At 42.9% G+C, this 1,153,433-nt stretch overlaps 3 protein-coding genes, 2 long non-coding RNA genes and 1 pseudogene across 24 annotated transcripts in view; 1 reads left to right on the top strand and 5 right to left on the bottom strand.

Annotated features, from left to right (window-relative positions):
• Positions 1 to 166,627, top strand: part of CALN1 (calneuron 1) — a 631,046-nt gene extending 464,419 nt beyond the window's left edge. For all 11 annotated transcript variants that reach the window (XM_074328468.1, XM_074328467.1, XM_074328464.1 and 8 more), the window contains 2 exons: positions 146,258 to 146,414; positions 159,158 to 166,627. In XM_074328468.1, the coding sequence (XP_074184569.1) occupies positions 146,258 to 146,414; positions 159,158 to 159,285 (285 nt within the window). In that variant the 3' untranslated portion in view covers positions 159,286 to 166,627. The remainder of the gene's footprint in view (positions 1 to 146,257; positions 146,415 to 159,157) is intronic.
• On the bottom strand, positions 52,714 to 75,540 carry LOC109436895 (uncharacterized). The gene is made up of 7 exons (XR_012494942.1): positions 75,383 to 75,540; positions 67,108 to 67,342; positions 64,932 to 65,034; positions 60,952 to 61,018; positions 59,704 to 59,876; positions 56,616 to 56,696; positions 52,714 to 55,404 (listed from the first exon to the last, which is right to left on the bottom strand). It is a non-coding gene; the product is annotated as an uncharacterized LOC109436895 (long non-coding RNA).
• Positions 166,628 to 232,067: 65,440 nt separating the features above from the next.
• On the bottom strand, positions 232,068 to 746,614 carry GALNT17 (polypeptide N-acetylgalactosaminyltransferase 17). The gene is made up of 11 exons (XM_019715773.2): positions 746,376 to 746,614; positions 540,842 to 541,025; positions 502,478 to 502,644; positions 475,937 to 476,111; positions 472,942 to 473,139; positions 335,424 to 335,541; positions 267,353 to 267,538; positions 264,874 to 265,011; positions 257,212 to 257,307; positions 234,274 to 234,441; positions 232,068 to 233,698 (listed from the first exon to the last, which is right to left on the bottom strand). Exons 1-11 carry the CDS (start codon positions 746,611 to 746,613, stop codon positions 233,570 to 233,572), a joined length of 1,797 nt encoding a protein of 598 aa, XP_019571332.2. The 5' UTR covers position 746,614; the 3' UTR covers positions 232,068 to 233,569.
• A 123,022-nt stretch (positions 746,615 to 869,636) lies between these two features.
• Positions 869,637 to 878,734, bottom strand: LOC141570660 (uncharacterized). 2 transcript variants are annotated; one of them, XR_012494940.1, is made up of 6 exons: positions 878,603 to 878,734; positions 878,386 to 878,496; positions 872,749 to 873,008; positions 871,659 to 871,886; positions 871,029 to 871,236; positions 869,637 to 870,291 (listed from the first exon to the last, which is right to left on the bottom strand). It is a non-coding gene; the product is annotated as an uncharacterized LOC141570660 (long non-coding RNA). The 2 variants fall into 2 exon arrangements; XR_012494941.1 differs by having other exon boundaries at positions 871,659 to 871,883.
• A 102,748-nt stretch (positions 878,735 to 981,482) lies between these two features.
• On the bottom strand, positions 981,483 to 981,909 carry LOC109449741 (large ribosomal subunit protein eL34; annotated as a pseudogene).
• Positions 981,910 to 984,315: 2,406 nt separating this feature from the next.
• The window catches only part of AUTS2 (activator of transcription and developmental regulator AUTS2), a 1,106,350-nt gene continuing 937,232 nt past the window's right edge, over positions 984,316 to 1,153,433 (bottom strand). For 2 of the 9 annotated variants that reach the window (XM_074328450.1, XM_074328453.1), the window contains 14 exons: positions 1,066,250 to 1,066,301; positions 1,012,056 to 1,012,527; positions 1,010,465 to 1,010,718; positions 1,009,155 to 1,009,396; positions 1,007,479 to 1,007,523; positions 1,004,457 to 1,004,552; positions 1,001,888 to 1,001,959; positions 1,000,663 to 1,000,692; positions 998,878 to 998,949; positions 995,586 to 995,727; positions 992,181 to 992,258; positions 991,151 to 991,234; positions 989,770 to 989,992; positions 984,316 to 987,479 (listed from right to left, as the gene is read on the bottom strand). In XM_074328450.1, the coding sequence (XP_074184551.1) occupies positions 986,231 to 987,479; positions 989,770 to 989,992; positions 991,151 to 991,234; positions 992,181 to 992,258; positions 995,586 to 995,727; positions 998,878 to 998,949; positions 1,000,663 to 1,000,692; positions 1,001,888 to 1,001,959; positions 1,004,457 to 1,004,552; positions 1,007,479 to 1,007,523; positions 1,009,155 to 1,009,396; positions 1,010,465 to 1,010,718; positions 1,012,056 to 1,012,527; positions 1,066,250 to 1,066,301 (3,111 nt within the window). In that variant the 3' untranslated portion in view covers positions 984,316 to 986,230. The remainder of the gene's footprint in view (positions 987,480 to 989,769; positions 989,993 to 991,150; positions 991,235 to 992,180; positions 992,259 to 995,585; positions 995,728 to 998,877; positions 998,950 to 1,000,662; positions 1,000,693 to 1,001,887; positions 1,001,960 to 1,004,456; positions 1,004,553 to 1,007,478; positions 1,007,524 to 1,009,154; positions 1,009,397 to 1,010,464; positions 1,010,719 to 1,012,055; positions 1,012,528 to 1,066,249; positions 1,066,302 to 1,153,433) is intronic. The other 7 variants (XM_074328451.1, XM_074328452.1, XM_074328456.1 and 4 more) reach the window with 7 other exon arrangements.

Genomic DNA, 1,153,433 nt, shown 5'->3' with positions numbered 1-1,153,433 from the left:
TGTCTTTGTCCTGGAGAGATGCCATCTTTATCATGCTGGACCATGATCACACTTTTAAAGGGGGACGTTCTATCTGCAAAGGCTGTTCTCTCTGCAAACATCCTTTGTAGGAGAAGATAGTCCTGAGCAAAAGCAGGCAGGGCCTGTCCATAAGACATGCAGAAACGTGAGGCCAAGGGAGCATTGTCTCCCACTAAGCAGCTGTGCAATAAAGTCTTTCCTGCAGCTCCATGCCATCCAGTAGTGGCGGTGCAGTAATGGCGGTGCAGTCTCAAAAATGGAGGGGAGATCTTCAGTGTTACCCGTGGCTCTAGGAGCACAAGGCAGATGTGGGGAGAGTCTGGTCTCTTTACGGCAGTAGGACGATAGCCAGTAGGAACAGGCTTGTCAGGAACGGGTCCCTTAGGACCTTATGACCTCTGCTGCTCAGTCTTGATCCACAGCTTGTGTGGCCTCCACCTTCAGTACTGGGGCCACTGCTGCTCTTCTGCCAGCTTCATAAAGTTCCTGATTTTTTGCGGCACTGGCTCCACATTCAAGATCCTGCACGAACATATCTGGCTGCACGGGCCTTAGGCACAGAAGCTGATGTTTCGAGGACTTATTCTGAGAAGTAGGCTCAGATTCCCACCAAGATGCTCAAGGTGGGGAAGTTTCCAGACATAAGAAAGGATTCAGATGCTGAGCCTGTACTTTGCTTTAGCACATATGTTTCTACACTCAGACCCAGGGAAAAGCCCCAAGACCAAACGGCTATTTCTATAGGTAGAGGGCAGGGAAAGACTGAAGAAAGAGGCTGGTCACTCCAGACTGGTCATTAATAGAGTTTATTAAGGGAAACTTACGTATGAGGCATGTGTTGGGCAGCTAAAAGACAATATGATCCCCACACCACTTGGCAGGTGCGGGGAGGGGACAGTCACTGGTATTACCGTGTTTCCACGAAAATAAGACCTAGCCGGACCATCAGCTCTAATGCGTCTTTTGGAGCAAAAATTAATATAAGACCCAGTACTGTATTGTATTATATTATATTATATTATATTAATTATATTATATTACCCGGTCTTATATTATAGTAAAATAAGACCGGGTCTTATATTAAGTTTTGCTCCAAAAACATTAGAGCTGATGGTCCGGCTAAGTCTTATTTTCGGGGAAACAGGGTAGTGCGTGAATGCTACCAGTCACTACCACGGGAAGTGACTTTATGTGTTCGACCAGGTCAGGACGAGAACCTGTTTTAAGAACAAGCACACAGCAGGTGTCAAGGGAGGGGTGCTGATTTATGTCAGAATGCACATAAGTTATGATCAGATGATCTGTAAGGGGTGTTTGTGGGAAGCAGCCTCTGTCCTGGCCTGGGTCCAACTTGTGGGACAGGCAGTGGTCACATCAAGAACAGCCTGTCCTCCACAACAGCTCTTTGGGAGCAACCATATGTGTTAGTCTGCTTTGCTTTGATTCAGAAGCTGGTTGACATGCGGACAGATGATTTTGTTTTTATTTGCTTTGCTTTCCGTATGCACCACAGCACATACAGGTAAGCTCCTGAAGGTATCCATCACTCATGGGACAGACCTCTCAGGTTGAGTGCCATATACCAGCCCCTCTGACTATAAAGTCTTGTGGGAGGAAGCAGGTAACCTGTACCTGTACACAAGTCCTCACCAAGCACACGTCTTCAAATACTAGAATCACCAAAGGCAAGACCTGGTTTACCTCCCATCTCTGGGACACATCAGCCTTGTTCTTTATCCTCATATGTTTCAATCCACTTTACCCTATGAAACTCTTCTGTTCTTGACTGAAATCATTTTCTAAACAGTCAGTGGTTGACCTGGGCCCAAACACCCGCCCTCCAAAAACATGTTTATCTTGAGAATCCTCTAAATCAGTTGTCCATGATTGGAAATTGTCTCTCATGGAGCCCTAAGTCTGGCATAATTAGAATGTACTTGAGATCTCAAATGGAAACATCTTAAAATATAGCTGATAATACTGTGTTTCATGGTGGAACTGATATCATGAAGGAAGGATGAAGGAGCAACAGGGTGTAAAAGTGCATAGAAGAGGAACCAAGGGGCACAGAGCCTTTAAGAGCACAAGCATTTCCCACGAAGCACATGGTAGATGCTGGGTGTGACTCATGTCAGGAAAATTAACAGAAGGTGATGGATGGGAGACGGAATACAAATATTGATTCTGACATTCGACTTAAACTTCACTTTTTTCATATTTTTATTGAGATTTAACTGATATATAACATTATATTAGTTTCAGGGGTACAGTATAATGATTCATCCGATATTTGTATGTATTGCAAAATAATAACCCATAAATCTAGTTAACATCCATCACCACACATAGTTATAATTTTTGTTCATGTGATCAGAACTTTTTTTTTTTATTTTTTAATTAAATTTATTGGGGTGACAATTGTTAGTAAAATTACATAGATTTCAGGTGTACAATTCTGTATTACATCATCTATAAATCCCATTGTGTGTTCATCACCCAGAGTCAGTTCTCCTTCCATCACCATATATTCCATCCCCCTTACCCTCATTTTCCACTCCTCCATCCCCCTTAGCCTCTGGCAGCAACCAATCTGTTCTCTGTATCTATGAGATTCAGGTGTTTGTCTTGTTCTTTTGTTGTTTTTGGTTTATATACCACATATCAGTGAAATCACATGGTTCTCTGCTTTTTCTGTCTGACTTGTTTCGCTCAGCATTACTCTCTCAAGATCCATCCATGTTGTCACAAATGTTCCTATATCATCTTTTGTGGCTGAATAATATTCCATTATATATACGTATACCTCATTTGCTTTATCCATTCATCCACTGATGGACACAGGTTGTTTCCATGTCTTGGCTACTATGAATAAAGCTGCAGTGAACAGAGGAACCTCCACACTGCCTTCCATAACGGCTGCACCAGTCTGCATTCCCACCAACAGTGTATGAGGGTTCCTTTTTCTCCACAGCCTCTCCAACATTTGTTATTATTTGTCTTGTTGATGATAGCCATTCTGACTGGGGTGAGGTGATATCTCATTGTGGTTTTGATTTGCATTTCTCTGATGATTAGTGATGTTGAGCATTTTTTCATATGTCTATTTGCCATTTGTATGTCCTCTTTGGAGAAATGTCTCTTCAAGTCCTCTGCCCATTTTTCAATTGGGTTGTTTGTTTTTTTGTTGTTGAGTTGCATGAGTTCCTTGTATATTCTGGATACTAGCCCCTTATCGGAGGCACTGTTTGCAAAAATCTTCTCCCATTCAGTTGGTGGCCTCTTTATTTTGTCAATGGTTTCTTTTGCTGTGCAGAAGCTTTTAAGTTTCATATAGTCCCATTCGTTTATTTTAGCTTTTACTTCCATTGCCTTTGGAGTCAAGTTCATAAAATGCTCTTTGAACCCAAGGTCCATAAGTTTAGTACCTATGTTTTCTTCTATGCAGTTTATTGTGTCAGGTCTTATGCTTAAGTCTTTGATCCATTTTGAATTAACTTTGGTACATGGTGACAAATAGCAGTCCAGTTTCATTCTTTTGCACGTGGCTATCCAATTCTCCCAGCACCATTTATTGAAGAGGCTGTCTTTGCTCCATTGTATGCTGTCCATATTTATGTGGTTTTATTTCTGGGTTCTCAATTCTATTCCATTGGTCTATGTGTCTGTTTTTCTGCCAATACCATGCTGTTTTGATTATTGTAGCCCTGTAGTACAAGCCAAAGTCAGGAAGTGTGATACCTCCATTATTGTTCTTTTTCCTTAAGATTGCTTTGGCTATTCGGGGTCTTTTGTGGTTCCAAACAAATCTGATGATTTTTCGTTCTATTTCTTTAAAATATGCCATTGGGATTTTGATGGGGATTGCATTGAATCTGTATATTGCTTTGGGTAATATGGCCATTTTAACTATGTTGATTCTTCCAATCCATGAGCACGGAATGTCTTTCCATTTCTTTGTGTCTTCTTCAATTTCTTTCAAAAATGTCTTATAGTTTTCAGCATATAGGTCTTTCACATCCTTGGTTAAGTTTATTCCTAGGTATTTTATTCTTTTTGCTGCAATTGCAAAAGGAATTGTTTTTTGTATTTCTTTTTCTGAGATTTCATTGTTAGTATATAGGAAGGCAATGGACTTTTGTGCGTTGATTTTGTAGCCAGCAACTTTACTGTATTCGTTGATTGTTTCTAATAGCTTTTTGGTGGAGTCTTTAGGGTTTTCTATATATAGCATCATGTCATCTGCAAAGAGTGATAATTTAACTTCTTCATTCCCAATTTGGATGCCTTTTATTTCTTTCTCTTGCCTGATTGCTCTGGCAAGGACTTCTAACACTATGTTGAAAAGCAGAGGTGATAGGGGACATCCCTGTCGTGTTCCTGAACGTAGAGCAAAGGGCTTCAGTTTTTCTCCATTAATTATGAGATTAGCAGAGGGCTTGTCATATATGGCCTTTATTATGTTAAGGTATTTTCCTTCTATACCCATTTTATTAAGTGTTTTAATCATAAATGGATGTTGTATCTTGTCAAATGCTTTTTCTGCATCAATTGATATAATCATATGATTTTTGTCCTTTATTTTGTTTATGTGATGGGCACAACAGGCGAGCTAGCACATGGCTCTAATTTCCTTCTAAATGCATACCTCTGCGGTAGCGCCTCTCTCTGGGTCTGCCCAGAGAAGCACATCTGCGTGTGTACAGCATTCTTCTTTCTGATGAGAGGAAATGGAGCAAGCGGCTAATTGGATTAGGCGGAAGGGCCGGCTGATATGAAACCCTGCTCTGGGTGCACGGCTGGAGGACAGGGCCTTCCTTCCCCAGACAGAAGGCTGATGAGTACAAAGAGCAAAACATCTCAGGAGCCTTTGTCCGAGCCCCACAACTGCTGCCCAAATAGAGCCTGTGCTGGCTTCCAACCTGCTTGTTAATCTGAGCAGAGCTGCCCCAGTCCAGGCAGGGGATGCAGAGCCAGGAGCAGAGCCAGGACCGGGCTGTTACCAGCTGCGTCCAGTCCAGCTGACAGCGGGGCTGGGAGAGAACATCTGCTCCCACGCTTTCTGAGAGTCACAGCTGTCTCTGCTGATGGCTTGTGCCTTAAAACTTGCCAGTGTGTGCCTACTTACTTATTCTTGGCAACTCATCCAGGTCACAGAGTATCACAGTTGTCACTGTTGTCCCCCAAATGCCACCCTAGAACCTTCAGGCACAGAATGATAATAAGTTAGTAAAGAAGAAAACACCCCAGTAGATGAGTGGAGCAAGTGCCCAAACCAGGAGAGCCTGGCCACTCCTTCCTTCGCAGGCGAGCAGCGAATGATAGTCACGTTGTGTACTGCACATTTGCTGCCGCTGTATCAGTGCAGACTACGCATGGAAGGTCAGCTTGCACAAAGCAGTTAGAGACATCTCATTACTTAGGCATTTTCCAGAAATGGCGTTTTATCGCAGTATTTCCCCACGTTTTTGGTATATCTAAGGTAATTGGAATTAACTGCTACTTTAAAAAAGTGCTTTTAAACGGAAGCTCTGAGACCCGTTGGTAATTAGCCTCCTTTCACACCCTCAATTAAACTGCCAAAGTCCTTACCAGTTTTCTCTTTTCCCAGTTACTTAAATACAGCTCTGTAATTCTGTTTACTCTATTTGCTTGCCCAGGCAGCTCTTTTTCAATGATAATGGAGAGGAAAACCTCGGTCCTACTCACATCAAATTATCATAAATTCTAAATTTGCCAAGTCCAGATTCTTAATGAGGGTTTACAGTTTATAAATGCCTCTTTGGTTTTAAAAGCCTACATCTTGAGCAAGGAGAAGACACATTTCTGCTCTAACCACGCCAGTGAGTCTGCTATATATTGGTAGACCCATGCTTTCTCTAGTGTAAACATCAGAAATAGGGAACACTTGTCGCAAAATTCAATTTTCAGGAAATGCATCTATTAAGGAGTGCAGGATTATTTTTTTTTCAAAAACGTATTCAGTACCTACTTCTGCTGGGCACTAAGAGACCACCAACTGGAATATATCAGCATCTGCCCTCAAAGAACCCACCATTTTGTTTGGGGACTGTGTGTTGGGTTCCAAGGTCACGCATTGCTGTGACTCCCTGGGCACCTCCTAGGGTTTAGTGCTGGCAGCCCTATGGATCTCACGAGGGGGCATCACATGACTGTTCTGAGCTGCAAAATCTGGGGAACAAATGAGAGCACAAGAGATCATTCCGCGGAAACCAGCTCCTTCTAATTGCAGCTGAGACAGCTGATACTTGATTGCTTTATGGGACTCAAATTAGGGGAGTTAAAATGTCTATCAATCACTGCCAAGCACACGTGCGAGTGAAACGAAGTCAAAATCTGAATAGTAATCAACGGAGAGTATCTCATTAAAATACATTAAATTCCCTAGGTTGGAAATGGATTGCTCCCTCCCTGTACCCCTCTTAAATCTCACCTGACAGCTTTGTCTGACATCATTTATCACTTGTGACAAAATACTGAAAGAGTGGACATACCTTTGGTCAAATGATCACACATTGACTCTATTTTTTCTGCACTTGTGGTGGTGACTGAGATCTCTCTTAGCAGACAAAAATAGAAGAAAAGGCAACAGAAAATGTTCTCATTTCAGCTATAATCTAAAACAATACCAAAAAATATATGACTTCTACATATTGATTCTCCACATCCCATAACTTGAATTCTTTTGGGCAAAACAACTTTGAAGACAGATGCACATTAAGTATCTTTTCCCCAACCGTACACCAACAGGCAAACATCCACCACTGACACATCCTGTGGGAAGTTCGGCACCAGCTGAATATTATTGTTAAGCTTTGGAGCTGTGTACATCAGAAGTCTGAAGGTTTCAGAGGGATATGAAAATTACAATATATCAGGATCCAGATGTCTGGAGGCCACTGTGTCCATTTGTTGGATTTGTTTGTGGGTATTAAACCTGTATTCACCCATTTTTAGTTGCACTGAACTTGGACAGATAGTTTCAGAACATGCGTTTCTTCAGTTTATTATCCATGGGGATAATAACATGACTGCTTCGTGCAGTTGTCAGGATCAAATCAATAATGTACATAAAATACCTAGTTTGGTACTTAGCACATAGTAGGTGCTCAATACGTATTTGTTTGTTGTTTTGAGTTCTTCCTACTTTCCCTCTAAAATACTAATACTGCGGTGGAACTTTCTAACTTCATGTCTGTGAAATTCCTGACATAAAATATATTTGCTATAGAGGATTTTCTTTCGGGTTTGGGGAGGCTGTTAATATCTGGTGAGGTAGCTAGATGCATTCTGATGTCATAGATTATCTTTTCTTTTTGGCCACTCCCCTCCCCCAGCTTTATTAAGATATAATTTGCATATAACATTGTGTAGGTTTAAGGTGTACAAAGTTATGACACATATATATTTCAAGATGATCACAACAATGAAATTAGTTAACACTGCTGTCACCTCATACAGCTACCATTTTTTATTATTGTTTTATGATAACATTTAAGATCTATTCTCTTAGTAACTTTCAAGTATTGTTAACTTTAGACACCAGGCTGTTGATTAGATCCCAGAACTTAGTCCTCTTACATTGGAAGTTTGTGCCTTTGGACCACCTTCACCCATTCCCCTGCCCCCAGTCTCTTGCAATCCTCTGTTCCTATGAGTTCAGTTCATAAAGTGAGATCGTAAAGTGAGGTAATACACCTAGCATAATGCCCTCAAATGGCAGCATTCCCTCGCCTTCGTTGTGTTTGTGTATATATAATTATTAATATTCGATCATATCAATATCATTAATGTTATTGAGCCATTAAAAAGTTTGTTTACATAAGAAGTTTATGTTTTCTTTATCCATTTATCTATTTATGGACACTTAAATTGTTTCCATGTCTTGGCTATTGGGAATATTGCTACATTGAACATGGGGATGCAGATATTTCTTCGAGATAGTGATTTCATTCCTTTCAAATACATACTTGAAAGTGGGATTGCTATTTTTAATGGTAGTTCAATTTTTAATTATTTGAGGTTAAATTAAAGAATTTGAGGTTAAATGAAAGAATTTGAAGAATTCTTTAATTCTTTTAATTCTTTAATTATTTTTAATTTTGGGGGGAACTTCCATACTGTTTACCATAATGATTAAACCTATTTACATTTCCACCATCAGTACCCAAGGCTTCCCTTTTCTCCACATCCTCCCTGACACTTCTTTTGTCTTTTTGATAATGGTTTTTCTAACAGGCGTGAGGTGATATCTCATTATGGTTTTGATTTGCATTTTCCAGATGATTACTGATGCTGAGCACATTTTCATATACCCCTTGGCCATTTGTATGTGTCTTCTTTGGGAAAATGTCTCTGTGGGTCTTTTGTTTCTGGTCTTTCTCTACAGTACTTTCCAGTAAACACACTCATTACCCGCCATGGACCAGTCTTCTTTTGTAGCTCTGTGCCATAATTCCCATTAATGACGCAGTATTGCTTTTACTCTTTCATTTGCTCAGTTCCTAGTTTGGGCATCAGACCAAAATGCCTTCAGGGTGTTTCTCACCAGTTCCTCAGGTCTTTTGGAATGCTGGTGAACCCACATAGCCTTGGAACCCAGGCATTCAAGCCAGCCTGAAATTGGTTCTCAATTTGGCAAAACCATCACCCTCAGGTCCCTAATACTGATGGAAATGAGTTTTAAATAGTAGGTCAGGCTGCATACATGGCAAAGACGGAGCTTGTAAAATGGGAAATGCTGGGATGGTGCTGGCTTGAGCTCTTCTGTGAATAAGGAGCCCTTCACTTCTCTGCTTTTTATAGAAAATGTCAGGAGCTTTATTACCTAAGTGTTAAAGCACAAGGACAAAAAGGGAAATCACTTAAACATCCATTCAGAGGGCTGTATTTCCTGCCTAGTCCCAGAGAGCAAAAAAGGTCAGCTGGCTGTGCATGAAAAGGGTGTATTTTGCGAATACAAGTCCCTAAAGCTCTATTTACAATTTTGTTTCATTTTTTAAGAGCCTGATCTTAGAATAGTTGTTAGAATGTCTGCTTACTACAGACTTTTTACTTATTCTAACATATTGGGATTATGCTACAACTTAATATCATAAAAACAATTGATAAGTAAGGAAGTAGTGGTGTTTGCTTAGTCAAAATAAGTTCGTTTCATATTGGAAGGGTACTGTTTTCTCATAGGATTAAATAACTGTTGAATTTTGGTGTTAGAAGGAAGCACCCATTTATCTAAATGAATCTTTCTATGTGATCTCAGCCAAGTGATTAGCCAACCTATGTTTGGTTATATCCACTGCCCGAAATTCTTTCCTCAAACAATACATTTCATCTGTGCTGTGCTCCATTAGAAATATATGTTTTATATTAAGCCTCCATTGGTCCTGGTATAGCCTGTACTCATTGGCCCCACTCCTAATCCAATAGGACAAATCAGAATTAATTCACCTCTCTGCTACCTGACAACCTGTAAAATATTTGAAGGCAGCTTTCAAATTTGCCCTGTCTTTTCTCTTCACCAAGATAAATTTCCTTAGTTTTCTGTTTCCTACATACCATCTTGTTCACTTTTTCCCAATAATGCTATGTTTGATTCTCATTCCTCATAAAGGGAAGCATCCAGAAATGAATAAAACACATTAGGGATTACGTGATAGTATCTTTTAATGAATTAGGACTTTATGGCATGCACTTTTAATAATGTGTGTCAGGAGAAGACACTTCTGTGATTTATTTTAGATTCCAGGATGTATTTATTTATTTGGTTACATACACTGTGCATTTATGAAAAATACTTTGTCTCTGAAAAGTACATAAACAAAATAAAGGTAAAACAATTTGTTAGGAAGAAATCAGGTCAAAAGACAAATGAAAGGAGGAGAAATAAGATGATATCAAGGGTAAGATTAATACGCAAAATAGATGTTGGACACTCAGCTATCAGCTTTCACAGCCCAGAAATGAATAAAACATCAAAGAGCTAACACTAATCAGTTATATGATTCACAGTCTCCAAAAGATAAAAACAACCCAGTACTCAAGAGCACTGCACCAATTTCTGGTACTGAAACATTTATTCTGTGACTCCATGTGAAAAGGACACTGGATGGCATATTTTGGCGTATAATTTCTAAAATGTCTCTTTGTACACTTCTACAAATTTTGAAAAACTTGCACATGCATGTAACCACCATCTCAATAACTATGTAAAATATTCTCATCAACCCCAAAAGTTCCCCATGCCCCTTTGGAGTCAGCTCTTCCAGTCACAGCTCCTGTTAACTACTGACCTCAACTCACTTCCTACAACATCACCTTTTCTATCCTGTCACATAAATAGAATAATACAGTGTGTAACCTTTCATCTTGCTTCTCTTATTCAGCAGAATGCTTTTGCGAGTCATTCACGTTGTTGTGTATCGCGGTCCATTCCTCCGGTGTCCCGCTACAGCTGCACCCCATTCGTTTATCTCTTCACCAGTTAGTGGCCATTTGAGTCATTTCCAGTGTGCAGTGTGTCTTAGTCCATTTGGGTTGCTATGATAAAATGTCATAGACCACATGGCTTATAAACAACAGGGATTCTTGTTCACATTTCTGGAGGCTGGGAAGCAGAGGATCAAGTCACCAGCAGATCTGGTGTCTGTTGAGGCTGCTTCCTGCTTTGTACATGGCTGTCTTCTCACTGGATCTTCTCACTGCAGCAGACCTCTCTGAGGTCTCTTCTATAAGGGCACTAATTCCATTCACCAGGGATCCTAATTACCCACTGAAGACCCGACCCCTAATACCATCACCTTGGAGGTTAGGATTTCAATATACGATTTGGGGGGACAAAAACATTCAATTTGTTGCACAGTGATTACCGGGGATGACAATTAAGTTTGTGAACTCATCCTAGAAAAAGTGCTACATACCTCGTTGCTGAATATCACTATGGTCACCTTCAAAGTACTCCCCTTGGGAAGCTATGCACCGATGCCAGTGCTTAGTCCACTCTTCAGATCAAATTTGGAACTCCTTTTCTGGAATGGCCTTCAGAGCTGTCATCATATTACCTTTGGTGTCCTGAATGTCATCAGAATGTCTTCCTTTCAATATTGCCTTTATCTTCTGGTAAAGAAAGAAGTCATTGGGTGAGAAGATCAGAGAGTAGGGAGGGTGTTCCAATACATTTGTTTACTGGCTAAAAACTCCCTCACAGACAGTGCCGTGTGAACTGGTGCATTGTTGTGATGCAAGAACCATGAATTGTTGGCGAAAAGTTCAGGTCATTTTCGTCTAACTTTTTCACGCAAACTTTTCAGCACTTCCAAATAGTAAACTTTGTTAACTTTCTGTTCAGTTGGTACAAATTCATGATCAATAATCCCTCTGATATCAAAAAAGGTTAACAACATTGTTTTGACTCTTGATTTGGACTGACGGAAGTTTTTTGGTTGGGAGAATTGGCTGACTTCCATTGTGCACTTTGACACTTTGTTTCAGGGTCGTATTGGTACACCCATGTTTCCTCACCAGTGATAACACAGCCTAAAACATCGTCTTGCCTCTCCAACAGGTCTTGGCAAACTTCAACTCTCCTTTGCTTTTGTTCATCAGTGAGCTCCTTTGGGACCGTTTTTGCACACACCTTTCTCATGCCAAGATTTTCAGTGAAGATTTTCCTAATTGTTTCTCTTGGTCTGCTATGCTTCTCACAGTCAGTTGATGATTTTGACACATAATTCGGCAAATTTTTACAATGTTTTTGTCAGTTTGTCTCGTTACTGGCTACCCTGACCTCAGTTTGGCTCATTACTGGCTACCCTGACCCCTGACTTCTCTCCCCTCAGAAAAACGTTTAATCCATTTGTACACTGCTGTTTTCTTCATGGCATTATATCCCCCATAAACTTGGACTAACTTGTCTCAGATTTCATGTCCACTCTTGCCACATTTAACAAGAAATTTAATGTTTGTTCATTGCTCCAATTCAAGCTCAAACATCTCTCAATGGCACACAAAAACACACAACAATAATGAACATCACTCAACAAGAAACTGCCACACGTCAACATGAACACAGCTATGAAACACTGACATACCAAGGTTATGAAACCTTACTGAGCTGTTTGCACAGTGCTGCCAATGTAAGCACATGGTGGCAAGTTCGCAAAATTGTCAGACCTCATATGAATATAATTGCTATAAACATTCATATACAAGTCTTTATTTAGATATATGTTTTCATTTCTCTTGAATAAATACCTAGATGTGGAAAAGCTGGATCATATAGTAAGTTAATCCTTAATGTTATATTAAAAAAACAAACCAAAAAAAAAAAAAAAAAAAAAAACGCCAAACTTTTTCTAAAGTGGCTGTATCATTTTTCGTTCCCACTAGCAATGTGTGAGAATTCCAGTGCTTTATGTCCATGTCATCACTTGATATTCTCAGCTTCCTTTTTCTTTTAAAATTTAGACACTCTAATAGGCATATAGGACTAGTGATATGTCATTGTGACTTTCATTTGCTTTCTTTTTATTTGCTTAATCTTCTTTGGTGATATGTATGTTCATGTCTTCTTCCCATTTTTTACTGTATCGACTATTTTCTTATTATTGAGTTTGAGAGTTCTTTATATATTCTGATGGAAGTTTTTTTTAACAGGTATTTGTTTTGCAAATATTTTATGCCAGATTATGGCTCTTGTTACATTGTCTTAAATGTGTCTTTGAAAAAAAAAAAAAGCGGTATTCAAATTTTGTGAAGTGCAATTTGCCACTTTTTTCTTTTATGATTAATGTTTTATGTGTCTTATCTAACAAATCTTTGTTTAACTCGGGGCTTCCTGTGTTTTTTTCTATATGTTTTATCATTTTAGTTTTGGGTTGTGTCAGTTTTGAACAATTTGTCCATTACATTATTGGAATAAACATGTAAATAAGCTTCAAATATATCTTTTCTAAACAGTTTTTAAAGGAAGCCAATGACATTGTGTAAAAGAATGTTCCAGAAGCAGCTTCTATTGGGGAAGCTGATCCAAGGACACAATCTCTCTGTTGCTCTGACATAATTTAATTATAGATTATAAAGTATCTAGACAAAGCTTCTTGACTTGGGGGTTTTAAACTTATATAGTTGTATGTAAAATTAATCTAGTTGAATTGTTCTGAAGAAAGGAACTATAATTTTCATCAGATTTCAAAGCAGACAGTGACCACCACTTGCCCCCCAAATGTTAAGAGCCATTGACTTGCGCAGCCTACGGCCCGTGAGCCAAGCCTAGTCTGCCACCTGTTTTGTGAAAAAAGTGTACTGCAACATGGCCATACTGATTTGTGTTATCTATGACCACTTTCTCACAACAGTGAAGTTGAGTTATCAGGACAGACACTATTGGGCCCATAAAACCTAAAATATTTATTATCTGTCTTTTCCAGGGGAACAGATGAATTGCATATCCTTTAGGTTAACTGGAAAAATAAGAATGGAATTGTCTCAACTAGGTTTCTATTAAGTTTTATGTGTATTGAATTCAAGTTTACACTTTCAGATATACCTGGAGAGCAGATGTATGTTGTTGATGGTTCTATGCAGAACTTCATCTTTTAAGAGTAGAAAGCTCCAAGAAGCTCACAGTCTTGACTGGAAAGCTACCTTCCTTTTCCCCAGAAATAAGACCAAGGAAGATTACAGGGAAGCTTGTAAATATCATTATTTTTGCGAAATTATTTAGAAATCAGTCAATGGAGTGGTCCTGGTGCTCCATTTGATGTTACAGAACATGGCTGCAATAATATTAAATTGGGAAATATTTTAAATGGTCATTACCATATACTCAGCATTGAACTTTGAGCAATGTGTCTTTTGGTTGTAGATATAATGGTTGAAAAATGGGCCTTTGGGAAATGAACGAGGTGACTCACTACATGGGAAGTTAGCTATAAGCCATTTAAACACATTTAATGTTTCTTACTATTGCTTTTTAATAGCATGTCTGAAGCCCTTCTTTCTAGAATGGATTTTGTATTTGTTAAAGCTACTCTTGGCTCGTGATGGTAAAATCATGTTGTCTGCCACTGGGAGGAAGTTTTCAGTTTTCCTTTACAGGAAGTTGGAGGAAAGGGCACACACAAAGAATTGAGCTTTTTTGAAAGTAGCATCTAAGCAATTAAAGGGACGCATGAAAAAAAAATGAGCCAGAAGATATTTTTCTTCTTCCCTAAATTCTCAAAAACTGTTTCTACCAATTCAGATTCTAACGGTGTTTTTAAGGTGCTGATTCTGAGTTCAACCCAATCTCTAAAATCATCTTATTCCTTACAGATTTTTTTCATGGGGTAATAGAATATTGTATTGGTCAATATTGGAAGAGCCATATCTAAAGACCACCTCCTTAAGAATATTGTTTGAGAAGCCCAGACTTGTGATCTATATAGAGGAGACCAGGCATACACTTTTAATTAAATATTCAATGTTAAATATATTTATACTTTGGAAGGGAATAAAGAGTGTCCTTTCTGAAAATGATATTATGGTTGCAGGGTAAAACTAGACAGGGCCATACTCACTTCCATGGAACTCAGGGAAACACTTTGTTTTTGTGCCTCTTGACCACCTTCACCCATTTTGTCTCCCATCCCCCACCTCTGGAAACCACCACTTTGTTCTCTATATACGAGTTTTGGGTTCTTTTAGATTCCACATATAAGTGATATCATACACTGTTTGTCTTTTCTCTCTGACGGAAACACTTTCAAGTTGGCGAGGACTGGACCCTAAGCTCGGTGTGTTTAGGCTCCACATTTTTCATATTCATCCTTGTAGCCTCAGTTCCTAGCTCAATGCCTGTTAGGAATGAGTGAGTGAGTGAATGAATGAAGGAATGAATGAATGGATGAATGAATGAATGAATAGCTGTATGATTAAATATTTCCTGGACCCAGTAAAAAGGTTGCTTGGGCAATCTGTAAGTACTTAATTACATTAAGTATGCATATGCCCAGAAATCCCATGCTGGGTGTTTTTCCTGGAGACATTCTCACACAAGACTGTAAAATGGCATGTAGGCAGATGTTGATCATGGTGTGTTTGTGGTGCTGAGATGGAGGTAGCCTAGGTGTCCATCCCTAGGGGAGTGAGTATATATGAATGATAGAATACTTTGCAATAATCCGGATGTACTGGTATAATATAACAATGTGGATAAATCTCAGAAATGGAGTCTTTAGTCAGTAAAGTAAGAAGCACAATGATAGCTGATGCATTTATGTAGGTTAAAGCACATGGACATTTAAAACAACATCTATTTGGAGGCAGTCTATCAGAGGAGCACAAAAGATGGTGGATTCTGGAGCCAGACTTCATGGGTCCAAATCCCAGTTCTACTACTTACTGCTTATTTTAGGCAAATTACTGAATTTCTTTGTGCCTCAGTTTTCTTATTTGTAAAATGATGATACCTCATTTTGCTGTTATCCAGATTAGATAAGTTAATGTATGTGAAGTATTTTGAACATACATTTATCTCCATAAAATTGAATAATGATGAATCAAACAAATCATAATGAAATGCCACTATCTGCATGGTTACGATGAAAAAGGGTGGTAACACCAAATGTTGACAAGGGCACGGAGCAGCCAGGACTCTCACTTCCTACAGTGGAGTGGGGTAGACATTTTTTGGAAAGTTCTTTGGCACTGTCTCCTTATGCTGTGCTTATCCATACTCGAGAACACCTCTCATTGAGTAGCCTACAGAGGAGAGCAGAAGACCCGTGCATGAGTCCCAGTATTCAGAGCAGCGTTATCCCAGCTCTAAACTGGAGACAACCCAGATATCCATCAAAAGGAGTGAGGAAATAAAGCATGGTGTACTCAGTCCATGGAATATTAGGTTGCATTGAAAAAAGACAAATACTGCAGGAGGTGCAGGGTACAGTAATACAAACATCATCAATACACTCTCACAGACTTACCAGGCAGACACCAAATGTCTCATATTAGATTCAAAGAAAATTTTTCTCAGTCTTAAGTGAGAAAACTACTGTTTTTTCACCTTGTTCAAAAAAAATCAACAACAGAAACAATGCAGAGTATAATCTAGCTTGTTGCTGTTTAACTTACCTCCGGGAAATTGCATTCATGTCTGAAAACTGAAGTTACTTAATCAGAGGCTTCTGGTTTGTAATCTGAGGAAGGTTTGCTGTGATCAGTGCAGGATGGACAGTAGGCCCAGGGCCGTGTAGAGGGGCAGAGACATCTTGGGGTTTAGGTTTTTGGAAGGTAAAATATTTCATTGCTGAATTTCCTACTGCAAGACTGTCTTAGTTTTATTTTTCAAAACTGTTTTACTTTTCATGCTTTTAGATCAGATTTTTTCATCTTTTCACCTTTCCAGAATCAATAATGATAAATTTATTGTAGTCAAGAAAAATATTAGGTTTAACTTTGAATCAAAGAGCCACAGTCCCACCCACCTCATATCAACCTTACCAAAAAGAGTAAATCAAAATTATTTCACAGAAAATGAAAGGATTGTCAATCAAAGTTGAGAGTGGCTGCTAGATTGCTCAAGTGTCCAGACCACAATTTGCACTGAGATAAAAAGATAATTAATTTAAACACTCTCTCAGTATCTCATTTAGCTTTCCACATTCTCCACCAATTCATAAAGTTCCCACGAAGGGAGATGAAGAGACCGACGATCAAAAAATAAAATATAAATGCCCTAGCTCACTGTGTCTGCAATGCTAAGTTCAATCCAGACTTTGAATTGGAATAACACAGAATCATAAAATTTTCAGACACCAATTCTGCAATCTTCGCCTTGGTTTCAGCTCTTCCCCCTCAGCATACACAAGGGCTCCAGTCACCCCATCCATCACAAAAAGGGTTCTGTGCTGCTATTAAAATTCCAGAGAAGCTCGGTCTGCACTTCCTAGGTTGGGGGCTTTCAGTGAAACTGCCTGCCCTGAGATTACCTGGGACCACCGGGTGCCGACTACACAGTTGCCTTTCAATCTTGAGCCCCCAAGCCTTCCTGAAAGAGATTGTATTTCTGACCCTCTTCCCCAGGGGCAGTTATGTGCACACATGGCCTTGAGTACATCACAGAGGATCAGGCCAGCATCTGTCTCCTAGCCTGGGTTGCGCTCCTGGATTTCAGAGCATCATGGCCCATTGAGCCTGGGCCCCTGAACCCCCTCTGTATTCTGCCCGATACTTATTAGTTTGGAATGTAAGGAAACCACTGTGCACATTCCATTTCCCACACAGAACAGTGGGGAAAGCGCTCATGTCGGGGTCCAACAGATCTGGGTCTGAAGCCAGCTGTGCCGTTTACTATATAATCTCTAAAGTCACTGATGCCCAATCCTCACACATAAAGTAGGATCATGTCTACCTCTTTGAGCATTGTGAGGTTAAGGAAAAGAACATGTAAAGTGTTCATTGGTCTCTTCCTCTCCACTGTATCATTCCCATTAGGATACAAACATACAAAGACAACTCTCATTCTAGAAAACAAGAAACAAAATCCTGTTCACTCCCCTGCCTCCTCCAGCTTATAACTCGTTTCCCTTCCTCTCTAACCTTCCAAAGAGTAGTCTATACTCACTCACTGCCACTGATTCTCTCCTCGCACTGACGCTGGAATTCACTCTGATTGGCCAGGTTTCCATTCCTATAGCTCCGTGAACAGCTCTAGTCCAGGTCACTGATGACCAGCATGTTGCTGAATGCAACAGTCAATTCTCAATCCATTATCTTCTTGGCCGCTCAGCAGCCCTGGCACAGGCGGCCACACCGCTCTCCTGGAAACACTCCCTTCACTTGGCTTCTGGGACAGAACCTGCTTCTGTTCTGCCAGCTGCTCCCTCATCTCCTTTGCTGAGTCCTCCTCACCCCTTCGGCTAAGCCCCAGAAGCCCTGACTCTTCTTGTCCCAGGCTCATGTCATTGTAGACCTCACCCAGGATCATGGATTTAAATACTTCTGTATGATGAAGGCTCCCAAATTTACATCCACACATTTCCCCTGAACTCCAGACCCCAGTGACACCCTCACTGCTGCTTTTGTCTCTCCCACACGCACCCAACTCATCAGCATGTCCTATTGAAAAAAATACAGACTCTAGCCATTTCTTCCTGCCTCCTCCTGGTCCAAGCCACCATCGGCTCTTGCTTGGGCTATTGCAATAGCCTCCTTGTTGATCTTCATAATAGCCCCCATTCACCAAAACAGCCAGAGTTATCATGTCACAATATGAGGCAGGTCATTTTGCTCCTGTTTTCAGCCTATTTAAAAACCAAAACCTTCCATGGTGTGCCACCTTTCCTTCTGCTCTCACAGTCATTCTGCTACAGCCATACTGGCTTCCTTGCTTCTCCTGAAACACATCAAGAGGGCACCTGCCTCAGGGCCTTTGCACTGCTATTCCCTTTAGTTGGAAAACCCTTCCCCCAAACACCAAAAAGCTCATTCCCTTGATCCTTAGAGAGATCTTTGTTGACTACACTGTATGAAGTAGTAGTTCCTTCCCTCCTTCCCCTCTCCTGGCCCTTCTTATACCCCTTGTAGTGCCTTAGTTTTATTCATAGCACTTTTCACATTCTTTCATAAAATATAGTTGCTTTCTTTTAATTTATTATCTGTCTCCCCTCACTAAAAAATAAACTCATTCAGAAAGTTATGAAATCCACATCTCAGCTTCCTGTCAAACCAAATGGAGTAAAAAGTCCTTTTTCTATAGCCACCCACAAGAACATTGTGTGTAGACAGGATAATAAATATATAAATGCACTGAAAATAATTAGAATTGCTACCCAAATGTAAGGCATTAATTCCGTCATCATCATCATCATCATCATCATCATCATCATCATCATCACTAAAGAAAATTCTAGGGTGTTCTTGCTTCTACTCTCTTTGGGTACCTGCCTATGGAAGGGCTTTTCCTTCTTACAACTGGAGAAGAAACCCAAATCTTTCCTTACATACAATAAACAGGATCGCTGAAGCTGCTGAGTAGTTGTTTAGGCCAGGAAATGGGATGAGTGCCCATGAGCAAGCCACAGTGTGTTTCAGAACCTTAGTTTCCAAAATATGCAAAAATTGTGTGTGTGTGTGTGTGTGTGTGTGTGTGTGTGTGTGTGTAAATACTTCCTCTGCCATGGCTCTCAGAGTTGATAAGATTAAAAAACATGCAAATACTTGGTCTACACAAAAGTTCTATCAAAGGGACTAGATGCAGAGTGCTAAGGGCAACACCTTCGAGTTGCCTAACCTATAACCTTGGGCAAATTACTTTACTCATCTGTGCCTCTGTTTCTTCAAGTGTAAAGCAAGGTGCTGATACAACCCATCTCTTGGGGTTGTAGTGTGGTTATCTGCAAATCACTTAGAATATTATTTGGATGTACTAATAGTTACCTATCTTTATTATTCAGATTTATATATTTAGGTTGCAGCAAGAAAAGAATGTTAGAAAATACAGAAAGACATAATTAAAAAGTCTGTAAAATACGTGTAATTGGGGTACGCAAAGGAGAGTTGAGAGTGAATTGGGCAGAAGCAATATCTGAAGCTCTACTAACTGAAAATTTTCCAAAATTGATGAAAAATAGCAAGTCACACTTATAAGTTACTTCCCTTCGAGTTGCAGTTTCCACATTGTAAATTTGAGAGTAATTACAACTTTCCTATCAAATAGACTATCTTAGACTGAAAGATACTAGGCAGAGTTGAGCATCAGAATACTGTATTGAAAATAGGTAGATTAAATTATTAAGTGCACATTGGATGCTGAGATCCTAGGAGGAGACTGGAAGATTCTCTGGAGAATATGTCCAGTGCAAGAAGAAACATGTACAGATATTGACCTCAAATATTCCATAAATAAATGTCCCAGCCAGATCACCATGGTGCACAATAGTGAACATACCCCACCTAAGTGGTTGAAGTTTCCCATCACTATTAGTTTTTCATTCTTCAATATGGACAGACAACCAAGGATTGCCATTCCCCTGAGGATATCTTCTAACCTGAAATATTAGAAAAATTAACTTGGACAAAATAGTTTGTGCAAGGGAAGGAGAAGTTAAAAAACAGCTATGAATATCCTTAGAGAGACAAGAAAACATATTGCACCATGAAACAAGAACACAATGCTATTTTTAAACAAAAATTCACTATTCAACTGGAAATTTTTGAAATATGAAAGTAGGAAGAAAAATCAGCAGGAGAAATGGATGTAAAATTGGGGAAATCTCCCCTCAAAATAGACCCCAAAAATCAAAGATATAGAAATAAGACAAAAATATATGTGTTTTTTTTTAAATTGGAGAACCAGCCCAAGAGGTACCTTATCTTACTAATGGATTTTTGGGGGGCGGGGGGGTTGGGGGAGAGGAGCAGAGGGGAAAAACCCAGCAGTGAAAAACTCCAAGAAAATTTCCCAGAACTAAAGAACACAAGTTTTTTTTATTGAAAATGTTTACTGAATGCCTGGCATAAAGGGTGAACAACGTGGATGGATCTTGATATTATTATGCTAAGCAAAATAAGTCAGACAGAAAAATTTAAGAACCATATGACTTCACTCATATGTGGGATATAAAACTGAAAGCAACAAAGGAACAAGACAAAGAAATAAAAACTCATAGACACAGACAACCGTTTAGTGGTTACCAGAGAGTAAGGGGTGTGGGGAGGGGGGAGGTATAAGAGGAGAACAGGATCAAGTATATGCTGATGGAAGAACTGACTCTGGGTGGTGAACACAAAATGCAATATATAGATGATATATTATAGTAATGTACGGTTGATCATTATGTTGTTTTGTACACCTGAAACTAATTAAAAAAGTGAAAAAAATGTACACTTGAAACCTATATAATTTTACTAACCAATGTCACCCCAATAAATTTAATGAATTAAAAAAAAAAAAAAACACCAAGTCACATCATTGTAAAATTTTAGAATAGTGGCAACAAAATAAAGATCTCACAAAAAACAAAAAGTCAAACATAAAGGGTCAGAAATCAGAATGGCTTGAATATTGATAGAAGGCAGTGAAGTAATGCTTTCAAATTCTGAAATTTACTCCCAACTGAGACTATTAAACCCAACCAAATTATCAATAAAACATGAAGGTAGCATAAAGTCATTTCAGACATATTGTCTCAGCCAGATTTTGCTGCATAATGAACAATCACAAGCTCACAAAGGCATATACAATATATATTGTTATTCTTGCTCATGTTTATAGATTAACAGAGATGACTCTCCTTCAGGCTCTGAGTCTACAGGTCACCTGGTGAGGCTCTGATCCATGTGTAAATACTGAATATCAATCTAAGTAAAATTGTAATATAACTATATTTGGAGAATGGGGGGATGGAAAGGAAGAATATATGTGATGGAACAGGAGAGGAAAGATATCTAAAGCCTTACTCTGGAGACAGAGTAGCATAATAGAAAAAAAAAAAATTTAAATAACAACTGCCCTAAAAATAATAGCAGTCACTCTCCAGTCCCATCCTACCTTTGATTCTCTACTGATAATTAATTAATTGCAGTTGTTCCAATAAGCCAGGTTCTCTTACCTCTGGGCTTGGGTTGTGTGTTTTTCTCCACTGCTAACTCCAGCCCCATCTTGCCTAGCTAGCTCCTTCCTCTCTTTCAAGTCTGTCCCTAGATTTCAATTTCTCTGGGGGGGGGTCCCTTCTATGTACCCCTCTAGAAACTTATACCCACCCACTTCAGAGCACTTGCTACATGATATGAAACTTGCTCCTACACTTGTCAGTTTCTATCATAAGCCTGCAAGCCTAGCTAAGCACTGGACACCTGGTACCCAGCACAATGCCTAGTACTTAAATGGCATGCAATATGTAGTTATTTCTTAGGAAATTTTATTTACAATTGTTCAAAACCACTTTTGCAAACATCTTGGAAGAATTATTTGCAGATAAAATTACATAACAGATGTGAAAATGCCTGAGAAAGGTAAATACACTGTAAAAAGTATAATATATATTAAAAATGGAATACATGTTTCAGAAAAGCTTTGACAGTATATAACAGAAAAAGAAACAATGACATCTTTCCCTCGCCAATGATACAGACATTTTATGGCCTAGAGTGATCATTTAACTCCTTTAAAATAATACACCTATTCTCTTAACACAAATATGTGTTGATAGTAAATACTTAAACAGGACAGGGCACAAGACAATGTGAAGGACACAAAGGTGAACAACAAAGTGGAGGAGATAAGCCATGGGCACCAATAAGTCAAGGTAGAAAGTATGGAGGACTGAGACACAAAAGAAATGAGATGCATTTATGGAAGTACTGCTTACCACTAGAGGTTTCAAAGAAAACTTTATAGAGATGATGTGAGGGATGAGTAGAAGCTGCACAGGTTCTGATGGACTTCATTTTTTGAATATTTTTATTAAAATATAGCTAACATACAATATTATATTAGTTTCAGGTGTACACCATACTTAGTCAACATTTATATACTTAAAGAAGTGATCACCACGATATGTCCAGCAACCATCTGACACCGTACCACAATATTATTGACTATGTACCCTATGCTGTACATTACATCCCCATGACATATTTGTTTTATACCTGAAAATTTGAACCTCTTATTTCCTTTCATCTTCCCCCCACCTTTTGGGAATTCTTCAATTACAATTGACATTCAATATTATTTTATATTAATTTCAGGTGTACAGCAGTGGTTAGATATTTATATAATTTAAGAAGTGATCCCCCTGACTAGGCTAGTAACCACTTAGTACTATACATAGTTATTACCATATTATTAACTATATTCCCTATGCTTTACATCCCCATGACTATTCTGTAACTACCAATTTATACTTAACCCCTTACTGTTTTTCACCCTGTCCCCAACCCCCCTCCTCTATTACCCTTATAAATCTAGTATCCATCTGACACCATACATAGTTATTGCAATATTATTGATGATCTTCCTTATGCTATAATCCCCCTGATTATTGTGTAAGAACTAATTTGTATCTCTTAATCCCTCCCCCTTTTTCATGCACCTCCCAGCACCCCTCCCATCTGACAACCATGAAAATGTTCTCAGTATGAATTTGTTTCTGTTTTGTTTGTTTATTAATTTTGTTCTTTAGATTCCACATATAAGCAAAATTACATTGTGTCTGTCTTTCTCTGTCTGACATACTCCACTCAGCACAAAACCCTCCACGTCCATCCATGTCATTGCAAATGGCAAAACTTATTCCCATCCATGGCCGAGCAATATTCCATTGTATATATGTAACAGTTCCTCTTTATCTATTAATCCATTGATGGACACTCATGCTGCCTCCACATCTCGTCCATTGTAAACAATGATTCCATGAACATATGGATGTACCCACCCCCTCAAAGTAGCGTTTTGGGTTTGTTCAGATAAATACCCATAAGTGGGATTACTGGGTCCTTTTTATAGCCTTTGTTTTAAAGTCTGTTTCATCTGGTATAATTATTGCTACTCCAGCTTTTTGTTTGTTTGTTTAATCATTTCCATTTTCATGAAATAACTTTTTCCATCTCTTTACTTTCAGTCTGTATGTCTTTCAGTCTGGAGTGAACCTCGTGTAGGCATCATATCTAAAGGTCTTGTTTTCTTATCCATTCAGCCACCCTATCTTTTGATTTAATCCATTTACATTTAAAGTAATTGTTGATAGATATGTAGTTATTGCCATTTTGTTATTCATATTTTTCATCTTTTTATTTTTTCCATCTTAAAGCTTTCCCTCTAACATTCCTTGTAATATTGGTTTGGTGGTGATGAACTTCTTTAGCTTTTTCTTGTCTGGGAACCTCTTGATTTGTCCTTGGATTCTAAATGATAGCTTTGTTGGGTAGAGTAATCTTGGTTGTAGGTCCTTGATTTGTATCACTTTGAATATATTGTGCCAATCCCTTCTAGCCTGCAAAGTTCTGCTGAGAAATCAGCTGATAGTCTTAGGGGAGCTCTGTTGTAGGTAACTGCTTTTCTCTTGCTACTTTTAAGATTCTCTCTTTGTCTTTAATCTTTGGTATTTGAGTTATGACATGTCTTGTTGTGGGCCTCTTTGGGTTTATTGTGTTTGGGACTCTGCACCGCTTGGACTTGTATGTCTATTTCCTTCACCAGGTTAGGGAAACTTTTTGTCATTTCTTCAAATAAGTTTTCAATTTTTTGCTCTCTTTCTTCTCCTTGTAGTACCCGTATGACACAATTATTGGTATGCTTATAGTTTTCCCAGAGGCCCCTTAAACTATCCTTTTTTTTTTTCAATTTTTTTTTCTTTTGCTGTTCTGATTGGGTGTTTTCTGTTACGTTATCTTCCAAATCACTGACTCTAACTCTGCTTCATTTAATCTCCTATTAATTGCTTCTAATGTAGTCTTTATTTAAGTTATTATATTCTTCATTTCTGCCTGATTCTTTTTATGTTTTCTATCTCCATTTCTATGTTTCCTATCTCTTTGTTGAGGTTCTCCCTGAAATCATTGAGCATCCATATAACCTGTGTTTTGAACTTTGCATCTGGTAGATTGCTTGTCTCCATTTTGTTTACTTATTTTTCTGGAGTTTTGTCCTGTTCTTTCGTTTGGGACATGTTTGTTTGTCTCCCCATTTTGGCTGCCTCCCTGTATTTGTTTCTGTGTATTATGTAGAGCTGCTATGACTTCCTACTTTACTTTAGTGGCCTTATGTAGTAGTTGACCTGTTGGGCCCAGTGGCAGTCTTCCTGGTTACCAGAGCCAGATGCTCCGGTAATGTGTTCCTTGTGTGGGTTGTGTGTGTCCTCCTGTTGTAGTTAAGCTTGGTTGCTGTCTGTATATCAGTGAGAGGGATTGACGACCCACAGGCTGATTGGTTATGAGGAGTGGCTGAGACTACAGTGGAGGAGCTGTTTTGGGGCTGACCCAACAGAGCAGGATGTGTTTTAGCAGGAATCTGGTACCTGCCCAGTCTGCCCCTTGGGTGTGTCATCCTTGGAGGCTGCTGAGTGATGCTGAGTCCAAAGCTGGCCACTAGGCATGGCAGCCACCAGGCATCCTGGGAGGTGCCCTGCTGCAGGCCAAGTTTAGCTGCAGCCTATGCCCTGACACAAAGAATTCACAGATGGCCACCACTCATGCTGGGCTTGGAGGTGCCTTGGAGGCCAAGCTGCAACCTGAGGCCACCTGCCACTACTGCCATACTTGGGGCTGCTCAGCAAGAGTTACAGGACATGCTGAAGCCATACACTGTTTGTTTGGGTTTTTGAACCTTTGAGAGATTTTAGAAAAGTCTGCAACATGAGTCAAAACAGGACATTTGTGTGAAAAAGCCACTGTAAGTGGCTTGGGTGTGCCCAAAATTTGGGTGGGGCAAAGTATCACGGAATCACCAGGGTGGGGCAAACAGTGTTAGCCAGGTTGATGGAAACTCAGATATGGTGGCCACCTGCTTCTGCATGTTGGGAGAAGGGAGGGCACCACAAATGAACAATGGGTTCTGCCAGCACTTCTGTCTAGGAGAAAGCTGCCCCTTCAGCCCTTGCCATGAACCCAGACAACTCAGTACCTCCCCATGTATCCTTGGTGTCTTTTGAGTTGCTGCCCCAGCACAGAAGCTCAAAGGGAGTGAGTCCATCAGAGAGAAAGTCCATGTGTGGGCCCTTTAAGAGAAATGCCTGGGACTGTAGCTGCCCTCAGTCTCACTCAGCCACAATCTCCACTGGTTTTCACAGCCAGAAGTTGTGGGGACTTCTCTCCCTGGCACTGGATCCCTGGGCTGGGGAGCCTAGTGTGGGGCTGGAACCCCTTACTCCTCCAGGGGAACTCTGCAGGCAAGACTCCTTCCTGATTTTTAAAGGTTAGATGGGGGTGTGGAACCAGCTCGTTTTGCATCTCTGTCCCTCCTACCAGTCTCAAGGTGGCTTCTTCTATATGTCCTTAGTTGTAGGACTTTGGTTCAGCTAGGCTTCAGGTGATTCTCAATGATGGTTGTTCTTTAGTTTAGTTGTAATTTTGATGTGGTCATGAGAGGAGGTGACCACAGTGTTTACCTACCCTGCCATCTTGACCAGAAATCCCTGATGGACTTCAAATGTGAAGGTGAAAAAGGATTCTTGGAACACACAGTGCTGAGCTGAGAAAACGTGGTGGGACCTTGGTTTTAGAAAGAATAATCTAGCAGGTTGTGCATGGTGGACTGGTCTGGAGCCTGGAGCATTGGTAAGGATGCTCCTTTCATAGTGCAGGTAAGGGCTGAGAGGGTCTCGTGTAGATGGAGGCAGGGGATGAAAGGCACAGATGTCTAGAGGACTGTGGTTACATGTGGGAAGCCACCGGGAGGATGATGAGGCATTAGGGATGGAGTCAAGAATGTGGGGGTACTGAGCAGGAGGATTTCATGGCTCAGGAAGGTGCTATCAAGTTGCTTCTGACTTCTTCAATTTAGCAGTTGCAGTCCAATTCAACAGATCAGTGACTTGACTGAGACACAAGGAAGAAGCTCTGAGAATGGCTAGGCTGTTCATTTTTCATGCTTCAGCAAGCAGTCATTTCCTTTCTCGAAGCCCCACATAGCTGACTCTGTTCTGGGGTGGTCCTTTCCTGCTTCTCCCTCTGCAATCAGCAGCTGCATCTGTTAGTTTGGGCAAGTGATTGATGGGTTGAGTTTTCCTCTCAGGGGAGGGAGGAGAAGAAGGCTGCAGAAGTTTGACAAACTAGAGCACAGAAAAAGCCCAAGAAGGAAGAAGATTCATAATTGTTTAGGTCACTTGACTGCATTTCAAAGTCAAATGTTTTGATTTCAAATGCTGGCTCAAGGTGAACAAGCCAGTGAGCCAAAGCTGCTGGCTTATCTGGTAATTATATTGAGATGAGAAACTTGCAAGTCCAAAGGGTATATTTAGATGTGCTATGACAAACCAAACTGCTCACTGAATTTTCTCCGAAGTTGAAAAGCCTTGTTTTTGTTATTTGCTTCTTCACTGGAAGTGTTTTCCTGAAACTACCTAATGCTAGAGCTGTTTGATTAAATCCAGCATGCCATGCGAAAAAGGTGTGTTGTGCCACAGGGGCAGCCACAGTAGCCATCTTTAACAGGGTGATTAAACCCAGAGTTATTAAGAGCCCACTCTGTGTCAAGTGGGTTTTAGGCAACAGCTGTGAATGAGACAGAGGGAGAGACAAATAGTAAACAAACAAGGAAGTGTCATTTGCTGATAATTGCTATAGTGAAAATAAAACAAGGTGATAGGATAGAGACTGTGGTCAAATTGGTAATGGGTAGTTAGGGTGGGCTTCTTGGAAGGGAGAAATGGCTGGGAAAGGAATGAGAGGGTGGAGCCGGGTTGATGAAGGGAATGCCATTCTGTGCAGAAGGAACAGCATGTATGAAGTCCTAAGGTGGGAACAACTGGCCATGTTCCCAGAGCAGTATGAAAGACAGAGGCTAGAGCACAATGAGGGAGGCAGATGGGCAGGGGCAGGTCGGTGGGAGTGTACAGGCCACTGCACAAAGCTTGGATTTTATTCTTCCAAACTGGTGGTGAGAAGCTGCTGTGAATTTAAAGAGAGGTTTGTTTTCATTAGAGTCATGGTTTCAAAGGCTGACTTGATGGCTGTATGAATTGGGGTGTGAGAGGCAAGACAATGAGCTGTTTTTAGCAAGAAATAGTTTGTGATATCAAAAAGCACAGTAGTGGGAGTGAGAATCCTGAATCCTATTTTCAACCCTTCTACCTATCCATGTGTGACCTTGGACTAGACCCTTTGCCTTAGTTTCCTCATCTGTTAAATGATGGAGTTGGAGTGGGTCACATCCAGTGTCCCCTTCCACTCGCCCTGGCCTGCGCTGCAGGATAAAACTCGTGGGCAATTATTCATGGGCACTCCCTCTCCAGACAGTCAGGGAACAGCTTCCTTTTTCTGAATGTCCATCATATTTATGTCCTTCCCCCTATGCAGAACAGAGTTCATGCAGGAGAATAGCCCTTTCTCTGCAGACATTCACCCTTTCTCTAGGCCCATTACTGAGTTGTCATGGTGCCTACCATCTCCCTAAAGGGGGTGCTTACTCAGTGTGCCCTTCCTGTCGTGCTCCACTCCCACGTCATTTGTGAGTGTGGCGGACTTATTATCACCTGAACAAATCTTAGTTCCATCCCTCAGTGAATGTACCAATGCTCACTGCATCTGCCCTCTTCCTTACTTCCCAGGAAAGGAGAAAAGAAAAGCACATCTACCACTTCTCTGAAAAGTGACTGCTTTATGAAGTTTCTCCTGTCTGTATTGCATACAAGGGCATATGACTCCTCTGGCTTTCCTCTCATTAGTTCAGGTGCCTTGCTTTGGGACTAGATATCTCAAATTCATCCACACATCTACTCCTTTCCTTCTTCTTTCTAAATCAGTCCTAAATAGAGAGGGAGGCAAGAATCCTATGGGCAGCCTAGAAGTTTCCTTGGAAGAGGGATTACTTTAGTCCAAACTCAAGGATAGGTAGATCCACAGGTACTGAGGAGATAGAGAGGGCACAAGACCCATATGGCTACAGCAGTGGGTTCCGGAAACTGCCAAGAATTATTGGGGGAAAAACTAGCTTTGTCTAAGTAGTGGTCCTTAGAGCAAGTAACATTTTAACAGCAAGAGATTGGGAATACCAAAAGTCACCAAAAGGGGTGAATTTGAATAGGTATACTCAGCGATTTTTTTTTTTTTTAAATCATATTGTGTTAAGGGAATAGTATTATAAGGCAGCCCAATTTATGTGGAGGTTTTTAGGGGAAAAAATGGTTTCAGTACAATTTTTTTTTTCATTTTTGACTCCAATAATATCTTCAGGAATTCCAAAACAGACTATGCCATAGGGAAAATTTTGAGAGTCTTAAGCTTAAATTCCTATCTAATTCTTATTTTATGTATTGAAACTTAAACAAGTTGCTTAATCTTTGTGATTTTCAGTCAATGTCTATAAAACTGGTTCAGTTCATGGTGTGGTGACATTAACTGAGATACATTAGTACCCCCTTATGCATAGTTTCACTTTTCACAGTTTTAGTTACCCGGGCTCAACCAGAATCCAAACATATTAAGTGGAAAATACCAGAAATAAAAAATCTGTAAGTTTTAAATTGCCTGCTCTTCTGAGTAGTGTGATGGTGTTTCTTCCATCCTGCTCCATCCCACCTGGGACGTGACGCATCCCTGTGTCCCATGTCTCCACGCTGTAGATGTGCCCCACCCGTTAGTTACTGAGTAGCCATCTCAGTTATCACACCGCTGTCATGGCATCACAGTGCTTGTGTTCAAGTAATCCGTATTTTATTTAAAAATGTCTTATTCACATAACTTTTAAGACGTATATTATTATAATTATTCTATTTTGTTATTAGTTATTGGTATTAATCTCTTACTGTGCCTAATTTTATAAATTAAACTTTATCTTAGGCATGTATGTAAGGAAAACATAGTATATATAGGGTTCGGTAGTATCTATGGTTTTAGGCATCCCCTGAGGGTCTTGGAACGTGTTCACTGCGGATAAGGGGGGCAGCTGTAATGCACATGAGTCCCAGCAAAGGGCTAGCACATAAGATACCAGTGGGTGGCAGCCATCATTTGTAATAGCAGGTGCTCCTCTCAGGTTTCCTATTTCTCAAAACTAGAAGTTTCCTTGCCTTCACACACTGCACTGAATTCAAAATCAGGAGGACTGGGTCTAGCCTATGTCAGAAATAGCCCGTATGCCTTAAAACCTATTTTCCATCTCAGGAAAAAAATGCCTTTCAATGTTTGCCTCATTAAGACAGTTGGGGAAAAAAATGGTGCTTGGATAACAAGTTCTTGGAGCCCTCTGGATGGAAGATAACAAATTCAGGCTACATTTACCATCATTGCTATTTTTATATAAATTAAATTTTGTTACTCAGTGTCTTTGGAAACAGACAAAAATAGAAATGTATGAAGATACCCTGATGTCCCTCATTTGGAGGGACTTTTTCCTTTTTATCTTATTCAGCTAATTAAAAGAAACTGAGCCCAGAGTCGACCACTTCCTCAGGGCTTACTATTTCCAGAGTTGCTTTTGGAAGCCAGACTGCCTAACTGATCTCCAAGGGTGGCATCCAGGCTTCTGCCATGGACCGTTCCCAAAGGGGCCTTTACCTGTGCTTGCTATCAGCACAAGTCCCTGGAGTGGATACACCCTTTAGAAGCAGCCCAGGGCTTCGCCTGCTACCTTCTCTGAACTCCTGGAGTGCTTCCTTCTATGCTACTTGTTTATGGCTCACTGTGTTCTGTCTTGTCTCAGTACTTAACTGTGTCATTTGTGTATCCTGTATACTTCACTAGATTTCAGCGTGGCACCTCTAAGGGAAGCCATTAATGTGTTTTCTCCCCCTGTTCCAAGGGTGCTGGGAGGCAGGTACCAAATTTGTATTCAGTTTCTTCATAAACACCGTTCCAGAGATCAGAAGGAGGATAGCAAGTGTTTGTAAGCATAACAGATTCTTGACTTGGGACTTATTAACTAACTGACTAATTCATAATTATTAATTAACTAATAAACAACTTAGTTGTTTTAAAGAGTAACTTACTCAGACACTGTAGACAAATTATTATGTGAATGTACTCAGTAAGCTTGTTTAACACCAGAGATATATCCCATAAATTAGATTTTGGTTTAGATGGCTGAGTCCCTCTCAGAAGACGGTGGTAACAGTTTACTACTCAGGAATGACTCGTACATACCCCAGAGCTTTCCTCTGTTTTGAGTGTAAGTTTTTCAGGTTTGGGGATATCTCAGGCTCAGAAAGTAGAGTTAATTTATTCTTATCAGTTCAGGGCTCACCATTACCACCAGCCCATGAAAGACCCCTCCCATTGATTTATTTTACTATTTTTCATCTCCATCCTCACTCCCCCCTTTTCATCCTAACTATATAGACCCACTCCGGAAGTTTGAATCAATGTCTTTGAAAATAATACAGATGATCCCCAACTTACAATGGTTCAACTTACAATTTTTCGACTTTATGATAGTGGGAAAGCAATGTGCATTCAGTAGAAATTGTACTTTGAATTTTGATCTGTTCCCAGGCTAGTGATGTGCTGTAAAATACTGTCCTGTGATCAAACCGCAGCTCCCAGTCAGCCATGTGATCCGGAGGGTAATCGATGCTTTATAGTGTAATGTGTTGCCAGTGCTTTTTGGATATTTTGTTTTCATATCCCATCATGTCTACAAAACACCAATCTGCATCTCCTGCTTCTGGTGAAAAGAGGAAAGCAATTACTTTTGAGATGAAACTCAAGATAATTGCCCAACTGTAGGCGAATATAAGTGTTCAAGCACATTCAAGGTAAGCTAGGCTAAGCTATGGTGTTTGGTAGGTTAGGTATATTAATGCATTTTCAACTTACGATATTTTTAACTTATGGTGGGTTTATCTGATGTAACCCCACTCTCACTTGAGAAGCTTTGGTAATTGTTGCTAACTAATTGAATTTACGGCCCTGTTCTAAGCACTTTTACATACATTATCTATTTTAATCCTCCCAACCACACTATGACATATGTTCTTATTTCTATTTAACATATGAGGAAACTAAGGTGCAGATACGTTAAGGAACTATCCTAAGATCACCCATTTAGTACAGGGCAGAGTGAGGACTCAGCCCAGGCAACCTACATGCAGAGCCTGCATTCCAGGCACTCTGCAGGTCTGTCTGTATTACAAATTTATGTTTTAAAAATGTATTTGAATACTATCATGCTGCTACAGGTCTCTGTCTATATTTTACTTTTTTTCATTATTCTACATTATGTTTTTAAGATCCTAAACCACTGGTAAATGTACCTCTAGTTCACTGGTTGCCACACAGCATCCCATTATATACGTCTGCCCCAGTTAACTCTTTTATTTCCTTGGAAATGTCCCCAAATCTCGAATCCCCAAACATTATTGACATAAACATCCTCATACATGTACTCTTATAGACCTGTGTGAGCTTCCGTAGAATATATTTTTTAAAACAGGATTGCTGGTTTATAAATTGCATACTGCCTGTCAGATGGATTTCTGGAATGGTGATTCCAACTCTCCCACCAGCAGTGTAAAAGGACCCATCTTCCACATATTCTCATCAACATTTACTTGACTTTCTAATTTTTACCAATTTGATGATCATAAAATAGTATAACATTATTGTTTTCATTTACATTTCTCAAACCACTTAGTAAATTGAAAACCTCTTCATAAACTTGTGATTTGGTTTACTGTTCTGTGAATTGCTTACTTATAATTTTTGCCCATTTTTTTTTATATTGGGTCTCCTATTTTGTTGTGCTCTGGGTTCTAGCTGTATGTTAGTTTTAGAGGTTGTGAGCATTGCCTCATTCTTTCACCCATCAGTTAGTCAACTTTGTGGTATCCTGTGTTGAAGAAATTCCCAATATTGATATAATTATATTCACTGATTTTTTTTTTTTTTGGCTTTTATTATTTGAACTTTGGATTCCGGTTTTAAAAATAATTCCTTTATACATATACTTTTAGATATAATGGAGTAATTTTTGTAATACTAAACTTTTATCACAAAGAACTGTGAAACCTGGATAAAGAACCAAAAAAATCAGATGTTTGAAGGCATTGGAAAGTAACCAAGGCAACTAACACCTGAGGGTCCACAAACTCAGAAAGAAGTGTAGTGCACTGAAATAAGCCTGGTATATGCCACAGCATTTTACTTCTAGTGAATTTACTACAATGAGTGAAAGATTAAATAGAAAGCAATGGCTTTGAGCTTGTGGTAGTCCCAGTGAGATGAAGACACAAAATTAAAGTTGAAGCCTACCAAGTCAGCCTGAACTTGAAGGGCCACTATCCCAGGAAAAAAAGGACTGCATGAAATTTTACCTCAAGGTATCTGCCAACTCCTAAGCTATAAATACATAAGTTTAATGTATCTTTGTTTCTAAGTGCTAAGATGATGAAAAGTTAATCATAGATTAAAATCAAAGACTTTGCCAGTCTCACAGTGCTGGAGGGACAAAAATAAGGGATCAGGACCTATAAAGAAAGAGAGGCCCTGGTGACCATCCGAGGTTTCCAGATGAGACCCTTAAAGATATATGCTGTAAAAGTAAAGGAATACTGGAGATTAGCATGAAACTCACTGTTGACTGGATTAAGACATTAGTCCATGCTGTATCTATGTGACAGAATAAAATTAAGTCCTCTGTGAATCAAAAATAACTAGACATGGCAAGAAATGGGATCGTATGACTAAAATTGATAGAAAATGTAGACAATAACAACAGTCCCAAAGTTAACTGAATCTAAGTTATGAGACACGGCTTGAAAATAACATGATTAATATGCCCAAGGAAATAGATGAAAAGATAGAAAAACTTACCAGAGTAAGACATACCAGAGGCCCAGAAGATTTTAAAGAAAGATTCAAATTAAAATTATGGAAATGAAAAACACAGTTACCGAAATTGATAATTCAATAGGTTTAATGGCAAATTGGGCACATCAGAGAATAGAATAAATGAATTGGAAGAAAAATGATAGAAAATATAGAAAGACATAATTTGAAAGTCTATAAATAAATAATTGGAGTATCCAAAGGAAAGTTGAGAGAGAATTGGTCAGAAGCAATATCTGAAGATCTGCTAACTGAATATTTTCCAACATTGATGAAAAATATCAACCCACTTGTGTATTTATAGCTTAGACCTTAACTAATGCCTTGAGACAAAATTTCATGCAGTACTTTTTTCTTTTTGGAAACTGTACGAAACTTAAACAGGATAAATACAAAGGCTGTCATACCTAAGTACATGATAGTAAAACTGATGAAAACTAAAGACAGAGAAAACACTTAGATTACATCATTAAAATGGAGGCGAGAGGTGAGCCTCTTGAAATCTCCCCTGGAATTTACAACAAATCCGACAACTATAATTCCACAAAGGACTCCCTGTGTAGCAGACAGGCAAGAATAAGAGATGCAGAACTGAAATAATCTAAAGGTGGGCAAAGTGGGTGAGCAGGGGAGGAGGGAAGGGGGCAGTACAGAGACGCAGGCTGTGCAGGCATAGGACACAGACCGGAGCTAGGAATTCCAAGCTTCCCACATTCAAGAGCTACTACAGCCACAGAAGGATGAATTCAGACTGCTAGTGCTCCCCTTATGGTCCACAGTCCCGCCTGAGGGATTAACATATAACATGGCTGAACCCAACGCTCACAGCAGAGACCTTGGAGCAGAGTTTAAGGGAAGAAGCGTGAAAATGGTGGTTTAAGCCTTCACTGCTGAGCAGAGTACAAAAGACATAGGCACAGAGCCAGGTGACCCCTCCCCATACTCCCAGAGCTCTCCCTGCCCCCACCTGCCCAGTGCTAGAAGTGGAAAGGTAGCATTGTCATATCAAAAGAACAGAATATTTGCAGTTCTGAGAACTGCAGCCTGCAGCCACGGACTCAGGGCCCAACTAGTTCCAGCGAAGGGGAGAGAGCCTTAGATGCAGAACTGGCTATGCTGGTGGTTGCTGCCATTGCTCTGGGCCACCTCTCACAACTCACCCCACCCCGTCCCCACCTATCTGGGCGGATCCCTACAGGAGTAAACAGAACTGCTGAAACACACAGGCTCAGAAGCTGGTGCAGGAAGAGCTTTGGAACTTCAGAAGCTCTCCACATCCCCCCACGGAGGTGGTGCCCTGTGACCCAGGCAAACTGTTCACAGAGGAGAAGACCACTTTCCAGCGAATTCCCTCATTGTGTGAGAAGCCAGAATAGTGCAGAGAAAATATAACACTAGAGTGTGAGAGAGAATAAAAGGCTGCAGTCAGAGAGAAAATAGAACATTCTACCAACACCTACTGGGAAACAAAAGACCTCTTCCTATCAACCTGTTGCAGAACCCACTCCTGTAAATATCTAGGAAGAGAAATAATAAATCAGTAATTGCCACGAATAACCAAGGTAACAAGACAGCTCAGAAAGAAAATGAAAAGTTTCCAGAAAATGAGGTTAAAAACGTGGAAATATGTGACTTAAATGACAGAGAATTCAAGATTGCAGTTCTTAAAAAAACTCAATGAGATACAAGAAAACAGACAGGCAGTTTAATGAACTCAGAAACACAATCAAATAACAAAATGAACATTTTACCAAGGAGGTTAAAAATTTTTTAAAGAACCAAATAGAATTTCTGGAGATTAAGAACTCAATAAAACAAATGAAGAAAGAAATAGCCACCTTAGGTAACAGAACTCACCACATAGAGGAAAGAATCGGTGAAATCAAAGATAGAAATCTGGAAATGACACAGATAGAAGAAGAGAGAGACTTGAGAGTTAAAAAAATCAAAGAATTCTACAAGAACTTTCTGACTCCATCAGAAAGAGCAATATAAGAATAATGGGCATACCAGAAGGAGAAGAAAGAGAGAAGGGAGCAGAGAATATATTCAAACAAATTGTTGATAAGAACTTCCCAAACTTGTGGACAGAACTGGATCCTCAAATCCAAGAAGCAAATAGAACACCTAATTACCTCAATCTTAACAGGCCTTCTCCAAGGAACATTGTATTGAAGCTGTCAAAAATTAACAACAAAGAAAGACTCCTCAAGGCAGCCAGGGAAAAGAAGACGGTAACCTACAAAGGAAAGCCCATTAGATTATCATGAGTTTTTTCAGCAGATACTCTACAAGCCAGGAGGGAGTGGACTCAAATATTCAAACTATTGAAAAAGAGAAATTATGATCCAAGAATAATATATGCAGCAAAGATATCCTTTAGATATGAAGGAGGAATAAAGACCTTTCCAGACATACAGAAGCTGAGGGAATTTTCTAACACATGACCTACACTGCAAGAAACACAGAAGGAGGCTATTCGACCAGAAACAAAAAACAAAAGAATACATAACCATGAGTAATATTACAAACGGACAGACAGAAGCATGAAATGGCAACCCCTACACCAAATAGAACACTATATACTCAAACATAATGTACAAAGTAAAGACGGGAAAAAAAACACTTATAAAAAGAGGAAAAATACAACTTGCTAATGCAGTGCAGAAATCAACTCACAACATAAATACCAAAAATTTGTGACAAAAGCACAAAAAGGGAGAGAGTAAAGGTCTGAAGTGGCACAGGAGAATGCAGAAAGTAGGTATACTGATGAAAATGGAATACTCTGAATATGAGACTTTCTTTTACATAAACTTAATGGAAACCACTCCCTAAAAAATCCAGAACTGAAATATATAATATAAAAAAAAGAAAAAATACAGGGAAAAATAATAGAATACCACCACACTGAAAAAATAGACAGCAATAGAAAAGCAAAGAAACCATAGAGACACCATCCTACTGGAAAACCAGAGATAGAATGATAGGAAATTCTCATATATCAATAATCACCCTAAGTGTAAATGGACTGAATTCACCAATAAAAAGGCACAGAGTAGCAGATTGGATAAAAAAAACTAAACCCAACCTTATGTTGCCTCCAAAAGACACATCTCAGCTACAAGGATAACTATAGACTCAAAGTGAATGGGTGGAAAATGACACTGCAAGCAATTGGTATTCAGAGAAAAGCAGGTGTAGTCATCCTGATGTCAGATGAAAGAGACTTCAGGATAAAAAGGGTAACAAGAGACAAAGATGGACATTTCATAATAATAAAGGGGACTGATTATACAACAAGAAGATACAACAGTCATCAATATTTATGCCCCCAATCAGGAAGCACTGAAATATACTAAGCAATTACTAACAGAACTAAAGGGAGAAATTGACCAAAACACAATTATAATAGGGGACCTAAATACATCATTGACAGATATGGATAGATCATCCAAACAGAAAACAAATAATGAAACACAGCCTTAAATGACACCTTAGATGAAATGGACATAATTGACATTTATAGAGCACTTCATCATAGAACATCAGACTATACATTCTTTTCTAGTGTACATGGAACATTCATAAGGATATACCATATATTGGGACATAAAACTAGCCTCAGCAAATTTAAGAAGGTTGAAATCATCCCAAGCATATTCTCTGATCACAAGGCTTTGAAATTGGATCTCAACTGCAAAAACAAAGCAGGAAAAACCACAAATATGTGGAGATTAAACAACATACTTTTAAAGAACGACTGGGTCAAAGAAGAAATAAGAGGAGACATCAAAAGATACATAGAAACAAATGACAATGAAAATACATCCTACCAAAATTTTTGGGATGTTGCGAAAGAGTTTTAAGAGGGAAATTTATATCATTACAGGCCTATCTCAAGAAAGAAGAAAAATCCCAGATAATTAACCTCACGTTACACTTTAAAGAACTAGAAAAAAATTAACAAATGCAACCCAACGTTTGGAAGGAAATAATAAAAATCAGAGCAGAAATGAATGAAATAGAGAACAGAAGGACAATAGAAAAAATTAATGCAACAAAGAGCTGGTTCTTTGAGAAGATTAATAAAATTTACAAACTCTTAGCTAGACTCACTAAGATAAAAAGAGAAATGACACAGATAAACAAAACTGAAATGACAGAGGGTTAGTACCACAGATGCCACAGAAAGGCAAAGGATCATCCAAGAATACTCTGAAGGACTATGTGCCACCAAATTCAACAACCTAGAAGAAATGGACAAGTTCTTAGAAACATATAGCCTTCCAAGGCTGAACCATGAAGAACTGGAAAATCTAAACAGACCGATCACCAGTAACGAAATTGAATCAGTCATCCAAAACCTTCCCCAAACCAAAAGTCCTGGACCAGATGGCTTCACTAGTGAATTCTACCAAACCTTCAAAGAGGGTCTAATACCAGTCCTGCCCAAACTCTTCCAAAAAATTGAAGAAGAGACAGTACTCCCTAACTCATTTTATGAGGCCAACATTACATAGATGCCAAAACCTGGTAAGGATAACACAAAAAAAGAAAATTACAGACCAATATCTCTGATGAATTTAGATGCAAAAATCATAAACAAAATTCTAGCAAATCGAATGCAACAATGCATTAGAAAGATTATTCATCACGACCAAGTGGGGTTAATACCAGGGGCACAAGGATGGTTCAACATATGCAAATCGATCAATGTGATACATCACATAAACAAAATAAAGGACAAAAATCATATGATTATATCAATAGATGCAGAAAAAACATTTGACAAGATACAACATCCATTTATGATTAAAACACTTAATAAAATGGGTATAGAAGGAAAATACCTCAACATAATAAAGGCCATATATGACAAACCCTCAGCTACTATCATAATTAATGGTGAAAAACTGAAGCCCTTTGCTCTATGTTCAGGAACATGGCAGGGCTGTCCCCTATCACCTCTGCTTTTCAACATCGTGTTGGAAGTCCTCGCCAGAGCAATTAGGTAAGAGAAAGAAATAAAACACATGCATATTAGGAATGAAGAAATTAAATTGTAACTTTTTGGAGACGACATGATTCTATATATAGAAAACCCTAAAGACTCTTCCAACAAGTTATTAGAAACAATAAAGAAATACAGTAAAGTTGCCAGCTACAAAATCAACATACAGAAGTTCATTGCATTCCTCTAAACTTACAATGAAATCTCAGAAAAAGAAATACAAAAAACAATTCCTTTTGCAATTGCAGCAAAAAGAATAAAATACCTAGGAATAAACTTAACCAAAGATGTTATATATGCTGAAACTATAAGACATTTTTGAAAGAAATTGAAGAAGACACAAAGAAATGGAAAGACATTCCGTGCTCATGGATTGGAAGAATGAACATAGTTAAAATAGCCATATTACCCAAAGCAATATACAGATTTAATGCAATCCCCATCAAAATCCCAATGGCATTTTTTTAAAGAAATAGAACAAAAAATCATCAGATTTGTTTGGAACCACAAAAGACCCCGAATAGCCAAATCAATCTTAAGAAAAAAGAACAATACTGGAGGTAGCACACTCCCTGACTTTAGCTTGTACTACAGGGCTACAATAATCAAAACAGCATGGTGTTGGCAGAAAAACAGACACATACACCAATGGAATAGAATTGAGAACCCAAGATTCACCCATGTTTTCACAAATGTTAAACATGGATGGATCTTGAGAGTATGATGCTAAGCGAAATAAGGCAGACAGAAAAAGCAGGGAACCATATGATTTCACTGATATGTGGTATATAAACCAAAAAACAACAAAAGAACAAGACAAACAAATGAGAAACAAAAACTCATAGACACAGACAATAGTTTAGTGGTTACCAGTGTGCAAAGGGGGAGGGGGGTGGGCGATGAGGGTAAGGGGGATGAAATATATGGTGATGGAAGGAGAACTGACTCTGGGTGGTGAACACACAATGGGATTTATAGATGATGTAATACAGAATTGTATACCTGAAATCTATGTAATTTTGCTAACAATTGTCACCCCAATAAATTCAATTAAAAAAAAATTCGAGAACCATATGGTTTCACTGACATGTGGTATATAAAACTGAAAACAACAAAAGAACAAGACAAAGAAATGAAGAAACAAAAACTCGTAGACAAAGACAATACCGTGTTTCCCCGAAAATAAAACCTAGCCAGACTATCAGCTCTAATTTGACTTTTGGAGCAAAAATTAATATAAGACCTGGTATTATGTTATATTATGTTGTGTTATGTTATATTATATTACTTATATTATAATATGTTAGATTAATTACATTACATTACATTAATGACCCGGTCTTATGTTAAAATAAGAGCGGGTCTTATGTTCATTTTTGCTTCAAAAAACTCATTAGAGCTGATGGTCTGGCTAGGTCTTATTTTCGGGGAAACATGGTAGTTTAGTGGTCACCAGAGGGTAAGGGGGAGAGGGTGGTAGATGAGGGTAAACGGGATCAAATATATGGTGATAGAAGGAGGACTGACTCTGGGTGGTGAACACACAATGTGATACATAGATCACGTTTTACAAAATTTTACACTTGAAATCTATGTAACTTTGCTAACAATTGTCACCCCCAGTAAACTTTAATTTAAAAAAAATTGCAGAGAGATTTGGAAACAATTTACAGAATCTAATAATTAAGATTGAGTGCAGTAAACTTACTGTGGTAATCATTTCACAATATATGTATGTGAAGTCATTATGCTGTACACCTTAAACATACAGGGCTGTATGTCAATTATATCTCAATGAAACTGAAATTAAAAAAAGAAAAAAGTCTTAAAAGTACAGAGGAGTCACATTATCTTCAGAGGAGTCACAATAACATACAGCTAACTTCTTAAAAGAAATGATAAAAGTCCAAGTCTAAAGACAATGAATGGAATCATTAAATTGCTAAAAGACAGGAAAAAAATCATTGTAAAAATCCACACCCATAAAAAGTATCCTTCAGAAGTGAAGGTGAAATAAAGGCACACAAAAACTGAGAGTTTTATTTTTTTTTTATTTTTTTTTTTGCCAGCAGACCTGAACTAAAAAGAAATACTAAAGAGAATTCTTTAGGCAGGAGAAAAATGATCCCAGACGGAAATATAATAATTCAGAAAGAAATGAGCAGAACTAGAAAGGATAAAAATGTGGTGGATATGTGGGTAAATCTAATGAATATTGAATTTTTTAAACAATTGGTAAAATAATATATTGTTGGGTCTCAATATGCATAACTGAAAACATGGTAACAATTGTACAAAAAGTCAAGGAAGTAGATTGGTTTAAAGTGTTGTGAGATCCTTGCGTTTTTCTCAGATGTGCTGAGTGTATAAATTCAAGATCATCTTTTATAACTCAAGTATGCAATTAACAAGATATATTTAGGCCCAAATATATCAGTAATTACATTAGCTTTAAGTGGAGTAAATATTCTAATTAAAGATATACCCAGCATACATGAGCCAAAAGAAAAGTGGTGTGGTTATGTCACTATCAAAAACTTTAAGACAAGAAGCATCACTAGAGATCAAAGGACCAATTCAATAGGAGGATTGTTGAAAAATTCTAAATTTATGTGCACCTAATAACAGTTTCAAATTTCATAACTAAAAGGAGAAATAAACAAAACCACAGTTATATTTCTAAACTTTAATACATTTTTCAGTAACTGGTAGAACAAGCAGGAAATTAATCAATGAGGATATAGGAGTTTTGAGAATCATGAATAACAAATATGATTTAGCTAATGTATAAAAATATCCCTCCAACTATAGATTATACATTGTTTTCTAGTGTATATGGGACATTTACCAATATAGACCATATATATGGTGGAATTCAAAGCAAGTCTCAACAAATTTCAAAAGTAGAATAATAAAGCATGTTGTATGATCACAATGGAATTAATCTAGAGAACAATAACTAGAAGAGAAATTAAAAATCCCCAATACACCCCTAAAAAAGTCATAGGTTAAAAGAAACCACAACAGAATTAAAAATATTTGGAACTGAATGAAAATTAAAATGTGGAAGATCAAAATATGTGGAATCCATGTATTTAAAGACATTTGTATTTTTTTCTGTGGACTGTGAATTTATATCTTTCTATTAGTTATTGGTATTATGAATGTACGCGAGCTCTTAATATGACAGGTAAATTAGTGCTTTTTATGCAATTTAAGTTGCAAATTTTTTTCCTGGTTGGCTTTTGAGTTTTTAAGCATATGGCAAAAGTTTCTATTAAAAATGTTTATGTAATCAGATTTATAAATCTTTCTTTCACAGCTTCTGGATTTTGTATCATAGTTAGAAAATCCATTCCCACTCCATGTTTTTGTAGTACTTTTATATTTCTTTACATTTAAATATGCATCCATTTGGAATTTGTGCTAGTATAGGGTGTGAGATGTGGATTCAATAATTTTTCTCTAGATGACAACCCTTTTATCTCGTTACCATTCTTCTATTGATGGACCTAAAAGTGGTTCCCAGGATTTTACTATTACAAGTTCTTTGAAACAATTAACCTTATACTTTTGTCATTTATATATGTACTAGCATAAGTGAGAGAAACATTTGTAGAGGTAGATTTGCTGCATCAGAAGAAGTGTACATCCAGTGATGTACCTAATAAGTATGATGTCAATACAATCCTTGCTCCTGGGAAATCTCCAGGAGGGATTCAGGAAGGAAGCCAGCAGCCTATTGTGGATTTCGACCTTATCAGCCGCCAGAACCCCACCCTGAGATCTCAGTGTATTGTTTTCTAGATGTGACATCTGGGACTGTGGAGCCAGGAGACAGGGCATGAACCCAAGCCCCGCTCCACCACTTCCAAGCAGGAGGACTTGAGCATATTACCTGCTTTCCTGCCTCAGTTTCCTTACCTATAAAATAGAGGGAATTTTCATAACATTTGTCTCTACCATCTATAAACACTAAGTATTAATACCGTAGTCACTTCCGTCACCTTCACATTTGGCACCACATCTGGAGCATGGTAAGCGCAGAATAAATACTATCGATTACTAATATTATTAATTCCTGACCTGACTTGCCCTTGTCTATCATTTGTGTAGCAAGAAGCTTAGCATTTACTTGTATACCTGCCTTTACTTTGTCCTCTTATTCTTTCCTTAGAACTTGGCTGAAAAAAATCTTTGTTTTTTTCCTCTTGTACCATTTTGTTTCCTTTCAACATTTCATTTTAGATTCAGTTGTTCGTTTATTAATCCTGACATCATTGATTAAGTGCAAATATTTGGCTATCTCTTGCACCTACAAGCTTTGGACCACCCTGCTGCAACCCTATCCTGTCTCTCTCAGTTCTCCAAGGATATATGTGCCAGCGCCATCCTGATGCTGCTCCTCTTGTATCCCTCACATTCTCATATGTCCACCTGCCCTTGGGACACACACATTTTGGCTATCGTGCCCCCTAAGGGGAAACTCTTGGAAGATGACAAATGACTGTGCCCTGATTCCTGCCCTTCCTATCACTGACCTCACTTATTTCATTTGTCCATTTATTTACCAAATATTATCGAACATTTTCTGTGTTCCAGGCATTGTTCAGTGCTCACTGAGGATAGAGCACTGAACAAGTGAAAAATATCCCAGTCCTCACTGTGCCACATCTGTCTCCCTCTCGTCTGGGCAGCGTCGGGACAACTACTTATCTGTATCTGGAAATCACTGATATAGAATGAACGTCCAGCATTCCTGATGGAGGGTAACTCAGAAGCTTGGCCCCTGTGGCACCAGGAAGGAATGAATGCAATCCCCATACCTAGGATACTATATATATATATATGTATATGTATATATGTATATATATGTGTATATGTATATATATATATATATAACGGAATATTATTCAGTCATGAGAAAGAAGGTAATCCTGCCATTTGTGAAAACATGGGTGGACCTTGAAAGCATTATGTTAAGTGAGATAAATCAGACAGAGAAAGATAAATATTGTGTGATCTCACTTATATGTGGAATCTTTAAAAAAAAATGAACTTGTAAAAATAGAGAACAGAATGGTGGTTACCAGGGGCTGAGGAATTGGGGAGATGTTGTTTAAGGGTACAAACTTGCAGCTAGTAGATAACTTTAAGTTCTGGAGGGATGCAGGCTGCTGGTGTGGATTATGACACTGCTGCTGTGATTCTGGAGCTGGGTGCTGTGGAGGTAGCTTCCAGAGTCATCCAATGGTTTTTGGAATTGGCAGTTTCCGTGTCATGCCAGAGCAGGGGTTTCTCCGGAGGCCCAGGTCTGTAGCAGATATGAGGAGTGCTTCTTGGAAGCTGGGCCTTTCCGATAATCTTGTGAGCTCTTGACATCCCCTAATAAAACTTGTTAAACTATATAAAGTAGAATCTTTTGTCAACAACCTGTAGATACATATTAGAATCTAGGGATGCACAGAAAATTCTTATAAGGTACTCCCTCTGAGAATTCCTACTTTTCATAATTCCATATAGTGCATGTATCATGTTGTAAAGAAATGGTCGGCTTTCTTATGTGTTTTTTCCATTAGATCGCAAGCGTTTTTGGGCAGGCATTTTATCTTATTCCATCAACTCTGAATCAGTGGTTCCTGGACAGTCAGTAAAAGCTCAGTGAAATGTGTTAAATGAATGCACAGTTTGGCTATATAGGCATTTCTAAGATTTTATGTTCTAGAATCAATTCCTCTCTATAAATATTAACTTATTTCCCACTTAGAATGTAAGCTCCTTTGTGTTGAAAGACTTTTTAAAGTAAAATATTCTAAGACTCAGTGCAAGACTCACAGCAGTGTCGATAGTTATTGGCCTTGGAGGAGTCATGGGCTGTTAACTCCAGGGCCAGGCAGGTATCATAGTGGAAGAGATGGGGTGGGTACAGAACAGCCGAGGTAGCAGGGATGGAGGGAACTATAAAGCCATGCCCATCCAAAGGCAGCAGCTGCGCTCAATTCCATCAGGGGTTGCCATGCAGGCATGCAGGCCTGCTATATTCAGAACAGCTCATCTAAGTTTTTATATGGAATCACCCCATTTTAAAAAGTTGTCAACCAATTCCAAAAAATTTAACTTGTGTTTGCAGACAAAATAGGGCTGCAGGCTGGATTTGGCGCATGGGCCAATAGTTTGCAACCTCTGTCTTAAATACTTCTCATGACATGCCAAAAGAACTTGAATTATCAAAGAAAGATCATACTCAGTGAGAATTGCTCTTTCTTGTATCTGAAAACATTGTGTTGCCTGGACTAGATTGACACCCTGAGGAAGGTAGCTAGTTCTCGTGGGATACATGAAGCCAAGGTCACAGTAGAGTTGTCGCCTCTGGGTCTGGGCTGAACGCAAAGGCTTGTGAGGCCCAAGACAGGAGTGGTGGGGCTTTGCTGGAGAACAAATAGACAAGGCTGCTAGCATTTCTATATGTCTGTCAAGGAACTGTTTCAGCTCTTCCTAGACTAGAGAGGGTTTGGAATAGAGAAAGGAGAGCAGGATGCCTCCAACAGAAAAGACTTACATGAGTGAAAGGATGACAAGGAAGTCTCCTCAGGCTGGTAAGGAGTGGAGAGGCCCCACTGCCAGGGGCAAGCCTGTCTGGGGCATGAATCAGCGGCTGTGAGGAGTGAATGAAGACACCCCTCCCGTCATGCACAAGGGCACACATTTCCTCTCTGGCTCCTGTAGCTGTGAGTGAAATGAAGATACTCCCCTGCCCAGTAGTAATGGAGGTTTGGGGACTCAGCCACAAAATGCAGTCTGTCTGTGAAATGTGCGTTCTGCTGCAGTTTCTGCCCTTCACTGAACTTGCTCCCATGACCTCACTTTGACAATGCAGGACATGGGGGCTATTGATTTGTCAGTGGAGTTGAGACTCCCAGGTGTGCTGGATGAAGTTGTGCAAAGGATTGGGATGCTCTTTAAATAATACCCTGGAAGTTCTTCCCTGCATGACTAGAAAGCATGTCAGGCCTCTAATAGCATAGCATGCTGAGTTAGAAAAAGGCTTCCAGCAACCACAGGTTTAATCTAACAATGAATGGTTTCCCAGGGCCTCTTAGGCATGGCTGCGTACATCTGGCTGCTTAAAAATAGATATGCACAGAGCTTTGCTCTGCTCTGTTAGCACTGAACACTAAGCTGGGCCACGGACGCTACTTGAGCCTTCCTCTGGGGTCTTTGGGAAGTTCTTTTGGGAGGTCAGCATGGACCCTGGGCTCCAGAACACGAGGACTCTTTGTGTTAGGTGTGGGGCTATGCCAAAAGCTCAAAGTGGACATTTGTGCTCTGTTTACTGAGCTGTCCTTGTTCCCGAGGTATTGTGCCCTTGTCATATACCTTTCTGAGAGCAGTTCCCAATTTTGTTCTCCAATTCTAAACTCCAGGAGGCAACTCTTTAACTATTTGAAGGCTGAATCCATGTCTTCTTCCTACCTTCTCTTCAAGGAGAAAAAAAAAAAGAAAAAATCCAGGTCCCATAAACCACTACTCAAGTGAAATAGCAGCCATGCTTCCACCAATCTGGTGACCCTTTTTCAGAATTACACTTATTTTATCCATGTCTATATTTATTTACCAGATTTATGTAGCACACAGAGAGGTGACCTAGGGGAGACAGGGAAGATTTAACATTTTAGGCAGCATCTGAGTTGGGGCTTGTAGAGTGAGAAAGAATTCAGCAAAGAATCGGTAATGTTCCCGAGAGATAAAATTGGAATGGATATATATCACTAAACACCACATAAAATAAAAAGTTGTGAGACACATAAAAATGCAAGATAAAACATCCCACTGTCAAGAGTCAAAGTGATCAACAGAACCAGACTTAGAGGTGACCAAGATATTTGAACTATCAGGCAGGGAATTTAAAATAAGTGTGATTAATATGTTAAAGGCTGTAGTCAAAAAGAAGGTAGTCAAAAAGGTAAGCTAAAAGAAGGGCAACATGCATGAACAGATGGAGGATCTCAGCAGAGAAATGGAAGCTGCAAGAAAGAATCTAATGAAAATGCTAGGAATAAGTTATAACAGAGATAAAGAATGCCTTTGATGGGCTTCTCAGTAGACTTAACACATCCAAAGAAAGAATTTGTGAACGTGAAGATAGATCAGTAGAAATTACCCAAAATGAAACACAAAGGAAAAAAAAAGTAAAAAATGTTAAAAAAACACACAACAACAACAGAACATCCAAGCACTATAGGCCACTATCAAACAGTCTAAAATGTGTGCAATTGGAATGGCAGGAGGATTAGAAAGGGAGATAGGGACAGAAGAACTATTTGAAGAGATAATAGCCAAACATTTTCTAAAAATAATATAAGATATCAAACCCCAGATCCAGGAAGCTCAGAGAACCCTGTATAGTATGGATCTAATCAGGAGATAGAAAATATATGGTAGGTAAACAGGGTGAAGTTTAATATAAAAAATTATTAATTGCATACATTTAATTATAGTTGACATACAATATTATTCTACTTCAGCTTCAGGTGTACAGCACATTGGTCATGCATCTGGGATGTGCATGCATCCTTTCAACATGGAAGCCAAATCCCCACCTGCCTGCATGAAGCTGCCAGCCTGGACTCCCTCGACAAGTTCTTACGGTTTGCATACAGCCGCATCCATTTGGATGGTCACACAAGAACAGTCATTCCTCCTGCAAGTCCTTCCCAATGCATAGTCAGCATAAGGAATATAGTCAATAGCATTGTAACAGCTATACAAAGTGTCAGAAGGACAGTGGCTTGGGGGAGGGAGGTTATCACTTTGTGAGGGGTGTCAATGTCTAACTATCATGTTGCTTTGTACACCTGAAACTAATAAAAAATATTAATTATGTTAAAAGAGTAACTATAAGATATAAGGAAACTCTATATGGTACTCTAGGACAAGAAATACATACCCAAAGAAGTTCAAATGTAGAAGGGGTTTAGACTTCTTTGGAGAAAGTGTGGTCCAGCCACTGGGTAGCACAGAAGTTCATTGGTTTGGCCAGGACAGAGGTGGTCTGGAGTACTGAGAAACAGTAGGTGACCTTCGAGAGTAGGTTGGGGAACAGGCACACAGTGGGAGCCTGGGTGCCAGCAGGGGCAAAAGGCCTTCAGAGCCCATGGGGCATGCCCGGAAAATGGGAGGACTTGCAGGAGGAATGACTGTTCACTGTGTGACCATCCAAGAGAGATGCGGCTGTATGCAAACTGTGAGAACTTGCTGAGGGAGTACAGGGTGTGGCAGCTTCATGCAGGCAGGTGGGGATTTGGTTTCCATGTTGAAAGAATGTACAAATGTTATTGCCAGGCTGAGGCCGCCAGGTCACAGAGGGACCTTTCTCTGAGCAGGTTTCTACCGGATGTCCTCACAACTGGATCCTGATCCTGCGTGGTCCACACCAGGAATTGTGAGAAGCCTCTTCTTCCCCCAGTGTCTCTTCAGCGCCCTCTATTGAGAAAGCTTTACATTGCCTCACTTTAAAGGAGAAATGCTCAAAGAAATTCCATTACTTATCACAGAACATAGAGTGGACAGTGCATTCAGAGCTGACAGGCAATAAATGGATAACTGACCCAAACCCCAAGTAGGATAAATACCTAAATATCACACACACACACACACACACACACACACACACACACACCCTTAGGTACATCATTTAAAAGATAAAAATTACGACAGACTTCTTGTCAGAAACAATGCAGATCAGAAAATAATGAAGTGACATGTTTAAGATGCCCACAGGAAATAAAAATGTTCATCCAGAATTCTATGCCCAATGAAAATACTTTTTTTAAAAATTAAAGGCAAAATAATGACTTTTCCAGACAAAAGGGGCCTTGAGAATTCATTACCAGCAGACCTGTACTATGTCAGAAATGGCAAAGGACATTTTTAAAGTAGAACAACAAGATTGGGAGAATACTATTTTCAGGTTGTGAAGCATTGTATTATTTGAAGGTAAATACATCATTGTCAAGCTGCTGAAAATTCAAGGTAAGGAGAAATCATGAAGGCAGACAGAAAAAAAATAAACATTATAAAGAGAAAACAAAATAAGGTAGATTATTTAAAAGCAAGGAATTAGAAACATAAACTTTAAATATTGTTTTATCTGAGATATGCAAGAATATGGGGTAGGAAAGATCCCATAGGTAAATTCAAGAGTATTTGTCGTATCTTGTTCTTAAAATGGATAAATGGTTCATAGGTGTTGGCTTTATCATGAGTTACAGCTTTGCAAGAAATATGCATATTCTTTATTTTTATTAAAATATAGCTAACATATGTAGTTTCAGGTGTACACCATGGTTACTCAATATTTATATACCTAAAGAAGTGATCACCATGATAAGTCCAGCAACTGTCTGACACTGTACAACACTATCACAGTATTATTGACTATATTCCCTATGCTGCACATTACATCCCAAATGACTTACTTATTTTATACCTAGAAATTTGGACCTCTTATCCCTCTTCACCTTCCCCCTCCTTTAAAAACTTTTTTTCAATTAGAGTTGACATTCAATATTATTTCATATTAATTTCAGGTGTACAGCATAGTGGTTAGACATTTATATAATTTAAGAAGTGATCCCCCTGACTAGTCTAGTACCCACCTGGCACTATGTGTAGTTATTACCATATTATTGACTATATTCTCTATGCTTTATTTTACATCCCCATGACTATTTTGTAACTACCAATTTGTACTTCTTAATCCCTTAATCCTTTTCACCCTGCTCCCAAAGCCCTCTCCCATCTATCCCTGATCAATCTTGTACCCATCTGACACCATATTAAATATTATATTGAAAACTTGAGATGATTTAATGTTATACCTCCCATCTAGAAAATGTGTTCTGTATCTGGAAAAGCAGGTTTTGAGTTGGTGGGTGAGTTGGCCTCCCTGCTGCAGGAAGTTCTGAAATCCCCATCTGAGAAGGAGTGTTCCTACTGATCAGCCTATCGGGGCAGTGCTGACATGGTGACTTAAACATCAAGTGGCCAGTGAAGTGAGTGGTTGTCTTTGTGATGCTCTGAAAAATTATGTGCATCTCTGTCTAGCTCTCTCCAGGAGGGATATAAATGTCCTTATGTGCACTTTCTAATTTTTCATAGAATCTGATAATTGTATGAGGATATTATCCCTGAGCCAGGTCATTTTTAAAATCATCTTGGCACCGAGAGAAAGCAATGAGTTAGCTCTTATTTAAATTAGGTAATCACACTGTCTGCCCCTCAGAATCAAGGAAAGGAGGAAAGTGTGGACTGCAGCTGGAATTAGTTTAATGAGGGATTTGGAATAATAGAATGAGTCTTCCTCTTGAATGACACACCATTGAGGGTAATTGGATGAGCTGCACACATTCGCTTCCTGTTTTAATCACAAGTGCACGGGGGTGCCACCATTACCCAAATAAAATGCTTTTTTCTTCGAGCTCGCTTGAGTTCAAAGTCATTGATCATGTTGGTGTTTTCACAGGCACTGAGAGAACCAAGTACCCACAGAACACAGAATTAATTGTTCTGAGGTTGGCTGTGGGCTTTTATTGTCAGAGAGAGCAGATGCACATAGAGAGCCCCCTCTCTGCATTGTGCAGTGTGAAGTCCAAGGAGAGACAACCCACTACTTTACCCACAGAGTACAGCAGTCAGACTGGGCCAAAAATCAAGAAAGGGTTCCCAACAATTACCCATTGCTTCGGCTTGGAAATCAAGTGGCAAAATTATTTGGATGTGCTGGCAAATGTGTGTGTGTGTGTGTGTGTGTGTGTGTGTGTGTGTGTGTGTTTGTGTGTGTGTGTGTTCTCCTACTTTAAACGAAGGCAATATCTGAAATTGTCACTAATTATTTGTCACCTTAGGCAAGCCCTGTGTGTCTCATTTAACTCATTGAATTCATTAATGCATTCATTCATTCATCCAGTCAGGAGGTACTATATGCTCAATATATACAGGCACAGTACTCTGTTGAGTTACACAAATGTGAACCAGAAATTATACTCAAATACTTCACAGCCAGCAGATGAGACAGCAAGGTAACTAATTAAAACACAACCCCTTTGACTCTCTATTATAACATCTCTTTTATTCCCTCAGGGTACTTTCTCAATTTATAATACTTGACCTGTTTGCTCTCTGAGGTCCCATCAGACTCTAGGCTCCATGAGGGCAGGGCCACTCTGTTTGGTTGACAAGTGCATCTCCAGTTCCCAGCCACAGCAGCCACTCAGTAAGCATGCATTAAATGTCACCTAATGGAAGCATGCACAGATGGATGCTACAGGAGCCCAGTGGGTATTATCTAACTCAACCTGGGGGGGTCAAAGATGAATTTACAAAGGAATGGTGACTGGGTGGGACTTTCCAGGGGCCCAAAGTGAAGGATACTTTTCCAAGCTAAGAACTCAGAGTGTGTTCTGAGGTTGCCTGTGGGCTGAGGTTGTTCTGAGGCGACATCAGAAAAAGAGCAACTTCCTCACCTGCTTTTAAAAACCTGCAGATTAGGATTCCTTCCAGCTCTCACATGTCATAATCTTCATCCCAATGTGGTAGATATTTCTATTTTCAAGACTGCATTTTATATGGCTTATTTTTTAATCACTACATTGTGTTACTCTGAACATTATAATACCTCATTTAAAAAAATCAGTTAGATCCTGAGAGTGTGTGTATTAAGGTTGTTTCTTCTTCTTTGTATTCCCATTTTTATAATTGCAATATTGTGGGGAATCCTTTTCTGCTGAGGTATGAGTATCAGTAAACAAGAATCTTTTGAGAGCCACTCAAAGAAACTGTGCTAGAATGCTGAGGGACGAACAAAGCTAAGGTTCTTACAGCTAATCCAGATGACATATTAGATTCATAGCTGTTCGCTAATGATAATGAGAGGAAATTCTTTAAGCACATATTATGTGTCAGGGGGAGGTGCTCAATAAAACTCCCCTGTAGAGAAAGCATATTATATACCCACGTTACACATGAGGAAACTGTCCATCAAAGACTTAAGTAACTTGTCCAAGGTCAAACAGTGAGGAACTGATGGAGACAAGATTCACAGCCAGCTGTGCTTGTCCCTGAAACCCGTGTCTTCATGCACAGGCCAGTACAGCTGTGCCTAATGAGTGGGCAGAGGTGTAGACTAGTGTTTCCAAAACTGTCAGTCCTCCAGGAAACACATGATAGTGTCATTTTCTTTGGATAAATAAATTCCGGACACTTTAAACAGCTAGTTTTAGTGCAAGACATAGCAGAATCTTTACTATGCTTATGAACACTGTAGCTTTCCAAGGTGGAGAAGAGCATGTATTTTCTTTGCAAGCTTTTTTGACCACAGAACACTTTTTAAAGCTTTTTGGTCCTCATGGTGATCTGCTTGATGCCTCTCAAACCCGAGTTCAGGAACGCAAGTTGAAAAATATTGACCTGGATAATAAATACCACTTCACACACCTCAGGGATTCCTTTTAGTTTTAGTTCTAGGCCTTCCTGAAACACTTGGAAGTTTACACCATGTTCTCATAACATCCTTGGTTTTTCTATATATTTTTTTCCCTCTGTCTCAAATGTCCTGTTTACCCATTGCACCATCTTGGAAAACCATCTGCCTTCATCCCTTTTCTGCCAACCTTCCCCTGACTCCCCCAGGCCAACTTGGTCACTGGCTGTTCTGCACTCCCAGTGTCTCTTCTCACTTAGAATTGTAATAGGCCCTTTACTTTCTTCCAACCCACTGGATAGTAACTGCATTGAGAGCAGGAATTGGCTTTTTATATAGAGATCCCTACCACCTAATACAATGACTGGCACATAGGAAGCAGTCAACCCATGCTTAATGAATGAATGAATGAATGAGTGAATGAATGAATGAATGAATGAGTGGATGAATGAGTCACCTAGCCTCACTGCTTTGGGAATGGGTGGGTTAAATTAGTTTAAATAGCTGATTGGAGTTAGCTGGTGGAGAGCCCCTTTAGGGCTTTGAAGTTTTGTATTCGGTAGGCAGTGAAGTCCTTAAAAGATTTTTGAGTGGGAAATTTAAATAGTTTTATTTATTTATTTGTTTGTTTGTTTTGAGGAGAAAAGCATTCTTCATTCTAGATGCCAGCAGCTATGGAAGATGGCAGACTCATGTCTAAAAAAACCACCTTCCCAGAACCCTAAATAATTTATGTAATAATGGTACTTATAGAAGATGAATTGGGGCGGTGAATCTGAAGACAAGAGGCCTGGTAAGCATTTCAGTATGCAGGCATTAGGTGGTGACTGCAAAGATTGCCCTCACTGCTTATTTATAGGATCGGCTTTAGACGGCTGATGAGGTGAGAGTTTGAAATAACCTTCATTTGAAAAGCAGATATCATAATAGAGCAGTGTAAGGGACACCAAGATGAAAACTACACACTCCTTGCTCTCCAAAGTCTCATAAGGAAGGTCAACCCAAGATGCATACAAATAATAAACTATGGAAAACTATAAGTGTGCTATATAGTGGGACAAACAAAGGAAGGTGGGAGGACTAGAGAAACCATGGAAATTGCAACAGAGGAGGTCTAGGAATATATCAGAAAGAAGGGAGGACTTGAGCATGGCCTTAGAGATGGATGGGATTCAAAGGGGCTGGTGACTGGACTTGGTGGACACCGAGAAGGGCCCCTCTCTGCTGAGACTCAGCTGGTGTCCTTGGTATAGGCTGGTTCAGGTTGGCCCTCACCCTCTGGGGACATGCGTTTTCTGCCTGGGAAGGTGAGGGGGTTCTTTGTCTCTAACATCTTCTTCAAGAATTTCAGGCCTATGGTCGACTACCCCCCACCAGGTTTTCCCATTCTGGTGCTTATGTGTGAAAACAAAAGAGCAAAAACCTCCACGTGCCTCAGTTCTCCTGGTGAGAAAGTTGTCCACATATACCACCTCCTTATGGTCAGACCCAACGAGGGTAGAGTTACTGTTCCAATTTTACAGATGAAGAAACTTAAAGCTCTGAGATGTAAATGTATTTGTTCAGTGTCAGTCTTGTATAGGCCAAGATTGAGGAGTCCGGATTCACACAGATACATCTTTTCAAAGGGAACAGTTTTGTCAGTAATCAGCCTGACAACTCTTTGAGAGTCTTGAGCTAGACAAAGATGGCAAAAGATGTTTTTTTCCTCACGTCCCCATGAAAATAATCAACTCAGGCAGCACACATGGGTATGTCTGGTGTTTTAATATTGGTGACAGTGGTGGTAAGAGCATATATGAGGTCTGACAATTAAGTTCGCGAACTTGTTGCAATGATGTTGCTAACCTTTTCTGATATCAGAGGGATTATTCATTGTGAATTTGTGCCAACTGGACACACAGTTAACCAAGTTTACTATTTAGAAGTGCTGAAAAGGCTGCATGGAAAAGTTAGACAAAAACGACCTGAACTTTTCGCCAACAATTCGTGGCTCTTGCATCACAACAATGCACCAGCTCACACGGCACTGTCTGTGAGGGAGTATTTAGCCAGTCAACAAATAACTGTATTGGAACACCCTCCCTACTCACCTGATCTGGCCCCCAATGACTTCTTCAGTTCCCTAACTCTCCATCCCAGTCCCAACTATACCATCGATCACGAGACAAGTCAGTGCTTCTGCTGCTCTGGGCTCAAGGTTTCCAAATCTCAGGGAAGCACCTTCTGAGCAAGCTCAGTGCTCCCGTTTGGGCTGTGACTTCCATTATCTTTAGAGTGAAATGTCTTGGGTTTTGCCTTTTCCACTGTGTATAGGGTGGGACATGGGACCTTTTGTCCCTGGCTGCCTGGTGAAGTCCGGTATGAACCCCAGCTGTCCCCAGACAATGGGGTGGCACCACTTCAGGAGGCTACCCAGGGAAAGAAACTCAGGTTTGTTCAGCACCCACACTGCTCTCCCCCAAGCCGTTCTTTCCTCCCTGGTGTGGTCTGGTTCCAACCTCTCCCTTGATACTCAAAACGTTCCCATTTGCTTCAACCCTGTCCTCTGCTGACTGTAGTTGACTCACTGTCTCCTCTGGAGAAGGGATCTACATTTTACCCCCCAGGATTCTCTTCAGTCTTGGACTGACGGTGCTTGACTCACCACCACATACATTGGTGCCTCTCGTACAGACTCAAGATTGTCTTCCTTATGCTGCTATCCTAGGCAACCTTAATAAGCATAACTCTTTGGACTCCTGAAACTCGTCCTATCTTGGCTCAGGTGTCATATCCATGTCAAGAAAATAACTCTTCCTTAGCCGTGATTTCTATGTAAATTCACTATGGTGGCAATCTTGAGATCTGCTAGGCTGTGGGTGGGTGGAGGGCCAGGCTGAGGAAAAGAAACACTATTGCACTATTGCTTTAATTTATCCCCACAACTGGTGGGACTTGGGTTGTCTTTTTGGTTTCTATAGGTGTATTGCTACATATGTGCGGTGATAATGGTGTCCCCTGTTTCTGGAGGTTGGGAGGATATTTCTGGAAAAGTCTATGTCCCTGGTGATCCCATGCAGTCTCCTAAAGGTAGTATTTTGGCCCCAGAGCCCTGTTCCACCTCTTGGTCAAATTGTTGTTTTTTCATCAACCACCCCCGCCCCCCCCTTTTTTTTTTTTTTTGTAGCTGTTAAGACATCTGCCAGGCTGTGTCCTTATTCCCAGATATTTGCTTTCGGAGACTTATGTGATTATTTTTAGGAGAAGAAGTGAAAAAGGAGATAGACTGTCAAAAATCTAATTGGTTCACCTGTCTTCAAAAGGATGTGACATTGAGATGGCTTCATTTATGTTCTCATGTCTAAGGAAGTACTAGTGTTGCTTGGAGTTAATCCTTGCTCCATCTCTTGTTATGCCGAGGAGCTTGAACCTGTAAGAAAGTGAGATTTAGGCCTAAAATAGAGAATTAAGATTACAAAGAGGAGACAATGTAGGCCTTCTTGAAAGTTGTCCACCAGAGACCCTTGTCCCTTCATGATTTGCCTTAAACAACCACACAGATGTTACCATGTACCCATGTCCTATTACCGCTAAACTATATGTATATACTAGTACTAGTATATATCCGTAGTACCTGTTGGAGGCATTTTGTAAACTTGATTTTTGGAAAAACAGTGTGGCCAATTAAAGAATTCCAACTCTGCCCCTTACTAGCTTGTTATCTCGGGCCAGACACTTCGCATCAACACATCAGTTCTCTCTCCTGTAAACCAGAGACAGATGATTCCTGAGTCCTGTCCTCACAGGCCTGTGATGAAAATCTAATGGACAGTGCGTACTGAAGCCTTTTGCAGCTCGGAAAGTACTGAGAGATGGGGTGGCTCTGCCGTGATAAAGAGAAGCCAGCCCCCGAATTCTATAACTGGCACCTATGCAATAAACACTGTTTCTCTCCTGAGTTAAAATATTGGCCCCAGGGAGTTGCTGAACCTTGATCTTTTAAATAACTCCCCACTAGGGGAGCTTTCAGAAGCCAGGTCTCAGAATCCTGAGTCACTTAACCTCCAAGGCACTGAGACCTCCCGTATGGCACAGTTAAGTGACTCCCTGCTGGAAGTCGGAGCTGATAGAAGTCAGCCTCCACGGCCACCTGGAAAGCCCTCCGTTGCTCTCGTCACCTCAGGCGTTCACCTGTCCTTCCCGGTGGGAAGCTGTCAGCAGCAACCACAAGAGATGGCTTGCCCTGGTGGACTGCACATCTGGTCTCAGCATCAGACTTTAATGGGAAATACTCTTTAGTTCATCATCTGTGAATGTATGTGCTGGATGCTGCTCCCACCTCCACTGTGTAGGTGCTGGCTCGTCCCCAGCTCAGCACCCCACACCTTCGCTCCAGGACTTCTGGTTCAGTTCCAGCATTGGCTTAGCTGACGACACTGTGAGAATCTCATGTGCATTGTTTTTACAAGGTGATGTCCTGGAACCGAGCCTTGAAAAACGTAACTCAGAGATGCCAGGTCCAGAGCTAAGGCCATAACGAATCACTGGACAACGCATTTCAGGATTCAGAGGGTCCGCCCCACCCCCAAAGCCACAGTGTCCTGACTTGGCTGTGTGACTTCTCGGATTGCCGGGACATACCTTCCGTTCTGCCAAATTCGTGGGTTCATTCTCTCCCGCCAAGGTCACCAGGAACTCAGTTCATGTGCTTTGTGAGTCTAGCTGAGAACCAAAACAGAGAAAAGCAGACCGTTTAAACATTCCCTGCCTTGCGTTAAAGACATCACATTTCAGAGGGCAAACACAAACATGCACTTATTTTGCATGGGTGGTTTCTCTGTTTTTAAATTGCTGCAAGTATAACCGTTGCAACCATATAAGAAGGCAAACTGTATTTGGAACACGCGAGAACCAGAGCACTAAAGCAAGCATGCCCTCAGATTGCCCAGCACTTTGTTTTCACAGAGCACAGTATCTGCTATCTTCAACTGAGGTCAGGAGTTCAGAAAAGCATTTGCTGGGCACATTCCATAAGTACTTTGTGCCCAGTAGAAAGCCTCAGATTTCACACAGAGGGCCCTGGCTTGTAAGGACCTTCTGGAATCTCTGGGCAACCAGACATCTCTTCTGCTCAGCTGCTCAAGTCTTTTTTTCTCACCTCATCCAGAAGAGTAACACGCACTGCAATCCACTTTAAAATGTGGGCCTACTTGTTTAGTCCTCGGGTGTAGAGGCCAAGATCCCAGATCTGTCTACTCAGGTAGAGATGAAAAAAAACCCACAGCCAGACGGTGCCCTCTGACCACAGCCTGTAGGACCAGTGGCCTCCCAGGTCCCCCGCCATGGTCTGCAGGACTCGGTGAAGCCCTTTGTGCATGTGAAAGGCAAAATGTCACCAGTAGAGCCTGGTCTTCATCCTGACTTCTCCAGTGCAGGATATCTTGAAAAAAAAATTTTTTTTTAAATAAATGTAAGCGCTAGAGAGAGTCTGCTTTGGCTAAATGTAGGAAGAATAATGTGTATAGAGAGGTCGTTCTGATACAGTGTCATTCATATCTCAGCACATCATCACCCTTTTATTCTGGACAGAATTTCAATCAGAGGTGAACGTTATTCATGGGGAAAGTCATCTACTTTTTCATCTGTGCACCCACCTGCTGAGAAATACTTAGGATTTTCTCTCTGCCCAACTCCTGGGCTTCTTCTAACCAGAGACAGAGAGCTGGGGGTTTTGTAGTCACTACTTTTATTGATATTACTATATCACGATGTTCTGGACATGTCAGGTTCTTCTGCCTCTTGGGTACTAAGCTGATATATAAATGAAGGACCCCTAATAATCTCAAAAAACTAAAGGCCGTAGTGCCCAATAAACAGAAATCAGATGAGTAATGGCCTGATAACTTGCACTGAATGCCACCCCTGGTGCTGAGGCAAAGTCCCAGGGTCCATGGCGTGTCTTCAGATAGATGCCAGGACCTCTGCACATTTCAAATGTGAAATCTCAGCAATCTGTGATTTCCTAAGCTAATGTGATTCCAAATGAATCTGTAGAGTTGACAGGTTATTTATCAAAGGGGCCTGGTTTTGGTTTCAATCAGAGACCAAAATACAGGGTTTGTGCTTGTTTCAGCAAACCCCAAATGACACAGTCACGGTCCACTGAAGCCAGAAAGGACTTTGAAGATCAGCTCGTCCCAGACCCTTATTTTACAGATCATTTTTGGGGTTCGTTCAAGTTCACACAGCAAGACGAGTGACAGAGCTGAGACTGGAATCCAATTTCCCTGCCTTCAAGCCCTTTCCCATCTCCCTCCCCCCTGCCCCCTACCCCTACCCCGTGCAAGTGCACACCCAACAGTGTATCTCATAGTACCTGCAGATCATATCAGCTGGACATTTTGTTTTCAGCTTCTATTTTCTGTTTGTGAAAATTTTGGGTGCAAGTAACACACACCAACTCTTACTAAGCATAAAAGAAACATACTGGGAGAGTATTGGTAGCTCTCAAAATTCATAGGAAAGCAAAGAAGCAGGCTGAGAAAAATGGGGCAGAAAGCAAGAAGCAAGGGTAGCTTCAGGGTGACTGGACTGTGGAAAATAACTGACAGTATTAGCAGGGGAGACTGCTGGAATGACTGAGCCCCTTTTTTTTCTGTTCTTGCATAACATCATTCAAGAGCGAAGGTCCTTGGGAGACCTTAATCTCCAGACCCAGCTACATCACTGATGTTGCATGGTAAACACATGTCTTTTGGGATTGTCCAGGTGAAGCATTTAGTGCACTGGACTTCCTGGAGAGAGCATCCAGTTGGCCCAGTGTGGCTCACCTGCTCATTAGGTGTGGACGCTGAACAGCCAGAACCAACTAATGTTCTCCATGTAGACACAGCTACTATTCAACAATATTCTCTGATTGGCTTGAACTCCAGCCCACAGGAGGAATAATTCTATGCCCTGGAAGTTAGATGTAGCCATAGGGCTTGATTTAGTTGATGAAACTTGAGCAGCAGTGATGTTTGTCACTTCTGAGATGGAAGCATTTAAGAGCTGGTGTGTGACTCTGCACAATTTTCCCCTACCATGGCAAGCCCTCAGGCCTTTACAGCAGCATCATAAAGTAACGGAAACTCTAACTGGGTATCTAAGGGTGACCCAGGTCATCAACAGAGTCCTGTGGTTGTTATAGCAGCATGACCTAACTCTCTAACTAATGCACATGTTCACACAGTGCCCTTCAGAGTGTTTAGAGAAAGGGGGCCCAGCAATGGCCAATGTCCCAACATGGCACTTGGGGAGGAATCTGGCTTGCAACTTGAAGCACCAGAAGTATGGTGAAAAGATGGGTAGTCTGTCATTTTATCCCAATCCTGTTGAGAAGCATCTGCCTAATTTCATCCCATCAATCTGAGATGCACAGATTTAGCGGATTAGTATTGGATAAGAAGCCTATGTGCCTGGGATGTCAGACACACAATGCCTCTAGTAGCAGCCAGCTTGTTTATCAGTCAGTGAGTATTTGGGTAAAGGAGGAAATCAATGGTGGGTTTGTACAAGGAACACATATCTATCCCCACATACATGATTTTATCTCAAGGCAGTTATGTCTGATAAATAAAGCTTGTTTGGAAGTGCTGGATTTCCTAAAGAAGAATCATACATACACACACACACACACACACACAGACACACACGTGTGTGTCTGTGTGTGTGTGATCCCCTGATTTACCCCTGAATCCAAATCACCAGCTGATTCATCGGTAAGGGGTGGACACGCGTGGCTCCGTATCGTCCAGCTCCAACCTCTGGGCTTACGTAGTTCAGACTCCTTGCAGAGTTCAGAATGAGCAGGATATTTCTGTGTGTATCTCTTTCCAACTTCTTCAGAACGTGCTAAAGATACTAAGTCAGACACAGAAGACAGGGTTTTGAATCAAAAGCAACTATTTTGCATTGTTATATTTATTTTTCAGTGCCTTTCATAGTGTCCTTTTAACATGTCTGCTTTTCCCCTAAATCTGAGGACTTTTCATCTTCCATTCCTGGCCAGACCTCCCAGGTCACCTTCCGGTTTGGTCTTTTCCAGGCGCCTCAGAAACCTTTCCGTGGTAACTTTTTATTTCTGTCCTGTCTCCATTTGGCATTGAAAGTAGCTATTCCTAATCAGACTCTATGCTCCGTGATTGGGTCTAAATTGGAAGAAAAATAATTCCCAAATAAAACAGCATGATTTTTGAAATAAATTATGTGGTGTAAGTATAGGAGAAAAGCTTTGCAACTCCTGAAACTCAGATTTGTTAGAGACCCGGGCCCAAAATGGGATAACTCTGGGTGGAGGCTGCGGGCAACGTGGGTCAGTAGGGGAGAGCGAGAAAACAGGATTTGAGCTGAGTTAAATGCAGATGTGAAGTGAGAAGCCAAGAAAAATCATGTGTCTACAGTGTAACAGAACCAAGTAAAAATGGTTAGGACAATAATTGGAAGCCTAAACCTACAGTCCACAAAAGTCTGGGATAGAAAATATTTCTAATTCAAAACAGCGATTTTTCACATTGTCTGCATGTGCACACAAGCACTTTTTGGTAGTCTGTTATCTCTGGTGACAGAATATCTTCAGATCTAACACTTCTGAATACAACATGAGAGCTGGACAAGTCATCTCATAGACCGGTAGAAGATTAGCAGTGTGCGCTCTGCACGTTATGTACCTGAGCTCGAACACGGTGTTGAATAGTTTTCACCTCCTGGGACGTTTACATGTGAGAACTCTCTTGTTTACAGAGAATCCTAACCTTTGTGCTGGCGCGTGAGTGCTTAACATAGGTGAACTAGTATCGTTATTAAGAAGTCATTTAGTTCTCAGCAAGACCTGGCAAAGTCGCTCTTAGACACGTGGAAACCGAGGCCCCAAAGTAGCACAGTAAAGGAACCGAAATTAGAGTCGTCGTCATTTTCCGTCTCCAAACCAGGTTCTTACCCACCACGATATTCTGATGATGTTGACGGCCCACTTGGGGTTCTCCTAGTGTAGGCGTGGACGGTCACTGCAAAGGAGAAAAAGATGCTGCGGTTAGAATTCCTTCCCAATGTGTCATTTGGTTTGGCCACACAGAATGCGTAATGACGGCTTCACTAGGACAGAAGCGCCACATTCTCATGAATGCGGTGAAACACATCAAGACCTTATTAATTTTTTAAATCTCATTTCTGTTTAAAAATAAATTAATTTAGCAATTTGTGCAGTGCCTCCCTGGACCATGGTCTATGTGGTGAACAATCGCTTAACTGTTCAGTTATCCGCGGCAGGAAAGGCCCGAGGAAGCACGCGCACAAGCCCCACGCACAGCCGGCTCCCCGGCACAGCCGGCTCCCCGGCAGGCGGCGGCAGGGCCTGGCACGGGGTGCGAGCGCAAGGAGGCCCCTTGGTCCCCTGCGCCAGGCCTGCACTCTCCCGCCCACCCAGCAAGCACCGAGGCAGGACGTGGAGCAGAGCTGCAGGCTGCAAACGCACACAGCCCTTTCTCTCCGCAGAAGGAACTCTATGCCCCCGTTTGCCCCCGAGGGACCTAATGGTCACCTCCTTGCCCTCTGTGTTACTCTGTAAATTGGGACCGCACCCTAACCCTCTCTATGCTGTGTTTCCTTCATCACCCTCACGAAAACTTGCATTATTTTGTCTGTTGGCCTGCTTTATGTTTGGGGGACATTTTAAATCTTAATTTTCCAGCCTCCCCCGGACACCCTCAGCCCCTCAGTGCTGGACTAACTAGTCAGTCTTGTTGCTGACGGATTCCCAGCGCTCAGCTGCCTGGTCTGTCGCTCCTGCGCCGTATTACTTGCCGAGTCAGAGAATGAGCTCAGCTTTAACGTGTCATCATTATACGCTGTCTTCCTGGCTCGGGACCCAGGTTGTGTTTGGTTGCTGGGTTTTTTGTTTGTTTATTTTATTTTACTATTGTAAGAACACTTCACATGAGATCTACCGTCTCAAAATATTGTAACTATACATTACATTACTGTGGGCTGTAGGTATAATGTTGTACAGCAGGTCTCCAGAACTCACTCATTTGCTTAACGGAAACTTTGTGCCCGTTGATCTTAACCTGACCTTTACCTGGGTCTGCTGTCCTGGGCTTTGGAACCCCAGTGACCTCTTGTGTTCCTCCCTGGGTTCTCAATCCCAGTCCCCACACATTCCATGTCTGGTTCCGGCTCTGAGTCCCCACTTACAGCCTGCTGGCTCCTGGCCCCGGAAATACGTCTATATCTGAACCTTACTTTCAAAGCTTGGAAAATGTGAAGTTATGCTTACCTGCTGCCAAACTCCATAGCATAAAATATTTACGTTAGTTGATGGACAGAACATGCCAGAGAAGCTTTACCAAGAAGAGCACTGCCCCCAGATGCCGTTGAGGGTGTCCATTTCACAGCATTAAACATTAGATTTTTTTTAAAGTGTTGCCAATTTTATATTTTTTAAGTTTCTCATTTAAATCTGTCAGTTTTTAAGATAAATATAACTATTTGCATTTTCTTTTCTGTGACCTTGTTTTATTTATTGATATATAAAAGTAACTTATTATTATAAGTTTTACTTATTGATCTATATCCATAAAACTCCAATACTCGGCATGTTAAATGTTTGTCATAGTCATGGAAAACATTTTGCAAGCTTTTCTTTGTGTTTTAATTTTGTTTCTCATGTTTTTGAGAAAGTTTAAACATTTTTAAGTTGACAAGTCTAGAAATTTTTATGTTGTTATTTACTCCATTGCTGTTATGACTAAAGTTTTTCCTCGTCTAGTGATTAGTTTAAACGTTACCTATCCTTCAAATTTTCAGTCTCTAGTTTGATTTAGTAACATTAAATTCTTCAATCCTTTGTAGAATTTACCTTCATTTACACAATGAGGATTTCAGTCGACTTTTTCACCAGAGAATCAAATATCCTAATGTGCTTTATGTAATGTCTAGACAGCTTCTGTGCCATTGGTACTTATGTTGATTATTTTGCTGTTGTCACATCATGTCAATTATTCTGAACTATATTATATCCTTTAAAATCTGGAGATCCATTCCTCCCACATTATTCTTCCCTGTTTATTTTTCATATGAACTTTAGAATGATTTTTTCTAATTCCAAAATAAATATCATTGGGGTGTTTCTTAAATTACTTTAAGGGCTGACACCTTCAAGATACAGGTCCTTGCCATTCAGGAACGTGGAATGGCTCTCTAAATATTTACTTTGCCTTTACAAATTCCAATAGAGATTTTCACTATTTTCCATAGAAGTCCCATACGTTTCTTGTTAGCATTATTTCTTGACATTTTATAAAAGGCGTGTGTGCAGGGGCAGGGAGGGGGGTATCTGAGAGGGAGAGAGAGGTAACGTGTGTGTGTGTGTTGTGAGTGAAGTTTTTTCTTTATATTTTAGTGTTGGCTGTAGAGAAGCCATTGGGTTCTGCTGAATTTTATTAATCCTACTGAATCTGAGTCTCTTAGATTTTATAGATATAGTATTATATAGAGTTCAATAATTACAATTTGGTCTCCTAATTTCTGATGGTCATACCCCTTATTTCTGTAATAAATTTCTAGGCAGTCCCATTCTCATTCTCACTGTGACTATTTTATTCTTGTCTTCTTGCTTCTATTGTTGCTAAGACTACTCTCTGAGTATTATTTCTTTGAGGGTACTCTGTCAGCTGTCAGTCTATTGCTTCTTTGAGGATAATCTCATTTTTTTCTCTGGCTGCTTTTGGGGAATTTGTTTCATCTTTGAATTTTGCAGTTTTATTATAATGTGTCTCATTGTGGATTTCTTTTTATGTATCTTCGTTGGGTTTTGCTAGGCTCCTTCAAATCCTGGATTCCATATCTCAGTCTAAATCTTCATGTAGCGCCTCTTCCCCATTCTCTCTCCCCTCTCCTTCTGGAACTCTGGAATTAACCTTATGTCAGATATTTTCACTGTATCCTTTATATCTCTTATACTCTCCTACCTCTACCTATTTCATTCTGGAGTATTTCTTCTGACCTATATTTCAGTTCATGTATCTTTTCATCAGCTGTCTTGAGTCTGCTGTTATTATAATTTTTAGTTCTATTATTTTTTTTTTAATTTGCAATGTCTGTAATTTTTGATAGTTTCTAATTCATTGCCCGAATTGTCAAGCTTGCTTTATTATATTTCACCATGAACATTGTGAGCCTCATTGTTTTATAGACTGTAACTTCATTATTTTATAGACTGTAACCTCAATATTGAAGCCTCTGCAGGTCTATTTAGGTTCTCTGTTGTCTCTACTGGTTCAGACTCATGGTGTGTTTTCTCTTCATATGCCACACTGTTTTTGATTGTTTACTGGACATTGGATTTGAACAGAATTTTGTACAGAAATATTTGAGGCCTAGAATGATATTATCTTCCTCAGCCCCTCTCCTCATTTCCCAAAGGAGGTCTCCTTGCATCCTGTTGATACTGAGCAAATGCTCAAATTTCTTCCTTCTGTTTCCTTAGGAACTTAGTTTCAAAGATATTTGCTTACTCTGAGTGTTCACATTTATGTTCTCTTTACCTTGGGTTACAGTAACATTCTCTAGGTTCAATATAGGATTTTTGTTTTCTATTTTTTTCATCCTTGAGCAGGAAAACATATAGGCAGAGCTCGTGTTTACCAACACAGCCCAAGTGGCAAATCCTTGGTTCTGCTTCCTGGACCTTTGGGCGCTTGGTAGAATCACCCTGATATATCCTTGTCTGGAGGGTGCGTTTACTTCCAGGACTGCTTGCAAATTTCCAGGGTTTTGTTTTGCTTTGTTTTCAATAAATATTCACCCACTAATGTTCTGCTGAACGGCGATGCGTTCTTCTCATAGACTGATTTCCTGGTTCCCTGAAAAATAAAAAAAGTTTAAGTACAGAAAAAAAATCTCTGCACATTCCATTCTCACCTTTGGCTCACATGTAGTGCTCCACAGGTGAGGACCCTCCTCCCAGAAAACTTTGCAGTCTTCCTCTACCTGGGCGCAGAGAGTTACCTGGCAGTTGCAGGCTCTGTGTGGACAGAGAAGAGAAAGAAGTTAAGGTGGAAGTGAATGTGGGGGAGGGGCCAACAGACCCTCCCAAAACAAACAAACAAACAATCCCCAAAAAATAATAACCCTAAGGTGTTGGGCCAGCTTTGCTGTTGGTTTACTCTGTGGCTCTCATGGCCTGAGGGAGATGCTGAGGGTTTTCCAAAGCGTTTCCTCCTTCCTCTCATCCTATAGAGGGGGAAGCTACACAAAGCCTCCTATTATGCTTGATAATCCAGTATTACAGTCTTTCTATTATGAATTCCTTCAAGATTCTGGTCTAATTTCAGTGTATATTGTTTTTGTTCTTTCACAAGTATTTTAGTAAGAATTTGGGAACTGTTGCATCAGGACTTGTAAGCTGATTCCATTTTAACTGACTCAGCTATTTTTGGGAAATGTAATCTCTTCTTAAACATTAGGAAGTGCTGAGCCTGCAAGAGAGAAACAAATTCTCTGGAGACACACGGAAATAATAGGGAGCTGATAATTTGTGACAAACCAGCCCTCAATTGTCGAGTTTAATAGCCACAGATTTTCAAGTATTCATACTGTCTATGAGGCTCAGTGTCCTGCAAAGAAATGTACAGGACATTCCCAATCTAGTCACATCCTTTCTAACATCTGGGTGATGACTCCAAATGAATATGCAGTTAAAATAATTGTAAGCATATAATTGAAATGGAAACATAGTGTTTGTGTCATTTTAATAATAATCGGTGCCCTTTGTAAAATTCAATTGATTTGTGAGACACAGCAGGCATTATATAAGCATCCTACTCCTATTTTCGATAGCTTACTGGGATCATTATTTTCAGGAAATAAGCATATTAAGATATTTTTATGGCCAGTGTAGTTCCAAGCTTATTAATCATTTAAATCTATAGCATCTCTCCAAGCAGTTTAGAGCCTAAGTTAATGATGTTGTGGAGCTACTTATGTATTGCTTTGTACTTGACTAAAATAATTGTCTCATGGTTTTCTGAATGGAATGAATCCCAGCCTCAGTGGGTACATTTCTGGAAAGCATACTTCTTCTTCTCAAGTCTCTTCTTTTAAAGGTAATTTGGTTCCCTTCATGTTATTTTGTTATTCTACCACAGCTCTTAGAGAGTTCTGGTGACCATGTAGCATAAGTGTAGTATTTATATCAGAATCCAATCCCCATGAGAGAAAATCGTATTTTTATCAGGAAGAAAGGAAAATCAACCTAGCCAAAGGTGATGCACGGAAGCATTCCTATCAAAACCAAAACCAAAACCAAAACAAATCATTAGTCAAATGAAAAATCAGGATCATCATAATTTCTTGAAATTCTTCTAAAAGTTCTGTGTAATTCAATGAAATAAAAACAAGAGGAACAATTAAAATGAGATAAGATTGTAAAGTGAACCACTAGAAATAACACTACAATTGAAAATTCAGCAAGGTAGTCAAATACAACATAAATATTACAAAGTCAGTTTTTCTTCTATACCAAAGATCCAGTCAGAACATGGGAAAAGAGTTCATTCCTAATAACAACAAAAATATGAAACACACAGAAATAACCTGAATCAGAAATATACAGAATTGATGTAACTTAAACTAAACTACTGAGAACTAAAATAAACATTGATTAATGTTTATTAATTTACTATATTTATTAAGCAAAATAAATATAGTAAAGATACAGATTTTTTCCAAGTTAATGCACAAGTTAATGCAATCTGCCTCAAAATTTCAATGTAATTTTTAATGCAATAACAGATGTATTCTAATTCCACCTAGAAGAATAAAAACTTGTGAATATGAAGAAGAAATTAAGTTGAGTAATTAAGATTTATTTGTATTTGTCATTAAAGCTGAACTTTTAAAGACAAAAAGATTTGTTTAACAGCATATTAAAACATAAAACTATAGTATTTGAATCAGTGAAATCAGCAGAACAATAGGTTAGTCCAGAAATAAACCCCTATGTAAATAAATGCACAGGATATGACTAAGGAGATGCTGTGTCATTAAGGGGAACCCCACAATTATGACTTGGGAATATGGTGAAGATATCAGATACCAGAACCCAGTTTTAGTAGCTACGGGATTTTGAATCCTGGAGAGCTTGACAGAATATGAGACCCATTCTTCCAAGCTTGATAAATCTTGGGATATTTTATCAACTTCATAATGTTTATCTGGGCAACACCCTGGGAGATGGACAACGCCTGATCGTCTCCAAGATGACCTTTGGTCCAACATTATTTCCTCAGCCTCTCCTCAAGTCTGCCATTCCACTCCCAGAGTCTCAAATCCTGAAATGAGAAGAATGAAAGAAACTCAGAGGGGACCCTAGGTGCATAGAAAGACATCAGATAGAAATATGCTAAGTGATACTAGTAGTTATGTCTGGATGAAATATTGTGGGTGCTTATTTTGCTTAATAATTTTCTCTATTTCATATAATAAGCATGTGTCACTATCATAATAGAAGGTCTTTAACAACTTTAACGAGTATTGATAGAATAAAGGAGAAACAACATGGCGAGAGACAGGGTGCCAGCTGCCCAGGAATTGAGGGAAACAGGACAAGAAAGCTGAGCTCCACCTTATGTCTGGTTGGGGACCCAGGGCGTGAACTGGACCCCAGCGTCATTAGCAGGCACGGCCCCAATGCACAGTGACCTCCCAGGCACCTTCTAGTGGATGTGCCCATCTTGGCATCTTTTCCTAAAAGTTCTGTTCTTATTTTCACTCCCCTCATTTACGGTAAAGAGAGGAGAATTCAACTCAGATACTCTCTAAATCAGGCACTGTTGTAGCTTGCCCAAAGTGTAGACCCTAACGTGAGCCACTTCTTTCTAAAGCAATCAGACATCCCTGTTCTCAGTGTCTCCTGAGTCCCAGGCTCTGGGTTGTGATTCTTGCCTTGGTCCCCTGCCTGTACCTTTCTCACCCTTTCCATTGCAACTGCTGCTCCAGGCTATTACTGCTGCTTCCCTCCTTCTCAGCAGAGGCCTCCTTCCGACAGGCTTCAGAGGGGTCCAGGCCCTGGATCCCAGCCCCTCTCCTCCTTTCTCCTCTGGGATTGCATCCATGGCTCATCCTTTCTCTGCCACTTCTCTTCAACTTCTCACCTATGGGCGCCTGACTCCTGACCTATAAACTTGCTAATCACTGACTGACCTTAAAAACAATTGACTCTCTTCTCTTTCTACCCATTGCCATAGGGTTTCTGTCCCTTCACTTGACCAGCGCCGCCTTCACTGTCCTCCAAAGGGGTCAACTCAAACTCTCTTCCTGTACGTTTGGCTCCAAGTCATACTCACTGCCTTCTTTTTTGAAACTCCTTTCTCCTTTTTGAAAAATAACAATTTTATCTGGATGTAATTCACATGCCATACATTTTACCCACTTAAAGTCTACAATTCATTGGTTTTTAGGATATTTATAGAGCTGTACAACCATTATCCCAATCATTTTTAGAACATTTTCATCACCCCAAAAATGAACCTGTACCCATTAGCAGTCACTCCTTTTTTTGTTTTATAACACACTTTTCTTCCTAAATTGTCTGACTGTTCTTTCTCAGTCTTCTCATCTTCTTCCAGTATCTTAAGTATGTCTATTGCCCAGACCCGCTCCTCAGCCTTTTTCTCATATCTCTCCCAAATTCAAGCCCGTGCTTTGAACCTGGCACTTCTATGACCGTCAGCTCTACGTCAACCCCAGACTTCAGTCCGATGCTTCAGTCTTCTGCTTGCACTTTCCAAATACACATATTCACACAGTTGTCCTACAGACAGGTCAAATTCTGTAGGTCCCAGATTGAACCTATCTTGCCTTTCCAGCCCACTCACCTTTCCTGCCATCAGATATGCCCTGACACAATGCATCCTGTACACACACCATCAGTAGCATTATTCTCTCTGTCACTCAAGGTAAGATTGTCATCCTGTACTCCTCCTTCTCCATTATCTTGCATCTCCAGCCTGTCACCGAGCTCTGATGACTCTAAATTTCTATGCATGTCTGATCTGCATCCTCCCTCTCTACCTGACTGCTACTGTCTTGAGTTCTTGCGTTTTTTTACCTCTTGTTTTGATTCTCGCAAAGTCTGATCTCCCTTCCTCCAAGAACTTCCTAAACTGCAGACACAGTCATGGCCTTGCTGGCCAAAGGGCCGCCAGTGGTGTATGGCCAGTGCACATTGCCTAAGGGACCAAGCCCAAACCTTTGAGTAGAGTTTGGACGTCCTGCAGAAACAGACCTTCCTCCGCCTTGGCAACCTCACACAGCTGTCCTCCTATATACCCACCTCACCACAAAGCCCCTGGCCTTCCCATCCACACCATCCTTCTTACGCCTCACATATTGGAGACTGTTTGGAATTTCCTCAGTTAAGAATTTTCCTTTAGCAGCATCTCTCTCTTCTTCTAAGATCCAAGTTGAGGTAGATGTTCTCTCCTCAGTTCCCACAGTACCTTGTACCTAATCGTATTTTGGCATTGCCATATTTTCGTTGTCCTGTTACATGTTTCTCTGCCTTTGTAGTATGTAAATTATTCAAGAACGAGTACCCCTTCACAGTGCTCTCAGATCCTGAGTACCTAATACCACACCCATGGAACAGAAGGCACGCAATAACTGCTGATTCATTGCATGAATGAATGAGTAAATGAATCAGCAAATGAACATTTATCTTAATTCCTTTCAACACAGGACGTGACTTGTTAAGGAAAAGCAGGAGTGGTTGACACGTTGGACACTGAACGGAAAGGCGGGCTCAGCCGAATCCCATCAGGGGCGCCTCAGGCCAGCATGTTCCACTTTGGCTGCCATGACTTTGAGTTGTCATGTGGACCCAGCTGGATTTAATAATGAAGTTCCACAGGGGACATTTGCCTCCGGGTGAGGGCTTTGTAGGTCACCAGAGATGATGAATCACTCCCTTCAAAGCAGAGAAAACTTGCTACTTTCTTATAGATGTGTGTTAAAATTGTGTTGTGTTGTTTGTTAGGACTGGGAACCCACCCTGAACTTCTGAGCTAGCTATTTCTTGGACCTTCAGATTGACTTCACATTTTAAAATTGTGGCTATGTTTGCTGGAATAGATCACATCAACACATTCTACTGGCAGCCAGGATGGTTCTGAGCCTGTTACTATGGAAATGTTACTTCTGTGGTTCCTTCCTGATTTTGAGGCTGTACAGCAACTTTTGCAATGCTCCTGTGAATTTCTCCCCAAGGAGGGGAATGCATGAAAATAGAATCTTAGGGATGGAGAGCCAGGGATTTGTAATAGTCAGAAACATTTGGCAATGCCTTTGCTCCAGGTCAGCACATCTCACTCTTGTTATTTGTTTTGTTTATAGTTTATGTGCTAAGCTCAGCACTTCCCTGAGTTTACTCGCTCTGCCCCAACAGAACTCACTTTATAAGAGAAAGACAGTATTATTTTTTAAAAGTTACTGTCTCCAGCATTCACTACCACCACCAAGGGACCAACTTGGCCCAAGTTGGGAGTATGGGGACTTCATGGCCCCAGTGCCCACCTCCCCCACCTTCCCCACCCCCAGGGTCTGTGGCCTTTGTTGTTTTCCATTCCATTGATTTTTGTGGCGTTCTGTGGTGGTGGGGGGGGGACACTTTGGCCATGTCCAGTGCCTTGATGGAGGGAAGGAAAGTAGGGAGCTCACACAGCCTGAGGTTCCAGGTCATCTCAACACTGCTTGTACAAGTTGTTTAGGATACATTACCTCTTGCCCACTGTACTCCTAAGAATAAATAGGAGGAAGGGAAACAGAGAAATTTACAATTTAGGGACTTAAAATGCTCTTGGGTTCTGAGACTTTCTAAAAGTAGCTTCTCATTCTTGTTGCCATCTCACATTGTTAAACAAACAGGGGTTCATTCCTTTATTCATACAGTGTCAAATACTTTTGAGTACCTATTTTGTGCCACACACTTTTCAAATACTTGGGATATGACAGTAAACGAACAAAATGTGTGTGTGTGTGTGTGTGTGTGTGTGTGTGTGTGTGAAAGAGAGAGAGAGAGAGAGAGAGAGAGAGAGAGAGAGAGAGAGAGAGACTAACCACTTTCTCATAGAATTTAGTGTGGTGGAGAAAAAAGTAAATGATCAAATAAATATAGAACAGGTAAATGATAAGGGTCATACAAAAATGGAGTAGGGTGAGGGAATAAAGTGGAGGGAGTATTATTCTAAATTGGATGGAAAGGGAAGACCTCTGAAAAATTAGCAGCAATCTAGAACACGTTTACTATATCCAGGATTGGCAAGCTGGCCAAAGTGTTGAAATAGGGATCCGGAGAATAAGTTGGAGCTGACCAGGTGTGGCGGGCTGAATAATGGCCCCTCGAAGACATTCATGTCTCTCCTGGAGCCTGCAACTCTGTGTCACTGCATGGTAAAGCGGCTCTGCAGATAGCATTGAGTTAAGGCCTTGAGATGGGGTGTTACCCTGGATTATCCAGGTGGGTTTGTGTAATCACAGAGTCTTTATAAGAGCAAGGCAGGAGGGCCAGGTAGATATAAAGAAGATACAAGGAAGCAGAGGTTAAAGAAGGAGAGATGCTATGCTGCTGGCTTTGACGATGGAAGAAGAGGGAGAATGAAGGAGGAATGCAGGCAACCTAGAGAAACTGGAAAAGTTCAAGGAAACAGATTCTGCCCTGGAGTCTGCAGAAGGAACGCAGCCCTACCGACACCTTGATTTTAGACTTCTAACCCCCAACATTATGGGAGATAAATTTGTAGTGTTTAAGCCACTGCATTTGTGAGTAATTTTCTATAACAGCAGTAGGACACTAATACAGAAGTCAAATTATGTAGCACATAGTAGAGTCTTGTATCCTTGTTGAACTTTAATGAATATGAATCAAAACCATGGGAATGTTCTGAACAAAGTAGACCAATGACCCAATTTGTGTATTTGCATAGTCACTTTGGCTCCTGGGTGGGAGACAGACTCAGAGAGGAAGAAGTTGAAATATGGAGACCAGTTAGGAAGAAAAGTGATGATGGGTAATGTGGAGGCAGTGAAAAGTTGTCAGATACGGGATGTTTTAAAAGGTAGATCTAGCAGGACTTGCTGATGAATAAGCCTGAAGGAATGTGAGCAAGAGAACTAGTAAGCATAACTCCCAGCAGATAACTTGGGCAGCTGGAGGAGCGGAATTGCCAATGCTGAAACACAAAGGCTGGGAGATAAAGAGTGGGGTGGGTTAACTGTTGGTCATTTAATTTTAAAAAGGAAAAAATTTTTGCTTGTTTTAGAGAATGTGAAAGTTTAAGAATTATGTTTTGGACTAAATCTGGGATGGTCATTATATGCCCAAATGAGAAGTTTAATAATCAGTTTTACATACAAGTGTAAAATTCAGGTGTGAAGTAATAGAAAATATACAGTTTGGTCTCTGCCCCTGGTTCCTGGCACAGAGCTTCTAAAACCCTTTTAAGTTCCTAAGTGACAAGAGCAATAGGAACATCTTTTGTTCTAATACTTGGTCTTTGACCCCAGTTCCTAACACAGAGCTCCTAAAGCCCTATGATTTCCTAGATGATAGGAGTGTCTTTTGTTCTAATGAGGTGACTCTGTGTGGGCTCCTGGGTGGGGCTGGTCACCAGAATGACCAGGCCATGATTAGAAGCTTGGAACTTTCACTCCACCCTCAACCTCTGGGAAAAGAAGAGAGGCTGGAAATTGAGTTAATGATCAGTCATGAGCATCAATTTGTTAATGATCAATGAAGCCTCCATAAAAATCTCAGCAGTACAGGGTTTAGAGAGCTTCTGTGTGGATGAACATATCTATATGCCAGGAGGGTGGCACACCCTACCTTCAAGAGGACAGAAGCACCTGCACTCATGACCCTTCCAGACCTTACCCTGTGTATATAGCTGTTCACCTGTATCCTTACCACATACTTTATTATATAATAAAATAATATACATAATTAAGTATTTCCTCAAGTTCTGTGAACTGTTCTTGCAAATAATTGTATCCAAGGAAGGGAATCATGGGAACCTCCAATTTGTACCCAAGTCAGACATAAGTTGTGGGTAACCTAGGGACCTACTACTTTGTGTCTAAAGTGAGGGGCAGTCTCGTGGGACTGAGCCCTTAACCTGTGGGGTCTGCACTAACTACAGTTCCAGTCAGAATTGAATTGTAGGACTTCCAGCTGGTGTCACAGACAATTGCTTGGTGTGGGGAAAACTTCACACATATCTGGTGTCAGAAGTATTGTGAGTGTGGTAGTCGTGCGAGAATAAAAGAGATACACAGGAGGAGTTGGGGAGAGGTTGGACCAGAGAACTAAATCAAGAGTCATTCAGAGGTCCAGATGGGAAGGGAAAGAGATGAGGAGAAGTGCAATGAGTCATTCCCGAATGCAGAGGCTGGCCTGACCCACGCAGCCACAGGAGGGCAGAGCAACGTGCACTGGGCAGCAGTGATGAAGTAATTACATTTCTCTACAGCCAGAATCCATGCTGGTAGAGGAAATAGAATCAAGCCTAGGAGAATGAGACTAACTGTGGAATTAGCACTGTGTCCCAGCCTCATCTTAGGTTAGCTCAATTTAAGGATCAAACTAATCAATATTGAGCCATTGTGAAAACCTCTAACCTCTGCTTTTTGTGGCTTTCACTTACATGCTCAGAGCTTAGACATAGCCAAACTAGGTTGTCTTCCCGAGTGGCTATGGACTCACTTCACAATCACAGTGAATCTGGCTCTAAGTTTCCCTAACCAGAGTGAAGAAATTCCACCTGTCATGTTTTCAGAGCCCCTCCTTATCCCTGGAGGCATGTGAGAATCCAGTGGCACCTGGAGCTCTGGGAGGTTGTCCCTGCTGTGGGGTGACACTCAGAAGCTTGCTCTCTGCTATCTCTTGGGCCTGCCTGCTCCTCAGAGTATCCTCTCCATTCGGCCCTCACTCCCTAAGCCAGAGAAAAGCCTGGCCAGCCCCACAGCTATCCTTACTTGCCTCATCTGGGGAAGAAGATACAAGCAGGGCCAGGTCTCTCCAACTTTCAGAAACCCCACGCGTCCTCTGAAAGGGCAGCCACAGGAGACTATTTATGCCCCCACTGCCAGCAGGAGTTTCTGTCCCTTCCCCTAACCAGGCCGTGGCTTCTCCCACAAAGCCTTCAGAGGGGAGGTGGGCAGGGTTACCTCGTGGATGCTTAGACCATTCCATTTTCGGTGCTAAAACTCTACAGCTATTAATGGCCCCCAAGATATGGTGTCCCTACTCAGAGCACAGAGACAGTGTTCTAACAAGAGGAAGGAAGTACGTCTCAATTTTTTTCGATTACCATTCATTTCAATATTTTACAATTTTATGTAACTCTTAAATTGAACAAACACACTCTTGAAATAAAGCAAGTCAGCTTTGTCTCCCAATGTCCCTTAATTTTATTCTTCCCCTGGCGTCAGGGGAGAATATAGGAAGATTTCTCTGGCCACTCGTAGACAGTGAAAACAGTCTGTGCTACAGTCACTTTAAGCTACATAACACAGTCTCCATTTAGTTATTAAAGTGTCTGACTAAAACTGCAAGTTTGATTTAACGTTACCGTTTCTATTGGCCCCCGGGCCTGACCCAGGTTGTAGGGGGAAGCCAGCAATTAGGGAAGGTGTTGGCATGTCTGTCTTTTCCCACCTGGTTCTCCTGCTCTTTCTCCAGCACTATCGCTGTGATTTCTGAGCCACCAGGGGCTGCGGCTGGGGCGCAGGGAAGGAGTGGAGGCCATTGCTGTTGACTGGCGCTGCTGCAGTGTTGTGCTCAGGTCCCCAGACCTGGCAGCTGGCTAAAGCCCCCTCTTTCTCATGTGGGCCTTTTCTTGTCGTTCGGGACACCCCCGCCCTCCATTCTTCAGGAACTCTCCCCCTGCCAAGTCAAATCTACCTCTATTCCAGCTGGTCACTTCCCTATTCTTCACGCACGAGGGACTCGGTGAAACCTCTACTTGTAGCTTCTCTACACTGAGGTCCCTTGTTCCCTTTAGGTGGCTGTCTAGGAAAAACTCTGTATCTCCTTCACTCTCACACTCACACTTCTGACACCAGGTGTGTGGGTTTTCCACACCACACAGTGATGAAGAGGATAGCATCAGATCCCACAGATTAAGGGTTCAGTCCCACACGACTGTCACACACACACCCTCCCCCACATCCTACTTCTGATGCCAATCACAAGCCTCAGGTTGTCTGTCACCTGCTTTTCTGACTGAGCAGCTTTAAATTGGGTTCCCATGTCCCCCTCCTCAGGGTTGATAATTTGCTAGAGTGGCTCATAAGACCTAGGGAAACAGTTTACTTACTGTTGCCGGTTTGTTACACAAGATATTAAAGAATGCAGGTGAAAAGCCAGATGACAAGATACATAAGGAGAGGTCCAGAAGGTCCTGGGTGCAGGAGCTTTTGCCCCCATGAGGTGGGGTTGTGTCACCCTCCTGGCAGGCAGATGTGTTCACCAACCTGGAAGCTCTCTGAACTCTGTACTTTTGGGGTTTTTATGAAGGCTTCATTATGTAGGCATAGTCAGTCATTAACTCAATTTCCAATCCCTCTCCCCTTCCTGGAGGATGGAGCGTGAAGCTGAAATTTCCAAGTTTCCAGTCATGGTGTGGTCTTTTGTTAAAAATGTGCATTATTAACATTTACTTCATCAATTTCTTTTTTGAGCTTTATTGAGGTATATTTGTCAAATAAAATTATATTTAAAATGTACAAGGTGATGATTTGATATACATACACATTGTGAAAAGATTCCCATCATATGTTAGTTAGCATATCCATCGCCTCACATATTCACCTTTGTGTGTGTGTGTGTGTGTGTGTGTGAGAGAGAGAGAGAAAGAGAGAGAGAGAGAGAGAGAGAGACGGAGACAGAGACAGAGAGAGACAGAGACAGAGAGAGAGAAAGACAGAGACAGAGAGACAGAGACAGAGAGACAGAGAGAGAGAACCCTTGAGCTCCATCTAATCTCTCAGCACATTTCAAGAACACAGTACAGTGCTATCAACTATCATCACCATGTTACACCTTAGATCCGTAGACCTCATTTATCTTATAACTGTAAGTTTGTGTCTTTTTACCAACCCGTCCCTATCCCACCTCCCCAGCCCCTGGCAACCACCATTCTACTCTCTTTCTGAGTTAAACATTTTTAGTTTTGTTTTTAGATTCTACATGTGACACAATGCAGTACTTGTCTTTCTCTGTTTGACTTACTTCACTTATCATAATGCCCTCCAGATTCATCTATGTTGTCACAAATAACAGGATTTCCTTTTCTAAGGCTAAATAATATTCTACTGTGTATATTTTCTTTATCCATTCATCTGTCAGCAGACATTTAGGTTGTTTCCATGTCTTGGCTATTGTGAATAAGGCTACAGTGAACATGAGAATGCAGGTATTATTTCCAGATAGTGATTTTGTTTCTTTTGGCTATATACCCAGAAGTAGGATTTCAAGATTATATGTTAGTTTGATTTTTAATATTTTAAGGCATCTCTATCCTGCCTTCCACAGCAGCTGCACCAGTTTACATTCCCACCGAGAGTGCATAAGAGTTCCCTTTTCTCCGCATCCTCACCAACGCATATTATCTGCTATCTTTGATAATAGACGTTCTAACAGGTGTGAGGTGATATCTCATTGTGGTTTGGATGGCTTGATTTTTCTAGCCCCCATTCTGAAGCTATCCAGGAGCCCACGAAGAGTCGCCTCATTAGAGTATAAGATGCTCCTGTCACTCAGGAAATTCCAAGGGATTTAAGAGCTCTGTGTAAAAAGCAGGAACCAGGGTCAAAGACAAAACATTAGAACAATGAATGTTTCTATTTGTCTTATCATTTAGGAGCTTGGTGCCAGGAACTGGGGACAGAGAGCAATATAAGTATTTCCTATTATTTGACAGTGGCGCTCTAGACAGTCCATACTAGCCCTGTCTCGTCTGGACCATGAGAAACTCATCCTTTGCCTACAGCAACCATACATCCAGTTTGCCCAGGATCATGCTGTTCGTGCCTGTTTTTTTAGCATAATACTGTCATGCTCAAAGTGTCCATTTTGGATGGACATTCTACCTATTTTCTACAACTTCTGGGAGTGGAGAGTCCCTGACAAGCCATCTTTCCTTCTTTCTACCATCCTCTACCACTTAGCAAGCCACAGTTCACCCTGTCAGAGTTGCTGGAATCCACTAGAGACCCTTCTCAAGGCTTGAGAGGAGGGGCGGGTGCTCCCCACTCTCCTTTTCCGTGGGAGGACTTGCAGCCTGCTGGTGGTGCTGGTGGTGCTCTCTGAACATCGTCTCCCCAGTGGTGCCAGCCCCGGTGGTGCCAGCCCTGGTGATGTGGGTGAGTGTTAGGAGCCCAATGACAAGTGTCCCTCACCTCCGTTTTGGTCAGTTCTTCATGGTGCAGACCCACTAGAATGTGAGCTACCTGAGAGGGAGGGCTTTATTTTGTTTGCTTGTCTAGGTCAGAGCCTCATACATAGTAGCTGTTTAATATTTACTGGTAGGAGTGTTAGGCATCTCACTTTGGAATGTAATTTCTATTGTCTTTGGACTCAGCTCAAAGTCCATTTTCACACTTCGTTAATCATGGGCATGTGTAGTTTTACACAAATGCATCAATGTGATAATAACATATACATACATATATATACATACACACACACACACACACATATATATATATATATATATATATATATATATATATATATATATATATATGTACATATATATTTAGTGCTACTTTTATCTTTTCCTTTTGGCTGAACTTCTCTACTCTTCCTCCCCTCTCCCACCTTCATTTCCTTCAACCCATATTAACCATGTATGTACAAATTACATGTATCTACACGCACATACACACCATCATATTTTCTTTGAGACCATGTTATACAGACTTTTATGCATCATACTTTACTCAGTCACACCTCATGGATATTCTTTATTTATTAAATACTCACATATATTAGGCTCGTTTCTGGCTTCTCTAATCTAGTCCACTGATTTATTTGTGTGTGTTTTGTTCTTTTTTCCTGACAATATAATGTTGATTTGTTACGGTAATGGTCCTCAAAGAATATTCCCTGGACCAGCAGCATCAGCATCCCTGGGGATTTGTTAGGAAGGCAAATTCCTGGGCCCCACTCAGATCTGCCACATCAGAAACTCTGAGTGGGGCCCAGCAATCTGTTTTCACAAGCCCTCCAGCAGATTCTGAGGCAGGCTAATGTTTGAGGACGCGTTAGCATGGCTTTCTCAGATGTGCTTATACATATGTGGCATTATTTCATAAAGCAAATTCCCTCTAATTAGTCATTAATGTCAGATTATCCTGGTTCCTCTTGAGCATTTGTTCTTTCAAATGAGCATCAAAACAACTTCATCCAATTAAAAAAAAAAAAAGCTTGTGGTTCCAGTGAAAAATTACAATAAATTAAATAGAAATTTTGAGAAAATTGGCGTTTTTGTGACATTAAGTGTTTATATTTGAGAACTAAAATGTCTTTTAATTTGTCATAAATTAGATTTCATAGGTTTATTTTCATGAAGATCCCCTACTTTCTTGCCAAATTTATTCACAAACAATTATAGTTTGAGATCACTATATTGGGTTAAATACTTTTCCCATTTCCATTTCTACATTCTCATTTCTAGAATAGAGAGAAAACTGCAACTAAACATTTATCTTACATGTAGTCACTTCATTAAATTCTCTTGTTAGTTCCAGTAGTGTGTGACCTTCAGCAATAACATTTTCAACAAAAAGATCATTGTTTTTCTGTTTTGCCTGCGTGTATATACTCTTTTTGATTTCTGCTACATTTACTAGAATCTGCAAAGCACTGCTGGGGGGTGAAAAACAGTAAAAGCAAACATAACTGTCAAGTTCCTGATTTAATTTGAAATGGTTTTACTGTTTCAACATTTAGAATAGTGTTTACTATTGGGCTTTGGTGACCACTAATATATTTGAATGGTTTCTTGCTAGTCCTATTTTAATTAGCGTTTATATTAGCTATGAATTTTTATCAAATGTATTTCAGCATATATTGATATGTTCCTATTTTTTTTCCCTTTAATGTGTTATTCTCATTCTTTTGAGTGTCCTTCTGTAGCAAGAACAGAACACACATCACTATCAATTTTCCTGTCTTATTAGTTTTTGTTGTTGTTGTTGTTGTTAAACCAAGGATTCTAACTGCTTACTTGGATAAGTTATCTGAAGCTAAGAGGCTGAGAGAACACAACGAGAGTCTGACAAACTAAATCATAAATGCAGGCACACCTAGCTCTTCGATCTGTTTCTGCTTTGACCAGTTCAACTACGCAAAACTACAAATAAAAAGCATATTTGAGACTGTAATCGGGTACTGGGTCAGAGTGCGACTTTCCACGTCAGACAGAGCTGGGTTCTGATACTTGCAAACTGGGCAACTCTGGGTAATAAAAATGACTGGCATTTATAGAATTTTTACTGTGTTTTTCTAACATTTTACATGGATTCATTTTGGTTACTTGCTTCCCCTCTCTAAATCACATTCTTCCCCTTTACTATACAGAGAACACTGTATCTGCTTCACAGGGTTGTTGTAATATGAATTGCAAGGAATCCAAAAAGTTAGTTCTATACTCTCAGCTAGGGGTTTTTTTCATGAAAATACTTTTCTTTTTCCTTTTCAACTGCCAAAAATTAACCTACCATGAAGCAGAGGGAGTCACTTGTGTGGTTTCTTGGCCCAACACCCAAACCTCTCATTTGATGACTAGGTTCCAAGGAAGTGAGGTGGACGTGGCCTTTTGTCTCCTGGCTTTCAACGTGTGCTGGTGGCCAGGCACACCTTCCCTACTGACCATGGTCAGTGGGCACTGCCTTTTTCTCACCAGGAAATAACAAAAGTGCCAGCAGACCACATTCTACCTAGGGATTCTCCTGGGGACAGAGACTTAGCGGCCTCTGGAATGGGAGCCTGCTTAGTGTGGGGTGAGAACCTCCCCCGGGCTCCCTTAGCCCTACCCCCCCTCCCCGCTTTCTCACCTTCAAAGGCGAGGCAGGCAGCTCCTTGATAACTCATTCTCCAGGTCCATTCCCTGTGTGCCCCATGGCTGTCGCTCACTCAGCGACTGAGCAGAGGGCTTGGGACATTCTATTCCATCTCTCTTCCCAGGATCAGGTCCCAGTGACTGGCTTCCTGTCATGCTCTCCCACCACAGGCTTATAATTGAGGACTGTCCCCTTGACCTAGACCCTCAGTAACAGGTTTACTCGTGCTCTAGTTTGGCCGTCCCTCAGCTTCTGGCTGCCTTTCCCCAGACTACCGGATGCTTTACCGCCCTGCACCCGGGCCTTGGGCAGACTTCATCTCCTGCCTGGGAATCCAGGCTTCCCTGTAAGCTGAGCTCTGAGATCTGGCGGTGGACCTTACCATGGCCCTGGATTTGGGGTGGTTTATCCCAGTCTTGATGGAATTCCAGACTCCTGCATTACTCCTTGCATTTGCGTATTTGTGAACACAGATGGTGCTGCCAGCCCTTAGAGACCTCATATTACGAATCCACCCCCAAACACGTACAGCCCTTCTGACTATGTGCTCCACGTTGCTCCCTTGGGCTCCTGTGTCCACACACACTTGGACGTCCCACTGAACCCCAGTCTCCTCTAGAGCTGCCTTTTGTCACTCAAAATCTCAGCAATCCCAGGGAAAACCAAAAGCTTTTCCAGGATCTCTTCTTGGTAGGAATGTCCTAGGGAATGAGAACTGTTCTCTGTCCTCTGGACTTAGCTTCTGCAGGGCCTGGTGACTGTACACAGCACCAAAACTCAAGGCAGACCCAGTGCACACACCTACCGAGGCCCTCGGTTACAAAGTCATTGCATGCTCAAGAACCAGGCTGGAGAATGTGGGCATGCCAGCAGGCACACACACTGCGTTTGCTGCAAATGACCTTGTTCAGCTCAAAGAATAGTCACCTTTCAGATTCCTGTTATTAGTCTTGATGGCAGTGATATCCTCTCAAGTCTTCAACTTGACGAATGGGTCTCTCTCTTCCCCAGGAGGCAGTGAAAGAATCTACAAATATGTTTTGACCTATAATCTGTCATTGAAACACATTTTTATTGATTACATCTCTACTTGCAGTACAGTCAGATTAGTTGAATGTATTTATACATCAGTGCTTAAAATCCTCATCTGGTCTGCAACAGAGCGGTTGTTATAAGTTTAGCATCATTCTTTCCCTACAGAACAAAATCAAGGTAGTTTATATTTCTATTCAAAAAGTAAACTTAGCACAGTGGGTCTCACACTCTACTATGCATCAAAACTATAGATTTCTGGGCCCTGAAGTCCCCAAGATTCTGATCCAACAGGTTTAGGGGGAGCCCACCACGGGTGATTTTTTTTTAAGATGGTTGTGAACCACGCTTTTGAGAAGAGCTGGTTTATATGAAAGAACTTTGGACTCAGAGGAAAACACTTGGGTTTTAATTGTAGCTCAGTGTCTTTAGGTTTCAATTCTTTGATTTTCACTTTCCAATCTATAAAAGGGGAATAGCAGTACGGCCCTTTTTCTTATTCTAGACCTTGTTTTCATGAAAGTTGTTTTATGTATAGTCAACTAACATCTTTGAACAGACTATGAATGCATCCACAGCAAAGGTCATCACAAATCTTATGCATTTAACTCTGTGGGGGAATAGAAGTACCCTTGAGTATTTTCCAGTTATTTCTGCTGAAAAATAAATAAGGCACATACTAGAGACACCAGCAAGAAAAAAATGATAAACAGTCAGTAGGTAGACAGACTGTAAAAACCTAGCAGTCTGGTTCAGTTAATGAAGGGCTGACATTAACAGTCTCTGAGAACTCAATTTATTGCAACATAACAATTTATGTACAGAACAGTGACATTGAAATTGCAAGGAAACAATATATTCTGGTAGTAAATTAAGAAAAGGACATATTATAGAGAGCTGAGAACAATTTCTAAGAATGTTTAAAATACAACTAACTTTGGAACTTGAAATGATAATCTTGAGGTAAAGGTTGTTCATTCAGCAAATATTGAGCACCTCTTATGTATCAGGGCCAGAAGAAGTCTGCCTTCATGGAACTTACTTTCTAGTGGACAAGATGAGTAAATTATGGATATTATTGTCTTGAAGTCATATTTAGAGGCAACCAACTTTTGAACAAACTTGTGGGAAGATAAGTAAATTACAATCAAATATAAGTAAGTTATAGACTTACTCTGTCCAATACAGTAGCCACAAGACACATGTGGCTCTAAACTTAAATTTAAATTAATTAAGACTAAACACCATTCGAAGGTCAGTTCTTCAGCTGTATTAGCCACTTCCAAGTGCTCAGTGACTACGTGTAGCCAGTGGCCGTCCTGTTGGGACAGCGTAGTATCGACATTTCTGTCATCGCAGTTCTATTGGACAGCGCTAATCTAGACTATGGCAGGAGATGAAATATGCAATGGTGGAAAGTAAAGCAGGACAGATGACAGGCCATGCCGGGAACAGGGAATTATCACTTAACTAGATCTGAGAATGTCTGTAAAAAGGTGATAGTTGAGGAAAGACATAAAAGAGAGGAGAGGAAATCATAAGAAATCAGAGGGAAGAGCATTCCAGGAGAGGGAACAGAAAGTGCAAAGGCCCCGAGGAGGAGACGAGCCTGGGGTGGTCCCTGTGGAGCGGAGGAGGTGGAGGGGAGGACGTCAGAGAGGTGGGGTGGGGAGTACCACCTTACCTGCCCCGGGAAGGATATCCCATCTTGTTTGAAGAGAGATAGAGAGCCACTCTGTTGTTGTGGCATATAGACTGAAAGAGGACAAGAGCTGAAGCAGGGACATTAGGAGATGGAACAGTGGTCCGAATAAGAGATGGTGGTGACTTGGACCAGCATGGTAGCAACAAGGTGGGAAGAAATGCTTAGATTCTGGAATGCTCAGATACTTTGAAAGTAGAGACAGGAGGATTTCCTGGATATAAGGCATTAGGGGGAAGAGTCAGGGCTGAGCCAGCAGGAGTTAAGGATTTGGGCCTGAGTTAGTGGCAGGACACACTTGCCATTCGCTGAGATATGCAAGACTTTGAAACAAATAGATTTGGTGAGAGCAATCTGAAGGCCAATGTTAAAACTGGAATGGCTAGTAGACCCCAAAGTGGAGAAGTGGATGGGATACATGGGTCTGGAGTTTAGACGAGAGGTCCAGCCCAAAGATATAGCTCTGATAATCACATGTACCTTGGCCATGAGATTGGATGAGATCACCTTGCGACTAAGGGTAGATTGAGAAGAGCTCCAAGCATTTGAACATTATGAGGTCTGAATGATAGGAGGTTGACCCAGGAGTGTGGTGTCCTGGAAGATGAAAGAGGAAAGGATTTCAAGGTGTTAGAAATCTTGACAAGTCAGGTAACCAGACCTCCTTTCTGATTTGCTGGACACGGTTCTGGAGTCCACCTGTTATCCTGTTACAATTATGAACGGTATCCTTTCTCATTCTCAATATTCACATTACAACAAATTATAAGCTATTGCAATATCTTATATTACCCCCACTGATAGGTCAGGTGATAAATGGACCATTGCATTGGGCAACATGGAGCTCACTAGTGACTTTGGACCGAGTATTGGGGAGGCATGGTGGGATGGGTTCATGAGAGAACAGGGGAAGAGACTTTGGAGATAGCATCGTCAGCTCTTAGGAGAAGTCCTGCTGGGATGAGAAATAGGGTGGTAGCTTGAAGTGAAATGGGGTCAAGACATGTCAACACAGGTTTTGTTCTTATGATATAAGAAAAATAATGGCACATTCATCATGTGGGAAAGATTCAGTGTAGAAGAACATTGATGAACCAGGACAGAGAAAGCTCTCGGAGTAATGAGTGGGGCTGAGCTATGATGCACAAGTAAGGGGGTGGGAGGGGAACTCGCAGGGGCACAGAAGGCAGGGCCAGGTGTACTGGCTCAGGCTCAGGGCAGTGGGGCAGGTGGGATCTGCGGAAGTTCTCTTTTGCCTTCTTTAATGCTTTCTAAAGCAAAAAGCTCGTCGTAAGTTGAGAGGAAGGATCGGGGGAGTGGGTATAGGGGAGGGGAGTGAGGGCAGAGGGAAAGTGTGGATCTGTTGTCTATGGGAGTAGGAGAGCATGGACAGGTGGCTGGGCTGAAGCACAGGTGCTCCCGAGAATGGGGCTGTGATGCTGGGTGAGTCCAGGCACCATGGAGGGCATTTTTCTCCAGCCACATTCAGCTGTGCAGGTGCAGGCCTGAGTCAGTGGGGAGCTGGATATGCCATTTTCCTCTAAGAAAGTACTGCAGGCTACAGATAGGGGGAAAATCAGGCTGCATGATAATTCACACTAATTGAAATAAGAGGTCAGTGAGTGCTAGCAAATACACAGTATTTTTTAAAGCTCTTTTATTCTCTAAGTTTTTATTCTGTAATTGATGTTCAGCTGGATCTCGCTAACACAAATAAATAAAGCTGTATTTAATTAGCTACAATATTTACATTTCGACACTTAATGAGCTAGCTGCTATTAAAACAGTTTGTTCTCTTAAGTAGATTGAGAATCTCCCTGCAATTTTGCTCACCTTTTTTGCTGAATCACTCCTTCAACAGATGTGAGTTCTCAGCCAGTCAAGGACCCAGAAATTCCTGGAATGGAGATTTCCTGGAAGGAGAAACCACAGATGTAGGAAACATGTGCACTGCCTAGAGGAAACATGTAGTTGGGCTACAGGATGTAATAAGAAGTAAGAATAGAATGCCACCTGGTACTAAAATAATAAGCAATTCTTTCTTCACCAGTTGTGCAAGGTCCAACCCAATTGTCCACTGATTAATTAGAATAAGCAACGTACAAACTTATGTGATTTAACCACATTTGATGCTTTGTCATTGCCTTTTTCACTTGCCAATTTATCAGCATCATCCTTGATCCATTCTCCTTCTTGGTTCATTCCTATTTATCTCAGTTGATTGGTTGTATGAGGTTAAAATGGGATTTCCTAATTATAAGAGTAACAAAGACTCAATATAAAATTTATGGAAAATATGGAAAATTAGGAAGGAGGGAAAAAACACAATTCTACTATTTTAAGACAAGAATAACATTTTGTCTTTTGTAAAAAGCTAAAACCTTTTTTTCTTAAAAATTAATCTTTAATTATGAATCATTTCAAACATACAGAGAAGTATAAAAAAATAACTAACAAACAACCCAGGTTAGTAGATATTACCTTTTTACACTTGCTTTAGTGGATTCTTTCTTTTTTTTTTAAGAAACAAAATACTGTAGTTTCAGGTAAAGCCTATGCCCTTTCCTCGCCCCTCCTTCTCTCCCCAGAGGTAACTACTGCCTTTCACAATTGACTAATCAACGGCCATCAGGTTTTGGTGTCCTGGTTTTGGCAACGTGAAGAAACTTCAGGGGTCTGGTTAGCAAAGCTGAGGCCTGGCCCATGCACATGTTCACTGTACCCCCACCCCCAAGGCACTTACAGCAGTCGTCCACCTCACTCATTTACCTTTCTATGACATCTTCCAACTATATTCAGGATTCCATTTTCTCCTTCAAATAAGTTATAATAACCCAAAGTGTGGGATGCAAAATGGACTACCTCATACAAATATTCAAATAGATGGAATAGGTTCCAATAATGAAATTCCCAGGTAAATATGGTGGTAAAGTAGTCCAATTTGCTCTCTCTTGACTTCAAATTCACATTAAAAACAAAACAAAACAAAACAAAAAAACCTGAGTGCCTGTTACGTTTTCTTTGAAAAAATGCCAAAGGACAAATACCACAGTATTAGAACCTAGGGCCAGAGGTTGACCATACACAACATTTAAGGAGTATTTTTCCCAGGTCTCAAAATAGTCTGGAACTCTCTGCTATACAGCTCTCCAGGAATGGTAATGCGTAGGTCCTGGGAACATTTATTTCTCCCACTCTAGGAAAGAGGAAGAAACACCCTGCCCCTCCCTGCCATTGAGGGGCTGACTTCCTCTGAGGTTGCTAAAAGTGGAAGTAGATACCTTACCCACCTGCCTTGAAAAAGGAAATCATCAAATCTGAGAGGAAAGCATTCAGAATGACAGTTTGGTCAGCTAAGCTGGCCTCTCCTTGTCTCCTTTCCCACCAACGCTGCATGCCTCCCTACAAATACAGGGACAGAGGGGACCAGATGCTGATTTTTGCCATCATGTAATTTACTGATCTCAGCAACCCAGCCTAATGATGTCAGGGAACTTTCTCACGGGGACTACGAAAGCAGTTTTTGCAGTAACAATGTCAAATATATGATTTTCAGCAAAGTTACAAAGGCAAATCTGTGGACAATGGGTAGTTTTTTCAACAAATGGTAAGAGAATAATTAGATATCCATATGCAAAAAAACAAAACAAAACAAAAACCCCAAAACAAAAAAACAATCAACTTGGATCTATATATTGTACCATATGAAAAAATAACTCAAGATCATACCTAAATGTAAAATCTAAAACTCCTAGAAGAAAACATAAAATAAAATTGTTGTGATCTTGGGTTAGGCAATGGTTTCTTAGGTATGACATTAAAAGCATGATCCAAAAAAAGAAGAAAAACAACAACCTGATGAGTTGGATTTCATTAAAATTAATAACTTTTGCTCTGCCAAAGACACTGTTAAGAGAATGAAAAAACAAGCTACTGATGTGGAGAAAATGTTTGTGTATCAGATATTTGGCAAGATCTTGTATACAAAATACATAAAGAACTCTCAAAATTCAACAGTAAGAAAACAAACAATTAAATTTAAAAATGGGCAAAAGATTTGAACAGACATTTCACCAAAGAGAGCGAGAGAGCAAGAGAGAGACAAAGATATAGATGGTAAATAAACACATGAAAAGATGTTCAACATTATTAGAAATGCAAACTAAAACCACAGTGAAATGCTACTACACACTTATTAGAATAGCTATAATCAAAAAGAAAGATAATAACGAGTGTGGGCAAAATGTGGAGCAGAGGGGTCTCTCACTGCAGGTGGGAATGTAAGATGATATGACCACGATGAAAGATGATTTGGCAGTTTCTTAGAATGTGGAACGTATACCTGTCATATGATCCAGCCATTCTGCACCTAGGTATTTTCCCAAGACAAATGAAAGCGTATGTCCATACACAGAGATGTACAAGAATGCTTGTTGCAGCTTTATTTGTAATGGCCCCAAACTGGAAACTACCTAAGTGTCCATCACCAGGTGAATGGATAAACAGATGGTGGCATATCCATACAATGGAATCCTACACAGCAACAGAAAAAAGAATCATTGATAATGAAACAACATGGATGAATCTCAAAATAATTATACTCAGTAAAAGAAGCCAGATATAAAAACCTAAACATCACATATAATTCTATTTATATACGAGGTCGGACAATTAAGTTTGCTATCTTGTTGCAACGAAGTCGCTAACCCTTTTTTGATATCAGAGGGATTATTCATTATGGATTTGTACCAACTGGACAAACAGTTAACCGAGTTTACTTGGAAATGCTGAAAAGGCTGCATGAAAAAGTTAGACAACCTGAACTTCTCACCAACAATTCATGACTCTTGCATCACGAGAATACACCAGCTCACACGGCACTGTCTGTGAGGGAGTTTTTAGCCAGTAAACAAACAACGCTATTGGACCACCCTCCCTACTCCCCTGATCTGGCCCCCAATGACTTCTTTACCCAAAGATAAAGGAAATATTGAAAGGAAGACATTTTGATGACATTCAGGACATCAAGGGTAATATGACGACAGCTCTGATGGCCATTCCAGAAAAAGAGTTCCAAAATTGCTTTGAAGGGAGGACGAAGTGCTGGTATCAGTGCATAGCTTCCCCAGGGGAGTACTTCAAAGGTGACAGTAGTGATATTCAGCAACGAGGTGTGTAGCACTTTTTCTAGGGTTAGTTCAAGAACTTAATTGTCAGACCTCGTACAACTCTAGAAAATGCAAACTAATTTATATTCATAGACAGCAAATCAGGGACTGCCTGGCGATGAAGAAGAGATACAGTTGGATTACAAAGGGACACAAGAAGACTTTGGGGGTAATTGATATGTTCACTATATTGAATATGTATGGTTTCATGAGTATATACATATGTTAACACTTAGCAAATAGTGCAATTTAAATACGTGCTGCTTAGCATATGTCAGTTAAAGCTGTTTTAAAAAATGGACTCCTTCCATCACCATATATTTGATCCCCCTTACCCTCATCTCCCACCCCTCACCCCCCTTACCCTCTAGTAACCACTAAACTATTGTCTGTGTCTATGAGTTTCTGTTTCTCATTTGTTTGTCTTGTTCTTTTGTTGCTTTTGGTTTATATACAACTCAAATACAAAAAAGAAGGGGAAAAGAAGGGAGGGAGAAAAAAGGAAGGAAGGAAGGAAGGAAGGAAGGAAGGAAGGAAGGAAGGAAGGAAGGAAGGAAGGAAGGAAGGAAGGAAGGAAGGAAAGGAGGGAGGAAGGGAGGGAAGAAGGGCGGGAGGGAGGAAGGGAGGGAGAGAGGAAGGGAGGACAAAAATAGCCATGACCGTTGGGCATAACGGGTAGAGGAAGATTTGGGGCTGGTTGTGGCAGAGCAGAAAGAAGATGTGGGTGACTTTTAAGACAAAGCCTCTATGGGACTTGGTGAAAAGGACAAAGGTTAAGGGTGGCCCTAGGAACTGTCACTGTGCCAGTCTCATGTGTGAAAGACACAATGTGACAGGCCAAAAGGGACAACAAGATGATGGCAGAACTGGAAGCCATCACAGAACTGGGGTTTCTTTCCCCAAAGTGAGACCCTCTGAGAAGTGAACTCTGACAGTCACATCTTTTCCCAGCCAAACCCTGACCCTGGCATAATCAGGCCCCGTCCTGATTTCAGGTAAGCAGTAGCTAGCTCTATGGGTGGGGCTGTAATCCCTGCAAAAGAAAAAGGAGATTGCACCACCAGTCCTCCCACACACCACCACTGGCAAAGCAAGAGGAAGTGGGCTCAATGAAGAAAACATACAAGTGGTGTGGAATCTCCAGGAAACAAAATTCCAGGTTTTCTCAACCAATTTAAGGATGTGTTTCTGTGCATATGTGTATATATTCCTTAGATGCTCTCATATTAAAACAATTCTATAGTTGCTAGGTTTTTAAAAAATATCTCATTGTTATTTTTACTATTATTAGTTTGAATGTTTTTTTGCATACTGCCTAAAAACTCTGGGCATATCTTCTTTAATACATTTGTTTGTTTGTTTTTTACCATTTATTTTTAGAATCAGCTTATTTTTTTTGATTAGTTTCAGGTGTACAAGACAAAGCAATACTTAGACGTTTATCATTTATATCCCTCACACTGTGTGACGTCCCCTCCCCCATCCACTATCCCTCTGACATCGCACACAGCCATTACATTTCCACTGTCTCTATTCCTAATGCTGTACTCCGCTTCCTGTAACCATATACATACATATATATATATATAATATATATATATATATATATATATATATATATACACATACATATATATATATATATATATACATATATACATATGGAAAGGTTTTCCCTATTAATATACATATATATATAATTATAGTTGGCATTCATTATTGTTCAGTTTCAGGTGTACAGTGCAGTGATCAGGCATCTACATCATCCCTGAGGTGGTCTCCCAAATGGGACAAGTGTCCATCGGATACCCTACAAAATCTTTACAACATTATTGATTACGTTCCCCAAATTAATTTTCAAAACCCCGTGGCCATCTTGTGGTTACCGACTGTTTTCTAATCCCCTCACCTTCTCCCTTCTCCCCACCCCCCCACCCATCTAGCAACCCTCAGTTTTTCCTCTATGTCTCCAAAACTGTTTCTGATTAGTTCATTCACTTATTCTTTTCTTTAGATTCTGCATATAAGTGAGATCATATGGTATTTGTCTCTCTCTGTCTGACTTATTTCACTTAACATAATGTTGTCTAGATCCATCCATGTTGTTGCAAATGGTAAGATTTCTTTCTTCTTTATGGCTGCGTAATACTCCATTGTATAAATGTAGCAGTTTCTTAACAATGAGATACCACCTCACCCCAGTCAAAATGGCTATCATCAATAAATCAATAAACAACAAGTTGAATCAGCTTATATTTTAATGGGCACATCTATTCTCAGGTCATAAGCACACTGACTGAAATATTATTAATTTTTATCTTCTTTTAATATTAATATTAATAGGGAAAACCTTTCCATCTCCCTCTTCTTAATCATTCTGATTCTAGGATGAGGATACACTTTGAAAGCATAAATATTTTTAATCTTATTTTTTCCAATTATTTTATTGTAGTAAAATATACATAACATAAAATTTACCATCTTAACAATTTTTAAATGTATGGTTGGTTCATTGGTATTCCATTCATAATGTGCTACCATCACCACCATCCATTTTCATAATTTTTTCATATTGTAAAACTGAAAACTCTATACTCATTAAATAATAACTACCCACTTCCCCTCCCTCCAACCCTTGGCAACCACCACTCTACTTTCTGCCTCTATGATTTTAACTATACTAGGTACCTTATATAAGTGGAATTATCCATGTTGTAGCATGTGTCAAAATAGTCTTCCTTTTTAAGGCTGAATTATATTCCATTGTATGGATAGATCACATTTTATTTATCCGTTCATCTGTCAATGGACATATGGGCTGCTGCATTTTGGCTATTGTGAATAATGCTGCTATGAACAGGGGGTATACGAATATCCCTTCAAAGACCTACTTTCAGTTTTTTTTAGTATATACCCAGAAGTGGAATTGCTGGATTAGATGGTCATTCTATTTTTAATATTTTGAGGAACCGCCATACTGTTTTCCACAGTGGCTGCACCATTTTACACTGCCACCAATAGTATGCAAGCATTCCAATTTCTTCATATGTCTGTCAATACTTAACTGTTTTATGGTATTTTGTTTTACAGTAGCCATCCCAACAGGTGTGACATGGTATCTCATCATAGTTTTGATTAGCATTTCCCTAATGATTAGTGATGTTGAGCATCTTTTCATGTGCTTATTGACCATTTTGTATATATTCTTTGGACAAATGTCCAGTCAAATCCTGTGCTTACTTTTTGAATCAAGTTGTTTGTTTTTATTGTTGTTGAGTTTTAGTTCTCTATACATTCTAGATACTAATAACTTATCAGATATATGATTTAAAAATATTTCTCCCATTCTGTGGGCTGCCTTTTTACTCTGTGAATAATGTATTTTGATATATAGAATTTAAAATTTTCATGAAGTCCACTTTGTCAGTTTTCCTTCTGTTTCCTGGGACTTTGATGTCATGTCCATGAAATCATTGCCAAATCTAATATCATAAAGCTTTTGTCCTATGTTGGCTTCTAAAAGTTTTATTGTTAGACAGACATTACATTTAGGTCTTTGATCCATTTTGAGTTAATTTATTTTTGTATATGTATTGTGTTAGGTAAGGTTCCAATTTTATTCTTTTGTATGTGGATGTACAGTTTCCCAGCACAATTTGTTGAAAAGACTGTCCTTTTCCCAATGAATAATCTTGGAATCCTTGTCAAAAATCATTTGACCACATATGCAACAGTTTGTTTCTAGACTCCATCCTCCATTGCTTTGGTCTATATGTGTCGTAGGCCAGCACCACACTGTTTTGATTATGGTAGCTTTGTAGTAAGCTTTGAAATCAGGAAAAGTGAATCCTCTAGTTTTGTTGTTTTTCAAGTTTGTTTCATTTATTTGGGTCTCCTGGAGATTCCATATGAATGTTAGGATGGGTTTTTCTAATTCTAGAAAAAAGTCATTGGGATATTGTTAGGGATTGCATTGAATTTGTAGATCACTTTGGGTATTATTGACATTTTAACAATATTCAATCTTCCAATCCAAGAATATGCGCTGGGTTTCCATTTATTTACATTTTCTTTAATTTTTTCAGCAATATTTTGTACTTATCATTGTATAAGTCTTCTACTTGGTTAAGTTAATTTCTAAGTCATCTTGTTCATTTTGATGCTATTATAAATGGAATTGTTTTTATGATTTTCTTTTTAGATTGTTCATTGTTTATATGAAGCAATACAAATGATTTTTTTGTGATGACTTTGTATCCTGCTACTTTGCTGAATTCATATTTTTTTATTTTTTATTATTAGTTTCAGGTATACAAAACAGCATAATGATTAGACATATATGCACCTCACAAAGTGATAACCACAACAAGTCTACTACCCATCTGACATTGTAAACAGCTATTGCAATACTATTGACTATATTCCTTATGCTGTACTTTACATCACATGACCATATATATATATATATATATATATATATATATATATATATATATATATATATATATAACAGTTGACATTCAATATTATTATGTATTAGTTTCAGGTGTATAGCATAGTGGTTAGACATTTATATAATTTATGAAGTGATCTCCCAGACTAGTCTAGCACCCATCTGACACCGTACATAGTTTTTACAACATTATTGATTATATTTCCCGTGTTGTACTTTACTACCTCGTGACTATTTTGTGACCACCAATTTGTACTTCCTAATCCCTTCAACTTTCTCACACATCCTTCCAACCTCCCTCCCATCTAGCAACCATCAGTTTGTTCTCTGTATCTATGAGTCTATTTCTGTTTGTTTGTTCATTTTGTTCTTTGGATTCCACATATAAGTGAGATCATATGGTATTTGTCTTTCTACATCTGACTTATTTCACTTAACGTAGTAACCTCTAGGTCCATCCATATTGTTGCAAACGGTAAGATTTCATTCTTTTTATGGCAGAGTAATACTCCATTGTATAAATGTACCATAATTTCTTTATTCAGTTGCCTATTGAGGTGCATTTTGGTTGTTTCCATGTCTTGGCTATTGTGAATAGTGGTGCAGTACACGTAGGGGTGCATGTATTTTTTCAGATTAATGTTTTGAATTTCTTTGGATAAATACCTAGGAGTGGAATTGCTGGGTCATATGGTAATTCTATTTTTAATTTTTTGAGGAACCTCCATACTGTTTTCCATAGTATCTGTACCAATTTGCAATGTCACCAACCGTGCACAAGCGTTCCCTTTTTGCCACGTGCTCTCCAGCGCTTGTTGTTTGTTGATTTATTGATGATAGCCATCCTGACAGGAGCAGGTTGTATCTCATTGTGGTTTCTATTTGCATTTCTCTGATGATTAGTGATGTTGAGCATCTTTTCATATGTCTGTTGGCCATGTGTATGTCCTCTTTGGAGAAATATCTATTCAGGTTCTCTGCCCATTTTTCAATTGAATTGTTTGTGTTTTTATTGTTGAGTTGTATGAGGTTTTTTAAATAAATTTTGGATATTAACCCCTTATCAGGTGTATAATTGGCAAATATCTTCTCCCAATCAGTAGGATGTCTTTTTGTTTTGTTGATGGTTTCCTTTGCTGTGAGAAAACTTTTAGTTTGATGTAGTCCCATTTGTTTATTTTGTTTCTTCTGTCTGAGGAGATATATCAGTAAAAATATTACTAAGGGTAATGTCTGAGAGTTTACTTTCAATATTGTCTTCCTGGAGTTTTATGATTTCAGGTCTTACATTTAAGTCTTTAATACATTTTGAGTTTATTATTGTATATGGCATAAGAAGGTGATCCAGTTTCTTCCTTTATTTTATTTTTTGCATATATCTGTCCAGTTTTCCCAGCACTATTTATCAAATAGACTGTCTTTACCACAATGTACCATATTTTGCGGTGTATAATGCACACCCACATTTTTGGCCCAAACTTTCAGGGAAAAAATCTTTTGTTTAAATATTTTAATTCAAATTTTTATTTATTCACACTTAGTGCTTGTTTTTCTGTATTATAAAGAAATTTTAGTGTTTATTTTTGGTACAAGAAATTTCATGTAACAAACAATTACAAAATAAAGACAGATACAAGATACAAGAAATTTTATGTACTGGTAACAAATTTACGATATTTTACGTATCATAGAAGGCCAAGAACTCTTCATTGTTGCAAGTTCATCATAAGTTCAACAAAACTAATTATCATATTCCAGAGTATTATTTTGCATATGGATATCGTTGATTTCTAGAGTTACACTTTTAACCCATAAGCATAAATAAAAGAATTAAGAACACTTATATAGATGTGGAGTTAGCACCACCCATGTATAATGTGCATCCTTATTTTTCCCTCACAAATTTGGTCAAAAATGTGTTCACCACACATGGCAAAATACGGTATATTTTTGCTTCCTTTGACATAGATTAAAAGACCATATAGGTGTGGGTTTATTTCTGGGCTCTTCTGTTCTGTTCCATTGATCTCTGTGTCTGTTTTTATGCAAATATCATACTGTTTTGATTACTAGAGACTTGTAGTATAATTTGGTATCAGGTAACATGATACCTCTAGCTTTGTTCTTCTTTCTCAGGATTGCAATGGCTATTCAGGGTCTTTAATGGTTCCATATAACAGTTCCTTAAGATTTAAAGTTAGATTGTTGGTTTGTGGTCTCTCTCCTTTTTAAAGTAAATATTTATAGCTACAAACTCCCCCCATTAGCACTGTTTTTGCTTGTGTATAAGTTTTGGTATATTGTGTTTTCATTTTCATTAGTCTCTAAGGACTTTCTAATTTCCCTTGTAATTTCATCTTTGATCCATTGGATGTTAAAGCGTATGTTGTTTAATGTATTTTAAAAAGTGCATTTTCCAGTTTTTTTTATGTTATTGTTTTCTAATTTCATCCCATTATAGTTGGAGAAGATACTTTGTATGGTATCTATCTTTCACAATCTATTTAGACTGAATTTATATCCTAATATGTATCCTGGAAAATGTCCCCTGTACACTTGAGAAGAATGTGTATTCCGTATCATTAGTTAAAACGTTCTGTATATGTCTGTTAGATTTAGTTGATTTAGTATGTTCTTCAGGTCCACCGTTTCCTTACTTATCTTTTCTCTGGTTGTTCTATCCATTATTTTGAGTAGGGTATTAAAGTCTCCAACTATTATTGTGGAACTGTCTATTTCTCCCTTCAACTCCAACAGTTTGTGCTTTATATATTTTGATTGTCTATTAATAGGTGTGTAAGTGTTAATAATTGTATTTTCTTGATGTATTGAAACTTTTATTAATTTATAATGTCCTTCTCTGTCTCTTGTAACCTTTTTTGATTTAAAATCTTTTGTCTGATATTAATATAGCCACCCCTACTCATTTTTGGTTACTATTTCCAGGGAATATCCTTTTTTCATTCTTTCATTCTTTCATTTTTAATGTATTTGTGTCTTTGTATCTACAATGAGTCTCTTTTACCCGGCTTACAATTGGATCATGTGTTTTTATTCATTCTGCCAATTTCTGTCTATTGATTGGACAGTTTAAGCCATTTACATTTAAAATTATTACTGATAATGAGGGACTTACTTCTGTCATTTTGCTATTTGTTTTCTATATGCCTTATCGCTTTTTTTTTGTCTCCCATTTTCTGCAGTACAGTCTTCTAATATGTTTAGTTGATTTTGGTAGTGAAATATTTGAATTCATTTTCCATTTATTTATTGTACATTCTATAGCTGTTTTCTTTGTAGTAACCATGGGGATTACACTTGCCATACTAAAGTTATAACACACTAAAAAAAATGAATTTATACCAGTTTAACTTCAATAACATACAAAAACTCTGCTCCTTTACAGCTATGTCCCCCATCCCTTTCAGGTGTTGATGTCACAAAATTCCATCTTTATACATTGTGTGCCCCAAAACATAAAATAATATATCTTTAAATTTCATTAATATCTCAAATTATGTAGAAAGCAAAATCCATATCTTACAAACCATACTTATAATGCTAGATTTTAGGCTAATAATTATTTTTTCTTATTTTCTTTCTTAAATCAAGTAGAAAACAAAAAGCAGAGTATAATCCATTGTTACAATAACACCAGCTTTTATAATTGCCCATGTATTTACATTTATTGCAATCTTTATTTCTCCATATAGCTTTGAGTTAGTGTCTTGGGTCCTTTCATTTCATCTTGTAAAACTGCCTTGAGCATTTCTTGGATGGCAGGTCTAGTGGTAACACACTCGCTCGGCTTTTCTGTATCTGGAAATCTCCTAATTTCTCCCTCACTTTTGAAAGACATTTTTGCCAGCTATAGGATTCGTGGTTGACAATTTTTTCTTTGTTAACACTTTGAATGTATTGGCCCACTGCCTGCTGGTCTCCAATGTTTCTTTTTTTTTTTTTTTAATTGGGAAATATTGGGGAACAGTGTGTTTTTTCAGTGACCTCCTATGTTTCTGATGAGAAATCTGCTGATAATCTTATTGAGGATCTCTTGAATGTGATCATTCACTTTTATCTTGCTGTCTTTTATCTCTCCCTGTCTTTCATTTTCAAAGTTTGATTATAAATTTGTAATTACAATATTGCCATGGGATATGAAAGACGGTCTTGGGAATACAATCAGTAATGTTGTAAAGATTTTGTAGGGTGTCAGATGGGCACATGTCTTGTTAGGGAGACCATTTCATGGATGATGTAGATGCCTGACCACTACACTGTACACCTGAAGCTGAAGCTGAATAATAGTATGTCAACTATAATTATGTGTGTGTGTGTGTGTATGTATGTATGCATATATATATATACATATATATTATATATATATATGTGTGTATATATATATATATATATATATATATATATATATATATATATTCATGGGATATGGAGTACAGCATAGGGAATAGAGTCAATGGAATTGTAATAGATATATATGATGTCAGAGGGGCAACAGATTGGGGGAGGGGAGTTATCAATTTGTGAGGGGTGAAATGTCTATTATTACATTGTTTTGTATACCTGAAACTAATGAGAAAAAAAATGTTTGATTATAATGTGTATTGGTTTGGGTCTTTTTGAGTTAATCTTATTTGAATTCACTGAGCTTCTTAGATGTTTATTTTGATGTATTTGTGAAATTTGGGGAAATTTTAGCCACTATTTCTTCAAATACTCTTTCTGCCCCTCTCTCTTCTTCTTATGATATTCCCACAATGCATATGTGGTCAGCTTGATGTAGTCCCACAGGTCTCATAGGATCCGTTAATTTTTTTCAATTTTTTTTTTTTTAATTTCTGTTCCTCAGACTCAATAATTTCTTATAGTCCTATCTTCAAGTTCACAGATTCTTTGTTCTGCCTGCTTAAATCTGCTTTTGAATCCATCTAGTAAATTTTTCATTTCAGGTATTATACTTTTGAGCTTCAGATTTTGTTTTGTTTTGTTTCTTTTTAGGTTTTCTATCTCTTAAGTAATATTTTCATTTTGTTCGTCATCATTTTCTTGACTTTCTCCACATCTTCCTTTGGTTCTTTGAGCATCTTTAAAATGGTTGTTTTAAAGATTTTGTCTAGTATGTCTGCCATCAGGTCTTTTCCAGGGACATTTTCTGTTGATTTATTTTTTTTCCTTTGAGTGCTCCATACTTTCCTGTTTCTTTGCATGCCTTGTGATGGTTATTGTTGAAAACTAGACATTTGAATCTAATAATGTGGTAATTCTGGAAATCAGTTTCTCCTGTTTCCCAGGGTTTGCTGATTCTTGTTACTGTTTTTATTGTTTTTGTTGTTAGTGTTGTAGGCTGTCTCTGTGCCATGGGTCAGACTGAGATGTAAACTTAAGGTTTTCTCAGATCTTTTCTGAACCTGTGCCTTTCCCTGGGCATGCATGCTCATTTTCTGATTTTCCTTGTATATGCAGTTGTTTTTGAATGTCCTAAACTTTAATGTCTGGCTCCTCAAAGAGAAAAAGGGTGAAAGAAGAGTGGTGGCCTTGTAAGTCCCCTAGAAGTTAGTTCAGCTGAAGGAGGAGGGGCGTGCAACAATGACTGCCTACCTCTTTGCATGTCTGTCATCATAAGCAGCAATAAGTAGTTAAAGTACAGATCCCCAGTATTTGGAGGACATGGTCCTTTTTTCCCACCCTTGCTCCAGCAAGCTATGTACAAGCTTTTCCAGGAATACATGTACAGCTGCCTGCCATTGGGCTGTTTTGGAGGATGGGTAACTGCTACTGTGCTAAGAGCTGAAATTAATTGCAATTTACCATCTGAGTCTTCCCCTAGAAGTTGCAAGCCTTCAACAGGCTCCGGAGTCCCAATATAGTTACATCAGACAGTGCAGTCGTCTAGGTATGGAGATAAGATTCCTGGTGATTTCTACTTTACCATCTTTCCAGAACTTTCCAAAATAAATATTTTGAAAGCATAAGTAATGCAAAAAATTGGCAATATATTTGAAAACAAGAAATTCAAACTTTTCTACATAATGATACCATACAAGATGCATAGTAAAAAGGGGGAACTGTTTAGCATATATTTATAAAAACAAAAATGTATTAGTTTTAATATGTAAATAATTCTCATAAATCAATAAGAGCTGAGTCAGAAAAGAGTTCAGCTATCTGTAAACCTGTAAGCCTGCCTTTGGCATGGCTATGCTTGCTTGCACAGTCCTGTTATAGCTGTTTGCAAATACAGTGGATCTTTGATGGTTAAAAAAGCATGCGCGCGCACACACACACACACACACAAACACAAAGGAGGCAAGCAAGAAAGAAAAGACGCATTAGGCAAAGTGGTCCCCAACTTTCCCATAACCCACCATCAAAGATTCAAATCCACATGCAGTCTAATTATAATGGGCTAAAGTGACTTTTATGCTTGTAAAGATATTTTGATGTATTTTGTAGTTTTTATGTTATTGTAAATGGAATCTTTTTTCCTCATATTTTCTGATAGATTCCTTCTATTCTGATGTGTAAGAAAGCTATTGATTTTGTATGTTTATTTTTATTTTAGATCATACTCTATTAGTTCAAGTAGTGTTACTATAAGTGCCCTTAGATTTTCTAGTAGACAGATTATCTACAAACGATGTAGTTTTTCTCTTTTCTTCAAATAACAAGTCTTTTTTTCTATTTTATACTTACACTATACTATTTTGAACAACTCCAGAGTAATGGTAAATTATTTTGACGTTGAAAGGCAACCTGTATTATCCTTGATTTAACTGGACCATCCAGTAGGATGTTGCCTAGTGGTTTCAGTTAGATATTGTCACTCATGTTAAGGACTCTAATGTTTCTATTACTATCTTGCTAAAAGGTGTACAAATCAGAACTGAATATTGTATTTTTTCAAATCTCTTTCCAGCATTTATCAATTTCCACATTTTTAAAACAATAGCATGTTTATGTTAATGAACATAAAATAAATAGCAAAAAGGGGAAAATATCTGTAATGTGTTATTACATGTTTTATATATAATACATATATAATATCTGTATTGCACAATACATCTATAATATTTAATATACAATTAAAATTTTTCTAATATTAAATAATTTTTTTATTCTTCAGAAAACTGCTATTAACATACTTTAAGTTTTATTTGCTATTCTTTCCAAAATTGATAATTTTGGTTTGGACTATTTTTCATTTAAATATTTAAAATGACCACTTTATCATGTCATTAAATATTAGTCTACAAAAGTAAATTTAAGTAAACTGTCTAATGTATCTATCATACATAAATAAAAGTGCACAAATACTAATGTACAGCTCAATGAATTTTCATAAACTGGTACAACTGACCAAACAGCATCTAGAAATGAAATATTACCTACACTCCAGAAGAACTCTAAGTGCTCCACCCAATCACTCACCTCCTCCAAGGTTTACCATGTGACAAAACTATGTTTTAATGGCTGTATGGGGGAGTGTGGGGAAAGAGTAATAGCACATAAAGCCAGAGAGGCAGGGAGGAGCCAGGTAAGGTACAGGTTTGGGAACCACAGTGTATTCATTTTCTATTGCTGCATAACAGATTGCCACAAACTTAGTGGCTTAAAACAATACAAGCTTATTGTCTCCCTGTCCCCGTTGGTCAGAATACTGGGCATGGCTCAGCTGGATCTTCTGCTCATGGCTTCTCAAGGGGTCACTTGCACTGTGGTGCTCATTTGGAGTCCAGGCTTGTTCCAGTTTGCTGTCAGAATTCAGTTCCTGTGGCTCCAGGACTTAAGTCCCTGTTTTGTTCCTGGCTGTGGGCCGGGACCTGCTCTCAGCCGCTAGTGGCTACCCACAGGTCCTTGTAATGTGGACCCCACAGCCATTTCACAGCATTTCACCAGCTTTTTCCCAGGCCAGCAGAAGTGTGTCTTGCTGACTTCATCTTTTGAAGGATCCTCTGATTGGCTCAGGCCCTTCCAGTGTAATTTCTATTTTGATTAACTCAAAGTCAACTGATTAGTAAGCTAATCATGGAAGTAATACACCACACTAAAGGGGGGGCAGGAATTATAGAAGGGTGCGGGTCATTGCAGGTTATCTTAGAATTCTACCTACCACATATAGAAAAAGACTATTTTTTTCTGTTTACAATGAGAAACTATTTGAAGGATTATAATCATGGGGTGGGAGATCCAATTTGAACATTAAATAAAACTACCATCAGTAGAGGATCTATAAAGAACAGAACTACCCAGGTGGTATATGGAGAATGGAATAGGATGTTGGCTTCAGTATTCAGGAGGAGGATGGCATCATTTTCTGAGATCAAGAAAAGCATGGAAATGGAAATGAAGAGTTCAACTTGGGACATGCTAAACTTTAGATTTCTGTTCTGTTTAGACATCCAACAGAGAGTTTGCAGTTAGATATATATATGTGGAGTTCAAGGGAGAGATCAGAGCTGGAAACATAGATTGGGAAATTGTCCGCTGAGATAGAATGTCAACTCCAGAGATTTTATGAGAACACTAAGTAGGGATCTAGAAGGCCAGCAGATTGCTGCAGATGCCATGATTTCTTAAATTGTAATTCTTAGACAAATCATCAATCACACAGACCTCTGCCTCGAGGCATCCCAGAAGTGACTCCATTGTTTTGCAGTCTATTTTCTAGGGCATCAATGTAGATTTATTCTTTTTTTCTCTCTTTATAGATGCTCTGTTAAGGTGAGTTCTATCCAAATTGAGTTCTTGTCATCGAATGGAGCTTGCTCTTCTCTGTCAATTTGATTGAACTAGCGGCCACCCTACCTCCTACATGAATCTCTGCTCTTTAGTAGGTTCTCATCTTGGGCAGCCCTGATGTGCTCATTGTGGCCACATTCTTTGATAGACTGAACCTCAAGTGGAATCATAAGTAGCCACAGTGCCTTATTTAGAAGAAACTCAGAGCAAAATCTGGGAATTCGGATTCTGGTTAAGATAATGTATCCAAAGATGTGACCATGTCAAGATTGTTTGAATCTTCTTGGCAATTATAGATCTAGATCTGGAATAGATTTGTCTGTTTATTTTAGCTCAAGATGCGTGGCCTTAACAGTATATAATAAAGCCTCCAGCATGTGTTAATCTGATTCCAGCCCAACCCTCGGTTGTTCAAGGGGAAATAAGCTTTGCATCTGGAGCTGCCCACAGCCCTTACCTTTGCTGATTAGGATAGGCCAACTGCTCCTCAGAGTGAAGCTCAGGATCTCTGCCCAGTCCAAAAAGTTTAGGTAAAGGTCAGATGGCTACATCTTAGAGAAAGTTAATGTTACCTTTTGAGGAAATAGACACATCATACATGTCAGCAGCTTCAACGTGAAGCTCCCCCATTCCCTGCTTGTGCCTGTTAGGATCTCTTGATAGGCAAGGATTTCCACCTATGAAACCATCAGCCCTGAAAGCCTCTAAGGAAACAACTGTTGGTGCCATGAGAGACCTGAAAAGGTCCATATTGAGTTAACATGAAGACCCAAGGCTCTGAATCCAATCAACATTTTTGGACATTACTCATGAATACAGATTTTTTTTTATTTTTATTTTTTAATTTATTGGGATGACAATTGTTAGTAAAATTACATAGATTTCAGGTGTACAATTCTGTAATACATCATCTGTAAATCCCATTGTGTGTTCACCACCCAGAGTCAGTTCTCCTTCCATCACCATATATTTGATCCTCCTTACCCTCATCTCCCACCCCCCACCCCCCTTACCCTCTGGTAACCACTAAACTACTGTCTGTGTCTATGAGTTTCTGTTTCTCATTTGTTTATCTTGTTCTTTTGTTGCTTTTGGTTTATATACCACATATCAGTGAAATCACATGGTTCTCTGCTTTTTCTGTCTGACTTATTTCGCTCAGCATTACACTCTCAAGATCCATCCATGTTGTCACAAATGTTCCTATATCATCTTTTCTTACTGCCAAATAATATTCCATTCTGTATATAGACCACAACTTCTTTATCCATTCATCTATAGAAGGACTAGGCGGCTAGTCTCAGTGCCTAAGGCTTCCAGTCTCTGCTCGGCAGTGAGGGCTTAAACCACCGTTTTCAGCCTTCTTCCCTCAGTCTTTTCTCCGAGGTCTCTGCCGTGAGTGTTGGGTTCAGCCGTGTTATATGCTTCCCCTTCAGCCCTGTGAGCCATACACGTAGCCCTAGCAGTCCGAGTTCTTCCCTCTCCCGCAGCTGCGGTAGTTCCGGGAAGCAGTGAGCTCGGAGCACTGAGCTAGGTCTGCGTCCTGTGCCCGCGCGGCTCTGTCTCCGCACTTCTCCCTTTCCTCCTCCCCTGCTCGCATGATTCACCCACCTGTAGGTGATTTCGGTAGTGGGCCTCTTCGTCTTGCCTGTCTGCTGTGTAGGGAGTCCTTTGTGGAGTTATTGTTGTTCGATTCCTTGTAAATTCCAGGGGAACTTTACAGAGGCCCACCTCACACAGCCATTTTTCGAACTGATTTGATAACCTACAGAACCCTTCTGAGTGGGTGTGGGGACAGAGCCCCAGAGAGTAGTTTACAGGCTCTTGGCCTCACGTGAAGGGGTGCTGGCTCGGGTGGTGAATGGCCGTCGGCTGTGGCTGATTGGCCGTCGGCTGTGGCCGGTTAGCCAATTGGCTGCTGGTATAACTGCTGCGACTACAGAGGACTGCCGAGGATAGCCGAGGACTGCCGAAGAGCCGAGCAGAGCCGAAGAGAGCGGAAGAGGAGAGCCGAGAGAGAGGAACAGAGGAGAGAGTGGAGGAGAGTCCTCGGTCGGTCGGTTGGCGGAAAGGCGGACGGCAGGTCACGCGTCCGGTGGGCCCAGCCTCCAGTGAGACCATAGTGGTATGACTCCCCTACCTATGGCTCCGTGGGTGTTCCTTTTCGGCCTCACCATATCCTGCATTCTTGTGTGGGGAGCGGGAGCAGAGACCCCGCAGGCCGCCCCACCTGAAAGATGGCGCAGCGAGAAGGCCTCCGCGCACAACAGTGGGGCCCAAATCTGACTTTCATCCCACACTGTTAAATAATAGCTGAAGGGATTCAAAATGAGATTTTATGAGGACAAGAAAATTAAGTGAAGAGATCTGATTTCAAATCGTGGCTGAGCCATCACGGGCACCTTGAAGTCTGGGAATGTGTGCTTCTTTGCATACCTAGTCTGCTGCCAACGCAAGTGGAAACACAGCGGAAGTTTATTGACTGATTTATACTTGCATAAGCAACACACACACACACACACACACACACACACACACACCAGTTTGCTACATACATGCAACACAGTGTCCCGGGTCCAGTGTTAACCATGTATCTCCCCGCACTAGAATTAGAACATTGTAGCTGTGAGTAGGGAGTGTCCCTTCTGTCTGACTGCTCTGTCCTTGTTTTGTCTCCGTGTAGCTGACCCAAATGGTCCTCTGTGAAGATCCACACAGGACCACGTGTTAATCTAACAATGTGGGCCACATTGGACTAGATGTTTTCCTCTGTCACTCTTAGTAATTAAGCTCAGGCATTAAGCACCCTTGATAGAGGCCTCCCGGGAAGCTTCCTTTGTGCTCTGAGGACTTCCTCACTGCCTGTTCTCTGTCTTTCGCTTCTACCTGCCTGTCCTGAAAGTGGTAGGTGGCCTTAAAGGGCAGCATGTTGACCTGGTGATTAATGCCGTTCCATCTCTTGTGGGTTAGGTCATAACTACAGGTCTGGTCAGCAGGGGCTCAATTAAGGTGACCCACCAAGGATGGGTTTTCCATCCTATCATCATCCAAATGCACTAGTGGTGCAGTGCCAAGTGGCCAGGAAGGGCAATATTTGATTTGGTTTCTGGTTTGATATCCTTCACTGATGTGGAATCTTTCAAGTTTGGAATGAGAGGAAGAAACAAATTAGATAAATCTAGAGTACACCTGGATACAGGAGTCAACACTTAGTCCTAAAGTCACATACCAAGTGTCACGACATAAATTGGGAGTCAGAGTTTGAAGCAGAAATCAAAGTTTATAGGAACCACTATCTGGAACAACTCACAACCTTCTTTTCAAAGACAGCAGTGAGTGGTAGGGACACAGCCACACAGAGTGGGCTGAGACGGACTGGTTTCATGAGGTAAATAGACAAAGGGAAAATGTTTGCAAGGAGAGGAGCCCTGCCACTCTGAGCTCAGGGAAGCTTGTTTGGTGTAAACCTTCTATAACATTTTTATCATTGTCTGATTTCTGGTGCCCAGGACCCTGCAACTCTTCAGTCTGCATCCTTGATACTAGAAATAGAGAATAAGCAGTATTCCCATGCACAAAGGGTGCTATTTGGAGTCTCTGAACCATGAGGAGCTTAGCGATTCCTTACCATTCCCTTGCCTTTTCTAACTGTCGTTTTGTATTTTCACCAAACATCTTGGTTAAAGATGCCTTGGTCCTTCGGCCCTTCTCCAGGGGAAGGAGTGAATTAAACAATTTACTTTTCATTAGACGCAATGAAGGAGCGCAGAGCCCTTGCTTGGGGTGATCAGCTGCTGGTATCTGCACAGCCTCGGCCATAGGCCTGATGAAGTGTGGGCAACACAGCCGCTGTGAGAGAGGACAGGAGAAGGAACGGAGCCACTGAGGAAACCAGTTGGCTGGAGACAAGATTGAAAGAGTGGATGGGAACAAACCTCCCTGATCATTTTCAAGAAGATCAGTCCTTTAAAATGTCCCAGGCAGCGTCTCTCAGCCAGAATGGGGGAGAGCACTCCCAGCCAGCACTGTCAGCCCCTTCATTTAACTTTCTCTGATTCACAGACTGAATTCCCATTTCGCTACTTTCTTCTGGATTCATTATCCTGAATTCTAACTGAGCAATATGTCACTTGCTCTGATAGTCCAGAGGCATAAAGGCACATAATCAACATTTCTTCAAAATTCTAATATTTCATGGCCATATCAGACAGATTCCACAGTACACACACCAAAAAACTTTTGAGCAATTGCCCATTTGTGACATTAACTCACTTCCTTTGTGCTAATTGCAAAGAACTGTACTAGATATTTTTGGCATAAATCTTTTATAAATTACTGATTTTTAAATAACAGAGCTGCTCCATTTGAAATAACATTATTTCTACACTTAAGTCTTGACAAGCTTACAGTTTATATCACACACACACGTACCATGATCTTGTCCAAAAAAAGAACATTTTTATAATTTTTTATTTAGACTTTAATGTATTTCTTGGGAAGACAAATATTAAAATACAGAAAGGTGAAAGCTGAAACAAAGTAAATAGTCTGGTCTATTTTGTCCAGACTTTTTCTTTTTACTTCCACATACAGGTATGTTCATATAAATGACTACATTTTAAAAAATTCTGTACTGCTTCTGACTCTAAAATATACCATCAATGTGAAAAGAGCCTTCAGAGGGGAAAACAAAAACAAAATAAAACCAATCAATAAGCACTGCACTGAGTGCACATGTAGTTAGGATGCTGGAGATCAGCCACAGAACTCAACGCTGGCTAACTTAAGCTGATGTAAGTGAAAGAGATTCATTATAAGGTTCTGGGGAACTCATAGCGTTGTTAGGAAGACTGGTGGGCCAGGCTTGGGGAAGGTACAGGCAATAGGTGAGACTGTGCAGCTAGCGCCAGAGTCTACATCCCATACGGAAGTGCTCCTGTGAGGCACCTGCTGACCCGCCGGTAGTCAGAGTGCCACCAGGTACCACAACATGACTGCCCAAAGTCAGGTGGAACCTCCAGATGAACTTCTCTGCAGCCCTCACCTCAGATCAAAACCCTGGGGTGGTACAGCTGACTGGCTGAGCCTGAGTCACCTGCCAAAATCCCGGTTGCATGGGAGGCTGGTGACATTCATTTCTTTGGGGCTTTTCAGATAAAGTAGGTGGTAACTTCCCACAGCTCTTAAGAGGGAGGATTTTCCAAACAGGAAGGAAGTTTAGGAGCTATATTAGACAGGGTTCTCCAGGGAAACAGAACCAATAGGAGGCATATATCTTAATATATGTGCTATTTATTTTATAATATTATATATAATATATATTACATATATTATATATAATAATATAATAAATCACCTCTTGTGTGTGCGTGTGTGTGTACACAGACACAGAGGGTGCTGAAAAAATGTATACACATTTAAGAAAGGTAAAAAAACTATTAAAATTGTAATACTATGTTAGCTATATTTTAATAAAAGTCTTTTTTAAAAATACACAAAACAACACCCCCAAAAAATTGTAATACTGAATATATACTGACAACAAAAAATGAATACAAGTCACATTTGACTTCTGCAATTACAAGAGGTGCTCAAAGTGTTGTCCAGAGTATCCAGAGTTTGCCCTCTACAGTATCCTGACTCTCCTGCCAGTTCAGAGACACCTTTGTTTGTTTGTTTCTGTGCATCAGGTACAGAGTTGAATTAATTATATTCTTCAGTGCATGACACAACATCATCTTAGATCCATACAAAGCCCTCTCTTATTTATTTATTTATTCCCTATTCTCCTTATTCCCACTTCTGTTCCACCTCCATCCCATTTTATTGTGCATCTGTTGGGACAAAGATAGTATTTTTGTTTTGAGTGTATGTACTTTTTTTAGTATATGTGCTGCCGAAGCGAGCACTGAGTGTATGTACTTTTAATGAACATAATGGTATTGTGTTTTGTCATTCATTTATCAAATATTTATTGAGCACCCACTATATGCCAGGCACTACTCTAAGCACGGGAACACAGCACTAGACAAAACTGACAAAATATATTTTATTCTGTTCCTTTAACCTATGCTTTTAAGAATTAGCCGTGCTGTTGTGTGTGCATCCACCTCACTGCCACTACCTGCCTGCCAAAACTGGTGCTCTCTGGAGCTAGCAGCCCACTATGACCACTTAATATGGACACTTCCAGAATCTTCTGTGCACAATCCTGGGGGGAAAATCCTATTTATTGAGTGTTTCTTTTTCCCATTTCCATAAATACCATATTCATTTAGCATTCTTGCTTTTTATTTCACTCGACAATTTGTCAGTATATTGAGAAACCATATTTTTCAAACTGTGGCATAGATTCCATAGTAAGGATGTAAGGTATTTTATTAGTTATTTTTCTGTTGATGGATACTGGATTGCAGTATTTTCTCCTTTCACAACAATCCTGTAGGGAATGAGACTTTTCTTGGGTCCATGTGCACACATGTGAGGGCTTCTCTAGGGGAGATACAGGGAAATGGAACTGCTAAGTCGGAGGCCATGTACTTGTTCAGCTTTAATGGATATTGTCAAATCACCGTTAAAAGTTGGTCTACCAAAAAGGAAGACTTTTTCTCACCACATTCTCTCCTATTCTTACTGTCATACTTGAAACTGACTTCACTTCTGTAATGACTAAGTTTATGCATCAACTTGCCTGGGCCAAAGGAGTGTCCAGATATTTGATCTAACATTGTTCTGTGTCGATGAGGAGGTTTGGGGATGAGATTAACTTTTGTATCCATAGACTGAGTAAAGAAAATTGCTCTCCCTAATGTGGGCGGGCCTAATTCAATCAGTTCAAGGTATGAATAGAGCACAAAGGCTAAGTAAGAGGGAATTCCTCCTGCCTGAGTGTCTGCTAACTGGGACTATTTTTTTTTCCCCTGTCTTTGGATATGAACTGAAACATTGGCTGTTCCTGGGTTTTGAGGCTGCTAGCCTTCTGACTGTAACTACGCCATAAATTCTTCTGGTTCTCAGGCTTTTCAGACTTAGTCTGGAACCACTGGATTTCCTGGATCTCCAGTTTGCCAAACCACCTTACAGGTCTTGCGTTCTGTGAGCCTGCATAATATCCTACTGGGTATGTCTCTCTGGAGAACCCTCATTGATACAACTTCCCAAGGATCAGTGTTTAGTGGCCTTCCTGCTCAGGAGACAACTGAAAGCCCTCTCCTCTTCCTAGGGCTCAGTGTTGTTTGCTTGATAACCATGGACAGGGCCTTGTTCTGTCCAGGACTCAGCTTAGGATCTCCCAAGGGTCACCTAATGTCTTTAAAATAAGAAAACCAGAATTGCAAAAAGTATACCATTTGTGGGGGTTTCAACTTCCCTACCCTTGAGATAAATACAGAGGGTGCCAAAAATATATATACTATATACACTTTTAAGAACGGAAAAAAATGTATTAAAATTGTAATACTCAATATATACCAATAACAAAAGATGAATACAAGTCACATGTATACATTTTTTTTGGCACCCCCGGTATATACCCAGTGAGAAATGTATCTCACCTCACAGGTGGTGCTTTGTGGATATATCTTAAATGTCCCAGTCAGTGCTGGAGAGCCAACCCTCCTCGTGTGTAGTGTTTTTAGTCAAAGTGATCAGAAGCAGGTGGCATGCAGGAAGAGACAGGAGAATGCCAATCTCAACCCAGCAGGAAATACCGGGGCAGCACCCGAAGTCATGTGGCACCGGATTCTGGGTGTTGGGCCTCACCTCCTGAGTCTCTGGGGGGAGCCTGAGAATGTCCATTTCTAACAAGTTCCCCAGCAATGCTGTTGAACCTATCAGTAGGGTTCAGGGTTGGGGGAAAGGGCTAGACCCAGAAAATCATAAAACAGAAAGTTGAGGGCCTCGCGAGAGGGTCAGTCAACAGAGGGCAAGATCAAGGAAGGACGAGGACTTGGGCATGAACAAAGGTGCCAAGAGCTTGTTTATATTGGACACCAGCCACTAAAAGTGGAGATGGGATGGCTTATTTAAACACACGGGGCCCGAACACCTAAACAAAAACACAAGTATGAAGGAAACACCACCCAGGCCTCCTGCTCAGCAACTTCTTTCTGGCAAGTAGAGTGGTGCCAAATTGGAAAGAGCAATGGATTGTGTCAATATAGATGTCTGCTGTAAAATGCTGAATTGACAGTGATTTTTGGGACTTGTTTTATCGGGAGACAGGAGCTATATGAAGCTGAACTAATAAGACATGTTATAGAGCTCAGATAAGGGAGTATGTTGTCTCCTGTTTATAACGTGTAGTGTTTCCAGCAAGTCATAGATCCTTAGGTTAAGGCAGAATTTACTGTACAATGCAATTTTTCCCCTGCTTCAGACATATTTAGGGGCAACGAGGCCATCTCACAATCATTCCTTGATTTACCCAGGATTCCTTCCTTGTCTCTCTCCTTCTGCCTTTCCCTGTGTCACTCCAGCCCATTTAATATTAGTCCCTTTCCATAATCTTAAATACTTTAATTAGCTATTTTGATATATTCTTTTTTTTAATTAAAGTTTATTGGGGTGACAATTGTTAGTAAAGTTACATAGATTTCAGGTGTACCATTCTGTATTACATCATCTATAAATCACATTGTGTGTTCATCACCCAGAGTCAGTTCTCCTTCCATCACCATATATTTGATCCCCTTTACCCTCATCTCCCACCCCCCACCCCCGCCCCCCTTACCCTCTGGCAACCACTAAACTATGTCTGTGTCTATGAGTTTTTGTTTCTCATTTGTTTGTCTTGTTCTTTTGTTGTTTTTGGTTCATATACCACATATCAGTGAAATCATTTCACTGATATATTCTTTAAGAACTCTGGAGTCTGATTCATAAAAGTGATAAAAAGAAGATATTTTGGTAATTTGTTCCAATTTAAATGACTAAATTATTTCCCCACTTATTATTTATCTGCTTTTGGATATTCTAAGGCTTGATATCAAATTTACATTTGAGAAGCTATCTATCCATAAGCTAGCTTTTTCTAGGGTGAGTGGAGCACAAACTTAGAATATGAGCTGTGTCCTGCAGCAACACATGACTAAATCTGAATAAACTGAGCCTTGCTTGAAACCATTTCCAGGGGAAGAGCAAGTCTGGGCTGGGGGGATGGCAGTGATATCTGACAGGAACAGAAGCAGATCCCATTGTAAAAGGAATCCATCCCGAGTGTGAGGTTTCAAAAATACTGCTTTTGCATCCCAGGAAAATCAGTCTTCTTTTTGTAGCCCATCCAAAGAAAGAAAAGACAGATCACATGTGCTCCTTGTGCAAACGTGACATAACTCTCCCACCTTGAGGGTCTGTTCTACAAACGCCAGAACGCCAGGGCAGCCCATCAAATACAAAGCTGCTGAGATCAATTCCTGAGTAACTTGCATTTTAACATCTTATCTGCTGTCCTTATCCCACTTCCTCTCCCTTAAATACCAGTCCAGAAAATAAAGCACGCTGTGTTAAACCACTCAGGCCATCTGTTGTGCAGCTTCCGTCACTGCATGAGAAGGAAGGGGAGACAGGGGGACAAAAGGAACATTATGGAGGGCCTGCTGATGGCGGCACTGTGCCAGACATTTAACATACCTTATGTCCCGCAGCCCATGAGGTGAGGGCGATGAACCAGTTACATCTTAGCCCATTTTACAAACAAGGCAACCGGGGCTTAGCTTCACCATGAGGAACTTAGCTTAGCTCTCTTTTGTAAATACAAATAATTTAGTACTTATGCAGCAGATCCTAAAATAACGCTGTTTTGTTATAACATTGAGATGCTGTAGGAGCTTAACTCTTGTTTATATCAATTAGCCTGTGGTAACATTAGTTTGGTTATACGCCATTTTGCTTAAAGTCACAGAACCTATTGACGATGTTAAGTGAGGACTCACTGTATCACTTACTACATGTTGGTGTCAGGCACTCTTTACCGTCACAACAATATTATAGCATTATCGTTATTATCCCCATTTTACAGCTGAGAGCACTGAGGAACAGGGAGCTTAAAATTACTTGTCCTAAGTCATAGGGTGAGTGAGAGTAGAGCTAAGACTTGAATCCAGGAATTCTGGCTCAAGAGTCTGCATTCTTAACCACTTAACAATACCATAGTGTTTCTAGTTACAAAACTGTGCTGATAACTGGAATGAATGTTCACCAAATAGTAAGTGATGGAGCCAGAAGTTTATCTCATTTATTTCTTACTACTGCATCAAATAATTAAGAGCTGGAAAAGTGAAAATTCAGGAAGGCCTGATCACTCGAGAAGTGGGCATTATTTGACAGGTACCATGGTTTGGCACTCCCCATGGCCAGACCTGTCATCAGATTTTACTTAATGGTAATTATCACCCTCCCCAATTGTTTATGAATCTTATAGGAGACAGTGAATAAGGACTCTTTGGATTCAGAGATGCCAGATTCCCTAGTAACCCCAATGGTGAACATAATTCTTAGCCTACCCAGAAGAACCTTACCACAATCAGTTTGAGATTTTCTTTCCTGTCCCCTCAAGTGTTTCTGGAACTAGACCTGTCATCAGCACTCATTGATGACACCAATAAGAAGCAGAGATGTGGATTGGTAGTGTTATGTTTCACTCCCAGACCATGGCTGTGATACCAGGAAGCCCACCTGATCCTGCTCAAGTAACTGGCAACCAGGGCTGCACTCATCCAATTCTATTTTTTGTCCTTTTTTGGAAGGAAGACAAATGGTGTATGAGATAGCAACGTTTGACTGCCTGTGAAGGAGACTAACTACAATGACATAAACACATAGGGTCTGTTTTTCTGACCTAAGGAGATAATCAGAGGGGGCAGTTTTTGCTGTTCGTACAGCAGTTCAAGATGGTCAGGGATGAGGTCTCTGCAGTTTGCTTGCTCTTTCCTTCATTGTCTCAAGATGGCTGCTGCAGCTCCCGCCATCACAGCTAGGCAGGAAGAAAGAGGAAGGGGGGAGGGAAACGATGCCTCATGACTGAGGAACCTCCTGTTGAAGAGCTTCCCCCAAACTCTAGCCACTACTTTTGCATATGTCTGTAAGGGAGGCTGGGCACCTTGCTTCCCCAGCGACGTCGTAGGACAGAGAGCATAAATATTGGTTAGGCAGCAAGCAATCTCTGCTGCAAACTCCTGTTGACCCCGGCCTAGTATGTCAGTGGCCCCAGAATCTCAGTACTCTAGGTCTCTGCTGCCCATGAGCAAGGCTCTGGGCCCGATGGGCTACTTTAACATCCTTGCTGGCTTGGACAAACATTCTAGGACTTACAGAGCCCAGTGCAGTTCAAACTGTGAAAGGCCTAAATGAACCAATCTGTATTTCTAAAACTTATTTTTAAATGGAGAAAGGACTAAATTAATTTTTTTTTTACTCTTACTCATGATTGGTGGATTGGTGTGATTGGCTGCCATTTTCTGTATTTGTGAGTCAGGGTGGTGATCCAGTGCATCTACGACCTGCCCCACCTTGTAAGAGATCTTCAAGAACCATAGAAAAGAAATATTTAAAGAGGGGAAGGTAAGGTGACTGTCTCCTTGTTAAACAAGGGGAAGAGAGAATAAGATGTGGAAATCATGATGGATCTGATTATATAAATAATGTTCTTACCCACATCTCTTGCTTTGAGGTTGTCCAGTGCCCATCCCCACATCTCTGTCTTTATTATTCAATGCCCAGCAAAGAACAAATTTAAGAGCCTCTCACCACCCTAGAATTCTGGGTATCTAGGATTTTCCTTTGCTGATTTTCTAAGAAACATTGTAAAGCAGATAAAATCTAAATAGATTGTAGTTAGGATAAAATGCAGTACTGTATTACATTCTAATGCAGTTGTGTTAGAATGAAAATGTAATTCCAAAAAGGTATAACTTCCAAGTTAGGCAATGCTGGGGGTGCAGGGAAGAACCTGTAGGCTTTGGGGGATAATTACTTACAGAATAGTCATAATTATGGGTTCGAGGCCAAGAAAGCTCCAAGAGGCCCCATTGTTTATTTTTGCCTTGCTAAGTGCATCAGCATGTTAGGAAAGCACTCTGCAACAAGCACAGCTTGTAGGCATCCTGAAGGCTGCAAGTGGACACAGAGAAGCTAATGCAGCAGTGCATTTCCCTGGCTGGATTCCAGGCTGCACTGAGGTTTTCTTAATTTATAATTGACTGTAAACTTGGATGTCTTGCTCTTGTGCCACTATCTGTGCTGCCAGCATCCTGGAAGAAAACAGCTAAGCCACAGGGAACAAATACCAAGTGCTCTGACTCACCTCTGCATTTTCTGAAGTAAGTGTTTAGTCCCCCAAGGATGGATTCTGAATCTGTGGGAACCCACACAGATTGGCAGCTGTCGACATCAGAGGAAACATTTGGAAGGGACACCCAGCAAACCAGAGCTGGCTCCTAGGACAGTGCAGAGCCCCCACTCGTGTACTCTCTAGGAGGGATATGAGTGGGAGGGGGCACAAGCACCCCCAGCAAGGCAGCATGGCATTTCTTTCTTGACTCATCCGAGTTCCTGTGCTCAAGCTGTGATTCTCCAAATGTCACACTCGATGAATCCAGTCCTTGCGAGCAGACACGTGACTTGATAACATCCAACCTACCCCACTCTCGCTAAATGAGGCATGAGCCATGCATCTCTCCCTCCTGTCACAGCCAGAACTAGGGGACCTTTGACCAGGATGTGCCCCTCTTTTTGGAATTGGCCCTCGGGGATCCCATTCATTCTTTGTTGGCATGAACTATATGATAGTTCAGGGCCCTTCACTCCATGTGCACAGAAAAGTGGAAAAAGTTGAGGGTCTTGGAGTCTTCCCAGTGGGGGGAGTGGGTCTTATGTTCTTCTTTCAGTGGTCTTATCCTTTATTTCCTCTCCTACTATTCTATCTGCCCCTCTCCCCCTTGTATCTTTCCAAAATAGCCCCTATTTGTTGTAACCCAGTTTAGATGGATTTCTGTTGTTTGGAAAATTTCTACACTAAAATATTGAAGATCCTTCAACTATTATTTTGTGACAGATACTTCCCTGATTTCTTATTTTAAAAGGGAATTATTGCAGATGGGGAGAATACACAATAAATACATCACACACACACACACACACACACACACACACCCTAGCAAAATATACAAAAGACATAGCTAAACGTGATTTCCCCCCAAATGCTGCTATATACGTAATGGTTAAAGTGTGCTAGTGAAGGCTATGATTTATTGTTTTCCATGTGCCAGGCACAACAATAAACATTTTACAAATGATAGTTCATTTCATGCTCACAACAACCCTATTAGCATTATTATTTCCATTTTACAGATGAAGACACATGCTCAGCTCTGACAGGTTCAGGAAGCGCCCAAGAAGACTCAGTGATCAAATCACAGGTCTCACTTGAAAGTCTGCATTCTTTACTAGTACAGTTTTCTCTACACGCCTGGCTCTGAGGATACTAATAGCTGTGTGTTTCTGTTAAACTGCTGTTTTTTCAAGTAGCCAAAATACTAATTTGAACTGGCTTCAAGAGTAAGGACATATCTCACAAAACAGAAGTCCAGAGGTGGGAGAGTTTCAGGGTTTCTTGAGTCTGTGGCTTTGGCCCTCTTCCTCCTTCTGAGTGTTCACATCTGTGCAGATTATATTCTTCAAATATGGCCAGGGCACCACAGGTTCTGTGGTCCCACCTTGCAATCCTCCCATAGAAAGCTGGGTCCATGTGCCCATCCCTTGAACTTGTTTTAACCAACAGACCGCAGCAGAAGCGGTGGCGTGTGCTATCTGATGCTAGGTCAGAAAAAGCCATGCAGCACCTGCCTCGTGTGCTGAAACACTGGCACATGGAGCCCTGACTTGTCGTGTAAGAAGTCCGACACTTGAGGCCACCATGTTGTGGGGAAGCAGCCACAGGAGGAGCCCACGGGGGGCTGTCCTTGGTAATCCTAGTCAGAGTCCCCCTAACCCTGGCGCCAGGCTTGTGAGCGAACAAGCCGCCAGAGGACTCAACCCCAGCTGTCCAGTCGCCCCCAGCTTACGAGGTTTTCCAAGTGAGGCCTCAGACATTATGGAGCAGAGACACACTGTGATAAACAAAACAATGTCACTTTCATGTAACAAGATGATTGTGGCTGGCGCCTGCCCGGTGACTCAGGCGGTTAGAGCTCCATGCTCCTAACTCCGAAGGCTGCCGGTTCGATTCCCACATGGGCCAGTGGGCTCTCAACCACAAGGTTGCCAGTTCAATTCCTCGAGTCCCACAAGGGATGGTGGGCTCTGCCCCCTGCAACTAAGACTGAACAAGGCACCTTGAGCTGAGCTGCCTCCCGGATGGCTCAGTTGGTTGGAGTGTATCCTCTCAACCACAAGGTTGCCAGTTCGATTCCTCAAGTCCCGCAAGGGATGGTGGGCAGCGTCCCCTGCAACTAAGATGGAACAGGGCACCTTGAGCTGAGCTGCCGCTGAGCTCCCAGATGGCTCAGTTGGTTGGTGCGCGTCCTCTCAACCACAAGGTTGCCGGTTCGACTCCCGGAAGGGATGGTGGGCTGTGCCCCCTGCAACTAGAAAACGGCAACTGGACCTGGAGTTGAGCTGCGCCCTCCACAACTAAGACTGGAAGGACAACAACTTGACTTGGGAAAAGTCCTGGAAGTACACACTGTTCCCCAATAAAGTCCTGTCCCCCCCCAATAAAATCTTTAAAAAAAAAAAAAAGATGATTGTGGCTGTTCCAGACATCACATATAGACATGACAATACCCAGAGCTTAAAGAGGGGCCATTTCTTTCTGTGGCTCTCACTTTCTCTCACTCTCAAGGACAAAATGCTTCTCAAGGACCCTCAACAGAAATCATAACATGTCTCTCTGGTGAAAAGTGGGTCACGTGCCCACCTGGCATGTGGAGGATAACCTCAGTGACTGCTAAAGTATGACCTGAGAAAAGGTTTCCCTGTTTAATTATTGGCAAAAACTTGTCTAAAAATGTTAAACTGATCTCTTTAACTACAACACCAATCAGAAACATTTTTACTAATTATGTTTTTCATCTCCATTTGGGGAAATCATATGTCATATTTCTCATTCATATTTACCATGAAAGTGGTTTTGTTTGTTTGTTTGTTTTGGGCTTTGTTTTGATTTTCTTGAAGAGCACTTCATTTCCTGGAATTATTTTCTACAAAAGAAAATTTGGAAAAGACAGTACAATTATATACAGCCTCTAAAGGAATTTCCATTAAAATCAGAAACATGATAAATATGTATTACCACAATTATCATTTAATATTCATCTAGCAACCAGTGCAATTAAATAAAACCTTTGCCCCATTTAAATAAAGAATTTTCTTCCTTCTTATTCCTCCTATTTCTACTTTTTTTTTTTTAACTTATAAACTTTCTGTTAGTGTAGATGTGGGGTTTTTTTGTTTGTTTGTTTGTTTTAAGATTTTTACTGGGGAAGGGGAACAGGACTTTATTGGGGAACAGTGTGTACTTCCAGGACTGTTTTCCAAGTCGTTTTCCTTTCAATCTTAGTTGTGGAGGGTGCCGTTCAGCTTCAAGTTGTTGTCCTTTCAGTCTAAGTTGTGGAGGGTGCAGCTCAGCTCCAGGTCCAGTTGCTGTTTTCTAGTTGCAGGGGGCACAGCCCACCATCCCTTGCGGGCGTCGAACCGGCAACCTTGTGGTTGAGAGGATGTGCTCCAACCAACTGAGCCATCCGGGAGCTCAGCGGCAGCTCAGCTCAAGCTGCCATGTTCAATCTTAGTTGCAGGGGGTGGAGCCCACCATCCCTTGCGGGACTCGAGGAGTTGAACCGCCAACCTTGTGGTTGAGAGCCCACTGGCCCATGTGGAAATTGAACCGGCAGCCTTAGGAGTTAGGAGCATGGAGCTCTAACCACCTGAGCCACCGGGCTGGCCCTATTTCTACTTTTTGATCTTTGTTTTTGCTGTATGGGATATAGATCCAATTTATTATGGTGAAATTATTGGGTTTTCATCACGTGTCGTCCCTTTTAAGAAGTAGCCACCTATGTTGCATTTTGTTCTATAGTCATGTTTTCAACATGTATGTCAAATTAAATTCTAGGTTTGGAAGGTTTCCGTTCTCAGAAACAGTTCCTTTATGCCTTGTGTTCTCCATTCATCTGTCAGTGGACTGATGCGCATTTTAAATAACTTATTTAGGAAGAGTGGTGGGTTTTATGCTTTCTGGGCTTGCATAGCTGATTTATGTTCTGTTGCCTTTGTAAATGAATCATAATCCTGCCAGGTGCCAAATTCTTAAGGAAAAGCCCTATCCTCTAAGAACTCAGGGATGTCTCTCCACTGTCTCCTGGAGTTTGGAGTTGCACAGGACATGTCTAAGAAGACCTGGTTCTCTTACCTTGGTTAACCTTGTTATGCCAAAGTGTTTGGAGAATTTTTTCTTTATTCTTGCATTTCAAACACGTCATCAAGTTATGTCCAAATGTTGCATCTTTCAAATTATGTTAACAGTAAGCCCTAAAGATCTGGAGAAATGAATTTTCAGGAAGGTTTTATACCTATATATATTTTGATTATTGCTTCTGCTCTACTGCTTCTTGGTCTTCTTCAGAAATAATGATTTTCCACATCTCTCTATTCTACGCTCTTCATAGTTGTCGTCTCTTCTCATATGCTGCTCATCCCTGAACCCTTCCCTCTGCATGACAAAGCTAACGGTATTTATTGTGCCATCCGGATCACTGAGTCCTTCCTCCACTATTATTTTTTTCGTTACTGCTCCTGTTGTCATTTATACTGTGGCATGATTAGATTTTTAAAACATTACTTCTTATATATTAGCCAGTTTTCTTCTCATCAACAAATATATGTGCGTATGAAAACCATAGGGAACACAAAGCAATTGCTATGTAAATTTTACTTTTATTTCCTATGAATATGTTTCAAAATTATCTTTTCTTCAGTGCTTGGTTCTCCTGCAATTTTTATGACTCAAGTACTTTTCACAGGTTGCAAACTTTGTGTTTTCATTTCCTCCCGTACACCCATCCTTTGCATAAGGAAAGATAATGAAATAGAATTTGCCATAAACTAGTACAAGTCTCAGTGATCTGGCAACTTTTCTCAAGTGTGGAGAGAGCCAGAAATGTGGGCAGTTCCATTAGGGGAAGTTCATCTCTGTGGGGCTGCTTTCTCATAAAGGTAAGCCTGGGGTCAGCTTTTCTTTTGTTTTCCGTTGGATCTGACCTCTACTCCAGAGCCACATCCAGCTGTGTGGCCTTTTTCTTCATGCTGCTTCCTGTTCCATAATGTGGTTACTCTTGTCCTTGGAAATTCCAAGCATATCACCCAAGGTTGTGCAACGATGTTGCACAACAGAGCACCCAAAGCTCCATGACCTATAACAAGAAGCACTTATACTGATGTTCATGGATCTGGAAGTCAACTGAGGCTCATCTGATCTGCACTGAGGCTCATCTGGGAAGCTCTGTTTCTAGTGCAAGCTGAGTTTGGGTCTGCCCCACCTGTGTTCATTCTGGGCCTAAGCAGCAGAAACTCTGGGGAAGTTTTTTTTGTTTTCATTGCGATGTCTTTGGTACAAAAGGGCATGCCCAACCACCTCTGCTCAAGCCACATCCATTAACATTTCATTGCCCAAAGCAAGGCACAGGGACAAGTCCAATACCACTGTGGCAAGAATGTACTCTAGTCACCATACAAGTAGAGGGAGCAAATATTTGCTTTGCAATAATTCAAATTATAACACCCAGGTCTTCTCCAAAGTGGTGATCCATAATGGCAAAAGAGCTTCAAATGCAATGTCCTTGGTCTCTCCCGTCACTGCCCTGATGCCCTCATGTTGCCAAATCCGGCAGGGTGGGTGTGTTTCTTCCAGAATCCTTCACCTTGACTCCCTAACTTCCTCAATGGGATTGCAACCTGCCTTTTTAAGTGCTCATATGGAGCTGGTGATTTTATGGCGTCAGTTATCTTGTTTCTACAAAAGGTTTGTTTTGTTTTAGCTAATAAAATTTCACAGGAAACAAATACAATTTTTAAAAGATGAGGCTGGCGGTATGGAAGGCAGTGTGGAGGTTCCTCAAAAAATTATGCATAGAATTACCATGTGACCCAGCAGTCCCTCTCCTGGGTATCTACCCAAAAAATCTGAGAACATTTATAGATAAAGACACGTGTGCTCCAATGTTCATTGCAGCTTTGTTTACGGTGGCCAAGACATGGAAACAACCAAAATGTCCTTCGATAGATGAATGGATAAAGAAGTTGTGGTATATATACACAATGGAATACTATTCGGTGGTAAGAAAAGATGATATAGGAACATTTGTGACAACATGGATGGATCTTGAGAGTATGATGCTAAGTGAAATAAGTCAGACAGAAAAAGCAGAGAACCATGTGATTTCACTGATATGCGATATATAAACCAAAAACAACAAAAGAACAAGACAAACAAATGAGAAACAAAAACTCATAGACACAGACAATAGTTTAGTGGTTACCAGAGGGTAATGGTGGTGGGGGGTGGGAGATGAGGGTAAGGGGGATCAAATATATAGTGATGGAAGGAGAACTGACTCTGGATGGTGAACACACATTGGGATTTATAGATGATGTAATACAAAATTGTACACCTGAAATCTATGTAATTTTACTAACAATTGTCACCCCAGTAAATTAAAAAAAAAAAAGATGAGGCTGGGATGTACAATTGAAATAAAAAAATGCAGCATTTCATAGTTTTACTGTGTGCTCAATTTGTGATCTGAGAGGCAATGCCACCTGCCATACATGTGATCTGTTTATTAAAAGGGAGAGGCTACAGCTTAACTACAGTCTGAGTTTGTTGTCTGGTTCCTAAACTGGAAAATTCTACCACTTACTCATATACCATGTTTGTGATCTGGTTACTAAAACAGAGAGTTGTAATTCCTGATCACGTGCCTTCTTTGTAATTTGGTGAGACAAAAAAAGGAAGCGTGACTTACCCAAGTTCCATATTAGTGATCTGGTTACTAAACAGATGACCATTCAGCTCAACCACATGTTGTTTGTGTGATCTGTTACTGAAACAGAAGGCCAGGGGCTTAACCAAGTACCATGTTTGCCATCTAGTTACTAAAACAGCATGCTATACCACATTCCCACACACCATATTTGGGTTCCAGTTACTAAAACAAAGGACATATGGCTTAACACAGTCTACATCTGTGATCTGGTTCATGAACATAGGGCCAGGGGCCTAACCTTGGACTCCTATCTAGTTTCCTGGGGGAAGAAGGCAGTCCCTGAACTGTGTGGGGTTTCCTCTGGGAACCAAAATTGGGTCAAGAATAGTCTAACTAATTTGGGGTTCTAAAAAAATAATAACCACCTTAATTTCACTTCTCAGAACAAAGTATTTTAGTTTTCTTAATTTTTAACAATTGATGCTAATAACCCGCTAGCACAGAAGGGACACACAGCCCTACATTGCCATTCTTTCCTATCACTTTTATATATTTATTTCTTTTCTACTCACCATTCAGCCAAGGCCTGTTTGATTTTGGTCTTCTGATTCTTTATCCCCTATTTGGTCACCTTTTCTTTCTTTTTTTCATCCATTCTACATCCCATATTTTCCATTCTTTAAGTCTCATAATTGTGACTTAACCACGGCAGTTTGTTGAGTATTTCCATGTGCCATGGGTTTCTCTTAGTGCATGGGGATTTTCCTCAATACATTGGTTGTTTTGCCCATTTCTCAAGAATATATGCATTCATTCTTTTATTGAACAATAGCGATCTAGGGCTAACGTTTGCTAGGTTTTGTGGAGATAAAACTGCCTACAAGACACATCTCTGTCCTCAAGGGTCTTATGGTCTAATGGACAAAACAGAAATGTCAGCAGGCAATTTTTATACACTGTTGCAGATGCTGTGATAAAGTCAGGTATGTGTTACGTGGATCACATGGGGAGGGAGGCACAGTCAACCTCAGGGAACTCAGGAGGCCTGCTAAAGAGGCATCAGAGAAGGTGAGGCCTGAAGGAGGAATTTGGAACAAAATGCGGGTCAGAGAATGGAGTTGCAGACAGAGGGAACAGGCAGAAGCCCAGAGATGAAAGAAATCCCAATGCATACGGCAGCCTCTGAGGAGTTCAGGGTGGCCAGTCAGCATGTGGAGGACTCAGATATGGGGAGGAATGAGGTAGGACAGATGACAAGGCCAGATGATGGAAGCGCCTGAAAAGCTGTGTGGGAGAATCGGGACTCTACGATGAAAACACTAGGAAGTCATTAAAGGGCTTCCACCAGGTCACATCGGCTTCTGGGACCTTGTTTCAGAACAAGGACTCGTATCTAGATAGGTCACAGTCCTTGCAGGCGGTATCAGTGAGATCCTAACCTCATTCATTTGTCCAGCCCAAGCAGACCCCCATTTCCTTATCTAAGTTCCAGTTTGTTGCTGTTTCATTCTTTTCCCTCCGTTCCCTACAGAGATGGCTTTTGTCTCTGTCTGAAGAGAGTCACTAAGAATTACTCATCTAGGGTCATGGGTGTGGTAAAAGGAACACTCCAGAGTGAGACAAGTAATGCAATGACACCTCATCCTCTTGCTTTGCTGAATGCCAGATGGAAGCTGTCATGAGAATCCTGAAAGCCCAAATGACATTCTTTAAATGAGAGAAGAGAAGATGTGCTCTAGCCACAAGAACTTTAAATCTCAGAAAGAATTATGTGTCAGCCAACTTCAGTCTCCAGCGTGGAACAGAGATGGTTACTATGAGCCCAAATACAGAGATGAAATTGGGTATCGCATCACTAATAGGCCTATCAAACTAAAGTCTCCTGTTGGTATAACCTTGCATTTTGTGTTAAAAAGAGTTAACATTTCTTATTTTATTTGATATGCACAAAGTCTTTATGAGGTCAATAAGGCAGGTATTCTTCTTTCCATTATTGTTATTATTATCTCATTACTACTATCCTTCTTATTTTTATTATTACTATTATCTATTAAACGGATGAGGAAACAGAGTATGGGCTATTGAGTGACCTGCCTAAGGACTGTCAGCTAGTTAGTGCAGAACTGTCCTAGATGACAAGCCTACTTAATCTCTTCACACAGCACAGTTTCATCAACCACCTGCTCAAATTCTCCGATCCACCTTCTGCATTTATTTGCATGAGGATGCAGACAACTCAGGTGCCTACCCTCATTTTCTGGAACTGCTGCAGTTGCCAATGAAGGTGTGATGAGAGAGCCCTGGACATGGAATCAGGGTGTTGGCTGAGTCTTACCTCTGTGAGAAATAACGAATGACTTGGGTTTCACTTGTCATGTGTGCATCACAACAAAACAAAGTGCCAGGGAAGCAAAATGTATGGAGTACAAGGAACTGTGCATTTTAGAATGAAAAGAGCTTTATCGACAGAACAGCCCTATGATATAAACAACATGATCTCTGTTTTTCATAGGGGAAAAGCGAGGAACAGGAAAATTTGGTAATTTTCACTGGGTCACACAGCTACTATGTGACAGTGTCTGAACAGAAACCAAGGTCGTGGACTTTCCTCAGTTTATTGCTACTAAGAACATAGGCATACACACGCACATGCACACACACACACACACACACACACACACACACACACACACACACACCCCTTGGCTTCGCCATTATGCTCTCGCCATCAGTCAGATCTGCCAGACACGCTTGCCTTAACATGTTATCTCACATTAACACGAACCACTTGAAGCTGTCAGCACATCTTTTTAGAATGGGCAAAGGGGGCTTTTATATGTTGTTGATTCTCAACAGTTGCTGTGAGGACGTGAGGACTTTTCCTGTGCCCTCCTGCTTAGTTCCTATTCCCACATCCTCACACACAGCAGACTGCAAACAGATCCCAGGGGCAGAACAGAGCGGGTTGGGACCCTCTGTCCATGTCTCGTGGGGACCTTCCCCTTAGGAGTGTTCACACTTTACCCTCAGCCCCAAACTGGGCAGCCCAGTGACGGTGCTACCCTTGCCCCATGAACCACAGTATGCCCTGTGCCCAGACTCGCCAAGATGAGATGAGTTCTTCCCAGAGTTGGTGAACTCTTGGCAAAAATGCCTTTACTTTATAAACACAAGCTAATAGATGCTTATTGCTCTCATAAAAAGTTACCACAGATTTTGTGGCTTAAAATAACACAAGAAGAATTCTCCTAGAATTCTGGAGGTCAAAATTCCAAAACCCACTTCCAGGGGCTAAAATCAAGGTGTCAGCAGGGCTGCATTCTTTCTGGAGGCTCTGAGGGGAGAATCTGTCTCCCCGCCTTTTCTGGGGTCTGAGAACTGACTATATTCTGTGGCTTGTGGCCCTTCCTGCATCTTTAGGTGCATCGCTCTGGTCTCTGTTTCCTTCGATCACTATGCCTCTCCTTAGCCAGATCTCCCTCTTGTAAAGCTTTGTGCTTACATTTCGGGCCCACCCAGATAACCCAGGATAATCTCCCCCATCTCAAGGTCCTTAATTTAGTCACATCTGCAAAGTCCCTTTTACCATGCAAGAGAGTTACAAATTCCCAGGATTAGGACATTGGGGCCATTGTTCAACTCACCACAACACCCACTCCCAGCAGGGCAGAAGTAACTTTCTCTGGAGTTCTCACATGTTCACATGCCAGTGGGACAGAGCAAGCTAGCGGAAAGGCTGAGCATGAGTGAATTCTTATTTCAGTCGCAGCTCCGATCATGATGACCGCTGAAGCTGGGAGCAGAGAGCCACTCATGGGCCTCTCCTTGGCCTGTGCTCAGAAACCTTACCTTCAGTTTTGCCCTCGGCAATGCACTCGATGCAGTGATCCTCTCCATTTTAAAAGGAGAAACACTGTCCTGATTCTTAGTGGGACATAGTCTTTGTAGAACAATGTGCCTTCTTCCGGTCCAGCTCAGCCCTCGCTCACTGCTCTCTGCCAGAACACTGAGCAGGTGCCTGCCTCGTGGCCTTGGCACTCACCACTGCCTGTGCTGGAATGCCGTCCCCCCAAATATCTACCCTCACCTCCTTTATGTCTGCTCACATGGCCCCTCCTCTGTGAGACCTTGCCTGACGTGCTCATTTAAACTGCACCTCTCCCCCAAGAACACCCCAGCCTCCTTCCTGCTTCATTTGCTCCCCACATTCCTCACCTTCTGACATTCTGTTTCACTGGTTTCTTTGTGTACTTGGTTTCCCCAAACTATACTGTAAGCTTCACGAGGACAGAGAATTCTCTGTATCTTGTTCTCTGAGGTATTCCCAGTGCCTAGAACAGTGCCTAGCACTTAGTAGGTTCTCACTACATGTTTGTTCAGTAAGTGAGAGGAAAGCACATGGAGAAACAAATATCCCAGCCACAGTCAGACTCTGGGCTTGCCTGTGGCTCTCTCCCTGTCACAGCACAGTATGGCCAGTATGTTTAAGCTGTAGCATCGGGGAGAGCAAGGTGCATGCCCTGAATCCACGTTCAGGGTAAAGTACAGAGCACCTGGACCCTGCAGAGATGGAGAAGACATGCACTTGGAGGCTTCGTGCTAAATCTGAAATCATGTGACTCACTCCTTTGCCCCTTGTCTTCAGCTACATCATTCGACCTCTGAGCTCTAACACCTTCATCTGTAAAATGGACATAATGTAGACTCCACCTCCTCATTGCAGTAACCCCTGTAAGGCTTAAATGAGAGCACACGTGGCACTGAGGAAACTCCCCACGTCCAGCCTCCTCTCCTGCTGCTACCAGACAGTCTAGCTGGAAACTAGGCCTTTGGCATCCAAACAGTCCAGTCCTGCTGGGGGTCCCTTTTCAGATCTGCAGCCAGGACCCACGCATGGGCACAGCTCCCAGGCAAGCTGTCTGCATTTACAGGCCTTCATCTAGAGGCACTGCCAGATGGAAATGTACCACCCTCTCTCCCTACTGTAGTGAGACACGTCGCCCACTGAATCTGGGTTCTGTGACCAGACAAAAGCCACTTACAGTCAGAGCGACCCTGGACTCTGGCCACACGGTGTCAGTATGTGTGTCGGGGTATAGCTCCTTCGATGGGGTTAGCCGTCACATGTGGAGACGCCTGTGGAAATGAGCCGAAGTGGGGATGACAGATGTCTCCCTCACTTCATGGCCTGCTGGGCAGGCAGTGGGCGGACGTGGCTTGTCAGTGGCCTTTGAGGAGGAGCAGAGGGAGCAGCTAGCCAGGAGGTCTGGGCAGCTGCAGGAGCAGGGACGGGGCAGGGGCGGGGCACCCGCCCAGGGTCTTTCTCCAGGGTGGGTGGGAGGGCCTCCTTGCTTTCCTTCAGAACTGTGAGTCCTCCAGGGACAAAGCTCTTCAATGGCAGCCACAGATCCTGAGCCACATGCCCGCGCGCACATCTTGCAGTTCGTGGGAATTTTCTTCCAGGTGGTGGCAGTGAGCAGGTGCTCAATCTTGATTTTGGTGAGACTGTGTTTCATCTTTTTCTGAGCCAACACTGCGTTACAGAGGGAATGTGCGGAGGCCGAGCCACATTTAGGACCCAGTCCTCACACTAACCTGAACTGATGCCTCGCAGGGTTAAAGAACACCGTATGCTCATTCTCTCTGTCTGCATGTCCCCACACCAAGTGGGGGGGGACACATAAGTCCAGATGGAGCCGTCACAGTCTGGCACCTCTGCTGTTTTTCAGTATTGCTACTCACCTCCCATCCCTCTGTCCTTCCCGCTCATCCTGCCCAAAGCTCCAAGGTGTCTGCCTCTCTGGTCATGGCTGGGAGGCTCTCACAGTGCCTTGCATTCCAGCCTCACTGTTTAGTCCTCATGTGGGGAAAGTCTTGGAGCCAGGTAGGACTATGGACGTCTGTCTGGTTACACTGGTGTTGCCTATACTTCACATCTGGACACCACTGGCAAGCTGGCAGCACGGTAGCCACTTTGGGCATCTGCGTATTAGAGGGAAGAGGCTGCGTTACCCCTGGTGTGGGGCCAAGCCTGAAACGGAAGGCGGAGGCAGGACATTCTGTAGACCCAATGCCCTGTGTGATCGTACCACATGGGTGCTGGGGACACTTAGAAAACATGTGTTTTTATGCCTCATTGAGCTAAATGGATGAGAGCGCCCAGCTATGTGGGTGAGACTCTGGCTGCTCAAGGTCCTGATCACATGCCCAGACTCCAGAGACTGCTTCCGTGGTGAACTGTAACCAGTTCCACTCCTGGTGACGAGCTCTGACCCACTGATCTTCCCAGCCGTGCTCTGGTGGTAGGATGATGCCTTTTATAGGTGGACAGAGAAAAGAATAGAGGTGGGCAGTGTTCCCAAGCTTATCTTTCTCTCCCGAGAAAGAACTGTGTCATCAAATTAATCCCACACCTTCTCTGAACGTTGAATTGAGTTTGGAGTAACCTAAAATCTGGTCATGGAAGTTGTGGCCCCCAGCAGTGCAGGTCTCTGAATGAAACCGCCCTGAGATCAGAGGCCAAGGCCTCACAGCGCGAACGCCCAGCAGAGCAGAGAGCCCCATCCTACCCGCGGCCACATTTCATCTTACTGAAAATTCCGATAGAGGCTGGAGACTGAGGCACCCTGAGGTTCCTCTTGCAGCAAGAAAACACATTCAGTTACTCTGGTCTTCCAACTTGAAATGGTAGAGAATCTAAATGTGGCAAGTTCCGTTGCTCACAGGGCTCTTTTTCTTCTCATGGATTTGGGGCTGGCGCTGAGTCGGGGTGGAAGACACATAGGAAAGATTGTGCTTTGGGACAAATGGAAGGTTCACATTTATTCATTCAGCAAACATCCATCCCTCACTTAGCTAGGCCAGGCCCAGTGGTGCGCAGGCGGTAAACACTGCCAGATGCAGTGCATGTCCTCAGAGGCTCATCATCTACTGGGAGAGGCCAACAGACAGACAGAAATAACTCCTGGTGGCAGAGTAGCAAGAGTATTTTGGAAAGTTCAAGGCACTGATGTTGCCTCCAGAAAGGGCCCTGGACTGGTGGACAGCGGTGGACTGAGAGTGGCCATCTTTCAGTCAACACGGCATGCTCCTCCCTGGGAATCCGACCAGGACAGACCCCACAAACACAAGGGAAGTCCTCTGACTTATGTCCCTGTTTGCATCTAATCCCCAGACCCCGTGGCTGCCCAGAAGAGAAAGGCAGAGGAGACCCTGAGAGTATGATCTGCTTTGCCTGTCAGAGCCGCCGTGCTGCCTGTCCTCTATGTCCCATCAACTCCTCTGCTTATGCTCCTATTTGGAGACTGTAATTCCCAGCATACAACTAGGACAGAGCTGAAAAGGAAGGCCTGGGACATTTTGTCACCATGGTGGACAGCCACATGGGGGTGCAGCGTGTGCTGGGAGGAGGGTCTCCTTTCCGTACTAGACCTTCATGTGCTTTGGCAAACCTGAGTAAGCAGCAGAATCCCGTAAGAGCCTGTTACATACAGGCTGCTGGGACCCATTCCCAAGTCTCTGACTCAGTAAGTCCAGGGTGGAGTTGGCGAAATTGCATTTCTGACCAGTTTCCAGGAGCTGCTGCTCCAGGGAACAGACTTTAGAACCACTGTGCTAGACTAATCAAGGATCAACAGCCATCTTTCCACCTTCAGAGAATGGTGCTTCCTGATTGTCTGCAGTCACAAAGCGGCCAGCAGGGAATGGCGGCAGGGATGCAAACTGAGCTCAGGGGTGTGCACAGCCCCTGATGCTCCACAGAAATCCCCAACCAACTGTGCAAGGAGAGGCCAAGAACGTCCCACTCACTCTCTCCTTCACAAGTCCTGCATTTGAGCTGCCCACTTCTCATTCACATATACATAAACAGAAACCACAGCAACTGTAACAGTGGATTAATTACACCTCAGCCTAACCCGTAGAGAAGGGATGCAGAAGAGAGGCAGAACTCTGAATAGTGAATCAGGTGTGAACTGTAGAAGATGCCTTTTTGATGTTCTTTAATGTTTTAATCTTTAAAAACAATGCAAGAGATTTGGATTTTATTTTTATTTTTATTCTTTTTACAGCAACAACCATAACAGTCTGAGGTACAAAGGGAATGGACTAAAAGCATAAGGGATTGGAAGGAACCAAAATGAAAATGCAGAATGAACATCTTTACTAGAGAAAGTATCAGCAGAATTAACAGTACAAAAAAAAATTAGGGATATGAAATTCAAAATTCAAAGATGACAAATATGGAAAGAAAGAAAAAAATCTAACAAAATTATTTGTGTTCCAGAGGAAGGAACATATTAGAACAGGAGAAAGACAATAATCAAAGTGGTTTTCAGGAAACAGTAATGAAGCAGAAAATAATATTGCTGCAAGTATGAAAAGCTCCCTCACAAAAAACTCCAGCCAAGATTAACGCAAAAACATATAGCTTACCATAGCATGGGAAACATGTTTTAAATTTCATGTATAAAGAATTATTTGTACTAGCGTCCAAGAATAAAAAAGAAATGATCTTCAAAGTAAAAACTGAGACCACCATTCCAATCTCTTAGCTCCTCCCTCACATTAAACAACAGAAGGAACTGGACACGGTTCAACTGAGCTTTGAGGGGAAATTTTGCGGTATTCTAGAATTTTATACCAAACTAAGTGTCTGTCATGGGAGAAAGGGAAACGTACTATCAGATTATAAAAACTCAGGAACTGTAATATTCACAAATGCTTCATCATCAAACTATTTCTAAAGTTCTTTAGCAGACATTTGGATGACATTCAGGTACTTAGGGTTGGGATGGTCAAAGAAAAAAATGGAAGCAAGCACTGAAATCAATTAAATATACGGAAGTAGCTCTTATAAATTTTGTTACAAAACTAAGTGCAGAAGCCAAGTACCAGTCTAGAAAAAGATGCAAATAGTAGTAAATGTGTCATAATAAATCTCAAATTAAACTTACAAAGACTGCAATGTGTCAGGTAAGACGCAGGAAAGTAAGGTATACAAGATCGGACAATTAAGTTCGTGAACTCACCTTAGAAAAAGTGCTACATGCCTCGTTGCTGAATTTCACTATGGTAACCTTTGAAATATTCCCCTTGGGAAGTTTTGCACCGATGCCAGCACCTAGTCCACCCTTCAAAGCAATTTTGGAACTCTATTTTCGGAATGGCCATCAGAGCTGTCATCATATGACCCTTGATGTCCTGAAGGTCATCAAAATGTCTTTCTTTCAATATTTCCTTTATCTTCAGGTAAAGAAAGAAGTCATTGGGGGCCAGATCATGTGAGTAGGGAGGGTGTTCCAACACAGTTATTTGTTTACTGGCTAAAAACTCCTTCGCAGACAGTGCTGTGGGAGCTGGTGCATTGTGATGCAAGAGCCATGAATTATTGGCGAAAGTTCAAGTCGTTTAACTTTTTCATGCTGCCTTTTCAGCACTTCCAAATAGGAATCCTGGTTAACTGTTTGTCCAATTGGTACAAATTCATAATGAATTATTCCTCTGATATCAAAAAAGGTTAGCAACACTGCTGAAACAAGTTCATGAACTTAATTGTCAGACCTCATATACATTTTCTTGTCACATGCATGCAAAACTGAGAAAGTGCAATTTAAATTCTCGAATTAGATAATGATAATATAAGAAGTTATGGTTTAAAAGTGCATTTGATAAATGGAAGTATATCCACCAATATAATCAAAACTAGGACAACTTTAGGGTTTTTTTAAATTAAATTTATTGAGGTAACATTGGTTAGGAAAATTACATACATTTCAAGTATACGATTCTATAATACATCATCTATACATCACATTGTATGCTCGCCACTCAGAGTCAGTTCTCCTTCTATCACCGTATATGACCCCCTTTGCCATCTCCTACCATCCCTCCTCCACTCTACCCTCTGGTAACAACTAAACTGTTGTCTGTGTCTATGAGTTTTTGTTTCTTTATTTGTTTGTCTTGTTCCTTTGTTGCTTTCAGTTTTATATCCCACATGTGAATGAAATCATATGGGTCTCCACTTTTTCTGACTTATTTCACTTAGCATAATAATCTCAAGATTCATCCATGTTATCGAAAATGGCAGTATTTCATTTTTTTATGGCATAGTATTCCATTGTGTATATGTACCACATCTTCTTTATCCATTCATCTACTGAAGGACACTTTGGTTGTTTCCATGTCTTGGCCACCATAAATAAAGCTGCAATGAACATTGGAGCACATATATATTTATGGATAAATGTTTTCAGATTTTTTGAGTATATATCCAGGAGGGGGATTGCTGGGTCATATGGTAATTCTATTCGTAATTTTTTAAGGAACCTCCACACTGCCTTCCATAACGGCTGCACCAATCTACATTCCCACCGACAGTATATGAGGGTTCCTTTTTCTCCACAGCCTCCCCAACACTTGTTACTATTTGTCTTGTTGATGATAGCCATTCTAACTGGGGTGAGGTGATATCTCATTGTGGTTTTTGTTTGCATTTCTCTGATGGTTAGTGATGCTGAGCATTTTTTAATATGTCTATTTGCCATTTGTATGTCCTCTTTGGAGAAATGTCTCTTCAGGTCCTCTGCCCATTTTGTAATCGGATTGTTTTTTTTGTTGTTGTTGTTGTTGAGTTTATGAGTTCCTTATGTATTTTGGATATTAGCCCCTTGTCAGAGGCATTGTTTGCAAATATCTTCTCCCATTTGTTTGCTTGCTTCTTTGTTTTGTTGATGGCTTCTTTGGCTGTTTAGAAAATTTTTATTTAATGTAGTCCCATTCATTTATTTTAGATTTACTTCCCTTACCTTTGAGGTCAAAATCATAAAATCCTCTTTGAATCCAAGGTCCATACACGTAGTATCTATGTTTTCTTCTGTGCAGTTTATTGTTTCAGGTCTTATATTTAGGTCTTTGATCCATTTTTTTTCTTTGATCCATTTTGAGTTAATTTTGGTACATGCTGACAGATAGCAGGCTAGTTTCATTCTTTTGCACGTAGCTTTCCGATTCTCCCAGCACCATATATTGAAGAGGATTTCTTTTCTCCATTGTGTATTTTAGGCTCCTTTGTCAAAAATTATCTGTTCATATTTATCTGAGTTTATTTCTGAGTTGTCAATTCTATTGCATTGCTCTCTGTGTCTGTTTTTCTGCCAATACCATGCTGTTTTTATTATTGTTGCCCTGTAGTACAAGCCGAAGTCAAGGATAGTGATACCTCCAACCTTATTCTTTTTTCTTAAGATTGCTTTGGCTATTTGGGGTCTTTTGTGACTTCACAGAAATCTGATGATTTTTTTGTTCTATTTCTTTAAAAAATGCCATTGGGATTTTGATGGGGATTGCATTAAGTCTGTATATTGCTTTGGGTAATATGGCTATTTTAACTATGTTGATTCTTCCAATCCATGAACAAGGAATGTCTTTCAATTTCTATGTGTCTTCTTCAATTTCTTTAAAAATATCTTATAATTTTCAGTGTTTATAAAGTCTGACAATTAGGTTCGCGAACTCATCCTAAAAAAAGTGCTACATACCTCGTTCCTGAATATCACTGTGGTCACCTTTGAAGGACTCCCCTTGGGAAGCTTTGCACCTATGCCAGCATCTAGTCCACCCTTCAAAGCCATTTTGCAACTCTTTTTCTGGAGTGGCCATCAGAGCTGTCATCATATTACCCTTGATGTCCTGAATGTCATCAAAATCTCTGCCTTTCAATATTTCCTTTATCTTCGGGTAAAGAAAGAAGTCATTGGGGGCCAGATCAGGTGAGTAGGGAGGGTGTTTCAATACAGTTATTTGTTTACTGGCTAAAAACTCCCTCACAAACAGTGCTGTGTGAGCTGGTCCAATGTTGTGATGCAAGAGCCATGAATTGGCGAAAGTTCAGGTTGTTTTCATCTAACTTTTTCACGCAGCCTTTTCAGCACTTCCAAATAGTAAACTTAGTTAACTGTTTGTTCAGTTGGTATAAATTCATAATGAATAATCCCTCTGATATCAAAAAAGGTTAGCAACAACATCGTTTTGACTCTTGATATGGACTGACGTCACTTTCTTGGCCGTGGAGAATTGATTGACTTCCATTGTGCCCTTTGACGCTTTGTTTCAGGGTCGTGTTGGTACAATCATGTTTCATCACCAGTGATAATTGTGCTCTCCAAAAGGGCCTGGCAAACTTCATCTCTCCTTTGCTTTTATTCATCGATGAGCTCCTTCAGGACCAGTTTTGCACACATCTTTCTCATGCCAAGAGTTTCAGTTAAGATTTTCCTGTTTGTCTATCAATGTTTACTTGGTCTGCTATGCTTCTCACATTCAGCCGACAATTTTGATGCATACTGTGATGAATTTTTGCAATGTTTTCATCAGTTCGGCTCGTTACTGGCCACGCTGAAGGCTCTTCATCAGTCACTCATTCTCTACTCTCAGAAAAACGTTTAACCCATTTGTACACTGCCATTTTCTTATGGTATTATCCCCATAAACTTGGACTAACATGTCCTGATTTCACATCCATTCTTGCCAAGTGTAACAAGAAATTTAATGTTTGTTCATTGTTCTAATTCAAGCTGACATTCTTGCGATGGTTCACAAAACACGCAACCATAACAATGAACGCCACTCAGCAAGACATTGCCACATGTTGCCATGAACACAGCTGTGAGACACTGATATACCAAGGTAATGAAACCTTACTGAACTGTTTTTACAGTGCTGCCAATGTAAGCGCACGGTGGCAAGTTTGTGAATGTAATTGTCAGACCTCATAGATCCTTCACATCATTTGTTAAGTTTATTCCTAGGTATTTTATTTTTTTTGCTGCAATTGCAAAATGAATTTTTTTCATTCATTTTTCTGAAATTTCATTGTTAGTATATAGTAGTGCAATTGATTTTTGTACATTGGTTTTGTAGGTGGCAAGTTTACTGTAATCATTTATTGTTTCTAATAGCTTTTTGGTGAGGTCTTTAGGGTTTTCTATATAAAGAATCATGTCATCTGCAAAAAGTAACAATTTAACTTCTTCATTCCCAATTCAAATGCCGTTTATTTCTTTCTCTTGCTGATAGCTCTGGCTGAGACTTCCAATAATATGTTGACTAACAATGGTGATGGGGGGCAACCCTGTTTTGTTCCTGAATGCAGAACAAAAGGCTCAGTTTTTCACCATTAATTATGATATTAGCTGAGGGTTTGTCATAAATGGCCTTTATTATATTATGTATTTTCCTTCTATACCCATTATATTATGTGTTTTAATCATAAATGGATGTTGTATCTTGTCAAATGCTTTTTCTGCATCTATTGATATAATCATATGATTTTTACCTTTTATTTTGTTTATGTGATGTATCACATTGATCGATTTGCATTAAACCATCCTTGTGCCCCAGGGATGAACCCCACTTGATCGTGATGTATAATCTTTTTAATGCATTGTTGTATTTGATTTGCTAGAATGTTGTTTAGGATATTTCATCTGTATTCATCAACGATATTGGTCTATAATTGTGTGTGTGTGTGTGTGTGTGTGTGTGTGTGTGTATGTGTGTGTGTGTTATCCTTAGCAGGTTTTGGTATCAGGGTAGTATTGGCCTCATAAAATGAATCAGGAAGTATTGTGTCTTCTTCAATTTTGGAAGAGTTTGAGGAGGGCAGGTGTTAGATTCTCTTTGAATTTTTGGTAGAATTCACTACTGAAGCCACCTGGTCCTGGACTTTTGCTTTTGGGAAGGTTTTGGATGGCTGATTGAATTTCCTTACTAGTGATTGGTCTGTTTAAATTTTCCAGTTGTTCATGATTCAGCCTAGGGAAACTATATGTTCTAAGAACTTCCTATGTTTTTTCCTAGGTTAGTGCATTTTGTAGCATAGTATTCTTGTATGATGCTTTGTATTTCTATAGCATCCACGGCAACTTCTCCTCTTTCACTTGTAATTTTGTTTATTTGTGTCTTTTCTCTTTTTATCTTAGTGAGTATAATCAAGGGTTTGCCAATTTTATTAACCTTTTCAAAGAAGCAGCTCTTTGTTGCATTAATTTTTCCTATTGTCTTTTTGTTCTCCATTTCATTTAGTTCTGCTCTGATTTTTATTATTTTGTTCCTTCTGCTGACTTTGGGTTGCATTTGTTCTTCTTTTTCTAGTTCTTTAAGGTGTAATGTGAGGTTATTTATCTGGGATTTTTCTTCTTTGTTGAGATAGGCCTGTAATGATGTAAATTTCCTTCTTATTACTGCTTTCACTGTATCCTAATAATTTTGATAGGATATATTTTCATTCTTATTTGTATCTATGTATCTTTTGATTGCTCCTCTTATTTCTTCTTTGACCCAGTCGTTCTTTAAAAGTGTGTTGTTTAATCTCCATGTATTTGTGTTTTTTCCTGCTTTCTTTACGCAGTTGATATCCAATTTCAAAGTCTTATGATCAGAGAATATGCTAGGTATAATTTCAATCTGCTTAAATTTGCTGAGGCTTGTTTTATGTCCCTACATATGGTTTATCCTTGAGAATGTTCCATGTACCCTAAAAAAAAAAAAAAAAGGTATAGTCTGGCGTTTTAGGATGAAGTGCTCTATAAATGTCAGTTATGTCCATTGGTCTAATGTGTCATTTATGGGTGGCTGATATTTCTTTAGATAATCTATCCATAGCTGTCAATGATGTATTTTGGTCCCCTAGTGTAATTGTGTTTTGGTCAATTTCTCCCTTTAGTTCTGTTAGTAGTTGCTTTGTATATTTTGGTGCTTCCTGATTGGGAGTATATATATTGATAAGTGTTATGTCTCCATGTTGTATTGTTCCCTTTATCATTATGAAATGTACATTTTTGTATCTTGTTACTTTTTTACCCTGTTACCTTTTTTAGTCGGTTTCATCTGATATAAGTATGGCTACACCCACTTTTCTCTGGATACCATTTGCTTGGAGTATCAATTTTCACTCTTTCACTTTGAGTCCATATTTGTCCTTATAGCTGAGATGTGTCTCTTGGAGGCAGCATATGGTTGGGTTTTGTTTTTTGACCCAAACTGCTACTCTGGTATTGGGTTTTCTGGTATCTCAGTGTTGTCATTGTTCCTTTGCCTTTTTGTTGCTGTCTGTTATATCAGTGTGGTGGTATTCTATGATTTTCCCCTCTGTTTCTTCTTTTTTTATGCTATGTACCTCAGTTCTGGATTCTTTTTTATTTTATTTTTTTGAGTGGTTACCATTAAGTTTACGTAAAATAAAGTTTCAAATATACAGTAGTCCTTTTTCTTTATCATGCTTCTTATCTCCATCTCCTTTTGCAGATTCAGGCCTTTACTCGCTCTCCTTTTGTTTTTGTTATCACAAGTTATCCCTACTTATGCTGTGAGTTTATTTCTGACTTGCAGTAGCAAGTTGTTTTTTTTCCTTCTCTTTTTCCTTTTTTAAAATGTTTTTATCATCTTTACCCTTTATGTTATGTTTAAGTGTGAAGTGTCCTATTTTGTGTAGGGGTTGCTATTTCCTGCTTCTGTCTGTCTGTTAGTAATGTTGCTCATGGTTTTGTATTCTTTTGGTTTTTTGTTTTGAGTCAAATAGCCCCCTTCAGTATTTCCTGTAATGCAGGTCGTGTGTTAGAAAATTCCCTCAGCTTCTGTTTGCCTTGAAAGGTCTTTATTCCTCCTTTATATCTAAAGGATATGTTTGCTGGATATATTATTCTTGGCTCTTAATTTCTCTCTTTCAGTAATTTGAATATGTGATTCCACTCCCTCCTGGGTTGTAGAGTTTCTGCTGGAAAGTCTGATGATAATCTAACGGGCTTTCCTTTATAGGTTACTGCTTATTTTTCTCGGCTGCCTTGAGAATTTTTTCTTTCTCATTAATTTTTGACAGCTTCAATACAATGTGCCTTGGAGAAGACCTGTTGGGATTGAGGTAATTAGGTGTTCTGTTTGCTTCTTGGATTCGAGGATCCAGTTCTTTCCACAAGTTTGGGAAGTTCTCATAGACAATTTGTTTGAATATACTCTCTGTTCCCTTCTCCCTCTCTTCTCCTTGTGGTATGCCCATTATTCTTATATTGCTCTTTCTAATGGAGTCAGAAAGTTATTGTAGAGTTCTTTCATTTCTTTTAACTCTCCAGACTCTCTCTTCTTCCATCTGTGTCATTTACAGATTTCTATCTTCAATATCACTAATTCTTTCCTCCATCTGATTAATTCTATTACCTAAGCTGGCTATTTCATTCTTAATTTCTTTTATTGAGTTCTTCATCTCCAGAATTTCCATTTCATTCTTTTTTAAAGTTTTCATCTTTTTGGTAAAATATTCATTTTGTTCTTTGATTGTGTTTCTGAGTTCATTAAACTGCCTGTCTGTGTTTTCTTGCATATCATCAAGCTTATTGTTAAAACAGTAATCTTGAATTCTCTGTCATGTAAGTCACATATTTTCATGTCTTTAAGTTCATTTTCTGGAGAGTTTTCATTTTCTTTCTGAGCTGACTTGCTACCTTGGTTATTCATGGCAATTAATGAATTGTTATTTCTCCTCCTCGGCATCTACAGGAGTGGGTTCTGCAGCAGGATGATATGAAGAGGTCTTCTTTTGATTTCCAGTAGGTGATTTTGGAATGCTTTATTTTCTCTCCCACTGCAGCCTTTTATTTTCTCTCATGCTGTAGCATTTTATTTTCTCTTATACTGTTCTGGCTTCTCACACTATGGAAGGTGGGCTTCTTCTCTGTAAGCAGGGTTTCAGGGCACCGCCTCAGTGAGAATATGTGGAGGGCAATAAGGATCTGAGCTTCTGAAATCCCAGTGCTGCCCCTGCATCCCAATGCTGAGCCTGTGTGTCTCAGTGGCTTTGGTTGCCCCTGCAGGGATCCACCCAGAAAGATGGGGGTAGGGTGGGCTCTGAGAGGTGGCTGGTGCATTTGTGGCTCTGAGCTATGGCAACTGCCCACCCACAGCTGTTTTGCTCCTACAGCTCTCTCCTTGTTACCAGAATTAGTCACCTACTGTGCGTCTGTGGCTGGGGGACCTTTGCTCCAGTTGTCAGGACTGTAGATATTCTGTTCTTTAATCTGACACTGCTACCATTTCTTCTGTAGCCCACTTCTAACACTGGGAAGGTTGTAATAGGGCCAGCTTTTGGGAAGGGTGGAGTTGGTCAGGCTTTGTGTCTTTGTTTTCTGTTTTCTGCCTGGCAATGAGGGCTTAAACCACAGTTCTCAGCCAAGATCTTTGCCCTGAATGCTGGGTTCATCCATATTATATACTGATCCCTCAGGCAGGACTGTGGGTAGTGTGTCTGCAGCCTGGATTCTTCCCTCTCTCGATACGGCAGTGAGCTCTGAACTGCATCCTGTAGCCTGAGGCCCACGTCTCTGCACTTCCTCCTTCCCTTCTCTCCTGCTCACCCAAGTTTTCCACCTTCAGGTGATTCCATGCACAAGTCTCTCAGGCATGCTTGTGTGTTCCTTTAGTTATCCTTTATTGAATTATAGCTGTTCAATTTGTTGTAACATCCCGGGAAGATTTCAAGAAGTACTCCTCACGCTGCAATTTCTGTGATGTAATTACCTGGGTTTTTTTTGTTTTGTTTTTCTTTTTTGTTTTTTTTTGTTTTTTTAGCATAAGGAAGGCTGAAGACTAGAAAGCAGAAGATGAAATAACAGAAGTACACCCCGTGATGTTTATAACAATATATGAAAATGTAATTAGACTCTATTATTAGAAGGCATAGAATCCCATTACATTTTTTTAAATCTAATTCTATTTTCTTTATAAGACATGCACAGTCTCTTTATAAGACACATAGCTTTTTAAAGAGATGTGTTTACTATAGTATAGAAAGCTTAAGAACCAAAGGGGGGGCAAACATTTAGTAGAAAATCCACATAGAAAGAAAATAAGCATAGCCATATTGTAATGAGCATAAGCATGATATAAAGAATAGCTGTTTTTCAAAGAGAAGTCACATATTTTTTAATGACTGATTGTGTACATTGATAAAAAGCACACTATGGTTCTGCACCCAGTTCCAATGTGTGGGTTTTCCCCCTACACCATCAAGCAATTCTCTAACACCAGTTGGTTGGCCTACCGTCAACTCAATTCTGACACTATCTACTTAGAGATAGCATCAGATTCCAGATGCATTCAGTCCCACAAGGCTGCCCTTCACTTGATGTGCCAATTGTAGGTCAAGACTGTTACCTGTACTTCTGAATGACTGGCCATGCAGATATACCTCATTTTGTTGGGCTTTGCAGATATTGCATTTTTTACAAATTGAAGCTTTTTGGCAACCCTGCATTGAGCAAGTCTATTGGCACCATTTTTCCCAATCGCAATTGCCCACTTTGTGTCTTTGTGTCAAGTTTTGTTAATTCTAAGAGTATTTCAAACTTTTTCATTATTAATATTATATTTGTTATGGGCATCGTGAACCATGCTCATATGCTGGCAAACTTAATTGATAAATATTGTGTGTGTTCTGACTGCTGCACCACCTGCCCCCCCATCTCTCTCCCTCTCCTAAAACATCCCTATTCCCCAAGACAGAAAAATACTTAAACTAGTCCAGTTAATAACCCTACAGTGGTCTCTAAATTTTCAAGTGAAAGGAAGAGTTATACATCTCTCACTTTAAATGAAAAGCTAGAAACGATTAAGCTTAGTGAAGAAGTCTGAGACAGGCTGAAAGCTAGGCTTCTTGTGCCAAACAGTTAGCTAAGCAGTGAATTCAAAGGAAAAGTTCTTGAAGAAAATGAAAAGTGCTATTCCAGTGAACACATAAATGATAAGAGAAACAGCCTTATTGCTGATATGCAGAAAGTTTTAGTGGTCTGGATAGATCAAACCAGCCACAACGTTCCCTTAAGCCAAAGCCTAATCTAGGGCAAGACCCTAAATCTCTTCAAATTTATTGAGGGCTAAGTGAGGTGAGGAAGCTACAGAAGAAAAGCTTGAAGCTGGCAGAGGTTGGTTCATAAGGTTTAAGGCTCACCTGATGGTTAGCATTTTCTAGCAATAAAGTGTTTTTAATTAAGGTAAGTACCTTTTTTTAGATATAATGTTATTGCACACTTAATAGACTACAGTGTAAATATAACTTTTATATATACTTGGAAACAAAAAAAAATTGTGGGACTTGCTTTCTTGCAACATTTGCTTTATTGTGGTGATCTAGAACCAAACCCACGATATATCTGAGGTGTGCCTATAAATCAGAGGTTCCCATGAGCCCCCTTGGGTGTGATTAATTTGCTAGAGCAGCTCATAGAACTCAGGAAACCAGTTCACTCGCTAGATTACCAGTTATGACAAAGGATAATAAAACAACTAGATGAAGAGATACATGGGAGAGATCCTGAACAAAGGAGCTTCTGTCCTTGTGGAGTTTGGGGCCCGGCATGGTGGCACATGGAAGTGTTCCAGTTCATGCTATAACCTAGAAGCTCTCTGAATCCCTCCTTTTTCGTTTTTATGGAGACTTCCTTACATAGGCATGGCTGATTAAATCATTAGCCATTGGTGACTGAACTCAATCTCCAGCCCCTGTTACCTCCCAGAAAGTCAGGGGATAGGATTGAAACTTTCAACCTTCTGTTTATGACTGGTTCCCTGGCAACAAGCATCCCCATCTTTAGGGGCTTTCCACTAGTCACCTCACTAACACAAAGTGTGGTTGAAAGAGGCTTGTTATGAATAAGAAGACACCCATTTATGGCTCTGAAGCAATTTCAGGAACTGAGGACAAAAGACCAAATATTATAAAAGGTGTTCCCATGGCTCTTACCACTCAGGAAATTCCAAGGGCTTTGGGAGCTGTGAGCCAGGAACCAGGGACCATGGACAGAAAGCCAAAATATATATTTATTATAAGCACAGTATCACTCACAGCCTGTCAGTTCTCTAATGGAGGCTGTTCACCTGTTTATCTTGAAGTCTTCCCAATGCCTTTCCTGGGCTTTTTCACACTTCCTGGATGCTGCCATCCTTTCTAATGACTTTTATTATCATCTGTATAAAAATAACTTCCAAATCTGTATCATTAGCCTTATCTATACATCCTACTTCCTTCTGGGCTATTCTATCGGGCCATCCCTCCAGAACCTCCAATGCACACTTCCAAAATGTAATTTGTCATCTTTCTCTGTAAGCCTGTTTGTCCTCTGCTACCATTCAGCTGAACATAAAGCCCAGGTGTCATCCTAATTGACTCATTCTCCTTTACACTGCATACAATGAATCACCAAGTCTTATCAGCCTCTCTTGTCCCTCCGTGGTTCTGGAATTCTCTCTGTCCTCATAGCCCATCGAGGTTTCTAAACCTGTTATTTCTATAGCCTATCTGGTTATCCTGCCTCTTGTACCAGCAAAAAATAATTTTTCTCAAGCTCAAACTTGATGAGGTAATTTCCCTGATGAAAATCTGTAGTGGTACTTCATTTTACCCAAAAGATAAAACCAAGCTTTATTCCTCAAAAATCAAACATAGAATTAGTATATGAGTCAGCAAGTGCACTTCTGGTTATATACCCCAAAAAACCTAAAGCAGGGACATGAGCAGGTATTTTTACCCCTGTGTTCATAGCAGCATTAGTCACAACAGCCACAGAGTGGAAGCAATACAAGTGTCTGTGCATGGACAAATAAACAAAACGTAGCCTAGACAAACAGTGGAATATTGTTCAGTCTTAAAAAGGAATGCAATTCTATAGCATGCTAACATATGCTACACCATGGATGAACCTTGAAGACATTATGCTAAGTGAATTAGCCAATCACAAAAGGACATATACTGTATGATTCCACTTATATAACGTACCTAGAACAGTCAAATTCATGTTTGATTTTCTATAGAAAGTAGAATGGTGGTTGCCTGGAGTTTGGGGGGTGGGAGGGCGGCAAGGGGGATGAGGAAATAGTGTTTAATGGTACAAAGTTTCAGTTGGGAAAAATGGAAAAAGTTCTCAAGATGAATGGTGGTGATAGTTGCACAACAATGTAGATGTACTTAATGCCACTGAACTGTTACACTTAAAATGGATAAAATGGTAAATTTATGTTATGCATATTTGCCATAATAAAAGCGTAAAAGCAAACATCAAAAATCAACAAGTGCCTCATCATGGCATACGGGCCTTTATTGGTTAGCCACCTACCCACAGCTCTCGCCCCACACCTACCACCTTCCTACTGTTAATTCCTCAGAACTCCACAGACGGCCCTTCAGTGCATGTGGGCACTTTCGCACCCATAGGTCTCTGTTTGGTGTCCCCTCCCGCTGACATGCCCTTTTCCCCTCCCTTCCCCTTGTTCTCCTCCCTTCCCATCCGCTCACCTGGAAAACTCTTTTCCTTTGGGTCTTAGGTTGCATGCCCGTGTTCCAGGAAGTCTTCTAGGACCAGCTCTCCCTTCTCAGGTGTTTCCAGGCATCCTGTGCTTCATTTGTCACAGAGTGTATCACAGTGAATTAAAATTGCTCATTTGCTTATCTTTTGAGAGCAATGTCTGTGTCTCTGTGTCTTGCTCACCCTTTATCTCCATCTCAGTGTTTGCCATGGAGTCATCAATAACCACTTTTTGAATTAGGAAATCAATCTTTTGGTACTAAAAAATAGCAATTTAAATTTATTATTAAAATTATATTCATTTCAAAATGTTTAAATATTTAAAAAATATCAGAACTTTAATTTTTAAAATATTTTTTAAATATTAGGACTCACTTAAAAACATTAGGTCTATAAGAGCAATTTATGGAGATACAATTCTCTTCATAGACTTTAATATGTTACTCATGGTCTTTGAAAAATCAACTAGTCCTGGGGTGGCCGGTTACTTCAGTTGGTTAGAGCGCGGTGCCAATAATACCAAGGTTGCTGGTTTGATCCCCACATGGGCCACTGTGAGCTGCACCCTCCTTAAAAACAAAACAAAACAAAACAAACAAGTAGTCCAAAAAATAATCATAAGGTTATACAAGAAGTAGATTACAATTATGAGGCTACATAATAAAGATAAATAAAGATATAAGGATAAATATATTTGTGTAATTCATCCTACAGAGATTCCACCAGAGATTCCACCAGAGATTCCAAAAACTCCTTAGGTTCCTAAAAATAAGAGATGTGCAGGCCATATTCTTTAAACAGGATCCACAGAATAAAACAAAACAAAAAATAAAGCCTAGAGGAAAAAAAAACAACAAATAGGATTATAAATATGGAATGAGATATAAGTATTGAAATTTAAAATTATGGCACTATTGTGCACAGTTATATGCTAGTAATAATGAAAATGTTTTGACTGGTTCTTCTGAAAAAATAACAAAATTCCAAAATTGACTCAAGAAAAATTAAAAAGTTAAATGGACTGATAATTATGGAAGAAATACTTGTTAGCATTGTGGGGGCAGAGCCCCAGAAAGCAGTTTCCAGGCTCTCGGCCTCACATAGACAGGTGCTGGCTCAGGTAGTAAATGGCCATCAACTGTGATTGCATGGCCAGCAGCTGTGGCTAGTTGGCCGTCAGCTGTAACCAGTGAGCCATTGGCCACAATATAACTGCTGCGGCTACGAAGGAGAGAGGAGAAAAGAGAAAGAACGGGGGCTAGCAAGAAGATGGCGGCTGGGCTGGCAAGCGCGGATGGCGGTTTGCGGACAGTGTGGATCCAGCCTCCAGTGAGAGTATAGTGCCGCCAGAGAGAATATAGTGGTATGACTCCCCTACCTATGGCTCCGTGGGTGTTCCTTTTTGGCCTCACCATATCCTGTGTTCTTGTATGGGGAGCGGGACCAGAGACCCCGCTGGATGCCCTGCACGACAAATGGCGCAGCGAGCAGGGTCCCCCGCACGACAGCATTATGTCCAAATTATTTTATAGTGATTTATTTTAAACTTGTAAAAGACAGATCTATGCTGAAAATATAGAAAACATGGAATTCTTCTCAACTAATTTTAATTCACTATTAAAACATGATATATTAAAACATGACCCACATAGCCAAATAAAAGGAAAACTATAGATTTCTGGAACCTGCATTTGTCCTGTCCTTCTCACAGTCCCTGGCCAATTCTTTTCATCTTATTTCTGAATTTCAGCAAACTCTCAGCTGGTCAGTTTTTCCAAGCACTCCAGTCCTTCATTTGGTCCTCTGGGAAATGGTTACTCATTTTCTCAGTCTCTGACTTTGTCACTCTTCTCTGACCTTGGCAGGAGGGTCCCAATTTTTTCATCTGAGGTCCCTCACCCTCCCCGTGCATTTTGTCAGCCTTCTCACACAGGCTGACAACCACATGTCCCCCTGTCAAATCTAAGGCTCAATCCTGATGTATCTCAAAATTTACTTTTATAGTCAATAAACTGGGATGCAGAAAACAAATCCACTTTACACACTACCTTTCAGTTGCTCTTAGTCATAGAAATGGCTTTGAACTTGAGTCATTTAAATTTCCAGCAGGTTTCAGTAGCCCATCTTAATTGGTTAGAATAAGGGGCATACTTAAAGCAAAGTAGAAATTGTTTCACAAAGAAAGCAGGGGAAGAAAAATGTCTAAATTTCTTTTATCATAATCCAGACTAACTTAAAACGTTGATTTCTATATTCATTCTTGGCTCAGTTATACTGCGGAAATCCCAAAGTCTTAGTGGCTAAAAACAAAGGTTTGTTTCTCACTCAAGTTACATGCTCTTCATGGGTTAGTTCTATATTGTATTAATTCTAGGACCCAGAAGGAAGAAGCAGCCCCTATTTGGTGTCTATGCTTTTGTGGCAGAAAGAAAAGAGAAATGGCAGAATACGCAACGGCTTTTGAGACTTTCGCCGCTTTCTTGTATCACTTTCACTCTCATTTAATTGGCCAAAGCCTGATGTCAGTGGGCAAGGAGATTCGCTCAGAGGGAGGGGAAACAAATAATTGGAAATAATATAACCTGTTACAGCCCACATTCTTGCTCATAAGTATTTATTTCATTCCCTTCAGCCATAAAACATACTCATCTCCTCCCCACGGGAGACACCGTAAAAGTCCCATCCAACTACAGCATAAGCCTCACGATCTAGAATCTCATGAGCTAGATCGATTCCGCTGCAGCTCCTCTGGATCTGGAGACATATGAACTAAAAAGAAAAATTAACCGCCCCTCTCACACATGCACATGCACTCGAGCACACACACACACACACACTCACATATAGCGGTAGAACAGGGTTAGGCTGACCACAAAATCATTCCTATCCAGCAAGAAGAAAAGTGGGAACTCAGAGCAATTCTGAAATCCTGTTGGACAGACCTTGGGATGAGGACTATCCCTTGATTAGACCCTAGTTCTGCGTCCTGGAAATTGCTCTTGGTTTCATGCGTGATTTCAGGTATAATTCCCAGCTTCACCATCTAGGGGATCCAGCCTTTTCCACTCCTTATAACTCATCTAATGAGAGCACTGGAAACTACATCCTTGCTTGGGTCTGTGTAGCTTATCTTCATAATGGCTTTTGACCGTAGAAGATTGGGAGCCCAAATATCATTTTACGTTTTGAAGAGTGATAGAGTCTTTGAATCCCAGGCTGTTGACTTTTGGCCAGTACAGCTTTCTCAAAAACTTAGTCACATTTTTATCTATTCGATTCCAAGTTGTATATGCTAACAGCCATATTCACAATTATTTTTGAGACATATCTCTCTTTAAACTTAATAACTAGCTTCGTGGGAGAGTCACCTAACACATTCAGAGGTTTTAACAAGGGATATTTTGATTTGTTTTAATAGGTCTGTATCCTTATTTAAAGCATTTCTCAATTTTATCTCTTACTAGTTGGAGGTGAGAAACATCTGCTCTTTCCTGTAAGTCCAGGAATGTCTGAGTTGCCTCTGTTCCTGGCTTGCAAACCAATCAGTTCCTTTCTGAGCTCATTTCTTTCTTACAGCACCCTGTCAGATGCAACCAGCTGCAACCAGAGTGTGCTATTTCCCCAATTTTTTCCCAAGTCACAAAGTCACTCAATATATTCTGTCCTACAAAGTTATCACAGGCCACGATTTTACCAAATTTGTGCTACTGCATACTAAGGGTTGTTATCTTTCCAAGTTCCAATAACAGTTTTCTTATTTCCCACTGCCTGCCACTGGAAGCCATACATCATATTTTAGAATGTTTGTAATGGTGGCCTCTCATTTCTATGTACTAATGTTTGTATTGTTGAAGTAAAGCAAGTTACGCTATGGTGGTGAAGAAGCCCACAGTCTCTATGGCTAATGACGACAAAGGGCATTTCTTACTCACATTATTTTTCTTTTATCAAATATCTGCAAGTATTTTTCACTTTATCCTCATTCTGGGACCCAGACAGACAGTACAGCCCCTCTGTATGGCATGTTATTCTCATGGCAGAGGGAAAAGAACAAATGATAGAACCACACAATGGCTCTTAAAGCTTTTAATTGGAGGTGGCATATGTGACTTCTACTCACATTTCACTGGCTAAGAAAGTGACACAGCAAAACCTGATAAAAAGAGTGGGAGAGTATAACACTGCCACTAAGCGGGGAAGTACCTAACTGGGGTTGCTACCCTTCCCCTTCAGCTGCTCTTCCTCATAAACATGGCTTTGAACTTGCATTGATCTTGTTCGAACAAGATACATACTTAAATCAAGATGGGAATTGCTGTCTTCTTGGGAGATTATAAAAATTTTAGAGACATATGCATTGTCTGAAGTGTGCCACAGCTCCAAAGTACACGAGGTGTGGAGGGGTGACAGCAGATGGCTGGATGAGTAGGAAACCAAACTAGCAGGTGGCATTTTTTTCTCCAGAAGTCTCAGTTGAGGGGGATATGTTGCACTTACTGTATTCCCAATAAGTTCTTGCAAGTTCACAAGAATGCTTGGAGCCGAACATGATGGAAAATTGCTCCTCTGGTGTCCTGAAACGCTGGGACGAGTTTCCGTAGAGGAGCTTTAGGGCTCGCTGGTCAGGTCCCAAGCAGAGTTCTTGCCCCCATGTGCCCAATGGGCTCTCACTCCTCTTTCCCTCCACAGTTCGACATGCAGAGGATCACTCTGGAGGAGCTGAAGCACATCCTCTATCACGCCTTCCGGGACCACTTGACGATGAAGGACATTGAGAATATCATCATCAACGAGGAGGAAAGCCTGAACGATACCTCAGGGAACTGCCAGACAGAGTTTGAAGGAGGTAGGTGCCTATGTTTCTGCTTTCTTCTTGGTCTGGGACAGGCCAAAGCTTCCATATCCCCTGCATGAAAAATGTGTTTACAGTCTCCTGGGCACAGAAGCCAAGAATCCTGGACTGAGGTTAAATGATCCTTTTCGCAAAGATGCAGTTGTTTTTTCTGTGGGGTTTTTTTTTTTTCCCCAAAGTCTATATTTTTGCAAAACCTTTGTTGAGCATGTCCTTCCTCCAGTGACTCTCTAAGGTCTGTCAGTAGATGTGTGGCTTTTACTTAGTGGGGTCTGCACATGTGGTGGAAAGAGCCTGTTTAGACTGTCAGTAAACCTGGCTCAAGTCCAGTGGCTAATTGTGTGACTTGGGCAAGAGATATATCTTCTGTGAGTGTGTTCCCTCATCTATAAACATCAAGACAATTACACCGATTCACCGAGTCTGAAGGCCTGGGTCACCTCTGTGTTATGCTCCCTGAATGCCCAAAAGAGCCCTATTAATGAGAAGACTCTTGTGAACTTGAACCACATAATTACAGAAGAAATAAGGTCGTCTTGGGGCTGGAAAGCAGACCCATGAGAGGCCATTTCTCTTGGGCTTGTGAAAGAAATCTTAAGGAAAAAAATAAACAAAAAGCCAAACAGCCTACTGTATCCCCCAATCAGTAGAGAGTACCAGGGAAGCGAAATAATTGAATCTGAATCCCTCTTTCCATTTGAAAATCAGATCAGCTTTAATAGCTCTGATGTATAGAACTTTTAAAATTATATTAAAGCAGCACAGCACACTACCAAGCAATTTTTAACTTGTTCAATGCTGAGGTTTCTTAAAGAGGTCAAACTATTTTTTTCTATCCATTTTTTCTAAACATAGTCAAAAGTCAATATATACAGATGGTAAGCTATATATATTGTTGGTATATACAAGTCAACATATACAGATGGTAGCTGTCACATAGACACTGGAATGGCATTTGGGTCCCTTGTCTTGGAATTGCCACATTGGAGCTGGCCGTGCCTGGTGGGAGGCTGCTTGGGGCTGAACAAGTCCAGGCGGCCACAGTGGTTCACTCAGCCCTGGGCTCCCATCAGCTCTGTCTGGGCTGCCCTGCTACATCAATGTGCAGGGTCAAAGGCCAGGACAAGAGGAAACAGGAAATGGCTTACACTCCAAGGTGACAAACTAAATAACTCAAGCCAGAGAAATAGGGAGTGGTGGGGACAGGGGTAAGCTTGAGAGCAATGCCCCTCCAGTAAAGGCATTCAAATAGTATTCACAAAGGTGCTGTGTGCAGCAAACAGAACCCAGCTGTGGTCCAGAAGCTGCCTTGATCTCCCTCCTTGTGACTTAGGCCATAGCATCAATGACCGCACTTGGAGTTGGAGCCGCACAGAACACATGGGGCAGAGCCAACCCATTTCCAACCAGACAGGCAGGGGTATTGGAAGGGCAGATAGGGGTGAGGAGGGCAGCGGTTGGACTAAAACTCGGGGAAAGAGCAGGCCTGGACTCCTGTTCCATCTCATTCCTAGCTGACCGATAAACAGTGAAAGCATTCGGGGCACCAGCCCCCCACTGTCAGCAACCATTCTTGAGTTAGAAGGAAAGTACTTCCAGGCATCTCATTTTCCACAAGAGCCTTTGTTTGTGGATCAGTGTTTTGTTCAGAGAAATGTCACAAGTCTTAGTAATTTGAGAAAGGTCAGACTACACTGGAAAGTAATCTGAACTTTAAGCAATATCTTTATTACTCAAAAGCTCATATATTAATGAAATAAATCTCTGACAAACGGGTTTCCAAATAGAAGTCTCACAGGGTCTGCTTTAATGATTCATACATATAACACTGAGAACAGCTATCATTTCTGTCATTTGGGGGGTTCATGATGAGTACCAGGCGCTGTGCTAAGTGCTTTCAAATTCATGATCTTATTTAACAAAAGAAACATTATTGGCACATTGCTTTTTGGAATAACCTTTGCGACCTTGATTACATAATCCCCTTTGCATATTTTTATGTCAGAGAGTTTATTTATTTATTTTTATTTTATTTTATCAGCACTGTTTGGCCCCAACCACAAGCTCATTGGTTCTTGTTTAGGTTTAAGATTTTTCTAGTCTCATATAGGGCCCAAGTCACAGGTGCCTACATTTAAGTCCACAGACCTCTCCATGTTCAGGGAAGAGCCTCCCCAGCTGTATTTTGGGCAAAGGTGTCTAGGAAGAGAGAATGAACAGGGCCTGAGCTCACGCCTGGTGCCCTGGTACTGAGAGTCCTATGGCTGACCTTGGCCTCCTCCCTTCCACCCTTCTGCCACACCTACTGTCCACAAACAGGGCCCTGGAAGCATTTTGAACCTCTCCCTGCGCCTTCCACAGTCTGATCACACAGTTGCATGGCTCATGGCTCCTAAATCTACTCACCCTCCTCTCAGCCTTTGGGCCCTCCCTGCCCCCCAAGTTGGCACTCCATGCTGTCTTCTCTTGCCCTGTCCAGCCACTTCAGCCATGCCCTCACTGAAATCTCCAATTCCTCACCCACCTATCAGCTTCCACCATGCCAATTCTTGGTAAATCCAGCAGGTAACTCTGAAGGCAGGTGGTTTCCTGTGTTTCTTTCAAGCAATGGGAGGCTTTTCTCGTCAAATCCAATCTTCTTCCCAACCCACACTGACTAATGAAAAGGAAGGAAGTGGGTGGGGCATGTCTCCCAGAGCCCACAGCCCCACTCAGGCCACCTTCACGCTTGCTGCTCCCCACCCAGGAAGCCCATTCCTCCTGCTGTTTTGGAGCTTGGCTGTCGCAAGTGTGTACATGCTGATTAGTTCTTCTAGAGAGCTGGTGACCCAGAGGCATTAGAAATCCTGCCCTGTTAGGTTTCAGTGGAAGACATCGATGACCAACAAAAACCTAAAGGTGCAGGAGGTCTTTGTCTTCAAAAGGGAAAAGGGTGCGTCTGTCTCTGTGCAAGGAAGGAGAAGATGGTCCATGAAACTGACGTTTTGTGGCAAAGTTGGAATGTAAATAAGCCCAGATCAGATGGCTTTGAGGTCAGCAAAGTCGAGATGGAGCTTCTGGAGTTTGGAAAGTGTTTGATAATACTGCTGTGGGCGACCTGTGTGACACGAGTCAGTTAGAAATTAACAGGAGGATTTCCAAATGTCATCAGCATCATTTTATGTCACTGATTATACTTTTCACTTTTATAAATCTTGGCTCTAACACTTTTACAGAGGTCTTCCGATTCTGTCCATTAAGTCAGGAAATGTCAATTATTTCTTTCACATGAATGGAAGAATAAAGAACACAGATAGGCCAGGAGTCCATGGTGTGTGGAGCCCTTAATGAAGAAGTTTTGGGGGTTTTGTCCTCCTTTTAGTTTTCACTGCGGCTCGATTTTGTCTTCTTTATTTGTTTGATTTTTAGGTCAACACAAACGACAAATGCACACAAACACAGCCCCTTGCACATTCCAATCTGCCCTATCTTTATGTTAGGTAGGGCTCTGTGATCATAAGCAAGCAGCATTTTTTCTACTTTCTTCTAAGGAATGGACAAGAGGAGATAGGATGAAATTCCAAGGTACACATGAGGAAAGGTGTCCTCACTCCTTCAGGAAACCCTAAATTGGGAGCTCAAATCATGCATGGAACACATTCTCCTGGAGCCCCGAAAGAAGTCATCTGTACAAACCCTTATGAAGGCAGGGAAGAGACTAGAAGAATGTAACTCAAGGGTTCTGAAATGACCCTTTCCTGCATTCACACCTGGTTTCCAGGAGGGAAGTCATTCAGACTGAATCAGGCACTGAACAGGTGATGCTCCCTGTGCTGGGTGCTTTGGGCATGAGGTCATTTAACCCAACTGAATCAGGGGCTCTCTGACATTGCCCACAATTAGAGGGCTATACATCCCCAGTCCAATCAGAAGATTTGGCTGGAAGTAGGACTTTCAGGCAATCCCAATCTCTCAGATCTTTTTGAATTCCCTTATTAAGATAACTTATGCTCCATGTACTTAGGTGTGAGTTGTCAATACTTGTGTTCTAATTATTTGGAAAAATAAGTAGGTCCACATCTGCCCAAATGGGTTAGATACAAGATTATGTGACTACCCATGATCCCATTCATCATCCATGCTACATAAGAGAGTTTTGAGGTGTTTTGCTTCAGTTCAACCACTTGTAATCACCAGATATTTTGTTTTTGGTGAACATAAGCTCGGTGACACTGGGAGACAAGTTCGTATTTCATTATTTGGTTCTAGTCGCTGACATATGTGGAATTGAGAGGTCTTGTGGTTGAATCATCTATTTGCCTGCCACTGGATCCTTATTAAAGGTTCTTGTGACAACTTAAAACTACAGAGGGTGCCCAAAAAATATATACACATTTTAGGAAAGGAAAAAACTGTATTAAAATTATAATACTGAATATATAGTGATAACCAAAGATGAATACAAGTCACGTTTGACTTCTATAATTACAAGAGGTGCTCAAAGTGGTTACCACCAGCATAATTTTAACACAGTTTTTTTCTTTCTTAAAATATGGATACATGTTTGGGGCACCCTCTGTATGCATTAAGTTTGGTGGTGCTTGCCTCTAGTGAGTACTGCATAATCCCTATTGATGTAGTCCAGCAGGAAAGGGGTGGAAGAAAACTGCTCAGCATGCCTGCCATGTGCTGCTCATTTGTTAACATGTCCCATCGACCTATCAGCACAGCCTGAGAGATAAGTTCTGTGGCCCCTGGGGTACAGATGAGGAAACTGAGGCTCAGCAAGGTGGAGTGATTTGTCTAAAGTCAAATAGCAAGCCACGATTTGAACCCAGGTCTACCTAACAAAGTCCTGCTCTGGCCTCTCATTTGCCTGGGTCATTTCCTTGGGTGTAGACACTACAAAATGCAATGCAGTTTCAAAACGGAGCTTCATCTTCCTTACTCATTTTCCATTTCATCGCCAATGCAATCGTATTATATTTGGAAGTTGTGTGGAAGGCAGTAAGATTTCTGTGTGAGCCCTTTCGGAACACATACCCCGTGTGATCCCTAAATGGAATACCAGCTGTCAGATTTTTCTAGACATTCTGACAACATGCACAGGAGAGGGAAGTAAAGATCATCAGCTAGGAAATAAGGAGTTTCTGTGAAAGACATAGCCGGGCTGCTCTGCACCATTCAGCACTTCAGTACGAGGGATAAGAGGAAGGAGGGCAAAGGAGGTCATGCAGGCCAGGTAGCCCCAGAGGATCCCTGTACAGATATGTGGCTCTGATCCCTGCCCTGTGTAGACTAGCTGTGTGACAGTAAGTAACTTATTTTAAAACTCTCTGAGCCTTATTTTCTTTATCTGTCCAATGCAAAGGTTGGACAACAATGGTCATATCAAAATTTTCTAGGCTCAGTGGAAGGTCAGAAAGACTCTGTGGCCAAATCCAAGGTCTCCAGCTCAGCCATCACTTTGAAGTCACAGTGTTTCTGTCTGGATGTCAAATGGACACCTGGATGGGGAGACCTGGCTCACCATGTGCTCATGCACCTTGGGCATTTCATGCCCATCCAAATGAAAAGGGCACAACACGTCATCTACACCATCTGCTGCCAGCTCCCCTGGTGCTGGGACTTTCCGGAAATAAAACCTGTTTTCCTTGGGCTGATGAAGGAGGTTAAGGTGTAGCTGAGGTCCATGGCAGGCAGTGAGACAGAAGACAGTTTTCAAAGAAATTTGAGACTTCAGACCAAAAAGAATTTTTCTTCTGTTTGGGGAAACTTCACAGCAAAACTGTAGGCAAGTTCCTTGGAGCCACGAGTGAGGAATGATGAGATTCTGAGACACAAGATAGAAGAGACCTGGACAGCTGTTTTTGACAATTCCGTATGATGGCTAAGAACTGCACCTCTGCACCCTGGACAGGGCTGGCTTAAACTCCTGCCTCACCACATAATGGGTCACTTGAGTTAGGCAATTAAATAAATATTAAAAGCCTAATATTGTTCATCTGCAAAATGGAAATCATATAATGACCTATGGTTGTTATGAGGATTAAATTATGTAACACATGAGAATATTTGGTAGCAAGCTTAAAGCATTAGCAAGCACTCAAAACAACAGACAAAACAACAACAACAACAAAACAACAACTAGCCACTCTCTAGCCCCAGTTCTCTTCCTGTTGTTGTTTTTCACCTGGAGGCATTGTGGAGTACACACTGCTGGAACGGCACATCTTTGAAGGACGGGGCAGGGACCAAATTTACAGGGTTTGAACCATCCTCTGGACATATACTTTCCTAAAGTCAAGTCCTTGCCAGCATTGGAGTTACCAAGAGTGCTGGTCAACACTCTTTGGATTTCATGTTACAGAAACTCAACCCAGACTATCTTAAGTGAAAAAGCACTGGCTCACATAATAGAAGTCAAGGGGAGGAGATTTGGATGATCTGGACCCAAAGAGCTCAAGAAATAGTGTCTCCCCAGCCCACCTTGCTCTCTCGCTCTTACTCTCTTTCTCTCGTTCTTTCCTTTCTGTTGGCTTCATTCTTGGGAAGGCTCTCTGCCTGAGGTGATAGCATTCTCTCTCTCAGAGCTCATTTTTATCCCAAGAAGGGGCTCTGATTAAACCTGCTTGGCCTGTGTGCCTACACTGGACCAAGCCAAGAGCCTGAGATCCTCCACCTGACCAGTTTTGTTTGTTACACTGGGAAAGGTAAATCCCTGGATTAGGAGTTCTGCTAGAGGGAGAAGTACAGATTCACAAACCAAAAAATGAATTTTGTTACAAGAAGGGGAAGAACTTCTGGAAAGGCCACAACAACAGCTGGCCACTACACCTAGGGTCCATAGTAGGACCCTCAAAGCAGACAGAGCTGTCTGATTTCTACGGTGGACAAGGGATCAGCTCCCACCCCCTTGCAGAGGTGGCCCCTCTTCCTGTTAACAAAAGCATCATAAAACACACCAGCCTCATTCCTGTCCCCATACAAGCTGCATTGTCCACCCCCACCTTCAAGTCTTACTTGGGTGCCTTGGTTTTTGTGATATCACTGATCTCTTTCAAAAGCTCTTAACTAGCTCTACTTTCAGCCTTGGAAAAATCCGGTTTCATGGAATCAGAAAGTGTTAGACCTGGAAGCATCACAGAGCATTAATTGCTCTCAGACCTGGTATCTCTGGCCCATCATGAGAATCACCTGAGCCGTTTTTTTTGTTTGTTTGTTTGTTTTTAATTATTATTGTTTTAACCTTCCTGAGCCCCAAACCTCCTGCCAGAAATATCACTTACGTAGGTCTATGTTGGTGCAATTAATCAGAATTGTTATGATTCTGGTTTGCCTCACTTGGGAGCCAGCACCTTTGAAGATATGCAGCCCCATTTCCAAACATCAAGACTAAAGCCAGGGGGGTTCAGAACCCACTATATCCAGGGTCACCCAGCTGGTCAGTGGCAAGATCCATGTAGACGCCTGTCTCCTGGAGAAAATTTAAGAGCCCTTTCTGTCATTTGCTGAGGGGAGCAGCGTGACTTTGTGCTAAAATAACAAGGGAAGAAACAGTCTGTTCTGGAGCTCACAGCCCCAGGTCCTTCCATGAAAGCCAGGAGTCTGTCAGGGTTTCAGGCTTGCTAACAATCCTTCAGGAAAACAGTAAACCCCACTTCTATGTCTCCTGTGTCAACTTCTCCCAACTCACATTTCATCCCCATGTATTTCCTGGGCTCTGTCTGCGTCAAATATCATGCTAGAAAGAGAGCTCAGGACCTACAAGGAAGAAGAAATAGAAAAGATTGCCAGCAGCAGTGCCATTTTCAGTGTTCAGTAAGATCCGAAAAGGAACAGTTTCCTCAAAAATTAAAAAGAGAGTTACCAAATGACCCAGCAATTTGACTCTCAAGAGAACTGAAAACATGTCCACACAAAAGTTTGCACATGCATGTTCAAAGTAACATTATTCATAATAGCCCCCAAAATAGAAACAACCCAAATGTCCATCAACTGGTGGATGGATAAACAAATGTGGTACATACATTCAGTGGAATATTATTCAGCCATGAAAAGGAATGAAGTACCGACACATGCTCCAGCATGAATAAACATGAAAAGATTATGCTGAGTGAAAGAAGCCAGACACAAAAGGCTACATGTTGCATGATTCCATTATATGCAATGCCCAGAATAAGCAAATCCATACACACAGGCAGAAAGTAGATTAGTGATTGCTGGTGGCTAGGGATAGGAGGGAAAGAGGAGTGACTTCTAATGTGTATGGGGTTTCTTTTAGGGTGATGAGAATGTTCTGGAATTAGATAGTGGTGATGTGTGCACAATACTGCGAACGTACTAAATAAATGCCACTGAATTCTACACTCTAAAGCGTGAATTTTATGGTATGTGAATTCTATCGCAATTCAAAATAAACATTAAGAGCTAAATCATTTTAAAAATTAAAAGATCAGGTCCTTTGAGAGCAGGATGTTCAGAAGATGCCTCACGAGAAAGTGAAGTTTGGCTTAGGCCCAGAAGCAATGAGATGGAAGGCCAGGGACACCCCTCGCAGAGGGAACGGTGTGAGCAGTGCCACCGAGTCTTGTGTAAAGAAGAGCCAGGAGACCTGCTAGGCTGAGACAGAAGTTGCTGGGGGAGGGGAGGTGCAGTGGTGGGGAAAGGACAGAAGGCGATCTGTGGTCCTACCCACTGAGCTTAGGAGCTGGAGGGAACAAACGTCCTTCTCCCAGCAAGGGATGCCTTTGCAGGAAGTTGCAGGGAGTGGTGATTCATTCTAAGCACTGCTTTAGGAAGGTGAGTCTAGCTGCAGTTCCAGATGAATTAATGAGGGAAGGGACCAAAGCAAAGGTTTGGGGTCATCTGCTGTATCCTTAGCCCTGTCTGGAGGTTGCAGGGAACAGGAAAAAAAAAAAAAGGAAAAAAAGATCTTTCTCCTGCCCTCCAGAGATACAAGAAGGAAACCTTGCATTTCTCTAGCATTTCACAGTTGGACATAACTTTTGCTTTTTTTAATGAGCTCATTGATCTTTGAAAGACTTCTTGAGATTAGCACAATTATTATTAGCTCCTTTTACAGAGAAAGAAACTGAGGCTCAGAGTTCAGTCACTTTCCTGACTGAAGGGCTGCTCCTAAGTGGCAGTTAGTTGAAGCAACCAGATCTCAACTCACGGTTGTCCTAGGCTGACCTACAGTTTTGTTGGGGAAACAAAGTGTAGACACCGAGAATAAATGAACCCACAAAAATACAGTGTAACGCAAATAAATGTGTGATAGCTATAAACAGGCCTTAAAGTATTATCAACAAACACAGTAATTAGTGCCGGGTTATATTCTGCCAATCATACCAAGTGTTCAAAGTGCATTTTCTTTGGGTCTTCTTCTTGTTGAACTTTGCACTGCCAAGCAAAAGATCAAGAAGAGAGAGTTTGTGCAGTTTTGAATCTGGATATTAAATCAGACCTGGGCTCCAATCCCACCTCCCCCATTTGCCAAATGAGCTTGAACTTCACTTTTTGGAGCTTCAGATCCCTCTCCCATCACACACCCAGCTCACGAAGGACTGCTGCTCTGCAATTCTGATGATACATGAAGCATGCAGCGAGTACCACCCACTGGGACAGGCGTCCAATAAGGAAAGGGGAGTTTTTAAAAGGTTTACAAAGGGGAATTCGCATTCACTGGCAAAGACAGTATTACAGTACTTTCATATGCCCTTACTTCACAACAAGGTAGGTCTTATTACCCCCATTTTATAGATGAGGGAATTGAGGCCCAGGGAAATTAGCTTGCCCAAAGCCACACAGCTAGGATATGAGATAATCATGATCACATTTGGATGTGACTCTGAAGTCCGTACTTTTTCACTCTGCCATACAACTTACAGTGACGTCAGAACTGGACATCAAGGCACAGAGTCTGAATTACAGACAAATAATGATCTGTTTCAGAGCCACCAAGGAATGAGCTGGAAACTCCACTCCGCTTACAGGACTGTGGTCTGGGTTCAGATGTGCACAGACTCACACAAACTCTGAGGTCTCCAGGCCTCTTCTCCTTCCTCATCTCTCCCTGCCTACTACTTAAGGAGTTTTAAATCAAAGGTGCAGCCTCTGTCCTGGGGGATAAGCCTGTTGCCCGTGACCTTGTTTTCTGGGTGTCCTTCACAAAGAAGGACTTCAGCAAACACTTTCTTCGCCGCCGAATCACACAACTGTCCTTTTCCTTAAGCCTTTGCCAGCCCTCAGGATGGAAAGCTAGATGACTGCCTTCAGAAGTATATTTATGCTGAGGAGCTGCTCAGAATAAATGAGCCAGTCCTCAGAAAGTGTTAGATTCACTACTTCCACAACCATGTCTCATTTCTGCTTCAGTCCTTTCCTTCTCAAATGCCACCTCCTTTTTCCTTCCTGAGGGCTGGCATCTTTTTACATTTGCCCATCCTGGGGGGTGCATCTCTGTGCAAAAGAATTTTCTTCCTCCAACTAAGAACCTGTAAGATTCTAAGACCCAGACATGAGCGTCAAATAAATAACTGAACCAGAAATACTTTTAATCCCCCAAGGGAAGCAGAAGTCCAGTGGATCCAGAAGAATTAAAAATAACAAGACTAGACCTAAGAGATGGTGAAGACATGACCAACAGGTATAGGTGAGGGAGCTGAGAGCTGTGCCTGCACTGGGTCTCTGTGAAGGATGGCCTGCTGGAGAACTGCACTGGTTGAGGTACTTTTTAGAGGCCCCTGACAAGCCCCCGACCCCTTCTCTCAGGGAAAGCTCCATTGCCTTTGGACACATTGCCAGACCTACTGCTTCCCTGTTATTGCCAGGAATCTAGAGGAGCCACAGGATGGCAAGGGGAAGAGGTACTCAATAATGAATGCTGTTTACGTTCTTCAGAGGCGAGTCTAGCAGAAGGACCCTTTTTTTTCAATTAAAGTTTATTGGGGTGACAATGGTTAGTAAAGTTACATAGATTTCAGGTGTACAATTCTGTATTACATCATCTATAGATCACATTATGTTCACCACCCAGAGTGAGTTCTCCTTCCATCACCATGTATTTGATCCCCTTTACCCTCATGTACCACCCCCCTTCCCCCACTACCCTCTGGTAACCACTAAACTATTGTCTGTGTCTATGAGTTTTTGTTTAGAAGGACCCCTTTTTTAAATGGAAGGTAACCTGAAAGGGTTCTTCTGTCCTATCACTGGGTTTCTTAACATTTGAGTGTAAAGAACCATCTTCCCAATACCCCCCACCCCAACGTCCCTAAAACATACACACGTGCGTGCACACACACACACACACACACACACACCTCCTGTCCCCAACAATTCAAATTCAGATCCTTTGTCTGCACCCAGACATGCTGAATCAAAAACTCTGGGTGTGGGACCCAGTGATTCCCTAATACCTGGAGAGCTTACAGAAACACAAATTATTGCTTCCACCCCCAGAGATTTTGATTCAGTAATTTGCAATGGGGCCTGAGAATTCTCATTTATGTCAAACTCCCAGGTGGTGCTGCCACTACTGGTGTAGTGAGAAGCTCTGGTGCAGGTAACCTCCCAGCTGCCTCCAGGGCACTGATGTCATCTATAAACTAAGTGGTAAACTGTGTGCAAAGATCACTGCAGGACCAGGACCAGGAGGGGAGGCATCGTAGACAAAAAGGGGAAGGGAAGGAAATCTGGCATGGGGAGCACAGCCTGGGCAAGAGACTTGTTCTTTCTCAGCACACTTTATCAAAACTTCTTTCCTGTTATTTCCATTTCCCTGTTTCTGGTCCATATTAGTAACCCACTAATTAATGCCTTGTGATTGACTCACAAGTGGTGTCAAATGGGCCTTACAAAAATGGGGGTACAAAAGGATTAAGAGAACGCAACCCCAGGACCCAAGGTTAGACCCCTCGGGACGCAGGATCAGGGGAGACCTTGCCTCTGGAAAGCCTGAGAGGGTTTTGTGCCTCTCTGCTTCGCACTGGTCTTGTCCACACACACCTCATGTGGTTCCCCCGTTCTCAGACTTCAGCACGCACCAGGATCACCTAATTAAACACAGATCCCTGGTCCACCCCCAGTCTCGGATTCAGTAGGTCAGGGTTGGGGTCCTGCCTGAGAACCTGCATTTTTAATGAACTCCTGTGGTGTGGATGCTGCTGGCTCAGGGACCCCATTCTATAACCGCTAGTGGGCACATCTGAACTAATACTGGGGGTCACTTAGAGTCATCTGGACCAGCAGCCACCCAAGAACAAGTCTGAGAAAGGTAAGTTGCTTCCAGCTCAGCGCAAATACACAGAGACTCACCTGACCTCCCTCTGTCTGGATCCGCTGCCGCAGACGTGGGAGCCAGGTGTCCCACAGAAACGGACATGGCAGTGCCTGGATGGCGCCTTCTGTGAAACTGCCTCTGAATGCTCCATACTTCTTCACTCAGAAAGTCACTGTGCTTCTATTATATTGGTAACACCATTATAAATCTATTAGGTTATACCTTACTCTGAACATCACGTTTGTCGTGGTCTTTGTCAGAAGTGTCAGCGTTTCATACCACGTGCCAGAAGACGCGATGTTCAGTCTCCTCTGAGAACTGTTCCCAAAACTTGTCGACTCGACTTGAGCAGCGCATCCTAGGGACTGGACACTGGGCTTGTTGAGGAAGGGGTGCAGCCTGTCTCACGGTGTCGTTTCTCTCTCCCCTCCTCTCCCTCCATGCCTCCCTCCCTCTGCTCCTCCACCCCTAGTGCATTCCCAGAAACAGAACAGACAGACCTGCGTCCGGAAGAGCCTCATCTGCGCCTTCGCCATGGCCTTCATCATAAGCGTCATGCTGATCGCGGCCAACCAGATCCTGCGGAGCGGCATGGAGTAGCATCGCACCCGCCGCCACCACCGCTGCGTTCCCAGCTCACTGCGCATGCGCATGCCCTGCGGGCAGACTGTTCCTCCTCCAAAAGCAGATGCGGATGATGCAGACGTGGCACAGTTCACCGAAGAGCCCCAGGTTGCAGTGCAACCGGTGTTGCAAATCCACTTCATCTCCGTGGCAGGGACACAAAAGGGCTGTCTTCAACGCTTTAACGGTTTCATTTCCTAATGCAATAACTAGCCCTGTAGAGACTCTGAGGAGAAACTGCGTCTTCATCTCCGAGTCCCGGTGGCCCAGAGAGCAAGAGAGAGGCCTGAACACGCAGTCACCTCCTCGCGCCATTCTTTCAACCCAGGGGCCAACTAGAGACCCCCGAGGGCAACCCTCAGTCCCAAGGGGCTGACTTGCGGGTTGTTGCAGAAGAGGGGGCTCTCCATCTGGGCCTGGCTTCCTTCCTCTACCCAGTGGAACCCCCCCAAGGCGTGAGGGGAAAGCCATCGGATGGGGTGCAGCACCTGGCGGCCTGCAGCTGCCCCCCTTCGCTTCCGTTCTTACTGCCTTTTCTACAGGACTCTTGTTGGCAGAGTTGGGGAGCTCTCGGTTTCCTCCTGCACTTGGCTTTCTGTTCTTAGAGCCCATCGCGCACCAGCATCTTGGAATCTGCAGAGAGCCTTCCTCCCAGCTTTGCTGCCTGTGCTGCCATTAGAGAAAAAGTAGACTCATGGGCATCTCTATACCATAGACACGTAGACAGACATATATTTGGCTGCTTCATTGCGACATCAGTCTCCCCTAATCGCTTACTCCTGATGTAAGCTTGTCCTCTGATATGCGTCCCTGCCTCTTTTGGGTGGGAGAGGTAGTTTGGGAGATGGGGAACGAGACTGGTGGGGAGATGTTGCAGCCCACACCCCTGTCATCCGCAGTCACGGAGCCCAAACACATCTCCATGCCAAAAGTTAAGGTCCTCTGCATCTTACCTTTTCCTCATCTTACAGTTTGCTTTGTAAGTTAGTATTCCACAGATCAAAAGAGAAATACAGTCCAGAGTGGAAAGATGGAAAGATCAAACAACTGTGTTTTACATAACACCTTCTGGCATTCAAATCCTGCAACTGACTCATGTCCATGAGAAAAAAAACAAAAAGATATTAATAAGCTTAGCCAATACGACAGGTAATTTATGTCTGTCTGCAGAATACTTCTGTTGGGGAAGGGAACTAAATCCAGCAGTCTGTTTTTAACACCATTTCAAGTATGTAATTTCCTGACTTTTCCTAGATGTCACATTAGCCACCACAGTTAATTCAAGCTTGCATAGTCTGATTAGCCAGTAATCTTTAGATCTAATATTTCCCTTTGTACTTTTCCAAGCTCAGGTCTTTATTTCTGTAATGGAATTGTCTTGATCCTCTTTCCTTCCATTGCATCCGAAAGCTACATGCTTTCCCCCTCTCCTGTTCCCTCTTTGTTCCAGTATTGAGGCGCCAGGATCTTTCCTTTCTCACTGCAGCTGGGTGGGATTTTTTGATGTGGTGTGTGTTTCTGAACCCCTCGAGCCTCCCCTTCCTCTCAGCTTTTTTCCCTGCTGCCTTCTCAGACTTGGAGCTTCCAAAGTCTCAGTTTAGGGTCTTCTTCCAATTCACCTCTGTAAGCACTTCAGGCAATAGCCTGGGGGCAACTACAGGAATTTCCCCACTGTGAGAGACAGTGCAAATATTCATGATGAGCACAAGAAAAACCAGGGTTTGAGCCATAGTAAGAGGAGGAAGCAGGTGTATGATTCTGAGAGCCCAGGGGTTTGAGAGGCCCTCTGTGAAAATGCCTGGGGTCCCGCATGTCCCCGCCACGGAAGGCAGCAGCTTGTCTGCCCTCTGCCTGCCCTGCCCTTCCACAGCATATCCTGCACCTCTGCCTCTCCTCTCTCCTCTTGCCTGAGATGCCACGACCCTCAGGATGGGAATCCTGAACAAGAACATGTCCAAACATACTAATACTAATAGGGCAACTTCATCATTATCTCCTGCCCAAAGCAGCTGGCCCTCCCTCTTTCAACTGCACTTGGTGGGGAGACCCCCTGAACCACTAGACCATGTCCTACTTGGGGGGGGGTACAGGATCCTAAGGAGATTGGAGAGAGACCCCCAGGAATGATTCTTAAAGGACTCTGCCTCATGCGAGGGGATTGCAATGCTGTAGGTGAGGCTGGACTTGAGGGCTAAAAATGAGGACTTTTTTTCAAAGGCTGCTTTTCTGCAAGTCCTTCTGCCTCCCCCTAGAGAACAGGGACCCTGAAGGATATGAGGGTTAGCCTTCATTGGAAGAGAAGTTAGCCACCATGCAGAGCTGCACGTGCAAAGGAATCTGGAGAGGCACCCTACATCGTCCTCAGCACCTTCTCCCTAAAGAGGCCTCCTCTCTCTCGCAGTGGCCCAGTGACCAGGAAGCCAAGTCATCCTACCCAGGAGAAAATCCAGGAGCATGCATCCCCTGTGTGGGTTGCTAGGGACAGAGGGCACCAAGGAAGCCACAGAACTCTCTTTGATGGGCTAGAAGTTCACCTCCTCCATGGTCACCTCGCACTTGGCTCCATGGTCTGCAGCAAGGTGGAGACAACCCAGAGCAGTGGCATTCTTGACACTTTGGGAGGTAAGAGCGTCTCCTGGTGACTTACTCCCTGGCTGCTTTGCCTGGGCGTCAGTCAAAGGAGTTGGGCTTCTTTGTCAGGCTGCTCAATGCTGTCTTCCCACAGCTCCACCCCAGGCCTGTCCCCTCCAGGGCCCCACGCCCATCAGCACCTTCACCACACGTTATGATGCACATGGATAAAGACCCCAGAAGTCCGGTCCCCTGTGAGCAAGGTATGCCATGTGGCCCCAGGAAGAGGTGACTTCTGCAGGAATGGGAACAGAGGACCAAACTCTCCCTCTGTGCTCCCAGCTAATAGACATGGGGGTCTATTATGAGGCAGCTGAGTGATTGGCAAACTGAGCTTGGCTCATTCTTATCACAAGAATGGGTGCCACCCAGACCACACTGTGATGATCAAGGAGGCATTTTGCTTGTGAGACAAGGGGTACAGACCCTGATGCCCTTGGACCCCAAAGAAGCTGTCACTCATCACTCCAGAAGCAGACAGAGCCCCCTAACAGACCCAGCATGGGAACTAGGAGCAGTGGTTTCCAGAATGTGCGTGGGTCCCATGTGACCAATCTGTTAAAAAAAAAAAAGGATGTTGTCATGGCAACCTTTGCATTCCACCCAGAGTTTGCCAAGGCACACAAAAATAGGGAACATTTTCTTAAAGAACACTTGAGTTCTGCCTGATTGCAACTTGACTCCCTGCATCCATATCCTGCTGGTGGGGAAATTACCCTCAAAAAATCTCGTGGTTTCTCTGCCTTTTCTTTTTTATGTTTCAACCTGCCCTTCCATTTATTCAGGAGAACGGGAGTTACCTATGAGCCAGGTGGCATCCTCCGCCATCCTCCTCCTCCCCTCCATCCCCACCTCCCAAGGCCCAGGGCAAGGACCCCTTGATCTGGGTGAAAAGTCAGAAATGTCATCTGGAAAGCAAAGTATATTTTAAGCCTCAATCTTTAAAAGCATCTGTTTGCCTGTTAAGAAGCTCTCCCACAAGCCAGAAATGTGAACTGAAGTGAACTGAGGTCCACATGTGGTCTTAAGCAATCCCAGTGGTTTCAGAAGTTTGTAGGTGTTTTATTTGCAGAAAACAAGATGTATAGTGTGAGTCTTCTTTCTTGATATCTGCTCCTGTCTCAGACTGTCCATGATAAATGGTCTGCTCTCTGATAGTTAGCCAAAAGAACTAGTGAAAGATGCAAGCTCATTTTGATAATGCCCCTCCCAACCACCCATCCACAGAATCATAAAGTGATATAACTAAGAGCTGGGACAGAGAAATTTATCTTCTGTTCCACATGCCTTCTCTAGGCTTAAGTCCAGACTCAGGTCACGAATCAAGGAGCTTTTGCTCTGCACCAGTATCTCCAGCCTCCCTGGGAACATGTGAAGGCCTGACTAGGAGAACAGGGGGTGACTGCCCAGCACAGCCCCTTGGGTGGCTGGCCTGGCCGTGGCTGGCTGTGAGCCGGAAAGCTCTGTTCTGCTGAGCCCTTGCTCTCCAGACTATGGAAGCTGCAGAGCCTCACTCTTCCCAGCTGCAGGTCTCAAACCACAGGTCCTTTTACTGCACTGACTATTTCTCCAAAAGCCCATAGTCATCGTGTCACTCACCCTGTTCCACTGAGACATAGAGAAGGTGTGGAACCCCACAGAAAAGGAGGCGCCCCTTTTCTCTAATGCCCTGCTGATGCAGTGGACTGGGTATGAGCTCCTAGGCTCTGGCACATATTGGTTGAATTACCAGGAAGACTGCAGAGTTGCTTTCCCTGGAGAACATCTGTCTGAAATGACCTCAGGTCAGCTTTCTCGTGGCCTCTTCAGTGACCCCACAGAGCTAAATGTCCATAACCCAAAGGCCTTGCCATAGCCATTTCCCTCACCACCTCATGGTTCAACTCCCCCAGAAGAGAAAAAGAAATCCGTCAGAAATAGAAAAGAAACATTATTCAGCAGCTAGGGTTTTCAGTGCGGATTATTTCAAGCAACGGCGAAATGGAGAAGGATTTGGGCTGCCTCTTACAGACCCTGTCTCCATGACAATGTAAATGGCAGAACTGTTCAGCTTCACTTCATACTTCCTTTGACTAAGTCACTCAGGGGACTGTCCTTAGTTAAGTGGCCTTGCCAGAGACACTTGGTTTGGAGGAATAAGGTCAAGTACACAAGCCAGCCAAACATTTCTCTTAGTATCCTATCTCATTGCTAATGCACATGGCCATTTTAACAGCTATGGTTTCTATTTAATATTGATTTGGGGCCCTTTTCACATGGTCTCAAGGTACATGACAACAATGCTCAAAACGTCTTAAAAGCAAAATTAATTTGACTCAGTTGGCTTGAAGTATAGCCACAAAGAATCAGTTTCCGCCAGTCCCACAAAGACAGACCTCTGTAACCAGAGAAGACTTGCAGCCTCCTGCTCCTCCCACTTTGGGTGGCTGTGGAACACAGTGCCCTCCCCCCTCCTTGCTGCAGAGCCCGCATCCACCTCCTTTCCTTGAGCATGATGGCTTGGCATTCAAACTGATGTTTCTGACATTGTTAGAAGTTATCGTCCAAGTGAAAGGATACAGAGGCTGGAATTTTCCAGTGGAGTAGATTCCAGGGAACGCAAAATTCAAGTGTGATGTTGCCCCGTCCCTGGACCTGAGAGGAAAACAAGTGTTTAAAGGGCTGCAGAGGCTGGTCTCAAGACATTTCCCTGTGTATCTGGCCCACTTTGGGAACATACAGGGAGCCGAGGGCCACGGGCTGCTGCCCATCAACGCGATCCCAATGATATGCACTGCACACTTCAAGAGAAGGCTGGTAGCTCACCTTTCCTTGGGGGATGTTGACATTTGCCCTCTCCCGAGGCTCTCTGTCTGGGCTCAGACCTGGTGAACTGAAGCCAGGAGAGCAGAGCTTAGAACCAGAAGCATGGGCAGCACTGCCAACTGGGAAGGGCACAGGAGGCAGGACCCCAGGTGCCCCTGCCACCCACCAACCAGGTAATTTTGAGTGACTTCCCTTCTTGGCCTCAGGTTTCTCATCTCTGAAGAGGAAAGGTAAACCAGATGACCCAGAAAAGCCCTCTCATTGTGACTCTGTTTGTCAGAAACAAATACAAATAAATGCCTGCATTGAGAGGGTCTGTATATCCCCCACGAATTGCATCAGGAACTGACAGTTTCATTTTTAACACAAGTCCCAAAAGGCAGTTGTAATAAAGTATCTCTTTTGGTGTCCATTGTCTATAGGTGAACCAATGCAAATTAGTTTATGTCAAATATGTTGTGTCTTACGGGCAATAGGTTTTATTTACTTCCTAAGGTCATGCTGGTTCGAGGGAGCATCAAGGATGTGTCTTGGCTTAGCCAGAGTGGAAATTAAGGGGATTTGATCACCTTACCACAGGTCACATGAATCGGAATACATACAGAAGTGGGGTGAGACAAAGCCAGTCTGAAAAAGATGCTTTTTTCTTCATCTGAGAAAGCCTAACGAAGCTACTGAATAAAGAGCACAACTTCTAGTCATTTCTTTCTTTCCTTTTTTTCTGGCTACTGGAACAGCAGTTCTAGTACATGTGATTGTGGTTTGTAATTATTTGTAACACTGCTGAAGGAAGAGAGTCACAATCTCTGGTGATTGTCAGGAATTAGACTGACAGTCTGGGGAGACCAGCTGCCTGCAATTGTCCCTTAGACAGCTGAAGAGTGATGCTAAGCACAGGTGCCTGCTGTAGATGTGGTCCAAACATGACGAGGGGTAGAGGGCAGGAGGAGAAGGGCCGCAGGAGCCACAGAAGCCTTCAGCCCCCTGCCCCTTAACAACATGATATCCTAGCTTTCTGTCCTTTTTTCTTTTGTTTTGATTGTAAGCCCTGCTGTTCTTACCTGGAAAGACCTAGATTGGTCAGGAAAGGGCCCTTTCAGATCCTGGTAGAAATTTATAGAAATCAATGTATCTCAGCTCGCCCCAAGGAAAATCGAGAGTATTCTTTCTTTCTGACCTGGAAATCAGGTTTCAGGGGTCCTTGAATGGCTTCTTAGTGCAGTTTGATGTTCTTCCCCAATTCTGAATCCAGGAAGAAGCTATTTCTCAAGGACTAACCAAAGACAATGCACTTGGAGGGAAATCAGACATGAAAATCTGGTCAGGGAATAGGTTGGCAAATTGTCATCTATTGGGGGTGGTCACTGTGATCCTGAGGGTCATTAGACCTGAGATGTGATATTTTTCTCAAAGCCAGTAGTAAATGGCTGAATGCAAATCAGAGTGCAGCTGAGGACTGTTGTAACCAAGAAGACTGGAGCTTGGCAGCTCTCCTATCCAGAATGGGCCACGAAGACTGAAATCCTGGGTCACAATCTTCCCGTTTTACCTCATTCTCATTCCACTTTTTTTTCATTCAGTATTGGTTAATCATTTCCGCTCTTAAGTGATGAGAGAGTCAGCAGACTAGTCAAAAGAAAATCTCTATATAAAATGTAAATATAAATTAACGTGGCATGCAACTTACTGATCAAATGAAGCATATATTATTAATGTTATCTTAGTGTATAAAGGAAAACTGACTGCCATATTTACCAAATGTTTTCTCTAACCAAACCTGTCTGTAAATATATAATCTGTATTAAAAAAAAGAGTCTAATTTAGCATTATTTATGCAATAGAAAAAATAAAAGGTTTTTTTTTGTTGTTGTTTTTTTTTTGATGAGAGATTCAGTTCATTATCTGTGGTGTGATTTACAAATGAGTCATGAATTTCATTCCTGTAACCCTGAAGGGCCACCAGTTCTGTTGGGATGACGGGCCAGTATTGTCCCCTCCCAAGAAGCAGCCAAGGAGAACGCAATTAGGGATCTGCTCCTGGGATAGGAAATGATTGACATAAGGAGAAATAAGCTAACTATGGAGCATATGGTGAAACATACAAAGTATATCTGGCCAGGGAACAGACAATATAATTAAGAAAACTGCAGACACTCAAGCTAATGGCATCTTCCTTTTGGGATTCCATTTGCCAAATTCTTTGCAACATTAGCATTTGAGCCTTGCATAGCTCTTGCTTAAGCTTTTGGAATTTGTAATGTTATTTGAGCTTCTTGGACATAGAAAAAGACACCCATTCCCTTATATCAATAAGGAAACAAAGGAGACCAAAAAGTTATGTGACTTGGATAAGGGCAGTAGCTTAGATCCTCGAATTTGGACCCGAAATCTCCACGCACCACGAAGGTATCTCTTATTTTCTTTACTTTTCAGTACTGCATTTTTCTAAATGTCTTTTACCTAAGCCAAAAATCTGAGTTTCCAGGAGAGTGGGCTCTCCCAGGTTCTCCCAGGGCCCCCAATTTTAAGTATTGCAATTTATACACTTTCTCAGGGGAAATTTATGAAGTAAAATCACTAAGCACTTGTTACTGCTTAAAAATTCTAAAAACAGAGTATTCTAGGCATAAAGCACATGTTTTTCTCTCTGTTAAAGGGGGCCTCTGGCAAATTCCAGTGAGATAATAACTTGGATTTTATCCGCTCTGATCTGGGTTTTAAGATTGTTTTTTAATTATTATAAGGGAGCATGAAGTCATGAATATTCATTCTCCTGGTGTACTTACCCTAGCAGGAAGTGTCTTGCAGAACAAAAGGCTCTTCAGGGCACTGACAACAGAACTCAAGTCTCTGACACCTGACTAGAGAGATAACAATTTAGAAGCTTGGAAACTATCCAACATTGGCCCAAACTAGATAATACCCAAGGTAAAACAAAGCTTGCTCTTAACATGTGAACATGTCTTTTAATTCTAGTGGGCTTTTCCATACTTTAGCCAATAAGTGAATTTCAAAGGCTTTTCTCCCAGATAAATGTTTGTCTGTGGTCCGGCCATGTGCACAATCAGAAAGCTGTGCTTGTCACTTCTGTCAGTTCCAAAAGTCTACTTGTATTATAGCACATATCTTGGCCTTGAGTGGCACAAGCATGGTGCCTGGGCTGACGTGAGCACCCGAGGCCATGTTTCCAGGCCTAACACTCGCTGATTTCATTTCACCTCAGCACACCTGGGCTTTAATTGCTGGGCAATAGGCCAGGAGAGGAATCCACTGTGCTCCAGCCTAATGGGGTGAGAGAACCCAGGTCCTGCGACATCACACTGGCACCATGCTCTAGCCCCCAAGTGTAGGCCAGAGTGCGGCCAGAAGGCTTTTCTGGCTTGGGAGGTCTTCAGCAATCATTGCTGCTGCTGTGCTCAGATTGGGCAAGGATCCTGCTCTCGCTGCTGATCTCCTAAGATGAGGAAGGAGGAAAGATGCTGGTGCCCCCTTGCAAGGATGACATGCTGGCCCAGATGCTTTGGGGCTCATCACCCCACTCTGGCTCTCATGACCTTTGTGTCCCACTGTCTCCCAGTCTTTCCCCTCTGCTCTCAGGATAGTTTGAAGTTAGCTGAACTTCAGTGACCTCCAGGGCAGTGAAACTCCCTGCTGCCCCTGGGAATTGCCTGGGGAGCTTTAAGAAATGCTAAATCCTGGCTGGCCCTGACCCAGGTGCTCTGATTCCATTGTTCTGGGATGCAACCTGGGCAGCAGGGCGCTTTGCTCTCCAGCTGATCCCAATCAGGGCTGAGTACTAGAGCAGTGAGTTTCTACTCTTTGATTTGGATGATTTCCGGAGAAGCAGGCAAATGGTTCTCAAAGTGTATCACCTCAACTAGAACCTGGGACTTGTTAGAAATGTGAATTCTCACACCCGGGAAGTCAGGGGTTCTAGAGGTGGAATACGGCAATAAGCCCCCCATTGTGAAAATCTCTGTCTTAGTAACCCTGTTCTTCAGAGTCACGGACATCACAATTAATACATAATTACAATATTATCAATCACCTGGTGCTTTATAAATGGAAGGATACCTGGGCCTCACCTCAGACCTGTGGAATCAGAACCCCAGGGGAAAGGATTGCTGGTGGGGTGATTTGAGGAAGCCTTGGGGGATATTCAGAAGGGAGGTCTGAATTAATTCAGCTCAGCAGCCTGAGCTGACAAGGCTGGAATCAGGAACCATTTCCCGGGGTGACTCCTCAGCAATGCTGCTAGCTCCTAGATCTCAGGGCGTATTTCCTGGAAGTGGTTTCCATGTTGTCACCTGCAGTTATCGCTCATAACCCCTAAGCACAGCAGCAGAAACCTCTGCTCTCCCTCCTGGGAAGGAGGCGCTGGCTTGTAAACTGAAGGCTCTCAATGGTCTTCCCTTATGCCTTTCAATGTCAAAGCCATGGCTGCCAGGCTGTCTCTAGGAAGCCAAGGGGTGGGAGTGGATTATGCAGAATGCATAACATTGCTCGACTTTTCCCTAAGATTAATCTGAATGAGAACAGAGTAAAACTGATCACATATAAGGAGTGGATTGCATTGTGTGTGGGTTGTAACTCAATAAGCTGTTATAAAAGGTGAGCATGAACATAACCTTGAAAGAGAAAAAGAAGCAAGAGGTGCAAGTTAGGAATGGCTCTGGGCCTCTTATATGTATGTGAGCCTCCAGTCGTGATCTGGGCATCTGCAGAGTCCATCTTCTGTCAGTCACCTCAGGCAGAAGTCCTCCTGACCAGGCATGGGCATGCCCCCGCCCTAGGGGCCTCTCTGCAGGGGCCTCCTTCACCCCCGGCTCTCCCCAGGCTTTAGGAACAAAGAGGACCTAGTCTGATCTGTGTGAATTTGAGCCTCTGTGTTCCAGGAACCAGATGGACTGGTCAGTGTCACTCCAGTGCCAGCCCCCAGCCGTCCATATAGCCGTCCTCCAGCCCCCTAGTCTGTATAGAAGAGAACTTGGACGGTGGGGAGACACTAGAAGTATCTGCAGTGCCATCATGTAAGGGAGGAAATGGGTTGTGCTGTGAGGTCCAGGGCAGGTTGTGCAGAGACCCCCAGGTTACCTGTGATCCTGGATGGACAAATGGCCTCAGCCATGGGACTAAAATAAGCTTCTTAGCCACAGGACAGCTGGTTTTGCTGATCACATAGTAGGTGCTCAATAAATATTTGCTAAACAGATAAACAAACCAGATTAACTCGCATTGCTCAGACATCCAGTCTTTCGGGGAGCGCAGGGTTCCTGTGCCCTCCCTTCTCTCTGCACATTCCCCCTCCTGCATCTTCACGCCCCTGCTTCCCATGCCCTTGTCAAGTCAGGTATACACTGTGTTTACATCTGTATTTGTTTTGTTTTAGTTCCTCCAGCCTGTCAGGAATTCTTTATCCTCTGTGAAGAGCCAGGGTCAGTCCTCTCAGCTTCTCCTCGAGGATGATACCAGCTGGATATGGTACCACACAGCTGAGCTGTCCTCTGGCTGGAAGAGAAGCCCATTGCCCTCCCTGAGAGCCACAGCATCAGTGCCCTTGGCTTGGTCCAAGCAGGGATTTCAAGGGCTTCACAGACTCAACGTATTAGCATGTGGTTCTGCCAACTGCTTCACCCAGCCTCCTCCTTTCACCTCGGCAGGTCTCCATCAGCACCTGCTGACGGCCACTCCCACCACGGAGCACCAGCCCTCAGTAGGTGGCCAATGCCTTAGAGACTCATTCAAGTCACTAGCAAGTGTCTACCAGGTACTGATAGGATTCAGATAGAGATACAAACAAGACACCAGCAGTTTTTAGTCTAGTAGAAAGAACAGACACATAAGCCTGCAATTATAACCCAGGGTCAGAAACCCTATGGAAGGATTCACTACAGAAGATTATAGCAATTTAAAGAAAGGAATATCACTTGTTTAAAAAAAATATGCAGATATTTTTTTTATCTATAATTGTGAAATATTTCAAACACACAAAAAATAATATGCCATAGTATACCTATGATCCACATTTAGCAAATGTGACTGTTTTGACTGAGATATCTCTCCCTGTCTTTCTTGCTCTCTGCCTCTCTCAAAATAAAACCTTGGAGATGTAGCTAATGTTCCAGCCCAATTCTATCATTCTCCCTTCCCTTCTTCTTCTGATGTGACCACCTTCCTGAAATTGACCATTTCCATCCAGATTTTTGTAGGGGGCTTATTGGAGGGATACAACAAAGAAGATAGGCCGGCAGAGGGGGACAGTGCATCCCAGGCAGGAGGGTCAGCATGTGCAAAGGCCCAGAGGCATAGCACATTCCGCTGAGAGACTGGTTCTGAGACTTTATATTAGTCCAAGGGAGACATGAGAGTGGCCTAAACTCAGGAAGTGAGAGTGGGCGTGGGCGTCAAGAAAAGAGGGCAGGACCTGATGATTGATTCTGCATGTAGCTGGATGGGGAGACAAGGAAAGGTAAGTATCTAGGTTTCTGGTGTGACAAGGGGTAGGGGAGACATTGAATTGAATTGAAGTCACCATTAATCTGAGTACCTTTACGGTATCCAAGTAATGTCAGCTGCAGACAGAGAGGTCTGAGCTGTACAGCTTTTGCTGAAGAAAAAAAAAAAAAAAAACAAAAAAAACAAGTGGAAGGCCGGTCTGGTCTGTCTGCCCCTCTGCGAACTAGAGGAAAAAGCACCCAACTAGAGGTTTGTTTTACACTCTTCCCATCCGTTTTCCCTCCTCTCCCCTCTTGTGGCGAGAGAGACAACTGCAGCCTGTCTTGGGTAGTTGCCACTGTTCAAACGTTGGGCTTAACCTGCACCAACTGTTCTAGTAAATTGTTCACTTTTCTTCCAGTTCTTTGATATCATATAGAACCAGCATCAACCTGGCTCTTGAGGACTGGGAAAATTATGGAGTTTCATACCAGTGGTAGGTTGGAAGGTGGAAATAAAATCAAAGCCATGTCTGAGAGGGTAAATAGGCTGGTGTCATGGAGACAGAACATGGTGCCTCAGTTGCCTGCATTGCAAGAAATCCTGCTGATGACTTTGCCATCGTTTCCTTTGTAGCCATCGACTTCCCCCAAAATTTAAGGAGAGACTCTGTAGGGATTTTCTAGGGCCTATACCGGCAGAGGTTGTGGCTGTGGTCTTAGAACACCATCCTAAAAATCTTTCTCTGCTCAGCTCATATGAACGACCCAGGACCGACTTGTTAAAGCCCTTTTACAAAGCGTACACCTAAGTAGTTCGTCAATCACATTCTCAGCCATGACGCTACCACCCCTCCTCAAGCATTGCTAATCTTGACCTTAGCTCAATTATTTAATAGATTCATTGCCAAACTTGGGTTTTCATAAATGATTTCCAGGAAATGTGAAGGTTGAAATCAAGTTGAACTCATGTGGTTTTGCTCTTAACTTGAGTTTCCTCTGTGACTTCTGGAAGATCCTGCAGCTCGGACTTCAGCAACCTCTACTGGTTGGTTGTTTTGACTGTAGGAAGCTCCAAAGTAATCTATCCTATTAAACCCAAAGAGAATCTGGGCAAGCAAGAGTTTCAGTATCAGCCCACACAAAAGAATAGTTTATCTTGCCTGAGAAGTATAAAATCAAATATCCATATCATTGGAGTAGATTTTCTTTGCTTGGCTTTCAGAATAAAATATGCTTTGAACTCCTTTCCCAGAGGTTAAAAAAAGAAAGTTAAATTTCTTTGGTTGAGTCATTTTGGCAAGACCACTGCCCCTATCTTCTCTCTGTAAGTTTGAAAACTTCAGAATTTTTGTGAGAGTGTCTGAGTGCTGAGCCATTTCCCAAGGGTCCTCACTGCAATTGCGTATTACCACGTCACTACATTAAAGGCCCTGAGAATAAGTTTACACCCACTTGTCAGGATAAAAACCTTTAGTGTAAGAACTGATGTGATATATGAGACCTTCACAATACAACTTGATTATTGGAATGACTTCTGGCTTTATATGGATGCGTCTTAGTTTCCAAATATATTTTAGCTCAACTACAAGAGATTTATATACCCATAGAGATTAGTATCTAGCCTTTCTTCACAAGCATCCTGTCTGCCATTCCACAAAGGAAAGAGAGACAGCTATTCATGGGGATCCATCTCCTGCTTTCTTATCATGGTAATTTTCTCCATGCTTTTCCTTACTTCATTGCTCATCTGTGGTGTAAACACCATTCAAAACGTCATAAGCATTGTTAAAAGAAAATGCTTCATTTTCTCTCTTCCAAGTTTCCATTAAAATAATCATGAAGATGTAAGAATAGAGGGAAAAACACAAAACTGGAAACCAAAGATAAGAGTTTAGAGGGAAGTTTCTAATAACCACAGAACCAATGAGACTGAATGCAGAAATTCAATGGATCATCAATTCATGTTCTACCTTCTGAGCTATAACTGCCAAACCACAAGTGCTAAGGAGTCTACAGCCAGCTTAAAGTAAAACAGACTATGATTCACCTCTCTCATATAATAAGGGTTCCCTTTTCTCCATTATCCCACCCAGCTGTGACGTCAGGGAACCAGAAACACTTCATCCTAGGCATAGTCACTATTTTCTCTTTGAACTCTTCTAGGGAAAACAGGCTAGAGCCTAACAGATGATTTCTTATCAGAGACCACAAAGACCAAAGCTAACAGGGTGGTAGGATGATGTATTTACAGTGCTGAAAGAAAAAAAAAAAACTATTAACCACAAATTTTATATCTAGAAAGGATATATGTACTTTTGTTAGTAACACCTTTTTCTATCTGATTTAAAAGACAACTGCATAGAGCAATATACAATAAATACACAATGTACTCGTATAAAGGTATAATTTGTAAAATAGATAAATAAATAACACCATGGGGAGATGGAAATGTATAGGAGCAAAATTTTTGCATACTATTGAAAATAAGTTTGTATTAATCTGACCTAGTTTATTATAAATTAAGATGTTAATTGCAATTACATCTTAGTGGCTTCTTAGGGAAGCCACTAAGAAAGTAACAAAAAATATAGTAAAACAAATGACAAGGGAATTAAAATGGTACACTGGAAAATCACTATCTAACACAAAAGAAGGCAGGCAATAATGAAGGACTGAGGAACAAAAAAGACATATAGGAAATAAGTAGTAAAATGGTGTAAGTTTTTCCTAATTAGTAATTACATTAAATGTAAATAGATTAAACTCTGTAATTAAAAGACAGACATTGGCAGAATGGATTAAAAAACAAACAAACAAAAAAACCATGATCCAACTATGTGCTGTTGACAAGAGACTTACAAATATGTTGAAAGTAAAAGGATGTAAAATCTTATTCCATGTAAGTCATTACAGAAGATGGTGGAGAAAGGAAATTCAGGAATCTGTCCCTCCACCTAAATAACTGTTGAGCTGGAAGAAACTGTCTGAAATAATTAGTCTGGAACTCTGGAGTCAAATAGAACACTTGCAGTGTCCAGGGGAAAGCTTGATGAAGAAGCTAGTAAATTTCAATAAAGTACAGTAAGTTATCACCTTTTGCATAGGCATAGTGGCTACCATCCCCCATGCACACAGCAGGGAGCTGTGGGAACAGCAGCCAGCATTCCTGATGTGGCTTGCTGAAGCCAACATGGCCAATATGAACCTTGTTCTCTAAATATCAAGGTTGTGTGTTTTAAATTACGATAGTTGCTTTTGATTGCTGAGGGGCCACACACACTGGCTGAAGTGGTTTCCATGGAATTTAAAGAGACAGTAATTGTGAGGATTTCCCCCCCCTTTTGGAGCCAGATATTTAAGGAAAATTTTGTCAGGTCACTTACAGGCCATAGAGATAACAAACAGAAATTTCAGTGACCACACACAACAAGGAATACCCAGTTTGCAAAAATGGTTTGGAAAAGTCACAAATGGACATCCATAGCCTTCAACAAACAAGATTTGGCAATCTCTGAGAAGTGGGAGAATTCTATCTCCAAAGTTTCAACAACATAATACTGTAAATGTTCAGTTCTTTACAAGATATTATAAAACATACAAAGAAACAGGAAAGTTTGGACCATTCAAAAGGAAAAAAATAATTTGGCAGAAACAATCCCTAAGGAATCCCAAATATTGAAAGATATTAAATCAAGTGACTTATATATGTTTAATGAGCTAAAAAAAAAAAGACAAAACAACTACGGAAAATCAGGAAAACAGTGTATGAACAAACAAGAATATAAGAGAAAGTATAAAAAGAACGAAAAAATTTCTGGAGCTGAAAAATATAATTACTGAATTGAAAAACTTACTAGAAATATTCAATAGCAGAGTTGAACTGGCAGATGAAAGAATCAGCAACCTTGAAGATATGAACATTAAAATTATACAATCAGAGAAACAAAAAAGGAAAAATAGAATGAAGAAAAATAAACAGAGCCTGAGGGACCGATGGGACTCCATCTAACATAACTACATATGCACTGTAAGAGTCCCAGGAGGAGAAAATAGAGAGATAAAGTAGCAGAAAAGATATTTGAAGAAATAATGATCTAAAAGTTCCCAAATCTGAGGAAAAACATAAATATACACATTCAAGAAGCTCAATGAACTCTAAGTAGAGTAAACAAAGAGATCCATATCAAGACATATTATATTCAAGTTGTCAAAACCCAAAGACAATGACAGAATTTTAAAAGCAGCAAGAGAGAAATAACTCATCACATACAAAGAATCCTCAAAACATTAACAGCTAATTTCTCCTCAGAAACCATGGAGGCCAGAAGTCAGTCAGATGACATATTTAAAGTCCAGGAAGAAAAAAGTTATCAACTAAATATTCCATATCCAGCAAAACTATCTGTGAAGAACAGATAAATTAAGGCATTTCCACAAAATCAAAAGCTAAAGAATTTTATTACAAGTGGACCTGCCATATAAAAAATACAAAAGGGAGTCCTTCAGACTAAATTGAAAGGACACTAGAGAATAACTTGAAGCCATAAAAAAAAAAGAACACTGGTAATAGTAACTACATATGGAAATATAAAAACCAGTATTATTATACTTTTGGTATGGTTTGTAATTTCTATTTTTCCTATATGATTTAATAAGCAATAAACAATAGTAATAAAGTAATAATTATAAATTTATATTAATTGATATGCAATGTATAAAGATATAATCTGTGACAATAAAAATATAAAGGGAGAGGGAAAAAATTTATAAGAATGGTGTTGGTGTACTATTGAAACTAACAGTATTATTCAGGCTAAGATGTTATAAATGTAAGATATTAATTATAATCCCTGAAGTAACCACCAAGAAAAAAGCTAAAAAGACACAGAAAATAAAAGAAGGGAATCAAAATTGACACAACAAAAAGTCAACTGAATAACAAAAACGCAGTAATGGAAAAATTGAAGAGCAAAAAGCATGTTATATGAGGTCTGACAATTAAGTTCACGAACTTGTTTCAGCAATGTTGCTAACCTTTTTTTATATAACAGGGATTATTCATTATGAATTTGTACCAACTGGACAAACAGTTAACCAAGTTTACTATTTTGGAAGTGCTGAAAAGGCTGCATGAAAAAGTTAAATAACATGTACGTTTTGCCAACAATTCATGGCTCTTGCATCACGACAATGCACCAGTTCGCACGGCGCTCTCTGTGAGGGAGTTTTTAGCCAGTAAACAAATAACTGTATTGGAACACCTTCCCTGCTCACCTGATCTGGCTCCCAATGACTTCTTTCTTTACTCAAAAATAAAGGAAATATTGAAAGGCAGACATTTTGATGACATTCAGGACATCAAAGATAATATGAGAGCTATGATGGCCATTCCAGAAAAAGAGTTCCAAAATTGCTTTGAAGGGTGGACTAGGTGCTGGCATCAGTGCATAGCTTCTCAAGGGGAGTACTTCGTAGGTGACCATAGTGATATTCAGCAATGAGGTATGCAGCACTTTTTCTAGGATAAGTTCCCAAACTTATTGTCTGAATTGTACATAAAAGAAATAGATAAATGGCAGAAGTAAATCCTTCTTGATCAGCAATCACATTAAATTTAAATTAATTAAACCTTCCTATTAAAGTGAAGAAATTGGTAGATTGGATAATAAAACAGGATCCACTATATGATATCTACAAAAGACTGACTGTAGATATGAAGACATAATGAGGTTAAAAGCAAAAGAATGGAAAAAGATATTCTACGAAAATGGTTACCAAGAGAGAACTGGAGGGCTATACTAATACCAAAAAAATTAGAGTTTCAATTTAGAAAGATTACAAGAGACAAAGAAGGTAATTATATATTCATAAAATGTTTGAGCCAGTAAGAAAATATAGTAAGTATATACACAGACCTAACAACAAAAACCCAAAATATATTATTTTTAAAAAAGGAGAAATAATTGAAGGGAGAACTAGATAGTTGTATAATAATAGTTGGAGATTTCAATACTCCGATTTCAATAATTTATAGAACAATCAGACAGAATATCAAATAAATAGAGAATTTGAACACTATAAATCGAGTAGACTGAACAGACATATATAAAACACTACACCCAACAACAGTAGAATATACAAACCTTCCTATGTGAAGACAGAAGTTTATACAGGTTAAACCATATGTTAGGACACAAAACAAGTCTTTATAAATTTTTAAAATTGAAGTTATACAAAGTATCTCTTTCAATCACAATGGAATGAAGTGAAATAACAGCAGGAAAACTCAAATATTCACAACTATGTGGAAATTAAACATCACACTCCTAAACAACCTATTTCAAGGAAGAAATCATAAGGGAAACTAGAAAGTGTTTTGACATACATGAAAGTAAAGACACAACAAACCAAAACTTAAGAGATGCTTCAAAAGGCAAATACGTAGTTGTAAATGCATACTTTAGAAAAGATGATAGATTTCAAATCAATAACTTAACTGCACATTTTATAGCACTAAGAAAAGAAGAGTTAACTAAACCCAAAGCTAGAAGAAGGAAGGAAATAATTAAGATTAGAGCACAAATGACACGGAGATAGAAAATGATAGGGAAATACAATGAACCCAAAATTTGATTCTCTGAAACTATCTATAAAATTGACAAGCCTTTAGCTAGATTGACAAAGAAAAAGAGAGAGGTTTCAAATTACTAAAATAAAAAATTAAAGTGGGGCCATCACTGCCAATTTTACATAAATAGGAAGGATTATAAGAAAAAACTGTGAAAAATTGCAGACACCAATTTAGAAAAGCTAGAAGAAATGGAAAAATTCTTAGAAATGCACAATTTATAACAACTCATAAAGGAATAGAAAATCTGCATGAACTTATAACTAGGGAGGAGATTAATAAGTAATCAAAAATATCTCAAGAAATTCAGCTTCACTGCTAAATTTTAACATGCAATTAACATGCATACTTCTCAAAACCTTCTGAAAAACTGAAGCGAGAACACTTCCTCTCTCATTCTATGAGGCTATCATTACCCAGACACCAAAATTAGACAAAAACACCACAAGAAAAGAAAACTATGGACTAATAATATCTATTATGAATATTGATGTAAAAATCCTCAGCAAGATACTAACAAACTGAACTCAGAGGCACATTAAAAAGATTATACACCATGGTCAAGTATAATTTATTCTTGAAGTGCAAGGATGGTTCAACATATGAAAATCAATCAATGTAATACACCACATTAAAGGGATGAAGGAGAAAACATGACCATCTCAATTAATGCAGAAAAAGTATTTGACAAAATTCAAAACTATTTCATGATAAAAAATAAGCGAAGAATAGAAGGGTACTTCCTCAATATGGGAGAGGCCACATCTAACCATTGCTAACATTGTACTCAATAGTGAAAGATTGAAGTTTTTCCCCTAAAATCAGGAACCGGACAAGGATGCTGACTTTCGTCACTTCTATTCCACATAGTACTGTTAACTTTAGACAGAGGAATTATTTTTGTTCTTTCTAAATTATTTCTGTTCACAGAAGGCATGGTCTTATGTGTAAAAACCCTAATGATTGCACACACACACACACACACACATACACACACACACACACTCACACAGTCACACATGCACACATACACATACTGTTAAAGTTAATAAATGAATTCAGCATAATTTAATGATACAAAATCAACATGCAAATATCATTTGCATTTCTATATGCTAGCAATTAACAATTCAAATAGGAAGTAAAGAAAACAATTCCATTTACAATAGTATCAAAAAGAATAAAATACTTAGGAATAAATGTAACAAAGGCAGTATAAGACTTGTACACTGAAAACTACAAAAAAATTATGAAAGATATTAAATAAGGCATAAATAAATGGAAAGACATCCATAACCATGGATTGGAAGACTTAATATCCAAAGTTATATATAGATTCAGTACAATACCTAATCAAAATCGCAGAGGTGCTTTAAAAAATTTGTTTTTGCATAAATATAAAAATCGCATCCTTAAATTCATGTGGAATCTCAGGGGGCCCAAATAGCCAAAATAATTTAAAAACTACAAAGCTACAGTAATCACAACAGTATAGTACTGACATAAAGACAGAAACCAACTGAATACAACATATGTCAACTGATTTTTGACAAGGATGCTAACATGGGTACAAAACAGTCTTTTGAACAAATGGTGCATGGAATACTAAATGTACGTGCAACAGATTGGACCCTTGCTATATATCATATACAAATATTAACAAAAGGATAAAGACCTAAAATTAAGAACTAAAACTCTTATATAAAAATAGGAGAAAATATTCATGCCATTGGATTTGGCAATAATTTCTTAGATATGACACCAACCACATAGACAAATAATGGACTTTATCAAAATTATAAACATTAATCCTTCAAAGGACACTGTCAAGATAAGAAAAAACATAACCCACACAATGGACAAAGGATTTGCATATCATATATCTGATAAGAGATTAATATTACAATATATAAAAACTCCTGCAGTTAAAGACCAAATGTCAAACAACATGATTAAAAACTGGGCAAAGATGTAAATGGAAATATCCCCAAAGAAGATATGCAAAAGGCCAATGAGCACATGAAAATATGCTCAACGTCATTAGTTATTAGGAAAACGCAATTAAAACAACAATGAGATGATACTTCATACCCATTATGATGGCCATTACCAATGAAACAGCAAATAACAAATGTTGGTGAGCATGTGAACTAAATGGAACCGTCATGCATTGCAGGTGTGAATGTAAAATGGTACAGCTACTGTGGAAAACAGTTTGGCATTTCTTCAAAAAGTAAAACATAGAAATACCATATGATCCACCAATCTCACTCCTAGTTTCCTAGTTTATACTCCAAAGAATTGAAAGCAAGGACCCTAACAGATATTAGTTCACTGATGTCCACAGCACCATCATTCACAGTAGCCAAGAAGTGGATAATTACTCAAGAGCCCATCAACACATGAATATATGAACAAAATGTGATATATGCATACAATGGAATATTATTCAACCATAAAAGTGAATGAATTCTGATACATGCTATAACATGGATGAGCGTTGAGGACATTATGCTCAGGAAAAGAAGTCAGACACAAAAAAGTAAAATTGTATAACACTTATGTGAGGTACAAAGAATAAGAAAATTCACAGAGATGGAAAGTAGAATAGAGGTTACCAGGGACTTGAGGAAGGGAGAGGAATGGGAGTAATTGTTTAATGGGTATAGAGTTTCTGTTTGGACTAATACAAAAAAACTACTGATCAAATATATGGTGATGGAAGGAGAACTGACTTTGGGTGGTGAACACACAATGGCATTTATAGATGATGTAATACAGAATGGTACACCTGAAATCTATGTAATTTTACTAACAATTGTCACCCCAATAAATTTAAAAAATAAATTAAAAAGAAAACTACTGGACATTGATAGTTATGATAGTTATACAACATTGTGAACGTATTTAATGCCACTGAATTGTACACTTAAAAATGGTAAAATGGTAAATTTTATGATATGGATATTCTACCATAGTAAAAAAATATTCCATGCAAACACTAAGCAAAAGAGTTGTAGTGGCCATACTAGTATATATATTTGTTAACATTTGTGTGCATATATATATATATACACATATATATATGAAGGTATTAAGAAAATAACTGTTACTACAAACACAGAAGGATATTGGTATAATGAAAACAGGGTCAATCCATCAATAGGATATAACAGTTATAAATATATAAACACCTAACTGCAGAGCTCCAATATACATGAAGAAGGAAAAACTGACAAAATTGAAGAAAGAATAGATAATTTAACAATGATAATTAGAGACTTCAATACCAAACTTTCAATAATGGGACAAAAATACTTGATAGAAGACCACAAGGAAATAGAAAATGTGAAAAGACTGTAAATCAAGTAGACCTATCTATGGAACATCTGTGGAAAACTCCACGCATCTGGAGTGATCTGTAATACTGTAATATACATTCTTATCAAATGTCCATGAAACATTCTACAAGAAAATCATTTGTTAGCTTAGAAAACAAGCCTAAATACAGGAAATCCTCACATATCAATAATCACCCTAAATGTAAAAGGACTGAACTCACCAATGAAAAGGCACAAAGTAGCAGATTGGATCAAAAAACTAAACCCAACCATATGCTGTCTCCAAGAGACACATCTCAGCTACAAGGACAAGCATAGACTCAAAGTGAAAAGGTGGAAATTGACACTGCAAGCAAATGGTACCCAGAGAAAATCAGGTGTAGCCATAATGATATCAGATGAAACAGACTTCAGAGTGAAAAAGATAACAAGAGACAAAGATGGACATTTCATAATGGTAAAGGGACTATACAACAAGAAGACATAACAGTCATCAATATTTATGCCTCCAATCAGGGAGCACCGAAACATACCAAACAACTACTAACAGAACTAAAGGGAAAAATTGACCAAAAAAACAATTATACTAGGGGAATTAAATACATCATTGACAGCTATGGATAGACCATCCAAACAGAAAATAAATAATGAAATAGCAGCCCTAAATGACATATTAGATGAAATGGACATAATTGACATTTATGGAGCACTTCATCCTGAAACATCAGACTATACATTCTTTTCTAGTGTACAAGGAACGTTCTCAAGGATAGACCATACATTGGGACATAAAATCGGCCTCAGCAAATTTAAGAAGATTGAAATCATACCAAGCATATTCTCTGATCACAAGGCTTTGAAATTGGATATCCACTGCAAAAAGAAAGCAGGAAGAAACACCAATACATGGAGATTAAACAACATACTTTTATAGAACGACCAGGTCAAAGAAGAAATTAGAGGAGAGATCAAAAGATACATACAAACAAATGAGAATGAAAATACAGCCTACCAAAATTTTTTGGACGCAGCGAAAGCAGTTTTTAGAGGGAAAATTGTATCATTACAGGCCTATCTCAAGAAACAAGAAAAATCTCAAATAAGTACCCTCACGTTACACCGTAAAGAACTAGAAAAAGAAGAACAAATGAAACCCAAGCTCAGCAGAAGAAAGGAAATAACAAAAATCAGAGCAGAACTAAATGAAATAGAGAACAAAAAGACAATACAAAAAATTAATGTGACAAAGAGCTGGTTCTTTGAAAAGATTAACAAAATTGACAAACCCTTGGCTAGACTCACTAAGATAAAAAGAGAGAAGACACTAATTAACAAAATCAGAAATGAAAAAGGGGAACTTATCATGGACACCACAGAAATACAAAGGATCATCCAAGAATGCTATGAAGGACTGTATGCCACCAAATTCAATAACCTAGAAGAAATGGACAAGTTCTTAGCAACATATAGCCTTCCAAGGCTGAACCATGAAGAACTGGAAAATCTAAACAGACCGATCACCAGTAACGAATTGAATCAGTCGTCCAAAACCATCCCAAAAGCAAAAGTCCGGGACCAGATGGCTTCACTACTAAATTCCACCAAACCTTCAAAGAGGATCTAATACAAATCCTGCTCACACTCTTCCAAAAAATTGAAGAAGAGACAGTACTCCCTAACTCATTTTATGAGGCCAACATTACCCTGATACCAAAACCTGGCAAGGACAACACAAAAAAAGAAAACTATAGACCAATATCTCTGATGACTACAGATGCAAAAATCCTAAACAAAATTCTAGCAAATCAAATGCAACAATGCACTAAAAAGATTATTCATCACGACCAAGTGGAGTTCATCCCAGGGGAACAAGGATGGTTCAACATACGGAAATCCATCAATGTGATACATCACATAAACAAAATAAAGGACAAAAATTATATGATTATATCAATTGATGCAGAGAAAGCATTTGACAAGATACAACATCCATTTATGATTAAAACACTTAATAAAATAGGTATAGAAGGAAAATACCTTAACATAATAAAGGCCATAGATGACAAACCCTCAGCTAATCTCATAACTAATGGTGAAAAACTGAAGCCCTTTGCTCTATGTTCAGGAACACGACAGGGCTGTCCCCTATCACCTCTGCTTTCAACATAGTGTTGGAAGTCCTCGCCAGAGCAATCAGGCTAGAGAAAGAAATAAAAGGCATTCAAATTGGGAATGAAGAAGTTAAATTGTCACTCTTTGCAGATGACATGATGCAACATATAGAAAACCCTAAATACTCCACCAAAAAGCTATTAGAAACAATCAACGAATACAGTAAAGTTGCCGGCTACAAAATCAACGCACAAAAGTCTATTGCCTTCCTATATACTAACAATGAAATCTCAGAAAAAGAAATACAAAAAACAATTCCTTTTGCAATTGCAGCAAAAAGAATAAAATGCCTAGGAATAAACTTAACCAAGGATGTGAAAGACCTATATGCTGAAAACTATAAGACATTTTTGAAAGAAATCGAAGAAGACACAAAGAAATGGAAAGACATTCCGTGCTCATGGATTGGAAGAATCAACATAGTTAAAATGGCCATATTACCCAAAGCAATATACAGATTCAATGCAATCCCCATCAAAATCCCAATGGCATATTTTAAAGAAATAGAAGAAGAAATCATCAGATTTGTTTGGAACCACAAAAGACCCCGAATAGCCAAAGCAATCTTAAGAAAAAAGAACAATAATGGAGGTATCACACTTCCTGACTTTGGCTTGTACTACAGGGCTACAATAATCAAAACAGCATGGTACTGGCAGAAAAACAGACACATAGACCAATGGAATAGAATTGAGAACCCAGAAAAAAAACCACATATTTATGGACAGATAATTTTTGACCAAATAGCTAAAAACATACAATGGAGCAAAGACAGCCTCTTCAATAAATGGTGCTGGGAGAATTGGATAGCCACGTGCAAAAGAATGAAACTGGACTGCTATCTGTCACCATGTACCAAAGTTAATTCAAAATGGAGCAAAGACTTAAGCATAAGACCTGACACAATAAACTGCATAGAAGAAAACATAGGTACTAAATTTATGGACCTTGGGTTCAAAGAACATTTTATGAATTTGACTCCAAAGGCAATGGAAGTAAAAGCTAAAATAAATGAATGGGACTATATGAAACTTAAAAGCTTCTGCACAGCCAAAGAAACCATTGACAAAATAAAGAGGCCACCAACTGAATGGGAGAAGATTTTTGCAAACATTGCCTCCGATAAGGGGTTAATATCCAAAATATACAAGGAACTCATGCAAATCAACAACAAAAAAACAAACAAACAAATTGAAAAATGGGCAGAGGACCTGAAAAGACATTTCTCCAAAGAAGACATACAAATGGCAAATAGACATATGAAGAAATGCTCAACATCACTAATCATCAGAGAAATGCAAATCAAAACCACAATGAGATATCACCTCACCCCAGTCAGAATGACTATCATCAACAAGACAAATAGTAACAAGTGTTGGAGAGGCTGTGGAGAAAAAGGAACCTTCATACACTGTTGGTGGGAATGCAGACTGGGGCAGCTGCTATGGAAGGCAGTGTGGAGGTTACTCAAAAAATTACAAATAGAATTACCGTATGACCCAGCAATCCCACTCCTAGGTATCTACCCAAAAAATCTGAAAACATTTATCCATAAAGACACGTGTGCTCCAATGTTCATTGCTGCTTTGTTTACGATGGCCATGACATGGAAACAACCAAAATGTCCTTCAATAGATGAATGGATAAAGAAGTTGTGGTATATATACATAATGGAATACTATTCGGCGGTAAGAAAATATGATATAGGAACATTTGTCACAACATGGATGGATCTTGAGAGTATAATGCTAAGTGAAATAAGTGAGACAGAAAAAGCAGAGAACCATATGATTTCACTGATATGTGGTATATAAACCATAAACAACAAAAGAACAAGAGAAACAAATGAGAAACAAAAACTCATAGAGACAGAAAATAGTTTAGTGGTTACCAGAGGGTAAGGGGGATGGGGGGTGGGAGATGAGGGTAAGGGGGATCGAATATATGGTGATGGAAGGAGAACTGACTCTGGGTGGTGAACACACAATGGGATTTATAGAAGATGTAATCCAGAATTGTACACCTGAAATCTATGTAATTTTACTAACAATTTTCACCCCAGTAAATTTTTAAAAAATCTCAAATTAGTTATCTACTCCTTCAGTTTAAGAAACTAGAAAAAGAAGAGAAAACTCAACTAGACCAGAGAAAAGCAGGAAATAATAAAAATGAAGCTTGTATATACAGACAAGAGAAAAACAGTAAAGAAAATCAACAAAACCAAAGGTTAGTTCTCTGAAAAGATCAACAAAATAGACAACCATTTAGTTATAGTTCTATTTTTAGCTGGAAAAAAATAGAGAAGGTTCGGGTTACTAAATCAGAAATGAAAAGGGAAACATTGCTACCTACCTCACAGAAACAAAAGGAATTATAAGAAAATACTTTGAACAACTGCATGATAATAATTTAGATAACTTAGATGAAATGGACAAATTCCTAAAATATTTAAACTACCAAAATTGAGTCAAGTAGAAATAAAAATCTTTTCTGAATTTGATATTTTACATTTTAATGTATTTTTGATAAGTAAAGAGATTACATCCATAATTAAAAACCTTCCAACAAAGAAAAGCCAAAGACCAAATGATTTCAATGGTGAATTCCACCAAACATTTAAAGAAGAATTAACACAATCCTGAGTTTTCTTTTTGTTTATTTTTTGAAAAATAGATAAGGAAAAAACATGTCACAACTCATTTTAGAGGACGTTATCCTGGTCTTATAAGACATCACAAGAAAAAAATTACACATCAATATTTCTTTTGAATAGAGACATACATGTACTAGTACATCATATCCAGTAACATAAAAAAATTATACACCAAGTGAAAAACTGATAATGACCAAATAAAATTTATCTTAGGAATTCAATATTGGTTTACGATCCAAAAAATCAATTAATGTAAAACTCCATGTAAGTATAATAAAAGACAAAAGCCTCATGATCATCTCAATAGACTCAGGAAAAAGCATTTGATAGAATCCAAACCCTTTCATGATGAAGAAACAAACACTCAAAAAATTAGAATAGATGGGAATTTTCTCAACTTTGCTAAAGGGCATCTATAGAAAACCCGCAGCTAATAATGTACTTACTGATGGAAACCAGAAAGCTTTTCATCTTAGATTAGGAAGAAGACAAGGATGTTCATTCTTGTCACTTGTATTTAACACTGCATTGGTGGTTTTAGCCAAGGAAATTAGGCAAGGGCAGAAAAAGGGAACTCAGATTACAAAGAAAGTAAACCTGGCTTTATTTTCAGATGACATAATCTTATATGTAGAAAGCCCTACATAATCCACACAAAAATATTAGAACTAATACCTTTAGCAAAATTACAAGATACAATATTAAGAAACACAAATTAATTGTATATATACACTAGCAATTCCACATACGAAATTAAGAAAACAATTCTTTTTACAATAAGAGCAAAAGAAGAAAATATTTTGAAATAAATTTAACCAAAGAAGTGCAAGATTTGTACTCTGAAAATTAGGAAACATTGTTAAAAGAAATAAAAGTGATCTAAATAAATGCAAAAACATACTATGTTCATGTACTGGAAGATTTAATATTATTAAGATGGCATTGCTCCTCAAATACAGGTTTAATAAAATCCCTAATAAAATTCCACTGACTTTTCTTCGGCAGAAATTGACAAATTTATCCTAAAATTCAAATGGAAATCAAAGGGACCCGGAACAGCCAAAAAATGTCTTGAAAAATAAAGTTAGAAGACTCATACGTCCCAATTTCTAAACTTATCACAAAGTCACAGTAATCAAAATGGTGTGGTACTTGCCTAAGGATAGATTACATATTGATGGAATAGAGTTGAGATCCCATAAATAAATCCATACTTTTATGTTCAAATAACTTTTGAACAGGGTGTCAGTCATTCCATGGGGGAAAAAACAACAACAGTTATTCCAATAAGTGGTATTGACACAACTGGGTACCCACATACAAAAGGATGAAGTTAGTCTCCTCCTTCATATCATATACGAAAATTAACTTCAAATGGACCAAAGATCTAAGTATAAGGGCTAAAGTGGTAAAATTCTCACAAGGAAAAAAAGGTTTAAATCTTCATGGCCTTAGATTAGGTAACATTGTCTTATATGAATTCTGATATTTAAGTTCATGAACTTGTTGCAACAATGTTGCTAACCTTACTTTTTTATATCAGAGGGATTATTCATTATGAATTTGTACCAACTGGACAAACAGTTAACCAAGTTTACTATTTGGAAGTGCTGAAAAGGCTGCGTGAAAAAGTTAGACGACCTGAACTTTTTGCCAACAATTCATGGCTCTTGCACCAGTTCACACGGCGCTCTCTGTGAGGGAGTTTTTAGCCCATAAGCAAATAACGTTATTGGAACACCCTCTCTACTCACCTGATCTGGCCCCCAATGACTTCTTTCTTTACCCAGAGATAAAAGAAATATTGAAAGGAAGACGTTCTGATGACATTCAGAACACCGAGGGTAATATGACGACAGCTCTGATAGCCATTCCAGTAAAAGAGTTCCAAAATTGCTTTGAAGGGTGGACTAGGCACTAGCACCAGGGCATAGCTTCCCAAGGGGGATGCTTCGAAGGTGACCATAGTGATATTCAGCAATGAGGTATGTAGCACTTTTTCTAGGATCAGTTCGCAAACAATTGTCCAACCTCATACATAGCACAAAAAGCACAGGTATCCAGAGGAAAAAACATATAAACTAGGCTACAAAGTAAAAACTTTTGTGCATCGAAGAATACTATCAAGAAAGTGAAAAGCAACCCATAGAATGGGAGAAAATACTTACGAATTATATATTGATAATGATTTAATATATATAGAACTACTAATATTGTAATAGTTCTTTCATGAAAAAGAGATAAATAACCCAAATAAAAATAGTCTGAGGAGTTAAATAAATAACTTCCCAAAGAAGATATATAATCATTAGTCATTAGGGAAATGCATATCAAAACCACAATGAGATATCATTTCATATACACTAGAAAGGTTACAATAAAAAAAGAAAGAAAAATAACAAGTGTTGGTGAGAATATGGAAAAAACGGAACTCTTATACATTCTGGTGTGAATGTAAAATGATACAGCTGCTGTGGAAAACATTTTGGCAGTTTCTCAAAACACTAAACTTAGGGTAAACATATGACCCAGAAATTCTACTTCTAGATATATATCCAAGAGAATTGAAAACATGTTCAAACAAAAATTTGCACAAGAATGTTAGAGCAGCGTTATGCATAATTTCCAAAAAATGGAAATGACAAAAATGCCCATCAACTGATCAATGAATAAACAGAATGTTGTATACGAATATCTATACAATAAAATGCCATCTAGTCATAAAAAAGGAATGAGGTATTGATACAAGCTACAACATGGATGGACCTTGAGAACAATATTCTAAGTAAACCACTAAGTGACAAAAGTTCACATATTGCATGATTCTATTTTTATGAAATGCCCAAAATGTGCAAATTCATAGAGACAGAAAGCATACTAGTGATTGCCCGGGGTTGGCAGGATGAGGAAATTGGGAGTAACTGCTAATAGGTACAGGGTTTATTTTGAGGTGATTAAAATATTCTGGATTTAGGTAGAGGTGATGGTTGCACTGCATTGTGAATATACTGAATTATACACAAAACCTATTGAACTATATACTTTAAAATAGTAAATTTTATGTGAATTTTATCTCAATTTTAAAAATTGCAAAAAATAGACAATAACACAAATGATAGAGAAAATCAATAAAATTCAAAGTTGGTTCTTAGAAAAGATCAACCAAAATTGACAAATCTTTAACTAGATTAAGAAAAAAAGGAGCAAACTCAAAGTCTTAAAATCAGGAATGAAAGAGGAGAGATCACTATTGACTTTACCATGACTTGAAAAATACTGAAGCGGTTCGGGAATACCAAGCCCAGTTCTTCTTGTACTAAGCTGTCAAAGTGAAACTTGAGGGAAAGGAGTGTGAACTGTGAGAGTGGCTGAATTTGATCAACTACTTCACAGTGTACCAACATAAAGGCCGCTGAAATGGAGAAATCAGGGCTAAAAAGATCTGCATAAGAATGTGACCAAGTTTTTACTAGTATGTACTGAGAAAATAAGAACAATTTCACGTAGAGTTATGGCACTTATCAAAGTTGCTTGTCAAATATGAGCTGCTTGTCAGATATTTCCATCTCACCTGGCACATGAACAACCATCACTGAGAATCACCCGAAGTCTAGCTGAACCAAAGGCCTACAACTAAGAACATGCAAAATAAGCCATCTCGAGACTGGAAAAAGGAGCAGAAACATGGAACAGGCTAGTCCCACCCCAACATGACCATTAAAAATTGGGAGAGATATCTCAACTGCAGAGGTATCCCCTGAGGAAGAGAGAAATCCCTGCCCCACAGTGGGCTCCCCAGCGCAGGGTTCCCAGGCTAGGGAGAGATGGCCCCATAAGTTCTGGCCATGAAAACCAGTAGAAATTGTGACTGAGTGAGATGGGGGGCAGCTGGAATCCCAGGTGATCCTGTTAAAGGACCCAGGCATGGACTTACTCACTGATGGACTCTTTGCTCTGGCCTCCAGTGCTGGGGCAACAGTTTGAAAGGTACCAGGGACATATGGGAGGAATTGAGTTGTCTGGCATTAGGATGAGAATATAGAGGGGAGCTTTCTCCCAGACAGAAATGTTGGCAGACTCCATTGTTTCTTTATTGAGCACTCCCCTCTTCCAGTGTGCAGATGCAGGAGGCTGCCATATTTGCGTCTCCATCAACCTGGCTAACACTGTCCACCCCACTCTGGTGATTCACTGCGACTCTGCCCCACCCAACTTGCAGGCATACCCAGTTGCTTCCAGTGGCTTTCCCATACAAATGGCCTACCTTGGCTCATGCTGCAGACTTTCCTATAATCTCTCAAAGATTTACAAAACCCAACAAGCAGCATCTGGCTTCGGCATGACCCACACTTCTTGCTGAGCAGCCCCAAGACCAGCACTAGTGGCAGTTGGCCATGGTTTGCAACTTGGTCTCTCCAGCACTTCTAAGCCCAGGGCAGGTGGCAGCCATCTGTGGTGGCCCATGCCAGGTAACCTTGGGCAGGGCACAGCCTGCAGCTCAACTTGACCTGCAGCTGAAATTGGCCTGCAGCAGGGCCCCTCCCAGGAGTCCCAGTGTTGGCACGCTAGAAGACCAGCTACAGACTGAGCTAGAGCATCACCTGGCCACCTCCAAGGGCAACACACTCAAAGGGCAGACTGGGCAGGCATCAGAGCCCTACTAAAGTGAATCCTGCTCTGTAGGGTCAACTCCTGCATAACAGCTCCTCCACTGTAGTCATGGCCAGTCCTCACAACAAAACAGCCTGAGAGTCAATCCCTCTCATTGACCTGCAAACAGCAACCAAAAGTCAACTATAACAGGACTTCACAAACAAACCAAACAAGGGACACACCTGGAGCACCCAGCTCAGATAACCAGAGAGACTGCTCCACTGGGCCCCACAGCACATTCACTATATAAGGCCACTCTACTAAGCTCAGGAGACATAGCAGCCCTACCTAATACATAGAAGCAAACACAGGGAAGCAGCCAAAATGGGGAGACAAAGAAACATGTCCCAAACAAATCTCCAGAAAAATAATTAAACAAAATGGAGACAAGCAATCTACCAGATACAGAGTTCAAAACACTGGTTATAAGGATGCTCAATTGTCTCATCCCACGAGAGTTGTGGGGAGCGAGGAGGGTGGCGCAGAGTTAACAAAAGACAGTAGTCAATAATAGATTACAAACAGGGCCAAGGGACTCCAGTCTTAAGGACTGGACGCCCTGAATCGGGCCTATGCATTAGTTTTTATTAGTTAGGTGGGGAAGTAAAAGAGATAAAGCTTGTCAATCTCAAGATCTGTGAATCCCACACATCATAATAGGAAACTGATTCAAGCCAATCACCCTTGCCTATGGGCAGCAGAACTGTAAGTCTCAGGATAAGTACTTCCCCAAGGGACAAAACCTTTATGCATATGAATAGATGGAGAGCACATCATTGAATCACTTCCCTTGCAGGTTTTGGGAAGGAATGCAGCCACAGAGGCTGAGGCTTTCCTTAGCCAGGGGAAGGTGGGGGGCTGTGCCCACCTCTATGAACCCCGTGGGTTCTCCTATTGGTCCCCACTCTACTGCATCTTGCTTGAGTTGTCCCCCCCCCCAACCGCAGTGGGGAAACTTACTTGTCATTGGCTGACCAGCCATCTTTCTGGGAAAACAGGGAGACACAGGTGCAAACGCAAAGTGTAGCAAAGTCCCTGAAAGGATCATTCTCACAGACTCTCCTTTCTTTGGGGGCAGGTACAAGGAGACAGACAGGTAGGCTGCTGCGTGGCCACACTCAATGATCTCAGGGAGAACTTCAACAAGTTCTCAAGGTGACCGTAGTTCTTCAAAGGTGACTATAGTGATATTCAGCAATGAGGTATGTAGCACTTTTTCTAGGATGAGTTCAAGGAGGTAGGAAACATAAAAATGGAGATAGAAAACATAAAAAGAACCAGTCAGAAATAAAAAATACAATAACTGAAATTAAGAATACATTAGAGGGAATCAACAGTAGATTAGATGAAGCAGAGAATCGAATCAGAGATTTAGAAGATAAGTTAGTAGAAAACATCAAATCAAAACAGCAAAAATAAAAAAAGAATTAAAAAAATGCAGATAGTTTAAGGAGCCTCTGAACAACATCTAGTGTACCAACATTCACATCATAGGTGTAACAGAAGGAGAAGAGAGAGAGCAAGGAATTGAAACCTATTTGAAGAAATAATCATGGAAAATTTCCATAATCTGACAAAGGAAATAGACATACAAGCCCATGAAGCACAGAGAGTGCCAAACAGGATAAACCCAAAGAGGCCCACACCAAGTCACATCATTATTAAAATGCCAAAACTTAAAGACAAGGAAAGAATCTTAAAAGCAGCGAGAGAAAAGCAGTTATTTACCTACAACGGCACTTCCATATAACTGTCAGATGATTTCTCAACAGAAACTTTGCTGGTCAGAAGAAATTGGCGGGGAATTTTCAAAAGCAAAGACCTATGACCAAGATTACTCTACTCAGCAAAGCTATCATTTAGAATTGAAGGACAGCTAAGGAGCTTCCCAGACAAGAGAAAACTAAAGGAGTTCATCACCACCACCAGTATTACAAGGAATGTTAGAGGGACTTGTTTAAGATGAAAAAAAAAGATTAAAAATGTGAATAATAAAATTGCAATAACTACATATCTGTCAACAATTACTTTTAAATGTGAATGGATTAAATGCTCCCATCAAAAACAGAGGGTGGCTGAATGAATAAGAAAACAAGATCCTTACATATGAGGTCTGACAATTAAGTTTGCGAACTTATTGCAACGATGTTGCTAACCTTTTATATATATATATACATCAGAGGGATTATTCATTATGAATTTGTACCAACTGGACAAACAGATAACCAAGTTTACTATTTGGAAATGCTGGAAAATCTGCATGAAAAAGTGGGACGACCTTAACTTTTCGCCAACAATTCATGGCTCTTGCACCACTACAATGCACCAGTTCACACGGCACTGTCTGTGAGGGAGTTTTCAGCCACTAAACAAATAACTGTATTGGAACACCCTCCCTACTCCCCTGATCTGGCCCCCAGTGACTTCTTTCTTTACCCAAAGATAAAGGAAATGTTGAAAGGAAGACATTTTGATGACATTTAGGATGATGACAGCTCTGATGGCCATTCCATAAAAAGAGTTCCAAAATTGCTTTGAAGGGAGGACTATGTGCTGATGTTTGTTCACAGCTTCCCAAGGGGAGTACTTCAAAGGTGACCGTAGTGATATTCAGCAATGAGGTATACAGCACTTTTTCTAGGATGAGTTTGCGAACCTAATTGTCAGACCGTTCCTTCATATACTGTCTATAAGAGACTCAGTTCAGATAGAAAGACACGCAGGCTGAAAGTAAAAGGATGAAAAAAGTTATTTCATAAAAGTGAAAATGAAAAAAAAAAAGCTGCGGTAGCAATACTTATATAAGACAAAATAGACTTTAAGGCAAAGGCTATAGCAAGAGACATGGAAGAACCCAGTAATCCCACTGCTGGGGATTTATCTGGAGAAGCCCAGAATGCTACTTTGAGGGGACATGTGCATCCAAATGTTCACTGCAGCATTGTTTACAATGGCCAATATGTGGAGGAAGCCTGAGTGTCTGTCAGAGGAATAGGTCAAAAGCAGGTGTTGCATATACATAATGGAATATTGCTTGGCCAGGGAAGGGAATGGGTTCTTGCCATCTGTGGCGGCATGGATGGACCTAGAGGGTATTGTGCTAAGTGGAGTATGTCAGACAGAGAAAGTCAGGTACAATGTGACTTTGCTTACATATGGAATCTAAAAAACAAAATAAACAAACAAACAGAATGGAAAGAAACTCATAGGTACAGAGAACATTTTGATGGTTGCCAGATGGGAGGGGGTTTGGGGATGTGGGTGAAAAAGGGGAAGGGATTAAGAAGCCCATAGTTTTATCTGTGGAAGGTTAAATAGTAAAATTTCAGTAAGAAAATATAGGAAAATATCTTCAGGATCTTGGAGTAAGTAACAATTCCTTACGTTGGACACAAAAAAGTACTATCCATAAGAAGAAAACTTGATTAATTGGAATCGGTCAAAATTTAAATGTCTGCTCAGCAAAGGCACAATTAAGATAGTAAAGGCATGTGAGATCCTGGGAGCATATATGTGCAACACATATATCTGTAAATATATTACCAGAATTGTTTTAGTAACCGATAAGGAAAAGACAAAAAAATCAATGGCTAAAAACCCTTAACAGACACTATGCAAATGAAGAAAATGAGAAAGCACTCAGCATCATTTCTGGTGGGGGTGTAAATTGGCACAATCTCTTCAGAAAACTACTCGGCTCTATCTGTTAAACATACACCTACTCTGATTCAGCAATTCAATTCTTAGATATATAGCTAAGACAAATAAGTGTATACATCCAGTGAAGGACTACAAGATTGTTCACAGATGATTTATTCATAATAGTCAAACACTGGAAATAACTCAAATGTCTATTGATAGGAGAATTAATAAATAAATAGTGATATACTCATATAATGGGAAATTATGCCACTGGAAGAAAAAAACCAATACTATGTACATCACTCTCACAGATACAATGATAAATAAAAGAAGTTACATATAAACGAGCACATGTATATTATTCCCTTGTTTTGAAGTTCAAGAACGAGTAGTCAGAATAATTGTTATCTTGAAGGGGGAGGCAGGTATTGAGAGGGCACAAAGAAGTCTTCTAGGGTGTTGAGAACATTCTACATTTTGATTTGGTTGGCGGTTTAATGGGTATAAATGTATGTAAAAATTCAAAAGCTATACACTAAAAATTTGTACACTTTCTTGCTGCCTTAAATTTATGCACGCCATTTAACAAAACCATTTCACTTCTTGTTAACAAGGATATTAATCAGTGTTATTTTCTAATATACACAAATTTGAAGCAGTTTGTATGTCTGAATAGTGAGTTTATTACACAAATTATGAAGTATCCATACAATGGATTACAACACAGCTCCTAAAGATGTTGTAGAATACTTAATGCACAAAAATGTTCATAACATCCCATGTTCAAAGAACGTACAATATGTTTTTATTTTCATAAAATGGTATATCTATGCTTTAGCCTGCATAGACAGGGACCTTGATGACTAATCATGAAAAGTGAATAGTGATGACCTATCACAACTGCCATTTCAATAAGGCAGACTGAGCACCCCCATCTCCCTCCCCTCCTTCGTTCACAATCCCAATCAAAGGCCATCAGAGCTGGAGGAAAGCCGTCAAGGACCCTTTGGTTTTGATAAGTGTCCAGAGGACTGAAGGGGACTACATTGGCTGGCAAAGGGGCTCGGGGGGTGCCCCGCACAAGCAGGCTGGGGGTAAGACTGCAGGGCAAGAGAATGTATTTTGCTGGGTGAACATGGAGGCCCCTGAGCTCCACATAGAGTTTCCATCCACAGAGAAGAGCAGGGCATGCTGGGCCAATATTCAGGGAATTTAAAGGACTGCTTGTAGAATGACTTTATCAGTTGGCCCCATAGAATTAAGATAGTATGGGAGTTAATTTTGACCATAAAATTTACAAACAAACATTAAATAATACTATCCAGTGTTAATGGCAGTGTGAAAAACTAGATGATTGATATCTTCATATACTGTGGGGGGTGGGGGTCAACTGGAGAAGCCCTTATTGAAGGTAGCTCATCAGTACTAATGTTTTCAATATTTGTATTCTGCAACCAGCAATTGTACTTTTGGCTTTCAGGTGTCTGTTCTCACTCAGTGGAGCATAAAGATTGTACATGATGGCATTGTTTAAGGTTGTACATGATGGCATTGTTTCGAAAAGCAATTTTTTTTTCAAATTCAAGTATCCATTAATAGGAAAATTGTTAAATAAATGATATTATGTCCTTTCTGTAGCAGTCTTCTCAACCTTTAGAAAGAATTATCTGTGTACAGATGTAAAAAAGATTTCTAATAAATTTTATTAAGTGAAAAAACCAAGTTGTAGAACAATAAATCCTGTATCAACCAACTGACTGAAAAAGTCTCAATTCCATGATTTTATTTGTGTATATCACTTACATCTATCATGCCCAAAAACTCGTATACCAAATTGGCAACAGGAATTCCACCTGGGGAGAAAGTTTGGGAAAATGAAGGATTTAAACATTTTTTTTTAAATTAAAGTTTATTGGGGTGACAATTGTTAGTAAAGTTACATAGATTTCAGGTGTACAATTCTGGATTACATCTTCTATAAATCCCATTGTGTGTTCACCACCCAGAGTCAGTTCTCCTTCCATCACCATATATTTGATCCCCCTTACCCTCATCTCCCACCCCTCACCCCCCTTACGCTCTGGTAACCACTAAACTATTGTTTGTGTCTATGAGTTTTTGTTTCTCATTTGTTTGTCTTGTTCTTTTGTTGCTTTTCATTTATATACCACATATCAGTGAAATCATATGGTTCTCTGCTTTTTCTGTCTGACTTGTTTTGCTCAGCATTACTCTCTCAAGATCCATCCATGTTGTCACAAATGTTCCTATATCATCTTTTCTTACCGCTGAATAGTATTCCATTGTGTATATATACCACAACTTCTTTATCCATTCATCTATCGAAGGACATTTTGGTTGTTTCCATGTCTTGGCCACTGTAAACAAAGCTGCAATGAACATTGGAGCACACGTGTCTTTATGGATAAATGTTTTCAGATTTTTTGGGTAGATACCTAGGAGTGGGATTGCTGAGTCATACGGTAATTCTATTTGTAATTTTTTGAGTAACCTCCACACTGCCTTCCATAACGGCTGCACCAGTCTGCATTCCCACCAACAGTGTATGAGGGTTCCTTTTTCTCCACAGCCTCTCCAACATTTGTTACTATTTGTCTTGTTGATGATAGCCATTCTAACTGGGGTGAGGTGATATCTCATTGTGGTTTTTATTTGATTTCTCTGATGATTAGTGACGTTGAGCATTTTTTCATATGTCTATTTGCCATTTGTATGTCTTCTTTGGAGAAATGTCTTTTCAGGTCCTCTGCCCATTTTTCAATTGGGTTGTTTGTTTTTTTGTTGTTGAGTTGCATGAGTTCCTTGTATATTTTGGATATTAGCCCCTTATCGGAGGCACTGTTTGCAAAAATATTCTCCCATTCACTTGGTTGCCTCTTTATTTTGTCAATAGTTTCTTTTGCTGAGCAGAAGCTTTTAAGTTTGACATAGTCCCATTCATTTATTTTAGCTTTTACTTCCCTTGCCTTGGGAGTCAAATTCATAAAATGCTCTTTGAACCCAAGGTCCATAAGTTTAGTACCTATGTTTTCTTCTATGCAGTTTATTGTTTCAGGTCTTATGTTTAAGTCTTTGATCCATTCTGAATTAATTTTGGTACATGGTGACAGATAGCAGTCCAGTTTCATTCTTTTGCACGTGGCTTTCCAATTCTCCCAGCACCATTTATTGAAGAAGCTGTCTTTTCTCCACTGTATGTTTTTTGCTTCTTTGTCAAACATTATCTGTCCATATTTATGGGGGTTTATTCCTGGGTTATCAGTTCTATTCCATTGGTCTATGTGTCTGTTTTTCTGCCAATACCATGCTGTTTTGATTATTGTTGCCCTGTAGTACAAGCTAAAGTCAGGGAGTGTGATATCTCCAGCGTTGTTCTTTCTTCTTAAGATTGCTTTGGCTATTCGGGGTTTTTTGTGGTTCCAAACAAATCTGATGATTTTTTTGTTCTATTTCTTTAAAAAATGCCATTGGGATTTTGATGGGGATTGCATTGAATCTGTATATTGCTTTGGGTAATATGGCCATTTTAACTATGTTGATTCTTCCAATCCATGAACATGGAATGTTTTTCCATTTCTTTGTGTTTTCTTCAATTTGTTTAAAAATGTCTTGTAGTTTTCAGAATATAGGTGTTTCACGTCCTTGGTTAAGTTTATTCCTAGGTATTTATTATTTTTGCTGCAATTGCAAAAGGAATTGCTTTTTTTATTTCTTTTTCTGAGATTTCATTGTTAGTATATAGGAATGCAATGGACTTTTGTACGTTGATTTTGTAGCCGGCTACATTACTCTTTTCGTTGATTGTTTCCAATAGCTTTTTGGTGGAGTCTTTAGGGTTTTCTATATGTTGCATCATGTCATCTGCAAAGAGTGACAATTTAACTTCTTCATTCCCAATTTGAATGCCTTTTATTTCTTTTTCTAGCCTGATTGCTCTGGCGAGGACTTCCAACACTATGTTGAAAGCAGAGGTGATAGGGGACAGCCCTGTAGTGTTCCTGAACATAGAGCAAAGGGCTTCAGTTTTTCACCATTAGTTATGAGATTAGCTGAGGGTTTGTCATCTATGGCCTTTATTATGTTAAGGTATTTTCCTTCTATACCTATTTTATTAAGTGTTTTAATCATAAATGGATGTTGTATCTTGTCAAATGCTTTCTCTGCATCAATTGATATAATCATATGATTTTTGTCCTTTATTTTGTTTATGTGATGTATCACATTGATGGATTTCCATATGTTGAACCATCCTTGTTCCCCTGGGATGAACCCCACTTGGTCGTGATGAATAATCTTTTTAATGCATTGTTGCATTTGATTTGCTAGAATTTTGTTTAGGATTTTTGCATATTGGTCTGTAGTTTTCTTTTTTTGTGTTGTCCTTGCCAGGTTTTGGTATCAGGGTAATGTTGGCCTCATAAAATGAGTTAGGGAGTACTGTCTCTTCTTCAATTTTTTGGAAGAGTGTGAGCAGGATTGGTATTACTCTCTGAAGGTTTGGTAGAATTCACTAGTGAAGCCATCTGGTCCCGGACTTTTGCTTTTGGGAAGGTTTTGGATGACTGATTCAATTCGTTACTGGTGATCGGTCTGTTTAGATTTTCCAGTTCTTCATGGTTCAGTCTTGGAAGGCTATATGTTTCTAAGAGTTTGTCCATTTCTTCTAGGTTATTGAATTTGGTGGCATATAGTCCTTCATAGCATTCTTGGATGATCCTTTGTATTTCTGTGGTGTCCGTGATAACTTCCCCTTTTTCATTTCTGATTTTATTTATTAGTGTCTTCTCTCTTTTTATCTTAGTGAGCCTAGCCAAGGGTTTGTCAATTTTGTTAATTTTTTCGAAGAACCAGCTCTTTGTTACATTAATTCTTTTCTATTGCCTTTTTGTTCTCTATTTCATTTAGTTCTGCTCTGATTTTTGTTATTTCCTTTCTTCTGCTGACCTTGGGTTTCATTTGTTTTTTTTCTAGTTCTTTAAGGTGTAACGTGATTTTTCTTGTTTCTTGAGATAGGCCTGTAATGATATACATTTCACTCTTAAAACTGCTTTTGCTGCATCCCCAAAATTTTGGTAGGATGTATTTTCATTGTCATTTGTTTCTGTGTATTTTTTGACCTCTCCTCTAATTTCTTCTTTGACCCAGTCGTTCTTTAAAAGCATGTTGTTTAATCTCCATGTATTTGTGTTTTTTCGTGCTTTCTTTTTGCAGTTGATATCCAATTTGAAAGTCTTGTGATCAGAGAATATGCTTGGTATGATTTCAATCTTCTTAAATTTGCTGAGGATAGTTTTATGTCCCTGGAAAGCGGGCTTCTCCTCTGCTAACAGTTCACCTGGGTCATAGGGCACCGCGTCCTTTTAGGTGAATTCAGTAGTGAGCTTCTTAGTTTTGCCTGTCTGCTGTGCAGGGAGTCCTTTGTGGAGTTATAGCTGTTTAATTTGTTGTAAATTCCAGGGGAGATTTCCAGAGGCTGACCTCATGCCGCCATTTTGATAATGTCTTAGACTTTTAACACTATACATTTCTGTATTTCAGTTATCTTTAATTAAAAAATATTCACGTTTAAAATTTTATAGTACTTCATGATTACGTTTATATATTGCTGGGATGTTTTAATTAAATTAATCAAGGGAAGAAAATTTTGCTGTGCTGAAGAGTCTAACCAGCAAAAGACTTATCTTTTTTGAATTTCAAGGATAAAAGCCAAAATCTTGCATATCTTTAAATAAATAAAAAAACAGGTGACTTCCGGAAAAATGGCGGAGTGAGGTGAGCCTCTGTAAAGCTCCCCTGGAATTTACAAAGAATCGAACAACAAAAACTCCACAAAGGACTCCCTGCACAGCAGACAGGCAAGACGAAGAGGCCCACTACCGACTGAAATCACCTACAGGTGGGAGATTCGCGCGAGTGGAGGGAGGAGGAAAGGGAGAAGCGCGCAGAGACGGAACCGCGCGGGCGCGGGACGCAGACCTCGCTCAGTGCTCCGAGCTCGCTGCTTCCCGGAACTACCGCAGCTGCGGGAGAGGGAAGAACTCGGACTGCTAGGGCTCCGCCAGGCCTCCACAGGGCTGAGGGGGCAGCATATAACACGGCTGAACCCAACGCTCACGGCAGAGACCTCGGAGAAAAGACTGAGGGAAAAAGGCTGAAAACGGTGGTTTAAGCCCGCACTGCCGAGCAGAGAACGGAGCCTTAGGCACTGAGACTGGCCGCCCCCTCCCCACCCTCCCAGAGCTCGCCCCGCCCCCACCTGCCCGGTGCTAGAAGCGAAACAGTAGCAGTGTCAGATCAAAACAACAGAAAATTTGCTATTTTGAGAACTGTGTACCGCAGACACAAATTCACAGCCCAACTAGTTCCGGCAAAGGGGAGAAAGCTGTGGAAGCAGGATCGGCTGTGGTGGTGGTCGCCGCCATTGCTCTGGGCCACCTCTCACAGCTCACCCCGCCCCTGGCCCCACCTATCTGGGCGGATCCCTGCAGGAGTAAACAGAACTGCTGAAACATACGGGCTCTGAATCAGGAGCTGGAAGAGCTTTGGAACATCAAAAGCTCTCCGCATACCCCCCGGGACACTGCGCCCTGTGACCTAGACGAACTATAAATAGAGGAGAAGCCCGTCTCCCAGGGAATCCCCCCATTATATGAGAAGTTGGAATAGTGCAGAGAAAACAGCACTACCGTGTGGGAGAAGAAAAATAAGTTGCAGTTGGAGAAATAATAAAACATTCTACCAACAAGTACTGGCAAACAAAAGAAAGACCGCTTTCTATCAACCTGTTGCAGAAGTCACTCCTGTAGATGTCTAGGAAGAGAAATAGTAAACCAGTAATCGCCATGAATAACCAAGGCAACAAGATAGCTCAGAAAGAAAGTGAAAAATCTCCAGAGAAGGCACTTAAAGATACAGAAATATGTGACTTAAATGACAGAGAATTCAAGATTGCAGTTCTGAAAAAACTCAACGAGATACAAGAAAACACAGATAGGCAGTTAAATGAACTCAGAAACTCAATCAAAGAACAGCATGAGCATTTTACGAAAGAGATTGAAATCTTAAAAAAGAACCAAATAGAATTTCTGGAGATTAAGAACTCAATAGAAGAAATTAAGAATGAAATAACCAGCTTAGGTAGTAGAGTTGACCAGATGGAGGAAAGAATCAGTGACATCGAAGATAGAAACCTGGAAATGACACAGATAGAAGAAGAAAGAGACTTGAGACTTAAAAGAAATGAAAGAACTCTACAAGAACTTTCTGACTCCATCAGAAAGAGCAATATAAGAATAATGGGCATACCAGAAGGAGAAGAAAGAGAGAAGGGAACAGAGAATATATTCAAACAAATTGTCGATGAGAACTTCCCAAATTTGTGGACAGAACTGGACCCTCGAATCCAAGAAGCAAATAGAACACCTAGTTACCTCAATCCCAACAGGCCTTCTCCAAGGCACATTGTATTGAAGCTGTCTAAAATCAACGACAAAGAAAGAATCCTCAAGGCAGCCAGGGAAAAGAAGATGGTAACATACAAAGGAAAGCCCATTAGATTATCATCAGATTTTTCAGCAGAAACTCTACAAGCCAGGAGGGAGTGGAACCAAATATTCAAACTATTGAAAGAGAGAAATCATGAGCCAAGAATAATATATCCAGCAAAGATATCCTTTAGATATGAAGGAGGAATAAAGACCTTTCCAGACATACAGAAGCTGAGGGAATTTTCTAATACACGACCTGCACTACAAGAAATACTAAAGGAGGCTATTCGACCACCATCAACAGGGACAATTTGTGGCAACCAAAACTCAAAAAGGGGAGAGTAAAGGCCTGAACCGAATATGGGAATGGAGAAAGTAAGCGTGCTGAAGAAAATGGAATACTCTAAATATCAAACTTTCTTTTACATAAACTTAAGGGTAACCACTCAAAATAAATCCAGAATTGAAATATATACTGAAATAAAAGAAGAAACAGAGGTAAACATCATAGAATACCACCACACAGAAATAATAGACAACAACAAAAAGGCAAAGAAACAATGGAGACACAGCCTTACCAGAAAACTAAAGATAGAATGACAGGAAATCCTCACATATCAATAATCACCCTAAATGTAAATGGACTGAACTCACCAATATAAAGGCACAGAGTAGCAGATTGGATCAAAAAACTAAACCCAACCATATGCTGTCTCCAAGAGACACATCTCAGCTACAAGGACAAGCATAGACTCAAAGTGAAAGGGTGGAAAGTCACACTCCAAGCAAATGGTACCCAGAGAAAATCAGGTGTAGCCATAATGATAACAGATGAAACAGACTTCAAGGTGAAAAAGATAACAAAAGACAAAGATGGACATTTCATAATGGTGAAGGGGACTGTACAACAAGAAGACATAACAGTCATCAATATTTATGCCCCCAATCAGGTAGCACAGAAATATACCAAGCAACTACTAACAGAACTAAAGGGAGAAATTGACCAAAACACAATTATACTAGGGGACTTAAATACATCATTGACAGCTATGGATAGATCATCCAAACAGAAAATAAATAACGAAATAGTAGCCCTAAATGACACATTAGATGAAATGGACATAATTGACATTTATAGAGCACTTCATCCTAAAACATCAGACTATACATTCTTTTCTAGTGTACACGGAACATTCTCAAGGATAGACCATATATTGGGACATAAAATCAGTCTCAACAAATTTAAGAAGATTGAAATCATACCATGCATATTCTCTGATCACAAGGCTTTGAAATTGGATATCAACTGTAAAAAGAAAGCGGGGAAAAACACAAATACATGGAGATTAAACAACATACTTTTAAAGAACGACTGGGTCAAAGAAGAAGTTAGAGAGAGATCAAAAGATACATAGAAACAAATGACAATGAAAATACATCCTACCAAAATTTTTGGGATGCAGCGAAAGCAGTTTTAAGAGGGAAATTTATCTCATTACAGGCCTATCTCAAGAAACAAGAAAACTCCCAAATAAATAACCTCATGTTACACCTTAAAGAACTAGAAAAAGAAGAACAAGTAAAACCCAAGGTCAGCAGAAGAAAGGAAATAATAAAAATTAGAGCAGAACTAAATGAAATAGAGAACAAAAAGACAATAGAAAAAATTAATGTGACAAAGAGCTGGTTCTTTGAAAAGATTAACAAAATTGACAAACCCTTGGCTAGACTTACTAAGATAAAAAGAGAAGACACTGATTAACAAAATCAGAAACGTAAAAGGGGAAGTTATCACGGACACCACAGAAATACAAAGGATCATCCAAGAATACTATGAAGGACTATATGCCACCAAATTCAACAACCTAGAAGAAATGGACAAGTTCTTAGAAACATATAGCCTTCAAGGCTGAACCATGAAGAACTGGAAAATCTAAACAGACCGATCACCAGTAACTAAATTGAATCAGTCATCCAAAACCTTCCCAAAAGCAAAAGTCCGGGACCAGATGGCTTCACTAGTGAATTCTACCAAACCTTCAAAGAGGATCTAATACCAATTCTGCACAAACTCTTCCAAAAATTGAAGAAGAGACAGTACTCCCTAACTCATTTTATGAGGCCAACATTACCCTGATACCAAAACCTGGTAAGGACAGCACAAAAAAGAAAACTACAGACCAATATCTCTAATGAATACCGATGCAAAAATCCTAAATAAAATTCTAGCAAATCGAATACAACAATGCATTAAAAAGATTATTCATCACGACCAAGTGGGGTTCATCCCGGGGCACAAGGATGGTTCAACATCAAATCCATCAACGTGATACATCACATAAACAAAATAAAGGACAAAAATCATATGATTATATCAATTGATGCAGAAAAAGCATTTGACAAGATACAACATCCATTTATGATTAAAACACTTAATAAAATGGGTATAGAAGGAAAATACCTTAACATAATAAAGGCCATATATGACAAGCCCTCTGCTAATCTCATAATTAATGGAGAAAAACTGAAGCCCTTTGCTCTACGTTCAGGAACACGACAGGGATGTCCCCTATCACCTCTGCTTTTCAACATAGTGTTGGAAGTCCTTGCCAGAGCAATCAGGCAAGAGAAAGAAATAAAAGGCATCCAAATTGGGAATGAAGAAGTTAAATTATCACTCTTTGCAGATGACATGATGCTATATATAGAAAACCCTAAAGACTCCACCAAAAAGCTATTAGAAACAATCAACGAACACAGTAAAGTTGCCGGCTACAAAATCAACGCACAAAAGTCCATTGCCTTCCTATATACTAACAATGAAATCTCAGAAAAAGAAATACGAAAAACAATTCCTTTTGCAATTGCAGCAAAAAGAATAAAATACCTAGGAATAAACTTAACCAAGGATGTGAAAGACCTATATGCTGAAAACTATAAGACATTTTTGAAAGAAATTGAAGAAGACACAAAGAAATGGAAAGACATTCCGTGCTCATGGATTGGAAGAATCAACATAGTTAAAATGGCCATATTACCCAAAGCAATATACAGATTCAATGCAATCCCCATCAAAATCCCAATGGCATATTTTAAAGAAATAGAAGAAAAAATCATCAGATTTGTTTGGAACCACAAAAGACCCCGAATAGCCAAAGCAATCTTAAGAAAAAGGAACAATAATGGAGGTATCACACTTCCTGACTTTGGCTTGTACTACAGGGCTACAGTAATCAAAACAGCATGGTATTGGCAGAAAAACAGACACATAGACCAATGGAATAGAATTGAGAACCCAGAAATAAAACCACATAAATATGGACAGATAATTTTTGACAAAGAAGCTAAAAACATACAATGGAGCAAAGACAGCCTCTTCAATAAATGGTGCTGGGAGAATTGGATAGCCACGTGCAAAAAAATGAAACTGGACTGCTATTTGTCACCATGTACCAAAGTTAATTCAAAATGGATCAAAGACTTAAGCATAAGACCTGACACAATAAACTGCATAGAAGAAAACATAGGTACTAAACTTATGGACCTTGGGTTCAAAGAGCATTTTATGAACTTGACTCCAAAGGCAATGGAAGTAAAAGCTAAAATAAACGAATGGGACTATATGAAACTTAAAAGCTTCTGCACAGCAAAAGAAACCATTGACAAAATAAAGAGGCCACCAACTGAATGGGAGAAGATTTTTGCAAACAGTGCCTCCGATAAGGGCTAGTATCCAGAATATACAAGGAACTCATGCAACTCAACAACAAAAAACAAACAACCCAATTGAAAAATGGGCAGAGGACTTGAAGAGACATTTCTCCAAAGAGGACATACAAATGGCAAATAGACATATGAAAAAATGCTCAACATCACTAATCATCAGAGAAATGCAAATCAAAACCACAATGAGATATCACCTCACCCCAGTCAGAATGGCTATCATCAACAAGACAAATAGTAACAAATGTTGGAGAGGCTGTGGAGAAAAAGGAACCCTCATACACTGTTGGTGGGAATGCAGACTGGTGCAGCCGTTATGGAAGGCAGTGTGGAGGTTCCTCAAAAATTACGAATAGAATTACCATATGACCCAGCAATCCCTCTCCTGGGTATCTACCCAAAAATCTGAAAACATTTAGAGATAAAGACACGTGTGGACATTGTTCATTGCAGCTTTGTTTACGGTGGCCAAGACATGGAAACAACCAAAATGTCCTTCGATAGATGAATGGATAAAGAAGTTGTGGTAATATACACAATGGAATACTATTCGGCAGTGAGAAAAGATGATATAGGAACATTTGTGACAACATGGATGGATCTTGAGAGAGTAATGCTGAGCGAAACAAGTCAGACAGAAAAAGCAGAGAACCATGTGATTTCACTGATATGTGGTATATAAACCAAAAACAACAAAAGAACAAGACAAACAAATGAGAAACAGAAACTCATAGACACAGACAATAGTTTAGTGGTTGCCAGAGGGTAAGGGGGGTGGGGGGGGGGAGGTGAGGGTAAGGGGGATCGAATATATGGTGATGGAAGAACTGACTCTGGGTGATGAACACACAATGGGATTTATAGATGATTTAATACAGAATTGTACACCTGAAATCTATGTAATTTTACTAACAATTGTCACCCCAATAAATTTAATTAAAAAAAACAAACAGGTGATTTACCTCACATATACATGTGTATGTATGTATATATATAAATATATACACACACATATATATACATAAATATTGCACTGTTCTAAGAACCTCTAGATATGAAGAAATTATTACTGTTGTCTATATAAGTGCTATCTGATAGAGCTCTCTATAATGATGGAAACATTCTGTATCTGTGCTGTCCAATCCAGAGGCCACTAGTCACACATGGCTATCAAGCACTCAAAACCTGGCAAGTGCGACTGAAGAACTGTATCGTTTAATTTATGGAATTTTAATTATCATAATTGAAATTTAAACAGTCACATGTAGCTGGTGGCTACTGTACTGGGCAGTGAGTTCCTAGCATTTAAAGGGGAAAGCAATGAAAACACACTGTACCAGAAAGAACATATACATATATACTCGTATACATAAAAACTTTATTCAAGATGTATATCAGCAACCTGAGAGATACCCCAAACTTAACAGCTCAGAAATGGAGACAGTGGGGCCTAAAAGGATTGGTGGTGAAGCCACCAATTATTTAGATAATGCTAAATAGCTGTGGTAAATATTATAGAAAGTGTTAGTACCAACCCCCGAATAGAAAGAGATGTATCTAGAAAAGTGAGACAATAGAAAAAATAACATTAATGGTGATTACTATGAGCACTTTGGTTAAGTATTTTTATTATCTTGTTTAATCCTAAGATTAAACAATATGAGACAGATTTTATTATTAATCCTAATAGGTCAGTAAAACACTGGGGTCTTAGAGAGTTTAACTACCATTCTCAAGGTTACACATCAAGAAAGTAGGAGATCCTTGATTTAAATCTAATTCTATCTGACTCCCATGTTAATTAATGAAGACCAAGAAAAAAATGAAAAAGGGCAGGGTTAGGAAGAGATACTTTTGTTCCTCATCTTACATGGAAGGGAAAAGGCCTAGAGATTTTTCCTAAATTGGAACTGTGGAGGTGAAAGTTTAAAAAAGTGTCTTTTAAAATGTAATACTAGTTTTACTAGTTTAGAAAAGACATAACATCTAAAAATACTACAAATGTAATAGTTACCAAAACTCTGTAATTATTATTTTGAAATAGACATGCCAATATGAATCCATGATTTTTCACTTTAACATATTAATTACCTTTTTCCACAGAAAAGACATAGAAGCAAAAAGACACTTTTATAGCAATGAGGACATCTGGTGACCAGAGCTTGCTTTATAAATAAATGCTACTGGGGCTGGCCCGGTGGCTCAGGCAGTTAGAGCTCCATGCTCCTAACTCCGAAGACTGCCGGTTCGATTCCCACATGGGCCAGTGGGCTCTCAACCACAAGGTTGCCGGTTCAACTCCTCGAGTCCCGCAAGGGATGGTGGGCTCCACCCCCTGCAATTAAGGTAGAACACAGCACCTTGAGCTGAGCTGCCGCTGAGCTCCCAGATGGCTCAGTTGGTTGGAGCGCATCCTCTCAACCACAAGGCTGCCGGTTTGACTCCCGCAAGGGATGGTGGGCTGCGTCCCCTGCAACTAGCAACGGCAACTGGACCTGGAGCTGAGCTGTGCCCTCCACAACTAAGACTGAGAGAACAACAACTTGAAGCTGAACAGCACCCTCCACAACTGAGATTGAAAGGACAACAACTTGACTTGGAAAAAAGGCCTGGAAGTACACACTGTTCCCCAATAAAGTCCTGTTCCCCTTCCCCAATAAAATCTTTAAAATAAATAAATAAATAAATAAATAAATAAATAAATAAATAAATGCTACTAAAAGGAATGGGGTAGATTCTAGAGCTGGGGCTAGGAAAGTAGAAAGTGAATATGGGACGCACTGTTGTGCCAGTAATTAAGCAAGTTTCAGTGAACAGTGGGGACATACCAGAGTCAGCATGAAGGGGATGACAATGCCAAATCTGGAATTACTGAACATCAAAAAGAGAAGAATGACTGTAACTGTTTTTAACACAATGTATAAAATATCATGAATTCGGGGGGAGGGGGGAGAGAGAGAGAGAGGGAGAGAGAAATGAAAGGAGAAAGTAAGCATGGGAAAATATTAATAACTGTTGAATTTAGATCAAGGGTATATGTGTGTTTGTTTTACTATTTCTTTCAACTTTTTATATGTCTAAGCACTTTAAACTTACGGAAAAAGGAAAACAATAAATAAAATGTATCTAACCAAAAGCAGAAAATAAAGATACAAAAAAATAAATCTTAAAGCCAAATGAAAAATGAGGTACCTCCTAAAGAGAGGAAAACCTTTTTGTCAAATCAACCAAAAAGTAAATGAGAATGCATTTGTAGACATATTGGGATAACTAGCACTGGTCATTCTATATGAAATTACAACAAAACCAAACCAAAGGGCAGATTAAATGAAACACTGGCTCCAAGACCCTGATTTGGAGAAATGGAGCTGGGCATTGGGAGATGCCAGGCTGGCTGGGTATTAGGGCAGAGAACCAAGGGAGGGCGCTGTACAGAGGACTCTGAGGACCTGCAGGGTGTGTTCTCGTCCAGTATTCAGTCGAGCACTGATCGCACATGTGTTAGGACACTACCAGAGGTGAGGAGAGAAAAATTTCTCAAATAATACCTGTTCCCAACGTCCAGGGTAGGAACCTCATAATTCACCAGTTATGAGCATCAATTAGAGTACCGTATTTGTTTTCCAGGGCTGCTGTGACAAGTTAGCACAAACTGGGTGGCTTAAAGCAACAGAAATGCATTCTTTCACAACTCTAGAAGCTACAAGTCCTAAATGGCAGGGTCATGCTCCCTCTGAAGACCCTAGGGAAGAAGCCCTTCTTACCTCCGTGTAGCTTCCTGGTGTTACTCGACTCTCAGCTGCACCGCGCCAGTCCCTGCCTCTGTCCACATGGCCACCATTCCTACATCTGTCTTTGTTTTCTCTTCTTAGAAGGACACAGTCATTGGATTAGTGCACATCCTAATCCAGTATGACCCCCTCTTAACTATTACAATTATTACATCTGCAAAGTCCCTAATAATATTATACCCTAATAATAATTACATCTGCAAAGATCCTATTTCCAAATGAGGTCACATTCTGAGGTTCGGGGTTATGACTTTTGGGAGACAGTATCCAACCCAATAAAAATATTAAGAAGGGTCTTGCCTCAGTAGTGGGGAAAAGTTACTCCTAGACTAAAATGCTGATTTGGTCCCACCTATCAAAGTTTAAAAGCAAGACCAAAAAGTTCAAATTCTCTTTAGGTAACTCAAATGCATCCCAGTACAAAGTTTAAGAATTTTGTTAGTAATATAAAAAATATTCAACTATGAAGGTAAAATTCACAATATCTGGCCTCCAATATAATACTATATTTGAATAATGATAAAACTTTCCCAAATTTGATGAAAACTATAAACCATAAATCCCAGAATCTCAATGAATCCCAAACACAAGAAACATTGAATAACATTACACTAAGTTGCTTAAATCTAGTGAAAAAGAGAAAAGAAATTCAACATCCAGGAAAAAAGACATTATACAGAAAGAACCAAAATAAAAATAAATGCAGGTATTAAGAAACGGTCTAGAAGAGCTTGGAGAAATATCCTTTAGAAGCTGAAAGAAATGTCTGCCCTGCTGGACTTTTTTACCCAGTGAAAACACCTTTCAAAGATAAAGGCAAAATAAAGAGTTATCAGACATACAAAAGATGAAGGAATTTTCAGCAGGCTTGAACTACAAGGAATGTTAAAGTAGTCCTTAAAGCAGAGAGAAGTAATGACCAGAAGGAAAAAAAAATGAGTGAAAAAGGAAACAGAAAAACAATATAGGAAATCCATGAAACCAAAAGCTGGTTCTTGAAGAAGATTAATAAAATTGACAAAATCTCTAGTCAGACTGAGAAGGAAAAAAAGTGAGAAGGCACAATTAGCAATATCGGGAATTAATTAGGTGATATCACTATAGATTTTGTAAGTATTAAACGGTTGCATTTTTAGTTAAAAATTTTCCCATAATGAAAACTCCAGCCCCAAATGGCTTTAGTAGTAAATTTTACCAAATATTTAAGGAAGTATTAATACCAAATCTACACAAACTCTTCCAGAAAATTTAAAAGGATAGCATAATTCCCAACTTATCCTATGAGGCCAAAATTATCCTAATACGAAAACCAGAAAAGAACATTACAAGTCACATCACAGATCAAAATCCCTTATTAACTTTTATACAAAAAATTTAAATAAGAACTTTAGGGAATCAAATCCAATAACATAAAAAAAATAAAATAAAACATCGTAAGCAACAGAGGTTTATCCCAGGAATGAAAGGTTGTTCTATCATTTGAAAATCAATCAATGTAATTCACCTTAATAACAAACTAAAAAAGAAAAACATATAATGATCTCAATAGATGCAGGAAAAACATGTGACAAAAGTCAACATCCATTCCTCTTGAAGACTTTTAGCAAAGCAAAAATAGAAGGGAACGTTGCCAACCTGATAAAGGGCAGCTACAAAAAGCCTACAGTTAGCATCAGATGTAATGGTGACAGACAGATGTTTTGTGCCAAGATCAGGAACAAGACAAAGATGTGCATTCTCACCACTTCTATTCAGTTTGTATTGCAGGCTTTAGCCAGTGCAATATGCAAATGAATGCATCCAGAATAGAAAGGAAAAGGAAAATGATCTTTATTTGCAGAAGACATGATTCTGTGTATGGAAAACCTGATAAAATCTTCAAGAAAGCAACTAGACTTTAGCAAGAGTGGAGGAGGAGCGCACTGCTGGCAGCAGTTTTTCTGGTTCAGGGCTGACTATGTACCCAGAGCACCTTTCCTCCACATCGTACAGCTCAGCGCTCCTGCCAGTCTCAGCTCCCTTGGCCTCACCCTGTGTCTGTGCCTCCCCTGCAGGTTCCCCAGAGCTCTACTGCCAGGGCTCCCACAGTGCCTCCCCTGCCAGGACGTGAAAGGTGTGACTGGAGACCCCCAAACCAATGCTAACCTTTCTGCCGCACTGCAAACTGCATGAGGGAAGGAGCTTTGTTGAGTGCACTGCTATATTCCCATTGCCTACAACAGTGTCTTGAGAATAAATGATGCTCAAATAAACATGGAATAAATTTCAACAACTTCAGCTCCTGGTTTTCGAGTCAAAAGGCCATTTCACCCACCCTCTCTGGACCCACGATGTGCCTCAGAAGTCACAGAATGTCAGCAGTGAAAGGGATACCTTTTAGACCCTCTTTTGACAAGTAAAAAACCTGAGGCTCAAAGGGAAGTGCCAGGCTCAAGGTCTTGTACTAAGTAGTTAATGGGAGAGCTGGACAGGAACCAGGTCCCCCAAGTCCTGGCCCTGCCTCTTCCCTCACAGTTTCTCCTGTCAGCATTTTAATGGCCACAGAATCTCAGTTCTCAGAATGGGTCCAAGCTCAGCAATGAGGCTGCTGATTAGTATGCTGGGAATGTGGCCCAGAGAATGTCAATTTTAGGGCTTGTCCCCTCCTTGAGACTCACCACTCAGAGTTTCTAAGCCTCGGCAGCAGGATTCCGGTTGGCAGCTCAGGCTGTGGACCTAGAGAGGAAGACAGACATTGCCCTGGAGAAGAAAGGTTCTCAAGAAAACATGGAAGCTGGGAGAAAGGCTGAGAGGAAAGCCATTCCAGATGGGGACAGCTGCTACTAAGTAGTCAACACAGCTGCCATCAGACTGGAGGGGAGAACCAGGCAGAAAGCAGTGGGGGGGGGATGAGCGTAGAGGCAGGGGAGAGAAAGGAGCCCCTCTGCTTGTCACAGCCATTATCCACCCAGAGCCAGCAAAGGGGCTCAACAGGCTCACAAGCCTTCAAGGGGGCTGCCCCCAAAGACCACTCCACGTCCATGACCATGCCTATTATCCCAGCATTAGAGATAAGTTGAGTGGAGACTCAGTTTCCAGGACTCTCCAATGAGAATGCAAATATTTCTTAGCAGGAATTAGATGCCAGAGGTTCCGAGCCCTGGCTGTACATTCAAATCATCTGGGGAGCTTTGAAAAAACATGGATGCATACCTGTACTGCAGACCAATTACATCAGAAGTGTATGGGGTGGGGGGAGGGGGGAGTGAGGAGGGGTGCCCAGACCATAATATTTTAGCTTCCTAGGCAGTTTTAATCTGAACCAGGGAAGACTGAGAACCTAGACTATGTGACTACTTTAAATGTCAGCAGAGAGGGACTTTAGAACTTACCGAAACCCTTTTTGGCAGATGGAGAAACTGACACCCAGGGAATTTGTGGCAGAGACCAGGCTGGAAGGGTGCCTGGGTCCCTAGGCTCCCTCCTGTGTAAAAGCTGCCTCAGAAGCCCTGAGAACATGGTGTGGAGGAAAGGGTGGGGAGAAGCACTGGGTGCCTGAGAGGGGCATCATGAGGCTTCTGGGCTGGGGCAGGGCATCAAAACGCCAGGGGTTGGCACCACGGAGAGCTGTCAACTTCACCATTTTGTCCACATGGTCCCCCACATGGCCTGGGGTCTGGTGAGGGTTGGCTTTTTGACACAAGGCTTCCTCCCTCTTTCCCTTGCTTCCTTCTTTCTTCCCTCCTTTTTCTCCTATGTGGCCTTTATTTATTTCTCCAGCGACCTAGAAAATTCTACCCTAAAAGTAGGACTTTACAGATGGGTCCCAGAAGGCAGAAAGGCGGGGTGACCTGCACATGGTTACGCACGCAGCAGGCCTTTCTTAGGGCTGGCATAGCTGCAGGGGGCCCTGCCTCAGGCAGGGTTCTCCACCACAGTTCTTTCTTTGCTCCCCTGGCTGGGAGTTAAGGAACTCACTGGGCAGATGGGTGACACTTGCTTTCCCTGTCAGCTGGACGATGGAGGGCAGACGCGGGTTGGCAGAGGCCCTCTGTCTGTTGGCACAGACTTCTGCCCACAACAACAGCCTGGGCACATCAGAACCCAGGGTGAACGCACTTCTCTGAGCTACCCTGCGGGTCACGGGTCTTCAATTCTCCCAGGTGTCATCTGTAAAGGTGCAAATTCATGGGTGGGCAGAGAATCAGGCAGATGGTTGTTGGACTGACCCAGCAGGGATCCTCTGGGACCAACCAGAGCCCTTAAGAAATACCCAGTGTGGCATGGAGGGCGGCCCGTGCCGGGGGTGGGCCCGTGCCGGGGGCAACCACCCCGCCTGCTGTGGCCACATAAGGGGCTGAGGCGGGTTGGCCAAAGTGGCCCAGAGCGCGAGGGCTGACCGAAGGCCAGGGGCGATGCGGGCCCCTCTGCAGGGTGCAGGGCAATCTCAGCTGCCTGCATGGTGGGTTGCACGGGGTCAGCAGGCTCTGAGCTACCTGTCGCAGCGGCCGCTGTGCGCCCTCTAGCGACACGAAGCGCTCCCTGCCGCCTCCAGGCCCCAGCCCCCGCCCGACTCAGGAGCAGCCCCCCACCTGGGGTCCGCGGCCCTCCTCCCCAGCGGGTGTGGCTTGGGCTGGCGTCCAGGATCAGCGTCTTCACCCCACCCCCACCCCGAGTCGTAGCCCGTCTTTGTGCTGATGTTGTCCCTTAGGCCCTGCTCTGTGAAAGGTTTTGTCTTTATTAAATGATACTTAACATTTTTTCTTTTTTAAAAAAATCGGAATTTCGGGTAGAGTGAGCTCAGCTGAGGCAGCAGGTAAGACAACAGGGAGGTGCTCTAACAATGTTGCAGCCAAAAGCACCAGTAGCACTACCCAAAAGAAGGAGAAAAATTAGAACAGCTTCCTTGAACCTTCTTAAAACCCCTGCACCAGTCACACAGGTAAGCAAAATAGAGCAATTTAAACCTCCCAACCCCCGACTCCGGAGAACCTTGAAAAGCTGAGCTCCTTCCAGCCCTTCCCCCACACAACTCTCTCTTAACTTCCACCAAAGCATTAGTGAAGCCCTTACTAGGATCCTCCTCAGACATGGAACAAGTGATGGAAGCTGTAGTTGTGTGATGCCAGGTGCTGTCCCTGGGAGGCTGGCTGGGAGAGACAGAAGCTCCATTAGCATCTCTGGGTCTCAGTCCGGAAGACAAGGGCCTGGATCTGGCCGCAGGATGGCACCATCACTAAGACACAGCTCCAGAGGCGACAGCAAGGCTGAGACACAGCATGATGCAGGAAGGTGGCCGGTGTGGGTGCCTTCAGGTAAGCGATGTCCTCTGCCCTGTCCATTAAGAGGCTCCCTGCTTTTGTTGGCTCCATTAGCACATCTCCTCCCTTCACTGCCAGGGCCGTGCCCTCCCTCGCAGAAGCACTACAAGGGCATCTTGGCAAACAGTGCAGGAGACTTTATGACCCTTGCTAACCTGTGGGTCTGGCAATCCCACTGCCCCTCGAGACCACTCTAGTTTATAAAGCTCACCCTTCCATCCAGCATGACTGGCAGCTGCCTTGGTTGGGCTCTCCATGTGCGTGATTTTCCTGAGTTTAGAAACTAGAACCTTCTATTCTCCTCATTTTTACTTAGATGCTGAAGCTGTTAATGCCTGCGAGATTCCCTAGTTTGCAGACCAAAGTCTCATCAACCATATAAACAGTCCTCTCTCCCCAGGCTGCGGGTTGCGGCGCTCAGCACCCTGACCCTGCTAACCACCACCCAGGGGCATCTAACAGCCAGGCCACCTCTCATTGCTGGGTTCTTCCACCAGCAAGGCCCCCCCTGCTACCCCTGGGCCCTGGGGACACAGCACTGCTCGTCTCACTCAGTCCCGTCCTCACATAGTTTCTCTGTCCTGAGCTGTACCCCTCTGGGACCCAAGCGTACTGATCTGGCAGTAGGACACCCTACTCCTTTTCTCATCTTTTGTGACATTGGCACACTTCAATCTCAGTGTCCCTGTGTATTGGGTGTTGACAGTAATTCTTGCCTGGCTTGCTTCTCCATAAAGAGTTAACTCAGCAGGCTCTGGTGGCCCCAAACCCTGCACATTCCAAAGGTGTTCAGGCCCCAGACCATTTCCCAGGAGATAACCTCTGAGCCATGGGAATATCCTGCTTGATAAGAGTGTCATTGCATGTCTGGGGCCTCAGACATGTAATGTCTGGGTCAACACTGGGTAGTTTAGGCTATAACAATGTGATTTGTGGTGAATGCTGCTTTTGTTTACCTGGGTCTATCATTTTGACCTCTGAGGGTGGGGGTGGGGGTGGGGGCCTGGGTCCCGAATGTCAAATTACTTTGTTTTCTGTGTCAATAAAGCTGTAGGCTCTGTTGACAGAGAAAAGAATTGCTAGAATCTAATATGCCCCCTTTACAGAATAAGAGCAGAGCTGAGTGGTCTGTCTCAGTTAGACTTTCACAGGGCTGTCAGTGCAGGGAGGTCCTGTACCACAGTTTAGGGAGCAGGACGCTTTTCCCCTATTATTGTGCAGTTATGTGGGAGAGATTGGGAGAGGGGAGGGAAGACTAAAGAAGCCAAAGAAGAGAGGGCTTTAGAATTTAGTGGGAAAACAGACTACATGCAGGGTGCCCTGTATCAACGTGTGGTGGCCAGAGTACTGTAGAAATAGTGCCCAGCCCAGTGAGGCAGAGTAGGCTTCTGTGGCCTGGGTGAGTCCAGAAGCTTCTGCAGGCACCACCGTACGTAGTGACTTAGAATCAGTGAAAGGGACAGAAGAAGCCTGGGGACAGGATCAGATGGCCACAAAGTATGCCCAGAAGGTGGCTCTGGTTATCAGAGCTGGATCCCAACATGACTCAGTTAATCACTGAGACCATTCATGGGACACGGGATAAGATACCTCCCTAGTGAGGTCAGCAGTAACCCCCAAGGAGTGCACACAGACCAGAGACACCTACCCCTTCATCCCTGCAAATATTCAAACCTGACTGTTTGAAATAATGAGACACATCAAACCAGAAGCTTTTCCACAGCAGAAGAAGCTATCACCAAAATGAAAAGGTAATTTATGGAATGGGAGAAAATATTTGCAAATCATATAAAGGGTCAATATCCAAACATGTAAAGAACTCATACAACTCAATAGCCAAAAACCAAACAAAAAAAGATTTAAAAATGGGCAAAGGAATTGAACAGACTTTTTTCCAAAGAAGACATAAAAATGGCCAACAGGTATATTAAAAAGTGCTCAATATCATTAATCATCAGAGAAATGCAAATCAAAACCACTATGAGATAACGCCTCACACCTGTTAGAATGGCTGTTATCAGAAAATAAGAGATAGTAAGCGTTGGCGAGGATGTGGAGAAAAAGGAAACTTGTGCACTGTGGGTGGGAATGTAAACTGGTATAGTCACTATGGAAAACACTATGGAGATGCCTCAAAAAATTAAAAATTAAAAGCAACCATATGATACAGCAAGTCCACTTTAGGAAATATATCCAAAGGAAACAAAATCACTCTCTCGAAAATGTATCTGCACCCCCATGTTCACTGCAGTGTTATTCACTATAGCCAAGACCTGGAAACAACCTAAATGTCCATCAATGGATGAATCAATAAAAATGTGGTACATATATGCAATGGGATATTACCCAGCCATAACAAGGAAGGAAATCCTGCCATTTGCAACAACATGAATGGATCGTTAGAGCAATATGCTAAATGAAATAAGTGAAACAGAAAGACAAATACTGTTTGATCTCAATTATATGTGGAATCTAAAAAAACTAAATTTAGAGATACAGAGAATAGTTTGGCGGTTTCTGAAGGTGGGGGTTGGGGAGTGGGAAAATGGGTGAAGAGGGTCAAACCTTACAAATTTCCAGTCATAAGTTGAGTCCTGGGGATGTAATTGTAACTACAGTTAACGATACTGTATTGTATATTTGAAAATTGATAAGAGAGTACATCTTAAAAGTTCTTGCCATAAGAAAAAAATTGGAAATATGTAAAGTGATGGATGTTAACTAGACTTACTGTGGTGATCATTTCACAATATATGGCGATATCAAATCATTATGTTGCATACCTTGAACTAATACAATGCTATATGTCAATTATAGATCAATAAAACTGGATAAAAAAAGATTAGAGAGAGGAAGTTTGAACCTTGAATTACCTATTTACTTAAAAAAAGTTGCTCTGAATAGAAGAAACTATGTCATTGTGAACTGCCACGTTTATTGTCACCCCTCATATTGGGCACTGGAGCTCCAGAGCAAAAGGAGGTTGAATGGAGGAAATAATGTGAATCTCTGCACTTCTGAGACCCTCAACTTCAAGTCTACTCTATTTTAATAAAATTGGAGCTCATTCACGGACCTGTGAAGACAAGTACAAACTATGGAAAGCCTTTAAGGCATAACACCGTGCTTTAAAAAGAAGAATTGAGGCATATATGGAGAAATAGAGAAACAGTTTACCTGACTCAAAGTTCCTCTCAGCCAAAGCCATCCACACAAAAACACACACATACATTTCACTCCTAAAACATGAAATGAATAAAACTCAGGTTGCATGTGCACCTGAGTAAGACTTGTCCCAGCCAACGCTGCCTCAGCTCTCAGTGCCCGGTATTGCATTTCTCTCTGCTTTGTTTGTAAAGGGGGTCCAGACAGGGACATTCTTCTCTAACTTCTCAGTGATCACACACAATGCCACAAATTGACCCCTGAAGTGAAAGAAATGCTCTAGAATATTTGAAGAAGTTCGAGATGTCTCTTCATACAACTGTCAACTTTCTAATCTTCAGAATTATTACTTATGATTGACACATGAGACTAGGAGCCATGAAACCTAAAGCTGAAGAACGTGGGTGAATATTTTTTACAAGAGATGGTGGGTGACACAAGAAAGAGGGAACCATATCTCCTGTGTTTAGTGAGGATCCATTGGAGTAGCTGGTGTGGGAATGGGCTCACGGGTGGGTGGCCTGACATTTGACTACCCTCATTCCACCCAGAATTTCATGAATAACAGAGAAGGTCCTCACTGAGTCTTTTTTTTTTTTTTTTACATCTGATATCAGCATATATTCACTTGTGAGACTGTTCAAGCACAGCTTTGAGGTTTAGCAAACATTTCAGTCTTCACAAAATCCCTGCAAAGTAGGTCAAAGCAGTATGATTTTTCTTTGTTGTGCAAGAAAAATGGCTCTAGAGAAGCTAAGTGAGTGTCTCGTTACATAATAGAGACAAAAGTCCGGGGTGGAGCTTTGGTCTCCTGATTGCCTTCCCAGTGTTGCGAGCTGTCTGTAATAGGTGGCTTGCTTATTGTGGAAAACACAATGACAAGTTTTCCAATGAGAAGTTTCTAAAAATAAGTGCTCTATGAAAAGGAAGGCCAGGAGCCTACAGTCAGAAACCTGTTTGAAGTTGAGGGTTTCGTGAAGGTGGGCCAGGTAATTTTCTGCCCCTGGAGCAAGAGGTTCCTCTCCCAATCTGAGGATCCTCTCAGTTGTGATGCTCTGTCTCTTGCTCACTAGGTGGCACTGCTGCAGTGTTTGCTCCTGAAAGCTTTTGGAAGGAAGCTCTCAGACCCAGGCAGGGCCCAGAAGGCAAAAAGAGTTGTCAAACCTCTCTACTCAGTGGTGTACTCCCTGAGGTTCTCTTTGTGGTGTGTGTGAGGCCTTGAATTCCATACTCAATCTTAGAGCTCTTCTCTGTCCTAGCAGAAATCTTATGCCAGGCAGGGTTTTTCTGGTCATGCCCACCTGTGAGCTGTGGGCCAGTTATTACTGGCCTCTGGCGGGCACACTGATGGGAATTTACTCGTCCTAGATTTCTAGTGACCTTGGGACTCTGGTTGTAGCCACATGAGTTGATCCTTGCTCTGTGCCCCAAACCTTGATCTGTTGTGTCCGAAGTATATGAGCACAGATGTGGACATTGTTTGCATAGCTGGATAACCCAGCCATTCCCTGTATTTTCTGGCAGGTGAGCTATACCTTAGCCTTATGGGAGAATTATGCCAAGCCATTAACTGAAGTGCTAGAAGCCAACTGCTTTTATCCTTTGTAAAATCCTGAACTCATGGAGGGGTCTTCACTAGCACATCCTGCAGGGTGAACTTAGGGAAGTATCTGTGAAGGCATGGAGAAGGAGAGAGATTCTTTTCCCCAGACTTGGAAATGGCTCAAGTATTGAGAACCCTCTTCCTCACCCGTAGATATACCCACATTGTCCTCAGCTGATGAGCACATATATGGAAGCTTTAGAAAGACCTCACCAAAGAGCTCACTACCCTTCACAAAGTGTCTACAGAGGGCCATCAGGGTCTGAGTTCGGGATCCAATGCTGGGGCCGGCTAGATGTGAAACTCCCCCTCAAATAGCCAAGGACTCTGGACCAGCTATGCCCCCAGACCACAATTCCTTTCCCAAAAGACAAGACTTCCAGACGGGGAGGTAGCCATTTGTCTTAGCTTGGTTTCCCTCAAAAACAGATGCTGAGACAAAGATTCAAGTACAGGTTGTTTATTTGGGGCATGTAAGAAACCATTAGCGACGTGATAAAGGTACAGGAAGGCAACAGATAAAGCCAACTATCACTGTGAGTGACTGGGGCTTAATCCCAGGAGGGAGATTCAGAGCAATGGCATGGATGGCCTCCCAAAATTCTAATGGCTCAGATTTTCCCCACCTGAGCAGGAAGGAAGCTCGATATTTATACACGATTCCAGTCAGGCATTGTTTGGTGGCTGTCAGAGGCCCCCAGGCAAAGAGATGCCAGTATTGCATTTGGAAGTCAGCCCAAGCTCTCTGAAGTGTAGGACCTGAGGGATACAGGTAGGCCACCAATAGCATCTGTTACCCTCATAATCTTTCTCTGCCAGCAGGAAGGCCTGCTTGGAAAGGCTATATCAGGCTCCAGGTGTCCAACAGAAGGACCACAGCATTTCTGCTCTGAAAGTATACAGAGACTGTGGGGCAAATGTTCAATCTGAGGCCAAACCAGAGAAACGTGTTAAAAAAGGTCATCAAAGTAAGTGACATAAGCAAGAATCTTTGGCCCAGTGTGTGGCAACATGGAATTTAGAACCAGGAAAACTGGGAGCAAAGAGCAGCAGGGGATAGTCAGTTGCCAGAAGAAATTGCAGACTGTGAGAGTCTTGCAGAGGGTTCCAGAGGGCAGGCTGAGAGGCAGCTTCCCAGACACCCTTCTGGCCTGGCCGGGGTGCTGGTCGTGGTGATCCCGGACATTGCAGGGCATCTGGGCTGGCTGTGGGGCTTGGGGCGGACAGATTGAATGAGATACAGCCAAAGTGTGGTGATGGCACATGAGACATTTTGGGCATCATTCTTTTTCTATAGCATCACTGTTACTGTTATTATTAGTGACTGGGGAAACTTCCATTGAATCACTACGTGCCTTTGACTCACTTGGGAAGTCGACTCCAAGAACCTTGTCTGGCATCAGCTGTGCCTTGACAAGGCAAGATCTGGGCAAGAACTCTAACTCTGCAGCCTCTTAACCTCAGGTCCACGCACTCCTAAAGCCTCCGTCTGTGGGATGCAAGGTGTCTGTGAACTTGTGTGGGAAAAAAATTATGCTTAGTTTCACCTCTAAATGAAGTTTAGCATTTGCTACAATTATCAAAGTAGACAACAAACGACATGAAAAGTACGCGTACTTTTATCACCAACAGAAATCACAGAGAGTTTCATGTCAAATTATAATTGTGGCAGAAATTTTGTAATATTACCTATACTCATACAACTTTGAAATTATGGAGATTAAATTAATCACTTATAGCTTATTTAATGCATTAATAAAAAGGTATTTGTATGTATTTCTATATCGTAAATTTGTGTATTTCTATATAACTGGGTTTCTTTGTAAGCCTATGTACTTTATTTTACACATTTCAAAAACGTTTTTCTAAGAAGGGGCTCATAGGCTTCTACAGATTGCCAAAGTTTCCATGGCATGCAAAAGGTTAAAAGCGTTTGAATGCCAGGAGGTATGAGGTCCACCCAGGTTGGTACCACGTGTCAGACAAGAGGCCGGTAGGTACCAGGTAGCCTGGGTTTCCTCTGACCCTTCCACCTCCCCACCCCTGAGGAATCAAAGCAGTGTCACAACAACTGAGTCCTGTTTGAACTCATTTCAGAGGAAAGGAGCAGCGGAAATCAATGTCAGGCGCCGGCAGGGGGTGCAGCGGCCTGTCTCTGAGCGGCCTTCGGGAGGCCTGACATCCCGAGAACCCGGAGCACATTTTTCTGCTCATCCAACCACTATCATCCCATCCCACCCCACCGCACACCGTGCCACCGTCCTTGGCAACCATGGCAACCACGCCACACACCAGGGACAAACCGAGCTGTGGGCAGAATCGGAGGGCACACAATTCTCTGTCCTTTCAAACTCTACAGTTTCAGACTTCTGTACAAGTACGGGGACGCCCATGTCAGTGAGGAATGTAATTCAAATTTCCACCAGGGGGCGCTAGGCATGCAGGTGCCAGGAATGTCCACTTATTTCTCCTTCCCTAAAAAAGATTTGCCTTCAAAAACTCATAGACACAGACAATAGTTTAGTGGTTACCAGAGGGTAAGGGGGTGGGGGGTGGGAGATGAGGGTAAGGGGGATCAAATATATGGTGATGGAAGGAGAACTGACTCTGGGTGGGGAACACACAATGGGATTTATAGAGGATGTAATACAGAATTGTACACCTGAAATCTATGTAACTTTACTAACAATTGTCACCCCAATAAACTTTACTTAAACAAAAAAATTTGCCTTCAAAGACAGACATGAGGTGACCAGCCCGTTCCCTTCTGCCTGTTTTTCTTTTTGCCTCTTCCCACTCTATGCTTATCTCTCTCCTTCTCTTCTGTCTCTTTTTGTCACTTTTTCTGTCTCTTTGCATTTCTCTCTGAATGTCTTTCTTTTATCTCCCTCTATTTCTAATTCTCCCTGTAGTTCCATGCTTCTTTCTCTCTTTTTAATCTTTATATGTGTCTATCCCTGTCCCTTTCTGCCTCTCTCTCTCTTCTTCCCTCTCCCTTCCCTTCTCTCTCTCCCATTCACACACACACACACACACACACACACACACACACTCCCACCCTCACAATTCCCTCCTAAGGTTGCAGGCAGCTCTTGGGGGATGGACCGTGGCTCTTGCAGGCTCTCACCCAACTGATTGCTCACCCCGGCAGCCTCACCACTGACTGGATGCACCTGCAGCCTGGACAGTGGTGTAGTAAGACAAGCACAGGTGCTCGCACCACACAGGCCATCTCCATCCACCACTGATAACCCGAGCAACCCTGGACAAGCTACATAACCTCCCCAGGCCTCAGTTTTCTTGTTTAAAGGGGCCTCATCAAATCAGATAAAATATTGCGTTTAACCAGTGTTCTTATAAAGCCTAATGTGCATGGTAGGCAGCTTTTGAATGGCTCCCTGTCACTGCTGCCTCTTGATATCCTTTCTGCATCTTCTCCCTGAGTGTGGCTGGACCTAGGGACTTACTTCTAGCAAATGGAATGTGGGGAAAGTGATGGGATTTCATTTCTGAGGTTAGGTTGCACAGAACTGGAATTTCCGTCTTGCTAGCTCTTGCAAGCTCTGGTGTTCTCGCCTGCTTGCTCTGATGTAGCTGCCATGTCGTGAGCTGCCCTATAAAGAAGTCCACACAGCAAAGAACTGAGGCCTGTGTGGCCAACAGCCAGGAACTGAGCCCCCAGTCCAACTGAATCATCCAAACAGCTATGAATTCGCAAGGAGATCGTCCCTCGGTAGATCGTCCAGCCGTAGCCAGCATTTTAGATGTAGCCTGTGGGAGGGCCTGTGAGAGGACCCAGCTAAGCTGCCTTCAGAATCTGTCCCACAGAAACTGCGAGCTCATAAGCGTTGTGGTTTTATGTCACTGAGATTTGCAATCATTTCTCATGCAGCAATAGATAACTAACACAACGTGTGAATGATCTTGTATGAGCTAGGGTCGGCTTAGTGCAGTAACAAAGAAATAGACCCAACCACAGAATGGCTAGACAAAACAATCCTGGTTAGACATTCAGGTTAATGAGAGGGTCTCTTTCATGCTATCATTCAGGGACTGAGAATCCTTCCACCTCATGGCTCCACTGTCCCCTGAGATGCCACTGCCATTGGTATCCAGCCCAGAAGGGGAGAAGGAGCGTGGTGGAAGCAATCCCACTTCTGAAAAAGCCCAGCCCCAAGACACATTGTGGGGACAGAGCCCCAGAGAGTAGTTTACAGGCTCTCGGCCTCACGTGGAAAGGTGCTGGCTCGGCTGCGGCTCATTGGCTGTCGGCTGTGGCCGGTTAGCCGATTGGCTGCCGGTATAACTGCTGCGGCTACGGAGGAGAGCCGATGATTGCCGAGGAGCCGAGCAGAGCTGAGGAGAGCGGAGGAGAGGAGAGGAACAGAGTCGAGACAGTGGAGGAGAGTTGTCGGTCAGTCGGTTGGCGGAAAGGCAGACGGCAGGTCGGCGTCCGGTGAACCCAGCCTCCAGTGAGACCATAGTGGTATGACTCCCCTACCTATGGCTCCGTGGGTGTTCCTTTTTGGCCTCACCACATCCTGTGTTCTTGTGTGGGGAGCGGGAGCAGAGACCCCGCAGGCCGCCCCGCCTGAAAGATGGCGCGGCGAGCAGGGTCTCCCGCACGCCACACATCATCATGTCCCTCACACCCTCTTGAGGAAAACTTAGTCACACAGTCCCCCCTATTTTCAAAAGAGACTATATCTAGTCATGGTGGCTGGAACCTTAGAAAGAATGGATACCGGTGGTACAGGCCTAGCCTAATACTCAGTATATACTGGTCAATGAGAGCCTGGCCTGGGCTCTTCAGGTTACCTTTCCAGACACTGATCAGTCAGGGACTTATCTCTGTGAAGTTCCTGCCTTTCTCATCTCATCACTAGTCCATGCACCCTAACGTGCGCTAACCAAGGCTGGGGAGTCTCTTTTCCCATGTGGCCTGCTTCTGTTCAGGTCATAGATTCTGCGGAGTCTTCGGCCCGCTTGTAGGAGTGGCCTTTGTTTTCTGCAGTGCTTGATTTATTCCTAACTCACCTGTAAAATTATGAGCTTCAGAAGGTTCCCACACCACACTACATCTTCACTTTCATGGTTGAGTCATTGCTCCAGACATTTCACACCTCAATGTTACCTGAATCAGCAGAAATTTTGTTTCTGAATCAGTAAAGATGAGATTCAAAGGCATGTCTGAAGAAACCCAAATAAAACCCAAAATAAACGAAAGGTTTTCTTCACTTGACTTTTCTCTCATGTGAAGAAACCCTTAAGTAGGTGACACAGGGTTAGTATGGTAGCTTCACCGGGAGACTAAAATTCCTTTATTTTCTGCTGTACTGTTTTCAAAGTCACCCTGTAATTGCAAGACTGTTGCTGCAGCTCCAGTCATCATGTCCACACTCTAGGCAGCAGGAAAAGGAGAGGCGGGCCAAAGGGTGTAGCTCTAAGCTATATCTCTTTAAAGAACTTTCCCAGAGGCTCACCCAGTCACTTCCACTTACCTCTCATCAACTACCTCTCTCTGCAGAGGAGTCTGGGAAATAGTTTCCTAGCTGGGCATCTGGAAATCTGAAGTTTCCTTACCGAAGAAGAAGGGGATGTTGGGTAGGCAGGCAGCAGTCTCTCCCTAGGGAGCAGAAAGATGGATTCTCACAGATCCAAATCCCAATTGGCTTTCTCATAGTAGCCGCTAATGGTATTGACTAAACTGTCTGTACTGTTGTAATTTTATGGCTCCAGCTGAAGAGTGCCCCCAGGCCATGGTTCCTCTGTTACAGCCAGGACTGGCTGAGTGCAAAAGAGTGTCCGTGCCACCTCCTGGGTATGTGGATAACCCCTTCCCAGACCCTGGCATCCAGAACTGCCCAGGGCTGCCTGAGTTGACTGGACAAAACACTGTCTGCTGAGTATGTATGTATTTATGTATTTTTTTAGTAGTAGTAGTAGTAGTAGTAGACTTATTTTAGAACAGTTTTAGATTTACAAAAAAAAAATGAACAGGTAGAAAAAGAGTTCTCGTAATACAGGCCCTCACAGATATCCTCCTATTATTAACATCTTGTATTAGTATAGTACCTTTGTTATAATTAATCAATCAATATTGATACATCATTATTAACTACAGTACATAATTTATTCAGATTTCCTTACTTCTTTTACCCAATGTCCTTTTTTTTCTGTGCCAGGATCCCACCCAGAATACTATGTTACATTTAGTGCTTCTATTCCCTTACGCTCCTCTTGACTGTGACATTTTCTCAGCTTTGGTATGTTTTCGACGACCTTGACAGTTTTGAGGAGTACTGGTCAGGTATTTTGTAGGATGCCCCTCTATTGGAATTTGTGTGATGTTTTTCTAATGATGGGGTTATGATTTTTTTGTAGGGAGACCACAGAGGTAAAGTGCCATTTTCATTACATCTTATCAGTGGTACATACTATCAACACGATGTATGGTTGTTGATGTTGACCTTTATCACCTGGCTAACATACTGTTTGTCAGGTTTCTCCACTGCAAAGTTATTCTTCTCTCCTTTCCATACTCTATTCTTTGGAAGGAATTCCCATTTAAGGAGTGGGGAGTTATGCTCCCCTCTTTCGAGTGAAGTATTTACATAGTTTATTTGCAATTCTCCTGTACATGATTGCTTCTTCCCAAGGAGACATTTTAAAACTACAAGAGTCTAAGATAGTTCCTTCTTCTCCTCTCATTGCTAGACCTAAAATAAGCCTGTTGCAGTTTTTGAAACAAAAACTTTGGATGTACATTTTCATTTTTCCTATGACTAAATATTAAGCCTTTTTTTTTTTTTTTTAAAGATGTCTTTTATTTTCCTCTCTGTAAGTCATCCAGTTAAATAAACTATGAACTGTCAAGTCTGGTCTTCCTCTTCAAAGGTGACATATAACGAGTAAAACTTTCATCTCCCAGCTGGCACGTGCATCTCCATGAAAAGAAGCTCTTCCAACATCCACTTCTATCACCCCAGCACGCTGCTCATGTGCCTACCAGCAGGACTGGAGGCTGGGACAGGAGCCATGGGAAGCCATCAGACAGGAGCCAGCGAAGTCATATAGGCACAGGATGAGCAGTGACGTTGGAGGCCACCTACTCTGCTTGAACCTCTCCAGGAACAGAACTCGGTTCCTCCTGAGACCTCCATCCCAGCTTCGGGAGGATGGCTCTGTTAGAAAGCAGATTCTTATCCCCAGCTCAAAGCCATAGCCCGGCTTCCATCCCCTGGTCCCCGTTCTTACTCTCTGTGTCATAAGGAACGAATCCAAACCATGGCTGTCCTCCCACCCCCATCCCTTCCCCATGGCCCCCTGAGTCTTTAATGCAGTGACCATCTCCTTCAAGTGCAACACACTTGGTTTCTTCCCTGACAAGACGCCCGGCTTATTACCATCCAGCTGAGCTCATTTATGTGGACTCCAAGGCTGCATGACAATCACTTCCTCCTGTATTTTCCTCTCCAAGATCCCATGGGCTTCTTTTGGAGACTGCTGACCCATACTGAGGTGAATTAATAAAGCCCATTGCATTTTATATTCCTCTAGCATACATTAGTACTAAGAAATGGGTATAAATAGCACAGTGGTGTTATGCACATGGGGGTGCATCTCTGAAGCACTTAGAAACCGTGAGTTAAATAGCTTTGTGTTAAAACTCTTCATCTTCTAAGGCTTATTTGTTTGAGCAAAGGTACAGGCAACTTTAACTCAAGTATCAGGAATTCTGAATTATGGAGGTCATGACTTGTAATGATGTAGAGAAATTCAGAGACATGAACTTGGGCACCAGAAACTTGATCTGGTGACTTGGGTCAGGAAGGTGAAGTTTCATTTTCCTGTGTGTGTTTTCAAAGGCAGAAAAATGTGGGGAAAATGTAAAATCTGAGCAGTGTGTACACTGTTTTTTGTTATCTGCATGGCGGGATTATAAACACCACACCTTAGGAAATGTTTCTGCGGAAACCTCACTATCTCAAGTTCATGCTGATGCCCAAAGCTTGCAATTGCCTCCTGAGATGTGCTGACGGAAGCCCCATTTTTCCTGCCTTTCCAAGCTGGATTCCATTCTAGATGAGAGCTCAGACTCCCCAAACACAGAGATTTGTAATGTTAGCTGCCGATGTTCTGATAAAGTTCACCAAGAATCCCCACACTTCACTCTAATCAAGGTTTTCCAAAATCCGGCCCAACGAGCTTTTGCTTCACATTGAAAACTGAAGGAAAAAAACAAAGCCTGTACTTTTCATTTAGGAGGTTTCATTCCTTTCCACATATTGTAACAAGCAAGCTTGGGAGTGACTCAAAGCTGAGCAATCAGAAGAAAAGAAAGAGTTGAAAACAATCCCCGTTGGGCGGGAATAACTGTTTTCTCACAGGGATGAGAACTATTGCCAGCCTGTTGGAGCCACACCCTGACTGAACTCTGGAACATGCTCCGAGGAGGCAGACACAGTGACTCACACTGTGCTGGTGCTTCACGGGAACCTGTGGTTCTCTGACTCCTACAGCTGGGAGGTGCCTATAAGATTTTCAAATGTTGTGTCTTCATTTTGACAATTATCTAAAAATACATATAGCATATTCTGGATTATCTGGATGACAAGGTTGGCATTGACATGGGTTTGTGGCTGTGTGACAATAGCATTGGCACTGAATGGTCCTACAGTGACTGTCACAGGTGAAAGAGAAGAACAGTGTGGTGTTTGCCCCTCTGGAAAGCCGGTGGAATATAGATTTCCAGAGAGCAGGGTTTCTATTTGCTTTGCTTACTCTCGTTAGCCAGGCCCCAAGCAGGTAGTACGTGCTCAGTAAATAAGTGCTGAATGAATGAATGGTAAACAAATACTTTTAAAATGCCTGGAGCACAGAGAAGTGGTGGGAGAATCATGTTATCACCAGGCACAAAAGAACTTCTGCTAAAGTTGCTGCCATTACCATATCGGGATAAGCAGCAATGTCGTTTCAGGAAGCAAAGGCTGCCACAGGTTGAATGAATGTTGTTAACTTAAGTTTTATTGACTTTGTAGATTTGTTTGTATTGACTAGTAAATTTATTTTTACTTTGTAGTTGTAACAGGCCTATGAGCAGAAGCCATTTTATATTTATACATATTTGAGAAACACTATAATAAAAAATAAATTAGGTCAGCCCTGAGGGTCTCTGACGAATGTTTTTTTGTTTGTTTTTTCCTTATAAGGATTCCATCTATTACTTTTCTTAAGAAACAGTCAATAAACACTTTCCACAGTATATACCCAATCCTGTAGCAAATTGGGACATGGCCTCCCTCACCATTTCTCCAGGAAGCTGAACTGAACTTTGTCCATTGATAAAGTCGCTGCCTATGGGATGTAAGTTGCTTCTCTCTGTTATAACCAGCACTGACTTTAGGTGAACTGTAGATTTTAATGGGCAGTGGATCTTGTTCTCAGAGCTCCAGAGGGCTGGGCAGGGGGAAGAGGTTACTGAGATGCAGACTTTGCTTGGCTCGCTGTGAGACAGTTTTCTGCCCTAGAACAATCTGTCTCTAGACTTGATCAAGCAGATACGAGGTGATTGGGCATCCAGTGGGAGAGTGAATGAGATGACGTATTGATCCGGGAGCAATATGAACCCCCTGGCCATTTGCTAAGGATGAGATTCCTGGCTAGGCCTGGCAGTCTCCTGTGTCCTGCAACCATCAGCAGCAACAAGGACCCCTGCCGGCTTTCTTAGCTTCTCAACTTGGCTCTTTGTGCTTGGGCAGTGCAGGGATCCCACACCAACAGGGAATAGATGAAGTCAAGCTGGGACCTACGCTGCAAGATCCAGTCATCAGCTGTAGCCTCTTTGGGGAAAGAACAGGGAATCTGCAAATAGGCCAAGACCGCCGTTTATGCCAATAGGCCTAGACCCCATTTCATGAGTGCCCAGGCTCCAGGAGTGGGGAGGCCCAATACGTTGTGTCGATTTTCTTCCCTTAAATATAAGTGTTAAAGGCTAAACACCATGATATTCATAGTGCATTTGCTCAATGTATGTTAGCTCCTTCTCCTTCTCTGCCTTCCAAAAAGTCTTAAAAAGCAAACCAAATATTAAGACATTTGTGCCCAAATATACTTGTTGAACTGCAATGTGCCTCCAGAGTTTGGGACCCACCGCTGATCCCCATACTCAGGTCTAGGAAGCCCGCCTGCTGGGTGGGAAAGCAGAGTGGCCAAGAGACTGGGATTTGTGATTAAGGAAAGAGGAAGGGGCAGCTGCTTAGGAGCTGATGATCTGCCAGCCCAACTGTTGCTGCGGAGCTCAAATCAAAACAAGAGGCTGGAATGCTGGCAGTGAACGGGGATCAGAACCTGAGTCAACCACCTGGCAGTTGCCAGATGCCACAGGCCACCTGTTCCCTGAGTAGGCTCTAGGCCCCTTCCAGGCCCGTCCCCGGCCTGGCCAGCTGTCGCTCAGCCTTTCTCAGAGCAGCACTCAAGCAAAGTGGGAGGAGGAGGAACAGCATGCAAGTCGGGGACAACTCCTGCACCGACAGCCTGGGAGAGTCTCCAGCTCTGCCAGCCTGAATTCTGCCCCTTGCGAAACAGGGATACTTTTCAAGAATAGGGGGGAAAATATCAGATGAAAAGAAATGCCTTCAGAAATCCAAGTAAAAAGTCTTGGAGTGGCTGAAGATGGTGGCTTCAGGCCCAAATTGTGCTTTCCCATCTTTTCTATTTCTTCTCTAGCCACCAGAGTAAGTACAAAGAACACACTGGAGAAATAACTTTTACAGATTCAGAGACAGAGGCTTTGGTGGCTTGGACATGTATCAGGAATACCATCTGTGATATTTTTTTTTTTTTTTTGCCATAGAAATTGAGGGGGGAAATAGAGGAAAGAGAAAGAAATAGGCCCTGGATGGGAATGGGGAGCACTGGGGTGAGGGCCTGAGTGTGCACAGGGAACCGCAGCAGCAAAGGTTGTCAGGACTCAGCTGTGTCTGCCGCGTCCACGTGCCCGTGTGAGTGAGGGGAGCAGACCGATGTGTCTCCTCTCAAACACGATGGAGCTGACTCCCGACATCCGGGAAGGAGTGGGAGAACTCCCTGAGGCCCAGGCTTGGCGCTTGCTGCCCACAGTCCCGTGCAGATGTGGGTCCCTGAACCATCCAAACTCTCCAAAGGACGGGGGACGCCAGGCTCCCCCAGGCCTCTTTCTCTTCTCTCATGTCCTCTGTGGCTTCGTTAATTCCTCTTCTCTCCCTTGGTCCCTGGCCTGCCACCCTACTGTGCTACGGTCCGTGGGACTCTGTGGGGCAAAGAGATTGCTGCCTGGGGAGGCTGGCCTCATGCTCTGGCCAGTCTCCCCAGGCAGCCTTTGGGAGGAAGCCCAGGTGAACTGTGACAGCCACTGCCCATAGGAAGGGACAGCCCAGGCCCCCTGGACGCTGAACCAAGGGCCGGAGCCAAGACTTGGAGCACACGTACTGGTACCTGGAGGCCGGAAGCCTCCCACGGCTCTGACCCAGCTCCCCCACCACTCCCCCAAACGAGGAAACCATCCAAATACCCTGTCCTGTTGCTGGGTGACACTGAGTAAGAGGAGGGCTTCTCTTGGGAGTTCTAGGACATTTGCTGGTGCCATAGTTTAGAGGTGCAGCCTTGGAAACAAGGGAACCCAAACTGCCATGAGCATATTGACTGCTTCAGGTGTGGGCTCCATTCTGTCAGCGTGGATGTGGGTTTGGACATTGTGGGAGAACAGAGCAAGTCTTTTGGCTTCTTTGGTCTGAGATGGTTTTGGCCCATTTCCTGTAGGAGGAAGGATCCCACAGGGACCCACTGAGAACCTCCCAGGAATTGGGGCTCAAGACTAATGGTCAATGAGGATATTGCTTTCTTTGAACTTCGGCTTTAAGACTCAGCCAGGAGAGCGACATGTTCAGTCAGGACGGGGCTCCTCCCCAAGCACCACCTTGTGATAGCATCTCAACGTCTCCCTGGACCCCACTTGACAGCCTGCAGACCTTTAGCTCTTTTCACTTCACAGTTACTCTGAGACTCCAATATTTAAATGTGATGAACTCATTGTCAAACAGCAGCATTTTCCATCAGCGTGCTTGTAGACACTGATTCTCCTAGAACCCAAAAGAAAAAGGGCAACTCATAAGAGCATTTGTGTGACACCGAACAAGATGGGCCTTCTTGGCCTCATCAAAGGAAAGAGGCCTGGGGCCATCATAGCCCAAGGGACTCTCCCCCCATTTGTTTTCCATATGCACTTCCATGACAGAGGCCTGGCGTCTTTTTGGATTTTACTTTTCCATGAACAAAAGGGGCAGATACTTCCATCACTGGCTTCAAGGTCTCCAGAGGTGGGAGTCATTGCCTGGCAGCAGGAGGGGATGAATGGGGATCGCTCAGCCAGATCACCCCCACCCTCCTCTTCCTTACAGGTATCGTCACCAGCCAACCCTCCTCATCTGGGGTCAGCAGGGGGTTAGTAATCCAGTGCCAAATGTCAAGTTCTGTTCTGCTTTGGGGCGTGGCAGGGGAATGGTGGGGGGAGGCAAGTACAAGGGCAAGCTGGCTTTGTCTCAGCTCCAAGCTATGAGGGCTTTGGCTATTAATAAGACCAAACCCTCAAACCAAAAGAGCCTTCTGGCACACCCCAGGAACTCCCCCAGCCCTGGGCTCAGGAGAAATCAAGAAACAAACAAGGCTGTTTTGGGAAGTGCTCACATGTATTTATTTCACAAGGTGGGAGATGGGGCAGGGGTGGTCTTCAACAAGATGCCACCCAACGAGACTCTGTGAACCCCAAACTAGGCAACTACAGGGTTTGGTTCTGGGCAGGGCTTGGCCTGTGGGGATAGCATGAGGGGGAAAGATGGGCACTGGCAGAAGGGACAGCTTTCCATTTTGGGGACCACACGGGATAAGGCGGAGCCATGTCCTCCTGGCCAGTGAAGCCTGGCCACTGCACCCCCTTCCCCACCCAGAGGCTTCTTGGCAGCCTCGTCCTGAACCAGGTGAGCAGCGAAGCAGCAAGCCCAAAGCCACACTACTACATCTGCTCTGCCACACACCCAGACACACATGCCACATGGTGTCACACATGCACCACACACGTGCAGCTGCACACACCCTGTTACACGCACCACATGGGCACACACACTCACGCATGCACACAAGTCCATATATTAACTCTGATTTATAAGTGCACCCTAACCAGAGGGCAATCGAAAAAAATTATTACTCTTCAGAGAGGAATCGACTGTCTTCTCCCGTCAGCCAGCAAGTATGGGCTGGAATGGGATGAGCAGAGAGCATCCTCAAGGGTCCTGGTCCCCTCTGCTGTGCTGGCTCCAGTCCCTACGCTCCAGGTGGAGGCCCCTTGCTGCCTACCCTGCAGCAGCCTCTGAGAGGCAGGGTGTCCTATGCCCCAGGCAGGGAGAGCTGCAGCGCCTGGCTTAGCCTGGGGCCCTTCACAGCTCCGACCATCCTGTGTACTCAGCCTGCTCCTGCCTCAACTCCCTGGAGACAGAGGCAGAACAGCTGGCCAGGAACACAACAGCCCAGTGCCCAGGCGACCATGGAAGTGTCAGCTCCTTCCAGGCCATCTCAGGGAGGGTCCAAAAAGTCCAGAGCTGTAGCCCCCACAGTCACCTGATGGAAAGGTTTGGGATGGAGGCTGCCTTGAGCTGTGAATGGACATTTGGGCAGAAGCAACCTCAGGGGAAACTGAGTCCCAGGGCCTCACTGCCTCCTCTGAGGGGGAGCTAAGATGTGGTTGAGCACCCCCCACACACATACACACACTTTGTTGAGGGCTGGGGTGGAACTCAGAAGCTGCGGCTGCTGCTGCAAGAGATGAGAAAGGAGAGGCCCCGCCTGTCCCTGTCCTGACAGCGGTGGGACGACCACAAGCAGATGTGGATGTTTTACTCCTCGGTACCAGGTCCACATCCGGGCTGCAGAAGACACAGCTCCTGGGTTCCCAGAGAAGGGTTGGGGGTGCTTTTCCAGGATGCATGAGCCTTGTGGCAGCTGAGTGCCTGAGGTGGACAAAGTCTCCACCCGGGGCCCCCACACTGCCCTGGAGCAGCCTCAGGGGCCCACCAGCACCTACTGGCTCCCGGCTGTCCCCCCACCAGTGTGGCTGGTCCAGAGGACAGGCAGACCCTGTCCCAGGGGCCAGGCTCTGGGGTCCCCAGCTCCTTCCCACTACTTGATGGAGTTCTTAATCGTCCACCTCTGCCCCGTGCAGCTGCGGAGGATGAGGTCAATGCCCGCCAGGCCACGGTTCTCCACTTCCAGGCAGCGGCCAGTGCCCTTATTCATGATGGCTCCATTCTGGGAGGAGATGCGGCAGAGTGGGGGGGGGGGGGAGAGACAGAGGGGAGAGAGAGGGAGAAGCTTAACTATCATAGTGCCCGGTACATGGCCTCCTGGGGAGAAATCCCACCAAAATTCTTTGCACAGGGGGAGGGAAGGGTCACTGGGGCCTCCTCTGGAAACTCTAAAGTCAGAAAATAAATAAGCTTTGCCAAATTTGAATGGCTGAACTAGGTGATGAACAATGGTGGGGGATGGTGTCAGAATGGGGAATTTCCAGGGATATTCGAGGTCTGACTTTCTAAATCGTACTGCCTGTAGGTACTAGCAGATTTCAAGGAAATCACCCCCATACACCGCTCCCAAGATTTATCAGGACCAACCTAGCTTTGTGCTTGCTGTAGGGATCGAAGGCGGTCTCCCACAGAAATCACCCCACCAACTCCCCCAACATTCTTTGGGTCCACGCACCGGGCCCAGGGCTAGGAGACCTCTGGTGTACTTTGTCAGGTACTCTGGGGAAGCCAGATTGCCCTGTGGCCGGCAGCACCCTCACCTCCTCTGGGTGCTGGCCTTATCGATGGAGCACTCACCTGGATGAAGTTCCAGCGCTTGTATAGGCTGCTCTTGACCTTGTCACAGTCAAGGAGCTGGGGCAACCGACTCTTGGAGTTGTCCACCAGGCAGCGGGTGTCGGGGAGGAGCGTAGTGGTCCCCAGGGCTCCCAAGTGCAGGAAGCCTTCCTTGGTGTATCGGGCGAGCTGGGGAAAGCAGAGCGGCAGGTAGGGGTGAGACCATGAAAGGAAACAGGGCTCAGGTTTGTCGGTCTCACCCATGCCTCCATCAGTGCTGCAGTCCTGGCTACCATCTCAGACGTGTCACACCTCCATCCCCACCCCCACCCGCACCCCAATCCCCAAGTCATAGGTGAGCCCTGCCCAGGAAGCTCTCTGGCTTGCTAAGCCTGGATACCAATTCCCTGGGGCCACTTTGAGTTTTCCCAAGCATGTCTTTGTCAGTGTGTCAGGAGTCTGGCCTTCTGTCCAGCGTGGGTGAGAAGGGATAAGTGACAGAGCAGGGCAGCTGACTTCTAAAGCTCCACTCTGCTTCCAGCTGGCTGGGCCACCTTGAACAATTCATTTAATGTCTCTGAGTCTCCATTTCCTCCTCATTTGCAAATTGGGATTAATTAACGCTACCCTGCTGCAAGGGGCCCAAAAAGGCAGTGCACAAAAGAAGAAACAGATATTAAAAAGCATTCAGTCTCATAGGTATTAAAATAAATAAACTAAAACAGCAACGAGATACCACATTTTTAAAAAGAACTTATTCTTTTGTCAAAGTTAGCATAACATGCGCTGGACAGAGGGTAAATTATACAACCTTGCAAAAAGGGGATTTCAAAACATACACTTTGTGCTTTTAAAATGTACCTGTCCTTTGATTCAATAAATTCATGTTTAGAAATCTATCCCAGTGAAATAATCAGAACTGTCAACAAGTTTATGTCTAGAGTATTTATTGCAACATTGTTTTATAATGACAGAAAAGCAGACACATCCTAAATGTGCAGCACAGTCCCGGTACTTGCTTTCTGCTCCATGTACTGCAAGGAGCCCTCAGAGGTGGTGGTAGATTCCAACAATGGCACATCCTTCGTTCTCCTTCTATACACCGGGGGCAATGTGACTTTGCAGCAATCTCCATCAAGTGGAGTGTAGTTCCCCATCCCTTGCATGCTGGTGCCTTGCTTTGGCCAGCAGAGCTCAGCAGCAGCGAGGATGTGCCTGTCCTGAATTAGAGCCTGCATCCTTCCGCCTCTTGTAACCCCACTGCCCCATGGCAGGCAGCTCAGGGCGGACTGCTGGAGGATGAGAGACGCCTGTCTCCAGCAACAGCCAGTCAACCACCAGACAAGTGGATGAGGTCATCCGAGGTCAGCCAACCTCCGAGCTGATAAGAGATTCCTGAATGAATCCAGCCCAAACCAGCCAAGCCTTGTCCAGATCAGAGAACCATCCGCAGGTCTATACACTCATGAGCAATAATACATGCATATCGTTTTATGCCACTACGTTTGGGGGTAGTTGTGCAGCGATAGCTAACTGATACAGACGTGGTGTTGCCTGCCAACCCTTCCCCCAGCAGGGCCCCTACTACTTCATTGTTCCCCTCTCCTGCCTGTCTGTGTTGTTTGAACTTTGCATTCCAACTTTTGAATAAATGCATACACCTATCACTCATGCTCCTTTAAAGGCAGGGCTGTGTCTAATTTATTTCATTCCTTCTAGGAGAGAACCCACAGGCCAAGTGCTCAAAGCACGTTTGTGGATGAACACATTGCAAATGCAGTAAACTTCAGCATTGAAAAAAATGCAGTGTGACATCGTGATGGCCCTGGAGGGGACTGTGCTGAGTGGGGTGTGTCAGACTGAGAGAGACATATACCATACGATCTCACTTATATGTGGAATCTAAAGAACAGAACAAACAAACAAAACAGACCCAGAGACACAGAGAACAAACCGATGGTTACTAGATGGGAGGGGGCTGCGGGGATGGGTGAGGAAGGCGAAGGGATTAGGAAGCACAAACTGGCAGTTACAAAATAGTCACGGGGAAGTAAAGTACAACATGGGAAATATAGTCAATAATGTTGTAAAAACTTTGTATGGTGTCAGAGGGGTACTAGACTTATTGGGGGGATCACTTCATAAATTATATAGATGTCTAACCACTGCACTATACACCTGAAACTAATATAAAATAATATTGAATGTCAACTGCAATTGAAAAAAAAATAGTCATAGGGATGTAAAGTACAGTATAGGGAAAATAGCCAGTAATGTTCTAACAATCATGTACAGTGTCAGGTGGGTAGTAGACTTGTTGGAGGTATCAGGTGTGTAAATGTATGATCACTGTGTTGCTCTGTACACCGAAAACTAATTTTAAAAGACGCGTTGAAGAAGCCAAAAGTTAGTTCTTTGAATAATGAAATATAGAACAGTATTTTTTTCTATGACAAAATTAAAAAATGATTGTGAGGGGGGATAAGTATGGACATATTCAGATTGTATGATATCATTAACATATATCTTAAATTTATAAAACAATGCTATATATTGTCAAAATAAAAATAAAAAATGCAGGCAATCTACTTATTTAAACTCTACAAGCACGTTTTGCAGAATCCTCTGTGTGCAGCTGCAGACAGGCTTCTGGGAAGTAAGGAAGGGGCTGACTTTCCCCCCGAGAAGGCTCCGCGTGAGCTAGTGAGGGCAGTGAGACAGGCACGCACACCCTTCTTGCTCGTTCTTACAGTTCTGAGAGGTGGCTGGGGTAGGAGTGATGATCGCTAATACACAACCGGTTCCTCATAAATTAACAAAACAAAATTACCAGCTGGCATGTACTGAAGACACTATGCATAATTTCTAAGCATTGTACAGAGAACAAAGAGTGGCATTTCCATAACAAGCCCGTGAGATAGGTTCTACTATTCTCCCCATTTTACAGATGGGGAAACGGAAGTGTGAAGCTATGTGGTCACCTGGCTGGGTCCTGGCCTCTCTCCTTGGGTCGCTAGAGACCGGGTGGTTGGAGGCCCTGGCCCAGCAGGTGTGCAGCCAAGGGACCTCCTCCCAGGTGACCCCGGCCTCCTTCTGGGGGCCTGGGCATTTCCTTTGACTACTTACAAAGGAGTAAGAAGGCAGCTCTGCCTAGGGACACAAGTGCCTCTTCTCCAGGGGTGAAGATTCTCCACAGGGGCTCTCGCCTCCTGGTGGAAGCTACTCAGAAGCCCTCTGCTCTATCCCCAATGGGGAGCCCGCCTGGTCCCCGCTGAAACAAAAGACAGGAGTTTATTAAGTGCTCTTGAGAGAGATGCAGTTAACATGCACTTTAACCCCAAAGTACTTTCAAATCAGAGTAACTGTTAGAGGCAAAATAGTAAGAAAATCAGTAAACCCTCCCTTACCCCTCCCTAAACAATGTGTCCGAATGTATCTGAATTCACCAAATGCGAGTGATGAATGACAGCAAGCTGCCGTTATGTTCAGGGGAAAGATATACACAGCTGCTTATTGAAATTATGAATCAATCTATTATCCAGCAGGCAAATGAGCAGCGCTAAGCACATTAATTAACTGAACAGATCTGTGACCCAGATGTTTCAAGAGTGAAGCTAAATGCCACTGAGAGTGAGAGTCTCTCCGTCTGACGTCTGTGAGGGCATGAAAACACTGAGACCCAGGCTGCTAGGACCTGCAAAGGCCACACACCAGCCCCAAGCCACGCAGGCATCAGGGCGGGCAGGGCAGGTGAGGACAGCCTGCAGGATTTCTGCTCCTGGGAAGGTCATTTCTCACACCACAAATATGAGGCCGCGTGTACAGGTGCACTGGCCTGGCCAAGGGGCCAGCGTCAGGGGAAAGATGCTATGGTCTGAAAGGAACCTGAAAGTTAAGTCAGGCCACCAGGTCTCACACTTGCTTCTCCCCAATGAGGCAGCAGAGCCATGAGCACTGGGACCTGCCATCACCCATGTGCCCCTGGATTGGGAGTCTGCCTAGCCCACCACCCAATGCTTCCTACCCCCATGCTCCCTCCTTAAGGACCTCTGCTCTCTGACTTCTGCATGTCAACAGGCTTCCCTGCCTTCAGGGTTTTGCTCTAGTGGTTTCCCAGCCTGGAAATGCCATTTATTGGTGTTTCTCTAGAACTTTCTGGCTTCACCATTGCTGGACCTCAGTGCAATTCTCTCCAATCCATAATGTCTTCTCTAACTCTTCCCTGTTATCTCCTGTCAAGTGTTCGGCGCAACAGAGATCCATATGCCGTCATGTCTCCCTTCAGGGCGTGGGAGTGTCCCGCCTCCTCTTGACCACTGTTTCCATTCACCAGGCGATGGATGTTGGGTTCTTTCCACTTTGGGCTATTATGAAGCATGACGCTATGAACACTCATGTATAAGTTTTTGTGTGAAGGTATGTTTTCAAATCTCTTAGGTATAAATCTAGAAGCAGAATTGCTAATTGTTGGGTCGTATGGTAAGTCTATGTTTAACTTTTTGAGAAATTGTCGAACTGTTTTCAAAGCAGCTGCACCATTTTCCATTCCCACCAACAGCGAACCAGGTTCCAATTTCTCTACATCCTGGCCAACTCTTGGTATTGTTGTTAAAAAAAAAAATTAAATTCAAGCCATCCTAGTGGGTGTGAAGTGGCATCTCACTGGGGTCTTGATTTGCATTTCCCTAATAACTAATGATGGTGAACATTATCAGCTTATCTTCTTTGGAGAAATGTCTACTCAGATCCTTTGCCCAGTTTTGAATTGGGTTATCTTTTTATTGTTGAGTCGTAAGAGTTCTTCATATTTTTGGATGTTAGACCGATTTCACATATATGATTTATTAATATTTTCTCCCTTTCTGTGGGTTTTTCCCCCCACTTTCTTGATAGGGTTCTTTGAAGCTGAAAAGTTTTTAATTTTGATAAAGTCCAATTTATCTATTTTTTTCTTTGGTTACTTGTGCTTTTTGATCTAAGAAATCATTGCCAGCTTCTCCCTGGTTTTGACAACAGAGATGGCACAGTAGGTAAACGCTGTGTTTACCTTCTCTCACAACCACATCAAAATTACAACTAATCTGCAAAACAACCATTATTGAGAATTGACTAAAATCAACCTGAACTGAAGCCTTTCAACTAAGGACGCTCAAAAGAAGCACCCCCCAGACTGGTAGGAAAGCCAGAGACACGGACCAGGCTGGTCCCACACCCACGTGTGACCATTAAAGATTATGAGGGCTATTTCAGCTGTGGGGGTCTCCCCATCCCCTAAATGAGCAAGAGATCCCAGCCAATCCCCAGCCAAGGATTCCAGTGCTGGGGAGAGAAGCCCCCATGATTTCTGATTGTGAAAAACAGTAGAGATGGTGACTCAGTGAGACAGTGTGGCTGCACTCACAGGCTCTCCTCTTAAAGGGACCACACACGGACTTACCCACCAGTGCAATCACTCGCTCTGAAGTCCAGCACTGGGGCAGCAGGGGAAAGCCAGCAGGTGGGGAACTGAGTTACCGGGCTTGGGATGAGGGCTAGAGAGGCGGTTTTCTCCTGGATGGGGGAGCTGGCGGAGGCCATTGTTTCTTTGTTGAGCCCTCCCCTTTCCCAGTGTGCAGACGCAGGCGGCCACCATATCTGGTCTCTGCTGTTCATTTGCTACGCCTGGCTATTTGAGACCCTGCTCCGCCCAACTTTCAGGCACACCTAGGCTGCTTTCAGTGGCTTTTATGTGTGCAGACCACCTGCCTTGGCTCAAGCTGCAGACTTTCCTAGGGTCTCTCAAAGGTTTGCAGAACCCAGAGAAGCAACATCTGGCTGAGCAGCCCTAAGCCAGCACTAGCAGCAGCCGGCCTTAGTTCACGGCTTAGACTCTCAAGGAGTTTCCAAGCATAGCATGGGCAGCAGCCATCTGTGGATTTCTTTCTGTCTTCTTCTGGGTGGCCCCAGGTAGGGCATGGGCTGTGGCTGAAGTAGACCTACAGAGGATTCCCTCGAAGGTGGTCCTGGGGCTGGAGCCCCCAGTGGCCAGCTTCAAAACAAGCTGGAGCATTACCCAGCTGCCTACAAGTACAACACACCCAAGGAGCAGATTGGGCAGACACCAGAGTCCTGCTGAGGCAGATCCTGCTCCATAAGATCAGCCCCTGCACAACAACTCTTCCCCTGTAGTCAAGGCCAGTCCTCACAACCAGTGAGCTTAGGGGTCAGTCCCTCCTATTGATGTGCAATTATCAACCAAGGCTCAACTACAAGAGGAGGGCACACACAACCCACACATGGGACACACCTGGAGCATCCGGCTCAGGTGACTGGAAAGACTGTGCCACTGAACCCCACAGGACACCTACTACACAAGGCCACTCTACTAAGACCAGGAGACATAGCAGCCCTACCTAATACATAGAAACAAACACAGGGAGGCAGCCAAAATGAGGAGACAAAGAAACATGTCCCAAATGAAAGCACAGAACAAAGCTCCAGAAAAAGAACTAAGTGAAATGGAAATAAGCAGTCTATCAGACGCAGAGTTCCAAACACTGGTTATTAGGATGCTCAATGATCTCAGGGAGAACTTCAACAGAGAGATAAGAAGCATGAAAATGGAGACGAAAACCATAAAAAAGAACCAGTCAGAAATAAAAGATACAATAATGAAAGCAAAGAATATATTACAGGGTATCAACAGTAGATTAAATGAAGCAAAGGATCCAACCAGCGATGTAGAAGATAAGGTAGCAGAAAACGTCCAACCAGAACAGCAAAAAGAAAAAAGAATCCAAAAAATTGAGGAGAGTTTAAGGGGTCTCTGGGACAATATCAAGTGTACCAACATTTGCATTATAGGGGTACCAGAAGGAGAAGAGAGAGGGCAGTGAATTGAAAACCTTGTCAAAGAAATAATGACAGAAAACTTCCGTAACCTGGTGAAGGAAATAGACATACAAGTCCAGGAAGCACAGAGAGTCCCAAACAAGATAAACCCAAAGAGCCCACACCAAGACACATCATAATTAAAATGCCAAATGTTAAATACAAAGAGACAATCTTCAAAGCAGCAAGAGAAAAGCAGTTAGTTACCTAAAAGGAAGCCCCTATAAAACTGTCAGCTGATTTCTCAACAAAAACTTTGCAGGCAAGAAGGGAGTGGCAGGAAATATTCCAAGTGATGAAAAGCAATGACATACAACCAAGATTGCTCTACCCAGCAAGGCTGTCATTTAGATTTGAAGGACAGATAAGGAGCTTCCCAGACAAGAAAAAGCTGAAGGAGTTCATCATCACCAAATCAGCACTACAAGGAATCTTAGGGGGACTTCTGTAAGATGGGAGGGGGATTAAGGACAGGTGAAAGGGGATAAGATTAAGAACAAATTGGGTGTTATACAGTAGTCACGAGGATGTAGATTATAGCATAAGGAATATAGCCAACAATATTGTAATAACTAGGTGTGGTGCCAGATCTATCAGAGGGTGATAGATAGGAATGGGGTTGGGGCAGGGTGAAAAAGGTGAAGGCATTAAGAAATATAAATGGATAGTGAATACAGTGTGGGGAATATAATCAACAATGTTGTAAAGGTCATGTAAGGTGCCAGACGGGCACTGGATTTATCAGGGGGATCACGTCATAGACTGTGTAGAGGGCTGACCAGTGTGCTGTACACCTGAAGAGCTGAAGTAGAACAATACTGAATGTCAACTATAACTAAATATATAGGTATATATAAATATATAGGTATAAATATATAGGATGTGGAGTACAACATAGGGAAGATGGTCAATGGTATTGTAGCAGCTACGTAAGATGTCAGAGGGGTAGTAGCTTGGGGGGTGGGCTATCACTGTAGGAGGGGTTTAAACATCTAACTATTACGTTGCTTTGTACATCTTAAACTAATAAAATAAAGAAAAAGAAAAAAAAAGAAACTGTTGCCAAATCCAAAGTAAACCCATAGATTTACTTCTATTGCTAGTGCAAGCAGTGTCATTTTCTGCGAACCACAAGCCACCATCCTGGTACCTCATGGTCACTCTGAACTGTGGGCTCTGAAGTCTTCTTGGTTCCTGCTTCTGCAGGGCCAGGGCCAGTGCCAACTGCCCACATTCACTGCAGACCCATCCAGAGCTTACTGTGCCTGGGCCTTGCCCAGCTCTCTCATCTTTTCATTCACCTCATGTGACTGTCAGTCAATGTGACTCTCTGTCACCTCGTGTGACTCCTTACCACCACGTCAGGGTCTTGATTTTAAAAAAATATGTCCTTTGCCCTCAGTCCCCAGCCTGGTGTCCCAGGCCTTCACTGCCCTCAGAGTATCTTGCCTCCCTCTTTGTTGAGAAGTTATCTCTCCTATACCCCAAAACCCGACTTCCTTCCCATTTCCTCACTTCTTTTCAGTCTCTGCCCTCTCCTCACTCTGCAAGTACCTTAAGTCATTATTTCTCCCTTTTTATTTCTGCCTAGTCACAAACACAACCGGATCTTTATGCCCAGAAAATCTTCTTTAGACTCAGCTCTAATTACCTCCTAGTTTAGTCCTTGGACTTCTTCTCTTTGATGTTTTAGCTTGGCAACGTGGCTTCCACCACCACAATTCACTGCAATCACTCTCCTGAAGATCAACAAGGTTACTCCGTCAACCATCAACTTCAATTGCTTTTTCTTCATCTGCATTGGGCACAGACTGTGGGTCAGATGCTGTGCTGGGCACAGGTGACAGCATCTCTTCTCTCAACACCCACCGTCCTGCAGAGCTTGCCATTCTCAGGGCTCTCAGTAGCATCTGTGCTAACTTTGCTAATTGTGCCAAATCTATCTCCAAACCAAACTTCCTACCCAGTTCTAGATTAGTATGTCTAACTCCCCACTTGACGTGCCACTTGGGTATCTAATGAGCATTTCAAATTTACATGACCCAAAGCAAATTCCTCCTCCTCTGTGTAACCCACCCTCCTCCTGATGCTCATCCAGCATCTCTTCCTTCCTCGTAGTGACATCCCCATCCTCCTTGTTGCTTAGGCCAAACACTTTGGTTTTCTCTTTATTTGTCTCTTCCTCTGACCGACCATATTCAGTCCATTAGCAAAGCATGTCCCGATTTCACCTCCACTGCTACCTCCTTGTTCCAAGCCACCGTCATCTTTGGACTAGATTACTACAATGGCCTCCTAATTGGTCTCCCAGCTCCCATCCTTGCCTCCCTTGGTCTTTTTCCAATATAGCATTCAGAGTGATTGCTTTTAAAATATGATGTTAAAATTATATTACCATAAGTTGGAGTCAGGCCATGACATTCCTTCACTCAACAGCCTCCAAAGTCTTCCTACCTCACTCAAAATAAACGTCCAAACGCCTTACTATGGACTACACAATCTAAGACCAACACAATCTAATCATAGCTCCTGAGCCCAACTCCCACCACTCTGCCCCTTGCTCATGTTGCTCCAGCCACACTTGTCGCCGTGTTGTTCGCTAACAGGCCACAGCTGCTGCTCAGAGCCTCTGAACTTGCTGCTCCTTCTCTCTTGAATGCTCTTCCCCAATATAAGAATGGCTCACTCCCTCATCTCTTTCAAGGTTCTGCCCAAATGTCATCTTCTTGGAAATTTTTTCTCTTGCCTATCTTATTTAAAATGTCACCTCCACCACTTGCTCCTCCCTCCCTTGCCGTATTTCTCTCCAAGCACATATTATCTTCTAATAGACTATATGTGTTCCTTATTTACAGACTTTGTTGTCTGGCTCCCTCACTAGCATGTGTGAGGTACGAAGGCTGAAGCTTTGTCTTTTTTATCTCTAGCCTTGTCCCTAGCTCTTAGAAGAGTGCCTGGCCCATAGTAAGTGCTCAATAAAGTCCTGTTGACATCATGAATGAATGACACAGTACATGCCTTCAAGGAGCTCACACCTTACTCAAGTAAGCAGGCAAATAAAGAGGTGAGGATGACAACGTGTGAAATAATGCTATGAAATATACTAAATGTCGTCTTAGAGCCAGAAGAGGAAAGGCCCCAGTCCAGAAGAGGGAGGGCAGAGAAGGCTGCCTGAGGAGGGTGCATTTAAGCCAACCAAACAAGCAGGAGAGGGCAGACCAGACCAGACAAAGGCAGTAGCGCATCCAAAGGACTACAGACCAGAGGAGATGATGGTGTAATGGCTGTGATGGGGCAGAAGTAGGGAGGGCGGGGACACTACAGATGAGCCTGCACCATACAGACGCACCACACTCAGGAATCGGGGTGTTATACGAGGAGCCATCTGAGCAGTGAGATGGCCACACTGGCTGCTGAGTGGAGAATGAACTGCATGGGGCGTGACGGAAGTCCCGGGCTGATGGAAAACTGAACTCAAGTGGTGACACTGAAGGAAGAGAGAACATGACAGATTTGCGAAGTGCATCCAAATTAAGAATGACTCTGTCTTCCTGGTGAGTTGAATCTTTCATCATCATGACATGATACCATTCATCTTTAATAATGCATTTTGTGTGGAAGGCTACTTTGTTTGATATTAATGTACTTACTCCAGCTTTCTGCTCTTTAGAATTTGCTGGCCATTCCCTTTTCCATCCTTTTGCTTTCAACATTTCCCTCTCCTTGTGTTTTAAATGTATCTCTTGAAAACAGATTACTCCTGGGATTTAAAAAAATTGAGGTGATAGTCTCTGTTTCTTAATCAGAAAGATTAGTCCATTTGTTTTTATTGTGATTAATGATACATTTGACTTATTTCTACTATCTTTCTTATACTTTGTGTCCAACCTTCCCTGTTTTTCTCTTCTATTTGCCTTTGTTTGGACTGGCTACATTTTTATTTATTTGTTGGAATATTATCATATTTCATTGTTCCCCTCCACATATTAGGAAATTATATTCCATTTCTGTTATTCTATTGTTCACTCTTGGAATTTAACCATTAACAACTTAGCAAAATCTAATGTTATTCAATATCTTAACATCTACTTCCACTCAATAAAATTCATGAACATTAGGATACAAAATTTCGTCACCTCTGTTCAATGTTTTGGTTATATTTCCCCACCCCAAAAAGACATTGTTATTTTAGGTAAGAAATACTTGTTTAGATTTACCTATATGTTTATAAATTTCTTTGATTGGAATTCATTCTTGCTTCAAGACATTCTTCTGGGGTCATTTTCTTTCTTCTTGAAGTACATTACTTAGAAGTTCCTTTGGTGATTGTCAGATTTTGTTTATGGGAAAATGCCTTGGGGTGATTTGTTACGCAGCAAAAGCTAATGCATACAGTTGCTGTTGTTTACCTAGAAAGGTTTTTAAATGATATCTGTTGTAGATGATCTGGAACCTAGTTATAAGTAGTGGGGAGACTTCAAAGCATCTAACCTGCTCTATTGTTAGAAGCTAGCTCATCATCTTCTCTCTGTATGTTCACCTATAAAATTATGGCCAACCCACTCTCTGTGGAATTTGTCACCTCAGTACGATGCTCACGGTTGCCAAGGTAACCCTGCCCATAGGAGGAGAAGCATGTGCTCACATATCATGGGAGGGGCTCCCTCTTCTGAGCTGATGCCTGCCTGAAACTTGTTGACACTCACTTTTCCAGTTGTGGTCACCAGACAGCTGGCTCCCCGTGGTACACCATAGCCCTGATCTCTCCCTAGGGTCTAGGTTTGTCAACTTGAATCACATTTTCCTTTTCCTCTCCCTCTCCCTCATCCACAAAGTTACAGTCTTACAGTTCCTGCCTGTATATGTCTCTGAGATGTTTTCTCCTAGTATCCCAGGACAGACTCTTCTTAGACCTGAATTGCTGCAGTAGCTTTGTAACTGGTCCTCCTCCCTCTAGGACTTCCTAGCTGCCATCTGTCCTACCCAATCCTTCAGGTTCAGAGCATGTCATCCCCTGCCTCAGCATTCAGTTGCTCCCTCTGCCCACTGATTTAAGGGTGAACTCTTCACCACGACATTCCACTACAGGGCTCCAGCTGACCCCTTCAGGCTTAAATCTTAGCTTCTTGGCTTAGTCTGACAGATGACTTGAGATTTCTCAAAAAGAGCCCTACATGGAGGATGTCCCCAATGTACCCCTACCATCTTCCACTGGCTCCCACAGCCCCCACACAGTTGTGGTGCCTCTCAACTTACATAATCGTGTATTTTATGGATGTGTATTTCCTTGCTACAGGTTGTTGTTGTTGTTGTTTTAGGACAGCACTATCCTATGCATTTCTGTACAGCATGAGGAATGAGAAAAGTATCTGGCAAAAAGCAAATGTTCTATAAATGTCTTTTGAATTGAATGGGATTATTCTAGCTTTGGCTGCTGGGCCCAAGAGGAGAAATGAATGTCATTACCCACAACACTAAAGCATTAGGAGAAAAACCTCTGAGTTCAAATAGAGTTAATTCTCACTTAGGAGAAAAAAAGAAATTTCTGTTTGAGATGATCTAAGAAGCACACACAGCTATTAACCCACATTTGACAGCCTTGAGGGAAAATTAAAACATCCAGGGTATAGCCAGATAAACAAAAACCAGCCAGATTATTGTGGAATGACTCTGGAACATAGCAAAATCCATTGTATTGTCAATAAAAGCATGGCTTGCAATTGCTTTCATGTTAAGGGTCTTTCTCATCACTTTAAAATCAGGCCTAGTCAGTAGAAAACCATGGCTAAATGAAAAATGGAGTTTACCCACCTTCTACACATGACACAAAGATATGGGTTCCATTGATTCAAACCTGCTTTAGGGTGAATTTGTTTGTGGCTTGGCAGAAGCCACAAGAATGGTTTCTGGTGACTACATGTGTACATGAATATTCTTAGAAACAAATAGCCTTTCTCCATCACTGTCAGGGCATGCCAAATCCCATACTGAATACGAAACAAATGTCTCCAAATTGTATCCAGAGAGGACAAGAGGTGGCTGCCTTGGAGCTGGGGTTGGAGAAAAGGGGCAGGAGGAATCTCTGGGCCTGGGGTGAGGGGGATGGAAATGTTCTGTATCTTCATTGGGGAGGCAATGCTACAGATGTGTACAGCTGTCAAAACTTGTCAGATTTATATGAGTACTTTAAGTAAATACAGTTCATTGTATTTACTTTATACTTCAATAAAGTTAATTAAAGTATATATCTGGATACTTTGAAGGCATTTTAGAGAACCAGATATTTATTTATTTATTTATTTATTTATTTATTTATTTATTTATTTATTTTGCAGAGAGCCAGTTTCTGGAGGTGGGATGGCCCCAGAGGCCTCCCTCCTCAGTCTTCCTTCTTCCGTCACTGGTGACTCATCATGCTGGATTACAGAGTTATGTTTTCAGAAAATGCAATTGCTACTTAGAATGAATGGGGACCCTGCAGAGACAGGTGCAGGAGCCAGTGGGTGGATCAGGGCAGTGCCAATGGAGGGGGTGGCAGGGCCCGGCCCACATAGTTTACCGAGAGAGCTGGGGCCCCTTGGAGAAGGGTCCCCTAGGTGTGTGGTCAGAAGAGCAAGTGGGAGAGGGAAGGTGAGCAGTAGAGCTGCCTCCGACCTCCCAGGGGCCTGAAGCAAATTCCTAAGCATGCCTTCCAAGCCCACCCTGACTGTTAAAGGAACAGTAACACAGACTATTTTTCAATGTGTGAAATAGGAAGGTAAGATTGTATCCTCTGCTCCCTTTTTAGCTCGATCTTAGTTAAATCTGTCTCACATTCTCATTTTTATAATTGATAAAGCATCCCTGGCTTTGTGCCGTGTCACCAAAGGGGCAGAATATTACATGGGTGAGGACTTGGACTCTGAAGCTTGCTGAAGAAATCCAAGCTCTGCCACTTAATGGTTTTATGGTCCTGGGCCAGTTACTTTAGCCCTGCGGGGCTTTGTTTCCTCATCTTCAAAATGGGGACAATTTTAGGATTTGGTAAACCTACCAAGTAGGGTAGTTACGAAATTCAATAAATGAGTGAGAAGAGGATGTGGTACATAGCAAGCCCTGTATGTGTGTTACGCTTATTTCCCTGACTTTGCCCGTAGAGGACAGAGCCTTGCTTCTGCTTCACCGAAGACTTCAGTTCTTCCCTACAGACTCCCGTGTGGCCCCACAGGGCCCGCATGTCCTGGCTCTGGCTCCTTCCTGGCACTCAGCTACCCCAGGCTGCCTGTCCTCTCCCAGAGCCTTTGTCTCTAAGGTCAGGGGTGCTGCCCCAAGTACTGGGCAGCTGCGTGCCCCCAGGCAGCCTTTCAGCTACCCAAGGCTCTCCTGGGCTGGGTCAGCGGTTTCTTGTGTCAGACACCTGGCCCAGGAAAGTCTGCATCCTGCCCCCTGCTCTTGCCCTGCCCTCTTCTTTCCCTCTCCGACTGAACTTCCCTGGTTTGATCCAGACCTTGTGTGCCTGGCCTGGAACAGGCCCGATTCCTGGAAGGCTAAGGTTTTGCACTGGACTGTTGGTACTCACCTCTGTATCCATAAAGCTACCCTGGGTCCCATGGATGCCCCAGGCCCTTAGCTCACAGCTTCTCATCTCTGATGTGTGCCCCTCCTCCACACCTTTGCAGTGAGGATAAGAGCTGCGCCCATGTTCTGCTTCTGGCATGTTCCCTGATGTGTCCCAGGCAAACCATTAACTTGGTCAGCCTCGCCCACATGGGGATTCAGAGCCTTAGATGCGGGCCTGAGTGTGACATTCACATGTGACAGTGGATGTGAAGATGCACTGAAATGGAGCCAGCCCCCGAGATTCAGGTCCAGGTTTGAATATCACCGAATGGCCATTACACTCCAGGCCTCGTTCTGGGTCTGTTAATTTGCATAATGGTGTTTAACCCTAAAAATGTGGGGACACTTTCCATTTTATACTTTCAACTGAAAAGACGATATATTTTCTCTCAATTCTAGAAGCCAAAACTCCCCTTGGCACAGTGCCTTCTCCTTCCTCAGTCTGTGGACCTCTCCACCTAGACTGGCTCCTCTCACGTGGCCACATTCACCTGCCACCTGAGCCCAGGAGCTTATCCTGGAGCTCGTGCCAGGCTGCGGCCACCCTGGGCTAACCTCACGGCCGCAGCACGGGCCTGGCCAAAGCATCCGGGCTTCTCCTGCCAAGAGCTCATACACCCTTTGTGACTCTTCATTCACCATTAACACATGTACATGGCCCACCAGGTGCCCCAGCCTCCTTAGTCGGAGAGAATGCCTGGGATGTGGGGCCTTCATCTCTGTAAGCTATGCTGGCTGAGCTAGAAATTGTAGTTCTCAGAGGCCTAATTCTAGGCTGGCAGGTCAGTCAGTTTCTGTTTCTGTTGAGATAAATTCATAAATTTCTCTCAGAAAAAAGGCCTAAATTTCTGCTCCCACATCCCCTTACTTGACCCAGGGGAAACTTAGTTTTGCTCAAATTCAGGTGACAGAGCATTAATCTTCAGTGTTCTCTGGATTTTCCACTAATGTTTTAGAAATGTAATTAGTTCCTTTCTGTTTAGACTTTCACTCCCCTTCACTTTGCCTTAAATGTGCTCTCCAGTTCCAGCCCCGGCAGCCATCCCACCTGTCTTCTTGCCTTCTCTCAAAGTCAAGCTTCTGGAGAGCTCTCCCCATCGCCTCCCTTTCTCCCTGCACCTGCTCCATGCTCCTTGGAGAGTCCTCTCACCCACAGGTGCGTTGTTACTACACCTCCATGCAGCGCGGTCTAGCTTACTCTGGGCAGCAGCATTTGACACTACCGTTCCTGGGTGTGACACTCACCCTTCTAGTGTCAACAGCTGCTCCCTCACACCCACCCCAGAGCCCCATTTGTCCTCAGCACCGGACTGGAATATTCGGCTGCCTGGAAGACATCACTATTAGGGTTTCCAAGGCGCCCCCCCCCAAAAAAAAAAAAAAAAAAGATCACATTGCCCCAAACAGAATTCATCGTCCTCTCCTGAAACCTTGGCCTGTTCATGGCCAAACCAACTATTTACGTGGCAGACACTGAGGCTGATCTGACGAAACCCACGTCCTATGCACAAGTCCTTCCTGCAAGGCTTCTTGGATTCACCTTCAAGACCTGGCTGGTTGACACCTCCGTCTCCATGGGGGAGCCACAGACTCAGCCTCTGCAGGAATTTCAGACATGAACCTATCTTGTGGGAGCAGGATCAGGCAGACAAGATGACTGATAGGGGCTCCTTGAAAGAAGGGCCCATCACCTACAATACTCAACCCCTGGAGCTACAGGAGGAAGCCACACAACCAACGTCAGTGTATAAGCCAGCCTCAGTGGGCCCCACGGGGGTGAAAATCTAGCAAGTTGTCTGATCCGTGGCACTTTGTACAACCCCTTGCTGCCGAGTCAGGCAGGTGGTGTGATGAGGACAATCTTGGGTATTCTGCTGCCCACATCTGGTCTTCCTAGCCTCCGACAGTGTGAACCACTCTCCCGAGCCGGGGTCCTGCACCAGTGGCCTGAAACCCATTAGTCCTGAACTCTCCTGGGTTGGCCCTTGAATGGCCATATTCTCAGACCCTCTCCATTCCAAACAAGCAACGTATTTCAAAATAATAATTCAACAGACACTGCTGCTCCAGAGAAAAAGTAACACTCTGAACTAAAAGGCCACCTACTGTTTGCACTGACTCTGAAATGCTTAGGCCCTAAGTACCTTCACCAACAGCCTTCACCTTCCCCCTCATCCTTCAGAAGCAACAGTGCTGTTTCTTAACCTAAGAAACCAAGATAGTTCTTCAGAACAACAACAATAAAAAAATACAAAGACTGAACACAAGCCTCAGAAATGATAATAGTTGTTTTAGGGTGATAGGATTATGGATGATTTCAATTTGTGTTTTTCAAACTCACTGTAAGGCGGTTGAGCCTTTAGTAAAAAAGAAAAAGATTACAGTGACTTTCTCTGAATTTAACAGCTCTGGGCAAGGCAGGAAAGTTCAGTTGATAATGTGGCCACCACTGCATTTTTCAGTCTGAGTTCCTTATTCCACACCTCACATTAACCCAAAACCTGCCTGGATTACTTTTTGTGTCTGGAGAAAAAGCAACTAAATTTCTAAGGAGAAATAAAACTCTAAATTAAGAATCTATACTGGAAAACAATGAATGATTCTGATTTTCTGGAACAAATCGCTCATCAGCTCATTCTAGCAAGAAAGAGAACAGTACAGTAATTCTTCCTCAGCCGGGGGCCCTCCTTGAGCTAGATCAACTACACATGTATTCACTTCTGTATGTAACTTAGAAAGACAATTACTCCAGATCCCTGTATGTGGATGTCGAGACCCATTTCAGAGATAATCAGAAAGAGGGAACTGGAAATTGGAAACAGAAAAGGGAAGGAAAACAGATAGCAGAGAAAGAGGCCTCAGAAAACACAGACAGTAACCTGCCCTCATGGAGGTCTGCGAAGAGGGCAGCCCCGGGGATGTGCATGTGGGCTGCAGGCAAGCCCAGGAGGCAGGAACTGACAACCCCAAATAATAAAATCAGAAACGTTTTAAATATTTTTCGAGAATATGAGTCAGAGGAACAAAAAAAATCTTGATACTCCCGCTATCTGCAACAAGGCAAAACGAATTTATGCGTGTCATACTGGAATGTGAGGGGAGGGTTTTTAAAATATGGCATAAGAACAGGAAATGGAATTGAGCATACGGAACCTGCGGGGTGCACATGCACTTCAGATGTGTAAACAGCACTGGTGTTGTCTCCAGCTTTCCCTGTGTCTCTGTGGATGCGGTGGGTTTTTACTAACATAAAAATCTCTGCCCTCACGCCTCCCACCGTTTGCTCACAAGGCCCAAGGTTTCCTGCTTGACCTCATGGTGCTTTCCAGGAATCGGAGGGGATTACTGGGGTTGCTTCGTACCAGATGTGGGAAGGCCTTTCCCAGAATCATATGCCTGTTTGGGGGTGGGGCCAACGCCATCCTTCTGTGGGTAGTTAACTCCCAAGTGCTCCCGATGGCTCCATTCCCTGAGCCCCAACTCTTACAGGACTTTGTTTGGAAGCCAAGAGGCTGCTGGATGTCATTAACTTCTGTGTTTTCCAGGCGCCTCCCACATGTCCACAGCTCGTTGGAGCCCTGTCACTCCAGTGGCGCACGAGTGCCTCATTGGCACAATGCATCATCGTGACAAGATGTTGGATGATGGATCACTTCAGAGATAAAGCCATCAGAGAGGAAGTCCAAGATCAGATTAAATTTAATTATGGGATGAAAGAATTCTCATCTGTCATTCCGATGATGAATTAACTGAGAGAAGGAATGTGAGCTTCTCAGAAAACAGGGGAAAGGAAGAATAAAACGTATTGACAGAAGGACAAACAGAGGGGAGACCTGTAGTACCCTTCCCAGAGACCAGTGAATCAGAAAGGTCCTCAGCACAGAGCCTGATACACCTCGATTCCTCTCCATGGCACACACCTTGTCTTAAGAATGCCCCACTACAGAGAGCAGCTGTCCAGGAAGTACCCAAGACTGCTTCATTGGAACTCTTGGCTGGTCATGCCCTGTGCATGCCATGGCATGCTACGCTGGGGAGCAGCACCCCCTCAGCTCCACGAGGAGCCCACATCAGAATCAAAGGGACGTTTCGTGTTTGCACACACACACGTGCAGCCATTTAGGGGATTCCCACCCACACTCCCAGTGAAACTGGTCCTCAAACTTGGTATGTGTAAAGCACTGGGGACTGAGGGAGGGGTTAATGACAAAGGGACTCGGGAGGGTGGGGGTGGCAGAACTGCTCTATACCTGATGGTGGTGGGGTGACTTGACCACATGTGTTTGCCAAACTTGCAAAACTATACATTATAAAGAGTGAATTGACTTTTAAAAAAAACATCAATTATATAAAAACTGAAATAGCATTATAAATTTTTTTAAAAATTACGCTGGGACACGAGGCATAAATTGGGCCTGTCCTGGGCAAACATCCCATGGGACCTCCCATCACAACTACATACCTAACACCTAGCTCTGCCCATAATCGATGCTCCATGATCATGTTCCTTGAAAAAAAGAGCACTTGGAGATGAGTGTTGACGTGTAGATTGTAGAATCCCAGGCCACACTTTCAGTAGTTCTGGGGTGGGAACCAGGGAGCGCATTTGCAAGGAGCTCCCGGTAGCCAGCAGTCCTGTGGACCAGACCCGACCCATGCTGGGTGGGGAGCCCTGGGGCTCTCAGTGCTCTGTGCATATTGGCTGTCCTGGACCACTTGCCACGCCAATTGCTATTGTCCCCCAAAACGTGGCGTATGCCCCCCAACCTCGCACCACTGCTCTGACATTCCACTTGCCTAGCACTGGCGCCACGCGCTCACGTCTTTCTGCCATGGCCTGCTGCTGTGGGCTAGAGGACATGTGGGATTTGAGTGTATGAGACATGCTTCCAGACGGCACTGCAGAGTAGCCAAGATCAGCAGTCACAAGACTTTAGTTTTTAAAGTGGGACGGCACTACCTGAGTCCCAATCTTCTTGTAAGTAAAGGGAGCAGTTACTACTTACCTGATTGGATTAAAGGTGTTGCCAAAACCAGAAATGGGTTTCTCATCAGCAGCATTTTGGTTCCCTGCCTCTGGCCCAAACGAACGCCCAGAGCTGTTTCCAGGCAGGGAAGAACACTTAGCCCTGGGGCACTGTGCAGCCTGCCACAGCTCAGCTGCAGACTTAAGGCAGCCTAAGAACCACTGGAGGAGTTAGGGGTGAGGAAGATGCTATGCGCCCCTAAGCCCCTGGGGGCGGCACTGCCCACTCTTTTCTTTCTTCCTGACCTTTGCTGTCAAAGGAAACCTGAAGCAAAGGCTGAGGAGGGTTGATGGGGTGGGCTGAAAAAGAAGGCAGGAAGGGGCTGTCAGCGGAGCCATGCCCACGGCTGGTAGCCCTGTGGGGCAACCTTGGCTGCTCCAGCTTGGGGACCCGCCCGATGTAGGCCCAGGATGGCAATGCGCTGGACTGGGGTAGGGAGTGGTAGCTCCTTAGACAAGACCCTGCTCTTAGTGGGGTTAAGATGACACCAAAGGCTGCTGCTGCGTCCTTGGCCATTTTTAAATAAAACAGGCTCAAAATAGAAACGGATGTTTGTCTAATCCAAATTAGTAGCCGACAAAACCAAGGCTGGTCATGAGCTTGCTGACAAACACTTGCTAGCAAGCAGGCTCTCTGAGTGGCTGGGAACCATTTCCAACTTGTTGACAAATACATGTTGCAAGACAGGAAATTACCCTCCTTGGTGCCTATTTTATCTCTGTTTAATTGCTGTTTGATAATAAATTACAACAGAGTCCATTAATTAGGCTAACAATGTCCACGGAACACCAACTCCTTCTTGGAGTGGCCCTGCTCCAGGAGCCGATTCAGTCTCTGTTAACCCCCAGCACTTTAGGAATCAGTTGAAAAGATGCCAAGGCATGTTACTGGCGTGTAACGACCCCTAGCACAGAGGGAGCAATTTAGGGAAGGGAAGAAACCTTGATGAGTGAGGGGAGGGGCCACCAGCCAGCTGGAAAACAGTACCAAGAGTGCGCTCTATTTCTGAACATGTGGTAGGACAAAAACAACATTAAACTTACTTTAAAAATCAGCTGATGCAAGACAACTATTGCTGACTTACAGGTATGCATCTCAGACTTGAGGGGAGAAACAAGCACCCTCATTTGGTCTGCCACTTGGACAAAGAAGCCGGGAGTTAAGTGGTCCTCTAAAGGCTGGTCATGTACAGCAATATAGCTCAGCAGTGGACATCCCCCAAGGCTCAGTGTCCAGGCTCCTGCTGCCCTCCTGGCCCAGTACCACTGCTTCCCCATCTCCCTCTCCCAGCCAGCTTGCCCGAGAGAGTAGCTGTGGTCAATCGTTGGCTTGTCATTGGGCCTATTCCAAGATGCAGCCTCTCAAACAGCTGACTTGACTGTCCCTTGCAGACCACAGCTCCCTGTACCCATTTCTCTGGTCACCACGTCTTCCAGGGTACTTCACTCCTCAGTCCCCAGGACGGGAAAACTGCAGTCAATGGGGACCAGAGGCCAGATGTCTCCACAGCATCTGCACTTCTCCGAGGCTTTCTGTGCACAGTCTAAACATACCAACCCCCAGGTGAACCCTTCAATGGCTCCCCGTTGCCCTCAAGGTCAAGTCCCAGCATCACCGGCATCATCTAGGAAACTGTGAGAAGTACACAGTCGCAGGCCATACCCCGACCTCCTGACTCAGAAACTCTGGGTGGGGCCCAGGAGCTGGTGCTTTACAAGCCTCCCCGGTGGTCCTGCTGCACACTGAAGTGCCTGCCTTAGGGCATGGCCACCTGCCTCCACCTGGCTTTGGTCTTACCTGTCAGCACTTCCTTCCCTCTTGCATTCTAAGCCCTGCCAAAGAGAGCCACCTCTGTCTCCCAGCACCCAGCACCCTGGGCTTCTTGCCTTTCTACACTTACTATGCTGTAGGTTTCTTGCCTTGTTACTTGTCTCTCCCCCTCAAGTGTAAACCACTTGAGAGCAAGGATGATATCTTATCAAATGCCGTATACAATTGTGGCTAACATCAGTAGTAGGTGAGCAAGACATATTTGTTGAGAAAATGAGTAAATGAATGGAGGAAGACACTCACTGGCTCTTTAGTCCATGTTGCCTTTGATGCTAATGCCCATTGTCCAATTGGAGAGATTTCCGCCTAAGCTTCCCAGTCATTCTCCTGCTTCCGACGGACACTTTTAGCCAATTGTGAATGGTGGTAGGGCTCAGTGAAATATCTTGAATTAAATGGACTAGCTTTAATTTAAACTGCTTTGGTTGTTCTAGTGGGCCTGGCTCTAGTCTGCTTTGCTAGCAGGAACTTGTCCCTCCATGCCTCAGTTTCCTCATGCTACCTGCTACCTCCCAGAGTGGCTACACGGATCAAAGGATTCAGGATTTGACCTGTCTGGCCTTCGGAGGACCCATCACATTGTAGGGAGGCTGAGGGTCTAGATTACAAGCAGCACTTGCAGTAATAGAAGGAACACAACTCTTTTCTTTCTAGGTACTGGCTTAACGGGAAAGCGAAGTGCTCTAAGCAGAGAAAACCAGGGAGTTTTTATGAACGCATGTGTACGTGTGCACGTGTGTCCATAGGGCATGAGAGAGACAATGGGAGCTTACAGGGTCTTTCGTCCAGTGTCTTCCTTTCACAGGACAGTCTGTGAGTCTGGCTTTGAACAAACCATCTAGTGCTCCTTTGAAATTGAATGATAAATGTTTTCCCAATTTTTAGCTTGCCTTTTATTACCATTGGTTGACATAAAAATGTTTTAAATTTTTATGAATGTCAAGTGGAATGACATTTTTGTGTATGCTTAGTCCCAATCTTAGAGAGTTTCTGCGAAGCTCTTTGTGCGCACACACATACATACCATTGGCTAGCACAAAAACATCAAAACAAATTCATTTCCCAGGCTCTGCTTTCACTTTGTTGGCTGACCGTTTTGTCCTTTCTGAGTTGTCTTGTGTGTTCTCCTGAGAGACCAGAGAACACCTGTGCTCTCTGAAATGCACTGCAAGCACCTTCCTCCTTCCCAGGGGGCACAGGGCTCTTGTACGGCACGTACAGACCAGGTCACACTCACCACCAAACTGACGCTGGCCCTGCAGCCTGGGCATGTCAGTCAGGTTCTCATGAGGGAATCTGCTAACTCTTTCTCTGAAGTTGTACACAGGGGTATTTGGTTATAATTACAACACATGCACAGGTGGCATATACTTGCCTATTAGCAAATGCCTCTCAAGTTTATTCACATTTTCCTTTCAGTTTGACACATGCCAACTGCTCCTCTTAATATCTGTGCTGATACAAGCACTTGTGAATCTTTTCCCTAACTCATACAGAAACAATCAGAAAGCCCCCACATTCTCAGAACTGGTAACAACTACCAGAACAGAGGACAACAGAAGTGACCAGAAGTCCCACAGATGCCCTGTGGGCCAGTGACTTTACTCTTTTTTGGACAGAGATGGGCTCCTACCTGGGGTCCCCAGCCATGGCATGGGTACAAGATTGCTGTGTGGTTCTCCATCGGCCCCTGGTCCAAGCAGACATCTTTTGCCTTGTTGTTGCGAAGCTGCAGGAATAGGCAAAACATCACCCATCAGAGTTCACTGGTGGAGTGGCTGCTACCTACCCACCGTCCCATCATGCCTTGGTCCCACCTCTCACTGGGAAGGCTACACGATGCTCCACATAACTACCAGGGCCTGAGTCTGTGAGGTGATCACTTTAGTAGGAAAGACAAAGTCCGTCAATGGATGCCATGGGCATCAGTACTCTGCCTGTGACCCCCACCTACGCAGCTCCCCCATTCCCAGCACAAAAAGGATCTCAGGAAACTTTTGGACATTGGAACACTGGTCACCCATTGGTTATCCAGGATGGCCTTCAGTACCAACATTGGTTTTAATAACCCTGGGAATCATAGGTCAGCCTTCGGGTCATTACCAGCATAGAGCCACGAAAAAACGATAATAAAAAAAGCAAACAAAAGCCTTGTCATCATGCAAAGTTCTAGCAACATTTATTTATATATTCAAAATATATTTACTGAATGCCTACGCTATGCCAGGCACCATCCTGGGTGTTTGGAACACACCAGTGGAGGAACAGACAAAAGTCCCCAGGACAAAACCCCTGTTTCTTTGGGAGCTTGTAAGAACTCACCTATTTGAACCTCCAGGTGCACTGTGATTCTGTATTGGCGTCCACCCCGCCCACCACCCTGCAATCTCTACCAGTGGAAAAATGGTAATGTTGGTCTGCCCCATATATACACAGTCCCCTCCAGATTATATTCCACATGGAAACCAAACTAACCAGGAATAAATAAAGAACAGAGGCAGGAGGCACCCTGCTTTTGTGCGCCAAAATTGTGTCTAGGTTCAGACAACCAAGCAGATTGTTAATGACTTATTTTTTTTTAAATTATAAAAATAACACCATCTCATTGAAGTATTGTGGAAAATACAGAAGAAAGTGATAACTGTTAACAGTTCTTTCACACAATCATTAATTTGGGGGCAATTTAGTTTTGTTCAATTTTTGCTGTGATAAGCAACTTTATGCATAAAGCTTTGTTCACATTTCCGATTTTCTTGACTAGAATCCTAGAATTAGGAATACTGTATCAAAGGGTACAGACACCTTGATGTCCTTAAAACGTGCTGCCCAGTTGCTTACTGGACATTTTGAAGTAGTTTATATTCCCATCCACAAGATACATAAATGCTTACCAGTCCTGAGTTTCACCACCTAAAAATACTGTGTTGGTCCAAGTGTACAAACTTCCAGTTCTAAGATGAATACATTTGGAGTATCTATTGTACAGCACGGTGATTACAGCTACTAATATTGTATTATATACTTGTACATTGCTAAGTGAGTACATCTTAAATGTCCTCACCACAAAAAAGAAATGGCAATTACGTGAGGGGATGGAGGTGTGAGCTAACACTACTACAGTGGTAATCGTGCTGCAATTCATAAGTGCATCATGTCAACACCTCACAGGCCTTAAACTTACACAACATGATATGCCAATTATATCTCAATGGCGCTGGAGAGAAAAAAGAAAAAGAACAATAGATGGGGGCGGAAATTAAATGGTGGAACCTTCTTTAAAACCCAAAGTACTTAAAGTTTGTTGAGGGGTGCAGAGAGAAGTGATGAGTCTATGTGGCATAACGTTCCCAAGGACTCCCCAAAGCCAGCTATCGCTAAGGAATTGCAAAGCTAACATAGGAGTCCAACACCATAGCTATAGTTCTTTTATGAATGAGTTACGGGAACGCTTGCTGCCAATGCTTTCAATGATGCAAAGGATAAATTAGATGGAAAAACCTGGACAACTTCTGAGTCAAATTTCAGAGTTAGATTTTGAAAGCAATGAAATTTAAGAACTACCTTTACCAATGTATTTTGCTCATATTTTCTTTTTTATGTATACACAAGAGCAATATGATGATAATGTGTCTGATGAAGTCTAACAAAACTTTTAATACAAATTATAGGTAATAAAAAAAGAATTTAAAATATTGTTTGGGGAGGTAAAGAAAGATCTTTATTTTATAAATTTATAATTAATAGTAAATTGGAATGTTTTATGTTTCGTAATCATTTCCCTTTTAGAGAATTATCAATTTATTTCCCCACTGGGATCTCAAGTGCTTTATTAGAGATTTGCAAGAGTGCTTCACATATTAAGAAGATTAATTATTTTATGGCATATTCCATGTCACGATTTCAGAAAGCTAGGCTTCTAAATTTTGTTTCTAAGGTTTAGGCAATCCAATCTATCATTTGGTATTCAAAAAACATTTATGGAGGGCCTGATAAGAGCCTGGGACTGCGCTAAGTTTAACAAGGACCTTGCCCTGAAGCTGTCTGGAGGGAGAGACACAGGATGAGCCAGTGCAATGACTGAGTCATGCCAGGGTGACAAGGACACATCCTTACCCCTCTGAAAGGCTCAGAGCCTAAGGGGCGCTAACTCCTGAGCTGTGTGTTCAGAAGGATAAGTGGGGGGATGCCGGCAATGATCCCCTTGCCCTGGCGGTGCTTACGTGGATTTGTGCACGTGTGTGCATTATGCACATGGCATGTGTGTTGTATTTCATATAAATAATACCTAAAGAAAAAAAAAAGATGAGCAAAAGTGAACTAGGGGCCACGGGAGGTTCAGGCCATAAGGGTAGCTTGAGCCGACCACAGAATTTTGAGCAAAAGAGTTGGTGGCCGCATGTTTTTGTGCACAGTGAAGTGCATTTGCATGTGGGAAGGCAGTATCTCACTCGTGTAAGGGTCAGGACATAAAGCATACACATATCTTTTTTTAAAGACTATTTTAAGGCTTTCCAGCTAATAAACATGAATACAATTTTAAAAAAGAAGCAAAAGTGACTCATTATCTAAGTGGACTGGACACTGACACTGGATGTAGGGTGAGGCAGATACACTGGGGCTGACACCTGCTCAGAGGTGTCTGTCTGCTCCCTTTGTCACTGAGCTCTGGTCTGATGCTGGGACAAGAACTGGTAGGGGTCAGCGTTAAAACACAGCTGTCTGAATATGGTAAATTTTGTCACCGAACTGAATGTGACTAGAAAGTGATTCTTAAAGAAGGTATAAAATGCAAATAAAGTGTAATAATGTTTGGGTCTAAAATCCTAGATAATATCAACAAAGACTGAAAAGTTGATAAAGAGTTCAGGAGAAAGTGTGTTAAAGTTCTTACATACTGCTTGACCTTTCATTCTGGAGGCTCAAAGGTTTGTTTTATTTTGTTTTGTTTTTTTAAATCAGAGGTTACCATAATGTTATCAAGAGCAAGACATATACAATTCAAATGACTAAGAAACTTTTAAAAGCCAAAAAACAAGCTAGGTAAAAAAATTAGGGAAGAGCAAGGAGCATAAAACCCAGAAATATTTATTGGCCTGGGGAAAGATTCTCAAACAGAATTGCACATGAAAAACGAAGGGTGCAAAGTGCATATATGTATGAATTCACTCTGCTTTCTTCTTTTTCCACTGCGTGGGGGCCTGGTTGTGGTGAAAAGAACCAGCAGGAGTGAGTGTTAAAAATAGAGTTGTCTAAATAATGGTAGGTTTTGTTATCAAACTGAATTTTATTAGTTTCATTTCTTTCATTTAATGCTATAGTCCATATCTGAAGTATACATTTTAGTAGCTGGTGAGTTCAGCAAACAGAGGAGTAATAGAAAATGCCTAAAATGTTAACAACGATCATATCTGGGAATTAGGAATTGGAGTTAGTTTTGTCTTCATCTTTATATTTTTCCACAGAATGTATACATTAAATTTATTACTTAAAAGAGATAGGGAATTTTGCAAAATCAAGACTTCCCCTCTCCAAAAATCGGACATGTTACCTCCAAGGCCACATCACTATTCAGCTCCAGAGACATTATTTACACTGTACTTCACGTGCATGGCCAGCTCTGGGGTTGTGCAGTGCACAACCTGTGGAACTGTGCCCTGGCCATCTAGCATTTTCCCATTTTTATTCTTTCTTTGTTAATACTATTTTTCTTCTAATTATAATATCACATAAACATTAGCAATAATTGGGAAACATGAAAAGTGCCTACACAATAACTGCCTGTCCCACTATACTCAGAGGTAACTAAAACTATCATCTCCATTTCCCAATACTATTCTCTCCCTTGTTCCCAATTTAAAATAGTAGCTAATCCAATTCATAACTCTGACTTTTTCCTTTTAAGAATTATATTATCAATATTTTCTCATGCCATTAAACTTTTGTGCATACCTTTTGAAATGGCTGCAAAATATTTCAAACCATTAATATACGGAGGGTGCCAAAAAATGTACATATTTTAAGAGATGTTATCTATGTATTACTTTTCGAAGTTGAATTGAATTAAGGTAGCAATGTGTAGTATGAGGTTCACGCAAAAGATTTCGTTAATCAAATAAATGCTAGCATCATTCATTGTATTACAATTTTAATAGTCTTTTCCTTTCTTAAAATGTGCATACATTTTTTTGGCTCTCTCTCTCTCTCTCTCTCTCTCTATATATATATATATATATATATACACACACACACACACACACATACATATACATATATGTATACATACATAGTGTATATATAGTGTATATGTAGTATATAGTATACATATATATAGTATATCTAATTAACCTTCAAATTAGATTCAAAATTTTTGATCCAAAACAAAAAAACACTGAGATGAATAATTTTATTCTCAAATCTTTGTTCTCATTTCAGATTATTTGCTTAGGATAAGAGTGGAATGACTATCAGTAAGCCTTTTAACACATGTGGTTCAAATTGCCTTTAAAAAATTATTTCAATTTGTGCTGTCACCAGAGGATATGTGGGTTTTCATATTACCAAGACCTTGCTGGAAAAATACCAACATATATTCCAAAAATGAATATTTGTTCATTTGGTAGTAGGAAAAAGCCTACCTCAATGTTTTTTTAAATTAGTTTCAATTTCTTTGATTATGAAATAAACTTAAAATGTTCATGTGTTTTTCAATTATTTTTATTTTTCTCTTGTACTTTATTTTTTCTTTTGATATTTTAAAAATTTTTCTTATTTAGGTTAAATTTTTTACTTAAATCAATTTGCAGAGCTCATTACATATTAATGGCATTATTGATGAATCTACAATATTTTTGGCATACATATTTTCAGTTTGGCATATTATTTCTCTATTCAGTTGATGTATAGTTTACTGTAATATTTATGAGCTCAGATCCATTATCCTTTTCCTTTGTATTTTCTTCCTTTGCTTTCATTCTTAGAAAGCCCTTTCATATCTATTTCTGTATGGTTGTATTATGGTTTCTTTTATTTCATTTAATGCTATGGTTCATCTGAAATACATTTTGGGATATGGTCAGCAGTAAGAATCTAAATTGTTTTCTTTTTAGATTCAGTTTACCCAATTGTTTCATGAATAATCCATTCATTGCCCATAATTTTTCAATGCCTTATTCATATTTGATCTTATTTTGTTAACCAAAAAGCAAAACAAAACAAAACAAAACCAACCAAACAAAAGAACCCAAACCATGCTTTTATTTTGAAGAAGAAAAGACAAGGCATTTGGACCTATTAATAGGTACTGCTGTGTGCCAGGTACTGTTCTAAGAACTCTACATATCGCAGCTCATTTCCTCTTCCCAACAACCCTATGCAGTAAGCATTTTTCTTCCCTCATTTTGCAGATGAGGGAATGAGAGTCGAGAGGAACCATTCTGGGCGGCTGCAGTCTTCCTCTGTTCTAACCACTATGCAGACTGCCCTGTAAGAAGCAAGCTTTCCATTCCAGATTCCAGCTCCGGAGAGGCATGTCGCCAAGACCCTGATGGTTTAACCTGGAGCTGATTTACTTTTTTCAAAGGCATGTAGTCAGTGGTACTGTAAAAGCTATATATGATGTCAGTAGATTAGGGGCGGGGGTTATCACTTTGTGAGGGGTGTAAATATCTAACTATTACATTGTTTTGTACACCTGAAACAAATAATAAGAACAAGGCATCAGGCATAAAGTAGGAAAATTCAGTTACAGAAAAGTAAACGCTCTAAGTCAAAGAGAGCCTTCCTAGCTTCAGCCTGGCTATCACAGGGAGCTGCAGGCAGCCCTGGGCAGAAACCCAAATGCCGAGCTAATGGGGTGTCTCTGCCAGGTCCAGAGCACCCGCCCAGCTCCCTGAGCCCTGGCCTGATTCTGCCACCGACTCCTCATCCAAACATACACTGCAAGGAAGGAACAAGGCGTCTGGGCAAGCACCTTCTCTGCAGGGGTGCTTATATAATAATTTTAAAAGGGAGACAACATAAATGTTTATGTATTCAAGCAAAGCAAAGTATACACAAAAGGTAGCATCATATGTGGCCACTGATAATGTTGCAGAAAAATGTTTAATGACACAGAAAAATATTCTTTGCATATTATTGAGTAACATTTAAAATTATTATGCATGTGGGCAGCATAATTTCAGTAATTATATAGATATATATGGTTTCAATAATATATAGATAGATAGCTAGAGATAGATATATAGATATATACAGCCTATATATCTAGATATATATATATATATATATATATATATTTTAGTAAATATATATATATAGCTTTAGTAAAAAGATACATATAGACACAGTAAGGAAGATCATACATCAAAATGTACATATTATCTATGGAATCAGAATGCCTATGCCCAATCTTGGTTTCATGATTTACAGGCTGTGAGACTTTAGGTAATTTATTTAATTTCTCTAAGTCCCAGCTTTCTTACCAGAAAGCACTTAGAATAGTGTGTGGCGACAATAGTTTAGTGGTTGCCAGAGGGTAAGGGGGGTGGGGGGTGGGGGGTGGGAGATGAGGGTAAGGGGGATCGAATATGTGATGGAAGGAGAACTGACTCTGGGTGATGAACACACAATGGGATTTATAGATGATGTAATACAGAATTGTACACCTGAAATCTATGTAATTTTACTAACAATTGTCACCCCAATAAATTTAATAAAATTAAATTAAAAAAAAAAGAATAGTGTGTGGCATATCAAAAGCACTCAGTAAGTGTCTATTGCTATTACTACTATTTGCAAATTTTCCTAAAATGCATATTTATGGCATTTGTAATAAGAGAAAAGTCAATCTGTTTTAATGTTTAGAAAAGTGACATTATCTCATCCTAGAAAATCCAAGACGAGCATCTAGACCCTTTTTCTGGTGGTAAATGGCTCCAGCACACAGCACTGAGCAATGACCCAGTCCCCACCTTTCTTTATACCCAATTTCCTATTCAATGTCCCACTTAAAGGTCCCAGGGGACCTCAAAATCAAAAAGTCCCAAACAGAACTCATCATCTGCTCCACGCCCTAGGCAAAAGGATGGTCTATGTCTCATTGTAACATTACATCTGTCCCCTCTACCAGTTGGTGAGGGCCTTGCTGTCAGGGAGTGCACCATCAAAAACCACTTATTGAATGAATAAATGAATGGAGGAATGAACAAATTACTCTGTTCCTTATTTTCCCCCATTAAAGCAATCTACAACCCATTGCACAGCCATCCAAGTTGATAGCATGCGTGGTCTTAATTACCTCCCCATATGCAACGGTGTTATTGTATCTTCTCATTTCTGGGTAAACATGATCCAGGTACCACTGGAAATTCTTACACTTTAAACTTTTCCTTAAGGCTCTTCTTTCAGAGACATCACCTATGTCAATTCCTGGATTCTGGAAATAGAGAGAAACAAAGGGCATTAGTGGCTGGGGAGCTCTGGCCAAAGAGAAGGATAGGTGGTGTCACCCTCAGGAAAACCATCAGAGAGAAACCTTAATTTCTCTGCATGTTTGCTCTGAAGGTCTGATTAAGGGGACCTATTTGATCATGTAGCCCAAATCTAGACACTGCTGTCCCCTGTGTACAACACACAGCCCCCAATGTCAGCTGCCCTTATCAATGCCACGCAAAAGGAATCGGGGACACACTGAGACGACAACCTACGTTCCCAGCTCCGTCTCTCCCACACTTCTTCAGTGACTATCCGAGCCCATTATTAGAGGAATTATTTGACTAAGACAAGAAAATAGATGCCTATAAACCACCTCCTGTCTTTCTTTTCTTACACGTGTGTAATTTCCCCCTTTGTTGGCTCTTTGTGAAGTTCATTTATGCAGAAGTGAAAATAACTTTCCTTTGAAAAGCTTGTAATGATGTTCTAATGAATAATTCACTCTACTTTTACAGAAATGAACCTGTAATGGGCTGCTGTGTGCTGACGGGGGAAATAAAGTTGCTGAAAAATGACTCCACAGACTCAGCCGTGAGATGGCCGTGAACTGACAGAGGCAGGACGCTCTCTCCACAAAGGCCAGCAGTCAGGCAGCATCTTGGGGCCGAGGAGAAGAGTTCAAATTATTTCATTAAGATTTCTTCTTTGGCAGCCAAACAATGATTTCAAAGGAAAATCTCTCTAAATGTCAAACATTAAAATTCAAAGGGAAACCTGGGCAGCAATATTGAACTCTTTGTTTTAATATACTCAGTGTGATTAATGAGAACGGTCATTTGTGAAAGCGTGGAAGGGTGCCCTGGCATTAGGGACCAAGGTTGTTTGTAATGATGGAGAAAGTGCTGGGGTGGAGTCGACAGCCTTGGGTTCTTATGATTCTGAGCAAGTCACATCATCATTGTAGGTCACAACTCCTCTGTTTGTCACAACTGGCAAAACAGGAAAAATAACCTCTATCCCACTGATGTCGCAGGGTAGAGGTGAACCAAGATGTGGGTTCATATCCCTGCCCGGCCATGTGCTAGGTGTCATACTGAAGCAAGTCGCTCTTCAACCCAGAGCTTCGGTTTACCCATCTATAAGGTGGGCATCACAGGACATTCCTTTCAAGCTAGACTGAGTACTTAATATTTGCTATGCTCTGTTCTAAGCCTCACTGCTAGCTTCGCAGGAGCCCTATGAGCTAAATGTTAACAATCTGTGCTGTACAGATGAGGAAACTAAGGCAGATGGTTCCTGAGTCATGAGGTGGTTATGAGGGCTAAATGAGATATTGCACATAAGGAACTTATCTGGTGCCTGGGACATAGTAAGGGCTCCACAAATGTTGCCTATCTTTATATCACAACATGTAAAATCACTTGGAGTATAAGAGCTATAAAGTGCTACATGGCCATAGGGGGTTTTCAGTGTTTTAGGACATTATTTCCATAATTGTAACAGCAATGAGATAAATGCTCCACTTTTATCGTCTTTATCCGCAGACCTGCACATAATTTAGCTGCATTTCTGCTATTCTGGGCTCCAGCCATCTGAAACACAGGGCCTGCCTTGCACAGTGGGAACAATTCTAGACGACTCTCTCAGCATGGCTCAGATACCTTCAGGTGCTCTGGCTGAGGAGGTCAATCCAACTGTGGCAGACAAGCAGTGCCCACCGACACCTCCACGTCCCGTGCCACACACTGCTCTGAGCATGTCACCTGGACTTAGATTTAGTAATTTAGATTGAGTTCTCCCAAACACCCGAGGAAGGAGGACCCGCTGTTACCCCCATTTTATAGCTGAGGATCGTAAGGTACAGAGACAATAGAAATGGATTTATTCAAGATCTCACAACTAGTAAGTGGCAGAGCTGGGATTCAAAAGGTTGTAGTAACACGGGAATTTTCCTACGCAGAATGTAGAGGAGAGTTGAATAGCCATGAAAACAAGGGACTCAGCCTACAGTGAGGGCACATGTCGTGGGGCAGCTGCAGCTCCGTGGGAAGGCACACAGCCAGAGCAGAAGACAGGGTCTGGGGCCAGAAGCTCGACAAGAATCTTCTGGACATAATGTGTGTTCAGGAGCGGGGCATTCAGATTAGTATAAGACTGCGATTAACACGGTGAGACCTTTCCGTTCTGAAACCTGGAGATCTGTGGACTCCTCAAAATGCACTCATAAGTTTGCAAGCTTGAGCATATTTCTGGGGAGGAAACCTCAGCTTATTAAAGGGAGCAGTGATCTGTCAAACACAAGCATCATTGGTGCAGGTGATGGGGCGAGCTGCGGGGCCTACCTCCAGGGGCAGGTTCCACGCTATGTACACGTGAGACTTGTAGTCGTCCATCCAGACCTCAGCCACCCGCAGAGCATTCCTCTTGGTGTAGAAGCCGATGTTGCTGTTGTACGGCTTCTTCTTCCGCTCGATGTGGGCCACCCGTGAGCAAGGCAGGACCTCCATGCTGCCCCCGCAGAGCCACACCTGGAGGCGCAAGGATTTCATCATCAGCCGGACAGAGAAATTCCCAGAGGCCACTGCCCCTCCCCGAGGCCCAAAGGCAACGGCTCAGGAGACCGCGTGAGTGAGAAATGCGTGTTAATATGTAAAGCCGGTGAGATTCCAGGGTTAGTTTGTTACTGCAGCATAGCCCAAGCTAACCTAAAACAGGTAGAAAAGAAGGTTTTTGAAATTTTTATAGATACAATAGTTTAGGACATTAAAATCCAGCTTGGTTCACCACCCAGAGTCAGTTCTCCTTCCATCACCATATATTTGATCGCCCTTACCTTCGTCTCCCACCCCCCACCCCCCTTACCCTCTGCAGACAATGCCTCTTAGCCATGGTTCAACTCCACCCACTTCCCTTCCCATCCAGGATGACCGCTAGACCCCCTCCTCCTCCTCCATCATTCCAAGCTGCCACCACCTGGACCACAGCAGCCACCTCCCCACAGCTCCATCTATCCAACCTCCACTCAGCAGCAGTGCAGTGATCTGGTCATGCCATGTCCCTGAACGCTTCGCTGGCTCCCACTGCTCTGAGAATAAAGTCCAAAACCTTACTGTGGCCTTCAAGGACTGGCATCGCCTCACCCCACCAGTGTCATGGCTGCAGCTTCCCCACGATCCTGCGCCCTAGTCTCCCTTGCTCCATACTCTTCCCAGCCTCAGAGCCTTTCTGTCCCCCTGCTTGGGACCCTCCTCCTTTCTCCGCCTAGTTAACTCCTATTTCAGCCTTTTAACTCAATCATTGCTTCCTCAGGGAAGCCCCCGTGAAGTCAGAGCCCCTGTATGCTCTCGTGGAGCGCCTACCACAGTTGTGATTTTGTGAGCATATTACTTTGTCTCTTCTTTACCAGGCTGTTAACGCGATGAGGACAGGACTCACGCCCTCCTGTGTCCCCACAGCCCAGCACTGTGCCTGGACACAAGGAAGCACGCGATAAATTCTTGTTCAGTGGATGAGCATGTGAGGGCATCAATTAGTGGTGAGGAGGGCTGGAGGACATATGCATGGGAAGTGTCTGGAGAGCGGGCATAAGAGGGAGGGAAGAAGGAACAAAATTAAGAAGAAATGGAATAGTCTAGGAGATACAACGTGATCAGCAGAGAAAGGAAAAATCAGATCGACCAAGGGCATTTACTACAGGACTCAACACCAGGAAGAGTCTCTCCACCTTCTCCCGCAAACCCAGAACCACCCCTATCCCCCCCCCACCCAGTTCTGAGAACCCTGCTGTTCCTTGGCACGCCGACTGGTGATGTGAACCCACCCTGCAGTTGTCACCACTGACCGGCCAGCCCACCCTGGACCCAGCTGGGAGGTATTCTCTAGGGTGAGCTGAGAGCTACTGAAGGAGGAGTAAACCGTTTGACTGTCTAGTGAGGAAAGGCCACAGGCTCCACTTCTCCCAGAACTTGGGCACACACATTCTCCCCCGAGCCCCAGTTTTCTCATCTGTAAATTGGGGAGGTTATCTCTGAGTCTCTTTTCATCTCTGGCACTCAGAGTCTGCGGTTCTCTATACCACAGACCACAGCCCCAGGCTGCAGGACCAGGGGGCATAACTAGCAGTAACACCAGCTTCCTAAGGCTGCCCACTCAAGTGGTAACTTCCTTGAGGAATAATCTTGGGCCACCAGGAATCCCCCAACGAGTGCATTACGCATGTGATATAGACCACTCCCTGATTTACCTCTTAGTCAAACTTCTAGGGTGCCTTGGGAGAAAACATAATTTTCTCTATATTTCATCATGTAGATTTGGAATATAAGAGAAAAAATGCTTACCCCTTAAAAAAGGTGGGGGGAGGGAAGTCAAAGAGCCCAGAATTAAATAAACACTCTGATGGCTTCCAGTGGTTTGTGACCTGCAGACACTGGTTCTGGATTATAAAGTGTTCTGGGGCCACACCCACTCCTGCACCCTACAGCATCCCCTTAAGAGAGGCGGACGCACCTGACTTTCAGCTCCAGGTCTCTTACTCGCATGGGCTCCTTTCAGGGCCAACCTACGCATGTGACCCCGCAGAACCTGGAGCCCTGGAGTGGCACCTCTGCTGCCCTTCCCTTAGGGAGGTAGAGTCTCTCAGGTGTCTCCTTCCCACAGACAGGAACTCTTCCTGGTACCAGACTGAAGTCAACTTTAGAAGTTATTCAAACCAATTTACATTGTTAAAAACAACATTAGAGGAACACTTAACACAGAAATTACGTAAATAACCTCATTCAGTAATCCAAACACAGGCAAATTTTAATCTTTTGTCTGCTGGTAAAACCTTTCCAAAACAACAGGATTTCTGGCTAAGAGCGCATTTCATGTGTTACTCCCATCCCACCAATCCTTTCAGGGACTACCCAGTAACCTGCTTCCCAAGGCCTGGATTCATGCTCAGGGCTCCCAGAGGGGCCACCGTTTTTCAGCTCTCCCCTCTGACATCCTGGAACTGTTGAACTGGTTTTTCCCAGTTTAAATGCACATTCTATCCCACAAAATTGGACAGACACATAATGGCTTTCCTCCGAAAGTCCTTCACGAAAATTCAATTTCAATCTTCTGCTTTATTTATTACTGCTTCTCAGAAATAGGATTCACAAATATGGACCTCGAGACATATCTTAATTTAACTATCAGAGTGACGAGAAGCTCTAAATACCTGGATTCTATTGCCAGTCAATGCAAGTCATTTCTCTTAATACAAGATGAGGAATTAAAATGAAGCTTGTAAATGACATGTGATTCAGAAGAGGAAAAAAATGCATGCTTAAAGCAGCTCGATTTATCGAGCATGGAAGAGGTGTTGGGAGAGCTTTTTCCTTTTCTTTTGATTTTTTGTTGCTGTTGCTTATGCACTTAAAAGTGTAATATTGGGTAAAAAAATAATATGGGGTCTATGCTCACCAGTTTACGATTTGCCCCAGCTTTACTCCCCAGCCTGATAGCATGTTATTGTCAGAGAGGGCCTGGGTTTCTATGTCAGAAAAATAGCCCAAAGTAGCCTCAGTCAGGCACTTTTAGAAGGCTGGGCCCGGTTCTCCGCTCTCCTCTGCCTGCCTCTCTTTCCTTGCATCCCTTTCCCTACCGCTTAGGACTGGCCCTGTCAGCTGTCTGCTCTTGTTTCTGCCCTACCTCTGCCCTGTTCCCAAACTCCTTCCTCTGCACAGTCCCTCCTTGTACGAGAGCAGCTCCAACGCTTCTCCTCCCTCTTTGCATTCCCAGTTCCCTGTCCTGCTTGAAGTCTTCAACTTGTAAATAATGCACCTTCTTGAGTCATTCGATTCAGTGCCATATACATGTTTGCTAAGACCAGAGCACAGAGCTAAATGCTGCCAGGGATGTAAAGATAATTTAGGCAGGGATCCTACTCAGTCTTTGCTCTTTCCTTGGAGCTTAAAAGTAGAATTCCAGGAAAGTGCTGCAGATCGCCTTAGAGCCTCGGTGCGACATCAGCCAGGAGGGAGCAGGTGACACACTGCCTTCACTTCCCCTATCTGTGCATCCATGTGCTGCTGTCATTCAGTCTGCATTTAGCCCAGGATTAAAGAGGAGGTGGTGGGTTGCAATTGTAGATAAACTATGCTTAACCACAGGAGGAAAACGAATTCTATTTCACTATGTCTATAACAGCAGAGGGCCAGAGCTGTGTGATCACGTGCAGTGATCTGGAAGGAGACTGGAATATCTGCAGGCTTTGGAGCGTATCCCAGCTCTGTGGTTCAGAGGCCCTCAAGGCTGTGATCGCTCTCTCGAGTGCCTGAGCTCCCGCACTGAAACCAACTTGGTCCATGCTAAATAAAAGGCCTTGCCGCTTGCCACCTCCACTGATCTGCAGAAGGGTACAGTGGCTGCAGAGTGGCTGGCAGTTTGGGGCTAGGACTAGGGGGAGGTCAGGACTGACCCGCCCATCACAGAGCCATCAGATGGAAAGTCTGTCCAAGGCCACTACCTAACATGGACCTCCCCTTCATTATCATGCAGCCAGGAGGGCCTCCTGACACCTGCCGTAGAGAAAACCTGGTTGACTACTCATCTGACCCTTCTCTCTTCCTCAGGGAAGGCCGAGGGAGGCCCACTCCTCACTGGGGATAGAGGTGTGAGGTTTGTCAGTCAACCTCACAAAGCTTGGATCCAGAGGGTGCACAGCAAGGATCAGTGCAGATGTCCTGATGAGGGCAGAACTTGAGAAGCCCCACACAGCAAGCTGTCAAGTCCAGGCGCCCAAGACCAGGATCTGAGGCCAAGGCAGAGCCAACGGCAATGGCAGAGCTGGGAAATGGAGAGAGAGACGTCGTGGTGAAAGCTGGTGCAGGGAGGGCAGGGCCACCTCTGCAGATGGGAGGAAGTGGGCATGGAGGACCCGAGAGGCAGCACCCAGAACTGAGCAGTGTTCTGCTGGGCCCACTGGCTCGGCGTTTCCCACAAGCTATTTCCACGGCAGCTGTAGAGCATGACCTCGTGAAAGGTCTATGAGAGGTCTGAAGCACTGGGCTCACCTCCAGCTCTGCTACACGGCAGCCTGGCCGCTCTCACCTCTGAGCACTGGTTTCCTCAGCCACGAAGTGCAGCCAATCACTTACGGCACCTGATCCGAGAGTTGTTTTGAGGTGGGAACTGGGGCCTGTATGTAAACCTCTAGCATGATGGTGGCTCATAGTAAATGCTGAACAAAACCCATGTTAGCTACTATTTGCTGACCCTGAGTGCAGCTAGGAAGTGAACTGTGTGCTGAGCAGTAACGGCACCAGGGCCTGTGTGTGGTGCCCACAGCAGGGCTCAGCTGGAGATGACGACCTGATGACTGTAGGGAGAGTGAGGCTGCTGACACTGGTGCAGGGCTGCAGGGGGTACCTTGAGTACCTTTGTGCATTTTATGGCTTTTCCTGTGGCACAGAACTGCAATTTGATGTGGGCTCTCTGGTGAGCTGGGCCGTGCCTGCCTAGCTGGGCAGACCCTCAGCCCTCTTATAGCTACTGGGGGTCAGGACTGAGGATTTCCAAGGGTGCAATTGCTGTAAAGTGGTATCGGGCATTCAGGGAGGCTCAGAGAGTAAGGACAACCACTTAGGAGAAACTCAGAGGGACCCTGAGCACCACTGGAAGTCCACGGTGACATGAGGGTGGTTCTCCTGAGACTGTGACCACAGACACTTCCTAGGAGGTGCAGACAAGGCAGCGCTGGGGCGAGATGCTCACAGAAAGGGACTCGTGGGTCTCCAGGGCCTGGCAGGAAGCCAGCCTGCTCCTGTTTGGATACCCTACATTGTAGTCCACGTGGGTAGTCGACCTGCTAGGGTGCAGGTGGAAAGGGATCAACAGGGGCCATAGAGGTTGTCACTGATGCTCTTCCCCCCCAGTTCCTGTAGGAGCAGGAGGAGTTGAGCAGAGTGCTAGGCCTCCAGCCTGTGGTGCATCCCATTGCCATCTGTAAATAGCAGACTTGGATGTCTCTGTGGCGATGGCATCACCAAACACACTAGTCTTTGTGGTAGAGGACCCTGAAGAAGCCTTGTCCAGCTGTAGAGAGGTTTCAGCTCCTCCCTCTGCTTTTCCTGTAGCTGAGATGAGGGGCATGATCAACTTCCTTCCTGTGCACTGTACACACAGGGAGCCACATGGATAAGTGAACACACACTCAGTTTCCAGGCTCAGCAAAGGAAAGAGTGAGAAAAATAACTGTCAGTGACACTTAAGAAGGTGAGTCCACTTCCACTTCACTCGGAAGATGTAAAGACACTGAGTCCCTTGTAAGCAGCCAATTAATTAAAGAGGAGGTTCAAGACAGAGGCTGAGGACACGTTGGGAGCATCCAGTCTTGCCTCCCTGAGCGGGGTCACTCACTGCTTCCTTCAAGGCTGCAGCCACCTCAGAATCTTCCTAATGAATCCATACCAGCCTTTTCTTTTTGCACAAACTGCTAAGAATGTCAATTAATTTTTAAAGTGTGGAACTAGTAACTGGGCTAGACATCATGGATGTTGGGAGAATGTGGGGTTTCTGAAACTGATGATAAGCTCTAAGCCAGCAAAGAGACAGAGATGCTGTTCCGTGTTGGAGGATGCAGCATCAGGGCCCAGGGATGCAGGACAAAACGGATGACCCGACAGTTACCGGCGGGGGGGCTTTTGGGTGGGAGAGCTGCCCATAGGAGAGTCTGAAGACCAGAACTTCTGAGCCTTCAGTTGACATGGTGCTTTGGGGGATGCTGGGTAATTTAAAGCACAGGAAAGATAAACACAGGTCCTGGTTCACTTGGGTCTAGGCACCAAATAGAACTCAGAACGATTAGGCAACCCTCCTAAGTGAATGTGGGCCTGCAGCTGGGGGCTTGCAGCTTGATGAGTTACAACACCAGTAGGTTTCCCAATCTCTTCCATTTTTTTAATGTAAATATCAGGGCTTTGATCAGGAAAGGATCCTAACAACTGGAAGGATGCTCATATGCTGAGAAGATGACAAATCTCAGTCCTTGTCCCTGAATTCCAACCTCTATTTCAGGCCTCAGAAGGACTAGTGAATCATGCAAAGCTCTACGTGGGCCCATGATCATCTGTTCACAAGCCTAACCCGAACATGACACCGCCCATGGGAAAGAGCAGGGGCAGCTGTACCAGAGTCTGTGCCAGTGCTTGAGCCTCTCTGAGGCACGTAGGCAGCCACACCCCAGCCCCCTCAGCCAGGTGTGCTGTAAGGCTACTTCTCACCAGGGCAAATGCACCCAAGGCCTGAGGTGCTTGAGAAGCTCCTGTGCCTTCTCTACCTTCTCTTCCACTGCCCAGGGACATTGGAAGTCACCTGTAAAGATGGAAGAGCCACACATGGCAGGAGCTGAGGTGCCTAATGACCACAAGGAAGGCTACCTGCCAACCGTGAACATCCACAATGGGTTTTTACGAAAATTCCAGTTAAGCCACTGAGATTTAGAGGTTTGCTTGTTCTAGTGGTGAGAGTGACTTGTCCCATATATTCTCTGTCCCCTGTCTTGACTTGCAAATGTGTAGAATATTAAAATGCATACAAGAATTCCATGCTTCAAATGGATTAGACGTCCTGAAACAAGTGGCCTTTCTGAGATTCTTTCCAATTTTGTGATCTTATTTTTGTTTAGCTCCCAGAAAACACTTCATTCTGCAGCCTCCATGGAGGCTGGATATTGCACCTGGATATTGAAAATGTCACTGATCTGCCCAATCTCTATTCTCTGCCCTGCTTGGGGCCAATTTCGTTTTGGAAATTGCTGGAATGGTAGCCAGCAGAGGAGCTGATAAACGGAAATGATCTTTTAAATTTTTAAACAGTTCTTTCAGGCATTGCTTTGTTCTTGCTCTCTTAACACGGTGCTCGGCATCTCTTGCAGGCCTGAGGTCTATTTGAACAATGCTAAAATGTCATCTCTTACCTGCTGACTTCTGCTACTGCAAGCAGCTGGCAGCCTGCCTCCCACAGAGCCCAAGCGCTGGAATGTGTGTGCACACTATCCATTCACAGAAAACCCAGTCAAAAGGAGGCAGCTTTGACCAAAATATATGTACTTGTATCTGCTCTCTGGCTCAGAGAAAACATAGGAAGGACAGTGTATTATCTTGAACACACACCCTTTTTTGCCTTTTGCAAAGGTAGTGTGAGGTTGGGTTTTGCTAGTTCTTAGATAGAATGCCATTGAATAGCATTGATCCTGAAATCTTAAAGAACCATCAGCTTAGGGTTTCTTTACAGACCACCCCAGGCCTTTGTCCAGGAGAATTTGAAGAACAATCCATCCTGGGATTGAATTTTATCATGTCTGGCAATCTCAACAGATGCCACGTGTTGTTGTAGTTTCTTGCCACCCCTGGGTCCTAGAGAAGTGCTAAGGGGACAAAAAGAAGTCACATCTGTTATGGGCCAAATTGTGCCATTCCCAAGTTCATTTGCTGAAGTCGTCAACCCCAGTACTTCCCCTTAGAGAGGGAATTAAGGTTAACTGAGGTCATTAGGGTGGGCTGTAATCCAGAGTGAAGGGGGTCTTTATCAGAAGAGAAGACGAGGATGAAGATACATAGAGGGAAGACCCTGTGAGCACAGAGAGAAGACGGCCACCCACAAGGCAAAGAGAGGTGTCAGAGAAAACTGACTCTGCCAACACCTTGATCTCACACTTACAGGCTCCAGAACTGTGAGAAAATAAATTTCTGTTGTTTAAACCACCCAGGCTATGGTGCTTTGTTATGGCAGACTAAGAGGACTGATACAATATCTTTCCTACATTTTCCCTGGGCACTGCCCTAGGGGAACCCAGCTAGGACTGACCAATAGAAGGTTCTAGAGAATCCAGAATATGGCCTGTAAAGGAAAACCTTCCTCCAATAAATTTGAGGCAGTCAGTTGCCCATGAAACTGCAGCACCTTCTGTTATAATCTCGGAGGTCCACTTTAGGAAAACATTTTACATCTCCTCTCAGAAACAGAAGAGAGTTAAAGTGCTTCCATATGGAGAAAAAATAACTTCTGGTCTGCAGACAGGAGGGGGCTTCTTTGGCAAAACGAGACACTTTGCTCCATGCAAAGAGTGGGGGCAGCCAGGAGTGATGCTATACTCTCAGGATCAGGGAATGGGCATCAGCAGACAGCACCCTACTCCTGGGGATATGTCACCCTCCTCATGGGGCAGGGGACAGCTGATGCTGGAACCACTGGGCACAGCGTGTCTGCACTGTGACTTGCAGGAGAAAGCCCCGAGCACCTCTGAGAGCCGGGTCTTCCTGTCATCCTGTAACCACCACTTCCTTTCTCAGCCTCGGGTTTGCTGCAGGCTCACAAACAATATTATTTTATCATCGTCAGCACCAAAGGCAGCTGAGACCCACTGTGTGTCAGTCACTTTGCAAAGTGCATTATGTTATTTTATTTCATTCTCACGACAGGCCAGTGAGGTAGCTGCTCCCCGAGTTATAGATGAGAAGCTGAGGTTCAGGGGATACTGACCACCCCCAGGCACACACGTTAAGTGAGGCCCCAAAAGCCAACTTGGCTCCATTTAACCCCCGCTGTTTCCCACCGCATACACTTCCAGAAGTCTCTCTATGATGGAGCCTCTCAGCAGTGCCACCGACCCCCCAGTTCTGAGGTCCTGGTTATTGGGATACAGCTGGGATAAGCCAGAGGTTTTCTCCGGCCTGGGGAGGTTTTGAAAAACATACACAATTGCTAATACTAGTACCAGTTTGAGATGAGTGAACATCAACATGAATTTCACATTCCTGACCAAGTTTACAGACCCCTTGATTCCATCACAGACTCCTGGGAGATGTGTGGACCCCAGGCTAACAGCACTTGTCTGGGGGCTATGCTAGCTATAAAATCTAAAAAACTTAGAATATGGATTTCAAGAGGTTTTCTTCATGTCTCCACAAACAGGTTTTCCAAGAGGTAAAATCAAGCCAAAGAGGTGCTTGATTTTCATTGGCAATGTGAAGTTTGCATGGGTATTTTGATCTTTTCTCCCAGGCAAAGGGACTACATTAAATGATTGATTTAAAAATTAGGCATCACTAGTGGAATAGTAACCATGAGAAATCACATTCATGCAAATTTCACAGGGGAAAATGTTGCATGATTTATCTTTTTGTCAGCATTCTGGCATTCTAAAATGAGATATATTTTCCCCCCATCTTGCTTTGTTTTGCACTTATCTTAATTTTCTAAATAACATGGTTTCCAAATTGTGAGAAATGATTATCCTTATTCAGAGCAAATCGTGCCAAAGATATATTCCTGCAAAAGGCTGAGTTCTTCCTGCAATCAGCCACCTCCTCCTTGGCCGTGTCAGACTGCATTCCCCTTTGAGGGGATCCCCCGACGGTTCAGCAGGAGAAGGCAGGAATGGAAGCTCCCATGCAGCTAGGAGCCATGCTTCACGGACACCAGGAGGTTTGCTGTGCTTAGCTGTTCAGTAGCTCCTGGGGTAGGATTCTGTGCATGCTTCCCCAGCGCTTACTAGCTTAGAGCACTTCTTGCCGCTTCTGGTTGGTCAGCGTTTGCTCGGCTGCTCACAATGATGCAACTCATCGCAGAGGTAATGGAGTTTAGCATCTCCTGCTGGAGGGAACTGAGCCGTCCCCAAGGCCTTCCTGGTGGTGGAGGAGAGACATCCGCCAGAAGGGGATGATGGACACTGGTGGGCAGCCCACATCTCCCGGGAGGAGAACGTAGAAACTCTCCCAGGTGTGCACATTGGCGATGAGACTGCAGCTCACATAGATACGGCTTCGTCCTCAGCAGGGTCTTATCAAAGTACGCAGTGCCATTCAGATCTCCTCAAATCTTTTCTCTGTTGACTCCTTTTAAAGCAATGTTCACCCCTCACACAGCATCATGAGCCTCAGTACCCTGCATCCAGACTTCCAGGCCTCACCGATACACAGAGGGCAGGACAAAAACCAGAATATCAAAAGTTCCGTTTCAATATTTCCCTCTGTTCGTCTGGCCCGAGCCTCCGGGCTCAGATTTCGCTTCCCCGCCATCCCTATTAGATTCCACTGCATGCTCTCCTGTCCATTCTAACCTCAGCAACTGTTCACACAGTGCCCATACCAGGACGCCCTCTCCCGTGCTCTCTGCTCACCAAAATCCCACTCACCTTTGAAGGCCTAGGGGCCCTACTTAGAAGCACTTTCCTAACCCTCCACGGAAGGGACAGTCCCCTTTCCTCCTCTATTACCACATTCTGTATTTGTGCCACTATTTCACAGATGGAGCAGATGGCCTAAAACGTCGGCTGTGCATGGGGACAGTGTGTCATTCTAATTTGTGAGCTGCATGTTGAGCCAGTGCTGAGAAATGCTCTGGCCACATTCAGAATGACCCACTCTGACCTTAGGCTCCTTTTCTTTTCTGCCGGTTCTCATTCACTTACTCCTACTAAACTTGTTCAGAGGGAGGGCCTCAGGCCTCAGTGCCTGTAATAATAAAATAATAATAACAAAGTAATGAGAGCTAACACTTAACTGTGTTTTAAGCACTTTACATTTACTAACTCATTACAAACTCAATCACATAATGAGGTAATCACATAATCACATTATGAGGAATGTGCTATTATGCTCCCCATTTCAGAAACAAAGAAACTGAGGTAGAGAGAGTTTGAGAAAATTGCCCAAGGACACCAGTGTCCTAACCATGTTTTCTTGGGTTCTGTATCTATTTGGCAGCCATTAATCATGGGACCAAACTAACGGCCAAGTGGTTTAAACCCCCTGCAATCCAGAGTGTGTGCTCTGGATCCACCTCCTTACCTCACTCTCTCACACCACGCCAGTATTCCCTGCCCTATGTCACCCAGGGCCACATACCAGACAAGTGCGACAGTCCCCATGACCAGGCATGCTGGAATTCTTCAAGCCAATCAACCCTAAGCTGTCTACCTGCCCTGCCTTGCCTTCCCTGCAGAGGCCCTAGTAATGGCTCGGGCCTAGGCTTTCCCTTCGCTCCGGCCTCCTGACCAAACCTAGTACTTGCCCCTGGGGTCTTGTGTGGCGGGCACACCTCTCGTTTCTAGGGGAGCTGTGAGCAACATTAAGCTCTTCTTTCAATGACACTGACCTTTGTGTGTCGTCACTCAGCCACTATAAATTAAGAGCCAGGCACAAACCACCCAGGTGGGTAGTGGCTGGGCTGGGATTTGAACCCCGGCAGTCTGTATATATTGCCCCTGCTGCTTTGCTATGCCTAGCTCTTCCTTCCTCCTCAACTTACAGCCATTCTCCATCACTTTCAATACTCTCTTGTACTCCTCTCTTTGCACCACTGCCCTTCTATTGGACCCTCTTGGCAAAACCGCAACCTTGGATTGGACCAACAGTCTGCGTTTTTGAGGACCAATACCCGAACTACTAAGTACTACAGGAGAAAAATCTTATAAGCACTAGCTGTCACCACAGATGCATGTATTCAAACTTCAAGAGGGCCTTTCAGCACCTTCCAAGTCTCCCTGGAAAGCCCCCTCTTTGGTCCTGACTGCAGCTGTTTCAGTCTTCCTGTTCTTCTCAAACCTCCAGCTGCCCTCACCTTTAGCTGATGACATAGCCTACATGTACCCAAGCAAACAGAAGCCACAGGTGGGAAGCCACTCAGGCCTCCATCACCAAACTAGCCTGCTTCCAACCTTGCCCCCTCCCACCTTCCTCCAGTTATAGGGGAGATGCTGTCTACATAGGGTGAGGGATGGCGCCTTGCTGCTAAGCCCAAGGGCACTTTTAAACCCTTCCAAGACTGCAGTTCTCTGCCCCATTGACCCATTCCACTCATTAATTTATTGAGCACCTACTATGCATCAGGCACCAGCGGTGGGGAAAAACAACGAAAGATCCCTGCCCTCTGGAGCTATATTTTCACAAGGGCAGGTAGATATTAAATAATACGTAATAATAATAAGTAATAGTAATAGTAATAATAAGTGAATTGTGTCACACATTGGAAGGTGGTAAGTCTATGGAGAGGAGAAGCGGTGTGGAGGGCTCTGCAGGGCAGGGGTGTGGGCAGTGGGGAGGAGAGGCTGTGTAGCATGAGACGAAGTCAGTCCCTGGAAGGTCTGTAGGGGACAGAACTGCTTTTAGCTTTACTTCAAGTGAACTGGGCAGCCATTGGAGGCTTTGGAGCACAGGAGTGCCATGATCCGACTTAAGTACCACGAGCATCAGTCTGACTGCTATGTTGAGATGGACTGTGGGCCGACGGGCGGCACGCAGAGAAGATGCGGGGAGACCCGTGAGGAGGCTCTCACAGCGTTCAGCGCAGGAGGTGAAGGTGAATTAGGCAAGAAGGGAGCAGGGAGGTTGGACCTTGGAACTCTGCCCTTCCTTGGCTCTCCCTTGGTTCTTTCTGCCATGTTGGCTGCTCTTCCTCAGTCTCCTTGGAGGGTGCTCCCCTGGACTTCATGGGTTGGGGCTCCACAGGGCTCCTCTGACAAGCTCTTTCTGGCCAGTTGCCATCTGCATGTTGGTGACACCGACTCTCCAGCTCACATTTCTCTGTTGAGCATCAGACCTGCAAATCCAACAGTCTACTCATCCATCTTTTGGATGGGACGCAGCCTTCAGACACAGCCCAAAGTCACCACACATCTGTTCTCCCCATCTTGGTGGATGTTACCCAGGGACTCATCCAGGTGTCCAGAGAAGAAACCTGGGACAATTCACTGTCCTTTAATATCACAGCCAACTTGTCACCAGATCTGGTGATCTTCCCTCTGGAACAGCTTCGGAAAGCATATCTGCTGCTTCCATCCCTGCTGCAACTTCGCCAGTCCACTGTCTTCCCAGGAGGACTGTGGCAGCCTCCCAATGTACCTCCGCTGGAGTGAGCTTTCAATAGTACAAATCAGCCTGGGCACTGCCCATCTCCCACCTGCAGGGGCTCCACATCGCCCGGTAGGAGAAGGTCTAAATTCTACCCGTGGGTCCATGCTGACCTGCTCCCTTCCCCCACTGATTTCTCATGCTCCGGCCACAGTGAGAATCCCCCTGAACCATCCTCTGTGGCCCACGAGCCCTGCCACTTGCAATTCCATCTGAACGCAACACCCTTCACCCACCCCCCATCTCTCCCAATCATTTCAATGTCACATTCTCTAGAAGCTGCCCTCACCCTAGATGAGCAGGGAGCCCCACAGATGGGTCCTTTACTTCTTCAGCCAGAGTATCTCCATTCTGCCTGTTGTTTACTTGTTTGTGGCCCCATCATGTTATCAGGTCACTGAGAACTGCCCCCTGCCCCTCGTCTTCCTCCCCAGAATCCCAGCTAACGGTGATGTCCCAGACATCGTAGGCTTTTGCTGAATAACAAAATATAAAGAGGTGGGGTCGGGCTGCTCAGGTAGTCTGGTCTACATATAAACATGGCTCCCTGAGTCGAGCTTGTGATCTGGGAAGCCTACACTGACAAGTGACACTGGGAGCTCCTTTATCACTGTGACCCTGACAATCATCTGGAAAGGGATAAGTACATCTGCAATATGCAAGGCCAAGGACTAGACACTTTATGGGTTATTTCATTTAATTTTCACAATTAGTTTTCTATCAAATCAGTTTTCCAATTTTCATTTTATAAATGAAACACCAAAGCTATGAGAAAAGGAACTTTTGCTGAGTGACAAACAAGTGGCAGAATGTGAATTGCCACTTTGGAGTTACGTGCCATTATTACCCTCCATGACACAGTTCCTCAAACATAGGGAAAATAACCCTGTTTTTCCAATAATTATCTCTTATCCTCCTACCCACCCCCCAAATTTCTCAAACCCTTTCTTGAATACATTTTATTTCTGGCTTGTACAGTTTTAAGTATAAGGGTCTACAGACTGCAGTGTAAGGAAATACACTCTCTGATTTGCCTTCCAGCTCCTCTGCACCTTCGGGTGGGGCTTCTCATCCAGGAGGGTGGATCCTTGGTGACTGGTCCTGGCAAGGCCTCACAGGGCTGGTGATACCTGCCCCTCCAGCCCTGGCCTCCTGAGGGGCTTCTAACTGGGCACAGGGGTCTCCATCAGTGGCTCCCATAATGGTTCTCCTCTGGGTCTGCCCAGCATCCTTCAGCCCTTCTCACAGGAAGTGGTCCAAATGAGGCACCGAAAAGAGACAGGTTTGCCAGCAGACTACAACCACAGAGCTGGTGGGATCTAGCACTGGGGTGGGGTCTAGACTGGGGTGGGGACTAGGACTGGGGTGAGGTCTGGACTGGGGTGGGATCTAGACTGGGGCGGGATCTAGATGGGTAGGGTCTAGACTGGGGTGAGGTCTAGACTGGGGTGAGGTCTGGACTGGGTTGATGGGACTCGCACTCTCAGATATGGGCGTGATGGGGGAAGGGAGCTTCTAAGTGAGATGCCCCACTGTGACGCTGGTGCCCCTGCAAGCAGGGGCTGGGCCCTACCCACAAGTGTCCCTGTCTTTGTCTCTGCCTTGCCAAGGACTGCCACCCTCCAATTCTTGATGTAACTGAGCACAGGGCTTCAAGTGGAAAGTAAAAATGGGCCTTTTCCCTGGGTCCCTTCCTGCGAATGCTACTTATGCCCTGGATTTACCATCAGTTGGCATGTTTCTAATATGACTTACTTCCTCTGCGGTATTTCTAGGGGAGCGATTAATGAGCAACCAGACTTCAAGAACAAATTCAACCAAACAAATGCTAAGAGAAATCTCTCAGGGCCTTCAGGGGGCAATGAGGCATGTTATATGAAGATGAGCAGAGAGAACCGCCAATCCCCCTTAATAAATAAATAATGAAGTGGCACATACCGACAGCTGTCTTCATTTCCTCCCTGGTGGGTGAACGCACTTTACTCCTGCTGATTCAGATGGATTCTGGGGGAGCCTCCCCAATGCCTCTGCTGACTGAAGGACTATCCTGGCCCTCAGGACAAACTGTCTGGCCTCAGTCGGCCCTTTGTAAAGTGTCAGGGTAGGCAGGCCATTATTTTAAGACCCCTTCCTATGATTTTATGATGCAAATCTCCCACATTGCTCCCCAAAGCTTCACACTGGGGAGCCTCCCCAATCCAGAGCAGGGTTAGGCCTGGGGTGAAGCTAAACATCTCTGGCTCCTTAATAAAAAGGGTCTCCATCTGCTGTGGCTCCTGAGCCTCTGCCCAGGGTGTTGAGGGTTAGGTTACTTCAGGTCCTCAAAGAAAGACTGGTTGCTGGCTAATTTTCCTCTTCCTCAAATTTTGCCATCAGCTTCAAGCACCAACCCTTGCCCATTTAAGTTGAAGCCACCTGGTGACTTCTCACCTGGATTATTACCACCTTAACTGCCTAACTGGGCCCTTGTTTCCACTCTTGTCCCACTACAGTAGAATCCCCACATAGCAATGAGGAATCCTTTTAGAACATAAGTCACACATGTCACGCCCCTGCTCAAAACCCTCCTGGGGCCCCACCTTACTCGAGTACACACCAACATCCAAACGGCGGTTGATGGTCTGTCCTCCCCTATCCTGCCAACTCTTCTCACTCTCACCATTGCTCATGCCATGCCAGCCACGCTGACCTCCTGCTGTTCCTTAACTGGGCCAAACTTGTTATAGCCTCAGGGCCTTTACACTTGCTGTCCCTTCTGCACGGAATACTCTTCTCCTAGAAATCCACATGACTTGTTCTTTTACTTCACTCAGGTCTGCTACTTAAATACTGCCTTATCCCCCAAATCTTCCCTGTCTACACTACTCAAAGCAGCCTCTTCCTCAAGCCCCCTGCATCCATGTTATGTACTTATCTGCTAATTATCTGCTCCACGAGGGATGGAATATGTCTGCTTTGTTCACTGCTAATCCCTAGTGCCAGAACAGGGCCTGGTGTACAGTCAGTGCTTAGGGAATGCCTGTTGAGTGGATAAATGAAATGAAGAGTCTGCACCTGAATTGACAGTCTCAGCATCGACACGGACTATTCTTGGGTATGAACCCAGCAGCGTATCCTATGTCAGATATGCTTCGTTTCTTCACATCCAAAATGGCACCTCTCCCATGAGTCCTCGCTCTCAAACTCCATGATTCTGGATTGCATCAGGATATCCAAACATATCGTCCTTGCTATTTTCTACTCTTGCTGAGCTGAATCCCTGGCTGGCCCTTTTAGTGTTGCCCCAGTATTTTTAGAAGGACACTTCTTGTGTGTTTGTAAGGGCCAATTATCCCAGCTGCCTCTCTGGGTACATTTCCATTTGCTGGTTCATTTCTACATTCTGCATAAACACTGATGAAATTGCCCACTAAACATGTGCCAATCCTGACAAAACTCAATGACATTGGTCCTGAGTGGCCTTGGCCACCATAGCTCATCCGGTGGAAGCGCATAAAAGTGGATCAAAGGGATTAAAGTGCAGAGTTGTTCTGGCAGGAAGCAGTCGGGAGAGGGGGGACCAGATGGCACGGGGGGGGGGGGTGTCAGCGTGTTAGGGGAATGCCAGCCCCTCGTCCTCACAGGACGTCTCAGGTTTACTCTCTTCTCCTCCAGCATGGGACCTCTGCCAAGGGAAGGGTCTGGCTTTGCTGCCGGCACCCTGGAACGCAGGATGTCCTCTGGGTACCAGCACATAGTCAGGATTCATAAACATGGGACGGCTGAATGAATGAGGACAGGAGGAGGGTTAGAGGGTCAGCTCAACTGTCTACACCCTGCTCCGAGTCTGCAGACTTTGGATGGATTGTTGCGAAACAATCCCCTCAGACTGCTCATACAACGTCGTGAGTTTGTTCAGTATTTGGGAAGGGGGGTCCATCAGTGCCACCAGAATTTCAAAGTGGCCACTGACCCCAAAACATTAAGGTTAGAAAGGTGTGAATGTACCCACAGGACTGGGGACCCCGTTCCTGCTGGAGCAGTGTGCACTGCCTTCCTGCCTCTGGTCCTCGCCTTCTTCTAGATTGCTTCCTTGTCACCGCCACCTTCACAGGTGCCACACGTTCCCCACGTGGTACCTCTGCCCCGTTGTGCCTTCTGTGAAAACGCTCTCCTCTCCCCCACCAGTCAAGTCTCGCCATGTTTCCAGACCCCTCAGGGCTGCCCTGCTCCAGGCCTGTCGCAAGCACCTCTGCTCTATCACACCCCAGAATCCCCAGATCAGGGCCACCTACAGTGTGGCCCACAGGCTGCTGCCTGTCCTCCAGTGGTCTGCCAAAAAGGATTCTCATGGAAATTGTCAGTAAGCTTTAAAACAATTTGACTGAACAATTTTATGTCAGTTGAATCTAATCATAAAAAGTTGGGGCTTAGATTTGGTTCTTTTTCCCCATTTTATTTTTCTAGTAATTCATTTTTATTTTATTTTATACCAGTATCAGCCAATGATGGATTGGAAATAAGAACCATATCTGGTATTTTACTATAAACCAGTATTTCTCTAGCTTTTTTTCATTATTGCCCCCCCGTGGAGCAATTTTAGATACCCCCCCATAGCCACCCGCTCGTCTCCCACCATGAATTTTAATACCACAGATATTCTGTATATCTCTGAGTGCTGTATGTCTGTGGTTTACAGATAAAAAGAGTGATACTCTTTTGCATCCACCTCCAAGAACCAATTTTCACCCCGATGGGGAACATGTGGATAAGAACACATGCCTTACACATGTAGATGGTTCGAGAAGCACTGTTGCAGTCCTAGGTGAGGGGGGTGCTGCCTCTAGGAGGAGCCTAGGAACCTATGGGGTGTTCTTGTCAGCTAGTAGTTGTGCCAGAGCCTGGAGGTATAAATGTTATTGTAAATCACCTCTCTTTTATTTCCCTGGTACACTACAGTGATGGAATTACACTGATATTTTTTATGAATGTCAGTAGGTTCCTTTATCTATGATCTTCCTGTTGGGTCTCGTGACTCTTCAACAGACGAGAAGGAGTATGTCGTGCTACCAGCTGCTCGTCCCCAGTGTTCTTGCTCCCCTGGTCATTTGCCTTGTGATCACTCACTGCTCGCCATCTGGACATCTCAGGGCACCCCGGGGAGCCCTGTGAACCACCTGGAGAAGCTGTTGTGGCATGTGAGTAACCAGGAAACACTGGTCTGGGAAGTGGTCCTCCCTGCTACACCTGCGGTACACTCAGCTTTGTAACCAGCTGGAAGCCATGTCCACTCGGCGGCAAAGCCCACGTGTCTGTTTAAGTCAGAGGCTTCCAATGCCACTGTTTTTACTCTCACCTCACTCTATACTTCCTGCAGGAGACCTATGACAACCAGAGAACTAGCATTCCAAAGGACACACTTTGGAAAAATCTGAGCCTGAGGTTCAGTTCCTGTTCCTTTGCCCCAGGACCACATGTCAGTGGAAGTCAGTTAATCAGTGAGAAACCGAACCTCTTCCTTGTCCAGACTGATGCAGAAAGGCTGGAGGTTCCTGGGGTGCCGGCACCTGTGCATTCAGACCTCATCACCCAGTTTTGAAATCCTGCCCATCATGGATCCTGGAGCAAGTCTGAGGAACATCATGGTTCTTGAAGCTACCATGCTCTGGACTGAGGTCATTCTCTCTCCCCAAGTCTTATCACGGACTTGGCAGACACTGGAAATTCAAATTCATTTTCTAATTTCTCTTGGACCAAAGGTGGATTCATTCTACTTGAAGATGCTGAGTTTCTCATCATCTCTCCACTTGGCAGATAAGCCAAAGTGCTGGAGCATCATGGCTGCATTTAGTGCCCAGGTTCCCTGAGCACTCGCCAGAGCTGCCCAGATGATGTATTTCTTCAGAAAGAGTGATCATTCATTCTCTCCCAGAGGAACTGTTTCAAAAACAACGAAGTCAGTCTGAGTTCAAAACAACAGTCTGTTAATTGTTGGACATGGGCTTAGAGAACATAATGGATGGTGCATTCGTGTGCTAGGGCTGCCATGACATAGCACCACATACTGGATGGCTGGAATGACAGAGACTTATTGTCTCACAGTTCTGGAGGCTGGGAAGTCCAAGACCAACATGTGTCAGCAAGTTGGATTTCTTGCCACTGTCCTTACTTGCAAACAGCTGTCTTCTCCCTGTGTCCTCACAGGGTCTTCCCTCTATGTATCTGTGTCCTAATCTCCTCTTATAAGGACACCAATTGTACTGCATTAGGGTCTACTCTAATGAGCTCACTTTAACTTACTTATCTCTTTAAAGACCCTGACTTCAAATACAGTCACATTCTGAGGTACCGAGGGCTTTAACATATAAATTTGGGGGAACATAATTTAGCCTCTAACAGAAGGAAGGCAGTGGGCCTCTCAAGTTTAAATCGCAGAGAAACACATTTGTGGAAGCTTTGGCAACTGTTGAACTCGTTCATTTTATTAACTGGGAAAACGAGGCCCATGAAGCAGAAGTGACTGCCCACAATAACGCAGCTCATGGGCCCTGGGCGCAAACCTAGGGTTCCCAGGACCGTCAATACAGTAACCTTTCTAGGCACCCGTCAGACCATTTCCTCCCCGCACTGCTACTCCTGCCCCTACCCAGACAAAAAGCCAAAACCCCAAAACCCCAAAAAATTATAAGCAATTTAAAAAGAGAGAAGAAAAAATAAGTCTGTAAGGGCAAGGTAAATACTTTGACAAAGATTCTTGGCTTGACCAATCTTTAGTCAGGTTTCTGAACCTTCTCCTATGCCCTTGCTTGTATGACGCAGTTTTTGCAGGAACCCTGCTAAGTCAGTTTACCAAGAACTCGCTCATCAGTTTCCTCATCTTGCACCACAACTCCCCGGGTGCTGTCTAACAACTCTGGCCTGTCTTCAGTAAGAGTCCTGTCATTTTCCATCCACTGACTCCTGCCCTGCTGCTTGGCTACAAATCCCCACGTTCCCATGTGGGATTCAGAACTGATCTCTTTTCCCCTCTGCAAAATCCCGTTGCAGTGGTCCCACATTTGTGGCATGGGCCTCAATAAAGTCTGCCTCAGTGTCACTGAGTATGTTTTTCTTTAACAACTTGAAGTCTGGGTTGTAAAGGCTGGAGATCAGGGAAGCAACATTGAGTCAGTTACGTTATTTAGCTGCAGTTTTCAAAGTCTCGTCCACAAAAAACCTGGGGGTCCCTGAGACATGTCAGGGGTCTACAAGTTCAAAACTATTTTCTAGTTATACTAAGATGCCATTTACCATTTTCACTTTCATTCTCTTGAGTGTGAGAGTTTTCCAGCGGCCACACCACACGGGATGATGTCATTGCTCTGACGGCTGATGGAATGCATGAAACAGGTACGAAAATCCAATTGTTGTCTGTTAAACCAGACATCAAGAGCTTTGCAACAAGGCAGGACAATGCCACTTTCCTTCTAATTTTTTGGGTGTGTTTTGGAAAATAGTTATTTTATTTTTCATAAAAATGTGTTACATCACCTTGGAATGGATTTATTATTATTTTGGGGTGATTAAATAAATACTTTTAAAACTTCTTTTTTAATTTCTAAGACAGTAAAAATCAGTAGAGAGGACACATATAAACAAAAGCTCTTTGGGAGTCTGCCATAATTTTTAAGATTGTGGATGGGAGCTAAAACCCAAAAGTTTGAGCACAAGTGCTCCAGAGCAATGAATGAAGCTCACTGATGAAACCAGCAGGCATTTGTCTTCATTCTCCTGTATGTCATTTCCTTCTACTTTGTTTCTGTTAAGAACTGACTCAGTTTCCCCCCAGGCCTTTACAGAAATGGATGACCTAGAATCCCGAGAGAGCCAGCTCCAAGCGTTGCTGCTCCCTACACTGCCCTGCCCTCCCTACCTTCCCAGTGCTCACTTTATCAGTCTCTGATGGGCCCTGCACCCTGTGGCTGGTGACAAATGTAGGAAACCAGTACCTCACTGCTGATGTACAGTTAATAAGCACAGAGAGGGACATTGGCTGACATCACAAAGCCATAATGAAATGCCCCCGGTGGCCATGTCCTATTTCCATCTGTAATAGGTCCTCTTCTGCTGGCTTCCTGGATGTCTCCAGGGATGTTCTGAGCTCTCCTTCTGATGAGGGTTTGAGAATGTGTTGATTTACTATACATTCATCTTTTGGGTCTTTCAGCAAGCTAAGTTTTTATCCTTCCTTTGCCATTGCCTGGTGATGAATGAAGGGAGGAGGGAGACAACAGAAATAAGGTTGAAAGGTAAGAGGCTGCACACAGAGTACTTGTTTCCCAAGAACCGCCAAGCTAGGAGGTCCTACTGTTGACAGCAGTGACAAGCTAACACCCACCAACCGAGAGAGGCTAAGTAACTTGCCCACGGCACACGGCACAGGAAGAGTTTGCATTCTGGAAGCCTGATGCCAGTGGTAGTCTGTGCTCTTTAGTGCTGTGCTGTACAGAGAACACGATACAATATCCTTTCTCAGGGAGCCGAGCAGCTCACAGTCTGAAAGGAAAAACAAGGTCCAGATCTAGGATGTTGGGAAGGGGCAGATGAATGTGTCAAATACAACACTCATTCAGAGGACAGACCTTGGCCTCAAGGAAGACAGGAGGAGATGCTGAGGAGGGGGAATGAGCAGTGAGTAAAGTCTGGGCATAAAAACCCTCGCTTATCGTCCTGTGAGCCCCTCTAAGTTTTGCGATGTCTTATAAGAGGTATTCCAAAGGTTACGGAAGAGCCTCCTGCCAATTCCCTGCTGCTCCAGTGTCTTAGCACTCAGCTGGGAGAACCTACATTGATGGAGGATTGTCTGAAGAGTCTGCAGTCGTCCCAGGCCTTCCACCTCCTCCTGTCTCAAATCAGACCTAAAGGGCAGTCTCCCAGCCTATGAACAGGAACAAGGAAGCCCAAACCACATGAAGTCCTGCGAGATGCCACATTCAGATCCTGAAATGACATGGAGAGAAATTTCAAACTGTAGTGGGGCAAGGCAGGAGTCAAGGCAAGTAGATGCATTCCAGAACAAAGCCAATGGAAGCTAAGAGAGACAAAGGTGTGTGTTACAGCAGGCCCACAGAGGGCTTGGAGAGGAAGGCCATTCATCCTAGAAGCAACAGGACTTCTTCTGAAGACTTAGTGTTCCACCTGTTCTCAGTTGTAATCACCTCCATGTCCAGTCTTTGAAAGGATGCTCTTATCACTTGGGAAAGTATGCTCTCAACTTTCATTCCAACATATAGTGAGATCATCATTTTATACTCAGAAAGCCCCAGGAGAAGAATGCCTAGAAGAGTGATGAATATAAAGGATCGATTTCATATGTCAGCCTTCTACCTACCCAAGTAACGCCACCATGTTCTACCTTGTATGGGCTCCATGCATGTACATTCTGTGTTGGGTCCTGTTCCTCTGCACGGTATGTTATGAAGTGTCAGAAAATCCCTGTAGCAAAGGAACAGGGCAGACTGCAACTCGGGGTCTCCTGGTTCTTCATTTCTATGGAGTGAAAAACATTTCTAGGCATCGACCCAGGAAGGACATTCCTTTTTTCTTGTTGACAGATGAAAAAATAAGCCCTAGAGACATGATCAAAAAAGATATTTTGCTAAAGAGAGAGGATAACTGTCCTTTCTTAGGGACATAGTATGTGGCCAGTCTGGAAGAGTGGCCAAGGGGACACTTTAACACACAGTGAAGCTCTATTTCCACCATAGGATGCTATGATCTTATCAAGGTTTTCAAAAATGGAAGACAGGAAAAATAAATATTTTTATCCATTATCCATCCATCCATCCATCCTACACTTTTCTTAAAGGCCAACAACATGTCAGGCACCATCTAGGTTAGTCAGAGGATACATTGATGATAAAATAGGCAGAGACTCTCTTCTTAGGGAGTTTGCAATCTAACAGATAAGGGAGATGATTTGAGAGTTACAAGTATTCCTAATACACCGAGAAGAAAGGCAGTGTTCTGGGGGTCACCAGAGCACAGATGTAAGGCAAGGGAGAAAAAAAAAGAAAGCCACGCATTAAAGTGTGTTCACAGTGGAGCTGTTCACACTGAATTAAAACCTGGCTTAAACTCTCTACCTAAGGATCCAATTAAAATGTGGAAATGATATATCGCTCATATCTACATTTGAATATATGACGTAAGCCTATAACTAACTGAGGTTTTAAAAATGCAACCCAGTGAAATGTAGGAACCAAATCCTGTCTCTTGGGCTATTCACTAAATCCCCCATTAGCAGTCAGACAAAGGCCATTGTCCCCAAAGCAGTCATTTTGGTGTTCAGTATGATCTGAATTTGCAAGCCTGTGTGAATTGAGAACCAGAATAAAGCTGATATCTATCCAAAGAGGAAAAACGCTTGTTGATGACAGAAAAGAATGACAACCAGAATAAGTGAGAGGTCAGCAGAAACCTGACATTGAGAAGGATTTATGCTTCCGACAATTATTCCTTTTTTGTCAAAAAGATTTGGTGCCTTTTTCTATCAATTCTCTCTACCTTATTTCAAAATTACTCTCTGGGTGAGAATACTGCTGAAAAACTTTCAGGAATTATGAAAAATGAGCAACGTACTGATGAGAGAAGAAGGCATAAAGGTTCACCATTTTCTATATGTAACACCAAAAGAAGTGAAGGGACTATGCCACTTCACACTTCCACTAATTTTAGGGTTAAACGGGGGAGGAATGACACTCCACTCCCTCCTTATGAATCTCAGTCACAATTATGAATGACAAAGAACACAACCAGGGCCTCACCTTAGGCTTCATGTGGGATTCCCTGGGCAGAAATGGCTCTAGAGCTGGCATTGTTCTTGGATGGCAGATGCAACCATCATAACCCACTCTCCAGAGAGGAATGCTTGAGGCCAAGCATACATGCTTTGAGTGTCTGACTCATGGGTGCATTCTCCATTTAGAGTGGAAAGTCTATTGGACAGGGCATCAGCAGTTCTTCCTGGCCTTGGCCACTGAGCGTGGACACACTGTGACTCTGTAGTCTACAGGCCATCTCTGAAGAGGCTCTCCAAGGCTCTGAGTCTGAGAATTGAGCATTCAGCACACAGCACAGAAAGCACCCCTACATCCATGCCCCATCATGGTGGCTGAGAAACTGTGATGGATAAAGGATGCGACTTAGGTGACCAATGCATGATCTCCTACACATGGGGGTGAGCTCATATTCCTTTTTTTAATTTTTTTTATTAAATTTATTGGGGTGACAATTGTTAGTAAAATTACATAGATTTCAGGTGTACAATTCTGTATTACACCATCTATAAATCCCATTGTGTGTTCACCACCCAGAGTCAGTTCTCCTTCCATCACCATATATTTGATCTCCCTTACCCACATCTCCCACCCCCCACCCCCCTTACCCTCTGGTAATCACTAAACTATGTCTGTGTCTATGAGTTTTTGTTTCTCATTTGTTTGTCTTGTTCTTTTGTTGTTTTTGGTTTATATACCATATATCAGTGAAATCATATGGTTCTCTGCTTTTTCTGTCTGACTTATTTCGCTTAGCATTATACTCTCAAGATCCATCCATGTTGTGACAAATGCTACCAATATCATCTTTTCTTATTGCCGAATAGTATTCCATTGTGTATATATACCACAACTTCTTTAACCATTCATCTATCGAAGGACATTTTGGTTGTTTCCATGTCTTGGCCACTGTAAACAAAGCTGCAATGAACATTGGAGCACATGTGTCTTTATGGATAAATGTTTTCAGATTTTTTGGGTAGATACCCAGGAGATGGATTGCTGGGTCGTATGGTAATTCTATTCGTAATTTTTTGAGGAAACTCCACACTGCCTTCCATAACGGCTGCACCAGTCTGCATTCCCACCAACAGTGTATGAGGGTTCCTTTTTCTCCACAGCCTCTCCAAAACTTGCTACTATTTGTCTTGTTGATGATAGCCATTCTGACTGGGGTGAGGTGATATCTCATTGTGGTTTTGATTTGCATTTCTCTGACGATTAGTGATGTTGAGCATTTTTTCATATGTCTATTTGCCATTTGTATGTCCTCTTTGGAGAAATGTCTCTTCAGGTCCTCTGCCCATTTTTCAATTGGGTTGTCTGTTTTTTTGTTGTTGAGTTGCATGGGTGCCTTGTATATTTTGGATTAGCCCCTTATCAGAGGCACTGTTTGCAAAAATCTTCTCCCATTCAGTTGGTTGCCTCTATATTTTGTCGATGGTTTCTTTTGCTGTGCAGAAGCTTTTAAGTTTCATATAGTCCCATTCGTTTATTTTAGCTTTTACTTCCATTGCCTTTGGAGTCAAATTCATAAAATGCTCTTTGAACCCAAGGTCCATAAGTTTAGTACCTATGTTTTCTTCTATGCAGTTTATTGTGTCAGGTCTTATGCTTAAGTCTTTGATCCATTTTGAATTAATTTTGGTACATGGTGACAGATAGCAGTCCAGTTTCATTCTTTTGCACATGGCTATCCAATTCTCCCAGCACCATTTATTGAAGAGGCTGTCTTTCCTCCATTGTATGTTTTTAGCTTCTTTGGCAAAAATTATCTGTCCATATTTATGTGGTTTTATTTCTGGGTTCTCAATTCTATTCCATTGGTCTATGTGTCTGTTTTTCTGCAAATACTATGCTGTTTTGATTATTGTAGCCCTGTAGTATAAGCTAAAGTCAGGGAGTGCGATACCTCCAGTAGTGTTCTTTTTTCTTAAGACTGTTTTGGCTATTCGGGGTCTTCAGTGGTTCCAAACAAATCTGACGATTTTTTTGTTCTATTTCTTTAAAAAATGCCATTGGGATTTTGATGGGGATTGCATTAAATCTGTATATTGCTTTGGTTAATATGGCCATTTTAACTATGTTGATTCTTCCAATCATGAACATGGAATGTTTTCCCATTTCTTTGTGTCTTCTTCAATTTCTTTCAGAAATGTCTTACAGTTTTCAGCATATAGGTCTTTCACATCCTTGGTTAAGTTTATTCCCAGGTATTTTATTCTTTTTGCTGCAATTGCAAAAGGAATTGTTTTTTGTATTTCTTTTTCTGAGATTTCATTGTTAGTATATAGTAATGTAATGGACTTTGTTCGTCGATTTTGTAGCCAGCAACTTTACTGTATTCATTGATTATTTCTAATAGCTTTTTGGTGGGGTCTTTAGGGTTTTCAATATATAGCATCATGTCATCTGCAAACAGTGATAATTTAACTTCTTCATTCCCAATTTGGATGCCTTTTATTTCTTTCTCTTGCCTGATTGCTCTGGCAAGGACTTCCAACACTATGTTGAAAAGCAGAGGTGATAGGGGACAGCCCTGTCGTGTTCCTGAACGTAGAGCAAAGGGCTTCAGTTTTTCACCATTAATTATGAGATTAGCTGAGGGTTTCTCATATATGGCCTTTATTATGTTAAGGTATTTTCCTTCTATACCTATTTTATTAAGTGTTTTAATCATAAATGGATGTTGTATCTTGTCAAATGCTTTTTCTGCATCAATTGATATAATCGTATGATTTTTGTCCTTTATTTTGTTTATGTGATGTATCACATTGATGGATTTGCGGATGTTGAACCATCCTTGTGCCCCGGGATGAACCCCACTTGGTCGTGATGAATAATCTTTTAATGCATTGTTGTATTCGATTTGCTAGAATTTTGTTTAGGATTTTTGCATCTATATTCATCAGAGATATTGGTCTGTAGTTTTCTTTTTTAGTGTTGTCCTTACCAGGTTTTGGTATCAGGGTAATGTTGGCCTCATAAAATGAGTTAGGGAGTACTGTCTCTTCTTCAATTTTTTGGAAGAGTTTGAGCAGGATTGGTATTAGATCCTCTTTGAAGGTTTGGTAGAATTCACTAATGAAGCCATCTGGTCCCGGACTTTTGCTTTTGGGAAGATTTTGGATGACTGATTCACTTTCATTACCGGTGATCGGTCTGTTTAGATTTTCCAGTTCTTCATGGTTGAGCCTAGGAAGGCTATATGTTTCTAAACTTGTTCATTTCTTCTACGTTATTGAATTTGGTGGCATATAGTCCTTCATAGTGTTCTTGGATGATCCTTTGTATTTCTGTGGTGTCTGTCATAACTTCCCCTTTTTCATTTCTGATTTTGTTAATTAGTGTCTTCTCTTTTTATCTTAGTGAGTCTAGCCAAGGGTTTGTCTATTTCGTTAATCTTTTCAAAGAACCAGCTCTTTGTCACATTAATTTTTTCTATTGTCTTTTTGTTCTCTATTTCATTTAGTTCTGCTCTAATTTTTTATTTCCTTTCTTCTGCTGACCTTGGGTTTTACTTGTTCTTCTTTTTCTAGTTCTTTAAGGTGTAACATGAGGTTATTTATTTGGGATTTTTCTTGTTTCTTGAGATAGGCCTGTAATGAGATAAATTTACCTCTTAAAACTGCTTTCGCTGCATCCCCAAAATTTTGGTAGGATGTATTTTCATTGTCATTTGTTTCTATGTATCTTTTGATCTCTCCTCTAATTTCTTCTTTGACCCAGTCCTTCTTTAAAAGTATGTTGTTTAGTCTCCATGTATTTGTGTTTTTTCCCGCTTTCTTTTTGCAGTTGATATCCAATTTCAAAGCCTTGTGATCAGAGAATATGCATGGTATGATTTCAATCTTCTTAAATTTGTTGAGACTGATTTTATGTCCCAATATATGGTCTATCCTTGAGAATGTTCCATGTACACTAGAAAAGAATGTATAGTCTGATGTTTTAGGATGAAGTGCTCTATAAATGTCAATTATGTCCATTTCATCTAATGTGTCATTTAGGGCTACTATTTCGTTATTTATTTTCTGTTTGGATGATCTATCCATAGCTGTCAATGATGTATTTAAGTCCCCTAGTATAATTGTGTTTTGGTCAATTTCTCCCTTTAGTTCTGTTAGTAGTTGCTTGGTATATTTGGGGCTCCCTGATTGGGGGCATAAATATTGATGACTGTTATGTCTTCTTGTTGTATAGTCCCTTTCACCATTATGAAATGTCCATCTTTGGCTCTTGTTATCTTTTTCACCTTGAAGTCTGTTTCATCTGATATCATTATGGCTACACCTGATTTTCTCTGGGTACCATTTGCTTGGAGTGTCAATTTCCACCCTTTCACTTTGAGTCTATGCTTGTCCTTGTAGCTGAGATGTGTCTCTTGGAGACAGCATATGGTTGGGTTTAGTTTTTTGATCCAATCTGCTACTCTGTGCCTTTTTATTGGTGAGTTCAGTCCATTTACATTTAGGGTGATTATTGATATGTGAGGATTTCCTGTCATTCTATCTTTAGTTTTCTGGTAAGGCTGTGTCTCCATTGTTTCTTTGCCTTTTTATTGTTGTCTATTATTTCTGTGTGGTGGTATTCTATGATGTTTCCCTCTGTTTCTTCTTTTATTATAGTATATATTTCAGTTCTGGATTTTTTTGGAGTGGCTACCTTAGTTTATGGAAAAGAAAGTTTGATATTTAGAGTATTCCATTTTCTTCAGCACACTTACTTTTATATTCCTTTATTCCGGTTCAGACATTTACTCTCTCCCTTTTTATGTTTAGGTTGCCACAAATTGTCCCTGTTGATGGTGGTCGAATAGCCTCCTTTAATATTTCTTGTAGTGCAGGTCATGTATTAGAAAATTCCCTCAGCTTCTGTATGTCTGGAAAGGTCTTTATTCCTCCTTCATATCTAAAGGATATCTTTGCTGGATGTATTATTCTTGGCTCAGAATTTCTCTCTTTCAATAGTTTGAATATTTGGTTCCCCTCCCTCCTGGCTTGTAGAGTTTCTGCTGAAAAATCTGATGATAATCTAATTGGCTTTCCTTTGTAGGTTACCGTCTTCTTTTCCCTGGCTGCCTTGAGGATTCTTTCTTTGTCGTTGATTTTAGACAGCTGCAATACAATGTGCCTTGGAAGGCCAGTTGGGATTGAGGTAATTAGGTGTTCTATTTGCTTTTTGGATTCGAGGATCCAGTTCTTTTCACAAGTTTGGGAAGATCTCATCAACAATTTGTTTGAATATATTCTCTGTTCTCTTTTCTCTTGCTTCTCCTTCTGGTATGCCCATTATTCTTATATTACTCTTTCTGATGGAGTCAGAAAGTTCTTGTAGAGTTCTTTCATTTCTTTTAAGTCTCAAGTCTCTTTCTTCTTCCATCTGAGTCATTTCCATGTTTCTATCTTCTATGTCACTGATTTTTTCCTCCATCTGATCAAGTCTACCACCTAAACTGGCTATTTCATTATTAATTTCTTCTATTGAATTCTTAATCTCCAGAAATTATAGTTGTTGTTTTTTTTTAAATTTCAATCTCTTTGGTTAAATGTTCATGTTGTTCTTTGATTGTGTTTCTGAGTTCATTAAACTGCCTTTCTGGGTTTTCTTGCATCTCATTGAGTTTTTTCAGAACTGCAATCTTGAATTCTCTGTCATTTAAGTCACATATTTCCATATCTTTAAGTACCTTTTCTGGAGACTTTTCTCCTTCTTTCTGACCTGTCTTGTTGCCTTGGTTATTCATGGCCATTGCTGATTTACTGTTTCTCTTCCTAGGCATCTACAGGAATGGCTTCTGCAACAGGTTGATAGGAAGAGGTCTTTCTTTTGTTTTCCAGTACTTGTTGGTAGAATGTTTTATTTTCTCTCCGACTGCAGCTTTTTTTGCCTCTCTCACATGGTAATGCTATGTTTTCTTTGCACTATTCCATCTTCTCCCACAATGGGGATATTACCTCGGAGATGGGCTTCTCCTCTGTTTATAGTTCGCCTGGGTCACAGGGCGCAGTGTCCTGGTGGGTATGCGGAGAGCTTTTGATGTTCCAAAGCTCTTCTAGCTCCAGATTCAGAGCCTGTGTGTTTCAGCCGTTCTGTTTACTCCTGCAGGGATCCGCCCAGATATGTGGGGCCAAGGGCGGGGTGAGTTGTGAGAGGTGGCCCAGAGCAATGGCGGCGACCACCACCACAGCCGGTCCTGCTTCCACGGCTCCATCCCCTTTGCTGGAACTAGTTGGGCTGCGAATCTGTGTCTGTGGTCTTCAGTCTACAGAAGAGCAAATATTCTGTTCTTTTGATCTGACACTGCTATTGTTCTGTTTCTAGCACTGGGCAGGTGGGGGCGGGGTGAGCTCTGGGAGGATAGGGAGGGGGAGGCTGGTCTCAGTGCCTAGTCTCCGTTCTCTGCTCGGCAGTGCGGGCTTAAACCACCGTTTTCAGCCTTCTTCCCTCAGTCTTTTCTCCGAGGTCTCTGCCGTGAGCGTTGGGTTCAGCCGTGTTATATGCTGCCCCCTCAGCCCTGTGGGCCATAAGCGGAGCCCCAGCAGTCCGAGGTCTTCCCTGTCCTGCAGCTGCGGTAGTTCCGGGAAGCAGCGAGCTCGGCGCACTGAGCTGGGTCTGCGTCCTGCGCCCGTGCGGCTCCATCTCCGCTCACTTCTCCCTTCTCTCCTCCCCCCGCTCGCATGATTCACCCACCTGTGGGTGACTTTGGTAGTGGACCTCTTCGTCTTGCCTGTCTGCTGTGCAGGGAGTCCTTTGTGGAGTTTTTGTTGTTCGATTCTTTGTAAATTCCAGGGGAGCTTTACAGAGGCTCACCTCACGCCGCCATTTTTCCTCCCTCAACCCCCTCCTACCAGTCTTGATGTTGCTTCTTTATTTCCTTAGCTATAAATAACTTCTCTTCAGCTCGACTTCAGATGGGTCTCAGGTTGATTGTTCTATAATTTAATTGTAATTTTAATGTGGTCACAGGAGGAAGCAAGCACAGCATTTATCTACTCCACCATCTTGGATGTCTGGTGAACTGCCATATTTTAAAGGGCCATGTCCTCTTCTTTTCTACAGGAAATCTAGGGTTTTTTTTACTTCCTGACCTTTAACCACCTATCACAAAAGTTCAAAAATAAGACATCTTCTTTAAATGAATAAAGAAGGATGATTAAGCTAAACTGCCTTTTGGCTGGTTCCTGAACTAAAAATCGGATTCCCTCAGGAGAAGAAGAATGATGGAGTGGTAGTGGAGGTCAGGGAAAGGAAAAGGTTTACACAAAATCTCTAGTGATTGTAGGGAAAGCAGTTCCAGAAAAGTCATCTAGGGGAGATAGATGGAAGAACACTGAAGCGGAAGGACAGTGCGTGGAGACCACCTTTTACTACCAGGAGCCTGGACGAGAAGAGGGGGAGAGAAAACTGCAGCTAGAAGAGGAGGAAACCAGCCTGTTTATATGATGAAAAGAAAGGTGCCAATGAAAGGGGAGGTTTGAGGAAACAGGGAGGACAAGAGAAACAATCAAGTTCCTGAGGAGGTGGGAGGGAAAGGAATCTTGGATTTCATTGACTTCAAGCTTAGCTTGAGGTACCACTGTAAACTGCCCACCTCAGGCTCTAGGAACAGGCCCAGATTCTAATAAGAACCCCATTCTTGTCTGGTTGAGGCATAAGCTGGAGACCGCCTACCAGGCACCTGTGTGCAGACTTTAACAAGTTACATGGCTCCTCCATATGTACCGTCTCAGGGCCTCTCATCCCATCCACCTGTGAGGTCAGCTGGACGGCACTTGGCTTCATTTGACAGAGGTATGGTCTTGCCATCAAAGCACCACATTCAGAACTTCTAGGTTTCTGACCCCAAGCTCCTGATGCTTCGTGCTTCACCTGCCCTTGTCAGAGGTGGGAGAGATGAGGGCGACACCTCCACCACCTGGAATCATGGGAGAAAACCTCATTGCTTTCATCATGCCAAGCTGAGTGGAAGCCATGCCTCTTCTAATGGCCTCATTCATTCAGAGTCCTTTGGGGAGAAAAGAAGCTGATGTGGAATAAGAGGATAACAAAGCAGAAAACATTTTGGTTCTGAAGAGTAAACAGAAAAGGGAGCCTGGCTGCTTCAATCTACTTCACAGGCTGAGAAGCTACACCTGAGGCTGACAACCTAGGTGACGTGGGAGGCTGGCCAGTGAATGGGAAAGTAATAGAGTGACAGACCTTCGGCCAGGAGACAGAATAGGCTAGCAGGTTAGAAGCCAGTCTGGTTAAGGTACTGATTGAACAATTCCATCTAAAACTAAAGATGACAAATAGCCTGTCCCATTCCACGAAGCACTGCCAATGCGATGAGCCTCATGCTCCCTCGTGATGCTCCAGCCACACCACCCCCCACTTCCCTGGTGCTGGCACCCTGTCTGCCAGGGCAGTGCTCCTCTCCGCCAGAAACTGCCATGCTCGTGCTGGAAGATTCCCACCAGTCACACTGGTCTTGAAACAGACTGTTTTGGCAGGAAACCATTTTCCATTTCCTCTTTAAGGGAAACAAATGTGAGGGTGGAAATGACCCCAGGAGTGATCTCTTGGCCCTCTCCAGAAGACATATTTGGGTTTGTCCAGTCTAATATGATCACAAGAAATTGGAGACTAAGGGCACTTTTTGTTTTGAAATACTAACCTTTTTGGTGATGAGGTTGAACAGTTTTATCATAAAACCATGGACTAATAGGTCTAAAATAAAGCTAGCTAGTTGCAACTCCCAATAAATACCCAGTGAGGATGAACAACTTGCTCCAGGTCTTAAAGTAAGTAAGCCATCCCTGAAAGAAACCAGGGTTCTTGACTCTCGGCTTTATGATTTTTCTGAAATTATGTGTCCTGGAGCCAAACAAGATAGAGAGGGTTACTAAAAACACCCAGACACAACCATCTGACCAGTGGAGGAGACTGAAGGCAATGATCTGGAATGCTTTTTCAATCTCCATGTTCTGATTGATCCTCTCAGAAAACCGACTGCTCATGGAAAGACAGATGCTGATTCGATTCACACACCTGCAGAAGGACACTGCTTCCCAGGGCTGGTTAATGTTAACCCCTTAGCATTTTCACCTTTGATTCCCTTAGTGTGATTGCTCCTGTTTGACAAACATCAATTCCTATTTGTCCTCTTAAATGGGCTGCTTAATGCTGGGGGAAGAAAGACCAACAGACAACCCTCATTGTCATCCATGAATAACTCCAAAGTCATTCTTCTTTGAACTTAGACATTTTTATCACATACAAATATCCTCACTGGCAGCATCTAGTCCTTTATGGAGTAACTGCCCCTCAGAAAAGATCATGTTTTTCTGAACATACAGTATTTTTGGATGCAGCCTTGAACTGCTGGGAATGCAACTGCTTTTTAACTGGAACCAACAACCAGAGCTGGCTTGGATTCAGAGCTGAGCCTTCCCACCTCAGAAATGTCTGCTGGAGCCTGGAGATCAGGGAATGGGTGGCCTAGTGATCCACCTTCAGGTTCTCCTCCCAGGGAAGCTCTGTTTGGACCTAGGGACTATGCTGGCTCAGAAAACAGAATTTCTTTTCTCTGGCCAGAAAAAAATGACTTGTCACTCATGGGGACCGCAACTGAGTGGCTCATGGGGGAAGTGTTCAATTGCCCAGTTGGTGTCTGTGAATATGTGAATAAACTAGAAGTTCAGAGGAAAGGAAACAGAAGAATCACCAAGAAAGTTTTTGTTGTCTTCCATCAATATGCCAGGCCAAAATGTCCTTTCCTTTCCAAAGGGAAAGAATTGTAGGAACAGTTTCTCTTGTCTTCTGTTACTGAAGGAAATAATCAGCATTCTGGAAACCCATCACTTCTGGTTCTCATTCTATCAAGCAATTATTTAGAATTTATAGCTTATTAATATAACAGTACATCTCATTGACACGGTATGCTAAGCAGCTTACGTTTAATCAGAATATCAAGCACAATGGCTTGTTAAACACAATCTCTTCTCCATGCATTACTTTGATTTAACTAATTTTAACCGAGCACATGAAGGAAGTGAGCTGAAGGCCAGTCGTCCACATTGAAATGCCGGTAGAGTAGTTATGCACAATATAAAGGGACTAATAGGAAGTGTCTAACGGGCTATTTCCATATGCAAGAACTCAGATGGGGTATGTGTTGTGCCAGATAAAGCTGCTGTGCAATTTGGGATGAAAACCAACATAGGGAAAAATCCCAACAATTCAGTGAAATTCTCTCTTCTCCCATTCACATGAACTCAAGTCCTTTACTCTTAGTCTAAGATTTCAAACAGTAGATACAGGCTTCTACATGGGGAGAGGGAGGATTCCATCTGAACTCACAGACATTGTTAATTCTAGCTGAGTAAGGTTTCCAGGAACAAAGGAACCTACATTTGTCTGCATAATACCCTCTGCTTCCACCGCCGATGCCTTACAGATGGGAGACAGTGTCAACTCACACCCAAACTGGGGCTGGGCGGTGGGTGTGTGGCCCATCCAAATGCAGCTCCCATGCTAATGTGGCCCCTCCACTGTCCCCACACTCACACTCTCTGCTTTGGGTCATGTACCTCCAGCTAGCAATTCGAGGCCATGAGCTCCGTCGTTGTTCCAAGGGTTTCCCTTCTGCAGAGCCAGCAACATTTTAGGGCATCCTGGGTTACTTCATCCTATGATCTTCCTCTTTCTCTGAATTTCTTTAGCACTTTCACACACTGGTTAATATACAGTTTCCCCCTTTTCCCAAGAGTTTAATGTATTAACACCAACAAGCAAGTACAAGTGTGTCTACAACTGCCCTAGTCCCTGAGAAAATTCTCTGTCATCTAGCAAACATCTGTCCGTGTATCTGTGCTGAGAGCATTGTGCTGGGGCACAATGAGGACAGAGAGGGCCAAGGGAGCTTGTGAAGGCAGTAGGACACGTGAAGGAAGCTTATACGCTGCTGGGAAGAAAGACAAGTCAACCATCCAATCGTGCCACACCAACTACGAGCAAGGGGGTGGGCGTGTTGGGCTGGAAGGAACTATGACTTGTAACTCCAGGTCTGCTGGATTTGAGCTGGACTTAAAATCGGAGACACTGGACTGGGGTACTTTGCGGAAGGCGCCTGGAAGGCCCACACACAGGGCAGATTTCAGTCTGACAGCAGTAGGGACACAGCAGGTGTCTCTCATGAGGGGAACAGCAGGCTGCTGTCTGATTTAGAAAGAGGGGACTGCTGAGCATCCCATGGGAGTGGGAATAACAGTGTAACTGAGGGCAGACAATGGGCACACACAAGCCGAGGATGCTCAGAGGGAACTACCGGATGAATCGGATGTGGAGTGAAATAAAGAGGTGGGGACACAGGTTCAGATGCTGTGTGGCCACACACGAAGGGAAATTTTGACTGAGATTGAATATTCCCGATTCCTCCACCACTTCGTGTAATTATAACGATTGCAGTGAAAGCTGTTAATTTACCTTTGAGCATCATTGTGGCGACATTCCTTGGGTTCTGATGGTTCTGTTTTCACTTGCATTAGCTTTTAGTAGCTTGTTAGGACTTTCTTGGTGCTCTTTGTCCAACAGTGCTGTAGTTAGAAGCATTTTAAATGTCCAAAACTTCTTTCCCCCAGGGGTCTTTTTATTTAAACCTATATTACTAATTTTTGCTTCTATTACATTGTGATCAGAGAATAAGATCTTTAAATATTTGCTTTTTAAGCTCTATGAAACTTTTGCAGACTAGGACATAGTCAATTGTTGTGCCTGACCCATGGACATTTGAAAAGAAGTTACTCTCTCCTTCTGGAAGGCATTCAAGTTCTAAAAATATCTACTTTTATTAATTATGTGTGTTCATTAATTCATCATGTAACTGATGAATCAATGTTTGTTAAACATGATTAAGTCAAATTAACTGTACCTTTCATATCCACTATATAATTTTTCTATTTCTTTTCCTCAGTTTGCCACATATTAAAAATGGTGGACTAGCAATTTCTACTTTCTCATGGCAATTCTGATTCACCTGATGTTTTGTGCCTGGATCCTCCTTCACCTTCACGGTGATTGGTCCTTTTCCCTCTTCTTCAAGTTCTCACCACTCACAAAGGAACATCTGTGACCCCAGTTGTCCTATTTCAGGCCCACTGGCACCTGACTGCCCTTCAAAGGCTCACTCATTCTGAATCCATGATCTCCACAGCCAAACCCAGCCAAACGACTCAGAATAGGTGAACCAGTGCAGAGGAAGTGGAATAAGGCCCATCCTTGAGTGTCAGCATCAGGCTGCAATGAAGGCTCTGGGGGACAAGAGTTAGACAGGTGAACATCCTCTGCTGGCTTTGCTCAGGAGAATAAAGGATGTCCAAGTGACCATGTGGCTGAGTCAAGAAATGACATGGTGTTGGGTATGGATCTCTGGGCAGGGACTGGAGGAGGCCAGGCCGAGCTCAGGTCCTCTTCTGTGGTCACTACAGAAGAGCTAAAAATGATAGGATGGTGCTTGGAAACTTCATTATCTTGATACTGCTTATATTTGGGTAGCTATTTATCTTTAACTTTGGCTTTTACTAAGCTCACTGTGACAGTGATATTTGCTGTTTACTGAGATTCTTTTACTGAGATTGAAATTCCCGATTCAACCTCACCATGGCCTCCCTGTGGTTAGATGAAGCCCTGTGACTCCAACGAGTGGTGCATCGCACCTCAGCAAAAGCATTTAAGAACAAAACTGGCACACGAATCTCCAGTTTCTCTCTTCCCTGCTGTGACCTGCAAGCCAGTTCCAGATGGTGTAACTGTAAGATGACTATGTTTATGCACACACATGCACATTTGGGGGGGGGGGGGATGAAGAGGCACTTGTCATAATTAGGCCAGGACTTTCCTAGAGCAACAGAACTACATGCACCCTGTGTTATGTAAGTTGAAAGCAGGTCGGTTCCCTGAACTACCACTTGGAAAGGAACCTACCCTGAAGAGTCACCCAGCTCTCGCTGAACTTTACATAAGTGAGCCATAACTTCTGTGTATTAAGCAACTGAATGTTCAGGGGATAGTTATTACCACAGTGTCGCTTGTCCTATCCTGATGACAAAGTTCTTTAGACAATGTCAATGTCTCTCAACATGTGGACCATCAGCAAGGAAGGAAGAGGGCTGGGCTCACATGTGCTTTGCTCTGTTGAGAAATCACCAAAGAAAGAGTGAAAATCCAGGGACAAGAGCTTCTTCCTGTCCTCTTTTTGTCTGGAGACTTTTTTCTCTTTTACACTGGGAACTTCTGTTATTCATAGATTATATGTCTATGTCTCATTACCATGTCAGTTATCTTTTCTCACATTCTTTTGGAAATATTTCTTGTTTATCTGTTTATCTTCTTCAGTGTTAATTTAATTTTTAAGTGCAACAGCAGTAAAACATAGTACAAGTTTTCTTAGTGTTTTACTTTCACTGTCTTATTATGTGCCACCCAGTTTATGATTAATAAACATAAAACCCTCCTCTATCTTGCTGGAAGTCTGTAACAATGTTTCCTAACTTTTCCCTGGGTTTCAAGTAAGATATAATTTAGGCACACCTTTGAGCTCTTATGACTTTGTTCTTTTGTGTTACAAAATGTATCCATAGGTTTTAGATACTTTTTCTGTTTGTTCTTATACTTTGCTAAGCTCAATGCATGGATGATAAAATTCTTGTTTTTCAGGCAGTATAAGAAGCATTTTTAATGAGCGTCTCACCCTATCACCATTGTGGATGATATTATGTAGTATTTTAACAAGACACTCAGTTGAGAAGCCTCTGTGGGAATGGGCCACTTATTTCTGACCACCAGAAATTTCTGTTGCTTTGCTGCCACCCATACTGCCCACCTTTCTCTGACTCACCATACATGCCATTAACACTGCTTGTGCCTTCTTGACTGTACCAGTTTGTCTCACCCTGTTCTACAGATCTGTGATTTAAGATTGTGAGCAAGAGAAATCAAAATGGGATTTGTGTGTGTGTGTGTGTGTGTGTGTGTGTGCGTACACGTGAGCATGTATGAGTGTGAATGGGAGTTAACCACAATGACTAAAGTTGATAGAAGTAAATTTAGCAAAATCAAATATTTCCTAAGAGATATTCCCCAACCATATACACACTGGAATTGCTGTGGGTGGTGAGGGTGGGTTTCAGGCTGAAAGAGAGACAAGACACTATAATCAGACCACAGGATACCACAAGGAAGAACTTTAGATCCTCTATGAAAACAGATGTACTATTACTGCCATGAGATAAAAATCAGATGCTACAAAAGATCAATAAGGTTAGAACATCCCTAAGGCGGAAGGAGTTAGGAGGAAGGACAATTTCACATACACAAAATAATGCTGCCAAGAGCTGTGCAGTCTCCTTTACACTCTTTATGTTACATGCTGGCCCTCGAGAGCTGGCCATCGAGCCCTCGGGCCACAAACGATGACAGGTTTGGAACGGCTGAGTGATGTGTGAAAGAGTGTGCACTATTAGTTGCAGTCCATTAACATTTAAATTTGGTATGCTTCCTCCAATATGATTTATACTAACTGGCCCCCCTTGATCTTGGAAATTTTCCCATAGGCTAAATGAATCCTCTTTCCTCTGTGCTTGCCCGCCCCTCCCCTGGAACACCATTAGTCCTGCTGGTCTCTAAGGGACAGTCAGAGGTGACTCTGGGCCCCCAGCCCTGGACCCTCTTCTGTCATTCCAGCTTATCCTGTCACGTCTGCATGATTGTGCTCATTGTGCTTTATTACGTTAGCCAATCACGTGATTTCTTTTTCTTTCTTGGGAGCAGGACCTATGACTCCTTCACATTTATATTCCCCAGACTCAGGGCTCTGTTTGAAACACATTAGGCTCTCTGCTGCTGTGTAAATATGGAATAGATGAATGAAAACACAGAATGTTGGCACAAAGGCGAGTCTTCCTTACGTTTAAATACATTGTGATGAAGAATTGGGCAAGCATGACGGTGAAGACTGGCGACAGCCTTCTCAGTATCCCTGATCAGGTCTCCTCAGCGTAGCTTCAGTGACTAGTTCTGAAGGGGATTCCCAAGAACATTTCTTTGTCTGTGGGAAAACAAGTGGGTTTATTTACTCTGTATCCACAGTGTGATGTAATCTTAGGCTTTAAGCAATACTGCTAGAATAAGAGATAGGACATGTTCCTGTCCCCCACCCTGCTGTTTGCCATATATAACGATTCAGATTCCTTTCTGGGCAACAGAAGAGAAGAATCTGGACAATAGGAAACATGAAGCAAGAGATTAGAGGAGTCAGGGAGGAACTCGGTACGTTTATCCTACAGAAGAGAGGATTGGGCGGCTGAGTGGGTGGGGGAGTAGGATGGGATAGGGCCCATTCACCCCACTCACTGGGGTGAATTATCTGAAGAAAGTTTGTGCAAGAAGAGGAATTGAACTTGCACCACAGAGCTTCGGTGGGTAGAACCAGTACCCTTGCATGAGGGCCATGGGGAGATACTATGTGAATGTTACAGAGCAATACATTATAAGGTAATATTGCATGGTGCTTCATTACGCCTCTGAGGCAGATGACCTGTGTTCAGATCCTGGCTCCTCCCTTAGCTAGCTCTGTGATTCAGCTTCCCTGTCTGTGCAACGGTGACAATAAAAACAGCTCGCTTGGCAGTTCTCAGAATTAAATGAGGTGACCAGCACTTAGCACAGTACCTGTGCTAAGGCATTCCAAATGCGTGCCTCTAGAAACACTACCTATTTCCAGTGTTGGAGGGGTGTCAGGTGGTGACAGCCTTGTCACCAGAAGGGTTCAAGCACAGGCTGGCTGACAGCTGACATATGAACTTGTAGGTCCCTCCTGACAGAGCTCTACAGTGAATCTGGGAGCCTGAAAACGGCTGGTGGGCATCTTCCCTGCAGCATGGCTGCAGGCACTCTGGACCCCTCAACTGCAGCAGAGAGAGAGAGAGAGGAGTGGCAGCTAATCTGTGTGCAAGAAGCACCTTGGAGAGAGCAACACGCAGAGTGAGTTATCATAATTCCATTCCTAGTTTGAAATGCTCCAATTACTCTACTTTAGAACAACTTTTTCAAAGTTGAAACATCAAAGCTGCAACTTTTACCATCGCCCCAGGCCACCACCGGAGAGCAAACGAGGTGGACCTGTTTTGGAGCGCATGCTGGGGGCTGGGAGCTGTCTCTCAAGCTATGGGCCCTTTGGATTGAAATTTAAAGCACTTCCTCAGCACAGATTGAGGATAAAAATAGACAAAATTTTGAGTCTGAGAAGAGAGCAATATTTGCCAAAAAATGTCATGAAATAGTGTTATTTCTCTTTGTAGATATATGGCTTGGGTAGAAAATATGCATTTTTTTTTTTTTTTTTTTTTTAAATCAGGGATGGTCACAAAATTCTTTTCCTAAAAGATCATGAGCTTAGAACAAGAAAGAAATCAGTTGAGACAGGCCCCAGAGGGAAGTCAGGTGGCATACTGATTTACTTAAGAAGTGTGAGAGGATATGGCCAAGGCCAGCTTTGCATGGGTCCCTCGAAAAGAATCAATTTGCAGCTGCCCAGCCCAGCCTGCTCTTCTCAATCTACAGCCATTGTGGAGGGAAGAGACTGCAGAGACACTGGCAGAAGGTTATATTAAGGATCCCACTGAACGCGGAGGCTGATTCATTCCATGCTTGTGGGATTTGGGGCTTCCTACCTCCCTCTAGTCTAACCTCTCAATTTTCCATTTTTTCTAATCACTCCTTATTATCTTGCCTTCTGTTGGTTCCTGTTATCTCACAAGTTCCCTGCTCTCTAATGATACATGATCTCAAGTTACCTTACGAGGTGCAAACCCCTCTAATCAGCAATTTAGGTCACACCCCTCCATGCCCAGGTGGCCCTGAGCCAGTGCAGTAGAGGGCACAGCTTCTGGGCAATGACTGCTCACTGTGGCCCCGCTGATTTCCTAACCCGTGTGCCTCCGTTTCCCACCTGCAGAGTGGGAGATAAACAAGAGCATCTGCATCCCGGCCTGACTGTGGCCCTGAAACCACCTGACCCATGGGCAGTGGGCCGTGTTAGCCGGCCTCGTTAGCCAGCATCGTGAGCGGTCCCTGGCACCCAAACCTGCCCACTGTTGGAAGCCGTCTGCTTCCCCATTTCAACTTCCAGTTCTTCTTCTATAGCCTCCCAGAAAAACTGGTTCTCTCTTGATCTAAATCAGTGTTCTCAACCTCGTTTTTTATTATTATCCTTCTGAGAAGACTTTTTAGACAATTATTTTCTAATTCAATTTTCCACCATGAAATTTTAATACAATGGATATGCTATATATCTATTTATGTACTGTGGCCCTTTGGAGGGCTACCAACCATTGTAATACCTAAGATTTCACCCTTCTAAGAACCAGGTTTTAGCACTGTGGGGACATTTTGCCCCGTTGAGAAGGCGTGGTCTAAATCAGTTGTGCTTCACTGAGGGTAACTTGGTTCCATTCCCCTCCCCCCAGGGACATTTGGGGATCTCTGAAGATATTTTTGCTGTCACAAATTGGTGGTGGTGGTGGGTACTACTTGCATCTAGTGGGTAGAGGCCAGAGATGCTGCTAAATACACTAAAAGGCACAGAATACCCCTTTCCCACACAACTAGGATTTACGCCGCCCAAAATGCCAAGACTGACCGGGGAGAAATTCTGCTTGAATGGATGACCCTAGAAGCTTTCTGGGGGTCTCAACTCAGGCAGAAGAAGTCTCTTAGGCTTAAACTTCCGCTGGCCTCAGGCTGGCCTTCAGCGCTATTCTCTCAGGAGAAGGGCCGCTCTTAACACTGCACAGCGTGATGCAATGACCGGACAAGACTTCATTTCATTCAGGGCTCCTTGAGGCCTTAGCTAAGACCACACTTCCACAGCCAATAAGGCTCACAGGCCCCAAATTCTGGTCTCCCCTACCATGCCCTCATGCCCCAGAGACTCACAGAGTATGACTGTCAGAAGGTGGCATTGGCCTTTTAAATAAACGAGAGCAAAAGCCATACAAGTATTTTGTCAGGGCCTTCCCAACACAATCGGACCAGCCTGTCTCCTCTCAAACCTGCCTCCCCCACAAGTCTTTTGTGGGATCATGCGGTTCTCCCTTCACTCACCTCTCACGTATGTTGCGCTAAGGCCCCAGTGCGTGCTGTGGCCTGTGAGGCCCTGCCAGGTCTGGTCCCTCCCTGCCTTTCCAACCTCTTCACTTTCAGGCGGCACCTTCATCATTCTGCTCAGTCATACAGGCCTTCCCCAGGCCCTGGAATCCAGCAAAGCCATTTGTCCCTGGAGCTCAAGGTATTTCCTCTCAAGAACATTCTTGGCTGTTCTCTGCTGTCCCCTCCCCCGTTTAGGTCATGCTTCAGTATCGTTCCTTAGGAAGGTCCTCCCTGAGGAGTGTCCTCAGCCCGCCACCCAGCCCTCTGCTCTTTGTCATGGTGCTCAGTGCTTCTCCTTCCTATCACTCATCCCAAACGCGTTACTGTCTGTGTGGGTGCTTAGTTACTTAATGTCTGACCCACCAAACAGACTGTCAATTCTAGGATGTCGGAGACCTCACCACCCCAAGCCTCACAGAGTACCAGCACACAGCGACACTTAATAAGTATTTGTCAACTGACTGAACTCTAGGCATTTCCATAGGATACCTGTCACCTCTAACTCCATGTAAAAAATATTTCTAGAAAGTTGGTTGAGACATCTCACTCATATAGATGTTGCTCCTAGGTCTTTCTGTCTTAAATCTACCAAATTCAAAAGAGAATTAAAAGGCTCCCAATGAACCCCAAAGTCACACTGGAAACAAAAAACTACCCCTAACCGCTGACTAGAGAAATGATAAACACCACTGCTGTGGGTTCATTCTCCTGTGTGAGCCCGATGCCCCCATTACAGGAGTGTTAGCCGTGTCCCTGCTGACCCCAGAAGCCAGTTGTTGACCATGCTGGGGTGAGGATGCACTGCTGCTTCTGAGGGAGGCAGCCAGGGTCATCAGAGACGGTTGTCTTGTAGAGTGTGGGTTGTTCCTGCTTCCTGAACCAGAAGACGACGTGTCCCCTCAGGTAAGAGATGAAGCCATGGTGCTGCTGCAGAAGAGTGTAGGGAGCGTGAGAAAAGATGAACACACAGGACAGGATGGGGAGAAGCACAGAGAGTGCTTGGGGGTGGAAGACCCACAGGCCCCACCCTGCCAGGCCAGGCAGTCATGTGATGCTGGCCACAGGGGAACCTTGAAATGGAGCCAATCCCATGACCTCCACTAGGAACCGCTTTCAGTCTCCAGGGTTCCCAACACCTGGCTTCCATGAGCCATACAGCACTAATCACACCTGACCTTGCACTCTAGTCAGCTGCACAGCTGTCATCAGTCCTCCATTGCTGTAACTCTCCTAGGCCAACAACACTTCCCGGCTGCCGACACAAGGCCTGACACAACCCTTAGCTCACTTTCTTGCATGCAGAACCCAGAAAATGTTTATTGAGCTGAATTTAATTCCTTCTCTGGGGGTAAACAGACCATGGCTGTGAAAACCTCATATGGCAGCAGAGATATTCCATAAAGAAGATGGCAGAGTCGAAAGGGGAATGGAGGAAGGACAGACTGGCCCAGTTACTTGCTCTTGACAGAGGTTGTCTAATCCACCCAGCTGGGGGATGGTGTGTTCTCCAATATGCAGATTGTATTTTCCACAAATTGTGGCACCTATCACTCCCCTTCCATACGTACTGTGACTCTGACACTGTGTCCATCAAGAAGCAGGGTCTATGCCCCTTCTCTTGAACCCAGGGCTCCCCTTGAAATGTGACTATAGTAGTTCCCCCTTATTCAGTTTCACTGTCTGCAGCTTCAGCTACCACGTGCTCTTCAGAGCACACCCCTATCCCACAGAGCAAGCCTCAAACCTGCCCCAGTGCTCTCAGACTGAGGGGCACCATCCCAACTTGTCCCAGAACCCTGGCATGCCTCTGGGCTCATTTTCCCCTGATAACTTTCAAAAAAAGAGCTCCAAATTTCCCATACCCACTCTAAGTCCAAAGAACTGGCTGATTTTCTGGGTAAGCAAAAAAGCTGAACTTGGTGTGAGTGTCAATGGGATAAAAACATAAAAAAGACAATGATAACTTTCCATTGTAATCTACACATTCCTTTGAACTTTTCTGCATCAATAGAATGGACTTTTCTAATTTCCTGCATGGGTTGTTCTTGTAGGAGCAATGGGGTTTGAATATGTCTCAAAAAGGTTAAGAAGAATATAAAATGCAAGTTTCAAACTTACGTGAGGCTTTCATTTTGTCCATTTCAGTCACATAGAGGAAACACACAGTTGTATTTCTAAGCTTGAGTACTTAAAATTTATGAAGTTGTCAAATACACAATATATATCCCTTTTATATTTTCAAAAGTGGAGGCAATTAATTACAAATCAGTCAAACGGGTGCCATTTCATGCTCTGTGAGGCCGGCAGTGACTGCATATGGCTGTCGACTGGAAGAAGGACTCACGAGTGGCGTTTTGCATGTGTATGGACAGTGGCTTCAAAGTTGAGGCCGACATCTGGCAAATCCATCCGCCATATTTCCTATCTCCACTTAGATTTCTTTTCCCAAAACAAACTGGTTTAAATAAGAGCTTCCACAGCGATAAAGGCCATTAGCATAAACAAAGAGTTTGCTTACTGAGCTAGGTTGGTACGTAATACTTACGAAATGACCTTCAAGAACAAATGGCCCAATTACACACAGTCCCCAACACAAACTTTCCAAATTTAGGATATGCCAGAGATACTAGAGGTACTTTTGTGCTTGAATGCGGAGTCCTCAGTGGGGACCGCAGTTTAGTGATGGGTTGCCCTATTCTGAGGGCCTGTAGATGCAGCCAGCCCAGCCATGCATCAGGCTGCATGGGTGGGGGAGCCAGCCCAGGGCACCAGACTCTACCTGTCCCAGGTACTCCCCAAGGATTCCTCTCCTCATTGCTAGCCCGGTCCACCATTTTCCCCGCTGGCCTTCCTGGCTCTCCAATTTTCTGGCTATGTTTTCCCGCCCTGATTCCTGCTCATACCCTCTACCTCCTTGTTTCAGTGACTGTTCAGGCTCTTTTCCCACTGCCCACGTCCCTTGCCCTGGACGCATCTATATCTCTGGGCCCAAACAGCCTTGGTCCCCTAGGACCTCAGACAGCTGACAAAGGGACATCTCCCACCTTGGCATCTTAGCAAAGGAATGGAGGATAAAACACTGACATTCCCCAGACGAGTTTTTCTCTGATGGGCCAAAGGATGGGTGCCAAGAGTGATAACCTGGACGTGCCCAACAGGCTATCAATAGGACAGCCAATATCCAAGAAGCCCCCAGACATTTCACTACTTCTCTGATGAAGCCCTGAATATTTTGCAGGGGCAGTTCCTGAAGGCTGAGCCCATCGCGGTGCCCATGGTATGTCTGCAGACATCCACCCAACTATGGGATCCAGGACTGAACAGAGCAGCTCAGAACATGCAGGCTGTGCTTTCTGGCACGGTCAACAGGCCTCCACAGCACAGGGGGAAGCAGTGACACCCGAAATAGAACAGAAACAGGATGATCCCCCCTACCTTCCTGTGGAAATAGTAACAAACACACCAGGCCAGGATGCTACTGCCCAGTTCCTGGCCCCAGAAACAGCTATTATGAATCACCCATATCACTAAAGTCCTAACTGGAGAAGATGGTGTATATTCAGGCTCATATTTTACAGAGAATCAAATTATTGCTTTGTTCCCAGGGAGATGAATGAGAGTGACAGACTTTTTGGAGTTGTAAAAATAGATGGATGCTTTCTATAAAATCACTCACAGATGCCTACAGTAATTCACAATAGATCTGGGAGCAAGCAAGTGAAATTCCAGATAGAATACTACACTGTTTTCCAGTGGTAGAGCAAATAGTTTGGCTATTATGATAATACATTTCCGCACAGCAAATATATCTCCCCTTAATAGAAATACATTAGACAACATTTATAAAAATATCAACATTGCAGTTCTGTTTCTTGAACTATAAGTTAGACACCAATCTAACACAATTTATGGATGAGGAAATCCAATTTCATGCTGTTTCAAACACATTTTTGTTTATTACACCACTATAGTTCTCTCTATATGAGATAGTGTATTACATGAACTCGATGTATGGGCATGGTATCTCTCTGTGTCTGCATAGGAATTATCAGCATTGTACCTATTACAAATGGAATTATTTTAGGATATGTATTATACACAAGCAACATCCTGAGCACTGACGATATGATGACATCACTGCATGATCTGTTGCCCAAGCTGTCCCGAGGGTGAGGGATGAGATGCTCTGGATGAATAAATACTCCAAGAAATGGGGAGTAAAGCTGCAGAGCATTTTACAGTCAGACAGATTTGGGCTGAGTTCTGACTCTTCTAGGTATTAGTGGCAAGATCTTGGACAAATTCCTTGGCCTCTGTCAGTCCCCATTTCATCATCTGTGAAATGGGATCCATAATGACTAATTCTTGTGAGGAGTGAATAATGTAATGTTTGTAATGCCTAGCACAGTGTCTGTTACAATGTTACAGCCATTTTCTTTTTTTTTCTTTAAGTGCTTCTCTCTCCTATTTAAATGTAATGACATTTGTGGGAACCATCCACAAACTTAGTCCTTACTTTCTTGCCTTCGTAAGCACCAAACACAGACTAACTGAATACAGACTAAGTGTGGGGCAAAGTACTACCCAGTGAGGGACACACAGAAGGCCTGCGGCTCTTCACTTGGCCGTTTCTCTTCTTCCCTCCCTGGCATCCATTCTGTTCTCTCCCGCCACTCAGTGCAGGTTTTTCGTGACACACTCTTCCCATTTTTAGAGTTCTGAAACTCCTGTCTTTACCCCGGTATGGATTATTTCTCCTCTCTGGCTTAGCTTAGGTATACAAGGATTTAATTAGCTTTGACAATCAATATGACACTTTTTTTCTGGGGGGGAGGGGTGTTTTCCTTATGGCTGGCAATTCTTGGGTTTTTGTCTAATGCTCTAGAGATAATAGTAATGATAGAGCCCCCAGCTACTCACATACAGGAGCTCAGGCAACAGTGAAGGTGGGCTAGGACAGATTTACACACAAAACATATCCATGGGAAGCAACAGTCCAGACTCGCAGCGTCCCTGGAAGAATGGGTTGCTGGATACCACAGAACCAAAAACCTAAAAGGGCTCTGGGCAGAAATCGGTCTGAAAACACTGCTTGGTACCCACTGCTATGACTATATGGCCCAGCCGAGCCAAAGTTTCACAGAGATGGTTATAGCACTTTTATTCATAACAGTCAAAACTTGGAAGCAACCAAGATGTCCTGCAGTAGGTGATGGATAAGTAAACTGTGGTACCTCCAGACAATGGACCATTCAGTGATAAAAGGAAATGAGCTATTAAGTCATCACAACACATGGAGGAAACTTAAACGCATATTACTAAGTGAAAGAAGCCAATCTGAAGAGGCTGCATATTGTACGATTCCAACTCTATGACATTCTGGAAAAGGTAAACTATAGAGACAGTAAAAGATCAGCGGTTGTCAGGGATTGGGGGTGGGTGATGAAGAGGCAGAGCACAGAGGAATTTTATGGGTAGCAAAATTTATGATATTCTGTATGATACTATCATGATGGATACATGTCGTTTCACATTTGTCCAAACTCATGTAATGTACACCAACAGTGAACCATAATGTAGAGACTATACATTACTAGGGACCTTGGCTAATTATGATGTGTCAATGTAGGTTCATCTGTTATAAGAAATGTTCCACTCTGATCAGGGATGTTGATAATTGGGCAGGCCGTGCATGTTTGGGGGCAGAGGGTAGATGGGAAATCTCTGTAATTTTCTCTCAATTTTGTTGTGAACCTAAAACTGCTCTAAAAATTGTCTTAAAAAAAGCCAAAACTTTAAGTTAAAGAAGTTTAGTCAACTGACTTGTAGCTTCAGTAAAATAGAAAAAAAAAGTGAACTTCATTGATCATTGCCATATAATTCTATCATCCTATATCAAGGAGGTAGCTTAACACGCACAGAAAAATTATTTCAAATACCTTTAAAACCTAGAGTGTTGACTACACATCTCTAGTGAAATACATCCTAAGGACAAAACAAACCACAAAGAAATACTAAATTTCATTCAGTCAACTTATTACTTGGTATTCCTATTTGGAAGTTATTATTTACATACTGTAGGATAAAGCAAATAAGAAATTACATCAATAAGAAACAGACTTATTCTTATGTCAATATGAATAGTGAAAGATAAGTATAAAATCAAAGAAGTGAAAATCCTGCAATTGCAAATAATGTGAATTAGAAATATTGGCTTGAAGTAATGATTTACAGTTCTCCTTCTAAAAAGAAAATTAGTATTGTACAGCTTTGTTCTTTGAAAAGCCTTAGACTCAATGACAAGCCAGTAGCAATGAGATCCCTGACTAACAAGACTTTGGTTTCTAAATACCATTTCCTACCAGAAGGAATGAGACCCCCTTAGAGAAATGCCTGATTCCAGGTCTGGGATTAAAAATATATAAGATGAGACTGGAACATCATGTGCTGGAAGGCAAGGCAGCTCTGCAAAGTTGCTGTTCAGGTCTTTTGCCATTTTACTCTTGATTTTTAGAATTTGCTCTATATAATATGAACAGGATTCTTCTGTCAGACATAGGCACTGTGAATATTTTTCCCAGTGTGTGACTTGCCTACACATTTATTCGATGGTATCTTTTGACGAGCTGAAATTTTAAATTTTGATTAAGTCCAATTTGTCACTTAAAAAAAAAGTTAGTATCTAGCTCAAAAGCATATTGCTTACTTCAAGATATTCTTCAGTCAGTCTTCCGGCGCCTGGGACCGCCCACTCGGCTGGCGGCCACTCAGAGCACTGGGTCTACTGGGAAATTCTCCAGCCTGCGAGACAGAAATGTTCTTGTTCCCGGCACAATACCGAAACTCCTCTGTAATGGTGTGTTCCCCCAAACTGAGAAACTTCAGTATGGTGTTTGAGTGAGGGCTCTGGAGTCCTGCAGACATCGGTTCGACTCTCAGTAGCTCGGTGACCACAGACTAATTAGAAAGTCTGGACTATTCCATCAAAATGGCAGCGTGAGGTGAGCCTCTGTAAAGCTCCCCTGGAATTTACAACTAATCAAACAACAATAACTCCACAAAGGACTCCCTGTGCAGCAGACAGGCCAGAGTAAGAGACGTGCAATTGAAATCATCTAAAGGTGGGCAAATTGGGTGAATGGGGGAGGAGGAAAGGGGGAAATGCGGAGACTTCGGCTCTGAGCTCTGAGCTCCCTGCATTCAGATGCTACTGCAGCTGCGGGAGAGGGAAGAATTCACAGTGCTAGGGCTCCAATTATGGCCCACAGTCCTGCCTGAGGGGGCAGCATATAACATGGTTGAACCCAACCTTCACGGCAGAGACCCTGGAGCAAAGACTGAGGGAAGAAGGGTGACATGGCAGTTTAAGCCCTCACTGCCAAGCAGAGGATGGAAGGCATAGGCACAGAGCCTAGCCGACCCCTCCCCACCCACCCACCCAGAGTTCACACCTCCCCCGCCCTCTCAGTGCTAGAAGCAGAACACTAGCAGTGTCAGATCAAAAGAACAGAATATTTGCAGTTCTGAGAACTGCAGCCCGCAGCCACAGACTCAGGGCCCAACTAGTTCCAGTGAAGGGAAGAGAGCCTTGGGTGCAGGATTGGCTGTGGTGGTGGTTGTCACCATTGCTCTGGGCCACCTCTCACAACCCATTCTGGCCCTACCTCCCCCCCCCATCTGGGCAGAATCCCGTAGGAGTAACCAGAGTGGTTGAAACACATAGGCCCTGAATCTGGTGTAGGAAGAGCTTTGGAACTTCAGAAGTGCTCCACAACGCCCAACGAAGGCAGTGCACTGAGACCCAGGCAACCTACTCAGAGGAGAAGCGCACCTTCCAGAAAATTCCCCCATTGTGTGAGAAGCCGGAACAGTGCAGAGAAAATATAACACTATAGTGTGAGAGAGAATAAGAGGCTGCAGTCAAAGAAAGTAAAACATTCTACCAACACCTGCTGGAAAACAAAAGAAAGACCTTTTCTATCAACCTGTTGAAGAAGCCACTCCTTTCAGTGTCTAGAAAGAGAAATAATAATTCACTAATTGCCATGAATAACCAAGGTAACAAGACAGCTCAGAAAGAAGGAGAAAAGTGTCCAGAAAATGAACTTAAAGACATGGAAATATCTGACTTAAGTGACAGAGAATTCAAGATTGCAGTTCCTAAAAAACTCAGTGAGATGCAAGAAAACACAGACAGGCAGTTTAATGAACTCAGAAACACAATCAAATAACAAAACTAACATTTGACCAAAGAGATTGAAATTTTAAAAAAGAACCAAATAGAATTTCTGGAGATTAAGAACTGAATAAAAGAAGAATGAAATACCCAGCTAAGGTAATGGAGTTGATCGGATGGAGGAAAGAATCAATGACATCGAAGAGAGAGATCTGGAAATGACACAGATAGAAGAAGAGAGAGTCTCGAGAGTTAAAAGAAATGAAAGAACTCTACAAGAACTTTCTGACTCCATCAGAAAGAGTAATATAAGAATAATGGGCATACCAGACGGAGAAGAAAGAGAGAAGGGAACAGAGAATATATTCAAACAAATTGTTAATGAGAACTTCCCAAACTTGTGGAAAGAACTGGATCCTCAAATCTAAGAAGCAAATAGAACATCTAATTATCGCAACGGGGCTTCTGCAAGGCACATTGTATTGAAGCTGTCAAAAATTAATGACAGAGGAAGAGTCCTCGAGGCAGCCACAGAAAAGAAGATGGTAGCCTGCAAAGGAAAGCGCAGTAGATTATCATCAGATTTTTCAGCAGAAACTCTAAAAGCCAGCAGGGAGTGGAATCAAAAATTCAAACTATTGAAAGAGAGAAAATTTGAGCCAAGAATACGATATTAAGGAGGAATAAACACGTTCCCAGACATACAGAAACTGAGCGAATTTTCTAACACATGACATGCACTACAATAAATATTGAAGGAGGCTATTCGACCTGAAACAAAAAAGCAAAAGAATAGAAAACCATGAGTAGTATTATGAACAGACAGAAGCAGGAAATGGCAACCCCTACACCAAATAGGACACTATATTCTTAAACATAATACACAAGGTAAAGAAGGAAAAAAAAAACCCAAACACTTAAAAGACACCTTGATACTGCAACGCAGAAATCAACTCCCAGCAAAAAAGGGGGATAATTTCTGACAACAAAAACATAAAAGGGGAGAGAGTAAAGGTCTGAACCGGCACAAGGGAATGGAGAAAGTAAGCACAGTGAAGAAAATAGAATATTCTAAATATGAAACTTTCTTTTACATGAACTTAATGGTAACCACTCAAAAAACATCCAGAACTGAAATGTATAACATAAAAAAAAAAGAAAAAGAAATAGAAAGAAAAAAATCATAGAATACCACCACACTGAAATAACAGACAGCAACAAAAAGGCAAAGAAACAATGGAGACACAGCCTTACTAGAAAACTAAAGCTAGAATGACAGGAAATCCTCACATATCAATAATCACCCTAAATGTAAATGGACTGAACTCACCAATAAAAAGGCACAGAGTAGCAGATTGGATCAAAAAACTAAACCCAACCATATGCTGCCTCCAAGAGACACATCTCAGCTACAAGGACAAGCATAGACTCAAAGTGAAAGGGTGGAAATTGACACTCCAAGCAAATGGTACCCAGAGAAAATCAGGTGTAGCCATAATGATATCAGATGAAACAGACTTCAGGGTGAAAAAGATAACAAGAGACAAAGATGGACATTTCATAATGATAAAGGGGACTATACAACAAGAAGACATAACAGTCATCAATATTTATGCCCCAATCAGGGAGCACCGAAATATACCAAGCAACTACTAACAGAACTAAAGGGAGAAATTGACCAAAACACAATTATACTAGGGGACTTAAATACATCATTGACAGCTATGGATAGATCATCCAAACAGAAAATAAGTAACGAAATAGCAGCCCTAAATGACACATTAGATGAAATACACAAAACTGATATTTATAGAGCACTCCATCCTAGAACGTCAGACTATACATTCTTTTCTAGTGTACATGGAACATTCTCATGGATATACCATATATTGGGACATAAAAGCAGCCTCAGCAAATTTAAGAAGATTGAAATCATCCCAAGTATATTCTCTGATCACAAAGCTGTGAAATTGGATATCAACTACAAAAAGAAAGCAGGAAAAAACACAAATATGTGGAGATTAAACAACATACTTTTAAAGAATGACGGGGTCAAAGAAGAAATAAGAGGAGAGATAAAAAAAACACACAGAAACAAATGACAATGAAAACACAATCATACCAAAATTTTTGGGATGCAGTAAAAGCAATTTTAAGAGGGAAATTCATATCAGTACAGGCCTATCTCAAGAAAGAAGAAAAACTCCAAATAAACAAACTCATGGTTACACCTTAAAGAACTAGAAAAAGAAGAACAAATGAAACCCAAAGTCAGCAGAAGGAAGGAAATAATAAAAATTAGAGCAGAACTAAATGAAATAGAGAACAAAAAGACAATAGAAAAAATTAATGCAACAAAGAGCTCGTTGACAAATCCTTCGCTGACTCACTAGGTAAAAAGAGAACAGACACAAATAAAACCGGAATGAAAGAGGGGATGTTATCACGGATGCCACAGAAATACAAAGGATCGTCCAAGAATACTATGAAGGACTATATGCCACCAAATTCAATAACCTAGAAGAAATGGACATTTGTTAGAAACATATAACCTTCCTAAACTGAATCACAAAGAATTGGAAACATCTAAATAGACAGATCACCAGTAAGGAAATTGAATCAGTCATCAGAAACCCAAAGCAAAAGTCCGGGACCAGATGGCTTCACTAGTGAATTCTACCAAACCTTCAAAGAGGATCTAATACCTGTCCTACTCAAACTCTTCCAAAAAATTGAAGAAGAGACAATACTCCCTAACTCATTTTATGAGGCCAACATTACCCTGATACCAAAACCTGGTAAGGATAACACACACACAAAAGAAAATCACAGGCCAATATCTCTGATGAATACAGATGCAAAAATCCTAAACAAAATTCTAGGAAATCGAATGCAACAATACATTATAAAGATTATACATCAGGAACAAGTGTGGTTCATCCCAGGGGCACAAGAATAGTTCAACATCTGCAAATCCATCAATGTGATACAGCACATAAACAAAATAAAGTACAAAAATCATATGATCATATCAATAGATGCAGAAAAAGCATTTGATAAGATACAACACCCATTTATGATTAAAACACTTAATAAAATGTGTATAGAAGGAAAATACCTCAACATAATAAGGCCCATATGACAAACCCTCAGCTACTATCATAATTGATGGTGAAAAGCTGAAGCCCTTTGCTCTATGTTCAGGAATGCGACAGGGCTGCTTTTCAACATAGTATCGGAAGTCCCAGCCAAAGCAATCAGGCAAGCAAAGGAAATAAAAGCCATGCAAATTGGGAACAACGAAGTTAAATTGTCACTTTTTGCAGATGACATGATGCTATGTATTGAAAACCCTAAAGACTCCACCAAAAAGCTATTAGAAACAATAAACAAATACAGTAAAGTTGCCTTGCTGGCTACAAAATCAACGTACAAAAGTCCATTGCATTTCTCTATACTAACAACAAAATCTCAGAAAAATAAATTTAAAAAACCACAATTCCTTATGCAATTTCAACAAAAACAAAAAAATAAAATACCTAGGAATAAACTTAACCAAGGATGTTGAAGACTTATATTCTGAAAACTATGACATTTTTGAAAGAAATTGAAGACACAAAGAAATGGAAAGACATTCCGTGTTCATGGATTGAAAGAATCAATATAGTTAATGTGACAATATTACCCAAAGCAATACACAGATTTAATGCAATCACCATCAAATCCCAATGGCATTTTTTAAAGAAATAGAACATAAAATCATCAGATTTGTATGGAATCACAATAGACCCCAAATAGCCAAAGCAATCCTAAGGAAAAAGAACAATGCCGGAGGTATCACACTATCCTGACTTCAGCTTCTAATACCAGGCAACAATAATCAAAACAGCATGGTATTTGCAGAAAAACAGACACACAGACCAATGAAACAGAGTTGAGAATCAAGAAATAAACCCGTATAAATATGGACAGACAATTTTTGACAAAAAAACAAAAAACATACAATGGAGAAAAGACAGCCTCTTCAATAAATTGTGCTGGGAGAATTGGAAAGCCACGTGCAAAAGAATGAAACCAGACTGCTATCTGTCACTGTGTACAAAAATTAACTCAAAATGGATCAAACACCTAAACATAAGACCTGAAACAATAAACAGCATAGAAGAAAACATAGGCACTAAACTTATGGACCTTGAGCTCAGAGAACATTTTATGAATTTGACCCTAAAGGCAAGGGAAGTAAAAGCTAAAATAAATGAATGGGACTATATCAAACTAAAAAGCTTCTGCACAGCAAAAGAAACCATCGAAAAAATAAGTGGCAATCAACTGAATGGAAGAAGATTTTTGCAAACAGTGCCTCCGATAAGAGGCTAATATCCAAAATATATGGAACTCATACAACTCAACAACAACAACAAAACAAACAATCCAATTAAAAAATGGGCAGAGGACCTGAAGAGACATTTCTCCAAGGAAGACATACAAATGGCCAACAGACATAATGAAAAAACGTTCAACATCACTAATCATCAGATAAATGCAAATAAAAACAATGAGATACCACCTCACCCCAGTCAGAATGGATATCATCAACAAGGCAAATAGTAACAAGTGTTGAGGAGGCTGTGGAGAAAAAGGAACCCTCATACACTGTTGGTGGGACTGCAGACTTGTGCAGCCGTTATGCAAGGCAGTGTGGAGGGTCCTCAAAAAATTAAGAATAGAATTACCATATGACCCAGCAATCCCTTTCCTGGGTATTTACCCATAAAATCTGAAAACATTTATCCATAAAGATTTATGTGCTCCAATGTCCATTGCAGCGTTATTTACGGTGGCCAAGACATGGAAACAACCAAAGTGTCCATTGATAGATGATTGGATAAAGAAGTTGTGGTATATGTACACAATGGAATACTACTCTGCCATAAGGAAAGATGAAATAGTACCATTTGCAACAACATGGATGGATCTTGAGATTATTATGCTGAGCGAAATAAGTCAGAAAGAAAAAGTAGGGAACTATAGATTTCACTGATATGTGGCATATAAAACTGAAAACAACTAAAGAACAAGAGAAGCAAATAAAGAAACAAAAACCCATAGACACAGACAATAGTTTAGTGCTTAGCAGAGTGTAAGGGGGGAGGGGAGTGGTAGACGAGTGTAGGGACAGAGTCCCAGAGAGCAGTTTCCAGGCTCTTGACCTCACGCTCACGTGGGAAGGTCCTGGCTCGGGTAGTAGATGGCCATCAGCTGCAACTAGTTGGCCATCAGCCATTAGCCATTGGCCACTGATATAATTGCCGTCGCTAAGTTAGCAATCATGGATTCCAGTTAGCAAGAGGTTGGTTGGTTGGTTGGCTGGTTGGTAGAGAAGCAGACAGCTGATTGCGGCTAGCAAGAGGGGTTGGTTGTCAGAAAAGCGGATGACAGATTGCGGATCGTGTGGCTCCTGCTTCCTGTATCTCCAACCCAGCCGCCAGTGAGACTATAGTGTTATGACTCCCCTACCTATGGCTCTGTTGGTGTTCCTTTTTGGCCTCACCATATCCTGCGTTCTTGTGCGGGGAGTGGGAGCAGAGACCCTGCATGACACATGGTGCAGCGAGCAGGGTATGGTGCCGGCCAGAATTTTCAAAGGGATAATGGAGCAATTTATGTGTATGAAAACTCAGTCTCAGGAAGCCCATGAGGAGCGGCTCCGGGAGCAGGAAATGCAATCTGCCTGGGAGAAACACGACCCCTTGGTGAATTGGTGGTCCTCTCAAGCATCTGGATGGCACACCGCCCTGTTGGCCATAGCAGGCGTTGCCTGCTTTTTGGTGGTCTACTGCTGCTGTAGACTCCAAGGGTTGTGGACATCTTATTCCGAGGCCTCTACCCAATCGGACGCCTGGCACAGCGTGCAGGATTCTGGCCAGGTAGGAATGGCATCTGACTCTGGGCAGAAGGACATGTGACCCCCACACAGTTTGTGTTGCCCAATAGCCACTATTCTCAGGAGTTGAACCCCCATGGAGGGGTGGGAAGATGTGGATGGTTCTCCGACCAGCTTAGGCTGGAGAAAGCGAAGGTCACTGTGGCCCTGTGGGCTGGGAAGTGCTTGCTGAGGCAGCCCAGATGTGGGATTTGTAGTCCCAGGAGGAAATGCTTGCTGAGTCCTCGGTGGAAGATGCAGGTAAGGTCAGGGTCGTCCCTCAACCCTAGGTTGGGGAGGACTTGGAGCCCTTGCCCTGCAGAGACGGCATACGATGTGAGGCCAATGCATAGCCCTGGCGAATGACTGTGGACTATGGGGAATTGCCTTCCATCCCTGATTTGATGGACCACTTGACTGTTTGCTTGGGAACGTGCCACCATGTGATGGAACTGGCAGATGTTTACTTTCTGTGTCTCACCCAGCCGCCAAGAAGACTGGGGTGCAGGAAGACCCCTTATTGGGGTACTGGTGGATGTTTACTTCCTGTGTCTCGACCTTTGAGAATATGTAAGCACCTTGGCTGTGAGCCACTACTGAGACCAGCATGGTACCCTGAGAAACCCTGGCTGTGCTTAGGAAGTCTGGCTATGCCCAGAAAGACTGATTGTACCCTGAAAACCCTGGCTGTGCCCAGAAAGCCTGACTTCAGGTAGGTGGTTCTTCAGCTGTGGCTCTAGTGGGGGCCTCATCATCTCCTTTTGGGAGGTGCCACAGAAGAAACATGGGAGCACAGGAGCACTAGATGCGCAGCTAAGGAGCCTCATGTACTTGCATGAAATTGGAGTCTGGAGTGGAGATGTGCAAGTTGCAAACATCTTAAAAAATTAAGATCTTTTCCCAAAAATATTTCATCAAAAAACACGAAGAGTCTTCAATTAAAAAAACCCAAAACACTATTTTCCTAACTCTTCAATTCTTGAGGTGTAGCACATGAGGCAAGTACCTGCTGTGAGCCACTGGCTTAAATCATAAAAGGGATCACCACATCCTGCTTCCTTTAAGTCAGCCCAAAACCTAAGCACTGTGGTCCAGCAGACAGATTGGAATGGTGAACACCCCACACCTGTCCTGGAACCCCTCTACCAAGCTCTACCCTTGGCTGGGACCCTGTAATACTACTACGTTCCCTTGACCTCTCACTGCTAGGTCACAGAGCACTGCTCCTCCTCAAACCAAAAGTTTCTGAAATGGAACTTCTCGAGTCCCCACCTAAGACGTTCTTCTCTGCCAGTGTCCTCTAAGTGAATACAAGTGCTTGGAAACCTGGAGGTATCCTTCACATTCCCACTCATTCATTCCTCACATTCAATAACCCTAGCTCCTGCTGGACTTACCTCCTAAATGGCCTCATATCCATCCCCTGATCTCCATGTCTACTGTTTCTAACTCCAACTTCTCTGGGTACTTACGTGCACTCTTCTCTCATTGCCACAAATTCACTCTCCACGTCACTTCTTCTTAGTCTCCTTTCCAGCCTCTCTTTCCATGCCTTAAGTATTGCTTTCTTTTTTTCCCCCCTGGACTTCTGTCTTATCCCCTCTTCTCCTTTCTATAGGTAAACTCTTCCTTCTTGTGTCTTCAAATATGATATAGGTACCGCAGATGGCCAGTCTATCTCAGGCCAAGTCCTCTCTTCTTAGCTCAATCACCACACAGCCAACTGCCTGCTAGATGAATACGAGTGTTTAAGAAACTTCAGACTCGCCATACCTTAAACAGAAAACATCATCTCTCTGCCTTCTCCCAAACCTCCTCCAGTGGTGTTACTTATCTCAGAGAATGATAGCACCAGCATCTTTCAGTTGTTCAAGCTAGTAGGTATCTTGAGAGTCAGCCTTGACTCCACTTCCCTTCATCCCCTCCACACACTGAGTCCTCAGGTCCTGTTGCCTCTACTTTCTGAATTGGTCCATTTTTCTCCCACTGCCCCAACCCTAGTCCAAGCTCTCTCACTGTTCATCTTCTGACTCTATTCAGCTTCATAATTCATTCTCCACAAAGCAGTCATATTAATGTTTGAATTAAAAAAACCCCACAAAAAACTCTGATGGCTTCACTCCCCTTAAATCTCTTCAAAGGAGCTGGTGAAGGACATATGGAAGTGTGTGTGTGTGTGTGTGTGTGTGTGTGTGTGTGTGGTAGTTACATATACATATATAGTTATATCTGTCTATAGATATATAGAGATATACACAATGCATATGTATCTGTATCTTTTTCTCCTGAAATGTTCACATTGGTCCTTATGAAAAAACCAAATTCTTTTTCAAAAGTCCTCCATAATCTAGGCTCTCCACCCACATTGCTGCCATTACATCTAACGCATTTCTCTCTTCCTTTCTCTGCTCCAGCCATATGGAACCCTGCAGTTCTCTGACACGTTTTCCTCTTAGAATTCTAAACTTTTTCACATGCTTTACTCTTTGACTAAAATAGTCTTTCTCTTTTCTGAACCACATTACTGAGGTATGATCAACATACAAAAAGCTGTACATAGTCAGCATACACAACTTGATGAGTTTGAACATAAGTATACACCTGTGAAATCACTACCACAATCTACACTATAAATTATATTACTATTATCATATTACTACTATTTTGTGATAAGAACACTTAAATCATATAATCATCTCAATAGATGCAGAAAAAGCATTTGACAGAATTCAACATCCATTCATAGTAAAATCTCTTAACAAATTAGGAATGGAAGGAACATACCTCAGCATAATAAAGCCTATATATGATAAGTGCACAACTAATGTACTTGGTGGTGAGAGGTTGAACGCTTTTCCTCAAAGATCAGGAATAGGACAAGAATGCCCACCCTCACCACTCCTGTTCAATAGAGCACTGAAAGTCCTAGATAGAGCAACCAGGCAAGAAAAATAAATAAACAGCCTCAGAATTGGAAAGGAAGAAGTAAAATTGTCTCTATTTGCAGATGACATGATTTTATACATGGAAAATCCTAGAGACTCCCACTAAGAAACTGTTAGATCTAATCATGAATTCAGTAGAATTGCAGGATATAAAATTAGCACACAAAAATCAGTAGCATTTTTTTTTATACAGTACAACAAATTATCTGAAAAAGAAATAAAGAAAACGAACTAATTTACAACAGCATCACAAACAATAAAATAATTGGGAGTAAACTTAACCAAAGAGGTGAAAGGTCTCTACTCTGGAAACTATAAGACATTGATGAAAAAAATTGAAGAAGGCACAAATAAATGGAAAAGTATTGTGTGTTCATGGATTGAAAGAATTAATATTGTTAAAATGTCCAAACTACCAAAAGCCATCTATAGATGCAATGCAATCCCTATAGAGATTCCAGTGGCATTTTTACAGAAGTAGGAAAAACAATCCTAAAATTTATGTGGTACCAAAAGACCCCAAATAGTCAAAGCAATCCTGAAAAAGAAGAACAAAATGGGAGGCATCACACTTCCTGATTTCAAGCTATACTATGAAGCTATAGTAATAAAACAGTATGGTACCAGCACACAAACAGACAAACAGATCTATGGAACTGAATTGAGAGCCCAGAAATAAAAAGCATATATGGTCAACTAATAGATGACAAGGGAGCCAAGAATGATCAATGTAGATAAGACCATTTCTTCGACAAATAGTGCTGGGACAACTGGATATTCACAAGTAAAACAATAAAACTGGACCCTTTTCTTACACCACTCACAAATAAACTCAAAATGGATTAAAGGCCTAAATGTAAGACAGGAAATGATGAACTCCAAGAAGAAAACATAGGAAAAAAATCTCCTTGACATGGATCTTGGCAATTATTTTTTTTGGATATGACACCTAAAGCACAAGCAATAAAATAAAAATTAAAAGCTTCTGAACAGCAAAACAAACAACCAACCTAGTGAAAAGATAATCTAAGGAATGGGAAAAATATTTGCAAATCATAATCTGATAAGGGATTAATATGAAAATATATAAAGAACTCATACAACTCAATAGCAAAAAAGCAAATAATCCAATTTTTAAAAAGGGCAAAAGATCTGAGTAAATATTTTTCCAAAGAAGATATATGAAAAGTCAACAGGTACATGAAAAGATACTCCACATCAGTAGTTATTAGGAAAATGCAAATCGAAACCACAATGGACTATCACCTCATGCCTTTAAGAATGGCTATCATCACAAGGGCAAAAAATAAGTCTGCAAAGATGTGGAGAAAAGGGAACCCTTGTGCACTGTAAGTAGGAATGTAAACTGGTGCAGCCACTACAGAGAACAGCACGGAGGTGCTTCAAAAAATTAAGACTAGAACTGTGATATGATCCAGCAATTCCACATCTGGGAATATATCCAAAGGGAATGAAAACACCCACTTGGAAAGATATATGCACCCCCTTGTTCATAGCACTGTTATTTTTTATTTTTTATTTTTTATTAAATTTATTGGGGTGACAATTGTTAGTAAAATTACATAGATTTCAGGTGTACAATTCTGTATTACATCATCTATAAATCCCATTGTGTGTTCATCACCCAGAGTCAGTTCTCCTTCCATCACCATATATTCGATCCCCCTTACCCTCATCTCCCACCCCCCACCCCCCGCCCCCCTTACCCTCTGGCAACCACTAAACTATTGTCTGTGTCTATGAGTTTCTGTTTCTCATTTGTTTGTCTTGTTCTTTTGTTGTTTTTGGTTTATATACCACATATCAGTGAAATCACATAGTTCTCTGTCTTTTCTGTCTGACTTGTTTTGCTCAGCATTACTCTCTCAAGATCCATCCATGTTGTCACAAATGTTCCTATATCATCTTTTCTTACTGCCGAATAGTATTCCATTGTGTATATATACCACAACTTCTTTATCCATTCATCTATCGAAGGACATTTTGGTTGTTTCCATGTCTTGGCCACCGTAAACAAAGCTGCAATGAACATTGGAGCACACGTGTCTTTATCTCTAAATGTTTTCAGATTTTTTGGGTAGATACCCAGAAGAGGGATTGCTGGGTCATATGGCAATTCTATTCGTAATTCTTTGAGAAACCTCCACACTGCCTTCCATAACGGCTGTACCAGTCTGCATTCCCACCAACAGCATAGCACTGTTATTTACAACAGCCAAGGCGTGACAACAACATAAGTGCCCATCGATGGATGAATGGGTAAAGATGTGGTACATATATGCAATGGAATATGACTCAGCCATAAAAAAATGAGGAAATCCTGCCATTTGCAACAATACGAATGAGACTTCAGGATATTATGCTGATGGAATCTAAAAAAAATAAAATTAAAAAAACCCTCAAAAACCAAAACAACAAAAACCCCAAACTCAGAAAAAGATCAGATTTGTTGTTACCGGAGGCAGGGCGTGGGGGAGGGGAAACTGGAGAAAGGTGGTCTAAAGGTACAAACTTCCAATTACAAGATAAATATTTACTAGGGGTGTAATGTACAGTGTGATGACTATAGCTACTGCTGTATATGTATGAAAGTTAAGAGAGTAAATCCTAAGCGTTCTCACACAGGAAAACATTTTCTTTTTCTTCTTCTGCTTTCTCTTTTTATTGTGTCTATGTGAGATAATAGATGCTAAATAAACTTACTATAGTAATCATTTCACAATATATGTAAGTCAAACCGTTATGCTGTACACTTTAAACTTATACAGTAATATGTCAATTATATCTTAAATAAATATTTTTTTAAAAACACTTAGCAAAAAATCTACCCTCTTAGCAAATTTTTAAGTATACAATAAGTAGTAACCACAGGTGCTATGCTGTACAGTAGATCTCTAGGACTCACTCATCTTGCATAACTGAAACTGCCTGGAATATTCTTACTCCCACACCCTACTCCCACACTCTCTTTGCCTATCTAAATTCAACTCATTTTACAAGTCTTAAACATTTCCTTAGGGAGGTTTTTTCTAACTCTCTAGACCAGGTTATTTTCTCTTGCTATGTTTCCCATAGCACCCCCATCCTCTTTTCATACTCATCTCATTGGTAATTATTAGTTAAATGAATGGTTTTTTTAACTGAACATAAATTTCATGGCAGCGGAGAACATGTCTATCTACGGTGGCGTCCCCACTGAAAGTGCCGCTGGAGTAGACAAGGCACTCAACACGTCTCCATTATCTTCAAAGCATTCAGTTGAGCCATTGGCCACTGCAATATGTGCATCCAGATTAAAGAGCAGTCTGAAATCCCCAAGGCCTACTCTATCCCCAGATAAGACCAGGAATTTTCTCTGGATTTTATCACACATATATGCTAACCCTGCACTATGAAGGCATTTGCATAGCCAGACATGGCCAATGCCAGCAGGGAAGAGAGAACCAAGGATTTGTACAATCTAGAGGTTAGGAAAACTAAACAGAACTGATGGTCTTGTCCCCTCTAGGAGTAACCGTTATCTAAATCACAACAGCCAACAAATGTAGCAGCCTTGAGCCCAGGAGTTCCAAATGGAAGAGAAACATCACAAGAGGCTTCTGGACATGGGAATATTGGTGTCACGGGTCTCAGAGAGAGTAGGCGGGTGTATCCTGCTTAAGATGGACCTGAGTAATGTGTCCCAAACCCATGGGTAGAGGAGTGGCTGGGGTGGAGACCAGAGCACCAGTCAACTGCTTTTGTCAGAGCTCCCGTGTTTCTGCTGGAGCTAAGACATCGTCTTCTGCTGCCCTCACATATCAGCCCTTCCGGTTCTTGGACTTTCAGACTCAGACTGGGACTTCATATACCCCCGATTCTCAGGCCTTCAGACTCGGACTGAGTTATACCACCAGCTTTCCAGAGACAAGAGACAAGGTGGGGAGCAAAACTGTAAACATGAGACGGGATGAAGGGACTAGTGTGAGTGGCAGATTCCATGTTCGTTTGGAATCTGGAATGTTGACCACCTATGCAGCCCATACTTTCCGAATGACCCTTGTGAATGAGGCAATCCTTCAAATCTACTGCTGAAGTTATCCCTGCTGGCTCAGCGACTATGAGGGCCTGCGCCTGTGGGCGACCCTGAAGGTCTCCAGAGACTTGGGCTTGTGGGCTAGGCAAGATGGCAAGGATGACAATCTTGGGTCCCCTTGGGTCAGAATGGCTTCCCAGCTCTTCCGAAAAATGACTGGCCTGGAGGCATCATGGACTATGCAACCAGCAGTTGAGATACACAGGTCAAAACCTGCTTTTTAAGAACAGGATTGTTAACCTATACAAATTAAAATACACATGTCCTTTGCCCATAATTCATGAGTCTGAATGCTTCACCTACCACTGTTGTGGAGTTTCTGGCAAAAGCTGCACCTAGCGGGAAGCCTTGGGGCTGGGAGGGGCCAGTTAAGGTGATCACATCTGTGCATCCCCACACCCTTGTTTACTTACCTCTATCATGGGTCCTTGGTCTCACAAATCTTTTTTAGCAATGTGTGCACACAGGAATTCTGCCGTTTATTCAGTCCTTGAGGTTCCTGATCGAGCTAAGGCATTTTCTGATAGTTTGAAGGTCTGACAGTGTCTGTTTATTGTCTTCCTTTAGGACTGGCTGCCTGATAGGGTTGAGCAGTCTTGTGTGTCACTGTTTTATACAAGGATCCAGACTAAGATAGCACCTTTTCTTCCCAAAGAAGACTGATGTACAGGAGAAATCTGAAGCCATCTGATTTTACTCCACTTAAAAGTGATCTATCCACTCTTCTCCCCTTAGGGGATTTTTTTTTCCTTATCATTTAGACATGTTACAATAAATGCCTAGTTAATAGTTTCTGATTAATGTTATGATGAAAGCTTTCAATTTCTAATCTCATTTATTTTCTCAGTCCTGGAAACCTGTTTTCCTTTCACAGGATCGGTATTGATTGCTTTGGCCCCAGGCAAGCTGCCTTTCATCCTAAGGGTCCCAGAGTCAACTCTGAACCACAGTAAGACTTTCTGTTCTTCCTATTCTTGACACATCTTTACTTCTGAGGAATTAAAAGCTAATGAACATTTTCAAAGAATAGTTAGAAAGACTGTAGATGGACCTATTTCTCAGTGAAAAAAAATCACAAAGAAAAGATGGTATTCTCTAGTTGAAACGTTCCCACTTAATGAAAGCATAAGATTTTTGTCATTTGTTATAGGTTAATTTCTATAAATGTATGTGTGCACACCATATGAAAATTATATATGTGTGTATATTAAATAAAGCTCTGATTTTTTTTCAAGCAGTGGGGATGGCTTTCTTAATAATGTATTTATTATTCACCTAATTTGTGCTCTCAGCAGTATAAAATAGCACAAAATGAGAGAAGAAGCAATATAGTTTGTAAAACAAGCACCTGACATAGATTATTCCATGTGAAAAGGAGCCCTGCCCAGGGACCTAGCAGTCACCTGGTCCAGACACCTGCACATGCTGTTAAGGAGGAAGTGGGTGGTGGTATCTAAGGGGGCTGTGCTGTATGGGCCGGGAGTGAAGACAAAGGACTCGCTGTGGGCCCGCAGTGGCCATGAGGGGCACCTGGATGAGGCCTTGAAAAATGTAGACTCTAAACTGAGCTCCTTTCTGAGAATATTATGCATTTTCCAGGAAGCTGGCTAGGTCAAGGTATGGACGTGTGGCTCTCAAACTTGGCCATGTAACAGAATCACCTGGAAGGCTTGTTAAAACACAGGTTGCTGGACTCCACCCAAGTGTGTGATTCGGGAGGTCTCGGGTGGGGCCCAAGAATCTGCATTGGTAATAAGTTCCTAGGTGAGGTCTATGCTGCTGGTCAGGGACCACACCTTGAGAACCATAGAATATCGTAGGGATGGTGGCTCTCCAGACCCTGAACCCAGCCTTTGGTCTTTATGGCACCAACAGCACTCAACTCCTGCTTTAAGGATCAGCAGCAAACCAAGACTTCTATGGAGTTTGCAGGAGGGCATGCTCTGTGGGAAGTCAGAGGCATAAACCCTCCCCTCTCTCCAGCGTGAGTGAACAATAAGAGGCAGGCAACTGCACACGAGGGCGGTACCCACACCCGATCCATCCGATGCTTTCATAGTGATGCAGAGAGCAGCCAGTGGAAGAGTGGCTGAAGTGCCATGGAGATGACAGGGCAGGGAGCGGGCTCTATGGGCTGTTCATAAGGAACGTGTAGCTTTGGTGCACTGGGCTGTGCTTCGACGTGGAAACAGATGGACCTTCAGTTCCTTCAGGGATGGGGCAGCCATGCAGGACTGTCATCACCATCACCACCGAGGCTGACCTTTGCCAGGTCCAGGTCACTGCAAAGTAAATGCCTCACGAGTGTGGGGAGACCATCATCTTAGCAAGCCTTAGCAGTGACTTCCCCGTCACATCCTCTGTCTCCCCAGAACACAGCCTAAAGTGGCACTCAAACCTGGGAGTCCCACCTGTCCCCATAACCCTCTGCCTATGCCCCTACCTCCTTAGGGACAGTGCTCCACCCATCATCCTATGCTCCCCTCCGTGGGTGATGAGGTCGTATCGTTCACTGGCTTCCTTCTCTCAGCACACAGACACATTCAAATCTCTCTCATCTTAAAAATAAAATAAAAAAAATAAAAAACTCCACTCCACTCAGGGCTTCACTCAGCTCCTTCCTTTCACAGATCAGTACCTGGAACGAGTAGGTATCACCTGCCATTCAGCCATCTACTCATCCCGTCAGGCTCGTCTCCACCACTGCACGGCTCCTACTCATGCTAAATTCCCAATAGGCATTCATTCAGTCATTAATCTACCAGGTACCTTTTGAGCCACGTGCCAAGCATGGTCCTACATACTTGGGATGCAAAGACATGTGCGCCACAGAGCTTATAGTCTAGTGATGGGGAGGTAGAGAAAAATAAGACACATGATAAATAAAGTCTATGGCAGCTAGAAGTTGATGGGAGCTGAGGAAAAGAGCAGCAGCAGAACAGGACAAGGAGGGATGAGAAGATGGGGGCAGAGTGGACATTTAGGTTACAGGTCAAGTTCGACATGCTGGGTCCAGAAGTTTTCTTCAATTAATTCAAAACAGATGAAAGACAAGTATATTAGCTATGATAACATACTTATGGAGTTTTGAATTGCTGGGCTTCATGAAGAAATCCTATGCAAATTCCACTGAGGATGAAACCCAGCCTGAACTTGAAAACACAAAAAGAGTCTGTGATCTCCAAAGGGGAGTGATTTTAGGATCCAGAGTGGTCCCCATCATCCCCTTCGCTCATGTAGGTTGGCTGTTCATTATACCACGAGAGCACAAAGCCTGTCATTCCATAAAGGAGGCTCAAATGTAGATGAGTGGCCAATGAAGCATCTCAAAGGTACTGAGCAATTAGGGATAAACCAGGGAAATCACAAACAGGGCAGGCTTTGATTGGAAGTAGGAATTCTGCACTAGATAGCTGCCTAGTAGAACAAAATCAAGAAAACAACAGAAGAAGGTGGAAGAAATTCAATAAACATTAATCCTTACAATTGTGTCCTGAGTCATTTCCAGCAAGGTTACTTTCTAGGGGCCTTTCAAAGGTTCAGGATGGGGCAACAGACACAGAGACCCCAGCAGGGCATCTCCCAGCACTAACTCTTTGCAATGTGGAGGAGGACTTAACACCAGGCAGGAGAAGGAAGCCCATTGGTACGTGGTTATCAGGTCCTAAAGCAGTCCCTTCACCCATCCGTGGGGTTCATTTATCCGAACTCTAAAACGAAGAATTTGGAATGCATCAATGTGTCCAAATTTAATTTTTTTTTTTTACAGCGGAATTCTTTTTTCAAACAAAATCTTAAGCAAAACCCAGTATATAAAATATCTAACAGTGGACCTGATCTGGGCTGAGGGTCTAGCAAGAGGCGCATTCTGCCTCCTCCTCAGTCACCTCCCCCATCATTCTTCTTAGAAGCATTTCCGAGAAAAGGGAGGGTCCCACAGAAGGTGGTACTTCCCTCCTCTGGCACCATATAATTCTATAATGTACGTGACCATCAAAGTTCATAGAATGGAAATACTATTAGGTTTATGCAAAAATAATTTCAGTTTAAAAGGTTAAAAATAATTGCAAAAGCCACAATTACTTTTGCACCAACCCAATAATTTAAGGCGATTAATTAAAAAAAATAAATTTAAAGAGACAATTGAACTGGAAGAGCATGGGAAACAAATTCTCTTACTCATGCCCAGAGTGGGTCACCTAGGCATAGAATAAATCGTTCAACCCTTTAAGAGGAGAAAGCCCAGGATTCCCTGCCTAAGGAGGGGTGACAACCTTGCTGGAACATCTTCAGGAACAGGGGTGAGGTAAATGAATCTGTCGTTCACCAGCTAAAGAAGCTTTAAATACACATTAAGGCAGCTCTGCTCACAAACGTGAACAAACCAAGAAGATAGGATGCCAGGTCACAAACCTTGATTCCAAGTTCGATATTTTCTCCTCCATACACATCCATCCCAGGGTCCAGAAGGCCAATTTCACCAAAGAACTTCCTGTTGACCACGAAGGAGCAGCCAATCATGGCTGGCGTCCTGTGGAAGAGAGAGAGAAGCTAAATTTATGTGATACACACACACACACACACACACACACACGAGACACATACAGACACGCAGAGAGAGAGAGAGACAGAGAGACACATACAGACACACACACACACACACACACACACACATGCACTTTTTTCAGCCATAAGAAAAAAGGAAATCTCACCATTTACAAAAGCATGGATGGGCTTTGAGGGCATTATACTAAGTTAGATAAGCCAGAAAAAGACAAATATTGTATGATATCACTTCTATGTAGAATCCAAAAAAGCCAACCTCATCAAAACAGAGAGTAGAATGGTGGTTACCAGAGACTAGGGTTGGGGGAATTGAGGAGATGTTGTTAAAAGGTAGAAACTTGCACTTAGAAAATGAGTAAGTTATGGAGATGTATGAACAGTGTAGTGATTATAGTCAACAGCACTACATCATATCCTTCAAAGTTGCTAAGGGACTAGATCTTAAACATTCTCACCACAAAAAGAAATGATAATTATGTGATGTGTTAGAAGCGTTAGCTAACACTACACTGGTCATCGTATTGCAATGTATAAATGAACCAATCAACATGTTGTACACCTTAAACTTACACAATTTTATATGTCAATTATGTCTAATTTTTTAAAAAGAAGGAGCTGAAGTCATTATGGCATCAGTACCAGAAGCCCTTCACAGGCACCATCGTAACACGTGCTACGTTCCACTCTGGCTAATGGAGTACCTTCCCTGGAGGCCTCATTCCTGCACCCTCATTCTCCACAAAGCTGTTTCAGCTTCAGACAAATGACAGGCCCCAAACCCGCTAGGGATAAGCTGGCTCCTCTGTAGCTTGGACAGGAACAATCTCACATATCACATGAAGCCTGCAAACAAGAGCACTGGTTCTCACGGCACATCTGGTGACAACCGTCCGTGGGCGGTCTCCGAGAAGCTCAGAGATGATGAACAAGACATATGTGCTCCCTGTCCCAGGAAGAAGAGCTTTACAAGTTGGGGGTGTGCAGGGAAATGAGACGGGAAGGTCAACGGGAAGAAGCCCAATCTCCACATCCTGGTAGGAGAAAGTGGAGCAGCAGAAGGCAGAAGACTCAAAGGACATCCCTGGTGCCCAAAGGGGTCAATAATAAGCCCAGAGAGACTACCTCTGTCCACACAGAGGGGGCGCTGAGCAAGAGAGATGCAAAGTATCTACAGGGCGGCTTGGCCATACAGTCTGAAAATAAAGATTAATATTTTATTTCTGCATATATTAATACCCTTGATTATTTTTTCTAGAGTAGGCTAAAGGCACAAGTAGAACTCAGTGAAAACCAGAGACAAAAACCATCTGAGGCAACACATCACGGATGCATGGGTAGGAATTGGGGAAATGCAGCATTAGTCTACCATGTTCATTGCAATTTTGCATGAAACACGGAACCATGCATTGCTAATGAGGACAACACACTGACACATTTTACATTGCATGGTATTATATTATATTACATCCTATATTGTCATGTAATATCAACAAATCCTTTATGATGTCTTTCTGCCTCTGTTTCCAAACTCTATAGGTACCCTTGTATAATAAACTGATTCAGGATATATTTTCTCAGCACCTACCGTATCTAAGGCATTTTACTGGTGCTGTAGGGGTAAAGAAACATACAATATACTTCCTGCATTCAAGCAACCAAGAGTCATCATCATTATTACTATATTATTGTTATTATTACAGCAGTCATGTATTGAGTAATTACTATGTCTCCAGCACAGTGCAAACTGCTCTTCATACATTGTCTCATTTAAAAACCTCCACAGCCCTGTGAAGGAGATAGGACCATCTCCATTTAAAAGCCGAGGCCCACGGAGACTTAGTGACCTGCCCCTGAGTCCCAGAGTAGAGTTCAGAACCCATTCATCTTCCAAGCCCTTGATTACAGCCCTTCTGAATCATGTCGCTCTCCAGCAGAGGCTTCATGGAAGAACTGGTGAACCTCACTCCACCAAAGGCCAGACATGCATTAGGATGCTTCCTGAACAAAAGAGACATCTCATACCGGGGGCCCAGTGAAACTCCCCTGCCCCCCCCCCACGTGAAAGTACCGTGTTTTGCCGTGTATAATGTGCACCCACGTCTTTGGCTCAAAGTTTCAAGGGAAAAAGCTTTCATTTTAATTTTTTAATTCAAATTTTTATTTGTTTACATTTAGGTACTTGTTTTTTTTATTCTAAAGAAATTGTAGCATTTATTTTTTAACATTATGGTATAAGAAATTCCACATAACAAATAATTACAAAACATAAGAACTGATCAAAGTATAGGAAATTTTATGTATTGGTAACAAATTTACGATATTTACACATCATAGAAGGCCAAGAACTCCGGCGTTGCTAGTTCATTGAAAGTTCAACAAAACCGATGATCGTATTCCAGGGTGTTATTTTGCATACGGATATAGTTATTGATTTCTAGAGTTACACTTTTAACTCATAAGCACAAATAAAAGAATTAAAAACATTTATATAGATACCGAATTAGTACTACCCATGTATAATGTGCATCCTTATTTTTTCCTCACAAATTTGGGCAAAAAGGTGCACATTACACATGGCAAAATATGGTATTAGGTGGAATTCTTTTGAGCTGGAATGTAGACCTCAGTCTCAGCTCCTCATCTGCTCCTTCTGACTTTGAGCTTAATGTCCAGATTTCTAACTCTATGGAATACCTCTAGGTACCCATGAGATAGGGCAGTACTGAGGCACACTGGAAAAAGCAGTGTTCAGAGGTGAAAGGACCTAGTTTGAATGCTGGAACTGCCATTGAAAACTGTACTTGGTTATGTTAACGGAGCGCTCTGGATACCAGTTAAGACTCTCCAGAGTGTTGCTGTGAAAAGATGTGAGATGTGCTCAGTGCATAGGGCAGGAGTTCAGTAAATAATGTTCCTTTGCCCTCCTACTGAGGCCCATCCATTTTCCCCCAGAAACCTCACCCAATCACACATGGGATGCTGCCCTCTACTGGTGCAGCTGTGCCACTCCAGCTACAAGGCCGGAGGAGGGGTTGCGGGGTAGGTGAGGGTGGAGGGCAGAAACCACTTCAGTGTCTGTCAATTGTTTCCTTCAGACCTTGGCCCCTCTGAGAGAAGCAGACCTGAAGCCTGGAAAAGCACTATGTAAGCCCATGCCCTGGCCTCAGTTAACAATCAAATTACGTTTTTCCTGAAACTTGGAATGGTGCTGGGAGCTAGAACTAGATGGTCTCATCCACGTGTAGAGCACCGGCTGCTATGTGATGTGGTGCAGCTCTAATGGCCCTGGGCACATGGATGATGGCACATTGGCAAGAGGCAGATGCACAGTGGAGGTGTGAGCCAGGGGGTGGGGCTGCCTGGTGATTTCAGCTTCCTGTCTGCTGACAGGTCTGGCTCAATTCTCTGCCCCAGATCATGTGAGAGCCCCCTGTATCTTTGGGGTCTGTCCTCCTTGACTTAAACCATGTTAGATAAGCTTCTGTTCTTTGCAACCCAAACCGTGATGATGACACATGCTGTCCCCTCTTACTTATGACCCAGAGGGAGGAGGGAGTTTTCATCACATGCCCAGAAGTGACAAACTGCAGGGAAGATTCATTCGGGGAGAGTTAAAAACTAGGGTCCACCCTAGTGATGGAGAAATGTGACATGCGTGCGAGAGATGGGAGATGAAGCCTCGGAGTGCAGGAGTCTCCAGAGAAGGGGCACAGCAGCAGCCTGGCATTAACTCAGCTTTCCAGAATGCAATTGCTGAGCACATCAAGGAATTCCGGTCAGAACAATCTCCTGCAAAAGCCTGTGCTTGGTGGTTAAAATTGTCTGCTGTTAACAAGCATAGCTAGTTAAAATGCTGCCTCAAGATGTTATACTTTCTAACTCCTGAAGGCAACCAAGGCAGTTAAAATCACAGGGCAGTCAACAAACACTATTAAAGAGGTGGCTTTGGACACTGCCTCACGGGTAAAAGGAATGATTCTCTGAGATCAGCTCAGGGCACACCTGGGCCGACATGTGCCAGCGTCACCCGGATGACTCCTTAGAAAATGCAGATTCTTGGGGGTGGCCCCGAACCATGGAACCAGATTTACAGAGATGGGACTCAGGAATTTGTGTTTGTACCAGCAGAGCCAACCTATGGAGACGTCTCCCTCTCAAACTGCCAGGTCCCCCAGAGCAGACAGGTTACCCCTCCAATTGCTCATTGTATTCTCAGGAGCTGGTGCCTTGCCTGGCACAGTGCAGGCACTCATTGGATCCCGTTGAATCGATGAATGAGTGTAGCAGATGTAGATGAATGCCCAGGTGGGGAAGGGCTCCATGATGGCTCAGGGACAAACTGGCTGAACTGAAATGAACCAGAACACAAGGACAGCAGGGGAGTGTGCTGTAGCTAGGGCTGGAAGGGAGGGAACAGGAAGGGGGAGAGAAGAAAGAGGGAAGAGAAGGAGGAAGAGAGGAGAGAGGTGGAGGACAGAGGGGAGGGATAGGAAGGGAAGGAGGAGAAAGTGCTGGAGAGAGGAAGAGGAGGAGAGGCAGGAGGGAGTGATCCAAAGCACGTAACTTTCACTGTCCAGCAGGGTAGACAGACTTGTCCTTCCAGGGTGCCCTCTGAGAAACACCTTCCCCCGTAAAGCAGTCAGTCTGATATTTTAATATAACTGGCTTTATATGGATGATGTTTTTGGTTGTGGTGGTAAGGAGAGAATTCACAGTACCAGTCACCTTGAGTCCCCTGTCGGCTGGTCACAGCTCTGTTCAGTATATCTGACCAGGTTCCATATCAGAAGCCCTGAGACAGGACTGAGAGGACGCTAGTGTCTCCTCATTAAAACCAGGCCATAGCAGCTGCCCAGGCTGGCACAGGACCCACAGGAGGCCATGGCAAAGCTGACCTCTGTGTGCATCTGGGCCGGCCATCAGAACCCAAAATGAAGGACAGGAGGCTATTCCTAAGGCGATGGAAATGTGGAATGAACTCATGACCATTATAGCTGTATTGCTGGCCTGTAAAACGGTTCTCTAAAGGCCCTGGTCAGAAATCTCCACAGTGTCATGAAGAGTGCATTGGCGCTGCTCCCAGTCTCTGCTATAGCAAGGCAGCACCCGACGGGACCATGAGGAAAGAGAGGCCGGAAGCAACCTGGAGATCAGCCCTCTGGAGGTGGCCGCCCCACTAAGCCAAGATCCCGGCCCTGAGAACAGCAGGGCTCGGAGGCCTGCCCCACAGTGCTAGGCTCCTGGCAGGCGGTTAATGTATATGGTAAGTGTGGAGACTAAATAATTAAGAGAGACATGTCCTCAGCCATGGCTAGGCCAGCCAACAGTGCGGGTGAGTTCAGTGGGACGAATGCTTTGAATTTTGGAACTATCTGACTAGACCGACGATGAGTAGCTGTCCTCTTGAACGGGAAGAAACAGGTCTCCAACAGAAATCCACCCCCTGGCCCTACCTGGGACCCACGACACTGGTTAGCCAGACTCATCCTTAGTAAGCCAAGAGCCAATTGAGCCCACCTTCCCCTCCAAAGACTCCCTCACCACCTTCCCAGCCATGCGAGGCGCAGTTAATGGCACTTCTGGGCTGAGGAGATTCTGGAACATGAGCCTATAGCCTCATTTCTCAAACACAACTGCGATTACCACCATTAGTGTAAACATTTCCATTCAAAACCATTCAAAAATGATAATCATATTAAGGGATCTGCCAAAGTCTAATAGCTCCATTACATAGGAGAAGAACCGAAATTAAAAATAATCACTCTTATTGTTGATGTTACAGAGTATATGCAATACACACAACACTTCCAGCTGAGAGAGATGAGAAAGGAGATGGATGCACGAGGAAAGGGTGCAGTACTAGGAAATTTCACCAAGATATGCAAAGCTTTCTCTGTGTCAATGCTTCCTCTTCTCACAGGTGACAAAGGCCCATTCTGTGTTCTAGGTATTTCCCCTCTTCAAAACCCTTCACTGGCTCCCTATTTTCTCCTAAATTAAGCTTCCTCTTTGGCATTCCTGCCCTTCTCAATACCTTTCCAGCCAATGCCCCTTAGACTCTGTGGCTTAGCTACACTGGGCTATGCATTCATTGTTCAGGAAACATGTCCCAATTTGTGCCTATACCTTCCTCACTCTCAACTGATGACTTTGCTTCCTACTTCTCTAAGAAAGTAGCAAACTAAATAGAATATCCTACCTCCCACATCTACCCACTTACCATTATCTGTCACCCACTTTCCTTCCTTTTGCTATAATTGACTGTCCATGCTCTTAGCTGAGGCCAAACTGTCCTTTCTTGGTACTCAAGAACCTCATCTCAGCAATCTCCCATGTCCTAAATACACCTGTATTAGATATCTTTTCTTGTTTTCTGTATTCTTGATGCTTTGGTATCTGGGGACTTGCTGACTGGGGAGAGAGTGCCCCTCCCAAGGTAGCCCAGGAGACAGCAAAGGAGAGCAAACTAAGCCAGAGACCATGCTCTCAGCCACCTCCCCACCTGGCTCTCACACTCCAGGGGGTGATCTCCCTGCACGGTGCTGCATGGTGATCATCCCGGGGCCAGGAATCAGACACCTGGAGATACCCCTATACCCCAGAGCCTGCCCAAAGTATTCCAAACACAGTAAAGACCCATATCCATGCTTTCCTCTCCTTCCACCTCCTGACTGACCCAGGTGCTTCTCCATATGGCCCTGTGTGCATGGCAGTTTCTTCCTCTTGGGAAATGTGAATAACAAACTATCTTTTTAATGACAATCACCTCCTAATCTGTTGTCCTTACCATACCTGAGTAAAATAACCATTTTATCATATATTTTAGAACAACACTGCATATCATCAGCTTCCGTCCTGGGCTGGATCATTCCTAGCTGCTTACACAGCCTATAAATCCCCCTCTTGACCCTTTTCCTTTACAGCTATACTCTCATTTTTTGCTTCCCCTTGTTGAAAAACCCCTTTAAAGAGTTGTTTAAACCCGGTGCCTCTAAGTCCTCTCTCCAGTTCTCTCCTAAACCCATTCACCTAGGCTTTCCCCTCACCATTCCACAGCAGACATTTGTCAAGGTCAGAGATCACTCATCCTTCTAAATCCAACGCTCAATTCTCAGTCCTCATCGTGTGCACCTCCTAGCTGCATTTGACAGAGTGGATCACTCCCTTTCGTTGGAAGCAGGGTCTCCACTGGGCGTTCAGGCCCCACACATGCTTGTCTTCCCAAATGGCTCCTTTCAATCTTCTTGGCTGGCTCTCCTTTTCCCCAGGACATTCAAGGCAGTAGGACTCCAGGCAGAGCCTCAGATCTCCTCCCTTCTCCAGCTACACTCACTCCTTGGTGAGCTCACGGATTTCAGTAACATTCATATTCCAATAGATTCCCAATTTACACTCCAGTTTGAATCCTTCCTCTAGACTCCAGCCTGGTATATCCAACTGTCTACTCAACATTTCCATTATGTCTAAGAGATCCCTCAGACGTGGCTAAGTGGAATTTTTAACCTTCCTTCCACTCAAACCCATTCCACCCACAGTCTTTCCTATCTTAGGTAATGTCAACTCCAAATGCTGAGGTAAAAACTTTGGTGTCTGTCTTGGTGCCAAACGGTCAGAAAATATACCCACCTTTAAAATATATCTGGGATGATGATCTCTCAACACCTTCACCACCACCATCACAATACTCTCTGGATTACCACAACAGCCTCCTAACTGGCTTCTGCTTCCTCCCTTGTTCACCTTCAGTCAACTCTAAAGAGAGCATCTAGAATAATCTATTTAAACATAAATCAGATCAGAATGTACCTCTGCTGGAAACCCTCCAATGACTCTCATTTCCTTCAGAGTAAAAGCTAGGACCTCACAGTGGTCTACAAGGCTCCATCTAGACAATTTCCATTCCTGGGAATTCTCTGACCTCCTCTCCATGCCCTTTCTGCTCTAACCACTTTTCTAGGTATATACCCAAAATAACTAAAAACAGGTGTTCCGATACCACCTTGTACACACATGTGCATAGTACCATTATTCACAGTAGCCAAAAGGTTTAAACAACCCAAAAGTCCATCAGTTGATGAATGAATAAAATGTGGTACATGCATACAATCCATCCACTAAAAAGTATAAAGCTCTGATAGACGCTGCAACATGGATGGACATGGAGGAGGGGGTAGTAGACAGTGACCACTTCATGGATATGGGGTTTCCATTTGGGGTGATGAAAATGTTCTGGAAGTCGGTAGATAGTTGTGATGGCTCTACAACTCTGTGAATGTAATTCAAGCCACTGAGTTGTAGGCTTTCAATGGTTAAAATGGTAAATTTTATGTGTATTTTACCACAATAAAATACATTGAGCTGGTGACAACAATCCTCATGCATGCTTCGATTTTCATGTTACATTATAAATGTGAAGACAAAATCCAGTTGCCCTTAGAACAGAGGGCAGGAAGACAGAGGGGTGGCTCTATCTCCATTCTTACCTTCCATGCATGGAGACAGATTTTTCTAGCACTCTGGAGATAAAGTCCCACAGTATTTCAAGCTTTAGTCCAAATGTTTTCAATCTGGGATGAATGGCACAAGCACCATGGTTGTCACTCTACAATGGGTGAGAACACGTGGCCCCAGCTCTCAGGGAAAGTACACTAACCGAAAGGTCCTACCACCTGCTGGGCAGTCATCCAACCATCTGTGACTCCGTTTCTTTATTAGTAAACTGGGCATGAGACTGCCCTGATGACCTAACAGGATTATGGTGAGAGTCTGACGAGATAATAAAAACAGATGTGCTCTGTGCCTGACAAAGTGCTCAACACACGTGAGTTGTTATCAAGGACTTTAAAGAAAAGTGAGAGATGAAGGATGGTGGGTGGGGGTGAGAGGTGGACATGGAGGGAGAAGCTGGTGAAGATCCTGGCAAATGATGTCGCTCCAGGAAACAGTTTAGGTCTAAAGTGAGTCAAGCAGAGATGGAATTCTAGGAGGAAAGAGAAGTGAGAAAGTCTGGTCCAACATGGCAGAGGTGTGAATTCTGAGGTGAGTGACAGAGGCAGGTGTGAAAAAACACCCTAGAGAACAGAGAAGCGCCCATGCCACCTGCAGTGACAAGGTGGGGGATGTCGGCCCCACAGATGGCCCAGCGCGGCCTGAGGTCATCTTCTCTCAGCTCCAAGACTGGGTGCAGCATTCGTGCCTCTGCATGAGGAGTCCAAGAGGACGTGTGAGAATTGCTACCTCCCCATTGCTCCTAGCACCTGTTTAACTCTAAACACCTTCTCCTCATCTGTAGGGAACGGTTCTGAGTCGGGGGTCGAGTGTGCTCATCTGTGCATTTGTTTGGTCAACAAGCCTTGTGAAACAATGGAGGATGCTTGAGGATATAAAAACATGTTATCCCATTATAGTGAGCAAGCAAAAACCGTTTTTTGTTGTTCCTTGTAAAAATGATTTCTGACTGAAGCCATGGTACTCCCTGTTATATATTGGTGAGCAGGGCTGTGGAAGTCAGAAGAGTAGGATTCATTGGTGAGGAGGAAAAAAGGAGCTAGAAAATGGAGGCCCTGCAGATTGTGGCCTGTGAACTAGGCAATGTGCTGTCCTCAGGACGCAGGATGAAGCCTCCATTGGGAAGGGTCTTCCCTTTGCCCCTGTTCAGTGCCTGCTTATACCAGGGTGCATGCATGTCACTCTGTGCCTAGCTGTCGTGGTCATCAGGCAGGGTGTCAGGGCTGGGGTGTCTGCCCTTTGCTTTGCCCTGCCCACCTTCCATCTCCTGCTGTGCTTGCAGGTCCCAGTCACCCCCTGGCCTCTGTCTCTGGTGGTCACATCTCCACATTCATGTCAGGCTGATGGTTCATTAGCTAGGGGCTCACAGCTTACCCTGTTTTTTCTTTTCATAATTCCAGCTGGTCCCTCATTGGGACTTGCTACCTTTCTGTGACCTCAAACTCAAACCTCTGCCATTTTCATTGGTTTCAGTTCTGCTTCAGCTAATGTCATGGCCTCTTTGCTGAACATCTTCCAATGCCAAGGCCCCATCTGTGGGAAAAGCATACAAACCTGAATGCCATCCCTGTTGTCTCATATGAGTCTCTGCAAACACTATTCTCAGGGTATAACCAGCACTAGGTATCCTGGTGGCATTGCCAACCCCCACAGTAGGTAGCTTGGTTAGTCAAAATGCTCTTATTTCAGTGCTTGGTTCCAATACTGTGTACCATGAATTCTTTTGCACCATCTCCTGATCAGCAGAACAAGTGCATGACGGGGATGTGGCCCTTTCTCAGCCTCTGACACACACACTGATGCTGAAGTGACCGAAAGACAGGGCAGGGGAGGGAGCTGGGTGGGACCACATCACCCAGGCCAAGAACTCCCTGAAATGAGCGAGTGGATGCATCAGTGATGCATTAGGACAAGTCATAATTGTTTCTTAGCCACAAGCAGCTCTTCTTGGCAGATATAATTATTCCCATCCTCCAGGTGAGCAAACTGAGTCTATGGGTCAAATGATCTGGCCAAAGGCACACACATGCAAGTAAATGTGGAGCTGGGAATAGCCAGTGATGTCTGAGCCCACACCCTCCTATGTATCCTGCAGCCTCCAAACGAAATCATCGAGAATTGGCAGCAGTTAAGAGCTGTCACACTGGGTAGAATAAGTGGTCCCGCTTTGAAGATTTCTGGGAACTTGCAGCTGCTAAACACGAAAACTACAATTTTGGGGAAGGACTTGGCTGACTTGCATAGAATTCTCACCTGGCACAGAGCAGTAATTTAATACTCAGAATTCCATTTGCCTCTGCTATACATATAAGCACCAAAAGGGTAAGTCCCACTGCCTTTTTAAAAGTCTAACGCCGTCTCCAGCACACAAATAGCTCACAAGAAAATAGGACCCAGAAGCCCGTGCTTCGCCTGTTAATGGAGGTAGCACTTTCCCTTTTGTTGCTGAAAAGATAATTCACGCTGAAACAACAACTTCCTCCAGATTGGGAAGTGAACCGTCTGGGTATTAAGAGCCTTTCCTCGCAGAGGATAAAGGAAATGCTCATCTCTCTGGAGTGTGATTTTTCACAGATGCAGAAAATGCCAGCAGGGATTGAAGTTGCCAGCCCCAAACACACTGTCTTGGCTGACTGACTTCGTCTGGGCTTGTTTTATTAAAACAAAGACCATGTAGAAACACTCTAGTAAGATGTTTCCTACAAGTAATTTTCTCAGCATAACACTTTGCTCTTTGTTAATCACATTTTCTTTACGCTTTGAGAAACTGATGTGCAAATAATCCTTTGATGATGATTTTTGTAAAAGCACAAAGTTTCTGAAGAAGTGGTAACACACATTAAACCATTATCACACATTGACACACACATGTGTGGGTGTGTCTGGTGAGCTATTGTATGAGATGAAACATAGGTCAGGTGAATGGGAAAGTGAAAAAGAGGAAAAGTCTAGGACAGAGGTCAGCCAACTACACTGCCTGTTTTTATTCAGCCAGACAACTAAGAATGTTTTCTTTTTATAGATGAATGTTTATAATTGACTTAAAGATGAGATCTCTAGTTTTGAACCTCAGTGTAGCTTCCCCTCCCCCAACAAAAATTTAATTTTCCTCATTAGCAGACCTGAACTCCAAAAACTGTATGCATCATTATTATATTTCGGATTTTATCAGTAAAACATTTGTGGAAATTTGTTTTTGCCCTTGTTTATAAGTATCTACATAAAAGCTTTGATTTTGCCTTGTAGATCATAAAGCTTAATTTATTTATTATTTGGCTCTTTACAGAAAAATTTGCTGAACTCTGTTGGAGCACATGAGCCCTGGAGGGGAGTGAAGGCTCTACGTGGTGGTCCTGGGCAACTAGCAGGAAGGTAACTTTGAAAACGATAGACAAGGGACTGAGGGGGAGAGAAAGACTAAAAAAATGGATGAGCACCATTCTCACCTGTAAAAGGAAGACGATAATCTATCTTCAGCTTCCAGGGCTGAGGTAAGAACAAATTTGATAAAGGCTTTGGGCCATACACTTGAAAACGGTGTAAGGCTAGCTAAACACACCCTGTTCTATGAATACAAGCAGAGTACTGGAATTTGTGCATCATGGATCGTTTTTCTGAGGTTTTAGAACACCCTACCTACATGCAGGCACTACAGCATACAATAAAATTAAAAATAAGTAAATGAGAACAAGCAGACGAAGGGGAAATGAGCAGGATAAGATGAGCCCAGGGTGAGCTCAGTGTACAGAGCGTTCACTTAATAAAGACGGGCCACAAGTTTCACTCTGTGTTCTCTGCAGACAGGATCCCTGGAGTGATCTTAAGTGTCTAAAAGATTTTTAAAGACAAGTATAGTTACTTGTCCATGAAGCCCATAGAAAAATATCTCTACTGAGTAATTTGGTGAACAGTCTCCTCGCAACACCACTGCAGTAATACAACACGTTTCACAAATATGTCTCTTAAAACACCTCTCAGCATTGACACATGGCGTTTCCCCAAGTATAAGATGAAAACAATTGTTTCCAAGGTCAAAATGAGGTCAATGTAAGAACATAGCTTTCTGATGGCCTTGCTTATTTAAGCGCTAGATTAGTAGTACAGTAGATATAAGAAAGTAGTCAAATAAAATAATAATACATTTTGAAATATATGAGAGGGCTTTTCTATTCTGGATTTGTTGTTTCATCCAGAGACAATTGTAGCTATAAGGCAGGTTAAGACTGTCAGAGCTGGGATGAAGAGAAGCAAAGATGTTAATTTTCGGTTGTGACTTAAAAACTGACACTTGAAGCTAATTTCTGAAAGTCTCAAAGCCAGGATTTCAAGTGTTCGAGCCATGCCCTTGAGAAAAGTGTTTTCTAAATTCCAAGTCTCCCTTGAAATATCCGGACAGCAGTCAAGCAAAGTCAGAGGATGGAGGTTGTGACACGGCCAGTCATGGGTCTTGGTGCCGGCCCACGCTAGGACCACCTGGGGAGCTCTTAAAAATTACCTTGCTGGGGCTCACTCCCAAACACTCCAACTCAATTTGTGTACATTCACAGTTGATTCAAAAGTGCAACCAGGGTTGAGAACCACTGACAGATTGAGTGTTTCCAATCCCACAAAGAGGTTAATTCTTCCTAGGCTGGGGGAAAAGTCTGGAGAGTGGAGGAGGGGCAACAGACATGCAGGAAGGCTTCTTCTGTGGGGTTATTAGCCTCGTGCTGCTGCTCAGGGTGGAATTCAGGGTGTGGGGAAAGAAATGCTGCAGAGACTTGAGGCTAAGCAGGCAACAGAGATGATGCCGTGCTTGCCGCCTATACTCTGTGGGAGGGAGAGTGTCTTGTGCCCAGGCACTGGGGCAGAAATGGCGGGGTGGTGTTTAGGCAGAGAGACCTACAATTGCACTCCCAGTACCCAAAGCCAGCTCCTAGACTGCAGGAAATCCTGGTGTTCCTGCATTCCCCAGGGAGGAGGTGGCACAAGCTGAACAGTCTGGATGGACCCAAGGATGGGAGGGCACAGAGTGAGTGACTGCTGCGCCCAGATACCAGAACCAAGAACATTAGCTGGAAATACAGAGGGGATAAAACTCTGAAGATAGGAGGTGTGAGACAGTTATCAGGAAAAGGAGTTACCAGAGGACAGCCTGCAGCCCAGATACCTCTCCCCACTGCCACAGGACAGGGCCAGCTTCTTCTTGCTCCAGGTGCCATTCAAGAGAGGAGGCAGGAGAGGGAAACCTTTCAAGGGGGAAGAGTGGCTCTTAGAAAGAATAACCTGTAACCTGTTTAGTCCCAATTTCACTGAGCAATTGACTCCAAAGAGCTGGAGTTTTAAATTGGAAGAAACTGAGTTACCTTGAAATGACAAGATTAGTTTTCTTTTCCATCAGCACTGAAATATGGGCTAGAGACCAAACTGAATTCAAACATAGAAAAAAAAAAGTCGATCAAAATGGCAGCGTGAGGTGAGCCTCTGTAAAGCTCCCCTGGAATTTACAAAGAATCGAACAACAAAAACTCCACAAAGGACTCCCTGCACAGCAGACAGGCAAGACGAAGAGGCCCACTACCGACTGAAATCACCTACAGGTGGGAGATTCGCGCGAGTGGGGGGAGGAGGGAAGGGACAAGTGCAGAGACGGAGGGGCGCGGGCGCAGGACACAGACCTCGCTCAGTGCGCGGAGCTCGCTGCTTCCCGGAACTACTGCAGCTGCGGGAGATCAGACTGCTAGGGCTCCGCCAGGGCTCCACAGGGCTGAGGGGACAGCATATAACACGGCTGAACCCAACGCTCACGGCAGAGACCTCGGAGAAAAGACTGAGGGAAGAAGGCTGAAAACGGTGGTTTAAGCCCGCACTGCCGAGCAGAGAACGGAGCCTTAGGCACTGAGACTAGCCGCCCCCTCCCTACACTCCCAGAGCTCGCCCCGCCCCCACCTGCCTGGTGATAGAAGCAGAACAGTAGCAGTGTCAGATCAAAAGAACAGAATATTTGCTGTTCTGAGAACTGTGGACCGCAGACACAGATTTGCAGCCCAACTAGTTCCGGCAAACGGGAGGAGGCTGTAGAAGCAGGACCGGCTGTGGTGTTCGTTGCCGCCATTGCTCTGGGCCACCTGTCACAACTCACCCCACCCCTGGTGCCACCTATCTGGGCGGATCCCTGCAGGAGTAAACAGAGCTGCTAAAACATACGGGCTCTGAATCTGGTGCAGGAAGAGCTTTGGAACTTCAAAAGCTCTCTGCATACTCACATGGACACTGCGCCCTGTGACCTAGGTGAACTATTAACAGAGGAGAAGCCTGTCTCCCAGGGAATCCCCGCATTGTGGGAGAAGCTGGAATAATTCAGAGAAAACACAGCACTACCGTGTGAGAGAGAGAGAAAAAAAAAAAGGCTGCAGTCTGAGAAAAAATAAAACACTCTACCAACAAGTACTGGAAAACAAAAGAAAGACCTCTTATTATCAACCTATTGCAGCAGCCACTCCTGTAGATGTCTAGGAAGAGAAATAATAAGTCAGTAATTGCCAAGAATAACCAAGGAAACAAGACAGCTCAGAAAGTAAGTGAAAAATCTCCGGATAAGGAACTTAAAGATATGGATATATGTGACTTAAATGACAGAGAATTCAAGATCGCAGTTTGGAAAAAAACACCTCAAAGAGATGCAAGAAAACACAGAAAGGAAGTTTAATGAACTCAGAAACACAATCCAAGAACAACATGAGCATTTTATGAAAGAGATTGCAATTTTAAAAAAGAACCAAATAGAACTTCTGGAGATTAAGAAATCAATAGAAGAAATTAAGAATGAAATAACCAGCTTAGGTAGTAGAGTTGACCAGATGGAGGAAAGAATCAGTGACATCGAAGATAGAAACCTGGAAATGACACAGATGGAAGAAGAAAGAGACTTGAGACTTAAAAGAAATGAAAGAACTCTACAAGAACTTTCTGACTCCATCAGAAAGAGCAATATAAGAATAATGGGCATACCAGAAGGAGAAGAAAGAGAGAAGGGAACAGAGAATATATTCAAACAAATTGTCGATGAGAACTTCCCAAATTTGTGGACAGAACTGGACCCTCGAATCCAAGAAGCAAATAGAACACCTAGTTACCTCAATCCCAACAGGCCTTCTCCAAGGCACATTGTATTGAAGCTGTCTAAAATCAACGACAAAGAAAGAATCCTCAAGGCAGCCAGGGAAAAGAAGACGGTAACTTACAAAGGAAAGCCCATTAGATTATCATCAGATTTTTCAGCAGAAACTCTACAAGCCAGGAGGGAGTGAAACCAAATATTCAAACTATTGAAAGAGAGAAAGTATGAGCCAACAATAATATATCCAGCAAAGATATCCTTTAGATGTGAAGGACGAATAAAGACCTTTCCGGACATACAGAAGCTGAGGGAATTTTCTAATACATGTCCTGCACTACAAGAAATACTAAAGGAGGCTATTCGACCACCATCAATAGGGACAATTTGTGGCAACCAAAACATAAAAAGGGGGAGAGCAAAGACATGAAAGAGAATATGAAAATGGAGAAAGTAAGCGTGCTGAAGAAAATGGAATACTCTAAATATCAAACTTTCTTTTACATAAACTTAAGGGTAACCACTCAAAAAAAAATCCAGAACTGAAATATATACTGTAATAAAAGAAGAAAGAGAGGGAAAAATCATGGAATACCACCACACAGAAATAGTAGACAACAAGAAAAAGGCAAAGAAACAATGGAGACACAGCCTTACCAGAAAACGATAGATAGAATGAGAGGAAATCCTCATATATCAATAATCACCCTCAATGTAAATGGACTGAATTCACCAATAAAAAGGCACAGAGTAGCAGATTGGATCAAAAAACTAAACCCAACCATATGCTGTCTCCAAGAGACACACCTCAGTACATAGGACAAGCATAGACTCAAAGTGAAAGGGTGGAAATTGACACTCCAAGCAAATGGTGCCCAGAGAAAATCAGGTGTAGCCATAATGATATCAGATTTCAAGGTGAAACAGATAACAAGAGACAAAGATGGACATTTCATAATGGTAAAGGGAACTATACAACAAGAAGACATAACAGTCGTCAATATTTACATCCCCAATCAGGGAGCACCGAAGTATAGCAAGCAACTACTAACAGAACTAAAGGGAGAAATTGACCAAAATACAATTATACTAGGGACTTAAATACATCATTGACAGCTATGGATAGATCATCCAAACAGAAAATAAATGACGAAATAGCAGCCCTAAATGACACATTAGATGAAATGGACATAATTGATAGAGCACTTCATCCTAAAACATCAGACTATAAACTATTTTCTAGTGTACTTGGAACATTCTCAAGGATAGACCATGTATTGGGACATAAAATCAGACTCAGCAAATTTAAGAAGATTGAAATCATACCAAACATATTCTCTGATCACAAGGCTTTGAAATTGGATATCAACTGCAAAAAGAAAGCAGGGAAAAACACAAATACATGGACATTAAACAACATACTGGGTCAAAGAAGAAATTAGAGGAGAGATCAAAAGATACATAGAAACAAATGACAATGAAAATACATCCTACCAAATTTTTGGCATGCAGCGAAAGGAGTTTTAAGAGGGAAATTTATATCATTACAAGCCTATCTCAAGAAAAAAGAAAACTCCCAAATAAATAACCTCATATTACACCTTAAAGAACTAGAAAAAGAAGAACAAGTGAAACCCAAGGTCAGCAGAAGAAAGGAAATAAAAAAATTAGAGCAGAACTAAATGAAATAGAGAACAAAAAGACAATAGAAAAAATTAATGTGACAAAGAGCTGGTTCTTTGAAAAGATTAACAAAATTGACAAACCCTTGGCTAGACTCACTAAGATAAAAAGAGAGAATACACTAATTAACAAAATCAGAAACGAAAAAGGGGAAGTTATCACGGACACCGCAGAAATACAAAGGATCATCCAAGAATACTATGAAGGAGTATATGCCACCAAATTCAACAACCTAGAAGAAATGGACAACTGCTTAGAAACATATAGCCTTCCAAGGCTGAACCATGAAGAACTGGAAAATCTAAACAGACCGATCACCAGTAACAAAATTGAATCAGTCATACAAAACCTTCCCAAAAGCAAAAGTCCAGGACCAGATGGTTTCACTAGTGAATTCTACCAAACCATCAAAGAGGATCTAATACCAATCCTGCTCAAACTCTTCCAAAAAATTGAAGAAGAGACAGTACTCCCTAACTTATTTTATGAGGCCAACATTACCCTGATACCAAAACCTGGTAAGGACAGCACAAAAAAAGAAAACTACAGACCAATATCTCTGATGAATACCGATGCAAAAATCCTAAATAAAATTCTAGCAAATCGAATACAACAATGCATTAAAAAGATTATTCATCACGACCAAGTGGGGTTCATCCCGGGGCACAAGGATGGTTCAACATACGCAAATCCATCAATGTGATACATCACATAAACAAAATAAAGGACAAAAATCATATGATTATATCAATTGATGCAGAAAAAGCATTTGACAAGATACAACATCCATTTATGATTAAAACACTTAATAAAATGGGTATAGAAGGAAAATACCTTAACACAATAAAGGCCATATATGACAAGCCCTCTGCTAATCTCATAATTAATGGAGAAAAACTGAAGCCCTTTGCTCTACGTTCAGGAACACGACAGGGATGTCCCCTATCACCTCTGCTTTTCAACATAGTGTTGGAAGTCCTTGCCAGAGCAATCAGGCAAGAGAAAGAAATAAAAGGCATCCAAATTGGGAATGAAGAAGTTAAATTATCACTCTTTGCAGATGACATGATGCTATATATAGAAAACCCTAAAGACTCCACCAAAAAGCTATTAGAAACAATCAACGAATACAGTAAAGTTGCTGGCTACAAAATCAACGCACAAAAGTCCATTGCCTTCCTATATACTAACAATGAAATCTCAGAAAAAGAAATAAAAAAAAACAATTCCTTTTGCAATTGCAGCAAAAAGAATAAAATACCTAGGAATAAACTTAACCAAGGATGTGAAAGACCTATATGCTGAAAACTATAAGACATTTTTGAAAGAAATTGAAGAAGACACAAAGAAATGGAAAGACATTCCGTGCTCATGGATTGGAAGAATCAACATAGTTAAAATGGCCATATTACCCAAAGCAATATACAGATTCAATGCAATCCCCATCAAAATCCCAATGGCATATTTTAAAGAAATAGAACAATAAATCATCAGATTTGTTTGGAACCACAAAAGACCCCGAATAGCCAAAGCAATCTTAAGAAAAAAGAACAATAATGGAGGTATCACACTTCCTGACTTTGGCTTGTACTACAGGGCTACAATAATCAAAACAGCATGGTATTGGCAGAAAAACAGACACATAGACCAATGGAATAGAATTGAGAACCCAGAAATAAAACCACATAAATATGGACAGATAATTTTTGACAAAGAAGCTAAAAACATACAATGGAGCAAAGACAGCCTCTTCAATAAATGGTGCTGGGAGAATTGGATAGCCATGTGCAAAAGAATGAAACTGGACTGCTATTTGTCACCATGTACCAAAGTTAATTCAAAATGGATCAAAGACTTAAGCATAAGACCTGACACAATAAACTGCATAGAAGAAAACATAGGTACTAAACTTATGGACCTTGGGTCAAAGAGCATTTTATGAACTTGACTCCAAAGGCAATGGAAGTAAAAGCTAAAATAAACGAATGGGACTATATGAAACTTAAAAGCTTCTGCACAGCAAAAGAAACCATTGACAAAATAAAGAGGCCACCAACTGAATGGGAGAAGATTTTTGCAAACAGTGCCTCCGATAAGGGGCTAGTATCCAGAATATACAAGGAACTCATGCAACTCAACAACAAAAAACAAACAACCCAATTGAAAAATGGGCAGAGGACTTGAAGAGACATTTCTCCAAAGAGGACATACAAATGGCAAATAGACATATGAAAAATGCTCAACATCACTAATCATCAGAGAAATGCAAATCAAAACCACAATGAGATATCACCTCACCCCAGTCAGAATGGCTATCATCAACAAGACAAATAGTAACAAATGTTGGAGAGGCTGTGGAGAAAAAGGAACCCTCATACACTGTTGGTGGGAATGCAGACTGGTGCAGCCGTTATGGAAGGCAGTGTGGAGGTTCCTCAGCGAATTACAAATAGAATTGCCATATGACCCAGCAATCCCTCTCCTGGGTATCTACCCAAAAAATCTGAAAACATTTAGAGATAAAGACACGTGTGCTCCAATGTTCATTGCAGCTTTGTTTACGGTGGCCAAGACATGGAAACAACCAAAATGTCCTTCGATAGATGAATGGATAAAGAAGTTGTGGTATATATATACACAATGGAATACTATTCGGCAGTAAGGAAAGATGATATAGGAACATTTGTGACAACATGGAAGGATCTTGAGAGAGTAATGCTGAGCGAAACAAGTCAGACAGAAAAAGCAGAGAACCATGTGATTTCACTGATATGTGGTATATAAACCAAAAACAACAAAAGAACAAGACAAACAAATGAGAAACAGAAACTCATAGACACAGACAATAGTTTATTGGTTGCCAGAGGGTAAGGGGGGTGGGGGTGGGGGGTGGGAGATGAGGGTAAGGGGGATCAAATATATGGTGATGGAAGGAGAACTGACTCTGGGTGATGAACATACAATGGGATTTATAGATGATGTAATACAGAATTGTACACCTGAAATCTATGTAGTTTTACTAACAATTGTCACCCAATAAATTTAATAAAATAAAATAAAAATACTAATCTGATGAGAGTCACAGTCCCATGCTCTGAGCCCTGTGTAATCAGGGCACTGTGGTGGGTGGGGGCTGAGGTATTGAAGGGGAGCCCAGTGTACCCTGTTACTCAAGCCTCAGCTCTAATGACATCTGTGTCAGGGTGTCCCCAACACCGCTCAGTTTTCATCATTCACCAGGAAGACTCACAGGACTCAGCATAGAGTCATACTCCTGGCTCCAACTTATTACAGCAAAAGGATACAAAGGAAAACCCAAAGGGAAGGTGCACGGAACAAAGTTGGACAAACCAGGCACAGCTTTCAAGATACTCTCCCAGTGGAGTCACACAGCACATACTTAATTCCCTCAGCAGTGAGCTGTGACAACATGTGTGACATATTGTCTACCAGAAAGGCTCATCAAAGACTTAGTACCCAGAGTTTTTATTGGGAAGGCGATCATGGAGCCACTCTCTACTCGGCGTGCAGCAAAATTCCTCTCTCAGAAGGAAAGCAGGCACTTAGCATAAGTCATATTTTTTGTCTGAATAGTTTAGGTGCAATAAGCCACTCTTATCAGATAACAAGTTCCTAGATGCCAGCCAGGGCCTATAAGCAGGCCTTTTTTAAGAAGAAGCACTTAGGCCTGTTATGTTAACTCTTTTCTGCACACAAGCCAATATGGACAACGTAGCACCCCAACAGACAACCCTTTTCTCTCCATTTGTGCCAGATCGCACACTTGCAAAGCTTGCCTATTTTATTAGACCCTTGTGAAAATCTTGTATAAGAGACTGACAGGGATCAGTCCCCTCACATATCGGCTGCCAAAGGCTGAGGAGATGCTTGGTTCTAAGTCACTGAGAAAACGTTTGGGAAAGCTGGACCCAAAGGTCAGCCAGTCTCCTCCCTCCGGACCAAGAAAGGAAGGCTAGGCATGGCCTAGATAACCTACGTGAACAAAAGCATAAGAGAAGGTTGCTGTCCTTGCTGTCACTTGGCTGTAGAGTGAGACAGGAATGGGTCTCCACCACTCAGGGAAACAAAAGGAGAACAGAGCGCCAGTCTCCATGAACTTTTACCTCTTCTACACGGCTCTCAATGAAATCAATTCACACAACATTAGTGCTAGAAGTGTTCTTGAAAAAGTCACCGTGTATAACTAATGTCTTTATTTGAAAAACATGGGAAACAATTAGCCCCTATTGAATATGGCTCATAACCTATTGTTTAGAAAAGACTGGAGAATGTGTAATGAAAGCCTTATGTATGGTAGCTTTTACTGTGCTTCCTTTATTGTTAGAAGACTGCCTTTATTATTAATGGAAGCACCAACTGTCCCCCGTCTCCTGCTGCAGGCTGAAGCCAGGGATCCAGTTCTAAGTTTAATACAGAATTTAAGAAAAAAAAAAAAAAAAAGACAAAAAAATAAAATCCTCAGTTTTTCTACTATGTAAAGGCAGGCAAATTTACCCAGATGTGGACAAGTGGACCCATTAGAGGGTTTCTGGGAGGAGGATAACGCCTGCACATGAAGTAAGGACGTGCCCTGTCTAGCAGTGCCATGTATGAATCTTTCTGGATCTGAGTTTCCTCACTTCTGAAGTGGGGAGACCAAGAACAGCTACCATTGACAGACTGCTTCCTCCAAGGTGGTACAAGGCCCTGAACTCCACATATATTTGTGATCCCATTTGATTCTCACTCACAGCAGTACTTTTAGACGAGTAATAGCACCTGCTTTTGAGAGTCAGGAACACGGGAACACCAAAGTTCAGAGAAGTTGGGTGCTTTCCTCTAACACAGCAAAAAAGAAAATGCCAACCTGATCTCCCTGACTTTCAGGGAGATGATTACATCATCTGCCTGCATTCAGAAAATCTGCTCCATACGTAAGTCACAAGGAAACACAGAGAAATCTACCTGTCTCCCCTTGGGCTCTGGGTATGAAAAAAAGTGTCCCCTGAGAATTCATAATGACTTGCCCATAACAGAGTTTGAGATTTTAATCCCATTAGCTGCATGGTCAGGAAACAACAGGCTTACAAATTTACATGAAACGTAGTCCTGGCTGGCAACACCTAGGAGTGACTGGCAAAGGCAAATGAAAAACCACACTGGAGAGACCCAATTTAACCTAAATCTAGACCACACAGAGCTCCGACCCAGAAGCTCCACTGAAGGTGAGCTCATAATCTAAAATTACAACACATGAGAAAACAATCCACCATCAGTGAGAGTCAACAAATACAATAGGATTAGAACCCTCAAGAGCTTGAGATAATAAACTATCAGATAGATACTATAAAATAAAAATGTTCAAAATGTTCAAAAACAAAAAATAGAGGTAAAAAACATAAGAATAAGGCCCTATGGGAAAAATAAGTGGATGTGAAAAATAACCAGAGAAAACTTCTAGAAATGAAAAATACAGTCTTTGAAATTTAAACATAGCAGGCAGGTCAAACAGCAGATTATACATAGCTGAAGAAAGAAATAGAGTGAACAAAGAGATATATTGATGAAATTACCCTTCATACATATAAAGAGAAAGCAAATATTAAAAAAGAGATTAAGAGATATGAAAGACGGATCCTGCCAGGTGAACACTAGCCAGCAAGCTACTGCAGCCTGAGCAATTTCTGTTGGTTGGCTACAACAGTGGAAATTACTACATGTTCTACATTCAAATACAGCTTTATAATTTATAAATCAAGCTTTTGAAGTTAATTCATATAATTCACTGAAACAAGCTGCTCAAGTGTCTTGCTCCTGAGAAACCCTTCTACAACAAACCGGCTTGATTTCTACATTCTTATAGCTCAAATTTATAAGTTATTGGGATTCAACATATCTGCCAGGTGGGATCTTCAATCTGACAAGGCTCTGGATTCATTAACCTTGACAGAAGGAGTCTGGGTAAATCTGCTTGCAAAATCTCTGCTGTATATTTTAATTCTCAAAAGGGCAAGAAAAATAGAATACAGATCTATGTACCCTGCTTCAGTGATATCCTTGACAATTTCAATAAACTTCTCAAGATTATCATAAACTTTTATTAAAGAAGTGGCTTCTCCCAGAGTGCTGGAGCATCAACAGCACAGGGAAGGTATGCTGCTGCCTCTGGACTCAAAGCGAGCTTTGTTCCTTGCCTCTCTTAGGCATTTATTGCTTTCCATCTTATATTACAGTTATTCACCTACATGGTCTAATTCTCCTGGTCTAAAGATATGCTCATGTTTAGTCATCAGCAGCATTTAACACAATGTCTCTCACTTAGTAAGCGTTATATAAATATTTGGTGGATAGCAAAGGAATGAATGTGCCTGATGAGGATACTCTTTCTTCAGTAACTCTTTGCTTAAAGAAGTCTGGTCTGAAAAGGACCTCCATGTATATTCATGAGAGAGCAGCAGGAATCCAGAAAGAAATGATGTACAAGTCAGTAAGCAGTCATATTTATAATTGAGTAGTCCTTTCCATTCTTGTTCCAGATTTGCAACATGATTACGTTGGGTTGTCAAGAAGAATTCTTAGGAAGATGCTCAAGGTTCAGCTGCTATCTCCTCACGTTATCAGGGGTTGGAAAACAGTAGAATAGTGACCACATTACAGAGGTAGAACGGGGTTTGTGAATGGGAGCTGGGTGGGGACAGGAGACCAAAGAATTAATTCTCTCTCCATACCTCCTGGTAGCAAGTGGTCACTGTTCCTTTAGTTCAACTCTGTGATGTGACTTAAAGCATCCAAGGCAGACAAGTGAGGAGTAGGGATTCAAAGCAGGAGAAGTGGGTTAATGCAGCTGTTGACAGTAACTAGCCTTGTGTTAAGAAAGAAAAGGGTCCACTGGTGAATGCTGCCTTCATGGGCAGCTCAAACACCTGTTCTGGTTTGTGAATTATAATACTGTCACACTCATATGATTGAACAGAATACTTCTACCTTCTTGGAAACTGGCCCAGAAATGTATGTGTGCAATGAAATATAAATATACATTTAAGACTATTAACTGTTGTATTTGTTGGAATAGAAAAACATAGAAATAACCTAGGGTGCATTGATAGATCTTGATTAAAACGCTCCACAGGGTGGATAAACTTCTGCCTGTCATGTGTACTGCAATAAGTCCAGCACCCAGAACACTGCATGGCACACAGTAGGTGCTCAATGAATACTGGTTTATGAGATGAACGGGATGGTGTCCAACTGTTAAAAACACTGAGGTAGAATTGAATTCCAGATATGTGCTCTTGATGTATGAAGTGAGAAAAAGTAAGTTGAATATGAAGGATGTACTCAAAATTTTGCATGTCGTAGGTGCCATCAAAATATTTATTGGAAAAAAGTTCATTGAATTTATGTAGAATTGAAATCTTGTATGTTTATGAGCATATGTAACACACACACACACACACACACACATATTGGTAAATGTATAAAGAAAAGGATCTGGAAGGCTATTCAAAGGAAGGTAGTATGATAAGTAACTCTTGGCTTATATGATCCTAAATGGGTTGACGTTTTATAATTAACATATTTCTATTTTTATAACTCATATGACATTTAAAAATCTCAGCCTTCAAGAACCTCCCCCCCACCCCGCAAAGGGCCCAGCACAGTAGCTTCCATAAAGTGCAATCTGTAACCACTGTCAGTCCTGAGGCCTCCTCCCACCCCTCCAACAGAATGTGAGGTGAGGGATGGAGAAACAAGCTCTGGGCCTCAGCTCCTGATTTCAGTCCCTGAGCTCATAGAAAGAGCAGGGAAGAGACTGTAGTAACCTTCATAAAATGAGGGTTAATTTAACAGTGGAGAAGCTGCTCCTGCCGCCACATAACCAAAAAGGGGAGGTTGATAAGGGCTATTGATCATTTTATTTCATCACTTCAAGGGACTAGAAAGATCTTTCACAGGCACTGAACTTGCTCTCAAGTTTAAAGGCCTTTAAATCAATTTCATTAGGTTAATTGATCTCTTTGGTGCAGTTTTGTTCTGCAATCTGCCATGTTCTATCAGGTTGACTGGAAAGCTCAAAATGGACTTGGCCCTTCATCCCTGCAGGAAATCGGAAGCAGAGAGGATGAAGTTGCCCTCCACATGCCACTGGCATATGGGCTAAAGGAATAAGAATTACTCCGCCCTCACGCAGGTGCACAGCGCTTGAAATAGCATTGGTAAGCGCTGATTTCCAGGGTTACCAGCGGGCTCATACAAATGTGATCGGGGCAGAAGACACATTGAGAATTTTCTCTCTCCTTTTATATAGCTTTAATCATTTTAAGTGTACTAACTACAAATTATCACTGTTTATTCATTTAAAAGTTGAGACCTGACTTTGTAATTTTATATATATATATATATATATATATATATATATATATATATATGTATGTATGTGTGTATATATATATGGGTGTACATATATATACACACACATACATATATATATATACACTTTGTAATAGTATATATGTAATAGTATATATGTAATAGTATATATGTAATAGTACATATATATAATAGTATATGTGTATGTAACAGTATATATGTAATAGTATGTGTGTGTGTGTGTGTGTGTGTGTGTGTGTGTGTGTGGTCTGACAATTAAGTTTGCGAACTTGTTGCAACAATGTTGCTAACCTTTTTTCATGTCAGAGGGATTATTCATTATGAATTTGTAGCAACTGGACAAACAGTTAACCAAGTTTACTATTTGGAAGTGCTGAAAAGGCTGCATGAATAAGTTAAACGATCTAAACTTTTCACCAATAATTCATGGCTTTTGCATCACGACAATGCACCAGCTCACATAGCACTGTCTGTGAGGGAGTTTTTAGCCAGGAAACAACGGTACTGGAACACCCTCCCTACTCACCTGATCTGGCCCCCAAAAACTTATTTCTTTACCTGAAGATAAAGGAAATATTGAAAGGAAGACATTTTGATGACTTTCAGGACATCAAGGGTAATACAACGACAGCTCTGATGGCCATCTTAGAAAAAGAGTTCCAAAATTGCTTTGAAGGGTGGACTAGGCACTGGCATCGGTGCATAGCTTCCCAAGGGGAGTACTTCAAAGGTGACCATAGTGATATTCAGCAATGAGATAGGTAGCACTTTTTCTAGGATGAGTTCATGAACTTAATTGTCCGACTTTGTATATAGTTTTCTGGGTGGCTCACATCAGAAATTTATCCTCTAGGTCGGAAGTCCAAAACCAAGGCATAGCAAGGCTGCACTCCTTCCAAAGTCTCCAGGGAAGAATGTACCCTTGCCTCTTTCAGCCTCTGGTGGCCTGAGGAGCTTCGTCACCTGTGACTGCAGAACTCCAATCCTGGCCTTTCCTCTGAGGCTAGGACTTCTGTGTCTTCTCTGTGTCTGTGACTTCTCTTCTGTATCTTATAAGGACATTTGCCATTGGACTCGGGCTCATCTTGTTAATCCAGGATGGTCTCACCTTAAAACTCTCAACCCAATCACATCTACAAGGAACCCTCACCACACACTTTTCCATACAAGGTCACAATCATAGGTTCTGGGGGTCATGATGTGGACATATCTCTTGGGGGGGTCTTCATTCAATCTGCCACCCTTATACCAGGCACAGAGGATACAAAGATACATAAGCCATGGATTTCCGGTGAAGAGTGAGGAGTAGGTAAACGTTGTGCTCACCTCCTTTCATGACCACATCAAAATTACAATTAAATTACAGAACAACCATCATTGAGAATCACTGATATCTAGCTGAACCAAAGTCCTACCTCTAAAGACATAGAAGAAGCCACCTCGATACTGGTAGGAGGGGCAGAGACACGGAAGGGGCTGGTCCCACACCCACATGTGACTGTTAAAAATCAGGGGCGATATCTCAGCTACAGAGGTACCCCCTGCGGAGCGCAGGGTCCCAGCCCCACACCAACCTCTCCAGTGCCAGGGAGAGAAGTCCCCACAATTTTGGCTGTGAAAACCAGCAATGACTGTGGCTGAATGAGACGGAGGGCAGCTGCAGTCCCAAGAGCTTCTCTTAAAGGAGCCACACAGGGATTTACTCTCTGACTGACTCACTCACTCTGAGCTCCAGTGCTCAGACAGCAGCTCTAAAGATGCCAGGGACATAGTGGGAGGAACTGAGTTGTCTGGCGTCAGAGCGAAGGCTGGAAGGGCAGCTTTCTCCCAGACAGAAGTGCTGGGAAAATCTATTGTTCCTTTGTTGAGCCCTCCCCACTCCTGGTATGCAGACACAGGCAGGTGCCCTATCTGAGTCTCCATCAACCTGGCTATGACTATTAGTCCATCTCCCTGCCCCACCAGTCATTACTTGAGAACCTGCCCCACCCAACTTTTGGGCATAGCCAAGCTGCTTATATCCAAATGAGCTGTCTTGGCTCATGGTGCAGACTTTCCTAAAATTTGTCAAAGGTTCACAAACCCCAAACAAGCAGCATCTGGTTTCAGCATGTCCTGTACCTCTTGCCAAGCAGCCCCAAACCAGGCACTAGCAGTAGCCTTGGGTCAAGGCTTGGCATCTCAAGGCACCTCCAAGCACATCACAGGTGGCAGCTATCTGTGAATTGCTTTATGGCCCATTCCAGGTAGCCCAAGGCAGGTCACAGGCTGCAGCAGAACTTGGTCTGAGGTGGGGCAGACACACCCAGTGGCAGCTTCAGACACAGCCAGAACATCATCTGGCCACCTCCAAGGATGACACACCCAAAGGGCAGACTGGGCAGGCACCAGAGCCCTGTTAAAGCAAATCCTGCTCCACAGGGTCAGCCCTGCACCATAGCTCCTCCACTGTAGTCACAGAAAGTCCTCACAATCAATCCCTCCCACTGATGTACAAACAACATCAAGTCTGAACTACAACAAGAAGGCATACACAACCGACACAAGGTACACACCTGGAGCTCCTGGCTCAGATGACCAGGGAGACTGTCCCACTGGGCCCCACAGGACACCTACTACATAAGACCACTTTACTAAGACCAGGAGACATAGCAGCTCTATCCAATATATAGAAACAACCACATGGAGGCAGCCAAAATGGGGAGACAAAGAAATATGTCCCAAATGAAAAAACAGAACGAAGCTCCAGAAAAAGAACTAAACAAAATGGAGATAAGCAATCTACCAGATTCAGAGTTCAAAACACTGGTTATAAGGATGTTCAGTGATCTCAGAGAGAACTTTAACAAAGGGATAGGAAACATAAAAATGGAGATAAAAAACATAAATAAGAATCAGACAGAAATAAAGACTACAATAACTGAAATGAATAATATAGTAGAGGGAATGAACACTAGATTTGATGAAGCAGAGGATCGAATTAGTGATTTAGAACATGAGGTAGCAGAAAATACCCAATCTGAAGAGCAAAAAGAAAAAAAGAATCCAAAAAATTCAGGATAGTTTCAGGGGCCTCTGGGACAACATCAAATGTACCAACATTTGCATCATAGGGGTACCAGAAGGAGAGGAAAGAGCAAGGAACTGAAAACCTCTTTGAAGAAATAATGATGGAAAACTTCCTTAAACTGGAAGGAAATAGACATACTAGCCCTGGAAGCACAGAGAGTCCCAAATAATATGAACCCAAAGAGACCCCACCAAGCTATGTCACAATTAAAATGCCAAAGGTTAGAGACAAAGAGAGAATCTTAAAGGCAGTAAGAGAAAAGCAGTGAGTTACCTACAAGGGAGCTCCCATAAGATTGTCAGCTGATTTTACAACAGAAACTTTGCAGACCAGAAGGGATTAGCATGAAATATTCCAAGTGATGAAAAGCAAGGACCTACAACTAAGATTACTCTACCCAGCAAAGCTATCATTTAGAATTGAAGGACAGATAAGGAGCTTCCCAGACACGAAAAAGCTGAAGGAGTTCATCACCACTAAGCCAGTAATTACAAGGAACATTAGAGGGACTTCTTTAAGATGGAATAAAAAAAGATAAAAAACATGAATAAAATGGCAATAACTACGTATCTATCAACAACTGTTTTCAATGTAAACGGATTAAATGGTTCAATCAAAAGATAGGGTGGCTGAATGAATAAGAAAGCAGGACCCTTACATATGCTGCCTACAAGAGACTCATTTCAGAAAGAAAGGCACACAGACTGAAAGTAAAGGGATAGAAAAAGTTATTTCACGAAAGTGGAAACAAAACAAAACAAAAAGCTGTGATAGCAATACTTATACCAGACAAAATAGACTTTAAAACAAAGGCTATAACAAGAGACAATGAAGGACCCAGTAATCCCACTGCTGGGTGTTTATCTGAAGGAACCCAAAATGCTACTTCAAGGGGACATGTGCATCCATATGCTAATTGCAGCATTGTTTAAAATAGCCAAGATGTGGAGGCAGCCTCGGTGTCTATTGGTGGATGAATGGGTAAAGAGGAGGTGGTACATATATACAATGGAATATTGCTTGGCCATGGAAGGGAATAGGTTTTTACCATCTGCAGTGGCATGGATGGACCTGGAAGGTATTGTGCTGAGTGCCATATGTAAGACAGATGCAATGCGATTTCACTTATATGTGGAATCTAAAGAACAAAATAAACAAGCAAAACAGACTCATAGAGAACATTTTGATGATTCCTCAGTGGGAGGGGCATTGGGGGTTGAATGAAAAATAGCAAGGGATTAAGAAGTACAGATTGGTAATTACAAAATAGTCATGGGGATGTAAAGTAAAGCATAGAGAATATAGTCAATAATGTTGCAACAACTATTTATAGTGCTAGGTGAGTACTAGACTAGTCGGGCGGATCACTTCTTAAATTATATAAATGACTAACCACTATGCTGTACACGTGAAATTAATGTAAAAAATATTGAATGTTCTCCCACTAACCTGTTAATAAGTTCATTTTCTCCTGCATTCTCAAAAAAAATAAAAAAATAGATACAGAAGCCACAATTCTCCCCATGGAAGAGTCATAGTTTGTTACATGTAATCAAATAACTATGATACAACGCAATACAAAATCTACAAGGTGGATGGAATCAACACTCCTGAAGACTGATTTAGGAGAAAGCATAAAGAGGTGGGGTGAACCTTAAAGAAAGAATAGGCCACCACCAGGCAGACAGAGATGCAGTGCGCTGAGAGGCATCCAGGCAGCAGAGAGATCAGACGCAATGTGGGTTTGAATGTGCTTGGTGTGTTCAGGGCGTATATGCAACGTAACCCAAGGGGTCATTCGGTGGGTACCTTAGGGAAGAGGAACCAGGAGATGGGATTGGTCATCTGGAGTCAGGATCTGCTCTTCCAAGCCCACATATGCCAACCACTTGCCATCACTCAACTCTTAAAGGACAAATTTATAGTCACCTTAAACTTATCTGTATGAGTAACTCCCTGTTACAGAAGAAGCTCTTCAAGGCTGAAGGTCCCTTTCTTTGCTGACACCTGAGCAATGAACAGTGTCCAGGGCACAGCTATGTCTAAGACTTGGGTCTCTGTGTCAGACTGCTCCAGCTGGAGAAAGGGTGAGGCCCAGATATAGGAGGCCCCCAAAGGCAGAGTGTAGGGTGTAATAAGAAATCTGTATGAACACGTCTGTGGGAAAAGTTTAGAGAGAGAGCAGTGACTAGAGTTGATAAGCAATCTATTTCGATGTTTGGTTTTTAATCTTTCATAGTTAAATGCCCAAACAGACTGTTAAAACAGTCAGTTGAGTCATAAAGTGAATTGTTAGGCTAAATTCATTGATTTTTATTACTAAACAAGTTCCAATAATGGCCTGAGCTGGGTTGTTATATAGACATAGCTTCAGTGCTACAGTACACAGAGTCAAAAATTCCAACTGTTGGAAATTAAATGCATTTATTTTTACAAATTAAATTTCCTTGAGGAAATCAGCCTCAGGTGCAGAAATATTTAATGATTACCAACTAATATTTCAATTGCTAAGGCACCCGGTTGGGTTTTCACACGTGGCCCAGAGTGACATCCATCTTCCTGATAAGCAGATAAAATGAAATCATGACCACAGAACCAAGGATTTCACGCCCACCACTTTTCCTACACAGATGCTTGATGGAAACTCTAGACACAAAGACAGTGTGGTCATTATTAAGCCATATGTTAGAAGAAAGCATCACAAAGTGGGATGAGCTACTATTTGTACAACCGTCTGTTGATAGCAGAACTTAATGGTCCTGAAATCAAATTTTGATGTACTTTTACTTCATAGGTAAAAATACATAGAAATCAAAGGAAGTGTACTAGATTTGAATCAACTTCCCTTCTTTTTCTATACAGATCTAATCTGGTGTCCTCATCAGGGACTATGTTACTTAGGTAACATTTCAGAACAAACAGAGAGCATAATAAGAATAGCATGAGCCAACCCCAAGCCCACAGATAGTGGTTAGACAACGGGAGGGACACCTCAGTGGCAGAGGTCCCCTTGAAAGAGGTAGGGGGCCCAGCACCACACCAGGTTTCCCAGGCCAGGGCTCTTGTGCCAGGAAGAGGAGTTTCTACAACATCTGACAGTGAAAATTATTGAGGACTCTGTCTGCCTGTCCTGGAGAGACAGGAGGCAGCTGGAAACCCAGATGTCCTCTTAAAGGGCCTGCATGAAAATTTGCTCACTTGCAAATACTCACCTAGTCTCTGGTGAGGGGCAGTAACTCAAGAGGCACCAGAGACATATGGGGAAACAGTGAGCAGTATGGCTTTGGGGCACGGGCTAAAGATATAGGAGCCATTGTCCCTGTGTGGAGCCTGACTCACGTGGAGCCTACAGGACAGTGCCATCTTTTCTATGTTGAACCCTCCCCCAAAGGGACAAATCTGAGACCTCATTGGTCTGGTGAAATCTGAGCATGCTCACCACCTTTGGGGCACACCACCTGGGTGCCCACCCCGCTCGGCCCAGGCACTCTCAGCTGCTGAGTGGCTGGCCCTGCCCCCACAAGCTTCAGAGAACTTTTATAGCAGCCGACAGGCAGCAATGGCCTAGGAACTGTTGGTGGTGGGTAGTGACAGTCCCAGTGCTACAGCTTCTCTTGAGCAGCTCTCGGGGATCTGCAGGTCTGAAGCAAGCAGTGGCTGGCCGCGGTACTTTCAGGATATTTTTGTGAAGTGGTGACAGGCCCAACACTGGTGCAATAACTGAAACTGCATTAACTTCGTAAAAACCGCTCTCCACACCCTGTAGCTCCCTGAAACCCCACCCCACCCACCTACAGCTGCATTGCCAGAGGCACTCTCAGTGCCTGGGTGGCCAGTCCTGATTTATAGGCCATGAAAGACTTTTACAGCAGTAGATGGCCCAAAGCTGCCTGGGGGGTTTTGGTTGAGGGTCAGTGACCCCAAACCTGTGCTATAGCCTCTCGTAGGCAGCTCTCGGGGATTTGTGAGTCTGAGGTGAGCAGGGGTTGGCTGTGGTGTTCTCAAGGCTCTTTGCGAAGTGGTCACAGGCCAGGCACTGGCACAAGACCTGAATCTGCATTAACTTTGTAAAAACCACCAGCCACGTCTTGTGACTCCCTGAGACCCTGCCCAGCTCAGCTAGGGCTGCGTCACCAAGGCCACTCTAAATTCCAGGTCAACCAACCTGGCCCATGCACATAAGAAGGCTCTTTTAATGGCTGAACCTTACGGGCAGCTGGCAGGTGGCAATAGGTCTAGGGGGTCTGGGGCCTTTTGTTAAGCTGCCCCAGGCCCACTAAAGGTGGCAGCTAGCCTCAGTTCACAGAGCGGCCACCCCCACATGCCTCCAGGTCCAGCATAGGCAGCAGCCAACTACATATAGCTTTCTGACTTTTACCAGGTAACCATGGCTGGTCTCAGGCATGTCTGAAATTGCCCTGCACAGGAGACCCTCCTAAGAAACACCAGAAACAATACACCCAGAGGTCAACTTCAGACCAAACCAGAGCATTACCTAGTTAGCCCATAAGTGGCACACCTAAAGGGTGGTCTCAACAGGTACAAGATCCCACTGGGGCAAATCTCCCTCTAAGGGGTCAGCTCATACATTATGGGTGTAGCCAATCCTCACAGCCAGCGAGCCTGAGAGGCAATCCCACCCAATGACGCGCCCAAAGCAAACAAGGCTTAACACAACAGAATAACACACACAGCACACTCAAGGGACACTCCTGGAACACACACACAGGAGACTGTCCATTAGACACATAAGACACATATTACATAAGCCCACCCAGCAAGGACTGGGAGATACAGAAGATCTATCTAATACATAGAAGCAAACACAGAGAGGCAGCTAAAATGAGAAAACAAAGAAACATGTCCCAAATAAAACATCAAGAGAAACCACCAGAATTACAACTAAATGAAATGGAGGCAACCAACCTACCACACTCAGAGTTTAAAACACTGGTTATTAGAATGCTTAAGGAACTTAGTGAGAATTTCAACAAGGAGAGCAATCATAAAGAAGGACACAGAAACCATTAAAAAAGTCAGAAACAGAGAGACTCCCATCATTCCTAGGGCAATTGCTTTTGCTTATCACCAGTATATCACTCTCCTGATTCCTTTATATCTCTTCCTTTCTTTTTGATTTTCAAAGTTTTTCTTTTTCGTCTTCAATTTTTAAAGACATTATACTTGTTTTTTCTTTCTTTTGTTTGTCCCTTACAGATTTGTCTTAATTTCTGATATTAGTTGTTTATTCTTCTTCTTGAGTTCAGTGACCCTATTTCTGAGTTTTGCTAATTCTTATTCATGTTTTCCTTTCATGTCTTGTACCTTCTTAAGGTCTTTTAGCTCATTTTAAAACAGTCAGTGACAGTTTCTCTTTGTTTTGTGGGCACATCTTCATAGCTTGTTCCCATAGTCTGTGAAGAATTTTGTCTGTTCCTGATTCTCATTTTTGTCTCGTAAAACCTTTGATTGAGATTTAAGCTTCACACTTTTTTGTTGCTCCAAATATGTGCACTTTCTCTTATTGTTATCTTTATTATTTTACAAGAGAGAGAAATAAACAATTTGGTTTATGGTGATTTGAGGCTTTTAGTTTTTTTATGTGAAATTCTTTTTTCTCATCTTTTAGACGAGGCGATGCTTTCAGGAAAGCTTTTCTAATTTCACAGTGCTCCCTCTTCTGTGCTTCTGGGATTTCCTGGCTGTGGTTCCCTTTTGCATTTTTATGTAGATCGTCTTGAGTTTTCCTCTCTCTTGTCCTGTCTTGGTCAATTCTGATTCAGTTCTTAGACGTTTCTGCTTGGCGAGGGACCCATCCAAAAGGACTCTGGAGAGTTTATTTTGAGAGTTCTGAGGGGCCTGGGCTGCTGCAGTTCTTCAGTTTTGCTTAACCCGGGCCCTAGTCCTTACCCAGTTTGTGGAGAGCAAACGCCTTCTCTGTTTCAGTTGCTGTTCTCAAGTTGATCCATTATTCTTTGCAGAGAACATCTGTTGGCTCTTTGAGATGACTTCTGTTCTTAGTTCCAAAACATACCACCTTCATTGTTTGTCTTCTTCCCACACAAACAGTGGTGCAATGCCTGTCTTGTGGCTATTGGTGTCTTTTGCAGTTCATGGAGATACCTTGAAACCTAGTTTTGTTGTAAATGTTGTCCATGTGTTTTCGGTTTCACTATGTAGTTGCCATCTGTTTTTAAGAAGGAATTCAAGAAGACTGAAAAATCTTGCAAGTGTCTGATGACATTAGAAGAGTGTAGGATCTTTTAAAAGCATTGCAGTACATGCATGGCTTAGGTTTATTAAGTAGCCTTATAGGAACTAGATAGGAGCCATATTTGGCCAAATTTGTCCCATTCATTGATGGTTTTCTTTTCTTTTTCTTTTTTGTTGTTGTTTTTTTTTGCTATCACTTGCATCAGTAGCAAATAGTGGATTTTAATAGGGAAAAAATATCACTAACACTTTCTTGTTCTTGTATAGAACTTCTAAAACATAACTTTTTTAAAAAATTTGAGGTTAAAAGGTGCTTAAGCTCTATGAGAAAATTAAAGCTGTTTATACAAAATCATAATCAGTCTAGATGAGATGTTGGTTAGACACAGAAAGGAGGTTACAAAATATGAATTACTCAAGAAAAGAAGGAAAAGATATTTTAACCCACTAAAAGCAGTTTTTCATGTTTAAACATCTAATGCAGATGGGGACACACTACACACTCCAGCCTTGTGTGGCTGCCCTTCTTCTGAAGTGCCAATGTTTTTTGTGGTCCCCCCCTCCCATATTTAGCTAGGTTAATAAACACCTGTAAAAAAAAGTCAGAAATGAAGAATACAATAACTGAAATGAAGAATACACTAGAATGGATCAACGGAAGATCAGATGAAGCAGGGGATCAAACCACTGATTTAGACAACAAGGTAGCAGAAAACACCCAATTAGAACAATAAAAAGTAATAAGAATAGAAAAAAATGAAGATAGTTTAAGGGACCTTTGGGAAAACAGTGGGCATAACAACATTCACTTCATAGGAGTACCAGACGGAGATGAGAGGGAGCAAGCAATCAAGAGCCTATTTGAAGAAATAATGACTGAAAACTTCCTGAAGTTAGTGAATGAAATGAACATACAAGTCCAGGAAGCACAGAGAGTCCCAAACTAGAAGAACCCAAATAGGCCCACACCAAGACACATCATAATTAAAATGGCAAAGGTTAAAGACAAAGGGAGAATCCTAAAAGCAGCAAGAGAAAGACAACTACTTCCTTACAAGGAAGCTCCTTTAAGACTATCAGTGGATTTCTCAACAGAAACTTTGTAGGCCCTAAGGGAATCACAGGAAATATTCAAAGTAATAAAAAACAAGAGCCTACAACCAAGACTACTCTACCCAGCAAGGCTATCATTTAAATTTGAAGGAGAGATAAAGAGCTTCCCCAACAAGAAAAAGCTAAAGATCCATCCATGTTGTCACAAATGTTCCTATATCATCTTTTCTTACTGCTGAATAGTATTCCATTGTGTATATATACCACAACTTCTTTATCCATTCATCTATCGAAGGACATTTTGGTTTTTCCATGTCTTGGCCACTGTAAACAAAGCTGCAATGAACATTGGAGCACACGTGTCTTTATCTCTAAATGTTTTCAGATTTTTTGGGTAGATACCCAGGAGAGGGATTGCTGGGTCATATGGCAATTCCTGAAATCTATGTAATTTTACTAACAATTGTCACCCCAATAAATTTAATAAAATAAATTTTAAAAGAAAAAAAAAAAGAAAAAGCTAAAGAAATTCATTAACACCAAGCCAGTATTACAAAAAAATGTTAAATGCACTTTTTTAAGCAGAACAAAGGAGAAAACAAGCAAACAAAGATAAAAAAAAATAATAATAATAAAATGGCAATAACTGTGTACCTGTCAATAATCACTATAAATGTAAATAGATTAAATGCGCCAATCAAGACATAGGGTAGCTGAATGGATAAGAAAATAAGGCCCATGCATGTGTTGCCTACAAGAGACCCAACTCAAAACGAAAGACATACACATACTGAAAGTAAAGGGATAAAAAAAGATATTTCATTATATGGAACCATAAAAGACCCCAGATAGCTTTGGCAATCTTGAGAAATAAAAACCACAATGAGATACCACGTCACCCCAGTCAAAATGGCTATCATTAATAAATCAAACAAGTGCTGGCGAGGATGTGGAGAAAAGGGAACTCTTGTGCACTGTTGGTGGGAATGCAGATTGGTGCAGCCACTATGGAAAACAATATGGAGGCATCTCAAAAATCTGAAAATAGAACTACCTTATGACCCAGCAATTCCACTCCTAGGTATCTATCCAGAGAAATCCAAAAAACTAATTCAAAAAAATGTATGCACCCCTGTGTTTATTGCAGCAGTATACACAATAGCCAAGACATGGAAACAACCAAAATGCCCATCGGTAGATTACAGGATTAAGAAACTAGTACATTTATACAATGGAGTATTACGCAGCCATAAAGAAGAAGGAAATATTACCATTTGTAACAATATGGATGGACCTAGAGAACATTGTGTTAAGTGAAATAAGTCAGACAGAGGAAGACAAATACCATATGATCTCACTTATATGTGGAATCTGAAGAAAAGAACAAATGGGAGACGTCATCAAAAACAGTGTGAGGTGAGCCTCTGGAGGTCTCCCCTGGAATTTATAAAATTAAACAGCTATAACTCCCCAAAGGACTGCCTGCACAACAGACAGGCAAGACGAAGTGTCTCTCTACCGAATTCACCTAAAGGTGGGCAAATTGCATGAGCAGGGGAGGAGGGAAGGGAGAAGAGCGGAGATGGAGCCCTGCAGGCTCAGGACACAGACCTAACTGCAGGCGCAGGACACAGACCTAGCTCAGTGCTCCGAGCTTGCTGCTTCCCGGAACTACCGCAGCTGCAGGACAGGGAAGAACTCAGACTGCTAGGGCTCCGCCTATGGCCCACAGGGCTGAGGGGGCAGCATATAACATGGCTGAACCCAACGCTCACGGCAGAGACCTCGGAAAAAAGACTGAGGGAAGGGGGCTGAAAACGGTGGTTTAAACCCTCACTGCCAAGCAGAGAACAGAAGCTGTGGGCACGGAGCTTGGCCGCCCCCTCCCCAACCTCCCGCAGCTTGCCCCGCCCCCACCTGACCGGTGCTAGAAACAGAACAGTAGCAGTGTCAAATAAAAGAACACAATATTTGCAGCTCTGAGAACTGTGGTCCGCAGACACAGATTCAAAGCTCAACTAGTTCTGGCAAAAGGGGAGGGAGCTGTGGAAGCAGGACTGGCTGTGGTGGTGGTCACCGCCATTGCTCTGGGTCACCTCTGAAAACTCACCCCGCCCCTGTCCCCGCCTATCTGGGCGGGTCCCTGCAGGAGTAAACAGAACTGCTGAAATATACAGGCTCTGAAACTGGTGCAGGAAGAGGTTTGGAACTTCACTACATCTCCGCATCCCCACAGGGACGTGGTGTCCTATGACCCAGGCGAACTGTTAACAGAGGAGAAATCCTCCTTCCAGGGAATCCACCCATTGTGTGAGAAGCTGGAATAATGCAGAGAAAACATAGCACTACAGTGTGAGAGAGAAAAAAGAACTGCAGTCGGAGAGAAAATAAAACACTACCAACACATACTGGAAAACAAAAGAAAGACCTCTTCATATCAACCTGTTGCAGAACCCACTCCTGCAGATGTCTAGGAAGAGAAATAATAAATCATTAATTGCCATGAATAACCAAAGTAACAAGACAGCTCAGAAAGACAGTGAAAACTATCCAGAAAATGAAGTTAAAGATATAGAAATATGTGACTTAAATGACAGAGAATTCAAGATTGTAGTTCGGAAAAAAAACAAACAAAACAACTCAACGAGGTGCAAGAAAACACAGAAAGGCAGTTTAATGAACTCACAATCACAATCAAAGAACAACATGAACATTTTACCAAAGAAATTGAAATTCTAAAAAAGAACCAAATAGAACTTCTGGACATTCAGAACTCAATAGAAGAAATTAAGAATGAAATAGCCAGCTTAGGTAGTAGAGTTGACCAGATGGAGGAAAGAATCAGTGACATTGAAGACAGAAACCTGGAAATGACACGGATGGAAGAAGAACGAGATTTGAGACTTAAAAGAAATGAAAGAATTCTACAAGAACTTTTTGACTCCATCAGAAAGAGCAACATAAAAATAATGGGCATACCAGAAGAGAAGAAAGAGAGAAGGGAACAGCGAGTATATTCAAACAAATTGTGGATGAGAACTTCCCAAACTTGTGGAAAGAACTGGATCCTTGAATCCAAGAAGCAAATAGAACACCTAATTACCTCAACCCCAACAGGCTTCTCCAAGGCACATTGTATTGAAGCTGTCTAAAATCAATGACAAAGAAAGAATCCTCAAGGCAGCCAGGGCAAAGAGGACGGTAACCTACAAAGGAAAGCCCATTAGATTATCATCAGATTTTTCAGCAGAAACTCTACAAGCCAGAGGGAGTGGAACCAAATATTCAAACTATTGAAAGAGAGAAAGTATGAGCCAAGAATAATATACCAAGCAAAAATATCCTTTAGATATGAAGGAGGAACAAAGACCTTTCCAGACATACAGAAGCTGAGGGAATTTTCTAATACACGACCTGCATTACAAGAAATACTAAAGGAGGTTTTTTGACCACCATCAACGGGACAATTTGTGGCAACCAAAACATAAAAAGGTGGAGAGTAAAGGCCTGAACGAGAATATGAAAATGGAGAAAGTAAGCGTGCTAGAGAAAATGGAATACTCTAAATATCAAACTCTCTTTTACATAAAGGTAATGGTAACCACTCAACCAAAATCCAAAACATACTGTAATAAAAGAAGAAACAGAGGGAAACATAATAAAATACCACCACGCAGAAATAATAAACACAACAAAAAGGAAAAGAAACAATAGAGACACGGATTTACCAGAAAACAAAAGATAGAATGACAGGAAATCCTCACATATCAATAATCACCCTAAATGTAAATGGACTGAACTCACCAATAAAAAGGCACAGAGTAGCAGATTGGATCAAAAAACTAAACCCAACCATATGCTGTCTCCAAGAGACACATCTCAGCTACAAGGACAAGCATAGACTCAAAGTGAAAGGGTGGAAATTGACACTCCAAGCAAATGGTATCCAGACAAAATCAGGTGTAGCCATAATGATATCAGATGAGACAGACTTCAAGGTGAAAAAGATAACAAGAGACAAAGATGGACATTTCATAATGGTGAAGGGGACTATACAACAGGAAGACATAACAGTCATCAATATTTATGCCTCCAATCAGGGAGCAACAAAATATACCAAGCAACTACTAACAGAACTAAAGGGAGATATTGAACAAAGCACAATTATACTAAGAGACCTAAATACATCATTGACAGCTATGGATAGATCATCCAAACAGAAAATAAATAACGAAATAGCAGCCCTAAATGACACATTAGATGAAATGGACATAATTGACATTTATAGAGCACTTCATCCTAAAACATCAGACTATACATTTTTTTCTAGTGTACAAGGAACAATGTCGACGATAGACCATATATTGGGACACAAAACTAACCTCGGCAAATTTAAGAAGATGGAAATCATACCAAACATATTCTCTGATCACAAGGTTTTGAAATTGGATATCAAATGCAAAAAGAAAGCAGGAAAAAACACAAATATATGGAGGTTAAACAACATATTTTAAAGAACGACGGGTCAAAGAAGAAATTACAGGAAAGATCAAAGGATACATAGAAACAAATGAGAATGAAAATACATCCTACCAAATTTTTGGGATGCAGCAAAAGCAGTTTTAAGAGGGAAATTTATGTCATTACAAACCTATCTCAAGAAACAAGAAAAAACCCAAATAAATAACCTCATGTTACACTTTAAGAACTAGAAAAAGAAGAACAAATGAAACCCAAGGTCAGCAGAAGAAAGGAAATAATAAAACATCAGAGCAGAACTAAATGTAATAGAGAACAAAAAAACAATAGAAAAAATTAATGTGACAAAGAGCTGGTTCTTTGAAAAGATTAACAAAATTGACAAACCCTTGGCTAGACTCACTAAGATAAAAAGAGAGAAGACACTAATTAACAAAATCAGAAATGAAAAAGGGGACGTTGTCAAGGATACCACAGAAATACACAGGATCATCCAGGAATACAATGAAGGACTATATGCCACCAAATTCAATAACCTAGGAGAAATGGACAAGTTTTTAGGAACATATAGCCTTCCTAGGCTGAACCATGCAGTACTGAAAAATCTAAACAGACCGATCACCAGTAAGGAAATTGAATCAGTCATCCAAAACCTTCCCAAAGCAAAAGTCAGGGACCAGATGGCTTCACTAGTGAATTCTACCAAACCTTCAAAGAGGATCTAATGCCAATCCTGCTCAAAGTCTTCCAAAAAATTGAAGAAGAGACAGTACTCCCTAACTCATTCTATGAGGCCAACATTACCCTGATACCAAAACCTGGCAAGGACAACACAAAAAAAGAGAACTACAGACCAATATCTCTGATGAATACACATGCAAAAATTCTAATCAAAATTCTAGCAAATCAAATGCAATAATGCATTAAAAAGATTATTCATCATGACCATGTGGGGTTCATCCAAGGGACACAAGGATGGTTCAACGTATGCAAATCCATCAATGTGCTACATCACATAAACAAAGTAAAGGACAAAAATCATATGATTATATCAACTGATGCAGAAAAAGCATTTGACAAGATACCACATCCATTTATGATTAAAACACTTAATAAAATAGGTATAGAAGGAAAATACCTTAACATAATAAAGGCCATATATGACAAGCCCTCAGCTAATCTCATAATTAATGGTGAAAAACTGAAGCCCTTAGCTCTATGTTCAGTCCTTGCCAGAGCAATCAGGCAAGAGAAAGAAATAAAAGGCATCCAAATTGGGAATGAAGAAGTTCAATTATCACTCTTTGCAGATCACATGATGCTATATATAGAAAACCCTAAAGACTCCACCAAAAAGCTATTAGAAACAATCAACGAATACAGTAAAGTTGCTGGCTACAAAATCAATGTACAAAAGTCCATTGCTTTCCTATATACTAACAATGAAATCTCAGAAAAAGAAATACAAAAAACAATTCCTTTTGCAATTGCAGCAAAAAGAATAAAATACCTAGGAATAAGCTTAACCAAGGATGTGAAAGACCTATATGCTGAAAACTACAAGACATTTTAGAAAGAAATTGAAGAAGACACAAAGAAATGGAAAGACATTCCGTGCTCATGGATTGGAAGAATCAACATACTTAAAATGGCCACATGACCCAAAGCAATATACAGATTTAATGTGATCCCCATCAAAATCCCAATGGCATTTTAAAAAGAAATAGAACAAAAAAATCATCAGATTTGTTTGGAACCACAAAAGATTCCGAATAGCCAAAGCAATCTTAAGAAAAAAGAACAATGCTGGAGGTATCACAGTCCCTGACTTTAACTTGTACTACTGGGCAACAATAATCAAAACAGCATGGTATTGGCAGAAAAACAGACGAATAGAATAGATTTGAGAACTCAGAAATAAAACCCCATAAAAATGGATAGAAAATTTTTGACAAAGAAGCAAAAAACATAAAATGGAGACAAGACTGCCTCTTCAATAAATGGTGCTGGGAGAATTGGAAAGCCACGTGCAAAACAATGAAACTGACTGCTATCTGTCACCATGTACCAAAATTAATTCAAAATGGATCAAAGACTTAAGCATAAGTAAGACCTGACACAATAAACTACATAGAAGAAAACATAGGTACTAAACTTATGGACCTTGGGTTCAAAGAACATTTTATGAATTTGACTCCAAAGGCAAGGGAAGTAAAAGCTAAAATAAATGAATGGGACTATATCAAACTTAAAAGTTCTGCACAGCAAAAGAAACCATCGAGAAAATAAAGAGGCAACCAACTGAATGGGAGAAGATTTTTGCAAACAGTGCCTCCGATAAGGGGCTAATATCCAAAATATACAAGGAACTCATGAAACTCAACCACAAAGAACAAGCAACCCAATTGTAAAATGGGCATACGACCTTAAGAGACATTTCTCCAAAGAGGACATACAAATGGCAAATAGACATATGAAAAAATGCTCAACTTCACTAATCATCAGAGAAATGCAAATAAAAACCACAATGAGATATCACCTTACCCCAGTTAGAATGGCTATCATCAACAAGACAAATAGTAACAAGTGCTGGAGAAGCTGTGAAGAAAATGGAACCCTCATACACTGTTGGTGGGAATGCAGACTGGTGCAGCCGTTATGGAAGGCGGTGTGGAGGTTCCTCAAACATTTAAAAGTAGAATTACCATATGACCCAGCAATCCCACTCCTGGGTATTTAGCCAAAAAATCTCAAAGGAATTATCGATAAAGACACGTGTGCTCCAATTTCATTGCAGCTTTATTTACGGTGGCCAAGAATGGAAACAACCAAAATGTCCTTCGACAGATGAATGGATAAAGAAGTTGTGGAATATATACACAATGGAATACTATTCAGTGGTAAGAAAAGATGAAATAGGACCATTTGTGAGAACATGGATGGATCTTGAGAATATAATGCTAAGCAAAGAAAGTCAGAAAGGAAAAGCAGAGACCATATGATTTCTGATATGTGGTATATAAACCAAAAACAACAAAAGAATAAGACAAACAAAGAAGAAACAAAAACTCATAGACACATACAATAGTTTAGTGGTTACCAGAGGGTAAGGGGGGAAGAGGGTGGGAGATGAGGATAAAGGGGATCAAATGTATGGTGCTGGAAGGAGAATTGCCTCTGGGTGGTGAACACACAATGGGATTTATAGACGATCTAATACAGAATTGTACACCTGAAGTCTATGTAACTTTACTGACAATTGTCACCCCAATAAACTTTAATTTAAAAAAAAAAGAATAAATGTATGAACTAATCAGAAACATTCTCAGAGACATAGAGGAAAAACTGAGGGTTGCTAGGTGGGAGGGGAGTGGGGACAAGGGGGAAAGTGAAGGTCTTAGAAACCACAGTCAGTAATCACAAGATTGCCACGGGGAAACGAAAGTCAATTTGGGGAATGTAATCAATAATGTTGTAAAGATTTTGTAGGGTATCCGATGGATACTTGTCTCATTAGGGAGACCACCTCAGGGATGATGTGGGTGCCTGATCACTGCACTGTACACCTGAAGCTGAAGTTGTACAATAATGAATGTCAACTGCAATTTTATGTATATATATATATATATATATATATATATATATATATATATATGTATAAATATTTATATATATATATATATATATATATATATAGTTATAAGAAGCGGAGTATAGCATTAGGAATAGAGACAGTGGAAATGTAATGGCTCTGTGCAATGTCAGAGGGATAGTGGTTGGGGGGAAGCGGGTTGTCACTGTGAGGGATATAAATTATAAATGTCTAACTATTACATTGTTTTGTGCACCTGAAACTAATAAAAATGGGAAAATAAAAGGAGAAAAACATAAATTTTTAATAAAAAGAAAAAGATATTTCACACAAATGGAAATGAAAAAATAATCTGGGGTAGCAAGATTATATTGGACAAAAGATACTTTAAAACAAAGACTATAATAAGAGACAAAGAAGGACATTACATAATAATAAAGGGATCATTCCAATAAGAGGACATCACTCTAGTAAACATTTATGTACCCAGTATAGGAGCACCTAAATATATAAAGCAAATATTGACCGATATAAAGGCAGTGATCAACAGTAACACAATCATAGTACGGAACTTTAACACCTCACTGACAACAATGGACAAATCTTCCATACAGAAAATCAACGTGGAAATAGTGGATTTAATGACACAGTAAACCAGATGTATTCATTTGATATTTTTATACAAAAAATATTCACCCCAAAGCAACAAAATGTATACATTCTTCTCAAGTGTACATGGAACATTTTCCAGGATAAACCACATGTTAGGCCACAAAACAAGTCTCAATAACTTTTAGAAGATTAAAGTCATATCAAGCTTCTTCTCTGACCACAATGGTATAAAACTATTAATCAATTGCAAGAAAAAAACTGAAAAACACACAAATACATGAAGGCTAAATAACATGCTACTGAATAATGAATGGCTTTACAATGAGATCAAGGAAAAAAATCAAAAGAAACCTGGAGACAAATGAAAACGAAAACACAACGACCCCAAATCTATGGGACACTATGAAAGCAGTCCTAAGAGGGAAATTCAGAACAATACAAGCCTACCTAAAGAAACAAGAAAAGTCTCAAATAAGCAGTCTAACTTTACACCTAAGGGAACTAGAAAACTAATATCAAACAAAGCCCAAAATAAGTACAAGAAGGGAAATAATAAAGGTCAGAGGGGAAATAAATGAAATAGAGACTTCAAAAAAACAAACAAAAAAAACAAAACGCAAAACATCAATGAAACCAAAAACTGGTTTTTGGAAATAATAAAGAAAATTGATAAACTTTTAACCAGACTCATCAAGAAAGAAAGATAGAGGACCGAAATAAATAAATTCAGAAATGAAATAGAAGTGACAACCAAAACCACAGGAATACAAAAAAATTTAAGGAAATACTACGAGCAACTATATGCCAACAAATTGGACAATCTGAAAGAAATGGATAAATTCCTAGAAGCATACAATCTTCCAAGGCTGAATAAAAAAGAAACAGAAAATCTGAGCTGACTAATTGCTATTAATGAAATTGAATCAGTAATCAATGAGTTCCCAACAAAGAAAAGCCCTGGACCAGTTGGCTTCACAGTTGAATTTCACCAAACATTCAAAAAAAAATTTACACCTATTCTCTTCAAACTATTCTAAAAAATCCAAGAGGAGGGAAGCCTCCCAAGGTCATTTTACAAGGCCAGCATTACACTGATTCCAAAACCACACAAAGACATTACAAAAAAAAAAAAAGATTATACACCATGATCAAGTGGGATTCATTCGTGATATTCAAGGTTGGTTCAATGTCCACAAAGTAATTAACATGATAAACGACATAAGCAAAATGAAAATAAAAATCATATGGTCATATCAATATAGGTAAAAAAAGAATTTCACAAAATCCAACATCAATTTATGATAAAAGCTCTCAGTAAAGTGGAAATAACAGGGAACATATCTCACCGTAATAAAGGCCATATATGACAAACCCACAGCTAATATCACACTCAGTGGGAAAGCCAAAAGAATTCCCCTTAAGATCAGGAACAAGACAAGGACGCCTACTTTCACCAGTTTTATTCAACACAGCACTGAAAGTCCTAGCCACAGCAATCAGACAAGAAAAAGAAATAAAAGGCATCCAAATGGGAAAGGAAGAAGTAAAATTGTGATTATTTGCAGATGACATGATACTATATAGAGAGGGCCCAAAAATTTCCACCAAAAAAACTATTAGAACTGATAAATGAATTTAGTAAAGTAGCAGGATACAAAATTAATCTCAAGAAATTGGTATTTTTATTCGCATTTTTATACACCAATAAAGAACTATCAGAAAAAGAAATTAAGAAAACAATCCCATCAAAAAAAGAAAACACTTATGAATAAATTTAACCAAGGAAGTAAAAGACCAACACTCAGAAAATTATAAGATATTAAAGTGAGATTAAAGAAGATACAAATAAATGGAAACATATGCTATGCTCATGGATAGAAAGAATTAATATAGAAAAAATGTCCATACTCCCCAAAGAAATCTACAGATTCAATGTAATCCCTATCAAAATAGCAATGGCATTTTTCACAGAACTAGAACAGTTAATCCTAAAATTAATATAGAACTCTCAATGACCCCAAATAGCCATGGGAATCCCGAGAAAGAAGGACAAAGCTGGAGTATCATGCTACTTGATAGCAAACTATACAACAAGGCCGTAGTAATCAAAACAGCATAGTTTGGCATAAAAACAGAGACAGATAAATGGAACAGAATAGAGCCCAAAAATAAATCCGTGCTGATATGGTCATTTAACCTATGATAAAGGAAGCAAGAATTTACACTGGGATAAAGACAGTCTATTCAGTAAATGGTGCTGAGAAAAGTGGACAGATACATGCAAAAAAACAAAAACAAAACACACACAAAAAATAAAAAACTGCACCACTTTCTTATGCCATATACAAGAATAAACTCAAAACATATTAAAGACTTAAATGTAAGACCCCAAACCATAAAACTCCTAGAAGAAAATGTAGCAAGTAAACTCTCACATATTACCTTTAGTAATAGTTTTACTGATATATCTCCTCAGGCCAGGGAAACAAAAGAAAAAATAAACAAATGGGACCTATCAAATTAAAAAGTTTTTTCACATCAAAGGAACCATCAACAAAATTAATGCATCCTACTGAATGGGAGAAGATATTTTCCAGTGATACATCTGATAAGGAATTAATATTCAAAATTTATTAAAAAATTCATACAACACCAAAACCCCCCAAACAATCCAATTAAAAAATGGGCAGAGTACCCAAATAGATATTTCTCCAAAGAGGACATACACATGGCCAATAGACATGAAAAGATGCTCTACATCACTGATCATCTGAGAAATGCAAATAAAAACCACACTGAGATACTACCTCACTCCTGTCAGTACGGCCATCATCAATAAATCAACAAACAACAAGTATTGGCGAGGATGTGGAGAAAAGGGAACTCTTGTGCCCTGTCAGTGGGATTGCAAATTGGTGCAGCCACTATGGAAAATTGTTTGGAGGTTCCTCAAAAACTTAAAAATAGAGCTACCTTATGACTCAGCAATTCCACTCCTGGGTATTTACCCAAAGAAATCCTAAACACTAATTCAAAAAAATACATGCACCCCTATGTTTACTGCAGTGCTATTCACAACAGCCAAGATATGGAAACAACCAAAATGTCCATCAATAGATGATTGGATAAAGAAATTGTAGTACATTTATACAGTGGAGTATTACTCTGCCATAAAAAAGAATGAAATTCCACTACTTGCAACAACATGGATGGACCTAGAGAATATTATGCTATGTGAAATAAGACTAAGAAGGACAAATCCCTATGATCTCACTTATATGTGGAATCTAACGAACAGCATAAACAAACAAACAAGTTAGAAGCAGATTTATAGACACAGAGAACAAACTGATGGTTACAGTCAATAATGTTGTAAAAGTGTAAGACGTCGGGTGGGTGCTGGACTTGATGGGGAATCACTTGATAAGTTGTATGGATGCCTGGCCACTGCACTGTACACCTGAAACTGATATAAAATAGTATTGAATGTCAACTATGATTTTATGTATTATACATATGGTCATGGGAAGTAAAGTACAGCATAGGGAATATAATACAATGGTATTGTAATAGCTGTCTACAGTGTTACCGTATATAATGTGCTCCTATATATAATGTGCACCCACGTTTTTGGCCCAAACTTTCAGGGGAAAACTTTTGTTTTAATTTTTTAATTCAAATTTTTATTTGCTTACATTTAGGTACTTATTTTTTGTATTATAAAGAAATTTTAGCATTTATTTTTTAACATATTATGGTACAAGAAATTTTACGTAACAAATAATTACAAAACATAAGAACAGATACAAGGCACAAAAAATTTATGTACCGATAACACATTCACGATACCTATGCATCACAGAAGGCCAAGAACTCTTCGTTGTTGCAAGTTCATCGAAAGCTCAACAAAATAGATGATCGTATTCCAGGGTATTACTTTGCATACGGATATTATTATTGATTTCTAGAGTTACACTTTTGACTCATAAGCATAAAGAAAAGAATTAAAAACATTTACATAGATATGGAATTAGTACTACCCATGTATAATGTGCATCCTTATTTTTCCCTCACAAATTTGGGCAAAAAAAGTGTATTATACATGGCAAAATATGATAAATGGGTAGTAGACTTGGTGGGGTTATCATTTTATGAGGGGTGTATATGTCTAATCATTATGTTGTTTTTAACACCTGAAATTTTTTTAAAAAAGAAAAAGAATGACTGATAGAGGGGAAAAAAAGGTATGTATATGGTCTTCAAGCATAGGAGAAGATACTTAATATATTAGTAATCACAGAAATGGAAATTAAAAGCACTATGTGATACCACTACAAACCCATTAGAATGGCTAAAATTAAGTGTTGCTAAGAATGTGGAATTACTGGAACTCTCATACACAACTAATGAGAACGTAAAATGGTAGAAAAAATTTGGGAAACATTTTGATAACTTCTTAAAATGTTGAAGATACACTTGTCATCTGACTTGTCATTTTGGAATTACCCAAGAGAAACGAAATCTCATGTCCACAGACATCTTTTATATGACTGTTCATGGCAACTTCAGTCAGAGTGGCCCAAAACTGCAAAACAACCGAAGTGTCTATCAACAGAAGGAGGTATAAACAAATTTTTGTGTGTCTGTGTATTAGAATACTACTTTGCATTTCAAAGGAATAAACTACTGATACATGAAAAATAGAGATGAATTTGAAAACCATTATGCTAAGTGAAAGAAGCCAGACATAAAGTGTACACTTTATGACTCCATTTCTGTGAAGTTCTGGAAAGGCATGTCTAACAGTGACAGTAAAAGTATTTCTGGGGCCAGTGCTAGGCAAGTATTGACAGGGAAGGAGCACAAGGTAACCATCTATACTTGATATCATGATTGTGCTGTTCATTACAGGTTTATTATACACTTATCAAAATTTGTTAAACTGTAGATTTTAAATGGGTGCATATGATATAGTTAAATAAGACCTTAATAAATTTAGTTTTTAAAAGGGAAAAAAAGAATAGCTTGAGCCAGACTCAGATATCCGTCAGCGTCTGGCTAGCACCGTCTCACGCCACCTTCTTATCACGTGGCAAGATGGATGAAAACACAAAAGAAAATAACAATTTCTAATCATTCTAAAGCTTGGATTCAGGTAACATACTGATAACACCTGGCAGAAATATCTACTAACCACACATCAGTGGGGCTGGATAGAGAAATACAACTGTGGCTTCCCTCTTGAAACAGCATTCTTGCCCTCTTGAAGGATGATAAGAAAGCTGTATGGACCTTCCCAACCACCTTCCCACTGGCCCAAAGGCTCAGTAATGGAGAGAAACAGAAAGCTGGGCAGCTTGGTTTCTACTACTCTGGGGGACATGATACTAGGTTGCACCATTCTCCTTTAGAAGCCTGAAACTCCCAGAAAACAAGAGGCTGGAAATATGCTGGAAGGAATGTGATGCATGGTGTCATAGAAGTACAGTTCTCATAAGTGAGCAGGGAAGGGAGAAGGTAGCACTGAGATTCAGTATGCAAAACGTATGTAAAGTAACCCAAAACAAACCTGCAAAAGCAAACCTACACAGCCTTAGAGACTCCCAGGGAGATCTCTAGGAGATGCCTGAATGAAGCTAGCAGATGTACACCTGTGATGTGTGCACATCATTCTGCCCCTGGCTGGAAGGACAGAAAAGGCTCTGACCCACAACTCAAGCCTAAGATAATCAACCACCTTGGCCAGCATCTCTCTAGAGCAGGGGTGTCAAAACTGCGGCCCACGGGCCAACTGCGGTCTGCAATCTCATTGTTAATTGGCCCGCAGCAAATTCCAAAAATATATTTAGTTTACTTAAATAAACCAGGTGAGGCAATACGTACTTCACCTCGAGTGAGTGGCCCGGCTGTTTGTGTATTTTACCGTATATGGCCCTTGGTGAAAACCGCTGAAAAAAGTTTGGACACCCCTGTTCTAGAGGATGCGCATCTGTGAAAAAAACACTTCAATGGAAGGGAAAGAGAATAACTTTCTGAGCTCTCAGAGAAACAGTACGGCTCTGATAGTATTTGCTACAGGAAGAGACATTTATTTCAAAAAAGTTTAACGTCATCAATGGCAAGATGCAAAAATACATAGTCTCTCGATCTTCCCTAACCTGTTTTCCAAGACATTCTACTTCATATTTATGTTATGGATTCTGGCAGGGAAGATGGTGCACTTTTGTTCCCCTACAGTTTAATAAATTCACAAGCTAGTCACTCATATTCCTAAACCAGGTTGGTTCCTGCCTTAATTCCTTAGCTTCATGTCCACATGAGGACGTTTAAGCTGTGATGAAGATAAGTTTCCTTGGATAATTCAAATTTTTATTGAGAAATCTATTTCTAAATGTCTTGGTCAAGTGATGGGTAAAAGGAACTTGAGCATCTACTACTCTTCCCCCTCACATGGGTCGTGGGTGAAGGTGGAGAGCACACTCTGCGCTGCCAGCTCTAGAGATGGAGAGCTTGGCACAGCCAGGCCACAAGAAGGAGACCCAGAGGCCCGACTAAGGTAATGGGGCTTGTCCTGTGAGAAGCACAGAACCTGGAAATAGGTGTAGCAAGAGGCAGTTCCCTTCCATGTATGTTTTATTCCTTTCTAACCCCCCATCTGGAGGAGTAAGCTTTGGAAGGCTGTGGACCGGGGTGGACCTGAGGAAAAGACGAGAAGCAGGCTCCTCGGGGCTGCCTCTTGAGCTTCAAGCTCTGCACGAGAGAGCCCCTGAGGCTCATCAGAGAGGAGGCCAGCTGGCAAATAGGGATGAAGTCCCTGTCAAACACATTGTCAGTCCCCTTGTCCTCTTGTGCATGTAACATGGCTGACGTGAATGTGGAAATGGACAATTTGTCAAAATGTATTCCTTTAGATCCAAGCCATCTCAGGAGACATTGTCTGACCTGTGTTACTCAGCTCAGAAAGTGCTGATATGATTAGTGCATGTAGATATACGTCAGTTTAAGAGAAGTGCTAACCAAAACAATCTGTGCAGGTGATTTGTCTATTCTGTCTCAGAGCCAACCCTACTCTTTAAAGCCCTGCACTGTGATATTGGGGCAGGGAGTCCCCAAATGACATTTTCCAATCTCCTTTGCCTGATTAGATTCTAATTAGATTAGGTTATACAGATTATGTGCCATAAAATTAGATTCTACCAATGGAAAGCACTGGCAGAGGGCTTGAAGTCAGGGGGAGGAAACAGGATTCATTCCTTGTCTTCAGTTTGGCTCTACAGCTCTTACGAAGCAAAGGGAGAAAAGAGCTCCAAACTCCAGTGCACCTGAGTTCCTGGTATAACCTGCATTAGGTCCCCAGGTGAACTGAGCTCTTGCTACTCAACCCTCTCTCAAATACCTAGCTTGGCTTCTATGTTCTTGACTGGACCCAGGCTGACCCACTACATTTAAGAAATATCCTAGAATTTTGTGAGGCTTAAGTTAATTATTATATACATTTAGATTAAGGTCTGGAATATAGTAAAGTTGAAAGCCCAAAGCCAAGTCACATACAAGTATTGGCTATACTGTTACTCCAGAGACTGCTGCTGAATTATCATCTAGCTCTGCACTATCCAGTATCGTAGCCGCTAGCCACAGGTGCTTACTGACTGTGCTGATGGGACATCAGGGACCCAGGGCTCGCCACCTTCTCAGCAGAACTGTAATTATAAGACAATTGACTAAGTAAGCAGGAAAAATGATGAGTAGCCAAACGTTACCTGGGTCACAAACTAATTATATGTTCCTGTTCACCTTTCTAATCACAAAGCTCATTTCTTAGTAAATGCTTCCACTTTGACTGTAACAATTAACCTTGATTTTTAAACAACAACAAAAAAACACACAGATTTTCCATTGAAAAACCCAGAAGTCAAACTTAAACACTTCCTAACAATGAATTCATGATTGTGTAATTAGCTTTGTAAATATTAAGGTAAATATACCTAACAGTCACTGATTATTCATTGCCTAACTGTGCCCTACACATGTGCCCAACCTTCCCCTCTTACAGAAGAAATATACACAGAACGCATAATCTGCTACTGAGGGTGTTAGTCAATGTACTAACCAATCCCATTATGCAAAGACCCAAATAGCAAATGCTTTTTTTTTTTTTTTTTTTTTTTTTTTTTGGTGTACAGAACTGTTAGAGAACATTATGTTAAGTGAAGTAAGTCAGACAGAGAAAGACAAATACCATATGATCTCACTTATATGCGGAATCTAAAGAAAAGAATAAGTGAATGAACTAATCAGAAACAGTTTTGGAGACATAGAGGAAAAACAGAGGGTTGCTAGATGGGAGGGGGGTGGGGATAAGGGGAAGGTGAGGGGTCTAGCAAATGCTTTTTGATGCGCAGAGCTGGGAAAGTTGTCTCTGATGATGTATTTTGCATATCTCACTGCCACCACACAGGAGCTAGGTGTCCCATGGTTGGTTCTTTCTCTGCTCCGACTGCTGGCTAGGCCATTTCAATCACTGAAGCTTTATATTTCCATTTTATATGTAACCTTGCATTTTATTTTACAGTCAGTCTTTTTCTTTTACACTTAATCTTATGTCACATGGTTTAAGTCTTATATATATGTGCTTTCACTCTAAGTCTCCTCGGCAAATAGGTGATTTAAAATTCATCTATCTATCCACCCATCAGTCAAACTATTCTTCCTTGCTGTGGGTGACAGCTACAATTCAATAACTAATTTCACTAGGATTTCTAACTCCCCCTGGAATATACTGGAATTATAGTGGAAGACAGATTATGTTAATTGAACACAATTCATGTTCTGCCTGCTCTGACCATGCTCTCCTACGTACTTCCCACCTCCTGATTGGGCCAATGGCATGTGAGTGGAGGTGTGCAGGCCATATTCAAACCAGATCTTCAGGTTCCCTGCTGCCATTTGGCTCTCATTGCTCCTGCCCCTTCCGTAAGAACGGCATGTCCCATGTAGGTGCTACTCTTTGGCCTGGGTCTCTGAATGAAAAGGCATGGAACAGACACCCAGTCAATCCACAACTTGGAGAAGAGTTGCAGGGTTGCCTCCAACCTGCAGATGACATGTGACATAAACACCAATGACCTTTGTTGATGAGGTCACCAAGATTTGGGGTCACGGGCTGTGCCACATAACAGAGCATAAGCACTCTTGTTCATTGTACTGTTGCTGATACAAAGGGGCAGAGTAGAGCACTGGCCACATCTGACGGAGCACGCCCAGCTGGGGTCAGCTCACAGCGCGCCAGGTCACAGTCACGTGTGTTACGCTGGCTAAAACCTTCCAGCAAAGAAAACAGAAGGATGCGAAACAGAAAGAATCCGCAGACGGTGAGGTGGTACCTAAAGCTACAACAATGAAATTCAAGGGCACTGAACAAGCCTGTGCCCTGGCTGCAAGAGCAGGGAGAGCTCCTGTCCTGTCCGGGGTCATTTCCAGGCCCTCTGCCTACGTTATATACCCCCGGCAGAGTCCCTTTGGACTTGGCCTCTGGCCTCCCCAAAACTAAAGGGAATTTAGTAAAAAACCTTGGTTCAACAGTCATATTTCAAAAGCGAAGAAAATATTAATATGAATAAATACAGAAAGGGGGTTGGTATGTGTGCGCGCGCATGTGTGTGCATGTGTGTGTGCGTGTGTGTGTGTGTGTGTAAGGAGAAAATAAAGATCTCTCCTTATGAAACACCAAGTTCCTTGTCTCATTTTTACTGTAGACATTTAGGATTTTGTTACATTTTAAGATTTACTACAGATGGCAAATATTTATTAACAAACCAACTATAAAATGAGCACAGCAAGAAAAGACAGTCAAAAGTTTACACAAGCCTTGAAGTCGAGAACAAAGTGAGCCTCAGTATCAGCCTATGGAGGAAAGGATAAAATCAAACCAGAATGGAGGGAAAATGGATCTCTATGTAGTTGCAGCTTTGAAATCTCAGCCTCAGAGCTCCTTTCAATTACATACCAGGACACCTCATGCCATTCTCAGAGGACTGACCTCACATAATCAGGGGCAAACAGTAGTTCTTCACATTCAAACGTTGCCACTACATGACAGTTTTGTTCTACTTTTTGTTGTCCATGGATTTGTATTGCCTAATGACCTGTATAACGGTTTTTCTGTATGATTTTTATATATCATACTGATCTATCTTTAGACCTTCCTTTGCTTTAATATTTTACGGAAGGGATGTTGTCACACACGCATTATTAACTTCACTCAGTGAGAATATAATGGCCATCTCCAGCAACAATCATAATATTTGCAACAACAATGAATGGGATACCTTTTCTGTGCAATACGCTGTGCCAGATACAGTCTGAACCCAAAAATAAATAGCATCAGTTTCCATCTTCCAATTCTAATGAAAGTATCTAATAGGGCTCAGAGGCTGATTGAAGTTAGAGGGATATGAAATTTAATAACTAATAAGGCAAATAAAATGATCATTGCTATAAGTGGGGTGCAGATGAAGGGGCTGTTGTGAGATTATATTGAGTTTGGAGATGAAAGTGGGCTGCAGGAAGGAGGTAGCACTGAGAGGGCTGTGGCTGCTTCTGGGCATTGGCAGATGAGAAGGGCATGTTAACCAGGGGAACCATGTCAGTAAAGTCACTTGAAGTAGGAAGGAGTCTGCAAATGTTAAGAGCCTGGTGTGGTTCCAGTTTGCAAAGGAATATTATCTTGCATTTCAATGTGAGAAGTCTTGCCTGGTCCCCTGAGGGGCAGGGGGGAGAGAAAGGAGGGGGGAGGAAAGAAGAAGAAAAGGGAAAAGCCTAGGTTCTAGGTCCTTTTTCTATTCCTGGCACTGCGTGTGAGCAGCAGTCACATCAACTCTTTTCTGAGGAAAATGTCTAACATCCCACGAAGAGAAGAATCAAAACAAAGAAGCAAAAGTGGGAACATTTTGGACTAAGAACACTAGTAGTTGCCCCTTAAAACACCTAAGCAGGTAAGTCTAATAATTATTATAGATGTGGTCACAGAAGTAAATGTAACTGTCAACTATTCTTCAAAGAGAATATAGCTGACATAAAGATTAATAAACTGATAATCAAGTCGGCCTAAAACCTTAGATTTTATTACTAGAGAGCAGGAGAGAGGGGGGAAGAAGGAAAACTTTTAATGAGTTAAACGTCTTGTCTTATTTGGAGGAGTCAAGCAGTGGAGATTTCTTCTTGATGTTGATCACTTAAAAATATAGGCTTTAAGTATTTTTGAAAAGAAAAATAAAAGTGATAAAACTAAAGACAGCAACAAAAAAGTGTATTTTCCAAATCACCAGAGAAGATAAAAAGAGAGAACACATACATCATAGAAAAAGATAGAAAACAAAGGCCAAGAAAGTATGCAAACAGAAGGTATAAACCAGAATATAAGTAAGGGCACTGGTGTTAATTCTGACAATAATCATATGGGGTTCAGACTCCTATACTAAACTCAGACTCTGGACGGAGTTTAAAAACAAAATCCATCCATGTACTGCTCCCAAGCACAGTGCTTAAAACAAAGTGACACAGAAAGGTGTAAGGGATGGGCCAAGACTTGGGCAAAAGCAAACAGAAAGCAAACAAGGGGCCAGTGTTGATTACAGAAAGATGAGAGGCCATGCTTGCTACCCCAATGTGTACCAGAGACTCATGCTGATAGGACTCTCTCACTACCGTTCACAAGGTTAAAATAGACAATGGAACACAATGACTTCACTTCTTTGAACATCTTTCTCCAAAGGCAATTACCAAATGTTTCAGGAAACGTGTCTGGTACACCGTGGCCATCTGCTCAGCCAGCTGGACACTGAGGTTGCGTGTGGACATTGGGTACAGTTCTGTCAGAGCTCTACTACTGAGACAGCCTAGACCAGTGGTCTTTAGGCCTACGTGGCATCAGAGTCACGCTGGGACCACACCTAGAGTTCCTTAGTCAGTAGGTCTGGGGGCCTGGTAATCTGCATTTCTAACATGTTCCCAGGGAATGCTGGTCCAGGGAGCAAACTTTGAGAGCCCCTGGCTTAGATGATTTATTGCTCTACTAATCCAAACATCACTCAATGAATCAAAAAGTGATCCCAGGTGAAACTGAGTTCTACCAGGTAGGGGGCCCTCACTTTGTGACCACCTCACTGGCCTGAAGAGCAGGGCTCATGGGTGTGGTCAGTCCCCATGGGTGTAGCAGAGGCCCCAAGAATCACCTACATCACCTCAGAAAGGGCCACTCATGCTCATGAGGGTGTGAGGAGTGTTTGTAGCCAAGAGTTGATGTTGTGTCAGAATCATATCAACCATGTGGGCTTCTGGCATGTTCTGCTTTCTTCTCTGAGAAAAGACAAAGCCTGGATCAAGAGGTCCCATGGTGCTCTGCAAAGAACATTGGACCGAATGTCAGGGCCCCAGGTTTTATTCTCAGCACATCATTAATAAGCTGAATGATCTTGGGCAAATCATTTAATGTCCCTGTACTTTGGTTTCTTAAATGAGAGATTTAGACCAGAGATTTCCAGGGGCCCTTGCAGTCTGATGTTCTATGATTCCTTCTAGAATCAAAGCTTTAGGGGGAAAAAGTCTCTATGATTATGGAAATACTAACTCAACAGTCATACTTTTAATGCATACCATCTGTTACTGTTCAAATGTGTCATACGTACCACAATGTCATCAGCTGGTAATCTACATCCCTTCCTAGCAGCATGACGGATAATAGTCAACCTGCCACCGAATGTATCAGGAAGAAACCATTTTCCAAGCAAGCAGTGTGGTGAAGCAGAGCCTGGGCATGAGAAGAACAAGAACAGAGTGGAGCTGCCTTAGTTGGCAGCAGGCCCAGAGCTGGGTTCAGCCACAGTGATCTGAGTAAACTGCCATTCTCATCTGCTGGGGGCAGAAAGGCTGCCACGTTGGCACTAGGGCTCCAAGGACTTCCATGGAGAAGGTGTGGATAACAGCAGTTAATATAACGATGGTTTCCCAGTTAGGCCCTGGAAATCTGATCTAGACCCCAGAAAAAGATGAGCAGTAGCTGGTGGCGATTCTCTGGGCAGATGAGCAGGGGTGGGGAGGAAGACAGCCTTTATCTTTGGCAGACCTGGCTCCCTGACCACCAGTAGACAGGTGTGCTAAGCCTGACCTTCACCTGACTCACTAGTGCACAAACCATAAACACACAAATGCACATCAGCCCTAGAACCTGCCTTCGGACAGAGCTGGCATGTGTCTGAGGACCTACAGTCACAGCTCTGTGTGTGACATTCTGGAATCCCAGCACCACCATGCATACACATACACACACACACACACACACACACACACCCCTAGAATCTTCAGTGGCTCCCCATGGTCCTCAGGAATCTCCCACAGGCATTTTCTGCTCTCCCCCTCGCCTACCTGGAGATCAGCTTTGCAATTCAGAAAGTGCCAAAAAATCACACTACCCCTTAGCAGATTTTACTGTAGGTACTGTAGTAAAACAGAGGGGGATGAGAGAGTTCTGATCAAGATGGCGCAGTAGGTAAATGCTGTGTTTATCTTCTCTCACAAGCACTTCAAAATTACAACTAAACTACAATACAACCATCACTGAGAATCACCTAAAAGCTTGCTGAACTGAAGCCCTACAACTAAGGACGTGCAGAAGAAGCCACCTCAAGACTAATAGGAGGGGCAGAGATGTGGAACGGGCTAGTCCCATACCCACATGTGACCATTAAAAATCGGGAGGGATATCTCAGCTTTGGAGGTCACCCAGGAGGAGCGAGAGGTCCCAGCACCTCCCCAGCCCAGGTTCCAGTGCTGGGGAGAGAGGTCCCCATAATTTCTGGTTGTGAAAACCAGTGGAGATTGTGACTGAGTGAGACGGAAGGCTGCTAGAATCCCAAGCACTCCTCTTAAAGGGACTGCACAAAGACTTACCGATAGAATCACTGGCTCTGGGCTCCAGCACTGGGGCAGCAGTTGGAGAGGCCAACAGGGTCATATGGTGGGGAATCAAGCCATCTGGCTTCAGGACAGGAGCTGGAGGGGCAGTTTTCTCCTGGATGGGGGAGCTGGCAGTGGCCATTGTTTCTTTGTTGAGCCCTCCCCCTTCCCGGCATGCAGACTCAGGTGAATGCCATATCTGAGTCTCTATCAAGCTAGCTAACACCACTCGTTCTCCACACCCTCATGATTTGAGATCTCACCCTGCCCAACTTTCAGGCACACCCAAACCATTTCCAGTGGCTTTTTTTGTACAAACCACCTGCCTTGGCTCAAGCTGCATTTTCCCAGGGTCTCTAAAAGGTTCATGGAACCCGGAGAAGCAGCATCTGGCTTGAGCATGTCCCATACCTCTGGTCGAGCAGCCCTAAGTACAGCACTAGAGTCAGCCAGCCTTGGTTCACAGCTTGGCCTCTCAAAGTGCTTCCAAGCACTGCATGGGTGGTGACCATCTGAGGATTGCTTTGTGGCTCCTGCTAGGTGGCCTTGGGTAGGGCATGGGCTGCAGCTGAACTTGACCTGCATCGGGTCCCCTCCCAGGTGGCCAACTTCAAAAAAAGCTAGAGCATCACTTAGCTGCCTCCAAGTATGACACACCCAAGGGGCGGGTTGGGCAGGCACCAGGGCCCTGTGGAGGCAGAGCCTGCTCTGTAGGCTCAGCCCCTGTACCACTACTTTTCTACTGTTGTCAAGGCCAATCCTCACAACCAGTGACCCCAAGGGTCAGTCCGTCCCATTGATGTGCAATTGCAACCAAGTCTCAACTATAAGAGGAGGCCACACACGACCTACACAAGGGACACACCTGGAGTGCGTTGCTCAAGTGACCAGAAAGACTGTGCCACTGAGCTCCACAGCACACCTACTATATAAGACCCCCTACTAAGACCAGGAGACATTAGCAGCTAGACCTAATACACAGAAACAAACACAGGGAGACAGCCAAAATGGGGAGACAAAGAAACAGTCCCAAATAAGAGAACAGAACAAAGCTCCAAGAAAAGAACTAAACATAATGGAGACAAGTAACCAACCAGATGCAGAGTTCCAAACACTGGTTACAAGATGTTCAATGATCTCAGGGAGAACTTCAACAAAGAGATGGGAAGCATAAAAATGGAGATGGTAACCATGAAAAAGAGCCAGTCATAAATAGACTACAATAACTGAAATGAAGAATACATCAGAGGTAATCAACAGTAGATTAGATGAAACAGAGGATCATATCAGTGATTTAAAAGATAAGGTAGCAAAAAATACCCAATCAGAACAGCAAAAAGAAAAAAGAATCCAAAAAAAAGGAGAGTTTAAGGGACCTATGGGACAGCCTCAAGCATACTGACATTCACATCATAGAGGTACCAGAAGGAGAAGGAAGAGAGCAAGAAATTGGGAACCTATTTGAAGAAATAATGACAGAAAACTTCCCTAACCTGGTGAAGGAAATGGACATACCAGCCCCGGAAGCAACCTGATGCTAGTACTTTCACTTGGAAAACAGAAATATGCGTAACTGATTCTCACCCCAACTCTGAAGAGCCCTTGTGATTTCCTGAAGGGAAGAAACACTGCCTCCCTCCTCTCAGTGCCTCCAGGACATCTGGCAGCAGAATGTGTGCTACTAAGTGAATGAATGTGAGAAAAAAATGAATGAATTGGCCAACATTCACTGATTAAACCACTTACCTAATCCAAGCAAGAGACAGGGAAAAATAGGCATGAAACCACTTACTGGAACCCAGAGAATCTTCCAATTTCCTTCCAGGCAAAGGTTTTAACCTTGTCTGGCAGTGGGCTTTGAGAAACATGTGTTGTTCAGAATATCTGTCTTTTCTGCCTCTGCCCAAGGAGCAGTGTGAGAGTGTATCCACATCATGTTTGGAGAAAGCCACAGGTTTGGGGAGCCAAACAGCTATTCTGAAGCTTCCTGGTGACTCACTGAGTGAGGAGGCATTCTGGAAATAACAATCTCAAACCATATTGATTTCAGTAACACATGCTGGACTTGTCTCTTGGGTGATTAATGCTATCCTGTTAAATCTCACACTTTGTCCAGGACTTACAGAAACACTATATTCAAGGCACAGCAGGTTACAATGCCTTTAAATCATGGCACTCAACCAAAGTTCCTTGGGAAAGCAAGTTCTGGGTTAGAACTTGGATACCAAAAGAAAGGACCAGGAAAAATGATGATGTGAAGATGAAATAATTGTCTTCTTCAGAAATCAAGAAAAATGGGAAATGTGCAGAATCAGCAGTAAATAAAGAAGAAGATACATGAGGCAGCAATTACTGATGAGCATCTTCCCACATCTTTTTTATTTTTATAAACTAGACCAGATGGTGCCATGGCTCTACTTAAAACCCTTGAAAGGCTTCTCCTTGGGCTAAGAATGAAACGCTACATGCTTGCCTTGGCACAGAAGGCTCACACATTTGGCCCTGGTCAACTTTTCTGCTCCCCTTCACGGACTCCAGCCTCCCTGCCATCATCTAATTCCAAGAAGGGGCCTTTCATGAGCTCCTCCCTCGGAGGTGAGACCTCCTGGTCCCAAGCCTTTCTTCACAGTTGGTCCTTCTTGTGCTTCACACCCGCAGTTGGCCCTATGTCACTCTCCCATCACGCTGTTCAATTTCTTACATGGCATTTATCACAGGCTCAGGGTTTCTGTTTATATTTACTTGGGGGCTTGCTGCTCCCATGTCTCTTCCTGCTGTAGTTTGTAGGCACCATGAGCAGAGGGGCCTTCTCTGTGCTGTTCACCACTGACTTCTCTGAACCTAGAACAGCCCTTGGCACACCGTTGCAGTCAGTGATATTTTTTATTAGATGATTGATTTTCATGATCTTATATTTATCTTGACATTTTATGCCAGAGAGACACTGCAAAGCTTTGTCATCTCCAAAAGCGCTGCACATGAAAATCAGTAAGTTGGGCAAATAAGCAGGGGACAGCCCTCTCCTCCCAAGGTCTTTGACATTGCTGCATTACTGTCAGCAGCCTCTAGGGTGGCTTCGGGTCCTGAGGCATAGTGACACCAGAGAGAATATAAGTGGTGGTCATAGCAACATTCACCCTGGTGGCCGAGGAAAGCCACACAGGACGCCGTGTGCTCTGAGCTTGGAGACTTGACCAAGCCTGAGGCTGGGAGGCTGTGTTTGTCTAGTGAGGACAAGTGCAACCCCAGGGACCAAAGCAGTTCTCCTGGGCAGGAGTCTGGGGACGAAACAAGGGTTGTGCTACAGGTGAGGGCAACAGGCAAAAGGGGAGCAAATGGCTCACCCATCACAGGAGCCAGGATGATTGGGGCCCTCTGTCAAGCCTGTGGGCTGATGTCAAGTAACTCTTGCATGTTCCCATCTTCCTCAAGGAACCCTACATACCTGAGGGTGCATGCTGCACCCCTCTGCTCTCTGATGGAGGCCCTGGATCTGGAGCAAGCCCCACAGGGACAAGCCAGATGAAGAGGAGGAGCCGTTTCTCCACACCTGAGGTGGCCTGTCCAGAATGAAGGCTCTGCAGTCAGTCCCAAAGCCCTGTGCACATGGTCAGGGATGCTTCATTGCACATCTAAAACCACGAGACTGAGGCCGAGTCCTTCTCTGCTACTAGTCACTGTAGATTCTGAGCAATTACCAAATTCCTCAGGTATCAGAAGAAGAAAGGCAATAATAGCTCTCTCCTCCCCAAGGGGAAAACAATGGAGAAAAACAAAAGATGAGCCAATTTAAAGAGGGCCTGCCTCCATGAATGAGGAGAGAGCACCACCAAGGGCCTTGCTGCAACCTCAGGGAGTGTTCCTAAGAGGCCCAACCCCCAAAGGCCCAACCGCCTGTGCTGCGGAAGTCCTTTCTAGACCATGAACCATACAAGTGGAAAAATAAAGACAGAGAGAAAGATGGGTAATAGAGCTTGTTCTACCATGGATAAGCTTCAGTAGGTGAGTAGTGACATCTACACGGGACTGTCCCTCCCATGCCCAATCTGGCTGCATTCTGCTGGCAGGGGTCTCCTGGCAGCTGCACAGTCCAGTGCATTCAGGGCGAGGGAAAATGTGTGCTCCTGGGGGATGTCAACCCCAGCCTCTCTCTGGCTTCTAGGGCAACTGTCTCTCTTTATATCCTTTGCAAATGAACCCTGGGGTGGCCAGGCTCTAGTGGGAGGAATCTCACTGTCCCACTGAAACTGACCAAAGCAAGACAGCAATTTTAGTGACTGCAAACCAAGGAACTTGGATTTAGCTCTGTGGAGAAAGAAAAGTCACTGGAGGCAGAGCAAGGCTGAGCAAGGGAATGACAGAATTAGAGCGTGTTTCAGAAAGATTAAGCAGACCTCGAGGAGGGAGGTTGGACAGGTGTGAGACAGCCAGGAGATGTCACCAAGAGAGAAGGACCAGGTGTGAATCTAATGAGGGTGTGGCTGGAGGACAGAGGGAGGATAAGACTTACAATGGCAGATCCCATCGGACCTGGTACCTCATCTCTCAAGGAAGCCATCCCTGACAACAAGGCTCCAGGCCTCAAAAAGGGAGGGACGCTGTTGTCACTCAAAAGGCTAATGGCTACCTACTCAGGTCAGGCAAGACCAGGACACCTTCCCTGATCACGCCTCAGCTGAGTGAGTAAGGGACTATTCATTCCCTCGCGCTCCCATAAAGCCTTTTAGGGGAAACGGCACCTGCCCCATTGTACGGCTCTTACGTTTGACTCATTCATTTTCCCAACCAGACCTTAAGCTCCTTAGGGCTCGGTGCCATTTATCTTAGGCGTCACTGCATCCACAGCCCTGGAATATAGAAAGATTTCAGACCGTATCAATTTCTTCTACCAGAATTTTCCTACATGGTTTTCCTCCTTAGTAAAAAATAAAACCCAAGGGGAGAGCGCCCATGAGTTGCTCACAGTTGAAGCTGAGTAATGGGTACACAGAAGTGTGTTATGCTACTCTACATTTGTGTATGCTTGAAATTTTCCATAATAAAGAGCTAAGGTTAAAAATAAACTAAAATTGCCAAGGGAAGAATAAAAGGTTTGGAATTCAGGGTTCCTTGCCTTTACGGAACGGCTCAATCTGTAAAAAGGCAACTCAACCTTTAGTTACAACAATCAGCCTTGAAAAACAACACAAACAGCCTAATCAACCCAGGAATGTAGAGAAGACTGTTTGTGAAACTTAATTGCCATTTTAATGTGCTTTAATTGCATAGAAATGCTATTTAATGTAGTGTTTCAGTTTCCATTTGCCATTTTGGGAGATCGCAGCGCTCAAAAAGCAGCCAGGTTGCAGCAGAAGGACTCTTGGCCCATTTGACGACAATGAAGTATTTCCCTGAGCAGGCGACATGGGCCTCGGCCTGCTTTTCCCCATGCCCCTCCATCACACCTTGTCCCCGAAACAGGGGGCCCCGTCCATGCGTGGCTGTCAGAGGGAAAGAGAACAGCGCCCTGGGCACAGTCACCACCAGGAGAAATGGAACACCACCAAAATGGGCCCCTTCCCAGGTGGGGGGGCTGAGAGCCTCAAACACATTCCGAGCCCCAAATGTCTCTCCCATCAGCGTGTGAAGGGCTCAGAACAGGTGGGGAAGGCGCTAAAAAGCAAAGCTGCCCTCTGAACCTCTGTGCTGATGCTCCAAGCAGGTATTTTCTCCCAGGGCACTGTCCGGAGATGCTGGAGAGCGGGCAGGCCTTTTGTCAGGCCCAGGCAGCTGGCTGAGCTCATGCAGGAAGGCGGGGCTGTCAAGCTAGAAAACCCACCACCCCACACTACGTCTCGCTGTTACATATCATAACACAGCGGGGCAAAGAAGGCAACCTCAGCGATACCGGGAAGATGGATCCCAGATCAGCTGTACATTGACACAGAGCCAGTGATGAGGGGACAAACTCTCATGCAGATAAAATATTGCCTTAAATTTTAAAAAATGTCAATGCAACATACAGATGTATTATGGAATTGTACACTTGAAAGTTCCATAATGTTATTAACCAAGGTCACCTCAATAAATTTAAATTTGAAAAAAGTCAGTTATACCTCAATAAAAAATAAATTAAGAAAAAACAGAAAAGAATTATTTCCATTCAAGCAGAGGCAACATGGATCCTGGGAGTACAGTGGCATGTGGCAGCTACTACCAGAAATATCTAACAGAAGCAGGACTCTGGGATGTCAGACAAGAGAAGGGAACCCTGTCTAATCCATGCAACTGCATCAGAGAAGTCTGGTGGGTGGCAGGCAGGACGGCCACACATGTTGTACAGGTTGTACACTGCCCAAATCTAGATTTATAGATGAATTGTGATGATTTTCCAGCAGATGGCAGTAAAGTGTCTTGTGCCTTTTTCCTAATTTGCACAAAGTGATGTTTGGACCAGCAAGGACCCTGGTGTCAGGGCCCATGCCATGGACTGAAGTTGACTGGCTGGATGAGGGCCACCTGGGGTTGGAGGAGGCTAACAGAATCCAATGCTACACCCCTGGGCAAATGGACCAGGTCTCAGTAGGATGTCAGATCAGGTTGCTTCCCTGCTTACCACTCTTTGAGATTTCCCATTGTTTTTTAATAAAAACCCGACTCCTTACGAAGGTCGCCCAGAGCCGCCTTGCAGGACCTGCTGCCCTCACCCTCCTGCCCCACTTCCTCACACCCTTTACCCCTCACTCCCACTACCACACCCTGAGCCCTGCACCCCATCTGACCCTTGTAAACTCCTGCTGACTCCTGCTTCCCCCACTTTTCAAGTGGGTGCGTGTCCCCAGAACTCTGCTCAGCGGCTCAGTCTCCTCCTTAAGGTCTCAGCTGAGAGAGGCATGCCCTGTCCATCCTCTCTCAGACCACATGACCCTCCCGCCTGCAGATGGGATGGACATGATGAGGAGAGACTTTTCACAACAGCCGACCTGGATCTTGGAAGAAAAGATGTGATTTAACGGCGGGAAGTGGAGGATGAGCACAGGCCCAGGCAGAGCAGGCAGACGCATGGTCTGCAGACGCGGTCAGAACCACACCCGACAAGGCTTCCAGCTTCCGGGCTGGTTTGCCCGGGTGTCTGTGTTCTCTGTGTGGACGTGGGTTTGGCCTGTGAGCAGGCTGGACGTGCCAGGGCTCAGCACCAGGAGTGGCCCAACGGATAGAGGACAGGATTTGGTGGACAAGCCCCCCCGCCCCCCATGCCAGGCCAATCTATTCGGTTGGTGCAAAAGCAATTGCAATTATTTTTAACTTTTTAAACTGCAATTACTTTTGCACCAGCCTAATATATATATAGAAAGTAGACTCGTAGTTGTCTAGCGCTGAGGGTGGAGGGGCTGGGGTGATAGCTAAGAAGTACAGGGTTTCTCTGGGGGATGATGAAAATTTTCTAAAAATGATTGTGGTGATGGATGCACAACTCTGTGAACACACCAAAAGCCATTGAGTTGTATACTCTAAGTGGGAGAATTATATGGCATATGAATTACATTGCAGTGAAGCTCTTAAAAACAAATGAAAACAATCAAAAAAGCACCCCAAGGCCTCTGCTCTCCTGGGAAAATGCAGACTGTGCTCCACACAGGTTCTCAGAGGGCCCCGCAGGCGGAGCTCGGCCACCCACAGCAGTGACTCGGTCATGAAAGCCCCCCCGCTTGCTCCCCTTCGTAGTGCTTTCTGGAGCCATCCCCCAATAAACTGCTCGCCCCGAATCCTAGGCTCAAGGACTTTGGCAGCATCTCAGGCTGAGACACAGGCTCTGGTTTGAATCCTAGCTCTGCTACCAATTTATTAGCTTTGGGCAAGTTTAAGTCTCAGGGAAGCCAAGTGTTTCCTTAGCTACAAAATGGAGATAATTATACCCATTTTGTAAACATTCTTGTAAGAATTAAATAGGATAGCAAATATAAACACCCAGAACAGTGCTGAGCATGAGCACTAACAGAGATGGGAGTTAGTGGGGGGGTTAGGCAAGTGGCTAGAAGGTAACTCAGGTCAGAGGCTGTGCACACACACATGCACACGCACACACACACACACACACTCACACACGGACACACACACACACATGCATACACATGCACACATACGTACACACACATGCACAGACACACGCACACACACGCACACACACACGCACACACATGCACACATGCACACACATGTGCACACGCACATGCATACACATGCACACACACCCACACGCACGCACCCACACACATGCATACACATGCACACAATACATGCATACACATGCACACACATGCATGTATACACATGCACACAGATGCACACACATGCACACACATGCGCGCACACACATGCATACACATGCACACACTCACACACACATGCACACACGTGCACACACGTGCACACACATGCACACACACACAGACACACGCACACACACATGCATACACACACACACACGAAGGTGTTCAGGGTCTTTTCCCAGAAACCTCTGCATTCTAGAATTAGGCAAAAGACAGGGCAGAGAACTACAAAGCAGCCACCCTGTCACATGGCAGCTCCAGGGTGTGAAGCTGGTCACGGGGAGGGACCATGGTCCTCTAGAGGGAAGTGAAGGGGGAGCCTGTAAAACTTCCAGCAGGTTCCTAATCTGCAAAACCAGGGCTACAGGTAAGGCTGATGACCTGGAGGACACAGCTGGTCAGGACCTGTGCAGGGTGGGCCAGGAACAGTCACCTAAACCAGCAAGAGCACCAGGGTCTCCTGACCCACCAGGAAAGCGCTTGCCTGGGTTCACCTCTCTGGTTTTGAATGACTGCTCTAGCTTCTAAGAATCCAGAAAAGTGGGCAACACTATCACTGTGTAGGTGCTGACAGCCAGGTTTCTGTCTTAGAAACCCAACTGGAAATTGTAGTGTCAGGAGCAAACACAGAACCAGCGGCTTTTGCAGGATAGAATCCTGATGCTGAGCCCTCCTGGCATTTCCAGGTTGCTAAAGCCCAGCCCAGGTTTAGCTGGCGTAACATAATTGCAAAAAATGCCTTTTTAAAATATGCTGATGGATGTCACACCCCTGCAGTTTTCACTGAGGTTTCATTTCTTTCTTTCCTTGCCTGAAAACAAGGTCCCCAGCTCTGCAAATCACCCCAGGGAAAGAAGCAAAGCAGAGGAAAGGTGAAGACACCGCATAACGAGTGGGGGGTTGCAGGCCCACCCGGGCAGCCCAGCCCATCTCATTAGGACAAGGAAGCTGGGTACGATTAGAATGAGGCGGCTTAATTTCTTTGGGGTGGACTAGTGCAGCTTAAAATAGTTAATATTTTGTTTTATCTTCATTGACTTGTCTAATAATGCAGAAAATATCCTCCTTGGGCACTGAACAAAGGAGATTATCCTGTCACACAAGCTTAACAAAGCCTGTGAGCTGAATGCTGATCCCAGGTGTGTGCAACTTGAAATCCCCCTGCTTAAAACAATTAGGCTTATCACAGAGGGAGACACATCATTTTCCTCCCTCCTTACCCCTTCAAACATTTCCCAGCCACACAGACCTGCCCCTCAGACCTGCCCCACAGCTCCTTTCCTCCTGTGCAGAAATGTGCAGTGTTCTAGATCACTCTTTTATCTGACAGGTAATAAACAGGTAATCAGAAGATGCAAATTACTGCTGTGGGAAAGGGACACAACTCAAAGATTAGGCAACACGCTATGCTAGCTCAAAGCCAGTCCACAGACACAACCAGTTTCATTTTCTCAGTGTGTCAAGGCTGGACCACAGAAACTTCATACTGCAGAGTCAAGAGGGACAGTGAGTGAGCACTTACTTCCAGGGAGCAGTTCCAGCAAAACCCTCTCAAAACGATGCTGGACCCATGACAAGGTGTTTTCCCAGAAATCACCTGGGGTGCACGCATAAACACTAAGTGTTTTCATTATTTTGGCTGAATTTCATTTTCATTGTGTAAAAAAATCATTACCAAAGACGTTCCAGATCAAAACTGTGTCCAGGCAGGGGAGGGCAGGCTATCGTGAGAGGGGGTGGAGACCGAACCCCAGCCCTTCTGGTGTAGGAGTATGGACCTGGCCTTTTAAGCCTTCCTTCTCTGCCCAGCTGCTGTCCTCCTCTTTAACTTTGATTCTTGGTTTTGCTTTAGCCAAGAGGCAGAAAGAGAGAAACTAGAGCCATGGAGTTCGTGGCCCCCACATCTCAGGTACATATCGTGCTTATTAAGGAGCTGAGAGTAATGCCAGGTGGTACAACCAGAGCTATAAATGCTCAGTGCCACAAAAGCATAAGTCATCACTCTCTGTCTTTGTATTTTTCCCAAGTTCTCTGAGGGTAGGCACCTATAGAGAGCCTTCTAGGGACTTGCATTCAAGGGAGAAATATGATAGAAAATCATCACACAATTACAAGCAGCTGGACAGTCAGGTGGAGAGGCCCGTGCTAAGAGCACATAATGGAGGAATCTGATCTGCCAGGAACACCCTGGAGGTTCTCTAAAAGAAGGAATTAACTGGCAGAGAGGGAAGAGAAGACATCCCAGCAGCAGGACGAGCACATGCAAAGGTCCTGGGCCAGGGGTGATGTGCTAGGAAGAAGAGGAGGAGGGCTGGTGTGGTGAGAGCAAACAAAGGGGTGAGACTGTTGTAGCTGGGGCTGGGGTGGTAGATAACACCAGGGCATCCATCCCTATGGGCCAATAAAGTATTAGACTCTTAATCCTAAGAGCCAAGGGAAGCCACTGCATTATTTAGTGTATGAGCATTCAAGCATATGAGGTGTGATCCAATTTGCATTGTGACAAAAACCCTGGGATTGCATTCTGGGATAGAAAGGAGAGAATGTCAGGGGGGAGTGAGGTAAACCGGTCCAAAGGCTACAGCAGAGGAGCTAGTGAGAGATGCAGCAGCTCAGTCTAGGGTGGCTGCGGCAACGGGCAGAGAAGCAGACAGACTGGAGAGACGTTCAATGGGCTATGGAGAGTAAGGGACGAGGCTGTGTCAAGAATACTGCTTCTGGCTGGGTAACGGGCTGGCAGCAGGACCGCTCACTTCCCTTTGGACCAAGGTACCTCGCAACCTCCTGGGTTTCCTTTTTGCTCTCAGGCAACTCCTCTACATGTCAGTGTCCCCAGGTCCCTGTGCGGTGACTGCTTTTCTCTCTGTGTAACTCCCCATGTTTCCTTGATGACCTCTTCAGCTCCCTGGGGTAAAATAAGAACACTGAGGTCCCAGAGCTCTAAGGCCAGCCCTGACATATCCAGCCACCTACTTAGCATGTCCACATCAACAGCCAATTTCAGATTGAACACAGACAAAATAAAACTCATAAGTCACCCCCCAGTATATGTCTCCCCAGTCTCTGCCATTTCAGGAAATGGCACTACCATCCTCCATCCCATTGCTCGAGCCAAGGGTCTGGGGATCACCCTCAATCCTTGTCTTGTCCTCATTCCTCACATGTAATGCTCACAAATTCTGTTGACTAAAGCTCCAAAACGTCCCAAATCTACCCAATTCTCCCATCACCATCATCCCTACTCTAGTCCAACCAAGGCCATGTCCTGTCCCTTCTGCAGTAGTGTCTGCCCTGTCTCCCTGCCTCTACGTGTGTCCTCCATAGGCCATCCTCCACCAGAAGCTGGAGGGAGCTTTGTAAACCAGTTCCTGTCACTTCCCTGTCACACCATACTTTCCATCTCAGACCATCACTCCCTTCACTCTCCAGACCATGCAATTCTCCAGGGAATTCGTTAAGCTCCCTGCAAATTCCAAGATTTTGTTTCCACCTCAAGGTCTTTCTATCACTGTTCTCTCTGCCTTGAATGCTCTTGTCACCTAATCTCTACATGATGCCTCAGTTTTATTTTTACAAAAGCTTTACTGAAATATAATTTATATACCTTAAAATTCTCTTACTTGAAGTACACAATTCACAGAGTTGAGCAATTATCATCACAATCGAGTTTAGAACATTCTCATCACTCCAAAAGGAAATCCCACACCAATTAGTTGTCACTCCCCATTTTCCCCCAATCCCCAGCCCAAGGAAAATCACAATCTACTTTCTCTGTATATATATTTGCCTCTTCTGGACATTTCCTATAAATGGAATCATGCAATATGTGGTCTTTCATGACTGACTTCTTTCACTGAGCATAATGTTTTCAAGGTTCCTCTATCTTGTATCAGTACTTCATTCCTTTTCATTGCAAGGTGGCTCTTCTTGTCACTCACCTCTCAGCTTCACGTCCCCTCTTCATGACCACCCAGACTTTCTTTAGCACATTACCTTTATGAAATTTGCTGTCTGGTATTTGTCACTATCTTTTAGTTTCTTTCTTTCTTTACATATTTATGTATTTGACTGTCTGCCTCACATCTCTAGACTAAGAGCTCTATAAAGGCAGGAACTTCATCTGTCTTACTCAAATACTAGGGAGAAATAGTGCCCCCACAACGAAAAGCTTTCATAAACCCCAAGGCAGAGCAGGCACGGGGAGAGGCAGATCATGAGTAGTTTTGGAATCTTGGCCGTGTTGACTTTGAGCTGCCTTTGGTGTTCCCAAGAGGGAATTACCAGTAGGAAACTGGATAGATGGCTCAGTGATGTGAATTAGGACTCATGTGCACAGACGTGGTCATTGAAATGAGACAGTGGAAGAAATTGCCTCAGGAGGGAGCATAGAGTAAGAAGAAAAGAAAATCTGGGCTTGAGTCTTGAAGAATTTCAATATTTAATAGTTAGGGACAAAAAAAAAAATATATAAGAAAAGGAGGAAGCAGCCTGAGAAGTAGAAAGAAAACTAAAAGAGTCCAGAAGAGCATTATACAATTTACACCAAGAGAATTCAACATTTCAAGGTAGAGAGGTCAACTGTGTATAAGGCTTATTGCCCAGAAACAGGAGGTCTGAACAATATCTGTTAGACTTAGCAACATGTGAGCCTAGAAGAGTCATTGCAAGCACCTGACAGTGCTAAAAGTGGTCCGGAACAGGTTTGGGAGTGACCTGGTAAGCTAATGCTGTGTAACACACCACCCCAAAACTCAGCGACTTTCAAACAATACTTTTGCTCACAAATTTAGTTCACAAATCTATAATTTTGGCGAGGCTCAGTGGGGATGGTTTGTTTCTGCTCTGCTCAGTGTGAGCTCAGGCAATTCAAAGGCTGGGGACCTGAAATCATCCCAAGTCGTCCTCATGGTTCTGTCCAGTGGTTGATGTTGGGAAGACTGAAACAGCTGGGCTGGGACAGTGGGGGCTTCTCGGGCATCTCTCGCTGTGTCCATGTGGTCTTTCCAGTCTGGGTGCTCTGAAGATGCCAGACTTCTTACATGCCAGCTCAAGGCTCCCAAGATGTGTGTTCACACGCACACACACACACACACACACACACACACACACACACACGGGGAGGGGGTGCCATGTTGCCTGTGATGATCCAACCTCAAGTGTCAGCAGCAATACTCTGCCACATCCGACTGGCTGAGACAGTTAGGAGGTCCTCCCAGGAACTCCCATCACAGCGGGAGAGTGCCACATCATGATGTAAGAAAAGCATGAAGGACGGGATTTATCCTGGTGTGGCTGTTTTTGGAAAGGACAATCTGCCCAGGAAGGAATGGGAAGTGAGGAACTAATGAGCAAAAGTTGAGAGGATTGAGGTGTCCACAAATATGAGACTGAGTTGTTGTGTTGTTTTTTAATGTGAGAGTTCAGGCATGTTTAAAGGCCTGTCGGACAGACCCTTTTGAGAAGGGAAGGTAGAATAAACAGGAGACTGAAGGGCTCATGAATTAACAATGCAAAGTGCCTACAAAGGCAGGGACTGAACCCCGAGTGTAAGTGAAGGAGCCGGCTTAGGAGACAGGGCTCCTCCAGTGTAAAGGGAGGGAGGGACGAAAGGGTGGTCAGATTTCCAGGAATTTGTTATTGCAGTTCTGAGGATGAGGATGGATCCTGCTTCCTCTGAGCACAGATGATGTATTCACTTGTGGGGAGTACATGGGAGAAGGGGGGTCAGAGATTTGGGAGGTTGGCTGAAGTGGAACACTGACCATGGAATGTTGGAATTGCCTCCACACTGCGGCAGGGGGCAGGGCCACCTGTGGCTGGTGATTGGGAGTCTACCTGCCCTGTGGGAAAGGCCCTTAACAACACTTAGGGTGTGACTTCAGGTAGGGGAGACCCATTCAGGAATGAGACTTTGCCGTAGGTATATAACAGAAAGATGGAGGAACAAGAGCATTTAGTGTGATTGACACAGTGAGCCCTGGAATCCAGACTAGATAAGGAGGAAGTGATGAAAGAAGAGCACCCTGAAAGAAAGAAGAGGGCGGTGCTGCAAGTTCTGAGGCCATCAAAGGACACTTAGAGTGGAGAGCAAGCCAAGATGTGGCAGGGGACGAATGTCTGAATGACTGCGTTATAAGTTTTGACAAGCTCTGGAGGTATGGCTGTGAGAATGGGTGGCTGAGGTCAAATGCAGGAGATCAACAGAGAGCAGGAAGCTGAGAATCAGGCCAGCATGCATGAAGGGGCATCTCTTAGATGCTGAAGTCACAATGATGGCAGCATGGAGAGGGGAGGAAGATGCCATCTGGGTCTGCCTCAGCAGAGTACAAAATCATTGTGCAGTAAACACTTACTGCTCACAATAACAGTGGCTTTCCGAACCAATCAGAGAATCTTTATTGAGTGCCTATTGTTTTCACAGCACTTTACGAAACTCTATGAGGAGACGTAAGCATGCACATGTTTTAATAGACATTCAAGACTGTGATGAGAGATGGTACAGAGCAGCGCAGTGACTTGTCAATAACTCCTCCAGGAAATTGACAGGAGGAAGCAATCGACTGGGAAGGACGAGGCAGGGTTGTCTTTACAGAGGGAAATACGGATTTGAAATGGCTCTGGAGGAGCAGGTAAACGCTGGAGAGGTGAAGAGAAATTTGGAGCACATTTCAGGCAGATGGAGGCCAGAGCAAATGCTCTTGTTCATGATTTGTCTGGGCTTAAGGATGTTTTTCCTTAGAATCTTTAAAGCACTCAGAAAACGATGATGCCATTAATGCAAAATGCTGTCACATGCAGTACCTTCTCTTACTGGGGGTCTGAGCCTTCGGTCTTGGACCAGGCTGGAGTTACAGGTCTTCTCTCCCACTTACAACACTGTGTATAAATCGACATCATCTTAGATCAAAATGTTACTGGTTCATGCAAAGTACCAGTAAATGATAAGCCCACACCATACCCTGCCCAAACTGGGGCCCCACTGCAGGTGATGGTACAGTATTTAGAGGCAAGAAAAGGGAAGATCTGAGGGGAAAAAATACCATCTCGTTAAATGGTAGTTAACTTGGATGTGAGATTTGAAGATGAAAAAATAACAGCACACTGTCTTTTTGCCTTCAGATCCTCCTAAGAATACACTTCTGCCAAAAGAGTTGCTATGGAGATTTACACAGTATTCCAACGGCCTGCAGGTCATCCTTACAGGTAGAGTTGGCATAGTATAGATTTCAAAGAAAATATCAACAGATGCTCTTTAGCATCAAATGTCACCATGTCCTCAAAGAGAGCTTAACTCAGGGGTTTTTGCATTTTCACAGAAGCACAGAATCTCAGGGTTAGGAAGGACCTTAAATGTCATCTATTTCAACCCTATTCATTTCTTTGACACAGTTATCTGGCTCTTGCTGGAACATCAATCTCCAAGGTTTTCTGAGGCAGCCCAGTAGTTCATTCGTCGGTGCTTCAGAGCTGTACTGATGGGGTCCTCTACTCTCAGCCAACACATATCCCCAGGCTCTGCTTTCGGCCATCTTGACTCTGGGCAAAGTGCATCCCCTCCATGTACATGCCATTCTCTCTTGTACCCCGAAGCCCATAACTCTGACATTTGTTAAAATTAATTACAAAATGGAGACTGGACTTGAAAATTACCTGAACACACAAAACCACTTAAACCACATAAGCAAAACTAAATCTAGCTTATTTCATGAGCATAAGCGAAACTGAACTTAAGTTATTTCTTGTAAATACTTTCAATAATCTTATAAAAAAACACTGACATTTGTAAAAGTGGTATATGATAATACCTTTTCACCACTCCTCTGACAGCTGGAAACCCCCCTGTAATAGCCAGTCATTGTAAAGGGTAGACAGCTTCCTCATTTTCACCTTGTAAGCCATCTTGTAACCGCTGCCTCTGGGCTTCATATCCGTTTTGGATTCGAAAACTCCCAACTTACAAAGTATTCTTAGATGCAAAATAAACTCTTATTAAATATTGTTCTATTGATCTGGCGGTTTTAATTTTGCTATTCCAGATTTTTGATGCACTTGAGTCCTGCCTCACAGATGCAAATTCCATTCACTGACCTCAATGCTGAGGCTAGACAGTCGCCTCCCTCCACCTCCCTTTTCTTTGTTATGTAACCCTTTCTGTCCTTTATATTACCAAAGTAATACAAATTCGTCGTAGAAAACGTGATGACTACAGGTAAGAATGTTTAGAAATGGCAGTCAGCCATCTTCCCACCTGCTGGGATCACCTGTGCAGCCACAGTGGGCTGTCTCATCAGAGCTCTTTACTCACAGATTGAACTGCACTCACAGGTGGACGTGTGCACACGCATTCTTTTCAAAGACAATTGTGCTGCACTGTCTGCCTTGCAAACTGCCTTTGTTGAAGAATAATGGTGTTTTGTGGATGTGATTCTTCCCCAAAGTCCCAGCCATTTGTAGGAAATCGCTGCAAAGAGCACCTGGGTCCCCAAAGCTGGCTCTTCCTGCTGGAGCCCCCAGATGGTGCTCCTGTCACTCCTGGCCTTGCCAGTCACCGCAGCAGTGAGAGTCGTGGGTGGCAGCAGGGACCTCACTAACCCTGGCAGCCTGGACGTGGCATTTTGAGTGTGCGCTCCAGGAACAGGGCACACTTCCCAAATGGCACAGTGGGTGCACATGGAACAGAGTGTTACGGGCCGAACTGTGTCCCCCTCCAAAGAACTCATGCGTTTAAGTCCTTATCCCTGTACCTCAGCACGACTATATTGGAGATGGGTCTTTAAAGAGATAATTAAGTTACCATGAGGTCGTTAGAGTGAGCTCTAACCATTATGACTGGTGTCCTCCTTATAAGAAGAGGAGATTTGGACACAGACAGGCACAGAGCGCAAACCACACAGAGAAGACGTCCATCTGCAAACCAAGAAAAGAGGCCTCAGAAGGAACCAACCCTGCTGACGCCTGGATCTCAAACTTCCAGCCTACAGAACTGGGAGACAACAAACGTCCGTGGTCAACTGATACGGAAGCACTAACATGCAGAGGAAGGCCAGCTCACTGCGGACAGAACAGCAAATGATGTGTTTGTCCCGTCCCTGCTGCCAGTTCGATGATGGGAATCCAAATTCCCCTCCTTGGGCAAATTTCTGAACTTTCAGGTCATTTTCAGTTACTGAAACTTAGACCAGTCCTGCCAAGAATGCGGCTCTCACTCTGCTTCGGCCCTCTCACCGACCCAGGACAGCTAGCAGGGTCTGGACCAGGAAACAGGGCACTGTCAGGCTGAAGTACCTCTCTCTCCGCACCCTCCATGTTCTAACTCGCCTGAGGTTGGACCTGGGGGGGGGGGGCAGGAAGGCTGGATAGGGCAGTGTTGGGAGAGGGGCAGAGATTGTCTGTGGCACTGGAGGAGGTCAGTGCTGGTAGGGGCCCGGCCTCATTTCTGGCCCCTCGATTCAAGCTGTGGCTCATGGCCTCACCAATGTGGTAGCCCCGAAACAGGCCACGTACTGTGCATTGCTCTGGGGAAATGCCCCCCCCCCCAATGCTAAGGACCTCTGCACCCTCAGAGAGAGGAAGTCCTGCCTCCTATTGCCCCATCAGTGCTCCATGCCTGCAGACACTCTGGGTAACGCTCACCACTGCTTGCCCTGCCGCTACCTGGGTATACTGTGAGCCCTACCCCTGCCACCCCAGAGCCCCTCACCCTCAAGCTCTGGGAGCTGCTGGTTTTGCATGTTCAAAGAACATGGGGACTGGGAAAAGAGTTTCCACTTTGTTTCCCATAAGGTCCCTTTAGCCCTGGTAGCACTTGCAGGTCACTGGGCTTGCCATGTTGATCATTCTCTAGACCAAAAGTAGACATTCCTGCAACCCTCTCCTTACTATTCTGCAACCTTCCATACACTTGGAGAGGAGGGGACGGTCTCATAATCTGCAGCAAAGGCATCATGATTATTTGCAGTTCAAGCAGAGAAATTGCCAGCCTCATACACAACCGTCAAACATCCTCCAGTTACAGGGCTGTGCCAAAAGACAGCGCTCCCTTTCCAGCCCGGTCAGTACTCAGTGGCTAGTAGACCAGGCACTGGGGTCAGACCTTGGTGTGACATTTAAATCCAGCTCTCCACTGCTCACCCTGGCAAGCTACTTAACCTCTTTCTGCCTCATCTGAAAAATGAAGATGATAATAACACTTCTTTCACTGGCTTGTTCTGAGTAATAATAATTACTAAGCCACATAAAGCGGTTAGCACGGTGCCTGGCATATGACAAGTACCCAATAGAGACAGCTGTCATCGCTGTCATTTTTATCATTATCATCACACAGGATATGGACTACAGACTTTCCTTGGCTTCTCTCCTGTTTTGTCCAAAAGCTGATGGATTTCATTCTTTTCTGTGAGTAAACAACTTCATACAGATATCAATGTCATCGATAGTGAGGGTGTGTGTGTGTGTGTGTGTGTGTGTGTGTGAGAGAGAGAGAGAGAGAGAGAGAGAGAGAGAGAACACCTGATAGATCTGAATGGAAATATTTGCATTTTTCAGAAAGAAAAGGTAAAGGCTGGGGGGTGATGTGAAGAAAGGAGATGGGAAGGGAGGAAAGGAGCCAGTCGAAGCTAGTTTCCTTCTTACCAGGTGAACACAATTCTTCAACATGAAGGTAAACTGAGGTTCTGTCAAGAACATCCAGACAATAGCAGGTGCGACGACATATGTGACCTGACAGTCCTGATGGGTAGCAGGGACCACTGCTGCACCCACTGCCTGGGTGGAGAAGCCCACAAGAGCCCTGAAAGGCCCTGGCTCGATCTGGCATTAGGCTGAGCTCCAAGACAAGACTTTGCTGCACTGACGTCTGCACCCATAACACCAAGCCCAGATGCCTGGACCTGCTGGAATTCAAGCATGAGCAGTAAGTAGTAGGAGTCAAAACTATTTGCTCTGGAAACTGACCATTTCCACAAAAATTGTTATTTGTTCTTATATATGCAAATTATTTGGCTACCAGTGGAAATCAGGGGCTGAGCGGGACCCATCCATACATAGCATATGAACTAAGGAATGCTAAAGGGGGACCCCTGGCCCCCAAATCTTCCCAGTTACTGCTCTGGCCCATCGTAATCCCCCAGATCTCTCCATTCAGGTCATTACTTCAAGATAAAACTCTTATTAGAATGCAGTTTGGAAGGAAAAGGGAAGAATGATGGTGTGGCATCAGGTACTTTACTGTCAATCTGAATGCTCACACTGGTTCTATGAAATTGTACTCTCTCCATTTTACAGATTTACAAACTGAGAGAATTTAAGTAACTTGCCCAACAAGTACCTCGCCAGCTTACTTTTTGAACCCAGGTCCCCCGCCACCAAACCTCTCTCTTCTCCTCTGTCAGGGAAGAGCCACCCATCAGATATGATCTATGCCTTAGTTAAGGTACAGTGGATTCGGGTGCTGGCTCCTGGCAGGCCCTGCAAGTGAGAGATGACAGAACTGACGGTTTCTGAGGGTTGGAAAGCTTTAGTATGGGTATTTCAGGAAGGTGGGCACAAGTGAGGGGTTTCTGGCAGCTCTGTGGGTGGCAAAGAGGACCCAAAAGAGGCCGAGTTATCCCTGAAACATGGACACAGTATCTGGCTCATGCTGACAGACGAACGATCTCAGCGTAGGTCAGGGCTTCTCAAAATACGGATGCCAGACCAACATGGCATCCTCATCACCAGGTTAATTGTTAGCAGTGCCAACCCTCAGGCTGCCCTGGACCTAACGGATGAGAAAAGCTGCGTGGGTGGGGTCAGCAGCCTGCCCGTGAACAGGTCCTCCGCACGCTGCTCCAGGGCCTTCTTCAGACAAGATGGTGCTGGGCTGCTCCAGCCGACCTGCCGGGGCTGAGACAGAACTCTGCCTCTCTCCGCAGGCATAGAGTGTGGATTAATTTACTGGGGTATGGGGATGCCTTAAATCTTCCCGGGGACGAGGCAGGGAACAAACATATAAATAATGCTGCATGCTTCTCAGCCATGGTGGCCCTCACTACAAATCATAAGCTGTGAAATGCAACTGGTGGAGAGAAGCTGACTTGACAGCTTCTTACATTCCCTGCCTAAGGAAAAATAGAAACCACCTGTACCACCACCCTTCCCCCAAGTTCACAGCCTCCACCACCACCCCCTCACCCCCAGCCACTCAGCAGTACCGCAAGGCTCAGCAGACAGAGCCCAAGGTACCAGAAGGCCACAGTTTTGAAGGGACTAACTCCCCTTGCCCATGGAACCCAGTCTGGTCACTAGAGATGCTGCTCCGCTCTGCCTGCACCCTCACGCGCTCTACAAACACTTCCAGGGGCCTCGCTGCCATTCCATCACTCTGGCCTTCTAGTTATTCTATCTTACTGTCATTCTATCTAGTGAAAGCTTATTCTGGCCAGATACATGCCAGCACCTTCTATACTTTAGCTCCGTCAATTCCTACAACAACCCGATGTGACAGCTGCTACTATCCTCCTTTTACAGATGGAGAACCAGGCTCGGAGCACTTGAGTCACTTCTCACAGTGAATATCTAACTCCAAAGTCTGTTGACTAGAGCCGATTGTCTGCTTTGTCTGAATCTCCTGGTCTTATTTCAGGTCTCTGGGCCTAATTCTGTCCTTGCCTGTAGGAGCTGGGTGTGAATAAGGCATTTGAGGGCTGTATTTAGGTGTCTGTGTCAAGCTGACCTATGTTTTGGTCTTGTTCTATGTCAGGGTGCTCAGAACATGGCCTCAGACCAGCAGCATTAGCATCACCTTTGAACTTGTTGAAAATGCAAATCCTTGGGCCCCACCCACCCTGACCTGGGTAATGAGAAAGTCTAGGGGAGGGGCTAAGAACTGTGTCTCAGCAAACCCCCGTGTGAACCTCATGTCACTCCAGGTTGTATTCCTATGAGTAAGAGCGTCTGGCTCTGTTCCCTGCGCTGACCTGCCTTTCTCCTGAAAGTGTCTTTACATTCCCCACAGCAAAGACTGCCAACTCCTCTGCATTCCATCAGATGGGATGCTGGTCTCCTCTCTGCTATAGGACTTCATTAGCTTGCCTGTCCGGACCCCCTATGTTCTCCCCTATGTAGGTGCCTTTGCACTCCCCTTATCCCACTGCCCCTTGTTCTGACTGCCAAAGGCTTACTTCTTGCCTTGACTCTATTCTTTTTTTTTTTTTTTTTTTTTTTTTTAAATTAAATTTATTGGGGTGACAATTGTTAGTAAAATTACATAGATTTCAGGTGTACAATTCTGTATTACATCATCTATAAATCCCATTGTGTGCTCACAACCCAGAGTCAGTTCTCCTTCCATCACCGCATATTTGATTCCCTTTACCCTCACCTCCCCCCCCACCCCCCTTACCCTCTGGCAACCACTAAACTATTGTCCGTGTCTATGAGTTTCTGTTTCTCATTTGTTTGTCTTGTTCTTTTGTTGTTTTTAGTTTATATACCACATATCAGTGAAATCACATGGTTCTCTGCTTTTTCTGTCTGACTTGTTTCGCTCAGCATTACTCTCTCAAGATCCATCCATGTTGTCACAAATGTTCCTATATCATCTTTTCTCACTGCCGAATAGTATTCCATTGTGTATATGTACCACAACTTCTTTATCCATTCATCTATCGAAGGACATTTTGGTTGTTTCCATGTCTTGGCCACCGTAAACTAAGCTGCAACGAACATTGGAGCACTCGTGTCTTTATGTATAAATGTTTTCAGATTTTTTGGGTAGATACCCAGGAGAGGGATTGCTGGGTCATACAGCAATTCTATTCGTAATTCTTTGAGGAACCTCCACACTGCCTTCCATAACGGCTGCACCAGTCTGCATTCCCACCAACAGTGTATGAGGGTTCCTTTTTCTCCACAACCTCTCCAACATTTGTTACTATTTGTCTTGTTGATGATAGCCATTCTGACTGGGGTGAGGTGATATCTCATTGTGGTTTTTATTTGCATTTCTCTGATGATTAGTGATGTTGAGCATTTTTTCATATGTTTATTTGCCATTTGTATGTCCTCTTTGGAGAAATGTCTCTTCAAGTCCTCTGCCCATTTTTCAATTGGGTTGTTTGTTTTTTTGTTGTTGAGTTGCATGAGTTCCTTGTATATTCTGGATACTAGCCCCTTATCGGAGGCACTGTTAGCAAAAATCTTCTCCCATTCAGTTGGTGGCCTCTTTATTTTGTCAATGGTTTCTTTTGCTGTGCAGAAGCTTTTAAGTTTCATATAGTCCCATTCGTTTATTTTAGCTTTTACTTCCATTGCCTTTGGAGTCAAGTTCATAAAATGCTCTTTGAACCCAAGGTCCATAAGTTTAGTACCTATGTTTTCTTCTATGCAGTTTATTGTGTCAGGTCTTATGCTTAAGTCTTTGATCCATTTTGAATTGACTTTGGTACATGGTGACAAATAGCAGTCCAGTTTCATTCTTTTGCACGTGGCTATCCAATTCTCCCAGCACCATTTATTGAACCTTGACTCTATTCTTGCTTGACCCCCAATGAGTCCCTGCACCCTTGGCAGGCTTTCAGTACTGTCACCAAACTTCTGACTCACCTGCTGTAGTTTCCAGGTTCTAGTTCCTCCAGATCTACTTTATTCTATATCAATTAAGCACGACCCAGAAAGTATATGAACAAAGTCATTTGCTCATGCTGCAGCAAGCTTAGTAAGAGACAAGGAAATGCTTAATCCTCCATCTTGATGGAGACACCAGTCATATGTGAGGTCCCTAGGAAGCAGCCTCTGAAATGGAGCTTCAGGTGCAGGAAATAGGGGAAGCAGGATTGTGCAGAGAAGTTGAACTGTGATACAATTACAACAAAGACCTCAGAGGACTCCTTGGGGAGCTCTGAAGCAGACCTGCCCTACAGAGATGTCCTGAGTCAGACAAGGGAGCTGGACCTTTGTGCCCCACATTGAATAGTCAGTGGGTGAGGGCTGAACTTGGGGAAGGGCTTAACCTTGGGCAAGGCAGCACCTTCCAGTCACCACTATGCCTGGGGAGAAGCTCAGCTGTGAGTTGTTAGAAGGCAACACTCCCACTAACTGGAGGAAGGAATACATTGGTCTGAAGGAGGAATCTAGGTGACACATCACAGCACCCACACATCACTGGCATGCAATGACAGGCTTCTGCTGTTGTGAGAAACAATGGGCTATGGTCCACACTGATATGTCTCAAAAGGTTAGAAAATCATGAAAATATGCCACTACAAGTAGGGTCAAGACCAGGGAGAAAATATATTAAATGTACCTTAAGTGCATCAGATCTATTGAAAATTGGTAGCTAGAACCTTATTTGTTCTAATATTTTAAAATTGGGGTTGGTGAAACATGATTTTGCTCCAACCAGGAAAGATGACAATTATATTATGACTTCCCAAGGAGAAGGTACTGTGCCTTGTTGTATCTGGAGCCAGCAGTTGAGTAGCAACTGGTGTGAGCTACAAAATGGCTACTGCTTCACTTCCACCTTCCATATCCCCATACAAATCTCTTTTTTGGTCCACCCTACAGGAAAACAAGCAGGGAAGTGAATACTTGGAAGTGTAGTTCAACCAGGCCAAGTTGACACATCACCAAGCCAGCACACCCAGCTTTTAAATAAGCTGAGTCTGTTGGAAGGACTCATCAGGAGAGCTTTCATAAGGAATTCACATCTACCTCCTGAGCAAGTGCACTGGTTTGGTACAAAGCTGAGGGACCATACTCAAAGGAGAGAGGTGACTGCAAGCTCAGGATGTGGGTGTATGTCTTATGATCTTCACAGGCAAAAGGCAAAGATTTCTGCTCTTGAGCTCTGTGCAAACTGGGTTGCAGAGAAAGTGCTCATTCAGGAAAACCTCTATCAGGTTTTGAAAGCACAAGGCCTTAGGACTGATGTTTCTGTTACTACCTTCACTCTTAGGAGACTCAGAGCAATACTGGCAGTCATGGCACAATTCTTGTTCTTGAGTTTTAATGTAAGTGTGTGTATTTATTAAGAATACTTGTGGGAATAGGGTCAGTATATAGTATTAAAAGTCAAACACGCAGGTACAGGTACTGGTCAAGATGGCACAGTAGGAAATGCTGGGTTTGCCTCCTCTTGTGACCACATTAAAATTGCAGCTAAATTATAGAACAATCAACCTGGAGAAACATTCAAGGACTAGCTGAAGGAGGGGGAGAGACGCAAAAGGGGCTAACCCCACATCCACATGTAGCAGTCAAGGATCAGAATATCTATTGCAGAGATCCCCAGTAAATGGTGATGTGTCCCAGTCCCATATAGGGCTCCTCAGCCCAGAGTACAAGTACCAGGAAGAGGAGCTCCCACAGCATCTGGCTGTGAAAATCAGCAGAGATTCTGTCTGACTGGGTGAGACAGAAGGTGGCTGGAAACCCAGTGTCTTCTTAAAGGGTCCACGCACAGACTCTCTTGCTTCCAGCCACTTACCCTTGGCTTCCACAGACACACTGAAGCTCAAGAAGTACCAGAGACATACTGGAAGAAACTGAGTTGTGTGGCTACAGTGGGGAGGGCTGGAGGAAAAGCTGCCATTGTACCTGCATTGAGCCCTCTTTATGGGTAGCTGGCGGACAGATGCCATCTTGCCTTTGTTGAGCCCTCCCTGGTGACTTCCTGGGATTCTGACCTACCCAAATCCCGTACCACTTGAGGCTCTTTCAGTGGCTGAGCATTATGGACAGCAGGTAGCTGGCAGCAGGCCTTGGGGTGCCCTGGGCCTTTGCTGAGCTACCAAGGCCCGAAAGTGGTGATAGCCAGCCTCAGTTCTCAGGATGGCCACCCCCACTCAATTCCAGGTCCAGCACAAGCAGCACCCAACCATGAATTACTTTGCAGCTACTACCAAGTAGCCCTGGAACAATCACAGAAAGGAGCTGACTTTGGCCTGCACAGGAGCCCCTCCCAACAGTTCCCAGAACCAGCACACCAGGTGGCCAGCTTCAAACCACAACAGAACACCACCAATAAGCCCCACAAGCAGCACACCCAAAGGGTGGTCTCAGAAGGTACCAGAGCCCACTGGGTGAATCCCATATCATGGGGACAGACCCCACACAGCAGCTCATTGAAACCAATCCTCACAGCAAGTAAGCCTGAGGGCCAATCTCACCTACTGACATGCCAACATCAATCAAGGCTCAACTACAACGGGACAGAACACACAACCTGCAAAAGGCATACTTCTGGAGTATCCTGCTTAGGTCACCAGAAAGAATGTGCGAGTGGGCCCCATAGGACACCCACTACATAAGGCCACACTGCCAACACTGGGAAACATAGCAGATCTACCTAATATCTAGAGACAACATGGAGAGGCAACCAAAATGAGGAAACAAACAAACAACACAAAAACCTTGTCCCAGATGAAAGAACAAGAAAAAGAAAACTCCAGAAAAAGAACTAAAAAAATAAAATAATAATAATAATGGAGGCAAGAACTCTCCTAGTGACAGAGATCAAAACACTCATTATAAGGATTCTCAAGGAACTTAGTGAGAAGTTAAACAAAAAGGTGACAACATTAAAAAAGAATAGAAACTATAAAAAACAACCATTCAGAAGTGAAGAACACACTATAAGGAATCACAAGCAGACTAGATGAAAAAGAGGATCAAATCAGTGACTTGGAAAATAAGGTAGCAGAAGACACCCAATTGGAAGAGTGAAAAGAAAACAAAATTAATGAAGATAATTTAAGGGACCTCTTGGACAATTTCCAGTGGAACAACATTCAGATCATAGAGGTACCAGAAGAAGAAGAGAGAGACGAAGGTATTGAGAACCTATTTGAAGAAATAATGACTGAAAACTTCCCTAAACAGGTGAAGGAAATAGACATACATGCCCTGAAAGCACAGAGTCCCAAACAAGATGAACCCAAAGAGGCCCACACCAACACACATCATAATTAAAAAATCAAAGCTTAAAGACAAAGACAGATACTTAAAAGCAGCAAGTGAAAAACAGTTAGTTACCAACAAAGGCGCTCCCATAAGACTGTCAGCTGATTTCTCAACAGAAACTTTGCAGGCCAGAAGAGATTGGCAAGTAATATTCAAAGTAACAAAAAGTAAAGAACTGCAACCAAGACTACTCTACCCAGCAAGGCTATCATTTATTATAGAACTGAAGGACAGATAAAGAGCTTCCCAGACAAGAAAAAGCTAAAGGAATCATTATCACCAAGCCAGTATTACAAGAAATGTTAAAGGGACTTCTTTATGAAGAAGAAGGGGGAAAACAAAAAAAGAAGATCAGAAAAATGAATAATAAAATGGCAATAACTATGTACTTAGCAATAATCACTTTAAATGTAAATGGATTAAATGTGCCAATCAAAAGAGAGGGTGACTGACGGATAAGAAGACTCTTATATATGTTGCCAAAAAGAGGCCCACTTCAGATTGAAAGACACACATAAACTGAAAATATAGGGATAGGAAAAGGTATTTCATACAAATGGAAATGTAAAAAATGCTGGCGTAGGGGCATCCAGATGGCTCAGTTGGGTAGAGCACGAGCTCTGAACAACAGGGTTGCTTGTTCGATTCCCACATGGGCCAGTGAGCTGCGCCCTCCACAACTAGATTGAAGACAACGAACTGCCACTGAGCTTCCGGAAGGGCAGCCGGATGGCTCAGTTGGTTAGAGTGCGAGCTGTCAACAACAAGTTGCCAGTTGAATTCCCACATGGGATGGTGGGCTGCGCCCCCTTTGACTAAAGATTGAAAACAGCAACTGGACTTGGACATGTGCCCTCCACAAATAGATTGAAGGAGAACAACTTGGAGTTGATGAGCCCTGGAGAAACACACTATTCCCCAATAAAATTAATAAAAAAAAAGAAAAAGCTGGGGTATCAATATTTACATCAGACAAAAAAGACTTTAAAACAGGCTATAAAAAGAGATAAAGAAAAACATTCCATAGTGATAAAGGGATCAATCCAACAAGAGACTATAACCCTTGTAAACATTTATGCACCAACATAAGAGCCTCTAGATACATAAAACAAATATTAACCAACATAAAGGGGGAGTCTAACAGTAATACAGTCACCATAGGGGACTTTAACACCCCACTGACATCAAGGGATAGATCTTCCAGACAGAAAATCAACAAGGGAATAGTGGCCTTAAATAACATACTAGACCAGATAGATTTAATTGACATTTTTAGAGCATTTCACCCCAAAGCAGCAGAGTATACATTCTTCTTAAGTGCATATGGAAGATTTTTCAAGACAGATCATATGTTAGGCCAAAAAATATTTCTCAATAAGTTTAAGAAGATTGAATCATATCAAGCATCTTCTCCAACCACAATGGTATGAAACTAGAAATCAATTACAAGAGAAAAACCTGAAAAACACAAAAACACATTCAGGCTAAAGAACATGCTACTAAACAATGAATGAGTTAACAATGAGATCAAAGAAGAAATCAAAAGATAACTTGAAACAAATGAAAATGAAAAGACAATGAACCCAAATCTATGGGACACAGCAAAAACAGTCCTGAGAGGGAAATTCATGGCAATGCAGGCTTACCTCAAAAAACAAGGAAAATCTCAAATAAAAAATATAACTCTAGGAAGAGTTCCAGAAAAATGGCGGAGTGAGGTGAGCCTCTGTAAAGCTCCCCTGGAATTTACAAAGAATCGAACAACAAAAACTCCACAAAGGACTCCCTGCACAGCAGACAGGCAAGACGAAGAGGCCCACTACCGACTGAAATCACCTACAGGTGGGAGATTCGCGTGAGTGGGGGGAGGAGGAAACGGAGAAGTGTGCAGATGGAGCCGCGAGGGCACAGGACGCAGACCTAGCTCAGTGCGCCGAGCTCGCTGCTTCCCGGAACTACCGCAGCTGCGGGTGAGGGAAGAACTCGGACTGCTAGGGCTCCGCTTGTGGCCCACAGGGCTGAGGGGGCAGCATATAACACGGCTGAACCCAACGCTCACGGCAGAGACCTCGGAGAAAAGACTGAGGGAAAAAGGCTGAAAACAGTGGTTTAAGCCCGCACTGCTGAGCAGAGAACGGAGCCTTAGGCACTGAGACTAGCCGCCCCCTTCCTCCCCTCCCAGAGCTCGCCCCGCCCCCACCTGCCGGTGCTAGAAGTGAAAGAGTAGCAGTGTCAGATCAAAACAACAGAAAATTTGCTATATTTGAGAACTGTGGCCCACAGACACAAATTCACAGCCCAACTAGTTCCGGCAAAGGGGAGAGCTGTGGAAGCAGGACCGGCTGTGGTGGTGGTCGCTGCCATTGCTCTGGGCCACCTCTCACAGCTCACCCCTCTCCTGGCCCCACCTATCTGGATGGATCCCTGCAGGAGTAAACAGAACTGCTGAAATATACGGGCTCTGAATCAGGAGCTGGAAGAGCTTTGGAACATCAAAAGCTCTCCGCATACCCTCCGGGACACTGCGACCTGTGACCTAGACGAACTATTAACAGAGGAGAAGCCCATCTCCCAGGGAATCCCCCCAGTGTGTGAGAAGCTGGAATAGTGCAGAGAAAACATAGCACTACCTTGTGAGAGAGGAAAAAAAAAGCCTGCAGTCGGAGAAAAAGTAAAACATTCTACCAACAAGTACTGGAAAACAAAAGAAAGACCTCTTCCTATCAACCTGTTGCAGAAGTCACTCCTGTAGATGTCTAGGAAGAGAAATAGTAAACCAGTAATCGCCATGAATAACCAAGGCAACAAGATAGCTCAGAAAGAAAGTGAAAAATCTCCAGAAAAGGCACTTAAAGATACAGAAATATGTGACTTAAATGACAGAGAATTCAAGATTGCAGTTCTGAAAAAACTCAATGAGATACAAGAAAACACAGATAGGCAGTTAAATGAACTCAGAAACTCAATCAAAGAACAGCATGAGCATTTTACGAAAGAGATTGAAATTTTAAAAAAGAACCAAATAGAATTTCTGGAGATTAAGAACTCAATAGAAGAAATTAAGAATGAAATAACCAGCTTAGGTAGTAGAGTTGACCAGATGGAGGAAAGAATCAGTGACATCGAAGATAGAAACCTGGAAATGACACAGATAGAAGAAGAAAGAGACTTGAGACTTAAAAGAAATGAAAGAACTCTACAAGAACTTTCTGACTCCATCAGAAAGAGCAATATAAGAATAATGGGCATACCAGAAGGAGAAGAAAGAGAGAAGGAACAGAGAATATATTCAAACAAATTGTCGATGAGAACTTCCCAAATTTGTGGACAGAACTGGACCCTCGAATCCAAGAAGCAAATAGAACACCTAGTTACCTCAATCCCAACAGGCCTTCTCCAAGGCACATTGTATTGAAGCTGTCTAAAATCAACGACAAAGAAAGAATCCTCAAGGCAGCCAGGGAAAAGAACATGGTAACTTACAAAGGAAAGCCCATTAGATTATCATCAGATTTTTCAGCAGAAACTCTACAAGCCAGGAGGGAGTGGAACCAAATATTCAAACTATTGAAAGAGAGAAATCATGAGCCAAGAATAATATATCCAGCAAAGATATCCTTTAGATATGAAGGAGGAATAAAGACCTTTCCAGACATACAGAAGCTGAGGGAATTTTCTAATACACGACCTGCACTACAAGAAATACTAAAGGAGGCTATTCGACCACCATCAACAGGGACAATTTGTGGCAACCAAAACTCAAAAAGGGGAGAGTAAAGGCCTGAACGGAATATGGGAATGGAGAAAGTAAGCGTGCTGAAGAAAATGGAATACTCTAAATATCAAACTTTCTTTTACATAAACTTAAGGGTAACCACTCAAAAAAATCCAGAACTGAAATATATACTGAAATAAAAGAAGAAACAGAGGGAAACATCATAGAATACCACCACACAGAAATAATAGACAACAACAAAAAGGCAAAGAAAGAATGGAGACACAGCCTTACCAGAAAACTAAAGATAGAATGACAGGAAATCCTCACATATCAATAATCACCCTAAATGTAAATGGACTGAACTCACCAATAAAAAGGCACAGAGTAGCAGATTGGATCAAAAAACTAAACCCAACCCTATGCTGTCTCCAAGAGACACATCTCAGCTACAAGGACAAGCATAGACTCAAAGTGAAAGGGTGGAAATTGACACTCCAAGCAAATGGTGCCCAGAGAAAATCAGGTGTAGCCATAATGATATCAGATGAAACAGACTTCAAGGTGAAAAAGATAACAAGAGAGAAAGATGGACATTTCATAATGGTGAAGGGGACTGTACAACAAGAAGACATAACAGTCATCAATATTTATGCCCCCAATCAGTAAGCACCGAAATACACCAAGCAACTACTAACAGAACTAAAGGGAGAAATTGACCAAAACACAATTATACTAGGGGACTTAAATACATCATTGACAGCTATGGATAGATCATCCAAACAGAAAATAAATAACGAAATAGAAGCCCTAAATGACACATTAGATGAAATGGACATAATTGACATTTATAGAACACTTCATCCTAAAACATCAGACTATACATTCTTTTCTAGTGTACATGGAACATTCTCAAGGATAGACCATATATTGGGACATAAAATCAGTCTCAACAAATTTAAAAAGATTGAAATCATACCATGCATATTCTCTGATCACAAGGCTTTGAAATTGGATATCAACTGTAAAAAGAAAGCGGGAAAAACACAAATACATGGAGATTAAACAACATACTTTTAAAGAAGGACTGGGTCAAAGAAGAAATTAGAGGAGAGATCAAAAGATACATAGAAACAAATGACAATGAAAATACATCCTACCAAAATTTTTGGGATGCAGCGAAAGCAGTTTTAAGAGGAAATTTATCTCATTACAGGCCTATCTCAAGAAACAAGAAAACTCCCAAATAAATAACCTCATGTTACACCTTAAAGAACTAGAAAAAGAAGAACAAGTAAAACCCAAGGTCAGCAGAAGAAAGGAAATAACAAAAATTAGAGCAGAACTAAATGAAATAGAGAACAAAAAGACAATAGAAAAAATTAATGTGACAAAGAGCTGGTTCTTTGAAAAGATTAACAAAATTGACAAACCCTTGGCTAGACTTACTAAGATAAAAAGAGAAGACACTGATTAACAAAATCAGAAACGTAAAAGGGGAAGTTATCACGGACACCACAGAAATACAAAGGATCATCCAAGAATACTATGAAGGACTATATGCCACCAAATTCAACAACCTAGAAGAAATGGACAAGTTCTTAGAAACATATAGCCTACCAAGGCTGAACCATGAAGAACTGGAAAATCTAAACAGACCGATCACCAGTAACGAAATTGAATCAGTCATCCAAAACCTTCCCAAAAGCAAAAGTCCGGGACCAGATGGCTTCACTAGTGAATTCTACCAAACCTTCAAAGAGGATCTAATACCAATTCTGCACAAACTCTTCCAAAAATTGAAGAAGAGACAGTACTCCCTAACTCATTTTATGAGGCCAACATTACCCTGATACCAAAACCTGGTAAGGACAGCACAAAAAAGAAAACTACAGACCAATATCTCTGATGAATACCGATGCAAAAATCCTAAATAAAATTCTAGCAAATCGAATACAACAATGCATTAAAAGATTATTCATCACGACCAAGTGGGGTTCATCCCGGGGCACAAGGATGGTTCAACATCAAATCCATCAATGTGATACATCACATAAACAAAATAAAGGACAAAAATCATATGATTATATCAATTGATGCAGAAAAAGCATTTGACAAGATACAACATCCATTTATGATTAAAACACTTAATAAAATGGGTATAGAAGGAAAATACCTTAACATAATAAAGGCCATATATGACAAGCCCTCTGCTAATCTCATAATTAATGGAAAAAAACTGAAGCCCTTTGCTCTACGTTCAGGAACACGACAGGGATGTCCCCTATCACCTCTGCTTTTCAACATAGTGTTGGAAGTCCTTGCCAGAGCAATCAGGCAAGAGAAAGAAATAAAAGGCATCCAAATTGGGAATGAAGAAGTTAAATTATCACTCTTTGCAGATGACATGATGCTATATATAGAAAACCCTAAAGACTCCACCAAAAAGCTATTAGAAACAATCAACGAATACAGTAAAGTTGCTGGCTACAAAATCAACGCACAAAAGTCCATTGCCTTCCTATATACTAACAATGAAATCTCAGAAAAAGAAACACAAAAAACAATTCCTTTTGCAATTGCAGCAAAAAGAATAAAATACCTAGGAATAAACTTAACCAAGGATGTGAAAGACCTATATGCTGAAAACTATGACAGTTTTGAAAGAAATTGAAGAAGACACAAAGAAATAGAGAGACATTCCGTGCTCATGGATTGCAAGAATCAACATAGTTAAAATGGCCATATTACCCAAAGCAATATACAGATTCAACGCATCCCCATCAAAATCCCAATGGCATATTTTAAAGAAATAGAACAAAAAATCATCAGATTTGTTTCGAACCACAGAAGACCCTGAATAGCCAAAGCAATCTTAAGAAAAAAGAACAATAATGGAGGTATCACACTCCCTGACTTTGGCTTGTACTACAGGGCTACAATAATCAAATCAGCATGGTATTGGCAGAAAAACAGACACATAGACCAATGGAATAGAATTGAGAGCCCAGAAATAAAACCACATAAATATGGACAGATAATTTTTGACAAAGAAGCTAAAAACATACAATGGAGCAAAGACAGCCTCTTCAATAAATGGTGCTGGGAGAATTGGATAGCCATGTGCAAAAGAATGAAACTGGACTGCTATTTGTCACCATGTACCAAAGTTAATTCAAAATGGATCAAAGACTTAAGCATAAGACCTGACACAATAAACTGCATAGAAGAAAACATAGGTACTAAACTTATGGACCTTGGGTTCAAAGAGCATTTTATGAACTTGACTCCAAAGGCAATGGAAGTAAAAGCTAAAATAAACGAATGGGACTATATGAAACTTAAAAGCTTCTGCACAGCAAAAGAAACCATTGACAAAATAAAGAGGCCACCAACTGAATGGGAGAAGATTTTTGCAAACAGTGCCTCCGATAAGGGGCTAGTATCCAGAATATACAAGGAACTCATGCAACTCAACAACAAAAAACAAACAACCCAATTGAAAAATGGGCAGAGGACTTGAAGAGACATTTCTCCAAAGAGGACATACAAATGGCAAATAGACATATGAAAAAATGCTCAACATCACTAATCATCAGAGAAATGCAAATCAAAACCACAATGAGATATCACCTCACCCCAGTCAGAATGGCTATCATCAACAAGACAAATAGTAACAAATGTTGGAGAGGCTGTGGAGAAAAAGGAACCCTCATACACTGTTGGTGGGAATGCAGACTGGTGCAGCCGTTATGGAAGGCAGTGTGGAGGTTCCTCAAAAAATTACGAATAGAATTGCCATATGACCCAGCAATCCCACTCCTGGGTATCTACCCAAAAAATCTGAAAACATTTAGAGATAAAGACACGTGTGCTCCAATGTTCATTGCAGCTTTGTTTACAGTGGCCAAGACATGGAAACAACCAAAATGTCCTTCGATAGATGAATGGATAAAGAAGTTGTGGTATATATACACAATGGAATACTATTCGGCCGTAAGAAAAGATGATATAGGAACATTTGTGACAACATGGATGGATCTTGAGAGTGTAATGCTGAGCGAAATAAGTCAGACAGAAAAAGCAGAGAACCATGTGATTTCACTGATATGTGGTACATAAACCAAAAGCAACAAAAGAACAAGACAAACAAATGAGAAACAGAAACTCATAGACACAGACAATGGTTTGGTGGTTGCCAGAGGGTAAGGGGGGTGGGGGGTGGGGGGTGGGAGATGAGGTTAAGGGGGATCAAATATATTGTGATGGAAGGAGAACTGACTCTGGGTGGTGAACACACAGTGGGATTTATAGATGATGTAATACAGAATTGTACACCTGAAATCTATGTAATTTTACTAACAATTGTCACCCCAATAAATTTAAAAAATAAATTAAAAAAGAAAGAAATAAAAGTCATCCAAATTGGAAAGTAAAAAGTAAAACTGTTATTTTTGCAGACATGATACTATATATATATATATATATATATATATATATATATATATATATATATAATCAAAAGATTCCATCAGAAACTATTAGAACTAATAAATGAATTCAATAGACTAGTAGGATACAAAATTAACATTCATAAATCAGTTACATTGGTATACACCAGTAACAAATTATCAGAACGAGAAATTGAGAAAACACCATTTACAATTGCATCAAAAAATGTCTAGGAATAAATTTAACCAAAGAGATAAAAGACTTGCACTCAGAAAATTATAATACACTGAAAAAATAAATTGAAGATACGCATAAATGGATGCATATACCACGGTCATGGATAGGAAGAATTAATATCATTACAATGCCCATAGTATGCAAAGCAATCTGTAGATTCAATGCAATCCCTATCAAAATATGAATGGCATTTTTTCACAGATCTAGAACAAATAATCTTAAAATTTATATGGAACCACAAAAGAGCCTGAATAGCCACAGCAATCTTGAGAAAGAAGAACAAAATTGGAGGAATCACGCTACCTGATATCAAACTATACTACAAGGCTATAGGAATCAGACAGCATGATGTAGGCATAAAAACAGACACATAGATCAATGGAACAGAACAAAAAGCCCAGAAATAAACTGATATCTATATGGTCAATTAAACTATGACAAAGGAGGCAAGAATATACAATTTGGTAAAGACAGTCTCTTCAATAGATGTTGTTGGGAAAATTGGACAGATTGTTGCAAAAATAAAATGAAACCAGATCACCTTCTAACACCATATACAAGAATAAACTCCAAATGAGTTTAAAAGACTTAAATGTTAAGACTCAAAGCTATAAAACTCTTAGAAGAAAACACAGGCAGTAAACTCTCTGATATTGCTCTTAGTTATATTTTTTCTGACTTTGACAAGGGAAACAAAAGAAAAAGTAAACAAATGGCTTGACATCAAACTAAAAAGTTGTTGGTTGTTTTTTTCCCCCACAGTAAAGGAAACCATTAACAAAACAAAAAGACAACCTAGTGAATTGGAAAAAATATTCACAAATGATACATCTGATAAGGGGTTAATATCCAAACTTTATAAAGAACTTATGCAACTTAGCACCAATAAAACTAACAATCCAATATAAAAAGAGGCAGAGGACCTAAATAGACATTTCTTCAAAGAGGACATACAGATGGCCAACAGGCATATGAAAAGATCCTCAATGTCACTAATCATCAGAAAAATGCAAATTAAAACCACAATGAGCTACCACCTCACACCTGTCAGAATGGCTATCATCAATAAATCAACAAACAACAAGCGTTGGCCAGAACGTGGAGAAAAGGGAATCCTCATGCACTGTTTATGGGATTGTAAATTGGTGCAGTTGCTATGGAAAACAGTATGGAGGTTCCTTGAAAAATGAAAAATAGAACTACCTTATGACCCAGCAATTCTACTCCTGGGTATTTATCTTAAGAAATCCAAAATACTAATTCAAAAAGATATATGGACCCCCATGTTCACTGCAGCATTATTTCTAACAGTCAAGATATGGAGGCAACCTGGGTGTCCATCAATGATGAATGGATAAATAAGAAGTGGTACATTTATACAATGGAATATTACTCTGCCATAAAAAGATGAAATCTTTCCATTTGTGACAACATGGATGGACCTGGAAGGTATTATAAGTGAAATAAGTCAGAGGAAGACAAATGCCATATGATCTCACTTACATGTGGAACCTAAAGAACAATATTAATGAACAAACAAAACAGAAACAGACTCATAGTTGCAGGGAACAAGCTGATGATAGCCAGTTGGGTTGGGAATTGGGGTGGGTGGGTAGGATGAAAAAAGTGAAGGGCTTAAGATGTGGAAATTGTAGTTACGAAAAAGTCATGGGGATGTAAAATAAAGCATTGGGAATATAGTCAATAATGTGGTAATGAGAAGTATGGTGTCAGGTGGGCACTAGACTAGTCAGCGGGATCACTTGTTAAATTATATAAATGTCCAATTGTTATGCTGTACTGCTGAAATTAATATAAAATAATATTGAATAGCAACTGTACTTGAAGTATTTTTAAAAGGTGGGGAAAAGATGAAGGAGAATAAGGTTCAAGATTCCAGGTATAAAACAAGTCCTGGGGATGTAACGTCCGGCACAGGGAATACAGTCAGTAATACTGTGATAGCATGGTGCGGTGTCAGATGGTGACTGGACCTCTCATGGTGATCACCTCTTTAATTGTATAAATGTTGAATAACTATGGTGTACCCCTGAAACTAATATAATATTGTATGTCAGCTATATTTTAATAAAAATTTTAAACAAATGAACGAAAAACAAGAAAGCACAAGGCCTGCTCAGGGCAGGCACTGGCCCCCTTCTACAATGATGACAGACAATGTCCTCGACATCAGAAACCAGTGGCTTCACTGGTGGGTAACATGTATCACCAAAGCACCTTGGGTGAGTGCCACCAACTGTGCCTGTGGCAGGCACCATGCCATCCATGGCGTTGACATTTTGGGCATCAAAGCAACAGGAGACATCACATGAAAGCAGAAGAGGAAAGGCAGGGCATCCTGTTGGACCCAAGAGGACTGACAGCGGAGGTCCTGCCCAAGGCAGGCACTGTCAGGACCATAGAGGAATCCTCAGAGGAGTTCCCAAGAGCCCCAGACCTGTGACTGCTACTGGGGACTGAATTTTAATCATTGGCCCAACCGATGTTATGATGGCTTAGAAAACATGAGTGAGGGTTATTAAAGGATGGAAGCACACCAGGTGTCAAAAACATCTCAAAGGAGAGGAGTTTCCTTCAAAGGAGAAAATATATAGCTCCATCAGCATCAAGGGAGATGTGACACGTCTCACAAAAGCAGCTCTTGTGTAGTGTTTCCATTTGAACACTTTCTAGAAATATTGGCTGGAGTGGCCACAAAATGGGCCCCGTGGCCTGAGAACGTCAGAGCAATCCTTGATTCAGACAGCATTAGCAGCTCTTTGAGCCTCGCACATTCAAAAACAATTTAGTTATTCACCTGAGCATAAGCATCCATCTCTGCAAACATAATCCTGGATTTTACAATCTCTGGATGTTTAAAGAACTTTCTATTTGCAAATAAATGAGTTCCAGCAAGAGAAAGTCATCCTTTAAGACTGAATCAGGGAGACTTCTTTCTCCCTGACCAGCTAAAAAGAAAAGGTCTGTGCTGTTCATCACTCACAAATTCTCTTGCCTGAATCAATTAACTACCTGAGTGTCATTTGAAACCAGGCTGAGCCGTAATCAAGACAGCCGTCTCAGCCCACGATGGCCTTTCCTCTGTGGCATATTCCAAGAATCTGTAAAGACAGAGCCCACCTGAAGCCTACATGCTGAGCAGCACAGTGAAAATCTGGGTGGAAAAAAAATTCATTTTTTTGTTTTTACTTCACTTGAAACATTTTTTGAAATTCAAGTATAGAGCGTCAGTCATACATATGGTTAGCATGGGCTGAACAAGGCCTATCATGAAGCCACTGTTCTTGTAATCAACTAAAAGATAACTTCTGGTCTATATATAACAAGACACTGCTGTTAGTGAGTTCTTCCAGAACCTGCCTAATTAGGGTGAGAAGCACAGAGGAGGTGGGAACAGTGACGGTTTGTCTGATGGTTACAATGAGTATTTCACAAAAACACAGAAATGCGAAGTGATTTGGTTCCTGAGATAGTTGTACAGTACCATTTTCTCCTGCATCAGGCAGAGTTCTGCATGGCAGTGTACAGACCCTAGCTAGTTTAGCAGAACAGAAATGTTTAAAGGAGGCCCTCACCCAGCTGCCATGTGGCTGTGCCTTTCAGAGTTTCCTCCTCCCTGTCATCAGAATGCATTTGCCGTGGTACCTCCTTCTTCTCACTGCCTCCCCAAGCTTCCCACAGGTAAGTCTGATTGGAGAAGCTGGTTCTCACAGCTGGCCTTAGCTGCAAGGGAGGTGGACAAGTGAATTTCTCTTTGACCTTAGAAAGACAGGACTCATGGTGGAAATGCCCCCAACGTAGTGCTTGGCAGCCACCAAGCAGGATGACAGCAGGACACCCAGCGTGTCCTTACTTTTCCTAGCCCTCACCACTCTATGTTTAGAAGAGACAAAAAAGTAAGCTGTGGTTTATTTAAAACTCCAACTTCCAGAATATGGACTGGAATTGGATAACTTCAGCTGTAAATCCTCCACCCTCTAAATGTCCAGGCTTAGTGCAGGGTAGGCACAGTAAGTGCCTCAGTAAATAGTCTCAATAAATGAAATCTCTTTCATTGTATCCAGTTTTATGTGTTCATTATGGTCATAAAGTAAACCAGCTCATGTCTGAAAATCTTTCAGACATGGGTTTGCAAGCCCACAGGTTTTTCTAACAGGGTCTGAGTGGATACTTGAGAGTCAACTAAGGGACAGGGGAAGCCAGGACACTGTGGTCCCACTTGGGACTGTCAGTGACGTGTCTAACAACTATCAGAGTCCTATTTTTCATCCACAAAATGGAAGGATTTAAGCACATCAGTTATTTTCAAACTTCTTTTGAGACCAATACTAACCAGCTGAAATGGTCAGTCCCACACCAACACAAGAGCAGAGGAAAGAGGGGCTGGCAATCTGGAGAACCCCACCCCTCCTCTCTGGTCCCACTGTCGCTCCCAGGGCCTCCTCATCCCACTCTGTGGGAGCTGAAGGATGTCATTTGAAAACCACTCAACTTCATGACCTCTATGTTCCCTTCCAAGACTCTGATTCTACGAGTGTAGAACACTGACCCTAGATGCAAACCTCTCAGCCTCAGCACTGTTGACATTGGGGGGCTGCATAATTCTTCATCGTGGCTGTTCTGTGCATTGTGGGGTGTTTAGGAGCAGCCCTGTCCTCTGCCAACTAGATGTCAGCAGTAACCCTAGTTTTGATGACCACAAATGTCACTATATATTGCCAAATGTCTCCTGGGGGACAAAATCCTCCCCCACCCCTTGAGAATCATAGTCCTAGATTAATTCAAAGTTCTATTAAATATCACAGTCTGTTTCTTCAACATTTTCATCAATCTTTGGCTTTTTCTCATTCATATGAAAAAAATACAATCTTCCTTCAGCTAGCAAGAAGGCAGTTAATTCTGCTATTCAAGGGATTTGCAAGCCAGGGTTATTATATCCTATTGGCACTCTCCATGATTTTTGTTCATTGACAGTCATACATCTTGCCATTTACGTGTCCTTTTTGCTTTCTGTATCTCCCCAGCAACTTAGGACATGAAGCAGGGAGGCCTGGAGGATACAAAGCCCATCACTGCCCCCTTACACTGTTACGCTCCTGCACCTAAGAGCTGAAACGGTCTTCTCCAACCACAGCAACCTTGCTTTCACTCACTTCCGTTCCGCTCTTCGGTTGGGATGTGGATCCCAGCTGGTCAGGTGAATCATTGGTTCCTAATCAACACAGCCCACCAGGGAAAAGACCAGGCAGCAGCACACAGGAAAGTGACAGTAACTGTGACGATGAAGACGATATAGTCGTATCACAGATAACACTTGCAGTGTAATTAATGCTTACTATGAATTGGGTGCTTTACATGTTTCCCAAGCACTTTAGACTCTCTCTTTATATATAGATGAGAGAGACAGAGAGAGAGAGAGAGAGAGAGAGAGAGAGAGAGAGAGAGAGAGAGAGACAGAGAGAGAGAGAGAGAGACAGAGAGACAGAGAGAGAGAGAGAGAGAGAGAGAGAGAGAGAGAGAGAGAGAGAAAACATTTTTTGGCAGAGGGTGCCAAAAGAATGTGTACCCATTTTAAGAAAGGAAAACTGTATAAAATTATAATACTCAACATATACCGATAACAAAAGATGAATACAAGTCACATTTGACTTCTGCGATTACAAGAGGTGCTCAAAGTGGTTCCCATCAGCATCCAGACACTTCTGATTATGGCAAACTACTGCTTGAGCAACATTGACCAAAGTGTCCACTTCTATACGTTTCTTTGGCACCCTTATTATATATACGCACATGTCCCATGACCATCAGGAAGACTTGTCCAAACATGGAAATGGGTTAAGAGGTTCCTTGGGTCCTTTCAATACAGTTTTGGGTCTGGTCCAGCAGAGCCTCCAGGGAGCACGTGCCTTTCACTGACTTCCTGTTGAGGAGGCTATTTTAGAACTCTGTAGCCAACTCCCATGGCTGCTGTAACAAATCACCACATACTCGGTGGCTCAGAAAAACAGAAATGTATTCTCTCTCAGTTTTGGAGGCCAGAAGTCTGAAATCATTCCACTGGGCTGACCTCATGGCATCTGCAGGGCTGTGCTGTCTCCATGCTGCAGGGGAGTATCTGCTCCTGGCCTCTGCCAGTACCTGGTGGCTGCCAGCATTCCTTGGTTTGTGATCACATGACTCCAACCTCCACCTCTGTGCTCTTGTGTGCGCGCATGTCAATTCTCCCACTGTCTCCTCTTATAAGGATACATGTGATTCCATTTAGGGCCCCCCAAGATAATCTTTTCATCTCAAAATCTTTAATATAATTGCATTGGCAAATTCAATTCTTTGCCATATGAGGTAACTGTCAGGTTCCAGGGATTAGAATGTGGATAACCTGGGGGGGAGGGGTGTCATTATTCAGCCTCCCACTGTAGGGGTATTGGCTGCATTGTGGAAAACTGAGAATAGTGGAAATGCTACCTGTAATAAATGTTTTTGTGGCACAGAATATAAATCTGTAAATCAAACTTTCATTTGAACTACACTTAACATCTTATTGATTCTTCTATGATTTAATAACTTGAGTAAAATGTTGGGTTTTCACTTTATATTCTCATGCAAGACATGATTTTACCCTTTCGAAAATTATGCTTTAGTGATAGTAACTCATCAATCCTCACAACAGTTTCATGAGCTAGGTGCTGTGACTTATCCGCATTTTAAAGATTATAAAACTGAGTCCCAGAGAGGTTAAGAAACTTGTCCAAGGTCACACAGCTAGGAAGGATGGTTGGGCTGGAGAGCCCACTTTACTGCACTGTCATAACATGATGGTGGAACTAAGTGACCTATGATGTCCTATTCAGCTGGCTTTGCCATGGGTCCATAAATGCTGTCATTTGCTTTGAAGGTTCAGTAAACACATTCCACAACAATCCCATGGAAAACAAAGCACAGATCCGGTGCTCGAGGGTAAACATGATCATGTGCCTCATTCAGGAGAGCTGGGTTGTTTTTCTCCTACTGCAGAGCACAATCAGAAAACGCAAATATTAGGACTGAGCCAACACACATATGCAAGCTGAAGAATAAATATCAGTGATGGGAAAGCACTGTTGTTTATAACCCCCAACTGCAAAGGATGGAGCACTAGAGGGTCCTTGTCTGCTGAAAGGGAAGATGAATTGGAGAACATTAGATCGGAAAAGCGGAGCCAACTTGTGTAGTGTAAGAAAAGAAGTATAGAGAGATACCAGGGAGGAGGGGAGAGGAACTGGGAGCCAATGAGGGGATTGAAGGGCAGGGTCAGGTGTTAAACAGCGATCTGGTTATCTCACTGTGGCGTGTGACATGCCTGCCCCACTGCTCTTGCATTAATCGCTTGTACAATCTATTTGACATAAAACACCCTTTGTGGAGCCAAATTTGTTTCTGAAGGTACAGTGCTGAGCCCTACTGCGAGAAGGATGAAGGGGTGAGAACACAGGCTGCCCACAGGCCCCCACCACGTCGGGCTCACACATAATTATATTTTAAAACTACATGTATGCCTTTCAAAATGTCCAACGAATTAACTGTGGTTTGGGGAATCAGATTTGGCAGGATTTCAGTACATTACCACATCTCCAATTTCATGAATTTGCATGAAAAAAAGTTAAACAAAAAAATGGAAGCAGGGAGAACTAATGATCCCGTTTATAAAAAATGATACCAACCCAAATATTATTCAATATGCAAGACACATACCCTCATTGTCCAAAATACAAGAACCAAATAGATGACTTAGTGTGGGATTCCCCATTATTTGTTTTCAAAATGCTAGGTCCCCCTGGGTGTCTTTCAGTCAACCAGGTTTTCCAGACTGTTCGTTTTCTGATCCAGTTTAAATATCTGCCTAGGTTCTGGTTTTCACATCAACTCCCTCCTTCTGCTTGGATCTTTTCATTTCTAAAAGCCAGCAGTTTCAAAAGAGTTTTTCCTTCCTGAATCTGGGTCTGAACAACCAGAGACCACAAATACACCAAAAGGATAAGACCAGGAAGGACTTTCAGTTCCAAGTGCTCCTTTCAGCTTGGCTTCTGCTGGTGTTTCTCCTGCAACCACATGAGGGACCAAAAACCAACCAACCAACTTACATGTCCCCCCCCCCCCCAATTTAACACTGTATTCATAACTTACCTCTTATTTTTGGAACTATATCATTGCTATTCATTTCCTAATTAGACCACAATCTATAAGGGTACCACATGGCTTGAGTCCAACATTTTCCCCCAAGGGACAACACCTCTAATTGCATGATAAAGTCTCGCTGGTCCTTTGATCCCCAGCCTGTCTTCAGAGGCCACAGGCAAACACTGGCTGGTATTACTGGCAATCGCCCTAGGGGATAGGTACCACTGTTATTTTCTCCAGGCTTTATTGAGATTTGAGTGACATACAGCACTGTGTAAGTTTAAGGTGTACAATGATGATTTGATATGCACATTGTAAAATGATTACCAAAGCAGCGTAGTAGCCTCCTCCATCACCTCACATAATTATCACTTTGTTTTTATAGTGAGAACATTTAAGATCTACTCACTTCACAACTTTCAAGTATATAACACAGTATTGTTAACTACAGTCATCGTGCTGGTACCACTGTTTATTTATAGAGGAGGAATCTGAGGCTTAGAAAGTTTAAATAACTTGGCCAAAGTGACATAACGCAGCCAACACTCGAACCCAGGCCTCTAGGACTGGTTTCTTTTACATGGTTCCCCCAGGGACACTGACGTCCTGGCAATTCCTGGAAACTAATTCCTCCTCCTTCAGTGACCTCAGAACCTTCAGTGACCATTTCCTGAGCCCAGAACATTCTCCCTTCTCTCCCTATCCTTTGCCTCCTGGACTCCTACTATCTGTCATCTTTACTCCAATGTCCCCATTTTGGGGACACCATCCCCAAGCACCTTCTCACATCACCATGTTCTTTACTGGCAAAGCACTCATCTCAGTTTGTAATTGTGAGGTCACTTGTATGATGACATGATAAATGTCCCTGTCCCCACCTACCTCCAGGCTTCTTAAGAGGCAGGAATTATGACCCTGAGCCCAGTAAACAATAACAGTTCATTAAATTTTTATTGAACAAATGGAAGAATGAATGACTTACAGGTGACAAGTTATATGACTGGAAGAATGAAAGCAGCCCAAATGGAGAACTCAGAGCTCACTGTGCAGGGACAGACACTGCAAGCTCCCAGGTCAAGATGGAAGGAGCATAGGCCAGTGAGAGTTCTGGGGAGACCACCTAATATATCAGGAACCCCCCAGAACACACCCACACTCTCCCTATGTGCCAAGCCATGTAGCAAGACGCAAGGCCTGGCTGGTGGAGATGCTTTCACCCAGGATCCCCCGGGCAGTTCTGCCCATCTGTGATCCATATAGATACTGGCAAGTACACTTTGGCTCTGAAACTCCTCGGTCCCCATCACAGCTGTCACCCACAGCTGACTGTCCCAGTGTTTGCACCTCGGGTTTCCACATCGACTTTGAGCTCTTTGGCTTTCCGTGTCTCCTGCTGTCTAGAATGCAACTCTGAGCATGAGCCTCAGGCCCCCCAAGCCCCAAACCTTCCTCCCATCACTAAACTGGTAGCTCACCAGGCCCAGATGAGTCAGATGAGTAGGATTCAAACGCAGAAATTACTTTAAAGGCCATTTTTTCCAGCACACATCTCTTACGTAAAACGAGGTGTTTCTGTACTTTAGATGAAAAAATTAGTGTTTCTTATCTTTGTGTTTCTCTATTGATGACCACTATCTTCCAGGCATGACTGTGTCCACCATTGCCCCAAATTAACCCAATTGTTTTGAAAGAGTAATATAGACAACCAGTATTTACTCCACCTTCTGTGGATCTTATGTAAATAGAAGCCTATTTAGGAAACGCAGGGCCCTCCTGATCTATAACATAGGATAGCTGAAATGCAAATGTCTCGAAGACATCTTGCCTAATCCCAACCCAGCCCCTTTCCAACCAGACAGCTGTCCCTGGGGTGGAAAAGGACAGCTTTCCAACTTCTTTATAGATTCCAGAGTCATGATTGCTCTCTGCACAAGAGCTCTTTTGAGATATAACTTGAAAGAAGGACTAGACTTGAGGAAAAGAGGAAGTAAGTGAGTAGAAGGCAAAGGAGGAGCTATTGCTTTTACTAAGCAGGCTTGATGAGGTAAAGAAGCTGTTTTGGAACATTTTCTTTGCCACCAACGTTGGGTGCTAGTGGCTTAGACACAGGAAGAGGAGATGGAGCTGGGTGGGGAAGCTCTGTCCCGTTCCTATGCGGTCTATTGCGCAGTCATCTTGGGGAGAGTGAGGGCTATCAAACCTCGCATATGAAGAAGTAGATTTGGCAAACTCTCTCCACAGAAAGCAAGCTAAGTAGGTTAAATTAAGTTGTCAAGGAGTGTTCCAACCCCTGTCCTGTTCATTCACACAAGGAGGCAGGAAAGTATGAAAAGTTCATTTTGCCAGCAAATCTTTGTGGTCTGAAGGTTATGCTGGAGGCGGAAAACAGAGGATCAGGAAAACACCTTCTTTCTGTTTCCAGATGTCTCTGAAAAAAGGCCCCCTCCCCACCCTTGTTTAGAGGTTAGGTCTGTCAGGGGCATGGAGGGGAAGGGCAGTAGGAGGAGGTCACTCGACAAAGACTCTCTCCCTTGACCAAACTTTAGTTAGGCTGCTCTGAGCCCTCTTCTCCCCTAGGCCTTGGCCTTGAGCTTCTGTGTCCATCCTTGCCAAATCCAGTTGTAGCAAGGATCCTGCAAACTCAGGATAAAAAGAACCCCCCACCCTTCATATCTGATCAACTTCCTCATCCCTCACTCTTGATACCTAAGCCCTTGGTCTGCCTCCAGCAGGAGTCCTATTAGGTCAGTTTTGCAAGAACCTCTCCACCCTCAATGTCTTCTCTTAGTACTTTTCCACCCATTGGCCCCGTCACCCTGCTTCTTAGCTATAAATCCCCACTGTCCTTGTATTCAGAGTTGAGTTCGATCTCTCTCCCCTATTACAAGAGAGTCAACCCCTATTGCAATAGTCTTGAATAAAGCCTTCTTACCATTTTAACAAGTGCCATACATTTGTTTAACACAAATGGAGGGGATGAAATGGTTGGGAGTGGGATGAGCATCTTGAAACTGAAGAGTTCTCACTATAGTAGCTCCCCGTTATCTCTGGTTTTGCTTTCTGCAGTTTCAGGTACCCACGGTCAACCATGATCTAAAAATATTAAGTGAAAAATTCTAAAAATAAATAACTCATAAGTTTTCAATTGCACACTCTTCTGAGTAGCAGAATGAAATCCTGTGCTGCTCTGCTCCATCCTGCCTAGGATGTGAATCACCCCATGGTATCCATGCTGTATGCGCTCTCTACCTATTAGTCACTTAGTAGCCGTCTAGGTTACCAGATCGACTGTGGTGGTATCGCAGAGCTTGTGTTCAAGTCACCCTTTTGGGAGCCTAAAGCTACATCACAATGGCTACGTCATCCACCTCCCTTCATTTCATCACGTAGGCATTGTATCATCTCACATCGTCACAACAAGAAGGCTGAGTAGAGTACAATAAGATATTTTCAGAGAGACCACATTCACAAGATTTTTATGACAGTATATTATTATAGTTATTCCACTTCATTATTAGTTATTGTTGTTAACCTCTTACTTGCCTAGTTTATAAATTCAAGTTTATCATACATATGCATAGTACATATAGTGTTCGGTATTGTCTGCGGTTTGAGGCATCCTTTAGGGGTCTTGGAACATATCCCCCGAGAATGAGGGGCCATCGACTATATAGGGGAGAACTTTGCCCTGGTTCCCACAGTGTCCCACAGGGCAGGGCTGCACAAATGCCTTAGAAGGCTGAGCAGCAGCGAGAACCCCCTGGATCCACACGAGGGGTGCATCTATAACCCAGGGCAGCTGCCATCCCCACAGTCTCTGAACACAAGGATCTGCTCTGTTTTCCCAGGACTTCTGCATCCTTGATCAAGTCGGTGGGAACAGGGAAGCCATATCATGACATTCTCAGACATCTAGCTAATTAAGCCAGTTTTCAATTGATCCAAAAACTAAAGATATGCACTTTTCTTGTACCAGGGAGTCATACAACAAGTTCATAGCAGTTACATAAGAAATAACTCAGACCTGTTGGGACCATTGTGGGAGGCAGTGCTAAAATGAGAGAATCCCCTGGGAATGATAATCCAAGACAGGACAGAGAAAGGCAGAGAACCAAGGGGGGTCAATAGGAGGCCCTGCCTGGCAGGCCAGCTCCAAGGAGGGAGGCAGGGGCATCAGGCAATCATGTGGGAAGTGCTTATTCCTCCAAGGATATATTAATGGAGGTCCCATTCCTGCATTCTTATGTTAATTTAAATGCTGTATGTTTATGCCCCACTGAGCATAAAGGATATTGAATTAATACACACATGAAAGGAAACCACAGCTCTCAGCAATCATTCTCCAAATACTCTTCATAAGCGTTTGGATGAAGGACTGCTTTACTCTGCTTCTAAAAAATCTTTCTGTTATCGCCTCCCTATTTTGAATACTTACTATAGAAGCCATTAAATACTAGGTTTAGAAATGAGAAAAGAGTGTAGTAGGTCAACAATTTATTTCAACACATCCTGCTTAAGAAAAATGAAAGGCCCATTCCTACATTTTCTCTCCATTGTTTTCTAAGTGTTTGTCCAACATCTATAAGATAATATTTTCCAATGTTCACAGTGAGGTTTGGATTTGGCCTTCCCTTGACAAGTCTACAGTGACATCCATTAAGACATAAAAAACAAAGTGGTGATATTCTTTTTCTTAAATAATTTATTTTTCAGTTACAGTTGACACACAGTGTTGTATTAGTTTCAGGTGTACAACATAGTGATTAGACACTTATATGCCTTATGAAGTGACCAGCCCGATAAATCTAGTACCCATCTGACACCATACATAGTTATTATGGTATGATTGACTATATTCCCCATGCTGTACTTTAGTTCCCTGTGACTATTTTGTAAATAAAAATTTGTACTTCTTAATCCCTTCCCCCTTTTCACCCACCTCTCAAGCCCCCTCCCATCTGGCAACCATCAAAATGTTCTCTGCATCTATGAGTTTGTTTCTGTTGTGTTTGTTTGTTTGGTTATTCAGATTTCATATATAAGTGAAATCATATGGCACTTGTCTTTCTCTGGCTGACTTATTTCACTTAGCATAACACCATCTATGTTCATCCATGTTGTTGCAGATAGCAAGATTTCACTTTTTATTGCTGAATAATATTCCATTGTATATATGCACCACCTATTCTTTATCCATTCATCCATTGATGGACACCAATGTTGCCTCCATATCTTCGCTATTATAGGTAATGCTGCAATGAACATATGGATGACATGTCCCTTCAAAGTAGTGCTTTGGGTTCCTTCAGATAAATATCCAGAAGTGGGATAACTGGGTCCTTCTTTGTCTCTTGCTATAGCCTTGGTTTTAAAGTCTATTTTGTCATATAAGTATTGCTACCCCAGCTTTTTTTTTTTTTTTCGTTTCCATTTGAATGAAATATCTTTTTCCATCCCTTTACTTTCAGTCTCTGTATGTCTTTCGATCTGAAGCCAGTCTCTTGCAGGCAGCATATGTATGGGTCTTGATCCATTCAGTCACCATATGTCTTTTGATTGAAGCATTTAATCCATTTACATTTAAACTAACTGTTGATAGATATGTAGTTATTGCTACTTTATTATTCATATTTTTGACTTTTTTATTCTTCATAAAGAAGTCCATCTAACATTTCTTGTAATACTGGTTTTGTGTTGATGAACTCCTTTAGTTTTCTTCTTGTCTGGAAAGCTCTTTATCAGCCCTTTGATTCTAAACGATAGCTTTGCTGGGTAATCTTGATGGTAGGTCCATAATTTTCATCATTTTGAATATTTCGTGCCAATCCCTTCCCTGTTGAGAAATCAGTTGACAATCTTATGGGAGCTCTCTTATAGGTAACCAACTGCTTTTCTCTTGTTACTTTTAAGATTCTTTGTCTTTAACCTTTGGCATTTTAATTATGATGTGTCTTGGTGTGGGCCTCTTTGGGTTCATCTTGTTTGTGGCTCTCTGCCCTTCCTGGGCTTGTATGTCTATTTCCTTCCCCAGGTTAAGGAAGTTTTCTCTCATTATTTCTTCAAATAGATTTTCATTTCCTTGCTTTCCTCCTCCTTCTGGTACCCCTGTGATGTGAATATTGTTATGCTGATGTTGTCCCAGAGGCCTCTTAAACCATCCTCACTTTTTTGAATTCTTTTTTCATTTTGCTGTTCCAATTTGATGTTTTCTGCTACCTTATCTTCTAAATCACCTATTTGATCCTCTGCTTCATCTAATCTACTGTTGATTCCTTCTAATGTAGTGTTCATTTCATTTATTGTATTCTTCATTTCTGACTAGTTCTTTTTTTATATTTTCTATCTCCACTTTTATGTTTTCTATATCATTGTTGAAGTTCTCACTGAGATCACTGAGCATTCTTATAACCAATGTTTTGAACTCTGCGCCTGGTAGATTGCTTTTCTCCATTTTGTTTAGTTCTTTTTCTGGAGCTTTGTTCTGTTTTTTTATTTGTTTCTTTGTATTCCCATTTTGGCTGCCTCCCTGTGCTTGTTTCCATGTATTGAGTAGAGATGCTATGTCTTCCGGTCTTAGTAGAGTGGCCTTATGTAGTAGGTGTCCTTTGGGGCCCAGTAGCACAGACTCCCTGTCACCTGAACAGGGATCTCCAGGTGTGTCCTTTGCGTAGGTTGTGTTTGCCCTTCTGTTGTGGTGGAGCCTTGGTTGCTGTTTGCAGATCAGTGGGACAGACTGACCCATGGGCTGACTGGTTGTGAGGACTGGCTGTGACTACAGTGGGGGAGCTGTAGTGCAGGGGCTGATGCTACAGAGCAGGATTTGCTTTAGCAGGGCTCTGGTGCCTGCACAGTTTGTCCTTTGGGTGTGTCGTCCTTGGAGGTGGCGAGGTGGTGCTCTGGCCTGGGTCTTAAGGGAGCTACAAAACATGTCAGCCCCAGGGCCTCCTGGCAGGGACCCCACCACAGGCTAAACTCAGCAGCAGTCCATTCCTTGCCCAGGGCCACCAGGCATGAGCCACAAAGCAGTCCGAAGATGGTAGTCACCGTGGTGGCCTTGGAGGTAGTTCGGGAGTCCAAGCCACAAACTGAGGCTGGCTGCCACTCTTGCTGGGCTTGGGGAAGCTAAGCAAGAAGTACAAGGCATACCAAGGCCAGATGGTCCTTATTTTGGGCTTTGTGATCCTTTTGAGAGATTTTAGGAAAGTCTGCAGCATGAGCTAAGAGGGGTGGTTTGTATGGAAAAGCCACTGGAAGTGTCTTGGGTGGGCTCACAAATTGGGTGGGGCGGGGTCTCAGGGAATCACCAGGGCAGGGTGAGTAGTGTTAGCCAGGTTGATGGATATGGTGGCCACTTGCATCTGCATGCTGAGAACGGGTAAGGCTCAACAAAGAAACAATGCCTTCTTCTAGCACTCCTGTCTGGAAGAAAACTGCCCTTCTAGCCCTCGCCCCACAGCCAGACAATTCAGTTCCTCTCAGTGTGTCCCTGGAACCCTTCAAGCTGCTGCCCCAGAGCTGGAGCTCAGAGTGAATGAGTAAGTCCATGTGCAGGCTCTTTAAGAGGAACACCTGAGACTCCAGCAGCCCTTCATCTCACTCAGCCACTATCTCTGCTTGTTTCTACAGCCAGAAGTTGTTGGGACTTCCCTCTGTGGCACTAGAACCCTGGGCTGGGAAGTCTGTTGTGGGGCTAAGAACCTTTGCTCCTCTTTGGGGGACCTCCACAGCTGAGATAGTTATCCAGATTTTTAACCCCCACACGTGGCTGTGGGAGCAGCCCTTTCCATGTCTCCACCCCTCTTATCAGTCCTGAGGTGGCTTCTTCTGTATACCCTCAGTAGCAGGATTTCTGTTCAGCTAGCCTTCAGGTGATTGTCAATGATGGTTTTTTTGTAGTTTAGTTGTAATTTTGATGTGGTCATAAGAGGAGGCAAACACAGTGCTTACCTACTGTGCAATCTGAGGGTGTGATATTGTGACTAATATATTCTTAAATGGGTTTCAGTCATAAGCATAATAAAGTTTTCAGGAATGTAAAGTTTAATATCTCTCTAATTTCCCCTGTAAACCAAAATTAATTTTAGATTGTAATAAGGAATCTGGAAAAGGCATTTATTTGAGCAAATAAGAGCTGCAGCCTGGAAGAACAGATTCAGGTAGCAACTTAAATTGTGCTTCACTGAGACAAAGGGGAGGCTATCTTTTATAGCAAGAGTTCTTGCCCAGGTTCTTAAATAGGTCTATTTTATGTAAATGAGGTGTCCCAATTCATACAGTTCTGATTGGTCAGTATAAATGCAAACAAGGATACAGTTTCTATAGTTCTGTTTGGACGTGGAAGCTCTCAGCCATTGGTAGAAAGACGAAACGAGCTAAGTGGAAGACTTAGATGGTGTAAACAAGCAGGCACAGGGAAAGAAGCTGAGAGTCCAGTGTGGGCTTCTACCCAGTGTAGAGAGTACATGAGAAGTCCCTGTCAGCAAATGGCTGCTATGTTCTTATTATTCATAAACTTTGGGCCCTCAGTTGACCCTGGGGTGTCCATCTTAGCAGATAAATTCTTTGTTGGAGTTCACGTCAAATGAATCTTTCTTCTCAGGATCCACACTCCCTCTCTATTTTTTATTTCAGTCCTAAACATGATTCTTTGGTGTGAGATCCACTTTGTCCCCTTGTCCTTCAACAAGATCTGGCCACATATAACCATCACAGTTGGACAGTTGCCACCCAAACTCTGCTTGTAGTTGTTGTTAGAATGGTGGTGATTTAGTTTTATAGGAGATCCTAATATGCCCAAAATATTACTGTAGAAGATCAGACCATGCCACCCAAAAAAACAACTCTTTGGCATAAAAATTATTTTCACCTGTTTATTTTGAGAAAGCGCAAATACAGGAAAAGCTCTAACAGAATAGAAGTTCCCCTTTTGTAAGAAAAATTAACATTTATAAAGGAAATTCTTCATTTGTAAGGGTGTCTCCTCCTCTCTACTAGGAAGAGAAGGATAGCTCTACATCACAAGACACTCTTATGTAAGGAGAAGACATAGACTGAAATCTGCATAACTCACCTTACCCTTGTTTAGGGTACTGTTCCTGGCCGCCCTTTCCATAACTCGTCTCTTCCACACTTTTCTTCTTTTGTTTTAGCTGAAGATGGTATTTGAGCCCCATTTCTAAGCCACCTGTTTGAGTTTATTCATATCTGAGTTTCTCCCAGATATATAGCTAACCCTTGAACAGGAGGCTTTGAACTACGTGGGTCCACTTGTCCCAGGTAGTTCAAAACCTCTTGTTCAAGGGTCAACTGTATTTTCAATCCACAGTTGGGAATCCAAGTATGTGGAGAGCTGACTCAAGTTACATGTGGATTTTTTACTTGGAAGGTTGTGGGCACCCCTGACCCCTGCATAGTTCAAGGGTCAGTTTTATATGAGATATATATGTTAATAAATTTCTATTTGTTTCTCTTCTTAATTTGTCTTTTGTTATGGGATCCCAGTAGAGAACCTAGAAGAGTAAAAGGAGAAATTTTTCTTCCCCTATAATTTCTTTTTATTTTTATCTGCTATATGTGATAAAAAATTCTACTTAATGTCATGACAGAACCAGCTCAAACTGATCCTGTCCTTCTTCTAACAAGATACTTTTCACAGACAACAGCCCAAAACTGCAGGTCATGCAACCGAAGCATGTGCAGAGGAGAGAACTTTGCCCTCCAGTGCACCCAGAACCAGTCTTGTCCACTCCCAGCTAAAGGACCTGGACATGACTGGAACTTTAGAAGCAAAGTGTCCATCGCCCAGGAAGATAGGTGCCGAAGCCCTTTACTATGTCGTACCATAAATGGCCGAGCTCCAAAGCTCTCCAATCAAGGTTTCCACATATCAGCCTGCTCCCCTAATCCCTTAAAACTTGCCCCAAACTCTCTGGATCAGGGGACCAGTTTGACCCTTGCATCCTGTCTCCTTGCATGTCAACTTAGCAGTAAAAGCTTTTTCTTTTCTCTAAAGCTGGTGCCGCAGTACTGGCTCCTATGCACGTCGGGCACCAAGTCCTTGCTTGGTAACAGCAGGAAATGAAATCGCGTGGTGGTCTACTATTCCTCCCAGTCTCATGGTCCAACACCCCTGTCTGCTTTACAGAAATCTTAGTTTTACTTGTGCATCTGGTACTGCTCCGTGCAGCTCTTAATTCAGTGGGGAAGCTCTACTTTCTTTGTTCCTGGGGCAACGAAAGATCAGCCAGATGATAGTCGACTGATGCAGAGAATAGAGTCCCACTGTACCCATGATGGCAAAGGACAAGCCAGCATCAACGCCTGGCAGCACATCTGGGACGACCCCTACCACTGAGCTTTGCTACAGCATTCCACGGTGGCACAAGGGTGGGAGAGGACAGAGGCCCCATGAGGAACACAGTGTGGCTTCACAGAGTGGAGGGGAGAAAGTGGCTGTGTGCCCTGCCTTCTGTTGACGCCCGCTGCTCTAGATAAAATGTCATTAGTTCCTTCTTACAAAGAGGCTTATTTAGAAATGTAAATGCAATAGCACAATGTCCTTGTCCTCCCCTCCCTGCCCTCACAGTTCATTTTCAGAAGAGTAGGAAAGAACTAACAGTCCACTGGCTCGCATGATATGCTGTGCACGCAGGTCAATGACGTTGTTCGTATCAGCTCCCTGAACCTTCTCAGGAGAGCCGAGACGTAGCAATCTGTCCTGAGGCTTACCATGGTATCTGGGGCCCCCTGAAATGGGCCTGGACAATAGCTGGCAAGTGCTGAGACTGAGGTTTGAGCCAGAATACTTGGTTTTTGAAGCCTAACTTGTTCTCTTATGCCAAGAGGACTATCCCTTAAAGAGAAGCCATCTCCTGCTCAGTGTGGTGTTGGCCCAGTGGGGTGTGAGGTTCCGGATGGAAGGCTGGGGAGCATGAATTGCCAGCATTAGAGATGGCTGTCTTCTCTGAGAGCCGGGCTAGCATTCATCCCTCAGGATCAGGTACAGTGCCTTGTTCATAGTGATGGCCAAGAAACATTTGCTGAATGAATAAGCAAGACGATGAATAGAAACTCTTATCGAAATGCCAAACAAACAAACAAATAAAACCCTGAAATGTATTAATACTTATGAGACATATTATTACATGAACTTTTTAAGTTATAGTGCACGTGAGTGTATAGATTAGCAAGTCAGTCACAGAGCAGGGCTCATACAGATGAAACTCCTACAAGAGGATGTAGACATTCCAGTTAGGAGTTGGAATGACATAACCCAAATGAGCCATCAGTGTGTCTGCTGACACTGACAAAAGGAACCTGATGAAGACACTCACCCCCAACTGAAGATTTGTGGAGAAGGGGAGAAGTGCTGCTGAAAGAGATGAAGCAGTCAGGAAGCAGAGAATGGGAAGCACCCAGATCTGTGCTCACTGTACCGCCCTTCCGTACCTGCCCCTGTCATGGTCTCTTACATATAAAGGATAGGTATCAAAGAATGTCAGCAGTGAGTACTTGGAATCAAGTTTGCTGTTTATGGCAGACATGAACAAAAAATATCTGGAATTAATTATGAATGACGTTCAAAATGAAATCGGGAAGCACTCCCTGCACCCCTGCTCTGACCCAGGCATCCATACTCAACTTGAATTCATGCAAAAGAAAAAGTTTATTTACTATGTTTCGGGCGGAGGACTAGAGTGATAATAACGCACAAAGTAAGCATGACTCTTACCCTCCTGGGTCTTGAACTCACTGCAACACCAATGAGAACAGAGAAAATCATGGATAGACAAGTAAGAAAACTACGAGTGATAGATGTAGGGCCAGGATCAAGGCAGAATTGGCAATTACTTTAGGCAGATGCAGCAAAATTGAGAAAAGCTATCCAGGATTTAGCAGAGTGAATATTCTGACTACACTTCATGAAACAGAACTTGCCAGAAAAAAATAAAATTGCAAGATGCTTTATTGTTGCCCTGGAGCCCCTGGGCCTGTACCCACCAGAAATTGCCCTTTCCATCAGACACTGCGCCCGAAGAGGGCAGACTACCACTTCTGCTCAGCTCAGCTCACACCACTCCTCGGGGACAAACCCAGGAGGCAAACACCAGTGATTTTGAAATGCATACCAACTTTCTACCCAATGGATAATGCAATTTATTTTTCCCCATAACCATCATAACAGTTGATCACATATTAATCCCTCTAAATTTTAATACTTAAAAAGAAAATCACCGCAATACAGTTAAAGCAAGAAATTAAGAATAAAGGTTTACATTTTTAAAACCTAACTTGGATTATAAAAAATACTTCTAAGTAACTCTTAGATCAAAGAAGAAATAAAAGCTGGAATTATACACTATTTAGAAACAGTGACAACTCAAACACTACATATAAAAATTTATGAGCTGTGGCAAGATCAGCACTCGGAGGAAAACACATAACATTAAATGCCTTTGCTATTAAGCAAGACAACAGGAAAATAAATGAACTGAGATTTCAGCTCAAAAGGGTACAAAGCAAGACACCAAGGGTAAAAGAGGAAGAGACAAAGCAGATTGTAGAATTCATATACAGGGAAAGGGGGAATTGATAACTCAGGAGTTGGTTCTTAGAAAAGGCCAAAATTCAATCTAATTTTAAAAGGAGAGAAAAAAAACCACACACATAAATGCCATTAGAACTGAGAAAAGCACTTTGACCACAAACATACAAAAGCTTTTAAATGCTTTAATGATAAGTGAATGGTAAAAATGTCAGCCCAGGAAGCTTTCTGAAGTAGAGTGGAGAACTGGTGTACACTACTAAAAATCCTGGAAAAGTCATCAAGAATTACTATCCAAAAAGGCACTAGACCCACTTTGTACTACAAATAAATTCCAGCAGTTTCTTTGAGGAATAGGAAAACAGCCTGTGATCTGAAGTAGCCCAGAACATAAAAGAAAATTAAAAATTCATAATTTTGTCCTAACATCTATAATGCTCATTATAAAAGCAGTAAAACCAGCACACACACCTTGAAAACATTATGCTAAGTGAAAGAAGTCAGCCATGAAATACCACTTATTCCATTTACATGAAATGTCCAGAATAGGCAAATTTACAGAGACAGAAAGTAGATTAGTGATCGCTAGGACAGTGGGGCCAGGAGGAAATGAGTAAGAGGTTTCTTTGAAGGGCAATGAGCATGTACTAAAGTTGTGGTGATGGCCACCCAGCCCTGTAAATATACAGTACTAAAAATCATTCAATTGTACACACATTAAAAGAGTAAAATGCATGACATTAGTTATATCTCATTAAGGCTGTTATTTTTCAAAAAGACAGCACATAAACACAAAAATGAGAACACTACATACAAGTTTCACTAATCAATTGAGGGTTGGAATTTTTAACTAACATACTGGCAATTAACACATCAGGACCAAGTAGAATTTATTCCAGGAATACAAATGTGGCCCTATTTTAGACAATATTTTAATATGATTCAAAACAAAAAATTATAATCACCTTAATAAATGCCAAAAAGGCATGCAAAAACATTCAATATGTGTTCCCAAGAAAAAATCCTAGTAAATTAGAAAGAAACTTTCCCTAACCTCATGTTTATTTAAAACAAACCAATATTAGTCATAACAGTGAAAAACACTCAAGGTAGTGCATTAAGTGAGGAAGGAGACAAAGATTTGCTCTCACCATTAATATTCAGTATCGCTCTGCAGATTTCAATTGAGGCAATAAAAAAGTATAGAATGAAAGGGAAAAAGAGGCAAAATTATGTTTATTTTTCATAATATGATGCTCTATCTTGAAAAATAAAAAAAATCAACAAAAATGATTAGAACTTAAAAAGATTTCAGAAATGTGGCCAGTTGTTATTTATAATGAAACTTTTTATTGGAGTAGAGATACAGAAATTCACACAAATCTCAAGTGTTCAGCTCTGTTAGTTTTCACAAATAGAACACATTATTTAACCATCATCCAAGTCAGGAAACAGAAGATGACCAGTCTTCCAAAATCCTTCTATATACTCATTACCCCGTAATGACTGGTCCAAAGATAACCGGTATCCTAAGTTCCAACACTGTAGATTAGTTGTGCTTGATTTTGAAACTTATATTAAACTAATAAAATACATATATTCTTTGGGATCTGGATTCTTTGATTTAACCTTATATTTGAGAGAAGTACATGCCTTTTGTTTTGAAAAAATATCATTAATATCCTCAGATATATAGAGATTATACTGTATTTATGAAACAAGAACTGGGTGCTGTGACAAAAGATCAGTTAGAGAACCAATAAGAATTCTGGAAAATTAAAACAGAAAAGCAGAAATAGAAAGTTTAGGAAATAAAGTTAATGAAATTTCCCAGAAAGGATAGCAAAACAGAGAACAACAACAACAACAAAAAAAGTGAAGAATAAGAGAGTATAGATAAGAAAACTAAAGAAGCAATCCAGAAGATTCAACATCCAAATAAATGGAGTTCCAAAAATGGAGAGAACACACACACACACACACACACACACACAAATATCAACAATGAACATGAGTTTCCATTGGAAAGTTCTACTGCGCGTCCAGCACAATGGATAAAAGTAAATCCCAAAGCACATCATGAAATTTCAGTATACCTGTGATAAAAGGATTTCTAAAGAGATAAAGAGAAGTAATCTTCAAAGAACTGGAGGCAGAATGTCTCCAGAGTTCTCAATATCCATGAAGGAAGCTAGAAGACAATAAAACACTGCCTTCAAAATCTGAGGGAAAAATCTTTCCAAGTGAGAAGTGGGAACCCCGATATTTTCAGATATACAAGGACTGAAAATTTACTTGAGGATATGCACAACTAAAATGAGGGAGTAAGCCAAGGGGAAAAACAGACATTGGGTCAGGACACAGGGGATCCAACACAGAAGAGAGGTGAAGGGAACCCCAGAATCTGTTATACTGGGCAGCCAGTTTCATTTCATCGAAAGGGTATGCTGGAGACTTTTCTTTAAAAAGATGAACTGGACGGAATACCTAATGTGGCTGAGAGGATTGAGAGGGAATTCAGACAAGAGGCAGAGGGTCTGGGGTTGAATTAGTGAAAAGTACATAGAAAACAAAGTAAGCAAACAAAGCAAAAGACAATAATTAAGAACAGAAAAAACAACAATCTGTGCAGGAAAGAGGAATTAACCAAAGTATACCGTGTAGATGAACTGTAAGTAATTATAATAAGGGTACATACTTAAGAAATGATGTAAAGAAAATTATAACTGTAATGGAGGATGGGGGGAGGAATGAGAAGTAGGTGTGGGTGAGTGATAAAGTGTTATTACCTTATTTTCCATAGCCAAAAGCTATGAAATCATGCCTAAATCTGAAAAACAAGCAGCAGGAGTGTATGTTATTTAGAGATAAAGAGATAAATAAAAGGGTCATTTATAGGAGTGAAGCGTGGCACCTCTAGAGAGTGTGTAGGGCATTGTACAATATATATTTGACTTTTTAAACACATACATATATAATTTTTTATAAAACTACAAAATAATTTAAAATGTGAGACACTAATGAATCAGATCCTAATGAAATATTGATAGTGGTTGCCACTGGTGGTGTGATTATGAGTGCTTATCGAATACTTTTTTATGCTTTTTAATTTTTACAATAAATATTAAGTTTACAATGAATACATAAAATTTTACAAGAAATGCATAATAAAAAAGCATTTTTACAACGTGATTTTACAATTCTCCAGTGTCCCTGTCACTGCCCTTGTTGTCTGCTGTGCTGGCAGATGACACTAGATTAGAAGCAGGAAGGAAAACCATTCTTATTTTCCTTCTCCTGAATGCCTATAGACAAATTATGGAGCTCTGCTTTCATGGCTGCAGCCTCTGCTCTTCCCTCCTCACATTCCTCAGGATTTGAAGTCTCTGCAATTTCAAGTTTCTTCAAGCAAATATTTCAGTTTTTAAGAGATGACTACAAGATTTAAAGGATTTTTTTTCTTCTTCTTTGCACAGTTACTTTTAAGAGACTCCTGTAGGATTTGGTGGAGGAGAATATGTAAATCCTAGTCACATAAAATCTATAAGCGATCTGACCACCATCCTTTACTATTTACAGGCATGAGAGTATATTCAAGGGGATACATGGAGAAGGGTTGGAAAGGTGAAGGCGGCCATTTGGACTCAAGGAATGTCATGTACTAGCCACAGGGACACAGCGGTGGACTGAAGAAGGTCCACCCTTCAGGCAAGGTTATCACACCTGAGGGTTCCAGCAACGTAACAGGAGAGCTCAGTGGCCTGGGCATGGAGCTGGGGCAGGGGCTGCAGCAGAGCAACCAAGAAGCGGTACTCAGAGGGGTGAGTCCAGGGCAGGCAGGCACAGCAACAATTCCCAGGAGCCTAGGAATCTGAGTGGACATCTGGTATCCCCTGAGAGAGGGACTGGCCAAAGTAAGAAAGACCCCTGGCTGCCAGGAAGCCAGAATTCTGTGAACAGGGCACACTGGCAGGATGGAGCGTTTAAAGGTGGGAAGCAGCCCCAGGAGCCTCAGGATCAGAACAAAGGCCTGTGGGAGCCATGCTGGCGGGGGGTGGGGTGGGGGGAGATCGGGCCAGGGGTGCCTGGGCGGTTCAAGGTTCAAGAGGTGAACACTTAGTGGGGGCTGGACTGCCCCTTGGCCACCACGTCACACGCCTCGGCCCAGGACCCAGAGTGGGACTGAGTTCGCACTGGAGAAGGTAGGGCAGGGCTCTGTGAGGAGCTGGGGGCAAAGCAAGCCTGGGGATTGAGGGCAGGGCTGACGAAGGACAGAGGTCGTCACCACTGCCCCCACTTGTTCTCTAAAACCTGGGTGAAGCAGAGCCTGGGAGCAGCTATTCCTCAGCAATCCTCTGCGCTCTGCCCCAGAGAAGGCAAGTCCTGTGCAGTGAGGTGACTGAAAATTGCTCATGTGCTTTCCTCTTTGGGGCGACAGGAACTTTGCTCTGAGTTGTCAGTGGGCGATTGTGAGCTATCTCAGTTCCTTCACCTCCACCGTTGGGAGGGGATGCTAAGCTCAGAGGAAGCAGGCTACGGGGCTCTTACAACTGGAGAGAAAACCCTCTTGCTCCACTAAAGCTGAGCACTGGTGCTGGTGCTGATGAGAAGTAAAAAGTGCTCCACATGAAAGCCCAGTTTTCCCACCTCAGGTCCCATGTGAAGGAGCAATGGAGAGGGAGGTGGTGAGAGGAGATTAGGCCCAGAGAGAGGGAGAAATGTGTTCCATAGTGAGGTTGGCACATGGGGGGAGGTCTCTATTTTCCACGGGACCGTGGAAGACCCTCCCTCACAGGCGGCCTCATCTCCATCTGGGGCCCAACTCACCACAGTGAACGTGATGGCACACTGGAGCCATGTGACAGGAGGCTCCGTTCCCCATGGGGGGAAGGGGAAGAGCAGCTGAAGGTCTACCCAAGGGCCAGATGAGTCTGCAGCTGAGGCTGGGAGGGATGAGAAGAAAGACGACCTAAGCTCAGGTGTCTACAGCCAGCACAAGCCATGACAGCCAAGGCACATGGGCTGTGATCAAGCTGAAAAGTCAGCTCACAAGCCAGGCAGCTGTAGATGTCTGCCAGTAACACCAGCAGGGCAAGGGACACGGCCCAAGGGAAGGAGAGACACACCGAAAACCTGAGGCTTCCACTCGGCCAGGAAGGGGCACATGCCTGCCTCCCAGTCCCCACACCCCCAGAAGCAACCAGAGAATAGACATCTCCTAAAGAGGCTGAGCATTTCCAAAGGGACAGAATATTGTCAATAACCCAAACCCAGCCACAGTCCCTAGATCTTTGAATTGGCTGAGCCTGGCATATAGTAAGGGCTCAATAAATATGTGCTGCTGAGTGAATGAATGATTGAGTGTTCTGCAGTTTTCTGTCCAAGATATTTGATTTAAAACTAAAGAAATTTCATAACAACTTAATGGCAGATGTGATATTTTATCATTCATCTCCCTGTCAGAGCATTTAATTGAGGCTAGGGTGCCAGATGCAGGGTGAAAAGATTCACATTCACGGCTTTCTTTGGCCTCACTGCCTTTTTGCTTCCACTAATTCACAATACCGTGTTTCTTGAAATAAGACTTAGCCGGACCATCAGCTCTAATGCGTCTTTTGGAGCAAAAATTAATATAACACCCGGTCTTATAGAATAGAACAGAATAGAATAGAATGCCGGGTCTTAATTTTTACTCCAAAAGATGCATTAGAGCTGATGGTTCAGCTAGGTCTTATTTTCGGGGAAACAGGGTAGCATAGATCGGTCACTGTTGGGAGTGGCGTGGGTGATGGGGTGGTATAGACAGAAGTAACAGTAACTTCTGAATTAAGAGTTATTGTTAGTTTGCTTTTCAGTATATACAAGCAAACTTGCTACAAATCTTTGCTGAGTGATGGCAAAAAGACACATACATACATACATACATACATACATACATACACACACACCTACATACATACATACATACATACACACACACCTACATACATACATTCATACATTCACAAACTAGACTAAGTTGCATTAGAATTGGAGATGAAGTTGAATGCTGAAAGTCAACTGTAATTGAAAGTTAAAAAGCGGGGGAAGGTATAGGGGAGTAAGAGGTCCAAAGATCCAGGTATAAAACAAATAAGCCATGGGGATGGAATGTACAGCATAGGGAATATAGTCAACAATATTGCGATAGCGTGGCACCATGTCAGATGGTTGCTGGACTTAATGCTTATCACTTCAGGTATATAAGTGTCGGATAACTATGGTGTACACCTGAGACTAATATAATATTGTATGTCAGCTATATTTTATCAATAATAAAAATCTTTGAAAGAAAGGAAGAGAAGAGAAGAGAAGAGAAGAGAAGAGAAGAGAAAGGAGGGAGGGAGGAGGGAGGGAGGGAGGAGGGAGGGAGGGAGGGAGGGAGGAGGGAGGGAGGGGAGCAAAGCAAAGCCGCGACTTTCCCCGGGGTCGTTTTCAGAGCCCTTCCTCCCACTGACACTTTGGGTTTGGCTGCAGCCCGGGAATGACTCATCCCCAGCGGGTTCTAGCTACAAAACCACCTGCAGCCACCACGGGCACCAAAGTCAGAAATTCAGTGTTAATAAAAGACACACAAGGAGCATTTTTCTCCTTTTCCTTTAAGTTAAACTCCTTAGGAGCCTGGGGGTCCATTGAACTTCACATACAGAAGTTAAGACTCCACAGCACTGACGTGGGCACCCTCCCAGGTCTCTGAAGAGCCTCCGTACAGCGGGCGAGCTTTCCAGGGCTCACATACCGCTGTTCTCAAAAGGCTTTGAAGAGACCTCTCTCCATCAAGCACTGCTGGTAGTGAGGTTGCTCATGGCAGTAAAGCCAGCTTGTCACAGCCTCTGCACTGCTCTGAGGAGGTGCTGCTACCAAAATGGGTTAAGGACACGGCAGCCTGGGCTTCTCAGAAGAAATGAAGCCCATTGCTTCTGACTTCTTGGGTGCCTGGTTGCAGAAGCTATTTTTAGAGCCACATTGGCTGCAAAAAGACTGAAGGCTGTGACCTAAAACTCTGGATAGGAATTGCAAAGTGTTGGCCCACATTTCCCTACTTTGGGAGAGTTTGGATAAAACTCTGCAGCCTTAAAAACTGTGCTGGGTCAACTGAATAAAAAGGCAGTTGTGCAGTAATGTAAGAGCCGTTGGTCATTTATGCTAGGCTGCCGGCAGCTCATTGTTTGGCAGAGAAGCGTACTGCAGACTCTGCTATCGGTGCTTATAATTAACTTTGCAAGCTCTGAACGGAATTCGATTTGCTTTCTGTCCAATCTGAGAGAAATGAAATACTCACAAGTTCCTGTATTTCCATAAAAGAGAGAAGGAAATGGATAGGGGCTGGGCTCCAAATGGAGCCTCAACCACTGAATGCTGTGCAACCCGGATGGAACTCCGGCAAGTATGACTGGGAAGCTGGGTAGGCGGGAAAGGCTGCGTGGCTTGAGAACAAGCTTTAACCTTAACGTTGCCATTTCAGCCACACAACCCCTGGAAACGACTGAGGGGTAACAATGCCTGAGGACTGGATGGGCCAGGAGACAAAGGAAGAGCTCTGAACTGCGCGGCAGAGAAAACTCTGGAGCAGTGGGGAAGGAATGAGGAAAGAGCACTTTGTGCTCTGAACTCAATCCCACTTTTCCACAGCTACTTTTTGGGCTTTGAGAGTGATGTGGAAAAGAGAAACGGGATGAAAGGGCAGGAGAAAGTAGGAATATGAAAGGGGCCAGAAGATGGTGCATTTCGGAATGAACTAGGAAAGGGGGCTTAAAGCTACCAAAGCAATGGCTGGGGCCTCCCCCTGCCCACCCCACCTACAATTGTATCCATCTAGCTCTGACCAAAGAGGAATCTGAGCTACCCTCATCCAGCCAGATCAATGTACTAACATTAATGGTATAGCTCCTCCCCTATTTATGTCCAGCAATAACTTAGAACTGGGCATTTAACTCAGAGGTGAAGTGTCTTCTAATGTTTTAAATCTTAAATTTGAAATGAAACTTATTCGTGTTTTGGCAGTCCACCTCATCGAACCTCTTTATAAGTGAGGAGGAAAGCCTTTCTCACATGATTCAGATTCACCTATGTGCTGCTGTGAGCTGTCACAATGCATGTTGGTTGATGGAAGCAGGTCCCTGCTTGTCATCACTAAGAATGGTTACCCAGCAAGCCTTGCTCTATCTCCAGGGCACTGCCTGGGGACTTGGCTTCCAAAGGAAAGGTATCTAGCAGTGACATCAGTATGCCATACAAAAGGAAACCCTGATCTACCCAGGCTGGTATTGGTACACAGGTGATGTCAAGAAGTACCGTATTTCACCCCAAAGCAGAGTGTTCACCATTGTGTAAGCACACTTCAGTTTGATTATGAACAGCCTCCCCAAAGGGACTTACTTGGGGAACATGGACCCTTATTTCCCTGTGCAAATTCCCCGGCATTAAATACGCCTCTCCTTTGCTAGCAGCCAGGGTTCTGCTCCATCCGTAGGGTACTAAGTCAGGGGTAACACAACGATCAAATTGTCATAATCATGTATGAACGAGCCAGTTGAGAAGAGAAAAGCTGTCGGATTCCCACAGTGAGGGGCAAGACGTGCCATGGCAGGTCCCAAAGAGCAATTACAACACCAACAACAATCATAATAGCTAGAGCATCCTAAGCCTTATGCGTGCATTAGCTCGTTTAGCCTTCACAACAATGCTGTAAAATAGAGTAACAGCCCCATTCACAGATGAAGAATCTGAGGCACAGAGATTAAGTGACTTGCCCAAGGGCTCATAGAAAGGGTCTGCACCACATCAATCATTTTACAGACAAGTAAGCTGAGGCTCAAAGAACACAAGTCTTGGCATCCCAAGTGTGTTCTTTCTGTCCCATCATGGGGCCATACTTGAGGCCATTTGCAAACCACATGCTCCCAGCCGTAGAGGCAGGTATTCTTTGAGCAGCATGAGAAGGCAGCAGCTAGCAATGAAAGGCGATGCAGAGCTGACGACTAAAGAGTGATGTCCTGTTTCCACGGGAGCCGTGCCTGCTGCTTTCTGAGGAAGTCACAAAGTTGAGGACAATGCTCCTTCCAGGTCCTGACAACTGTGATTGTTACGAGGTGTTCTTTCCAGATAATTGGCCAAAGAGCAAAAGTTTTGAAGAAGTGGGTATGTCTCCCATTAGACAAACTTATAGAAGGGTAAACTCCCATTCTTTGCTTCTCCCGAAGTGAATACTGAGTCCTCATTTGGGGTCTCAAAAATATGTAAACACGAATAAGTCTGAAAGGACCAAAACACAAGGAGAGTATCCTCCATTCTGCTTCAACACTGGTTTAAGGTGAACAAATGCGACACCTGCAGAGACAACCCCTATTCCTGATCCTACTTTATAATGATGCTTCTTCCGGAATGAGAGGAAATCATGCAGTGACCACTGTTGACAGAACCAACACCATCTATCAACTGGGTTTCTCCAGGATTTTCCCCTGAGGAAAGCAAGTAGATTTGGAGGAGGTTTTTTATTTTTAACTGTAAATTGCCCTGTGTCATGCTTCTGCAGTAGCATGCTATTAACCGAAACATTTGATTATCCACAATACCTCATGCTATCACTTCAGAGAGTTTATAATTAGTGCTTTTCATTTGAGGGACCAAAAGCTTTGTTATGGAAGTTTTCTGTTACTAGAACAATATACCTTTAAATGCTAGGTAGGTTTTATGGATAAGAAAACTAAAAGCTCATTTACACAGAAGGCGAGTGACCTGTGTAATGACACAGACCCTGTTGGTGGCAAAATTAAACAGGCCATTCCTCCGTTACTGCAAGGCAGGAAAAGGAGGTGGAGAAGGTCTAGGTTTTCCACGATGATTTTTCTCCTCCTGAATTGACAGCTTCACCTGGCACCTGAGCTAGACTCCTTTTCTGACTCCCCTTCCCTATATCCAAAGGGAAGTACCAACCACTGTTGTCTTCAACCTGTCCTTACCCACAACACACTGCGATTAGCCAGCATGACATACACAACCCAGGTTTGTCAGCAGCACCAGTTGTGCTGGTCCAGCTCTGTGCGACGCTCAGCTCCTGCCCAGCTGCTGCCCAGTGGCTCCTTGGTTTCTGAATCCCTGCTTGTGACTCTACCGTGACAAATTCTGCTGCTCCATGACTAGACCCCAGTTAAACTGCCAGGTGTACTCTGTCCTGCCCTGCCACTTCCCACAAAAGGTAGGAAGGGGAAGGGGAGAACCACACAAGACTCTGAGCCAAAAATTAACCCCAAATGTCTTCATCTTGTCGCAAGATTGGTCATCTGTCATCTGCTGATAGCCATCAGCTTCTAAGATAGAATTCACATTCCATTCAATTCATCTATTTAAAGTACACAATTCAATAGATTTTAGTATGTTCAATTCAGAGAGTTGTGCAATCATCATCAAAATCAATTTTAGAACAGTTTTCATCACACTCCTAAAAAACCCGTAGTCTAGCAGTCACTCTGCTCCCCATGCCTCCCCCTAGCCCTAATGAACCACTACTCTACTTTCTGTCTCTCCCAATTAGCTTTTCATTCACTTGTCTACTTCATTGGACAAGTAGATCGAGCGTGGGCTCCTCTTTTTGGCTTTTACAGCTCTCCATAAAGTGACTTCTTGTTTCAATTGATGCAGTCTTCCCTCTTTCCTGGACTTTCCCCCCTCTACTTTTAATGCACGCTCCCTACCTTTAGTCTCCTCACCAGATCCCAAACACCCCATCCTCATTGTACAGTAAAGGGTTAACTCAGTGGACTTGGGTTCCCCAAACCCTGAACATTCCCGAGAAAGAACTGGCTCTTGCTAGGCTTCTAGGAGATACCTGCTAAGCCCTTGGAATATTCTGTCTAATAAGACGGTTGTTGAGGCCCTGAGCCATGCTGTGTTAGTTCAGCCTCTGGAGTGGTGGTGGTGCTGGAGACTGAGCAGCCAAGGTCAGTCATATGGGTGTTCCATGCTTACATGACTGACCCCCAGTAAAATCCCTGGATACCGAGGCTCAGGAGAGCATCCCTGGTGGCAACACTTCATACATGTTGTTAGATAGCACTGCTGGGAGAAGGAAGCATGGCCCAGGAAGTCCACGGGAGAGGACAAGTAGGAGCTCATGCCGGGCTTCTCCTGGACTCTTTCCTAGGCATCTTTTTCCTTTGCTCATCGTTCTCCCTATCCCTTCACTGTAATACATTATAACCTTGAGCATAACAGGTTTCCTGAGTTGTCTGAGTCCTTCTAGTGAATCATCAAACCCAAGGGTGGTCTTAGGGACCCCATACACACTCATTTTCACTCATATACCTCTAATTGTATTGTCTCCCGTACACTGTCAGTGCAAATCCCCTTCAGTTTGCAAGGCCCAGCAAGTCCCACCTTTTTTAGGACAGACAGCACAGTGGGTAAGGTGTAGACTCTGGACCAACTGGACCAGAATCACAGCTCAGCTCTTACTAGGTGTGTGATTTTGGGTAAAGTGTTTACCCTTAGGCCTCAGTGGCCCTGCCTGTGAAATCGGGATAACAATACATATTTCATAGGGCTAGCATGAGGTATAAATAGATTCGTATTGTGTAAGGCACAAGAACAATGTCTGGCACATAGAAAAGGCCATTGTTAGTTATGGTTTTCATGAGCTTTTCTATCCACTCCACTCACAAGGCTCCCTCTTCCACGAATCCACTCTGACCCATGCTGACGTGCAATCACGTGCACTTGGTCCTGTGTCTCCAGCCAGCCCACGAAGTCCTCCAGGAGGATCATGTAATCTACCAATACTATCCCCTAGAAGTTCCTACTGATACATTTGCTCATGTATAAGGAAGCTACCTCTACTACAAAGTCTAAGAAAATCGGATTCTTCACTTAAACATTTCATCTTTGTCAGCTAGTCATATTTGTCTATGGAGAAAAAAATAACCTTCTCCTTTTATATACATGTATGCACAGAATTTGAGATCCCAGCAACTATACATATCTAGGCTAGCCTTTTCAACTAAAATTGCCTAACTAACTATAATGGCTCCTCTATTCTAATTTATCATCAAATTATACATTGAATTAGGCTTGCTAATTGTTAATCACCAGTCTGAATTAGTTATTAATGAGTAATGTCACTAATTACAGGGCCACCTAACACAGAGCAGGCAGGCACCACTGGCACCTCACAGAAGATGCCTGACTCAGCTTTCAGCCAGTGCCTGGAAAGCAGTGTGTTGTTAAGTGTCCCATCTCTGATGACACCACAGACCCTTACCTCCCCTGGTAAAAGTCAAAGGATTTTACAGCTGGAAAGGACCATAAAGATGAGTGATTCCCAAGCTATGAGCTGTGGGTCTCTGAAGGCTCCTGATCTAAATCAGGTTCCCATGAATTCATGGTGAATGCAACCAAAGTGACTTCAGGTCCTTCATTCTTACCTTTGCTACTGTTTTTCACACATACATACATAATGTTGGGAATAATAAAATTTCAGTTTGACAACTGAATTCATAGTAATGTTTGTCAAGAAATGCTCATGGGAAATTTATTGAATTTATGTTTCTCAGACCTCATAACAGCATCAACTAGTTTTTGTGTTCTTGGCTATCTCACCCAGTCCCTTCCCTGTGGGCAATTATTCCAGACCTCTATCACTTTTCCGTAGCCCCCTATCCAAGGCCTAACTCTTACTCTTAGCAGTGATTTTCTCCTAATTCACAAGGAAAATGTGAATCATAAAGCATGAGCTCTCTCGTAAACCACTCCTCCCTCTTCTGGACCCTTTTTTCTGATCAGCCCCTCCTTCTATGGCTTCACACTTTCCCTCTCTCCATGCTTTGTGCCTTCAGCTATATGTGCTGTGTTAAAGCAGGACTTTTCATGTTCTCATCTGGGCTGAGGATGTTCAGACAATAGGTACTATATTCAAAGATATCATGCAAAGAGTTCACAGCAGATAACCAAACAACAGTTAGCTGACTAATGAGGATGAGTGAGTGAAGTCTGGAATGGCAATGTGTCAGGAGTTTCCCTGGAGAGAGCTCTACCCTGAATCCCCTCCCCAAGGGGAGAAGCTGCGGGTACTACCATCTGATGCAAAGCCCTGTGTTCAGTGCTCCTGGCAGTGGAGAGACATCCTCTTTGGTGCCAAGTCATCTCAGCAAATGAAAAGTGGCCTGTAGAGCAGACGGAGCCCTGTGTGGGAAGTCACCTCTTTCTGCCCATGCAGGACAAAGGGGTGTGAATTTTGCAAACCAGATGTGAAACCCAGAAGGAATGCTGACCTGTGGCCACTTTAAAAGTAATCACTATGAACTCTCACTCATAAAGAAGGAATGAAGTACTGACATGTGCTACATGTATGAACATGGAGAAACCTCATAAACTTTATGCAAAGTAAAAGAAGCAAGGCACAAAAAACTACATATTGTATGATTCCACTTACATGAATTGTCCAGAAGAGGCAAATCCATAGACAGAAAGCAGACTGGTAGCTGCCAGGGGTTGCAGGGAGGGAGGAGTAGGGAATGACTACTTAATGGATAAGGGGTCTCTGGGGTGATGGAAAATTCTGGAACTAGATATTGGTGATAGTTGTACAACACTGTGAATATACTTAATGCCACTGAATTCTACACTTTCAAATGGTTAAAATGGTAAAATTTATGTTATGTGTATTTTACTATAATTAAAAAATATCATAAAACAAAACAAAAAGGGGGATGGCCAAGATGGTGGCTTACAAGATATGGAAAAAAATCTAAGTATCTGTCAATGGACGAGTGGAAAACAAAATGTGATACATATACAAAATGGAATACTATTCAGCCTTTAAAAAGAAGAAAATCCTGCCTTTTGTGATAACATAGATAAGACCTGGGGCACATTATGCTGAGTGAAATGAGACAGACACAGAAAGATAAGTACTGCATGATCTCACATATGTGTGGAAATAAAAAAGTTCAACTCATAGAAATAGAGACCAGAATGGTGGTTGCCAGGGACCTGTGGGGGAAGGGGCGATGCTGGTCAAAGGGTACAGACTGCAAGTTGTAAAGTGAGCACGTTCTGGAGACCTAAAATACAGCATGGTGACTATAGCTAGTAATAATATACTTTATACCTGAAATTTGCTAAAATAGTAGATCTTAAGTGTTCTCACCACTTAAAAAAAAAGAGGTAACTATGTGAGGTAATGGATATGCTAATTAGGATTGTGGTAATCATTTCACAGTGTATATGTATACTAAAATATCATGCTGTACACCTTACATATATACAACATTTATTTGTCAATCACACTTCCATAAAGCTGGGGCAAAATAAATGTTTTAAATACAAGTATAAATTAATTACCAAAAAAAGGCAGTGGCTTGTCAGAGTATGCGGTCCTAGCAGCAAAAGGGTGCACATGCACAGGCAGAGGTAGAGGGAGGCCTGGGAGAGGCCACTGAGGGAGGGACCCTGATGGCATGAGAAGGCAGCATGGGGGTTTCAGTTCCCCAAGCCCACACTGAGCCATCAGAAGGACCTTCCATGTACCCAGGAAAGAACCAGGTTTGCCCACCTGTTGCCCTAGAGAGCACGAAACCATCATAGGACAGTGTCAATCAAACAAGAACCCTCCTACCCTCCTTTTCCCCCCACCCCCTGCTTGATCCCGGGTGGGGTCAGATACTGTACCTTCTGAGGGAAAGATGAGTGAGGGAGAGAAGTAGTAAGGGCTCTAGCCCCTCTTCCACTGAAAGGGTCAGCAGGCCACAGGTGAGGGAGAGGAGGACAATGTCCATAACAGATTGAGGCTGGCTTGTGACTTAAAGTGACTCTAGGACTTTCAAGAGTAATAAGAAATACCATGGGATCTCTGGAGTTTTCAAGGAACAAAAGAAAGACGCATTGCACTAAACAAGTTAAATGCAACAGGAGGAAACCAAAGCAACTGGGTTTTATAAACATAAACCATGAGTTGCATTTGTTCATTGTGCTAGAGGTACTTACTCAGTGTCTTCCATTCTAAAAACATGTCACTCAGTCTTGTACACTTCTCCACAGTTTCTGCCCCCTCCCTCTCCAAGTCTTCCCCAAATATCTCAGAAGTATAATCACTTCCCTCACTTCTTCATGTCCCATTCATGTCTCTAACCACTGCCATCTATCTAGCTGCAGGCTCACTCATACCTTGTTAAAATGGTTTCACTAAGGTTATGATGAGCTAATCCCTTAAACCACAGAGGGCTTTTGGTCTTCCTGTTATTGAATCTTTATGACACCACTGCTCTTGTCAGTCTCCTTCATGAAGGCTCCCTTCATCCCACAAATATTGGGGTTTTCTTTCTCCTTCTCCAATGTACCTCTGGGAAATCTTGCCCTCTTTCTAATGGTTCACTAGCCTTGACCTCTCTTCAGAGTTTCAGATGTCGTTCATCTATTCATTCATTCAATAAATATTTTCAGCATGCCTACCAAGTGCTAGGTACTCAATAGGCACTGGGGATACACCTGAAATAGCAATAGTCATGGCTTCCTAAAGCATATAGACTAGTGGGCAATAAAAATGGTAAAGAAAGGCTCTCTAACTATAAGTGTCAAGTAGACATACCTAGCAGTTGTTCTGAATGTAAGTCCTATGGAACACTAGGAGGCTGATTTCAAGATACCCATAAACATCCATGTTCAGGAGTGATATGATCTCTGGCTTTCAAAAGATATTCACAGAGGTCCTAGACTCAAAAACAGTTTAAACTCAACTGGTCTGATAATAGGTTGTTGATATGACAATGGAGATGATGCCACTTTGGAGAAAAATCAGGGCTTAAGATATACATTTGAAAACATTCTCTGCAGAGAGGTGAGAGCTGGGTCAATGCTCCTCAAATTCTTTTACTGAAGAATCTCAGAGGCAGGCTGAGGGTTGTAACACACAGTGGAGGCAGGAGGGGGATCTCGCATGGCTTAACTCAAGCTCCAGGAAGTCCAGCCAAGTTTCTTCTATGTCTTTGAGTCACACATTCCCCAAATCCCTCAGCCACCCAATAATGCCACATAGCACAGGGACCTATAGCTCCCAGTGTGAGAAACATGGAGAAAGGCTGCCCTGGAAATGCCAGAGGTCCCCAAGGAAGCATGTGTATAGCACAGACAAAATTTTGGGAGCCCAGGTTGTCAAATCCAGTCTAGAAACATGTTGTTTAGCTCTCATAGTTTTCAAGAAGAGGGATTTACTGCCAACATTTAGAATTCAAGAGATTTTATGAAATTATCTGGATTTGTCTTTTCTTAAAAGTCTGAGAACCTGACAATGCTGCTCCTGTGTCCCCAGCACCATCATGGGACTGGCAGCAGCTACCTCCTTGGGAGCATGTGTTATTCAGTCCACATCCTCAACCCTTACACTTGGCCCTGCCCTCTTTAATGGCACCTGTCCATTCTCTACACCTGAAACTCTGGTGTAGACAAAGAAGAGCACAAAACAAACAGAAAACCTTGGGAAATAGCTGTTTACCAGGCAGAACATACATAGGAAGAAAGAGGGAAAGAAGTAAAACACAAAGGATGTAAATTCCTTTAATGCAAAACCTGCTATGTTATGTTGCCTACCAAGAAGACTCTGTATCTAAAGATTAGTCCAATCTAATTCCATTTGGATTGTGAAAAGGTCTTGTCATCCCATCCTTTACCAGAATAAAACATTTGCTATTAAAATGTTGAGATCAAAGAGGAGTGGATAAACCACAATGTCTTAACTTTTAAGAATCATGTTGTGGAAAATATCGCATGTTCTGGTCAAGATGGTGGAGTAGGTAAAGGGTGTGCTCAGCTTCTCTCACAACCACATCAAAATTTCAAGTAAGTTATAAAATAACCATCATTGAGAATCGCCTGAAATCTTGCTGAACTGAAGCCCTAAGGACATGCAGAAGAAGCCACCTTGAGACTGGTAGGAGGGACAAAGGCATGGAATGGGCTGGTCCCATACCTGCATGTGACCATTAAAAACTGGGAGGGATTTTTTAGCTGTAGACATCCCCCTCAAGAAGCAAGGGATCCCAGTGCCACACCAGGCTCCCCAACACAGAGTTCCAGTGCCAAGGAGAGAAGTCCCCATACTTTCTGGTTGTGAAAACTAGTGGAGATTATGGCTGAGTGAGACAAAGAACAGCTGGAGTCCCAGGCGCTCGTCTTAAAGGGACCATGCACAGACTTACTCATTGATGGAATCACAGGCTCTGAGCTCCAGCACTGGGGCAGCAGCTAGAGAGGCACCAAAGACATATGGGGGGGGGAGGTGGGGAACTGAGTTGTCTGGCTTCAAGATGAGGGCTAGAGGGGTGGCTTTCTCCCAGATGGAGGAGCTGGTGAAGCCATTGTTTTTGTTGAGGCCTCCCCAATCACGGCACACAGACACAGGCAGGCGCCAACTGTGAGTCTCCATCAAGCTAGCTGACACCATTTGTTTGCCATGCCTGATGATTCTGAGACCCCATCCCATCTAACTTTTGGGCACACCCAATCCGCTTCCAGTGGCATTTTCATACAAACTGCCTGCCTTGGTTCATGCTGCAGACTCTCCTAGGGTCTCTTGGTGGTTCGCAGAACCCAGGCAAGAAGCGTCTGGCTTCAGTGTGTCCCATACCTCTGGCTGAGCAGCCCCAAGACTGGCACTAGAAGCAGCTAGCCTTGGTTGGCAGCTTGGCTTCTCAAGGCACTTCCAATCATGTCATGGGTGGTAGTCATCTGTGGATTGCTTTGTGGCTCATGCCAGGTAGCTCTGGGATGGTCGGACCCTCCAAGGAAGCTCCGGGTCAGGAATACCCAGTGACCAGCTGCAGACCCAGCTGGAGCATCACCTGGCCACCTCCAAGGATGACACACCCAAAGGGAAAACTGGGCAGGCACCAGAGCCTTACTAAAGCCAATCCTGGGTCAGCCCCTGCACAACAGCTCCTCCACTGTAGTCACAGCCAGTCTTCACAACCAGTCAGCTCAAAGGTCAATACCTCCATTGATGTACAAAAAGCAACCAAGGCTCAACTACAAGAGGAGGGCACACACAATCCACAAAAGGGACACATCTGGAGTGCATGGCTCAGGTGACCATGGTGACTGTGCTACTGGGCTCCATAGCACACCTACCACTCTACCAAGACAGGGAGACATAGCAGCCCTACATAATACAAAAACAAACAAGCAAACAAACAAACAAAAACACAGAAAAGCAGTCAAAATGGGGAGACAAAGAAATATGTCTCAAATAAAAGACAGAACAAAGCTCCAGAAAAAGAACTAAACAAAATGGATACAAGCAATCTACCAGGTGCAGAGTTCAAAACACTGATTTTAGGGATGTTCAATGATCTCAGGGAGAACTTTAATAAAGAGATAGGAAACATAAAAGTGGGGACAGAAAACATAAAAAAGAACCAATCAGATAAACAATATACAATAACTGAAATGGAGAATACATATAGAGGATCAACAGTAGATTAGATGAAACAGAGGATCAAATCAGTGATTTAGAACATCAGGTAGCATAAAACACCCAATCAGAACAGCAAAAAGAAAAAAGAATCCAAAAAAGTGGGGATAATTTAAGGGACCTTTAGGACAACATCAAATGTAACAATATTTGCTTCATAGGGGTACCAGAAAGAGAAGAGAGACAACAAAAAATTGCAAACCTATTTGAAGAAATAATGATGAGAAACTTCCCTAACTTGGCAAAGGAAATACACATACAAGCCCAGAAAGCTCAGAGTCCCAAAAAAGATAAACCCAAAGAAGCCCACACCAAGACACATCATAATTAAAATGCCAAAGGTTAAAGACAAAGAGAAAATCTTAAAAGCAGCAAGAGAAAAGCAGTTAGTTACATACAAGGGAGTTCCCATAAGCTCCCATTGGCTTCCAAATCAGCTAATTTCTCAACAGAAACTTTGCAGGCCAGAAGGGACTGGCAGGAAATATTCAAAGTAACAAAAAGCAAAGACCTATAACCAAGATTATTCTACCCAGCAAAGCTATCATTTAGAATTGAAGGACAGATAAAGAGCTTCCCAGACAAGAAAATGCTAAAGGAGTTCATCACCACCAAACCAGTATTACAAGGAAAATTAGAGGGACTTGTTTCAGATGCAAATATGCAGACATATAATAAAATGGCAATAACTACATACCTATCAACAGTTACTTTCAATTTAAATGGATTAAATGCTCCAATCAAAAGACATAGTGTGGCTGAAAGGATAAGAAAATAAGACCTATACATATGCTGCCTACAAGAGACTCACTTCAGATTGAAAGACGCACAGTGACTGAAAGCAAAGGGATGGAAAAAGATATTTCATGAAAATGGAAATAAACAAAAAGCTGGGATAGCAACACTTATATTAGACATTATTTGTAAAACAAAGGCTATATATAAGAAGAGACAAAGAAGGACCCAGTAATCCCAATTCAGGGATTTATCCAAAGAAGCCCAAAATGCTATTCGAGGGTATGCGCTCATTCATATTTTCACTGCAGCATTATTTACAATTGCCATGATGTGGAGGCAGCCTGGGTGTCCCTGGATGGATGAATGGATAAAGAGGAGGTGGTACATATGCACAGTAGAATATTACTCAGCTACAAAAAGAATGAAATCTTGCCATCTGCAACAACATGGATGGTCTAGAGGGTATTGTGCTGAGTGTTGTAAGTCAGACAGTGAAAGGCAAATGGTATATGATTTTACTTATAAGTGGAATCTAAAGAACAAAATAAACAAACAAATGAAACAGAAACAAACTCATAGATACAGAGAACATTTTGATGGTTGCCAGATGGGAGGGAGTTGAGGGTGGGTGAAAAAAGTAAGGGATTAAGAAATACATATTTGTTGTTACATAGTAGTCATGGAGAGGTAGGGTATCGCATAAGGAATATAGTCAATAATATAATAATTATGTATAGTGTCAGATAGGTACTAGATTTATCGGGGTGATAGATGGGAGGGCATTGGGGACAAGGTGCAAAAGGTGAAGCAATTTAGAAATACAAATTGGTAGTTACAAAATAGTCATGGGGATGTAAAGTAAAGCATAGGAAATATAATAAAAAATATGGTAATAACTATGTATAGTGCCAGGTGAGTACTAGTCAGGGGGATCACTTCGTTAATTATATTAATGTCTAACCACTATCCTGTGCATCTGAAATTAATATAAACTAATATTGAATGTTAATTCTAATTGAAAAATTAAAAGAGGGGGAAGATAAAGGGGAATATGAGGTTCAAATTTCCGGATATAAAACAAATAAGTCTTGAGGTATAATATACAGCATAGGGAATATATTCAATAATATCATGATAGCGTGGTACAATGTCAGATGGTTGCTGGACTTATCATGATGATCACTTCTTTAACATAGGGAATATAATCAATAATATGGTAATAATTATGTAAACTGCCAGGTGGGTACTGTTGAATAACTACGGAGTACTCCTGAAACTAATATAATATTGTATATTAGCAATGTTTTAATAAAAATCTTTTTAAAAAAGAATCATATTGTATCTGCTTAATAACATCAGAAGAGCCATAAAAATTCCTTCTTACAATTAAATATCTCCATCAAACTATTAACAAATTAAGCATGTTATAAGGTATGATACATTAAAAAGAGATCATTAGTATGTGATTCTATTTTGTACATCAGAAATGCATGTAAATTAATAACTCACGATCACGATTACTTCCTTGAGTCTTTTAAAAATGCATATTAATCATTTGTTAATGTTGCCATAACTCATAAAATACAAGCTAAATTTTTGCTTTACTGCCTTACAGATATAGGGGTAGCCATGTTTTCTGGGCATCCCAAAGCACTGCACTGTATCCACTTATTCCCCCTGTTGTTAACACCACTGTCACACCCTCATTCCCTTATTTAATATCACGACTGGAGGTCAGCCTTCCTGTATGTCAGGGACGAAGCATCATTTGGCCAAAAATATGAAGCTCACTGTTTGTCAGTCCATCATTTGAACTTCAAAGTCTTAGGGCCAATGGGGTCTTTAAGCACTCCCCATTAAATTTTTTAATGATGATAAAATACATAAAACATAAAATTTAGTATTTTAACCATTTTTGTGTACAGTTCAGTAGTGTTAATTAAGTGCACTCATGTTATTGTGTAACCAATTTCCGAACTCTTTTCATCTTACAAAACTGACACTCTATACCCTTTAAAAAACAGCTCTCATTCCGCCCTCTCCCCAGCTCCTGGCAACCACCATTTTACTTTCTGTCTCTATGAATTTGGCTATTCTGTGTACCTCATATGAGTGAAATTGTATAGAATTTGTCTTCTGGTGACTGGCTTATTTCACTTAGCATACTGTTACCAAGGTTTATCCATATTGTAGCATGTGTCAGAATTCCCTTCCTTTTTAAAGGCTGAATAATATTCCATTGTATGTATATAGCGCATTATGTGTATCCATTTATCTGCTGATGGACTTGGGTGACTTCCACCTTTGACTATTGTGAATAGTACTGCTATAAACACAGGTATACAAATATCTCTTTGAAACCCTGCTTTTCAAGTCTTTTGGGTGTATACCCAGAAGTACAATTTCTAGGTCTAGGTAGTTCTATTTTTAATTTTTTGAGGAACTGTCATACTGTTTTCCACAGTGGCTGTACCTTTATACATTCCCACCAATAGTGCACAATTGTTCCAGTTTCCACATCCTTGCCAACACTTGTTATTTTCTCTTTTTGTTTTTTGTTTCTAGTAGCCATGCTAATGGGTATGAAATGGTATCTCACTCATTAAATATTAAATATCCTGAAGGTTATGCTTTGGTTCTCAGATAACACCTTAGTGATGAGTCTATGTTACTACTTGCGGAAAGCCAAGAGCATGGCCCTGTAGCTTGCACAAAGATGCCAAAGTCTACTTTGGGATGGGAACTGAGCCGTGAGGCATCTCTGGCTAGGGAACTTATGGCCCCCCCCAAATCACCTTCCTTGTTGCACAGGTTTGCCCATAGGCAGCTCTCCTCTAATGGAATTCTTCAGCTTTCAATTTGAGCAGGAACATAAGAGCACATGGGGTAAAGGGGTCTATACATCTCACAATCTTACTCTTATTTATTAAAACTTTGTAAACTGAGAAAGAACTTCATGGCTACCTGTAAAATGTTCTTACTCCTAGTCTACTAGGCCTTCTCACTATCCCCCTTTACACCAACAAGTACTGTCCTAGAACTAGGGCAAAGTAAAAATGACTCTCCCACCTCTTCTCACTTAAGACAGAACCATGAAGATCTTAAGAGTTAGTTTGGCCCTCAACTAAAACTCACAGAAAATATTTAACTATAATTCGAGTATCGTCTTAGTTAAAAATCAGAGCATTTGTGGTGAGCTGAACAATGCCCTACCCCCGCAAAAAAAGTCACCTATGAATCCTGTCATCACAAGGGCCCTTATATAAGGCAGGTGAGAATGAAGAAGGCCATATAACGAAGGCAACAGGGAGAAAGGGGCGTGATGCAGCCATGAGCTAAGGAAAAGCAGGAAAGGCAGGAAATGAATTCTCCCCTGGAGCCTCCAGAAGGACGCAGCTCCACAGACATCTGGAGTGTAGCTCTGTAAGCCTCATTTTGGATTTCCTACCTTTAGAATGTAGGTGAATAAATGTATGTGCTTTCTGCCACAAAGTTTGTGGCAATTCATTACAACAGCCACGGGAAGCAGACATGGCATCAAAATCAACGTATTTCAACACCCTTTCTATATGAGCTTCCCAGCAGGTATGCCATGATGGACTACCTCCTTGTCTCCAGGGGAAGCTAGGAGGACCCAGGGCAAGTCTTACAGAGCTGCCCAAGGCCCTCAGTTACCCAGGTTCCAGACAAGTATTTTCCTTTTCTATGTGTTCCTGTATCATGAGAAAGAGTGGGAAGCAGCATGATAATAAAGGTTGCAAGTATGAAGGAACCCCAGGAATTAATATGTTTCAAACCTCGTACTTAAAAGCTCTTGAACACAGTTCATCAGGTATGAAGAAAAATCAAAAGACGTGAGCCTTCCTATCAATTCCAATCTTTCAGTGTTGCTGTTTGATAAGCTGCCCTCGAACAGTTTGGCTAAAGGAGCAAAATGCAGTCTCCTCCCTCAGCAAGAAGACTGTGAGGGTAGGCACCCCAGATTCCTAAAGCAGCCATTTACACACAGCTGCTCCAGGAGTCTCTCCTAGCCTCCCTCGCTCGGCTCCCCTATTCTCAGGGATCTGGGGACTCATGGCCACCAGAGCTTGATTGCCACAGACCTTATGGGGAGAGAAGGGTCTCCGGCGTCCCACCAGTCCTTAGGGGGGCTGATGTACATGCACCACAGCTCCCAGCTGTACCCGTGGGCTGAGTTCTCGTACCGCTGCACCTCAAAAGTGTCCTGTTTGATGTTGTCAATAGACGGGAGGATCACTCGCTTCCGGTTCTCCTGGATTCGGGATAGAACGGGCTCAGCCCTGAAATACAGAGAAGTAGAAATAAAATCTCTCTCCAGAGGGAGCCCACCACTCAATAGGCACACCCCCCAAGACCACAGGGAATGACCAGAAGCAACACAGTTGAAGCTTGGACTTGGGGCAGACTGGAACTCAGATGGGAACTGAGGCTCCTGAGTGGCCTTTCCCCAGTGGGTCATGCAATGTTCAGTGAGTGCTGTGCACTGCAGCTCAGGCCCTCAACCATGTGGCATCACCACAGTCCAAGTAGGATCACTACAGACCATGTGGATCACCACAGACCATGTGGGATCACCATAGACCACGTGGGATCACCACAGTCCAGGTGAGATCAGCATAGACCATGTGGGATCACTGCAGACCATGTGGGATCACCATAGACCACGTGGGATCACCATGGACCACGTGGGATCACCATAGACCATGTGGGATCACCACAGACCATGCAAGATCACCACAGACCACATGGGGTTCACCACAGACCATGTGGGATCATTACAGACCATGTGGGATCATTACAGACCATGTGGGATCATTACAGACCATGTGGGATCACCACAGACCACATGAAATCACCACGTACTGATGCCTGCAGGAGAGGCCTGGAGCAAGAATTCAGAACAACAGAGCCTCTGCCCCAGAAAGTGCTGGGCCTGTCTTTCATACCGACAGTGAAGGCTAAAGCAAGGCAGTCCTGACTACACGATTTGCATTACACTACAGTTTTATACAGTATTTTCAGTTTCCCCTCAGGGCACTGGCAGATGCCTCTTGTATTTTCCCTCTCCCAAAGTAGGTCACTTCTGCCCTTAATAGCTGGGTTTTAATAAGCATTTCACTGGCTTCTTTGTGTGTGACTATTTCAGTTGTTTTAATTGATTATTTAATTGATTTCTTCAAAGCGATCTAATTGAATTGGTTAGCAATGGCAGGCGGGACGAATTAAATGCAAACACAGGCAGAATCCTGCCTCCTGGCTAGCCTGCCTCTCAGGGCTGCAGGAGACGACAGGCAGGGAGCTGGCTCTGGACTTCTGAGGTGTAGCTGTGCTGGCTTCGGGAAAAGCAGGTGTTCAGACACCCTGCCACTGTGTGTCTCAGCGGCAGGTGTAGGAAGGGCTCATTCCTCATATCCTGGAAGGAGAAGGTAGCTCTCACAAGCCAGGCCATTAATCTCCTGCTTAGCATAGAGCACAGGCTTTGGAAAAGTCAAGTGAAAACCTTATTCCTCTGCATTATTTGGGAGAATAATGAGAACCCTCGGCCTACATCCCATCTCTTTTCATTTGTAGCTACTGGATTACCTGTGGGCTCATCTCATCTTTCTATTTAAAACGAGCAAGAAAATATGTGCTGGGCCATTTACCACCTTCAACACTTTTGCACAAGTCATCTAGGCTGAAGCCAAATGGGATGGACATTCTGCGGCTTCTAGACATGCTGTAGCACTCCACCCCCTCCAAGTCTTCACTCACTCTGCTGTCCTCCAGGAATGCCTTTTTGCTGCTGGCAGGAAGTCTGACCGGCTATGGAGTCTTATTAGATCTCATGCCACCTCTTTCAAGAAGCCTTCCTTAATTTCCCCCCGTAGGAATGCTCTCTCCATCCTCTCGACTCTTAGACCATCTTCTCCACCTCATTCAAGTCACACTGACTACATGCTGCCTTAGCTAATCCTTGATCACAGATTTTTCCTAATGAGCTAATAATACCTGGTATTTATTGATCACTTAGTTTGAGCTAGGCACCATTCTAAACATGTCACATATGCTGGATAATGTAAATTTCAAAACAATCCTATGAGATAGATACTATAGTCACCATTTTACAAATGAGGAAACTCAGTTCCAGGGAGGTTAAGTCACTTGCCTCAGGATACCTAGTCAGCTCATGGCAGAACCAGGTTTCTACTCAGATGGTCTGGCTTCAGTCCCAAATCGAAAGTCCCACTGCCTCCTTGAATGGGCCATGCTTCCTCCAGGCTGGTCTGATGCCACACACACAGAAGCTTTCAGCTGAGCCTGTCTCTGTGTGGTGAAAGTTACTGGGCGTAGGGACAGAATACCTTGTTCAAATAGTGCTTTTGAAGTGAGGAATTTGGTCCTCCAGTCTGTGAATAATGTACAACTGATGCTAGTAAGTTGCTTCCCTCCCAGGGGACACCCCACCTATTGCCATGTGGCCTACAGAGTCTCCCTGCAAAGGGGTATACTCTCTCTCTCAGCCCAAATCAGCATTTAGCTTGGACATGTGACTTACTTTGGCTAACAGGATGTGAGCAGAAGTGGTCATGTCACATCAGAGCAGAAACCTTCATAGCCATTGCAAGGTTCTGCTGTTGTTCATTTCTCTGAGCCACGAAAATGGTATATCCTCGACAGGAATGTTCCCTGGTCTCAGAATGCTGAGTACATACAGGGCAGAGTCACAGACAATCCGCAGCTGACCTGTCACGTGGACAATACAGAAATCTGTGTTGTCATCAGTCACGGAGGTTGGAGATTACTCCTGTAGTATACCTTAGTGAAAGTGGAGACACAGCATCTGTCCTGTAGTGAGGAACCACGAGGGACATATGACGATGACAGTGATGGACTGAGCAGACAGCAGACAGATTTCTCCCTGCCTCTCAGTTTTATCCTGGGCTACAGTCTTACCTTCTGCTTCAACCCCTCCCCCCTTCTCCATTCTTCCAGTGCCCCAGAGGAAAGAGCCAGAGTGCCCCACTTCTCAGATTCTGGCCCCCACTGACCACACTGCAGGTCCTGAGTGCCCTTAGTATTCGGCTTGGCACCTACCAGCCAGCGGTGAATTCCACATGGGCATCAAAGAAGCCGGTGACCTGGCCGGTGGCCACCTTCCATCCCTCGATGCGCGCTCTGATGAGGCCCTCTCTTTTTTGATTGCGTACCACCTTCACCAGCCCCGGGTAGCGTTTGTGGACGTACTCCTCCAAGGGGGCCTTCAGCTCCTCTACAAATGACAAAATGCAAGAAGGTCTGTAAACATGTCATTTAAAATGTGTGTCCAACCCATTGTGATGCAGACAGATCTTTAGGAAAGTCAGAGTTTGCAGAAAAGTGCATGTGTTAGTAGTTTTAACAGAAAGGACAACTCAGTTGGTGTGAGTCAGAAGACGTCTGACATTCCAGCCCAGGACAGCAACGTCCTTCCTGTGTTGAAGATACACAGCTCTTAGGCCTGACCACTGCAGGCTGGCGGAGGTCCTCTGAGGTTTCTTGTGGCCTGCCCTCCCTCCCTGGCCAGCATTCCCATTCCTCCATCTGTCTCCTGGTCCTGTTTATCAACTGCTACATGGGTGTTTCCACCCGCACATACACCAGTCCTTACAGTATTCGTCCTGGGTGGTCCAGACGTATAGTCATGCACCAGATGCAACGTTAACAGGGTTGGTGCTTTGGTCTTAGGATGTAAAGGAAATCTTAGCCCAGTAGTGGGCATGCTATCATGGTGGCAGAAGTAATGTTAGCAGAGATCACACACTTCTACAAGTGGGGGGTATAAAGGGCTTTATTTATATGATCTAATTTAATCCTTACAGTGACCCTAGGAGGTTGCCATATTAGTTCAATTAATTAGCTAGATGAATTCCACCTTGCAAATTAAGAAACAGTGTCCTCTCCCAAGGTCATATACCTAGTAATGGAAGAGCTGAGACACAGGCCAAATGTATCTAATTCCACATTTATACCTTTATGGACATAAGAATCACCAGATATAGGAGGCCAGGAGGGCTGATAGAGGGGGATTCTTAGATGTTCCCTAGGACAGGCTCATGCTGCTGGCCACTCAGGGGGCCCAGGAGCAGCCTGGGTGTCAGATGCAAGTGGTTCACAAACAATACTTCAGGAAACAATGCTGCCTCTGCATGTGCTCTAGAGAAACCCAAAAGGCACACAGTGAGCAGACCTCTCACTTCCTAGTTGTACAGGGTGGTATTTGTCAAAGCAAAGCCATATATCAGCAGCATAGGCAGAGACTGACCTCGCTGGGTCACGGCTGTTGTCCCTGGGAACGATGCAGCCCTATGACCCAGGAAGAGATATGGAGGATGGATGTTTTGATGGATGGAGGTGAGGGAGTCCCCAAAGGTACAGAGATATGAAATAGTTCCTGTCAGCCAAAGGTGTGGATCTTGGGGGAACTGGAGTGTTATGGGCTTCACTGTGCACCCCCAAACCCATGTGTTGGAGCCCTAACCCCTAATACCTCTGAATGTAACCATATTCGGAAATAGGGCCTTTAAAGAGGTGATTAAGTTCATGAGGTGCTTAAGGATGGGCCCTGATCCAATCTGACTGGTGTCCTCATAAGAAGAGACTTTGGACAGACACAGCCACCAAGAGCATGCACACGGAGGAGAGACCACATGAAGACACCTTGAGAAGGCAGCTGTCTGCAAACCACGGAAAGAGGCTTTAGGAGAAACATGGCTGACATCTTGATCTTGGTTGGACTTCAGCCTCCAGAAATGTGAGAAAATAAATTTCTGTTGAGCCAGCCAGTCTGTGGTATTTGTTAAGGCAATCTTAGCAAACTAATACAGGGCAGTATTCGTTTGGAAAGGAGAAACAAAATGAAACCTGGATGGGATGGGGCAGAAACCTCTAATGAGGCATAGCATGTGGTTAGGAGTTCAGACTGGGGTCAGACTGCCTTAGGTTTAGAACCGAGGCTTACCATTTATTGCCTGGGTGACCCTGGGCAATTCAACCAATCAATCTGTGCCTCAATTTCCTCCTTTACAGAAGGGGGATGATAATAGTATGGACCTCGTAGGGTTGTGGTGAGCATTAAACAAGTTAACATACATAGATGCCTAGAATTATCCCTGGCATTATGTAAACGCTCAACATTGAGTAGCCAGTAGTAGTAATTATTTTCCCTCTTTCCCTACATGTCAGTTTAAGGCACGGGACAGAGATTTCCAAGCAGCCCAGGGGGCCGGAGGAAGTTGTGCCCAAGATGGAAAACCAGGCCTATATGCTAGACTATGGTTCTCAAACTGGAGAGCACGTCAGCATTTTGGGTGTGTTGGAACAGATTGCCAGCCTCTCCCTCACATTTCATTTTCAGAAGGTCTAGTGTGGGGGCCTAGCATTTGTGTTCCTAACAAGACCTTGTTTGTAACAAGTTCTGTTATGGGGAACCACATTTTGAGAACTGCTGAGCTGGAAATACATAGGACAGTCTTAGCACATGCTTAGCACAGAGCACACCCTCAACCAGTGACTTGTGTTGGTGTTTCTGCTGGTATGGCGACCATCTTTGCCATCATCTAGGGGTTGGTGATGGGCTGGTAGAGAAGCCAGGCTGTGGGGACCCTCTGCTTCTTCACTCAGCATGAATTCGAAGGATAACCAAGTAAATGGGACTGGGATGGCCCAAAGAAGGTTCAGCTTCTACAAACCATGTACTACATGTTTGTTGGGCATGTGTTAATTAAATTTCTTGGAACAAGAAATCTAGGAAGAAGGTTAGGCAGACCATGCCTGCTTGGTTTTTCATTTATTCCCAATGAGTGCTGGGCGAGTGGGCAGGGGACGAAGGGACAAGCAATGGGAGGCAAAGGACCATGCATGGGCACAGCATCCATAGAATGGTGCAGTAGAATCCTGTCCACTTACTGGGGATGGACGAGGCTGGCGGGATTTGGGAAGCTTCGTACGTTCAGAGAGAGCATTCTGCCACCAGGAGACCCTAAGGCACTGTTAGTCCTTAGCTGCCAGGCAGCCTGGGACCCCATTTTGGCTTTGCCCAGTACCTGGATGTCAGCTCCTGGCCATGCTAACAAGTGGTTTCCTCATTTGTTCAGTGATTGTGACTGATACTTCAGGGTAGAGAGATGGACAAGCATTTACAAGTTTGGCAAAAGATAATGTGGTTCATTACCACTGCCCTTCTCAAGGCTACTGAGATGCGGACATTAAAGGGCTTGAAATGTAAAAGGGATAAAGGATAATTCCTAAGCTTTAGTAGTAGCCTATGGCTGTTAAGAATACATGAGATGCTACATATAATGATATGCATTCAATAAATGTTATTTCTAATAATAATTGGTCTATTAATATTATTGATACGCATCATTTTTGTAGCTTCCCATGAACAACAGCTTGTCTTTTTAGCTAGTCAATATCATTTTAAAGTCTGGGGTTCACTGTACAGGGGTGACACCAGCTTCACTCTTACAAGGTTTAGGGACACAACGTTCAAAACACAGCAGAACGGATGGCCTGTGGGCTTCCATGGAAACACGGAGAGAGATGCCACCGTGCAACAAGCAATGCTCAAGAACAAGGAATACTGAACAGGCCTCTCTTCCCAGCACTTGCATGTAACTCAGCACCTAGGAAGCTACAGACCTGGGCCCCTGCCTGGATTTAAAATCAAGTGAGACACGAGCACTCCTTCAAGATGCTTACAATGCAGTTAAGGAGATGAGACATGTTCACAAAACTGCAATATTCAGTATTATAAGGAAAATGGAGCTAATGGCCAAAGAGGGAAAGTGCTATGAGGGAGTCACAGAGGGAACAATTAGTTTGGCTGAGTGCGTTCATGGAGAAGGTAGTGTTTGAGTTAAACAGAGGCTTGAACATGTGCTCTCACTATTCCAGAACACATAACATACATAAGCATTGAATTGGATCTACTTAGGTTACAGAATCACCAGTATCTGGGTAACTGGGAAGATGCTATTAATTAGGAGAGAGAAATGAAAGAACAAGTTGATGAGTTCAGCTGGGGACAGGGGAGTGCTTGTCATTCAGGCTGACATTCAGGGGTACATTGCCGAATCAAGGTGAAAAAAAAAGCAGAGTGTGGGGACGCAGTGGTGAGACATGATGGCGTATTGAGAGGAATACAGTTCCAGGAGAGAGAGTGAAGAAGATTAGAACCGCACTTTGGGAAACATGTACATTTAGGAGGCAGGGGGACAAGCTGAAGGATAAGACTAGCTAGAAATAGTGTCTTAAGGGCAGAATCATATCAAGGGTAGAGTTCACAAAAGAAGGATACTTGCATTTGTTTCACAGGTATTTACAGAATGCCAGCATGGCTGAAAGTGACACAGTTCTTATCCTCAATTGTTACTCCATGCCCAACATCAAGAAAATCAAATGCATTGGAGAAAATGAGTTGAGAACGAGCCATTGATCTAGGCTGATAGTAGGTTCTTGATGGGACCAGTGAAAAACAGGAATCCCCTTCTGGATGCATCTGAGCTCTATGGGGACAGGTTAGCATGGAAAGAAGAGAATGGGTAGGACAGCTCCAGAGAGACTTCCAGAAAGGCTGGTCCTGGTGGAACAGGACTGTGACAGCCTGAGGGCGTTGGTGTGTTGAGATTTGGAAATCGCCTTAAAGTGAGAGAGCCCACATGTTAACCAAGTACAAACAAGGTCTCAGGACCTTGGGACCATGGAAGAAAACAAATCCCCAACCTGACAGTGGTAAGAAATGTCACACCATCACAATGTGCCCCCAATCTTTTGTCATCTTTAGCAGAAGAAACCATTCTAGGACATTAGAGTAACAGTAAGAAAAATAGTTTACGTAAGATTTTTCTCCCTGAAAAACTCAGAGAAAAAAACCAAAAACTGCTTTCTGCAAAAATAAATGTTTACCTTCCAGCTTTATAAAATCCAACACTAAATTGGTCTAGAGCCATTTAGAAATCCTTGTTTCTTAGATTTTAGTAAACAGCATTTGGAGAAGTCAACAGGGAAGAAGAAAACACTGCCTGTGATCAGAAGGGACAGGGAGGGAGACATGTCTGCTCCTTAACAATAAAAGAAATATCTGTCATCCAGACTTAAGGAGTACACATTGACAACAAGAAAGTTATAATGAGAACTAAAGCAGAAAACATTATAATGGAATTATATTTATATTCCATGCTTTCAGTGATGTTAGAGAATAAGCCATCAACCCAGTCCCTGTCTCTAAGCCCTGCTCAGAAGCACATGTTGACCTAGCAGACTCATCGCCACTTGCCCCTCCCCCAAACCAGGACACGAACCTCGGTGCCACACAGATGTGAGCTTGGAAATGGCCACGCCACCTAGGTTTGGGCCATGTCCGTACCTCTCAACCCTCACAGTTATCAAGTCTTGATGATGAGACGAACTGAATGTTCTAATTCTCCCTCAAGGTATGGCAACTCAGGAGAACCAGTCGCAGTTTAAATGAGTGCTTCCCAAACTTTAACCTGTACCAGAATCACCAGGAGGTCAGGGGTGTGGCCCAAGAACTTGTTCTGACGAAAGCATTCTGAGTAGCTTGGCTTAGAGTTAGCCCCCAGCCCATCCCCATCTGCACTGAGTCAGTGCGTGTGCAGAAGGAGACTCATCCATCCTGAGCAGACGTTCCGAATCCAGTGTCGCCACTGCCCATCTCCGCTTTCCCCACTACACAGCCCTCCTTGTCCTGCCTTGTCTGCAAGATTGAGCCCCTTGGAGATGACCCCAGTCTGTAGAACGAGGGTTTGACTTGCCATTTCCAAAACTGGGTCCTGATTGCTGGCCACCTGTGCATGGAGCAACCTCACAATTAGGTCAGTCCCTCAAGAAAACCCCACGTGTTCATAGCGTCTGCTCTCACCCCATTATTGCTCTTACTACTACCAGTGCTTCAGTTCTACCAGAACTACTTTTGCCGTCATCAGTGCCAAAGTCACCCCCACACCCCTTCTCCCTGCCAACAGTTGCTGAGGTTGGGGCATGCTGCTAGCTAGGAATGCACAGATTGTGATAGCTGGGACAAGAAAATAGCACGTATAGCATGTTTCAAGCAAAAACAAAACAAGAAACACCTGTCTCAAAGCTCGTGTCCCTCAGAGTGTGATCCCTCCCTGGGAATCCCTTGAGAGCTTGTGAAAATGCAGGTTCCCAAGCCCACCCTAAGAGTTTCTAATTTAGTGGGCATTAGTGGGGTTGGCCAGCACTCCAGATGATTCTCACACAACTCCAAAACTTCTTAAAATCACTGGCTGATGTTTTTTATTGCTTTTTACTGCGGTAAAATATACTTAACCTAAAATTTACCATTTTGATCAGTATACAATTCAGGGACATTGCTACATTCACATGTGGTGCCACCATAACCACTGTCTAGTGCCAGAAGTTTTTCATTACCCCGAAGGTAAACCCTGCACCCAGTAAGCTGTCAGTTTCCATTTCCTGCCTCCCCCAGCCCCTGGTAACCAGTAATCTGCTTTCTGTCTCTATGAAGAATCACAAATATGTGGCTTTCATGTCTGTAAGCCCTAGTCAACTGTGAAGGTGGAAGGGAGAGGTGAAGTGAGTTTTTTGGTGTGAATTTAAACCCCTAGGCCTTGGTGAAGATCCAATTCCATATTCTGTTGCCAGTTAGCTTTTCTGAACCCCATTTTGGTTATGTGGTTGACTGGAAGCTCATTCCGAAAGCTCCTCCAAATTCAGTGAAGGCAGTTCTGACTTCTCTGAGGGGCGGATCCAGACCTTGGATCTATGTTCACCTCGTCCCTCAGCTCCCTGGTTCCCTGAGGGGAATTTCCAGATTGAGGACCTTAAGATAGCTCAGGGAACAGCGTGTTGTTCAACACAGAGTTTTAGCACAGACATTAGTCATGAGACTCTAGTTCTGCAGTGTCCTTTTTAATGAGATATGTAACATATTCAATATTGTGTACATGTGAGAATCAGTTATGATGTCATATAAAGAACACAAAAAATAGACTTAAAACACCTTGATGTTCAGGTATCCCCAAGATACCTTTATGCTTAAAATAACCAGCAAACCAAATGTATGAAAGTAGCCATACAAAGGCCAATAATACATTTTTTAAAATTATGTTTTACTCAGACAGAAAAAGACAAGCACTGTATGATATCTCCTAGGTGTGGGATCTAAAAATGTTAAACCTATAAAACACAAGAGTGAAATGGTGGTTGCCAGGGGGTGGGGTGTGGTGGGGTGGGGAATAAGATTGATGGTGTTTAAGGGAACAAACTTATAGCGAGTAGTAAATAAGCCATAAAGATGTAATGCACAGTATAATGAATACAGACAATAATATCGTACTATAGAGATGATGTCTGACTTACACTGGTTCAACTTACGATTTTTCAACTTTCGATGGTGCAAAAATGATATGCAGTCAGTCGAGACCGTATTTTGAATTTTGAATTTTGATCTTTTCCTGGGCTTGTGATACGCCATACGATACTCTCCCGTGATGCTGGGCAGCGGCCGTGAGCCCCTGCTCCCAGCCTGCCCTGCGGACAGCAGGGTACACAGCCGGGACCCTAGTGTGCTGGGTTGCCAGAGTTCTTTTGGATATTGTGTTCTGAGCACGTTTAGGGTGGGCTAGGCTGCGCTCTGATGTTCAGTAGGTTGGGTGTATTGAATGCAGTTTTGACTTAGGATATTTTCAACTTAAAATAGATTTATCAGGACGTCAATCCATTGTAAGTAGAGGAACCTCTGTAACTATGTAATGTGATAAATATCACTGCATCAGCAATCATATTACAATACATAAATGTGTCAAAGTAACACCCTGAATACCTTCCACAATGTTACTTGTCAGATTGACTCAATTAAGAAATTTAAATTCAAAAAAATTATCTTTTAAAATTAAAAAACGGAAGGTGGAGAAACCTGATTGGATATCCTCGTCATGCAACATCTCAGTTTCTCATCTGTCAAATGAACATAGAAAGTTTCAGAAATGAATCCAAGTTTTGTGGGACCTGAAGTTTATACAATTTTGAGGATCCTCTTTAAGAAAAAGAAAAATCTCTCTTCTGTAAATTTTTCAAAAACAAATGCACATGTGCACACACTGTCGGCCCCTCCCCCCCCACTCCCTGCGGGCCTCTAGGGGCCCCAAAGCACAAGCTTCCTTATTAGCTTCAGGCCGGTGTACCCTGGTGAGGCTGACTTTCCAGATGCAAAGTTGTTGTTTTTTTGTTGTTGTTTTTTGCTAACAATCACTACTTTTCAAACATTTTAAACACTATGCCTATCTGTATCTATAATGAAATATTTATATCCCAAAATTGCTAACCAAGCTGACTAAAAATGTCAGCTAATCATGAAATGCTTTGAAACACTATCCAGATTAGTTCCCCTTTCATATTTAACCAGAAAATAATCTACCTTGCAAACTCATAACATCCCACAATTTTTGTTTTAACATTTACTGAGTCCTAATTAAGTGACACTTACTGTTGTAACTACTTTACCTATATCAACTTTTTTTACCCTCATAACGGCTTTGTGAGATAAGGGGTAGTATCAGTCCCATTTTATGGATGAGGAAACTGAGGCACAGAGACGGGAAGTGCCTTGCTAAAAACTACATAGCTAGTAAGTAACATGCCCGCACTCCTAGATATTCTACTGGATTCTAGTGGATACGATTCCCATGGAATCGGAAGCTGTTCATCTGCTCGCGTGTAACTGTGCCTCGCACATTGGGAGTCCAAGCCAGACCTACCTTTCTCCTGGAACTGGCTCTCTCTGTAACTCTGAGGCAGCCACACTTTTGCTCTGGGCTTGGCACATGCATCTACCTTTCTAGGCAGCTGTCCTCTGACAGGGGTTGGCCCTTTCCAGAGAAGAAGCCCAGTGCTGATGGAGGGGCTCAAAAGGGATGGGCATCCCTTTTGAACAGGCTGGGCTTCCAACTTCTCCAGTGTCACCAAAGTCTGAAGGGACAGCAGGTACACAGCACAGTTCCACTTCTACTGCACGGGCCTGTCAGCTCTGAATTCTGGCCTTCAAGAACATAAATGGACAGGAAGTAAACATGTGAAAATGCAGGCTGAAATAACATGGAAGGCAGCTACAGTACAAATTTCATTCTCGAGCATCTCTCAGCGATGTGGATTAAATAGTGCATTTTCAAACTATGGGAACAAAAAAGGCAAGAACAAGAAACTTCAGGAAAAACGGGGAGATTAAAAAGGGATGTTTTTGCCACGTATGAAAGCATTTTAAAGGCAAGATCAAAGCAAGGACAAAAGGAAGCAAAAGACGAAAAGAAGCAAGAAAAGAGATGTGAGGCACAATACCAAAGTGTTAAACTAAATATATCACAGAGTCATGCATTCATAAGAGACGCTTTGGAAAGAAAAGCCATCTCTGCTTTCAATTCCTTTGTTAAATTCCTGTCTCCCACTGCTTCCATTTAAATTTCACCTTTAAAAAAATAGATATAAGTAGCCCAAACCAACAGGAAACCATCATAATGCCTACCCGTGATGCCTCCAACTTGTTGCCCCAAATTACAGGAGCATTCTCTTATCTTGCCCCATCAAAAGGCAGTTGAAAGTCTGGTATTTGCAGCTCATTCTAATAATAACGTGTGAATTTAAGCGATAAAATTTGCCTACAGGCTGCAGTGTGTTTTTCTTTCATCATGTTTCTTATTTACTGCGATATTGATTCTGAAAGCTGTGAAGCTGGCCAACCTCTTGAAATAGCAAAAGTCACAGTCATTAAGTGGCAGGGGGGGGAGAGCAAAACAGCACACAGACCATGAAGTCCAGGGGAGAAAAGGGTCACATCTTGATGCTTGGTTACTTCCGGTTTTCTTTAAACACAGTTGGCAGACAGAAATGGAATAACTAGAGCAAGGCATCTGCTCAGCCCACCCTTCTCAAGCATTGGGGGCCTCTGTATTCAGAACCAGGAATTCTCCAAGGTCAAAGGCAGCAGGGAGCCTATGCAGAAGGAAAACGCTAATGCATGCTCACTAAAAATGATGCATGTTAAATTGTTCTATAAATAGCAGCTTTTATTAGGGCCCAAAAGGCCTGCAGAACCTAACATGTGTCTTCCAACCCAGAAGACTATCAAGATAGGTAACAGCCAGTCACATTGGCAGCAACCAGTCAGAACCCATGTGGGCGGGAGTCCCCCAGGGAACGTGCTGGCTGAATAGCTGCTCTGCTACTATCAACCCATCATCACCCCCAGCATTCCCACACATCACATTCATTAGGACTAAATACCTGCAAAAATACGACTGATTTTAGGTGCACAGAAAGTGCACAGGGCAGGAACTGTTTGGTCTAGAAAAAGATGGAAGTGGAATGGTCTCACGGAAGAAGGGTGCCACGGGGACAGGTACATTGTATGCTCTTACAGTGAGCTGGGCGTACCTGGGGAGGCAGGGACACACCTGGTCAGGAGCATTCACCTTGAGCTGCTGTTGACATCAGGGGAAATAGCTAATACGGATAATAATGGTCCCTACCCATTAGGGCTGTTGGGTATTTAAGTAAGGGAACGCATGCTAAGTGCTTAGCTCAAGGTCTGGCACATAGCAAGTACTCAATAATGGTTAAAATTATTATTCATTTTTATTATGTGTATAGTTTTGCACAGGTGAAGGGAGAGTAGACATGTCTTGGGAAGCAAAGAGATGAATCTGGTAAGGGTGCGGGGAAGGGAGTCAGTGCTCAACTGGAAGGGAGGAGGATGCACCGTAGGAAGGGAGGCTTGTGGGGGGACGGGCGGGGGGAGCGTGGAAGGCCTGGTTCCAGGACTGGGGCTACTGAGCTGGAGCCTCAATTCTGGGAAATTCTGGCTATGCTACCACGGGTAAGGTACTTGCCTCTCCGAACTTCATCTTTTTTTATAAAAATGGATATCAATGGTCCTCTCCCAGTGTCAGAGGGTGTGCTCAAGACACAAGAAGACATGTGATCAGTTAGCTAAGGTGAGGGGATGGCTTGTCATGTCATCTTTGCATTTGTGTCGAGCCCTCAGGTGTTCCTGGATGTCCTGCAGGGGTAATTAGTCACCAGGCGCCACTGAGTCCAGACAGCTCACTGTGCCCCATGTAGGTAAGAAAAGAAGGAAAGGAGCGGCCAGGCAAGACTCCTGACTCTGAAGGCAGCCATCAGAGGGTTTGCTCTTGGCTGTGTCCCGGTCTCTGGGGCAGGCCCTCCCAGACCCATACCACAGCCTAAGGCCAAAGTGCCTCTGGCCAGAGAGCCACCCAGAGCTCACAGCTAGTGATCTAGAGACACTCATGTCAATGTCACCTCACTTTTTCAATAAAATCAGATCAAAACTGGGAGGCTGCTCTTCTGGGAACAAAGGTGAAAACGGCCACACCTGGTCTTCCTAACAACTACTTCCACCAACCCCCAGACTTCCTGGCTCCACAGCTCCATCTCACATGATCAGCCTGGCTGACCCCCATCCCTCCTGCTCAGAGGAGGCTGGCTGATCACTTACCACTATCAGAGAACAGCAGAGACCTGCCTGTTCCCACTGTCCCTCCCCAGCCCTGTGGCCCAGGGCCGGCCCTCCATCTCTGACTGGGACTCGCTGACCTCTAAGCCTCCCATCAAGCCCTACATATTGATCCCATCTGCACACTTCCTCGATATGCCCCAAGCATCCCTGCCTCGAGATCCGGATTCCTGTACTTTCCTCCACTGTCATTTCCTTTCATTTCCACATGTCAAAATTCTGTCTCTTTTGGTCTAACTCAAGGGTCACCTCCTTTTGATCATTTATTCCATTATTTCATCCTTCACAAAGGCCTCATTTGTTTCCCCACCTTGTAGGAATACCACATACAAATCTCACGGGTGTTATCACATTAGCAGTCCACGGAGTGCTTTGCACACAGCCCCTCCCTTTCTGGAGCTTTGCCCCACGGTTACTAGGGCGTGGTGGTTCTCTGCATGACCCTGCCTTCTTGGCCACAGTTGACCGATCTGACGAAGGGCATGGGACCTAGATTAGAGTACTATTTCCCGTCCCTGGGATTACCCTAGAGAGATGGTCTGGTCCTCTCCAATAGCTGAAGCTGCAATTAAGCATCAACTTTGGGTCATTTCCACAGCGATATTTCACTCCAGATGGCCTGGAGAACTGGAGGTGGCTGGTCTGCACCAGCTGACAGTGGAAGGAAGGGCTGAGACACTGGAAACCCCGGACAGAGGACCCTGGACATGTTTGAGCACCTGGGTCTGACTTTCCCTTGGCATTCTTATATTGTTGAGTTCCAATCTAATGGGCAGCCAAAGTCTGATCACGGGGCAAAACTTTCAACACACTTTTTGGATCACTGCTGGAATACAACACATTCCTCTTAGCACCATGGTCTCCAATGACAAAATGAAAACTTTTCCTCCACTGGAGGCTCGGCTGGAAGATTAAAAATTAATGAGATTTATTTATTTTTTTTAGAGGGGATGCCACATAAGCATTTACCATAAGCATTGAGCATTTACCATAACTCAAGCAATTGTATTCTTGGGCATTTATCTCAGAGAAATGAAAATTTATTTTCACACAAACATCTGTGCACAAATGTTCTTAGCAACTTCATTTGTAAAAACCCCAAACTGAAACCCCCAAATGTTTCAATAAGCAAAGGGTTAGACAAACTGGTAAACCCACACCATGGAACATTAAGCAGAAATAAGGAGAATGGACCCTGTACACAGCAGCCTGGATGGGTCTTAAGGTACTTATGCTGAGTGTAAGAAGCCAATGACAAAGGTTATGTACCGTATGTTACAATTTATAAAACATTCTTGAAATAACAAAAGTATAGAGATAGCGAACAGATTAGGACTGTCAGAGGTCAGGGATGAGGGTAGGGCTGGGTGTGGTTATGAAAGAACAGCAGGGGAGCTCTGTGGTGGTGGGACAGTTCTGTACTCAGTTGTGGTGGTGGTGACTGGGACCTACAGATCTGATAAAATTGTACAGCACAACCTACCTACACATACACCTCACACACCATACACACATTCATCAGAACTACCCACCTACACACACACCCGTTCATCAGAACTACCCATCTACACACACACATTCATCAGAACTACCCACCTACACACACACACATTCATCAGAACTACCCACCTACACACACACATGCATCAGAACTACCCATCTACACACACACATTCATCAGAACTACCCACCTACACACACACATGCATCAGAACTACCCACCTACACACACACATTCATCAGAACTACCCACCTACACACACACATGCATCAGAACTATCCACCTACACACACACATGCATCAGAACTATCCACCTACACACACACACGTTCATCAGAACTACCCACCTACACACACACATTCATCAGAACTACCCATCTACACACACACGTTCATCAGAACTACCCACCTACACACACACATTCATCAGAACTACCCACCTACACACACACATGCATCAGAACTACCCATCTACACACACACATTCATCAGAACTACCCACCTACACACACACATGCATCAGAACTACCCACCTACACACACACGTTCATCAGAACTACCCACCTACACACACACATGCATCAGAACTACCCACCTACACACACACGTTCATCAGAACTACCCACCTATACACACACATGCATCAGAACTACCCACCTACACACACACATGCATCAGAACTACCCACCTACACACACACATTCATCAGAACTACCCACCTACACACACACCCGTTCATCAGAACTACCCATTTACACACACACATTCATCAGAACTACCCACCTATACACACACGTTCATCAGAACTATCCACCTACACACACACACGTTCATCAGAACTACCCATCTACACACACACATTCATCAGAACTACCCACCTATACACACACGTTCATCAGAACTATCCACCTACACACACACACGTTCATCAGAACTATCCACCTACACACACACACGTTCATCAGAACTACCCACCTACACACACACGTTCATCAGAACTATCCACCTACACACACACATGCATCAGAACTACCCATCTACACACACATGCATCAGAACTATCCACCTACACACACACACGTTCATCAGAACTACCCACCTACACACACACATGCATCAGAACTACCCATCTACACACACACATTCATCAGAACTACCCACCTACACACACACATGCATCAGAACTACCCACCTACACACACACATTCATCAGAACTACCCACCTACACACACACATGCATCAGAACTACCCACCTACACACACACATGCATCAGAACTACCCACCTACACACACACGTTCATCAGAACTACCCACCTACACACACACATGCATCAGAACTACCCACCTACACACACACGTTCATCAGAACTACCCACCTACACACACACATGCATCAGAACTACCCACCTACACACACACGTTCATCAGAACTACCCACTTATACACACACATGCATCAGAACTACCCACCTACACACACCTACACACACACGTTCATCAGAACTACCCACCTACACATACACATGCATCAGAACTACCCACCTACACACACACATGTGCATCAGAACTACCCACCTACACACACACGTTCATCAGAACTACCCACCTATACACACACATGCATCAGAACTACCCACCTACACACACACGTTCATCAGAACTACCCACCTACACACACACGTTCATCAGAACTACCCACCTACACACACACGTTCATCAGAACTACCCACCTACACACACACATGCATCAGAACTACCCACCTACACACACACGTTCATCAGAACTACCCACTTATACACACACATGCATCAGAACTACCCACCTACACACACCTCACACACACACGTTCATCAGAACTACCCACCTACACAAACACATGCATCAGAACTACCCACCTACACACACACATGCATCAGAACTACCCATCTACACACACACATTCATCAGAACTACCCACCTACACACACACATGCATCAGAACTACCCACCTACACGCACATGTTCATCAGAACTACCCACCTACACACACACGTTCATCAGAACTACCCACCTACACACACATTCATCAGAACTACCCACCTACACACACACGTTCATCAGAACTACCCACCTACACACACACATTCATCAGAACCACCCACCTACACACACGCATTCATCAGAACTACCCACCTACACACACCTACACACACACGTTCATCAGAACTACCCACCTACACATACACATGCATCAGAACTACCCACCTACACACACACATGTGCATCAGAACTACCCACCTACACACACACGTTCATCAGAACTACCCACCTATACACACACATGCATCAGAACTACCCACCTACACACACACGTTCATCAGAACTACCCACCTACACACACACACACACACTTTCATGTTAAACTAGTGAGGTGGGAGTCAGTTCCATAGATTGACCAAAATCAGTTTCCTGGTTGTGATAATGTACTAGAGTTTTACAAGATGTAACTGTTGGAGAAGACTGAGTGAAGAGTACATGAGACGTCTTGTACATTGTGCAACTTCTTATGAATTTACAATTAATCAAACCTTGTTAAAATCAAAATAACAAGACTTTTTTGATTGTTAGTTTTTTAAAGGCAGTTAGCCTTTAACTATGAAGCTTTAGCTGGGGATATCACATTATCTCTGTGTAAAGACATACACTCTCCTACTTACCCTCTCCTTTTCTATGGCCTAAAAATGCACAAGAAGAAATGTAAAAGCAAAACCCAGTCGTGATTACAGACCCACAGAGCAAATGCTGCCACATTACAGTGATCTGGTTGGGGACAAAAACAAGTATTATTTCTGATTAGGAAGGCTCTTTACAAGCAGGGGAAGGCAGGTGGTGTTCAAATAAGGAAGCCTGGCCCTGCATGGAAATGTGCGATAACGTGGTGTCTCTTGGCTACTCCACTTGGAGCCTTAACAACACAGGAAAATGTTATCTTCCAGAAACATATGACTTTTCCTATCTCTTCAATTATAGACCAAGAAGAAAAGCAAACAATGCCAGTGTGCTTCCTCCACAACCCCTTTTGGAAGTCCAGAGGGTATATCCTTCCACTGAAAAAGTTTCCTAACTTGAGATATCCTGCTTACAACCTTCGAGCACACCAACCAAGAGAGCAGCTTCATTGGCTGAGCTGGCTCCACAGGGAAACGCTAGTGACCAGGTATCCAGCTGTCCAGGTCATGAAGAGCCTTGCGGGATCATTATTGGAGACAGGCATTTTTTGAGTTCTAAACCAAAATAACTATAGAGTAGAAGCCAAAATATGTACAATAATGCCAAATGTATGACTCCCAGGATGGAGTTAGAGAAAGTAGAAAAAAAAAATATCTTTGCACTTGTGCAGTTGAACTTAACCTGTTCAGCAATCACTATACACAGCAGAGTGCAGGCCCTGGGGACACAGCAGAGAGGGAGCTATGGTTCTTGCCCTCAGAGATCTTACAGTTTAGAGATGGGCAAGTATGCCAATGTAAGACAGCATGCCAACTGCTGTGCCACACTACACACTGGTGCCCGGGAGCAGAGGCAAAGGGCCCCCAACCTGGTCGCAGCTGAAAAATTGGGAAAGGCTTCCCACAGGGGTGAGGCAGAAGCAGAGAGCTGGGCTAGTGAATCAGATGATACCCTGAGCACATTGAACAGCTACGCCCTCCAGTGTACTGCCAGGATTTGAACTACAGGCGTTTCCAAGAATTCTCTCTCCACCTCATGATTTACACCCTGCAGAAAAGCCACTGTGATTACCAATTTGCTCAAGATCAGGAAAGGTTAGTCCTTGGCCCAGACCACACAGGATTTGATTCCACATTTTCCTCCATATGCTATTGCTTAAGGACAACGATGGTACTGAGGTATGTTTTTAAAACAGTAGTTAAAAATGTTGATAAGACTTATCTTAAAATGTATTCAGGATTATAATAGTAGAAATGAAGCAGCCTATACTAGTTTAAGAGAAACTTGGAGGACGAAGTAGCTCCTTAGGTGAAGGCGCACCAAACTTCCACAGGAATTGGATAACATCTCCAAGAAAGTTAACTGGATCCCTGGCCCAAACCCACCACTCCTACCACATTCCGTTCTTAACGAATGACACCAAAACCCACCCTGTCACCGGAACCAGGACCCTGGGCATCTCCTTTGACTCCACCCTCCTCTTCACCCTCTTCCATAACCAAGCAGTCCTCATGTGATTCAGCCTCAGTGTTTACAAATCTAAAACACTATATGAAAACCAGAAATTTCAAATCAGTGGTTAAAGGATCGATTATTAGATACATTGAGATAACCAGACTTTGAGACAAGAATCTCTATGGTAAAACTCTCATACCATAATGTAAAAATATTTAATCTATTTGGAATTTATTTTGAAAAGAAGTATTTGTCTATGAGAAAACATACTTGAGTATTTGTGCCATCTAGGGATAATGAATTACTTTGTCAGGACATCTCAAAAGAAAAAAACTGATTTGATTATATAAAAATGTAAAATTTGTCAAAAAATAATGCAAATTAAAGTGAAAAGGACAAGTTGAGAGAAATACCTGTAAAAAGGATTTCAATATGTACAAAGCTTTTTTTAATCAATAAGATTAAAGATTAATACTTCAATAGAAAAAAGGAATAAGTGGTCCATCAATAGGCAAATCCCTACAAAGAGAAACAGTCAAACACATGAAAAAGTGTTCATTATCACTAATAGTAAAAAATGCAACAAAGGAACAAGACAAACAAATGAAGAAGCAAAAACTCATAGACACAGACAATAGTTTAGTGGTTACCAGAGGGTAAGGGGGAGGGGTGGGAGATGAGGGTAAGAGGGATCAAATATATGGTGATGGAAGGAGAACTGACACTGGGTGGTGAACACACAATGGGATTTATAGAGGATGTAATACAGAATTGTACACCTGAAATCTATGTAATTTTACTAACAATTGTCATCCCAATAAACTTTAATTTAAAAAAATGCAGATTTAAAAATGATACATCATTTTTCAGTCATCAGAACATGAAAGATGACAACGATTAAGAAGATTCAGTGTTGGTGAGGATACAGAGGAAAAGATACATTCACACATTTTTCACGGGACAGTATCTGGCGAGCAATTTATCAATCCATATTAAAAGTTCTTAAAAATGAATATGCAACTTTCAGGATGAGATGATGAATTTAACTCATGAATCTGACATCGTCCTCTAGTCAAAACACACTGAAAACTACAGTAAAGGGATTTTCAAAAAAATAAAATAAACCCATAACTGCCCAGGTCAGGGAAAACACAAGAGGTAACGACCGCAACACTGGGGAAGCTGGAAAGCAGACTCACAGGGTAAGCACAGCGACAGGTGTGTCAGACGTCTCTGCTGTCAAAACCAGTAAGCCCAACCCAAACTCTCAGTGTGTGTGTGTGTGTGTGTGTGTGTAAAATACATAATATGAAGTTTTCCATTTTAATTATTTTTAAGTGTACAGTTCAGTGGTATTAACTACACCCACATTGTTGTACAACCATCTCCAAAACTTTTTCATCTTCCCAAACTGAACCTCTGTGCCCATTAAACAATAACTCTCCATTTCCCCTGGCCAAGGCCCTGGGACTACCTAATCACTTTTTAAAAGGTAATCATGAGCAGTCAACATGATCCTGGACACCCAAGGAAAGTGTGCAGCATGGGAGACATAAAGTAAATAATATAAAGAAAAAAGCAACTTGTGGAAACAGAATATGAAAGGAGAAAAACTAAAAAACAAAATTAAACATTATTAATATCCTCCAAGGGATAAGAAAATATATTGCTTCCATTAAATAAAAATAATATGCTATAAAAAGGAACTTTCAGAGAATAAAAATGAGCAATTAGAAGTAAAACCATGATAGCAGATATAAAAATCATACTAAATAGAAGGGAAGGAAGATAAAATTAAAGAAAGCAAAACAAAGCAGAACAAAATGGTAAGATAGCCGAGAAAAGAAAAGCAGGGGTGGAATAATGGGAGGTGCTAAAAGAGAGAAAAGAGAAATAATGCAGTGGAATTATCAGTTAAATATTCCAAGAAGTTTCCCCAAAACTGATAGACATCAGATTCCAGACTGAAGCTACTAAATGTCCAGCCCAGTGGTTGAAAATTGATCTACCCCAGGGCTCATCATGGTGAATTGCAAAACTTTGGGGACAACGTGACGATTCCACAGGCTTCCAGAAAGGAAAAAAAGTAATAGATCAGGAATTTGAATGCCTTTGGTTCTTTTTAAAACACACTGAAAGACAGAAGATAATGGAGCAAAACCATCAAAATTCTGACAGAAGGTTATACCTAACCCAACCAGGCATCATTCACATAGAAGATTAGAATAAAGCTTTCTTCAGACATGGATGATCTCAAAAGATTTGTATCTTCCTCCAGTCTTTCTTAAGAGGCTCCTAGTTGTGCATTTTACCAAAATAAGCAGGTAAACCAAGAAAGAGAAAGGCATGGAGTCCAGCATGCAAGGGTGCTCGGAGACGCTCAGGAGCGTGCTACAGGGGCGTCCAAGGTGGCATGATGTATGGGCACGGTGGCAACATGCCCGTCGCAGAGCAGGGTGCCCGAGGCACACACACTGAAAGTTTCAGGTACTAGCTCTCTGGAAACTTACTGCCCTTTAAGCTGAGGATAGATTCTCTGAAAGAGACAAGAACTTTTAATATGAATTGATAATTTGTTCTCCAGATACGAGGTACCGACCACCAAAAGTGTATGAGTGTGTCTTTTTCTCTGTATCCTCACCAACACTGAATCTTATTAATTGTTGTCATCTTTGCTGTTCTGATGACTCAAATGTCTGAATGAGGAGAGATTGTCCCTTTCTTCCCTATAATTGGATGTTCTCAACACAGGCTGATGAAGTTTGAGCTCTCTCTACATGCCTGCTGCCTGGAGCAGCAGAGAGCTTTCATTGCATCCCTCAGATGTGGTCTGCTCTGACTTCCTCCATGGGTAGGCAGTCTGCCTTGATGAGGTCAGAGGCAGAAATCACAGAGCAGCCATTCCATAGTCCAGATTTATGCCTTATGCCCAGGACCTCGCTCACACAGTAGCCCTGCCAGATGTCCCTGTGTGAATGAGCCCTATGCTTCCCTAAGCTGTCTCATGACCTAGCCACATCTTTTCCAGAGAGGCTGTTGTAAACTCTTACGAAAGCACATGGGTCAATGCTCTCGTTCCTGACATGGCAGAATAGCAAGCATTTATCAATAAGTACAGTTTAAATATTAGGTGGGTGCAAAAGTAATTGTGGTTTTAAAGGTTAAAAATAATTGCAAAAACCACAGTTACTTTTGTACCAAGCTAATAATAGAAGGGCCAGGGAAACTAAGCTTCCCCACCCCAGCAAAATAAAAAATAAAAAAATTGGAAAGTAAGAAACAAAATTATCACTATTTGAAGATGAAATGACATTATATATAGGAAGCTCTAAAGAACATACAAACACATACTCACACACACATGCACAAAACTATTAGAGCTAATAAACAAATTTAGAAAAATAGAAGGATACAAGATCAATATACAAAAATCAGCTACATTTGTATACACTAGCAATGAAAAGTCCAAAAATGAAATTAAAATAATTCCATTTAAAATAGCATCAAAAACCTAAAAATTTAATAATGAATTTAACCAAAGAAGAGCAAGATTTGTATATTGAAAACTATAAAACATTGTTGACAGAGGTTAAACAAGACCTATATAAATATAAAGACACCCTATATTTAGGAATTGGAATTAGTGTTAATATTGTTAAGTTGACAATATTCCTCAAATTGACCTTTAGACTTAATGCAATCCCTCACAAAATTCCAACTGCCTTTTTGCAGAAGTGAACAAGCTGGTCCTAAAATTCACAGGTCAATATACAGAACCCAGATAGAAGAAACAACTTGGAAAAGAGGAACAAGGTTGGAAGACTCACACTTCCTGATTTTAAAACTGACTACAAAGGACCAGTTATCAAGTCTGTCTGGTACTGGCATGAAGATAGAAACATTGATCAGTTAAACAGGATTTACAGTCCAGAAATAAGCCCTCACATTTCAGTCAGTTGATATTTAACAAAGGTGCCAGGACCAATCAATGGGGAAAGAACAAGCTTTTCAACAAATAGTAATGAGACAACTGAATACCTTCATGGGAAAAAAATGAATTTGGAACCCTAACTCAAACCACATACAAACATTAAGTCACAATCAATAAAAACCTACATGTAGGAGCTAAAACTATAAAACTCTTAGAAGAAAACAGGTGTAAATCTTTGTGCCCTTGGATTAGGCAACAGTTTCTTAGATATGATACCAAAAACTCAAGCATCCAAGGGAAAAATAGATGAACTGAACTTCACTATAATTAAAAATGTTTTAACATCAAAGGATATTATCAGGAAAGTAAAAAGACAACCCACAGAATGGGAGAAAATAGTTGCAGATGCATTTACAACAACAACAACAACAAAAAATACTTACAGAATATATTTGATAAGAATGCATACCCAGAATATATAATGAACAATTACAACTCAAAAATTAGAGACAAATAACCCATTTTCAAAATGGGCAACAGATTTAAATAGACATTTCTCCAAATAAGATAGACTAATGGCAAATAAACACATGAAAAGATGCTCAAATGATTAGTCATTAGGGAAATGCAAATAAAACCCGGGTTTTAATTTAAAGGCCGGGTATAATTTAAAGAAGATGGAAAATAACAAATTTTGGTCAGAAATGTGAAGAAATTGGAACCTTCACACTTTGCTAGTAGAAATGTAAAAAGGTGCAGGTGCTGTGAAAAACAGTCTGGTTGTGGAAAACAGTCTGATGGTTTCTCAAAGTATTAGCCATAGCATTATCATATGGCCCAGTAATTTCACTCCTAGATATATATCCAAGAAAACTGAGAACATGTCCACATAAAAACTTATACATGGATGTTCATAGCAGTATTATTCCTAATAGTCAAAAAGTGGGAAAAACCCAAATGTCCATCAACTGATGAACGAATAAAGAAGATGTGGTGTATCCCTATAATGAAATATTATTTGGCAATAAAAAGGAATAAAGTATTGATACATGCTACAGCCTGGATGAACCTAGAAAACCTTATGTTAAGTGAAAGAAGCCAGACATAAAAAGACATATATTGAAGATTTCATTTATATCAAATGTCCAGAATAGGCAAATTCATAGAGAGAGAAGGAGCTTCGTGGTTGCCCAAGGAACTGGGAGAGACTGCTAACGGGGTCAGGATTTCTTTGGGGAGCAATGGAAATATTCTGGAATTAGACAGTGGCAATAGTTGCAAAACATTATGAATATACTGAAAGGCACTGAACTGTACATTTTAGAATGGTGTGTTCTATGTTATGTGAATTATATCTCAGTTAAAATAAAGGAAAATAAACAAAAGATGATGTGGTGTATCAAGAATTACCATTGATATAATTCTGTGCACCTTTAGCCCCTCAAACAAATTTCAAGGCAAAATATGCTGAGGTTTGGGATATGGCCAGGAAGGGTCACACTCAAGAGTAACTAACAGGAGGCATGTGGGAAAGGCAGGAGGAAAAGCGTGGAAAGACTTCCGGTCTTTGATGAGGAGATAACTGAGAAGAAGGTGAAGCTCTTCACTGGAAATAAGGATAAGAAACAGGTTTCCAAGGCTAGGAGGGAAATGGTAAGTTAGTCCTTGGACCAACTGAGGTGATGGTTTTCGAGGGGCCCTGGATAGCCATCTAGGAGACAGAGAACACAGGTTTGGAGCTCGGGCAGAGGCTGAGCTGCTCTGGGCCGTGAGTACAGATCTGGGGATGTTCAGAACGTGCACAGTAAAGAACTACCCAGTGTCCTGATGGCAAGAATCATGAGTGATCCCAGGGAAAGCAGGGAGCTAAGGAGGAGGACTAGTAGAGGAGAATCCCGAGAGTGCTGCCGGGCCACAGGAAGAGAAGAATGCCAGGAAGAAGCCACCGACAGTGTCCAAGCAACATGCCGGGTTGGAGCCGGGAGGTGCCAGCTGGACTGGGTGAGCAGTGATCACTGGCAAAATCATCTGAGTGATTTCAGTTTAATGTACAAAAGTACAAAGAATTGCACTGTACTTGGGCTTAACTTACGCCAATATCCATATTCAAGCTCAATGAAACAAATTACTTAAAAAAAAATAATAACCAGGGAAAAGCCCTGACTTGCCTATGCACACAGATCCAGTTGTCTGGCTTTACTCACACCTTCCCTCAGCCACTCTTCTTCTTTTTTTTCCCTGAAAGAGTATTTTTATCTTGAATGGATGTGATAACACATGGAAGCAGGGGGCTATGTTCCCACCTGAGCTAATCTTGACCAGCCTGAGAATGGACCATTCTACCCTCATTAAAGCTTTTTTAATTAAAAGGGAAATATGCTTCACAGTTTAGGTGGAAAACGAGAACACTAACTTGTTTTTACTATAGGATCTTAACTATGTAAAACATGCATTAAAAACAGGGTGAGAACATGGGCAAATGAGCAGTTGCTTCTGGCTAGTCTCTGAAGTATTTGTTTTTTCCAACCATATGTGTTTTTGACACATTTGAATTTTCCTACAAAGAGCATGCCTTACTTTTAAGATCAGAAAAAATGGTAATGCTGAAAAAAATGTTATAATCAAACTCGAAACAGAAGGTAAGCAGGGATAAAAATATTAATGCTAAACAAAGTAAATGGAAGGCAAAAAAAAAAAAGGTATGTTTTGAAGATAAAGGGAGCATTACATAATGGTAACAACCACCACTAATAATGAAGCCACGCAGATACAAATCTATGTTGCCAAAGAAACTGACAACAAGCTACAGAAATCAAACATTATTAGGAACACAGGAAAGAATAGTCACTGTAGAAGGAGATGTTAAAACGCCGTTATCAAAAAGATGTAATAAGATAAACTCGTAGTCAGATAGACAAAATTGATGCCAGGCAGGAATTCAATTCCATGATTACAGTGTAGGGTTTTTTCAAGTGTATATAGGATATTTACAAAGCTCAATAAGACTAGTCACAAGGGAAAAAATTCTCAACAAAGAAAAAATGTTAAATTTCTCTTCCCATTAAAGAAAGGCACTTCTGGCCTGGAGAAAATATAGAGGCTAGAGCAGGAGAAAGAAATGAGAGAAATGCCATCAATATGGTCCACTCCAGGTACCCTAGGTATTTGGGGGGACAGGGAAGGATGAATGGGAATTAACTTTATGGTCAGACTAGACCAAATACCTCTTCCTGCTTTTTCTCACCCACTCAGCATCTCCATTTAAACCATAAGTGTGAGCCACTGAAATGGTACCTATCTCAGTGGGTCTCACAGTGTGGTGCCAGCAGAATCAGCAATACCCAGGAGTTTGTGAGAAATGCAAATTCTCAGCACCCCCTCCACCTTCAGAAGCTGAATCTCATCCAAGGTGGGGCTCCAGGAGGTTCCTACCTGAAAGTATCTGGTGTTAAAGGTGTATCAACACCCAGGCTCCCTGAGCCCTGAGCAGGTTGACTGAGGGGAGGGTTTTACAAGGCTCCCAGAGTCCTTTTGGGATGAAGCTCCCATCGTCCACAGTACCAATCTGCCTAATACACCTTTGGGGGTGCCTTCCCTTCCCAGTGCTACCTCCCCACTCTCCTCTCCACTTCCCAAATACAAAAATGCTCTCAAATCTTTGTGTCAGGGTCTGCGTCGGGGGGGAAGGCATACCAGACATCTACCAGAGAACCTGCGGCTCGTGTTCTGGCCAGGCCTGGCTTAGGCTTGCATTCCTTCCTCTCTGGCTGGGCTCTACAGAGATGCCCTTGGGAGAGGCAGCCCCACTGGGGGAGCCCTCACCTCAGCTCAGTCCAGCGCTCATCGTTTGCGCTCTCCTCTGGGGCTGACAGCTCTTCTCTGCAGCACCTCCAGCCACTCTGCCGCCAGCCCCTTGCCCTTCCAGCTTCATCGCTCCCTCCCTCCTGGGTGACACTCACCAAGGCTCAGCTAACAGCCAGGCCCTTTGGAATAGATTCCTGCCTAGAAGCGGAGGTGCAGATATGCAAGCCATGGCGCTATCACTGCTAGAGCACCCACAGCTTGCTGAGGCAGCACAGAGAGGGCCTCACAACCATGTCAGCAAGGACTTCGCCAAGAAGGTGACACTTGTGGAACCTGGGGAACTGGTGGGACTCAGCCAGCAAATGGGGGAAGGGGTGAGCAGTAGGGTCTGGGGGCACCGCTGAAGCAAAAGGTCTGCAGTGGGTGCAGAAAGGCTGCAGAGAGGCCGCTGAGCTGCCAGAGAGAGAGACTTTGCCAGATGACTTAGAGACTTCAAGGCACTGGAAGAACATCCTCGCAAGAAGACTCCCAATGTCAGTTTTAGAAGAATCTGTAGATAATGAAGTGGCCAGAGGGAACAGAGAAAAATAGGGATGTGAAAAATTCAGCAAATGACCCATCTGTCCTCATAATCTGGAGGCCCGGGAGAGGGCAGTGGCCTGAGTGGCACATCTCCGAGTCCAGGCACCCTCAGGCTCTTCACTTGCAACTGTACTGCTGACTCAGAAGGGCCAGGGGGACTTCAGCTGTTGGGCCAATGAAATGTGATAGGCTCATCGTGCAGCTGCTGAAGACAAAGGGGTTCAAACAGGGCCTGTGGCTTGTCCTGCCTCTTGCTCGCCCTCTTCTGACCAGGAGGCACACCGGTAATCCTTCTCTATTCAGCATGCAATAGCAAGGGCTTCAGCCTGCCCCTTAATCCTCAGTTGCTCAGAAGGTAAGCCTTAAGCATGCGCCCGCCCAGCTGGCTTGCTTTTCTGTCATCAGCTTGTGAGGGTTTGTCCCTGCAGTAACACAGTGAGTTCTGTAGGCTCTGAGCTGCCACAAAGGCATAATAGCCTAACCAACCCACCCAACCACCTCGACACCAGGCGTTTGTCTCCAAGGACCTCAAAGGATTTTTGCCATCACCATCCAATATTTGCTTGTTTCATTTATTTATTGTTTTACGTAAGCCACCATTCCTAACAGAGCTAAACTCCAAAAGGCCTGCAAACACTGCTCATTTCCACCTACAGTCATTGCAGCCGCAGTGGCCCAGTGGGGAATCCCAGGATAAGATGAGCAGTTCCCGTCACAGGACAGAATGTCACCTTTCTTTTGCCTCTCAGAAAAAGACAACAGAGATGGGGTTGGGAGTGGGGGGTGCAGAGGAATTAAGCCCTTCAATGTCATCTTCTTTAGGGAGTAGGAAGAGGGAAAGAAAATTAGTCTAGAACCATAACCAGTTACTTATTCTTAAGTGCCCTAGAGGACTCGAGGATGAATGAGCCAGCGTTTGCCTAGCCATCTTCCTCTTAAACAGCTCCCACTGCCCGGGAACAGGAGATAAAGACACGTGGGCTCACTTGGAATGAAAAGGGGCATCCCCCCCACCCCGTGATGTCATACTTGTGCATCTGCCTCTCCAGGAAGCTGGCGCAGGCGCCCCGCCCCATACCTTCATCACTGTTGTCGTCCACCAGGATGATTTCCTTCAGCAGCTGTGTCGGCGTGTGGTTGACAGCACTGTGGACCGACCGCAGGATCACCGACAGGGCCTCGTTCACAAAGATGAAGATGATGGATATCTGGGGCAGCTCCTTGTTGTACTTGAGCTCCTTACACCTGGGAGGAGAGCAGAGGAGAGTGGAGTCAGAGGAAGGCGAAAAGCACGGGACTGCTTCTGACACAACAAGGATTTCAGCCCAAGCCTCGTACATGTTTTCCCAAGGCACAAGTCATCAGTTCTCTCTCGGCCGCTCCTGGTTAAGACCTGAGAATAAAACCAAGGAGAAGAGCATTAAGGGATCCAGCCCCACCTCTCCCAAACTTAGCACCCTGTGCAAATGCGAAACGTCAGTCTTAGGCACACATCCACTGTATCACAGGCTGCTGTACCCACACTTAACCCCTCATCCCACATCAGTGCCCACCTGCCTGACTGCCCACTGTGTGCACCTGCATTTCTCTGTCTGGAGCCCCGCTAAGCAGCTACCCGGCCCCCATCAGCTCTCATCCAGAGACCGCTGGAGGGTGATGCATAAATACCCAGGCTCCCTGGGCCCCTTGGCAGGTTGATTCTGAGGGGTGGGTTTTACAAGGCTCCCAGGGACCCCTTGGGATGAAGCTCCCATCGTCCACAGTAGCAATCTGCATGACATCCCCTTTGGGGGAGCCTTCCCTTCCCAGTGCTACCTCCCCACACCCCTCTCCACCTCCCAAAAAAACTAATGCTCTCAAATCTCTCAGGGTCTATTCCTGAGGGAATGTGTACTGAGACATCTACCAGACCCTGTTCTCATGGAGCTTACATTCTAGAAGACATAAAACACACATGTAAATAATCATAATCAAGGAAGCGTGTCCTCTGCCTGCATACGAGTGTGCGGCCTGGCACACCCCAACTCTTCCTGCCAGGGTTCTGAGACTCTCCCTGGGGCAGGTGATGGCACCACCTGCCTAAGACCCAGCAACTCTCCCACCCCCAAAGCAAGGGGAGAACGCTTTTCATTCAGGCTGGACTCAGGGGCACAGAACAGGGGCCTCCCTGGAGTCCCCAGTGACGTAAGAGATGACGAATACCTAGGGTACAAACTCTGCATGGCCCAGTCACGGGAGCACCCACATTCTGTGGGGGAGCCCGGGAGTCTGGTTTCATGCTTAGTCTGAGCCCCAGCGGAAATACTACATGGAAACAGAGGAACGGCATCCGGAGCTCGTGCATTTCAGTGCCTTCCCCTTTGCCTTGCATGATTCTGCACAACATTGAGCATAATGGGGGAGAGAGCAGAATACGGACGGCGGGATGGAGGAACGGAGTGAGCAAAGCAGCACCGGAGAGGGAGCAAGAAATATGGCTGCTTTTTGTGCTGAACAGCTTGGCCTGTGTCAGGCCATATTAATCACGTAGGCAATTTTCGGAAGAAAATAAAGTTTTGTTACAATATACATTTGTGTCTCCTGGAAGAGATCGTCCAGGGACCCATTGATCATGCAGCCTCGTTTTTACCACATCGCTGTAACTTCACTTCTGGGGCTGCCTGGGAGATTAGAATGGTTACTGGCAGGCTCCTGGGCAGTCAGCGGGGATCATCTCATTTACTGTGTGATGATCCGAGAGAGGAGGGCACCCTAGAAGGTCCCTCAGAGCCCCTTCGACTGGGGACTGGCACCCATCATTGCCTGGCATGCTGGCAGCTGCTCCTTCTCAGCTCATTACTCACCAGCCCGTGCACGTGAGCACACAACCGTCTACACCCACCCACTCTGAGCATTCATTCCTGGGGCTGCTTTCTTTGGTCCTTTGTTTTTAACAGCTTCTGCTCCTTCAAATTAAGAAGCAAAAAGGCCAGACTGCACTGTACCAGCACAGTCTGCTCCACCCACAGGCAATGGGGTCATGCTGCCATCGAGACTGAGTTGTGAGTCTAGCCTCTTGGCCAGAGCAGGCAATACCCCCTGGTGAAACAGGAAATGTGGGAGCCTCAGGGGAGCAGAGGGTGGATCCTGCCCCTTCCTGGGCCAGGGAGGCCATTCAGTAAATCATGGGGATTTCAGAAGTGAGAAGTGCTCTGCTACACACTGCACATGTTCCTCTGGGCATACTGCTCATGTGTCTTCACCTCTACAACTGTCAGAATGATCCTCACCATCCCTAGCTCTGGGTGCCTGGCTAAGATACTCACTCATAAGGATCAAGTGACACCGCCTTAGAGAGCCCCATGAAAATGCAATGTAACAACTCATGGAGAGAAGCAGTCTGCCTAGCTGGCCCCTCTGTCCTCCCTTCTGGCTTCTTCGTTCTCTTTTGTATATTCCCCATCACCATCGGCCAGGCTTCCAGAGTTTCCACTCAACCCAGACCCTTCCTGCAGGAGCACCCGGGACTCTCCTCCCTCACAGGGCCCAGGTATCTAAGTTTGCCTGCTTACAACCATTCACCTCTGCTGTGCCCGAGGGCCTTTGGGTTCCACAATAGGCAGACACTATGAATGCAGGCATTATTATGAAAATTAGCATTATTTTTGTAGGTCTTTCAACTCCAGGGCAGTAGGCTCTGCCTTAAAATCTCTAACCTGGCTTGTTGCCTGATGTGTGGAAAATGAGCAGAATATGTTTGTGAGATGGACAACTGAAGTTTTAAGCACTTTCTGTACGGAGGAGGCACTGACAGATATTACATTACTGGATGGTCAACGAGAGAGAGGCTCGCAGACCACAGAAATGAGAGAGACTGCAGAGAGGAAGAGAACAGACAGGGTCCTGCCCCAAGGCATGGCTGCTGAAACAATTGTCTCAATGGCTCTCAGGAGACTCTGTCCAAACCTCACATATCTGGGTAGCCCACACCCTGTAGACTGGGGCTGACTTGAAAGAAGCCCCTCCCCTCACTCCTGAGTCCCTGCAGAGCTGAGGGAGTGGAAGGTGCCCAGTGCCCAGAGCCCCCGGGGTGGGCATGGCACTCCCTGGGTAGCCCCAGTGATGGCCAAGCAGACTGGGCAGGCAGACCTGGGAAAGGGAGCCGTCAGCTTGGCTTCAAGCCCCGTCTCTATATAATGGAACATACAGGATCAGACACGTTTCCTGCCTCCCTGATGCTTTCCAGGCTGCAAAATCCAGGTAAGAGTAACCTGAGAGGTTGTGAGGATAGAAGGATAGATGCCTTTCAATAGATTGAAAGGCACTCAGGGCGTGAGGAGAGAATGGCACACCACAGAAACGGCAAAATACCTCAAAATCTATAGCTGTGTGTGTGTGTGTGTGTGTGTGTGTGTGTGTGCGTGTGCGCGCGCGCGCGTTGTGTGCTCCCTCTAGCAACACAGACTCAGATCTGAGTCCCAGAAATCACAAATTTCCTTTCAATAACTAGTCAGTAAGCAACAAACAATCCTTCGTCTGAAAGAAGACGGTTGGCAGGAAAGCAACCTTCAGGTCTGGATCAATGGCAGTGAGTGAGTGCTCCAGGCCGGAAGGGGCTACAAAGAATTTCAAGACCAGGTGCCTCACCTCAAAGGGCTCACAGGGGAACAGATTTTTGTGAAGCTGTTCTCATAGAGAAAAGAAACAAAGTGAGGTCTTTTAGATGCCTTACATCTGTCCACCCAACTGTCTGTTGAGCTGTCCACGTATATGCCTGAGATGCTTCCACGTATATGCCTCAGTAACTCCCCTTGGGTGACCTGTTTCCCCTTCCTCATCCCCCTCACCTCAGAGCCTTGACATTGACTTAACACCGAAAGTGCCCATGCTCTTACTTCACTGATGGCGAGCAAGAAGAGGAGAGCCAGGAGACCTGGCTGCCACTGAGAACCCACCACAGGCAATCGCATTTGATGTGAAAGAAGGTGAAGGGCAGAGGCCTCCAGCAGGAAAGAAATCAAAGCCCAAAGAGTTGGCCACACCCTCTCCTAAGCAGACCCCTGCTCGCGACCACCTTTTAAGGAAACATCTTATATGACCCCGAAGTGGTCCAGATGAGAGGTATCAAGACACACTGTGACCCAGTCCCAGTCTGCCAACCTGGAAACAGAAAGATGACACCAACATCCCCACTGTTGTAAAAGAATGTAGATGCAGTGTGGTTCAGGAGACCCAGGAGGTTACAGATGATGACGGTGATAATAACTAACACATTCCTAGCAGCCTACATGCCGAAACTGCTGGAAGCTTCCATACACCATACTGTCTCATTTAATCTGCACTGCAGCCTTATCAGAGGTAGGCAGTGTTATCATCCCCATTTCACAGATGAGGACATTGGGACACAGAGAGGTGAAGTCACTTGCCCTAAGTCACACAGCAAGTCTGCAGCAAGGTTGCCTGGATGTGCACTTCATCATCTGCTGTTTCGACTCTCCCAGGTGCCCCTGCCAGACCAAGGCAGGGTGTGGTAGCTGCAGCAGACAACCCCCTACACAGCTTCTAACCCAGCCCCTCCTAGGTGGGAGACCTTGGCTAGTTATTCAGTCTATCTGAGCCTCTGCTTCCTTATCTCTGATCTAAAAGCTCCGACTAGGAGATGGCCCTCCATGACTTGCTGCACCACGTTTGTGGCCTGCTGGGGGCAGAATGCAGATCAGGACAGTTCCTTCCAAGTGGGATATGGGTGAGCAAAAGCCAGCCCTCCACCCCCAGGATTAATAAGGTAGAATGTGGGCAAAGGTTATAGTGGTCGGCTGTGAATCTGAGCAGGGTGCCACCTTGGGTGTAGACCCCAGGGAGCTATCAAAAGCCTTTTAACTAAAGGACCCCCCCCCCCCCAGAGAGAATCCACGCCTGCCCTGGGCCATACAGAAGTGTCACATAGATCCTGCTGCTAATGAAGCTTTTTGGTCCTCGCACCAAAGCCTGACTGTCTGGCCTCCATCCCCCAGGGCAGGGTCAGAAAGCCCCAGGACCTGTGGGTGCACCTGTGTGTGTGCCCTGGATGGCTAGGTGGAGCCAGTTCAGGGCAGGTGCCCACAGGCCCGCACTCAGGCTCCAGTTCTGTGCCTGCTCCCATTCCTGGCCATTAGTCCCTCAGGTCCCATCTAAAGTGATGGTTCTCCTTCCAGGACCTACCTGGTTTCTCTGTGTCACTTGGCTCACGTGACCCATCACTGTGGGGCCAATCTGCAGGGTGTTCCTACCTGCTCACCTCAGTTCTGGCTCCCAGGTGCAGTGACAGCCCTAACCTTCAGTCTCTGCCCAAAGGTCTGCCCCACCCTAGTGAAGGGACCAGTTACTGAGCAGCACCTGAGCTCTAACCTGCTCTCAGTAACGGAGAGTCCTGGGTTTTGACAGCTGAGACACATCCAACACTCTAACAAGGCAGTTAGTGACTCAGTGCAGTAAATGCTAGGTGCCCAATGGCTCTACTTCCACCAGCCCTGATGGATGAGCTGAGTGGACGAGGAGGGAAGGTGAGATGAGCTATGAGCTGGATTTGAAAGATGGATCAACGGATCAAACTTGCCAAGAAGACAGGGAGGGGCGGACAGGTAGAGCTCTTCTGAGCACACGGAGGCACCAGGGTCCCCTTATTTTCTCTTCCAGAGCCTTCCAGAATAAATCTGTCTAAGTTTGTTTAGAGATGGAGTAGTAAAGAACCAGGTCTTGGAGACACAGACTCACATCAAGCTCTGCAAATTCCTATGAGGCTGATTTTCATTTTCAAAGTGCTTCAAAAACAGGCATAAGGTCACAAAGACCCATTAATCAAGATTCTACAGCTGACTAGTCTGTGTTCTCAGTGCCAGGTCTCTACACCTAGCTTGCGAGGCTCCAGGAGGCAACATGGACTGAAATGAGAGGGAGGAAAGTGCAGAGAGCCAAACGGAATAGGTAGTTTGAGTCAGAAAACACAACCTTGCCATCCCAAGAGCAGCCACACTCTAATGAGAAAACTCTTGAGAACTGACAGACTTAGGACACACGTTCACATCCAGTCCTCCCACTGTTGTGGGCGGAAGCAGGAGGTGAGCACACCTTTTCTGAGTACCTTGCATCATCACCAAATCTACACATCAGGTCCACTTCAAAATGGAGAGCCCAGGGATTTGAGCATCTACCTTATACATTCTGAATGTGCTTATGTATGAAAGCAAGGCTGGAATACACCCCTGTGCCACCCCCCTTTGCACTTCCATAACTGGCACACCTGTTCCCCAACCTCAGGCCACACTCTACCTTGCCTGGACACAACCTCGCTGGCCAGCATCAGGTACGCTGGAAGCCCACATTCTCAAGCTGAGAGGTGAAAGGGCTCCATCCCCAAGAAAGTGTTAGTGTGGCCTAGCCGCTTGGTAATACGGTTCATTTTTCCAACAGTGATATGCAGTCGCCAGGGAGAAGTCTCAGGAAGGAAAGACAAAGGTCTGCATTCCATGTGGTCATGAGAACCGAACCACAAGCTTCACCATAGCCGTGGCTGTTGTATGCCAGTCCAAGCTCCCCAAACCAGGGGTCGGACCCAGCAAGTGTAGAAATGGGGCTCCTCCTTGGAAGCCCTACTGAAAAAGCACTGACACTCCTGAGCCTGGAAATGGCCACGGACACATGCCGTGCATGCTGACAGACACACAACATCAGAATGCCCCACATGCCTTCTATGGCTTACCACTGCCCACAACCTCACTTTGTCTCCAACAAGGGGACGCACCCCTCCCACTTCTCTCTCGCTCACTGTGGACATGGGGCTGGATTATAAGGTCAAGTCACCATGTAAATTGAACTGCCTGTGATGGCTAATTGTATGTGATAACGTGGCTAAGCCACAGTACCCAGATATTTGGTCAAACATTATTTGAGATGTTTCTGTGAAGGTGTTTTTTAGAAGAGATTAACATTCAGATCCCAGGCTTGGAGTAAAGTGGATTACCCTCCACAGTGCAGGTGGACCTCAGCCAATCAGTTGAGGCGTTTAAGAGAAAAAAGACTGAAGCACCTGAGAAAGAAGGAATTCTGTTAGCAGATGGCTTTTGGACTCTGCAACCTCAGCTCCTGCCTGGGTCTCCAGCCCGCCTGCAAGCCCTGCAGATTTCGGACAAGCCAGCTTCCTTAATTGTGTAAGCCAAAGTCCTTAAAATAAATCTCTCTTTTTCTCCCTCTTTAGATAGACAGATGATAGATAGATAGACAGACAGACAGACAGACAGACAGACAGACATTTTACTGGTTCTGTTTCTCTAGAGAACACTCTCTGATATATGACCCTGTAGTCCAGAATAAAAGATTCTACCAGATTGAGCTGTCACACCTCATCAGAACCCTGGCATTCCAGTCCCTCGGTCCCAGCACAGCCTTGGACACCACCTCGGCACAGCCAGGAAGCCTCTGACCCACACGACAGATGACCAGAAGGACTACCTTGTTGGGGTTACTGCAGTGGAATTATCTCAAAACTTCCATGACTTTTCCTGGACCTCACCATTGCCCAGAGCTGCTACATCTCAACCATCTTCACCTTCAGCAACTACAACCTCCTTTCGCTTCAGTTCCCCCATCTCATCCTCCCCTAACACCTGCTCTCAGACCTCCACAGGACCTCCGGGTCCTGGGACACTCTGATTTCTCCAGGACATTAGCCCTTCCCTGGCGTCACATTCCTCCACGCTCAGCTAAAATGCACGCACTGCCTTCAACCTTGCCCTGCTGTTACCCTCCTCGTTCCCTTGGCCTCTTTCCCACCAGCCCCGAAGGACCCCAGCTTGGGATGAGTTGTCCATCTGACTCTCCTGCCCTTCACACAGGCTGCTGAAACTGCTGGGAAAAGTCCCCACAGCTGCAGTGGTGACAAGACAGAGCTGGGGTCTCCAATCCCCATGGCGCCCTTAGAGCTGCCCAGCAGCCTTCTTTGCAAGACAGGTCAGGGCCCTCAATCCTCACGCCCACCACCATGTGCCCCACTTAACTTGGGCCAAGCTTCCTGTCACAGCAACTGGGCTTCTACGCCACAGAGGAAACCGAGGCTACGGCAGGAATCTGTGAGCGGCCACATGCCTGCGGCACCAGCCGAGCATCGCCCAGCAGCCCGTCAGAAACGCACATTCACAGGCCCAGCCTCCCCACTGGATCGGAACCGAGTCAAGCTCTGCAGGTGATTTCTACTGCATGGGGGAGCAGGAGCGTGACAAGCGCGTCCTAGACCCTCCCCCCCCCCCCCCCCGCTTCCCCCGCAAACTTACTGACCTCTGAGCTGAGCCTTGAAGGAAGCAGAGTCAGAAGGTCAGAGCTCACCCCACCTCCGTGCTGTGGACTCCCCAGCCTCCTCCTACCTCAGGGCCTTGCTTCACCCACCATTCTCTCTCCTCTATCTTTAATTCCTTTGAGGGCACCCCACCCTTTGTCTTCAGGAGTCAAATTAAAATCATGACCCAGTCAACATGTCCAAGAAATCACCAGACTCTGGAGATTTTGCCACCTTTAGGGTCCTTTATGACACTCATGTCCCCCCACCCATTTCTACTGCCTTAGCTGCACTCCTCATCAATTCCCTCCAGCATGACACCAAAAGCCACCTCACTGGTCCCTGGCCTCCAGTCTGGCCCTCTGCAGTCAAACCCCATCCTGTCCACCCCACTGCTTCCAGAATGTTCTTTCTGAAAGGCAAATATGGTCATATCACTCCTCTTCTCACACTGTCCCTCTGCCTTTCCATAGCTTCTGGAATGAGGCTCGGACTCCTCTGTGCAGCACCCACGCTGAGCCTGCTTATCTGCCCAGCTTCCCCCCCATGCCCCGCATTCCTCCAGCTACTGCACACTGTTCGCATTTCCCAGACGTGGGAATGCTGGCTCTCAGCTCACACACACTTGTCTCTCTGCCTAAGCGCCGCTCCTGTGCCCAGCATCCTCTCCTCCCCCGGCCCCAGCTTCGCGCACCCTGCCAGGCCCCCAGCAGGATGACTGCGTTCTCTCCCCCTGCACACCGTCACACTCGTGCTCTTCACTCTTCTTCCCATTGCAGGGTAGCTAGTGGGTCTTTATTTTTCTTTACCCAGCACAATACCTGGCAGATAAATGGTGACTGAATGAATAAATGAAAACCCTCCTGCTTTCTCTATTTATTCCCTCTGTTCTTCTTGCACTCAAAGGCATCCCTGATCTCCCCCCCAATTAGAACTTTGGTGATGGCACCTCAACACTGAAAAGATACCATCCTGGACACAACTGCCTGCTGTCTCCCTGGATTTACTAATCAGGCCTCAAATTCTGAAAGCTTGGGTCACATGCATTAACTAGCCCTATACTCTCTTTTTCCTTCTCTCCTCATCAAGCCTTTCCTATAGTCCTAGGAAAAAGTGGTATCATCTGTAGCAACAGCATACCTTGCAAAATCAGGTGTGGGGCTGAATAACTGAGATGTACGAGGCCTCTCTTGTAGACCTCCCATTATGAGGGAAAACACACACTTTGCTGAGTGGCTTCACTTTCTCCGGTTGCAGGAACAGCACACCTCATCAGATCAGTGTCCGCTCAGAGAAGTCTCCGGGACAACCGCCTGCTCCAGCATTTGAGGCCCTGTGTGTCCCGCCTACCAGTGGCACTGGGCCTATTTTCACGAATCACGATCCAGCTGGCTCCACGCATGGCATGAGTTCTTGCACTGGGCTCCACGGAGCCCCATGAAAACCCTCATAAAGTCAATGCCGCATGTTGTGGGTGTAGGAGTATTTGTTTGTTTCTGGGGCGAGAATTCATACATTTCCTCAGCTTCCCACAGGAGCCTGGAGGAGAGGATGAAGCCAGGCTGCACAGACCCAGCATCGCTGTCAGTGTGCGGTCCCCTGCCTGGTCGCACACCAGTGCCCAGGCCCTGTTTCAGGCAGCTTAGGCTCCACACAGCTCTACGCTCCCCTTGCCAGCCTGGTTCCCATAAACATTTACTTTGGAATATTCCCCAAGCCATTTTTGTGTTAGCACTGATCACCTACTGGCTCCATGGCCTCCTGGGAAGTCACATTCTCTGAGTTGTGAAACATTGCTTTTCCAAGAACAAGGCAAGGCAATTGTCATTAGCCAGAAAATCCATGAGACTCAGCTCCACTTGGCTAGGTGGCAGCTATGCCAGTTCAAGCTGTAGTAGGAGGTGGTGATATGGGCAAACCCCTCTCTTGACTCTATCTTCAGAAGGTGTTTTTTTTAAGTGAAAGAGGTTGACTCATTTGTGACAACATGGATGGATCTTGAGAGAGTAATGCTGAGCGAAACAAGTCAGACAGAAAAAGCAGAGAACCATGTGATTTCACTGATATGTGGTATATAAACCAAAAACAACAAAAGAACAAGACAAACAAATGAGAAACAGAAACTCATAGACACAGACAATAGTTTAGTGGTTGCCAGAGGGTAACGGGGGTGGTGGGTGGGGGGTGGGAGATGAGGGTAAGGGGGATCGAATATATGGTGATGGAAGGAGAACTGACTCTGGGTGGTGAACACACAATGGGATTTATAGATGATGTAATACAGTATTGTACACCTGAAATCTATGTAATTTTACTAACAATTGTCACCCCAATAAATTTAATTTAAAAAAAAAGAAAGAGGTTGACTGACCTTCTCTAACCCTCAGTTCTCACCACAGTTCTGTGCACACTGCTTTCTCCAAACGGGTAGGGAGGAAACACACATATATGGGGCTGGGGCTGGGGCTGGGGCAGCGGCAGTCTCAGAGTCTCCATTCAGTAGACGAACCTGGCCAGGTATGATGTAGCTTATCTTACTGCATTTAGCTGAACAGAAAAAGAAAAGAAAAACCCTAAAGTTTTATTAAGCCATGGCTCAGGAACACAATTTCTAAAAACAATTAAGAGTAAATTAATGCAGATAGTTTCAGGCCAGAGCTAAGAAAACCTCAGTGCATTTAAGACACAGGAAATGCTGCTTTAGTTATTCATGCACAGTGTTTATCCTATAACCTTTCAAAGGTGAGTAGAATGAGAGGAGACAGCCCCAACTGCTGCAGGAGGGACGAAAATACATTAGAAAATTGTGCCAATTGGAAAGAATAAATAGCTGTATTCCAAGGCCCAGCAGATCCAAAATTTGGTCGATAGGATTCTTCATAGAAATTGAAGGCTGCAAAACACCCTGCTCTCAGCCAAATTGTCGCCCGCCTCCAGTCCTCACCCTGCACAGAGCTGCACTTTGGTTCTAAAGGTTGTTATCGTGTAACTTCAGCACAGCAATGAGAAACATAATACTGAACTAGCTATTTTTCCTTTTAGCGTTCCAGCCACATTGGCCAGCCAAGCTCATCTTCTACTGACACTGGCCCTGAAAACACTTGTGTTTATTCCCACATCTGGGCCACCACTCTGACTTTGGTGTTAGTTCTATTGCATTTACTATTGTTCCCTCCACATGTGAAGTTTTCCCCGAGGTCAGGTCCTCCCCACTCTGAAGCAAATCCCACACACCAGCCCCCCAGGCCCAGTTTGGTAGTAACCTGGCCCTACCTCTCTCGTTCAAACCCAAAATGCCTCCCCCTCCCTGAACTGCTGGTGAGGTTCAGCAGCTCCTTCTTGTCCTGTGTGGCAAAATGCACTCAAGTCCCAGTCCTGCCCCTCTACATGTGCACATCCTCTGCCACGTGACTTTGGAGTTTTTGTTACCATAGAGATGAAGTCTAGTTCCCCATGCCCTGGATCCAGGCTCAGCCAAGTGCTTTGACCAGATGAACAAGGTAAAGTGCTTGTGCCAGCTCTACGCATGAGCCTCAAGAGGGCGGAAGGGGAGTGGTGAAGAGGTGACCCGGGGGGACGCACATGCATGTGTGAACCCAGTCCCTGCAGCAGCTCACTATGCCAAGAACTTGGCAGTGCATACATCAGCTCATTATTTTTCATAATGAGCAATAACATAGGTATCCCCATTTTGCAGTTGAGAAAACTGAGGCTCAGAGTCACTTGCTCAAAGGCAAGTGAGTGGTAGGCGGAGCTGGACTTTACATTCACATCTACCGGACTCCAAGGTGCTTTGTCTTAGCCTCTGAAAAAAGGAAATGATTTCTCGAGAAGGACCTGAGTGGAGAGCCTTTTAATGGCTTCTGTTTAGTCCTCTGTATTTCACTGTTGTCTTCAGAGTTCTACACCAAACAAGTACTACTTACATAACTTAAAAATACCATAAGTGTTACTTTTAAAAATATTTCTATGGAAATAATTTTAGCATTCGATACATGATTTCAATATTGACCTGAAAGAATAAACAGGAAAGAATAGCAAAACTGTTGCAGGGGAAGGGTTTCAAAAACCCCAGAGACATATGTGATGAGAAAATCCAATATAAGCTAATATCATTTAATCAGGAACAAACTGAATCACAAGTGAAACAGAACGAAGACACCAGAAACAGACCTTGTCTTGGAGAATTTATGCCGAGAAGGCGTCACAAACCAAACAGTAAGGAAAGTCATTTAATAAATGGTGATGGGACTATACTGTCTCCCTATCGAGTCAAATAGCAAGAGTCCCCCTGCAAACACACTGTGAAGTAAATTTTAGACAGATGCGACAGTTAAATTCAGAATGCCAAATATAAAGTAAAATAAAAATGTAAGCAAAAATACATAATATTCTGGATATTGAAGAATCTTCAATAGTTTGGTAATAATTGCAAACCTCTGATCACAAAAACAATAAAATTTGAAAACAGCAAAATGCAAAAAAAAAATGTACAGCAATTACAAAAGAGTTAAAGATAATGAAAGCTCAAAGAACACAATTAGATAAATAAACAAAAACATGAACACACAATTCAGAGAACAAAAGAAACCAATAAACATGAAAATAGGTAGACCCTCACCAGTAATAAAAGGATTTCAAATTAAAACAGTAATGAAATGTCATTTTGCCTCTAGGTGAAATTACAAATAACTTTCTCTTGCTTCTTTATACATTTTCTGTTCTTATTTTTTATAGTGAGCAAATATAACAGAAAAACACACCAGTTCAGATTAATACACATACATGGACGAGAGAACCATATTGCAAAATTAAAGGGAACTGCAATGCTTGACCCGCTCTTGGATTTTCACTTGGGCATGACATCAGTTGGCATGAATAAGAGACACACCAAATCATTCCACAATGTGCCTCTGTTGCCACAATCAGAAATAGAATTCTGAGTCAAAACCGAAATCACAACTATTCTGCCTTTTCAAATACAGATGTGGGGGATGGATGACATGGCCCGACCTCATGAAAACAAAGATACCTATCCCAGTTTATTAAGGTTATGGAAACTGCTGCTTACAATGATAAAAAATATTGAACAGAACATGAACCCAAGCCTGGGCATTTTATAAAGAAACTGAACCATTACACTAAGCTTGCCAGGCATCCAGTCTTATTTATTAATACCCATTTATAAAACAAACCAACTTTTGTGACCAATTCCTAACTCTAGGACACACTTCCACTCTGGAAGAGAATGAAATGAATGAAAAAGAAACTTTGATCCTCTTTAAATTCCATTTCCATTGTTTTTCAATGTCATGTATAATTCTCCCTGCCACTCACTTGTACCATCCCTCAGACAGAGACAATAACCCATAGTTTTCATCCTTTTCAACTTTCCTCCCAGTAATGCCTTCTTTTCTAAAATCCACGGGTAAGATCTTATGCTAACTTATAGGCCTCCACATTGACTCACCTCCTCAAAGAGTGGGCTGGTGAGCAAGGCACAGAACTGGCAGTGGATACATGAGACAGAGTGGTAATAATAAATCTCTCCTTGGGGTCATTAGCTCCAACACTTACCATTGTCATAACTAGCCTGTAGGTTCCATGAGGGACCACATCTCTTTGGCTGATATATCTCCAGTACATAAGTGTGCTCAATAAGTATTTGTAATCACATTAATAAATAAAATAGAGAAAATAAATTCTAGTCATATGTGGCATAAAGGGGTTGTATGGAGAATACAGTTCTGGAATTCCAAGGATTTAATGCAGAGCATACAGTCACAGGAAGACTGAATCCCCTCACAGGGTACCTGGTATACCTGTTTTGAAGATGCCACATCTCAGGTCCCTGGAGAAGCAGCTCACCTTGCTGAAGATGGTGACTTTACTGAATTCCAAATATGTTTTGTCCTAGTAGCAAGAGACAGGAGAGAGAAAACGCCTAGAAAAACGAGCAGTACGATTATGCCTTGATGCTTACGCATATAATGGATGGAAGGCAGACCTATCCCTTGACTTAAACATGGATGTCATATATATCCAAAAAACCTGTTCTTCTATTTTCAGCACACCAAAGGACAGGTGTATATAGATCACCTGGAAACATGAGCTGAACTGTGACATTTGCACACATTGTATATCAATTATGGACCAGCAAAGTGTTGAAGATAAAGAAATCTTTAAAATCCTCACAATTACCCTGGAAATGCTCACAGCACATAAGAAAAAAATAGCTAAATCATAATGATGATTTCAGAATGAGAAATGTCACAAGGGAGAGTGGTTCAGGATGCTGTGGGAGCCTATTTCTGCCGGCAAGGAGGCAGATGGAGCCCACCCCGCAAAGGTTTTGCAGAGGAGATCAAATTTCATGTGGACCATGAAGCATGAGTATAAAATTTCCAGGTGAGGGCCTGTGAAGGGAAAGAAGAGAAGAAGGGAAAAACACTTTACGCAAAAATGAGTGAAGAACGTGTTGACAAACAGGAGAGGAAATGTGTACTGCACCTCCAAGAAACAGAACTTGGTGTTTCAGGCGTAACCGGGGTGAGGAAAAGAAAACAGCAGGTAACTCTGAAGGCAGTTTGTGAAATTCAGACTCCATCCTCCAGCAGTGGGAAGCCACGATGCCAAAGACTACTGATCAGAGAAGGGACATGACAGCACACGGTACGCGTCTAAATCAAAGAACAGCATCCTGCATGTTGGGCCAAGATGCGACCAGAGGCAAAGTTCCAGACTGTCAAAGAGGTAGTGGCTGTGAGCGTTCTCTGTCCGAGGAGCTCATTAATGTCAGCCTGCAGGTCACAGCCCTAGCTCCTCACCATGTCTGTTCATCTGCTCCTCACAGGGTTCCAGGGACTCTGCCCAGAATGGCCCTGGTCAGTTGGACACGATGGAGACTTCCTCCATGCTGCTCGCAATTGGCCATGATACTGCAATTCCTCTCCCAGGTCCCAAAGCCCTGGTCATTCCACTAGTTCTCAGAGTGGACCTCAGAAGAGAGACCATAATGAAAAGTACTTCCGTGATCACATAAACTTACAGCTCACTGCATTACTGGCAGAAAATAATGTTTTTCAGTTCAAGCCATCAGAACTATGGACAAGGGATGTTATCTTATAGGCAAGTTCCAAATGGAACGGGGCTCCTGAGATAAAACTTAGGAGGCGTGGTGGACTTATCAATGGGTGGTGAGACCAGTCAAAGAAGCAGCCACTTGCCAGATCTGATCTGTCAATTTCCCAGGGGCCTCAGGCATTAGGGGGCCTCACCCTAACCTGGCCCCACCTCTTAAAGGCAAACCCACATAACTTGGGGGTGCCCATCCAGAAATCACCAACGAACACGTCAAACATCAGGGCTCCTCTACCCACACCAAAGGCCAGGGGCTCATGCATTGCAGTGGTGGTCCAACATGAAATGTCCCTCCACCCCTCGCCCAGGGGATTGGAGTTCAGGGTTTTCACCAACACTCTTCTAGACCCCACACCCTTCATCAACATATCCTTATGCTAATACCCAGCTAGAATTGAATATTCATTTTAGAAAGATACTCTGAAGGCAACCAGGAAGAAGTTTTGAAAAGAGGAGGCAAGGGAAACAGGAAGATCAATAAGAAGATAATGAGTGATTTTACAGGCGATACAAAGGGACCCCAGGGTCAGAAGACTGCTTTCTAACTGGCAAAGGGTATGACTTAGGACAATTAAATAATCATGAATGTACGCACCTAACAACGTAATTTGAAAATATGCAAAGCAAAAGGTATTGAAAATCCCAGAAGTAAAAGACAAATTCACAATCACAGTGAGAGATATTAACACATCTCTCTCAGAAATCAAAAGAAACAAAAATATCAAATAAATATATAAAAAGATGATCAATGTCTATGATAACCAACGAAATGCAGCCAAGAGCTATAAGGAAATATGGTTTTTATCCTTCAGGTTGGCAAAACAAATTGGAGATAGATCTTGCACAGGGCTGTCACATGTGAGGAAAGACACTCTCACATACTGTTGGTTGAATAAATAGGCCAAGTCCTTTGGAGAACAAGTCAACAGCCTCCTTCAAAATTAAAAAAGAGCACGGCCTGCATGTCCACACAGTGTCCACATATAAGACAGTGTCCCATAGATGCACACGAAGCAGCCGACGTGCCACGGCTGAGGAGAGCGACGTTTGGGGCTGGGGCCTACAGAGGGGGTCTTTGGCTTTCTATATACAGCTACATAATCCATAAATAATACATTCAACTGTTATTTGTGCATTTTCTTTAAATTAAAAAAAAAAGACTTTAAAAATGTATTAGATATGGCTGTTAGAAAATCACAGGAGACAGCTGTAAATTTCAGTAGTGTTTCCTATGCTGTGGAAGGAATGGTAGATGCAATGAATTAAGACCATTTCTCCTAGACACCTGATAGCAGTGGGAAAGGAAGGAGGGGGAAGTAGTTTTAAAAAGAGGAATCCTTACTTGGCATTGAGCCCCAGGAAATGGGTCCCTCTGGTCCTGGTCCTGTAGTCGTTGAAGACCCTTATTCCCTGTTCGGACACAGGCCTGACTGCAGGCAGGAAGCACGTTAAGGTGTAGCAGTCAAACTAAGGGCTTTTCCGAATGAGTGTCCTGATACATCGCTTTCCTTCTAAGACATCTTCCTCACTGACGCTGTGTCTGTGTGTGTGTGTGTGTGTGTGTGTGTGCGCGCGTGCACGTGCGTGTGTGTGCGCGCATGCACACGTATGCGTGTGTGTTTAAAAATTGCTTTAATGAATAACTGCAAATGGATGCTAATGAAAAATAGGTAGCAAAATGTCTGTAATACTCTACAAAATGGTCTCCTTCTTATAGGAGACCCAAAGGAATATTTATAGGAATGTCGTGATTTGGCAAAATCATGTTGTATCAGGAATTCCACCCCACCCAAGCACTTCACAGAAGAGGGGCGAGGTGAGGGCTGGGAGGGAATATCAATGGGGAACACTGAGTCCTGGGAGGACTGGGCTGGGGTCAGAGGCTTCATCCAAGACACGCAGAGAAGGCAAAGGAAAAACTGCAGGAGCCCCAAGGTTCCAAATGCCAGGAATCGAGGAAGGCACACCATAAATTTGTGTTTCAGGCATTGGAATTAGTATATTAAACCAAGAGTTTGCATCCAGTTTTCACAATATTGAGCTCAGTCTTTGGGCCAGCCAGTATATAAGAGTGGGGTGGACAGCCTGGTTAAAATGTTCAGGTATGAGACTGACCCCAACCCTAGGTGAGGTGCCCCTCAGCCACTTCCTCTGTCCTGATGAATGTGGAGTCTTCACAAAGCAGGAGCCTGGTTCCAAAGATTCATCTTCCTTACCTGTCTACTGCTCCTGGTATAGGATCTGGTGGTAGCAAACTTTGTCTTCATGTACTGTCTCTGAATCCAGGTGGATGTGGTAGGGAGAGCAGAAAATTGCAGAAGGTGCAAAATACTGGCAAAGGATGGGGCTTGTTAGTGGTGGAATATCAGATGGCTTCTAGAGACATAAACAGCCCCAAGTAGCCATCTTACTTGTCAGGAAGAGAAATTTGTACACACGTCAAGACAAGTGTTGGAAGGCATCTCTGGCTGGGATTTCTCCTGCTGGCTTCCAGTAATGTTTAGTAGACACTTCATACTGAGCACCCTGGAACTTCAGAGGGGCCTTTCAGATCCCTCTGGACAGCCTGTGGACACTTCTGGTCCTGACCAGCACTGGGGAGGCAGAGGGCTGGTTGGCGTGCAGAGCAGTATGTAGGGTGCAAACTACTTGTGTGTGTTGTAGGTGGACGAAGGCACTGAATTGTTACTCATCAGTCTGGAAGAAATCAGTGACTTTGCCTCAGGATCAGTCTGTGCATGGTAGTTCAACATCCTCGGGGACCCCTCTACCACAGCTCCTTAACGTGGTTGAAAGTTACTGTACATACAGCTCTTTCTGCTGGTTTTAATGACGTTGGCTGTAGCAAAGGTCTCTGGCCTGGGTAAGACTTGGGCAGGACAGCCTCTCTGCCCTGGGGTATCTGCTCAGTAGGTTTGGCCATCAGGAACACAGGAGATGTACAAGTCAAGCCATTTGAAGAACACCACGCACCTCACCTGGCTAGTGGGGAGGCGGCCGGAAGGTCTCAGAGCTTGCTCCAGGTGGTAAGAATAAAGGTTCATGAGAAGCCAGTCAGTGTCCTGGTCCAAGACCGGGCTTCTCAGACTGGACTGTGCATGTGGACCACCAGAGAGGTTTGTTAAACTGCAGGCCCTGATTCAGTAGATTTGGAGTAAGGCCCAAGATCTGGCATTTGTAACAAGCTCCCAGCTGATGAGAAGGCCAGGGGTACATGGCTCACACTTGGAGTCCCAAAGACTTAGGCCTGACTTTGAAGCCCGGGTCTGCCACTTACACGCTGTGGGCAAGTTACTTAAGTGTTCTGGGTAGGGAGTGAGGAGCGGGAAGGACCTGGGAGAGGGAACAAAGGGAGGCTGGTTTGAAGTCAGAGAATCAACCAAGAGGAAAATCGCAAGCTGGGGAGATGAGAGTGGGAACAGGAAGGTCAGGATCAGAGGGAATGGAAGAGGTAAAGCTGTCTAAAATGAAACGTGTCTAAAATGGCTGCCAGCATTGGCAACTGGTTGCTATAGAGTGACCAGGTCATAATGAATGTTTGGAAAAGATGTCTCTGCTCTGAGAGCAAGGACTTTGCCTCACAATCTCCACTGTATTTTCTAGCACCTGGTGCAATCCAGGGCACATCATCCACATTCTAAAAAATTTAGTTCTTGAGTAAATTAACACATCAGAAATGGAAGGAGACTTGAAGAGCATCTTGTTCAAGGCCCTGTGTTCACAGCTGAGGAAAGAGTGCCCAAAGCAGCTGAGATCTACCCGACATCACACAACCAGGGTACAGTCTTGGAGTCAGGACCTGAGTTTCCCTTTCCACAGCTAAAAATTGACCATGCTTCCTTCACAACCCATTGAGAAAGCTGTTATTGGGGAACGGTTGGGTGGAGTGTTTCCTGTCAAAATATACATAAACTGATTTGTTTTCTTGAGACATTTTAGCCAGAAGAAATGCCACTAAATCAGCATCTTGGCCATAAAAGAAAGCAATAGCAAGCCTTCATCTGAATCATAAAGCCACGGTGATTAGGCCTATGCACAAGCTTCAAGGAGGTGAAATGGGATCAATGAATTTCTTTGTTAATCTTAATATTTGCAGGAAGCAAATGAACCAAGCACTCTGCAAATCACTGACTTTAATCTTCAGAATTACTTATACTACCATTTAGGAGAGTTTTGTTTTCTGCAGAGATTTGCACACAGCAGGAGGCAAACATTCTAATTGCTGTTAAGTACATTTGGTGTAATATGTTGGGGGAAACGTAGTCGTTGAATCAGTTCAGCATGAACACACATGCTCAGGGGCAGAATGCAAGTTTGCACACAGACACACTCACCAGAAGTGTTTTATTCACAGAGAAAATCTCACATAGGAAAAGAGGCTGTCTCTTCCAGACACTAACAGCACCTGGCTCCAGCCATAGTTTAATTTCATAAGCAAATGTCCCAAGTGTGTTCAACCTTTTATGTTCCTTTCTGCCCACTCTCTCTTTGGATTCATCTGCAGTCAAGGTGCAATGCTATTTATAACATACATTGTGCTGCAGTCACCAGGATTTGCAACATAAAGCAGAAAGCATTCAATCTATGCAACAGGAGTAAAGCCCAATGGGAACTCAGTGTCAGCTATTTTATTCTGCCAAGTATCACAGTCACACATGGCCACTTCGCCTACTAGATTAAAAACTCTTTGCAGTCAGGCAGCATGTCTAGTTCATTTTCACAATCCTCAAGCTCTTAGATATGTGTCTACCACATAATACTTATTATGCAATCACTATTTGTTGAACTGAATTGAAGATTCTTCCCAAGATTTAGAATGAAAAGGAACAGAGAAGTACATGAAAAGGGAAAGGGACCTTCAAGACCATCATAGGTCATGGGAAATTACGTTAGTGGGTTTCAGGTGCTAAAACCTACCTGGAGAGGCATGCTGATAAAGTTTGCTGACTCCAAAATCACAAGTGAAATGCAAGATTCAAACATTTTTTAAAATAATAATCCAATCCTGGGTTGATTTCCATTTATATTGCTGAAACCTTTAAGGTCTTCCAGCCAAGTGTGAAATAATTCATTTAGCTCTTGGTGAAAAGAAGAACTTTTAAAACTTGACAAGCTGTAGCTAAGTAAATAATTTACCCATAATGAAGAGAAAGGCAAAGTGTGGTTACCTGACTATTCTGATTAACGGGAAGCCACTAGCTAAACCATACACAGGGCCAAATTCCAAAGAACTGAATATTAAGCTGCACCATCTGAAATTGCCATTTCTGGACATTTATCAGCAATTTCATATGGCTCAAACAAATACAATAAAAACACACACAACACTAAAGTAAATCTACTGAACATAATTTGATATCATAGCTGTTTTATAAGGATGTTTCGTAAACTTGTTCGTTTAAAAATGTGTTCATCTAGATATTAAAACTACCAATTCAGATATGATGTGACCTCCACCATCACGACTCATATGTAAAAGGAACAAATGTGTCTTCCAGTTCAGATGAGTCATTGGGTTCTGAAGCAGGAACCCAAAAGGAAGAACTAGGTTTTGATGGAGAAATCATTTTCCAAATTCCCAGGAACATGGCCGTGGAGCATCAGTTATCACTCTAAATATAGCAGACAGACAAGGCATGGGAAATTGGCCTGCTCTGTATATGACAAGTGCTGAGACTCTTTGTTTCTACTAAATCTCAGATATCAGATTGCCATTTGTTCCTCTCTCCTATTAGGAGGGCATAAAATACACATATGAATTTTTAAAACTTTCTGATGGCTATATTTCACATCAAGAAATAGTGATCCTGATAGAAAGTACTGGTGACTAGTAACTTCTTGCTGAATGAATGTTTAAATAAATGACACAATGGGGTCCATAAATATTACATGAGTTATGCGAAATCTCTAAATTTCCTGGTTTGCAGTTCTGTAGCCAACAGTAGTTCTTTCTATATCTGATTTTACAGTCTATACCATCTATATCAATGATTCTCAAACATTAAGGAGCAAAAGAATCATCCAAGTTGTCACTTGAACTACACATTCCTGGGCTCCACTGCCAGAGGTTTTAAGCCAGTCTATCTAAGGGGGAGCCTAAGAATCTGCAGTACAAGAGCCTGAAAGACTTTTGATGTAGTTGCTCCACTGATGTAGGTAAATATTCCCATCAGTATAAACCTCGAATCTAGTATCTCCTATCTTAAAAACAGCATGAAAATTTGGGGCTCCATAAATCCAAATCTCTCAGCACATTCTCCAAAATAATAATAAACAATGACTGAAAGAACAAATAAAATTATATTAATAAGATAGGAAACCCCCAAAAGCTTCAAATTATCTTTAAATAGAAAAAAAATTTAAAAGCAGGGGTTATGATCCTAATACCATAAAAAGTAGAATTCAAGCCAAAAAGCATTAAATGCAACAAGTTAAATGTAACCAAGAAGGTCATTTTTTTAACACTAAAAGTCATAGTTCACAGTGAAGATATAACAGTTTTCATATCTATGCACCAAATAATATAGTAACCGTCTTTATGAACCAATACAGCAGATGCAAGATGACATAGATAGAACCAGCAATAATAGGTAGTATTAATACCCTACTCTTTCTTTGTACTAGCAAATCAAAGAGACAATGAATAAAAATATAGAAAACATAAATAACATAATTAATAAGAAAGAACTTATGTCTATGTATCAAATTTTACTCTTAGAAAATAGACAATGTACCTTCTTCTCAAGCTCAGGAGAGGAGTTGTGTAAAAAAATAATCACAAAAGAAACATCAGTACCTGTCAGAAAATAGAAATATTACACACAACATGCTCTGATCACAATGCAATCAAATTAAAATTAGTATATTTTTAAAAAGTCATCCACCTGGAAATTTTTTAAAAATTACTAAACAAATCTTGAGTCCAGGGTAAATACAAACCAAAATTAAATAATTTCTTAAAAGTAATGTTAATGAAAACACAAAAAGAATCAAGTGGAAAACTTTCAAGCAATAAGACGAATATTCAAAGCCTTAAAAACTTTTAGCAATAAAACATACTTGTGTTTCATTACCAGCTCAGAAAGCTAGACAAAGAAAACAAAGTAAACCAAAAGGAAATACAAGGAAGGCAATGACAAATATAAAAGCAGAAATCAATGAGTTAGCAAATGGAAAAATATACGCTCTAATAATAAATCAAAATTCCAGTTTTTAAAAAGGACTGAACAAAATAAGGCAAAAACTTTTAGCTAATTTAATCAAGAAAAAAAGGAGGAAACAAAAATATATAAAATAAGAAATTAAAGGTGAAAATAACCACTGAAGCAAGATTTTTAAGAGAGAGAGAGAGGTAAATTTGCAGATGTCTCTGCAAATAAATTTGAAAGCCTAGCTGAAACGGACAATTTCCTAGGGAAAAGCAGTTTACCAAGCTTGACCTCATTAGAGACAGAAACCTTTAGCAGACCTATTTCCACAAGAGAAATAGAGAAAACCATCAAAGAACTACCGCATAATAAATCATCAGGCCAGATGGTTTCACGGGTGAATTCTACCAAACTTTCAAAGGCCAGATATTAATAATGCTCCATAAATTGTTCCAGAGCAAAGGAAAGAAAGCTTCCTATTCATTTTATAATGTATTGATAACCTAAGCCTCTTACAAAAAGAAAGACAGAATGAATATAAATATTGATGCAAAAGTCTACACAAACTATTACTGAATATCACATTAAGAAAATAACACACTATGACCTAGTGGAATTTACCCTAGGAATGCAAATTTGGTTCAATATTAGGAAATCCAGTAATGTAATACACAATCTTAATAGATACGGAGAGAAAAAAATCGATGATTATCTGCATAAATATTGAAAATACTGAAAAGCCTTCAACAAATTCAACTCATCCTAATAAAGAACTCAAGAAAATAGGAATTGATGGATGCTTTCTTAATATGGTAAACAACTACACCATAGGCATAAAGCCAGCTTCTTACTTAACGGGGAAACACTAGTGGCATTTCTATTACTATCAGGAACAAGGCAAGGGTGCCCACTCACTCTACTAATTCAACGTTGTACTGAAGGGATCAGGAAATATAATTAACTACCAGGCAGATACCACCTTTAACCAAGTAATCAACATTAACACTACCAGTAATGAGACAAATAGATGACATGTGCGTCCTCGAAAGAAGCACTGAAATGAACACATCACTTTTATAGTATTTTTGCACACTAGCATAACCTGAAACTAATTCTTGAGGAAATAGATAAATCCAAATTGAGAGACATTTTTCAAAATAACTGGACTGCAGTTTTCAAAACTGTCAAGGTTACGAAAGAAATACTAAAGGACTATTTCAAAACAAAGAATCATAACAATAAATGTAATATATGATCTAGTACTTTCTTTTTCTATTATGCAATTATTGAGAAAATTGGTGAAATCTGAAAAAGACTTCTGGAAACACTTTCTGAAAAAGGTCTGCAAACAGGTAATATTATCATATTGTACTGTTGTTATGCAAGAAAATGTCCTTGGTCTTAGTATACACATAGTAAAGTATGAGGTGTGATTAAAAGATACGGTGAATATTTAAATTAAAAAAATTTATTACAGTAAAAGACACATTGCCATTAATCCCCCTCAAAATATCCCCTTTGCTTCAAACACAGTTATCCCATCGTGCTTGCCACTTTCTGAAGCAGTTCTGGAAGTCCTTTTCCATGAGTGTCTTCACTTCATCCTCCATCATGACAATGCTCTGTATCACACATTGCTTCTGGTACAGCAATTTCAGCCCAATAAAAACATTACGGTGTGTCCTCATCCACCTTATTTACCGGATCTGGCACTGTGCAACTTCTAGCTCTTCCCCAAAGTCAAAATGACCGTGAAAGGTAAACATTTTCAATCAATTCAGGACATCGAGGCAGCCAGGACAGTGCAACTAAAGACACGAAAGAGGACTTCCAGAACTGCTTCAGAAAGTGGCAAGAACGATGGGATAAGTGTGTTCAAAGTGAGGGGGAGTATTTTGAGGGGGATTAATGGCAATGTGTCTTCTACTGTAACAATTTTTTAAATTTAAACATTCACTATAGTTTTTGATCACACCTCAGATTTAGAGGGAAGGGGGCATGATGTCTGCAACTTACTATCAAATGGTTCAGGAAAAAATACATGTATATGGAGAGATTTAAATATTGTTAAATGTTAACATTGGAGGAATCTGGGTAAAGGGCATGTAGAATTTTTTGTACTGTTCTTGCAACTTTTCTGTAAGTCTGAAGTTATGTCAAAATGAAAATTTAAAAATTAATAATGATAATAAAAATTCCTTTGATTCACGAAGCTCTAAGCTACAACCCCATGACTTTTCCCTTTCACAACAAAATTTGTCAAGAGTTGTCAGTTTGCTCTCTCCGTTTCCTGCCTCCCACTCGTTCCTTAACCAACCCCAATCAGAGTTGTATGCCCTTGTCAAAATCATCAATGAACTTTCTGTTGCCAAATCCACTGCACACTTCCTCTGGCTACTCAGTACTAATTCATGGCTAGTGACCACTCCTTCTCTCTGGAAACACTCTCCCCTTCTGGACTCCATGTCACTACATCCTCCTGGATTTCTTCCTTAGTCATTAGCTATTCCTTCTCCGTGCCTTTCACTGATACTCTCCTTTTTCTGTGCTCTAAATGTGGGAGAGGTATAGCACTCATTCCTGGGTCCCACTCATCTCCAGCTCTCCGACCTCAGCTTCGCTGGCCTCCTCTATGCTGACACCTGCAAAGGTGTCATCTCTAACCCCACCTGTCCCCTAGCTCCATATTCACACATCATTCAGTTGCCCATTTAATATCGCCGATTCTCTGACTAAAAGTCAAAGTAAACTTTATATGTCCAAAGTAGAATTCTTAAATATCTCCCCAAATCTGCTTGTTTCTCAGTCTTTCCCCACCCCATTGTAAATGGCACTACCATCCACCCATATATTTCCATCTAAAACCCAGCAGTCTTCCTTAATTACTTCCAACATAGATCTCCGTCATCTTTGCTCTATCGCACTATGCTCCTACCTATTTGGGCTCCTACCTCAACTGTCGTCCAAACTGGACTCTTGATTCACTCTTGCTCTGTACCACTCAACCTCCAACAGCATTTAGAATGATCTTTTAAAAACATAAACCAGAGACTCCCCTATATGAAGTCTCCAGTGGCTTCTATTACTGTATGTATTAGTTTCCTAGAGCTAATGACAAAGCACCACAAACTGGGTGGCTTGAAACAGCAGGAATTTATTCTCTCACAGCTCTGTGATTGCTGGCAGTCCGTGACGTCCCTTGGCTTGACATGCCTCACTACACTCTGTCTCTGCCTTCAGAGCTTTCGTGTCTGTCTCTCTGTGTCCCTGTCTCTCCTCTTCTATATAAGGACACCAGTCATACTGGATTCAGGCCCCTCCCTAACAAAACATGACCTCCTAATTTCATCTGCAAAGACCCTATTTTCCTATAAGTTCATCATCTGAGATTCCAGATGGACTTGAAGTTTTGTGGGTACACTATTCAACCCAATATACTCCTTTTGTTCCCACTGGAATAAATCCCAAATTCTTTATCATTGCCCACAGTCCTGCATGATCTGGTTCTTACATGCCTTTCCATCCCCCTCAAACCATTTGCCAGTATCTCCTATCAGTTCCTAAATAAAGCCAACCCTATTGCAAACTTAGGGCTTTTGTAAGGACTGTTCCCGCTGTCAGGAAAGTGTTTCTGCCAGGTGCTGGAGTTGCTAGTCCATCCAGCCTCAGTGGACTTTCTCTAAAGTACACACTCATTTCTAGTTATCCTGTATAACAGCATCCCGTGTATTTACTTACAGAAAGCACCACAATCTGTAATTATTTTGTATTTACTTAGTCCCAGTTTATTTTGTCTCCCATTGTAATCTCAGTGTCTAGCATAGTACCCAGTACATGGGAGCTGATCTATGAGTATTTACTGAGTGAATCAGTAAATTCAAGTGACTACAGAGAATTTACCATACACATATGTTATAACTCCCATAGTACATAGTACCTGCCCATGTATCTACATGGCCCTGAAACTGTTTGTGGAAATCAATTGACAAATAAATTCCATCAATTTTCTGTAAGTCATCATTGATATCTACACAAGAATTCTCCTGATCAGACTTTGTAAGACAAAAGCAATGACTCTAATTCTGCCACCAGGTTTCCAAAGATTTATTAAGAATTTTTTTCTAGCATAGCATAGTCCAAGACTCATCAAACTTCTGATGACCAGATATTCCTTAAGCAGATCCATGTATAAAGTGGGATTTTATTTACAATGATGAAGATAAGCTGTAGCTTATTTAACTGTTTCCAGGTCACATGATGAATAGGACTGTGCTACTAAAAAAATCATTTGTGTCCACAAAACATTTGAAAGTTAAGGAGAGCTCAATATTATTATCAAGGGTCAAGTGTACAGCAAGGTACTGCCCATGGAGGCATATCACATTACTTCCTCATGACAACATGTACAATTAATGGAATCTTCATGGAATAATAATTTATAGTACATCTACTTGAAGCAATTTTGCAATTCTTTATTCAATTAAACTATTTACATTATTCATAATGAAAAGAAATGGAACAGCATTGGTTCCATCACATCTTCCTTTGCTTTCATTTGGTTGTCACATATGACTATTTTTATGCAAATGAGGTTATGATGACATTAAACATTTTCTACTGATTTTCCAAGAACAAATATGTTCTCTCCATATGCTACAATCTTCTTTTTCCTGCATCTATCCTTAAAGCTCTGTTGGCTGATCAGAATGTCTTCTAAATTAACTGCAAGGACATTCCATCTGTAATACTGATGGGCCTGTCTCCCTCTGCAGTGCACATGTAGCATTCCCATTAATACCTGAATTTAGCCCATTTTGCCCATTCCACCAGAAGCCTTATTTATATCCCCAGCTCTTACAGCACTGTAAATCTCACCTTGTTACAAAGCTTTGTGCCACTTCCCTGCTTTCCTTGCAGAGCAAAACCCACAAAGAATTCCACACATAAAAAGGCGTTGTGATTGCAGACATTTGCGTCTATTGATTATATTCAGGGCTGAGGAACAAATGTTTTCAGGAAAGTTTTTCATATAACTACCCACTGGACAAATCAGTGGAATTAGGCTCATGTAGGTTAGCTTGGGCTTTCTTGTAGGGGTGTGTGTGTGTGTGTGTGTGTGTGTGTGTGTGTGTGTGTGTGAAAGAGAGACAGAGAGAGAGAGTTGTTTTTTTTGTTGTTGTTGTTTTTAACTTAGTGCACTACCAGAGGGAGGGGCATTGGGACTAGGCAGGCAGAATAATCCTGCCCAGAAACATATAGATTGTAAATTCCAAGTCTAGAGTCTCCAATAACAGGCATTATGGAAATTTCTGATCATTACATGAGGTGGGCTATCCTCCTACATTTCTCAAGTGCCTACAGTCCCTACATAAAGCATCAAAGGGCTCCAGAAGCAAGAATAACCATTTCTGTAAATCCCAACATTGGTTTGATTTAAGGTTATCACTCAAGAATCCCATTTCCCATAAATACACACTTGGGGAACATGAATTTGGGAAACGTGAATTTGGAACTCAATGACTCTGGAGGTTGTAAACAGACAACAGAACAGATCCATTTGCATAGACAACACAAGGTTTACGTTGGTTTCTATCCACTGATTTCAAGTTCCTCATGCAGGAAATTGAAATTTGTCCAGAGAGCTCGCTAGAACAGGAATGAAGGGGAATCTTTTCTGTGGCCTCACTTTAATGCATTTAGATGAGAATCCTCTCAGGTCCCAATAAAAGATGAAATAAATTTTGCCAATTCACAAACTTTTAGGCCCAGGCTGCCACTGCCTCTAGCAGAAGTGGGAATCTTTCCTTAAAAATCAGTGAAGCCTTTGACCCCCATCACGTTTATGATGTCTCCTGGGCTGCAAATAATATCTTGGCTTCATATTTATCTTTCTTGTCTACATCTCTGTGTTTGAAACAACCCAGAGAGTTGTCAAGCATTTCATGTGGTATAATGAAATTCAGACAGGAAAGTAATTCAAACTGAGGTTGATTTCTATTAATTTTCATTTGTTAAATAAATGGATGCAACTGGAGAATATGGGATGGGAAGGAACAAGTGAGGAGGGAAGGAAGTGACACAAGGTAAACCAAAAACAAAGGACAAGAACTTCCCCAAGTGTGGGCACCCCTGCCCTGCCCTGTCCTGACTCACATTTTCTCTTCCACCTGCCTCCATCCATGGAGAATATCAGAAGATGGCGGGGCCTCAGGATGCTCAAATTTTTAAAATAAGAATCACTCAGGGAGCTTGGAAAAATGTAGATCTATTTACAGCCTCTGTTCTTATCTACTAACTCTGTAGCAGGCCCAGAGATGACATTTTTTAACCAGCAGCCATGGTAACTCACATGCAAGGACCATACCTCCCAAACCATGATAGGATCACTGGTTCTCAATCTTGAGAAACACTGGGGTCACCTGGGGAGTTTATTAAAAATAATTTAATACTGATGCCTGGGCCCCACTCCCAGAGATTCTGGTTTGCTTACTCTGGGGTAGAGTCTACCCAATCTTAAGATTGGCACCCCAATCTTAACAGCTCCCCAGGAGATTTCAACACGCAGTTGAGGCTGAGAACCACTGGTGTGGGGAGATGAGTTGCATTTAAGCAAGTCGGGATGTGGGCTCCGTAAGAGCTTCTACCCTTCACTTTTGCAACTTCTGGCCCTTTTACACAGAGAACATTCCAGGCCCCTATTTAAATAATCATATTTATTCCAAGATTCACATCTCTTCCTAACAGGCAGGAAATGATGATTAAAAACTGAGCTATGCGCCTTTTTACTGTAACTGTTGGGGATATGAAGACAGGAGCATCTGACTGAAGCAAGAAAGGGTTTTGTTTGTGCTGTCCTGACCCCGGAATGGCCTGCAGATGAGGCAGCACTTCTTCAGCCTCTCCCTGCTGCCCCGCCCCTGGTCAGCTCGGAGGCAGTCAAGCTCTACACTGGGGCAGCTTCACAGAAAGCCTCAGAAATCACAATTTCACTGAGAACACAGGCATTCTGGAGACAAAGCCACAGGTGAATAACACCTGATCTTTCAAAACTCTCCTTACCCTTTCAGAGGTTCTCAACATAGGAATTAATGCATAGGAAGTGGCCATGACTTCAGACCAGGAAGTGCTGGGCGCAGCAACCTACATTTTCAGCAAGCTCCAAAGACCTCAATCTGAGAAATACTCCAAATGTGCTTTTTAATATTCAGCTCTTTTCAGGGAAAAATTATTTTAATGTGTGTGGGGGAAATCATTTCCATTTGTGAAAAAGTTAGAACACAGATTAGACTAAGCTTTTGGTCTGACCATTACTGATGATGGCAGAGACGCATCAGGAAGCAGTGGGTCCCATCCCACCAGCTTTCAGCCTCCTATGCCCTCTGGACACCTGAACTGACCTCCCTTAACAGGGAAGCTGTGGTGAATCCCAAAGCTGAGCCTTCTAACCCCGCCAGGAAGAGCCTGAGGAAATGGACGTGCCCTTCTCAGGCACTCACCACAGCCTAGCATCTATCTCAGGCCAGGTCCCCTGGATTTCTGTGCCAACTTGAGGACAAGAAATGCTAATTACTAGATCTGAGTTTTCTACATAAGAAACATACAGTTGTACCCCATTTTTCAGGTAGATCCTTTCCTGAAGATTCTGTCATTACATGCAATGTGTTTTAAGATAAGAGGTATGTATAGTAAAGGATCTTTAAAAATAACTGAATTTAATGTTTATTGACCAGATATCTTTAGTATATGAGGAGAGCTGAGGCAAATGCCTAGTAGATTAGTCTATGCAATGCCCATGTAACAATCGATTTACTGCCCACAACAATTCCATAAAGTAGATATCATTACATCACCATTTTACATATGGGGAAACTGAGGCACAGAAAGGTTAAATAACTTGCCCAAGGTCACACAGCCAGTAAGAATCAAAGCTGGGATTAGAACAGACAGATTTCGAAGTCCATGCCCTTGACGTTTATGAAAAACTCTCATTAAAGGTTTTAAGTAATCCAGACATGCTCTTCAGACCTAGGGAACCCACAAATGTAGGATCAACATTCACCCATAAATACTTCAGGAATTATCACCCTTACATATTAAAAGTGAATGCACCCCCACTTGCTTGTTTCACGTCACTCTGCCACCCCACAGCTGGGTGAGGACCAGCTCTGAAAAAAGATGTCCCTCCTGGTTGTGTCTCGAGGTTAAATGAACTCTATGGTAAGACATCTCCTAAACCTAATAATATTTTTAATTTATTTTTCCTGAGTTTTAAAAAAAAAAAAAAACACATCTCTTATGAAGGTTTCAACTATATTACACTACATATTAGGACACCATAATGGGCAACAGTTAATCGAATTCAAGATACTACCCCTGTGGTAGTGGAATTTTGCTAAGAGTTGAAAGGGGCAAAACGGACCAAGAGAAGAAAATTAAGGAAGTATACGAGGCCTGACAGTGAAGCTTGTGAACTCATCCTAGAAAAAGTGCTACATACCTCATTGCTGAATATCACTAAGGTCACCTTTGAAGTCCTCCCCTTGGGAAGCTATGCACCGACGCCAGCTCCTAGTCCACCCTTCAAAGCAATTTTGGAACTCTTTCTGGAATGGCCATCAGAGCTGTCATATTATTTTTGATGTCCTGAATGTCATCAAAATATCTTCCTTTTAATATTTCCTTTATCTTCGGATAAAGAAGAAGTCACTGGGGGGCCAGATCAGGTGAGTAGGGAGGGTGTTCCTATACAGTTATTTGTTTACTGGCTGAAAATTCCCTCACAGACAGTGCTCTGTGAGCCGGTGCATTGTCGTGATGTAAAAGCCATGAATTGTTGGCGAAAAGTTCAGGTCGTCTAACTTTTTCATGCAGCCTTTTCAACACTTTCAAATAGGAAACTTGGTTAACTGTTTGTCCAATTGGTACAAATTCATAATGAATAATCCCTCTGATATCAGAAAAGGTTAGCAATATCATTGCAACAAGTTCACAAACTAGTTGTCTGACTTCGTACATGGATGCATGCACACACACATAAACATAATTCCTAAGAGAAACTGTCCTGTCTCTAAGACTCAGAATTTATTTTCCTTCTGGTGATAGCAGTGTGAAGTAGAAGGTTCCATTCCACTGACGTGGAGGGATACACAGGGCAGTGCCTAAAGAGGTAACATGGGGGGGACAGGGCACAGGCTTGAGGAAACACACACAGCTGGGTCTGAATCTGGGCTCCAGCACTTGCAAGCTTTGTGACCTCAGACAGCTTGCTCAGTCTTTCCAACCCTCCTTTCCTCATTTATAAAACAGAGTTGGTAACAGCTACTTCAGAGAGCGGTTAAATTTAAACGAGATCAATAAAACATGCAGCACAGTGACAAAAACATAAAAGGCAGTCTTTAAAAGGGAATTATTATCATGGTTAGTGATTCAGAGATACTCCTAAGCATGAACCTATTTATTATTTCAACCAACAAGTATTTATTGGATAGCTATCCTCTGTGCCCACTTCTGTGAAGAGAAAGTTTAACATAGGATTCTTGACCTTCTTTAAGGTGCTTTGATGCTATTTGAAATCCATCCTGTGAGCTACTGGATATTTAACATCTGAGGAATGACTCGGAAAAAAAAAAAAAAAAAAAAAGGCCGAGTCACAGCTTCAATAATCAGATGTTTCCTTTTCACAGGGGGCAGGGGGGCATGGGTTGAGTAGGGTCTTGACTGATGAGTAGATTCGTTCCACTAAATTACACCACCATAACTCATGTACACACACAGCTCACATACAACAGACTCAATCTAAAATGCCCACTGCACCTGCATGATTCCCAAATCTCCATGGGCAGCCCAGGCATCATTCCTGACCTCCAGACCCAAACCTGTCTGCTGCACACAGCATGAAGATGGTCCACAGACATCTCACGCTGTGTGTGTACAAAGCAGACACTGTTGGAATACAACATGTTAGAATTGGTGGTGATAAAAGAAAGGGAAGACTTTTCGAGTGAAGCAAAATGAATTCCAAAGAAACTTGACATCTGGATTTATAAGCAGAAGGCCAAAGGAGAAGTTGAAGATAACAGTAGGAGAAACTGCCCATAAATTACCTACACAGTCTGCGGGGAGGAGGCAAGCCACAAAATGCATTCAGGGACCTCAGCAGTGGCTTGAACAAACATGACAGATTTCTGTGCTGCTAGGTGGCCCCGCCCCCATATTATGAGATAATTGGGTAAGCAGATAATTAATATGCCAGGATACAATATAGAATGACATATCTTGGCAAGGGAAAGGAATAGAGGTTTATAAAGCCTTGACTGGCTCCTGGTGTCACCAAATGTTACCTCTTTGCTCACACGCACATAGCGAAATAATGAGTAAAGCTGGACAGATTCATCTCATGAAGCAACCTCAAGAAACTCATAGCTATGGGGAACCCTGGATAAGCAGAACCGTATCTTCCCCACAAAACACGAACCTCGGCATGAGTCTCTCCACTGGTTAATGAAGTCACTTCCACTCTGCCTCCCAAGCTAGAAACTTCTGACTGCACCCACTTAATCTATATCCAATTACTTGCCTCATCTGGCTGATTCTCAGAACATTTTTCTTGAATGTAGTCACTCCACTCCATCTCTTCTTAGTCCTTGGTGTGTTACAGAGAAATAACTGCCCTGAAAGCCATGCGATAATACAAAACACTCACTGTATATTAGAAGTCTTTCTTTCCTCTCCCTTGGGCAGTGCCTGGCACACAACAATGTCAGACGGATAGAGAAGAGACTTAGATTTAGCCATCCTGCACCAGCTTCCATTTCCTCTCATATAAGCTCCACATTTCTCCCACAATTAGTTATTATTGTTAAAAAGGGGGATTATAACAATAATATCATCTTGCTTCACGTCTGCCACTGGCATCCACTGAAACCAAGTCCCCAACTAACACAGGCTGGCACATGAGGCGCTTTGCATGGCTCCCCTTCTCTCCTCCCTTCTTCTACAATTCACCCCAGAAATTCTATGCTACAAACAAAAGATTTTGTGCTGCACCCCTCAGCCCAAAAATCTAAGAACTTTTCCAGTCCTGCCCATGCTGTTCTCTCTCTCAAACGCCCTGAGTTCTCTTTAGAGGAAAAATCCCTGCTCACCATTAAGACCGAGGTCACCTCTGTGCTGCCCTCTGACTCTCCCAAGACAGCCCATCCCCTTCTATTAGTTTCTAAGGCTCTCCAAGAGGCAAATCCAAAGGACAGCAAATAGTCGCCTGCTGCCCCCACTCTCTGCTTGCCTAGGAAGCCGAGGGGTGCCTTGCTCCCCCCATGCTGCTAGCACAGAACGTGGTAGATTGGAGACTTCAGTCAAAAGTCATTTTTAATAATTTTTTAAAAGAAAGGAAAAGAAGAGAAGAGAACAGAACAGAACAGAAGAGAACAGAAGAGAGAGGAATAGAAGAGAACAGAAGAGAAGAGAAATATAGACCAAAGGAATAGCTTGGAGCCTCGAAAATAAGACCACATATATAAAAAGCATAAAATGTATTACATTTAGCACCTCCAAATAAGAGAAAGAAAAGTTATTTACAAAAATTTTTTTGAAAAGCTGCTTTGAAAAACAAATGGGCAAACATTTTAAACAAAAAATACATACCTTGTACCATATTCCAAAATAAACTCTAGATGGGAAGGTAAAATCTGAGTCATGGAAAAGCAACACAAATCAGAATAGAAGTATTCTGGGGTATAATACGTTTCTTGGGGAGGGGGGAAGGTGAAAGAGGGAGGGAGAATGGAGGGGGGAGGGAGGGAGATAAATAAATAAATAAATAATGAGCAGAGGACCTGAATAGACGTTTTTCCAAAGAAGACATACAGAAGGCCAACAGGCACATGAAAAGATGCTCAGCATCACTAATCATCAGGGAAATGCAAATCAAAGCCACAATGAGATATCACCTCACACTTGTTAAAATGGCTATCATCAAAAAGATAAGAAATAATAAGTGTTGGCAAGGATATGGAGAAAAGGGAAGCCTCATGCATTATTGGGGGAAATGTAAATTGGCGCAGCCACTATGGAAGTCAGTGTGGAGGTGCTTCAAAAATTTTAAAAAAAGAACTACCTTATGACCCAACAATTCTACTTCTGGGTATTTATCCAAAGAAATTCAAACTTTGGAAAAGACATATGCACCCCCATCTTCATTGCAGTATTATTCACAATAGCCAAGCTGGAAACTTAAGTGTCCATTGATAGATGAATAGACAAAGAAAATGTGGTGTGTGTGTGTGTGTGTGTGTGTGTGTGTGTGTGTGTGTGTGTAGACATATACCGTACATATACAGACATATACACAATGGGATACTATTCAGCCATGAAAAAGAATGAAAATTTACAACAACATGGATGGGCCTTGAATCAAGTTTATAGATACAGAGAAACAGATTGGTGGTTGCCAGAAGCGTGAGGTGGGGGTTGAGAGAATGGGTAAAGAGAGTCAAAAGATACAAATTTCAGGTTATAAAATAAATAATTCATGGGGATATAATGTACACCATGGTTATTACAATTAATAATACCATATTGCATATTTGAAAGTGGCTAAGTAGATCTTAAAGTTCTCATTACAAGGAAAAAAATTCTGTATTATATGTGGTGACAGATGTTAACTAGACTTACTGTGGTGACCATTTCACAATGCAGACAAATGTCAAATCATTATATCATACACCTAAAAATAATATAATGTTGTATGTCAATTATACCTCTATAAAAATAATAATTTAAAATATCTTTTTAATGCAATCAAAAACACTAAGTAATCAAACAATTCTATCCCTTGGCCCCCTGTAGATACATACCTCCTACAGCCCTGCATCCTCTGTTTTAATGTAGCATGGTTGCTCTCTTGGCCTGCTACACAGTTGTCACCTACCTTGGAATGTTACCCTGGAACAGCCCTTCATCATCTTTCTGGGATCTGCTTTTAGTTTTCTCTTGCTGGAATCCCGTTTCCTTATTCCTACTATCATTATCTTTCTTACTTTACACCCTTGTTTTACTGAAGCATATGCTTGAGTAGCTTCCTGAGAACAGATGTAGGGAAGGTAAAATTTTTGACACCCTACATAAATGTAATATATTTACTTTGTGCTTGATCTTGACACAAACTATCCTATGGCTGACTGTAGAATACTAAGTTGAAAATATTTTTTTCAACTTATTTCCTACTTTTTAATGTTGCTACTGAAAAACTCAATGCTAACTGTATATGAGTCACACTTTCCCTCTGAAAGCTTTTTAAAGTTTGTAGTCTCTTTTCTCTGCAAATATGTTTTCTATTATTGTTGTTGCTAAAGACTTTCAGATTATAATAGAGACTCTCCTGAGATGTCTCGGGATTCTGGCTCTCCTTTCTTATTATAGAGTAAGAAAGCTACGTATAGATGGATGGAGCTTTACAACAGGCATAACTTACTAATAGTTAATGAGCAGAACCCAACCATTTCAGCAGCGTGCCCCCAACTAGCAGATCTATTGGACTTTTCTTAGGCTGGTTTCTTCGGAGTGGTTTCTTCAAACACTTGATTATGGGGGTATAAAAGCCTTGAAGGGTAATGAGACTGAGGGTGTTCCCATTTAGTGTGCAGCCCTATCCTCTATCCCAGGCCCAGAATTCGCCTTCTCCAGAGAGTGAACCTCCCATATTCCACTAGGCACGGAAGGGCAAACTCTGGTTGTGCAGAGTTGGAGAATGAATCTGGGGATACAACAGCGTTCTTCTAGTCAAATCTACCTCTCAGCCATCAGAAGTACCTGGAACCTCCAATTCCTCAGTCTCTGGGATTCTGAGATGTAATTAGGTGCATTCTTCTGCTCTTGGCACCACTTCCCACCATATTCAGGAGGTTGGGTCTCAGCTTCATCCAGTTTGCTGCCAGTCACAATTCACCCATTCTCTTTCCACCTTCCAGAACTTTGTAGGTGTCGCTTCCCTTCTGTCATCGCCTACTTAGTTGTCCCTTATAGGTTGCCATCCTCTCTAGTCCTTTGTTATCATCTTAGTAAAATTTCAGGAGGGATCAGAAATAAGTAGTATACTCAAGCCGCCATGCTACACTACAGAGCAAGCACTATTGAGCAATGCATTCGTCCCTGAGCACATCATGTTTTTATTTGTACCTCAACTCTGCTCTCGCTATTCCCCTGCTTGGTCTGCCCTTATCCTTCTCCCCTCCTCAATTTTCCAGCCTTTAAGATTAAGCTCAGGCATCATCTCAAGCAGAAAACTTTCCCAGTTCCTTCCTGCACATGCTGTGTGTATCTCTGACCTGACACACACCCCGTATAGACCACACTGTGCTGAATGGATCTGCCTGCACAGCCCTCTCCCTCCCTAGACAAGGAGTAAGTAGGTAAGGTTGTGCTTTTAATGTGGGGAAAACATCTGGCACGTAATAGGTATTCACTAATATTTGGTCAACTGACCCATTTCCAGTAAGTTCCATGTTGGAAGCATTTTCATTCTAGGAGTAAAAAAATAAAAAAAAATAAAAATTGGCTCTGTTTATTTGCCAATGTCCAAATAAGAAGGGCTAATCAGAGAGTACCAGGAAATGAAAACAGCCAGATGTTTTTGAGAGCAAAAGTCCAGGAATACAAAATAGCTTCCAACAGAGGTGATGGATGTTTTCCTACTGATTCAAAAATGAATATATACTTATTAAGCAGGGAGATTTAACAGTCTCCTCGGCTGATCCTGCAATTTTAAATCCATTTAAGATAATTTTCTTTATCTGAAATCTACTTTTCTCAGTAACCAGGACACTTAACTGATTTGTACAAAATCCATTTGAAAAAGAAATAATCTGCTCTAAACAAGGGCATACTCAAAATGGAAAAAGAGAGACACTACAAATGAAACAGAAAATGAAAAATCTGTTTGAAAGGCCAAGGCAGACTCCTGAAAATAGGTTTTCCTCCAGCATCTTGATTCTATGACCAAACTCCTTTCTCTGTTTCGCAAGGAAAAAACAAATAATTCTTAAATCTGAGCGCACAGGACAAATACCTTTCATAAGACAACTAAGATGCAAACAAACTTTTTCACAGGTAAGAATCTTAGATAAAACGTGTAAGTAGAAACAATCATGGGATATACTTTTTCACCTATCAGCTTGACAAAGTATTTTTTAGCACCTGGTTTTGGACGGGCCAAGTAAAATTCCAATAGGCATAGAGACTGCTATAAACTTTTTTGGGAAAAATATCACAATATGTGTCTAGAGCTTCAAAAAATATTCTTACAACATGATCTAAGGATTATACTTTTAGAAGTGTGGATTAAGAAAATAAATATCACATCAATACACATAAAGACTTGAATGGGAATATATTCATCAAAGCGTTATCTAAAATAATGAAAAATTAAAAATAACCAAATTCCCAAGAGTGGAAATAATGACCATAACTAATGACATCAGAAAATGCTCATGAAATACTGTTAAATGAAGAAAGAGATAAAACAATGTATCATATGCTCATAATTGGTAGAGAAAATAGACTCGAAGACAATATACAAGATTTTACCAGCTGCTATCTCTAGGTAAGGAGATCATGGTGATTTCTGGTTTTTATTTAAAAATTTTTGTAGTGTGGACCTTTCTATATCGTTCTGGATTACGTCCATAAAAATTTAAATTTTAATTTAGCGAATATTTCATAATCAACACTACTCACTTTATTGGTGGTGGAGGAGACTGAGATAAAAGCTCCCTTGCTAGTTACAAATCACATGAGAAAATGTCACAGACTCAAGTCTGCACCCATCCACATGACCAGGCAAGCCCTTCTGAATGGCTGAATCACAACTTACCTGGTGGGACGGTAGTCCGGAATGGAACGATCCAGTGAGATTTTTTCACTGAGGTAGGAATTGTAGCCATACTTCTCATGGGGTCCCTTGGCTTTTTCTTCTTCAGCTGGGGAAAGGGTAGCAGGAAGGCCCCCTTTGCCCCGCCCACCATAACCTTCAATGAGCCCAAGGGATTTGGATAAGCCTAGAAAAAGGAAGAGAAAAAGAAATTATTTGCAAACCCCCATACCAGGATATGTCATGTAAGCTCAGATGCAGCTTCAATGGAAATTTTAACACTCCTATAACAGGAAAAGTCATGTCCTTGATTTCTCAATCTTGGGAATATGCCCTGAACACATTTACATTGAGAGGAAGGGCAAGGCAACTATGAGTTGTGGGGTTAGGTCCTGTTGCCAATAAGGAGACTCTCCTTTTGGGACCTGGGGGTCAGCGGGGTCTATAAACTGGGAAAAATGGGGACCAAGAAGGACACGGGACATGGGGGAGAACTGCGACTGTTACCCGTGCCTGTTTTCCTCTCTCCATGGGGAAATTACAACAAAGTTAGATATGCCAGGAGCTACCCAGTATGACAGGAAACTGCCAAATTGCAGGTGTTTATATTTCATCTAAACAGAGAACGATATACAGATTGATTTTGTCATGAGCTTAAAGTGTGTAACAGCCTGACACAGTTCTCCACCTAATGGTTTTATTTAAATTTCATCTAAATGGCAAAGGAACTACAAAATGTTTGAGAATAAATCACAGAGAAAAATCCCATCAGGGTGATAACTGTGCCAAGTAGAGTAGGAGGCCTCTGTAATAAGCCTCACTGAGCAACTGCAGGTTCCCAGGATGGTGGCAGCTTTATAACTATTGTTCCATTATACAATACACAGCTTGATGGGCAATTTTTAAATCCTAGAGTTATGGGAGGTTTTATTACTCAGCTAGAAAACTTTTGTTGTTAAGAGCTCTCCTTTCACCATTTCAAATGCTCAAGCTACTCAGTATACAGTTGGGGAAACACACACACACACACACACACACACACACAGGACTTTATCCACAAAAGTCTCCGTGCTGCCAGTGAAATCTCACTGGCAGGAAGAACATGGACCAGAGCTGTAAACAGCTCCCTCGGCTTCCAGAGTGGGCAGCCCACAGAGCCTGGAAGGATGTCCATCCCCAGGAAGGCATCCTCTGGCAACTCAAATGCCCCCAGGTCTGCTCCAATCACGGGATGGTTCTCCATCACATAATGGCAAGATTTGTATTCATTCCCTTTCCTGCTTCTCTGAAAACAGAAATTTATTTTCTGTGATATCAAGATCAGAAAGCAAAGTTTGAGCAAGCAGCTCAGAGGTGGGCTCAGGTGAACATCATTTTTCTACCTGACATCATTTCCACTGTCCACCATGTTTTCCAGGAATCCTGACATCTTTTCTGCCTGCCACCATCCCAACAGAGGCAACATAAACAGAGAATTAGGTTACTCCTGCCCTTGCTACCTCCTTCATGGTCTTTAATCCCTCATTCCACATCAATGTGCAACAAACATTCCAACAATATCAGCTTCACCATGCTCAAAAACCTACAAGAACTCTTAAGTACAATCACCCGTGCTGGGTTTTAAAAAGACCTGTGAAAGAGCATTACTAAGGGAGTATAAAATGGTGCAGCTACTTTGGAAAACAATTTGGCATTTCTTCAAAATGCTAAACATAGTTACCACATGACCCAGCAAGTCCATTCATAGGTATATACCCAAGAGAAAAAGATATTCCTGCACAAAAACTCATATACAAATGTTCATCAGAGCAGAATTCATATTAGCTACATGTCCATTAACTGATGAATAAACAAAATGTGCTATACCCATACAATGGGTTAATATTTGGCAATAAAAAGAATGAAGTGGTAATATACACTATAACATGGATGAACCTTAAAAACATTACATGCCAAGTAAACAAAGCTAGCCAGCAAAGACCACATATTGTATGATTCTATTCACATGAAACGTACAGAATATGCAAATCTATAGCAACACAAAGTAGATTAGTGTCTGCTTATAGCTGAGAGGTTTGGGAGGAAACGGGGAGTGACTGCAAACATGTATGGGGTGTCTTTTTGGGAGATGGAAATGTTCTGGAGTTAGATTGTGGTGCTGTTTGCCCAACTTTGTAAATATACTTAAAATCACTAAATCGTACACTTTAAGTGGATGAGTGATCTGGTATGTGAAAAATATCTCAAAAAGGCTATTTTAAAAACCCACTTGTGATAGACAATTCTGGTTCCAGCAAGATGGAAGGCTAAAATAACATGAAAACTTTCCAGTAAAGCATCTAGAAATGCTGAATACAAAACTTTTAACATATTTTAAATACACAGCTGAGCTTGCAAGAAAAAAAGGGAAACTCCCAGAGGTAAGTTAAAATCAGAGTTGAGACTGTATCTGCTGCAATGGGGTGAAGGGTGGATTGCTCATTAACTAAAGGCTGGAGTATTGGGGCTCAAATATGCACAGAATATGAGACCTTTTATGCCTTAAATGTTTCATAATTTTTAATTATGAAGGCACAAGTTTCCCCTGTCTACCCAAAACCCATTATTGGAACCTATTTGGGTATATAATCGAATTAAGATAACAGGTATCCTTATAAGAAGAGATAAATTTGTTCGCAGACAGAGACAGAAACACAGAAGGAAGAAGGTCAGTTGATGACACCGTTAGATATTGGAGGGTGTACCTACAAGCCAAGGAATGCCAAGGACTGCCAGCAAATCCCAGAGGCTAAGAGGCAATGAAGGATTCTTCCTGAGGGCCTTCATGGGGAGCATGGCCCTGCCAGCACCTTGATTTTGGATTGCTAGCCCCCAGAACTGTGAGACAACACATTTCTGTTGTTTTAAACCACCAAGATTGTGATTGTGGAAAATTGTTACTGAAACTAATACAATGAATAAAAAAATAAATCCAGAGTGGAAATGGGTAGAAAAAATATATGCCAGGCAAATACTAATCAACAGAAAGCTGGCATGGCTCTATTAATATCAGATAAAACAGAATTCAGGGCAAACAGCCTTATGGGATATATAAAGTCATTACATAAGCTTAAAGTAAGAATAAACCAGGAAACAATAAGGAATTATAAACTACCACGCACTTAGCAATACAGCTTCAAATTACATACAGCAAAAACTGACCACATTACAAGGAAAAATCAACAAATGAACAATCATAGTGGGAAATATTAATACATTTATCAGTAGTATTAATACAACAGATCAGAAGGACAAAAATTTAGAAAAAATATAGAAGAACTGCACAACAAAATTAACAAACTTGATCTAATGGACCCTGCTCCTGACTTTCTAATAAGTACATGTTCTCTACACAGGCAAATGGAATATTTAAACAACTGACAGACTACAAACAAGTCTCAACCTATCTTACAAATAATCTCTGAATATAAAGCAATTAAAAAAAGAAACCAATAATTAAAATGCCACAAGGAACCCACATATTTTGTCAATTTAAAAAGACTTCTAAAACAATCATGGGTCAAATAATCAATCATAGTGCCACTAGAAGATATATAAAACTGATATACTACTTAGGATAGTGCTAAAACAACACTTGGAAGGCACTATATTAATGCATATATTGGTGGGGGGTGGGGAAAGACTGACAATTAATGAGGTAAGCATCTAACCCAAGGAGTTAGAAAAAGAAGAGAGGAAACCCCAAAAAAGCAATACAAAACAAAAGAACAAAAATTAATGACATGCACACATACAAAGGAAAATAAGCAAAGACAGACGGAGTAAGAGGGAGGGAGAGAAGAAGGTGGTGGAGAAGTAACCTCAGCAAGACTGGAGACAGAGAGAGAGAGAGAGAGAGAGAGAGGAGGCATATGTCCCTTTCAGGGTGGATTTATGTAGTCATCACAGTAGACACAGTACCTAGCACCCCCAATATTTTGGGAGGCCCAGCAAAATGTTTAAATTTATTTTAAAATCATAACAATGCAGTCACAAAATATGTTTAATATTTTTTTATAGAGGAGGAAACCCACGAAGGCCAAAGTGCCTGGGGCATGCAAAACTCATTATGCAGCCCTGGTTACCCTTGAGTTTAGAATTTTATCTATAAATGACACAGTGCCTAAACAAGTAACAAAATGTGAGATAGGATTTATAAATTTTACCTATAAGGTGGATGGCACAAGGACAGACCCCAGGCTCTAACAGTGATGACATCTAATCTCCTGACAACCTCATGAGAAGGGTATTATAATCATCTCTATGTGACAAATGAGGACACTGAGTCTGAGAATGTTTGTTAAGGTTACATGGCTGGCAAGGAAAGATAGACCTGGGTGCTAGATACAGTTAGAGATATAAAGGAGGATAAAACCTGGGCTCTGTGAGACAAGGAGATCAGCTCAAGGGCTCTTGCAGCATTCCAGACAAAGGATGGCAGGGGCCCCATTTTAAGGCAGTGGTGGCAAGATCAGAGAAATATTTAAGAGATACCATCACAAGGCAGGAGACAGACAATTATTACGGTAAGAGAGAGGGAAGCAGTGAGTGAGCCTGGAGTTTCCAGTTTGACGACTGGGTAGTCATACATACCACTCACAAGGATTTGACATACAGAAGAAAGTTTGAGAAAATGAGTTCTATTCTCTACATGTAGTATACAGGGCATTCATGAACATTAGGATAGGATCAGAGGTCCAGTTGGGGGTTAAAACACATGAGAATGGAAGTGCAGCCAGCAAAGGAGTCCAGAGATAGGAACCTGGCAGCCATCAGCATGGCAGGGGTGGGGGGGTGTAGCCATGACAGAGGGCAGGGGCTGGGGGGGGCAGGGGGATGTTGAGTAGCAAGAAGGAGAAAGATAGACAACGCTCAGAAAGTGTTCTCTGACCCTACTCCTCTTGTATACTTCATTATGTCGAGAGCAGGAATCACATACTTCAAAGCTTATTTCTTCTCTGTGTGCATCATCTCTCATCAAAGCTACATTTGAAGCTCAAGACTTCAAGGAACGGAGACTTACAGGATTACAGAAACATCTCAGTGTGAACCAGTGGTTAAGCTTCCTGCTTGTCTTCATGAATCCATTTGACCACCCTCTCTCCACCCACTGATGATTATTGTTTAGGCTTTCCCTTCCCTTCCCTTCCCTTCCCTTCCCTTCCCTTCCCTTCCCTTCCCTTCCCTTTTCTTTCCCTTCCCTTTCCCTCCGCTCCCCTCCCCTTCCCTCCCCTCCCCTGCCCTCCTGTCCCCTCCCATGCCCTCCCCTTTCTTTCTTTTCTTTTCTTTTTCTCAATGCTTTTATACACATTTGTCTATTCAACTGGCAGGGTAGACATGACCATGACCAGTTTAGAGATGAAGAAATGGAGGCTCAGAGGATTAATTATTCAACCATCCAAAAATAATGGAGATGGAATAAGACATTCCTCCCAACCCTCAACACACACATAAATGCACTTTTCAGGAAATTCTATAGGAAAGAACTCAGCATTGAAAACATGATGGAGAATGGTAAATAAATGGTAGTAAGCTCACAAAACAAGAATACTGTACAGCAAGGAAAATGAATGACTTGCAGATAAATCTCATAGACTCAATGTAAAGTGAAAAGCAAGTATCAGAAGTACATATAATTCCATTTATACAAATTCCATTTATAGAAAAGTTTCACAACCTAATCAAAATATAGTTTAGAGATACAAACTTATGTAGTGAAACTATAAACAGTCACAAAAGAGAGAGTGGATCACGGCTAGGGAAGGACACACAAAGGACCTCAAAGTTCCTGGTAATGCTCCATTTTAAAGCTGGGAGGTGGACATGACTACTATTCATGATATAATTTTTGCCTGATATATATGTGATATATATGATGTGTGAACTATTGAGTAATTTAAAAAGATAATAAAGAGGACACTGACAATGGGTTTTTCTCCTTGTTTTGTGTACTTCTGTTCATTCACCCTGGGTTTCCCTTTTCCTTCCCCAGTACTTGTGGCCTTTTCTCACAAGCCACAAACTCAGCCTTCTATGGTTTTCCTGCTACCGTGGAACGCAAGAGTCAAGAAGGGAAACTACCAGAATGGGGCAGAATGAGGTTCCCCATAAAGGAGCAAGGGGCCCCAGCCCCCCACACTAGGCTCCCCAGCCCAGAGTACTGGTGCCAGGAAGAGGAGCTCCCACAACACCTAGCTGTGAAAAACAGTAGGGATTCTGACCTTTTGGGTGGGACGGAAGGCTGCGGGAAACCCAGACATTCTCTTTAAGGGCCCACACAGGCACTCATCCTGGGCTCTGGTGGAGGGACAGTGACTCAGGGGGTGTCAGAAACATATGGAGAGAGATTGAGTTGTGTAACATCTAGGAGAGGACTGGAGGGACAGTCCCCATTTTCCCTGTGTGGGGCCCCCTTCCTGAGCTGCAGCAGGTGGGCACCATCATTCCTTGAGCCCGTCCCCTATGCTTACAGCTAAGTCTGAAACTGATTGGCCTAGTGAGCTCTGCTGCTCCACCCTGCTGACTCAGTTGGGACCCTGCCGCACCTAACTTGCATACCACAGGAGGCTTTATTAGCAGCTGAACTTTACAGGAGCTGGCAGGTAGCAGCAGGCCTTGGAGTGTCCTGGCTTTTTGCTGAGCTGCCCCAGACCGTATTGGTGGCAGCCAACCTCGGTTCGCAGTGTGGCCTCTCCCACCCACCTTCAGGTACAGCACAGGAAGCGACCAACCATGGATCACTTGGTAGTTCCTACCAGGTAGTCCCCAGCTGGTCACAGGCAGTGGCTGACCTGGGCCTGCACCAGAGCCCCTCCCAAGAAGCCCCAGAACCAACATACTTGCAGGTTGGCCTCAAGACCACAGCAGAGCACCACCCAATTAGCCCCAAAAGCAACACACACAAAGGGCAGTCTCAACAGGCACCAGAGCCTGCTGAGGCAAATCCTACACCATGGGGTAAGCCCCTCGCACAGTATCACCTAAGGTGTGCATATGGCTAAACCCCACAGCCAGTCAGCCTGATGGTCAATCCCACGCACTGACATGCCAACAGCAATCAAGGCTCAACTATAACAGGAGGGGTCACACAACCTACACTTCTGGAACACCTGACTCAGGTGACCAGGAAGACTGTGCCACTAGACCCTAGAGAACCCCTACTACATCAGGCCACCAGGCAAGACTGGGAGACCTAGTAGCCCTACAAAATACATAGAAACAAACATAGAAAGGCGGTCAAAATGAGGAAACAAAGAAATATATCCAAAAGTTAAAGAACAGGAGAAAATTCCAGAAAAAGAACTAAATAAAATGGAGGCAAGCAACCTACCAGATACAGAGTTCAAAACAATAGTTATAAGGATGCTCAAGGAACTTAGTGATAACTTCAACAAAGAGATAGCAAGCATAAAAAAGGACACAGAAACCATAAGAAAGAATCAATTAGATGTGAAGAATACAATAACTGAAATGAAGAATGCTCTAGAAGGAATCACCAGCAGACTAGATGAAGCAAAGGATGGAATCAACAATCAGGAAGACCAGGTAACAGAAAACATCCAATCAGAACATCAAAAAGAGAAAAGAGAAAAGAATCCAAAAAATATGAGGAGAGCTTAAGAAACCTCTGGGACAACATCAAGTGTAACAACATTTGCATCATAGTATACAGAAGGAGAAGAGAGAAAGCAAGAGACTGAGAATCTATTTGAAGAAATAATGACTGAAAACTTTCCTAACCTGGGGAAGGAAATAAGACATACAAGCCCAGGAAGTATAGAGACTCACACACACACATAAAAAGAACCCAAACACTCCCACACTAAGACACATTATAATTAAAATGGTAAAGGTTAAAGACAAAGAGAATCCTAAAAGGAACAAGAGAAAAGCAGTTGGTTACCTACAAGGGAGCTCCCATAAGACTATCAGCTAATTTCTCAACAGAGACCTTGCAGGCCAGAAAGGATAGGGAGGAAATATTGAAAGTGATGATAAGCAAGGATCTACAACCAAGATTACTTTACAAAGCAAAGCTATCATTTAGAATTGAAGATAAAGAGCATCCCAGACAAGAAAAAGCTAAACCAGTTCATCACCACCAAACAAGTATTACAAGGAATATTAGAGGGACTTCTTTAAGTTGGAATAAGAAAAGATCAAAAATATGAATAAAATGGCAATAACTATATATCTATCAATAATTGTTTTCAATGAAACTGGATTAAAAGGTTCAATCAAAAACACAGGGTGGCTGAATGGATAAGAAAACAAACAAACAAACAAAAAACCCTTATACATCATGCCAACAAAAGACTCACTTCAGACTGAAAGACATACACAGGCTGAAAGTAAAGGATGGAAAAAGAGAATGGAAATAAAAATTTTAAAAAGCTGGGTAGCAATATGATAGCAATACATATAACAGACAAAATAGACTTTAAAACAAAGGCTATAACAAGAGACAAAGAAAAACCCAATAATCCCACTTCTGGATATTTATTCAAAGAAACCCAAAATGCTACTTTGGTGGGATGTGTACATCCATATATTAATTACGTCATTATTTACAATGGTCAAAATGTGGATGTAACCTAGGTGTCTGTCGATGGACAAATGGATAAAGAGAAAGTGGTGCATACGAGGTCTGACAATTAAGTTCGTGAACTTCTTGCTAACCTTTTTTAATATCAGAGGGATTATTCATTATAAATTTGTACCAACTGGACAAACAGTTAACCAAGTTTACCATTTGGAAGTACTGAAAAGGCTGCATGAAAAAATAAGACAAAAAAGACCCGAACTTTTCGCCTACAATTCATGGCTCTTGCATCACGAATGCACCATCAGCTCACATGGCGCTGTCTGTGAGGGAGTTTTTAGCCAGTAAACAAATAACTGTATTGGAACACCCTCCCTATTCACATGATCTGGCCCCCAATGACTTCTTTCTTTACCTGAAGATAAAGGAAATATTGAAAGAAAGACATTTTGATGACATTCAGGACATCAAGAGTAATACAACCAAAGCTCTGATGGCCATTCCAGAAAAGAGTTCCAAAATTTCTTTGAAGGGTGGACTAGGCACTGGTGTCAGTGCATAGCTTCCCAAGGGGAGGACTTTGAAGGTGACCAGAGTGATATTCAGCAATGAGGTATGTAGCACTTTTTCTAGGATGAGTTCATAAATTTAACTGTCCAACCTCATATATAATGGATGTTGTTCAGCCATGGAAGGGAATGGTTTTTTGCCATCTGCAGTGGCATGGATGGACATGAAGGGTATTGTGCTGAATGGAGTGTGTCAGACAGAGAAAGACAAATGCAATGTGATTTCACTTGTATGTGGATTCTAAGAACAAAATTAACAAACAGAACAGAAACCAACTCATAGATACAGAGAACATTTTGATGGCTGTCATATGGGAGGGGGTGTTGAGGGGGTAGAATGAAAATGGGCAGGGATTAAGAAGTGCAAATTGGTTGTGACAAAGTGGTCATGGTATGTAGGGTACAGCATAAGGATTTAGTCAATAATATTTTAGTAACTATGTATGGTGTGAGATGGGTACTAGATTTATCGGGGTGATAGATGAGAGGGGTATAGGGATCGGGTGAAAAAGGTGAAGGAATTAAGAAGTACAAATTGGTAGTTACAAAACAGTCATGGGATGTAAAGTAAAGCATAGAGAATATAGCCAATAATATGGTAATAACTATGTGTAGTGCCAGGTGGGTACTAGACTAGTCGGGGATCACTTCTTAAATTATTTAAATGTTTCCCCACTATGCAGTACACCAGAAATTAATGTGAAATAATATTGAATGTCAACTATAATTGAAAGTTTTTTAAAAGGAGGGAAAAGGTGAAGAGGAATAGGAGGTTCAAATTTCCAGATATAAAACCAATTAGTCATGGGGACAGCCAGGGAATATAGTCAGTAATATTGTGATAGCATAGTACGGTGGCAGATGTTTGCTAGACTCATCGTGCTGATTACTTTTTTAGGTATATAAATGTTGAATAACTATGGTGTACACCTGAAACTAACATATAATTGCATGCTAACTATATTTTTAATAAAAATCTTTAAAAGCCTAGGAATGCATGCTAACCCTACCAGGGACACACCGGGAATGATGGCTCCCAGTGAGATCTTCTTCCCCTTCCTGTGGCATTATTTCTTCCATCGTCAAAGGTTCCCACTTAGCAGCCTCAAAAAGACCATTCCTCACAGTGCAACATGACAACTATAAATTTTATGTTTTGTGGTTCATGTGCTCTCATTTTACCCCCAAATTCATCTCCCAGAAAGTTTCAACAAAGCAGAAAAAACTTTCACTGGCATTTTATTGTGCTTACTTAGCAGATCCTAGAAACTGTTGGCAAATAAGAGTTCAAGTTCACCAGCAAAGCTCAAGTTGGTCTTCACTTAGCTGGGAAAAGCTGCCAATGGAGCAGGTTGGGATGACTCCATGAACCAGGGAGACTTCTTTTCTGAAAGTGCCCTTTGCTCCTCAGCCAGAAGTAATTGCAGCTGCTGCAAATTGATATGAACTTGTAGGCATGGAAGTTACAATTGGCAAAGGGAAGAAGCAGCAGCAAAAACAGAAAAGAGAATGGGATGGCTACTTGGCACCAGGGCCTGGGACGACTCATGATTCCTTTCTTCTCCATCTGGCACTGCCTCCTGAGTTATTTTAGCTGAAAACTGCATAGCCAAGTGGTGTCCTTAGACAAGAAGTGAGGATAAAGGGACGAAGACCAAACTGAGGTCAGTCATCCCATAGCCCCTATACTGAATGGACTTCATGCTTCTATCCAGACCCACTCTCCCCCCTTTTTCCCTGCTGCATGCTCCAGGAGACAGACGTGTATAGAAAGCATCAAGGGTTCCCTTGCTTTGGGTTGGGTGCAACAAACAGGAGGCACTTTGAGGAGACTGACAGAAAGAGAGAGGTTGGGATATTTCTCCCACAGCTCCCTCCCGACTGGGCAGTGGTTTGGTAGAGGCTGCATTCTTCTGTTCCCCAGCTGCAATCAGGCAGCCCTCTCTGCAGATTAGCCTAGGGTCACAACTCAACTGGGTTCTGTCAACCGCTCCCTCCTCTGGCCCCTTCAGCCCTTGGTATAGCAACCTCTCCCTCCTCTGTTGCCAGCCCTGCAGTCATTCACCATCCTTTGTCATTGCTGATTTCCCTTAACTCTGCCCAAACCTTTGTAAATGTTTTGCTAAATTTCTTCAATCACCCCTTCTGAGTGTGCCATCTGTTTCCTGCTGGGATCCTGACACGTACAGCATCTTACCTACCCCTGTAGGAAGATGTCTAGGTACTCTCCTTAAGGGCAGGGATATGGTAAGTCCAGTGCCTGACACATAGAAAGGTCTTAAAAACTGTTGCGTATATGGATGAATAGAGATAAGATCTGGAGATTGAACTTGGGGCCTTTTATTATACAGTGATGTTGAGAATGAAAATTAAACATCCATAGGAAAAACATCTATTAGGAGAAGAGGGGTTAAGACTACATATTGTAGTATATTTATAGTCATAAAGTAGAACAGAGTCTGCACTGATGAAACTCACAGAGAAATCAATCCTGGAAAAGGCCATTTGGTTCGGCAGTGAACATGGCCTTGGTGACCCTGGAGATGGTCATGTCAGTGAAGTAAGTGCTTCCACGAGGGTAAAAACAGCAGAATGCCTGCACTGGGGCAGATACATGATCATGGTCATGTGTTAATACTTTTGTATCTCAGCCATAACCAACTAGAATGTAGAATGTTAAAAAACAACAACAAGAACAAAAAAAACTATTTGTAAAAGCAACAAACATTGTAGTATACCTAGAAATAACTTTAACCAACAGGACAAAATTATGAAAGTTTACTAAATGAAATAAAATCAGACATACATAAATTGGCAGAGGGAGACATGATTTTGAATTAGAAGATGAAGATATGAAGATACAATTTTCTTTTTTAGTGTACAGTAAGTCCTCACTTAACTTCATCAGTAGGTTCTGCAACTTTACGTGAAACAACATATAACAAAACCAGTTTTCCACAAGCTAAATCATATAACCAAGAGTTAAGTTCCTACAGCATCCCATCAATGTTGTAATGAAATGACCGTGAACGAAATGGTGTTATTCGAGGGCCTGCTGTGTAGGTCCAATGTAATTCCAATGGAGATGTGTATTTCTGGAACATAACAAAAGGTTCTAAAATTAACCCAGAAGAACACAGAAGAAATAAAATTTAAGACATTTTTGTAAAAGAAGAAAAATGAGGGGTTGCCCTATCTAATATGAAGTTAGGATATAAAGCAATAATAATTAAAGACGCATGGTGCCTGAGAAATATTATATCTATCCTGGCAGGTAACGCTCTACATTATTTTACTCAAATAGTCAAACAATTTCCCAAACACTAAATAATAAAAGAACTTCTATGTTTTAATAATTAGTTTTTTCAATTACAATTGACATTCAATATTATTTTATATTAGTTTCAGGTGTACAGCATAGTGATTACACATTTATATAATTTAAGAAGTGATCCCTCGATTATTCAAGTACCCACCTGGCACTATACATAGTTCTTGCAACATTATTGCCGATGTTCTCTATGCTGCACTTTACATCCCCATGACTGTTATGTAACTGCCAATTTGTACTTCTTAATCCCTTGAACTTTTTCACCCAGCTCCCCAAATCCCCTCCCATCTGGCAACCAACAGTTTATTCTCTGTATCTATGAGTCTGTAATGTTTTGTTTGTTCATTTGTTTTGTTTTCTAGTTTCCAAATATAAATAAGCCCATGTAGTATTTATCTGTCTTGGTCTGACTTACTTCACTTAGCATAATAACCTAAAACTCCATCTATGCTTTTGCACACCAAAGATTTCATTCTTTGTAATGGCCAAGTAATATTCCACTGTATATATGCACCACAACTTTTTTTTTTCCTTTTTTTAATGTATTGGGGAGACAATTTTTTTTTATGTTTATTTTTTTTTAATTTATTGGGGTGACAATTGTTAGTAAAATTACATAGATTTCAGGTGTACAATTCTGTATCACATCATCTATAAATCCCATTGTGCGTTCATCACCCAGACAGAGTCAGTTCTCCTTCCATGACCATATATTTGATACCCCTTACACTCATCTCCCACCCGCCAACCCCCTCACCCTCTGGTAACCACTAAACTATCGTCTGTGTCTGAGTTTTTGTTTCTCATTTATTTGTCTTGTTCTTTTGTTGTTTTGGGTTTATATACCACATATCAGTGAAATCATATGGTTCTCTGCTTTTTCTGTCTGACTTATTTCGCTTAGCATTATACTCTCAAGATCCATCCATGTTGTCACAAATATTCCTATATCATCTTTTCTTACCACCGAATAGTATTCCATTGTGTACATATACCACAACTTCTTTATCCATTCGTCTATCGAAGGACATTTTGGTTGTTTCCATGTCTTGGCCACCATAAAGAAAGCTGCAATGAACATTGGAACACACGTGTCTTTATGTATAAATGTTTTCAGATTTTTTGGGTAGATAACCAGGAGAGGGATTGCTGGGCCATGTAGTAATTCTATCTGTTATTTTTTGAGAAACCTCCACACTGCCTTCCATAACGGCTGCACCAATCTGCATTCCCACCAACAGTGTATGAGGGTTCCTTTTTCTCCACAGCCTCTCTAACACTTGTTACTATTTCTCTTGTTGATGATAGCCATTCTGACTGGGGTGAGGTGATAGCTCATTGTGGTTTTTATTTGCATTTCTCTGATGAGTAGTGATGTTGAGCATTTCTTCATATGTCTATTTGCCATTTGTATGTCCTCTTTGGAGAAATGTCTCTTCAGGTCCTCTGCCCATTTTTCAATTGGGTTGTTTGTTCCTTGTATATTTTGGATATTAGCCCCTTATCGGAGGCACTGTTTGCAAAAAACTTCTCCCATTCACTTGGTTGCCTCTTTGTTTTGTCGAAGATTTCTTTTGCTGTGCAGACCTTTTAAGTTTCATATAGTCCCATTTGTTTATTATAGCTTTTACTTCCATTGCCTTTGGAGTCAAATTCATAAAATGCTCTTTGAACCCAAGGTCCGTAAGTTTAGTACCTATGTTTTCTTCTATGCAGTTTATTGTGTCAGGTCTTATGCTTAAGTCTTTGATCCATTTTGAATTAATTTTGGTACATGGTAACAAATAGCAGTCCAGTTTCATTCTTTTGCACGTGGCTTTCCAATTCTCCCAGCACCATTTATTGAAGAGGCTGTCTTTTCTCCATTGTATGTTTTTTGTTTTTTTGTCAAAAATTATCTGTCCATATTCATGTGGTTTTATTTCTGGGTTCTCAATTCTATTTCATTGGTCTATGTGTCTATTTTTCTGCCAATACTATGCTGTTTTGATTATTGTAGCCCTGTAGTACAAGCTAAAGTCAGGGAGTGTGATACAAGTATTATTCTTTTTTCTTAAGATGACTTTGACTATTCGTGGTCTTTTGTGTTTCCAAACAAATCTGATGATTTTTTGTTCTATTTCTTTAAAAAATGTCATTGGAATTTTGATGGGGATTGCATTAAATCTGTATATTGCTTTGGGTAATATGGCCATTTTAACTATGTTGATTCTTCCAATTCATGAGCATGGAATGTCTTTCCATTTCTTTGTGTCTTCTTCAATTTCTTTAAAAATGTCTTATAGTTTTCAGCATATAGGTCTTTCACAACCTTGATTAAGTTTATTCCTAGGTATTTTATTCTTTTTGCTGCAATTGCAAAAGAAATTGTTTTTTGTATTTCTTTTTCTGAGATTTCATTGTTAGTATATAGGAATGCAATGGACATTTGTACGTTGATTTTGCAGCCAGCAACTTTACTGTATTCGTTGATTGTTTCTAATAGCTTTTTGGTAGAGTCTTTAGGGGTTTCTATACATAGCATCATGTCATCTGTAAAGAGTGACAATTTAAATACTTAATTCCCATTTGGATGCCTTTTATTTCTTTCTCTTGCCTGATTGCTCTGGCAAGGACTTGTGCCCCGGGGATGGACCCCACTTGGTCGTGATGAATAATCTTTTTAACGCAGTGTTGCATTCGATTTGCTAGAATTTTGTTCAGGATTTTTGCATCTGTATTCATCAGAGATATTGGTCTGTGATTTTCTTTTTTTGTGTTGTCCTTACCAGGTTTTGGTACCAGGGTAATGCTGGCCTCATAAAATGAGTTGAGGAGTACTCTCTCTTCTTCAATTTTTTGGAAGAGTTTGAGCAGGATTGGTATTAAATCCTCTTTGAAGATTTGGTAGAATTCACTAGTGAAGCCATCTGGTCCCGGACTTTTGCTTTTGGGAAGGTTTTGGATGACTGATTCAATTTCGTTACTGGTGATTGGTCTGTTTGATTTTCCAGTTCTTCATGGTTCAGCCTTGGAAGGCTACATGTTTCTAAAAACTTGTCCATTTCTTCTAGGTTATTGAATTTGATGGCAGATAGTCCTTCATAGTATTCTTGGATGATCCTTTGTATTTCTATGGTGTCAGTGACAACTTTCCTTTTTTCATTTCTGATTTTGTTAATTAGTGTCTTCTCTCTTTTTATCTAAGTCAGTCTAGGCACGGGTTTGTCAATTTTGTTAATTTTTTCAAAGAACCAACTCTTTGTCACATTAATTTTTTCTATTGTCTTTTTCTTTTTGTTCTCTATTTCATTTAGTTCTGCTATGATTTTTGTTATTTCCTTTCTTCTGCTGACCTTGGGTTTCATTTGTTCTTCCTTTTCTACTTCTTAAGGTGTAACATGAGGTTATTTATTTGGGATTTTTCTTCTTTCTTGATATAGGCCTGTAATGATATAAATTTCCCTCTTAAAACTGCTTTCGCTGCATCCCAAAAATTTTGGTAGGATGTATTTTCATTGTCATTTGTTTCTATGTATCTTTTGATCTCTCCTCTAATTTGTTCTTTGACCCGGTCGTTCTTAAAAGTATGTTGTTTAATCTCCATGTATTTGTGTTATTTCCTGCTTTCTCTTTGCATTTGATATCCAATTTCAAAGCCTTGTGATTAGAGAATATGCTTGGTATGATTTCAATCTTCTTAAATTTGCTGAGGCTGAATTTATGTCCCAATATATGGTCTATCCTTGAGAATGTTCCATGTACACTATAAAAAAATGTATATCTGATGTTTTAGGATGAAGTGCTCTATATATGTCAATAATGTCCATTTCATCTAATGTGCCATATAGGGCTGCTATTTCGTTATTTATTTTCTGTTTGGATGATCTATCCATAGCTGTCAATGATGTATTTAAGTCCCCTAGTATAATTGTCTTTTGGTCAATTTCTCCCTTTAGTTCTGTTAGTAGTTGCTTGGTATATTTCAGTGCTCCCTGATTGGGGGCATAAGTATTGATGACTGTTTAGTCCCCTTTACCATTGTGAAATGTCCATCTTTGTCTCTTGTTACCTTTTTCACCCTGAAGTCTGTTTCATCTGATATCATTATGGCTACACCTGATTTTCTCTGGGTACCATTTGCTTGGAGTGTCAATTTCCACCCTTTCACTTTGAGTCTATGCTTGTCCTTGTAGCTGAGATGTGTCTCTTGGAGGCAGCATATGGTTGGGTTCAGTTTTTTGATCCAATCTGCTACTCTGTGCCTTTTATTGGTGAGTTCAGTCCATTTACATTTAGGGTGATTATTGACATGTGAGGATTTCCTGTCATTCTATTTTTAGTTTTCTGGTAAGACTGTATCTCCATTGTTTCTTTGCCTTTTTGTTGTTGTCTATTATTTCTGTGTGGTGGTATTCTATGATGTTTCCCTCTGTTTCTTCTTTTATTACAGTATGTATTTCAGTTCTGGATTGTTATTGAGTGGTTACCCTTAAGTTTATGTAAAAGAAAGTTTGCTATTTAGAGTATTCCATTTTCTTCAGCACGCTTACTTTCTCCATTCCCATATTATGGTTCAGGCCTTTACTCTCCCCCTTTTTATGTTGTGGTTGCCACAAATTGTCCCTGTTAATGGTGGTTGAATAGCACCTTTAGTATTTCTTGTAGTGCAGGTCGTGTAATAGAAAATTCCCTCAGCTTCTGTGTGTCTGGAAAGGTCTTTATTCCTCCTTCATATCTAAAGGATATCTTTGCTGGATATATTATTCTTGGCTATTAATTTCTCTCTTTTGATTGTTTGAATATTTGTTTCCACTCCCTCCTGGCTAGTAGAGTTTCTGCTGAAAAATCTGATCATAATCTAATGGGCTTTCCTTTGTAGGTTACCGTCTTTTTTTCCCTGGCTGCCTTGAGGATTCTTTCTTTGTCATTGATTTTAGACAGCTTCAATACAATGTGCCTTGGAGAAGGCCTGTTGGGATTGAGGTAATTAGGTGTTCTATTTGCTTCTTGGAGTCGAGGATCCAGTTCTGTCCACAAGTTTGGGAAGTTCTCATCGACAATTTGTTTGAATATATTCTCTGTTCCCTTCTCTCTTTCTTCTCCTTCTGGTATGCCCTTTATTCTTATATTGCTCTTTCTGATGGAGTCAGAAAGTTCTTGTAGAGTTCTTTCATTTTTTTTTTCCTTATTCATTTAGCCATCGTATCTTTTTTTTATTATTATTAAATTTATTGGGATGACAATTGTTAGTAAAATTACATAGATTTCAGGTGTACAATTCTGTATTACATCATCTATAAATCCCATTGTTTGTTCACCACCCAGAGTCAGTTCTCCTTCCATCACCATATATTTGATCCCCCTTACCCTCATCTCCCACCCCCCACCCCCCTTACTAAACTATTGTCTGTGTCTATGAGTTTCTGTTTCTCATTTGTTTGTCTTGTTCTTTTGTTGTTTTTGGTTTATATACCACATATCAGTGAAATCACATGGTTCTCTGCTTTTTCTGTCTGACTTATTTCGCTCAGCATTACTCTCTCAAGATCCATCCATGTTGTCACAAATGTTCCTATATCATCTTTTCTTACTGCCGAATAGTATTCCATTGTGTATATATACCACAACTTCTTTATCCATTCATCTATCGAAGGACATTTTGGTTGTTTCCATGTCTTGGCCACTGTAAACAAAGCTGCAATGAACATTGGAGCACACGTGTCTTTATCTCTAAATGTTTTCAGATTTTTTGGGTAGATACCCAGGAGAGGGATTGCTGGGTCATATGGCAATTCTATTCGTAATTTTTTGAGGAACCTCCACACTGCCTTCCATACGGCTGCACCAGTCTGCATTCCCACCAACAGTGTATGAGGGTTCCTTTTTCTCCACAGCCTCTCCAACATTTGTTACTATTTGTCTTGTTGATGATCGCCATTCTGACTGGGGTGAGGTGATATCTCATTGTGGTTTAGATTTGCATTTCTCTGATGATTAGTGATGTTGAGCATTTTTTCATATGTCTATTTGCCATTTGTATGTCCTCTTTGGAGAAATGTCTCTTCAGGTCCTCTGCCCATTTTTCAATTGGGTTGTTTGTTTTTTTGTTGTTGAGTTGCATGAGTTCCTTGTATATTCTGGATACTAGCCCCTTATCGAAGGCACTGTTACCTTTCATTTGTTTTAAGCCTCAAGTCTCTTTCTTCTTTCATCCGTGTCATTTCCAGGTTTCTATCTTCGATGTCACTGATTCTTTCCTCCATCTGGTCAACTCTACTACCTAAGCTGGTTATTTCATTCTTAATTTCTTCTACTGAGTTCTTAATCTCCAGAAATTCTATTTTGTCTTTTTTAAAATTTCAATCTCTTTTGTAACATGCTCGTGTTGTTCTTTGATTGTGTTTCTGAGTTCACTAAACTGCCTTTCTGTGTTTTCTTGCATCTCATTGAATTTTTCAGAACTGCAATCTTGAATTCTCTGTCATTTAAGTCACATATTTCCATATCTTTAAGTTCCTTTTCTGGAGACTTTTCACTTGTTTTCTGAGCTGTCTTGTTGCCTTGGTTATTCATGGCAATTCTGATGTATTATGTCTCTTCCTAGACATCTACAGGAGTGGCTTCTGCAACAGGTTGATAGGAAGAGGTCTTTCTTTTGTTTTCCAGTACTTTTTGGTAGAATATTTTATTTTCTCTCTGACTGCTGCTTTTTTTTCTCTCTCACACTGTAGTGCTATGTTTTCTCTGCACTATTCTAACTTCTCACACAATGGAGGGGTTCCCTGTGAGACAGGCTTCTCCTCTGATGACAGTTCGCCCGGGTTACAGGACAGTGTCCATGTGGGTATGCGGCGAGCTTTTGAAGTTCCAAAGCTCTTCCTGCACCAGATTCAGAGCCCGTATGTTTCAGCAGTTCTGTTTACTCCTGCAGGGATCCACCCAGATAGGTGGGGTCATGGGCGGGGTAACTTGTGAGAGGTGGCCCGAAGCAATGGCAGCAACCACCACCACAACCGGTCCTGCTTCCACAGCTCCCTCCCCTTTTCCGGAACTAGTGGGGCTGCAAATCTGTGTCTGCGGACCACAGTTCTCAGAACTGCAAATGTTCTGTTCTTTGACCTGATACCGCTACTGGTCTGCTTCTAGCACTAGGCAGGTGGGAGCGGGACAAGCTCTGGGAGGTTAGGGAAGGGGCAGCTAGTCTCAGTGCCTAAGGCTTCCATTCTCTGCTCGGCAGTGAGGGCTTAAACCACCGTTTTCAGCCTTCTTCCATCAGTCTTTTCTCCGAGGTCTCTGCCATGAGCATTGGTTCAGCTGTGTTATATGCTGTCCCCTCAGCCCTGTGGGCCATAAACGGAGCCCTAGCAGTCCGAGTTTTTCCCTCTCCCACAGCTGTGGTAGTTCCGGGAAGCAGCGAGCTCGGAGCACTGAGCTAGGTCTGCATCCTTTGCCTGCGTGGCTCCGTCTTCGCACTTCTCCCTTTCTTCCTCCCCCGCTCACTCGATTCGCCCACCTTTAGGTGAATTAAGTAGTGGGCCTCTTCGTCTTGCCTGTCTGCTGTGCAGGGAGTCCTTTTGCTGAGTTATAGTTGTTCGATTAGTTGTAAATTCCAGGGGAGATTTACAGAGGCTCACCTCATGCCACCATGTTGATGATGTCTCCCACATCTTCTTCATAAAAGCATCTATTGACAGGCACTTGGTTTGCTTCCATATCTTGGCTATTGTCAAAATAGTGCTATAATAAACACAGGGGTGCATATATCTTTATCAATTAGTGTTTGGATTTCTTCAGATAAATACCCAGAAGTGAAATTGCTCGGTCATAAGGCGGTAAAGAACCTCCATCATTGAAATTTTAGAAATTACCTTCTAGTGCATATGAGTCAACACCTAATCTCTGCAGGACATCTCATATGGATCATGAAACAGCTTCATCTGTGTCACATGGAGCCTGGGAATCCAGAGACGTGAATGCACGATACCCACTCAGCAAGAGTAAATCACTCTGCCCATATCTGACCGTGGTTGGACCCAAGCTATAAAGACTCCATTAGTGGTGGCCAAAATAAAGAGCCATGGTTCTCAATCAACACCGAACTCCTTCCCACCTCCCTTCATAAAACTAAGGACATAATTTCTCCAAGGTCACAATTTAAACTTATAAGTTTACAGATAGCTGGCATTATTCTTTCAGAAATAGGGATGGTACTCACAACAGATGTACAAACTCCAGAAAACAGACTGCAATGAAATGTAATCTGTTTCCTTGTCATCTCAGGAAGTTTATCATCTCAGCAGCAACAGTCCAGAGGAGACACACATACATGCATGCACACACACACACATACACACACATGCACATGCACACACGCATGCACGCATATACAGAGCAGTCTGGCATGTCACACGGCCTGTTTTCAGTTGGACAAGCATGGGTTAGGTGGAATGTGCAGAGAGGTCAGACTTCTCCTGATGGTTAGAGTCCCAGGGAGATCCCATGATGCTAAAGCATTTGAAAGTTGATAAAAGTTATAGACAATCAGGACGTCACAGCCATACACTTAATAGTGAGCAATAATTCCGGGTTCATTCCTGGCCAACTTCTGTGTCTGCCTGGGAGAGTGAGGAGCCTGGCTGAGGAAGCTAGCTTGATAATAGAGATGAATCGGACATCTGAGAAAGGTGTGAAGAGGAGTCATGTAGGGACTTACCCTACCAGCTAGTAAAACATACATAAAAGCTCTAACAATAAAGATCAGGAGATAATGGAACAGGAAACAACAGCAGATCAATGGAACAGAAAAGCTAGTCCAGAAATATTGCTGAAAGAAGAAGAGGATAGCACCATTTTGGATACAAATGTTGGTGATAATTAAACTGACAAATGTTCGCTAGATACAAAGCACTATACTAAGCAGTTTAATTACATATATACTATTTATGTTAAACATATATGCTAACTGTATATATATGTACTAAATACATATATTTAAATTCACTTAATTCATATATATATATATATATATATATATATATATATATATATATACTCATATTTAAAGTCACTACTCAAATGACTCTCGGCACTCGTTTGACATATCTCGACTCTGTTCCTCCCCTCCTCTTCATGATTTCTGCCACCACCTGAATTCAAGCTCCAGGCATCTCCCCCTTAAGTTACTGCAGTCAACTCCTAACACCCCCTTCAGAGAGAGCTTTCCACATGAAAACCTGATCAATGCTTGCTTAAATTTTATTCATGCACTCCTGCTTCCTATGGAGAAAAATTTAAAACCTTCACGCAGTATAGGAAGCTGCTCGTTGGCTGACTTCTTGCCCAGGTGATCCCCTGCCTCTCCCTCTGTGGCGTCCTCTGCTTTGGCGATCCCACTCTCTTCTCATGTTCTAAAGCCGCTGCTGCTGGTCATCCTTGCTCTTCACCACAACCTGCAAACCCTTTCTGAACATTACCCTACCCAGAAAGTCAGGTACTGCTCTTGGTGTAAACCTCACTTCACATCGCTCATGTCATATTACATGTGTCCTGGACTGTTCACTCACAAGAGTGCAGGCTTCTGCGAACAGCAAGACATCTCTGTGTCTTATCCATGCTCTGGCACACGGTGAGCACCTCATACATGTTGTACCGTGAATGAATGGGTGAATGAACAAAGTGAGTGAAAAAATGAATGAACCAGTGAATGAGTGCATTACAAGCTGTGCTGGCCCAATATGTTATTACATTGTTCTAGTGTTGACACAGAAATCTCTTGAAGACATCAAAAACTGGTAAGCATTGCTTCATGAACTCATGTCAAATCATTATTGATGCCTCAGTTCATATATTAGTACGATGATCTTGACATTCGTTGACATCTGCATTATGATGCTTGTGACGTTTTCTGTCCTGTATCCTCAGTGTTTCCAGACATAAATCCAAAGTTTATGTTAGTCTTAGTATCTTGAATGAAGTCATAAGAGTACAGCTTGGTGAAAGAGAACTGAGCAAATTGTCTCCTAAGTCTAAGACCAATAGGGCACCTGGGGTCCAACTTAGAACCCTGAGTTGGAAGGAAGGAGAGGTTAACTGGCTGTACCCCTCCAATCTGATGCAGGAATTCCAGAGATAAGGCCACCCAGCTGGCAGCATTCCTCCAGAGCAAAGAACGCACCAACTTGCAGGGCAGGGCATTCTTGATTTACAGCTCAAATAGATGGAACTTCAAAAATATGTATTTGATTTCTTTTACACAGTGGTCTTACTTCTCTCTTCTATATCTATCATGCATATAATTACACTTGTATGTAATTTTCAAATATTGCAAGACATTATCATGACTTATCCTCATGTCTTCTTTTTTCCAGGCTAAACTTATCCACTGTTTCAACCACTTTTATATGATCATGTTTTCAAATTTTCCAGGACTTCTTAGTCTGTGCAGAATACCATAACAAAATCCCATAGACTGAGTGGTTTCAACAACAGACATTGACTTCTCACCATTCTGGAGGCTGGGAAGCCCAAGAGCAAGGTGCTGGCAGGGGTGGTTCCTGGTGAGGGCCCCTCCTGGCTTGCAGATGGCTGCCTTCCTGCTCCGTCCTCGTGTGGTGGAGAGACAATAAGCCCTTGCATCTCTTCATCTTCTTGTAAGGGCACTAATCGCAGCCTGGGTCCCACCCTCATGACCTAATCACCTCCCAACGGCCCCTCTTCCTATCACTATCACATTGAGGGGTGGGGCTGAAACATACCAATGTGGGGGCGACAAAAACATTCAGTCCATGGCGCATGGTCATTCGTTTGCTGAATTCTGTCCTAGAAGATAAACGATGATTAATAAGTCTCACGATGTATGCTCCCCCCTGGAGCCCAGAATACTGGAAGCACATTTTTGCCCATTAACCAAACTGTTCATGCAGCATTTGCAGTTCCAAGAGATATGAATCATTGTTATGTGCTTGAAGTGCCTTTGGAACAAACTGTCCATAAATTTTCAAGCTGCAGTTTTATTCAAAATGACATGTCTTACATGTATTATGAACTTTATACTTCCTAGAATCTTTCTACAACGATTATTTAATTTGTTCCTCAGAATAGCCCCAGCCACATTCAGCAGATGAGAAAAGGGAGGCCCAACAGGATGAGGAATATTCTGAAGATGGTGACAAATGGATTGGAACCTGTGTTGGTATTCCAGGTGGCCACGCATACCTACACAAACGCATGCTCAGATTTCAAGTGATGAAGAGTATCACAAAGGCTACGCTCAGTGCCAAATTAACACTGGCACAGACACCCTTTTGTGTGGGGGTGACAGACACATAGCCCCGGCCTGGCCCCCGCTCTGGCTGATGCATATGCCTGAGTGTGTCGATGAGCAGAATATTTCTAACAAAACAAGGAAGAGTTGGGCAATCATTAGGATTGCTGAAGCAGATGGATGAAAGCAGATGGAGCAGACGCTGACTGCACAGGTTAATTGTGTCACTTAGCCCCACATCACTTATAAAACTACCGGGGGAGAAAGCTGACCTGGAGCCAGGTAGGAAATATGCTGAATTAAAGGAAGCCCCTTGTCATGACCTAAGAAATGTGCTGGCATCAAATGTGTGCCAGACACTGCAGACCAGGCCATGAGCCACGTTCACTTAGCACCAGCCAGGCCCACCAGTGTTCAGAGGAAATTCCCGCCCCTCCCTTCTCGTGCCCTGAATCCTCCTTCTAGGGTTTTATGCCTAAGAGGAGGGAGAGGGGGCAATGAAGTTCAGCAACAGTAACCTTCACCAAATTCTGCAAAAAGCGTATCATTTTTAAATATTATATGTGTAGATTTTGAGTGACAACAACCGTGTCATGTCATAGAAGGTAAATTATGAAATCAAAAGAGAGATAAGAATGAATACGAAAAAAACAAAAGTGAACCATCATAGGAAAATGTTACGATCTTTTTAACCCCCCCAAAAGCATCAGTATAACCTTCCTTCAACACACACACCCACCACCAACACTACCATCCCTAATTAATTATTAGAACCTGGAGACAGTAAAATACCGGTTCTCAAAAAGCTGTTCAGAAGCAACACAAGTTTAAAAAACAAACATCCACTTCCTCACAAAAAGTCCCTGTTGACAACATTCCATTATTTATGAGTCAATTTCTTCCTTGAAGCTCTTTCTCCGAAGTGGTACATTGGATTTTTGTTCGGTTAAGATATACTTTCTGCTCACCACATCCCTCGAAAGAGCACACATCCCCCACATTGACGTTGGGCCTGACCACTTTGCTGGGTACTGTGTTCTCCCCCACACTTAACTTTGGGCTCGGCTACAAGACTTGCTTTGGGCCACAGGGGACTAGTGGCTGTGACATGAGCAGAGGCTGGAAATGAGCTTGCCCTGTTGGTCTCAGCCTCTTCATCCTGCCATCATCATGACCACTGCTTTGGGTGGCCTCCTGGGCCAAGGAGGATGAGAGACACAGAGAGCAGCTGGATGCATTCTGTAGCTTGGAACCAAGCCCAGCTAAACGCAGCCCAGGTCAGCTTATCTGAGGACACATGAGAGAAAGGAAGCTTCAAAAATAGCTGAGTTTTACATTTTTGACCTGAGCAACATGAAGTGTTGGCCATTGGTGCCATTTGTTAGGATGGAGAAGTGGGGGAGAGAAAGATTTTGGACATGAGGGGGTATGACACAGAATCAAGAGTTTGGTGGGGACATAGTAAATCGGAGGTGCCTGTGAAACACCCTGATGGAGACGTCAAGCACATGATATGGTATGAGGTCAGGTTTGGAGAAACAAACTGGAATTCACCAGTGTCAAAGGTGAATCTGAAGATGTGAAGGAGTCACCTAGGCAACAGAGAAACAGGAAGCCTGAGCCCTGATCCCTGGGCACTGCAACAAGTAGGGTCCAGAAAGAGAAGAGCCAAGAAAAGAAAACTGAGAGGAATGTAGACAGAAAACCTGGAAACGGTGGAGTCTCAGAGCTGCTCCATGGATTCGGTAAGGTGGAGGCATTAGGGAATTTTGCAGGACCAATCTCAGGGAACCAAAGTCCAGAGCAGGTTCAAGAGAAGAGGTGAAGAAATGAAGGTAGCAGGTACAGGTAATGCTTCCAAGGAGTCTGCTATAAAAGAGCAAGAAAGTGGAGCTGCTTTTATGCTAGGGATCATTATAGAAAAACAGTCACCCTAACAGAACAACAACAAAAGAGCATTAATAAAGCTCAACATGTGCGGATGTGGTTGTGTAGATCCCAGGGCCTGCTCCGCCCGGTCGGCCAACGTCCTCTGACAAATGCCTCCCACCAAGCTTGCACGTGTATAATGGGGACATGGACCGAAGAGTGCCTGAAATCCCCTATAACTCTCAGATTCCCTGTTCCTCTCTGCAGCTCCAATGTGAAAGCATGTGACAGAACGAGGACACAGGCAAGAAAGCACATCCATCAGTAAACGAAGAACGAGGAATACCATGACTGCTCTGAAACCAGGAGATTTCCAAAAGCATTCATTATCATGGTTTCATGGTTTTGTGGGACCTGTGCAGTGGGAAATTGGGAGGTCTCAACACCTGACTCACACCTCAGAGCACTGGGCACCCCAGCAAACCACAAGAAGGGAAGTTAGAGCAAAGGTCTTCCTTATCCAGGCAGGCCCAGAGAGCAAGACAGTAGCTCAGGGTTTATCCACTAGATGGACAAGTGGTAAAATCAGCTTCTTGAAGAGTTGGTAAAGTCAACAGATACAAAATAGCCACCCCCACCTCACATAAATATGAAATGACCAAACAGGCAAGAACCCAGACTCTCAGGATCACCCAGGGCCACCTGTCCACACTGTGGTCAGGGTGGCATCCAGCCTCAGAACAAATGCCTCCAGAGGTACAGACTCACCCCTAAGCCCCAAACAGCCCATTCCGTGAGGCCCATTTGACAGGTTCTCTAAAAAGTCAGCATCAGCCTCGTCATTGTGTCTTCTGCACACTGGCCTTAATTCTGCCATGAACACAGAAAAGGCTGACTTCCTCGGAGCTGCAAAGCCGTCCTGTCGGCACAACCCCCAGGAACAGCTTTCTCCATCCTCACCCCACTCACACTTTCCTCACCACTCCACGGAACGTGGTGCGTCCCTCGTTATGGTTCCCAGATGAGAAAACAAAGAGCAGGCGCAGGAGAAGGAAGTGTTCCCTGGAGAAACACACAACCCTGCCTCTCACCATGGTTATCAGACCCGCCCAGCTCTACCTGGTGGCTGCAAGGTATGCAGGTGAACAAGCGGAACAGTCTGGATAGTTCCCTAAAGAGAGACGCAAGTGGGTATAACAGACCACAAGGAAACGCACACACGTCGAGGCCCCAGTTACTCTCCACCTCCTAGAAAATGTCTTTATGGCCCGAGTTTGTGGAAATCACGTATGAAAAACACCCTGAATTTATTGTTCTTGGCTCGAGAACATTTGGAAGCCTTTGGGGGTCAATGACCTACAGAGCATGTGTATCCTAAGAGGCCCCAACACTGAAATGCCAGTTCTCATTTCCAAAGGGCTGGAGTAGATGTACATGGCAAGAGTGTCTTCTTGCTCTTTCTCTGGTTGCAGGGCCGCCCTCCCCAGCCGTGCTGTTAACCTGGCCAGCGCCACAACATTCAGGAGGTGTGAACAAGCACACCTGCCTTTCCTCCCTCTGGAGGTCAGCAGGAGGTGCCCAGGTCACATGGCATTCACCTAACATGGCCTGGAGAAGCTCTTTAACTTGGGATGTATTTATTTATATCCCTCTTTGTGCAAAAACAACAACAATGACAATCAAAGCAAAAATCAGGAATTGAGAGAACAATTAATGATTGAAAAGTGACAAAATGAAACCAGGGATTAATATTACCTCAGCTCCTGATCTGCGGCAGGGCTGGGTGGGTGCAGGCAGAGATGGGCAAAGTGTACAGTTGTCTTAGGAACTGTCCAGCTATTCCCACCTGATGGGTCTCCAGTGACCACAGTCAGGGACCCGGCCCAGCCTGTTCTGTCTTCTTTCTGCTTCTGACCTGCAGTGTCCCCCTTGGCCCCAGGTGGCCAGCCTGTGAGGCTTCCCTTGGCTTCTGCTCTGGTTCCAGCTGCAAACACAGCAGAAAGGCTGGTTACCTTGCAAAATTTCCTCTGCTGCACTGGACACAGTCTCCTGCCTAGTGCTGGTTGGGTACATTACTTGATACTGGGCTGGTCTTCTCCATGCTCTGCTGTGTCCAGACCTCTCCACCTGCCCTCCAGGGTGCGCTCATCCTCTGCTCACTGGACCTTGGGTTAGGACGTCAGTGTTCCAGTCCTAGCTGAGGCCACACAGTTGGCCAGATAACAAAACCCTCAGTGATATTTCTCTCTCTCTCCCTCTCTCTCTCAAACTCTTGGACCCTCAGTTTCGTATGCTGTAAACGAGGAATGTTGACTATAACCTCATACAATAGAACATATACCAAGAGGGGAGCACAGTGCTTGGCAAACAGCAGGGGCTCAAATAGTAAGGGTGCTCTTACACACTGCTGGTAGGGGTGTAAAATGGTGCAGCCATTTCAGAAAACACTTTAGCAGTTCCTCAAAAGGTTAAACATAGTGTTGCCATAGGAGCCAGCAATACCACTCCTAGATATACACCATAGAGAAATGAAAACATATGTCCATGTTCAAACTTGTGCACAAATGTTCATAGCATCATTATTCATAACAGCCAAAAAGTGGAAATAACCCACATGTCCATCAGCTGTTCAATAAATAAACATAATGTCATCCATCCATAAAACAGAACATGACTCAATCATAGAAAGGAATGAAGTACTGACACACACTACAACGTGGATAAACCTTGATGTTATGCTAAGTTAGAAAAGCCAGACCAAAACACAAATATATAAATGAAATGTCCAGAATAGGCAACTGTAAAGAGACAAAACAAAAAACAAAAAACCAGATTAGTGTTTCCAGGGCAGGTGGAATGGGCAGTGACTGCTAATGGTTATGAAGTTCCTTTTTGGGGTGATGAAAATATTCTACAATTAGATGGTAGTGGTTTGTATACTCTAAAAGGGTGAATTTTATGGTATATGAATAAAAAAATAGAAAACTTAAAATAAGTAAAGTAGACTATGAAGCAAACAAACAACAGTAAGGGCTCTTTACCCCTCACTCTCAACTTTGTTTCCACTTCAAAATCACATGACCATCAAGCTCAGAGCAGCCGCTTAGTAACGCAGTGAGCTAAGACTAAAATACAAAAGGCCTTTACCTCTTTCTCTGTTGGGTCATGTATCTAGCTCTAACTCTATATATACCCATTATCCATCCACCCATCCGTCTGTCCATCCATCCGTCTATACATTCATCCATCATAGTTCTATTTCCTTTCCTCTCCACAGTTCATCCTACCTAATTCAGTTACTATTGCAAAACGAATTAGAAGCAGGTTTATGTCATAGTCACACACACACACACACACACACACACACACAATTTTCTGTTCTTCAGGAATAACTAACCACTATAACTTTTCCATTCCATTGTCTGCAGAGTAATAAACTACAGACCAAAAATATATTTCAGTAGTGTTTTATTTTACAAAGGTAGGAAAACTCACTGTCCCTCTAAGACTGAAGGTCTGCCTTTCCTCTGCCCATAATGGCTAACAGTGAGCTGAAATGAAATAATCTTTTTCCAAATGCATTAGGTGAAGGTTTTTGGGTTTTTTTAAGTAGACAACCTAGTGAGCAACTCCTGAATTTTCCTGACATCTCACATGACATTATGTCCTCTTTAATCCCTTCCCAAGGCTAACAACTGCGGCAACTCAGCCCTTCACATTTAATTTCCGTTTGAAACCAGGTTTCTGTGGGGGCTAGGCATCCACCACAATAACGTGTTTCCCCGAAAATAAGACCTAACCAGAAATTAATATAAGACCCAGTATTATATTATATTATACCGGGTCTTATATTATAGTAAAATAAGACCGGGTCTTATATTAACTTTTTGCTCCAAAAGACGCCTTAGAGCTGATGATCTGGGTAGGTCTTATTTTCGGGGAAACATGGTAGTTACTCTGGAAGAATTCTAGTGAGCAGCAACTGCCTCAGACCCAACATGTAATCATTGTTATGCAAACTGCCTTCATAGAGGGAAATTCAAGTCAATATACATTTTCTCCCCAGACTAGCTTGCTCTGTCCTCTAATGAGCTTTGCTGAGCTACGGCTCACCACTTTTTAAGGTCAAAAAGTCTCCTTTACAGAATATTCATCTGATACATTGACAATTCATTCTTGACAATTATTCTTTCCTAAAGAGAACCAAGCAAGCAGCCGTCTTTGTTGCACTGGACAGACAGTTGGCCACACTGCAGGAGAACCTTTGTTCCCCAATTGCTCTCCTATTTCATTTACTCTTTCAAATGTCAACGCACTGGAAAACTGTCATTGCAAACACTCAAGCACCTGGAAGGAGGAAGCATTCTGATGATGTGGCCTTGCCCGCCTGTAATCTGTAGTCTGGACAGGGAGCTGAGATGCACCCACACAGCTTAAGCAATAACAATAACGACTCCTGAAAATAACCTTTACAATGATTCAGAGAAGTGACAGGTCAGTATGGGCTTAAAATAACAGACTCATATTCATAATCCAAGTATGATAAGAAATGATGCTGCTAGTTCAACAAGTGGAAAGTCTGTAGCTCTCTTTCAGATGGACTCTGAGTTGAGATTCGATGGATCTCTCTTTGGGGAAGCCCTCACCCACCAAGCCCACCAACATGAACTCCCCCAGTGAGCACAGCTGGGAAGGGGGCTGCTACAATGGTCACAAATAAAGCAGACGCAATTCCTGGCCTCCTGCCCCCTCTAGCCGAAAGGGGAAGATGGACAGAATGCAACTATACAAGTAATTAATTTCAGTTAGATAAGTGAGGTATATAGCATGCTAAGAGCACATGTGACATGTCTTGTTACATGTTTTTACATGTCAAAGTCCCAACTTCCAGTACCTCAGAATGTAAACATATTTAAAGATAAGGTCTCTAAAGAGGTGATTAAATTCAAATGACGCTGTTAGGGCGGGCGCTGATCCAATCTGACTGGTGTCCTATGAGGAAGAGACATTAAAAATGAGCACACAGAAAGACAATGTGAAGAAGACGGCTTCCTACAAGCCGAGGAGAGAGGCCTCAGGAGGAACCAACCCTGCCAACACCTTGATCCTGAACTTCCAGCCTCTGTGAGAAAATAAACTTCTCTTCTTAAAGCCATCCAGTCTGTGGTGTTTTGTTATGGCAACTTAGCAAACTAGTACACAATCACAGACAATTCTGCAAAATGTTCTAGGGCTTTTTAGCAGTGGTGACATGGAAGCAGGGGTTAACAGCAAGGTTTGGATCCAGGTCAATAGGTAATGCTGAAAGGAACTGGGAGAAGCAGACAGAGGGAATGCTGGTGTGGGAAGGTGCGCTATACGCTAGACAAATGCTCCCTGCCATCTCAGTCATCCCAAGGTCCTTCTTAGCTTTTGCATCTTATGCTCTCCCACACAGGGACGGTGAACAACTGCAGGGTACGTCCATCCACATCCTTGAAAATGAACACTCCTGTTCCTTCTCTAGCTTATCTCAAGAATGACAATGAGTTAAGGGAAGGCGCTCCCAGCTGTGTCCTCGTAGCTCTACACTGACAAGCTGTGCTGCCCTGATTAATTTCTCTACTGCCCTGGATTTGAGTGTCCTCATTTATAAAATGCAGACGTTGTCCTAGACCACAAGCTTTCAATCCGTGCTCTGGAGAAGAGAAACACGAGCTGTGATCCCTCTCAGCGTTTTTGAATTTTTTATGTTATTCATACTTTAGTCTAAAAAAAAATTCTTCCTCCTTCAGCCTTTTTTTAATAAGCTTAAATATTTGTTTTTAAAAACTCTCTATTTTATTCTTTCAAAATGTATTCTTTTACCAACCTATTTTTAACACTTGTCTTAAATATTATTCCATTTGTTTTGAATTATTTTATTTTAATTGCTGTAAATTTTAGCTTTTTATTTCCTTTATCAAAACTCAATTATTTTGTCTTCATGTTCTGTTTATTTCCAAAAAACATTTTCCCATTTTTGCTCTTTTCACTTTCTTGCCTTTAGAACTATTTTAACCTCCACCCTCCTTGTAGGATACTACCTTTTGTAGTCTTCCTTTCCTATTGTGTGATTGAGCACCTGTTTCATGGCCAACATGGTGGGGGTGGGGGGTGCAAGATGGGGAGGCGGCTACACTCGCTACACTCACCCCGGTGACACTTTCTCCCAAATACCCCTGTACTGCCCAGTGACACTCCCTCACCCTCAGGCTCCCCCAGCTCTCCTAAGGCAGCTGTAAAGAAGCACACCACCTCAGGTGGTTCTGAAGACCTTCCAGGTGACACTCTCCAGGACAACCATATACAGATGGCATATCTGAGCTACCAGAGGGAGGAGGCAAGAAACACACCAGCCTTCCAATCCTTCTATGAGGAACTAATTGCTTTAAAATCGATACTGTTAGATAATGCCCCAAATCCATCACAACACAGAAGTCGTGAATGGAGGCCACTCACAGAGAAGAAACCAGGTGACTACTGGCTTTGCTTTCATCCAGCCTGCCAGCCTCTGGAATACTTATTTCCAAATTGCCCCCTTCCTTTCCTACCTTCTTGGCTGAATTCTGGGAAGACATCTTTGGCAGGGAGCAGAGAGTAGATGGGTGGGGGAGAAATTCTCTGAGCTCAAGGAAGTCCCAGAGTGGCTGACCAGAGTGGGGCTTACCTCAACTAGTTTCTTGTTGTGCCCTGTTGGGTGGCTTATTAATATGTCAGGGCAGCTGGTACCTTCCAAGAATGTGGAAGCCTGGGGCCAGAGATGGAGGCTATTTTGCTCTAACTGTGCTCTGGTGAAATGCCTTTGGTTTAGGGGAGAGGCTAAAGTTGGGCTTCTACAATTCTTAGGTTATCTCCCAACTCCCAAAAGACACATATATATTTCCATAGGGTTTACATCCTTGAGGGGTGATTACATCAATTTTCAGAGCCCAGGTCATAATTGCAATACCTGTAATTAGTGGTTTTCAGTTCTGTCCATTGATTTGCCACATAGGAACCAATTAAAGGGAGTTTCTTCCCCACTCAGGACCTTATTTATTGCTACACAACATTTCTGACAGTGCCTCCCACCAGCTTTAATAACAGCAACCGTGGCTGACTCTCCACTGAGAGGCTTGACCCTCAGATTATCTCCAACCATAAGAAGAATCCTCATCTGAATGAAATACCAGTGAGCCTTACCCAGCAAGACTTAGCCAAAAGGCCTGAACCATATCCGTCTTTGCCAAACCTAGAATATGCTATTCCTCCATGATCTACACTGCATACCTCTGGGAACCAAGCATCTGTATTGGGTCTATCAAGTCCCCTGAGAGGACGTGGTCATTTATCTCCATCCTTGCAGAGGGACAAAACACAGGGTTAACTGGACATATAGCAAACCCTCACTACAGATATTGTCACTTTCAAGCTCCCTACTGCTCAGGTTATAGATAAGGTCAGTGGAAAGAAAACAATATCCATAGAGGCTTGCTAAAATGAAATATAGAGCAGCCGTTCCTCTCAAGACTCAAAAGTTATTTGGGGAATAAATCTAATCAACAGTGAGCTGCATGATGGTTTTGCCTCCTATAGAACATGCTTTACTAGACAGTTGTGTTCAAGGCCTACAGTGGCCGACACTCTTAGCTGTCATCCCAAGACCCCTTTCTCTTCTCCCACCTTCGTGCTGACTAACAGAATGTGGATCATGTGGCATTTTGCCCAGCCCCAGGATGACCATGCAGGCCCAGGCCAGTCATGCCTATTTGCCCAGCACTTCTCTAACCCTCTTGCTGCTATCGGTGCTATGACCTTGTTCTAGCCAACATAAGAAGAAGTCTTCTAAAGAGATTCTGGAAAAACTGTTCCTTCCTGATAGAAAGGAAAGCCCTTTTCTAGCTACCCTGCTTGGGATGCTGGTGTCAGGACACAATGCTTGGATGAACCATGAGGAAAAGAGTACAACAGATCAGAAAGAGAACCACATTCCTGTCACTGTAGAGTTATGAATGAGCCTGGGACTTCAAAAATTCTTGTTAAGTAAGTAGTAAATGTCTTCCTGGTTTCAGACACTGCTAGGTGTTCTGTTATTTGCAAACAAATGCAATCTGGCACATAAAATGTGAAGTTACATTGACCTCATATGCCATTGAAGACAGTAATATGACTCTGAGTGTCATTTATGACAACTTAAGGGAAATCTGTTTAACAGTTCAGCATTTTCTCTTTAATGTGCTGCTTCTGACTCGCTTTATCCTGGAGACACCATGAACCACATGAATGATACTTCTTTCTCGCTATTGGCTGGTAGAAAGCACAGGTGCAAATTTGGTCTCTATTTCTAGCAAATATATTGACATTTACAGCATACATTATTTATATTCAAATGACACCCAGCTTCATCCTCACTCTTCCTTTACCCTTTATCATGAATTTCTTAACATAATTATTATTATCATTATAATAGAACATTCTAATTTCATAAGGATAAATCTGTGGTATATAAATTTTATTTTGCCTCACATCCTTTTGGAAATTATAAGTAAATAAATATGAATAAAAGATACGTTGGGTGGACTTATGGGGCAAGTGATACATGAAGGCCTATACACGTTATGGGAACCCAGGTGAAGGTATGGCTTTCTCTCCTTGATGGGAGCATGGGCAGCTTCTCTAAGGAGGCAACATTTGCATTTCATTCTGAAGGACAAGTGGGTGTATGCCAGGCCAAAAAGAAGTAGAAGAAGCATATTCCCAAGAGAAAGAAAAGCAGCTACCTCAGTTCACAGATGGGAGAGCTAAATTTAAGGCAGAATGAGATGGGAAAGAGGTGAGATAGGAAGGGTGGCAAGGCTGGAAAGACATACAGGAATCAGATTGCAAAGACTCATGTATTTTGGTCTCTGGATCCCAGCAAACCATAAAATGTACTGAGTAGGAGAAAGAAAAGAAGTGACCAGGTCTGTGTTGGACGGTATAAAGATGATTCTGACTAAAGTCGGGAAAATAACACTGAAGGGGGAAAAGATCATTAGCAGGCAACATCAGCTGTTCAGCTGAGACTGAAAAGGATGTGAGCTTAGAGAAGCAATGGGTAGAATCATAGAGATCAGGATTCTCCAGGAGCAGAGCCGAGAGGGTTTGCCACTGCTGTAGGGCAAGACCCATCACATGCAGTCATTCATGTGACAGTTTGTTAACCTGCAGAATGTCTGACACTGCAAGGTTCTGGGGATACAGAGGGACTCTCGATCTTCTCTGAGACACACACAAGTTTCAAAGGGTTCTTACAAGGACCATATGCTAAATATGTAAGTTTTAAGTCAAACTGGGGTGAGAGGAAGAATTTGATACAGGATTTCAGCAAAACAATATTCTCCCCCGTTCACTCCCTCCACCCCAGAGACACATGCAGATCTTGTGACACCAGATCCAGTGCCTCTTTAGAAAACAGGTCTACAAGGTTGAACAATTAAGTTCACGAATTTGTTGCAACAATGTTGCTGACCTTTTCTGATATCAGAGGGATTATTCATTATGAATTTGTACCAACTGGACAAACAGTTAACAAACTTTACTATTTTGAAGTGCTGAAAAGGCTGCGTGAAAAAGTTAGACGACCTGAACTTCTCACCAACAATTCATGCCTCTGGCATCACGACAATGCACCAGCTCATACAGCACTGTCTGTGAGGAAGTTTTTAGACAGTAAGTAAATAACTGTACAGGAACACCCTCCCTACTCACCTGATCTGGCCCCCAATGACTTCTTTCTTATCCAAAGATAAAGGAAATATTAAAAGGAAGACATTTGGATGACATTCAGGACATTAAGGGTAATATGATGGCCATTCCAGAAAAAGAGTTCCAAAATTGCTTTGAAGGGTGGACTAGGCACTGGCGTCAGTGCATAGCTTCCCAAGGGGAGTACTTCAAAGGTGACCATAGTGATATTCAGCAATGAGGGATGTAGCACTTTTTCTGGGATGAGTTCGTGAACCTAATTGTCAGACCTCGTATAAAATGCAATGAAGAGGAATGAGAATGGAAATGGAGCAGTCTGAGTGTCAGGATGTCCCTCGGAAACACAGGTGAAGTCACACACTGCCTGAGTCCACAGCCTATGAGCCAGACTGTCCACCTCCAAGCCGCAATTCAAACCTTCTTTCTTCCTCTGCATATATCTTCAAAGGCTTGACAAATGTGAGTTACCACGACAAGAATAGCACCATTCCTAAAAAGAAGGTCTTCATATACTTTGTTTCTCTGTCCATATTTGCCATCTTATCACTGCACCTTCACCCATGGGACAAACTCTCCTGACCCAGGGCCTTTAAAGTTCCCTAGAATGGACATTACGGCAAAAACACATCACCCAGGTCAGGGTCAGTGTGCACGTCACCCCTACTAATCTGCTGGGCAAATTTTCTCCCAAAGGTCTCAGTTTGGCCTTTTTTCTGATAACCACAAACTGTGATGTAACTTTCCCAATTAAGTAACCTTTACAATCTCAGAGCCAGAGAGACACACACACACACTACAAGGAAAAAAAATGCTTTAAACATCATTCGATTCCAAAAATACTGCTCTAATTCAAACCCACCAACCATTTGGAGGTTAGACTTAGTTTATTCTACCAAGCAGCTTTAGAGAGTGCTTTAAGAACTTTTCTGATTTTCTGGTCAAGATGGTGAAGTAAGTAAAAACTGTGCTTGCCTCCTCTCATGACCACATCAAAATTGCAACTAAACTACAGAACACCATCTTTGAAAATCACCTGAAGTGTACCTAAACACAAGTCCTACAACTGAGGACATACAGAAGAAGCTACCTAGAGACTGGTGGGAGGGGCAGAGACGCAGAATGGCTGGTCCCACACCCACATGTGGCAGTTAAAAATCAAGAAGGATACCTTGGCTGCAGAGGTCCCCCTTGAGGAGCAAGGGGCCCCAGCCCAACACCAGGCTCCCCAGCCCAGAGTTCCAATACCAGGAAGAAAAGTACAACTTCTGGCTGTAAAAACCAGTGGAGATTGTGACTGAGTGAGACAGATGGTGACTGCACTCCCAAGTATTCCTCTGAAAGGGCGTACACACAGACTTACTCACTGACAGACTCACTTGCTCTGAGCTCCATGATACAGCAGGGGCTTGATAGGCACCAGGGACCTACAGAGAGCAGCCAAGGAGTCTGGCTTCAGGGCAAGGGCTGGAGGGGCAGTGTCATGCATAGTGTCATGCAGGGTCTCAGCTCCTGCTCCCCACACCAGAACACAGGATATGGTCAGGCCAAAAAGGAACACCCACAGAGCCATAGATGGGGGAGTCATACCACTATATTCTCGCTGGCGGCTGGGCTAGAGACACAGGAAGCAGGAGCCACACTATCCGCAACGTGCAGTCTGCTTCTCTGACAACCAACCTCACTTGCTAGCTGCAACCCACTGTGCTAACTGCAATCCACGCTTGCTAGCTCAGCCACCATCCGCTGCTAGCGTAGCCACGGCAGTTATATTAGTGGGTAATGGCTCACTGGTTACAGCTGATAGCCACAGCTGATGACCATTCAATCACAGTTGATGGCCACTTACTACCCGAGCGAGCACCTTTCCACATGAGGCCGCGAGCCTGGAAATTGCACTCCTGGCTCTGTCCCCACAGGCAGTTTTCTTCCAGACAGAAGTGCTGGCAGAAGCCATTGTTTGTTTGCTGAACCATCCCCCTAACAGTGTGCAGACGTGCAGGCAACCACCATATATGAGTCTCCATCACCCTAGCTGACACCATTAATCTCCATGGTGATTTCTTGAGACCCCACTCTACCCAACTTGTGGGCCTAACCAAGCCGCTTCCAGTGGCTTTTCCAGACAAACAGCCTGTCTTGCCTCATGCTTTGGACTATTTTAAACCATCTCAAAGGTTCACAAACCCCAAACTCAGCATGCCCCATACTTCTTGCTAATAAGCCCCAAGCCTGGCACTAGTGGCAGCCAGCCTAAGTTTGCAGCTTAACCTCTCCCAAGCACCTCCAAGCTCTGCACAGGTGGTGGTGGTCTGTTGGTTGCTCAGTAGCTCACTCCAGGTGGCCCTGGGTGGGAAACAGGCTGCAGCTGAACTTGGCCAGCAGCAGGACCGCTGAAGAAGGCCGCAGACTGGCACGCCAGATGGCCAGCTTCTGACTGAGCTGAAACATCACCCAGCTCCTCAGGTAACAGACCCAAAGGGTAGAATGAACAGGCACAATAGCCCTGCTAAAGTGAATCCTGCTCCATAGGGTCACCCCTGCACAACAGTTCCTCCACTGTAATCAAGGCTAGTCCTTATAACCAGTCAGCCTAAGGGTCAATCCCTCCCAATAACATGCCAACAGCAACTGATGCTCAACTACAACAGGAGGACACACACAACCTACACAAGGAACACACCTGGAGTACCTGGCTCGGGTGACCAGGTGAATGGCGCCACTGGGCCTCACAGGACACTTACTACATAAGGCCACTCTACTAAGACAGGGAGATATAGCAGCCCTACCTAATACACAGAAACAAACACAGAGTGGCACCCAAAATGGGAAGACAAAGAAAATGTCCCAAATAAAAGAACTGAACAAAGATCCAGAAAAAGAACTAAACAAAATGGAGACAAGCAATTTATCAGATGCAGAGTTCTAAACCCTGGTTATATGGATGCTCAATGATCTCCATAAAAAGGGAGATAGAAAACATAAGAAAGAACCAGTCAGAAATAAAAAATACAACAACTGACATGAAGAATCCATTAGTGGGAATCAACAGCAGATTAGATGAAGCAGAGAATCAAATCATTGATTTAGAACATAAGGTAGCAAAAAATAGACAATCCAAACAGCAAAAAGAGAAATGAATCCAAAATAATGAGGAGAGTTTAAGGGGCCTGTGGGACAATATCAAGTGTACCAACATTTGCAGCTTTGGGGTCCTAGAAGGAGGAGAGAGAGAAAGAGGAATTGGAAACCTATTTGAAGAAATAATAATGGAAATTTCCTTCACTTGGCAAAGGAAATAAACATACATACCCAGGAAGGGCAGAGTCCCAAAAAAGATGAACCTAAACAGGCCCACACCAAGAACCACCATAATTAAAATGCCAAAGCTTAAAGACAAAGACAGAATCTTAAAAGCAGCAAAAGGAAAGCAGTTAGTGATCTACAAAGGAGCTCCCAAAAAACTGTCAGCTGATTTATCAAAAGAAACTTTGCAGGCAAGAAGGGATTGGCAAGAAATATTCAAAGTGATGAAAATCTAGGACCTACAACCAAGATTACTCTACCCAGCAAAGCTATCATTTAGAATCGAAGAACAGATAAAGAGCTTCTCAGACAACAAAAAGCTAAAGCAGTTCATCACCACCAAACCAGTAGTATAAGAAATATTAAAGGGACTTCTATAACAAGAAGAAGAAGGAAAAAAAATAAAAAATATGAATAATAAAATGGCAACAACTAAATATCTATCAACAATTACTTTAAATGTAAATGGATTAAATGTTCCAGTCAAAAGACCTAAGGTGGCTGAATGGAAAAGAAAACAAGACCCTTACATATGTTGCCTGAAAGAGACTTGCTTCAGATCAAAAGACACACACAGAGTGAAATAAAGTGCTAGAAAAAGACATTTCATGAAAATGGAAACAAAAAAATCTCAAGTAACAATACTTATACCAGACAAAATAGACTTTAAAACAAGACAAAGAAAGACCCAGTAACCCAGTAGTCCCACTTCTGAGTATTTATCTGAAGAAACTGAAACAGTACTTTGAAGGGACATGTACATCTATATGTTCAATGCAACATCATTTACAATAGCCAAGGTATAAAGGTAACCAGGTGTCCATCAATGGATGAAAGGATGAATGAATAAAGGAGTAGTACTTACCATGTTTCCCCGAAAATAAGACCTACTCAGCCTACCAGCTCTAATACATCTTTTGGAGCAAAAATTAATATAAGATGCAGTATTATATTATTATATTATATTATATTATATTATATTATATTATATTATATTATATTATACCGGGTATTATATTACATTATATTATAATATAAAGACTCGGTCTTATATTATATTAAAATAAGATTGGGTCTTATATTAATTTTTGCTCCAAAAGACACTGGAGCTTATGGTCTGGCTAGCTCTATTTTTGGGGAAAACACAGTATCTACAATGAAATATTACTCAGCCATAAAAAAGAATGAAATCTTGCCATCTGAAACAACATGGATGGACCTAGAGGATATTGTGCTGAGTGGAGTAAGTCAGACAAAGAAAGACAAATGCCATATGATTTCATTTATATGTGGATCTAAAGAACAAAATAATTGAACAAACAAAACACAAACAAATGCATAGATACAGAGAACATTTTGAGGGTTTTCAGATAGATCAAATTTGGGGGAAATGGGTGAAAACAGAAAGGGATTAAGAAGTACCAGTTGGTTGTTACACAATAGTCAGGGGGATGTAGGGTATAGCATAAGGAATATAGTCAATAATATTGTAATAACTATATACAGTGTCAGACGGGTACTAGATGTATCAGGATGATCGCCTCATAATTTATATAAATATATAATCACTATGTAGTACACCTGAAACTAATATAATATTATATATCAACTTCAATTGAAAAATATTGGGGAGACATCATCAAAATGGCGGCGTGAGGTAAGCCTCTGTAAATCTCCCCTGGAATTTACAACTAATCAAACAACTATAACTCAGCAAAAGGACTCCCTGCACAGCAGACAGGCAAGACGAAGAGGCCAACTACTGAACTCACCTAAAGGTGTGCAAATAGAGTGAGTGGGGGATGAGGGAAGGCAGAAGTGTGGAGGCGGAGCCACGTGGGAGCAGGACGCAGACCTGGCTTGGAGCTCCGAGCTCGCTGCTTCCCGGAACTACCGCAGCTGCGGGAGAGGGAAGAACTCGGACTGCTAGGGCTCTGCTTATGGCCCACAGGGCTGAGGGGACAGCATATAACACGGCTGAAACCAACGCTCACGGCAGAGACCTCGGAGCAAGGACTGAGGGAAGAAGACTGAACATGGAGGTTTAAGCCCCCACTGCTGAGCAGAGAATGGAAGCCTTAGGCATGGAGACTAGCCGCCCCCTCCCTCCCCTTCCAGAGCTTGTCCCGCTCCCACCTGTATAGTACTAGAAGTGGAACAGTAGTGGTATCAGATCAAAGAACAGAATATTTGCAGTTCTGAGAACTGTGGTCCGCAGACACAGATTTGCAGCCCAACTAGTTCCAGAAAAGGGGAGGGAACTGTGGAAGCAGGACTGGCTCTGGCGGTGGTTGCCTACATTGCTCTGGGCCACCTCTCACAACTCACCCCACCCCTGTCTCCACCTATCTGGGTGGATCCCTGCAGGAGTAAACAGAACGGCTGAAACACATGGGTTCTGAATCTGGTGAAGGAAGAGCTTTGGATCTTTAAAAGCTCTCCGCATACCCACATAGACACTGTGCCCTGTGACCCAGGTGACCTGTCAACAGAGGAGAAGCCCATCTCCCAGGGAATCCCCTGAATGTGTGAGAAGCTAGAATAGTGCAGAGAAAACCTAACACTACAGTGTGAGAGAGAAAAAAGGCTTCAGTAGGAGAGAAAATAAAACATTCTACAAACAAGTACTGGAAAACAAAAGAAAGACCTCTTCCTATCAACCTGTTGTGGAACGCACTCCTACAGACATCTAGGAAGAGAAATAGTAAATCAGTAATTGCCATGAATAACCAAGGCAACAAGACAGCTCAGAAAGAAAGTGAAAAGTCTCCAGAAAAGGCACTTAAAGATATGGAAATATGTGACTTAAATGACAGAGAATTCAAGACTGCAGTTCTGAAAAAACTCAACGAGATGCAAGAAAACAGAATGGCAGTTTAATGAACTCAGAAACACAATCAAAGAACAACATGAGCATGTTACGAAAGAGACTGAAATTTTTTAAAAGACCAAATAGAATTTCTGGAGATTAAGAACTCAATAGAAGAAATTAAGAACGAAATAGCCAGCTGAGGTAGTAGAGTTGACCAGATGGAGGAAAGAATCAGTGACATCGAAGATAGAAACCTGGAAATGACACAGATGATAGAAGAAAGAGACTTGAGACTTCAAAGAAATGAAAGAAATCTACGAGAACTTTCTGACTCCATCAGAAAGAGCAAGATAAGAATAATGGGCATACCAGAAGGAGAAGAAAGAGAGAAGGGAACAGAGAATATATTCAAACAAATTGTCGATGACAACTTCCAAAACTTGTGGACAGAACTGGATCCTCGAATCCAAGAAGCAAATAGAACACCTAACTACCTCAATCCCAACAGGCCTTCTCCAAGGCACATTGTATTGAAGCTGTCTAAAATCAACGACAAAGAAAGAATCCTCAAGGCAGCCAGGGAAAAGAAGACGGTAACTTACAAAGGAAAGCTCATTAGATTATCATCAGATTTTTCAGCAGAAACTCTACTAGCCAGGAGGTAGTGGAACCAAATATTCAAACTATTGAACGAGAGAAATTATGAGCCAAGAATAATTATCCAGCAAAGATATCCTTTAGATATGAAGGAGGAATAAAGACATTTCCAGACATACAGAAGCTGAGGGAATTTTCTAATACATGACCTGCACGACAAGAAATAATAAAGGAGGCTATTCGATCACCATTAACACGGACAATTTGTGGCAACCAAAACATAAAAAGGGGGAGAGCAAAGGCCTGAACCGCAATATGGGAATGGAGAAAGTAAGCGTGCTGAGGAAAATGGAATACTCTAAATATCAAACTTTCTTTTACATAAACTTAAGGGTAACCACTCAAAAAAAAATCCAGAACTGAAATATATACTGAAATAAAAGAAGAAACAGAGGGAAACATCATAGAATACCACCACACAGAAATAATAGACAACAACAAAAAGGCAAAGAAACAATGGAGACACAGCCTTACCAGAAAACTAAAGATAGAATGACAAGAAATCCTCACATATCAATAATCACCCTAAATATAAATGGACTCAACTCACCAATAAAAAGGCAGAGAGTAGCAGATTGGATCAAAAAACTAAACCCAACCATATGCCGTCTCAAAGAGACATATCTCAGCTACAAGGACAAGCATAGACTCAAAGTGAAAGGTTGGAAATTGACACACCAAACAAATGGTACCCAGAGAAAATCAGGTGTAGCCATAATGATATCAGATGAAACAGACTTCAGTGTGAAAAAGGTAACAAGGGACAAAGATGGACGTTTCATTATGGTAAAGGGACTATACAACAAGAAGACATAACAGTCATCAATATTTATGCCCCCAATCAGGGAGCACCGAAATATACCAAGCAACTACTAACAGAACTAAAGGGAGAAATTGACCAAAACACAATTATACTAGGGGACTTAAATACATCATTGACAGCTATGGATAGATCATCCAAACAGAAAATAAATAACGAAATAGCAGCCCTAAATGACACATTAGATGAAATGGACATAATTGACATTTATAGAGCACTTCATCCTAAAACATCAGACTATACATTCTTTTCTAGTGTACATGGAACATTCTCAAGGATAGACCATATATTGGGACATAAAATCAGCCTCAGCAAATTTAAGAAGATTGAAATCATACCAAGCATATTCCCTGATCAAAAGACTTTGAAATTGGATATAAACTGCAAAAAGAAAGCAGGAAAAAACACAAATACATGGAGATTAAACAACATAAGTTTAAAGAATGACCTGGTCAAAGAAGAAATTATAGGAGAGATCAAAAGATACATAGAAACAAATGACAATGAAAATACATCCTACCAAAATTTTGGGGATACAGTGAAAGGAGTTTTAAGAGGGAAATTTAAATCATTACAGGCCTATCTCCAAAAACAAGAAATATCCCAAATAAATAACCTTGTGTTACACCTTAAAGAACTAGAAAAAGAAGAACAAATGAAACCCAAGGTCAGCAGAAGAAAGGAAATAACAAAAATCAGAACAGAACTAAATGAAATAGAGAACAAAAAGACAATAGAAAAAATTAATGTGGCAAAGAGCTGGTTCTTTGAAAACATTGACAAAATTGACAAACCCTTGGCTAGACTCACTAAGATAAAAAGAGAGAAGACGCTAATTAACAAAATCAGAAATGAAAAAGGGGAAGTTATCACGGACACCACAGAAATACAAAGGATCATCCAAGAATACTATGAAGGACTATGTGCCACCAAATTCAATAACCTAGGAGAAATGGACAAGTTCTTAGAAACATATAGCCTTCCTAGGCTGAACCATCGGAAAATCTAAACAACCGATCACCCGTAATGAAATTGAATCAGTCATCCAAACCTTCCCAAAAGCAAAAGTCCAGGACCAGATGGCTTCACTAGTGAATTCTACCAAACCTTCAAAGAGGATCTAATACCAATTCTGCACAAAATCTTCCAAAAAATTGAAGAAGAGACAATACTCCCTAACTCATTTTATGAGGCCAACATTACCCTGATACCAAAACCTGTAAGGACAACACAAAACAAGAAAACTACAGACCAATATCTCTGATGAATACAGATGCAAAAATCCCAAACAAAATTATCGCAAATCAAATACAACAAAGCATTAAAAAGATTATTCATCACGACCAAGTGGGGTTCATCCCGTGGCACAAGGATGGTTCAACATCCTCAAATCCATCAATGTGATACATCACATAAACAAAATAAAGGACAAAAATCATATGATTATATCAATTGATGCAGAAAAAGCATTTGACAAGATACAACATCCATTTATGATCAAAACACTTAATAAAATAGGTATAGAAGGAAAATACCTTAACATAATAAAGGCCATATATGACAAGCCCTCAGCTAATCTCATAATTAATGGTGAAAAACTGAAGCCCTTTGCTCTACGTTCAGGAACACGACAGGGCTGTCCCCTATCACCTCTGCTTTTCAACATAGTGTTGGAAGTCCTCACCAGAGCAATCAGGCAAGAGAAACAAATAAAAGGCATCCAAATTGGGAATGAAGAAGTTAAATTGTCACTGTTTGCAGATGACATGATGCTATATACAGAAAACCCTAAAGACTCTACCAAAAAGCTATTAGAAACAATCAACGAATACAGTAAAGTTGCCGGCTACAAAATCAACGTTCAAAAGTCCATTGCATTTCTATATAGTAACAATGAAATCTCAGAAAAAGAAATACAAAAAAAATTCCTTTTGCAATTGCAGCAAAAAGAATAAAATACCTAGGAATAAACTTAAGCAAGGATGTGAAAGACCTATATGCTGAAAACTATTTGACATTTTTAAAAGAAATTGAAGAAGACACAAAGAAATGGAAAGACATTCTATGCTCATGGATTGGAAGAATCAACATAGTTAAAATGGCCATGTTACCCAAAGCAATATACAGATTTAATGAAATCCCCATCAAAATCCCAATGGCATTTTTTAAAGAAATAGAATTTATAGATGATGTAATACAGAATTGTACACCTGAAATCTATGTAATTTTACTAACAATTGTCACCCCAATAAATTTAATAAAATAAAATTTAAAAAAAAGAAAGAAAGAAATAGAACAAAAAATCATCAGATATGTTTGGAACTACAAAAGACACCGAATAGCCAAAGCAATCTTAAGAAAAAAGAACAACACTGGAGGTGTCACACTCCCTGACTTTAGCTTGTACTACAGGGCTACAATAATCAAAACAGGATGGTATTGGCAGAAAACCAGACACACAGACCAATGGAATACAATTGAGAATGTAGAAATAAACCCACATATATATGGACAGACAATTTTTGACAAAGAAGCAAAAAACATACAATGGAGAAAAGACAGCCTCTTCAATAAATGGTGCTGGGAGAATTGGAAAGCCACATGAAAAAGAATGAAACTGGACTGCTATCTGTCACCATGTACCAAAATTAATTCAAAATGGATCAAAGACTTAAGCATAAGACTTGACACAATAAACTGCATAGAAGCAAACGTAGGTACTAAACTTATGGACCTTGGGTTCAAAGAGCATTTTATGAATGTGACTCCAAAGGCAAGGGAAGTAAAAGCTAAAATAAACGAATGGGACTACATGAAACTTAAAAGGTTCTGCACAGAAAAAGAAACCATCGACAAAATAAAGAGGCTTGTTCTTTTGTTTTTGGTTTATATACCACATATCAGTGAAATCACATGGTTCTCTGCTTTTTCTGTCTGACTTATTTTGCTCAACAAATGAGAAACAAAAACTCATAGACACAGACAATAGTTTAGTGGTTACCAGAGGGTAAGGGGGATGGGGGGTGGGAGATGAGGGTAAGGGGGATCAAATATATGGGGATGGAAGGAGAACTGACTCTGGGTGGTGAACACAGAATGGGATTTATAGATGATGTAATACAGAATTGTACACCTGAAATCTATGTAATTTTACTAACAATTGTCACCCCAATAAATTTAAAAAGAAAGAAAGAAAGAAACAAAGAAACAAAGAAAGAAACAAAGAAAGAAGCAACCAACTGAATGGGAGAAGATTTTTGCAAACAGTTTCTACGATAAGGTGCTAATATCCAAAATATACAAGGAACTCATGAAACTCAACAACAAAAAAACAAACAACCCCATTGAAAAATGGGCATACGACCTGAAGAGACATTTCTCCAAAGAGTACATACAAATGGCAAATAGACCTATGAAAAAATGCTCAACATCACTACTCATCAGAGAAATGCAAATAAAAACCACAATGAGATATCACCTCACCCCAATCAGAATGGCTATCATCAACAAGACAAATAGTAACAAGTGTTGGAGAGGCTGTGGAGAAAAAGGAACCCTCATACACTGTTGGTGGGAATACAGACTGGTGCAGCCACTATGGAAGGCAGTGTGGAGGTTCTTCAAAAAATTACGAATAGAATTACCATATGACCCAGCAATCCCTCTCCTGGGTATCTACCCAAAAAATCTGAAAACATTTATACGTAAAGAGACGTGTGCTCCAATGTTCATTGCAGCTTTTTTTTACGGTGGCCAAGACATGGAAATAACCAAAATGTCCTTCGATAGATGAATGGATAAAGAAGTTGTGGTATATATACAAAATGGAATACTATTTGGTGGTAAGAAAAGATGAAATAGGACCCTTTGTGACAACATGGATGGATCTTGAGATTATAATGCTAAGCAAAATAAGTCAGACAGAAAAAGCAGTGAATCATATGATTTCACTGATATGTGGTATATAAACGAAAAACAACAAAAGAAGAAGACAAACTAATGAGAAACAAAAACTCATAGACACAGACAATAGTTTAGTGGTTACCAGCGGGTAAGCAGGGTGGGGGGTGGGAGATGAGGGTAAGGGGGATCAAATATATGGTGATGGAAGGAGAACTGACTCTGGGTGATGAACACACACTGGGATTTATAGATGATGTAATACAGAATTGTACACCTGAAATCTATGTAATTTTACTAACAATTGTTACCTCAATAAATAAACAATAAAAAAAGAAAAATATTTAAAAAGAAGTATCCCCTCCTCTAGGAAGTCTTCCTTGATTACATGCAGTCTGTGCTCTCTTAACACCTGTCTCTATCACGACACTTGTCACGTGGTATTTTAATTTTCTGTTTCAATGACTCTCTCATCCAACACTTCGTGAGATTCCTCTCAATTGGCAGAAACTGGGTCTTATTGTCTGTGGTCTGTGTACTAGCACCTGAAAATGTAAAAATGCACAGGCAGCAGTCATTCAAACTGGGGGTGAACCACAAGATACCACCTTACCTCAGGATAGGTATGTCAAAATAAACAAAAAACCAGTAAATAGCAAGTGTTGGTGTGAACATGGAATCATCAGAAAGCTGAGTACCGTTCATGGGAATGTGAAATGGTGCAGTCGCGAATGTAAAACAGTATGGCAAAAAATTTAAAAAATTAATTTTAAATTATTTTTAATTAATGTAATGTATTTAATTAATTTAAAAATTAAACAGTACAATTAAAAATAGAACTACCATATGATCCAGCAATCCCATTTCTAGGTAGATGTACAAAAGAATTGAAAGCGGGGCTTGAAGAAATATTTATGTTCAAATAGCAGCATATTCATAACAGCATTATTTACAACAGCCAAAGTTGGAAACAACCCAAGTGTTCATCAGCACATGAACGGATAAACAAAATAGGGTCTAGCCATACAATAGAATATTACTGAGCCTTAAAAGGAAGGAAATTCTGACACAAGATACAATGTGTATGAACCTTGAGAACATTATGTTAAGTGGAATAAGCCAATCAAAAAAATATAATTCCTTTTATATGAGGTACCTACAGCAGCCAAATTCATAGACAGAAAGTAGAATGGGGTTGCCAGGGGCCGGGAGAAGGGAAGCATGAGGAGTCCTTGCTTAATGGCGTCGGTTTCAGTTTGGGAAACTGAAAGTGCTCTGGAGATGGGTTGCACAACAATGTGAATGTACTTAATGCTACTGAACTGTACACTTAGAAATGGTTAAGAAGGTAAATTTTAAGTTATTTATATTTTACCACAATTAATAATTTTTTAAAGTATAAATCAAATACTCATCCAGTGCCTTTTCAGGGAATCTGCAATTTAAAGGGGGGGAAAAAGTGGCAGAATGAATCATGTTACATCAGGGGATGTCTTCTGTGGCCAGTCAGTCGAGTTAATAACTATGATCTCCCCTGAAATCCAAAATGTTCCTTGAAATACGGGAACTCTCCAGCTCCATGATTGAAACCCATAATGCCCTATAACCAGCCTGATGTATCCTTTACCACTGACCCGTGCAGAGCTGCAAGGATATCTGAGAGCTGATTTCAGGACATCTACCAAAAAAACAGGCACTGTGAGGAGAAAGAGGGACAGATTTCCTCTTTAAACATAAAGGAATGTCAAAGATACAGTCTCTGCAAAAAAGATAGGACCAGATTTTAAGAATAACTGCTAACAATTTCACTCCTGTGAATTTTCAGAACAATCTGTCATCCCAAGAGAAAAGCGAATTTATTCTCGCCAGTGGGTCAGCCCAAAAGAGAAAAAATAAATCTCGGTGCTTTAACCTAGAGCAGAATTTGATCTCCAACTTAAGGGGAGTCACCCCAGGAAGAAAGGATTAGGGTAAAGATTTGCTAATACATAAAGTTTTATAGTAGCATTTACTAATTTACTAGTCCTGGAAGCAGGAGTGTGAAACAAACCAAAATAAACCCTTCCCAAGGAACTAGCAAAATCAAAATACGCTCAAAAACTTTTTGCTCCAAATCAGATTATATTTGGTAGAAGAAAAATAATGGAGTTAGGGATTAAGGTATTTAATTTTATAAATTCATACACTTGTATCTATACCTACCTCTATCTCAACGCTGTTCTTTCTGTTTCCCCATTGTATTAGTGGGCTCAGGCTGCCACAACAAAATACTACAGACTTGGGGAGGGGGCACACTTAAGTAACAGAAATTTATTTCCTCACAGTTCTGGAGACAGGAAGTTAAGATAAAGGTGTGGGAGTGTTGGTTCTTTCTGAGGCCTCTCTCCTTGGCCTGTAGATGGCCAACTTATAAAGGCAACAGTGGTAGGAATAGAACCAACCCTAACCACCTCATTTTAACTTACCTCTTTAAAGACCCTGTCTCCCAACACACGTGTTGAGGGGTTAGGACTTCAACATATGGATTTTATGAGGACAACTTCAGCTCATAACACCCACAGAGGGAAAATACTGGATTTCTAAGGAAAATACTGAACTTTGAGGTAAAACCAGCAATGGGTGCTCATTTTAGCAGATCATTTTCCAACAAAAACACTGGGATAAGAAACACAAGCCAAAGCCCTCAAAATTGCCGGCATTCCCTTGGCACAGGCAGGCAAATGCAGGTCATGTGCATCTTGAGACCCCTGCAAACTGAGTGCTCTCCAGTTGATCACACCTGGATAGGGCCCAAACATGATGCTCTTGGGCATTTCCTAATAAAACAGTCATGCAACACTGCTTAATCAAAACCCTCTCCATTTTCAGTGGTTTACCCATTGATTGAATGTAACCAAACACTTACAGACACCTATTCAGAGTCATTAGGTAACTTTCCCAAGGTCATTCAAGCAGCAAAGGGAGAGAACCAATGCTCAAACCCCTGCTGTCAACTCCCTCCATGTCTTCAGCTTGCACTTAGAGTTAGACTTGTATATGCAGTTATGGACTCCTCCAAAATGGAGTCAGTATTTTTTTATCACTAGTCTTTCCTCCTCTGTGCTTTGTCTTTCCCCATTGGGAAAAATACTAGATTTCTGGGTGAAGACAGCAGATTTAGCACACACATGTCATCCTGTTCTCTCCTGAACCACCCCAACTGATAGCTCAGAAAATGGAGCTATTTCTCAAGGTCTAAGCCCTCATGGATGGGGCGCACAGAAGAGGAGACAATAATAACAGGATTTTGGAAGCTGGCAAGCTTATGGGTGAGTGGTAACAAAACAGACCCAAGTGTCAAAGCTGCATCTTATACCAACAGTGAGGAAAAGTAAGCACCAGCCTGGTTCCCTCCAGAGTTGTCAAAGTTCGTAGGAAATGAAGGCACCAAGTGCCAGTGCAGGTGCCACCTGACTTGCCGTGCCAGAGAGAACTTGTGCAGTGGCCAGCCTCCAGCTGTGAGCACCTCTGGGATCTGCCTTGCCTTAGTTGCTGTGGCCATCCTTTCCTGAGCAGTCCACCAATGACCGAGCACAGGATTAATCATTTGGGCTCAGTGAGGAACAGACAACCAAGACAACCAGAGTCAACCAAGAGTCTGACTGTCAGATTTACATCACAGTCAGGCTCTCCCTGCCCACCCCCATCCCTGCTTTGTGGCCCCTCTCCCTCCTTTCCATAGTTGTCAGGTCTGCTTTGCCACCCTCCCCTCCCTTCTCTTCTTCTCCTTCTTCCCCAGCTCCTCCTTCTCGCTCTCTTTCATTTCACCTTTCTCTTTCTCATTTCATCTTAAGTCCTGAATTATCACAAGATTTTATCACCTCCCATCTGAAACAATTCTTTTCTGTTAGCATCCCAGGACGTCAGCCTGTCCTGGTTTCCCTCCCATCTCACCAGTAGCTTCTTCTCCATCTCCTTTGGTGATTCCATCTCATTTTCTGGCTTCAAAAGATGGCCCAGGCTCAGTCCTCAGCCCTCTTATCTTCTCTTCACAGAATATCCTCATTCCCCAAGTCCATAAAGCCAGTCCTATGGCTTTAAATGTCCTCTGGTCACTGATGCTCTATGCATGCCAAACTTCTACCCTCAACTCTAAACTCACAAATACAACTGTTAAGCATCATCTCATCCTGGGTGTCTAACAAGCAGCCCAAACTCAACATGTCCAGCTCCCAAGGCCCCTCCCAGACTTGCCCCTCTCATCACAGGGCAGCTCCACTCTTGCAGTTGCCCTCCTTGTTATCTGCTCCTTTGGGAGGTGATAACTCTTATTATGGCCTCAGGAAATTATGTCAAATTTTCCTTTGAAATACATGCAAAATTGACCACTTCCTGCCACCACGTCACTACCGTCTCCCCCAAAAGCCTTCTGTTCATCGTCTCTGCTTCCCACCCCCTGCTCCCTTTCCCAATATTTTCCACACAGAATTCAGAGTGATGTTTTTAAAATATTAATCAGCTCATGAAACACATTTGTTCACATCCCTTACCACTCACTCACAGAAAGGCCAAAGTGCTTATCATGGCCCAGTGCAGCCTGGAAGTGCAACAAAGGCCTGCACAGCCCTCAGCCCTCTCCCTGAACTCGTCCACCATACCTCCCTCACATACCCTCCCCTTAAGCTACAATAGCCACCCTGTGGTTCTCCGTTGGTGTCAAGAAGGCTCCTGCCTCAGTGCCTTTGCATGTGCTGTTCCCACTAATTAAAGTCCTCTTTCCCCAGATGTCTGTATGGCTTCCTTCCTTACTACTCTGAGATCTTTGCTCAAATGTCACTCTAGATAAGACAGCACCTCTCACCACTCTCCATTGCCTACCCTGCTTTATTTTCTTTCTAGCCTCTAGCACCACCTCACACAGTATGCAGACATCTGTTTGTCAGTCTTCCCAGATAATAAGCTGCAAGAGACTGGGAACTTTGTGTTCTTAGAGCCTTAGGCATGCCTGACACTTTGCAAGTGCTCAAAAATTATTCACTGAGTAAAACAGCAAATGATTTAGTGAATGAATGAATACTGCTTGAGTACTGCTGATTCTCTGAAGAAGGAAAGCTTGTGCAGGGGTTCAGAACAGACCCTGTGGATGGGTCCTATGAGAAATGTTTACCTCTCCCTTAAAGAATTTAAATTAGGGGCCTTGCCCATAATAAGAGTTATCATCAGAATAACATTTTATGACCTGTATATAAGGCAGGGAAAATTTCTTATTACTGAATATCTGCTCTTCTTATCATCTTGTAATGACCTACCTCCCCTTTGAAGCCCCAATGGTACCTACCTCATCCTTACCTCAGAATGCCATATAGACCTCATTTTAACTTTTTGTCCTTGAACGTCTCATGCACGTGGGGTTCCCATGCGTACATATATAATTAAATTTGGTTATTTTCACTTGTTAATCTGTCTCATGTAGATTTAATTATTAGACCAGTCAGAAGAACCTCCAAGGGTGGAAGAAAGTTTCTTCCTCCCCAACACTTGCAAAAATCAAGTATGTGGCTACCCAAAGAGCAGAAACTAGGTGTGTTCTTGTTCAAACGAGCAACGCATGCTTCAGAGATGAGCCAGAGAAATTAGAGTGAAAAGCTCTGCATACATTCTTGAGGGACAAGCTCATTTTGTACTTTAATAGGCACAAATACGCACATGTGCTCCCTGGGACACGTGTGGAGAAATGGAAGCCAACTCTTGCTTGCAGTCTCCAGATAACTTTAATGTGGTTGTTTTCTTTAATACTTTAATACTTGCCTCACAGCTGTGCCTGAGGAGTTTAGCTATTATTTGGATCCTGGAGGAAAAACTGCACCAAGTTTTGTTGTCAGACTTCTAGAAAGAGAAATTCAGAGGGCTAATGTCAAATGTTTGAGGTCAAGTCCTGCAAGGAATGGGGCTCTTCATCCAATTGAAGGGCTTCCTCTCTAGAGGGAAGTCCAACCTAATCCGAGTCATGAAAAAACAGAGAGTAATTCCCTGATACCAGAGAATGCATGAATCATTTCCAAGCACCAGGGAAATGTGCTAACTATCCATAATTACTGCATGAACAAGAAAGAGTAGAATCAGACATCTTTCCAGCACACATCAGAAAAAAAGACTGGATTTGTATTTGACCATGAACTTTTCCCCTTCAAGCACCCCCATGTTTATTAAAGCAGCCATTATTAACAGGTTCCGAGACTCAAAATAGGCTGGCTAATTTCACCACGGTATAATTTATGAAGAAAATGAAAAGAAAGCAATTAAGTGGTATAAATAAGACTGGCATGCCTATTCTAAAATGCCATCATATTTTTAAGGGTCTTAGAATACTAATTACAGGCATGAAAGTTACTGCTCCTGATAACAAAATAGTGTCCCATGTTGAATGAGACAAGTGCCACAGAGTCTCAATGTAGACAATTTTTTTTTTTACAGCAGAATCATGCTATGTTTCTGAAAATAATAAATGCAGTAAAACTAAGAAAATTCAGTAAAATAGTATTTCTGGGGTTTCATCACCTCAGACTGGCTTTCTCTCTCCACTGCAATAACATTCCATGTGGTTATAGTATCTGAGCTGAGAAGCAAATGATAAGAAGACTTATGCGCTAAGAACAACCAAGAGACAGGGTGTGTGTGCACACACGGCCTAGCACATGTGTGCTTGTATCTTTGAAGCCCAGAAATTACTGTACAGTATTCCAAGGTAACCATTTCAAGTTAGACAACGCTTATCTCAAAATGTAAATTTTGAGGAACTACCTCATTATTTGTGAACAGACTTTTTACTAACTTACACTATATTTTCAAAGTCACTGCCCACAGCAGCATTCTTCACCTTCCTCCCCTGGGTAAAAAAAATAGAAGTTACTACTACTAAACCGTTAATTCAAATGACAGTTCATTTATTTTTCACTTATGCGTCCTCCTTAATTTATCTTCAATTTACGGTATTTGATTTTTCATTGTTTTAGCTTACTGTAATAAGAACACTTAACATGAAATCTAGCCTCTTAACAAAGGTTTAAATGTACAGTATTGCATTGTTAACCATAGGTACAATGTTTTACAGGAGATCTTTAAAACTTAATGCATCTTGCTTAACTAAGACTTTATGCCCATGGAAGGACAGACAAAAGAACCGCAAGACTAACAGAAAACAATTCATGAACTGGCAATGGTAAATCCTTCCCTATCAATAATTTCTTTAAATGTAAATGTATTAAACATTATTGGTTGAAAATAAGTTTCTTTTAAAATGAAATAAATGGTCGATGATAAGTTGTGTAAAAGGACCGAGTCCAGGCTCCGAGGCCCTCAGAGCAGCTAACGTCTCCTCAGCCCAGGCAGAGGGCAGAAGGAGGGCCCAGAAGTTCAGCGCCAGCATCATGCCCACCTCGGGAACGGGCTGTGTACACCAGGACACATAAACACAGCATCCACACTTGGAAGAGATGCAGCTACGGGGAGCGCGTGTGAATCTCCGGGAATCCCTTTTTTCTTCTTCCCCTTTTAAAAGTACTTGTGTGCAATTTTTAATTTTGCCTAGCAGCATGTTGAAAACAACGTGTGTACGTGTATGTGAGTGTTTGTGTGTAGAAAACAAATGACTTGCCTTCCAAGCTAGGAAGAACAGCTGTTTGTCACTTATTAGGATCAGAAAAACCCCTTCCATTTGTTATCCTGTCCAAGTCCATGAACGTCCAACAGTCAGTGAGTCAGAAAAGCCCAGCCACAGTGGCTCTGCAGAGAGCGTCACACAGGAGAAGACTGGCAGGCCTCTCCATTTGCTGACAAGTGCTTCTTTTTTATTTCACTTTTTTTATTTTTTAACTATTTTTTTTAATTAAAGTGTATTGGGGTGACAATTGTTAGTAAAGTTACATAGATTTCAGGTGTACAATTCTGTATTACATCATCTATAAATCCCATTGTGTGTTCACCACCCAGAGTCAGTTCTCCTTCCATCACCATATATTTGATCCCCTTTACCCTCATCTCCCACCCCTCCCCCTTACCTTCTGGTAAACACTAAACTATTGTCCATGGCACGAGCTTCTCACTTGGTGTCACCTTCATGTATAAACTCAACGAGCCTCCTTGTAGAAAGAAAAACCTCAAGGCCAGAGCCCACATCCTCCTCCTCTCTTTAATGAGAGCACAGATTCCTTCTCCCTAAATTATTAAAGGAGCCCCAACTCCAAAGGGTGTTATCAAAGCAATTTAAATCATCTCCCTTAAAAGTCTGATGGAACATGCAGTCATTTCTCCTCCATCAGTGCCACGCAGGACACAAGGGCAGGCTGTGTGATGCTGCGATTAAGGGGCTGGATCATTCCGCCCGACAGCTGAAAGCGCAGGCACATGAAGGTCGCATCGCTCCATGTGACCCTTGGCCTTCCCTTCCCCACACATTGTCTCTGCATGAAACCCCCTTCAATTCTGCCGCTGTGCAGGCACCAGCCTAGCATGCACCACGGGGCAGTTCGCACGCCAGTGAGGGCAGAAGTATACTCGGTGTCTGGCACCCAGCAGACACCCAGCTAGAATCCACAGAATGAAAACTAAGGTTGTACTGCTGTGGCTGCAGAGGGAAATCAGTGCCACAAATCCTAAATCTGCATAAGCCTCAGCTTCCTCACCTGTTAGATGGGGTAGATAACCACCACCTCACAGGTCTGCTGCGAGGAACTCCTGAGGTGGCATATATCACACACCTAACATGTCATGGGTGATTTCCCTCGTTCTCTGTACACAGGGACTTCTGTCAGAATAATCTAGCCCAGGACAGACTGAAACAACGTCCAGGAGAAAAGATAATACTGTTCCAAGAACTCCGGGCTCGGTGGGCCCCCAGTTCCCCACAGGTCCTTCACCAGTCATTGCTCTCCAAGGCACAGGTCTGCACACCTGTAAAATGAGGGCAGGGCTCAGGGATTTAAGGTGCCATGAGCAGACTCCACCTTTCTCTGCCAGCGCGCAACGGCAGGCTCCACCCTTCACAGTCACAACTCTGCTAATCAGCCACAAGGGCGGGGACTCTGCACCCCCAGATCACAGGTGTGAAAACCCTCAGTGCTCACTCACAGAGATGGGGCAGAGCCACAATCACACCATCAGCACTATTTCCCTGCCAAGTTTCCTCAGGAAGCTACTCTTTTTGAAAATCACATTCCATATTTTGGGGTTAAAGTGGCATCAGTCTGGCAACCTCTGAAACAAAACAGGTCTCCGCCCACACAAAATCAATTTCTATTAATATTCCATAGAAAGCACAGGCCCATGTACATAGTTCTGATGGACATACACACACACACACACACACACACACACACACAGACATCACTGGAAATTAAACTGGTGTACAAATCTGATAGAGTTAGATTGAAAAATACAAACAGTGACCTGAAAATGCCTTTACCTTTGGAAATAGAAAAACCGAGCCATTCGGAGCGAAGACAGGAAATCTGGCTGTGGCTGTTGTCTAAGGTCAGTTCAGACAGAAACCCAGGATCTGAACCAGAAAGACAAAGGGCAGCCTGTGCATACCATGTTTTACTGAAAATAAGACCTAGCTGGACAATCAGCTCCTAATGCATCTTTTGGAGCAAAAATTAATATGATCCGGTATTATACTATACTATATTATATCCAGTCATATTATATTATATTATAATATGTTATATTATATATTATATTATATTATATTATATTATATTATATTATATTATATTATATTATACCTGCTCTTATAGTAAAATAAGACCAGGTCTTATATTAATTTTTGCTCCAAAAGATGCATTAGAGCTGATGCTCTGGCTAGGTCTTATTTTCAGGGAAACATGGTAGGGCCGAGCCTCGTTGGTACCAAGACTCATCAGTGTCTCCTGAGCCTTCATCTTCCACTTCACTACCTCTTTTCCTTAATCACACTCATTTTATTTTGGTTAACATTTCTTTGTTCCTCCAGTAATTTTTGTTTAACATTGTATTGATTTTTTAAATTTAGGTGAAATTCATATAACATAAAATTAACCATTACAAAGTGTGCAATTCAATAGCACTTCGTTCATTCACAATATTGTGCAACCATCACCTGTATCTAGTCCCAAAGCATTTCCATCGCCCCATAAAGGAGCTCCACATGCATTAAACATCACATTGCATTCTTCCCTCCCTCAGCCATTAGCAAGCACTGACCTACTTTCTGGACATTTCATATAAATGGATTCACACAATATCCGACCTTTTCTCTGCCTTCTTCCACTGAGCATAATGTTTTTGAGGTTCATCCACGTTATAGTATGTATCAGAACTTCATTCCTTGTTATGGCTGAATAATATTCCATTAGATGGATTGGCCACATTTTGTTTATCCATTCATCCATTGATAGCATTTGGGTGGTTTCTGCCTTTTGGCTACTGTAACAGTGCTGCTATGAACATTTGGGTACAAGTAATTGTTTGAACACCTTTTTTCAGTTCTCTTGGGTGTATACTTAGGATTGGAATTGCTGGGTCATAGAGTAATTCTATGAGGTCAGACAATTAAGTTCACGAACTCATCCTAGAAAAGGTGCTACATACCTCATTGCTGAATATCACTATGGTCACCTTCAAAGTACTCCCCTTGGGAAGCTAAGCACCGACGCCAGCGCTTAGTCCACATTTCAAAGCAATTTTGGAACTCTTTTTCTGGAATGGCCATCAGAGCTGTCGTCGTATTACCCTTGATGTCCTGAATGTCATCCAAATGTCTTCCTTTCAATGTTTCCTTTATTTTCAGGTAAGAAAGAAGTCATTGGGGGCCAGATCGGGTAAGTAGGGAGGGTGTTCCAATACAGTTATGTGTTTACTGACTAAAAACTCCCTCACAGACAGTGCCGTGTGAGCTGGTGCATTGTCATGATGCAAGAGCCATGAATTGTTGGGGAAAAGTTCAGGTCATCTAACTTTTTCATGCAGGCTTTTAGCCCTTCCAAGTAGTAAAGTTGGTTAACTGTTTGTCCAGTTGGTACAAATTCATAATGAATAATCCCTCTGATATCATAAAAGGTTAGCAACATCATTGTAACAAGTTCGTGAACTTAATTGTCCGACCGCATAAGTTTTGAACTTTTTTAAGGAATCACCAAATTCATTTCTACATACTGCATTGTTTTATATTCCCATCAGCAAGTAAAAAGTTTCCAATTTTTCTTCACATCCTCACCAAAACTTGTTACTTTCTGCTTATTTTGACTATAGCTTAGTGATTGTAAAGTGGTATCTCACCACTCCCCGCCTCCCCCCCTTTTTTTTGCATAAAGAGCGAACATGTGGTTCACTGACATATAACTTACATACAATAAAATACACAGATCCAAAGTTCAATGTGTTTTGACAACTGTAACGACCTGATGTGTAACCACCACCTAAGACTAGATCTAGAACACTTTCAGCTCAAGAGCAAGTGCTGGCATGTCCCCTTCCAGTCCTTCGTCCCCTCCCACCCCAGACATTCTCAGCACATTGTCACTTCATCACCAGAGGTTACTGCTGCTGACCTAGAACTTCCTGTAAACGGAATCCTACTTTAGGTACTTCTTCTGTCCAACATGCTGTTTTTCACATCCACCCACTATGCACCAGGAAGTTCAGTCCTCTGTGCGGCTGAGCAGTAATTCACAGTATGAGTGGGCCAGTTTGCATATCCATCCACCTGTGGATTGACATTTGGGTGGTTTTCTGTTCAGGGCTATTATGAGTAAGGCCACTGTGAACATTTTGATTCAAACCCCTCTTGTTTCAGAAGATCAGTTTTGGGACTGTGACTCCCAGGAAAAAGCAGCTGAGAGCAGAGGGAACAAGAAGATTTAAAATTCTAGTAGGTAAGGGGGGCGGGGGGTGGAGGTGGGAGATGAGGGTAAGGGGGATCGAATATATGGTGATGGAAGGAGAACTGACTCTGGGTGATGAACACACAATGGGATTTATAGATGATGTAATACAGAATTGTACACCTGAAATCTATGTAATTTTACTAACAATTGTCACCCCAATAAATTTAATAAAATAAAATTAAAAAAAAAAACATTAAAAAAAAATTCTAGTAGTAGTTAAAATCGTGAGAGGGGTCACCCAAAGATATTAAAAAGTTTAATAAAGCCATAATAGTTAAAATTATGTTACTTTAATAAAACAATTAACAAACAAACCAAGTAAACAAAACTGAGTCCATTAGTAGGAACAAAGGATACATAAGAATTGGATACATGCTAAAGAAGTGTTATAAATTAAGGACTCCAGTATTTATCAAATGGCATTGAGGAAATTGGCTCTTTGGGAGTTAATTCTGGATGGATAAACCAGTTTATTAAAGTTAACATGTTAATAATCATAAGTATATTTCTATCAATTACCATTTATTGGGTATTTAAGCTGTGTGCCAGGCATTGTCCCAAAGGATTTTCTTTCATTATCTCATTTAATCTGGACAACCCCTTCTATGAAGGAGGCACTATTACTTCTCCGTCATCTATTCCAGCCAACTCACTTAAAAACGAGCCAGCCTCGGCCCAGAGAAAATGAGTGACTTGGCCAGCCAGACAGAGAGCCAGGTGAGCACTGTGTCCAGCATTGTGTCCATCTAACCATACTGTTTCCACTTGTCGCCTTTGTTAAACGAACGCAGCTCTCTAGAGCTTGCCAAACAAGAGGAACCCACAGCAGAGAGAAGGAAGAACACAAGCAAATGGAACCTCAGGGAGGGTTTTCGGAGAGAGAAACTGAGGATCCAAATCAGGATGTGACCAGCCAACACTAGTACTTTTGTCAAAACTGTAGAGGGAGCTTTTACTAGACACCACCCAGGCCTTGGCTCACTGCCCCTTTCTGCAGACAGCCCCCTCTGAGCTCAACTCCCATGCTGCCCTGGGTCTGACTCACCAGGCTCTGAAAGCAGAGGAGGCTCCATTCCCCCTCCCCACCATTCACACAGCCTCCACTCAGAGCCTCCCTGCAGTACCTTCCCCAGGGCATTTCTACAGTGTCAGTCAAAGAAAGAAGGCTTCACAGTCCGGGGTAGGTTCAAAAAATGAGCACATTCCTGGATATGCCAGCTGGACAGAAACCTTTCTGAAGACTCTCAACATACAGCAATAGACGAACACCCACTAGGGGAGGACACACACAGATAAGCACACTCTCAATGTCATGGTTTAGCAAAAGTTTTTTTTTTTTTTTTTATTAAATTTATTGGGGTGATATACCAAAAGCAAAAGTTTTAAAATGGAATATTCGACTGTAAATAGGTTTGGGTTTCTTTTGGGAGTGATGACAATATTCTGAAATTAGATGGTGGTGATAGTTGTACAACATTGTGAATATACTAAAATCCACTGAATTGTACACTTTAAAATGGTGAAAATGATGAATTTTTTTTCTTTTTTTTTTAATTTATTTTTTAAATTTATTGGGGTGACAATTGTTAGTAAAATTACATAGATTTCAGGTGTACAATTCTGTATTACATCATCTATAAATCCCATTGTGTGTTATGTGAATTTTATCACAATAAAACATAAAATTTTGAAAAAGAGAACTAAGAAGTAAACACTTAAATTTAAACATTGAACTACATATAAATGTATCTTCATAATTACATGTAAATTAAATAAATAAATGTATGTAAAGGCAAAAATAAAATGCAGAATATTCTAATTCAATAATTTCCTTATTAAAAGTGTCCAATAATGATTCTGATAATTAAGCCTAAACAAGATTGCAAAGAAAAAGATTTATGGTCCAGTGATGGAAACACAGGATGGAGACGTCTAAAAACATGCTCCAGGTCTTCTCTCACGTGTTTGATCAGGACTCCTAACCTCTCATCACTGGACCTCAATTTCCCCATATGTAAAGTGGGCACATTGAACTATGTAGTTTACAGTCTTTTTCAACTATATGAACCAAATCATGCTTTAGCATTATTTTAAATACATCATTTAAAGAAAAATTTAATGAACTGCTAGTCTCATCAAATGAAGTATATCCAGACCCAAAATGTTCCCAGGCTCAGTCAACTCCCCTCTACATAGGACCTGCTCCAGCAATGCACGCTCCCCTAATTCAGTTCTGAAACTGTGGGAACCTCTTAATGCCCAAGTGAGTATGTGCCTCAAAGTAGGGGATGAGGCAGCAGAACTGCAGTCTAAGAACCCGTCCAAAATTCAGGGCCACCGCACTGCTACCAGGCTGTGAGCATGCGGCATAACCATCCTGGGGTGACCTGGGGTGCTGCAACACCTGTCAATTTGAGATCTGATTCTGAAATGAGAGGACCACCAAAACAATTTCCACAATGATCCAACCAGCTCAGGGCTTACAGTCAGGAAAAGGAATGCTGACAGGATGCCAGAACCATGCCAGGAAGTCAAAGATATCAGGAGTCAAAGAAATGCGAGTAAAAGCTCCGTTACTCCTATTTGGATGTGAGAGAAGAGGCAAGAGCCCTCCTCTTCATCAAGTGGAGGAAGGTGTAGAAAGAGAGCCGTAAAGACCCCCTCTAGGAGATCATTTCTCTTTGACCAATGAGGAAACTGAGGCTCGGTGAAGGCTGAAGACAAGGCTGCAGGGCCAGCCGGTGCTGGAGCTAGCATGGTCACAGGCCACGGATGGGCGCCCAGTGGCCCCCGATCACACGTAGGTGCCTCTTGCTGCAAATGCTCCCCTGAGAGGCCGATGGAGGAAACCCTGGCAAGCTGAGAGCTGGTTTTCTTGTTTGCAAACAGGAATAATACTGGCCCTGTTCGGCTCACAGCGCTGGAGCGGATATAAAATAAAGCACTGTGAATGCCTGCAAACTGTAAACCACTACACAGATGTAAGGAAATGTAATTATCATTTAGGCAAGCATTCTTAATATCTATTTTAAGAAAAAAAATTATTTTATTTTAAAGGTATATTAGAGAAGAGAAAACACCAGGTTGTGCTATCCCAACTCCTTCACCAGGGGACTTAGCTAATACTCACATTCATAATCAACAAGTGCAAAGCAAGAGCTACCACGAAGCTACTGCAGCGTAAGCTCCAGGGCCCCACGTGCACAGCCCCTTCTAAGGCCTGGAAAGGGCCCTAGCAATATGTGCACACGGTCAGATGTTTTTGTAAAACTTGCTAAAGCAAGATACTTCTATTACAATTAGCTAAGATATCTCTTGCCACCCCAGTTTTTCCACTCAAGTGTTTCGTCTGTCACAGTCCCTGCATATGGTGGGAGCAGGGGAGTGTCGGAGGGACAGTTATGTGGAATTTGGCTTTAGGGAATTCAGGCTGGGAATACATTTTGTTTCGCTTTAGTGGGATATGTTTATGATGGCTTCCAGTCTCCCATATATTGCTGAGCTGCCCTGGAGTAGGAACAGCTTCCAAGAATACTCATAATGTCATCAGTTCAAAGTATATTTAACACACGTAACCAAAGGAAAATGTGAAATGTCTTCTAATCTTATAGCTCAAATAGCAAATGGATAGAGGTTGCCCCAAATTTGACAATTTAAAAATTTACATGACATTTCCAAAATTGAGTTGTGAAGCTAAAATTAATTTTCTAAAGTATCAACTCTTTGAACAAAAATATCAGTCTATCAGTCAACCATACTAGGACAGTAAATGAATTACATTTGTATTCTCTTAACAGAAAAGGATATTCCAAGTTGCTGTCATATGAAGTCACATAATAAGCGGTCACAAAATGTAAGAGAAAGGATTGTGAAGGTGTGTCAGTTAACTAATAAAAAAGTGATTTCCCTGGATTTTGTGATGTTTGTGATATTTCTCAGCTTTTTTAACTTTACAATTTTTTCCTTATTCTCAATAAATATTTACTTTTGTGCCTAATTCTGTATTACTAATTTTATATTCTTTTTCTTAAAGAATAAGGCAACATTATATAAGCTTCAAACCCCAGTAAATCCTGTATCTCAAACCCCCTGAGTGCTCTCACGTTTTTCACTTCTCATGTTTACTCATTAAGGAAAAAAAAAACAAACTCAGAATTTCCTTTCATAAAAACAAATGCATTGATTTTAAAGCATCTCCACCAAGGGTCAAAAGGAAATGGATTTGAACAACAGTGTGTAGAAGAGTTATACAGAAGACAAAGAGCCTTCTAACCACCAAATCTCATAGAACCCAGCCTAGAACTCTTAAGAAAATATTTTGTCCGGAATAGATGGAAAAAATCTTAGCTGAGTGCACAGTGATGGCTGAGTCCCAGAGAGGAGTGCCTGGCTTTTTAAGTTCAATGAAGAGACTAATGTTTAAACTGATTTATATGTACATACCTATATATGAGAAGAATCTGAGTATGGCTTATAGTACAATAAAATCAATATAATTAGTCCAAGACAAAAATTGGGCCACAGATTAGAAGGGGAAGGAAGGAAGAGAAATGTTCCAGGGAATCACCTGGCTAAGGGACAGCACAGCTGCCGCCCCACCTCCACTCTCGGAGGACTCTTCCAGCCAATGCCACTACCCTCCCGTGTGTCCTGGCCGCTCTCCGAGCCCCTCCTGCCATCAATCCTTTCTTGAACCTTTACCCCCACATTGTCCAGTGCTGCTCCCTCCTGGCCAGTCTGCCACCTCTTTCCTCCTGGCAAACCCTTCTAGTGGCCTCTAAGACACCACCCCACCCTCTTCCCAGTGAATCCATACCGTATTTGCTTTCCCTCAACCTGAGGCTCCCCAACGATGCAGACCCCCGACCCCCGAGGAAGACTCATCACCCAAGCCCTACAGATCTATATGGGGTATTCTCCCCAACCCCCAACCTATTTGCACAACTTTCCTCCCTCCTCTGCTCTTATGGCAGGCTTTCCTTTGGCTTATAAATATGCTCCAGGCTCTCTAGTCTGGCTCTTCTTTCCTTCCTTCTTTCCTTCCTTCCTTCCTTCCTTCCTTCCTTCCTTCCTTCCTTCCTTCCACCCACCCATCCATCCATCAAATATGGAATTACCGTACACCACATGCCTGGCACAATGCTAAACGCTGGGCCTATAACAGGGAGCCTAGAAAAACACACCCTTTCCTTTCCTTTCTCCCTAGTACTCTGTGTTCCCATTGCTGATTACCTAACTCAATCACCGTTTCTCCCACCAGGCTCAAAGGTCCCCATGTGGCTGTGTCTCAAACCCTAAATATCTGCTAAACTGAAAGTGAGACGAACTCCGTAGGCCTCACTCCATGTCGGAAGCGGCAAGCTTGCCAGGATGAACAGGCTTTTGCCTGAGCCTTAGCTCATGAAAGACAGCACCCTATTGAACGAGTGTGGGATTTCATATAATGGCCTTAACCACGTGATGCTTCTTGGGTTTGCCCCATGAAAGCAAGATTCACGGAGGACGCGGGAACCTAAGGAAGGTGGTGTTCTCATTTATCACTGAGAACCTTGAGGAAGGAACAGTTAACACCTCAGGGGACAGCCTGTGACCTGGACCCTAGTAGGGATGAGAAAGAATCAGGTTCATTCCAGAACAGAATTGACTCCAGCAGGCAGCTCACCTGGTCCCAGGAGGCTAACCTGAAATCTACGGGTTGCTTTTAAAAATTCCAAATGAATTTTCAAAACATCAAGTAGGAAATCATAAATTGCTCCCACGCAGGGAGATGGTTCGGTCAAAATGGATTTTTCTGATATCAGAAAATATATATAATTTTCTCCCAAATTCAAAACTGCTGACACAATTTCCAGCATACAGGGGAACACTGGCCCGCTGGCACTGCAGTTGACTTCAGAAAAGGCTCAATTCAGTGATATGATCACAAAGGAAAAGGTGAGAGACGGCAGATGATCACAACTACAAGAGACAATGCATTTTTATGCAATGCTCAGGAGAGCTCCACCAGAAGCTGCCTGATGGGCCCTGTCATTCCCTGGGCCACCACAGCACAGGGAGCCAAATCCCATCAAAGCCCCAGCTCCCAGTCTGTAATTCCTTTCTCAAGCCCCTGCACCTGCATGTGGCCATTTGCAGATTCCAGGAAATGAACTATTTTCCTGTCTGCACTGGAGCTGGAGTCAAGTGAGCCAACTCCTTCGAGCTAATGGGCTTTCTTTTTTCTCTCCTCACTCAGCCAGGCAGCCCAAGCTGGAAACCTGGGGTGGCTGTCTCACTTCCAAAAGACCAGGCCAACCCCAAACCCTAGGCCCCTGACCCTTATAGGGGTTCAGAGACAGCCATGTCTGTCCTCAAACCAGACCAGAGACTTTCCTAAGACTCCTCTGATGGAACTTTCCCAGAAGAGCCTCTTTCTCCAGCTGCCATCTCATCTTAGCTACCAATGCCCTGTCTACGACCTAGAAAGGCGGGTAGAGTCTTGAAGACATCACTTGAATCCCATGGATTTGGCCTTACCTGAAGCCAGGCTCTATCCTGGACTTCCCAGTTATAGGAGCTAATAGATGCCTGCCTCCTCCGCTTCATGCTTAAGATAGGATAAATTGGTTTTCCGTCATTTAAAACCAAGTGGCTCTTGAAAAGTAGGTAAGTATAAATCAGTGTCCTAATCCTGATCTTTGTCACTAGCACCCTCACCTGCTGCCATCCTCTCTCTGTGGAAGTGGAAGGAGAGGCAGGCTAACACAGTGACTTCACCCTGTCGTGCCACCAGTAAGCCACGTGACCATGTGGGACATTACCTAACACCTCAGCTTCCAATGCAGTAAAAAGGGGATAATCCCATCGACCTCACAGGGTAACCATACAAACAGGAGAACTCAGAGAAACAAGAAAAGTGCTCTGTGTGCCCTTCTGGGCTCTGAACCCTGTTCCCTCCCACAGCCTCAGGGACCCCCTTCCTCCATGACTTCTCTCACATTCAAAGGCAAAAATTCCCAATGGGGTAGGAAATGCCCCTCTCTATACCTGTACAGAGCATGCTTAAACAACATAATCTAGAGACCAATTAAAAGCAGGCTCCAAGATATTATTTGCCAAACACAAATTCAAAGTAAGAACTCCAGGTTAATACCGCAGCAGATAGAGAAACAAAAATCATTACATGGGCCAGACAACTAATTTTCATAAAAGGCAAAATCCCTAATGAAGACGACAGTCAACAAAGTTTACATGCTAAATAACATGGAGAACCTTAACAAGGTCAAGCATCACCCCTCCGTGGAATATTCTACTCCTGCTCCCAGATCCAGTTTGCCCCACCTTCCTCCACTCCCTCAGCCTGGGCACACCTGCAGGGCAGCCTCCATGCTCTAGCCTATACAGGGCATCAGAGAAGACACAGCTCTGATGTCTGACAGACAGGCTTATAGTGGTTCAATAGTGTACCCCCCAATTTCATGTCCACCACAAGCTTAGAACCTGATCTTGTTTGGAAATAAGGTCTTTACACGTATAATTAAATTAAGATAAGGTCATACTGGATTAGGATAGGACCTGAATCTGATGACTGGTGGTCTTCTAAGAAGAGGACACACAGAGGAAAGAAGGCCATGTAATGATGGGAGCAGAGATTGGAGTGACGCAGCTACAACCCAAAAAAACACTAAGGCTTGCCAGCAGCCACCAGCAGCCAGAAACAGCAAGGAAGGATTCGTCCCCAGTGCTGTCAGGGAGAGCACGGCCCTAGAGACACCTGGGACAGCTTGCAGGCTGCTCCACTGCAGAAATCTGAGAGAATAAATGGTCATTGTTGTAAGCCACCCAGCTAGTGGAAATTTGTTGCAAATGTCCTGGAAAATTAATACAAAGATGCAAGTGACCTGGGACAAGTCACTTAAACTCTCTGAGCTTCAGTCTCCTTATCTGTGACAAGGATACTAATAATAGGACTGATTCATAGAGTTGTTATGAGAATTCAATAAATGCACAGTGTGATGGTTAACGCCATGTGTCAACTTGCCTGGGGGCAGGGGTGCCCAGATTAAACATGGTGTCTGGGTGTGTCTGAAGGTGTTTCAGGATGGCCCTCCCCAGTGCCTGTGGGCATCACCCAATCCATTGAAAAGCAGAAGAGAAAAGGCAGAGAAAAGAGAAATCTCTCCCTTTTTCCCCTGTTTCAATGTTTGAGCTGGGATATCTCATCTCATCTTCTCCTGCTCACAGACTGGAATTTACACCATTGGCTCCTGTGGTCCCCAGGCCTTCAGACTGCGACTGAACTGCACCACCGGCTTTCCTGAGTCTGCAGCCAGTTCCTATCATACTCTCTCTCTCTCTCTCTCTCTCTCTCACTCTCTCTCTCTCCATATATATTGTAAATATCTCCTTTATATATTGTAAATATATATATACAATAAGTAATAATACAATTCTATTAAGTAATAATAATGCAATTATATATACACAATAAGTAATATTTTCTATTATAATGTATTTTCATAAATTATTATAAATTCATATAATAATTATTGTGGTATACAACAATATTATATATTACATATTTTATAATTATTGTATGTTGTATATCATATTATTATATATACAATAAGTAATATATATTATATATAATATATATTATAATTATATATAACATATAAGATAGTTATTATATATTATATATTATTACTTATTGCATATATAAAATAATTGCATTTTATTAGTATATATAGTACTACATATACTATTATTATTGTCACTTGTATCCCTCATCCATCCCTCCTATGGGCACACCTCAAAAGTGAAAATGAGCTGCCTAGCTTGACTTTCTCTTAAGTATCATCGGAGAGAAGTTAGAAAAAAAATGCCCAATTATCTTAGGCTCAAAACACAACCTCTGCTCTCAAATTAATTTTTCAAACTAAAAAGAAACAATAGATTTCAAGTTTCTTTCCCCTTTGTGTAACTGAAATATTTTCTTTCAGGGGTGACCACACAGGGCACAAAAAAAAAAAAAAAAAGCAGTATGAAAATAAATCAAATTGAAAACAACAGATGGGGACTGGGATGAGAAAGAATACAATTGTCGTTATTCCTGAAAGGAAAAAACTCTCTCTCCTCATCAGGACAGCTGTGTATTTTATTTCTTTCTTTCCAGCTTTACTGAAGTAAAACTGATATACATAGAACTGCACATATTGAATGTATACAATATGGCGAATTTGGACATACACCTACATCCATGAAACCATCACCACAACCCAGGTAATAAACATATCCATCACCTCCACAGTTTCCCCGTGCCACTTTGCTTTCGGGGATTTTCTTTGGGGGGAGGTAAAGTACAGTTAATGTGAGATCTACTTTTTACCAAATTTTTAAATGCACAATACAGTATTGTTAACTATAGGCAGTATGTTGTACAGTAAACCTCTAGAACTTATTTATTTGCATAATTGAAACTTCATACCCATTGAACAGCATCCCCTCGCCCCCCATCCCTTGACAACCACCTTTCTACTCTCTGTTTCTATTAGTTTGACTATTTTAAATACCTCACATAAATGAAATTATGTAGTATTTGTCCTTCTGTGACTGGCTTATTTCATTTAATATGATGTCCTCTAGGTTCTTCCATGCCATCGCATATGGCAGGATTTTCTTCCTTTTTAAGGCTACATAATATTCCATTGTGTGTATATGCCATATTCTCTTTATCTGTTCATCTGTTGATGGACATTTAGGTTGTTTTCATATCCTGGCTGTTGTAAATAATGCTGCAGTGAACATGGCAGTGCAAATATCTCTTTGATATCTTGATTTCTATTCTTTTGGATATATACCCAAAATGGGCTTGCTGGATCATATCATACATCTAATAATTTTTTGAAAACCTGTTTTGAAGAATACTGTTTTCCACATGACTACACCATTTTACATTCCCAGCAACAGTGTACAAGGCTTATAATTTCTCTATATCCTCACCAACAGTTATCTTTTGTTTGTTTTTTTGGATAATAGCCATCCTAACAGGTGTGAGGTGATATCTTATTTGATTTGCATTTCTCTGATGATTAATGAAATTGAGCATTTTTCACATACCTGTTAGCCATTTGTATGTGTTCTTTGGAGAAATGACCATTAAAGTCTTTGTTGGTATTTTTAATTGGGTTAATTACTTTTTTTGTTTTTTGTTTTTTGGGAAAGCTGTCTTCTTTCCTTCCTTCCTTCCTTTCTTCCTTCCTTCCTTCCTTCCTTCCTTCCTTCCTTCCTTCCTTCCTTCCTTCTTTCTTTGTTTCTTTTTTTCTTTCTTTCTTTCCAGCTTTATACTTTACTGGAGAATAATTGATATGCATAAAACTACAGATATTGATTGTTTTGTTATTGAGTTGTAGGAGTTCCTGATACATGTTGGATATTAAACCCTTATCAAATATATTGCTTGCCAATATTTTCTCCCATTTCATGGGTTGCTTTTTCATTCTTCTAATTGGTTTCCTTTGCTGTACATAAGCTTTTTAGTTTGATGTAGTGCCATTTGTCTATTTTTGCTTTTGTTGCTTGTGCTTTTGTTGTCGTATCTAAGAAATCATTGTCATGATCAATGTCAAGAAGGTTTTCCCTTAGAAATTTACAAGTTTCAGGCCTTACATTTAAGTCTTTAATCCATTTTGAGTTGCGACAGCACCATCGGTATAAGATAGGATCCCATTTCATTCTTTTGCTTGTGGATATCCAGTTTTCCCACCACCATCTGTTGTAGGGACTGTCCTTTCCCAATTGTATATTCTTAGCCCCCTTGTGGAGGATCAGTTGACTACGTGTGATGGTTTATTTCTGGGCTCTCTAGTCTATTCCATTGGCCTATGTGTCTGTCTTTATGCCAGTACCATACTGTTTTAATTACTATAGCTTTGTAATATATTTTGAATTCAAAAAATGTGGTACCTTTAGTTTTGTTTAGCCTCCCACATTCTAATGGCTTTTTTCAGTGCTTCCAGATCACCAAAGAAATTTTAGGCAAACTATGATGCAAACCCAGTCTCTTCACATCTGTGAAGTGTCCAGATCTGCACATCCCCTGGCTCTTACAGAACTCACTCAGCCTCCCATCCATCCATTCCACAGACATTTACAAATTGTGAGGTGGCCACTGTTCTAAGGAGCTGGAGAGATGGTGTCAAACACAATAGGTAATGTCCCCGCCTTCATGGTGTTTATGTGCTGCTGGGCAAGAGCGATAAGAGGCATGGAAACATTTTAATAACGAACGATAAATGTAAGGCATAGAGTAGTAAGTACTGTGAAGAAAACGAAGCTGTAAGAGGATGGTGGGGTGGTGACAGGAGCTGGTGAGTGTGGGTGACAGGAAGAGTAGTCCATCTTGCTTTTAATTCCATCTCTATGCATGGAGCCCAAGTTTTCCTAGGGCTCCATGAGTTGGGACAAAGCACTTGGCACCAGCTTAGGGAAGGGAGCTTTGTAAATTGGGCACCAACAGAGTGAGGCAACACACACATGAGAAAGAGAGTTCCATCACTTGATCCTGCAAAAGCAACCCTGCTTCCTTCCTGCTGCTGGTCCCACCCTGACACAAAGTCACCACAGTAGAGCTGGCAGCATTATCTGTGCCCTTTCTCTGAAGAGTGCCCTCGATGGCACTACAGCTGACAGAGCCCATACGCGTGCCAGGTACTGGGCTAAGTGTTCACGCACAGACCACAGTGATTCTCAAACAGCGCTGTGGCTCAGTGGGTCTACATCCCAGCAACATCAGGGCTCAGTAAACACAGGTCCACTGCGGAGGCTGGGGTCTGGGGTGGGGTCCAGGGAGCTGCATTTCCAGCAAGTTGGCAGATGATGGTGCTGTCGCAAATCCGGGGACTGCCACTCGGAGGGCCCCCCTGTAAGGGAAGGGTTATTGCACCTACTTGACAAAGGGGGAACCTAGAGACAAAACCATTGCCAGGGTGGCAGGAGGCAAACATACACCTTTCGTGCTGCTTCTGCCTTCATTTTACGGGGCCTCCCAGAACTGAACTCACTCAGTCATTTGTTTGGGGACATGACTCCTGAGGCATGCCGTCACAACCTGTGTGGGCCCCCTTCTGGGGACCAGCAACCTAAGGGCAGGACTGTGGTGATCTGCTCGGCTTTGGACCCCCAAGGCCTAGGCTGCTCCCCAGCACACCACTGCCTCAGCAACCATATTGTTGGTGGAATAACTAACTTTGCTTCAAGGAATTCTTGCCTCCACTTTGAAATGCAAATCAGAAGAAAACTGAGCTTTCATGTCCACCCAGTACCTGGAGCCTGCACTAACGCAAGAGGGCATGGGGTGAGGCGCTTGCCTCTAAGAGAATCTCTGAAATCCAGTCAAACTAAAATCAGCCAGGTGGCAGTGTCTCGTGTAATTTAACCTATTACTGTGTGTGCCAAATGTGAAGTGCATTACTCCTGACAAGGGTCTTACAAGGGGATCTGTGGGAAAATCAAACATGTGGAAGTGGATCACAGACAGAAGTAGAACATTCCTTGAAAGGAATGGTGTGCTGGAGTCAGCTGTGCCAAAGCAGCTGTTAATTCCTCAGAAACTTTGCACATACCAGTTGTCAAACACTGGTAGCTTGAAATCAGCCATGGCAGGAATATTTGCACCAAGGGCCCCACCCCATCACCACATATCTGTCCCCTGTCCCCCGTCTGAGAGCTTGTTTACCAGCACAGCACTGCTTGACATGAAGATGGGGGTTCATAAGTGTGCTACTGGCTGTGCTTGGGAGCCAGGCACTTCCGTGGGCACTTGTCTCTAAGTGAAACTAAAATGGAGGTCAACTGAGAACTATGATTCATTCTCTCTCTCTCTCTCTCTCTCTCTCTCTCTCTCTCTCTCTCTCTCACACACACACACACACACACACACACACACACACACACACACTATCCCATCAGAAATTTCACTATTATATTTGACCATCAGTAACAATCAAACTTTTCATAGCTGATCAAAAGAATGCTTAGTTAGCCAAAGGCACTTTATTCCACTCTCTTTTGCTACTTCCAAAAAGAAACATTCATTGCCTCCAAAATACAAATAAGAATCAAGCTCCTAAGAATTCTTGCTCCATACAAACTTTGCCCACAATATTCTTCTGTCTACAGGACAGAAACCATAGACCACAAACAGGAATATCTCATTGTCCACCTTCATTCAACTCTTTGCTGAATTTACTAACAGGAAAGAGGGATAGCATGAATAATTCAAATCCCCAGACAGCCGAAAAACTACATTTTAGCCAAACTTTCAACTATAGCCATAACCAAGGAGAAAATAATCCAGCTTACATTTCATTATCTTCCATTTCTCCTGCCTGTCTGAAGCAAGTGAGAAGGCACTGAGCAGTAAAACAAATGGCCCAGGAGGGAAAAGGAATAATCCACAAACGATATAAACAGCTCCTTTTATGAGCAAAGCAAGGTCTCCAGTAATGTTACAAAGGACTGGTACCTGGGAAGTGAGGTGAGTGATTACAAGAGGTTGCCTAGCCCTAAAGAGAATTTTGTATTAAAAACCCGAACAGAACATGCAGCTTCTACTCCAAGCAGGTTTTTGTGGCATTTTCATGGAATTATATGTATATAAAATGGTTAAAAATAACAAAGCAGATGAAAAATAGTCTCGTCAACCTTCACCACTAGTAATGGTAATGCTTTACGTCAGTCATGGGTTTCAGCCAGCAGCAGACTCAATAGCAATAAAAAATGATCATGCCCACCCTTTCTTCTCTGATTGCACATCTCCATTTTCAAGGCTCTGCTTCACTCTCCGGTAGGGTGAGCAAGCAGCTGTGATTATCTCCACTTCACAAAAGGGAACAGGGAGATACAGGCTTCAGATGATTCACTGGGTGCCATGGCTGTGATGAGGGGCAGAAAGGGAATCGGTCCCAGGTTTCTGAGAGCATGTTCTTCCAACCATGCCACATCAGCCCTCGTCAGCCCTGTTACCATGCCTGCCTCACTGATGGGCACAGTCTCCCACCAAAGCATCACTTTGGAGGCACAAAGTGTACCCATAACCAGGGAATCCTGCAGTCAACTTCCTGAAGTAGAGGTTGAAGGCTTGCAGGAGAGACTCACGGGGGCGATAATTGAGACGGGTTTCCGAAAGTACATTCTTGCCCTTCCATTCATAAAAATCTACATGACATCTGCACACCTAATAAAATGTCCAGGAAGGTACCTGATAATACCAAGTGAGCAGGGAGCAGATCATGGGCTGCCTAAGGACGGGGTTGGGGAGTGACTATAAAAGGGCACTTTTGGGGTGACAGCTGTTCTGTGCCTCAACTCTGGGGATAAATACATGGCCGTGCACATGTTAGAACTCAGGAAACCGCATACCTACAAAGGTGAATTTCAATGTATGTAAATCAGACTTCGATAAATCTCACTTAAAGGAAAACCGTGGATGAGGGTTAGAGGTTTTGAAATTCATTCCCATAAGATCAGATTCTTTAAAAAGCCTGTTTCCTAGACACAAAGTGTCTGGAGTGACCTGAGATGGATGAACAGGACCTGGGTCTATGGTGCTGGCAGGCAGGACACCCGTTTGGGAGGCCCAGTGCCTCCGTGTGTACCAGCACCTTCGTGTGAGTGTGCCGTGCCCAACGAGTCCAGGTGGGGGGCATTTTCACATTATAGGACCCGGGACAGGTACCTGGGGTCAGGGTGTCCGGTTTGTGCTGTAACTGGGTTTTTTCAAGGAAAAGTGTAGCACCCTGAGGCAGAAAATATTGAAGGGAAATGAATTGGCAGCAGATGATTATTCTCAGCTCTTCACACATTCAAATGAGTGAGTCTTTAAAAGCTTTTGTCAGCTTGCTTTAGAAATGAAATTTGATATTATTCAGACTATCCAATATGAAACAATTATATAAGTGTAAATGGAAAATTCATTTAAAGGGTCATGATGAGATGAAGCCCCTGGAAAACGCCTTCCTGGTCTTCTTCTTCTTTTTTTTTTTTTTATCTGACTAAATAAGGTCAGATAAAATGAGGACAAAACTAAGTCAGCATGCAGAATTTAAATTATTTGAATTACTTTCCTTTTCTTTGTCCTGCAGCTGAACTTCAGAATATGGTAGGGGAGCTGAGCAGCCTAAACTGAAGCTAAGCTGTTCTGTATCAAATGGCAATTATTCTTCAACTATTTTTTTTTTTGTCTGTCCGCTCAACAAACATCCACCACCTCAAACAAATTTGCTAACAGAGGCAGAAGAGCGTGGGGATTCAGAGCATGGCTTACAAATTGAACTGCTGAAGCTGAGTGAGTGTATACCAAGTCCATTATATTATTCTTTCTACTTTATATGTGTGGAAAATTCTAGAATAAGAAACTGAGAGACAGAAATGATTGGAGGTGGTACATGAGAGAAAACCGATCAAAGAGACAGGAAGCCTGGGTGTAGATCCCTGCCCCTTCACACTTGCCGTGTGCCTGCAGGTGAGTTTTTTAACCTCTCTGTGCTTCAGCTTCCTTGTTTTAAACGGGGCTAATAACTGTACCTACTCACAAGGTTGTTGTGAGGATTAAATGAGTTTAAAGTATGTTTATTAAATACGCGGGACAGTAAGGAGACATATTTATAAGCACTGAGTATATGTGGGGTAGACATGCTATAGAGTGAGAGACATGATATATACACATTATATAGAGATTATATAGAGAGACATAATATATGTATAAATGCACGCCCATGTGTGTGCGCGCGCGCGCACACACACACACACACATTTCCCAAAGCCTTTAAATCAGTACAAATCAGTTCACAGAATATGTGAGATCTCTGATCCTAAGTTTATACTTGGCCTTGTGTCAGATTTTATAACAAATTTATTGAGTGGGCTGAGCCCCACAGGGTAACAGGAAGTGGCTTCATTTCTCCATCGTCACAACCCCAACGACGTGCTGCCCATCTCCCTTCCATGCCCAATGGCAACCTCAGGCAGATCCCTCAGCCTTGAAACAAAATACATCATGAACTTACAAATTGGTTTTAGGATTTAAAAGGCACAGTGCCCCCAGTGTGCCCATCTCAGTGCACACCTGATTCCCAGCTGCATCCCGCCCCTCAGGTTAGGCCCGAGGCCGGTCCTCCAGGCTTCTTTCTCCCTACCCCATCTCCTGACTCCTTCAAGGTCCAGGAGGAGGGAGAGTAGACTAGACAGAGCATGAGAAGCAAACGCCTGCCTTTTAAAGATTTTGCTGTACCTCTTGTGATCAAAGGTGAGCTTTCCTGCAGGGCACATCTGAGGGGGCCTCCCTGGGAGGCCCCGCACACTCAGGGCTACCTGATTCTGCAATGAGCCTCTAGCTCTCTCCAGGGCCTCCTCCTGTGACTCTTACTGCACCTGACATTGGCATTCCAAGTGCACAGACCCCCTTCCGCCTACCCTTTCCCCACCCCCATCTCCATGGGTCCACAGGAGACTCACACAGGCTTGTCAAGTGGGGGTAAGAGGAGACTGCTGGCCTCCTGCCTTCAGAATCCCCTCATGTCCACGTAGGTTCCTCCAGTCCAGAGAACCCATGTTAATTTCTTCCACATTCCAGAGGCTTGTAAGTACGTTCTCACCAAACTCTGCTCCTGAAATGAGGATGGGCCTGTGAGAGCGAGGTCAGCAAGCGCCCAGCCAAGGAGACAGATGCCAGGCTCCTCTTCTGGAAGGTACTCCAATCTCTATGTGTGGTCTGCTTATATCTCCCCATTTAACCTGGGGGAGTCACTCCCGTTGGGAGGAAAAAGGAAACACCCCACCTCTCCTGTAACCCTCTCCTCTATGAATTCATCCTATCCTGACAGAGAAGTGTCATGGAGGGTGCTGGACCAATCACACTATCTTTCAGTAGGTCCTCCCCTGAAAAATGGAAAATCCTCCCCTGCTGCTTTCAGCTTTGGAACATAAGCCAGAATTCGCAAACAAAAGGAAACATCCCATTCCTTGTTTTTATATAAAGGAAGCTATTAGTCTCCATGACTTTAAGGAATAAGCAGGATAAAGGCTAAGAAAGGGCCAGGACACAGAGCTTCAAAATCCACCAGCAAATGAAGAGAAGACATATTTACTGAGATGGATACGAGAAACATTATCAAGGGAGAGCACATTTCTGGAAATACAGGCAAGTAGCCTTGAAAATTGCTTTACGATAGTTCCAGCTGAATTTTCCCTTCTTAATAAATTATTCCCAAGTCATTTAAGCTATTAGATTTATTTACCCCCATTTTAAAGACTACATGACATCCTGAAAGATACATGACTTCCTGAAGGAGAGGAATCTGAAAAATTCATAACCAGGGAGATCAAGGTTAACAACTGAGCCCCCATCGTCATTCCAGGAAGGTGCGGAGAATGAGAAAGGTGTCCTAGCAACAGCAGATCTCACAGCTCCTGGCTTCAGCCACTGCCTATGTGTGCACAAATCTCCACACACAAATAGAGGAACCCAGCAGACAAGAACCAGAGCCTGCGACGGCTGACACCTTGCAGGTGCCTGGGAGACTTGCAGCCTAAGAAATGAGACAGGCAAGTTAAAGACTGCACCGGGATGTGCATTGTCTGCTAACAGGAAGTGCAGTGCTTTGCCAACACCAGGATGGCAGTAAGCAAGCCAGGGAAGAGTCCATTGAGCTCTGAAGTGAGCCAGGCACCAGGAGACACAGGACCTGTACCTTTCTCTTGATTAATGACACCATTAAAAACGACACCACTTTAAACCTGAGTCATTCTCAATGCTCCCTATTCCTTCTTCCTCCACTACTGACTTCTCACATTGTTTCCTCTCGATTCAAGCCCCTATCTCCTCTCCACACCCAATGACCCCATTTTGGTCCAGGCCCTCGCAGCCCTCACATGGCCTCTGGGAGCAGCAGAGCTGGTCTTCCACACTGGATTTCTCTCACCTTGTTAAGTTGACTTAAAAGTCCTCATGTGCCCTGGGGTCAGCTGAATAATGCCCTCCCCGCAAATGTTTCCACATCCTAATCCCCAGAACCTACAAATATTACTTTATATGGCAAAAGGGGCATGCAGGTATAAAGTAAGGATCTTGAGATGGGGAGACTACCCTGGATATTCTGGTGAGCCCCATAAAATCACAAGGCTCCTTGTAAGAGGGACAAGGAGGACCAAAGTCAGAGAAGGCTGTGTGACCTCAGAAGCAGAGATTGGAGTGATGCAGCTGTAGACAAGGCATGCCAAGAGCCTCTAGAAGCTGGTGGTGACACAGGACAGAGTTGAGTCTCTCTTGGAGCCTCCAGAGGGAATAGTCTGCCAACACCTTGATTTCGGCCCTGTAAGACTCATTTTAGACTTCTGACCTGGATTATTGTGAGAGAATAAATGCATGTTATTTTAAGCCACTAAGTTTGTAGTAATTTGTTACAGTAGCCATAGGAAACTAACACATGGCCTCTTTCTTTAAAAGGTAAACATCAAACTGTCAGCAGACAGAGGTGGCACCAACTTCTCTCCCACCTCAGCTCCCACCACGCCTGTACCCACAGACCTCATGCTGCTGCCATCTTTAACTGCTTAACTCTTCCCCAAAAGGGACAGATGTTCCCAGCCCCTGGTCCATTGCACACACTGCTCCCTCAGACAAGAGCACCCTGTGCCCTCCTCTCTGCCAGGACAACCTCTGCTCATCAGTCACAGCCCAAGGCTCCACCACGTCTGTTGAGCCTTCTTTCTCCTCCCTAAGCTAAGTTAGCCATTCTTCACTCTATTGTCACATGGTACTCCACATAAAGACGTTCTTCAGAACTTACTACATTTTTACAATAATCTCATTAATGTGACTGGCTGCCCTCATCATCTCTGTGACCCCAGGGAGGTCCCTGCCTACGTAAGAAGAGAGTGGAACCCTAGCAACCCTGGGAGAATGACTATAAGATGAGGTAAATACAAGACCTTATCGTCAAATGTGGCTATATCCTGAGATACTCAAGGTTAGACTTCAACACATGAATTTCGGGGAACACAACTCAGTCCATAACAGTCCCCAGGAATTAAAATCACGCTACGTGAACACCCACAATATGCTTGCCAGTGAAAAGTGGCATGTATGTAACAGACCATTAATCCTCACATTGCTCTTCACCACCGTCACCATCAGGTGTAAAAGGCAGGGCTGCCCAGCTATGAGCTGGGCCTTCAGGGGTGCCCAAAATGTTGATCCCCTCGGTGCTCATGGCTCCTGGAACAAGGGCCTGGGCTCACCACTGCCGCTCCTACAGCTGTCACACTTTCCCTCTGGTGTGCTGTACAACTGTCATCACTTTCCTTTTCCACATGGCCATCTCTGTGTGAGACAATAGTGAATAGTGACACTACCTATGACTACTGAGAGGAATGAACAAAGTACAAGCGCAAACACCTAGCAGGGAGACCACAGCCACCCAGGAGAACGCCCACCAGCATTCACTTTGGCTGTTGACATCACTGTCATCATCATCATCGTCGTCATCGTCATCACCACCATCATCACTGCCCCCACTGTCTTGATTACAGCTCACAGCACCAGAGTGAGCTCTTGCCGTCACATCTCAGGATCACGTGCACAACCAAACTTCTAGGGGCTCCATATGGAGGCTCTGAGAAGTCCACCTACTCAAGGTGCACAGGCGGCAGGCGGGGAACTGCTAGCTGCTGTCCCCAATGCCTTTGAGGTGCAAAACAGAGCAGGGTCCTGCCAGGAGCTCCGGGATGTCTTACATCATGATTCTCAGACTCGGCCGCACGTTGGAAACACCCCGGGAGCTTTACACACCTCTGGTGCCGGCCCCAGCCAGGCTTTCTGATCTAACCAGTCTCTGTGCAGCCTGGCCACTGGGAGTTTTCAAACCTCCCCAAGTGATTCCAAAGTGCAGATAAGGCACAAAATTCTGCTCCAAAGTCAGCCGTTCACTCCGGAAGGGGGTGTTTTCTGTGCCAGTCAATAATATGCTGTCTCTATATGTAAAAATCTAACAAACCCCGGGTTTAATTCTCCTGGACTCAAACCACTTAAAGAGATGAAAATGAAAATACAAACAGCACCCCAAGGAATAAAAATCCTGGGGAACAATAAACAGTGGCATAAAACGGGAGGAATAGAGCATTTCTAGGAAATTGGGTCCCCAGAAAAGCAAATACCTTTGCTAAAAATATTCTCCCTGATTTATCTTGACAAATGGATCCCACACACTGAAATAATAAAGTCAAACAGTGGGTGTCAGTCAGCCACCCCTGCTGGGAGCCAGGGGAGAATGGCAGAGTTACAGAAGTGTTGAGAGATTTATAGAAGCCCCAAACTGGAAGAGACGTTTCAGATCATTTGGGGAGATCTCCTACTCCGAGGGGGAAGCTCCTTGACAACAGCCCTGCTGTTTTGCCTTTTATCCAGGGAGCTTCACTCTTTCTTGACAGCCCGTTGCAATTTTAGGGAGCACCAGTGCTTAGGGGGAGAGCTGCTTCAATGCAACTTCCATCTATAGCCCTGAGGTTACATGGAACCAGATATCCTTCTTCTACATGAAATCCCTGCAAAGATCTAATGACAGTGATTCACCCCCTCCCAGGCCTCTCTGGTGTATTCTTTGCTCCCCTAATATTTTTTCAGGGGACAAGAAAAAGAACAAGAGGTCTGTGTCCTCTGCCTGCCCTTTAATTTGTTAATGTCCCTTCTCACATTTGACACTGTCTGCTAAGCATATTCTGTGTTTCAGATCTGACCCACAAGACAGGGTCTGTTTTCATCTGGAGGCTGCCGTTTCAGTCCTCTTGGGCTGCTGTAACAATATCAAACTGGGCAGTTCAAACAGCAAACCTTTACGTCTCACAGTTGTGGAGGCTGGGAATTCCAAGATCAAGTCACCGACAGATGTGGTGGCTGGTGAGGGCCCACTTCCTGTTTACAGATGACCATTTTTTGCTGTGTCCTCCCATGGTGGAAGGAACTATGGCGTTCTCGGGGACTCTTTCATGAAAAAAGGGCACTGATACCATTCATGAGGGCTCTACCCTCATGAACTAATCACCTCCCAAAGGTCCCATCTCCAGATGCCATCACATTGGGGATTCACTTTCAGCATCTGAATTTGGGGAGACACAAACATTCAGCCTACGGCAGCCATCTAGGGCCATGGTAAACGCACAAGCTCCAGAGGCTGACTACCTCCCACCCGGCCATCCTACAAACTCTATACTTGTGGGCAAGTGGCCTGACCTCCGGTATGCTTCAACAATACTTTATTAGGCCCTAGTGTACAGGACTTACAAATAAATTTAAAGCCATCCCCCAGCCTTCAAGTAGCATATACCTGAAAAGACATTAACGCGTGAAACAGGAAAATGCAACCCCTCATTCATACCTGAAACCACCTGCTTCTGTGTCTTCTCACACCCTAGCTCCTTCCCTGCTCAGAGACCTGAGGCTTTGATCCCTGCCCTTGACACTTCTGGGTATGGAATCTCCTAGATATTCAGATTTAGTCACTGCTCCAGAAGGTGGAAGCTCCTGCTCCAACCTGAGCCATGAATTCATCCTGGGTCCCTATCCTGGCCCTTCCCTCCCAGTGGGCACTGTGTGCCTTGCTCAGGGTCTAAGGTGAATGAGACATCATGTAGTACAACCAGGAAGGGCTCCAGCCTCAGCCTCCATATACACATACCCTAAATATCAGTCTCAAGAATCACACCATGCCCCACCCCACGGCCTTTCAAGCCCTCATCCATATGTGTCCTATCTGCTTTTCTCCAGGCTCCTGTGGCATATTCCTGAGCCCTCTCTATAGCACTTACCATGTTTACCATTTTTCTGTGCATGCAACTATCAGCAGCCTGAGAACTCCTTCGGGACAGGTCCACACCTCACTCATCCCTGCATCCTTAGAGTGCAGCATGGGGCTTGGAATACAAAAGGTGCCGTATACGTATTTGTTGACTAGAATAGAACCGACTTGTAAGCTAGCATTATCAAGCCTCCATTAAAGAAACTGTACTTGAGCTAAGCCTTATCAGGCTACTGGGAAACCATGGAACAGTTCCTGAAGCATGAAGGGATCACACTTGGCCATGAACCGGCATTGTACTTTGGGGATGCTAAGCACAGTGAATGGCTTCAGAGCTGGTGAAAAGCAAATGCTTCTTGTTGACATGGATGATGGGGAGTCAGCCTCTGGCCCTTAGAGATCTGGCCCCATGCTCTGTATCCAGGAAGAAGCACCGGGGATAGCAGCTTCTCCCTAAGGACAGACTTTCGGGCTCTGAGCGCGTAAGCTCAAGGATAGCCCTGAGTCTGGAGAAGTTCCCCCGATGAATCCCATCTCAGTTCCTGGGTATCAGCAATGCTGGGACACCAGGGATGGGGCGGAATGAAGCGACCACTTGGGTTTATGTATAAAGGCCCAACATGGAGGCCCAACAGAGCTGGGCCACAGGGTACACGGGTCTTCCAGGAATCAGACAGCCTGTCTTTGCCCAGGACACCGTGGGAGCGAGTGATTCATGGAACCCAGGCAGCACTACCAACCCAATTCCTCCTTTTGTCAAACTCCAAGTGTCCCTAAAACTCACGGTGGGACTCATACAGGATAAGCTGAGGTCTCTGACGTTCCCCTCTTGGTCCTACCCTACGGCAGACCCCTCTCTCCCACCCCCACCATGGACTAGAAGCAACTGGGTGTTTTCCAGGCACCTAGAAGAGAGCACTGACCAAATGCAGTAATCTTCCTGAAGCTGCTGTTAATGCCACACTAAACCCATAAATATCAGTGGGAAAGTATAGTGTAGAAGCCTTGCACAAACTTATCAAATCTATAGCTTTTACATGGTAAGTTATACTGAAATGTCATTTCTATTTTCACTCTGCTTCTTCCCCCTTTGATAAATGGGCAGTGGAAATATTGGCTATGCTGGGAAGATACACTCGCCCTTGGAGAAGAAGAATTCATTAGCTAATCCACCTACTTGGAGAATTCATTTTCAAGGCTGAACTTTGGGGAGGTTTTACAATGGATACCCTGACAATGGGAAGCATGAATCTGTTCCAGATGGTTAATTGCTCTTTATCATTCCTTTTAATAATAGTTAAGAATAATAAGACAACTGGAGTGAAAAATGAGAATGCAGACAGAATTAAACTGAAGTATCCTGAACCCATTTCCCCAAAAAGAACACGTAGAAGTTGTGCAGAGAGCCTTAACATACCAGGTTTTAGAACTGGAGGAGGTTAGGAACCTGAGCTCAGAAGAGGAATTAAGTTCTGTGTTACCGGAGAGCATCCCGGAGCAGTGGTCGAGCAGGGGCAGCTCAAGATCCAGCAGAGACGCTGCAGAGGGATCCCCGCGGGGCCGGGGCTGGGAAGCACCTCTCGGCAAACTCAAGCCACCCCTGCTCAAAAGGCTTCACTAGCTCCAGTCAGAAGTTTTCAGCCCTCCACACAGGGCCTGGGAGGAGGGCCCGGCAAACAGGAGGGTTTTGTCTCCCATCCTGCTTGCTTGTCACGTTCATCCACAATACTGAGCTACTGAGATACACTGAAACACAGCCGGTTTCCCGGCCAGCCGCCTCGCCTTTAACCACTTCTCTCTACCGGAAGGTCTTCCCCAGGCTAATTCACCTGCGCAAGTCCTGGTCACACTCCAAGTTTCACTTGAAGAGCTCATTTCCCTATGAGGCCCTCCTCACTCAGTCTGCAGAGAAAGTACTCTCTCTCCCCTGAGCCCTCATCGCTGACCATGCAGACGCGCGCTGGACATATGTATTTGCATGTCTGTCCAGTAAACGGGAAACACCTTCAGAGCAGGCAGAGACTCACAGACTTTTCCTCTTGGCATCCCCAGCCTTAGCTCCATTCTTAGCACATGATTGATTAATAAGTATTTTGTTGACTGGGTATGTGAAACACACAGGAATCCATTGACAAACTGTTCTAAGTTGAACATTCTGTGATTCTAGATTCATCCCACTAGCTAACATTCCCTCTCACAACTGATGCTGCAGTGAATAAAGCCTTCTCTTGACAGAAAGCTACTGATATGTGTGTTCTCTTGGGGAAGCTCTGGTTTCAGACCAGACCCAGAATCGTCTCCTTGCGTGGGCAACCGGATGTGACTCTGTGAAAGCATCCCTGGCCTGGTCTCATTTCCTGTCCCAATTTGCTGGGCGACTTGGAGCCACGGAGAGCCAGAACAATCCACAGGGGTATGGGAGAGCATTCAGGCCACAGGCCCGTGTCCACATTCTGGGGCCCCACTGGGTTTCAGAATCAGAATTTTGGGGTTTTAAAAGTAGTCTATTACCTTTGTATGTATGACCTAATGGTCTCCGGTGAGCCTGGGCCACCACCCCACATGAACACATGACTATTCCTACAGTGTACATAGTAAACATATTTACCCTGAATGGGATAAACACACACATAAATAGCCTTCTTTTCAGTTAGGGTTAGGTTTTACTACCTTTAAATTTTCTTTTTTTATTAAAGATTTTATTTTTTTCCAGAGCAGTTTTAGGTTCACAGCAAAACTGAGAGAAAAGTACAGATTCCCCACAACCCGCACTATCATCATCCCCACATTCATTACAATCTGTGAACAAAAGGGCAGCTAAGTAGCAAACCTGACAAGCTCAGGGGCCACACGGCAGGTCCAACAAGCCAGTGATAGAGAGTCACCACACAGGATGGTCTGGCCACAGATGCCTAACCGGGCAGGTAATAGCAGGTAGTCAGTCCCAGGCCTCCAGCTTCCTTAGCCAAGGTTAGTCTTTACCTTACGTGAGCTCTGTCCATGTTCTTATGCATCTAGGATAACATATCTTTGAAATATCAGAATAATTTCCTTCTCCAGACCTCTGAGGCAGACAGAACCAGAATGCTATGAATCCAAACCTCCCTGCTGTTATCTTCTTACCCACAGACCATTTCTATTTGGTTTAAAGGTTGTTAACTATCCCATACCTGCCAATGTAAAGGAAGTATGTGTCTCTTCATTTTACTTTTTATCCAATCCTAGAGATTTCCCCACTTTACTTTCTCCCACCTCCTTAATCTACCACCAATGGATTTCATGTAACCCTCCCTACATTTTTCTCCTTTGATTCTAATGTATAAAAAGAACTACAAAACTGCCAGTCTCCACAACACTTTCTGAAACTCTTGGGATCGTGTTCTCAGGCCTGGCCCAAAGGTTTGGCTCAAATAAACTCTAAAAAAAAATTTCTTTAGGTTCGGGCATTCTTTCTTTAACAAATCAATGAACCTACATTGAGACATCATTATCAACCAAAGTCCGTAGTTTATGTTACGGTTCAGTCTTAGTGTTGTACGTTCTGTGGGTTTGGACACCTTCTTTATTAGAGTTTGAGAATGGCAGATAAAACAGTCCAAGCCTCTACTACAACTTCTATTATAGTAATACGTACTGATCTGAAAACAAGAAAAGGATATTGGGTCCAACCACAAGCAATACATGCACTGGCAGTGGCATCTCTCTGGGGGGATGTCCCCTGTGGTAAGAAAACGTGGTGTCCCAGCCAATCCAGTACCTCCACAGCCCAGAGGCAGCACCGGGAGACACTCTGCTGGGGTTTGCTCCCACCCACCCTGAACACGCAGTTTACATGTGCCTGCGCAGTGACTGTGGAGACCTTAGGCCACTGGGTTAACAAAACTAGCCCCTAATAATGGGTCAGAGACTTAGATTTTTGCAAAACACATGTGCACTGAGGATGACGGTAGTAAGGCAAACAAGCTAACTTTGATAACACGGCAGAGCTGACACTTTTTCCTCCTCATGAGAGCTTGTTTTCAAACATTGTACAAGGTAAAAACAGTGATGATCTGATACAGATGTAATAAGGAAAAAAGGAATTTACAAAAAGAGCACTGTGGGTGCAGATCCACTGTCACAGTGACCCACATCTAAAAAATCCATTGTGCCTTGAGCTATTACCCAAGCACAGCAGGAGACCATCACACTTAAGGGGGCATTTAAAAACAAAATTAAAGATGAGCCTCTGCAATGTTTTCAGTCACATTTAACACCTAGGCACAATCCAAGCACCTTCCAAACTGTCTGCAAATTAAATGAGAAACATTTTCATTGTCTTTTAGGGTTTCTTACACAATAGCAAAAGATAAGAAGCCACCCTGGAGAGATGCTTGTGCTTTGGATGGCAGGAAAAATTAGCTGAACTACCGTGTTTCCCCGAAAATAAGACCTAGCTGGACCATCAGCTCTAATGCATCTTTTGGAGCAAAAATTAATATAAGACCCAGTCTAACTTTAATACAATATAAGATCGGACCTATAATATAATATAATATAAGATCGGACCTATAATATAATATAATATAATATAATATAATATAATACAATACCGGGTCTTATATTAATTTTTGCTCCAAAAGACACATTAGAGCTGATGGTCCAGCTAGGTCTTATTTTTGGGGGAACATGACTATCACACGCTAAACAATCTGGCCACACATTAGATGTACCTGTCAGCAAATCCCTTTGAAAAACGCACTGAAAACACTGGTAACAATTTGACGGGAGAACCTGAGAGACGCACGAGTGTGGAGCTCTGCTGTGCTTGGGGTGAGGGTCTCTCAACATGCCTCAGCTCGTGGGATTAGCCAGATTCCATCTCCATCATGACACACACACAGTGCTAGTTCTTGTGAGCCAATTAACAAGAGCTGCGGAGTACATTCATATTATGAATTAAATGAGAACCTTGTTCCAGTGTGGCTCCTGATGGAACGGCTGCTTTGCCTGAATAAAAGCCGAGTTTGGGGGTGAGACTGCAGAGACAGCAGCACAAGGAAATTCATTCACTCCATCGACCTGGTGAATGACTGGAGCAGAGGGCACCGAAGGCTCCAGGATATCATCGTAAAAACACAAGATACTTAAAATGGACTCGTCTTTACCCACATACTTTAATAAGATGGGCAGCAACCTAAATCTTCTGGGGTTTGCTGGTTATCTTGTGTCACAAACTTTAGAAAAGTTGTAAGTGTAAAAATAAACTACAGTAGTCCCCCCTGAAACTGCAGACAGTACTGAACCCGGTATATACTGTGGTTCTTCCTATACACACATACATATGATAAAGTTTAACTTATAAATCAGGCACAGTAAGAGGTTCACAACAATAACAATAAGATAGAATAACTATAGCAGTATACTGTAATAAAAGTTCTGTGAACAGCTTTGGGGCGATTATTAAGTAAAGTAAGGGTGACTTGAACACAAGCACTGAGGTATAGCAACAGTTGATCTGAGAACCGGGACGGCTAAGTGACTACCAGGCAGGGAACACATACAGTGTGGAGACGCTGGACAAAGGGATGGGTCACATCCCAGGTGAGACAGAGCAGGAGATTTCATCACACTACTCAGAATTTAAAATTTATGATTTACATATTTCTGGAATTTTCCATTTAATATTTTCAGGCGGTTGACCATGGGTAACTAAAACTGCAGAAAGCAAAACTGTGGATAAGTATGACCTCAGAGTACTGTACGCATTATTTTCTGTTTATATTCAAAATTTGATGAACTATTCTTGAATGACCGGTGACAATCAAGAGCATATGGCATCCAGCAGTTATTTTCAGGAAAAGTAAACATAATTTATTCCCTCAAGGTAAAGACGACATTTTAATGATGAATGAAAAAGTAATACTTTCCAAAAAGAAAACAACAGCAAAAAAAACAAACTTGCACTACTGGAAAGGTATGTTGAAAATGGATGTTTGGAAACATTTCCATGATAAATTATTTGTGGCTTAAAATGCTATAATTTGATTTATAAAAACTCCTATCTGCTTACTTCAGAAACTTGGAAATGGATTTTTCTAGTCTTTTAAATGTCTTCCAAATAATGAATTTCAATGGGTTTCAAAGCCATTTGTTAAAAATATTAAAACAGAGTACCTTTCAGTTAGTTTACAAAAACATCATGAGAAATGGAAACTTACTAGTTGAATTTCAAGAAAAACCTTTGTATAATACATGGATGGGGTTGAAAAATGAATATTACAACTTAGTAAGCACCATCTATGAACTCCTTCCACTTTAGTCTACATATCTTTTTGAAGTGCCTTTTCAGCTACTGAAACCAAGAATAAGTGAATTAAAACTAGACATTTGAATTACTGTGTCACAAAAAGCTAAATCAAGATCTTGAAAATAATAACACATATCCACTAACACTACTGTCATTGGAAATATGACCAGTAATAATATTTTAAGGAGAATGAAAAGGTTTCCGGGGCCATTAAATAAAGTATTATAAAAACTATTTATAAACATTGTTCATTTCATCATATCATCCATATGACCCACCAGCATTATGATCCACACATACCATTTATAAATAAACAAATACACAGGAATTAGAAATGTGTGCTCAAAAATTTTCACCAACAGGGTATATAATCAAAACGACAGTGAAAGACATAATCTGCTCAATGGGGAGATGACCCACCTAACTCACCAGTTAATGAGAGAAACGAACAGGAAAGTGCTTTTCAAAAAGGACCAAGTGCCAAAGAGAGGCCAAGCATTATAAATAAAGGGAGAGGTCTCCACTAGAGTGAGCTGTTGGAACTGTTGGTATTTTTTACCTCACTGGTCAAAAATGTGGCTACCTTGGCTTCCTCCAGGCTGAAGGTGTCCAAGGCTCATTATAATAGAGCTTTGTTGAGCAAAGGCAATAATAGCCTAAACATCATTGCATGAGGTATGTTTAACCCATGTAAGAAAATCTGTAAGAGATGCTGCTATTTAAAGATGGAACTTAAGAACTCATTAAAAAAGGACACATAGCTGGAAATACCATCTGTAAGTTTTACTCACCATACACGTGAACCACAAGATACTGGTTCTACTTTTGTTATTTTTTTCTTACTACTTTATTATACAAACATTGTAATGATGATGGTGATTAGCAGCTACTGTCTACTGAATTCCTACTACACGCCAGGCCCAAACGTGGCATACTTTACCTCAATGTCTCACAACATGTTTAGAAAGTGCCAGGGAAGCAGAGGGGAAGGGGAACGAATGGCGAGGAAGCTAAAGGTGTCACCTTTGTAGTCACAACATGTGGGTGTGAGAGCCGAGCTCTGCTCCGATTGGCCTACGTATGAAGAGCCATCCAGCTCTCTTGCCTGTCTGTAAGCACCTACTCCATGGAGGGTCAGGAAGACTAAATCAGCCATCTAATGGACAGACAGGATAAGAACAGAGATGGGGGCGGTGGGGAATGAGCTGCTACAACTATGAAGTAATGTCATACCCATTTTATAGATAAAACTGAAGGATTTCAATGACAAAACTAGGATTTGACTTTCGGCAACATTATAACAAGAATGAAGATATCTAAAAAAAAGAAAGAACAGTCGCTCCTGTTTTCATCACAGAAACCCATCAAACATTCTGCATGTCCCTTACCAGATCCTAGTCATATGAATATACTTTTATTTTATATATAAATCATAGTACAGATGACACCTTGCGTCATGCTTATTCTCACTTACTTATATCATAATGGATTATTTCAGGTAGATATATGCTTCTGCTTGGTACGCATAATTATATTCTTAAGGAATGGATGACACGCCATAGTGCGAATACCATAATTTAAATGGCCGCTCCATTCCCGTTGGTTGTTTAGGATGCTTCCTAATTCGCTGTATCACAAGCAATGAGGCAGTGAGCATTCTCGTGCGTGTGGCACATTTCCTCCTCTCAGACTGATTACCTTAGGATAAATCCCCAGAAGAGAGATTACTAGTTCAGAAGATATGAAATACTTTTGTCGTTCATGATATGTACTTCCAAATGTCTTTCCAAAAGTGTGACTCTAAGTTTACAAGGCCACCAGCCACTGTGAGCCTATGGGTCTAGGTAAAATCTCAACCATTTTGGGTAGCAAGTATTTCTTTGCAAAAAATTCTACTCTCCGCAGACTTCACAATTCATGCTGCCCTTCTCCTACTGGTTTCCCTTGTTTTTATTGAGTGATCTCTGCACTTGTTTTTCAAATTTTCCATCTCTAGAAAGCTAATTTAAAATACTAATTTACACACAGACATTCCTTTAGTTGTCTCTAGCCTTTGCCCATCAGAGAACCAGAAAATCTAAAGACCCAACTTGTCCAATCCCCAGTGTCCACAGAACTGTTCACCTTCAGAGACTCAGAACTAGAAATGGCACTTGTGTGCCTTGAGAGCCCCACACCTTCATGGCAAAATCGTATTTCTCCAGCTGTACCCGCCTGGTGCTCTGCATCCTGCTGCCTGCCTCTTCCTCCCCAAACAGCCCAAGAACACTGCATTTGCCCGGAGCACCACAATTAACGGAGATTACTTCAGACCTGCACCCTCCTTTATATCCTGGGGGGCAAGCAGTACAAGATAAAAATGACACAACAGTCTGTCTCACAAAATCAAGACTGTTTTGAAAACAGCCTGTCTATTCAGCACACATTCTTAGCATTGCCCCATAGAATCATCCCACTTACTTACTATACAGTGTGTGTTCAGTTAGAAACACCCACAGATGTCAGTCACATTATTTGTAGGCTGTGACAAAGTCTCCACAAAGTAGGTGGATAGAAGACAAGGGTGACTGGTGCCCAAGAATTAGAATGTAATTACTGAATGGTCTACTGTCTAGGAGTCAACAAACAACACAAATACCATGGGCATTTGGGAGTGCCTCGAGTGGGGCTGTGTGACAGGTTAATTGCTTTTCCTTAGAAATACCCACTTCTCAGTGGGGGTCCTTCCCAAAAGATAGATGGTTTCTTTGGTTGATTTCTAATCTGAGTTTTGACAACAGCAGGGATCCCAGTCTCAGTCTTCATCCTGAGATTTCATTCCCGCAAAGCTCTCATGTAATCTTTTATTCCTCACCACAAGCCTAAGAGGTTGGCACTTCTATTATCCCCATTTTACAGATGAGAACAAAGAGGCTGAATAAGTTGCTCAAGGTTACACACATAATAAAGGACAGAGTTAAGGTTCAAACTTAGGTCTGTGTGACTGACTTCAAAACTTCAGCTCCTGACCACAACCTCTTTGTCTCTCTTAGAAGAATGAATGAGCCACAAAACCAAATGCTATGGTGTCAGTCGGAACTCTGAAGGCCAGGAGAGACTGATAGTGCCTTGGTGCTTAATCAATAATGACACCGACAAGCTTTCTCCTGGATGATGGCAGCCCTGTGGTGAGGCTGAGTACGTGGGAGCAGAATACTGAACTAGAGCAGGTCAGGGGGTAGCTGCACACCAGGAGAAATGTACATAGAGCAGGGCTGGGCGTGGAGGAATAGGGCATGGGCTCCAAAGCAGAGCAGGGACCAGGGGAGAGGAGACTCAAGGAGGAGACTGAAGACCAAAGGTAGGTGGCCAGGAAAACACACAGGACTGTCCTAATGAGATGGAGACAGCATCTTCTGGAGCCAGATGCACAGAGGGAGTGGCTTGTCCCTGTGCCACACCTGGAAGAAACCTGGCTGAGCCTGTCACATCTCCCTGTACCTCCTCCAGCTTCAGGGGAAACTGCTCCAACAAGCCAGTGACTCCTTTCTCTACCTGCGGAGCACCCAAGGTTGGCCCCCTTAACTGTTCTCTCAGTCTCACTGCAACTCCCAAGCACCCCTGTCTTTCCAGAGCACCACCCAATCCTACCCCACCCTAGACCAAGGCTGAAGTGCCCCTGCTCTGGGCCACCACGGCTGATTGGGGAAGCTCTAGCTCCTGCACTGGGCACCGTGGCCGTTCGGGTCCCCTCTCCACGCCCATTAGACCCCTGGGCTCACTTGCCTCATTAATCCTACCAAGCTTATCTCCCTCAGCTTGTGGACCTGTACCTAATATCAGAGGGTGTTCAATACGTCTTCTCTCCCTCACTCCCTCTGGTCTCTAAGGATGAAATGTCTGTGCATCTGTCCATAATCACACAGCCCAATCTCCCTCTTACCACCCTCCCGCTGCTCACGGACTCTGCTCTACCAGCCAGCATCCCCCGCCCTGCAGCTTCCTCACCTCCCTCGGGCTTCTTTCTCTCTTTGTAGCCGCCAGACCTGCACACTTCCCTCCCTTCCCAGAGAAAGGCACAGCACACACTGCCGTACCCTGTGCCTCCACTTGTCTTCCCTCACTGCTCATTCAGCTTCTTAAAATAGCCATCCACATCCACTCCCTTCTCCCATTTTCCCACCTCACGTCTCAGCCCCGACCCCATACGTCAGTATGGCTTGCACCCCTACTCCTGCCCAGCACACGCATAACCTCTGAATTGTCAAATCCAACAGCAACATTTCAGTCCTTCCATTAATGGACATTTTTCATCTTTATATGAATTCAGACACTGTCTCCCTGAAAACCTGCCCCTAAGTGTATTGTTCTACGAGTGCTCAGAGAGGAAAACAAGGTAAGATCCACGGGCGGAAGCCAAAGGTAGCAGATTTCTGCTTGCTAGAAAGAAGACCTTGGGTGTCACATCAACAGGCTGGGAGCTAGACTGGCCAAAATGACTGCAGAAACTGATGTCAGTGAAGGGTACACAAGATAGATGATCTAGAAGATTCTTTCCAACTCTAAGCTCCTAATGGCTTAATGGTTGGAGGGCACGGACTGAAGAACGCAGGCAGTATTCATCTGCATTGGTTGTCTTTATCTGGGGGACGGGGGAACAACTTGTGCAACTACATAATTCATGAACATGGGGTCCCTTCTACAGCAGCCCAGTGACAGGTGCCCTGGAAGATCTAAAGGGGTAGGAGTTAGGGTACAATTTCCACTGTGAGTGACAGAGGCCTGAGATGACACTGGCTGAAACAAGGCAGGTGAGGGTCTTGCAACGTCCTCGGGGACCCTGTTTCTTCCCCACCCTGCCTAGCTTGTCACTGTCTCTGTGATCCAAATTAGCTCAGAGCTACATCTGCGTACAGCCAGTGGTAAGGGGTCAGGGGAAGAGGGGCACGTACCCCTCCCTTCAAGGACAACTGTGGGAACAGCACATGGCACTCCTGCTCATCTCCCCTTAGTTCATATCCCTGCGACCACACGGCGAGGGCAGCTGCTAAGGCATCGCTTTCCTGGGCAGGCACAATGCCTGTGACCAGAGACGGTGGGGGCTCAGAAGTGGGGGCACAGGGCAGCTGACACTCCTTATCGCCAGGGCGAAGGACACAAAGGAAGCCTGGCGCCTGCTCCCAAGAAGCTTCCTTAGCCAAACCACTCCTCCCACCACAGCACTTCCCCGACCAGCCGGACCAAGGAGGAGAGAAAGCACCAGTAGGCACAGTCACCACTAGTCTCCTCGGGAATGTTCACTTCTGGAGTATGCTAAGTACACCGGCAAACAAGCACTTGCAAGGAATGTATGGACGAGCTCTGAGCCCAGGAAGCAGAACCCCGGATCCTCCAGATGCTGCTGGAAAGCATGTGTGATATGTGAGAATGTCTTATCTAGATATCACGGACAATTCCTCTGAGCTCAGCAGAGGCTGGGGCAGCACATGCATCTCTGTCCACTTCCGGTTCTTCCCCAGGCACTGCTAAGGATCCCAGAGGGGAGTGGGCTTTTAATGCTCCGTCCTCGGAGGGAAAAGGTGGGAAATGTCACTTCTGTGTGACTGTGAGGCATTCTTTCATTTCAGTATGACCAAGGTCCCTTAAAACCCCCAAATTTAAGGAATCTGAGTTCTAACTCCCAGCAACTCCAATGCAATATAGGACAAAGACAAAAGCTTATTTTTCATAAACTACAAACAATCACTTCCTCTGACTCCAAAGTCACTTCCACTTTGTTCTTGAAGAGCAATAATGTAAAAATCATTTTTCCAGCCGCAGTCCGTATTTCCTAAATGGATGGCTTAAGTTTCAAAGTGTGAGCTGGTAAAGTTATTTTTAAATCTGTTTTCAGAGCTCAATCACATGGTCCAGCTCATCAGTACCCCTAACCTGGGGCTTGAGGTGAAAAAGAATCTTGGGCTGAGCTGATTCACACAGGCAGTCCCTGCTGCTTTTGAATAAAAGGTCCTGGGGTTAGGATATCACTGGGCCATCTTGGTAAAGGCTACTATGCAGGGGCCCTTGGGTTGGGAAGGCGAAGGACTGTTGCCTCAGTTATCTATCCTTGCATAACAAATTACCGTATTTTGCCATGTATAATGTGCATCCATGTTTCTGGCCCAAGCTTTCAGGGAAAACAATCTTTCATTTTAATTTTTTAATTCAAATTTGTATTTGTTTATATTTGGGTACTTGATTCTTTTATTATAAAGGAATTTTAGCATTTATTTTTTAACATATTATGATACAAGAGATTTTATGTAACAAATAATTACAAAACACAAGCACAGATAGAAGGTACAAGAAATGCTATGTACTGGTAATAAATTTATGATATTTATGCATCATAGAAGGTGGGAATGCAGACTGGTGCAGCTGCTATGGAAGGCAGTGTGGAGGTTCCTCAAAAAATTACGAATAGAATTACCATTATGACCCAGCAATCCCTCTCCTCGGTATCTACCCAGAAAATCTGAAAACATTTATACATAAAGACACGTGTACTCGAATGTTCATTGCAGCTTTATTTACGGTGGCCAAGACATGGAGGCCAAGAACTCTTCGTCATTGCAAGTTGGTCATAAGCTCAACAAAACCGATGATCTATTCCAGGGTGTTATTTTGCATACAGATATCGCTATTGATTTCTAGAGTTACATTTTTAACTCATAAGCATAAATAAAAGAATGAAAAACATTTATATAGATATGGAATTAGTACTACCCATGTATAATGCACATCCTTATTTTTCCCTCACAAATTTGAGCAAAAAAAGTGTGCATTATACACAGCAAACTACTGTACTCCAAAATGTGGCTTAAAACAACATTCATTACCTCAGTTTCTCTGGGCCTGAAATCTGGATATGGCTTAGCCTGGGGACTCTGGCTCAAGGTTTCTCTAGGGTGCAAATTGTTAGCCAGGTCTGCTGTCCCATCTGGAGGCTCAGTTCAGGCATGACTGAAAGTCCCTTCCAGGCCCATGCACATCTGTTGGCAGGGCTCCACCCCTTGCCACATGGGCATCTCTAGGCCTGCCTCCTGCATGATGTGGCAGCTGAGTTCTCCCAGGTCCAAGAGAGACAGCCTGCCCCGAGGGAAGTCACATGTCACTTCTACTGCATTGTGTTCATTACCAGGACTGCCTTGTGATGACAGGGGCAGGGCTTTCACTGCAGGTAAAGACAGGTGTCATTTCATTGTTTCACTGGGGACAAGCTCAAACACAGGATCCAAGAGATGCACAGGGCGGGGAACCTGCACCCCCCAGGCCTCTGATATTTAACCCACTGGTTCAATAAATACTGAATGCAGCTGCAGAAGCCACCTCTCCCCACTCCTCACATTCCCTGTCCTCGCCCCAGAACCAGAGTGACTAATCTGATTGGAATAGTGGAGACAGAGTCATTGCTCTTGGCTGAAGCCTCCTGGGCTTCCTCTGCCACAGAGGGTATGGTTGACCTGCCCTCTGCCATTGGAATGAATGTGGGAACTGTCCAGCTTGGGCTGCTGGGAGGGAAGTTTAATGTTGAAGTCAAGTAGTAAAAAACCCACTATGGCCACAATCAAAGCCAAATCCTTCAGGCCAGCTTCCATCACTAATAAAGAGGATGTTTCTTTACTCCATTGGCCTGACTCCTCTGCTTATTTCTCATATGATTTCAAATGCAGGAGAGGCAGGAAGGTGTGCTGACAATTGCCCTCCCCAACCATCCCCGTCGCACACTGAGACCCAGTCATCTAGTCCACACTTTTATTTACAGGTGAATAATCCAAGACACTATGAGACAGGGACAGAGTATAAATAAATACCCCCACTAAAGCCCCCAAACTCCTATCTAGCCACCAACTATTTATTAAGCGCCTACTATGTGCTTGGCTCTGTGGTAGGGCCTAAAATAAGAAATCTTCACATTCTGTTCCAGGAAAATGACTGGATCCCTCTAAGCCTCAATTCTCTCGTCTTGAAAAGGGGAAAAAAGTGAAATGATGCACACAGAGTTGGTGGAGAGTATACAGTAAACATCAACAGTGTCACTGCTCTGCCCACCACACAGTTCTAAGGGGAAGTCTATTTGGGTTATAAACCAAAGAAGGATTCAATTTGCCTATGATTTGATGAATTTGAGCACTGCTATTCCATTCCATGACTTACTGCCCTACCTCCCACTTTCCAGCCCCCAAAGAAAGTGCCAGCATGTCTGTGTGTTATCGGGAGACTGAGATTCCTGAGGAGTTCTGACAAGCAGCACGGGAGATTTTGCAAGGGTGTTAACAACCCAAGCTGAAGAGCTGCATCCACTCCCTCAAGGACACTCGGCAAGCATGTAGCAAAGATAAAAATAGAGCAGAGTATGGATCATTTCCTTCCCTAGGCTGGCCTTCTTTCCTCTTCTCTTTCTAACGATTTAGATGATTTTTTTCCCCCAGCACAACCATCAGCTATTATAGCAGGTGTAGTTTTTGTAAACACCCCACAGAAGTGCTGTGAGCCAGGTCAAGGGCAGGTGCACCCGCTGAGGGCTGGCCTGGATTCCATGTTTCTCGTTACTGTCTCCCCAATGCAGACTGGAGGTTTCATCTGGGGATACAGGTGCACTCAGCAACAGAGAGAACACTGGCCCAGCCCTCCCAGGAGATGGCAGGAGCTTTGGGCAAAACAATGCAATTCCCCATCCTGGGAAAAAGAAAACAAGCAGGCCTCAGACAGGTGAGGGTGCAGCTACCCAGGATGTGTGGTCTGCAGAGCCCTGAAAAAGCACCCTGACAAGGAGACCAGGCCCATCCAGCACTGAGGTTGTGAGAAGTACGGCCCGATTGCTAAATCCCATGGGCGCTGGCCCTGAAAAGGCATAGCCACTGCCTCAGAGAGGGCATGGTCTGCTTTCTGGTACACGAAGCCCCAGTTTTCCTAATTCAACCCTTGGATCTCAGCTTTACACCACTGAAAATAAAAACCCACAAAGGAAGCTAGCAGTGAAGCCTTATCCACCATTTAAACCTCGGAGTGGATGAGTTTGTCAGCTCCTTTCCTGAGAGAGGCTCTTTCAAGTCTAAAGGGCTGAGGAGCCAAGGGCATTGGAAACTGGGTGGCAGAGAGGGTCACCCAAAGTGGGAGGAGGGGCTGGGAGCAGAAAAAGCCCCCCATAATGCTCCACCATGCTGCCCCCCTGGGGACACAGCCATAGGCTGGACACAGCCGAAGTCCGATATTATTTGGTGCAACCTCCACTTTCCATTGCTGGGAGCCTGAAAGGGGTGATGGGACACCAATAAAAGCCTGACTTCTCAGTTAAAATAGAGAAAACTCTCTGATGATTCTTTATCTTTGTGTTCTGTGTTTTCTGGCTGCATCGGAACTAATTCTGCACAACAGTGGTTCTGTCAAAGCCCTTCTCGTCTCCTCTCCCTCCCCCCTGAAGTACTGGACAAAGATTTCTCATTTCATACATCATTTATTCCAGTGGTAATGCCATCCAAGTCACTTCAGGTCCTTAGCAAACAAAAAGAGCAAAATTCAATTCTGTTGCAGCACTAAGAGTAGAGACATGGTTAATGGCAGCTTTCGTGTAATCACCGAACCATGGACGGAGGGCCCTATTCCCAACCGAGGGCAAAACCCAAGGTGAGCAGACTGAACGTTTGATCCCTAACGGTGAAATCAAACCTCCAGTGTGCTCTCAACAGGTAGGAGACCCATAGTCACTGTACAGGAGAGGAGAAGCCAGGTACAAAAGGGCCAGGGACAAACCCCCTGGTCCCCAAAGTCAGGAAGCAGCAGCCACAATATCGAAATTTGTTTCAACAACGGGAGTAAAGCAATCTGGGGAGATACTGGTTTATCGCTGTAAAAAGCACCGTGAGAATGTGGTTAATTACTAGTACAGATGAAACCAAGACCTGTTCTAGAACATCTGACCCGTGCATGGGAGGTAGTTTAGTTTCTCTCCCTTCACCCCACCCTGCCCTTCCCATTCAAAATTAAATCTAATGTCAGTATATGCGAGCTCAGAAATCGGTTGTGCAAAGTCACTTTAAAGAAACAGGAAGGCTGTCAGACTACACAACCGGGTTGACTATGTTAAAACATCTAAAGGAAAAAGTATGTGCTCCAAAGGACCACAGGTCAACATGGAACGAGGGATGGGGAGCCCCTCCGTGAGGCTCTAAAGATGTAGCTGCCATCACACAGGGCTTGGCTGCCGGGCTCACACAGTAACTTCTGGCTATTCTTTGGCTTTCCAAATGACCAACAGAGAGCTCTTGTGCTGGTCATGCCAACGCAAACCTTCTAGGCCTTTAGCGGTTACAGCTCTCCATGAAATTTAATTCATAGGCATTCTAGGGTCCACTTCTGTTGAGCATGACTTTCAGTTAATGAGTCTCTCACACAGGCATGATCTCTGGAGCCTCAGAAAACAAGATGAGATGCTGACACAGCGTGGGCTAAGGAGCGCCCCGTCGAGCTCTGTCCCCTCCTTCCTACACCTCATCCCAATTATCTGAAAATAGGATCTAAGCCTACGAGGTGGGGGTGGCCCTGTCCGTCACTGCCATCTGCGAAGCGCACAGCCCCAGGCCTGTGGACATCTAGAAAATTTACAGACTCCACACTTAGAAAGGAAGATGTTAGAAAGGTGCGTGGAGGCGTGTGGGTGGTGGAGAGGCCGTCAGGTCCACAGCAGGGCACCTGAGCATTTAAAACTCGTCTTTCCTCCTGGTTTGTAGAGCAACTTTCAGCTCTCCGCACCTCAGTTTTCCCTTCTGTGACAGAGGGAGTATAACCTACTTCACAGGGTTGTTGAGGATTAAATGAGGATGTGTGTGAATTTGGAGTTCACTGTGGGCACTCACACTGCTCTCAGTTACCTATAAAACCCCCTCATCCCCACTCCTTCTACCCCCTACCTTGTCTCCATGCCCCTCCTCACCTCTACTGCCCTGGCTACAATACAAGTAACCCCGAGGTAGTCACTGGTGCAGGGTGTGCTCTGAAACGCTGTGTCACCCCTCCCCCACTGACCTTGACTGCCAAGGCCCTGAGAGGAACTTTCACCTTTGTGCAAATGAGATGGGGTGATTAGAGAAAGGGGGACAAGAAGTCTAGGGCAGAAGGAATGAAGGCCTCACCTCAGGGGGTTAGCTCCTGAAAGGAGAATCTGGTTTCCACTCACTTGACCTTGCCACTTTGGTCCCAAACTCTTAGTACTCATGGACACCCACCGAGTCTCCCAGTGCTCACTGGTTTCTGTGGCAATCCCAGAATTCTCCATGAATGGTGACTTGGAGCATAACTCAGGGAATGCTGGGAATGCTAAAGATCCTCATATGCCCCAAGGGATATCAGCCAATCAGACCCTACTTCCCCATTGTTATGGACCAGATGTTTGTGCCTCCAAATTCACATGGTGAAGGCCTAAGCCTCAATTTGATGGAGGTGGGAATGTAGGTGGAGGTGGACGTTGGGCCTTTCTCCTTCCCACTCTATTTCTCCCCATTTTTTCCTCTTTGTCTTCTCTCTCCCTGCCTCTCTCCACCATGTGAGGACTCTGCAAGAAGACCGCCATCTACGAGCCAGGAAGAGGACTCTCATTAGACCCCGACATGGTGCTACCCTGATCTTGGGCTTCCCAGGCTCTAATTCTTCCCAGATTCTCAAATCTGAGTGTGTACCTGAGTCCCCTGAAGGACCTGTGAAGACACAGACCACCAGCTGCCACCCCAGAATTTCTGATCCAGTGAGTATGGGTGAGGCCTAAGAGTTTACATTTCTAGAAAGTTCCCAGGTGATGCTGATGATGCTTGTCCAGGGACCATACTTTGAAACCCACTGTATGTGACACACCCGTGTGGGGATCCGCAAACCAGAAGTCCTTAGCACTCAAAGGGCACCCCTGGGTGGATGTGAACACCCTCCTGCCTCCTTGGCAGGGTCTACTGCTCCTAATGCTCTCTTCCTGCCAGTGCCGAAATACCAGAGCTCTCTAAGTAGTGCTGTGCCAGGGCTGTTGGCTGCCAACCTGGCTTCATTCCCAGCACCGCATACTCTCCGTCTCAGCCTCCTTTGAAGCTAAGGTGGTCATGTGATCAAGCTCTGACAAAAGGGACAAAGGGAAAGTCTGTTGGGGGTAAGCGGGGAGCTGAGAAAGCTGATGCTCCCTGACGCTGGTGCCAACTTCCCTCCCTCTTTCTTGAATGTAGGCAGCATGCCTGGAGCTGTGGCAGCTTCTTTGTAGCCATGAGGGAAGCCCAGACATTCAGCTTCTGACCCCTTGCAGTAGCAGCCTGCTCCCAAATTCTTGATCATGAGTAAAACAAACCCATATTTAATTTGCTATTAGTTTTTGTGCCTTGAGGCTGAAAACATTCTTAACTGATACACTACTAATCCACTTTAATTTTAACCAACTATCTCATATTTGGACATTCAGCATCTGTTTCATGGGGGTGGGGAAATGCACAGAGCAGATGCAGCAGCAATACAAGAAACACCCTCAGCCTTCTCTTCTCCAGCCCAAATTCACTCCGTCCCATGGCCCTTTACTCACTGGCTCTCTGCCCCATGGCTCCTCCTCCAGCAGCCCCGGCCTCTGACTCAAGCTCAGCACCATGTTTCCTCCATGCTGAGCGGTGTATGAGAACTGTTCTCAGGCCACCCCAAGACAAGAGGCCCACCTGGCCTGGCCAGGTTGGTCCAGCTCATCAAACAAGCAGGTTGCTCTCCTGGTGTCATCCCATTACTTTCCTTCTACTCGGTGGGTGACTCAGGCAGGAATCCACCCTGCCCTGGGCACAGCATGTCACAGACATGGAGCTGAACGAATGAAGCAGGTGAATTCCATGACTTCTCGCTGTCCCCACATGTAGCTAGAGCCTGACCACTGCACTGACCTGACGGTTGCTGGATTCAGCTAGGAACCTCTCAAAGAGTCAAGCCATCCTGCACCTCTGTTTGCCAGGGTATCAGGAGCTGTTGGGGACAGCTAGGAGGTTCCCCTTCACAGCAAGTACAGGAATGACTCACAAGTGTCCCTAAGTTTGCCTCACATATCTGGATCCCCCTGGTTGACCTTATATTTCAGACCTACTGGCTACCAGATAGGGAAGCTCAGAAATAGCACGGCCTGTGGCCAAACCATGTGGCCAGCAGCTGCTTGAATGTGCTATGGCTGCTGAAAGAGCCAGAAAATACAACAAGAGATGATGCTGCGAGTGAAATTGAGCCCCTTGTGCCCTTATCCCAAGGCCACTGATGTCAGGCTGGCCTGTCAGTCAGGGCCGGAGAAGACTCCCAAGTGAATTCTGGGTAAGTAAACAGCTTTCTGGCTGTAACTGTGGCTTAAGCCAAAGAGACATAGAGGCAGGTAGTCCTGTCTGAACTCTGGGTTGGATTCTCTGCAAGTATCTCGGACATCTGCCTGGGACAGTAAAATAACTATGTCACCTCTGAGAATCATGTCCTCACACAGAAGCACCCAGAGCAGAAAAGGAGAAAGAGCAAAAGGACGTTTTCCGATGTGCTCTCTTTTGTTGGAGAAACAAGCAAGTCCCAGATGCCCACTGTTGACATGCTGCTCACCTCATGGACCAGACGAGGCCACATTCCAGCCAGTCAGGCACAGGGGAATGGACTGCAATAAAGCTGCTGGCCCACTGGGATCAAATCTGGGCCTTGGCAGGGAGAAAGGGCTGTTGTAGACTGAAAAATGCCCCCAAAGACAGCAGGTTCTAATCCCTAGAACCTGTAATTGTTACATTTGGGAAAGAGGCCTCTGCAGATGTGATCAAGTTAAGGATCTGGACATGGAAAAATTATCCTGGATTATTCAGGTGGGCCCCGAAAGTCATCACAAGTGTCCTTATGAGAAGAGGTAGAGGCCCATTCAACTGACACATACAGGAGAGAAGAAGGCAAAATGAAGACAGAGCAGAGAAATCGGAAGAAATCAGCCTTGAAGAAAGGAGTGATGTGGCCACAAGCCAAGGAATGCAGGCAGCCACCAGACGCTGGAAGAAGCAAGAAACAGATCCTCCCCTAGAACATCAAGAGACACAAAAACCCTACTGACACCTTGATTTCAGTCCAGTAGTCCTGAGTCTGGACATCTGGCCTCCAGAACTGCTAGGGAATAACTTTCTCTTGTTTTAGCCACTAAGTTTGTAGTAATATGTTACAGCATCCACAAGAAACTAAAACAAAGGGGAATGGCTTCCAGACAGGAAACCAGCTGTGTCAACCCTGGGTTCCTTCCCTGAGGTTCTGATCTCTCCTTCCCACTTCAACCCCTAACATACATGGGTGCATGCACACGCGCACACACACATGCACACGTATATCAAGCAAGGCCCTCCTGATTCTCTACCCTGATATATCCTGAAGACAGGTCCCTGGAGCAAATACTAAGCTGGGGCCCTTTGGGACCCCTGTTTCCTCCTCTGTTGGGCTGAACAACCCAGAATGTTTCCTACTTATAACAATGAGAGGGAGCCTGGGAGTAAGGTGTACAACAAGCTCCCAGCTTGGAAGCAAAAGAAGGACTGTAGCATACAGCACAAGGAGCAAGGCATGCTGAGGCCAGAGGAGTCGTGCCCTGCTCTTGCTCAAACCCTGCACTGGAAGGAGGACACAGACTCACTCAGCCAAGCACAGGGTATAACCACTGGTGTGCTTTTCAGGAAATCCCTCATAAAATATTCATAAATGCAGCTGACCCTCATTAGAATGTGTTTCATTAAATTGAAACATCAATCCCAGAAATATATGTTTGCTTAACAAGCAGAAATGATTTGGGAACCTCATGCTGCACACCATCAAATCAAATCAAATGGTGGGAGCAGACGAAATGAAGCTATCAAGCATGGGGGTAGGAGGGACAGCAGAGGTCTCCTGCCAAAGGAACATAATCATGGCTTGTAACAAAGCCCAAAGCTTCCAAATCGTGTGTCAATGCAAAGCAGTAGAATGGGACAAGGAGCTTAATCACACAGGTGCTCGATGGAGGCAGACAGGTCACCCCCGAAGGGACCAGGGTCTCCCCAGAGATCTCCCAGGAGCCTACCATTCAACCTCCAGGGTCTCCCTTCTGAAGTCTTGAAGGAAAGATTCTGAGGAGGAGCTCAAGGGATGGAGAGGGCATGGTGATCCCCCAGCTTCGTCCCATTAAGATGTGTAGTCTGAGAGGAAGGTTACCAAAACGGCAGAGTAAGGTGAGCCTCTGTAAATCTCCCGTGGAATTTAAAACAAATCGAGCAACAATAAATCCACAAAGGACTTCCTGCACAGCAGACAGGCAAGACGAAGAGGCCCACTACTGAATTCACCTAAAGGTGGGCGAATCGCGCGAGCGGGGGAGGAGGGAAGGGAAAAGTGCATAGACGGAGCCCCGCGGACGCAGGACACAGACCTGGCTCAGTGCTCCAAGATCGCTGCATCACAGAGCTACCACAGCTGCGGGAGAGGAAAGAACTCGAACTGCTAGGGCTCCGCTTATGGCCCACAGGGCTGAGGGGACAGCATATAACACGGCTGAACCCAACGCTCACGGCAGAGACCTTGGAGCAAAGACTGAGGGAAGAAGGCTGAACACGGAGGTTTAAGCCCTCACTGCCACAGAGAATAGAAGCCTTAGGCACTGAGACCAGCCACCCTCTCCCTACCCTCCGAGAGCTCGCCCCGCCTCCACCTGCCCAGTGCTAGAAGCAGAACAGTAGCAGTGTCAGATCAACAGAACAGAATATTTGCTGTGCTGAGAACTATGGTCCTCAGACACAGATTCGCAGCCCAACTAGTTCAGGCAAAAGGAAGGGAGCTGTGGAAGCAGGACTGGCTGTGGTGGTGGGCGCCTCCATTGCTCTGGGCCACCTCTCACAACTCACCCCGGCCCTCTCTCCACCTATCTGGGTGGATCTCTGAAGGAGAAAACAGAACTGCTGAAACACACGGGCTCTGAATATGGTGCAGGAAGAGCTTTGGAACTTCAAAAGCTCTCCGCATACCCACACGGACACTGCGCACAATGACCCAGGCGAACTGTTAACAGACGAGAAGCCCGTCTCCCAGGGACTCCCCCCATTGTGTGAGAAGCTGGAATAATGCAGAGAAAACATAGCACTACAGTGTGAGAGTGAAAAAAAGGCTGCAGTTGGAGAGAAAATAAAATATTCTACCAACAAGTACTGGAAAGCAAAAGAAAGACCTCTTCCTATCAACCTGTTGCAGAAGCCACTCCTATAGATGTGTAGGAAGAGAAATAATAAATCAGTAATTGCCATGAATAATCAAGGCAACAAGACAGCTCAGAAAGATAGTGAAGACTCTCCAGAAAAGGAACTTAAAGATATGGAAATATGTGACTTAAATGGCAAAGAATTCAAGATTGCCGTTCTGAAAAAACTCAACAAGATGCAAGAAAACATAGAAAGGCAGTTTAATGAACTCCGAAATACAATCAAAGAACAACATGAACATTTTACCAAAAAGATTGAAATTTAAAAAAGAACCAAATAGAATTTCTGCAGATTAAAAACTCAATAGAAGAAATTAAGAATGAAATAGCCAGCTTAGGTAGTAGAGTTGACCAGATGGAAGAAAGAATCAGTGACTTTGAAGATAGAAACCTGGAAATTACACAGATGGAAGAAGAAACAGACTTGAGACTTAAAAGAAATGAAAGAACGCTACAAGAACTTTCTGACTCCATCAGAAAGAGCAATATAAGAATAATGGGCATACCAGAAGGAGAAGAAAGAGAGAAGGAAACAGAGAATATATTCAAACAAATTGTCGATGAGAACGTCCCAAACTTGTGGAAAGAGCTGGATCCTCAAATTCCAGAAGCAAATATAACACCTAGTTACCTCAATCCCAACAGGCCTTCTCCAAGGCACATTATATTGAAGCTGTATAAAATCAACGACAAAGAAAGAATCCTCAAGGCAGCCAGGGAAAAGAAGACGGTAACTTACAAAGGAAAGCCCATGAGATTATCATCAGATTTTTCAGCAGAAACTGAACAAGCCAGGAGGGAGTGGAACCAAATATTCAAACTACTGAAAGAGAGAAATTATGAGCCAAGAATAATATATCCAGCAAAGATACCCTGTAGATATGATCGAGGAATAAAGACCTTTCCAGACATAAGGAAGCTGAGGGAATTTTCTAATACATGACCTGCATTACAAGAAATACTAAAGGAGGCTATTCGAATACCATCAACAGGGACAATATGTGGTAACCAAAACATTAAAAGGGAGAGAGTAAAGGCCTGAACCAGAATATGGGGATGGAGAAAGTAAGCGTGCTGAAGAAAATGGAATACTCTAAATATCAAACTTTCTTTTACATAAACTTAAGGGTAACCACTAAAAAAAAAAAAATCTAGAACTGAAATATATACTGTAATAAAAGAAAAAACAGGGGGAAACATCACAGAATACCACCACACAGAAATAACAGACAACAACAAAAAGGCAAAGAAACAATGGAGACACAGCCTTACCAGAAAACTAAATATGGAATGACAGGAAATCTTCACATATCAATAATCACCCTAAATGTAAATGGACTGAACTCACCAATAAAAAGGCACAGAGTAGCAGATTGGATCAAAAAATTAAACCCTACCATAAGCTGTCTCCAAGAGACACATCTCAGCTACAAGGACAAGCATAGACTCAAAGTGAAAGGGTGGAAATTGACACTTCAAGCCAATGGTATCCAGAGAAAATTAGGTGTAGCCAAACTGATATCAGTTGAAACAGACTTCAGGGTGAAAAAGATAACAAGAGACAAAGATGGACATTTCATAATGGTAAAGGGGACTATACAACAAGAAGACATAACAGTCATCAATATTTATGCCCCCAATCAGGGAGCACCGAAATACACCAAGCAACTACTAACAGAACTAAAGGGAGAAATTGACCAAAACACAATTATACTAGGGGACTTAAATACATCATTGACAGCTATGGATAGATCTTGCAAACAGAAAATAAATAACGAAATAGCAGCCCTAAATGACACATTAGATGAAATGGACATAATTGACATTTATAGAGCACTTCATCCTAAAACATCAGACTATACATTCTTTTCTAGTGTACATGGAACATTCTCAAGGATAGACCATATATTGGGACATAAAATCAGCCTCAGCAAATTTAAGAAGATTGAAATCATACCAAGCATATTCTCTGATCACAAGGCTTTGAAATTGGATATCAACTGCAAAGAGAAAGCAGGAAAAAACACAAATACATGGAGATTAAACAACATACTTTTAAAGAACGACGGGTCAAAGAGGAAATTAAAGGAGAGATAAAAAGATACATAGAAACAAATGACAATGAAAATACATCCTACCAAAATTTTGGGGATGCAGCGAAAGCAGTGTTAAGAGGGAAATTTATCTCATTACAGGCCTATCTCAAGAAACAAGAAAACTCCCAAATAAATAACCTCATGTTACACCTTAAAGAACTAGAAAAAGAAGAAAAAAATGAAACCCAAGGTCAGCAGAAGAAAGGAAATAACAAAGTCAGAGCAGAACTAAATGAAATAGAGAACAAAAAGACAATAGAAAAAATTAATGTGACAAAGAGCTGGTTCTTTGAAAAGATTAACAAAATTGACAAACCCTTGGCTAGACTCACTAAGATAAAAAGAGAGAAGACACTAATTAACAAAATCAGAAATGAAAAAAGGGGAAGCTATCACGGACACCACAGAAATACAAAGGATCATCCAAGAATACTATGAAGGACTATATGCCACCAAATTCAATAACCTAGAAGAAATGGACAAGTTCTTAGAAACATATAGCCTTCCAAGGCTGAACCATGAAGAACTGGAAAATCTAAACAGACTGATCACCAGTCACGAAATTGAATCAGCCATCTAAAACCTTTCCAAGAGCAAAAGTCCGGGACCAGAGGGCTTCACTAGTGAATTCTACCAAACCTTCTAAGAGGATCTAATATCAATCCTGCTCAAACTCTTCCAAAATATTGAAGAAGAGACAGTACTCCCTAACTCATTTTATGAGGCAAACATTACCAGGATAGCAAAACCTGGTAAGGACACACAAAAAAAGAAAACTACAGACCAATATCTCTGATGAATACAGATGCAAAAATCCTAAACAAAATTCTAGCAAATCGAATACAACAATGCATTAAAAAGATTATTCATCACAACCAAGTGGGGTTCATCCCGGGGCACAAGGATGGTTCAACATACGCAAATCCATCAATGTGATACATCACATAAACAAAATAAAGGACACAAATCATATGATTATATCAATTGATACAGAAAAAGCGTTTGACAAGATACAACATCCATTTATGATTAAAACACTTAATAAAATAGGTATAGAAGGAAAATACCTTAACATAATAAAGGCCATGTATGACAAGCCCTCAGCTAATCTCATAATTAATGGTGAAAAACTGAAGCCCTTTGCTCTACGTTCAGGAACACGACAGGGATGTCCCCTATCACCTCTGCTTTTCAACATAGTGTTGGAAGTCCTTGCCAGAGCAATCAGGCAAGAGAAAGAAATAAAAGGCATCCAAATTGGGAATCAAGAAGTTAAATTGTCACTCTTTGAAGTTGACATTATGCTATATATAGGAGACCCTAAAGACTCCACCAAAAAGCTATTAGAAACAATCAACAAATACAGTAAAGTTGCTGGCTATAAAATCAATGTACAGAAGTCCATTGCATTCCTATATACTAACAATGAAATCTCAGAAAAAAAATTTAAAAAAAGATTCCTTTTGTAATCACAGCAAAAAGAATAAAATACCTAGGAATAAACTTAACCAAGGATGTGAAAGACCTATATGCTGAAAACTATAAGACATTTTTGAAAGAAATTGAAGAAGACACAAAGAAATGGAAAGACATTCCGTGCTCATGGATTGGAAGAATCAACATAGTTAAAATGGCCATTATTACCTAAAGCAATATACAGATTTAATGCAATCCCCATCAAAATCCCAATGGCATTTTTTAAAGAAATAGAACAAAAAATCATCAGATTTGTTTGGAACCAAAAAGACCCCGAATAGCCAAAGCAATCTTAAGAAAAAAGAACAATGCTGGAGGTATCACACTCCCTGACTTTGGCTTGTACTACAGGGCTACAATAATCATAACAGCATGGTATTGGCAGAAAAACAGACACGTAAACCAATGGAATAAAATTGAGAACCAGAAATAACCCCCCATAAATATGGACAGATAATTTTTGACAAAGAAGCAAAAAAGATACAATGGAGAAAAGACAGCCTCTTCAATAAATGGTGCTGGGAGTACTGGAAAGCCACGTGCAAAAGAATGAAACTGGACTGCTGTCTGTCACCATGTACCAAAATTAATTCAAAATGGATCAAAGACTTAAGCATAAGACCTGACACAATAAACTGCATAGAAGAAAACATAGGTACTAAACTTATGGACCTTGGGTTCAAAGAGCCTTTTATGAGTTTGAGTCCAAAGGCAAGGGAAGTAAAAGCTGAAATAAACAAATGGGACTACATGAAACTTACAAGCTTCTGCACAGCAAAAGAAACCATCGACAAAATAAAGAGGCAACCAACTGAATGGGAGACGATTCTTGCAAACAGTGCCTCCGATAAAGGGCTAATATCCAAAATATACAAGGAACTCATGCAACTCAACAACAAAAAAACAAACAACCCAATTGAAAATGGGCAGAGGACCTGAAGAGACATTTCTCCAAAGAGGACATACAAATGGCAAATAGACATATGAAAAAATGCTCAACATCACTAATCATCAGAGAAATGCAAATAAAAACCACAATGAGATATCACCTCACCCCAGTCAGAATGGCTATCATCAACAAGACAAATAGTAACAAGTGTTGGAGAGGCTGTGGAGAAAAAGGAACCCTCATACACTGTTGGTGGGAATGCAGACTGGTGCAGCCGTTATGGAAGGCAGTGTGGAGGTTCCTCAAAAAATTACGAATAGAATTACCATATGACCCAGCAATCCCTCTCCTGGGTATCTACCCAAAAAATCTGAAAACATTTATACATAAAGACACATGTGCTCCAATGTTCATTGCAGCTTTGTTTACAGTGGCCAAGACATGGAAACAACCAAAATGTCCTTCGATAGATGAATGGATAAAGAAGTTGTGGTATATATACACAATGGAATACTATTCAGTGGTAAGTAAAGATGATATAAGACCATTTGTGACAACATGGATGGATCTTGAGAGAGTAATGCTGAGCGAAATAAGTCAGACAGAAAAAGCAGAGAACCATATGATTTCACTGATATGTGGTATATAAACCAAAAACAACAAAAGAACAAGACAAACAAATGAGAAACAGAAACTCATAGACACAGACAATAGTTTAGTGGTTACCAGAGGGTAAGGGGTGTGGGGGGTGGGAGATGAGGATAAGGGGGATCAAATATATGGTGATGGAAGGAGAACTGACTCTGGGTGGTGAACACACAATGGGATTTATAGATGATGTAATACAGAATTGTACACCTGAAATCTATGTAATTTTACTAACAATTGTCACCACAATAAATTAAAAAAAAAAAAAAAGAAAGACAAGAAGATGTGTGGCCCCTCAGGAAGCAGCACAGAATGTGGCCAACTGCCAACCTAAGGCACGTAAGGGGCAGAGCCAACATCCCAGATCCTTCGCCAGACCTGACCTGGAAGGACTCACAGCCTTTCCAATGACGTTTGCCTTGAGTTTCTATAGCTCTTTCTGTTATATTATCTAATTTCTTACTACACTGCTGTGAAGCAGAGAAGCCATTATCCTGCCCCAACGTAACAGAGGAGTGACTCAACCTAGGCCACAAGTTTAGCAAATGAAAGCTCCCAAATTAGAATACAGGTCCGTTATTTTCATACTCACCTTTGCTGTGCTGCTCTCCAAGGGAAGTCCTGCCTCCTCACCTGGCTGTCTGAGCCAACGGCCAAGAAGGACATGGTGGGTGGTCAGAAAAATATCCAAATCATAGACACTTAAGACCTTAACAGTTCATGAAATGACCAATGATTTAAGAAGCACATCGTACACTTCGCTCACTGTTCAGAAATGTAAGTTCCCTAAGGGCACGAGTATCATATAGCTAATTTTTTTTAATTAGTTTTAATATATTACTCACAAGCAGTGTAAATTTGATAAGAAAAATAAAAAATAAATCAAAATGATCAAAATGAAAAAAAGAATGCTCACCAACCTGGAAATAGAAAATAAGATGTGCCTGATTCAAAATATTTGCAGATTAATTGCGATTATTGTCTCTATTGCATAGCCTGTTCACACATTTAAGGTGTTAAACACAATTTTTGTGAGAATGAGAATTAGGAATGAAGGTGCCACAAAACAAAATGATACAAACTGGCTTCAGGGGAGTATTTTGGTTTATGATGAATTTTGGTTCATGGATGCCCAACGGTGAGGTGAAGTTTCCTCCAGCAGCAACTCAAAGTCCCAAGGTACTGGTTCTGGCCTCCTCTCCCTTGCCGGGCTGGCTTCACCCTCAGGCTGTGCACAGAGACAGCTCCCTAGAGCAGCTCCCAACTCTCAACTCTTGGTGGCAACATGGCTGCTGCTGCTCCGGACCTGACATTTGAGAACACACCTTCATCCAAGGAAAGGGAGAACATTTTTTCTGATTGCTTCTGTGGCATAAAGGGAAAGCTTCTCCTTCCTAAGTCCCTAGAAAAGGTTTTCTTATGATTTGCTGGCTTTGACCAGACATAAGGTGCCAAATGGTTTAAACCAGGGAGGGTCCTGGTTGGAGTTAGGTGTTGTGTCAGTCGCAAGCACCAGGCTAAGGTGGGGAGGAAATTCTGGTTACTGTTTCTGGAAATACAGGGCCTAGATGTACCCCTTTAACCAGATGTCCACGTTAGAGATTATTTAGTTAGGCAACGGTAAATATAAATTAAAATAACAATACAAGTAACATCATAAGAAACAAAATATTTACTATCAAAACAGTTTTGGAAAAGGGCTATATTGAATATATGTTTCTTCTCTGCTTCCTTCTAAAACCTTATCAAAATGGAGTAAACAAATTTTAAACTCTGAACTATACAAGATGAGCCTGGAGTATCTTGTGGTGCCAGAAAATAAGAAACTTCTTTGAAAAACAAGAAGTTGGAGGCACTTCCAAAGTATATGAGAACCAACCTGACAACCTGAAAGAGAATGGGCAATGCTAGAACAATCTGAGCAACAAGAGAACTAAACATAGTATTGGATATAGACCAGAGAATAAAAATAAATATTCATAAATCCACCCTGATATAAATTAATAATTGAATAAAAAGTAAATGGGGGAGAAGGGACAACTTTTCCTGACAGAAGAATTCCAATTAAGAAGTATGGAACGAATGAGAGAAGTAGAAAATCTTCACTAGACACCACAGAAGTCATTGCTTCAGGCAATGTCCACCAATGGATGCCAAATATCGTGGCAAAAGTTCAAGAAGTAGGATATTTGCATAGCCTCCAAGTATCCCAATATGCATTCGTCACAAAGAAGAAACCTTTGCCGTCCACGGGAACCTTCCGGGGAGAAACCTGGCAGACACCACCTAAGCGAGAGATCATATGAACACCACCAGCCACGAGGACGTCCATGGCCCTGACACGATGCAGTGAACAGCACATCATCTGTGTCCTTCCCCCAAATCCAAAACCTCAATCTAATCATAAGAAAATGCCAGACAAGCCAATGAAGAGACATTCTACAAAACACCTGACCAGTGTTCTTCAAAAGTACTGAGGTCATGAAACACAAGAAAATTCTGAGGAACTCTGATAACTAAGACACTATCAGAGCCTGACAACTAAATACAGTGTAGGATCCTGGACTGGGTCCTGGGACTGGAAAACCTGGTGAAATCTGAATCAAGGCTGCAGTTTATTTACCATGTTTAGTTATTCTATTTAGTTTAGTATTCGGTTTGGCATTGTACAGTGTTAATTTCCTAGCTTTGATAGTCATGCCACTGTTATGTAAGACGTCACCATTAGGGAGCTCACTGTACTATTTTTGAAACTCTTCTGTACATCTAAAATTACTTCAGAATACAAAGTTAAAAGCGAAGCTCATACCACAGGCAGCAGCAAAGAGAGATGGGAAGAGACCAGGCTCTAGACCACATTCTCCCACTGTGCAAGCATACGAAGCCCCTGACCACTGGACTATCCACTGGCTTGAATTAATAAATTGCCTTACTATCACAGGGCGTAAAAATATCTATGGACTTGGAAGGACAAGAATAGGAGAGGAAACTACAGATAGGCAGCACGAACTGACATTTGGAAGAAGAAATGAGGGAGAAGGAGCCAACAGGGTGGAATACCAACTGACTGCAGGTGGAGATACCAATTCATGCTCAGGACCCCAGAAAAGAGGCTCCAGAAGGGGGGGGAAGGTGGAGGACTGACAGAGAACCATGGTGGTAATTCTGGGGAAGGGGCAGCTATGCCCCTAGCCCTCCATCGCCTACCCCATGCTAATTCTACCCGGACAGCTCACTGCATCACCCCCCAGAGGCTCCAGTGCCCGGGCCCCGGCACAGAGGAGGATGGGGGATCAAAGGGAACAGAGGGAGGTCACATGAAAGTCTAGACACACGCCGAGCCTCCAAATGAGCTCCCAGAACGCACACAGCCAGGCCTACAACCCACAGATGACTAGAAGTTTCTTCTCTGGGAAAACTGGATGTCGTCAGAGGAAAGAGCTACAAATACGGACATGTGAGCTTCACTCGGTGTACTAGTTGTCTCGGGCTGTCATAACTAAGCACCACAGCCTGGGCAGCTCAAACAACAGAAATTTATTTCCTCACAGTTCTAGAGGCTAGCAGTCTGAAATCAAGGTGTTGGCAAAATTGGTTTATTCCTCGGCTTGCAGATGGCCATCCTCACAGCGTCTTCCCACTGTGCATGTCTGTGTCCTAATCTCTTCTTCTAAGGTCACCAGTCATACTGGATCAGGGACCATCCTAATGACCTCGTTTACCTTAATCGGCTCTTTAAAGGCCCTGTCTCCAAATACAGTCACATTCTGAGATACTGAGAGCTAGGACTTCAACATATAACTTTGGGGGAGGGGCACAATTCAGCCTGTAACACCCAGGAAATAGCTGTCCACCTGCCTAGGCACCCACCAATGAGGACCCTGGGTGTCCCACCCCAAAATTCACAGAAAGCTCCCAAATGCCTCAGAGCTTTCCTCTTTTTTTTTTTTTTAATTTTATTTTATTAAATTTATTGGGGTGACAATTGTTAGTAAAATTACATAGATTTCAGGTGTACAATTCTGTGTTACATCATCTATAAATCCCATTGTGTGTTCATCACCCAGAGTCAGTTCTCCTTCCATCACCATATATTCTTTTTTTTTTTTTTTTTTAATTAAATTTATTGGGGTGACAATTGTTAGTAAAATTACATAGATTTCAGGTGTACAATTCTGTATTACATCATCTATAAATCCCATTGTGTGTTCACCACCCAGAGTCAGTTCTCCTTCCATCACCATATATTCGATCCCCCTTACCCTCATCTCCCACCCCCCACCCCCCGCCCCCGTTTCCTCTTAAATGAAAGAACAAAGCATCACCAGGCCTTGAAAAAAATTAACAACATGAGGTCAGATGCCAAAATCAACAAATAGATAATAATAAACTTAGAAGAGAGGGGTGTGGACCTCATGCAAAGGATGGCGAAACCCCCTATAACCCTGGGAGAGTCGAGGGAAAGGAACTACACTCACAAGACAGAGATAGGGTATTCAGAAGAGGAGCAATTAGAGAGTAAGAAAACACTTTAGAAATTAAATATGATAACAGAAGTTTTAAGAGAAGAGTTGGGAGACCAAATCTCCCATAAATTAGGTAAAAAGACAATAAGGCAGAAAATATGAGGAAATAAAAATCAGGGGTTTAATCAAGGAGATCTAGCACATGACGCAGAAGCACTCCAGAAAAAGAGGGCAGAAAAAACACAGGAGACAAAGACTCAGTAAAGGAACACATACCAGAACCAAAGATTCCCCAGGGAGCAAATCAAAGTGAGAAAGATGGAGGTGTATGGAAACCGGGCGCTGAGCACAGGAGGTGAAGGGAATCCCCAGGGGGAGGGGTGCACAGCAGGCACCCCAGGGAGCTGGGAGGACTGTCTCCAAGAAAATAACCAAAACACAACAGAAAATGGAGCTAATGTACTCAACCATGCGGAAAAGAGCAGCATCCAGAGATGCTTACAATTTTGTTGGCATGTACAGGATAGTAGCCAAAAAGCACAAATATAAACATCCAAGTGAGGAAAAGTAAAAAAAGTGAGGCGTTATTAACTCCAGGAGGTGTACAAGATTGAAAATGTAACCATAGTTCCCCAGGTTACCAGGGAACAATACACACACAGTCACAATAAAGTAAATGCTAAACATTGACTCAGTCAACAGCTATAACAAGCAGGTACCAGGAGGCAGGAGGCAAAAAGACAGGTTACCAGGCAAAGTGACAACAGCTGTGGAGCAGGCACTCTGCAAGCAAAAGGCACCAAGGATGTAACTCAGCAACTGTGGCAGCCCTTATGGGTGGCCTCTTCTCCCTCTGGACACAGTCTTGAAGGATGGGCCGGAGTCAGCTGAGAACAACCCACACAAAGTACCAAGAGAGAACATCTGGCATGAATTAGCTACTCAATAAATAGTAGTTGTCACTACTGGTGTTTTTATCAAATTATTAACGATCCATGAAGAACATGGAGTGTGCCACGCAGAACGTGTGTCTATTATCTACACCATGGTTAGACCACCGTAGACACTTCATGGAATGATAGCTATTCTTAATATTGTTACAGATGGTCTTTTACATCATCCCTAGCCCTTGTACACTCAGTTATTTGTGGCTCATCATTTCAGTTATCTATTGCAGCGTAAGAAACCACTTTCACACCTCGCACTTAAAACCACCACCATTGTATTATTTCTCATGATCGTATGGGTTGAATGGGCTGAGTTGATCGGTTCTCCTGCTGGTTTTATGGCTACAGTAAGATGGTGGATGATGCTGGAGTATCCCAGAAGGCTGGGCTCGGCGGGACCCTGGCACAGCTGGCTTTTCTCCCCATCGCTTTTTCCATTTAGTCTCAGGACCTCTCCCTTGCACAGTAGCTGGGCATGCAAGGGCACACAGGCCTTCTGAAGGCAAACGCCCAAAGTTAGCACGGCCACACGCCCCTACACTGTACTGCCTACAGTAAGTCACTGGCCAGCGTGGGCTCAGCACGGGTAGGCACCATGCACAGACAGCACACTAGGCAGCGTTACTCATCGAGGATCACAGCAGCCCCTGCAGGACAGTGGCAAGCCTCAGAGACCACATATTTGACGTACCTCACAGGGAGCCTGCCCTGCATGTTCTAAGTACTCAACAAACAGTAGCCAAACAAAAGAGGGAAACATTCCAGTTGGAAAACCAAATGTACAGAGGTACAGATGCATGACACACCATGGAAAGATCGAAAGTACAAAATATTGGTAGCTGAATACAGAGTCTAAGAAAAGAGCCAGACGCAGGAAAGGGATGTCTGCTGTCCTGTAACCTGCTTTCCCATATCACACATCACTTCTGGTACAGCCAATTCCATCAAATAAAAACATTACGGTGTGTCCTCCTCCATCTTATTCACTGGATCTGGCACTGTGAGACTTCTGGCTCTTCCCCAAAGTCAAAATGACCATGAAAGGTAAATGTTTTGAGTTGATTAAGGACATGGAGGCAGCCATGACAGCACAACTAAAGACACTCATGAAAGAGGACATCCAGAACTGCTTCAGAAAGTGGCCAGAATAATGGGATAAGTGTGTTCCAAGTGAGGGTGAGTGTTTTGAGGGGGATTAATGGCAGTGTGTCTATTACTGTAGTAATTTTTTTTTTAATTTAAACATTCACTGTATTTTTTTATCCTTTTTTTTTCTTTTTACTCTTTTTTTTATTATTAAATTTATTGAGGTGACAATTGTTAGTAAAATTACATAGATTTCAGGTGTACAATTCTGTATTACATCATCTATAAATCCCATTGTGTGTTCATCACCCAGAGTCAGTTCTCCTTCCATCACCATATATTCGATCCCCCTTACACTCATCTCCCACCCCCCACCCTCCACCCCCCTTACCCTCTGGCAACCACCAAACCATTGTCTGTGTCTATGAGTTTCTGTTTCTCATTTGTTTGTCTTATTCTTTTGTTGCTTTTGGTTTATATACCACAAATCAGTGAAATCACATGGTTCTCTGCTTTTTCTGTCTGACTTATTTCGCTCAGCATTACACTCTCAAGAATATATGGTGATGGAAGGAGAACTGACTCTGGGTGATGAACACACAATGGGATTTATAGATGATGTAATACAGAATTGTACACCTGAAATCTATGTATTTTTACTAACAATTGTCACCCCAATAAATTTAATTTTAAAAAAAAGCTATTAGAAACAATCAACGAATACAGTAAAGTTGCTGGCTACAAAATCAATGCACAAAAGTCCATTGCCTTCCTATATACTAACAATGAAATCTCAGAAAAAGAAATACAAAAAACAATTCCTTTTGCAATTGCAGCAAAAAGAATAAAATACCTAGGAATAAACTTAACCAAGGATGTGAAAGACCTATATGCTGAAAACTATGACATTTTTGAAAGAAATTGAAGAAGACACAAAGAAATGGAAAGACATTCCGTGCTCATGGATTGGAAGAATCAACATAGTTAAAATGGCCATATTACCCAAAGCAATATACAGATTCAATGCAATCCCCATCAAAATCCCAATGGCATATTTTAAAGAAATAGAACAAAAAATCATCAGATTTGTTTGGAACCACAAAACACCCCGAATAGCCAAAGCCATCTTAAGAAAAAAGAACAATAATGGAGGTATCACACTTCCTGACTTTGGCTTGTACTACAGGGCTACAATAATCAAAACAGCATGGTATTGGCAGAAAAACAGACACATAGAACAATGGAATAGAATTGAGAACCCAGAAATAAACCCCCATAAATATGGACAGATAATTTTTGACAAAGAAGCAAAAAACATACAATGGAGCAAAGACAGCCTCTTCAATAAATGGTGCTGGGAGAATTGGATAGCCACGTGCAAAAGAATGAAACTGGACTGCTGTTTGTCACCATGTACCAAAGTTAATTCAAAATGGATCAAAGACTTAAGCATAAGACCTGACACAATAAACTGCATAGAAGAAAACATAGGTACTAAACTTATGGACCTTGGATTCAAAGAGCATTTTATGAATTTGACTCCAAAGGCAAGGGAAGTAACAGCTAAAATAAACGAATGGGACTACATGAAACTTAAAAGCTTCTGCACAGCAAAAGAAACCATTGACAAAATAAAGAGGCCACCAACTGAATGGGAGATTTTTGCAAACAGTGCCTCCGATAAGGGGCTAGTATCCAGAATATACAAGGAACTCATGCAACTCAACAACAAAAAAACAAACAACCCAATTGAAAAATGGGCAGAGGACTTGAAGAGACATTTCTCCAAAGAGGACATACAAATGGCAAATAGACATATGAAAAAATGCTCAACATCACTAATCATCAGAGAAATGCAAATCAAAACCACAATGAGATATCACCTCACCCCAGTCAGAATGGCGATCATCAACAAGACAAATAGTAACACTGTATTTTTTTAATTTAAACATTCAGTGTATTTTTTTTTTCACACCTCATAGACGCTGGTAAATCTATACTAGGCCATGCAACATCAAAGGTAACGGAGTCAGAGCTATTGTACCAATGCGGACAGATCTCCAAGACAGACTCTCAGGTTCAAATAAAATAAATAAGTTGCAGAAAAATACACAGTATATGTACCCATTTATTATTTTTTTAAAAACCAAGCATTCACTTTCATTTCTGTGTGCCAATATTTGTGGATAAATGCATAGAAAAACTTTAGGATAGGAACACACTAAATCATCAACAATTTAGCACAGGGTAGGGAAAAGTTTATAGAGGGAATTTTGCTTTTCCCTAATGCCGTACTACTGAATTTTTCAATAACAATGTATGTAGACACTTAGGTACTTTTATTAAAATAAAGAAAAAGGCATAACTAAAAACACTAAAAGGTGAAAATACTAGAATGATGTAAGGTATTTCAAATATAACAATCTCACCCCTAGATTAGCAACAACCTAATTGGTTTGATAAAAAGGAAGGAAATTCTCCTTTTGAGATCAATCAAATGCAACAATATGCTGATTACAGGAAGCTCATGGAAAAGACACACCTAAGATTAAAACACAAAATTAGGTTAACCAAATGCAAGTGCAGCATTATACCCACAAATGAGAATTTAAGACAAAAATACTAAGTAAAAACAAAAACTAAAACTAAAACATACATACACACAAGAAAATTATGTAACAATAAAGAATAAAATAAATGAAGAAAACATTATAGATGCATCCCCAAATAATACAGAAGTAACATAAAAAATTTTTTCACAGAAATAGTACCAAATCATAATACCCAATATCATAATATGATAATGAAGTAAAAAATTAAGACACTTAATTTAGATAATTTAAATAAAGCAATTGAGAAAGTAGAACTGTAAGTATATAACAGGAGAACAGAACATATATTTTTCTCAAATGTACATGAGATCTTCACAAAACCTGGGTCCAATTCTATGGTCTTACCTACAACCATGAATCAATTGCAGCATCAGTAATAGGAGATAACCAGACCTCATAAGCATAAGCCCCTTATGGAATGCAGTAAGAACATACAGTACCCCCTAGATGTATTCTTGTCCTCCTCCAGCCACAAAAATAAAAATTGGAAGGTGTTTGAGACTCTAAATCACAGGTTCTCAAAAGTGTGATCTGGGACTTCTGGGGGGACTCTCAAGATCACTTCACAAAGTCCACAAGATCAAAACTATTTTCTTAATAATACAAATACATTACTTATCTTTTTCACTCTCATTCTCTCTCCCAAGTATACAGCAGTTTTTCAGAAGCCATGTGACACATGATGACATAATCTATGGCCAATAGAAGGTGAGATTGTATCTACTTGTGTTTTTTAATTTTCACAGTTTTAATTTTTAATATACTAAATATCAGTAGATCTAACCAACATAAATAAAAGCATTTGAGTCCTCAATAATTTATAACATTGTAAAGGGGTTCGGAGCCCAAAACGTTTGAGCACCCCCTGCCCTTGATTTAACAATATATTATAGGAAATACTGGGTCTAGAAGAGCAAGTGAAATGACACCATGAGTAAGCATGAACCACAGCCAGAGCTTAATTTATAGGTGAAATGACATAATATTTAGGATTTGATTTAAACTACTCCAGGACAAACAAGGAGTGGGAATGAAATGAGGTTGAAAAAATGATCATTACCGTGTTTCCCCGAAAATAAGACCTAGCTGGACCATCAGCTCTAATGCGTCTTTTGGAGCAAAAATTAATTTAAGACCTGGCATTATATTACATTATATTATATTATATTATATTATATTATATTATATTATATTACATTATATAAGACCTGGTCTTATATTATAGTAAAATACGATGGGGTCTTATATTAATTTTTGCTCCAAAAGATGCATTAGAGCTGATTGTCCAGCTAAGTCTTATTTTAGGGGGAACACAGTAGTAAAGATATATGGGTATCTCCATGGGATACATGGGATACAATCATCTCTACTTTCATGTAGAATTTTTAATTTTATTGTCATAATACAGTTAAGATAGAAATAAATATAATAAACTCAATCATTTAGAGGAATAGCTATATCAGGAAAAATATAAAATATAATAATAGACATTTTTAAAAATAATGATAATAAAAACACTTTCTAAAAATTAATGATGATGAAAGTCTCTGCCATTAAAAATACCAATAAAAGAGAAAAACAAATAAAACAGAAAAATAAATTTTAACATTTAAAAAATAAAAAACCCAAGATTGATGAAAATGTCTTATGTGGCAGAAGCTCAATGCCCTAATTGCTGGCCAGGCAGGCGGCCAGGAACTATACTTTGTGAACCAAAATGTAACAACTACCAGAATAAAAAACGCATCAGGAAGCTGTCGGCATCTCTTCATGAAAAGATGAAAGGTAGCATTAAGATTAAACTGGGATTTTTTGGATCAAGATGGCGGAGTAGGGAAATACTGGACTTGCATCATCTCATGACCACATCAAAATGACAACTAAACTAGAGAACAACAACACTGAGAATCGCCTGAAGTCTAGCTGAACAGAAGTCCTGCAATTAAGGACATACAAAAGAAGCCATGTCAAGACAGGTAGAAAGGCAGAGACATGGTCTCACACTCATGTGTGGCAGTTAAAAACTGGGAGGGATACCTTGGCTGCAGAAGCCCCCCAAAAGGAGAGAGGAGACCCAGCCCCACACCAGGATCCCCAGCCCAGGGTTCCAGTGCTGGAAAGAGAAGTCCCCACAACTTCTGGCTGTAAAAACAAGTGGAGATTGTGACTGAATGCAATGAAGGGCTGCTGGAGTCCCCAGAATTGCTCTTAAAGCCACGCATGGACTTACTCACTGTTGTACTCACTTGCTCTGAGCTCCAGTGCTGGGGCAATAACTTAAAAGGCACCAGGGATATACGAGGAGGAACTGAGTGGTTTGGCTTCTGGATGAGTGCTGGAGGGCACCTTTGCCCCAGACAGAAGTTTTGGCATACAATATTGCTCCTTTCTTGAGCCCTCCCCCTACCCAGCATGCAAACATAGGCGACCACCATACTTGAGTCTTCATCAACCTGGCTAACACCATTTCTCCCTCCCTGGTGATTCCCTGAGACCTCACTCCACCCAAGTTGGAGGCCCAGCCAAGCTGCTTTCAGTGGAATTTCCATAAAAACAGCATATTTTGGCCCATGCTGTAGACTTTCCTAAAATCTCTCAAAGGTTCACACACCCCAAACAAGCAGCATGTGAACTCAGTGTACCTCATAACTCTTACTAAGCAGCCCCAAGCCCGGCGCTTGTGGCAGCCAGCCTCGGTGTGCAGCTTAGCCTCTCCCAGGCACCTCCAAGCCCAGTCCAAGAGGCAACCATCTGTAGATTGCTTTGTGACTCATTCTAGGTGGCCCAGGGCAGGGCACAGGCTACAGCTGAAATTGGCCTGCAGCAAGGACCTTTGCAGGAGGCCCTGGAGCTGGCACACTGGTGGCTGGCTTTGGACAAAGCCAGAGCATCACCTGGCTCCCTCAGTAGATGATACACCTGAAGGGCAGACTGGGAAGGCACCAGAGCCCTGCTAAAGCAAATCTTGCTCTGCGGGGTCAGGCCCTGCACCACAGCTCCTCCACTGTAGTCAAGGCTAGTCCTTACAATGAATCCGCCTGAGGGTCAATCCCTTCCAATGCTGTGCAAATAGTAACCAAGGCTCAACTACCAGAGGAGGGCACACACAAGGGACACACTGGAGTGCATGGCTCAGGTGACCAGGGAAACTGCACTACTGGGCTCCACAGGACACCTACTACATAAGGCAGTTCTACGAAGACCAGGAGACACAGCAGCCCTACCTAATACATAGAAACTAACAAAGGAAGGCAGCCAAATGGGAGGCAAAGAAACATTTCCCAAATAAAAGAACAAAACAAAGCTCCAGAAAAAAAAAAAAACTAAACAAAATAGAGACAAGTAATCTAACAGATGCAGTTATATAACTGGTTATATAACCAGTAATATAACACTGGTTATAAGGATGCTCAATGATCTCAGGGAGAACTTCAACAAAGAGATAGGAAACATAAAAATGGACTTAGAAAACATAAAAAAGAACCAGTCAGAAATAAAGAACAGAATAACTGAAATGAAGAATACTTTGGAGGGAATCAACAGTAGATTAGTTGAAGAGGATCAAATCAGCAATTTAGAAGTGAAGGTAGCAAAAACAATCAGAACAACAAAAAGAAAAAAAAATCCAAAAAAATGATAGTTTTAGGGACCCCTGGGACAACATCAAGCATACCAACATTCACATCATAGGGGTACCAGAAGAAGGAGCAAGAGAGCAAGGAATTGAAAACTTATTTGAAGAAATAATTATGAAAAACTTCCCTAACCTGGTGAAGGAAATAGATAGACAAGCCCACAAAGTGCAGAGAGTCCCAAACAAGATGAACCCAAACAGGCCAACACCAAAACACATCATATCTAAAATGCCAAAACTTAAAAACAAAGAGAGAATCTTTAAAGCAGCAAGAGAAATACCTACATGGGAGCTCCCATAAGATTGCCAGCTGATTTCTCAACAGAAACTTTGCAGGCTAAAGGAATTGGCCCAAAATATTCAAAGTGATTAAAAGTAAGGACCTACAACCAAGATTACTCTACCCAGCAAGGCTGTCTATCATTTATAATAGAATCAAAGGACAGATAAAGAGTTTCTCAGACAATAAAAAACTAAAGGAGTTCATCACCAGTAAACAGGTATTACAAGAAATGATAAAAGGATTTCTTTAAGGAGGAGGAGGAGGAGGAGGAGGAGGAGGAGGAGGAGGAGGAGGAAAAGAAAGAGGAGGAGGAAGAAGAGAAAAGACAAAAAATATGAATAAAATTTGGCAATAACTACATATTTTTCAACAATTACTTTAAATGTAAATGGATTAAATGCTCCAATCAAAAAGATATAGGGTGGCTGAAAGGATAAAAAAACAAAACCCTTACATATGCTGCCTACAACAGACTCAATTCAGATTGAAAGACACACACAGACTGAAAGTAAAGGGATGGAAAAAGATATTTCATGAAAATGGAAATGAGAAATAAAAGCTGGGGTTGCAATACTTATACCAGACAAAATAGAGTTTAAAGCAAAGACTATAACAAGAGACAAAGAAGACCCAGTAATCCCACTTTTGGGTATCTATCCGAAGAAACCCAAAACACTACTTCAAGGGGATGTGTGCATCCATATGTTAATTGCAGCGTTTGTTTACAATGACCAAGATATGAAAGCAACCTGGGTGTCCATCAATGGATGAGTGGATAAAGAAGAGTTAGTACATATATACAATGGAATATTACTCAGCCATAAAAAGGAATGAAATCCTGTTATCTGCAACAACATGGACGGACTTATCGAGTATTATGCCGAATAGAGTAAGTCAGATGAAGAAAGACAAATGCCATATGTCTTTAGATTTCACTTATAAGTAAGTGAAACTTATAAGTGAAATCTAAAGAACAAAATAAACAAACAAACGAAATAAAAACAAACTCATAGATACAGAGAACATTCTGATGATTGCCATATGGGAGGGAGTTTGGGGGTGGGTGAAAAAGGGGAAAGCATTAAGAAGTATGAATTGGTAGTTACAAAGTACCCATGGGGATGTAGGGTATAGCATAAGGAATATAGTCAATAATATAGTAATAACCTATGTATGGTAGATGGGTACTAGATTAATCAGGGTGATCACTTCATAAGGTATATAAATGTCTAATCACCACAGTGTACACCTAAAACTAATATAATATTGTATGTCAACTGTAATTGAAAAAAAATGTTTTAATTATTAAAAAAAGAAATAATGTAGAACAAATTGCACCAATGTATTGTTATTTTACAATTAGGTTAGAGAAGCAGTAACTTTTACAACCATTGTATTCATGTGTGTTTTGTCTAATAGCTAATGCACTTAAAGTGGTATAAAATGCTAAATTTGTAGTTTAAATTATTTAAGGAAATTCAAGTTTGTAATTAATGTTTAAATGTTAAAGAAACAGTAGTTTTTAAGTGTTCATGTATTAGCTATAGAAGTTTAATAAACTGACCATTAAACAAACAAACAAAAAGATTAAACTGGGGTTTGAAAGAAGACTACAATAAAATGACAACACAATTAAGAACATCCCAGAAATGCAGTCCAAAGCAGAAATGGTTCTGCAACACATCACGTCCCATCAATGAAGCAATATCCTGAAGAATGGAAGAGAGCTAAAGGAATCTATGGGAGAAACAAAGCACACGCCAACGGGAACCTAACCTTCAGATTGCAAGGGCGCCTGTAAAAGCTGGACCAGACAGTAGAAGGAAAAAGTGCCCTGGAAGGAAAAAGTTGTCCTAGATTGCTTAAAAACTTAGTTTGGGGAGGCAAGGAGCTCATGACGTTCCTTCCAGAAAACACAGCACAGAGGAAGACACCTGGTTCTCTCCTAGGAAATGGCTTCTTAATGCTCTGAAAATGGAAAGAGGGTCACACTCAAAGGGGGAAGCAAAACAAACAAAAATTTTATCTGGATCCTCATATCAGACATTAGCAATAGGCATTAACCCTCCAGGATATAAGCAGAGACTTCCAGGTATTTCTTACCCTGCAGAGCTGTCACTTCAGAGCTCCTGGGACAGAAGGACGTAAATGTGTCCAGTGCCTGAAGGGATCATTTACTGTTCACACCCCTTACTGATAAATTTCACTTTTGAAATCACTTCAAAGCAGCAACTGAGTTTAAATGCCAACTCCAAAAGTTCAATACAGGACACTAACGGGAAGGGGAGCTGTACCATGAGGAATAGAATCACAGATCAATGAGAACCATATAAAGTGTGAAAGCGAAAACAAAGCTATTAAGAAGGGAAGAAGAACTGCCTGAGCTTCTCAGTTTCCCTGGGAGGGAAAGGCTGGGGGTGCGGAGAGGGCAGGGAAGCCCAACTGCTCTTCTTCCAGCAAGAAGATGCAACATTGATGACATTGTGCTAAGTGAATAAGCCAGACATAGACATTTAAATAAGTACATGGTCTCACTTACATGTGCAATCTAAAAAAGTCAAATTCACAGAAGCAGAGAGCAGAGGGGTGGTCTCCAGGGGTGGGGTGCTGGGGCAAATGGACAGATACTGGTTAAAGGGTACAAAGTTAGTTATGTGGGATGAGTAAGTCTAGAAATCTAATGTACAACATGATGGCTAGAGTTGATAATACTGTATTGGATACTGGAAATTTGCCAAAAGAGTAGATTTCAGGTGCTCTCATCACACTCACAAAAAAATGGTAACTATGTAAGGAGATGATACATTAAATTAGCTTGACTGTAGTAATCCTTTCACTATGTATATGTACATCAAATCATCATGTCGTATATCTTAAACATATACAGTTTTATTATAATATTTTTTAAAACCAAAAATTGCTGCTTTCAGTTAAGTGGTTAAAAATTTAAACGTATATACATAGAAATAGTGCATGTTGACCAATGTGGTTTAGTAATGTGACAGTGGAAAGAGGCTAGTTATGATAAGAATAAAACAAGTAAAAAGGGGAAAAGAAGGAATCATGCCATTGAGGAATGGCCAGGATTCTGTACTCGTAATTGGAAAGAGATGTCAAAAGAACTATAAAAATGAAAATAGAATATAGGATGACAGAAGATGATCCAAATGTTACTCTAAAAATAAAAGAACTTAATTATTATCTCATGGTGAGGATAAAAGAAGTTCGTGACTGGATTAGTAAGCAAAATCTATTACACATGAACAAAATGTGAATATTGTATACAGATTTTTTTAATTAAAAAGAATGCCAAGATTACTGAACGTGTGAGTTAAAATTCACTTCACAAATTACATATGGTCAGTATAAAATGTTAAAGGCATACTAAGAACTAAAATCCAAAGAATGTTGAACACTTCTCAGATAATAAATGTCAATGAAATATGTAAATAAAAACTGATTGCCAATGTAAAGAACTTGACAGAATCTCTTGTAATGATTTGCCATAGAACCATGCTGTCAGAATTCAGTAATCTATAGATTACAAAACAAAGACATGGGTCTGAACAGTATCATTAATAAGAGTGAATTAATGAAGAATTAGAACAAATAAAATGAAAACGGAATTTTTTTAAAAAAAGGAATAGAATAATAATTGATAATATAATATACTATATGCCTTATGCACAGAGAATTATTATAGAAGTAAAATTCTATGATCACAACATAATAAACATGAGTTAAGAAAAGTCAAGTGAATAAGTTTGCAGAGTAATAAATAAAAATAATATCTGTTTCTTTCTAAACAAATCTAAGAAGACAGAAAATCCTGAGGTAAATTTAAATAAGAAATAGAGAAAACACAAGTGCAAAACATTAGAAAAGAGAAATAACAATGCACAAGGTGGAGAAAAGTCTTTTGAGAATGCTATGCACAGTGATATACAACTAAATTTTTTAATCTATAGGTAATTTATGATTTTCTATTAAAGTTTAAAATATCAAGCCAATGAGAAATATAAAATTTAATCAAGTCAGTAATTGGGGGGAAAACAAGCAATTATAAAAAGAAGAAAACATATACACATATGGACACATACACTCACAAAACTCTTCCAAATCTGAAAAATCTACAATAAGTTTTAATAAATATAAGTGTTTTGCTAAGCACTGCAAAGTAATTCTAAACATAGGAAAAGTGTGTGTGATATACTTCATCTTGAAAGACATTATTCTGCAATCATAAAAATTTAATCAGGATTTTACACAAAAGGAAATTCTTCTGCAATTTCATTTTTGAATGTAGGAAAAATATATAGAACATGATACTAGTTCATTAAATATAATATTTTCCCCCAAAAGCAAGTTCACAACTATAGATTCGGGGAGAAAATATTTAGCAGCAGCATGAGTTTCAAACGCAGTCATGGAGGTTTTTTACTTGACTTTAAATCCAAAACAGTAACAACAGCTCCCATTTATTGATCACGTATTATTGTGCCAGCCACTTAGCCTGTCCCAGCTCATATAATCCTATTAACAAGGTAAACACTTTTTTTACTCCCATTTACAAATGAAGAAACTGAAGCCCAGAAAGGATAAAGAACTTGGAGGTCACTGAGCTTCCATGTAGTGGAACCAGATTCACACTCAATCTCTGCTCTCTCCTGTACTATCATTAAGAGTGAGGAGCTAACTCATCCTGGGCTTAGGAATATGTTGTATCTGGGGAATTTACTTATTGGTTGAATTATAACGACATTCTATTACAATTATAAAATTGTTTAGTCTTCCCCACGACTCTTCCCCACGACTCTTTTAAACTCCTCAAGAACAGGGATTTTACAGTTAAAACTAAACTCAGGCAGAGATCAGCTCAAAATGTCATTCCACCATTACATGAGTGCTATGCCCCCTTGCACGAGTGACTTAATTTCAGTAAGCCTGTCTCCCCACTGTAAATAAATAAATAAATACGTAATTAGAAGTTTCTGTGATCATTATATGAGCTAATATATGAAAGGCTTGCAGCACATTCCTAGCATATACAATGTGTTAAGTAAATCATAACTAACCAGACAACCCCAACAAGGAGTCAGTAAATTGTGGCCCAAATCCAGCCCACAGTCTGTTTTAGTATGGCCTACAAGCGAAAAATGGTTTTGTATTTAAATGGTTGGAAAAAATATCCAAAGAAGAATAACATTTTATGGTACATGGAAATTATATGAAAATCAAATTTCACTGTCCAAAAATAAAGTTTTATTGGCACGCAGCCACGCTCTTTTTTTATGCCGTAACTACGGTTGCTTTCACACTACAGTGGCAGAGTTGGATAGTGGTGACAGAGACCATATGGTCTGCAGAGCTGAAAATACTTACTCTCCAGCCTTCTACAGAAGAAGTGTGCCAACCATTGATTTAATCAATTATTGGACAAAAGTAGCAAGTCAAGTAATTATAAATCAATGCTTTGTTTCCTGTAGTATAATGTTATAAATGGAAATTGCCTTCCTGGAAGCCCATATCATACCTTAAAAGTACTGAAACTGCTTACATGAGAAAAGAAATACAAATACATTATATGTGTTGCATCACAACCCCCTTGAGAGCTTCCCTGCTGTAATCTGAAACTGGCCCCATCAGGAGGGCAGGGAGAAGATGAAGAAAGAGGCAGGCCACTCCAGATTGGTAGGTGGCGGCTTTAATAAGCAGAGGAAGTTACATAGGAGGCTCATCTTGGGGGACTGTATGGCCAGTAGATTTTCCACACCCGTCTACCAGAACCTTAGAAGTTTGCGTAGAGGCCTTAACTGGGTTCAGTCATATCCACAGGACCCCTTAACTGGGCTAGGTCATGTACACCATACAGATGGTCTCAACAACACCTTACTATCTCAAGGCTGGGTTCTTGAGCAGCTTCTAGCCTGGGGAAGGCAAGCAGAACGCACCTTCCCAGGACAGGGGTGGGGGAGGAATCTCCAATTGCCCAGGTCCGGTTCACAGGTCAACTGGCAGTCACATCCCCCAACAATACAATTTTACAAGCATTATTACATTAACAAAAACACAATATGAAAGCTATGTCATATGTTTCTTGGGGAGATTAGTCTGTGTGGGAGAGTCTGGCTAAGGCCTTTTGGGTACAGTAATCTACGGAGGCGAGGCTCTTCTCTCCCTGACGGATCTCCCTGAGGGAGCAGGTATCTGTTGCTGTTCTGTCACCATCCAAAATTATGGCCGTGTGTCCATCTCATGACCTGAAAGTACACTCAAGGTGGCATGCTGTTTCTTGCCTCAGGAAGCCCTTTCTTGGAGTGTCCACCTGAGGTCACATGCACCCTAAGCTACCCCACCCCCACACAAACCAGGTCCCATCATCCCTACTATCCACTTAGCCTGATGAATGCCTTTTAGGACTTAGTGCATATTAGTGGAACAATGAAATAGGATATCTATCTCCCATATCACTGGAGAAGATGCAAATAAATGATTCTGACTCTATATAACAGAAGATGTGGGGCCAGGAAAGCAGAGGGTGGTAGCACAATAACAGATGATGTCAAAAATGAAAGCAAAAACTAATGTACGACAAAAAAAAGGGCATGGTTTAAACTTACAAGTTAAAAACGCCATTGAAATTGGATTAAAATCTAAATATATGCTGCTTATTAAAGATACAATACAACCGATCAATGGCACAATTCAGAAAAGGGCTCTCTTTTATGAGAGGAAAGAAAGGCATCAAAAGTTAGGCAGGTAGATTCCAGAGAAACTGTTCTTACTGATCAGTCTTGAGGAAGGAAGGGGAACCTTGTGCAGGGAGAGCAAAACCAAGAGAGAAAGTGGGAGAGCTCAGAGATGGCCTGCATGCTTTGTCCAGAACAATAAGAACTCTGCCTGTGCAGAGGTTTTCATCAGAGCTGCACTGGGAACCCACCACCTTGGTGACTCTGAAAACAGAGCCTCTCTCTACTCCTCACAGAAATGGAATCATCATGAAAAAAAATCCTGCAAGTAAAATAGAACTAATTAGAATCAGGGCTACATATACTCTGCTTAGTGCCATTCTGGGAATCTCTGGGGAGGAATTTGGGGAATGAGTTTATACGTCAAAGAGTCATATTATAAAGGGAAAGAATCTGATTTAGTTACAAAAAGATTAACCTGGGCCTCAGCACTCAAAAGAGCTTCTAGTGCCACTGCTTCTCCTGCTGCCTCCAGCCAAATCAGGACAGACAGTAAATCTTGCAATGCTATTGTCCTCATGGGGTCACCTGGTCTGTTCATCACTCCTGCACGTGGGAAGGAACTATGGACTGGGAGGGTGGGAAACTAGGTCCCGTCTGGTGTCCTGCCACGTGCTGCCCAGTAGCCTCCATCTCCAGCTGTGGTCCTTCTCACGACTGTTCAATTGTCCGCTTGCCCGCCTCTGAGTGGGCAGGGATGTCTGTGGCTGTTTAAGCCCTCTCTGCACGTGGCCAGGTCTTCCCTCGATGGGTGCTCAAAAAAGCTCTGTTAAGTGGATGGGTAAATTGGACAGGAGATACCACTCATGCAAGAAATACCATAGAAATCAACAAATGGAGAAATGTTCAACGTCAAAGAAATACAAATTGAAATTATATGGTCACCTTGTATTCATGTAATATATATGAGTATATTGCTAACTTCATGTGTACAAGTTGCTACTGCTTGATACACATACATACACATGCACACACATGCATACACTGTTTTTCCGTGAAAATAAGACCTAGCCGTACCATCAGCTCTAATGCGTCTTTTGGAGCAAAAACTAATATAATACCCGGTCTTATATTATATGAAAATAAGACTGGGTCTTATGTTATATTGTACTATATAAGACCCGGTCTTATATCATATGAAAATAAGACCAGGTCTTATGTTATATTGTACTGTATAAGACCCAGTCTTATATTATATTAAAATAATACTGGATCTTATATTAATTTTTGCTCCAAAAGACGCATTAGAGCTGATGGCCCTGCTAAGCCTTATTTTCGGGGAAACATGGTACATATATGAAAAAGCAAAGCTGTGGTAAAATTCACCAAGCATTTGTTGACATTATACAATTTATGTAAATTCTCAAGTTGGGAAAGCAACTTGACAATTTGTATGAACACCCATTTGTCTATGTGCTTTGGTCTACTGACTTCACTGCAGTGTCATATCCTAAAACATAATTTTCAACAAGGAAAGGCCATATGCACTGCAAAGTTTACTGTTGCATTATAATAGCAAAATGATAGAAACAGTCTAATTATTTAACAAAAGGAACTGGTTAGGTAAATTATTAAACACCAACTCAATGGAATAGCATTTCACAGACTCATGTAAAATAATAATTATTCAAAACATAATAATACGGAGAAAACTTTGTGATGTAAAATTAAATGGATAAATTTAAAATATGACACTGAAGTTTAGTTATAATTAAAACTATGTAAAACTTCATATATATGTAAACAGAATTATGTGTGTGCTTCAAGAAAATATTACAACGGGCTATGAGTGAATTTTTCACTTTGTTTTCTTTACTATAATAATATTGGCTGTGTGAAGATATTTTATTATGATGATATAATTGAGATTACAGCATTGTATTAGTTTTAGGTATACAACATCATGATTTTATAAATACATATAGTGAATAGATTATCACAATCAGTTATGTGTGATGAATTTCTAAAAAATATACAATTAAAAGTTCTCAAATTGTATCTCACTGCAACTAGAGAAGGGAGAGCTGTTCTTTATATGTCCTTTTGCTCTATAAAACTTTTCATTACTTATTTATACTATTGTATGTACAATGCAATTAAAAACAGCAAAAAAGGAAAATTATTACTATTTGGGGAAAAGAGATGAATAAAGAGGATTTTCTCCATTGAACATTAGAATATGTTCAAAAAAAAATATCACAAACAGTAGCAATAGCTTAAAGCCAAGCCAAGATCATTGAGGCAGAAGAGGCACCCAAGCAGTAGATCCAAATTTTTAAAGAATTAAATAAGTGGGAAAGTAAAATAAAAGGTAATAATCATACATCATGACAGAAACCAAATAACAAAATGAAGAAAAATTAGCTTAGATCCATACCCAATCTAAATGTAGTGGGGGGGAAAATTTGTTATATTTATAACAAATCAAACCTAAGAAAAACTAGAATAAAACAAAATAACATTTTTCTCCCAAGTAAAGGGTTTTTTAAGTTATTGTAATAGGAGAGATTTCAAAGGAAAGATAACCATTCATTCAATAAATATCTGAGTTCTTAACAGGCAGCTGTTATTATTTCATGTAATTTTATAAATCTTGCCAACTTTTATGAAGCTGAGAAAACTCAAAGAGAAAATAATAGCATTGGAAAACTCATAAATAGTACACACACACACACACACACACACACACACACACACACTACGAGGTCTGACAATTAAGTTCGAGAACTTGTTGCAACAATGTTGCTAACCTTTTCTGATATCAGAGGGATTATTCATTATGAATCTGTATGAGCTGGACAAACAGTTAACCAGGTTTACTTAGAAGTGCTGAAAAGGCTGCATGAAAAAGTCAGACAACCTGAACTTTTCGCCAAGAATTCATGGCTCTTGCATCACAACAATGCACCAGCTCACACGGCACTGTCTGTGAGGGAGTTTTTAGCCAGTAAACAAATAACTGTATTGGAACACCCTCCCTACTCACCTGATCTGGCTCCCAATGACTTCTTTCTTTATCCAAAGATAAAGGAAATATGAAAAAGAAGACATTTTGATGACATTCAGGACATCAAGTGTAACACGACGACAGCTCTAATGGCCATTCCAGAAAGAGTTCCAAAATTGCTTTGAAGGGTGGACTAGGCGCTGGCATTGGCGCACAGCTTCCCCAGAAGAGTACTTCGAAGGTTACCATAGTGATATTCAGCAATGAGGTATGTAGCACTTTTCCTAGGATGAGTTTGCGAACTTAATTGCCAGACCTCCTGTATATATAGAAACCTCATTCAAAGGGAAAACATTCCACCAGTCTCCAGAACAAACACAAACATGGGTGTGAATAGAACTCCTCTAGTAAGTCAATAACTAAAAGTGGGTTTAATGTGTTAGTAATTAAAGAAATTCAAATCAAAACAGTGGGCGTACTCTTTAAAATTTATTAAATTGGAAAAACAAAAAAGTATTAAGCCCAATTTGAACAGGGAGATAAGCAAATTGGCTCAATTCTTTGGGAACAAAGTCTGACTAGTTGTATCAAGAATAATTAAAAATACAACAATAACAAGCACAATACCCAATCATATAAATGTATGTAAATAATTCAAAAGAAGAAAAAAGAATTTGTATGTGTGGTTATTGTTTCCTGTATGTAGATGCTAGAAACAGAAGCATTTAGTTATTTTTTAAAAATAGAAATGACCTAATATCCAGCAATGGAAAATGGAGAAGCCATAAAGGTATATTAAACCACGGATTATTATGGAGTTATTACCACCATGGAGGAGCAAGAAAGAACATTTTGCCAAATAGTAAAAAGAGAGAAAAACCGAAAAAATTGAATAGCTGTAAGACTAAAACTATGTAGAAAGCACCATGTATTTAAATAAAGATGGGACAAGAATAAGGAGAGATGAAAATAATTCAGATAGTTTAATAAAAGTTTATAAAGCAAATTTTTAAACACTTTGGCTAGATGAAAGGACACACAGAGCCAACATACCATTTTACATCCTTCGCAACCAGCCTCTAGGAATCATTCAAGCAGTTTATACCTGCAGACATGCAGTTACCTGAATCACCTCACCTAGTACTCAAGGCCAAATGGTCAAAGGGCTCCCAGCAAAGTGCTCTAGAATTACTGACAGGGGTGCTCACTAATGGTTGCTAGTGCCCAGTGTGAGCAGAGTCAGCCGGGCACTCCATCACTGCAGAAACAGCTTCCACAACCATCCTGCACAGAACCCCGGGCCAGGCTTACAGAAACACACATGGGTCTTTGTGATAGTCCAATAACAAGGCAGAGGTTTCTAAAAGCTAGCATCCTTATTCAGAGGAAACCTGTCTGCCATTATCATCAAGAGGCTTTGAAAAGTTTCTTGGGGATAAAAGGCTTTTCACCAAAAAGCGCTGGGTTAACAACATTTGTGCCTTTATTTCAAGAAATCAGCAGCTCTCTCAAAACATTTTCTGAAGAAATATATATTCACAGGGAAGTGGCAGTATTAATCCAATGGATTCAACTATTAATTCACTAGGAAAAAAGAAATGCTCATTTTGCTTTAAGGAAGACAAGATAGCGGAGTTTCTATTACAGTACCATAAACCTCTTGGGAGCAGGGACATGGTCTTAATTTTCTTTATAACTTTATATTTTTTTTTATAATGTGCCTATCAATACATTATGTTGGGTGGGTGGGTGGGAGGATGGATGGATGATTATGAATCCTGATCCATAAGGATCTACCCAAACCGTTCACACATATCAAAAGGTAACACAAGTTACAGTGGTAGGAATAGTGGTATTCTGAACATAAGCCAAACAAGAGAGCATTACACAAATCCTTTGTTAGGACTGGTACAGTCAGCCCATGAAAAAATAAATGAACCATTTGTGAGATCTTTCAAAGAAAAAATTCAAGGTTTCTTGCCTTGTAAATTAAACTTAAACTCCTTGGTCATTTAATCAGGTTAAAAGCAGTACAGTAAAGTACTTGAATGAATCACTCTTGACAAAGAAAAGAGATGTCCCTCAGCTAGAGCTAACTTTGCTGCAATGGAAGTTGCAGTGGAGCAGAGGTTTCCAAAGAATGGCCAAGGCCCAAGCATCAACAGTGACTGGGAGCTGTTTAGGAAGACAGACTCTCAGGCCCCACGCAGACCTAGAAACCAGAAACTCTGGAGGGATGAAGGGAGGGCCAGGAACCTGCGTTTAAAGAAGGCTTCTAGGTAATGCTGAAGTCAGCTCAAGTGTGAGAACCCACGCAGGCATCACATAAATAAAGAGAACCCAACACTCAGTTTTGACCCAGCCTTCCTTTTTTCAGAGAGGAGAGGGTAGCAAAATAAAGTGGTTTACAAATCTTAAGTAAGCACCTATCTTCCAGAGCTACATAAACTAGAGTATGCTTAACCATGAGGCTCTTCTTTCTGACTTCTGTACTGGTATTAGTCACTTACTGCTAGTCCAGACACCCCAGAGAAAATTCTGGAAAGCCAAAGTCTTTCGGCTCCCTCTCAATTTCCCTCATACAGGGCCAAGTTTAATAGGTATACCCAAGGTCAACAGACAGCAAGTAACATAACACAACGGACTAAGGAAATGATAACAGGAAACTGAAGAGCTCTCCTTTCTTGCAGTAATGCCCATCTACTCATCACACCCATTTTGGTTAGTTATTGTTATTGGATGGGAGAACAGAAAAGAATTAATATTTGTTGAGGACTACTATGTGCATATTCCTCACTTACCCCAGATCATACCCATTTGAAGTTGGTATTTTCACCTCTGTTTTACAGATAAGGAACGAGGTCCCACGACAGTCTCAAGGCCACCCACTATTAGGTAACATAACCAGGTTCTACCTCAGATGTCCCCAGGTCAGTGACGAGCTAGGAGGACTCACAGGACTGGGCACATAGTCATGCTCATGGCGATCATTTATTACCATGAAAGGAGACTGCGCAAAATCAGCAGAGGGAAAGGCACATGACACGAGGTTTGGAGGAAACGAGGCTCATACTCCCAGAGTCCTCTCCCAGTAGAGTCACACAGGATGCACTTGGTTTCCCCAGGAAGGAGTCAGGACAACACATGTGAAATATCCTCTACCAGGGAAGCTTATTAGAGACTCAGTGCTCAAGGCTTTTATGGCAGGCTGGGGACTGAGCTACCGCATACCAAAACTGGTGTTCAGCATACACCATATCATTGGCATAAACAGGTTAGGCATAGTGAGCCCGTTTTATCAGTTAGAAAATGGTGGGAATGCTCCGGAAATCCAAGTTCTCAGGTGCCAGCCAAGGGCCAACCTTGCCAGCAGACCTCTGTAAGGACAACAATCTCAGGCCTGCAAGGCTGTCTTTTCTGCACGCCAAGCTGGCCAAGTACAAAGCCTCTTCTCTTTCCACTGCTATAGACAGACAGAAACTTCTTTCAAACACCTACCTAAAAATCCAATGAGCTCTGTGGCAATTTTTAAATTTACATACACCTAGAATCAATGATTCCATTCCCCAGTGTCTGTATTTCCTGTCCGATCAAGTCTTTGGTCAGCAAAATTTGTCCAACTATCTCAACTGTACCACAAGTTTTTAATGTATGGAAGTAACTGACAACAGAGAGGCTAATGCCATTAAAAGATTGTTATTATGTACATTTTCCAAGGGAAAGGGGCATGCCATGCCATACAGGGCCACCCGGGGACATACCAGGAGTTGGTCAGGAGGCAGAAGGAGCGAAGGGAAAGCCTAGGCCTGAGCCATTACTAGGACCTCTGTAGGGAAGGCAAGGCAGGGCAGGTAGACAGCCTAGGGTTGACTGGCTTGAAGAATTCCAGCATGCCTGGGCATGGGGACTGTTGCACTTGTCTGGTACCTGGCCCTTAATGACACAGGGCAGGGAATACTGGAGTGGTGTGAGAGAGTGAGGTAAGGAGGTGGTCAGAGCACACACTCTGGATTGCAGGGGGTTTAAACCACTTTGGCTGTTAGTTTGGGCCCATGATGAATGGCTGCCAAATAGATAGAGAATCTAAGAAAACAGAGCACCAACCCATTGTGTGTCCCCTGCCCTAGATCTGGCCCACCCTGCCAACCAACCCACCCCTCCCCCTACAGCTGCCTAATACATGCACAGTGCTCAGCACAGTGTCAGGACAAAACCAAGTGTTAGGAAACATTGGCTTATCCACACTACTATTTTGTGGCTACTCATGAAAAAATGATTGCAAGCACAGGCCCCACAGTTAGACGACCTAGGCTCAGCTCTGTCACCTTTGGAGCATCATTTAAAGGTTTTAGGAAGCATTCATCTGTAAAATGAGGTTAATCATGGTCCCCACTGCACAGAGCTGATATGAAGATACAATATGGTAATATTAGTACATCAAGTGCTAAGCAGGTGGCAGGCAGGGACTATGTGCAAAATGCATATCAGCTACTCTTACCTCCACACTTACCCCCTCAGCCCCAGGCCAGAGATGGACCAACACATTTCTACATCAGCTCACATCCCAGGGACCAGCAGATGGTGCAACAGTCAAAAACGATAGCAGTGGCATTATAGTGTCTCTAACCACAGGGACAGACAGCTCTCACCCAGCTCTTGATCCATTTAATTTCTTAAGGACCTTCCTCCAATAGGACCATACAAATCTGAGACAGTACTGGCTGCTGAAGGGTGCTAGTGTTTTGTTCATAACTCTACCAAGGTATCACTCTTCAATTCAAGGGAGTAACTATTAGGTTTGAGCAAAAGTAATTGCAATTTTTGCAATTGTTTTTAATCTTTTAAACTGCAATTACTTTTGCACCAACCTAATAAAATGGAGGAAACTAAAGTTGCTTAAGGTAAGGAGTAAAGCTTAGAGCTGGAAAGAATAAAGAAGATAATATCCAAGAATTAATTTTACCGATGAGTAAACAGAAACACAGAGGAATTCAATGACTTAGCCAGGACACATGGAGAATAAGAACTCCTCCTCAGTATCCAGGCTGTCACCGCCCCCCACCTCAGGTCCCCACTTGTAAGCACCATGACAGTGGCAGGCTCTGTTTCATCACAGGATGAATCTCTATATCGACTTCACTTCCCCAAAACCTACGTGTCCCTTCTCTCTCCTCCAACTCCAATATTGTACCTTCCTGAGAATAATATTATTTGACCCTCTGGATCCAAAAACTTTTTTTAAAGATTCTATATCCCTTTTTCAAAGGTGGGGGGAAAAATTCACTGAAGTATCTTATGACAAACCAAGAAATTTGTAATTTCAAATACCTATTCAAACTAGGACCACAGTCCAAGCTAAGTGACATTGGGCAAGTTATTATATGCCTGTGACCCTCAGGTTCCTTATTTTTTAAAATGGGCATCACATCTGATTTAAAAAAACAAAAAACAAAAACAAAAAAAACTACTTCACAGTTATTTTTATTAGTGAATAAAAGAGTGGACACAAGAATGTTATGTATCTCAAACACCATTTTGATACAAGAAGCCAGTTTGTTTTCTGCCAATACACACCAAAAGAAAGTAAAACACTACTCCTTTTTTAACTGCACGTGCACCAACAACACATTATTTTATAGTTCTTGCTATTTCTGTAGCTAATTTCTCAGCTTGTATTCTTTCTTTTTCTAAAACGAGCAAAACTAAATCAATGAAATAAGAATACTGCTTTTTTCTGACATGAATTAAACTCCCTGTCCAAACACAACCAGAACAGCCAGCAGCATATGGGTCTGTTTTCTCAATCTTCCTCCTTATCCCCAGGGGAAAATCAACCATATGGCAAGAAGGGATCGGCTGGGTGTTGCAATAATGGAGGCCAGCCTGGTCGTAAGCTCTGAAGGAGAAAGACCATGGCACACGTAAAGCCAGAAATGATGTCGTTGTTGACATCCTTCCCCCAGCTCTGCTCAACTGAGCCAAGAAAGTGGTGTGTTTATACCAAAAAAGGTAAAGGGGGTATCGGTGTAAAATCTGATTAATGTGAACAAGTAGATGATGATTAAAGACCAAAGTACATTCTGTCAAAGAGTCTGGGTATACACATGCTCTGTGTAAAGAGAGGCTATTTAAAGCCTGGGAGGCGGATAGCAATGTGAGGTGTGGCCTCTCCAGCCACCTCAGAGACAAAGACAAGCCTGGGACTGAACCACACCAATCAAGAAGTATTCAGAGGAGTGGCTAGTTAGCTCAGTTGGTTAGAGCATGGTGTTCGGAGCACCAAGGTTGCCGGTTTGATCCCCACGTGGGCCACTGTGAGCTGTGACCTCCTTAAAAAAAAAAAAATAATTACTCTTAAAAAAAAAAAAAGTATTCAGAGCACAGTGAGATACCATTCCACACCCACTAACACGGCTAAGAGGAAGAAGACTGATGACACCAAATGCTGGTGAGGATGAAGAGCAACCAGAAACCTGCTGCGTTGTTGACATAAGTCTAAACTGGTACAGTGACTTAATAAAATTGTCTAGTAGTGTCTTTAAGAGTTCAATAAACACCTACCCTATGACAGTAATTCCACTCCTTGGTATTTATGCAGTACAAATGAAAATTTAGGCATACAAGTCTTACACAAAAACATTTGTAGTAGTAGCTTTATTCAGAATATCCAAAAACTGGAAACAGCCTGGGTGTCCATCAATACGAGGATGAATGAATAATCTATGATACATTCATGCATGGACTACTACTCAACAGGAAGGACCAAAACTCCTGATAATCAAAATAACATAGATCATGGGTCAGCAAATTATACCTGCAGACTAGTCACCTGTTATTGTAAATAAAGTCTTATTGAAACAGAGCCACACCCAGTCATTTCCGTATTGTCAGAGACCTTGTGACTGGTAAGCCTAAAATATTTACTACATGCTTCTTTAAAAAAAAGTTTTCAGAGATCCAAGATGGCAAAGTAGATAAACACTGTGCCTGAGTCCTTCCATGAACACATTAAAATTACAACTAAATTATAGAACAATTTGATGGAGAACCATCTAAAGTCTAGCCAAACAGAAGTCATATAACTAAAAAGCTAAAGAAGAAGCCACGTCAAGACTGGTCGGAGGGGCAGAAACTCGAAATGTGCCCCAAACCTCCCTGCAGCAGTTGAGAATCAGAAAGGATATCTCAGCCGTGGAGTTCCACCCTGTCGTGCGGGAGACCCTGCTCGCTGCGCCATTTGTCGTGCGCGGAGGCCTGCTCGCCGCGCCATTTTTCAGGCGGGGCGGCCTGCGGGGTCTCTGCTCCCGCTCCCCACACAAGAACGCAGGATATGGTGAGGCCGAAAAGGAACACCCACGGAGCCATAGGTAGGGCAGTCATACCACTATGGTCTCACTGGAGGCTGGGCCCACCGGACGTGTGACCTGCCGTCCACCTTTCCACCAACCGACCGACCGACTCTCCTCCACTCTCCTCGGCAATCCTCATCAGTCCTCGGCTCTCCTCCGTAGCCTCAGCAGTTATACTGGCAGCCAATCAGCCACAGCCGAGCCAGCACCTCTCCACGTGAGGCCGAGAGCCTGTAAACTACCTTCTGGGGCTCTGTCCCCACGAGTGGTATAACTGCTGTGGCTATGGAGGAGAGCCGAGGACTGACGAGGATTGCCGAGGAGCCGAGCAGAGCCGAGGAAAGTGGAAGAGGAGAGCCAAGGAGAGCGGAAGAGAGGAGAGGAACAGAGTCGAGAGAGTGGAGGCGAGTCATCGGTCAGTCGGTTGGCGGAAAGGCGGACAGCGATAGTGCGTCAAGTGGGCCCAGCCTCCAGTGAGACCGTGGTGGTATGACTCCCCTACCTATGGCTCTGTGGGTTTTCCTTTTCGGCCTCACCATATCCTGTGTTCTTGTGTGGGGAGCGGGAGCAGAGACCCCGCAGGCCGCCCGCCTGAAAAATGGCGCAGCGAGCAGGGTCTCCCGCACGACACACCCCCCTCAAAGAAGTGAGGGACCCCACACCAGGCTCCCAATCCAGAGTACTGGTGAGGGGAAGAGGAGCCCCTACTGTCTGTGAAAAACGGTGGGATTCTGACCATTCGGGTGGGGAGGAAGGCTGAGGGAAATGCAGGCATCCTATCAAACGGACCACGCACAGACTCACTCACTCACAAGCACTCACCTTGGGTTCCAGCAGAGAGACAATGACTTGGGGGACCTTGGAGACATATGGTAGGGGACAGACTGAAGTGTGTGACTTCAGGGGGAAAACTGGAGGACAGTTGGCATTTTCACAGGGAAGGGTCCTACTTCCATGCAGCCGGCAGGCAGGCACCATTTTTCCTATATTGAGCCTGCCCCACACAGGCCAAATCTGAATATGATTGGTCTTGTGAGCTCCAATGCTCCACCCTGCTGACTCAGCTGGGATGCCACCCCACCCAACTCTCACTCCGCCTGAGGCACTTTCTCCCTAGAGCAGCCAGCCCCTCCGATTATTGCACTCTTTCTTTTCTGTGTGTGTGTGCGTGTGTGTGTTTGTTTGTTTTTTTAATTTATTGGGGTGACAATTGTTAGTAAAATTACATAGATTTCAGGTGTACAATTCTGTATTACATCATCTTTAAATCCCATTGAGTGTTCACCACCCAGAGTCAGTTCTCCTTCCATCACCATATATTTGATCCCCATCACCCTCATCTCCAACCCCCATCCCCCTTACCCTCTGGTAACCACTAAACTATTGTCTCTGTCTATGAGTTTTTGTTTCTCATTCGTTTGTCTTGTTCTTTTGTTGTTTTAGGTTTATATACCACATATCAGTGAAATCATATGGTTCTCTGCTCTTTCTGTCTGACTTATTTCGCTTAGCATTATACTCTCAAGATCCATCCATGTTGTCACAAATGTTCTTATATCATCTTTTCTTACCGCCGAATAGTATTCCATTGTGTATATATACCACAACTTCTTCATCCATTCATCTATTGAAGGACATTTTGCTTGTTTCCATGTCTTGCCCACCGTAAACAAAGCTGCAATGAACATTGGAGCACACGTGTCTTTATCTCTAAATGTTTTCAGATTTTTTGGGTAGATACCCAGGAGAGGGATTGCTGGGTCATATGGTAATTCTATTCGTAATTTTTTGAGGAACCTCCACACTGCCTTCCATAACGGCTGCACCAGTCTGCATTCCCACCAACAGTGTATGAGGGTTCCTTTTCTCCACAGCCTCTCCAACACTTGTTACTATTTGTCTTGTTGATGATAGGCATTCTGACTGGGGTGAGGTGATATCTCATTGTGGTTTTGATTTGCATTTCTCTGAGGATTAGTGATGTTGAGCATTTTTTCATGTGTCTATTTGCCATTTGTATATCCTCTTTGGAGAAATGTCTCTCCAGGTCCTCTGCCCATTTTTCAATTGGGTTGTTTGTTTTTTTGTTGTTGAGTTGCATGAGTTCCTTGTATATTTTGGATATGAGCGCCTTATCGAAGGCACTGTTTGCAAAAATCTTCTCCCATTCAGTTGGTTGCCTCTTTATTTTGTCGATGGTTTCTTTTGCTGTGCAGAAGCTTTTAAGTTTCATATAGTCCCATTCGTTTATTTTAGCTTTTACTTCCATTGCCTTTGGAGTCAAATTCATAAAATGCTCTTTGAACCCAAGGTCCATAAGTTTAGTACCTATGTTTTCTTCTATGCAGTTTATTGTGTCAGGTCTTATGCTTAAGTCTTTGATCCATTTTGAATTAATTTTGGTACATGGTGACAAATAGCAGTCCAGTTTCATTCTTTTGCACGTGGTTATCCAATTCTCCCAGCACCATTTATTGAAGAGGCTGTCTTTCCTCCATTGTATGTTTTAGCTTCTTTGTCAAAAATTATCTGTCCATATTTATGTGGTTTTATTTCTGGGTTCTCAGTTCTATTCCATTGGTCTATGTGTCTGTTTTTCTGCCAATACCATGCTGTTCTGATTATTGTAGCCCTGTAGTACAAGCCAAAGTCAGGAAGTGTGATACCTCCATTATTGTTCTTTTTTCTTAAGATTGCTTTGGCTATTCAGGGTCTTTTGTGGTTCCAAACAAATCTGATGATTTTTTTGTTCTATTTCTTTTAAAAATGCCATTGGGATTTTGATGGGGATTGCATTAAATCTGTATATTGCTTTGGGTAATATGGCCATTTTAACTATGTTGATTCTTCCAATCCATGGGCATGGAATGTCTTTCCATTTCTTTGTGTCTTCTTCAATTTCTTTCAAAAATCTCTTATAGTTTTCAGCATATAGGTTGTTCACGTCCTTGGTTAAGTTTATTCCTAGGTATTTTATTATTTTTGCTGCAATTGCAAAAGGAATTATTTTTTGTATTTCTTTTTCTGAGATTTCATTGTTAGTATATAGGAAAGCAATGGACTTTTGTACGTTGCTTTTGTAGCCAGCAACTTTACTGTATTCGTTGATTGTTTCTAATAGCTTTTTGGTGGAGTCTTTAGGGTTTTCTATATATAGCATCATGTCATCTGCATGAGTGATAATTTAACTTCTTCATTCCCAAATTGGATGCCTTTTATTTCTTTCTCTTGCCTGATTGCTCTGGCAAGGACTTCCAACACTATGTTGAAAAGCAGAGGTGATAGGGGACAGCCCTGTCGTGTTCCTGAACGTAGAGCAAAGGGCTTCAGTTTTTCTCCATTAATTATGAGATTAGCAGAGGGCTTGTCATATATGGCCTTTATTATGTTAAGGTATTTTCCTTCTATACCTATTTTATTAAGTGTTTTAATCATAAATGGATGTTGTATCTTGTCAAATGCTTTTTCTGCATCAATTGATATAATCATATGATTTTTGTCTTTTATTTAGTTTATGTGATGTATCACATTGATAGATTTGTGGATATTGAACCATCCTTGTGCCCCGGGAATGAACCCCACTTGGTCGTCATGAATAATCTTTTCAATGCATTGTTGAATTTGATTTGCTAGAATTTTATTTAGGATTTTTGCATCTGTATTCATCAGAGATATTGGTCTGTAGTTTTCTGTTTTTGTGCTGTCCTTACCAGGTTTTGGTATCAGGGTAATGTTGGCCTCACAGAATGAGTTAGGGGAGTACTGTCTCTCTTCAAATTTTTTGGAGAGTTGAGAGCAGGATTGGTTTTAGATCCTCTTTGAAGGTTTGGTAGAATTCACTAGTGAAGCCATCTGGTCCCGGACTTTTGCTTTTGGGAAGGTTTTGGATGACTGATTCAATTTCTTACTGGTGATCGGTCTGTTTAGATTTTCCAGTTCTTCATGGTTCAGCCTTGAAGGCTATATGTGTTTCTAAGAACTTCCATTTCTCTTCTAGGTTATTGAATGGGGGCATATATAGTCCTTCATAGTATTTGGATGATCCTTTTTATTTTTCTGTGGTCCGTGATAACTTCCCTTTTTTTCGTTCTGATTTTGTTAATTAGTGTCTTCTCTCTTTTATCTAGTGTGTCTAGCCAAAAGTTTGTTCATTTTTTGTTATCTTTTTCAAAGAACAGCTCTTTTTCACATTTTTTTTTTCTATTGTCTTTTTTTCTCTATTTCATTTAGTTCTGCTCTTTTTTTTTTTTTTTCTTTCTCTCTGCTGACTTTGGGTTTCTTTTTTCTTCTTTTTCTAGTTCTTTAAGGTGTAACATGAGGTTATTTTTTTTTTTTTTTTCTTGTTTCTTGAGATAGGCCTGTAAATTTAAATTTTCCTCTTTAAAACTGCTTTCGCCCAAATCCCAAAATTTTGGTATTTTTTTTTTTCATTGTTTTTTGATCTCTCCTCTAATTTCTTCTTTGACTCAGTCGTTCTTTAAAAGTATGTTGTTTTAATGGGATTTATAGATGATGTAACACAGAATTGTACACCTGAAATCTATGTAATTTTACTAACAATTGTCACCCCAATAAATTTAATTAAAATAAAATAAAATAAAATAAAATAAATATAAAAAAGTATGTTGTTTAATCTCCGTGTATTTGTGTTTTTTCCTACTTTCTTTTTGCAGTTGATATCCAATTTCACAGCCTTGTGATCAGAGAATATGCTTGGTATGATTTCAATCTTCTTAAATTTGCTGAGGCTGATTTTATTTCCCAATATATGGTCTATCCTTGAGAATGTTCCATGTACACTAGAAAAGAATGTATAGTCTGATGTTTTAGTATGAAGTGCTCTATATATGTCAATTATGTCCATTTCATGTAATGTGTCATTTAGGGCTGCTATTTCGTTATTTATTTTCTGTTTGGATGATCTATCCATAGCTGTCAATGATGTATTTAAGTCTCCTAGTATAATTGTGTTTTGGTCAATTTCTCCCTTTAGTTCTGTTAGTAGTTGCTTGGTATATTTCGGTGCTCCCTGATTGGGGGCATAAATATTGATGACTGTTATGTCTTCTTGTTGTATAGTCCCCTTCACCATTATGAAATGTCCATCTTTGTCTCTTGTTATCTTTTTCACCTTGAAGTCTGTTTCATCTGATATCATTATGGCTACACCTGATTTTCTCTGGGTACCATTTGCTTGGAGTGTCAATTTCCACCCTTTCACTTTGAGTCTATGCTTGTCCTTGTAGCTGAGATGTGTCTCTTGGAGACAGCATATGGTTGGGTTTAGTTTTTTGATCCAATCTGCTACTCTGTGCCTTTTTATTGGTGAGTTCAGTCCATTTACATTTAGGGTGATTATTGATATGTGAGGATTTCCTGTCATTCTATCTTTAGTTTTCTGGTAAGGCTGTGTCTCCATTGTTTCTTTGCCTATTTGTTGTTGTCTATTATTTCTGTGTGGTGGTATTCTATGATGTTTCCCTCTGTTTCTTCTTTTATTTCAGTGTATATTTCAGTTCTGGATTTTTTTTGAGTGGTTACCCTTAAGTTTATGTAAAAGAAAGTTTGATATTTAGAGTATTCCATTTTCTTCAGCACTCTTACTTTCTCTATTCCCATATTGCGGTTCAGGCCTTTACTCTCCGCCTTCTTATGTTTTGGTTGCCACAAATTGTCTCTGTTGACGGTGGTCGAATAGCCTCCTTTAGTATTTCTTCTAGTGCAGGTCGTGTATTAGAGAATTCCCTCAGCTTCTGTATGTCTGGAAAGGTCTTTATTCCTCCTTCATATCTAAAGGATATCTTTGCTGAATATATTATTCTTGGTTCATAATTTCTCTCTTTCAATAGTTTGAATATTTGGTTCCACTCCCTCCTGGCTTGTAGAGTTTCTCCTGAAAAATCTGATGATACTCTAATGGGCTTTCCTTTGTAGGTCACCGTCTTCTTTTCCCTGGCTGCCTTGAGGATTCTTTCTTTGTCGTTGATTTAGATAGCTTCAATACAATGTGCCTTGGAGAAGGCCTGTTGGTGTTGAGGTAATTAGGTGTTCTATTTGCTTCTTGGATTCGGGGGTCCAGTTCTGTCCACAAGTTTGGGAAGTTCTCATCGACAATTTGTTTGAATATATTCTCTGTTCCCTTCTCTCTTTCTTCTCCTTCTGGTATGCCCATTATTCTTATATTGCTCTTTCTGATGGAGTCAGAGAGTTCTTGTAGAGTTCTTTCATTTCTTTGAGTCTCAAGTCTCTTTCTTCTTCCATCTGTGTCATTTCCAGGTTTCTATCTTCAATGTCACTGATTCTTTCCTCCATCTGGTCAACTCTACTACCTAAGCTGGTTATTTTGTTCTTAATTTCTTCTATTGAGTTCTTAATCTCCAGGAACTCTATTTGGTTCTTTTTTAAAATTTCAATCTCTATCGTAAAATTCTCATGCTGTTCTTTGATTGTGTTTCTGAGTTCATTTAACTGCCTATCTGTGTTTTCTTGCATCTCGTTGAGTTTTTTCAGAACTGTAATCTTGAATTCTCTGTCATTTATGTCTCATATTTTTGTATCTTTAAGTGCCTTTTCTGGAGACTTTTCACTTTCTTTCTGAGCTATCTTGTTTCCTTGGTTATTCATGGCAGTTACTGATTTACTATTTCTCTTCCTAGACATCTACAGGAGTGGCTTCTGCAACAGGTTGCTAGGAAGAGGTCTTTCTTTTGTTTTCCAGTACTTGTTGGTAGAATGTTTTATTTTCTCTGCGACTGCAGCTGTTTTTTCTCTCTCACACTGTAGTGCTATGTTTTCTCTGCACTATTCCAGCTTATCACACAATGGGGGGAGTCCCTGGGAGACGGGCTTCTCCTCTGTTAATAGTTCATCTAGGTCACAGGGCGCAGTGTCCCGGTGGGTATGTGGAGAGCTTTTGATATTTCAAAGCTCTTCCAGCTCCTGATTCAGAGCCCATATGTTTCAGCAGTTCTGTTTACTCCTGCAGGGATCCGCCCAGATAGGTGGGGCCAGGGGCGGGGTGAGCTGTGAGAGGTGGCCCAGAGCAATGGCGGCGACCACCACCACAGCTGGTCCTGCTTCCACAGCTCTCTCCCCTTTTCCAGAACTAGTTGGGCTGCGAATTTCTGTCTGTGGTCCACAGTTCTCAGAACTGCGAATATTCTGTTATTTTGATCTGACACTGCTACTGTTCTGCTTCTAGCACCGGGCAGGTGGGGTCGGGGTGAGCTCTGGGAGGGTAGGGAGGGGGCGGCTAGTCTCAGTGCCTAAGGCTTCCGTTCTCTGCTCAGCAGTGAGGGCTCAAACCACCGTTTTTCAGCCTTCTTCCCTCAGTCTTTTCTCCGAGGTTTCTGCTGTGAGCATAGGGTTCAGCCGTGTTATATGCTGTCCCCTCAGCCCTGTGGGCCACAAGCGGAGCCCTAGCAGTCCGAGTTCTTCCCTCTCCCGCAGCTGCGGTAGTTCCAGGAAGCAGCGAGCTCGGAGCACTGAGCTAGGTCTGCGTCCTGTGCCCGCTCCATCCCCGCACTTCTCCCTTCCCTCCTCGTGGCTCGCGCGATTCGCCCACCTATAGGTGACTTCGGTAGTGGCCCTCTTCATCTTTCCTGTCTGCTGTGCAGGGAGTCCTTTGTGGAGTTATTGTTGTTTGATTCGTTGTAAATTCCAGGGTAGCTTTACAGAGGCTCACCTCACACCGCCATTTTTCCCCAATTGGCAGAATTGCACTCTTTCTTAGAAAACTCACTATCAGAGTCCAGAGGCCTCAGGCAGGCAGTGAATGGCCTCAGTGTGCTCTGAGACTTTTGCTGAGTTGCTCCAGGCTCAGCACTGGCACCAAACCAGAGTCTATATTAACCTGGTGACCACAACTCTTCCCACTCTAGTGACTCCCTGAGACCCTGCCTCACCCAATTTATGTATCGCATGAGGCTTTATCAGTGGCTGAACCTTAAGGGAGCTGGCAGGTGGCAGGAGGCAACTGGCTGTCTAATGTAATATTGTATGTTAGCTATATTTTTAATAAAAATCTTTTTAAAATAAAATAAATAAAAAGGCTAAACAAATAATAATTTTAAAAAAAAAGTTTGCAGACCCCTGACAAAGATAAATGCAATGCTGGGTGAAGAAGAAAAACAGACACAAAAGAATATATACTATATGATTTCATTTCTGTGAAGTTCTAGAACAGGCAAAACTAATCTACAGTGAAAAAGATCAGAATAGTGCTTATTTCTGGTGGACGTGGAGGGCTGACTGAGAAGGGGTGCAATAGAATTTTCTGGGGTGATGGACTGTTCTGTGTATGGGTGGGGTGTGAATTACACAAGTGTATGTGGTTTGTCCAAACTGATCACACTGTACAGTTAAGATCTGTGCATTTCACTCTATATGTAAATGACACTTCAATTTAGAAATACCAAAAAAAAAAATTTCCAAGAAACAGGCAGAATCTTAGCTCTAAACTGGGCCTACTATTTTTTCTCTTTGGACGGTCTACATTCTTAGCTTCACATTTGAAATTCAAGTTCAAGCTCATCTTGTGCAGCTGCTTTTTCTTAATGACCAGCTGTTCCTCATGACCAAGCCTCGGGCCTCTGGGGATTGCTCAGAAGACTTGGTTTTTAACCTTATTTCATCTGCAGGCATACCTCAGATATATCATGGGTTTGGTTCCGGACCACTGCAATAAAGCAAGTATTGCAATAAAGGAATAGTAATCTTTTTGTCGGTGGAGGGTCTTACTTTCAGTTTGTAAAAAACACAACATCTGTGAAGTGCAATAAAGTAGAGTGCAATAAAACGAGGTGTGCCTGCACAGTCTTTGTTCAAGAAGTTCTATGGGACAGGCCCAACAAGGAAACAGCTCAAAACAAAGACACTGTGGTTGAGGCAGAGGTGAGGCTAGGCCAACTATTCCCCAACACCCCACAAATACATTGCTTGCCGGGTCTCCTCAGAGCACGCCACAGCACCAATGACACACATCCCTGCTGTTTTTCTGTACTAACCACTGTACACATAGACTGCTCAGCTCTCATGCACAGCATCTATCTCTGATGGCCCCTCCTCTCCAGGGACGGAGACTGCACAGTGTCATGGATCCTCCGGGGCCCACACGTCAGACAGACTACCCCACAGCCTCTGTTGCCAGGAAGGTCTGCGTGAAGGACCATGAGAAAAGCTGTCACCCAAGGAGATCCAAAACCTTGTGTGCAGACTTCTCTTTCCTGTCTCAAAACCTCATTTTTTTTTCTTCAAGAGCTGTGGGCCATGAATCAAAACACACACACTTCATAAACTAAGGTGTATTTTGCTCTTAAACTAGATTGCCCCTCAGAAAAACCTACCTTCTCACTCTCCCTGAGCCCATTTCTGGTGAGATGCACTTGTGTCCAGGGGCCAGGATTGTGTCCAAAGCTTTGCTGCAGACATTTTAACATATAAAGGGATGTGGCCTGCAACAGGCAGCAGTGCCCCAGCCGTTTCCCCCGACGAACCAGGACAACTGCAACCTACTTGCAGGTCAGTACCTCCTGACTTTTATGTACAAACTATACTCTCAAAACAATAAAGAATTTTACAATGGAAAATGGATGGGTAAAAAGTTATATTAGGAATCAATTCATTTTTATGGCTTCCTTAAAAACAAAACTACTGAGCAAAACTAACAAGAATGATCGAAATAAACAAAGCAGACAAACGTGAACATAACTCAGGAGAGATTCTTACCTGTCCCTGGCAAGTCTCTCCGTGTCTATATCCTAGACCTTATTGTTGAATTAATAATTTAAATGTTATCTGCTAAGACTTGGAGATGTCCTCCCTTTATTGCACTGTCTTCTGACATTGCGGCTGAGTCCATCTGTCAAGAGGTTTAAGCTTTGCTTTTAGATACAAAATCCAGAGAAAATGGGAAAGGGAATCGGTAGCAGAGGTGGGGGCCACTGTCTGCTTGTGTCTTTACCTTTAGGGAGAAAAAAGAAAATAAGAGAAATACAGGCTCTCTCTGAGGAAAGGAGTTGTAGGTTGCAGCAAGACCGGCCTTTGAGTTGGGGAAACTATTTATTTTCCCATTACAGCATCAGTCTTCACTCCATGACCAGGTAGCTGAGTTTGTTTGCACAGGCTCAAATCCCACTCCCATTTTGGTACTGGCTAGGGAACCCACAGCTATGAATCCCTTCATTGGGGTGCTGAGTTAGGGGTTTTAATGTTATTAGGCTGATCGCCCCTCCTTTCCATCATGCTCCCAAGACTGATGAGCGCCTAAGAAGCAATGGCAAATGTGAAGTGAAATCTGGTTGATGCATGAGGCTCATGATCAAGCTCCAGGGCCCCTCCCGTGTGCTAAGCCCAAACCCAACATGAGCTCTTACACTCCCCGCATAAAATATAAAGTCATGGAGTGCCCACAGGAGAAGAGCAAACATGGCAAGACAGTTGGGCCACCCCAGGAGGCAGGGCCCAGTTCAGCTTAGGGCAGCAGCAAAGCTGCTGTGCGAGAAAGCAAAGCAGCCACACTCTCAGGCACAGGTTTTCACAATCCATGACCCAGCCCCTCATAAATCTGGACCCATCGGGTCCTAGAGTCCAACCCAAGTAGGTTAAGTGTTCCTTCTTCCTCTGGGGGATGGAGAGAGATGCAATTTTAGATTCTGGTTTTAAATAACAAAAGGGAGTTAGCCAAAAAATATAAATCTAAGGACTTAGACCAAAAGAGAAGCAGAAAATTATCTTTGTTCAAAAACCAGCTTTACACAGATTACCATTTTTAGAGAACCTAAATAGGTACTTAACATAAAATTATAACCACCACTATCTAATATATTTCTGTGGTTCGAAGGGCACACAGGAATCTGGAATTATCCTAGAGATCTTTACTCTGAAAGTAATAATCCTAAGAGCTAACTTACCATGTTTCCCCAAAAGTAAGACCTAGCCAGACAACCAGCTCTAATGCGTCTTTTGGAGCAAAAATTAATATAAGACTGGTCTTATTTTACAATAAGAGCAGGTCTTTAATGTAATGTAATATAATATAATATAATATAATATAATATAATATAATATAATATAATAATATAATATAATACCCGGTCTTATTTTACTATAAGACTGGGTCAGTGGGGACAGAACCAGGAGAGCAGTTTCCAGGCTCTCAGCCTCACATGGAAAGGTGCTGGCTCAGGTAGTGAATGGCCATCACCTGTGATTGGATGGTCATCAGCTGTGGCTAGTTGGCCGTCAGCTGTAACCAGTGAGTCACTGACCACTAATATAACTGCTGTGGCTATGCTAGCAGCAAATGGGGGCTAGCAAGAAGATGGTGGCCGAGTTAGCAAGCGCAGATTGCAGTTAGCAGGGTGGATTGCAGCTAGCAAGTGGGGTTGGTTGGTTGACAGAGAAGCGGACAACAGATTGCAGGTCATATGGATCCTGTTTCCAGTGTCTCCAACCCAGCTGCCAGTGAGACTATAGTGGTATGACTCCCCTTTCTATGGCTCCATGGGTATTCCTTTTTGGCCTCACCATATCCTGCGTTCTTATGCGGGGAGCGGGACCAGAAACCCCGCATGACACTCTGCATGGCAGGGTCTTATATTAATTTTTGCTCCAAAAGATGCATCAGAGCTAATTGTCCAGCCACGTCTTATTTTTGGAGAAACAGGGTAAGCGTTCCTGAGTGTTCACTCCAGGTAGAGCCTGTGCCTCATAACTTGCATCTCTACACTGCACAATGACTGACTGCAATTATTACTCCCATTTGAAGATACAGAAACTGAATTACAGAAGAGTAGGTAATGCCCCAGGTCCCACAGTTTGTGTGGCAGACTGATTCCACATTCAGAACTTTTATGCTCTGCCTTAAACTCCCTCCATTGTTTCCCATGCAATTTTTAGTACTGCTGTAAGAGTTAATTGTCAATTCCAATTAACACCAACTGACAGCATTTGCAGGTATGACTACACGTAGACTAATGTAACATGGGTCTGTAATACTACCCACCACACAGGAAAGCCAAGAAGGAGGTAAATGCATGGCCCTTTTAACATAACCAGCTGTTTGTTTTCCATCTTGAGAGAGGGAAGGGAATTCTGACAACTGGGCCAGGGAGTTGGCAATTTTAGTTAGAGATGGCAGTGTCTAACCCAACCGAGCCTATCCTAAGATAGTAAGTCTCTTAGATGGCTGAACAAAACTGAAGAGGATTTTCCTGAGGTAAAGTGTGTGTCATTAAGACACACAGCAGATGGGCTGCATCTGATTATAAGCTTTCTACGTAAGTCTAAGGGCCAGAGCTGGGGAAGATTGCAATTAGGCCACAGCACCCAAGCGAGGAAATATCAAGTCACCCAAAGGACATGGTTATCACATACGGCGTGTAATAGTTTGCCAGGAAGCCTAACAAAGTACCACAGACTGGGGTGCTTAAACAATAGAAATTTATTTTTCCAGTTTGGGAGGCTGGAAGTCTGAGATCAAGGTGTCAGCAGGGTTGGTTTCGCCTTGGCTTGCAGACGGCTGCCTTCTCATATGTCATCACAAGGGCTTCCCTGTGTGTCCAGATTTCCTTCCAATAAGGACACCAGTCGTACTAGAGTAGGGCCCACCCTAAAGACCTCATGTTAACTTAATTACCTCTCTAATGACCTTATCTCCAAATATACTTACATTCTGAGATACTAGGGGTTAGGACTTTAACACACGACTCTGGGGGGGGGACACAATTCAGCCCATAACACACTGTGTGGCAGTTCTTAGTGAGGGTGTAGTTGCTGCTACCGCATTGTATGCTGGTTTTTACAGACAAGCGGCAGACACTGGACTCTGGCCTGGGGGGTGGGGTGGCAAGACATCCTCAAAGGGTCAGACGTCAGGGTCTTGGCAAGTAACTCCCAGAATAAACTCTCACCTGGGGAAACCACTAAAGAGAAAAGTCCCTGGGAGGAATTCAGTAGTCCCCAGAGGGGCCCTGATCTCAAAACCCTGCACTGAGGGCCTTTGTAAAGCACATGCCATCTGGGTGAATAGGTAGTAATTGGGGGGAACAGCAGCGTGTGACAGCACACCAGTGGTGTTGATCAGGGTTACTCTCCTGTCTTCAAGAGCTAGTCTTGGATGAAGGGTGTGAGGACAGCCAAGCCGTCAGCCACATGGGGCCAGAGGGATGAAATGGTTAAATGCCCAACTAGAGAGTGAACATGCTCCCAAGTGTTCAGGCTCAGTTCCCGGAGAAAAGACAAAGGCAGCCAGGTCCCTGTCACCTTCTCAGGCACAGTGTCTGCCAGGAACTGACACTAAATTAAAAAGTTGAACCTCCTCACTCTTCACATCACAAAATTCCACCAGGTCCACAATTCTTCAACAGCCCACGCAGTTCACTGGCACGAAGTAGCTTGTTCTAAGAAACAATTATCCTCTGCAACCAAAGACCCAGCTTGCAAAGTCTGAAAACATGAAGTGGTTCATTTACAGAAACAATTCTTTTCTTTGCAAACCAAACAGAAACCCAAGCAGACCCCGAAATATTGGCAAGAGGTGCAGGATGTGCTACCCAATGCTACATGAGGTCATGATTAGCAAACTAGCTAATGAACATAACATAATCCCAGGAGGACCTCCCAATGTGTGTGCTGCTGGAGCCAGCCAGCTCTGCCCTCCCAGGACACAGGGTCTGCAGTAACACGTGGAAAGCCTCCCCATTTGCTCACAACGAATTTGTGGCAGAACATGCAGTGCTCTCAAAAGGTTACCCGAGAGGCTCCAGAAACCAGGTTCTAGGCTTAAGTGAAATAATAAAGTAAATTTCTAACAAATGTTAAATTGTGATTTGTGATCCCAAAGATACCTCTCTGATAGTCAAATCCAATAGACAAGACTGGAGAAAAACATTCCTATACAGTCAGCCTTGAAGCATAAATGGCAGACAGCGGAATTCACAAAGGTATCTGGACTACGAACAGTTGATTTTCAAAGTGTAGCCCTGTGCTAGCAGCATCAGTTTGACTTGTTAGAAATCTAATTTGGGGGCCAACTCCAGACCTACTGACTCAGAAACTCAGGTGGGACCCAGAAACTGTCCTCACAGTGATCCCGATGCACACACAAGTTAGGGGGCTATTAATTTAGTGGTCTGTAAGCAAGCTTCATCCCCTCAGTCTTCTACCCATCGCCATTTAGTATTTCAACTAACATTCATTGATCGCTATGTGTCAGGTACAGTGAAAGGCACAGGTGTCCAGAATTTAATAAAGAGGCTACCCTTGACCCTCATTCTCTTTTCTCCCTTACATCCCATCACCTATGTCCTCGCAGTTCTTCCTTTGCAAAGACTCCAATATCTGTTTTCCTTTCCATTTCTACAACCATGCTCATCATATGACCCTGCCTCATTGCACCAGCATCCCAAACTGCGCTCCTTGCCCCTGTTCTTCCCGGAGCCCTTCCTTTATCATGCACACCACTGGCCCTCTTTGTCCCAGAACTCCTCTGCTCAAACACTGCAGTGTTCCCCACTATTCCCCACATCTGGTCCAGATATCTCCACTTGACTTTCAGGGTCTCCAAATTGTCTGCCCCAAACCTACCAATCCCTGCTCTGAGCAGTTTTCCCTCCCCAATCAAAATAAAAGTGAACTCCTAAAGGCAGGACCGTGATTTATGCGTTTCGCTAGGTATGTACTGATGTAAGAAAACAAGAGGCATGTCATACAAAGGGCAAGACACTTAACACACCCACCTCAATTTTTCATCCACAGAAAGGTGACATTAAGAACCACTATGCATTCACAAGATGTCTTAGTTTGAGAACAAATTACCACAGACTGGGTGGCTTAAGCAACAGGTTTATTGCTCATACTTCTAGAGGCTGTTAAGTCCAAGATCAAGGTGCCTATAGATCTGGTGTCTTGTGAGGACCCTATTCCTGGCTTGCAAAGGATTATCTTCTTGCATCCCCATGGTAGAGAGCAGAAAGCACATGAGCTCTCCTGTGTCTTCTTTAAAAAAAAAAAAAAAAGTTTTAATTGTTTTATTTTTTTAAATATTGGTACACCTAAAACTTTGTAAATGTTACAATTTAATGCAAGGCAAAATTACATGAATTTCAAACAATAGTTAAGATTAATATATACCCATCAAAACGAACTTTAGGTCTGACGTCATCAAAATGGCGGCGTGAGGTGAGCCTCTGGAAATCACCCCTGAAATTTACAACAAATCGAACAACCATAACTCCACAAAGGCCTCCCTCCACAGAAGAGAGGCAAGACAAAGAGGACCACTAATGAATTCACCTAAAGATGGGCAAATTGTGCAAGCAGGGGAGGACGGAAGGGAGAAGTGCAGAGACGGAGCCGCGCAGGTGCAGGACGCAGACCCAGCTCAGTGCTCCGAGCTCGCTGCATCCAAGAACTACCGCAGCTGCGGGAGAGGGAAGAACTCGGACTGCTAGGGCTCCGCTTATGGCCCACAGGGCTGAGGGGACAGCATATAACACGGCTGAACCCAACGCTCACGGCAGAGACCTCGGAGAAAAGACTGAGGGAAGAAGGGTGAAAACGGTGGTTTAAGCCCTCACTGCCAAGCAGAGAATGGAAGCCGTAGACACTGAGACTAGCTGCCCTCTCCCAACCTTCCCAGAGCTCGCCCCGCCCAATCAGCCCAGTGCTAGAAGCGGAACAGTAGCAGAGTCAGATCAAAAGAAGAGAATATTTACAGCTCTGAGAACTGTGGTCCTCAAACACAGATTCGCAGCTCAACTAGTTCCGGCAAAGGGGAGGGAGCTGTGGAAGCAGGACCGGCTGTGGTGGTGGTCACCGCCATTGCTCTGGGCCATCTCTCACAACTCACCCAACCCCTGTCCCACCTATCTGGGCAGATCCCTGCAGGAGTAAACACACGGGCTCTGAATCTGGTGCAGGAAGAGCTTTGGAACTTCAAAAGCTCTCTGCATCCACACACGGATGCGGCGCCCTGTGAACTAGGCGAACCTTTAACAGAGGAGAAGCCTGCGTTCCAGGGAATCCACCCACTGTGTGAGAAGCTGGAATAGTGCAGAGAAAACATAACACTACAGTGTGAGAGAGAAAAAAAGGATGCAATTGGAGAGAAAAATAAAACACTCTACCAACACATACTGGAAAACAAAAGAAAGACCTCTTCCTATCAACCAGTTGCAGAACCCCTCCTGTAGATGTCTAGGAAGAGAAATAATAAATCAGTAATTGCCATGAAACCAAGGCAACAAGACAGCTCGGAAAGAAAATGAAAAGCCTCCAGAAAATGAACTTAAAGATATGGAAATGTGTGACTTAAGTGACAGAGAATTCAAGATTACAGTTCTGAAAAAACTCAATGAGATGCAAGAAAACACAGAAAGGCAGTTTAATGAACTCACAATCACAATCAAAGAACAACATGAACATTTTACCAAAAAGATTGAAATTTTAAAAAAGAACCAAATGGAATTTCTGGAGATTAAAACTCAATAGAAGAAATTAAGAATGAAATAACCAGCTTAGGTAGTAGAGTTGACAAGATGGAGGAAAGAATGAGTGATACAGAAGATAGAAACCTGCAAATGACACGGATGGAAGAAGAAAGAGACTTGAGACTTCAAAGAAATGAAAGAACTCTGCAAGAACCTTCTGACTCCATCAGAAAGAGCAATATAAGAATAATGGGCATACCAGAAGGGGAAGAAAGGGAGAACGGAACAGAGAGTATATTCAAACAAATAGTCGATGAAAACTTCCCAAACTTGTCAAAAGAGCTGGATCCTCGAATCCAAAAAGCAAATAGAACACCTAATTACCTCAACACCAACAGGCCTTCTCCAAGGCACATTGTATTGAAGCTGTCTAAAATCAACGACAAAGAAAGAATCCTCAAGGCAGCCATGGAAAAAAAGACGGTAACTTACAAAGGAAAGCCCATTAGATTATCATCACATTTCTCAGCAGAAACTCTACAATCCAGGAGGGAGTGGAACCAACTATTCAAACTATTGAAAGAGAGAAATTATGACCCAAGAATAATATACCCAGCAAAGATATCCTTTAGATATGAAGGAGGAATAAAGACCTTTCCAGACATACAGAAGCTGAGGGAATTTTCTAATACACGACCTCCAATACAAGCAATACTAAAGAAGGCTATTCGACCACCATCAACAGGGACAATTTGTGGCAACCAAAACTCAAAAAGGGGGAGAGTAAAGGCCTGAACTGGAATATGGGAATGGAGAAAGTAAGCGTGCTGAAGAAAATGGAATACTCTAAATATCAAACTTTCTTTTGCATAAAATTAACGGTAACAGCTCAAAAAAAATCCAGAACTGAAATATATATTGTAATTAAAGAAGAAACAGTGGGAAAAAATCATAGCATATCACCACACAGAAGTAATAGACAATAACAAAAAGGCAAAGAAACAATGAAGACACAGTCTTACAAGAAAACTAAAGACAAAATGATAGGAAATCCTCACATATCAATATTCACCCTAAATGTAAACGCACTGAACTCACCAATAAAAAGACACAGAGTACCAGATTGGATCAAAAAACTAAAACCAACCACATGCTGTCTCCAAGAGACATATCTCAGCTACAAGGACAAGCATAGACTCAAAGTGAAAGGGTGAAAATTGACACTCCAAGCAAACGGTATCCAGAGAAAATCAGGAGTAGCCATAATGATATCAGATGAAACAAACTTCAGGGTGGAAAAAGTAACAAGGGACAAAGATGGAAATTTCATAATGGTAAAGGGGACTATACAACAAGAAGACATAACAGTCATCAATATTTATGCCCCCAATCAGGAAGCACCGAAATATACCAAGCAACTACTAACAGAACTAAAGGGAGAAATTGACCAAACAACAATTATACTATGGGACCTAAACACATCATTGACAGCTATGGATAAATCATCCAAACAGAAAATAAATAACGAAATAGCAGCCCTAAATGACACATTAGATGAAATGGACATAATTTGACATTTATAGAGCACTTCATCCTAAAACATCAGACTATACATTTTTTTCCTAGTGTACATGGAACATTCTCAAGGATAGACCACATATTGGGACATAAAACTAACCTCAGCAAATTTAAGAAGACTGAAATCATACCAAGAATATTCTCTGATCACAGGGCTTTGTAATTTGATATCAACTGCAAAAAGAAAGCAGGAAAAAATACAAATACATGGAGATTAAACAACATACTCTTAAAGAACGACTGGGTCAAAGAGGAAATTAGAGGAGAGATCAAAAGATACATAGAAACAAATGACAATGAAAATACATCCTACCAAAATTTTGGGGATGCAGCGAAAGCAGTTTTAAGAGGGAAATTTATATCATGACAGGCCTATCTCAAAAAACAAGAAAAATCCCAAATAAATAACCTCACATTACACCTTAAAGAACTAGAAAGAGAAGAACAAATGAAACCCAAGGTCAGCAGAAGAAAGAAATTAAAAAATCAGAGCAGAACTAAATGAAATAGAGAACAAAAAGACAATAGGAAAAATTAATGTGACAAAGAGCTGGTTCTTTGAAAAGATTAACAAAATTGACAAACCCTTGGCTAGACTCACTAAGATAAAAAGAGAGAACACACTAATAAAGAAAATCAGAAATGAAAAAGGGGAAGTTATCACGGATGCCACAGAAATACAAAGCATCATCCAAGAATACTATGAAGGACTATATGCCACCAAATTCAATAACCTAGAAGAAATGGACAAGTTCTTAGAAACATATAGCCTTCCTAGGCTGAACCATGAAGAACTGGAAAATCTAAACAGACCGATCACCAGTAACGAAATTGAATCAGTCATCCAAAACCTCCCAAAAGCAAAAGTCCAGGACTAGATGACTTCACTAGTGAATTCTACCAAACATTCAAAAAGGATCAAATACAAATGTTGTTCAAACTCTTCCAAAAAATTGAAGAAGAGACAGTACTCCCTAACTCATTCCATGAGGCCAACATTACCCTGATACCAAAACCTGGTAAGGATAACACACACACACACAAAAGAAAATCACAGGCCAGTATCTCTGATGAATACAGATGCAAAAATCCTAAACAAAATTCTAGCAAATCCAATGTAACAATGCTACAATGCATTAAAAAGATTATTCATCACGACCAAGTGGGGTTCATCCCAGGGGCACAAGGATGGTTTAATATACGCAAATCCATCTATTTGATACATCACATAAACAAAATAAAAGACAAGAATTGTATGATTATATCAATTGATGCAGAAAAAGTTTTGACAAGATACAACCTCCATTTATGATTAAAACACTTAAGAAAATAGGTATAGAAGGAAAATACCTTAACATAATAAAGGCCATATATGACAAACCCTCAGCTAATCTCATAATGAATGGTGAAAAACTGAAGCCCTTTGCTCTACGTGCAAAATTACATCTTTAAATCCTAGATCCAGGATCCCACACCACAGCTCCAGACACAAGAGGGGGAGAGCAGAGAGGAGAAAAATGCCAACCTCTCCTGTCTCTTCTTATGTGGGCACTAATCCCATTCATGACAGCTCCATCTTCGTGACCTAATCACTTCCTAAAGTCCCCCCGCTTCCTAATTCTATCACACTAGAAATTAGGATTTCAATATATGAATTGGTGGGGGGAAGGAAAAACATTCAGTCCATAACACAGGGGTATTGTTAAGATCAAAATGAGGTACTACATTTGAAAGCAATCAGTAAAATATTATACAGGTAACCCCCATATAACACGGTTGTTAGGTTCCAAAATTGTCGTGTTATGTGAATCCGTGTTATACGAAACAAAGAACTAATACAAAAAAGGGGATTAGGTTCCAAAAACTTTTTAAAAAAATACTATTATAGTTTTATAATAAGAGAAATATCTTTATTAAAGCAATTTTCACCAAAGTATAACATATTAATATGTATTAAATAATGTTTTCTTCGTCATCACTACTAAGCACCATTAACCAAGGGCATTTTCTTTTTGACAAGATATCTTCATCCTTTGAACTTAATACTCCATGAACAAAATGGATTTAAAATTCTAATAAATTTTAAAATTCTGCAGTCAAATCTGATACGACATCCATGCTTGAATGAAAAATTTCAAATGAGATTATCTTTTGCTCTTAAAAGCTCTTATTAAGCTCCGTGTTGTTTGGGGATTTCTCTAATTCTCAAACTGTGTTAGAGTGAAGCCATTTTCTAGGATGCTGTGTTATACAAGGGTTTTCACCAATTCTCAAACCATGTTATAGAAGTGCCGTGTTATATGGGGGTTACCTGTATAAGGCATGAAAAAGCCTTATTTCCCACCACTCATTTTCATACGAAATCTTAATAAAGCTCACTGTTATCTTGATTGTAGTGATGGTTTCAAGGATGTAAACATATGAAAACTTATACAATTGTATACTTCAAATATGTACAGTTTATTTTATATCAATTATATCTCAATAAATCTGTAAAAAAAAGTGTCTCTTTGTTGACCCTGGCTTCCAATATTGCCAGGATAGCTTGTATAGACTAACCCTCCTGCAGGTAACAGTTATCAAGTCTGGACAAAATGTATTTTTTAATGTATTTAAAGGTACTGGAGAGGGACCAAAAGCAGCAGAAACTGGACAGGAGTCTACCCTTGAATGACAATGGCAGAAGGTGAGATTTGTGATTTGCAACAGACATTTGCCTGAGGGCACTCCCCAGTTTGCATGCATCTAAGGATGGAAGAAAGCCACAACCTTAACTGACTTGAAGTATCAGAGGAAAACTTGGTGGCTAGAAGAACAACCAGAAAATTAGACGTAAAATCTTGGGAGAGAGGCAACTGCAGATGGGATAAAGTCCACTCAGATCCATGGCTGACTACTAAACTACACATGATGTGAGAGACCACAGTGGGTATGATGGAAAAGCAACAGCTAGAAGCTGAAAGAAATAAGTAGACATGTAAGCTGCTGCCTAGCACAAGGGACTGATTGTAGACTTTGAATCCAGCCAAGTTAACTATCAGAAAAAATCCTGTTGAAATAAACATAATAGGATCCAGAGTCTCTATAATGTATATTTAATAATGCCCAGTAATTGATCAAAAATCACTAGACATGCAAAAAAAGAAGAAAATATAACCCATCCTCATCGCTTCTCGGCCTTTTGGCTAAGATCAAGTGTGAAAATATAACCCATCTTCAAGAACAAAAAATGTTTTCAATCAACCAAAAGATGACCCAGGTGTTTAAATTAGCAGACAAGGACTTTAAAGCAGCAAGTCTGTGTGTGTACATATTATACATAAATATGTGTATATACATACACACACACACACATATTCAAAAGTTTTAAATGAAAATATATACACAATGAATGAACATATAGGTTATAACCACCCAGAAATTAGATACTAAGAAAAAAGAATCAAATAGGAATTCTAGAAATTAAAAGTACAATAACTGGAATGAGATTAATAGCAGATTAGAGATAGCAGAAGAGTCTGTGAATTATAAGCTTAATCAATAGAAACTATTCAATCTGAAGAACAGCAAAGAAAATAAGATTGAATTAAAATGAACAGAGCCTCAGAGACCTTTGTGACAATATCAATCAGTTCAACTTATATCTGGAGTCCAAGAAGAAGAGGAAACAGAGACTACGACAGAAGAATCTTGAAGAAATAGTCCTAAAACTTCCAAATTTTGTGAAACACAGACTTATAAACTTAAGAAACGCAACAAAATCCAAGCACAGCAGATATAAAGAAAACTACATCTAGGCAAATTGCTGAAATATTAAGTTAAAATCTTGAAAACATCCAGTTAAAACTGACACATTACATACATAAGAAAAATAATACAAGTGACGATGGCCTTCTCATCAGAAACCATGGAGGCCAGAAGACAGTGGAACAGTATCTACAAGCAGCAAAACTCTCCTTCAAACGAAAATAAGATAAAGACATTTTCATATAAACAAAATTATGGAATTTATCATAAGCAGATCTGCAGTACCAGAAGTCCTGAAGAAAGTTCCCCTGAAGGTAAGTGATTCTAGATGGTAATTCAAATCTACACGAAGGAGTGACTATCACTGGAAAGGAAATGTATGTAGTGGTCTCTGAATTAAAAACAGAGGGATACTGGAAAAACTACACATTTCAGAATACTACCGAAACCTTTAGGCAAGCAACTTTATCTTCCTGGTTTATTTTTCTTAATTTGAATAGAAATTTTACTGTATAAAATTTTAATATTGATTTAAAAGTCCTATAATTCTTTCCAAAGCATTTCAAGTTTTGTCTTAAATCAAAATGTTCCCAATCTGCTGATTCTATTCACATAGTCCACAGTCTAGATTCAATTTAATGGCTTTACTCAACTTTTCCTGATAAAAGCAAAAGTCTGCTCACTGTCAGGATGAAATAATTAAATAATGTTAATAAGACTTTTAAAACAAAGGTAGATAACCTCATACAAACTATACGCATACTCATCTAAGCGGATTGATGGCAGAGTCATTTAGAATGAAACACACCTCTGCCATGCTCCCTGCTTTTGTTCATACTGGTAATCTAACTAGAATGCTTTTGCCATCATATCCACCATCTCTGTATATCCAACTCTGTCTGACTTTCAAAGCACAGCTCAAATATCCTCTTCTCAAAGAAACATCCCCTCTTCTCCCAGGACAGGAGGGCTCCCTCCCTATATGGAACTCTTTCAGCATTTCAGTGCTTTCTAACTTGAATTATACTCATTTGTGTCTCATCTGCAGGGAATAAGATTTTCAGTCAGGGTTTGCAGAATAAACTCAGTATCAGAACCAACCAGGCAAGATGATACTAAATCAGAGTCCAGACGCAGGAAGTCGAGAGTGAGGAGTGGGGTAGGGTATTCCTAGGCTTTCTGGAAGCAGTGATATATATTAGTCAGGGACATCTGGGCGCTGGCTCTGCCTCTGCCCAGAGGCAGAGGAGGGGATATAACATTGCTGGTGCTGAGTTTAATGCAGGAATCAAGAGAACCCAGTGTTATATAAATGTCCCATAAAGTGTAAGGACAGTGGTTTGGCTTCTCCTCTCAGACAGAACCCTGTGTGCTTCAAAAGAGACACGGGCAACAGTGCACCCAATGGGAAAACCAGAGGCCACAAAAAGCCCAGTTAGCACCTTTTACACCTGCTTTGCTCAGAGCTGTCTCCTTGGAGCTTAACACCAGGCTTTCTATCCCCTTCGAGAGAGAGTGCTCCTTCGGGCAATGTTGGCATTTACACATGAACTCTAGGTCCCAGCATACCACCCATGCTCAATAAATGCCTTCTGGATGAATTCCATAAATGCTGGGTCCTGACTGGCTGCTGTTACCCCATGAAGGGAAGCAGATGCAAAGGGCCACAGCATTCCTGAGGCTTGGGAACACTTAAAGAGCTGGCTGCCTCCACTCGGGTTCAGAGTACACAGCAGCCTTCTAGGAGACCCAGAGAAGCCAGAAAAACAAACTCAGCTCAGAGATAGCAGAAAGCTACCAAGAAATGCAGTTTCCCGTTGCTGGAATAATGCTACATCTGTGCGTATGCAGTTTAGGAAGCTGTTCTGATGCAAGATTTCCTAACAAATCAATGGGACCCAAAGCCAAACACCCTCCTTGTCACAGCCTATCCCTCCACACACATGGCCCTCTCGGGGGATGGCCTCCCTCACCCCAGAGGTCCACGTGTCATCTCAGACTTTTTGCTCTTCCTTTTTCTCCACACTCCCCACACCCAACTATCAAATCCTGTCACTTTAGCCCCTGTACAGAGTGTACAGGCCAATTTTCCAAAATTGGCCAACAGCTATATTTCCAGATCCACATGCTCTTCTGGAACCTTGTCACCCCCCATCAAGAGGTGGAGACTATTTTCTCTCCTCTTAAACTTGTGACTGCCTCATGAATGGAATGTGGCAAAAGTGATGGGACATGAGTTCAGAGGTGACATTACAAAAGTCAACATCATTCCATCCGGTGTTCTCATTGTCTTTCACCTACTCTCTCCCTCTCTCCTCCGCCCTGTCTCTCTCTGCACTCACCCTCATAACCCAGATGCCATGTGGTGAAGAATGCCAGGCCACATGGAAAGGCCACACGTAGGTGTTCCAAATGAGATCCTAGCCAACAGCTAGTGTCAACCACCCAGGTATGAACAAGCGGGGGTTCAGATGAGTACCCGTCCTTGCCTTCGAGTCCTTACAGGTGACACTGAGTGGACCAGAAAAAAGGCAGCTTTGCCCAAACTGCAGATTTGTAAGCAAAATAAATATTGTCATTATTTTAAGCCATTAAGTTTTGTGACAATCTTAATTGTCATAAGCCATAATCACTGAAATAACCTCATAAATATCTCTGAGCCCTCACTCTCCAACCCAGGTGCCAAACTTTAGTTCAGGCCACTATCACCTCTCACTTCAACAATTTTAACAGACTTTCAATGAGTCTTGCCCAACTCCATTCCCTTCCTTCCCTAGTTCATCCCCCATGCTCCTTCCAGAGGGGCGCTCTAAAACACAAATCACTCCCCTGCTTAAACTCTGATAGATGATGATGGATGGATGGATACATATAGGTAAGACACAGAAAGATGGATGAAGCAAATATGGAAAAACATTAATCGTAGAATCTAGAGGTTGAGTTTATGAATATCATACCATTCTTTCTACTTTTAAATGTTTGAAATTTTTCACTTAAAAGATTTTCAAAAAATGAAAACGAACCTTCAGTTGCTCCCCATAGATAGAAATCCAAGCATGCAAGCCTCTTCTTCAGTGGCGTCTGCTGATGCCCTGTCCCACGTGTGGGCCCTCCCCACAGGCTCAGCCCTCCAGGTATACCTCACCACCCGCAGGTCTCCGAGGGGGCCGAGGTCCATACCTGTGCCCATGCTCTGGCATGGCGTCTGCTTACATGAACTCCACCCAGTTTCTTCTGTGCCCACCTGTAAAGGTGTCAACACTCAGCTCAGGTATCCCCTCCACTGGAAGTCCTCCTGACCCTGGAGAGTCCACCAGGATTCCCCAGCATCTGCAGCACACCCCCAGAGTGGCTAGGATTTACTTACCATCACCTTGCTCTTGCATGAGTAGAAGCTCCTCAAGGGCAGGGCTGGGCCTACCCATCTGCCCAGTGCACGCCCAGCACTGTGCTGGGACACGGCAAGCACTGACAAGTCTCTAAAGCTGCCTCAGAGAAAAGACAGCAAACAGACAGAAGTGGGTTCAAGTACAGTGGATTCAGTCCTCTTCCTCTCTGACCCTTACCCGACCCCACTGATCACAGGTATGCAGTCTACAACTAATATCTACTGCGTGTCTATTTTGTGCCAAGCACTGCTCTAGTTATTGAGAATACATGTGAATAAAACAGGAAAAAGCCACTGAACTCATGTGGCTTACTTCTGATAAAAAAAACATTAGAAAGATAAAATATTAATCACAGCATTAGACTAAATACTTTCTCTCCCCCCATGAAGCAAGAGAGCCATCACTTTATCAAAATATGGACAGCCCAACAGCTGGAGCCTGCAGTCACAGCATCACCCCCGGAGTGCACGATCTTATTTCCCACTGACATGGCCAGGGATTCCAGGGTCCACATCCAGAATCATTGTCAAGCCCAGAGGGCTCCCAGGGGCCCCACGCGTGCTGCCACATCTGAGGTGAGCAGAAACAACAAAATCATTGCTTGGCACGCTCCCAGGTTGTCTGGAATGAGCATGACAGTGCCCAGCAGCCACACAATGCTTTGTGTTGTGACAGAAGGAACGACTTCTAGCCTCTTAAAACAGAACGATCACAATCATGACACCAGGAAACACCTATTGCTTTGCAGTTCCACAAAACCCAAATCTTATGCTGGCATCTGCTCTTTTCCTGGCCCCACTGCCTGGCTTTCCTTTACCTGCTGTCAATTCCCCTCTAATCCCTCTTCTCCTCACCTTTAGGACAGAATAACATCCTCATTTCAAACCAAACAGGAAGTACCAGGACATTTCAAAGCTACCCTAACTGCTTATTTCTCAGTAATCAGGTTACTCTGTTTATTAAAAAAAAAAAAAAAAAAAAAAAAAAAAAATGAAGTTTGAGTAGAATTTCAAGGCTAAGGGCCCTTTATTTATTCAGTAAACATTTATTAAGCTACTATTGTGTACAAAGCATTATGCAGTTTGAGCTATGGTGACATATGCTTTCATTCTAGAGGGCTTGGTCCTTATGGAGACCTCAGAACCAAAGAGCAGTCCAAGATGGCATCAATCCATTGCTTTGGGGGATAAGCAAGCATCTTAGAGGAGACTAGCAACAGTAAAGGATTATTTCAGGATCTCCAAATCCATTCCTAAACCTGGCTAACTTCCTCAATCATCTGATGAATACATACACCGTTGGCTCTCTTCTTCATTTCTTTGCCGTTCCTAAATTCTTCCTATTTTCTTCTGTCCTGTGTGGTTTTCTCCCACCTAGTCCTCAGTTCCCTTCCATAAAACCACTCTCACATTAGTGCACCCAGGTAACCTTAGCAGCTGAAAAGAGTCAAACAAGAAGATCAGGTTGGTGGGCAGGGGAGAGGAAGAAGTTTGTATCCTTCCCAGAAAGTAAATCTAAACCAAATGGAAAATCAAAAATGGTCAAGGAAAATACTCTAGAAACAGTCATTCAAGTTGTACTTGCTTTAAAACTCCCATAACCCCACATTCTTCACAATATTGCCTGTCTCTTTACAAATGTGATCACACAACATACTTAAAGAAAAGCCATTACCAAGCCCAGCAACAATTCTAGGAATGATTGGCAACATATGCAGCCCCACTTCCACATTCAACCTCATCGCGTGGATTTCCAATACAGTTCTGAGCAATTCCCAGTTGTCTTGGGTAACATCCCAGAATCTTTTTAAAATAAAGCAAAAGTAAATAGCACAAAAACTTCAGAATCAAAAAATCCTTTGGCACAGCACAGCAAATTCCATTACAGTGGGATGCAAGTTTCCAAATTGTTCAAATAGATTAAAAACGGAGTCTGCATTCATTTTACATCTTACAGCCTGTGATAGCTACAACCAAAAATCACAGAGAATTAGGCAAAGTCTACTGCAATGATAATAAGTTCACCTCCCCAATCAGTAACTGACAAGTAATTGGAAATCAAAAATGTCTAATGATATATTTCTAGTGAAGCATAAATTCTCTTTCCAGAATAATTATTCACAGAGATACCCCTGCTACAATGTTTTCTTTCTACTGCGATCCCTCCCTCAAACTCACTAGATACCTTAAGGGTAGAAAATTCCCACAGAAGCTTCCTATTAGTCATATATTTGGAAAATTCTACCTCTGTCCCATTTAGCAATAAAAGAAAAAAAAACTAAACAGCACAGATTAAATAGCTATAAAGTATAATGCCATCTGTTTGACAAATTTTCATTAAAAAGCGAAGTTCAGGATCATATGCTACCAGACCTGTATCAACTAGAGAGAAATTTTTCAAAGACCATGAATTATTTTGGAAGCCATTTAACTCCCAGTTAGCCATCATATTACCAATATTAAAAAACCAAGCACCCCATCGTTATTATATGAATGCATACAAGCATACACTTAAAATTCAAAACAAGCTAAATTTTAAATAAAGCTTCAATTTTAAACAGAACATACCCTGCTTTGATCTACTTCTTTGATGGATGAGGGGTAGAACAGTATCCTATATATTCTTATGGAAATGGAACAAGTCATTCACATTCATTCATTCATTCATTCATTCATTATATAAACAGACATTTACTATCAGGTCAAGAAGTAAATAAGATTCAGCCATAATCTTCAAAGAAACTATAGTCAAATGGGAAAAAGAAACAACAAAAATGACAGAAGTTAAGAAAAGGTGCTATAAATTCAAGGCAGAGGAAGGGGACTCTGGATAGACAGAACTTGCCCTCACACACAAAAGATCAGATGGCCTGGCTACAGCAAGATCCCACTAAAAAATTCACCAAGTGATACAAGAAACCATTATGTAAAACCCAAGTAAGTGACTTCTACTTTCAACCAAAATGGAGTAACAGGGACCAAATGTACTCCTCCGATGAAAATAACAGACAAAATACACGAAAGAACAGTTTTCAAAACACTACATATCCGACAATAAAGCACAGTAATTTGTTCCTTGAGAGACAAGGGACAAATGAGGTGAGCCATTACCTTGAGACAGTTTCCAGACTGAAGAGAAGGAAAAGGGAACCCAGGCACAGGCAAGCGGTCTCCCTGAGTTGAGGCGATAGAGATGAGGGTCCAGGGAGACCAAGATAGCTAGAATTCACAGGGCAGAGCACTGGAGAGGAAAGAGCTGCACAGACAGAGAATCACAGAGATCTACAGAGGGGCAGACTTCAGCATCAGCTGCACACAACTCATCCACATGAAGGAAAGAGCCCAGTCTGGGGAAATAATGACCCAGAAGGATCAGAGGTAACAGTGCCTGGGACTCACACAGGGCCAGCAAAAGTGCCAGTTGCTACCAGCCAGTAAAGACATAGATTCAGTAATTCTACATAAAATTTTAACAAATCAAATTTAATAATAAATTTAAAAGATGGCTAAGTGGGGTTTACCCCACTTACAGAAACCTACTGCTTCTGAAATTCACATGGAAACGCACACAGAAATGTAAGGGACCTAGAACAGCCAAAATAACTTTAAAAAATAAATACAGAGTTGGATGACTCACACTACAAGGTTCCAAGACTTATTATAAAACTACAGCAACCAAGGCAGGTGGTGCTGTAAAAACAGATAAGCACAGCAATGGAACAGAATGGGGAGTTCAGAAATAGACCCACACATACATGGGCACATGATTTTTAAAATATTTTTTATTCTTCAATTACAGTTGACATACAATATTATATTAGCTTCAGGTGTACAACATAGTGATTAAATATTTATATAACTCATGAGTGATCACCTTGATAAATCAAGTACACAACGGACACCACACATAGTTATTACGTTATTGACTATATTCCTTATACTTTACATCCCCATGACTATTTTGTAACTACCAATTTGCACTTACTAATTCCTTCCCCTTTTTCACCTATCCCCCCACCTACCCCTCCCACCTTGCTATCATCGAAATGATCTCTGAATCTGTGAATTTGTTTCTGTTTTGTTTGTTCACTTATTTTGTTCTTTAGATTCCTTATATAAGTGGAATCATATGGCATCTGTCTTTCTCTGCCTTACTCCACTCAGCACAATATCCTCTAGGACCATCCATGTTGTTGCAGATGGCAAGAATTCATTCTTTTGTATGGCTGAGTAATATCCTTAACCCCTTCACCTTTTTCATCCAGCTGCCCAAACCCCCTCCCATCTGGCAACCATCAGTTCTTTCTCTGTATCTATGAGTCTATTTCTATTCCTTTATTTTTATCTTTATATTTTACATATAAGTGAGATCATATATTTATCTTTTTCATTCTGACTTATTTCACTTAGCATAACACTCTCTTAAATGGTAAGAGTTCATTCTTTTTTATGGCCAAGTAATATTCCATTGTATATATGTACCGTTTCTTCTTTATCCAATTGTCTATCAATGGACACTTCAGTAGCTTCCATGTGTCCATTCCAGTGCTGCATTGGACATAGGGATGTAGATATCTTTTCAAATTAGTATTTTGGATTTCTTTGGATAAATACCCAGGAGTGGAATTGCTGGGTCATAGGTAGTAATAGGGTTTCCAAATTCCCGACATTTTGGAACGTTCAGGAATCGAGAACGGGAAATCATATTTCCTGAGAATTCTCAAGAATTGCTGAAATAATCTTTTTAACTCAGTTTTTGTTGATCATCTGTAATAATGGCTGTAACAGTAAAACTTAATAAACAGAAAAAAGGTGGGACGACTGGGGTTCGTGGCCCTGGACGCAGTCTTTCAGAGGTTTCGAGACTCTCCTATATGTAAAAGATCAATGCAAAACTTGAGTAAATAAAATTTCCTAAATGGAGGTTGACCAGAATTTCATGACTAGTGCATCTCTTGCCCTGAGCACTAAACAGGGGTCACTGCAGTATCATTTTGGCTAGGTTTCTGTTACATTTCAGGTTTTCTCAAAATATAAACAATGTAATTAATACAAACTTTATTTAACCAAACCTTATAGTATACAGTGAGTTTTTACATATATCACACAATGCATTAACATTCCCAATCTCACTTATTTTATTTATTAAATTAAACATTAATAGAAAACAAAAGCAAATATTATTCATTTGAAAATTTTAAAAATACTTCAAATAGTTTTTATTTGTCATTTTTAAAACGAAACTTTAAGAAACATAGAACATTAATTGCCCAATCAATCGTAATTTTTGCTTTGTAACAAATACACTTTTGTGGAAAAATTTCTTTCCTTTTCTGTAGATATTGGTCAAATTGTTATGAGTGTGTCTAAAAGCATCTTCAAGTTGGGAGTGAGAGAATACGTTGCTTCATATAAGCTCATTTCCTTCCTTAGAGAAGCAAATATTTTGTCTGCATGCATAGGGCTGGGCTTTGATGTCAAAATTGATATTGCTTTAGTCAATTCACACTTCAGATCAGATTTTGACTTAATGTCAGAACTCTCTGTAAGGACATCCTTTATTTCTTCTCTTGGAACTTCTTTTGCTGTTCCGTTAAAAGTCTTTCCATTAATGACTTCGCCAGTCATGCAATTTCATTCTTACTTGACAAGGCAAAAAATTCATCCTCTTCCATCTCACAGACAACTAATGTTGCTCAAGTGCTTTGTGAGAGACAAAAGATCTCTATTTCTACGTTTAACCAATTAAAATTTTATTTCCTTTAAAGCCTTAAGAAAAAACTAAGAAAGACCAATATTGTGCAGCAAATATTTATAGCTAAAAAGTGACATAAAACATTATGAGATTGGAAATTATTGTAATATTGGAATAAAATGTTAGCAGTGCGAGTTGTTTCTAAATAGACTGACTTACCCACAGCAACTGAGAAAGCCAAGAACACTCACATACATCACAATTGTTCAGCTGCAAACAAACTGATCGAATGTGGTTGGTTGTATCGGCCATCACTTTGTGGAAAAGATTCATCGTGGAGAACAGAAAACAGTTTGTATTTACACAGAGAAATATTTATTTTCACAATCCAGGATTTGACTACAATGTCATATTAAGGTAAAGTACCTTAGATTTCCTTAGTTAGTTCACTTGAAGATGACTTTGTAGTCAAATCCTGGGTTGTGAAAATAAACATTTCTCTGTGTAAATACAAACTATTTTCTGTTCTCCATGATCAAATGTGCTCCATTTACAAGAGTAAAATTAGCTGGTAATGTTATATCTGATTCTGGTGTGGCCCAGGCATGTCTGGTGGCATGTAACATTGTAACACAATGTAACTTTAGATAGCGATAAATAGGAAAAATGTCTAAGAGATGCATTGTTAGTAGTACGTTTATTTCCCATTGTGGGTATTACTGGGTTCAAGGAGCCGATTTTCCCGATTTCCCAACCAACGTTTCTTGGGATTCAGGAACGGGAAAGCAAAAAAATTCCTGAGAATGGGCGGGAAGGAATTCCTGCTCGGAAACCCTAGGTAGTACTATTTCTAATTTTTTAAAGAACCTCCAAACCATTTTCCATAGTGGCTGCACCAAATTGCAATCCCACCAACAGTGTATGAGGTTTCCCTTTTCTCTACATTTCACCAACACTTGCTTGTTGATTTATTGATGACAGACATCTTGACAGGTGTGAGGCGAAACCTCACTGTGGTTTTAATTTGCATTTCTCTGATGATTAGTGACATTGAACATCTTTTCATGTGTCTATTGTCCATGTGTATGTCCATGTGTATGTCCTCAAGTCTATTCAGGTCCTCTGCCCATTTTTTAATTGGATTTTTTATTTCTTTGTTGTTGAGTTGTATGAGTTCTTTTTAAATATCGCATACATATGTATCCTTCGCAAATATCTTCTCCCATTCCGTAGACTGTCTTTTTGGTTATTTTTTTTTTTTTTTGATGGTTTCCTTTGCTCTGCAAAAACTTTTTAGATTGATGTAGTCCAATGTATTTTTTCCTTTGTTTTTCTTGCCCGAAGAAATAGATCACTAAGATCAATGTCAGGGAGTTCATTGCCAATGTTTTCTTCTAGGAGTCTTATGATTTCAGGTCTTACATTTAAGTCTTAAAAAAAACAAACAAAGAAAAAAAAATGTCTTTAGTCCATTTTGAGCTTATTTTGCAATTGCTGTAAGAAGGTGGTCTAATTTCAATTTTTTGCATATATATCTGTCCAGTTTTCCCAACACCATTTATTAAGCAGACTGTACCCCATTGTACATTCTGGCCTCCTTTGTCATAGATTAAATGACCATATACACATGGTTTTCCTTTTGGGCTCTCTGTTCTGTTCCATTGACCTATATGTCTGTTTTTATGCCAGTACCATACTCTTTTGAGTAATGTAGTCTTGTAGTATAGTTTGATATCAGGTAGCATGATACCGCCAATTTTGTTCTTCTTTCTCTCAAGATTGCTGTGGCTATACAGGGTCTTTCGTGGTTCCATATAATTTTTAAGATTATTTGTTCTAACTCTCTGAAAAATGGCATTAGTATTTTGATAGGGATTGCACTGAATCTATAGATTGTTTTGGGTAGTATGGACATTTTAATGATGTTAATTCTTCTTATCCATGAGCACTGTACAGGCTTCTGTATTTGTATCTTCTCCAATGTCTTTCTTCAGTGCCTTGTAGTTTTCTTAGTACAGGTCTTTTACATCCTTGGTTAAATTTATTCCTAGGTATTTGTTTTTTTATGCAATTTGATGCAAATGGGATTGTTTTCTTAATTTATCTGACAGTTTTTTACTGGTGTATAAAAATGCAACCAATTTCTCAATATCGATTTTGTACCCTGCTACTTTACTGAATTCATTTATCAGTTCTAATAGTTTTTTGGTGGAATTTTTCAGGTTCTCTATATATTTATATTGTATCATGTCATCTGCAAATAATGACAGTTTTACTTTTTCCTTTCCAATTTAGATGTCTTTTTTTTTTTTTTTTTTTTCTGATTGCTGTGGCTAGGACTTCCAATACTATGTTGAATAAAAGTGGTGAAAGTGGGCATCCTTTTATTGTTCCTGATCTTAAGAAGAACACTTTCAGTTTTTCACCACTGAGCATGTTAGCTGTGGCTCTGCCATATATGGCCTTTATTATGTGGAGGTATGCTCCCTCTATTTCCACTTTGCTGAGAGTTTTTAATCATAAATGGATACTAGATTTTGTCAAACACTTTTTCTGCATCTATTAATATGATCATAAGATTTTTATCTTTCATTTTATTCAAGTGGTGTGTCACATTAAGTGATTTGTGAATACTGAACCATCTTTGCATCCCAAGAATAAATCCCACTTGATCATAGTGTATCAATTTTTTAATGTATTGGTCAATTTGGTTTGCTAATAGTTTGTTGAGGGTTTTTACACTTATTTTCAACAGGGATATCAGCCTATACTTTCCTATTTTTGTAATATCTTTATTTGGTTTTGGAATCAGGGTAATGGTGACCTTGTAAAAGGAGCTTGGGAGCTTTTCCTCCTCTTGAATTTTCTGGAATAGTTTGAAAAGTATATGTGTTAATTCCTTTTTGAATGTTAGGTAAAATTCACCTGTGAAGTCTTTTGTTCCAGGACTTTTGTTCATTCGGAGTTTTTTTATTACTAATTAGATTTCATTAGTAGTAATCAGTCAGTTCAGACTTTCTGTTTCTTCTTGATTCAGTCTTGGAAGACTGTATGTTTCTATGAATGTATCCATTTCTTTTCATATTAATTGTTCATAATATTTTATCATAATGCTTTGTATTTCTTTGGTGTCAGTTGTCACTTCTCCTCTTTCATTTCTGATTTTATTTATTTGTGTCCTCTCCCTTTTTTTCTTGATGAGCCTAGTTAAAGGTTTATAAATTTTGTTTATCTTTTCAAAGAACCAGCTGTTGGTTTCACTGATCTTTTGTTTTTGTTTTTTGTTTTTTTTTTAGACTCTATTTCATTTATTTCTAATCTGATCTTTATTATTCCTTTTCTTCTTGGGCTTTGTTTGCTGTTCTGTTTCCAGTTCCTTTAAGTGTAAGGTTAGGTTGTTTATCTGAGATTTTTCTTGTTTCTTGAGATAGGCCTGTATTGCTATGAATTTCCCTCTTAGAACTGCTTTCACTGTGTCCCATAGATTTTGGGTCATGTGTTTACATTTTCATTTGTCTCAAGGTATCTTTTGATTGCTTCCTTAATTTCACTGTTGATCCATTCATTATTTGGTAGCATGTTTATTAGCTTCCACGTATTTCTGTGTTTTCCAGCTTTTTTCTTGCAACTGATTTCTAGTTTCATACCATTGTGGTCAGAAAAGATGACTGATATGATTTCAGTCTTCTTAAATGTATTAAGACTTGTTCTGAGGCCTAATGTGGTCCATTTTGGAAAATGTTCCATGTGCACTTGAAAAAAATGTATATTCTGCTGCTTTGGAATGAAATGCTCTAAAAGTATCAATTAAATCCATCTGGTGTAGTGTGTTATTTAATGCCACTGTTTCCTTGTTCATTTCTGTCTGGAAGATCTGTCCATTTGTGTCAATGATGTGTTAAAGTCCCCTACTATGATTGTATTATTGTCAATCCCTCCCTTTATATCAGTCAAAATTTGCTTTATATATTTAGGTGCTTTATATATATTGGGTACATAAATGTTTACAAGGGGTGTATCCTCTTGTTGGATTGATCCTTTTATCATTGTGGGATATCCCTCTTTGTTATAGCCTATGTTTTAAAGTCCGTTTTGTCTGATATAAATGCTGCTACCCCAGCTTTTTTTTCATTTCCATTCACATGAAATACCTTTTTCCACCCCTTTCCCTTTACTTTCAGTCTGTGTGTGTCTTTCGATCTGAAGTGGGTCTCTTGTACACAGCATATGTATGAATCTTTTTTTCTTACCCATTCAGCTACCCTAGGTCTTTTGATTGGAGCATTTAATTCACTTACTTTTGAAGTGATTTTTGATAGATACACAGTTATTGACATTTGCTATTTTATTATTCATCTTTCTGTTCTTTCCCCCCTTCTTCTTCTTAAAGAAGCCCAGCCCTTTTAACATTTTTATACACTTTTTTATTAAATTTATTGGGGTGATGTTGGTTAGTAAAATTATATAGGTTTCAAGTGTACAATTCTATAATATAATCATCTATACATTGCATTATGTTCTCAAATCTCCTTCTATCACCATGTATTGGACTCCCTTTACCCTCTTCTTCCTCTCCCCACCGCTTTACCTTCTGGTAAACACTAAACTGTTGCTTGTGTCTCTTTAACATTTCTTGTAATACTGGTTTAGTGGTGATGAACTCCTTTAGCTTTTTCTTGTTTGAGAAGCTCTTTATCTCTCCTTCAATTTTAAGTGGTAACCTTAAAATAAATAAATAAATAAATAAACAAACAAATAAATAAATAATAGCCTTGCTGGGTAGAGTGGTCTTTGTTGTAGGTCCTTATTTTTTTATCACTTTGAACACTGTGTGCCAATCCCTTCTACCCTGCAAAATTTCTAAGGAATCAGTTGACAATCTTATGGGAGTTCCCTTGTAGATAACTAGTTAGCTTTCTCTTGCTACTTTTAGAATTCTCTCCTTGTCTTTAACCTCTGCCATTTTAATTGTAATGGGTTTTGGTGTGGGCTTCTTTGAGTTCATCTTGTTTGAGACTCTCTGTGTTCCCTGGGTTTGTATGTCTGTTTCCTTCACCAGGTTAGGAAAGTTACCCATCATTATTTCTTCAAATAGGTTCTCAATCCCTTGCTTTCTCTCTTCTGCTTCTGGTGCCCCTATGATGTGCATGTTGTTACCCTTGATGCTGCCCCTTAAACTATCCACAGTGTTTTTAAATTCTTTTCTATTTTTGTTAACCTGAATGGGTGTTTTCTGCTACCTTGTCTTCCAAGTCACTGATTCAATCCTCTGCTTCATCTAGTCTGCTGGTGATTCCTTCCAGTTCATTCTTCATTTCAGTTATTGCATGTTTCACTTCTGACTGGTTCTTGTCTTATGGTTTCTATGTACGTTCTTATGCTTGCTATCTCTCTTGTTGAAGTTCTCACTAAGTTCCTTGAGCGTCTTTATAATCAGCGTTTTGAACTCTGCATCTGGTATATTACTGGTCTCCATTTTGTTTAGTTGTTTTTCTGGAGCTTTGTTGTGTTCTTTCATTTTGGACATGTTTCTTTGTCTCCCCATTTTGGCTGCTTCCTTGTTGTTGTTTCTATGTCTTAGGTTGAGCTGCTATGTCTCCCAGTCTTAGTAGAATGGCCTTATATAATAGGTGTCCTGTGGGGCCCAGTGGTGCAGTCTCCCTGGTCACTTGAGCTGGGTATTACAGGTGTGTCCCTTGTGAAGATTGTATGTCCCGTTATAGTTGAGCTTTGGTTGCTGTTTGCACATCAATGGAAGTGATTTACCCTCAGGCTGACTGGTTGTGAGTACTGGACATGGCTACAATGGAGCAGGTGACGCTACAAAACAGGATGCACTTTAGCAGGGCTCTGGTGCCTACCCAGTCTGTCCTTTGAGTGTGTCATTTGTGGATGTAGTTGGGTGGTGCTCTAGTGTGTTTTGAAGCTGGCCACACCAGGTGTTTGCTTCTGGAGCTTCTGTTGAAGGGCTGTGTTGCAGGCAAGGTCACCTACTACCTGTGCCCTGCCCAGGGCCACTTGGTATGAGCTACAAAGTGATCTGCAGATGGTTGCCACTAGTGCTTGATTTGGGGCTACTTAACAAGACTGTACCTCCGAGGCCAAATGCTGCTTGTATGGAGTTTGTAAACTACAAGAAGTGGCTTGGGTGGGCCTGCAAGTTGGGTGAAGAGAGGGGAGTCTCAGGGAATCACCAAAGTTGGGGGAATGCTGTTAGACAGGTTGATGGAGAGTCAGATAGGGTGCTCCCCCGTGTCTGCACGCTGGGATGGGGGGAAGGCTCAACAAAGGAACAATGCCTTCTGCCAGCACCTCTGTCTGGGAGAAAGCTGCCCCTCCAGCCCTAACCCTAAGCCAGACAATTCAGTTCCTCCCTGTATGTTCCTGGCGCCTTTTGTGCTCCTGCCCCAGGGACCTCAGTTCGAATGAATCCATCACTGAGTAAATCCGTGAATGGGTCCTTTAAGAGGACATCTGGGTTTCCAGCAGCCCTGTGTCTCACTCAGTCACAATCTCTGCTGATTTTCACAGCCAGAATTTGTGGGTATTTTTCTTCCTGGCATTGGACCCCAGGGCTGGGAAGCCTGTTGTGGGGCTGGGACCCCTCACCCCTTAGTGGGGACCTCCACAGCTGAAATAGCCCTTCCTATTTTTAACTACCACATGTAGGTGTGGGACCAGCTCATTTTGCATCTCTGCTTCTCTTACCAGTCTTAACATGGCTTCTTCTGTATGTCCTTAGTTGTAGGTCTTCTGTTCTGCTAGATTTCAGGTGATTCTCAATGATGGTTGTTCTGAAGTTTAGTTGTAATTTTGATGTGGTCATGAGAGCATGCAAGCACAGCATTTACCTATTCCACCATCTTGACTGGGAGCCCCTATGGACAAGTGATTTTTAAATAATGTAAAAAGCAATTATTGGAGAAAGAATAGTATTTTCAACCAACGATAATGGAACAATTAGACAGCCATAACAAATTTTCTTTAAACATACTTTGATCCATAACTTGCATCATATACAAAAATTAACTCAAAACGGATAATATACCTACATGTAAAACCTAAAACTATGAAACAAAATTAAATGTGGAAGAGACAACCTTTGTGACAATCGATTAGGCAAAGATTTTTTTAGATATGCTACCAAAAGATGATACATAGAACAAAATGATAAACTGGACTTTGTCAAAATTTAAAACTTCTCTTCAAAAGACACTATTACCACAATGAAAACACAAACTGCAGACTGGAAGAAAATATTTGTGGAGCACATGTCTGATAACGTACTTATATCCAGCATATATAAAGAAATCTCAAAAACTCAGTAATAAAAATATGTAGATACATAAATAAAATATGGGCAAAGGTTTGAACAGAAACTTCAAAAAGAAGATATACAGATGCCAAACAAGCACACACAAAAATGATCAATAGTCACAAGGCTTTGAAACTGGATATCAGCTGCAAAAAGGAAGCAGGAAAAAACACAAATACATGGAGATTAAACAACATACTTTTAAAGAATGACCGGGTCAAAGAAGAAATTAGAGGAGAGCTCAAAAGATACATAGAAACAAATGACAATGAAAATACATCCTACCAAAATTTTTGGGATGCAGTGAAAGCAGTTTTAAGAGGGAAATTTATATCATTACAGACCTATATCAAGAAACAAGAAAAATCCCAAATAAATAACCTCATATTACACCTCAAAGAACTAGAAAAAGAACAAATGAAACCGAAGGTCAGCAGAAGAAAGGAAATAATAAAAATCAAAGCAGAACTAAATGAAATAGAGAACAAAAAGACAATAGAAAAAAATTAATCTGACAAGAGCTGGTTCTTTGAAAAGATTAACAATATTGACAAACCCTTGGCTAGATTCACTAAGATCAAAATAAAGACGACACTAATAAAGAAAATCAGAAACGAAAAGGGGAAGTTATCACGGACGCCACAGAAATACAAAGCATCATCCAAGAATACTATGAAGGACTATATGCCACCAAATTCAAAAACCTAGAAGAAATGGACAAGTTCTTAGAAACATATAGCCTTCCAAAGCTGAACCATGAAGAACTGGAAAATCTAAACAGACCAATCTACAGTAACGAAATTGAATCAGTCATCCAAAACCATCCCAAAAGCAAAAGTCCGAGACCAGATGGCTTCACTAATGAATTCTACCAAACCTTCAAAGAGGATCTAATACCAATCTTGCTCAAACTCTTCCAAAAAACTGAAGAAGAGACAGTACTCCCTAAATCATTTTATGAGGCCAACATTACCCTGGTACCAAAACCTGGCAAGGACAACACAAAAATAAAACTACAGACAAATATCTCTGATGAACACAAATGCAAAAATCCTAAACAAAATTCTACCAAATTGAATGCAACAATGCATTAAAAAGATTATTCATCACGACCAAGTGGGGTTCATCCCAGGGACACAAGGATGGTTCAACATATGCAAATCCATCAACGTGATACATCACATAAACAAAATAAAGGACAAAAATCATATGATTATATCAATTGATGCAGAAAAAGCATTTGACAAGATACAACATCCATTTATGATTAAAACACTTGATAAAATGGGTATAGAAGGAAAATACCTTAACATAATAAAGGCCACATATGACAAACCCTCAGCTTATCTCATAATTAACGGTGAAAAACTGAACTCCTTTGCTCTACATTCAGGAATACAACAGGGCTGTCCCATATCACCTCTGCTTTTCAACATAGTGTTGGAAGGCCTCGTCAGAGCAATCAGGCAAGAGAAAGAAATAAAAGGCATCCAAATTGTGAATGAAGAAGTTAAATTGTCACTCTTTGCAGATGACATGATGCTATATATAGAAAACCCTAAGGACGCCACCAAAAAGCTATTAGAAACAATCAATGAATACAGTAAAGTTGCTGGCTATAAAATCAATGTACAGAAGTCCATTGCATTCCTATATACTAACAATGAAATCTCAGAAAAAGAAATAAAAAAAATTCCTTTTGCAATCGCAGCAAAAAGAATAAAATACCTAGGAATAAACTTAACCAAGGATGTGAGAGACCTGTGTGATGAAAACTATAAAGACATTTATAAAAGAAATTGAAGACACAAAGAAATGGAAAGATATTCCGTGCTCATGGATTGGAACAATTAACATAGTTAAAATGGCCATATTACCCAAAGTAATATACAGATTTAATGCAACCCCCAACAAAATCCCAATGGCATTTTTTAAAGAAATAGAACAAAAAATCATCAGATTTGTTTGGAACCACAAAAGATCCCGAATAGCCAAAGCAATCTTAAGAAAAAAGAACAATGCTGGAGGTATCACACTCCCTGACTTTAGCTTGTACTACAGGGCTACAATAATCAAAACAGCATGGGACTGGCAGAAAAACAGACACATAGACCAATGGAATAGAATTGAGAACCCAGAAATAAAACCACATAAATATGGACAGATAATTTTTGACAAAGAAGCAAGAAACATACAATGGAGAAAAGACAGCCTCTTCAATAAATGGTGCTGTGAGAATTGGATAACCACGTGCAAAAGAATGAAACTGGACTGCTATCTGTCACCATGTACCAAAATTAATTCAAAATGGATCAAAGACTTAAGCATAAGACCTGACACAATAAACTGCATAGAAGAAAACATAGGTACTAAACTTATGGACCTTGGGTTCAAAGAGCATTTTATGAATTTGACTCCAAAGGCAATGGAAGTAAAAGCTAAAATAAACGAATGGGACTATATGAAACTTAAAAGCTTCTGCACAGCAAAAGAAACCATCGACAAAATAAAGAGGCAACCAAGTGAATGGGAGAAGATTTTTGCAAACAGTGCCTCCAATAAGGGGCTAATATCCAAAATATACAAGGAACTCATACAACTCAACAACAAAAAAACAAACAACCCAACTGAAAAATGGGCAGAGGACCTGAAGAGACATTTCTCCAAAGAGGACATACAAATGGCAAATAGACATATGAAGAAATGCTCAACATCACTAATCATCAGAGAAATGCAAATAAAAACCACAATGAGGTATCACCTCACCCCTGTTAGAATGGCTATCATCAACAAGACAAATAGTAACAAGCGTTGGAGAGGCTGTGGAGAAAAAGGAACCCTCATACACTGTTGGTGGGAATGCAGACTGGTGCAGCCGTTATGGAAGGCAGTGTGGAGGTTCCTCAAAAAATAACAAATAGAATTACTGTATGACCCAGAAATCCCTCTACTGGGCATCTACCCGAAATATCTGAAAACATTTATCCATAAAGACACGTGTGCTCCAACGTTCATTGCAGCTTTGTTTATGGTGGCCAAGACATGGAAACAACCAAAATGTCCTTCGATAGATGAATGGATAAAGAAGTTGTGGTATATATACACAATGGAATACTATTCGGCAGTAAGAAAAGATGACATAGGAACATTTGTGACAACATGGATGGATCTTTTTTTTTTTTTAATTTTTTTTTTAATTAAATTTATTGGATCTTGAGAGTGTAATACTGAGCGAAATAAGTCAGACAGAAAGAGCAGAGAACCATATGATTTCACTGATATGTGGTATATAAACCAAAAACAACAAAAGAACAAGACAAACAAATGAGAAACAAAAACTCATGGACACAGACAATAGTTTAGTGGTTACCAGAGTGTAAGGGGTGTGGGGGGTGGGAGATGAGGATAAGGGGGATCAAATATATGGTGATGGAAGGAGAACTGACTCTGGGTGGTGAACACACAATGGAATTTATAGATGAAGTAATACAGAATTGTACACTTGAAATGTATGTAACTTTACTAACAAATTTCACCCCAATAAACTTTAATTTTAAAAAAGGTCAATATTAATAGTCATTAGGGAAATGGAAATTAGAACTACAGATAACACTACACACATTGAAATGGTTAAAATTTAAACATGCAAACAAGGATCTGGAGAAACGGGAACTTTCATACACTGTGGGAATGCAAACGAAAAACAGTTTGACTATTCTTAAAATGTTTAAATGTACACCAATTATGTGATCTCGCCATTTAGTGTCCAGTATTTACCTAAGAGAAATAAAAGCCCATAAGACTTGTACACGAATGTTCATAGCAGATGTATCTGGAATAGCCAAAATTTGGAAACATCCCAAATGTCCATCAACAGGAAATAGATACACAAACTCTAGTCTACCCATATAATGGAATATACTCAGCAATAAAAAGGAATGAATTATTGATATAAGCTACAACATGGATGAGTCTCAAAAAAATTATGCCAAGAGAAGTCAACCAAAAAAAACACACACATTGTATCATCCCTTTCATGTAAAACTCAGGAAAGATGCAAAGTGATCTGTAGTGACAGAAGGCAGATCAGTTGCCCAGGGAAAGACGGATGGGACGGGCAGGAGGGCAGTACTACAAAGGTGCACAAGGAAACTTCTGGTGTGATGAATGTGTTTATTTTCTTCACTATGGAGACGGTTTCACCGGTGCATGCATACGTCAAAACTTATTAAATTGCACCCTTTAAACATGTGCAGTTTATTATATGTTAATTATACCTCAAAGAGCTATTAAAAACTTGTAAAAAGTCCAAGAAAGTATAAACAAATGGAGATTTATGAACAAATCTAATGGGCATTATTTCCATTTTACTCATGGAAATTCAGAGTCACTTGCCAGGAAAACAGAGAACTTTATTTCAGCTCTATCATGCCACCCATATTGAGCACCGACATTCACTTGCAAAAGAAGGAGACCGATGTGCTTACTGCGCTTTCACTATTAACTACGTCTGTGCAGTGGTGCAAAGGACACTCTTCAGAAGGAAGGAACTTCACAGGGGTCCTCCCTGAGTATTTAATCATTGTGTGGGACATGACCCCATTGACAGAGGGCCCACAGCAGGAGGTAAGGAGTTTCAGGTGGGGAAGAAGAGCGGCTTTCACCAAAGTCCTTGCACACGTAGCCAGAAGGTTGCATGTCACTTCCGTGAAGTGCTCACTCCCCATGTCCAGCCCATCCAGTCTAAGGATCTAGCTTGGCCCGAACTCCAAAATTCCTGGTTCATTGTACACCTAAAGAAATCGGACAGGCTTACTTTTAACATTTACGTCAAGTCAAGCAAATTTTACTTGCAATACCAAGGGAAACAGTTTTAAGGGTCCAAATAAAAGTGTGTATTTCAAATAAACTAATCCCCAGCACCAGAACTCGAACCCAGATCTTCAGACTCCAAGCTCTATCTCCCTCCTAGTGCCTCTGTGCTACTCCAGCACAGTGCCAGCCCAGCCCGTTTCAATCCCAGAGAAACAAAACAAACACACACAAAAGAAACCTGTCTTTCTGTTAGGTTTCCCTGTTATTTTGAGATTGAGTCCATCAGTGTAAAGTGAATTATTTTTCAAGCTTTTCTTATTTTAAATATTCATCTTCTTGAAGTAGGTCACTCTTTTATGAGCCTCAGCTTCTCTTTGAACTGATTCCCTGTTTCTCCATATCTCCCCAATAGAACGAGTAATGCATTCAAGGTGTGAAATCCAATTCCAGTTAATTTCATTGATTCCTTTCACAGCCTCCTTATTTCTTATGCTAATTCATGTTTATTTCAAAAAGGGAAAATGAAACAACCTTTTTGGAGAGAATGCCCTCAAAATCTGTAAAGAGCTACCACATTTTTATTCAATTATAAATGAGATATACAATATTTAAATCACTCACTGGAAGTTAAAACAGGTTTTAATCCACTTCAGAACACAGGAAACATCTTTACATAAGTTAACCTCTTCTTTGGAAGCAACTGAATGACTGAGATGATGATAAAATAAGTACTGTGTCACACCCACACACTCACACTCACCTAGGTTACCTAACGTTTAACATGTGTTTTCACTATCATCCCTGTCCCCTCATTGAGTTTCATACTGGAGACAGAATGCACATGGCAAGTCCCACTTAAGTGTACCTCTCCAATACTTCCCTTCTCTGCAAAAATTTCTCTTATTTTGGAAAGGGAACAAGTATATGCATTTTTACCCTGCATAATTTATCACCACACCACACCTGGGAATACACAGCCAGACACTGAGAGAACTGTCCTGCAAGGTCAGATCAGAATGGCCTGGGACCTATCTGGCTTTTTCCTGCATCTTGAAAACATTCTGTCTCAGTCCCAAATAAAATGCTACTAGAGTGGCCAGTTTTCTCCCTACTAATGGATTAATCCTGTAGTAATGGATTCTATGAGCAAAGATGAGTTTCTAGAGTGTCATAAGCAAATCAATCCTCGACTTGCTTCCAAAATCATGACTGCCCAAAGCCAACCCATAGAAGGTAATCACAGCAACCCTTTTCCATGAGCATCAACTCTTTAGGCCTATCACTGAAAGAGGTAATTTACTACCTGGCCTATATCTAACAGGTCTTCAGATTTGGTGTTTCTAAAAGAAGTCATTTCCTCCTAAATCATTAACAATTCAATATTTAAGGGACAGCAATTCTTTCTTCAACATAAACAAACAAACAAACAAATACATAAATACCTTCATCATCTCTCAAAAGAATCTGAATTAGAAGAAATAATTCCTAGACTAACTCTTTCCAGAAAATGAACTAAGATTCCATGTTCCAGAACCTTGTTTGGCTGATGAATGAGGTGGGAGAGGGACATTAAAAACTGGTGAGTTTCATTTTCTAACTCTGTTTCCTTCTTCTCTGTATCCAATCAGTCACGAAGAACATTTTAGTGACAATGCCTTTCTTCTCTTCTCTAACAATCTCCTTGGCAAAGCCTCTTTCCTCCCTTCTCTTCCCACATTTAGATCAAGCCCAAATCCAGAACTGCAGCCAACTGTCTACTCAACATCTCCATTTGGACATTTAATAAGCATCTCAAACTCAATGTGTGTTTTGAGTTTGATGTTTTCTCCCCACCTTAGTGAATGACAACTCCATTCTCCTAACTGGTTAGATAAAAACATGAGTCATCCTTAAATGCTGCTCTCTTTCTCTCCTGCCTCATGCCTATTTCATCCACAGATCGTCACAGTGCTATCTTCAAAATAGGTTCAGAATATGACCACTTCTCCCCACCTGCACTATTCCAAACAGATCAAAGCCACCATTTCCATCTCGCCTTGTCTGCATCACCGCAATAGCCTCCTAACTGCTTCCACCTACTTTCACCCACGTGCCCCATAAGACCATTTCCACACAGCATGGCACTATTTTGAAAGCATCTGAATTGGAGCATGTCACTACTTGGAGCTCAAAACCCTCTAAAGTCTCCCCGCATCACTCAGAGCACAATCCTTAGAATCACTACCAGCACTGTCTTCTCCAGAAGCCTCTACCAACTGGTCTCCTCTGTTCCTTCACAACAATCTGTGTACACCTCCATCAGCACTGATAATGTCACGTCTGACTCACCTGTGTCCTCCATTGGGCTGAGTATCTTGAGGGCTCTTTCCCTTAAAGCACACAACACACAGTGAGTGCTCAATAAGTGTCCATGAAATGGACAGACGCAAGGCCAACTTCACTGGTAACGTCATGCAGTCACACAGAGCCCAGAGCTTAGAAGGGCCCTGCACTTGGTTTAATGCTCCACTGCCACCATATTGAAATTGTTAATAATTGTTGAACATGGTGCCCTGCATTTTCATTATTTTATCAGACCCCACAAATTACATAGCTGGTCCTGGATGAATGGACAGATGGACTCAATTTATGAAATATCAGAACATAATGTCATAGCTTTCAGGGGTAAGATTTTGACAAAGAAATTGTATAATTAGCCAAAGAATATATGTGTAAAGGCAAAGGAAAAATACAAAACAAGATCTCTGAAAATCTATCATCTATGTACCTTTCCTCCAGGGATATCACTGGTCTCAGAAAGACAAACAAAATTAAGATTCCAGTATGTGGCCCAGTGACCAAAAAGAGGTATAGCACCTTTAAAAAGGAAAAGAAAAAAAAAAAGAGGAAGAAGAGAAATGATAGGGACTAAGAAGATCACAAAATTAACACAATATTGCAATGATTCAAGCATAGATATAACCCTAGAGCACAACAGACACCTCAGAAACATTATCGGGGTTTCTTTGCATATAACAATTGAGAGCATGATAAGGGAGGATCATGAATAAGTGGTAAAACAGCATTACTCAATGAATGGAGCTGAAGTAACTAAAATAAACGGAAAAGATCAAGATAGAACCTCAACTCCCAAGTATAATCCCTAAGTATAATTCTCATGTATATTTTTAGTTATATGCTAAAAATTCAACTTAATTTTTAAATAAAGCTAGAAAAAAATATATGTGAATATTTTTTCAAATACTGAATGAGAGAAAACTGTACAAGATTAAATGCTCTATGAAACTGCAAGACCTATATATGCCATCCAAAACAGTTATCAATATTAAAAGGTAAGCAATGAGTTTGGAAAGCATATTTGTAATAAACATTGAAGACAGAGATAATTTCTTCACTACATAAAAAATGCATGCAAATGAACAACTGAATAAATCAACAGAAAAATTCTGTTTTTAATAGGTAAATTAGAACTTTAGATTTTACAAAAATGCAAGCACAAATAAATAATATTTGGAAAAACATTCAATCTTACTACCAATCAAGAAAATGCAAGCTAAAACAGAATATGTGATTGTTTATCAAATTAGCAAGGTTTTGCAAATTGTGATATCCTTTCATTGTGAAAGAGGATTGGGCAACACAAAGGCCTTCATGCATGATTGGTGAAATTATAAACTGATACAAACCTAGTGGAATCCAGTTTGGCAAAGTATATTAAAAGTCTTTAAAAAGCCCATACCTTTGGACCCAATAATTCCGCATGAGACTACTTCTATCTAATACTTATATAAAGTTTTACATATAAAGATGTCATCACACCATTATTTGTAATAAATATTTTTTTTAAATAAGATTTTGTTTTTCAATTGGGGAATATTGGGGAACAGTGTGTTTCTCCAGGGCCCATCAGCTCCAAGTCATTGTCCTCTAGTCTAGTTGTGGAGGGTGCAGCTCACTGGCCCATGTGGGAATTGAACCAGCAATGCTGTTGTTCAGAGCTCGCCTCTAACCAACTGAGCCATCTGGCCACCCTGTAATAAATACAGTGGTATCTCGGTTTTCGAACATCTCCATTAACCAACATTTCAGTTTACGAATGCCGTAAATTTTATGGATCTATGGTATCACTAGATAGTAAAATTCATGCTTTATTTGCAGTTTTAGGGATTGATTTTAAAGGTCTGGAACAGATTAATCCATTTTGCATTACTTTCTATGGGGAAACCATGCCTCGGTTTTTGAAGGTTTCAGAGCTCGAACGATCTTCTGAAACGGATTACGTTCGAAAACCGAGGTACCATTGTATTTGAAAGCAATCTACGTCTCTGCCTACAGTGAAGTGAGAAAATGACTAAAAACCATTGCATAAAAAATCACATACAACAACTAAAATAATGTTTCTACGATGTTTAGTAATATGGGGAAATATTTACATCAAAATGTTAAGAGAAAGCACTGGATGTGAATGTTTATGTAGGACTATGATCTTAAAGATGTAAAAATGTGTACAGCAAACTGATGTTATTTTAATGCTGTAGAATTATAACCATTTTGTTTTCTAATTTCCATTTTTCCTAGTTTCTCCAATGTAACACAATGAACATGCTAATTTAACACAATAGCTACTCTCCTAACTGATGCACCAGACTGACTGACTCTGTCACCTCTGTCAACCAGGATGAGGGCTCGGCTGGGAGGCAGGCACCCCTCCTATCTGGTCTGCCTCTTTCTGTTCTCACCAGTTGAGCTGTATACCTGCCAACAGTTGCTTATTTTTTCCCCAAACCTCTTCATGCCAGCTGTGTTTGTTACTATAATTACGTAATTCTATTAAATTACATAAATTGATGACATTATGAGTGAGAAAAGAAAAAGGATTACTGTTTCAGTGAAAACCAAGTTGAATGCTTTAGAAGAACGCCACAAAAAGATAGAAAAAGGAAGGTCTGCAACCTGATGTGGGCAAAACTACCATATAACATTTGTAAAAAATCATAAACTATAGAAGATTTCTACAGACTGCATCACAAAGTTGCCTTCTTAATGTCTAGGATATCATGCAGCACAGACTGAAAAAGAGAACTTGGAAGCAGAAACCATTTCGGAGTTGATCCCCAGTCGCCTAAGACGGGCCACACCCAGAAGAGGCAGCTGCGGAAACAGTATGGAGGACATGGGAGTGACCAGCAGTCAGCCAGGGAGAGCTACTGGGTGTGAAAAGAAAGACTGAGGTACCAGCTTGTCAACCCAGATCAATACAATAAAGGGATTTAGGAAACACCGGAGGAGAAGCAGTTTTTACACAAAAAGGTAGAAATTGTACTCACAGCAAACAGAATGAAATACATTCAACCCAGATCCAGGTTATCAAACAAAAGACACCCCAGATGGTGCGAGAGGAAGGTGTGAAGCAGGCAGAACAGAAGGCACCATAAGCCCCAAAGGGGGTGCCAACAGCCTCGGCCACAAAAACAAGAGCCACAGCACGGCTCCAGATCAAGAGAGTGGATCTCACGCTAACTCTTCCTACCACAATAAGAAGAAAGAGATTATCAGTTCTGAAGGTACATTTTTTAAATCTTGAAATTAAAAGGCAAATGCTGGTGATAAAGTTAATCAAGTGTAGGAAAGAAAGGGGAGAGGAGGGGTCTACAAGAAGCCAGGAGTGTATCAGACATCCCACGTGAATAAACTCATCTAATCCTCCCAATACCCTTATGAAATCAATAATATTTTTACAGATGAAGACACTGAAACTAAGGGTGATATCTACCCTCCAAGAAGTAGTTCAGAGGTATGAAGGCTTGAAAGCTTTTGCCATGAGGAAAGGACTTGGAAAGTACTTCAAAGCACAGGTGTCAACCATCTCAGCGGCTCCCAGCTGCTCATCACAATCACCTACTAAGCTTTTGAAAAATAAGGATTTCCAAGTCAAGTCCCACGCTGTATCTGCCAAAAAGAACCTCCAGATTGAAGGATCTGGAAACCGGACCATTTTTCCGAAGTTCCCAGGGCAACATGAAGCTCAGAGAGGCATGGGAACCACTGGCCTACTGCATCCCTAGTCTTTAGTAAGTGTGAAAACTGCAGGCTCTGTGTGTGTGTCCAAGGTAACACTGGAATAAAAAATGTTCTCACTCTGGAAAAAGTGAGATGTTGATTTGTGTCCTCTGTTATAAGACCATAATTCAGACAAGCCCCCTATTTGCCACTTTACTTAACTAGAATAAAAGAAGTCTGCGGAATTTATTTAAGCTTGTGGAGACTAAGGTGCTCTGCAGGTCTTCAGTGTGTATTCTTCATAGAAGCACCAAATTCTCCAGTTTCCACAAAAAGAAGAAAAGCATTGTAGAAACAGGCTATGTCAAATGTGTTCTTGTCTCTGCTAAAAGACCTGAAACAGACTGATGTTGGAAACTCTGGCTCAAGTATCCATGAGACTGACATGATGTTCTATACAGCTAAGTGATGCCCACGTGGGAGCGACCCATTGCCAGCTGGCCACTGTCCCTCCTCCTGCCCAAACACAGCAGCAATACACAGCAGTCCAGGCCAAGGCAGAAACTTGCCTAACAGATGCCTTAAATTCTTGGCCGACTTAACCCCCTCTGCAGTAGTGAGTCTGTTATACACAGTCTATCAGTGGCATATAAGACCAAGACTTAGAAAAAGTATTCATTACCCACTTTTATATCCATAAAGAGTCTTTAGCACAGTGCTGGGTACTTTAAGCAAGTGCAAAATAAACGTTAGCTATTGTCGTGCGGGGTCTCACACAGGGTCTCTAGTCCCGCTTCCTGCACAAGAACACAGGACATGGTGAGGCCAAAAAGGAACACCCACGGAGCCATAAGTAGGGGAGTCATACCACCATAGTCTCACTGGAGGCTGGATTCACACGATGTGTGACCTGCTGTCCGCTTTTCTGCCAACCGAGCAACTCCCCTCAACTGACCAACCAGCACAGCTGCGGCAGCTATATCAGGGGCCAATTGGAAAACCAGCCACAACTGATGGCCATCTACTACCTGAGCCAGCACCTTTCCATGTGAGGCCGAGAGCCTGGAAACTGCTCTCTGGGGCTCTGTCCCCACACTCCACCCCTAAAGGGTCTCGCCTCTCAATCTACGCGACAAGTGTCTTCTGCGAGGGTTCCTGTGCCACATTAGTCTACAGGCAACTGACCACACAACACACAAAAACTTGATGGATAAGCCAGGGCCTTGAACCTTTTCCTCATTCACGGCCCAGCCACGTGACTTCAGGTGGCGGAGAAGAGAGGGAGCTACTTGCTCTAAATCTGAAAGAGAATCAGATTTTAATAAAATATCATCGACATAATGAAACAAGGCCACAGAGGATGGGTGATCCCACTGTGCCAAACCCTGGGCCACAAGCCCGTGGCATAGTGGGGCTGTGAGGTATCCTTGTGGAAGGACTTGAAAAGTCCACTGCCGTCCATCCCAAGTAAAAGCAAACTGCTCTTGACACTCGGGTGCAACGTCATTGGAGAAAAAAGCATTGGCCAAGTCCACTACATAGTGATATGTCCCCAGGCGGACAGTCAGACGATCCATTAAATCGTGAATTGAAGGCACTGCAGCATGCAAGGGTGGCGTCACCTTATTTAACTCCCTATAGTCCACAGTCATTCGCCAGGTCCCATCTGGCTTCTTCACAGGCCATACTGGGGAGTTAAAGGGACTGTGCGTTGGCCTCACAATATGTGCCTTCTCCAATTCCAATATTGTATGACCAGTCTCCTCCTGTCCCCCTGGCAGGCGGTACTGTTGCACTGTAACCATGTGCCAGGGCTGTGGCAACACTTGAGGAGGGTGGTGAGCATGCCCGCGTGTCACCGCTTTCACCACCCGGATCCGGAGACGGAACTCTCCTACCGACATCTGTAAGCTGAGGCCATATAGCACGTCCACCCCTAGAATATACTCCAAAACGGGGGAGACATAAACCTTGTAGGTACGAGGGGGAAGCCTTCCTATACCCAGCGGTAAGGAAACAGCTTTCACAGTCACAGTTTTTCCCCCATAGCCATCAATGCAGATTGCTGGTCCAGGAAACAGTTCTGGGTTCCCATAAACAAGACTGCAGTCTGCACCAGTGTCAACTAGGGCCAAAACCCTCTGCACATTAGAAGGGGACCAATATATGGACAGTTCCACGTGGGGCCTCCGGTCCCTGCTCATCCCCTCTGACCGGGTACCTTGGCCCCACCCCTAATCAAGCTGAAAGGAGTCGGCCTCAAGCGGCTGCATGAAGTCCTGGAGGGACACGGGTCGCACTTTCCCAGACTTCTCCTTTAGGCTTCCCCAGAATTGCTGTTCCGGACGCAACTGTTTCCAAAGTTCCAACAAGGGTGCCTTGGGTTGTCTATCTATCTTCTCCTGATCGACCCCTGCTGCGACGAGATCACGTCACATCTGTGCGCATGTTACCCTCTGAGGCCCGCCACCTCACCCCTTTACCTTTGATTTGGGCTTCCAGCTCTCAACTGCGTGGACCTCCTGTCTTAACTTCCTTCGCCTGCTGCTTTCAACATCGCCTAGGGTGGCCATGGCAGTTGTAACTTCATGGATCTGTTGCCCCACATAGGGTGTAAGAATGGCAACCAAGGATCCAAAAGCACTCTCAGGTGCAGTATCCAAAACCAAATCTCTCTTACTGGCTGTAAAAAGCTCATCATCCGGCCCCCGCATACTAAGGTTGAAAATAGCATATCTCATACCCAATTCATGGATGATTTGCGTAAGTTCCGTATATGACTGCCATGGACTCAGTGTCTGGCAGCTCGCCAGCCTGTCCCCATACTGTGCGTACTGCAGCAGTGAACCACTCCATTAGAGAGTGGTTGCCCTGGTCTTGGGCCAACCTATGGCAGTTCTGTAACCTTTGTCAGAGGGACGGATGCACTGTCACAAAGGCTAGCTTTTCCATCTCGCCTGGGGAGCAGAGAATGCTGTCTGCTCCCTCATCCCATAAACGTAGTAGCCAAGCCGAGACTGGCTCTCCAGGGCGCTGTCTGTACTGCCTCCCTAGCTCCTGCAACTCAGTGGGAGTGTAAGGGGTGTAGGTTGTGAACTCAGTCACAGCTGGGTTGCCAGTAGCAACGCCCCTGGGACCCAAAGGTTGCTCACGTTTTGCTCTTTGCTTCAAGATTGGCTGGGCTTGGGGGTTGGGAGCTACATTGTCTCCACTCGCTTCCTCCACCTTTGCCTCAGAGTCTCCACTGTGGGGCCCCTCTTCTAACAGGTGGACCCCAGCTTCCAGCACCTCCAACCGGGACACCTGGTCCAGCACCTGGGCCATTTCATTAAGCGCATTTTCCATGTTGAGGCTCAAGGCCGTGAGGAACATCCAGCCCACATGGCCGGCTGTAGCTTTCTCCTCCTCCGGCAACCGCTCAGCCAGAGCCTGCAGGGCCCTCTCCACACTGGCTGGAGAGCCGTCCATGTCCTCCCACCCCTCCTTGGGGGTCCAACTCCTGAGAACAGTGGCCACCGGAGACCACACACTGTGTGGGGGCCACACATCCTCCTGCCCAGAGTCAGACTCCATTCCTACCTTGTCAGGATCTTGCTCACCGTGCCAGGTGTCTGAGTGGGTGGAGGTCTCCGTGGAAGATGTCCACAACCCTGGTAGCCTAAGGCCGTAGCAGATCACCAAAATGAAGGTGACGCCATCCATGGCCAAGAGGGTGGTGTGTCAGCTGGAGGCTTGAGTCTCCCAGGCCGACCACGCCTCCCGTTCCCAGTGTCGCTCCTCATGGGCCTCCCGAAGCTGGGCTCTCACACGCACAAACCGTTTCACCATGCTTCGGTAGGTTTTGGCCGGCACCGTACCCTGCTTACGAAACTGAGCTTTTATGCGTGTAAACTGCTCCATTACCTTTCGGAGAGCTTCAGCTGACACCATACCCTGCTCGCTGCGCCATGTGTCGTGCGGGGTGGCCTGCGGGGTCTCAGCTCCCGCTTCTCACATAAGAACGCAGGATGTGGTGAGGCCAAAAAGGAACATCCATGGAGCCATAGGTAGGGGAGTCATACCACTATGGTCTCACTGGAGGCTGGATTCACATGACGTGCGACCTGCTGTCCGCTTTTCTGCCTGCCAACTGACCAACTCACCTTGACTCACCAACCAGCGCAGCCGCGGCAGTCATATCAGTGGCCAATTGGCTAACTGGTTATAGCTGACAGCCAACTAGCCACAGCCAACGGCCATCTACTACCCAAGCCAGCAGCTTTCCACATGAGGCCGAGAGCCTGGAAACTCCTCTCTGGGGCTCTGTCCCCACAGGCTTAAAAGAACAACTACATTTCTTTCGCTCCTGAATCTGCAATGTGGGCAGGGCTTGGGGTGGGGACAGACAGCTCATCTCTGCTCCACCTGGCACCTGGGAGAGGCCAAAGGCAGCAGTAGGGTGGGGTAGATTGAAGCTTGCTTGCTCACATGTCTGGCTCCTGCACTGGGAAGACAAAACACAGCTGGGAGCTGGTAGGACTGAGACTGCTTGGACACATCTATCTAAATACCTACCTAGACAGCTGGCTCTAGTGCTTACACGCACACTTCTCACTCTCCCTCTCTCCACATGGTCTCTCCACTAGGGTGGCCTCAGGGCAGCCCGACTTCCGACATGGTAGCTCAAGACTCCAAAGATGCATGTCCCCAGAGAGAGCATCGGGCAGAAATTCCATCGCCCTCTATAATCCAGCCTTAGAAGTCAGGCAACATCATTCCCATTGAATTCTATCCACCAGAAGAAAGTCACTAAGACCAGCCCGTAATAATCAATGGGAGGGGAATTAAACTCCATTTTTTGCCGGAAATAGTGTCAAAGAATTTGCAAATATGTTTTAAAACCACCACATCTAGGAAAATCATTTCTCATTCCTTTAGCTTGAACTTTTTATTGCTGCCAAAAGATGCAAATCTGACCAATGCTGGCCAGTCATTGTTTACATGAAAAGTCACTCTTTGAATCATTGACTCTACCTATCTGATGCATAAAATTACAAAACTTGAATACACTTTAGATCGTGTCTAGATTTCACTGGGGGAAAATAGAGTCCGGGTGGGAATAAATGTCTTGTTCCAAGGAGTAGTAATAGTTCTGTCCACCAATGCTACATTAATAAAACCATTCATCAACATTCTACTTACAGGACTGTTCAAAGTGTTCTACAAATATCACCTTGGACAGTCTTTATCATACTTACAGGAGCAGATGCCGTTTTCCAGATGGGCTGCCAAAATTCAAACTTTGGCTTGGCTTTTGTTAAGTAGCCAAAGGAAGTTTGAGATTTCATCTCTCTAACTTGAAAGCCCAAGCTCAGTCCATTGAATGGCACCCCCTGGAGGTCTACTGGTTAGGAAGGTCTCGCTGGGGTGGGTCAAAGTTGTACCTCTGGCTCTTGTCTGAAACTCAGTGCTATCAACTTCCTCTACTGAGGATTAGGTTTCAATAGAACCATCCCTGAGAGGTACCCACGAACGTACACACTAATGAAAATGTGCACTGTTAACACTAAGTCCTTTCTTGTGAAGAAGAGGAAGGATAGACCTGGATCCCCAGGGGCGTGGGGTTTTTGAGCGTGAAGAGGGAGCTGGAACACCCACCAAGCAGTGATGCTGGGGCACTACAAGCCCTTCACTGGCTGCAGTGGTGCCAAGCCAAGATCTGAGTGAGGAGGAAGAGGAAGGAGAAATGAGACCAGCGCAAGCCTCCCCAAGTCTCTTTGTGTACAGGCTACTGAAGAGCAGTAACAGGAAAGAGTTTAATTCAAACCACCCATTAGTAGCTACTGCTTAGCTTTTGTTTTTCCCCAAACTGCTTTGTGCAAGTAAACACAGCCCAAGGCTTCTTATTCTCTTCCTGAGTGTTCACCTTCAGCTATTAAAGGAAAAGGAAAAGCTCTTGAAAAGATATTTCATGAGATTTGTAATTTCAGCCCCTTTTTTTTAGATCTTGTGGATCAGTTCAATTGCAGGAGGATGGGAAGGCAGGAAAAGAGACTGAAGTGGATTTTAGAACAACTTGGCAAATTAGCAAAGTTTTTAACATCATTAAAGAGCTCTTAGATATTCTCCCCCAAACTACATTTTCATCTTGTGAATGTATTTCAGTAATTGCTTTAAAGGAAATTGTAGAACTTTGGCACAAACATAAATGTTTGCATGATTTAAAATGCAGTAGCAGCAAAGATCATGATTTTATTTTATTGCTAATTCTTAAACTACCCTTTTCGGTTTGTCTCATCTTGAAAAATGCCAGTTCCTATCAGCGAAGCTGTAGTAAAGACGATGCATATATTATTTACTTGTTTATAATTGCAAACAACTGAGCTATATTTCAATACTTAACCCTCAGCTCCAACTTAGAGCATAAGTAGGGGATGATTACAATCATTCCATCATTCTGTAATTAGAAAAATGGGACACTGCAACACAAGACTATTTTCTTAAAGGCAACAGCAGATCAGATAGAGAAGCTGGTCTAGAACCAGGTAGATTTCAATCTAACTACTTTACCCCACCTCACTTATTGTTTAGCTGAATCAGTATCTGCTGATCACATTAATCGAGGACAGAAACCTACAGTAGATAGACTGGCCTGTCACTAAGAAAGACAAGTGTTCCAGCTCTGCCTAATTTAATTAGTCAGGATAATTGACACTAGCTGCTGTAACGGATAAGCTGCAAAATCTCAGTGGCTTAACATAATGGTCCAATGCCAGAAACATTAAGACAGAGCTGGCGAGGGCTGTACTCTGCTCCATTGCTCCATGTAGTCATTCAGGGACTAAGGATCCTTCCATTTCGTATGCCACCAAGAGGTAGACTCACGGCCACCACAAAAGATAAAGAAAGAATGCATGGAGGACCCCACAGGAGGTTATATGGGCCAGGCTTGACAGTAGCAAATATCATTTCCATTCATCTTCCATTGCCCAGAAGTCAGTTATATGGCCCCACCTAACTGTGGAGGAGGCTAAAGATTAGCTCTGTACCCAAGAGGAAAAGAAAATTCCATGGTGAACATAGCATTGTCTCTGCCACCCCAACTAGAACAAGGGTATTTCTACAACACCTGGTGTCAGCCTCCCTGATGCAGACCCTGATCTGCTATATACAATATCATAACAAAGCCTTGCCCCCTGACTTCTAGGAACTCCTAACTAAAGTTCTGCACTGCACACTCAACCCCAGGTCCATGGCATAGATCAGGATGGTGAACAGGAATGAGAAGAAGCCACTGGACCCAAAGGGCTTACCTTCCAGACATAAAGGAACCACACTGGCCATTTGCATCAGGTATAAGCTGGCACACAAGTTCTGAAGTCCCTCACACACACTTCTAGGACCTGGGCCCTCAGCTGGATGGCATGGATCCCATGAAGGGTTCGTATCTATTAAAAAAATGACCATCACAAGATTATACTGGATCTTACCCAATGAAAGCCACCATGATGCCAATAAAATGGATATACGATTGTAGGGAGGGCACAGGGCAGAGGCCAAGAACAAAGCTTGCCTGAGGCCTGCTCAGAGTTGCCCAAGGAAGACAAAATTAACAGTGTGTGCTTGTCAGCACTCCTGTTGTGCTTATTTCCTTGCAAATAAAAGCAAAGCCTTTTAATTAACTTAATATCAATTTCACTTTTCTCACATTTTGTTCTAATTATGGGATGGATTTAAAGCTCACACAGCATAATTTAGAGCCCTAGAATTAACAATTTTACAACTTTACACACTAGTAACTGCTAACCCTGAGGGCAGTGATGTTCCCTGCCACCATCCTGTCACTGCTTTCCAATGCTTGCCCCTCTCCAATCCCTGGACTGGCCACCAGGGCTTGTCAGGATTGAGTCCCTCACCCAGGAGTCAGGGAGTACCAACTTCACAAAGGAAGACCCGGAAAGGCAGCTGGTGGGTGTCTTTCTGGGTCAGTCTCAGTCTATGGACAGTGATGATATCAGTTAGAAATGCCTGGGAGCTCTCACCTGAGCCCCAACTATTTGCTGCAGCCCCTACAGACATTTCCCGAACCAGAGCCAATGCTGTGGCTGGAGGGGCCCTTGGGGTTCTTATTATGATTGCATGAAGCACCTTTGAAAAAACAAGGATATTACTCACAAGTCCTAAAGGGTACACTGCATGCCCCAGGCCACACAGCACGGTCACAGGTAGTGAGACAGAGAGTGGACCTAGGGCTCTGTCTTTACTGGGGTCAACAGTGGGGTGCCTAGGGTTTCACAGGTTTACTCTTTATCTGTGAATTTAAAACAAATACTGGGAATTGTAGTGCAAAAGAGGAAAAGGAAAAGCAGGGTCACTCATGTGGTCACTCAGGGCTTTCTCAAAGAAGAACTTCATGGGCGGTGGCCTGGCAATGTTTATTCAAAATGGACATCTATGAAATGGACACCTTGGCAGTCAGAAGCTTAATGTCAGGCACTCACATTACAAAGAAAAACAACAGTGTCTCTGGACAACTTATTTATTTGTCTGAGTTTCTGCTCCCTCATATGTAAAATGGGTATAACAGAATAAGTAGGTTTGATGTAAAACTCAGTAATGTGAAACACTTGATATGTATTAGATGCTCAGCACAAATATTACGCATGGTAAACTGTGGTAAACACGTATATGTAAGATAACATAATATATTTCATCAAATCTAAGATGCCTTCAACTGTAAGTTGCACCATTTTTATGTACTCATTAGGAAAACATGCTACCAACTAAACTGTGATACACCATTGATCATAAAATGAATCTCAATTTCAGAGATATAAAAATGTGCATCCAGCGTTGACAAAATATGGTTTTGTATATATGGTCGTTTCAATCTATGATATATCTTCAAGTCAAATCCAAGTTAACCAGAATACCCTATGACTTGGGCATTCTAGTTTATTCAATTTCTAGTTAACAGAGTCTTACTTCATGTTAATATTCATTAAAAATGTACTGTGGGTGTAGAGAGGAGGGCAGACACTATGGGTTCCTAATGCAAATACCATTCCTTCTCTCCTCTTTTGCCTCCATCATACTTACTTTCTCTAGAAAGCAACTATTTTCTTGAAGGTTGGTCATTTTCTGGACCACATATGGGAGCCTTCCCAGAGACACTTCTGGAAAAGATTTTCTTTTGTGATTAAATAATAGGAGTAAATGTGGCCAGTGATACAGTACTTCCTACCCTGTACAAAGATGCAATGACTGGAGCTACAGCAGCCATCTTGTAAGCATGAAGCACAGATCAAGAGAAATGACATTATAATATCATAATGACGTCACAATTCTGAACCAAGGCCAGTACCATTACTTACTGGCTTGTTAGGTGAGAACAAGTTACTTGCTGATGAATGGATTCCTAAATGACCTACAAAGGGATTTTTTAAATGAATGCAATCTATTCTGTTGCAAACTACATTTAAGCAATTCATTATAATGCAAGGCACAGATAAACAAAGCAGACCCAGACAAAGTACCTCGAAAACGCTGAAGAAGAAACAACTAATTCTGAGAAAGTGGCCAGGGAAGGTTTCAGGGAATAAAAGGTTTCTGAATTGGTCCTTGGAGAATGCAGGAGATTTTAATAACATGGGCGGAAGGGTGTTATTCATAATCTGATAGTCAGAGGACCGTAAAGTCACAGAGCTCTCATTTATACATGCATAAACTTTGGTTCCCAGAAACAGAGGAGAACTGGAACCCTGGTGTCCTGACTGTTAGTTCAGTGCTCTTTCCACTAGGGAGGGAGAACACCTAACAAGTTATGTATTACCATAAGACACCCCTCAGTGAACACTAATCACACAATGAGCCATTGTGACTGAGGCTGGGATGGAAGGAGGCCCTCGTGGAACCCTGCTCCCTATTAACTGTCAGCACACTCGTGTGCTGGTGTCTGGATGCGGCCGCCTGTAATTATGGCAGTGGTTTATTACTCATGCATGGCAAGGCTGAGGCTCTGCGATTAGCAATGACAGAGACATTATTAAAAGGGAAAACTTCTCTATCAGTGGCTAAGCCAATTGTCATCCACATGTCAGGACAGTCTAAAGACCTGTGAGAAGCAACACTAAAGGCAGAGAAAGGTCTTTCAGCCAAGTGAGTCCTGCATTTTGTTAAGTACTACAGGAATCAGGCAAGGAGGGAGGGAGGAAAGGGGAAGGAGGGCAGGAGGGAGAGAGAGAGACAGAGAGGGAGGGAGACAGGGAGGGAGGGAAGGTGAGGGAGGGAAGGAGGGAGGGAGGGAGAAGGGGAGAGAGGGAGGGAGGGCAGGGGAGGGAGGGAGACCCCCTGCTGGGTAGGGAGCTGTTCATCTCCCTCTTTGCAGCTCATCCCCTCTGGTCAATAGCCACCCCATGGGAAGTTAGCTCCCCTGAACTTCTGGGTTCCACCTTCGGGCCCATCAGCAGCTGCTCAGGAAGCAGGCCCTGCCCTGCAACATGGCATTCCAGCAGAATCCAGAAGGGGCAGGGAGACCCAGATGCCTGGCAGTGGCCCCACAAGGCAGACCCATGTGGCCACTGCAGCAACCACAGCTGGGACAAAGCTTGGTCTGGAGCAAACAACTCCTCTGCCCTCACCACTGCGGCCTCCCTCAGAAATCCCTCCAGCTCACCCACCTCCTCTTGGGCTCAGGAAGTCATGGGGAACAGAAAGTGAGACCCATCATCAGGGGCTGGATAAGCTTGGGCCCAGCTTAACCTGCAGAGCCAGGGTCAGGGCGCCAACCCTGCCTGGAGGGAACTTTCCTTGGGAATAAGCTGATTAAGGCATCACTGGGTGGATGGGGGAAAAGACACAGAGGTGAGTACCCTGGGAGTGCTGGCAGGGATTCCTGCCAGCTCACCATGGGCAGGGCTGTCTCGGCTGAACACAGAGGGACAGACCCACCAGGAGCTAGAGAAAGGGTGTGGCTGGGCGGCCGATGCCCCCACGAAGTTGGGGGTGTGGCAAGCTGGCGGGAAGCATTCAGGTCAGAGCTTCTGAGGGCTGATTCAGATTTTCCAAAGGAGCAATTCCAGATGCTAACTCTTAGCTCGAGACGTGGCCAAGTAGGGGGCTCTGAAGGTGCACTAGATCACTGATGGTCGGAGGCTGGCTGAACCCTGAACCAGAGGCAAGGCTGGGCCAGTGATGTCAGCACTTTATACCTAGGCCTGAGTTCTAACCCACTTTCCCACCTACCAGTGCATACACTGAACCCCAATATCAGATCCCCAGGTGGTCTCACTACCTGTCTTCTGTGATCCATGAGTCAAATTGCTGAGTGCTGTTCAACACTCACTGGCTAAGCACCTACTGTGTACCAGTTCAAGCCTCACCATTTCCATATGCATTCTAGTATTCTTCTGGGAACTTCTGGTAAAACTACAAACCTATCGTTCCAGCTAGACCACAATGTCCATTTGGGCATGATACTGCAATCCCGGCATCGAGTCCCGCCTGGCTGTGGGGACGTGGTCACTCCAGATGTGAATGACGGATGTGTGTATGACGGGACTAGACACGTACAAACTGCCATTTCTTCTCCTGAGCCTCACAAGTGATCACCCAAAGGCACCATCTTACAAGGAGGCGGAGGAGGGGGAGGAAGAAAGGAGAAGGAAGAAGGAAACAGAGTCCAGCCTCAAACACGCATGAACAGAGAAGGACCCCGAGTTAATTCAGAGTCTAAGCAAGTCACAATGAGAAGGGCCTCCTCTTACCCCTCGAGATTCCCGTCACTGATAACAACCACCACACTCTGCCACGACGCAGCGCTGGCTGCTCACGCATCCATTCCAGAAAGATTTGCTAAGCACCTACTGTGAGCCATGCAGTTCTCAGCATCAGTGATACGATGGGGAGCAGGCAAGCAAGGTCCCTTCCTTCAAGGAGTTGGCCTTCTCCCAGAGGTCACACATCAGGCCCCATGGCTCTTGCTGGATATTTGAATCCCAATTCATCCTGACAGAACAACCCTGCTTTACAGTTGAGAGGTGAAGTGATTTGCCTAAGGTCACACAGCTAATAAGTGACAGAGTACACACCAAAGCCAGGCTGTCTGACACCCAGTGAACAACCATCCTGCTAATATTACATCCTTACAGACTAGGAGGACATTTAATTTTAGGTTCTCTCTCCATCTGACGTGGGCCTCTCTGTGCCTGCATTCCTTCTTCCCCTTGTCAGCTCTAATTCCTGTCCACAAAGGAAACTCCTGATTTGGCAACACCAAAGGTCAGGGGGTTGGATTTCCTTCTCGAGAATGACACAGGCAGCCTCTCCTGGATACCACTGGGCTGGGCAGACAGCAGCTCCCCCACTGGCAGGGTGTCTGTCCCACACACCAGCCAACACAGATGGGCCTGCATCTAAGGGCTGCCCAAAAACTGCACCTCCTCTCTCCAGGAGGGGCCAGCTGCCCCCGGAGCTATCAGCCCATTGGAGGGGAAGGAAGTGAGCCCGCCTCCATCTCCCAGGCCCTGGCTTCACTCACCAGGCCTTGCCCACCCCGGCCCCTGGCTGTGCAGAGTCCTGCAGAGCACATGGTGGCGCTCATGGCCCTGGCGTCCCGCGGACACTCACTGCAGCCATGGGTCTTCACGCCAACATCTGCCCTCTGCTTTTCGCCCTTACCTCCTTCCCATAGGAAATGTTGGCGCCATCCAGCTCTGTAGGTTATACGAGCACATCAATATCCCGGAGGCAGGAAAGATGCAACGGGTGCAGGCCAGCTCTGGCACCCAGGAAGACACGCCTCCAAACGCCATCCCTCTCTTTCCGACCCCACCTTGGAGGACTATAGAGCAAATCTCTGCCTCTGTTCCTATCTGCTGGCTTTGCCTATGTGTCAGACTGGGTGGACCGCACTTAAGTTATTTGGGGATGTTTTGGTTTTCTGGAACTCACATTCCAGCCTCATCTGCCTGTGTGGCTTGGGGGCAGGACTAGGACAGGTAATTTTGACTTCTCTCCATTCCCACAAAGATTTTCAATTTCTTCAAGCAACCCTGCTTCTATTCAATATCCTTCTGAAATCTAAATTTGGAACCTAACCTGAATCAACTGCATTTCTACTTATGACAGAGATGCCCTGGGCTTACAGAACAGTGACATGCATCCTTCCGATTCATTGCACAGGGGCTCTGATGAGGGCCATGGTCACCAGCCAGAGCTCAGGGCTTGCATGGGACAGGTGAAACACCACACCCCTCCCCAGTCTTCACCCTGACTCATCAAGAGGGTGCTGGACTGGGGAAAAGTACCCTGCTATTCAGGAATCTTCGCTCTGCCCTTCACTGGCCATGTCATGTAGGCTAAATCACAGTATCTGTTTCTCACCTTCCTCAGCTCTAAAAATGAGAGAAACAAATAACTTCCTCAGGTGGTGACAGAAAGCCAAAAGTCATGCACAGAATTACATGTGAATTCTAACAAGAAACCTGTCTGTCCCTAAGCCCGTTTTCCTAATGCTGGTACAAAACCACCATGTCTCCATTTAAAAATATATTTTCTTCTGTATGATTCTTTTTCAGATTTACCAAATTTTCTACAATAAATATAAATTAACTTCATTCTACGAAAAAGGAATATAAAACCATATTTCTGTCATAAAATTACATATTCAAAGAAAACATACCAAAACATGCCAGTCCCTAACCTGACTGACTGCTTCACTTCCAAGCTCCTCAGAAGGATCTAGTGTCCTTCAGTCTGGAAGGTAAAGAACCAGCACAGCCACAAGAGGGTAGAGGCAAGACAGCTTCCTCACACTCAGTCCCCCCAGCTATGTCTTTCCAGCCCCTTCCCCCACCATATCCACCCAATCCAACATAGGCTTTACAGTGTGGAGGTTATTTCCTCTGTGGCTATCAATCCCTTCCTAAAACTAGCTCCCATCCAATTAATCAACCAATAAACCTTAGGTGCCCACATTACGTGCAAGGTGCTATGGCAGATGCTGACAGACAGAGGTGGTATTAAAAAGTCCAAAATAGGATCAAGCCCCTAAAAAGCCTACAGTCCAATTCTGGACTCAAAAGATAAACCCATGGAGGCACTAGAATATAAGCCATGGGTACAAAACATCACTGGACAACAAAGCCTCACACAACTCCAAGCAGAAAGAGCTCTGAGCCTGTGGCCTGGCACAACTTGCCCATCTCCAGGCAGTAACCTTGAGCCAAGCTTTAAAGGAAGGGTGACTGCAGAAAGGCACAAGAAGATCAAACCTGAATACCTAGTACTTCTCAAAAACGGGGGTTCAAATATGGAGTCTACGATCTAAAGGTAAATGTGAGGTATTTCAGCACATCCATCAGTCCAGCTCAAGGAGGCAGAGGACACTGGGCACAGAGACACTGAGAAACCAGAGGCAGGACACTGTGTTAAAGAATACCACCACAAAGCTCAAGGTCAGCAGTGGGGCCTCATGGAAAGAATGGAAGACCACATACAAGAGAGAGTGGAGGGAATACACTAACTCATCTCTGCGTGCTCTCCTTCACACCAGAATCTTCATTGCCTCTTTAAAATGTCCTCTTCAGCCTGGATTACGAAAAACAAAAAATAACAACTACAACCTGTAACTGTTTTCAAGAGGCAGCATACAGGACCTTGGCACTGAGAGTCTTGGCACAGAGGCCAGTTTGGAGGCAGTCTGGGTCACTCAGGGCCCCTAACACAGGGGTCCCTCTGAGGACACCCAAGGAAACCTGTCTCATGAATAAGAGAGCACTAGAATGGCTGTGCTCACAGCCAGGGAGGTAGAACCTTCCAGGGTCCCTGTTGATGGAATTTCATAAGAGTCCAGAGGAAAGGTTGGTGAAATGTGAGCAACCTTTAAAATGCCAGCAACAACTTTGCAACTAAGGGGTTGGACCCGTGGCCTTCTTCTTACTGTATGCCCAGTGTCCAGCTCTCCCAGGCCGTCCACAATCCTGAGGAATAAAGAGTGCCAAGGTCAAGGTTTCCTTCTCCTCCTCCAGTAGCAGGGGATGGAGACAGGCTGCAGAGCAACTCCAGGTCCCATCTCCCAGGTACCAGGAGATCTCTCCGCCCTCTGCTGCCCTCCTGCTGCAGCAGGTGGCCCCTGCAGGCCTAGCACATCAACAGGTGGGACACATATTATAGAAAACAAGCACAGGCGAAGGTGGGAATGCTGGGGGGTGGGGTAGAGAAGGGTGGGTCCTCTCCATTTCACCACTTGTCCCTGTTCTCTTCCTCAGGTTTCATGTCACTACAAATTACACTCTGTGGCCAGGAAAATAGCATCTACCTAGTTGCAGCTTGAATTCCTGGCTTGCCCAGGATGAGCTCTCAACCCAGCCTTCCTGCCAGTTTCTCCTCAGAGGCTACAAGAAAACTCAGCCTTCCATGTGCCCTACCCAATCAGTGTCAAGGGCCACACACTCCCACTCCCCCAGGGAATCCCTTGCACAGCAGAAGCCTACACAGGGAAAGAAGACAGCCCCCCAGCCCAGCTGAAGCAAGCTCTGGGCTTCTCAGAAGTCCCCACCCCGCCCCTACAGGCTGGCATTGGCAGGCAAACGTCTTTTTCTCTGCTCTGCTTGGTGTAGGCAATAGAAGGCAGTAAACCATGGGAAAGGCCACAAGCTTGTCAGAGATGCCAAGTGTACGCCCTCACCCTACCCCAGATGTACTGAATCAGAAACTCTGGGACTGGGGCCCTCCCTGTGACTCTGATGCACACCAAAGATTGAGACAGGCTGGGTCAGCAAAGAGCCTCAATTCTGGAACCAGACTGTCCAAGTTCAATTCCCAGCTCTACCACCCCTGGCTGAGTGACTGTAAGCAAACTACTATTGGAGGGTAGAGGGGCAGGAGTAATAGCATCTATCTCCTAGGACTGCTGTAAAGACTAAGTGAATCCCTGCATGTCTGTAGCACTTAGTAAATATCATTCATAATTTTATCATTCCTATTTGGAGCATTTGGGGGTATGTGACTATGTTATATTTAGCTTCCTAATTGAAACCAATATGAAAACAACTTGTGTCCCTGAGTGCAGCCTGACGGAGAGAAAACCCAGGCTGTCCTGCACTCTCTTTTGGGTTCTATGGGTACATCTGTCGTGCGGGGCGGCCTGCGGGGTCTCTGCTCCCGCTCCCTGCACAAGAACACAGGACATGGTGAGGCCAAAAAGGAACACCCACGGAGCCATAGGTAGGGGAGTCATAGCACGATGGTCTCACTGGAGGCTGGGTTCACACAACATGCGACCTGCTGTCCGCTTTGCTGCCAACCGACCGACTCTCCTCCACTCTCCTTGACTCTCTTCCTCTCTCCTCCACTCCCCAACGTAGCCGCGGCAGTTATATTAGTGGCCATTGGCTCAATGGTTACAGCTGACGGCCAACCAGCCACAGCTGACGGCCATCCACTACCCGAGCGAGCACCTTTCCACGTGAGGCCGAGAGCCTGGAAACTGCTCTCTGGAGCTCTGTCCCCACAACATCTATGGCAGGTATCTGTCAATAAGACCCATCCATAGGCTTCGAAATCCCACAGAAACAAATTCTGGGTTTTGTTTCTTTCTATGCCTTGGTTTTTTTGACACTCAGAAGAGCTCCCTCCCAACCCTCACAGCAGCCTGCTCCGACAGCCAGGCCATGCTACCTGCGAGATGGCAGGTTCCTGCTGCAGATACAAGTCCAAGGCATCCCCAGGACACTTGCTGAATGACATGGAGAAGGCCAAGGGATCCTTTCAGAGGGTGCTCGGATATCTGACCACATCCTACCCAGAAGGACCCGGAAGGACCCAGAAGGGATCATTGGAGAGCAGAAAGAGAACAGTTGGGTGTCATCATTCTCCCTGCCACCAGCCTGGTCTCGCTCTGTAATGCAGGGAAAACAGCTGAGTGGGGTCCTCCTAACGTACAACCTTCCTGTCATCAAGCTTAATACTCCTTATAATTAGAAGGAGACGGTAGATAGAGGTTGTCAAGAACATGGGCTCTGTGGTCAACCAGAACATGTGGTTCTGATTCCAGACTCTACCACTTAGGAGAAGCAGGATACCAAGCAACCTAGTTAACTTCTCTAAGCCTCTTTTTCTCGTGTCTGATATGGGCATGGAATGGACCCACCTGGACTGGTGTGAACATTCAATGACCTAATTCACTTATAACATCTCTGCCCAGTGTCTGGCACACAGGAAGAATTCCAGCAATTATTAGTATCTTTATCTTTATGATTACCTGTAATTCTGGAACTACCATGAGAACCATGAGTTGGAAGCTCAGGAAGGGAAGTGGCAGCCTTGGATCTGCCTTGGATACCGGCCGTAGAGACCCTGGAGAGCTGCCTGCACTCCAATAAGGAATTCTCAATCTGACCTTGGGGATAGCAAGTGTCCACTGACCTATCAGTCCCTGGACCAGCTGGGACCATGGTACATTAAGTCTCCCTCTTCTCCTGAAGCACTGAGGAGAACATTTTAGATGGGACAGATTCTGACAACTGTCAGTACAGTAAGTCCTCACTTAACCTCATGATAAGTTCTGTGACTTTAGGAAGACTAGTATAAGGAAACTAGTTTTACCACAGGCTAATTGACATTAGCAAGAGTTAAGTTCCTGCAGAATCTCATCAACGTTACAAGGAAATTAAGTTGAACGAACAGAAGTTATAAAGACCTGCTGTAATTGGATGGCACACATCTCTTTACAACACGGTAAAAACCTGCTTCCCCAACCCATCTGAGAACTTTAGCATCGCCCTCAGGCAGCTCTCTGGGGGAAACCGGGCATGTTTTTAATAGCAGCCTCCATCTAGGCTGCGGGAAGGAAGGAGTCCTCGTTATTAGCTGTGCAGCCCGCCTCTCCAACTTATTCCCGAAGCGCATTAGCTTCAGACCTGAGGCCTTCACCCTGCAGACATTTAAGCCCACTGATGTCCCTCCCTGTCGGACCGCAACAAACGCTACGCTGTAAGAGCTATTTCCTCCCTCTAAGAAGGCCTGCGCCTCCAGTCCCATTTGGCCACGCGACTCGTTTCTGAACTTGCGATGGAGTCGCCAGGTATGATTCCTGCACTCGGGGACCAGGAGTCAGCTGTACTGACATGTTTCCACAATAAAAGCAAACTTACAGCTGGGCACAGAAAAGAGTCAGGCAATTCTTTCCAGCAGCCCCCGGAGGGAGGGAAAGAGGGAGCGCGCAGGAACCAGGAGGTGCTGGCTCCCCAGCACCGCGCAGGGCCCCGGGGTTTACCGAGCCCGGTCGGCACCCGCGCGCGTCCTTACCATTCAGTTGCCGGTAGACGATGTCCTCCAGCAGCGAGAGGCGCTTCAGGACCGCATCCTGTATGGGGCTGGCGCTGTGCGCGCTGAGGTTGGCCGCCTCGGCGCGCGGTCGAATCTCGTGGAAGGCGTCTCCGCTGCGCACCGCGATGGGCCGGCACTTGGCCAGAAAGAGCACAAAGCCGGCCACCGCGATCAAGTTCAACACCAGCAACACTTTGACTCTTCTCAGTGAAGCCATCAAACACGCCCGGCCGGCCCTCGTCCCGGACCCGCGCCTCCTCCGGCTCTGGCGAGGCGCGGGGCAGCCCGGGGCAGTGCGAGCCTCACACTCCGAACGGCCGGCAAGGATTCCAGCCGCTCCCGACCCCACAGCGCAGATGTTCCGGCAGCAGAGACGCTTGGGAGAGCAAGATGCTCAGGAGGAGAGCAAAAGCATTCACATGGAAGCCCTGGATCTGTAGAAGTGCTCCCCAAGATGCCTGCTCAGTCCACAGTGCGCAGCCCCTGCCAGGCGCCTCGGCTTCTCCACGAAGGGCCGAGGGCCTCTCCTTCGCACCAGCAAGTGGTTCGCCGCTGGCCCTCGGGCCGCCAGGAGCGGGGCTACGGGAGCAGTGGACCTCGGCGCCTGAAGGGCCGGCAAGAGGGGCTGCCCTGGTGCCGGGACGAGAGCGGCGCGCAGGTGTCGGGTTCAGGGTTCGTTGCCTGCCCGCGGTGGAGCGTGCCGCGCCTCGGGCAGCACAGCCACCACCCTAGTCCACAAGCGGCCGTCGCGGCGCGGGATCCGCGGTCTTTAGCCGAGGACCCGCTCCCTGGGGCGAGCGTCTTTGTTCCGCTCACCGACCCGCTCCATCACGCGGGGCAGAGGGAAAGCCCGCGCCCGGTGCCCGCATCCTCTCAGCTCCGCAGTCTTGCTTAAGTCTCAATTACTCTCAAAGTGGGGGCAACACTAGGGGACGGACGACGGGGCAGAGCGCGACGTCCTCTCCGCCCTTCTTACCGGGGGACACCCCACCCCGCGCCAAACTCACCAGCGCGCACAGCGTCGTGGGCTCCGGGACACGTTCCAAGTCCCAACACCACGCAGTGAGCCTTCGGGGCCTGCGGGTGACACTGGCCTCCCTCCCTGCTAGAGCGTCGGGAGGCTGGCCGGAAGGAGGAATCGGACCTCAGAAGTCACAGCAGTTCTCTACGCTCCTCCGAAAACGTCGCGGGGAGCGCGGCGGGCGGGACGCGCGCAGCGCACCCCCCCACTCACAAGAACTGGGAACGCCGCTCGTCCCGCGCCCCAAGGAGCCAAACGCCGAGTCTCCTAATTGGCGGACGCAGTGAGACCGCCGCTGCGGCACCAAGAACCCATACAGCCCCGGCGCTGGAGAGCCCTGAAGGGACGCGAAGGTGGCGGCGGGGCGCGGCCCGAGGGGACCGGCTGCAGCGCCAGCTCCGCCGCCGCCGCCCCTGACCACCCCCTCCCCGTAAGCCTGTCGGCCGCCGCCACCCGCAGGCTGCCCAGCGCACAGCTCCCCGGCTCGCCGGCTCGTGCGCGCGCACCCGGAAAGGTGGGGGCGCCGAGAGAGCAGGCACCGCGCGGGATGAGGGCAGTCAAGTCATGTTGGCTGCTACGGGCGTTGGAGGGACGCTTTGGTTCTCAGCACTCCCGAAGCGGGTGGGTTTGTTCCATCCTCGTAGGCGATGAAGACATCCCTTTCTGTGAGCTCGCAGCTCCGCTTTGCGTGGCCGGGAATGGCTAGAGGGAAAATCTGGCCTGGAGACTCGGATTCTGTTACTATGGGAGCCAGGCCGGGCGTTAGTGAGTTCCCTCCGTGTGAGAATTCTAACCGTCCAAGTCACAGTTTCTGTGTTCACCCACACCTCTATACGCCTTTTATTATAAGAAGCATACTTTGGCTCCTGGATTTCCATGATCTCTTCCTCTTCTCAAAACCAGGAGCTGAAAATGCTGGAATTGAAAGCCCCTCCTTGATCCATTTAATTCCTTGGGCCTAAAAAAGAAACCAGGCTGCCAACTGATGAAGACCGTGCAGTACAGCCCAATGAATCTGGTGACTGCCACCACTTTGTTTCGATCTCATTAAAGTTTCTGTTTGGTTTTGTTGCTTATTTATTATTTTAAACATTAATTTTTAACATAGGAAAGTGTATGAAAATATAACAATCTTTTTATTTCATCCCTTGGAACCCTGGAACTGGGTTCAATATCACCTTTAGGTTTTTGTATAATGTACAAGGAACTCAATACAAACTAGTTAAATGAAAAAGCCATATCGGAAGCACAAGGGACAGTTTATAACCACAGATGTTGGGGCATAAAAGGCGTTGACTGAGAAAAATCTGAGTTATTGAGCAGTTATGATATGACAGGCACTGGGCCAGGTGTGGTCCCCACATGACCTCACTGAATACCCAGTCAAGTTAAGTGTTGTTACAACCATGCTACACATGGAAGCTAGTAGGGGATTCTGCAAAAGTAAGAACCTTCAGTTGGCCACAGGACTGAGGCTGGGAGGCTGAGGCACTGAGCTAGGGGTCCCCAGTAGTAAGTGGCTCTAAACACTGGAGGGTCAGACTTCCAAGATGTGCCTATTTGGGAGTAGGAGATGGGAAGCAAAGGAGACTAAATGGCCTCAGAGTAATAAAGTTTCCAGGCAAGACTGCACTTCAGAATTTTTTCATCCTCTAAAGCCAGAGAGGTCCCCTGCCCAAATTAACTTGCGATCTTACCACGCATCTTACAGGCTTCTCCCTTCACCTTCTGCATGCATCCTGCCCAGCTTCTATGTTCACATCTGAAACTCTAGACTCATGGTCACACCCTGAACCCTGTCACCACACAGAAGTGCTCCACTCCTGCAGTCTTGCATTAACATCCCTCCTAACCTTTTACCTCTCCCACTCTCAGTGCCAAACAAACATTCTCTAGGCACCAGCAACCCCCTACCCCATTCCCACATATCTAAGCCCTCTTTAGTTCCTTCTCTACCTTTCCTGGTTACTTGAGTTCCAGGTACTCATTTATTTCAAACACATTCCCAGTGCAGCCCCAATTCATACAGGCTCATATGCATGTTCTCCACTGCCCCAACCCAGCAATCCCCATCTCTGAATCAGTCTCACCATCTTCTTTCTTGAACCCATGCACTCAGACAAGAGAGTGTACCTAGGGAAAACCATCTCACCCAAAAGCTAGGGGACATTACCAATTGGTGGTGTCCAGCTGGAACTGGATCGTTAATTCTACTCAGCAACTCTGTTCAATGTCCCTAACCAGCTCCTCTCTCCAGAGGTGCCCAGAGTAGACTTTAGAAGTCCAAAAACACCCCTCAATCAGATACAAAAAATTTTTGTGTTGTCATATGGACATTTTTCTGGAGAAAAGACCTGTAACTTCCATCAGATTCCCAATGTGGTCAGTGACAGCACAAATTTAAAAACTTGCCCGGCATGTGCTAGATATGCAAAAATATAATCAGTTAAATATTTATGCCATCTGCTTATGACATCAGTGGTGACGAGGCACACAAGCTTAGTGGAGCTCGCCAGTCGTTTGCGTACCTTGACAGAAGATAGAAAACTCTGGACTAAGGCCAACATGCTTGTATAGATGAAAGGTGAACTGATATGAAGGAACTGAATTGAATAGGTTCTGCCTGCCGTGTGAATTCTCAAGCCCCACAGGAACACACTTCAACTACACACACAAAGATTACAGGATCTGTGTACAAAGCCATCGACTGCCCTGTACCCAGAGGATCTGAGAGGGATGGGTGAACCCCCTCAATTAATGACTGCCATCTGTCTACACACCGTTTGCCCCAACCCAGCTAGTAAAACCAACAAAACTACCCTTCAGTGGCTGTGTGGCCTGCTCACCAGAGGAAAGGGGTCCTATTCCACCTCCATTATCAGGGAGCAAATAAGTTCTTGACTATAAGAAATTTATCCTGGATGGCTCCCCAAATCTTTCCTGATTATAAAACTCAGCTAAACTACAAACATTTTTTTAAAGAGGTGTATTGGTATCTTTGTTTAGCAAACTGAAAGGAAGGAAATTGATGAATTCTGCCCATAGGTCCCCAAGAATTTTGATTCCAAATACATTTTTCACTAATCACCATGGTTCATAGGACATGTGTCTCTGACTTGACCCTTGCCTTTGCTTGCCTGTTAAAAATACCTTGCGTATGGGGACAGAGTCCCAGAGGGCAGTCTCTAGGCTCTCAACCTCACGTGGAAAGGTGCTGGCTACTGGTTGGCCATCGGCTATAAATAGTTAGCCAATTAGCCACTGATATAAGTGCCTTGGCTGCGTTGGTTGGTTGGTGGGTTGGTTGGCGGCTACTGTTCCAGGTGTCTCGCCCAGCCACCAGCAAGACTGGGGTGCAGAAAGACCCTTGTTGGGGTACTGGCAGATGTTTTGCTCCCTGTGTCTCCAACCCAGCTGCCAGCGAGGCTATAGTGGTATAAATCCACTGTCTTTGGCTCCATCGATGTTCCTTTTTGGCCTCCCCATATCCTGCATTCCTACGCTGTGACACATGGCACAGCGAGTAGGGTATGGTGCCGGGCAAAGCTCTCCCAAGGAAGGTGGAGCAGTTTGTGCATGTGAAAGCTCAGCTTCCGGAGGCCCGTGAGGAGCTGCGAGCATCCAGCTGGCACACCACCCTGTTGGCCATGACAGCAGTCACCTGCTCTTTGGTAGTCTGTTGCTGCCGTAGGACCTGAGGGTTACAGACATCTTACACACAGAGGCCTCCACCCAATCGGACGCCTGGCATGGCAAGCAGGATTCTGGCCAGGTAGGAATGGCATCTGACTCTGGGCAGGAGGACAGGTGGCCCCCACACAGTGTGTGGTGCCCAGTAGCCACTGTTCTCAGGAGTTGGACCCCCAAAGAGGGGTGGGAGGACATGGATGGCTCTCTGGCCAGCATGGAGAGGGCCCTGCAGGTTCTAGCTGAGCGATTGCCGGAGGAGGCGGAGGGTACACCTGGCCATGTGGACTGGATGTTCCTCACAGTGTTGCATCATAACTCAGAGGAAGCGCTTGCTGGAATAGCCCAGGTGCGGGACCAGGTGTCCCAGTTGGAAGCGCTGGAAGCTCGGGTCCGCCTGTTAGAAGAGGGGCCCCACAGTGGAGACTCTGAGGCAGAGGCGGAGGAAGCCAGTGGAGACAATGTAGCTCCCAACCCCCAAGCCCGGCCAATCTTGAAACAAAGGGTAAAACGTGAGCAACCTTTGGGCCCCAGGGGCATTGCTGCCGGCAACCCAGCTGTGACTGAGTTCACTACCTACACCCCATACACTCCCACTGAGTTGCAGGAGCTGGGGAGGCGGTACAGACAGCGCCCTGGAGAGCCAGTCTCAGCTTGGCTATTACGTTTATGGGATGAGGGAGCAGACAGCATTCTCTGCTCCCCAGGCGAGATGGAAAAGCTAGCCTTTGTGACAGTGCATCCGTCCCTGTGACAAAGGTTACAGAACTGCCATAGTTGGCCTGAGACCAGGGCAACCACACTCTAATGGAGTGGCTCACGGCTGCGGTATGCACAGTATGGGGACAGGCTGGCGAGCTGCCAGACACTGTGAGTCAATGGCAGTCATATACGGAACTTACTTAAATCATCCATGAACTGGGTATGAGACATGCTATTTTCAACCTTAATATGGGGGGGGGGGGGGGCGGATGACGAGCTTTTTACAGCCAGCATGAGAGATCTGGTTTTGGATACTGCACCTGAGAGTACTTTTGGAAACTTGGTTGCCATTCTTACACCCTATGTAGGGCGACGGATCCATGAAGTTACAACTGCCATGGCCACCCACGGGGATGTTGAAAGCCAGTGGCAAGGGAAATTAAAACAGGAGGTCCGAGAAGTTAAGACCTGGAAGCCCAAACCAAAGGTAAAGGGGCGAGGTCGCGGGCCTCAGAGAGTAACACATGCATAGATGTGGTGTGATCTCGTGGCAGCAGGGGTCAATAGGAAGAAAATAGACCGACAACCCAATGGGCTCCTGCTGGAACTTTGGAAACAGTTGCATCCAGAGCAACAAATCCGGTGAAACCTAAAGAAGTCCAGGAAAGTGCGACCCGTGTCCCTCCAGGACTTCATGCGGCCACTTGAGGCCGACTCCTTTCAGCTTGATTAGGGGTGGGGCCAAGGTACCCGGTCAGAGGGGACAAGCAGGGACCAGAGGCCCCACGTGGAAGTGTCTATATATTGGTCCCCTTCTAATGTGCAGAGGGTTTTGGTCCTAGTTGACACTGGCGCAGACTGCAGTCTCGTTTATGGGAACCCAGAACTGTTTCCTGGACCAGCAATCTGCATTGGTGGCTACGGGGGAAAAACTGTGACTGTAAAAGCTGTTTCCTTACCACTGGGTATAGGAAGGCTTCCCCCTCATACCTACAAGGTTTATGTCTCCCCCGTTCTGGAGTATATTCTAGGGGTGGACGTGCTACATGGCCTCAGCTTACAGACGTCAGTAGGAGAGTTCCGTCTCCGGATCCAGGTGGCGAAAGCGGTGACACGCGGGCATGCTCACCACCCTCCTCAAGTGTTGCCACAGCCCTAACGTGTGGTTACAGTGCAACAGTACCGCCTGCCAGGGGGACAGGAGGAGACTGGTCGTACAATATTGGAATTAGAGAAGGCACATATTGTGAGGCCAACGCACAGTCCCTTTAACTCCCCAGTATGGCCTGTGAAGAAGCCAGATGGGACCTGGCGAATGACTGTGGACTATAGGGAGTTAAATAAGGTGACGCCACCCTTGCACGCTGCAGTGCCTTCAATTCATGATTTAATGGATCGTCTGACTGTCCGCCTGGGGACATATCACTATGTAGTGGACTTGGCCAATGCTTTTTTCTCCATTGACATTGCACCCGAGTGTCAAGAGCAGTTTGCTTTTACTTGGGATGGACGGCAGTGGACTTTTCAAGTCCTTCCACAAGGATACTTGCACAGCCCCACTATCTGACACGGGCTCGTGGCCCAGGATTTGGCACAGTGGGATCACACATCCTCTGTGGCCTTGTTTCACTATGTTGATGATATTTTATTAACATCAGATTCTCTTTCAGATTTAGAGCAAGCAGCTCCCTCTCTTCTCCGCCACCTGAAGTCACGTGGCTGGGCGGTGAAGGAGGAAAAGGTCCAAGGCCCTGGCTTATCTGTTAAGTTTTTGGGTGTTGTGTGGTTGGGTAAGACAACGGTCAAAACTGAGGCAATTATTGACAAAATACAAGCCTTTCCCTGGCCAACCAAGGTCTCCCAACTGCAGGCGTATTTGGGTCTGCTGGGGTATTGGCGGGCGTTTTTACCCCATTTAGCACAAATGGTAAGGCCCTTGTATAACATGATAAAAAGGGGGCCTCGTGGGATTGGACAGAGGCTATAGAACAAGCCTTTTTTGCCACAAAACGGGCAGTGCAGCAGGCACAGGCTCTGCAAGTAGTAGACCCTTGGTCGCCCGTTTGAACTTGATGTTCACGTAACCCAAGAGGGGTATGGTTGGGGCCTCTGGCAATTGCAGGAACATCTCCGCTCACCAGTGGGATTTTGGTCCCAATTGTAGAGAGGAGCTTCTCTCTGATAGAGAAACAGCTGGCTGCTGTGTATGCAGCCCTCGTGGCCACAGAAGCCATCACAGGAACGGCACGGGTTTTAGTTCAAACAACATATCCCGTCCAGGGGTGGGTCCACACATGGACTCAGTGACCCAAAAACGGGGGTGGCACAGACCACCACCCTCGCCAAGTGGGGTGCCTACTTGGAGCAATGTAGCACCCTTAGTTCAAGCCCTTTGAGCACAGAGCTACAACAGGTCCTGGGGCCTTGGAGCTTGTAGCCCAGGCTGAGCCAAGCGCTCTGCCCAGAGAGGAGGACTTGGAGCCCTTGCCATACAGAGGACAGCCCCCAGTACCTGAGAATGCCTGGTTTACTGATGGGTCTAGCCGGGGAGCTGCAGCCATTTGGACGGCTATTGGTGTGCAGCCCAAAACAGACACCATTTGGTTTGATACTGGGACGGGCCAGAGTAGCCAGTGGGCTGAGCTATGAGCTGTGTGGATGATAATCAGCCATGAGCCCAGGCCCCTAGTTATTGGTACTGACAGCTGGGCGGTGTTCCGGGGGCTAACGTTGTGGCTCCCTACATGGAAACACCAAAACTGGTTGGTGGGACACCGTCCACTGTGGGGTCAAGCCATGTGGCAGGACCTCTGGGACCTAGGGCAGAGAAAGGAGGTGACCCCAATGCATGTCACAGGTCACTCCCCCTTAGTGTCCCCAGGTAATGATGAAGCAGATGCCCTAGCACGGGTCTGATGGTTAAAACGGGACCCAGCCACTAATGTGGCCCATTCGCTGCATAGGAAATTGCTGCACGCTGGAAACCGAGCCATGTGGCAGGTGAGCAGACGCTGGGGCCTGCCTTTGAAATGGCAGGAGATAGCAGATGCCTGCTATGACTGTGCCGTCTGTGCCCAGGACAGCCCCCAAAGGCGGAGGCTCCCCTGGGAGACACAGCAGATTACGCGAGGGAGGGTGCCCCTCACTCGCTGGCAAGTGGATTACATTGGACCCCTGCCTAAGGCCCGCAATGCGATAATGCATTTACAGCAGTGGACACTGTTATGGGATTGATGTTTGCTTGGCCGTGTCCGGCTGCGGATCAGCGGCATACAGTGGTCGCTCTTACACAGCTGTGCGCCCTCTATGGGCGCCCACAAGTCATTGAAAGTGACAGGGGTACCCATTTTACGGGGCAAGAAGTGCAGCGCTGGGCTGCCAGGATGGACATACAATGGTTGTTTCACACCCCGTACAATCCACAAGCAGCTGCCATGATTGAACGCTAAAACGGCCTTTTGAAGCAAGGCCTCCGGGTGTCAAAACACCCTCCCACTATGCGTGACTGGGCATCGCGTCTATGGGACATCCTGAGAGTCCTGAATGAGAGACCACGGAAGGGAGGGCCCATGCCAGTAGAAGCTCTGCTACATCGAACGGCCGCTCCCATTCAATTACAAGTTACCACCAGTGAGACTCTGTTAAAGCCAGGCTACGGCAGAAATGGAAACATTTTGCTGCCAGCACCCACATGCTTGAAAGCAGGGGAATGGCAGCAATGGACTTGGCCCTGGTGAGTCAAAAGCCCCCACTGTCGGTGATTGAGCCTTTTAGTCCCATGGGGGGGGCTGCTTTGACCCATGATTTGCAAGTGACACCAGGGGTGGTGGCCAAGTGGCTACCGCAAGTGACTGTGGTATATGGAGGTCCCGATGCCAGGATAATTTTGCGGGGAACCTATGTGCTCTCATTATGGCCTATTACGGGGTCCCCTGTTCTGCAACATGTCGAAACTGTGCAAAGGACCCCAAGCACTACCATAAAGGTCTGGTACCACAAACCGGGAAAGGTGTCAGTGGCAGCGACCCCCCTTTCCCAGGACAAAAAGCTAGCAGGTATCCTCCAAGATGGAAGGGATTTGCCATTGTTCGTTCCTAAGACTGCTATTTCTTTCAGCCCATAGATGCCTATAGGTTAATATGACACAGGGACCCTCGCAAAAGATGCTTGTCACGTAAATTGTGAGGTGAGACCCTGTAGGGGTGGAGTGTGGGGACAGAGCCCCAGAGAGCAGTTTCCAGGCTCTCAGCCTCACGTGGAAAGGTGCTGGTTACTGGTTTGCCATCGGCTGTAACTAGTTAGCCAATTAGCCACTGATATAAGTGCAATGGCTGCATTGGTCAGTTGGTGGGTTGGTTGGCAGGCAGAAAACCGGGCAGCAGATTGCGGATCGTGCGGCTCCTGCTCTGGGTGTCTTGCCCCGCCACCAGCGAGACTGGGGTGCAGGAAGACCCCTTGTTGGGGTACTGGCAGATGTTTTGCTCCCTGTGTCTCCAACCCAGCTGCCAGCGAGGCTATAGTGGTATGAGTCCCCTATCCATGGCTCCGTGGGTGTTCCTTTTTGGCCTCACCATGTCCTGCGTTCTTGTGCAGGGAGCGGGTGCAGAGACCCTACATGACAGCATCTCAGCCTGGTCTATCACAGGAGTGAAAAAGACTTGCAGGCTCACCAAGGAAAAGCAGGGTTCTTGTCTTTATAGAGGTTCACCAGTCCACTTACTCTGCCAGAAGCACAGAGGTGGGGCCCTCACTCTCATAAACCCCCGAGCATTGAAACACATACCAGAGTTCTGTTTTGCTTTTAAGGAAAAAAAACAAACAAAAAAAAAACCCAAAACGATATGCAAGTACCTCCCCCTTTCAAGAATTCCCAATGCAGTGGGGCAAAGCTCACGGGGGCTAGGAAAATGGAGAGGCCACCTGTGCTGTGTGCCTGCATTGCATGTAGCTGTACCAAGCACTAGGTACAGGAAGAAAAGATGACAACTTCTATTTACTGTTACCCAAAACAAGAAAGAACTCAAAATCCACTGATACATAACATATGCGTGACAGCCACACATGTATGTAATTTCTGAACACTCTGCCTATAATGAGCATGCATGTTTCACATCTTTTCCTGAGAGGGTCCACCACACAAAAAGCATGGAGGAACCTACTGGCCAAGTTACAGCAGCCTGGGGTTACATTTGCACTAAAATGCCCCCTTTCTGCTGGTGGATTCCTTCTAAAACTCAGGCTTTTATGGCCCCTTTGAGCGTCTCAGTGCTTCCTGGAGCCCTACCGGGGAGCTCTGAACATATGCAGCTTTTTATCTACAAATTATCCACAAAATTTACCTACAAACCTATTTACTGACTTATTCATTAAATGAACTTTTACGGAGCACTTGTTGTATGTCATGTGTACGGAGCATTGTGGATACATGTTCCCTGCCCTCTTGGGGCTGATTGTTTAGCAGGAGAGACAAATAGCAAACACACCATAACACCAAATCATTACACTGCAGTCAGGAGAAACACAGTGGCCTGGCTGCGGGGGACTGATGGGCTGGGTCTGTTTGTTCACAGTCATGGTTCTTCCAGTCCGTCTTCTGGCTGCTCTGGGTAATACCCTCCCCTCCTGCCTGTCCTTGGACCCTTCTCATTTTCACTCAGGGATGCCCACCCTCTTCCAAGGACAACTCAACCACTGGGGAATGCCTAAGGCTGGGGATGTTTTCTGAAACGTAGATGAATCTCATGCCCACATGCACAGGACTGTATTCCATTTACGCATGCAACTTTTCTTCATTTGACAAACATTTATTGCAACCAGAAGATTGTCACTGATTCTAAGTGAAAAAAAGAAAAAGGTGCCAAGGATGAGCATAGAGGTGAGTTTACACTGTCTGTTTGTTGCCCATTGTTACTATGAAGAAAAGCCCTTTATAGGACCAGTGAGTGCCTTGGCTTTGGGGTGAATGTGTGGAGGAGATGCCAAAAGACAGGGCTCTCCCTGTCATGGGCCATACAGATGCTCTGTGGTGCTGACGCTGCTCAGGAAGGTTCTGACCTGAGTAGACAGCTGGGAAAGAAAGCAGATGGCCAGGGGCTCAACCCATCCACAGAGGAACAGCAACAACAGTTCTCCAGGTGTGGGGCCTCAGTCCCCCTCCCTTACCCCACTCAGCCCCCCTGCCAGCTCTCGTCCTACCTGACCATCCCTGCTCCAGTTAGCACGAGCAGATCTGGGTGCTCAGGGTTGAAGCTGGAGGCATTTGTCAATCCATTGATTCCTATCCTCTTTTTCAAGGACTAAAACTCTGCTTCTGGGCATTTTAGACATTGTTTCTTCTATCTACAATCTGATACCCAATAACCTACACACCAGAACCATAGGAAGTATATATTCAGATACCCCACGATGCCCTTCTCATTATGTATTTCCTATAAGGAACAACTACCTGTCTGTGATGGGCAGTGGCTTGGGCTCAAGACTAGCTCTGCTGGGTGATTTCATGAAGCTTTGGGAGGTAGCCTTTGAAACTACTGCTTCCTACGTTGTTTTGCTGAATGTGACAACTCGTTTGAAGAAAATTCCCAGGAAAGCATAATTTTTGATCGTTCACACGGAATAGCCCAAAACACTATGCAGATACTTTGGAAAAGAACAAGATAAGCGAGTTCTCAACATGTGTGTGGATGTGCGGGGATGAGTAGAAGTTTCTGGGGTTTTTGTCCTGCCCATCTGTCACTTATTTCATGGTGAAGGACATGTAAGCCAATCGTCCCCAAGTTCCCCAAGCTCCTGAGTTGCGCTTTTCTTAAACGTTCTCCATCCTACTTGTGGCAGAAAGTCCAGTGTCCTCCCCAAGTACTTTTACTTCCAATGGTAAAGTTTCTCTGGGGTTGCTCACCTTCCCCTGGCTGTCCTTGTCACCTCAGGCTCGTAACCCTTGGTTTCTCAGGCAAAATTTGCCCATGTCTCCATCTCCTTTCTTCACCATTTCTTCTCAACCAAGGACATACTTTCCTGTATTATTGTTCTATTGTTACCATGAAAAATTTTCACAAACTTAGAGGTTTAAAACAACATGAATTTATCTTATAGTTCTATAGATCAGAAGTCCAGCATGAATCTTACTGAGTTCAGATTAAGGTGTTGGCAGGGCTGCATTCCATTCCTCTCTGGAGCCCATATCCTTGCTTTTTCTGGATTCTAGAGACTGCCTGTATTCCTTGGCTTGTGGCCCCTTCCTCCATCTTCAAAGCCAACAATGTCAGGCTGAGTTTTTATGCTGCTTTCTCTCTGGTTCTCTGACCACAGCCAAGAAAGATTCTCTGTTTATGAGGACTCACATGATTCAACTGGGCCCACCTGGCGAATCCAGGATAATCTCCCATTTCAAGGCTTTTAATCTTAGTCACACCTGCAAAATCCCTTTCTATGTTGGTTCTGGGGATCAGGATGATGACATTTTTTGCAAGTGGTCACAGGAGCATTATTCTGTGCATCACGGTCCTATCCTTCGTGCCTGAGGCACCTCCAACTCAAGGCAATTGTGTAACAGATATTCTGTAAGAGCAGAGTATATCATGGGAATTACAGTGGAGATGAGGGTAAAGGAAACTTCAGTATTAAGGGGCAGTGGGCCCTTCCCCTTGACTGACATCTTGCTCCTTGGCCCTGGCCCTAATAAGAATCCTGCCACCAACTCCAAGAGCAGTATTTCCAAACTTCAGTCATTTACATTCAGAGTCAGCCAGCTGTTCATCAAAACCTGGGACTCAGCTATGCTGCTCTTTCCAGTCTCCCTTGCACTTAGCTGTGAACATGTGAGTGAGTTTTAACCAATAGAACATGAGCTGAGGTGGTGTGGCAACACTTTGAGCTAGGAACTTTAAGGCAGCTGCGGGACTTCTTTTCCCTTTTTCTGTGTGCTAGAACCTAGAGGTGGTAACCCACCCAGCCTTTACCTTGAAGGTGATGAGAGACTCAAAGGACAGGAATAGCCTCAGGACAAAAGGACCCTGGGGACCTGAAGCACCACATAGAGCAAAAACACCTGCTGACTGGAAACAGTCCTATATCGTTAAGAAAATAATAAACTACTTGTACTTTAAGCCACTGAATTTTGGGGTTCTGTTCATTACAGTCACTTAGTCTTCTCTAATGGATATATTTACCAATCTTTTAATGTTTAAGTACCACATGTTCTATTATCTACATAGTTTTTATTTAAACAAACTAACTTTTCAATTAGCTACATTTTAGACAATAATAGTTACAAAATAATAAAGCAAATTTTATCAGGTGCTTACTACGTGTCATGCTTTTGTCATACACATTTTAATTTATTTAATGTTTTGCGTGCATTAATTCAGTTTAATCCTCATGAGAACCCTATAGGCAGGTACTATTATTATCATGCCCATTTAACAAATGAGGAAAGTGACATGGAGACACTTAGTAACTTGCTGAGGTCCCACAGCTGGTAAGTGGAAGACCCAGGAGGCAGGGCCAGCTCCGGTCCCATGACACAGGCAGTCCCGAGTGCTCTGTTACTAACCTGCATTTCCAGAATGCTGGTCCAAAATTTACACATGACATTTCTTTCTTATTGATCTTTTTACTAGGAGGGCAAGTAGGTTAAAGGTATCTCAAAGAAAAAAAAGAAAAACGGAAAGCCAGAACAAAGAATAGAGATCAAGAATGATATTACCCAATCCAAGCACCTTGAGGATTTGGGGAAATGAATCTGTATAATGGCATAGAGGCAATCAATAATCACATCCACATACATTAATAAATAAAAGGAATAAATAAATTATACCCAAGTGCTATTTTCTTCATACTCAGAAGACGGTTATACTTTAGTGAGATGAAGGAAACAGGATTTCCCATCCTCTTCATCCCAGAATTGGAGACAGCCTAAGCAGCTTTCCTCCTTTACCCATTATTCTCTTATTTTATACCTTAGACGAATTTCACCTTGGTTTGTTTAAAGGAAAGTTGAGAGTCAGGGATTTCTCACTAAACTGGTCCTTGGTGTGTGTGCGTGTGTGTGTGTGTGTGTGTGTGCAAAATCTTCCCTAATTCCTCAGATTGTGTTAGTTACTTCTTTGTATTCCCATAGCTTTGTGAATACTCACCTCAAGGATCATATTGCATCCTAATTCTTTGTTCCCATTTCTGTCACCAAATGGACTGAGAGGCTTAAAGTCAGAACCATGTTCTATCTCGTCAACACTTGGCATGCAGAAGCTTCACAGTGAATGTTGGCTGAATAGGGAAGTGAATTAATGAACTGAAAAAATAAATGATCAGACTCTGGCCTGAATAAGTCATAGGGGTGACCCACAGAGGCCTTTGTTTATGTTCTTCAGCCTGAAATATGGACTATTTCCACTGGCATTTGATTTGTGTTTGCTATTGTACATGCCGGCTTTTACTCCTATAAGAAGGAATAAAGGAGATCTTTGACACTGACAGGAGGTGAAAGCTTACGTGCGTCTGATAAACAGGAGGTTTCTGTGTGGGTGCCCAGACAGCCAGCATCAGAACACCTGCCCACAGAAGCATCCCCAGACCCCCCCGTGTCTGAACGCACACCTATAAAAACATGTTAGCTGACATTTTCTGAGTTCAGAAAGCCCTGATTTCCCATTATCTTCTGCCACTTCCAAATAAGTTGGCTTTCCTCTAAGCATGATAGATGTGATTTTTACATAGAATGACCTAACTACTGTCTTTCAATCTTTACCAGCCAAACCACTGTTTTCGTTCCAGAAAGACAGCTGTATGCAAACTCCTATGGAGGGGAAGTTCTCCTGGGGAAAAAAAGTCTTCTGGAAGAAACACCAAAATTTTCTGATTTGGCACAACTGATTTGCCTTCCTGTTGTGAATTTCAGTTACTGCTCCCCCATGAAGATTCCTCGGCCCACTCAAACTGTTTTTGTTTGTGATTATTGGTTTGGGTTCAGAGTTGCGCTTTCTCATTCTTTTTTTAAAGTCAATATTATTGAGATGTAAATTACATATAATAAAAGGTAACTCTTTTAAATGTATATTTCAAAGCATTTTAACAAATATATTCACTCATATAACAACCACCACTTCCGAGGTAGAGAATATTTTCTTTAATTTAGTTAGTTAGTTATTTTTTAATAAAAATTGTATATACTTCCTGTGTACAACATGATGATTTGGTATGCGTACGAGTACACCTAGTGAAATGATTACTACAGCCAAGCTAATTAACACATCTTCTCACATAGTTACCTTTTTTTTGTGGTAAGAGCACTTCAAATCTACTCTTTTGGCAAATTTCCAGTATCCAATACAGTATTATTAACTCTAGTCATCATGTTGTACTTTAGAATTCTTCATCTAGTTTTATTCATCTTATATAACTGTAACTTTGTACCCTTTGACCAATATCTGCCTATTTCCCCCAGCACCCCAGCACTGGCAACCACCCCTCTGCTCTCTGCTTCTGTGTATTTGACTTTTTAGATTGTACATATAAGTGAGACCATGTAGTTATTTACATTTCTATCTGGCTTACTCAGTATAATGTCCTTCACCTTCATCTATATTGTTGCAAATGGCAGGGTCTCCTTACAAGACAGAGACTATTTTTATCACCCCCAAAAAGTTCCGTCAAGCCCTCTGTTGTCAATCTCTCCTAACTCTAGCCCCAGGAAAATACTGATTTGTTTTCCATATAAATGAAATTACCCAATATGAAATTATATCTTTTTTGGTCTGGCTTTTCTCACTCAGAATAATTATTTTGAGATTTATTAATATTGTGGCATGTATCAATAATTCATTCTTTTTTTCTTGGTGAGTACTACTCCATTGTATGGAGATACTCCAATTTGTTTATCTATTAATCTATTGATAGAAATCAGGTTGTTTTCAGTTTTTGCTTTTGCTTAGTATCAATAAAACTTATGAATATTCATAGAGAAGTCTTTATGTAGAATTTTTTTTCTCTTGGGTAAATACCAAGAGTAGAATTGCTAAAAATATGCGCTTAACTTTATCAGAAACTGCCAAACTGGCTTCCAGAATGGCTGCACTGTTTTATATCCCCACCAGTACCCCGTAAGAGATTCAGTTCTAAATCTCACCAATACCTGCTAGGTCTTTTTCATCTTAGCCATTTTAATGGGTATGAAGTGATAATCTCATTGTGGTTTTAATTTACATTTTCCTCATGATGAATGATTATAAACATCTTTTTGTATGATTTTAAGTCGTTCATAGATCTTCTTTCATGAAATGTTTGCTCAAATCTTTTCTCTATTTTTAATGGATTGTTTATTATTTCATTGAGTTGGAAGAGTTCTTTATTCTAGACATAAGTCCCTCTTCGATGTAACCGGCAGTAAGGAGAGATGTGGCCTATCCTACTTACCTAATCTAGTTCTCAGAACTAGTTATCCTAATTATCAGAAGCTTCTTGTCTACAGTAGTTCTTGTCTACAATAGTCATATGAATTAGCCTGAGCTTCTGGATGTGACTGACATATGCTGCATTTAGTTAGTGTTCTCTGCTTTGTTTCTGGCAGGGAAGGAGATAGGACATAGAACCTTCTTCTCATCCTCTTAAAGCTGACTTCTGAACATAGCAGAAAGGAAGGAAGAAAGGGAGGATGGGAATAAAGAAGAGGATATTCCAGGGAGGTGTCAGCCGCCAACAACTAGCATCAGGACCTGGGCAGGTATCCCAGTCACTAAGGTAACAAATTACACACCCTTTCACCCAGGCTACCTTTCTGCTTTATGAGCTCTACAGAGTCTGGGAAATGGGGTGCTTGTCCTGTTGCCCACTAATTTGTAGGAAAGGACAACACACCTCATTCTTTTATAATGATTTCTCCAGCTTTCATCTACCATCTCTTAATCAAATAAGCTGTGCAACACTTGAAGGCAGAAAACAGAAATTTAAAGATTCTACAGGTTGTGGGGCAGCTGTCAGGTTGAGTTATGTTTATTAAAGGGAACAACCTTGGCACCAAATAAATTAGGGTTTCAAAGCAGGAGCAGCAGGAAGAGGGATGTTTTCCCCTTTCTAGCATCTGGCCAAGACTCAGTGCAGTCAACAGAGCTATAAAGAAGACTGGGCTGTAGAAATTCAGGATTAACATTTGGAGATCTCAGGTTTACTCAAATTAAATTAACCCTCTGGATTAAGTTCAAAGGGGAAAAGGGAAGTGTGGGGGAGGGTATGGGGACTTTAAGATGACTGGAGGGCACAAAGGGCAGGAGTGTGGATGCGGCATTTTTCACATTGAGTTCTGCTGGCCATTTTCAGCTTTGTGTTCCAGCATTGTCCCCTGGTAGTGAAGGGAGAAAATGGGGAGAGCTGGATCAGGAGGTCTTGATGGTGTCATGCAGGGAAGTGGGAAGACATGTCTATTCAAGGTCATTGTGTCACATATCAGCAGCTTCCTGGTCCGAACGGTTAAGTGCAAAGAGCTCAGTTTGTCCGCAGCAGGACTCAGCACAGCCCGCCTATGAACACCTCTCCTCTCACACACGCTCCTGTGCTGCAGAGCTCAGGAGGCTGGCGAGCAAGTCACAGGGAAGACAGTCCATCGCAGAGTATCTCTGTACCACCCTCCCTGCTTGTCACCCACCTTCGGGAGTCCTTCGCCTCATCTGGGAATGGGCACACATTCTAAAATTCTGCATATACCATTAGCTAACTTTCATTGTCTCATGATATACTCCAGAAACCCCGAGGAGAGGGCTGAGCACCTTACAGACCAGGAAGCTGAGGCTCAGGCAGGTTATGTGCTTTGGCCAAGGTCACCCAGCAAGTGGAGGAATCTGGATCTGAACACAGGTCTCAAGTTCAGAGACCAAGAAATGGATCACTTGCTTGCTTGACTGACTGAAGAGAATCTGCTCTATTGCAGCAATTAACAAAGAAGCAAAAAGAAAAACCTTCACAAGATTGTGCCATAAAACAGGACAGAAGGGCCAACATGGAAATGAAGGCATCTAGGCACGAGCGGTTAACCTAATTCTAGTTCCCTAATTTGAGAAATTCCTCAAGTGTCTCTGCTTCAAATTGAATAATTTTCCAATTTTCTCCGTAAGGTAATTTTTTAAACTACTGATTTTTATAGGCTTGAGCATGTGAAAAGCCGACTACTGTATGTCTTTTTAATTAGATCCTTCACATGATAATTAAAGTCTCTCTTTGCATCATAGTTATTCTTAAACTCTGGTGTAATGTTCCTCTGGCTGGAAGTTAGCTGACCATCTGGAAGCAATAAAATATCTTAACCTTAAAATGCAAACTATCAGTTAGAGATACCACAAATTAGACCTACTCGTCATTACTTTAATGGGTAAAATGCCAGGGCTCCATCTTTCATTGTGTCTAAAAGGAAAGTGCAGAATCTTACATTGGAACAGGGATTTTGAAAGTCAGATACTCGTACTCCTTCTTCCTTTGGTTTTTCAGAACAAATCTGAGCAGGCCTTCCCTCTCATGGCTCTGAGGCATACTATCCCCCAGAAGGATAGTTCAAGGATATTTTTAGAAACATCTTCCCAAGGTAATCCTTTGTTTTTAGGGCTGGGGACCAACACTGGCCTTGGAAGTAAAAGGGAGGTAAAGAATGTTGGCCAGAAGCTTGGGAAGGGTTAGAGCGCAGAGAGGAGGATGTGAGCAGAAATTAGCAAGAGAACAAATTACAAAAGAGAGGGTGGTGGCTTGGGCTACAGATGGTGGAAGAAGTTAAGTAATGGCTGTGATCATGTGTCCATACAGGTGAAAGCATGGTCAATATAGTTATTGACTCAGGACCATATTTGAATTATGCCGATGGTGATTGTTTCTGTAAGTGATAGAAGCACTCCGTTTCAGATGTTATGCCATTGTTTTCATTTGGGGAAAATAAACGAAGACCAATCAAATGAGTAAAAGCTAAGGCTGTTTACTCAGAACTTGCTATTTCAAGGGAGTCAGCCACATCCACTTGTGCTTGGCAGAGACTCAAAGGCAGGCAGAGTGTGGCAGAGCCCTAGAGTGGAAAAGGGAAGCCTTCAGGTGTGCTCTGATTGGCAGCTGTTGGCCTGGGGAGGTGATAGGTGGGACAAGCAGATGATGGTTATGATCATTCCATATGATTTGTTAGGGAAGCAGACTTTGCTTTATCTGATTGGTCCTAGGTACAAGGTACAAAGATTAGGGAAGCTGTCAGTTATTAATCAAGTCCTGGCCATTTGGGGCCAGTTGTTGCTGTTGGTTATTATTTGGCTTCCTAGACCAGTTACTAGAAGGTAGTTGGCTGACTTCCTACAAATCTGACTAAGCAAACTACGTAATGCATAAGAGATAGCAGGCCTGATTCTTTGGCTGGTCACTGTAGCTAACGGGTTGGATTCTTAGAATGCTTGCTGCATTTGTGGGTCACAGTTCTATTTTTATGTAAAGTCTGGTGGTTGTACATTTGTGTACTCACACTTCAATTCTACATATGTTTAAACAGCACATTATTAGTGGTGACATATGCAGTCAAATTATTCACTTACATTTATAAGATAATATTATTGGTTAAGAACATGAATTTTGAGGTCTGACCACATGGTTCAAAGTCCAATTCTACCACTGACTGGCTGCATGATCTTGGTGAGTAACTCAACTTCTCTGGTCCTCAGTTTCATTGTCTGTATAATAGAGACAAAAACAGTACCTACCTTACAGACTAATTTTGAGGATTCAATGAGTTAACATACATCGAAAGCAATTAGGCCAAGCCACATAGTAAGTACTATGTAAGTGTTTGTTTTCATTAAAAATTGAAGAAAAAAAACAAAAAAAAGGAACAATATGCAACAGCAGCCTTCCAAGTCCACGCTTGACCAGGATGCTACCTGAGGAGTTTCCTATGCTATAACACAAACACTTTAAAAATGTAAAGAAACTATCAAGTATGTGGAAAGATTCCACAACAAAAGGTTAAAATCTAATATAAGTGGCTTCTCAATAAGCTACTAATGCATAAAAATCTATATTCTTCCTATAGTGAATCCTATCAGTAGTCTGTAGTTTTTCTCCTGAAGCTCATAGAGAGCAACATTTGTGTTCCCATCCTTAGAAAGCAATTGATTGAACATAAGCTAGTTATTTTTTTAAATACTTTTTTTAAATGGTGAACTATAACCCACCTATAGAAATGTCTACAAATAAAAAATGGACAGCTCATGAACTCAACACAAAGCAACCACTTGTGCAACCAACACCTCAGTGAAGAAAGAGAACTTTGGCACCCAAAGGCCCTCTTTGCACCCCCTCACATTTCTATCCTCCCCTACCCCTTCATTTTCATGGTGTCAAAGGTAAACAAAGTCAGATGCTAGTTAGAGTGCTAAGGACAGATTTTAATCAGTAACATACTATTGCAATAGGGAAGTGTGTCCACCTTGAACTTAACTTTGATTTGTACAGAGCTGACTGAGTATGTTAATGAGAGTGTAGGGAGAACGGAAAGCACAAGCTCAGAAGAGTCAGGGAATTGAAAATGACAAAAGGTTGGTTGGCATAAATGCTGATTAGGCCAGCTGTGTCTGCTAGCTGGCAATGATCTAAGTTAGGCTCCTTTTCTCCCACAGAAACGGGGAGACAGAGGCCCCATCCTTCCTGCTGATTGCATTTTCTGTTCTTTTTATTTTTAATTAACTCATTTTTTAAATTAATTTCAGGTGTACAAAGCAACGTAATAGTTAGACATTTAAACCCCTCATAGTGTGATAACCCACCCCCCAAGCTACATCTTCTGTAGCTGCTACAGTACCATTGACTATCTTCCCTATGTTGTACTCCACATCCCGTGACTATATATACCTATATATGTAGTTATAGTTGACATTCAGTATTATTCTACTGCAGCTTCAGGTGTATAGCACACCGGTCAGCCCTCTACACAGTCTATGACGTGATCCCCCTGATAAATCCAGTGCCCGTCTGGCACCTTACATGACCTTTACAACATTGTTGATTGTATTCCCCACACTGTATTCACTATCCATTTATATTTCTTAATGCCTTCACCTTTTTCACCCTGTCCCAACCTCACTCCCATCTATCACCCCCTGATAGATCTGGCACCACACCTAGTTATGACAATATTGTTGGCTATATTCCTTATGCTATAATCTACATCCTCGTGACTACTGTATAACACCCAATTTGTTCTTAATCTTATCCCCTTTCACCTGTCCTTAATCCCCCTCCCATTTTAGAGAAGTCCCCCTAAGATTCCTTGTAGTGCTGATTTGGTGATGATGAACTCCTTCAGCTTTTTCTTGTCTGGGAAGCTCCTTATCTGTCCTTCAAATCTAAATGACAGCCTTGCTGGGTAGAGCAATCTTGGTTGTATGTCATTGCTTTTCATCACTTGGAATATTTCCTGCCACTTCCTTCTTGCCTACAAAGTTTCTGTTGAGAAATCAGCTGACAGTCTTATGAGGGCTCCCTTGGAGGTAACTAACTGCTTTTCTCTTGCTGCTTTTAAGATTCCCTCTTTGTATTTAATCTTTGGCGTTTTAACTATGATGTGTCTTGGTATTGGCCTCTTCGGGTTTCTCTTGTTTGGGACTCTGTGCTTCCTGGGCTTGTATGTCCATTTACTTCACCAGGTTAGGGAAGTTTTCTGTCATTATTTCTTCAAATAGGTTTTCAATATCTTGCTCTCTCGTCTCCTTCTGGTACCCCTATGATGTGAATGTTGGTACACTTGATATTGTCCCAGAGGCCCTTAAACTCTCCTCAATTTTTTGGATTCTTTTTTCTTTTTGCTATTCCAGTTCTGTGTTTTCTGCTACCTTATCTTCTATATCGCTGGTTGGATCCTCTGCTTCATCTAATCTACTGTTGATTCTCTGTAATTTATTCTTCGTTTCCATTATTGTATCTTTTATTTCTGACTGGTTCTTTTTTACGGTTTCCACCTCCATTTTTATGAGATCACTGAGCATTCTCATAAACAGTGTTTGGAGATCTGTGCCTGATAGATTGCTTATTTCCATTTTGCTTAGTTCTTTTTCTGGAGCTTTGTTCTGTTCTTTCATTTGGGACATGTTTCTTTGTCTCCCCATTTTGGCTGTCTCCCTGTGTTTGTTTCTATGTATTAGGTAGGGCTGCTATGTCTCCTGGTCTTAGTAGAGTGGCCTTATGTAGTAGGCGTGCTTGGGGTTTTAGTGGCACAGTCTCCCTGGTCACCTGAGCCACACTCTCTAGGTGTGTCCTTTGTGTGGGTTGTATGTGCCCTCCCCTTGTGGTTGATAATTGCACATCAATGTGAGGGACTGACCCTTGGGCTCCCTGGTTGTGAGGACTCGCCTTGACTACAGTGGAAGAGTTGTTGTGCAGGGGCTGACCCTACAGAGCAGGATCTGTCTCAGCAGGGCTCTGGTGCCTGCCCAATCTGCCCCTTGGGAGTGTCGTACTTGTAGGCATCTGGGTGATGTTTCAGTTCGTTTTGAAGCTGTCCACTGGGGGCGCCAGCCCCAGGCTCACCTTGGAGGGGATCCGCTGTAGGTCTACTTCAGCTACAGCCCATGCCCCACCTGGGGCCACCCAGAAGAAGCCAGAAAGAAATCCATACCTGTCTGCCACCCATGCTGTGCTTGGAAACTCCTTGAGAGGCCAAGCTGTGAACCAAGGCTGGCTGCTGCTAGTGCTGGCTTAGGGCTGCTCAGCCAAAGTTACACACTCAAGCCAGATGCTGCTTGTCTGGGTTCCACAAACCTTTAAGAGACCCTAGGAAAGTCTGCAGCTTGAGCCAAGGCAGGCGGTCTGCACATAAAAGCCACTGAAAGTAGCCTGAGTGTGCCCAAAAGTTGGGCAGGGCCAGGTCTCAAATCGCCAGAGCATGGTGAACAAACGGAGGAGACTCAGAAATGGCAGCCGCCTTTGTTCACATGCAGGAAGGGGGAGGACTCAACAAAGAAATAATGGCCTCTGCCTGCTCCTCCATCCAGGAGAAAGCCTCCTCTCCAGTCCCCGTCCCAAGCCAGACAACTCTATTCCCCACCATTTGTCCCTGACACTTTTCCAGCTGCTGCCCCAGTGCTGGAACTCAGAGCAAGTGATTCTGTTGGTGGGAAGTCTGAGCACAGTCCTTTTAAAAGGAGCACCTGGGAGTGCTGCCACACTGTCTCACTCAGTCACAATCTCCATTGGTTTTCACACCCAAAAATTATGGGAACTTTTCTCCCCTGCACTGGAACCCTGAGCTGGGGTTGGGCTTGCATCTCTCACCCTTCTAGGGAATGGGGAGGGACCCTGACAGCTGAAATAGCCCTCCCGAGCTTTAATGGTCCCATGCGGGTGTTGGACCAGCCTGTTCCATGTCTCTGACCTTACCAGTCTGGAGGGGGCTTCTTCTGTGCATCCTTAGTTGAAAGGCTTCAGTTCAGCTTGATTTTAGGTGATTCTCAATAATGGTTGTTTTGTAGATTAGTTGTAATTTTGATGTGGTTGTGAAAGAAGATAAACACAGTGTTTACCTACTGCACCATCTTGGTTATCTCTGGAAGGACATTTTATCAACTCGATGATTGCATTTTCAAGGAATGGCTTTCAGGTCCTTGAGAAAGATGCTCCTGAATCATAGGAGATACATACAGAGGGTGCCAAGAAATGTATACAAATTTTAAGAAAGGAAATAGCCATTAATTGTAATACTCAATATATACCGATAACAAAAGATGAATACAAGTCATGTCTGACTTCTGCAATGACATGAGGTGCTCAAAGTGGTTATCATCAGTGATCAGACACTTCTGATTACAGCTAACTACTGCTTGGGCAACGTTGACCAAAGTGTCCACTTGTATACATTGTTTTGGCACCACCGGTATACATCTAAGAGGAAAAGAGGAAAGATTCACAATTGTAAGGCTGTTTTAGTAAATGCTCTAAGAAAGACTGGAATTAGTGTCTATCTTCCAGGGTTGACTGGAACAAACAGGAAATTCTCGCAGCAGCATTGTGCTTTTCTGGGCAAGCCCTTTAAGGGAATCTAGAATCACCTAGGAATGTAGCCTTGAGCTGCTAGAAACTATGTTACTGTTTGTTTAAGACTTTTAACATGAGGGACAGGGCTGAGAGTCTGTGTTTCATAGGCCAAGGTCGAGGTCTCCTTGAGAAGAGGTTAAGAGGAGCCTACTAGATTTTGTCAATGGTAAGCAATTCCTTGCTTTTTCTTATGGTTTCACCACCTAACCACACATCCCTAATCATGCTATTTCTGTTTTTCCTGTTTGTTTGACTTCATACGTTATGCATTCTTTGTGCCTGGCATCTGCCAACACTGTCTGTGAGCTTCATTGGAGCGGTTGTGTGTAGAGCTGCTTTCTTCATTTATGTTGCTGTCAAGTATTCCACTGAATAAATATATCACAACTGATTTATCTGTGGACTTGAATTGTCTCATTTTAGGACTATTATAGATAATGCTGCTATGAATGTCTTTTGGTGCGTGTGTCCACATTTCTTTCAGATATAAACCTAAAAGTAGAGGAATTACTATGTCATAGGGTAGGTCTATGTTCAACATTAGTGGAAACAATAGTTGGTTAGAGCGTGAGCTCTGAACAACAGGGTTGCTGGTTCAATTCCCACATAGGCCAGTGAGCTGCACCCTCCACAACTAGATTGAATACAATGACTTGAGCTGAGCTATGGGGGTGTGGGAGGGTGGCAACGGCCGGATGGCTCAGTTGGTTACAGTGCGTGCTCTTAACAACAAGGTTGCCAGTTCGACTCGCACTTGGGATGGTGGGCTGCACCCCCCTGCAACTAGATTGAAACAGTGACTGGACTTGGATCTGAGCTGCACCCTCCACAATTAAGATTGAAGGACAACAACTTGACTTGGAGCTGATGGGTCCTAGGAAAAACATACTGTTCCCCAATAAAGTCCTGGAAATACACACTGTTTTCCTTCCCCAATAAAATCTTGAAAATAAATAAAAATAAAATAAACTATTTCCAAAGTGGCTTTAACAATTTACACCACAGATATTATAAGAGAATCCCCACTGCTGCACGTCTTTGCCAACAAACCTGTTATTGTCAGACATTTAGATTTTAGCGGGGCTGGTGGGTGCCTAGTGCTATAACTTGTGGTTTTAAGTTTTATTTCCATGAATACTAATAAAATGTAATACCTTTTCATATGATTATTGAATGTTTAAATATATTCTTTTTTGAAGTACTTGTTCAAGTCTCTTACCCATTTTTATTATCTGTTTTCTGTCTTTTTCTTATTGATTTGCAGAAGTTATTTATATATTCTTTCACAAGCCCTTTTATTGGTTATGTTATCACAAATATCTTCTTCCATGCTATTGATTGCCTTTTCAATTTCATTCTCTTAATGATGTTTTTTCTTGTCAAAGTTCTTGTTTTTGATGTTCAATCTCTTTTATACTAGTGATTTTCATAGCCCTGTTTAAGAAAACTTTCCGTTCTCCAGGATCATAAAATATTTTCCTATATTATTTTCTGGAAGCTTTGTTGTTTTGCTTTTCATATTTAGTTCTACAATCAACCTGGAATTGAACTTTATGTATGAAGTGATCACCCTATTCTGCCTCTGATATCCCACTCCTGCTGTCCCAGCATAGACATTGTCCTAACCCCACATAGGCTCTGACACCCCACTCCGGGCCATCATGGCTCCTACCATGGGCCTCTATTGCTCTGTCCCACCTAAAGGCCTAAGGACTGAATTGTTTAGGTAGGCAAGAAAAGGGAAAGGAAGAAAAGAGTCAGGAAGGGGGGGCTAAGAGGGAGGAAAAGCAATGAAAGAAAAGAGGAAAAAACAGTCTCACATTCAAATTAGCCTTCTTAGATTCCGGTAAAGATGGCAGAGGAGGTAAACGTTGTACTTTCCTCCTCTTATGATCACACCAAAGTTACAACTAAACTACAAAACAATCTCCTGAAGTCTAGCTGAATTGAAGTCCTACAACTAAAGACATAAAGACGAAGACACCTCGAGACTGGTAGGAGTGGAGATGTGAAATGGGCTGGTCTACATCCATGTGTGACCATTAAAAATTGGGAGGGATTTCTTGGCTGCAGAAGTTTCCCCCGGAGGAGCAAAGGGTCTTAGCCCAACACCAGGCTCCCAAGCTCAGGGTTCCAATACTGGGGAGAAAAATCCCTATAACTTCTGGCTGTGAAAAGCAGCAGAGATTGTCGCTGGGTGAGATGGAGGGAGAGTAGATTCCTAGGCAATTTTATTAAAGGGCCCACACACAGACTTGCTCATTGAGAACTCATTTGCTCTGAGCTCCAGCACTGGGGCAGCCGCTCAAAAGGTGCCAAGGACATAGAGAGAGGTACCGAATTGTCTGGCTTCAGAATGAGGGCTGAAGGGGTAGCTTTGACCCAGACAGAAGTACTGGCAGAAACCATTGTTTCTTTGATGAACCCTCCCCACTCCTGGTGTGTGGATACAGGTGGGCACCATATCTGAGCCTCCATCAATGTACCTAACATTGTTCATCCACCCTGCCCTGGTGATTTCCTGAGATCCCACTCCACCCAACTTTCAGGCACACCCAAGCTGCTTCCAGTGGCTTTTCCATCCAAATGGCCTTTCTCGGCTCATGCTATAGACTTTGCTAAAATCTCTCAAAGGTTAACAAAACCCATAAAAAGCAGCACGTGCCTTTGGCATGTTCTGTACCTCTTGCTAAGCAGCCCCCAGTCTGGTACTAGCAGCAGCCAGCCTCAGTTTATGACTTGGCCTCTCAAGGCACCTCCAAACTCAGCATGGGTGGCAGCCATCTGCACATTGCTTTGTGGCTCACGCTGAGTGGTTCTCGGGCCAACACACCTGGTGTCCAACTTTAGACTGAGCTGGAGCATCACCTGGCTGCCTCAAAGGATGACACACCCAAAGGCAGACTGGGCAGGCACCAGAGCCCTGCTAAAGTGGATCCTGCTCCATAGGGTCAGCCCCTGCACAGCAGCTCCTTCCTGTAGTCACAACCATTCCTCACAACCAATCAGCCTGAGGGTCAATCCCTCTCATTGACATGCAAATGGCAACAAAGGTTCAACTACAACAGGAGGTCACATGCAACCCACACTAAGAGAACACCTGGAGCAACCAAATTTGGTGACCAGGGAGACTGCACCACTGGACCCCACAGCACACCTACTACATAAGGCCACTCTACTAAGACCATGAGACACAGCAGCTCTACCTAGTACATAGAAACAAACACACAAAGTTATTTAAAATGGGGAGACAAAGAACCATGTCCCAAATGAAAGAACAAAACAAAGCTCCAGAAAAAGATCTAAACAAAATGGAGACGAACAATCTACCAGATGCAAAGTTCAAAACGCTGGTTATAAAAATGCTCAATGATCTCAGGGAGAACCTTAACAAACATAAAAAGGAGATAGAAAACATTTTTAAAAATCATAAATAATACAATAACTGAAATGAAGGATACATTAGAGGGAATCAACAGTAGATTAGATGAAACCAAGGATTGAATCAGTGATTTGAAAGAGAAGGTAGCAGAAAACAACCATTCATGACAGAAAGAAGAAAAAAAAAATAATCCAGAAAAATGAGGGTAGTTTAAGAGATCTCTGGGACAACATCAAGTGTACCAACATTTACATCACAGGGGTACCAGAAGAAGAAGAGAAAGCAAGGGACTGAGAAGCCATTTGAAGAAATAATGACAGAAAACTTTCCTAACCTGGCAAAATAAATAGACATACAAGCCCAGAAAGAGCAGAGAGTCCCAAAAAAGATGAACCCACACCAAGACACATTATAATTAAAATGGCAAAGGTTAGAGAAAAAGAGAAAATTCTAAAAGCAACAAGAGAAAAGCAGTTAGCTACCTGCAAGCAATTAGTTACCTATTCCCCTAAGACTGTCAGCTGATTTCTCAACAGAAACTTTGCAGACCAGCAGGGATTGGCACAAAATATTCAAAGTGAAAAACCAAGGACCTACAACCATGGGTATGCTACTCAACAAGGCTATCATCTAAAGTTGAAGGACAGAGAAAGAACTTTCCGGACAAGAAAAAGCTAAAGAAGTTCATTACCACTAAGCCAGTATTATAAGGAATGTTAGAGGAACCCCTTTAAGATGGAAAAGATAAAAAATATTAATAATAAAATGGCAACAATACATAGCTATCAACAATTGCTTTCAATGAAAGTGGATTAAATGGTCCAATCAAAAATATAAAGTGGGTAAATGGATAAGAAAACAAAACCCTTACATATGTTGCTACAAGAGACTCACCTCAGACTGAAAGACACACACAGACTGAAAGTAAATGGATGGAAAATATCATTTCATGAAAATGCAAACAAACAAATAAAAAAGCTGGGGTAGCAATACTTATACAAGACAAAACAGAATTTAAAACAAAGGCTATAATAAGAGACAAAGACGGACCCGGGAATCCCACTTCTGGGTATTCATCCAAAGAAACCCCAAACACCACTTTTAGGGGACGTGTGCATTCACATGTTCATTTCACGTTGTTTACAATGGGCAAGATGTGGAGGCAGCCTGGGTGTCTACTGATGGAAGAATGGGTAATGATGGGGCAGTACATACTCATATATACAGTGGACTATTGCTTGGCCAGGGAAGGGAATGGGATCTTGCCATCTGCAGTGGCATGGATGGGCCTGGAGGATGTTGTACTGAATGGAGTATGTCAGACAGAGAAAGACAAACGAAATGTGATTTCATTTTTATGTGGAATCTAAAGAACAAAATAAACAAACAAAACAGAAACAGACTCATACATACAGAGAACATTTTGATGGTTGCCAGATGGGAGGGAGGTTGAGGGGGTGGGTGAAAAAGGGGAAGGGATTAAGAAGTACAAATTTGTTGTTATACAGTAGTCATGGGGATGTAGGGTATTGCGTAAGGATTATAGTCAATAACATTGTAATAACTACGTATGGTGTCAGATGGGTACTAGATTTAGCATGGTGATAGATGGGAGGGGGCTTTGGGCAGGGTGAAAAAGGTGACGGTATTAAGAAGTAAAAATTGGTAGTTACAAAGTAGTCATGGGGATTTAAAATATAGGGAATATAGTCAGTAATATTTGATACATGGTATAGTATCAGATGGTTATTGGACTTATCATGGTGATCACTTCTTTAGGTATATAAATGTTGAATAACTATGCTGTATACGAGGCCTGACAATTAAGTTCGCGAACTTGTTGCAGCAATGTTGCTAACATTTGTTTGATATTAGAGGGACAATGAATTTGTACCAACTGGACAAACAGTTAACCAAGTTTACTATTTGGAAGTGCTCAAAAGGCTGCATGAAAAAGTTACACGACCTGAACTTTTCGACCACAATTCATAGCTCTTGCATCACAACAATGCACCAGCTCACGCGACACTGGCTGTGAGGGAGTTTTTAGCCAGTAAACAAATAACTGTATTGGAACACCTTCCCTACTCACCTGATCTGGCCCCCAATGACTTCTTTCTTTACCTGAAGATAAAGAAAATATTGAAGGGAAGACATTTTGATGACATTCAGGACATCAAGTGTCATACGACAACAGCTCTAATGGCCATTCCAGAAAAAGAGTTCCACAATTGCTTTGAAGGGTGGACTAGGCACTGGTATCAGTGCATAGCTTCCCCAGGGGAGTACTTCAAAGGTGACCGTAGTGATATTCAGCAATGAGGTGTGTAGCACTTTTTCTAGGATGAGTTCGCGAATTTAATTGTCAGACTTGATACCTGAAACTAATACAATATTGTATACTAGCTGTATTTGAATACAAATCTTTAAAGATAAATTAAATTAGTCTTCTTAATACTCTTTCAATATGGGTTTAATATGACCTTTGAAAAGATAATACAGTAACTACATTATATTATTTAAACTAATTCCAACCATAGGAAATTGTTTGATTTTTAAAATATAACCAAGAATTAGAGATGAGAGCAGTGAAACACATGATAACAGTAAACAAATAAAAAAGATCTTTTTCAGCAGTGACCATTCATTATTTTGCTTTTGAGAACCAAAAGAAAATTGTCTTCTTTGAGTTTCAAACGTTCAGTAAATCCAATCATGGTTCAGTATATCCATCTTAGCTTCAATAATATCTTGTTTCTAAAATAAGCAAATCTGAACAATCACAGATCTTTTCTGGTTTGATGTGGCCAACAATGGTGTCATATAGTAAATTACCTTGATGCAATGATAACCCGTAAGCGCACTACCTGGCAGGAACTCCCAGAGCCCACAGAACAGAAATGTACAAAGACCAAAATAAGATGCTTAAAGCACAGAAATAAGCCAGGAATAAGAGATGGAGATGGAGTAGAAGTACATCTCTCTCTGTCTCTCTCTCTCTCTCTCTCTCTCTCTCTCTCTCTCTCTCTCTCTCTCTCTCTCTCTCTGTCTTTCTCTCCATAAACATATAAAATCTTTTTGCCTCTCTCCTGCATCAACCTTCCTAGTGGATGATGTGGTTACAATGACTGGAGCTGAGTTGATTCAAGGAAGCAACAGACAGGAGGAGCTGTGGGTCAGTAAAGCACATTTGCTCTATGAGAGGATCAGGGGCAAGTACGCCTACCTACAGCTGAGGCACCAATTAGGCTGATGGCCACCTGTGAATTTTATCTGCATGTTTTGGCACAGTAGATTTCCCAGGATGGAGCAGGGGCCACTAATGGGTAGCTAATTTGAGGATAATATAGCTGTCATACCAGTGAGGGCATGATCTGTACCTGAAGAAAGTATTTCCATCACATTGTATTCATAAATAACGTTTTTAGGTATTCCATTATTTTTACCAGGGAAAATGTCTTTCAGGTTACCTGTTTAATTCTTATCTAGCCTTAACATTCCTTAGGAATTCTGGTTATACCTCTCACAAGCTAATAGATTACTTATTATGTATACTTAATATATCATTTTCATTCATCCCATTTATTTTTCTTTCCTCTGTAGGAGAATTAACTATTCTTCAATAATGCAAAGAAAAGTGGCCACACTGTGGATTTTTCTCCACAGAGCTCTCTTCACACATCATGAATAATGGTTTTCCATGGATTTTTCCAGTACTCCTGTAGTGTGAGTTCTTTCCTAGGCTCACTGTCATCTTATGGACAACTGCATTACCAACATCAGCCCAACCAAAGTACTCTTAGTATTCTCACAGTAAATACACAGGCTGGAAGATTATCTCACTTTCTGGAAAGTGAACTGTCGGGAAGCCCATCTGCCTAGAGCTGCGGCCCAAGTCCCGCAGCATCTGACAGGCAGAGTGTAGAATGTGCCTCCTGGGCCAGGCAAGGCAGAAGCCCACGTCCATGCTGCCAAAAAGGCTCCTTGGGAACAGAGGGTTGGATCCCCAACCACATGGGGAGATAGGCAACCAACTAGTGGAGCTGCGTGCACACGCTCTGAGCCCAGGGCAGAGCTCTCACCACTGACACTGCAGAAGCTGATGAGACATTGCACCCATCATTTTCATTGGTCAATTCTGAATGTCCAACCAACTCTGCATTCTTGGACTAACACAATCTACTGGTTGATATAGTATCCTTTCTATATATATCTATGGATTTGTTTTGTTATTATTCTGGATAGGATTTGTACATCTGCAATTACGAGTAAAGTGGGCCTGTAACTTTTATCTACCACAATGCCTTGTCAATTTTTTTAACAGTTTAATTGATATATAATTGACATACCGTAAAATTTACTTGATGTAAGTGTATTTTCATGGGACTTTTAGTAAGTTTATACAGTTGTGAACCATCACCACAATATAATTTCAGAACATATATTTTACCCCCTAAAAGTTGCCTTGTGCTCATTTGAATCAATTTTTATTCCCAGCCCCAGATAATCTCTAGAGTGATCTGCTTCCTGTACTCAAGAGAGACTTGACTTTTCTAGAATTTTCATAGAAATATAGTTTTACAATACATGTAGATTTTTGTGTCTGGCTTTTTTCCTTAAAATTTCCATAACATTTTTGAGGTTCAGACATGTCGTAACATGTATAGTTTGTTTCTTTTTATTGCTGAATAACAGTCTATTGTATGCAAACACTACATTTTGTTCATCTATTCACCAGCTGATGGATATTTCAATTGTTTCCAGTTTGGTGTTATTATGAATAATGCTGCTATGAACATTCGTATATATGTCTTTGTATAGCAATATATTTTCATTTCTCTTCATAGATTCCTAAGAATGAGATTATTAGGTCATATCATAAATTTAACTATTTAGAAGACTGACAAATTGTTTTCCAAAGTGCCATTTTACATTTCCACCAGTAATATATGAAGTTTCTAGTTTCTCTACCTGCTCACCAGAACTTGGTAATGTCAATCTTTTTTATTATAATCATTCTAGTGGGTGTGAGATAGTATCTTGTTGAGGTTTTGATTTGCATTTCCCTAATGGCTAATGATGTTGAGCATCTTTTCGTGTGCTTATTGGCCATTTGTACACATTCTTTGGTAAAATGTCTGTCCCACATCTTTCGGCTATTTCAGAATTAGGTTATCTTCTTATTTTTAAGTTTTGAAAGCTCTTCCTGTATTTTGGGTGCAAGTCCTTTATCAGGGATATGACTTGCAAATGTTTTCTCCCAATTAGTTAGTGGCTTATCTTTTATTTTGTTAAGGATATTTTATGAAGAGAAAAAGTTTTTCCTTTTAAAGGAGTTCAATTTATTATTTTCTTAAAATCATGTTTTTGGTATTTTATCTAAGAAATATTTATCTAGCTCATAATTACAAAGATTTCTCTTAGAAATCAAGAAGTTTTATAATTTTATCTTTCACATTTAGGTCTATGATCCATTTTTTAAATTAAATTTATTGGAATAATATTGGTTAATAACATTATATAATTTTCATTAAATGGCTATTATCAAAAAGATAAGAAACACATGTTGGCGAGGATGTGGAGAAAAGGCAACCCTCATACACTGTTGATAGGAATGTAAATTGGTGCAGCTACTATTGAAAACAATACGGAGGTGCCTCAAAAAATTGAGAATAGAACTACCATATGACCCAGCAATTCCACTTCTGGGTATTTAGCCAAAAAATATGAAAACACTTATTCATAGAGATATAGGATCCATTTTGAGTTAATTTTTGTATATGGTTCTAAGTTCTTTCTTAAATATGGACATCCAATTTTTACAGCACCATTTGTTGAAAAGATTATCTTTTTCTCCATTGAATTGTCTCAAAACCTAGTCAAAATCAATTGACCATAAATATAAGGTTTATTTCTGGGTATTCTATGCTGTTCCATTAATATATATGTCTATCCTTATGCTAGTACCACACTATCTGGATTGCAATAAGTTTGAAATCAGCTCCTGGAAGTCCTTAAACTTTGTTCTTCTTGTTCAAAATTGTTTTGGCTATTCTGTTTTTCACATTTCCATATAAATTTTAGTATTAGCTTGTTGATTTCTAAAAAAAAGTCTCTCTTGGATTTTAATAGGGATTGCATTGGATTCATTGCTTAGTTAGGGGAAACTGAATACCTATTTATTCAGAGTTTTAATTTATCTCACTATGCTGTATCTAGATGTGGATCTCTTTGTGTTCATAATAATTAGAGTTCATTGATCTTCTTAGATGTGTTGATTAATGTTCTTCATGATATTTGAGGTTTCATCCATTAGTTCCTTGAGTGTTTTTTATGCCCCTTTGCTTCTCTTACCTGATTCTAGGAATCCACGTTGGTGTACTTGATGGTTTTCCACAAGTCTCTGAGGTACTGTTCACTTTTCTCCATTCTTTTTTTTCTTTCTGTTCTTCAGATTAGATCGTTTCCATTGGTAAATCTTAAAGTTCACCAATTCTTTATTCTGTCAGTTTACATCAGATTTGCTTATGAACCCCGCTAATGAATTTTTTATTTCAATGCTATGCAATTCCATAGTTTTCTGTTCTTATTATTTATTTTTATTTTATATTTTATTTATTTTTATGTCTATCTTTTTATTGATATTTTCCTTGATGAGAAATTGTCATCATACTTTTCTTTAATTCTTAAACATAGTTTCATTTAATTCTTTGAACATATTTATAATAACTTCCTTCAAGTTTTTGCTGTTAATACCAGCATCTGAACTTAACAGAGACAGTTTCTATTGACTGCTTTGTTTAATGGGTATGGATCACACTTCCCTGTTTCTTTGCATGTCTCATAATTTTGTTTGTTGTTGTTGTTCTTGAAAACTAAATATTTTAGGTAATATATTGTAGCAAGTCTGGATTCTGATTCTCTCCTTCTGGGGTCATTATTAATACTGCTTTTGTTTGTTCAGTGACTTGCCTCGATTAATTCTGTACAATCTGTCTCTTCCCCAACTCCAATGTATAGCTACTAGCATGTCTGCTCAGTTTTTAATGTTTTATTTGTTTGTGTGTATTTATGTTTAAGCCTATGTTCTTAAGATTTGACCCTGAGTCCAATAGTTTGGTGGTTGCCAGAAGATTTGACCCTGAGTCAGCATAGCTTAATGGTCAGCCAATGATGGCTCAAAGGTTGAGCTTAAATATATTAAGTCACTAAGGCTTCTACTCTTTACCAATATGTGTGTATTTTGGGAAACACATTCAAAGTTTAGAATGTTTAAAAGTCTGATCCGGTCGAGGCCAGTTTCGTGGGTATATGACCTGTGGAGTCACATGGGGTCCTTGCTTAAAAGGGTCTAATACTTGGTTTAATGCTGTGTTGGTGCCATCTTGAAATTCTTTATACTTTTTAAACAAGGAGTCCTGCATTTTCATTTTGCACCAGGCCCTATAAATCATGTAGCTGGTCATGGCCCTAGTTTATACTTTGTACTGGGTCATTTATTGTCTTCTCTGCTAGCCAAGAAGCTAAATAGGGCCCTCTCCAGTCTCTCCTGGATGTATGAGCAACCTTGAGTATGCCTACAAACTTCCAGGTTACCAGGTATATGCAGGAGCTTATCAAAGTCCATTGTAGCCATCTCATTACCTGAATCTTTACATTTCTGGCTTATATGCCCAATCTGCTGTTCACTGTAACAATAGGCTACAAGTGATGTTGGCTTTCTCCAATTGTTTGCTACCAAACTCACTATAGTTTTCAATAATGCCCCTGAGCATTGATTTTTCTGCACTCAGCAACAAATCAAATCAGCACCCTTCAGCAGAAAAGCTGCTGGACATCTTGACTTGTCCCAACAGAATGGGGAGGGGACCATGGGGAATGCGAGGAGCTCCAGGATGAAATACCATAGGCTCTTAATCTTCTCAACTGAGGTCCAGTAGTTTTTCTCAAATAAAATGCTACTCCATTTTTCATATGCCTTTGGCCAATTTCCAGAGTCCTAAAATTGTTATTTTTCACAAATGTGCCCAGTTTTATAGTTGCTTTTGCCGAGAGGTTTTGCTGATTTTTTTCATTTCACCAGTTTGGAACTCCTGCCCTCCCCCAACCTCCTTTCCATTTTTCCTTTCAAATATTACATTTTTAAGTTCCAGGATGACATTTGGTTCTTGATATAGATTCTATTTGTTTGTTTAAATTATCTGGTTTTTTAATCCATTTCTGGTCTATATTTTCTTTAAAAAGAACATATCTATAATGACTATGTTAAGGTCACCTGCTGTTTCTAAAACATGGATTCTTTGTAGGTCTTTTTCATTAGAATGTTATTTTCTATAAATCATATTATAGATGATGTAATACAGAATTGTACACCTGAAATCTATGTAACTGTACTAACAATTGGCACCCCAATAAACTTTAATTAAAACAAAGAATGTTATTTTCTTAATTGTGGGTCATATTTTTCTGTTTCCTTGCAAATCACTTAACTCTTTACTGTACACTAGATATTGTATATTAAAGAGCCATAGAGATTAAGAGCAATACTATTTGCCACAAACAAAAACACGTTCTTTTCTCTGCCAAAAACCCAAATGCTTTGGAGCTGGGTTTCAATGCAAGCTAGTTTTAGTTCTTCTTTGCTTTCAAGTATATTGAGGGTGAGACTTGTGTTCATTTCACGGCCCTCCCTCCAATGGTTACACTGCCCAAGAACCAGGAAAATGCAGGGACTTTTTCTCTGCCTTTCTATCTAGCCAAGCTCTAGCCTTAATCACAACCCCAGCACTCAATAAAAGTCATGTGATAGAAAACTGGCAGGTAGGAAAACCCATCTTCCAATTCTTCATCCCAGCCCACAAGGTCATTAAAAATTACAATGGCTTCCTTTCCCTTGCAGAGTTGTCTGTCTTTCCCCTTGGAAAGAAGCTTGCTGATCTGTGCTCACCTAGGGAAGGACCTCTCCTCTCCTGAATTTATTCCTTTAAACTTATTTGCACCAACATGTCTCTGATATCTTTAAAACTATGTGAAATTTCACTTAATGTAGTTATTTTGTACTCATTATGGTAGGAGCAATAAGCTGCCATGACCTTCTACATCCTAACTATGGGGGAACTCAATGTTATTGGTTTAAAAGTATTAATTTTTTGCTGTTTTTTTCTTTACATTTAACTTTAACATCTGTTTTGACTTTATAGATTCAAAGGTATAAGTATAAAAAATGTATGTCTTGTTTAAAGTTTGTATGTGTTTCACTAATAAATAGTAAATAATTTGGGTCAATGCTCGAAGTATGTGAAAGGTTTTTCTTTCCCCTTTAGAGGAGATTCTTTCCTTAAAATTGAAAAATGCTATGCCACCCTAAGCTATTTCTCTATTTACTACTCAAACCTATCACAAAAATTATTTCAATGCTGTTTTATAATAACATTGGTGCTGGTACAATGGCAGGTTAGTACATCTGACTAAATGCTGAATTCAGATAGCTGAAAAATAAAACCTCCAAGCACAGACAAAAATGTTTCAGTATATTTCTAGAAGACACTTCTTGAAGAATTTCTGAAATGTGTACCTCAAAGATGTTTATAGCAGTTGGTGGCAAGAAAGAAATTCTAGGGAGCTGAGAGTTTTCTCTCCGAGGCTATGTGGGCGTTTATATGGAGCCATCTTTCAGTTCTCAGAAATCAGAGCATTGCATCCTTACCCAGGATGCTGGACTGTAGAAACGTCCACTGTCTACCATCAGAGGGTACACGAAGGGAGGGAAAGAGAAGATTTAGTGTCATGGGACAACACACGGGTTCTGGTACATGTGGAATTAATCTATACATTCTTACTTTGTATTCTCAAGCTGTTTCCTTTTTTATTTTAAAGTTGATTTTTGACATGTATTTTAACAGTTTAAACTTGATAGGCTTAATTTTAGGTAGATGTCAAGAGAAGTACGCAGAAATCTTCGCCTAGCTAAGCCCTGCCCAGACAGCCTTGGGTCCCACGTACACGAGGAAGTAAGGTGCAGAGCTACGTCCTCTCTGCTTCCCTCCCCCCAGATCCTTTTAGTTTTCACCCAGTTCTCTCACTGAAGTCCCTGCGTTCACCTAGATCCAGAGATACCACTTCCCACGCCTCGTCAGGATTCTGCAGAGTAGATCAGAGTGGTTCACAGCTTTGCCCACTGGGAGCTGGGGACTTATTTATTGGGTCTCCTAAGTCATTTACCACACGTACATCAGCTTCCATCCATCTTCCAAAAATTTTTTTGCTATCTTCTCTCGTTTTTCCATACATTTGTGTTTACATATGTTTTTCTTTCTTTTCTATGGTCTCAGTGGTATTTAGAAAGGAAGTGAAAAAAAAAGTGTGCACATTCAATCCATGTTGTAACCCAGAAGCCTTGAAAAACTGGGTGAAGCGCCATTCCCCACACCTCATAGCGTGGAGTTCACTGTGGCTGTGAGTGGATCTGTTCAGCGGCTCTTACCTGCTCTCCGTGGGGAATGCCCTGCAGTGGGGAACTAGAGCATCAACCCCACCACAGCCCGCTTTCCAATCATTATAAAACTGGAGCCCTCGCTAATGGAAGCACTCAACCTTTCAATAGGAGAATGTTTAGATGAAAGCACTTTAGACAGGCGTGGGGTTGACGTCCAGGATTTGGCAATTTGAGCCGAAGCTACAATTTTGTTGTAAACGGTAAGCTCTGACATTGATTGGGAGCACAGGTCTTGCAAGAAGACAGTTCCCATGCTGTTCTAGAGATTGGATCCAATTCAAATGTGGAAAAACATTTAATGAGGCATTCATTTGTTATGATTTAATGGTTTTTCCCTCAAGCTTTTAATAATATGATCCAGAAATTTGGGTGGCCAGATTGTCTTCCTATAGTATAATGAGAAAAAATGCAATATATGTGTTATATATACGTATATAACACACACATGTATAATATTTATGTCTTTATATAAATACACAAAGTGGCATCTATACCTCTAGAACAGCACAACTTAAAATAGGGTTATTATTGTAGAGCACAGATACCAGAGCTGTTCAAGGACATCCCTGGGGAAGGGTGTATTCTCCCACGGTGAAAAAAGAATGTCAACTTGAGACCCAACTACTCTCAGAAGCCTCCACAGACACTGACTCATTGTGTGACCTTAGGCAAATTATTCAAGCTATCTGAAACCAAGTTTCTTCCTATCTAAACAGTGGATAATGATACTTACCCTGTAAAGTTTTTATTGGGATTAGAATAGTATCTGGAAAATACCTAAATACGTGACTCGCTAAACTTGTGTACTTAAATGTATTAGTCCCCAAGACATTTGGGGCCCAGGAAGGCCAGATGCAGCTGCCAGGGCTTGTACCTGTGCTGGGACACTCACCAGCGCAGGTATCACCCTGCACTTCCTGCTTGCCAGGAGCCATGTCCCAGGGTGGAGACCACCCCAGGCTGCCAGCCTCAGGGGGTGTTACAGCCAAAAACAGGCCCACACTAAGAATATACACAGACGGGCAAAGTCCAGGTCTCACCTCCTTCCATCACTTTTTCTGCCCTCCTTGGCAACTCTGCTGCATCCACAGAGCCAGTTCCAGGAATTCTGAATGCTGCCCTGGGTTTTTGCCAGCTCTTTCCTGCCCTCCCTGCCTGTGTTGTCTCTGGTCATCATTTCAATATTAGGGGACCATTGTTTGCTGGTCTGCTGGGAAGAGCCCCCTCAACTCTCTAAGCAAAGCCATTCTTCCTTCCTCGAAGGCCTAACCATTGGGTCACTCACTCACTCACTCTCATTCATTGAAAAATAGCTATTAAGCAACGACTCCGTGACAGGTATTGCACAAACGCTACAGGTACATCGGGGAGCAAGAGATGCATGATGCCCACCTGGTAGAATTTATAGCCTGGTGAGAAATTTTCAGCGCGCCCTGTCTCCCTGCTTCTCTCTGACTTTTTAAAATTGTGTGTGTGTGTGTATGTGTGTGTGTGTATGTGTGTGTGTGTATGTTGTTACATTTTAAACCATGGCTTGAATTCAGATTTTGTGAGTGGATGGATGAAGGGATTCTTTTTTTATTTCTAAGTCTTCAAAATTCAGTTTGTATTTTATACTTAAAGCAGATCTCAAATCAGAGTTCCTAATATACCATGAAAAAAGATTCACATACCCAAACATACTTTATTTCAAACATCCTTTAAAACTTCCCAATAACTGAAAAGAGTATCAGTTTTAAAATTTAAATATAAATTAATTAAAACTTAATGAATGTAAAACTTCAGCTCCGCAGTCACACTGGTCGCATTTCAAGTGCTCAATAGAAACATGTGGCTAGTAGCCACCACATTGGACAGTGCAGCTCTGGAGTTAACCTCTAGTTGAAAGAAAACACAAAAAAGACAGTCAATTGACACCATAAAGAAGTCAGCAGACAAATCCAGAGTTCAGTGCATTTACAAGATATGTGAGCTCTTTGAAGACTGCAGGCTCTTCATTCAGTGACAAAGTCATGACTTCATTCAGTGAACGTCATGAAAGCTTAAGAGGCAGGTAAATGAAAGAGAGTAAAGCTACACAGCAACCAAATGCAATGCTTGACACTTGATTAGATTCTGAATCAAGGAAAATAATAAAACTGACATAAAAGACATTTTTAGGACAGTTGTAGAAATTTGGATTATATATTAGATGACATTATGGAATTATTAATTTTCCTAAGTGTGACGATGATATTGATAGTATATAAATAAATGTCATTATTCTTAGGAAATCCATGAGGAAGTATGTAGGGATGAAATGCCATGATGTCTGCAATTTATCAAATGGTTAAGGTAAAGTGTGTGTGTGTGTGTGTGTGTGTGTGTGTGTGTGTGATGAGAGAAAGAAGTAAAGATAATGTGGTATAATGTTAACATTTGATAAAACTAGGTAAAGTGCATGTACTATTCCTTCATTGTTTCACCTTTTCTGTAGGCCTGAAATTTTTCAAAATACAATTAAACTAGTCTCATGAAGATTACATTTTAGAGAAGGGAGACAGAAGGTTAACCATTAAGCAAATACATGAACAAAATACTTTTAGCTTATTAAGTACTACTAGTACTCAGATGTCATTAAAAGACATTGCTAATATAAGGAGTGATGGTGGCTGGGGGCTGTTTCATGCTAACTGGTCAAAGCAGGCCTCTCAAAAAGGTGAAAGTTGGTTCAAAACCTGAATGACAAGAAGGAAACAACCATGGGACGATCTGGGCACAGAGCTGTCTGGATGGAGGAAACAGTAGAGGCCTGGAGGAGGAAAGGAGCTTGCTGTTCAGGAAACTGAATGAGGCCACAGTGGCCAACACACAAAACTGAGGAGGGGAGAAGTTGAGGGTGGGGCTCGAGATGAAGGCTTGACTTGTTCCTGTAGGACCCAGCAGGACATGATAAGGAAATTGGACCTTATTTTAAGTGCCATGGGAAACCACTGGAGGGCTTTAGGCAGAGAAGGAACAGGTTGATGTATGTCTTTTCACATCATTCAGACTGCCACATAGAGAATGGTGACAGAGGACAGCAGAGAAAACAAGGAGATCAGCTGGGAGCCTGTGCAGTGGTCCAGGAGAGATGAGGTGGCCTACAGCAGGAGAAGCACTGTTGCTGGAGAGAAATCAATGCACCAATGGTACGCTTTGGATGAGAACAAAGGGACTTGCTTATGGAACAAATATGGAAGACAAGGAAATGAAATGAATCAAGGATGACTTGCAGGTTTTCTCCTAAGGTCCAGGGAAGACAGGTTAGGGTGGAGGAAGGAGTCAAAAACCGTCTTAGCCATTCTGACTGGATGTGCCCCTTAGACTTACTCCTAAGTGGGGTGTGAAGCCAGCAGTAGGCTCTGTGCAGAGACAGATTTGGGCATCATCTGGTTGTATTATAGTTTACTAACCATCATCCTGTTTATGAACATAAAAGTTGTTTCTGATATTTTAATTATTCACATATGGATAATGCTATGATAAACATCTTTTTATAGAAACACTTTCATATTTCAGATTATTTCTTTTTTTTAATTTAAGTCTATTGGGGTGACAATATGTGGTATATAAAACTGAAATCAGATTATTTCTTTTCTTTTTTTTAAATTAATTTCTCATAGACACAGACAATAGTTTAGTGGTTACCAGAGGGTAAAGGGGGTGGGGGGTGGGAGATGAGGGTAAGGGGGATCAGATATATGGTGATGGAAGGAGAACTGACTCTGGGTGGTGAACACACAATGGGATTTATAGATGATGTAATACAGAATTGTACACCTGAAATCCATGTAATTTTACTAACAATTGTCACCCCAATAAATTAAAAAAAAATAAAAATAAAAAAAATTAATTTCTTTAGGAAGCATTCTTTCCTGAGCTTTTTACCCCAGCATGTGAATTTTTTTAATTATAGTTTGAAATAATTTTGGACATACAGAAAAGCTGCAAAAATAGTACAGAAAGTTCTTTTAACCCTTTCTTCCAGCTTCCCCTAATGTTAATAGTTTGCATAACCATAAGACAATTATCAAAATTTAGAAATTGGAAGAATACTCTTAAATAAATTATAGACTCTATTCAAACTTCACCAGTTGTTTTTTTCACTAATGTCCTGGTAAGGATCCAATCCAGGATTACACATTGTATTTAGTTCTCATTTTTTCAGTTTCCTCCAATCTGTGATAGTTCCTCAGTCTTGCTTTGTCACTCATGACCTTAAGGCTCCTGAAAATCACTGGTCAGATATTTTGTAGAATGTTCCAAAATGTAGGTTTAACCAATGGTTTCTCATGATTAGATTTAGATAATGCATTTTTTGGCAAGAAAACCACAGAAGTGATAATGTGCATAAGGGGGGTTCTCTGTGCACAAGGGCAGTTCACACGATTGATAAATCTTCTTTAATAAAATTTATTGGAGTGACAATGGTCAACAAAACTACATAGGTTCAAGTGTACAATTCTGTAATACATCATCGATATATCACATTGCGTGTGCACCACCCAGAGTCAGTTCTCCTTCTATCACCATATATTTGACCTTTTTTGCCTCTTCTACCTCCTCCCTCCCCCCTTATGCTCTGGTGACCACTAAACTATTGTCTGTGTCTATGAGTTTTTTTGTTTCTTTATTTGTTTCTTTTGTTCCATTGTTGCCTTCAGTTTTACATCCCACATATAAGTGAAATCATATGGTTCTCGACTTTTTCTGTCTGACTTATTTCACTTAGTATAATAATGTCAAAATCTATCCATGTTGTTGCAAATGGCACTATTTCATCTTTTCTTATGAAAGAATAGTATTCCATTGTGTATATGTACCACATCTTATTTTTTGTGATGTTAACCTCAGTTAAGTTGATATCTGGTGTCTGCCAGTTTTTTTCCACTATACAGTTGCTATTTTTTCCTTTGTACTAATAAATATTTGAGTGAGGGCAGATTATTTAAGACTATGCAAAAATCCTGTTCTCAAATTTTTATTTATTTATTTTTATTGTGATTTTAAAAACCCACATAATATACAAATTACCACCATTTTTAAATGTACAGTTCAGTAGTGTTAAGTATGTTCACACTGTTATAAAACAAATCTCCAGCACTTCTTGCACATCTAAAACTCTATACTCATTCAACAACTCCCACTTCCCTTATCTCCGCCAGCTCCTGGTAACCACCATTCATGCTGTTTCTATGAATTTGACTACTTTAAGTACCTCAAATAAGTGGAATCATACAGAACTTGTCTTGTAACTGGCTTATTTCACGTAGCATAATATCCTCAAGGTTCACCCAAATTTTACCATGTGACAGAATTCCCTTCTTTTTAAAGACTGAACAATATTCCATTGTGTGTATATATAACATAATCTGTCTATCCATTCATCTGCGGATGGACGCTTGGATTGCTTGCTACTCTTGGCTATTGTGAATAATGCTGCTGTGACCATGGGTGTGTAAATATCTGTTTGAAGCCTTGCTTTCCTTTCTTTGGATATACACCCAGAAGTGGGATTGCTTGATCAGAGGGTAGCTCTATTTTTAATTGTCTTAGAAACTTTCATACTGTTTTCGTAACAATTGCACCATTTTGCAATCTCACCAATAGTGCAGAAGGGGCCTAATTTCTCAACATCTTTGCCAACACTTGTTATTTTTCTGTTTTTGTTTTGTTTTTTTTAAACAGTAGCCATCCTAAAGTGTGTTAGGTAATACCTTATTGTGATTTGATTTTTATTTCCCTTATGATTAGTAATGTTGAACATCTTTTTATATGCTTGTTTGTATATCATAAACTTTGGAGAAATATTATTTAAGTCCTTTTCTCATTTTTTAATTGGGTTGTTTGATTTTTGTTGTTGTTGAGCTGAAGGAGTTCTTTATATATATATATAACTTGCAAACATTTTCTTCTGTTCTTTAGGTTGCCTCTTTATTCTATTGGTTGTGTCCTTTGTTGCACAAAAGTTTTTAAGCTTGAAATAGTTCCAATTTGTCTATTTTGCTCTTGTTGCCTACTCTTTTGGTGCCATATCCAAGAAATCATTGCTAAGTTCAATATCACGACGCTTTCACTTTATGTTTTCTTTTAGAGTTGTATGTGAGTAGTTTTAGGTCTTATAGTTAGGTCTTTAATCCATTTTAGTTAATTTTTGTGTATGGTATAAGATAAGGGCATGACTTCAGTCTTTTTCAGGTAGATATCCAGTTCCCAACGTCATTTGTAGAAGAAACTGTTCTTTTCCCAGTGAGTGGTCTTCGCATTCTTGTCAAAGATCATTTGACCATATATACAAGGGTTTATTTCTAGACTGTTTTATTTCATTGGTCTATATGTCTATCTTTAGGTTAGTAGCATACTATTTTGATTAGCATAGCTTTGTAATGTTTTAAAATCAGGAAGTGTGAGTCCACCAAATTTATTCTTTTTTTTCAAATTGATTTTGGATATCCTGGGTCTCAAGATTTCATATGATTTTTTCTTTTTTTTTGGTAGAAATAGGCTCTTTATGAAAGGTTATTAGTCATGTAGCATTGAAAAAAAAAAAGACTCACTTTCTGGGCTAGGGAATTTGAATGCTGGAACAAAAGTGGGAGTCAGTTAGCAAGAAGGAGAGGAGATGTCTGTAGAGTAGACGATCAAGAGGTCCTGACAGCACATTTCTGAAAACAAAGAAAAAAACCCTCGTAATTCTAAATTTAATCAGTGGTAGACAATGCTTGAGTAACTGGGTCCATTTCAGGAAATGTACTGACCTGCAATGTTCAGTAGTTTTGGAATCTTTGTCTTCTTGTCTAGTAAAATAACTATGTCAATCAAATACATACTCAATTAGACACTTTCTGCTATTAATTGTTTAACTAGATGCCAAGATACACTAAAATATGGGGACCAAGAATGGATAAAATGTCAATCCCCAGTTCAGCAAGCCTGACAATCTTCAGGGAAATATGAGATGGAAAGCCAATTCAGTTCTAAGTTAAATGAAGACAATTGTGCCTTCTGATTTCATATGAATTTTAAGATAAAATTTTCTGTTTCTGCAAAAAAAATTCCATTGGAATTTTGATAAGGATTGCACTGAATCCATAGATTGCTTTGGGTTGTATGGACATCTTCACAGTATAAGTCTTCTACTCCTTGAACGCAGGATGCCTTTCCATTTATTTGTGCTTTCTTTAATTACTTTTAGCAGTGTCTTGTAGTCTTCAGTGTACAAGTCTTTTACCTCCTTGCTTAGATGTATTGCAAAGTATTTTATTGTTTTTCGGTGCTATTATAATGAAATTGTTTTTTTAATTTCCTTTTCAGATTGTTCGTTATTAGTGTGTAGAAATGTAACATGTCAAATTTCTGACAACAGTTGATGGAACTTGCTTACAACAATTATTAATATAGTGTTTGCCCAATGATTTTTTATTTCCTTCATTTCTTTTACATTTATTAATTGGAATTCTTCTGTAAAAGAAGAGTTATCCCTTTGTTCCTATTAATTTATTTATTCAATCATTTATTTTATCAATATAGACTCATGGGTTTTGTTTTTTGTTGTTGTTTGTTTCATTGTTTTTCACTCTGTGTTAAACTCCAGTTATATAGTTATTTATTTTGCTACTCCATTTGTTCTACCTTTGGGTATTAGGAGCTTCTTCAGTGTTCCCTTTCTTTTCTAATCATTTCCAACACAAGATGCTCCCGGCTCATCTTGCATATATAAGTATACAGAGAAGTGTCATTCCCTCCCTGTACTTACTACTTATTATTTCTTTCCCCTTTTCCCTTCTTTATACACCTCCTCCCTCCAGACAACCAATCTATTTAGTTTTCCTATTATCCTGCCTGTATTTTCTTTTTCTTTTTTTGCTTAAATGAGCAAGGTATGGATGTTTTTCAGCCTCTTTTTACATATTGCTTTCCAGGAAGGCTGCTTCAGTGAACACTCCCATGAGTAGAAGATAATACTTTCTGTTTTACTGTAGCCTGAGCAACAGTGGGTAGTTTATTGTTTAAATCCTTGGTAATTTGATAGGCAAAATTAGCTTCCTGTCCTAGTCCGCATTTCTCTGATTTCCTTCGAGGTTTATATATGTTTCAAATGTTTCTTGGCTGATTATATTTCCTCCTTTGTGAGCTCTCTGTTCTTGGCCCACTCATCTATGGGAGACTTATGGGTCTTTTAAATAGATTTTCATAGGTCCTTTAACAAGGAGAATAGTAACTCTTTGTCCCCCATCACTTCGTACATTTCTTTAGAGAATCCCCTTAATGTGTCCATAAAGTGCTTTCCCCAAGGAGCTGCTAAGATTATCCTTTTCATCCAAAGCAACCCAAATTTGACTTTAAAGGATGGGCAACAAATGGTCACTGAATCCAGTGACCCATTGATAACCAAGGCAAGAAACATTTCTTCTGTCTTTTTGCACATACAGAGTTTATGACTATTATGAGTTTTGTTCTAAATGAATGAGTGATTTTGAGCTTCATTTCACATGCACTGCTCATTTTCTCTAAGTCATCCAAGATATTACCTTTGAGGAGAATGTTTGCATCTATAACATAAACTATTTAGTTACATATTAATTAGTTATAACAAGCAACAAGATGTTTTGTTTGATATGAACAAGTAATTTTTTATCTTGGCTTCAAATAAACTGTTTAACATCAACTACAACTTTCTCTAATGCTTCAGAAGAAATTGGTTTTAAGAAGAATGATAGATTCTGAGATTGTTTGACATAAGCTGTTTGGCATTGTCTAAACTTACTCTAACTCACATTTCTTTTAAATTAAAAGTGTCATTTGCTGGTTGTGTCAAATAGTCAGCTTAGTTTCATTGAGATTTACTCTATGTCATCTTAGGAAGTTACCTTACATATAAATGTGTGATTTTGACATTGTTTTCATTTAACCTGCTCAGATTCATTTTAATGCGCTCTAACTTGCACCAAGATGGCATTTTTGAGATGAATGTGCGTTTCTGAGCTTGTTTGCATGTATAAAGTTTATAGAGCACTCAGGAAGCTTTTGAGAAGAATGTGACACCTATTTATTTTGCAAGTTTTGATGAGCATGTTTAGACAGTGACAACTACATCATGACTGCCCACGGACCAGCGGTGACTGGAAGACACATCCCAATTTCACAGATGCTCAAATGTGATGAAAAAATGTGTGACATCAAATGTAGGTAGCAGAACTATCAGTATTTGGTAATGGGGAGTAAAAGGATAAAATGAATAAAAAATTTCTCCTAGGTTGCCGGCTTGGACAGATGCACACACTCTATTGCTGTATATTTTTTCACCACTATAATTAACCATGAATAATATCCTTGAAAATAAAATTATGGGGATTCCTGACCACTTCCTAAGGGTAAACTCCTAGAATTTGATAGATTAAAACATTATATTTCATTTGCTACCTTGGTCAGCATTTTTGCAATGATATTGAATTTGCTTTCATAAGTTCACAAGCCGTTTGTATTTCTCTTCTTGCAAATTGCCTGTTAATGCTCTTACTTACCTTTCCTCTCGAATGCTGATCTCATTTCTATTGTTCAGTAAGAGCAGTTTATATAATAGGAAACCTCAATCGTCGGTCGGATACATATTGCAATTATTCTTTCTTAATTTATGTTTTCATCTATGAGTACTGGAGTGTTTGGATTTTTAACATTTTGTTACAATACATCTAAAACGTATAACAAAAATTTAAAATAAAAAAATGAGCACCCGCTACTTTTCTTTATAAAACCTTAACATTATTCCATATTTAGTTCAGATTTGTTTTAAAGAAATAAAATTTTGAAGTCTCCATGTCCCCTCCCCAATCCCAAACCCTTCCCTACCTCCCCATTTATTTAACTATCTTGAATTTGGTAATTTCATTCCATATATTTGCTACAAGTTTAGATATCCACAGATCTTCAATGATATTGTGCTCCAAGTTTTAAATTTGCTTTACATGTATATAATGTGTATTTGGCATATACCCCTCTGCACCTTGCTCTTTTCATTCAATTTTTCCCCCAACATTTCTCAATGCTGATACATGTAACTGTAGTTCATTCATTTTTAGCTGAAGTACATTTGACTTTATTAACATGTCCCAAATGATGTATCCATTCTCCTGTGAATGGATTGAATACTCAGACTGTTTCCTCTTTTTTTCTATTATAAACAATTTTACAATGAGTATTCATAAATATGTCTCCTTTAGCCCTATGTGAGAATTTCTTTCCTGAGTAGTAGAGTATAAAAATCTTCTGCTTTACTAAATGTAATCAAATTCACCGCTAGTTATTATATCAATTTGCACTTTCACTAGCAGCATAATAGAATTTGTTTCTTCATATTCTTACCCACACTCTGTGTTTAATTTTTGCCAATCAGATATGTGTGAGTTGACATTCATTGTTATTTTAATTTTTCTTTCCATGATGACTTGTAAGATTGAGGATCCTTTCATACGTTTATTTATAATTCAGGTTTCTTCTTCTATAAATTGTTTGTTCACATTGTCCATTTTCCTACTGAACTGTCATTTTTGTATTGGTAGTAGATTTTCTTTAAATTCTGTAAATAATTGTCTGTTTTTTATACTGTAAATATCCTCTGTCAATATGTGGCTTGTCTTTGAACTTCTTTGTTCTGTCCTGATTGTGAAGAAGTTTTATATTAACATAGTCCAATTCATTAATCTTTTTCCTTATGTTTTGTGCTTTCTTTTAAATAGATCCTCCTTATCAAAAGATTGTAGTGACAATTGTTAGTAAATTTAAAAAATAAATTATATAAAAAAAAAGATTGTAAACATACTCTTTAATATTTTCTTCTAAAAATTTTAAAGTTTTGTCTTGGAAATTCAGATTTTTAGTCTATTGTCACCCCAATAAATTTAATAAAAAATAAATAAATAAAATTTTTTGGTTTACAGTTTGCGGTAAGAACATATTTTCCATATTTTTCCAGCAATAGTTCTTTCTCCATTAATTTATGATGCTATCTCTTTAATATGTTGAGTTGCCATATACCCAATTGTATGTTCCCAAGCTTTCTACATAGTTTGAATCTATTCAATACTTTGAGTGCATTTCCAATCTGAATTATTTCTAATAAAACCTAAAAAATAGCTACGAATTATTTCTTTTAAAAAATGGATTTTCCATCATCCCCACTATTCTTTTGTTCTGGAACTCCTAGAATTCCAATTAGCTAAATGTTGAGGCATCTCAACTTATCCGCCATGTTACTTAACCTCTCGTTCATGTTTGGCATCTTCTTACCTTTCTGTGGTGTATTTTGTGTGAATTTCTCAATTCTGTCTTTTAATTAATTAATCCTTTTGTTTCCATTTTGTAAAATTATAGTGGCTATGATTTTTCTTTCCAATGATTATATAGTTTTAATTGATTCTTTTTTGTATCTACTTGGTTTTTTCAGCTCTACTTATTTTATTTTGTAATTTCTTGCTTTTTAAATGAAAAGCATGTCTTCACTTTCCTCTGAGTATCCTAATAATATAAAAATTAATATTTTATAAATTGATATTATACTTTGTAATTTAAAAGTCCTTGTCAGACTTCCATACATTTAATTTTACATGCATGAATTTATGTTCTGTTCTGAATGTTAATTTCATTGTTTGTCTTCCATGAGACATATTTCTCCTGTATTTTGGTATTTTGGTTTACAGTCCAATTTCCTATGGGATTTGTTTTTGTTTTTCTTTTAATTCTTTTTATTCCTCTCTGTCTAGTGGTTTACAGTTGCCTCCACCTGGTCCTCCAAGATCCCAATCCACACCAGGCATTGTATTGATATTGGGACCATCACATATCCAATCACAGAGCTGGTTCAGAGCTTGGCTAGCCTCCTAGTCTGGAGGTCAAGTTTGTGTTCACTTTCCTCCCTAATCCCACAGCTCACCAGGAGCTATGGCCCTAGGCAACATTTTTTAAGTAATAGTTTTATTCAGATATAATTTGGGTACTATAAACTTTGTATTTGTAAAGTGTACAATTCAGTAGTTTTTTATAGAGTCGCAAAGTTGTGCAACCATCACCACTAATTCCAGAACATTTTTATCACCCTCGAAAAGAAACTCAGTACTCATTAGCAGTCGTTCTTCTCCTCCTCCTACCTCCAGCCTCTGGCAACTACTAAGCTTTCTGTCTCTATGCATTTGTCTATTCTTGACATTTCATATAAATGGAATCATACAATATGTAGCCTTTTGTGTCTAATTTATTTCACTTAGCATAATGTTTTCCATGTTCATTCATGTTGTAGCATGTGTCAGTACTTATTCCTTTTTATAACTCAATAATATTCCATTATATGGATATACTACATTTTATTTATTGAGTCATCAGTTGATGGACATTTGGGTTTTTTTCCACTTTTTGATTTATGAATAATCCCGTTGTATCAGTCATCTGAGGCTGCCATAACGAAATACCATAGACCAGGTGGCTTAAACAACAGAAATTTATTTCTCGCAGTTCTGAAGACTGGAAGTCTGAAATCAGGGTGCCAGCATCATCAGTTTCTCATGACAGAGTTCTTTTCTTGGTTTGTGCATGACCACATTCTTCTATGTCCTCACATGGTGGAAAGAGAGAGAGCAAGCTCTCTGGTATCTTTTCTTACAAGGGCACTAATTCTGTCATGAAGGCCTGACCCTCATGATCTCATCTGAACCTCATCACTTTCCAAGAGCTTTGTCTCCAAATACTATCGTATTGGCAATTGTGGCTTAAACACATGAATTTGCAGGGGACATTATTCAGTCCACGCCATTCTGTCCCTGTCCCCCCAAATTCATGTTCTTCTAACATGCAAAATACATTAGCTTCACCTCAATAACCCCAAAAGCCTAACTCATTCCAGCATTAACTTGAAAGTCTAAAGTCCAAAGTCTCATCTAAATATCATCCAATGTGGGTGAGATTTAAGGTACTCTTCACCCTGAGGAAAAGTCCTCTCCAGCTGTGAATCTGTGAAACCAAACAAATGATGTGCAATATAATGGTGTGACAGGCATAGGGTAGGCATTCCCATTCCAATGGGGAGAAATATGAAAGAAGGAAGGGGTGATTGGTCCCAAGCAAGTCCAAAAGTAACAAGACAAATTCCGTTAGATCTTAAAGCTTGGCAATAATTCTTTTGGTCTCAATATTCCAACTTCTGGACCCACGTGGGCATAGTCCCATTTTTATGACTGACTGGGGTGGCAATCCCACCCCTTGGCTCTACTAGACAGTGGTCATGCCCCCAAGGCTCTGCCAAGTGAGGGTCCTACTTCCCAGATTCTGGGCAGCCCCACCCCTGAGGCTCTGGGGTAAATGTTGTCTGGCCTGTTGCAATTAAAACAATGACATCATTCTTTGAAACTAAGGTAGCAGCACTGATGATCGCTGAATTGCCTTTGGGGTCATTCTTCCTTTTTTATGAAGAATAGTGCACATTTATAGCTAAATGTTTTTATGGTCCAGTCCTATAGATCCAAGAAGTCTAACATCCTTCCTTCCTTCTGTCCTGCTTTTTCTGTCCCATTTAGTTCAAACCTGTAGTGTCTTTGCTACCATGTTTCCCCGAAAATAAGACCTAGCTGGACAATCAGCTCTAAAGCATCTTTTGGAGCAAAACTTAATATAAGACCCAGTCTTATTTTACTATACTATAAGACAGGGTCTTATATAATATAACCAGGTCTTATATAATATAGTATAAGACCTGGTCTTATGTAATATTATAATATAGTATAATATAATACTGGGTTTTATGTTAATTTTTGCTCCAAAAGACACATTAGAGCTGATTGTTCGGCTAGGTCTTATTTTGGGGGAAACACGGTGGTATAATACCATCTCTATGCCTGGCTTCTGTGGAGATGGCTGGTTAAGTCCATGAGTCGTACCCATGATCTCTTTATCAAATGGTTGTTCAGCTACACCATTAGTGTTCTCTTCAGAACACATTTTCTTATTTTTTGCAATATAAATAGGCTGAGAATTTTCCAAATCTTCAAGCTCTGGTTTCTTTTTCACTTAACAATTCCTTCTTTAATTCATCTCCTTTTGTATTTTACTATAAGGAGTCAGGAGGAAGCAAGCTGCTACTTCAACCCTTGGCTTAAAATCTCCTCAGCTGAATACCCAATTTTACCATTCACAAATTCTAACGTCCACAAAATACTAGAAGACAGTACAGCAAGTATTTTGCCACTTTATAACAAGGATTATCTTTCATCCAGTTTTCCGTAAGGTGTTCCTCATTTCCATCTGAGATCTCACCAGAATCACTCTTTTTTTTTTTTTTTTTTTTATTAAATATATTGAGGTGACAATTGCTAGTAAAATTACATAGATTTCAGGTGTACAATTCTGTATTACATTATCTATAAATCCCATTGTGTGTTCATCACCCAGAGTCAGTTCTCCTTCCATCACCATATATTTGATCTCCCTTACCCTCATCTCCCACCCCCCATCCCCCACCCCTCTTACCCTCTGGCAACCACCAAACCATTGTCTGTGTCTATGAGTTTCAGTTTCTCATTTGTTTGTCTTGTTCTTTTGTTGTTTTGGTTTATATACCACATATCAGTGAAATCACATGGTTCTCTGCTTTTTCTGTCTGACTTATTTCGCTCAGCATTACACTCTCAAGATCCATCCATGTTGTCACAAATGTTCCTATATCATCTTTTCTTACCGCCGAATAGCATTCCATTGTGTATATATACCACAACCTCTTCATCCATTCATCTATCGAAGGACATTTTGGTTGTTTCCATGTCTTGCCAACGTAAACAAAGCTGCAATGAACATTGGAGCACACGTGTCTTTATCTCTAAATGTTTTCAGATTTTTTGGGTAGATACCCAGGAGAGGGATTGCTGGGTCATATGGCAATTCTATTCGTAATTTTTTAAGGAACCTCCACACTGCCTTCCATAACGGCTGCACCAGTCTGCATTCCCACCAACAGTGTATGAGGGTTCCTTTTTCTCCACAGCCTCTCCAACATTTGTTACTATTTGTCTTCTTGATGATAGCCATTCTGACTGGGGTGAGGTGATATCTCATTGTGGTTTTGATTTGCATTTCTCTGATGATTAGTGATGTTGAGCATTTTTTCATATGTCTATTTGCCATTTGTATGTCCTCTTTGGAGAAATGTCTCTTCAAGTCCTCTGCCCATTTTTCAATTGGGTTGTTTGTTTTTTGTTGTTGAGTTGCATGAGTTCCTTGTATATTCTGGATACTAGCCCTTATCGGAGGCACTGTTTGCAAAAATCTTCTCCCATTCAGTTGGTGGCCTCTTTATTTTGTCAATGGTTTCTTTTGCTGTGCAGAAGCTTTTAAGTTTCATATAGTCCCATTCGTTTATTTTAGCTTTTACTTCCATTGCCTTTGGAGTCAAGTTCATAAAATGCTCTTTGAACCCAAGGTCCATAAGTTTAGTACCTATGTTTTCTTCTATGCAGTTTATTGTGTCAGGTCTTATGCTTAAGTCTTTGATCCATTTTGAATTAACTTTGGTACATGGTGACAAATAGCAGTCCAGTTTCATTCTTTTGCACGTGGCTATCCAATTCTCCCAGCACCATTTATTGAAGAGGCTGTCTTTGCTCCATTGTATGTTTTAGCTTCTTTGTCAAAAATTATCTGTCCATATTTATGTGGTTTTATTTCTGGGTTCTCAATTCTATTCCATTGGTCTATGTGTCTGTTTTTCTGCCAATACCATGCTGTTTTGATTATTGTAGCCCTGTAGTACAAGCCAAAGTCAGGAAGTGTGATACCTCCATTATTGTTCTTTTTCTTAAGATTGCTTTGGCTATTCGGGGTCTTTTGTGGTTCCAAACAAATCTGATGATTTTTTGTTCTATTTCTTTAAAATATGCCATTGGGATTTTGATGGGGATTGCATTGAATCTGTATATTGCTTTGGGTAATATGGCCATTTTAACTATGTTGATTCTTCCAATCCATGAGCACGGAATGTCTTTCCATTTCTTTGTGTCTTCTTCAATTTCTTTCAAAAAAGTCTTATAGTTTTCAGCATATAGGTCTTTCACATCCTTGGTTAAGTTTATTCCTAGGTATTTTATTTTTTTTGTTGCAATTGCAAAAGGAATTGTTTTTTGTATTTCTTTTTCTGAGATTTCATTGTTAGTATATAGGAAGGCAATGGACTTTTCTGCGTTGATTTTGTAGCCAGCAACTTTACTGTGTTCATTGATTGTTTCTAATAGCTTTTTGGTGGAGTCTTTAGGGTTTTCTATATATAGCATCATGTCATCTGCAAAGAGTGATAATTTAACTTCTTCATTCCCAATTTGGATGCCTTTTATTTCTTTCTCTTGCCTGATTGCTCTGACAAGGACTTCCAACACGATGTCGAAAAGCAGAGGTGATAGGGGACATCCCTGTCGTGTTCCTGAACGTAGAGCAAAGGGCTTCAGTTTTTCTCCATTAATTATGAGATTAGCAGAGGGCTTGTCATATATGGCCTTTATTATGTTAAGGTATTTTCCTTCTATACCCATTTTATTAAGTGTTTTAATCATAAATGGATGTTGTATCTTGTCAAATGCTTTTTCTGCATCAATTGATATAATCATATGATTTTTGTCCTTTATTTTGTTTATGTGATGTATCACATTGATGGATTTGCGTATGTTGAACCATCCTTGTGCCCCGGGATGAACCCCACTTGGTCGTGATGAATAATCTTTTAATGCATTGTTGTATTCGATTTGCTAGAATTTTATTTAGGATTTTTGCATCGGTATTCATTAGAGATATTGGTCTGTAGTTTTTTTGTGCTGTCCTTACCAGGTTTTGGTATCAGGGTAATGTTGGCCTCATAAAATGAGTTAGGGAGTACTGTCTCTTCTTCAATTTTTGGAAGAGTTTGTGCAAGATTGGTATTAGATTCTCTTTGAAGGTTTGGTAGAATTCACTAGTGTAGCCATCTGGTCCCGGACTTTTGCTTTTGGGAAGGTTTTGGATGACTGATTCAATTTCCTTACTGGTGATCGGTCTGTTTAGATTTTCCAGTTCTTCATGGTTCAGCCTTGGAAGGCTATATGTTTCTAATAACTTGTCCAATTCTTCTAGGTTATTGAATTTGGTGGCATATACTCCTTCATAATATTCTCGGATGACCCTTTGTATTTCTGTGGTGTCCGTGATAACTTCCCCTTTTATGTTTCTGATTTTGTTAATCAGTGCCTTCTCTCTTTTTATCTTGGTAAGTCTAGCAAAGGGTTTGTCAATTTTGTCAATCTTTTTAAAGAACCAGCTCTTTGTCACATTAATTTTTTCTGTTGTCTTTTCTCTATTTCATTTAGTTCTGCTCTAATTTTTGTTATTTCCTTTCTTCTGCTGACCTTGGGTTTTACTTGTTCTTCTTTTTCTAGTTCTTTAAGGTGTAACATGAGGTTATTTATTTGGGAGTTTTCTTGTTTCTTGAGATAGGCCTGTAATGAGATAAATTTCCCTCTTAAAACTGCTTTCGCTGCATCCCAAAAATTTTGGTAGGATGTATTTTCATTGTCATTTGTTTCTATGTATCTTTTGATCTCTCCTCTAATTTCTTCTTTGACCCAGTCCTTCTTTAAAAGTATTTTGTTTAGTCTCCATGTATTTGTGTTTTTTCCCGCTTTCTTTTTAGAGTTGGTATCCAATTTCAAAGCCTTGTGATCAGAGAATATGCATGGTATGATTTCAATCTTCTTAAATTTGTTGAGACTGATTTTATGTCCCAATATATGGTCTATCCTTGAGAATGTTCCATGTACACTAGAAAAGAATGTATAGTCTGATGTTTTAGGATGAAGTGCTCTATAAATGTCAATTATGTCCATTTCATCTAATGTGTCATTTAGGGCTACTATTTCGTTATTTATTTTCTGTTTGGATGATCTATCCATAGCTGTCAATGATGTATTTAAGTCCCCTAGTATAATTGTGTTTTGGTCAATTTCTCCCTTTAGTTCTGTTAGTAGTTGCTTGGTGTATTTCGGTGCTCCCTGATTGGGGGCATAAATATTGATGACTGTTATGTCTTCTTGTTGTACAGTCCCCTTCACCATTATGAAATGTCCATCTTTGTCTCTTGTTATCTTTTTCACCTTGAAGTCTGTTTCATCTGATATCATTATGGCTACACCTGATTTTCTCTGGGTACCATTTGCTTGGAGTGTCAATTTCCACCCTTTCACTTTGAGTCTATGCTTGTCCTTGTAGCTGAGATGTGTCTCTTGGAGACAGCATATGGTTGGGTTTAGTTTTTGATCCAATCTGCTACTCTGTGCCTTTTTATTGGTGAGTTCAGTCCATTTACATTTAGGGTGATTATTGATATGTGAGGATTTCCTGTCATTCTATCTTTAGTTTTCTGGTAAGGCTGTGTCTCCATTGTTTCTTTGCCTTTTGTTGTTGTCTATTATTTCTGTGTGGTGGTATTCTATGATGTTTCCTCTGTTTCTTCTTTTATTTCAGTATATATTTCAGTTCTGGATTTTTTTGAGTGGTTACCCTTAAGTTTATGTAAAAGAAAGTTTGATATTTAGAGTATTCCATTTTCTTCAGCACGCTTACTTTCTCCATTCCCATATTCGGTTCAGGCCTTTACTCTCCCCTTTTTGAGTTTTGGTTGCCACAAATTGTCCCTGTTGATGGTGGTCGAATAGCCTCCTTTAGTATTTCTTGTAGTGCAGGTCGTGTATTAGAAAATTCCCTCAGCTTCTGTATGTCTGGAAAGGTCTTTATTCCTCCTTCATATCTAAAGGATATCTTTGCTGGATATATTATTCTTGGCTCATGATTTCTCTCTTTCAATAGTTTGAATATTTGGTTCCACTCCTCCTGGCTTGTAGAGTTTCTGCTGAAAAATCTGATGATAATCTAATGGGCTTTCCTTTGTAAGTTACCGTCTTCTTTTCCCTGGCTGCCTTGAGGATTCTTTCTTTGTCGTTGATTTTAGACAGCTTCAATACAATGTGCCTTGGAGAAGGCCTGTTGGGATTGAGGTAACTAGGTGTTCTATTTGCTTCTTGGATTCGAGGGTCCAGTTCTGTCCACAAATTTGGGAAGTTCTCATCGACAATTTGTTTGAATATATTCTCTGTTCCTTCTCTCTTTCTTCTCCTTCTGGTATGCCCATTATTCTTATATTGCTCTTTCTGATGGAGTCAGAAAGTTCTTGTAGAGTTCTTTCATTTCTTTTAAGTCTCAAGTCTCTTTCTTCTTCTATCTGTGTCATTTCCAGGTTTCTATCTTCGATGTCACTGATTCTTTCCTCCATCTGGTCAACTCTACTACCTAAGCTGGTTATTTCATTCTTAATTTCTTCTATTGAGTTCTTAATCTCCAGAAATTCTATTTGGTTCTTTTTAAAATTTCAATCTCTTTCGTAAAATGCTCATGCTGTTCTTTGATTGAGTTTCTGAGTTCATTTAACTGCCTATCTGTGTTTTCTTGTATCTCGTTGAGTTTTTTCAGAACTGCAATCTTGAATTCTCTGTCACTTAAGTCACATATTTCTGTATCTTTAAGTGCCTTCTCTGGAGATTTTTCACTTTCTTTCTGAGCTATCTTGTTGCCTTGGTTATTCATGGCGATTACTGGTTTACTATTTCTCTTCCTAGACATCTACAGGAGTGACTTCTGCAACAGGTTGATAGGAAGAGGTCTTTCTTTTGTTTTCCAGTACTTGTTGGTCCACTGTCTTATTATGTCTCCAACTGCAATTTATTTTTCTTCTCCCACACGGTAGTGCTGTTTTCTCTGCACTATTCCTGCTTCTCACACAATGGGGGGATTCCCTGGGAGACGGGCTTCTCCTCTGTTAATAGTTCATCTAGGTCACAGGGCGCAGTGTCCCGGTGGGTATGCGGAGAGCTTTTGATGTTCCAAAGCTCTTCCAGCTCCTGATTCAGAGCCCGTATGTTTCAGCAGTTCTGTTTACTCCTGCAGGGATCCGCCCAGATAGGTGGGGTCAGGGGCGGGGTGAGTTGTGAGAGGTGGCCCAGAGCAATGGCGGTGACCACCACCACAGCCAGTCCTGCTTCCACAGCTCTCTCCCCTTTGCCGGAACTAGTTGGGCTGTGAATTTGTGTCTGCGGTCCACAGTTCTCAAAACAGCAAATTTTCTGTTGTTTTGATCTGACACTGCTACTGTTCCGCTTCTAGCACCAGGCAGGTGGGGGCAGGGCGAGTTCTGGGAGGGGTGGGAGGGGACGGCTAGTCTCAGTGCCTAAGGCTCCGTTCTCTGCTCGGCAGTGCGGGCTTAAACCACCGTTTTCAGCCTTTTTCCCTCAGTCTTTTCTCTGAGGTCTCTGCCGTGAGCGTTGGGTTCAGCCGTGTTATATGCTGTCCCCTCAGCCCTGTGGAGCCCTGGCGGAGCCCTAGCAGTCCGAGTTCTTCCCTCACTCGCAGCTGCGGTAGTTCCGGGAAGCAGCGAGCTCAGCGCACTGAGCTGGGTCTGCGTCCTGCGCCCGCGCGGCTCTGTCTCCGCGCACTTCTCCGTTTCCTCCTCCCCCCACTCGTGCAATTCTCCCACCTGTAGGTGATTTCAGTCGGTAGTGGGCCTCTTCGTCTTGCCTGTCTGCTGTGCAGGGAGTCCTTTGTGGAGTTTTTGTTGTTCGATTCTTTGTAAATTCCAGGGGAGCTTTACAGAGGCTCACCTCACGCCGCCATTTTTCCGGAACTCTTTTACAGAATCACTCTTACCATTCATGTTTCTAGCATGCACCTCAAAACTATTCTAACCTCTACCCCTTATCCAGTTCCAAACTGCTTTGAAATGTTTAGGTATTTGTTATAGCAGCACCTCGCTTCTTGGTACCAAAATCTGTCTTAGTCAACCCAGGCTGCCATAAGAAAAATACTATAGGCTAGATTTCTCAGAGATCTGGAAGCTGGCAGTCTGAAACCAGGGTACCAGCTTGGTTGGGTTCTAGTGAATGCTTCCTTCCTGTCTTGCAGATTGCCACATTTCTGCTGTGTCCTCACCTGGGGGAGGGGGGAGAGAGAGAGAGAGAGAGAGAGAGAGAGAGAGCACTCTGGTGTCTCTTTTGATGAGGGCACTAACACCAACAGGAAGCCCCATGCTCATGACCTCATCTAAACCTAATTATCTCCTGAAGGCCCCACTTCCAATTACCATTCCACTGGGGATTAGGGCTTCAACATATAAATTTGAGGGTACACAAGTCAGTCCATATCACCTGCTACAAACATTTCTGTACAAGTTTTTGTGTGGACATATATTTTCAATTCTCTTGGGTATATGTCTAGAAGTGAAATTTCTTAGTCATATGGCAATTCTATATTTAACTTTTTCAGAAACTGCCAAACTGTTTTTCACAGCAGCTGTACCATTTTACATTCCCACAAGCAATATATGAGGATTCTATTCCCTCCATATATTTATTAATACTTGTTGTTATCCATCTTTTTTATTATTACTCCCATTCTAGTGGGTGTGACATGGCATCTCATCGTGGCTTTGATTTGCATGCCCATAATGACTAATGATGTTGAACACCTTTCCATCTGTTTATTGGCCACTTGAGTATCTTCTTTGGAGAAATATCTATTCAAATCTTTTGCCCATTTTTAGTTTGCTTATTTGTCTTCTTATTGTTGAGTTGTAAGAATTCTTTACATAGTTTAGATAAAAGTCCCTTATTAAATATCTGACCTGAAAACAATTTCCTTTGACAGCATTTTGTAACATTTTCAGTCTCCTTCCTCTGGCATATTCAGTTCGCCTCCTCTACCTTCACACAGGGCAGTAATTTGAGCTCACATAGCCCACTCTCAGCCCGGTTCTGGATCCAGGGTCCAGCAAGCATTTGGCTTCAGCTTGTGTTTCTACACTGTCCGATCCATAAAAATGTTTATCTTGTACTTGAGTCTCAACCTACCTTTTAGTTCTCCCTTTTGTGAGTTTTATCCATCATTGCTGAGTTTCTACCAAAAGAGCATCATTCAACTGTGAACTCACAGCATCAGATTGCCTTGGAAGATCTCCAACAATATTGTTTATGTGTTCACCACCCAGAGTCAGTTCTTCCATCACCATATATTTGATCCCCTTTACCCTCACCTCCTACCCCCTACCCCCCTACCCTCTGGTAACCACTAAACTATTGTCTGTGTCTATGAGTTTTTGTTTCTCATTTGTTTGTCTTGTTCTTTTGTTGTTTATGGTTTATATACTACATATCAGTGAAATCACATGGTTCTCTGCTTTTTCTGTCTGACTTATTTCGCTTAGCATTACACTCTCAAGATCCATCCATGTTGTCACAAATGTTCCTATATCATCTTTTCTTACCGCCGAATAGTATTCCATTGTGTATATATATCACAACTTCTTTATCCATTCATCTATCGAAGTAATACGGAATTGTACACCTGAAATCTATGTAATTTTACTAACAATTGTCACCGCAATAAATTTAAAAAATAAATTTTAAAAAACCAAAAAAAAATATTGTTTATAGTATTTTTCTTTATGCATACATTTTTTAAAATTATGAAGTTCGATCTATTGATATTTTTATATGATTTCTCCCCTAGCTTTTATGCTTAGAAAGGTCTCTCCCATCCTCAGAGGAAAGAAACATAATCTTACAATTTCTTCTTATAGTTTCTTTTTTCTTTATGGTTAGCTCTCCAGTCCATCTGGAATCTATCTAATTATTGTACAGGTAGAGATCCAAGTATAAGGCCTTCCAAATCATTTACTAATTATTAATGATAATAATTAATGATTTTAAATACTACTCCAATTATGTATCCAATTTCAATAGCTACTTTGTGTCTACTTAGAGCGTTTTATTTCAACTCTATCCCATTATTTTATTTTTTCATTCCTGGGCCTAAAGTGGGAAGCATATCATTTGCGTGTATGTTTCCTTTAGGCCTAGCTTAGGGCTTGTTATATTATAGGTGCTCAACAAATATTTCCTGGACGAGTTTATAATGGAAGATTGGAATGGTGGAAGGACACTGGGAAAGTGTTGTCCAATGGCGAGGCATTCTTAGAAAGGCTGACCATGACATTAAGGAACTAAAACTAGTACATAGCATAGTGCATAGCACATAGCAGGCACTCAATAAAAGACTCAGTATGTGGAAAGAATTTTGAAGTGGTAAGATCTTCGAGAATTAACTTCCTCCAGCTGAATGTTTCTCCTCTGCTATTGCTGAAACCTACCTCAAAATTCTTAACCAGATGGATCCTTCACTTTCAAAATGTACTCTTTCTTCCCTGTCTGCCCTCCACAGCTCCTCCCAGAAACCCAGAGCTCTATGCTGAGTCAGGCAACCAGGCATAAACTGTTGGGACAAATTAAGAAAATGAAAGTTATAATGATAATCTTTGTGAGTCTAGGGTCTCAGGTCTTTCTCCCCAGTAGCTGGCCTATCATTGGAGGCTCACTATAGTCTGGCTCTCAGAGCATTGCAGAATAAAAGGAATGTTGATTTAAATTCAGAAGCCATGGGCCTTTGCCTCCATCTCTTTTATTAGCTCTATGACTGCTGGCAAGTTATGTAATTTCTCTGAGTCACAGTTTCTTTATCTGTACAATGAGATAAGATCAACTCAGAGGGATGTTATAAGAATTAAATGAGATAACTCATATAAAAGAGTTCTTTAATGAGCAAAGTGCTATATTTGTATGACAACTACCTCCGTATGACCGTCCCTCATTCCCAACATGTAATCTCTGCTCCAGGTAGCACAGGATTTTCACTGCCCCTCAACACCGGGGGCTTTCCCCCCTCCCACTTTCTGTGGTTCTCCCTGCCTATCCAGATTCCACTTGTCCTTGAAGGCCCAGCCTCAGCCTCACCTTGCTCTCAAATACTTCTCTTCACTTCTGCCCACTTTCATGGGCATGTTCAGTAAACCACTGTTCAGCTCCTATTTTCTAATAGGGCAGTAATGTTAGCTCAGATATCCCACTCTCAGCGCAGTTCTGGACCGAGGGTCCAGAAGATGACAAAGAACCACCTTCTCCTTCTTTGAATTCTTTTATTCTAATGTGTGAGCCCACATGAGGCTCAATTGTTCCCTCCTTGTTTTACGAGGGTTGAACATCTTCAAAAGACCTGTCAATTCTGTGTCAGCAGGTGCCATGTCACGTTCTCCTTAGTACACCACTCAGTGCTTAGTGCCAAGCTATGCCCAGAGTAGAAGCTCAGCATTCATTGCTATATGAATGGCAAAGAAAACATAATGGTTGTAATATCACTGGGCTGGAATTTTTTTTGTGTACTTGTATGTTGGATTGTTGGATTAAATCACTGAAACCACAGTGGTATGTCTTCAATAGTGGTATGTCTTTGATGTCTTCAAATATCCAGCTTTCTGAACTACAATGGACATAGGAAAGAAACAAGGGAACAGAGTCAGGGTTAGTGTCAACAGGACACTGGGCAGTGGAGATAAAAATAGAATAACGAATGTTGGTTCTGGAAAGAGCACATTTTACAGGTTGTTTATTCCAACCTCATCATTTTACAAGGAAACTAAATGAGGCCTGGACGGGCTAATTGCTTTTCTAAGGTCAACACACTGACCAGGCCTCAAGTCCCCTGATTCCCCATTCAGTACTCTTTCTTCTAGGGTGAGTTCAGCTCCTTAGGTTTTTCCAAGTTGAGATTCATTCATACAGCAGAGGTGCTAACAGTCCAGGGTAGGAGAGGAGCCTTAAGAATAGTCCAAAAGTTTGGGAGACATGAGAAATTCTCATATCCCATCAGCAGCACTGTCCTGCTAAACTGACTTGCTTGGAAGCTGGAAAGGTCTCCTGTTTGGACTTGTACCAAAGTCCAAAACAATGAAACATATGGACATCTACTGATCCCAATGGCAAAGAAAGCCTTTGAGCAGCAAATGATGCAAAAAAAATCCTGTGTCCCTGCATTATTTGTTTTTCCATTCTTTGTTTCACCCTCCCCCTCGTGATTGTGGAGCAGCTGTCTTTCATCAGACACAAGATGACAAAGAAACCTATGCTTGTTCAAGAGGGATTCTGGCCCCACAAAAGTGTGTGGGTTGCAAAGCAATTATTCTGCAGGAGAGTGTATGTGTTCAAGCAAATTACACCCTTCACTCCCCCTATTACACCGGGCCTGAACAACACCATGCTGACTCACTAATGATGCTATCAGAGGCTTTACCTGTGATTTTCCAAGCAGCATGTTTTGGGTCGGCAGAGCCAGGGTTGTTTGATAAAACCACGAGCCCGTCTCCTCTCATGCACACTCATAAAGAACAAAAAGTCAGCATGCCCAGGAGAGCGAGCAGATGTAGCAGGCTCAGGCAATAGCACAGCAACCGCTATCGCAAATGTGCAGGGCTTTCAACTACAGTGGACATAGGAAAGGGACAAGGGGGCAGAATTAGGGTCAAGGTCAGCAGGACACTCAAGGCAATGTAATTAAAAGTGGAATCAGAGAATGTTGGCTCTGGAAAGAGCAAATTTTATTGATCATTCATTCCAACTGTGTCATTTTATAAAAAAACGAATTCTGTGATGGTTAATTTTATGTGTCACCTTGACTGGGCTAAGGGAGGCCCAGATAGCTGGTCAAACATTATTTCTGGGTATGTCTGTGAGAATATTTGTGTAAAAGACTAGCATTTGAATTGGTAGACTGAATAAAGCAAATCACTCACACCAATACAAATGGGCATCACCCAATCTATCCAGGGGCTGAACAGACCAAAAAGGTGTAGGAAGGGCGAATTTGTTCTCGTTGCTTGAGCTGAGTTATCCTTCTCCAGCCCTCAGACACCAGAACTCCTGGTTCCCATGTCTTCAGACTCAGACTGGATTACACCACTGGCTGTCCTGTTCTTCAACTTGCATATGGCAGATCGTAGGATTTCAGCCTCCATTATCACATGAGCCAATTCTTATAATAAATTATATATTCATTCTGTAGCCAATTTTATAATAAATTTTATATATTCATTCTATTTTATCTGGAGAACCCTGAATAACATAGAACCAAATCCTAGAGTAGCTGTCTTACCAACGTCAACCCACAGAGCCAGGCCCCCTGACTCCCCATCCTGTGTTCTGTCCACTACAGTGAGTTCAGCCCCTTGTGTACAAGGAGTGATCAAAAATACAGTGAATGTTTAAATTAAAAACATTATTACAGTAAAAGCCCCTTTGTCATTAATCCCCCTCAAAATACTCCCCCCTCGCTTGGAACTGCTGAAGCAGTTCTGGAAGTCCTCTTTCATGAGTGTCTTTAGTTGTGCTGTCATAGCTGCCTCGATGTCCTGAATCTATTCAAAATGTTTACCTTTCATGGTCATTTGACTTTGGGGAAGAACCAGAAGTCACATGGTGCCAGATGCAATGAATAAGGTGGATGAGGACACACCGTAATGTTTTTATCTGACAGAAATTGCCGTACCAGAAGCGATGTGTGCATGGAGCCTTTCCATTGTGTTCGCAAAATACGGTGAATGCTGCTGCCGAGTGCCATCCCATTGAAAGGCAGGGATCTTCAATATGGGAAGCAGCACATTGAACCTTAGTAACAGTGTGTGACAAGTTTCAGCTTCTTTGGTACAGTCAGTCAGGTGTGAGCTATGGGTGAGAGAAGGTGTGTTTTAAAGTGTGCCATAAATCATCCTCCATCATGACAACACTCTGTGTCACACATTGCTTCTGGTACGGCAATTTCTGTCAAATAAAAACATTACGGTGTGTCCTCATACACCCTATTCACTGCATCTGGCACCTTGCGGCTTCTGGCGCTTCCCCAAAATCAAAATGATTCAGGACATTGAGGCAGCCATGACAGCACAACTAAAGACACTCATGAAAGAAGACTTCCAGAACTGCTTCAGAAAGTGGCAAGAATAATGGGATAAGTGTGTTCAAAGCGAGGGGCAGTATTTTGAGGGGGATTAACAGCGATGTGTCTTTTACTGAAATAATTTTTTTAAATTTAAATATTCACTGTATTGTTTGATCACACCTTGTACTTTTTCAAGTTCAGATAAAAGAATGAGGGCAGAGGGATTTGGGAGCTCTTGTTTACTTTGGGTGGCTATTGAGAGGATCCTGCTTTTGAGAGGATCTTCCCAGGGTCTAAGACAGCATGAGAAGAAGAGCTCAGCAGATGAGAACAGTATTTGAAAACCACTAAGAAGTCTCAGGTAAAAGCTATGGAGTTTACATCCCAGAGGACTTTGTTCTGTGTGTACACGACATCAAAAGGACAAATTCAAGCCATCTACTCAAACAGTTTGACCATTGTTTGTCACACATAAGGTCAGTATGGTGTCCACCTAGAAACTGTGGGAAAAGCCAGACATTTGGATGTTGTAGAGACTATGGTTTCCTTGAAATGCCTTGTGGATGGGTTTGACTCCACAGCCAGATGCCCTGTTACCAAACCTCCCCACAAAAATTGTGTTGTTACTTTTCTGATCTGTGTTTCAATATCTTCAGTTGTAAAGCCAGGTACATATGACCCAGTTGACAGATATTATCTCTATTATCTCTTGAGGTGATGAGCATAGTGCTGGCAAAGTAGCTCAACAAATGAGGTTTAGTTATTTGTTTACAGTATTGTTATTATTTGGGTGGGATATTGGGTTGGATATTAATCCCTTATCATATATATGGCTGGCAAATATTTTCTCTCATTCCGTAAGTTGCCCTTTCAATTTTTTGAAGAAGATTTTTTAGTTTTATGCCAGCCCACTTGTCTATTTTTTCTTTTGTTGCCTGTGCTTTTGGTGTCATATTCAAAAAATTGTTGTCCAGACCAATGTCAAGAAGCTTTTCCCCTATGTTTTCTTCTAGTTTTACTATTTCAAATTTTATATTTAATTCTTAAACCCATTTTGAATTGATTTTTGTATGTAGCATGAGATAAGGATTCAATTTTATTATTCTGAAAGTAAATATTCAGTTCTCCCAACACCGTTTAATGAAAAGACTATCCTTTCCCCAGTATGTGCTTTTGGCATTTTTGTTGAGGATCAGTTGACTGTAGATATGTGGGTTTATTTCTGGGCTTTCTTTATTTTCATTGGTCCAATCTGACTGTTTTTATGCCAGTACCATACTGTTTTGATTAATGTAGCTTTGCAATATATTTCTAAATCAGAAAGTCTGATGCCTCTAGGTTTGTTTTTTTATGTTCAAGATTGCTTTGGTTGTTCAGGGTCTTCTGTGTTTCGATGTAAATTTTAGGATTTTTTTTCTATTTTTGTAAAGAATACCATTGGGATTTTGATAGGTGTTGTATTGAATCTATAAATCACATTGGATAGTAAGGACATTTTAACAATATTAAGTCTTCAATCTATGAACATAGGATATATTTCCATTTATCTGTGTCTTCTTTAATTTCCTTCATCAATGTTATAGAATACTCAGTGTACAAGTCTTTCACATCCATGGTAGGTTTATTCCTAAGTATTTTATTTATTTATTTTTTTGTTGCTACTGTAAATTGGGTTGTTTTCTTAATTTTCTTTTTATATAGTTCATTGTTGTATTTAATCTGTAATGTTTTCTATATATATGATCATACTATCTGCAAACAGATCATTTTGCTTCTTCCTTTCTGATTTGCTTCTGCCTTTTATTCTTTTCCTTAAATTGGATCTGGTTATGACTTCCAGTACTATGTTGAATAGAAGTGGTAAGACTGGACATCCTTGCCTCTTTTTTTCTCTTTTTCTTTCAATTTATATAATTTTAAAAAGATTTTTATTAAAATATAGCTAACATACAGTATATTAGTTTCAGGGGTACATCATAGTTATTCAACACTAATATACCTAAAGAAGTGATCACCATGATAAGTCCAGCAACCAGTTGACACTATAACATGTTATCACGATGTTATTGACTATATTCCCCATGCTGTACATTACATCCCCATGACTTATTTCTTTTCTACCTGGAGATTTGAACCTCTTACTCCCCTTCACATTTTCCCCCCTTTTTAAATTTTTCAATTACCATTGACGTACAATATTATTTTGTGTTAATTTCAGGTGTACAGCATAGTGGTGAGACATTCGTATAATTTAAGAAATGATCACCCCAACTAGTCTAGTACTCACCTGGCACTATACATAGTTACTACTATATTATTGATTATATTCTCTATGTTTTATTTTACATCCCTATGCCTAGTTTGTAACTATCATTTTGTACTTCTTACTCTCCTCACATTTTGCACCCTGCCCCCTACCCCTCCCACCTATCACCCCAACAAATCTAGTACCAATATGACACCATACATAGTTATTACAGTATTATTGACTATAATACCCTGCATCCCCATGATTACTGTGTAACAATCAATTTGTACTTAATCCCTTCCCCTTTTTTCACCTTCCCCTTTTTTCACTTATTCCCAACCCCCCTCCCATCTGGCAACCATCAAAATGTTCTCTGTATCTATGAGTTTGTTTCTATTTTGTTTGTTTATTTTGTTCTTTAGATTTCACATAAAAGCAAAATCTCAATGCATTTGTCTTTCTCCGTTTGGCACTCCACTCAGCACAATTCCCTCCAGGTTCATCAATGCTGCCGAGATGGCAAGAACACATTTCCTTCCGTTGCCAAGCAATATTCCATTGTATGTGTACCACTTCCTCTTTAAACATTCATCCATTAACAGACACCCAAACTGCCTCCACTTCTTGGCCATTGTAAACAATATTGCAGTGAACATGTGGATTCATACATCCCCTTGAAGTAGTGTTTCTTCAGATAAATACCCAGAAGTGGGATTACTTTGTCTCTTGTTACAGCCTTTGTCTAAAGTCTATTTTGTCTGGTGTAAGTATCCCCACCGCAGCTTTTTGTTTTGTCTTGCTTTGCTTTGCTTTGTTTTTTGCACTTCCATTTTCATGAAATATCTTTTTCAATACATTTACTGTCAGTCTGTGTGTGTCTTTCAATCTAGAGTGAGTCTCTTATAGGCAGCATATGTAAGGGTCTTGTTTTCTTACCCATTCAGGCCTCCTATGTCTTTTGATGAGAGCATTGAATCCAATTACATTGAAAGTAATTGTTGATAGACATGTAGCTATTGCCATTTCAGTACTCATAATTTTGATTTTTTTTTTTCCATCTTAAAGAAGTTACTCCAACATTCCTTGTAATACTGGTTTGGTGATGATGAACTCTTAGGTTTTTCTGGGGAGCTCTTTATCTGTCTTTCTATTCTAAATTATAGCTTTGCTGGGTACAGTAATCTTGGTTGTAGGTCCTAGCTTTTCATCACATTGAATATTTCATGCCAATCCCTTCTGGCCTGCAGAGTTTCTGTTGAGAAATCAGCTATCTAATTGGAGCTCCCTTATAAGTTACTAGTTGCTTTTCTCTTGCTGCTTTTAGGACTCTCTCTTTGTCTTTAACCTTTGCCATTCTAATTATAGTGTGACTTGATGTGGGGCTCTTTGGGTTCATCTTGTTTGGGACTCTCTGCACTCCCTGGACTTCTAGGTTCATTTCCTTCACCAATTTAGGGAACTTTTCAATAATTATTTCTTCAAATAGATCCTCAATCCCTTGCTTTCTCTCTTCTTCTTACCTCTTCGGGTACCCCTATGATGCGAATGTTTTTATGCTTGCTATTGTCCCAGAATCTCTTAAACTATCCTCATGCTTTTGGATTTTTTTTTCTATTCCTATTGGGTGTTTTATGCTACTTTGTCTTCCAAATTGCTGTTTCAATCCTCTGCTACATCTAGTCTGCTAGTGATTCCTTCTAGTGCATTCTTCATTTCGGTTATTGTATAGTTCACTTCTGACTGGTTCTTTTTTTATTATTTCTATGTCCTTTTTATGCTTGCTATCTCTTTGTTGACGTTCTCACTAAGTTCCTTGAACATCCTTATAACCGTTGCTTTGAACTCCATATCTGGTAGATTGCTTGCCTCCATTTTGTTTAGTTCTTTTTCTGAAGTTTTCTCCTGTTCTTTCATTTGGAACATACTTCTTTGTTTCCTCATTTTGGCTGCCTCTCTCTTTGTTTCTATGTATGAGTTAGATCTGCTATGTCCCCCAGTCTTGGCTAGGTGGCCTTATGTAGTAGGTACCCTGTGGGGCCCGGTGGCACAGTCTCCCTAGTCACCTGAGCCAGGTACTCCAGGAGTGTCCCTTGTGTGGGCTGTGTGTGCCCTCTTGTTATAGTTGAGCCTTGGTTGCTATTGGCATATCACTGGTGGGATTGACCCTCAGGCTGATTGGCTGTGGGGTTTTGCCACAGCCATAGCTTATAGGCTGCTGTTCAGGAGCCTTACCCCATGGAGTGGGTTTTGCTTCAGTGGTCTGTTCAGTGGACTGTTGAGACCACCCTTTGGGTCTGCTGTTTGTGGGTCTGATTGGGCAGTGCTCTGTTGTGGTCTGAAGCCAATCTCCAAGTATATGGGTTCTAAGGTTTTTTGGGAGGGGCTCCAGTGCAGGCCCAGGTCACCCACTGCCTGTGACTGGCCAGGGGCTACCTGGTAAGAGCTACAAGAGCCACAGTTGTTCACTGCCTATACTAATCCTGGAGGCACATGGGAGAGTCCATGCGGTGAACCAAGGATATCTGCCACAATTACTGGGCCTGAGGTAGCTCTGAAAAATGCCAGGACACTCCGAGGCCTGCTGCCACCTGCCAGCAACCTTAAGGTTCAGCCACTGATAAGGTTTTGTGTGGTATGCAAGTTGGGTGAGGCAGTGTTTCAGGGAGTCACTAGAGTGAGAAGAGTTGTGGTCATAAAGTTAATGTAAATTCTGGTTTGGTGCCAGTGCTGAGTCTGAAGCTACTCAGCAAAAGTCTCAGAACATACCAAGACAGTCGCCCCCTCCCTGCGGTCTGTCGGACTCTGATAGATTTCCAAGAAAGAATGCAATGTGGGCGGGGCTGGCTGCTTTCAGAGAAAGTGCATCCAGAGTTGGGGTAGTTGGATGGGATGGAGTCCCAGTGAGTCAGCAGGGTGGTGCGATAGAGCTCACTAGACCAATCAGATTCAGATTTGGCTGTAAGTGTAGGGGGAGGGCTCAACGCTGAAGAGACGGTGCCTGCCTGCCAGCTGCACAGGAGATGGACACCTCACAGGCAAAATGCTGACTGTCCCCCAGCCTTTGTCCTAAAGCCACACAACTCAGTCTGCCCGCCCGTATGTCTCCAATACCCGCTGAGTTACTGTCCCTCCTTTGGAGCACAAGGTGAGTGCCTGCGAGTGAGAGAGTCTGTGTGTGGGCCCTTTAAGAGGACACCTGGGTTTCCTGCTGCCTTCTGTTCCACCCAGATGGTCAGAATCCCCAGTGTTTTTCACAGCCAGATGTTGTGGGGACTCCTCTTCCCAGTATTCTAGGCTGGGGAGTCTGGTGTGGGGCTGGGGTCCCTCACTCCTCTGGGGGAACCTCCATGGCCGAGGTATTACTCCTGGTTTTCAACTACCACACAGGTGTGGGGTTAGCCTGTTCTGAGTCTCTTCCCCTCCTACCAGTCTTGATGTGGCTTCTTTTTTATATCCTTAGTTATAAAATTTCTGTTCAGCCAGACTTCAGATGGTTCTCCAGGTTGATTATTCTATAATTTAGTTGTAATTTTAATTTGTTCACAGAAAGAAGCAGGCACAGTGTTTATCTACTCCACCATCTTGGATCTCCCTCTCCTTGCTTTTTAATGGATCTTAGAGGAAAAGCTTTCATTTTTCCCTATTGATTATGATGTTTGACTTGGGCTTTTCATATATGGCTTTTAATGTGTTGAGGTAAGTTTTTCCTATAACTATTCTGTTGAGAAATTTTAATCACGAGCAGATGTTGAGCTTTTTCAAATGCTTTCTCTGCATCTATTGAGATGATCAGGCAGTTTTTTCTTTCATTTTGTTAGTGTGGTGTATCATTTTGATTGATTTGCATATATCCATCCTTGCATCCCACTAGGTCATGATGTAGAACCATTTACCACGCTGTTCAATTCTGTTTGCTAGTATTTTATTGAGATTTTTTGCATCTGTATTCATCTAGGATATTGATCTATAGTTTTCTTTTCTTGTAGTGTCTTTATCTGGTTTTGGTGTGTGGGGACAGAGCCAGGAGTGCAGTTTCCAGGCTCTCGGCCTCACGTGAAAGGTGCTGGCTCAGGTAGTAAATGGCCATCAATTGTGATTGGATGGCCATCATCTGTAGCTAGTTGGCCGTCAGCTGTAACCAGTGAGCCATTGGCCACTAATATAACTGCCGTGGCTATGCTAGCAACAAGATGGTGGCTGGCAAGTGCGGAATGCAGTTAGGACAGCGGGTTGCGGACAGTGTGACTTCTGCTTCCTGTGTCTCCAACCCAGCCGCCAGCAAGAATATAGTGGTATCACTCCCCTATCTATGTCTCCGTGAGTGTTCCTTTTTGGACTCACCATGTCCTGCGTTACTATGTGGGGAGCCAGACAGGAGACCCCGCCTGCCACCCCGCGTGACACTCGGTGCAGCGAGCAGGGTACGGTGCTGACCAAAGCTCTCCGAAGTGCGGTGGAGCAGTTTGTGCATGAGTCTGAGGAAGACCAGGAGGAACAGCTGCTGGAGAGCTGGACCCCCATGGAGAGGTGGAAAGATATGGACGGTTCCCCAACCAGCAGAGGCCAGAGAAAGCGAAGGTTGTTGTGGCCCTGTGGGCTGGGAAGTGCTTGCTGACGCACACCAGATGCGAGACTTGTCCCAGGAGGAAATTCTTGCTGAGTCTTCCATGGAAGCTGAGGGTGAGGTCAAGGTCATCCCTCATTCCCAGGACAGCCCTGGTGAATGACTATGGACTATGGGGAATTGCTTTCCATCCCTAATTTAATGGACCGCTTGACTGTCTGTTTGGGAACGTACCACCATGTAGTGGAACTGGAGGATGTTTACTTTTGTGTCTCGACCAGCCGCTGTGGAGAATACGTGAAAAACCCTGGCTGTGTCCAGGAAGTATGTAAGCACCTTAACTGTGAGTCGCTGTTATTCCAGCACGGTACCCTGAGAGGCCCAGAGAGAATGGCAGTGCCATGAGAGCCCTGGCTGTGTCCAGGAAGTCTGGCTGTGCCCCGAGAGAGTGGCAGTGCCCTGAGAGCCCTGGCTGAGCCCAGGAAGTCTGGCTGTGCCCAGAGAGAGTGGCAGTGCCCTGAGAGCCCTGGCTGAGTCCAGGAAGTCTGGCTGAGCCCAGAGAGAGTGGTGGTGCCCTGAGAGGCCCTGGCTGTGCCCTGGGAGACTGGTGGTACCCTAAGAAGCCCAGGAAGTCTGGCTGTGCCCAGAAATACTGGTGGTGCCCTGAGAAATCCTAGCTGCGCCCAGAGAGCCTGGATGTGTCCAGGATATTGCATTCACCTCCAGGCTCCTTGCACAGGGCCCCTCGCGGAAGACGCTTGTCACATAGATTGTGAGGCGAGACCCTGTAGGGGTGGAGTGTGGGGGTGTGGGGGCAGAGCCCCAGAAAACAGTTTCCAGGCTCTCGGCCTCATGTGGAAAGGTGCTGGCTCAGGTAGTAAATGACCATCAATTGTGATTGGATGGCCACCAGCTGTGGCTAGTTGGCCGTCAGCTGTAACCAGTGAGCCATTGGCCACTAATATAACTGCCGTGGCTACACTAGCAGCAAATGGGGGCTAGCAAGAAGATGGTGGCTGAGCTAGCAACCTCGGATTGTGAAAGGCGGATGCCGCCATCGAGAATATAGTGGTATAACTTCCCTACCTATGGCTCCATGCGTGTTCCTTTTTGGCCTAGCCATATCCTGCATTCTTATGTGGGGAGCGGGACCAGAGATCCCGCAGACTGCCCCACACGACAGGTGTCAGGGTAATGCTAGCATTATAAAATGAGTTTGGAAATGTTCCCTCCTCTTCTATTTTTGAAAGGGTCTTAGAAGGATTGGTATTCATTCTTTCAATGGTATAATTCACCCATGAAGCCATCTAGTCCTAGGCTTTTCTTTGGGGGAAAAATTTTGATTATCGATTTCATCTCTCTATTTTTTAGTGGTCTGTTCAGGATTTCTGTATCTTCTTGATTCAGGTTTAGTAGATTATATGTTTCTGGAAATTTGTCCCTTTTTTTTTTTTTTTAAGATTAACCACTTTGGTGTTTCATAATTGTTCATTATAGTTCCTTATGGTCCTTTATATTTTGCAGGCATCTGTTGTAATGTCTCCTCTTTCATTTCTAATTTTAATCATTTGAGTCTTCTCTTTTTTTAAGTTATTCTAGGCAAGAGCTTGTTGATTTTGTTTATGTTTTCAAAACACCAACTTATAGTTTAGTTTTGTTTTTTCTATTTTCGTTTGATTTATTTCTGCTTTAATCTTTATTACTTCCTTTTCCCTGCTAACTTGGACTTAGATTATTTTTCTTTTTCGAGTTCCTTGAGGTGTAAAGTTAGGTTGTTTATTTGAGGTCTTTCTTCTTTTTTTAATGTAGGAGTTTATTAGCATAAACTCCCCCCTCTTAAAACTGCTTCTGCATTGCATAAGTTTGATATGTTTGTGTTTTATTTGCATTTGTCTCAAGATATTTTAAAATTCCCCTTTGAATTCCTCTTTGACCCAATGTTTGTTCAAGACTGTGTTGTTTAGTTTCCATATATTTGTGATTTTTCCCATTTTCTTGCCATTATTGATTTCAAGCTTCATTTTATTGTGGTCAGAAAAGATACATGGGATGATTCTTCTTGAATTTGTTAGACTTGTTTTGTGACCTAACATTTGGTCTAGACTAGATAATGTTCCATGTGTGCTTAAGTATATGTATTCTTTTGCTATTAAGTAGAAAGTTCTGTATATGTATAGTAGATCCATTTGGTCTATAGTGTTGTTCAGTTCTTCTGTTTCCTTATTGATTTTTTGTCTGGATGATCTATCAATTAGAGAGTAGGGTACTGATGTCTTCTACAATTTTTATATTGCTGTATATTTCTCCCTTCAGATCTGTCAATATTTGCTTTATATATTTGGTGTTTTGATACTGGGTGCATATATATTTATAAATTTATACTTCCTGTTGAATTGAATATTTTAGCATTATATAATGACCTTGTCTCTTGTGACAGTTTGTGACTCTTATTTTATTTGATATCAATATAGCCACTCTTGCTCCCTTTTTGTTACCATTTACATGAAATGTCTTTTTTCAACCTTTCACTTTCAGCCTATGTATTTCCTTAAAGCAAAAGTGATTATCTTGTAGGCAACATACAGTTGGATCTAGTTTGGGGTTGTTGTTTTTTTAATTTATTCAGTCATTCTGACTTTGATGGCAAAGTTTAATCCATTTTCCTTTAAAGTAGTTATTGATAGTTAAGGACTTACTATTGCCATTTATTGTTTTCTCTTCTCTTCTCTTGCTGTCTTCCTTTGCGACTTGATTTTTCTTTTTCAGTAATGGTTTGTTTTGATTCCTTTTTCTTTATCTTTGTGTATCTGCTAGAGATTAAACATCTAATAGTTATAACAGTCTATTTTACTCTGATAACAACTTTAATCACATACAAAAACTACGCTTTTATTTGTCCCCCCAACATTTTATATTATTGATGTCACAATTTACATCTTTTCATATTGTGTATCCATGAACACATTATTGTTTATATTTTTTAATACTTTTATCTTTCATACTAGTTATAAGTGATTTACACACCATGGTGACAGTATTAGAATACAGTAGTAATGCCTCGGTTTTTGAGCATCTCCGTTGACGAACATTTCGGTTTATGAACACTGTAAGTTTTATGGATCTATGGTATCATTAGATAGTAAAATTCATGCTAAATTTGCAGTTTTAGGGTTGATTTTAAAGATCTGGAATGGATTAATCCATTTTGTATTACTTTCTATGGGGAAACCGCACCACGGTTTTCGAATGTTGCAGAACACGAATGGACTTCTGCAACGGATTATGTTCGAAAACCGAGGTACCACTGTACTTTGAATTTGATTATATACTTACCTTTACCAGTGAGCTTTATACGTGCAAATATTTTCATGTTACTAATTAGCATACCTTTGTTTCAACTTAAAGAACTTCTTTTAGCATTTTTTGTAAGGCAAGTCTGGTGGTGATGAACTCCCGCAGCTTTTGATCATCTGAGAAAGTGTATCTTGCTTTCATTTCTGGAGGACAACTTTTCTGGGTATAGTAATTCTAGTTGGCAATTATTTTCTTTTACCACTTGAATATATCACCCCACTCTTTCCTGGCACCAAGGTTTCTGCTGAGAAATTTGTTGATAGACTCATCGGTTGTTTCCTTTGTATGTGACAAGTCATTTTTCTCTTGCTGCTTTCAAAATTTGCTTTGCCTTTTGATAAATTAATTATAATGTGTCTTGGTGTAATTTTTGGAGGGTTGGTCCTGTTTGGGGATTTTTGAGCTTCGTGAATCTGGATTTCCATATCCCTCCCAAGATTTAGGATGTTTTCAACCATTACTTCTTTAGTTAGCTTTCTTACCTTATCCCTCTCTTCTCCTCTGGGATTCTCATAGTGCTTATATTGGTTACTTTATGGTATCACATAAGTCCTGCAAGCTGTCTTCACTTTCAAATTTTTTTCTTTGTTCTCCTCTGAATGAATGACTTCAAATGACCTGTATTCAAATTCACTGATTTTCTTCTTTTTTTAAAACAGATTCTGTCCTTTATGCTGTTGAAACTCTCTATTAAATTTTTCAATTCATTCATTGTATTCTTCAACTCCAGAATTTGTTTTGTTCTTTTTCATAATTTTTGTTACTTTGAGGAAATTCTCATTTTGTTCATGTATTGTTTTCCTAATTTTGTTGAGTTGTCTGCGTTTTCTTCTAGTTTCCTGAGCTTCTTAAAGACAATTATCTTGAATTCTTTGTTAGGCAATTCATAGACTTATGTATATTTTGGGGTCAGTTACCAGAGCTTTATTAGTTTCCTATATTGGTGTCATATTTTCCTTATTCTTTTCAGGATCCATGTAGCCTACATTGGTGTCTGTTCATTTGAAGGAGCAAACCACCCTCTATATACTTCTGGTAGGACTGCCTTTGTAATCACAGCTGAGTGGGACTGGAGCGGAGTCATGTTGCTGCTGGGTGGATACATGGCTGACAGGCCTGTTACAAGTGTTGTGAGTGAGTGTGGTTTCTGCTGGATCCCCAGGTGGAAGGAACTACCTTCAGTACCACAGTCAAACACAGATGGAGCCAGGTCTCATAGTTGTTTCTGGATCCACAGATAGCAGGCCTGTTCTCAGGGCTGCAGATGAGTGTGGCTTCTGTGAAGTCCCTTAGTGTGCTTTCACTGTGTCCCTGGGTGGGTCCCTGAGCAGGCAGAACTTATTCTAAGACTGCAGTACAGCAGGCCTATAGCCATTCCCAGGGCTGCATCAGGGTCTACAGTCAGGACTGAGGTCAGTGGGCCTGATACCAGAGGCACAGACTGGCTTCACTGGATTCCATGATAGACTAAGGCTGGAGGTGGACCACAGGGTCAATTCAGGATGTACAGTTGGGAACAATGTCAGTGAACCTCTTATAAGGGACATAGATGGGTGTAGTTCCTCCCAGGTCCTTGAGAGTCGGGGCTAGTTGTAGCACCATGGGCAAAAGAGGCTAATGCCAGTTCCATAGGTAGATGAGACTGCTTTCAGTCTGCGACTGAGACTACAACAAGATTAACACTGAGATATGGACATGTCTTTTCGAAGCAGCTCTTCGCTCTTGGGCTCTGCTAGGGTTTTACAATATTTTATCTGGTTCCCAAAGCTCCCACAAAAAGCACTTTTGTCCCTAAAGGGATGCCATATTGTTATGTTTATGAGAGGATGAGACTATTTTGTTGACATCACTCCTCTCTCTTAGCATATTTTTGAGTTTCATCCATGTTGTGGCATGTATCAGTACTTTGTTCCTTTTTATGGTAAATAAACATGACAGCATATTAGTTCATCCTGTAGATGTAACATAATTTAGCCACATCCATTCATGGATATTTAAATGTATTTTTGCTAACATAGTTAATGATTCATTGAACAATTTTTGTACATATCTACAAATATTTTTGCAGATTTTTAAGGCCAATTTTTGTTAAACATATCTGCTACTATTTAATTACCAACTAATTTAATTAACTTTTTGTTAATCAAAATGACTCATTTGGACTGGCCATTTCATCCAAATTCCTGAACTGAGAGCTCCATTTTGACACAAAGAAAGCATCCTGGAAAGGTAAAAGTTACAAGGAGAAAAGGAAATGAATCCAGTAGGCATTCTAATATGTCTTTCTTCCTAGCCACAGAGGAAAGCACTTGTATCTTCCCAACATAATTACCTTCCTGATGTTTAATGAATACAATTTTATTTCATCCTATACAATTTAAATCTGCTAAAATTCAAGACATGCGGGAAGTTTCCTTGCACTTGCTGATCTGATATATAAAAGTAAAGCTTTACATGTCTGGAGATAATTGATTTGGTTGTTTATATGAGGAATTCCAGTGGGGTGTCCTTTGAAGCAATTACCTAAAGTGTCTCAATATGTGAAGCAAACCTAAAAAGAAGCCCCAGAGAAGATCCTGTCTGGTGGAACCAGAGGCCTGTCAAGGCTCATGAAGTTCCAGGACAAGACCAGACCAATAGTTTTCAATCTTTGGCAGATAGAAGGGGCACCTGGGGAGATTATTAAAAACTACAGATGCCACTCCAATTCACTAAATACAAATTTATGGCTAGAGGCTAAGTTCTGTATTTTTAAAACCACTTCCTCAAATAATTCTGATCTACACCAAAGTTTGAGGACATTAGACCCAACCATTGGAGAACTCTGTATTTATTAGCCCCTGCAGCAGAAGAGCCTTCCTAAATGGACCCTCTGCTCACATGAAAGAATGTTAAAAGAATTTACTATATAAACCTATTCTTGCTTTACTTGCAGACATAACATTGAAGCTGTTGCTTTGTCCTTTCTGTGATGCCCCATATGAAAAAAATGTTTAGACCCACTGGTCCAGAAAATTTTGGTTTATCCTGAAGAATTAACGTAATTTGGAAGAAGGGGATCAAGAACAATTAGTATTTCTAATAAATCATATTTCTGATCTTATTTTGGTGGCCAGGATACTCACCTTAATTTTATTAGCTATCTTTTTGCCTTATTGAACCATATATAACTCTTGGGTTTCTACCTGACATATTCCCCTATTATGCATTTATTTTCCTATGCCATAATTTAAAATTTTGTCTCCTGTTTAGCATGCTGTTTATATTCTTGTAAGCTATCTAAGAGCATTTATAAGAGGCATGATGTGTGAGTTTGAGAGTGTATATGTAAGTTTGTTTGTTTATTTGTTTTTCTACCTATTTAAATTTCTCAAGTGCTGACTATCCTGTGCAATCAACAGCATCATGGTTTCTCCATTCCTTGATCCATTTAGTATTCTTACCAAAGAAGGTGCTAAGAATATTATAAATGGGAGGGTGAAGGCATTGATTAAAAGCTGCAAAGAGGATGCTATAATTAAAATGGATGTTTCTGAGAGCTTCACAATGAAACAAATCTAGATGACATTTCCTCCAAGGGTCCTTTCCCTGCCTGTCTTTGCCTCGCCTCTGGGTTTTGATGAATCTGGATGGCTCAGTGGATCACAATGTCACTTCCTTCCTCAACCAGTTTGCTGAGTCTCTGGGCCACAAATAGTTCTCTTCACCTTGGCCAGGTGCCTGACAACTCTTGCAGAAACAGCAGGCCAGAATGAATTTGTCGATGGAACAGGATAAATTCCTCTCTGCTGCTGGGAGAGGAAAACAGCTCCTTGTTTACATGCTGGTGACTGTGGCTTAGCATTGTCATCTTCAAAAGACAAGGATAAGATGGCTTTAATAGGGGAAAAGATTTGTTCTACCACTCAAGCCTTTAATCTGCCTAGTAGAATTGGCTCCCAGAGTGGGCATGTCTGAAACAGGGCCTCACATCTCAAGACGTTCAGCTAAGGCCATAGAGAAGTGGTCGCTAAGCCTGTACAGTATAGACTGCTAATGGCCTTCACACATTGCACAGATCACAGGATGGCCACAGAATCCAGCTGTCCAAAAAAAGTCTTGCAAAGGCTCCTCTTGCTATTCTCTGAATTGAATCACCTGAAAGACATCACACGCATATAGAAAAAGCTCAGAATAATGAGACAGCTATTATTTGTTTCCTGACCCAGCAACATTGCTTGTGTTTAGAATTTGGCTATGTTCATCTTTACTTTCAGAAATGAATCAACAATTCAACACTGTTTGCTTCCTATTGGTGTCTCACCAGCCATAGCAGTCCTTCCTCTCATTTTGATCATTTTCCAGGGAAGCAAATGGGAGCAGGTGGGTTAAGTGGTCCACAGGGCCTACAGCAGCAAGCTGTGACAGAAAGAACAGGAAGGCTAGCACTTTAAAGAGACATTACAAATTTATATGGGTCACTTATGGGTTTACATAGCATCTCTGTGTTAATTTGTCTCCATGAGGGAAATATTCTCTCCATTGGCAGCTAAGACAGACTGGGTTCAAAGGCTGAGCCCAGAATTATGTACTAGCACATAATGGATCTGGATCGCTTCCAAGACTCACATCCTGTCATATCCTTTAGTATCCAGCTTGCGACAGGTGATGAGTTGACTGGACAGAGAGTAGATCACAGATTGGGAAAGACGTTGGTAGGATGGGACATCCCAGACCCGAGGCAGCCTGTCTGCCTCAGGCCCAGCATCCTCTGGAATGCAGAAGCATCATGTTATCCTCCACCTTCTTTCAGCTCAGCTGGTTTTACCAGATACATCTCAAGACTTAGATCTTTAGAATATTCTTTTTTTAATTCAGTAATGTGTTTGTTTTTGCCTGTAAATGATTTGACTTCATAGCAAATAAAAATCGGAAACCTCATCATCATTCTCATGTTAGAAGCTGCTATTCAGAATTATCTATTTTGGTTCCGCAATATCTTTTTTCTCTCTCATTTGTGAAAGACGAAAGCTGCAAAGCCATTTATCTCCCCTAAATTAGCCATGTGACAAATCTCAGCTATTAATAACCACTCCCCGCAGCATTAATGTTTATGTCTTAGAGGGGTCAAGTGGTGATCAACACAGAGGGAGAGCAGCCAAGGTAAATATGAGCAACACAGCAGAAATGCAGCCTGAGTCAGCACCAACAAAGTGGGAAGAGAACAGATATAACCCACAGACCCCCCGAAGCCACTGACAACTTGTAAGCACAAGAGAGGTCGCCATTGCCCTCCTCCCAAGGACCGTGGCCCTGACTGCCCTCCAGCCTGACTGTGACTCAAGCCCTCAGGACGGATGGCACCCTCCACACACTCCTGGCCCTGCTGGTGCTGCAGCTGCTGCCCCTGACTGCCTGTTCCTACTTCTATGGATCGACCCCTGCTACCTAGGGGCTGGCTTCTCCTGGCCATGGCCACTGCTGCCACTCAGGACACAGAAGGCTTTGTCACTTGGCCCCAAGTCGCGAACATGAAGCAGGATTTTGCTTAATTTTAGCACCACACAGCAATGTTCGTATTTCTTATTTGGGGCCAAACCAGAATCTCCAGTTGCTATAAACCCTTGCATTTCTTACCACTTCCCAGAGGCTGCCTTCCCGTCATTGTAGCAGGATCTTAGTATGAAGCCCTACTATTCTCTTGTGAGTGACCAGAGCTAAAGCTGAATATGAGCTCCACCTGCAGAGAGAAAGGAACACACTCTGCTGTCAGATGGCCTGGGTTCACATCATGGCTCTCTCAACACCTGCATGACTTACTCTCTCATTGTCTAAGTTTCCCTATCTATAAAATATGAATTATAATATATATACACCTACAAAAGGCTCTTGTGGCATTAAGTGAAGGAAATCTATGATCCTTGTTTAGCAGGGGAAAAAAGGTAGTTATTTTAACAACAATGACAACAATGAGTGAGTACAAGATTTCTGGAAAATGGAAATCTTTCCAAATTGTCGAGATTTGAGGAAATCTCTGCAAAGTAGATGCAAGAAAAACTCGGCTTCAGGGAGAGCGTTTCTCTGCGAAGAAGCCAGGCCCCTTAACAAAGATCGAATAATCTAAGATGCCCTGGGAGCTCCCCAGTCCCTCTTAGTCATGAAGTAGCTCCCAGAGCAATCTCTTCAGCTTTTATCCTGAAATGCTCAGGATGAAGACATTAACAATTGCCTCAGGGTTGAAAAATAAAATACTTGAAATGTCAAACTGGGCTGATCAGAGAAGTAGCAATTGAAACACCTGCTGTTTCTGTAATGGACGGTAGTTTGTAGAGGACAACATCCTTGTATGCTGATCATAAAACATTATTCAGCGACAGGAAGCTGCATTCAATTTGCAGTGGCAACGGTTCCATTCAGGCAGTGAAGGGCTCTCCTTAGGAGTTAATAAAATCCTAATGGCCAGGCATCAGAGTTTCTTAATTTCATTCAATAGCTGAAGCACTTTCTCTCTGAAGAAGACTACAAAGTCATTTAAATCTATCCCTTCATTTCCATTCCTAATAGAGTGATAATTGTCATTCTTTCTGGATGCCTGGCATCTGAGCCCTCATAATACAACCCACCTTTCATATAGAAGCTAAAATTGCAAGATACTCATTTTCCCAGCCTCCCTTGCAGCTAGGCATGAATGCATGGCCCAGCTTAGCTCACCATATACCCCTCCCTGCCTGGACTTCAAGGAGGAACCTGGAAATGTGAAGAAGCAACAGCCACATGGGGTAATTTTGCACCTGGTGTGGCAGATGCATTTTGAGTCCTGATTCCTGAGTCACAGGGGACAATTCTCATGAAGCCCTCAGTGGAAGGGTAGGAAAAGCATCACATAGTGTCAGCCGTGTCTTCATTGAGCCATTTCACAGTGCAACCTTGAGCATCCTTCCTGTTTGCATGCCCTCAGAGTATGATTCTCAGGACTTTTGTGAGTTCTCATTATGTAGTCAATGCTCCTCCTCTTGTTAGCATATATTTCCTTTTCTTTACCTGGGTACCTACTGCTCATTCTTTTAGATTGAGCTCAAGCATCACCTCCTCCAAGAAGTCTTCCTTGATGTGTATCTTCTTCCATCAGACTATTTAAATTTATTGACATCAGGGGCAAAGTCTAATTTATTCTATCATCACAAGTGTCAGACCCATAGATATTCAATAAATACACCTGTATCAGTTTCGTATGGCTGCTATAACAAATTGCCACAAATTTGGTAGCTTAAAACAATGCGTATTTCTTTTCTCACCAGTTCTGGAGTCCAGAAACCTGAAATATTTTAGTGGGCCAAAATCAAGATGTTGTTAGGTTATGCTCTTTCTGAAGCCTCTAAGGGAGAATCCATTCCTGGCCTCTTCCAGCTTCCAGTGGCTGCCAGCATTCCTTGGCGTATGGCCACATCACTCCAATCTCTACCTCTGTGGTCACACTGCTTTCTCCTCTTCTGTCTGTAATCTCCCCCTGCCTTCCTCTTAAAAGGACAATTGTGATTACATTTAGGGTCCCCCTGGATCATTCAAGATAATCTCCCCATATCAAGACCCTTAACTTAATCACCTCCGTAAAGTCTTTGCCATCTACTGGCTCTCAGGATTAGGACACGGACATCTTGGGAGCCATTTTTCAGTCCACCTACATCATAGGTCATGTACTGGGTAAAGTTCCGTAAAGCACTAGCCTACCCCACGTTCTGTGACACTGTCCCTTAAAGTTGCTGCCATGGGGCTGTATTTTGTGTGAAAGTATTTTGGTCCTTCACAAACTACACCTCCTTGAACTGAATCTACCTTTAGCAGCCTGCCTCCTGTGCAAATCTACCTGGTGGCAAAAGTCCTCACAGAGTTCATGTAAACCATTGTGATGGCCATCTTCCCAGTCCTACTGCTGAGTGTATGACCTTGAACAAATCTATTAGATGAGTGGAATACCTCTGCCCTAATGTCAGGAGACCTGGCATCCAGCCTCTTCCTTGTATGGGTGAGATAAAAGAACACATCCCGTACGATGCCATTTGCATAACTCAATAACAGGCAATACTAAGTTGTTTAGGAATCTTTAGGAATGCTTATATAGGTAATAAAGAAACCTAGGACGTGATGTTCACAAAAGCTAGGATAATGTTTATATCTGGTGGGTGTGGGAAGACAGAGAGGATTTGGGGGACTAGCAATTTTCTTTCTTGACCTGAGTGGCGTGTATACAGACATTTGCTTATAATTTTTTGCTTAATCTGCACATGTATGCTTTATTTACTTCTATTTAACTTTTTATTTTGGAAATTTTCAAATATTCCCAAAAGTAGAGACAATAGTATAATAAACCCCAGCTTCAACAATTATTCACTTTTTCCTATTTTTGTTTCATATATGCATGCTTCCCCATTTTGGACAACATGAGACATTTTAAAGCTAATTCCAGCAGTTGCATCATTTCACCCACAAATGCTTCAGTATGTACAGATACATCTTATGCATTGTTACATATATAAATATGTACATATATAATATATTACTATATATATATATATATATATATATATAATATATAGATGTATATGTAATATACTAAATAAATTTAATCACAATAAGACACTGACAGTAAAAAGGGAGGGAATGGAGCTCGTATTGAAGGCAGAAATCCTATGCAGGAAAGGACTGCATGTGTGGGGTGGGGAGGGGGCATTGTCCACAGCAGGATGTCTGCTTTGGGTTGGAGGAGCAGCTAATCCAGTGGCTTACCTTGGGTGTCATGGTCTTGGCTCCCAGTGATGGAACTAGGCACTTAAGTGAGCACAGGTAACTCTGGGAACCCAGAAAAACTGTAACCCTTGGGACGGCAAGGGGTCTCATAGAGCTGGATGAATTGAGAGTGAGCTCCATGTCTGCCTTTTCATTTCTGTCTGCCCAGCACCTAGCACAGGTAGTTGCCCAGAGTTGTATCGCAGTACTTGTTAAAAGACAGGGAAAGAAGAGGGCTCTAAAAATCCTCACAGTTTAGAGGAGGCTCAGATATTTTTTTCATGACTTTAAACAAACTGTCTTGCTCTTTGGGAGAGGGAGGAGGTTGTGAGTTCCTTTGTGGAATAGCAGCAACCCCACACTACTAGTGGGAAAGAGGCATGGTTCTCGGCAGAAGTGGGTGGAGATACTGAGTCAAACCATCTGTGCCCCTCATGTGGGCCTCAATCTGTTCTGGTGCTGGAGAAACCTGGAATCAGGTCTATAACAAGTTCAAGCTGTAAGAGTCCAAGTCCTGAAAGTAGGGGTAGGAATGGTAGCATGCTGAGCAGTTCTCAGACTGTATCCTGGGGTTTAAGTGCCGGGGTTGCCAGGCCCTCTCTACAGGTCTCTGAGCTTCTGAGCACCATGCAGATGCCAATAGAAGAGGCCAATGTGTTATCTCAGAAGCTTCCTTTGCTCAAGACCTGCCCATTCTTCAAGTCTATTCAAGTCCTTCTCTTCCAGAAGCTCCTAGCACACAGCAAACCTTCCCTTCCATTCTGTCCTGGTACAGGCTGAATGCTTCTGCCCTAGCTGTTCCCAATGCTGGAAATGCTTTTCCTACAGATTTTCATGTGATTCACTACTTCATTTTCTTTTTTTCTTTTTTAATAATTGTTTTATTTTTCAATTACATGTAACACACAGTATTATAACCCACAATATTATAGTTTCAGGTGTACAACGTAATGATTAGACATTTATATAACTTACAAAGTGATCACCCCAATAAATCTAGTATCCATCTGAAACCATACATAGTTATTACAATATTATTGACAACATTCCTTATGGTATACCTTACATCCTCTGACTATTTTGGAACTACCAATTTGTACTTCTTAATCGTTTCCCATTTTTCTCCTACCCTCCAACCCCATTCTAAGGTGGCAACCATCAAAATGTTCTCTGTGTCTATGACTTTGTTTCTGTTTTGTTTGGTTGGTTATTTTGGTTTTCTGATTCCACATATAAGTTAAATCATATGGCATTTGTCTTTGTCCTCTGACTTACCCTATACAGCACAATATTCTCTAGGGCCACCCATGTTGTTGCAGATGGCAAGGTTCCATTATTTCTTATGACTGAGTATATGTACCACTGCATATACTCACTGCATATATGTACCACCTCTTTTTAATCTATTTATCCATTAATGGACACCCAGATTGCCTCTACATCTTGACTATTGTAAATAATGCTGCAATAAACATATGATTGCTCATGTCTCTTCAAGTACTGTTTTGGGTCTCTTCAGATAAATACCCAGAATTGGGATTACTGGGTCCTTCTTTGTCTCTTATTACATCCCTTTTTTTTTTTTAAGTCTATTTTGTCTGGTATAAGTATTGCTACCCGAACTTTTATTTTTCCATTTCCATTTTTCATTAAATATCTTTTTCTATGACTTCACTTTTATTTTAGTCCGTGTTTGTCTTTCAATCTGAAGTGAGTCTCTTGTAGGCAGCATATGTAAGGGTTTTGTTTTCTTAGCAATTCAGCCACCTTCTTTTTTGATTGGACCTTTTAATACATTTACATTTAAACTAATTGTCGATAGGTATGTAGTTATTGCCATTTTATTATTCATATTTTTTATCTTTTGTTTCTTCTTTTTCTTAAAAGTCTCCTTAACATTTATTGTATTATACTACTGGTTTGGTGGTAATGAAGTCCTTTTGTTTTTTCTTGTCTGGAAAGCTCTTTATCTCTCTTTCAATTCTAAATAATAGTTGTGCTGGATAGAGTAATCTTTGTTGTAGGTACTTGCTTTTCATCACTTGGAATGTTTCATGCCAGTCTCTTCTGGCCTACAAAGTTTCTGTTGAGAAATCAGCTGACAGTCTTATGGGAGCTCCCTTGCAGGTACCTAACTGCTTTTCTCTTGCAGCTTTTAAGATTCTCTCTTTGTCTTTAACTTTTGGCATTTAAATTATGATGGATCTCTGTGGGTTCATCTTGTTTGAAACTCTTTGTGTTTCCTGGACTTACATATCTACTTCCTTCACCAGGTTAAGGAAGTTTTCAATCATTATTTCTTCAAATAGGTTTTCAATTTTTTGTTGCCTCTCTTCTCCTTCTGGTACCCCTATGATGCTAATGTTGGTACACATGATGTTGTCCCAGGACTCCCATAGATCATCCTCATTTCTTTGGATCCTTTTTGCTGTTCTGATTGGGTGTTTTTTGCTGCCTTCTCTTCCAAATCACTGATTTGATCCTCTGCTTCATCTAATCTACTGTTGATTCTCTCTAATGTATTCATTTTAGTTATTGTATTCTTCATTTCTGATTGGTCTTTCTTATGTTTTCTACCTCCATTTTTATGTTTTCTGTCTCTTTGTTGAAGTTCTCCCTGAGATCATTGAGCATCCTTATAACCAGTGTTTTGAACTCTGCATCTGGTAGATCACTGTCTCCAATTTTGTTTAGTTGTTTTGTTTTGTTTTTTCCTGGAGCTTTGTTCTGTTCTTTCATTTGGGACATGTTTTTTTGTCTCCCCGTTTTGGCTGTCTCCCTGCATTTCTTTATATGTATTAGGTAGAGCTGCTCTGCCTCCCTGTCTTAGTAGAGTGACCTTATGTAGGAGATGTCCTGTGGGCCCAGTGATCAGTCTACCTTGTAACCAGATCTGGTTGCTCCAGGTATGTCCCTTGTATGGGCTGTATGTGCCCTACTGTTGTATTTGAGCCTTGGTTGTTGTTTGCACATCAGTAGGAGGGATTGATCCTGGGGTTGATTAGATGTGAGATCTGGCCATGAGTACAGTGGAGGAACTGTTATGCAGGGGCTGACCCTATGGAGCAGGATTGGCTTTAGCAGGATTCTAGTGCCTGCCCAGTCAGCCCTTTGAGTGTGTTATTTATTTACAGAGACAGAGAGATGGTGCTCCGGCTAGGTTTAAGTCCTGCCACTGGGCGTGCCAGACCCAGGGCCTCCTAGGAGGGACTCCACCACAGGCCAAATTCAGCCGTAGCCTATGCCCTACCTATTTAAAAGTTAAACAGAAGTAAATAAATACAGCATACAGGTATAGATTAAGCAAATAATTATAAGCAAATGTCTGTGTACACACCACTCAGGTCAAGAAAGAAAATTGCCAGTCCCCCAAATCCTCTCTGTCCTTCCATACCCACCAGATATAACCATTATCCTAGCTTTTGTGATCATCCTTCCTGGGAGACTTGGCACTGTGGTGAGGCTTCCCCATCAGCCCTGCCCTAGGACTGCACTGCAGTCTCAGACCTTCCTTCCTTCCTTCTCTCTCTCCTTCACAGGTTCATACTTGCGTCACAGTTTATGCCTTTCCCAGCCTGAGCCCACTTCCTTCTTACTTTCCCTCACCGGCATTCCCCCTTAATCTGCATGTCTAATCCTGTCTTGGTGTCTGTTTCTTGGAGGACCACAAGTGACAAGGTTACCATGGTGCACAAGTCTTAAATGGTCCCAAGGTCACAGTGTCATGTGTGGAGGGCCTGGGCACCCCACAAAGTCTGGTCAGGAGTTGACTCCACTCGTTGCCTTTAGGGGAGGGCCTTCTATCACAGTCATTAAAATCAGGGCTTTAGGGTCAGAAAAAGGTGGGATCAAACTCCAGCTCTTCTCCTTGAGCAGACATGTGATCCACAGTGAGTCTTACAGCCACTTCGTGCTTCAGTTTCCAAAGCTGCAAAAGAAGTATTTTTGTAAGAATTTCATGTGATAATGTGTGTCAAGTATTTGGGGACAGTAGATAATGAGTGTTTGGAACACAATGGGCAGTCAGTTGATGACAGTTGTGGTTGCTAATACTGCATATACTCTTTTCTTTCTAGTAAGAACTCATCCACGGATATTTAAAACTGGCAGACAGGGTCCTTGGTCTGGGGCTACCTTTGTCTAGAATCAGAGCTGCCCTGAAGCCCAAACTTTCCCAGAGAATCAGGCCAGCAGGTCCTCTGTCAGTCCCAACACCCAGCACATATGTAGAGATTTTGAAGGACACAAGGACCATTGATACAGCTCAGAGACCTGCTCTGTTCTCAGCAGCCATCCACCAGATCCACGTCAAGTCCTGCCACCATGTCTCAACCAGGTCTTGGACCTCTCACTTAACCTCCTTCGACTTCAGTTTTTTTGGCAGTGAAATGGGGAGAGCAGGGGTGGTGCACACAGTCTCCGACTTGCCTTCTAGCTCTGCTGATGTTCTATAACAGTGCTCAGATATGCCCAACATGCTCAGCTACAGTCTTGGCCTGCCATTGAATTTCAGCATTGATGCAATGTGAAGGCAAGGTTTTTTAGGGCATTTATTCTCTAAACATATTTGATCTGTGATCACGTTAACACAGGGAGGATTTTCAAACCAGGTAAACCTAAGCATGTTTAACTTAAAGATTTACAAGATTTCTTTTTTAATCAAAATTTTCTAGAGACAAAGAAGCTAAAATCTAAAAACAACGGAACAAATCCCTTTCCACAGAGAGGGCTCAATCCCACAGCGATTGTTGGGCACTTCCTCAGAGGCCTGAGGGGAGAGGAAGCAGAGCTGTGAGACGAAGCACCTAGCCAGGGATCACCGTCTTGTCCGGGCTCTGGAACCTCCAGAGGATGCCTAAATACAAACAGCAGGGGCCTGTCAGACACAGCATGACTCCCAGTGTGCTAGTTAACCGGGAGACAGGGCTAAACCCCGTTCAGCCTGCTCCAGATCCAGCCTACTCCCCTCTCCAGCTTGTCTCTTCCCTTGTGTCCTCTCGCTTGGAACAGGGCTCCCCACCAGCTCCCTCTAGTCCCAGGGGAATCACTGCTGCACCAGGAGTGAGAGGCAGCAGACCCCGCCCGGAGGTGGGGTGGACAGATTTCTGTGGCTGCTCAAAACCTGGAGAAGCCACATATAATTCTTCTGCTGAAGGTGTTATACCCTGCAGCCCTGAGTAAGCTACTTCCAGAAGCCTTGAGAGTGACCCCTCTCCTGGGGTCTTCACTCCTCTAGCCACTCCCGCCCACTCCCACCCCCCACCCCTGGCTTCACGTCCTAGGCTGCAGGCTCTCCAATGCACTGCATCTCCCCAGTTCTCATGGCTGGTTAAATGACTGACCTTGTCTCTTCCTCTTCCACCATTCTTATCCCTGGGGAATATTTATCACAGCTGTGTTTGTGGGCCCCTTCATTTCCTCTCTTCACTGATATAATGGGCTTTTCATGGGTGAGCACTATGAGTTGTTCATGTGTCCCCAGCAATGGCACAAAGGACATCGCAAGTGTTCAGTGGAAGCAAGCAGGGAAGGAAGAGGCCCTGGGCTACACCTGGTCATGGGGGCCATGTGGGTGCAGGGAGGAAGGAGCACCAGAGCCAAGAACCCCCATGGTGGGTGGCCTGAAGGTTTCTCTGACAACGTCCAGCATGACCACCACAGTGATATGTCAGATGAGGCTGATTGTAGAAATGACACCTTGTCCCCAGAGATGCTATTAAAATATAAAGTGAGGAAAACAGCAACTAAGGAATCAGTCCCATCAGTGTATAGCAGACACACCGTAGGCCCTGGCTAGTGACTCCCTCTCTGACTCAGTTTCCCCTGGAGAAGCAGTTTCCCCAGCGGGATCTGCCCAACTGGAAAAGTGAGTCCAGCAGGTTGGTGGATAGAGGCAGCACCTGAGTTTTCCACTCAGCTCTGCCAGGAACAGCTCTGTGTGATCTTGAGCAGTTCACACTCTCCAGGCCTTGGCTTCCACACTGGTGGGTCCCACCCAGCTGGAATATTCCAGAGGCTGTCACTCCACCATACATTCCTACCTAGTGGTGGACTTTAAGCCGTGAGTCGTAGCTGTGCTAGCAGTGGGTGGCTCGTGGGCAGCAGGGCTGGGCTGGGCATCCTGCCCCGCAGATGGCAGTCCTAGGAAGGCCTGCACAAACCTGGCAAGCTGCCAGCAACCCACCCTTTCTCAGTGGTGACGGCAGGGCCCTGACTCAGAATTCCAGCAGCACATTCCGTTTCCCACCATGGCCTCCTCTTCGCCCCGCCCCCAGCCCACCTCTCAGTCTCCAAATGGAAATCTGGCAGAAGCCAAACTAGGTGCCATAATTCAGCATTCATTTATGCATGACCGATTCTAAGAATGAGCTCCTCACAGAGCTCAAGAGGATTCCTCACTATATGCTTATCCAGCAATTCTCAGAGTGCTGTCGGGGACCTCTAGGGTCCCGGAGAACCTTTCAGAGGTCTGCAAGATCAAAACCACTTTACAGTTGTCCCCCCGTATCCGTGATTCTTTTTTTTCCCTGTGGTTTCCGTTACCTGGATTGGACTGTGGTCTGAAAATATTGAATGGAAAATTCCAGAAATAAACAATCATCAGTTTTAAATTGCACGCAATTCTGAGTAGTGATGAAATCTCACCCTGTTCTTTATCCTGCCCAGGACGTGAACCATCCCTGTGCCCAGCGTCTCCATGCCGTGTATGCCCCCTGCCCGTGAGTCACTTAGTCGCCGTCTCCGTTATCAGATCGACTGTCTGGGTATCACAGTGCTTGTGTTCAAGTCATCCTTTTTTTACTTAATAATGGCCCCAAAGTGCAAGAGCAGTGATGCTGGCAATTCAGATATGCCAAAGAGGAGCCGTAAAGTGCTTCCTTTAAGTGAGAAGGTGAAAGTTCTTGACTTAAAGAAAGGAAAAACATAAAACTATGATGAGGTTGCTAAGATCGACAGTAAGAATGAATCTTCCAACCGTGAAATTGTGAAGAAGAAAAAGGAAATTCGTGCTAGTTTTGCTGTGGCACCTCAAACTGCAAAAGTGACGGCCACGGTGCGTGATAAGTGCTTAGTTAAGATGGAACAGGCATTAAGTTTGTGGGTGGAAGACATGAACAGAAAACGTGTTCCGGTTGACAGCACGGTGTTGCGCCAGAAAGCACTGAGCCTGTATGAAGACTTCAGCAAGGGATCCTCTGAAAGGACTGACACCAAGCCATTTACTGCAAGTAAGGGATGGTTACACAGATTCAGGAATAGGTTTGGACTGAGAAATGTAAAAATTACTGCAGAGGCTGCGTCTGCTGATGAAGAAGCTGCTGTCACATTTCCGGCAGAGTTGGAGTTGGTTAAGGAGGAAGGTATGTGTAGGGAAAACAGTATATATAGGGTTCTGTCCTGGGGATCTTGGAACAAATCCCCTGTGGATAAGGGGACTACTGTACAGTAAATCCTCACTTAACGTCATCGACAGGTTCTTGGAACTGCTGGGAAAAGACGTACAACAAAATCAGTTTTACCATAGGTGGATTGATATAAATAAGAGTTAAGTTCCGACGGAATTTCATCAACATTAAACAAAACAACAATGTTGAACAAAACACTGTTATTCAAGGACCTGCTGTACTAGCATGTTATTTCCCTGTGCATTCCTATTCTCTCACTAGAGCACAGTGAAGTTTTCCAGGGGCTACACGTTGTGGGACATTGAAGCAGATCAAATGCAGCCATGAGAATTCAGCCACCTGCTGTTAAGCCAGAGATTAAAGGGATTTGCAAAAATGTGGAACAGTGTCCTCCTTCTCATTATTTTTTAAAACTCTTGGTTGCTTTTCTTTTAAAACACATTATTTGTTCATGTGTAATGAATTTATTGTTGTTGTTTAAAATGAATTAAGGAGTACTTTAAGAATTTCTCACTGTCAGTCAGTTTCTAATGTTGTACATATTACTGGATATAACACAATAAACAAAAGCTTTTTGAGGTCCTCAATAATTTTTCAGAGTGCAAAGAGGTCCCAAGGCAAAAAGACTTGAAATCTACTGCTGTACTCAAGAGGAAATGAAGGGCTTCCTGTCACTGCCTCGGCCTGCTGCCCTTCTGGACTGGATTTTCCGGTTGGGCACATCTCCCAGGTAAAACAGCTTCTCCAAGAAATCGAGTCAGAGGAGATGGAGTCACACGTGGGTTCAAATGCCAACCCCACTACCTCCTAGCAGGGCAATCTTGGGCGAGTTCCGAAACTACGCTGAGCCTCAGTTTCCTCATCTGCGAAAGACAGGTATCATCGCGAGGTGTTTCCCACCATACCTGGCACTGGTATATGCTCAGTAAATGTCGGTCTGTCCCTGCTTCTCCAGGAGCAGGGCACGTTACCTGGGCATGAGCAGATGGAGAGTAACTGCTGAAGGACAGATGCTTTCCAATCCTGGCCAGGTGTTGTTGATGCTGCTGGTCCAGGAGTTGCATTTTGAGAACCATGGACATGGGCCTTTAAGGGTTCAAACCTTGTACATGATTGAGAAGTGTTTCACCTCCCTGGTATTTACTGAAACTTAGGTCCTGGAAGGTTCTTGGAGGGTAAGGGGCTCCTGAGAGTGAGAGCCTCCAGAAAAAGATGAGAGGGGACCTCTGGCCATGTTCATCAATTCCCCCTTTGGATTTCCATAAACAAATGCTTCCCTCACAGTCCCAACCTTGGAAACCCCATTCTGCCAGTGGAGAGAGAAAAGGGAGGGGCCCATGTCAACAGGCATCATCAATCTTACAGAGGTCTCCACAGCCCTGCCTGTGGCACACTGCTCTGCTTCCTACCCTCTCGATTTCCCCCATTTTCTTTCTCCCTCTTTTGCATCCTTTTTCTTCCCCTTTCAACCCAAGAGTTGGTGACTGAAAGTTGGTGGCTTGCCCCTTCTGGAGCTCACAGCAGTGGCCCTGGGGCTGCCCCCTCCACTTCAGTACAATTCTCAGGGTCACTGGGGGCTGAGCAAAGAGGCCCTTTATGGACAAACTTGCTGCTGCTTCCAGGGAGGTGCAGTTGGGGGCCACCCTGAATCTGCTGCCCTGTTCCTCCTTAATACTCAGAATTCTTTCCCCGTTTTTGCATGCAGCCAACTTTCACTTTTCAATAGTCCTGAGACATCCCCAAAAGAACTCTTCCCTTCAAAGCCAGCATCTCACTTTGGGAAGCTGTGAATACAGTGCTACTGTTTTTTGCCATAAGCAAATCTTTCCCCCAATTGGGTGGGTTCCTGAGCATCTCTGCAAATCAGGCAATAGCAAGGGGGAGGGGCATTTAGCCATCCTCCTGCAATAATGAGGCTTTGTTCACCCCAAGCCTTCCCTCCCCAGTGGTGTAGACATGGATTTGCTCAGGCCACTCCAGTTTCATAGACACTAGGGCAGGATGGAAAGTGGCCTCTGACGAGTTAGAATGCAAGGTCAGTGCCAGTGAGGCCAAGCAACTTTTACAAGCTTCAGTTTCCTGTTGAGTGAGGTGGGAAGGATAACAGCTGAAGTGTTGCTGTGAGCATTAAATTGCTCACTATATCCGGGCACTGTCAAGGGCATCTGTGTAGCCTAGCGAGCCACCTGCTAGTGTCCAAGCGTGAGCACCCACAGTCTCTCCCCACTGGCCCTGCAGGAACCGCAGTTATGGGCAGGCGTTTGAGGAGGCATGGAGTGTAATGAAAATCACCTCTCTGGGATCAGAACACCAGGTTTTAGCCTCACCAAGCACTCGGGAGCTAGTTAGCATGCCTGGCTAACAGGTTAGTGAGCTTCTCTGCTCACTTCCAACATGGAGGCGAGACCTACACCAGACAAAGAACTGGGCCCCTTTGCACAGGAAAGTCCCAGGAACCTGTGAAGTTCCAGATAAAGGCTGAACCTCTTTTCCTAGCTGGTCTGTGCCTGAGCCTCAGGTAAGGGAGCTGACGTGAAGGGCTGGCTCTCTCCATGCTTCCCCTTCCCTCAGTTTCACACCCCTGCAGCAGATCACGTTCCTTCCCCAGGCCCAGCTCCCAGGCCTTGCATCTTGGGCTGGGAGCCCAGAGAGGCCTTGCTGAAGAGACATTTGGCCCTTCTCCCTGAAATGGCTGGCTTCGATTTATGACTCATCCTGGCCAGTGTTCTGCTGACCTGATCTTATAACCATATAATTACATTATTAGCATATGATGACCACACTACACAATGTGTTCTGCTGGAGAGGATTAGAATAAATAGCATCTTCAGCAGAGAGAAAGGAGAAAAGGTGAGAGAGAGCAAGCTGGAGAGGCTGGCACACAGACCTGGTGCAGGAGGAGATCTCCGACACCTTCTGAAAAATACAAGACCCAGAGAGAGTGAATCGGCTTGCAAGCACATTCCATCAAACACAGACCAGGGGGTGCCAGTTTCACCCCCAAATTTAATAAGCCTTGGCAGGAATTACAACAATGGGAAAAGAAGAAAGATGTTTTCTACAGGCAGAGATCCAGCCCAGAGGACGGAGAGTAAAATGTTCATTCTGAAGGCTTAGGACCCATGTGGCTGAGGGGCCCCAAGACCAGGGCCAGTGTTCAGGCCACGTGGAGCCCATGCTTGACCACACCTGAGCCACTGTGGAACCAGGGCCCAGCCCACAGCAAAGCACACACCAGCACTGGCCAGGGTCAGGGCCCACAGTGCCCCTTGGCACTCGGCACTCTGAATTTGGTGACCCTGCATTGCAGCTTGTCTCAACTCTGAGGCTGTGTTCCTGCTCTTCCTTCTCTCCTGCTGTCCTATGGGGCTTCACCTCTAGGGCTGCCTTTGCAGACCTCTGCCACATTGGAACAATGGCCTGGATGAGGTGTAGGTTAACCCTTTGTCACCTGCTCTGAACATCCCTCAGGCAGCAACTTGACCTATATCTGTATTCCTTGTGCAGCAAAAGGCCTAACTGCAATGAGATGCTCAAGCCACAGTCGATCTGAGTCGTCATGCAGGTGGGACCTGGGGGTGATGGGAAGCTGTCTGAACATCCTTGGGCTGGGCAAGTGGAGAACTGGGTGCCTTGTTGAGGGGTGCAAGAATGTCTGGAGGGGACGGTGGTGGCGCTGCTTGATTTCCCTGCTCCCTGGGATCCTGGGGTGAAGGGGGGGGATTCACATCTAGAGACCAGGAGGCTCCAGCTGTGAGGAGAAGGTGATAATGAGGCTGGCAGCCAGACATGGCCAACAGATTGGTGGAAGGTCCTAGATGGAAACTCTGAAATAAGACAGAAGGAAGACCATCTGAGCAGAGGGCAGGGCATGGTGCTTATGAAAGCCAGCTTTCAGTGCTCGCTTCGGCAGCACATATACTAAAAAATGAAAGCCAGCTTTTGTCCTCCAGTTCCAGACACCAAAGTTTGCTTCATCTTGGCCAGAGGGCTCTGCTGTACCCATGTCCCCATCTGCACCAGGCCATGCCCAAGCCTCTGTCCTATTGTTCCCACCCGTGGAGTTCTGAGTGGTGCTGGAGAGAGCTGTGTGGCTGCTCTCACTGTTCCCCTACTTGGCTTCTTGCTGCTGCTCTTGCTGGCTCCCTGCTGACTTTCTCAGAGCCTGTCCAAATGTTCCCGTTTCCTGGAGGCCCCAAACATACACCAGTCCCAACTGCACTCAGCCAATGACCTCATCTGCTTCAGGGAGACTGGAACCACACACAAGAAACTCCTTTCAGTTCCCTCCCTTCTGGATCAGTGTTTCTGTCCCCTCACCCATCCCACCCTCCTTTTCTCTCATCCCTTGGCAAGAGCATTCCTCCCCTCAGCTTCCATCCTATCTCCTCCCATTAGTTCCTTGGTCTACAAGAAGATGGTTTCATCCAGTCTTAAAATATAGTTCCTCAACCCAGCTGGTCTGCAAGCTGCTGCCCCATGTTTCTCCTTCCTGTCACCATCGCGCTTTGTAGAAAAGTTAGTCCCAACGCCTCCACTCGCTAGTCTCACTCCTCAGCCCTCATAGTCATGGCTTCAACCCACAATTTGACTGAAAATACGCACCCAGAAAGATAGTCACAATATATTTTGAGTTTGAAAGTACAGATGACAAAACAGGATGCAAGCTACAGTTCCATTTTTTTTTTGTTTAAAAAAAAAAAACTGTGTATTTGCATGTTTTTCATGGAAAAATGTTACATGGTTAAATAACAGTAGGTATCTCTGTTGTGGTAATGCAGTTGTGGGTGATATTTTCTTATTTTTATCTACTTTCAGATTTTTCTCAATGAACATGAATTATTTGTAGAAAAAAATACAAGTTTTAGGAGAAAAACAGGCAGCAAACTGCTTTTCAAATGTTCAATAATAACCTTTAAATTCAATGGCTTACATCACTCCTTAAATTTAGATGAATCATGGGTGTATCAAAGATTTAGAAGTAGAAAATGAAACAATAAAAGAATTCAAAGAAAATTTGGGAAGATTTCTCCTAATAATCTTGGAGTAGACAAGACTTTTTTGAGCAACTCACAAAAAACAGAAGCCATAGAAGAGAAGATTAATAAATTTGATGGCAGCAACTACAATAACCAAACTCAAAATACAGGGGACAAAGTGGGGGAAATGATTCACATGTTAGAAATGGTTAGTTTTCTTAAACTATAAAGAGCACTTTTAAATTAATAAGAAAAATATCGACTAGTTAACAGAAAAGCGTGTGCGCAAAGGACCTAGAAAAAACATTTTACAGATAAAGATATACAATTAACTTAGAAATACATGAAAATGAATGCAAAACTTCTAAAGAAAAGACACCATTTGCCACCTCTTGGTTTGGCAAAGGATAAAAATGTTGACAATGTACATTATAGACAAGAATATGCGGAAACTGGGATTTTTCACATACGGGGATAAGATATACATTGATGATGCCCTTATAGAAACCAGTGTGGTAATATCTTTCTAGATTCAAAGTTCATGTGGCTTAGGAGCTATCACATTCACTCCTTGTAATTCATTCTAGGTATACGCTTTCAAAGAACCAGCTTTCGTTTTTCTGTTTTCTGTTGTTTGCCTGTTTTTCATTTCATTCATTTCTGCTCTAATTTTTATTATTTCCTTCCTGCTTCTTGCTTTAGGTTTAATTTGCTTTTCTTTCATTGGGTTCCTGTCTTAGTCTATTAAGGCTGGTACAACAAATATACCATAGACAAGTGGCTTAGACAACAGACATTTACTTCACACAGTTCTGGAGACTGGGAAGTCCAAGATCTAAGTGCTGGCAGATTCAGGGTTTGGTGAGGGCACACTTCCTGCTGTGTCCTCACATGGTGGGAGCTCTGGGAGGTTTTTTAATAAGGGTTCTGCCCTCATGACCTAATCACCCCCCAAAGGCCCCACCTACTAATAACATCATACTTGGGGTTAGAGTTCAACAAAAGAATTTGGGGCAGGGTCACAAACATTCAGTCTACAGCAGTTCCCAAGGTGGAAATTTAGGTAATTTCTTTGTGGTTTTTCTTTTTTCTATTATATGAGGTTGGACAGTTAAGCTTGCAAACTCATCCTAGAAAAAGAGCTACATACCTCATTGCTGAATATCACTATGGTCACCTTCGAAGTACTCCCCTTGGGAAGCTATGCCAGTGCCTAATCAACCCTTCAAAGCAATTTTGGAACTCTTTTTCTGGAATGGCCATCAGAGCTGCCATCGTATGACCCTTGATGTCCTGAATCTCATCAAAATGTCTTCCTTTTAATATTTCCTTTATTTTGGGGTAAGAAAAGAAGTCATTGGGGGCCAGATCAGGTGAGTAGGGAGGGTGTTATAATACAGTTATTTATTTACTGGCTGAAAACTCCCTTACAGACAGTGCCGTGTAAGCTGGTGAATTGTCGTGATGTAAGAGCTATGAATTGTTGGTGAAAAGTTCAGGTCATCTAACTTTTTAACTCAGCCTTTTCAGCACTTACAAATAGTCACCTTGGTTAACTGTTTGTCCAGTTGGTACAAATTCATAATGAATAATCCCTCTGACATCAAAAAAAGTTTAGCAACATCATTGCAACAAGTTTGCGAACTTAATTGTCAGAGCCTGTAAGCATTCAGTACTACACATTTCCCTCTAAGCACCGCTCTTGCTGCATCCCACAAATTTTGATATGTTGTATTTTTATGTACCTCAAAAGACCTTGTAAGTTTTCTTGAGACTTTCTCTTTGACTTATGGGCTATTTAGAAATATGTTGTTTAACTTCCAAATACTTGGGTTTTTTCAGATATCTTTCTGTTATTTACTTCTAGTTTAATTTTGATGTGATCCAAGAAAGCACATTTTGTGAGATTTTTTTTTTAATTTGTTAAGGTTTGGTTTATGCCAAGAATATGATTTATCTTGATGAATGTTTCATGTGCATTTGAGATGAATGTGTATTCCGCTGTCATTGAATAACGTATTCTATGAATGTCAATTAGCTCAAGTTGGTTGACAGTGTTCTTCATTCCATTTATCTTCTGCCTACTTGTTCTATCAATTATTGAGAGAAGGCTGTGGAGATCTCCAACTATAATTGTAGATTTGCTACTTCTCCATTCAGGTATGTCAATTTTTGATTTATGCATTTTGAATCTCTTGTTACGTTCATACAGGTTTAGGAATGTAATGTCTTCTTGGAGAACTGACCTCTTTATTATTATGTAATATTCTTCTTTATACTTGATAATCTTCTTTATTCTAAAGTCCACTCTATCCAAAATTAATATAACATATGAAGCCTGACAATTAAGTCCACAAACTTGTTGCAACAACGTTGCTAACCTCTTTTGATGTCAGAGGGACTATTCATTATGAATTTGTACCTACTGGACAAACATTTAACCAAATTGACTATTTGGAAGTGCTGAAAAGGTTGCGTGAAAAAGTTAGACGACCTGAACTTTTCACCAACAATTCATGGCTCTTGCATCACAACAATGCACCAGCTCACACAGCCCTGTCTGTGAGGGAGTTTTTAGCCTGTAAACAAATAACTGCATTAGAACACCCTCCCTACTCACCTGATCTGGCCCCCAATGACTTCTTTCTATACCCAGAGATAAAGGAAATATTGAAAGAAAGACATTTTGATGAGATTCAGGACATCAAGAGTAATATGACAACAGCTCTGATGGCCATTCCAGAAAGAGTTCCAAAATTGCTTTGAAGGATGGACTAGGCACTGGCGTTGGTGCATAGCTTCAAAGGTGACCGTAGTGATATTCAGCAATGAGGTATGTAGCACTTTTTCTAGGATGAGTTCACGAACTTAATTGTCAATCTTGCATAACTACTCCTACTTTCTTTTGGTTAATGTTTTCATAGTATATCTTTCTCCATCCCTATCCATGTCTTTATACTATTATATTACTAGTATACTATTTATACTACTAGTATATTACTATACACTAGTATACACTAGTATATATACACTATTATATAAAGTGTATTTATTGTGGGAAGAATATAGTAGAGGCTTGATTTTTTTAATCCAGTCTGACAATATCTGTCTTTTAATTGGTGTGTTTAGACCATTCACACTTAAAATAATTATTGATATATTCAGACTAAAATCTATCATTGATTGCTGCTAGCTGGTTTCTTTTTGTTACATTTGTTCATTGCTCTTCTTCTTTTGTTGCCTTCCCTGGTTTTAATTGAGGATTTTTATGATTACATTTTATCTTCTTTATTGACTTACTATTTTTACTTCTTTTTAACTTTCTAGTGGTTCCCCTAGGGTTTACAATATGCATTTTTAAATAATCTGAGTTCCTCTTTTATTATAATATTATAGCACTTCATGTGTAGTATAAGGACCTTATAATAGAATACTGCTAGTTCCTGCCTCCCATCTGTTATGTCACTGTGGTTCTACATTTCATATTTACATATGATATAAACACCAATATGTCATTACTGTTATTGCTTTGTATAATCAGTTATTTTTAGAGCAACTGAAAATGAGAAAAATATTATATTTTACCATTATTGATTCCATTTCCAATATGCTTCATTTCTTTGTGTAGATCGAAATTTCTTATCTTTATAATATTCCTTCTACCTGGAGAACCTCTTTTTAACATATCTTATATAGTGCTCTGCTGTCAATGAATTCCATCAATTTTTTGTTTGAAAAGTCTCCATTTCTTCTTTACTTTTGAAGCATATTTTCACTGAGTATAGAATTCTAGGTTGACAGGGTTTTTTCTTTCAATACTTGGAAGGCTTTATTCGATTTCTTCTTGCTTGGTTGGTTTCTGATGAGAAGTGCTATTTTATATCCCTGTTTCTCTATAGATAAGTTTTTTTTCCCCCTGTCTCTAATTTCAAGAATTCTCTTTGTCTTTGTATTTCTGCCCCTTGACCTCTCCCGTTTGTATTACTACTATTGTGTACTTCCCCCTTTTGTTACTGGAGGCTTGCTAACAGGGTGTGGAAGGGGTTAGCTCTAATTTTAGGGATTAGGGATTGTTCCCTAATTTTCTGATTAACTATCCGTCTTTGAAGTATACCGTGGGTCTATATCTTGAGATGTAACCTTCAAAATTGTTTGTGTTCCTCCTCCAAGGGTAGAGCTTTTACCCCTCTACCCCTATTCCATTGTCTTGCAGCAGGGAATAGCCCCCAGCATTTTCAGTCTGTGCCCTTGAGGAGAGCCTCCCTGCCGAATAAGCCTTTGGTTTCTAGGTGAGCCATGGAGGCTGGAGCCATGTAGAGCAGCCTCTGTCAACATACATCCCTTGCAGGGGAAGAATGGGTCTGTGGGATTTCAGCAGTGACTGCTACTCTCCACCCCCCACATCCCCCATCAGTGTCTCTGGATTTTCCCTGTCCTTCCTGGAAAAGGGTAGGAATTTCTTCCCCCATGACTACAGCCCCCAGGAGCTTTACACTCTCATATTCATCCACACCTAGCCTCCAGGAAAGCATTAAAATTTCTGGTTTAGTGTTTCTACCAGCTTATATGGTATCCAGTGGTTTCTGTCTCCCGATAAACAAATACCATGTTCTGTATTTCTCTTCAGGATGGTGGTTTGTCTTGTGACCTCAATTCTCTGATACGTTCACAAAAATGACAAAAAGTCATTAATGTGATGCTTGTCCAGCTTTTATCCTGTTGTATCAGTTGGTGTGGGGGGGGCTCTTTTTTGGTTTTCTTCATATCTTAGAGACATATGTTCAAATGATATATATATATATATACACATATGAAATTTATTATCTTATTATTTATTACCTTATTATTTATAGTAGAAAGACTGAAAACAACACTCTTTTTTTTTTTTTTTTTTTTTTTTTTTTTTTTTTTTTTACTTTTTCTTTTTTTTTTTTTTAATTAAATTTATTGGGGTGACAATTGTTAGTAAAATTACATAGATTTCAGGTGTACAATTCTGTATTACATCATCTATAAATCCCATTGTATGTTCATCACCCAGAGTCAGTTCTTCCATCACCATATATTCGATCCCCCTTACCCTCACCTCCCCCCCCCCACCCCCTTACCTCTGGCAACCACTAAACTATTGTCCGTGTCTATGAGTTTCTGTTTCTCATTTGTTTGTCTTGTTCTTTTGTTGTTTTTGGTTTATATACCACATATCAGTGAAATCACATGGTTCTCTGCTTTTTCTGTCTGACATTTGTGACAACATGGATGGATCTTGAGAGAGTAATGCTGAGCGAAACAAGAAAACAACACTCTTAACAGTTTAAATTTAGCAGCTCTTGGTTTATTGGTTTATTTTTTAAAATTTAAAGCCTACTCTACAGAGTTGTAAATATCCTGGAGATGAAGGTAACCTGCCTGGGACTCCATCACCCCACTGACCCCTAGGGATGAGGCTGCTTGGATCACCCAGGAGGGAAGTTCCCAGTTCTGCTCACTCCTTTAATAGCATCCTATCCAATGCTGTCTCTTGGTGGAAAAGGATGGCTTTCCCACACAAGAAGTGCATTCTCCAGGCATGGCAGTAAGACTATTTTCCCCAACTCTGGGTCCATGTACAAGATGGCTGGAGTGACCAAGATGGCAGCAATGAAAGAGGAACTGTTAGAAGCTCTCAAACAGCAGAAGAATATGCCAAGAGGTTTAGAGAAGGCAAAAAGACAGTGCAGGATCCCAGAGGAAGACCTCTGTAGCCATACTCCAGAGAGACCAATGGTTCTTCTTCATTTCTCTCTTGGCTTCACAGAAAATTTAGCTGATTATTGTCATACCACAGTGATGTGATGTTAAACATCTGTTTGCTAGGAAATATTTGGATAATTGAAAGCAGGATTTGTTTAAATTCCAGATCCTGGAACAAAGTTTGAGCAGGGAGCTCTCCTCACCACCCACTCTCACCGTGCAGCATAGGCCTTTGTCCACAAAACCCTGCTGCGGCCCCAGCAATGCACAGTCTGCAGAGGAATGAGTTTTCCCAAGGTTGCCTAAGATGACACATTTGGCCTCATACGCTCAGAATGTCCCAAAGTAAAAATGTTCATTTTTACCCAGATGAAATGCTCATTTTTATCCAGACATTTTGACTACCAAAATAAAATTAAAAGCAGCAATAAGGAATTTCTTTCCTCCCCCAATCCTTCATACCTACTTACCTACATACCTACATACAAGATACATACTGATCTTGAACTCTTTCTTATGAAGCCAGACTTAAATGGTTTTCAAGCAAGAAAAACTCCACTTTAAGCCACTTACATTATTAGGAGCTCATTATCAGTTAGCTGCAGGCAGAGCAGGCAGGATTTTACAGTTATACACATATATAGTAACAATAGATAACAACTCCGAGAATTTTCTATGAGTTGGGACACAGTGTTAAGTGCTTTAAATGCAATAATCCAATTAGTTCTTATAGAAGCACTATATATTAAGTGCAACCATTCACTCTCTTTTGTAGATAGGAAAATGGAAACACAAAGAAGCTAAACATCTCGCAACAAATATGAGGAACTGGAAGGATGAAGGCACCGAATCCTAAGATGAGGACAATTAGGGATGGAAGTTTAGGCAAAGGAAACCATGGCTTCTATGTTTCACATGCTAAAGCTGAGGTGTCAACAGGCAGTTAAGTGAAAGTATCAAGAAAGTGTTTGGGTCCAGATACCTGGAGTTCAGGAGCAAGGTAGAAACCAGAGACTTAAATTGGGAGATGTTACGATATGGATAGAATTTAAACCATGGTACTGGGAGGGATGATCTAGGGCAGGAGTGTAGAGAAGAGTCTGAGGATGGAGGCTGGGCACATCCATAGTAGGTCAGAAAGAGGAGTCAGCGAAGAAGACAAGGAGTCACCCACCGGGGGGGTGGGGGGGGTGGCCAGAAGAGATAGACACCAAGAGCCTGCGGTGTCCAATCACCAACTAAGGAAGTGTTTTGAAGAAGACATAGTGTCAACTTGTCAAAGGCTACTAACAAGTAGGGTATGATAAGGACATTTGGCAACGAGGGGTTATTGTTGACCTTGGCAAACGCAGTTTCCATTGAGTGGCAGGCCCAAAGCCCACCTGGAATGGCCAGGAAACTTAGATGCATAGAAAAGAAACCAGTTCACTGCTGCCCCCACTTCACACCCAATTCTTTGACCTCTTCCATTCCAGTGACTTCCACCGCCACTGCAGTCCAGCTACTCACTAATAGATCTTGTTCCTTTTTTCATTCTGAACACCTGTACTTCTGAACTCTTAGTCTCCAGTGCTTTATACTCTGACCTTGTTTCCTTTCAGCTTTCCCCTCCTTATCCCACAACACCCTTTCTTTTGATGATATGGGACTTCCTCTTATGGAGACAGTCTCTGGACTCCTCTGTTTTTCTCTCTAGTACTCTCACTTTCTTTAGTTCTTTCCTGTTACAGACTAAAATCCCTCAGTCCACTGCACCTCACCTGAAAAATCTACCTCTGGATGAAGTTCACATTCTACTGCTCAGGTAACTGAGTCCTGCTACAGAAACGTAGGCCACCCACACCCCAGGCAGATGCCCTGCAAATTCATGATTCCCCATTTTGACTGGTCCACCCCCATGTCTCCCACTGCTGCCCAGCCATTCTCCTATTGGTTAGCAGTCAGATCTCATCTCAACTCTCCACAATAATTTCCCTTATTTCAAAGCTTTAACAATCTCCTCCCTAACTCGCCTCTCCTCCCCTCACCAGCAGAAACATTTTTGCCAAGTTGGAAATTCTTTTTAGAAAACAGATTCCAGAACTTTTGGCCCAACTCAGTGCTCTGGGGGTACGCAAGCAATTTGAAAGAGAAATGATTAATTCTGGATATAGGGATGGCCTGATTCATATTCCATCCCTGTGCCAAACAGAGAAAGCCCTGCCAGTGGGAAATGGATGACAGAGGTAAAGGATGAGCCCTGGCAGGGATGCAGACACACTTCCAGACAGCTTGGGGCTGTCTGTGCGCTGCAGCATCACAATGGGGCTTCACTCTGACATGGCAGCTGGTAGTCCCCTAAGAGACACCTATAGCCAGGCAGGGCCATTCACTCCTCAGCCACACATGACTCTTAATACTTAGAGGGAACACACACCTCCCCCCGGGTCTTTTAGCTTCGTCTTCATTCCCCGTCCTTAAACATGTACAGAATACAATGGATTCTAGTAAGATATTTACAATATAAAATATTCCAACAATTTCTGAGAGAATCAAAAAAGGTTATCATTTGTTGAAGTCTTTGACGTGCCGTGTTAGCTAGATGCCCTATATGACATTATAACTATGCCAGAGACTGCTAGACTCTGGGTAGAGAGTAGTGATAAAACTGAACAGTTTTTGTACCCATGAATTAATGGAGGAGATGAGCTTTAAGCCAATCAACTCACAAATAAAAATATAATTGTAAACAGTGAAAGTGTTACCAAAGTAAAAATAGGATGCTGTTATGGGTTGAAGTATGTCCCCCTAAAAAGATATGTTGAAGTCCTAACTTCCAGTACCTCAGAATGGAAACTTGTTTAGAAATATAATTATTGTAAATGCAATTAGCTAAATTAAAAATGAGGCTATACTGCAAAGGGGAGGCTTTTAATGCAACATAACTGGTATCCTTACAAGAAAAGGAGAAAGACAGAGGAAGGAGAATGCCATATGAAGAAAGACACAGAGAAGGAAAATAGCCATGAGAGAACGGAGGCAGAGGTTAGAGTTAATGCTTCCACAAGCCAAGGAACACCTAGGGCCACCAGAAGCTAGGAAGAGATAAAGAAGAATCCTCCAGTGGAGACTTCAGAGGCAGCATGGCCTTGCCATCACCTTGGTTTTGGATGTCTAGACTCCAGAACTGTAAGAGAATAAATTTCTATTGTTTTGAACTATCCAGTTTATGATACTTTGTTATAGTAACCCTAGGAAACTAAGATAGAATAACAGCTGGGGCCTAATTTAGTTTGGAATGCATATCAATTAACTTTCTTTGAAGGTAAAAGACAGAAATGGTTGTTACCTTACGTAAAAATAAGGAATTGACTCAAAGGAGATGCGGTAACCCAGAGTAAATGCTGAACAAGTAAACCTTGGGAAGGATAGAAACCATGGAAGTTTGGGAATCTGGGAGAAGGAACCCACAGGAAGATTTTTCAGGCCACCACCCTCAAAATAAATATGTTCTTACTATTTTACTCCCTTGGATCAATCTGACCAAAATTCAAAATTCTGGGGCGGAGACTCCAACTGGCTTACCTTGGGTCATGTGCCAACTCTTTGGAGGGCTGGCGGGAATGAATTGGGGAAATTGGACACCTTGATAGCCTAACCCATGAAGACTATCTGCTTCCCAAAAGAAGAGTACTAGTTAGAAAAGGACAGAGGTGCTAGAGAGAAAAAAAAAAAAAACATAGCAGGTTACTTGACTTTCTGGGAAAGAGGCCTTTCAGCTGATTCCATATAGATAGATAGATAGATAGATAGATAGATAGATAGATAGATAGATAATAGATAAATAGCTAGATATAGGTAGATATAGATGTAGATATATAGATATCAAATAGATATCTTCATTTTTTAAAGATTTTTATTGTCTGTGTCTATGAGTTTTTGTTTATGAGTTTTTGTTAAGGGAGTGAGGGGTAGGAAATGAGGGTAAGGGAGATCAAATATATGGTGATGGAAGGAAAACTGACTCTGGGTGGTGAACACACAATGGGATTTATAGATGATGTAATACAGAATTGTATACCTGAAATCTATGTAATTTTACTAACAATTGTCACCCCAATAAATTTTAAAAAATTCTTTAAAAAAAGATTTTTATTAAAATATAGCTAACATATAATATTATGTTAGTTTCAGATGAACACAATAGTTATTCAACATTTATATAACTAAAGAAGTGATCACCATGGTAAGTCCATCAACTATTCAGCTGACTCTTAAAGGATGATTAGGAAATAGGCAAACAGAGGTCAGAGGCTGGAGGATGACAGGAATAAGGGTAAGACCATCACAAACAGTTTGGTATGTTCAAAGAATGAGCAAACAAATGGATATGACATTGACTGAGAGGGAAAAGGCTGGAGGAAGAGCATACTTTGTTGAGAAGATTAAGAGTTCCATTTGGGGGCTCTTTGGTTTTGGTTTCAGAAGTCTGAAAAACAGGAAATTGTTAAATAGGAAGTTGAATGCATGATCTATGGTTTATAAGGAAGGTCTGAATGGACATGTAAGTTGCAAATTTATTGACATAAATGGATATGGATGTGATCATTTAGGTAGACAGTGTTAGAGAAGAGAGGATGTTCCATGGTCAAGGCCAGAAGATTTTCAACATTTAGAGCAGTGGTACACTCCAAAGCATTTCTGACTTCCCCTGCATCAGTAAACATTTTTAACCTATACTTCCAATGTGCACAATTTTTTAAAATTATGTACATGAGCCACTGTACTCAAATAATGCGTGTGCTATAAAACACACACACACACACACACACACACACACACACACACACTTTTGGAAGATAAAATTTTTTCATTGAATTCAATTCAAATAAAAATTAATGTAAATTGGAAGAACATTGATTTGGCAGTTGAAGTTGAAAAATATGAGCCAGCCAACAAGTGGCCAGAGGGAGAGAGAGGTGAAACTAGAACAACACGGCATGATTTTTTAAAAAAGTGTTTCAAGAAAAAGGTAGCAATTACAATGTGAAATATTGTTGAGTAATCTGGCAAAATAAGGAACAGAGAACAGTCTGTTAGATTTAGCCCATGAGAGACATTGATGACTCTGACAGGAGCAGTTTCGATGGAGAGGTGAATTTGGAAGCCATACCAGAGATCTGAAAAATAAATGGGCATTTAATTGCCCCAGCTACCCTGCAAGGTGAGAATTATTACCAGCATTTACAAATGAAGATATCAAGCATTACAGTTCTAAGGAATACGACTTAGTTATTACACTGCAGGAGAAAAAGTGAAAAATTAATACCAAGCCTGCCCAGATTTGCAATACCTGGTTTCACCCATTAGAGAAAGCTAATGATATAAAAATGCCATTAGGTAGAAGCAAGGCCTGGGTTAAAATGGAAACAGCTACTCATAAATAGTGCACTGTTGGAGCCAGGTCAAGATGGCAAAATAGGTAAATGTGCTTGCCTCTTCTCATGACCACATCAAAAGTACAGCTAAGCTACAGAACAACCAGTGAGAATCGCCTGAAGTCTAGCTGAACAGAAGTCCTATAACTAAGGACATACAGAAGAATCCATGTTGAGACTCATAGGCGGGGCAGAGATTCAGAACAAGCTAGTCCCACACCCACGTGTGGTGACTAAAAATCAGAAGGGATATCTCAGCTGTGGAGGGGACCCAGCCCCACAGCAGTCTCCCCAGCTCAGAGTTCCAGTGCCAGGAAGAGAAGTCCCCACAACTTCTGGCTGTGAAAACCAGCAGAGATTGTGGCTGAGTGAGATGGAGGGTGGCTGGAGTCCCAAGCATTTCTCTTAAAGGACCCATACATGGATTTACACACTGATGAACTCATTCACTCTGAGCTCCAGCTCAGGGGCAGCAGCTGGAAAGGCACCAGTGAAGTACATACAGTGAAGGACTGAATTGTCTAATTCCAAAGAGAGGGCTGGAGTACTGGCAGAAAGTACTGTTTCTTTGTTGAGCTCTCCCCCAACCTAGCCTGCAAATAGGTAAGTGCCATATCTGAGTCTCCATCAACCTGCCTAACACCGTTTGTCCAATCCTTCCGAGACCCTGCCAGACCCAACTTGCAGGCCCACCCAAGCTGCTTCCAGTGGCTTTTCCACACAAACAGCCTGTCTTGGCTCATTTTGTAGACTTTCCTAAAATCTCTCAATGGTTCACAAACCCCAAACAAGCAGCCTCTGGCCTCCCTGTGCCCCGTACCTCTTGCTAAGCAACCCCAGCCTGGCACTAGTAGAAGCAGGCCTCACTTTGTAGCATCCCCTCCCCCAGTCACCTGTGAGCACAGCACAAGTGGCAGCCATCTGCAGATCATTCTGTGCCCTGGGGGCAGGGCACAGCCAGCAGCTGAACTTAATCTGCAGCAGAGCCTCTCCTAAGTGGCCTCAGAACCAACAAACCTAGTGGCCAGCTTCAGACCACAACAGAGCACTATCCAATCCTCTCCACAAACAACACACCCAAGTGGCAGACTGGGCAGGTACTAGACCCCCCGAAAGTGAATACTGCTCCATAGGGTCAGCCGCTACAAAACAGCTCCTCCACTGTGTTCATGGCCAGTCCTCACAACCAAGCAGCCTGAGAGTCACTCCCTCCCATTGACTTGCAAACAGCAACCAAGGATTAAGGACAACAGGAGGGCACACAGAGCCCACACAAGGGACACAATTGGAGTACCCAGCTCAGGTGACCAGGGAAATTGTGCTATTGGGCCCCACAGAACACCTACTACATAAGGCCACTTTACTAACGCTGGGAGACACAGCAGCTCTACCTAATACATAAGAAGAAATACAAGGAGGAAGCAGCCAAAATGGAGAGACAAAGAAACATGTCCCAAATAAAAGAACAAAGCTCCAGAAAAAGAACTAAACAAAATGGAGACAAGCATTCTACTAGATACAGAGTTGAAAACATTGGTTATAAGAATGATCAATGATTTCTTCAACAAAGAGATAGGAAACATATAAATGGAGATAGAAAATATATATTTGAAAGAACCAGTCAGAAATGAGGAATGCGATAACTGAAGTAAAGAATACATTAGAGGGAATCAACAGTAGATTAGATAAAGCAGAGGATCGAATCAGTGATTTGGAAGATAAGATAGCAGAAAATACCCAAACAGCGCAACAACAACAACAACAAAAAAGGAATTTTAAAAAAATGAGAATAGTATAGCGACCTCTGGGACAACATCAAGTGTACTGACATTAGCATCATAGGGGTACCAGAAAAAGAAGAGAGAGAGCAAGGAATTGAAAACCTATTTGAAGAAATAATGATGGAAAACTTTCCTAACCTGGCAAAAAAATAGACATACAAGCCCAGGAAGCACAGCAAGTCCCAAACTAGATGAACCCAAAGAGGGCCACACCAAGACACATCATAATTAAAATGCCAAAGCTTAAAGACAAAGAGAGAATCTTAAAAGTAGCAAGAGAAAAGCAGTTAGTTACCTACAAAGGAGCTCCATAAGACTAAAAGGGGAAGGGATTAAGTATAAATTGGTTGTTATAGAAACTTTGCAGGCCAGAAGGGACTGGCAGGAAATATTCAAAGTGATGAAAAGCAAGGACCTACAACCAAGATTGTGCTGACCAGCAGCAAAGCTATCATTAGAATAGAAGGAAAGGTGAAGAGCTTCTCAGAGAAGAAAAAGCTAAAGGAGTTCACCACCACCAAACCAGTATTACAGGAATGTTAGAGGAACTTCTTTAAGATGAAAAATAAAATAAAAAGATGAATAATAAAACAGCAAAGCTACATATCTATCAACAATTACTTTAAATGTAATTGTTGTTAAATGGATTAAATGCTCCAATCAAAAGAGAGGGTGGATAAACTGATAAGAAAATAAGAACCTCATATATCTACCTATAAAAGACTCACTTCAGATTGAAAGACACATACAGACTGAAAATAAAAGGATGGAAAAAGACATTTTATGAAAGTGGAAATGAAGAAAAAATCTGGTGTAGCAATACTTATACCTGACAAAATCGACTTTAAAACAATGGATATAACAAGAGATAAATAAAGACCCAGTAGTCCTACTTCTGGGTATTTATCTGAAGAAACCCAAATGACTACTTCAAAATGATATGTGTATCCATATCTCCATTGCAGCATTATTTACAATGGCCAAGATATGGAAGCATCCTGGGATCCATCAATGGATGAATGGATAAAGAAGAGGTGATATATACAATTACTCAGCTATAAAAAAGAATGGAATCATGCCATCTGTATCAACATGGATGGACCTAGAGGGTATTGTGCTGAGTTAAGTAAGTCAGACAGACAGAGACAAAAGCTATATGATTTTACTTATGTGTGGAACCTGAAAAACCAGATAAGTAGGCAAAACAGAAACAAGCTCATAAATACAGAGAAACTTTGATGGTTGCCGACTGGAAGCAGGGTTGGAGGATGGGTGTAAAAGGGAAGGGATTGAGAGGTACAAAATGGTAGTTACAAAATAGTCATGGGGATGTAAAGTATAACATAAGGAATATACTCAATAATATTGTCATAACTGTGTATGGTGTCAGATGGGTACAGATTTATTGAGGTGATCGTTCATAAGTTACATAAATGTCTAATCACTATGTTGTACACCTGAAACTAATATAATATTGTAAGTCAACTATAATTGAAAAATTAAAAAAATATTTTAAAAAAAATAGCAGAATGTTGCTTACAGAACATTCTGGGAATGTCTCTGAGAAGAAAAGAAATTGGTACTACACCAAAAGCGTATTCCTCATCCCCGGGCTCCTAGCAAAAAGGCAGGTTCACCCAACCTTTAAAAGGGCATCTAAGTGCTGAGGAGTTGTGTCTTAGGAGGGGTTTGGGTCTAAAGTCAGCCCATGAGGTAAATCTTCTGTAGAGCAAAAATGGCCCTTGGACAATCTGGAGACTAACATACTGTATCTCAGTAAGTCCACCTGGGTATATTTTCCTTCTGTAGTTCAGATCTTTGCTTTCTGAGTGAGCACCAGATGAAGTAATTGACTTGCACAGAGGGGGCCATCTTGTATGCAAAATGCATCTCTTAAGACACCAGATAAACACACAGCCCTGAGTAGCCTAAGGACCCTAAGACAAATCAAAGGAGCCAGAGATTCATGCATCCTTTCACATACAAAACACTGGGACATTCACTCATCAGGCAGATTGGCAGATTGGGTATTTAAATTGCTCTTGTTCTTGTTGGACTATGTTAGAGTAATAAGAATTGGAATTCACCTCTCATCATAAACAACTAGAAAACAGGACACACTATTTTCAGGGATTGGACTATGAATTAATTGTTTTCAGACTTTGGGCTACAGGTAGCAGAGGACAGTGAAACTTGGGGGAAGAGAAACAAATGAGGTAGTTCCTACAATTGCCCAGCTTTCTTTCCAGAGTACTGGTGTAGGGAAGGAAACACCACAGAGCCTCTGAATTAAGAAGATAGGGCCTGAAGCTTAGGGAGGCTGACGCAGCTAGAAATTCAGGGCAAAGTTCTGGAAAGGAAGAAACTATGCAAGAAAAGTGCTTCCTAAATCTGCATAGGGGACCCCTTGATTCTTTGCCAAGTTCTAAGCTATTTGTGCATAGAGTAAAACTCTGCTAGGCCTAGGAAACAATGACTTGTGAGTCATGAGCTGAACAATCCCCAGGGTTCATGCTGATTAGGGACACATTTGCACTTCAACCAGCCAGAGTGAGGAGGGTTCATTGATCACCCCTGGAGACATTTTAGTGGCAGGGCTCAACTATCCTTGGAATGAAGACTGCTCTAGACCCACCCTGGCAAAGCTCAAAGTGGACCACAAAGAGCTCATCTGCCTGTCAACAGCCCACAGAGTATTTGAAGGAAGAAAACAAAATAAAAAATCATTAGACATTTCAAAAAGCAAGAAAGCACACTCATATAATTGTCCTACAACATGTATATTTGACTTTGTGTGAGCTAAATGTGACACAACATTGCTCCAGGCTTAAGTCCCTAACCCGACACTGGCCCTTTGCTTTGGAACATGTGTATACATGTGTTCTCCCCTTACATGTAGGCAGATCCTCCCTCCCTTCCCCTGCTCCCTGGTCTCATGGGGTTTTGCTAAAGAAATAGTACAGAAGTCTAAATGTGCCAGCTACTCACTTTACATTAATTACTTACTTAGAACATGACTTCTGCAAATGGCTGTGACCCTCATCATGATAGAATAACACAGATGAATATCATTCACAGTGGAGACATTAATACACCTTGTAAAGCATAGCCTTGATGCTTTTATATACTATTTTTATTCTACTTTGGGATACTGTGTGGCATTAAGTAGCAAAACTCCAGATACTGTGAGGGTTTATTCCACAGAATAAAATATATTTATCTTCCAAAGCTGTGTAACAAATGAAAAATTAAGTGTAATTCCTTCAACAAAAAATATAAGAGAAAGAAGACAACAAGAGTCATATAAATGTAGATCTTAAATGTAAGATGACAGAAGCTAGGCTGAGTGTTCCCGGGGAGCAGGCAAGCACTTCAGAGACAGAGAAAGACCCTGGGCTGTGGAATTAGTCAGACCCAGAGTTGACTCCCACAGCTGTCATTGGCTAGTTCTGTGACACAGGGCAAGTTCCTTCAGCTCCCCTAGTCTGACCTCTGACACTTCCACCTGTGTATCCTTGTACTTAATTTCTTTGTCCTCAATTTTGTCTTCTGTAGGATGAGAATGATAATCATACCTTGCAAGATTGTTTCAAGTATTCAATGAGTTAATAATACATTTAAAGTGCTTATGATAACACTTGGAGTGTGGTAATTGGTCAATGTTAGCCATTATTATTGTAATTAATATTATTTATTTCATTATTATTATTATTATAGTCTCTTCTGTATATGGGTAGCCCCCCGATCCACGGTTTTGCTTTTTGTGGTTTCAGTGACCGGCGGTCAACCACGGTCTACAAATATTAAATGAAAAATTCCAGAAAAAAACAACTCCTAAGTTTTAAATTGCGCACTGTTTTGAGTAGCAAGATGGAACCTTGCACCCTCCAACTCTCGACCAGGGACATGACTCATCCCTTTGTCCAGTGTATCCACGCTATACACACTACCTGCCTGAGTCATTTAGCTGCCATTGGTTATCACATTGACAGTCTGGGTATCGCAGTGCTTATGTTCACGTCACCCTTACTTTACTGAATAATGGCCCAAAGCACAAGAGGAGTGATGCTCGCAATTCAGATATGCCAAAGGGAAGCCATAAAGTGCTTCCTTTAAGTGAAAAGGTATGTGTGTATAGCAAAAACACATACCGTGTTTCCCTGAAAATAAGACCTAGCCGAACAATCAGCTCTAATGCATCTTTTGGAGCAAAAATTATTATAAGACCTAGTATTATATTATATTATATTATATTATATTATATTATATTATATTATATTATATTATATTGTATTATATTATAGTAAAATAAGACCGGGCGTTATATTAACTTTTGCTCCAAAAGACGCATTAGAGCTGATTGTCCAGCTAGGTCTTATTTTCGGGGAAGCACGGTAGTATGTAAATGGTTCGGTACTATCATTGGTTTCAGGCATCCACTGGGGGTCTTGGAACCTCCGTGAATAAGGCTGGGGAGAGGTGGCTACTGTACCATCACCTGCCTCCAGTGCTTGAAATAAGGATCAAACAGATTGCCTAGCATGTAATAGGTGCTCAATAAATGGTATGTATTGCTCAGGAAATAATAAGGATAATTTGAGTACATGGAAATATTAAAGTTCTGTATATCAAAACATCAATAAAATTAAGAGACAAACAGGAAAATTTGGGGCAACAAATATGATAGCCTTAATAAATAAAGAATTCATACAAATTGATAGAAAAAGGTATAGGGACAAAGGAAGTAAACAAATAATTCATAAGAAGATACATAAATGGCTACTAAATATTTAAAGTATTGCTCAAGCTCCTTAACATTCAAAGAAGCATAAATTAAATAACAATGAGGTAGTAAAATACTATTTCTGGAAAGCCATCTGGCAAAACGTATCAACAATCTTTAAAAATGTCCACGCTCTTAGAGCTGGTAATGTCTCTTCTAGGGATATGTTCATAGGAAATAACCAGGAAAGCGGACAAAGACTTATTACTAAAATGTCCTTGCAGCATTATTTATAACAGTTGTGTTCAAATGAAAATAATATAAGTTGACTAGTTCTGTTTTTCATAACCTTAATGCTGTTACAGTATTGCTTTCACAAAAAACATACTGGGGGAAAAAAGATGGCTTTTATGTTAAGACATAACACGTAACACCTAGAGAGAACTTCAAATTGCTTTTAACGAATAATCGCTGCTTCATGGGCACTCAGCAAAATGCCTTAATGTTTCATTGTAGTTGCAGATCTGGGAAAAGGTTCATTTGTCTTCTGAGGTGCCAAAAAAGTGCTAGTGGTGTGCGTGTGTGTGTGTGTGTGTGTGTGTGTGTGTGTGTTGGTGATGATGATTAGCTCTGTAAGTAGCATTAGCACTCCATCTGCAGCAGAGGCAGTCCCTCTGTGCAAACAGGAACACAGGAGGCTGGGAACAGTGTAGCAGCACAACTCCAGCTGAGCTGAGTCAAACCAGCTAAGATGGATTTCAGAGCCACTAAGAGTGAGTGGCTGTGTGTCCCTGGATGAACTCATCAGCAATTTACCACATTATCACTTTCTACCACTGACATTTTTGAGAAACTAAAGAAATATCAAAAAGCCGAGAGCCTTTGCTTTTTTTGGTATGTGATTTTTTTTTTTTTTTAAAGAGCAATGGTATTTAGAATAGTCACAGTCTGGAGACACTCTGCTCCCCTAAAACTCCCTGAAGGCATTACATTTAACAACTTTATTTTTGGAACCGCTTACCAAGAAGCAAGGTCATTTTTTTGGAGCGATGGCTCTAGTTGAGCGAAAAGGCACTTGCCACCTCTATTGCATTGTCACTCACTCAGAGGACAAGTCCAATACTGAATGTTCAACTGAGTCTAAGATGTTACCTTTTAGACACAGAATCACAGAGTAGGAAGAAACCAGGAAGTTCTGGTCTGTGTGCCTGGATACCTGGGTGTGACTGTAAGCCAGCCTGACTTCTCCGTGACACAGAATTGAGGGGTGGGGAGAGGAGCTTTTTTTCCATCCTTAATCAGTCCTGCCACACAAACATTCTGACAGAGCAAAGACATCCAGCCCCACTGAGCAGAGAAGCTGTGAATGCTTCCGCTTTCTATATCTTTCACAGGGTGACTCTTTGGAGAGACAAAAGAAATCTCCTTAATTCTCCCAACCAGGGCCTTTGCCCAACCACTAGAAATTACTTCATCTGCTCTGTCCCAATGTCCTCTGTCGCACTTAGTATTCTGTAGGTGATCCGCATTGATTCAGTCCTGGGATTGCTGGGATGATGTCGCTGACACTCTACAATCCCCATGACAAGCACACTGGCATTTGCAGCCTGTGGAGACTGGCTCCGGCTATTGGCAGGTACGGGCTGAGACAGATGAGTGGATGTTGCAGCTGGGTGAGGTGTGGCACCTTCAGAGTCCTGTCAGAGGCTGGCTCTCATCGGCCTGCTCTCTTCCATCAGGCTGCAAGACAGCCCAGGTGTGCAGCCCGAGAGTCCCCATTGCGGTCCTGCGTGTGGCCTCCTGAGTGCCCAGGTGGAGACCCCCCACAGAGCGGGGGCCGATTTTTTTTTTTTTTTTTTCACCTGGTTTCCCGCTTTGGCCGATAGGGATTCCCTGATTCCCATCACAGTGATCAAGCATAATGTTCTAGTTAAAAAAGAAGAAGAAAAAGAGTGTACCCATCTAATTTAACTAGGGAAATCCCCAAAACTCTGCAGATAGGGAAGGACGGGTTCAGCAGCTGCTACAGTCCATCAGGCTGATTCTGCGGGCTGAGCCCAGGGTTGAGGTGGAGGTCTGCAGGGAGCGGGCTGTGGGCTACATACTGCCGGGCCAGCGGGCCACACAGACTTCCCTGGTCCTTCTGGGTCAGCACGTCTGTCTTCCACGGGGAGAGATGCCTGGAAGCTGGGCCAGGTGCAAGCCTGCAGGGAGTGTGTGTGGAGGGGGAAAGGATGTTGCTAAGGGAAATGGTGCCTGTACACATGACCCTCCCCCATCCTTGGTCCCACCCTGGACCCCAGCATGACCCAGCATGGGCTTTCTCAGAAGTTCTATACTTTGTTCATTCTGACCTTCACCTTCCTCTGGCTGCCTTCCTCCCCAGCCTGACCCTCTGGCAGTGCCTTTGCTGCCAGAACTTCCTGGGTTGTGCCTCCCCATCATCCCAGGAAGGGCTCCATCCCACTGTCCATTTTTTTATCTTCTTCCAAAATGGCCAAGTGCTACTGAGGAAAATTACATAAATATCCTGGTCATAAGACCACAAATTTATAGTTGGCTTCTGATACACTCACTTCCTGGTTCCTACTCAGGCCCAGACTCACCATTCTCATTGGCATGTATTCATTTCACTATATCCATAACTGTTCCATTATAACCCTACCTGCCTCACCCTCAACCAGCTCTTCATAGGTAACTTCGCCCATATTCCCAGGGTGAACAGAAGTCACAACCCAGGAATTCCTTTCACTTTGCTTCCTTCCCTCCTTTCCATCTCTGTGGAAACACTCATCCTGCCTTCGAGAAACACTTTCTCTTCCCCGTATGCCCGGCATCTCAGCCCCATTCACGTCTTCTCACCTTGCTCTGCTTGTTAACCCATCTCAGCTTTAACTCCAGCTCCATCCCTCCAGCTCACCAACACATTCAAGTCTTCCCACAGTCGCTCTCTTCCATCTTCGACTCTGACCATTTTGCTGAAACTTATAACAATCAATCAATGGGCTACTCCCCACCCCTTGCTCAGTGGGCTCTATGAGGCATCTGACACTGTTGACCATTCCTGAGTCTCAGTCTTCCCTGGTCTCCCCCTTACCGCTTTGACAATGGCCTTCCCAGTCTTATCTCCTTCCACCATCTCTTCCATTCCCTAGATTTTGCTCTTCCCTAGGATTCCACCTTTGCTGCTTTTATCCTCTTGCTCTGCATGCTCCCCTGGGTGACCTTTTCAATGACTGTGGCTCCAACAATCCCTCGTCTATTGATGATGCCCAAATTCATGCCTCCATCCCATCCTTATTCTTCATCTCTCCCTGGAAAGTACTGCAAGTCCCAGGAGCTCCACAGGCCATAACTGGACATGTCATCTTCCATCTCCACGCTTGCCTCCAGTCAGCATCTGAAGCTGGTCACCTCAGAGTCATTCTTGATCACTCCCACTGATGTTCTCATGTTCCTCAGGCCAGCCAGGCCCGTTCGCAACTCCAGCCACTCTGTCTTTCATGCCTTTTACCACCCTCTTTGTCTGGCAAATTCCTGCTCCTACCTCTAAAATATGGGTGAATATGAATGACTTCCTCATCCACACCTCAGCCCACTTCCCTAGCACAGTGAGTTTCATGTTCCTCTGTGCTCACACACCATTTTGTGCCCTTCTTGCTGTGGCACTTAACATGGCACGGGTCAACCTACTGTGTACATGGCTGCCTTTCCCTTCTAGGCTCAGGGCTTCAGGAGGGCAGGGACAGTTTCTTTTCCATTTTTATATACATAGTTTTCAGTACAGTGTCTACCCCTAGTACATATAGTAGATACTTTTTGACAGAATAGGGATTTCTAACCGCCCCTTGGACCCCGCTGTTCCCCATACCATGGGAGGGAATGCGGCGTGGAGTTGTAGAACCAGGCTTTGGAGGCCACCAGACTGGGGTTTGATTCAGCTCCAGCATTTTCTAGCTACATGACCTTGGGCAAGTTATATGAGCTCTCTGAGCTTTGGGAATATAGAGATATAATCACCCTTACCTTATCAAATTACTATGAGAATTAATGAAATGATGCAATGGAAAATACATAGCAGAGTGCCTAGCTCAGAGTAAGAACTTATAAATGTAACTATTATTATCAATAATATGAGGGCTCCCCTGTAGACATGTGGAACAAAACTGTAATCTTTTTAAAACCTTTGGCAATCCAAAGCTCTAAGGCAAGTTTGAATTAATAACTTTCTGATGAATTTGGTTTTTAAAGGCATATGAGATTTTAAAAATGTATGGTATTTTATGTTTGAGTATAACTGCAACCTTCAATGTATATTTTATATGTCCAGTGAAATAAGAAATGTCTTCATGCCTATTTAAAATGAGAAATCTAACAGAGAAAATATAAAGATATCTATATTGAGTATTCATGCTTCAAAAAAGTTTAGAAAGAACTCCAGCAGTTTTCTTGATGGATAAGGCTTCCTTTACCTTTTTCCAGAGGGCCTAGAGGCAAAAGAACATGTCATATAACTTCCTTCTCTAAATCTCTTAAACATTGACAGATACTCATTTGTACACATGTGCCCACGATGCATCATATTGAATTATTAACTGTCTCTCCTAAAGATCTACCTCCCATCCTCCCATTGGAAAGAAAAAAAAAAAATCTAACTAGGCTTCCAGGAAAAAACCTAACAGGTTATCATTCTATACATGGAAACTGCATGAATAATTAATTTGCAGGGTTTTGATAAATTTCATTTACAAATGTTGCATGGTTTACTGAGAGTTTTTAACACAGGTTGTATTTTCAGGCAGAGCTTGAATGGATAAAAAGTGATTAGAAGTCAACAGAACAAATGAGGGATGCTTGGGGGCTGGGTCTAGACCATGCGTTCTACTCAGTTTACATGAATCAATTATGTTTGAGGCCTGAGAATGAGCTGTATAAAAAAGAGCATTAAAGATATAAGGCATTATCCCTGGTTTCAGGGAGTATTATGGGCTAAATTATGCCCCCCTCCCAAATTCACATGTTGAAGTTCTAACCCCTAGTACCTCAGGATATGACTGTACTTGGAGATGGGGTAATTAGAGAGGCAATTAAATTAAAATGAGGTCATTAGGGTGGGCCCTAATTCAATAACTGCTGTCCTATAAGAAGAGGAAATTAGGGCACAGACACACAGAGAGAAGACCATGTGAGGGCACAGGGAAAAGACAGCCATCTACAAGCTGAGGACAGAGCCTCAGGAGAAACCACCTCTACCCACACCTTGATCTGAGACTTCCAGCCTCCAGAACCATGAGACAACAATTCCTGTTCTTTAAGCCTGTGGTGTTTTATTGCAACAGCCCTAGCAAATTAGTATAGAGGGTTTATCAGAAATGATATATTTTAATGCAAATAAAAACCACAATGAGATATCACTTCACCCCAGTCAGAATGGCTATCATCAACAAGACAAATAGTAACAAGTGTTGGAGAGGCTGTGGAGAAAAAGGAACCCTCATACACTGTTGGTGGGAATGCAGACTGGTGCAGCCGTTATGGAAGGCGGTGTGGAGGTTCCTCAAAAAATTACGAATAGAATTACCATATGACCCAGCAATCCCTCTCCTGGGTATCTACCCAACAAATCTGAAAACATTTATACATAAAGACACGTGTGCTCCAATGTTCATTGCAGCATTGTTTACGGTGACCAAGACATGGAAACAACCAAAATGTCCTTCGATGGATGAATGGATAAAGAAGTTGTGGTATATATACACAATGAAATACTATTTGGCAGTAAGAAAAGACGATATAGGAACATTTGTGACAACATGGATGGATCTTGAGAGTACAATGCTGAGCGAAATAAGTCAGACAGAAAAACAGAGAACCATATGATTTCACTGATATGTGGTATATAAACCAAAAACTACAAAAGAACAAGACAAACAAATGAGAAACAAAAACTCATAGACACAGACAATAGTTTAGTGGTTACCAGAGGGTAAGCGGGGGGTGGGGGTTGGTAGATGAGGGTAAGGGGGATCAAATATATGGTGATGGAAGGAGAACTGACTCTGGGTGGTGAACACACAATGGGATTTATAGATGATGTAATACAGAATTGTACACCTGAAATCTATGTAACTTTACTAACAATTGTCACCCCAATAAATTTAAAAAAAAAGAAATGATATATTTTTATCACTGTCATTGAACCTGTGATATTGTGATTTATAATAAGAAATACATATTTGGTCTTAGTCCTTGGTTCTGGAACCACCCACCCAAGCTCCTAAATTCTGGGAATTTCCTGTGATGGTGAGAGCAATAAAGGTGTCTTTTGTTAAGTTAATGAGGTGACTTTTGGACTGTACCTAAGGCTAGGGCTGGTTGCCAGGGGAACCAGCCATGTGACTAGAGGGTTGACTCTCTAGTCCCACCGCATGATTCCAGTGAGAGAAGAGGGGCTGGAGGTTTAATGTACTGCCAATGGCCAATGCTTTAATCAATCCTGCCTTTGAAATGAAGCTTCCTTCCATAATAACCCGAAAGGATGGGTTTTGAGGAGCTTCAGGGTTGGTGAAACATGGAGATTTGGGAAGAGTGGCGCATGCAGAGAGCATGGAAGGTCCGTGCCCTTTCCCCACACCTTGCCCTGTGTATCTCTTCCAACTGGCTATTGTTGAGACATAGCCATTATAATAAACCAGTAATCCAATAAGTAAAATATTTCTCTCAGTTCTGTGAATTATGTTATAGCAATTTAAACAAACCTAAGGAAGAGGATCTTTGAAACATCCAGTGTATATCTGGTCAGTCAGAAGCCCACTGACAACCTGGACTTAAGACTGGCTTCTGAAGTGGGGGGTATGAGGGTCAGTGTTGTAGAACTGAGCCCTTTACCTGTGGGATCAGATGCTGTCTCCAGGTAGACGGTGTCAGAATTGAGTTGAATTGTAGGACACCCAGCTGGTGTTGGAGAATTGCATGGTGGTGTGGGGACACCCCTCAATTACCCAAGCAGTGGCATTGTGCCCTGGGCAGCAGCTGAGTGGAGACTCTGTCTTCTCCTGATCCCTGCTAAACCAGCCTGACACACTCTTTCTGAGACCCTCGTACCAGCTGGCAGCATCCCCGCCTCTGAAATGCTAGGGTTTCATGAACCCCCTCGCCCAGCCATTTTCTGCAGTTAGTTTTGGGTCCTCTCCAGTGCTTTCTACTCTTTGAGCCCTTCAGCACCTGTGCTGCTAATTCCCTACCTTAAGTCCCCTCCTTTGAAATACGTACGTAGTGGGATTCACTTACCTTCCTTACTGGACCCTGGCTGATGCAGGTCCAGAGCGTGTGAGGACACAACTCCAACCTCTTAGAGTGGTGCTCTGAGCCCATGATGACCTGGCCCCGGCCCACGCCTCCGTCGCACTCTGGATGCACTCACTCTAGCTTGCCTTACCGTCTTGCTGCATTTGGCTGCAGACACTGCTCTCTCTGGCTCGGTGCTTGTACACACTCTGCTTGTACACACTCTGCTGGAAGCTACTCTATGCCCCACCTTGTTCTTGCAGTTCAGCTTGAGAATCTCTTCCTCTAGGAAGCTTTGCTGACACTTGTCTCTTGTTCTTTCCACAGTTGGACGAGGTGTCCCATTTTTACACCCCCAGCATCCTGCATTACTTCTATTATAGCACTTAATGTACTGCTTTGAAATTGTCAGCTAATGTGCCTGTAACTCGCACTGACAAGCACGGGTTCTGCCTTCTCTCCTAACCCCCTTTGTCTCTCTGAGTTTCTTACTTATAATACGGGCTTGAGAAATATTTCCATAAGGAAGGAGAGAGCGAGGGAGCAGGGGAAGGAGAGAGGGAGTGGGAGAATTCAGTGTCCTGAGGTTACTTTCTATGCCCCCAGTACACAGTTCTGACCACAAAGTACGCTGTGGAATATGCTCTCTTTTGGAATAGTAGTATGGTTAGAATGCCAAGTCCTTTTTGGTTCTAATCGGGAGCTGAACAGCTTTTCACTCTCTGGTGGTTCGTTTCCCAGCAGAAATGGACAGGACTGGCTAGCTCTGTTGGCTCCAGCACTCAGCTCCTGACCAAGGCTCAGCTCTGTGAAGTGGTGATGATGAAAACAGCTTCTAAAGAGCAGAAGATGACCGAAATGGAAGCTGGTGCTGGAAGCAGAAGGCAGGGCAAGCCAGGGACAGACACCACTGGGTCTGGCAAGGTCGCACAGAGGCAGGACCCTGCTCAGAGCCAGCCTAGCAGCCCTGATGGAAGAGGAGAAATGAGCTTGGGCCCAGGAGCCAACCCAGCATGAAGCAAAAGGAGGGAGGTTTGGAGAGGCATCAGCAAGGACACAACCCAGCTCCTTCCATCCCGGAACAGCTGTCTGCTATCTCCAAGCTATCACAAGGAGAGGGCGAACACTGCCAACACAGAGGCTCTAGCAGTTATAATTTCCACTTTGCCCTCCTGTCCACTTGCCTTCTGGCTTCGTTGGATTGAAAAATCATTTGAATTACTTTTCATCTGTTCGAAGTACCACTTGGGAAAAGGACTTTTTCTTTCTGTCATGTTGTATGGGTGTGGTGTGTGTGTGTGAGAGTGGTGTGTGCATGTGTGTGGTGTGTGTGTGTTGTTTTGTGTGTGTGTTGTGTGTTGTGTTGTGTGTGTGTTTTAGTGTGTCTGTGTTGTGTTGTGTGCGTACATGTGTTGTGTGTGTATGTGTGATGTGTGTATGTGTTGTGTGTGTTATGTTGTGTTGTGTGTGTAAGTGTGTCTGTGTTGTGTGTGTGTGTGTGTGTGTGTGTGTGTGTGAAATGCCTCTCAAACACCCTGGAGTTGGCCTGACTTGCCCAAGTGCTCAATGTTTGGGAGCAGCTAGCAGGAGGCAAGGGGACAAGCAAAATACTTGTGAGGTTTTCTGGCCTGAGCAGGCCACGGCCCAGAGGGAGCAGAGACCCAGAGATGGGAAGGGGTTTGCCCACAGCCACCCAGTGGTTGCTCAATGGACAACCTAAGACTGGAGCCCAGAACTTCTGATTCTAGGTCCAGTGTCCTTCCATTACAAGGTGACACCTCTCTGATTCACAAAAACAGGATTTATTATTATCCCTGCAGGCCGTGGTGGCAAGTTCAATATTCCTTTACCGGATAAATTATTCATATTGAAATGTGCTCCTGGGAGAGCACAGTGAAACCATACAAGCTGGGAGCGTCGCTGAATTTATTGCTGCACGGATTCCTGAGTGCTGCTTGTTCCGTTGCGGCCGTTTTTAGTGCCACATTTCCAGTTCCAGTTCGATGTCCTGCTTTGGCTGAGGGAGCGGCTTTTGAGGAGCGCTGTGTGGGGCACTGCAAGGCCCACAGAGCACACGGGCCTGTGTGTCCCCACCCTCATCCCTAGCCCTCCCTCCAGGCCCCTCTGACCTGCTGCTGATGCCCAAGCTTAGTCTGAGTCAGACTCCTTCATGCAGAGCAAAGAGCGCTGTGCAAAGGCAACCTCATTTGACCTCACCGTAAACCAGCAGGGTAAGTGTCCCCTGGTCTCGGGTGTGAGGGGGCAGAGACGGGGGGTCCTCGCCTGCAGCCCCGACTTGGGTTCACAGTCACGTTTGTCTGATCAGGAAGCCGTAGCACACTCCAACCGCTCCCTTGAGAGGCGCTGGGGCCTTGTGGCTGAGAGCAGACTCTGCTCCTTGGGTCAGTGACCGCACCCCTGTGACTCAGTTTCCTTATCTGTAAAATATAGATATTGTGAGGATTAACTGAATTAATAGCGTAAGGGACTTGGAGCAGTTCATGGTAGGCATTTGAATAAAATGCTGCTGCCAGTGAACCACGGGGCCAGGTACCGCTGTCTTGGTGGACATGGCACTGAAAGGTATTTTAGTCTCCTTGACATGTGCCCGAGGCCTAAAAAGGAAGCCACAAGCCCTTCATGTCCAGAGCCCAGACTCAGGTTTCTAGCTGTCATTCTGTCATAATTACCCATGTCACTGAACCCCGCTGAGCCTCAGTTTCTAGGTCTATCAAATGGGAGCAGTGATCCCTGTCTTGTTTGCTTCACGACACTGTGACATAACGGTGCCATGGAAAGCAGAACAGCAGCGTTCTTATTATGTAATAATGATGACAATGGAGAGGGACCAAGGGACCCACAGGGCTGCGAGTGAACTCTCCATCCCCGTGGGTGCCTCTGGTCCTCACTGCAGTGGCTGCCCCTGCTCAGAGTCCCTGGGGTCCTCAGACACAGCTGCACAGGGTGTCTGAGGAGGCACAGTCTCCTGCCAAGCCCTTCCCTTGGTCCGAATCGGCCAGTTCTCCACTTCCCCTATGCTGAGCCAATGCCCTCATGAGTATGGGAAGTGAGTTGTTCTGCCATTAGCCGGAAGTCTCTCTTCTCCTCCCATCCTGACCCCTGTGACCTCCTGCTCATCCCCAACTCCACCTCCATGTGCTTCCTCTGAGAATACCTGCTGAGCCTTCCTTAGGCACTGCTTCTTTCCTCTGCTCCCTCACGCCAGGCCAGCACTTCAGGGACCAGCCGAGAGTCAGGTCCAGAACAGGCCGCCATGCCAGCAGGCAATCATGGGCCCAGAGAGCGTTCATCCTTCCCGGGCACTGGTCAGCACTGCTGGGCTTGCCTCTTCAGCCTCCCCTACACAAGGCCAACTCCTGAGACTTCAGGCAGGACAAGGAAGTGGGGTTTACAGGCACTTTTGTGGCAGCCATCAGCCAAGTCTCTCTTTGTTGCCCAGACACAGACAGGACTTGTCCTCTCAAGCTTTCCCCCAACTAAGGCCCAATCTGGGGCTGATGCTCAGTTTCTCGTCGGACGAGAGCAAGCGCCATGCTCTCTAATTTCACCCATGGGGAACCAGGGACCCTGCAGGAGTCCCACAGAGTAGAAGTTCGGGTACAAGAAGCAGCCACTGCCATCGCTGAGAAGTGACATCTAATGCCTTGGAAAGGGGATGACTCAGTAACTGGTGGCCAAATGTAAAGTGGGTCATGTCTTAGCCCAGTGGTACGAAACCCTATCTACATGTGAGAATTACCTGGAGAGCTTAAAAATAGCAACAATGTAACCAATCCAAACCAACCTCTGTTGTGGTTTCCAGACACCTTGTTCTTTAAAGTTCCCAGATGATTCTGATGCACAGCAAGGCCAACACTCCCCTTGGGGTGCTGGAGTCCCATTCGCATCTGCCCGAGTACAACAAGGATCTGTCCTCCAGCTGCAGGATATAGGAGGGTCAGCATGAAGGTCAGGCCCTGTCTACAGCTGGTCAAGGAGTGAGTCCGGATGGCTATTTCCACAGGAGTACCTACTGGAAAACCAGTCAGTACAGTAGGAAGATATTATCCATGAAAACATCAAGAAATGAAAAGGGTGCGCAAGCAGAGGTGGAGACCCCAAACTGAGACCCCATTATTTTCCAATGTTGGTAAGACGAGGATAACTAATAGGCATCCTGCCTGTCTCTTAGGGTGTTTATGACTCTCAAAAGAGGATGCAGATAATAAAACAAACTGTACCTTCTAAGGCTTTTGTATAACAGTGAATTATTATGTTGGATTAAACTTGCCACTGCTCCGCTGGTTTTGCGGGCGTAAAATACACTCAACATAAAAACAAACAGTTGCAAGAGAGAATTCCTCTTGTTAGAGTAATTTTCACCTGGAAACTGGGTATGTAAGCATCATCAGACCCAGGTTACGGACACACTTCAATCACTCCACTCCAACCCCTTCCAAAGGAAACCATTCCAGAGCAACTGGTTAACCTAACCCATGGCAGCCAGTGTTAAATGAAGGTGAGATTTCTGTTTTAACCGAGTCTAGCTAGAACCAAAAGGCAAGCATGACACCTTGGTGGTGGGGCAATGTCTTCTTGAACCATAAAGTCCTGTGCCATCTCTTACTTGCCTCTGTCAAGAGCCAGGTGTGGAGGAAAAGCGGGCAGTCTGAGTCCTTAGGACATCGTCAACCAGGGAAATGCAAAGGCTCAGACCCCACAGTGAGGTCAGTTCAGCCTCACTCCAGCTGAGGGGTCAGGGGACCCTCTTTTGGGCAACACTCAGAGCCACCTTTGTCCCCTCTTTCCTAACTTAAGGAAGCCACATGAGTGTGACTCAATCCCAACCTTATATCCCTTACTCAGTCCCACTTAGTCACTCAGTTCTGACTCACCTGATTGGTGACTAGCAACACTGAGGCAGGGACATCTTAGCCCCTGGCATCAGTCTGCTTAGGGACGGCTTAAACAACAGACATTTATGATCTCCCAGTTCTGGAGGTTGGACGTCTGAGATCAAGGTGTCAGCAGGGTGGGCTTCTTCTGAGGCCGCTGTCGTTGGCTTGCAGATGTCACCTTCTCCTGGTGTCCTCACCTGGTGCTCCTCTCTGGCATTTCTGTGTCCTAATCTCCTCTTCTTATGAGGACTCCAGTCCTATTGGACAAGGTCCACCCTAAGTGCTTCATTTTAACTTAATCACTCTTTGAAAGCCCTGTCTCCAAACACAGTCACACTCTGAGGTGCTGGGGCTTAGGAGTCCAACACATGGATTTTATGGGGACACAATTCAACACACAACACTCCAGTCTTTACAATTACTCTAGATACACCTTTGCTTGACTCACTCCGTCCCAGTTTGGTTACTCATGCTTGTTTCCTGGGCCTGTGAATGGCCTTTGGTCGTGGTCAGTGTGCTTGCTAAGCATTCTCCCCTATTTTCAGACTGCTGCAAGTCACAGCACAGAGCCCCGCCGTCGCTCTGACCCCCAGCCAGCATCATAGACTGAGTCCTCCTTGGTTCTTATGGAAAGAGTTTGGGTGCTCTGCCAAGAACCAGTGGTTAGAGTGTGTTCCTTGCCATGACTTCGTGGCCCTCCAGTCTTTCTGCAAGAATTCTGGTTTGGATAAGGGAAAAAGTAAGTGGCCTCTTTGGCTGATTATCCTTGGTAATGAGAACGGCCTCCTATAGCTCCTTTTTTACTCTATAAACCCAGTTCCTATAAAATTGAAGGGAATTTCAAAGAACATGTCCAGAATATTCATATATTTAGCTACAAATGTTCATGAATATGTGAAGAACCTATCTCTCAAGAGATGTCTGATACGCTGACTGATAAAGAAGGAGTGATGTGGCACCTATGGAACCCAGAAGTTCCCTCAGGGTATTTGCGACAACATCATGACACCTTACGTCAGATGGGTAAAGACAATGCCACCTAGGCAGGGCCTGACCGTGGGGCAGGTGGTTGGGGGAGTCAGGAGAATAAGTAGTAAAAGAGCAGTCAGTTTGTTCTCCAAAATTTCTGTCATCTCCCCAATAGTTGTCTTAGCATCAGGTGAAAATCTTCCAGCTTGTGGTAGACTTGCTTCTTTGGTCATCAGATGGGGCCAGTAATATTCATTCATTCATTCATTCATTCATTCATTCATTCATTCAACAAACATGAATTGTGTATTACCTTCTCAGACTTCTGCTGGAAGTTGGGAAGAGAAAGATAAAAGAAACACTCTCTATTCTCAAGAAGAAGCTTTAAGAGGTTCCTGAGTGAAGGGAGAAATGTGTCAGACTGGCTGGAGAGCCAGGAAATCTTACATGCGCACATGTATGCAGTGTCCAGGGTCAGCAGTGGTCCTGAGACTTGAGTGAAGCGGACCATCCTGACCAGCACATGCAGAAGAGTGGAGGTGACTCAAGTTCCAGGATGCGAAGGCAGGCTTGAATTCAAATGAGGCTTTTCCCAGGGAATGAGGTGTGATCAAAAGATACAATGAATGTTTAAATTAAAAAAAAATTACTACAGTAAATGACACATTGCCATCAATCCCCTCAAAATACTGTCCTTTGCTTTGAACACACTTATCTCATTGTTCTTGCCACTTTCTGAAGCAGTCCTGGAAGTCCTCTTTCATCAGTGTCTTTAATTGCACTGTCATGGCTGTCTCGATGCCCTGAATCAATTCAGAACATTTACCTTTCATGGTCATTTTGACTTTGGGGAAGAGCCAAAAGTCGCACGGTGCCAGATCCAGTGAATAAGGTGGATGAGGACACACTGTAATGTTTTTATTTGACAGATATTGCCATACCAGAAGCTAAGTGTGACATGGAGCTTTTCCATTGTGATCACAAAATATGGTGAATGCTGCTGCTGAGTGCCATCCAAAGGAAAGGCAGGGATCTTCCATACAAGAAGCGGCACGCAGAACCTTAGTAACAGTGTGTGACAAGTTTCAATTTGTTTGGCGCAGTCAGTTGGGTGTGAGCTACGGTTGAGAGAAGGTGTGTTTTAAAACCTGCTATAAATCATCCTTCGTCATGACAATGCTCCATGTCACACATCGCTTCTGGTATATGGCAATTTTTGTCAAATAAAAACATTATGGTGTGTCCTCATCCACCTTATTCACTGGACCTGGCACCTTGCGACTTCTGGCTCTTCCCCAAAGTCAAAATGATACAGGACATTGAGGCAGCCATGACAGAGCAACTAAAGACACTCACAAAAGAGGACTTCGAGAACTGCTGCAGAAAGTGGCAACAACAAGGGGATAAATGTGTTTGAAAAGAGGGAGAATATATTGAGGGGGATTAATGCAATGTGCCTTTTACTGTAATTATTTTTTTATTTAAACATTCACCATATTGTTTGATCACACCTCGTACACCAGAGGTGGCATTGGTTCAACAGCTCCCCTACAAGCACACAAGGTTAACCAGTCTCTGCATGCTGCAGTATGTGGTGCCAAATGCTAGAGCCACCTGAGGTTCTGGGGAATGAGGCTTAGAGATGGAATGACCTCAGGTAGCTTGAGGATCCTCTTAGATGAGTAAGCACACATAGAGCATTTGAAGTCAAGCCATCTTCTTCCTGGAGGGAATGCCATGTTCCATGTGCAAGACTGATTTCCCCAAGAGCTACTCCCATGGAGAGTCCTGCCAGCATAATCCATCCTAAGAAATGTTTGAGGTGCCCTAAAGTGGAACAATTTTTTTTTTTTACCCATGTAGCAGCCTATGTGCTTTGGTGCAAAAGGGAATATTAACCAAATCTTGAGCCTATCAGAAGTGTACTAGTCAGGGTTCTCCAAAGACATAGAACCAACAGGCAATATATAGATATAGATACATAGATAGATGAGAGAGAGAGAGAGAGAGAGAGAGAGAGAGAGAGAGAGAGAGAGAGAGAGAGATTATAAGGAATTGGCTCACATGATTGTAGAGGTCACAAGTTCAAAATCTATAGGGTAAGCCAACAGCTGGAGACCCAGGGAAGAGTTTGAGCCATCTGCTGGCAGAATTCCTTCTTCCTCAGGGGGAGGTCAGTCTTTACTCTATTCAGGCCTTCAGCTGATTGAACAAGGCCCACTAACACCACAGAGGGCAATCTGCTTTACTGAAACCCCATCAAATTGTATGTTAATCTCATCCCCAAAACACCTCGACAGAAATATCCAGAATAATGTTTGACCAAATATCTGGGCACCATAGCCCTGCCAAGGTGATGCATAAAATTAACTATCTCAAGAGGTCTATACCCAATATAAAGGCAGGCCTTCCACTTATTAATTAAAGACTTTTTGAGTGAAGACAGAATCAGTTTCTTCAAAAAGGGCACTCTGAATGTTGTGGTCCCTGGGGAAGGCCTGGTAGGTTATCCCAAGGCTTCCTCTTGAAATTTCATGATGCAATTATGGCACAGCCAGAATGCCCTGCTCTGCTTCCTTCAGGGCTGAGGACAGGCATTACTTCTCATCTATGGCTACCCAGAGGACACAGGGTTCCAGCTCAAGATGGAGGTGCAAGAGACAGGGCACCTGGCCTGAGGATCAGTTCATGGCTAGCTTGTCTTACTCAGCTGGTCACTCCTCAGCACTTGAGATCCCTTTCCTGGAGGTCACATATTTGCAAACATACCAGTCTTTTGCCCCCTGCTCCCAGAGCCACTCCCCTGATTTGCTCCCACTGCAGGGTCTGACCACACAAACTACATTTCCCAGGCTCTGTTGCCTGTTGGGTTCACTCAATGAGGTGTCAATAAGAGAGTGGAGCAGAGGAGGATCTGAGCAACCAGGGTATATTTCCTGCCCTCTTTCTCTCGCCCTCTGCCTGGAGCATGCCCCTAACCTGGGGCAAGTTACTTAATCTCTCCAAGCCTCTGTCTCCTCATCTGTTAAATGAGAATGATGACAGAATGATTACAGGCTTGTCGTAATGATTACATGAGTTAGGTTATGGCACATAGTAGGTGCCAGTCACTGTCAGTGATTATTTGCTCCTTGGAGCCTGTGTTCTTCCCAGCAACTAGGATCCTCCCTGTCTTTCAGAGTTCCCTGTGGGCAGAGCTGCCCTAGGCCTGGATCTTCTTTCTCCCTCCCTGCTTCATGCTACCAGCCAAGGCCAGCCTTGCCCCGGGTGCTGGAGTTCCCATCATCAGAGGAGCCACTGGAGGAACAGGGGGTGCTTCCTTACAAGAATATTTAGCTCTCAGAGACCATGAAGAATGTTTTCTGTCTTGCCCCCATCCAGCCTTTCATGGGGAGAAACTGTTTATTTGTTTGTTTGTTTGTTTGTTTGTTTTCTATCCCCGGGAAATTATAAGAGGAAATGAGGAGGCATTGTCTGCTAGTAAGAAACATCTAAAGATTATGGTGGAGAGTTCCCAGTTAGAGGAGGTCCAGGCTCCATGTGGGAAGACGCCCAAGATCTCCCTGCAGGTCCCTTCCAGCACTGGGCCTCCACGATCCTATGAATTAGATGTCTGTGAAATTCTCAGTGGCCTATTTCTACTCAAAAGGGAATGAAGGCTCTCCCGGCTGCTCTAGGACCAGTGTGGGTCAGGCTTCCATTTTTCAGATGCTGAGAGGGTATGTTGAACTAATCATGTATGGTTTTTCCTACTGTGTTCCCTGTCACGGTATTTCCCCATCCTTTAGGTCCGTAAGCATCCTTCCTTCATTGCCCCAGAGAGGGCAGACACAGCAGAAGACAGAAAATAAGTAGGCAAATTTGGAGGTTTTGCATTTCAAAAATGCGGAGCTGGGCCTAAGACTGAAGCTCAAACACACAAGATGAGAAAGACCAAGAAAATCCCCCCTATGTCCTGGATGAACACTCCCTGTGCTGGGGGTGGGTGGGGAGAATTAAGGGGAGGCAAAGAGCAAAGTGGCCCCTCCAACCTGTACCCTGGGCTGCACCCCAGGGGGTCATAAAGCTCCTAGATGAGCTTGGGCCTCCAAGAGAAAAGTGGCCCAAACTTCAGGACTGCCCATCCCAGTGTGCTGGGGTAGATGCCCTGTCTATTGGGAAATGTAACCAGGCAGATGGGCTATGATGGGATCTCAGGTCCCATACGTCACATTGCAGCACAAGAGTGTCAGTGAACCCACGTACTGAGAGGAGACTGAAGCAGAGATAAATTCCCAGGGCTCAGAAAGTGGGGCACAGCAGAATGTCTGCAACGCACCGAAGGATAGCCCAGAAGCGGCAGCGAGAGCTGGCTGGTGGGCCCGAGAGTGCCTTGTAGGCAGTGAGTAATGGACTGATGACCAAAGGCTGGAGGAGCCAGGATGTCCCAGCACACGCAGCCCACAGATGATAACACCACGCATCTCCAGCCTGACCCCTGACCCCTACGGCCTGTGAGAGCCCTGGCATTTGGACACACCCTCAGGGAAACAGGAAACTCAGACTTGACAGAGGCAACATATCCTGCCATTTGGTGGAATGGGGACTTAACAGAGAAATGAAGCCCAGTTATAAGACAACAAAACGTGATTTCTTACAGGAGGATTTTGTGGCTGGGATTCTTACCTGCTCTAGCCCTTCCCAGGGAAGCCTGCAGCTCTCCTGTTGGAACAGTGATTTGCTTTGCTGGCTGCATCATTTGTCAAAACGTCATGAGCTCCAGGCCCTGGGAAGCAGCTGCAATGCAGAGGAGGGAGGGAGTCAGAGGGCTGCGAGGCTGATGTACAAGTCTGCTGGGCCCGCCCAGGGGCCAGCCTGGGCTCCTGCCTGAGAGGCTTCCAACCTGGCCAGCTGTTGCCTGGGTCTGAATCTGACATTCTTGTGTGGCAAGAGGCTCAGAGCCTCCCAGCTGCCAGCCCTCCAGGCCTGTGGCAGCTGCTGCTGCTACAGCAACTGCATCAGTTGCCACTGTGGGAACAACGCAGGCAGAACATGCTAAGGGTGCAGTTCCTCTCGGATGGTTTCCTGCTTCCTGTCTGCAGCTTCCCCTTAGCTGGTGCTCTCTAGCTGCCCACAGGCTGCCCTCTGACACCACTCACAGGCCAGCCCTCGCCAGATGCTTCCTCAAATTTCCTCCCACTGCCCTGACCTTCCCCACATGGGTATACAGACTGGTGTACACAGTGCCTACTTGTTTTCTCCCCGTCTGGAGCAGAATTGAGCTTACTTCTTCACCCCGACTGACCCATACCATAAATAGCACCACCCCTCACCCAGTTTCTCAGGCCAGAAATCCAGGAGTCAGCCATGATGCTTCTCCTATCACCAATCTGCTACCCACATCTGACTCAATTCTGCCAACTCTGCCTCCAAAACGTATCCTAATTCATCCATTCCCCGCTCCCTCCTCTACCACCACCCAAATTCAAGCCGTCTGTTATCTCTTGCTTGGACTATTGCAAACAGCTCCTACCAAGTCTCACTAGTTCTGATTCTGTGCCTACAATCTCCTCTCACAGAGTGGCCAGTGAACTCGTTTAAAACATACCTGTGATCACACCACGATCTGGTTGGAAACCCTTTAATGGCTTCCCATGATGTTAGAATAAAATTTGCAGTCCCAGTGTGGCATGCAGGCCCCAGGACCTGACTTTTGCCCTCCTCTCACACCACCATCTGGCCATTCCGCCCTCCATTGCCTCTGCTCCAGACACCATGGCCCTCTGTCTCCTCCTCAGAAACACTGAGCCCACTCCTTCATCTGGGCTCGGTAGCTGCTCATCTCTCTACTTAGAAGGTTCTCCCCCAGATCTCTTGGTGACTCCTCATCATTGGTCCAGTCTCAGGGCAAATGGCACCTCCTCAGAGAAAGCTTCCTTGGCCGTTGTGTCTAGAGCACAGCCTCCTTCATGGTGCCTGCCCCTCAGTGGTCCCCAGAACTGGACACGCACGTTGCGTACCACAGTTTATCATTGAGATTATCAGTGAGGCACAAGAAGAAAGCGATAGACTTTCCATTCCTATGATTTTTTACTCTTACTTTCATAACCTTTTTATTTTGTACATGTTTTATAATGCATTCGGTCAGTGGCACATGCATATTATTTATAAACAATACACATGCTTAGCACGTATGCGTGTATGGCAAGTGTTCAAAATATTTTGATAAACATGCAATCAAAATATTGGGAAGTGCTGCCATACTATAACACCCTATTTCATTGCCTTCTTGTCACCACTAAATAACATTTTTCCTTTGTTTCGTTCATTGGCTCTCTCTCCCCCGTAGAATGTAAGCCCCATGCAAGACCCACTTCTCTTTTTAATGTTGTTGTTATCTATGTGACCAGCACTAATAGCTCATATGCTGACTTACATGTCAACTTAGAGGTTGACCACACAGCACGTGCTCATCAACATCTGTTGACTGATGGAATGAATGCATGAATACACAGAGCTTTCTGTAGGACTTAGGGGAAAGACATCCAATTAATTCCAATGCCTTTCCACACTCAGGATAGTGGCAAATAATGTCATAATGGGATGCCTGCAGGAAAAGACTACTCATCGAAAAATTGCCAAGTTTCTGGGCCTTTTACCTCCTTTCCAGATTATTCCCCTGCATCCACCTAGAGTCACAATGCTTCCAGGTAATCTAGGTCCCAGGATCAGGAGAATAGCCCAGGAAGTCTTCAATTCCTTAACATGAGCTAGTTTAACACCCTACAGCTTCCCATAAGCACTAGCTCAAAGCACACCATTAAGATGGGAAGTCGGGGTTCTAGTCCCAGCTCCGTTGCAAACTACTCTGAGGCCTCCTGTAAGCTCCTAACTACTGAGTTAGCAACTTTAGTAAGTTTAACCTTGAAAACACCACTTTTATCCAGTCTACTACCCAGCACTGCATTTGAGAGCAATGCTCAGCAGCAGCACTCCTTCAAACGGAACCTTCCTTGTGCCCCCGAGGCACAGCGCACATGCCACACGAACCGGGCGGCAGCAGAAGGGCCGTGCAGCGAATTACAGACTAGGTAGCTCAAAACAACACAAGTTTACTGTTACACTTCTGGAGGTCAGAAGCCCACAGTCGGTCTCCCAGGGTTAAGAGGCGGTGGTGCAGGGCTGATTCCGTTTGGAGTCTTGAGGGAGAATCCATTTGCTTGCCTCGTCTACACCTGGAAGCCGCTTACATTCCATGGCTCATGACCCCTTCCTTGAATAACTCCAACCTCCTGCTTCCATTCTCACATCTCCTACTTCCTCCTTTGACCTTGCCTCCCTCTTATAAGCACCTTGTGATCACATTGGACTCACCTGGGTAATTTGGGAGACTCCCCCATCTCAAGAACCTTAACTTAATCACATCTGCAAGGCCCCTTTGCAATGAAGGTGACATTTATAGGTTCCAGGGATTAAGATGTGGATATTTTTTGGAAAGCCACTGTTCAGCCTGCCATAGGCCACATAGAAGCAGGTTGTAGATTGCACAAAGGCACCAAAAGTCCAGTCTGTGGTTCATTTGCCAAATCCTGTGCCTTTTCCTTTTGAAAAGGACCCAGTCGGATTCCAAGCATGTGCCCAGAGGAATGCACCTTCCCCAAGAGGGCTGCTTTAATGCTTTGCACACAGGTTCCTTGTATGCTTGCTGGTGGCCAACTCATCACTCCCTCTTTCCCTCTAGGTTCCCCGAGACTCTTTCTGAGCAATGCTTACATTTCTAGGATCGGTTTAAAACCCCAGGACCCCACCGTTAATATGGCTTCTGGCTCTGATGTGCTTTGATACCACATCGAAATGGGTCCCAGGGCACCTGGAGACCAGCTTGTCATCTGTGTAAACTGTGACCCAGACACAAAGGGACTCCCTGAGAGGCAGCCAGCCCTAGCCCAATGGGGAGCCCCAAATTCTCACAAACCCTGAGCTCCCCATGGCTCTTGGTCCTGTCCTCACTCTCTTGCCTTCATGGTTTCCCCAAGCTAAGCTCTCAGCATCCATCATTCACTTATTCAGTTGCTGACCCAAGACTTCATCATGACTACTTCTGTTTAGCTACCCAGCCCTGCCCTTCTGAGCCAAGCTGGGAGTCCCCAGGAATCCCTGAAATGGCTCTAGGAGGGACCTCCCTTTGTCACATGCCATCCCACCCTAGGGTCCCAACCTTGTGGCCCAAGTGGCTATACTCCAGTTGTGTACTGCACTAGGGACCTCTCAGGTACAGTAGGACATCCACTAACCTCAGACTAAGTCACACATTATGGTACCTGTATGAGATACAGGTGTGGTAAGGGAACCTGAAGGATGTTTCTGTCAACCCAGGCCTGCTCTGTGGCTGTGTCAGCAGATGCTATTACTGACCGTTTCCCTCTCAAAGCCACCAAGGCACCCTGACCTCGTACAGGTGTCATTAAGAGGGCCTCTGCTTTCCCATGTCTCCATAACTGTGGTTAGTCTGATGATGATTCTTCTGTTTTCTCTTCGTTCCCTCCTTCCCCTCCTCCTCTTCTTTCTTCCTCTCCTTCTCCTCCTTCTTCTTCCTCCTAATAAATCTTTAGATTCTATAACCTTCTGGCCCAGGAAATCTCTGTTTCTGAGTCTCCGTTCATTTCCCACTTTGAGTGAGTCAGTGTTGATGTTCTCTAATTCAGACTCCCTTCATAGCTAGAGTCCTGTGTCCCCTGTCTGCAGGACAGCTGGGCCACTTGGCTTTTTCTGAATCATTCTGCAGATCTGAGGACCATGATTCAGTGCAGAATACTTTGTTCTGTCGTAGTGCCTGCATGTAGTTCCTGGGACTTTCCCCCACAGACGTCCGCTGCCCCAGCTCCCATCAGAGCCTGTCCTTGCTGCACACCCCAAGGCTCATTCCGGAGCTGCCACCAATAGGCAGCAAGCTCAGGGCACCTTCCTAAGGAGACAGCCATACGTGCTCCCTTCCAAGCTACCCCCATTCCACCTGGCCCCTAGCATAACACTCTTCCCAGATGCCACGACTATCAACCCCACGGCCTCCTACCTGTGGCCCCAATACCCGTGGGCCAGCATGTGGGACTCAGCACCCCCTCCCACATAGCTAGGCAGCCCCTGCCGTGTGCCAGGACTGGCACGGCAGAGCCTCAGGGCACCAGTCAGGCCGTTCTCTGCTGCTGGCGGGCCAGGGCTGGGGACCCTCTGCCTGGGAGGCTTTGGGACTTAAAAACAATAGTGGGAACCAACCATGTGTAGGCAATGTGCCCCATTTGGGGTCAAGGTCCACCCACACCTCTGCCAAATTCCGATCCATCCCAAACACCAGTAGGGGTCCTTGATATGCCAAAGATCTGTCCTGCTCCTTTTCCCTTGGAGCCAGAACTCCCATTTTGCCCATTTCATAGGCAAGGTAATTAACATCTTTCAAGTGTTACCTTTTTTCTTTGAGGAATCAAAAGGTTCATTTCTGGAATGACTTATATTAAAGGCTTTTACATTTACCCTACAAATGAGCTTCCTTTCTAGCAGAACAACAGAGACCTAAGGAACCTGCTAAAGTGCTCCCTGGCCAGTGTTACATTGAGGCGAAGGCTGAGGCTGCGGCCACATCACAAAGGACAGGAGGTGGGGCTGCTGGGCTGCCGAAGTGTGCGGAGAAAAGCGCCAGGCAACGGCCTCCCCTGGTGGGGCGACCATGGAGCTGGCAGCCAAAATTCCTAGAGCCTGTGGGGCCTTCTCTCGGAGAGCAAGAGAGGCTGCCAGCTCCCTCAGGCCCCCAGAGGTCCAGCCTGCCCCAGGTGACCGGAGGCAGAGGCACCCTAGAGATGCTGCCCTTTAGTGGAGGTCCGGTGAGCCCAGGGGTGGAGGCAGCCTCAGGTCACATGGAGGCTTGTCGGCCGGCTTCTCTGCACCACGGCCACCCTCATTCAGCCAGAACTTACTGTCCAGATAGGCAGGGTAGGCAGCAGGGCCTTGGTCTCTCCTTTCTTCTGGGTTTTCTATGTTCTTTTTAAAAATACATTGTGAGTATTATTCATAATAGCCAAAAGTAGACATGTTCATCAATTGATGAATGGTAAACAAACTAGATTATCTGTATAATGGAATATTATTCAGCCATAAAAAGGGAGTGATACATGCTACAACATGAATGAACCTTGAAAACATTGTGCTAAGTGAAAACAGCCAGTCGCAGAAGACCACATACTACGTATAATTCCATTCATATGAAATATCCAGAATAGGCAAATTGATGGAGATAGAAGTCAATTACTAGTCGCCTAGGGTCTGGGGGTTGAAGGGAGACTGTTTAGGGCCATGGGGTTTTCTTTTGGGTGATGAAAATGTTCTAAAATTTGTTATGGTGATAACTGGACAACTCTGTGAATGCCCTAAAAACCACTCAACTGTGCACTTTAAATGGGTGGATTATATGATATGTGAATTATATCTCAATAAAGCTGTTTTTCTAAACATGCATTATAAGCAGGGGTGGTAGGGAGGGATACTAGCAGAGAGGAGTTTCAGTTCAGAAGGATGACAGTCCACCTTCCAGCTCTGCCATTTATATGCTGAGTGACCTTCAGCAAGTCATTTAACTCCTCTGGGCCTCAACTGCTCATCTATAAATGGGCTACTACTGTCCATGTCAAAAGCTGAGATTAAATAAGATAATATATTTAAACCCCCTAGCCTGGGCTCTGACAAAAAACAGGGACTCAATAAAATGAAAATTGTTATGTTAGGTGGAGTAGGTGACTTTGAGTCAGAATAGCTAGGCTGTCATTCCAAGGCTAGCACCGCTTCACTGTGTGACCCTGGGGAAGCTCTCAGCCTCCCGAAGTCTGTGTAACTAGTAGTAAAATGGGATGAGAGGCTGACTTCACAAGGTTGAAAAGGTCAGTAAAGTAACAGTGTGGAAAGTCCTACATGCTACCTGGAGCCTAGGAAGAGCCCAGTACAAACCTGACAAACAAGTGAGTGAATGAATGAATGAACAATGATTATGAGATAGATGCCCCCCCCCCCCGCCACATACGCACACCTCTTCGTTGTACCAAGACTGGACAAACCTATAACTCCCACCATTCAGGTCAGCATTCTCATCTCAAGGCTTCCAGCTCCTAGGAATAAGCTTGAGCCTAGAGATTTCCAGAGAAGCCCCAGGTCTTTATAGGAAAAAGGTGTGTAGGTGGGGACCCTCCAGGTCAGTTCTTGAGCAGGGGCATGCCCAGTTTTCCTCTTGGAAAGTAGGGAGGCTGTGTGTCTGGTGGCCTTCCTGAGCAGGCTGTTACATGCATGCTCTTAGACCCATCTGGTGCCTACCTCCGTGCCCCTGCCAACTGTCCTTGGGCCACAGCCATCCACCTGCAGGGCCCTCCTGGTTCCTCTGCCCCATCCACTCACTTGTATAGAGCAGGACCTAACCACCTCCTTCTGTCCTGAAGATTCTAAAGAAAAGGAGAGAAGAGGAGGGTTCTGGAGGACTCGAGGAGGCCAAGAGTCTCCCTGACATTCCTCTTGAACTTAAGCTTTAAATCCAAGGGGGAAGTGAGGCCTTTATGTGAACCTGAGCCTCCTTTGAGCAGGTCATGAAACCCAGCTTTGGGAAAAGGGGAGCCAAGGGGATTCGCTAATGAGGTGCCATCTAAGCTAGAGGGGAAAGGGGAAGCTTATAAAGCAGTGGCAGCCTACTGTCCTGCTTGATGAACACATCGGCCTGGCCAGGTGAGCAGGCATGTGTTGCTGCCCCATTTCACAGAGGAAGACCGAGTCTCAGGGTCACACCTCCTGAAGGAAGGAGCTACCTGTGCTCCAACACCAGGGCTTCTTTGCTGCCCTCCTCTGAAGACCCACCACCTGCAGTCGTGCAAAACAGTCTTATTTCCAAATACAAATTAGAGCCTTCGTGTGTTTGGCATTTCTTCTTTTCCTGGGGAATGTCGAAGGAGGTCGCTAGTTGCTCAGCTTGGTGAAAATAGTACCCCTGCCAAAAGGTGAAGAGAATCAGCTATGTTTGAGTGAAATCCAGTCCCAAGGCCTCTCTGGCAAGAGAGAAAACAGGGAAAGGGCCACCAAATGCATGTGTGCGGGGTGCAGTTCAGCACTTCCCCGGATGCACCTCCAGCTCTCAAACCCCGGCTGAGGCTGGCTGCCCAACTGCACATGTCTAAGACCCCAAAGAACAAGAGCAGGAACGCGGAGAAGACATCATACACTGGGTCTCAACGAATGCACGCTGGGGAAAGAGGCTCGTTTCTGAAGAGGCCAGGAGAGCTAGAGCACGTGATCTCCCTCAGGGGGCCCAGCCAGGAGACCAGGGGTTCTCCCACTCTCGCGCTGTTTCTTTCACTGTTGTTTGTTTGTTTCTTGCAACCACTCTTTGCTTTCCTGCCCTAGGTGGCTCAGGGGCTTCCTGCCACCCATTTTCACCCCAGTCAACATCCAGTGCAAGACCTCCTGCAGACAGGAGACGCGACGACACACAGCACTGTACAGATTGACATGACCCAGACCTCCCAGACTTGACGATCTACTGGGGGAGACACACGATGAACAAGTAAACCAATAATTACCATAATTCCAGTTAGGATATGGCTATGGAGGAAGGAAAGAAGGGTGGTGGGAGAGGGCGGCCTCTCTGAGAAGACCTTTGAGCAGAGACTTGAATGATGAGAAGCAGCCAGTCGTGAGCTCCAGAGGAATAGCACCCAGGCAGAGGGAACAGTCAGTGCCCGGGCCTGGAGACGGGAACAAGGCTGCGTACTCAGGAGGCAAGGGGAAGGAGTTGGTGAATGTCAATGTGGCTGGAATCTGGGGCGATACAGGAGGTGAAGGTGGAGTTGGAAAAGTAGCCAGGGGGCACAGAACGGAGGACCATTCAGGCCAGGTAGCAGGTTTGAACTCCACTCTCGGGATTGTGGGTGGGCCTTGGAGGGGTTGGTACACAGGAGTGCTGGGATGTGATGTGACTTCCAGAAAGGTCATCCAGCTGCTGTGCAGATGGTCAGGATGGGAGCAAGCAGTGGAAATAGAGAGAATGGTCAGGAGCTTCTGTCCTGTCTGGATGAGATGATGGCATCTTGGCCTCAGTGCTAGTGGCAGAGGATGAGAAGTGGGCGGATCCAGGGTTTATTGCAAAGGCAGTGCTGCTAGGACCTGTGGATGGACTGTTTTGGGAGTGAGCAAAATAAAGCATTTGAGGATCAGCCGTAGGGCTTTTTAACCTGAGCAATGGGAGCCAGATACTGAGGTGGGAAGACTGGAGAAGGGGCATGTTAAACTTGAGATCATGGATATGCAGTGCTGGGCTGTCGTAGAGGCTGAGTAAGTGTAAGTATAAGTCAGAACACTTTTCCCTTTGTCTGCTGCATTCCAGAGCCAGCCAGGGGCTATTCTGCTTCGGAAACAAGGCTCTGTAGACCCACTTCAATCCTGGGTCGGCGTCACCCGAACTGGCTTTGGTATCAATATACAGAATGGGATCTCCTCAAAGGAAGGTTTTTAACTTAAACTTGGAGTGAGCCAGATGGATCTAGAAGATGATACTGCACATAGAATCATGGCCTAGCTGCCCTGCCCAGCAACCATAGCCATCTCAACAGGGCTGTCTCAAACTTTCACATAATTTGGAAAATATTATACTCAGAACTGTCTCTGAGGTTGACTATGTTCTAGGCAGTAGAGGTGAAAAAATGAATTTAACAGTCTCATGGGGGAGACAGACTCTTAAATAAGTGATTTCACACATAGCAGACAGGAGCGCAAGGAGCAGTGGGTATGTACAGGAAAGAGAATTCATTCTGCCTGGAAGGGTCAGGAAAGCCTCATCCATTAAGTGTTATTTGATCTGGCCTTGAAGTGGGTAAGGGTATTTCTATTCAACGGAACAGCAGAAGAAAGAAACAAGGTTGTTAAATACGAGCTTGGAGAAATGGGGTGAGCCAGAGTGACAGATTGTATCTTCCTAAGATGGCTGCACAAATATGTATCTCATCCTACTTGCTCTTCTCACAATATGACACTGATATTTCTCTATCAGGAGATGGAAGTCTTTGTTACCTCTCCTTGAACTTGGGTGGGCCTTTGGAACTGCCTTGACCAACACAACATGGCAGAAGTCTGGTGTGCAGCTTCTGAGGCTAAATCATAAAAGGCAATGCAGCTTCTCCTTGGCCTCTTGGATCATTCATTCTAGGAGCAGCCCACCACCATGCCGTGAGGACACTCACGCATCTCTGTGGATAGAAACTGAGGCCCCCAGGCAACAGCCAGCACCAACCCACTAGCCATGGGAGTAAACCACCTTGAAAATGAATCTTCCAGCCTTAGTCACTCTTTCAGAAGATTCCAACAGTCATCTGACTACAGCTGACCTCTGACTGCAACATGAGAGACCCCAAGGAAGAATTACCCTGCCAAGATGTTTCTGAATTCCTGACTCACATAATCCGTGAGCATAATAAATGCCATTGTTTTAAGCCACTAAGTTTTGGGGTGGTTGGTTTTGCAGCCACAGTGACTGAAACAGCCTGGAAGAATTATAGAGGACACTGAATATCCTACTAAAGAGTTTGTTTTATTCTTTACAAAACTGAGCACTACTGCTATTTTCTGGGTGGAGAGTTGTATGATTTGGCCTATATATCTTAGAAAGACGATTCTGACGATTTGAAAGACAGAATGGAAAGAAGAGAAAGAAGAAGGGAAAAAGGAGCGGCCATCGAGGGCAGTGAACCTGTTGTAAGACTCTAAGGAGGAGATGAGAGTTTATGCTAGGCATGGGGAAGGCACAGGGCCAAGATGTAGGGTGTTGGTAGGTCAATAGAATGGTGAAGGACTGAAAGCATGGAAAGAAAGGGAAAGTTGAAGAAAGATGGTGTTAGCAGATTCTGAGGGTTCTAGCTTGGAAGATCAGAATTCAGCGATATCTTTAATGGGATAAGGTATGAGGGTTTGTTCATCTAACAAAAAGGCATGACTTCCTGCAAAGCAAGGTTCACACCTTGACCTCAGGTTTCCTCTTGGCTTGTTTCCCCATGCCCCCTGGGGTATGGCCACCCCACCGAAGCCCTGTGCTTCTCCAGGGCCACCCTAGCTCTGGCACTCAGCCTCACTGAGCCAGAGTACCTGGCCCGCTTGGCTACCTGATTTTTCTCTGTAATCTTCCTTTCCCAAATGCTTCCAACTCTTCAGCAAGTCTTCTGGATTCTACCTCCACTCTTTCCATCTCCACGAAGGCCTGTTCCCAGGCCACCATCAAATCTTACCTAGGAAACTGCTGCATTTTCCATGTCTTTATTTTGTTTTGCATAATAGAAATCATATCATGCCATCCCTATGCTTAAAATCCTCCCCGTGGCTTCCCATTGTACTTAAAATAAAGCCCACACTCCACCCCATGGCCTCTGAGGCCACACACATGGCCCCATCTCTCTGAGTCTGACACTCTCCTTGCTGACCACACTGACTGGTCCCACTCGTCCTCTTTCTACTCTTCAAATGTGCCAAGCTCCATCCTGCCCCAGAGCCTTTGCATGTTCTCTTTTCTCTATGTGGCACTTCCTTCTTCAAGTTGGGGTTTGAGACGGAATCCAATAAAAGCACTCATCTTCCCAAGTTGAGTCTGAACAAACAGAGAAGACTAAGAAATGATGGCAAAAGAAGATCAAAATATTCCTTGATGACTAAGAAAGGCCACGTTGGAGGATGTTGCTGAATGTGAAAGCTGAATGGCAAACTGTACCCCAGGACCAGCACAACCTCTCCACCCAGAGCTCAGCCTCACTGCACAGGCAGATCTCACCAAGGTAAGACTCAGAGCATGGAGGGACAGAGGCGAAGCCCTGAATCCCTTGGGAAGCTTGCTCCCAAGATGGAAAAGGGGAGGAGAATGACCTTAGGGCAGAGAAGGGAAGAGTTTGGGGTACCTGGTTGATTCTTTCTAACTGTACTAATCAGATCAGCTCCTCTACCTGCGCTGGGTGCCCTGAGGAATCAGGCAAAGAGCTGGCAGGCGCGGGATGCTGCATCAGGAGTGGAGAAAGTGCTCCCCCCAGTGACCAGCGTCTCCAAATGTCTACCTCCTGGCTCAATCTCAGGTCTGACAGGCCTTCGCAGGCCTCTCCACTATAAAAGATGTCCCCTCCCCAATACACACACACACACACACACACACACACACACACACACACAGTCTCTACTTCATCTTTATTATTTCTTTACATCCTGTGGAAGATCAATCATCACCACTAGAACATTAGCTCTGTGATGTCAGTGGCCTGTCGTTTAGTTCACTACTGTAACCCCCGTGCCTAGAACAGGGCCTGGCACATAGTAGGTGCTCAGCAAGGATTTTTTAATGAATCGAAGAGACAGGAACAGGAATCCCTGAGCCTAAGTCCCTTCAGTTGTGGCCTGGAGCTGGGGGCTTCTGGGCTTCGCAGTCCCCGAAGCTAAGTCCTCACAGCAGGTAGAGTGGCGGTCCATGACAGCATGCCAGGGTGTGACTGTGCGTGGTGAGTTCATGCCTCTGCTACCAGTCTAAAAGCATAAGCCCCTTCTTTTTTTTAATTAAAGTTTATTGGGGTGACAACTGTTAGTAAAGTTACATAGATTTCAGGTGTACAATTCTGTATTACATCATCTATAAATCCCATTGTGTGTTCACCACCCAGAGTCAGTTCTCCTTCTATCACCGTATATTTGATCCCCCTTACCTTCATCTACCACCCCCCACCCCCCTTACCCTCTGGTAACCACTAAACTATTGTCTGTGTCTATGACTTTCTGTTTCTCATTTGTTTGTCTTGTTCTTTTGTTGCTTTTGGTTTATGTACCACATATCAGTGAAATCACATGGTTCTCTGCTTTTTCTGTCTGACTTATTTCACTTAGCATTATACTCTCAAGATCCATCCATGTTGTCACAAATGGTCCTATATCATCTTTTCTTATCGCCGAATAGTATTCCATTGTGTATGTATACCACAACTTCTTTATCCATTCATCTATCGAAGGACATTTTGGTTGTTTCCATGTCTTGGCAACCGTAAACAAAGCTGCAGTGAACGTTGGAGCACACGTGTCTTTATGGATAAACGTTTTCAGATTTTTTTGGGTAGATACCCAGGAGAGGGATTGCTGGGTCATATGGCAATTCTATTTGTAATTTTTTGAGGAACCTCCACACTGCCTTCCATAACGGCTGCACCAGTCTGCATTCCCACCAACAGTGTATGAGGGTTCCTTTTTCTCCACAACCTCTCCAACACTTGTTACTATTTGTCTTGTTGATGACAGCCATTCTAACTGGAGTGAGGTGATATCTCATTGTGGTTTTTATTTGCATTTCTCTGATGATTAGTGATGTTGAGCATTTTTTCATATGTCTATTTGCCATTTGTATGTCCTTTGGAGAAATGTCTCTTCAGGTCCTCTGCCCATTTTTCAATTGGGTTGTTTGTTTTTTTGTTGTTGAGTTGCATGAGTTCCTTATATATTTTGAATATTAGCCCCTTACGGGAGGCACTATTTGCAAAATTCTTCTCGCATTCAGTTGGTGGCCTTTTTATATTGTCGATGGTTTCTTTTGCTGTGCAGAAGCTTTTAAGTTTGATATAGTCCCATTCATTTATTTTAGCATTTACTTCCCTTGCCTTTGGAGTCAAATTCATAAAAGGCTCTTTGAACCCAAGTCCATAAGTTTAGTACCTATGTTTTCTATGCAGTTGTTTCAGGTCTAGCATAAGCCCCTTCTTACAAGAGCAGATACTATTTTAAGAGACAATTTGCGACTAGCTACCATGACGACAATGTCTCACCTATTTCCTGTGCTCGGAGACTCAGGGCACTAAAAATGCTGTGCAATGTAATTGGTTTCTTCAGCGTGGGGTCAAGCTTTCTGGGGTGTATTATGTTACAAATGAAAAGGAACAGCAAGATAAACCATTGCCCCGTTTCCTTCCCAGAAAGAGCCGATTCTTCCTGGCTCCTGCCAACTCATAGGGGGTTTGACTGATGGAGAGTCCATCCATCACCCTGGGCCATACTGTGAAATACTTCTTCTTTAGCTCTGAGAAAGGGAGCGGGGCCAGGACAGGAAGCTAAGCACCTCCATAACAGCCAGCCTTTCAGGGCACCGGTTATGTGGCCTGAGAATGTCTGACGGGTCACCTACTCCCATCCTAAGTGAGGGTCTCCAGGAGGCTCCCCAGACTCACTCCACAAGAGGAAATCATTATGGTTGACTCCTTTGCCCCTGTGCACGTTGCATGTCTGCTCCATGGAGGAGCAGGGACAGATGTGTCAGGACAAAATACCCCCGCCACCACCAAGTCAGCAAGGAGGAGAGAAAAGAAAGCAGCTCTGGATTTTTTGGGACAAGGGGCCAGGGTCTTCTTTTTCACAAGGACAGGACAGAGCAAGTCCATTCCCCTTAAGCATCCAAAGTCCCCAAACACCTCTCACTCCAGCCTCTTAAATACTGGCTCTCATTTTCAATCTGTGGAGAAGGGAGAAGCTGAAGAATTCTCTTTCATTTTGCTCCATGAATAACTAAGTGGCACAGCCTGAAATATTTATGGGCATGAGCACAGAGTGTATTCTGGGCAGGACCAGGCAGATCGTGGTGATTTGTAAGGCTGCTGTCTCAGCCCTTGGCAGAAGAGGCAACTTAATGACTTTGGTGGCCAGCAAGAACCAGTGGTGGCAAAGACAATCTCAGGTGTGTGCAGTCTGTCTCAGGAGCCCAGCAACTGAGGGCTTCCTCCAGCTCCCAGAACAGGTGCCTGTCTGAGGAGGCATAGCCAGTGTTTTCTGCTGCAGTGCTCCCTGCCCTCTATCGGTCTTTCTACTTTCTAACATCAGTGGGCCCAAGGAGACTGCAATGTGCTGAGCTACAGGTCCCCTGGTCCTGTGTGGGCCTCTGCACTGTAGCTTCCAACAATGCAGATATTTGGCTTGTTTTCTAGGACCTGAACTGCAACTGATCTGTGGCCAGAGGAGAGTGTGCTCAAGCCCCAAATGACCCAGGTGACCATGGGGACGTCACGTGGCTTCTCTGAGCCTCCCCACAGTAAACAGAGCTTAAATTAGATCGTTCCTAAATTTGTTTCCAATTCTATGACTCTAGTGGGAGTAACTATCTTAAACTTCATCTTTAGAAAGAAAGAACGAAGGGAAGGGAGGAAGGAGGGAGGGGGAAGAGGAAGGGAGACAGGAAGGACGGGAGGAAGGAAGGAAGGAAAGAAGGTTGGAAGGGAAGGAGGGAGGGCAGGAGGGAAGAAAGATAGCTTTATTATGCTTACTTAGAGATAAGGAAACTGAGGCACAAAGTTCTTTAATAATTTGCTGCAGTTTAGCCTCTACCCTGGTAAAGCCACAGTTCCATCCCAGGTAGTCTGGCTCCCCAAACTATGCTGTCCATCACTATTTCATATTGTCTGATCAATGACCTTTCATTCACTCAGTCATTCATTAGACAAGAATCTATGCAGTCCCTGCCATAGGCCAAGCACTGCCCCGGGTGATGACTTAGAAGTCTCCTCAAGCACATTGATGAATTTGCACATAAGAGGCCCAAAAAGAGTAGAGAGACATGTTTGTCCCAGAGTTCCTCTGTTCCGGGTGTCCAGACTTCTGGAATCACCTTGTCCCTTAGGATCACCGTATATTTGATCCTCTTTACCCTCATCTCCCACCCCCCACCCCCCTTACCCTCTGGCAACCACTAAACTATTATCTGTGTCTATGAGTTTCTGTTTCTCATTTGTTTGTCTTGTTCTTTTGTTGTTTTTGGTTTATGTACCACATATCAGTGAAATCACATGGTTCTCTGCTTTTTCTGTCTGACTTATTTCGCTCAGCATTACACTCTCAATCACCCAATTTTAAGACTTACTCTGTCACTACAGCAATCAAGATAGCGTAGCACTGGTGAAACAATGAGCGCATAGATCAACAGAATAAAATAGAGTCCAGAAATAGATACAGAGAAATATAACCAGTTGTTTTTGACAAAGATGCAAAGACAATTCAATAGGTAGCTTTTGCAATAAACGGTATTGAACAATTAGACATCCCTATGCAAAAAAAAATGAATCTTGACCAAAACCTCATACTTTATATAAAAGTTAATTAAAATGGCTCACAGATCTAAACATAAAACTGTAAAACTTTTAGAAAGAAACACAAGAGAAAAATTTCATGATCTGGAGTTAGGTAAGGAGTTCTTAGACATGACAACCAAAAGCATGAAAGAAAAGAATCATAAACGGGACTTATCAACATTTTAAAATTTTGCTCTACGAAAGACATTGTTAAGAATTAAACAACAAACTACAGACTGGACTGAAACATTTGCAAGTCGCGTATTCAACAAATGACCTGTATATAAAAAATATGAACTCTCAAAACTTAACAGTTCTGTGGAAAATGGACAAAATGACTCGAACAAACCCTTCCCCATGGAGGATACAGAGAAGTCAAATGAGCACATGAAAAGATTCTCAACACCATTACGACTAGGGAAATACACAAAACTATGATGAGACTCACCTACTAGAATGACTAAAAAAGAATAAAAATAAACCAATTAGACTCTTAAGCATTGCTTGTGAAAATGCAAAATGGTGCAGCCATCCTGGAAATGAGTTTGGCAGTTTCTTATGAAGAAAGCATACCACTTCTGAGAATTTATCCTAGAGAAATTTATGTTCATACAAAAACCTGTACCTGAATGTATGCATTACCACCAAAAACTGAAAACAAACCAAATGTCCTTCAGCAGGTGAATAAGAGGTGAATTGATAAACTATGGCACTTCTGTAGGAAGGAATGCTACTCAGCAATAAAAAAGGATGTGCTACTGATACCTTCAACAACTTGGATAAATCTCAAAGGCTGAGTAAAAGAAGCCAGTCTTAAAAAGTTCACTTACACACTGAGTGAAAGAATCCAAAAAAATGTGTAGTGTATGATCTCATTTATATGACATACTTGGAAGGACAAAACTATAGAGCCTTGATTAGTGGTTCAGGCGTTGCAGTGGGAGGAGGATGAGATGACAAATGGGTAGCATGGGGCAATTCTCTGGACTGATGGAACTGCTCTGTATCCTGGTTGCATCGGTTATACCAGTCTATACAGGTGTTAAAATTCATAGAACTGTTTACCAGGAGAAATACGTTAACTTTTAAAATAAAATGTTAAAGATATCCCCAAAATAATAGCCACAGCCAGCTCACTATCTACCTGTCACTCATGCTCCCCCACAGGAGGGGCTTTTTGCCTTCAGCAGAACCTTGCTAATCCAGGCCAAGGGAAAGGAGCAGGTGCCGTGCGACTGTGTTCACACAGTTCCAAAATTAATGTGCATATGCACTCTGATCTCTCAACCTCCCAGACTTGGAGCACTCCACAACTGTTAATCCTGCAAACCTCACAACACCAGTCACTGCACAGGATTACATTCAGAGAATCGTGAGAGTAGCCCCAGAATTTTAACAAAACATCTCGCTTCTAATTAAATCAATAAACGGCAATTTCTATCTCTCACTAGCATCTCTCGGGAAATGTTGAAGAGAATGCAAACATCCACCTTAGCAACACTTGTTGCACGCTCTCTTCTCTCTCCTCGAGAGTTCTCTTGTAATCTGCTGGGCTCCAGAGCCTCTTATCCTTTCCACTCTCAGAGAAACATCTGTCCCCACTCCGCGGGCATAGTCCCCACCCAAGTGGCTTTTTCTCCTTTCTCATGCCCCCTCTCAGCTCCTTCTTATGCAGCTCAGCATGGCCTTTGTCACCTAGGCCGCCCCCCCTTCTTCTCATCTCTCCAGTGGCCCTTCTCTTGCTCACTGTAGGAAAATTTGACAATTTGGCGGTTTTAATTGCATTTTTAAATCATCTGATTAAGCCTGAATTGCTTAGTGGGTTGGGAAGCTGAGTGGGTCAAAGACTATACTCTTTATGTGGCAAGGGAGGGGAAAAGCATAACGGCTGGGAACAATGCCATATTAATAATTGCTTGCCCCATTGTATAACAATAATCCAGAGTTCCTGAGGCCAAGGTTGAGAATTTGATTTCTGCACAGGGAATAATTCTGCTCCTTACACCAAGTGAGGCCTCTTGTCCCCCATCATCCATCTCACAAATTCACCCCCTTCACTAAGGGGTCCTAAGAGTAGCCCCATTCTCTGGCACTAGTTCTAATCTGATGGATCTGAGCAGCACCTCATATGTGAAAAGCACCACGTAAAAGTGATGTTCAATCCAGTGCATGTTTTCCCTAAAGTTCTATTGATATATATATATATATATATATGTGGTTTTGTTGTGTTTTCCATCCTCCATTTCTCTTTACCCATTTTAATGACTTTAAATGTACCTATTAAGTAGCATTTTCCAGATCATTCTTTCATTTCTGGTTCTTGCAAAGATGATGCATTCTCATCTGTGACTCCCTCATGTGAGCTGTAGTTTGTGTTGCTATTTCATCTTTGATGGTAGAAGGGAGTGTCCTCTCTGGGGTTCCATGCCCTTTGGATTGTGACTGAGTCCCTAAAGAGCAGTTTTATATTTGCTCCTGCCAGGTCCTCAGGACGAGTTTTACACTAATTCCTCTGCTTGAAATTCCTACCCATGGCAGTGGTATAAACGAAGCTGCATTCTTGTCTAGTGCAGCTACGGGTCCAGTTCCTCCACGGTGTGGATACTGGAAGCCAGGAGTCTTGAGAAAGTTCACCCACCCTTGGATCAGCCTAGAGAAGGATGTAGACAAACATGCCTCTCCTACTTTGAAATAGTTGGTTCTTTACACTGCTAGCTTTGGAAAGCCCCCATCTGTGCTGGTTAATTGTATGTGTCAACTTGTTTAGATCACAGGCTCGAAGATATTTGCCTAAACCTTATTTCTGGTTGTGTCTGTGAGGGTGTTTCCACATAAGATTAGCATTTGAATCTGTAGACTGAGTAAAGCAGATGGCCCTCCCCAGTTTGGGTGGGCAGCATAAGAGCCATTGAGGGGCTGACTAGAACAAAAAGGTGGAGGAAAGGAAAATTTGTGCTCTCTGCCTGACTGCTTGAGCTGGGTCATTGATATTCTCCTGCCCTCAGACTGAGACTTACACCATCGCTGTCCCCTAGTTCTCAAGCATTTGGACTAAACTACACCACTAGCTTTCCTGTGTTCCCTAGCTTGTACACCACACACCATGGGACTTGTCAGCCTCCATCATCACATGACCCAATTCCTCATAATAAGTCTCTTTGTGTATATGTGTATGTATATGTGTGTATATATATATATATATATATATATATATATATATATATATATAGACATACACGCATATATATGAATCCTACTGGTTCTGTTTCTCTGGAGAACTCTAATACACCGCCCACTTGCTTTGGAAAGGAGGTCATAGTTATTTGTCTACTACCTGGCAGTAAAGTTGAGAATCTGATGTGGTAGACAGTTAATGATTCAGCCAACAGCCAGACCCCCTTCCTTCATTTCTAGCCATGATTGATTTGAGCAGCAGTGTGGTAGCCTCAGAGGGTGAATCCCAACAGGTCTAAGACAGTCATGGAAATCACATTGAGTTACTGCATTTCCACCTGCCCTGGGAGCTAACGGTAGCCACACAAAACATAGGTCTAGCCAATGCCGAGATAAGCCAAGGGGTTCTGGGGAAATTCCTCCTCTCTGATAGAAAGGAAGAAGCACGTGAGAATCGTTCCTTCTTCCAGTATCTTGACTGCCACCGCTTTCTTCCTCTCTTTCGTAAGTGATGCTCAGAGCTGCGGCCACCATCATGCAATCGTGAAAATCTACATTAGAGTCACAGATTCTGATTCAATGCCCTGATCCAGCACAACTGCCTACTTCCAGACTTTTGTTGTGTGGTGCCATTGTTATTTAACCACTATTAGTCCACTATGACTCCTGGGAGAGGGCGTTCCTAACCGATACAGAACCAGGGTGACTCCCTCCTCGGGCCCCTCCTCCCAGCCTGCAGAGGTGAGGGGCCAGGTGCCTGGAAGAGCTTGAGTCTCCTCTGTTGGGTGCTCTGGGAGGAGGAGGGGGTGATACCGTTCAAGGCCAGCCTTCCCATGCTCCGTGCGTGCAGCATGTACTGCAGAGCTGAGTGTAGTCTGCAGGTCCGCACCTCTGCAACTCCTGAGAGCAGCAGAGCGCAACTCTGCCTAAGCTGAACAAAAACAGGGTTTTTTGGAAGGATACCAAGGTAGCTCATACCATTAAAGGACGTGTAGAACATCACATTCTTGGCAAACACTGGACGCAGGACAGCTCTGGGAACCTCAGTAGAAGGAATCCAGGACCGTCTCTGTAGGATGCTGCCATGAAACGACTCCTACCATCTCTTGACATCAATTTGTGTTTTGGTTCAAGTTCCAAATTCCCAGGAGATAGAATCTGGCTGATGGAGGTTGGTCGGTACTCACACCTTGGAAAATTTAGTGTGGCCAGTAGTTGAGAGGTTTGTTGGTCAAGCCTCACTCACTGTCCATCGCTGTAACCGGGGATGGACCACAGGAGTGGGGTCTGCTTCCAGGATAACATGGAAGAAGAGGTGCTGGCCAAGAAAAGCAATCACTACAACAGCACTGCCCTTCATCTTGAACCTGTGTCATGGTTGTGACTCTGGGACTACTTGACGGTGTCCTCATTAGCCCTTGTCAGAACTTGGACCCAAAGGACTGAGACTTGTCCCCACATCTCACTCCTGTTCCAAATGGAAACAACTCATTGTCATCAGATGGGCCTGCAATGGGAAAACCATCAAAGGTTTTAATCAGGGGGCCACATGTTCTAATCCACATGTTCTAATGCTTTGAAATCATCCTGGCTTCTGTGCAGAACAAGGACTAGACCATTCAGAGTAGGTCCAGGCAGAGCAGCTGGGAGGTGGGTGCAGAGACCAAGTAGTGGAGGAGGATGCTGGTAAGTATAGACAGAGTGGTGGCTACAATTTCCGATGGATGATTGGGGTGAGAAAGAGAGAGGAAATGGAGTTCTGGCTTGACCACCTGGGTGGAAAATGTTGCTACTCATGGAAAAGGGAAAACAGGGGACAGAGGGAGTGAGTTTGGGCAAATGCTACTACTGCACTTCACACACGGTAGATTTAGATGCCTATAGGAAGCCCAGAGATCTGGGTCCAGCCAAAAATATATATTTGGGAATAATCAGCCTATAAATGGTATTTGCCCAGGGAAAGGATATAATTACTGGGGAATGAGGTAAAGACAAGAGAACAAAAGGGCCGGGTCAGAACACTGAGTGTTCCGACATTTGGAGGCCCATTTGGACAGGAGTGGCCATCAGCTGGGCCTGAGGAGAAGCAGCCACATAGCAGGAAGGGAACCCAGGAGAGTGTGGGGTCTGGAAGCCAGGAGGAGCTCACCTTCATTATGCTAATTCTGCTGTGATTTCGGGGGTCCCTCGGGGTTGACACTCTATACCTCTCCATGCAAATGGTCCTGTACAGCTGTCAGCTTCCTACATCACCCATTCTGGAGAATGAGCCCCCAGACTTGTTCCTCCTGCTGGCCTCTTCCCATCCACCCAGATGTCAGTGGGGAGGGAATAAAACCTTGGAAGACCACTGAAGGAAGAGTCCCCCACCTTCCTGGCCTGCACCTAACATAGCCACCCTGCCTCAAGGGTTTGTCATAATTGTTTAGCAATCCAGAAAGGGAAGAGGAAGTTGAGGCTACACTGTTGAGCTAGTTTTGCAGTTTCCCTACTCAGAGGCCCCTCTGCTCACCCCCATCTTTCAGGGAAACTCAGGACAGATCCGGCAGCACTGCCCGGCCTCCTTGCTGCACTGAGCATGTGCGTGAGAAGGAGGCTCTGGCTAGGCTGATAAGAGAAGCTCCAGGTGGCTTTTGGCTCGAGGAATACACAGATCTCAGCAGCCCGACTGCATGGGGCATTTAACAGGAAATTGGGGCCAAGTAATAGTATTTTGTCTTGGTTGGCCCTCTGATTGCTCTGATAGCTTAATTTTCAATTTTAAGACAAAAATGTTTTAACATAAGTGAAACCAAGCAGTGGGAGGATATTCCCTTTCTGTCTCTGACATTCAGCCACTGAACTCTACCTTGGGAGGATGGGGAGCTATGCCCTTTAAGGAGAAGTAACTTGTGAAAACCATCTATCACAGGAATTCTCAGCCTTCCCATGGGGGCAGAGAGGAAAGGCCGGGGCCATCGCAGCAGCTGGCTCATGATTACTGGGCCATAGAAGAAAGCCCTCCATGGTCTAGGGGCCAGACCCCTCTTCAGAGGGCTTTGTCCATTCGTCTACAAGAAGCTCCCAGCAAAGACTGGACTGGCACTGCTAACGGTTTCTGTACCTTGGTTGGCCCAGCCACACTGAAAACATGAGTGGCTAGAAAGAGTGGCCTTTAAAACTAAAGCATGCAAGACTCCCAATCCCACCTTCTCATTTCAAGAGGCCCAGAGAAGGTCAGTAATTTTCCCACAGGCACCCAGGAAGACAAAGATTAATCCCAGAGTGGAAGTCAGGGACTGGAGATTTGAGTCCTCACCAGGAGGCCCTTGTTCCTGTGAAATCTCCGAGCTGCCTGGTAAGGCTGGATGTAAGTAAAAGCCAGCAGGCCACAGTACTCTGCAGTCAACCAGTTCTCTCTCCTTAGCTCAGATGTGCCTGACAGATGCGTCCAATTCCTCAAGCTCAAATGCAAACAGAAAAAGAACCTGAGCGCTTGCGAGAACAGATGCTGCCATGGGAGGAGACGTGGGGGTGGGTTCCAGGGGCCCTGATAGAGCCAGAGCCCGTCCTGTCATTTGGTGCCATCATAGAAAAGCAGATGTCCTGTTTCATCTCTTTGAAGCTGGAGGTCTGATCGATAACAACATACTTATTTTAAAGAAAATCCTGTACATCAATTTGCTTTGGGAAAAAATAACTTTTATTACAACAGCACACCTTTATCAGAAAGGGAATACTGGGCAGCCAGTTAGCTCAGTTGGTTAGAACACGGTGCTCTTAACAACAAGGTTGTCAGTTTGATCCCCACATGGGCCACTGTGAGCTGCGCCCTCCACAACTGGATTGAAACAACTACTTGACTTGGAGCTGATGGGTCCTGGAAAAACACACTTAAATAAATAAAAGTTTAAAAAAAAAAAATTTTTTTTAATTAAAAAACTATTTTTCTTAAAGAAAGGGAATACTTTTCCATCTTGCACTTATATATACAGCATAATATGCATTGTACATTCATTCATCAAACACCCTTGAGCACATCAGGTGTGAAAGACCAAGAGGTGACCTGTCTTCTGTCATTGGCTGATGTGGGAGGGGACTATACAATGTGAACTGGAGATTGGAGGTTGGCTATGACAATATTGATTATAAGAAACACACTTAAAACATAAGGAACACGGAATAAAATTCAAAATTTAATCAAAAGATTAAATAGAAAGACATAACAGGCAAATACTAATTTGTGGGAAGCTAAAGTAGCCATATTAATATCTTTTACAACAGGATTTGAGGCAAAATCATCAATAGAGATAAAGTGGTCATTATATATTGATAAAAGGCTCAACTTACCAAGAAGATATGGCAATTTTAAATTTGCATGTACCTAATAGCCTCAAAATACTTAAAGCAAAAAAAGAAAAAACTCTATAAAGAGAAACTGACAAACCGCAACTTGAGAGTAGTTAACACAATTCTTTAGTAATTGATAAAACATCAGTGATACATAGAAAATTTGAACAATTTTAACATATTTACAAGATAAGCATATTATTTCACACCAACTAGATTGCAAAAAAATTTAACTAGACCAATTCCAGGTGTTGGTGATGGTGTAAAGTGGTGGCGAGTTACTGACTGCTGCTGGGAGGGTAAGTTGCTAAAACCACTTTGGAAAAGACCTGGTTTCAGTTAGCAAGCTGACCACGTACATACTGTGTAGGACCCAGCAGAGCCACTCCTACGTAGACACACCTTAGGGACAGCTTCATACATGTGCATCAGGAGATGTATGTAAGAATGTTCAGAGAAGCATTCAATGTTCAGACCGCAGCCACGAGAGGGAAGCAACCCAAATGTCCGTCAGCCATAACCTGGATACAGCCTGGTGTGTTCGTGCACTGCAGTACTCTGCAGCACTGAAACGGATGAACTGCCCTTTCCTTCTTCATTTACATGAGCCAGTCTCAAAAACATAATATCAACTGTAAGAAGCAAATGTCAGAAGAAAGTTCAAAAATAGCCAAAGCTAAACTATATATTGTTTAAGGGTAGATAGCTAGATAGTAAAACTAAAAGGAAACTAAGGTAATGGTTAACACAAATTTAGGATCACGGTTGCCTCTAGAAACCAGGGGTAGAGATGGCAGATGTTATTGGACACGGCAGCCTGTGTTTTTCTAAGGTGTTAGCGATGTTCTATTTCTTAACCTGGGTGCAGGACATACACGCCTCAGGGGCCCTTCCATACACGTGCCTGAGGCTCTGCGTAAGCGGCTCACGGCAGTGCTGTTCTTAACGCCCAGGTATTTGCTTATTGACATTCTTCTAATTGTGCTCACACACGCCTGCACACCCTTCCATATATGTGATCTTTTTAAAAAGAAACGAAGGAAATACACCATAAGGTTAATGAGAGTGGTCTCAGGGTGGGAGGAAACCTAATGGCTGGTTGTGTTTTCATCTTCATAATTTTTTTACATCTTCTGAAATTTTTACAATAAGTATGTATCACTTTTACGACCAGAAAAGAAAAAAAAACTTTTTGAGACATGATAAAAGAAATCACAAAAGGAAAGACTTGAGTCTGAACACATGATAATATAAAACTTCCACATGTCTAAACCAAATAAAATTGAACGATGAATACAACAAGGAAAGTAATTTATTCTACATGAGTACTTACCAATAAATAAGAAAAAAATACATGGATATAAGACATGAGCAAGAATTCACATAAAAGAAAATACAATTGTCTAAAAACATATGGGAAAATATTCAACCACAATTAGTAATCCCTCCAAGATAGAGGGGAACTGTCACAGGCCTTCACACCTAGATAACCTGGGTTTGAACTCCCACTCTGCCAATTTACTAGCTGTGTATCACTTGACAGTTACCTTTAAATTTCCTGAGTCTCTGTCACATATAAAATAAAAGAAATAATTAATAGTTTGCAGGGTTGTTCTAAGGACTAGAAATAATGCATTAAATAATGCAAAAGGTTTGACACGTGCAGGTGTCTAATAGATGGATTTCCTTTTCCAAACAGTGAGGAGAAAGCAAGAGAATGGGGCCAGATTATGGACAGTCTACTGGGAAGACAGACATGAAATCACTATTCCCAGAGTGTGACAAGTACCCCAATAGAGGAAGTACAGGATGTTGAGATATCAGATAAAAGGGTTAGCCAACCTTGTCTAGGTGATTACAGACCTTCCTGAGAAGGTGCTTAAGCGGAAGTCTGAGGGCGAGTATGAGTAACAAAATAAAGAGAGTACAGGATTTTATTTTCCAAAGACAGTTACATTATCTCCCAGCCCACATGCATTTCTTGCAATGCAGTTTTGACATTCCTTCCTTTTGGAGGTGGGGACCATGTCCCTTCCCCTTGAACCTGGTGGGCTTGTAACGGTAGTTAAAGTGACACTATGTGACTTCTGCTACGGGGGCATGAGACACAGCACAGTCCCTGCCTGGTGGTCTTATACCAGGGGCAAACTGTGTATCAGTGGATTATTGCTCCCAGAACCCAGACACCACACTCTGAGGAAGGCTGAGCAGCCCACGGAGCCTAGAGGCATCCAGCCCTCAGCCTGGCTGAGTGCCTGCTGACAGCCAGCCATGTCAGTGCACTGTCAAAAGAGATTCCTCCAGCCCCAGTCAAGCTGCCGGGCAGAGAGCACATGGAGCAGAGGTGACTGTCCCCACTGAGCTTGCCCCCAATTGCAAGTTCTGGAGCCAAGTAAACGATTGCCGTTGTCTTAAGCCACTTAGGGTTGGGATGGTTGCTATGCAGTGATAGATCATGAGAACGGGGGAGAGAGTGCTCCTGGCAGCAAGAGAAGCATGAGCACATGTCCGGAGTCCAGGGCCAAGGTTGTACTGTCCTGTTCAGCCCAGCTGAAAAGCCACGTATTCACAGGAGGATGGTGAGAGCATGGGCTACAGAGGTAGGCAGCCCAAACCTTCCTCCACTCTATATGGGAGTTGGGACTGCAGCCTGCAGGAAATGGGGACAACTGAAGTTTTCCGTATGGACTCAATGTGATCAAAATTGTGCTTTTCAAAGATCACCCAGGTGGTCAACTGGTGAAAGGATGAGCAAGAGGAAAAACCAGTGGATGTGTGTAAATAGCCAGAATTAGACCACTGGTCGTCCTCTGGGCAAGAGAGAGTAATGAGGCCATGTTTCAATCGGCCCAGCCAGAGAAGATTGTGAGTTGAGATGAGCTGCCTTCTTTTCGTGCATCCTCCACCATGGCTCTAAGTGCCTGTGGGCCCGCCCTCCACCTCCAGGCTCACGGGGCAGAGGGAGATGGTTTACCAGCTGGCAGAAGAGTGGTGCTGACCGAATAGGTCATATGCTACATCTGCACACTAACTTGGACCCTGTCCTCTCATTCTGAACCCACCCTCCGCTCCCCTTTGTCATGGCCCCCTCTTTCTTCCCTCCTTCTCCCTCTTCCTTCTGTCTCAGAGGAAAACTGGCTCATGCATTCTTGTAAGTGTATGGGTCTCACCCCATGCCCTAAGCCAAGAGCTCATTGTTCTCTTCCATTGGGGTCGTGGAGGCCTCTTGTCTAGCTGCCCTGGATGGTGTACCTCACAGGATAACAGGAAATACCTTCACCAAATCAAGGCCCCATTCCAGATGGCAGGGGCTTGGCCTAGGGCTGGGGGAACGAGGGGACAGAGGCACAGAGGAGTAGAGATGGACCACGGAAGGCGACCTGCAATGAGATGGCTTTGCCAATCCTTGGGAACCTCACCAGAAGGCAGATGAGCAGCTTTTTCCTGAATTTGTTTTCCCTCCTACAAGTTCTCCAGTGACTCCCAGTCTGTCACTAGCAATCAAGCCTTAGTTTGTGCTATCTGCTTGCAGTCAAACTCCTGTCACCCAGTTCATTGCTGTGAGATGCCATTAGGAAGCCTAACAGTGTGTGTTAGAAAATCTGGACTCACATGAAGAAAACATTCATAAATATTGTCCATGGAAGGCTGTGTTTCAGGACTCCTGACACATTGAAAAAAACTCTGCCTTGTTACCTACGTTGAATGACGTAAGTGTGACATGCCCCCTCCTTTGTCTCTCCTCTTTCTATGACAGTCTTCTTCCTCTACCTCTTCTAGGTCCTTTCCTCCATATACTCCTTCACATTTTTCCACAAATGGAAAAATGAAGGCAAAAATTGACCTATCTGAGGCTATATAAACAGAAGCATGATTCTAGAATGAAGGAGGTGAGAGTCCTACAGTCATTTGCATTTTTTTTCTTATCCCCTGTGATGATCTTCCGTTGAGGAAATGGAGACCTCAGATTTAGCTGTGTTATTAAGAAAGGGTTATAGGATTAAAGTAAACCTTTGGGGGGGGGGTGTCCTACAACAAAATTATATTCCACTGTAGGACGATGGTGACTTGGGCTGTGATGAGAACAGTGGCAAAAGTGGACCTCGTTTAAGAGGTATGGAGACAAAGAAAAGCACATCCAGGGCTGGGAAGACCTCACACCTCCACAGGCCTGGTGTTACCGTGGGGGGATGTTTAAGCTAGAAAAGCACTGCTTTTCAAATATGGAGAAACGAAAGGAGAGAAGTAGGACCAAAGAGGGAAAATCAGTGACCAGGAGACAGTTTTTAGTTCAACATAAGGATGAGCTTTTTAATAGCCAGGAACCTTCCTAAGATGGAAGAACTTGCCTTATAAAGCGGTGAGCTCCCTGTCACTAAGAGTGTACAAACACAGGCTATCGTGGAGAAGCTATAAGCATTTGCCAGGTGGTTGAATGTTTTCAGTTTGATTTTTAAGGCTTTTCCCCAGAGCTTAACAGCATAAACAGTATAGGAGGACATATCATTATAAATAGATCAGCCTTGACTGCAGAGCATGCTGGGGCCTGTGAGTGAGTTGAGGGTTACATCAGGGGCTGGAAAAAACTAACAGAGACAAGGAGGCTAGTCTAGACCTGGGAGAAAAGCTGATCGGTTCATTCTAAGACACAAGGCCAAGGTGGCGAGGGACCCTCAAGTTCAGTTCATTTCTTGGTTCCTTCACTCAGTCATTCATTTATTCATTCAAAAAACATTATTGAGTGTCTGTGCACCAGCTCCAGTCTCCAGGAATTTCCAGTCTGGGTGGAAGGACAGACAAGGAAATGAGTGATGTACTAGAAGGGGATTTATTGGTTCACATACTTGGAGGGACAGGGTGATGCCAACATCAGGCGGGACTGGCTTGGAGGACATTAATGGCATCCTTGGGATTCTCTCATTCCAGCTCCAGTTCTGCTTCTCCATATGTGTCTGCCTCATTTTCCTCTGCAGCAGGTGAGCTTTATTCCCCACAGATACTTCATGCTCCCTCCTCATCTCAGGATAGAAATTCGAGGGAGAGCTCTGACTAGCCAGGCCTGGGAAGAACTATATGCCTAGAACTCATCCCTCCAGAACCACATGACTGGAGAGGGGGAGGGGCAAATGAGCTCTCCCACTAACGGAGATGAAGCTTTCCCCAGAAGGTGGCTGAGCAACCAAAACCAAAAGGGGTCCTTCCCCAGAATGCAAGCACATGGGAGAGGCTCAAACCAGTCCTTGGGACACAGCGATGAGTTGGGGAGGAGGTGATGCTTACACTAAGTCCTGTAGGATGTGTGTGTCGGGTATGTTTGTCTGTGTGCAGTGGGGGTGACGAGGGGGGACCTGGGAAGGGGATAGGACAGAGCAGGAAACAGCAGATTAATGAGGGTTAGGAAGTAGGTCAGTACAGCTCAGGTGACAGGGGAGGTGGAGAGAGGTGTAGTGGGAGGTGGTGAGATAGGCAGATGCCCTTACTGGGACAGAATTCAAAGCTGGATTAAATATGGTGTCCTGCAGGTGTAAACACAGGTATCATCAGGTGTGAGGGATGATCAGGGCACTACAGGAAGAAGTCTGTGCAGTGGTGGTTTCCCCATCCAGGATGTCTGGACAAGGCCATTTCACGGAGGACCAGAATCGTGGCCAGCTTTGGGGAATGGCTGGCAGGAAAAAAGCAGAGGTCAATTGGAGTCCACCAGGACTGGACAGGAGCTCTGGCTCCTCTGCTGGGCTCGGTCTCCCCTGCTCCAAGTCTGGGCAGACAGTGGTCAGGCTGAAGATGTCCCAGGCAGACCACAGCCGACTGGGGCAGTCTGTGGGAGGACATGCATGATTAGGAATGAACCAGTTAGGAATATGCAAAACTCAACAACAGCAACAAATTACAAGGCACCCAGAGAAACAGGGAAACATGGCCCAATCAAAGCAATAAAAACTGAATCTCCAGAAACTAATCAAAAGAGAGATCTTTGAATTACCTGATAAATAATTCAAAATAATTATATTAAAGAAGTTCAATGCTCTACAAAAGAACACAGATAGACAACAAAGTGAAATCATGAAAATAATGTATGATCAAAATAAGAATATCAATAAAGGTAGTAACTATAAATAAACAAACAGAAACTCTGGGGCTGAAGACTACAGTAACTTATTTGTAAAATACACTAGAGGGCTTCAACATCAGACTTGATAAAGCAGAAGAAAGAATGAGTGAACTCAAAGATAAGTCATTTGAAAATATTAAAGCACACAATGTGATATAGAGATGATGTATTACAGAAATGTTCACTTGAAACCTATGTGACTTTTACTAACCATTCTCACCCAAATAAATTTAATTTAAAAACAACATTGTGTAAGTTTAAGATATACAACATGATAATTTGATACATGAATGCATTGCAAACTGATTACTACAATAGAGTTAGTATCCCCTCACATAATTACAGTTTTTTGTGTGTAGTGATAACATTTAAGATCTACTCAGTTAAAAACTTTCAAATATATAATACAGTATTGTTAATTATGATTACCATGATGTGCATTAGATCCCCAAATTTGATTTATCCTATATCCGAGTTTTGTACTCTCAGACTAATATCTACCTGTTTCTCCCATGCCCCCGGCCATGACAACCACCATTCTACTCTATTTGATGAGTTCAGCTTTTTTAGATTCCACATTGGTAGTATACAGTATTTGTCCTTCTCAGTATGACTTAATTTACTTAGCATAAATGCCCTCAAGGTCCATCTATGTTGTCACAAATGGTAGGATTATCTTCCTTCTTGTGGCTGAATAATATTCCAGTGTGTGTGTGTGTGTGTGTGTGTGTGTGTGTGTGTGTGTATCTCACGTTTTCATTTTTTCAAGATTTTTATTAAAATATGGCTAATGTACAACATTATATTAGTTTCAGATGTACACCATAGTTATTGAACATTTATATACCTAAAAAAGTGATCACAACGTCATCGAAATGGCAGCGTGAGGTGAGCCTCTGGAAATCTCCCCTGGAATTTACAACAAATTAAACAACTATAACTCCACAAAGGACTCCCTGCACAGCAGACAGGCGAGACGAAGGGTCTCACTACTGAATTCACCTAAAGGTGGGCATATTGCACGAAAAGGGGAGGAGGAAGGGAGAAGTGGGGAGACAGGGCCGCGTGGATGCAGGAGCAGACCTAGCATTGCTCAGAGCTCGCTGCATCCCAGAACTACAACAGCTGCGGGAGAGGGAAGAACTCGGACTGCTAGGGCTCCACTTATGGCCCACAGGGCTGAGGGGGCAGCATATAACACAGCTGAATGCAACGCTCACGGCAGAGACCTCAGAGAAAAGACTGAGGGAACAACGCTGAAAATAGTGGTTTAAGCCCTCACTGCCGAGCAGAGAACGGAAGCCTTAGGCACTGAGACTAGCTGACCCCTCCCTACCCTCCCAGAGCTTGCCCCACAACCACCTGCCTGGTGCTAGAAGGTGAACAGTAGCAGTGTCAGATCAAAAGAACAGAATATTTGCTGTTCTGAGAACTGTGGACCGCAGACACAGATTCGTAGCACAACTAGTTCCGGCAAAGGGGAGGGAGCTGTGGAAGCAGGACCGGCTGTGGTGGTGGTCGTCGCCATTGCTCTGGGCCACCTGTCACAACTCACCCCACCCCTGGTGCCACCTATCTGGGCGGATCCCTGCAGGAGTAAACAGAACTGCTGAAACATACCAGCTCTGAATCTGGTGCAGGAAGAGCTTTGGAACTTCAAAAACTCTCCGCATACCCACAAGGACACTGCGCCCTGTAACCCAGGCAAACTATTAACAGAGGAGAAGCCCATCTCCCAGGGAAGTCCCCTATTGTGTGAGAAGCTGGAATAGTGCAGAGGAAACATAGCACTACCATTTGAGAGAAAAAGAAAAGGCTGCAGTAGGAGACAAAATAAAACATTCTACCAACAAGTACAGGAAAACAAAAGAACGACCTCTTCCTATCAACCTGTTGCAGAAGCCACTCCTTTTGATGTCTAAGAAGAGAAATAATAAATCAGTAATTGCTACAAATAACCAAGGCAACAAGACAGCTCAGAAAGACAGTGAAAAGTCTCCAGAAAAAGAACTTAAAGATATGGAAATATGTGACTTAAATGACAGAGAATTCAAGATTGCAGTTCTGAAAAACTCAACGAGATGCAAGAAAACACAGAAAGGCAGTTTAATGAACTCAGAAACTCAATCAAAGAACAACATGAGCATTTTACAAAAGAGATTGAAATTAAAAAACAAATAGAATTTCTGGAGATTAAGAACTCAATAGAAGAAATTAAGAATGAAATAACCAGCTTAGGTAGTAGAGTTGACCAGATGAAGGAAAGAATCAGTGACATCGAAGATAGAAACCTGGAAATGACACAGATGGAAGAAGAAAGAGACTTGAGACTTAAAAGAAATGAAAGAACTCTACAAGAACTTTCTGACTCCATCAGAAAGAGCAATATAAGAATAATGGGCATACCAGAAGGAGCAGAAAGAGAGAAGGGAACAGAGAATATATTCAGACAAATTGGTGACGAGAACTTCCCAAACTTGTGGACAGAACTGGATCCACGAATCCAAGAAGCAAATAGAACACCTTTACCTCAACCCCAACAAGCCTTCTCCAAGGCACATTGTATTGAAGCTGTCTAAAATCAACGACAAAGAAAGAATCCTCAAGGCAGCCAGGGAAAAGAAGACGGTAACCTACAAAGGAAAGCCCATTAGATTATCATCAGATTTATCAGCAGAAACTCTACAAGTCAGGAGGGGGTAGAACCAAATATTCAAACTATTGAAAGAGAGAAATTATGAGCCAAGAATAATATATCCAGCAAAGATATGCTTTAGATATGAAGGAGGAATAAAGACCTTTCCAGACATACAGAAGCTGAGGGAATTTTCTAATACACGACCTGCACTACAAGAAATACTGAAGGAGGGTATTCGACCACCATCAACAGGGACAATTTGTGGCAACCAAAACATAAAAAGGGGGAGAGTAAAGGCCTGAACCGGAATATGGGAATGGAGAAAGTAAATGTGCTGAAGAAAATGGAATACTCTAAATATCAAACTTTCTTTTACATAAACTTAAGGGTAACCACTCAAAAAAAAAAAAAAATCCAGAACTGAAATACATACTGTAATAAAAGAAGAAACAGAGGGAAACATCATAAAATACCACCACATAGAAATAGACAACAACAAAAATGCAAAGAAACAATGGAGACACAGCCTTACAAGAAAACTAAAGATAGAATGACAGGAAATCCTCACATATCAATAATCACCCTAAAGGTAAATGGACTGAACTCACCGATAAAAAGGCACAGAGTAGCAGATTGGATCAAAAAACTGAACCCAACCATATGCTGTCTCCAAGAGAAACATCTCAGCTACACGGACAAGCATAGACTCAAAGTGAAAGGGTAGAAATTGACACTCCAAGCAAATGAGAAAATCAGGTGTAGCCATAATGATATCAGATGAAACAGATTTCTGGGTGAAAAAGGTAACAAGAGACAAAGATGGACATTTCACAATGGTAAAGGGGACTATACAACAAAACATATAACAGTCATCAATATTTACACCCCAAATCAGGGAGCACCGAAATATACCAAGCAACTATTAACAGAACTGTTATACTAGGGGACTTAAATACATCATTGACAGCTATGGATAGATCATCCAAACAGAAAATAAATAACGAAATAGCAGCCCTAAATGACACATTAGATGAAATGGACATAATTGACATTTATAGAGCACTTCATCCTAAAACATCAGACTATACATTTTTTCTAGTGTACATGGAACATTCTCAAGGATAGACCATATATTGGGACATAAAATCAGCCTCAGCAAATTTAAGAAGATTGAAATCATACCATGCATATTCTCTGATCACAAGGCTTTGAAATTGGATCTCAACTGCAAAAAGAAAGCAGGAAAAAACAAAAATACATGAAGCTTAAACAACATACTTTTAAAGAAGTACTGGGTCAAAGAAGAAATTAGAGGAGAGATCAAAAGATACATAGAAACAAATGGCAATGAAAATACATCCTACCAAAATTTTGGGGATGCAGCAAAAGCGGTGTTAAGAGGGAAATTTATATCATTACAGGCCTATCTCAAGAAACAAGAAAACTCCCAAATAAATAACCTCATGTTACACCTTAAAGAACTAGAAAAAGAAGAACAAATGAAACCCAAGGTCAGCAGAAGAAAGGAAATAAAAATCAGAGCAGAACTAAATGAAATAGAGAACAAAAAGAAAATCGAAAAATTAATGTGACAAAGAGCTGGTTCTTTGAAAAGATTAACAAAATTGACAAACCCTTGGCTAGACTCACTAAGATAAAAACAGAGAAGACACTAATTAACAAAATCAGAAATGAAAAAGGGGAAGTTATCACAGACACCACAGAAATACAAAGGATCATCCAAGAATACTATGAAGGACTATATGCCACCAAATTCAATAACCTAGAAGAAATGGACAAGTTCTTAGAAACATATAGCCTTCCAAGGCTGAACCATGAAGAACTGGAAAATCTAAACAGACCAATCACCAGTAACGAAATTGAATCAGTCATCCAAAACCTTCCCAAAAGCAAAAGTCCGGGACCAGATGGCTTCACTAGTGAATTCTACCAAACCTTCAAAGAGGATCTAATACCAATCCTGCTCAAACTCTTCCAAAAAATTGAAGAAGAGACAGTACTCCCTAACTCATTTTATGAGGCCAACATTACCCTGATAACAAAACCTCGTAAGGACAACACAAAAAAAGAAAACTACAGACCAATATCTCTGATAAATACAGATGCAAAAATCCTGAACAAAACGCTAGTAAATCGAATACAACAATGCATTAAGAAGATTATTCATCACGACCAAGTGGGGTTCATCCCCGGTGCACAAGGATGGTTCAACATCCACACATCCATCAATGTGATACATCACATAAACAAAATAAAGGACAAAAATCATATGATTATATCAATTGATGCAGAAAAAGCATTTGACAAGATACAACATCCATTTATGATTAAAACACTTAATAAAATAGGTATAGAAGGAAAATACCTTAACATAATAAAGGCCATATATGACAAGCCCTCAGCTAATCTCATAATTAATGGTGAAAAACTGAAGCCCTTTGCTCTATGTTCAGGAACACGACAGGGCTGTCCCCTATCACCTCTGCTTTTCAACATAGAGTTGGAAGTCCTTGCCAGAGCAATCAGGCAAGAGAAAGAAATCAAACGCTTCCAAATTGGGAATGAAGAAGTTAAATTATCACTCTTTGCAGATGACATGATGCTATATATAGAAAACCCTAAAGACTCCACCAAAAAGCTATTAGAAACAATCAACAAATACAATAAATTTGCCAGCTACAAAATCAACGTATACAAAAGTCCATTGCTTTCCTATATACTAACAATGAAATCTCAGAAAAAGAATTACAAAAAACAATTCCTTTTGCAATTGCAGGAAAAAGAATAAAATACCTAGGAATAAACTTAACCAAGGATGTGAAAGACCTATATGCTGAAAACTATAAGACATATTTGAAATAAATTGAAGAAGACACAAAGAAATGGAAAGACATTCCGTGCTCATGGATTGGGAGAATCAGTTAAGTGGCCATATTACCCAAAGCAATATACAGATTTAATGCAATCCCCATCAAAATCCCAATGGCATTTTTTAAAGAAATAGAACAAAAAATCATCAGATTTGTTTAGAAAAACAAAAGACCCTGAATAGCCAAAGATATCTTAAGAAAAAAGAACAATGCTGGAGATATCACGCTCCCTGACTTTAGCTTGTACTACAGGGCTACAATAATCAAAACAGCATGGTTTGGCAGAAAAACAGTCACGTAGACCAACGGAATAGAATTGAGAACCCAGAAATAAACCCCCATAAATATGGACAGATAATTTTTGACAAAGAAGCAAGAAATATACAATGGAGAAAAGACAGCTTCTTCAATAAATGGTGCTGGCAGAATTGGAAAGCCACTTGCAAAAGAATGAAACTGGACTGCTATCTGTCACCATGTACCAAAATTAAATCAAAATTGATGAAAAACCTAAGCATAAGATCTGAACAATAAATTACATGGAAGAAAACATAGGTACTAAACTTATAGACCTTGGGTTCAAAGAGCCTTTCATGAATTTGACTCCAAAGGCAAGGGAAGTAAAAGCTAAAATAAATGCATGGGGCTATATCAAATTTAAAAGCTTCTGCACAGCAAAAGAAACTATCAACAAAATAAAGAGGCAACCAAGTGAATGGGAGAAGATTTTTGCAAACAGTGCCTCCGATAAGGGGCTAATACCCAAAATGTACAAGGAACTCATGCAACTCAACAACAAAAAAACAAACAACCCATTTGAAAAATGGGCAGAGGACTTGAAGAGACATTTTTCCAAAGAGGACATACAAATGGCAAATAGACATATGAAAAAATGCTCAACATCACTAATCATCAGAGAAATGCAAATCAAAACCACAATGAGATATCACCTCACCCCAGTCAGAATGGCTATCATCAACAAGACAAATAGTAACAAGTGTTGGAGAGGCTGTGGAGAAAAAGGAACCCTCATACACTGTTGGTGGGAATGCAGACTGGTGCAGCCGTTATGGAAGGCAGTGTGGAGGTTCCTCAAAGAATTACGAATAGAATTGCCATATGACCCAGCAATCCCTCTCCTGGGTATCTACCCAAAAATCTGAAAACATTTATCCATAATGATATCAGATGAAACAGATTTCTGGGTGAAAAAGGTAACAAGAGACAAAGATGGACATTTCACAATGGTAAAGGGGACTATACAACAAAACATATAACAGTCATCAATATTTACACCCCAAATCAGGGAGCACCGAAATATACCAAGCAACTATTAACAGAACTGTTATACTAGGGGACTTAAATACATCATTGACAGTTATGGATAGATCGTCCAAACAGAAAATAAATAACGAAATAGCAGCCCTAAATGACACATTAGATGAAATGGACGTAACTGACATATAGAGCACTTCACCCTAAAACATAAGACTATACATTTTTTTCTAGTGTACATGGAACATTCTCCAGGATAGACCATATATTGGGACATAAAATCAGCCTCAGCAAATTTAAGAAGATTGAAATCATACCATGCATATTCTCTGATCACAAGGCTTTGAAATTGGATCTCAACTGCAAAAAGAAAGCAGGAAAAAACAAAAATACATGAAGCTTAAACAACATACTTTTAAAGAAGGACTGGGTCAAAGAAGAAATTAGAGGAGAGATCAAAAGATACATAGAAACAAATGACAATGAAAATACATCCTACCAAAATTTTGGGGATGCAGCAAAAGCAGTTTTAAGAGGGAAATTTATATCATTACAGGCCTATCTCAAGAAACAAGAAAAATCCCAAATAAATAACCTCATGTTACACCTTAAAGAACTAGAAAAAGAAGAACAAATGAAACCCAAGGTCAGCAGAAGAAAGGAAATAACAAAAATCAGAGCAGAACTAAATGAAATAGAGAACAAAAAGACAATAGAAAAAATTAATGTGACAAAGAGCTGGTTCTTTGAAAAGATTAACAAAATTGACAAACCCTTGGCTAGACTCACTAAGATAAAAAGAGAGAAGACACTAATTAACAAAATCAGAAATGAAAAAGGGAAGTTATCACAGACACCACAGAAATACAAAGGATCATCCAAGAATACTATGAAGGACTATATGCCACCAAATTCAATAACCTAGAAGAAATGGACAAGTTCTTAGAAACATATAGCCTTCCAAGGCTGAACCATGAAGAACTGGAAAATCTAAACAGACCGATCACCAGTAACGAAATTGAATCAGTCATCCAAAACCTTCCCAAAAGCAAAAGTCCGGGACCAGATGGCTTCACTAGTGAATTCTACCAAACCTTCAAAGAGGATCTAATACCAATCCTGCTCACACTCTTCCAAAAAATTGAAGAAGAGACAGTACTCCCTAACTCATTTTATGAGGCCAACATTACCCTGATAACAAAACCTCGTAAGGACAACACAAAAAAAGAAAACTACAGACCAATATCTCTGATAAATACAGATGCAAAAATCCTGAACAAAACGCTAGTAAATCGAATACAACAATGCATTAAGAAGATTATTCATCACGACCAAGTGGGGTTCATCCCCGGTGCACAAGGATGGTTCAACATCCACACATCCATCAATGTGATACATCACATAAACAAAATAAAGGACAAAAATCATATGATTATATCGATCGATGCAGAAAACGCATTTGACAAGACACCACATCCATTTATGATTAAAACACTTAATAAAATGGGTATAGAAGGAAAATACCTTAACATAATAAAGGCCATATATGACAAGCCCTCAGCTAATCTCATAATTAATGGTGAAAAACTGAAGCCCTTTGCTCTATGTTCAGGAACACGACAGGGCTGTCCCCTATCACCTCTGCTTTTCAACATAGAGTTGGAAGTCCTTGCCAGAGCAATCAAGCAAGAGAAAGAAATCAAACGCTTCCAAATTGGGAATGAAGAAGTTAAATTATCACTCTTTGCAGATGACATGATGCTATATATAGAAAACCCTAAAGACTCCACCAAAAAGCTATTAGAAACAATCAACAAATACAATAAATTTGCCAGCTACAAAATCAACGTATACAAAAGTCCATTGCTTTCCTATATACTAACAATGAAATCTCAGAAAAAGAATTACAAAAAACAATTCCTTTTGCAATTGCAGGAAAAAGAATAAAATACCTAGGAATAAACTTAACCAAGGATGTGAAAGACCTATATGCTGAAAACTATAAGACATTTTTGAAAGAAATTGAAGAAGACACAAAGAAATGGAAAGACATTCCGTGCTCATGGATTGGAAGAATCAACATAGTTAAAATGGCCATATTACCCAAAGCAGTATACAGATTTAATCCAATCCCCATCAAAATCCTAATGGCATTTTTTAAAGAAATAGAACTAAGGATCATCAGATTTGTTTGGAACTAGAAAAGACCCTGAATAGCCAAAGCAATCTTAAGAAAAAGAACAATGCTGGAGATATCACGCCCCTGACTTTAGCTTGTACTACAGGGCTACAATAATCAAAACAGCATGGTATTGGCAGAAAAACTGACACACAGACCAATGGAATAGAACTGAGAACCCAGAAATAAAGCCACATAAATATGGGCAGATAATATTTGACAAAGAAGCAAAAAACATAAAATGGAGAAAAGACAGTCTCGTCAATAAATGGTGCTGGCAGAATTGGAAAGACACTTGCAAAAGAATGAAACTGGATTGCTATCTGTCTCCATATACGAAAATTAATTCAAAATGGATCAAAGACTTAAGCATAAGCACTGAAATAATAAATTGCACAGAAGAAAACATAGGTACTAAACTTATGGACCTTGGGTTCAAAGAGCATTTCATGAATTTGACTCCAAAGGCAAGGGAAGTAAAAGCTAAAATAAATGAATGGGACTATATGAAACTTAAAAGCTTCTGCACAGCAAAAGAAACCATCGACAAAATAAAGAGGCAACCAACTGAATGGGAGAAGATTTTTGCAAACAGTGCCTCCGATAAGGGGCTAATATCCAAAATATACAAGGAACTCATGCAACTCAACAACAAAAAAACAAACAACCCATTTGAAAAATGGGCAGAGGACTTGAAGAGACATTTTTCCAAAGAGGACATACAAATGGCAAATAGACATATGAAAAAATGCTCAACATCACTAATCATCAGAGAAATGCAAATCAAAACCACAATGAGATATCACCTCACCCCAGTCAGAATGGCTATCATCAACAAGACAAATAGTAACAAGTGTTGGAGAGGTTGTGGAGAAAAAGGAACCTTCATACACTCTTGGTGGGGATGCAGACTGGTGCAGCCTTTATGGAAGGCAGTGTGGAGGTTCCTCAAAGAATTACGAATAGAATTGCCATATGACCCAGCAATCCCTCTCCTGCGTATCTACCCCAAAAATCTGAAAACATTTATCCATAAAGATATGTGTGCTCCAATGTTCATTGCAGCTTTGTTTATGGTGGCCAAGACATGGAAACAACCAAAATGTCCTTCGATTGATGAATGGATAAAGAAGTTGTGGTATATATACACAATGGAATACTATTCAGCAGTAAAAAGATGATATAGGAAAATTTGTGACAACATGGATGGATCTTGAGAGTATAATACTAAGCGAAATAAGTCAGACAGAAAAAGCAGAGAGCCATATGATTTCACTGATATGTGGTATATAAACCAAAAACAACAAAAGAACAAGACAAACAAGTGAGAAACAAAAACTCATAGACACAGACAATAATTTAGTTGTTACACAGACAATAGTTTAGAGGGTAAAGGGGATCAAATATATGGTGATGGGAGGAGAACTGACTGTGGGAGGTGAACACACAATGGGATTTATAGATGATGTAATACAGAATTGTACACCTGAAATCTATGTGACTTTACTAACAATTGTCACCCCAGTAAATTTAAAATAAAGAGAGAGAGAAAATAAAAGTAAAATGATTAAAATTGTGATACTCAATATATACCAATAACAAAAGATGAACACAAGTCACATTTGACTCCTGCAATTACAAGAGGTGCTCAAAGTGGTTCCCATCAGCATCCAGACTCTTCTGATTACAGCGAACTACTGCTTGAGCAACGTTGACCAAAGTGTCCACTTGTATACTTTTTTTGGCACCTCCGGTAGAAAGGGGATCAGATGAATAACGGCCAGTGTCTATCATACCCATCCTTCTCTCTCTTCCCTCTTGCCAGCCCTGACCCTTTATGCCTCCTCTTCACCCAGTCCAATTACCCTTGTGCTTTAGGTCACAGCGTAGAGGCCATGTCCTCAAGAAAGCCTTCCCTATCCTGTTCTCCCCCTAGGCTGGGTCTGGTTTATTTCCTGTATATTTCCATATGTGGGGTCTGTGTCATGTCAGCCCTACTAGGCTGTGAGTCTTGAAGAGAGAAATTTCATCTGACCCTGCATAGGATCACCAGTTCAATAAAGGTTAGGTGAAGGGGTAAGCACGGGAGGAAAGTGCCCCCCATCAGTCAAGGTCACCTTTTCCAGAAGGAGATTAGCATAGAGCGTTGAACAGTCTACTGGGAGCAAAGGGGGACATGGTAAGTATAAGACAGGGTGAATGGACAATCTTGAACCACCTGGGACATGGTGAACTTGTGTAGGGATGATGGTCAGAAACCAATGTCATTGGGGTAGTGAGAGAGAAAGCTTCTTCCTAGGCAGAAAAACCTATGAGGTCTGACAATAAAGTTTGTGAACTTGTTGCAATGATGTTGCTAAGCTATTTTATATCAGAGGTATTATTCATTATGAATTTGTACCAACTGGACAAACAGTTAACCAACTTTACTATTTGGAAGTGCTGAAAAGACTGCGTGAAAATGACCTGAACTTTTCGCCAGCAATTCATGGCTCTTGCATCACAACAATGCACCAGCTCACAGGGCACTGTCTGTGAGGGAGTTTTCAGCCAGTAAACACATAACTGTATTGGAACACCTTCGTTAGTTACCTGATATGGTCCCAATAACTTCTTTCTTTACCCAAAGAGAAAGGAAATATTGAGAGGAAGACATTTTGATGACATTCAGGACATCAAAGATAATACGACAAAAGCTCTGATGGCCATTCCAGAAAAAGAGTTCCAAAATTGCTTTGAAGGGTGGACTAGGCTCTGGTATCAGTGCATAGCTTCCCAAGGGGAGTACTTCGAAGGTGTCTGTAGTGATATTCAGCAACGAGGTCAGACCTCATATCATCATTGTAAATATGCTAGAACTATCAAAAGTCTATGATATATCCTCCACATAAATTAACACATTGCGTACGGCGGGGTTTAAATCCCTCATACCCCTCTGTTCCGGCAGGTTTTTAAAAGAAACTACTTTAAAATGCACTCTTCTCTATAAGGTGTAAATGTTTCTATGTCATTTATTATTTTTCTATGGAATTTTTTAGGATTTACTCACCTATGATGTTAGTAATCCCTCCTGGTGTGATACTGCAGAAAGCAGCTTCCTTTGTTATTAACGAAACACAAATAATTCAATAAAATGTGCAAAGTAAAAAGAGTCAACAGTAAAAACGAGAATTCTCGTTATCCGTCCTTAACGCATGGCTCAGAAAAAAAACGAAGATTCTCGTGATCCGTACGCAACGTGTTAAGAAGCATCATGGTTCTATTTGCTCTATGTCAGTGTAAAAACATCTCAATTTTTCAAAAGATGGAATATTACAATATGTCACTGGTGTATCTACTCTTTTCCTACCGCCCTCTCCCATCTCCCCACAAAACCGAAACAAAACCCCCTTCTATACCACATTGAAGCTTAGGTCCCTCTTAGTAAAACTGTGGCAGATTTGTCCTCGTACCAGGGAGGGTGCAGTTGGGGGTACTTCTCCAGAAATTGAAGCCATGGGGCAGTTTCAGAGCTGAGTCATTCAGAAAATTCTTAAATGGTCCTACAAATGAGGCAGGGGGCAGGTGGCCCCACAGGCTGGGTACAGAGCACCTTCACAGAGTGTTCCAAGACCTGTGGTGTGAGCACAGCTAGGACCCTCAGGTGGGTCAGCATCTCTTGGTTCTGTCAACCTCAAGCCAGTGGGCAGAAGGCTGCAGGTCCCTAGTTTGTCTTTCTGCCTTGTTCTGCTCCCGAGTCACACTCAGACAGTCTGCCCGTGGCTTCTTTGCATCATCAATTCCCTACTGGCTCCAGTGCCCAACATGCCATGGGGGTGCGAAAGTTTTGAGGAGCACTGTTGAAAGGGAGCCAATGCCCACCATGCCCTCATTTCCCCAGTGGTGGGGAGCCCAGACTTCCAGCAGGCTGGTTCTCACCTGGACTTTCCAACCAATATCCCACTTAAATTCCCTTTGACAGTTGGTTGAATAACAATGCATTCCACTAAGCCAGGCTAATGGGGAAAGTAATCTTTCTCTTTCAGAGCTATTGCTTTGTGAAGTGCTTACCAAACAGGGTTTCTAAATAGCAAGAGAGCCAAACTCAATTTGGGAATTAATGTGTTTAAACCCACCTGGAAATGTTCCTGTTTATTCCCAAGGCAGAAACTGCAATTGGAAATCCTCAACTAGCCCCACTGGGTTTGGGGGCTAAGGAGAAGCCAGAAACCCCACGGTTTGTCTCAGCAGAGTCAGATTCCAGCAAGGATACCTGATGGTCCTGCCCCAAAGGTCTCCTTCCTGAGCCCTAAAGCCCTCCCCTTCAGATATAGGCTCAATCACCTCTAGACCAATGGACCTAACCAACTTGTGACACCCAAGTTTATAGGGGAAGGTCTCATTGGCCTGGCATATAGAGAAACCACCCTCTGTGTCCCATGGACCAGTGGCCACCATGGCTGTTGGCACCATGGTTTTTTAATCTCCAAGACACATCCAGGCTCTCGTACTGTTGAGACAGTTTTTTCCTGCAGCCCCCCCTAAGAGCTCCATCCCCTTATAGAATCTGTCTCCCTCCATCCCCTTATCGGAGATGTCTCCCGCGGGCACTGTGGTTAGAGGCTTCTCTGTCAAAACAATGTTGAGCGATCACAGCTGCTAGGGATGGACCTCCCCGGCACCCCAGCCAAATTTCCCCCCAACCCAGAGGCCTAACCCTATAAAACAAAGCGCCTGACCCCGGAAAGTGCTCAGTTCTTTGGGAACAATCCCCCTGATCTCTGTGTGCCGCTTGAGTCTCTCGGTCCTCGTCATTCTTCCGCAGCAGTACTCAGGTCCTTTCAACTGGAGACCCTAGTTGGCTGTTGGGAGCTTGGGCTGCACCCTCCCCCTGAGGCTGGCAGCATGGGCCACACCAGGCAAGCCTGGGGTGGAGAACCTGCCCTAGCCATAGAAAGTTTGGGGATGCAGCTCAGGCCCAAACTGAGTTTCTATGCAGGACCCCAGACTCCCTGCCCCTCCGAGGTTTCTTCCCCTGGAACTCAGGGGGACTCCAGCAGCTTCCCTGTAACAGAAGCTTCTACCACAGACTGATGATAAATACCGCAACTGCAGCAGGGGCCCCCAACTCAGCTCCTTCTCTCAATCTCTGTAGCTTTTTTCTTCTCTCTCTCCCCTCAACTCCCACCCCCAATTCTCCCACCTTCCCAGACCAGAGCCAAGCCCTGGGCATCCCGCTGTCTCAGCTTGGGGAAGAGCTGTGCACTGGGAGTGTTGGAATGAGCACACAATGTTCCTGTCCTCAGGGAGAGCAGAGATTTATCAGGCAGATATGTGATTGAATTCTTTTGTGTGTGTCTTAAAACTAGGCAAAATCACCTCCAAAATATGATGGCTTTCAGGAGCTGGAGGGAAAAGGAAATTGAACATGTGCTTTTCTAAGTTCTGAGGTATTGACTGGGGACAAATGGAGGGAAACGGATAATTGGCTAATTGATCAGGTAATTTATATTCTCAAAGGATCACCAGGTTAAGAGTGCCCCCAGCAGGATATGGCCTATTCCCTGGTTAGATCTGTGGCGATGTAGAAGGCTGGAGACCCCAGTCTGTATGCCATGTTGTGCTAGGGGTCCCCAAGACCACCCTCAGTTTGATGATTCTCTAGCAAGTGTTACAGAACTATATACAAAGGGTGCTAAAATAATGTATACACATTTTAAGAGAGGAAAAACTATTAAAATTGTAATACTCAATATGTACTGATAACAAAAGATGAATGAAAGTCACGTTTGACTTCTGCAATTACAAGAGGTGCTCAAGGTGGTTACCATCAGCATCCAGACACATCTGATTACGGTGAACATTGTTTGATAGACTTCTGTGGCAAGCGTGTAAACTGTCTCAACACCACAGCGAAGAAGCAGGACTTGTTGCCGTGTGAGGCCTCCTGGATCTTCCCTTGTGCACATCACACCATGCGTCTCAGACTTATCACAAATGCATGCAATTGTTAGGTGTGTTGGAAGTTCCGTTGCATACTCATGCTCCATTGACGTTGTACTTCCATAATGTTCTCAAATTTCAAATACCACTTCAAAATGGTCTTGCACTCCTTGAATGACAACTGTGCTTCCATTTTCTTTGACTGTCTTGCCTGTTGCATGGTGACTCTAGCATTCATTTGATTAACGCCATCTTTTGAGCGACCATCATACTACACATTGCTGTCGTAATTCAAGTTTGAAAAGTAATACATAGGCAATATCTCTTAAAATGTGTATAGATTTTTTGGCACCCCCAGTATATATATATAAAATGTATTTTATATATATATATATATATAATTGCAGACAGGGCAGAGTGCAGGCATGAGCGTCCAGCTGTTCTCTCCCAGTGGAATCATATGGACAATACTTAACTCTCCCAGCAACAATGTAGGACAACAAATATGAAATATTGCCAACCAGCAAAGCTCACTCAAGACTTGGTGTCCAAGTTTTTACTGGGGGTCACATAGGCATGAAGAACCCCCATAACTGACCTTGGCTATTCAGTCTCTCTCTTCCCTCCCTCCAGAGGTCAAACTAGTATAATATGGTCCAGGGCCCCAGGCAAACAAAAGCAAGCATTCACCATATCCCATTGTAGCATAATCTACCCAGTGTAGCCCCAGGCATGCAAAGACACTCTTATCAAGCAGGATATTCCAGTGGCTCAGAGATTATCTCCCAGGAACTGGTCAAGGGCCTGAAGAAATGTGTAGGGTTTGGACAACCTGGGTCTGCTGAGTAAACCCTTTCCTGCATACGTGCCATGACAGCTCTGTATACTGGAAAGCTCAGGGGGAAAGATTTGTGATTAATTCAACCCTATTTTTTTGTCATATTTATTGGACATTCTCTGTCAATTCTCTCTCTCTATGTAGACCAGTCAGTTGGCCATACTGAATCATTTCTGCAAGACTTGCTTGAATTTCTGCAAGAATTGCCTCGGGGCTATATTTAAAAAAAACAACAAAACTATTTTAGAACAGTTTAGATTTAACAAAAATTGCCGAGATAGCACAGAGAATTCCCTCACACCAGTTGCCCTATCATTTACATTTTACTTTGGTATTTTACATTTGCTACACTTAAGAAACCAATATTAATATATTATTATTAACTAAAGTTCATGCTTTATTCAGATTTTCATAGTTTTTATCTAATGTCCTTTTTCTGTCCCAGGGTCACAGACAGGATACCATGTTACATTTGTTGTCATGTCTCCTTTAGGTACCCCTTGAATGTGACAGCTTCTTAGACTTTCCTAGTTTTTGGTAATCTTGATAGTTCTGAAGAATACTGCTTAATATCTTTCAAAATGTTCCTCCATTGGGATTTATCTGATATTTTTCTCATGATTAGGCCAGCATTATGGGTTTTCAGAAAGACCACAGAGATAAAGTGCGATTCTCATGACATCACATTAAGGGTACATACTATCACCATGAATTATCACTCTTGATGTTAACCTCGATCACCTAGCTGAAGAAATGTTTGTCAAGTTTCTCTACTGCAGTTACTCTTCCCCACCCCCACTTTCTATACTGTCCTCTTTGGAAGGAATTCACTATGCACAGCTCACACCTAAGGATACTTGGGGATGGATGGGGCATCTACATAAATTATTTGGAGTTCTTCTGCACGGGAGATTTTACTCTTCTCCTCCGTTTATTTTTATTTTCAATCATTTATTTATATCAGTGTGGACTCAAAGATATTTATTTTGTACTTGGATTATAATCTAATACTTTTTTTGCTCAAATTGCTTCAGCTTTGGTTTTTGAGAGCTCTTTTATTTAGTCTGTGTGTCCCTTTGACATACCCTATTATTATGGGTTGTTAGTTGGTTGGTTGGATTGTAGCACTTCTTTACTTTCTTATAGAATAAGATGGTCTAGATTTGTCTTGTATATTTCATGTACCATAGAATCAGAAAATTCTTCAAGTATTTATCATTTTTAACTTTGCACCAGGCACCTTGAAATTACAAAATGCCACGTTGAAAAATGCCTTAACACTATGTACACTACCCCCTAACTTCATAGATGGGGAAATTGAGGCAGGAAGGGGTGCGTTAGGTAGAACTGGCCACAATCAGGTGTCCAGGCACAGTGAGGGCTAGAAACCAGACCTCCGAGGGCACTGTTCCTCCCATCACACCACAGCACTATCCCTCACTAACGATTATTTGCACAAATAAAATAAGAAAGCTATTGAGTTGTACTCCAAGACGGCTTTCTGGAAAAAAATGTTTATTAACACTGCCTTCATGTTATTTTTTTTTCTCCTAAAAGTTGAGGACTGAAATAAAACTTCTGATTAGTAAAGACATCTGGTTAGAGCTGCCGTTGCTGGAGGTTCTCAAGGCCAGAGCCCTCTTGTTAGCTAATTTAAAACTCTGCCTTCTATATAGACGCTTGGTTACATTTTCTTTTTATAAAGCCGTTAAGTGTTTGATGATAATCATCCCCACGGATACTGCAAATTTTGTCTTCTTAGGAAAATACAAGTTCTTGCATTTTAATACTATATTTACTGCATAATTGATTTTAGTGCTAAGGAATTTAGTGCAAAAAGTGGACAGAATTCTAAAAGGAAGCAATCCTTCTAGAATGATCAGGACAACATAGGACAACCAAAACACCAACTTAGAGTCCAGGACAGGAAGAATATTAAAGGACTAACGATGCATCCAGCTGGAAAAGGGTATCTTCCAACCTGAACCACGCACCTGCTTCTGCAGGGAGCAAGCCAGGATCGTCCTTGGGCCGTGCGACTGAAACAAGACCAGGTAGTATGGCCAATACAAGTGTGCGTAGTTTATTAAAAAGTCTCAGTTCTTTGGGGGATGAACATGAAAAGGCTTCATGTTCCCAAATACTGGGTTCTGGAGATTCTCTGTAATCTGCTCAATTCCTATAATGACTGTGTGCTTCTATGAGGTATTTGAGATATTGAAAGAGCTTCATTTGGGTGTTTAAGACTTGGTCTTGTTCAGTTTAAGACTGAACTTACAAATTCTATTCAAAAGCCTTAAAGATCTTCTCTCCACCCCCGCCCCTCATCCCTAGCACAGGTTCCAGCGTGTGTCTCTTTCTTTCTCCTCTCCTTTCCCCTTTCCCCCACCCCCCATAACTTTATCTCTTTCTCTGTCTCTGCCTGTCACCTAGGAGTCATTTCACAGCCTCTCACTCTTGTGTTCTTGTCTCCCAGCAGCTGGCACTTTGGGCGATGGTGGTATGCTGGGGAGGGTGATTACCAATAAAACCTTCTGCAGTGACATCCCTTTTACCCAACACAAACTCCCGCCCCAACAAATGGTGGTGTAGGGGCACAAAAAATAATTTTTATCCCTCCTTTCTAAGGTCTTCTGGCTGAGCTAATTAATATGAGACAGATTAACGGTAGAAAATGACCAAATTTAGTACATATGTGCATGCAGAGTGCCATAAGAATATGAGACCCTCAATTGGGCAGTTGAAGCTTATATACCATTCTGGACCAAGGATAGGGGGGCAAGGGCCTGGGAATTCAAATAGAAAGCAGGCAACTCACAAGCAGATGAGAAAGAGCAAATACTTAGTAAGTAAATTCTTACTGGGCCACCAGAAACAATGGGACATAGAGGGGGAGGTCCAACAGATAGGCTTAGCTAGGTTTCTCCCTGTCTGCCACACTTAATTTATATATGCTAAGGTGAATATGCTAATGTGAATAGCTAAAGTGAATAGTTCCCCTCCTTTAAGCAGGTTTTTCTATCTGAATTCCCTTGGGCAGGTAAAGGGGAAGGGTCAAAGGTTCTATCTGAGTGTTTTATTTCTAAATAACCAGCTTAAAATCAATACCCCAAAAAGCATATTTTGGGGTGGCAAACGTTGGTCCCCGTCAGTGTGAATGCAAGTAGCTGCCCACTGTACCTCTCTCATACTCAGCTCCTCTCTCTCCAGGTCCTTTCTCCCTCCCCCAGCAGCAAACAGCTTTCAGAGAAGACACCGCAGTGGAGTTGGATGCAGGAGGTTCACAGTCGTGAGATGAGTCCCTCACCCTCCACAGAAAAGGAAGGGCCAAGGACGTACCCAGCCATGCAGCTTCTCTGATCTTGCCCAGGATAATGGGGTCCCTCCATTCTCAATGGCACAGGACTTCCCTTGTCAAGAGCTCTTTATCCTGGGCCTGGGGACATCTCAGTGGAGATGCAGGATGTGCGTGGACCAAGGATGTGTGTGAACAGTGCTTCTCAAAGTGTGGCCGCAGGTCCAGCAGCCTCAGCATCACCTGGGAACTTGATGGAAATGCTCATTTTCAGGTCCCAACCCAGAGCTACTGAATCAAAAACTTGGGGGTGGAGACCAGAGGTCTGTGTTTTAATAAGCCATCCAGGTGATTCTGACCAGTGCTAAAGCATGAGAACCACTGCTTCCAGGGGCAAAATTGTCTTCCTTTAGTTTTCAGTCATGCTTCTAAACCTATGTGTTCAACTTCTGTAGATAGATCTCAGTTTCTAAGCAGCTGAAGTGACTTTTCTCAGTTCCTAGGGCTACTCACTAACAGTGTTTAGAACCCTGGTCTCTAACTGGTACACATAGTGATTTCCAATGACCACTAATGGAGCTATTGCCACAGTGCAGGGTGTGCCAGCTGTGAACACACATAAAGAAAAACTGCTTTCCTTTATTCACACTTCTGAAACCAGATGTGTGAGTATTTCTGACACCAAGGAATTCTCCAATTCTTGGCAACACCAAATGAGTGTCCTACAATTTAACTCAATTATGACACTAACTGCATAGAGTTAGCATAGAACCCCGCAGGTTAGGGGCTCAATCCCACAGGACTGCCCCCACTTTAGACACCAATCTCAAGTCTCAGACACCTGTACTTTCAATCTACAAACAATAAATTAGGGGTTCCCATGAGCCCCTCCTCAGATTTGATAATTTGCTAGAGCAGCTCACTGAACCTAGGGGAATAGCTTATTTGCTATTACCAATTGTCAATAAAAAATAATATCGACTAGGTGATTCATCACCAAAATGGACTTATTCAGGAAAAAGAGTTGCAACCTAGCGCATGCAGACATGGGAAGCCACGTGCGCACTCTGGCGTGCATGCCAGGATGAAAGGGCATTTATCGAAGGAAAGGAAGTTCGTGGAAGTTAGAACCACAGGGCTTTATTATAAACATAGCGTTCTCCCTGTGGGGTGCTCACAGTTATGTAGAGTGTGAGGACTCCCACAATCCCTCACGCCTCCCATAGACCCTCCTGACTGGTTACGTGTGCTTCAAGTTTCAGTTCACCTGTGTCACAGTTCATTACAGAGGATACTTTAAAGGCTACAAATGAACAGCCAGATGAAGAGATACTTAAGGTGAGGTCCAGGAAGAGTCCCACGTGCAGGAGCTTCTGTCCCCGTGGGGTTGGGGGGTGCCACCCTCTTGGTACATGGATGAGTTCTTGTTCAGCAACCCACAAGCTCTCCAAACCCCTTCATGTAGGGTTTTTATGGAGGCTTCATTGGGTAAGCATGATTAATTAAATCATTGTTCATTGGCAATAAAGCTGATTAATCTCCAGCTTTTTTCCTTTCCCCATGGGTTGGGTATTGGGGCTGAAAGTTCCAGCCGTCAAATCACACGGTTGGTTCCCCTGGCAATCAGCCCTCTATCCTTAGGGCTTTTCCAAAAGTCACCTAATTAAAATAAACTCCAGTGTGGTTGAAAGGGACTTGTTATGAGTAACGAAAAACGCTCCTTTCGCCTTTATCACTCCAGAGCTGTTTCAGGAGCAGGGACAAAACTTATATTATAACTCAAGATGATCATATTGCTCTTGTCACTTAGGAAATTACAACAGTTTGGGGAGCTCTGGCCAGGAGGTGGGGATGAAAACCAAAACATGTATGTCCTACTATACCACAACATCACAACACAATATTGGAGCTCACCAAGCCAAGCATCAGTGCGACTCCCCCACCATCCCACCAGCGGGCTCTGAAGGATAGGCCAGGACCACCCAACCTACAGGGTCTGAGGGTGGTTACCTGAGTGGAAGCCGGGTGGAATTTGACAAGGAAATTAATCCTGTGAACCAGGCCATTGAATTGGCTTTAAACTTGTGTTATGGGAAAAGAAAGGAGCTCCAGCGTTTAGGTGGCCTGTCCAGGGTCACCTGGCCAGACCCTGTTTCTGAGGTGCCTGGGGCTCTCGGGCTTTCTAGATCCCTCTCCACCACACCATGAAGTCATTTCCTTAGGAGAAAACAAACCTGTGTCTGAAGTGTTTTCTAACATGTGAGCCAGCCATGGGAAGACAGCAGATGCACAGATTTGGGGGTTTACAATGAGGCTGCCAGCAGAGAAGCTGCTTCTGACTAAACACGTTTTGCTTTGAGAAACGTGCATCGTTCCGCTTTTACCTGAGGTTGTGAGCAGCTCTATGCGTCTGCTCGCGCTGCCATAACAAAGCACCGCAGACGGGGTGGTTTAAACAACAGAAACATATTTGCTCTCAGCTCTGGAGGCTGGAAGCCCAAGATCAAGGTGCCGGCAGGGCTGGGCTGGTCTGCAGCCTCGCTCCTTGCCCTGCAGGCAGCAGTCTTCTCTCTGTGTCCTCACACAGCCCTTCTCTGGGTGTGCCCTCTTGCTGTCTCTTCTTATTGGGACCAGTCCCGTTGGATCAGGGCCCCATCTTACGACCTTATTTAATCTTAATTATCTCTTTAAAGGCTCTGTCTCCAAATACAATCACATTGGGGGCTTGGGATTCAACCTATGAATTCGAGGGCACATAATTCAGTGCAGAACAGTGGCTGAAGCAGAGTGCAAACTACCCTGGCCAACCCCCACCCTGTCCCCTAGGCACAGCTTAACGTCCCGTTCTCCTGGTGCCTTCACTAACCAAGCCTCCCTCTCCCACTCTGAGCGCTCCGTCCTCCTCCTTCGTGGCATGTAACATAATTATAATCGTGTGTTTATGTGCAAGTTTTCATTATTGTCTGCTTCTGGAATCAGATGGCAAAGTTCAGGGGCCGTGTCGGCTTTGTCCCCTGCTGTGTTTCTCGCACCTGGCAAACTGCTTAGCACGTAGTAGGTATTCAATAAACACTCTTGAATTAATTAATTAATCAATGCTTCTTGTTTGTTAAAAGAAGCCAGAGAGTCCATCTCAGCAACATTTGGGTTCAATGCAACTAAAAAACATAAACAGAATTCTTTTAAAATCAACAAGATTACTTTTCCAATAACCTCAGTGGGTCCAATATCCATCCAGCCCCATCTTATATCCCAGACAAATGCCTGAGTGATGGATAGTTTGAGAGGAAGGACACTGAGTGAAGGATCAATAATTCCATAATTTGATGTTGAAAACAAAATGTCAAAGGACAGTGGCAGTTCGGGGTGGGGTTGGAATGTACAGAATCACATAAAGGCGTGACTGGGGGAGATGGTTGGGGGGGACTCTGAGGGTGCTGTTGGGGACACGCCAGCCCTCAGGTCGTCTGTCCTTCCTAATGAAGCCAGCGCCCTGTGCAGTCTTGGTAAGTCCACCTGTATGCCCATTTCCTAGGTGGGATTAGGTTTGGTCAACTGTGCACACACCTGGACAGACAAACATCAGCTGATAAGCCTTTGCTTTCCTCTTGGGCTTTCAACTCCTCCCTGAGTGTGTCCCTTGAATATAATTCAGAGTAATTGCTTTGGCCAATCCCAACCTCAGCACACAGTACAATTTTCATAATACAGGACAACATTTTTTATTTCGTAGCACAAGCAATTTCTCTGTACTCTTACTATTCAAAGCATAGTCTGAGAACCAGCAGTGTCAGCACCACTAGGGAGTTTGTCAGGAATGCGGAGCTACAGAGTAGGAATCTGCATTTTTAATAACATCTCCAGGAGGCTCACATGCACCTCAGCGTTTGAGAAGCTGTGGTCTAGAGCAACTTCACTGGAAAGCTGCCCAAATGCAGTTCTACTAATGACCGCATCATGGAATGACCACGTCATGGGATCCCACCACTACCTGCAGGGTAGCCTGAGGTACCAGGTTTTATATCTTCCATATACATTTCAGAGATATGTCTGGGATCTTCCACATTCGTCTTATCATAAAAGAACCCTGGGAGCTTTTTTCACAAAAAGATGATTAAGTTTCGATGTCATGTAAATTTCCATTTTGGAGCTGAAAAAGTTTGACCCAAGCATTCTGAGTGCTTTGGGATGACACAGTAAGGAATGTTGCCCAAAACAACTCTAACTTTCCCCAAAATGACTTTATGTTTTTAATTTGTGTTCCCTCACTTCCTACCAGTGTCCTCACATCTCGAGGCCAGTTTCAGGTTTTGAAAGGAGAAAAAGATGGTTCACACAGAGCAGATGCAGTGGTGTGGTGTGAATAATGACTTCCACACTGTCTCTCAGGCTTTAACGCTTTTGTTTCAAAGCACTTCGACATGGACAAAACCCCTGGGAGTCAGAGGCAGCAGCGATGGGCATGGATGTTCTCACAGCTAAGAGTTTCCAAGTGTTTCAGATGGTTGGAGAGATGATATAAAGGACACAGAACTGGCAGTTTCCAACCCAACTGGAGCCCAGAGCTGTCTGACTGCTCATCAAATAAAACAGGTTTCCTTGCTGAACTGTCAGGGCCGTGGGTCATTATTGTCATCACAGAACCCAAATGGACACCCCAGGAAGACTGTCATGACATGGAAGGTTCGCTGGCTTCCTCAACAGCTGGAAGCACGAGGTTATTGGGGCTTGCACTCAATTGTTTCAGAGTCCTTTGCCAAGTTTATCAAATCAACCCGTGTCTTCCAAGATTATGTAAAAACAAAGCTGTGGTAGCTGCAAGGTGTTGAGTGTAAAATAGTAATTTGGTTTCTTCTCAGAAACCCTTTTAAGAGTCTTCACTCCATGGAGGATGTCAGAAAGCCTTTTGGGAATGAATTGGTGAACTTCAGAGGGAATAACAGTTGAGGTATCCTTGAAGGAATGTTGGCAGATGTCCCCAAATATTGTCTGAGGAAACAAGGGCTGTGAGGCTGAGACCCTGATGTTTCATCTAGTCCAGGGCCCTCTGGAGAGGATTAAAACGTCCCTTTTGGGAGCCAATCTAACACAGTGGTTAAGATCATGGGGCAGACTGCAGCCCCACCAAGTGGTGGACTCGGGAAAGTAACTGCAATGCTCGGGGCCTCAGTTTTCTCATCCATAAAATGGGAATTAAAAATAGTACAAACTTCAGAGGGCTGTCTGAAGATTAAATTAATGAACATAAAGTGCTCAGCACAGCACCAGGCATGTAGAAGATATCAATCAATTATTACTACTTCACTAAGAACTTCATTGGCTAGACCATAAACCCTGAGGGACGGAGCTGTCTGACTGGTCTTGGTCCTTGTCGCCCCAGATCCTGATGGAGTGCACACACATGACAGGGACTTGATGAATGAGGAAAGTTCTCCTCAAGCCAGGGACACAGGCCAGAAGTTACTCTGGTTGGATTGTCCCAATGGTTGATCATCCTCTAAACACAGAGAAGCAAGAGGAAGATAATAAATAAGACGATGCCTGGAAGAGACCGCCATTAAAAGTAAAATGTATCTGTTGAAACAGGAAGCGTTGAGGAAAGCTTTAGAAGTTACAGATGCACAGGAGACATGCAGATAAAGAGTGTCAGGGGTGTCCACAGCCGGAGGTGTGGTGTGGCTGACGTGAGCAGCGGCAGAACTCGCTGGAGGAAGGAAGGGAAGTGAGAGGGCGGCTGGGGACCCTGCACCTGGTGGTCTGCCTGGGCAGGAGGGCCATGCAAGCCGCAGGCTGAGGTGTGGGAGTGCCCGTAGCATCTCTTGGCTCAGTAGTACCCCTTTGCTCTAGCCAGCGTTGCTGGGTATGAAGTTCAAAGAATGCTTGTGGGGCCAGTGGTGTTACTGTGCTAGGGTGTGGCCCTTCAGGTCCTGGTGTGACTTAGAAACAGCAACCGGCTGGCGTTGTTCTAGTGTTCCTGGCCCTGTGGAAGAGACATGCACCTCCCCAAGGTGGGGTGTTCCTAGACATGGAGGGGCTTCCCCTACCAACACCCCTCTCAGCCTTTTCCCCCAGAAGATTGCATACCTGCCTGAGATGTATGTTCAGAGTAAGAGGGACTGAGTTACTTTCCCAAATCTGAGATGTAAAACAAGATCATCGAGAGCCCAGTACTCCATTTATCCTCCTGTTGGTCAGAAAAGGAGATTTGAACAGCATCCAGAAATCAACAAACCCCAGAAGCCACCTCTAGACAACTCCCGGTTCTATTTCTGCCTTTCCATCCTCCTAACATCCGGCCCTGGCAGCTTTGTGTGGAGTCCTGGCTTCCTGCCTCCTCTCGGTAGGAACTCTGGTGAGCCCCCAGATGAAAAGAAAGTGCTCTCATGCATGAGAGCAGAGCGGGTGCTGCAGCCACTGCGCCACTGAGAGGAGGAGGCTGGGCTGCCATGCCGCCTGGTCAGCAGGACAGGGGCGGCTCCCTGGGACAGCTGTGCTTTGAGGGGACATGGTCTGAACCCCCACTTCTGCTTTTCCTGGAGGTTCACCCCCTGCCCTTCCCCCAGCCATGAAGTGAGCCCAAAGGTAGCAGAGCCATAAGAAGTTGGACAGCGTGGGTGAGCTCCTTCTGTTCTTTGTTTCTTTTTTTTCAATTGTGGTAAAATAGACATAGCACACAATTTGCCACTAGTGACATTCAGTACAGGCACAGTGCTGTGCAGCCATCGGCATTAACTGATTCCGGAACATGTCATCACTCCCAAAGAAAACCCCACGCCCACGGAGCAGTCACTTCAACCTCCCCCTGCACCTGGGTGAGCCTGGAAAACGTTATGCTAAGACACAGAGACTGCACACTGTGTGACCCAGTTTCCATGAGATGTCCAGAGCAGGCCAATCCACAGACAGAGCAGATTAGTGATGCCCAGAGTCACACAGCAAGTGGTGGTTATCCCAGGATTTGCACCCAGAGCCTCCCAACAACAAAGCTCAGTCATGCCTCCTGGTCCACCATCATCATTTCTGTCCTATTTCTCACTTTCTAAGTGTTCTCCTGAAAGGACTGAGGGACAGAGACAGAAGGGTCATGGGCAGCTGTCACTGTCGGGAAGAAATTGTGGGGAGGACCCACGTGACATGATGGTCTCTCAGTCATAATCACAATTTTTAAAAACAATGCAGCAGACTCCTTTCTCTGATGACAATGTAAGAAAACTAGAAACAAGTGACGTGCTATGTAGTAAAAAGCACCCCAAACGGGTGGTGCAATCTCTTTGGAACGCCTCTGAGAAGGAGTGAAGGGAGCAGGTCCCAGCGCTGGTCTGTGAGGGGGCCCCTGGTGGACCTGGCTGGACGGCACATTTCAGACATCTCCAGGGAGCCAGCAGGTTGCTTTGGACACCGCCTTGACGACTGAATGACATGTCTTTATTAAAAACATTTCCTATCTCAACTTCCTGGGCAGCTGTAGTCTGGAGCCTCACAAATGAAGCCAATGGACCCAGGAACTCATCTGTGAAGGAATCCCACAGACGAATTTGGAAAACAGCAAAACCATTTGCCTGCGGAAGGATAGCTTGCCTGGTGCTTGGGGACTCAGGCAGGTGGAGGGACCCGAGGTTGACAGCAGGGATGCTGAGCTGGCAGTCCTGGACTAAAAAGCCTATTGTTGTAGATTGTTGCAGCGGTAACAATCGCCGGAGTGTATTGAACATGCACCCTGGGTCCGGCACTGACACGAGAGCTTCACATGCAACCCTAACTTAATCCAGACAGCAAGCCTACCACGGATGTACTATTACTTTTGCCACTTCGCAGATCAGGAGGCTATACTGAGACATAAAGAGGGTCACAGGCTTAGTAAGTGGTGGAGCAAGTACTCAGGACCAAACACAATAGGGCAGGTACCGCACCAAACCCTCGCCAGCAGGGTGAGCCTCCCGGCCCCTGCCTTCCCTTGTGCATGGAAGATTCCCACTGGAAGGAACCTGGCTGGTCTCTAAGAGAGCCTCAGGATGAAAGGACAACTGCCCTGACAGGTGAGCCTGCCCCACACTGGCCTCTGCCATCCTCAGGCACAAAGTTGCCCCAGCAGGCAGGTCACCGGGGCAGGGGTCTTCTGCTAGCCTCCAGCCTGCGGCAGGCAGCGTCTTCCCAGCTGGTTGTTGATGACAAAGGTGGGGAGCCCAACAGGGCCACCAGAGGAACACATGAGGTTGACCTGTACAATTTACCCTTCCCCTGCCTCCTGGTCCTGGCAACAGTTCTGAAACAGCCTGATGGGGACAGTAAAGCCAGGGAGGGAGAGCCAAGTGCCTCTGCCTGGGCCCAGCACTTCCCCACCCAGGATACGGTCCACGTCTTTGTCTCCTGATGCTCAGGGTGCATTTATTTAACTTTTCCTATTGCTCCTCACTTACTCCCCTCAATGCCCGGAGACCGTCTCACAGGGGAGAGTCTCTTTTCTAAAGACCCCATGTTTGGGGGTGCTCTGTGGGGCCAACTTCACAGCCACTTCATTCCCTCACCCCACAGAGCAGCCCATGGGCAGAAGTGGTTGAAGACCTTCCTGGCAGACATGCAACCCCACAACGAAGGCCCCCGTGGTCAAGCGCAGCCAGTTCTCACCCTGTTGGGGCAGGAAGCCTGGCTGTCCTGGCATTTGGTGCCTCAGAGGATGGAGCTGCAGTCCTACAGTGAGGCACAGGATCTCCTGAGCCCTACGTGCTGCTTCTCACGTCTAAAGAGGCCACAGAGCACAGGCTCCAGATCCAAGCCCTGCGCTCAAATTCAGGGTCTGCCACTGACTAGCTGACCTCAGCCAAGTTATTTCAGCACTCTGCACCTTGATTTACCCATATAGGGAAAATAGAACACCTCTAGCTAAGGTGGATGTGAAGATTAAAAGTGTTAATACAAACAAAAGGTGTTGGGACAACTGGACTCTACAAGCAAAAGAGTGAAGCTAGATGAGTCCCTCACAGGGTGCACAGAATTCACTCAAAATAGATGAAAGACCAGATTTGAGAGAGAAAACTATAAAACTTTTAGAAGAATATAGGAGAAAATCTTTGTTACCTTGGATGAGATAAAGCCTTCTTAGACACAGCACACACACACACAAAAGATAAATTGGACTTCATAAATTAAAAAACATTTGTGTTTCAAAAGACGATACCATTAAGAAGCATAAAGACAACACACAGGATTGGAGAAAATAATTGCAAATCAGGTATCTGATAAAGGACTTGCATCTAGTACATATAAAGAACTCTTATAACTCAACAATCCAAAAAGACAACCAATTTTAAAATGCACAAAAGCTGTGAAGAAACATTTCTCTTAAGGTGATATACAAATGGCCAATAAGCACATGAAAAGATGCTCAACATCATTAATCACTAATTGCTAGAGAAATGCAAGTCAAAACCACAATATGACACCACTTCATCCTACTAGGACAGCTCTAATAAGAAAGATGGACAATAACAAGCACTGACAAAGGAATGGGGAAATTGGAACCTTTACGCATTGCTAAAAGGATTGTTACATGGAGCCGCTGCCTTGGAAAACAGTCTATCAGGTCCTCAAATAATTAACCATGGAAGTACAATCTGACCCAGCATCTCATACCTAGGTATAGACCCAGGAAAACTGAAAACAGGTGTTCACACAAAAACTTGTATACAATTGTTCACAGAAGCATTAGTCATACAATGGCCAAAACGTGAAAACAGCCCAAATGTCCAACTGATGAATGGATAAACAAACTGCTGTCCACACAATGGAATATTATTCAGCCATAAAAATGAATAGAGTACTGACACATGCTATGACATGGATGAATCTCAAAAACGTTATGCTAAGTCACAAAAGACCACATATTGAATGGTCCCATTTATATGAAATGTCCAGAATAGGCAAATCCATATAGACAAAAAGTAGATTAGTAGTTGCTAGAGGCTTGGAGGGAGGGGAGAAAAGTGGCTCTAGTTGGTAATGGGTTCCATTTAGATGAGGGGTATAAATGTCTAACTATTATGTTGCTTTGTACACCTAAAGCTAATAAAAAGTAAAAATAAAAAATAATAATAATAAAAATTATACAGGAAAGGATTGCATAATATTGAAACTGGTTGTATTAGAATAGAGTCTTGATTGGCTGTAGCAGTCTTTCTAAACAATGGAAAAATCTCTTTAACTGACTTAACTTTGGTCCATTGTGAGAGGTTGTGAATTTGATAACCTATTAATGTCATCTCCATAATCACCACAAATGTCTTATTGAACGATGTATTTCTTTCACCTTTTTCCCAAAGGTCAGAACACTTTGGCTTAGTCCAACTTAAATTTTATTATTTCCAAATGATATATTCTAGACTATAATAAAAATGCATTTAAAATAGTCAAAAATAAAAAAAAGTTCTGGAACTAGGTAGTGGTGATGGTTGCACAACTTGTGAATTGTACCCTTTAAAAGCAGTTTGTGAATTATGTCACAATAAAGCCGCTATTTTAAAAGAAATGTTAATACATGTAAATACATGTAAAGTACAGAACACGTAGTCATTCTTTAGTACGTTTCTTATTCCAGTCTTTGTGTAGGCATAGCAGTGCCAGAGATTCCAGGCCCCACCCTGTCTCAGCAGAGATAGTTAGAGGGGTCTCAGTCAGCTGCTGGCCACTCAGCCCCCAGGGAGGTGCCGACTGTCAGCTTCTTCTGGTTCTCACCCATCAGGCTTGTGTGATGTCAGACACCAGGACTCACCATCTGCATCTCTTTCCCAGCACTACCATGAGGTGAAACTTGATGCTCCCTCCCCTCTAGCCATTAAGTGTTAGCGAGACAACAAGACCACCCTCCAAAACCAACCCATCATCATTCTCACTGGCATGGAGAAGCAGGAGCTTCTCTTTTCTTCTATTTCACAATAAAATCCATTTACTCCCATTTGTACCCAGCATTCTGGGTAATACCTGTGTGCCAGAGATGACAAGTTTAGGAAGGAAGAAGAGAGAGTCTGGTAGAAGGCAGAAGAAATAGGAGAGCTTTGGTGCCAGCGACAGCTGAGTTCAAATCCCAGCCTCATCACTGACTTGTGTCACCTCGGGGCCTCTGATCCCTCACCAGTAAGGTCACCCAACTTCATAGGACTTGTAAGAATATAACAAAATATGCTAAAATGTTAGAAAAAATAAAAAGTGCAAAATAGCACATGTAACACACCTTGTCCAGTCTCTGGTGTACAGCTGGAACTAAACAATGGTAATCACAAGAAATCCATTTTGAAGATTCAAATCTGAGATGATGGTAAATCATTTGAAGCCAAATGGATGCTCCCTGTCGCTCCTGCCCTTCCACCACTCCTGGTTTCCATCTACCTTCCCTTCTCCCTGATCCCTTGGTAAACATCTTAATGAACATTGTATTTCTTTCACCTTTTCCCCAAAGGTCAGAGCACTTCGGCTCAGTCCAACTTAAGTTTTATTATTTCCAAACAGCACTCCCCCAAAAGACCTGTTCTGAGTTCCGTTCTCTTCTTCCAAACTTTGATGTTCCTCAAGATACCTGTAGGCTGAAGACTCTCCAAACTACGTCATTTCCCAAACCTGCCATTCTGCCCATGGAAATATCTAGCCACCACCACCTCATAACCAACATAGTCAAAGCCAGAGCACCATCTTTCCCACTGTCTGTTGTGGCCCATATTTCTATCAGTGGCACGCCATCTCCCAGTCAGCCTCGTTAAGCCCCAGCCCCAGTCAGTCAGACCGACCTCTGCAACATCTGGGCGTTAGTTCTTCATCAGGACCCTCTGTTTTCTTTATGTCTTTCTAATGCTACTCCCATAGCCTCCTCTTCTGGTTATCTATTTCTTCATACCAATCAATTCCAAATTGAGTGGCATTAAGCAAGAATCAATGTGCTCAGTTCCCAGAATCTGTGGGTCAGGAATTCAGGCAGGGCTCAGTGGGACTGGCTTGTCTCTGCTCCTTGGTGTCCTGTCTTCAGCTGTAAGACTCAGAGATGGAAGGCGACCCAGCGGAAAGACCTGGAACCATCTGAGGGCTTGATACAGTTCTAGCATCAGCTGCTGGCTGTTGACTGGGACCTCAGCTGGCAGGTCAGGCAGATCAACTCCATGTGGCCTCTCGCTGTGTTTGCTTGGGCTTCTCACAGCCAGGTGGCTGGGTGTTAGGAGTAAGCATCCCAGGTGAGCCAGGCAGAAACTGTATCACATTTTCTGTCCTCACGGCCCAAGTAACGTAAGGTCATAGGTGTACCCATACTTTGGGGGAGGAAAGATAGACCCCAGCTCTTTGTGGGAGGCATGTCAAAGTCACACTGCAAGAAGAGCGTGTGGGATGGAAATGTAGTGGCAGCCATTTTTGGAAAACACAATCTGCCGCTCCTCCTCACCAGAATCCCTGTTTGCAGTCTCTGATAGCAGAGTGAAGCCAGGATTGGATTGGTCGGTTGTGCTCCCAAAACGTTTACAACTGACCTTTGAAAAACGTGGGGTCTAGGGGCACAGAACCTCCGTCCAGTTGAAAATTTGTGTATAATTTTTGACTCCCCAAAAACTTCATTGTCCCTTGGCATCTACAGAGGATTTGTACCAGGATCCCTGGGGGACAGCAAGCTCCCGGATGCTTCAGCGCCCTGTGCACAATGGTGTAGATCAACGCACACAGCTGGTCCCTGCATCCGTGGACTCCCAACCACGAATCAAAAACATTTCAGGTATTAAACACAAATCACCATATAAGGGGACCTCTGCAGTTCAGACCTGTGTTGTTCAAGGGTCAACTGTATTGGCTAATGCTGACCTTCTCTCAAAGAGAGTCCAGCAGGTTGGCTCTCCACTGCCAGAAAAAAACAAAAACAAAAACAAAAAAACAAGATCCTGCCTAATCTGGCCCAGAGTATTTGACAAGCTTGCCTCCAAATAGCTCCCTGTGTTATATTCATACCAGATGACCTGCCATGTTTGAGCTATAAATAACGCCTTGCCTTCCCCCTAGGCTGATTCCCAAACTGGAATTGTTCTCCCTTTGAAATCAGTATTGATCTGAAGACACAGTTTACCAAATGACTTATCCTAGCTGTGGAAGACAAAAAGGGAAAAGAACCATTTCTTACTGAGTGACAGTTACCAGCACGGGAAAGGCAGACAGCTGGCTGTGAGGCTAGCTGGTCACTGTGCTTGTCATCTCCACCCCCAAAACGAGTCCTAGTCCCTGCCCCCAATACTGCCTGCTCTATGAGATGCCCTCCTCTATGCAATCTTGAAACATCCTTCCCTGTCCCCCGGGGTCTATCCTGGATGTCGAGGAGCCCTGATTCCAGCAGTAAACCCCTACAGCCTGAAGCCCTGCCTCACAGCCCTGACTATGGCTGTTAATGGTGGAGCAGAAACTGGGCCTTGTAATGAAGCACTGGAGGCCAAGCAGAATTGTCCTGTGTGCAAACACCGTGACCACAAAGATGACTTCAATTAAACAGGAGTTAATTAAGCTTTGATTGTCGAAATCTCTACTGAATCACTAAGTGGGAAGAATGAAATCAACTCGACTAGCTCAGCAGCTTTGGGTGACGGATCAGGTAGAAGGGTCAGGCCCTGCAGATAATACTTCCCAAGAGGGTGGTTTGGTTTTTCGTTTTTTCCCTGTGGAATCTGACTGCAGAAAGTTGAGCTAATCTTAACATTCAGCTATAGTACTCAGTCGTCTTGTCCACTTGCAGGGCCCCTCTTCACCTCTCCACGTCCACCCTCCAGCCCCCACATCAGAAGCACCCTTTAGTATATCTTGGTACCTGTATGTGTGTGCAGTGCTGTTTTGCGTGTGTAGTTATCTTCAGTTTGTATAAGTGGTATGGTCCTCTGTATCTCATTCTGCTTCTTGTTGTGTTTCACTCTGTGAAGCTTTGAGTTTAGTTTAGTGCTTCTGTGCTGCATACACATATTTAATCCCCTGGCAGAGAAATGGGTCCACTTCATCTCCCTGCTGCCACTAACGATGGCATTATGGTTCTTTACAGTCCCACATCAGATTTACAGCAGGACCACTGGTGAAGGAGTTTACACTCTCTTAACTCCATTAACTCCCCCCAGGTTGCTCCCCTGAAGGGCTGCACCAGGATAGTCTCCCACCAGCAGTGGATACATGGCAATTCCGTTTCCTCCATCTTCACCAGCACCTTACCTTGTCTTCATTTCTGAATTTGCCAAATCTGATTGGGATAAGTGGTATCTTCTATTCATGTCATAATTTTAATTTCTCTGATTACCAGTGATGTTGAGCATCTCTTCACATTCACACGTAGCCATTTGGATTTCTACTTCAATGAATTTTTATTCTTTGCCTACTTTGCAAGTGGATTTCTAGTTGGGGGGTGGTAGTAGTGTTTGGTTACTTCATAGGAATTTCTTATCTAGAATAGCTGCTAATCCCTTGTGAGTTTTGGATGTTACAAACATCTTTTTTCTATCTGTCACCCATGTTAACTCTGTTTATGGGTCCTTTGTTAAATAGAAATTCTTAATTTTGATTAATGACTGGGAATCTTGTATTAGTTATGGTAAGTTTGGCTGTGTAACAAATAGACTCAAACATGTAATAAATGACTTAACACAGTAGAAGTTTCTTTCTCTCACACGTAACAGTCCAGGACAATTCCAAGTCAACAATGGGAGATAAAGTTGGGGATTTCTGCTCCAAAAGTTAATTCTGGGTCACAAACTGGGCAGCCCTGCCATCTTCATCCTAGGAGTTTCATTCCAGTCATCATAAGGGAATGGCTGGCCCTGCTGTTTTTCCACCCTGAAGTGGCTACTGAGATGTGAGCCATGTGCCCAAAGCACGTGGAAGACAGAAAGAACACGAGCAAAAGGTCTGCCCCAAACTAACCAGTGGCCGTCTGTCTCCCACTGTGGGACCCAACCACCCTTTGATTCCCAAAGTGTTTCTTAGTTTTTTATGTTAGATTCTGGGATCTATAAACTCCCTTCTTCCTTCTGTAGTGCTCTATGTTAGTGACCTGTGACTTACATGACGATGTTAGTTCACCATCTTGTTAGGAATCAAAAGAATACACCTGGATCCTTATATTTCACCAGAGAAAGGAAACAGTGTTCTGTCTGCATGTCTGCCCTTCTAAAAGTCTGTTCCTGGATTAGCTTAAATTTCTCTCCTTTTTCCAAACTCACCACCAACCTATCTTAAAGAGTTTAATCTTGAGATCACTGACTCTCCTAAAAGAGATGAGGTTTGAGCATTTTTTCTCTAAGAAACCCTTTAGAATACATTTAAGCAGTTAACCCCACAGGTTTACTTATCGTACATGGGCCTCTGATGCTATGGGAAAGATACATAGAGAAATTTAAATTTATCAATCAAGTTTCTCCACCTATCTCCTCTGAAAATTTATCAGCTGGGCTGGTGCAGATCGCCCCCTGGTGGCAGGAAACCAGCTCTTCTCTCCCTGTTCTTTTCAATTCCCTCCAGGAAGCTTCTAGTGAATGGTTCCCTGGGTTGACCTCTTGTGATCTTCCAGCCACTATATTCTCTCTGTAACAGCAGAGTCTGCAGTCACTCACTCTCATTCCCTTCCTCAAGCCCAGCAGCCTGGCTTCTGCCCACACGACTGCAGATGTTCAGGCAGAAGTAGCCAGGGGATCCACATGAAAGTCCATGCAGCTTTCAACACTCACCTGGTGAATTTTTTTTTTTTCTAATTAAAGTTTATTGGGGTGACAATTATTAATGAAGTTACATAGATTTCTGTATTATATCATCTATACATCCCATTGTGTGTTCACCAACCATAGTCAGTTCTCCTTCCATCACCATATATTTGATCCCCCTTACCCTCATCTCCCACCCCCACCCCGCTTACCCTCTGGTAACCACTAAACCATTGTCTGTGTCTATGAGTTTCTGTTTCTCATTTGTTTGTCTTGTTCTTTTGTTTTTGGTTTACATACCACATATCAGTGAAATCACAGGGTTTTCTGCTTTTTCTGTCTGACTTATTTCGCTCAGTATTACACTCTCAAGATCCATCCATGTTGTCACAAATGGTCCTATATCATCTTTTCTTACCGCCGAATAGTATTCCATTGTGTATATATACCACAACTTCTTTATCCATTCAAGTATCGAAGGACATTTTGGTTGTTTCCACGTCTTGGCCACCGTAAACAGAGCTGCAATGAACATTAGAGCACACGTGTCTGGATAAATGTTTTCAGATTTTTGGGGTAGATACCCAGGAGAAGGATTCCTGGGTGACTATTTCTACCACTGCACTGGGCCCTCTCTCAGTCGTGCTTGGAAACTCCACTCTTTGGCTTGCAGGATCCCCAGCACCCTGGCATCCTCCTGGGTCTGTCTCGTGTGTGACCCTCTTTCTCCTAAATGTTTGCACTCCTGATCTGCTGTCCTTTCTCTGCTTTGCTCACTCACTGGGTCGTGTCACCCACTCACACGGTTTCAACTACCAGCTACCTGGATGCACATAACTCAGGCCATACCCTTCTAGCCTGACCCTCTCCCTTGCACTCTGGACTATGTATCTAGCTGCCTCCTGGACCTACTCTCCCAGATGCGCCATAGACCAACCACCCGGACCCAGCACATCCAAAATGGAATCCATCATGTTCCCCCAGCCCACTCCACTGTGCATCCCCATCTCCACAGCCAGCACCCCAATCTACCACCCAGCCACCCTTGACTCCCCCTTTCTCCTTGCTATCTGTCGTGGCTTGAATTGTGTCCACCAAAAAGGTGGAATCCTAATCTGTACACGTGACATTAACTGGAAACTGGGTCATTGTAGATGTAATTGAGATGTAAATAAGGAGGAGGTCCTACCGAAGTAGGGTGACTGGTATCCTGACAAAAGGAGGAAAGAGAAACACACGGGGGGTGGGGGGGATGCCATGCAACAATGGAGGCAGAGCCTGGATGACACAGCCATAGCCAAGGAAAGACCAAGATGGCCGGCCACAACCAGAAGCTAAAAAGTGGGAAGGAAGGAACCCACATAGAGTGTCAGAGGAAGCGTGGCCTTGTTGACACTTTGATTGTGGACTTTTAAGCCCCCATAACGTGAAACACATTTCTGTTGTTTTAAGCTACCCAGTTTGTGGTATTTTGTCATGGCAGTCCAGGAAACCAATCCACTATCCATTCTTCAGCACCATGGTTTGTCCTCCCACGTGGACTGTGAAATCAGTCTTCTCTCTGGCTGCCCGGCCCCCAGGCTTGTCCAGGCAGCTTTCTCATCCATGACCAGAATGATTCATCTAGAATACAGACATGCCCTGAAGGCTGCACATGCCCCAGCCCCGTCCCTGTTACTTTGTGCTCCTATAAGACCCAAGACACCTCCAGGGTTTGCTGACCATGAGGTCTCAGCCTGCCATGCCCTCCTCCCCTCCTTCTCATGGCCAGTTCCATTCATTCCCAATATTGGGACTGTAGGCCTGCTCTGGGTGTTCCTCAGCTCTTGGAGCACTACCCTATTCAAACCACCATCCAACACCAAACATGATTTTTACTATAAATGTTTGAAAGCCAGTATGTCTCAGTACCACCATCCATATCCAGGAATTTGTGCAAAGCAAGAAAAATAAACCTAAAAATGTTCATCCAACAGTAATGAGACTTTACATATAAAACACTAAACAATGAATGGTGCTGATTTCATTTCAATGTTTCAGTTTGTGGTTTTCCTTTCATCATACTTTTGCAGGGCCTCAATGGTACCAGGCCTTGGGCCCTGTACCCACTGGGCTTGAAGGGCCAAGGGGGAGGTCATGTCCTCAGGGAAAGCCAGGGAGCTGGAGAGGCTGCAGCTACAGAGTGGCTCCAGGCAGGCTGGGGCGAGCCAAGGCTATTCTGTGGGCAGTGGGCCCAACAGTCGTGACAGGACAGAGAGGCTCAGATGGTGAGACACCAAAGGTACCCGTCCCTGGCCCTGGGGAGGACATGGGCCCCCACAGGGCCATCCCTGGGCTTCTCTGAGCTCTGCCACTGGGAAGGGGAAAGTAGAGGGAAAGGTCCTGCCGTCTCCTTCAGGGAGGGGTCAGGTGGCAGGAGAGATCCAGGGTCACTCAAGACTGTGCATAGAGCTGTCCCTGGAGCCCAGAGATCACAGCACCAGGGTGAGTGAGGCCCAGTCCAACCCTGGAGAGAGAGGCCCCCGGTAGGCAGTGAGCACAGGCTCCGGGCAAAGGCTGGCCTGTCTTTTATGAGCTGTTAGGCCTCAGACAAGTCTCTGAAGCTTGACTGTACCTATGCGGTAAAACAGTTTCCTCTTAGAAGGAAACCAGCCAGATTGGATTATGCCCACCCTAAGGATCTCATCTCAATCTAATTACTTGTTTAAAGACGCATATCTCCAAATACAGACACATTCTGAGGTACTGAGGATTAGAACTTCAACATGTGCATTTTGGGGGTACACAATTCAGCCCATAAAAGGGGACAGGACTTCTCTATGGAACGTGGTGGTCCTTGTTAGCTATCTATGCTACCAACCAAGACTGAGACAGAAAGTACCATTAGCGCCTTGTTACACACTCTCTTTGTCTTTATGCATTGGTTTGCCAAGTTCTCATGTGCATGCCAAGCATCAGAATGATCATTTTGCTCTGGGACAGTCCCCTGAGAGTTTAGCCATCCTTGCTTGCAAATGATGGACTCCCAGGACACCAAGCAGAGCTGGCCCAGGTCCAACCCAGCCCAGCCCTTCTTCCCTGCCCCTCCCTCATATTCACTGTCAGCACAGGTCACCTAACTCACCTGAACAGGAGACCACGTAGTGGAGGGAAGGGGAAGGCTGGGAGCAGTGGCACATTTACCTTGACAGCTGGAAGTAGGGGTCCCATGCCAAATCCACCACCTCTCAATGATGTGACAAAGCCAGTCCCTCTCAATCTGAGCCTCCATTTCTCATCCAGAAAATATGGGGATTTGGACTTAATAACCTACTAGCCATAGTATTCTAGAGTCATAGAATTAATCCCTATAGAATAAAAGAATGCTCCTAGAATAAAACCCTTAACCCCATTCAACGTCAAATTCTAAAGCGTCTTGCACAAACATTTCTGAAAGGGACCTAGATTGTTCTCTGGCTCCACCCACTGGTTACATTAAAATACAGTTCTAGTTTTGAGGCCTAACTTGAGACCCTTGGGTGTGTTTCTTAAAATTCATCTTTCACATAACCTGGGCAAAATAATTTCTACCCACAGTTCACCCCCACCCCCAAAGTTCAGGGAGCAGGACACAGAAACGGAGGGAGAATCCATAAAGGGTCTGTGGCCTCGACCTTCTCTGTGAAGCGGATGGTGAAGAAAGCACAGAATTTTGGAAATCTGCTGCTGGGAACAGCTGCCACAAGGAATGGCCAGAAAATCAGCAAGAGTTGAACAAGTACATGGCCAGAGGCTCTTGGTGGGCTCAGACAGGATAAACCACTTGGGCTGCGGTCTCACCATCTAGAACCTCAAGATGTTAGAGCCGCGGTCAGGTGGAGCTTCTGAGACCAGGGGCCACGCCTGGATCTGAGCACCCTGCTGGGATGGGATGTCCGTGCAAGTTAAACAGACCTGCACAGAACCGGCCGGGACGCAGCGCGCGCATCTCAGGACAAGGTCACTCCCGTTGTGCAAGTGAGTTCCCTAATCCCGATTACTTGCGATAAGAGACCCTGGAAGCTCCCCACTGCCTCCTGCTAGTGGTATCTCCACCACCTGAAATACTTCACCTGAGTGCAAACTGATATAGCAACTTGGTTTTTATGTGGGTATTAATAGGAAATTAACTTGCGGTGTTTTAAGGCACATTTCAGAATGACTCTATGTGTATGCCAACCATTCAAACTTAGAAAAGCAGATAAATCAGAACAGCAACTCTTCAACGTTAAGGAAGGAAAGAAGAAAGGGGGAGGAGAGGGCAGGATTACCAGTAGGGCTCGAGTGAATGGGTAATTTATATCAGGTCAGCCTGATTTCTTGCAAGACAGCCCCAGATAAATCATCACTCTTGCACCTATGCCATTTCTAGCAGGGAGCACCTCAAACAGAGGCAGCAGATTTCCCAGATTTTTTCTGGAGACCACGTTCCAATCTAAACAGGCTTTGGCTGACGCATGCGCAGGTGACCGCTCCTAAAATCTGTGTTCTCATGACGCCCTCTGGTGTCCAGGGTGTGCAATAACAGGAAGCCTAGGAGGTTCCTCTGGAAACTGGAGCTTGGCCTTGGGGAAGTGACCACCACCTGGGTCCTGGTGGTGCCTCAGCGACACTAACCTTATTTACGTAGGCCCCACCACATTCTTCAGAGTTTTCTCAGTTCCCAACTGCAGTAAGATGAGAATGGAGGGCTGAGGTTTCTCTTGGGAGCTCTGGTTAGGACATTTTGCCCAGGGTACGTCACTAGTTAACCACCAGATCAGGGGATATTTTTATTAGATTGTCATCCTTCAAATCATAATCGCAGAATGAGAGATCCAGTAAGGGTAAAGGATGCAGACACCTTACATACAGGAACTTTTTCATATTTCTATTGTATACATGAGCAAGCTGAGGCTCAGACAGCAGGTGTGGGGACAGAGCCAGGAGTGCAGTTTCCAGGCTCTCGGCCTCACATGGAAAAGTGCTGGCTCAGGTAGTAAATGGCCATCAACTGATTGCATGGCCATCAGCTGTGGCTAGTTGGCTGTCAGCTGTAACCAGTGAGCCATTGGCTACTAATATAACTGCTGTGGCTACGCTAGCAGCAAAATGGGGACTAGCAAGAAGGTGGTGGCTGGCAAGTGCGGATTGCAGTTAGGACAGCGGGTTGCGGACAATGTGGCTCCTGCTTCCTGTGTCTCCAACCCAGTCGCCAGCAAGAATATAGTGGCATGACTCCCCTGTCTATGGCTCTGTGAGTGTTCCTTTTTGGCCTCACCCTATCCTGCGTTATTATGTGGGGAGCGGGACAGGAGACCCCGCGTGACTCCCTGCATGACAGCAGGTTAGAAGGGGCAGACCTGGGATTTGAGCCAAACACATAATACTAACTCCTAACAAAATGTTTGTTAAACATTTTATGTGAGTTTGTAACATTAATATTAATGAGTTTCCCGAAAGAATTGAAACAGGTATTCAAAGACATACTTGTACGTGAATATTCACAGCAATATTATTCATTACAGTAAAAAGATAGAAACAGCCGAAGGTCTATCAACTGAATAATGGATAAACAAAATGTGCTTTATGTATACAGTGGAATATTATGCAGCATAAAAAGGAATGAAGTACTGATACATGCTACAAGGGTATGAACCTCAAAAACATTATGCTGATGGAGTAAGCCAGACACAAAAAGGGGACTACATATTGTACAAATCTAGGTATATGAAATATCCAAAATAGACAAATCCATAGTCACAGAAAGTGACTTAGAAGTGCCAAGGGAAGAGGGGGAATTCGGGGCAGGGTCTCCTTTAGGGGTGATGAAAATATTTTGTAAATATATAGAGGTGTTGGCTACACAATATTGTGGATGAACTAAATGTTGCTGAATTGTACACTTTAAAATGTTTAATTTATGTTATGTGAATTTCATTTCAATAAAAATTCTTGTTAAAAAAATAATGAAAGAACGGGTTTTACATATCTGTTCAGAATTTTCAGAGTTTCACAATCTCTTTTAAGATTGTTAATTTGACAAGTTTTTCTGAACTCCTATTATGTGCCAGGCACTATGGTACGTGTTGAGAACCAAGCAGTGGGAGGGGGGGGGGGGGTGTGGAGCATAGAAACCTCTGTCCTAGTAAAAGTTACTTTTAGAAAAGGAAGTCAGACAAGGAACAAGACATTGTCAGACAAAGGATATCATATATGAAGTGGTGATAATTGCCAAGGGGAAGACTCAAGTGGGGACAATCTTATGGGAGCTCCCTTATAAGTTACTAGTTGCTTTTCACTTGCTGCTTTTAGGATCCTGTCTTTGTCTTTAACCTTTACCATTTTAATGGTAATGCATCTTAGTGTGGGCATGTTTGGGTTCATCTTGTTTGGGACTCTGGGCTTATATGTATATTTAAGCTTTCAGTCATTATTTCTTCAAATAGATTCTCAATCCCTTGCTTTCTCTCTTCTCCTTCTGGTACCCCTATGAAGTGAGTTTTCTTACACTTGATGTTGTCCCAGAGGTCTCTTACACTACCCTTATTATTATTATTATTATTATTTTTTTGGATTCTTTCTTCGTTTTGCTGTTCCAATTAGATGTTTTCTGCTACCTTGTCTTCTAATCACTAATTCGATTCTCTGCTTCATCTAGTCTCCTTCCAGTGCATTCTCTATTTCAGTTATTGTATTCCTCACTTCTGACAGATTCTTTGTTGTGATTTCTATGTCTTTTTTTAATGCTTGCTATCTCTGTTGAAGTTCTCACTAAGTTCCTTGATCATCCTATAACCATTGTTTTGAACTCTGTGCCTGGTAGGTTGCTTGCCTCCATTTTGTTTAGCTCTTTTTCTGGAGTTTTCTCCTGTTTTTTTCATTTCATTTTATTTTTTTGTTTCCTCATTTTGGCTGCCTCTCTGTGTTTGTTTCTATGTATTAGGTAGATCTGCTATGTTTCCCAGTCTTGGTCAGGTGGGCTTATGTAGTCGGTGCCCTGTGGGGCCCAGTGGTGCCGTCTCCCTTGTCACCTGCTCTGGGTGCTCCATGAGTGTCCACAATCGTGTGGATTGTTTGTGCCCTCTTGTTATAGTTGAGCCTTGATGTTATCAGCATGTCAGTGAGTGGTATTGACCCTCAGGCTGATTGGCTATGGGGTTTGGCAATGTCCAGTTTATGAGCTGTTGTGTGGGGGGCTTACCCCACTGAATGGGATTCACCCCAGCAAGTTCTGGGGCCTGTTGAGACCACCCTTTGTATGTGCCACTTGTGGGCCTAATTGGGCAGTGCTCTGCTGTGGTTTGAAGCTCACCTCCAAGTATGTTGGTTCTGGGACATCTTAGGAAGGGTTCCAGTGCAGGCTCAGATCACCCACTGCCTGTGACCAGCTGGGAACTACCTGGTAGGAGCTATAAAGTGATCTGCAGTTGTTCGTTGCATGTGCTAAAATTGGGGGCATGTGGGAAAGGCCACGCTGCAAACCGACGACAGCTGCCACCAGTACTGGGTTTGGGATAGCTCTGCAAAAAGTCAGGAGACCCCAAGGCCTGCTGCCACATGCTGGATCCCTTAAGGTTCAGCCACTGATGCAATATGGGAGTTGGGTGAGGCAGGGTCTCAGAGAGTCACTAGAGTGGGAAGAGTTACCAGGTTAATGTAGATTGTGTTTTAGTGCCAGTGCTGAGCATGTAGCTACTCAGCAAAAGTCTCAGAGCACACCAAGGCCACTTGTCACCCACTTGCGGCCCATGGACTCAGATAATTTTCCAAGAAATAGTGCAATGTGGGCAGGGATGGCTGCTCACAGAGAAGGTGCCTCCGCTGTTTGGGGAGTTGGGTGGGGCAGGATCCCCTACATTCATTGCAACATTGTTCACAGTGGCCAAGATGTGGAAACAACCCAAGTGTCCTTCGATAGATGATTGGATAAAGAAGATGTGGTACAGATATACAACGGAATATTATTCAGCCATAAGAAAAGATGAAATACTCCCATTTGCGACAACATGGGTGGAACTTAGAATTATCGTGCTAAGTAAAATAAGTCAGACAGAAAAAGTTGAGAACCAGAGGTTCCGGAAAAATGGCGGCCTGAGGTGGGCCTCTGTAAAGCTCCCCTGGAATTTACAAAGAATCGAACAACAAAAACTCCACAAAGGACTCCCTGCACAGCAGACAGGCAAGACGAAGAGGCCCACTACCGACTGAAATCACCTACAGGTGGGAGATTCGCGCGAGTGGGGGGAGGAGGGAAGGGAGAGGTGCGCGGAGACGGAGCCGCAGCACAGGACGCAGACCTAGCTCAGTGTGCCGAGCTCGCTGCTTCCCGGAACTACAGCAGCTGCGGGAGAGGGAAGAACTCGGACTGCTAGGGCTCCGCCAGGGCTCCACAGGGCTGAGGGGACAGCATATAACACGGCTGAACCCAACGCTCACAGCAGAGACCTCGGAGAAAAGACTGAGGGAAAAAGGCTGAAAATGGTGGTTTAAGCCCGCACTGCCGAGCAGAGAATGGAGCCTTAGGCACTGAGACTAGCCGTCCCCTCCCACCCCTCCCAGAGCTCGCCCTGCCCCCACCTGCCCGGTGCTAGAAGCGGAACAGTAGCAGTGTCAGATCAAAACAACAGAAAATTTGCTGTTTTGAGAACTGTGGACTGCAGACACAAATTCACAGCCCAACTAGTTCCAGCAAAGGGGAGAGACCTGTGGAAGCAGGACCGGCTGTGGTGGTGGTCGCCGCCATTGCTCTGGGCCACCTCTCACAGCTCACCCCGCCCCGGGCCCCACCTATCTGGGCGGATCCCTGCAGGAGTAAACAGAACTGCTGAAACCTACGGGCTCTCAATCAGGAGCTGGAAGAGCTTTGGAACATCAAAAGCTCTCCGCATACCCACCGGGACACTGCAGCCTGTGACCTAGACGACCTATTAACAGAGGAGAAGCCCGTCTCCCAGGGAATCCCCGCATTGTGTGAGAAGCTGGAATAGTGCAGAAAAAACATAGCACTACCTTGTGACAGGAAAAAAAAAGGCTGCAGTCGGAGAAAAAGTAAAACATTCTACCAACAAGTACTGGAAAACAAAAGAAAGACCTCTTCCTATCAACTTGTTGCAGAAGTCACTCCTGTAGATGTCTAGGAAGAGAAATAGTAAACCAGTAATTGCCATGAATAACCAAGGCAACAAGATAGCTCAGAAAGAAAGTGAAAAATCTCCAGAAAAGGCACTTAAAGATACAGAAATATGTGACTTAAATGACAGAGAATTCAAGATTGCAGTTCTGAAAAAACTCAACGAGATACAAGAAAACACAGATAGGCAGTTAAATGAACTCAGAAACTCAATCAAAGAACAGCATGAGCATTTTACGAAAGAGATTGAAATTTTAAAAAGAACCAAATAGAATTTCTGGAGATTAAGAACTCAATAGAAGAAATTAAGAATGAAATAACCAGCTTAGGTAGTAGAGTTGACCAGATGGAGGAAAGAATCAGTGACATCGAAGATAGAAACCTGGAAATGACACAGATAGAAGAAAGAGACTTGAGACTTAAAAGAAATGAAAGAACTCTACAAGAACTTTCTGACTCCATCAGAAAGAGCAATATAAGAATAATGGGCATACCAGAAGGAGAAGAAAGAGAGAAGGAACAGAGAATATATTCAAACAAATTGTCGATGAGAACTTCCCAAATTTGTGGACAGAACTGGACCCTCGAATCCAAGAAGCAAATAGAACACCTAGTTACCTCAATCCCAACAGGCCTTCTCCAAGGCACATTGTATTGAAGCTGTCTAAAATCAACGACAAAGAAAGAATCCTCAAGGCAGCCAGGGAAAAGAAGACGGTAACTTACAAAGGAAAGCCCATTAGATTATCATCAGATTTTTCAGCAGAAACTCTACAAGCCAGGAGGAGTGGAACCAAATATTCAAACTATTGAAAGAGAGAAACCATGAGCCAAGAATAATATATCCAGCAAAGATATCCTTTAGATATGAAGGAGGAATAAAGACCTTTCCAGACATACAGAAGCTGAGGGAATTTTCTAATACACGACCTGCACTACAAGAAATACTAAAGGAGGCTATTCGACCACCATCAACAGGGACAATTTGTGGCAACCAAAACTCAAAAAGGGGAGAGTAAAGGCCTGAACCGAATATGGGAATGGAGAAAGTAAGCGTGCTGAAGAAAATGGAATACTCTAAATATCAAACTTTCTTTTACATAAACTTAAGGGTAACCACTCAAAAAAATCCAGAACTGAAATATATACTGAAATAAAAGAAGAAACAGAGGGAAACATCATAGAATACCACCACACAGAAATAATAGACAACAACAAAAAGGCAAAGAAACAATGGAGACACAGCCTTACCAGAAAACTAAAGATAGAATGACAGGAAATCCTCACATATCAATAATCACCCTAAATGTAAATGGACTGAACTCACCAATAAAAAGGCACAGAGTAGCAGATTGGATCAAAAAACTAAACCCAACCATGTGCTGTCTCCAAGAGACACATCTCAGCTACAAGGAAAAGCATAGACTCAAAGTGAAAGGGTGGAAATTGACACTCCAAGCAAATGGTACCCAGAGAAAATCAGGTGTAGCCATAATGATATCAGATGAAACAGACTTCAAGGTGAAAAAGATAACAAGAGACAAAGATGGACATTTCATAATGGTGAAGGGGACTGTACAACAAGAAGACATAACAGTCATCAATATTTATGCCCCCAATCAGGGAGCACCAAAATACACCAAGCAACTACTAACAGAACTAAAGGGAGAAATTGACCAAAACACAATTATACTAGGGGACTTAAATACATCATTGACAGCTATGGATAGATCATCCAAACAGAAAATAAATAACGAAATAGTAGCCCTAAATGACACATTAGATGAAATGGACATAATTGACATTTATAGAGCACTTCATCCTAAAACATCAGACTATACATTCTTTTCTAGTGTACATGGAACATTCTCAAGGATAGACCATATATTGGGACATAAAATAAGTCTCAACAAATTTAAGAAGATTGAAATCATACCATGCATATTCTCTGATCACAAGGCTTTGAAATTGGATATCAACTGTAAAAAGAAAGTGGAAAAAACACAAATACATGGAGATTAAACAACATACTTTTAAAGAAGGACTGGGTCAAAGAAGAAATTAGAGGAGAGATCAAAAGATACATAGAAACAAATGACAATGAAAATACATCCTACCAAAATTTTTGGGATGCAGCGAAAGCAGTTTTAAGAGGGAAATTTATCTCATTACAGGCCTATCTCAAGAAACAAGAAAACTCCCAAATAAATAACCTCATGTTACACCTTAAAGAACTAGAAAAAGAAGAACAAGTAAAACCCAAGGTCAGCAGAAGAAAGGAAATAACAAAAATTAGAGCAGAACTAAATGAAATAGAGAACAAAAAGACAATAGAAAAAATTAATGTGACAAAGAGCTGGTTCTTTGAAAAGATTAACAAAATTGACAAACCCTTGGCTAGACTTACTAAGATAAAAGAGAGAAGACACTGATTAACAAAATCAGAAACGTAAAAGGGGAAGTTATCACGGACACCACAGAAATACAAAGGATCATCCAAGAATACTATGAAGGACTATATGCCACCAAATTCAACAACCTAGAAGAAATGGACAAGTTCTTAGAAACATATAGCCTTCCAAGGCTGAACCATGAAGAACTGGAAAATCTAAACAGACCGATCACCAGTAACGAAATTGAATCAGTCATCCAAAACCTTCCCAAAAGCAAAAGTCCGGGACCAGATGGCTTCACTAGTGACTTCTACCAAACCTTCAAAGAGGATCTAATACCAATTCTGCACAAACTTTTCCAAAAAATTGAAGAAGAGACAGTACTCCCTAACTCATTTTATGAGGCCAACATTACCCTGATACCAAAACCTGGTAAGGACAGCACAAAAAAAGAAAACTACAGACCAATATCTCTGATGAATACCGATGCAAAAATCCTAAATAAAATTCTAGCAAATCGAATACAACAATGCATTAAAAAGATTATTCATCACGACCAAGTGGGGTTCATCCTGGGGGCACAAGGATGGTTCAACATACGCAAATCCATCAATGTGATACATCACATAAACAAAATAAAGGACAAAAATCATATGATTATATCAATTGATGCAGAAAAAGCATTTGACAAGATACAACATCCATTTATGATTAAAACACTTAATAAAATGGGTATAGAAGGAAAATACCTTAACATAATAAAGGCCATATATGACAAGCCCTCTGCTAATCTCATAATTAATGGAGAAAAACTGAAGCCCTTTGCTCTACGTTCAGGAACACGACAGGGATGTCCCCTATCACCTCTGCTTTTCAACATAGTGTTAAAGTCCTTGCCAGAGCAATCAGGCAAGAGAAAGAAATAAAAGGCATCCAAATTGGGAATGAAGAAGTTAAATTATCACTCTTTGCAGATGACATGATGCTATATATAGAAAACCCTAAAGACTCCACCAAAAAGCTATTAGAAACAATCAACGAATACAGTAAAGTTGCCGGCTACAAAATCAATGCACAAAAGTCCATTGCCTTCCTATATACTAACAATGAAATCTCAGAAAAAGAAATACTAAAAACAATTCCTTTTGCAATTGCAGCAAAAAGAATAAAATACCTAGGAATAAACATAACCAAGGATGTGAAAGACCTATATGCTGAAAACTATAAGACATTTTTGAAAGAAATTGAAGAAGACACAAAGAAATGGAAAGACATTCCGTGCTCATGGATTGGAAGAATCAACATAGTTAAAATGGCCATATTACCCAAAGCAATATACAGATTCAATGCAATCCCCATCAAAATCCCAATGGCATATTTTAAAGAAATAGAACAAAAAATCATCAGATTTGTTTAGAAAAACAAAAGACCCCAAATAGCCAAAGCAATCTTAAGAAAAAAAAGCTATAATGGAGGTATCACACTTCCTGACTTTGGCTTGTACTACAGGGCTACAATAATCAAAACAGCATGGTATTGGCAGAAAAACAGACACATAGACCAATGGAATAGAATTGAGAACCCAGAAATAAAACCACATAAATATGGACAGATAATTTTTGACAAAGAAGCTAAAAACATACAATGGAGCAAAGACAGCCTCTTCAATAAATGGTGCTGGGAGAATTGGATAGCCACGTGCAAAAGAATGAAACTGGACTGCTATTTGTCACCATGTACCAAAGTTAATTCAAAATGGATCAAAGACCTAAGCATAAGACCTGACACAATAAACTGCATAGAAGAAAACATAGGTACTAAACTTATGGACCTTGGGTTCAAAGAGCATTTTATGAACTTGACTCCAAAGGCAATGGAAGTAAAAGCTAAAATAAACGAATGGGACTATATGAAACTTAAAAGCTTCTGCACAGCAAAAGAAACCATTGACAACATAAAGAGGCCACCAACTGAATGGGAGAAGATTTTTGCAAACAGTGCCTCCGATAAGGGCTAGTATCCAGAATATACAAGGAACTCATGCAACTCAACAACAAAAAACAAACAACCCAATTGAAAAATGGGCAGAGGACTTGAAGAGACATTTCTCCAAAGAGGACATACAAATGGCAAATAGACATATGAAAAAATGCTCAACATCACTAATCATCAGAGAAATGCAAATCAAAACCACAATGAGATATCACCTCACCCCAGTCAGAATGGCTATCATCAACAAGACAAATAGTAACAAATGTTGGAGAGGCTGTGGAGAAAAAGGAACCCTCATACACTGTTGGTGGGAATGCAGACTGGTGCAGCCGTTATGGAAGGCAGTGTGGAGGTTCCTCAAAAATTACGAATAGAATTGCCATATGACCCAGCAATCCCTCTCCTGGGTATCTACCCAAAAATCTGAAAACATTTAGAGATAAAGACACGTGTGCTCCAATGTTCATTGCAGCTTTGTTTACGGTGGCCAAGACATGGAAACAACCAAAATGTCCTTCGATAGATGAATGGATAAAGAAGTTGTGGTATATATACACAATGGAATACTATTCGGCGGTAAGAAAAGATGATATAGGAACATTTGTGACAACATGGATGGATCTTGAGAGTGTAATGCTGAGCGAAATAAGTGAGACAGAAAAAGCAGAGAACCATGTGATTTCACTGATATGTGGTATATAAACCAAAAGCAACAAAAGAACAAGACAAAGAAATGAGAAACAGAAACTCATAGACACAGACAATGGTTTGGTGGTTGCCAGAGGGTAAGGGGGGTGGGGGGTGGGGGGTGGGAGATGAGGGTAAGGGGGATCGAATATATGGTGATGGAAGGAGAACTGACTCTGGGTGATGAACACACAATGAGATTTATAGATGACGTAATACAGTATTGTACACCTGAAATCTATGTAACTTTACTAACAATTATCACCCCAATAAATTTAATAAAATTAAATTAAAATAAAAAAAGTTGAGAACCATATGACTTCACTCATATGTGGGATATAAAACTGAAAACAACAAACAAACAAGACAAAAAAACAAACAACCCAATTGAAAAATGGGCAGAGGACTTGAAGAGACATTTCTCCAAAGAGGACATACAAATGGCAAATAGACATATGAAAAATGCTCAACATCACTAATCATCAGAGAAATGCAAATCAAAACCACAATGAGATATCACCTCACCCCAGTCAGAATGGCTATCATCAACAAGACAAATAGTAACAAATGTTGGAGAGGCTGTGGAGAAAAAGGAACCCTCATACACTGTTGGTGGGAATGCAGACTGGTGCAGCCGTTATGGAAGGCAGTGTGGAGGTTCCTCAAAAAATTACGAATAGAATTGCCATATGACCCAGCAATCCCTCTCCTGGGTATCTACCCAAAAATCTGAAAACATTTAGAGATAAAGACACGTGTGCTCCAATGTTCATTGCAGCTTTGTTTACGGTGGCCAAGACATGGAAACAACCAAAATGTCCTTCGATAGATGAATGGATGAAGACGTTGTGGTATATATACACAATGGAATACTATTCGGCGGTAAGTAAAGATAATATAGGAACATTTGTGACAACATGGATGGATCTTGAGAGTGTAATGCTGAGCGAAATAAGTCAGACAGAAAAAGCAGAGAACCATGTGATTTCACTGATATGTGGTATATAAACCAAAAACAACAAAAGAACAAGACAAACAAATGAGAAACAGAAACTCATAGACACAGACAATAGTTTAGTGGTTGCCAGAGGGTAAGGGGGGGGGGGGGGGGGGGTGGGAGATGAGGGTAAGGGGGATCGAATATATGGTGATGGAAGGAGAACTGACTCTGGGTGATGAACACACAATGAGATTTATAGATGATGTAATACAGAATTGTACACCTGAAATCTATGTAACTTTACTAACAATTGTCACCCCAATAAATTTAATAAAATTAAATTAAAATAAAAAAAGTTGAGAACCATATGACTTCACTCATATGTGGGATATAAAACTGAAAACAACAAACAAACAAGACAAAAAAACAAACAACAAAAAAACAAAGGAACAAAAACTCATAGACACAAACAACAGTCTAGTGGTTACCAGAGGGTAAGAGGAGAGCAGGGGTGGTAGAAGAGGGAAAAGGGTATCAAATATATGTTGATGGAAGGAGAACTGGTTGTGGGTGGTGAGCACACAATGTGATACATAGATGATGTATTACAGAATTGTACACTTGAAGCCTATATAATTTTACTAACCTATGTCACCCCAATAAATTTAATAAAAATAAAAAATAAATAAATATAACAGTTTGACTAAGCTTTGTCTCAGGTTGTCCATTCCAGGGTACGTTTTCCCAGGGACATGGTGAACCCTAAATATCAATTTAGGTCTTCTTTTATTCCAGGAAGATTTTTGAATTACCGTTTTAAGGATTAGTTCTGTTCCCCTGTTTTGTTTCTGTTCTTCTGGGGCTCTTTTAATATGTGTGCTAGATATTTTCTGACTCTCTTGTAGACCAGTCACTTTGCTTTTTTACTCTTTGTACCTTGGCAATTTTCATGTTAATTCTTTCATTGTATTTTCCGTCCAATCTATTTTTTCTAGACCATTTTGTAAGTTAGGCTTTATTTCTAAGATAATTTTGTCTTTTCCTCCATTTTTTCTGTGTTGAACTAATTATCATTTCACATCTTCCCAGTTTGCTTTTTGTTTGTTTGTTTGCTTTTAGCATTTCTATTCAGAGATTTTAAAATTCCAATTGGAGAATATGTTTTGTGTTTTTGAATGGTTCTTTAAGGCCATTTAATTTAGGTTGGTGTGTTTTGTTTTTTCTTATAGTCTATTTTTTACAATTTATTTTTCTTCTGCTAAAGTGTTTTAATTTTTTTTTTGTTTACTTCTTCTAGTCATTTCTAGTCATCTGCTGCTTTTATTTGTAAATTAGTGCAATAACAGTTGCATACAAACACGAGTAAAAGTTTGGAATGGCTTACTGTGTTTCTTGGTTCAAAAAATGCCCTCTTCTTTTCATAGAGCAAAGTTATTTTTAAAATCAATAGTGTTTTTATTTGTAGGAGGGTAAGTGTCTTTCTGACCTTTAATACCATGATTCTTAATTTTACCTTATGTTTTATTTTTTATTTTATAACCTGTTCTCCAAGGGACACCTCCCTCTATCATCCCTCTCCCCTTTTGGGTAGTGACTTCCTGGGACCACTTCCTCCGGTACACACTTTCAAGTTCCTTCCTTTTTGTTCCCCCTTAGCCAGTGAGGCAGTCTCTGTCCTCTGGTTCTTATGAACAGGAACATTGTGGTTTTCAATTGAAGTTTTCATTAACAACTAGAACTGCACTCAGACTAAAAGCCATAAAACAAGAAACCCACTCCACCCTCATTCCAAGTTTGACTCCCTTCTAGAATATGCCACTTTAGCTCATTCTCCAGTGCCCAATAAGTTATAGTTCTTATCTGTGAAAAGGAACAGGAAAAAAAATTAGATTATTATTGCTAAGTGCCATTGATATCCTAGGAAAAGATACTTAACAGCTGTGTATAATTAATAGACAATTAACAGAGTTCCAGTCAAGATGGCAGAGTTGGTAAACACTGTGCTTTCCTCCTCCCATGACAATATTAAAATTACAACTAAATTATAAAATAATCAACCTGGAGTACCATCTGAAGACCAGCTGAACTGAAGTCCTATAACTAAGGACATACAGAAGAAACCACGTCAAGACTGGTAGGAGGGGTGGAGATGCAGAATGGGCTGGTCCCACACCCAAGTGTGACGGTTAAAAATCGGGAGGCATATCTCAGTTGTAGAAGTCCACCATGAGAAGCAAGGGATCCCAGCCACACACCAGGTTCCAGGGTCCCAATGTGGGGAGGAGAAGTCCCCAAAACTTCTGGCTGTAAAAATTAGTGGACATTGTGGCTGAATGAGACAGAAGGATACTGCAGTCCCAAGCATTCCTCTTAAACGATCCATGCACAGACTTACTCACTGATGGAATCACTCACTCTGAGCTCCAGTGCTGGGGCAGCAGCTCAAAAGGCTCCAGGGACATACAGGGAGGAACTGAAATGTCTGGCTTCAGAACGAGGGCTAGAGGGGCAGATTCCTCCCTGACAAAAGTGCTGGCAGAAGCCATTGTTCCTTTTTGCGCCCTCTCCTCACCCAACATGCACACACAGGCAGGCTCCATCAACCTAACACCATTCACCCCTCTCTGGTGATTCTCTGAGACCCACCCACACCCAACTTGTGAGCCCATCCAAGACACTTCCAGTGACTTTTCCATACAAATGGCCTATCTTGGCTCAGGCTGTGGACTTTCCTAAAATCTCTCAAAAGTTCACAAACCCCAAACAAGGAGCATATGGCCTTGAATGCCCCAAGTCCAGCACTAGCTGCAGCTGCCCTCAGTTCACAGCTTAGCATTTCCCAGGCACCCACAAGCCCAGCACAAGTGGTAGCCACCTTTAGATCACTTTGCAGCTCATACCAAGTGGCCTCCTGCAGGGCACAGTCAGAGGCTGAACTTCACCTGCAACAGAGCCCCACCCAAGAGGCTCCAGAGCCAACACACCTAGTGGTCAGCTTCAAACCACAACAGAGCACCACCCAAACACCTCCACAAATGACACATCCAAAGGGCAGAGTGGGAAAGCAAAAGAGCCCTGCTAAAGTGAATCTTGCTCTGCAGGGTCAGTCCCTACACAGCAACTCTTTCATTGTAGTCAGAGCGGGTCCTCACAGCAAATCAGCCTGAGGATCAATCCCTCCCACTGACATGTAAATAGCAACCAAAGGCTCAACTACAATAGGAGGACACACACAGACCACACAATGGACACACCTGGAGCACCTGGCTCAGGTGACCAGGGAGACTGTGCCACTGAACCCCACGGCACACCTACCACATAAGGCCACTCTACTAAGGCTGGAAGACATGGCAGCCCTACCTAATACATAAAAACAAACACAGGGAGGCAACCAAAATAGGGAGACAAAGAAATTTGTCTCAAATAAAAGAACAGAACAAAGCTCCAGAAAAAGAACTAAGCAAAATTGAGACAAGCAATCTACCAGATACAGAGTTCAAAACACTGGTTATAAAGATGTTCAAGGATCTCAGGGAGAACTTCAACAAAGAGATGGGAAGCATAAAAAAGAACCAGTCAGAAATGAAGGATACACTAACTGAAATAAAGAATAAATTAGAGGGACTCAACAGTAGATCAGATGAAGCAGAGTATTGAATAAGTAATCTGGAGGAGAAAGTAGCAGAAAAGAACCAAACAAAAAGACAAAAAGAATCCAAAAAATGAGAATAGTTTAAGAGGCCTCTGGGACAACATCAACTTACCAACATTCACATCATAGGGGTACCAGAAGGAGAAGAGAGAAAGAACAAGGAATTAAAACCCTATTTGAAGAAATAATGACTGAAAACTTTCCTAATCTGGCAAAGGAAATAGACATACAAGCCCAGGAAACACAGAGAGTCCCAAAAAGATGAACCCAAAGAGGCCAACACTAAGACACATTATAATTAAAATGCCAATGGTTAAAGACAAAGAAAGAATCCTAAAAGCACCAAGAGAAAAGGAGTTAGTTACATACAAGGGAGCTCCCATTAAGACTGTCACCTGATTCCTTTCTTTTTTTGTTTGTTTGTTTATTGAGTGTTTATTATGTCCCTGACATAGCAATTTTCAAGCACCATTTCACTTAATTTTCACAATGTTCCTATGAGGTAGTTATTCTCCTCCTCCAACTCATCACCATCTTTACATACTAGGAAACCGAGGCTCATGAGGCCAAATAACTTGGCCAAGGTCACAGAGCTTGGGAGTAACAAAGGCAGGATTCAGAATCAGGTGTCTTCTGCTCCCAGTCCATTATTCCATTGTACCAGGCAGGTTATTTAATCATTTTCTGCTTTAATCTGTGCAGTTATAAATTAATAGTGAGGTTTAAAGTACTGCAGGAAGGAGAATTACATGAGGGACAGATTTTAATCATATTCATACTTAAAATATCATATTCATACTTAAAACATACATTTTCAAGGATTTTACAATGATTCAATGTAGATGTGTAGAAATGGCATGCAGTGAACTTCAGAGTAGGGCTATGAAGGTTTAATGGGTGCCATAATCAAAGGTTTCTTATTTTATTTTATTAATATTTTTATTTAAAATATAACTATGATATAATATTGTATTAGTTTCAGGTGTACATCATGGTTATTCAACATTTATATACCTAGAGAAGTGATCAACCTGAGAAGTCCAGCAACCATCTGACACCATACCTGCTGTCACAATAATATTGACAATATTCCCTATACTGTACGTTACATCCCCCATTAATTATTTCTTTTATACCAGGAAATTTGAACCTCTTGTTGCCTTTCACGTTGCCCCCCATTTAATTTTTCAATTACACTTGACATTCAATATTATTTTATATTAATTTCAGGCATACAGCATAATGGTTAGACATTTGTATGATTTAAGAAGTGATCCCCCTTTCTAGTCTAGTACTCACCTGTCATTATACCTAGTTATTACCATATTATTGACTGTAATCCTTATACTATACCCTACATACCCATGACGTTTTGTAACAACCAATTTGTTCTTTGTAAACCCTTCCCCCTTTTTACCCATTTCCTAACACCGCCCCCCCAATCTGGCAACCATCAAAATGTTCTCTGTATCTATGAGTTTGTTTCTGTTTTGTTTGTTTGTTTATTTTGTTATTTAGATTCCACATATAAGTAAAATCATATTGCATCTGTCTTTCTCTTTCTGACGTACTTTGCTCAGCAAAATACACCCCAGATCCATCCTTGCCGCAGCAGATGGCGAGAACCTATTCCTTCCATGACCAAGCAATATTCCTTTATATATATATATATGTGTGTATAAATATAATATAATATAATATAATATAATATAATATAATATAATATATTATAATATAATATATATGCATGTGTGTGTGTGTATATATATATATATATATCACCTCTTTATCCATTCACCCATCAATGGACACCTAGGCTGCTCCATATCTTGACCACTGTAAACAATGCTGCAATGAATACATGGATGCACATGTCCCCTCAAACTAGCGTTTTGGGTTTCTTCGGATAAACACCCAGAAGTGGAATTACTGGGTCCTTCTTTGTCTCTTGTTATACCCTTTGTTTTAAAGTCATTTTGTCTGGTGTATTGCTACCCCAGCTTTTTAAAATTATTATTATTTCCATTTTCATGAAATAACTTTTCCATCTCTTTACTTTCAGTCTGTATGTGTCTTTCTATCTGAAGCGAGTCTCTTGTAGGCAGCATAAGTAATGGTCTTGTTTTCTTAACCATTCAGCCACCTTATGTTTTCAATTGGAGTATTTAATCCATTTACATTGAAAGTAATTGTTGATAGACATGTAGTTATTGCCATTTTATTATTTATTTATATATATGAATCAAATCAGTATGACAAGGAATGTTAGAGGGAATTCTTTAAGATAAATATATATATGTGTGTGTGTGTGTGTGTATATATATATATATATATATATATATATATATATATATATATATATATGTAAATTCCTGTAACATTTTTTGTCATACTGATTTGATTTTGAAAAACTCCTTTAGCTTTTTCTTGTCTGGGAAGCTGTCCTTCGATTTTAAATGGCAGACTTGTGAAGTAGAGTAATTGTGGTTGTAGGTCCTTGTTTTTCATCACAGTGAATATTTTGTGCCAATCCCTTCTGGCCTGCAAAGTTTCTGTTGAGAAATTGTTTGACAGACTTATGGGAGCTCCCTTGTAGATAACTAACTGCCTTTCTCTTGCTGCTTTTAGGACTCTCTCTTTGTCTTTAAGCTTTGGCATTTTAATTATGTGTCTCGGTGTGGGCCTCTTTGGGTTCATCTTGTTTGAGACTCTCTGCACTTCCTGGGCTTGTTTGTCTATTTCCTTTGCCAGGTTAGAAAAGTTTTCAGTCAGTTTCTTCAAATAGCTTATCGAGCCCTTGCTTTCTCTCTTCTCCTCTGGTACCCCTATGAAGTGAATGTTCTTATGCTTGATGTTGTCCCAAAGGTCTCTTAAATTATTCTCTTTTTTTATTATTCTTTTTTATTTTTGCTGTTCCAATTGGATGTTTTCTGCTAACCTTGTCTTCCAGATAACTGATTCAATTCTCTGCTTCATCTGATCTGCTGGTGGTTCCTTCTAGTGCATTCTTCATTTCAGTTATTGTATTCTTCACTTCTGACTGGTTCTTTTTTATGGTTTATATGTCTTTTTTAAGGCTTACTATCTCTCTGTTGAAGTTGTCACTAAGTTCCTTGAGCATCCTTATAACCATTGTTTTGAACTCTGTGCCTGGTAGGTCGCTTGCCTCCATTTCGTTTAGTTCCTTTTCTGGAGTTTTCTCCTGTGTTTTCATTTCGTTTTATTTTTTTGTTTCCTCATTTGGCTGCCTCTCTGTGTTTGTATCTATGTATTAGATAGATCTGCTATGTTTTCCAGTCTTGGTCAGGTGGCCTTACATAGCAGGTGCCCTGTGGGGCCCAGTGGTTTCCCTGGTCACCTGCTCTGGGTGCTACAGGAGTGTCCTGTTCTAGTTGAGCTTTGATTGCTATTGGCACATCAGTGGGTGGTATTGCCCCTCAGGCTGATTGTCTGTGGGGTTTTGGCCGTGTTCATAGTTTATGAGCTGCTGTGTGGGGGCTTTACCACATGGAAGTGGGAATCACACTCCAGCAGGATTTGGTGCCTGTCGAGACTTGTTTTTGTGTTTGCCACTTGTGGGGCTAATTAGACAGTACTCTGCTCTGGTCTGAAGCCACCCTCCACATATGTTAGTTCTGAGACCTCTTGGGAGGGGCTCTAGTGCAGGCCCAGGTCATCCACTCCCTGTGACTGGTTGGGAACTACCTGGTAGGAGCTACAAAGTGATCTGAAGTTGGTCACTGCCTGTGCTGGACCTGGAGGCACATGGGAGAGGCCACACTATGAACTGTGGACAGCTGCCACTAGTGCTGGGTCTGGGGTAGCTCCACAAAATGCCAGGAAAATCCAAGGCCTGCTGCCACCTGCCAGCTTCCATAAGGTTTAGCCAATAATAATGCCTAAAGGAGTTGGGTATGGTAGGGTCAGTGAGTCACCTGGGTGGAGCAAGCAAAGCTCACCAGACCAGTTCAGATTCAGATTTGCTATAGCATGGGGGAGGGGCTCAACAAAGGAAAGACGGCATCTGTCTGTTGGCTGCATTGGAGGGGGATCCCACAGAGGGAAAGTGGTTACTGTCCCTTCAGTCCTCACTCTGAAATCACACTACTCAGTCTCTCCCCATTAGTCTCTGACATACCCCGAGCCATTCACCCTCTACCAGAGCCTAGGATGAGTGCTCGTGAGGGCCCTTTAAGAGGACATCTGGGTTTCCCCGCAGATTTCTGTCTCAGCCAGCTGGTTTTTCACAGCCAGAAGTTGTGGTGATTCCTCTTCCTGGCACAAGTACTCTGGGCTAGGGAGCCTGCTGTGGGGCTGGGGTCACTTGCTGCTCCACAGGAAACCTCTGTGGCTCAGTTATCTCTCCCAATTTTCAACCACCACACATGGGTGTGGGACTAGCCCTTTTTGTTCTCCACCCCTCTGACCAGTCTCAACATGGCTTCTTTATATTCCTAGTTATAAAACTTCTGTTCAGCTAGACTTCAGATGGTTCTCTAGGTTGATTGCTCTATAATTTAGTTGTAATTTTAATGTGTTCACAGGATGAGGCAAGTACAGTGTTTAGCTACTCCACCAACTTGGATTTCTCAACAGAAACTTTGCAGGTCAGAAGGGATTGGTGTGAAATATTCAAAGCGATTGAAAGCAAGGACCTTCAGCCAGTATTAGTCTACACAGCAAAGCTATCATTTAGAATCGAAGGACAGATAAAGAGCTTCTCAGACAAGATAAAGCTAAAGGAGTTCATGACCACTAAACCAGTATTACAAGGAATTTTAAAGGGATTTCCTTAAGAAGAAACAAACATCAAAAATATGAACAATAAAATGAAAATAACTATGTATCTATCAACAATTCCTTTAAATGTGCATGGATTAAATGCTCCCTCCAAAAGACAGGGTGGCTGAATGGACAAGAAAAGAACACCCTTATATATGCTGCCTACAGGAAACTCACTTTAGATCAAAAAACACACGCAGACTTAAAGGGATGGAAAAAGATATTTCATAAAACAGAAACAGGGGAAAAAATCTGGGGTAGCAATATTTATATCAGACAAAATATTTTAAATAAAATCTGTAACAAGAGACAAAGAAAACCTCAGTAATCCCACTTTGGAGTATTTATCCAAAGAATTCCAAAACACTACTTCGAAGGAAAATGTGCATCCATATGTTCATTGCAGAATTATTTACAATAGCCAAATATGGATGCAACGTGGGGGTCCATCAATGGATGAATGACTAAAGAAGAGGTGGTACATATATACAATGAAATATTATTCAGCCATAAAAAAGAATGAAAATCTTGCCATCTGCAGCAACATAGATGTGCCTAGAGGTTATTGTGCTGACTGGTGTAAGCCAGACAAAGACAAATGCAATATGATTTCACTTACATGTGGAATTTAAAGAGCAAAATAAATGGGGGAAAAAATAAAAACAGAAACAAGCTTATAGATACAGAGAACATTTTGATGGTTGCCAGTTGAGAGGGGTTTGGGAGGATGGGTGAAAAAGGCAAAGGAACTGAAGTACAAATTGGTAGTTACCAAATAGTCACAGGGATGTAAAGTATACCATAAGGAAGTGTGGGGACAGAGCCCCAGAGAATAGTTTACAGGCTCTTGGCCTCACGTGGAAAGGTGCTGGCTCGGCTGTGGCTGATTAGCTGTCGGCTGTGGCTGGTTAGCCGATTGGCCGCTGGTATAACTGCTGCGGCTACGGAGGAGAGCCCAGGATTGCCGAGGATTGCTGAGGATTGCCGAAGAGCCAAGCAGAGCTGAGGAGAGCGGAAGAGAAGAGAGGAACAGGGTCGAGAGAGTGGAGGAGAGTCGTCGGTCGGTTGGTTGGCGGAAAGGCAGACGGCAGGTCACGCGTCCAGTGGGCCTAGCCTCCAGTGAGACCATAGTGGTATGACTCCCCTACCTATGGCTCCATGGGTGTTCCTTTTTGGCCTCACCATATCCTGCGTTCTTGTGTGGGGAGCAGGAGCAGAGACCCCGCAGGCCGCCCGCCTGAAAGATGGCGCAGCGAGCAGGGTCTCCCGCACGACAAATGGTGCAGCGAGCAGGGTCTCCCGCGCAACAAATGGTGCAGCGAGAAGGGTCTCCCGCACGACAGGAAGGTAGTCAATAATATTGTAATAACTGTGTGGTGTCAGATGGGTACTTGACTTATTGGGGTGATAACTTTGTAAGTTATACAGATGTCTAATCACTGTATTGTATACCTGAAACTAATGTAATGTTGTGTGTCAAGTGTAACTGAAAAATAAAAATATCATTTAAAAAACCTGAAATTCTGTACCTATCAAACAATTCCCCATTCTTCCTCCCCCAAGGCAACCACCATTTTCTGTTTCTATGAATTTGACTACTCTGGTAATCTCATGTAAATGGAATCATACAATATTTATCTTTTTCTGACTGACTTATTTCACTTAACTTAATGTCCACCAGGTTTATCCATGTTGTAGCGTGTATCAGAATTTCATTCTGAAAATGCTGAGTAATATTCCATTGTATGTATATACCACATATTATTTATTCATCCATCTGTTATGGGCATTTGAATTGCTTTTATCTTTTGGCTATTGCAAATAATGTTGCTATGAATTTGTGTTCAAATAACTCTTTACTTCAAGAACATGCTTTCAGTTCTATTGGTATATATCCAGAAGTGAAATTGTAATTCTATGGCAATTCTATTTTTAATTCTTTGAGGTATTGCCATACTGTTTTCCACAGTGGCTGTACCATTTTACAATACCACCAACAGTGCACAAGAATTCCAATTTCTTGTCTAACACTTGTTTCTATTGTTTTTAAATGGTGGTCATCTTAACAAGTATACATTTTCTGATGATTAGTGATATTGAACATCTTTTCATGTGCTTGTTGACCATTTGCATATCTTCTTTGAAGAAAGAGTATTTGAATGCCTTTGTTCATATTTAATTGGGTTGTTTTGTTGTTAGATTGTAGGACATATATACAATGGAGATTATATATATAGCCCCTGTATGCATATACGAGGCCTGACGATTAAGTTTGCAAACTTGTTGCAATGATATTGCAAACCTTTTTTTAAAAACAGAGGGATTACTCATTACGAATTTTTGCAAACTGGATAAACAAGTAACCAACTTTACTATTTGGAAGTGCTGAAAAGGCTCTGCATGAAAAAGTTAGATGACCTGAACTTTTTGCCAATAATTCATGGCTCTTGCTTCACAACATTGCAGCGGCTCACACGGCACTGTCTATGAAGGAGTTTTTATCCAGTAAACAAATAACTGTATTGGAACACCCTCGCTACTCACTGATCTGGCCCTCAATGATTTTTTTCTTTACCTAAAGATAAAGGAAATAATGAAAGGCAGACATTTTGATGACACTAGGACATCAAGTGTAATATGACGACAGCTCTGATGGCTATTCCAGAAAAAGAGTTCCAAAATTGCTTTGAAGGGTGGACTAGGCACTGGTGTCTGTGCATAGCTTCTCAAGGGGTGTACTTCAAAAGTGACCATAGTGATATTCAGCAATGAGGTATGTGGCACTTTTTCTAGGATGTGTTCATGAACTTAATTGTCCAACCCCATATATGATTTGCAAATATTATTCCATTTTTCTATTCTGTAAATGTCTTTTCACTCCATTGGTTGTGTCCATTGAGGCACAGTTTTAATTTTGATGTTGTGTAATTTAATCTATTTTTACTTTTTATTTTATTTATTTATTTTATTGGGGAAGGGGAACAGGACTTTATTGGGGAACAGTGTGTACTTCCAGGCCTTTTTTCCAAGTCAAGTTGTTGTCCTTTCACTCTTAGTTGTGGAGGGCGCAGCTCAGCTTCAGGTCCAGTTGCCGTTTCTAGTTGCAGGGGGCACAGCCCACCATCCCTTGCGGGACTTGAGGAATTGAACTGAAAACCTTGTGGTTGAGAGCACACTGGCCCATGTGGGAATCGAACCGGCAGCCTTCGGAGTTAGGAGCATGGAGCTCCAACCGCCTGAGCCACCAGGCAGGCCCCTCTATTTTTACTTTTACTGTCTGTGTCTTTGGTGTCATATTCAAGAAATCATGGTCATAACTTTTCATCTATGCTTTCTTGTAAGAATTTTATAGTTTTGTAGTTTTAGCTCTTACATTTAGGCCTATGATTTATTTTCAGTTAATTCTTATATATGGTGTGAGGAAAGGATCCAACTCCATTCTTTACATATGAATGAATATCCAGTTTTCCCAACGCCATTTGTTGAAAAGATTATCTTTTTCCCATTGAATGGTCTTGGCATTATTGTCAAAAATCATTTGACTATATGTAAGGTTAGATACATAAGAATAGATATGTAGATCAATGGAATAGAACTGAGAGTCCAGAAATAACCATGTGTCTGTGGTTAATTGATTTTAAACAAGAATTCCAAAGCCATTCAATGGGAAAAAATACCATCTTCAATAAATGATGGTGGACAAGTGGATATCCTCAAGCAAAAGAATAAAGTTGGATCCTTACTTCACACCATATACAAAAATTAACTCAAAATGGATGAAAGACCTAAATAAAGGAGCTAAAACCACAAAACTCTGAAAATATAGGTGTAAATGTTTATGATCTTAGATTTATCAGTGATTTCTTAGATATGACATAAAAAACACAGGCAACAAAATAAAAATAGATTAAATTGAACTGTATCAAAACTTTTATCAAAACGGAAGAAAATATTTGTAAACCACATATCTTACAAAGAACTAGTATTTACAATATATAACAAACTCTCAAAATTCAATGGTAAAAAAAATTAAAAATGGGCAAAAAAGATGAACAGACAGTTTACTAAATAAATTATACAGATGGTAAATAAACATATAAAGAGATGTTCAATTCATAGAACCAGAGAGTAGAACTGTGGTTGCCAGGAGTAGGAGAGTGGAAGAAATGGGAGACAGTGGTCAAAGGGTCTAGACATTAAGTTGTAAGATGAATAAGTTCTGAGGATGTGATTATAATTAATGATAATGTGATGTATACTTGAGATTTGCTAAAAGAGTAGATCTTAAGTGTTCTTAACAAACCCACACACACAGTGATGGAGGTGTCAGTTGTGGTAATCACTTCACATTGTATACGTACATCAAATCATCATGTTGTACACCTTAAAAAAACCATCATGTACAAACTAAATATATCGGATTTTCATTTGTGAGTCATACCTTGATAAAGCTGGAAAATAATCATGTTCAACATTATTAGTCATTAGGGAAACTCAAATTGAAACAGCAATGAGATACCACCAACAGAATGGCCAAAATAAAAAAAACAGTTATGCTACCAAATGTTGAAGATGCAGAAAAACTCATCACTCATACAGCAGTGGAAGGAATGTCAAATGGTCCGGCCACTCTGGGAAATAATTTGGCACTTTCTTTAAAAACTAAAATGCAACTGCCATATCACCCAGCAAGTGTACTTTTTGGTTTTTGTCACTGAGAAATAAAAACTGATGTTCACACAAAAAAACTGTACACAGATGTTCATAGCAGCTTTATTTGCAATTTCCCCAAACTGGGAATAGCTTACATTTCCTTCAACAGGTGAAAGCTAAACAAACATATTAGGTGACTTTGTATGTACCACAAAATACCACAGACTGGGTGATTTAAACAACATAAACATATTCTTACCATTCTGGAGGCTGAGAAGTCCAAGATCAAGGTTCCAACAGGGATTGGTGACAGCTTTGTTCCTGGCTCACTGAGTATTCACACACACACAGAGAGAGAGATCTTTGGTGTTTCTTCCTCATTTATAAAGACAGGGCTATCAGATTCTATCAGATCAGGGCCCCACCCTTATGACTTCACTTAACCTCAATCACATCCTAAAAGCCCTATTTCCAGAACAGCCAGATGGAGGTTAGGGCTTCAATATCTGAATTTTAGGGAAATACAATTCAGTCCATAGTTCTATGGAATACTACTCAGCAATAAGAAAGGAATGACCTGTGACCTATTGTTACACACAACTTGGATAAGTCTCCAGGCAATTGTGCTGAATGAAACAAGGTAGATGAGGGTAAAGGGGATCAAATATATGGTGATGGAAGGAGAACTGACTCTGGGTGGTGAACACACAATGGGATTTATAGATGATGTAATACAAAATTGTACAACTGAAATCTATGTAACTTTACTAACAATTGTCACCCCAATAAACTTTAATTAAAAAGAGAAAGAAGAAAGAAAGAAAGAAAGAAAGAAAGAAAGAAAGAAAGAAAGAAAGAAAGAAAGAAAGAAAGAAAGAAGCCAATCTTAAAGAGCTATGTACGGTATGATTCCATTTATATAACACTTTGAAATGACAAAATTTTAGAACTAGAGAAGAGAGTAGAACTGTATTTCCCCGAAAATAAGATCAAGTCTTATACTAATTTTTGCTCCAAAAGATGCATTGGGCTTATTTTCAGGGGATGTCTTATTTTTTCATGTACAACAATCTACATTAATTTATTCAGGTACAAAAATCTACATTTATTCAAATATAGTCACATCATCTTCTTCTGGAATATCGTCATAACTCTCCAAACCCTGGCTTGAATTTTTTGTGACGCCATTTCCTGTAGAACCATTGGCCCCAATCTCTCATGTCCAGCAATAGAGCTCTCCTTAAATGAGCACTTCTTGTCCATGTAGCCCGCTCATAGTGCACTGGCAACACAGCTGTCAGTGATTTTACCCCATGAATTCTTCACCCAAGTCACGACCTCTTACAGGCTAGGCTTCACAAAGTTTCCACGCTGATTTCTCTCCATTCTATTTTCAATGCAGTCATTGATTTCCAGGTGCAAATGGTCCTTGAATGGCTTGTTTATTGCCATATCAAGAATCTGGAGACAGGCAGTCATTCCTGCAGGAATAATTATTTGATCTATTCTTCTCTCTGCAAAGAAGTTCTTCATGTCTTTAGCGCAGTGCGTGCTGGCTGAATCCCAGACTAGCAGACCTCTTTGGCCACCTCGCAAAACAAGTGGCAGCGTTAAATCGACCCACTTCCTTGTAACCGCTTGTGTGCACCAGGCTTTTTTCGTTTCAAGAACATAAATGCCTGAAACACATTCAACCTTATCTTTCTCGCCCTTAGTGATGATTAGAGGTGGGGTTTTCTTTCCACCAATAAGAATTGCCAAAATACAGGTAACACATGCACTTTCGTAACCAGTGGAGGGAATGTAGATTGACGAGGCACCCCTCTTATCAATTGTCATTTGAGGTCCTTGGCCCATAAGCACTGCAGTTTCATCCATAGCAATCATGTTGGAGAGTTGGTATCTAGAAAAGTCGATGCCATCAACAAAAGACTTGAATGCAAGTGCACGTTTAATAACTTCAGCGTCTTCCAGCTTGAACAGTGTTGGCGATCTTCTTAGAGACAATTCCTATTGCTGAAGGAAACCATCCAGCCAGTGTTGTGATGTTTTGAATTCTTCTGGGGATATTTCTAACTGTGGTGCCATTGCAAGGGCAAATGCTTGAATATCAGCCCTGTGCACAACCAAAGCCTTTGTTCTCCTGTCAGCAATCCTTTCACAGATGATGTCTTCCAGCTCAGGAAATAATGGTTACCGACCTGATCCACACTTTTGCTTCTTAGCATTTCCCTCATCCACCTGTTGACTGAGGTTATCGTACTCTGCTCACCATTTTTGGACCATTAGGAGATCCAAATTCTCTTTGCAGAAAGCCGTAAGATTCTTGCTTTGGGAGTCCTCCATGATTCCTTTCTTGTACTCGATGGAATAGCTCTTTCTTTTTGCACTCATCTTGTCTGGGGGGCAAAATATTATTCCCTTTAAATCTACCATTAAATCAAGTGTTAACTGAAGACTTATGAGACAGGAGTGGCAACAAAAATGATGACAGTTAAGAATGATGGTCCACACAAAAGCGACGAAAAATTGTAGGCACCAAAGTTCAGAAAACGTTTCTTTATTTCACACGAGTGCATTAAGTACATCCGTTACAACACACGACATATTGAATTATGAAGATTCATATTATCCACAACCACGTCTGTTGATTATCAAGTGTGCACGTTATTTGTACATTGTATCTGTACTCCGATTGGTCATTCGGCAATAAGTCTCGAGTTCAGCTGTTTACATAGGCGTTTACCTCTCGTCCGAAGGCGCCCACTTGGGTATTTACAAATAGTTAATTATCATTTACATTATCATTTATTTGAAGTATTAATGTCAATGATATTATTTATCCATATTTATATATTAATATTATTATTTTATAATTCAATCATCTGTTGTGTGTTGCAACGGATGTACTAAATGTTTCCGTCTGGCTGACAATCTTAACTGGGGCTTATTTTGGGGGTAGGGCTTATATTACAAGCATCCTGAAAAATTATGCTAAGGCTTAATTTCTGGTTAGGTCTTATTTTGGGGGCAATACGGTAGTTGCCAAGGATAGGGCTAGAGAAGAGGGCTGTGGGGCCAGAGGAAGGAGATATGGTAGAGACATGAACCCACACAGGTGATAACAATTGTAAAGAACTTAACACACACACGGTGCACAATTATTGAGTGTAACTAAAATGGGGGAAAACCAACAAGACTGGTGAATTTTATCAGTGTCAATCTCCTGGTTGTGATATTATATTATAGCCTTGCAGAACATTAATCACCGATGGAAACTGGGCAGGTTGTAACTGGATCTGTCTGAATTCTTTTTTACAACTACCTGCTAACTTACAATGATCTCACTCCACATTTCAATGTCTAAAATGTGTAATGTTTAGTTTGCAAATTGTATAAAGATCATGCTTAACAGAACTTTGCTCTTTCACACTTTCCTGTTTTTAAAAGTTAACCCAAAGTTCTTTGAATATTTTTTTTCCTTTTTTTCCAGTGTTTTTTCTTTCATGAATTCCATTTTTGTGTTTTCTATTTTTATCAGGATGTTGACTTGACTTCATTGTTAATGGCCTAAAGCAGGAATTAGCAAACTTTGGCTACACAGGCCAAATGTGGCTCACCATCTGTTTCTGTAAAGTTTTCCTGTAGATCAGACAGTCCATTCATTTATTATGCCTGCCCATGGCTGCGTCATGCTACAATAGCTGAGCTGAGTAGTTGTGACAAAGACCTAAAGGCACACCAAGCATAAAATATTTACTGTCTTGTCCTTTACAGAAAAAGTACATCGTCCTGGTCTAAAGGATTCAAAAATAAAATGCATTTTAAAAAATGTACAAAATTTTAATATTTCCATCAGAGAGTAAATTAAATATTTAAAAATTAAAATTTATTTTGCGGGTTTTCAATTACTTTTAAATCTCAAAATTATCTCCTAAAATTAAAAGTCAAAATATAAATTGTAATGAATGACTATCAAAGTTTTACAGAATATTATTTAAATAATGCTGTTTTTTGTCAATAATGTTATTTTGAAATTTTAAATATTTTATAAAAATACAATGCTTAGCAATTCTAGTGTTTGTTGTCAGTGTAAAGAATCAGTTTTATGCTTCATCCTTGTTACATCTGATCTTACACAAATAGACATTTAAGAGTAATAACTGTTTATTATTCGGAATGTTCTTCAGTTGCCACATACAGAACGTGGTGAGTACTTGGCTAAGCTGCCAGTAGAGCAAGAACCACAAATTAGAGAAGTAAGAAGCTGGACTCGGAACCCTGGGACACAGCAATGCATATGCAGGTGCCTGCTGCTTCAGTGCTACCTGGCTTTGTCCACAGGAAGGGCTTGACTAATCATTAAGTAGTCTTTTCTTTTCTTGTCATGTTCCTACTGCTCCAATCTTCCCTGCTCTCTGAAGCAGAATCTGCCTGCAATGCTGGCCCGACCGAGCAACAACCTTCCTGGCACTGGGAGTGGACGCCTTTTACACAGCACTGTAAGGGCTTGGCGTCATGTGTTAGTGGAATCCACCTCGACTGTCACCTGATTGATCTCCCTGAAACTTTATTTATGGAAACTTGCACGGTTCGCAACTGCTCACACGATGAAGTTTAAAGTCCTAGCAAGAAAGACCCTTAGTACCAGCTCCAAAGACCTCTTGAATTTGGCTTTCAGGGCTCCTTCCTGTGACTTCTGCTCTCACATGTTACCTGCACACTCCTGTTTTTATCTTGGCGTTTCCTCCCTTCATGAACATTAGCAAATAAACTCCTATTTTTATCTTGGTTAACTTGTCACTTGGTTGTCTTCCCCGGGATATAAGCCCTCCAGGGAGAGAGGGGCCTTTTCTTCTTGGCTCCTGTTAGAGTCCCAGCACCTAGCATAAGCCTGGTCAACAGGACACCCTCCACGTCTGTCAAATAGATAACTGTCTATTTATTTCACAACTGCTCAAACCCACTAACATATTTATGCACTTTTTCTGCTGTTGGGGTGTGTGAACTTACAGCAGAAGGCATCTTTAGTTGCATTATTTTAGACCAGGGATGGGTCTGAATGTTGCTTTATCACTTTCAAGGATGTCACTTTATTGCCTGGAACTTTAGTTCAACAAGAATATTTTGTTTTTCAAGAACTTTTGTATTAAACATCTGAATGAACCCCCAATCACAAACTGCTCACTGACATGTGCCCAACATGTAAGGAAGCTGTGTGGAGAGTGCCATGTGGGATGTGGGGAGGGATGGGGTAGCAGGCAGCTCAGGGTATGTGCCCCTCAGGGACATGGGCTCAGTGCAGTCATGACTTCTAGTTTGCCTACATAACATTTCTTTTTTATAAAATAATTTTTATCAATTATAGTTGACATGCAATATTATATTAGTCTCAGGAGTACAACATGGTGATTAGACATTTATATACCTTATGAAGGGATCACCTCAATAGATCTAGTACCCACCTGACACCACACATCGTTACTATGATATTATTGACTATATTCCCTATGCTGTTTTGTAACTACCAATTTGTACTTAATCCCTTCTCCCTTTTCACCCATCCTTTCAACCCCCCTCCCATCTGGCAAACCAAATTGTTCTCAGTAGCTATGAATTTATTTCTCTTTTGTTTGTTTATTTATTTTGTTTTTAATTCCATATATAAGTGAATCATATGACACTTGTCTTTCTCTGTCTGACTGATTTCACTTAGCACAATACCCTCTAGGTTATCTGTGTTGTTGCAGATGGCAAGATTTCATTCTTTTTTATGGCAAAGTAATATTCCACTATCTACAGTGCTTCCATATCTTGGCTATTGTTAATAATGCTGCAATGAACATATAGATGAATATGATTTTTCGAATTGGTGTTTTGGGTTTCTTCAGATAAATACCCAGAAGTGGGATTACTGGGTCCTTCTTTGTTTCTTGTTTTAAAGTCCATTTTATCTGATATAAGTATTTTTATGCCAGCTTTTCTGTTCCATTTCCATTTTTCATGAAATGTCTTTTTCCATCCCTTTACTTGAACTCTGTGTGTGTGTGTTTTGATCTGAAGCGCATCATATATGAGGGTCTTGTATTCTTATCCATTCAGCCACCTTATATCTTTTTATTGGAGCATTTAATCCATTTACATTTAAAGGAATTGTTGATAGATATGTAGTTATTGTCATTTTATTATTCATATTTTTTGTCTTGTTTTTGTCTTCTTATTCTTAAAGAAGTCTCTGTAAAATTTCTTGTAATATTGGTTTGGTGGTGATGAACTCCTTTAGTTTTTGGTTGTCTGGAAAGCTTTTTATTTCTCCTTTGATTCTAAATGATAGCTTTGCTGGTAGAGTAATCTTGGTTGTAGGTCCTTGTTTTTCATCACTTTGAATGTTTCATGACAGTCTCTTCCCTGTTGAGAAATCAGCTGACAGTCTTATGGGAGCTCCCTTGTATGTAACTAACTGCTTTGCTCTTGCTGCTTTTAAGATTCTCTCTGTCTTTAACTTTTGGCATTTTAATTATGATGTGTCTTACGTGGGACTGTTTGGGTTCATCTTGTTTGGGACTCTCTGCACTTCCTGGATTTGTATGTCTATTTCCTTTGCCAGATTAGGAAAGTTTTCAGTCATTGTTTCTTCAGATAGGTTTTCCTTGCTCTCTCTTTTCTTCAAATAGATTTACCTTGCACTCTGTTTTCTTTTTCTTGTACCCCTATGATGTGAATGTTAGTACACATGATGTTGTCCCATCCTTAAACTATCCTCATTTTTTTAATTCTTTTTTCTTTTTGCTGTTTTGATGGAGTGTTTTCTGCTTCCTTCCAGATCGCTGATTCAGTCCTCTGCTTCATCTAATCTACTGTTGATTCCCTCTAATTTATTCTTTATTTCAGTTATTGTATTTTTCATTTCTGACTGGTTCTTTTTTGTGCTTTCTATCTCCGTTTTTTTGTTGTTGTTTCCTATTCTTTGTTAAAGTACTCACTGAGATCATTGATTATCTTTATAACCAGTATTTTGAACTCTGTATCTGGTAGATTTCTTATCTCCATTTTGTTTAGTTCTTTTTCTGGAGCTTTGTTCTATTCTTTCATTTGGGTCATATATGTCTCCCCATTTTGGCTGATTCCTTGTGCTTGTTTCTATGTATTAGGTAGAGCTGCTGTGTCTCTGGTCTTTGTAGAGTGGCCTAATGCAGTAGTTATCCTGTGAGATCCAGTGGCTCAGTCTCCCTGATCACCTAAGCTGGGTACTGCAGGTGTGTTCCTTGTGTGGGTTGTGTGTGGCCTCCTGTAGTCATTGAACCTTGGTTGCTGTTTGCATGTCAATGGGAGGGATTGATCCTCAGGCTGATTGGCTGTGAGGACTGGTGCTGACTACAGTGGAGGAGCTATTGTGCAAGGGCTGAACCTATTGAGCAGGATTCACTTTAGCCGGCTTCTGGTGCCTGCCCCGTCTGCTCTTTGGGTGTGTCACTTGTTGAGATGATTGGGTGGTCAGAAGCTGGCCACCAGGTGTGTTAGTTTTGGGGCCTCTGGTGAGGGGCTCTGTTGCAGGCCAAGGTCAGCCACAGCATGTGTCCTGCCAGGGGCCACTTGGTATGAGCTATAAAGCGATATGCAGATGGTTGCCTTTTGTGCTGGACTTGAAAGTGCTTGGGAGTGGCTAAGTCTGGGGCTGCTTAGCAAGCCAGATGCTGCTTGTTTGGGGTTTGTGAACCTTTGAGAGATTTTAGGAAAGTCTGAAGCCTGAGCCAAGACAGGCCATTTGTATGGAAAAGTCACTGGAAGTGTCTTGGGTAGGCCAACAAGTTGGGTGGGCTGCGGTCTCAGAACATCACCAGAGATGGGCGAAGGTTTTAGTCAGGTTGATAGAAACTCAGATATGGCACCTGGCTGTGTGTGCATGCTGGGTGGGGGGAGAGCTCAACAAAGGAACTTTGTTACTTTGGCCAGCACTTCTGTCTGGGAGGAATCTGCCCCTCGAGCCCTCTTTCAGAAACCAGACAATTCAGTTCCTTCCCCTATGTCCATAGTGCCTTTCGAGCTGCTGTCCCAGTGCTGAAGCTCAGAGAAAGTGGGTCCATCAGCAGTAAGTCCATGCACAGGCCCGTTAAGAGGAGCACTTGGGACTCCAGCATCACTCTGTCTCACTCAGCTACAATGCCCACTAATTTTCACAGCCAGAAGTTGTGGGGACTTCTCTCCTCAGCACTGAAACCATGGTGTGAGGAGCCTGGTGTCAGGCTAGGACCCATTGCTCCTCAGGGTGGACCTCTGTAGCTGAGATATCCCTCCCAATTTTTAACTGCCATTGAGACCGGCCTGTTCTTTGCCTCCGCTGCTCTGACCAGTCTCAATGTGTCTTCTTCTGTATGTCCTTAGTTGTAGGACTTCTGTTCTGCTGCACTTCAGGTGATTCTCAGTGATGGTTGTTCTGTATTTTAGTTGTAATTTTGATGTGATCCAGAGAAGAGGCAAGCACAGCATTTACCTACTCCATTCTGTCATTTTGATCAGATCCCATTAGTTTCTAAAATTTCTGTATTCTAAAATCATTGTGGTCCAAATACAACACAGACCAACATTTTAAAAAAATGAACCTTAGATGTATAGACTTGGGTAAATCATAACCCTTGGTTCATGACATATTCTCATCATTGAGCCATGCACAATCCTCATTTCATTTCATTCATTCATTCATTCATTCATTCATTCATTCCAAGCTATCAGTTTGCAGCCTCTGGACTATATAGGATGCTAATTACAAGTGCATGTTAAGTGGGTAAACAATGTCCCTGCAATTGCTGTTTATATGGCTAATTAACTCAGCAAGTCTTTTCTCAGTGGTAACACAGGACCATGGTTATAATGCAAGCTCTAGTGGGAGACTGCCTGGGTTTGTATCTATATTCTAGGTTATGCGTTCAAACACAGGTGAATTACTTCATCTCTCTGGGCCTCATTTTTCTCACTTGCCCCATTGGGTTATACCCTGTAAGGCCATTGAAAACATTAAGGGAGATAATCCATGTTAAAAGCACTTAAAAGAGTGCATACAAAAAGCACTCAGTTAACATTGGCTACTATTCTCATTATGCTAAGGAGAGGGAGAGGCTGACTTCTGTGCCCATCTCATACTGCTAGTGATGCATGAATTACAATCATACACTAGCAAGGAATTGTGGCAGACCTGGAAGTGGAAAAGACCTTTCTGGCTCAAATGAGGATCATGTATCAGGCTGGAAAGTCAGAGAACACAGCTTCTCTTCCACAATCATCTTCTGTTACCTGATGATTCTTTTTGCAGCATTTGGCCAGAACATCCCATTGCCCTTTCTACATAGGCTGAGTTAGTGGTCCACAAACTTGACTGTGCATTAGAATTGCCTGTTCATTAAAAGAGATCATTAAAACAGAGTTTCAGACTTTCAGATTCAGGAGGCTGGAGGGAGGGGGCCGCTATGTATTTCAAACAAGTTCCCAGGTAGTGCTACTGCTGGTCCAGGGACCACGCTTTGAGAGCCACTAGAGTAAGCAATTAACCATGATGGGGGACAAGAGGCAGTCAGGGAAGGCTTCCCGGAGGTGAAGCAAAACTCAGCTTGCCAGATGAAGAAGACAAAGCAGAGGGAACAAAGACACAGGTGGGAGTGCCCAGGGTGTGCAGGGAAAGACACAGATGAAGCTGGCTGGTCCCAGGCACCAGGTACAGGCCCTTGAAGGCCAGGTGGGAGGTCCTGGCCCCACTTGCCCGACCTCTTTAAGTAGAGGATCCCTGTAGAACCTGGGAGACATGAGCAGAACCAGCAGCAGCACGAGGGCTGGTTTAGGGACAGCCCAGGCAAGACAACAAGGAGCAGCTGTAGGACGAAAGCAGAAAGCCTGACCCTCAGCCAAGGTGAGTCTCACCCTCCTGTAAAGTCTGGAGGATTTCTTCTGTGATGCTTTTTTCAAACTAGGGATTGAGACCCATGACTTCCAAATGCATGAAATGAAGTAGTGGGTGGTACCAGCATTTAAAAAAAAAAAAAATGAATTAGAAGAGAATGGAATAAAAACAATCGGAGCCCATTACACAGAACCAAAGACCTGTTTCAGGTTTGTGTGCATGGTTGTGCACTGCATCAGGATGTATGTGGGTTTGTGGGGGCAGGGCCCCAGAAAGCAGTTTCCAGGCTCTCGGCCTCACATAGACAGGTGCTGGCTCAGGTAGTAAATGGCCATCAATGTGATTGGATGGCCAGCAGCTGTGGCTAGTTGGCCGCCAGCTGTAACCAGTGAGCCATTGGCCACTAATATAACTGCTGTGGCTATGCTAGAAGAGAGAAAGAATGGGGGCTAGTAAGAAGATGGCGGCTGGGCTGGCAAGCGTGGATGGCAGTTTGCGGACAGTGTGGATCCAGCCTCCAGTGAGAGTATAGTGCCGCCAGAGAGAATATAGTGGTATGACTCCCCTACCTATGGCTCCGTGGGTGTTCCTTTTTGGCCTCACCATATCCTGCGTTCTTGTGTGGGGAGTGGGAGCAGAGACCCCGCAGGCCTCCCAGCACGACAGGGTTAGTCAAAGAGATCTCAGAACCCGGGCTCTGTGCAGTTTTCTGTTCACTGACCCAACCCAGGAGGGGCCTCTACCTGCCTGTGAGACCCCCATTTAGGCCTCTGACCTGCAGTAGAGAAGATGAGGCCCTATGGAACCCCAGAACAAGAAGGGCTGAAGGGAGGGTAGAGGAGGGGAACACAGAGAGCGACACAGGGTTTCCAGAGGGAGGGCTTAGCGTGAAATGAGGCACTCAGGGAGGCTTTATGGAGATGGAGTTGAGTCTGATCTGACAGCAGGGTGTTTGGGAAGAGGGAAGAGAGCCTGCAAATAAATGTAGTTAAGAAGTTGCCAAGAAGCACTGAGAATGGTACAGGATGTGAGAAAGTAAATAGGTTTTAAAAAGCAAACTGAGGCCCAACAAAGATACAAAATCCTAATAGAGCTTGGAGGAGCCTCAAATATTAGCCAACACATTCAAGTTAGAGCTGAGGGGGCTGAGCCTGTGTGCCCAGGACCTGCCTGGAACACAAACACAGGTCTTTTTTTTTTTTTTTTTTCCTTTTAATTATTTTTATTACTCAAAAAAAGCTTCATTTTTTTATTTAGCTTTCTGACTCTGTGCTTGTGCCTTCAAAACTTTCACAACGATTTTCTGCTCCTCGATAAGGAAAGCACGCTTGATCCTGTCACGGACACATTTAGCACACATGGATCCACCATAGGCCCTGCTGACATGTTTTTTCGTTTTAGACAACCTCATTAGAATTTTAGTTTTCGCAGCACGAACTCCACGAGGTCAGCCTGGGCACATGCCACATGCAGATTTTGGTGCGTTCCCAACCTTCTTCGTATAAAGGTAAATAACTCTATCACCAGGGGTACGGGACAGCCTAGTTCCGTTAGAGGCTGTATTGTAGGACAGCCTCCTACGGTATGTCAAACGCTGGACCATTCTGAATGCCTGTAGCCACCGTCCCCGGAAGAGGAACAAACACAGGTCTTGAAGGCTTCAGTGCTCTTCTGCCACCGTGTTCAGACTCCAAATACTGGCTCGAGGCTCAACTCCACCTTGCCTACATCAGGGATTCTATAAACAGCAGGGAAGGATAGTAGGTTGGGACCCTGACTGACAATATTCTGGGTGCTGTAGCCATATCCTGCCTAATTACCCCTCCCCTCACCAGGTGAGAAACACTAAGGCCTGAGTCAGAAACCCACTCCCTTTGGTTCTGCCAAGTATGTCAGCAAATCTTTATCAAGAGTTTCACAACACTGTAATCGGGGCTTAGTCTGTAAAAACAAATACAGTTCCTTTTTCTTTTGTGTGGGGGCCTCTATCCAGTCTACTATTCCCACTGCCTCTGGGACAGCACACACCCAAACCCCATCCACGCTGATGGACATCGTGCTTACAACCTGCAGGTCTTTAGGCTGTGCTAAGGTCAGATGGTCTCATTTCACATGTTAAGAAACACTTCAGAGTGGTGCTGTGGTCGCAGGTGTGGCCCTGCCGGCTGGTCCAAGCTCCTATCAGAGGCTTCTTGAAGTTCTTGTGAGAGACGAAAAACTTACCTTGTACTTGTGACAGTCCCAAAGGAAGGCCAGCAATTTCAGTGTGGAATTGTCTTTGATGATATAATTTTCTATCTGTTAAATGACCCTATTCTAGTGAAAAGAAACTTCACCTGTCTAGGAAACTGCTCAGAAATTCATAGAAACAAACAGACAAAATGATGGCAAAGCTTTAAAAAATAACGAGAAAAAGCCCAAGTCACTTATGTTGTCCTCTCTCCTTCAACTGATTTAACGTCACCAAAGCCTGGTGTGTTTCAGCATGGATGCAGACACAGGTGGCCTGGGGGTGCCCACAATGCATGCATGGCCACTCGCACTGGACGACTCTGCGTTCAACTTCTTTTTATGCTACATATGTACATAACATCACAAGTCACATCTGATTTCTCGTATCCACCCTGGCTGAGGCAGAAAAAGGATAAACAGCACATGCTGTTGCAAACATCCTTCCAAAATGTTAATTATTGCATCATTATGTTCGCTATTTTACTTGTCATGTACCATTAGAAGGTAACAAGGTCATTGTCAGTCAAAAATTGTGGAGATAATTAGAGCATCTATAGGTTAGCAGGAAATCAAATTGGTGCTGGTCCTCATCAATGCCAAGAAGCTGAACCTAATTAGAGGGAAAATATGCAAAGGTTGCGATAAATAAAGCCCCAGGGATTAAATACCGTGACTGATGTGCGAGTTGACTTCTCTACGTCCTGACATTGCAGATGGCGACATGAAAATAGGTGTACAATAGAAGACAGTGAGGTCTGCCAGAAACAGCAAATCAACACTGATGTTGATGTCTGGAAAGTCCTGAGAATTGCCTGATTTGGAAAAACACAGTGTTTACCATATTTTCCAATCCACTAGTTTTCTTCTAGTTATTTTCTCTAGTCTGGGAATCGGCTATTAACATATAAAAGTAGAGTGAAGTGGCCTTTACTCAAGCAGTCCCTGCTCCTCCCATCAGCTTTCTAAACGTGCAGGGCTGGTCCCCCCAGGGGTCTTCCAGTGCCTCACTTCCCAACACCCCTGTGAGCCCATGGCTCCCTCTGGTCACAAGCCCAGAGCCCCGTTCCTGTTCACTTCCACTTCTAACTTACTGTCAGTAGCCACCACACTCAGCTAACCAGGACTGCTTTCTTTTGTTTTTCCCAGTAGGATACAAACACCAATCCAAACAGAAATTTCTTCAGGTTGACAGAGTAACATTTAACAATTTTTACATCTTGGAAAAAACCCAAATTTTAGTGGATGAGGGAGAAGTCAGCAAATTGATGAGGGATGTGCCATGTCATTCAACAAGACACTGAAAAAAGAGAGACAGGAAGAAGCATCTGGAAGGCCTTAAGTAACAGAACCGATTGAGTCCTCAGTGAAATGCAGCCACACAGACTGCTGCTAAAAGCCCCAAATCAAATTTGTCATCAATGCAGAGAAAGCAGACGCTGAGCTCTGAGGTGGTTCTGGGACACAAAGGGCGCTTGTTAACTTGGCCACACATACATCCTTTACAAAAACTTGAAGCACCTTTCCATGACTTGACAATATTTTGCTTAGAACATAAACCACCGCTGCCACCACCACCACCACCACCCACAACTGAGTGGCGGGGGCAGGGGAAGGGCACATATGTTAACAGAGACTAATTGGTGGTCACCTAGCTAAGTTGGCAGGAGGCCATTGGAGGGCAGCCTTCTGTTCTCACTTGGGCTGGGCTCAGGTGTGTCAGAGCCAGGTCTCACAGGTATGAATTCTTCCCTAAGGTAGTGATGGCCATTGCACACAAACAAACAGCTGAAAGTTTAGTTCACATTTTTTAATAACATGGCACAGTTTACATTACACAAGAAGGCTCCGCCGATGAGAACATGCTGAAGATTCAGTCGCTTCACTTTTCTTTTCACATAGGATCTAGAAAGGACTTTATTACATACAGGATAAACAGCAAAAAGTTCTGTATAGAACAATCTCTTTACAATACTGAAAGCTACCACTACAGTTCCAGTGTACATATTCCTTGGATTTTTTTTCCTTTTTAGTTGTTGTCTTAAAAAACAAAACAAAACAAAAACAAAAAACAAAAAAAAAAACACTGCACAACATCTGGAGTTCACAAAATCTGAAGCTCACAACTAAACCTTCAGTTTACTACTAAAATAGATCTCTCTGCTTATTAGAAACAATGGTCTGTAGTTAACTTTTTTTTTCTTTTTTTGCAAAAACAGAATAACAATGTCAGATAGCACTTTTAATATACTAGAAGACCAAATGGAGCTAATTTTATTTCATACATATATTTTACAGTCCAGTAGACAAGATATATTGTATTTCTCTGCTAGTAAAGTCATATTCTCTCCAAATATGTAGACAAGAGGCTTAATGTGTTATAAAAGTATTATGAAGAGACATTGAGATCAATGCAAACTTAAAAGCACACGCACACACAAGACTTTGTCTCTGCCACCTTCCACCCTCTGTAACTCTCCATGGCCGCACAGGGCTGACCCGTAACGGCTATTCCCAGACTTTATTACCAACTGGAATACAATGAGTCACATTAGGAAATGTGCACCTTAAGCTCCTCAGTTATTGAAGACAGTGAAAACATATCCATCATCTGAGAAAACTTGAAGCTTTCTTTCAGGATCTGTTTAGGTGTAATTAAATCGTATTACAAAACGAGGAGGTGTGTAGATATGAAATAGGACACACTGAAATATGCATGGTTCCCACATGAGGTGTGTGTGAAATCACGTGATTGGTGGTGACGAGATGCTGGCGACCTGTTTGTGTCCCCTGATTTTGGCATCTGACAACTCCCATCCTCCCTGGCACTGGTTGCTCATGTCCTTGTTACCTTTCTGGGGCCGCCCTCTCCCCCTGGGGCCCATAAGCAGCAACTTCAGATGCGAAGTTTCAGCCTGGGGTCCAATTTGCAAAATAGGATGTTTCTCCGTTTGAAAAAAACAAGCAAGGAAAACAGAGTCATATCACGTAAGCACTTGTTCAGGGAAAATATGACCTTAAGTATGTTGTAAATGGATTGAAAAGGCTCCTTTGAGTTAGGCGGGCTTTTGTGAAAAGCCCTAACATTCATTGCATAGTTGAAGGGTTTAGCTGTCTATAACAATACATGGGAACACAGTGTAGCCGCCTGTGTTCACTGATATTAGGTTTGCAAATAGCACATTTTAAGAAGTATTAATGTATTATGTTACTTAATCTTTATCTATTTACATTTGTACAAAGTAAAGCTTTCATCTTACCCTTTTGCATATATGAACCCTTAGCTCGTGAAGCAATCTTTTTTTACATAGCTATGTACACGGCCTTCCCTTCTCACCTGAAAAAGCTTCGCACGATGGATTGTGTGGACTGTTGTTTGTTTGTTTTCTCCCCAAGTATCACCACACTGGTATGTGTTGTCATCTTCACTGTTTTGGTTCAAATAAAAAAAAAGTTTTATAGGAGAAACCAAGAGAGTTGGGACATGTGAGAACATGTGACTTGGCTAAAAGATCTGAAAATTTTCAACATATAATATACAAAAACATTTCAAAATCTGCACCGAGTCTATACATTTTTTACAAAGGGAAGAGTTGGGGGCTTCTGGACTCCCAGTCTGTGTTGTTGATGCAGGAGTTCTCCCGCGCTTTCTAAAGTCTGGCGTCGTGGTGGGGTAGGGTTTCTTCTTCCTTTCCCGTCCTAGTCTCTCCTTACCGAGCTTCGATATCCTTCAGAGTGTGGGAAGGCGGCCTCTCCCTTATCTCTGCCGACAGAGGAGTAGTCCTTCTGGGAGAGACTGGACGGCCCCCCAGCGTAGAAATGAGCGGGGGCGGCGCGCTGAGCGCAGCTGTGGGAGGGGTCTTGTTGAGGAGTCCGTTTTGGTGGCCCGCGGTGGGGCTGATTCTGGGGTAGTGCATGCTGGGGAGTCCCGGAGTGATGAGGCTGGGATGGGGGAGGTGTCCGTCGAGGGAGGCCGGGTGCACAGGATGGAGCCTTGTGTGCTCGTAGTCCTCTCTGAGCATGTGCAAGCGCTCCCGCTCATCCAGGTGACCCCCTCGCTCGTGTTCCCGCCGCGGGTCCACAGACAGAGGGTGGTGATGGTGGTGGTGGTGGTGGTTATAATCATGAGGCTCCCTGTCCCTGAAGGAGCGGTCAGCTTCGTACAGCCGGGGCGTGGAGAGACGGTGGAGAGGGTCACTCCTTAGCAGAAAGTCCCTGCCCAGCGGATCTCTCCGGTGAATGTCAAGTTCTCGGTAGGGATCCCTCAAAGGGTCCCGAATGGGGTCCCAGTGGAAAGAAGGGTACGGGAACCGCTCTCCGCCCGGGATGGGGCTGATGCCCATGAAGGGGGTCATCATGCGAGTCCTGTCCAGGCTGCTGATGCTGTTCATGGGGTGAATGCCTGTCACCCCCACCGTCATAGGCATGGAGGCCAAGGGCCCCGGGTGCACACTGGATGAGGAGTTGGGAGGCGGCGGCTCCGAGGCCCGGTGGGTCTGGGGGGCCTCCGGAGGGAGGTCATGGTCTTCCTTGCGCTCCTCCTTCACCTTGACCTCTGAGCTCTTCTTAGGGTTCTCGTAGGCCGGCTCGCTCTTGCGCTGCTCAGCCTCACGGCTCGAGGTGCTGTTGGGCCTGGCGCTCTCCACGACGGGGGTCCGCACGTAGGGTGACGGCACCCGGGCCAGCTGCTTGGCCTCTTCGCCCACGGCTCGCCCCTCGTGGCTGTGGCCGTCCTTCTCCGGCAGGTGGCCCTCCTTCGCTTTGTGCTCCTCGGCGGTGAAGTCCTTGCGGGACTCCGAATGGTCCCTCTCCCTCTCTTTGGATTTGTCTTTCTCGCGAGCCTCAGTGTTCAAATGACCCCTGATCTGTTCAGTGGAGCTGCGGGTATGTCCCAGGGTGCTCACCGGGAGGATAGGTGCTGGTGAAGGGTGGCTGGAGTGTCTTTTCTCAACACTTTCCCTGAGGAAGAAAGAGGCAAAAAGGAAGCAAATGAAATGGGCTTATCAGCCTGGCAAGGGGCTGCCAATGAAATGGTGGTGTGAAAAGGACAGGCTCGGGTCTGGTTCCCATGGTTGCCGAGGCAGCCTGACGTGCCCTTTGTATGACAAATCCAGCCACCCTGACTTATTTAGGCTGTAGAGGAAACTTTACGGTGAAGTGCTAGGGATGAGGGTGAATGGGAGAGCTGAGGGGAGAAAATAATTTTCTCTGCATGTAAGAGTCACGTGCCTCAATCAAGACCACAAAAAAAGAGCTGTCAGAAAGCCAAACTGGCCCAATGTGGTCAGTGAGTCAGTGATGTGGCAAGACCACCCGTCTGACTGGACTCTCAGCATCAGTCAGTGTTGAGAAGCAAGTTTGAAGAGCAGAAATGCAAACACGACTTTTCGTCCAACTTTGCGATACAGAGCCAAGAGGAGGAAGTTTACCGTGACTATTACCGAGCTTCTCTCTCCTGACATCAGGACAGACAGCTGGCTTCAGAGTAAAGGACATGGAGACAGAGCAATCTTCAAGATGCAGTACGTGAGGGGGTGTCAAAGGAAAGCACAATTTCAGGACTTTTGGGTTGCAAAAAGTACTTTTGCATTAGGAAGGATAAGAAAGCTAAAATCAGATGAGAAGATTGAGAAAGCCTGTAGGAAAAGCAGCTCCACAGACACAAAACCTCATGAGGGAAATTGAGAACAATCTGTGAACATCTGTGAATGGAAATGTGAATAAAGAATTTTAGAGACCTGACTTTGGTGGGGGCTTAAGAGTACTGGGCAGAAAATGCAAAGCAACTGAATGACAGTAAGGTACCACGTGAAGAGGGAAGACTAAGAATCTGGCAAGTCTTAGGGGTGGCCCCCACACAGATGTGGGAAGGTAAGGAGGCAAGCAGGATGCCAGAGGCTCAGTGACGGCCAGGCTCAGAAGGGGAGATGGCCACAGCAGGTGGAGGAAGATTCCCCCTACAAATTTGTTTCTAACCCATGTGCAAAGGCTAAGAAGAACATCTTTAAAAGGTAAGATAAAAGAAGAGTGTATTTTATTAGGTTTCCTGACTTTAATCCAAGAGGCCATTTTAACTCCATCAAGAAAGGTTTGCTGCCACATCCTGTTTTTTCTTCATTAACAGCCCATGTAAGGAGAGCTCCTGGCCTAGGGCATGTCTATTTCAGGTGTGCCCCACTCGGGCAGTTTATAGCTCAAAGCTGAATGTTATCAGTGGTCTTCCCACTGGCTAAAAGATTTTTATCCGACTGCGTTGAAGGAAAATTTGTCTTTTTCTTTAATAAAAAAAATCAGTTAGCATGATGGCCTATGATGAATATCTACTAATCTGTCACATTTAGGACCTGCAAAGTTGAATTCTTTTAAATCACTGAGATACACACACAATATACACAGTAAAGAAAAATTAAAGATTTGGGTCATATAAGAGTCTTAAATACCAAAAGGAAATTGTTATTAAATATTTCCTGTCAAGCGTATCTTGTGTATTCCTTATCAGTTCGTTCAAAATGAAAATATCCTGAAGAAAAGAAAAGAAAAAGGGACACGTCAAGAATGCTTGCGACATTGTTCAGAAAAAAATGCTGTTTTCCTCCTTAAGTCTACTTCTTTTTTAGGCATGGGTTACAAAGTAGAGATACAAACGGTTAGTAAAATTAATTATCCTCTGGCAAAACAAACCCAAACCAAAACTGCTTGTTGACGTTTCTCTAAATCTAGGTTAGCAAAATTTTATTAGTCATCTGTGAGCCCAGGATTTGAGTTTGAACAAAATTTCAGAAAAGTATGATGAGACAATGCAAACATGACTTTCTAAAAGAAAACAAAAAGAAAGAGAAAGAGAGAAAAACCTATGGATGATTCAATGGACTGCACGAACTTGAAAGCAAATATGGTACTGATTCATGCTGTGTGTGTCTGGGCCAAAGCCCCTCCTCATTGCCTTTTAGAGAAAGACTTTTATTTGGATACCCTAATGCTCACACGGCTTTGGGAGGTTCTACATGTGCAGCTGCTTCTGAGTCAGGACCTCTCGCTCTGCTACGGTCGTGTGCTACGGTCACGAGGCGCTATGGGGCCAGAGGGGGGCACTCGGGGGTGTCGGGGACCTGGGCGCTGTGCTGGTCCCGCTGTGTGAGGAGCGGAGGCCACAGCTGAAGCACAAGGCTGGGACAGGGAGGGTGGACAGCCACTACTTGGCACAGAGTGGGCTCCCCCAGTGGGACTCGAGAGCGGTTTCTTTCCGTACCTTTCTTTGTCATCTTTACTAACAGATGAGTCTCGTTTATCTACATCTCTATCTCTGTCATGAGCTGCAGTGGGCGCGCCACGCTCCAGCTCCCCTGGCTTCAGCCAGGGCGGAGGGGTCGGGAACGACGGAGGCGTTCGGTGCAGCCGGTTCCAGGGTTCGTGAGGGTTGCTAAAGTTCTGCACACTGGGGCCATCCTTGTGGCCGAACATTGAGTTGGGTGCTGAAATGGTGAAGTGGAGAACAAAAAGGTTTAAGAGAAATTATATAATCTGCTGTAATGAAGGTACTTACCCAAAAACTTTTAACAGCATTCAGTTAAAATGAATACATATTATTGGGAGCTGGAAAAGGAAAGGAGATTAACAAATTCATTAGAGGAACTCTTGTCCTACACTGGAGAGGTAGCTCACAGCTTTTTTTTTTTTTTTTTTTTAACCAAAGGAGGGGAAGATTAAAAAGGAAAGGGACCAAACAGGTATCAAGATTACCTACTGAAACATACGTGTGCATGCAGAAGTCCCAAGCATGCAGAAGGGTGTTTTGATGGTGTGGCTTAGATGAGTAATACTCAGTTCAGAGAATTCAGGCTTAGCCTCTACCCACCACAACCCTGCTAACATGACCACTACTCTTTCCACAACTTTTGCAAACTAAAGCAAGTGTCACCAGAGACCAGACAGCGCCTTGACCTAAATAGATGCATAAGGTCTGTGCTAGATGGAATTGTGATGGTTGCTTACAGCTGCATTTTAGGTCCCTGTACCTGGAGACTGTGATGTGTGGATGGCACGAGAGAAAACAAGTTGAGAGTATTATATTCACTGACAAAATAATGTTTAGAACATGTGCAGGTGTTGCAACTCTTTTCCTATTTGAGACAGACTTTTTAGTAGTAGAAAACCACACGATCCTCCCAGATTATGGAGCATGAAATGTTGCCAGCTCTTGACTCTCCTGAGCCTGGTGTTTTCCTGCTCTCTTTCATGGAGCTTTTTCAATTCTACTAATGCCAAGGACAAGATGAAAATTAAAAGTTGTTTGCACTTCTCATGGGAGTTGTAGGTAAAGCCGGGGATAGTAGAGATGGAATGTGGAAGAAACTACGAATTTAAGCAAACTTTTTGGAGTTCAGTTAACTATATTACCTTTCCTGAACCTCAGGAACATGTATTAATAGTGGGCTATCCTTAAAATGGTAGTTTCGATGGAATGCACACTTACACCTAACTCCATTGTTTAGGCCTGCCTTTGCAATCATATAACCTCAATTTGTTTCCCAAGAGCATAGTTTCCTTTTTTCTGGAAAGGTCTTGGGCCATAGACAAGCCACAGAGGATAAACAGTCCAAGGCAGATTTTAAAAAGTGAAAGGTACTCACTAACTGAAGGATTTCCAAGTCCGCCGAAGGCATTGCCACCAACTGCTGCTAGGCCCGTGAACGTAGACGGCCGATTGAAAGGCTCTGCAAACAAGATTGGGAAGGAGACAGCTGTAGGACTCCACTGTGTGAGGACCATAGAGCCTCGTGGAAGCGGGGCAAGGGGTGTGGTGGGCTCCTTGCCCTGTCCATACTCAGCTGACCTGTCCCACTCTCCTACCAGATCATGCGAAAGGTTTTCACTGCACTTGGATTTAGGCATTGGATTAGCACAATATTTACAAAAGCTGCTTTCTGGAACAGTGCATTTTGCCCTCGTTCTCTTTGGCCTGGTGGGGAACATGACTCAAGCCACAAGTTCTAAGATGTGTTTCTGCCCTGCAGCCCCTCTTCCGGAATGTGCTCTGGAGGCTCTGACGGAAAGGAAGTAAGATGACATCTTAAAATAAACCTCTCAGTGATGAAACTCTGAAGGCTCACGTGTTACACACCCTGCTGTTGGGCATACCCTGCCTGCATCCGCTTGTAGACAATATCCAATAAATAAAGGCCATAAAAAAGCAGGCACCTTTACTAGAACAGACATAATAATAGGGCAGTGAATTGTGAAGTGATTAAAAAGTAGTGGGTAGTGAGTCTTCATAACACTATCTTGACTTTCTTTCCACCTCCAGCAGGTGCCCGTGGTTATGAGGCAAGAGCTCACCATCCTCCTCCAGTGGGCAGGAGCGGTGCTGTGCCCCTGGGTTCCCTGAGGGACCGAGGTAGGCTTTCCCTCGCACACCACCAGTGCCTGCAGACAGAACCAGGACGGAGCACAGATCCACTCGGCAAGAAAGTCTTCACTCCCAGAAGTGCTGACATCCCGAGAATGGCTGGCACGTATTCAGATGTCTACAAGATCGCCATCCCTTCCCTATGTAGGTGAGGCGTCTAGACTATGGCCAACCTGCCAGGAAGTGCAGTGGGAGCGCAGTAGACAGGTTTCCCGAAATACACATGTCATTCCCTGCCACTAGGGGCAACTCACCGAGGTGGGCGGCAGGGTTGAGGAAGTTGCTGTGATGAGGAGGCGGCCCAAAGGGGGTCCCAGTTGGGTGTGCAGCACCTGTAAAGTCACACGTAACGGAATTAGATTTCCCCGAAAGCCAACTCCTACAGCGCAAGCGGACTAACCACTCTGTGAGAGAATATGTTAGTCCGGACATAGCTCCAGTCCTCCAGGCAGCACATGGGGAAGAAGAAACATGCTTGCTAGGAAGCAGACAATAATAAACCACTCCCTTTCCTCCCAGCAAGCTGGGCTGGCCACCACCACAAACAGGGATGACTTTTTAAAGACGCCGGCACACAGTGTTAGAAACATGAGACACACTGTTGGGGGTGGGGGTTCTATAGCCAAATAAACTTGGAGAAATGGCCGGTTACAACACGTTAAGCAAGGTCCTTATCATGTTCATGGGCCCACCCGTTCTCTCCGAGGGGACATCTGGCCTCGGACCATTTTCTTCATAGAGCATCTCCGGGAGCAAGTAGTTCCCTCAGAGAAACACTGTTCTGGACACTACACTAACTCTTGGTGTAGGAGCAGCCGTTATGGAGCTGCACGTATGCGCTGCTCTGCTTCTGGGCCGTTGCTGACTCTCTTTTCCTAAAAGAGTGTTAGTTGTCACAGCCCCACACTGAAGATCCAGCCATAAGAGACTCACTGTGCTGAGTGAGACCAGGTCATGGAGGCAAAGCCCTCCGCTGGCTCTGTCTTCAATGCCAGGAAGAGCGAGCTTACGCCTATTGTCTGCTTCCAGAAACGGACACCAGTACTCTTATACTTGGCTCCGTTAGTCTTTGCCCACCAGGGAACTCAGGTCTAACTCAGTGGTCTTCTTGCCTTTGGTTTTCCCTTTATCCACATTGCCTCCTCTACTTTATATTTTGCCTTCAAAATATGTATTTCTTTAAGATGCCTCAAATCCTTTTCTTGAAGGAAGTTGGGAAAGAAAAAGAGAGAAAGAGAGCATGCAGATGTGGCTCACGGAAGAACAGCATTTCTAAGAGCGTAGGGACCAGACTGGCTGTGGGTGTGCAGCGGGCAGCTGAGGCGGCCAGCTCTCTGGGAGGCAGGCGGCTCCACACACAGGCTGGCCATGGTCCTCTGCAGGAGCTTCTTTACTTTATTTCAGGTGTCAGTGCCCAACGGCAAGACAAAAGTGGCTGAATTTAACAAGTATGTGCAAATTATGTAGACCGGTTAAAAGTTTCCCTAAATAACCATTTGGGGCAAAATCCGGTATTGTTTATGCTGAAAAAGATTACCTTCCAGACTGGAAGAAGAAACAGCCTGAATGAATTTCCTAATAATGATTCCACAATCCCTTACACTTTGACTAAGTTCCTACAAACAAGTGTAAGTTCCTTCAGGAATGCAGAGTGCATGGAGGGTCATTCCCCAGCCCGCGCGGGCCTGTGGGCCTGGGCTGCGAAGGAGCCACAAATGCAGGAGCACAGCTGTCCCAGTCACGGCACCCCAGAATTGGAAGGCACCTGAGCAGCAGAGAACTCTCTGTTCAGCCCTCAATGGTGACCTACTCCCCACCCAGAAAGTCTAGAAATGATACCCCGTCTCCACAGAGCAACGGAGCCCAGCATCCTCATTAGGTATTAACAGTGTTGCCAGCGAGGTAGAAACTTGGCTGCAGACGTCTGTGTAGTACAAGCTAATTAATGCTTCCATGAAGACTGGTGCCCCCAGGGTGTCTTGCAGCTCCAGAATTATTGAAGCAAAAGAAGCCAATTCATCTGCGTGGCTCAAATGGAAGCCAGGGAGAAATCTCTATTTCTATCCAAAAATTGCTCTTAGTGTATAGCCCTGTCCCAGAGCCTGGGTGCCATGGTAACAAAGCCGTCAGATATGTCCCTAGACATAACCGATAGAGCAAAATCTGAGACCTTAGCAAATTCCATCTACCCTCAAGGGTGATTCATTTGCTTTGGCAACACAGCCCATTAAAACGATGATTTCTTGCAATGCGGGTGTTTCTCTCTTCCTGAGTGGAAGAGCCTTAAGTCCACCAAAAATGAGTCTTGGATAAAAGCCTGGGAAGGCAGCAGGCAGGATGGATGTGAAACGTGTTCCCTAAGGACAAGAACAGAGAGCCCCTTGGCCATCCTCTTGCAGAAGAATAAATTCTACTTAGCACCGCGGGTGTGACATTACGGACTGGTCGCCAGAGTGAGCTCAGTGGGCTCGTTTACAAGCATTGGCGAGAGAGGGGCCCTGCACTGTGCACCAAAAACAGCTTTAGAAAAGACTGAGTGGTAAGGAAGCCAACACACAGAGGGCTGTCTTGTCTACCTAAGAGCCCTCGTCTGGATGTGCCTGAGGCAGAAGCGCGAGGCTCCATGAAGCAGTGACGCTCAGCACACCCACCCCCGCTTGGGCACACCTAGGAGTCACTCGGCTGTGCGCATGCTCACAGGTTAGTGAGCAGCTCTCTCGGGTGCTTTCCACGCTATGTCCTGAATTTCCTTCATCGTTACAACCAACCAGGCAATAACACTAAGTTCTATAGCAGAGAAAACCAGCAACCAACTGACTCACCCTCCCCACCACAGACCACACCACTGGCAACTGTCTTAACCGTACAGTTGACCCTCGAACAATGTGGGGTTAGGGGTGCCGACCCCTTACAGAGTTGAAAATCTTCATATAAATCTTGACTCCCCCAAAAGTTAACTACTAATAGTCTACTGTTCACCAGAAGACTTACCTATAACATAAACAGTAGATTAACATATTTTGTGTGTTATATGTATTATATACTGCATTCTTACAATTAAGTAAGCTAGAGAAAATGTTATTAAGAAAATCATAAGGAAGAGAAAATACATTTACAGTACTGCGTGTATTCACTGAAAAAAATCCACATATGTGTGGATTCACACAGTTAAACCGTGTAGTTCAAGGGTCAGCAGTACTTCTTTACCTTCAGACCCTCAAAACACAGGATGACCGAGCACCACGGTGCAAACCCTCTGAGTGCTCTGTGGGTACTGACAGAAAGTGCGGCTGTACCCTCACACGAGTCCTGGCACTGCTTCCTTCTGATCTGCCCCTGCAAGCTTTTTGGTCTTTTTTTCAATAGCATTTGATGTGCTTGTGAGTGAGTTATATTGGCTTAATACAGAAGCAAATAATGAGCTGAGGCAATATGAGTCCCCTAAAGGAAAGATGATCTTTTTTTTCCTTCTTTAATGAAAGAGGACATACCAATGAAGGAGGGTCCATTTCCCTATGTGCTGTGATGTGGCCTTGCAAGCTGGCATAATTTGTGTGTTTTTTAGGGAGTGATTGAGTGGCGGCCCAGAGCACAAACAGAATTTGTTTAGCTGCCTGAGAACACCATTTCCCAGCTCTGCCCTGCCCCCCTGAACTCACCAGCGGCAGAGAACAAAGTCGAAGGCCGTGCCAGGTCATGGGGATGGTGGATGGCTCCGAAGAGGCTGGGGCCGGGAGGACGGCTCAGGAACTCGGGTTTCAGTCCAAAGTCCAGTTTATGTGGGTCTGACTGCATCTGTTTCTAAAGCAGCAAGGGGGAAAATAAAAGATGACATCCCAAGAGGAATGGCAGGGAAGAAAGACATTCATGAAGAGGCTGAGATTGAGAGAGGAAACAGTGAATGGTGCACTCGGGCACTGAGCCAGTCAGGTCCAAGTTTATGAATGCTGTGAGAACACAGCCACCCACACGCCATTTAACCCTCAATGCCAGAGCAGCCGGTCAGTCTGAGAGGTCAGTCGTGCTTGCTCTTGGGCAGTACTGGCTGTCCTACCAGAAATGGCAAGTGGCAGAACCAGTGTTTGCTCTCTGAGGCTACAATGAAACCATATCCTATTGACTCAAACCACCACCCCTCCCAAGCAGCTTCTTATTTGCTGTAAAGGCCCATTTTAGTAAGTTTTTAAACGATAGTATTTTAGAGCTCATTTTATTAGGGATTCTGCATGAATAATCTGTGGAAATTAATTGTTTAACGACTCTTTGCCATAGTCTACTAGATCACAGTATATTATAACGCAAGTTATAAAGAAATATTTGCACACCTACAAGCTAATTTTCAAACGATCATTGTACATATTAAAAACAGAAACCAGAAACTAAGTAGGGATATCAATTTAACTGATAGAGGTCTTTTCTTTGCCTACTATCCGCAAGTACTTGAGCAAGAGGAGATCAGTCCAGACCAGCAGACCAGAAGAAGCTCTCCTGTGAAGTCCTTGCCGTCAACTGCAGTCACTCATCTCGTTTACATATCCACCCTGAAGCTAACTGGGCAGCTCAACCGCCTCTAAGGCTGTAGGAACTGGCTCCTGATTGCTTCCTGACTCCTTACCCCAATGTCATTCTCGAGGGCTACAGCTCTCTCACATGGCATGCTTTCAGAGTTGCCCCCCTTTTCTGATTCTCAACAGCCTTGTCTGAATCAGCTTTATAGCCCCTGGGACAAGCACCAACACCCACCCGGGCCTGCGGCCCAAAGTCTCGAGTCTCCCTTCCCTTGCCCCCACCTCTGCGCTTTCCAGCCCCCCATTCCTCACAGCCCTGAGCCTGTTTCTGACACTCCCACTTCCAAGCTCTTAGACTCACCTGATGCTCTCAGTCTATCTGGCTCCACCCCACCTCAAACTCCCTCATGTTCGGCTATAAATAAACCCTTGTCCCACTGTACAGTAAGTCAGCGGTGGCGTCTGATCCTGCGCGGGCGAGAACCAGGGACAAGTTGGCTATTCCCACCTTGCGGAAGGTCAGATCCCACTCATCCATCACACCTAGGGAAAATGAAACCTCCCTGAGCACCTAAGCTGAAGCAAAGCCCCTTGGAAGCACACGGCAGGCTCATCATTTATGTACACAGAGCCTCACTAGTTAACTCTAGACAGCTAGATGCCACAATATCTGAGTGCCTTCCGAGCCTGGCACAGCAAGGAGCCTGCAGGCAGCAGGCTCTTTAAATAAATATTTGGTGAGTGACTCAAAGAATGAGTCAATGAATGTTAAAGGAAAAAGGGACAATGTAATTTCTGCTCAAATCTACAGGGAATACTGTCACGAGAGTCCCACTCTAATGGAAGAGCCAACCCCCAAAACAAAGCTCCTAATTCACTATAAATCTATAAAAATCTTTTGAATGGCTCCTTTAATTTGGTTGCCAAATTATTAGTGCTAGTATTGCATGGTACACAGCACAGTTCCATTATCTACAACTTAGGTCCATGAAGCAAAATGGAGCTCGGGGATTACAAAGTTTGTTGGAAAGGGAAGAGGAACCGCTATCTCATGTGGAAGGTCTTCCTAATTGAATTGGGATAATGAAGGTTTTAGTCCTGGGGGACACTTTCATGGAAAAGTTGCCAAAGGGGCGTATACAGCATCCTTCATCACTTTTAACCAAAGAAATTACAAGAGGACGTGTCTTACCTACCGTTCCACTAAGCACATCATCCACAACAGAAAGTGAATTGAACTGTCAAAATCTAGTTAGCTCTTCAAGGCACACACTTCCTAACTAAGGGTGGGAACTGTAAGGCTGCTAATTAAACTTTGCCGAACAATGAAGTAAAAGTGAGTAAAACTCACTGATGGGATGTTATGAGAAAGAGCAGCTATTTGGCACGAAAGCAAATATCTTAGTGACCTCATTTGCTGAGGTTGGCTTTTTAACGTTTAACTAGGTTGGTTTTTAAAAAATAATTTAACCATGTTTTTAAAAAAAAATCACTCTCCCTCCATGTTTATCACCTTCTTTTATTTTTCTCATAAAGGATCCCAAATGCTGTTAGGACCAAAAGCTTATTATTGAAAAAATGGATTAACTAACGTTTATTGGAATTACCTGACTGGTCATTTTCTCCCATTTTTCCAGGCAGTTACACAGACTCTAAAAACCCAGATTGTAAAATTTGGACTCGTTATTTTCTGAGCTCTTCCCTACTGCATCATAAGGCCTGGTAAAACAGGGAAGTATTCATCTATATGATGAAAGCAGATGAAAAAGGAAATCATCTGCGGAGAATAAGGGAACTGGCTAGATGGTGGTTCTGACAAGTACTGATTGTATTCCAACCTCTGGTACAGGTCATCAGGAGGACAAATGAGCATGGAAAGGTCACTGCAAACCAAATACTGCTTCTAGAAGAGTCATTTTTGATACTGTGCATTGCTCATGGAAGTGCCATAACATTATCTAGAGCATAAATTACTTCATCACTTTCCAAAACCATAAAATGACAAGAATGCACCAATTCTTATAGGAAAGAAATCTTTCATGTGTGGCTCTTCCGGCTTGGCTCCACCCCACCTCATGTTGGCTATAAATAAATCCTGGTCCCACTGTACAATCCAGTCAGCAAGGAGCCATATGGTCTACATATTTCCCCCAAACCTTTATTTTAGGAGTTAACCCACATTTAAGCTCTTTAGAGCAATAAGATGACAAAATCATTTTTTTTCTAAAAAGGAAAAGAATACCAGGGAGTTATCAATTTGCTTCTGTTTTGCTGGTGGTTTCCCCAGTTAATAGTAAGATTTCCAAATAGCTTTTCCACGAGACTTGATCCTTCCTGCCAGTGGGTCTTTAGAGTCTGTTTAAATGCCTCCTTGGTGGGGAGATCACATACATACCCTGGAGACCCGATCCCCAGGCCCCCAGACTAGGAGGGCAAGACTGACCTTGACCTTCTGTTGGTGGTGGTAGATCTGCCAGGCAATGTGAACATGCATAGCACACCACTTCCCTGGTTTCTGGAACAAGAAAGAACAACATAAGTCAGAAGGAAGATCTTTCAGAGAAAACCGTCTTCAATTTCCCCAAAGCTTTCAGCAGATTTTTGGCTGCAGAGCCTTTTTTCATGAAACAGGAGTGCTTTGTACCCTCCAAGTGCCTTCTGTCAGCAGCTCTGCAGTGCCCAGGCCTGAGGGAGCCACACTCAGGGCCGCTCTCCTCCCACGGGAGCCTGAACTGCTGGCTACTCCTCAGAAAACCATACTTGACGAGGACCCCCCCCACCCCCACCCCCCGCCCGCCCTCCCGGTTACCCAGGATAGACGGCAAAGCCCGAAGCCCACTTTGTGTCTCTTCTCTCTTTCTTTTCTGATGCCAGCTGGCAGATTTGGTAGAGTGGGAAGCCCTACTTAACAAATGCGGCCATGCTATAATACAACTCAGCTGTTCAGAAGAGCTAATTAGTGAATGTCTGTGCATCAGTTCAAAGCCAGCGGGGGCCAGAACCTGTGTATCTCCCCCCACCCTGGCTTTTCTAAGCCCCCAAAGCAAAAGAAAGACATTCCACATTTTTATGGAAGCCCAGTTCCCTATAAGAGCTTCACGAAGAGTCAGCTAACCATTTATGCTGGTGGGCATTGTTCACTTCTGATGAAACGAAAAAGGGAAAGAAACAAAGGAGGGAATTCATTCCGTCTTACTCTCTAGGCCTCTCTCTGGGAGTGTATCAATCCATGTCTCTCAAATTATTTCATGTCTTGCTTTGAGGGTATAATGTCTTATCACTTGGAGGGCAGGGGCCATCTCTTTCCATTTCATTTGTATTCTTGCTACATAATCTACCCGTAAGCCTCGAAAGTATGCTCAATAACTACTGCCCCATTCCTACAATGGCAAAGAGCAGACACTTCTGATGTCTGTTAAGGAGCTGATTCTGAAATATAAACTTAAACCCAAGTCTAGGGTCAGTATTCTTTTCCTGTAATGAAATTATGAGTCACTGAAATCACCTAAGTGATGACATAATCCTCCTTTTTTCTGTTTTGAGAAACTGAGTTATCTGATTTTACATAGCAGAAATGGGATAAGTATAGCAGGAAGTCTACTATGCATCCAACCATCCATCTCCCACCTCTCCCAGCCAAGTCCATCAGCATTTATTCAGAGGTCATCTGCTGGCCACTCTCCAGACCTCTCAAGATGTTAACAAACCAGTGCTCCTCTAGTACCCTTTTCTGCACCAGAGAAGTATGTCGAACAGCTGTGACCAGTCCACATCACTCAGTGCAGAGTGAGGCAGCCACGAGTCACAATAAATACACCTAGGGGTGTGTGTGTATGTGTGTGTGTATATATATATATATTTTTTTTCTAGATGCAAGAGAGACAGAAATCAGTAAAATCCTAATTTCAGCATATAGCTTAATTCGCCCCTCCCCTTAACTTCCCACTAGTCAAACCTTTTACCACAACTGCTATAAAGAGACTCTGACTCAGTTGGATTTTATCTGTTAGCTTTACCTCAATAGCTTGGCTTCCTCCAACACTCAAAGCAAAACAATTTAGTCCATTTTCAATCACACTACCTGAGAAACTCAACCCAACAAAACTCTCAGTCCTACATTTTTAGTCCATCGCTTCTGTGGCTTGTTTCCTCATAATGGATTTATATTTTTAACCCACAGGGAGTCAAACAGAGGTTGCAAAAACAGTTCTAGAAGAAGCTTTCTTACCCTTAACATAGGTCTGAAAGGATCTGTCAACTGTGAAGAGAAAATGACAACTTGGTTACATGCCTGTCACTCAAACAATTGCTCTAATTAACAAATTTGTAGTGCTTCATTAGGAGGGGAAATTAAAATGTTAGAATTTTACTTTTAAATGAAGCCCTTTTAGAGAATAATTAACCCATTTTCACACTATCAAAAGTGCCAAGTGTCCCCTCCCTCACTTCACAAGCCTTGATACATCTGCACTGACAAGCCCCCAAGTTCAGTCCATAGCGATTTGCCCTCTGGCAACAGGATTTGCTCACATTACACATCTGAGGAGCCCCGCTATCTGGAGCTGCCTTTCCAAACCCCGCAGTGTGGGTCTAAGGGAGAACGGCCACCAGACCACAGGTGTGTCAGGCTGGATGCTAGGGTACTGGGCAGAGGTGTCCTTTCCAGACACACAGTAGAACTAGGCTGTCTGCCAGTGCCCATAATGTGATGACTGCATGCTACTTAGGGTGTCAGACATTGTAAATAAGTTCACTAAACATCATAAACATACTTACATAGTTGAGTCATTTTAAACTTCTACCTAACTCTGGTCATCAATTTCTGACTGCCCTTACCCAGGGAAAAAGACAATATTGTAAAAGGCAATCATTTTTCACATTTACTACAAAGATGAATGTAAATAACAATCAGTGAGACAAGATTATACCTATCGTGTGACTTTCAATTCTTTTTTGAGAGTAGATGGAGGTATACATTATGAATAAGTACCATAACCAAAGCATAATGGGTATTTTATTTAGCTCTGAGGCACAGAAGGATTCCTACCACAGTGAGAGCAGAGGGCCAGAATAGCTGTACGGCTCAGACTTCCTGACCCCAGGGAAGTGGGGGGAAGTCCTGACTTCCAGGAAGAAAAGCTCTCTGTGCTTTTCCATTGAAAACATTTTGCAGTTACATCGTTCACGTGAGAGAAACCTCAGGAGCTGTAGACAAAGGTTGGTTGAGCAGAAACCACCAAGCCTACAGTGTGGATTCCTGACCACAAGCCCTTCACTCCTCTGTCCTTCCCCTTGGGTCCTGTGACCACAGTCACGCACAAGAGACTTCCTTCTCTAAGAATAAGTGGCACTTTCTTCCACCAATAGAAGGAACAGCTGAAACAGCAGTTGGCTCAGATGGGCTTTGGGAGATGCCGCCCCGGTGTTACCTGAGACCAGCCTGACTCACGTACCCTTGGGTCCTTCTGGAGCAGCGTGTGTGGGACCGTCCCAGGTCGGGCGGCAACATCAATAGGGTTGGACGTCTACAAGTTAATCAGACCACAGCTTAGGGAGCATAAAACATGTGACACGAAAGCAGGACCTTTCTTTTATTCTAAATTACAGAAGCCAATGTCTTTTTCTGTTGGTTTCATTCTGGAATGCAGGAGTTAACATGCATTTTTCTTAGTGGACACACATGCTCTTCAGGAGGACCTGCTCCCTGTTTTCTCCAGGGATCCTGGCCAGAGACTGCCCTCTGTGGCAATGGCATCTAAAACAGAGAGGCAGACCTGCCACATCTCATTGCAGTAAAAAGCACAGGACCAAAGAAAGCCAACATGTGCTCGCGCTGCCCTGAAATCCATCTTCTCTGAGTTGCCACAGCCTGTCACTGTTTTCTGCTTCATCACCAACTGTCCCAAGAAGCCCTTAAGTGAAAAACATCGGAATCTGCTCGATCAGGTGCTTCTCATCAGAGTAGCTGAAAGTGTTTAACAGACATTAAGCCAACTCTCTAAATGTTAACTGGCAGACAATACCCAGGAATTACACTTAGTAATCTCTCATTAGCTGTGGTGGAGATGCGACAAGAGAACCTAATTTAGGGAGCACACAGATCTCCTATTAAATGATTTCTAAAGTAATTCTGCTTCATCTTTCCTATTCTCACACAGTTCTTAAGCCTCCTTAATAACACTAACCTTATCTGTAGGCTTTTGTCCCTTGAATTACCCACAACAGCAACAAAAGCCTACTTCGGGCACAAGCAGTCACTTTCTAGTGAGTGAAGGATTCAGAGACTTTTTCACCAGCTATTTTATTTAAGAAATCACAACCTCTAGGAATCCCCTCACAACAGGGAGTTAACTTGTGGGGAAAATGAGCTCAGGTCTTGGCATAAAGCTTGCCTCCATGGAGAAGAAAAAAAGAAAGAAAAGGAAAGGAAAGGAAAGGAAAGGAAAAAAGAAAGAAAGAAAGAAAGAGAGAGAGAGAGAGAGAGAGAGAGAGAGAGAGAAAGAAAGAAAGAAAGAAAGAAAAGGAAAAGCAATCAGCTGCTGTACAGCTAACAATGAAGCTGGAGTTGTTAACAGCCTGATTTGCATACATATGAAGAACTCCACTAATGAACTGCAATCTACATATTCAATCAGTAAGACGGCCTGGAAAGGCCTATTTCAACACCAGGAGAGACACTTTCTTGCCCAGATGTAGTTTTCTGTGTGATTGGATAATTGTGAGTGAGGGAAATAGTCTAATTTATTAAATGACCTACCAGTCTGTTTGGGGATGCAGGAGAGATTTGTTGCAACCTAGAGGGGACAGACCAGGGTCTGAGGGAGTAGTAGAGCAGCTGGGGGAGGGGGAGGGAAGGAGTTTAAAAATCACATCCTTTCATCTCAAAATAGGAGGTGTTTCACATGGCCATCGTGAAAGCCCCATGTATATATATAACCAGGCCTATAAACTGCAATTCCATGCAGGTAAATGTGACTTCTAAGGTGTAGCCATCCACCCCCTAATGCTTTTTAATTTCTTTTCCTATTTCTAGTATCAAGGCAACATGCCTTTAGAAATGTAATATGCGCTCATCCTGGGGGACTCTGGCCCAAAATTGGTGTTTTCACTTAGCAATGAGATGGAAAATGAAAAAAGAAAACCAAAAATCACACACAGCAAAACGTCCTACTTTAAAATCTGAGAATGGTTATTAACATGAGAAGTACATTTCGCTTCTCTGTATTAGGGTGAAGTAGGGGCTGTAGCAGACTTAATCACAAAAAGGTAGTGTTCCGAGAATTCCTGCGTAATGCTGACCCTCAGAGGTAACTGGGGCCCAAGTTTGGCAGTGTGTCACTCACTAGGTAGAAAAGAATGTAGTATTATAAAAGGTGAAAGTTTAACTTCACACTGGGCTGTTGGTAAGTGATGACAGAGCCTTGACCTAGGCAAGTGTGAGCATGGGTGAGAGGTGGGGGCACTGACAGAGGGAGAAAAGGGTGCAGAAAACTGTGGGGGCCTCCAACTGCAGGGAGGACCTATTTGCAGACACTTGGGGCGGAGGGGGAAATGAGGGAGGACGAAGAGAAGCATCTTCCCTTTCCATAATTAGAAGGATACAGTTTTAGTTTGGAACTTTTTTCCCTCCTTCCGTTAAAATTCAATGAAGGCTCAGCTTTGCATCTTCTCTAAAACTACATACCTCAAGGACAATTTGGTACAATATATTTGACCTTGCACATTCCTGGCTGGAAGATGATGTCTACAACACTGGTGGAAAAATATACATAGATTCTGATATTTCAAGGAGCACAGGAAATCCTGGCTCGAATGAGATTACATGGGTAGTGCAAATTGAAAATTAATTTTGGCTGAGGTTTAAAACTAGGTGGACTAGAAAAAAATATGCTCACTCTAATCCCAGTGGTCACTTTGCATTGGAAAAAATGACAGGCGAGAGCACGCAGAACCCACTCGCCCACCTAGCCTGAGGCTCCACTTACAAACACGCACGTGTGTTTCCACTGTAAGGTTTCTTACCTTCGGCTGAAATGCTCCTTGTAGTGAACCAAAAGGGCCAGTGGGTGGAATCATAGGGGGGATGCCCGATACTGCAGGAGGATAGGAATGGAAGAGCTGTGGCCAAAGATGGAGAGGGGAAAAAAGCTTTTAGTGGGAGGCAAATGAGATACTCCAATTCCCTTCCCATAGAAAGACATTCACATTAGCAAGCCAAGTAACCTCAGTGTGATGCTATTAGTCAAAAAGCCATGATGAAATGATCACACAGATGTGCCATGAATGCTTAACTTAAAAACTTAAAAGTAGTTCAGAATCAATCAGCCAACAAATGATGTCCCAGATGAGGACATCATTAGAAGGGGAGCTTTTCTAATTATTAATTGGTAAATCAGATAAAAGTCCTAAACGGTTGGAAATTTTAATGCATATCAAAAACAGGAGGGGTGCTGAGCCAAATAAGATGCCTAGAAAATAACAAGTTAATTAGAAAAAGAAAAAAAAGGAAGAAGAAGCAAGTCTTTATGAGTTCCAGGATTTTATACCATTAAAACTTAATTAGTACGTTTAGATTTTTAATAGTTTGAAGAACTGAGAAAATATTCACAATCCTTGCTTCATTAAGTTGTTCTAGAAGTGGCAGTTCCAGAGGACAATTTAATTGTCTCATCTAAAATGGTGACCAGTATTTGTGGAAGGGTAAAACAATGACTCGGTATATACTTTCAGCGGAGCTGCCCATTTTTCTGTAAGATGGACAAGCTCATTGGAGATTTTTCAAGCCAAGCCCTTGACATGGCAGTCTGACCACTCAGTGAAGGGAGAAGAATGATTCTGAATTAAGAATATGAACTTTCTTCAGTTGATATGTTTATAGAGGACACAATGGAGGAAAGAAATATATGGCAGTAGTGTAGACAATGCAACACATCTTTTCCTCCTAAAAGCTTAGTATTCCTGAGAGTCTACTGCTCTGGTTCTATCCGCTTTGCTCAAATCACCATACAGATATTTAAATAATGTCCCACCCATATGGTTGCATAATATGTCAAAAATATAATAATAACTCAAGCTTTTCCTAATAATGCAATTATGTTAGCGATTTCTAGGTAATGACTGAAATCCACATTTCACAATCCTGTTTTCAGAGCACGTTTTTTTTCTGTTGGTCTTTATTTCATTTTGCTCCCTTCAATGATGCAGCAAAGTTTTTCACACTAATTGATATTGAACTAAATCCACTTAAACAGTGATTGCAAGCCAAGTGCCCTCATTTAAAACTACTTTTAAGTCTAAAATTGTGTTTTAGATACTTGAGTGCATTGCATCTTAATTCCCCTTATAAAACGTCCTAATCCCCAAAGCAGGGAGACTAAGTACTTCATGTATTATCTGCTATAACTAATAGTATGAAATAATTCTCCTTCAGTACACTGTACGAAGCAGAGTAATTAAATACATGCCATACTAAAACACACTCAAATTTCTATTACTCTGCCTCCAGGTGGGTATTTTTCCTTTAATGTTTTCAATAAAAAACTGGATGTTCTCACCATTTTCCTTGTGCCTGATTCTGTTACTGACCCTCTTAGAATATAGCTGACTAGTCCCCCTTATTTTCCATTTTCAATCTAGAACTCTCTGTGGAATGTGCATATAAAAAGGCACTGCATTTGGTCCTAGGAAGTAAATCTGAGTCACCTGTTGAGTACCTTAAACTTTCTCTAAAATGATTTTGTGAGCCGGTCCTTAATTTAAATTAGCAAGACATAGACAAAGGGCAAAAATTTGATGCTTCTTAAGATGGTGTCACTCATGGGACAGACCCAAAGAGGAAACCCACAGGTCTACTGGATTTTCCTATCTATTTAAGCAATGCTTTTTATCATAGTACCGACTGAGCAGACCTGTATGTGAACACGGTGGGGGCCCCAGCACTCAAACACACTTTCCTCATCCCTTTCCAAAGAGATCTTCCTCATGGTACTTCTGAATGTCTCTAGAGTAATTCTTCATTGATTTCTAGTATTTTCTAGTCCAGACTTCTCAGCTACACTCAGGACTAACACAGTGTCTAAGTATCTAGTTCTAAGTAAGAATGAATTCACAGTCTTGGCTGATCTATTAAGTAGATGTCTGTTCAAATGATAACACTATCCAAAAATCAATGCAAACGTAGTTAAGTATGGTGAATCAACATGGCTACAAGCAATTACTAATCTTTTCTGTCTGGTTTCATTAAAAAAAATATAAATAAACCACTGAGCAAAGAAACTTGCAAAATTTCAAGTAAAAACGATGCAGTATTCACTCCATAATCAAAATATCATGGTAAGATTTCAATGTTTTTGTATAGAAAGAATTCCTTGTCTTATGAGGACTGTAGATAAAACTTAAGTTGGCACCAATTTAAGTTCCAGACCATACTCTTAAAATTGCGTAAAACAAGTATTTTTTTTTAAATAAAGAGTGAGTTTAAAGAGAAAAAAAAAATTTTTTTTTTTATTTTAAGACCTTCTTTTACTTAAATATCTTTATTTTCAGTTGTAGCAAGCTCAGGAGAATGATACCAGCCAGGTGGAAGAGGGTTCTGCATTTTGTCCAGAGGAAATGAAAACGTGCTTTTTGAAGAGTTATGAATAAAAAAGATGAGACTTCCTATTTGGAAGAAATCATTCAAATTGAATCCCAGGAATTCTGTGGTAATGACATTTTAAGTGATGACCGAAATCCTGTGATTTCAGATTCTCCTGAAGCTGATTCAACAGCAGACACCCCACTTTGGAGGACAGACGCCTGGCTTTCACTGAAGTTCAACTTTGCTTTCAAGTCTTAAGGAGGGCTTATGATTTTTTGATTCAGAAGATGATACTGCATCTTTACCAAAAGCAAACGTCACAAAAGCAAGCATCCAAAGTGACGAGAAGCAATGGGAATTCTTGCAAAGGTGATTAAGGAAAGCTGCTAGTCATGTGGTCTGTGGCGAAAGCACGAACATGGAAAAGCAGTTACAGTGAATGTGCAGCATGGTAAGAAGACTCACACTGTGCCGGTAGAACGGGTCAACTTTGGTAGGGTATTTGTCAAACTGTAAAGGGATCAAAGCAAAAGCTAGTTACTCAGAGAAGCTACATTTCTGTCCACTGTGTTAGTGGAGGTTGCCCCTAAGCAAGCTTCTGGGTATGATGCTGCCATCAGCCTCCACAACCTCATCGTATGTGAAACCATTCTGGGCTCCTGAGTCCCTCTGACAAGAAACCAACAGAAATGGGAAAAGAAAGTGCAAACCCACAGGTGCACTTAGGTCCTGGCTGCACTGTTGTGTCTCTTTCTACTCTATATTTAGAGATAGGCACAAACCCAACGTCTAAACTGGAGAAAAGGGGCAATTATTCAGATAAATCAGGGAGAAGTCAACATTTGGTCTGATTTATCCAGAGAATTCCCTTCATTTTCCTCTTCAGTTTGGTAGAAGAATTGTACATTCAGCTGTCTTCTGAAGAAATACACCCCAATACAAAGCAATCTGGGCTAGGTCTTATAGCTCTTCTTTTGAACAGAAGACTACACCATCGTTTCCTCTACATAATGCCGTCATCTGGGTGCTGTAACTCCCCTCTGTTCGATTTAACACATTTGTGAAACACCTTACTCAGGCTGGCATCAACTCTTTCCAAATGTAACAGGCCCTTAAAAATATAACTGTCGAGAAGTATAGTTCCTCCAGAGAAAAAGAGACAGGATTTGCTATGGGAAAACATTTTGGTCCCAAGGCCTCATCTCTAATCTTCTATATAAAATGTATAAAATAAACTTTAAAATGTATGTATATTTAAAAAACTCAGTTGAACAAAATGGGGGAGGCAGAGGGAATAAAGGAAGCAAAGTTTGGTGAAGGGAATGCCTCTTAAAACCATAGAATTCAAACCTTTTCTCACAGTGCCTGCCTTCACTGCCTTAAAATCAAGTATTTCCTTTATTATTAAAAATGATGTAAATAAACTGCTCTAATACTCACTGTTGTGGACAGGGCTCTATCTCAGGACACTGAGCACCCCAATACGGCACTAGTCACCACAGATCCTAAGTTAAGAAAGTCCTCACTGGCTCTCCTGGCACGTGCTAGTCTCCCATCAAGACTGAGACGCTGCTCATTGCCAGTGGGACCTCTCCCTACAGGCTGGGCTCTGTTCCCGCAGGGCGTGCGGCTCCCTGGCTACTTGCTGACAGGGCACTGTCAGACTGGGGTGCCGTCTTAGGAAATACATGAAGAGAAACCACCTGCACAGACAGGGGCCCAACGCAGTCCCAGGGTCCTGACAGCTCTCCCCTGCCTCAGCCTCTTCCTGACACGGGTATTCTGTTGGTACTGGGTGCAAAGTACTGACAGACAGGTTTTTATATCTGGTGGTTGTAACCCCCCAGCACGTTCAAGGAAACAGAACGACCCTTGAAGTAACGCTGACTACCGACACTGGATGTGACTGTTGGGAGCGCATGGAGGATAAGATGCACCGCGTACAAGACATAACTTGAGAAGAAAGCTCCTGCTTGAGGCCCCGTTAGTGCCGCTGGAACAGGGTTCCCTCCGTTCTTTGCAGCAAAGAGGGAGAAGCCCCCAGGAGCCCCTGATGGCTATGCCCCAACGCTGTCCTGTCCCAGCAGCCCATCCCAGCCCCCGTGCTGCACAGAAAAGAGGCGTGCTCTACTCATCCTCACATTTCTGCCTGGGGTACGCACCATGGGAGGTGCTGGCGTCGGCATGATGGCGGTGGGCGGGATGGTGTGGGGGAACGGCGTGAAGGTGTGCTGGTGTGTGTGCTGGTGCGTGTGCTGGTGCTGGTGCTGGTGCTGATGGAACTCGGTGCGCAGGTAAGGTGGAGGGCCCAGGGAAGCCCCGCGGTCAGCGCTCTGGGACGCCAAGAACCGAGTGTTCAATTCCTGTCGCAGGATATCTTGCTCTGGAAAAGAAGGAAGGGAGAGGGTGACACCTTCTCTCCTAATGGTGTTTCCTCCAGGGATCAGGACCGAGGGCGCAGGAGATGGGCACAGGGGTCAAATGGGGCCCTTAGCTGGCAGGGGACAACCCACCAGGGGGACGATGAGAAGGCCCAGTCACGGCCTCAGCCTCCTGTTCTCGGCCAGCCTCTCGGCGCTTGAGGACACAGGTCTGTCAGTGTGGCGTGCTGACAGATGCCCAGCAAATGTCAGAGGCTGGGTTTCAGCTCCCTGCCTACCAGCTGAGTGACCCTGGCTAATCACCCATCTGCGTCTCCGCTTCCTCATGTGTTACCGGGGGACAATACTGCCTACCTCATGGGTTTTTTCTAAGGGTTAAAGGAATTACCATTTGTAAGTGCTGAAGAAAGGGACGGCCATACTCATTAATAAATGTCAGCTGTCAACATGGCGGAGTCCCCATGCTCTCTTCAAGGGTAAATCTGCTTTACAGCTCTCTGTCCTGCTGGCCTAACATGGCTACAGTGCATCCCAAACTGGGACACCTGCCTTGACTAACAGGTGAGGAGGAAAGGGTGTGATACCTAACCCTGGGCCTGTGCTTAGGGTTCTAGGATGTACTACACAACAACTGCACCTGCCCCTCTCAACAAGTGAGGGTCCTGAACTAAAAGAAACCCCTAAACCAGGCTGCAGTCTGAGTTCCTGGAATGAAACAGACAGGGGCCTGGGAAAGCTTCTGTCCTCTAATGGGAGCCCAGGCGACAGGGCACATACATTCCATGTTTTACCACTTTCTCAGTGGTGAATTTAGTTGGAAAAACCACATGACTGCAAACAAACTGGTTCTCTTGGGTGGTGTCCCGTCCACCTGGCTTCTGCTAGGTTGCTACAGGTGCTGGTACATTTTTTTGCAGAACCTCAGCCCATAAAAGATTGATTACAATACATCCAATACAGCACAAAATTGTAAATAGGTAAAACCTAGCAATCAGGTAAAATAGACAGTAGGTGGGACCACGGGCCATAGAGAGCATTAGCCGGGATGGCAGCCAGTGCCTCCATCCTACCTGAGTAAGTGCCCCCAGCCGGGTGTCCGGGGACCTGCAGACTCCCCGATGTCAGTGGTGGTGGAGGAGGCAGAGCAGTGGGAGGGGCAAACATATTGGGGTGATGGGAGTGTGCGGGGGGCTGCAGGGTGGGCGTGAAGCTGTGCAGGGGGCTGTGGGTGGGCAGTGAGAGGGGGAACGGGGAGGCCGAGGGGTGATGGGGGACGTGCGGTGGGGCCGGCTGGGTCTTCGCTGGAGTGCTGCTTCTGCTGCTGCTGTTGCAGGACCAACACAAGAAACAGAAAAATAAACAAAGAGGTAAGCAATTAATTTTCTTAATAAAAACAAAACAAAAGAAAATCCTGTCTCTCTGCCCAAAGCCCTTCTCTTGTTCTTCCTTATCACTGAGCTTCTCTGTGCCTGTCCTGCATCACAGACCCTCTACACTTGTCACCACTGCTGCACACACAGCGAATGGAAACTGTGGCTCCAGAACCACGGCACTTCTGTGTCCAGACAGCTGATTCCGCCACTCAGGCCTGCTCTGCCCTCTGTGGCCAGGTTCTCATCTCTGTCCCTAGAGTCCCACACCTTCCCATCCTCCACTAGCCATGTTTCGTGTAAAGCGATACAATTAACAAAGGAACTAAGAAGCAGGACCTGAGTTCACCCTGTCTGTCCACTACCTTGGAAACGAAGAAGCGCAGAGAAGAGGTGAGCCAGGGAGCTTGGGTTCCCTGTCATCTCTACATTCTGGAGGTCACAGAAATGGCTTGGGTCTGGCCCTTGGAGAAGGCCACCCCCCAAACAGGCTGTCCCCTCACCTGTCACAGGCAGGAAAAAGCAAGTCCCTGAACCGCCACAGTCACCAGGTTGTCACAAGGAAAACAACAGTGAAGACACAAAGCCCCACTGGTGTGAGGTGTTAGAATTACAACCCCAGGGACAACCAAGGGGGACCGACACGTGGCCCTGCACCTGTGTTTCTGTCTGCCTTTCCTCTGCAGCTTTCCTGTGCACTACTTTTTAAACTTTTCTTTGTAATTTGGCAAAACAAGACCAAAGAGGGCCTGGCTGTCCATGCATGAACTTCTCTACACCCAGATTGCTTCTTCTCTACGTCTGTGACCCAACTCGGAGGAAGGAAATCACAATGAAAAACCTCAAACCAGAATACTCCTGGGTCCCAATCTTCCGCCTCTGCAGTTGCAGAAAGATGCAGCTTCTTCAAAAAGCCCTCCCCCTCAGAGGCAAACCGCCTCGCTCTAGAATCTCAACACTTAGTGGTGTCCGCTCTACCTCAGGACTATTCCCTGCCCTGGCCAGCGGCGGGGCTCCCAGGCACAGCACCCTCAGCTCTCTCTTAGGCATTCTCCTCCTCCTGCCTGCACTCCCTCTGTGGGTGTCTTACTTCCTTACAGCGTCCTCACCACCCAACCCAACCTGTCCTCTCCCAAGACACCCGAGTCTCACCTGACAGCCCCTTCTGTCTCTGCCGCAGAGAGAATGCAATGACGTTTTCCACAAGGAAACTGCAGTCTCCTGGAGAACCCTTTACCCAGTCCTGCCTGCCCCCCAAATAAGATGGCAGAAGAATAGCAGGTGGGCTCACCTTAGGCTGTTGAGGCTTAAGCTGCTGCTGTTGTAGGCTGACAAGGGCTGGGAGAGGCTGTGAGATGAGGGGTGGCCCTGCCCGGGCGGGAGGCTCTGATGGAGCAGCTGGGTGGGGGACTGTGGCCGAGGGGGCCTCTGCGCCTGAGGCGGGGGCGCGGGCTGCAGCGGAGCCTCTGGGGGAGCCTGCGGCGGCTGTGTGCTTGGACGTGGGGGCTGTGGCGGGGCCTCTGTGCACTGCACCAGATCCTGGGCCGGAGAAGGCGCCTGGGGCGGGGGCTCCACCTGGGGCTGGGGCAGTGGCGGCAGGGCCTGAGGGCAGGGCTCTTTTAGCACCACGGGCTCAAAGAGGGGCTCTTTGCCACAGTCCTGGCTCTTCTCCTGGCTTCTCTCTAGACCCGATACCTTGGGGACAATTGGCCCTGCATCCTGGCTGTCATGTTCAGGGAGAGTGCCAACGCCTAACTCCGGATCTGTGGGGGGAAACAAAGACAAAAGCACAGGCAATGACATGTGAGCGTGATATGGGAGGGGAAGTCGCCTCCACGGACACACTACACAGTCCCAAGACTCGGCCTGGAGCGAGTCCCATCCCCTCTGACTGTCCAGTCTTCACCCTGTGCAGAGATGGACACAGGGAAGGAAGATGGCGGTCGCCTGTGCCCCTCCAACAGCCACGTCCCTGAGGGGAGAAAGGGAATGAGCAGGGGAGCCCACCTTCCAGAAAGCAGTCTAGGCCCCCAAGAGTGGGCAAATGAACGTTTTCCTTAATCTTGACAAAGCCCTTTATGGAGCAAATTAAGAAACAATAGCTGACAAGTTGATTTTTCCCTTTTAAAACAAATACAGTTCTTGAACATACACAGGAGAAGTGCTTTCGATGGCAAATGAAGTAATTATTTAACCACACACAGATGTTTCTTCTGGGCCTTGTTGACTCCCTCCCCCCTTTCCATTTTGACAGATGAGACACACTTGACACTCAGACAAGCAATTTTTGTTTCCAAGTGCGAGACTTCTGGGCGAATGTCCAGCCTCCTGATGCTCACCAGCTGACCCCAGTGGCATCTGAGATCAAAGGTGCAAACAAGAATTTAAATCAAATGTACTGTCAGCTACACAAGCTAGAGCATTTAAAGGATGCCCCTAGACCCGGCGAGGGGTCCTCCACAAGTGAGGACAGGGGTGCGATGTTGGGCGTCAGACCAAGCCTGGGTATAATGTTTACGTAGAATTCTACCATCAGGAAAGACATTTGGGAAGTAGATGCTCCTGTATGAATTTAAAAGGTATGCAGACCTCCAAGGTTGACAAAGATCGATGCCACGTCTAGGGGTAGTGGCAGTGATTACCTCCTAAATTCAATCCCATAAAATTCTCTAAAACACAATGAAAGACAAACACGGCATAAAATATAAAGAAACGGCCCTATTTATGAGTAAGTACTTACATAAACATCTGTGGGAAAAACTACCTCCCCACATTTTTGTGCAAAAAGATGCATCCTTTTCTTTTACTACTACACAGGGTTTAAATAAGAAAAGAAATTCCGACATTCTCTGACAGGAGAGTGGTCTCCGGCATCCCTAAATGAACTACTCTGAGCGTGAACGTTCTCTTCCTGTCTCACTGTATCAAGTGTGAGGAATGCAAGGCTCTCACTGGTCCTGTTAATTCCATGCACTTGTGTGTACACACTTGTAATGTTCCTTCCCTGGAATCTGAATCAAAGTAATCCCTTATTTCCAATGTTCTTTTGGTAAAACAGGTCAAACCTGTAACATACATAAAAACAAAAACAAAAAACTCGGGGCTTTATTAACAAAGCACATTTCTGCTGATATGAACTTGGCTATCTTCAAGTCCCCTGACCAGCCTGGGACACTTACTTTCGCCAACATGAGGCAAAGAAGCCCCTCTTCACAGGTTGCAGGTGTGAGAGGACAAAGCACCCAGCAGGGCCCTGGGGAAAAGAAACGCCAGGCTTCTGACATCCTCCGCGCACATATTTCTAGCCAGTGCTATCAAGAACCTTTCTAGGAAGATTTTTGCTTACGATAAACTGAAATTGTATGACTTCTCAAAACTTAGTTTCCAACTTGAGGGCTGAATGAGAGCATCAAGTCCGCTGACGTGGACAGACCCCATTTAGCCAGAAGAAGAACTCCTGAATCACAAAGAAAGACTGTATCTGCAGACTCCGGTATCCAGGGGTGCTGGCTCTGCTTCTCCTCCCTCTCTGTGTTTTTTCCTATCACTTTCACAAAATTTACCATAGCAAGGAATTATATGAGTTTACTGAAAGTCACAGGCTGTACACATTGCAGGCTGGTCAGTTAGGCCTCGGGCAGAACCTTAGCAGCACAAAAGAGAGTGTTTCCGTTTCCCTCGATGAGAAGGTCCACACGTCGCAGCAGGACCCTTCCCGTGCTGACAGCTAAGTCAGGATTATTATGCTGCTGCAATACGGACACCACTGTCCTCCGCACTGCTTTGTCCGCTCTGGACCGGGATGGCAAACAATAAATACACCAATAGTTTCTATCTCATTAAGTCTAACTTCAAATTCATAACCTCCCTCCAAAAATCAATGTCCAGACAAAGTTTCTCTCTGACATGAAAGAAAGTTTCCTTTTCCAAGGGACACCTCCCAAAGGATAGCATTTGATTTTACTCACTCCGGTAAGGAGGCACATTAGGAAAACATAGATAAGTGCTTTGCACATCTAGTTCGGCTAGATCTTTCTTTTCTTTTTTTTCTCGCCTTATTCTTTAATGAGTCTCTAGAATTTGGACAACACAGTCAAGTTTGCAGGCGGCACCATGCAGGCTTGGGCTCGCTTCCCAAAGCTCCGTCAAAGTCAGGGGAGTGTGCCTTCCTGTCTCCTCCGTTGCCCCACAGTCTCAATACCAACCTAAACAGAGCCACAGCAACCGTGGGCCGAGCCTGCGGCATCGGTGCGACGGCAACAGTCAGCGAGGTACCCCAACCTCTCCAGCAAATCCTGCAAATTTCTATGAAACAGTCTGTGATGAATGATAGAGAACCTAGAGGGCACCAAACTCTGGAACAAGACCAGAACCAGGGAGACAATCCCAGCACTTTTCAAACTGGAATGAGCACACGAACCGCCTAAAGATCTGACTAAAATGCAGCTTTGGATTCACTGGCCCTGGGGGGGCGGGGGGGGGCGGGGTGCGGGTTCTGTCTTTCTGAGAACTTCCCGTGTGGCACTGATGCTCGGACCATTCTGTGAGCACCAAGGCTGTTACCAACCCTTTCTGACCAGATGGAGAAGCAGCCAGGGCAGCTGCTGCCTACAGGGCACTTGGCTGTTGAATAAATCGGACAATTTCAGTCCTAGAGCTGACTCTGACACCACTAAGTGCCTTTCCTCAGATTTACACCATGCTGCCCCCAAGAAGCAAAAATCCCCAAACAAAGCAGGAAATGGTAACTCCAGGATCCAGTTAAAATATGTATGCACAACCAGTGTGAAGTTAGGAAAGCTACAGAGTTGCTGCAATGCCACCCTTCACCTGAACCCGAAAGCTCTCTCAATCCATCACTGTTGCGATGCTGCAACCTGAGAGCCGGAGAGCTGACCAGTGTGAATGAAGGTGGGGAGGAGCTTCGCGGGCTCAACAGCTGTAGGCTCCCCACTTACAGGAATCTCTGGAGGCACGGGTTAGGCATCATGCATTCTTGTGGCTAATCGGTAATGCATTTCCTCTTCCTTTTAATTATTCAATGAATGTATCTTCCCAGTTAAGCTTTTCCATCCGGACAGTCAATTTATCTTACCGCTTCTCCACAATTGGCAAGAACACATTTTAAAAAGTCATTTTGTATTGCTCTGTGTGCTCTGAATTTGCCAAAAAGGATGAAATTTGCTGAGGTTGAAAGAAATAAAAATGTGCAAATGGACTAATCTTATTTAGAAGTTCTGTTCATTACATTTTGAGGTTTAAAAAACTTTCTTCTTGTGATTGTAAAAATACCATATTATGCTTATAATAAAAGGCGTGCAATTAAAAATTGCACTGCAAACTATGTAGCAGAAAGGGTGAATTAATTGCATGGAAATTACACCTCAATAAACTTGACTCCAACACAATACATTTTTTAAAACTTAAGGACAGCTTAGGAAAAATGTTTGATTTTGATAAAATTTGGTACAAGTTAGTTTGGGAAAATGGGCCCTTTTGTACTTTACTAATAGAATGTAAACTCTACAACTTCTGTAGAGGGCAGTTTGGCAACTTTTAGCCAAAAAACAAATGGCATGTTGTTTCCTAGGCATGGTGTGTAAGGATTTGGTTTGTAGACACAATGAAACAACATCATGGTTTCAACTGCAAGTTTGGAAACAACTGTAATCATTAGGGGACTGGTTACATACATGCAAATTTTGTACACCCCTATCATGGAAATACTTACTGCATGTAGTTATAAAATGAATGAGGAATTCTATATGATAATGTACAGTGTATGCTAGCTTTTATGAAAAACAGGACAAAAACATATATTCATCTTTACTAAATGCATAAAGAAGCTCTGGAAGAATACCCAAGAAACCAACAGCAGTGGTTACCTGCTTGGCGGCTTAAGTAGTAGTAAGAACTAGACAGACAGAGAACGGGGTGGGGGGAGGACTTGACTGTATACATACCATATATTTACATTTGTGAATCATGCAACCTATTAAAATTTTTATAAGAAAATTGACCTTACATTTAAAAATAGTCTGAGCAAGACAGAAATAAAAAGAAAAGCAAACAAAAATGGGAATTTAAACTGTGGTATGACTATAGCCGTGGAGAGTGTATTTTATATAAAACAAGAAAATATAATGTGTAAGTTTCAAATAATAATGAACAATTATGAACACATATAAATGACTAAAATTGACTTAAAAATAAATCTGATCATAAAAGTAAACCGAAAAACAACTCAATAATGAACACCTCACACCCCAAAAAGGTACCAGGGGCATATGGTGCTATAGATAATGTGGACTACACCTGTAAGAAACAAATTGTTCCTGTCATTTAAATTGAAAACCAACAGCAAACATACAACAAAAGAGGTAAAAGTATTATTTACAAAAAAATGTAATTATCTAGCTAGGAAACAGAGACAACTAGCTGAAAAAAATATTAGAACTAGTAGGAGCTCAGTAAGGTATCCAAATAAAGAAAAACCACAAACATCAGCAACAGAGTATAGAAAATAAAATTTAAAAAAGGATCCCCTTTACAATAACAAAAATCACATAATACTTGGGAATGAATGTAAAAAGATTACAGGGCCTACAAATTTTCAGAAATGTATCCTCAAAAATGCTTAGAGAAGTCCTACATTCAAGGTGTTTTGTGATGCAAAAAAAAGAGAAACAGGTCAAAGCCTCATAAGTGGTGGTTCTCCTTAGAGGATGGGGGAGGGGAAGGGTTCAAAATCTGTGGGAGTGTGTTTGGTGATCGCAGTGAGTGCAGGGCACTGGTGGCTCTGAGGGATACGAGACGTGCTGCAAAGTGAGGGTCAACACCACACAACATCTCGGTTCACCCTCTACAGACTCACTGGACATGGGTGCAGCTGAAACTCCCAGAACCTAAATCTGTTTCTGCATATTAACAACATTTGGGGGCGTGGTTTTAATACACACTGACTTTTCCAAGTACCGTACATGGTGTCTGTTGTGCACAACCAGGAGTTGTTCATCATTTGGGAAAATCGTGACAGCAACGGCAGAGCTGATCCCTGATCCTCAGACCCCAGTCGCCACGACCCACGCACCCATGTAAGTCAGTATTCCATCCTACGTATAGATTCAAGCATCTGATAATTTCACTATCTTCTCATGTACATAAGCACTTACATACTTAAAAAATATTGTGTTATTATAAATTACTTTCTACTTGTTTCTCCTCTACATTTCGTAAGGGCTTTATATACATTTTTAAGTTATGTGTATAGATAGGCATATTAAGTATATATTTCATTCCAGAAAGCAAAGAATAAGAGTGTTATAAAATATTTCTTATATTACACGAAGAAGGCATTGGGTGTGGCAGGGTTAAGATTTGATGTACTACGTCCTGAAGATGAACTACTAGAAATCCAATAACTTACTGCAAAAACAAGGTAACTACCTCAGAGGGATGTTATGGAAATTAAGTCATGTTAAGCGCTTTCCACAATGTGCAGCACAAAATGTATAAGTAGAAAAGTATTTAATGTCATGGAAAATAACTCATGACAAAATTAGTGTTAAGTAAAATAAAGCACACGTCGCCCGTACTGAGAATTATCTGTGTAAATGCATATATGTAAGCACAGAAAAAAGACCAGAAAAATACACATCAATATGTTAACTGTAATCCCATCATCTAGATCTAACCGTTGACTTTATTATTTAAATTTGTGTTTTTTTTAACTTTCCAAATTTTCTAGGGTGACTATATATTATTATTGTAAAAGAAAAAAAAGGATTGTATTTTAAAATGACTCTCTTCATGGACAATATACCTCTACCATCAGAAGTCAACTGAAAAAGTGACTGTTCCAGTCTTTTTAAACAGCCCTACATACTGGATGGATTTTGTTTTCTTTTTAACAAAGCTCTTGACTCAGAGCACAGATTCATCAGAGATGAGGCTAGGATATGGTGTGCATTAGCCCCCCCCCATCTACTCCTCAGCATTTCTAACTGGATGTATTTGGACAGAAAGGAAATGGTGAATATTTTTGGTGGTGGTGGTGGAGGAGGGAGGGAGGAGGAGGGAGAGAGGGCTCCCCCAAGGCACATTTCTGTTGGGCTCAATTAAAAAGCCCAAATAGGGCTTTCTCACTACACAGTCATTACTGCGGCAAATATGAATGAGGCTCAGAGACATCCAGAAAACCGTATGGGGCACTGGCCACGAGGTGATCCATCCATCCATCCACCCATCCACAGCTTTCTGAATATCTGATCCATACCATCTTCAAAAGGACATGTCCTATTTTTAAATTATTCTGTTTCCTAGTACTCTACTTATCTGTCCAAATGACAGAACCACAGAGACCTCACTACATACAAATAATGAAGACTGCAGCCAAATAAGACAAAGAATCCAGACTTTAAATTAAAGAAACATGGGAATATTAACAAATGTTGAAATGTTCAACAACGAAAAGCTCAGAAACATGGAACATAAAATTTCTGTGAAACAATATGCAATTATTTGAAGCTACTAGCAATATCCACTTTAAACACTTTGTCTATTCTATTACCTCAAACAAAAATCTCCTTTTTAGCAAAGACTGCATATTTGTATATATTTATGGAAACAAAACTTGCACTAGGGAATTAATTTAGCAATACTTTCACTTCTCCCCAAGTTTTAGATTCTACCTTAAAAACTACATTCCAGTGGTGTTTTGCCAACAAAGTCTACCTTCTCTAACATACTTCCCTTTATTTTCCTCCTCTTTCCCTTTTCTTCAAATCATTAAACAGAGACCAGTTTGTTCCATTAGCAGATTCAATTACTTGAACGAATGGAAGGATGACATTCAGTGCTGCAGCTCTTCTTCTCGGTCACTGAAACTGTACAAATAAATTGAGGAAAACCCACTGTTTGTTCAAGGCAAATTAATTTTCAAACACTGCAAGAGTGGGAGATCAGGGGAATGATGGGTGCTTGGCAGGGCTCAAAGAGATTCCATTTTGTGCTTGTCATTTTGTGTAAACATTAATTACCATCTGGGAGGCTAAGCTCTGGGCTGAAGTCTGCATGGAAAACCTCTGAGGGCCCCAGGGTTCCTAGTAAAAGCAAAATCCTAAATAGGAAAAAATAGCAGTTGCATCTGCTAAAACAGCAGCAGCAGATTAGAAGTTGCTGTTACTAGAGAAGCTAGTATGGATATCATCTAGTTTACCAGATTAACCAAGGATAGAGGTTAATCTGACAGGGGTTCAAGAAAAATCAACAGACTGGAGTTGAGTGTATTTGAACTTGCTTCAAGTTTATTCCCTGCAAACCTCACACCAAAAAGCATCAACCCTTAAGCGTGTGCCCAGGCGCCTTCAAGGGGACAATCAACCTTGACCGTGCAGACTACAGCCCGTCAGAACGGCTTCTGCCTACAGAACAAAGCACCCGTAAAGGTCAGCCTAAGTTTGCAAACATTTGATTTCTTTTGAAGCCTCTAGCTGCTAGGAGCAATGAAGGACCAGGTTGAAAAAGGACCACAATTAGAATGAGAGACCTAGGCTGCGATCTATTAGGGGTGGAGATGGTGGCACAATAATCTAAAAAAACCCCGAGTGTCAAGGTCATATATAATGCTTCTGCTTGCCACGTCATATAAGGGAAAGACTAATTAGTGTCATGTCACATGCCCAGCACTGTGCGAGGACCTGAAGACACAAAGGTGAACAAGAAACAGGCCCTGCCTTCCAGCAGCTGGTGGTTGAAGACGTAGAACACAGCACACAGGACAAAGACATAAAATCGACAGTCAGAATTGTGTGGCCTTCAACTTCAGTGTTTGTTATCTGTAAGGTTCAGAGAGAAGCTTATACAGTAAGAGCTAATGAACACGTCCACTGGAGTCTATTGATTCTGAGGTATCCACGGTAAGGCACTTTTATCTATAACATGTTCCTGCTGCACTGGTCCCAGGGATTAGTCTTAGGCCCAAATCCACTGAGTCATGTTCTGGGATGTGTAAATACCTTGCAAGAGAAACAAGGCACGACGGATGAAATCTCCAGTCACTTCTGAGGAGACTGGAAAAACTCCAAATACCAGTTTCCGAAAAAGGCCAAGCTTTCCTGTTCTGGCCTCAGAGACACGCCCCCATCATTTCTGCTTGTGTCCTCTGCCAGCCTCACTATTCATTAGTGGGCCTCTTTGGACAAGATGTCCCATCCCAGGGCCCTCCAGGGGGCTGAGCTTTAACCCCGTCTGGCTGTTGACACGGCACTGTGCACAGGTGTGCACACACCCAAGTACAACCAATTTACAACCAGTTCACACTCAACACCTCACAGGATAGTTCTGTGTCTGCGTGTCAGGACAGAGTCCTACAAAGGAAAGGTTCCCAAAGGCTTTTCAATCAAACATGCATGTATTCATGCAACATGCTACGCCCACTGTGATGAAGAGCAAATCTAAGGGCAAGGACATGCCACAATAAAAGCCTCATCACATTCCTTAGACTCCAAGACAACAAGCAGACCCTTTGCTTATTGTGGAAATTCTCTAAGAGGCGAGACCCAGGCGCTGGAAGTGAATGTAACTGTAGATGTATGTTAGAAAAAATAGAGACAGTCTCCCAGTACCTAATCAGCCGACCTTTCACATGAAGAACAATCAAGGGAGGATACGAGGGAGAACTGAATGTCATCTTTCTATAGGCAGCCCTCGCTCCAGTATTTGCATCACTAAGTATAAATGAGGACTCAAAGCCGTCAGGCTCACAGACCTCAGGGATCTACTTACAGATCTGACACTCTCCTCACTACCTGCTGCCCCTGCCCGAGGGTGTCTGAGGGTGTCCTGTCCACAGCCAGAAGGGCAATCATTGTGAGGCCAATCTGACCCTGGTCTCCTTCTGGAGCAAAAAGTCTTTGGTATAATGTGTCCTTGTCATTCTGTCTCTTAATGCAGTGAGTGATTTTTCTTGGATCTGCACGTCTGTTGTGTCAATGTTTTTGATATTACAGGGCTGGAATACAGCATCCGGCTAATAACGGTCATGCTCTAAAAGCTTAGCAGGCCCATGAAGGACTGTCTTTCGGTTCAACCCTATTTTCAACACTCTGAACTTTACCAGAGATTATTTTCTCAAAGACAAAGGTCAGAGCCGCCAGCACCAAAAACCCACTGAAATACTGTCAGTCACCCACTGTGTAGACTACACTTCCGCTTCATGTGGTTTCATGCACAGATGGGCCAATCACTGAGACTCAGGTAGCAAGGACGCTGGGTGGGGTGTGCGATGATGACACGTAAGAGCTGCCATCTTTGAAGCCTATGCCTGGGCTCTTCCTCAGCTCCCTGGCCCTCCACATAAATACTGGCCCCCTTCACGTTTCTTCTTGGCCCTCTGCACGCATGGCTCAGATGTGCCAGCTGGGCTTCTGGTTGGCACAAACTCCAGTCACCACTGGTGCACTCTCTCAGTTTCAGAACCTGCAAGAACATGCACCCTCTAAAATGAGAGTGACCTGCATCGTGCAACATCCCTGTCGACTTTTCTCTCAAAAATCACTCTCCCTCCAGGGTCCAGGTATCACAAGGAAGGTCTCAAGTTACCCTGGTACGAAGGCGTGGTTGTTGATAGTGGTAAGCAGGTCTTGTGTTCTGGAGGAAGGGAGGGAGAAAGCACAAACACCAAGGCTTCTGGACCACTCTGGCCCTGGGCTCACCCTGGGCCACGAGAGCGGCAGGAGGCGGGGTGCTCAATTCCCATAGGCAATGTCAGCGACATCAGTCCATGTCCCACCATGGTCACACAGCTGTCACTGGGAAGCTGTTCCCTGAGCATCATCAAGCATCCTACAAGCCATGGTTTTCCAATGCATGGTGGGAAACCGCCAGAGCCAGTGCTGTCCTGTCCTCAGTAGGTCGCTGTGGCAGGGGGCTCTGCCTTGGGAAACAGCTGCAACCTCTGGTGATGAACACACTGTCAGCATTCAGTCATGCCTGTCTTACTCCTGAGAATGGATGACAAACCTCCTCTCCCAGTCTGTTCAAACCAGCTGCTGTGGCCACGGGGCCTGGGTGTTGCCAAGCCCCTGCAATCTGTCTGACTCGCTTAGGTTTGAGCACCACAGACGTTGCTACAAGGAATCCATGAAAGCTGCTTTTTTCCTCACATCATGGAGCCTGCGGTTCTTTAGTTGAGGGAGCAGCAGGGAAAAGAGGTCTTTGACAGTTTCTCTGAGTAAGTTTTGACCTTTCTGGTCCCGAAAAGTCTACTACCTCCTACTAGGATTCCAATCAATGTATTCTACAGCCTCGTTGTTCCAAGTGTGGGGCCCAGCCAGCAACACCAGTGTCACCTGGGATCTTGTCGGAAGGTAATTTCACAGTCCCCACCCATGTGCATGTTCAAGTTCGCAAAGCACGTTCTAGAGCTCTGCTGGGGGTCTGGAAAGAGCCTCAGCCAGCCCCAGGCTGAGGGGTGTCATCCGTAAGGCTGCCAATCCTTCTGTGTCTCCACCTCCCAAGACTGACTCCTGGAAATAGCTTCCTTCATCCCTTCCCCAGGTGGGTTCTCCACCAGCATGTATGCTGCTGCTGGGGTGGGGTGGTGGGAGCTGGTGGTGTCATTCAAAGACCTGGCACAGCCTCCTGTACTGAACAGTCACGAGAGCCAGCAAGTGAGCTCTTTTTCGTGGTGAGCTTTCCCATCCTGGTTCCGTGCGCATTCACCAGGTCAGTCCCCATGTAGAAGAGGGAGCTCGAGTCCTGCCCCAAAGAACAGCCAGGAACCACCTTCAAGGACCAAAGATGAGGAGGTAGGTTTATTGCGAATGGCATCATGGGCAGACCAAAGGATGCATAATTGTAGAGGAAACTTTCAACCTGAAATGGCCTGGGCTGCCACATAGGGGAACAAGCTCATGTTCTAGCTGTCTCTTCACTGGAAGTGTCCAAGAGGACACTGGAGGAGATGACTTCTGAAATTCGATGAGTTCCTGAGTAAGATACTGGTAGCACACTCCTTGGAAGAACATAATTTATTTTCCTTTACTTCTCAATCTTCTAAAATGTCTCACCTGTAGGTTAATGAACACTATCTCCTTGATTTGCACAAGTTTTGATAAATGCCACATCTTAAATAATTATAAACAAAGAATCCCGACACCAAATGACTACAGATATTATTTTCCTTAGGAATAGAAGTAAATCTGCTTATTCCTAGCCATGATTTTTGAAAAGTTGAAAGAGATTTTTAAAAAATGGAACGAGGGGGAGTACTGATATATTTTGTCTTTTTAAAAAGGCAAACCTACCAATCCTTAGATTTTCTATAAACCATCTGTGCAATAAAAACTTGGTAAGAAAATAAAATCTCCTGTCAATATTTCATCACTTGTTGTTACCTCATTTCACTGTCTTCAAATTATCACAGAAAAACGAAACATGCTCAAATATAAAATTTGAAGCTCCATGTCTATAAGGTTCAGGAAAGCAGTGAGGATGGTGATGACATCAGCCTATCAGAAACCACCTACCCAGTGGGTTCCATGGGGTAATGGCTGGCACTCTGGTCGCCGAAACTACCTATCTGCTTGAGTTGCCTTTCAAATCCCAAATTATAAAAGTCATCCTGTAGAAACAAATGGCGGGAAATCGTAACTGTCCTTGGATAGAGATGGAGGTGGAGTAAGTCACCAAAACAGTAGTGCTACCTCCCACTTACAGCTATCATCCTGGAAGGGAAATGGTCACAATGACTGAAACCCTTCTGCAAATACCTGAAATGTAACTTCAGAGATGTTTTCAAAGTAGAACGGCAGAAGGTAACATGACATTCTTTCGTTTCTTCTTCAGCTGCCTGAGGACCGTGTCCACACAGCTGTACTGCCATCACCCAGGCTCAAAATGACTACAATCCAGCCACTCCCACTGTGGCTCCCCACTTCCTATCATCTACGCTCAGAATCACAGCATCAATGTATTTTCAGTCCCCTTACACCAATCAGTGGCTCAGCTGTGAATCACGGCTTATGCGATGCCAGTGAACCCAAACAGGACAATGGTCACAGAACCTGCTGCTCCCTCGCAGCCTGAGGGAGTTTGTAAAATATACATCAGCTCATGCAGTCAGTTCTGTTTAAAATTCTCCAGTGGCTTCTCATCGTGCGTAAAACAAATGCCCAAGTCCTCGCCATGGCCCCGCTGCACTCTCGCTCTGCCTCTGGACCGCTGTCCCAAACCCCTGCTCTCGCCCCTTTGCATACTTACATGGCTTCTGAATCCCACCTTTCAAAGTCCTGGGTAGGTCAAATCACCTTCCTAATCCTTCTCCAGTCACCGCAGCCCCTGGCAACCACCCCTGATCACCTTCTCTTCCAGGTACTTGTGTAATGCCCACGGGACGTGCCGGGCACTTGCCCTGCGCTGGTATTGGTATTTCAGTATGCACAACTAGTTTTTTGAGAGGAGGGAGCTCTTAAAATCTCTGCATTTATGTAAATCCCAAACTCGATGCCTTCCATATAGTGAGCACTTGATAAATACTTGATTTTTTAGACATGTAATAATCAATTTACAAATTCTTAGCAGGTTTCTTTATATCTGCAATTCAAAGGGGAAAAAAATCCCTACGATGAGAAAAATACTCAATAAACAATTACACATTAAGCTAGAAAAATCATGTCTCTTTGGAGTCATTTCCATAATTGAACATTACACTGTAACAGAATAATATATATTACACAAGCAAATGTAAAATAATTAGAAGCCATTATAAAGTTTAAGGATCCATTTTCAATACATATAATAAAACTAATGTTCTACTTTGAATCATAACAGATTCTAATAGTTTTGGGACTGTTTGGTGTAACAAAAGAAAGCAGGATGATCAAAAGCAGTAGTGTTAAGGAGAGATGTGTGAACAGGCAACGGTGGTCCAGCTGCCTTAGGTGCATGCCGAGGGTCTGCAGGCTAGACGCCCAGTGTGTCCAGGCTTTATAACCACAAATACACTTTGATGTGACTTGAACAAATAAACAAGAAAATGTAAACAGTTGTAAACTTGGGAATACGTGTGGAGAGGTGTCAGAAGATTTTTATTTTTCACCTTCTACAGTATTCAAATTGTCAACAGAAGATTGGGTTTCAATCCAGAAAGGTGATGCTGAGTGAAATAACTGTGTAATCAGCCTAATACACTCATTGTGAGAAAACCACAGTAAAAAAAATCTTTCAAAAATTAGCAAAGAGAACTGCTAAAAATTAAACAGAACAACCACACAGTGATGAAACACCGAAGAGCCATGAATGCTGATACAGGTATCAGCCATGATACCTGAACAATGACGAAGTCCAAAGTCCATGCGTTGCGGGGGAGAAACAGGATTTGTCCCGACACAATAAAAATCTCTATGATTGCAAAATACAATTGGGAAACACACACACACACACACACAGAGTAAATCAAGCTGGAAGGTCATAAAATAAAAATTCATAAAATAAGGACTTCTCCATAAAGCAGGGGGGTAAGTTAATTTTTTAAAGCTACAAAAATATTTCACATTGAAAACTGAATAGCGAAAATCCCATTTTCCAGAGGACATACATCACTTCAGTGGAACCTGAAGGTATGGCTGGCAGGCAGCAGGGGAAGGTGCACCGCATAAACTCAGGCACACGGAGCATGTGACCCTGGAAGAACTCCTTTTGCCCGCGCTGTTGGCATCTGACCATAGAAGATTTTCTGTCGGAGGCCCTGATTCTGTCCGTGGTCAAAGCCCCTCCTGCAGGGGACAGTCACCACTCGGAGGACAGCAGACTGCTGCCAGCGATGCTTCCCCAGGTAACTCAGGCACTTCACTGAACAAAGATGCAAAGGAGCCATCAGAGCCTCAGTGACAGGGTCTTCAGGCTCCTGCTGCTGTTCCAGTCCGTCATCTGTCTTCGGCCTGTCCGTGGCCCTGTGAGCCGCACTCGCCACTCCCAGCAGCTGGCACCGAGCAGCTCCGAGGAGCTTCACAGGCGGCTTGTGGGCCCCGGTTCACAGAAGCCACACTAGCCACTTGAATTTAAATGTCCTTGCCTGTCCCTTCAATTTCCTTTGTCAAGGTGCCAATGAAGGCTTTTAATTCTAAAGCAGAACTGAAGGCCATTCTGAAGTCCTAACCTTAAAGCCTTAAAGTTAGGAGGAGGCAGTGTAGAGAGAGCAAGATAAAACGATGTGTGTTAAGCCAATGTCCCCAAACTAAGCATGTGCTTGCCCATGACCCTGGTGGCTTCAGAGGGCCACTGCACAGAGAAGCATGGACCCCTCACCACAGACAAATGGTGGAAGGGACCTATTTGCAATGACTGCCACTGGTTATGTGTCTTTAGATCCCAATTTACTCAGCTCTATAAATGACTTCCTCCCCAAAACCACTTAGGACAAGTGATCCCATTTGAAATTTGGTGTTTTCAAAGCACTGGGCTCCAAATTCAAGTATCCTCTGAGGAAAAATAATCCTATCCCCCAGGTACTTCCAAAAAATGAGAAGAATTCGAAAATGCTTTGCAAAAACATTAGGGGCTCAAAATACAGTAGTTTCTTCTTTTACAAAAAGTGGGGGGAGGGGGAAATGATCACGCACCCCACATTTTTAACCAGGCTTTCCTGTTCTCTTGAAATGCTAACCAAATTCTTTGCTTCAAATTCCTGTACACTAGAAATGACTACGCTGCCAGGCAAAGAAGCCAGCGGCTTGTGGGGGTCCTAGTCCAAATGATGGCGCAGGCGCCAAGGTCACTTTACTTCGTCTTCACATCCGTCATGGTGGGGGTTGGGAGGACCACATGTCAACGAAACAAAAGCCATCAACTGGACAAGGAAGCATGTCCTGACTAGACGTAGTGACACCCCAATCCTCTGGAATGCACATTCCACAAACATAACCAGGGATGTTTTCCCCTCAAAGCCCCAGATCAGTTCACAGCAAATGCTTAAATCTTTCTGAGTACAAAGAAACACGATATTCTGTCTGCCCTAACAAAGACATGTAATTATAGATCATGCAGTCTGAAGAAGACGCACCTTGGTGAGTTTGTGTAGTGCCAGATTTTATAACGAAACTGAAATAAAACAATGGGAAGCCTATTACGAATAGTAAGTAGATTGGCAGAACTCAATAAATAGAGAAGCTGAACTAATGTAAGTTCAGCTTAAATTTCTCCCAAAATGAATAGAACGTATATCCCCCTTATGACACAATTTTGAGAGGCAAAATATCATAGTTCAAAAATGAACTGGAATCAACTTCTGGCTGTGCCACTAATTAGCCAAGTGACTGAGTCACTTGATTGTATTGGCACATCAGTCTATTTCCAATTAAGGCCATCAACCAATCACACATATGGTAATGATAGGAGGTGAAATTGTAGTTTTAAACCAGACACAGGATGGGTAAATACAAGTCTTGCCTCCATGTTGTTCCTAAAGAAACTCTCTTTAACAGACTCCAACTGCAAAGTGACAGCCTCTCAAAAGTTTGGCTTTCAGGTTTTAGGGAAATCTGCTAAAAGTAACAAGGGACCAGACTTACCAAATATTTTTCTGGCTGGAGGGGACTTTGGAAAATGGCCAGATGAGCCAAGTCTGTCTTTAACAATTAGTGTCATCCCTCCGAGTTAAAACAAGTCTTTAAGACTCTGAGCTTCTCGGGAGTGAGCAGGTACTATACCCTACACATCTGCACATTCCCAGTGCCTGGAAATACTTCTGGGACACAAAAGATGATTTACTGATCAAGTGGATAGAAGAATGAAGAAACAGGGCTGCTATAAACCTTGTTTTGAAAACGTAACTTTGTTCCAATGTGAATGTTGTGTGTGCTTATGTGCAATTCTGTTTTACAGGAAACACCAGATGAACGTAGAAAACTGCCCCAGTTGACCCAAGCCCACAGGAACATACTACACACACAAACTCCAAACACCTGCTGGCCACTTCAGGCCACCCGTCTACATCCGGCCCCATAACCTCCACTCTGATTTCAGATAACCCTCCTTCCGTCACTGCACAAGAACTCACAGGCTGCAGTCCTTCCAACACCCACTTCCACAAGCCAATATCAGGCCTTTTTCCAGGCAAATGCCGTATTTATCGTAATACTGATGTACTTAACCATGTAACATGTGTAAAACTAAGTCAGTATTTTTATAAGGTTCTTATCTTTTTTTCAACCTGTCAGTGATGAAATTTTTGTCTCGAACCCATTTTCCCTGTAAATTGTGTCGTTTTCATTGTTCCACTGTACACAGTACCATGATTGTTTAGGAGCACATGGCAGTATTATAGCACAGCTGACACAATCATGTCAACTCATGACAGAATGTCCTCTTACAGAGAATATCAAAGAACAGATCAACAGCCAGCCAACAGGAAAGTTTTTAGTAGGCTGCAAAAAGGTACCAGATATGGTCCTCTTCAATCTACTTATCAATTAACATTAATACGCAGAATTTGAGAGAGCAGATATTTTTGACTCATTCATTAAACAAAATATATTAGGCACTTACTCTGAGTTAAGTGTTGAAGAGCAAAAGATGATGAGATATGATCACTATCCTAGCAGAACTCGTAACTGAGCAGAGGAGAGACATAAATGGCTACCAGGCACTGCAGCAGAAGTGCTCATAAAGGTATCACAAAGTCCTCTGAAATCTCAAAGGAAGGAAGGACTAACTTTTAATGACAGAAATATGAATCCTCAAAGCTTAACAAGCTGAAATGGTGGGTTATAAGAAAGAAAAAAAAATTGGAACTACAACAGCACCAAATGTTAAGTGTATACTTAAAACCTTCAGGACTCTTAAAATTAAACCTGCTGCTGCTAAGCCTTGCCTGTTTTCTTTTATTGGAAAACAGTTGGTATTTGCATTTACTTTACAGTAGGCTCAAATCAGTCAAAGGCAATTGCAATGCAAGTTTTGACTATCTTAATAAAAATGCATAACTGAGGCAGTGGGGGTGGCAGGAGTGATTAAACCACATTGGAAGGTTCAGGTTCTGCACACCTTACCCTGAAGGAGCTGCCTCAAAGCTGGAACACATTCAAAGGATGGTGAACAGAATCAAAGCCATGTCTCCTTGGGAGTGGCTGCAGGAAAGGGGAAGGGGGAGGGCCGGGAGGGAACGCTGCTGTCTTCCAATATTTGAAGGGCTGTCTTCTGGGAGAGGAAGCAGACTTGTATCACACGGCCCCAAGGGGAAAGCTACATGGGGAACAGACTTCAGTTGACATAAAGGAGACTTTTCTAACAATTAGGGCTGCCCCAAGACAGAACAGAACTCCTACAAAGGTGTCTCAGGGGTGTTCCAGCACCAGCTTTGTGACCATCTGGCAAGGAAGCTGCAGGCAGAAGATTTACACATCACACAAATGGCTGAATCTAGATCACCTCCAACCAAAAGGTTCTATGATTCTAGTTATTAAAATTCAGCTTTGGCACGTTGGGCAAGTCACAATTCTTCTCCATGTTATAACTTCAGAGCCAGATACATCACCAAAATGAAGCCACCTGACCCCTTTTTAACAGATGAAGAATCTACGATACTTACAAGTGAAACAGAAAGCATTAGGAAGAGGTCCAGAAGAGTCCCCACAAGTAATCAGTCCATGATCTGATAAGTATATAGTGCTCCCACCAACCCAAACCTTCCATTACCCTTTGCTCCCCTGGATCCCTGCAACTGACACCTCTGAGAGGCTGGCATGGATATAAGGGGAAGGGGACACTTTGTGCTTTCACCTTTCTATACATTTATGCTGCTGCTCTGGCAGGGGCCTGTGGGCTCTCCTTCGAAGACTGATGTTATCCTGAAAGGAAAATTCATTTTAACTCAAGGGGAGTAGCTGTAAAAGCAGATCTAGATTTGTTTCTGGATTGAGACTTTCCGGTGTGAGCACCAAACCCCTTCTAGATGTTTCCATGGCTGGTTGTAAGGAAGACAGAAAAAGACCCGCATGAAACACCCTTTATTGCAGCAGCACCAGAGTACACACGATCCTTCTAGGTAACAGGAAAGGCCTCAAAGCCTTGCCAAGATCACCAAAGAGTAACAGAAAGCAAATTAAACCACCCAGTGGGTGTGGCCTCTGCAAACGGAACTTTGAATGTGGCCCCACACTTCCCTTGCCATAAAAATGTAGAAAAGCCATTTTTAACCAGATTAAGTTCCTTCTATTTGAACAAGTATATTCCAGTGGGTTAAGGACTTACGTGATTAGAAAAACCACGTCCAACATCCTCCTTTCCGATAGGGAGTGATGTGATATCATAACCTGTAAAGCCCTGGAGGCCACCTTTGCCTCCCTGGACGGAGCCCTGGAGCCTCGTGAACCAAAGACCTCCTACTCCCCATGGGCTGCATCCCTGTTCTACATCCTGGGTCGGCACAGACGGATTTACACTAGTTCTCTTCCTGCTTGCCATGTAGCTCAAGCTAGCAAGTATTGGAAAATAATTTTCAAAAGCTCAACTTCATTCATTAGCTTCTTAAGCCCAACACACAACTTTACACACGTGTATATCATACGTCCAAAAAGTTAAAGAAAAAACACACTTTAGTATGCGCCAAGAACAACCTAAGTGCTTTCAGGGAGCCTATTCACCCGCGCAAGCAGCAACAACTATACCTCTGACCAATCGGAGAAGACCACCTTAAGGGGGGGGGCACAGGAGGGAAAGCAGGAGATCGGGGCGTCGTTCCCCTCCCACCGCGCTGGGTGTGCAGATTTACAAGCCGCTGTCTGTAACTTCCCTCTCGGACTCCACTACCTGGAAGGCTTCATTTCCTAGTTCTCAGGAAAGCTTGCAGAAAGGCCATGAGTTTCAGAGGCTCCTAACCGCACTAGGAGTCTACAGACAACGGGCCACACCTCTTCCTCTCAGTTTGCAGTTGATGGACTTGATCTGACCAAGGGCTGGTTTACGAATGAATGTCTTCAGTGGAAGCCTTGAACAGAGGACCTAAATTTTAAAATCTAATTAATTCGTATATTAAAATGCATCTCTTTATTGCTAATTGGCTGCAGTATAATAATCTGTCTACACTATAATATTTTACTGCTAATCAAAACGTCAATAAAATGGGCAGTGACTTATTCCCTTCTTCAAGGTTACGTATGAAGCCCCAGGGCTCGGAAACAGATGAGGGCTTCTCGTAGTCACCCCTCCTGGCTTTCAACATCCTGTGCATTCCCTGAGAGGAAAGGTATACAGTGGCAGGGTGGTAAAGAAACATGCATGTCAGTCAAATCTGGCAACTACGCATTCCTCCAAAATTCACACGTGTATGAGAACCGGATACAATAGGTCGGTATTTCTATCCCACCCTACAAATAATGGAGCAAACTGGGCTTCAAAAATAAATTCCTTGACTCAAAACCAGAAACATGACGTTCCACTTCCATTTTAATTCTAGGGACTACGCAGAATCTACCCCATATATGTTACTAGAAGGGGCAATGGTGGAGAAAACAGCATTTTCCAGGTCCTTCCTGCATGTAGGTGCTCACATCACAGAAGAGTGAGGGGCAGGCTGACAGCGGGAGTCTGTGCTGTGGCCCAGCACGTGGCAAATGCAGCTAGAACACCAGTGGGATTGTGGGCCGGCAAGCACTGCCCAGAGCTGGTTGCTTCCTCTTTCCAGCTCCCTGCTGGTTCTATTTATGGCTGCTCACTACGGTCTTCACCAGGCATTCATGAAAGAAGTAAAGAAGTCGAAGGAAATGATTTTTCTCCTGGTGAACAGTTAGTCAGTTTAGAGGACAGAACTTCTGGCCCCCGGGGAGACTGCACTAAAGTTACTGAGGGTACTAGCGAATGCCCATGATTTTAAGGAGGATAAAGGGTGACGGGTCAGGCATGTGTGTGACTACAACACGATCTGTCCAGGTTATGTCGCGATCTTTCTAAGAGCCAGAGATGCACTTTGTGGAAACAATGTCCTTCCAATTACGTGAAATAGGAACAACTCCGGCAAGCCGGCTTTAGGAACATAATGAACAGTACTGACGTTTCTCGTCCCCATCACACCTGTTGCCCACCCCGTGTTGTCTGCATCATAGGCAAAGTCTTTCAACCAATGACTCATCAACCAGAAGAAAGCCCTCGTTCAATCACTCCTATGTGGAGGGACGAAGAACTGTACATAAAAAGCACTGATTCGACATGTTTAAAACTAGGGATGAACATAACTGAAAACATACATATTATACATGCATTTTTCTTCAAACAAATACTCCAACCACATCACTAATTTTGGAGAACAGAAAGCAAAAATATGTATTCCCAAACCTCTAAAACACCCTGCAATAAAGCATGCCTTTTATTTTATCTTTCCCTTCAGTTTGTATTTTTTATCGTTTGGATATCATAAGCATTTTCCCACACGGCATCTATTCTTCACAATGATCATCAAAACCATCAAGACCACTCCCTAGAAGGTCCAAGCTCCAAACCCGACCTTGGCACTAGAAGCCACATCTCCTGTTGCCCTTCATTACTCATCCTACCCCTCCTGGGACATGCTCCCGAATGACTATGGCAACTTCCAGAAAGGAAGTACAGAAGAGAAGTTCTGAACAAACCAAGTGTATTCACCATGGCCCATATCCTCTCGAAAGTCAAACAGGTAACTCAGCTAAAAGTCCTTTTGTTTGTGCCTAGACTTTAGAAAGATCTAAATAAGGCAAAGAAAAAAAGGAAGCAAATGCACCTCCGGCCTCCTACTTCCGGGGGCAATCTACTTCAACTCTCCTGTGGCAAGGCTGCATTCCTAGAGAGGAGGCCACTTACCCTAAGAATTGGTGGTGCTCTGCCACCTGAGGGACAGACTGCATACTGATTTTGTCCTCCTCCAGGTTTATGTTTTATCTTGACCTTGGGTTGGTAGCTTACAACTATCTCCCTTATTACCGTAAAATACCAAACACTTCTTCCTTTACCTTCAACAGTGCTACACCGAATTTAAGTTTAGGTAATTCCTAAGCATTAAAGTAGCTCTTCTGTCTCTTAACCACCTCTGAATAAGTCATTGCCTCCATTTTAAAAAGAGGCGGCGATAATGATGAAGAGAGTTTAAGAATCTTGGAAAGGCAATAAAATGACTTAGGGAGATATTACACACTAGCTCAAAAATTAACTCGGGGACTTTTACAGTTATTACATGGCTTTATTTTCTATTCCTGGAAACTGACTAACCCATGGAGTAGTCCAAAGTGGAAAATGTTTCCAGTGAGCAGGAAAGATGGTAGATGACCATACTCACCACACTCCGCCAAGCTCACCGCCAACCCTCACACATATGCCAACATATACACGACCCCCACCAAACCTCCTTCTGGGACTGTTTTCTTATATATGAAAAGGCGGGGGGGGGGGGGGACGGACTGTTTCTATCTCCATACTGATACTTCTCAGGGTTGTCATGAGATCCGAATGGGCAGGACCAGGTGAGGCCTGGCACACGCAGCAGGCTCTCAGGTGACGTGAGCTGGGAATGAAAGCCCTCACTGTGGGCTCAGCCCCATGCTCCTGAAGTTCAAAAATGTTCTGAGAAATAAAAGGTAACTCCGCCAAGGAAGATGATGGACTCCCTTTCATCCAACATCTAAGAGATGTGTGGGGACAGAGCCAGGAGTGCAGTTTCCAGGCTCTCGGCCTCACGTGGAAAGGTGCTCACTCAGGTAGTAAATGGCCATGCCATCAACTGTGATCGGATGGCCATCAGCTGTGGCTAGTTGGCCGTCAGCCGTAATCAGTGAGCCACTGGCCACTAATATAACTGCCGTGGCTACACTAGCAGAAAAATGGGGGCTAGCAAGCAGATGGTGGCTGAGGTAGCAAGAGCGGATTGTAGTTAGCACGGAGGATTACAGCTAGCGAGGGGAGTCGGTCAGTTGGCAGAAAAGCAGACAGCAAGTCGCATGTCGTGTGAATCCAGCCTCCAGTGAGACTATAGTGGTATGACTCCCCTACCTATGGCTCCGTGGGTGTTCCTTTTTGGCCTCATCATATCCTGCGTTCTTATGTGGGGAGCGGGAGCTGAGATCCCGCAGGCTGCCCCGCACGACAAATGGCGTAGGGAGCAGGGTCCCCTGCACGACAGATGTTTATTTACTATGTGAACAAAGAGTATCACAGATAGCCTGGATGTAGGCGATCAGTGATGTAGGAAATGTTAACACGCAGACCCCAGATGACGGGAGTGTGTGGTGAGGGTGGGGGTGAAAGTGAGGGTGGTGGAGAAACAGATGATCACTATACGATGCTCTGGACCTTTCAGTAGATTCGAAAATTCTCGTACAGAACTACTGCATGAAAGTTATCCAAACAGTTGGCACCTTCAGTATCATACAGCACTTGTCCTGTAATAGCCAGGTTTCCTCAGTTCCGTAGAATGTTCTATTTATGCAGCACACACATTCCATCCCTTGGACTAGTACAAACCGTGGCTGATACACCACTAGCTCTAGTCTCCACGAGTCCTGGGAAACATCCCGTCTAAGGTGCCGTTGCCTCTGGAGACACACACAGGAGGCTAAGCTTTGTATATACTTCTCTGCTGTCTTGGATCATTAGAAATCAAGGGTGCACATGTTTATTATTCTTGGATGGTGCATCAACCAATTCCTACCAAACCTCAATACTGAGTTCTAATTAACAAAGCGATTAGGAAGTGCAGCCCGTGGAAACGGCAGAAGATGGGCCAGTCAGAGAAGCCGGTGTGAGGCCTGGCCCCACCGCGGCTCAGCAGCCGGGCTTCCCAGGAGCAGCAGACCCATCCTGACTCCTGGGGACAGAATGGAGATCACACGCACGATGTCTGCTTCAAGGTCTGTTCTGCGGCCAGAATACTATACACAGGTTTAATAATAACATAAAAAACAGAAGAGCACGGTGAAAACTGTAATGCGTAATACATGTCAGTGTGATTACTAGTTCACTTTGAATTGTTTTTGCGTCTGTTTTTGAAAACAGTGCATGCTTTTGCTGTATTATCCTGGAAGGCAACTTGTAGAATTCAGAATTTGGAATATGGTGAATCATAATAGGACAAGGGGAACTGAAGGGAAGGTGGGGCCTGCCTTCAGGGGCCTTTGCCTCCTGATCAGGAAAAGACTAAGTGGGCTCAAGTGAGGCAGGCGAATAGATGAGTCAAAAGGCCACAGGATAAAGAGAATTTAAGCTGTTCCCTCACCCCAGGCTTCCGTTAAGAGACAAGAGCTCTCAGGAGCAGATCCTACTGTGGGAAGATGGGTCTGGACAAAAAGCACAGCTCTGAAGAGTGTGATCTGGTGACATGTCCATGTCGTCTGTAGGTCAACCCCAGGAGTCGCTGTCTCTCTCCCAAAGGGCAATCTGGCCCATTCTAGCCTCCTACAGCCCACCCCCTACCCCCCCCACCTCCTCTGGGCACGTGCTCAGGAAATGGAAGCCGGCTACCTGTGAGGGGTCCACAGGGTGAGTGGGGCAGATGAGGCCAGCTACACATGCTCATGCACAAAGTTCAAAAGGACCAGTATAGACATGTACTTAGGAACTGCACTTAGAGATGTTCATTTCCTTACTCAGATGCAACTAGACTAGACCCTGTACTGAAGGGAAGAAATGCCATGAAGGACATTTGTGTCAATTGACAGAATTGGATTATGGAGAGTTGATGAGACAAAAGTATCACATCAATGTTAAATTTACAGAAGTTGGTAATTGTACTATGGTTATGTAAGACTCTCCTTATTCTTAGGAAATACTCAGTGAATTAAGCAGCATTAAAGGGTCAATTGGCTCAGAATAAAATGGCCTATTTGTCTATATACATGGAGAGAGAGAGAGAGAGAGAGAGAGAGAGAGAGAGAACCAGAAATGATACCTTAAATGGAGCAAAGAATTAAGAGATGAATCTGGGTAGAGGGTACATGGGTTTTGTGCTATTCTTATTCTTGCCATCTTTCTGAGATCGTTTCCAAATAAAAAGTAAGAAGAAAAAGGAGGAGGAGGAGAAGGAGAAGAAGGAGGAGGGAGGAGGAGGAGGAGGAGGAGGAGGGGAAAAGAGTGCCTTTGTGATAGTCACTTTGAATGAATAATCACTGAAATGGAGGGTGCGATAAACTGAATGCTCAGTCTTCAGTCAGTTTTGCTTAAAACAAAAAAGGGCTTCAACAGACATTACAAGACAGTGAAGAGACAACCCACAGAATGGGAGAAAATATTTGCGAATCATGTATGACAAGGGTTTAGGATCCAGAATATAAAAAGAATTATTAAACTCAATAATAAAAAGACAAATAACCCAATTAAAAATGGGCAAATGATTTGATTGACCTTTCTCCAAAGAATGTATACAAATGGCCAATAAGCATGTGGAAAAAATGCTCAACATCATTAGCCTTCAGAGACATGCAAATCAAAACCACAATGAAATACACTTCACACCCACCAGGATGGCTGTACACAGACAGACAATAACAAATGCTGGCCAGAATGTGGAAAAACTGGAGTCCTCGTACAGTGTTGGTGGGAATGAAACATGGTGCCATCGCTTTGGAAAATAGTGTCGCAGTTCCTCAAAAGGCCAGACACTGAGTTAACACACGACCCCACAATTTCCTCCCAGGTACATACCTGAGAGAAATGAAAACTTATGTCCACTGAAAAACCGGTGCATGAGTGTTCACAGCAGCACTACCCATAACAGCCCCAAATAGAAATCACCTAAATAAATGTCCATCATCTGATGAGTCAATAAGTAAAATGTGGCATAGCCATACAATGAAATACTATTTGGCAATTAAAAAATGAAATACTTATACATGCTACAACATGGATAAACCTTGAAAAATTATGCTAGGTGAAAGAAACCAGTCATAAAAGACTATATACCATATTTTGCCGTGTATAATGCACACTTTTTTGCCCAAATTTCTGAAGGAAAAATAAGGATGTGCATTATACATGGGTAGTACTAATTCCATATCTATATAAATGTTTTCAATTCTTTCGTTTATGCTTATGAGTTAAAAGTGTAACTCTAGAAATCAGTAGCAATATCCATATACAAAATAATACCCTGGAATACGATCATCGGTTTTGTTGAGCTTATGACCAACTTGCAGAACTTGCAACAACGAGGAGCTTGGCCTTCTATGATGTGGAAATACTGTAAATGTGTTACCGGTACATAACATTTCTTGTGCCTTGTATCTGTTCATATGTTTTGTAATTATTTGTTACACAAAATTTCTTGTTATATTAAAAAATAAATGCTAAAATTCCTTTATAATACAAAAAACAAGTACCTAAATGTAAACAAATAAAAATTCAAATTAAAAAATTAAAACGAAAGATTTTTTCCCTGAAAGCTTGGGCCAAAAACATGGGTGGGCATTATACATGGGAGAGCATTATACACAGCAAAATATGGTTCTATGATTCCATTCACATAAAGTCCTGAATAGAGAAATCTACAGAGACAGAAAATAGATTAGTGGAAGCCTAAGGCTGAGGGACACGGGAGGACTGGGGGGTAGTATCTAAGGTATGCTGGGTTTCTTTTGGCGGAATGAAAATATTCTAAAATCGACTGTGTTGCACACCTTGGTGAATACACTAAAAACCGCCAATTTAACTGTTTACTTTAAAAGGGTGAATTTTATAATGTGTGAATGCTATCTCAATAAAAATATTGGTTGTCTTTTTACTGGTTGTTTGAATAATGGTAAAAAAGAGTCATGTGACCTACAGAAAGAAACGTCCATGACATTGGGCTTACACAGTTCATCCAATTACAACTTTTCAACCTAGAAGAGGAGGGTACCTGAGGCCTACCTAGCCTTTACCCATTTTGAAGTTTTTAGAGTCTCAGGAACATAATACATAATTTCCCCAGGTTCAACTGCTGAATGACTGCCACATTTCAGGGCCTGAAACTGGGGATTCACTGAAGGATCTCACAACTTATTGGGAAGATTGTTTAAAATGAAAATTAGATTTTAATACTAACTTCTCTAATAGAGCATGGGAGCCCCCCAGGGAATTTTAAGCAGGCCACAGGAATTGGGCATCATGAGGTGTGGCAAGGAGGCCCATGGGGGCGTGATGGGGAGCCTGACATGGGCTGGGGGCCTTCAGGGTGTGGGGTTCCTGACCAGAAGGGAACCAGGGACAGGAGTGGGGGAAGGGCAGAGGCGGAGAGCGCTGGGGACGTCAACCACCGATAGTACCTATCTATAAACCACCTGCATGGGACCTCCATGCCCACCTCAGAGGTCTGCAGACCTCTGGGAAGCACCTGGAGAAACAGAAAAGACTTGGAAGGTGTGGCCATCCTTTTCGCCCTACTTTGCAAACCCCTGTTCTCTGGTGTAGTAGAGCAGCCCTAGGGTTCACACAGAAGGAACTGAGAGCTCCTCCCAGCTGCTAAGCCTGCCCTGAGGCTGTGCTTGGGATCCCCTTTCAGGCCAGCCCCCTGGGAGAAAGAGCAGTTCAGGCTAGGAAGGGAAGAGAAATTGCTTTTAATCTGGGAGCATTGTTGAGGAAACAAAAACAATCTGTGGGGAAAAAAAATAATGGCTCAGTTAAGAATGTAAAATGCCCTGGCACTCCTTGTTCAGGCCACACAAACAATAGGTGACTGTCTTTTCTCTGGTAAAATTACCCATCAAACCATCAAAGGTACAACTTGGCAGAGCTGCTCCTAGATGGGCTCTGAATGGACTCTGGACGGACTCAGTCTCACACTCTAAGACTCTCGTGAGGGTCTTTCGGATCTCATTTTGCAACAAGACGATGCTGTACTCCCAAAATCATAGTTATCCTGCACTTCCAAATAAGGATAAATTTAGGATTCTCTTCTGACTTTGGCTGGCATAAAGCATTTAAAAAAATTAAACTGCTTTAAAAAAATCTCAGACATAGTAATTAAAATCCAAATATCAGGACAGCATCACAAAGCAAACAAAAATTTTAATTGTTTATATATGTTTTCCCTTGTTATATGAGCGGTTTGGACATGTGCTATTTTGTGAGATGATTTCTAAGAGATCAAATGGGAAAAAGAGTCTTCAAAATGTGAGGGAAAAGTGTTTAAAAACTCAGTATATTTTGTTTTAATTTTCTAACAGACCAGATTTTGATTACCAGTCTTAAAAAAAAAAACATAAGAAAAACAAAAAACTGTGCCTAAAAAGCAATGTTCATATAAATTTTTTGTCATCTACTCCTGAATTTTTTCAAGAAGGAAATCATGAAAATTTAAGAGTTATAAACAACTGCATCAGCTAATCTCACTGTAAGGGTGAACTGAGTCTTGATTGAATCAGGAGCAAACTAGAACAGGACGGAAGCCCCATCCCACGTTCTGATTTCACAGTAATGCCTTCCTTCCCCACTGTACAAGCTGTCTTCAAGAAACCTTACCCTGGTTTAAGGGGCAAGTTTCCCACAGGGAAAGGAAGCAAGTAAGCAAATCAAACCATTCACAATTTTCCTTTACTAGTCCCAGTATAGGGTTTTAATAGTTAGATTTTTTTTTTTTAAAAATGACTATCTACCATCTCTGGAAGACATTAATGATTGCTTTCAGGGGTTTGCCTTTCTCAAGTTACAGTGTACAAAATGCCAGATTCACCTGACAGTCTGAATTGGGTAATCTAGTGACAGAATCATTCCAGATACTTCTGTGCTATTCAACTCCACAAGACCAACACCTGAGCCTTCCTTCAGTTTCAGGCTGTCACTAACACAGGAGACTTCTGAGGCCAGCATGCACCAAGGTGCAGCCTTTTGACTTGTTAGGTCAGGTCTGATAGTTAATGCTAACTTGTCTTATAAACCCAAGACATATATCTTAGGATAAGTTACATGATTAAGAAAGTTCTTTTGTCTGGAGACACAAATTGTTAATCTCTGGAAATTAAGTTTTACAAGCAGCCTGTGATAAAGAGCCTTTTGGAGGCTCGAACACAACATGCACGGCTGTGCCCCTTTTGCTTGCTCGGACAGAAATTTGAATACACATTTGGGTACAATTACTGTTACCTTGGAATAAATGTTCAGATTCCCGCCTGCACGCCTGGAGGGGATTGTGTGATGTGTGCAAATTGGAAAGCTACCTTTGTATTCCCACAGGTGGGGTGGTATAACCTTCCCCCTTGGACACTGCACAGCTGAGGAAAGGAGTCATCAGACAAAGGTGTGAATACTTGGCCTCAGCATTCTCCATGCTCATCAGCACTAATTGATGAGGAGGGTGAGAACACGGGGCTGGTTGGAGCACTGAGACCTATGTCTGCCTAAGCCTGCACAGTTCCCCCCCGCCGCCCCCTCCCCACCCCGCCCCAGAGAATTACCTGATCAAAGACGATATATAAAAGCTGAGAGGAAAGGGAAGGAGGAAGGGGGCCTGGCTTTTAGATGCTTTAAAATAAGATAATCCAGCCTGTTATCCTTTACACCTGCTTTTCAAAAGAACAAAAGCACAAGATCCACTCTCAATACAGGTCACTGGGTTCCAGGAGATGCCATTGTGTTTAAGCCTCTGTGACTTGACAATATGATCCTCTAAACTGGGGGATTAAAGGGTCTTGGGGCGCTTCAACAGCAATAAGCTGGACAGGGACTCTGGATTTCTTAACGCTCAAGATATTATCTTCTCAAAATTTCTCGGATCAGTATTACATGAGGTTCCATTCGTACCATGGTATTTTCGCTCAGAGTTTGTCTCTGTTTATTTTCTCCTTACTGTTAGTATTTTAAGCCACAGAAATTTAGGAGGGCCAACACCAGATGCCATTCTGATAAGATATGTATCAACATACCAAAAAACTGACTATATACTGGTGACAGATTGTTTAAAGTTGTTCACTATATTTCCATGTAGCAATTCACTAATTCAAATAATGAGAAATGAGTCCATGATGTAATTATTTTTGAAGGAGATACCGTTTTTCATTCAAATATATGCATAGTATGATACTGAAATATTCCTTTGAATATTTCTTTTTTGAGAAAATAAATCAGGGTTTCTAACAAACACATTCACTGTCTCTGTGTATGAGAAGTGGCATTTCAGGTGTTAAATGTCTTTCATTTTATTTCTAATCTTTTTCTAAAATGTGCAAAATTTCAAAATTCACATTCCAAATTTAAACATTGTAAATCCTGTCTCCCCCCAAAAAAATAAAAAAACCCAACAACCTCGCCATATCCCTTCCTTCTCCCAGATGCTTTATTTAAGGTTCAGTGTAATTCAGAACAGCACCATATGTATTTTTTAAATTTGGTTATTATTGCTAATGGGAGCAGTGAGGCTACTTCTGAGCTTTCAGATTCTCGGCCTGTGCCCCTGACACCAAACACACAGAGGAAGCTTAAGTCTTGGCTGAGCTCTCAAAACTCTTAGGTCAGAGACATGGATCCCTACCAGCAAGAGGGATCTTAGGCCTCTCATGGAATGCCACTGCCTTATCATTCATCACGGAAGTTTGCTAAAGGAAAATCCTCAGGCAGTTGGCAGAATAAAAATGCACTTGGTACTGACAGTCACAATAGAACACAGAGACAACAAAATTGCTCCCAAATCTCATTCATTCTTACAACGCAATCTCTTAAACGGTTGCCCTTATTAAAAAGGATTAAGGGCCTGCCACTATAATTTCCATTCTACCCAAGGCACCCTTTTAAGATGGGGTGTAATAGTCATTGCCGATGGAATGTTCCACACTGATGACATTTCAAATAGGCTTTCAAGGTGCTGACAATGGATGCCCCCTCATGTTTAGCCAGAGCACTCACTCCCAGAATTCACCCTAGAGGAAAAGGGTAAACTATTTTCCAAGTCCAATTTAATTTGCTCTCAGTCTTGGAGGGAAGGTCACGTCTGTCTCACTAAAAGGCCCAACCTCTTTGCTCTCTTTCTCAAAAGATCTATAAATCACAGTTTCAGTAGACAAATTATGAAATGTGATATACTGTGCTACACATCTGTACCCTATTTCTTAATTTCTATGATATATATTCGCCCCATCACCCCTGCACATACACCGATTCTGTATCTTGCAATCAACACAGCAGTTTAACATGGCAGTTATTTCTCACCCCTACCCTCCAAAAAATTATAGTAAGTCATCATGTAATGGAGGCAGTAAACTGTTTAATGCATGAGGCTGTTGAAAATAATCCATTTAGATTAAATCCTAACAATCCAGTTTTAGCTACAGGCCACCACTTTAGCACATAACAAATCAAGAATTTCAGCATGGAAATGAAACCATTCTTCTTTCCAAAACAGACTGGTGTTTTACCTCTCCTGATGCCTTGCTTTTGGTTAAGCTTACTACACACAGAGAATTCAGTTATGATATTAGCTTTCTCTACCCACGGGGTCAGAAATCAAATATGGACTCAAACACTGATAAGCACCTATGAAAATAACTGAAAATAATCCAAAGGCACAGCCCCTCCAAAATCATAGGTACATTTCCCTTTATAAAGTAAGTAGTATAGGTCTACACTTAGAATGTCTATAAACAAAATATTAGTTTCAGGAGGACGTGATCTTTATTTTTGAATTTTATTTTCTAGGTAATGGCTCCTGACACATCAATTTTACAGGCAACCAATGACCTGTAAACTAAAACTTGAATACACAAGGTAGTCTTCTTTTATTGAAGAGACAAATAAAAGTGGGATTACATGAGTATTTTTCTCAACAACTCAGAAAGGTAAATTAAAACACAGTTTCTCTGGGGAACAAAATGGCCTTTTGTTTCCTTTAAGTGCCCCAAAGCACTTTTTGCAGGTAATTTATCTATACAGCATCCACGCAAATGCCTGCTGTATCTGGCTCAGGGGGAAGCCGTCTCTCAGTGAGTAGTTAAGGGTGCAGGCTTCCAGGTCCTGGCTAAACCCAGGTGTGCTACTTGCCAGCTCTGGCCCTGGGCAGGTTCCTCAGCCTCTCTGAGCCTCCAAGTGCCCTATGAGACCCATGATTGGGTCAGTAAACTCTCCCATCTTCAAGGTCTTGGGGAGCCTACCTGATACCTCCTACTACCATAACCATGAAACTTAGAATCCAAAAGTGCTAGAATGTCCTTTTCAACATTCAACCTGCAGGGGTGTGTGTATGAACTAAGAAACCTTCAGGCAAGAGTTCCAAAAGGAAAACCTTGTTGATACCACTAAGGGTGGATGACGGGAAAGTGCCTTATGAAGAAAACGTCACCCATTGCAGATGATCCTGGAAACCCCTGTGGGGACAGAGCCCCAGACAGCAGTTTCCAAGCTCCCGGCCTCACGTGGGGAGGTGCTCACTCGGGTAGTAAATGGCCATCAACTGTGGTCGGATGGCCATCAGCTGTGGCTAGTTGGCCATCAGCTGTAACAAGTGAGCCATTGGCCACTAATATCACTGCGGTGGCTATGCTAGCAGCAAATGGGAGGCTAGCAAGAAGATGGTGGCTGGCAAGCACGGATTGCAGTTAGCACAGAGGATTGCAGCTAGCAAGTGGGGTTGGTTGCCAGAGAGAAGTGGATGGCAGGTTGCGGATCGTGTGGCTCCTTGTGGGGACAGAGCCCCGGAGAGTAGTTTACAGGCTCTCGGCCTCACGTGAGGGGGTGCTGGCTCGGGTGGTGAATGGCTGTCGGCTGTGGCTGGTTGGCCGTCGGCTGTGGCCGGTTAGCCGATTGGCCGCTGGTATAACTGCTGCGGCTACGAGAATTGCCGAAGAGCCGAGCAGAGCCGAGAGGGAGGAACAGAGGAGAGAGTGGAGAAGAGTCGTCGGTCGGTCGGTCGGTTGGCGGAAAGGCGGACGGCAGGTCACGCGTCCGGTGGGCCCAGCCTCCAGTGAGACCATGGTGGTATGGCTCCCCTACCTATGGCTCCGTGGGTGTTCCTTTTCGGCCTCACCATATCCTGCGTTCTTGTGTGGGGAGCGGGAGCAGAGACCCCGCAGGCCGCCCTGCCTGAAAGATGGCGCGGCGAGCAGGCCTCTGCGCACGACAAATGGCGCAGGGAGCAGGGTCTCCCGCACGACACTCCTGTTTCCCGTGTGGGGGCAGAGCCCCAGAAAGCAGTTTCCAGGCTCTCGGCCTCACATAGAAAGGTGTTGGCTCAGGTAGTAAATGGCCAACTGTGATTGCATGGCCATCAGCTGTGGCTACTTGGCCGTCAGCTGTAACCAGTGAGCCATTGGCCACTAATATAACTGCTGTGGCTACGCTAGGAAGGAGGAAAGAGAAGGAAGAATGGGGGCTAGCAAGAAGATGGCGGCTGGGCTGGCAAGCGTGGATGGCGGTTTGCGGACAGTGTGGATCCAGCCTCCAGTGAGAGTATAGTGCCGCCAGAGAGAATATAGTGGTATGACTCCCCTACCTATGGCTCCGTGGGTGTTCCTTTTTGGCCTCACCATGTCCTGCGTTCTCTTGTGGGGAGCGGGAGCAGAGACCCCACAGGCCTCCCTGCACGACAAATGGCGCAGCGAGCAGGGTCTCCCTTACGACACTCCTGTTTCCCGTGTGGGGGCAGAGCCCCAGAAAGCAGTTTCCAGGCTCTCGGCCTCACATAGACAGGTGCTGGCTCGGGTAGTAAATGGCCATCAACTGTGATTGCATGGCCATCAGCTGTGGCTAGTTGGCCGTCAGCTGTAACCAGTGAGCCATTGGCCACTAATATAACTGCTGTGGCTACGCTAGGAAGGAGGAAAGAGAAGGAAGAATGGGGGCTAGCAAGAAGATGGCGGCTGGGCTGGCAAGTGTGGATGGCGGTTTGTGGACAGTGTGGATCCAGCCTCCAGTGAGAGTATAGTGCCGCCACCAGAGAGAATATAGTGGTATGACTCCCCCATCTATGGCTCCGTGGGTGTTCCTTTTTGGCCTCACCATGTCCTGTGTTCTCTTGTGGGGAGCGGGAGCAGAGACCCCACAGGCCTCCCTGCATGACAAATGGCGCAGCGAGCAGGGTCTCCCGCACGACACCCGTGTCTCCAACCCAGCCTCCAGTGAGACCATAGTGGTATGACTCCCCTATCTATGGCTCCGTGGGTGTTCCTTTTTGGCCTCACCATATCCCGTGTTCCTATGTGGGGAGCGGGACTAGAGACGCCGCTTAAGAAGCCCTGCATGACACCCATGGTTCTCTACTCCTAGGTCAGATTCCCTATTTGGGACATCCTACCCCTAATTCCGATACTTAACCAAATTACTGGTTTTCATCAGCATTCAGATTTATTTTAGAACAAATTTAATTTAAAAAATAAATGAAGTTTGTAAAAGCTAAGTTACATGATAAAACATGTTCTTTCCTACTAGGTCTTCAAACACAAAAATAACACAATATTTAGGTCTCTAAAATTCCCAGGAGTTTGGATCTAAAACACACGAACACATTATCGATCTTCTAAGACACTGAAAGGGATATGGCTCTCGAGCACTAAGGCGATACATACACAAAGTTTTTAAAAATCATTGTGAAAAATAGTGTTTCTGCGGACATCACAATAATTTAAATCTAATGGACATTTAGTACAATCTTAAGTGTTCCTGACCCCCACTCCTGTTATCAATTAACCTGTCAGCTTGATAGTCAAATCTAATTAGTTAAATCCCTTTTTAATGAAAAGACTATGCCTTAAGCAGTCTGCTAGTTCCAGGGCTACTGGCAACTACAAATTAATCTCCCCCAAAAAAGAGGGAGAAGAAAATCCTTAAATTCCAGCGGAATCCAGAGCTTCAAAAGCGCATCTGACTCTTTAAACTGTAATTATTTATAGTACACGAAATACAGTGGACACGCTGCACACAAATGTCCAAGTCCCTTGCCTCTTCCTACAGTTATTTTGCACATGCAGCCCCTTCCCAAAGTGACTACCTCCAAGCACTCCCCCCAAAATAGCCAGTAAACTGGACTCACTCCAGAGAGCAGTTTCCAGGCTCTCGACCTCACGTGGAAAGGTGCTGGCTCGGGTAGTAGATGGCCGTCAGCTGTGACTAGTTGGCCATAAGCTGTAACTAGTTAGCCATTAGCCACTGATATAACTGCCGTGGCTAAGCTAGCAAGTGCGGGTTGTGGCTTGGGTTGTTGGTGGGGTTGGTTGCTTGGCAGAGAAGCGCGTGGCAGATTGCGGCTCCTGCTTCCTGTGTCTCCAACCCAGCTGCCAGCGAGAATATAGTGGTGTGACTCCCCTATCCATGACTCCGTGGGTGTTCCTTTTTGGCCTCACCATGTCCTGCATTCTTATGTGGGGAGTGGGACTAGAGTCCCTGCATTACAAGTGGTAAGAAAGCAGACAGAAAATGGGATTTTTTTTTTAAATTAAAAAGTAATTGGGTAACAAGTTAAATGCCACTATGAGGAAATTTGCAATTTAGGATATCCTATAAGACAACCAGTCTGGACTCCTCAAAAAGTCATTATCATTAAAAAAATTTAAAAGGTACGTGTGGTTGGGAATGGGGAATGGAGTGCTAGATTGGATTTCAAGAGGCTAAAGAGACATGTCAACCAAATGTGTGACCTGATGGGATCCTGGATCCAAAGGGAAGACAACAAAAGCCCACTATTTAAACAAGCTTTGGAAACAATCAAGGACAAAGTTCAATATGAACTTGAGATAAAATTATGGAATCGCAGGTAACTTTCCTATGTGTGATAAAGTATTGAGGTTATGTAGAAAAATGCGGAAGAATACTGAAGTAATGATTTACCCTAAGAACTGGAGAGGGGGAAAGCAAACATGGCTAAACATTAAGAACTAGTGCATCCAGGTGATGGAGATACGGAGTTCATTGTACTCTTTTCATTTTCTCTCTAGGTTTGAAATTCTCCAACATAATTTTTTTGGGAAAAATTTTAAAGTGAGAAAAAAAAAAAAAGAGTTCATGGTTCACAGATCTGGAGTCTATGTCTGCTGCCCCAGGAGACCACGAGCCGCTAAGAGCAAAGCCACGTCTGTGTCAGGGTCCACTGTTCCGCGCACAGTCTTGGGCACAAGTCGGCAGAAAGTTATCTGATCAATGGATGATGGATACAGGGATGAAATTCTGGCTCCAACACGTCCGTGGTGTGGCCTTCAGCAGGCGTCTCCCTGAGCCTCTGCAAAGCAGGTATAATACAGCCTTGCAGGTAGGGCCCCTGTCTCCATTAGGCCCAAGCAGAGCAGTTGGCATATTCTCGGGACCCAGCAAGTAGTGCCATTATTATATAATAATAATAACAACAACTCAGTGTTTTAAAAATCCCTGATATAGAAAAGTGCAAGCAGTTTTAGTTTTCAACTGAAATTGCTCAAATTTACTGAAGAAATGAGATTGGAGAGGTCTAATGTTGCCCCAGCACTTGCATGTTACCTCAGAAACACTCCTTTTCTGATCTCTCATTAAACTCTTTCACTTTATCAGTGCCAGCTGTTTCTTCATGCCATCACCTGACTGGGGACCCATCACCTCCATCTGGAGAAATGTGAACTTGACCTGAGCTCTCAGTATTGGGGAGGTCTTCACAAAGTACAGCGATAAGCTGTGTTACCTGAGGGTGCTGGGTTTGAAATCACTTTGAACGCAATTCCTCAGCTACTGAATGCCAACAGCAGCTCTAAGATGGTTAACAAGCCTGGGCTGGTGAGAAATGAGAAGGGATTCCTCCTTGAAGAAGTTTGGTGACAAGGACAAAGAGAGTACCCTTCCAGAGGGAAACAGAGCTGCGTGAAGGTGTGTGAGGGTGTGCATGGAAACCCGGACAATAAGAAGATCCCTACTGACCACTTCCCTGTCCACAACACCCTTCAGAAACCTGAAGGGAAGACACCTGCCTGCAGGGAAGCAGGGAAGTGTGCTGAGAAGCTCTGAGCAGCTTTCTCTCAGCCACTTTCTCCCCCCTCCCCCACATAATCCCAACAGACTGACCTGGGTGACCTGTGGTTCTGAGCCCTGTGTGAATAACAGGACGTTCACACCTTAACAGTGTTCCCTGAGGCACCCGAGTCCTTACTGCTTCCTTAAACTCTTGAGTCTGGTGAATATTAGAGCAAACAAAGTAAGTTTAGGTTTCAGTAAATCCCCCGTCAGCCAGATGGCATTAAAAGAAAAAAAAAGCTTCATGTTGAACTTTGGAGCTGCCTAGGGGTAAGGATTCAGATTTTGGCAGGAAGGGCTTTCAGACTGCTTTTTAAACGGGGGAGGGGGGAAGGAGCTGGCGGGAAAGACAAAGAAAAGGGGAAAGGGGATGTCAGACTAGGAAAGGGAGCACTGCAGTCTCTCTTCTAAGATAAAATGCCAGTTTCCTAGGTAGGATCAAGAACTTGACAGCTTAATACCTGGTCACCAGGCTAACTCCAGCTCTTAAGTGACACCACCCTAAATTACCTCCAGGGATGAGAACATAGTGAGGTAAGAAAAATCAGGACAAAAAACGCCCCCGACTTTTACCTTGTGGGGCTGTAACTGGCTTTTCCATTTGTTTGTTTTCAAAATGTGTGCTTGAGAGAATAACAGTGATAGGTTAATCCCTACTAGCTCTATTCCAGGCCCCTTTGGCTCTTTGAGAAAAGGATTAAGTACTTCACTCCTGTTAGGGAACCTGTTCTAGCTCAGCAACCCTAAACAAATACTTCCTTTAGAAGGTGACATTGTTTTCACTGTACATTCCTTCTAGACAGACAGACATTTGGAAAACTCTGCTACCACCTCAGCGGGCATGGGGCTGATACACCAGGAGTGAGGATCAGATCAAGTATAACCTTGGGCAGCTTGCTCAGCCTCCCTGTGCCTCAATTTCCCCAGGTCAAAATGCTCTTAACAACACTATCTCAAAAGGCTGCCAGGAGGATTCCATGAGTAAATCCATATAAAGCGATTAGAATGAAGCCTGGCTCATAGTTAGGTATGTACTCAGTCAATGTGAGTTCCTCTCCCTAGTGGTTATGGCACTTTAACAAACTGGAAAAGAACCTGGATTCTCATGAGGGTGATCACACGGCCTGGTCTGCGTGCCCAGCCCAGTGTTAGGTCTGTTGTCCCAAAGTAATTCTTAATAGTTTTCAGAACTTCACTAAGATTTCCAGTCTTAACTGCTGTCTCACCACTTGAAATTCTTTTACAGCTTTTACAGTTTAATTTTTATTAATCAGCACTGTAACTTTCCAATTCTGTAAACATAGAAAATCTAGTTTTGTGGGAGGTGAAGTTTAAATATCACAGTAAGTCTTCCATAAAAGTAAGTGGCTAAATATACCCGACCGTTGTTCACAGTGAGGCTGTTCCCATGCTCTCTCTCCCTCAAGGCTTCCTGGCAAGACCTACACAAGCACTTGTACCTAAACACACTGCAGACAGTTCAGGCTGAGTGAGAAACGCTGTTGTCAGTCGGAGGCATTTTTCATTTACCAAACCCAAGGCCCCCCCCTTTAGGTTGGGGCTGGCATAGTAGAAAGAGCAGGAGGCTGGGAGACCAGAAGGCTGGGACATAAGAACTGGCTCTGTCCCTTACCAGGCATAGGACAGTTTTCTCACACGTAAAATACCTATTTGGCTCGGCTACCTTCTGAAGTACAGAAACAGCACGCTGGAGGCTCTCAATCTCTTCCTGAGAAATGCCCAGTTGGGATCATCAGATTATCTAATAATACTAAATGTGTTGATTAGATCAAGTAAGAGTCAAACTTTCCTATACAGTTTCCCCAAAAATAAGACCTAGCTGGACAATCAGCTCTAATGAGTCTTTTGAAGCAAAATTAATATAACACCTGGTATTATATTATATTAATGTTTATTATATTAAAGACCTGGTCTTATAGTAAAATAAAACTGGGCTAGGTCTTATTTTCGTGGAAACATGGTACTTTCTTTAATCAGGTCACTTAGAGCCTCCCATTATAACCTAAATTCCAAGGTTTGAAATAACTTTTAGGATGTTACATTTTAAGTCACTGAGGTTCCACAAACAGAAATGAGCCCGGATTTTATGTAGAGCACCCCGCCGGTCACCATGGTGGGGGGAGAACTCAGAGGACAGGGTAAGACAGCCAGGCGCATCCCCAACTCTACTGAGAAACACAGCATGCAGGAAGTGTTCAAATCCTGGGAAGGCGGGAGGGCTTCCTGGAGGCTGTGGCACTCACACAGAGCCGTGAAGAACAGGTATGACTTAAATTCACATACATGTCCATGTGTACAATCTCATCTGATGCCTTTCCATACGACATTCTCATTTTTAGACACGTTGTCCCTTCCATTGATAAACACAAACCATTTATGAAAAGGCTCAAGGGATTAAAAATGTGGGTTAGAAAAATGCAAACAGAGAAGGATAGACATAGTAATAAAATTCTTAGAGGGGAACCAACTTATTGCTCTGATAACTTGCAATTAAAAGGAAAGAAACATTTGTCTTCTCCGTTGATCATATCTGAGGGTAACCAAAGAGCTCTAGTCGATGAGGGGAAGCCCTGTGGTACAGAAGAACTTCAGGCCATCAATGTGGCGGATGGCAGAACAGTCACCCTTTTGCCGTGTGTGAAATGCTGGATCAGGGAAGGCTCACCGATGAGTGGCACCATTAGATAACAGTTGATGGGGAACTGGGCAATGCAGGTATCAGGTTGCCATGTCCTGAACTTACTGAACAATCCTGGTATCACTAAAACTGGGACGTCCAGACATTGTAGATACTCAGGTATGAGGCAACATAAAGCTCTGCCATGTCTACATATGGTGTTTTCTTGCCAAAAAGTCTAACCCGTGTCTAGTCAAGGCTCTGGGGCCCAATTCCCATCATAGGAAATATGAGGGACAGAGGAATAAACTAAATTTACTCTGGAAGACACAAGGGCTTCCAGAATGTGTAACGTCTACAAAACAGCTGACCTGGTTCCTTCAACAAGTCACTGACTTGAAAAGAATGGGAGGCTGGGGAGGGTGTGGATGGCTCTCAATTAAAATAAGTAATATGTGACCCCAGTGTGTGTATCTGGAGGGCAGTAGACCATGTAAAATGGTGCTTGTGAGACAATCGGGAGGTGGGATTGCGAATGGGTGTTAGATGATACCGAGCAGTTCTTGTGTATTTCGTTAGTCTGATAACAGAATGTGGTCATGCAGAAAAAATAGTCATTTTTTTTTTAAAAAAGTAGACGTGCACTTAAGTCCGTAGGGGTGAAATGACATGATTCCTGGTGTGTGCTTTAAAATCAGCAATAAAGATAAGAGACTAGATATCGCCTCACCCTACCTATCCTAGCACCTGAAAACAGCTGCGGTAGAATCCTGATAGACATGGCCCTGGAAATGGGGATAGACAGGGTTCATTCCACTGTCCTCGATGTTTAATCAAGTTGGACAATTTTCATTTTTTAAAAAGCTCCTGATGTGGATCAATTATGAAACTGCATTCGCTTTCATATGTAAGTCTCATTTCACACAACTTTCAACTGAGTCTCATTTTGCTATTGGAAAAGGCATTTACATTTGGAAAGCTTAACATATATGAGTTCCAAAGTGTGCCCCTGGGACGAAAACCATGGGCATCACCTGGTGGCCTGTTAGAACTACAAGTTTTTCCTCCCAGTTTCTATGTATTTTATTCATATTAAAGAAACATTTTCCCCAAATCTGCATTGATTCTGTGTTTGTGCTAATTGTTAGGTTTTTATTTTCAGCAAAGCAAGAGCAATAGCACAGAATAACACACAATGAAGAGTCCATTCACGTTGGTAACACTTGTGGATTTCTAAATATGTCTATCACCTGTGGGTTTTGGAAACTTAGGTCATTTAAGGCCCCTGGGAGGCAAAAACTGGTGGCATCTGCAGGGGGTGCAGCGTGGCTGGGGCCCTTTGCAGAGCGGGTCACTGTGCACGGCTGAGCTCTCACAGCATGGCCGACACTGACAGTCGCATCTTTTCTTGTCTGTTCTTCGCTGCCTCTTTATGTGTCAACTCTGTTGGTCTGTGTGGAGTGAAGCCGAAGCAGCACATTTGTGTGGTACCCCTGAGCGGCTCTCACACGCTTTCTTGCCCTGTGAGGGGAAGTCTGTCCAGCCGGAGACTTCTCCCTTGGTGCAGGCCAGTGCCACCCAGGGGATGGATGGTGCAGGCCAGACGAAGCCTTCTTCCTTCCCCAGTGAGCTTATTCTGCAGTGTTTTGTCCGACTGTGTTGCTCAAGTTTCTTATGTGGACTCCAGGGCTCTCCCAGAATTCTTTCTGTTCGTGGATCTCTAATTATAATTATTGATCTTTTTGCAGGGACAGATGCTGGGGTCTCCCACTTGGCCATCTTGTTGACATTACTCTGTAGATCTCAAATGCATATTTCTTTCTTGTTTTTTAAATTTCCTTTTATTTTTCAATTACGACTGACATTCAATGTTTCAGGTATACAGCGTAGTGGTTAGACATTTATATACCTCGTAAGTCTAGCACCCACTTGACACCACACAGATGGTGTCAAACACCATACATAGTGATATTATCGGCTATACTCTCTATGCTTCACATGCCCATGGCGACTGTGTAACTGCCAATTTGTACTTCTTGATCTCTTCACCTTTCTCACCCAGCCTCCTCACCGAGACCCACTGAATCAGAAACTCAGAGTGGGGCTCAGCAATCTGTCTTAACGAGCCATCCAGCTAATTCTGGTGAAGGCTAAAGTTGGAGAGCCACTAGTTTAATACATCAAGTCCTGGGGGGTGCCTGTTCTTGAAGGATACCTAAGAAAGCTTAAATAGTTTGGTGACTTGCCGAAACGTCTTAAGGTATACAATTTTTGGAAATCCCCAACTCAGATATAACTTTATAGCTTAAAACTTTGATATTTCACACGGAAGGGAAAAACACTTCAAAACACTGCTGTTCATTATTCTACAATCCCAGCGATCGCAGTTTAATAAGGAATTTACACGGTACTTTGTTCACAAAAGTCACTGGTTATCACAGCACATTTGCTGTGTGTGTGTGTGTTTGTGTTGGGATAACCCCTCATGCAGATGGCAAGCGGGCATTAGTGATGTAGCATCTGCCAATCAGGAACTAAACAGAACAGCTTGTCTTTGAGAAGTGGTTGAGCAAGTTAGCTCAGCTGGTTATAGTGTAACATAGGCCCAAGGTCATGGTTCCAAACTCCATCTAGATCAGATAGCTTCACTTTGTTATACAGCTCTAAGTACAGGCCTAACACCTGCCAGCGACCCCACACACAAGTAGGGGGCTGTTCACCAGGCCAGAGAGAGTGGAAGGACTGGAAATCCATGACGAGAGGACAACTGAGTCCAATGGCAGGTCCAGCGTTACCTTCAACAGGCCTGGTGCATCTGATGTTACAGATAAACAAATAAAAAGGCTCTCTGACAATGAATAGACCTACTGCTGTTCAGCAAGAGTCTGGGTTTCCCTGAGTGATCCATGGATCATTGAGCATTTACAAAATGTCCAGATGTTCTTCCTTGCTTCGAGCCTGGCGGTCGTCTGCATCAGAATCACCTGGAAAGCTTGTTCAGAACAGACCCAGGGCCTCACCCCCAGCTTCTGATTCTGTGAGATTCTGCACCTCTCCCAGCAACTCGGGGCTGCCGGTGTAGCCATCTGGGCACCGCACTGGAGAACCCGTGGTCTAGACCCCATCCTGCCCCTGCACTCCAGCTGACCCATTCCTTGGAGCGGTGAGTTCCTCATCAGCAGAGACGGCCTTTCCCACTGAAACTGAGTCCTGGGACTGGAAACCCAATCCACGGCACGGCGAGAAGATGAGGAGGGCGAGTTGAATGGCAAGATCCTTTCAGTGAATTCCTTAAGCCTGCAGGGCTGGGCACTGGACAGCAGCACGGCCATGGCCCCTTCCTCAAAAAGCTGACAGTGTATTTTGTGCAGCCCTCTCTCAGATGAGTGCTGCAGGAATTAAAGATAAGATGTACGCGCGCGTGTGTGTGTGTGTGTGTGTGTGTGTGTGTGTGTTACGGCCATCTTTTGCCACAGATACAAATACAAATGGTCACTAGTACTTGAGACCCCCTCTCCACAGTCCAGCTTTGCTGCCGGCCTCACAGCTGCACGCCTGCCTCCCACCCTCCCCGTTCTAGGGTGTCAGTTGTTCACCTGTATGGAAATGACAGCTGCTTGTCACAGTCGCCGTCAGAGGCCTCACTTGCAGCAGTAACTAGCATGCCATTTCCAAGGCTGTCATTCTCTGGTGTCAGCACAACCCACTGTTCAAAGATCTGCTCTGACATGAACCAGGCAGCGTCGTGACTGCTACTGCCGTGGACTCCTCTGTGCCCGACACCGATGGCAGCTGCTCGGTGCCCGAGGTTTGTTTCACCCAATTATTTGTTTGTCACTTGGAAGCCCGGGGTGTCGTGTAGGTATTGTGGAGGTATTTTTGGCCTGATGCACAGGCAGAAAGCATAATGAGGCCCTCAGGTGAAGGTCTATTTTGTCAGTTAGGTGCTAGGATGATGTGCAGCCCAGAAGCCGGAGTAGCAATTAGGATATTTGAATAAGATAAGATACCTGGCAGGAGGCTGAGAAGGCTCAGAAAGTCGGCCTTAACTTTTAAAGTGCCAAAAAACCCTTAGAGTAGGCAGTTTTCAAGTTTGTCCTGGAGCTAATATAGAAGGAGGAGGTGCAAAGGCTGGCTTTCCTCAGCCAGAAGCACTGAACCTCGGCCCAAGCCTGACCCGAAGGTGTGCTCTGGGGGATGAGGACCCCGCCAAATGGTCACACAGGTGATGAGTCAGTCACTCAGGGTAAGGAGTCACGTGGGCACTTACCAGCTACTCATAGCTGGCTGGGCCTCAGTGGGCCTGGAGAGGCACCTCTAACAAGTCACCCCGAGCCTGGCTGTTGAAGTCAGGCGCTGCTCCTTCCTATGGGGGTAGATGTCATTGAGTCGACGTCTAACATCTTGGCAAGAGGCTATTACAGGGCAATGCAGCCCCAACAGCCAGCTGCGAAAAACAAACCCACACTATTTAGTTTATAATCTAATATTTGACCAAAGCACACAGCAGCAATGCCCCTGCATCGTATCCAGGAATTTGTCTCTAAGATCTTTGATGTCTCTTCAGTGACGTGCTTCCTTCTCAGTTCTCACTCTCAGAAAGAAAGGGAGACAGCCCAGGCCAGCCTCATTCTCCTAAGTAACACACAATGGATTTGGTATAACACAATTAACCCGACTCCTTCTTAAATCCATTCACAGTTTTCATTTGTGCTACCTCTTGGGGAATGCCAAGACACCCAAAATATTACTTCTCGTTCTTTACTCTAAAACAAACCCTTCCACAATAGATATGACAGGGCTTTGAGTAAAGCTAAAACTCAGCAAACAGCAAGTGTGGGGCTGAGAGAATGAAGCCGATACTATCATCACTCCTGGCAAAAGAACGTGAGGAGGTGAGACGGATGCAGCCCAGCAGGCCTAGTTTACCTTTGGAAGAAGCAGGGCTCTGATGAACTGCGCAGTGTACGAGAGTGTACTGACAGCTAAAGACAGGTGGCGAGGTGGTGACATTCCCTACATTATCGAGAATGGTCCATCCAAGACTCATTTTACCAATGTGAAAAAGAAGCCACCTGGCAGCGAGCTCTAAAGCAGGGCCGGTCCCATCCTCATCTAACCTGCAGCAATCCCTGCCCAGGAAATGGTCAGTCAGTCCACTTAGGTCAAGTACAAAGGAACCTGGCACCTAAGTTCTTTCTACAGTGGGGTTTTATAAACAATTAGCAAGCAGATAAAACAACTCTTTTAATACCACGGAAAATGCAGACCAGCAGACAAGGGGGACTCTACATGGTTATTCTAATTCCGGAGGCTAATACCAAACAGCTGGTAATCAAACAGTAGACCTCACTCTCTCCCCTCTTCCCCCACCCCTGAGACTCAGCCCCCTCTTACCTCTAAGATCTTTCTTACAGAGATGGAATCTCCTGAAGAGAGAGGTTTAGACAGCCCTATTCTTGCTTACAAGTTCAGGACTGAAGTCAGAGCATTGGCTACGAGGCACCACTCTTTTCAAATGCAGTGTTCACAGTCTCATTCACAGCTATCTGGGAAAATGGATGCCCTCTGTGCAAGCTTCAGGCTTGAAAAGGACCTAGAACATTCAAAAGCAAACTTTGGCCTTTAGACCTTGGTGGATCTTGGAGTCCATTCAACCTTCTCACATTACCAATGAGAAAAACACGTCCCATGGAGTGATGTGCTCGTGGTGACCAGTCGCTCAGCTCAGCTGGAGCCCGACCTTCTGTTACTAAAAGCAGTGTTTACTGTAATACACCCCTCTCCTCCTTGTAGTATGCCAACCGGGCACAAATGGAAGGAACAGAATCTAACTGAGGAAACATGAAAAAAAAAAGAGGCGCCATTGATAGGTGACACACAGAACTTGACAGCACTCCTCCATACCTTTTCATTAGTTTAACCAACTTAACAAAAGCATCAGTTTTTAACATGGAAAACTCAAAGTGGTAGGTTTTGGTCTGACAGTGTGCACAAGCTGGTAGACAGTGGCCCCTGAAAGGGTGACACCTGCAGTCCACTGAGGACCCATACGGGTTTCACCTCAGATCAGTGTTTCCTCCTGACAAACTCTTATGGCCATTTAAAAAAAAGTTAGTAAGTGGCTTCTTTCCCATCACACCATTTCAAAAGTCGCTTTCCAAATTTAAAAATATGTTTAAATCCTTACTTTTTGGGTCATATTTTTAATATGATCTGTTCACTGTTGTTATCTCCTGAGCCTGTTGCTCAGTGCTTAATATTTGTTGAATGAAAGAATAATTTCAGTATGGCTTCCACTTCAAGCCAATTGAAGGAATGAATGGAACAGACATTGACATCATTTACTTAGCAGATGACAAATCTGATTTCAGAAGAAGAGTCCTTGCTAAACCAAAGCTTATGGGTAAAGTTTATGGATGAAGAAGACTTAAAAGATCAACCCAACAAGTCCAGCAGAAGACAGACCATACTTGAAACGTCAAGAAAAATGATACAAAACAAGAAGAATTACATAGCTGGGCTTTCAGGGAGAAGAGCTTTACTATGGAAAAGGCTTTCCCGGCTATAAACAGATAATGAGAAAATGATGTAATCTTGGCTAAAATTAGGTTTTAGTGTTACTCTGCTGAGAGATGTGAAAGGTGATAGATAAGAGGGGGGAAATGTTTTCCAAGTGGCTTTTAAAGGCATCCGAATATAACCGCCTCCCACATCAGTCTATTAACAGGCACACTTGAGACAGTTGCCTCTTCAAAAGGACTCTTAGAAAAGCAATGATGTGCTCTCAACCTCTTCCTTTATAAGACAAGCTTTACGAGGGTCAGAGAGGATTTGAGCGCCCACAGAACACTAGTCCTTGTTAACAGGCCCCCTCCCGCCTCAGCACAGGACTGGGCCTCATGCTTATGCCATTGGTTGTTAAGGAAATGCTCCTGCTTGAAAACCCTAAGTCACTTCTAATCAAATCTGACTGAAAATTAAAGATCCGTCCACTTATGGGCACAGGAATGGGCACGGAGAGTAGAAATTTGGAGAAATATCCTGTTATTAGAAGGTGAGGGAACCAGATACCTACGGCTGAGCCCTGGCGCGATGCAGTAACCATGACGACTGGGGGTGCCCCTGGGATGGGGCTCCTGGGATGCCAGAAGTCCTGGCGAGAGCCTCCATCATTAAGGAAAACTTCCTCCCAACCTCCAGGAACACAAGACACCTCATGAGGGGTGGTGGGAAAAGCCTTAGGGACTCGTTCTGGCCAATGATGGTCGGAAATGCCACCGACCACATCCAAGCTGAAACCTTAAGGAGCATTCTAGGGTTCTGACTGTACTTTTCCCTCCACCAAGACAACTACCAGGAAGGGGGCCGCTCCTTCTGCCTGGGCCCTAGAATAAGGACGAGGAGACCTGCGGCTGTTCCATGGCTGACACTTAATATGAGGCCGGTGTTGTCGTTGAGGCTCTGCAGCCTGATGTGCACAAGTGGACGGACGGATGGACGGACAGAAGGGCAAAGGCACTTCTCAGAAAGCAGCTGTGACAGCCCACTGTTTGTTGTACCGCCGAGTACTAGTAAGAGGTTTACAGGGGAAAAGCATGCGGGGCATGCTGACTCTTCACCTAAGTTATACCAGTGGCAGAATAGTTAATATTTATTTTTCAACTCGTGGATTCAACTAATGCTGAGAGGCTTGCTCAGATGGAGCATTCTGCACACAACCCCACAGTGAACTGATGGCGCACCCCACAAAGGAGTGGCTCTCCACTCCTACCCACAGGCTTCAGGAGCTGGTGAGAAATCATTTCCAGGAGGGGAACCAGAGGAATGGCCACTCATGGCCAGCTTGCCACTTGGACGTAAAATGAACTTCCACATACCAATATATGGGCCTCCTTGCATAATCAAGCCTTAGAATGCACTCTTCCAGTAAGTCCAGGCAGCTCAGCCATGGATGGAAGTCAAGCTTGTGGAATGGGGGTGGGGCATGGGGGAGGGCTGCAGAACCTCTGAACTCAGGCCCAGAATCTCTTTGGTGAATTCACAAAGTGGGTCCTTACTAGACAACCATTTTTCCTTTTTCAAGGCATAGACCGGGGAAGTGGTGAAACACTGATGGTTGCTCCAGGCAAAATCAAAACAGCTGAGCAATAGCTCAGGCACCATGAAATTAAGACAGTCTCTGTTGTACTTGCTCGACCCCCATAGGTTCAGGAATAAACCAGTAAAAATCCAAAATGCACAGAGGAGATTATTTGTGTGGGAATCAATCATTTCTCTGCTGAAATGTCCTGACATTTCCTTACACAGTATCTTCAGTGCATTCATAAGTCACCGAAGTTGCTTCCTGAGACTGAGCATTGCTGGGCTTTCAGAGTAATTGAGACAAATTTTGCTTGTTAAATAAATTCCAGGCAAGAGTATATTTGACTTGTGCATAGGAAAGGAGAGAATTCTTTTGTAAGCTGCAAAACAATAGAATTTTATCTTATCTGAGGAACTTATTGCCGCCTGCCTGTGTGTGTTTTACTGCCAAAATAAAATAAATTGAATCAGCTCACACATGATAACATGCTCTTTCCTAACTCATACTAATTGCTTGGCTAATTGATGTTTGTTGAACTTTCTCCATTTCATTGAGTGATTAGGTACAAAGCTAACAGTTGACATCTGTAGGCGCTTAACTGGCGTCTGTAATTACTGTTAATGTTAAATAATTGTTAGTTAATTGGAGTGGTAACTGACTGAATGGAATCCAGATTGTGAAGCAAAAAGAAACCTAGTTAAATAAACATACATTTTCAGAGAAAACAACATTTTTCTGCAGTTGTCAGAAACTAGAAATAATCCAGAGGCCATGGGATAGTCACAGGCTTCCTCCATGCAGGGAAACTCCAAGCCTGGGATAGAAAGTGTCACCAGTGAGGAGGCTCTTTGTCCTTTAATGGCCCCCATTAAAGACTCCAGAACTGACTGGGTGTTGTGTTCATGCCAACTGTCTCCTATGAGCGTGTATGACTTTCTGAGACAACCAAATATCACGTCACTGGCTAAACAAAAAACCCTGAACATGAATGGACTGAAAAGAGAGGCTGGTCAACATTCCAGCTTTTTTGCTACTATTGCCAAGTATCAGAGAACAGCAGCAATCATCCAATAAAGTAAGCGAAGAGCTTTATTACGTAGTAAGCTCAAATGTCAACAAAAGAATATTTATCTGACTAAAAGAAAGGATTCTCTTACACTGTAGTTTGCTCCAGCTCACAGGGGTACACAGGATCTGGCCTACGGTCTACGTGGAAAAGTGACATCACGGTAAAGGTTCTATTCCAAAGACACCACCCAGATTGATTTGAATGTTCAGAGTATCTTCCACCCTCCTCACTAAAACTCCAGTGATGGGACCCAGTATTTACTCAGGACTCCTCCTCACACTCATCCCTACGTCAGGGAAAGACCAGGTAGCAGCTGGTAAAAAACCCAGCAGGAACACTTGTTCACACCATGAAATACCTTTAGACCGGGGGTGTCCAAACTGCGGCCCGCGGGCCAACTGCGGCCCACAATCCATTTTAATTGGCCCGCAGCAAATTCCAAAAATATATTTAGTTTACTTAAATAAACCAGGTGAGACAATACGTACTTCACCTCGAGTGAGTGGCCCGGCGGTTTGTGTATTTTACCGCATGTGGCCCTTGGTGAAAAACGTTGAAAAAAGTTTGGACACCCCTGGTCTAGACCTTTTCTGGTGGTTTCGCACTAACAGTACAAGGCATGTTTCCAAGGAGTCTCAAGGAGTAATTCTATACAAGTTCTGTCTGTAAGAGCCTGGGGTCTATAGGAAGGTCCATTTCCACAACAAAAGGAACTGATTGCATGCTATTTGCAGGGTAGCGGAGGAGGAGGGACTGAACCACTCAGAACTCTTTTGTCTCCTATCAAGCAGCAATTACCCTTCAATAGTATTTAATTCTCCACACTTCAGACATTTCTATCTCCTAAAGATCCCAGAGAACGCTCTGAACCAGTACAAAAAAAGATCAGGAGAAAGAGAATTAAAAAGTTCCACAACAGCTTTCCCTTATCTAGGTTTTAAGACATTACAAAATTGCAACTAATTGACAGAGGTTGAAATTGGCTGTTTATTTATTTACTCTTGTGCACATGTGCTTTGTGTCATGTCCCCCTTCCAACTAAACCCAAAACACCACAAGGAAATGTAAAATGGTCTCCATGTGCTCATTATAATTTTAAACTCTGAAAAAAAAAAAAAAATTAAAGAAAGCCACCTCACAGTCAACAACTGCATTATTTTCACTTACATAAAACGCACAGAATTATTTGAGCGGAGGGGTTTTTCTTCAATGGTGGCCTTGGTAGTAATATAACTTAGCTTTTTGGTCACCAAACCAAGGAATTGCCCCTTCAAGTCTGACCTAATGAACGAGGTGAGATCATCTCCACTGAAGAACTGATTAAGTACTCCGATACTGAACCTCATCACCCCAAGCAGTATCTCTGGTAACTTTTCTCTCACCTCATTTCCTCAAATCGCAAGCAATTTTTTAGCTAGGTGTCCTTTCCACGCTGCTGATAAAACCATACTGTCGAAAATACTGAAAGGCCCTACTAACTTAAAGGCTCTGAGTGCATGTGTGTCCCAAGGAAACCATTGTACCAAAGGACCCAAGAAGAGGCCAGGTGTATCCACCAGCAGGCCTGGTAGGACCCAGAAAAGGACAAACCGTCCTGGTCAGAGAACTCTGGGCGGCCCCAGGGTCCCTCTAGTACTCATCGTGGTGCCCAAGTGTCCACCAGAATTCCCATGGCTGAGCTGTATGTGCGTGTGTGGGAGGGAAGGGAAGCGGGAGTCCCACCCAGGAGGGTGATGGCTGCGCCTCTGCTGTTCACATTTCTGTAGACACTGGGCGCTCACAGCAGGAGAGCAACCAGGGGCTTCATCCCCTCCTGGGTCCTTCCCCACCCCAGCACTTCAGATGCCCACTCAGCTAGGTTCAGCTCTCTAACAGTGGGCTCAGGGGACCTTTCCCCAGGAGGGCCCAAAGCTAGAGGTGAGGGCAAAAGAAGGGGTGATAAAGTCATGGGGTGAAATATGAAATACACTTCTTGGCCACCTATCACCTACAACTTGCCTTGGTGGCAGGGGAGATCCTAGAAGAGGGCTCTGTGGCAAGAAGGGGCAGTGACTTGGGCCTTTTCTCTTCCCTTATCCTAGACCATGGGCCCACACTGGGCTGGCAGGTAAATAGCGGACTCCACAGAACACATGACTGCTCTTCTCCCTCCTCCCAGACAGGGCTTCCCTTCTTTCCTTTCCTCCTCAAGCAGCTCTGCCATGAAACAATACCAGAGTTTAAAAGAGACTACTTTCTTGGCAGGATGGTCATTTTCTGCATTTCTGTCTATATATCAAAGTGGCAAAACCGCCAAGAAGTAGGTCCTACAGTATGTAAGAAAGGGTAATCCACACTGGCTGCACATACTGACTTGACTGGAGAGTTCCCTTAAGGGTAAATCCTTCAGAATTTAGTCCTGTTGTTCCTACAGCAGTCAACCAACTAAACATGCACAAGAAGTAAGTCTTCCTCTGTCTCACTGGGAAAATTAATTTTTTCTTGGGCAGATGGTTGAGTTACAAAGACAGAAGGATTCATAAAATTCATATGAACATCCTGTAAACATTTAAACACATAAAGATTAAATAAGGCAACCATGACCTTGATTAAACTTAAACTAGTTTGTAACGTCTACAACCCTAAGCCTGCAATTTACAGACTCATCTTTCCACCTCTTTTGACATGCTCAGTACTCACCGGGCATGTCATGGGTACATGCAAGCACGCTTTGCTTGATAAATTGGTTTTAAAGTGGGAAATGAAAGGCATCAGAAGAAAGTAATGATTCGGAACACCTAAACCCAAGAAACTTTCTTACTAGTTCTCTATTAAATTGGATGGGCTCTCCAACACAGAGAAAGTCAAAATACAATCAGTGGGCAGAAGTGATATGAGACGTATTCATCAGACCTGCTGTGTCAGCCCCGCCTCACTTCCCAAGTAACTGTCATAAAATATCCCACCAGAGACGGTGGCCCAGGATGAAGTTTGGCTAGGATTCAAAATTCTGCCCTACAGAGGCTAAAGGACTTGTTCAAGCTCACAAGCAGGTTGCTGGGACTGAGCCATGGCCCTGCTGCTTCAGCCAGGGGCTTCAGCCCCAGCATCAAAGCTGTGCCCCCCAGCCCCCAACACAATCAGTTTGTGAGATTAGCACTGCCCTCCCACAGTGAAATTTTATGGCCCAAATCTGCCTGCCGCTGGGCTCAGCAGCATAATCTCACCAGCAGCTTAAAGTCAGGCTTCTCTAAGGCCCAAGCACTGTGGAACCCTTGGGCAGGAGAGGTGACATGTAGCTTTAAACATCTGGAGGTGGAGAAATACACGTGTCAGCTTCCCTGCACGCTTGTTAGACTGTTCAATAAACTGAGGCTTTGAAGATTTTCCCAGTAGTGTTTGTTACCTGGTGTAAATGTGCCCTTTCTTACAACGCTTTTTATTGCTCTTGGCTAAGAATACTGGACAGAGACGGGAGACCTGACTTGCAGGCAGGCAGGCTGCTTTGCAGGAGAACTTGAACTTGATGTGCATGAAGCTGACAATTCCTTGAAGGCCTTGTCAACCATCCATCCAGTAAACACCTCCATGACCAGGAGTGAAAAAAGACCTAAAACCAAAAGCACGCCTGGAGGCTCTCTGCACCTGTCCTGAAGCAATTACTGACATTATCACTACACAATGAATCTCTTTTTGAAGTTGTTTTCCTGATGTTTAGCAGTTTGAATACTAATCCCCTTAACAAAACTGTCCCCATGCGTTGCCCCCTTCCCTGCCCCCCTTAATCTCCTTCTCTCAGGGGAGGAGGGCGGGTGTTGGACACCAGTCAGTCTAGTGGGCAGCACCTGGATTTGCATTGATTCCTTCGCTTGTCATTTATGTTTGTCATTTATGTTACCAACAGGAATTAGCATAAGGCATTAAGGGGAAACTCTGGAGGAGAAAAGAAAGGCCATTTTGATGGAAATAAGGGGCAAAGAATAATGTGCCATCAACTAAAATGCTTATTTGTGTATGGTTTCCCAAGCAAGGCTTAGAAAATGCCTATGTTGATTTTCGTGTACACAAAGAAACCTTAATCCTTTCAAGGCAACTAAATCACCCCCAGAAAAGCAGCTTAGAAGAAAGGCACCCCGTCAGGGGGTGACTATTCACAACCAAATAGATGCCACAAATCACACTCTGTAAGTAAACACAAATAAGAATGTGGGAAACATTTGATTGGAAAACGGAAAGCAGGGGGCAAAGCAGGAGGAAAGAGGCAGAGGGCGCTTCTCCTCATCAATCACTCTTCATCCCTCCTGAAGAGAGCCTTTCAGCCTGGTGAGGGCAGCGGCCGCCTGAATGCAGGTCCCAGAGCCAACTCTCATTCCAGGCTGATCCCAGAGAGGGCAAACACATTCCACAGCTTTAGAGCAAACTGGCCAAAGAAAGACACAGTCACACGGGGCTGCAGGGCCTGGGAGGGGCTGGAGTGGGCTGTCACTGAAACACAGAAGACCTCCTTTTGGCCACCTGGCCTATCTCAGTCTCCTCCTCCTCCCCTTTTCACATGGATACACCACTGTCTACCAATCAATCCTCTCCCTCATCAAAATGACCAATAAACAATTATGCATTTTTTACACATGAGCACTGTATGCTTTGAACTGCACATAGTTTCTTTCATTGGGCGTTTAGCGTTATGGTTAACAAATTTATACAAACTTTCAAAAATATACAGTTTATCAAAAATATGATGAAATATAAAACTGGAGGACTCCATTATGCACTAACAAAGATAAAATTCAATGACAATAATTCTGGGAATAACAGCAATCACATAAGCATATACACCTCAAGGGAACTTTAAACATAATGTACTACTTAAAATTGCAGTTGGTTCCAATTCTAAAAGAATCTCGCAGCTCCAAATAACTGCACTTGGAAATGTGTCTTACTAACCAGGTAGCAAAAATGCTAGCTACAGAATGCTGAAGTGGTTTCAGATTTCAAAAACTTTATGAGGGCCCAACTCTTCCATGTAACAGAATGAGATGAGCACAGAAAGCACATCTTCTTCATCTAGCAATTATCACACAAGCACCTAAATCAGGTTCCACAGTGGAGAGGAAAAGATCAAATAGTTCATATAATTTATACCTTTCGAATCAGACACCTTTGCAAAGCCCGTGATTAGACACTTCTTCCTTTAATTTCATTATTTCCAACAATACTGCTACAAATGAAAACTGCCCAGAAACCTATTGGCAATGATTTAAGATAAGTTTTCCCTTAAACGTATTCCTTTATCATTAGTCTCTCTTACTCTGTATTACAGTTGGGAAGAAATTAATGGGATAGCACATATTTAAATTTTGCCCTCTTGTTCATTTATTTACTTTACAGAAAGCCCACAGCAGAGTAAGGCTTGACTTCTGACCATAATGTTGTGACTACTACACATCCACCGGTTATTAGAGTCCGCAGGACAAACTGGCTATTTATAGTTCTCCGACTGCTGGGTAGTTGATAAGTAACAATGAAGTTAAGGCTCTTCGAGAACTACTTTCTCCATTACCACGTCCTACATTAAATTAAAGTCACATAGATAGTAATGATTTCTTAGTCAAATAAATTTAAATAAGGATTCAATGTATTCTTTTAAACTAAACTGCTTTCAGTGAATCACAAAATACAGAGTCATAAGAAGCAAAAATACAAATATGAACAGTAGTTCCAGAATGAAAAAAAAAGAAAGAGCACTGTTTTTTAATTTTTTTCTTCCTAGGCAGCGACAATGAAACACACATAAAAATATGGAAGCCATTGCTCATAATTAAAGACTCTTACCTTTGTTTATAATAACAGTATTGAAGAGTTTTTCAGAGCTGGCATCTGATGCCTGGAAAACAAGAAAGGGGGGGAAGTGTTATTACTGTCATTAATATTGTCGTCACCATCATCATTACTATTATTTTAAATCAATTTACTGCACTTTAGAAAAGCCTAACAGGGAAAGCAGAAATTTCCCCCCAGCCCCATAAGGTGGCGCTAGGTGACTGTATGAGAGAGACCTGCAGTGCAGCTATTTGCCAGGGGGGGGGGAAATCTGATTTTAAAAACGTGTACTTATTAGACATATTATCTGTGCAAAACATATTTCTGAGATGATACACAAAGCAATTAAACTCATTCACATAATGATTTTGCAATATTGTTGACAGATTATTTTGGAAATGGTACTTTTTATATATTTGCAGACATGCCTATTCTTCAATTTTCTTTCATAAACCACAAATGCCTATTATTTAATGCTAAGCTTTTCCTCACTGAAAACTGTCGACTAGCACTCGCAGAAATTAATTTTTAAATGTTCATCTGATGATCCCAAGATCCCTATTCCTATAGTAACCAGGATGACCTTGGTGTTGAAACCTAAGCAAGCCAACCTGCCCCCAAACCTGACACTCTACATGCCATCAGCATAATTTCCTTTCCATTTTCTAGAGATCATGTCTGCTAATTATTACAGTGGCTTGAGGGAAATGAAATAAGCCTGCTTAAACAGCAAGAGTAAAGCCAATTTAAATTATACACTAATGTTCTGGAAAATAAACATGAAGTCGGTTTGGAGGAAAATGCTGTAATGTTTCAGAAGCACTGAATATTACTAGAACTTGAAAAATTAAAGAATTAAAAGTTAAGTATCCTTACTTAATTTTGAAGATGTATCTACATTTAAATTTATAATGGCTATATTATATTTATGCTGTTTTGCTAATAAACCCTTGTAAGAAATCACTTATCTTTCACTTTTATAAAGGTGCATGCTTGACAAAGCAAAGCATTGAATGTTGAATAAATGAAAAAGAAAGAAATGTAGGAAATAGAGGAAGGGGGGAGTCTGAAGTATTTTGACTCAGGCTGGCTTTTGGAAACAAAGAAGATATTCAATTTAGTCTTTCCATGTTATGTTGATGAAGATGAGATATGCCTGTGTACATCTGGGGACCATGTTCTAGTTCTCAAAGCAAGTGATATAGGAAGACATAAAATATTTTTATGATTACTTTTCCCTTTATTCTCATTCTAATTTTCCAACTGTAGGGGTGGTTCAGAAGATTAACAAACAGATCAAGAAAAAAATGAATACATGTACAAAACAAGTGAACTGCATACATTCATACATAAACAGTTTAAAATAAATCCTACATGGATTTTTCCTCATTTTGCAGGAATAATAAAAAATACGCGAAGGGCATTCCCGACATCTTAAACATAATTAAATAAAATTATTATAGTAGCTTTTAATAAAAACAAACTGCTAAAAGACTGTTGCATAGTGGGGGAATAAACTATGCATTAAGCAGATCAAGAAGATTGAGTTATAAAAGCAAAAATTATGGGAATAGTGTTGTTAAATTATAACACTGAGATTTCTAGGAATGTGAGTTTCCCCCGTAAAAACTTAAGAGATAAGAGTATTTCACCATTTTTCAATGAAAAAGTGTCTATTAGATCTAATTGGAATGGCTATGCTAAATTAATGGCTTAAAAAAATACACTCCAGTTGATCTTTTAAAAAAAAAAGTCTGTAAATCATTTTACCAAACTGAAATAACCCTTGCAGATTTTGGAGTTACTTATTAAAATAAGTCTAACTGGCTCAAAGAAATAAAAAAAATGACTGAACCCTAAATACAAAAAGCACGAAGAAGGAAATGGTTCCTGAATGAGTTTTTATTTGCACTTGTGTGTGTGTGTGTGTGTGTGTGTGTGTGTATGAGAGAGATTGAATAGGACACAAGCTCTGGGTGAAGGTGAACAGGCCCTTTGGTTGTCTTTCACACCCTCCTTGGGGTTGCCACCTTTGTCAGCTTCACTGGGCTGCATGCTATGTTCTCAAGTAGGTAACTACGGCATTCCTTATGTCTGAAGCAAACTTACAGGATGTGATTATTATGTTGCCAACCAGTTAAGTTATTACAGAAATAAGTCTGACAGGATCTTCAGAGAAGCTTAGGAGTACACCTTCTAATAAAAGCTTTCTGAGCCCTTTGATTTTGTGATACATGTCACAAAGCCTGAAATCACGCCTCTTGCAAGGGGGAAGGGGGTGTCGCAACAAGGCCGCCACATAAAAACACCCAAAAGAAAATGATTGCAATGGGGCTTTGACTAATCATAAAATGATTCTGGATCCCTTCTCTCCCACCCAGGTGGTTAAAACTGTGGCGGACCGCTGCCCTGAAAGTCAGAAAAGGGCTTCTTAGCCAAAGTCTTAAGTGGAAACTACAAGAAAATTGCTTTTCCTCCATGAACTTTCCAAATTCTACTTCCATTTTTAAAGCGTTTGTGTAAATTCTTCGGCTCATTGGGTTTTAATCTTTGGGACCTTTTCTTTTTCATTGTTTTTTGAAAAATGTCTGTTATTCCTTATATTACCTGGACCATTTTCCTAGCTGATTTCTTTCTTTCTTTCTTTTTTTTTTTTTTAAATCAGGAACGACAAATGGAGACGTGGCGAGCCGAGAGTTGGCAGACGAGCGGCGCTTTTCCTTCTCTCGTTTTTAACGCGGGGGTACCTTTACACACACTAAAGACCGTTAGATTTTGCTCGCCATTTCATTTCATTCGGTTCTGGAAGGTGAGAGCATGAAGTAAAAACCTGATTTAAAAAAATCAAAGCTCTCTTTTGGTTGCTTTTTATTTGTGCGGGGAGCGCTGATTTGTTTTTAAATACTAAAAAATTACTAGACGCCGTAGTTGGTGTTGAAAGAAAAGTTACGTCAAGCAGATTGGAGGAAGGAACACGGAAAATGAGGGACACGAATAAAAAGCCTTCCGTGCAGACGCAGGTGGGACGCGGCCGCTTTCGTTCGGGGTCGACTTTAATTCCCTTCCGTGGCGGACGCGGGCGACGGCCCTCCGCACCCGCGCGAAGAGGGTCTTTCCAACAAGAAATGACAAACCTCCTCGAAACTTAAGCCCGAGTTTTTTTCTCCAACTGCCGCGGATCCCGAGCCCAGATCTCCTTTCTCTTCCCTTGGCACCGCGTGCGGGCCAGGATCCCGACACCTCGGAGCCGGGAAGGGCTACCCCAAGACCGCGCAGCCAGCGCCGGGCCAAGGTCTCCGGTCCCAGCGGCGCAGGCCCAAGCCGGGCCCCGGGTCAGGAGGAGCCCCTGAGCCGGGAAGCGCCTGGGCCGCTCGGGCCCCCGGTCCCGACCGCGCAGCTCCTGCCGCCCGAACTGCGGCCCAGGGAGGAAAGTACAAAGGCGGGCGCCAGGGCCGCGGAGGGGGAGAGGGAGAGAGGCCAGAAGGGAAGGGGGTGGCGAAGGGGGGCTCAGGCGCGCGGGACTGGAGGAGCCCGCCCTGGCCACCCCTGCCCGCCGGCCGGGCCGCCCCAACAAAAGACCCCCGACGCGGCCGCCTCTCTTCTGACCGCGGACGGCGAGCGAGGGGGCTGTGCCCCCAGGGCTGCATTACCTGGTTGCAAAGGGTTAAGCGGTCCTGTCAGCCCCAAGTTCATGGTTGGGTTCCTTAGCAGGGTTCACGACGGGGGATTGTCAGAGACCAGGGGAAAACCAGCCAAACACACGAAGAGAAAACGCCCAACTCCGACTGGGCTCCGTCCGCAAGTCTCTCTCTCGTCCTGTCCTTGCGAAAGCCTGAAGCTGATGCACGAACCAGATCCGTACGCGAGCGGCAGCTTCGCGGCGGCCGGGAACCGGCGCCGCGCACACATCCAAGCGCGGCCGAGCCAAGCGGGCGGCGGCGAGAAGGATCGCGCCCGGCTCGCGCTCGCCCGCTGCCTCCGGGCCGCTCCTGCGACGTGCGGGGCACGGCGGGGACCCGAGGAATGTCCCGGGCGGGCCTGTGGGCGGGCGAGGCGGCTAGGAGCGGCCCGAGCCGCGGCCGCGGCGCGCGGAGCTAAGAGCTAGGCGGCGGCGGCGGCGACAGGACAAAGGAGACCATGTGCGGAGGGAGGGAGGAGGGAGAGGGAGGAGGAGGAGGAGGGCGCACCGCGGCGGCGGCGGCGGCGGCTTCTCCCCGGTGGCTGCCTCAGGCTCCTCGACTGCCGGGGGCCCGCCTTTCCAGCAGCGCCGCGGGCCGCCTGGTCCTGGTCCCGCCGCCGCCGCCGCGACAGAGGAGGAAGCTCCGAGAGTCTTTATTTTGGGCCGATCTCGCCGGCGCGCGGCGCGGGGGGCGCTGCAGCGGCCGGGGCGCCGGGCAGGCTGCGCGGGGCCGACGGCGCCTCCTGGCTGGAACTGGCTGGCGGGCGGGCAGCCGGGAAGCGCCCGGGGCTGGCTCGGCTCCGGCCCGCGCTCCGCTCGCCGGCGCCTGCCTCTCCCGCGGGCTCACAGCTCAAGTGAACTCCATCGGCGGCCGTCGCCGGCGCCGCAGGGCCCTGGCTGAACGGTTAGCAGGAGGGGTTTGCGGCGGCACCGGGCCCCCTGGCTCCGGACTTCGCTCCCCGAACGCGCCGAGCGCGCCACCTCCAGACACTCGCAGCTCTCGGAGCGGGACTTCCTCGGCGCGCTGAGCCTGAGCCGCTTGTGCCACCGCCCCTCCTCCGTCCCGCCCCGCGCGCCCCGCCCCTCGCTGCTCCTCCTCTCGGCCCCCGAGCCGGGTCAGCCCCGCGGGGGCTCAGTCCCCGGGCGCGACATCGACAGCTGTCGCTCCCCCCGCAGCTCGGGCCCTAGGTCCCCAGGCTGCCTTCTTGGCGGACAGTTGTGGCGGCAACTGCAACGCTCCGCGCCCTCCCCGCAGTTGTGGCTTCCAATATTCAGCCGAGGCAGGGAAAGGCCACTAGGCCTGCAGCCTGGGGTTGAATTGCAACTCGACCAGCCCCATCTACACAGAGCAGGCTCTCTGGGCATCTGTAAAACGTCTGGCACATAGTAGGTGCTCAATACAAAATAATAAGTACATTGTTGAAAATGGATTGGGGTGGGGGTGTCAGAGTCTTGCACTAGTAAAAAAAGGTCTTAATCTAACCTCATCTCCACCATGATCAAAGACTGAATGCAGTTTGTTATGTCTTAAGGATAATTGAGTGCACGAACCGGCCATTTACAAACTCCCCTCCTCTTACTCTTCAAATCCACTGACAAAGTGGAGCCGGTTGGTTCCCCTGGCATCCACCAGATGTAGGGAAAGGATTAAATCAATGCCACAGCCTCACCACATGGGCAGCAATTACTATCATCCTAACATTTGTCATCATTGTATTCTCTAGTGTAGGGACTGGAAGGGAGCTGGGGGCGCTCGATGACCACAATCTTGGCCCTTGGTGTATTTCCCTTGAACAGCCCACTCCTGCCAGAGCATACTCAGCCCCCTTCCTGTCCAGCCTGGTAACCCCCTCTGCAGACTTCTGGCTTCTGTATTCACTATCCCAACCACAGAGGCTCTGAAAAGGCACTAGGCCATTCATGGAGGTGAGGAGACCCTCTGCAAATATTCAGAGTTTTAATTCCACACCTGGAGCATATCAGGGTCCCTCCATGGTACATAGGGGAAGTTGCTGTGGTTTTTCCAGCACAAAGGAAAGAGGGTACGCAAGGTCTAGATTGCATCTGGGAAGGTTAGAGTGGGCACACCAGGGAGGAGCGAGAGGGAACTGGCAGCTTCTGATTTCCCTTCCAGTGCCACTGTTACCTGGTGTGCAGCTGAGAAGAGAGGAAAGGAGCGGGCTTGGGAGAGACATACACCACATACCAATGACATGAAGACTGGTTCAAAGCAACAATGCCCATTCCTCACCTCTTTGAAGTTGAACATCCATCACTGTTTGATTTCATGGCACTCTTGAAAAATGTCTCAAGGGGAAAAAAAGGGGGTGCTTGCTGTATGGCATACTTCTTTTTCTTTAGCTTCCAAATGCAATTAATTTTGGAAATAAGAGGGTTTCTCTCTCTCTTGCCGCATGTCCTCCTCAACTAGTAGCACCTCGTGGTGTTTCTAAAAACAACTTTTTTTTTTTTTTTTTTTTTTTAAATAGGTAGTAGAGAGAGAGATTGTTTTCTCCAACCCTATCCCCAGAGGATCAGAAGAAAAGGTGCTTCGGAAGGCTTATGTTTGGAGTTGGATTTTCCAATTGCTTATAAGACGTCACGAAACCCAGCTGAGGCCCTTCGGCTACGGAGCATTCATTCTGAAGCTGTTTCTGCAGCACCCAGATACCGTGTTTCCCCGAAAATAAGACCTAGCCGGACAATCAGTTCTAATGCATCTTTTGGAGCAAAGATTAATATAAGACCCAATATTATATTATATTATGTTATATTATATTATATAGACCCGATCTTATAGTAAAATAAGACCGGGTCTTATATTAAATTTTGCTCCAAAAGACACATTAGAGCTGATTGTCTGGCTAGGTTTTATTTCCAGGGAAACAAGGGTAGCTCAAAGGCAAATATTAAATTTTTAAGAAAAGACATTAAAATGTTGTTTCTCTTGGAGCAATCAAAATGGGATGGTTTTCTTGTCTTGTTGCTCTAATAAAATCAATATTACAGGAAAGAAATTGCCAGAGCTCCTGCCAGGTCCCTCTCAGGGTAAACTGAGACATACAAAAGAATGGACAACTTAGTTGACCAAGTAAAACAAGCACTTAACACTCTGAAGTGCTTTTCTCAGGCAGCATTTCTGACACACTTAGCATGCCTTGAATTAGATTGTCATCTCTGATTATCAACAATTAGACCACAGATGAAAGCCTGAGACAGGTCTGTATGTGTCCCAGTATCTTGATTATCTGTAATTGGGAGGAAGGCAGAAACGCCGATAGCCAAGCCTCTAGAGAATCCACAGAATGTGGCTTCTGCAGTGTCCACATTCAGTCCCCCTGTGTCCTACCTGGGCCCCACGCCCTGTCACAGCTCACCACTGCCACTCCGCTTCATCTCTCAGCCTCTCATCTGACACCTGACTGAGTCTATTCTGATTGGTTCCCAAGTTGCTCTATTCTCCCTCCTTTCTGGAAGGGAGGGAATCAATAGCAAAATTGGAAGGGAACAGGTACAGGACAGCATCAGAAGTACAGAGATGGAAGACAGAAAAAAACAGACAAAAAAAGGATAATTTACACAACGGGTGACTGGGTAGCCTGGTCTGAGATCTGAATTTCTGACTTTCAAGAATCAGGAGGATTTACTACAGTTTTTTCCTTTAGAAACTCAGCTTTCCTTTATTGGAATTTTTAATCTAAAGAGTACAAAGTCAAAGGCTGGCAGCCATCATGTTTGTAACATTCAGAAAGTTTAACATACTAGCACTGATGGTTTCTTAATGTCACCTTCAGTCTCTGAACCAGATCTAAGGAGAGCAAGTCTTACAAAGTGGGGAACCTAACAAGGAACAGATAGCAAGAATATAGACTCAGTGGTCTTTTTGGTGTTAGATCAATTATTTCAAAAATAAAAATAATTTTTGACATACGACCAAAGACCTTAGCTAAATTTATGATTAACTAGCTAAAATCAAAACCAAAAAACTATGCTAAATTAAAACATGGAGTCATCTTCCTCAAATCTCAAAATATATCTAAAGATATACTAGCTTAAAAACTAAGGGAAGTTCTTCTAAATCAATCGAAAATGGCAGAGTTTTAAAACTTTCAATGTGAGATTTGATTCAATTTGTATCATAAATTACCAGACTGAGACTAAACATTTCCTGGTAAAATATTTCTTACAAATTCTGGTCTTCTGTTGAGCATCTTATATAGAAAAAGTTCACTTCATTTCATGGTGTTCTCCCTCATAAATATACTGAACTTCAGGCACTTCCTAACAGGACATGCGCTGGGTAATTCTTGGGGTGGTTTAAAAGAAGAGGAAGTCTTTACAAAAAATTCCTCCAGCTTTTCTAGTTTAAATTATGTAGTTGGAAAAGACCATGCAAGGAGAGTGATAACACAGTTCTGTCTCAAACTAGCCTTGGGAAAGATGTCACCCCCTGGGTTATTTCTACATCTCCAGGAGGCTTGATCTTTTTGAATTCTAAAGCTCCTCAAGTTTTTAATAATACAAGTTTCTGCCTCTTCTTCGGGCAGAGGTTAAGAGCCACCATCTGGCTGCCATCATGGCCCTGTCATGTGAGCCAGGAGACCTTGGGAAAATCTCTTCACTGTCTGTGCCTCATTTTCCTCCTCTGTAAAATGAGATGACAACAGTTCTTGCACCTCATAGGGCTGCTGTCAATCACAGCAACCGGCACTTAGCAAGTGGGATATGTGTTGGCTATTATGATTAAAGGTGACACTTTATTTAGATTGCCGTGGAGAACGAAATAAAAGTATATTCTGGTATGGCTGCAATGTACATGGCCATACCTCACACTGGAGTCTCTCAAAGCAGACCACCACAGTGACAATAAAAATAACCATGTGAACATGAAAAACAACACCAATCTCCAAAAGCAGTGACAGCGATTTGCACCATCTGTGCTAGAAAGCCCCACCTTCACACAGGCGTGACTGCAAACAGTCCTTCCAGATGGGGTCAGCACCTGGATACTGGAGAGCTGGGTCACAGAACAAGGCTGGGGGTGGGAGTGACACGGGGCTTCTAGACAGATTCTAAAGTCCATTCTTGAGTCAAGCAAACGGGTGTGAGTTCACCAAGCTTTAAGACGTGATCAGCCACCTAATAGTGAGGGCTTCAGTTTCTTAAAACATGAAATCAAGGACATCGCAATTATGTAATCTGGGCATGTCAAATGGTAATTTCCAGTTTAAAAAGGCCTACAGATTTGCTATGACTATAAACATGGCTTCTTACTGGTGCAGAAGCGTGTTTTGTTTTTTGTTCCTTTTCTCAGTGTGGGATGCCCACCACTCCATTTGATTTTACATTCTCCCATATAAGGATGGTCTCGGCGTCTTATTCACACCACAGCCCTAGCAGCACTATAAGGAACAGACACATGTGCCTGGAGACGGAGTCCAGCACTATGGATCTATTTGTGCGCATGGAATGCCAGCCTGTTTCCTGTGATGTGCCTTCTCTCTGAGCCTACCTGGTTTCTTGGGGATCTAATTCACATCTTGGCACATGTTCATCTGTCATGTACCCAGTCCAGTACTAGCAGACCTATCTCAATAGATGCTTGATGAGAGAGAATGAATAGATGACTGAGATGTTCCCAGCCTGCCAGTAAGGCTGGGACACCTGACAAGTGTCTGGGTAACTGATAAAACACATAGAGACTCAGGGATGAATGAAGGCTGCTGCTGAGAAGCTCAGAGAGACCTGCAGTTGGATTGAGGTGCCCGCAGCTCCTTGCCCGCGTGGGCCACCAAGAGACCTAGCATGGAGAACTGGAGTCGACAGGTTGCTCACCAGGAAATCTCCCCCTCTTGCGAAGGTCGTCGGGCTTCCCGCCTCTGTTAATACCTGACATTATGCCTTCCATGCTGTCCAGCCCAGGAGATTAAAACTCTTCCTGGATCCCAGGGATTTGTTCCATGGAAGCCAATTCCTTTTAAACTACAGATTGTGATTTCATCCTCTAGAGATGCATGGCTAGCCAACCTTGGGTGGCCAAGACCCCTCTGCTCTGTGCTCCCCACCTCTTCTAAATAAGGTTTTTTTTTTTGTTTGTTTTGTTTTATTTATTTATTTTTTAGTGGAAGGTTCACTACTTATTACTCTGAAAGGAGACTGCAATAGCTCTCACCCTTACTGTTGTAAAGAGAGAGCCTCCACCATTATATGCCTGTGTTGCTACAATTGATCGCCGGGCTGCAACAAGAGGGAAGTAAATAAACCGACTGGGTTAGTTTATGATGCACACTATTGAGACGCAGGGCGAAATAAATATTTTCCAAGAGTAGAAGCCAAGAAAAAGAATTTTACTTCCAAACTTCACAGTGTACTCTAAACTACAAAGGGAACATAGTATAAAAACCCATAAAATATCTCTTACTTAACCTCCAAACCTACATTAAGTTATTAATATTCAGAATCTGACAGTCCCAGAAAGAGAGGCAATGAAAAATAAGGTCATATCACCAATGACCTGCCTTTTTACAGAAGATCAGGACGATGAGGCCATGTCTTCCCGGTTTTCACCTGTGCTTTGTTTAGTCCTCTGTCTACCACTTAATACTGATGAGTGTGTGTAATTAGGGGTCCAGAGACCTGCATTTGGTACCAAGTCCGTGCTCCAGAGGACAGGTACTTCCCCGGCCTTAGTGACCTGCTCAAAACTCCAGTACTTGGCTCCTCTCACTATTTCTACACAGAAATGGCGGTGGGATAAGGGATCAGAGGTAATGAAAACGAAAAATGTGTACAAAATATCTGCATGAGCTAAAAGGATGGGCAGAACAAAATGTGTAAATAAGTCAATGAAGGTGATAAATTGAGGAAAGGAAAGTGGTAAATTGAAAAGAAGATGCTTTTGACGAGGCATTTCTTGTAGGGTCTTTGTACAAATCATCCCAGAATCTGATTCTTAAGTAGGCTTACTGGATATTGTTATAATTCTTGGCCCTTGGCTTGGTGGTTCGAAGTGTGGGCTGGAAGTTAGAAGGACACGTCTTTGAATCCAGTCTCCAACACGACCACTGGTTCCTCTTGAGTAGTTACTTAGTTTTTCCTAAGGTTCATTTTCTTCATCTGTAAAATGGAGCTAGTAATAGAATTTAGCTCTCACAGAGTGTTGCTGCAAACATTAAATAAAATGATGCATTATGATGCGACTTGTTGCTGTGCTTTTCATACAAGGATGACTGCTTGGAAGGGCCTTTACAGTGGTGCCAGCCAGTTCTCTGTCTGGGGGGCAAGTGAGAGGAAGCTGGTCCGGTGGTTAAAAGCATAACTACTGACAGGAGAACTGCTGGTGCCAACTCCCGGCTCATCCTCCACTCCCACATACTAACTTTGTAATGGTGAAAAGATAGCATCACGTCTCTGTGCCTCAGTTTTCTCATCCATAAAACAGGGCAATAACCGCACCTACTATTATTACAGTGAGGGCTTAATAAATGAACACGTGTAAAGCACTTAGAGCGGTACCTGTTCTTCATGAGCTACAAGTCATCTGGGAGTAGATATTCTCAGTTTCGGGAAGACTGACTGACGGTACCCCTCTGAGTTTCATAAACAAAGGCGGTCAAGCACCTACTCTTTTAAGACCCTTTCTGGTAACATGACGAAGGCAGTCTTGCCATCATCTCTGCTGGCCGGATGGGCTGTAAGGCTGAAGGAAGGAGGACTGAGTGGGGGAGATGGTGGGGCTGGGGCCCACTCAGGAAACAGGGCTGTGTAAATAAGAGCTACAGCCTTGGGAAAGGGGCCCCACAAGGAGGGCAGCCCCTATTGTCACTGGTCAGGGTGCAGCTGTCTGTGTTTCAACTAAGGTGCACTAAGTGGCCCTGTCGAAAGGGCTGCTGTGGGAAATGGGGGCTGCTGGGGCTCTCATCGTGCTTTCCAATTCTCCATGTGAGAAGCATTGTGGCCACATCGGACGGAAGGAGCTCCCTAAAATATTCACCAGCTGAGGGGATGGGGGCGGCCTGGGAAGCCACCCTACATCCTCCTCAGGCGCATGCTTGAATGACTCCTATGAACAGTGAGATATTACCTTCCGTGGCCCCCAACCATCTCCGCCATTAAACAAGTCCTACCAGGTACAGTATCATAATTTCAGTTAAATTTTGCACGGAGGGAAAATGTTTTTCTGTATCTGATTGGAGGGCCCTCATTTCTAGCTTCAGTCAGTCCCAGGGAAAGACTGTTGCTATTTTTGGTCTGGGTCAGGCTCCAAGTGTGATTCTCGCATTCATCTCAGTGCCTTCCAATGGAAGGGAGGGAGGAAGCAACAAACTAGTGAGCCCTAGACCAGGAAAAGAGCAGGGGCCATAAATTATACACCATGATGCCTTTTACTGGTTCTAAGATTCAGCCTTTCATAAGGGTGCTACCGTGTGTGCCTACAGTAACATATATTTTTCCAAAATGTTTACAATTATTATGTCATCTGCTCTTACATCAACCCTGTGAGGTAAACAGAATAACTGCTATTCTCCTTCACATTTCAGACGAGGCAATTGATACAGAGGGTACAAGAACGCCCTTTGGAAGTGGGGAGTCAGGATGACAGCCCAGTTCTAACAGTACCCAGTATCTTCTTCATTATCCCATGTGTCACCGTCCACGCTACTGGGTGAGTCTTGATGTCGCACTCCCTCGGCCAAACCTGGAATTTCACATACTCTCACGGCTGAAATATTTCCGCTCTAGATCTAAGTCAAAATAAATTCTGAGAGCTAAAATGTCGAGGAGTTTCAAGATCCAAAGTATTGTAAAGTGGTGTTTAAGCTGTGCGAATACTACGAGGACATGTGACTACTTTACCTTCATAGGTTTTATCATTTCAAAGATCACTGACATTCATATTAAGGTAATGCGCAAAAGTAACGAGAAATTGTGACCAACTGCCTGTCAGCACTTCTTTCCCTACAACTTTCCCTCAAAGGGTTTGCTATCTTGTCCTGGAAACATGGTACCTGAAAGTATTAATAAGCTTGAGGGCGCTGGAAATTCTACTCCTCCATCTATACTAGTACACATGGACCAACAAAGCTTTTGTACTTTCATTTTAGCCTCATTACAGAGTATCCTGATGGTCCAAATATTTACTTGCAGAAATTCTTGTCGGGTAAGAATGAATCATTTGCTTCTACTGTTTTGGTGAATCGTACAGTTGCTGGGGTACTAGGTGGGCAGCTAGAATGTCAAAGAATTCCCTTGGTTTAGCTTTCCTGAAAGCATTCACCCTTGTTTTGGTCTTAGTTCTTTCTCCCCGTCCCTCCCTTCCATACTATCAGAAGGGAGTGGTAAACTGTAACATGGCCATTACAATAGCCTCCGTCTTTGTGGCTGTATGAATCAATTGAGCACACTTTGCAAATGGTCAGCTGACATACACACGCCAATTGCTCTGATCATATACTGCTGATACACAGAGTAAGCACAAGCCTGCACGCCTACAAAGACCTGCTAACTACTCTCTGCTCCTGTAGAATCTCCATTTATAGACCTTTGTTGCAAATTAATGACACTAGCAATTTCTTCTTCTGCTCTAAACACAACCGATCTTGAAGGTTTCCTTAGGAAAATCTATCCAAGAAAATGTCTGACATGTATTACCTGTTTCTTGGCTTACCTCTGGACACTGTCATTCCTTTAGGAGCATACGTTTCCTTAGTGGGAACAGGGCACTGCTTTGAGGAGCAAAGATGCAATCACTCGAGGCCTAGGACTGTGCCTTCAACCTTCCCACACAACATCACCATTTCTCTTAACATCTAGTGCAGCACTCTTCGGCCTTATGGGTAATGGATGGCCAATAAACAGTGGTCAGATCAATGAGTTAATGAATAAATGACCATACCTCTGCCAATTAAAACAGAAGAGAATGAAGGCATTATCTCAAAAATAAACTAAACTATAAAGTCCTTTCCACAAACTGCCACCAGTTTAGCATTTCACAGAATATAGAAACCCACCATAATAAGGCTAACAACAGAGCACATACAAATTCTCTTCAAAACTGATTACTAATTAAAATACCACACCCACCATTGTGGCAGCTACTCTCTAAATGTGGCCTCCAATAATCCTGCATGTGCCTGTCATTCCTCCATGAGAAGGTGGAGCATATCTCCTGTACCCTGGAACCTGAGCTGGACCTATAACTGTTTCAACCAATAGAACATGGTGGAAGTGATGTTCTGGAATTTCAGAGCTTAGGTGTTGAGAAGGCCTGGCAACGTCTGCTTCCCTCCTCTTGGAACCTGGCCACCATGTTGTGAGGAAGCCCAAGCAGGCCAGCATGGAGGCCACTTATGGCCTGGGGACAAAAGAGCTAGCGTGTTCCTAGGCAAAGCCAGTCACAACTTGCCAGTCCTGAGAACTACTACATCCTGGCTTGGCTCCTTCAGCCCAGGGGCTTGCCTGAGCGGATGCTGTGTGGAACAGAGAGAGACTGTCTCTACAGAGCCCTGGCCAAAGTGAAAACGTGTGAGAGCAAATAAGTTGTGTTTAAGCTATTAAATTGGTAGCTTGTTACAAAGCGATAGGTAACATCCATCTCGATCAGCTCCAACATTCAGAAGAAGGAAGCAGGTGAACACATGCCAGGGAGAGAGACATCCATGAGCATCACCTTTTTGCTTTCTTGCCTTTGCAAGGGAATGACAAGGACCTTGAAGTTAGAGAACGAAGACCACTGAACTAAAGATCAATCACGGCAACCAAAACATCCAGAAATAAGAAAAATCTTTGCCAAAATAAGGAAAACTTCTCTCCTTGATAACTTAGAAGAAAACTTGACAATGTTAATGACAGAATAAATCTGATCGCCCCTTTCCTTTTGGAGACTGTGAATGTTTGCAAAACTAACAAGTCGTTAGTAATCCCTTCCTTTATCTAAAACAGATTGCTGTTTTAAGCACAGCCTCATGAAACTGCAGGTTCAAAGGAACCTGAAACCGAATTAGCATAAAATCTGGAATTCTCATTTCCACCAAATGCACAGCTGCCATCTGACAGCTCTTCTGTGATTTTGGTTTCAAATAGAAACAGAAAGTAGCTGAGGTGGCGGGCAGGGGCTCCATGCTTCTCTCCTCACTTCCTCCTCCATCCTTACACATTCAGGAGCTTCCTCCAGGCTTGCCTAAAACCTTCCGTGATAGACCCTCTATGTGGCACGCTGCCCTACAAAACCAGTGGGGGAAAACGCAAAGCCAGGGACAGTCTATAACTAAGGAGGGTTGGGGGTTGCCCATATGATATGAATACTTTGCTAATAACAGTTTTAAGAAAAAATATTTTTAAGTAAATTCACATACACGAAATAAACCAAAATGAATCTGCCAGCACTGAGCTGGGGGAGAGGCAGGGCACCCTTTCCCAGGTTTTGCATTACAAATGACAAGAAACCTACACTCCCCACAACATGTAAACAGCAGGTATGCTCATTTTCTTTCCCGATTCAATGAACACTTTCAGCTTTCTGCTCAGGTAATGACTAAGCAACTACGTTCAGTTCTGGGTGACCCAAGATGCTTGCTGGATGCTGTGCCTGCTGCTGAGACACCATCACCTCTGGGAAAAGTTCCATGTCTTTGTATAGGGAAGAACAACAACAAAAATATATCTGATCCCCCCAGGAGTACCTGTGCTAGAAGCGGGTTTTCTCACCCCAGTAGAGAGGGTGGATTTGCCCAGAGCAGTCCCAAACTTCCTCCTCTGAGCCCCAGGAGATCAACTGCGTGACTTAAGTGACAGCTGGTGGGGGCACATCAATACCACATGAAAAGCAGGTTATGCCTGCCAGGGAGCCAGAGGCATGGCCTTTCCTCCTTCTCTCACATGCTGCCCCCCCACCCCCACTAGGCCTGCGGATTCACCGGTCCCCCGCACCCCACTCAGAACCATCTGCTCCTGAGGTTAACTTAACATCCACCAGTGAGGCAAGAAACGGGGAGGGGCCGTGTGCGCCAAGTGTGGTGGGCCGAGAAATTCACGGGGGTGCAAATATGGACCTTCAGGGGCTCACTCTCACCCAGTTTTGCACCTCCTTTGAAGTTCCTCTACTGTGAGGTTACAACTTTTCATATTCAACAGGAGAAAAAAAATTTAGTGAGCATCTGGTATTTATACAGAATCTTAGAGGGAGCTGACGGATTTAATTACAAGTGTTAGTACAACAGGAAAATTGTAGCCAGGCTTTCAGATAGCCACTCGCCTATAAGTAACAAGCCTTTCCTTTGTGCTGCTGGTAAAGAATGCAATCTCTTTTCCTAGCAATGAGTTTTCCTGGAGAAGGGAGGGCAAGCTGGTGAAAACAGTTGTTGGCTGGTAGCTTTTTAAAAAAATTTATGATGTTGTCCTTCTTATACAAAGATCGAGCTACAAACAATATTCTGGGAGGCAGTGTGTGCTGAGCTGGTTTTCCATTTGCACTAGTGGTGATGGATTTTCTCTGTTAGCAGTGCTCACTTACAGCTGACAGCATGCATTTGTGAAATGACTGGCTGGGTTTGGAGGTACACCATACGGCCAGGAAAAGGGGTACAAATGACTGGCCTACAGGATGATTAGCGAGTGACCTGAGCCTCGCTGGCAGCAGGCTATGGTGAGTTTTAAAACCTGGTCGCCAGGCTATCGCAGATTGTGACAGGGATGACGAGGCACTGAAAGAGTACTGGGCCAGGTGAGCAAAATCCAGAGACCTGGCTTAGATCAGGCCCAGTTCCCACAGTCTGGCCCTGGGTAAGTCACCGAGCCTTTCTGTCATCACGCAGATGGCGCAGGTCGGGACGAACAATCTGTCACTCTTTCCCATACATAAGCTCTTGTGGTTCTGAACAATCTAGTATCTAGATTATACACAGAAGACAGTTACTGGGTTAGGAAATAACATTTTCCTCTTTCCTTTTTCTTGGAGTTCACGTTATTAATTTCTGAGTAGGGCATACTGGTTGACTCACTTTTTCGCCCCCTCTTCCCCCCCCTGGCCCCCCCCCCCCCCGGCCCCTGTCCCCGGAATGTCCTGATAAATCAATGTAAAGTCAGAAGCACGCTATGGTTTGCATTTAATCCTTCCAACTGGTAAGTACACTTAACTTCCTCATCAAAACAGTCAATACACATGTGAGCCTCTCAAGCTCTGTGCCTCTGTCACTTGGTACCACAGGCCCATTAAACACATTTGTCAGCTTTGTGTTTTAAAAGCAACACCAAAAGGGTAAATGTGTCATCACGCACTCTTTAATCTGAAATCCACAGGGGAAGGACTTCAGAAAGAAAAGGGAAAAAAATACACATATCCTCCCTCAACTCCCCCCCAACACACACACACAAATCAGAACGCTGCTAAATTCAAAGCTGGGCTTTGTCTTAATCAGACCATCCCTAGCCAAGGCCATATGCGGGCCACATTGGGAACCAATTTAGTCATTTTTGACTTCTCAACAATCAAATAAAACAATAAATAGCCTGAACTGGGCTTGAAGGGGAAGAGGACCACATGTATTTCCTCTCAGGACTTTTTTTTTAACATGAAAGTTTGGCTTGAAAAGAACTTATTGCACAGACACATGTGGCCTCAATAGGATAGATCTTTAACTGATGAGACAGATTCCAGATTGAAGCACACAGTATCAGGATTTAAATCCCCAGAATTTGGTAATGGAAAGTTTGGGTCATATTAAAGTCTGCGGGATCCAGGGTAAGATTTAGTTTTCAATTGGCCTCTCGGGCAGGCTGAGTGTCCCCCTAAGAAGCGCCATATGTCTCAGATTCTACCTCCTTCCTGCTCCCTTGGCAATTCCCATTTGATAGGCCAGAAAATTCCTGGCTTCAGACCACTTCCCTCTGTATTCATTGTTGACTTCCACCCTTAGACTTACTTTTATTATGCACTCTTAAAATGTTTCCCAAGTTTCTATTTTGAAAAATCTCAAATGTATAGAAAAGATGAAATGCTGGTGTGAATAACACACCAAACCCTTTACTTACATTCCTTGACTGGTTACATTTTGCCACCTTTATCTCTTCCTATTGTTGAATTGTATTAAGACACACATACTGTGGGGTATCCATTCATTGACCTACTCAGACTGTGTTGGTATGGAGGGAAGGCAAACTCTCTCAACTTTCCTTCTAGGGCTTTCTTCATCGGTGATAATCTAAGTGGTTAGCATGTAAGACCCTGGGCCATGTTTACTGGTGGACAGGGTCCCTGTACATTGAAAAACCACATGTGTGTTTAAAAAATCCACACATGCTTTGTTCTTCTTTCTGCTTCCAGAACTTGTGAGGACTAAGCTCAGCTGGGGGCCTCTGGAAGTTTCTCTGGGCTTGATGGTCCATCAGTAGTAAAACTGGCCTGGGTGAAAAGGAGAGGACATGCTTGCACGTGGCGGGGGAGCGTGAGCGGGGCGGGCAAAGGCAGTTGTACTCGCACAGATTGCAAAGAAGCTTGTGTGGGGTATTTGGCATTCACCCTACTGACAATAAAGTAATATTTGACTTTTGTGTAATTGTTTTCTCATCTAGAGAATGGAAAGTAGATGGACAGTATAATGTACCTGCCTCAGAGTTGTTGTGAGGATTAAATGAGTTAGAACAGTCCCTAGCACAGTAGTACTGAGTAAGCACTTGGTAGATACACCTATTATTATCACCATGATTATTGTGCCTTCAGTCTCTTGCTCCCTCAGGTACCACTTTGAAGGAGAGCTGACAGGGAAGGCAAGATCTGAACACACATTTGGCCATGTCAGCCTCTTCATTTCATCAAAACCTTTCCTTAACTTCCCTTGTGGCCTGTGTATGATTAATTCTTGCACAGTACACTAAAAGCCATTCATTCCGTCAGTAATGAAGGATACTTTTACTGAGTATGGACTATGTGCCAAAAAAAAAAAAAAAAAGAAAAGAAAAAAGAAAATTAACAATGCCTGTTAACTGCCCTTAGGGAACTTAGAATTTAGGAGAGAAGACAAGTGCTAGAACTAGAAGGCAGAACATGATAGTGGCCCTGGGAGGTGTCCAGAACAATGACCTGGGAGAAAAGGTTCACACAACAGGAGAAGGCAGTTGAGGTGGTAAAGTAAGAATAGGCAAGGTGAGAAAAAATACCGGAGAGGCAAGGAAGCAAGGTAAAGTGGGGAGATGCTGAGATTTAGAGCTTGGGCAACTAGTTAAAATCAGGGACACTGAAGCAGGAGGGGCTGGCAGGGGAAGGTAAAGAAACTGCTGGACAAGACGACTCGAAAGACCTGTGAGAAAGGCCCCGCCGTAATCAGGAATTCAGGACTGGCCCCCAGGAGAGGGCGCTGAGCCGGGACAGCCCAGTGTGTCCTCTACAAGGAGGTGAGGAGCTATGACAGCCAAGGCAATACTGCGGAGTGGGGAGAAACAGAGCCAAGGACAAAACCCACATAGCACTCCTCTTACTGGGTCAGGGAAGGACCACAGAGAGAGGGATGTGAAAGGGGGATTAAGAAAGTATCACTGTAGAACCAAGGAAGGGCAGATTTCCAGAAGGAGGGGAACTCGAAAATGGCAGATGCCTCAGAGGTCTCGTAGGACAAGGGCTGAGAAGACAGACGGACTGGAGGAGAATGAAGTAGAAGCCAGATGACACATGAAAAGTTAGTCAGTACAGTAGGAAAATGGAAGCAGTAAACACAGACTATTTTTGAGAAGTGTAATGGAAAAGGACCGAAAAGAAATAGAAAAGTGAACATTTAGGCTATGAGTGTTTTCAGTTGTTTGCAGTAGAGGGCAGTAAATATGGACAGCACCCTTCAAACTAGCATGTACAATTTAACTATCTCCCTCCCTCCCTCCCTCCCTCCCTCCCTCCCTCCCTCCCTCCCTCCCTCCCTTCCTTCCTTCCTCTGTCTCCCTCCCTCCCCCCCTTTCTTCTTTATCTGTCTGTCTGTCTGTCTGTCTGTCTATGCCACACCTGAGATGCAGGGAGAATACACACACACACACACACACACACACACACACACTTTATCCCATATATATGTATTTTTAAGTAAAGAGTGTTCATCATGCCAAATGAGAAGTAAAGAATCCAAATGTTACATACTTTACATTCACAGACCATTTTGTCCTTAGGAAGTCAATGAAAGCACGAGTAGAAAGAAACCTTAATAGAATTATGGTCGTTTTAAAACACGGCTGCACATCCTGTGACATCCTCCCATCTAGAAGTGTGTCTACATCCCTTCCCTTGAGTCTGGTGAGCTCGTGAGCACTCTGACTCAGCGGCAGCAGTGGCTCCATTCCAAGGCGAGGACAGAAGACTCCTTGCAGCTTGCTTCTGCCCCCATCTCTTGGAGTGCTTGCTTTCTGGAAGTGCCCCTTCAGGAAACTCCTCCCAGAACCCAGCTGCCATTCAGCTAAATGGCCAAGCCATGGAAAGGGCCTGTGGGGTGCTGTGGTGGGCGGTCCCAGCCAAGCTCAGCCTTGAGTCATCCCCGCCCCGGTGTGGGACATACGGTGTGGGACATACGAGTGAAGACATCTCAGGTAATTCTAGCCTGGCCACTCAAGTCACCCAGACATTCTAGAGCAGAGACAAGCCATTCCTGCTGTGCCTGTGCAAAGTCCTGACCATTAACTCTGTGAGCATAATAAAGGGGCTGTGGCTTTACACCACTAGGATTTGGAGTAGATAACCGGAACAAACAGGTCTTAAACATGGATTTTCTGCTTTGTCATGGGCGTTCTCCATAATAAAGTAGCTCATTTCAGAGGCTGTTTCCATGAAGGGTGGCGGGATTAATTTGAAATACTCCTGTAGCATAGGCCACACCTGAGGTTGCAGGGAGAACTTAACAGGATAAAAACTCACAATCTGAATTGTGGGGTATCAAGTCACATACTGGCAGCTCTTACCAAGTCACTTTTGAGAGAATCAACAAATGCAAAAGAACTTGATAAATATTTTCCATAACAAAACACAATTGGTTGCAATGGGATCCAGCTCTGTTCCTCATTAGTTACCCTTCACTTGCCAGACAAGCTCCGTATCTCACTGAAATCCATGGTGGGTTCTTTATAGTTTGTTGGGGAATGTGACCATACATTTCCTTCCTACCGCATGCTTTCCTGAGCCTGCTTTTAAATCTAGAGTACATGCTTAGCTCCCTTTCCCACAGGCAAAGGAGGTTCAGCTTCCAAAGAGAGTTTTGCAGGAGCGGGTCACAACGGCTGCGTGTGAAGTGGCTACGGAGCAGAGGAGGTGGAGAAGGCCAGGCTGCCATTATCAGGGGCCACCAGGTGCCCCCGGATCACGTTGGGTGATAAAACACTTGGCTGACACCAGAAAAAAGAATCATCACTCCTTCTCCTCTTCCCCACCCTCACTCCCTCGCTCCCTCTTCTTTTTTTTTTTTTAAAAGAGGCTTTTTACCCTCATTAAATGAAACCTTATCTCTGAAAGACTGCAATCCCCAGCCAATGACAAGTGCGCCTAATCTCATTTTCTGACAAGTGATTCTGACAGCATCTTCCTTTTGATTTCTGAGACATGTAGTTAGACATATATTAATCTGTCAGTCATCATCTCTGAGAAGAAGGAAAAAAGAGAGAAAGAAAGAAATGAACATTTGTGATTATGAGGGCAGGACAAGAAGCTACTAGCTAGGACTCTATTTTAACTGATGCGTGCACATCCCTTTCTCAGGCACCCCTCCTTCTCAGGCACATGAACAGCCACAGAGGGGAGCTGGAAGCTGCGCAATCAAGGGGCCTGTGGGACGGCGGCCATGATGTCAGGTCACATGGTCCAGGGGAAAGAGCCTGGGCTCTGGTGTGGGGCATATCAGGCTCAAGTCCCCATCCTACCTCATAACGGCTAGGTCGATTACATGAGATCTTTAATCTCTGCAGGATCCTATCTGTAGGATGTGGCTCAAAGCATTTATTCGCTATAAAGATTAGATCATCTTTATCTGACACATGTGCAGGCATACAGTAGGCACCCGATACACAGAAACACTTCCTCCTACTGTTAATTCTAGGGAAGGGAGACTTTGTATCTGGGGAGCAGAAGGAAACAGAGACGTACCCCGTTCCCTAAGAGGTCATGTATGTATAGGTGTTCTAGAATTGTGTGGTGGCTCTCACAATGACTTCCAGGAAGAACCACATCAAAAGTGGTACCACACAACTACTTAAAACCCAGACTGTAATGTATTTTGCTCCTAAACCATGTCAAAGACCTGAGATACCCCCCGCCCCCCATTTCCTTGTTTATCACTTGAAAGTGGATTCTTAACTCTATTACTGAGATATTTGTAAACGGGAACGTGTGTGTGTGTGTGTGTGTGTGTGTGTGTGTGCTTTTTCTGAGGAGTGGAGGGGAGTCATGGGAACCAAATCTGTCTTGGGTCACTCGGGGGAACCAAGTCAATGTACCTGTTTGGTCTAATAAAAGTAGACCTGATATTCCTAATATCTTTTGTTAGTTAATTTTTGCATTGGGAGATGTGAGCAATGTATGTTGTTTCTTTTCACTCAGAGGGGCAAGGACTTGTCAAGCACAAATGCAAAGGCCTTCCAGCTTTACCTCAGACTGAAAGGGCATGAACGTGTCCTTTCATGGGGATTCTCTTCTGAGAGCCACAGAAGATGACCGCTGAGGGAAAGCAGTCTGATGGCAAAGAAAGGCTCTTCTCCTCTGTCATTTGTTTTCAAGATCATGCAAAGGTTTGCCAACATTTTCTGGAGTCACTGAGCCTGAAAACAGAATTTAGAGAGGTCTTCTCTAGCAGTAAACCACTCTAAGAGATGAGCTTCTGGGCTATATGCCTCAACTCCTCCCCCCTCCCCCCCCACACACACACCCGAATAAGACAAAACAAAACCACCTCACTCCTCTTCCAAGGCACTCAACTGCATCGATTCCATCTCCCGGGGCCTGCGATTAGATGGATGTACTTATTCTTGCGACAGAAGGCTCAGACAACAAAGAGATAAAGCAGGAAAAGGACAACTAAGAGTTTACGGAGGCGTTTTCACTCATTTCGTAGTATTAACTTTTGTTCCTTGAAAAAGTCACCTCCTATGACATCGCTATTTGTTTTCCTCCTCTCCCTCTTTCTTTTTTCTAATATTCTCTTCTGAGAGCTGCAGAAGATGACCACTGATGGAAAGTGCTTGGCCATAGGCCTGTCTTTTATAGATAAGGAAATAAACAGAGATAGAAGCACAGTTATGGCTAATGTAAGAGCGGCTGGGACAGGCCAGACTGGGAGAATAAGAGATCCGTACTCGGGCAAAAATTACTGCACACAATCAACAATGGGGGGAAACAAACTTCTTCCTACCGTCTTCACCTCCCTCACCCACTCACTCAGCGCTGTGCTAACTGGATAGTATTGGGCTTCAAAGGAGGAGGAGTTTCAGCACACGGGTGGACACATAACTGAGGAAAAACCTTGCAGGAAAGGCAACAGACTTTTGGCTTTAGAAAAAATCAACTAGAAAGTCTCTAAACAATGGAAAACCTCCTTGAAGAAACCTGGCCTTTTTGTAAACTGCTCCACATTTGTTAACTAAGATTTTAATCACAAGGAAAATGGATCAAGAGAACAAGTGAGCAGGCCCTTTGCAATCCATGTGACCTGTGGGGGCACGTGCCATGTTAGGGCTCAGCAAACACGGCCTTGGAATCAGAAGTCCTGGGTCACGTTCTGACTGCCTGTCACTTCTCTGCTCTAGGCCTTATCAGTCAAGCAGGCTGTGTAATACCAGCCCCTCTCAGAGTTTCTATGACGAGGATTGCATTTAAAAATATCTATATATTTAAAAAGCACTACATCAACTCCAAAGGGAGACTGGAGTACATTGTATGTATATAAATTAGATAACTTTGGTATATATTTATATGCCAAAAGGTTGGGTGTTACTATCATTGCTGTGTTCAAAGAGATGTCCCCTGAACCTGAGGGAAGGTTACTGTAGAAAAGTTACAATTAAAAGTAATTAAAATATCGCGGTGGTCAGTTGGCTCAGTGGTTAGAGCTCATAACATCAAGGTGCTCATAATACCAAGGTCGCTGGTTCGATTCCCACATGGGCCAGTGAGCTGCGCTCTCCACAACTAGACTGAAAACAACGACTTGACCTGCAGCTGAGCTGCGCCCCCCATGACTAGATTGAAAACAAAGACTTGACATGGAGCTGATGGGTCCTGGAAAAACAGTTTCCCAACATTCCCCAATAAAAAAAATAATTAAAATATAAAGATTGAGATCGGCCAACTGCAGCAGTAGCCCAAGAAACTGTCCATCAATTCATGGCTGAAGAGGTCTAGGATGACCCCAATTCAACCCAAGTGACTTGAATGTAAACTCAATGGAGTCATGACCCAAATGGGATTAGCATTAAGGAAGCACAAATTGACTCACATCTGTCTTATCCACCCAACTTTCCACGCAATCTTCTGTCTGAACATCCACCCATCTGCTCCTCCTTCCCTCCCTCCCTCCCTCCCTCCCTCCATCCAATAAACAGCTACTCAGTGTCTAAAATATGACAAACACAGACTACTTTGCACCAGGGCACAAAGATAAATAAGACATAGACTCTGCACTCAGAGAGCCCACAGTCCAGCCCTGGAAAATAGATATAATCAAAAAGTATAATAAAGAGCAATAGGTGTAATAGCAGAAGTCATTGTACACTACAGGTGTTCACACCGGATGGAATGGACAATTCTGTCTACACCTCCTGCTCTTATATTCCCAGTTCACCAAGTGACCTCCTGACTATAGTAATCTGGCTTCCTTTGGGATTATCTTTCAGGAGCAAATGTTCCAACTAGTGCACACAAGTCATTCTGGTTGGGTTGGTAGTTATACTCCTCATTGTAAACAGAAAAAATTGTTATAATTTAATCAGTCTCCCTAGAATCTGATTAATACAATCACCTGAGTTTCTTGGCTGGACTGACCCAATGAAGCAACTGCCCTTCTGTGAGGCTGGGCTACAACTGCCAGCTAAGCTCCCATCTCATTTTTGATCTTACTGTTCTATAAACACCAGAATAGGGCTGTTTTCACTGGTATGGGGGTTTCCTCTGCCCTTCTGCTTTTAAAAATCACGAGTCCCACTCTTTGCAGTAAGTCAGTGACTGTTCCCGCTTCACCTTTCCTAAAGCTGTGCCACCAAAACAAAGGAGTGGCAGTGGCCTTGAGCTCACATGGGCTCTGGGCAAGGCCTCCTAATGAACAAATCCAACGGCCCTCTCTGTGTCTGCGCAAGTTGCTGCTTCTCCTCTTCCTGCAATGACAATGAACAATTACTGTCCTCTTATTGCAACAAGTGATGGTGCCTTCTCTTGGTTCTCTTATCCTTTAATGGTGAGATGCTTCAAGGTCTCCCTTCAGTGTCTAGAAAAAAGGAAGGAGGAGACACTTTTACCAGTTCCCAAGCTTCTACCATAATTTCTAAGCAGATAACTCCCGAAGCTGCAGTCTCCGATTTCTTCTGCATTTCAGACCCATATCTGCAACTCGTTTGTTGGGTGGTGGCACTGCAAAAATCAACATTTCTGCAAATGAACTCCTCTGTTTCCTGGGGGCTGCCAGTGGTCTCACGCAGCGCACCCTCCCACCCTCACCCCAACCCAGCTCACCAAACCCTCTCTCCCACGCCTCTCCTCATTTTCTGCCTTCTACCCTCCCTGTCATGGCTTCCATGCAGCTCCTCAGCCTGTTGGGTACTTCCTGCATACTGACTGTCTCTTCCCAGCTGAGTGTCTTCCACTGTCTCTTTTCACCCAAATCAAGGCTTCACACAGGCCAGGCTCATGTTACAGTCCCACGCCATATGGTACTTCCTTTCAGGTTGACAAGACTAAGGGCCAGGTTAGACAGAGGCTGGCTTTCAAAGGTCACCTCTGCCCCACCAAAGCCGTCCAGATCTTGAAAAAGGTATTTAAGCTCTTTGAATGCAGGTCCCTTTTCAGTCATGAGGGGTGGAGGGGGGTGATTACTTGATACACTCCAGGATGCTAGGAGGGGGCTGGGTACATGGTTTGGTGGAAAGCAGAGCCTTGAAATAAAGGGAAATAGGAAAATAAGAAAATTTTATTTGTCTTGCTTGACCTGCAGTGCCTAGTCCAGTTTACTGTACATAGTAGGAACTCAAATATTTGCATTGCCTTTGAAATAAGGAACTCTATTTAGCAAGTTCCAAGGAGAGGGAGATACTACTAAGGGCTAGGGCCATCCTCTCAAGGGATAATTCTTCCCTTCACGCAGTTACCAGGATTGATAATCTTTCCCTTTGTCCGTCACATCGAAGTCATTTTCTGAAGCCTGATAAATAGCTGCCTGCTGAACACCCAGCTGGGAAAGAAGTAGACCCAGCAAGGCCACACGTCATCTCTGTGTGAGCCGATTTGTTTCTGATTCTCTACGAAGGCCCTTCAGGGTGGCTGCAATCACTCTGCAATCAATGGTGGGGCATGAAAATAATAGGTCAAAATTTTTTTAATAGCATTGGAGTTGCAGAGGGTAGAGGAGGGAAGAAGTTTAAGGGAATGGGGTTGTTTATTCTCTTATCCTAAGGGCAACTCAATAACCACCCTTGAGAGTCTGAAAAGCTCCAAAGGTAGTGTCCTGATTTATGGAGGCCACAGCCAAGCATGTACACGATAAACTGGGTCTGCCCTGGGCTGTGCCTGGACACAGGGGAGGGACCCAGTGTCTCTGACGGGTCACTTCTAGCTCTTGGTTCTGTGAAACCTTGTCAACCCATGGGCTGTATAGCCAGGAATCAAGTACTCTGGGTGGATGGGTCTGAAAGGCTTCCCTCCGCTTTGGTGGCTCAACTTGACAGCAAGAACTCAGCCCAATTTCCTTTCCTCACTTGATAATAAAGGTGACAAATCTTACTCTCATTTAGATTACAATTTTCAGCCTTCGTACTCAACACATGCTGTTTTCTGACACATGCACATGAGGAGCAGGGCTTCTATGCGGACAGAATCTATTATAATTTGATTAAGACAGAGCAGAAAGAAAGGAAGTAATAACAATCATCATTTCATTTATAAAGCCTTCCTTCCTCACCCAGGCTCTTGGTGTGCTGAGAAGGCAATTAAAACAGGGTTCAATTAAAAATACCATAAAACAGAAATGAAATAAAATATTAAAAAGCCAAGTGCCATTATTAAATAAGTGTTTGTAAGAGGAGGTCCTCAGACAATAACGAAGAGTCTAGAGAGGGCAGGAAATCGTCTCCTGGCAGGGAGGACACACACTCAAGGCACACCTACAGTGAATGCTACTTGGTTTAGCTCCAAACCTGTGTTTTGTAGAAACATAAACGACAAGGCTCCCCTTGGCCACTCTACAAGGGTGCAACCCGTACTCATTTTCCATTTCCAGTTCTGAAGCATCCTGTACCCCTCTCTCCCCGCTTCGCTTCAAGAAGGGACATCCCCCATTAAGGTGCATGGGAGGTGTCGTGTGTGTATTAGAGTCTGCGACTTGTGTTTGCTCTCCTGCTCAGGACAGTGCTGATGCGTCCTTGGCATTCTTGTATCGAAGAAGAATCCAGTAAGAATCACATTGAAAATGCTGTTATTACGGCTCTTTATGAAATGACCTCATCACTCAAAGGAGGGACAAGAGATTGTCTACTTCTGATTGTGACTTTTATTAAGAATCTGGAAAGAAAAAAAATTATCTGCAGGCCACAGAGAGATTTAGGGACTCTCAGTCTCTAGGTTTCAGGCGTAGGTGTGTGACCTTGGGCAAGTCACTTAAATTTCCCTGAGCCTCAGTTCTCTCACCTACAGACTGAGGGGGCTGGAGTAGCTATATGAAGTCCCTTTCAGCTCTAAAACTCTCTGCTCTTCTATCTGTGTAAACAGTGCCCAGGCATTTTCTCTGTTGAACTCTTCTGTAGAGTAGACGAAAGCCAGAGAAACAAGATCCTTAGAAGTACATAATCTGAATAACCAGAAGGGATGTAATTAAAACCCGGGTTCTGTTCCCACAAACACAGCCAAGGCTCTTCCCATAAAAACACTATGGTAATTAACGAACCTGCAAACCCCATGTAGCCGCCCTCTAGGCCCCACCAGGCTTAGCTGCCAGCCTGGCTCGTGTCCTCCCCGCTCAGACAGCAAGCCCTGCTCCTGACTGCTCTCTGGGTGTGTTTTAGCCCATGGCTCTTCGTGAGAGAGGAGCATTTTCCAGTCATGCAGGGGCATGAATACATTTCTGGAATTTAAAAAATCATTAAAATGATGAAAAGAAAATACAAGGGGCCTGCTTGTATCAGAATATTCCCACCTCTGTACTAGAGCCTTCTCTCTTCTCTCTTTGTCTTCAAGAGATTGCCACAGAGCAGGTGCCAAATTAGTTCCTTGGGGACCTGGCTCTGGGAGGAGCCCTCTTCTCTCCTGAGCTGCTCTCCAACCCCCACCCCAAGAGAAGCGGGCTTCGCTGCCCAAATCCTCCAGGGTTGAGGAGTTCCATGGGTAGGGCCAGCCCTGGCACTGCTCTGACAAGAGTGAAATCTATTTTCAGAATTCTCCTCCACTTTTAACACCCTTATGTCATACGTTCACCCAGACTGGCCTTGCAGCCCAGAAATTATATTTGTCCTGCCAACTGGCTAACCTGATAAACTTAGTGGCCCGGCCAGGGAATGTGAGGTCACTTGGGGACAGCCAGGAAGGTCTGCTACAAGCAGAACACGCCTGTCAGGGGCTCTGGATAATATCAAGGAAGGTGTTCTCAATCACATTGCAAATGAGGTCCAGTAGGAGAAGCCAGAGAAAGATAACGCGTTCTCAGACATTTCTAGAATAAAGTCATTAAGGGCAAGAAATGTGTCTGGTTATCTTTGTAATCTCCATGGGTCGGCCACAGGGGCCTGGCACTCTCCGAGGGTCCTCCGCCTCTGATGCTCTGAATTCAACAACTGAACACTGACTTCAGAGTCGCTGTACAGCCCTGCTGCTCCGGGTGTAGTCCAGGGACCCGCAGCGCGTGTACCTCCTGGGCATGCGGCAGGAAGGCAGCCTCGGGCCCCTCGTGGACCTGCTCAGTCACATCTGCAGTCGAGTGAGCCCCAGTGACTGTGGCACATGCACGCTGGAGAACTACTGCGAGGGGGCAGAGGCGGGAGCGCGAGCAAAACCAGCTGTGGCGCCACATTTGGAATGAACCAGGAGGGAGAAAGTGAGATAGGATTTGGGCTGCATTCAGATTTACAAATTGGATCATGTGAAATACAAAACCCAAAATATAAGCAGGAGCCCAAAGGTGTCAGGAACAGGTGTCCTCATTTACAAACTCAGCCATCTGTGTGAAGTCAGCAGAACTGCACTTCAAATTGGAAAATTGGATTCTAGTCTTCCCAGAGTTTTGAAGGAGCCTCAGCAATGGACCAATGCATTCTTGCCCCATTCCCTGTACACCTGCCAGCTCATCGACTGCAGACACCAGCTTGTGCCTGGCCTAAGCCTGACTGGATTTTCTGCCCAGTATTCGTTAGAGAAAGGCTAAACAAGGAAAAGAAACATGAAGGTGTTTTCTTGGGGGGCCTCGTGCCCCTCCTCCAAAGGGAAAGGCCAGACTTTCAAACAAGCACAGTGAGGGGCTTCGTTATCAGTTTTGCTCTTTAGGCTGGATTAATAAACCCTGGTTTCTTTCTCAGCACAGGTACATTTTTCATTCGCTGATGATGGTGGAAAGCCTCCTGCTCATATCTGTATTATAATAAATGCATTATAAGTGAGTAAGTAGAAAACAGTAAAGAAACGATGTTTTACTTTTAAATGCTAATTACGAAGCCCTGGTGCAGTTAATGTGCAGGGTGTTCTGTCAATTTTTAATGTTTATGCCAAGTGCAGTCTTCAATTTAACATGAGCTTTTAATCCTCTGAGCACTAAATTGCCTTTTAATGCTTGCAGAACAACACTGTGTTTGCACAAAGTCAGGTCTGAAAAATGTATTTAGTGCAAGGTGTGTTGTGGGAAGGAGGTGGGGGGGGTGGGTAACTTTTTTTTTTGAGAAGATGGTACTGGAGCACAGCAAAAGCAAAAGCACGCTGGTCCCTGCTCCCTTTCAGAACGTCATTTCCTATTCTTTCTGAGGTTGCCGGAGCGCTGCTCTCCCGCTGCTGAGTTAACCCTCCTGTGAAAGCTCCTGCCTCCCAGGAACACAGCCAGCTCCAGGATATACCATGCACCATCAAAAAGACCACAGCAGAAACAGATTTGCAAAGGAGGGGTGCTGATGAGCCCTGACCGCCCTACCGGCACACACCCAACTGGAAGGGAAAAATGCTCTAGGTATCTTTGAGAGTGTGCAGAAGTTTCCTATACCTCTACACATACAAAAGAAAAAAAAGTATGATGAGAAAACATGTCCATTTCCTATAAGTAAAAAGACTAGGGGCGGCCGGTTAGCTCAGTTGGTTACAGCACACTGCTCTTAACAACAAGGTTGCCGGTTCATTCCCTATATGGGCCACTGTGAGCTGCACCCTCCACAACTAGATTGAAACAACTACTTGACTTGGAGCGGATGGGTCCTGGAAAAATACACTTAAATAAAAGTTTAAAAGGAAAAAAAAAGGAAGACTCTCTCTTGCCACAACCCCATCCCCAATTAAAAAAAATAAAAGTAATAAAAATAAAAGGACTAAAGATTTTAAAACAGGAAGAGGGGCAGAAGAAAGCACAGAAAGGTAGGTAATGGGACAGAAAACAAAGCCGGGGGTCTGAGGACTCTCTTGACTCTGAGCATCATTCTCTAGGTGGGGGGTGGGGGGCTGAGAGGCAGATGGGGGTGGCTGACCAACTCGTGGGCTTCGTCCAGTGGTGGGAACCGTACCCAAATCACTGTCTGTCTTGCGATCTAAATCTCATTTTCCAGAACCTACTTCTCCTTCACTCCCAATATATCAGGCTAAATTCTCACTGCTCATCAAACATATTCAATGCCTCAGAGCTCTGCATAAAAACAGCAATGACTTAGTATGGTTCAGGCATGGAGCTAAACACTTTACATATATTAACACATTTAATTCTGTCAGTGAGCTGTCATACTATTATTATTATCCTCATTCTGCAGATGAGGAAACTGGTGCCCAGAGAAGTTGAGTAACTTGCCTAAGCTCACACAGCCAGTAAGAGGTAGATCTAGGATTTGAACCTGATTCCAGGGTCCTATGTTCTCAACCAGCTGTCAGTGCTGCCTCCCCGATTGATCTCTAGTGAAATGCTCTTCCTGGCACTTTTTATCAATCACGGCATCTCCCTCTTGTCAGTAGCTTCTGTTGAGATGCCATGTGCCCTCTGTGGAGCAATTCTTGACACTGACTCTCCTCTGTCAGCCACACTATCCTGGCACGTGGGTCACATTATGCTGTTATGGGCCTGAATTCACACTGTATCGAGTGCTTCTGCAGCTGGGTCTATGTCACCACATCAGAGATCCGTGATTCTGCTGATTCTACGAGACCCCTACATGACAGGGTCAGAGGCCTTGGTGCATCAGAAGTGGTGGGAAAAACGGGACAAAAGCCTCAGCAGAAACCCAGTTTAGTGGTAGTTTGAATCCAATGAAACTGCTGTTTTGAAGGACAAACATAGTTGAATATTAGCAATTTCATGTGCTCCAATGTACCCTTGGCTAGGCCTCCATGTGGGACCAGGGGTTCCAGAAGCACACCCATGTCTTCCCTTCACCCTTCCACTGACCGCCTCCCAACCTCGAAGTGCAAAGCATTCCCAGCAGGAAAGCTTGTTGCTCTCTCCCACTACTGGAAACCAGTTTCTGGAAGAAAGCGTTTGTTTTTAAATGTTTTCCTTTGGTGATCAGGCATTCAGAAAGAACAATGGCCTCAAACACACACTTAGTAAACAGCCTAATGATTAAACAATATATTATTAAAATTTGAATATAAAAAGGCCATCTTTACATGTGAAAGCTAATGGGCATGCTTGACAAACTTCAGTACAGCTGCTCAGACACAGAGAGAACTATACAGGGAGAGAAATTAGGAGGTTTCATCAGTTTGTAAGTTCAACAACAACACAAAATACCACATGGAGTCCCACAGCTGTCATTTACTCCAGGGCAAGTGCAGCATGAATGGCCGCCCTAAATACAGGTTTTTATGGCTATTTATTAAATGGTCAGCTAAATAATAATTTGATATAAAACTGTGTGTTAGCTTTCCAGGTACAATGACTGAAGGGAAAAAGCAGGTCTAGAATTATGAAAAGACAATAAGCATCAAGGGGTTTTTGATTTCTCGTAAACAGAAGAGAGATTTTTGAGATCTAGTCTATTGCATGAACCAAAAATGTCAGTAAAGATAGAACGTCAGTCTGTCCATCTTGCTTTAGCTGGTTCCCCATGCATTTATCCTCCAACACAACAATTTCTACCTCAGTGCAGTCCAAAACAACAACAACAACAACAAAACAACAACAAAAAACAAAACAAAAAAACAACAGCCTGGGTAAATTTGAGTTCAAGTCCCAGTCCCACAATTGACAAAGAGACGTAAGCCAAGACCGTGCATCTCTACTGGTAAAATGGTGGCACGCTCTATGAGATGTGGCAGTGAATAATGATTATCCACTAATTACTCCCCAAACTCATGCCCCTTCTTCTATAGCACAGAGTTGTTCCAGTTAAGCAATTGTCTAGCAAAGGACTACATTTCTTGGCCATGCCCAGGTCCTCTGCAACTCGTTAAAGCCACAAGACTAGTTCTTGGCAATGGTCCATAAGCAGAGGAGATATGTGTCAAACTGGGTCTCTTTATCCTTGGCCGGGTAGATGTAGAAAAGAAGGACGCTTAGAAAATGGCAAAGCCACAAGACAAAAAGAGCTGGGTCCCTGAATCACTGCACAGAGAAAAGGCATGTGCCAATCAGAATGTCCATGTGAAGACTGCCAGATGGATGAGAAATAGGTATCGCTACTTAAGCCTCTATTTATTTTAGGTTCCACTTGTAACAGGAGCTGACTTTATCCTAATGGATATATAGAACCTCCAGTTATTCTGAAAAAAGCCCTATATTGTTCCATAGAACTTACTATCCTCTACCTGTCAAATGAGGATACTTGTTTGAAAATTACTAGAGCTTAAGTAGCAGAGAATAGCGAGTAATAGCAAAAGCCAGCAATCTCATCTTCCCAAATGAGGCTCACGATTCAATATTTAGGGGAAAAAACTGATGTCAATTTACTTTATCCAAACTAACAAACTGACGACGTGGAGAGTCCCGTCTAAGGCCCTACCCATTAGTCTCTCTGACGCTAAGTCCCTGCCCTGCTGTGGGCAGGCAAGGGAGAGGAGCGACAGAGCTGGGAAAGAGCTTGCTTACACCCATCTCTCACCAAAGTACAGCCGAGAAAGAGTTTTGAAACACCTGCCTACCTTCTCCATCACAGAACTTTCTCCCAGGAAAAGGCTGGTGGAAAACGACATTATTATTTCTTCATTTGGGATAAATGGCTACAGGCTTAGATATGCAGGCAGCGGTGCCAGAGGAGTGATTTATGAAGTCCTGTTTCTCTCTCCCAGCCCTGAAGTGCAGCTACAGCTCTTGCTGTAACATCGGGGATTACAGCTTTCTAATGAATCACGGCCACACATTATCTGCCAGGTGACCTGCTGGGTTTGGAATTGAGGACTGTTTCTGAGGCAGTAATTAGGATTTCTCTTTCCTTCCTTCAAGATTGTTCTGCCTCTCTAGGACCCATGTCCACAGCTTGGCTCTGGGAAAGGCTGGGCGATGCTGCCTGCCCTAGGAGAAAGCTTATCTTAGCGCCTACCCACATTTCTAAGGAGGCTGGTACCCAGCCCCCAGTACACAGCTGCTCAAGCTCCCCCCAACCCTCATCCCTCAGCAATGAACACAGCATCCTGCTGTGGGGTGGGCTGGGAGAGCAATGCAGCCCTTCCCACTCGGGCCAGCTTTTGAAAGGCAGCTGTGTCAGCGAGCTGCTTGGGCACATGGGAAGGGCCCATGTCTCCTGCTCAGGTGTCCACCTCCCAATGGTCTGCTCTCACTTTCAATCTGGTTCAGGCAAATGCTCGGTGGAACTGCAAGAGCAGCTTCCAACCTTTCCCCCCAAGAACCGAAGCTGTTATTTGTAGTGATGGGACGGGCTTTCTGAGTGGTTGCTAGACTCCATGTTTTAATGACAGGAAAAGGTCAGCCAGCAGATGCTGGAGGCCAGTCGCATGCCTCACATAAGGGTTAAGCCTCGAGTCGGCACCGCAGCCTCTGCAGCCAGCCTGGGAGCACATTCCCGGCCTCGCAGATGAACACTGCTCCACGCCAACATTTATCGAATTCTTGATGCATACAGAGCAATGTCTCATTTGATTCTCACCAAAGAGAAGATATTATTATTCCCATTTTATGGATGAAGTGAAGGAAGATGCCCAAGGTTACAAAGTCATCAGCGGTAGAACTATAGCTCCAACCAAGATGAGTCCTTCCCGGAAATGTGTCTGCCCTTCAGGACCTCCTCCCACTGCCTCCCTCCTTCTGCTCCAAGGGCCAGCAAAACGAACCATTCCCTATTCAATTCCCAAGTCTTCCTGGACGTTCTCTACTTCCTCCTTCCTGTAAGCATTTTCCAATGCATGCCTTCCTCTGGCCCCTGCAACGTAATTCCACTCGGAGCCCACCCACTCTGCAAAGCCCATCCCAGAAATGCTTTCCTGGAGGAGGCAGCTGCAGGCACCATCAAGCAGAGTTTGTGCATCTCTTCTGGTACACCCTACATTCTGCCTGGCTTTTCACTTACTTCTGTCTTGTTTTAGTTCCCCTGTCAGATTACGAGGTGGCACACCAGAGTGCCAGCTGACCTGGGGTCAAACAGCAGCTCAGAGTAAGAACAGAGAGACTCCACTCTTTGTACAAGTAAACAAATAGATAAGCAAGGCAACTGCAGACTGTAGGCTGTGTCATCAGTGCCAAACTGAGGCAGGGATGGCCAGGGGAGTGACTAGGTGCTACTTGAGCAGAAGGATGACACGGACCATGTCTCCACAAGTATGGAGAATGAGCCACAGGGAAAGCTTTCTGAGCAGAGGGAAGGAGTCTATCTTGGCTCAGAAACAGAAAGTGTGGCCAGAATGTAAGGAGAAAGGGGGAGAGAGACTGGAGAAGAGGTAGCAGGGGCCGGCAGGAGTTGGGGCCATGTGAACAGAGTCTGGACTTTATTCAAGATTGTTGGGCAACCTCTGGACAGTGCAAGCAGGAAGATGCCTTGACTTGGTTTTTCCTTTTTGTTTAAAATGCCGCTGAGTCCTGTATAGAGAATGGGTTGGGCAGAAGAGGAGGCAGAGGGTGATATGGGGATCAGTGATTTAATGATTCGATGCCAGTTTCTGGCACACAGTAGGCCTTCCACATGCATGTGGGATCCCTCAAGGAGAGAGAATACTGCAGGCTAAGAGGAAACACTTTTCCACATAACTGCTGTGCAGCCGGGTGTGACAGGAACAAGTCATCACATGGCAAGGTCCCAGCGCCCTCCAATGCAAAACAGGGTGAAAAACCCAATGCCTGCTTCACCCGTGAGGACACAGGAGAGGATGCATTAGCCTGGTGCCCTCCTGTGGGGAATGCTAATGGTGGTGTGGACATGAGTAGAAGAAACTATGGCAGCCGTGGGGTAGGAGGCAAGGGAAGAGGTGAGGCTTCCTCCCATTTCCTCCTTGTGCTTCGAACAGTTCCTGAGGGGCTGCAGGGGATCCACACCAATCCACTGTCCTGGGTCAGTGACACGCAGGACTACTCTCCTCTGAGTCTGAGCTCACTGAGAAACTGCACGGAGCAGGCTCCACATGCACCACACAGACAGCCACCGGCCAGCGTGGCAGCACAGAGTCTGGGGCCTGTCTTCGAGGAGCTTCTAACCTCTTTGGCAAGACATCGCACTGACAGCTCGTATACCTGGAGTGATGTGGCAGGAAGGGCGATACCTAAGAATCACCAAGGACTCTCCACAGTTGCTGCGCTGTGAAAAGCCAGGTCCCCCCTGGGCACCGCATGGGCATCATCTCCTGCCACTTGCCACCCCCCATTATCTGTCTTCGTAGCACTGACCACTATTGGGCAGTATAGTAGATCTCGGTGGGTTTGTTTGTTCTCACACGGCCTCCACAAAGGCAGGGCCTCTGGGCTGCCTTCCCGCCCTAGCCAGAGTGACAAAGCTCTGCAACCTAAGGAGCCATGGGCTTACCACCCGCATCTTGAAGTGGGAAACAACGAGGGTATAAACCTGTGCTGACATGGAATCACCTAGATGGAGGCGGAAAGTGTAAGAATCTTAGTGCCCAGGCCACGCCCAGCCCAGTGAGATCAGATTGTGAGAGGGGCCCAGGTCCAGGGCTTTCAAAGCTTCCCACATGAGTCCAGTGTGCATGTCTTGAGAGTGACATCAGCAAGTGCTCGGGAATTAGAGGAGGGGATACACGGGTGGCCGGGGAGCAAATCCTCCAAGAAGACCACTAGCAAACCTGACAGGGAACCTTCTTCCTCATCCAGGCCTACCTCCCACTGAGAATCCCCAGGAATCGCACCCTTTGCCCTGCGGTCAGTGACAACAAGGGGCCTGGTTTGCCCTGAAAACACCAGCAGCCAGGACGCCCCCGAAGCTTTAGGGATGTACAACAGCACGGTGACAACCCCACAGCCCACCAGGGAGCAGGCTGGAAAACCAGTTTAGATTCGCCAAGAAGCTGGTATTAAAATTGCTGAGAGCTCCCTGGCTCCGGCAGCCACGCATGTTAGGGCCTGTGAATAATAAAAGGGGAGCTTGTAATTCTACTAAAAAATGAAATTTCCCCATTTCTGCAGAATAAACAAAAACAAAATAATACATTAGCTCTGCAATATGTCTGTGCTTCAGGGCCTCAGATTGTCATTAAAGTTGGATTTTATCCATGACAGATTTCTTTACTCCCCTTGCACCCCAAGTAAAAAACACGCAGCCTCACGATGAATTTCCTTTTCTTCCCATTTTCTATCTGCATGTGGTTTATCCATACTAAACTGTGGCGGAAGCTGCCCAGACACTGGGCTCTTGTTTGCAATTCTTTGCCTTTCAGCCCTGAAGCATCTCCCAGGGCGTTCTTAAGAATCCCATAGGATAACATTGAAGCAAGCACCCCTCACAATTTAGGGAAGATAAAAAGACACCGCCCTCCCAGCCTTGGCTGTGAGAGGTAACTCAGAGAGAGTGACAGAGGGGCTGCTGGCCCTGGGTTCAAAGCCATCAGCCCGCGAGCGGCTGGATTCAGCAGAGAGACGGATCAAAGGCTCCTGTAGGAGGCCACAGCCAGCACCAAGGTGGCAGCAGAGCTTTGAAGCCCTTATCTGAAGAGACCTGGTACCTACTTCCTCTGAGCAGGAGCGCGTGCGCAATGGGATGTTTTGGGGTGACGGGAGGCGGGAGGGCTTTCACCACTAGCACAGGTGAGCCGGTGCCTTAGACAGATCCCCAGGGTCTCCGCCAACAGGACAATCCTCAGGCGGGAGGCCGAGACATTCCCTCAAGTGCCTGTCGCCCTACTTTCCAAAGGAGCTCTACCATGTCCGTCGTAGGCACTGATGGAGCTTATTTAGTGTTCAGCCGTTGGGGCGACTGGGGGACCGGAGCTGTGGCGAACGGAAGATGCATTACAGTCTCACCACTCTCATCTCTGCTTTAGCAGAAGTGGATATTCAAAGGAAGCATGCCTTTCACGGTTCCCCAAGCCCCGCTTCCTCTGTTGGGCAGACAGAGTATGACGTCTCAAACATATATGTGCTAAGGGGGCAAAGAAAACCAAAGAGGCTGGGATGTGCCACACACTGGGAAACAAGTCACTTGCAAAATCCGGGGCTCGGTGGAAGCAATTCTCCAAGGGCCTGGAGGGGATCAAGTTCTCAAGTTCCTTCCCACCTGTCCCCAGTGACACGAGGTTCCTTGTTCACACACGGCCAAGTACTGCTGGGAGGACTAGAATACCAACTTAGCTGCTTCATGGCGGGATCCCTTACCACAACGGGGATGGAAACAAGGCCCGATGACAGCTACGGGGTAGGTTACATAGCCCGCATCCCTAGCGAAGAAGCAGCAGCTGGGGAAAAAATAGCAGTGAATTAGGCACCAGGTGATATTCCAGAGATGACTCCACAAGTGGCCTGGGCTGACAGAACAACTCACATCTAGCTTTGATGTCTTGATAGGTTTTTAACAAAGTCTCCTTCAGTTATCCAGCTGCTTAGCTAATCAGATATTATTACCTCCTTTGTGCCTCCCTTCCTGCTCTCTCGCTGTTTAGCAGGCCTGCCTTGCTGTAAAAGGGTCTCCAGAATGATCCTTGCTGAAATATTTCACTTCTAATACAAAGCCATGCGTTTTGCATCCCGGAGAGACTCTCCAGCTCACTCTGCTCAGAAGGTGCTCCCCTGCCTGTGGCACAGATCTCGGTGACACTTTCTGCACTGTGCACCTCAGCATGCAAGACTGGGTAGGCAGACGGCAGCATTGACGGTTAACTCCAGCCCCCACGCACTGTGGACGTCTGCGATGAACGCCCACTGGCAACCACATCCTGCTCATCTGGGGCTTTGTCCTGACATCCAAAAACCAGAAGGGACATTTGGGCAAACCTCAGAAGGCCATCAGAAAGCCACAGAGAAGCCATCAGAGGGGGTGGGGGAAACACCCGTGGGGGCCTCGAGAGGTGTAATCAGCAGGGCGTGGCCTTCTGCCTCCGTGTTCTCAGCCCTAAGAGCATTCCTGGGGGTCTCTCTCTGATTCTTTAAAACACAGACACAACCTAGTCCCAGAACGAAACACATGCCTGTTTATAGGACGTGAACAAATCTGGGCCTGGAAAGTCAGCAAATGGGTGGGGTGTGTCTCATCCCCAATGTTGTCATTCAGAGCAGTCTCCCGAGGGTACAATGTCACTTGTTCTGATGTGACAACCAAGTGGGGTCACGGGCAGGAAGGCATGGCAAATACCCCGGGGCATGAAGGAGCTCTGCCCGAGGTCTTTCGTGAGCAGTCCAACATATCTGCGACATCGGGTTGCCCGACAATGGGCATATCCAATGTGACCATACCATGTTCCTGCTCAAAGGAGTCTGACACGTTCCCATCACAGTGGCAATGAATTCCAGCCCCCTTCCTGTGGTCTGCCAGGCTCTATGGATCTACCGTGGCTTTGCCACCCACCATGCTCCCATGCTCCCTGGGCGCACGCTGCTCCAGCGCCAGCTCTTGCCTGTCTGCATAGCTCTTGGACGCACCATGTATTTGCCTTTTCACTTGCTGCGCCCTCTGCCTAGCACACTTCTGCCCCCAGACATTACTGTGGCTCAGTCCTTCACATCCTTCAACTGCAGTTCTCACCTGCTGAGAGAATCCTTCCTTGACCATTCTAACAGCAACCCCTCTTGCCTTCACCACAATGCTTTTCCCAGTTACGTCCCTAGTACCTACACCAGTGACTGCTAACTAGCCAGTGTTTAGTAAGTATCTATTGGATGAATGAATGGAAGAATGAATAAATAGTAATTTCAGATGCCGTTCACAGAGGATGCCACTATAGTCATTATGGTTTCCTAATGTCATTTCCGGCCATGTTTTTTGCTTCTTTTGCACACTTTTTTCTGCAAGTTCCTGTGGTAGTCTCCTATTAACTGTTCTCTCCATTTTTTCCATGGCACTAGAATTTTTACCTCATGTGGCAGTTCAAAACAAAAACTACATTTCCCAGTCTTCCTCAAAGCTAAGAGCAGCTGTGTGGCAGGATTCTGGCAGTTTCTAGGCACCCAACTTTTGGTCCTGGTCCCTAGCCCTCTTTCTCCTCTGCCCCTTCCCCCTAGACCTGTCCTGCTGCCTGGAAAGGTCAATGTCTGGCTGGAGCTCCATTTTGGACCATGAGAAGAGAGCCATATGCAGCACAAATCTAGAACACGGGGTCCCAGAAAGCTCTGAGGAACAGGGCTCTGCGTTGTTTACTTCCAGACATTTACATAAGAAAGAAAGTTCTTTTTCTAGCCACTGTTATTTTAAGGTCTTGGTCACTTATAGCTGAACCTTTATTCCCACTTTTCTTGCGTTTGTTATTTCTGAGTGGAAATTCCATCAAAGGAAAGAAAGGAAATCTCCGATGAAGTCTGGCAGAGAAGCGGAGGTTGGAACGAGCAGATAGCATGGCTGGGCCATCTGTGGCTATGAATGGCCTTCTTTAATCCTACTGCATAATGCCCTGGAGACTGGAACTTCTGCAGCACGAAAAGGAAAGTATCTCAGAGATAGACTCAGAAGGGTCAGCCCCAGTACCAACTATGTGAAGAGTGGTAAGACCTGACCAAGTCATCTTCGTTCTTCATGTAAGATGGGGACAGTAGTTATGCAAAGTATTATAATAGGTGTGAAAGTGCTTTGTAAACCATCAAACTCTAAAAATACAAGGTATTTAAGAATTAGCTCTATTTGGCATCTCAGAGATTAAATTAATTCTTAGAGTTCTTAAACAACTTCCTACAGTTTTATACATGTAATATCAAAAAAGCCAAGAGCCAATAGTTTAGATCATGGAATTAAATAACCTTTTAAACTATCCCATGAAATTAGATTGCCACAGGAGGAACCTTCAAATATATTTGAGTTTCCAGAATCTTATCTATTACTTAAAAGTAGTCTATTAAACAATACCAACTCGTGTCTTTTGTGCTGCAGTGGGACAAAAGGCAGACACTGTATGATGTTACTATGAAAAATGAAATTACTTTTCTGTAAGGTATTAAGGGTCCCAAAGTGGCTTATCCACATCCCAGAAGGGATAGATCAGTGTGCAGAGGACCAAAAAACGTCTGCCGGGTGGATAAGACATAGTATCCAAAAGACTCAGCAAGCTCAGATCCTAATAGGTACCATGAAGTCCTGCCAGGTAGCAAACACACTGATGGGGAATCCAGATGTCTGCTAATGATCAGGAGTCAGGAAAGACTTGCTGGCGATAATTCCAGAGAACTATCCAAGGATACTAGACTCTTGGCAAGGCTTTGATTCATGAGTCAAAGCAAAAGGTGCTCTAGCTATCAACTGGGGGGTTAGGTCACGTGCAGCAGACACAACTGGCTGCTTACCTAATAGCCACTCCCCCTTCTTCTCTGCCAATAGAACCATCAGTGTGGTATGTATCCAGTGCCACGGGAGGCTGTGATTGGTCTGGGCCAGCCACGGCACTCTCCTTCCCCTACACTAGAAGGCAAGGGATGCTGTTTCAGCTAGCAAGCCCCCAAGGGAAAACCACCGGAGGCTTCTGGGAACACAACTCCCTGCTGAAAGAGAACAGCATAAGGAAAAGCCATTCATTTTTATCAGCCGTTCTTCCTTCTCGCGTGGCACGGTCGCACATGAGGATGCGACATCACACTTGGATCAGCAGCCATCTTGTGTCTGTGAGGGAGCTCATTCTCCAAACACTGAGACTGGCAGTGTGGAAAGACTGAGAGTGCCTAGGTCCTCTGTGACAACACCGAGCCTCTGCATCATGCTTAGTATCACCTATCTCTAGACTTCTTGAAACTGAAGATAGGATCTTTATTTGCTAAGCCACATTTCATCACTTGCTGATGTAACGGGGCTGCAGTCCTAGTCGGACTAAGGGGCCAATTGAGATGCCAGTCGCTCAGCTGGTGTCAGCATGAGGAGATGAGATGCCTGTGATGTGATGGAAATTTGGGGGTGCCAGCTTCCTTCTTAGAGCTCCCCAGCTTGGGTCTGACCAACAGCAGAGAGACCTGGCATGAGACTGAGAAGAGCCCCTGGGGCTGGACCTGGTCTTGGCCCTGCACTGGAGAGGGGTTCAGTCACACCCAGTGGTCGGGTTAACACTTGTCTGTCAGGGTGAGTGCTGCAGAGGGCCTGAGCTTTGAGGGGGCTGCTACATCAAAGGGCAGAAAAGCCCAGGAAGGGGACAGAGTCCCTGTACAAGCACTGACAAATAATGCTACGATGTGTGATGTCCCAAGTGCATGGGACTCTGCTGTTGGGATGGTTTTCCACCACAGGCTGTGGCAGTCATTTCTGAATCCGAGTTATAAGACACACATTGTAGGTGTCCAAACTCCAGAGACTAATTATTTCAAGTCAACCTGCAGGGTACTTGGGGCCCTGTTTCAAGTTTACTTCATATGGTTGCGTTTATTGGCTTTTTGACTATCAAGAAGAAAGGCTATTACTCCATGCAGTAATTTAAAAAAAGAAGTGATGATTTTTCAAGTAATTATCAGCAAAAATGCCAAACAGGAAGGTAGAGCCTGAATATCCCACTGAGAGAAACTACCAAGACAGAAAATAATGTGCCATAGATAATATTGCAAAAGCAAACCTCTTGGCAGACAAGGTGCTTTATCATATCATACTCACCTTTCTTTAATGAACTGCCCTCTGCAGCTGTGTTTAAATCATAAACAGAATTTAATCTAATTTCTTATGCTGACAAAGACTAGAGACCATTAACCCTGCAATATGTAATACTGTATATTCTTGTAAATAGGTAAACAAGTTTACTATCGCCTCATTTTTCTTTCTTTGCAGGAACTCCTTACAAAGGAAGTAGAATGAATGTGATTAATACCATTTTTAAAAAGTGACCAGAATCATTTACACTCCCATGTGGACTCGATGCCTTAGAGCAGACTGAAGGCCAAATCTTGCCCAATGTCTGTTTTTGTAAATAAAGTTTTTATTGGAACACAGTGATGTCCATTCATTCATGAATCATCCTTGGCTGCTTTTGCATTACACCAGCAGAGATGGGTCGCTGCCTAAAGACGGTTCTGGCTCTCAAAGTCCCAGATGCTTACTATCCGGACCTTTACAGAAAGAGATTGTTGACCCTGGTTTAGAGTAATGGTTATTCTTTCCTCCAAATTGACAGATAATGTTCATTTTGACAGTGCCCCCAAATCCTGCAGAGCAGTAAAGCACTAAAGTAATTCCATGGTTCCATAACCATTAACAGTGATTTCTACTATATTATGAGCATTGGTACAGAAAAAAATAGGGTGTGGATTACGTACAGTTTCCTGGGTCTTGACTCTAATTCTACTCGTTTTTTTCCATTCAAGAAATAAATCACAGTACAAGGAAGAAAGTCATATTGACGAATTAAATAACACTGAAGGATGATGATATTCTTATCATCATTAAAGGATATTACTGAAGGGAATCATTCCAATTTATAAAAACAGTAAACAGTTTGCAAATTTGCAAGCCCTAACACTCATTAATAACAAATCACTACAACATAGTTAAAACTGATTGCAAAGCCCCAGTAGGCCCGACACCGTGGTTGAGAACCACTGATTTTAAGCAGTGATTTTAAAACAACAAATACATTCAATGATCTCAAGATTGATTCATTAATTCATCCTTTCCACATCTGAGGGCTCACTGTGGGCAAGCTCTGTGCTGAGCACTCTGGGGCACAAGGACAACTGAAAGTACTACAGATGCAACCCTGTTTCTCAAGGAGTGCGCACTTCAGGAGGACAAGATTATTGCCCGTTTGAGGGAAATGAAAAGGAAATAAACCAAGGAGAGCTTCAGGAAGTGGCATTTGAACTGGGCCTTGAGAGAGGGACAGGATTTGAACTGGCAATGGTGGGAGACCACTCAGGGAAGGGGAGTCTGCAGGGGCCTGGGAGTCAGAGCTTAACACACAAACTCTCAACTGGAATTAGGACAAGAACCCAGGTCCTCAGTGTGAAGCATTTTTTTCAAAAGTCATTGACAAGGGTATTTGAAATACACTGAGTGGTAAGATTTTCAAGGAGGAAATATAAAAGTATGAGAGATAATGTTACTTTTAAAATTTTAATCATTTTATTTAGTAAGAGGGAAAGATTGTTATATAACCTATACTAGGAAAAGGAATCTATACTAGGAAACTATACTACAAAGAAAATTATAACAGGAAAAGGATATCAAGCCAGACAAAATCAATCAACTAGCAAAAACCCCCACCTTTGTCAAGAGTCAAAAAAGATCTGAAAACCTAAGAGTAAACTATAGTTTCCCTTTAGCTTACAGTAGTGAAAATAACCACCAATAAAACCATCCTTGAAATTCAGAGCTACCCCAGTTTTCTATGACTTGGCTCATTTTCCAATTGGGGATGTCTCTCTCTCTGTGTTGCCTTTTATATTTACTTGAGTACTTGATATTTAGGAGAAATGGTGACCTAAGACCTTATTATATTCATTAACTTTTGTGTTTAGACGATGTCAATTCCCTTCCTTCTAGCTGCCAAGTATATCCCATTTGTATAAATTGTTTAACCCTAAAAAAAAAAAAAAAAAAAAAAAAAAAGAAAAGAAAAGAAAGAAAAAGGTGCAGGAAGAAGGCAGGGATAATGTGTTGTGACTTAATTACGTATGGTACACTGTAGAGTGACCAAGTCCGTCAGCATTCATCTCAAAATGGAGGTGGTTCAGAGCACTGGTTACTATCATCCCATGTTGAATCCTACTCAGTGAAACACTGGGAGATATATTGAAGGCAGTCAAGTACCACTCAGTCAATCATAAGTAAATGGGCCTTGAAGCTTTCCCAATCAACGTCTGATCACACTAATACACATGGGATCAGGGTAGTGTGCAATTACGAAGGCATGTGCAATATATTATATGATCATAAGAATCTGGTGATGTCTTTACTGCGTATAGATATACTTAAACATCCCTGACTTCCAAAATGGAGGGAAAAAAGTATGAGGGAGAAACCATCTTCAACGTTGTGTGTGTTCTTTGTGTTATATGTGTTTGCCAGTGTTTCCTGGGATCCAGATGGCCAGGCCAAGTTCTGAGCACTTCTGAATTTAGTGAAAACTTTCCCTACCTTATCTCCATGATATCTTGCTATAAATCCTCCCTCAGCAAAATCAATATATAGGCAGTCCTCTCACAAAGCCTTGGACTCCCCTATCTTTTATCTAGTTTGCTCACATTAAGTGAGGCTGAGCACAAGTGAAGACTGTGCGTCACGTTCCCTGGGCCCAGCTTTACCCTTTACTAACTGCATGGCCTTGGTGAGCTGATGAACCTCTCTAGATCCCATTATCCCTACATTTAAAGCGCAAGTAATAAGAAAACAAACTCCATCTTATAGGGTGGCTTTTAGAGGACAAAATAAATTAAAACATGTCAAGTGCTCAGAACTTTGTCTTGAAAACAGTGAGTGCTCAATAAATGTTGTGATTGGTACGATCTCCTCCCACTCCGCCCTCCTGTCTGTTAGCCGAAACCCCTTCCTCAGACCTCAGCCATGCACTCAACACGATCCTTCCTTCCCCTGATTTGAACCCAGGCTGATCTATCAATCTGCTGGAAGTACTGATTTATGTGTAATTGTCATGGGTACAGGAAGAGTTTTCTTATCTAGACCGGAAACTTTGAGGATAAGGACTTCCGTGTGCATTGGCTGTCTGCGTGCAGAACGAATCTGATACAATGGCTGGTTAATGGTCATGGAAGCTAGACAGGGGCATCTGGATGCGAATGTGCATAGTTCTTATTTTTAAACAACATTCTAGGTAGCAATTGACAAGATAGTTATTAGTGGTAGTAGAATCAACTGAAATGTGCAACTATTATCTGTTTGATGTTGAGAATTTGAAAAGGAAAATAATGCCAGGAGAAACTGGAGTGGGGATGAGAGTAAGAGTAAGAGGAAACAGATTCTAGTTCTGTATCTACGACTAACTACTTCACGTTCTTTGAGATTCAGAGAGGTTAAACCACTGGCCGATTTCTCATCTACAAAGTGGTAGGTCAGAACCTATGACTTTTAAGGTCTCAGACAGACCCTGTTGGCTGCCCCAGTCAAAAGCCTTTGAGTTTGCTGAATACAGATTTTGTTTGGGGACTTGCAGCCATGTTCTAGGCAAATACCATTGGACTTTGCAGTGATTGTTTGAGGATCAGGAATAGGACCCAGTTCTAGACAATGGGACCTAAGGAGTATTTGTTGTGGGGCTTCTGGAAAAGAATTTCCACCTGATAAAAAGAGTGGTACATGAGGAACCCCTGACCCTTGCTTCCTGTCTGTGAGTGTGACTTTTTGAGGAAAGGGTGACTGATAACTGCAGTGCCATCTTGAAAGTATGAAGAAAAAGCTAAGAGAATGGTAGAAAATTCAATACAGTGCTCCAATATAGTTACCAAGTTGACTTAAACAGCCCGTTTTGGAACTAATAACTCCCCCTATTGCTTAAGCCATTTTAGTTCTGTTACTTGTGCCTAAAAAATTTCTGACTGACAACATGCTAAGAACCCAGGCACCACACAACTGAGGCACATTGTTAAATTACGGGAAATCTGACACACAGATAGATAATCTCTGGTGACTCACAAAATCCCTTCTGGGACATTCTTAGATGAATGTTGTAAAGGCTGAGCCCTGTGATCCGGAAGACCACTGTTTATGTTTCTCTGTAATCGATGTTTATTCATCTCACTTTGACATGTGGGTTTCTCTTTGTAAGCTGAGGCTGACATACACACATATTCAGAGATTAAGGTTAATAGGAAAAGGTATGTCCTAATTTCAAAACAGATTTAAACTCTATTTTCCGCAAGAAGTCTTTTAATCCTTTATCCAGTGGGATTATTTTAATAAGCTCATTTTTGCACAGTTACTATTGATTCTTTACAAAAGTTCCTTACATTTGTGTGGATGATTTCCTAGTTTGTCTATCATATTGCTAATCTAACCATTCTACTATGCTCAATGATCTAAGTGTATAAATTCCATTCAAGGTCACAAAACTCTCATGGGCGCATGCACACATAACAGCAACTTGCAAACTCGTCACAGCACTTCAGAAACTATCAGAAGAGAGAGCACTGCTGTGAGGCTCAGCCCGACCCCGCCCTATGCTGCAGATGAGGGGCCTGGGGTCTGGAGAGGAGACATACTTCGGTGAGGGCGACACAGTGAGCTGGTGGCATCACGGAGTGCAGGAAACTGTGGTAGTTTGGGGGAAGTGATTACAATGACATGAATGTAACAACAGCAACTCCATTCGTACTGGGCTGAGGACAGAGCAGGAGCTATTCTAGGTTCCTCATGTGTTTTCATCCATTTAACTCTTGCCAGAGCCCCAGAAGAGGTAGGTACGGTACTATCATTATTTCCACAATATAAATGAGAAAACTGAGACAAGAGCAAGGTAAGTACTTGCTCCAGGTTAACCAGTGCTCAATGCACATGCAATTATCATTCAGCCATTTCTTGTCTCCTCACATTACACTGGACCATGGGGTGACCTACTGTTGGTAGGTCAGTGGTTTGAATTGTGATGAAATAATAAGTACAATGGATTTCTCAAATCCTGATTTTCATCACATTATTTGTAGCTAGGGCACATAAGATGATCTGAGTTCCAAAAAGAGGCCAATGTTTCATTCTCAATGTGGCAGCACAGTCCTTCTATTGTCAGTGTCACTTGATTTCCTAGCATCCTAACAATAGGGAGTAAGAAGGGGGAAAGAGAGGCTGGTGGGCAGGCGGCAGATGGGCCGGTGGGAGAGGGTACCTGGATGATAGAGAAAGTTGGCCTCCCTCCCAATCAGTGGTCCTTGCCTGCTATCAAAGTGCAAGTCCCAGGAAACACACCGTAGAAGAGAAGAGACTTGCTGTGACCCAAATGCCTTGTCCTAAGTTTGTGGAGAGAATAAGGGAGAAGGCATTCTAAAGGCAGCATCATTTTTCAAGGAGCCATCACTATTTCTCACTTAAAAGCAGAGCTGGCCAAGCTGAGGTAATTCCTTCTCTGGGTTTTTATTGTATTTCAAAGCAAACATAAGCATGGATGAAAACATGAAGAGCTGGAACGGCCTCTCATGGTGACCTCATCGAAGCATGGGCCATGGACGCAGAGGGAAGCAAGCCAAGGCCCAGAGGGGTTCAGTGGTGTAGCCTGCTCATCAGGCCTGCACCACCACCCCGAGTCCCTCACGATGATGTGTTGGCACCGAGGGCGATGATCTCTGTTCTGAAGTAGAAGGGAGCATTGGACAGGGCAATGAGGGGGTCTGAACATGATTCCCAACATGGAACCCAAGTCAAATAGTAGGGGATCCAATCGGCTGCTGAACCAAACAAACCCCTCTCCTGGGTCTTGTCTGACTTCTCTAGGAGACTGTCCAAGTCTGGACAAGGCCAGGGTCAGGCTAAGACCTTGCAGCTCATCCCAGACACAGAGGCGGCGGGATCAGCCCTGAGTCCCAAACCACTCAGCCAGCCTGACAGCTCATCACAGCCTGAGCAGACAGCCTCCAGATTGGGCAAAGGAAGAAAACTGGCAGAGCCTCCTCTGATCAGACTGTTGGGCCTGGACCAGCCCGAGCCACGGCCCTGCTGCCCCGAGCCAGGGCTGTCGCACTAATGCAGGCCAGGAGCAGCGGCCTTGCATGGCACACATCTCTGGCCCTGTGTCTGAGTCAGTCTTGCCTACAGCTGTCAGCGGCACAGTCTGTCTGATGCTGCATGGATGGCAGCGATTCAGTCATTCCGGGGATGCTTCCAGCGCAGTGTTCTTGGGAAGGGGAAAAAGAGAATCCCCTTGGGGGGCCAGAGGCGGTGGGCTGCACTGCCAGCGGGCTGGCTTATGCCCATCTAAATACCATCAGAAGCCTGCCAGGGTGGTTGTGTTGAAAGCTGGCAGTTGAATGGGCCCTGACATTTGACTCGGGCCCATCCAGGTGACCTATTAAGTGAGATGTACTCTTGATGGCTAACCTTGGTGGATGTGATGGCAAGCTCAGGCCTGCTCTAAATAATAAAAATTCTTCCTGACAGTATTTAGGCAGAGAGGGAAATGGCCCCTTTGGTGAAACCCCACGGATTCTGCCTTCACCTCACTGCAGAGGGCTGCTGATGCAAAGGCTGGTATTTGCCTGCAATCTTTCCCTGGGAAGTAATTAGTTTCCATTTAGAGGGATGACAAATTGATCAGGCAGGAGTCGCACTGAGCTCTGAATTGAAGCTAAACTGTGATGGCTGTGGCTCTGGCAAGTCAGGTTTGTAGGTCTGTCGATGCATTTTACAGTTTCAAAATTCAATCACCCAACAGCAGGAGAGGAAAGACACTGCCCTGAAAAGAGAACCAAAGCCTGCATTTCTTCTGCAAGTTCATTATCGCCTCGCTAAAGCATGACGGTGGTGTGAAATGGGTTAGACGCACGGATGCTTCTGTTAACGGCCAAAGAAAAAAAAGTCGCACATCATTAGGAATGGAATAAACGATACTGAGGCACAGAGCAGAAATGATTTGATTAGTAATTTCCAGTTTTGAAAAGACCTGGAAAAGTACCAAATGACTATACAGAAGGTGTGATGGAGTTCTTAATTGCTATAACTGCTCTGGGAGACTTGATGATTTGTGACATAGAATACAGCACAGTACGCTAACGCTAATAACCGTTAATTAAATGCAGCAATGATATACTCTCAAAATGCACATACAAGTTACCATAATTTCTAGATTAAAAGCTGCACTGTCAGAAGCCAAAGGCAAAGAAAGGTGGAGGGAGCAAGAGACCTCTCTCCTGCCTCCGTGAGCAGGCCCCATGGCCTGCCCAGAACAGAGTGGGCAGAAAACACTACGGGGAAAAAAACACACTTAGCTGGAAAATGTGAAACGGTTCCTGAAAGAAGCTGGCCCTCTGGAGGAAGCGTTATTAATTCCGAAAGGCTGTTGCGGCACCAGACCATCTGGCGGCGTGGGGAGAGTTCAGTGTGGTGCAGCTTCCAGTTGGATCTGCCTTGCGCCCCCCGTGGCATCTCCCACCTGAACTGTCATCATGCCAGGTCCAAGATGTTTGGAGGGGAAGGGGGAAGAGGGAAGAGAGGAATCTGTGAGATCCTGGGGTTCAACAGTTTTAGCTGCTCTCCTTTTCCTGTCCAGCCCCTAACAAGTGAGGGAGGTTATGAAGGATGATATTGGGGGGGATGGGGGTGTGTGATTCACATGAAAGCCTCATTTGAATGGAAGATAAAAGAAGTCAATTAATGTCCCTCCCTTTCGGTGAAGAATGCTTGTGAGCCTGAAGGAAGGAAGATGAAGGAGATGCTACCACTTCCAGCTCAATTATCTTGATAATGGCACACAGAGGAAGCTGGGACCATCCAGAGAAATCTAGAGACAATTCAAAGACCCCAGTTTAGGCCATGGCCTTGACTTTCTCACTTAGTTATTACTAAAACCACCAGCATTTAGGAAGCACAAGAGACCTGAGTCTGGGAGAGGTCAAGGAGCAAGAGAAACGCTTTTTGCCTGCCATTCAACCAACGTCCAATGCACTGTCACTGGAATACGGAACTCAGTCAGGCAAGCCATATACAAGGGAGCCATGTCGTAAGGTTCTGTAATACTTTTGGGGATACACGTTCCTGCAATGTGGAGGAAGAGATTTTAAATGGAAGAACTGCGCAAAGTTTCGTGGAGGAGGTGGCAACTAAGCAAATCCTGAGTAAGTCACAGCATCTGGACCTGAGGCAAACGGGAAGGCACTCCAGGAGAGGAGCGGCACAGTGGCTGGTGGGCGGGAACAGGAAAGGTCAGCAGAGCGAGCTGGGAGAGGTCAGGGCAGCCTCGGTGTGGAATGAATGAGTGGAATGGTGAGTGGGAGACAGTTCATAGAGAGCCAGAAGGACAGTCAGACATGGAGGACTTTTATTCTGTAAGGGGAGTGACCCAGTCAGGACAGTGTTAGCTAGAAGAACCTGCAGTACCTCTGTTTGAAACTCTCTCTTCGGGTACCTGCTCAAATGTTTCCTAAACAGAAAGCGACTCTCTCCCCATCCTCACTCTTCTATCCCTTCAACCTCCTTGGGTTTCCTTTAGCATTGATACCTACCCATCCTACTATCCATTAATTTGTTCTTTGTCTGCCTCCCCCGCCCTTTTCCATGCATGACTTTATTTTGTTTCCTGCTGAATCACAGCTCTGGAACATCGCCAGCACTGCTGCTCAATAACCACTTGCTGAAGGAGTCCACGGGTGGATGGACGGGCGGTCAGTGGAAGCAGTGGTTCTCAAAGTGCTGTGCCACCGTCAGCTTCAGTGCCACCTGGGCATTGGTGACAAAGGCAAATTCTCAGGCTCCACTCCAGATTAAATGAGTGAGAAACTCCAGGGTGGTGCCCAGTGACCTGTGTCTTAATAAACTCTCCAGGTGATTGATACACACGTCAGGGTGAGAACCACCAGGTTAGAAGACAGTGGAGACAGGGAGACCAGTCAAGAAGTTACTGCCGCAGAGGCTGTTTTGACAGAAAGGACGAGGGTAGAATGGGCAATCTTTTGAGAAGTTAAATACATAGCACCTGGCCAAGGAAGAGTGTACCGTGGTACCTCGGTTTTCGGACATCTCCGTTGGTGAGCATTTTGGTTTACGAATGCTGTAAATTTTATGGATCTATGGTATCATTAGATAGTAAAATTCATGCTAACTTGCAGCTTTAGGGGTTGATTTTAAAGGTCTGGAACAGATTAATCCATTTTGCATTAGTTTCTATGGGGAAACCGCACCTCAGTTTTTGAACATTTCAGAACTCCAACTGTCTTCCGAAATGGATTATGTTCAAACACTGAGATACCACATAGAGATTTCTCGATTTCTGGCTTTGGTAACTGGCCGAACTGTGAGCGTGGGAATACAGGAGCAGAAAAAGGTTTGGGCAGGGTTGGGGAGAGAGCTCAGAGATGATACCTTCAATTACTACTTGATAATAAACTTACTTCCTTGCATTTCAAAGGCAGTCTCCCGGTGATTGATGCACACGAATTTTTCTGGAGAAAAATTCCCAGGATCCCATCGTAGGACACTGGTGGTGTCATTTAAAACACAGAGAATCAGCAGCGGATAATAGATAGGACAATAGTCTGGCACACTTTTAATTTTAGGTGCCCAAGAGACATTCCTAGCAGTGGTGGGGAGACGGTGTGTTGGCTGTAGGTATACGGATCTGAAAGGTCACTTAAGGAGATCTGGGAGTTGTTAGATACAATCAAGATAAGGAGAAAAGAATGTTTCAAGGAAACAAAAAGAAAAAAAATCAGAAGGTTAGTTGTAAAGTTTCCAATGCCTTCCAGTGACGAGTGCAGGAAACTCAGCTGGGGAAGCCTGACGAGTGCAGATCACTGAGCCCTCTGTGAGGACTGGTCAGTGCCACTGCAGTGCAGACAGTGCCAGCTGTTGCGATAGCGTGACAAGTGAACGGGGCTAGGGGACAAAGAGCCTGAGGGAGAAGAGCCAGGAGTGCAGGTGAAAGAACATCTTCATGTGTTAGTGCGAGACACAGAAGCCTGTTCCTACGCTGAACGGGGGCTAGAGCTTACCAGAGGGGAGAGATCACTGGGGAGGAAGAACGGGACGGGAGGTGGGGCTCAGGGCGCACAGGGCTTGAGCTTAGACAAGTAGAGTAGCCCACTGGAAGGAACCTCGTCCACGGAAAGTGGACAGAAGGACTGTAATCAATATGGACACATGGAAGCGGGCCAGCCAGGTTAAGGCTGGGCAAAGTTGAGTCTTCAATGGTGAACATAGCTTTGCTTCCAAGAACTCAAATCTGATTGAGGACGTGGACAGAGAGAAATTCAAGATGAACTCTGGCAAATGGTACAAAGTTTTATGGGATGAATTAAAGACCTGAAAGTGAAAAGCAAAACTATGAAGCTAACAAGAGAATATGCAGAATGATATCTGTAGACGAGGGACAGAGAAAGATTTCCTAAACCAGACCTTCCAGAACTTAAGTGAGACCAAAAAAATACATGCAAGTCGCTATCGGGAAATTAAGGATATTTTAACAAAGGTCACTATAGGTAGTTAACAGATACAGATTAGAAGACGATATTTGAGTGTCTAAAAATAACAAATGATCCATAGTTAGGATATACAAAAAACTATCGCAAATCAATAAGAAGTCAGAAACTCAGAAAAATGGTCAATCACGATAACACTTTATACTGTTAAACGGCAAACACTAGAAATGTGGTAACAGCGAGTACTGGCGAGGACTGCTGGAGATGAGAAGTCTGCACTGCAGGCAGGTGGCTACATGCAGAGCACTTTGAAAAGCAGTCAGCAGCATGTACTGAAATCTATTTGTATTTGCTTTGTGACTCGGTAGTACCTCCTGGGATGTATCTCAGAGCAATGACTGCCGAGTTTCGTACACAGACACATTTCAGGGATGACTGTGGCGCTCGCGTTTGTCCTGGGACAAGGTGAAGGCAACCTTAGGTATCCTTTACTAGGGGAGTGCATGCTATGAGTCTTTGGCAGCACCGAGAAGCAACAAACACGTGTTCCCCAGCAGCCTGGACAGGTACTAAAGATGTGGTGTACAGTGACAAGAATCAGGACTAACATTTATAGCACAGGACCACTTGAGTAAGCCACACATACCCACAGGGTGACAATACCTATGTGACAAGGTTACATATACCCTGGTGAGAACCAAAATGATGGGGGAAATTGAGAGAGGCCTCACATGGATCTGGGGTGATGGTGCACTCTGGATTGGGGAGTATGATAGTCCAATGATCTGCCCTAAAGCTCATATTTATATTTATTTATAAAATAATCAAAACAGATTTATGGGAGAGATGCATTTCAAGCAGATATCTGGTATACCTTCCCGAGGTGGTAGGGTTTGTGATGTGTCTTAAAAGGATGGGGACAGGACTTCAATTCGAGGTAACAGACATGCTGAGCCAGGAGGATGGCTTGAATGGAGATGGGGAAGCCCTGGGTATGACTGGAAATGGACTGCTGTGACTGGAGCCAAGAGCAGTGGGCAGTGACACCCTTCCTTACCTGAGTGAGGATGACACAAAATCACTCATGGATGACTTTGGACGCTTGGCCTAGAAGCCAGGGAAAGATGGGCCACCCTGGCTGCTGCATGGGACGGGGAGGCGGTGAGAACAGATGGGAAGGTCCGGGAGGAGTAGGGGCAGGAAGTAACCACAGCTTGAGATGCAGCAGTGGGAAGCGGAGCCGGCAGGGCCTGCGTGGTGCACACCTACAAAATTCCGAGGTAGCAGAGCTACAGCCCACATCACAACTTAATGATGACTTTCTCCAAAAACAAATTGTCCTTGTGGCTGCAGAAAAGTGTGTTACTGTTCTAGGCCCACACTCCTAGCAGCCAAGGGGACCAAGCCTTCTTTCAGTGCCCACCCACATCACCACTGGTATCAATGAAAGCCTCTATGTCTCAGTTAGCTGGTCTGCCTCTTACGCGTGTGTGCACACACGCACACATGCACACACACACACACAGTTAGTTGTGTACTAATCAGAGAAGTAAACAGTGTGTCACTCTAGCACATCCTGGGATTTCTGTGTCCACTTCCAATTTCTATTAGGTAAGTAAGCCAGTCCCTCCACCTTATGCAGGTTGTTTTCTTTCTTTCCCTGTGAGTTTATTTTCCAGAGTTTCATTTAGCTTAGTCTAAATTAGTCAAGAATTGGGGCTCTAACTTTTTCCCTTGAGAGAATTATGACTACTCGAAAAATTTCTTCTTTCATCCTAAGCTGTCTTCCTACCACCCGGGCCACCACCAGCCATTTATTTTTCTTTCAGGCACCAAGAAAAATGTTTTCAAGTATATTTTCTAAAGAGATGAACGTCATGATACATATACATCCATGTACGGCTCATGTCACAGCCTCCCCAGGAAAGGATGCCTCCAACAGGCATCCCAGGGGATTCCGTCTGCTCCGAGTTAGAGCACAAACATCTTTTTCTTGTCTACTTTTTGGCCTGGCAGCCTTAATACCTTTAGAAAGGCTCCACCATCATTACAAAAGAGGACATATTATCCTTAAGGTTTTCAAGCTCTGCTCTAAAACACAGGAAACCCACTCAGAAGAGCACAAGGCAAACTCTGAAACCTCTGTCACTTGCAACTGCACAGACAGTACTGGACTCAGTCTGCAGTCCCATCAGCAAGGGGGCGGCAGGCTTTCTCCCCTTCCCGTTTGCAACCAGGAAACTGAGGCAGGTATGGGTACGGCTGTTAGGACTGACCTAACGGCCTGTCTGCAAAGTCCAACTGGGGATGACTGATTTCATATTCCTCTGTGAGCTGGTCTTAGAGGGAGAGGGAAAAAGGTTTAAATCCTCCGGGGGTCAGCTCATTGGCTCCCAACTCAAAAGCAATTACGTAGTCCCTTGTCAATGCTGAGAAGACGGTACTTCATTTGGTTTTATCTAAAACACAGATTTTTTTATTTTATTTTCTCTAGTGGAAGGGCTATAAAAGAAACAAGGATTTTGGTGTGGTGGCGGCCGCAGGGAGTGGTGGTTGGGAGAGACGCATGAAAAATTATACTTTGACATATATTATGCGCTTAATCTTTTGTGGCAACTTTTGTACATTTGTAAGAGTTATGGATTTTAAAAGTCAGGGCTAAGATGGCTTAATGAGCATTCACCCCCCGGAAGTAGAAGTAGGGCTGATGTGTGTTAGTCAGCTGTTAGCTTTATGGCCTCTCTTCTGTACTAAAAGTGACAAGTTGAACACATTATAGAGAGCTCAGATGTGTTATGCAGATGAAGCCTGCAGCAATATCTGCCTGCTCTCTATTATTTATGATGTCTATATACTACAATGGACTGAGATTTAAGCCATTGTGATGCAGTTTGTTTTCCAGGGTGCTAAAGTACAGAACATTTTACAGAGAATTGCATCTCTGTTACATATTAATCAAATCCATCTTACATGCAGCTCTTACACTGTAAACTAAAGGGAAAAAAAGATTAAAGCGCTTGGCTTTTCCTCAGCTGTCAAGGACTGGCAATAAAATAATAATAAGGGCTTCTAAATAATGTGTGTGTGACAGGCCTGCGCCGGCTCGCACAGTCCTTTATGGAGGTTAACTACAAAATAAGTTCCAGTGAGTGATCGGGAACAGGCGTGTGTGCAAGACTGTAATGCCAACGACGGCATAATTCTTGAAAAGTTCATTTGCAGAAAATTCTCTGACTTGATGAGGCAAAGTTTGGCCTCCTGAATCATTCTGCCATGGTGTGCGGCATTTGTAGAGTTGTTCTGAAGTTTACAGCCCTCGCACTTTTGAACTTGCTTCAGCTGCAGTCCATTAAAAACTGAAAGCTCCCTTCCCTGGTACCCAGGCAGGGGTTTACCATCCGGGAAGTCATGGGAAAATGGTTTTACGACGGGGCATGTACAAAGGCTGCAGTGTTCTGTGGTCTGGGCAGGATTGGGGGATTATTGTGTTTAGAACAGGAAGATGGTGGCGCCTCAACTGTTACTCTGGACTTGGGAGCAAAATGGTGAATCTTGGTAACGGAAGCCCAGCTCTCTGGAAGCTCTGAAGGTGGCTCCCCCAAGGCCGTCACCCAGGAAAGCTCCACACGGTAACTCCTGAGACTTATGTGCCTTTACATTTAACTCTACAGACCCTTGAAAAAAACAATGGCGGTAACAAGTGTCATCACTGCTTCTCATTCTTCCATTCCTTAGGAATGGAAAACGCCTGCATGCCAACTTGTGCCTGACTCACTTCCAGCTCAAGGTAATTTTGAAAGGAAGGAGGGCAGGGAAATGGCACTTGGAAGTGCTCACTCAGCCTGCCAGGGAGTTAACAAAGGGCCTGGATTGACTCTTTTGTGTTAGGTTGGTGCAAAAGTAATTGCGGTTTAAAAGGTTAAAAATAATTGGAGAAACCGCAATTACTTTTGCACCAACCTAAAAGAAATCAGCAGATAGGACACAATGGTTTCCAAAGCTGCCTTTCTACCCAAAACCTCAAAGTACAAAATCTCATTATTATCCCCCTGCCCCCATCTATATAAACCAACCCCCAAACAGCCCTACTTAAGGAAATCACTCAGCCCCCCAGGGGTCTGCTTTTCTCCCTCTCACACAGGAAGAAAAACGCCCAGTTCTTCCTATCTCCTAGGCCTCACAAGGATGAATTCTAGAATTGGGGAACATTATATTGCTTCAGTTCCCTGTGTCCTTCAACTTTCCTTAAATGAATATTTGTTATCTGAATTATAAAAATTGCATTGAATGCGACTTTTAAACTACTTAATCCATTTCACAAATCTAATAAGCATTTATCGAGTACCCATGGTTTCCAAACCTCTCTGTCACATACTTAGATCTTATGTGTCCCTGAATATCCAGCAACTCTTCTGAGATGTGACAGTGTGGTAGATATGCAACGCACAGTGTTTTTCAACCTTTATGTACACATTGCAAATATCCAGAGTACTTTTAAAGAAACATTAATGGCTAAGCCCCACCTCAAGCAAGTGGACTCAAAAGCCCAGTATTCTTGAAAGCCCCATTGGCAATGGTTTCACCAACGTTGATAACGTGCACAAAGCATAAGGGTTAAGAGCACAGACTCCGAATGAAACTGCAAAGCCACCATGGAACAAAGCTGACCTGGATTACATGTCCTGCCTGCCAAGTTATTTAAACTTGAAGCCTCAGTTTTCTCTTGTGAAAACTGGGATAATAAGAGAATAACGTGACGCACAGGAATCACTGCTGTCTGGAAGATGGTAAGTGCTCAATACATACAAGCTATCATTTTTTTCTAAACTTTCTGCAAATTGAAAACCATGACACCACCTTCTGTATGAAACACTGTAGGTTAACACAGTACTTTTAAGGGCATCAGTTTAACTTTATCCCCACAAAAACCATGGAGGGGATGTATGATGATGACCATTTTTACAGAGGAGGAAACTAGCCCAAAAGAGTTGGGTGCTTTCCCAGGTCCCACAGAGGTAAGTGGAAGAGGAGGACCTGAGCTCAGCTTCCTTGATGCCTGCAGCGTCCACCTCACAGCTGCCAGAATGAAGTACACTGTCAGTGGGTGTGAGCGGTCTTCACGGCAGTCAACACGAACGTGCCGCTTACAGCAGTGGTTCTCAGAGCATGTCAGTGTCGCCCGGGGGCAGTGTAAACCATACAGTGTGGGCCCCACTCCCAGCTGTGTGATTCAGGAGGTCTGGGTGAGGGCTGAGAATGTGCATTTGTAACAAGTTCCCAGGTGAGGTCCACGCAGCTGTGGTGGGGCCACATTTGGAGAATATCCTGCTCTCCAGTTTGTGAAAAGAGGCGAAGAGCCACCTCACAGCCCGCCTGGGCCACCTCACAGCCCACCTGGGCCACGTCTTTGTGACTGGGCCTCCCCCACCTCTCTCCATGGTGCCTAGGTCCTACTAGCCCAGGTCGTATCTCATCTTTTGGTTTCTTCCTTAAGAGTCTCTGTCTGAGGAGCTCTGGGGGCGTGACAGACCTAAGTCTATTTGGCCAAATCAGTCCAGACGAAGGAGTGACCCCGGCACAGTCCCTGCAGGGCGGCTAGGACCACTCTGCCACCTGGACAGCATTTGCAGACTAACTGGTGGCAGCGCCTGAGTGCTCTGCATTTCAACTTCAGCTACCAGGCACATCATCAACCACGCCTCAAAATTCTCTCCTAGCCTCCATCGTGGGACTAGAGTCATCTGACAGCATGGATAGGTCCTTCTGCCCAGAGTCATTTTAGGCAGGAAAAGTAAAATCTGCCAATACTGAAAGAACACACTTTACCCTTTCCAAAGGATTCAGAACCACTTTCCAGCAGGAGTCCTTAGAGAGAACCTAAGAATTAAACAATGCTCTTCTCACCTCCCTCCTCCCTACTACCTGCCACGTTATTCCTTCCACTTCCCTCACGTGTTCACGGATGTGTACACACATAGGACTCACCTCAACCCTTTTCCTGCATTCAAAGCCCCAGCTGGACTCTGCAAAATGACCCAGCTAGGAGCTTCTAAGCCCCGTTTCATCTCCTTCTCTGGGTAGGCCTTGCCAAGTGTGCTCTGGGAGAGCTTAAGAAGCCAGTCCTTCAGGTCTGAGATGAAATTCCCTTGAAAGCCTGAGATACAGGCTGAGGAGAGGGGCTGGTCCCTCACCATGGTCCTGAAGATATGCAAGAGCTAACCTATCTCCTTTAGAAGGCAGCAAAATTTCCTGAGAATATCGACCTCTGTGAAATCCCCTGCCTTCATGACATCACCACGAGTCAAGAAGGTAAGTCACAGAGTTGGGCGGACACACGGAAGAGGCACCTCCCTGGAAAGGGCCCATGTCCATGTGGTGTAGATATGCAAGAAGCTCACAAAAGCTGCCCCGTCAAGCCAGGCCTGGCCACCATGCATCTCCAACATGGCGTGAAAGACATGGAAGCACTATCCAGTTTGGGGTGAAATGGAATTCATAAGGTACTTGGTAGTCTGCATCTTAGATCACACTCTGTTAGGGCCAGATGAAACTGCAGAGGCCACTTACTCCTAACTGCCTCTTTACAGATAGTGGAGGGAGAGGTGTGAGGTCCAGTGACCCCCTCAAGGGTTCAGCTACTCAGCAGCAGAGCAGCGAGCAGGTGCCAAGTTGGCTGACTCCAGGCCACAGCGCTAAGCTGCCTGAGACCTGGAGTGTCGAGAGAGCAAACAGAGTTTCTGTGATGTGCTGTTCATAATTTGCCTTCATATACATTTGTCTTGTTATACTGCAATAGCTTTGGGAGGAAGCTGCAACTTACTCCCATTTCACAGATGAGGAAGCCAGAGGCTCCAAAAAGCCGAGTGGTTGGCTGAAGTCACCAAGTTGAACGAGAAGGGAGGATGGACCACCTGGGCCCAAGTCCTCATAGGCTTCATGATTCTTAGCCTGGTGCTCTCCCTTTTCCCCAGGGCCGGAATGATCATGGTGGGGACAGAAGGACACAGCGGATGACAAACGTGAAGGGGCCAGGCCAACAGTTAGCTCTGAAATGCTCATACTCTACAGATCACAGGGTCCCCACAGGTGCTGCTTGGGCAGCTTAACCCCAAAGGTCTCCCTCAACTACACAGAGTCATTGCCAAGGCCGGGCTCACCACACAGCAAGTGAGCAAACCAAGTGCCCACCTGGTGGCCCAGCAGCCAACCAGTACTGTCTGCTCCTGCTGGCTGTCCCCTCTGCCTCGAGTGCTCTGCAGGCCCCCTCCCTTACTTCCTTAGAGTCCTGTCTCACATGTCCCCTTCTCAGTGGGGTCTACCCCTCACCTACTTCAGATGGTCCCCTTCCACTGCAGCACTCCCAGTTCCCCGACCAGCCTCCTAACATACCATGTTTATGCACTGACTATGGTGCTGTCTGTCTCCTACTACCAGCAGGTGAGCCCCATGAGGGCAGGGGGCCCGGCGAGGGCAGGGAGCTTGCCTATTTTCTCACGGCTGACATGTGTAGCACCCAGAATAATCCTGGCACACAGCAGATACTTCGTAAGTTTTTTCCCATATGTTTTACTTTGAAACTACTTTAAACCTACAGAAAAATAGAAAGACTATAGTGCATACCCATCACCCTTCACCTAGAGTCAACACTTATTAATATTTTGCCACATTAGCTTTATCTGTCTGTATGTGTGTGATACGCACGTATTTACACTCACACATACATTTCTTTTTGGTAAACTAAAGGAAACCAAGTATTTCCTAAGAATACGAACATTATCACACCCACAGATTTTAATTGATACATTATCTAATATACAGTCCACATTCAAATCTCCTCAGTGTCCCCAAAATATTCTTTAAAATAAGTTTTTAAAAATGTTAGACCTAGGGCTCAGTGAAGGATCAGGCATTGCTTTGTTCCCACGTCTCCTTAGCTGCCTTTGACCTGGAGGAGCTCAATCAACGTCTGATGACTAAATGAATGAGTGAATGGGACAGTGAGACACACTATGATGGAATCCTCCAGAGATCTGCTAGCAGAGTCAGTCGGGGCGCTGGGGGTCCTCACCCCAAATTTTCTCTGTACCTCTCTCTTCTACAGTAGGACAGGGTGTTTCCCTACCCGCCCCCCCCCCCCCGCAATGGTGCCCAGACTGCCATTTTCTTGCCACCTACCCCATGGGCATGCAATACTGCCCCTGAAGCCCTCAACCCAGGGGAGTTTCCATCATCCTCCAGGACAGCCTTTTTTTTTCTCAAGGTGCAGGGCTTTTTCAACTGCTCTGGGCTCACATTTTTAAAAACACAAATACAGACAGCTGAGTGTGTGGCCTCCCTGGTGGAACCCTTAACAGGGCCAGCCAGCTTGAAACTGCCTGCAGGGCAGGGGGGACACTGGCTGCTCGAAGGAAGTGTGTTTTGAGTCACCAGCAGGGCTGTGTGTCCTTGCTAGCCCACAGAAGGCTGTTTGTTCCGTCAGAGCCAACCATGGCTATTACGAAGCCATTAATGGTGTGAGCCGTGGGATGCGCAAAACACAGGAGAAGTGCTCAGGGAGAGGGCAGGAGGAAGAACCCAAGAGAGACATCAAAACGCAATAGGATTTAGAGAGCGCTCTTAGGAGAGAGGAGGGTGATGGATGGAGTGGCGAGCGTGAAAGGAGGGGGACACATGCGAGTGGGGAGGACACAAGCTGGAGATGGGAGCCGGGGCAGCAGGGAGTCAGAAGCTAAGATGCACCGGACAGCGGCTCAGGCCTGGGGGAGAGCAGGAAGGGTTCTAGGAGGTCAGAGAGCAGATTCAGGGAGTTAGAAGTCCATGGCCGCTCCGTCCTGGGGTGAACAGGCAAGGGCAGCGGGCTTTAACTGGAAACCAGCAGGGCTTCCTCCTGTCTCCTTGGTGAAACGTGGGGCCCTGGTTAGGAAACAAGGGAAACGAAATCCCCTGGCTGCCCTCACCTTCCCGCCCGCTGTTCCTCTCAGAGCTCGGCACTAATCACTGCCTCACCGCAGTCCTGACAATGGATACTCTCCATGGCTTCCCAGTCTGCCTACACATTCTGAATCACGTCTGTCTAGCAACGTCTGCCGCCCCCTTCCCATTGTCACTGGGGCCTGGAGTTGGTTACAACCTCCACTGTGGGTACTGACCATCTAATTTCCTAGTCTCCTAGGGGCTCTAAATCCAACCTCCTCTGACCTGCCAGCAGGACAGATGACCTCACATTTGTCCTGCTTATCAGTGGTAATAACCATTAGGGACAATGGCGGCAGTCACACCTGCTGCCTGCTAGGATGGCAGATCGGGTCTCCACAGGAGGCCAGAGATGCAAATTTCCTAGTCTTTCTCATCCCAGGGTCACTCCCAGGCACTCTCCCACATGGACACCACTAAACCAAGGCATGCCAGGAGAATTAAGCCTAAGAGACAGAGTGTGTCCTGTCCCCTTGCCCACAGCAAGTCAGCAGACACTGGCACAGGGGCTTACAAGATGCTGTAAGCCTCAGTGTTGACTAACAGACCTCTGGCTGCAGACCCCGTTGCTGAGGTCCACCTGAGTGCAAGGGCTAAGGCTTGGGACACGGGAGTCATGCTGTCGACCGTGTTCTCTGCTCAGCCCTTTCTTTGTGACGAGTGATTTTCTGTAGCTTGCTCATTTTCACGGCTGCCCTCATTGTCCCTGAAATGGTGCCGTGAACATGTGGGACAGACTCTGTGGCCCTCGGGTCACCACAGGAACAGCATTCTACACCCACACTCAAGGCTCACGACTCCCTTCCTTGCCCCCCCTCCCCCATGACAGAGACACAGACGGTCTCGGACTCCCCGACACTGAAGAGCCCACTGGGCTCATCCTCCCCACAGACGAGTGCCCACGGGCCCCGGACGCCCACGCGTGCATGGCCAGCCCTGCCCTCGGATTCTTTCTGAGGCGGCCAGCAGCCCCAGCAGCCAGCAGCAAGCCAGGCCCCAGCCCTGCTGTAAAGTATTAACTCATACTGAACACAGTTTGTCTCCGAGGACCCTCTTGGCCCCTTCGTCATCCTGTGCTGACATTTTAATCGTGCTTTTGTGGGAGCTGGCTGGCAGTTTGTCATCAGGAATGGCGCGGCGAGGGGCCAGAGCCGGTTGCTGGCTGTGGCTGCTGCTGAGGGAAGCAGCCCATTCTGACAGACTGAGCAATAATCTGAACTTACTGCGCCGAGCCTGTGGGACACCAGCCGGGCCGCTTTATCTTCTTCATTAAAGTGCGCTCAAAAAAAAAATCCATTTTCCTTTAAAGTCTCAGGAACAGATGGAGTAAAATTAATTGCGCCATTAAGTCCCGATAGACAATACCAGAGTGGTTTTCTTTCAACTGTGCATGTGTGTTACAAAGTGCTCTTCGTAAAAGGCAATTACTGCAACATTTGCCATAAAATAAAGGTTGCTTTAATGGGCAATAAACACAGGCTTCAAATTTTGTATGAAATGGGTCTCCAAAGGGCGCTGTTAGAGGCGGCTCAAAGGCACGACTGACTTTAGTGCTTCTGCTCCGGCTTCAGCTCAGCCAGTTCCGAGAACAATGATTCCCCACCCTTGGATGTATTCTGATAGAATTATGTCTGTGATGCTCACTCACTGCACGGGCCTCTCTAGCCAGATTGTTCTGGGCAGCAAATGGCAGGCAGGAGACGGGGCGGGAGAGAGGAGTTCACCAGGGCGGCCGGGGCAGTACCTGCTGCCTGCTGAAGAAGCCAGTTAAAGCGGCAGGCCCAGCTCATCGCCGTTGGAGACCGCGATTTACTCGTTTTCCGTCTCAGAGGTCTGGTGAGGGTTTCTAGTTGATTCCTGGAAGACGGGCTCAGGGAGAATCTATATTTATGTATATTTAGAGCCCTTTAGGACAGAGATTTGGCAAAGGCGGGAAACAGGCTGTGTTTTGCAACCGAGACAAAAATGATGATGAAGGTCTTTCACAGATTGATGACCAGGCGATCCTGCTGGGGCTCAGCTTGCTGTTCCTCTGAGGGCAGTCCTACAGCCCCTGGTAAGCGAACCCAGAGAACACGGAGGAAAACAAATACCTAACAGCACAGTGGAGGAAGCATCGGTTCTGAACCCCTGCCTTTTTCCTTTGCAAACCCCACATAGAAATCTTCCCCTTTCAGGGAACCAAGCTGCTCAGAACTGGCTGCATGGGGCATGACTGCAAAGACCAGAAATTCATTCCACTCCACTATATTTCTACATTTCAGTAATTACAAAGTTAGCATGACATCTAAATGATCCATTAATTGAAATATGGACTACACCAACTCCTATATTTATTGTATAAATCTATATTTCATTAAACAAATCCAATAAGCAAATATATCAAGGAGAACAGGAGAGCATTTTTAAGTATGAGATCAGGAACTAAGAGGACCATTTTCTGTCCAAAACAGAGCCCTACAGTTTATAAAAAAAAGAATCCTTAGAAGATTTGAAATTCATTGGGGGTTGGTGAGACAGAGAAGCTGATGGTGATGGAAATTAACCTCAAGTAAATCCAGGGTCAGCTTGTATGGTCGGGGCGCACGGCAGCGCTAGGAGCCCCAATGGCCACCAGCTGCCACGACACAAGAGGCTCTGGTCTCTGCTCAGACTACAAGGGGGCGGAAGGAGGCCACATGGTACGCTCTGGCTGCTCTGACAAAAGCACGACAGGCTTTCAGCTATGTTTTAGAAGGAGGGTATGCATGCGCTGAGCCATCCAGGCTGTCGCCTGACCTCTTTGCATCAGGAGTTTCCAACTCACAGAGGCAGTGGGGTGAGGTCTGTGGAAGCACAGCAAACCTGACTGCCTCAGGACACATCTGAACCTGCCACCGGGACCTCAGCCCCTAGCTAAATGCATCCTCTGCTGGCTGTCCCGCAGGTACTTCCTTGCTTCCAACTGTGATGGTCACCTGCCCCCTAACACCTGCCTTTCCTCCTGTGTTCTCCCAGGTCAAGTGACGATACCACCATTTACCCAGCTGCCCAGCTTAGAAGTCTGGGAATTGTCTTCAGACCCCTCACCTCCTTCTACTTCATCCATGCCACTCAGCCTGAAGATTCCATCTCCTCGCCTCTGCCTTCTCTGTCCCTGTCTTAGTTCAGACCTCATCATCTCATCTGGATGTAACAGCATCCTAACTGGTCTTCCCATTCCAGCCTTCGCCCTCCTCTCATCGCTTCTCCAGATTACTTACCAAATGGCTCAAATGAGTTTTCATACACCGGGTTATTAGCTTGGGGAAGGGTAATGTTACTAGTATACTCTTACTCTCAAAGTATCCCAGTTTGGATGACACATTATAATCCCAGGTAACTCACAGTACTCCCCTTGTTCAGTAACTCCTGTTAATTTCAGGAAAACGCTAAGGTCCTTTAGCTTTAGCTCCACGCTTATACAATTGTGTGGGGGGGAGGGGAAACAGGGGAATATTGAAGGGAAAGAATACAAAATATAAAATTATAAAAATTTACCTTAACTATCTTTTTGCAAAATTTTAAAAAGGAACAAAAACAGAACAATATCCAACATATGGCCATGTGAAGACACTGCTGGAGCCCTGGCAGGGGAGGGAGGGGCCCTGCAGCTTAATCTTCAAGAGCCTCGTGGTCAATGTGCCCGAAAACCGCTACAGGCACGTCTGTGACCTGGCCTTGGGCTGTCTTCAGGCTCCCCTTGGACATTGCCCCACCCCTTGCCCTGTGTTTCAGCCACCAAAACCGCGTATGCTTAGAACTATGTGCTTGCAACTCTGTGTCTGTGCGTGTGCTTTTGCATCGCCCGTTCACGGGATGAGGGGGTGTCCAGGCAAATGTCTGTGCAACTTTTCAGAACTCAGTTCTAATGTCATCTCCTCTGGGGAGACCTGTCCGACTCCAGGCGGGACTCAGTGCCTTTCTTTGAAGCTTCCATGACGTCCTGTCCACCTTTATCTCAGCCGTGATCGCACAACACAGAAATTAACTGTCTTCTTCACCACTGAGTGTGTGGTAAATGCTAAATACATGTCTAATGAATGAATAAGCAAATGTGAGATCAAAGTACCCCTTTTCCAGTGTCATGTGGGATCCCTGCTATGGCTAAACACTTAGGCTGAACACTCTGCTTAGAATGGAATGGGGAAATGACAGGAACTGGAGCCAGTCCTACACCATGAAATCTGAACTCTGTCCTCTCTGAATCAGGGCAGTTACCAGACTAGAGCACATTGTGGCTGGAGGTTGGCAGGGATGGAATGAGAGCTGGTACTGATTAACACCCGAAGACTAGGTGGGTAGTTCTCTACTATATTTGCACAGTAAAACATCTAAGGTATTAAAACATGTATTTCGTTGCCTGGTACCTAGCCCCAGAGATTACTTTTTTTTTTCTGTGGAGGTATCCAGTCATCAATACTTTTGAAAAGCTCTCCAGATGATTCTAATGTTGTAAAACAATGACCTACCTAATCTACTGTCAATCAAAACCTGCCACTTCAACGGCAACTGGACCTGGAGCTGAGCTGCGCCCTCCGCAACTAAGACTGAAATGACAACAACTTGAAGCTGAACAATACCCTCCATAACTAAGATTGAAAGGACAACAACTTGACTTGGAAAAAAGTCCTGAAGTACACACTGTTCCCCAATAAAGTCCTGTTCTCCTTCCCCAATAAAATCTTTAAAAAAAAAACAAACAAAAAAAACCATGCCACTTCAAATATTTTTATTCACATTTGGATATGGTCACAGTTACCAACCTATCTTTAGCCACAATTATCATTTGCTCCGGATGATGAGCGCCATTGTTAAATACCTGTGTAGAGACAGAGATGATGACCTGGCACTTCCCACCATCTCATTGGTTCCATCAACACACGCTTTGTCAGTGTTTGATGCAAAGCACTCACAGGAAATACACACAGGTAAGACTTAGCTCTTATCCTCAAGGAGCTTACAATATTTGAGGCCGAATCCCATTAAAAGTTGATAGCAGAAGAACATTCAGAAGCCTGCAGCCAATCAAGTGCCATATGAGTGCTAGTGGTAAATGCTCTGTGTCACGATGTCCCTTCCTGGCATGGCTGTGACTGCCAAGCCAAGTATTCTGTGAATGCTAAGATGTTGGATTCATGGAGGAAGTAGCAGCTCCCACAGCTATCAGTCAGGAAATAACTCTAAAGTCAAACTGGACACTTACTCATTCATTCCTTCTACTTATGGCCATAAATACATATCAAATACTTATTCCATGAAACACACAACAGTGGGTTCCAGATATGCAGGGGTGCAGAAGACGAAGGCGACCCCCTAGACTAATGGAATATGGTATGAAAAAGACAATCATTTTTTAGGCACAGATGTCCTCAATTGCCACTGTGGTTAGTGCGATGAAGGGAAAGTCCAGGGTCCCAGGATGTGAAAGATTTTAAGTCAAGGACCACAGAGATTGATGTCCCAAGAATACAGGAGGTAATGTGCTGAACTTCGACAGTACACCAGGCTGCTGGCTTTGGAGCGGAGGGTTGGAACAGCCTTGAGAGGAAGTGGGTTAGCTGAGGAGAGCTCAGGTTTCTCCGCCCTGCTGGACAAAATTCTCTCTCACTGGCACAGAAATAACCTATGGGGACTTACACAGTGACATGCGCAGATGGGGTTTAATGAATGTGGTGATGATAATGATGATAATTATTCAAATTTTTTCCTATCTCTACACCCCAGGGAGGTCAGTGCTGCCTTTTGTCATTTGACTAAATTTAAGAGGTGACCCTTCTTCCTCAGTTTATTCTGTAATGTCTTACCACGTGTGGTGAAGTGTTTCTCCGCCTTTACACTCAAATCAGCATATGCTCAGCAGTGTGCCAGATATTCGGGAGGTTGCGAAAGAAAAATGAGATTGTCAGGAGAGACCTGGGCCATCCTGACATTGATGCCAAGGCCAGGGGCTGGGGCTTGCATAGGGAACACCTTAAAACAGGAAGTGTCAGGTGTGAGGACCAGGTAATAGTTTGTATTCATTTGTTTATACTTTACCTCTTTCAGAAAAAAAAAAAAAATTACGGAGAGTTAAAATAAACAGACACAATAAAGTTAAAAAAGAGAAAGCAAAATTACAACCATGGGGAGTAATAAAGTGAACATGAGTGGGCACTGAATATAAGTCTGGCGTTTCCAGGAGATGGGCAAAAGCGAAAGAACGGGCCACGTAGTTTGCACTCCCCACTGGAAGAAGGATCCTGAGTGCTATGTAACACCTTATGCGAATGGCCCTCATTTTTAATAACGAAGGAATGATTTTCACAGCACATGCAAGTTATCTTCATATTAGTTTTTTTAAATTGTCAGTAAACCCAAGGTATAAACATTAAAGGATGATCTATCAAAGATCATTCAATTGAGGAAGATAAGCTAATACCTTCAAGTATCTGCTTTCCCGGAGACCTAACTTGATGAAAGGAGGGAAGGGGGTGAGCCGGGGTGGGGGCGTGTCCCTTGACTGATCTTCAGTGCCATCACTTTTCTTTCTTGGTTTCCAGGAAGAGTGGGAGAGTAGCGTTCCAAGAAACACAGGGCTCGGAGGCTCACCCCTATTTGGGAAGCCCAGGATGGCTGACAATCTGACCAGAGACAAAACTGAGAGTCTTGCTCAGTGTTCTGACCAGACTGAATGCTGCCCTTCTCCGGGTGGTGTCTGGGTGGTGACAAGGCCCTGGGGTACCTTCAGGAAAAACAAGATGTCCCTCAAGGCAGTGGTTTCGGGCCCACTGACTCCCTGCACAAGTGGTATGTGAGGACTCTAGAGTGCTGTCGTCCAACACTAGCCACTAGTCGTCACACGTGGCATCGGGCTCTTGAAAAATGTGCTACTGAGGAATTGACATTCAGATTATATTTAACACTAACTCATCAAAATGTAAAGTTAAATACCCACATGTGGCTAGTGGCTACTGAACTGGACGGGGCAACCCTGAAGATCCACAAAGCGGAACTGAGCAAAGGTATCCATGGTGGGCAAAGCTTCAGAACCGACATTACTCATAACCTACCCCGGATGTAGATGACCTCAGAGATGTCCTTGAGGGCCTCTCAGGATACGTCAGAATTCCAAGACTCCTGCAGGCACTTGAATAAGCTGGTCTGCTCAGTGAAACTATTTAGTATTGGCCAAATTCTGGAGAATGTTTGCGAAACACAACAGTTGAAGTCCTCACAAATCTGGGGTTGGGCCATCCCGATACTGGGTGACTGTGAGAACCAAATGCTTCCCCAAGCCATTTCTAATTCCCATATAATCCACGGCCATAAAAAACGGCCAAGCACATAAGCAGCCACTCTCTTCCTAATTGCTGTGGCAGGAGGGCTCACAGAGAGTTCACGTGAATTTGGTAATTAACTCCCACCTTAATGGTCTAGAATAAAACACATCTCTGTTTTCAGCACCTGTGATTAAGATCGCACATGTCTGGATATCGTTTCAGCTTACCCCAAACTTCTACAGTGGTAATAAAATACAACTTTCGAAAAGGTATCAATGGCCAGTGATTTCGGTTAAGTTTGGCCCTTAGCTGCCTTCATCCCACAAAGGAAAAGGGCACTGAAAGATGCATGGAAGCTGCCAACTGTTCTGGATCCGTTTTTCCATAAGTTGAAAGCGCACACTCGTTATATAAAATGTTTAGAAATCTGAGTTAAGTTTTGTCATAATGCATTAAGGCTGATTTCAGAAAAGAAGTTACAAACCTTTTTCTAGTCTTATATATAATAACAAACACAACTTTGTATTAAAGCACATTCTTGGCAAGAGTGAATGAAGGGATTATGGACTAGAAGCCTGGGGACTTGACTGGAGGGAGTTTTGATTCTAAGGAAGTCTGGGAGTTGGCGGGAGCAGCATGACCGAGGGCCGAGCGGCCACCGTGGGGGTGATGGGTGCCATGGAAGCTGGATGCACACCACGCTCTGCTCAGTGAAAACGTGCTCCCTAAAGAACAATGGAGCATTACCCCAAACAAACGCCAGGTCCCGCTGGCAGATGGGGGTCAGACTTTGGGAGCAGAAGACAATGGTAGCCCCTGAGGCCTGAGGGGATACAAGTCCAAAGGTGAGTTTAAAAAGAACTGGGAGAAAGGATTTGGTGAGAGATAGAAGCATGGAAATCAAGTTGCCTGAACATGTCCACTGTCAGGTTGCCTGAGGAACTTGGTCTAAACACAGTTTTAAAAACACTACGCAAAAGTCAGCCTGACTATCTACAGTGTTATGCAACACAGTAAATTTGTGAATTGGTTCGCTGTGTCTGCCATGGTCCATTCTAGGCCTTCTTCCTTAATTGTTACTTTTGCTCTGATCTAATTCTGACATAAGTGTATGTCTGAAAATGATGAGCTGAAAGTTTTTGCAGGTTTGTGTCTCCCAATCTAATATTCTACATGTGGAGCTGTCCCATATCCCCCACTTCCAAAAAACCAATCTGGCAGAAGATGGACAAACCACAGTCAGAAATACTAAAGGGTCCGTAATTTTGAGGAAGGAAAGGGCTACACTTTGGGTGAATCCAGAGAAGCCTGGAAATGAGGAGAAAATTCCTGGGAATAGTTTAAAAATAACTGGGGTCAGCATCCAGAAGAGGATTTCAAAATAGTGCAGGTGGCAAGACATCTCTTCCATGTGCTCATCATTCTGCAGTGACCAGGCCACTGAGATGTGGACGAAAGCAAGGAGAGTTACCAGCGAGAGTCAGTAATCCTGGACTTGAGAAGGCGGGGGGAGCTGGCTGCCCAGGTGTCCCCACGGAACATGTGCCCCAGCTCACGGTGAGACCGCACTGGGGGCAACGACACCCTGTGCCTTTGATGTGCCCTCACAGTCTCAGGGGAAGGGAAGGGAAAGGAAGAAGGGACGTTTGCCCACAGGAGCTATTCCCTTGTCTTCCCAGATTCATCAAGCGTCAGCTCTTTGCTCCCTTGTCCTGGCACTGCTGCCTCTCTTCCGCCAGCCATCACACCTCGTCTCAGCCTCACCGCCAAGCACACCTTCTGCTCAGCTGCTGACTGGTCTTCCAGCCATGCCTCTTCCTACACCCCCTCTTCTGACAATACTTCTCTAAAACTCCCCAGTGCCCCTCCCTGCCCCTTTGCCCAGTAACAGAAGGGATGAGTAGCAAAAACCAAAACACAACACAGGCCATGAAGCAGGGCTAGCAAGCAAAGCGTGGCGGAGATGGAGCCCAGTGGGGTACTTCTCCCTAAAGGAAAATTAAAGACAGATGCACAATCACCTCACTCCCAGAAGTTCTGCCTGGGGCACAAATGAAATAAATGAAAAGGGTGGAAAATCCTAATGAAACCACCAGTCCAAACAGCACAATGACCTGAGGACACAGAGGGTTAAGGTCAGGACATTCAGTGGGAAGCAGTCAGGGTATGGCTGAACCACACGGGGCAGGGGCCTTGACCTTTCTTTCTGTGGCTTGTGGCTCACGGCTCACATGGCACACCCATGACCGCTGCATGCCTACTGCCAGTGGGCTCACAAGGAGAGCAACGCACTCCTTGAACAGGTAAATTGGGTGAGCAGGTAAATCAGGGGTGAACAGGTGTTGTGTTAAAGGATTTCTCGTTTTATAAAAGGAGCTGTGAGTTCAGGTTCTGATACCAGCAAGTAAACAGGGTGTCCTTATGCTTTCTGCTTCATTTTGACTGGTTCCAAACAGGATTCCACCTGCCCAAATTCCGTGTACACCCAATATTTCAGGAGTGGTCTCTGATATAAATGGAGCTGCACCAGTACCCTGTGCTCAGGAGTGGAGAAGAGGGTAGGAGAACGCTCAAAGAAAGCCAGCCCCTGCCCTTGGCCCACAGTCACTCCAGGCTAGTGGAGAGGTTGGCAGGACCCACACCCTCGCCGGCCGTGCGTGAGGCGGGCGCTGTGCTAAGTAAGCCCTTCTCAGCAGCTGTGCTGTGCAGAGGGCCCCGCCACTGTCTGTACCTTCTGTCTTTCCTTCCAGCTCTGCAGCTGGGACCCAAGTGCCAAGATGAATGGGCCCTGGGGGTGAGCCCCCGGTCTGAGGCAACACCAACAGGGTCCTCCCTTAGCAACTGAGTCAGAGAAAGAGGGAAAGAGAAAGCAATGAAACAGGAGAATTTTTGAAACGTGGACATATGCAAATTCCCTCCTCTATATGCTACATAGAGGTCCAATGCTCTGGACAGGCTGTTCCCCTCACCAACTTCCAGGCAGCCACTGCTCAAATGCTAATTATTCCATAAGACTCCAATGGCAGCCAGGACAAAATAACCTCTTAAAAAACAAAATGCCAGGGTTTCACAATATATTTTTCCCTTCTTGGATTTTTTTTTTTTCACCTTGACCGGCACTTCTAATTATTTTAGAGGGAAGATAGGAAATCAAAAGATCTGGTTCAAAACACAGCTCTCTTCCTCCTCTCCTGGGGTGAGCTTGTCTCCTGTGAGATAATAAGCGTGGAGTGGATGGCAGGCTGCAGGCACTCCCCACACAATGGCCAGGGACAAAAAGGAAGCAGCTAGCACGCAGGAGCTGGCAACCTGCTGTCAGCAAAGGGTTAAAGCCGCAGCAGCCTCCAGCTCACGTCTGCCTTTCCATAAAGAACACAAGGCTCAGTGGGGCAGGCAGGAAACTCCCACAGGGTCCCTATTAAAACAGATCAAGTCACACATGTCGATATCCCCATTTCATAGATGCTATAATTTGTCTGACAGGAGTGAATCCTGCTGATCCAAGTCAGGACGAGGAAAAAAAAGGTTTGCGAGAGAGGAAGACCCACAGAGAGCATGGTGTTTTCTGTATCTGGTCTTTGTAAGAAACCCTCAGGTCTGCAGCAGTGCTTTGAAAACAGGGTGTGTCCCAAGGAGACCGCGGTGTGTGTGTATGCACACACACGCGCACACTCTGCATTGTTCTGATCTAACTGGGAGATGTTAAAAAGGTACAATGAAACCTCTCCCTCTCCCAGAGGAGCACAGGATCAAACCAGCTAAAATGCAGTGCCTGTGTTCTAACAAAACTCGGGGCCGTGGGGAGAGCGCCTTTCTCTCACGCCTGTTCTCCTTTTGTGTTTCTCTTTTTTTCTCTCCCTTCCTGTCTTTCCTTCCCTCTCTCTGTCTCTGTCCCTTGCCAGAGGCATTAAAGAGATGAGAACCACTCCACCAAGTGTGGGGGCCACGGGAGGGGGGTGCTACTCACTCACTGGCCCTGCTTTGCTGGGAAAGCAGGTTTTGAACAAGGCCCCTGGCACAAATAAGATGAGTTTAGTGATCGCTGTTTAATTCTTAATGGGGCACAGTGTGCTGTGTGGGTATGAAATATACAAGATGGGGGAAATGGAGTCCTTTTTGGAACTGATTTTTCCTCTTGGTTAATGAGGGCCAAGGGACAATGAAGGCACAAACTGAGACACTGAACACACGCGGGGAGGCGACCTCTCCAGGGAGACACTGCTGGAGGGAGGCCAGGGCCACTGCCTTTACCTTCCGTCCTCCCTTCCCTGTCCCTGGGGCCTGGAATCAGGAAGGCTGAGAGGGGCTTAGGAGCTGAAAGGGGCTCCTGGGATCCGCCCAGCCTCCCCACAGAGGAAAGGGTGGCAGCAAAAGCCCAGGGCCACCACCTGGCTTCTCGAGAGGTCTCCTGGGCCCAGCCGGTCACCACTAGCCTAGTTAATGCCTCATTCTCTCAACCAGTAAAGTCATAACGGTAACTGAAAAAAGAGTGTGTTGATAGGTGTTCAGGGCTCGTCTAAGAGAGAGGAAAGGACGCACACTCGTTCACCTCAGAACTCCCCTGGAAGGCTCTCCACAGACCTTAGGTGGAGTTGCTTTTGCTTACGTCTGTGCCCCGATTTCCAAGTTAAGTTGTCACAAGGAATAAATTTTCTGGAGATCTGAAGTAGGGAAACAATCATTTAAAATGGAGATATTGGGCAAAATAGCTGCTCATACTGAGGAGAATCCTTTCTGTTACGCATAACGTTGTATTTCCTTTGGAGAGGGGTGTGGAGATAGAAGAAAGCAAAGAAGAGGACATAAACTTCGGCAAAAGTAAATTTCACAAAACTATAGTGCCTACTTAGAGTTCTAGTAGCTCACAGCTGAGGAACCTAATGTTCCCTACTCTCTCCTTCTCCTCTTTCCCATTCACTGAGTTGCCTGGGACTCCCCCACAAACTTCTTTTATCCCTCACAAAGCAGCAGCCCAGCTGAGGTATGACCCCGCTCACCCTTGCATTTGGCTGCAACGCCTGCAGGATAAGTAGTGGTCTGGTTGCAGCCACCTCCCAGCAGCAGGGGTGGCAGCATGCAGTCTGACCTCTCAGCACATTGCTCCCTGCCCCGGCAGAGGCTAAATGTGCACTCTCCCACCCTCCTTGCAGCTCTGGCCAGCAAGAACGATCTAAGCTGGAGCCCCCGGGGGCCACGCTCCTGTTTTTCAGGTAAAAAAGGGTGAACAAGGACTCCTCCTTGAATGCAGACATGATGCCAGGAGTTGCAATAGTCATAGCCATCAGGAAAAGGCCAGAAAGGTCTCCAAGATATTGGTCCCGACTGCTGAGCCACTGAACCAATGACAGAGGCCACCTGTCTGTGGCTTCCTTGCAAACATGTGGAAAAAGCCGTCCTTCATTGTATCAGGCACTGCTAGTCAAGGCCTCTGCTACTTGCTGCTGAAAGTACCCCTAAGTGATACAAAGCCCAAGACTACTGACTGGAGCCTTTTTTTTGTCCCTTCACCTCTGGTCTCTAAGGAGGAAGTGCCCTCTTTTTTGTTAATAAAAATTCTTCTCTGCTCTTAATGCTGTCGCTTAACATCTCCTCTGGGACCTCCCTCCATCAATAATCCCAGATTCCCTCTTCAATACGTCCTACTGCTCATGCTCAAGTTTCTCCCATCTTAAAAAGTTTCATTTTACATCCTATTTTGAGGAAAACATCTTTGGGTTGGAAAAGCATGTTTACGTGCTCTAAAGACATGCCCTTTCAACCCTGACCACTCACTGTTCACTTTTCATGTGGGAGCTATGTATTGAGCAAACAGCTGGGCAGGGCATCCTGTAACACACTGGGGACTCGATGGCATGAAACAAGGGCCAGACCTTGCCCTTGTGGAGCTCAGAGACCTCAGATCATCCCACATCACTGCAAAATTCCAGCTGCAGTCCACAGTGGTGCGCACAGTGCCCCGGGTGGCCACGCCAGGCCCATCAAGCGGTGAGAGCTGAACGGTAGGTACTTCGCTGATCACCTGTGGACGAGTGTAGTCTTCAGGCTGGACCCTGGGTCCTCCCTGTGGTAGTTAGGTGATGCTCAGAAGAGGCTCTGAACCACTGTCCTCACCTGTCACATGGGGTTGATGCCCGTACCTCCCTTCCTGCAGTGTCCCCAGGATGACATACCACCAGTGGCAGGAGTCCCACAGTGTCTAGCACAGAGAATGTGCCTGCTGTGGATTAGCAATACTGACTAGTGCTGTTTGCCCCACTTCTCGGTGGACTCGGATTAACAGGGCAGGGAAATGTGAAGAAGATGTACAGAAAGCATTTCATTCAGGTCCTCGTCTTTTCCTTCCTGGAGGAATCTCTGCATTAAATACTTTCTGGTACAAGAAAACTTTCTAACAAAACACTCTGCCCTTTGGCCTCCTCCTCATCCCTTATCAGTGAAGACAACTGTACACCTGAGAAGCAGCCCCGCCGACCTCTGTCTATGCCAATGGGGGGCCACACGCATCGGTGTCTGATGGCGCCTAAGCACGCTTTTCACGTGTTTCTCCTAAAAACCCAGAAACCCTGCAGGCCATACCTTTTGCAGTCCAGGCAGGAAAATCCTAAACCCGAGAATCCTAAATTGTCCTAAGTCCTGTCAGCTGAGCACACTCTAGACTCCATGTGAACCGTGGTGAGGGGACCACAGGAGCTCTCAGGCCCTGCTGCCTTGCTGCAGGATTCCGGTTCAAGTGAGGGGATTCTTCCCTCCGCCATGAGTGTGCTGGGAAGGTACGCTCAGGTGGGAGGCCCGTGAAGTCTGGGATCTGAAGAGGTTTCAGCAGGATTGTTCCCTCAGGGCATTTTCTAACATGTGCACGCACACACACATCTAAATTTCCTGGTGTCCCTAACTCCACCCCTCCTATCCCTGCCACCTACTACCCACCCTGTCATCCAAGGCAGACATACAAGCTCCTTTCCAACTACAGGGGACTGAACTCGCAAGGAATTTCCCTTCTGTCACTGACCTGGAGCCGGGGAAACAGAAAGACAGAGGGGAAGCGGTCCCAAATTAACCCCCAGTGTAGCCGACAGCCAGTTGTGCCTCATCCAGCACTTGGTGTTTTTTATTTCTGAAGAGCCAAACGGGCGGCAGTGACTGAGCTGTGAGTTCAGCCAGTGTCCAGTCTGGAAGGCAGTGTACAGTGCGTGTGATCCAGAGCTGGGCAGCCCAGGGCACCGGTGCAGACCGGCCCTGCAGCCGCCGGCCTCTGGGTCCCCTGCCAGCCAGGCTGCTGGCTGCCAGGGGAAGTGAATGTGCTCAGCACGAGAGTGCCAGCTGGCCGGCTGTCTCCCCAGGGGGAGGCTGTAAGCACAGATTACCAGGGACTTTGTTCAGGGCTGCTGCCGTGCTCCCCGAGGAGAGGAACATCAGAGCTCAGCATCAATACTAATAGGCTCTGATGTGCCAGAGCGGGGCTGAGAGGCCAGCGCCACGGGGGTGGGCAGAGGGGACAAAGACCACACCTTCAGAGGCAACGATTGGCTCAGCACCTAACAAGGACACTCTCTGGGCAGCATATCCCAGCCCCTGCCCGTGCTGCGTGGAGGAATAAGTTCATCACTTCCCCACTCTTTGCTGTCCACACCAAAACGCAGCCTCCACTTAACCCCATCATGGGAGCCCCCAGAGTCCACTAAATGACAGAAGAGAAACTAAACTTTCCTTTTCTTCATTTCAAGTCACATGAGCCGCCACAGCCAAGGAGTTGTCATGGAGACAGTGGTGGTAGCATAACTGACATTGGTCTCCACTTTCATTAAAAAAAAAAAAAAAAAGTAATTTAAAATTTTACGTATAAGACCAGTTCATTAGACTGAGAAATTAAATTGATAATTTTTTATTTTTCCTCCCAGAGGGATTTCTGAGGAGAGCTGCAAACTAACTTCTGTAAAAGTTTGCTGGGATTTCGGCCATAGAATGTGTACCCACGGAGGGTAAGTGCCAGTGGCAGGTCTGACTTGAAACTGGCTTATCTCAAGAATCAAAGGTGGCTCCTTCTTGGCTTGACTTCCCTGTTCCTGTTCAGTGGCAATCCACCATCCCAGCCCTTGTTTCAGGTGTGGTGGAACGCGCCTGGAGCCCGGGCAAAACGCGTTGGTGCCGTTTGTGTCACTTGTTGGCACCATTTGCACACTAACCTAAACCCGTGTGTGTGTGGATATGAATGCGTGTCTGTGAAACCACGGGCAGGTGCCCAGCAAAGCTCAGTTCTCCTACTGGGTGACCAACTGGTCACGCTGCCCTGACTGGAGCACTCCAGTGAGCCGGAGACACCTCTCCAGTTCATCCTTCTGCTTGCACGCAGGGGTCTCAGCTTTGTTCCCTTCCCTTTCCAGTCCCCTTCTGTTTGGGGGCCTATGAGTGCCCCCCTCTCTGACATCCAGGCACCTACACCCTCTGGGTTCAGCAAAGAAACCCTCCCTGCTGTCCTCCTCTCCATCCCTGGGGTTAACATGGTCATAATGGGACTTACTGAGCCACTACCCTCTCCAGCCCTCCTCTGGGCCCTCCCGTGGCTGCCTCTGAAGTCCCCGGCCTGGGAGGAGGGAGACATAATGAGCTCTCACCAGGGTCAATCCCTAACAAAATACACCTAACACAATACCCTCCTCATCTCCTTTCATAATATGTAGGCAAGCTGTCATCAGAATCTACTGTGACACTCCTGAAAATCTAATATTACTTGCAAAAGAGCATTCCATATTCTCGGTGGAAATGTCTCTACAGCCTTGATTTCAGTGGTTCAATCAGAAGTAGATGATGCACTTTTGAGGCAAAAATATATTACACACACGTATATATGCCTCTCCATCCTCTTTTCCTCTTGCTATTCTGGGGCTTGTCTTTAATGAGCAGCTCGAAATGACAGCTTTAATCACTGCCTCTGGCCACTGAAAGGGGCCGCTAATGATAGGAAAGAACACAGGGCCATTTGCATCAATCAGCTCCCGTCTAAATCACTTTTTATGATAATGCGCCCAAGCGAAGAAGAAAGTCTCTGATGTCCCTGCAGGATGATGTGCCACCATGCCACCATGTCTGGTTGCTCCGCGACCGAATCAATCTCTTAAAGACGCATGCACCCCACCCTGGACTGCCCAGGACTGCCCTCATTTTCTGCACCTTCGATGATCTGCACCAGGGCGGAATCGTGAGGGGCCAAGCAATCTGTCCCTTCAGTTCTCCGTCTTGGGGACACACCCTCTGTTAAAACATAAGTAAATCAAAAGGTATGGAGGAAGAAATAAATCCTGACCCACTTAGAAGAGACTTGGTTATGATACCATTCATTTTGCTTGTCTTCTAACCTCTCAAACAAAATAAAGGTGGAGACACTGCCAAACTTGGTATTTGCCAGTCCCTGAAACGCAAGGCCATGTTGTATGATGTCAAGAACAGCGGGAGAGAACGCTGAGGTCTGGATTCCAGCCTGTACTGCACCCAGTCCATGTGACCTTGGGCAGATCGGTTACTGGGCCTCAGTTTCCCCAACTGAAAGGGCAATACTAGATCATCTCCAAGGTTCTGACTCTCAGACTGCTGGGACAGGTGATGTCTTCACCTAGAACCCCGTTCTGTGGGGAGAAGGCTGAGCGCTCTCCTCCTGGACCAGGGGTCTGAGCAGCCCCTGCGACAGACGTCAGATATGCAGCACTCTCCACAGGGCTCCCTGTAAGTCAGAAGCCTGGAGACGCCGTCCACGAAGTAGTTATTATACAATGGCATCGCCAGTTCTTACGCTGAGACGGTTCCAACACAGGGATTTTCTAACTATGTAGTCTCTGTAGAACTGAGAAGCCTGTGGTACTCTTCCCATTCCCCCCAAACTACAAAGGTCTATTAGCAGCTGACAACCTGGGCTCACTTGGCCCTTGGGATAGTCAGGAGCAGATATTTTCTGCTGCTTTAAGTGTAACAACCAATACATACATACATACATATACACACATGGACATATATACTCGGGAGTTTCGCATTTCTTCTGTGTATTTGGGGAAACGCTGAAAAAAAGCCCATTTGTAAGTCTCCCTTTGTAGAAAACGTCACTGCTCTACTGGAGGTGACCCTCAGTACATCCCGGAAGTCTGGTTTGGTTTGCTTGCCCACATGAGAGTAAGTAGTACTGTTTTTATTAAGTACAAGGCCATGAGTGGCATTTTGGTAAAGCCCATTAGAGCACATTCTAGTGAGTGAGTACATATAAGATCTCTATTCCTGTGCTTCTCGCACCTTGACACACACTGCATGAAGTGTAGGTGCTTCCCAATTGTGAGTGTGTCATTGCAACAAAAAGACATATAAGAAATGACATCCAAATATTAGAAACTTAGAAAGGTGAGTAATAGCTCCTTTTACAGTCGTTTCCCCACTGGGTCAGTTAGGAGTAAGTCTGGCTGCAACTGACAAGACACCTGAAATAAAAGTCGCTTAAATAAGAGTTCTTGCTCTCAACATCCCAAGGTAGGGCAGTTTAGGCCTGGCATGGCACTCTGTAATGTCAGGGACATGGCCACAGACAGGCCATTTCTAGACAGGCCATTGTTTCTGCCTGAATTGCCTTCCATTCCCAAAGCCACATCATGACCCAGGACAATAGCTGCAGCCCCAACTCCAAGTCCACGTTGTAGATGGGCATTTAAGGATATGCTTTACAGGCAGCACTTCATTCTTTCATTATCAGCCATTGGCCAGAACTCAGTTATATGAAAGCACCTTGCTGCAAGGGAGGCTATGAAATACAGTCTTAATTCTATGAAGTCGGGCCATTTACCCCACTAAAAATCAGTAGTTCTAATAACGAGGAAGAAGAAAGGAGAAGGGATGTTAGAAATCAACTAGCATTCTCTGCCACCCATGCGCTTCCCCACAAAGAAAGATACGAGGAAGTGAATTACCATCACTGGGACCCATCCCAGAGGACCCCAATTACACAACTCCCCTGGGATGTGGGGGCAGGGGAGCTCTAAGACACTTCTCTCTTCTCAGGGTGTCACATCTGGGGATGCTTCCTGATAACTTTTAACTTTCCTAAGAAGGTCCCTCTGAAAAAGTTACTCAAAAGGAAACTAGAAAACGGAGAGTGTTCTTGTAGAAAAGGGTCAGAGAATCATTTCCACACTATGAGAAGCAACATTTTAAAACCTCCCAGACAAAAAACCAGGATACTAGTTTTTGTCTGTCAAATTGTCAAAGAATAACTAACAAAGGGAAAGTGCTCAGAGCTGGCCAGGGTTTGGGGAGGCAGATATCCTTGTATGCTGCGCTGGAGCTGCAAATGCTCTTGCTTACGTCTTCACAGGGTCATGCTAAGTAACTGTAGAAGTAAAGGCTTTTAACTTCTTAGCACAACACATTGACCACCAATATTTTACATGTGGAATTTCTTCCTGGAAGTTGACTAACTTCTAACTTTAAGTGAATGCAGATAGCAGCAGACCTCCTACAAACTTCTACAATGCATAAGCAGCTTTCCTTTTGCTGTGTCTATATTTTTCTAAATACAGAGAGTGCCAAAAAAAGTACATGCATTTTAAGAAAGGAAAAAACTGTATTAAAATTGTAATACAATGAATGACACCAGTGTTCATTTGACTAACGCCATCTTTTGAGAGAATGTCATACTACATACACACTGCTACCGTAATTCAATTTAACTTCAAAAACTAACACATAGATAACATCTCTTAAAATGTGTACATTTTTTTGGCACCCCCAGTAAAAGTATCTGATAAAGGAATTAAAGCAATTAATAGATCTTTAGAAGAATAATCGTATACATTTCACATAAACTTAATTATTTGGGCGATGCCATGTGACCTGTCCATCTCCATGTGACGTGCATGGCAGTTTACTGCCCGCTGCACTTCTGTATCCCCAGACTGGAGAACAGGCCTGGAGGAGACGGAATGGAGACTGCACATCAGGGAAGGTGGTAATCACGCTCATGGGTGAAAATAGCCCCGTGTCCACTGTCTCTTCCACCTCCCAAAGTTCCCCCGACTCTTCTGTCACATCGTCTTTGTGGGGAGCTGTCAGGCACCTCCTTTAGATGGGGCCTTTCTAATACCTGGCACCTGACTGCTCCATATCTTCCATATCACACATCACCACCAGTTTAGTTTTCTCCACAGGGTTTCTGTCAATGGATTTTACCCAAGGGCCTCAGTTCATCATACATTCAGATAGAGAGATATGCATATTTTAAAGACAGAGCAGTCCATCAGCATTAAGGAGTTGACGACTACACTCCTCGGTCTTCCACGGGGGAGCTCCATGCGGCTAAGGGAACTCTAGCCTGGGAGAGTACTGCTGAGAGCAGTATTTCCTCACTTTACTTACAAAGTAGACCAACTGCAGAAGGGCGCTGGGCCTAACCGAGAATGGCCAGCGTACACGTATAATAAGGACCTATGAACGACAAGCTGCAACAACGACTACTCAAGTAATCAAAGATTTTCCGAAAAGCTTACTTACGTACACCACACTACATAACGTAAGCTTCGCCACTATATATCTTCAGTTCCTAATACATTGCCTACACGTCGCAGGTGCTCAGTAAATGTTTGCTGTCTGAATATATGAATGAAGCTTTAAAACCAAGAACCAAGTTATATCACAAACATAATTATTTATAGGTTGCAAAAGTAATTTGTTTTCTTTTAAGACACAAAGATGACTGGAGTGGCAGGGGCTCTCCCAAATCCTACATGTAGCTAGTCCCATAGGCTCCCAGTAGAACTGTCAAGTTATCAGATCTGGATGAGACTCACTTTTAAAGATCTGGAGGTGGTATAATCACCTCTTCTGATAATCGTATCCAGTGCCCAATAAGCTTATATGAGAAAGCTGACCTCAGACAACCACTAAGTTTCCACTATTTACTAGAAATGTTTCAGATATGGTATATGAAGTAGATTTCCATGGGAGTTTTTATGTTTACATAAAAGAAGGAAGGAAGGAAGAAAGGGAGGGAGAAAGGAAAGAGAGAGGAAGAAAAAAGAAAGGAAAGAGAAAGAAAGAATAAACTGCACCTCACGGTGCGCAGTGCCAGGGCGCCAGGAAGTAAACGCAATGACTACAATGGCCGTGCAGTTACACGCTTTTCCGTGTCAGACCCTAGCCCAGTGCCTGCTGGCTTACTTGGCCTGTGAACATCAACACCACATTATTTCGATTCTCAGGTCATTATGTCCATTCCTCTCATTTAGCGATAGCTGGTTAGACATGTCGAGAACCAAGAACAGGCAACCACTTCCCAGCATTTCCAAGGGACACAAGCTGAGCACGTTGCAAGGGCAAATGCTTTTCCTTTTTCTGCCAGGAGAGCTAACATTTGCAGTCCTCTCCTATAGCACCCGCTGTGTGTGCAGGCTGTGTGGGAGGCACTGGCAGAGACTGCTGAATGCATCCCTGGATGGCAGCAGCTTCCCTGTGCAAAGCACCTGCCCTATGCCATTGCCTCAGCATTTCTCAGTCTGGGGAGCAGGGGTTCAGGAGGGCCCACTGCAGAGATGCGTGGAGCCTTCAGGGGGCCATTCTCCAGACTGAAGCACTTCCCCTTGTGTTCACGCACCCATCAGCCTCTTCAAAGGTGTGGCTCTGTCAGTTGGGATCATACAGTGGAGGCTGGTGTCTGGCGCCAAGACACCGGACAGGGAGTAGGTGAGGGGTTTTCACTGCAAAACTCTTACCTCAGAGAATACTGAGCAACTGGCTGATCGTCTCTCTCTGCCTGCTTGGCAGTATAAAAGAAAAAGGGAAAATCGGGTAATGGGGTAAAGTACCACTTTTGCCCATCCTTCCCCCTCCAATCGGTGTCTGGGATTCCCAAGAGCTTTTACATGTCCTGTTCTTCACGTGTGGAAGTATTCTACACAGATGTAACTAGCTTTAAAAACTAAGTATGTGAAATTTCTGATCGACAGAAGAAACGAATGGTTAGAGGCAGAATAATTTATTTCACAACACAGTGCTTTGTGTTTTTTTTTTTTTCAGGGGATTCGCTTTTACTGAGCATGTGAATTTAAACACAGCCTCAAACGACGGAAACCTGACTGACACACGACTCTTTAGGACACATCATTATCTTAGACAAGGCACATTTGCAAGAGCTCAGCTGGGGACAAATGAAGGAAAGTCATGATCCTGCGTGTGGGCTATTAGTACACACACATTCTGGCCCACTCTTGAATTCTGCAGTGCCAGGGTTTTATGTTGTTTGTGTTCAAGCAACAGTGACTCAAACATTCTATTATCCAGCCAACTGAAGGCTCCTGGAAAAAACTGAGAACTGAAGTCCATTCAGGAAATACCCTGATGCCTCAACCTCTTTGCATACCTTTGAGACACTTCTTCCATGACACCATGGGTGACCTCAGAGCATTTGGAATGTATTACTACAATGGGACACACACAGCGCCAACACCAAACAAACATGAATGCTGTTATCATGAGACCCTGAACCTCCTGGGAACTGATCCACTTATAGAACAAGGACCAAAACATCCCATCCCATCATCAGTCCTTAGCAACCTGTGAAATAAAACTCACAGACAAGGATATTGGGCCAGGTGTAGATGGACCAGAGGTCAAGTCCTGGTTGTGCCATCGGCTAACCTTTGTCCTAAGGTACGTCTCGGAGCATGGGTTTCCTCACCTTGAGGCTGAGGGAGCACTTGGATAAGTTAGATGGTAGGGCACAGGGTAGGTACTGTTCTCATCATTACCTGTACGAGGCCCTTCTGGGTGACAGCAAGACAAAGGCTCTGCTTTCAACACCTCTGTCACGAAATTCTGTTGCTCCAATATCCCGTACTCCAGGTGTATTGCAACAGTAAAGAGAAACTGACTGGAAGCCCTGAGGACTCGCCTGATGGTCTCAGGGACCTTGAAAGAGGCGCCCGCCCTGGGGGGTTGGGAGAGATCTGGCACCGCTACCATGACATTGGCTAATAGGGAGTCATGGTAGACTCCCTGTTAGGAGACTGTTTAGGGATGTAAACAGGAGACTGTTTAGGGATGTTGCAAACTTTGTTCTCACTGTGATATAACCCCACTATGCACGCACTTACTCACAGAGTATTATAACCAATCTTTACAACCCCTGATAAATAGGGAAGGCAAGTGGTCTTTTCCCAGATGAAGGACAGAATCGCTTCACCTCCCCGTCCCCTTTCGTCTACTCTTCCCTTGTCCCCCCAACACCTTCAGTCTTCCAGGAGTCCACAGCCTCCACAAAACCTCCCCACCACTGCCACTCACACTCTCTCCCAACAACCCACACAGCAGACATCCTGAGGGCTTCCGTAAGCAGTGAAAGGCTGCCGTACAAAGGATCTGAACAGACATTTCTCCAAAGTGGAGACACACATGGCCAACGAGGACATGAAAGATGCTCAAAGTCATTAGTCAACAGGGAAATGCAAATCAAAACCACAATGAGATACCACTTCACACCCACTGGGATAGTTATAATAAAATGACACATAATAAATGCTGGCAAGGCAATAGAGAAATTGGAACTCTGATACACTGCTGGTAGAAACGTAAAATGGTGTAGCCACTTTGGAAAACAGTTTGGAAGCTCCTCAAAAAGCTAAACATGGAGTTACCATAACAACTCAGCAATTCTACTCCTAATAAAATTGAAAAAATATGTCCACACAAAACCTTATACATGAACATTCATAGTAGCATTGTTCACAAGAGTCAAAAAGCAGATAACTGAAATGTTCACTTATAAATAAAACGTGGTATGTCATACAATGCAACATTGTTTACCCATTTTTAAAAGATGAAGCACCGATACATACTACTGTACAGATGAACCTCAAACACATTATGCTCAGTGGAAGAGAAGAGACACAAAAGGTCACGTATTTTATGGTTCTGTTTGTATGAAATGTCCAGTACAGGCAAATGCACAGAGAGAAAAAGGAGATTAATGGTTGCCAGACTTGGGAGAAGGATGTGAAGAGTGACTAATAATGGGTACTGCGTTTCTTTCTGGGGTAATGAAAATGTTCTGGAATTAGCGGGGCTGGTTGCATAACCTTGAGAATACACTGAAAATCACTGACTTGTATGCTTTAAAATGGTGAATTTTATTATCGAGATAGAATGTGAATCATTATCTCAATAAAGCCATTATTAAAAATCTAAACAAAAAAAGCTACCTTAGAGCAGTGGTTCTCTGACTTGAACTGTCACCTGTAGAACTTGTTTAAACGCAAGTTTCTGGGTGCCAGCCTTCCTGCTTTCGCTTCAGCAGGTCTGGGGCGGGGCTCGGGAATTTGCATGTCTACCCAGCCCCCTTGGTAGAGGTGGTCTAGAGCCATCTCTAGAAGGAACTGCTGGTCTAGAGCCATGTGTTGAGAACCCCTGGCTTCTGCCAACTCGGATGCAGGGGTGGGTACCATCCAGCGGAGGCCGTGTTGCCCAGCTGCTAGGAGTGCTGTCAGCAGGGCATATGAAGGCCTGGCCACTGCCGCAGAAGACCACTCTAGCCTGGATCTCCCATGTGTTAGTTCAGCCTGCTGGGCCTGTGGCACAGCCTGCCTTCTCCTCTACCTACCTGCCGCCTCCCTCCTGCAGGTGCTGAGCCTAAGGGCACTCCTGAACAAACACTGTGCTTGCCACACCATCTCACGTCTGCATCATGGGAGAGCCCAACCCGTCACGGTGCATACGGCTCAGCTGGGCATCTTGTTAAAATGCAGATTCTGATGAAAATATCAGGGGACAGATCTGAGGTTCAGCATTTCTAACAAGCTCCTAGGTGATGCCCATGCTGTTGGTCCCTTGTGAGGACCTTGAAGTCCTCTTCTGAGTCCATGATGGGACGACTTCTATGAGCTACCTTGCGTAAATGGAGAAGACACTGCATCTTATAGGTCAACAAAAGGCAGTGACATTACCCTGTCCTTGAGATCCAGGCCAAGGAACTGGATTATAGGTGAGCGCATTTCAGAAAGGACTTTCAGGTGCTTCCACTAGCTAATCCCCTTGGACAGGGGCCAAGAGCAACTTGAGGGTTACTTTCCTTTCTTCTGTGCTCTATTGTTACAGGATGGCTTCAGGGCGGTACTTGGCAGAAGTGAGTAACCTGCATTGTGCAAGGAGCAGACAAGTGCTAACTGACACCCTCTACACAACCTCTTCAGGGAAGGAAGATGAAAAGGGCGAGGCACAGGTTGTGACTGCTGTCTTTTCCAGTGCTTTTGCCCTCAAAGTAACAGTGTATTCTAAGAGCCTCCGGCCAGTTTGTCTCGTTTCCAAGTTGGATCATTTGATTAAGACTTTGGAATCTGTTTTTGACTTGAATCTGTTCCTAATTTGCTGGGAGCCCCATAACCTGTCTCTTCATTTTTCTATCTGAGATTACATTAATGTATAGGTATCAGACTCAGTAGATTGTAAAAAGGAAAGGAACCTGGGACCAAATCTTAGAGATGCTATCACAGAAAGAAACTTTCATGCGACTGTATCAAACACGCGCTGGTCAGAAACTCCTGGGGTAAGCTAAACCCCGTCAGCGTTTCTGAGAGAATGGCCATCTTTGACCCTGTGTCTCACGCTCTCTGGCTATTGTAACAGTTAACAGGCAGGTGTGTGAAGGATGTGCAAATGCTTCGGGAAAGGGCGACCACATGACGTTGTGATCTTTCATAATTAAGTCTTATGAAAAGCTATGAAACTTGGCAAGTTGTCATTCTTGAATGTTACGAGTCTCAAACTTCCATCCATGCGTGTACTCAAGAATCTGCCCATTGTATAATTTCATGAAAAATAAAAGGAGTCTGCTGTGCCTTGGGAAAAACACAGAAAAGGAGCAGCAAACCAGTAAGGTAAGCCTGCGTTAAGAAGCCACAGTCCTGCCAGGGCACAGTACAGGTATTTGCAACAGTTTTGTTAAATTTTCATAGCAGTAATGACAAAACAGGGTTAGGGGACAGGAAAAACCAGAGTAGGGAAGTTCTTAAAATTCTGGACAGTAACATCCGCATAACCTCAAGTCACCTCCCTGCTGTCCCCAGGCACCTGCAAGGCACCTGGGAGGGCTGAGGCCGAGGCACACCTACAGGAAACGTCCTTCTATACCTGCTTTCCTGGTTAACAATGGCGGTTATAATAGGTTTCCAAAGTGCTTTGCAAGGTTTAAAACCCATGGAATATTAAAGATGCACTGCTCCATCCCTGTCTCTTGCTGTCTCTTCTGAAGTGAAATGCATATTTAATAGTGCTCCCTGAGCCCACTTTGTGATACAGGAGTTTTCCAGAGACCGGAGTCCCTGCCCATCTTCTTGAAAAATCCAGCTGTTGTGAGC

The sequence above is a fragment of the Rhinolophus sinicus genome, linkage group LG03, assembly GCF_036562045.2.
Source record: "Rhinolophus sinicus isolate RSC01 linkage group LG03, ASM3656204v1, whole genome shotgun sequence".
NCBI lineage: Eukaryota > Metazoa > Chordata > Mammalia > Chiroptera > Rhinolophidae > Rhinolophus > Rhinolophus sinicus.
Note: the sequence above shows the minus strand (reverse complement) of the source record. Positions and strands in the feature narration are given on the sequence as shown.

Bases quoted from the DNA above. Each gene is read 5' to 3' on its own strand.
- GALNT17 (XM_019715773.2), bottom strand. From the start codon at position 746,613: ATGGCTTCACTGAGAAGAGTCAAAGTGTTGCTGGTGTTGAACTTGATC. The intron at 257,308-264,873 runs GTAATTAAGACC...CTATTCCTGCAG, and splicing joins ACACCGTTGCATATGGGGAG to CTTCGCAACAACAAGGCAAA. The intron at 233,699-234,273 runs GTGAGTGCTCCA...ATCTCCTCCCAG, and splicing joins AGCGCTGGAACTTCATCCAG to AATGGAGCCATCATGAATAA.